The sequence below is a fragment of the Ovis aries genome, chromosome 12 (assembly GCF_016772045.2).
Source record: "Ovis aries strain OAR_USU_Benz2616 breed Rambouillet chromosome 12, ARS-UI_Ramb_v3.0, whole genome shotgun sequence".
In the NCBI taxonomy this organism is placed as follows: domain Eukaryota; kingdom Metazoa; phylum Chordata; class Mammalia; order Artiodactyla; family Bovidae; genus Ovis; species Ovis aries.
The window spans coordinates 49531677-50631712 of NC_056065.1; the positions used below are offsets into that span (position 1 = coordinate 49531677).

The 1100036-nt window shown below is 55.1% G+C and overlaps 47 protein-coding genes, 7 long non-coding RNA genes, 1 other non-coding gene and 3 pseudogenes across 194 annotated transcripts in view; 33 read left to right on the forward strand and 25 right to left on the reverse strand.

Moving 5' to 3' along the window:
- Positions 1–16256: 16256 nt before the first annotated feature.
- On the forward strand, positions 16257–41236 carry TTC34 (tetratricopeptide repeat domain 34). The gene is made up of 9 exons (XM_015099268.4): positions 16257–16399; positions 17253–18076; positions 25208–26042; positions 27374–27599; positions 28720–28924; positions 29589–29755; positions 34552–34822; positions 35604–35818; positions 38690–41236. The coding sequence occupies exons 2-9, from the start codon at positions 17296–17298 to the stop codon at positions 39215–39217; spliced, it is 3228 nt and encodes a 1075-aa protein (XP_014954754.3). The 5' UTR covers positions 16257–16399; positions 17253–17295; the 3' UTR covers positions 39218–41236.
- A 5986-nt stretch (positions 41237–47222) lies between these two features.
- Positions 47223–82855, forward strand: MMEL1 (membrane metalloendopeptidase like 1). The gene is made up of 22 exons (XM_042257377.2): positions 47223–47429; positions 63335–63412; positions 64149–64208; positions 65467–65628; positions 65802–65882; positions 67703–67798; positions 68179–68297; positions 68779–68844; positions 70140–70274; positions 70348–70437; positions 76189–76325; positions 76685–76778; positions 78039–78167; positions 78609–78707; positions 79141–79224; positions 79613–79716; positions 80001–80059; positions 80287–80406; positions 80884–81017; positions 81117–81182; positions 81745–81840; positions 82268–82855. The coding sequence occupies exons 1-22, from the start codon at positions 47276–47278 to the stop codon at positions 82514–82516; spliced, it is 2412 nt and encodes an 803-aa protein (XP_042113311.1). The 5' UTR covers positions 47223–47275; the 3' UTR covers positions 82517–82855.
- LOC121820793 (uncharacterized) lies at positions 75700–78068 on the reverse strand. Its single transcript, XR_006061492.2, has 2 exons — positions 77955–78068; positions 75700–75876 (listed from the first exon to the last, which is right to left on the reverse strand). It is a non-coding gene; the product is annotated as an uncharacterized LOC121820793 (long non-coding RNA).
- Positions 82856–83857: 1002 nt separating the features above from the next.
- Positions 83858–86964, reverse strand: PRXL2B (peroxiredoxin like 2B). Of its 4 annotated transcripts, none has more exons than XM_027975742.2 (7): positions 86824–86964; positions 86420–86624; positions 85670–85721; positions 85064–85127; positions 84908–84983; positions 84496–84614; positions 83858–84004 (listed from the first exon to the last, which is right to left on the reverse strand). In XM_027975742.2, exons 1-7 carry the CDS (start codon positions 86884–86886, stop codon positions 83978–83980), a joined length of 606 nt encoding a protein of 201 aa, XP_027831543.1. In that variant the 5' UTR covers positions 86887–86964; the 3' UTR covers positions 83858–83977. The 4 variants fall into 4 exon arrangements, with proteins under 4 accessions (XP_027831543.1, XP_042113310.1, XP_060252125.1 ...); XM_042257376.1 differs by having other exon boundaries at positions 86420–86663; XM_060396142.1 differs by lacking the exon at positions 84908–84983.
- Positions 86965–96859: 9895 nt separating this feature from the next.
- Positions 96860–104947, reverse strand: LOC105609715 (uncharacterized). Its single transcript, XR_001435414.3, has 2 exons — positions 104855–104947; positions 96860–97136 (listed from the first exon to the last, which is right to left on the reverse strand). It is a non-coding gene; the product is annotated as an uncharacterized LOC105609715 (long non-coding RNA).
- Positions 104948–118586: 13639 nt separating this feature from the next.
- On the forward strand, positions 118587–120148 carry HES5 (hes family bHLH transcription factor 5). The gene is made up of 3 exons (XM_004013770.6): positions 118587–118698; positions 118790–118955; positions 119178–120148. The coding sequence occupies exons 1-3, from the start codon at positions 118645–118647 to the stop codon at positions 119453–119455; spliced, it is 498 nt and encodes a 165-aa protein (XP_004013819.1). The 5' UTR covers positions 118587–118644; the 3' UTR covers positions 119456–120148.
- Positions 120149–122047: 1899 nt separating this feature from the next.
- On the forward strand, positions 122048–137548 carry PANK4 (pantothenate kinase 4 (inactive)). 6 transcript variants are annotated; one of them, XM_015099269.3, is made up of 19 exons: positions 122048–122180; positions 126034–126116; positions 126323–126537; positions 126943–127126; positions 127464–127556; positions 127899–128052; positions 128138–128319; positions 128836–128917; positions 129569–129669; positions 131741–131896; positions 132604–132716; positions 132952–133039; positions 133843–133994; positions 135026–135081; positions 135208–135257; positions 135665–135769; positions 136101–136201; positions 136312–136380; positions 136982–137548. In XM_015099269.3, exons 1-19 carry the CDS (start codon positions 122057–122059, stop codon positions 137193–137195), a joined length of 2322 nt encoding a protein of 773 aa, XP_014954755.2. In that variant the 5' UTR covers positions 122048–122056; the 3' UTR covers positions 137196–137548. The 6 variants fall into 6 exon arrangements, 4 of the variants coding, with proteins under 4 accessions (XP_014954755.2, XP_012042807.1, XP_060252126.1 ...); XR_009595730.1 differs by lacking the exons at positions 136312–136380; positions 136982–137548 and adding an exon at positions 134419–134687 and having other exon boundaries at positions 135699–135769; positions 136101–136141; XM_012187417.4 differs by lacking the exon at positions 135208–135257 and having other exon boundaries at positions 135699–135769.
- A 2223-nt stretch (positions 137549–139771) lies between these two features.
- PLCH2 (phospholipase C eta 2) lies at positions 139772–165894 on the reverse strand. The gene is made up of 22 exons (XM_060396144.1): positions 165756–165894; positions 164088–164234; positions 161570–161823; positions 161245–161373; positions 157757–157927; positions 155743–155836; positions 155384–155587; positions 155057–155177; positions 153227–153398; positions 152736–152843; positions 151554–151712; positions 148914–149000; positions 148478–148560; positions 148018–148115; positions 147589–147771; positions 147109–147216; positions 146495–146619; positions 146332–146416; positions 145827–145973; positions 145381–145460; positions 143009–143306; positions 139772–141537 (listed from the first exon to the last, which is right to left on the reverse strand). The coding sequence occupies exons 1-22, from the start codon at positions 165877–165879 to the stop codon at positions 140252–140254; spliced, it is 4263 nt and encodes a 1420-aa protein (XP_060252127.1). The 5' UTR covers positions 165880–165894; the 3' UTR covers positions 139772–140251.
- Positions 165895–215266: 49372 nt separating this feature from the next.
- PEX10 (peroxisomal biogenesis factor 10) lies at positions 215267–220927 on the forward strand. 2 transcript variants are annotated; one of them, XM_042257383.2, is made up of 7 exons: positions 215297–215477; positions 215912–216094; positions 216417–216497; positions 216851–217251; positions 218428–218603; positions 218700–218835; positions 219560–220927. In XM_042257383.2, exons 2-7 carry the CDS (start codon positions 215977–215979, stop codon positions 219626–219628), a joined length of 981 nt encoding a protein of 326 aa, XP_042113317.1. In that variant the 5' UTR covers positions 215297–215477; positions 215912–215976; the 3' UTR covers positions 219629–220927. The 2 variants fall into 2 exon arrangements, with proteins under 2 accessions (XP_027831545.1, XP_042113317.1); XM_027975744.3 differs by lacking the exon at positions 215912–216094 and having other exon boundaries at positions 215267–215477.
- RER1 (retention in endoplasmic reticulum sorting receptor 1) lies at positions 220873–231599 on the reverse strand. 2 transcript variants are annotated; one of them, XM_027975745.2, is made up of 8 exons: positions 231460–231599; positions 228031–228112; positions 226588–226692; positions 224873–224972; positions 223600–223678; positions 222279–222414; positions 221577–221712; positions 220873–221459 (listed from the first exon to the last, which is right to left on the reverse strand). In XM_027975745.2, the coding sequence occupies exons 2-7, from the start codon at positions 228109–228111 to the stop codon at positions 221623–221625; spliced, it is 591 nt and encodes a 196-aa protein (XP_027831546.1). In that variant the 5' UTR covers position 228112; positions 231460–231599; the 3' UTR covers positions 220873–221459; positions 221577–221622. The 2 variants fall into 2 exon arrangements, with proteins under 2 accessions (XP_027831546.1, XP_042113318.1); XM_042257384.1 differs by having other exon boundaries at positions 220873–221712.
- Positions 231600–231856: 257 nt separating this feature from the next.
- Positions 231857–280697, forward strand: MORN1 (MORN repeat containing 1). Of its 3 annotated transcripts, none has more exons than XM_042257381.2 (14): positions 231857–232017; positions 232446–232517; positions 233343–233441; positions 233950–234060; positions 235042–235132; positions 235728–235815; positions 244597–244693; positions 245648–245758; positions 252819–252942; positions 253286–253410; positions 267880–268013; positions 268112–268185; positions 278475–278521; positions 280492–280697. In XM_042257381.2, exons 1-14 carry the CDS (start codon positions 231888–231890, stop codon positions 280665–280667), a joined length of 1479 nt encoding a protein of 492 aa, XP_042113315.1. In that variant the 5' UTR covers positions 231857–231887; the 3' UTR covers positions 280668–280697. The 3 variants fall into 3 exon arrangements, with proteins under 3 accessions (XP_042113315.1, XP_027831547.2, XP_042113316.1); XM_027975746.3 differs by having other exon boundaries at positions 231857–231963; XM_042257382.2 differs by lacking the exon at positions 268112–268185 and having other exon boundaries at positions 280492–280549.
- LOC121820794 (uncharacterized) lies at positions 280111–287062 on the reverse strand. Its single transcript, XR_006061494.2, has 2 exons — positions 283234–287062; positions 280111–282498 (listed from the first exon to the last, which is right to left on the reverse strand). It is a non-coding gene; the product is annotated as an uncharacterized LOC121820794 (long non-coding RNA).
- Positions 287063–293345: 6283 nt separating this feature from the next.
- On the reverse strand, positions 293346–349379 carry SKI (SKI proto-oncogene). The gene is made up of 9 exons (XM_027975748.3): positions 349290–349379; positions 348713–349019; positions 346770–348595; positions 298977–299096; positions 298783–298898; positions 298132–298394; positions 297722–298023; positions 296927–297157; positions 293346–296500 (listed from the first exon to the last, which is right to left on the reverse strand). Exons 1-9 carry the CDS (start codon positions 349377–349379, stop codon positions 296312–296314), a joined length of 3444 nt encoding a protein of 1147 aa, XP_027831549.2. The 3' UTR covers positions 293346–296311.
- A 1201-nt stretch (positions 349380–350580) lies between these two features.
- On the reverse strand, positions 350581–371892 carry LOC121820795 (uncharacterized). Its single transcript, XR_006061495.2, has 3 exons — positions 352794–371892; positions 352198–352402; positions 350581–351661 (listed from the first exon to the last, which is right to left on the reverse strand). It is a non-coding gene; the product is annotated as an uncharacterized LOC121820795 (long non-coding RNA).
- A 529-nt stretch (positions 371893–372421) lies between these two features.
- Positions 372422–377179, forward strand: FAAP20 (FA core complex associated protein 20). Of its 2 annotated transcripts, none has more exons than XR_009595842.1 (6): positions 372422–372493; positions 372757–372892; positions 372972–373279; positions 376163–376229; positions 376402–376457; positions 376579–376637. XR_009595842.1 is itself a non-coding variant. In XM_027975751.2 (6 exons), the coding sequence occupies exons 1-6, from the start codon at positions 372441–372443 to the stop codon at positions 376771–376773; spliced, it is 813 nt and encodes a 270-aa protein (XP_027831552.1). In that variant the 5' UTR covers positions 372422–372440; the 3' UTR covers positions 376774–377179. The 2 variants fall into 2 exon arrangements, 1 of the variants encoding a protein (XP_027831552.1); XM_027975751.2 differs by having other exon boundaries at positions 376163–376231; positions 376406–376457; positions 376579–377179.
- Positions 377180–378796: 1617 nt separating this feature from the next.
- Positions 378797–479134, reverse strand: PRKCZ (protein kinase C zeta). 2 transcript variants are annotated; one of them, XM_015099272.3, is made up of 18 exons: positions 478899–479134; positions 474604–474725; positions 473600–473689; positions 473136–473186; positions 406900–406985; positions 400987–401118; positions 400329–400410; positions 398099–398151; positions 396903–397091; positions 393817–393914; positions 386401–386487; positions 384930–385065; positions 384665–384752; positions 383489–383608; positions 382369–382448; positions 381932–382021; positions 379385–379500; positions 378797–379177 (listed from the first exon to the last, which is right to left on the reverse strand). In XM_015099272.3, the coding sequence occupies exons 1-18, from the start codon at positions 478967–478969 to the stop codon at positions 379090–379092; spliced, it is 1779 nt and encodes a 592-aa protein (XP_014954758.2). In that variant the 5' UTR covers positions 478970–479134; the 3' UTR covers positions 378797–379089. The 2 variants fall into 2 exon arrangements, with proteins under 2 accessions (XP_014954758.2, XP_027831550.1); XM_027975749.2 differs by lacking the exons at positions 473136–473186; positions 473600–473689; positions 474604–474725; positions 478899–479134 and adding an exon at positions 458867–458976.
- Positions 440753–440853, forward strand: LOC114117416 (U6 spliceosomal RNA; annotated as a pseudogene).
- Positions 479135–494455: 15321 nt separating the features above from the next.
- On the reverse strand, positions 494456–506015 carry GABRD (gamma-aminobutyric acid type A receptor subunit delta). 2 transcript variants are annotated; one of them, XM_042257385.2, is made up of 9 exons: positions 505920–506015; positions 499319–499431; positions 498954–499021; positions 498648–498868; positions 497497–497579; positions 496733–496870; positions 495944–496099; positions 495543–495754; positions 494456–495149 (listed from the first exon to the last, which is right to left on the reverse strand). In XM_042257385.2, the coding sequence occupies exons 2-9, from the start codon at positions 499425–499427 to the stop codon at positions 494865–494867; spliced, it is 1272 nt and encodes a 423-aa protein (XP_042113319.2). In that variant the 5' UTR covers positions 499428–499431; positions 505920–506015; the 3' UTR covers positions 494456–494864. The 2 variants fall into 2 exon arrangements, with proteins under 2 accessions (XP_042113319.2, XP_027831553.1); XM_027975752.3 differs by lacking the exon at positions 505920–506015 and adding an exon at positions 504913–505087.
- A 79-nt stretch (positions 506016–506094) lies between these two features.
- Positions 506095–601450, forward strand: CFAP74 (cilia and flagella associated protein 74). 10 transcript variants are annotated; one of them, XM_060396530.1, is made up of 41 exons: positions 506095–509060; positions 509240–509396; positions 544233–544300; positions 546089–546173; positions 546282–546422; positions 546668–546766; positions 547708–547812; positions 550720–550893; positions 551427–551537; positions 551850–551952; positions 552284–552441; positions 553333–553534; positions 554186–554233; positions 554478–554630; positions 555959–556132; positions 556451–556569; positions 558971–559037; positions 559420–559509; positions 568763–568927; positions 570243–570405; positions 571534–571610; positions 572113–572235; positions 576383–576504; positions 578374–578502; positions 578696–578783; positions 579289–579462; positions 580455–580588; positions 594645–594921; positions 595852–595950; positions 596772–596911; positions 597564–597698; positions 597844–597953; positions 598088–598143; positions 598264–598383; positions 598632–598787; positions 599429–599555; positions 599661–599815; positions 600053–600185; positions 600415–600545; positions 600738–600872; positions 601015–601450. In XM_060396530.1, exons 3-41 carry the CDS (start codon positions 544249–544251, stop codon positions 601114–601116), a joined length of 4932 nt encoding a protein of 1643 aa, XP_060252513.1. In that variant the 5' UTR covers positions 506095–509060; positions 509240–509396; positions 544233–544248; the 3' UTR covers positions 601117–601450. The 10 variants fall into 10 exon arrangements, 7 of the variants coding, with proteins under 7 accessions (XP_060252513.1, XP_027831555.1, XP_042113323.1 ...); XM_027975754.3 differs by lacking the exons at positions 506095–509060; positions 509240–509396 and adding an exon at positions 515606–515644; XM_042257389.2 differs by lacking the exons at positions 506095–509060; positions 509240–509396; positions 600738–600872 and adding an exon at positions 515606–515644.
- On the forward strand, positions 594070–594455 carry LOC101123057 (large ribosomal subunit protein eL34-like; annotated as a pseudogene).
- A 2001-nt stretch (positions 601451–603451) lies between the features above and the next one.
- TMEM52 (transmembrane protein 52) lies at positions 603452–605777 on the forward strand. 4 transcript variants are annotated; one of them, XM_027975758.3, is made up of 5 exons: positions 603452–603904; positions 603990–604033; positions 604190–604231; positions 604867–605045; positions 605151–605777. In XM_027975758.3, exons 1-5 carry the CDS (start codon positions 603563–603565, stop codon positions 605327–605329), a joined length of 786 nt encoding a protein of 261 aa, XP_027831559.1. In that variant the 5' UTR covers positions 603452–603562; the 3' UTR covers positions 605330–605777. The 4 variants fall into 4 exon arrangements, with proteins under 4 accessions (XP_027831559.1, XP_042113324.1, XP_027831560.1 ...); XM_042257390.2 differs by having other exon boundaries at positions 603452–603580; positions 604173–604231; XM_027975759.3 differs by having other exon boundaries at positions 603452–603580.
- Positions 605778–606144: 367 nt separating this feature from the next.
- On the reverse strand, positions 606145–615044 carry CALML6 (calmodulin like 6). The gene is given in 6 exon segments (XM_042229329.1): positions 606145–606188; positions 606259–606347; positions 606439–606542; positions 606544–606584; positions 606661–606834; positions 614882–615044. Coding segments are annotated over 6 exon segments (615 nt in total).
- A 4606-nt stretch (positions 615045–619650) lies between these two features.
- LOC114117413 (U6 spliceosomal RNA) lies at positions 619651–619754 on the forward strand. Its single transcript, XR_003591113.1, has one exon. It is a non-coding gene; the product is annotated as a U6 spliceosomal RNA (small nuclear RNA).
- Positions 619755–627023: 7269 nt separating this feature from the next.
- On the forward strand, positions 627024–702951 carry GNB1 (G protein subunit beta 1). 22 transcript variants are annotated; one of them, XM_060396565.1, is made up of 14 exons: positions 627024–627272; positions 655874–655951; positions 657930–658943; positions 670543–670593; positions 680688–680790; positions 684699–684737; positions 686275–686381; positions 690190–690253; positions 691319–691481; positions 697742–697808; positions 699151–699352; positions 700067–700283; positions 700939–701054; positions 701300–702951. In XM_060396565.1, exons 5-13 carry the CDS (start codon positions 680734–680736, stop codon positions 701043–701045), a joined length of 1023 nt encoding a protein of 340 aa, XP_060252548.1. In that variant the 5' UTR covers positions 627024–627272; positions 655874–655951; positions 657930–658943; positions 670543–670593; positions 680688–680733; the 3' UTR covers positions 701046–701054; positions 701300–702951. The 22 variants fall into 22 exon arrangements, with proteins under 22 accessions (XP_060252548.1, XP_042113330.1, XP_060252549.1 ...); XM_042257396.2 differs by lacking the exons at positions 655874–655951; positions 657930–658943 and adding an exon at positions 670863–670960; XM_042257397.2 differs by lacking the exons at positions 627024–627272; positions 655874–655951; positions 657930–658943 and adding exons at positions 627489–627562; positions 670863–670960.
- On the reverse strand, positions 701352–707392 carry LOC121820796 (uncharacterized). Its single transcript, XR_006061500.2, has 2 exons — positions 705603–707392; positions 701352–704765 (listed from the first exon to the last, which is right to left on the reverse strand). It is a non-coding gene; the product is annotated as an uncharacterized LOC121820796 (long non-coding RNA).
- Positions 707393–707504: 112 nt separating this feature from the next.
- NADK (NAD kinase) lies at positions 707505–727085 on the forward strand. 9 transcript variants are annotated; one of them, XM_042257400.1, is made up of 12 exons: positions 707505–707689; positions 716692–716913; positions 718403–718486; positions 721537–721666; positions 721914–722022; positions 722136–722221; positions 723090–723192; positions 723640–723794; positions 723944–724043; positions 724107–724276; positions 724833–724963; positions 725388–727085. In XM_042257400.1, the coding sequence occupies exons 2-12, from the start codon at positions 716741–716743 to the stop codon at positions 725566–725568; spliced, it is 1422 nt and encodes a 473-aa protein (XP_042113334.1). In that variant the 5' UTR covers positions 707505–707689; positions 716692–716740; the 3' UTR covers positions 725569–727085. The 9 variants fall into 9 exon arrangements, with proteins under 9 accessions (XP_042113334.1, XP_014954762.2, XP_042113337.1 ...); XM_015099276.3 differs by having other exon boundaries at positions 724881–724963; XM_042257403.1 differs by having other exon boundaries at positions 724119–724276.
- Positions 727086–731795: 4710 nt separating this feature from the next.
- LOC114117237 (ribose-phosphate pyrophosphokinase 1-like) lies at positions 731796–742601 on the reverse strand. Of its 8 annotated transcripts, none has more exons than XM_042257425.1 (4): positions 742476–742601; positions 741270–741322; positions 733928–734151; positions 731796–733478 (listed from the first exon to the last, which is right to left on the reverse strand). In XM_042257425.1, the coding sequence occupies exons 3-4, from the start codon at positions 734040–734042 to the stop codon at positions 732142–732144; spliced, it is 1452 nt and encodes a 483-aa protein (XP_042113359.1). In that variant the 5' UTR covers positions 734043–734151; positions 741270–741322; positions 742476–742601; the 3' UTR covers positions 731796–732141. The 8 variants fall into 8 exon arrangements, with proteins under 8 accessions (XP_042113359.1, XP_027831591.1, XP_027831592.1 ...); XM_027975790.2 differs by lacking the exon at positions 742476–742601 and adding an exon at positions 742097–742307; XM_027975791.2 differs by lacking the exon at positions 741270–741322.
- Positions 742602–742805: 204 nt separating this feature from the next.
- CDK11B (cyclin dependent kinase 11B) lies at positions 742806–783455 on the forward strand. Of its 13 annotated transcripts, none has more exons than XM_027975767.2 (29): positions 742806–742984; positions 745796–746029; positions 751076–751481; positions 751715–751850; positions 752035–752162; positions 753806–753926; positions 754793–754846; positions 755197–755269; positions 757435–757629; positions 757898–758043; positions 766691–766814; positions 767608–767723; positions 768883–769010; positions 769997–770135; positions 777668–777804; positions 778168–778290; positions 778570–778665; positions 778747–778902; positions 779089–779154; positions 779677–779855; positions 780555–780645; positions 781135–781256; positions 781438–781543; positions 781744–781865; positions 781943–782050; positions 782133–782249; positions 782340–782488; positions 782578–782767; positions 782847–783455. In XM_027975767.2, the coding sequence occupies exons 3-29, from the start codon at positions 751160–751162 to the stop codon at positions 782937–782939; spliced, it is 3537 nt and encodes a 1178-aa protein (XP_027831568.1). In that variant the 5' UTR covers positions 742806–742984; positions 745796–746029; positions 751076–751159; the 3' UTR covers positions 782940–783455. The 13 variants fall into 13 exon arrangements, with proteins under 13 accessions (XP_027831568.1, XP_027831572.1, XP_042113340.1 ...); XM_027975771.2 differs by having other exon boundaries at positions 768883–768980; XM_042257405.1 differs by lacking the exon at positions 742806–742984 and adding an exon at positions 743352–743526.
- A 407-nt stretch (positions 783456–783862) lies between these two features.
- On the reverse strand, positions 783863–786203 carry MMP23B (matrix metallopeptidase 23B). The gene is made up of 8 exons (XM_027975792.2): positions 786013–786203; positions 785547–785683; positions 785326–785465; positions 785094–785261; positions 784568–784732; positions 784375–784485; positions 784174–784300; positions 783863–784085 (listed from the first exon to the last, which is right to left on the reverse strand). The coding sequence occupies exons 1-8, from the start codon at positions 786169–786171 to the stop codon at positions 783911–783913; spliced, it is 1182 nt and encodes a 393-aa protein (XP_027831593.1). The 5' UTR covers positions 786172–786203; the 3' UTR covers positions 783863–783910.
- A 1599-nt stretch (positions 786204–787802) lies between these two features.
- MIB2 (MIB E3 ubiquitin protein ligase 2) lies at positions 787803–799991 on the reverse strand. 20 transcript variants are annotated; one of them, XM_060396543.1, is made up of 20 exons: positions 799777–799991; positions 798211–798298; positions 794254–794509; positions 794003–794174; positions 792975–793081; positions 792598–792792; positions 792305–792447; positions 792094–792201; positions 791005–791109; positions 790760–790922; positions 790549–790682; positions 790315–790463; positions 790073–790229; positions 789820–789980; positions 789604–789730; positions 789284–789517; positions 788734–788912; positions 788463–788656; positions 788277–788386; positions 787803–788137 (listed from the first exon to the last, which is right to left on the reverse strand). In XM_060396543.1, the coding sequence occupies exons 3-20, from the start codon at positions 794498–794500 to the stop codon at positions 787817–787819; spliced, it is 3006 nt and encodes a 1001-aa protein (XP_060252526.1). In that variant the 5' UTR covers positions 794501–794509; positions 798211–798298; positions 799777–799991; the 3' UTR covers positions 787803–787816. The 20 variants fall into 20 exon arrangements, with proteins under 20 accessions (XP_060252526.1, XP_027831584.1, XP_027831581.1 ...); XM_027975783.3 differs by having other exon boundaries at positions 788321–788386; positions 792094–792189; positions 798211–798365; XM_027975780.3 differs by having other exon boundaries at positions 788321–788386; positions 798211–798365.
- A 28164-nt stretch (positions 799992–828155) lies between these two features.
- Positions 828156–830165, forward strand: FNDC10 (fibronectin type III domain containing 10). Of its 2 annotated transcripts, none has more exons than XM_027975794.3 (2): positions 828156–829564; positions 829718–830165. In XM_027975794.3, the coding sequence occupies exon 1, from the start codon at positions 828157–828159 to the stop codon at positions 828832–828834; it is 678 nt and encodes a 225-aa protein (XP_027831595.2). In that variant the 5' UTR covers position 828156; the 3' UTR covers positions 828835–829564; positions 829718–830165. The 2 variants fall into 2 exon arrangements, with proteins under 2 accessions (XP_027831595.2, XP_027831594.2); XM_027975793.3 differs by having other exon boundaries at positions 829824–830165.
- Positions 830166–836603: 6438 nt separating this feature from the next.
- Positions 836604–839984, reverse strand: LOC121816079 (uncharacterized). The gene is made up of 2 exons (XR_009595847.1): positions 838983–839984; positions 836604–838434 (listed from the first exon to the last, which is right to left on the reverse strand). It is a non-coding gene; the product is annotated as an uncharacterized LOC121816079 (long non-coding RNA).
- Positions 839985–840045: 61 nt separating this feature from the next.
- On the forward strand, positions 840046–864559 carry SSU72 (SSU72 homolog, RNA polymerase II CTD phosphatase). The gene is made up of 5 exons (XM_027975796.2): positions 840046–840199; positions 849686–849829; positions 861791–861930; positions 862694–862812; positions 864046–864559. The coding sequence occupies exons 1-5, from the start codon at positions 840120–840122 to the stop codon at positions 864145–864147; spliced, it is 585 nt and encodes a 194-aa protein (XP_027831597.2). The 5' UTR covers positions 840046–840119; the 3' UTR covers positions 864148–864559.
- On the forward strand, positions 849825–861875 carry LOC114117238 (uncharacterized). Its single transcript, XM_042229343.2, has 3 exons — positions 849825–849938; positions 851942–859425; positions 860122–861875. The coding sequence occupies exons 2-3, from the start codon at positions 859205–859207 to the stop codon at positions 860822–860824; spliced, it is 924 nt and encodes a 307-aa protein (XP_042085277.1). The 5' UTR covers positions 849825–849938; positions 851942–859204; the 3' UTR covers positions 860825–861875.
- An 898-nt stretch (positions 864560–865457) lies between the features above and the next one.
- Positions 865458–871356, forward strand: TMEM240 (transmembrane protein 240). Its single transcript, XM_027975797.3, has 4 exons — positions 865458–865740; positions 865965–866071; positions 870272–870480; positions 870636–871356. The coding sequence occupies exons 1-4, from the start codon at positions 865684–865686 to the stop codon at positions 870782–870784; spliced, it is 522 nt and encodes a 173-aa protein (XP_027831598.1). The 5' UTR covers positions 865458–865683; the 3' UTR covers positions 870785–871356.
- A 65-nt stretch (positions 871357–871421) lies between these two features.
- On the reverse strand, positions 871422–900946 carry LOC101105090 (ATPase family AAA domain containing 3A). 7 transcript variants are annotated; one of them, XM_060396569.1, is made up of 18 exons: positions 900827–900946; positions 899181–899738; positions 897272–897550; positions 884329–884405; positions 883553–883654; positions 883379–883438; positions 882843–882912; positions 882485–882650; positions 882251–882320; positions 881765–881920; positions 881231–881287; positions 880962–881087; positions 880664–880788; positions 880344–880395; positions 879985–880055; positions 879129–879296; positions 877894–878002; positions 871422–872241 (listed from the first exon to the last, which is right to left on the reverse strand). In XM_060396569.1, the coding sequence occupies exons 1-18, from the start codon at positions 900891–900893 to the stop codon at positions 872101–872103; spliced, it is 2454 nt and encodes an 817-aa protein (XP_060252552.1). In that variant the 5' UTR covers positions 900894–900946; the 3' UTR covers positions 871422–872100. The 7 variants fall into 7 exon arrangements, with proteins under 7 accessions (XP_060252552.1, XP_060252553.1, XP_027831599.1 ...); XM_060396570.1 differs by lacking the exon at positions 877894–878002; XM_060396571.1 differs by lacking the exon at positions 871422–872241 and having other exon boundaries at positions 879182–879296.
- Positions 900947–905696: 4750 nt separating this feature from the next.
- On the reverse strand, positions 905697–909007 carry TMEM88B (transmembrane protein 88B). Its single transcript, XM_027975801.2, has 2 exons — positions 908426–909007; positions 905697–907617 (listed from the first exon to the last, which is right to left on the reverse strand). The coding sequence occupies exons 1-2, from the start codon at positions 908699–908701 to the stop codon at positions 907393–907395; spliced, it is 501 nt and encodes a 166-aa protein (XP_027831602.1). The 5' UTR covers positions 908702–909007; the 3' UTR covers positions 905697–907392.
- Positions 909008–911606: 2599 nt separating this feature from the next.
- Positions 911607–914580, forward strand: ANKRD65 (ankyrin repeat domain 65). Its single transcript, XM_004013779.6, has 3 exons — positions 911607–912000; positions 912227–912761; positions 913536–914580. The coding sequence occupies exons 1-3, from the start codon at positions 911669–911671 to the stop codon at positions 913941–913943; spliced, it is 1275 nt and encodes a 424-aa protein (XP_004013828.2). The 5' UTR covers positions 911607–911668; the 3' UTR covers positions 913944–914580.
- A 4623-nt stretch (positions 914581–919203) lies between these two features.
- Positions 919204–922176, forward strand: MRPL20 (mitochondrial ribosomal protein L20). The gene is made up of 4 exons (XM_004013780.4): positions 919204–919351; positions 919437–919547; positions 920098–920175; positions 921783–922176. Exons 1-4 carry the CDS (start codon positions 919265–919267, stop codon positions 921954–921956), a joined length of 450 nt encoding a protein of 149 aa, XP_004013829.1. The 5' UTR covers positions 919204–919264; the 3' UTR covers positions 921957–922176.
- A 2492-nt stretch (positions 922177–924668) lies between these two features.
- On the forward strand, positions 924669–932787 carry CCNL2 (cyclin L2). Of its 4 annotated transcripts, XM_004013782.5 has the most exons (11): positions 924669–924976; positions 925451–925525; positions 925803–925912; positions 926675–926795; positions 927726–927790; positions 930256–930355; positions 930537–930641; positions 930728–930869; positions 931346–931457; positions 931536–931628; positions 931773–932787. In XM_004013782.5, exons 1-11 carry the CDS (start codon positions 924692–924694, stop codon positions 932125–932127), a joined length of 1563 nt encoding a protein of 520 aa, XP_004013831.2. In that variant the 5' UTR covers positions 924669–924691; the 3' UTR covers positions 932128–932787. The 4 variants fall into 4 exon arrangements, with proteins under 4 accessions (XP_004013831.2, XP_060252559.1, XP_042085281.1 ...); XM_060396576.1 differs by having other exon boundaries at positions 931536–932787; XM_060396577.1 differs by having other exon boundaries at positions 924928–925007; positions 931536–932787.
- Positions 932788–934451: 1664 nt separating this feature from the next.
- AURKAIP1 (aurora kinase A interacting protein 1) lies at positions 934452–940626 on the forward strand. 2 transcript variants are annotated; one of them, XM_004013783.4, is made up of 4 exons: positions 934452–934625; positions 934840–934929; positions 939897–940342; positions 940436–940626. In XM_004013783.4, exons 2-4 carry the CDS (start codon positions 934878–934880, stop codon positions 940535–940537), a joined length of 600 nt encoding a protein of 199 aa, XP_004013832.1. In that variant the 5' UTR covers positions 934452–934625; positions 934840–934877; the 3' UTR covers positions 940538–940626. The 2 variants fall into 2 exon arrangements, with proteins under 2 accessions (XP_004013832.1, XP_004013833.1); XM_004013784.5 differs by having other exon boundaries at positions 934452–934485.
- LOC101107036 (calponin-2-like) lies at positions 936027–937104 on the forward strand (annotated as a pseudogene).
- Positions 940627–961875: 21249 nt separating the features above from the next.
- MXRA8 (matrix remodeling associated 8) lies at positions 961876–968563 on the forward strand. 3 transcript variants are annotated; one of them, XM_027975804.3, is made up of 10 exons: positions 961876–961951; positions 963005–963028; positions 963143–963448; positions 963550–963651; positions 963771–964256; positions 964410–964568; positions 964750–964786; positions 964866–964942; positions 965038–965118; positions 968352–968563. In XM_027975804.3, the coding sequence occupies exons 1-10, from the start codon at positions 961903–961905 to the stop codon at positions 968393–968395; spliced, it is 1365 nt and encodes a 454-aa protein (XP_027831605.1). In that variant the 5' UTR covers positions 961876–961902; the 3' UTR covers positions 968396–968563. The 3 variants fall into 3 exon arrangements, with proteins under 3 accessions (XP_027831605.1, XP_027831606.1, XP_027831604.1); XM_027975805.2 differs by lacking the exon at positions 968352–968563 and adding an exon at positions 965331–966205; XM_027975803.2 differs by lacking the exon at positions 968352–968563 and adding an exon at positions 965796–966205.
- Positions 964888–968663, reverse strand: LOC121816080 (uncharacterized). 2 transcript variants are annotated; one of them, XR_009595846.1, is made up of 2 exons: positions 967746–968663; positions 964888–967030 (listed from the first exon to the last, which is right to left on the reverse strand). It is a non-coding gene; the product is annotated as an uncharacterized LOC121816080 (long non-coding RNA). The 2 variants fall into 2 exon arrangements; XR_006055544.2 differs by having other exon boundaries at positions 964888–967136.
- Positions 968664–968986: 323 nt separating this feature from the next.
- Positions 968987–980825, forward strand: DVL1 (dishevelled segment polarity protein 1). 14 transcript variants are annotated; one of them, XM_042229356.2, is made up of 16 exons: positions 968987–969226; positions 974303–974372; positions 974498–974619; positions 974877–975000; positions 975207–975385; positions 975597–975690; positions 975845–975914; positions 975991–976130; positions 976204–976280; positions 976370–976437; positions 976573–976725; positions 977307–977438; positions 977636–977803; positions 977891–978097; positions 978895–978934; positions 979476–979518. In XM_042229356.2, exons 1-15 carry the CDS (start codon positions 969057–969059, stop codon positions 978903–978905), a joined length of 1785 nt encoding a protein of 594 aa, XP_042085290.1. In that variant the 5' UTR covers positions 968987–969056; the 3' UTR covers positions 978906–978934; positions 979476–979518. The 14 variants fall into 14 exon arrangements, with proteins under 14 accessions (XP_042085290.1, XP_042085287.1, XP_042085288.1 ...); XM_042229353.2 differs by lacking the exon at positions 978895–978934 and having other exon boundaries at positions 979476–980825; XM_042229354.2 differs by lacking the exon at positions 978895–978934 and having other exon boundaries at positions 976573–976650; positions 979476–980825.
- On the reverse strand, positions 980787–985663 carry TAS1R3 (taste 1 receptor member 3). Its single transcript, XM_042229368.2, has 6 exons — positions 984606–985663; positions 984212–984512; positions 983354–984136; positions 983010–983213; positions 982795–982915; positions 980787–982664 (listed from the first exon to the last, which is right to left on the reverse strand). Exons 1-6 carry the CDS (start codon positions 984788–984790, stop codon positions 981700–981702), a joined length of 2559 nt encoding a protein of 852 aa, XP_042085302.1. The 5' UTR covers positions 984791–985663; the 3' UTR covers positions 980787–981699.
- A 706-nt stretch (positions 985664–986369) lies between these two features.
- CPTP (ceramide-1-phosphate transfer protein) lies at positions 986370–990293 on the reverse strand. 4 transcript variants are annotated; one of them, XM_042229366.2, is made up of 4 exons: positions 990200–990293; positions 988468–988545; positions 988063–988196; positions 986370–987921 (listed from the first exon to the last, which is right to left on the reverse strand). In XM_042229366.2, the coding sequence occupies exons 3-4, from the start codon at positions 988182–988184 to the stop codon at positions 987399–987401; spliced, it is 645 nt and encodes a 214-aa protein (XP_042085300.1). In that variant the 5' UTR covers positions 988185–988196; positions 988468–988545; positions 990200–990293; the 3' UTR covers positions 986370–987398. The 4 variants fall into 4 exon arrangements, with proteins under 4 accessions (XP_042085300.1, XP_042085299.1, XP_042085301.1 ...); XM_042229365.2 differs by having other exon boundaries at positions 988454–988545; XM_042229367.2 differs by having other exon boundaries at positions 988005–988196; positions 988454–988545.
- Positions 990294–990370: 77 nt separating this feature from the next.
- Positions 990371–1000752, forward strand: INTS11 (integrator complex subunit 11). Of its 2 annotated transcripts, none has more exons than XM_027975816.2 (17): positions 990371–990520; positions 991418–991515; positions 991930–992003; positions 992293–992521; positions 997097–997195; positions 997280–997314; positions 997570–997708; positions 998149–998213; positions 998374–998563; positions 998734–998817; positions 999202–999291; positions 999397–999559; positions 999652–999759; positions 999858–999919; positions 999989–1000131; positions 1000214–1000343; positions 1000433–1000752. In XM_027975816.2, the coding sequence occupies exons 1-17, from the start codon at positions 990493–990495 to the stop codon at positions 1000493–1000495; spliced, it is 1800 nt and encodes a 599-aa protein (XP_027831617.1). In that variant the 5' UTR covers positions 990371–990492; the 3' UTR covers positions 1000496–1000752. The 2 variants fall into 2 exon arrangements, with proteins under 2 accessions (XP_027831617.1, XP_027831618.1); XM_027975817.2 differs by having other exon boundaries at positions 997570–997678.
- Positions 1000659–1003561, reverse strand: PUSL1 (pseudouridine synthase like 1). 3 transcript variants are annotated; one of them, XM_027975821.2, is made up of 8 exons: positions 1003400–1003561; positions 1003080–1003137; positions 1002800–1002987; positions 1002514–1002663; positions 1002248–1002418; positions 1001567–1001621; positions 1001324–1001486; positions 1000659–1000976 (listed from the first exon to the last, which is right to left on the reverse strand). In XM_027975821.2, the coding sequence occupies exons 1-8, from the start codon at positions 1003462–1003464 to the stop codon at positions 1000915–1000917; spliced, it is 912 nt and encodes a 303-aa protein (XP_027831622.1). In that variant the 5' UTR covers positions 1003465–1003561; the 3' UTR covers positions 1000659–1000914. The 3 variants fall into 3 exon arrangements, with proteins under 3 accessions (XP_027831622.1, XP_027831620.1, XP_027831621.1); XM_027975819.2 differs by having other exon boundaries at positions 1000659–1000999; XM_027975820.2 differs by lacking the exon at positions 1001324–1001486 and having other exon boundaries at positions 1000659–1000999.
- A 531-nt stretch (positions 1003562–1004092) lies between these two features.
- ACAP3 (ArfGAP with coiled-coil, ankyrin repeat and PH domains 3) lies at positions 1004093–1018336 on the forward strand. Its single transcript, XM_027975822.2, has 24 exons — positions 1004093–1004209; positions 1007771–1007828; positions 1008459–1008578; positions 1008776–1008829; positions 1009931–1009989; positions 1010593–1010776; positions 1011138–1011182; positions 1011277–1011372; positions 1011451–1011525; positions 1011948–1011959; positions 1012564–1012676; positions 1012771–1012822; positions 1013060–1013160; positions 1013235–1013346; positions 1013579–1013787; positions 1013860–1013929; positions 1014053–1014147; positions 1014226–1014431; positions 1014591–1014695; positions 1015712–1015810; positions 1015895–1016115; positions 1016294–1016403; positions 1016514–1016624; positions 1016759–1018336. The coding sequence occupies exons 1-24, from the start codon at positions 1004163–1004165 to the stop codon at positions 1016904–1016906; spliced, it is 2502 nt and encodes an 833-aa protein (XP_027831623.1). The 5' UTR covers positions 1004093–1004162; the 3' UTR covers positions 1016907–1018336.
- Positions 1018337–1018544: 208 nt separating this feature from the next.
- On the reverse strand, positions 1018545–1024378 carry SCNN1D (sodium channel epithelial 1 subunit delta). Of its 2 annotated transcripts, XM_042229360.2 has the most exons (12): positions 1024272–1024378; positions 1022249–1022628; positions 1021512–1021719; positions 1021254–1021435; positions 1021003–1021091; positions 1020767–1020930; positions 1020563–1020661; positions 1020240–1020357; positions 1020059–1020137; positions 1019925–1019982; positions 1019520–1019762; positions 1018545–1019438 (listed from the first exon to the last, which is right to left on the reverse strand). In XM_042229360.2, the coding sequence occupies exons 1-12, from the start codon at positions 1024305–1024307 to the stop codon at positions 1019142–1019144; spliced, it is 1953 nt and encodes a 650-aa protein (XP_042085294.1). In that variant the 5' UTR covers positions 1024308–1024378; the 3' UTR covers positions 1018545–1019141. The 2 variants fall into 2 exon arrangements, with proteins under 2 accessions (XP_042085294.1, XP_042085293.1); XM_042229359.2 differs by having other exon boundaries at positions 1020767–1021091.
- Positions 1024379–1026482: 2104 nt separating this feature from the next.
- UBE2J2 (ubiquitin conjugating enzyme E2 J2) lies at positions 1026483–1040447 on the forward strand. 3 transcript variants are annotated; one of them, XM_042229363.1, is made up of 7 exons: positions 1026483–1026739; positions 1031809–1031939; positions 1034389–1034429; positions 1037767–1037869; positions 1037949–1038087; positions 1038369–1038449; positions 1039058–1040447. In XM_042229363.1, the coding sequence occupies exons 1-7, from the start codon at positions 1026662–1026664 to the stop codon at positions 1039340–1039342; spliced, it is 858 nt and encodes a 285-aa protein (XP_042085297.1). In that variant the 5' UTR covers positions 1026483–1026661; the 3' UTR covers positions 1039343–1040447. The 3 variants fall into 3 exon arrangements, with proteins under 3 accessions (XP_042085297.1, XP_012042837.1, XP_027831624.1); XM_012187447.4 differs by lacking the exon at positions 1026483–1026739 and adding an exon at positions 1027895–1028081; XM_027975823.3 differs by lacking the exon at positions 1026483–1026739 and adding an exon at positions 1028440–1031588.
- A 753-nt stretch (positions 1040448–1041200) lies between these two features.
- On the forward strand, positions 1041201–1046491 carry C1QTNF12 (C1q and TNF related 12). 2 transcript variants are annotated; one of them, XM_042229362.1, is made up of 8 exons: positions 1041201–1042809; positions 1044558–1044674; positions 1044755–1044839; positions 1044926–1045167; positions 1045388–1045496; positions 1045745–1045835; positions 1046039–1046117; positions 1046292–1046491. In XM_042229362.1, exons 1-8 carry the CDS (start codon positions 1042642–1042644, stop codon positions 1046388–1046390), a joined length of 990 nt encoding a protein of 329 aa, XP_042085296.1. In that variant the 5' UTR covers positions 1041201–1042641; the 3' UTR covers positions 1046391–1046491. The 2 variants fall into 2 exon arrangements, with proteins under 2 accessions (XP_042085296.1, XP_027831880.1); XM_027976079.2 differs by having other exon boundaries at positions 1044926–1045077.
- An 8045-nt stretch (positions 1046492–1054536) lies between these two features.
- Positions 1054537–1057028, reverse strand: B3GALT6 (beta-1,3-galactosyltransferase 6). The gene has a single exon (XM_004023657.5). The coding sequence runs from the start codon at positions 1056954–1056956 to the stop codon at positions 1055967–1055969; it is 990 nt and encodes a 329-aa protein (XP_004023706.3). The 5' UTR covers positions 1056957–1057028; the 3' UTR covers positions 1054537–1055966.
- A 127-nt stretch (positions 1057029–1057155) lies between these two features.
- Positions 1057156–1070153, forward strand: SDF4 (stromal cell derived factor 4). Of its 3 annotated transcripts, none has more exons than XM_004014059.4 (7): positions 1057156–1058089; positions 1060109–1060461; positions 1062396–1062532; positions 1062827–1062940; positions 1068345–1068503; positions 1068708–1068883; positions 1069615–1070153. In XM_004014059.4, exons 2-7 carry the CDS (start codon positions 1060157–1060159, stop codon positions 1069789–1069791), a joined length of 1068 nt encoding a protein of 355 aa, XP_004014108.2. In that variant the 5' UTR covers positions 1057156–1058089; positions 1060109–1060156; the 3' UTR covers positions 1069792–1070153. The 3 variants fall into 3 exon arrangements, with proteins under 3 accessions (XP_004014108.2, XP_027831626.1, XP_027831627.1); XM_027975825.2 differs by having other exon boundaries at positions 1057156–1057251; XM_027975826.2 differs by having other exon boundaries at positions 1057156–1057233.
- A 2847-nt stretch (positions 1070154–1073000) lies between these two features.
- Positions 1073001–1075847, forward strand: TNFRSF4 (TNF receptor superfamily member 4). 4 transcript variants are annotated; one of them, XM_042229371.1, is made up of 7 exons: positions 1073001–1073178; positions 1073430–1073555; positions 1073970–1074077; positions 1074332–1074398; positions 1074966–1075162; positions 1075332–1075460; positions 1075553–1075847. In XM_042229371.1, exons 1-7 carry the CDS (start codon positions 1073037–1073039, stop codon positions 1075621–1075623), a joined length of 840 nt encoding a protein of 279 aa, XP_042085305.1. In that variant the 5' UTR covers positions 1073001–1073036; the 3' UTR covers positions 1075624–1075847. The 4 variants fall into 4 exon arrangements, with proteins under 4 accessions (XP_042085305.1, XP_027831628.1, XP_042085306.1 ...); XM_027975827.2 differs by having other exon boundaries at positions 1073433–1073555; XM_042229372.1 differs by lacking the exon at positions 1073970–1074077.
- A 4702-nt stretch (positions 1075848–1080549) lies between these two features.
- On the forward strand, positions 1080550–1083607 carry TNFRSF18 (TNF receptor superfamily member 18). Of its 2 annotated transcripts, XM_027976122.3 has the most exons (5): positions 1080550–1080735; positions 1081605–1081727; positions 1082624–1082711; positions 1082883–1083085; positions 1083149–1083607. In XM_027976122.3, exons 1-5 carry the CDS (start codon positions 1080582–1080584, stop codon positions 1083271–1083273), a joined length of 693 nt encoding a protein of 230 aa, XP_027831923.1. In that variant the 5' UTR covers positions 1080550–1080581; the 3' UTR covers positions 1083274–1083607. The 2 variants fall into 2 exon arrangements, with proteins under 2 accessions (XP_027831923.1, XP_027831922.1); XM_027976121.3 differs by having other exon boundaries at positions 1082883–1083607.
- A 2822-nt stretch (positions 1083608–1086429) lies between these two features.
- The window catches only part of TTLL10 (tubulin tyrosine ligase like 10), a 21440-nt gene continuing 7833 nt past the window's right edge, over positions 1086430–1100036 (reverse strand). The window contains exons 7-12 of one of the 3 annotated variants that reach the window (XM_042229375.2): positions 1100001–1100036; positions 1098901–1099072; positions 1098226–1098366; positions 1089846–1089962; positions 1089393–1089486; positions 1086430–1089129 (exon numbers count right to left, since the gene is read on the reverse strand). The exon at positions 1100001–1100036 is cut by the window's right edge and continues 136 nt beyond it. In XM_042229375.2, coding sequence (XP_042085309.1) covers positions 1088681–1089129; positions 1089393–1089486; positions 1089846–1089962; positions 1098226–1098366; positions 1098901–1099072; positions 1100001–1100036 — 1009 coding nt within the window. In that variant the 3' untranslated portion in view covers positions 1086430–1088680. Of the gene's footprint in view, positions 1089487–1089845; positions 1089963–1092621; positions 1096950–1098225; positions 1098367–1098900; positions 1099073–1100000 lie in introns of those variants that run through there. The other 2 variants (XM_027975828.2, XM_060396578.1) reach the window with 2 other exon arrangements.

The window sequence follows — 1100036 nt, forward strand, 5'->3', positions numbered from 1 at the left end:
ACTGATGCTGAAGCAGAAACTCCAATATTTTGGCCACCTGATGGGAAGAAGTGACTCATTGGAAAAGACCCTGATGCTGGGAAAGATTGAAGGCGGGAGGAGAAGGGGACGACAGAGGATGAGATGGTTGAATGGGATCACTGACTGGATGGACATGAGTTTAAGCAAGCCCTGGGAGTTGGTGATGGACAGGGAAGCCTGGTGTGCTGCAGTCCATGGGATCACGAAGAGTCGGACACAACTGAGCAACTGAACTGAACTGAACTGAGCCCATATAATCCCAATAAATTAAACTGATGAATATAGAAAAATCTTCAAATTAAAATAGCCTCTTCATATTAAAATACTGTTCACACTTAGTGAAGTTGGCCTATGTCATTCAACTTAAAATTACAAACCTGAATCAATTATTTATAGTTTTAATGTAGAAGCACAAGGCTAGTCTGTTGGGTAATTGAATATCCCAGATTCTCCTAAATATTGCAAGTATTTAGGAGTAATTATTTCTAAATTTAACGATAAACTACTGTGAGTAGTTTGTCTGTACTGTCGTCTCCTTGCTGGATTCCTGCTCTCCAAGGGATCAGGGATGGTTACTCACCAGGGAACCATGACTTGCCCACTCCCAAGTGACCTTTCTCATGATCCTAGTGGCTGAGCTTTTTATAGATGCCCCATGGTAGGCTCCAGTCCTAAAAAGGTTTGGAATCACAGACCAGGCCCACAGGTTTAAATCCAGTCATCACTCAGCACCCTTGGGGAAGCCAGCCACTCCTGCTCAGCCCAGGACTGACTGTGCTCCTGGAATCCAGTAGGTCAAGCAGGGCTGGGGTCAACCAAGCCCTCGAGTGATACAGCCAAGAAAGAAACAGCTGTTGTGAGCCACTGAGATGCTGGGCTGGGCTGCTCCTGAAGCCAGAACAACCAGTGCACCTCCGCTGCCCCTCTGGGCACACAGAAGCACCTTCTGAGCTGGAGCGATGGACCCTGGACACTGTCACGTCATCCCTCACAGACCCTGGATGCCATTGTCACACCCTTCAGCCGTGTCACAGCCTCTCACCCAGCCCTTGCCCCGGGAGCAGGACCCCAGCTCCCACGGGAAGACCCTTCTGGATTCTGCCACCTCCCTTGGCTTCAGACCCTGCTGACATAGCTACATCCAACGTCTCCATATAATCATGTCATCACTGGGCACAGGCACTCCTGGCTGCACTAAGCTTCGCAGGCACCGCGGGCTTTTATACAAACTGAAGGTTGGTGGCTTCCCTGTGCCAAGCAAGTCTATCAACACCCTTTTTCCAACAGCGTTAGCTCATGTGGTGTCTCTGAGTCACATTTTGTGAGTTCTTAAAACACTTCAAACTTTTTCATTATTATTATATTTGTTGTGTGATCTTTGATGTTACTATTGCAATCGCTTAGTATTTTTCAGCAATAAAATATTTTTTGGTTAACGTACGTATGTTGGTTTTTTAGACATAATGCTATTGCGCATTTAGTAGGTGACAGTGTGATATAAACATAAATTTTATACACACTAAGAAACCAAAAACTTCACATGACTTGCTTTATTGCAATAGCTGCTCTATTGCCATGGTCTGGAACCAAACTCACAATATCCCAAGGTGCCTATTGTTCAGTCTCTAAGTTGTGTTTGAGTCTTTGTGACCCCATGGGCTGTAGCACACCAGACTTCTCTGTCTTACACCATCTCCCAGAGTTTGCTCAAACTCACATCCATTGAGTCAGTGATGCCATCCAACCATCTCATCCTCTGCCACCCTCTTTTTCTTCGGCCTTCAGTCCTTCCCGGCCTCAGGGTCTTTTCCCATGAGCTGGCGCTTCTCATCAAGTATTGGAGCTTCAGCCTCAGCATCAGTCCTTCCAATGAATATTCAGAGTTGATTTCCTTTAGGATTGACTGGTTTGACCTCCTTGCAGTCCAAGGGACTCTCAAGAGTCTTCTCCAGTACCACATTTCAAAAGCAGCAATTCTTCTGTGCCTGAAGTCAGTTCCAAACTCACCCTTTGCAGCATCTCCCAGGTGGGCTTGGCAGCATGTCAGTAAGTCCTGTAGGTCAGGGGGATGGTTCTGATTAAAGGTACCTGTAAGAGGCTTTGTTCCAGAGTGCCTTTTGGGGACATACCAAACAGTTAGCCTATTAAAGGTTCCGAGAATTCTTGCAGTGAGAAAGCACGTCTAATTGTATTTGAGCCTGTATTCACCGTGTTCCATTGTTTTCATGTAACCCCTGTTGATGACTGCTCGTTTGTTCACAATTATCTGCTCCCCCTCCTTTCCCATGCCCTCCACAGGCAGAGCTTATCCATCCTCCTGACTTGGGTACTTCACTGAGGGAGGTGGAGCACACGTGCAGTCAGCCTGCAGTGCCCACAGAATGTGACCAAGAAATAAGCCGCTGTTGTGAGTGTCTGAGATGCTGGGGGTGTCCGTGCTGCAGCCTGAGCTGACAGATGCAGAAAGCGGAACCTGACTGATGGCCGTGGCAGCAGCTCAGCACTGGCTCTGGCGGAGGGAAAGCTCGTGGGAGGCTGCAGAGCTGTGACCACGCCACAGCATAGACACGCGGCGTCTAAAACATATGCCAGGGACAACCGGGGGGAGGTCTGCTCCCAGCGCGCATGTGGCCCCGGGGAAGAGGCTCAGAAGCGGATCTTTGTCACTGAGTTGTCCTTGACCAGCTACATCTGATCAGAAGCACCACAAGAAGGTCTGTTCACAGGAGGGGGAAAGGGGCATCCAGAAATTCTGGGGTCAAAGATGCAACTCCTCTCAGAGAAAAGCAAAAGATTTCAGATGAAGACCCAGCCTGGGGACAAAGACCAGGTCAGGGAACAGGGTTCCCACTGTCTGTAAAGACCAGTGATGGGATGGAGATGCTCTTAGCAGAAACCATGGTGAAGAGGACACATCTGGAGAAGACCATTGTTATTGTTCAGTCCCTGAGTCGTGTCCGACTCTTTGTGACCCCATGGACTGCAGCACGCCAGACTTCCCTGGGGAAGACTGAGCTGGGCTCAACTCTGCTCAACCTGACCTTCTCTCTCCAGATCCCAGGCTGAGATGTAGCCTCCATCTGGGCAATGATGATCTTGTGTGCAGGGTGGTGTGCAAGATAATGACCTCCCAAACACACCCACCTCTTGATGCCTGGAATCTATGTAGAGTGACCTTACAGGAACTTTGCCGATGGGACGCAGGTTATCCTGGATTATACAAGTGAGTCCAGAGTCATCATGAGGGTCTCCAGGGACCAGGAGGGTCCGAGTCAAAGGGAACAAATGACAGTGGAGCAGCATCCAGGGAGGAGAAGATGCTGGGCTGCTGATGGTGAGGATAGAGGAGGGGCCACAAGTTGAGGGATGTGAGTGCCTCTAGAAGCTGGAAGAGGCAAGAAACAGATGCTGCTCAGAGATTCCAGGAGGAGCTGCCCTGCCCACACCTTGATTTTGGCCCATTTGGGACCCCTGACCTCCAGAACTATAAGAGAAGAAATTTTGATTGGGCTGTTGTGGTTTCCCTGGAGGAGGAAATGGCAACCCACTCCAGTATTCTTGCCTAGAGAATCCATGGACAGAGGAGCCTGGAGGGCTACTGTCCAAGAGTTCCCAAAGAGTGGGACACGACTGAAGCAACTTAGCACAGTCACTAAGTCATGTCCTACTCTCTGCAGTCCCACAGTCTGTAGACTGCTAGGTTCATCTGTCCATGGGATTCTCCAGGCAAGAATACTGGAGTCGGTTGCCATTTCCTTCTCCAGGGGATCTTCCCTACCCAGGGATCGAACCTGCATCTCCTGCACTGGCAGGTGGGTTCTTTACCACTGAGTTGGGTTATGTGCCTGCCAATGCAATAAAAGACAAGAGTTCGATCCCTGGGTCAGGAAGAAACCCTGAAGGAGGGCATGGCAACTCACTCCAGTATTCTCATCTGGAGAGTCCCATGGACAGCGGAACCTGGCAGTCTATAGTCCATGGGTTCGAAAAGAGTCAGACACAACTGAAGTGACTTAGCACTTAACCCAGCTGAATCATGCCACCATATTTGTGACAATGTTTTTGTAGGAACCGACAGAAGGGGAAAGGGATTGATGGCTTACAGGTGAATGGTGTTGGATTCGTGGTCTCAGAAAGAGAAAATTTCACTTCAGAACCAAAGACTGCTTCAGTCACTCAGCTTCATGTTACAAAAGTTTTATTAAAGTGGAAAGGGACAGAGAAAATTTCTGACATAGACACCGGAAGAGGGCAGAGAATGCCCCCCTCAGCAGTCTTATCAAGGCCTTATATACTTTTTCAACTGGTTACTAACAATAGAAAGGTCTTACCAGACCCACTCCGCCAACATACATTTGAAGATAACAGGATTAGTCAGAAGATTCTTTAAGAGAAACAGGTCCTCGAGCAAGATATATTGTTGTTATATAATCATTAGTACAGAGCTTAAGGAAAAACATACCCTTGAGCAAGATGTATTGCTTTGTTGTGCAGTTGGTTAGCTCTGGGCTCAAAGGAAGTTAGCCTTAGAAGAAATAGATTGTTGCCATAACAACTCAGAGCTTAAGAAAAAAACGTTCTTATGTGACTAAGATGAAGAATGTAGGAAAGAAAAAGGTTTGTCCCTTTCTCCTCCTTGAGGACCCCTGACTCCTTATCAACCTACCTAAGAATTAACTCTCTCAGGATGAGGGGCAAAGCACATCCTGTTTCAGCTCCTCCTGATGGAGCCACAGGGCATGCGTGCTCACATGCCATTTTCCAAAGTTTGGAAAATGTGGCCACATGTGATGTCTCTGGGGAAGGAAGCCACTCCCTCACTGGGAAGCAGATGTGGTGGGAGGGAGCAAGCAGTAGTGGAGAAAGACCACCACCTATCACAACACCTGGTCACAAACATCTGCTTCCCTGATGCCTGCAAATGCTCCACAAGGTCCCTTCAATCCTGGCCTCCTGCTTCAAATCCCAGACCTCGTGGAGGGACTGTGTCTGGACCAGGGCTCCCCTGGCCTGAAGATCTCCCATGAAACAGATCAGTTCAGTTCAGTTCAGTCACTCAGTCGTGTCCGACTCCCCATGAATCACAGCATGCCAGGCCTCCCTGTCCATCACCAACTCCCGGAGTTTACCCAAACTCATGTCCATCGAGTCAGTGATGACATCCAGGCATCTCATCCTCTGTCGTCCCCTTCTCCTGCCCCCAATCCCTCCCAGGATCAGGGTATTTTCCAATGAGTCAACTCTTCACATGAGGTAGCCAAAGTATTGGAGTTTCAGCCTCAGCATCAGTCCTTCCAATGGACACCCAGGACTGATCTCCTTTAGGATGGACTGGTTGGATCTCCTTGCAGTCCAAGGGACTCTCAAGAGTCTTCTGCGACACCACAGTTCAAAAGCATCAATTCTTCAGCACTCAACTTTCTTCACAGTCCAACTCTTACATCCATACATGACCACTGGAAAACCATAGCCTTGACTAGACGGACCTTTGCTGGCAAAGTAATGTCTCTGCTTTTTAATATGCTATCTAGGTTGGTCATAACTTTCCTTCCAAGGAGTTACCATCTTTTAATTTCATGGCTGCAGTCATGATTTGCAGTGATTTTGGGGCCCAAGAAAATAAGGTCTGTCACTGTGCCCACTGTTTCCCCATCTATTTCCCATGAAGTGATAGGACCAGATGCCATGATCTTAGTTTTCTGAATGTTGAGCTTTAAGCCAACTTTTTCACTCTCCTCTTTCATTTTCATCAAGAGGCTCCTTAGTTCTTCACTTTCTGCCATAAGAGTGGTATCATCTGCATAGCTGAGGTTATTGATATTTCTCCTGGCAATCTTGATTCCAGCTTGTGCTTCTCTCAGCCCAGCATTTATCATGATGCACTCTGCATATAAGTTAGATAAGCAGGGTGACAATATACAGTCTTGACGTACTCCTTTTCCTATTTGGAACCAGTCTGTTGTTCCATGTACAATTCTAACTGTTGCTTCCTGACCTGCATATAGGTTTCTCAAGAGGCAGGTCAGGTGGTCTGTATTCCCATCTCTTTCAGAATTTTCCATAGTTTATTGTGATCCACACAGTCAAAGGCTTTGGCATAGTCAATAAAGCAGAAATCAGTGATCTTCAAACCTGACCCAGTGCAGCTTCCAAGCCTGAGCCCCATGGTCCAGGCTCCTGCTTCCACCCCACAGAGACCCTCTTGTTTTTATTGTCTTCCCAGGTCCATCTAGTCAAAGCTATGGTTTTTTCAGTAGTCATGCATGGATATGAGAGCTGGAACATAAAGAAGGTTGAGTGCGGAAAAATTCATGCTTTTAAGCTGTGGTGTGGAGAAGACTCTTGAGATTCCCTTGGATTGCAAGGAGATCAAACCAATCAATCCTAAAGGAAATCAGTCCTGAATATTCATTGGAAGGACTGATGCTGAAGCTGAAGCTCCAATCCTTTGGCCACCTGATGAGAAGAACTTACTCATTGGAAAAGACCTTGATGCTAGGAAAGATTGGGGGCAGGAGGAGAAGCGGCTGCCAGAGGATGAGATATTTGGATGGCATCACCGACTCAATGGACATGAGTTTGAGCAAGCTCCAGAATATAGTGAAGGACAGAGAAGCCTGGCCTGCTGCAGTCCATAGGGTCCCAAAGAGTCTGACACAATTGAACAACAACAGATCACATCTGCAAGACCTCAGGGAAGGCCACCTCTATGGTGGCCAAAGCGCCCTCTGTACTCGTTCCCTGCCTGGAGAGCGGGGCCCCTTGACACCCTGCAGACCAAGAGGCTCATCAGGGGCAGCAAACGGAGGCCCCAAGTGCTGGGGGCAACAGTGTCCCCACACCCCACCCCACCAACAGCTGAGTGCTTTATGTACTAGGGGTGGTGCCGGGGGTCCCCTCTCCAGAGGACCAGCCCCTCTTTGGTGAGGCTGGGGGAGCCCACAGGGCACCAAGAGGGAAGCTGAAGCTTCTCATTCTGGGAGCCGACATGGCCCTGCTTCCCAGCTCTGGAGTTTCCACCAGCATCAAGGCCCAGAGCTAGGACAGCGGCGGCAGCAGTAGCAGAGCCCCAGCTGCACCTACAGGGATGGTCCAGAGCCTCCCCCATCACTGGTTCCCTGAGGGAAGAAGCTTCTTGTCAACCCTGGCCCCCATCCCCATTCAAATCTACAGCACGTCTGTTCCCTGGTGGCTTAAACGGGACTTGACTTTCTCATGGTCAGGAGCCTGGGAGTCTAAGTGAGACCCAGGTGTTTGCACGGCTGGTTCCCATGGAGGCTGTGAGGAAGAATCTTGCCCAAGCCTCTCCCCAGCTTCCAAGGTTTCTGGCCACCCTCAGCGTTCTGTTCTGTGGCTTGGAGACGCATCACCCCAATTCTGCGCCTCCATGTTCATGCGATGCCCCCATGTGTGTCTAGGTCCAAATTTACCCGTTTTTACAAGGACAGTCCTATGGGATTGGGGCCCACCCTAACAACCTCCTTTTCACTCAGTTACCTCCAACAAGATCTTATCTACAAATACAGTCAGATGCTGAGGTGGGGAGGAGGGTGAGTATGACGCCAGAACATTTTTTAGGAGGACGTGACTCCACCATTACACTCAGTGAACAGTTCTCCTTAACGACTCTCTCGTTCCCCCCACCCACCGCTTTGTCCTGGTTGCTGTAGAGAACAGCACTTCCTGGGGGGTATCCTAACATCCTCGCAGCCCAGAGCCTCCCTGTCAGGACCACACGAGTGGGTCCCAGCATCTTCACCTCACACGCTCCAAGGAAACGCCCAACAGCCTCTGACAGCATGGACTCTGAAGCTGCAGAACACCCACATGGGCAGCCAGCCCCATTCACATGCCCAGCCCAGCACTTGCAGGGTCCACGCCCACATGGTCCACCATCCTGTACACTGGCCAGCCCTGCAATTCCTTCCACATCCCTCTGGGGCAGTGCTGAGCCCACCCCAGACAAGAGGGAGGAGCCCCAGGAGAGAGGGGTGTCCAGCAGGTATGGCCTCAGCTGAGATCTCCTGAGATCTCCAGTGGCAGAGGAGGGGCCTATGCTCCTCTGCAGAGTGGGGGCCTGCTTCTGCTGCCAGGAGGACCAGGGGCCTCAGGTCAAGAGCCTTCAGCACACCCACAGCATGTCCCCAGCCCAGGTCTCTAGGCTATCTGGACCCATCTGTTCCTCTGCTATCAGGACCTCCCCTGTCAAAGGAAACCCTCGAAGGCCGAGCACCCAGCCATCGTGCAGCCCTGCTGCCCATCATTAGGCTGCTTTCAGCAGAGCCTGCCCACAGCTTCCAGGGGACTGGGCAAGAAGGCGTCCCTCCCCTCCCACAGTCCTGCCATCTGTCAGCCCCCCAAGCCCACTGTCTTCTCTCCCTAAGGCTTTCAGCACAGGACAGGGAGGCCGTCAGCCACATCCCTCACCAACACTGTTATACTCACTCAGGTCATGGTCACGGTTACTGCACGCCCAGCATCTTGCCTTCCACTGCACCTGGACCCCAGGTGAGAGCCTTAGCCACAGCAAGGGGCTGCAGTCTGGTGGTATCACAGCCCCACTCCCCAGCGAGCCCCAGACCAATAAAGGGTCAGTTCTAACACCCCCTCATGAGGGTCTGCAGTCCAGGACCACCTTGGTCTGGGCCCCAAAGAAAAAGCAGCCTAATAGTGAGGCTCTGCAGCTGTTACCTCACCTGGGAGCAGTGGTGAGGGCAGTGGGGTGGGCGGTACCTCACCCATGAGACCCTATGGACTGCAGCAGGCCAGGCTTTCCTGTCTTTCACCATCTCCTGAAGCTTGCTCAAACTCATGTCCATTGAGTTGGTGAGATGGCCATCTCAGCTCCCCTGACCCTGGGAGTGTCCATTTCCACAGACTCTGGGCACCACTCTGCAGGAGGACCTCCAGTACCAGGAGGGGTCAGAGCCCACACCTGTGTGGCTGGGGAAAGAGCAGGTGTGGCCGGAGGGTCTGCACAGAACATGGGAGCATCTGAAGCAGCAGGTGCAGAACCCAGAGGCTGGGGCCAGAGTGACCCCCCGATAGGGTCATCGCTGACAGGGCCACACGGAAAGCTGCGTCGCTGCTAGTCAGCCCCAGACAGTGCTCAGGTGATGCCCGGGCAGGCAGCGTCAGGTGGCTTGGCAGTAAAGAATTTGCTGGCCAATACGGGAGACATGGGTTCAGTCCCTGGGTCAGGAAGATCCCCTGTAGAAGGGCATGGCAACCCACTCCAGTATTCTTGCCTGGAGAATCCCCATGGACAGAGGCGACCGGAGGGCTACAGTCTAGGGGGTCGCAAAGTATAGAACACGACTGAGCAACTGAACAAGAAGAAAAAGAAGAGGAAGGAAAGCCAGTCACTTCCAGAGTTGCAATCTGGCATGGGAAAATCCTCTGAATCAGTGAAAGGTGGTTCTAAGCCAACAGGAAACATCAGCCACGTGACCAGAGTCAGAATTAATGCAAAGAAACTCGTGGTTTTCTTACCGGCAAACAACCACCTGAAGGTACAGTGGAAAAGAACATCTGTAAAATGCAACAGGAAAAGATTAAGCAGCTGAGGGTGATTCAGAAACATGCAAGATCGAGATGAAATTGGCCAGGCTTTCTGAACTAATCAATACAACTAATCAAAATCCCCTAACTCAAAGAATCCACCTGCAATGCAGGAGACCTGTGTTCAATCCCTGGGTTGGGAATATCCCCCGGAGAAAGGAAAGGCTACCCACTCCAGTATTCTAGCCTGGAGAATTCCTTGGACTGTATAGTCCATGGGGTCGCAAAGAACCAGACACAACTGAGCAACTTTCACTCACTGTACAGCACAGGGAACTATATTTAATATCTTGTGATAACCTACAATGGAAAAGAATCCGGAAAAGCACAGATACATATATGTGTATAACTGAATCACTTTGCTGTACACCCGAAACTAACACAACATTGTAAATCAGCTCTACTCCAATACAAAAAAATCTCAATCCCCCTAAAATGCCATGCAAGTTTTTACTGGAACCAATCTAAAGATTTTTTTAATGTGGACCATTTTGAAAGTCCTTACTGAATTTGTTAAATATTGCTCCTGTTTTATGCTTTGATTTTTTGGCTGCAAGGCATGTGGGACCTTATCTCCCTGACCAGGAATCAAACCTGCACCCCCTGCCCCTGGACCACTGGACCAATAGGGAAATCGCGGTACCAATCAGATTTTAAAGTCCACCTGGAAAGGAAAACATGGAAGAATGCCCAAATCTCGCCTCCTCTGTGGTCTTTTGAACTAACGATGGTTTACATACTTTTTAATGGCTGGAAAATATTTTTAAAAATAAGTAATAATTTGTGACTCAGGGAAATAATGAGATTTGGTGTCAGTGTCCAGTTTTACCAGCACAGCCCATCCACCAAGTGTTGGCTGTCTGTGGCCACCTCTGTGCCCCTGTGGCAGGGTCAAGTTGTTGGATGGAGACTTGACCCATGAAGCATAAACTCCTTACTATTGAGGCCATACCTGCTCAGGACTAACATTCAGTCATTTTTGACCCCAGCTCCCCAGAATTCCCTGAGTCTTGCCACGTGCCAGGCTGTACCAGGGGCTAGGAAGACAGGGGTACAGGGGAACCTCCCTGACCTGGTGAGCTGACCTTTCAGCTAGTGAGATAGACAGTACAATGCATGACTGGCTAGGTTCTGGATGGGGCAGCGAGCAGTCTCTCTGAAGATGAGAATCTTAGCAGATTCCTAACAGAATGGCACAAGCAAGCCAAACCAGCATCTGGAGGGTGGGGACTTTGGGAGACAAGAGAGGCAGGTGCAAAGGTCCTGAGGCAGGAACCCCCCGTGGAGAGTGGCACAGTCAGAGAGGTGACCCAGGGCTCTCCGAACACCACAGCTACCCACTCACAGGGCTATTCTGCGGGGGAGGGGGCATAAGGCACCAGAAGCAGAACAGAACAGGGCAGAGTGGGACCCACAACCGGACCTGGTGCTGGCCAAGGAGCTGCAGGTCCCCGCAGGAGCTGGTGCAAACCTGGAGAATATGGACTCTCCTCTTGACCAGATCCCAGACAGGCAGCCTCCTGGAGCCCCCATCCTCCACTCGGCCTCGTCCTTGGGCCCTGCCTTCACCTGCCACACCCAGGGGGAGCAGGAAAGCTGCTGAGTCAGTTAGGGGAGAACCACCCCCCGCCAGTCTCGGGAGCAGATCACCATCCCTACCTGATCAATCCTCTCCCCACCATCCTGATCACCCTGGTCCGCCTTCAGCAAGAGCCCCCTCCCCTTGACGGCTGCCCTTCTAATTTCCATCCACTCACACCCTAGTCCTGCTCCTGGGCTGTAACCCCCTCGTCCTGTTACAGGAGCCTGACTCCTCTCTCCGGCTGCAGCAGCCCAGATTGAAGGTTTCCTTACTGTTTGTCAGAGGGATATTTTCTCTAATGGTGACCCCCACCCTGGTCACACCTGACCCCGCCAGATCCCTGGCTCTTCCTGTCCATCCTGAGAGCATAACCAAGAAGGAGGGGGCCGTGCCCTGGACAGGGCTGGTGGCCAGCCGGGGACTCTGGGCAACCCCCTCCAACAAGCTGCAATGCATCCAGTGTGGTACCGTGGTGCCTACTCCAAGAGGGCACCCCCTCCCCCTAGGAGGGCAGCTCAGCCCGACTCCATTAATCTAACGCTCACTCGCATGTCAAAGTGCACGGCAATTTCTTGTAAAAATGATCCGGCTGCTAATTAGGCTGTTTATAACTTGTTTCCCTGGTCGCTAATGATAATTAACATGCAAATTAGCTCGGGGAGGGGAGGCTCTGGGGCCCCTAGTTCATTACCACGTTAATTACTGTTTGCATACTTAAGCATCGCAGATATAAATGGCGGCATTTAGTGTAATGGGCAAGCTGATAATTATACCAACGACATTTTGAAAAGTCATTTCACTGTGTTATTTTTCTGTGTGATTAATGATTCCGTGCCTGGTTGATAAACTTGGTTAGTTGAAACCAATGCCGGCTCTGTGCACAAACCAGCCAACGGACTCGGCCCATCAATCTCCCCCATTCCCTGATGGCTAAAAGCTTTGGACAAAGGCAAAAGGCAAAGTATAAAGTCGGGTGGCTTTGGAGAAGAGTGAACTTCCCAAACTTCTTGCTTTTCAGGAGCTGGTTCCTCAGAATCTGCTCTCGCAGCCACAGCTGGTGTCTGGTTAAGGTGCCGAATTTGGGGAGCTCTGTGACATGAGGCCAGCTGCCTCTCTGGGAGCCGGGCCTGGCCTTGCTCCTTCCTTCCTTCCTCCCCTCCCTCCTGTCAGGTAGGTACCTGCTGGGCTGTGGCAACCCTGCCCTCCTGGAGCCAACATTCCAACAACAAAATCCAATAACAGACAAGTGGACAGTGCCAGGCAGTGAAGCAGGCAAGGGAACAGAAGGGAACAGGGAGTCACTTCAGACGAAGTGAGTCAGAGAAGAAAGTGAGGGGAGTGCAAAGGCCCTGGGGCAGGAACAGACTTGTAAAGAGGGAGAGAGGGGAGGCGGGGCGGGGGTTGGGGGAGGGCGGGCAGGCATAACAAGGGGATCAGCATGGCTTGGCTGAATGACCAGGGTACTGGGCAGGGCAGGTCCCATGGGCAGGAGGTGTGGGTTTAGGGGAGCCCCAGAAGTCTCCCTGATATAAAAGGGGCCCCATCCCCAAAAGCCTAGGACCTCGACATCGCACACCTGCTCCTTCCTAATGAACACAAGCTTCACCCACTCTACTGCCCGGAAGGCAGAGGTGGCCTTGGCAAGTCACAGCCACTGTAATTGAGATTCAGAGACAGGTGGGCAATGGATGCGGGGATGCGCCTCCCCCACTGCATTATTGATGAAGAATGATGCACGGGACAGGTGTGGCCCCTGTGCCGGTCTGAGGGCTGCCAGGCCTTCGGGAAGCTCAGGGCGAGGCCAGTGGAGGGAGGGGCTCAGGCCGGTGGGTCTCCCCCTTCCCCAGGCTCCGGGCTCCAGACTCCAGAGGAGTGCTCTGCCTACAGTTCCTGCCCACGGGTGGCAGGGATGAGAAGCTGAAATTTCATCTGGTGACAACCAGACTCTCACTTACCCTGGTCCCCAGGATCCTGCTGGTGTTCCCCACTGTGTTCCCCACCAGTGCACTGCTGTACTTGGCTGCTACTCCACAGGTAAGCCTCTCGGGGCTGATGGAGGGGCTATACAGAGGGGTGGTGCCCTGAACCTTGGCAGCTAGGGGGCTCTGGGTGGCTCACACACCCTGGGAGACCACCCTGGGGAGTCCAGGATGCTGGGGACCACTGAGCCGAGAGAGATAACTAGAGCTGCTCCTAGGGAGAGAGGCAGTCACCCTGAGAACCCACAGTCACTTTTGGGGGCGTTGGGAGTAGTCACAGGCTGTTGCTAAGAGCTGCACTTTCTAACTGAGGTTGGCAGAGCCCCCAGGAGCCTGCCTTCCTAGCTGGTGCCTGGGGAGGAAGGGGCAGGTGTGAGGGAGTCAGTAGGCCAGGCGTCCCCAGGGTAGCTCCCAGGGAGACAGGTGGGGGATGCCTGGCCCCTCCTCCCTAATGGCCAGGGGATCACAAAACCAGCTTGCCTCCCGGGTTGTGTCAAGGCCCCCGCTTGGAGGCCCAGTGGTGGAGGCAGCCCACAGGCTTCAGGAGGCCCAGGCGTGGAGGCCTAGTCTCCCTGACGGCAGAGGAGGAGCGGCCTCCAACCTGCTGTCCTCCGGGGGTCACAGGGGGGTCTGCAGGCTGGGCCACGGTAGGAGCAGGACATACCCGGCACCGCCTCATGATTTCTGGGCCCAGCGCTGGGATCAGGCCTGACCTTGGACAGGCAGGTGTACAGGCAGGGAATGGACCAGCACCTGCTTCAGTGGAGCTGATGGGAAACCAATGCCCCCCGCCCTGCCCAGTTCCTCTTAGAGGAACCCCGGGGGAGGGACTCCTGAAAATTCAGATTGAGCTCTGGTTGGGCCCAGGGAGCTGGTCCCCAGGCAAACAACCCCACTGCTCTGAGTCTTCCTGCTAAAAGGGCCCAGAGCACTCATCACACCCCACCCCACACGAGGTAAAAGTCATACAAATACAAGGTCAGTTGCAAAGCCATCACCACCCAACCACTTTCACCAACTCCTTCTATTTCCAACTTCTCTGCCGTGCCCCTGCTCACACCAAAGATGGTTCTGGAAATGAGGGCTCAGCGCTCTCTCTAGCTGGTGGCCTTCATCCCAGTCAGTGGTATGACTAGGATGTACCCGGAAAAGCAACCACATGCTAACACTGGGACTGAGACAGCGTCGCCCGAGTCTCTCGGGGCAGCGGTCTCATGGCCATCTTGGGGAGCACAGGGAGTTCTGTGGGGGACTGGGCAGCACCCCTAAACCCGCTCAGGTCTGACCACATCCCCTGGGGCAGCTGGTGGACAGAGCCCGAGTCCTGCGGTGGGCAGTGATGATGCTGGGGGTTGCGGGCCCAGGGTTGACACCTGCTCTGTTCCTGGCTCTGTGGGGCATCCGCCCAAGAGCGTTCAGTTGGAGCCTCAGCACTTTCATCACAATGACACCCCACACACCCCCTAAACCTGTGGAAGAGTCATACACTCCCCACAGAGATGTGGCCTGGCCTGTCAGGGTTTTGAGGGCCACAGTGGTGCGAAGGACAAGTGCTCAGAATCACCTCCAACTGGACACCAGTCAGAAACAGTGAGAACCCGCTGATGCAGACAAGAAATGCCTTCCTTTTGAATTCAGTGGTCACAGTGGCACCGAAAGCAACACGTTTCTGCATACAGGACAACTGCTCCAGGTTCTGCATCCCAAAGGTGCCCTGAGGTTACCTGTATCCAGATGCACTGCCCCCAGGTGGGGGCCACCGTCACAGCTTCCGGCCCACGGAGATCACTGGGCTCATCTGGCCAGCGCCCAAGGGCCTGCAGGCACCACACACCAGGGCAGAGGCTCGGAGGACCCTTCGGGCTAATGTGATGGGGGATGTCAGGCAGCACTGCGCCTCCACACCCCAGGCCCTTCCCACAGCCCTGCGACAGCCCCGCTCCATTACTGGCTCGCCTAATTAGGGTAGTAAAATGAAAGTAATCAAAGTCACAGGAAATCTCTCCATAAGCTGTCACCGCTGGGTCCCCACTCGCTCATTTGGGTGCCTTGCCTTTGTGAATGTCAAGGAGCTGAAGAGCAGGCCAGGAGCCGGACAGGCGGGCCAGGCCATGCTGACCACAGCTGCCTGACCCTTGCAGACCTAGAGCCCAGACTCTTCCCTGGGAGACCCCTATCGGGCTGTGGGGGGGGGGGCACTCCCCAAGGACCAGGACCCTGGGGAGGACATCCCTGCCCCACAGCACCCAGTGCCCGAGCCGTCACTCCATCTGGTCTCCTGAGCCCCACAAGGACAGGGATGAGCCTGGCATTGGGGAACCTTGGCATGTTGAGTTAGGAGGGGCCCTCACCCTAAACAGGACCACCCCTCCAGGGAGGTGCAACTCATCCACCTCCCCAGGGACCCCACCAGGGCAGGGTTCAGCATCTCAGACCCCAGGGCAACAGCCTCAGCCCAGCTCTGCCCTGCCCACCTCTGCTGCCTCCTCCCACCCATCCCCCTCCCTACTGGGAGGGGGTCAACTCCTAAAATATCAGCTGATGCTACCGGCCTTCCTCCACCACAGTCCAGGTGATCCTGGACCAGCAGGGCATGTCACAGCCCCTTAAGGCCACCTTCCAGGCCTCATCTCAAGGAGGGGACAGGCCCTCTGCTGGGACGGAGTGTGGTGGGGAGGGGCGTCTGGTCTGTTTGCTCAGCAGAGAGTGGACTATAGGGAGGGAGACCCACAGGAGCCCAGGTGAACAGGTGACCTGGGGGCCACTTTCCTCGAAGCACCCTGCAGGAGGGGCATGGACTGTAGAAAGGGGCACTGAAGCAGCAAGGCAGAGTTCTGGGGGTGGAAGGGGCCCCCAGGCTCACCCACCTCTGCGGAGCTCCTTCCCCACCTGTGAGGGGATGGGTCTGGAGGTGTGCCCTAGACTGCGGGCAGCTCCTCCCCAGCGTCCAGAGGTCCCCTACCGTAGCCCAGCCTCGTCTGGCGGGGTGGCTAGGGGCCACAGAGGGCGGGGTCCGGGACGGGGGCGCGCCGGACCGCTGGGGGCGCGGCTGAGCCGCCAGACCGCCGGGCTGTTGACGGTCTCCAGGGAAACGGACCCGCCCTCTCGACCCCGGGCGCCTCTGACAGCCCTCCGAGAGCCCAAATCCGCGGACCCTCCGCCGGAGCCGCGTCCACAGCCCCTGCTCCTGCCGCCCCCAAATCTGGGTGGCGAGCCTTTTCCTTCCCCGCGCACCCCGCACAGCCTCGGAGCACAGGCGAGTGTGAACGGGTGTGCACGCTGGGAGCCACCTGCGTGTGTGCCGTGTGTGTGCATATGCATGTGAGTGCGTGCGTGTGTGCACACGGGTGTGTGTCTGTGTCTCGGTGTGTGTCACAGAGCAAACATTAGGTAGGGGGCTTGTTTGCAGGCACTTGGGAACCAGGAGAGAAATCCCCAGCCAGAGAGCCATTCTTCAGGTGGGAAGGTCTGGGGGCAGAGAGAGGCCTTCTGCAGGATTGGTCCTGGAACTGACCTCAAGAACTGCCCCCCTCACCAGCGTGGCTCCCCACCCCACCCAAGAGCTGGCCAAGTGCCCCTCACCACCCCAGCCCTAACTGCACCACCCCCTCCCCCCACCTTGCCCAGGTGTGGGAGGTGGGCAGGGCTGTGGTCCTGAGGCTGGGAGGTCAGTGGAAACTCAGAGCCCTGAGAAGGCGTAGGGGATGCCCGTGTGACCCAGATTGGCGCTGGGAGGGCCCATCTTCCTGAAAGGCTCTGTGCTAGGAGGGGCAGCAGTTGGAGTGAGGGCCAGAGGTCCCTGACCCCTCAGGTTGCCCGATTCCTCCCCATGTGGATACTCAGAAGTCAGATGTCCCTTGAGTGTTGATCACTGAGTGGGAAAACAGCGACTGGGGGCCTGGCCTGGGAGATGTGCCCCAGCCCGGCGGAGACGCCTGCGGCAGGCACCCCAGTCACCCCTTGGTGGCTGAATTCACCTTGTCTTCATTCGGGGGCTCCACGCTGACCCTGAGGTCTCAGTGGGAAGGGGCAGGGGGCAGCCCTGAAGCAGGACGGGGGGGCCGTAGGCCAGGTGGGCCACCTATGTGCTAACCATACTCCCCCTCCAGGTGCTGTGAGGATGGACACAGGCCCACCGGAGGTGAGGGCGTGATGTCGGCCCAGGAGCTTGTGGCCTGCCTCTGCCGAGAGGGTGACCAGCACCTGGCCCTGGGGGAGACCCCGATGGCCACCGCCTTCTATCTGGCTGCCTTCAGCTGCCACGCTCCCTCGGCCCTGCGGAGCATCCGAGCCGTCCTGCCCGAGACCCGGGGGTCATCTGTGGTGGCCACCCTAGAGGCCTGGTGCCGAGGTGACAGCCAGATCCCAGCCATCCACTGGGACGGTATGGCGGTGGTCTCCCTGACAGGGGCCCTGGCCTGCGCCTTCCTGGCTACCCTCTGCCCCGACCACCCCATTGCGGCCCTGCACTCCCTGGCTGGCCTGTTGGCACACGGGCACCACAGGGAAGTGGTGCGGCGCTGTGGGGTCCTGCTGGGCGCCCACTCCCAGCAGAGCCTGGAGTTGCGGCTGACCCGCGCCCTGGCCTGGGTCCTGTCCAGAACACAGGTGCACACCGGGGTGGCTGACTACCTCCAGGCCTTCGTGGAGAGCGCTGATCAGACCGTGGCCTTCATTCACACGCATCAGCAGCCCTACCTCCCTGCTCTGGTCAGAGCCCTCCAGGACTACATCTCAGAGCATCAGGAGGCTGGGGACGATGCCAGCCAACAGGTGACCAACTGCCAGGGACTCCTTGTAGCCCTGGACCCTGGGGGCATCTGGAGCATCACCCTGTCGCCTGAAGCCCTGCTCCAGCACGGCAGGTATGAGGACTGCCGGGCAGCCTGCAGCCAGGCCCTGGAGGCCGCCCCAGCGGGTCGCAGACCCCAAGGTAGGCATGCCCTCCACACCCACCAGGGACGAGGTCACAAGCTGCTCCTGCTGTAGCTTCACTGCGTGGTTAAGTCTTGCCTATGGCGGGGGTTGTGCTGGCTTTGGGGACACCACAGTGACAGAACAGACAGGCTCCTGACCTTACAGAGCACCAAGAAAGAAAATCTGTGCTTTGAGAAAGCACTGTGCGACTGTGCACGGTGCTGTTTTAGCCTGCTGGTCAGGGAAGGCTTCTTGGAGGAGGCATCATTTGAGCTGAGACTGAAGGATTGGCAGCAGAAACAGGATGTGAGAAAAAACTTGGGGTGTCCATGCCGCTGAATGGATCCAGCATGGCTGGCAGGGAGTGGTGGGTGGGGGCAGAGGGCAACAGAAGGCTCTAAAGGCAGTAGCCGTGGCTAAGCCCTCTGGCTGAGGACTTTGGATTTTCTCCTCAGAGCAGCAAGAAGTCAGGGAGATGTTACACTGGAGTGAGGTGCTCTGAGTTGCATTTTTCAAGTCTCTGTCTGCTGTGCACAGAACATGCCCTGGGGGCCAGACTGAGAAGAGAAACTGCCAGAGGCTGGATGCAGTCCAGGTCTGAGTCATCACTGAGACAGAAATGATAAGACTGGCCGGATGTAGTGATGGGGTGGGCGGGGGGCGGGGGCGGTGCACAGGGAAGGATCTTTAAGAGTTCACCTTCAGCAGCTGGATGGCAGAGGACAGAGAAGAGCGGACAGGGAAGGGGGCCTCAAGGGATGGAGACACCCCCAGTTTGAGATGCTACTCCTGCCCGAAAGCAGTGGGGCCATGGTTGGGAGCACCCGGGAGCCACACACCAGCCTGCCACCCCACTCCCAACTCCCTGCCACCCGTTGGCCTCCCTGTGCACATGTGGGGGTGGTGGTCATACCCATTTCTAAAGGTTACTGGGCAGATTCAGTGAAACTGTGTATCAAACCCTGAAAATGGTGTCACCACTAAGTGCTCTCCAATCACCCACTAAGTTCTTCCAAAATGTTCCTTGAGTCCATCAATTGGATGTGTAGGTAGGCAGCTGGACACATGAGCCTTGAGATCCTGAGGTCATGATCTCAAGGTGTTTGGGGATCATCCACACTAGGAAGAGATTGATGGTCATGGTCCAGATCGGGAGAGCCCCCAGGACAGAGTGGGGCAGCTGGACACCTAGAGGCAGGGGCCAGGAGCTGCCGCTCAGTGAGAGGACCCATTGTGCAGGTGTGAGAAGCATTTGTGCACGGCACCGCACAGCACCACTGGAAGCTGGCTGCAGGCATAGCCATTCCACCGATGGGGCCAGCAAGGGCACACGGAGCGTTCACAGAGGCTGGAATGTGGCCCTCCCGTGCTCCTAACTAGCCACCACACTGCTCCCCACAAAAGAGGACCCGGCAAACAGGACAGGAAGACAAGAAGAAGGAGGGAACTCGGGAGCCCGCAGGGTGATGACATAAGATGAGATAAAGAGCTGCCTCTGCCAAATCCATGCACAGGGGGCAGGGCATGTCTGTCCAGTGTGCCTGCGAGGCTCCTGGTGATGCCAAGGTGAGACAGGAACCAGACAGAACTGAAAAGTGAGCAGATTTCTTTCTAGGAATATGCCAGAGCAGACACCCTGCAGTCCTCCTACTATCAACAGAGTCACAACAGAATCCTGAGTAGGAGGCCCTTGGTGCCCAAAGCACAAACACACAGTGGCCTGTGAGCTGGGGTCGTTCAGCAACTCCCGGGATGAGGGGCAAGTCTTTCACTTTAATGGCCAGTAGAGCCCCTGCAGGTGCCTCAGTGGGCACCTGAGGCATTGCCTCTTCTGCAATGCAGAAGATTCAGGTTCAATCCCTGGGTCAGGAAGATCCCCTGGAAGAGTGCATGGCAACCCACTCCAGTATTCTTGACTGGAGCATTCCATGGACAGAGGAGCCTGGCAGGCTATAGTCCACGGAGTCACAAAGAGTTGGACAGAGTGAACGACTGAGCAAAGAGGGGTTCAGAGGAACCTCTGATTTATAGCCAGTTGGTCAGAAGAACCAGTGACAACCTGGATGTATTGGTGTTCCCTGGTGGCTCAATGAGTAAAGAATCCGCCTGCAGTGCAGAGATCTGGATTCAATCCCTGAGTTGGGAAGACCCCCTGAAGAAGGAAATGACAACCCACTGCAGTATTCTTGCCTGGAAAATCCGATGGACAGAGGAGCCTGGCAGGCTACAGTCTACTGGGTTGCAAACATCTGGACATGACTGAAGCAACTGAGCACAAAAAAACAGAGCACCTACAGAAATCCACAACCTCCAATGGAGGCCGCAGCCTCAGAGAACTTGTTCTAGAAAAACTCTGCTCCCCACCCCCTAGAGATGGCAGGAAGCTGTCTGTCCTGCCTGGTCTCTGACATGGACAGAAGAACCTTCCCTACAATCACCACCTTAATTAGCCCAAAGTCACTTCCGTCACTGGGAGCCACCTTATCACACCCGCACAACCACGGCTTACTATGTGAATGAATACATTTTGCTAAAACAGACTTTTTACAAATGTAGATTCCTATAACAAATGCATTCTATTCTCAAGGCTACTTATACAAAGTCCCTGGAAACATTGAACAAAGTCTTCCATATTTGGGAATATCTTCAGTCCTTTTTAGTGGGTAGAGTTACAGGGAATAGTAGTGCTGGAGAAGACTCTTGAGAGTCCCTTGGACTGCAAGGAGATCAAACCAGTCAATCCTAAAGGAAATCAATCCTGAGTATTCATTGGAAGGACTGATACTGAAGCTGAAGCTCCAATACTATGGCTACCTGATATGAAGAGCCGCAGAAGTGACCCCCGACAAGACCAACAGAACTGCCAGTTCAACCCAAATTGAAGAAGAATCATGGCAAATAGAAAACTCTTTTCATTGGAAAAGACCCTAATGCTGGGAAAGATTGAGGGCAGGAGGAGACAGGGGCAACAGAGGATGAGATGGCTGGATGGCATCACCAATTCAATGGACATGAATCTGAGCAAACTCTGGGAGAGAGTGAAGGACAGGAGAGCCTGGCGTGCTACAGTCCATGGGGGTCACAAAGAGTTGGACAAGGCTTAGCGACTGAACAACAGCAACAATACAGACACTCAACGCATGAGGACAAGACGCAGAACAAGAGTCACGTCTCCCAGGGGTCGAAGTTCCCTGGCTGCTTACCTTTGGAAAGTCCCCGGCAGCCATCTCCTGTCTGTTCAAGATTCCTCATTAAGAACTACTGGGGTAGGTGAGAGACATAGCCATAGTTCACCCAGCATGGAAACAGAGCTGGCTTGGCCTTGAGATTAGCTGGGACCAGCAGAAAACAGTGGAAGTGATGCTGTGTGGTTCTGGAAGCCAGGCTCCATCTCTATCCTCCTGGAACCTCCCCAGTGCCATGCATGGAAGGTAACTAGCGAATCACAAAGGCACACACTAGGAGGGAGGCTCAGCCCATGGCCAACACCAAAACCCCAGACATGTGAGTGAGGCCACCTTACACCTGCCTGCCCAGTCAAGCCACCAGATGGCTTCAGCCACAGAAGTGATCCCCGACAAGACCAACAGAACTGCCAGTTCAGCCCAAATTGAAGAAGAATCATGGAAATAGAAAACAGTTGTTGTTTTAAGTCACTAGGTTTTCTGGCAATTTGTTACACAGCAACAGTAACAACTGCATACTGAGTCTTAGCATTGGTTTTTGATGCATCCTTTAACCAAAACTGACTTAAATAATACAGGACTTATAGGGTTATGTTTCCATAATAATATAATTTACAACATTCATTAATGGAAGAAAAAAGAAATTAGGGAATAAATTAGGGGAAAGTATTGTATAATATTTAACATCTCCAAAATTTAAACAACCAGGAATAGAAGAAATCTTACTTAATTGGAAAAGATAAAATCTATCAAAACCTACCAAAATATCATACTTAATGGTGATATTTTAGAACCAAGAATGTGGTGGCTGCCCACTCCCCCATTTATACATCACTGCACTAGAGATGCTAGCCAATCCAATAAGGGGAAATAATAAGTCTAGAAAGAAAGAGATAAAGCAACCATTATTTCGGACAATATGATTAGCTATGTAGAAAACCCAATAGAAACAACAAAAAATGTATTAGATATAGGAGTAGAATTTAACAGGAGATACAAAAAGTATTTATGTTTACAGACACCAACAATGAATAGGAGCTTAATGGTTTTAAAGTACACCTTTTACTGTAGCATAAAATAATTTATTTCAATGAGTCATATGACTTTATCAAGAACACTGTAAAAATTTATTAAAAGAGAGTAAATAATGCCTCTGTAAGCAGAGAGATAGCCAATGTCTGTCTACTGATAGAAATATTTGATAAGATAGAAGAAGAGCAAAGGGCCAATAATAGACAAGACAAAGAAGAAGGAGTAAGAGCAGAAAGAGAAGGGGAGCGGGGAGGGGAGAAGATGGAGAAGACAGTGGTATAAGATTTTCTCTACCAGTTAATGCAAAGCTATACGGCTGCAGTCCTGGGGTTGCGAAGAGTCGGACACGACTGAGTGACTTCACTTTCACTTTTCACTTTCATGCATTGGAGAAGGAAATGGCAACACACTCCAGTGTTCTTGCTTGGAGAATCCCAGGGACAGGGGAGCCTGGTGGGCTGCCGTCTATGGGGTTGCACAGAGTCGGACACAACTGAAGTGACTTAGCAGCAGCATACTAATCAATACAGAAAGATATTGGCTTAAGAAATAGATGAACTAATAAAACAAATTAGAGAGGCCAGAAACAGACCTATAATTATCTGGAACTTACTCTATGAGAGTGAGCATTGCAAAACTACAGGGGAAAAAAAGAGGACCATGATTCAATGCATAGTACTGATTCTCTACCTCAAATCATGCAAAAAAAAGTAAATTCCAGGTGAATTATGTTAACAGCTAAGCTTTACATTTTCTAAAAGAAAATATGAGAGACTATCTTAAGGTTCTGTGTACAGCTAGGCTTCTTAAGATGCAAAAGTAATGGAAACAATAAAGAAAAATTTGATACATTTGATTGAATTGAAATTTTTAAATTTCTATTTTGCCCATAATTGTAGAAAATGAGAGGACAATCCACAACAGAGAGAAAATATTTGCAAAATATTCAGTGGATAAAAGATGAGTACCCAGAGTATTTGCAGAATTCCTACATATCCATAAGGGAGAAAAAATCCAGTATAAGATCTGGCAAATGCATTTCCCAAAAGAGAAAACACAGATGGCTAATAAACATGTGGAAAATATTCAACATCATAGTAATGATACAAATGCAAATTAAAACAATGAGATACCACTTTCTCTACCCACCAGATTGGCAGGAAAGTATTTTTAAATAAATGAGCCTCACCAGCAATCAGGAAAATGAAAATTAAAACAACAGTGGTAACATTATAGCATGTTATATCCCCTCACCACCAGATTGTCAAATTTTTTAAATCTAACAATAAAAGATTCTGGATTTCAATAATGTTGAACTGGCTGGACTAAACTGTGTGTCCCACAGATAATTATAAAATTGGGGCAAAATATAAAATGAAAATATTTGGCAGTTCAACAGTGACCAAATGCAGGCAGAAACCAGAGACTGGCCCTAAAAGATGAAGACTAGAGAGGGTGAGATTTGTAGTTTTGCAGCTGTTCAACTCCTCAATCCACGTAGGACAGAAAGTTACCATTTTACTCATTTGAGATGTCATATAACAGAAACTAGGGATGAAAAAAGTAGTTGCAAAGTTAGAGGGGAAATCCTAAAAAGGAGAGAGCCACATTCAGGGAGGAAAAGAGATAAGACCCCCAAATCTATGTATTGCTGTTTTTCATTGTTCGGTCACTAAGTCATGACCCCATGGACTACAGCACACCAGGCTTCCCTGTCCATCACCAACTCCAAGAACCTGCTCAAACTCATGTCCATCCAGTCAGTGATGCCATCCAACCACCTCATCCTCTGTCATCCCCTTCTCTTGCCTTCAATCTTTCCCAGCATTAGGGTCTTTTCCAATGAGTCAGCTCTTCCCATCAGGTGGTCAAAGTATTGGGGTTTCAGCTTCAGCATTAGTCCTTCCAATGAATATTTAAGGTTGATTTCCTTTAAGAATGACTGGTTTGGTCTTTTTGCAAGGAGATTAAATCTGTATATTAAATCCACTTAAATCCTTGGCTGTCCACTGACCTGCACACACAAGAGAGACTGGGTGGCCTGAAAAAGTAACAGCTGGAAACTGCAAGAACTAAATGGGATTTTCAGCTGTTGCCCACTTGAGAAGACAGAATTTGGAGTTTGATCCTAGCCAGTTTCAGTTCACTCACTCAGTCATGTCTGACTCTTCACAACCCCGTGGACCACAGCACGCCAGTCCTCCATGTCCATCACCAACCCCCAGAATCTACTCAAACTCATCTCCCATTGAGTCAGTGATGCCATCCAACTGTCTCATCCTCTGTCATCCCCTTCTCCTCCTGCCTTCAATCTTTCCCAGCATCAGGGTCTTTTCAAATGAGTCAGCTCTTCCCATCAGGTAGCCAAAGTATTGGAGTTTCAGCTTCAACATCAGTCCTTCCAATGAACGCTCATTGCCTGCTAAAACAAAATTCAATTCTCTTCAAAGAAACATAACTGAACCCAGAGTCTCTACAAAAGATCAACCAGATGTCTAGGGTACAATTTTTAAAATTACTAAACATGCAAAGAAACAAAAATAAAAGGTGAGCCACAGTCAGGAGATAAAGAAGTCAACAGAAATTGACCCCCGGGTTCCCTGGTGGCTCAGCGGTAAAGAACCCACCTGCCAATGCAGGAGACACAGGTTCAGTCCCTGAACCAGGAAGATCCCACATGCCTCAGAGCAACTAAGCCTGTGTGCCACAACTATTGAGGCTGTGTTCTAGAGGCCAGGAACCGTCTGAGGGGCTCCCAGCCTCCTGACAGCCCTCATCCTCTTCATGCAGTGTCCTTGGCCACTGAGAGACTCCAGGGGCTTGGCATGAGACGCTTCAGAGGGTCCTCCACTGGAGGGTTGGAGTCTACAGGCGGCTCCCCTGGAGGACATGGCCCAGCAGACAGACCAACGCCTCTATTCTCTCCCCAGGTGAGCGTCTGGCCACCCTGTTGGTCACTCGCGCTGCAGCGACCTTTTTCCTAGACAGCGGGGCCCAAGACCTGCTTCGGGACCTGCACCGGGCCTTCCGCGAGAGCCCCTCGGGCGCTCGGAGGCAGTTCGAGGCCGTGCTCTCCGCCGGGGACCGGGAGCGCTTGCACGCCCAAGTGCAGGAGGCTGTGGACCTGGGCTTCTCCCACTTTCAGGAGACCGTGCGGAGTCGCCCCGAGCTCCGCGAGGACTCTGGCCGTGAGCTGCTGGTCCCGGTGACCCGCGCGCTCCGGGTCCTGTGTCGAGTCGCCCCGCCCGGGGCGCGCCCGGCGCTGGGCGCCCGACTGGCTGAGTGCCTGCTGCTGGCAGGGGACACGGCGGGCGCCCGCGCGCTGTGCGAGCGCTTGCTGCGGCCCTCGCGCACCGGGGACCGTGCCGGGGACCGCGCGCCCCTGATGGCGCTGCGCGGCTTCTGCGCGCTACACTCTGGCGACTCAGGGAGCGCCCAGGAGGATTTCCAGGCGGTGGTGGAGCTGGGACCGCCGCACCTGAGCGGCTGCGTGCGCGCCCTGTGCGGCCGCGGACTGCTGCGAGTGCTGGCGGGCAACGCCTTCCTGGGGGCACTGGACTACGTTACCGCCTGCCGCCTAGGCCCCGAGGAAACTCTGCTTGTCACCAAGACCTACGTGCCCTGGAACCAACGGGGGCTGCTGCTGACCGTGCTGCGCGAAGAGGGCCGCAAGATGCTGCAGGGGAGGCCAGAGCCAGGACCCAAGAGCTGGCCGGGCCGCCGGACTAAGGCCGCGGAGACAGACAGCCGCGCTGTGCAGGAAGGGTAAACACTAGTCCCGCACACACACCTGGGGCTGCTGCTTCATTCCGGTCTGCTCCAAGGTAGTCAGGGTGTGTGCAGTACTAATTTATAGATGAGCAAACCGAGGCAGGGAGTTGCTGGGTGATTTCCCTAAGGCACTGATGGGGGTTTAGTCCTGGGGCGCAGATCTTGGACCCTTGGTCCCAAAGTGCAGATATATTATGCACTTAGAAAATTAGAAACTCAAAAATGGAAATGAAAAAAAAACAGAACTTAGCCAGCATCCCACTGTTTGCATTCCCTTGTTTCTCTTTGTCCATATAAAATAGACTTCACAAAACTGAATTTGTGCTCAATATGCAAATATAATCCACGTTTTTACTCACTACTGAGCCTGGATTCGGGTATTCCCAGCTCCTCTGCTCTTAGTTATAATGCTACCCAGGTAACATCCAGTCTTGGACTAGTCTGCCCTAAAGATTCAACAGAAGCTGAGCTCTGGGGTCAGAGGGCACAGCTCCCTGTGAGGCCCTTGACCTTGGAGCTGTCCACCTGCCAATCAGGCCACAGCTCCAGCCCGACACTCCTTCTGCAGATTTTTTCGGCAGCCCAGTAGGTAAACCTGCAGATGTTTTGATTGGCATTTCTCTGGTTGTTGGGAGGTGGTGAAAAGTTGTTTTAGCAAAACTAACAACACTGAGCTGGGGGGCCCTGGTATGTTTGATGTCAGCATCCTCATCCCTACACCACACACACACACAAACACACACACACACACACACACACACACACACACACACACACACACTGGCTTCCTCAGCCCCAGTTCCTTCATTTGCATCTCTTTGATTTGCTGGTGAGGAGGAATTTTCTTGTAGGAGATTTGGGGCCCATTATATCTGTCCCTTGGGAACTGTCAATTCCAGGCTCCAGCTGTGTCCCAGTAGGAGCTCAAGCTCATTCCCAAGAGGGCCCCGGGGTCATTCCAAGTGCAGCCTGTGTGTTATCTAGCTCTGTGGACCACACACCTGAGCCCTGCAAGGCCAACACTGTTAACCTGTTTTTGCAGAAAAGAAAACTAGGGCAAAGTGGGCTGGGGGTCAGCATACAGCCTCAGTTCCTCATCTGTGAAATGCCTGCCCCATAGGCCGGGAGAGGGTCAGAAAGGGCAGCTCCAGGCTCTGCGGCCAGTGAGCAGGCACCCTCCAGCAGAAACCTGGTCTCTGAGATGCAGCAGGAAGGGAGCTGCCTGGACAAGGTGCAGGAAGTAGGATTTGCCTGCAGCCCACGTCCTGGGCAGATGAACGGGGTGTAGGGAAGGGTCAGCTCTCCCCCAGCTGCTCTCTCCACAGGGATGCCCGCGGTGTGCACCAGCTGGCCACACTCCTGATGGAACTGGACACAGAGGATGAGGCTCCACGCCTCCTGGCAGCTGACGCCCTGTATCGCCTGGGCTGCCTGGACGACGCCCACAAGGCCCTGCTGGCAGCCCTCTCCCGGAGGCCTCAGGCGGGCCCTGTGCTGGTGCGGCTGGCCATGCTGCAGTTCCGGAGGGGATTCTCCTACGATGCCAACCAGGTGAGAGGGCTCCGGCAGGCCACAGCAGGGCAGCTTGACACAGGGCACAGTGCTGTGGAGGGCAGCAGGCCCCCACTGACCCCTCGTTCAACACCCTGCACCCAGACTTGTCCCAGCCCCACCTGGTCCCAGGCACAGCTTGTCTCAGCCTCAGCTCTGCCACCTCCAGCAGGTCCTCACCTCTCTGACCTCCAGTCTCCCCAACTGTACCCTGGCCTTTCAGGTTCTCACAACAATTAGCTGCAGCAGGCACCCCAGGGCCCAGCCGACCTCCAGCATCCAGTAGTGCTTTGCATTTGCTTTTGTTGTTATGAAGAAAAAGCCACGAGCTGAGTGTCAGCGGAGCTTAGTCCCAAATCTCCCAAGTGAACTAGGCTTGCTGGTGACCCTGTCCCAGGATGGAGGAGCCCCCAGACTCTCCAGCCCTGCTCTCCTCCCTCGGAGACCACTCTGCTCCCAGGAGCAGTGTGACTTCGCCTCCCTCAGGTCCTGTGAGGGCAGAAGATCATGTTCCCAGGGAAGAGATGTCAGACTTTGGGGCAGGGCTGAGGAGCCTGTCAGCCTCCTTCTTCCACTCTGGCCTGTTTTGGGCTCTGGTTGCCCTGAGTTGGGCCGTAAGGGTGGGAGGGAAGGATGCTCTGGGTCCTGCCTGTCCTGCTCTGGGACCTGCGTCCACACATGTGCAGGGGGCAGGGGCAGCATCTGGTGGGTCTCTGTAAAGTTATGTCCCGCCCCCTCCCTACTCACTCCGCACAGAGCAGGGACAGGTCCCAGGGTCCCTCCTGGTGCCTTCTGAAGGACTCCCTGGCCCTCTGTCACTTTATTAGCTTGAAAGCCCACTTTTCCTGAACTTCTCAGACCTGCCTTGCGCAGGTCCGTAAGACCAGATCTCTGCCTGCCAGTAATGGAGGAGGAGGTGCGGCTCAAGAAGGCTAAGACCACCACCACCACCCCAGCCCAAAGTCCCTCCCCCAAGAGCCATGCCCCCATGAGCCACGCCTTCGCCTGCCACACCCCTGCAGGCCGCTTCCCTGAGCCACTCTCTGGCACAGAGGATAAGGATGGAGCTGTCTGGGCAGGCCTCAGACAGGACCCAGTGGTGACACCCCTTCCCTTGCAGCTGGTGAAGAAAGTGGTCCAGTCCGGGGACACGGCCTGCCTCCAGTCCACCCTGGCCGTCTTCTGTCATGAGGACCGGCAGCTGCTCTGGGGCCACTGCCACGCGAGGGCCCTGGCCATCCTGCGGGCACGACCGGGAGGGGCCAAGGGCGGGGCCCACACCAGGGAGGCCATCGCCTACCTCTCTCTGGCTATCTTTGCCTCAGGTAAGAGCCTGCCCCCCTCCTCCCACCCCCATTCTGCCAGGTACCTGGGGATAAGGGGAGCCTGTGCCATGTGGAGAAGGGGTGTTGTCAGGCACCAGCGGTCTGAGCACATTCTTGGTTCACAGGTGTTTCATGACCCCTGGTCACCTTCATGCTAAGGCCTAGAAGAGGGCCCAGCCAGCTGGGGCCTGAGCTGGGACCCTCCCCTGTATCCTGGGCTCCATACCACACATCCAGGCCCTGAGGGTAGGGGGACCAGGCTGGCACTTTCACGCCTGCAGCCATTCCATGACCAGCTGCTCGGATCCTTCCCCTCTTGTACCTCCCCTCATCTCACCTCAGATGCAGCTGCAGTGCCCCCTCTTTTAGGAAGCCCCCTCTGACTGTCCACCAACTCTCCCAGACACCACTCATCTGGGTTGGGCTCCCAGAGCCAGGCTGTGTTCCACAACCAGGGCCCCCAGGCCAATCCAGACTGCTCCCCAGAGTGTCTTGGTGCCCAGCAGTCTGTGAGCTCCCCAGGTGACCCCAGAGCTGGTGCACCCCTTCCCCCAACCCTTTGGGCACCAGGGTGGGTGCAGAAACTGCTGGGTGAGGGCAGACACGCTGAACCTGGCCGTGCCCAGCAGAGGTCACATCCTGACGCCATGCCCCCTTCCTTCAGGAAATCAGGCCACTGAGTCCCTGCTTGCCCGAGCCCGCTGTTACGGCTTCCTGGGCCAGAAGAAGACGGCCATGTTCGACTTCACCTCCGTGCTGAGGACTGAGCCGGGGAACACACAGGCACTGTGCGGCCGGGCACTTCTGCACCTGGCCTTGGATGAGCAGAAGGTACCAGCCCCATGCTCCCCACTTGGGGCAGGGCAGGTGGTGGTGCTCAGGAGAGGTACTGTGCTCCTTCTCAGCCCCCCAGGAGAGAGGACGCAGGGCCAGGCATCGAGTGCGACACATGCATCCAAACCCCGCCCGCTCTGGGGCTCACGGAGCCTCACCATCACATCCCTGGTTTCAGGTAGCCTTTCGCTCTCATCTGAAGAGTCCCTGTGCTCCCAGCATCCATCAGTGTGGCTAGATATGCAAAGCCTCGGGCTTACTGGGGGACCCCACCTTAGAGTAAAGAGACCTTGGCTGCCTCTTGGGTGCCACCCTAAGCTGTCTATACAGGACCTGTGGTTTTGGGTGGTTGGCATGCAGGGGCAGAGGTGGGAGGTAGTCCACTGCCAGGCCCAGGGCAGGTACTTTCCACAGAGAAGCTGTGTTCAGAGGCAGCCACAGCCAAACAGCCCTGGACAAGGGCGCTTTGCAGCCAAGTGTGATGTCATGGGTGAGAAACGGAAACCAGCTGTCTGCTCGGATGCTTCTCTGGGTCAAAGTACAGCCCAGAGGCAACCAGCCTGCCATGTTTCTGAATTCCTTAAGGACTGGGGTCCCAGAAGACAAGGAAAAGTGATCCATCCAAGATACCACTGGAATGAAAGCATCTGCAGACGGTGCTTCTGCCTGCCAGGGTATCGCGTTTCCCCCGAGGCCACTGGCACCTGGTGTCTGTTCCAGCCTGGGCACGCACGTGTGGTTGGGAACCCAGCCCTCTGCAGGCCCCTTCCTGTGCTGGGAAAGCACCTGGGTTCTCAGAGACGGGATTCAGCCAGGAGGCGGACCCCTGGAACCCCACCCCTGGGTGCTCCCGACATGCCAGCAGCTCCTCTGAGAGGTGCCTCAGAAACAGTTCTAAGCAGAGGCTACCCCACCTTGTGCCCCCCGAACTTCCTCCTCCTGGAGATGGGCTGAGGCCAAGTGCCCACAAGCCCTCCAGCCTTTCACTAAGAGAGAAGCTCTGAGTCAGCCTGCGAGGGTCCAGAATCCAGAACCCTTCTCCCCCACCTCTAACTTTCTGAGCAAATCCTGAAACATCTCTGAGCTTTGTTTCAACATCAGTAAAATGGGGGCGGGGGGTACTTGTTCAAGGTCATCAGATCCTCAGCCTTGAGGTGGAAGTGCTTATTCAAGGCTGTCAGATACTCAGCCTGGTGCATGTGAGTGTGCTCAGCCATGTCCGACTCTTTGAGACCCTATGGACTGTAGTCTGCCAGGTTCCTCTGTTCATGGAATTTTCCAAGCAAGAATACTGGAGTGAGTTGCCATATCCTACTCCAGGGGACTTTCGTGACCCAGGGATCAAATCCACATCTCTTGTCTCTCCTGCATTGGCAGGTAGATTCCTTACAACTGCGCCCCCTGGGAAGCCCCATTCAGCCTGGTGCCTGGTCCTCAGTGAGGGCTCCATGGGTGGTAGCTGGAATTCCCATGAGCCAGCACAGAATTGGACTTTTTCCTTGCAAAGGTAACTAGCCAGTAGGTTTACCACTGGCCAGCACCAGGGTCAGGTAGGATCCAGGTCACGGTCTAGGGAGGGTTAGAGAGGACCATACTTTCATCCAGCCATCTAAGGACTCTGTCTCTCTAACACCTTGTCCCCCACGCACTTGCTCCAGGAGAACCCTGTTCCTGAACTTTAAAAGAGTGTGTCTAGAAGAGGTAATAGATACTGGGCTTCTGAAAACAAAACACCTAGATAAAATACATGACAACTGTCTTCAGGCCCTGGACAACAGACAGTGAAGACCTGCCATCCCTGAGAGAAGGGAAACCACAAAAGGGGAGCCCAGGGGAGCCCCACAATAACCTGACTTTCTGCCTGGGGAGCCTTTCCTGTTACTCGCCAGGAGGTGGGGCAGTCGGCTTGCTGAGCTGAGGAGGCAGAGCCTGGGATTCCTGGCTGGTGCAGTAGCTGAAATTTGCAACGAAGGGCAATGGAGAAACAGGGGCTATGCAGAGGGGAGAAGTCTTCATGGGATTTCAGGTGGGTTCTTGTCTGAGCTGATCTGCATGTGCAGGGGCCCCACAGAGCTCACAGGTGGCAGGAGATGTTGGAATCCTGACCCCACCAGAGGAGAGACTTTTCTGAATAACTTAGGCATTCAGCTGAGACCATGTCCTAAGTAAAGGTCATGTTTTTAGTCACTTCAGTCATGTCCGACTCTTGTGACCCAATGAACTGTGGCCCGCCAGGCTCCTCTGTCCATGGGATTTCCCAGGTGAGAATACTGGAGTGTGTAGCCATTTCCTTCTTCACAGTACCTTCCCAACCCAGGGATCGAATCAATGTCTCCTGCTTGACAGGCAGATTTTTTTTACCACTGAGCCACAAGGGAGGCCAAGTCAAGGTGATACTTTAGGACTAAGTTCAAAACTGAAATGGATCTGCCCTTACAAGGAACAAAACCAAATCTAACAGAACCAAAATGAGCCACCAGAATAAAACACAACCTCCTTTATGAGATGGTGACATAGTCCAGACTCTACCATGTATATCCACAATTTCCAGCCCAAAATCAAAACATTGCTGAACACACAGAGAACCAGGAAATGTGACCAATAATCGGAAAACTAAGTACTCAATAGAAACAGAACTTGAGATGGTGCAAATGTTGAAATTAATAGCTGCTGCTGCTGCTAAACCGCTTCAGTCGCTCTGTGTGACCCCATAGACGGCAGCCCAGCAGGCTCCCCCATCCCTGGGATTCTCCAGGCATGAACATTGGAGTGGGTTGCCATTTCCTTCTCCAAAGCATGAAAGTGAAAAGTAAAAGTGAAGTCACTTAGTCGTGTCCGACTCTTAGCAACCCCGTGGACTGCACCCTACCAGGCTCATCCGTCCATGGGATTTTCCAGGCAAGAGTACTGGAGTGGGTTGCCATTGCCTTCTCCTGAAATTAATGGATAAGGGTGTTAAAACAGGGATTATAAACATGTGAAGAACATCAAGGAAAACTTTTCATAATGAGTAAACAGATGAAAAATCATAGCAGAGAAACAGAAACTATAGAGAACAATCAAGTGGAAATTCTGGAGCTGAAATGTGTATCCAAAATTTTTAATTTACCAGATGGGCCTAACAGCTGGTTGGAAACTGCCAAAGAAAAGGTTAGTAAAATTAAGGATGGACCAGTAGAAATTATCCAGTCTGAAGAACAGAGTGGGGGAAACTATTTTCTTCTTAATGAAGGGAGCTTCAGTGACCTCTGGGATGATACCAAGCTGTCCAACATATGTATAACTATAGTCCCAGAGGAGAAACAATGGGACAAATATATGTACATGTATTTATATTAATACATGTATATGTTGTTGTAAAAGTATTTGAAGAAATAATGCCCAAAAATTTTACAAGAAGCTTAACAAATCCCAAGATGATAAACACAAAAAGAACCACACTTGGGCACACCTTGATCAAATTTCTGAAAACAAAAGATAAACAGAACATATTCAAGGCAGCCAGAGAGAAAAAGAAATATTACATATAGTAGAACAACAGTAACAGTCCAACTCAATAGACATGACTTTGAGCAAACTCCAGGATGTAGTGAAGGACAGGGAAGTCTGGTGTGCTGCAGTCCATGGGGTTGCAGAGTCGGAGATAACTGAGCAACAGAGGAGCAGTGTGAGCAATGACTGACTTTTCATAGAAACGATGGAAGCCAGAAGACAATGGGATGGCATTTCTAGAGACACATTTTGTACCTATGGGCTTCCCAGGTGGCTCAGTAGCCAATGCAGGAAATGCAGGAAACGCGGGTTCAATCCCTGGGTCGAGAAGATTCCCCTGGAGGAAGAAATGGCAGGCCACTCCAGTATTCTTGCCTGAAAAACCCCATGGACAGAGCAGCCTGGCTGGTGACACAGTCCATAGGGTCAAAAGAATCGGACTTGACTGAGCAACTGAGCGAGCGACTTTGTAACCTATAGGACAACAGCTAGAAAGTGTTAGAGAGAGGCAGAGTTTCTTGTTTTGTTGTGTTGTGTTTTTGTTTTGGCCACAGCGCAGCTTGCAGGATCATAGTTCCCTGACCAGAGATCAAACCTGTGCCCCCTGAAGTAGAATGTAGAGTCCTAACCATGGGGCAGTCAGGGAATTCCCAAAAAGAGGCAGAGTGAAGTGGTTAAAGGAGAAACTAACATAAAATAATAAACCTTTTCCGTTAACCTAAAAGGTAGAAAAGGAGGCGAAAAGACAGCAAAGTACAAAGGAGAGGACAAGTAGAAAACCAACAAGAGGATGGACCGGAGGAGGGTGGTTTCATGGCTCCTGACTCTTGGCCAGGTCAGAGGTCAGAGGTCAGCCTTGACCCTGAGTCATCAGGGTCAAGGCTCTCCTAGAGGGCCCAGCCTCCCCGGACCTCATATGCTTCCACAGCACCATCAGGGCCTCCAGACTCCTCTTCCCCTCCTCACCTCCAAGCTACAGTCTCAGCCCCTGGCCTCTGGCCCTTCTGCTGCCAGCCCAAGCCCCACTCTGTGCCGTAGTGGGTTCTTGGTCAGCATGGCCCTTCTGGAGCTCCAGATCATCACCCCTGTCCAGAACTCTGATACCATTGCTATGACTTCGCCACACGCTGCCTTGACAGCTCACCCTACAGGCCCTCCTGTTGACTGACCCCCACCCCACGGTGAAAGGGCAGGGACCAGGCCATCTGCCCGTTCTGGTGTCCCCAACACTAGGGCACTGAGAGGAACACAACAAATATGGGATGACTTCCGCCACCCATCCTGCCCTCCTCCCCTTGCAGGAGGCTGTGGACGACATCCTCTCCGCTCTGAGGCTCAGCCCAAGAACTGCAGTTCCCGAGATCCGCTCTCTGAAGCCAGAGGCCCAGGCCCTCATCACCCAGAGCCTCTCCTCCCGCTGCCGGACCCTCCTGAGTCAGCTTCCAGACACAGGGGCCAGCCTCAGTGACAAGGATGCCCAGAACCTCCTGGCTGCGGGGAAGGCACTGATTGAAATTGATGCCAGGCAGCCCCTCTGGCACATGCTCCTGGCAGACGTGCTCGCTGCAGTGGGTATGTGTCTGCCCAGACACGGGACCTGAGCATCGTCCCTACTTCTCCCATCCTGGACTCTTTTCTGTAAAATGGGAGAAAGAGACCCATTGGTGGACCCAGTAGCATCTAAGGTACCTCCCACCCTGAGTCTCAGAACTTGTGACCTGTTCCCATGTGGGTCCCCTGTGCATCTTTGTCTATCGGGAGATGCGATGAAGCCGTGATGTGGGGTTTTGTGAAAGGCTCAGATGCTTAGGCCTCCTCTTTAACTCATGCATTTATTCAGATGTTTACAGACTGCCCTGTTCTGGGTGAGACTGTCTTAGGCCCACATGTACCAAAACATCAGTCTTTACTGCAAAATCCTGCACTAAATTGAACAGGAAGCTCTCTCTGAAACCTGCATTTCCAAGGCATGTCATCACTTCCAAGCCTGTGAGGTACCCCCACCAAGGCCTTTGGGGACCCCAGAGGCTGTTCTGATCCCATGCAGCCCTACTCAGGAGAGAAAGCAGTCCTTGCAGTGACCATGGTGAGGGAACGCCAAGTCCTGCTGCTCCACCTGGAGGTCATAGAGTTTAATGACACCCCCCTGGTGGGGGGCTCAGTCATCAGGTGAAAGGTGTCACTTTGCCCCTCTGTTCCCTGCTCCTTCCTTCTCGGACTAAGGCCTTCCATTAACCAGCCACTCCCAGAGCCAACGTTGAACAAGAAATGCTATAGTGAGCTTCCTAGTGTCCCCCCGCCCCCCACCACCACCCCAGCCCCACCGTGACTGTCCTTCCCCAATCCCTGGCAGGCAGCTTTGAGGAGGCTGGTGCCCATCTGCAAAAAGTCCTGCACCTCACCCCTCCATCAGAGGCAGCTCGCGCCCGGCGTGGGCTGCTCCGGCTCAAGAAGGGGGATGTGGTGGCCGCTGCACAGGACCTGCAGTGCCTTGCAGAGACGGATGCCCAGGACCTCGGCTTCCTGCTGTGTCTCCTGGAGGCTTCGGAGCGGCAGAGCCTCACCCAGGTGGGCAACAGCACCCCTCGGAGTCCCCAGCCCAGCCCCTCTCCAGCACCTGAGGTGTGAGACCCCCAGGCCCAGGGCCCTGGGCAGCACTGCAAGTCCCCTGTACTTGATCAGGAGAAGGCACCTAGGTCTGGCCAGCTCAAGCCCTGACACCCCCAGGGTGTCTTCTTTGTGTGAAACATATAAGCTGACTCGGGGTTGAGAAGAGGGAGGGGACGGCATCTTCAGAGCCAGATTGAGGCAGGTAGGAACACTTGGCCCTCATTGGAACCCTGCCCCAACCCTCTGGTCAGACCTGGTGAGGGACGTCCGTCCAGAGAGCAAGCAGGTGAACCTTTAGTGAACCGAAAGGGACCCTGAAGGGATGCTGGGCTGGGGCTGTTTGGGTAGGGGGTTTTTCCTTCAGCTGCTCATTTGACGAGAAGGTAAGAGCACATTCCATCAGGCCCTGGGTGGAGCCACTGCCAGCACCATGGCCCTCGCATCCCAGGGAGGTACCACTGTGTTGGGGGTCGGGGGCGGGCGGGGTTCACTTCAGAGGGTAATGTAGGAAGACCATGAGACAGGGCAGTGGGGTTACGAGGCAGCTCTGGAGGTGAGATTACCATGGCAATACAGAGGCCAAGGCAAAAGACTGGAGGCAGGAAAGAATTGGGAGTGTTCAAGAATCAGGTGATCAAAATGCAGCTAGTGCGGAGTGCAGGGGAAGGGGCATGAGGAGAGGCTCAGGGTGGGGACAGAGGGAAAGGCCCCTCCCGTCACCCGCGGAGGCAGAAGCAGCCAGGCAGGTACAGGAGGTGGACTAGGGGAATGCAGACAGCAGAATGGATTTCCCTGCAGTGGCTGGATTTAACCTTATTTTTATTTTTTTGAGGAAGCAGGGGACGGGGTGGGCACTGAAGAGACCAGTAGGCGGTAGAAGCCAAGAGCATCAGCAGACCAGTCAAGAGCCCCTGCACGACCCGGGGCAAGAATTTCACTTCTTTATGCTTCCACAGGCTCTGTCACTCCAGGTCCATCAGGAAAACAGAACCACACAAGGGGTTTCAACGAGGGGTTAGTATGGAAGTTGGCTGGATGGGCATTAGGAACAGAAAGAGCTAAGGGAGCCATGGGCAATGTAGGGGGGCAGCCCTTGTAGGGCTGAGCAGACCAAAACTGATACTGAAAGTCGCTCAGTCGTGTCTTTGCTCTCTTTGCGACCCCATGGACTGAATTCTCCAGGCCAGAATACTGGAGTGGGTAGCCTTTCCCTTCTCCAGAGGATCTTCCCAACCCAGGGATCGAACCCAGGTCTCTCTCATTGCAGGCAGATTCTTTACCAGTTGAGCTACAAGGGAAGTCAAAGAACATATCAAGGAAGCCCTGAGCCGACCAAGGAGGGTGTTATCAGGACCAAGAGCCGGAGTGGCGGCTGCGAAGCCCAGAGATCTCAGAGGCGGGTCCTGGGCTAGAGTCTCAGAGCCCAGAGGAAGAGGAGGAGGGCTGTGAGCTAGGAGAAGGGAGCTAGGTTGAGGTCTCGGAGTTCACAAGGCAGGGCTGGGCAAAGGTGTGTCTTTGAGTTCTTAGAAAGGCTGGGCAGGGAGATGAACGCTGGGCCTGGCCGCCTGGAGACGGGTTTCGCGGCTGCGAGAATTTGTGAAACGCTGGGCCGTTGCTGGGCGACGCGGGCCAATCCGGAAGTAAGACGGAAGTAGTGGCGCCCCGTTTCCGGCGGTACTACGCCTGCGCGGTTGGTGGCGCCTTGTCACTTTCCACCCATTTCGCAGAACCCGTAGGTGAAGCAAGAAGAGGTGGAATACTTGCCCTGGGCCTCGCGAGGGTTTGACTCTCTTGCTGATGCTCTTGACCTCCCCGGTAGAGAGGGCGCTGCACCGAGTCGCAGATCCTCTGTGGCACGGCCGGGAAGACAAGACCACGCGCTCACCTGCTGGGTGCACTGTGCTTTCCTGGGGACAGTCGGGGGGTCGGGGGCGTTGGTATCACCTGGCTGCATGGGAGAGGGAGGGACAGCGGGAGAGGCAGTGTCTGGTTTGTTCCCCATCAGGCCTTGGGGAGCCACTGGGGGTTCTTGAGAGCAGGAGGAGCCAAGGGAGGCAAGCGGATTTATCCGGGGCAGTTGGCGAGGGGAGGTAAGGCATTTTGGCAGGTTTGAAGAGTGGGCTTCCGCCACACTCAGAAAAGGAAAGTGAGCCGGGGGGGCAGAGGGGTGGCATTGGCCCTTGGAGCTGCTCCACCCAGACGGGGATGGCCGGGGCCTCAGTCCAGCAGTCCCCAGGGAAAGAGTGCTAGGATGGACAGCGCCCTCTGACCTCTGGCCCTGCCCTGCTGCATCCATGGGGCAGAGGGTGAGACCACCACAGCCTTCCTGGACACACCAGGGACTCCTGGAGAGAGTCTCCCTGGCCTTGACTCTGGCTCCACTAGGCCTGCGGGAGCGGCTAGTTGGTTAGTGAAGTGAGAAAAGCGCTAGCACAGAGCAGACCCTGCCTTTCTGATCTGGGGTCCAGGAGGGGGCTCCAGGAACAGGCTGGGCAGAAGGACATTCGCTGTTGTCCTGGGGCTGGGCAGCCATGTAGAGCAGGGAGGAGGCTGGCCAAGGCCCCATCAGAGGGGGAGGAGCAGAGGGAAGAGAGGAGGTCACCCAGGTAAGAGGAGCTGGGACTGCAGGTGGGACAGTAGGGCTGTGAGAAGCAGGAGGACACCCAAGCAGGGTGAAGGGATTGCAAGGGGGTGGTCACTGCCCTGTGCCTCCATATACTACCCCCCAGAAGAAGCAGACAGCATCTTCATGGGGGAGCGAGCAGCAGCTGGCTGTGCAGGGCTCGGAGGGGACGGCCTGACTTCCCTCCCTCCATCCCCTCTGTGCAGGCCGCAGTCCAGGTAGCTGACACCCTCCTGAACTTGGGACAGCCCCGCCAGGCGCTGGGCTACTGCTCACTGGCCATCTTGGCGGGCGGCAGCAGCACCTGTCACCTGCGCCGTCGGGCCACTTGCCTGGCCGAGCTGCAGGAGTTTAGCCGGGCACTTGGGGACCTAGACCACGTGCTCCGAGAGGGCTCGAGGGACAGCGACCTCCAGACCCAAGTGGAGGACTTTTGCTCCCAGGGCCGCCTACTGCTGGGTCTAGGGGATGAGGCTGCAGCTGCGGGGGCCTTCGCCCAGGCCCTCCATCTGGCACCCACCCAGGCCCAGAGCAGCCTGTGGGAGCGGCCAGGCCGGGCTCCAGCCACCCACATACTCTTGTGCCAGGCACGGTGTTGCCTGGTTGAGCAACGCTACAGTGAGGCCTGGACAGCGGCTGAGGCCGGCCTCCTGTTGGACCCAGAGCACAGCGGCCTGAAGAGGCTGAAGGCGAGAATCCGGAGGGAGGCGTCCTCTGGCTGCCGGCTCCACTGACCAGCCACCTGCCTGGAGCAACCATCTTAGGAAGCTCAGAGCCTCTTTCCTGAATAGCAACCTGGTCCTCAAAGCTGGGGGCCCTTTTGGCCCACACCTAGGGCTTGGGCCTCAGAGAGAAGTCCTGTTCCTTATCCCTGGCTTGGGACCTGCAGGTCGAGTGGGGTTCAGGCTGGCCCCTCATAGCCCTGGGGAGATGGTGCCAGCCCAGGAAACCCTTCTCCATATGTGGAGCAGCCCTTGACCCTTGCTTGACCTCTGGCCAGGCATCCTGCAGGGCCTGGAGCCCCTCAAGAGCAAAATCTCTCAAACTGGGCCCAAAACCTATGCTTTCATCAAGGTTGTTCTCCAGGGAAGCCAGCACCTTGGGAGGATGATATGGCCTCCCTTCCCTGCCAAGCAGAGACACCTGCCCCAAGGGGCCCCCGATGAGCAGAGAAGCCAAGTGTCTACTTGGCATCTGATCTCCTGTCAGATGTAAAGGTGCTTCCTACATAATTAAACTTACCCACCCCCACCACCGTTGGCTTGGAAAACTTCTGAAGGGAGTGGAGAAGTCCAGCCCTGGTCCCATTGCTGTAGGTTTCAAAGAAGCCAGGTCCGAGTTGTGCAGTTTTTCTCTCCTGTTCATGAACACAACTGCTGGACAGGCCATCGAGTAAAGCAAGGGACAGAGGGTGCATTTGCTCTCCTCCCCCCAAGACGTCCTGCCCTAATCTGTCCACTCAAGGCCAGAGGTCATCACAGTGAGCTTGCAGATGCCGGACTCACCACAGCTTCCCAGGAGCTGATGATCTTTGAAGAGCCCCCAACCAGTCTCCCACCCCCGGCTCCTCACTGCTGAGCTGGCAGAGAACCCCCCGCAAGTCCTCCCCACCCACTTCCACATGGGCTGGGGGTCGTTACCACATCTGCAGGTCCATGTGAGGCCATATCCCAGCCTCCTGCCACGGCACCCAAGTGGACAAGAACTCACAGGCCCTAGATGGCCTCCATTAGAGCAGAATGATCAAGTGGTTTCAATATAAATCAGATTGTCCCCCTGAGAACACAGGCTGCACCTTGTTTTCTCAAAATCTGAGGTTACCAAGAAATGTTTATGATGTGGTACAGAGACCATTACTTACTCTAAAGACAATAAAGCTGTAAATTGATGTTTTAAAATTCCCTTCAAGTGAAACACCTCTTGGATCCAAAAAGAAATCAAAACTGGAATTGCAGAATATTGGAAAAATAGTAAAAAAAAAAAAAAAAAAAAATCCAGGGAAGCCCTTATGGGTTGCAGTGCCCAGAGGAAAGTTCACGCCCTGAGTGCATAACTAGCCAATCAAAATGAAGTGCATCCTAAACTTGAGAAGTTTAAAAAGGACAGTGAAATAGAGGAAATTAACAGGCAGGGATGAATAACAGGAAACAGAAGTTAATGAATTAGGAATAGAAAAGGAAAAGAACTCAAAAATCCAAAATACAGTTCTTCGAAAATCAAACAGATGAACCAGTAGCTGACTTAATCTGGAAAGACAGGAAAGGCACAAAGCCACAAAATTTCTAGAAGTAAAAACAACACACAGGAAATTTAAAGAATCATAAGACATCACTTTTCTCAACTTTGTGCAAATAAATTTGAAGACCTGGATAAAATGTGTCAGTTCCTAGGAAAATATTATTTAACTGAACTGACTCCAGAGTAGATGTAACAATTGCACAGGACAGTTATCGTGGAGGGAAAAAGAAGGTGGTTAGGGAGCTTCCCCCCAAACAGCTCCAGTTCCAGATGGTGTCGGGGAGATCTGCCAGCCTTTAAAGAACAGTCAGCTCGTAATTGCTTTAAACTCCTTCGCAGCCAAGAAAAAGAAGAAAAGCTTCCAAGTTATTTTTTTCTGTTGAAGGGTAGTTGATTTACAATACTGTGTTAGTTTCTGGGGCTCAGCAAAGAGATTCCGTTACACGTATATATGTATATATCTATATTCTTTTTTTTCTATTCTTTTCCATTATAGTTTATTACAAAATACCAAATATAGTTCCCTTCCAAGTTTTTTTTTTAGAAAGCATAATCTCAACCAAATGAAAGCCACAAACCCATTTCATGTACAAATTATCAGTTCAGAAACACTAAATGAAGTGCCAACAAACTGAATTCAACAAAATGTTTGACAGCAAGGTACATGGAAATGAAAGGGCTTTTCAAAAATCAGGAAATGTGTCTGTATAGTTAACCACAGAAATACTTAAAGTAAGTTCTGTGGCCCTACTGGAGGCTGTATCAGAGGCATGGGTCACAAATGATAAGTCCTCTCCAACGTGTCACCTCCCTGTGCCCTTGGGTTCCTTCCTCTACATTACACAGGAGAGTTCTGGCATCTCAGCTTCATCAGCCCACCAGGCTCCTCTGTCCCGTGGATGTCCCAGGCAAGAATCCTGGAATTATTGCCATGTCCTTGCCATTTCCTCCTCCAGGCAATCATCCCAACCCAGGGATCCAACCCATGCCTCTTACATCTCCTGCTTTGGCGGCGGATTCTCCACCGCTGAACCCCCGGGGAGCACATGGCCAACACACAAATTTAGAGTCTCTGCCTGGTGCACCTATGTGAATGGTGCCAACCCAGCTTGAGCTGTGCTCCCTCCACTGTGGTCTGACACCCCTGACCTGTCCCCACATAATCCCCAGGATTCTTGGCATCGATTAATTATGTCTTGAAATTGTTTGGATCTATTACTGTAAGTTGTTTTATTCTGGGTTGGACCCTGTACTCTCCCCTACCCTGAGCATGCAGAGATTGGACCAGTGGGTCTGGGGGCTAACTATGGACATCTAGTAGAATGAGCAGCCTCTTTCTAAGTATCTGGTCCACAGGAGGTTCTCGCAGGGTTTATAGTGAAAGGGGCTTGTCTCCTTGGACATGGGAGGGGCTCAGAGGCCCCACGGGTTCAAGGTTCTCAGCCCCATCTAAGGCCAACCAGACATCCCATTCCTAGTTTCGGGGTCCCAATCCTTCCCGATCAGTGCTTGAACTTTCTCCTAAGAAACGGGGAGGCTGTGAAAATCCCAGCACTGACTGTACTACTCACAGGAGCAGATGTGTCTGTCTTTCAGCCTTGTCAGCCCCGTGCTTGTGAGACAGAAGGGCCTCTCAGGGCTGTGATGGAGCTGAGCCCAGACCTGAGCTCCTGTCGTCTCCATGTGTGTGTGCAGGACACCAGGGGCCTTGGGGCCGCTCATCCATAGCAGCACGCAGCCCTCGCTCCCTGGGCCCAGATTCAGCTATCACTTCACAGCCGAGCACGGTGGTAGCTCAGTCACTCCTAAAGCTGCTGCCACGAGTCACGTCTCCCAGGCACTCAGTCCCATGGTCAGGCCCAAGGATACAAGCAGGCTGGTTCCCAAACTCCATGTTTGGGGGTGCCTCCTGGGGCCATTCCTAGCGGCCAATTCATGAGTCATTAGGGTCCACTTAGGAGACAGAAACCACACTAGTGATTTAAATAGCGAGAATTTAAAGAACAGCTAGTTATGAGGGTCTTAATTGTTAATTTGGTCGCTAACTTGAGTCCGGCACACCAGGCTTCCCTGTCCTCCACTATTCCCAGAGTTTGCTCAAACTCATCTCATTGAGTCAGTAATGCTGTCTAATCATCTCATCCTCTGCCTCCCCTTTCTCCTTTAGCCTTCAGTTTCCTAGCATCAGGGATACGGGAGTAAAATAACTAGGGATCACAAAAGTAGCAGCCTGAATTCCAAGACAGATGACTGGCCCCTCCGCATGGGCTGTCAGCCACCACATGCGCCCTTCAGCTCCTCTGCACCTGCCCCTCACCCCCACCCCCTCCAGGTGTTTCCCAACCACACAGTTGTGCCAGGCACCACACATCTGTCCTCTTGTCTGACTCCAAGACAAATCATATAAAGGAGGGGTCTGATGTTCCAGCTGTTGGGGCTGGGGGCGGGGCTTGGTGATAGGAGACCTGGGGCAGAGTCAGACCGCCCCGCCCCTTCCTCCTGTCTAAGATGCCTGGCACTTGACTCCAGGAGGCAGTGAGCAGGACAGTGTGCAGGGCTCTCCCAGAGGCCCAGCTCTCAGCTCAGCTCTCCAACTGCCTCGAAATACTTTACCTCTTCCAGCCAGCCTGTCTTCTCCAAGCAGGGCACCTCCTGCCTGCCTGGAGCATGGGTGGGCAGACCCAAGGAAGGTCTGTTTCCCGTCGGGCTGAGGCCCAGAGACATGCCTGCCAGGGGAGGATAGGATCTGCCCCAAACCACCTGGCCCAAGGGCATGGGCAGGGAAGGACTGGACCCAGCCGTAAAGGGCAGGCGTCTGCAGGGTCTGAGGGCAGCCCCAGAGCGAGAGGCTACTCCCTGTAGACCTGCCCTGGTCCCAGGACTGGGGAGGGGAGGGGTGCCCCACTCCCTGCCCTCGTGAGGGTGCTGGCTCCTTGGACCCCAGAGCTGAGGTTGGGCTCGGACCTCCACCTCCCACATCCACTGCCCAAGAGATGGGGAGGGGTGGACAGGGAGCCCACACTGGCCCTGGAGCTCATCCAAGAGAAAGGACTAAAGTCCACTTTGGGGGGGCTGTGTTCAAGGCAGCTAGGTCACGGCCCATCCAGGGACTTGGCTGGGGGTCTGCAGGTCCTTGGCCTGTGGGCCCCCCTTTTTCCAGATTCTCTTGGAGGGCACCCAGTACCACTATGCTGGATTCCCCAGAACCTGCTGGCCTCAGTGCAGTGTCCACCAGGAGGCAAGGCCAGGCCCCAGGCCCCTTGCTCATGTAGTTTTTTTCATTGATAGAGCTATAGACAGGGAGGACCCTGAACAGGACAGCGTGAGTGGGAAAGTGCAGCTGAGCTCAGAGACCAGACAGTCCCTGCATGCAGGTGGCCTTGTGTCAGGGAGGGGGAACCTCTGGCTGGACAACACAGAGCCTGGGTCCCCAGAGCCAGCACACTCTGGGAAGGAATCTGTAGCCAGTAGGCTGGACCCTGACCCAGCCCTGGCTCCCGGGAAGGGCAGCTCCAGTTTCTCAGTCCCCTGACCTTGGCCTTGTCCCCATTCAGACCAGCAGCCTGGGTAGCTCCTTGCTCAGGCTGGGTCTCTAGGCCTTTGGTTGGGGGTCTGCCAGGACAACCAGGGGGCTGAGGCGAGCCCTGCTTGGGGGCTAGGACAGGTTTCTGGAATCTGAGCCCCTGAAGCATGGCCCTCCCCGCAGTGCAGGAGCCAACCTAAGAGACCACTGGAACGTGGACTGGAACATTCCAGCAGGACCCAGGGTGGGTCTTCTGGTGAGGGGATGGAGTGAGCAGTTGTTTACCCCAGATCCCTGGCTCTGTGGCCTGGCCCCAACCTTGGACTCTTACAGAGTCCCAGGAGCCCAAGGGGATCCTTCCATCTGTGAGATTCTGAAATGGAAGCAGAACCATGCTGGTGACAAAGTCAGGCCTGGAGAAGGGACATCTGGGTTCTGACTGGGGCCTCCTTTACCCAGAGGCCCCGACTCTGGCCCCATCATGGGCCAGGGATGCCTAACCAACACTGAAGCACTGGGGTGCCCCTGCCAACCCCAGAGGCCCTCTCCTGTTCCCCCAGTCAGGGCCACCTGCCTTCTGGGGGCCAGTGTGTCTGAGTGGGGACCCTTCCTGGTGGCCCCACCCCCACCCCATCATGATGAGCAGGGATCCCTGCTCCCCTCACAGCCCGGCAAGGCCCCAGAACCCAGCACCCTCACTAGACCCTCCCTGGAGACAAAAGAGAAAGGAACCCCGTGACCAGGGTGGTTCTTGGTTCCAACCTCTCCACCAAGGTGAGTAGGGTAAGGAGAAGGGCCTGGCCTTCCTTCCCAGGAGCCCTGTGGCCCCTTTGAACCCAGGGGACAGCAAAGATGGATGAAAGGCAGGAGGTGGGACCCTCAGCCTCGAGGGACTTCACTCACTCAGCAGGAAGCCTAGAGTCCCCAGAGCAGCTCTTGGCCCCTCCCCCACACCAAACCCAGATGGAACTTGCCCACTGTGAGCAGGAGGGGGTCCACCTCCAGAGAATCCATGCTCGCATCACAAAGGAGGCCAGAAGCCTGGAGCCACTGTCTCCCACCCCTGGGCACCCTCCTGACTCAGCCTTCTGAGACATGTCTGTGGTGGCCGTCCTGAGTGACCCAAAGGTGAGCCGAGCGAGGGGCCTTCCTGCCAGGCCAGCTTTCCTGGGCAGCACAGCCAGGAGAGCACCCTCCAAGCACCACCCCATTGCCCAGGCCCCAGACAAGCCGCCCAGCACAGCCCCTCAGCTCCTGTGAGGACCCCTGTCTGCCCAGCTGGCCACAGAGGCCTGAAGATGCCATGACTGTGCCTCCAGGGAGGTTGGGTCCCCAGCTTCTCCCCTTGTTGGTACCTGGCTTTGTCCTCAGTCCTCAGTGAGAGTTTTTACTGTATGCCTACCTTTGTTATGCGGAGTCCCCTGGAGTCAGCAGGACACAGTGAAGTGGACTAACTGAGTGATGAGGAAATTCATTAGATCTGATCAGAGAAGATGCTGGCAAAACCAGGGCCACAGGGGCTAAGTTGGGCTCAGATCAGTCAGCCTGACTCATCCTTTCGTTCATTTATTCAAGTCAGTGGATGCCTCCACAGTCATGGGCACCCACCTAGGTCCTGAGGACCAGGTAGAAGGAGCCCTGTGATCCCCACACTGACACCGCCAATGGGGAGGTGGACAATGGGAATAGAAATAAGGACTGTAGAGGCTGAACCACAGATGAGGTGGTGAAGCAGTTCAGGTCTGGGCTTGGGCCAGACCGGGGGAGGCCTGGCTAAGGGGACCACAAACAAGGACTTCCAGAAGGGGAGGGGTGCAGAGAGAAGTGATGGAAGCCTGGCTGCTCCTCCCTGGTTGGGTTGTGTGGCAGTGATGTCAGAGGGCTGAGAGACCCACCCCCCACCCCTCACCCCTCAGTGAGTCTGGATACGTGTTGGCATTGAGAACAGCTAACCCAGTCATGGGCAACCTCGGGCCACGCTTACCTGCCAGCAGGCGAGACTGGGTCTGTCCTCTGTGCTGGTGTAGACTGGGCCCCAGCCCCGACATCAGGAGCATGAGCTCACGTGAGGACTGAAGCTGGGAGGGCAGCCCACTCTCCCCAGGGACCCAGGCACCTTTCTCGGTCAGGGCCCTGAGTGCCAGCAACAGAGGTGTGCACATGAGCACACACACACATACACCCAGGGGCATGCGCACATGTGTACATGCACATGTGCAGGTTCACACGCTCATCCCATGCAGTCACACACATGTGCATCCACACGTACGCTCACATGCACAGGGGACTCATGCAGCCCTCTGTGAACTGTCCTCACTGACCCGGGCAGTGCACCCTCTCGTGCCCACAGCTGCAGCCCCGGGTGTCCTCCATGCTGCTCGGAGCCTGGCCGTCACCACCTGGCCGGCTGGAGAAGGCGTCCCCTCTGTAGTGACAGGGTGGGGGGACAACTGCTGAAGCTGCCCTGCCGTGTCCTGTCTTGGCTTGCCTGGCCACCGCAGTCACCCTCGCCTCCCCCTAGACCCCTTGGGCTCCAGGCAGGAACAGTGAGCAGGGAGCCCAGTGGCCCAATCCACCTCCCAGAGGGTGTCCCTGATGCAGGGGGGCCCACAGCTCCAGGACATCCCTGCAAATCAGGACAAGAGCCCCAGGCAGGATCCGCTGCAGAAGCCCCTTGACATCTTGGGAGCTGGGTCTCCTGGGTCCTGCGTGCCCACCCCAAGCTGTGAGCTGAGGGACCCCAGACCAATCTCTGCCCTAAAGCAGACTTTGAGAGGCCAACCTCAAAAAGGGACTGCCAACGGGCCAGGGCCGGGCCTGCTCCACTCAGACTCGCTGGGAAAGGGAGGAGAGCCCTCAGGCGCAGGACCTGGGATGGAGAAAAGGGCCGAGCACCCTCCAGCCTCGGGCAGGGCCTCCCTAGCGCCACACCCAGCCCCCGCTGCCCTGACGCCCCACCCCGGGTGGACGCCGCCCCTGCCTTGGCCTTGGGGCTCCTCCGCTGTGCGGTTTCCCCGTCTAGAGACTTGCGATGGGCAAGCCCGAGAGCCCAGTGGGGATGGTGGAGATCGCCGGCCGCTCGGGGCAGAAGCACCGAGGCTTCCTGGAGGCGGGGCTGCTGCTGCTGCTGCTCCTGGTGACCGGCGCCCTGGTCACCCTGGGCCTCCTCTACGCCGACAGCAGAGGTGAGTGGGGGCGCCCCCTTCCCCCGGACGGGCCACCGGCACCCTGCTCACCGCGCTTGTCCGCACCCGACCTCCGGAAGGTCTGCGCGCCCGCCCACTCGGAGGAGCCCGCCTGGCGAGCAGGGCAGGCGGGGTCTGCGCGGGGCACCGGGGGCGGCCCGGCTGTGGTATAGCCTGGTGATGAGGGGCACTGACCTGTGGGGACCGGGGACCCTTCTGGAAGGCTCTGCCCAGGCGCGGGCTGGCACCAGGCTGGTTCTGACTCGGTGGGCCTCTGCCGGACTCCAGAGAAGCTGTAGACCCTGTCCCCAGCCCCATCTGCGAGCCCCCTCCCCTCCGCTGCCGCACAGAGCGCTGCAGTTCCCGGCCGGCCCAGCAGCAGGAGCCCGCGCTCCAGCACTCGCGGCGCAGCATCCTCCGGCCGCCGCGCTCACCTGCCGCCTCCCTGGCTGCCGCCCGCAGGGACCTCGCTGGGATCCTCCTCCCCCGCCGCTGACGGCCCGGGTTCCCCGGCCTCATGGCGTCTCAGGCTCTGCTTTTCAAACCTTGGTGGGGAGGGTGGGAGCAGGCTGGGGTCCTAGGGAAGTGGGGGAGCGAGAGCGCCCTGCTGGAACACCCCCACTGACAGAGCCCAAACTGTCCCTTCCTGGGGTCACAAGGCATGGGAAACAAGGGGAGGCGCTCACGTGTCTGCACCTGGGCACCAGGTAGCCCAGGTCAAACCCTGGGGTGTGAACTGTCCTCACTGGAGCACCTTGCTCCCCCAAGGGGCATGTGCAATGGGTGGACACCAACTGGGAGGTGCTCTAGGTTCCTCCTGCAGGCGGGTGGGTGGGCAGCGGGCTCAGGACTCAGGAGGATCTGCAGGAAAAGACACCCTCTCCACCACCACCCCAGCATCCTCAACAATAGGCCAGTGGCAGTCTTTGTACTAGAATGTTCCTTCACTGACTGGAGCCACCTGCATTGCTATGGGACCACCCAGACATTGCTGGCCAGCACTGTTTCTCTGAACCAGGAGTGGGCGCCACCCCCAGATGTAGTGGGCATTCCCCCTCCCCCCAGGGCTGCTCCTGCCTGACTGGGTGCCCGGCTGCACCCTGCCAGCTGCTTCGGTCTCTGGCCACCCTGGGTCTTCTGTCAGGGTGGATGGGCACTGCATGACAGATCTCTCAGAGAGACCCCAGGGAACTCTGTTCACAGCTACTGGGCTGCAGAAACCCAGCTGAGGGGCTTCCTGGGGACTGGGCTGACCCCACCCCATCCCAGTCCTCATCTAGGCAGTACTGAGAAGTGTGAGCCCACCCTGACTGCAACAGCCATCCCTTCTCCTCCTGGTTCCCTAAATACAAGTGGGGTCTCTGCCAGGGCTCCTGTGTCCTCCCCTACCCCCACAAATGACCCATAGCCAGTCTCTGCCTCAGGTCCTGATAGAGCCTGTGGAAGGGTTTATATGCTGTGTTATTGCTTATTCTTAAGTACTTTCTCATCCACTTTTTTTTTTTTTCTTTTCGTTGATTCATGAATTACTTGGAAATCTCTCTTTTAAATTTCTAGATGGATGGAGATTTTTTTCTTAGTTGCCTTTTGTAATTGGACTCTAACTTAATTGAATTGTCATCAGAAACCATGGTTTACGTGATACTGATTCATTGGTATTTGCTGAGACTTGCTTTACGACCAATACAAGGTCAGTTTTATAAATAATCCACGTGTGATACGGAATACATCCAATCATAATTAGGTGAAAGTGGAGACACAGATGAGGCTTAGTACATCTATTAGGTCAATCAAATCTATATATTTGTTTCTTTCCATTTTCTTGATCTTTTAATTATTGAAAGATGTGTGTACTAAAACTTAGCCCTAGAGAACTTTCCACTTTCCTTGTAGTTATGTCAAGTATTAAATTGCCTGTTTTAAGACCCTCTGTGCTGTGTGCTATGTAACATCAGCCATGTCCAACTCTGTGCAACCCCATGGACTTTAGCCCGCCAGGCTCCTCTGTCCATGGGATTCTCCAGGCAAGAACACCAGAGTGGATTGCCATTCCCTTCTTCAGGGGATCTTCCCAACCCAGGGATCGAACGCAAGTCTCTTCCATCTCCTGCACTGGCAGACTACGTTAAGGAAATTCCCTGACAGTCCTGTGGTTAGGACTCCATGCTTTCAGCACCAAGGGCATGGCCAAAAACAAGCTACATTATTATATGGATGCAAATTTAGAATCAGTGTATCTTCACTCAGTGTAATGGTGTGAGTGAAAGTCACTCAGCCGTGTCAGACTCTTTGCCACCCCACGGACTATACAGTCCATGGAATTCTCTAGGCCAGAATACTGGAATGGGAAGCCTTTGCCTTCTCCAGGAGATCTTCCCAACCCAGAGATCAAACCCAGGTCTCCCACATTGCAGGCAGATTCTTTAACAGCTGAGCCACAAGCCAAGTCTGTATAATGGTGTAGTGCCCCTTTATGTCTTAATGTGCCTTTTGCCTTAATATGTTTTGTTTTCAATTCTGTCTCATCTGATCTGGGTTAGCATTTGCTCTCTATTTCCTCCATTCTTTTTCTTTGGAATTTTGTCTCTTTAGCCCTACATGTGTGTCTTTTGGAACCGTGTATTTTGTGTGGATTTTGGTCCCTATCTTCTGCCTGGAGGATTTTGTCTCAGTCTATTCACACAAAAACATGTTTTTTTCTGTTGTGTTCTTCTGTGCTTCGATGCCTTTTTTCTTTTTTCTCACCTTCTTTTGGATTGGGCTATTATGTTTCACTCCATTTTACCTCAACTAGCTTGCAAGTTTTATATTTCTAATCCTTTTAAAGGTTATCTCAGATTTTTTCATTTTAATATGTTTTTCAAAAGTTATAGATAAGGCTCTTTCATAAAAGCAACTTTTTAAAATAAAATTTACAGTAGCAAATACAGTCCCAGGCCTATACTCCTGCCCATCCTGGAATTATGCTCCTCAGAAGTTGTCATATTCGTTGTCTAGTACAGAGGTTGGATACCTCTGGCCCATTGCTTGTTTTCCTAAATAAAGTTTTATTGGAACACAGCAGTGTCCATTCACTTGGATATTGCCTGTGGATGTTTTCATGCTACAAGAGCTAAATCGAGTAGGTGAGACAGAGTCTGTATGTGACTCACAAAGGCTAAAATATTTATCCGGCCTTTTACAGAAAAATACTGCCAACCCCTGGACTGGAATGTCTAAACTTCATCTCTGGACTCTTCTCTCTTTATTGTCATTGCTAGATCACAGAGAGGCACTATAAGGTTGTGGTTAATACCCAGGCTCCAAAGTCTGACAGGCTTGTGGGCTTGCCAGCCTCCCCAGATCCCAGCTATGTGACCTTGGAGGGTTTTCATCACACCTTTGTGCTTCAGTTTCTTTATCTGTAAAATGGAACATAACATAGTTAGAGGCTTACTTGAGGGTTCAATGATTTAATACTTCAAAAACACTTAGAAAAATGTCTATCATGATATTATGATCAGATTTTGTAATAGAAAGTTAGATTTGTCATTGATCCTCTATCAGTATTATTATTGACATCCCAAATGGGAGGCAGATTTGGCTCCTTAAGCCACCCAAGCTTCTACGGTCCCAGTATAGCTACATCATTGCCTTTGATAAATCCATACTCATCACTACATAGTTCTACTGAGTGAATATTTTTCATAGCTGAGCTATGAAGACTATCTGGATTATATTTCCTTTCCTTGTTATTTTTGGTTTTCTTATTAATAGCAATCTTGTTTAAAGACTCTCATTTTTCTCTTGCTTCTTCCACCCTCCTCAGACTGCATACATGTCTGTAGGATGGTGTGATATTATCCCACAGTATTTGGATGCCCAGCTCAGATTTTGTTCATTCTTTTACTCTCTGTGGTACAGTTTGAAGAGTTTGACCCTAATTAATCTCCAGGTTCACTGGCTCTTTCCTCAGCTGTATCTGGACTGGTCAGCCAGTTAAAGAAATTCTAAGTTCATCTCTAATAACATGCTTTTTATTTCTGATGTTTCCCATTTTCCACTTTTTTATAGCTTCCATCTCTTTGCTGAAATTTCTTATCTGTTCATGAATATTATCCACCTATTCCATTAGATCCTTTAACATATTCATCATAATTATTCTGAAGTCTTCTTCTGATCATGCCAGTATCTGAGCTATCTCTGAGTCTAGTTTTGTTGATTAATTTATCTCATGGCAGTGGACTGCTTTTCAGTCCCTGTGTGTATGTGTGTGTCTCTGTGTGTCACACATTTTTACTGAATGCTGAACATCTAAAGAAAGAGCAGAGACTGGAGTAAACAGTACTTGTACCCAGCAATAAGCACACCTGTTCTGCCAGTCTGTGTGAGTGGTTGAATCCATCTAGTCAGGAGTCAGCTGATTTGGGGTTTTGTTTTCACCCTGTCACCCTCGGTGCCCTGCAGACTTCACCTTTCTCCAGCTGTGAGTGATGACTATCTGTGCTTAGAGAAGGAACCTCTGGGCCCACTTCGCTCCTGCTCCAGCCTCAGCAATCAGCAGTCCCTAGATGTGTGTGACGCAGAGGGGTTCTCTCCAAGCCTCTGTCCCTCCACAGGTGGGAGGTTGCCCTTGCTCTTTAGTGCTTGGCTTATGCTGGCAGGGGGTTGGGGGAGCTCTGGTGTCCTGGCCCAGGCTCAGTCTTGGAGCGGAGCTGTCACAGCATCCCCGCCCTGATCCCCATGTCCATCAGGCTTTGCCATATCCCTGAGTCTCCTCCCCCTTACCTAGTAGCAGCAGACCTCAGCTAAGATCCTGGGCCCACAGGGCTCTCCTCTGCCTCTTCCATGAGCAGAGGATTTTTACATCAGACTCTCCTCCAGACCAGCAGATTTTCACCTGGTCCCTGGGGGGTGAAAAGGTTTACTGCCCTTCCCCCAGTGGCGTAAAGTTCTTGCTTCCCACAAGAGGAGAGTCCAGGCAAGCATGAGACACCAAGTGCAGGCCCCACGGCAGAAGCAGATAATCTCCTACATGCCTGTGCTGCTGAGGGGAACTCTCTCTGGCCTTCTGAGAACTGCCCCAATCTTTCTTATCAACACCTAGTAAGGGTCCATGGAAATAGCTGGTGAACAAGTGCAAAATCCCCATGTGTTGAAGCTTCAGCTGTTCCACACTGGCTAACTCACACTTGGCCTTCAAGAATTCACTAAGGGGCTTCCATGGTGGACCGGTGGTAGAGAATCTGCCTGCCAATGCAAGAGATACAGGTTCAATCCCTGATCCAGGAAGATCCCACATGCCACAGAGCAACTAAGCTCGTGTGCCACAACTATTGAGCCTGTACTCTAGAGCCTGGGAAATGCAACTACCGAGCCCACGTGCCACAGCTACCGAAGCCTAGAGCCAGTGCTCGGCAACAAGAGAAGCCACTGCAATGAGAAGCTAGTGCACCTCAACAAAGAGTAGCTCCCACTCCCTACAAGTAGAGAAAGCCCATGCGCAGCAACAAAGACCCAGCACAGCCAAAAATAAATAGTTTTAAAAAGAACATTTCAGACCTTTAAAAAAAAGAATTCATTAAAACGTTAGCTGATTTCTTCTTACTTTGTCACTTGTATGGTGACCATCTCTTACTCCTCCTGGGGACTATCAAAGCAATAACAGCCCCATCTCTGCCGGGTGGGGCTTGTCACTCTGTTTTCTGGGTCCTCTTCTGACCTCAGGTCCTAGAGGGTCTCCAGAAAAGTATTGATTTCTGTAGACTATCTGGATTTTTCCTGTTGTTACAAAGGGAATGATGTTCTACTGTGGCATTTGATGTCATACGCAGAAAGCTAAACTAATATACCTTAACTCTTATGTGCATATTTGACTTACTCAGTCAATATCTTCACGTTTCTCCCAAACAACACAAGCATTTAGAATAGCTTTACTCTTCTTGTCCTCCACCCTGATCACATATTGTTGTGGATAAGTCCATGGTTTCCACCTCATTTTTTATTTACTGCACACAGGCAACATTCTCTAATGCCGTCAGTTTAGTTTAGATTTTCCATGTCCTTACTGGTTTCTTTGCTCATCACTCTTCCTACTTCCCCAGCAGCCCTTATGAAGTAGTTTTCCTTCTTTCTGAAGTACATGCTTCAGAGCATGTGGAGCCTCCTGCTCACAGTGTGTCCACAGACTGTGTCACCTGGGGAGTTGTTAGAAATTCAGAAACTCAGGGCCCACCCTAGGCCTACTCAATGAGGACCTGCACCTAATCCCCAGGGTATCCTCTGCACTTAAATTTGGGGAGTGCTGATTAGGATGTCGTTTGCTGAACTTGCTTGATAATCAGAGGAACCTGGGGCAGTTGTCTGCCCAGGAACCTCTGGCCCCATCTCAATCTGCTTGTTGTTGTTCAGTCACTAAGTTATGTCCAACTCTTTGTGACCTCATGGGCTGCAGCACACCAGGCCTCCCTGTCCTTCACCATCTTCTGGAGCTTGCTCAAACCCATGTCCATTGAGTCAGGGATGCCATCCAACCATCTTGTCCTCTTGCCTTCTCGTCATCCCTGTTTCCTCTTGCCTTCACTCTTTCCCAGCATCAGGGTTTTTTTCCCAACAAGTGGGCTGTTCACATCAGGTGGCCAGAGTATTGGAGCTTCAGCTTTAGCATCAGTCCTTCCAATGAATATTCGGGACTGATTTCCTTTAAGAGTGACTGGTTTTATCTCCGTGTAGTCCAACGGACTCTCAAGAGTCTTCTCCATCACCATTATTCAAAAGCATCAATTCTTTGGCACTCAGCCTTCTTTATGGTCCAACTCTCATGTCCATACATAACTATTCGAAAAACCATTAGCTTTGACTAGATAGACTTTGTCGGCAAAACAGTGTCTCTGTTTTTAATACACTGTCTAGTTTTCTTATAGCTTTCCTTCTAAAGAGCAAGCATCTTTTAATTTCATGGCTGTAGTCACTGTCCACAGTGATTTTGGAGCCCAAGAAAATAAAATCTGCCACTGTTTCCACTTTTTCCCCTTCTATTTGCCATGAAGTAATGGGATGGGTTGCCATTATCTTAGTTTTTTCAATGCTGAGTTTTAAGCCAGCTTTTTCACTTCCTCTTTCACCTTCATCAAGAGAAAGATGAACTAAAGAGAACTAAAGTTCTCTTTAGTTCTTCTTCGTGTTCTACCATTAGGGTGGTATCATCTGCATATGTAAGGTTGTTGATATTTCTCCCAACAATCTTGATTCCAGCTTGTGATTCATCCAGCCCTGCATTTTGTATGATGTACTCTGCATTGAAGATATATAAGTAGGGTGACAATATACTGCCTTATCATATTCTTTTCTCAATTTTGAACCACTCAGTTGTTCCATGTCTAGTCCTAACTGTTACTGCTTGGGCCACCATGACAAAACACCATAGTTGGGGTGACTTCAACAACAGAAATCCATTTCCCCAAGTTCTGGAGTCTAAGAGTCCAAGGTTGGGGTACTGGCCAATTCAATTCCTGGTGAGGACACTTCGTGGCTTGTGGACAAACACCTTCTCACTATGCCCTCATGTGGCAGAGAGGGTCAGTTCTGGGGTGTCTTCCTCTTCATATGAGATACCGGCCCCGCAGGATCAGGACCCCACCATATGCCTCATTTAACCTTCATCACCTCCTGACTGCCATCACCAGATGCAGTCACATTGGGGGTTAAGGCTTTAACACATTAATAGGGAGTGGGGAGGGGGAGATAAACATTTAGTCCATAACAGGCCTCCATCTGGGCAAAACCAAGAAATGTTATAAGGTAAGACCTCTGAAACTGTACTATATATAACCAGCATGTTAGGCCTTTCTTGTGATCAAGCAGGTTTGGGAAGCACAGCTTTGAAATACTCTTTTCAATTGCAAACCTTGGTTTTATTTATTTGAAAATCACTTTACTTGGTACTCATCCTTCAGTAATGATTTAACCGGTTTAAAAATCTGGACTTAGTTATAGACTCACTATCCTGAATGTTTACCTTTACTGTCTCTGACTTCCGCTGCCGCTGTTATGAGTTGTCCTTCTTGTCAGATGAACTTTTTCCCCACTGAACTGTTTTCCCCTTGGTATCCTGCATTTTTACCACGAGGCGCCTAACTATGGGCCCTTTTTATTTATTCTATTTTGGGTCTGTTGTGATTCTTGAATCTGAACATTAATAACATTGATTAATTTTGGAAACTTGTTGCTACTGTCTTTTTAATATTGTGGCTTCACAGGTGGCACTAGAGGTAAACAACCCGCCTGCCAATGCAAGAGACATACAAGACGTGTTCGATTCCTGAGTAGGGAGGATCCCTTGGAGAAGGCCATGGCAACCCACTTCAGCATTCTTGCCTGGAGAATTCCGTGGACAGAGGAGCCTGGTGGGCCACAGTCCATGGGCTTACAAAGAGTCAGATGTGACTGAAATGACTTGGCACAAGTGCACACACATGCTCCCATTTAATCATTTTTCTCCTTCTTAAATTCTGATTATGTATGTACTCAATTTTTCTCACTCTACCTTCTATATATCTTTTAGAGGAAAAATTTCCATCTCTTTGATTTTGCCCCACATTGTGGGGAAACCCTTTAGAACTACATTCAAATTCACTAAATCTCTCTTCAGTTCTGTTGTATCTTCCACTTGACCCATCCATTTTGGATTTTTTAAAATTCAATTTCAACAATTACATTTTTTATTTCTATAATTTCCAAGAGATTTTTTTCCAAATTGATTTTTTTCTTTTTTTAAAAAAATATTTCAAACATACTTGAGTTATTTCTACATCAGCTAGCTACTGCTGCCTAACAAATTGCCCCCATACTCAGGGGCTTAAGACAACAATTATTTATCACAACACGCATTCATCAGTGGGCTGGGGGCAGCTCACCTAATGTGGGTCAGGCTCAGCTGGGGCAGCTCTGTACAATGAACTTCATCCTCCTATGAGGACAAGCAAGCACATCCTTCTCCATGGAGAAATTCATGGAGACAAGTAGGAGCACACTTAGGGCCTAGCCTCACAACTGGAACACATCGTTACCAAAGCTACAGAGGCAAACCAGCACTGAAGAGAGGGAGGACATGTTTTCTTCCTCCTCAGGAGTAACAACTACTAAGGCATAGCGGCAGAGAGATGTCAAGGTCTGGGGCCCGTGATGCCAGCCTCCACACGTTCTAGATCAGATAATCCCAAAATATGAATCCTTGGGGTTCTAGTCCTGCTGTTAGCTGTTTCTCACTCATAGAAGCTGGTCTTTTCATAAACCTAAGCACATGTTCAAATTGGCTTTGTCTATGAGAATCCTTTGTTACTTGAGCTAAGTTTTCCTCCAGAGAATATGTGTGTTTATCTCCATCAGGCACCTGGAGACACTACCAGCCTAAAATTAATTTCTCAGCTTGAGGTTTCCTTGACCACAGGATCATGTAGACTCATGCTCCATACCTGCATGACAATCAGCCCGGGATTATACATTCTCCAGGGAGGACAGTTGTTTTCCATCCAATAAAGTTCTTCTTTGCCCTCTTTTGTTAGATATAGGGACAGAAACAGGAAGAGCAGAGACAGAAAGAGGTAACAAACTATTCACATCAAGGCCAACCTTTAGGAGAACAGATCATTCAAAGGAAAAGTTAGTTATTTTTTAATGTAGAGAGTCTGTATGAAAATAATTATTCAAGCATATATAAAAAAGAACAAAGAATGGACACATGTCAATCTGGTATAAGGAAGGGTACTTCTTTCTGGAATCAACGGGGAAATATCCCTTTTGAGGGTCTGTTTGCTTGTGTCCATTGATCCTATTTTAGATTTAGAGGAAGACTTCAATCCTCTTCAGCTTTTGTGTCAAACCCTTGCTGATTTGCTTTTTCTCTTGCTCAGAAGAACAAATTTTGAATGAAAATATAGAGTCTGGATGGCCAAACTTGCCCACTCGCTAGTGACTGGCCATAGGTGCATGACTTCGCACGCCGGCTGGTTTTCTCATCAGGAAAGTGGAGGTGGTGACACAAATGAGGCCATGTAAGCACTGCAGATGGTGACTGCAGCCATGAAATTAAAAGACACTTACTCCTTGGAAGAAAAGTTATGACCAACAGAGACATTACTTTGCCGACTAAGGTCCATCTAGTCAAGGCTATGGTTTTCTCAGTGGTCATGTATGGATGTGAGAGTTGGACTGTGAAGAAGGCTGAGCACCGAAGAATTGATGTTTTTGAACTGTGGTATTGGAGAAGACTCTTGAGCGTCCCTTGGACTGCAAGGAGATCCAACCAGTCCATTCTGAAGGAGATCAGCCCTGGGATTTCTTTTGGAAGGAATGATGCTAAAGCTGAAGCTCCAGTACTTTGGCCACCTCATGTGAAGAGCTGACTCATGGGAAAAGACTCTGATGCTGGGAGGGATTGGGGGCAGGAGGAGAAGGGGACGACAGAGGATGAGATGGCTGGATGGCATCACGGACTCGATGGACGTGAGTCTGAGTGAACTCCTGGAGTTGGTGATGGACAAGGAGGCGTGGCGTGCTGCGATTCATGGGGTCGCAAAGAGTCGGACACGGCTGAGCGGCTGAACTAAACTGAACTGAAGTTAAAGGTGATGTGCTCAAACACAGTGGTCTTGCCTTATTCCATTTCAAAAATGTTCGTCAATATCCCACTGCATCCTCAGGCAATTCTTGAGCCGTAGCATCAAATGAACTTACTCAAGGAATGTTCCCCACTCAGAAAGTTACAGCAGCCTGTGCTGGGAATGCAGTGGAGGAAGTGAGAGGGGTCGCAGCATGGAGAAGAAGTGAACTTACCTCCACAGTGCTCGTCATGGGTTCTGGTTTTGTCTGACTAGACAGGCAGCAGGTCAGACAGATGCACTGTTTGGGTCCCCATGATGCTTCAGTCACCCCATTTACTCTATGCTTTCCTTTCTGGTCACGGTCATTCCTTCCCACATTCCCATTCCTTCCTGTGGTTACCTGTTCTTCCTGTGGGAATCCTTTCTTAAGTATTGGGTAGGCCAAAAAGTTCATTTGTGAGATGCTACAGAATGCCCAAATAAACTTTTTGGCCAACCCAGTGTTTGTTGTAGTGAGTGCATCTGTAATGGAGACAAATCCTTTCCATTTTTACCTGTGATATCTTTATTTCATTTTCACTTGTTAACTAAATTTTTGCTGAATATAGAATTCTAAGTTGATAGCTTGTTTTCTTCATGCATCCATTCAAGGGTTCATTCCATCATCTCCTGACCAACATTATTTGTGATGAGAAGCCAGCCATTAATCTTATTGTCATTGTCATTTAGTTGCTAAGTTGTGTCCAACTCTTTGGGACCCTAGGGACTATAGCCCGCCAGGCTCTTCCATTCATGGGATTTCCCAGACAAGAATACTGGAGCAGGTTGCCATTTCCTTCTCCCGGGAATCTACCCAACCCAGGGACTGAACCCATATCTCCTGCATTGGCAGGCAGAGTCTTTACCAGTGAGCCACCAGGGAAGCCCCCCTCTTTTTGTAGCTCCCCTGAATTGAAGTCTTTTTCTCCTCTGGCTGCTTTTACAAATGTCTCTCTCTCTCTGTAGTTCTTAGGAATTTGATGTTAATGCTGCTACATGCAGTTTCTTTGTATTTGTCCTACTTGAGATATATTGCAGTTTTGGGATCTGTAGGCTAATGTCTTTCATTTTATCTATAGACATTTGTATATGTGTCTGTGTATGTAAGCTAAACATAAATTTATTTTGATGTCCCTACCTCTAATCCATGACCACATGGATCATTCTGCCCCCTCTCCTTGTTTATCTGTAACTCCTCTTACAGCATTGATGCACCTGGCCTTCTGCCTACTTATTCGATTCCAACATACTCATATCACGGTTTCAGAATTGTTAGTGTATATTCCCATGGGGGAGAACTTTATCAGCCAGAGCGCAGTGCTACACACAGCTCTTTTGCCTTCAGTCTTGTGGAATCTACTCATTTCCAAGGTGACTGAGCTCAGCATGTTGTGCGTCCACCCCTTTCAGTTAGGTCACTGCACACACTGTGATATATTTAAATTCTCATGCTGCACTTCATCCTGGGGTCTCCTGACCTTCTAAATGGTCTTTTTAAAATTTATATGCATCAGTGTTTATGCTCTCTGGTATAAAGTTCTGTGGTTTTTTGCAAGTGTTTAATATGTCATATCCACCATTACAGTATTAGAAAGAATAGTTTCACTGCCCTAAATTTCCCTGTGCTTCACCTCTCCTGCATCCACCAGCACCACCTCTACTTCATACCTTCCACCAAATCCCTGGCAGTCATTGTTTACTTTCGTTATAGCTTTGTTTTCCTGGAATATCATATAATTGGAATCAATGTATGTAGCTTTTTCAATCTGGCTTCTTTCACTTAGCAATATACAACTTAAGATTCATTCACATCTTTTTGTGACTTGATAGCTTTTTCCTTTTTATTGCTGAATGATAATTCCATTCAATAAATGTAATGCAGTTTATTCATTATCCTATTGAAGGACATCAGGGTTGCTTCTAGTTTTTTTGAAGTTATAGGTAAAGCTGCTGTAGATATTCACATTTAGCTTTTTGCATAGACATAAGTTTTGAAGTCAGTTGTGTAGCCACCTAGGAGTGGAGTTGCTGGTCATGTTGTAAGACTGGTTTTATAAGAAACTGGCAAACTATCTTCTAAGACAACAGTTCCAACTGTAGCATTTTTCATCCCCACCAGCAATGAGTGAGAGTTCCCAGTGCTCTCTAGCCTTACTAGCAGTTGATATCATCAGTTGCTTATTTTGCCCATTCAAATAGGTCTGTTATGCTGCCTCACTGTTGTTTTAATGTACATTCCCTAATGAAAAATGATGCTAAGCATCTTTCCATATGTTTACTTTTCAACTGCATATTTTCTTTGGTTAGGTGTCTTCATATCTTTAATGTTCTCTTACTTTTGAGTTTTAAAAGTTCTTTGTAACTTTTGGATACCAGTGTTTCATCAAATACGTGTTTGCAAATATTTTCTCTCAGTTTGTGGCTTATATTTTCATTCTTAGCAAGACTTTCACAGAGCAAAATTTTTCACTTTAATTCTCAAGTCTCAGTTTAACTCTTTTTTAAGTCTCACTTGTCAAGTATTTTCTTTCCTGGATCATGCTATTTGTGTCCTATTTTAAAGGTCACCAAACCAAGGTCTTGTAGATTTTCTCCTGTCTACTTCAAGAAATGTTAAAACTGTGTGTATTATATTTATCTCTATAGTTCATTTTGAGTTAATTTTTGTGTAAGGTATAAGGCCTGTGTCTAATTTTTTGGTTTGTTTTTGTATTTGAATGTCCAGTTGTTCATTTTGAAACATTTATTGAATGGCTATACTTTCTCCATTGAATTGCCTTTGTGCCTCTGTCAAATGTCAGTTGACTATATTTGTGTGGGTTCATTTCTGGATCCTCTATTTTGTTGCATTGATCTTTATACCAGAGAGTGTATACTATGCAGGGTTTTTTCCAGTGATTTGGCTCTTCACATCAGGCGGCCAAAGTATTGGAGCTTCAGCTTCAGCATCAGTCCTTCCAATGAACATTCAGGTTGGATTTCCTTTAGGATTGACTGGTTTGATCTCCTTGCAGTCCAAGGGACTCCCAAGAGTCTTCTCCAACACCACAGTTCAAAAGCATCAATTCTTCAGTGCTCAGCTTTCTTTATAGTCCAAATCTCACATCCATGCATGACTACTGGGAAAACCATAGCTTTGATTATATGAACCTTTGTCAGCAAAGAAATGTCTCTGCTTTTTAATACACTGTCTAGATTTGTCATAGCTTTTCTTCCAAGGAGCAAGCATCTTTTAATTTCATGGCTGTAGTCACCATCTGCAGTGGAGCCCAAGAAAATAAAATGTGTCACTGTTTCCAATTTTTCCCTATCTATTTGCCATGAAGTGGTGGGACTGGATGCCATGATCTTCGATTTTTCAATGTTGAGTTTTAAGCCAGCTTTTCACTCTCCTCTTTCACCCTCATCCAGAGGCTCTTTATTCCTCTTCACTTTCTGCCATTAGAGTGATATCATCTGCATATCTGAGGTTGTTGATATTTCTCCCAGCAATGTTTATTCCAGCTTGTGATTCATCCAGCCTGGCATTTTGCATGATGTACTCTGCATAGAAGTTAAATAAGTTAAATAACTTTTATCTGTTATATAACTGATATCTGTTCACCAACAAATCCACTTTGGGCTTTTGTTTATTTTCTTGGTTATGGGTCACATTTGCCTGCTTCCTCATGGGGGAGGATTTCTCCCAGCTTTCCTGCCCTGGCCCTGCCTTCATCTGCATCACTGCAGTGCATCAGGGGAGGCCCCATAGAAAGAAAGAGAGCCTTGTATGATGGGGGCTCCTTGGAACCCAGTATCCCTCCCACCAGCCCAAGGGCAGGTGCAGTGCAGGCATGCATGCTTAGCCACTCAGTCGTGTCCAGCTCTCTGGGACCCCATGGGCTGTAGTCCACCAGGCTCCTCTCTTCATGAGATTTTTCAGGCAAGAATACTGGAGTGGGTTGCCATTTCCTTCTCCCTAAGATCTTCCTGACCCAGGGATCAAAACTGCATCTCTTGTGTTCCCTGCTTTGCAGGCGGATTCTTTACCCAGCAGGTGCAAAGGGCTTGTTACAAATCCTTCCACTCTGTAGGAGGCATGCTCCTCCTCCTGCCCCTCCCCCTCCCCCTCCTCCTGCCCCAGGCACAGGTGAAACAGCCACAGGTCCCTCTGGTCCTGGGAGGCAGGCCTTGGCTGTTTGTGGAATTCATTTGGGTTTCTTTATGTCTTCAGCTCTGCTGCTTTCTAAAATTCTCATGTCACTTCTCCAGCTTGCTGTCCTTATTCATGTGGGAGCCACAGTCTGTGCCCTAATCAGAAGCAAAGGCCTCTTCCTCCCTGTCCTCCCTGCCACCCCAAACTCACCGCTGTCTCTTTGGCCAGAGCACAGATAGCTAGCTAGTCCACTCTTCCACAAAGGCATGGCCATTGTCTGGAAGCCTTGTGGGTTTTTGTAACCGGCACATACCCATGGGGCAGACAGGTGTTGCACCCACTCAGTGGGACTCACAGACGAAGAAACAGATGGCAGGGAAATTCCTCTCCCCACCCCTATCCCAGACCACAGCCCCCAGGGGACACCAGCATGTCCAGGGCTTCCTGCACCCCCCCCAGTTGTAGTGCTCACAGCCTTGACCTGGACAAGGCCCTCCGTGTGTCTGCCTGGTGGCGAAGGTGGCCAGGGCTGGTGGGCACTCTCCCTGGACCTGATCAACCCCCTCCTGCCGCTGACCCGTCCTTCTCACAACCCCTTCAGGCCGATGCTGACCAAGCAGTGGCCCCTCCCACGCAGTAGACAAATGATGGAGGGCAGCTTTGTGCTCTCAGCTGCCAGGAAAAGTGGCGGGGCTGGAGCTGAGGGTGTGGAGAATGGGTCGGGAGGTTACCCCCGCCAGAGGACATCCTTTCACCCTCAAGGAGTGCATTGTCCCTGCCTTAGCAGACCCCAGAAGCTGCCTACCCTGACCTGGGTGAGGCCCATGATCCCCCGGTCAAGGAGGATGTCAGAAGGTACTTCGTTAGGGGAAGAGGTCCTGCCTCAGGACCCCTATGGGTCCAGCAGTGGGAGGGGGGCCAGGCAGGTGGGCCCGGAGAGAGACTGGCAAGCCAGGGAAGCCCCGCCCCCTCCACTCAGATTTGAGTTCTGCTGGGGCCCCTGTCTTGGTTGACTGGTGACCTGCCCCCATTACAGGGGGCAGGGGCCACCACCCCATGCACGATTCGGCCCCCCATTGCTGCAAGAGAATGCCTGTGCTGCCCCAGACAGGCCTTACCACCCCAGAGCTGAGTGCTGTGTTTCTCCCCAGGGAAGCGGCTGCCACTCTTTTCTAGCCGGCTTTGCTTCTCCAAGGAAGAGAAGAACACTGTAAAACGAGCACCCCGAGGTAGCCCCGCCTCCCCTCTCAACACGGGGAGGGGGCTTGGAATCTGCACCCCCATGGGCCAGGCCACCAGCAAGGGCCGGGAAGCCCATAGCCAGGCCGCGTTCCACTGCAAGCTGGAGTGTGCAGCCGGAGGGTGGTCCTGCCCAGGACACAGTGTCCGGGAGGTGGGGGGAGGCAGTGGTAGGGATGCAGTCGTGAGCACCTACTAGATGCAGGATGTTTCCCCAAGCCTGGGGACCGGCAGGAGTCATACTGCAGCCCTGCTGGGAGCTGCTTCACGGGCATGGCCGGATGGTGGGGGTTGAGAGCAGGGAGAGAGTAGGGAGAGAGCAGGGAGAGAGCAGGGAGAGAGCAGGGAGAGAGTAGGGGCGTACAGTGACAGGGCAGCACAAGCAGACTGCCTGGCGGAGGGGACAGCTCATGGGTGAGAGACGGCTGGGCCCACGGGGTGGAAGGCACCATGGCTGGCTTCAGCCCTCAGAGGGGGCTCAGAGGGTGTAAAGGGGCTCCAGCGTCACTACAGGGGTCAAGCCAGAGTAAGCTTACCCTCACTTAAGGCCCAGGCCTGGGCAACCTGGGGAGGATGCCCTCAGGGCCCAGGCTGGGCCACATGGGGTTGGGATGACTTTGAAGCTTGACCCTGCCCACCCCATGGGTGCCCCACCCACCCCTGCCTGCCCTACTGGCACCTGACCATCCTTGGCCTGCACTCACACTCATCACTCCTTATCTGCAGAGATCAAAACCTCCAAGGACAAGGTCGAGACCTGCACCACCCCTGGCTGCGTGATGGCAGGTAAGCCCGCCTCCCTGCCAAGCGTTGCCCCAGGTAGGAGGGTAGTAGTGATGGTGGTGCAGGCACTGTCCAAGGCCAGGAGGAGCCACACACACATTTATACACATACACACACCCATACATAAACACATATACACATATGCACATACCTACACATATACACATACACCCATACACACACACACACACACACACGGCACTGGGCTGGTGGGCAGACCTGGCTGTGAACACAGGCAGGGACTCCTCTGCAGGTGTCTCACCCCTTATGCCACCCAGGAAGCCACTCCCTGCCCGCTGAGGCCCTTGTGACCACAGCAAAGCTAGCACAGGGACCCCACATGCTCTTTTTCGCATTTACAGAAAGAAGAACACACAAACACACACTCTCAAGTTTTCTCCCAGGAATTCATCTTAAAATTGTGTGCCATGTGCAGCTATTTGCAGATCAAACACAGTGAAAATGGTGCAAAGAAACACTAGTGTAAAACCTCAGCAATGTGATTCTTCAGCCCACACTGGGGCCATGAAGAGACCCCTGTAGTGCTGCCTCCTGCGAGGTCCCAGACACGTAAATTAGAAGGTGAGGGAGGGTAATGGGTGGGGTTCCAGCCTGGCCAGCCCGGCTGAAAGCATCCGACCACTGTCCCTGCCACTTGGGGTTCTGGGGACAAAGACAGCCCTCCAGCAGGAAATGAAGCCCCGTGGTGGATGACAGCGACCATCCCCCACGGACACAGTGACCCATTTCAGGGCTCTGGGGCAGGGCCAGCGTCGAGCACTTGCTGCAAGCCAGGTGGGCTTGAACAACCAGCATCGCAGATTTGCAGATGTGGAAGGGGAGGATCAAAGCAGTCACAGGGGTCCAAGGTTGTGTGGCTGATAACTGGAGTCCCTAGAGCTGGGGGCTTCCCTGGTGGCTCAGACGGTAAAGAATCCGCCTGCAATGCAGGAGACTTGGGTTCAATTCCTGGGTTGGGAAGGTCCCCTGGAGAAGGAAATAGCAACCCACTCCAGTGTTCTTGTCTGGAGAATCCCATGGACAGAGGAGCCTGGGGGCTACAGTCCATGGAATCGCAGAGTCAGACACGACTGAGCAACTAACACACACTAGAGCTGGAGCCCCTGCTTACAACCGCCCTGAGGTCCCAGGGTGACTGACGCTGCCGAGGGCTCTTGGCTGTGACTGAATATCTAACTGCCCATCGGGCCATCCACACTGGGTCTCCCCTCTCCCTCCACACCCCCTGGGGATGAACAGCTGCCAGGATCCTCCAGAACATGGACCCGTCCATGGAGCCGTGTGACGACTTCTACCAGTACGCATGCGGGGGCTGGCTGCGGCGCCACGTGATCCCTGAGACCAACTCGCGCTACAGCGTCTTTGACATCCTTCGGGACGAGCTGGAGATCATCCTCAAAGGTGAGCACAGCCTCCACCACGGGGAGCAGAGGGACGGCCAGCAGAGCCCTCCTCACCCAATGGGCTGGGGAGAGGGAGTCCCTTGGGATGAAGCCTCACCCTGGGCTGGGACTTTGACCCTTCCCCGCCACCAGCAGTCACCTGAGGCCTCTGTTTGGCTTCTCTGCCTGCAGCGGTGCTGGAGAACTCCACCACCAAAGACCGGCCAGCCGTGCAGAAGGCCAAGGTGCTCTACCGCTCCTGCATGAATGAAAGTGAGTGGCCAATGGGGCCGCCCTGCCAGGGCCCTGTTCTAGGACCCCATGGCCCTCAGCAGAGCAAGGGACAGGGCACCACTTCAAACTCACCTGGGGGAACCGTGTGCCCACCACCACCCCCCCGCCCCGCCTGACCATAGGGTCCAAGCTTCCTGTGAGCATGGGCTGACTGCCAGCTACCCAGAACCAGCTCACACCCTGTCCCTTATGGGCGACGTGTTCAGGCTGGAGGGAGATAGTGAAGGATGCATGTGTGCATAGATGTGAATGTATGTCTATTGTGTGTGTGCTTGTGTATATATGCGTGTGTAGGAATGTGTGTGTATACGTTTGAATGTGTATTGGTGTATGTATGTCTGTATTTATGCATTTGTGTGTATGTGTGTATACATATATGTGTGGATATGTGTATTAAGTTTTTGTGTGTGTCTGTGTATATGTGTGCGTGTGTCTATACATATGCATATGTATGTCTTTGTGTGTATAGGCATATGTGTTTGTGTGTATGTCTTTGTATGCTTGTGTGTATACGTGTATGTGTCTTTGTGTGTGTGTGTGTATGTATATGTATCTGTGTGTCTGTGTGATTTGTGTGAATATGTGTATGCCTGTGTGTATGTTGGGGGCATGTTGGGGGATTTCTCGGGGAGCTGGTCCCTATTAAGAGGATTCAAACACTTGGGCCCCTCCTGCCATCTTCCCTTGGCCACCTGCCTTGGGGCTTTCAAGCCTAGCCCATGCTTTTGGCTGCTCTGGGGACAGTTCTTCGGTGCCAAGGTTCAAAGCTGGCTGTTTCCCCAGGTTCTCTGGAAGGAGGGGCTTGTTCCTGGTGTACTTGAGAGCAGGACTTCTGGGGACCCCAGCATCATCTGGGTGTCTCTGTGGAGTCTCTGGCTGGTGCACTCTCCCCTCCCCATGGAAACAAGAGGTCACCTGATCTGGTCTGGCTGGCACCTGCCAGGTGAAGGCGGTGTCCTCGGTTCCCACATGTATAGAGTTTCTGACCTGAGAGACCAAATATTCAAAAGGACAATGCCAGACTGAGTATAAAAGTACAGGTGTGACCCACGGCCTGCAGCCTGGTGGCCAGTCCCTCACCTATGGGAACCAGCCCAGGAAGCCAGTGACTCTTGTCACAACCGACCCGAGACTGCCAGGACTCCCTCAGTTTTGAACCTGCTCTCAGCTTGGGACCCAAGAAAGCAAGCCCAGTGTGCCCTCACCAGCCACGTGGGATACCATACTTCTCACTCCCCAGGCCCTGCCCTCCCCGCCCCCCGGACCACTCCCCCACCAGCCGGCTCTCGAGCCGGTCCAGATCAAGTGGCTGGCCAGTCCCTCCCCACCCAGAGCCTCTGCCTACTCCACCTGCCTCTCTGTTCCCACCCACACTGATTCTGGACCCAGGTTCTCCCAAGCTTCCTGAACCACCACACTGGGAGGCTGTGTGTCAAGCTCTGCCAGCAGTTCAGCCACCCAATGCTGGGATTGGAGGGTTCGAGGGCTTCCCCACCATCGAGTTGGTCCCCCACCCCTGCCCAGAGTGCTGCCTGGGCCTCTTGAATCCCGCCTGCTCCAGGTCACAGCCCCCAATACCCTCGTCCTGGTGGCACCTGGGCTTTCATCAGCCCTGGGCCCCTCCCCGCCTGTGTCCCGTCTCTGCTCTTTCCAGGGCCCCACATGTCCCACTCTGCAGAATCTGTGTAGGGAGGGTTGGACATAGCGCTGGGCGTCAGCATACCTGGGTGTGCAGCAGGTGTCACACACATACACACACCCCTCGGGCATCGGGTGAGTGACCATTCCTCCCCTTTCAGGTGAGATAGAGAAGCGAGACTCACAGCCCCTGCTGAATATCCTGGAGTTGGTGGGAGGCTGGCCAGTGGCCATGGACAAGTGGAACAAGAGCGTAGGTAAGGCAGGACAGGTGGCCCTGGGCCTGGGGCTCCTTGGAGCCGAGGCCTTCTAGGCCCGAGCTGGAGAGTGTGCAGCAGCTGCTAGTGGGCTCTGGGTAGCCGGTCCCTTCCAGCTCGACAGAGCGGCATCCCTTCCAGAGTCCTAAGGAGAGACCCAGGGCTCCAGCTCTCAGGGCAGGCTCTGCTTCCCGCACTGTTGTTCCCTGTGGACAATGCGGGGAAGGGCGACCCCAAGCCCCCCTCCAAGGCCCACTGGTGTGCTTGCTGCCATAAGCCAGGGTCCCCTACGCCCCCGAGTTCTGGGATTCCCCATCAGATGAGGGGATGGGCTAGACCCCAAGGCCGGCAGGTCTCCAGCATGAGGCGCTGACCCTCAGGCCCCCAGTGGGAGCTGGAACAGCAGCTGGCCGTGATGAACGCACAGTTCAACCGGCGGGTGCTCATCGACCTCTTCATCTGGAACGACGACCAGAACTCCAGCCGGCACATCATCTACGTACGAGCCAGGGGGCCGGGGAGGCGGGGCTCCACAGGGCCGGGTGGGCCTGGTGTGCTCCGGGGCTCTGCTTTCATCCACACCTGCAGTACAGGGGACCAGTGCTGACCATCTGGGTTTCTGGGACCCAGGTCCTGACCAGGAGTAAGCCCATGTGCTGAGCTGGTCTTTGGGACAGTCTGTCCAGGCCTTTGGCACGAGCTCAGAAAGTCTGACCTCAGAGAGCTACCACTAGTCACAGCTAGAAGGCCACAGAGGACCCGTGTGGAATGTGCCCTCACTTTGAGGGGCGGGAGAGGGTGCCCAAGGCCCTGCAGGTGGGCCTCCCCTCAGCCCACCCTCAGTCCAGCCTAGGGCAGGAGTTGGGGCTGGTGCCTGCATGCACTCCACATGGAGCTCAGGTTCCCACCAGGCACAGTCTGGGGGAGGGGCGAAGCTGGGGACCTAGCTCTGTGCCCAGGTTCCCACGCTCTGTCTGCAGATAGACCAACCCACCCTGGGCATGCCATCCCGAGAGTACTACTTCAAGGAGGGCAACAACCAGAAGGTGAGTCAAGGACTGCCTGATGCTAGATCAGCCCCATACCCCTGGCACTTTCCTGCCTGCCCCCTCTGCTCCATGTGCCCCCTGCATGTCACTTGAGGGCTCCCTGAGGCCCAGCTCCCTGTGTGTCTGCCCCACCCTTGTCCCACAGCTAGCCTTTGTGGGCACCTGCGTGGCTCAGTCCCAGTGCTGAGGGCTGGACATGCAGACGTGGACCCCTGCCTTTGTCGCTGTTGCAGGGGTGCCCCTGGGCCCCTGGAGCCAGGCTTGGCAATCAGCTCAGCCCTGCAGCCCCGAGGGGCACACCCTGTCCGCCCCCTTGCCAGGGCAGAACTAGAGTCCATGCGGCCAGCTCAGGGCCTGTAGAGATCGGAACACAGCCACCAGCTAGGCCCTAAGTCTGCTCCCTGAGCTGTCCTGCTTGTGCATGCAGGAGAGAAATGGGGAACCAGATAGTGGTAAGGCAGGGCCAGCGAGGGGAAGAGGGGGAAGCTGGAGAGGAAAGACTGGGAGTGGGCTGGGAAGGCAGGAGGTGACACGACCCACAACCCGGAAGCAATATGGTGGGCCTCCCGAAAGAAGCAGGCTGTGAGCTAGGCTGTGAAGGATGGGACCAGCCAAGAGAAAGGACAAGGGTGACCAAAAGCAGGACCTGTGGAGGGGCCGTGGGGTGGGAGATCAGACCAAGGAACCCAGCTCAGAGCAGCAGGGGCTGGAGCATGTGGATGGGCTCACACCTGGCAGCCAGGGAGCATAGCCCACCAACACTAGCCTGTGGGCACTAGCCCAGCCTGACACCAAGCAACGGGGAGGAGGAGGCCTCTGTGGTTCCCGCCCACAAATGATGGGCCACAAAGAAGGTGGGTCCAAGACGGGCACACATCCTCAGGACTGATTCCCAGTGCCCAGCTGAGCCAGCCCCCCTGAGCCCTGGGCCATTTCCAGCACCTACTGTGTGCCCTACACTTCACACGTGGCCGTGCGGTCCTCTGGATTAGGTCTCAGGCCCTGGTCACACACAGGAGGGATGGAGCGGGAAGCCCAGCCCTGAGTGCCTGGTGCGGGTCACACAGGCGCCATCCACACAGAGCTCGCAGCCACCCACCCAGGCTTGGTGGGGAGCATGAGCCCCAGCGCTGAGGGCCCTGTTCTGGGAGGCATAAGCTGTCTGGAACGCCTGTCCGGGTGAGTACCTGAGGGCTGCTCTCTGTCATATGCCCACCGCACCCCCACAGAGAGCACCGTGGGGGCCAAGGCGGCCGAGGCCACCAGACTTTGTCCTGCGTCCTTTGGCCCAGGTACGGGAAGCCTACCTGCAGTTCATGGTGTCAGTGGCCACGATGCTGCGGGAGGACCTGAACCTCCCCGAGAATAGCGGCCTGGTTCAGGAAGACATGGCCCAGGTGCTGGAGCTGGAGACGCAGCTGGCCAACGTGAGGCCGCGCCCCAGGTGGGCGGTGCAGGGGGGGGCCACACCGGCCCCCGTGACCGCCCGCCCTGCCGCAGGCCACGGTACCCCAGGAGGAGCGCCACGACGTCACCGCCCTGTACCACAGGATGGACCTGGAGCAGCTCCAGAACAGCTTCGGTCTGAAGGTGAGCCCTGCCCCCGCCCACCCGCCTCTCCTCTTAGCCTCAATACACCCCCCGAGAGGGGCCAAGGGACCCCCCACATACACCCCCCAAGAAGGGCCATACATCCCCGAGAGGGGCCATGGGACCCCCCACATATGCCCTCCAGGAAGGGCCATACACTCCCTCTAGAGGGGCTATGGGACCCCTAGATACACCCAACACAGATACTTCCACACCAGGACAGTCCAAACCTCAAGACACCCCCGAGAGGGGCCATGGGACCCCCCACATACACCCCCTCGAGAGGGGCCGTGGGACCCCTAGATACACCCCCTCGAGAGGGGCTGTGGGACCCCTAGATACACCCAACAGGGATACTTCCACACCAGGACAGTCCAAACCTCAAGACACCCCCGAGAGGGGCCATGGGACCCCCCACATACACCCCCTCAAGAGGGGCCGTGGGACCCTAGATACACCCCTGCAGAGAGGGGCCGTGGGACCGGTCACTCAACAGGGACACCTTCACACCAGGACAACAGACATCAGCTGTCTGTCTGCGGATGGGGTGCTACCCTCCCATGAGGTGGCTGCTACAACGTCCCCAGTTTTCCGAGTGGGAAACAGCCTGATAGGGGTCACGGACTCACCTGGCTGAGTCGGGCAGACCCCCACCTGGGGCTTTCTGTCCCCAGGCCCAGCTCGGGACCCCCACTGTGACCAGACCCTCCAATCCTACCCTCCCCACTGGCCAAGCTTCATGTTCAGCGCCAGAGGCTGAGGAGAGGCCGCCCAGCCTAGGAAGACAGGAGATTGGCTTTGGGCCCTTCCCCACCCTCCACCCACCCACAGCCTGCTCTGACCACCCTGAGCAGTCAGAGGGGCCTCCCCCAGTGGCAGGAGGGACAAGAAGGCCGTTCTAGCCATTGCCAACTAAAGGCGGCAACCGAGGCCCAAGTCAGAGGGAGGAGGGTGCAGCTGGGGACAGAAACAAGTCAGCAAGAGGAAGGCAGAGGCAGAAAGCTCCTTCCTCTGACCAGAAACCTGAGTGTCTGGGGCCACGGAACATGAGGGGACTCGGGGAACAAGAGAGGAGGTCTTGGGGAACAAGACAGGACTCAGGAGAGGCCCCACCCGGGGCTCTGAACCTGGTGCTCCGGAAGGCCCCATGGCGCCTAATCCTACTCTTCCTTCCCAGCTCTCACCCATGGCCCACTGTGACACCCCTCACCCACAACCCACTCCCCAGCGGGCACTTTCAGGGCACTTTCAGGCACGAAGAAGGCAGCCCCTGCCTGGAGCTCAGGTCAGGAAAAAGACAGGTGGCCTGCAGAGTATGTCAGAGGGCCAGCAAGGGGGGCACAGAGGTACAGTGTGTGCTGAGGTCCTGAAGCCAGGGCTGCGGGATGTCTGGGGGCAAGTGGAGGCCAAGGGGGAAGGGTGGACCATGTCAGGCCTCTAGGGACACTCTGAAGGCTCCAGTTGTGATGGGACAGGACTTGGCTCACAGAGAAGAGGACCTGGCTGCTGAGGGCACAGGGAGGGGAGCCAAGGGCCAGAAGCAGAGACGGGTCAGGACACTGATGCACAACCCAGCGAGGTGGCAGCCTGGGACCAGCGGCAGCGGAAGTGCCGAGAGACCTGGCTTGTGGGTTAATTTGGAAGCGAGATGGGCAGGACTTACAAATGGACTCAACATGGGAAGTGAGAGGAACAGAACTCAAGATGGCCAGAAGTTGCCCAGGAGACAGCCCCAGAAGAGCAGGGGGCATGTCCAGGAACCCAGAGCTCAGAATGTCTGGATGATAATGGGTTTCTAAAGCTTAGAACTGTCACGTGTGAGCACATCCACACAGCCCCCGTCCTGCCCTTCCCCTGAAGCAGCGCCACCCTCCTCGCACCACACACTCGCCCTGGCTGCCTTGTTCCACATTCCCTGGGTGAGTCAACCTCTCACCTCACCAGGGCAGCAGCGACCTCCCACTCATCCTGATTGCTGTACAATCGACCCTAAGAACACACAACAGTTTGTGCATCTTCTCTACTCTTGCTGCACCTCTGGGTCAGTTCCGGTTCTGGACTTTTCTGAGCGATGTTGCTGCACTCGTTCTCTTGCCCGTTTTTTAGCACACATGCAAGCATCTCTGTCAGGCAACCACCCAGGGGTGCAGTGGCCAGGTTGTAGGACACAGGTCTTTCCAAAGCCATCATACCCATTTACACTCCCCAACAGGAGTGAAACGCTCCCTCTGGTGCTTGGGTGTGCCCATTCCTTCCGTCTTAGCCTGTCCAGGGATGTGCTGCGGAATTCTGTCTGAGTTGGATTTGATGTTCCCTGAACTACTCTACACCGTCTGGCCAGCGATGACCCCCTTTTCCTAAGTGTCTGTTCAAGTCTCTTCCCACCTCTGCCTTCTTCTTGCTGGTTTTTAGTTCTTTATAGACACTGGATGTGATCCCCGGGTCAGTTTCTGTGTATCAATGTCCTCTCCAACGGACAGCCTGATATGTCACTCTCATACTGGATCTTTATTACTAAGGAGGTTTAAAACAGTCCAGTTTATCAGTTTATCAAAGTTGGATGGATACTGTCTCTATGTCTCACGTTCTTTGCATTCTGCTTGAGAAATCTTTGCCTGTCCAGGTCCTTTAGGTCAAAGTCTACCTTGAGGTGATTTGTTTTACTTATTTATTGCTTTTGGTTATTCTGGGTCTTTGTTGCTTTGAGCAGGCTTTCTCCAGTTGCAGGGAGTGGGGGCTGCTCTTCATTGCATTGCATGGGCTTCTCATTGCAGTGGCTTCTCCTGCTGCGAAGCACAGGCTCTAGGCTCACAGGCTTCAGTAGTTGCAGCACATGAGTTTAGTAGTTGCGGTGCATGGGCTTAGTTGCTCCACATTGTGTGAAATCTTAGACCAGGGATCGAACCCATGTCCCCTGCACTGGCAGGATTCTTATCCACCGCACCACCAAGGAAGTCCTGATTTTTTATATAGAGTGAGAAGGAATTGTTTCATTTCCTCCCTGTGGCCATCCAGACGATCTAGCACGGTTTACTGAAAAGACCCCACCATCAGCCACTGCACTGTGTGCCGCCTTTGTTAAAGACTGAGTGTCCTTGTGTGCCTCTGCATGCGTGTCTGTGTCTGTGTGTTTGTGCCTGCGTGTGTTATCTCTGAACTCCCTTCTGTTCCACTGGTCTCTGTTTATTCACACACCAGCACCCATTGCCTTTGTTGCGACAGCTTTGTGATAAGTTCTGATGTCCACCAACTCTGTTCTTCAAGATCGAATTGATTATTCTTGAACTTTTACATTTCTTACAAGATTCAGAGTCAGCTAGCCAATTAGACACACACACACACACACACACACACACAAAGCTGTGGCGATTTTGATAGGGATTGCTTCCAATCTAAGTGTCAATTTGGGAGAAGATCAACATCTTTACAATCTTCTGATCCATGAACCTTCCATATATATTTATTTCTATATATTTATGTTTTCTCTTGTTTCCCTCAGTAAGTTTTACAGTTTTCTATGTCAAAGCCTTACATATCTTAAAATAGATTTATTCCTAGGTTTTTTAAATCTCATTGCCAATGGTACCATTCTGTAATATATCTTGCTTGTTCCTGGTATATATTAATAAAAATACTTTGCATATAGCAATTTTACTCAAAGCATGTAGTAGTTCCAATAGTTTATCCTTTCATATTTTATATACACAGAGTCATGTCCTTTTATGAAAAATGTGTTTTTTCCTTTTCAATCCTTCCTGATTTTATTTTTTTCTTATCTTATTGAACTGGCTAGGACTGCTAGCATAATGCTAATATCATGACAGTAGATATCTTGTTTCCTTCCTGACCTCAGAAGAAAAGCTTGCAACGTTTTGCAAGCTTTCACTTAATTTTGTTTGCGGTAGAGTGGGGTTTTATTTGTTGTCACTGTTCCCGCTGTATTCATTGTTCAGTCACTCAGTCATGTCCAACTCTTTGCAACACCATTGACTGTAGCACGCCAGACTTCCTGTCCTTCACCGTCTTCCAGAGCTTGCTCAAACTCATGTCCATTGAGTCAGTGATGCCATTCAACCATCTCATCCTCTGTCATCCCCTTCTCCTCCTGCCTTTAACCTTTCCCAGGATCAGGCTCTTTTCTAATGAGTTAGTTCTTCGAATTAGATGGCCAAAGTATTGGAGCTTCAGCTTCAGCATCAGTCCTTCCAATGAATATTCAGAATTGATTTCCTTTAGGGTTGACTGCTTTGAGCTCCTTGCACTCCAAGGGACTCTCAAGAGTCTTCTCCAACACCACGGTTCAAAAGCGTTAATTCTTTGGCACTCAGCATTCTTTAGCGTGTTGTATAGATCATTTCATTAGATTATGGACCTTATCTCCTATTCCTAATTTTCTCAGAGTGTTTATCATGAATAGATAGTCCATTTTTAAACAATTTTTCTGCCTCTACTGAAATTACCATGTGATCTTTCTTCTGTATTCAGTTATCATAGAGATTAACATTGATTTGATTTTTAAATGTTACACCACACTTGTATTCCTTGAGTAAATCTAATTTGGCTGTGTTGCATTATAATTTTATACGGGTATGGATGAATTCTAATTGCATTTTTACGATTTTTTTGATGTTTTGATGTGAACCATTTTTTTAAAGTCTTTATTGAACACGCTACAATATTGCTTCTGTTATATGCTTTGATTCCTTGGCCAGGAAGCATGTGGGATCTTCGCTCCCCAACCAGGGTTTGAATCCACACCCCCTGCTTCCGAAGGCAAAGTCTCAACCACTGGACTGCCTGGCAGGTCCCTGGCCTATTGTTTTCTTTTCTTGTAATATCCTTATTTGATATTAAGATTATTCTTCATCTCATAAATCAAGTTGAAACAGTTTTTTCTTTTTCCCTTCTCTGAAAAGTTTGTGTAAAATTGACAGTATGTCTTCCTTAAATGTCAGTATCCACTGGAAAAGCCAGATAAGTCTGGAAAATTCTATGTGAAAATATTTTAATTAAATATCCAGTTTACTACCTTTGTATGTCTTTGGGCTTCCCAGGTGGCTCAATGGTAAAGAATCCGTCTGCCAATGTAGGAGACACCAGAGACATGGGTTCAATCCCTGGTTTGGGAATATCCCCTGGGATAGGAAATGGCAACCCATTCCAGTATTCTTGTCTGGAAAATTTCATTGACAGAGGAGCCTGGCAGACTATAGTCCATGGGCTACAAATAGTCAGGCGCAACTGAGCACACACACATCCAGATTATTACACATAAAACTTTTTCTATTTCTCCTTTTGTCTTTGCTAAGTGCATTTTTCCAGGAATTCTTCCATTGTACTTGAGTTTTCAAATACATGGCATAATATCTTCTCACCACGTTTAGGCTTGCAATAATGTCATCCACCTTTTTCCTGATTCTGATTACCTGCACCTTCTCCCTGAAAACATGAACATGTTAGTCAGTTGTGTCCGACTCTTTGCAACCCCAAGGACTGTAGCTCTTCTGTCCATGGAATTCTCCAGGCAAGAATACTGGAGTGGGTTGCCATTCCCTTCTTCAGGGAATCTTCCTGACCCAGGGATCAAACCCAGGTCTCCCTCATTGCAGGCAGATTCTTTACCATCTGAGCCACCAGGAAACCCACCTTCTCCACCAGAATATTCTCTGGTAGGGGTCGGTTTCTTGGATGCCTAAGAAATGTGTCTACCTTTCCACCTCCCCTTCTTTCTCCCCATCCCTCTGTCCCCAGGGATTTAACTGGACTCTCTTCATACAATCCGTGCTATCCTCTGTCAAAATCGATCTGCTGCCTAACGAAGAAGTGGTGGTCTATGGCATCCCCTACCTCCAGAATCTTGAAGGCATCATCGATGTCTACTCACCCAGGTAGGGCCAAGGAAGGCCCCAAGAGGCCTCAGCGTCTTCCCCCCTCCCCACTCTCTCCTCCTCCCTAACAGCTCCTCCTCTCAGGAAAGGACCCAATAAAGCATCACTCTGAGGCATGAGCGACATGATGGGGGTAAATGCTCGTGGCCAATGGAACTTTACCTTAGAGATGCAAACCCCTCCTTGAGGCATCCAGGGGCAGGCAGGATGTATGTGGGGGTCGTCTTGGATGTTTCCTCAGCCACCCTGAACTCTCTGCTTGGTGTGGAGCCTGCTGTCCAAGGGCCGGAAACCTCATCCTCTTCCTGGGCAAGCACCACCCACCTGTTCTATCCGCTTCCCTGTGCCTCCTACCCTAGGACCATGCAGAACTACCTGATTTGGCGCCTGGTGCTGGACCGCATCAGCAGCCTGAGCCAGCGGTTTAAGGAAGCGCGTGCAAGCTACCGCAAGGTGAGTGACACCCCACCCCCGTGGCTCCCCCCGTATGCCAAACCTGGCCTGCCACTTGTCCCTTTATGACACTGACCACCTGCCATGGGCCAAGCACCAAGGTCCATCCTGGGGTCAGAGCCACGATTGAGGCTGACGAGGCACTGGTCCTTTTGGGCCAGCTGAACAAACCTTGATCTGCTCTTTAAAACCAGCAAGTAAGATGCAAAGGGAGGGGATAAGGGCAGGGAGGGCCTCTCCATTAGACAGTAGAGACCTTCAGGCAAGATGACCCAGGCATGAAAAGACCGCGGCCAGATTCCCCAGGAGCAGAAACAGCCAGGGCAGAGGTCTTGGGGCAGCAACCCCATGCTCACATGGGGGAAGGAGGGAGATGAGGTGGGGGACCGGCAATTGTGGGCCAGAGCAGCTCTCAGGTTCCACAGGCACTGAGAGCCAGCCCCGGGGGTGTTAAGAGTGGTAGCCAGGTTGGGGCAGCCAAGCTGGAGACACTAGCAGCCAAGCTGGGGAAGAGAGTGGAGCCTGAAGCTCAGTGGAGAGAGGCTGAGTCAGAGTGCTTTTGGGTCAGGAGACCCCACAGCCCTGAAGTGTGGGGCCAGATGCGAGGCCAGAGCTCCAGGCTGGCTGGGACTCGGGTTCGGAAATCTGAAGGGGGAAACATTTCCATCTTGTGCTCTGTGTCCCCAACGACAGCAAACATTCTCACCGCCACTTTGGAGATTGGAAAAGTATAGTCAGGCAGTGCCCTGGTGGCTTAGATGGTAAAGAATTTGCCCGCAATGCGGGATACCCAGGTTCTGTCCCTGGGTCAGGAAGATTCCCCTGGAGAATGGCAACCCACTCCAGTATTCTTGCCAGGAGACTCTCATGGACAGAGGAGCCTGGTGGGCTATGCCCTGTGTCCCCAAGGACCACAAGCATTCTCATCACTTTGGAGATGGGAAAACAGAACCCCAGGCAGCTGGCGGCTCACGGTTACGCTAGACAAGGCCCCCAAGGTCAACGCCACCCTTGCTCCTGGAGAGCAAATAGTCAGGCCAGGGACAGGGGACAAGGAGGGGCCCCGGCCTCCATGGGCAGGTCTGTGCCGGGAGCCCCACCCTCCAAGCCACACACCCTGTCTTCCCACCCCTGGGGGTCAGGATTCAAAGGGATTGTCTGAGTTTCCCCATGTACCCCATTGGTCCCTGGGCACCCTGGGGCCGAGGCCAGGGGAGTAGGTGTTGGTAAAGATGATGATGACGACGTGAACCATGCCAGGCACTCTATGGCACGACGGTGGAGGAGGTTCGCTGGCGGGAGTGCGTCAGCTATGTCAACAGCAACATGGAGAGCGCCGTGGGCTCACTCTATGTCAAGGAGGCCTTCCCCGGTGACAGCAAGCATGTGGTGAGTGCTCCACGACCCGCCCTGGGCCCGGTGCAGCCTCCCTGCAGGGACCTCCCAGCCCCTGGTCAGGGGGTCCTGCTTGTCCAGCAGCACCTATGCATACTGGGGAGCACATGTTTGCCCCAGTGCCCTGTCACACATAGGGATTAGGGGAAGTTATGCCCCACATAGGACCATCAGCCCCACCCCCAACCCTGCTGGCCTGCCTGGGAGTGGGGACAAGTTGTACAAGGCATGAGTCCAGGGCCCAGCAAGCCATAGGCCCACCCCAGACAAAGTGCAGCCATGGAGACCCTGCCCAGGAGGTCGGAAGGTCCACCCTGGACAAAGTACCCAGGGGGTTGGATCCCACCCCAAATCCCCTCCACATTCGGAGTTACCAGCCCCCTGCAGAGACCCAGTGCTGGCCCCCCCAGGCACCAGGGCCATGCACTCCTGCAGGTCAAAGAGCTCATTGACAAGGTGCGGGCAGTGTTCGTGGACACTCTGGATGAGCTGAGCTGGATGGACGAGTCATCCAAGAAGAAGGCCCAGGAGAAGGTAGGAAGGAGGCCACGGAAGGGCGGCCCCAGTGTGAGGGCCATGGGGTGACCATCACCACACCCACTTCACAGAGAGGGCAATGAGCGGGGGGTGGGGCTCGCTCAGGAAGGGGCTTTGGACAGAGATGAGAAACCCCCAGCAAGGGTGGGGGGTGGCCACAGCTGCAAGGAGCAGGGGTCCCTCTGGGCCTGTGTGACAGAAGGCAGTGTGGCAGCTCGGCCCTACCCCCACCCCAGACCTCGGCTGGCAGCTGGATGAAGGTCAGTGGTGAAGGTCGGTCTCCAGTCAAGCCCTTCCACGTTCTGTCCCCATTAGCCTCCCCCCAGCCTGCAAGGAAAGCCAAGTCCCTTAGCCCCTGACCCAAATGGTGGGGACAGAACCAGGATGCCCACGGCAGGGTGGGCATGGATTGGCCCCCTCTCCTCCCCAGGCCATGAACATCCGGGAGCAGATTGGTTACCCTGACTACATCCTGGAGGAGGGGAACAAACATCTGGATGAGGAGTATTCCAACGTGCGTATTCCAGTGGGGCCCCCCAGTCCACCCCCAGGCCAGGGGCCCTCGAGAGCCCCACCTGTCCCCTCACCCAGCTCAACCTGCCCCTGAACCAGCCCAGGGGACCTTCGGCCCTCAACTCCCAGGGGTGGACCCCTCATCTGGCCATGTGCCAGGACTTCCGTTACCAGTGGGGAAACTGAGGCCAGGAGAGTCTCGGATCTTGCCCAGTAAACACAGAGCCAAGGTTGGCCCTTAGTCTACCTGCACCCAGAGCCTGTGAGCCACATGCAGGACTGCCTGGCGAGTCCTGAGGCCAGTCTGCAGCCATCCTTGACCTCCCTTCCCCGCCAGCCTCTCAAGGACCCCGCACATGTGTCCAGAAATGACCACCTCTCTCCTATAGCTGAACTTCTCAGAGCACCTGTACTTTGAGAATGGACTGCAGAATTTGAAGGCTGGCGCCCAGCGGAGCCTCAAGAAGCTTAGGGAGAAGGTGGACCAGAATCTGTGAGTAGGGATGGTGTGGGGTGGGGGATGGGCCAGGCACCAGGCCAGCTAGGGAGGGCAGTGGTCTGACTCCGAGCCCCTTGTGCCTGCCCTCTGTTTGTGGGGCTCCAGGAAGAAACCAGGTGTTCAGACTGGCCCAGACCCAGCCCTGGCCGTTGGCAGTGCTGGACCCCTGACGTGACCACTGTGCACGCGTCAGAGTGGGCTTTGGTCAGTCAAGCAGAGGGGCCTGGAGTTAAGGCCCAGGAGAACTGGGCTCTGAACGATGCACCTGTCTTCCACAGCTGGATCATCGGGGCTGCCGTGGTGAACGCCTTCTACTCTCCAAACCGAAACCAGATTGGTACATTCCCTCTCCACCTTGCTCCTCTAGTCCTGCCCTCCCACCTTCTAAGCCTTGGTTTTTCGCCTCTGTAAAATGGCGGGGAGGGGGGTCATAACCTCTCCCTCCCCGGCTGTGGGGTTTAATGGCAAGACCCCTCAATGTGCCTGCCCAGAGCCTGGCACACAGGTGTGCTCACCTAAAGCTTACTCTATCTCCCCCCCCCCCCCAACCCCCACCCCCCACAGTGTTCCCCGCCGGGATCCTCCAGCCCCCTTTTTTCAGCAAGGAGCAGCCTCAAGCCTTGAACTTCGGGGGCATCGGGATGGTGATCGGGCACGAGATCACCCACGGCTTTGACGACAATGGTGGGGGGCTGCCCGGGGTGCCGAGCCGCACCTCCAGTCACACACACACTCCTCCCACCACTGCCTGGGGGACCCCCCCCAACTTGCTTCCAGGGGCCTCAAGCTGCTACCCAGGGAGGCTGGCCTTCCCCTAGGGCTAGCCCACCCAGATCTTCTGAGGGCAGCCCCGGGCCCCCAGGATCCATGCGCTCCCTTCCCCTGGGGTTTGGAAAGTTTGGACATCACAGCAAGGGTCACTAGTCCCAGGGTCACTAATCACTAGTCTCCTGAGAGAGACCCCAGGCCCTGACCTTGGGGGTGGCATGGACGCCACTGAAGCCTTCTGTCCCCCAGGGCCTGAGCAGCCCCAACCCGGGGCCCATTCTCTGCTCACGTGAACTCCAGACACAGGGATTCCAGGAGGGCGCGGGGGCGAGGCTGGTGCTGGGCAGGCTGGGGATCACGGGTAGCCTACCCCTCCCCTAACCTCCCCGTCAGGCCGGAACTTTGACAAGAACGGGAACATGCTGGACTGGTGGAGCAACTTCTCCGCCCAGCACTTCAGGGAGCAGTCAGAGTGCATGGTCTACCAGTATGGCAACTACTCCTGGGACCTGGCTGATGACCAGAACGTGAGCGGCCACCCCTGGACTGTGCCGCAGCCCTGGCCTGGGGGAGGGCGGAGGTGGACAGCCCAGGTGCTCCCCCCCGATCCTGTCTCCCGCCTGTAGGTGAATGGCTTCAGCACACTCGGGGAAAACATCGCCGACAATGGAGGGGTGCGGCAGGCATACAAGGTGGGTCCAAGTAGGGCCCCCCGGAGGAAGTGGGAGAAGACAGTGGTCAGGCCCAGGCAGGTACAGGCCTCTCAGTGTGGCAGGGACTGTCCCCTGTCCAAGCCCAAGTGTATCCTGGGACCCTTCTTCATCTAACAGGGAGGCAGCAGAGCCCTGGGGGAGCCTGCTGGCCACAGGTGGGCAAGTACCATAGCTACTTGGCCCTCACTTCACTCCACTCTTAGCTGAGGCCTCTGCACTCTGGGGAGACCACTGTCCATTGCCAAATCAGTGACAGTCCCTGCACACCTTCCAGCCTCAGCGACACCCCTGCACTGACAGCGTTGGGCACTGGGTGTCAGGAGCTCGTTTGTGGGGCAGGCTGCCTGGGCAGTGAGCCCCCACAGAACCCAGCCAGGCTCTGTGCTCAGAAGCTCCACGCTGCAGAGGCAGGACCCCCACAAGGGGAGGCCTGGGAGCCAGACCTCCATCCTGCCCCAAGCCAAGGAGCAGGAGTCCTGACCAGGCTGGTGCTGCCCCCGGGAGGGCAGGCCCTGGCCCAGCACTCGTTTGGTGCCTGCAGGCTTACCTGAAGTGGGTGGCAGAAGGTGGCAAGGACCAGCAGCTGCCAGGCCTGGAACTGACCTACCAGCAACTATTCTTCATCAACTATGCACAGGTGGGAGTCAGTTCCCCACTCCCACCCTCCCCACTTGCCCCCAAACCCACTGCTGGGAACTGGCTCCCACCTCCTACCCTTGGTGAGCCCTCACTACAGGGTGCCTCCAGGGACACTATGGGCTGGCAATCTGGGCAGAACCGGAACTAATGGGCCAAGAGGGCTTCCTGGAGGGAAAGGATGTCAGGGGAGGTGGGTCTGGGGAAGATTCAGATGTAGCTGTGGAGGGAAGGGGCAACCAGCTGCCTTCCCTCTCCCCACCCAAGGAGCAGGGGTCCTGGCAGAAGGAGACCACACTCCCTCACTGCCACAGCCCTAAGGGAGCCCCGCCTCCCCGGGCCATTGTTGGGACGTGGCAGGGGCGACCCCTGCATCCCACCCCCGCCCCTTCCCCAGTTCTGCAGCCACGCCCCTCATGCGCCCACAGGTGTGGTGCGGATCCTACCGGCCAGAGTTCGCCATCCAGTCCATCAAGACTGACGTCCACAGTCCCCTGAAGTACAGGCAAGTGGCCCTGGCGTCCCCGCGCCCCGCGCCCGGGCCGGCGCTGTCTCAGGCCCCTCCGTCCACCCGCAGGGTGCTGGGCTCGCTGCAGAACCTGGGCGCCTTCGCAGACGCGTTCCACTGCGCGAATGGCTCCCCCATGCACCCAAAGGTGCGATGCCGCGTCTGGTAGCCAAGGCCGAGCCGCGCTGCGCGGCCCACGCCCACCCGCCGCCCCGAGGCGTCCCATCCGCGCGGAGACAGTGCCGCCGGCGGGGACCCCGCAGCCAGCAGCCGACCCACCCGCGCCGAGCCCAGCCTCCGCACCGGGCCTGGACAACAGCTGGCGCCTCAGATAACCCGAGGTGAGCGCCTTCCTGCCCGGAGCCGCCTCTGCGCCCGCCCGCGAGGGTCTACGCCGCCCACCGCAGCCCTGTAGACGCGGTTATCCGTCTTCCGCCCGCTCTCCAAAGCGCGTCCTCCTCAGATGTCCACGAGCTTGGACTTCAGCTAAGTAAACGCTTTAAAGAAGCGGCTGCCTTGTCTGTGTAGCAGGGCCTAGGGTGAGCCGTCAGGGTGACAGTACCCCAGAAAGTGCCCCCTCTCCCGTGGCACCTGCCACTGACTGCTGGAGCCGAGTGGGAACATGGCAGGGCACTCCTGACAGACCCCCAGGGTCCTTGTGCAGGACGCACAGCAGTGACCACGATGCCCCCAAATGCCCACCCATGCTGACGGTTCAGACAAGGCGAGGGGCTCCTGACTCAGGGAGGAACTAAGGTGGGGGATGGGGCAGAGGGGATGCAAGCTGCACCCCACTATCTGGATGTGGGGTTTTGTGTAACTGGAAGCCGGTGAGGGGTTAAAGCTTGTCATGTGCCCTGAGTTTTAAATGACTACAGAGAGGCTGGGTGAGGGGATTGGGTGGACAGGGAGAACAGCTAGAAGGCCCCTGTGGTTGTCCAGGCCCAGACCAGGGGACACGGGGGAGGGGGGGTTGCTGCTGAGAAACTCATCTGGACTCAGATGAGAGCCTCTGAAGGCAGGCAGGACAGGAGTTCTGCTCTGTACCTGTCAACTTTGAGGTGCTGGTCACCCCCATGTGACAGCACCTCAGGGAGCTAGACCTTCTCTAGGCAAGCCTCTTCCCCAGGAGGGCTTCCCTACAAGTCCCTGCTGCCCAGCAGTGCTCCCTAGAACCCAACTAGCTCCCACCAGATGTGAACTCTGACCCTGAGCCTTCCAGGCTGGGCTCCCACCTGGGGTGTTTCCTATCATATGGAGCCCACCCCACCCTCGTCTCCCACACCCTGGGCCTATCTGCAGACCCCTGACATGCAGGCACCAAAGGCCCAGGGTCTCCAGAGAAACCGCCAGGGGCATGTCCACCACCACCAACCCACCAGGGAAAGTGACTCCCCTAGTGGGGAAAGTGAAGCTTCAGGACGCACGACCACCCGCTGGCCCGGATGAAACCATCAGTGATCGAGGCCCCGGCTGCTGAGCACAAGATTCGGAGGCAATGAAGAAACGCTGCCCAGAAACCGCAGTTTAATGCTCATCGCTGCTCACAGACCAGGGCGCCCAGAGATTCTGGAGTCTGCTCACATTCAGCTCCCAATGTGCCCAGGGCAGGCGACACCTCCTGGGACCTTCACCTAGAGCATGCCTCTTCATTGCACTGTGAAGGCAGCAGGGGCCCCATCAGGCCAGCCATGCCCCTGGAGCCAAGAGCCACTCATCCCACCCTCCAGGGCCATAGACCCTCCAGGGGGTTCTAAGGCCCAAGGAGGAGGAAAAGCATGCTGGACAGTCCCCTCCATGTGGGGCACAGAAGGTCGGCCATCAGAACCATGCTAATATGGGCTACAGTCACCTGGGACAACCTCAGCCCTCCTAGGCTGAGAGGACAGGCCACTCCTCTTCTCTGCAGCCCGAGTGACCCTCTGTCCTCCAGAGAGGCCCTGCTATGCCTGCCCATACAGCCACCCTGCCCTTGGCCTGTCACCACAAAGTGGGGCAGGCGACAGTGACATGCTGGGGCTGCCATGGGCACTGAATCACCTAAAGCCATCCAGGTCCAGCTCAAAGTCTGGCCACATTAAACGTGCAACCCTGGGGAGTTTGAGGGGGAAGCATTTAGTGAAGTGCCCACCCCAGGCCTCAGCTCACCTGGGGCGGCTCGCTGGGGCCGACCTCTGCAGAGATGCCCAAGGCCTGCAGGATGCTCTCAGGCGGGGTGTAGTCACCCGGGGACTTCTGGACAAAGTGCAGCAGCACTTTATCACCACCTGCAGCAGGTGGAGGTGGGGGTGGAGTGGTCAGGGTGCCCCTGGGCAGCCACCACCCCACCTGGTTACAGAGATGCGTGAGCTGCTCTGGCCACACCCTGCCCAGCTAAGAGGACACTGAGAGCTGGGCCACACTGCAAAGAGGGAAACTGTGATTAACAAGCCAGAAGGAAGGAGAGAGGAAGGGTCAGGGCAGAGTCAAGTTCAGCAAGACGTTCCCACCTAAGCATGTGGCCCTGCGATCCCCACCCCGTGACCACACATTAACTCCTGACGCCCGTGCCCTAGCCCACCTTTGGCAACCACCAGCAGCCCTCCGCTCTGCAGCAGATCCCCAGACAAATTCCCCTGGATGCCGACAGCCTTGGCCTGGAGGAAGGGAGCAGCCCAGGTAAGTCCTAGACAGAAGCCCTGCACCCCAGCCCCATACAGCCCTGGCCCTCACAAACCTTGGCGGCCACATCACGAACAGGCTTTCCCAGGGCAGCCGGCAGGATGCTCAAGCTGTTGTACCTGCCAAGACACAACTGGCTCATGCAGGCTCCGACTCTGCACCAAAGACTGGGCCCCAGAGCCTGCCCCCTACCCTGACTCCACAAGATGCACCCACCAGTTCCCACAAGCAAGCCCCACCCCAACTCGCCAGGGGCTCAGGGGACATGGGACAGCTAGGCCAGCAGCTGGCCCAGCCCCAGAAGGAGCAGCTGCCAGATCCACGGGGCCCCACAGAGGGTGTGGGGAGTGTGGACAGGGTGAGTCCGGGGATCTGGCTCAGCTGGCACCGCCAATCAGACAAGGCAGCCAGCCTGTAGCAAGGCACCAAGGTGGTTGAGGGGCCCCTGACTGGTGCCCTAGGCCCAGGCCTCCGCTGCAGCCAGCTAGGGAGAAGTCCTGGGTGAGAAGCCTAACCTATAGCCCATAACAGACACAGGCACCCAAGAGAGAGGCTGGTAGGGCTGACTGGAGCAGTGGATGCCCCCAGAGTCCGCTTGGCCAAGGAGAGGGTGGCAGGCAGAAGAAGAGGGGAGCAGTGAAGCCCAGAGCTCTCAGCTCACCGCTTGAAGCCCAGCTCCTTGTAAAACTGCTTGCTCTCGTCCAGGTAGAGCTCTGGAAAGCAGAGACCACAGCTGTGTGCCCCTGGATTGTCTTCCCTCCCCCACAACCCCCCACCCCAGGGGGCTCACTCTCCTTCATCTGGCCCTCTGTCCACCCTTGGTGCCCAGCTCAGCCACCCATGACCAGGAGAGGCAGAACAGGGCTGAGTGTCCCCACTGTTAAGAGGAAGGGCAGAGGCCCAGAGGGGATGGGGGGAAAAGGGAGGAGCAGGATGCTGTGAGGGCACATCACAGGTTGGAGAGAGAGGGGGGCCAGAGATGGGGGTGGGAGCCGGTGCAGTCTGGGCTCTAGGCCCAGCCACTCCTATTGGGCTTGTGGGGAAACATCTGAGGAAGTTCAGGACCAGGCTTCTGGGGAGGTGGGAGGCTGGCAGAGGACACAGTAAAGACTTTTGGTCTTGATTCCAGGCTAGAGTCACCACTGAGCCCTCCACAGTGGGAGGAACATCATGGCTGGGTAGGCAGGTAGGGGCCACAGCTGGAGGAGGCAGGGGAAGGGAAAGGGAGGAAGTACGAGCGGAGGGCAGGGGAGAGGATACAGGAGCATGTCAAAGCCGCTCCTGCAGAGAGAAGGGTCAGGGCTGGACGAGGAGAGGCAGGCGAATGCCCTGAGTCTGAGGAGAGGGGTCTCAGGGCGGTTGGGCAGTTGAGGGGCCGGTGCTGGGGGAGGAGGGTGGGGAGCACAAGCACCTCCTGCAAAGTAGCCACCATCCAGGAACTCCTGCAGGCCCAGGGCCTCTGGCCCCACGCCCACCAGGCGCACGCCGTGCTGGTCCAGGAGCCCCTTGAGGTTGCTGAGGTCCCGGGCGATCCAGCGACACACCATGCAGCCGAAGCGCCGCAAGCCGGCCACCACGCACGCCTGCTCCTGCCACAGGCTCCGCAGCTCTACGGCCTGCGTGTGGGCGGGTAAGGAGCGCCGCCAGACCACGGCCTGCAAGCACGTCCACACCCCAAGCCCCGCGCCAGGGCCGCTCACGTCCAGCCAGAGCGCCTAGCTCCCCACCCCCACCGCCCCCCGCCCAGACTCGGGACTCGGATGCTGCTGCTAGGTGCCAGGGCGCACCCACCTCCCTGAGCCCGCCCGGCCTCACCTCCCCGGTGACCGCGTGCTTCAGGACACACGCGCCAACGCGGGCAAGGTCCACCGTACTCATGGCGCCGGCCGCCCCAGATCTCAGCCGCGAGCCCGGGTCCCCACTAGCCCTCTCCGCCTACGGTCCAGCGTACAAATCGCCTCCGCCGCGGGCACGCCCCAGACGTCGCCCCGCCCCACTTTGCGCGTGCACTGGCCCCGCTCTGCCCTGGGCTCGCCCCCTGGCGTCGCCCCGCCCCACTTTAGGAGAGCACTGGCCCGGCTCCGCCCTGCCCACCCCCTACCCCCACCCCCCTCCGCCCTGGCCCCGCCTACTGCAGCGGCTCGTATGCAAAATAGCCTCTGTATTTTGTGTCTACCGCCATACCACCCTGAACGCGCCCGGTCTCTTCTGATCTCGGATGCTAAGCAGGGTCGGGCCTGCTTAGCACTTCTTAGTGCTTAGATTTTGTATATGCGTGAGCCCGCCAGCCAAAGGTGCTGCTGGTAGCGCGGGCGGAGCTTGGCAACCGGGCCGCAGGCCCGCGGCGCGCGGGGACAGAGTGCAGCGCCCTGCCCCGAGCAGCGGGCTCGATCCTGGCGTGCGGGAAGATAAGGGGAGGAGCGGCCAGGGTCCTGGGATCCCCGTGGGGTCCCATCTGGTGGAGGACCCCGAGGGTAGCCCGAAGGCCTAGCTTTTCCGTGGTCTTACGAGACCAAGATAAAACGTATCTTGAAAGTCCATGACAGTGCAGCGTTTTCTGAGTTTCACGTCCGTGTTGGCTTTCATCATAAAGTACTGTCCATTATCACGCCAGCTAAGCATCTGCTTTAACTCCCAAACTTTGGGTAAAATAGACCTGAAAGAAACAACAGCAGTTTGCTAGGCGCCTTGTGAATTTGTCATTCCTCGCGACAGCCTTGCGACGCCTTCCAGTATCGCTCAGTTTTAGCAGCGAGGGCCCTTAGCACGGAGGGTGAGAGGTGGAGCCAAGGCAAGCTGGACAGCGGAGTCTCACCTGGGTGTCCCCTGACCCCCGCGGAGAGTCTGGGGTTTCTGGCGGCTCCAGGCCCCAGACTCGGCTGGAGAAGGAAGCAACAGCCAGCAGCCCACCTGGGGTTTGGGAAGAGGGCCGCCCCCTCTTGCTACCTCACTGTATTCCACAGGGCTCCCAATAGGGGGAACACGAAGGCCCAAGATGGCTGCTGTTGCCTCCAACCTGCTGCTGGGCCTGGAAGGATGAGGGTGCTGGAGTGGCTAGAAGTCCAAAATTGAGTTACTGTGTCAAAAAGAGAAGGATTTCATTTCCTGGGTACTGAAGGCAGGAAGAAAAGGCCATGCAGAGACTGACAGCGGCAGGGAGCCCCTTGTCCACCAGGGAAGGAGAAACAACAGGAAATGTCACAGTTCCCGAATCCAGGTGTGCAACCCCGGGAGGCTATGGTACCTCAGGGCTCTCTGGGCATCGGGCACCCAGGTGTCATGGGTGTTGCTCCACACCCCACCTCTCGTCTCTCCAGGGTGCAGCAGCCCTTCTGAGACGGAAGCAAGCCCTGGGACCAACAGCACAACGGCATAGGACACGTTCCTCCTGGAGCGTTTATTGTCTGGGACTTGGCATGATACACTGGCCAGGCCTGAAAACCAGAAAGCCACCTGGTGAGCAAAGCTGTGGGCCATCCGGGCTCAGGTCCCCGGGAGTTACAGCCCAGAGATACTCCAAGCTCCATCCCTCAGACCCAGAGGAGGCAGACCCCAAGAGTCCCCCCCAGCATTCCTTGCCCCTTGGGAATGCGGACCTCCCGAGGAGCCAGAGCCACTGTGTCATGGGGTCTCTCAATGGCAAAGGGGACAGGATGCGGAAGCCTCTGCCCAGGGAGTTTTCTGCCTCCCTGATGCCCACTCACTGCCACGGACTTCGAGCTCCTGTCCACCCTCAGGGGGCAGTGGGGGCACAGGGCAGGCTGTAAGCAGCTGGGAGAGGCACTGGGATAAAGATGAAGCAGTCCTGTGAGCAGGGCTGTGTCCCCACCAAGAGCCCAGGTGTGCTTCACTCCTTTATCGGTTTGTTCATTTATTCCCTTCTCCTCTTTCCTGTCCTGCCCTGGGTTCCTCGTCTGCGCCAGATCCCAGCTGGACACCACAATCTGGGCTGCGTAGACCCAGCTCTGGCTTTAAGAAGCCCCATGCACACCCGAAGAGGAGCAGATTCTCAGCAATGATAGCCAAATTAGGGAGGTCAGCAGTCATCTTAGGGTGTGTCAGCATATCCTTGCTATGTCCTCAACGTGGGTTGCCCGGGTTCCAGGCTCCAAGTAGGCCAGCCAGGCAGCACCCAATGTCCTCCTTGAAAGGTGGGGGGGCCCTCCTCGCTGAAGTGCTGACCCGCTACTCTGTGTCTGATGGTCAGATTGGGGCAAGCTAGGCTCCAGGGTTTGGCAGTGAGGAAGTAGGCAGGATTGCCCCTGTATCTCTTCATGTGCCCTGGGCCATTGGGGGTCACGCTGGCAAGCAGCCCTGTCCCCCTGGCCTCACCTGTCTCTGAAAGGGTCAGTTTCTTGGGGAGAGGCCCCCATCTTTGCTTGGCCCCTCCTGACAGGTGTATCTGTTTCGCAGGAGACCCATGAGAGAGAGTGAGTTTCTCTCCAGGTGATAATACCTGTCCCCCCAACTCAGGTGATGCTACTAGGATGGGCAGAAGCTCCCAGGCCTCTAGTGCTCTTGGGCCCTTTGTCTACAGCCCTGCCTGCAAACCTTGAAAAGAGACCCAACTCCTCCCTTGGAAACAGGGGCCCTGAGGGTCCCTGGGGGCTGGAGCTGGGCCAAGCCTAATGAATACATCCCGCAGGATAAAAAGTGGACACGGCTCCCCAGGAGCTGCAAGCCCTGCTGGATGTCACTGCAGGGGCTGTGGAGGACACAGCAACCGAGGTCACTGGGAGGGACCGACCTGCTGACAAAGGGGCCAGGACACAGATGCCTGAGGTATCTCTGATCGTGCCTGCTGGAGGCTTCAGGTCACCCAGGCCCAAGTGTAAGGGCAAGATGAGCTGGTGGGACCCCTCCTGAGCTTGATTCAGACTCCACCCTACAGAGAAAGGAGCTCCTACTCAAAGGGTTTGCCCCTACCACCACCCACCTCCCCATCAGCCACAGGCAGCCTGAGCCCTCCCCTCACCCCTGAGCAGCGCAAACACTGAGCCAGCCCTGTGAGGCGGCAGCCACCAGCCCCTCGTGGCACCACATCCCCCTGTTCCCCCGCCCCCTGAGCCCCAGTTCATCAGGAGGACAGGCCTGTGGGCCCCTCCCTCCTGGGGCTGGACTGGACGGGATGGGCATGAATGCAGCCTCATAGGGATATCACATTTGGAAGGGATTTCTAAACTAGAGTCATGTTCAGCTCCATTTCCTTTTTTGTTATGTTTTGTTTCTTTGTTTTGTTGGTTGGTTGGGTTTTGGCCACGAAGTTTGCAGGATCTTAGTTCTCCAGAAAAGGTGAAAGCTTTAGTCACTCAGTCATGTCCAACTCTTTAGGACCCCATGGACGGTAGCCCACCAGGCTCCTCTGGTGATTTAGTTGCTAAGTCGTGTCCAACTCTTGCGACCCCACGGACTGTAGCCTGCCAGGCTCCTCTGTCCATGGGATTTCTCAGGCAAGAATACTAGAGTGGGTTGCCATTTCCTCCTCCAGGAGATCTTCCCAACCCAAGGATCGAACCCAGGTCTCCTGCATTGCAGGCAGATTCTTTACTGTTGAAGCCAACCGGGAAGCCCCCTTAGGTCTCTAACCAGGGCCTACAGCAGTGAAAGCCCTGAGTTCTAACCACTGGACCACCAGGGAATTCCCCTCTGTTATTGAAAGATATATTTGGGACTTCCCTAGGGGCTCAATGGTAAAGAATCTGCCTGCCAATGCAAGAGACACAGGTTCGATCCCTGGTCCAGGAAGATCCCACGTGCCGTGGAGCAGCTAAGCCTGTGTGCCACTGCTACTGAGCCCACCCTCTAGAGCCTGGGAGCCACAGCCACGAAAGCCCTTGGGCCTGGAGCCCACGCTCCACCACTGCAATGAGAAGTCTGGGCTCTGCAACAAAGACCAGCCCCCCACTCACCACAACCCAAGAAAGTCTGCTCGGCAACAAAGACCCAGCATGACCAAAACTTAATTTTAAAGAGATATATTTGGGGGGAGATTATTTGAGATTCTATAAATCTGTTTCTCCTGACTTTCTGGGAAGTCATGAGAAGCAAGGACTTCTCATGACTCATTCCCAGTGATGAGCCTGCTCTAGGAGACATGTTGAGACTGTGTAAATATCCTATTTCACATCAAGCTCTTTATCCATTGATTTTCTTCCCTGAATAAGGCAGCTGGATGGCCTGCGGCTCATGTGCCCACAAGGGTCCCCACCCCACAGCTGGGCTCAGAGAGGCGGAGGCAGTGGCCTGGACGACATGGTTAGTGGGCAGCTCTGGGTGTGAATGCTGGTCTATCTGACTTTCCGGTCCCCATGCTGGGGTGGAGGGTGGCAGGTGGGGGTGGGGACGAGAGGAGGGAGCTGGAGGAGGGAGAACAGGACATAGTGAGGAAGGAGAGATGGGAAAGGGGAGGGCAAGGAAGAGAGGAGAGTGAGGCCTCAAGACCCAGAGTGGGAGAGAGACAGACCCAGAGGAGGAGTATGGAGAGAACCGTGTCAGGGATGGAAACTGTTGGAGCTGACGCCACAGACAGAGGGACAGACCTGGGAAGAGGAAGGCGGTGCACAGTGGGGAGAGAGGACCCTCAGACTCCCTTACTGTGGCAGTACCCCCCCGCCCGGTGACCCCAGGCTCCCTCCAGAGTCTCTGAGCACCCAGGTCCGCTCGGGGGCCAGGGGATCAGCGTGTGGGGGTCCCGCTGCAGGAGAAGGGTCCTCACTTCCAGAACCTCCCTTGTAGGACCCCTGGAGCCCTCCCCCAGTCCTGACCTCAGAACCACAGGAGGGGCAGCAGCACCCCCTCTGCATCCACTCCACGGAGGGGCCATCATCCACCTCCAGGTAACCGGTACCTGCTGGCTCTGGCTCTCTCTGCTGGGGTGATGTGTGTATGAGCCCAGGGTGCAGGTGACGTCTTCTAGATGCTGGCACACAACGGGGAGCAGCCAGGGTGAGGCCTGTGGGCTTTCTGCTGGGGGAGGGCCCTTACCTCCCAGGAACATGGGGCTAAGACCACGAGGACCACCTACTGGGTCTGGGGCTGGCACTCCTCCAGGGTTCTGTCAGGAGAGAAGATCCCAGGAGGGCAGTTTTCACAGCCTGTCCTACCACTCAGTGCCTGAGCAACAAGAGGGGCCCAAGGACCCAGGTCAGGAGGGGGCGCTGGGCTTGCCCCCTCTGGCTTGGGTCTACAGTCTGTGTCTCCAGAGGGTTTCAGGGGACTAGGCTGCTCTTGCGCTGCCCAGAGACCTGGGGACCGGGGTGCCTAGCCCCTCCGGCTCACCTCTCTCCTGAGACCTCTGGCCTCCTCTGCAGATGGCGCGGGGCGAGCCCCAGGATAGTCATCCCCATTCCTGCTATCACAGAAGTCGTCTTGGTGGCAGCCACATGTGGTACCCTCTGTGCTGAAGCACGTCTGCCTGGACGTGCGTCAGTTGGCAGCAGGATTTCGGGGTTAGGGTCAGCTTCCTACCTGGGTCACAGACGGCACTGCAGACCCTTGATCAGGCATTGAGGGGGATGGTGGACTTCCCCAGGGTGCAGGGAGCACACAGCATACCAGGAAACTCCCCCTAGGGCTGCTTCACCTGGTACCCTGCCGCCCAGGGGTCCAGGGCACTCAGGGCTGACAGGGCAGAAGGGAGCCTACCCACCACAGCCACCTGGATACTTCTGGCAGGTACGACCCATCCACAGGGACCTAAAGACACCTGAGCTCTTCCTAGCCCCACAGTGAGCCTGCTGGGGTATGTCAGATCATTCTGCAAGAATGTCAGGTCCTCTTGGGGCCTGGTTCTCTCACAGGGGCCGCTTTGAGCCCCAGGTTCTGGCCACAAATGAAATGGCAGGTACCCAGGCCAGGTCCCCTGTGCAGTGTAGCTGTGAGAATCTCAGGGGAAAGAATGGGAGCCACAGGGGGTGCCCCTATCTGTGCCCCTGTCAGAAGCTTCATGCCGCTGCTGGTGGGCGCTGTGAATGGAGGTGCACCTGGACTGGGAGGGGTGGGGTGTCTGCCCTCAGCCCATAGTGCTGACCCCCAGAAACAGCCCCTCAGAGGAGGTACCCTCAGGGCTGCTCTCAGGCAGCACTCAGGCCCCATCTCCTCCTCTTTGCCCAGGATCATCACCAGGGCAGGGTGATGCAGGAGGAGGAGGTACAGCGCCTAAGGGAGATGGTACTGGCCTCAGTCTCTATCTCTGTGAATTGGGGCAGGAGCCCTGCTGCTGACCACGCTCTGTAGAAATGCCACAGTGGACCCAGGACCAGCTCCAGGAATGGCTGAGTATGACTACCCTGCTCAGGCCGCAGCCTCCCTGTGGCAGAGTGGGAACCCCACCCCCAGGGATCCCAAAGCCCTCCAGGCTGGACAGCCCATCAGCCTCCCTGCAGGCATGCGCTGGGCCTGGGGCTCAGCAGGCCCAGCAGGCAGGAGAGACAGACTGCTCTGGGCCAGAGGCTGGGAGAAGCCCTGCCGGGGGTCCTAGTTCCAGAGCAGGTTCTGCCTGGCCGTCAGGGGCCTCCCTGAGGAGTGACGACTGGACTGGCAGGGGAGCCACACTGGCCAGAAGAAGGTGGTCTCCACCCAGCTGCAGGAGTATCTGGGCTTATCACCCAGGACCGGCTGCCAGCTGGGGGTGGAGATGGGTGCCAGCCACAGGGCCCCACCCCAAAGCACACTCCAGCTAAGTGCCGCCAGGCCAGGGAGCGCCCTTACCTGCAGTGGGGTCACCTGAGACCCCTGAGTGGAGCTGTTGGGGAGGGACCCACAGAGGGGTCTGCTGCTGAGGGTGGGTGTGGCTCTCCTGAGGTCAAAGGACTGGGCACCAGCAACATGAATCAGTCCAGGAGATCTGGATACTGGGGGACAGAGGCCAAGTGAGGTGGGACATGGCCCAGGCAGGGACTGGGGAGGGAGGGGGTCACTGGGGTGCACCCAAGGGGCAGGAGTGGGGACAGGGCTGGCTGGTGGGACAGGCGGAGGCTCAGGGGTCTCGCCATGCTCCCACTGTCAGCCTTGGGCCCCGGGCACCAGAGTGGTAGACCCCCAACTCGCAGAGGCTCCATGCTCCCCCTCAGGACCCTTCAGACCCTGGCTGCAGTGCCCTGGAAAGCCACACAGGGGTCACCTGAGGCAGGAAGGGCTTGCTCCCCAGTCCCCAGTGTCCCCTGGGCCCACAGCTGCCAGGGGAGCAGGCCCCTCGGTGACAGCTCAGAGTCAGGTGCAGGCTATGCTCAAGGGAGAGGTGGGGAGACCAGTGTCAGGCTGGGAGGGGAGCAGCCTGTGTCGGTGGCAGGAGCTGACCAGGCCAAAGGAGGGAAAGTGAAAGTGTTCGTCACTCAGTCTGACTCTCTGCGACCCCATGGACTGTATCCCGCCAGGCTTCTCTGTCCATGGGATTCTCCAGGCAAGGGTACCAAGTGGGTTGCCATGACCTTCTCCAGGGGATCTTCCCGACCCAGGGATTGAACCCAGGTCTCCTGCATTGCAGAAGTTCTCTTTACTGATTGAGCCACATGGGGAGGGGCATGTAAGTGGAGAGGTGAGGCCCCCCACAATCACAGATCCTCCCTCTGCCTCACTCAGGGAACCAGCTTCCTGGCCGCTCCCTCATGCATTAGAGTTCCTATAGAAGCAGATGACCCCCAAAGGTCATCTGCGCCTCCCCTTGCTCTGACCCCCCGAGAGCCCACCTGTTCTTCCCCACAACACTGAGCCCACCAAAGGAGCTCAGCTTGGCTTCCCCCTTACCTGTCTCAGACTCTGCAGAAACAGTAACCAGTCCTCCAGAGAAGCACCGGCAGCCCCCATGCAGTGTGCCCAGTACGTGTCCCCACCTCTACCAGGCTGTGGTTCTGGCTGTTTACCCCTTTTCCCTCAGCTCTGCAGAGGGTGGCTCCTTCCCGACCACCAGAGGACCCATGAGTTGCAGCAGGGTGTACTGAGCCATCTCTGATGACTACAGGGGCTCCCCACTGTGTCCACCCCCACCTGTCTCTGGAAAAGGGCTAGACTGGACAGTTTTGCTCCACTTCGCTGAAGGGGAGATGGGGCTTAGAAATGGACAGGCCTTGCCCAGAGTCTCCCCTGTAACCCCAGCCAGCTGTGCTCAGACCCGAACCCCAATCTTCCCATCCAGTGGGTCCAGACTTCTCAGCTCCTCGGCAGTCCTCAGATGGACAAGAAGTAGGCCTGGGGGCAGGGACTTCTGGGCTGCAGAAGGAGGGTGTGAGGAGCCCCGCCTTCCACAGAGCAGGACGCTGGGAGGGCAGGACTCCATGGGAAGGTCACATCCCCAGGCTGCAGGCACATGGGTCAGCCAGTTTTGCCCAGATCTCCCCAGGCAGGAGTTCTGCTGGTAGAACTGGCTAGCACCCACCACGTGCTCATGGTCACCACCTACTTCCATTTCCAGGGGAGCCTGAGGAGGAGAGCCTGGGATATGGCAGGGGTTCAGTCATGGAGGTGGGGCAGGGATTGACCACTTCCTGTTCCGCAAAGCTTCCCAGAGCTCAGAGGCAGAGCTGGCCCCCAGCCCGACCTCCAACCCCACGGACTCCAGGAGTTGGAGGCAGCGTGGAAGGAATACAACCCAGTGGCTTGGGAGCCCCTGTGAGATGCCCACCAGCACAGCTCTCGTCCTCCTGGGAGGGTACATCAGATTGGGCTCCTGCCCCAATTTTCACAGACACTGTCTCCTCACTGCCTGCAGGCACCTGCGGGTTTCCAGTGAAGGCTGCACCCCCCTGCAGCCTTGGCTTGCCCATGATGGACTCTGAGTAGTGCTTTAGAATATTCTGGAACCCCAGTAGTATGGCAGGGGCCTAGGGCCTGGTCTGGGGCACTAGCACCTCCTCTGCTCCCTCCCACGCCTTCACTGTCCTCTCACCTCCTGGGGTGCTCCTCCAGGTAGAGGTACCTCAACATCTTGAATCCCCCCCACATTTGATACATCCTCAGAGATCATTTCATTCACCCTGCCCATGCTGGGCAGGTAGGAAAACTGAGGCACAGCAAGGAGCTGGACTTACCTGTGGAAGCCTCCCCCCAAGGCCACAGAAGCAGAGCCCAGAACCAAGGTCACCTCTGAAACTGACTGAGCCCCTTTGTAACTGTTGCCAAAAGCCCCTGATGATCACTAAGGAGCTTCCTGACTCCCCATTAGGCAAAGATGCCCACTCCAGTAAGCACCCTATAGCTCCCCAGCCAATTACCTAATGCCAACCATCCAGTAGGAATTTTGCTATAACAATTGGCTATTAACCCACAAAAACTGTCCACTTTTCCTGGCTTGTCAAGAGGTCAGCCCGCTGTACGCGCAGTGCCCACATTATTTCTGCTCTTTGTTCTTAATAAACTCACTCCCTTCTGAAATGCTCTGTGTCTGGAAATTCTTTTCCAACTCGTGCTTGGACTGCTCCAACATTACCCACATGCATTAGCGAGTTGAAGCCTGAATAGGGAGCCGCACTGCTGGCTGGACCATCCTCCCCCTGCCCCGCCCCCTCCCCACCACACCCCAGCATTGGGTTGCAAACCCTTGGATGGCCTCCTGGGCTCATGGTCTAGTGAGGAGATGAAGTCTAAAAGTCACAGTAAGGCTTCTGTGGTGATCTGGTGGTTAAAAGTCTGCTGCCAGTGCAGGGGACACAGGTTCAATCCCTGGTCAGGAAAGATCCCACGTGCCGTGAAGCAACTAAGCCCACGAGCTACAGCTACTGAGCCTGAGCTCCTAGAGCCCATGCTCCAAGAGAAACCACTTCAATGGAAAGCTCTCGCACAGCAAGTAGAATAGCCCCCACTTGCTGCAACTAGACAAACCCAGTGCACAGCAACAAAGACCCAGAACAGCCAAAAATATAAGTAAATCTTTTTTAAAAAAAATAAATTTTTTTAAAAAGCTGAAGTAGCTTCATGTGGTGAAGGCTCACTTCTGGGCAGCAGACGCCAGGCAGGGCTCTGAAGGATGAAGAGGAGCCCTGGGAGTCCGGGAGACAAGGCGAGAAAGGTGTACAGTGAGGAAGAATGTGCGCTAAGCAGTGTGGCCGGGTCCACTCTTGGTGAGATCTGGAGGGGGTGGCAATGCTGCTGGTCATGGCCCAACCTGTAGAGGGGCTGGAGCAAAGGCAAACCACCTGCAGGGAAAAAATACTCACATCACATACATTAACATCCTGGAGCCAAAAGATATAACTGTTACAGTGTCTGCACTTAGTCGTTCAGTCATGTCTGACTCTTTGCAACCTCATTGACTGGAGCCCTTCAGGCTTCTCTGTCCATGGGGATTCTCCAGGTAAGAATACTGGAGTGGGTTGTCATGCCCTCCTCCAGGGGATCTTCCCAACCCAGAAACCAAACCCAGGTCTCCCGAATTGCAGGTGGATTCTTTACCATCTGAGCCACCAGGGAACTGTTACAGTAAGACAATCCAATTTGCAGAGATTCGAACAAATCTTTCAAACCCAAGATGCATAGAGAGCACTGGCAAAACATCATGAGTCAACAGGGAAACCCAAACTGAAACCAACGGAACAGCCAAGATTAACGTCTGACCAAATGCTAACGAGCACACAGACCCATTGGGAATCTCAGCACTCCCAGGGATGAATGGAACATGGAACGGCCACTTTGGGCCATGGATTGGCAAGTTGTTACGAACTTACAGACACACCTAACACAGGACCGGGCAATTCCCCTCCTGGGTAAGTAAGGAAGAGAAATGAGAAGACATGTCCACACCAGAGGGCTTGCCAGGTGGTCCTAGTGGTAAAGAACCCGTCGGCCGATGCAGAAGATCTGAGACACTTGTTTGATCCCTGGGTGGGGAAGATCCCCTGGAGGAGGGCATGGCAACCCACTCCAGTATTCTTGCCTGGAGGATCCCATGGACAGACGAGGCTGGAGGGTGACACACAGTCCATGGGGTGGCAGAGTCAGACACGACTGAAGCAACCTAGCCCGCATGCACGTCCACATCAGAACTTGTTTACAGAAGTTCAGAGCAGCTTTCCCAGTAATCACCAAGAGCCGGAAACCACCCAGACAGGTGAGTAGACACATAAAGCATGGCATATTCGTACAATGGGACCCTACTCAGCAATAAGACAATGAATCTTGGTGCATACAGCATCAAAGGAACCCTGCAGTCACTATGCTGAGTGAAGAGCCAGGCTGCATGACTGCACTGCTGTGAAATCTGGGAGCAGGCAGACATCACCCCAAGTGAAAGAGATCAGGAAAAAAAAAAAAAAAAGAAAGAGATCAGGGATGCTTGGATGGGGCAGGGGCCTGCCTGGAAAGGGGGCGGGGCTAGTGGTGAGGGCTGCCATGGCAATGTACCTGAGTCTGGAGGGTTTCAACAAGAAAAAATCATTTCTCACAGGTCTGGAGGCTGGAGGTCTGAGATCAAGGTGTCCAGGGTCGGCCTGAGGCCTCCCTCCTTGGCTCGCAGATGGCTGCCTTCTTGCCACATCCTCACCCACATCCCCCATGTCTCTCTTCTTAGGAGCACACCAGTCCCCTGGGACCAGCGCCCTTCCCTTCTACCCACCTCCTGAGAGCCTGTCTCCAGATGCAGCCACGCAGGAGGTCAGCACTTCAACACATGAATCCAGAGTAGATGGGACACAGGGCCAACAGACACAGAGCAGAATGCAATCCCCGAGGGCCACGAACTTTCTCCCTCGATTCAGTGCTGTCTGTGTCCCCAGCACCTGGCACCGAACAGAGACTCAGAACAAACCCGACGGGTAACAGTGAGGCCGAGGATAGCTGCTTGCCCGCCTGGCTGCTCTCCCAGTGAACAGAACAGCAGCACAGCACAGCCAATGCCCGCAAAGACACGTCGACCAGGTCTGACTGCAGACGGAACACAATTGCAGTCGGGCCACAGAAGTGACCCTGCTGATGCAGCGACTGCTGCTGCTTCCTGCCTCAGCCTCAGCTCCAGCCTCGCTCCACCCGCTCAGCGGGATGTACTGAGATGCTCCATCATCGACTTGCCTTGTCCCTGACAGTGAAACCTATCAGAGCCTCTGGGGCTCCCAGGCACAGAAGCCTTTCTGTGTGCACCATTTCTTGTTTGTAAGGAATAGACTCCAGCCTCTATGACCTTCCCTGAGTTTCAAAGAGCAGATTCAGACAGTTGCTAATCAGGGAAGGAAGGGGACAATGGAGGACAGTAACTGAGGCCCTGCCCGCACCCTGATCCTTATTAGCAATCCCACCCCTGAACCACTGCTGTAAAACTCCTCATCAAATCCCCCTGGGTAGGGACACCGTTTTTCAGGGAAGGCACCCACCATGGGCCCCTTTGCCTGATAAAGCTTCTGGATCTGGGGATGGGGGATGGAGGGATGGGAGTATGGGGGAGGGAGAAGGGCTGACACAGACAACCTCCACTTTCTTCTCTATCCTCTTCTGCAGGCTGTGAGTTTGGGGAACTACATGTTTCACTTTTACAAGAAAAAGGCTGATGAGGACATGGATTAACATTCGCTGCTGGTCAAGGCCAGGTGACCAGGACAGCCCTGGGAGCCCCATACTGTCCCCAGAAGGAAGCCTTGTCAGGTATCCCTCGCCTGCTGCACCCCCAACTCCCCACCCTCCACAATGGGCCCCCACTCCTCAGCCCTGGACTGTGGGATTCAGAAATGAATCAGGTCTAGTCCTGCCTCCAGGGGCCTGTCCAGCACTCTGTACACTCACGTGGCACAGCAGAGTTAGTCACCAAAAGGTGGAAAACACTGGGAGTCCAGCCACAGAGGAATGGCACCCCCATACAAGGGAGAGTTATTCATCCAGAAGAAGGGATAGAGCTCTGGCACCTGCCACAGTGTGGATGAACCTTGAGGACATGATGCTACGTGACAAGCTGACGTCAAGGGACAAGCACTGAATGACTCCAGTCACGTGAGTGTCTAGAGCAGCCAAGTCCACAGAGATAGCAGGTGAAGAGGGGGAAGGGGAGTGAGTGCTCAATGGGGACAGAGTTTCTATGGAGATGATGAAAAAGTTCTGGAGACAGATAGTGCTGATGGCTGCACAACCATATTTATATCCTTAAGGTAGCAGAATTACACACTTAGAAATGGCTAAGGTGGTAACTTAAAGTATGTATGTATGTTTTATCACAATCTGAAATTAATGATTCAATAACATTTTGTTTGCAAAGAAAGCAGGGGTGATCCTCGCGGTTTTGGAATGTTCTGCATCTGGACCCAATCAGCACCCCTAATCTGATCCCTGTACTATAGTTGGTCCCCCCACCCCCAACCGTGCCATGCAACATGCGAGACCAGGGGTCAAACCCACACCCCCTCACCCCTGCAATGAAAGCATGGATTCTTATCCACTGGCCGGCCAGGGAAGTCCCTCTGCACTATCGTTTTGTGAGGTGTTACTGATGGTGAAGGGTGCATGAGCTCCTTCTGTGTTGTTTCGCACAATTCCCTGTGAATTATCTCCAAACAAAACATCAACTAAAAGAATATAAATAAAAGGGAAGCATGTGAACTAAAGGTCTGCACACTACGTGCCGGAAGAGATGGCCAGTTGTCCAGCCTCCTGGGCTGTGGACCCTACACCTTTAAGGTGCCACCCCGGGTTGTTGCTCCAGCTTCCTTCCTTGGCCAGAAAAAGGAACCACTGCCTCCAGGAGGTGACGCTGGAGGGTGGGGCCCCGGGGCCTGGGAGCTGGTGTTGTCCACCTTCAAGAGCTATGGTTTCCTTTTTAAATGTGAACCATGATCATGTCCTTCCCCCAAACTGTTATCAGGACATTTAAAAGATGCTCACCCCGGCCTGTCTCCTTTGTTTCAATGTGGTCACGGGCTTCATTTCACAAAGAAAACCTGGGACATGAGGGGAATGTTGTGTGGCCACAGCCTGGTGAGAGGCTCCCCACACCCAACTCATGTGTTCCTGCCCTTCTGAACAGCACTTGTGAGGCAGCCCTGAGTCTCCACCACCTGTGCCGTGGACGTGGTCAACCTACCCCCACATTCTGCTGCTGAGATAGCTGACACATGGCAAACTGGCTCCCTGGGTTCGCCAGCCAGCCACAATAACCCACTGCCCAACTGACCCAGAAGCAGAGGACCGTGACCACGGCCCCAGCCCCGCCCCAGGACCAAGGTCCCCAGAGAAGCTGGCGGGGAGGGGGGCCCTCCAGGGCCCAGGAACCAGGCAGTCACCCGCTCCACAGCTGAGGGTCTCTGCCCGCCTCTGATAGGGAAATTGGAGGGCTCTGAGCCAGTGGGCCTTACCCTGAGTCCAGGCTCCTCAGGCCTCCAGGAAGCCAAGCTCTGTTTAACCCACATTTATTAAACACCTACTGGATGCTGGGGAATGGGGCAGAGGGGGGGCCCATTGGTGGCTGCCCCTCCCCCAGAGGAGTGAACTGCTGGTAAGGGGAGTAACTGGAGCCTGAGCGTGGAGCAGGGGCTCAGAGGTGGGAACCTCCATTGGAGCGGGAGATGGTGCACAACCCCATCATCTGGAGCCACTCCAGGCACAGAGGCAGCCGCGCCATCCACGAGGCTGCTGCCCGCTGCTGTGGCCACCACCTCTGCCCGCTGACCATCTTCTCTAACTTCTGCTTGCTCTCCACATAGTTCACCCCTTTTCCAGAGCTTGACTGAAGCCCCGCCCAGGCGGGGGCAGCCCCTGGCTCTGTCTGCACCCGGCCTGGGGCGGACTTGGGCCCAGGGATCCTCCACCTCCACTTCTGCTGAGAAGCGAGGGAACTCAGAGTCCCTTCCCTTCTGGGAGCCGCCAAGCAGCAGGACCAGGCCAGGAGACGCCAGGGGGCAGCAAACCCCGGATCTATGCCCTGATCTCTCCTGGATGGGCTTTAGTCAAGGAGCAGGGGAGGGGCGGATGGGGGAAGGAGCCTGGGGCCACACTCGCTTTAAGATTGTGACCCCGCGTCCCCTCCCATACCAGTTCAGTGAGGGACACGGGCTGGGCCCAGGACCCGTGACTTCTCAGCCTTGCCGCCAAGGGAGGAGGGGGCTCTAATCGTGGGGAACAGATGGGGGCAAGATTGAGGGGTCCACGAAGACGTACCTGGGGGAGACCCAGTCCTCGCTCTACTCAGTAATGTTGGGTGGCCACCACAGGGGCAGAAAGGGAGCGAGAGAGGTTAGGGCCAGTCTCCACTGCTGAGAGGCACCAGCCCACCCCCACCCAATTCCCGGTGTGTCCTTTGCAGGGTCAGCAGGGTCACACTAGGGACGATCTGCTGTAAACTGGGGACAAGGTCGCTCTGGCTCAGAACCCACATCGAGGGCACCATAGGGAGCTCCCAGAGACAGGAGGCTCCCCCTAGGAGGCCTGGCTCAGGGCGACCCCAGAAGACAGAGGGTCTTCTTTGTCCTTACAGGCTGAGGGAGTGGACTGGGCAATGACCACGGTTCCAGGGAAGAGGTCAGCAGGGCAGGGATCCAGCCCAGGACACCCTGGCACAATGCCCCACCCCTGGAGGCCCAGACCCCTCCCCATGCCCTGGGCAGGGACCCCAAATCTCAGGGGTGGTGGTCCACTTGAGGGTGGGGCAGAGACCCAGGTGGAGTCTGCAGACCAGGACCTTTATTCAAGCTCCACGTGGTCCAGTTTCTGAGACACATATGGTATGAACCCTGCACCTCTGCAATGCATACCCCTGTATCCCACGGGGATGGCACGCGCCCCTTAGCCCACTGATGTCCAGCAGGTGGACAAGCCCTTCAAGGGCACAGCACGCCACCACCTCACTCCCGCTCTAACATAAAGCATCTAGTCCTCTCCCAGCCTGAAAGACGGAGAGGTGGAGCTGCAGGGCCCAGCTGGGATGACCAGGCACGCCCGCCCCGACCCCACCCCACTCCCTGCCATGGACAAACTTGATCATTTACCGCCTTTGTAATATACAAAACCGTTGTCCCCAGCACTCCTCTTAAGACCTGGGCACGGCCCACAGCGGACAGTGGCAGGCCGGGCTGCTCAGCCTTGGCGGGAAAAGGAGGGGAACCACATTGCCTTCTTCGGGAGGAGCACTGCAGCTGGCCATCACGGCTAAGCCCCGACCTGGGACCCTAGTGGGAGGGACCCTAGTGGGAGGGGAACCTAGTGGGAGGGAGCCTAGTGGGAGGGGAACCTAGTGGGAGGGAGCCTAGTGGGAGGGGAACCTAGTGGGAGGGGAACCTAGTGGGAGGGAGCCTAGTGGGAGGGGAACCTAGTGGGAGGGGAACCTAGTGGGAGGGGAGCCTAGTGGGAGGGGAACCTAGTGGGAGGGGAGCCTAGTGGAGGGAACCTAGTGGGAGGGGAGCCTAGTGGGAGGGGAACCTAGTGGGAGGGAACCTAGTGGGAGGGGGCCCTAGTGGGAGGGGGCCCTAGTGGGAGGGGAGCCTAGTGGGAGGGGAACCTAGTGGGAGGGGAACCTAGTGGGAGGGGAACCTAGTGGGAGGGGAACCTAGTGGGAGGGAAGCCTAGTGGGAGGGGAGCCTAGTGGGAGGGGAGCCTAGTGGGAGGGGAACCTAGTGGGAGGGGAGCCTAGTGGGAGGGAACCTAGTGGGAGGGAAGCCTAGTGGGAGGGGAGCCTAGTGGGAGGGGAGCCTAGTGGGAGGGGAGCCTAGTGGGAGGGGAGCCTAGTGGGAGGGGAACCTAGTGGGAGGGGAACCTAGTGGGAGGGAACCTAGTGGGAGGGGAACCTAGTGGGAGGGGAGCCTAGTGGGAGGGGAACCTAGTGGGAGGGGAGCCTAGTGGGAGGGGAGCCTAGTGGGAGGGGAGCCTAGTGGGAGGGGAGCCTAGTGGGAGGGGAACCTAGTGGGAGGGGGCCCTAGTGGGAGGGGAACCTAGTGGGAGGGGAACCTAGTGGGAGGGGAGCCTAGTGGGAGGGAACCTAGTGGGAGGGGGCCCTAGTGGGAGGGGAACCTAGTGGGAGGGGAACCTAGTGGGAGGGGGCCCTAGTGGGAGGGGAACCTAGTGGGAGGGGAACCTAGTGGGAGGGGAGCCTAGTGGGAGGGGAGCCTAGTGGGAGGGGAACCTAGTGGGAGGGAACCTAGTGGGAGGGGGCCCTAGTGGGAGGGGAACCTAGTGGGAGGGGAACCTAGTGGGAGGGGGCCCTAGTGGGAGGGGAACCTAGTGGGAGGGGAACCTAGTGGGAGGGGAGCCTAGTGGGAGGGGAACCTAGTGGGAGGGGAACCTAGTGGGAGGGGAACCTAGTGGGAGGGGAGCCTAGTGGGAGGGGAGCCTAGTGGGAGGGGGCCCTAGTGGGAGGGGAGCCTAGTGGGAGGGGAGCCTAGTGGGAGGGGAGCCTAGTGGGAGGGGAGCCTAGTGGGAGGGGAACCTAGTGGGAGGGGAACCTAGTGGGAGGGGGCCCTAGTGGGAGGGGAGCCTAGTGGGAGGGGAGTGCGTGCGCCTGCGGCTCTGGGGCGGCGGGGGCAGGGGTTCTTCCGCAAAGCGCTCTGCCGCTCCACCTAGGTCTCCATCCACAGTTGGGGCAGGGAGAAGTCCGGAAGGCTTCTCGGAGGCCGCAGGCCACGCGTTCCCTGGATCCATCCGCAGTGTGAACAGTGTCAGGGAGAGTGAGCCCAGCTGGGGACTGCGTGGGGGGGAGCGAGGGCTGTCTGGGGCCCGACCTCCGGGTTTGGGTCGCCAGGACGGACGCAAAGCGTACCAGGGATGGTACCACCGCCATCTCCAGCTCGTCCCTTCCCCGGCTCCGACCTGACCGAGCGCCGCGCAAACTGCTCGAACAGGAGGAAGAGCAGAGCGGTAGCGAGGTGTCCGCGGACCCTGCAGGGACCCCCGGGGACGCCCTGCGCTGCACTCTCACCAGACTCGGATCAGGGTTCACTCTGGGGGTACTCACGGGGTCACGCCAAGGGCTGGGGCGCCTGGTGCAGGAGGGCGACAGGAAGGCGGTAGTGGCGGTGCTTTTATGGGACCGGGCTGGGACTAGGGTAGGGGGCCCAAGGGCAGGCACGCTTCCCCACCTCCCCACGCTCACTCAGCAGCCAATCGGAGGCCAGAGCTGGATGAAGCTCGGACGCCAGAGGCCGCTGGCTGGGATAAGGAAGTGCCTCCGCCCCCAGCATGTGGGGGTGTGGGCGGGGCGCTGGGGGACACGTGGGCGCAAGCTGAATATCTCTACTCCTGATACCAGTCCTCAAAGCCCCATGGCCCGGCCCCCAGCGGCCAGCAGCCTTGCAGGACTCAGGACCAGGGAAAGTGTCCCTCCCCGGGGTCTTGGCGTACGGATCAGTTCCTTCCCGGACACTGAGGACAGGCGTCCCCACTGGCCACGTTCTGGTCGCTGTCTGTCCACCGGTGACACATTTGGTCCCTCCTATGAACCTCTCCAGTGGCTCACACCTGACCCAGAGCTCTCCTAGACAGGGGACCTTCTGGAGAAGGCCATCCTCACTGGGCGACAATTGGTGCAGGGTCCCCAGAATGTGGAGCCCCATGGAGACACGGCCTGAATCAGAAAAGGGTCCTACCAGCTGGGCTGCACCGAGAGGCCATTGCCTCTGCCCCAGAGAGTTCCCACACTCCCCCTGCTTTTGAGAAGCCAGCCTCCAGCTGCCACCTCCTCTGGGAAGCTCCCCTGGCCTCCCCAGGCTGGTCCTTGTCTGATGTGCACTGGGCAGTTAATTCCTGAGGCCAGGTACCCTGCCTCCCCTCCTCCCTTACCCCACACCCTGCTTCCTCCAGGACTTGGTATTTTGAAACATCTGAATTTAGGGGGCTCTTACAGCAGCCCAGGGAAGTGGCAGTGCTGTCCCACATCTCAGATGAGGAAGCTGAGGTCAAGATGGAGGCTGTGCCCAGCCTTCTGCCTTCTCCATGTCTCCCTCTTGTCACCTGCATGGTGTGGCAGAATGGGGTTGGGGCAGGTGGGGGTGTCTAAGTAAAAAGGAGGTGAGAGCAGCAAGGCTGTGTGCCAGCGGGTGATGGTGATCTGAGGCCAGTGGGGGAGTGGGAGAGGGCAGGCTGGTGGTGAGGCAGGCATAGCAGCGGGAGTGTGCCGGTCCAAGGGAGAAGGCCAAGGATGAGTGACAGGTCTGAGAACCATGCCAGCTTCCAGCAGAGGGAGGGGAGGGGTGGGTGGCTGGCCTGGGTGGCCCCATAGGGCTCTCCCGAGTGCCCAGCCCCAGGGACCTCCCAGCCCCCGGTGGTCAGTGGGCAGGCGCCGCCTCAATGGTTGCGAGCTCTGCCTGGGGGTGGCCAGGTAGGCTGCACTGCGCCTCTGCTCACCCCACCCGCCGCCGGGCCCTGAAAGGCTGGGAGCCTTTTGTGGGAGAGCAGCTGGCGGCCGGCCTTTATGTGGGGCTGTGGGAAAGTCCGCGGCCAGCCTCTCACAGCCTCTCAAAGGCAGGGATTATCTCGGGGCCTGCAGGACACCCTCTCAAGGACATCCCTCCCGGCGGGGGTGGGGGCAGGGCGCCTCTGCAGAGGTCCTGTCCGCCAAGCCCTGGCCCCACAGCCCCTTGGACAGGAAGGATCCCTGAGCGGGGGAAACCCTGACGCCCCGCTCCCTGCCCCCAGCCGTCCAGCTGCCAGGCTCAGAACTGCCTGCCACATGAGATGGGGTTTTCAGGGAGCCCCCCCCACCCTGCCCCTCAGGGCTCTCCCCTCGGATTGTCCAGGTCCCTGGCCCTTCAGGGGCTGGTCAGCAGAAGGGTATGCTTGGGGCTGTGCCCACCCTGGGCTGACTCAGGGCAGGCCCAGGGTGGAGGTCAGGGGGCCTGAATGGGGAGAGTGGGGCACACTTATTTAGCGCCTACGGCATGCAGACTAAGCAGGACATGCAGCCTCTCCCTGGAAATTGCTTGGAATCCTGAGAGGGAGGCAGGCCCACCTGTGCTCTACTGGACAGAGGATAGACCAGCCCCGCCACTGCTGAGGTCACATTGTCCTGGGTGCTCCTTGGCCCTGCACCCAGCCTTTTCCTGTTCCATCAGGTGGCTTTTACGCGGCCCACATGTGGGCAGGGATCACCAACCCAAGAAATGGAACCAAGTGGGGTGGTTAGAAACAAAAGCATTAGTGCCAGCCGTGCCTGCATGGCCACCTGAATACTCTGCCTTTATCCCCTCCCTTCGTCCTCAGCATGGTCTTGCGATGGACTGTTAGCCCCATTTTACAGATGAAGAAACTGAGGTCTACTACTAAGTGGTAGTAGTAGTCACAGTGCCTGGGTTTGAGTCCTGAGCCCACAGCCCTGTCCTGAGGCCATGCTGCCCCCAGAGGCTCTCTGATGGGTGCATCCAAGAGGTAGCAATCCTAAGGGCTGGGGAGGGGAGGCAGGCATCCCCCTTGTCCCCTCGTCATCCTAGCAGTGCCAGGCTGGGGCATGCATGGGACACCCTGGGGGCTGTGAGACAGGAAGGTGATGCCAGGCCAGATGTGTGGCCTTCCAGCTACTGCTGCTTCCTCAACCTTCAAAGGCAGCCCCGGGCCCCGCCCTGCTGGGACGACTGCTCCCCAGATGGCCTCTGGGTCCGCAGCCCCGCACACAAAGCCCGGCGGCCCGTGTGAATGAGTTTGTCGCCGGGCACGCGCCTTTTGTGCCGGATGAATGTCCCCAGCAGGGGGCGGGGTGTGGGAAGCCACCCGGAGCGGGCCTCCCGCCCAAATTCCCGCGGACTGGGGGTGGGCAGGGCTGCGGGGCTGCTGCTCAGAAAAAGCCCCAGAGCCAAGAGCCGGCATCAGCCTTGGGCAGCACAGGCTCCCTGCCCACAGGCCCCCCGGCTTTCTCAAGTAGCATCTGACGAAGGGGGTCCACAGGGCTGGCGAGACCACTGGGGTTCCCCTGTCTTGTTCCACACGCAGGGAAACCAAGGAGCTACTGGGTGAACCCAGGGGGTCGCCTGCTGGACACCTGTGGTTGAGACCAGGAGCCGTCTGAATCCCAGAGGCTAGAAGTGGGACACCGAAGGTGGGGTCACTGCCAGACCTGGGCAAACCAGAGAAGGGAGCCCAAACCTCTACCTTAGTGGAGACCCCATGGCCAGGCTCTGGGCACTCTGCCTGGCCTTTAGCCACCACTTTAAGTAGCTGGGGGTGGGCAGGCTTGATCTTGCCCCCTCCCCTAAGCTTTTGGCTGGCTGGGAGCCCAAGACTGGTTTGGCTAAACTTGCCTTCACCTGTGAACCAGGCATCATGTCCCCTGCCCCACTCAGTGGGTCCAAGGAGACTCCCCAGCCCAGTGGCTCAGGGAGCACCAAGTGTGCCCTGGGCCACTGCTGAGCCTCACTGAGGGGTCCCCTCAATGGGCTGGAAGCCTGGAGCCCCTGGCATTGGGCTCTGACTGCCAGTTATAACATGGGGTCTGCAGGAGGTGGGAGCCAGCAGGTACCCACAGGGAATGCTGATGAAGTAGTTTGGCATCAGGGCAGGGATCCTGTGGGGGGATTGGGAAGGAACTGAGGGTCCAGGGATCAGGGAGGAATGACCAAGAAGGATGTGGAGCCTCACATCTGTGATCCCCATAATACCTGAGAGCAGAGGGTCCCAGCCGGAACAGTACCTCCAGAGCTGGATTCGTTTCTCCTTTCAGCCATCATAGGATAGGGGGATGAGGCTGAGTGAGGCAAAGAGAAAGGATTTCGAAACTCAGTGCCCCAGAACTGCAGGTCTCCTTGGCATTCCTCCATAATTGATCCAACAGCAGGCAGGCCCCAGAGGGCCTGCCTAAAGCCCCCTTCCTCTGAGCTGTTGCCCCCTATATTTCCCATCCCTCAAGCCCCCAGTGACCTAAGCACAAGGCAGGGGAGCACCTTACAGATCAGCAAGACCAATCCAACCATCAGTGGGGACACCAAGACCCAGAGCTGGACTGCTGGTGGGTGGAGGAAGGGGTTGGACAAGGCAGCCTAGGGCCCCCAATGAGCCCTTGGGGGCAGCCATGTGAGAATTAACTTTAGCCAGGGAAGGCGGGGGTGGGCAGAGCTGGGTGCTTTTAGCACAAAACGGATCTTCTCTGTGGTACACAACAGCACCTGTGCTTGGGCATGGACTCCTCCCAATGAGTGTGAAGGGGAAGATTCCCCCTCTCCCCCACCGGCCAGTGGAAGACATGCAAGTGGGGTCTAGGAGCTGAGTGACTGCCGTGGTGCTTTCTGCTGCCCCATCTGCCGTAACCCAGTGTCCAGTCTGGTCTCAGCCACAAACTGGGCCTCAGTTTGCATACCCGTACAATGGGCATGAGGGCTTCCCAGGTGGCACTAGTGGTAAAGAATCGGCCTGCCAATGCAGAAGATTTAAGAGACTGGAATTCGATCCCTGGGGTGATCCCTGAATCAAGAAGATCCCCTGGAGGAGGGCATGGCAACCCATTCTAGTATTCTTGCCTGGAGAATCCCATGGACAGAGGAACCTGGCACACACAGTGGCCATGAAAACCCTCACCCTCAGCAAGGTGCCCCTCTGAGTGGGGCTCCCACACCAGCCCCAGAAGCAAGAGGGATGCAGTGGGGGGCAAGACCTATTCCTGAGCTGGGGGTGGGAGGCTGGTAAGGATAGCAGTTAACACAGCGACGATGTGGTGGGTGCCGTTCCTGACTGCAGGTGACCGAACCTGCCCAACAGTAAATATGTCAGGGTTTAGAGGCCTGCGGTTCACCCACTCTGGTCAGCCTCCATCCAGGAGAACATCACTCCTTATAGTAATAGCAGAGGGATCGTCTGGCTGTGGTCCAGTAATATTTTATTTCTGGATGCTGAAATTTGAATTCCATCTCATTTTCACGTGTCTCAAAATATTTTTCTTCTTGGGATGTTTCTTTCAAGGATTTAAACATGCAACAGCGCTCTTCTCAGAAGGCATGAAAATGGCGGAGGGCCGCGGCCCGCCCCTATCCAGCACGCCAAAACCTAGTAGGTGGGCGCAGGCATCCTCCCTGCTTTACAGATGAGGAGACCGAGGCACGGTAGGGTTCAGGCTACCCGGTGAGGGCCGCCAGGAGTCCTCCCGCTCCGCCCGGCCCGCGAGCTCTCCACGGACGCGGGCAGCCCCGCGGGAGCTCCGTGCGTGCCCATCAGTGCCCCTCCCCGCGGGCGGGCTGTGGGTTCCCACTGCCCGGTGGTTCCCACACTGCGCGGCGGCGGCGGAAGCGTGCCTGCTCCCCCGCCCCCAGCCTCCCGGCGGCATTAGCGCCGGGGTCTGCCCCTGAATGAATGAGGGCGGCCGCGGGGGGCGAGGGGGGGGCAACTCCCAAAAGACCATCTGGCTCAGCCTTATAATAGAGCAATAAAGGGCTTGTCTGCCTTTCAGAGGTTGGGAACGAGCTGCTCTCTGACACCGCGGGGTTTTTAACCAGCTGGGGACAGCGACCTGGCCCTGCCCTGGCCTCGAGGGGCGGGGGCGGGGCGCGGCCACGTGGGCCCGCGCGGCCCCTAATCCCGAGGCGCCGTGAGACGCACCGCTCCCGCGCTTTCCCACCGCCCACCTCCGCGCGTCCCTGTGGCCACCCCCTGCGCCCACCTCCCCACCACCACCTTACACCTGGAAAACTGAAGCCCAGGAAGTAGGGGCTGATGGAGCCTGGGATCTGTGCCCCTGTCTGCCAAGTCTGCCGCGCAGCTCTTTTGGGAACCTGGGGCCTGTTTGGTCCGCAAAATCCGGGGGTGGTCCCCAAGTCTACAGTCCCTGGCTGACCCCCCACCCCCTCATGAAATGCAGGGGTCCCTCAGATCTATGGACACCTTGCTTCAACCCCAGGATTGAGCATAACCTTGATGAGATGAAAGAAAGGGGTAAGGGGTGGGGGAGGCCAGGCAGCCATCCAAGGGCAACTTTTGGGGAGGGTCCAAGCTCCGGGATCCCAGAATATGATCCAGTTATCAGGTTTATGACCTGACCCAGCCCTTTTGGCCACCCTCAGTTAGCTCCAGCAACCTGGAGCCAGTCCCCTGCTTCAGGTGGTCTTGGCAGAGAAAGCCCATCCTACACAGGTAAATCAAGGCACAGAAGGCAAGAGCAGAGCCCAGCCTCGGCCTAGACACACCCTGTGCCCATCCTGCCCAATCCCTCCTCCCCCAAAACCAGCTCCCCCTAGAGTACTACTGAAATGCCAAAGGGAAGGAGACCATCTTCTGGGTGGGGGGGTACACAGGCAGGGGCAGTACAGACCCCAGAAACTGGGAGCTGGCTACAGAGTTGCCCCCCCGCCCACAGGATGGGCAACTTGGTCCCACCCAGCACCCGGGATGAGGGCCGAGAATGGCCTTGTCTGTGCCCCCAGCAGTGCCCCTAGAAACCACCCCACTTTGGATAGGGGTTTCAGTGGGTCTCTGGGCACCCAGCCTGGAGAACTTTGAGCCTGGGGAGAAACTGCAAGGCACTGACTGAGAGCCTGACCCCCAGAAGCAGGCTTGGGCAGGGGCTCTGTGGCCTTAGGGCGTGGGAGCAAAGGGTGGGTAGAGAGGGGTGCAGAAGACAAAGCCGCCAGCCCCTGCTTCAGCCCCTGGAGCTGCCACCTCCTCTGACCTGCGGGCAGGAGGAGCTGCAGGGCCCCGGCTGTCTGGCTCGGTCTGCGGCCTTGGGCCAGACCTCTCCTCTTTCAAAGCCTCAGTTTCCTTATCTGTGCAATGGACATGATAATAATCATCCTTGGATCCCAGAGTCAGACACCAAGCCTTTCCTCTGGGGCTTGGCGTGGGGTGGGCGCTCAGGAAATGCTGGCTTTACTTTAGTGCCCTGTGAGCTGGAGTGGCCCGGCCTCCAGGTTGACTGGAGGAGGAGATGTGGAGAGAGTATGGCAGACCACCCCCCTTCCCGGATCACCCCCTGCAGCCTGCTTTCTGTCCTGGAGCAGAAGGGGGTAACCCCTGGAATCCCCACCCAGCAGCACCCAGAATTGGCCAAGAAGCTGTCTGTGGAACCCCAATTGCCCTGGGGAGAGGGCTGGGGACCCCCTTTCTGCAACCTGGCCTCTATTATGGGGGCTCCAGGCTGAGGGACAAGAGGAGGCATCTGTGCGCCCCCTCCACCCCGGGCCTCGGGTTTCCTGCTGTTTGAAAGCATCCCCTCACCCGCCATCCCAGACTTCTAGTCCACCTCCCGGGTCCAGCATAACCCAGGAGCGCTGGTCCTGAGCTCTGAGTGTCGTGCTTGGGGAGAGGCCTCTCTCCAGACACACTGAACCCTCAGCCCCTTCTGAGTTCGGGGGGCTAACTGACCTGCCATGTAGCCTGGTACCACGGCCCAGTCCCAGGTAGGATGGTGGTGGACCATGGCACTCTCAACACTTCAGTTTCCCCTGTGAGATAGGGATAATCTTTCCTGCCTCTAAATGTTGCTGGAGGCCTGGCTGAGCTGTGGTGCCGCCCTGGGGAGGGCACTGACCCCCAGACAGTGAGGAAGGGGGCTGCTAAGAGACAAGGTCTTCCCACACCCACCCGGGGCCCCGAGTTCACCTACTTCAGGAGGGGGCGCCCAGAGTAGCATCCAGCCCAACTCAGGTCCTCCTCCAGTTGGGGCCCCTAATGCCAGGCTGCAGGAGGGAGGAGAGGATGCCTGAGGTGCGTACACACGCTGACCTACCAAGGGAAGCAAGCCAAGCTGAGAGGCTGGGGGCAGTGCCAGGCCCTTTACCTCCAGAGCCCAGGCATGCATGCACATCCATGGGTGTACATGCCAGGGCACACATGCATGGCACACACATGGGAAAGCCTGCTCCAGCCAGACCTGGAGACTTCCCATCCCTGCCTTGCTCACCCCCAAGTCCGTATCCCCCCAATCTCTTTACCTGGATAAAGCTTCTCAGAATTCCTTACCAGGTACACAGCTAGTCTCCCTTCAAGGACCTCCTTGGGCACTGCCTCCTCCAGGAAGTCCTGCCTTGGTATCCCCACCTTCCTCTTCAGCCCTCTAAATCCAGGGCTCTTCTGAAAAATGTCAGTGTCTCAAGCTTTCCCCAAGACTCCCCATGCTCCCTGGGGCCCTGAGTGAGCCTAAATGTGCCCATTTAGAAATTATACAAGCAGCTGATGCTCCTTCCAGAAAATCTGAAGAAAGCAGACAGAAGAAAAACTAAGTTTCTGGCCCCAAACTGTCAGCATTTGGGAAGTTTCCCCCGCCTCTCTGCTAATGTCAGGTGGACATTCTTTCTTCCCTGTAACTCCACGGTAGGCTAACTACTCCCTCAAAGTGACCTCCTACGTGTAAGGTCTCCCAGCCCCAATTTTAGCCCCACTCCAGCCCCAGGACAGGGGCCAGGCCTCAGTCCCCTCGCAGGCCAGGTGCATCATCCAGGTGTCTCCTCGCAGGGAAAGAAAGGGAAGGATCCACAGTGGGAAGAGGGGAGAAGAGCCCCCTCTCACATCCAGTTCTCTGGTCTGGTTCTGGGAGTGCGGGGAGCTAGGGTGGAAGAGAGCAGACAGTGGAGGAGCGGGTGCTCCCGCGCCCCAGAGCACTCCTCCCCCAGAGCGCCTCCACCACAGTGCGGCCACGCAGCCAGAGGTTCCCACACTCCGGACCCTCTGCCTTCAAGCCACAAAGGCAGCCCGCGTGCCTCGCAGCCTGCCTGGGAGCTGCGCCCGCCCTTTGTCCAGAGTTGTGGCCACCCGCCATCTGGAGTGTGGCTCCAGCCAGGGGATCCAGGGAGCAATCATGTGCCCCTTCGCACACACCCGGGGGTAATGGAGGGGGAAGTATGTTGCCTCTCCCCAGTCCCATCTCCACAGCAGGCTCCACTCACGTCTGCGCCCCAGGCCCCCAGCCTTGACTCTGTACTCCTTCCCCTCCGCAACCCCACCTCCGCAGGTCCAAGTCTCAGCTCCCACCCTCACCCTCCGTGTGGCCTCAGCAACCTCTCAATGTGCCTATGGGCTCTCCCCGCCTTGTACCTAGTAATAAATGCTCAGAAACATGGACTCACCACTGTCACCATCATGTCAGCTGTCCCTGAGTTCATGGGACCACGGGCAAAATTTAACCTCTATGACCCCCTGGCTGCTGCCTGTCAAACAGGGAAGGGACAGTCCCCTCCCTGGGCAGTCCTAGGAAGGCCAATTCTTGTTCCTTGTGTGGTGCTTAGTAGATGCTGAAAAACTGAAACTGTTATCCCCATCGAGCACTGCTTGGATCCCCACAGAGACCCCAGTGCCCTCCCCACCCCTAGACAGACTCAGCAGCTTGCAGACCCTGGCCATCCACGGCCCCCAGGGGCCTGCCTGGCTGGGGGTGACTCTGAGTGGCAGCCTTGTCCCTTCACACCTGGGGAGATGAGCCGGGCACCTCCCTGCTGTCCTGGGTGCTCTCTCAGGGATCACAGCAGGTGGTCCAGGTGGTGATGGAGGGCTGGCCGGGGACTCGCTGGAAGCCACTAGACAGTAGGAGGCGGCACAGCACTTGCTGTGTTTGGATGGGCCCAGGGCGAGGGCCATGGCACAGAACAACCCCGGTGTCACCCATCTCTGCCCTGTGCACAGCCTGGGGTCCTTGTGGTGGCCCTGGATGTGGGGGCACCACTGTGAATGGTGGAATCCCTGCTTTCCCAGAAGGCCGGCCTTGCTCCTCACCTGCCCCAGCCTGCCCATTCCCCACATGCCAAGGAGGAAACCCCCCAGTACCTGAGACACTGGGGCTTCATACAGCCCTGTGGATGGCACAACCTGTTAGGGAATCTGGCCCCAGGCAGGGTAGAGGGGCAGTCTGGAGCTGGGCAGAGGCCAGTGGGTATGGCAGTGTCCCCTCCAGACCAGTCCTGCCTGCAGGGCACTGGGAGGTCCAGGGCAGAGTCGCCTGGGGCCAAATACAAGGCTGGGCCAGAGTGAATGTGCGGCTCTTCTTCAAGGAGTCCTCCTTGTTCATATATATTTTTAAACTGTGATAAAATACACATAACACTAGAGTACCGTCTCAACCATTTTTAAGTGCACAGCTCAGCAGCATTGAGCACATTCCCGTTGTTGTGCAGCCGTCCCCATGTCTCCAGAAATGGTCTCACCTTCCCAAATCAAAGCTCCGTCCTCATCAAACTCTCACTCCCCACACCTTCCCCCTCCCCCGGCCCCCACACTCCTACTTTGTGTCTCTGTGTCTTTGACTCCTCCAAGGACCTCAGAGACGTGGAGTCACATAGGATGTGTCCTCCTGTGTCTGGTTTATTTCACTCAGCTTCATGTGCTAAGGTCCATCCACACTGGAACAGGTGTCAGGACCTCCTCCCTGTTTAAGGCTGGACCATATTCTGTCATGTAGATGAACTACATTTTGCTTATCCATTCATCCACCGATGGACACAGGTCGTTTCTACCTCTTGGTAATTGTGAATATGCAGCTGTGAACGTGTTTCAAAGGGCTTCCTTGAGACCCTGCTTTCTACTATTTTGGGTACAGAGCACGAGTGGAATTGAGGGGTCACGTGGTGATTCTGTGTAACTTTGGAGGAACTGCCACACTATTTTCCACACCACTTGCACCATTTGCCTTCCCAATGAGAAGACCTCCCTTGACACAGGGAGCAAATGCCCCTGGAGCACACACACCCCCCCACCCCATGGTGCCCTTGGCTTTGCAGTCAGCCTGGGAGGGGTGGACTTGGGGTGTGGGTTACTTAGAAATGGGCTGTGGTCCTAGATTACCGCATTCTAACATAATCACACCCAGCTAGTGTGTTTGGCCTGAGCCCCCACATCCACAGCAAGGTGCCTCAGTCCTCAGTGGTTGTTCCAGACATCCCATCCCAGACTTAGCGAGCCCTCCAGGATGGCAGCAAGACAAGCTCCCCTCTCTCCTCCTCAGCTGCTGGGGGCCGCCGAGGTGAAGGATCTGACCCCCTCCACACCCTGGGCTGCCTCTGCGGTAAGACTGCCAGCCAGGAGCAGCCCTGGGTTCTCCCCCTGCCCCCAAACCCTCCCTCCTCGGCAGCCCCCCCAGGCTTCTGGGCCACTCACCTCGGACGTGTGAGCCGGGAGCCCAGCGACTTTCCCACACTTTGGCCCCATTCACAGTGTTAAGCGGCCCACAAAGGCCAGGCGTGTGCCTCAGAGGCCGCACTGCCATCTGGCCCACACGCGGGGAGGGAGCCAGCGAGCCTTTCATCCGGCCGGGCTGAGATTTAACACCATTCATTTCATATTTCCCACAACTCAAAATTGGATCAAAGCTACTCCTGTCAGGGGGAGGGGGTGGAGGGAGGGAGGAGGCAGCTCCCCCACAGACCACCCGCTACCCTCACCTCCACCCCGGCCCACTGCAGGTGGGCATACAGTCGGGGTGGTGGGGGCTGGACCACTTCTGCTGGCACGTGTCTCCTCTGGGCCAAAAGCTGCCTTGAGGGAGGCAGCCAGGGCAGGGCACACCCCCCCAGACAACTGCCCCTCCGAAGCCAGGAGGCAGGGGACGGGTCCCAGCTTGGGTGCTGCTCTCAGTTCTGGGCAGGACTCTGGGGCGCCACTGCCAGCAGCCGGACAGTCAGGCATACGTGGGCTCAGGTGGGGGCTGCAGCCAGGGCCCACCGCTTACTCCTGCGTTCCCTTTTCCTGGCCAAGCTCCTCCTTGGCACAGGGTGCTGGGCTGGCAGGGTGTGGGAATGGGGACATGGGAGACTCAGCCACTCTGCTCTCCATCCACAGCCTGGCCCCCAGGGAGTCCATAAGCAGGCCAGCCGCCCAGCACAAGCCCTACTTTGGCTGAGCGTCACCAGGTCCCCCTTGAAGCCTGTGGGAGCTGCCAGATGGGCTGTGGAGCAAAGTACAGAGCACATGTCCTCCACACACCCACCCTCATTTTGCTCAGGTACCCTCTGCCCTTTGGCATCAACCAGATATGGCCAGATATCTGTGGCAGGGGTCCCCCTGCTTAAAGAGGAGCCCAGGCCCAAGGCGGGAACCTCAGGGTCACCTGCCTCCTACAGCTAACCTGGGCCTGTGTCCCCTTAAGGAGAGGTGCTTCAGGGGAGAAGCAGGTGCCAAAGGGTGAAGTTGGGCTGTCTTCTATCTCGATCCAAAGTCACCTGATATTTCCACCCCCAGAGCCCCTCACCTAATCCATCCGAGGGGTGACCAGGGGCTCTCAGGGCTGTCTTGGGCTGACTCCAAGCCAAGCTTGCCCACTATCTTCCTGCTTCCTGGATAGGCCCCCCTCTGAGTCACCAAAGGCTTCCTGTGCTATGGACTTCTTGAGCAGGTCCACCAAGCAGGCCACTCCAAGCTTCGAGTCCCTGCCAAGAACTTTGTTAGGACCCTGTGATTCCCAGCCGCACTCAGAGGTGGCTGCTGTCCAGGGAACTGTGCTCCTGGACTTGAACTCCAGCTAATGCGCCCTGATGCCAACTGCTGGCTCCCAGGGCTGAAGCCCTGCTCCCCCTTGGACCTTCCTGAATCCTGCCCTGCCCCTAGAAGGCAGCCCCAGCCCCACTCCCTCGCTCAGTCCCTACAGAATGGGATTCCTGGCTGCAGAGAATCAGAGGACAGTGACTGTTCTGGGTGGAGGTGCTCCAAGCAGCCACTCCCCTAGGGACCCAGGGTGGGGCTGGCCCCCAAGTCATCACTGGCCCTCAGCTGGGCTGACCAGAATCAGCGGTTCCGCTAGTGGGGCTGAGCTGGTACAGCATTCGTGTGCGCTCCAGGCAGGGGCCTCATGTCTGCCTCCTGGCACCCCTTCCCCACCACTGGGAAAATGCTTAAGGACAGCAGACCTTACAGGTGCCCATAGGGCTGAAATAGGACAGCATGTGACTGAGGCTTTCCCCCCTGTCCCATGGGAGCAGTGACCACACACCTGTAAGGAGCATGCCTGGAGCCACTGTGACCGCCAGCCAGATGGGGGTGGGGTGGGGCCATGGCGGCCACCTGTTGGTTCAGAGCACCCCAGATGCTACAGCCTGATAAGCTTTAGCTCCCCAGAGGAGGGGGCGCAGAAGCTCTTGGAAGGCATCTCAGGGACTCTGGCTCCCTGAAGCTACCCAAAGCCCAGCCTAGGAGGCGCAGCAGCCCATTTTCCAGCTCTTGAGTCATATGTCCCAGGTGACAACCTGGGGACTTGCCACATACGCCAGTAGGTCTGATAATGAGAGCCCCTCTTCCACCTGAGCAGAGGGAGGTGGCTGTGTCTGCTTCCGCCATTCCCCCTCCCCTGAGGGCAGCAAGTCCCTGCTTGGGAGGGTGTCCAGCCCTCTGGAAGCTGCCGCACTTGTACATTCTAGAGCTCTCTCCCTATCCACGCTCCTGTCCTCTGCAAGCCAGCAGCGCGGAGTCGCTGGGGAGGGGGCAGTAGGGAGAGAAGAGGGCTGTGGAGGCGAGGGGCGGGGAGGGCGCCGCTCCTTCCTGCCCCCCGCCCTCGTCCCTGCGGCCTGGGAAAAGGCAGCATATTGAGGCGCGGGGCTCCCAGCATCAGGCCCCGGGATGCTAATGAGGGCGAGCGCGTTCCCACAGCCCGGACATTGTGCCGCGCGGCCCACCTGCTCCTCGGGGAGCGCCCATTGTGCCCGCGCCAATTCACAGGCAATTTAGCGTGCGCTAATGGGCCGGCGCCTTTGTGCGGCCCGCGCCGTCATTGGCCGCGGAGTGTGGGAACGGCCGCGGCACCCGGGCCCCAGGCGCCAGCCCGCCGCCCGTGCCTATATAGGGGCCGGGGTCCGCGCCAGCCCGGGACGCGCCAGCTCCGCTCCCTGCCGCCTTGCCGCCTCGCCTCTCCCAGCGCCAGGCATGGCTCCCAGCACCGTGGCCGTGGAGCTGCTCAGCCCCAAAGAGAAAAACCGAGTAAGTGCGCGGCCGGTCTGGCGCGCGGTCCCCGCGGCCCCTGCGCCGGTGGGGCCCGAGCCCGGCTGACGCCCCCTCCTCCCGCCTGCAGCTGCGGAAACCGGTGGTGGAAAAGATGCGCCGCGACCGCATCAACAGCAGCATCGAGCAGTTGAAGCTGCTGCTGGAGCAGGAGTTCGCGCGCCACCAGCCCAACTCCAAGCTAGAGAAGGCCGACATCCTGGAGATGGCCGTCAGTTACCTGAAACACAGCAAAGGTGAGCCGCCTGCGTCCAGGAGTCCGGCCGCGCGACCGGCTCACCGCCGCCCCGCGCTCCCTGACCCTGTTCACCCGCGCCCCGCTCACCGCTGCCCCCTCCCTGCGCCCCCTGCCCCGTTGCCCGCTACGCCCGCTCCCCGCGCCCCGGCTCACCGCGGTCCCTGCTCACGGCTGTCCCCGGGCCCCGGCCCCCGCTCACCGCGGTCCCCGCTCCCCGCAGCCTTCGCCGCCGCCGCCGCCGGCCCCAAGAGCTTGCACCAGGACTACAGCGAAGGCTACTCGTGGTGCCTGCAGGAGGCCGTGCAGTTCCTGACGCTGCACGCGGCCAGCGACACGCAGATGAAGCTGCTGTACCATTTCCAGCGACCCCCGGCCGCAACCGCCGCGCCCGCCAAGGAGCCCAAGGCGCCCAGCCCCGCGCCCGCGCCTGCCCCGGCCAAGGCCGCCGCTGCTGCCGTTGCGCGACAGCCCGCCTGTGGCCTCTGGCGGCCTTGGTGACCGGCGAGACCCGCAGGCGGCCGCCCAGCCCCCAGGACAAGAATGCCGGGGCGTTCCTCTGGCGGGGGAAGAGCCTTCCCATCGGCTGTGCGGCCTCAGGCTTGGATGCACCCCTTCTCCGGAAGGCTCTCTCTCTCCAGGCTGGCCGGCCAGCAGGAGAGTCATTCTCAGAGAATGTGTGCAGAGTCCTTGTCATTTAGGACAATCGGGCCCGTCTTCTGCCAAATGTCTGACCCTATGGGGTTGTTCTATGTTTGCATTTCAGCAAGTGACTTCTGGGAAGTCCCCGCTGCCGGGGTTCTATGATATTTGTAGATGGCGGGGCTCGGCCAGCCGGCGCCCGAGCTGTGCGTAGAGGGCTTTCTCAGATCCGGTGCTGCCGGGCCGCATTTGCCTTTTGTGAAGGCGGAACTCAAGGTGTATCCTCATAGGAAGGAGAGCGTCAGCCAGGATGGGTGTGGGGCTGGGCAGAGCCAGGCCAAAAGGCCCTACATCTGCTTGGTTGTCTGGTCGGGGCTCACAGTGGGCTGTGTGGGGCGGGTGGGGGTCTCCGCCATGATCCTTAAAGGATTTCCATGTGGGTGGGTGCACGTGGGCATGACTTTGTACTCAGAATTTGAACTCTTGGTCATGTGGGAACCACAGGACTGCTCTGAAAACTGATAATAAAATCTGACTGTTCAGCCCCCTCGCGATCTGTCTCTGTGCCTCACACATGTCCTTGGCAGCCACCAGGCAGGCGGGTTGGCAGGGATGAAGGGGAGCAGACACTACTGTGATATATGCAGCCACAGGTGGGCGCTGTCCTTGCTAATGACCCTCTGGACATCTGAAGAAGGGCTGGGCTCCAGCTGAGGAGGAAGGGAGGAGGGGAAGCAGAGGAGAAGCAGGGGTGCTAGGAAGCAGGGTTGACCAGCAGGGAGGGAAGAGAAGCTGGGAATGAGGAGTGAGGGGACAAGTAGGTGGGGCAGGAAGTGACTGAGAGGCAGGGAAGCAAGGGAAAGGCAGGCTGGAGGGGAGAGGGTCTCTGAACACCTTGGGTCCCCTTGTGCAGTAAGGGGGCCGTGGGGGGGCACCTGGGTTCCTGCCTTAGACCTCTCACTAGTTCCCTGCAGGTGGGGGTGGGAGTGGAGTGCTAAGAGGGACCCCCCAGCCTGCAGCACTCTCGCTGCAAAGGGGTTTAGTTGTGCCAAAAATGAGAGACATTCCCCTCCACGATCCTCCCCGCACACCTGGAGCCCCTTTCCCTGGATCAGCCCCTGGGGCACCTTCCTGGCCAGCCCAGAGGTGGCCGGCCTGCCTCCCTGCAGGTTGACCGCTCACCAGGGCTGAGACAGGCAGTGCTGGCAACAGGAGGGCCAGCCCTCCTCAGAAAGGGCAGCCGTCTATTTTTAGGCAGGCACGGGGTATTGGTTGAGTCTGCAGAGACCCAGAAGCACTGAAGCCAGCCGGCCCTCCTTTCTCCTCAGCACCTCTCTTGGCCCCGCCTTCCAGCCCTTTCTGTCCACTCTGGAGGGGAGGTCCACAGCACCCCTTCCAGACGAGCACAGTGCTGCTCTGCCCTTGGGTCCCTGCTGAGCCCTGGGAGCAGCCCCTCCCACACTCACACGTTTATTGTGTGCCAGACACATGGTTGGACCGTCCCCTTGGTTGTGCTTCCAGGCCAGCCTGGTGGCCAGGCCAGCCTGCAAGGCTGCCTCCCTCTCCTGAATCCCTGCCTGAATCACCCTGGAGCTCTGAGTCTGTGCTGCTCACAGGTCTGTGTTCCAATGGGCCTTGCCAGGCAGCCAGTGGCATGCTCAGACAGAGGCTGAGGTCGAAATCCAAAGTAACTGGCCCAGGAGTTTGGCACCTAGGAGGCAGGTGCCAAAGGGACCTGGCACACTGTCTGCTTCCAACACTGGGCTCTTTCGCAAAGCTGCCACTGTCTTTACGGGTACACTTCCCTTAAGAGTCTCCAAGCCTTCCAGAGTTTCCAGAGATGGGCCCTGAAGTCTGTCCCCAACACCATCTGGGAGCTTTCTCAGCTTGTTCCCTGCAAACTCCCACAGACTCCATCTTTCACGAGGAAGATGCTTTCCCCTGCACTCTGAGGATCTCGCCATCAAAACACACTTGCCCAGCTGCAAGGGTATCTCCCACCCCGGGGGGTGGGGGAGGGGCTCCCAGAGAGCAAGGTACCAAACTCTCCCCGTTTGCATGGGATTTTTGGCAGAGACGGGCCTGTGCTCCTAGGGAACCAGTCTGGTGGGGTCACAAGCGCCTTCGCGTGGAGTTGGTCTCTCTAGTGGTCTGCACGTCCCAGGTGCCCTCTTTGCACTAGTTCATATCACACGAGGTGAGCAGCCGGCTAGCTCAGTGAAAGGACGAAGACGACGACAGCCCAGAGGTTCTGCATTCAGTTGCCTCGCTGTCTTCGCTCTTAAGACCCGCGCCCGCCCGCCTGTGTCCTCCCTCCAGCCTTCACTTCGGCTGCAGCGGCGGAAGGGGCGGGGCCGGCGCGGACGCTCATTAGCATAATCTATGCGCGGGAGGTGTTTAGCAGTCAAATATATGCGCATATATCTCCATGGCTGATGAGGCTGGCCGGGCACTTTCAAAATGGCGGAATGTGGAGCGAGCGGCAGCGGGAGCAGCGGGGACAGCCTGGACAAGAGCATCACGCTCCCCCCCGACGAGATCTTCCGCAACCTGGAGAACGCCAAGCGCTTCGCCATAGACATAGGTCGCCGCGGGCTGGCACAGGGAGCAGGGCGGCGTGGGCAGGCGTGGGCGCGGGCGGCGGGGCCGGCAGGCCGGGGTGGCGGCAAGGACGAAGGGCGGGGCGCGGGCCGCTGGTGCCGCACGGCCTGTCGGGCCTTGTGGTCTGCGGCGGCCGGCGCGTACAGCCTATCGGTCCTTGTAGTCTGTGGGCTGCCAGCGCGCGCGCGCTTGCCGCCGCGACCGGACTGCAGCTCCCAGCAGGCGCCGCGTGGCCGGAGCAGGGCATGCCGGGGCTCGCAGTTCTGAGGGAGAAGCAGCCGGGCGGCCGCTCTGGCACTCTGCCTCGGAGACGGGGTGGGGTGGGGTTCGGCCGCCTCGCGGGGCGTCTCCCCACTGGCGGGAGGTCTGGGACCCAGTATCTGGGGCCAGGGTTTTGGAGGACCCGCCCCCACGGGGCCCTCTTCCCTCCCCGACTCGCTGACGCCTGCCGACGACCGATTTCTTAGATATGGTCGCTGAGGCGCGGAGACTCGGCTGGTCAGTGGCCAGTCCGGGCTTCAGCCTGAGCGCCCGGGACCCCCACGCGCCTGGCCAGGCATGGCCGCGCTGTAAACGCTGGGACAGACTTTGCGATTCTCCCCGGAGGGATTGGGCCGCCCCGCCCCCCCGTCTTTGGGAGTCCCTGGAATCAGGGGCTTGGATGGGGGGCATCCAGGGAAGTGGGGAGCGCCTTGAGTCCCAACCTGCAAAGCGCGAGGCCGGGCGGAGCCTGCCAGAGGGCGGGCATGGGCAGCTCTGTGAGCGGGAGCTCGTCCTCCTTGGGGGAGACTTGCCAGAACGGTGCCCTGCTGGACGTTGGGCTGGAAAACGGTGAGCGGAGGCACAGCTTGGGGGCTCGAGTGAGCCCTACCGCTGTCCTCTGAACCCTGCTCACTCCGGAGGTGACCCCAATCCACTGGCCCTGTGCTCTGAGCTTCTAGACTTGGTGCTGCTGCCCCAGCTCTGGGAGTTCTGCTCCAGCCAGTCTGCACCTAACTGGTTTCTGAAATGCTCCCAAAAAGTTCCTGGCCACAAGTCTTACCTCGATTGTTTGGTGTGGCCCCAGCTTGTCTCTGCGAAGGGAGGAGTGCCTGCCTGTCCTCCCTAATCAAGGTTCCTTGGCAGACCCAAAGGGATGTTTCCAGTGTTTGTATTTATTTCCTCTCTGAAATCCGCCATTCCTGCCCCCCTGCCTCCGGTCCGGGTCCTCTTTGTCTGGTAAGGACATGTTCATTGCTAGTAAGGACTGACTTTTACTAGTGCAGCTAGCTGGTGAAGGACCACTTGGGCAGTGGTCCTCAACCAGGAATCTGCAAAGCCAGAGTGCTTGTCAGTGTTCGGTTTACAAGCAGGCTCTCCCTTTTGTCTCCCCTCCCCAAGCCTCTCCGTCCAGGAGGGCTCAGCTGCAGGGACCTCAGAGAGCCCCTTCCTCTCTGGTGGGGCACCCCCGTCTGCTGGTGGGGCACCCCCGTCTGCTGGTGGAGTCCCTGCTTCAAAAGGCTCAGGGAGGCTTTATCAACACATACTTGAAGCTGATTTGAAGCCATGTTTTTGTTTTGTTTTGTTTTTTAGTTTTGGCTGCACTCAGTCTGTGTTGCACGGACTTTCTCTAGTTGCAGGCGTAGTGACTTTCCTTGTTCCAGAGCATGGGCTCTGGGGTGCTCAGGCTTCAGTAGTTAGTTGCAGCTCACTGCAGAGGGCCAGCTCAGTCATGGTGGCTCACGGGCTGAGTTGCTCTTTGGCACATGGGGTCTTCCCAGACCAGGGACCAAACCTGTGTCTCCTAGACATGGATTCTTATCCACTGTGCCACCAGGGAAGCTCTGACTCCAGGTTTCTCCTGGGCGGGGGGAGGGTTCCTTGGGTGAAGTGGAAGGGGCCGCAGGGCGGGAATGTACACAGCAGTGTCCTGCACCCCTGGATGCCTAGAGAGGAGGGACTGCTGCACGCCAGGCCCCCAGGGATCTGGATGAACAGGTCTTGGCTCAGGTTCCTCTCATCAGTCAGGATGCTATGGGCCCCAAGGGTGGGGGGCGGGAGGCCTGGAGAGCGCACGGTGTCCACCAGAGAGCACAGTGCTGTATGGGTGTACCTGGTCACTGCCCTTGTCTGGTGTGGCGTGTGGAGCCGGGGGGAGGACAGTTGACGTGCACTCTGACCCCAGGGGACCTGAGAGCAGACGGGATCTGGTCCCCGTAGGCTCCTGCATGCTGCCCTGTGAGCACATCTGGGCTCAGACAGAGCAAAGGCTGCGCCCACACTGCTGACCCCTTCTGCTGCTCAGCGGGGCTGGGTGACAAGTCTGGGCAGGGCCAGGCTTCTCCCACTTGGTGCACATGATGTGCAGTGCACAGAACCCAGCTAACCAAGCCCCAGGGCCCTCCACAAACCATCACAGTCATGGTCGTGATTTGTAGCTGACCTGGAGAACACACCATCTGCAGTTGGATTTCTGTGACCAGAGTGTTTGTTGATAGTAACTTCTGATGAGCTTGTCAAATAGGTCTTCATCCCTTTGCGTTTGCTGGTGCGTGTGGGGGTTTTTTGGCCACGCCACATGGCATGTAGTATCTTAGTTCCCCAATCAGGGATCGACTGAACCAGGGTGGAGTAGTCTTAACCACTGGACCTCCAGGGAGGTCCTGTATTGCCTCTTTTTAGGAAAGGATTTGTTCACAGAGGTGAATCCCGCAACAGGCATTTCAGTGAAAGGTGCTGCAGGCCAAGCTGGGATTGGGGGCAGGCAAAAAGGGATAAGGAGGCTTAAAGCCAAGTTCTGTCTTAAGCTCATAGCCTCGGGATGGGAGCAAGCCCAGGACAGTGGATTCAGTAACTGGATGTAGGCCCCTCCGTGCCTGATGAGGCTGGCTCACAGAATGTCTCTGGAGGCCCTGTCCCCGCTGCCATGCGAGCAGCTCCGACCAGGACAATGCGCTTGGTCTCAGAAATGGGGCTTTGACTTTTGTTACCTGGGAGAGCCGTGGCCCTCGGGTACAGAGGCGTTTCCAGATGCGTGTTGTGACTTGAGCATTTCCTGTATGCTCCCTTGGTGTTGTGTCACAAAACAATGGTTGTTGATGATTTTAACCTTCCTCTCACGATGAGGGCTTCCTCCTCATTTTTGTCGGGGCTTCTGAGAAGCAGTTTGTTCCGGAGTCGCTTTGCAGAGCTGAGCCTTTGCCTCTCTCTACTCTGTGTGTGGTTGGCTGCTCTCACAGCCCTGCATCACCTGGAGCCTCCCTGATGCCTCCTCTCTGACTCTGGAAAGGACCACTCTGGGCATCTCTTTAACGTGCCCAAAGGCCTCATCTGCTTCCTGATGCTGCGTTGTCAGTTACGTGCTGGGGCGTTAGCGAGCCCTGCTGCTGATCTCCCCGGGAGCCCAGGCCTCGGGCCGCTGCTCCCGGGACCCTTCCTTCCATGCTCCTGGCGAAAACAGCTCCTCCCCCACCTGGCCACCCTGAGAAATGCTCCTTTTAGCGCCTCCTCCACCGCTTCTCCCTGGACTGTCAAGTGTGCCGAATTTTCCTAAACCACCAGCAGTCACCGAGGTCACCCAGAAGCAGCCCTGTCTCTTTGCTCCTCGAGGAGAGACAGTTTCCACTAAAGCTGGGCTCCGAGGAAGAACAGACCTTTCTTTTCAAGGAAGGCAAAGGGTTGGGGTCTCACAGTTCACTCCCTTCCTCTGTTTGGTGCCCTGCAGGCTTTTCAAGTTCAAGTAGCACCAAACACCTCGTGGGCAGGACCCGGGTCTGGCAGAGGAGGGCCTGTGGAGGGGCAGCCTCAGGTCCCTTCCAGCCGCTCCTGAATCTGCCACATCCGTGTCTCCCCCGCAGGCGGGTCACTGACTAAGCTGGCCTACTACTCCACCGTGCAGCACAAAGTCGCCAAGGTGCGGTCCTTCGACCACTCGGGCAAGGTGAGCTCTGGGAGAGGCCTGGGCAGGCCCTGGCACTGCTGAATGCTGACACCCTTCTGTGCCTCCTAGCTTAGCTCCCCTTCTGCCCCCGCTCATGCCCCTGGCTCCCACCTGCGTTGGCACTGCTGTGGGTGCTTGGGGCTGGGTCTCAGCGTTGCCCCCTCCCCAAGGCAGTGCACACACGTGGTCCCCCAACTTCTCCCCAGGACACAGAGCAGGACCACGAGCCACCCTATGAGATCTCTGTCCAAGAGGAGGTAACCGCCAGGCTGCACTTTGTAAAGTTCGAAAACACCTACATAGAAGCCTGCCTGGACTTCATTAAAGACCACCTCGTCAACACTGAGACCAAGGTCATCCAGGCGACTGGGGGTGGGGCATACAAGTTCAAAGACCTCATCGAAGAAAAGCTGCAGCTGAAGTAAGTGTGGACCTTGGGATGGGGTGCAATGAGAGCTCGGAGGCTGGTTGGCCTCGGCTCATGGGTCGGGCCCTGAAGTAGTGACCGCAGTGGCCCAGCTGCTATACACCCACTCCTCCCTGCTCTGGGGATTCCTGAGGCCCCATAACCACAGTGAGACTTTGGGGAGCTACCAGGGGGCCATGGGTCTGAGCTCAGGCTCTGGGCCAGCTGCAGTGGGATTTGGGTGGCCAAACGTCAGGAAGGGAACTGCACGGGGCGGGGCGAGGGCTGAAAGGAAGAGAGGGGAACCCCGAGACCGAGTCTGCCTGCTCCAGTGGTGACATGAGGCTCCCTGGCCCACTGGATGGAGGCTCTGGGGTCCATGGGCACACCAGCTCCAGTGAGCGGGCCCTTCGTTCTCAGGGTTGACAAGGAGGATGTGATGACCTGCCTGATCAAGGGCTGCAACTTTGTGCTGAAGAACATCCCACACGAAGCCTTCGTGTACCAGAAAGACTCCGACCCTGAGTTCCGGTTTCAGACGAACCACCCCAACATCTTCCCATATCTCCTGGTCAACATCGGCTCAGGGGTCTCTATCGTGAAGGTTTGGCCTGGCTTGTGGAAGAGGGTGGGGCTTCCACAGTGGCGTGTCGAGCCCTGGCTGTGTGTCAGAGCTGTGCTGGGCACAGGGACACGGGCATACTTGGGGCTGGCTCTGGTATTCATGGGCCACAGGCAGAGTGCTGGACACTGGCTGGCTGTGGGGAGGTGGCAGCTCTGCTTCCACCACGAGCACCTGCCAAGCATCCCGAGACTTGGCCTCCAAGAGGCTGTCACCTGGGTAGGGGATACCCCGAGTCGCCACGTCCGCTGGCCTCAGGACCTGCTGGCCAGTGGCTGGGGGCCTGCTTGCTGACGCGCCTGCCCTTGTTCTGCACCAGGTGGAGACGGAGGACAGGTTCGAGTGGATTGGCGGCAGCTCCATAGGGGGCGGCACCTTCTGGGGGCTTGGGGCTCTGCTCACCAAGACGAAGGTATTTCGGCTACTGGGGTTGGATGCTTCTGGCTCCAGTTCCCTCCGGAGAGGGCTGAAGGCTGTGGTGTTAGGGCCTGTGCTTGGTGAGGGTTGTGTGCAAGTGGCTCTCTCCTTAGCCTCTTCCTGTTACTAGTCTCAGGAGGATGGGCATCTGAGTGGCCACAGCATCACCTGGCTGGGTGCTCCAAAGAGGATGCCCACCTCCCCCTGCCCTGCCCCCCCAGGGCCATGTCTTGAGATGGCCCCGGTTGGCTGCTGGCATCTTTCATATGCTGTGGGGCTGGCAGGGGAGCTCCCCCAGCTTGCGGTCCCTGACAGCCCCATCTGCTCTGTCCCCCAGAAGTTTGATGAGTTGCTACACCTGGCCTCCAGAGGCCAGCACACGAATGTGGACATGCTGGTTCAGGACATCTATGGAGGGGCCCACGAGACCCTGGGGCTAAGCGGCAACCTCATCGCCAGCAGCTTCGGGAAGTCTGCCACCGCGGACCAAGGTACTGGCCCCGCGCCTGCTCTCACTCACCGTGGCGCACAGCGCCCGCCCGGCTGCCTGCCCAGCGCACTGCTTCCGTCCCCCAGAGTTCTCCAAGGAGGACATGGCCAAGAGCCTACTGCACATGATCAGCAATGACATCGGGCAGCTCGCCTGCCTCTACGCCAGGCTCCACTGCCTGGACCGTGTGTACTTCGGCGGCTTTTTCATCCGCGGTCATCCAGTCACCATGCGCACCATCACCTACAGCATCAACTTCTTCTCCAAGGTAACAGGCTCCGCTGCCTTCCCGGCTCTGCCCACCCTCAGCCCAGCCTCCCCTCTATCGTGTCTAAAACTAGCAGGCCTGAGGGGAGGGGGCAGCGAGGCAGGACCAGAAACTGAGTGCCCCAAACCCTGGCCCCCAGCCCCTTCCCACCCTCTAGCTTTGGGCGTCCTGTGCTTGGGACGCCGTGGCCGCCTCAGTTTGGCTTGTTGCTAAGGGTGAGGTCCAGGGACTGCCTCTCACTGAGAGCTCTGGGTGAGCTTTGAGGCTGGGGCACTATGGGCACGTCATACCTGGTGAGCACAGGAAACTGGGTGGCTGTCTGTTTTTGTGGAAGATGCCCCACACGCTCTAGGTGGTGGGCTTTTAAATTCCATGTGTGCGTACAGTTCCTGGGGCCAGTGCACTGTGGGCAGCCTTCACCGTGTTGGGAGGGAGGCCTCCTGCCTCAGGTGGATGTATGTTCTTGGGCCAAGCACTGCATGTGCGAGGCTGGCTTCAGGGGTGTTTCTATGGCAGGGGGAGGTCCAGGCGCTGTTCCTGAGGCACGAAGGCTACCTGGGCGCCATCGGAGCCTTTCTCAAAGGAGCCGAGCAAGACAGTGAGTGCAGCCCAGCTATGGGTCCTGGCCCGTGTCTGGCAATGCCAGAAGGGGAGGTTTCGGGGAGGCTGTGAGTGGGATGTAGGGTCTTCATGGGCCCCTCCCAGCAGTGGCAGGAACCTTTCCTGTGATCGCTGAGGAGCCAGTGGAAACCAACTCACGTGGATGCCATATAATTAGCCCACAGGGTCCTCGTGCATGGTGGGCTTCATGCAGAGGCTCCACACACCTGACGTTGGCCCTCCCGCACCCTTTGGCCCCTTGCCACCATCTCTCCAGCTGTTGAGATGTGCTTCCGGTCTGTCCTCTTTGAAGGACATGTGAAGGAATCGCAGGTGTGATTCTGTCCCCAGAAGCGCAGGGTAGGCTTCTTTGGGATCAGCGCCAATCAGAGTGGCATGGGCTGACCCTCACTGTCCTTGAGTCCAGTTTCTTATGTGAAATGAGATAACCAGGGAGACCTTTCAGAAGCTTGGAAAGGTCTCAGTGATTATCTTGCCAGGTCTCTGAGCCCATGAGAAATAGCACAACAGAACAGCCTGGCGCCAGGGAGACCTTCAGTGGCTGGTCCTCCCAGCTGTGGCCCCGCCACCCCCGGCTTGTAGCTTGCTGAGCTGCTCACCCCCTGACGCTGGGTCTCTTGTCCTGCAGACCCAAACCAGTACAGCTGGGGAGAAAACTACGCCGGCAGCTCTGGGCTCATGAGCTCATCGCCCGAGCTCTGCCCCACCCAGCGGGCAAGGAGCGGCACTGTGAGTACGGAGTCAGGGGCCTTGGGTCCCACGTGCACCACCTCTGTGGACTCTCGGTGGTCCCCCAAGAGAGGCCCTGTGTTGCTGCAGCCAGGCTCAATCCTGCCCCTTCCTGGTGCAAGCCGGTCTCAAACCACATACTCTGGGGGTTGAAGAGTGGTTTGTACCTGTAGCTGACTTTCCTCCTTTCTATAACATCTCAGCTTTTTCAGACATTTAGCTGGAGCTCCAGAGCCATGCAGTCCATTCTGTGTTTGCAGAGCAAAGATACGGAGGCTGGGGATCTCTCCCCAGAGCTCTGGCCCGTTTACAGCACAATCAAGTGAAAACCCAGCGGGGCCCCTTCTCTTAGGTCATATTCTCTGCATGACAGTTCCACGGCAGTCCCGGGTGTGCAGAGCTTGCTGTCCTTGGGAAATACTGCCTGTTGCTCAGTCTTCCCTTGGGCTGAGGCCTATGGAGCTGATGTGGAGTGGGGCTTCCAGGTGGGACTGGGTGGTCCCACATGGCCCACCCGGGCCCAGGGCACTGTTTGAACGCTGTTGCTGGCTTGTTGACAGCACATCCCAAATAGCCCAGGAGCGGTTGTGAGAACCACGTGGGGCAGGAGGACAGGCCAAGCCTGCAGGAGCCGGGTCTGGGCACATGGGTCGGGACGCCTCCTTCAGGTCAAGCCTGTGGGCTGTTTGGAGGGAAGATTGCGTTTCAGTTGTGGATGCAGTTTCTAAAAGGTTGGCATAAACATGGTGAGAATGTGCTCATCCATGTCCCTCTCCTGGGGGAACCCCCCACACGCGGCAGCCCCGGTTCCCAGCCAAGGCCTGTGCTCCACACTGCGTCCTTCACACCCAGCCCAGCCATGCAGGGTAGCTGGGTCCTTTCTGAGCTCAGGTGCCTAGGGCAGGGGTGGTGAGGCCCAGGCCTGGTCAGAGCTGTGACTGATTTTCAGAGGAAGGCCCAACGTCCTCCAGGCCCTCTGATTCTCGGAGGGTGGGCAGTGCAGATCCCAGCTCTCCAGGTTGCAAAACTAAATGGGCAGGTGGGAAGGCTAGAAACCCTTCAGCCAGCCCTGACGTGCACACAGTCACCCTCCAGGACCTGTGCCCATCTGGTGTGCTGGGCTCCCTGCAGCCTTGCGGGTGGGAGTGGGTATCCCCACTGTGTCCTGGAGCCGCTTCTCTGAGTATCCGTAGCCTAGATGAGGTCCAGCTCAGATCTGAGCTCCCAGCCATCAGGGAGGTGGGGGTGCCCTTGCAGGCCAGCCCAGCTGGAGGCCACCACCTTTGATCCCCTTGGGAACACAGCAGCTTTTACTCTGCTGAACACATGTTCAGGGGCATCCTCGAAACCAGTCCTTCCCTCATGGGGTGACTCTTCTCATCCCGACTGTCCCTGGCTCCAGCACACCTGCTGCCACAACCCACTAGTGGGCCGGTCAGAAGCGCTTCTCTGGGGCAGCTCCCTGGAGGGTTGTGGGAGCACCTGGCGGAGGAGCCTGAGCTCGCTCTTGTGGCCTCGGAATGGCTGCCCACCCCAGTTCTCATCTGAGGTCAGGGCCGAGTACATGGAACCCTTCATTCCCATGACACTGGCCTCAGCCTCAAGTGTCCAGGCCCTCTCAGAGCATGGTGGGAGCAGTGGCTTGGCACTGGGGCCTCGGGAGGGGGCAGTGTGTCCTTGCTGGAGAACTGGCTCTGAGCAGGAGCTGCAGGACGGGCCCCCTGGGCAGGGAATGAGGATGGTGGCAGTGGCACCCCCAGTAGGAGAGGTGAGGACCAGACAGGTGGCTGTGTGCACAGGGTCCTGAACTTAGAGCACAGCACATGGGGTGCAGCAGGAAGACAGAGGGTGTCCAGGAGGTCAGGGTGTCAGGCTCAGGCCCGACAAGTGGAGGGGACACCCACCTGAGAGAGGACATGAGGGGCCCAGAGATGGGGGGAACGGGGCTGTCCACTTACCACGGGACAGCTTCTCTTTGTGCAGAGAAGCCGGTTCTTGAACTTGCAGGAGCGGGGTTTGATTTTTCTGAAAAGACATGGCTGATGGACCTACCTGCTTTTCATCCTTCCAGTTCGACTTGCTAGAAATGGACCGGTTGGAGAGGCCACTGGTCAACCTGCCTCTCCTTCTGGACCCATCCTCCTATGTGCCCGACACAGTCGACCTCACGGACGATGCCCTGGCCCGCAAGTACTGGCTCACCTGCTTCGAGGAGGCCCTGGATGGGGTGAGGACCAGAGCAGGTGGGGTAGGGTGAGGGATAGGGACGGAGCTGGACATCCCTCCAGGAGTAAAACACCCAACCATCAGGAAAGGTGACTGTGGGCCTTTGAACATGGCCATCTCTGAATACCTCGGGTTCCCAAGGGGTCATGAGAGGCAAGGTGAAGGACAGGGACTTTTCCAGGAGCCATTTATTTGCAGCATTGTTTATAGTTCAAAAACGTGGCTCTGCGTTGTATCTGGTTGGGACACGGTGTCAGCGAAGTTCATCCTCTTGGGCTCGTCTGGCAGCCCATGTTTCCTGAGAAGGCAGGCAGGTTGCAGAGACACAGGAGCAGCAGGGGCTGGACCCGGGACCTAGGCTAGTCACGTCTCAAGGCCACAGAGCCCCTCTAGGAGCACTTCTTTCTCCATGGAGCCCCTGAGAGAGGCCCATGGGATCTGTCCTCAGAGTGAGGGTCCCACCCTGCCCACACAGACTCTGAAGATGGTCCATAATTGCCTATCCCCTTGGCCAGATGGGAGCTGGTGGCTGGTGGGCCCCAGGGATCGTATCGGAGGACATGAACATGAGCTTTGGGTCAGGGCAGTGGCGACCCCGTTTCCAAATGGCAGGGGAAGCCCCCAGTGGCTGCCATGGCAGGCCGGTGAGCCTGCCATCCATGGGCTTGCGGCTGCCCTAAGCACCACTGGCCACCCTGTCCTTGATAGGTCGTAAAACGTGCTGTGGCAAGCCAACCAGGCTCTGTGGACGCAGCCGAGAGGGCCGAGAAGTTCCGGCAGAAGTACTGGAACAAGCTGCAGACACTGCGGCACCAGCCCTTGTGAGTGGCCCCTGCACCCGCCCAGGCCAGGTTCCGGAAGCTGGGTGCCCTTCCCCCACACTTGGGGGCCCTAAGCACAGCCCGGTGCCTACTCAGCCTCACCACCCACTGGCTTCCTGGGCTTCTCCCATTGTCATCTGACACCTTGAGGATGTCTCTGAGGGTGGAGGGCACGATGGGCAGGTACTTGGCTGTCCAGCCCACTCAGCCACCTTCCACCTGGCTCTGTCCCCAGTGCTTACGGGACCCTGACTGTGCGCAGCCTCCTGGACACGAGAGAGCACTGTCTGAATGAGTTTAACTTCCCAGACCCCTATTCCAAGGTAAGCACTCCCTTCTCGTGGGTGAGTGGGTACGTGTTTGTGGGGAGGTGTGGAGTCCTGGCGACAGGCTGCACCCTAGAGTCGCCCTGGTGAGGCCTCATCCCCTAGAAGCCCTGGGCGGCCTGTCAGCAGCATCAGCTGTGGATTGATCACAGGCAGCATGGTGACCGCCTAAGCAGAGCAGAGTTGTGGGTCTGACAAGCAGCTGGTATGGGTGTGGGCGATGGTGCCTCCTGAGGTCAGCCCGGACGCTCAGAGTTGGTTCCTGAGGATGTCTGTCCTGCTGACAAGCCTCCCAGGGCCTGGCGGGCGACCTGGAGGCCTCCTTGGGCTCTTTGACCAGGAGGCCACATGCCCAGGAGCAGTGGGCGGCCCCAGAGCAGTGGGAGGGGTCAAGGGCCAGCATGACACACCGGCTTCTGCCCCCCACCCCTCCCCAGCACACAGGGGTCTGGGACAGGATCTAGGTGCTGAGGGTTTCATGGTCAGATCAGCAGTGCCCATGAGGATCTGGGCCCCCGCCCTGGCTCTTCTCTGCTCTGCCCTGCCCTTGGCCATGGCACAGTCACCCCTGGGCCTCAGCCCTCAGGGTGCAGTTGAAACCTGCACCAACACCAGCGCCCCTGGCTCTTCTCACCCCCATTGTTGTGAGTCAGTGCCATTTTTAAACTAACATGGCCTGGGTTTGTTTGGTCTCCTGTCCTCTAGGGCAGGCCCACGGTTGGTGGTATTCCTGCAGGTCCCAGCAAGGTGCGGGGGGCTGGGGGAGGCTGGCCCGTGTCTTTATGCGCGTCTCCCCGCAGGTGAAGCAGAAGGACAATGGTGTGGCGCTGAAGTGTTTCCAGAGGGTGGTCAGTGCCCTGGACGCATTGGACTGGGAGGAAAGGCAGCTGGCCTTGGTGAAGGGGCTGCTGGCTGGCAACGTCTTTGACTGGGGCGCAAAAGCTGTCTCTGAGTAGGTGCCTCCCCGCCCCTGGCCTGTCCCGCCCCCTCTTTCCAGCTCAGGCTCAGAGCCGCAGTCCCTCGGCACCGTGTGGCCCTGGGTGGCCCCAACCCCTGCCCCACCTGGCTCAGCTTGGTCCACCAGCAGTGGGTCTCAGCAGATGGGGTACAGCTCAAGCCCTGCTGGACACCTGTGGCCTCAGGGGTGGACGGGACAGGCACGGGGGTCAGCCTTCCCATCCATAGGAGAGCAGGCGTGGGAGTTTTTTCAGTGGGAAACTCCACATTTGGCCATGTAGAGTAGGTGAAGGTGGTACAGAGTGTGTGGAGGAAGCACGTCCCTCACCAAGTTCAGCAGCCCTGGGTCACGGGGTGCGCCTCCCAGGACCCCCATCCCCCGTTCACTGCCTTCCCTGGGCTCATCTCCATCTCTGCAGAAGCGGCACTGCCATGCAGGGGCCTCACCCGGTCCAACCGTGGGTGCTGCTGGACCCGGGCTCCTTGGAGAGCCGCTGCCTCCCTCTGTGCCCACATCCCTGCCACCCCTTGGGCGAGGCTGGTGGCCGGCACTGCTCAGGGCCTGGTCTACGGCCACAGCACGGAGGTTCCTGTACCACCTCCCTCTCCCCAGCAGACGTGGCAGCAGTGATGGTGACCGTGCGCTCATCCAGCTCGGGCCCACGGGCAGCCAGGGCTGAGGTTGGAGGTCTGAGGGCCAGGGCTGAGGTCGGGGCTAAAATCAGGAAGCTGAAGTTGGGGGCCTGACGTCAGAGAGCTGAGGTCTGGGGCCTAAGGTCAGGGAGGCTGAGGTTGGGGGTCTGAGGGCCAGGGCTGAGTTCTGGGTCTGAGATCAGGAAGCTGAGGTCTGGGGCCTAAGGTCAGGAAGCTGAGGTCTGGGCTAAGATCAGGGAGGCTGAGGTCAGGGGCTAAGATCAGGGAGGAGCTGAGGTCAGAGGCTACAGTCAGAGAGCTGAGATTGGGGGCTGAGGTCAGGGCTAAGCTAAGGTCTGGACTTTGGGTGACTGTGTCTTCCTCCCTGTGCAGTGTCCTTGAGTCTGACCCGCAGTTTGGGTTCGAGGAGGCAAAAAAGAAGCTGCAAGGTAGGGGCACCTGGGACTCGCCTCTGGTCCGGGGACTCGGGTGAGAGTAGCGGGGGCCACGCGTCCCAACCAAGCCAGGGGCAGGTGAGAAACGGGCAGCGGGTGACCTCGTCCCTGTTCCCACAGAGCGGCCCTGGCTCGTGGACTCCTATGGCAAATGGCTGCAGAGACTGAAGGTACACGGAGCTGCCACACCTCTGTCCTGTGCCCTCGGGGCCTGGGGGCAGGGGGCTGAGCAGGGTTCACAGGACGGGAGGCAGTGCAGGGGATGGGCATAGAGCTGCCCAGGGTGGGGACCCGGGGTAAGCCAAGGGCTCCCTAGAGTCTCCCCCCACCCCCAAGCTGGGAGTACAAGGTGACTTCCCTGCTCCAAGCCTGACTCCCACAGGACAGACATCAGGTCGCTGGCCTCAGCTCAGAGGTCCTTCAGGCCAGCTGTTCTGGAAGAGGCTGGGGCTGCCCCATGTCCCCGGCACTGGCAGACCTGGCAGCCCTTGCCCGGCCGTGGGGAGTGGACTGTGGAGGTGTCTGGAACGCTTGGACGCGCCTGTTCCCAACTAAACGTCCTGGTTTTGTCTTACAGGGGCCCCCTCACAAATGTGCCTTAATTTTCGCAGATAACAGTGGAGTAGACGTCATTTTGGGAGTCTTCCCCTTTGTCAGGGAGCTTCTCTCTAGAGGGACGGAGGTGAGTGTAGGGGCCACGGCAGGACCCTTGCCCTGCGCGCCTGCACCCGGTGGGGTTGGCGTTGCCCTGGGCTCCTCCGTGCGCAGGTAGGTGCCAGGGAGGTGGCGGCATGGCGGGAGGAGAGGAAGAGACCCCATGTGTCGGGTTCCAGGGCTTATGTCAGCCTGACCTTGGTCAGCCTGACCTGAGAGCTGTCCAGGCCGTGAGAGGTCACCAGAAGCCATGCTCTTGGCCAGCAGCACCCCCGGGGTGGGGGGTGCGGGGTGGGCAGGTGAGCCCAGGCTGGCCCGGCACCATCGTGGTTGCTAAAGAGCTGGGCGTCCTGCCACAGGTCATCCTGGCGTGCAACTCGGGACCCGCCTTGAACGACGTGACCTACAGCGAGTCCCTCATTGTGGCTGAGCGCATTGCAGCCATGGACCCCGTCATCCAGTAAGCTGGGTGGGAGGCTGGGCCCGGCACCCCGAGGGGGCAGAGGCAGGGGTGCAGTGGGGCAGCTTCCTGGGGCGTCACCTCACAGTGCCAACCCCTATGCTCGGCAGCTCGGCGCTCAGAGAAGAGAGGCTCCTGCTGGTGCAGACAGGCTCCAGCTCCCCATGCCTGGACCTCAGGTAGGTGGCCCTCCACTCCCAGGCCCCCTGGGCTCGGCAGAAGTCAGCAGGGCCAGCTGCAGCCCGGTGGCAGGGGACCTGGGAGGGTGGGCGGAGAGGGCAAGGGCCCTTTGTCTCCCTGTAAGTGGCGGGGCCATCTCCCCACCGGGGGTAGTCACCCTCGGATAATCAGTTAATGGCTGTAGGGCTCTCCCTCCAGGACTCCTAGAAGGTGGCACCACCCATGTAAAGGTGACATGTCTGGGCTCTGGGTGTCAGCCTCTCCATCTCTTCTTGTGACGCCTCTCAAGTGTCGACTTCCTCCCTGGATGAGGGGAACAATAAAACCCTATGTAAATAGAAAAGCATAATGAGGGCCCAGTTTTCAGGACAAGCCACCTTGTAGAAATGAAAGTGCAGCTGCTGCGGGTCCCTGAAGCCTTGATCCCCAGGTCTTGGGAGGGCGGCTGCCTGGCTGGTTGTCTGGGGAGCAGTCTGGACTCAGGGCCCACAAAGTTGGTGGGCTCAGGGTCACTGCCTTTGGCAGGAGGCGGGTTGTGACTCAGTGCAGGGCTCGAGGCCCCTGCCTTCACCTCACTCACTGCCTCCTTCCTCCCCAAAGCCGCCTGGACAAGGGGCTGGCCGTGCTGGTACGGGAGCATGGTGCCGACCTGGTGGTCATCGAGGGCATGGGCCGTGCTGTCCACACCAACTACCATGCGGCGCTGTGCTGCGAGAGCCTCAAGCTGGCTGTCATCAAGAACTCCTGGCTGGCCGAGCGGCTGGGCGGCCAGCTCTTCAGCGTCATCTTCAAGTATGAGGTCCCAGCTGAGTGAGGCGCGGCCCCTGGGCTGCTCTGCTGGTCACGCGTCAGGAATGTATTTCGACTGCAACAGGGAACCGTGTTCAAATCAAAATATTTATATTGTGCTTCAGTGACTCGGAGCTGGGTGCGCCGGGGTGGGCCCAGTGCTCATGGCCTTGGGCTCAGTGTTCCTTTAATGCTGCCGTGTTCGTGGTGGGAGACACAACTTTTGTCCCATGAGACATTCGTATTGGAATCTATTTAACTGTTAAATAATCTTTTATATATATATACATATATATATATAAATATATATACATATCCGCCTCTGACAGGATGCCGAGGTCGGGGCGCAGCAAATAGAGTTTCCAGAGTGAGAACGGAGCGCCTCTGCCTTTGCTGTTTCCTGTGACAGGGGCCCATCTACCCTCCTGGGAAGCCTGGCAATGGGGTCTCTCCCTAGGTGGCCTCTAGAGTGTCTGGAGAAGACCTCCCCCCACGCCTGCCCTCCATGGCTCCAGGGACAGACTGGGCTCTGAGCAGCTCTCCTGACTCAAGAGCCTACTGAGAGGAGGCCCTGGCTTCGAGGACCCTCGAGGGCCCTTGGGCTTGGTGATGGGTCCGTTCTGCTCAGAGCACCTCTGACCGCGTGGGCGTCCGGGCTCAGAGCCCTGCCCAGCTCTGGGGGGTACTCCTCTCCCTCCGGACCCATCCCTCAGGCTGCGCCAGACATGAGCTGCAGATGGGTCGCTGCAGAAGTGGGTGTGGAGGAGCTGCGAGGCTGCCTGTGTGTGCCAGGGTCTCAGGAGTGAAGAGTTACGTGAGGCCCTGCTGCCAAGGCTCTGGCCTCAGAACAACCCTCTGCACTGGGAAGGACCAACTGCCCAGCACCCAGGGTGGCTGGAGAACCCAGCAACGTGAAGACAGGTGGGATGAGGAAGGCCAGTGAGGCTGTCCCTGCAGGGACCAGATCCCAGTCCTCTTTCCCCAAGACCCCCTCACACCTGTGCTGCTGGGCCTGGGGAGCCAGGGCGCTGTGCCCCATTCCAGGAGCCTCAGCTCTGTGGTCTGGGACCTACACCAAACCCCAAGGTGTGTGACGTGTCTTACACCTCAGCAGCCACCCCAGGTGACCTGAGTCTGGCCCTGCTTCTGGGTGCTCCTCAGAGCTCTTAACTGGGTCAGCAGAGAAGGGCCCGCTTTCCTGTGAGTGGCCGCCAGGGGGAGCAGAGGGCCCAGCCAGGCCTGCCGACTGTGGTCCCTGAGAGGCCCTTTCCTCCAGGGCTCCCCCACCTCCACCCCAACACTCCCCTCAACCCCTGGCACGGCTCAGCTTCTTGTGGCTACCTTTGTGAGGTCTGCCCTGGCCCCTCTTCTGCCCAGGCCACCCCTTGTCTTCCCCTTCTCCCTGGTGGGAGGGCAGCACTGTCCTGGCTGGTCTGGGGCTCCCTGTGCAGAGGGCACCCAGCCCAGACACCCAGCAGGGTTCCAGGAGTCTGATCAGAGCCCCACTTGGCCTGGGTCATGACCCCTCACAGGTCTTTCCACCTGTCCAGCTCGGCCCCGGAGCATCACTGGACAGGCCAGGGCAGCCTGAGGGGCTGCACAGTGAGGGCTTCAGGGCTCTGAGCACCTGCCCCGCCCATTGCTCCTCCTGCGACCCCCATTCCCTTTCTCAGCTGGAGCAGAAGGCCCTGGGCCTTCGAGAGCCCAGGGCAGCCTCTGGAAGTTAACTGGCCACAGAGGCAGCACCCACTTGGGGCTGAACAAGCCCCACAGATTGCCCAGGCTATGTCCCTCATGTCCACACCACCACTGTTCCAGAGACCCTGGGAGCCCAGATGCCCTGCCTTGGAGCCCCCTGCCTCCCGAGACTGGGCTCCAGCTCCACAGGCTGAGTCCCTCTGACCAACCAGAGGATGGAGGCAGCCTTGCCAGTTCCCCAGGGGCCTGGTGGGGCCTGGGGGGAGGAAAGTGGAGCCAGTACAGCTGCCCACCCCCAGGCCTTTGCTGAATATGGGCAAGTGACCAGCACAGGTTCTTGGGGCCTACGGAGGGACATGGCAAGAGAACACCCACCCTAGGTCATCCACACCCACCAGCACCCAGCCTTTCAGACACTGTTCCTGGCACTCATGGCCTCCAGGGCCTCAGCCCAGACCACAGAGCTGGTCCTGGTGTGGGCCCGTGGCCTCCTGAAGCTGAGCCTGGGCGGGGCCGCCTCAGTACCCCAGGAGCACTGTCCCTTGCAGAGGGGCTTGGAGTGGCCCCTAACACCTCAGCTGGCTCCTGTGCCAGCCAGATTCTCAGCAGGAAGAGTGGACAGACGTCCTTAGGACCCTGCTAGCTCCCCAGCTTCTCCAGGGAGGGGCAGTCCTGGAAGCGTGTGCTCAGAACTTCTCTGGGGGCCTCAGTCCCGGGTCCCCGGCAGAGCCAGCGTCTGCCCCCGAGAGGACAAGCAGGGCTTGGGTGAGGGGGCAGGCTACAGGGTAGTTGGGGTTGTGGCCCTGGCCCTGGGCAAAGTCCAGGCAAACTATCCATGGACAGGGGTAAGGGAACAGGAACACTGGGTATGTGGCCAGAGAGGGAGTGAGCCAGGAGCCCACATGGGCAAGCACGGATGTGTTTATTGGAGCTATGTTCAGGAGTTTACAAGCGTATAAAACGTCCTGTACAGAGCAGGGTTTGTGCAGAGCCAGCCAGCAGTCTGTGGGGACGGCCATGCTCTGGTCACCCTGGGCGCCTGACAAGCACACCAGGCCTGGCACAGCAGGACCGGGCAGACGCGTGCCCGCACACGCCACACGGCTGAGTCTGGGAACAGTGGGGACACGGCACCATTTTCATATTGTAGAAGCTTTTGTCTCTAAAAAATTTAAATATCCCTCTATATGTACGTAAATCTTAAAAGGTCATGGAACCTTTACCTGGTCCTGGGACAGGGGTTCCTTCCTCCCAGGGAGGAGGGGCGGGGGCTAAAGGGCACAGCTACACCAGGGACAGGCGGGCAGCCTCCCATCCTGAGCAAACACTGGCCTGCCAAGGCCCGGACTGCAGTGGGGGTTTGCCGGTGGGCACCCGGGCTGGTCAGAATCTGAGCAGAAGGCCGGTGGCGGCAGCACCTAAGGGCTGGTGGGTGGCGCCCTTGGAAGGGGCCAGCACATCCCCACAACCCTCTTGGCCCACAGAGCAGGCACCCTCAGGGGTGCCCCGCTCCTCCTCCGGGGGCCCCTGTGGACCCCGCAGCCTCTGCTGCCGCTCCTGAGCTTGGCGAGCCCGGCTGGCGATGGCGCGCACACGGCTCTGGCTGCGGGAGGAGGAGCGCCGCAGGAAGCCCGGGGCGCCCGCCACCCCCTCCCCAGTGGGGCCCAGGCTGGTAGGCGACGTGATGTCCCCAGCCTGCTGGAACCCCGTGAGCCAGCGCAGCTGCTCCGTCAGGGCATCCGGCCGTGCCCTCCGCCTGGCCGGCCTCTCTCCAGCCAGGCCCAGGCCACAGCTCAGGCTTTCCATGCGGGGAGCGAAGTCGTCCGCAGTCAGGTCCCCGAGGCTCTTAGACTTGGCAGCCACAGTGCAGTCTGGGAGGCCTGCCAGGTGGAGGCGGCGCCAGGGTGGCCCCAGGGCCAGGGGCAGGGGCTGCAGCCCATCCAGCCCCACAGGCAGCTGGCCGGCAGTCCGCAGGTTGGGGTTGGATTTGCTCTTGGTCACAGCAGGTGGGTCCAGGCAGGCAACTGGGGCCAAGCAGGGCCGCAGGGGCAGACGTCCTGCCAGGGTCCCTGGGAGGCTGTCGCAGCCCAGCCCCAGGCCCAGGCCCGGCAGGGCGAGCTCGATGACTGTGTCACTGGATGACAGGCTGGAGGATGAGGACATGCTGCCGCGGTGGCTGCCTGGCTCCAACCGCTGCCATAGCCGGTCCCCGCCAGTGGCGTCCAACGACACGGCGGGGCAGGGCCTGGCCAGGGGCCACTGTCCACCCAGAGACTCCAAGGGCACCTGCCCCTCGCTCTTGGCCCTTCTGGGCACGTGGCCCAGAGCCCGGGGGTGGCCCTTGCCTTCTATATGGCCGCTGGGGGCCCCTTTGCAGGCCCCAGCAGGGCCCCCAGTGCTGCATGCCCACTGCCTGCTTCCCGGGGCTGGCTCAGCACTCGCTTGGCTCCCTGTCTGGAGCTGGAAGGGCCTGGGAGCTTCCAGAGCCACCCTTGAGGGGCTCGCCGAGTGGGCGCCGGGCCCTGCAGAGCACTGGGGCCCTCCAGGGGCATGGCTGGGGGGAGTTGCCCCTGGCAGTAGGGGCCCGGGACCCAGGGCTGGCTCCTCGGCAATGGTTTCCAGGCTGCACAGCGAGGAGACCGACCTCTGCATGGAGAAGGGGCGGGGCTCTGTGGGGGAGAGGGAGAGGCCTGTGTTGGGGGTGGCCCGGAGCTGCATGCCCACAGGATGCCCACACTCAGGCCCCTCCACGTGCATACAGCTGCCCCCCCCCCCCCGCCTCCCTCCAGCCCACCCTCTGGTTCTACTGCTGCTGGGGAAGGAACTGGGTTCTATGCCCATAGTCAGGGGCCTCCCAAGGCCAGGGCAGCAGGGCACACTGGGGCCGGGCCCTGTTACCTGGCACTCAGCTGCTCTCAGTTCCTAACTAGGGAGGCAGCGTGGGGACAGAAAGGAGAACAGGGTGGTCAGCAGGTGTGGGGCTGGCCATGGACACAGGAGGGGAGGTTGGGCACATGCAGGAGGGAGGCTCAGCTTCTAGCACACCCTCCCCAGGTTGGGTCCGCTCCCTGTGACCAGGGGCCACAAACAGGTCTGTCATGACCACCCCTGAGGGCAGGGGCAAGGGGAAGGTCCAAAGCAGAGCTGCTCACACGTGTCCCCATCCCCGGGGCTGAGGGTCACCTGCAATCTTCTCCCCTCATATTTTGCAAGCTGAAGCCCTGGTGTCAAGGCTCCGAGCCCCTTCCAGGAGCCCAGGCCAGTCTTCCCAGAGGACTGCAGTGCAGGCCAGGGCTGGGGAGAGGCAGGAGAAAGGCCTGGAAACTGCCCCCGGGTCCCGGCAGTCAGGCCAAGGAGGGAGGCTGGGCCTGGCACTGGAGCTAGTCTCCAGAGGCCGTGCTTGGGCCTCCAGGTCTTGGCAAGCAGGGCCCAGCTCAGACTCCCCAGTCCCCACCCTGGGGTCACTTCCCAACCTCAGAGGTGTCAGGCCCACAGGGCACATCGTAGGCACACAGGGAGCTGGGGGCAGCGGGGCCCATGGGACCAGCTGATGGAGCACAGAGAGCACACGAAGGCCACAGTTCTGGACATGGAAGCACAGCGGGACGCTGGCCAGGCCATGCGGGACGGGGCGGGGCCAGCACGGGGACGCTGCCGAGGAGCATCCGGTCTTACCGGTGGAGAACACGGGGGATTTACTTCTAATCTCCTCCAGCTTTTGAATGAACAAGGCGTTCATCTCCCTCTGCAGGGCCCCAGCCTGCCTGCGGGCACCCTCGGGACAGCGGGTGGCCCCCTCGGGGCTGCCCGGGCTGCTGGAGTCCGAGGACACGGAGCCGCTGCCGCCCGGCCCAGGCTGCCAGGCCCTGGAGCCCTTGGGGGCCCCTCTGCTTCTCCCAGGGGCAGCGTGGGGAGCCCCCAGCGAGTCCTCCCAGGCACGGGGCTGCTGGCTGATGGCCGAGTGCCCACCCTCTGGCCCCGGGCTGGGCAGCTGCCCCCTGCGCAGGCCCTCGGTATCCTCACCGGCACAGGAGCCCACCACACACTTCATGCAGGTGGCAGCCATCCCGGCAGGCCCGGGGCCTGCGGGCACCCGCGGGGGCCGCTCCTGCTCTGGACTCCTCTCTGCCGGCGCCTTACCTCGGGGGCTGCGGCTGCCTGGCTCCTCCCAGGTTGGGGCCTCCGGGGTGGGGCCAGGGCTGGAAGGTGCCACATTGCCAGCCTCCCCCTCAGAGCCCGTGTCCTGCAGGCCCAGGACCAGCTCTGGGAAGGTCTTGTGGCCTGGCTTCTGACTCTTGGTCGGGGCACTGGCTGTGCGCCGCAGGAGCCGCTGGCTAACGGAGGGCCGGGGCAGGGGCCGCCCAGCAGCATGACTGTCCAGGGAGCCGGGCTTTGGGCCTCGGAGGAACAGGCCTTTTAGGCCCAGAGCCTGCTTGACCTGCAAGAGAAGGAGACACATAGGGGAGAGCCGGACACTGGGGGCTGGAGACTGCCCAGCCCCATCCAGCTGAGCTCCACAGGGTGCAGCCCGAGGGACCAGCTCGTTTTGGGGCACCACTCGGGGCCGAGCCTAAGGAGGAGGATCTCAAGGGCGTCTCTACCAGGGTCAGCAGTGGCTGCATCTGTGGCCTCAACCCAGCCTGCACAGGGTGGAGTGAGTGGGCGCTGGCGGAGGGGCGCTGGCAGGTCTCAGGGCAAGTGTCCCAGGAAGGGCTGGAGGGTCTCCTAAGCAGAGACCTGGGCTCCAGCCTTGTGCCCACTGCACATTGCACCCCTCCAGCCCTTGGCCCCCAGCTCTGAGGGCAGGCTGGCACAGGGCTGGTGCAGAGAGTGCAGCGGAGTGAGAACCCAATGGAGCAGCCCCAGTCCCGTTCACCCACCCCAAGCATTGTGGCCGAGGCAGCAAGCACAGCCAGGTGCAGCCCCGTGCTCTCGCCCAGTCCCCTGCCCGGCCCACTGCCTGGAGGTGCTGCCTCTTCCAGGAGGCCTTTCCGGGATCCTACCAGGCCATGCTTCCAGCCTTAGCCTGCTCTCTGGTCACGGGGCCTCAGGAGCAGGCCCACACTCGTTTGGTGCCCCCTGAACCAATGCTGGCCCAGGGCCTTCCTGGGTAGCCGAGCCCAGGAAGTCCCTGCAAGGCCTCTCCCCGTAGCCTCCCTGCCTGGGGAGGGCAGCCAGGGTCCCCAGGACCAGCCGGCAAGTGTCTCAGTCAACACCAGAGAGGCCGACTGGGTCCTCGCATGCAGAGACCCTGCAAACAGTCACGGTGCCCACGACACAGGGCACTTCAGGGTGGAGGTGTTAGTGGCCAGCACTTGAATCAGCTGCCTGATTCAAGATCCCAAATCCAGAGCAATTTGGTCAGAGTTGGTGAGAAAGTCATTTAGAGGAAGGTCCAGAATTCAAGCTCAGAGCTCCTGGTCCCTGGGGCCTCTCCCCTCCTCCCCGCCCCCAGCACGGGGCATCGAGGCACGGAGAGATCACAGGGGCACGCAGGCAGTTGGTGGGGGGCGGTGCGGGGGGAGGTCGGTGCACACAGAAGGAGGGGGAGGGAAGAGCACAGGCGCCAGGAGGGCCAGCAGCTAGAGGACCTAGGGAGGGGCAGGAAGAGATGGGCCGGACCTTGGGGCAGACACACGGGAGGCCTGGCTGAAGTCCTGGACCTACCTCGTAAATGCTGCTCTGTGCCTGAGGATGGCCCAGGGGTCCCAGAACCACATCCCAACCCACATCACATGAGCTGACAGTCTGCAAAATGCTATCAGGAATCACAGATGCTAACGGGGTGGCCTGAGCATGCAGGTGGGGGCGGGCAGGCCACCCTGCCCCCGCGCTGGGGTACCTTCGAGCTCCTAACAGAGCTGTGCTTCTAAAAGTAGACTTTGGACACACAGAAGCCCACTGCAAGACCAAAGAGACAGAGTGAGGCCGTGAGACACCGACAGCAGGCGTGCAGCGAGGAGACGGAGACACAGGACAGACAGGGCGACCAGGGGTGCACGACGGAGCTGCGAGGCCTGCGGGGCCCCCGCCAGCACCCGGGGCCGAGGAGCGAGGCAGGAGAGAGACGGTCAGTTCTGGGAGACGCTCGGACCCCCGTGTGTGCCTGACAGACCACCTCGTACAGCCCCGCTGGACCCCGGACACAGAACCGGGGACCCCTGGGCTCTGCACACTGGGGAAGTGGGAGCAGACCCTCTCCTGGGGTAAATGTGCTGGGGTGAGGGGAAGACAGGGGGCAAAGCCAGGCAGACGTCTTCAAGGACGGACAGAGAACCAGGGGCCCCAAGCAGTAGAGGGGGACTCAGGGGAGATAGGAGGGACCAGGGGTGCCTGGGAAGGACCATGTGTGTCTCGGAGGTAGGGCTGGCGGAGGTGCATCGGGAGCCCCGCCAACCCCTTCCTGGTTGGAGACACAGGCCCATCAAGATATCCACCAGGCACAGGGATGGAGGGGGTAGGGTGGGGCTGGTATGCCCCTTACGACAAGTGACCTTGTAGGTGGCACTCACCTTACCACTGATGTCACTGACGGCCACATGGACAAAAATAGAGGCCTCTTCCATCCCCTCCAGGTACACGTGCCGATAGCCTGAAACAGCAGGAGGCATGCTCACCCCAGCCTCACACTCTACTTAAAGGTCCCAAGGCCCTGATTACAACCCACAGGCCGGGTCCTGGGGACTCTGCTTCTTTCAGGAAGCCTCCCAGGACTGCCTCAGCTGCAAGGATCTTTTCCTCCTCTGGGAGCTGAGGTTAGAGCTCCCCTCCCCCATCCAGCCACACAGTGCTGTGGCCTTGAACTCTCCTCCTCAGCGCTCTCGGTGTCCCCAGGCCCAGGCTAGGCAGGAGCCAACTCGCCCCCTCCTAGAGGCCTCTGCTGGCCCTCAGGGGACTCACAATAGGGGCACTGGCCCCAGGCTCTGCCCTCCCCCACCCTCACTGGCCCCCTGCGCACCTGGCATCATGCTGCTGAAGGCCAGCGTCCTTTGGCCGATGAAGTCACGCCCAATGGGGTCGTGGTCCCAGACGAGGAATCGCACTAGCGCTATCTCGGGCATGTGCACCGTGAACACCAGGGTCTCCTCCCACATGGGGTTGAATCCTGGAGGCCACCAGGAGGAGGTGTCTGTCACCTCTGTCCCATCCCCACCTCTCAGGCAGGCTGTCCCCATCACAGCTCCAACCCAGAGGCCACCTGGGCCCACACCCTCCCCCAGCAGCTTCTCCTGGGCTGGCTGCTGGCACAGAGAAGCAATGCTGGAAGGCCAGGTGGCTGTCACTGGGCTCCCCACCGAAGGGCAGCCTGGGCAGTTATGTGAGTTACAGGCTGCAGCCCTTGACCTTCCTTACCTGGTCAGACCAGCATCACCAGCACAGGAGCTGTGATGGGGCCTAGGGGCAAAGACTGGCCTCTGGGTGCCCACACCCCTCCTGCACCCCCACCCCCCCCACATGCTCACCGTTGTCATCCACCACTCGGGTCTGCTCCTTGTTACAGTCCACCGGGAGCCCGATGACCTCCACCTCCACGAAGGGGTCGATGATCTGGTACACAGGGCAGAGTAGCACCACGGGCCAGGCCGACAGCCAGGCCCTCCCACCTGCCCAGGCCCTCCTGCCTACCTCCCCTCTGTCCCCCAGCATCGAGTCCCGTGGCTTGGGCAGCTGCTGACCACTGATGATCCGCAGCACCAGCTGCTTCTTGAGCTGCCCAGGCAGGGGATCCTCAGAGTTAGGGTTGAAGATGCCTGGGGGGGGCCAGGGTAAGAGGATCAGCAGGCAGGGTGAGCCCTCCACCGGCTCTCTGGGGCAGCCCCAAGGCACCCACTCCCACCTCTCCCCAGTCAACTGGACGGAGTCCCAGGTGCAGGAGGGGGAGGGGAGGCAGCGCTCCAGTGCAGGGGTGCCGAGGGGCCGGTCACCTCTGTGACCACCCCGTGATGGACGCCCAGCTCGTTTCCTCCATGGGTGAACCACAGGGGCTCAGTGTGGATGCGAGGCCACATTGCCTCTGGATGGGTGACTGGGTGCCCGGTGATAGGGTCCAGGGTGACAGCAGGAAAAGATCCACAGGTTACTTTCAGCACACACAGGAGAAGCCGAGGGTCTGAGAAGGAGCAGCCAGTGCCCAGCCAACCTTGCTCCAGGGCGCCTCACCCGGGGACCCTCATGTAGGGGCAAGCTGGGGAGGGGCTCCAGATCCCAGCAGGGTGGGGGTTCCGGGGCTGTGTCCTTACCCTGGCACATGCACTGAGGCTTGAGCACGTAGCCACAGCTGCCGTTGGCGCTGAACTTGGCCCGGTTCAGCTGCAGCATCCGCCCCTCTGACTGGTAGTTCAGGGCGACTGCCAGGAAGGACGCAGGGTCAGTGCGGGGTGCACGCGTCCCACCTCTGCACTGCCAGTGAGCCCAAGTCTGCTAGGGTCACACTGGGCACAACCAGGGCCCTGCGATCCGGCAGGACTTTCCTAGAGCCTGCACAGCGGCCCCTGCACAGCAGAGCTTGGCCAGACTGGGTCTTTTGCCACCTTACCCTGGGGTCCTAAGGCCCCCACCCCCGCGACCCCCACCAGTGCCATCCTAGTGAGTGTGACTGGATACCTTCAAGATTCTCCCAGGTCAGGGGCAAGAGAGCTAAGCGGAGCAACTGTGGAGTACCCGGCCACATCTCCCTCGCTGCCCAGCATCCTCTGCCGCCCCAGGGTCCAGGCACCCACCCATCTGGCAGCCGGCGTTCCAGAAGGGCTGCGGGTTGTAGTTGCTGGAGTCCACGCGGTAGGAGGAGGGGTAGATACGTGAGAGCTGGTGCTGGTTGAAGCGTAAGTACTGCGCCGGCTTCTGCTGCAAGATCTGCTGAGCCTTGGTCTCGCTGAAGGAGGACACCTGCCAGCTGGACACCACTGTGGGCCGAACAGGTATCTTCAGGGCACCGGGTCTGGGAGCACCCCCACTGGACTCCTTCCCAATGACCCGGCCCCTCCGTGGCACCGCCCACCTCCAGGCCCCCGCCCCTCCCGGGCCCCTCAATGACCCCACCCCCTCCACGGCCCCGCCCCAATGGCCGCGTCCCGGAGGGACCCCAGGGCCTTGCCCTCATCCCAATGGCCCCCGCCCCTCCCAGAGCCCCACCTGTAGCGACCCCTCACCCTCCATCTCCACGTCGTGGGTGCCCACAGACTTGGTGTACTTGACCAGGTCTGAGAGGGCCCGAGACAGCTTCATAGTCTTCTTCTGCCTAGCGGCCCTGCAGGAGGGGGTTGTTGGGGTCAGGACCTGGGTCGCACTCCTCCCCTTGAAGCTCTGGCGAGCGTCCATCAGGCGCCCACTGTGCCTGTGTATTCCAGGGCTCAGGTCATACATGGATGCACTGAGAGGTGACGCTGGGGGCGGGGGCAGGTGCTGAACCCCTGCAAGAGCACCAACCCTGAACAATCCTAAGGAAAGGAGCACAGGGAGCTGCCGGCCCTGCACCCTGGGGTCGCTGCCTTGGGCCTCCATGCTGCCTCTGAGCCTGCGCATCTGATGCCTGCTTTTGCCAGAACAACAGCCTCAGCACATTCGACGTAGCCATCTCTTCAAGGGCCAAGGATGGAGGTGGGCACTGACCCCCGGCTCTGGCTGCCTTGGGAGTCCAGGTCCTCGTCCCCCTCCTCCACACTGGCCGCCTTCTTCAGCTTGCTGCTCTTTTTCTGTGCAGAAGGAGGGCAGAGTCAAGATGGGTGGAGCCTCAGGCTTGGGGAAGGAAGGACCTGCTGACCTGGGGTCCTGGCGCCCACGCTGCAGCTGGGCCTGCCCCTCCTCTGCAGTGCCCTGCTCAACCTAGGCCCTGGAGGACCTGAGCTCTGGGTATTGGCCACTGTTGACCAAGGGAGAGCCATCGAGACACCTGCTCCATCCAGCCCTGACCAAGACTCCACACCTGGCACCTGTAGCCCAAGAAGGCAGCCAGGAATCCCAGGGACCCTCAGGGCTGGAGAAGCCCCCACCCCACCTCTGGCTGGGGGACATAGGGGCAGGCTCCCTGCCTGGGAGCCGGGCAGACCTTGCGCTTGGAGAAGCTGCCCACGAGGAGTCGGCTGTTCCGACGGCTGGTTCCGGCCTCCTCCCCGATCTCCACGTCCTCCTCGAACTGGAAGCAGAGACAGACAGGGGGCTGAGTGAGCCCAGCCTCAGACCAGGCCGAGGGGCATGGGCAGGCAGCTCCTCCCAGTGGCTCCTTCCTGGAACAGGAGAAGCTGAGAGGGGCCTGGAGGAAGAGGGTAGCTGGGCCTTGGGCTGGCTGCTGCCCCAGGCCCTCAGGAGGCACAGTCCCCACCCACATAGGGTACACAGAGGCGGTTGCCAGAAGCAGGGGCCTGGATGAATCAGCTCCCCACAATGTCCCACTCCAAACTCACTAAGTGCCCAGTTCTTCTCCATGGATGGTGATTGCATAATGAATACCATCAGTGTGTCTGGAATATTCCGTGGAGTGCCTGCTTATGTAATCCTCGTTCGAGGATCCCAAGCTCAGGAGCCCTGACCTGCTTCTCACAGCTGCAGAGGTGTTACCTCTTTAGACAGTCCCCAGGGCTGTGGCCGTCCACTTCTTGCACTTGGGGCTGCAGTGAGTCTCCTGAAGCCACAGGACCAAGCCTCCTCAGCACCATTTACAGAACACGTATGAGCAGCTCCCCTCCCGGTCCCTGCCCCCTTCACCGGGGGGGCCCAGTCCTGGCAACATTGTGGCCTGTCCACCTCTATCCTCTGTCATTGAAGCCCAAAGCTGTCATCCATGAAAGTGAAAGGCATTCTGTCATGTCTGACTCTTTGCAACAATATGGACTATACAGTCCATGGAATTCTCCAGGCCAGAATACCGGAGTGGGTAGCCATTCCCTTCTCCAGGGGATCTTCCCAACCCAGGGATCAAACCCAGGTCTCCTGCATTGCGGGTGGATTCTTTACCTGCTGAGACATCTAGGGAAGCCCATGCTGAAGCTCAGTTACACTCCTGGAGTGGCTGGAAGCTTGTGCCTGTGTCCCTGAGGCCACTCACTGCAGCCACCACCAGCTGCCCCCCCAGCCCCTTCCACAGATGCCCCCACAACTCTCCCAGCTTTGTTCAGGGTGTGCCTACCACACCACGGCAGGAGCTGGTTTTGCAGCGACATTCCCTGTCAGGGAGGGGTTTCAGCAAGACGTACACACTCTGCGTATGAGCTTGTACACACACCCCTGGGGGCGCCCCTGCACATGCTCCCCCCTCAGTCCGCTGGCCTCACCAAGCAGATGAGTGGAGCCCTTCAGGTCTGGATTCTGGTCACCAGGCAGGAAGCCTGGAGCTAGAGCAAGGGATAGGAGGCCCTCAAGCCCAGCAAAAAGGGGGCACAGACAGCCACAGGCCCATCCCCCTGGATGCCTTCTCTGCTCACGTGCTAGAGAGGGGGCACCTGGCAGCTCCCGGGAGTCACCCCCCAACCAACTCCGCTGCTCTCTTGACCCCAGTCCCCTCCTCCACCTTCCAGGGAGTCCTGTCTCCCACCGGTTGGTAGGCTACATGGAGGGGCACTGGTGCAAAGCCCAAGCCACAGACCCTGGGTAATGGAGGCTCTCAGGAAACCCATGAACTGGCAGAGGCATGGGAATCTGTGTTCACGGTGTTTGCAGCCCTCAAGGCTGACACGCTTCTTGGCTCGTTAACCCTCGCCTGAAACCCCGTGGTCACCCAGCACAGCAGTCCCCCTGAATCTAGGTACAGAGCAGAGAGGTGCAGGCTAGCCCAGCATCCTGAAGAAGTGCTGCAGCCAGGGCCAGAATCCCCTGTCACCACCCCCTCCCCTGGCACCCCAGCTTGGCAGGGAGACAGCACCCCTCTCCATCCTTGGCGGTGGGGGATGTGGGCAGCAGGGCCACATCAGCCCCTCCCACCAGCACACAGAGCCAGATGTGTCTTGTCTTGCAAAATGGGGTCTGCAGGACCACCTGGCACCCTCATAGCCCTAGGCCAGCCACCCTGCCCATCACAGCCCCCATGGAGATCCCCCCAGGCCACTCTGCTGATGTGACCCTCCTCCAGTGTCGACCAGTCCCTCCAGACGGCCCCACAGCCGCTGGTCCTGGCCAGCCCAGCCTGGCCCCCAGGCTTTACATCTGCCCTGACAGACCCCACACTGTTCTCCCTGTGAAGGTACTTCCCAGAGCTCAGCCACACTTCCCTTTGAGGCTGGGGGCCTCCAGGCAGAGGGCAGCTGGACAGCTGCTAGGACTCACCGGGCTCTGAGCTCCTCCCAATCACCACCAGACCCCCGAGGCCGTGCCCAAGTCCTCTTCTAGGAGGGGCTGGAAGTGCCTAGGGGGCTGCCATCCACTCCTGCCCCCAGGTGGGGAGGGTGGGGGCTAGAGGAGCTGCCCACAGACCTCTATGGACAAACCATCATCCATACCAATGGGGCGGCCCCACTGTGGCCATCCGCCTTGTGACACTGACGGCTGCAGGTCTCTAGAGGTGAGACTCGGAAGAGCCAGGTGTGAGCTCCTGGAGGAGCCAGGGTGGATATATGCCCCAGGGGCAGTGTGTGTGCGCATGGGTGTGTGTGTGCAGGTATGAGTGTGCAGGTGGATGTAGGGGTGTGTGTGTGGGTGTGCGGAGACCTGACGTGCCAGCTGTAGGCAACCCCCCTCATGGCCTCAGGGCTCTCACCTTTTTGGCCTCTGCCTTGTGCCCAAGTTTGCCAGGTGGGGGCAGCGTGGACACGGTGAAGTCACTGGGGTCCTCACAGTCCCGAATCTTGGACTCCTTCATTAGGGAATCCAGTTTCCTCTTGGCAATGTTTTCCACACGTTTGCGGTTGGTGGAGGCCTGCGAGAGGCAGCCAATCACTGGCCTCCGTCCCTCGCCTCCGGCGGCAGTGTGGACAGCATGCGGGGTCTCGGCAGGGCCAGTGCCACCCCCCCTCTCCTCTCACACTTAGCACTGACCACAGGCTCACTCCTGCATCACGGTGCTGGTCCTCACCCCTCCTGCTCCCCCTGGGGTGCACAGTAGGTGTGCAGTTTGTCCTGGGGCCCCAGACAGTGCCAGCAGGCCCAGGCCAGTCTGATTCCAATGCCCGCCTCCTTCAGCTGCACCACGCTGCCGTGGGACCCACAGACAAGTCACGGGCGCCTAGCTGCCACTATGCGCTCAGGGCAGCTCAAGATCAGGAACTGACCACCAGCCACCTTGTGTCTGGAGGATATGAATGGGGGTGGGGAGCAGCCCCAGTGTGGCAGGGTATCTGGGCACCCCAACACCCAGGGTACAGTGGGTGCAAGGGGGCCAGTGCAGATGTAGGGTTTACCGTTGCCTCGGGCCAGGCAGGGAAATGCACAGGCCCACCCAGAGCGGGAAGAATCCACTGCCTCGGGGCTTTCTAAAACAATTAGCCAGAAGGGCCAAGAGCTCTGCACAATTGCTTTCTCATCCGATGGCCCCTCAGGGAGAAATAATACCTCAGCAGTGCCCAGAAAAGGGAGGATGCTAATTAGAGGACCCCTCACCTCCCCGTGGCCACCTCCCCATGGCCCACTCCTCTGCTGCTTGAGGCTGGTGCTGACTCCTCAGCCTCTCAGCACTGCCCCAGTCTCACGATGCTGGGAAAAGAGGTGATAGTCGCTCACTGGGAACTCAGGGTTTGTATCCTGTGGGGGGGTGGCTGGGCAGGGGGGACCCCTGTGGCCCAGGCCAACTGCATGCCCAGCAACCTGGCAGCTGTGCAACTTACCCTGAAGCTGCCCCATGCCCCTCTGTCCCTGCTGCCTCCATCCCACAATTAGGCCATGAGCTGGCCCTTCAGGGCTGTGGCTTCCCCATCTGGGAAGAAGGTCCCCCCTCCTCACTCACATCCCCGTTGAGGAGCTTGCAGTCCTCATCGATCTCATCTGCGCTGTCCTCATCAGACACCTCGCCCTCCTCAGCATCCTCGCTGATGTTGGCTGGGAGCTTCTTGCCCTGGGGGAGCAGGTAGGCCATGAGAGGGGCCCTGCGGGAAGTGCTAGGAGGCCAGTTCCCACAGGAGCAGCAGGTAAGGCGGGGAGCCTTTCCCAAGCTTGCTTGTGGCTCTCAGGCCAGGGGCAGGGCCAGCCCTGCAGCAGCATCACCGGAAGGACATGCCCTGGTGTGCATGCTGAGGGCCCCAGGTTGATGGACTTCCCTGGGGAGATGGAGGCCAGGGCAGGGGCAGGTCTTGTCCTGACCCCTCAAATCTATCACAGATGGTGTGGAACCCCAGCTAGTCTGAAGCAGGGCCCTGTCCTGCCCTGACCCTACGTCAGAGGTCGGAGGTCAGAGGCTCAGCAGGATGCAGGTGCTGGGAAGGGCAGGCAGGGTCTCACCTTCACCAGGATCTTGCCCTTGAGCACCTGGGGAGAGGGCAGCGTGGTGGCATCTTCGCTGCTCACTGATGACAGGTCCAGCTTGTCCCCAAGAATGTCGGTCAGATACTGGGCCATCTTCTTCTGCTGGACGACACTGCAGTGGTTCTCGATGGACAGGATCACTGGGTACCTGTGGCCCCAAGATGGAAGGAGCAGGATGAGGCTGGGGGAAGGCCAGGTCCCACCACGTAGGACCGCAGGTCACCTGCAACATTGCATGAGGAGGGGGGCTCTTCACAGGAGCCCAGGAGAGATGTGTCTGCCAGCCACTCTAGGAGGGTGAGGACTTTTCCCTGTGGCCCAGCGGTTAAAAATCCACCTGCCAATGCAGAGGATATGGGTTCAATCTCTGGTCTGGGAAGATTCCACACGCCTTGGGGCAACCAAGCCCACAAGCCACAACTACTGAAGCCTGAGTGCCCTGGAGCCTGTCCACTGCAATAAGAGAATCCACTCAGCACAACCAAAAACAAATAAATTAAAAAAATTTTTAAAGCAACTGAGTGTGGAGGAATGAACCAGGAGACCTTGAGGGTGGGTAAAGGAGGCATGTACTTCTCCCCATAAGAAAAAAAAATCAAAGGCAATTAGAAACTCCAGGGAAAACAAAAGGAAACATTCAAGCAAGTCATAAAATGGGGTCAAAAAATGATGTAGACTGAACTGAGATGCAATGTGGAGCAATGGACAGACTGTGAGAAAGATTCCCAACCACCAAGATCCTGGAGACACTGTCCAGTGTGTGGCCCTGGGGCCCAGGGTTGGCCCAGTAAGGAGGGAGATACAGCCTGGCACAGATATGACCTGTGTGGTACAGGTAAGGAGAGCAGTGTGGACATTTTTGTAATAGGCTCTTCAGCTGTTTGATTTATTCTTTTCAGTCATGTGCACAGTTACTTGGATTTTTGTCAAAAGGCAACATAATCCTTTTAGAAAATGTAAGTGACCCCAACCTAGAAGTCACAAACTAGAACAAGAGATGGGGGAATCCTGTGATGCAGGGAGGCAGTACCTGGGACAATGGTGCTTCTCGCCTCAGTTCTCAGGCGAGAACCAAGTGCCTGTAAACATGATGCTGGCATGGGAGGTGTGAGCCCCATCCTGAGACCCCAGCAGGCCCCTGGCTCTTTGGCAGATTCAGGAGACCTGTGTGTCCCAGTCCCACTGCCCAGGATGCCCCCGCACCTGCAGTTCCAGAGGCCAGGCTGTCCTGCAGAGGGCCCCCATGCCCACCCCCTTCCGAGACAGAGCCTGGGCCAGGTCTTCCCAGAGGAACCCCTCTGTTTCTAGTTCTTAAGTCAGTCTCCTTCTCCTCGTCATTCAATTAGCTCTTCCCTCGCCTGCGAACTTCACTGATTTGGGGTAACTAACAGTGTGGGGAGGCAGTCTTCTATTTTCAGAAACTAAACTGGATTTTGTTCAATAGTGTCTATAGCCACAGCTGAGTGACAGCAAAGTGAGTCTGGACACAGAGTAGCTTCTTAAGGACAGTGAGTGCCAGAGCCACTGTGGGAGGCGTCTGACACCTGGTGTCACCACCGAGTGTGTGGGGGTGGGGTTGCTGACACACACGCCCCTCCCAGTCCGTGCTGCTATTGCACCCACCGCCTCTCCCCTCCTCCACCCCTTCCCTGCCTCTCATCCTCAACAAGAAAGCCCGAAACCAGCCTCTCGGCCACTACAACCACTGCTCCCCAGAAAGGATGTGGGGGGAGGGGCAGGAAGAACCCCTTGATTCCTTTCCCCACCTACCCTCCCAGGGCCAGCCCCTCAGTCCCAGTCACTCACTCATTCTTGATGAAGGCGTACTTATTGATGGTTTCAATGACGTCTTTGAAGAGGATCTTGGAGGTCAGCGTGTAGCCATGGTGCACGATGGGCTCCCCATCAGGCCCGTCCCAGCAGTCCACTGCAGGCAGGCAGACCTCAGTGGGTCCCAGGGACTGGACCACCAGGCCCAGGGACCCACAGCCCATGGGCTCTAACTGGAGGCAGTCTTCTTGCTCCACAGTTAACACCAAGAGAGACCTATGCCAGCCCCTGCCAGACACAGGGCTCCTTGGAAAGGGCCCCAGGGCCGAGCGGGGGTGCAGGGCCCCGGAGCCCAGCGCTCACCCTCCACACAGCGGCAGCCGGCCTGCAGGACCCGGGCGTACATGTCCGCCCTCGACTGGGACGTGAGCTGGTCGCCCGCGAGGTAGGTGTTGTGAGACGAGGTGATGAAGTAGTGGCTCAGCGGCTGCGTCATATCCTGGTGCACGCAGCGGTGCTCCGGGTTGAAGATGTCGCCGGCAGGGCTCCGTGTGTAGTTGGTGAAGCCTGTGGGGAGCAGCATGGGTGGAGGGGCAGCGAGGGGTTCAGCCCCGTGTGCCAGTCCCGCACTGGGCTCAGCTCGAGACAACCCACCCTCATGGCATGTGGCCCCCTTGGCACCCCACTGGCAGCACAGCTGGGCCAGGGTGGCACCCACTCACCGTCAATGCCCATTGCCCCTTTACTCTTGTTCTCTGGGCAAGGTTCAAACTGCTCGATGATGTCGCGACAGCTCTCAAGGGTCACGCCCGTCATCTAGGCCAGAGCAGGGGCTTGAGACCAAGCTGGCCTCAGGCAGCCCCTCGTCCTCCTCCACCACAGCCAACCTTCCCACCCCACCTCTGACCGCTGCATCGCCCAGGGGCCAACATGGCGGGGCTGAGACTCTGCTCCTCGTAGTGTGCTCCCCCCACTGGGGGGCTCACTGGCCACCCCTAGTGTCACAAGACTTGGGACTCAATGGCCAGCAGAAGATAGAGGGTCCCCTGGCTTTGGAAGAGCTGGCACTGGCTAAGGATCCCTGCCAGGGGGAGGGTCTTTGGCCTCATCAGCTGGGCCATCCCCCACTGACACCATGCTGGGGATCTCAGGGTGGGCTAGCAGGAGTGAGGCCTGGTATGAGAAGGTGCAGGAGGGCCAGGACATTGTCCCATCTTGGAGGAGCGGAGGGGGCTCACCTGGCCCCTCCTGCCATCTGCCCAAGTCCCTCTCAAGAAAGTTGCACACAACAGCCAAGCCCAGGTGGCCCCATGTTAGAGGCTGAGCGATTCTTAGGGCCCCACAGTGCAGCCCCAAGGAACCCCCAGCTCTTGGAGACAGGCCCACCAGTAGGGCTTCCTGGACACCCCCAGGAATCTGGGGCAGGTATGGATAGTGGAGTAGACAGATGGGATCAGAGCTTGGAGCAGCTGCAGACCCAGGAGGCCAAACCACCCAGCTGATTTGGACCCCAGACTGTAGGGAGAGTTGTGGAAAGCTTAGGGCAAAGGTCAGGGAGAAAGGGGTCACTGCTGCCCTTCCCACACTGGGTCCCATTCCCTTCCTCCACCCCCAGGTATGCCAGCTGTTGGGACAGTTGCCCCCCAGCTTCATGCCAACACTGCCCACAGCCAGCCTGGTACCCACCTCTCCTGCCTGGGCGAACCCCAATGTCCCCATCAGCAAGGCAGGAGGGAGGCCTCAGCAAACCGTGTGATGGCAGTTGGGGGGAGGGGACCCAGGAGCACAGTGCGGGGGCAGCTCCCTGGGTCAGGACACTGGCAAAAGGTCCAAGGTGAACACCACCCAGACCCAGGATGAGTCCACAGCCATTCCTGGTTCCCAATATCCAGCCCCCAGCCCTTCCCAGTGGTGGTCACCCCCAGCCCATCACCATGAGCTGACACTGCACGTGAGGCAGGTGGGATGAGGGCCCTGAGAAGTCCTGGGACCAGGGAGTCTGACCCCAGAAGGGCAAGGCAGCTGGTGCCTGAAGGTTACCCCAAAAGTGGCTCTGCAAGAGTCCCAGGAAGTTACAGGCCTGGACCTTGATCCCCATGGCTTTCTCCCACCAGCCTGGGGGCAGTGCTTATGCAGTCTGTGTCTGAGCACCCCTATTCCCCACTCCCTTGGTGAGTGCTGTCTCCTCAGAGGATGCTGACCTTCCCCTCCCCTTCCACGGACTTCCAGCCTCTGTCCACCAGAGCGGGGAGCACCTGGCCTCCACCCAGACCCCTGAGTTTCTGGACCCTGAGCTTTAGTTAGGCAATGCCTTTTGGAGGGATGGAGCTGCCTGGGGTCTAGGACAGTGGGCAGGCATACTTGGCTGGCCCCCACAGGCACCCACATGTCTGCTGGACAAATGTTTGAGTGAGTTGGCAATGGGCGCAGAACCCTGGGTGGGTGAGCCCAGGTGGGAAGGCTGGGCCACGGAACCTAGGCCAGGAAATGCTCGATGCTAAAATCGGGGCTGTGGTCAAGCTCTGGACTGGGGCACGGTCAGAGCTGAGCTGTCCTCCTTCCCCACCTGCTTGGTGGCAGGGTGGCCAATGAGAGCCTGGGCCAGTCCAGTATATGGCCTCAAATGCCAGGCTGGTGCCCACTCCTCTCCCACACTGTGGACAGTCTCAAATGCCCTGGGAGGCTGAGGGGAGGCCACCTCGACCAGGAGCCTGGCTCCTGCTGGGGGGCCCTCACCTTCTGCTCCACCTCCAGGAAGCGCAGCAGGTCAGTGGCGTCCAGGTGGTCCTTGTGGTTGCTGTAGGTGAGCATGAGCAGGTAGAGGTCCCGGCGTGTGGACATCATCTTGTAGAAGGCACAGAACTCCTCAAAGCCTAGTGTCCCCTGGTGGTCATCCGTGTCCGCCTCCTGTAACGCAATGTCTCTTCATCCCCTCATGTCTCATCCTGGGCCTCGACTGAGAGGGGGCCTTCAAGCCCCCCACTCCTCAGGCAACCCTGAGTCAAGAATCACCTTTCCCCCTCTCAACGTCACTGCCTGTATCACAGGCTCATGGAGGGCTCATCATGCTCCCCAAGCCCTACAGCAGCATCCTTACTCTGCCTCTCCCCCCAAGAAGCCACCACGTGATCCATTAACACAGATCTCACCCTACTTGCTCCTCTCCTAGCCTTCCAAAGTCAACCTGCACCTGAACCCGACAATGTCCCCCCACCTTCAGCCAACAATATCCACCCAGTGCCCATACTGGGCTGAGATCTGTAATCACAGTTGGTCGTCCATCGATCAGAAAGGCACAGGGCCACCAGGCATGCAGAAATCCCCAACTTCAGCCTCTATCAGCGTCTCTTCAGCAGAGATGACAGGCCCCTGATCTCAGCCACTGTCCTCACTTTTCTCAGCGAACAGCTCACACAATACCCACAGGAACCCCAGCCCCAGGCAAGCCCACTGGGCTGCTAATGAGACCATAGGCTCCTTCATGAATCCACTAGCTCAGGAAGCATGCACTGAGATGTCAGATTCTGGGGACACCAAGAGTGGAAGGCCAGGGGCAGACTCAGGGAAGGCACTCAGTAACGAAGTCTAGGCTGCCCAGAGCATGCCAGAGGTGCTACGGGGCAGTCAGGCCCTGAGTGCTGAGGTTGGGTCCTTGGCCTGTCGGCTGGGGTGGGGGTGGGGGTGGGGGTGGGGGTGGGGATGGGGTGGGGGAGGTGACTGCCTGGCAAAAAACAGACACCAGTTTCAGCACCATGGACAGCAGTGCTCGCCAGCCCTGCGCGCAGATCTTTCCTCCTGTGGCCACACCATCTGGGACAGCTGCAAAAAGGCCCCTCGGAATCAGGAGAATCACCCACAAGCCAGGGGGCCACAGCCACACCCAAGTCCCCGAGCCCAGAGAGAGTGGGGCTCTCGGGAAGTCTGGCCCTGCCTCTCCTGACCCTGTGGCCTGACACCAAGGTGGGCGCCCAGCTATCCTGTTTCCCTCCAGAACCAGTCACCTAGGTGGGGTGCCCATGCCATGGCTGGAACAGGACCCAGCCCAGAGTCACCTGTGCTGAGGCAAGCAGATGCCAGTGAGGACCCCGTGTTTGCTGTTTGAGGGCGGCCCTGCATCTCAGAGCTGGCGGACACGCCCTGCAAGTTAAGGGCCTCTAGGGGACAGAGCTGGGCTGGGAGCCCTTCCTGGGGCCGAGGCTGGAGCTGGCAGAGATGCCCATATGCTGAGTGTCCACCCACAGGGTCATCTGGCCTCCCTGTGGGCTCTGAGCTGGACAGCATGCCCAAGGCATGACTGAAAACCCTTTGGGATGATGAGGCCCTCTGGACCCAAAGGGATAGCCCCGACCCCTCAGCCCAAGGAATTGCTTCCAACGTGGTCCCACAGCCACTCTCCTCTCCACGAAAGGAAACCACCGTGGCTGAAAGCACACACTGGCCGGAGCCACGCTGCTGAGCCAGGCCTGGAGCCACCCAGGGTGCTCATCATGCAGGAGGCCCAGGGGCCACACCAGCCTCACCCACATTCCACTGTTATTTTAGACGAAATTATGCTCAGACCTCTCTTTACCCACCACACAGATCTATCCTTTGATTAGGGCAGTTCCAGGCAATAGAAACAACATTGAGATTTCTCGACAATAAAATTGATGTTAATTATCAGAGTGGCTCTGCCTGGCTGGAGGTCAGCCCTCTTTCCCTGGATCCCTGAGTGCCCATGTAGAGCCCCATGCAGATGGGCCAGGAGGCCCAGGTGCTCAGGGGACACGGGACAACAGCCACTGGGGGCAGAGCTGCCCAGGGTCTGAGGTCAGCATTCCTGGTGACAGCCCCCATTGGACTCTCAAGATCCTCGCCAGTCCTTTTCTCTTGCTGGTCCATCTCCAGGTCCTTCTCGAAATGGTCTAGACAGTGCCCAGACACCACCTGGCCTGGGGCTGCTCAGGGAGCTCTGCGTGCGACCCTCTTGAGCCCAGAGGGGCCAGGGGTGTGGGCTCCCTGGAGCTCCCAGCGGGGGCATTTTCAAGCCAGGACTTGATCTTAAGGTGCCAGAAGCCTGTGCCCACTCCATGAGGTGCACTCATCTTTTGTCCTGTCTCCGAGGCTGATCTGAGCCCTGTTGCCTGGCCCCTGGCACAGCCTCATGTTCTGGAAGGGACTGCTGATCCCCGAGCTGCTCCCAGAGGCAGAGCAGGCAGAGAATGAGGTGGGAGTACGGCTCTGCAAGCCTGAGCCACCTGCCAGTTCCTCACTGCCCAGGCAGGCTCTGTCCCCACTGGGCCTTCAGGATGGGCCATGTGAGATCCCCAGTCCTCAGCCAGCATCTGAGATCATCCAGCTCACCATGCCCCCCTCCCACCCCTGCTATTTACACAGACCCACACACTCTGAGCTGGCCAGCTCCCCTCACTCCAGCCGAGCATGACCTCCTGCCCATCACAGGAGCCCAGGAGGGAGCTGCCAGGGCTTGCGCCTGGAGGGGCAGCTGGCTGTGTGCGTGCATGTGTGTTTGTGCGTGCACATGTGTCTCTCTGTGTGCATGTGTACATGCATGTGTACGCACATGTGTGTGTCTCTCTCTGTATGTTTGTGTGTGTGCGTGTGCATGTGTGCATGTGTGCTGGGGCATGGCGCCTCATTCAAGCTCACAGAACCCTTTCCCCAGCAGCAGTGAGACAGCGAGTCCTGAATGAGGGCAGGCTTTGCTGGCCCAGCCCCACCCAGAACCAGGACCCGCTGACACCACCCGCCTTCCTCCCCAATCCCAGCAGGGGTTCCGGAAAGAAAGAAACTCATTACAGACAATAAAGGCAGCCGCTCAGCTGAGGATGCATTTTCATAACTGCTAACATCAGTGGCAGCGGACCACAGGGGAGGCAGTGGGTGACCAGTGCTGCTGCCTGCAAGGCAGGGCTTCTGCCCCCCATCGGGGCTGGGGAGTCGTGGGGTAGGGTGGGATGAGGGTACAGGCCCTGTGAGTGGTTTCCTTTTCCGGCCAGGCACCTGCCATGTGCCCAGTCCATCGGCCAGGGGAGGCCCTGGGAGCTGCTGCAGGGAACCGGCACAGCCAGAGGCAACTTGGGGTATCTGACTGACCGCCCCCGCAAAGGTCTAGACCAGCTGCTGCCTTGCTATTTGCTTCAGCTCAGACGGCACTGCCCAGCACCCTCTGCAGCTCGGACAGGGTGGGGCTGCTCCCAACACACACCTGGGTCTGGGCTTACCTTGAACATCTGCTTCACCCTCTGCCTGGGCAGGTTCACGTTCAGCTTGTGCAGCAGCTGCAGAACCTCGCCAATGCTCAGGCTGCCATCCCCATTCTTGTCGGCTTCGTCAAATGTCTGCTTCAGCCACTTTGGGGCCAAGTTAGGGACCAACGTGGGTCCAGCAGGGCCAGCCATACCTCCCCTCCCCTTCCATTCCCAGGCAGGAAGGTGTGAAGGACCCCATCCCAGTGACCCTTTCCCCAAATACATGAGCCAGCTGGGGTGGGGAGCCCACCGAGGTGGACAGCGAGGGTGCGTCCTGGGGCCCTCCCGCCCGCCACACACAAGGATATTGGTCCCGGGTGCGCTGGCGGCGGGCCAGGCTGTCCTCGTCGCTGATGCCGGCCATGAGGTAGCGCAGGCCCGTGACCCAAGTGCGCGCCTCGTCGCCGCTGGGTGAGACCAGGTCCAGCGACTCCCGGTGGCTGCCATGGTAGATGCTGAAGCAGCAGTTGGGGTCGAAGCTGCCGTCAGGGTAGCGCTGGAAGATCTCAGACTGCCGCCCCTCGCTTACCTCCTGGATGGAGTCGATGGAGACTGCAGAGGCAGAGGAGTGCAGCAGGGTCACAGCCCTCCCCAGGATTTCCCTCCTGTCTGAGGCTAGGGGAGGGGGCATTTCAAGGGGCCCTTGGGGTGTTGCTGTTCTGTCGCTTGGTCGTGTCTGATTCTTTGCAACCCCATGAACTGCAGCACCCCAGGCTTCCTTGTCCTTCACTATCTCCTGGAGTTTGCTCTAACTCATGTCCACTGAGTCAATGATATCATCCAGCCGTCTCATCCTCTGCTGCCCTCTTCTCCTGCCCTCAATCTTTCCCAGCATCAGGGAAATCTTTCCCACCCCTGGGGAGAAGGAAATATCACAGATATGCTGGGGCTGGTGAGCTTGCCTCTTCCCTCTCCGCTCTGACCCTGGGGTCTGCCCACCTTCCCTCTGGCCATGAAAGAGGTCCATCCTCCCCAAGAGAAGGGCCGCCTTCTCCTGGGCAGGCACCCTGGGTCTGTCCTCTGTGTCTGGAATGAGGAGAACCAGACAAGCCAATTCCATTTGTCAAGCTCCGGCCAGTTGCCTCTCATCCTGGGAAGGCAATTGCTGGCCAGCACGGCCGAGAGCCTGTGGCGATCTCTGTGATAAACTCTAGCGCCAGCAGGTGGGAGCCAGGGACGGTGGGGTCCCGCTTGGCATGCGCCAGATCAGGCTGAAGGAAGAATTTCATTACTGGCCACAGTGCCTGGAGCTCCGTGGAGCCTGTGTTCAGAGACTGAATCCTCAGGAAGAGATGAGCTCAGAGGTCATCCTTAGGGTCTGTTCCTGTGCACCCAGCAGGGTCCTTTCACAGATAACGGGGCACAGGTAGCAGCCCCTCTGGGAGCAGGTGCCCTGAAATTGGCACAGCCAGGGACCCCTAGCATCACATGCTCTGCCTGGCCCCTGTTGCCTCTACACCCAGCGCCCGGTGCCTGCTCCCAGAGGCGGGGTCAGCACCACTCTGGGCATTACCCTGTCTGGTGCAGTAATGGTGGGCCTCCCCAACTTACACTGTGAAGGGTGGCCTCACTCCTCTGTCCTCTGCCCTCACTGCCCCCTCCCCAGGGGCTCCTGTTTCCCCTGCACCCCCTGCCTGGAGGGGGCCTGTCCTGCCTGCTTCTCCATCCAGCTCCCTGTGGCTCACATGTCTTTGGCAAGGAGGCAAGGGTTCAGGGCCCCCAGATTAGGGGATGCTGACAGTCAGGAAATAGCTGCCTCTCACCCCATTCCTCTCTCCCAAGGACCCCTCCAAGGCCAGAGTCAGCTGGTCTCCCCCATCCTAAGCCTGCTGGCCTCAACCTACCCCCCCCTCCCCAGAGGGGCCACCATGACCCTATCCACCTCTCCCCTCTATTTGCCATCTGGTGTCCTTCTCGTCACTCAGCATGACATGAAGTTATCCTACCATCAGGTGGTGTCACGACCTCACACCCAAAGACCAGAGTCACGTGGGCTAAATTCCCACGGCAAGCCCAGCGCCGAAACAGCGCCTCCCGATGGAGCGTCGGGGCTGCTGCCTGCACGGCTCATGGTGACTCCACCTCCCCAGGGCCCAGAGCAGTCCCAGCCCCTTCCTCCAAGACACCCTGCTAGGGGGCTCCACAGTGCGTCTCTCCTGGGCCCCATGGTGGCAGCAGCTCCCGTAGCAACCACTGGGCTCAGGCCCTGCCCTGGCACATCTGCATGTCTCCAGCTGCCAGAGCCAGAGGAGGGGCAGCAAAGTCTCCTCTGTCACCTGCAAGGGCTCACGTGTCCCTCCCTGACTACCAGGACCCCCAGCAAGGTCCCTGCACAAATCCTCACAGCTCATTACCCTCCTGACCCATCCAGGCAGCCCTGCAGCCTCCATGCCCCTGCCGGCTGCTCACACCCCAAGCTGCCTGGGCCAGCACTGGGCACCGGGTCCTGTCCTCAGAGTGCCCAGAGGGCCAGACTAAAGGTCTTTTTGCCTCTTAGCCCCTCCCAGCACCCGGCGCAGGGCTGGGCATGGGTGCCACCCAGTCTCCACGGAGCCCCAGAGGATCTACTAGGTGGACAGCAGGCCAGGGCCCTCCCTCCCTGACTGCATCCAGAGGCCACTGCGGCTCTCCAAGGCCAGCTGAGCCCATGTTTCAGGCCTGGGGACTTTCAGGGTTCAGGGTCTTGCTGCCCCTCCCACGGCCCAGTGGCTGCTCTGGGAGGGTCTCCTGCCCCAGGACTGTCCCACTCATTCTTGGCCTTCTCATTCTTGCATGAGGAGGGTCTCCTGTCACCCCCCCGGGACCAGCCAACTCACTCTTGGCCTTCTCATTCTTGCGTGAGGGCCGCCAGCGGATGCAGGAGCGATGCTCGTCCAGGAAGTAGAAGCGGACCAGGCCCTTGGAGCTGCCCCGGAGCTTCAGCATCTGCGTCCCCGCCTGCATGGCACTCATACATCGTTCCACTGGAGGCCCACCGAGCCGCCACACAGACAGACCGACACAGACGGACAGACAGAGCACCGGTGAGTGCTGCAGCAGCCCCTTGATCACTGCAGCCTCAGGTGCACCCCCAAGTGCTCACAGGGTGCAGAGGCCACCCCCAACCCATCAGGGCACCAAACTCAGACCCCTTCAGGGCTGCCTGTGACCCCAGGTGCTGGCCCAGGTCACAGATTCAATCTGGGACCCTGCTCAGTAGCCAGAGCCCACACAGAGTTCGGACCAGCTCTGCCCAGCCAGGTCCATGAAGCCAAGGGTGCACCCAACAGCACAGGTCCCAGGAGGTACTGAGTCCTCACCTTCCTCACAGGACCTAACTGCCTCCCCCTCAACCCTCCTTCCTCCATCCATTCAGCCTCTGTCTGCAGCCCAAACATCTCCCATGTCCCAGGGGAGGGGATACTGGCCAGGACAGTGGCCCCAGGGCTGGAGAGGTACCAGGCTCCTGAAGTCCTGGGGAGAGGACCATCCCAGCCCTCCTTGGGCCCTTCACAGCTGTTTACAGAAGGCCCAGAACCAGGAGGTGCCCTCTGGGGAAGCACCAAGTCATTAACCTACAAGGTCCCCTGATGAGGGACCCTCAGGTGGTGTGGAGACCTGTGGCAGTGCCAGCCCCAAGGACCAAGCAGTGGGAACTTCTCAGAGGAAGCCAACCTCTGTTCTTGAGCTGCAGGCATGGTGGACTGCGGGGGGAGGGGGCGGGGGGGGGGGAGGAGCAGGGGCACCCAGTGGGGATGGGTGCAGAAGGCAGTGGGCTCCGCTGAGACACCAGGAGGTGAGGGGATGGTGTGGCCACGGGGACATAGTAGCAGGTGAAGGGAGGAGGCTGGGGGTGAGGACAGGGACGGTCCAGGGGCCTAGAACAACTGGGCCAGGCCCCACTCCCCCAGCTGGACAGAGACCTGGTGGAACGGACCAACCTGGATTGGGCTCTCCACAGGCCAGCCCCACTGGGACAGACTCTACTGTCCCATCCCCCGCCCTGAGTCTCACCACAATCAAGGGCACCCACTCTGTCAGCCTCTTAGGGCCGACGTGTCTGAACAGCATGCTGGCCTCGCCCCACTGGGGCTGAAGGTGCCACTGACCCCAAAGTACCAGGGACCCCCTTAGAGAGTGTCCAGCCAGCACATCCACCAGGACCATGCCCTCGGCCCCTCCTTGCCCCTGACTCCCCCACCCCTTCCTTCCCCACTGCCTGCCTGGGGTTCAGCCTCCAGACCCCAAGGTGGGGGGCTCAGAGAGGCAGACCGGGGGATGCTGTCAGAGCCCCAAGACCCTCAGAGGGAAACCGAGGGGTTGGGAGGTTACAGGTTTGGATGGGGGGTGGTGGGAGCTCCCAAGCTTTTCACACTCCGAGGAGCGGCCCCACCCTCCTAACTCCAGTGACCCTGGTGCTGGGCAGGGCTCGGGCAGGGCTCTGGCAGGGAGGAGCAGACCAGTCCCCGCCCCAGACGACCAACCAGACAGGCCAGCCCCCTTACCTAGTGGGCCAAGCTGCCACTGCGGGGACACAGCCACGCTCCCGCCGACCCAGAGGAGGGCCTCCGCCAGGCAGGCCACGGTTCCCTTGGTCCGGCTGGGGGTAAGCGGCCAGGGGACAGACATGCCCCGATGATGGCCGGGGTGGGTTCACGGAGGCCAGGGAGGGCCGGAGCCCCCTACCCTACCTAGGCAGTGGGTCAGGTGGTGGTGGGCAGCCCCGGTGCTCCACGCGGCCCCCTTCTCTCCTCGGCTCCCTCTTTCCCTCTTCACTGGCCTCCAGCTCCCCCGCAGGGCTGCTCCCAGATGCCTCTGGCATTGGCCTGACTGTCACCCACTGTCTCTGATGGCCCCTGTGCCAGTCCGCCCCCCTTCCAGGGCCACAGAGGGGTCCTGGGAGAAGCCACGACCCAGGGTCTGGAGGTGGAAGAGCCGCAGCGCCACTGCCCGCCCCGCACACTCTCTGCCCAATCCCCTGCGCTAATCCAAGCCTGGATCTGGCCCAGCTGGCCAGAGGATTTAGGCCAAGGGAACTCCCAGCTGGAGACCAGCAGGGACTGGCAGTGTCATCTGAGGCCCCAAGTCACCAGCCCCTACAACCGGCTGAGTAGAGACAGGCAGGACAGATGAGTGGTCTCCCTGGGGTCCCAGAGAACACAGCTGGGAGGCCTGGGGTGATGATCCTCACAGGGACCACCCACTGGAGCACACTCTCAGGCCCCCCATAGGCGGTGTACCCCACCCTTCCCATGCAGGAAGCCTTGTCCCGGAGGCTGGGGTGGCCAGGGTCAGCTGCCTGGCTCACGACCGACCTGTCCTGAGGGAGGAGGGCTGGGCCCAGGAAGGACCATCCTCTGCCTGCTGACCGGACACAAGGCCTAGTCAAGGCCACCCAGCTCAGGCCCAGACAAGGGTGTCTGGGGGCAACCAAGCCCAGAAGAAGCCGACTGCTCTGTGGGCAGCTCTGGGGCAGCAGGAGAGGTGAAGCAGGAGGCACACCCTCCTCTCACGGGCCAGGGACCACTGGGTGTCGGGCTCCTGGGGCAGGCCATTTTGGCAGACAATGGGGCACAGGCCAGAGGGCAGAACCCCACTGAGTCACTGCAGCTGACCTCGGGGAGGACCTCACGTTCCTCCTGTCTCTGGCCCATTAGTCCCAGCCACCCTGTGCCCCTACCTAGGCCCGCAGGGACAGTGACAGTGCTGGGCCAGCACCCTTGAGTCCTCATTGCCATAAAACCCATGGCTCCCAGGCAGTGTGTCAGCCTTCCCTCCCCAGCACAGACAGTCAGGGCCAGGCCTGGGCCACAGCGACTGGGACAGGGGCACCGGAAACCAGGCAGCCTGGGACACTTGCTGGGGTCCTCATTGGCTCAATGGGGAGCCTCACTGGCTGCAGTCTGGGGGTGTCCTCGTATTCCACCCCCTCCAAGGCTCCCCGCTCAGCTCATGCCCTTGGGCTCTCAGCTGATCAAGGGTCTCCTACCACCACCTGGGGGCCTTGGGTCCCCATCTTCGTGGTCAAGGCCCCTGGGAAAGGGCACAACTCCCGCATCCCAGACTCCCTGCATCTTCATGGTTGCCCCAGGCCATAATCCTGCACTGACCAGGCAGATAAGGTCAGGCTAATCCAGCCTCACTCTGGGCTCTGCAGCCAGGGCTCCTCTACTGCCCAGGGCACCCACACCACCCCTGATGCTCCATGAGACAGGTGGGCACAGGACTGCAGCCACTGTGCAAAACCAGGAAGGCCCCAAGACTGCAGGACAGGCTCCTGAGGGGGGCCTCCCCCGGGGCTGCTGCCTCACCCCATGTGCACCTGAGCACACTAGGTGTGAAAGCTACGCCCCAGTTAATTGCCAAGCTGGGCTCGAACCCACAACAGGCCCCAAGCCCAAGTGGTTCAGTCTCCCAAACCAGGAAGCCTGGGTTCCCTGCTTTTCCACCCCCCCACCCCCGCAAGGGCACCAGACTGGCAACACCATCTGGGACCCCATGCCCACACAGTCACCTGAGCCAGTCCCACCCTTCACTCCCTCAGAGTCACACTTGGGGCCCAGGACCTGAGAAACCCCCTCCACTGTTTGGAGTCCTCTGTCTTGTGACCCCAGGGACTCTTTCAAGGTTCCTCATCCACCTTGCAGCTACTGACAGGACCGTGTGTATTCACCTCTGCAATCCCCACCTCCTGGGCAAGGAAGTCTGGGCCTGTCTTGCTCTGCCCCTGCACTGGCTGGGACTTGGCACTCAAGTGTGAGTGGGCACAGGGCCCAGGCCACCAAGCCAGCTCCAGGAGATGACAAGGAGTCAGCATCTGGCCCGGCTGTCCAACCTTCTAAGGCTCAGCCTCCTGAGGCAGCGCCAACACCTCCAGCTGCAGCCCTGAGGGACCTTGGCCAGAGGACACAGCAGACAGGGGGGCAGGGCACCTCCTGAGGCCAGGAGAGAGCGCAGTGCCCTCAATCCCACAACAACCCCTGGAGGAGAGGCCCCGGGGGCCCGCCCCGCCTCAGCCACTGCCCCACAGCAGGACTGCTGGCCGGGACACCTGGCCTCGGCACCCGCCAGGAAGTGGAGGCCTCAGGCGCCTCACCTTGTCCCCCGCCTCTGTTCCCCCGGCTGTCAGAAGGTGGCCCCCAGCCCTTCACTCCTACCTTCCCCAAGCCCTGAGGAGGACGGCGGCCACGGAACACAGGCAGCCACTGCTCTGAGGAGGGAGTGCCCTCGAGGTCCGGTCAGAAGCTGGGCGGCTCTGGCTTAATTCTGTTTTTATGGCCAAGATCGATCTTGTCCTAACACGGCAGCCAGCACCTCCACCTCCCCCTTGGGAAGACTGGAAAATTAATTTAATCTTCCAACAAAACCCACAAATTACACCCACAGTCTTCCTGGCGCGAGCACACACACACACACACACGCACGCATGCACATGGACCCTTGTGGCACCCAGGCTCTCCAAGCGGGGCACCTGCCTTATCCACTCGCCCTTCAGGGGGCAAACCTGTATCCCTCCTCCTGCTTGCCTGCCTCCATCCCCTCCCTCCTCTGAGGCTCTGCACTTTCTTGAAGAACCTTTGAACAGGCCACTCCTGCGTCCACTCTGCTCAGAGTAGTCAGCGACAGTGGGACACACAGGCCCAAGGCTGCTCTGGCCCTGCTCCCCCTGCAGGCCCCCACTGGGTCCTCAGCCCTCCACCCTCTCCCCACACTGCATGGCGGGCCCAGATCAGCATGCAGTGGGTGCTCAGACAGTGCTCGGCTGGAGAAGGGGAAGGCGGACAGGGCCAGTGTGCCGGGCTCCAGCGCCCACGGGGCCTCAGCCCCTGGCCAGCGCCTCCAGGAGGGAGGGACGGGCCCACTCACATATGGCGGAGATTATTTAAACGTCTAGAAGCAGCGCATCCCCCCGCACGTCTGGGAGCCTCCTCCCCAACTATTTTTATTTTACCAGGCAGTGTGAGCTGGCGCCTTCAAGTCCACCCTCCCAGGCGAGACCTCGGGGAAGCTGTGCCCAGGGCCTGGGGGCACAGAGCCCAGGCTAGCCTGAGGGATCCACACCAGGCAGTGGAGTTGAAAGGTCACTTCGCTAGGTCAGCAAGGCCTGGGCCTGGCCCCCGACAGTCCTGGGATAGGGCTGAAGGCTGGTGGTGGGGGCAGCTGCTGGGGAGGGAGACACTGTCACCAGGCTGTGCCCTTTTCCTCCCGCAGGACCCCTCCCACAGACAGGCAGGTCGGTCCTGCAGCGCGAAAGAGGAGCCTTTGGTGGGCAGGGGCCTGGCCCTGGTGTCTCACCCAGTTGGGCAGCGAGGAGGGTCAGAGTGGGCAGGGGATGAGTGGCCAGGCTCTGCTCTGCCATCTTGGGCTGTTTCTGACTACCTGCCCTCTGCTGGCCTGTGCACTGGATCTCAGGAAGCTGGGGATCAAGAGTGTTCTAGAGGATGGGGACAGACTGACTGCCAGTCTTGCTCCATCCAGCAGGCCAGTCGAACTGAGCTTGTCCCTTCCACCTACCCAGAGGCCCTTGATGCTTCTGCTCTGGGTGGGGACAGCAGCAGCCTCCCCACCACCCTGCTCCCTCTGCAGCTGGTGGCCCAAGTTCCTGCCAGGATCAGTCCCAGGAGGGCCCGTGGGAACCTTCTGTCCACCAACCAACAGAGAGATGGAGCTGAAGCACTCACGGGGGTCAAAGCTGTCCACAGCTGTCCCACAGCCTCCTGTGGCAGTGGACAGGGTGGACAGGACACTTTCTGGGGCAGGGGGTGTCCAGTGCCCTGCACCTGCCCCCTGGAGAAGCCCCTTCCCACACAGTGTGCCCCCACATTGTCCTGGAGCCATCTGAGCACCACAGGAGCTGGGGGTTTCCAACATTCAGCCTTCCTCTGCCCATGCAGCAGAGCCAGGGTCGCCTCGCACCAGCCAGGGACAGTGCCAGCCCCGGGTCCCCTGCCCGGCTATAGTGGCACTCACCCCATTCCACAGATTTCGGGAAAGGACTCTGCTAGCAGTGTTCATGACCTCCAGCCCTCAAAGGCGCCCCAGTGCCCATGTTCTGGGTGCTCCCAAGTCCCCTCGTGGCATCACTGGGCAAGGCCGGATGCCAGGTGGACCAGCGCATATCAGGATGGACCCCGGGGAGCCAACGGGAGCAGCTGGAGGGGGAGAGAGCAGCTCACAGCGGCACTGGAGGGGGGGCACTTTCCTGAAAAGTCACCAGATGGAACCTGGTCTGCCTGGGGGGAGGAGAGGAAACTCCTGCTGCGCTGGAGGGGCAGCTCCGAGGGAGGGGTCCTTGTGTACTGATGAGCCATTCCTGCCCCCACCCCATACCCACCCAGGCCCCGTGGGGAGACCGCACAGCAGCTGGTGGGGCTGGATGGCCACCGGGCAGAGTGGGCACAGAGCCATGAAGGAGCAGAGAAACAAGATGCCCGGGCCCGCCCCCCAGCCCAGCCACGCTTCCCAGCCAGGGCAGCGGCCACCTCCAGGCAGCTTCCTCGAGAGCCCTGGGGCCTAGGCACCGAGAAGATGTTCCAGGATCGGGGGGGGCCCCAGAGTCTGACTTCCTGAAGCTGCCCACCCTCCCCACAGGGGGCTGGCCCCACAGCCCACTCCTGCCTCCTACTCTGGGGGCCCAGTGGACCCCACACTCATGCCACTCACTGACCGAGGAGGACGCTGAACCTGGCCCTCTGGCAGGTCCACCACAGGGCCCCAACCTCCAGGAGGAGTTTCTGAAGGAAACAGAACTTGGCTGAGGCAGGCCGAGGCCTGGGACAGGCTGGGTCCTGTTCAATGTGAAATAGGGACCACCCTGAGTCACCTTGAAGCATGTCTGTGGGTCCCTGGATCTAAGCAGGCTGAGGAAACCCCCCAGGACTTGATGGGGGTGACCTCATGGCTCGGAGACTTCCTGGGCCACTATGCCTGTGTTCCCCACCCTTGGGACACAGAGCTAGAGGGGGTCCAGGGGCCCTGGTGCAATGGGAGCAGGTGGACTCAGAGCAGCTCACTTCCCCCCTTGGCTGACTGGCTGGTGCACAAGGCCCCACCTTGGGCCCCTCCACACAGGCTGCCTGGTGGGGGTGGAAACCCTGGCCCACTTCCTCTCCCCACACTTCCCAGGAGTGGGGAAGCAGCCTGTCCTGGGGAGGGAGCCCGCTGTCCCACCTGGAGGCCCACACCCACCGGCCTGCCCCACACAGGAAGGCCGTCCAACCGGTGGGAGCCCACGCAGCGGAGCAGAAAGTGAAGTCCCGGGTAGAAACAGACGTTTCCGATTACTCATCCCCCTCCTCAACGCCCCTCCCACCACACCCCTCAGTGATGTGGAGCCGGCCTGGGCTCGGCACAGGAGGGGCCTCAAGTCCCTCAACCGCCCGCCCCCACCCCAGGAGACGAGCACTTCCCAGAGAGGGCTGAGCCACTGACTTTCCAGGAGCCCCAAACCAACGCCATCCGCTCATTAGCTGTGCAGATGGAAGCTGGACCCAAGACTCCAGCCATCTGCTCTGTCCTCGGCTGCACGTTTGAGGCTGTTCTCTCCCTAGGAGGGAGAGAAGGGCAGAGAAGGGCCACGCTGCATGCCCCCTATTTGAGCTGGCCGAGCCCTCTGCCCAGAGGATGGGGCACAGAGGGTGGGCTCTCAGTGGGTCCTCTGCTGACAGCCCACTCCTCTCCCAGGACCAGGCTCTTCCCTCGCTGGTGGCAGACCCTGGCCATGTTGGGGCTGCCTCGACCTTGAGGTCCTGGGGCCACATGGCAGCAGCCACGTCCACACGGTCTGCAGGTGGGCACCCTGCACCCAGAGGCTCTGATGGAGGCTGGGCCAGGCCAGAGCTCCCCGCAGGTCAGACTGGTGGGAACATGCTAGGTCAAGACCTCCCCAGGGACCACCCAGCCATGGAAGCCCTGCCCTGCCCTGGGGGCTGTAGTCAGGGAGTGGGTGCTCCCAGGGTGGCATGAGCAGGCAGCCAGGCTGGGAACTGTACTGCCATTCCATCTGTACCACCAGCCACACTGTCCTCCATTCATAAAAGGTAACTCAGCTGTGGGGGGAGGGGCAGGAGAGGGGACAGGCAATCCTGGAGTAGCCACACAGGCCAGGCACACTCTTCTCAAGGCCACCCTATGAGGGCAATCCCATGCTGTCCTTCTCTTCCACAAGAGGCTCAGAGAGGGCCAGTGCCTTGCTTGAGGTCACACAGCTCATCAGAGGCACCACCAGGGACCCACACTCAGTCTGCTGGCAATAAAGCCCCTGCCTTCTACACAGGCTCTCCAAGGCTCCCGCCACCCCCAGCCTTCCCTCATGCCCATGCCAATCAGAGGGCAGAACAAACTGGGTCTAGAACAACCGGATCCAGACAAGTCACCAGAAGGCTGCTCCTGCCGTCCTTGGAATCCCAGCCCTTAACTTGGAACCCCACTTCTTGTGTTGTCTGGCCAGTCACTCCTGCTGCAGCCGTGGGGCTGGCCCCCTTCCCTCCCTGCCTCTCCTACCCCTGGTCCAGACCAAGTGCTGCACTGGGGACACACAGAGACCCTCTTTGGAGAAGTTCTTTCCATCCCATCCCTGCAGGATAGACCCCAACACCTAGCACTTGGCCCCTCTACACTCAAGTTCCTTGTGCCAGGCAGCTCTGGGCAGCCTCAGAGGACTCCTGCCACCCCTGCTGACCTGTGCTGTCTGCCCGGGGCAGTGCCCAGGCCCCCAGGTCAACACAGCATGACATATTTGAGCAGGAAATCGCCCATATAGGTGCCAGAGTTTAGTAACCATGGGCAGGTCCCTCAGGCAGAGGCTACCGTTGCCCTGTCCATGGTGCTGACAGAGGTTTGGGGCTGCCCCCACCACCCTGGATGGGGGCAGGGGTGAACAGGCTCAGCCCCAGGGTCCTTCAGGTCAGGACACCCCAGACTTGCTCCCCCACGAAGGCTTCTGCCCACTGGAGGCAGGCCGGTGGCTGAGGACTGTGTTGGCTCTGCCAGGCACCTTTCCCCACTGCCCATGGGAGTGGAATGCCAGCACAAGAAGGGACGACGTGGGTCAAGGGGCAAGCAGAGGGAGGGATATGCGGGTGCTGATGCGAATGGGGTCACCCCAGAGATCTTTGATCGGAGTAGGGGGGTGGATGGGAGTCAAACATTGCCCACGTGGGGTCAGAGGGTCACCAATGGGCATCTCAGCACCCGGTCCTAGGCTCCCCAAGGAGCTGACCGCAGCCTTCCTCCAACCCTCCTGACCCCTTACCTTGGTCCAGGCTGAGCCCGCCGGGGTCCCCAGGTGCTTCCATGGCCCGCAGGCGCCACCCCCACCGCTACCAGAACAGCTTGAGGGGTCCCCAGGCAGCGTGCTGGCCCCGTGAGTCCGTCAGAACCGGGCGCCCCTCGCGCGCCCATGCCCAACGAGCTGAGTGCTGCCAGAGCTGCCGCTGCTGCCGGGACCGCCCCTCCCGCGGGAGCCCCGCCCGCCTTAACCCTTCACTGCCACTGCCACGGCCAGGCTGGGAACCACAGAGGGTGGGACAGAGCACCCCGGGCAGGGATGGGGGGTGGGGTGGGCGTGAGGGAGGCACTTCTCCAGCAGAGGCTCGGGCACCACCCCTGGCTGTCCCTGACCTCACTCCCATCCTCCGGGCCAGCCCTCCTACCAGAAGGGGCAGCTGTATGCAATTCCCCCAGGAGCCAAATGTGGTCCCAGCTGGCATCCCCCACATCACTGCACAGCCCCCTCCCAGGTAGGTGGGCCAGATCCAGGACAAGTCACCCCACCCCACAAGGGGCCCCCATGAAGGTTCAGCACTTCAGGGGTGACATTTCACTGGTTGTCCTGGTGGGGGTTGTGCAAGATGACAACAGCGGGGGTCCAGGAGCCCCTGGTGACAGCCCAGTCTCTTAGCATCCAAATCCCTCCTGTCCCCTCCCCTGCCTACCGAAGTCTGTGTGGTCTGGGAGGTGGTGGGGCTGTGGGGTACCAGAGAATAGCCTCCTAGCATGCTGCCTGGGGCAGGCCCTGCCAGGAGCCAAGCAGGGGCACAGTCAGAAGGACAAGTGTGGAGCAGCGCCCCCACCTCAGCCCCGACCCCCAGCAAAGCCTGCCTCTCCGGCAGTGCTCCAGTTCGACCTGCTGTAGCACCATCGCAGGGAAACAACATTTCCCAGATCAACACAAGTGGTTTCTCTCCCTAGGGTGCTGCTTTGAAAGCTGCTGCTTCTGCCCAAAGCCCCATCTGGCAAGGCTGACCCACAGCCTAGGGGCATCCTGGGGAGGTTTACAGGGATGAGAGAGCCCGGCCTGGGGCCAGGCAGGCATAGGGCCTGAGCAGAGGACTGGGGGCTCCTCGGGGCTCTCTGAGCCACTGCCTCCCCAGGGGCTGATGGCTTCCTGCCAGGCGAGGCCCTTAAGTACGGATGGGGGATGAAGCCACCTGGGCTGTCACCACCGCCCCCTGGACCCTACCCAGGGAGGGCCCAGGGTCACCTGCCCAGCCCCCTGAGAGGGCAGGGAGCAAAGCGAGGAGGGACAGTCCAGCAGCCACACCTGGGCTTGGTAAGTCCAGTCCCCACTGGGGATGGGCCAGCAGCCCCAAACTCTCAGAAGGGGAGAAACCGGGGCAGGAAGTGGGGAACAGGAAGAGGAGACGACAGGCTAAACCAAAGGCGGACCTGAGATGGAGAACGCGCCGGGTGGGGGACGAGGGGGCAGGGGTGTCGGCGAACCACAGGGCCCTGGGGGAGGGGCTCGGAAAGCCCAGCACGTCTCCCTGGAGTGGACCAAAGGCCCCTTAGCCCTCCCCTGTGGAGCAGCCAGATGAAACTCAAGTTCAGGTTCTAATGAATAATCCATTGGTGTCGCCAGCCCCGCCCACTGAGCTCAGCCCAGCGAGATGATTTCCGTTACTGGGGCCTGCGATTAAAGGCGGTGATTAAAAGCTGCCTGCTGCACATGTTAATTTGCTTAAGATTCTGATCTCCTAAATCTCCTTTCTGGGCATTTAAGCAAAATTCTGCCTTTGGGAGCATGTGATGTGGCCTGGCTAGTGTGGGTGGGGCTACACGTGGAGGAAGGGCCACCAGTCCCCAGTTCAGGAGTTTGATTTCCTTCTTGTTTGAAGAAGCAAACAGGAGGACAGTCAGGTGATGGGGAGTGGGCGCAGGGCCCCTGCCTGAGCCCCCTCTCTGGGGTGGGTGTCTTGTGCCTGTGAGCCTCAATTATGTCCTCCAGGCTGGCCACACTGCCCTCTCCCCTGGCCCCCTCCAATGTGTGACATTCCTGCTTTGGGATCAGGCCCGGCTGCCTCAACCTGCTTTGGGTTAACTGGGGGACCAAGGGCCTTGCTCAGGCCTGGGGTTACAAGGAGAAAGGGGCTTCCCAAGCCCTGGGGACGGAGCCCAGACCTGGACACCCAGAGCTGGGCGGCGCGTTTGGCCCCACAGGTCAGAACAGTTGAGGAGGACCAAGCCCAGCACTGTGACCTCTCTACCCCACTCTATGGGGCGGGGCCGCGTCCCAGCTCTAAAACGCTGTGTCCGGCAGGGGCCAGTCTGAGGCTGGATCTGGCCGTGAGCTCCAGCTGGGTCCAAACTTCGGTTCCCAAGCACTGCTGGGAGGAGCCAGGAGACTGTGCCCTAAGACATGGGCGCCAGCCTGCGCCTTGGACCCAGAGCCCTTGGTTTCCAGGCAGGCCTGCAAGTTGGGCAGACCTCATGTGTCACCGTGGTTTCCCTACCCGAACTGGAAACACTGCACGTGTGCCCCTAGGACCAGGCTCTGGACGGGGGCAGCCACTCACTATCAGCCCCTGATAGCCAGGGCCACCTCAGGACCCTGCCAAGCCCATCCTCCCCGCCTCAGGCTCCCTGACCAGACCTGAGCCAGCCCTGATCCCCCTGCGACACACACCAGGGGTCGCCTCCTGCTGACGCCATGCTCGGCGTCGTGTGTGTGTACTGCCGTCACCCCTGACACTAGAGTGTCTCCACCTAGCTCTGTCTCTGCTGGGGGTGGGGGGCTCTAAAGACTGGACAGAGACTCGGAGAGGGGTGGGGCCACGCAGGGTCTCAGAGGGCAGAACCTGGTCCCCAGCTCCCGTGGCCCACCAGTGCCCTTCCACAGCCTGAAACCCACCTCCCACTTAAGAGTTTCACGGTTTACTTAAAGGGGACGGCACAGCCTCTGTCCTGGGGTCCTGCCAGAAGAGGCCCTACACCTCTGATCCCCAAAAATGCATCAGGCAGCCCTGTCCCTGAGCAAGGCTGGAGACGGGGCCATGACCAGGACAGGGTCTCTACGGGCTCGGGGGACCCCCAAGGGCCTATGTGAATGCACGTGTGTGTGCCCTGAGGATGGTGGGCGCCCCCAAGCACAGCCTGTGGCAGCCTGTACCTGACCCTCCAGCCTCAGCTTCCCCATCAGTAACTGAGGAAGTTCCAGCAGTTCTGAGGGGGTGGCCAGCCTGGAGCCCCAGCTGAGGCCACGGATGAAGGTCTGGAGGGCAGGGAGGAGCAGTGGGCATCAGGTGGGGTCGCAGCTGCAACCAGGCCATCTTGTGCCACAGACCCAAGTGCAACACCCCTCTTGGCGGCCACCATGAGAGGAGCCCAGCCCTGAGCAGTGCCTGGGCCGTAGGACAGCTGGGCAGCCTGGGCCGCAGCGGCCACAGAGCTGGTCGGCCCTCAGGAGCAGACAGCCTTGAGGAATCGCCTTCCCACTGGTGGAGTAAGAAACCCTCAGAAACCTTCATGGGGCACTTCAAGGTTCCAGCTTCCAACTGCTACATGAACTTCCAGGGAGATGTGCCCCAGGACCCTCTGCAGGACACCAGCGTGCGGCCACAGCCCGGTTGCCTGTGAGGCTCTGCCGAGGGCCCACGGGCACCAGGGGCCTGGCGCATAGCAGAGATGCCCTGGTGGGTCCCTGATTCTGCTTCTCCAAGGCTGCTTCGGAATGTCCCAGTTAGCAGGGCCCTCAAAGCACCAGGTCCAACCTCTCTTCTTTTCCACAAGGAAAACCAAGCAGAGGGGTCTCGCCCAGGGTTCACGGCCAGGCAGAAGCAGAGCAGAGACCAGGACCCAGGCCCTGACCCCAGGCAGCACCCGTTCCAGACAGGTCACCCCAACAGCCACACTGGTCCCTGCTGCTGCCTCCAGTGTGGGCCCCGCGGCCCAGCGCGCACACGCATGTCTTAATCACCTCTGCGAGGAGTCGAGCGCCTGTTTAAAGATGGAAAGGCGGCCCCTCGGGTAACAAGGCAGCACTGACAGCCCCGCCGCTGGGAGTGACACAGCCCAGCAGCGGCACCGGGGAAGTTTTATTAATTATTCAACAATGAAGCCAATTTAGCATCACTTTCTTGGTGGGTTTGAGAGTTCTGTAAACATTACGGCTTATGTTAAGGGACTGAGAAGCCCGGGAGGCCTTCATGGGTGACCTGATGCACCCCACCATCTTAGATTCGCACTCAACACACCAGTACAGGCTGAGCAACATCCTGCCTTGAGAAGTAGCTGGGGAGGCAGAAGCAAGTGGCACAGGGAGGCCAGGCAGGGGTCAGCCCCTCTGTCTGGGCTCCAAGATGCCCCCCAAGAAGATTTCCTGCTCCCTCAGGCCCTGATCCCCTCGTGGGATCACCCCTGTGATGAGCTGAGCCCAGGGCTTGGGCCTGAGGTCGCGGTCACAGAGGAGCACTTGGCCTGGCTGGGGAGGACTAAGGGCAACCAGCCTGACCAAGCTGCCCGGAGTGACCAAGCTGCCCGGAGTGACCACAGGCCATAGGAGGAGATGGGGGCAGGGTGTGAGGTAGCAGTGAGGTGTGTGGCCAGCTCAGGCCAAGCTCCAGAGAGCATCTGGGAAGACGACTGAGAAAGTGGGATCCAAGGAACCAAGAACTGGACAGAATTGTGGAGTACAGGGTGAACAGCCTAGGAGACCCTGATGCAGACGTCCTGGGTGGGAAGGGTGCTGCTCTGGGCCTGGCATCCCCACCACCCCTCACACCCCCACACCAGCCCCCTACAAGGGCATGAACCTGCCTTTTGGGGCCCCAAGCCTGGCAGAGCCAGGCGACCCTTCGGAAAAAACATCGTCCGTCGCTCAGCCCCCAGGCAGGAGAGGGACAAAGAGAGTCACACACAGCAAGGAGGAGCTGGGTTTGAGGTCGGTGGATTCAGGGGGCAGCAGGGCCAGTGGAGTCCCACTGACCAGGGAGGTTCTCGTCGCCACAGCCTCCTCAAGGGTCACTGGGCAGGATGAGGGCCAAGGCCCCAATGTGGCCAGATCCCTAGGACTTCAGGGGAGGAGGCAGGAAAAATAGGCTGGCAGAGAGAGGAGGAAACAGACAGTGGGGAGGAAGGAGGAGTTCCCAGAAGGTTCTGCCTGAATGGCCAAGGCCACACCCTCACATGCAGGCCCCCAGCTGCCCAGGGACCCAGTCCCCACTCAGGCACGGGCACCGCAGCTATGACACACATCCACTCACCTCCCCCCACCCTTCCCCTGGACAGCCTTGTGCCCAGATCACCAGAGGGGCCTGGCGAGGTCACTGGGCCAGGGCCCAGCCCCAGGCTGCTGCGGCCCCCAGACACAGCCCGCGGGAACAGCACTGCCCTCACCACCCGGCGCTGCCGCCCTGCACCAACCTGACCTAGATTCTGCGCCCTCATGCAGAGCTGGGCAGAGCCATGGCTGCCAGGCACCAAGACAGTGGGCTAGTTTCCAGGCTAAATGTGGCTGCAGAGCCGCTGGCCCAGCCCACCCAAGGCAACCCCCAACACCCCAGAAGCGGCCTACCATTGACCCTGTAGCAGGCTGAGCCAGCCCCCAGGACCTGGGCATCCCCTTCAGCCTCGCCAGGCTGTGCACCATCTTGGCACCAGTGTGTCCCTGGGCACGGGGACGGAAAGCCACTTGGCCACTTGCATCGACTAAAACTACACACATCTTTGAAATTAGAAGCACATGCATGCCAAGCCCAGCCTTTGGCCACCAGGCCCACAAGCCTTGGACATCCTCCTGGGCCAGAGGGGCACAGGTGGCACGCATCCCCATGCTCCGGCCACATTCGGTCACCCGTGTCCCTGGGCTGTCCTTCCTCGCCCGTCCCCCAGCCTGTTCCACTGCCACACACCGACCCCCACCCCAGCCAACAGCCAATGTTTATTAAGCACCTACTGTGTGCCAGGCACTGAGCTTGGGGCTGGGGAGGGAGTGATGAGTGAAGTGGAAGCAGCCCACACCCTCAGGGAGCTTGCGGTTCAGGGAAGGTGGAGGAGTGGCCAGCAGTCCCAGGTCCTTTGCAGGAGCCCTGGGTTGGGTATGCAGAGTAGGGGACCCCTGCAGCCGTCAGCTTTTGCAAACCCTGGGAGAGGACAGGTCACTGCACTGCGTGGGGGAGCGCCTCTGACAGGGGTGGGGAGCCGCTCTTCAGGCTGGGCCCAGACAGGCAGAGAGGGGTCTGAGGGCACAAGGAGGCCAGAACAGAAGCAGAGATTTCAGCTGGACCACATTCACCACAGTGAGATGAGTTCTGGGCCCAGGACTCAGCTCAGGGCACAGAGGAGCCAGAGGGGGGTGAGTGGGAGGGGTTACTGGACCCCTCCTTGGCCATCAGCTTCCGCCCTGCTCCCGCCAAGGACGAACAGACAGTCCTGTCACTGGCGCTGGCCTGAAACCGTCCTTTAAACGCTGCCTGCCCCAGTCTCCCCGGAGGTGCAATTTCATGTACAAATTATTTCTAAATTTACTCCATTGCTATATCCAGACCGCCACTTGCTGGGTGTTCATTGGTAGAATGGAAGCCATTTAAAAATCCTGGGCATTAGCACATGCGTCTCCAACCACAAAGCTGAATAAGCAAATTAGAAAGGATTTACGATGAGGGTAGAGTCTGTCCTGATGACTTGTAGGGGGATGATGAAGCCACTGGGATAGAGCCAGGAGGGAAGGGCTCACGGTTTAGCCCCAGGGGCTCCAGGCACATGGGGAGCACCCTGCAAGCTTGAGACACACGCCAGATTCCCAGTTTTCCCACAACACATGCTGAACTCGGTCTGGACACAGACCACAAGGGGCCTTCAGGACTGACCCTTTACAAAGAGAAGCCAGGTCCTACGAAGCCATGGTCGGCATGCGGGCAAGGACACCCTGGGTGTCACCAAATCCTGACCAGTGGCCAAGGGCCAACCCAGTCACTGGGAGAGGGGGCCGCAGAGCAAGGAGGTAGCCACTAGCACCATGACACTGCCAACAATCAGCTTTCCACCAATGGGACGATGCCTGCATCCACACAAGTGTTCAAACCCAGCAAGACTCCAGGGACACAGGAGGCAGACACAGGGAATGAAATCGGGACTGTTCCATAAAGACAGGTCTATGGTGGGGGTACCAGTTTTTGAGAGCACAAGTCTGCGGAGGCCTCAGCCAGTGCCAGACCCACTGTCCCTCCACACCCCTGCCCCACACTGGAGTTAGTGAGGCCCTAATCATTACCCTCCTCCTTCAGAGAGGTGGGCAATGCCCTCAGCAAGACAGGTGCAGGGTGTCTAGGAGCAAGTGTGACCACAGCTGGGAGAGTGAACACAGTTCAGGAAGGGGGTGTGAACACAGCTCAAGAGATGAGTGGGGGTGTGAAAACACAGCTGGGAGGAGGTGTGAACACACAGCTGGGGGGAGGTGGGGACACACAGGTCAGGGGAGCTGTGAACACACAGGTCGGGGGAGGTGGGGACACATAGCTGGGGAAGGTGTGAACACACAGCTGGGGGAGGTGTGAACACACAGCTGGGGGAGGTGTGAACACACAGGTCTGGGGAGGTATGAACACATAGCTGGGCAGAGGTGAGGCCACACAGCTGGAGGAGGTATGAACACACAGGCCAGGTAAAGTGTGAACACACAGCTGGTAAAGGTGTGAACACCCAGCTGGGGGAGGTATGAACACACAAGCCAGGACCAGGGCACCTGGAAATCATACTTTCCCCCACGTTCAGACAGAGACACCAAGATCCAAATGGACCAGGGGTCCCACCAGGCAGCCAAGGGTTCAGGGCCTGGTGGGATGTGGAGGGGTCCCTCTCACTACTCTGTGCAGAGGACGATGCCCACAGAACAGGCAGTCTGGGCCCCTGTGTCCATTAGCTTCCTGCTCAGCTTCCCTGAGCCTCGACCCTGGGTAGTCACCTCTCCTTTGCTTTCAGGCTCCCGGGGACGACAACCTGGGGTGGTGACAGGTCACCCCCCTGCCACGTGATGATTGCCACCCAGGTTCCCTCCACATGCATTTCCACCCACAGCCCAGGGCATCAAGCCCTGGACAGACATAGCACTGGGAGCCCAGGCGCCATGACCTTGGCCTCCTGCTGCCCCCCTGCCCTGTGCACCCCAGGACCCCTGCAATTGTGTGGGCCCCCGCAGCCATCAAGTGCTACACATGCAAATGTTTGTTTTCTCTTAAGGCACAAAAAAAGAAAAGCAAGAGGGTTGGCCTATCCGGCAAGTGAGTCACTGAGGGTGTTCAAGCAGAGGCAGGGAGCAGCCCCCAGCACCTCTCAGTGGGGATGGGAACGGCCCCACCCTCCCACCCCTGCAGGTGCCACCTTGACACAGAAGGAACGCTGGTCAGCCTCTGGCTAGTTGCTCCAAGGAAAGCTGCCTCCTCCAGGGAGTCCTCACTGACCACCTGCAATCTCTTGGTGCCCCTCAGGGGTGGGAAGTCACCCAGTAGACTCAAGAAGGGAGCATCCCCCACTTCAGCAGACCATGGTTCCCCAGGGAGCAGCTGAGCCTCATACTTCTGAGTGACCCACTGTTGGCAGCTGGAAATGAGGGCAAAGGGGTCAGGAACCCCATATCACAGCCCTCAGAGCTGCCAAGGCACAAGGCCCCCCAAACCCCAGGTCCCTCACAGCCCCCACCCCATGGCTGCACCTGCCCCCGACCGCCGAGCGGGCAACCGGCTGACTGACTGCAGGCTGGCTGACCCAGAACAGCCCCTCAGGACCAGACCGCACTTGTTTGCCTAGGATGGAGCCACCAGTCCGTCGGTCCAGGATGGCTTCAGAGGGTGGCCCCACCTGGCCCGTCCTGAGAGATCTGTGAGTGTCCTATCCCCAGACCACCTGGGTAAGGACTGACCACTGTGATAACCATCCGGGCAGGACCAAAAGCCACTGCAATAGCCTGGAGATGGCTCCTTAGGAAAGGGGACGGCAGCCAGGGACCCAGGCTGGACAAAGGACCTGACCACCCTGTGGTGCCCCAGTCACAGGGCAAACCCCATGGTCTTTTCCCACCTGGGAGCTGATATGGCCCTGGGACCCATTCTCCGCCCACCGAGCACAGCCCTCCCCAAGCCCAGGAAAGGATGGGACGGGTTGTCCTCTGAGGACTAGGTGGGCTACAAGCCAGGGCCCTCCTCCCACCCAGACCCCTGGACAAGCCCAGGTGAGGGGAAGGCGCCGGAGGTGGTGGCAGCTTCCAGCCCGATCCTCCACATGGACCAGCGCCCTGACCTTCCATCTTCCCTCCCGCCCTGCAGGGCCAAGGGACACTCACAAATGCAGTCTGGGCTCCACGGGAGGCCAACTGCTGGGGGGCTGCCTGGGCCCCCACCTGACGAGCCTGCAGGTTTCAGATGGGCCAAGCAGCCCCAGTGACCTCGTGTGTCACCAGGAGTGGGGCCCAGTGGTGACGGCTGAGTCACCTCCCAGGGCTTTTTCAGGCTCAGCTGAGTGCAAGGGGGCAATTTAGGTCTTTTTGAGGAGACAGGAGAGCACATGATAGAGAACACGAGGTCAGGACTGAGCACGCAGCCATGCTTCCCCCCGCAATGGGACGCCCCCAGCTCCTGCAGGCAGGGGCCACAGATGCAGCATGGGGCCATGATGGGGTGGGAGCAGGGACCCCAGAGGTGGGGTGTGTGATGGGCTTGCTGGGCTTGTGGGGCTGGGTGGGCCTTGATGCATGACTAGGGGGTTTGTGTCTTAGAAACCAGCTGTGGCTCTTTGAGCGTCCTTCTAGGAGGGGCAGCCAAGCACCCCCCACCCACCTCCTGTTCTGTCCTGGGCAGCAGGTGGAGGAGGTCAAAGGCTAATAGGGGTCTGGCGCTGTGATGTGATGTATCATCTGGTCAGGTGGCTGGCTGACCCTGACTGTGGCTACAGACCCGAGGGGTATGGGTTGGTGGCCTCCCTGTGCCTAATGTCCCCCTCTGGCCATACTGACCCTCCCTGGTCCTCTGTCGTTTCCTATCCATCTGCCTGCTCTGAGAAAAGTCCCCCAGAACCGGGCACCAGCCAGAGCCTGTCCTGTCCGGCTCCTCAGCTATCCAGCTCAAGCCGGCAGGTCTCTGCAGAGCAGCCCCTGGGAGGGGGACCAGGGAAGGACTCGCCGGGCAGGGCCATCAGAACCCATGGGCCAGAGGTAGTGGGCAGACACCTGCCCTGCCCCTATTATAGCCCCTGAGGGCCCCATCTCACTCTGGGCTCCGCTTCCTAAGACGCATCAAGTACCCCCCAACTCAGCCTGTGTTGATGCTGTTTCCTTACAGACACAGAATATAACTCCCAATAATGCCAAGCCCAAAATAACCCCACAATGTGCCACGTGCCAAGCACCCACCGGAGAATGTAGCCGAGCTGAGCACAGCTGCAGAGTCGCTTTAAAAATACTCTAAACACACACATGCAAACACACACAAACCTGCTTTGAGGATGCCTGTCCTGCCCGTGACAGGTAAGGGGTGAAGATGGGGGCACAGGCATGAGGGGGACCCTGTCCTCCCCCCAGGGGCTGACAGGAGCCCCCGGGCAGCAGCACGGGCAGAGGGGTGGACAGAGCACCCAAACGTCTCCTGATCGCGGCTCTGACCCCCAGCCTTTCCCAGCCCTGCCCCTGAGACCTCGTGGGATGATGCTACCTACCCCGGCAGGGAGGCCAGTGAGGGGGGCAGCACCCTGCGCGAGCTCACCTCTGCTGGAAGGTATGGCTGCCTGGACCTCCACCTTCCCCAACCCAGCCCAGCCCCACCTTGGGCCCTCAGCCCCTGCCTGCTCTCCTTTGCCACCACCCCCGCCATCCCAAGGGGCAGCTGATGCCCACCACAGCTGAGGGAGGTACAGGTGGGCCTTTCAGGGGGCTTTCCTTGACTCTGCTGGGGGGCAGTGGGCCTCTCCCAGGCCGGGCGCATGTCTGCCTGAGGCAGGTGGAGGAGATGCCAACTCGGCCTCTGGTGCCCAATCCCAGATGCCCACTGGCCTCGACTTCCACACTGGAAGGTCCTGGGCCTGGCCGGCTCCGTGCACCCCCAGCCCCAGGGCTGCACCTGAGAAACCCAGTCTAGCAGCTCTTCAGCTACTGAGAGGCCAGCAGGGCCCAGACACTGCAGAAGCCAACCCAGAGCCCCCGCCCTGCATGTCAGGAGAAGCTCAGCTCAGTTCAGTCGCTCAGTCGTGTCCGACTCTTTGCGACCCCATGAATCGCAGCACTCCAGGCCTCCCTGTCCATCACCAACTCCCGGAGTTCACTCAGACTCATGGCCATCGAGTCAGTGATGCCATCCAGCCATCTCATCCTCTGGCGTCCCCTTCTTCTCCTGCCCCTAAACCCTCCCACCTCACTGGTGCCCAAATCCTCCCCTCCCCACACTCGGGGCCTCATCCGTGAGGGGCGCTCCAAGGGCCCTCACGGTCCCCACATCCCAGGATCACAACCACAAGATTTCCAGAAAGGTTAGGTCAGCCATCAAGCCACCTGCTCCCAGTAAAGGGGCCAGGCCCACCCAAGGCATTGCCAATCCAGCTCCAGCAGAATGAGGGGCCGGGACTTGGACACTCGGTGCCTCCATGGAATGACCCCTCATTGAGCCATCCTGGGGGAGGAGGGGCAGCCACGCAGGCCACAGCCCATGCAGGCTGGAAGGGTGATGGCAATAGGGATAGGCCACGGTGACGTCCATTTGCTCAGTCCCTCGGGACACAGCTTTGCCCAGAACGGCACAGGCTGGCTTTGCTCTGGGGAAGCAGAGCCCCTTCCCACCCCCGACCCCCAAGCCCATCTAGGTAAGCAGAGGTTCGCTGGAGCCCAGCCCCTGCTGCTGCCCGAGGGCCGGGAGGATGGCCACCTGCTGCTCTGGAATTCCGCTGCGCCAATCCGGCTGCAGCTGAGAAGTGGGCCACGGCCTGGCCTGGAAAGCGGTTGCTCAGAAACGCTCCGTGATCACGGGGTCTGCTCTGCAGCAGACAGCCTGCGGGAGCTGCGTGCTACTGAGGTGCCTGGACCTGGGGTGGGCTCCCAACCATCCCCTCCTGCACCCCTGGGGGAGCGGAACCCAGCAGCCCAGATCCCATGCTCACTGCCTCCCCCACCCCCAGCAAGGCTCAGGTGGTGCTGGCTGCAGAGGACTCCAAGCCTTGGGCTCACCGGGGGCTGGGGGCTCCCTTTGCTACCCCTCCCCACCTGAGGAATGCAGAAAGGGCTTTCCCAGCCACCCCTGGCCCAGTGTGGGCCACAGTCCTGAGGACGCTGGCAGCTGCAGCAGCCCACCCCAGCTGGGGGAGGGGGGCACACACACCTAGGCAGGGCCCACTGCGGGGTCAGCAGGAATGGGATGCCAGCACCCCAGGGGGCAGGGTGCACAGGAATGAGAACCCCAGCAGGGCAGCAGGACTGGATCCTGGGGCACAGCTCTCCTCCTGGTGGGGGGAAAGCCAGAGGGCAGCACCGAAGGTGGAGGGTCCTGTTTGTGCCAGGAGCAGTGGTCCCAACGCCCGCACCACAGCCAGCATGACTGGGCCCTGCGACCCCTTCCATGAAAGGAAGAGGAACCAGCACCCAGTGAGTCCCTACTGTGGGCACAGACTGTCCTAATCAACCAGCCGCCAGGGTCTCACCTACGCCTCCACCTGCTGCCCCGGAACTCTGGCAGGTCACCCCACCCAGCCTCTCTGTCCTTAAGTTTTAAATGGGGCAATAACAGGACCAAAGCCTCTAGGCCTAGAAAAAAATACACATAAGGGGGTTTCACAAGACCTAGAAGGAGGGACAAGGCCTCTGGACCTGACTGGACAGCCCTGGCCAAGCCTCCCCACACAGGAATTATTTAGGTGCCTCTCCAGGCAGGAGGGGAGGGCAAGGTGGGGGGAGGCGACATGAGGCTGGGGCAGCCTCACATCCCACTTGGGCCGGCCCTCTCCCCAGGGATTACTCCAGGTCCAGCGCTGTCTCTAAACTGAGATTACATCCTCCCACCAGGCTGCTCTCCTGCACGCAGGGTAGGTCCCGGGGACCCCAGTCCAGCACTGCTCTGGGAAGCTCCCATTTGCTCCCTGAAGGCTCCATCCAGCACCCAGGCCCAGCTGTCCCCTGGGCTCACCTCTCCTTTTGCAAACCCGGTGGACACAGTGCCTGGGGGTGAGACAGTGACTGACATAGCCCCACGGGGTCCCCGGGGGTGCCCCCTCCCAGAGGGGCCCCACTCAGCCTGCCCTCCAGGCTGCGGGGAACACAGCCCCCACTGCCCAGGTTTGGCATTTCTGGAGGGTGACAAGATCCCAGGCTCGGAACATGTTTTCTGCATGAACAGACACTGGCACAGGGAGTGCCGGGTGCCAGCGCCTCCCCCAGCTCAGCCTGAATCATCCCCTCCTGGCAGCCCCGGTGGGGGGCAGGGGCCAGGCTGGGGGCCCAGAGCCCATGGACACAGGAGGCAGAGGCCATCCACTGATGGCTCAATCAACAGTTACAGGGGAGCTCTCTGCTCCGAGTGCAGGGGACCCTCTCCAGGCGGCCCTTGCACTGGGTAAGGGTCCCACACAGCCAACCTACAGGGCTGCCCATGGCCCTTCTCCTGAGGAACGGTGAGGGTTACGGCTCCAGGGGTGAGCTTTGGCCCACGGAGCCAGTTCCTGGGGCTGAAAAGAAGCTACCAGGCAGGGGGCAGGGAGCTTCCGGGGACCAGGAGTATATGGCCAGCACTGCCCCCAAAGCCATCTTCATAAGCCATATTCTTGGTGACAGTTTCTGGCCTGTTGCGGAAGGCTGCAACCCATGGGCATCCCCTCAAATAACTGGGGTGGGGGTGGCCCCTCTGAGCACACACAGCTCTGGCCTCCAGACCCCCAGAGGAGCTGAGGCAGGCCCACCACTACGTCTCCATCCAGAGATGGTGGGACCTGGGGGGTCGGGAGCCCGTGGCCCCTTGGCGATGTGGAGGCCAACAGAGGCCTCCATCCTGGACCACCAGGCCCTGTCTGCCAACCGCTGCCTGGCACCCTGGGTCCTGCTTCCAGGGGCCGAGTGACAGGAACCCATGTCCCCTGGGGAGAGCAAGGAAGTCCCAGCTCGAGTGGAGCAATCACCACCTTCTGGCAGGCTCCTCACCTTGGCTACAGGTTAACTCACTCACCCTGCCATCACCCACATCCCTTGTGACAGGTGAGGACGCTGAGCTTGGGGAACCAGCATCCGGCCCAGGAACCCACAGCCCGGGGAGCTGCAGGTCCAGGAATGCTGGGAGATGGTGGGGCTCAGGACCAGGCTGTAGATTCACCCCTTTCCATTTTCTGAAGGCTGCACCAGGCCTCCCGGGAGGCCCTTGTCCTCACTGCTCGGGAAGACGATTGGGAGCTCCCAGAAAAGTGGGCCATTTGGTGACTGGCCCAGAGCAACACCCTATGCTGAAAGGCCACCCAGGAAGGAAGGGAGCCTGGAGGACACGGAAGGTCTCCTGGGAGGCGGGAGGGGCAGAAGGCCCCGGCTTCACTCCAGATGGAGAGTCAGGCCCTCAGCTCTGGCACGGGAAGGGGACAAGCCCCTCCGACCAGCCTCAGGATGCCGGTCACTGCTGGGAAGCTGTTGTATACTCCCTTAGGGGCCCTGGTGGAGGCTGGGCTCTGCTGAGCTCTGGGTACAGAGAAGTGGCCACGCTCACCCAAGTTCCAAGACCTGCAGGCTACCAGCAGCCATCGCTCAGCCCTAGGCGCTCAGAAGCAGCAGAGGCCGAGGGGGGCAGTTCTTCAGGCAAGAGCCGAATGGGAGGCGGTGGCAAGGGGGTCCCAGCTCAGGTGGGGCAGAAAGCTACACACACAAACAGCCTCTCCTTTACTGCACTGCAGGCTATTACTTCCCCATTTCACAGGTGAAGACACTGAGGTTGAGTCCCTGCCCGAGGCCACAGAGGGGCTGGAGAACTGGAGCTGACTCAGGCCTTCCCACTCTGGGGTGGGGCCCTCCCACCCCTCATGCCAGCCATCCTGGGAGGGCAAGCCCAGAGCAGACGATGCTCCTAGGAAGCAGAGCTACCTGGAGACCTGATCTCCACCCATCCCTGACCTGGTATTCTGTTTACAACACGTATGTAGTAGCCCATACCTCTCTTGAGTCTGTGTTTTCCATCCTCTCAGCTAACACCTAAGGCCTGCTACACACAGTACTGGGGCTGCAAGGGGCCACACCAGGGCCAGAAGGTCCTGGTCAGAGCAGCTGACTGAAGCACTAGAGCCCCCAAACCGCTGGCTGCAGGGGTCAGGCTCTGATGCAGGGGCATTTGGGAGATTCCCCACAGGGAGTGTTGTGACCAGTGGCTGGTGGGATCTGGGAGCAGCCATTCACTAAGAGGATGAAGCCCCTGCCCAGGACCCACCCAGTCTCCAAACCCCCAGGAGGCCAGGACCTCCAGGGCCCCCTCCACACCTCCCCCCAGGAGCCTCTGGAGTCAGTCTCAGCCAAGGAGAGACGGGGCGGGGGGAGGGGGGTGTCAGAAACCAGGAGGCAGCCAGGCAGGGCTCCACAGCTGGGCAGCCCTGCTCATATGTCAGAGAACCCCGCACCAGCCCCGTCCTCAGCCTGGGGGGCCCAGAGAGGTGAGATCCAGGCCCTGGCTCACAGGTGTCCACCAGTGGGTGCAGTAGACAGACAACACGACAAATGTGGGGTGCTGAATGGTGGCCCCCAAAAGATGTATCTACATCCCAGATCTTATTTGGAAAGTCTTTGCAGATGTAATCAAATTAAGGATCTTGAGACAAGGCTATCCTGGATTACCCAAGGGAGCCTAAATCCAACAAGTGCCCTTATAAGAAGAAGGAGAACAGGACACACAGAGGACTGGGCCGAGTGAGGACAGAGGCTGAGGCTGAGGATGCAGGCTTCAGAGGGAGCGAGCTCCTGCTGACACCTTGACCTCAGACTTCCCACCTCCAGGATGTGTGAGAATAACACCAGTAATTTGAAGCCCCCCCAGTCTGTGGTCATTTGTTCCAGAAGCCCCAGGGCACTCATGCTACCCTCTGGGCTCATGGGTTCAGGAAATAAGACACCTTCTTGAGGCCTCTGCCAGGGTCTGACTGTCTGGGAGCCACCAGGACAAGGACCACAGCAGCCTTAGGTCCAGAAGCCTCCCACCCTGGCAGGGAGCCCCTTTGAAGAATGACTCAGAGGACAGAGGCAGCTTGGGGACCAGGGGAGGCCAGGCAGGAGAACCGGTGCCTCGCTCAAGTCAGAGTTTCCCCCAGGCTCTCCCTCCCTGCGTGAGAGGGCAGGGACATTTCAGAGACTGCCCCTACCACCGCCCTCCCTGCCCTCCTGGGGTTGAGGTCTCATTCATAAATGAAGCCAGGGGTCATAGTCATAGCCCACCCCTCGACCCACCCATAGGTGGTCCCCGCCTTCTTCCATCACAGCTTTCCTGTCTGGCTCACTTATCTCTGTGCTCCCCACACCCATTCAGCTGTTTGGTCCCATTTACTGGTGGGACAGACCCGTGGTGGGTTCCCCCAATGTGCCGGCCATTCACCCTTTTCCCCGGGATCTGGGAGCGAAACCCTGTACAAGAGCCAGGGTCCATGCACATCTCCTCAGGCCCCACAGGGATGGAGGCAGTGAAGTGGTTGCTGACCCCACAGGATGAAGGCTAGGGGAGCCTTTCAGGGCCTTCCCCACACATTTTCAGGGCCACCTGGATGGGCTTGTTTGCCATTCAGCCTGAGCCTCCTGGAGCCCCGGGCCGAACCCGTCTGATGCGGAGCAAGAGCTGCGAAAAGAGGCGTGAAGTCTGTTCTGATCTGCGGGGGTGGAGACCCTGAGATCAACCCCAGAGGCTGCTGGGAGCACAGAGCGGGGAAGAAGCAGGAAGAAGAGCCTTGGGGGGCAGACTGGGAGCAGAGTGGACCCCCAGACCACTCTGCCCCAGAGGGATACACACACATACACACACAGCTGCAGGGGCTGGAAGCTACCATAGACCCAGGCCAGATGAGCCCCAGGGAGCACATGCCCTCGGGCCGGGGCCCTTTCCCCGGGTCAGGCTGAGTTGGGTAGCCAGGCGGCCTCCTTTGTCCCTTTGTGCTGGGCTGCAAAGGGACAAACTGGCTGGCTGGCGGCTGCGCTGGAGACATCTCCCAGGAGCCCTCCCTCCCTGTTCCGTGGATGCGGGCCTGTTATACAACAGACCTAAGAATAATCCGGAGGGCGGGCAGTGCAGGGAGAAGGCCGTCCTGCCTCCCGGGACCCCTAGAGCTGCAGCAGGGGGTGGAGTCGATGGCGTGTAGGTCCTGCTGCCGCCCAGGGCCAGGGTCTGTCTGGAGGCTCAGGGATACGCCAGGGCGTGCCCACCCCCAGCACCTGGGAGACTGGGCAGTGGAGTCCTGACTCCCACCCCAACCTTGGCTCCCAGGATGGGTCTGGCAGTTGGGAGGGGCAGGCAGAGCCCTAGAAGGCCCAAGACCCTGTCTGTCCAGTGGCCCTTGGGGTCAAAAGTCCTGCTGGGCCGCAAGAAATCTGCAGGTTCAGTGGGTATGTGCCCCGAGCCCCTGAGGGCTGTCCTTTCCCAGCAGCTCCCAGCGTGTGGGGCCTGGGGGCTACAGTGGACATGGGTGCAGGACAGAGTAGGGGACAGTCCACCCAGCAGTGACAGGAGGAGAGGAGGTGGTAGGCCACCCATGGGTCCCGGGCCCAGACTCCCTTCCTTCAAGGGAGTAGCCGGCAGGGCAGTTACCAGCTAATGAAGTAGTCCAAATAAGTGCAAGGTAGCAGAATATATACAAATTGGCCCACAGCTCATCTACTGCAGACATTAAAAATTAAAATCCAATTACAACTCGTATTGTCAAACCTGGCTGTTGCCGCTTACGGCAACCTGTGTGCAGGGTGGGGGATTATGTAAGCTGAGCTCTCAGCTGCACGGAGTGAGGGCCTCGAGGAACCTCCTAGAGGGTCTGCAGGCATCTCTCCTACTCACTGGCCCCTCTGGCACCTAAGGGATCCCACAGACCTGCCCCAAGTGCCAGCTGAGGGAGTCCCTGCCTGGCCACCCCCAGGAGGGGTCGCTGGCAGCCTGCTGGTCGTCCTCCCAGTGCCCCCAGAAGCTCCCTGACAGCAGCCGCATCAGCTCTGCCGGTGGCTGGGTGACAGGCCCAACCCCGGGGACCCCAGACCAGCCTTGGGCTCACTGCACTCCCTGGACTCACCTCATACAAGAGGTCAAGGCCAGCAGACCCCTCACCTCCAGCCAGGGCACCCCAGGCACAGCACACACTGCCTGGGCTGAGAAAGGATGAGCCCTCTGCCACCACGGGCACAGGGTCACAGCCTCTGGGCAGGCACAGGCCAGGGCAGGGGCACAGAGCTGTTGGGCCTTGGGAAAGGGGGCCGTGGGGACCCTTCAGACGCTGTCCAAGGGCGCACACTCCACCTGCCTCTCCGCACTTTCTGGAGCCCCTGACCCTCCCCGCAGGGCCACACGGAGGATGCGGCTAGGGGTTACATGCAGAGGGAATATGACGGGAACGGGGGGCTGCTTACCGCAGAGTCCTAGGGGAGACAGGCCAGCTGGCTCCTGTTCTCAGCACCCAGGAGAGGAAATGATGACCTCTGACCTCTGTGAACCCCCTCTGGGGCTGCAGCTCTCTGACTGGGCTAGGGGCTCAGAGGACCCTGGCTGATCACAAATGCTGCCGTGAGTGCAACCTTCGGGCCCCAGGTGCCCCGGTGTCACCTCTCGGGGGCCAGGCACAAAGGAACAGAGAGGACACAGAGCTGGCACATTTCCAGGGGTGGAGAAGGCCATGGGGAAAGGCCAGCCTGGGCAGGGGGTCTGCAGTCACTCTGTGCAGCTCAAGGGTCCCTGAGCAGGACAGGGTGGAAGAGAGGGGTGGGGAGGCCTTCTGCTTCCTGGGCTTCCTCCCTCTGCCAGCCACAGACGTGTCCACATCCCCAAAATGACGCTGGCCCCCTAGCTCCACTCGAAGGCCCTGGGCCCCAGGAAGGCCTGCTTCTCCCACCCCTATCAGCAGACCACCTGAGCAGAGCTTTCCCTGAGCCTGGCTGGTCCTGCCAGCCACAGCAGTGCCCACCGCACATACCCCTGCCTGCCAGCACTGGGAGAGGCTGGCCCGAGGCCAGAAGCGGCACCTGCATCCCCAGGAGACATGCCAGCCCCCTCTCTGCGCAATGTCCACCCAGCACCCAAAAGGCAGGGCCCCTGTTGTGCCGTCCACACCCAGCTAGAGAACGCGGCCTCTGGACCAGGGCTCTGGGGGCGCAGTCTCAGCTCAGACATCCATCCCCAACCAGGGCAGGAAAGTTTGCAGGGGGCGGCCCCCGGATCCCTCAGCCCGCATCTGCAGCCTCAAAGAGAGCCCAGGACCTCTCCCATACCGTCCTACACCCATACCCCGGCCCGACCCCTCCAAGATCAGGGCCGAGGTCTGGACCTCAGAAGCAGCTCGACCCACCAGGCGGCGGCGGAGGCCAGCACGAGGGGAGCCGCTCGCGCCCCCTCCCCGCTAGGGCCCGGACCCGCCGCCCAGGGCAGCGGCGCCCCCGCGCGTTCACAGAGCCCCGGGCGCAGCAACAGGAGCGGCGCGGCACCTACTGTGCTTCCGTGGGGCGGCTCCCGCGTCCATTGTCTCCGAAGCGGCGGCGGCGGCGGGGGGCCGCGGCAGTCCGGGCTGGGGCGCTGTTAGCGGCCGGCCCGGGGCTCGGGCTAGGGCTGGGGCTCAGGCTCGGGCGGCATCGCCCCGCCGACTCGGAAGCCCGCGGCGGGCTGTGCGCGCGGCGGGCTCGGCGCGCTGACACTGCGCCCCGTGGAGGCGCCGCGCGCGGAGAGCGCTGTCACTCGTGCCTCCCGCACCACACCCCCTGCCCGCCCCGCGCGGGGAGGGGGCCGGGGGCGCGGGCTCGCGGCCAGCGCAGAGCTGCGGGAGCGGGCGGTGGAGCCGGAGCGCAGAGCGCGGGGCGCCGGGCGCATAGTGTGGCCAACCGGCCGGCCCCGCGCTGGCCCGGCCAAAGTATAATACACTGCAAAGATGCGCCGGCAGCCTCCCCGCCCCGCCCCCACGCCCCCGCTCCGGGCCTCGGGTAGGCCCGGGCCGTGGGACCGGGAAGGGGGCGGGGCCGAGAACCGCTTCTCCATCCCGAGGCAGCACACTTGTGGAGCCAGCCGGCAGCTCGGCCGGGAGACGGGTGTGTGCCAGGCGTTGCCCTCCCACCACACTCCCATCCACCGCCACCCTGGTGCTTGAAGCAGGGACCTGTGCCACCCCTCACCCAAGGCGTAAGGTGGCACGTGCAGAAACCTGCAGGAGTGCCTGGAGCTGGTGGGGGAGGGGTGGCGGCCCAGCCCCAGAGAGGTTCCTGGGCAGGACACCAGGCACCCCCCAACCCTCAGCTCACATCAGGGGGCCGAGGGCCCTGAGTCAGAGGAGGGGCGCTTAGCTGCCGCTGTCTTGGAAACTGGGACACTCCCCTCTTCCGCCCCGCAGTCGAGAGACAGCCTGGACACCAGGGGCAGCAGTGGGAACTGCCCACTGCCTGCCCGCCACAAAGGACAACACTCCCTAGCAGCTGCCCCAGCACACTCCTTGTTCCAGGTCCTTGGGGGCCCCCTAAGCAGTGACACACAGGCTCTGGACCCTGGTCTCTCCTTCGTGGGACCTCTCAGCCAGATCAGGCTTCTTGAGAGCCCCCACTGCCCCTTTCTACTGCAGTGGAGGAAGCAGGGACAGGCCAGTCAGAGAACAGGTCCATTCAGGCACCTGTGTCCAGAGAGGCCGGGATCCCGCCTGCCGGCTCTGGTCTAGTAATGACAGGATCAAGATGCACACTCGGGTCCCAGCTCCCCACAGACCCGTGCAGATGTAACCTCAGCTCAACGCCTCCCCTCTCTGGGCCTCAGTTTCCCTGAATATAAGACCCCTTGGTCTCTAAGGTTCTTTTTAGACTGCTGCAGCCTGGAGAGGCCCAACTTTCCCCAGACTGCATGGTAGGTGCCATGATGTGCCACAGACCATGAGGTGGGCCTCAAGATCCCTCCCAGGCAGGGCCTTGCTGACTCCCGAGAAATAGCATGCTGGCACCAGCCAGGGCCAGCCTATCTCCCGAGGGTCTCTGCTTTCCCGGTGCACTGGACAAGGGCTGAACTCCTGCTCCCGCCTCCCCCTGCACGCCTGCACTAGGAGCTGAAACCAGGCAAGTGCTTGGGGATGCTTGTCTAGCCAAGGCTGTCCTAGCTCTGGCAGCCTCTGCTCAGGCTCTCCCAGGCATCAGGCTCTCCCACTGGGCTGCAAACTGGAGACAAAGACCCCCCCACCCCAACACTGCCGCAACTGTCAGAGAGATGCATCCAGAGCTACAGAGGCAGCAGTCAGGGCATGCCCCCACCCCCCACAGGGATGCACCCTCCGTGCCCAGGGGACACAACTGAGAGCCCAGGGCCCAGGGATAGAGAGACATGGAGACACTCAGACGCCCAGACATGCAGAAACCAAGGGTAACGATGAGACAGGGAAACTAGGCTTGCTCCCACAGGAAGCCAAGACTTAAATGTAAATTGGAAGTCTTGAAAGAAGTTTCCATCCTGAGCCAGAGAATCCAAGAATCCCCAAAGAGGACCACAGAAGCTCTGGGACTCAGGGCCTCCAAACAAGGAGGCTGCACAAAGCATGGGCTGTCTGTGTGTGGATGCAGGGCCGCACACAGTGCGCGGGGTCTGTGCGGACACTCCTACTCCACTTGGCATGTGCTGTCTGTGTGGACATGCCCTCCAGATCCTCTGGGGGCAGCCTCAGCAGCCAGGATGGACAGCCTGCTCCCTGCTCACCCACCTGTGCCCCCACTGAGACCCCCCCGGCCACCCTTCCTTACCCATGTGTCCCTGGCTGGCTGCTACGCAGGCCTCCCCATCAACCCCTCTGGCCTCAGGGCCTCCCTCCAAGACACCCTACCCCTGCTTCTCCTACACGGGCCTGAGCGGCCTGCTCTGGCTCCAAGCCCTCCTGTCACTCAACACAGACCACTCAGCCTGGTGCCCAGGGGGCCCACCCACTGGCCTCCACCCCTCTCACCTGGCGCCCAAGGACTGGAGTGAGACCCCTCCTGCAGGAAGCCTTCCCTGGTTCCCTCATCCTCCAGGCTCACTCCCTCTGGGACTTCCACACAGAACTTCCCTTGAGATGTCACAGGGGCTTTGCCCTTGTTTCCAGTCTGTCTCCAGCAAGATGGTGAGGGCCCTGCAGGCGGGGCACCCTGTGCCCACTGCTTCCCCAAACATACCAGCCTCTCTGGCTGCAGGTGGCCTCAGGCACATCTGCTCTCCAGACTGACCCACTGCTCCAGGCACCTGGAAACCATCCCCATGGACAGCATTGCCTGGCTCTGGGAGCAGCAGGTGGTCCAGGCGAGAGCCCAAGGTCACTCCTGAGGGCAGAGGCCCAAAGACACACACATAGATGCAGTGAGAGGCACAGCACACGCCATGGGCACTCACCAGATCAATAAGCGTAATTGGGTGAATGTGCAATTCTCACCCGCTAAATTTAGAAAGTGTTTCAGTTTTCACCAGCATCTGGTCTTAAGACATCTCGTTCTCCATCAGAACTCAAGACAACGTACAGGATCAGAGCCAGCTCACCCATCTCCCGCCTCTACACACAGTGCAGGGGGCAGCCCTGGCCTGGCCAGCACTGGCCTGGGTGGTAACCAGCCATCTCCATGGCCACCAGAAGGGGAGTGGGTGAGCTGCCCCCAGACCCGCCAGGAACTTTGCTGCTCCAAGATGGTGCTGACTGGAGGGATCTCTGATGGACTGGAGGTCTCTATAGGCTCTGCCAGCCCTTAGGAACCATCAATTCTTGACCCTGCTTTTCCTTGGAGAGGGAGCTGAGGTGCAGGAAGAGGAAGGCACCTGCCCCAGGCCTCCCCCACCAGAGACCAGGTATTTGGCCCCCAAAGTGCTTTTTTCATTGGCAAGGGTGGGCACTTCCATCTGGGCCTGGCAGGACAGGGAGGGCGCCTGAGCTGGGTCAGGACTCAGGGAGCCTGGTCCAAGCCGTGTATAATGTGGCCATCCACAAGGCCAGGCCAGCCTGAACCCCTGGGTCGGGCAGCACAGTCCACATCTGGATGAAGGAGGTAGAGCACATGAGCAACCCCCACACCGGGGGGCCTGCAAGGGAGCTGCCTGTGGACAGGAAGGGTGGGAGGCTGGTGGGCAGGCAGGGGTGGGGCAGAGGGCTGCTTCCAGAGCAGGAGCTGGGGTCAGCTGGGGAGAATACAGTCGTTGGCGGCAGCTCACGGCAGCATGGACGTGAAGGTCCTCAGGCCAGGGAGGAGGTATGGATGGGGCTGGGCTGGGATGGGGAGGGGAGGGCAGAGTCCTTGACCTGCCCAAGCCAGGAGTGGCTGGAGGTTCCCTCTCCTGGCCCCGGGTGGGGAACAGGACAGGGTGGAGAAGCACAGCACCCTCCCCATCTTCCCTGAAGGCACCCCCACCTACCCTCAGTGCCCACCACTGCCTTCTCACCTAGCTGGGGGTCACTGGCTCAGGAGCGGCAGGGAAGGACCTGGGTGACAAGGAGGGAGATGGGTGGGGGAGGGGAGTGTGCCTTAGACAGTGGGGAGGGACAGAGAGAAAGGGTGGCCAGAGCACAGGAGGGTGGTCCTAGCAGAGAGACCCTCCCCAGGGCCACCCCAGGGGGGTCTCTGGACCAGGAGACACTGGGGCCTGCCCCTCTTCTTACCCCAGGCCCAAGCCCCTGGCCTATTCCACCCACCACTCTTATGAACCAAATATGGCTCCCATGCAGCAGCCAGCCCATTCATTCATTCCCTCACTTGTTTGTTCCTTCCATCCTGTAACCACTGACAGACACTCTTTGTGAGTCCCCAGGGTACCCATTGGGATGACTGGGGATTCAGTGGGCCCCCATCCCAAGACCCCTGCCCTGGAGTCCTCTGCCCACTGACCAGCGTGAGCTAACCAACTCGCCTTGCATCCTGGTTAATGAAAACTGTCACAGCTGACACTAGGCAGCTTCCTGGAGGGACCACAGCAGGAGGGATCCTTAGAGGGGAGGGGCTGAGCAGAGGGAGAAGGGCTTGGGGGTGTGAGATAGGAAAGGGATACAGGGGCCAGATCACAGAGGGTCTTAGAGACAAAATTGAGGAGGTGTTCTCAGGTCAGGTCCAGAAGATCAGTAAGACAGGTGGTTAGTGGGGAGGGGCCAGGAGAGGGGAGATGGGAGGCTGTGCAACGGGAGGTCTGGCTGCAGGCCTTGTTAGGCAGATGTGGACACCCAGGTGGCTCAGATGGGCAAGGCCATGGGCATGGAGAAAAGTGTGGGGACTCGAGACGTTGAGGAGCAAGACTTGGGCTCCTGGACCATGGGGGGCAGTGCTGTCCTCTCAAACTGAGCTGACATCAAATTCTCACGCTGACAAGTCTGAGATTCAGGCAGAGCCATCTGACTGGCCTTGGGACGTCCATGGTGCACCCGGCCAGGAGGGGGTCCTGGGCATCTTGAGTGGGGTGACTCCTGGTGGGAGTGGAGAGTGGACCTCAAGTCTCTGGGGTGGGCAACCATGCTCAGAGAGCAGGGGGTCTGAACTGGGTAGAGTGGCACCCTGCTGCTGCCCAGGTGCCCCCTTCATGGCCAGCTGGATGGAAAGGAGACCCCGAAGCTGTCATCCAGGGGCCAGGTCTGGACTACATTCTCCCTCTCCCACCAGCTCGGGTCTGGAGTCCTGTGCCCGCACACGCTGAGAGCTAGCTGTCCCCTGCCCATAAGGCTGCCCAGCCCTGTGGGAGGACAGAGGCCCTGGGCACTGGGCTCTGGAGTAGGTCCTGGGAGGGGCCAAGCAGGACTTCATGCCTCTCACCCCCACACCCACCTGAAGGGTGTCCTTCCTGCCCCACCCCTCCTCATCTAACCAGACTCTAGAGAGATTGGACCAGCCCCCTCACCAGTCCCTGCAGAGAGCTCCCAACCTGCCACCCCTAACACCCCTCACCTCAAAACACATTCATACACCCTCTGGCCTCAGAGAAACCCAAACAACTTCTGCTGAGCTTGCTACTGGCCTGGCTGGCTTCCTCTGGCCAGGATGGTTGGGCACAGTGCTTGGAGAGTGAGCCACCAGCACTGGTCAACTCAGAGGTGTCCTGTGTCCTGTGTTCAGGGCATGAGGCCCCCTGCTCCCCTGGCCTCACTCTGGAAACCCCTAAGACCAGGTTTCCTCCCACAGGAAGCAGCTCCCAGGGTCCTAGCTGCAGCCCCCGACTGTCCACTGGCCCCACACTGGACCAGCCGCTCCATCCCCTGCTTCTACCTGCCACAGCCCCTTCCCTTCTCCTGATCAGAGTTCAGTGGTCCGGCCCCCTTTCCAAGCTGCCCTGGGGTGCCCACCCCTCTGTAGACCCGGCAGGATAGTTTGGGGCTGTCTGCCTCCCCACCCGCCATCACAGCCAGGTCTCTGCCCCAGGGCCTGGCCCAGCTCTGACATGTGCTAGATTTCTGGTGCGTGGGTAGTTGGGAGCTGCAGGGAAGAAATCTCCCCTGTGCAGAAGCTCTGAGCATGGGGGACCCCCATGCCACCCCAGTTGTGGAGGCTGGGGTATCCCTCTACACCCAGGGCCTGGGTGGATGCCCAGGACCAAAACAACTCATGGCTTCATCCACACAACCAGCCCAGGATTCATGAAGACAAGAAGCATCAGTGCACATGGCACCAGGAAGAGGGGCCTGCAGGATCAGAGGACATGATCAGAAAGGTTCTGTCCCCCGTCCACCTGGCTAGGAAACCCTGCAGTCAAGACTGGGGAGTCCAGTTGGCCTGCTCACCCTCTAGGCCACCTGTTAGAAGCTGTGTGTAAACCAAGAGTTAATAGGCCACAAATGAGCACCTGAGGGAAGCAGATGAGCTCATAGTACTTGGACTTTATAATGTCTACTTCGTCTACTCACAGGCAGGGTTTGGCTTTGCTTCTCTAAACCAGGCTGCATTCTGGATTCCTGAGGATAAGGACTCTTCATGAGGGGAGCATGGCCCTGCCCAGAGGCCCCCAGGGTGTCCAGAGAATGAAGGAGCCCAAAGCTGCTATTGTCCAGGGAGCCACATTCACTTTGCCCAGATGCAGATCGTCCTGAAGGTGAGTCCATGAGTCCTGCCTCCTCCAAAAGAGCCCATGGCCCCACACCAAGCAAGGAAAGGCGGCCGGGGAGGCTGGAGCAAGTGCACCAGACGCCCAGGCTGCCCAGGAAGCTGAAGGCAGGAGCTTCAAGAGCTTGGATGCCAAGCACACAGCGCCTCCAAGGAAACAAGGAGAGGTGCAGACTGAGATGCCTGCATAACTGCCAGCAATCACAGGCTAGCTAGGCACTTGGTGATGACCAAGGCACCGCATCCACCAGAGGGAGGCAGCCAGGAAAAGTTATGCTCTGGAAGAAGATGCAAAGGTTAGAAGGGAGCCGCAGGTCTAGGCTCCCAGGGCGGGGCTCGACAGGAGGGAGCAGGAGAGTGAGGGACAGAGAGGCACAGGCAGTGACCTGCAGCAGCTGGAGCTGCACGCAGAGGGTCAGGGAGGGTGTTCTCTGTGTCTCCAGACCATCTCCAGCAGGCCCCGCCCTCATCAGGAAAGAGACGCAGCAAGGCCAGCACAGGGGGACCAACTCCCAGGTAAGCAGCAGTCTGAACACACTTGGAAGCCCCAGGAGTTCACACTCCTGCCCTGTAGACTCACTCCAGTCCCCACCCCCAGCCTCACGGCCCAGAGGCTACAGCCCCCACAGACCCTCTGGCCCCAGGCCAGCAAGGAGTCACTCCACTGCCCCAGCAGTGCAAGCCCCATGGTGGTGCGGAGCCAGACCCACGCCTCAAGCCCCTCCCACAGCATCCCCAGATCCATAACCTCAGGGCAGCTCATTTGCACTCTCCCGCCTGTTGCATGGGATTCAGTTCAGTTCAGTCGCTCAGTCATGTCCGACTCTTTGTGACCCCATGAATCGCAGCACGCCAGGCCTCCCTGTGCATGGGATTAAGTAACTCTAAATGCAGGAGAACCTGGGTAGGAGAACACGCTGTGGGGGTGGGGCCTGGCCCCACCCTGTCCACCCGCCCAGGCCCAGTAGGAGCTGGTATGTGTGGTCTGCTCTGGGCCAAGAGCCCTAGGCCGAGATGAGAGCCACAGAAAGTGAGCCACACCAGCCACATGCACTGCCCGGGCTGGAGCCCCCACTATGGACACCATGGACACAAGTCCAGCGTGGGTGGCACCGAGTGGGCTCCAGGTGGGTCACTGGCCCCACAGCCCAAGCAACCAGGACTCCAGAGCAGCCCCCAAGCCCCCACTTCTGGGGTGCCTCTGTTTCGCCCACTCCACTGGTTCCCATTTGGGGACAGAACTCAGCCACTGTGGCCCACAGGAGCCCAGACGTGCTTCAGTCCAGGGCAAGAAGGAGCCTCCTGACCGTCCCAGACAGCCTCCAGGACACACTGGCCTGCTTCGCCAGTTCTGAGCCTATCACCCAGCCCACGGGCCTCCTACTGTCCCGTGCTCACCAGGGTTGCCTCAGGACCTTCTGGAAGGACTTCCAGGCCAGATCAGGCCCCTGCCCAACCCTGCCAGCCCTGCCCTCAGCCCCACACCCAGCACAGGGTCTAGCCTGACGTCAGCATCAGTGAGCCAGGCGTGGGGGAGACAGGAGAGCATGGAGTTGGGGGCTGGGAGCAGGGGGAGGGGCATCAGTCTGAGGGTGAGGTCCCCTTTCCTCAACATCACAGCCCCTCCCAACAGCCAGAATTGCCAGGGGCCCAGAGGCCTCCCCTCCCCTCCGCTCCCCTGTCCAAGCACCCCTTCCTTGGGTGTCCATCCCAGACTGAGGTGAAAGGCAGGCCCTGAGCCCAGGCAGGGGACCGTGTGCCTCCAAGCAGACACCCCCTCAGGCGGAGAAGACTTGTCTGGGCGCATCCAGGGAATGTGGAGGAATGAGGTGGGCGGCTCCCTCGGGGCCCAGAAGTGGGGGACAGGGAGTGTAACGCCCACAGGTGTGCACACACTCTCAGTTCCATGCGCTCTGCTGGGGGCATGGCCCCCCAAGAGGAGCAGGCCCTCGTCTGCAGAAGCACACACACGCACACCCACACACATGCAGGCACGCCGCACTAAGACACAAATCCGTCATCATGCCAGGCACCATGCAGACCCCCACCCAGGACATCCCAGGAGAGTCAGGGTCCCCTGAACTGCTGTGTCTGCCAAGGAAGTGCCAGGAAGAGCCCCCCGCCCCCCAACAACAGGCAGAGACAGACATGCTGCACAGCAGAGGGCCCAGCCAACCAGCCAGAAATCTGCACCCCAAGGTCTCTCCCTCTGGGTGGGTGAGAGACCGCCCCTGGGCACCAGGCCAACCACATACCTGAGAAGGAAACACTGCTGAGGTGCAGTGTGCCAAGCCCCCGAATACTGCTCCCGTGGCCCACCCACACCCCTCCCCAGTGGGCTCAGCACCCCCGCATCCTGCAGCTCCTGGCTCGGGGCTGGCAGGCCCAGAGCAGGGAGGGGCACACACACTGTGGCAACCTCAACTCAGCCCAGCATGCTGGACCTCGGGGCAGACAGCAGCCAACCGCCCTGGGCAGGGAGGGGACAAGCCCCCCACCTCCCTATAAGTCTGGCACACGGAGCACTGCAGACACGGTCTGTCTGGCGGGATGTGGAGCCTGGGCGGTCTAGGGAGGAGCAGGGCACCGCTGGGCGCCCACCTTCCCCTCAGGCAAGGACTCACACCTGGCCAGGTCTACCCACACACCTGCGTGGCTCCGACAGTTGGAAGTCGAGACGCAACAGACAGATGCTGGGTGACGGACGTGAGAAGACTGGAGAGCCAGAGTGTGGGGGCAGCTGGAGCCCGCAGTTCCCGCTGCATGACCGTGCCCAGCTACGCCCATGGGGTCTGTGTACTTTCCAGTCTGGACACTAAACTCCCGTGGTTTTTTAAATCGAGAAGACAGTGGGCTCTTCAACCCACACAACCCACTTCCAAGGCCACAAGTGTCCCAGCCAACAGGCCACAGGACGCAGGCCACAGGAAATGCACACCAAGGGCCAGAACTAGAGGCACGGCACGTGGTCATAGGAGGCCCAAACCAGCTGAGGACCCCCCAAACCAGCGCAGGGGTCTCAGGGGTCCGACCGAGCTGGACGGAGCCGGAGAGAGAGCTGGCAGCCCCCAAGCTGGCTTCCTAAGCAGTCGGCTTGTGCTGCTTCCCCCGCCCAGAAGAGGTCCGACTCCTGGCAGCCCACAGCACCCCCCACCATTCCAGCGGAGGAGGCCTGACCCTTTCCTCGGGTGGGACCAGGACATCACACCTGCCAGGTGAGCCCAGAACCACGCCACTGTCTGGTTGGAGACCGCACTCACCCACAGGCACGATGTTGGTGCTCAGGAAAGACCGTCTGCTCTCCAGATCAGGGCCCGGGTCCTCGGGCGAGGGCGCCATCGCAGAAAGACCTTGGCTCTCGGAGGTGGGGCAGCAGGTGAGAGGCGGGGCTGGCCTGGCTTACTAGCTGAGGCCGGCCACCTGCAGGAGGCAGGGAGGGGCTGCACTGAGGTCCCTCTGCCCGAGGGCCCCCCGCCCCTTCCCCTGCCCAGATGGAGTCTGAACAGCAGTCCAGCTCCACTCCCTCTCCAGGGCAGGGTGCAGGGCAGCCTGGTGGGAGTCAGGCAGGAGGGCGACCCCGCAACCCCCACCCCTGCCCCACCGGAGTATCAAGGCTTTGGGAGAGGAGCCGGTACAGCCAAGGGCTTCCCAGGGGGCACAGTGGTAAAGAATCCACCTGCCAGTGCAGGAGATGCAGGAGACGTGGGTTTGATCCCTGGGTGGTGAAGATCCCCTGAAGAAGGAAATAGCAACTCACTCCAGGATTCTTGCCTGGAAAATCCCAGGGACAGAGGAGCCTGGCAGGCTACAGTCCACGGGGCCGCACAGAGCCGGACACGACTGAGCGCGTACGTACACACACAGGCGCAGCCAGAGGCTGGGACCATATCAGTGGCCTCATCACCCGAGTGTGGCTGCATCTCTCTGCTGGAACTTGTCCCACAGCTCGATAAATTTCAAAGGCAAAACAGGGGATGTTTTTACAGAAACCAGCCAGCCTCTTCTGTAGATAGTGCTGGATGCCCTGGCCATGCAGGGGCCCACAGACCACAGGGGGAGCCCACGGCCCAGCCGGGCCCCTCTGCCCTTGCTCCAGCCCTCAGGGCCCACTGCGCTGTCGCCCCAGGTCTGTGGTCTCGGGCCCTCCCAGCCACCACTCAGTCTGGGCAGTGGCTCAAGGCCATGCTGGCCTCTCAGGCTGCCCCCTGCTCCTGGGCTGGCTGGGCCCAGGCCCCGCCCAGCCTCCTTGCAGCCTCCACAGAGGCTCTGTCGCACCTGGGCCTTTGTTCAGGCCCCTCTGCTGCTCCCCCCACCTCCCCCGCATCTACCCAGCTCCTCACTCGCCCGCCCGTGTCCTTCCATAGGCTTCCTCAGTGCTCACTCCCTCCTCGGAGCCTCCTCCCTGGGGGCACAGAGAGACCACAGAGGCCGGGATGGGGGCCTTGGCCACTGGGCTCTGGAGCCCTCCTGATGTGCACAGGACAGAGCTTCTGAGGCCCGGCCCTGGGAGGGCCATCAGGACACCTAGGCTCTCAGACCCTGGGAGCCACACTCTGCCCAAGGGGGAAAAAAACAGCTGGGGGTGGGGGCAGCACCCCCCAAGGGCCCCTCAGAGCAGCCCTGCTTTGTGTCCCTTCTCCGGCTCCCCCGGAAGAAGGGCCCCTCCTCCACTCCAGCAGGCTTCACCCCACCCAGGCTCTCCTCTTGCCTCACCCCCATGTCAAATCAGCAGCAGCAACCTGTCCCCCCAGAATAGGCTGCCACTCCCCAGACTCAACCACCAGGGTCCCCCACCCCAGCCTTGCTTATCCCCTCCCCGCTCCCCCAGGAGTTCCCCGGGGTCCTGCTCGTCCCACAAACACAGGGGCAATGCCATGCAGCCCTCCATCCAGCCCAGAGGCCTCGTCTTCCCCAGCCGGGCTGGGCCCACCCTTGCCCTCCACAGGCCTACCTCCCATCCTGGGCCCCCCTGACACTGCCCGGGCCCCCAGCTCACCTGCAGGTAGCTTCTCCGGGGCAACTGGACCCCCACAGCCCCTTGGCCACACAGCCCGAGAGGTAGGCGCTGCTCCGGCTGCTGTGCCGGCTGCTGCCGGGGATCCAAGCAGGCCTGCGCTTCCTGCCGCAGCAGGAGCCCAGGAGCCATGCCTGGACACGTCTGCCGGAACGGGGCCGGGCGTGGGGCTCGGGCTGGCACAGCAGAACCTAATTAGGCAGCAGCACCCACTGCGCGCCAAGGCGAGGCCGCGGAGGACTGTGAGGTCAGCACCGGCGCCTTGAGCCTTCGCTGACGGCCCTGTTCCTGAGCCATGCCAGGGCCCTGGTGGTGCCTCTCATTCCAGCCACCCCAGCCCCCTATGGGGAGGGTCCCCAGCTCGGCCTTTCCTCCCCTCACAGGCTGACCCCGAGCTAAGGAGTGGGCACCTCCCAACTCAGGCCTCCAGCCTCTGCCCAGACCCCAGCTCAGTTGCCAGCATCAGGCTGGGAACTGGCCGCTGCCCACGGGTGTGCAGTCAGCATGACGTCATTAAGAATCAGGCTGAGTGGCTGGGGACAGGGCCACGAGGCCCACTGGACCCCTGCCCCTCAGAGGCCAGCCAGGACAGGGAGGGAGGGTGGGTGCCACTGTCAACGCACCAGGAATGGCTACTTGGCAGCCACTTCAGCCCAGCCCCAAGGCTTGGCATTGGCCACTGTAGGTAGGGGAGTCTGCTGGTCTGGGTGTGGGCATTGCCATCTGTACACGTGGGCTTTGCTGGCCACCCTCTAGCCTACCTGGGCCTGTGCCCTGACCCCCAGGCTACGCAGGAGTGACCAGGTGACATACCCACATGTCTGGGTCCAGGGGCTTCATGGAGCAGGACCCACGCCCAGGGACAGGAGGGAAGGGCTTCAGTTGAGGGCAAGTCCTGGGTACAAGCAAGGATCACTCAGCCAGGGCCCACGTGTTTAGCCTGGGACCCAGCCACTCTGCCACAGAGAAAACCCCTCCTGGCCCCAAGGAACTGGGGCAGGGGTACTGGAGGTCACACACTTGGAACAACACATCAGAAGGAAAAAGATAGACCTCTCATGGGAGAGACATGCATGGTGAGTGAGCACAGAGGCAAACGAAGGAGCGGAGATCAGAGGGGCAGCCAACCAAGGCCATGCCCCTGAGCACTGCTTCCCAAAGTGCGGCCCACGGATCCCCAAGGTGCCCAGAACCTTTCAGGGGCCCTCAAGGTCAGAACTGTTCTCATGATTCCTTCTCCTTCCCCACGCAGATGTATACACCAATGAGGGCGGGGGTTAGCACTCGCTCTGCACGGATCAAGGCTGCGGGGCCACGTCCTCATGCCCTGCATCACCAGGTGCTCAAGATTGAACAAAGCAAAGGCTGTTTCCCTGAGCATGTCCTAAACAGAGCAGTAAGAAGGACACATCCCGTGAAACCTCAGCTCTGGGTTCGCATCTTTCTAGTTTTCTGTTCGAGACAACAACAAAGGGCTCCCAAGTGCACACAAAGCTGCCGCCCCTGAAGCGGCCACGGGTGCAGCCCACAGACACCGTGTTTTACCTGGAAGAACAGCTGGCCCTGCCCTATGGGTGTGCAGACATCTACCAGCTGCTGTCAAAAACAAACGGAGTGAGTCCGCCACTTCAGAGGAAAAGAAATGAAATGACAAGAGCTGCCACCAACGCTAAAAGTCAGAGCTTAAGTGAACATCAGCTTTTGGGGAGAACTCGTACCCACCACTGTGGGTCTGACAGCTTCCCATCAGTGACAGCTTTTTCTCATGAGATTGGTGGTGTTAATATGATCTAATGAAACATGTTAACACTTGGAAAATCCAGCAAATGAGTATTTCCCAAATGACCAAAACAGGATAGTCCAAAACCACGGTGAAGATCCCTTGCAAGCGAAAACCAGACCAGTGGGTGCTGGTGGAACAGAACCCCCAGTGGCCCCTAACACAGCTGCAACTTTTAAAAATATATTTATCTGTTTGGCTGCTCAGGTCTTGGCTGTGGCACGAGGGATCCTGTGTTGTGGCTTAGTTGCCCTGCCGCACGTGGGCTCTTAGTTCTCTGACCAGGGATCATGTCCCCTGCATTGGCAGGCGGCTTCTTAAACACTGGACAACCAGAGAAGTTCCTCTTGGTTGCAGCTTTCACATCTCAACTTCTTCAAGAAGCTCTCATTGGTTCCGTTTTGGCAACTCATTGAAGAATACCCACTGTTACCTGGGCTTCCCAGGCAGGACAGTTGGTAAAGAATCCGCCTGCCAACGCAGGAGACATGGGTTCAATCCCTGGGTCGGGAAGATCCCTTGGAGCAGGAAACGGCTACTCACTCTAGTATTCCTGTCTGGGGAAATCCCAAGGACAGAGGAGCCTGGCAGGCTACAGTCCTTGGGGCCCCAAAGAGTTGGACATGACTGAGCAACTGAACTGAACTGAACTAGCACACACACACCTGAATTAGAAGATTTCTTCGAATTCTTTACCACCAGTAGAGCAGATGGAGCTGTCTTCTCTTCTCTACCCAAACATTACGGAGATTTGCAACAATGTAAAAAATGTCACTCTTCTTGCTGAAATTTTTTGTTTGGAAAAACATAGTTATTTTCATAAAATGTTATTTATATTAACATGCAATGTGTTGATTGTTATTTTTAGTAAGACTCCATCCATAACTTTTTTTTTTTTTTTTTGCTGTGCTGGGTCTTCCATGCAGTGTGTAGGGGCTTCTCCAATCACAGTGCATAGGCTTAGCTGCCCCCACAGCATGAGGGATCCTAGTTCCCCGACCAGGGATTGAATCCACATCCCTGTGCATTGCAAGGCAGATTCTTAACCACTGGACCACCCGGGAAGTCCCCCATAGCTATTGTTTTAAACGATCACTTTTACAGTCTTTGTGGAAACTGTCAGGAGCGCGTAACCTGGGGTGTGCAGGTCAAGTCTGACCACCAGCTCTCTAGGGAGGAAAGCCCTGCGGGTCATGCTCGCTGATGTCTGCGCTCTAAGTGCACCCGCCTTGACCAATTTCAACCATGAGATTCAGGAGCAAGGAGTCGGGAAGAAACGGGCACATTCCATCCCCTGGGATTGCCAGTCCTTAGATGGAACAGACACAGATCCTATCTATAGTAAGAAGTGAATAATTAGGAAGTGCTAAATTTTGAGTGTTGATTGCTTGTGTTTTTATATAACTTATATGGTTTGCATAATTTGATTTTTTTTTCATTTTTAACATTTTATTTTGTATTGGAGTATAGCCAGTTAACAACGTTGTGAAAATTTCAGGTGGACAGTGAAGGGACTGAGGCATACATATTGTTGTGGTTGTTCAGTCGCTAAGTCATGTCCTACTCTTTGTGACCCCATGAACTGCAGCATGCCAGGCTTCCCTGTCCTTCACCATCTCCTAGGGTTTGCTCAAACTCCTGTCCATTGAGTCAGTGATGTCATCCAACCATCTCGTCCTCTGTCATCCCTGTCTCCTCCTGCCTCCAGTCTTTCCCAGCATCAGGGTCTTTTCCAGTGAGTTAGATCTTCACATCAGGTGGCCAAAGAATTAGAGCTTCAGCTTCAGCGTCAGTCCTCCCAGTGAATATTCAGGGTTAATTTCCTTTAGGATTGACTGGGTTGATCTCCTTGCTGTCCAAAGGACTCTCAAGAGACTTCTCCAGCACCACAATTCAAAAGCATCAATTCTTCAGCACTCAGCCTTCCTTATGGTCCAACTCTCACATCCGTACATGACTACTGGAAAAACCATAGCTCTGACTATAAAGTTTCAGGTGGACAGCAAAGGGACTCAGCCATACAAACACATTTGCCCCCAGGATCCATTCTCCCCCCAGACTCCCCTCCCATCCATGCTGCCACAAAACACTGAGCAGAGTTCCCTGTGATGTACATTAGGACCTTGTTGGTTATTCATTTTCATAATTTGATTTTAATAATGGCTATGTTTACCAACCAGCTCACAGAATTACTGAAGATCTCACAACCAGCTCTTGCCAGCTCTGCCTCTTTGGGGTCCCCAACAATTGTTCAGAGTGGAAAGGGATACAGAGACCAAAAACCTCTGCACCCCTAATATAGATATCAAAAGTAATCACAGGGGGTGGGAGAGACGCTCAAGAGAGGATAAATGTAAACTTAAAGCTGATTCATGTTGTCGTACAACAGAGACCAATAAAACATTGTAAAGCAATTATTTATTAAAAATAAATTTTAAAAGTAATTACAACACAAAAAGTGGAAGCAATCTGTGTCCATCATGTCCATCAACAGATGAATGGATAAAGAAGATGTGGAACGTATAGGGGCTTCCTTGGTGGCTCAGCGGTAAAGAGTCTGCCTGCCGTGCAGGAGATGCAGGAGACATGAGTGAGACTCCTGGGTCAGGAAGATCCCCTGGCGGAGGGCATGGCTACCCACTCCAGTATTCTTGCCTGGAGAATCCCATGGACAGGGGAGCCTGGCAGGCTACAGTCCATAGGATTGCAAAGTGTCAGACACGACTAAAGCGACTGAGCATGCATGCATGCATGTTACATATATACAATGGAGTATTACTCAGCCATAAAAGGAATGAAATAATGCCATTTGCAGCAACATGGGTGGACGTGGAGATTATACTAACCATACAGAGAACAAACTCGTGGTTTCCAGTGGGGAGGAGGGATCATATGGGGACAGAGGACTGGGAGGTACAAGTTATTCAGGTAAGACAGTCTACAAGGATTTACTGTATAACGCGGAATACAGCCAGTATTTTATAATAATTGTAAATGGAGTATAATCTTTAAAATTGTGTTTAAAAAGCTTTTAAGGTGATTGCAACAAAACACACTATGCATTCTGAAAAATAACTAAAACCAAAGATGGGCACTGAACACCACCAGAGAGCACCCTGGGGATACCAGGTAGGATGAACACGACTGGTCAGCTGCACGCCAGTCAGTCAGGAGGGCACTGGGTGGTCCTGGGCAGTGAGGATGTGGCCACAGCTCACAAATGCAAGGGAAGACTTGCACGGGGGCAGAACACTAAAGACGCCTCGTGGGGTTCCCCTCAGCCTGGTCTCGGGGACAGGTCTTGGCAGGTTCCACTGTAAACTGTCATTTTACAGCCCCCAGACAGGCCACATCAGGGAGCCTGTGGATGCACAGGGCACCCAGAGCCTCCTGCAAGGGACTCAGCTCCTGAACCCTGGCCTTCAACAGATGGGAGCCACTCTGTCCACACAATGCCTCGCCGGGTGCTCACAAGAGAAGCCACGGGACCGCACTCCTATGTTCCTGCCTAGGGAGCCCCTGCAGCTCGCTTGCAGTCCCCAGGCCCTGGTTGCTTCCTGACCCTCACATCCCAGGTGAGGAGGCTGCGGGCCTTCAGTAGCCTCAGGTCTTCTACTTCGAGTAAACATCCCTCCTTGGGGGTGTCAGCACAGCCTCGAGGCTGCAGAGGGGCCATGAGAAGAGCTAGTCATTGGCAGCTGCTAGCCACTGTGAGTCAGGACAGCCCACGCCCCAAACCTAAATTCAGAACCAAGTGGACCTGGAGGTCCAAACCAGCGCAGTTCCCTCCAGAGCTCCGGCCAGCAGGGGAAAGTGGCCATGGTCTCACTTTCTGATGAGCACGAGCTGGGGACTGTGCCCACTGCGCATCCAGCTGCATCCACTCGCCCTGGCCTCGCTGCCTGGTCCACACAGACCCCCCAAGCACTGCTGCCCACCAGGAACCCACTGGGAACAGACAAGGGAGCCAGACATGAGACATCCTCTGGACTTGCCCTCTCAGCACCATCACTGGAGTCACAGACAAAGCATTTCTGCTTCTGAGAAGCCTACAAACCCTGAGTGGCCCACCACCTGGTGGCCCACCTCCCTGCAAACCCTGAGCCACTCAGCCCCAGGCCGCTCACAAGGGGAACCACAGTGAGCCTCAAATCTCGGGCTGCCCCATGCTGCCCGCACTATACACACGTGGAGCCTGGGGGCTCCCAGGGCCAGTGGGTAAGACTTCCTATCCCCCATTTGGCAGGTGAGGATCCTGAGGCTGAGGCTGGTGAGGACTTGCTGAGCTCACATCTACAGCACAAAGGTGGCAGCCCCAGTGTCTGCCCCGTTAGGAGGACACTGTGATGGAGACAGTGACATGGGGTGGGGGGGACTTCTCCAGGGAGCCTCTAGCAGATGAGCTCCCAGGACAGGACTGACCTCCCTGAGCCTGTCCACATGCGGCACCCCTAGTGGATGCCACTCTCTGGGCTGGAGTCACAGGAGTGTGTGTGGCTGACCTGTGCCCAGCCAGGGGCCTTTCTCAGGCCACCCTCTTTAGGCCTCCCTGGCCTTGCCTGGTGCCCACGGATCCTCCATCTTGTGGAGGGTACCCTGCCTTGCAGGGTCCTGGCTTGTCTTACCTCCCTTTTCCCCCTGGGAGGCTGGAAAAATGGCCTCTGGTCTGGGTGGAGCCCCTCTCTCACATGCCAGTACAAAACCTTCTCCTCCAGGAAGTCCTCCAAGATCACCTTTCCTTGGGCCCTTAGTGTCCAGGCCCTAGTTATCAACCAGCTCAGCCCTAGAATGATGGCTGCACTCACATCTCCACCTTCTCCCCAGCATCAGGCAAAATCACCAGGATCCAGATGTGGGACCAGACAGACGGGATTCACCTTGCACTTGCCTTGGACTAGGCATGGTCTCTCCGAGCTCAGTCGCAGTTCTGCCACAAGGATGGTACCACTTCCCACCTTGGCCCCTCAAGCTGCAAATTCCTGTCCCATTCTCCCTTGAAGCCTGACAGAGGCCCAGGGCCCCCAAGTCCAAGCACCCCATTGAGTAAGGAATCATACTGGCCTTGGCCACTGGCAGAGTCCCTGGCCAGCGCCTGTGCCCTGAAATCTCTCGACATTACTTCCCAGGCCAGCTCAAGCCCTAGGCAGCCCCTGTCCCGTCCCCTCTCCCAACAAGCCCCTGGCCAGGCACTGCTCTGGGTCCTGTGACGGGGGGTGGGGGGAGTTGGGGAGGCCTTTGCCCCAGGGGCTGGTGGGAGTCCCAACTCAGTTCTGGGGGGCCACCCACAGAAGGCAGCTGCCTGGCGGGTAAGGTGTACTCCCAGCCCAGCAGCACCGCTGGCTAGAGGAACCTGTTCTCCGGGTTTGTCCCCAGGGAGAGCTGCACCCTAACGGCCAGTCCCTCCAGCTGTAGGGAAAGGGGGAATTGGGCCAGTCCAGCACCACACCTGGGGCCGGAACTGCAGCAGCCCACCCCCGACTCTATTCCCACTGCCCCACTAGGGGCAGCAGTGCGCACTTCTGCTCCACGTGCCACAAACAGCCTGCTCAGTCAAGGACCCAGGCCTGACAGCAAAGCTGACCCAAGGTCCCCAGCCATCTGTGTCTCCCCACACCACCCCCAGGTTAGCATCTCAGCCTCACTGGCTCCTCAGCCATCCTCAGACGATGAGAAGCACCTGCTCCCCATTATAGGATATGCCAGGGGATCCAGGGTTCCAGGAAAGGCTCTGCTGGGAGCAGACCACCCCCAGTCCCAGGGCAGCGGTGCACCCAGCCAGGTATCCTGCCATGCTTGGAAGACCCCATGCCCTGGAGATTCGGGAGGAGGGGGTCACACAGCAAGACCACCTTGGCAACAGTCCAGTGCTGCAAGCTGACCCACTATGCCCCTCCTTCCTTCTCTGGACAGGTATTCCTGAGCTGGGCTCGAGGGCACAGCAGCTGCCCAAGCAAGAAGGTATGTCCAGTGAAGCTGGTCTCTCAGCAGAGGGACACAGACCAGCTGGCCAGCCTGACCACTGGGCTGCTGGGTGGGGCTGGGGGAGGTTGGGAGATGAGCAGGGGAACCAAGAGAGTGTGCATAGGGCTGCCCCCCATGCTGAGCTCAATGAGGGGCCATAGCAAGTGTCCTGAAGGAGGGACCGATCTGACAGTGTGAGGAAGTGACTGAATTCAGTGGCGAGGTGAGGACCCTGCTCCCACTGACTCAGACCCAGCCCTGCCCAAGCCTGCAGCTGCTGATACACACAAAATAGGCACTTTATAAGCATCAGTTCCTTATATCTGCATCCCCATTCCGCAGACCAGAAAACTGAGGCCCAGGGGTGTCAGAGGGAGCAGGTGAGTTCCCGTAGATGAGGTTACACAGCTGAGGTCACAGCAGGTCCCTGGCTCAGCTGCTTCTGCAGAAAGGGAGCCAAATGAAGTAGAGGACGTCTAGGCCCCATGCGGGGTCTACACCCAGTCAGATATGTGCCTGCTCCCAGTGGCCAAGTCCTTGCGGGTCTTCCCCTTCCTGTCCCAGGAGCCAGAGTTGGTCAGAAGTCACATGGTGAGGCCTCCAGCAGAAGACCATCGCACGCCCGGGGCTCCAACCTGCCTGGCCACCAGGGGACAAGGACAGCTGACTCTTGACCAGGCTGGGACTTCCCGTCCACCCCGACTTCCTTCTGAAACTGTCTCATCCCTCTCCTTAGCCATGTGGCCATCTCTGCACCCTGCTAGCCTCACTCCTTCTTTGGTTTTGATCCAGATTCACTCTTTAGGTGAGACTCACTACCCAGTCCTCTACAATTCTACTGCTACCCTGGCGGAGCAAGTGGGCTGATGGCGCCACCTGCTGGCCATTCTGGGCTCTGACCCTGCTCCCAAAAAACCCAAGTCACAGTTAGGGCCCTCGGACCCCAAGTAACCAGCTCCACGGCAGGTGAAGACACCGGGGGTGGCCTGGACCCAGTTGGATCCCAGGCCCCACTTCCCTGAGAACAGTCACACAGTAACAGTTTCTGGCCTTGCCCTGCCCAGTGTGGCAGTGCTGGTAGGAAGACCTGGACATGCAGTGCGGGGCAGGGAGGTGGAACCAGCCGGTGGGGGAGGTGACACAGGTTAGGCCTGCCCCTCAAGGTTCTGACGGAGCCAGGTGGTAACCCTGAGGAAGGGGACAAAACCTCTTCAAATCAACCTTGGTGCTGGTGGACACTGTCTGTGCAAACCCACAGGCCAGGGCGTCTCTGGGGCCAGCCTGTCTGACGAGAGTTGGCCAGAAACTAGTGAGGCTTGTGTCTCCACCTGGCCTCTGCCTGAGGGTCCACCCCAGACTACAAACCAAAGCAGTGGGTGGCCTCTGTGACCAGGGTACACAGACAAGGGCACCACTCCAAGGGTCACTGGGGCTTCAGTAGCAGGAGGGACTGTGGGACCACCCAGGTCCTGTCTCCTCCCTCTAGGTGGGGCCTGCCTGCACCTGGTGGAGCCCGACGAGACCTGAGTCTGTCCCCAGGCTGGCTCCGTGCAGCTGAGCTGTGCTGCCTGGGCACATACCAACATTCATGTGGGAGCAAAAGTGAGGCAGGAGCTGCAACCCATCTCAGCCCACACCCTCCCAGCCAAAGTCAGGGCCCTGGTGGTTCCCCTACCCCCTCGGGTCACATGCCTCCTTTCTCTCCTACCCCTTAGGTCCGAAAGGACAAGGCCCTCTGGTCCTTGTGGCGCGTCCCTACAACCCCCTCCACTGAGGCACACATACAACTGAGGCACACATACAGACACTTTGATGCTGCAGTCCATGGGGACAAAAAGAGTCGGACACAACCGAGTCATTGAACTGATGGCCTGCTCACTTCTCAAGTGACTCAGTGGTAAAGAATCTGCCTGCTAATGCAGGAGACACAGGAGACTGGTTTGATCCCTCAGTGGCGAAGATCCCCTGGAGGAGGAAATGGCAACCCACTCCAGCATTCTTGTCTGGAGTATTCCATGGACAGAGGAGCCTGGCGGGTGACAGTCCATGGGGTGGCAAAGAGTTGGACAGACTGAGCAAGCACACACACACACACAACCTGCTCCAGACCCAGAGCCCTTAGGACACCCCAACTGCCTCCTCTCACTGCCCTCTCCCCAGGCCCCTCACTGGGCCCTGAACTGCAGCTCAAGTCCAGCTGTAGCCTGTGCCTGGGCATCGGGATCCCCTCTGGTGCGTGGCCTCCCAGTCTCCCCACCCCCCACCCCTCACCCCTGCGGCCCTCTTTGGTCCCTGCTCTGAGAGAAGCTGAGAGGAGTCGGGGGTCTGCACGTGTGGGTCAGCCGCTAGTATAAACACCGAGGTTCAAGAATCCGCGCTCCCTGCCCTCTCCCGGGCCCCAGAGCTCCTTTCCTGGGCCCACAGGCGGGTCGCAAGTATTAGAACTCAGGGGCGCCAGCGCCCCTCAGAGAGAACTGCAGGGAGCGGGGAGACCACAGCCCACCTTACTTCCGGCCCCGGGGGCGGCCAAGTGCCCCACCAAGGGGAGTCAGCACCTGCTGTGGCTCTGACTCCTCTCCCAGTTTCTGGGGGCCGTCCCCGCGGTCACTTCCCACACTGTGCCGCTCACCAGTCCCCGGCTCACCCGCCCCCTTCACCCGCCCCCTCCACCCGCCCCCTTCACCCGCCCCCTTCACCCGCCCCCTCCAGCCCTGCGTCCGCACCCTGGGCCAGGTTCGCGCCGCTCGGACCGCGCCGCTGTCAACCCCGCCCCGCCCCAGGCCCCGCCCTCAGTGACGCGCAAGGTCTGCGCCGCACGCCGAGCCCAGTTGTCATCTGGCGCCGCCTCGTGGGCGTGGCTATCTGGGTGCCTCCGTCGCCTCCCTGTACCCCGGTCCCCAAGATCCCCGCGGCCCTGCGACCCTTGACCATGGCTTCCGCGGCCGCCAGCCCGCCGGAGGTGGTCCGCGCGGCGCAGAAGGACGACTACTACCGCGGCGGGCTGCGGAGCGCGGCGGGCGGCGCCCTGCACAACCTGGCAGGTGAGGGCCGCTGCAGGGGTCTTGGGGGCCGTACGGGCCGTGGGGGCGCGAGGCGGGAAAACGAGCCCCAGGCCCGCCGGTCAGCCCTCTGCAGGCTCGGCCTAACCCTGCGCGCCCCGCGAGACCTGAGCTGAAGGAAGGAGCGGATGCTCCGGTCTTTGACCCCTGCTGCAGAGGGCGAGGGCGGAGGCCAGGCACCAGGCGCAGAAGAATTCACGGCTCTGCTGACACGAGGCTACCGTGGAGCAGGGTCGTTGGAGTACAGTGTAGGGGCAAGAGGGTGGGGTAGATTCCAGCCGACAGCGGGCTCCTTCGGAGCAGCTGAAGGGAAGCTGGACTGTACACTGGGGTCGGGTGGCCATGGGCCGGCCTTGGGCAAGAGAGGAACACGACAGGATCAAAACAAATGGCCCGTGTATTAATTTTGCTAACAGGTTCACTTACTCCATGCCAGACACTGCTCTCCGTGCTTCAGAACATTAACTCGTTTTGTTAACACATGCCTGCCTGGAGGACCTGTTGCCATTACCCTCCTCAGAGACAGAAAAATGGGGATCACAGAGATATAACTCACCTGAGCTCACAGCCAGCAGTGTGGGAGCTCCGGTTTGATGCTGGTCAGTGGTCTTGGCTTGAGCTCCCGGTCACTGTGTTACACTGCCTGTCCTTGTGGTTCTCTAGGTTCTAGAGCAGTTGCCTAGGTGGATCCTGGAGGGGGCATGGCTGCAGGTGGGTAGGTTCTCAGGACACTCAGGGCCCAGGCGAGGCAGGTGTCAATGGAAAGAGTGAACAGCGTGAGAGTCCAGGGAGCGCGAGCAGAGTGTGGGGAGCGAGTCAGGGGCTCGCTGAGCCTGGGCAGCAGGAGCGAGGATTGTTCTGACCCTCATGCCCCACGGCCCCCAGCCCCTCAGGAATAACGCATACAGTTTCTCCTCTCAGGTGCGAAGAAGTGGCTGGAGTGGAGGAGAGAGGTAGAGCTGGTGTCAGATCTCGCCTACTTCAGCCTCACCACACTAGCAGGTAGCGGCCACAGTGCAACCTCCCGAGGGGCCCTGAGGACAGGAAAGGACTGCCTGCAGAGGGAGCTTTCTGGAGGTGCTTCACAGTGTCCCTCAACTGGCCCGCATGCAGCCTCTATGAAGGAAGGGACCCAGACCCCTCCCTAGGTGGGGCCCAGGCCCTGAGTCCAGGCCAGGCCTCTGGAAGCCCTGAGGTTCCCTGTCACATCTGTCTAGGACTGTTTCTCTGCAGCTGAACCTGTGGCCCGAGGGGTCCCAGCACTGTGCCCTGCCACAGGGTGTGGGCTGTGAGGATCATCCTTCGGAGGGGAGGTGGGGGCCCGGTAGAGATCACTGAGGCCCCTCTCCCTGCAGGCTACCAGACCCTTGGGGAGGAATACGTCAGCATCGTGCAGGTGGGCCCATCACAGCGCCACGTGCCCTCAAAGCTGCGACGCGGGGTCCTGGTTGCGCTGCACACCGTCCTGCCCTACCTGCTGGATAAGGCCCTGCTCCACCTGGAGCACGAGCTGCAGGCTGCCGGCGACAGCGCTTGGCCCTTGCGGGGCAGCCTGGCCCCCAGCAGCCAGTCAGGGGTGAGGCGCTGGGTGCACCGGCGCATGGCCGGCCTGACAGAACAGCAGCAGGGGGTGCTCCTGCGGGCCATGTCAGTGCTCAGGCAGGGCCTCGGGTGCCTCCAGCGTCTCCACGTGGCCTGGTTCTACATCCACGGTGTCTTCTACCACCTGGCCAAGAGGTTCACGGGCATCACCTACGTAAGTAACAGGTCTGGCTTGTCTGTGGAGGCTGTTCTTCGGGGACTATGCCCACAAGCAGTCACAGGGCCGGAGCTGAAATCCCCACTGGAAGCATGGGTCTTGTCGGGTCCTGTTTTACTAAAAGACCGGAGGAAGTTTGGTTTCCAAATACCCTGATGAGGGTGGGGTGAGCCTTTTTTCCACTGCCAGCACCTGTGGCCACGTTGCTGTATACCCGGGCTCCTGGGCCCTATGCCCACCCCATCCAGGCCATCCTTACAGAGGGTCAGGTTTGGGGCCATCCCCCTGAGGATGACCCAATAACAACCACATGGACCCTGTTGCCACCAGCATCCCTGCTAGCCTCCCACCTGGGGAGGTCTGATGGTCTCTCTAGACCTGGTGGTCTCCGCCCATCACAGGGACTCCAACCCTGCTGGGTCTCAGCTGATGCCCTGGCTTCAGAGTTCATCCAGAAGGCCTCCCCTTGGGCCCCACCTCCCCAAGGTCTCCAGGCTCTCCCCCACCCCCTGGCCTCCCTTGGCAGGGGTGTCCAGCGCCTCTGCGCCTCCTCCTCCCAGCTCCAGTGCTCACTGCACCCGCACTACCCGTTGTGTCAGGTGTCTGTCGAGCTGCTGCAACCCACTCAGGGCCTCGGGGCAGCCACGGGGTCTCTTGCTCCGCAGACACCAGGGCCCCACCTCTTGGGCTCCGGCTGGTCTGGCTAACCTGACAGTCCCTGCTCCCAGCTAGGAAAGGAGACAGCAGTGGAGGGCAAGCAGCTTTCCATTGGAGGATGTGGCTGGGAGTCCCAGCCTGCAGAGAGTCACCTGGGCAGCCCAGGGCCTTGATACAAGCAGGAGCTTCTGTTTCCGAATGGGGATGAGTAGTGGATCTGCCATGCAGGGCTCGCCTGCCGTCCGCAGGGCTCCCCCGCTCAGGCCTCTTTGCTGGTTCCTTTTCTGTGAGGCTTGAGTGCCTAGCAGTCCCCTTCCTACGATGCCTTGCTTGCAACCAGTGACCTGCAGGCTCCCATCGCCATCCTCGTTGCTCAGTGCTGGGCCCACCAGGCACTCCTGCCCGCTCCCGCAGCCAGAGGCAGGCTTGGCTTAATCCCACCTGAAGGCCAGGCCCTTGGGCTGCTCAGTGCCTCACGCCCTCTGACCATGTGACTATCCCCTGGGTCCCTGACAGCTCCGTGTCCGCCGCCCACTCGCAGAGGACCCTCGCGTTCGCGCCAGCTACCAGCTGCTGGGGCTGGTGTCCCTGCTGCACCTGGCGCTGGCTGTGGGCCTGCAGCTCTACGGCTTCCAGCAGAGGCAGCGCGCCCGGAGGGAGTGGAGGCTACAGCGCGGCCTGTCCCACCGCAGGTGTGTGGGATAGGGCAGGGGCGCAGGGCAGGGGCTGGCTCCGCAGGTGCCCGGCGGGACTCCAGCTCAGTTGTCCCATCTACCCACTCCCACCAGGAGCCATGCGGAGGAAAGAGCAGTTTCCAGAAACCCACTGTGCACACTGTGCTTGGAGGAACGCAGGCATTCGACGGCCACGCCCTGTGGTCACCTGTTCTGCTGGGAGTGTATCACCCACTGGGGCGACACCAAGGTGGGCGTCTGGAGCATTCCTGTCCCCAAAACCGCCTGTCATTTGGGGGAGGGGCGTGCTTCTAGAAGCCTCCAGGTAGGCTGGACCCGGGGCAACATCTGGAGTCAGGGCACTGCACTGGTGGAAGCTGGCGAAGCTCCGACCCAAAAAGAAAGGCCCTAGAGTCCTGGGGCCAAAGCTCAGCCTTGAGACCTTGGAGTGTGGGGTCCAGCAAGCCAGGGGGCCAGAGCAGGGGACTTAGCTCGTAGGCCTGTAACGGTTCCAGGGAGGGGCAGCCCCTGGGCCCCCGTGTACCTCCCCATCTCTTCTGGGGGCCTGAGGCCCAGCCTGCCTGGTTCCTCAGCCCACAGGGCCCCAGGGGCAGAGGTGCTACAGCCTCCTCCTGGGGTCCAGGCCGCCCTGCAGAAGCCCCAGGAGCACAGGCACTGCCTCCCACACGGCCCATGTGGGGCATGTGCCCTCACAGGGGGGACCCAGTCCCGAGGGGTGGGGACAGGACACCAGTTCACACCCCGGAACTCCTGAGAGACTCCGGGTGGCCATGGTCTTTTAATGGCCAAGCACTCTCCCCATCCCACATCTCCTCACTGGTCACTGTCCCTGTCATGCGCCCCGACTGCCTGCAGTGTCTCTCAAAATGCTTTCTCTAAGAGACACGGGTACATCCATTTTATTGGAGATGCTGTGCTGGGTGGCCTGTGACTGTTCCCCCCCCCGTCCCCAGACGGAGTGTCCCCTCTGCAGGGAGAAGTTCCTCCCCCAGAAGCTGGTCTACCTGCGGCACTACCGCTGACCCCTTGCTGGAAGAGCAGTCTTATTCTCATCGACTTCTGCACAGACATCGAGAAAATCTCAAGACTTCTGTCACGAGTGATACCATGCCAGCTGCCACGAGGATGGGCACCGGACCTGGACTTGGACCTGGCTAATGCAGGCCTGCAGGGCAGGCTGGGTGGGGACCTGCTGGGCAGCCAGTCCACCCTCAGAACGCCCCTCCCTTCCCCAAACCACTCACTCATAGGGTGGGGCCTGACTGACCTGGAGCCAAGCACCAGCAGTTTACCTTCCCAGCATGATAGTCCTGCAGCCCAGAAGACCCACGGACCTCACCCTTGTCACTGGAGCTGGCTTTGGAGGGCAGGAGCACAACTGTTCCCAGAAAGCCAGAAGTTGTCATCAACCCTAACACCTCTGGCACATGCCTTCTAGTGAATGGTCAAGTCTGCTTCCCATTCTAGAACACGGCAGTGTATGTTCCGGCCTTACCACAGGAGGGGTCTCCTCCCGCGTGGAGCACCTAGCGGGCCAGCCAGCTTGCCATCACCACTCACCACTGTGGCCAGCCTGCTTCCTGCCACTTTGGTTATCTTCAGATTTTTAGATCTGCTCAAATCCTGCAGACTGGATTTTGGCATAGGCATCCTTACAGCACCAATTCCACAGGAGTGCTGGTGTGCTGACGCTGTGAGGGGTGCACACACCCATGTGGAAGGGCCTCTTCTCCACGTGACTTGGTGGCCAAGGCCCTCCTCAAGAGGTGGAGGTCAGCCCCAGAGATGGGCTGTGACCACGGGCCCCGCTCCAGGCAGGCAGGAGCACAGGAGGAGGCTCCGTGGGTCCTAAACCCCGTCCTCACACGGTCAACGAGTGGCTGCAACTTCCCGTCGTCTCACATCAGTGCGCTTACCGGGACAACAGTATGAAACAGTCGAGAGCACAGGCGCTGCAGGCGCCACGGCCTGGCAACAGGTACTGATCTCAACATCATTTATGCATGAAGCTTAAAATTCAGGTCAGGTACACAAAGATCTTCATGTGGCCTCTTAAAAGCAAGAGCTGCTTAGTTCAGATTTGCAAAAACTGGCAAAAGAAAGCCACAAGGGGAACACTTGAGGTCCGAAACTGAGACAGATGGAAATGGTGCTTGGAGCCAGGAGTCAGCGGCGTGGCAGTGTGACGGCCTCCCAGGGTGGCTGGGCGCCCCGCGGGCCCTCGTGGTGCAGGAGCTGTGGTGGGTTAGATAGAGACTACACGAGAGCGGGGACATTGTCTTTAATAAAATTGGAATTAAAAAGTCACTTAGTAAAATGTTTACGAGTATTGGTTTTTATCACATCAAAAAAGCTGACATGCAGGTTAAAGTTGTTTCCCCGTAGAAAGTGAGAAGCCGTGTATTAAAGCCCACGGCACTGGCCCTCCAGCCAGATGTCTCTGAAAGGGGCTGCTGCCGAGAACACACTTAAAACAACTCTTGACGTATCAAAGAAAGGTGTCAAAATAATCTCAAACAATTAAAATATATATTTGTAATTCCAGGCCCTCAAAAGCAATCATGGTCGTTAAGAATAAAGTTTTGAGTCATCATGGTAGAGGCCAACTCGACACATCTCCCGTGAGATGAACTGGGAAACTGGCATTGGAACCCGCAGCTAAGGGAGCGGCTGCTCCGGTGGGCGCGCATCCTCCACGCAGGCGGTGGGCGTCCTCAGAGGCAGCAGCCGGGCGTCCTACATCCCTCCGTGGGCCTGATTCCGCCGCCAGCCGGCTGCCCACCCTCCCCAGACCGCCCGGCTGTCCCCCAGCCTGCGTTCCACTACAAGTCCAGCGTCTGCACACCTGACCGGCTGGAAAATAAATCAATGCGATTCGGTTTAAATGCCAGTTTCTTCAAAAACCTGATACTTCAGTTACAAATAATCGAAGCTTCTTTTTAGAAAGAAAATAACTCCCTTGTACTCAACTACTGTATGTGAGAAGAGAAGGCGCTGTGAGGCAGCAGGCGGCCGTCTAGCTGGCGAATGTCTTGCCCGCGTCCTCTTTCCCCTTGTATGTCCTCTTGCCGTGCGTGAATGGGATGTACCGGTACTTGATCATGTGCTGGGACAGACAGACAGACGTATCTCAGCATGGCCTCCCCATGGCCCAACTCCCCTCCAGCTCTGAGTCCCGTCTTTGCTGCATGCAGGCAGGAAGCCAGGGCTCCTCAGACACCCCTGTCCCCCTACCGCCTGGCTGAGCCAGCTGAGCTGCTGGGAACCCCAGGAGTAGAGGACGGGTTTTGTAACCCCCACTCTGTGGGCAGAACGAACTAGAGCTACCAAGCTGGGAACCCGGGGTTGGGGGAAAAGAGGACAAAGTGGAGCCGCCCTGTCACCAAGGACGGCTTAGGCTGATGTGGGCATCACATGATGTATCCTGGGCCCTCACTGTCCCCTGGATGATGCGCCACACCTGAGGGTATGACCTGAGGCTGTGCTGAGGGCCCGGCCCTGTACATGGACCAGACACAGCGGCTGTGGCTCATGCCGGTGGCAAGCGCACACACCCACCAGACTGCACAGAGAGCAGGGTCTGCACAGCCCCGGTGTCTCGGACCAAAGCCTGGCTCAGAGCTCCTCACACCAGACGTGCTGTCTCGCGGCACAGTAGCACCTGAGCTTTACCTTTATCTGCCTCTTCATGGTGATACAGAACAGCATGATGAAGTACATCACCAGGATGGGCCAGAACACCGGGACGTTGAAGGCCTCAAAGAAGGTGCACACCATGGCCACCAAGATGCCCTTGGTCGCCGCGTGCCTGCGGAAGGAGAGGAGGCCAGTGGTCAGTGCAGGAGGCAACCCCGGAGGGTCGGGGGGAGCTACGTGTGGCATGTGCCATGTACTGCATGGGACACAGACACAAAGCGTAAAATGAGCAGTGGGACTGCTGGTGCCGCTCAGGCTGGTGGCTGGACAGGGATGCCACGTGCTGCAGGGTCACGTCTAGAAACCCAGTCCCAAGCCTCCAGCCCAAGTTCCACATGCCCGGCAGGCTGTCCCCCAGTGGCCAAGCAGCATCCCGCAAAACAGGTGCAACTAGACCTCAGGGCCACCCGCCTCCAGCCCAGGGCCAAACACTCCAGGGTCGCAGCCCTACTTCAAGTCCGTCTGGCTCTCCCTTTCTAGCAAGCAAAGGCTACCCCAGAGGACAGACAGGGCCCAGCCTCGCCCGCTGCCCACCCCTCCCCTAGCAGCCTGGGCCCAGTACTTCACACCCAACTGGGGCTGCACCTGCACCAGGAGGGTGGGGTGAAGAGGCCAATGACACAGGACAGGACAGACACACTCACAGACCCTCCCACGTCCCAAGCCAGCGGGGTCATCTCCACCCCCTCTCACACTCATCATTACATCACACACACGGGACCACCTCCAGGAGGCCTACAGACAAGTCAACCCCTCTTCACACCAACACCTGCCCTGTGCCCAGATCATCCAAGAACCAAGCGGGGAGGGAGCTAGTCCCCTCAGTGCAGAGCAGTGTACCCCCAGAAGCCGAGTCAGTCACCTACCCAGGACCCTCCACCCTGAAGCAGCCCCCCTTTTGTGGCTTCAAGGCACAGTGATGTTACTTTGCAACCCAGAGCAGGGTGGGCCCTGGAGGCCCCTAGGACCCCCCATGCCCAGCAGGCATATCTCACACTCTGGGTGAGACAACATCCAAGACAGGGAAACATACTAGAGCTGACATTTCTCTGAGGAGTCTAGGCTGCCAGCTCACCAGAACCAAAACACCTGCCCAGCTCAGAGCCACGTGTGGAAACAAGCACGGCGGGGAGGAGCATGCAGGGAGGAGCACGGGACAAGGGGGAGCACAGAGGGACAAGCACGTGAGGAGCATGTGCAAGAAAAAGGGGGAACACACGGGGAGGAGCACGCATGGTGGTACATGGGTGGGGCGAGACGAACACGGGGGCAGGGACACAGGGGAAGAGGGACTCACCAGAACTTAAACTCTGGGAGCCTCCTGATGAAGGGTCGGAACTCCTCGTTCTGTTTGGTGGGTAATGAGGGGCCGTCATCTGAAAGGTCAGAGTCAGCAGGGTGAGGCGGGCAGTCCCGTCCTTCCTACAGTTCTAAGCTCCCCTAGGGCTTTGAACCAACAGCCCTGACACGTGAAACCCAGACTTTAACCAAACACAAAATGAGGATTTCGGCTGATTTTAAAACTGATTCACAGCTTTAGATTTGTATGAGAATTTCTCGTTAAGACCACTTCCAGAGATCGTGTAAAAAATTCACCCCCATGCCGATTTCCAGGAACCCATCAACCGGACGACCTGAGACCTGAAGGGAAGGGAAGAGACGAGCACACACAGCCACGAGCAGGCAGGGGCGGGAGCCGCATTGGCTCGAGGGGGCACTGGGCTCGGGACAGCTGCCCTCCGCCACGAGCCGGGAATCCCACCCCACCCCACCCCACCTAGGAAGGTGCCCTCCCCAGTGACACATGGAGAAACTGAAGCCTACACATAGGCCTCTTGCTTTCTAATTCCCCAAATGGCAACAGTAAATGAAAGGGTTGTTTCCTTTGATATTTTCATCAGATACTTCACAGAGAAAACACATAGTTCTAGTCATGATCTGCAGTCTGGACAGTGTCTCTGCCACAACGAGCAGGATCCCACGGGCTCCACAGGAGCTGCAATGGGTGTTACCAACATGGCAGCGTCGGCCCAAAGGAAGGCCTTAGCATCTGGTCACGCACCGCCTTATCCCCAGCTGGCTGGCAGGCATGCACTGAGGCCTCCATCTGGCCCAGGTATGCCAGGAGCAGCCAGAGCCAAGAACTCTTCAACCCACTGTCCTGGGACATCAAGGGGCCAGTGGCCTCAGTGAGCCACGCCAGCCAGTATGGATGCCTGCTTTTGCGAGAAGGGACCTTGGCTAGACCAGCTGCCTAGGAGGCAGGCCCCAGCTCACCCCACCCTACCCCTCCATCCCACCCCTGCACAGGATACACAGCCCCAAGGTCCAGTTTCCTCATCTGCCAAACACAGAAAGGAAGAAGCGCCCACCTCCTGTGACTGTGACAGGGTTTATCAAGTCCTTCTACAAACTTGCCAGGATCACAGAAGTTCCAAGTACATTTTAAACACCTAAAGAACAGTCTCCAAAGTTGAGATTTCAAATGTTTCTGGAGAAAACAGCAGTTCTGTGAAGCACATAAAATCACAACTTGCCCCAAACAGTGAAGGAGGCACGCTCCACTGTACCTGAATCTTCCATTAACGAAGGGTCCACTTTTGGAGAAAGGAAAGCTATGAAGAGATTCAGGTGGTAGATTCCCAAGGCATAGGTCACGATGTACCAACCCTAGAAGAGAAGGGACATGGTCAGTGAGGCCACTCCAAACCCAGTCCTTGTCTCGACTGAACCCACGTGGACACAAGCTCAGAACAAGTGAGAGAAGAGCAGTGAGCGTCCACAGTGACAGTGAGTCTCAGGCTGTACTGTGGGTCTTGAGCGTGGACAAGCCAGCGTCCAGTCAAATGCACCCAAAACCTAAAGCCAGCAGAGCCCCGGAAGAGAGCAGAAATGGGGTGCTTCACAAAGCCACACACCCAAGCTGCACACCCAGGTCACAGGTCTGTCCTTGCCAGCAGCCCCCAATGTGGACACGGGCCCCGAACCAGCCCAAGACCTGAGAGTTCAGCTCCCTGCAGCAGGTGTCTGGCACCACACACACCATGCGAGGACTGCTCATAGCCTCTGCCCAGAAGAAATCCAGAACCAGAAAATCAGGAAACCACCGAGTCACAGAGTATTATGGAGAAAAACCTTCCTCAGGAGACACAGAGGAGGGCGTATGTCTGCCACTGGGCTTCTTGGCCACATGGCACGTAGCATCTTAGTTCCCGACCAAGGATCGAACCTGGGTCCTGCATTGGAGGTCCTAACCACTGGACTGCCAGGAAAATCCTCAGCTCATTCTTAAAGGAGTGAGTTTATCCAATGAGAACCAGAACTGCACTGCATGACCAATTCTAAAAGCCCAAACATTTTCAAACAAACCAGCTGAGATCTGTCACGCTGGCATTTGATGTCCTGATACCTTAAAAATGTTCAAGTGAGACAACAAAATCCTAGACGTGAAAAATTAACAGTTGAGTATTTACCCAGCTCCTGGTGGCAGGGCTGAGGCTGGAGGGAGGTCAGATCAGGCATGGACTTGGTGAGTCTAACCTGGGAAACTAGCCTGTACAGAACGTACCCCCATCCTGCCCAAATCCCCCAGTTCAAGGTTTCGAGGTCACTCTTTCCATGAAGACTGGACCAAGGTCCAATTTCTTAAGAACACCTAGACCCAATCATAGCAAACAACGTTAACTGTAGACTGCCAACACAAACCATGCCTGCTACAGAGCTGCTCCACCTTTGCACTGAGCAGGGTTAGGCTTCCTCTCAGAAACACAGACACAAGCACCACCACCGAAGATGAGTCTCTACACTCGGCTGAGGGGAGCGTTTCCCCCAGGGCTGGACGTAGGGCAGTGTCCAATGGGTGAAGTACCTGTCCTCACACCCACCCTTCTTAACCTGGGAGACACCCAGGAGGATGGGTCTGCTCTCATGGAGGAAACAGCTGTCGTGCCCAGGGAAAAAAACTCCAGACGAGGCGTGAGCCTCCCTGGTCTCAGGGTCCACAGGGGCTCCCACCTGGGAGCCAGGCAGTCAGCAGGGTTCAGGGAGGACGCCTGGCCCCTGGGAGAGCCCTCAGTCACCTCACCTGGTCCTCCTCAGATGCCAACCTGTCTCACGCACCCAGGGAATGAGGTGGCCAGTCCAGGTGATTTTGTCCCCATCCCCAGGAGGCCCAGCCAAGGGGCACCAGGAGGTCCCCTGAGCAGACCAGGACACTTCTACCCCAGAGACAGAAGGAGAAACAACCCTCCCACCTGCACACCAGGCCAGGTCCCGCGCCACCAACCTGCAGCAGGTAAACGCGGATCATGTAGATGAAGCTCAGGCCCAGTGTCACCACCCATCTCACGGCCGTGTGCGGCGTAGACTTGTCCAGCCAGGACTGGTAGATCTAGGAGGGACACAGACTGTGTTACGGCCGCCCTGCGGTTCCCGCTGCACAGCACGCCTGCTGCTGACCTTCGCGCCGAGCGGTAACTACAACTAATCCAAAAGTTACTTGCAACAGTTCTGGAGACGCATTCGTTCTTTAACCGAAGATATTATGGATCTCTCTTTCACAGCTGATGGTCCCACAGCATCGGCCTGAGGGGCCATCGTGGGGAGACAGAGAGGAGAGCAGAGACAGAGGAATGTTACCACTCTGCACCTGGGACTCAGCGCAGGTCCCGTCCCGTAGCCGCTTACCCTGGAGCTGGTCCCGCCCGCCCAGCAGTGGCAGGGCAGGGGGCGGGGAACAAACACAGCTGCAGAGCAAATGGCCAAATTCCTAGATTCACACATGTGCACACATGTCTATGTACGTGTGTACATCTGTGTAAGTATTTAACTAATATACACGTCTGTGTTCTCATTTTAATTTGAAGTTAATTCCCATTTTTTAGTTCTAATTATGAAAAATTTTAGTCATTCATAAGAGAGAATGTGAGCCCACAGAGGCCCATGACTTGGCTTCAATAATTATCAAGTTTTCCAGATGCTATTTTTTTTCTTTTAAAAGTCGACAGTTTTAGTTCTGAGTCCTACGTCAGTCTGTATGATCCTCTACCAAGTCAGACTTCTTCCTCCAAGACAGACGCTCACAGGCCTTGCTGTGGCCTGAGGGGTGGTCCTGCCATGGAGTGCAGACCTGGGGGTAGGGGTTGAGGAGACATGGACAAGGATGGACGTGGGTGGCTAAGGAAGGTGACAGTGAGGGCAGAGGCAGGGCAACGTGTATGCTAAGCATCAAGGCTTTTCACATTTTAAAAGTTGTTGAAAAAACGCAGAAGACAAGCATGTGGCCTGAACCACAGGAGACCTAGCATCCTCACAGTAACAAGACAAGATGCTTCTGAGTGTGAGTGTGCACCCCAGGGGGGCTGCTAGGACACTTACACTCCATGGGGAAATGCCCCAGGGTCAAGTCTCATTTAAATGTGTATGCTGCTGCTAAGTCGCTTCAGTCCTGTCCGACTCTTTGTGACCCCATAGACGGCAGCTCACCAGGCTCCCCTGTCCCTGGGATTCTCCAGGCAAGAACACTGGAGTGGGTTGCCATCTCCTTCTCCAATGCATGAAAGTGAAAAGTGAAAGTGAAGTCGCTCAGTCGTGTCAGACTCCTAGTGACCCCATGGACTGCAGCCTTCTAGGTTCCTCCGTCCATGAGATTTTCCAGGCAAGAGTACTGGAACGGCGTGCCACTGCCTTCTCCTTAAAGGTGTATACAGCTCTGCAACCCAAAACCAACCTGTCCAAGTCGTGTGAAAAATCTGTATACCACAGACGGCTTCCCATGGACAGAATCTCCCACACTGTCACCTTCAGACATTCTGTAAGCAAGAAAGACACAAAACAGTTTTATATTAAATAAACAGCATTCAAGGACCTAATCACTTTGCCCTATTTCCATCAACACCATCGAGCAGGTTTTTCCAGTATTCACTATTTCACATACAGGAGGCTTCCTGCCTGTGCCTTTACCACGAGTCATCCAGGAAAGAGAAAGGAGCCAGCGACATGCTCTGGTGGAGAGCCAGGAGGCCACGTGACATGCAAAGCAGCACCGGTGGACTTTCATTTCCGCTCCTGTCACCTGCTCACACTCCTCCCACCAGTCCCAGGGCCGCCCCGCTGGCTGCAAAGTCCTGTGGACACATTTGTGTCCACTTCCCTGGGGCCAGTGTGCAGCACAGGCAGCTAGGCCCACCTCCCCAGGGCTCTCCAGACTCGCCCACTGCCAGCATCTCCTCCTGCCGCTCCATAGGCTCCCAAGTGGCCCCTCTTTTCTAGGCCCCACCTGGTCTCTGTCCAGGCTGCTCCCCATGGTGCCAGGCCCTGTTCAGACCAGGTCCCCACTCCATGGCCAGGATTCCCAGTAGCCATCTGTCTGCACCCCAGTTCCTTATCTGTGCGTGGAGGTAACCCTATCTGCTCCTGACTGCTTCATCTGGCCGCGCGACTCCGTGAGGACTCAGCACATGAGAGCCCAAATTGCCAAGAGAAGGGTGGGCACCGTCACCCGTATGCCACAGCAGCGCGTCAGCCTCAGACAGTCAGGCCACTTGCTCAAAGTCAAGAGCAGCTCTGGCCTTGGCTCCTGCAGCCCAGCATGGCCCCCGCCTAAACCACAGAACAAAAAGGACGCAGAGGGCGGAAGGCCGTGCCAGTCCAAAGCTGGTGACGATGCTGGGGACAAGCTCTCACTGCCTCCCTACCACCGGCTTCCTCCCCCCATGTGACACCATGGCAGGGCTGGGGACCAGAAGTGGACTCCAACATGGAGTCCACCACCCCTGAGCGGTATGGTCCTCATCTGGAAGGTGGCACAGCCCTTCCCATTTGGGCAGACACCTGAGGCTTCCAACGGTCTGAGTCACCCCCTCGCTCAGCCTCTTCACGGCCAGGCTGGAGCCTGGATCTGCACATCCTCCTTGCATGCAGCCGCTAGTTAGCAAGCTCACAACGTGATCCGAGATCCCAGATGGAACACAGTACCAATTGCAGTGGCTCCTTGAACAAACGCAGGGGCGTCAACCCCAGCAGTCAACGATCCAAGTATAACTTTAGAGTCAGTCTCTGGACCCGCAGTTCAACCAATTGCAGATCGCGCAGTACTGCGGTACTGTTCTCATGAAAAAAATCCACATGAGAGTGAACCCATGTAGTCCAAACCCATGTTGTTCAAGGGTCAACAGTACAACTTTGATATGAAGATAATCTGAGCAGTCCCACAAGCACCAGCACATCTGTGCTAGAACGTCTGCTGATTCTGTAACACCATTTCCTGGGGCCCCGGAGTGGAGGGGCAGAGTGCCAAGGAGACTCAGAAATGCCCTTTGCTTTCCTGGGAGCCACGGTGAACTGAACAGGTGAACTGTAGCTCCTAGCCCTGTCTTTTGGGGAAGTTTGCCTCTACGTTCAACTGGGGAAAATTTCCTATTTTCAAAAGGGCTAAATTAGAGAAGGCCAGCCACCCTATTTAGACCAAAGTCAGGCCAAAAGAAAGCTATATCAGTAACATCATTTATCCTACAATTCCATACAAATGTTTCCCTATTTTACTTTTTTATGACCAAAGTGTCTACCATTTAAATGCTTTTACTTGAATTGAGGTATTAACGTTAGAGAAACACCTGCTGTTCCTCTAAAGTATGCCCTACACAGAGACAACCGCTTCTGTTTTGTTCTCTTAACTGAACGTGTGAAAGATCTTCCCACGACATGCTGACCAACTTCCCATCACCTGACATGACACATATACATTAACATAACTCCACACCTTGGCTGAACTCCTATCAACATTTAGAAGGTGAACTTTGGATCAAATGGCCTGTCTATGGCGTGACTCACAGGCCACTGTGGCCCTCCCCACTCTGTGAAACAGGGCCACAGCATCTCAGCACCCCGCTCCCCAGGCCTTTGGTGTGGAGTCAGCAGCCAGCCTTGTTAGAACCAGAGCGGGGCCTGGTTCTAACCAGGAGCAGCCCCGGGGAGGAAGGCAGCAAGATGGCCTTGTTCGGACTTGTTTCCAATCAGGGTGGCCCTCACACAGCTGCGCTGTCTGCAGTCCCCTGCAGTTCCAAGACCACCTCCTCAAAGAGGCCCTCCATGACTGTCCAACTGGCACCTGTCCCTCAGATCACATCACCCTGTTCTATTTTGTGGGACAATAACTTCAAGACTGCTTTTTGCCTCATTTCTCCTTCCTCCTACTAGAATGCAAGCTCCCGGAAGAGGAGCCTTGTCCCTCCACTGCCGGCCCCGTTATCCAGGAGGCCAGGCACAGAGCTAGCAGTGGGTTAAGTTCTCTGTCGGATGTCACTGCCTCAGGCTCAGCCACAAAGGAAACAAAGAAAAAAAACAAGATCAGACAGTTCGAAACAGAGACCAGGAGTATCACTTATGGGGGTTTGTGTGCAGAGTACCAGAGTCATCACTGCACCTGTCTGTGGAGCTGTCCCCACACAGACGCATCCCACACAGAGGACAGTCCTGCCTGGCACCGTTTGGTTCCCTCTGTCTCCCCTCATCTCCTGCCCCCTTTCTCCTGAGTCCCGAGCCTGGTAATTTCCCACACTTTCATCCTGCGATGATGTTCTCTTCTCTGAAAAGCCCTTCCAGACCTCACCCACCCGAGTGCTCGGCCAGGGCTCACGGCCGGCTCCTTTTCCTGGGCATGACCACCTTCCCGTCTCGACCACACCTGCACCACCAAGACCTGGGGGCCCTATATTCACCTACGAGGAGAGCTCCACCTTACACATCTCCGGGAATGAGACCAACCCGACCGAGTAGCAGGCGCCCCGGGACGCTCCCAGGCCCATGTGCCTGGGGCAGGTTTCCGGAGGCAGCTGTAGGACAGCACGCGGGGCGCCGTCGAGCCGGTCAGCCCGAACGCTCGGGATCTTCGGTGTGCAGAAGGGCCAGGTCTCGACCCCGAGCGATCCAAGTCCACCGCGGCGCTTCCTACCCAAGTCCCGCAGGCTGCCCTGGATCGGCGAGGACACCGAGGTCCCACGGCCCCGGGCAAGCAGCCGACCCCTCCCAGGACGCGCTACCAGGGAACTGGGGCCGGTCACCGCGGCGACCCCGGGGGTCCGGCCCTGCCCCAGTCTCACGCGCGCCCCTCAGGACCACGGCACCCGCCCGACCCCAGCCCCGCCCCGCCCGCCAGCACCTCGCGGTCCACTGCGGCCGAGCGCGGTCTCCCGAGGGCCGCGGGAAGAAGGACGCGGGTGGCTGCCGCGCCGGCGTTTCGCTCGGTCCGGGAAGGGGTAACCGAGCACTTCCGCTCAGTCCTGCGCGGCACCGCCTCCCGGGCTTCCAAGATGGCCGCCGGGGCGGGGCCGAGAGCCTCCAACCATTTCCGCTTCCGGTGCGAGCTCCCAACCCGTTGGCTGGGTTGTCACGTCGGCGGAAGAGACGTAAGCGGCGGAAATTCGCCATGCTGCGCAAGCGCATTCGCGTCCTCTGGCTCCGGGCCCAGACAGTTCAGCTCCAGAACTTGGTAACGCCCAGGGACTGACTAGAGGCCACGCCCGCTCACAACCAACGAGCCAGTAGAGAAGAACTATGCAGTTGCTAAGGGAAACCTCTAGCGGCAAGATGGCGTTCGCCAGTGAGGGACGCGCGACCTCCTGCTTGCCGCGCCGGGAGCCTTCAGGGAGGCCACCGCGGGACGGTAACAGCCGACTACCCTACCGGGCCTCCGTTGGGAAGGGAGGGAGACGGACAGGTCCGGGCACTCGCTGAGCATCCCCGCACCTTCACTGCGAACCTAGCTCGCACCCCTGGGAGCTTGGTCGTCCCCAACTCAGGTGTCTGGGTGCCCACGGTATGGGCGGGGTCCCGGGCCCCGAGTAGCAAAACCGGCTGGGGCCTGGAGACCCAGTCGGGAGGAACTGAGTCGACCCTTGGTGACCCAGGGTGGCGGGGCGGGCGTCTCTGCATGGGTTGGGCGCTCAGCTTGTCTGCTGTATAAACGGATTAACAGGGAGAGTTGTGACCCAAACAGCCTTTGGGGAGCAGTGGGGGTGAGGCTCACTAAGAGGTGAAACGACAGACACCTAGAGAAGCCCCGGGATGGCCCCCACCTTGTGCATGCTGGTCGTCAGCCACGTCATCTGTACCTGGTGCTCACCTGGGTGTCCTTTCAACCTTCAGGTTATGGGATCTACGTTTATCCGAATTCTTTCTTTCGATATGAAGGAGAATGGAGAGGAGGCAAGAAACACGGTAAGGACAGGCTATGGCCTCTTGCTGTAGCCATTCCACTGACAGCACATGTCCCAGAGGAGCTGGGGCCACGTGAGTGCCTGCCACATCGGGCCCTCACTCGTGCGCATGAGGGGCCATCTGCAGAATGGGGGACCCAGATAGCCACCTTGGTGCTGATGAAAACTGTCTTTATTTTTTCCTTGAAGATGAAGAGGCTGACCATTTGAAAAAAAAAACAAGAGTCTAAATAGCAAGGAGAGCAAGTAGAAAGCGAGAGTCCCCTGGCGTCCACCCTAGAGGCAGACCTGGACTTTCCAAAGCTTACTGTCACAGTTGGATGCCTGTTTGGGGTTCTGTCTGCTCAAAGCCTCTGCAGATTTTTCTGCCAGAGGATTGATCTTTCAGTATTTTCTCATGAACTATTTGTGTATCAGTCGGCTGCCAGTGTATTTGGAACCTTTTGACTTTTATGGGAGTGTTTTTGCCACATGGGTGTTTCTCCCTTTTGTGCTGAAATCTGTGAGTCTCTTCCTGACCTGGACAAAGTGGTTCCTTCTTTTCAAAATGTATTTTTCAGTGTCACCTCGTGCTTTTCTCTTTCTCACCCTTTCTCTCTTCCCCCACCCCCACCTTCCCTCTGCACCTGCACTGACAGAGGCAAGATGGCCATCACGTGCTCTCTGAGGAGATCTAGGGGCAGGGTCCCTGAGCTTTTGATGGCCCGGACAGAACCAAATACAAAGACCTTGTGACCTGCTCTTCTCCCTGAGAAACAAGCCCAGCCACGCATGGCCCCAGCAGTCACTCCCAGCCACAGCCTAACATCACGATGTCTTTCACCAGGTCGGGGGAAGCTGCTGTTTAAAGATGGGAGTTACTACGAAGGTGACTTTGTGGATGGAGAGATCACAGGAGAGGGCTGTCGGCACTGGACACTGACAGGTCAGCTTGCCAGCCCTTCTTCCTGAACCCACCCTGCTGTGAGCTGCCCCTCCTTTCTGGATGCAGAAGACACTATGTCTAAACCTGAGGACCCCTGGCTCCCCAAAGGTGTCTCGTAGTGGCCTCGTGCCAGCTTGGGGTGGGATGGCCCCAGTGCTGCCTGCAGGACCTCAGACCCTCACAGGCAAGCGTTAAGTGGATTTTTGGTGGAAAGGAGTCTCACTCCACAGACTCTGGCCTGGAGGGGCCTCTGCTCCAGGCATACAGAGCACCCCCCACCCCCACTCCCCAAGAAGGTCCCTAAGAGAGCGGGAGAGGATTGTAGGTGATGGGACCATACCCACTCTGTCCCATCTCCCTCATCCACCAGCGTGAGCTGTGAGATAAACATATACCCTGCTCTGTGACCACAGCTGCCCAGGAGTCAGGTGAGAACTGGGTAATCATTACCCTGAGGCACTCAGGAAGTGGCTCTAACCCTAGTCACGGCTTTCTGCCTCCCATCCAGGGAACACCTACACTGGACAGTTTGTTCTCGGAGAGCCCCAGGGACACGGCATCATGAAGTACCAAGCCGGCGGACATTACGAAGGGGAGCTCTTCCGCGGCCTGAGAGAAGGTCGGGTGTCCGCAGGAAGGTGCAGGGTATGGGCTGTGGGGCAGACACTGTGGGGCCTTGGCCATAACCCTGCTGGGATTCTGACTCAGGGCCTAACGGCCTGGGCACCAGCATGTTCCCCTGTCCACTGAAGTTCAAAGTAAGGGGTTTACAGCAAGCCACCCAGACCTGGTGACTCAGGTCCCCGTTCTGTCCTTGCGCTCAATCCTGGGCTGGTCTGGCCTCAGCTGGGCAGGTCTTCTGGCCTCATGGAGTGTCGCAGCCCTTGAGCAGGCCTGTGGGGCTCCTGGGGTGAGAGGCTGATGGCCCCTCCTGATCCTCCACTCAGTTGTCGTCTCCACATCCTGCCAGGCTGAGCCAGTCAGGAGGCCACATGGAGGGGAACAGTGCCAGTCAGGAGGCCACCATGGAGGGGATCAGTGCTGGTCAGGAGGCCACATTGGTGGGGGGCCAGTGCGAGTGAGGCCCCGGGGAGTGAGGGGAGCGGCTACGCCCCCAGCAGCCCACCCCCTGCAAAAGTCCCCACCCCCTCCAAGGCCTCCCCGTGGAGTGTGGATGCGCTCCCCTCCCTGAGTGTCCAGATTCTGGAGACACCATGCCTACACTGGCAATTTCTCTGGTCTCTGGGTCCTTTGAGTAGATGGTAGAGGCCCAGGATGGCCACGTGTCCGCAGCATGAACTCACTCCTGCAAGCTGGCCTTGACTACCCCACAGCACCACCCGAGCGGGACAGCAGCATTTCAGCCTCTATTCTGGGGGACTGTGGCCCTTGAATGGCACCCCCACCCTCACTTGGGACCTTGAGAACTGAACCCAGAGCTGCTCCTGCTGCGTGCGGCTGCCCAGCTGTTCCAGATCAGATCTTGGGGCCAAGGGACCCCATGCAGCTCGGTCCCCGGGGGTGCCAGCGCTAGCTTTCCTCCAGACAATTCCCTCCCCTAAGGGAGGCACAAGGTGACCTCTGCTCTGGCCTTCTCCAGGACACGGGTGTCTGGTGGATGCAGATGGACAAGTGTACTGGGGGTCGTTTCACAACAACAAGCGGCACGGCCAAGGGCGGATGGTCTTCCGGTGAGTTCACTGGCCAGCGGGCCATCCCACCTCGAGCGCTTAGCCCTGAAAGGAGGGTCTATGTGCCTGGATGGGATTCTGTAATTTCTCTCTGTTATTGAACTTGGTTCTATGTGTGCTTAGTAGAAAAAATATCAATCTCCACCTTCCTTCTCCATCCCAAGAATAAAATATCTGGTAGGAAGGTGGAGGTTGGGGGAACGTAGAGTGGGGATGAGAGCGCACCCCCCAACCCAGGTTTCTCCTTCAGGCCTGTGGCTGGACATCTTCCAAATTCTGGGCAGTTTTCATGCAAAATCCTGCCCTGGGATTTGCAGGGTCCCTTCCTCCTTGCGCTTCCTTCCCCGTCATCCTCCCCAGTCTTCACACCTGGGACCCAGCAAGCAGGGCCGCCTGTCACTGCACCCTGCTGGGCACCCAGGCTGCCTGCCCATCCGCCAGATCCTGGCAAGGCCGTGGCTCACGCCATCTGTTCTGGGCCTATTTTTGCCTCAGTCCTGGGGACATGCGCTGGGGCCCAGCCGGGGAGCCGGTCTGCGTCAGTGCAGCCACCTGGCCTTCCCGGCCTGAGAGCAGCCTCTGCACTTGCCCCCAGGAATGGAGACGAGTACGAGGGCAACTGGGTCCAAGACCAGCGCCAGGGCCATGGGATGCTACGGCTCGTGGATGGCTCCACCTATGAGGTACTGGGGGCCCGCCAGCCAGTGTCCTCTGCCCTGGGCACCCCCAGGTACAGCCAGGTGTTGTCCTTCTGACCCCACGGGGTAGGGACGGCCCCTGTTCCCGTTTTGCTGATGAGAAGGCTGAGGTTCAGGGAACTTAAGTTCCGGCCACTCACACCTCTTCATCCGTTTGGTTCCTGATGTACCCTGTGACCAACACTGTCGCCTGTGGGAACACTGATGACGCCTTTTTAAGGGGACATGCCCGGGGGTCCCAGTGAGCCAACGATGTGGGGAAGCAAGCAAGGCCCTCCCCCTCCTCACAAACAGGGCTCTGTACCCCCTCCCCACATCATGGCAGCTGCCGCTCTCAGGTCGATGGGGTTTAGGTGCCATGAGGCCAAGAGGGGCGGGCACGTGGGAAGACCTTCTCTGTCCCCAGACTCCATCATCCTTGTGCTTCCTTGGCGCCAGCCCATGTGTCTGTCCGGGAGCCAGGATGTTGGCGCCCAGGATGTGTGTCCTGTCTAGTGGTTGGCTGGCAGGGACAGCCCAGCAGCCCACCCGGTAGAGGAGCCCCACTGGCTCTGCAGAGATGCCCAGGGTCAGAGCATGTCATGTGAGCCCGGCCTGAAGGATTGGAGAGGCTGCGCACGCAGATAGCATGGAAGGGCCCTGTGGGCAGAACAGGGCGAGACTGGGCTACCGGGCAGGAGGAAGCCTTCATGGCCTGAGTGGGGTGGGGGCAACAAGGCAGGAGGTCGGGGCAGTCTTACGTATAGGCCTTGGAGCCACAAGGGGTTGGAGTTTTATTCTAAGCATCATGGAAAGTGCTGGAAGAAGTTGGTGGCCTGATCCCGGTGTTTGAAAGGTCCCTCTGTTTCTCACTCATGAAAAGAGGTGATGGCGACCAGTGTAGGGTGTGGAACCAAACTTGGAGTGGTTTGGAGGTAAAGACATCAGACTGTTTGACAAGAGCAGAAGTGAGGATGTCCCCACATTGATGGCCCGGACATTGGACAGATGACAGTGATGCCTGAACCTGAACCAGGAGACAGGAGCCACACCAGCAATTGAAAATGTTAATGAGTGAAAGGGAAGAAGATACTGCAAGGGGTGGAAGCAAGAATATGGAAAAGGCAAATGTGAAACTGGCCCAGGAGGTGCCCCCAAAGGTGATGTTTTGGGACTGGCTTGGCTGCATCCTTGGGGCCAACCACCAGCCTGAGCACCTGGGAGACATGAGTGACTCGTGGCTGCAGCTTCAGGAGTGACCAAGCTGCCATCATTCTTGGCTGTGACAGGACGGCTGTGAACGCGTGGCCATGGCCGTGAGGCCCCTGGTGTCCTGGACACTCGCAGGGAAATGATGTGAGCTCAGGTCTGCGTTCAGCTCCACCGCAGCCCCAAGAGGCCCTCCTGTCTCATAGTCTTGGGGCTCAAATAGAATTTGATCATGTGGGTTGCAGGATTAGGTTGTGAGTTGAATTCACGTCTTTGCCAATTTTCTCATGTGCAAGTTAGAGCATAGTTTGGAAAGGAAGTCCCAGGAGACAAGGGAAAGCCCAGCGCCTCTGGAGACGCAGGCAGGCTGCGGCCACACTCCACCAGGCTGGGGAGCTGCCCGGGGCACCAGGCATGTGTGCAGGAAACCTGGGATGCAGAGGAGCTCACCAAGCACAAACCCCTGAGCCTGAGGGGTCAGGAGAGGGCACGCTGGAGCCCTAGGGAGCCCCCTTCCCCCAGCGTCCCTGCAGTGCCTGCCTAGGATGGCCCCAGCTGGCGATGGGACACGTTTCAGGGTCTGGCTCCCAAAGCACAGAGCTGGGCGAGGGGTGGATTTGGGGTTGAGAGGTGGTAAACTGGTAACTGACTGGGGCCGTTCCTGAGATGGAGTGGCCTGGCAGGGATCATGGAGTCCTACCCTGGCCACAAAACTCCCCGCAGCGTGCTCCCTGACGTGCTGGTAAAATAATGCTCTGCTCAAGAACCACCACCTCCGAGGCCCTGGTCCAGCGGCTGGCTGCTCCCGGGATGTTGTGTCCACACAGCTGCCGGCTGAGGCCTGGGCTGCAGCAGTTGACAGTCTGCACTGGAGCCTGTTTGTAGAGGCCGCTGTGACCCAGCCACAGCTTTGTCTCTTCTCTCCAGGGGGATGTCTGTCCATCCTCACGGAGCCCTTTAGGGCTCCCCCTGGGCAGCCACAGCCTGAGTTCTGCAGAGCTGCTGTGGAAGAAACACAGGGGGACCCAGGAGAACCCCCATGGCGTCCACACCTCTTGGGCTGGCGACCAAGGGACCACAGCGCCCTGCGCTGTCATGAGGGCCTCGCTGACTCTCACCACCCGACTCAGAGACGAGGAGGTCTCCCAACCAGGGGGTGGCAGAGACCCCACCTTCTTCCAGAGAGCCCCATAAAACTTCGCCCCCACCTCCACCCCACCGGCCCTGCCCCCAGAGGCTCTGCGGGTGCCTTCAGGGCTATCCTGGTTTCCCCCTCTATGCCTCCCTTGCAGGTCTCAGCTCAGCTGCCCACCCCACCGCCCTCCACCAGGGGGCAGCCCAGCCCTGCCGGCCGCTGTCCCCACAAGGGCTGCCCTGGTGTGGAGCTGGGCTCTGGGCTGGATGTCAGATGGAAAAGGTAGAGCACCAGGAGGCGGCAGCCCCATCCCCACCCCTCCACCCCTGGGCGCTTTACAGGAGAACAAGAGTCCTTCTCCAGGATTTGAACTCTTCACCTGTGTTCCCATTGCTTAGCAGTGCCCAGCCTCAGGGCCTCGTGCTCCGGTGACCTGCCCTCCGCCCAGGCCCTGAGCGCCTGAATGGTCAGGAAGTGCCACCTGCCCTCCACCCCCCACCATGGTCACAGCCCCCACCGGGGCAGACACCCAGGCCCTCAGGCCGCCTTTGCAAACGGCTTCCTGACACCGTGGACACAGGCCAGGCCCGCTCACTCAGGGTTGCGGGGTCAGGGCTGGTGGGAGGACAGGCCCGCATAGACGTGGGCTCCGGGTCTCAGTGCCCAGCTCTGAGCTGTAGGGCTGCCTGCTGGTCTGACCTCTGGGCGTGGGGGTCACCCGGCAGAGGTGGACTGGCCACAGGGAGCTGGCGCACACTGATGGACATGCAGCCTGTCCCCACCTTGGCATCTTCCTGTGAGTGACGCTGCTGTGAGCCTGTCCTGTTCCCGACTCCCCTGAGAACAGTGCACTTGCTGGGTCACATGGTAATTCTTTTTGTAACTTTGAGACTCACACCATTTTCCATCCCCACGGGCAGCACCGGTGTTCCAATTCCCCCACATCCTCTCGATGCTTGTGTTTTCTGTTTTCTAAACAACCTGGGTGCCGGCCATCAGCCCTACCAATACGGTGATCAGGAGGTGAGCCTCGTCCACTGTAGCCGTGGCCTCTGCTTGCCTGTCTGGCCTCTGCCGAACCCTCCTGGGGGACTCCCTGCGCTCGCCTCTCTGGGGTACATCCTGAGGCCGGCCCCAGGTACAGCCGTTCCCTGCTTGAAGCACGTGCTCATTATCTAGGGATGTATGAGATGCCTCATGTGGTGGGTGGGGGTTCCTCTACCTTTTGACTTCCAACCTCACAGTCTTTGCCCCAAAGTGAGGCCCAGGCCTCCTCGGACTGCACCCTCCTCAGCATTCCATTGCTCCAGAAAGCCATTCTGGGCTCCCCTCACCACAGCCCCCCCCCCCCCCCCCCCCCCCCCCCCCCCCCCAGTGTACTGCTCTTTATCTCTCCTGCAGTGATTTGATTTCCCAGAAGACAGACAGTTTGTCTTCTGTGGGTGTTTTTGTGTCAGAGCCGCAACCCACCCCCTGCCAAATTCCCTGCCCCTGCCTCTTCCAGCAGCCCAGCCCATCCAATGGGAAAATATCCAGTGTGGAGAGCAGGAAGGCCCAGGAGAAGGGCGGCCAGAGCCCTGGCGTCACTGCACAAGGGCCCCCGCTGCCTTCTCCCCAGGGCCTCCTGAAGCCGAGCTTCTCGGGGAAACTTTTAAAAAATTAGTTCTAGAAAAATCTTATCCCTGAAAATCGATGCAGTAAATCTGTTACAAAGTGAGAACAATGAATCCCAAACCCAAACTGACTCCCACTGCCTTGCAGTGGGGCCAGGCAGGCAGTCAGGCTGGGTGGCCATAGTTTGCAGCAGCCAGGTCATCTGATCCATCCTGGGGCCTGAGGGTGTGTCTGGCATGAGCCAGACTCTGTGCTGCTCTCCTGCCGAGGGAGGTGGGGACACACATGCCCAGCAGCAGCAAGCTCATCACTTCTTCTGAGGATGTGGCATGGGCTGGTGACCCCCAGGAGCACCAGGCAGCCCCTGGGGGAGAGGCGTCCTTGGGGCCACCTCTGTGGAGCGCAGGGAACAATCGTTGGCCACGGAGGGTGAGCGCATGCCAGGCAGAGGGGATCTAGGCTTGCTGTCCGGCCTTGGGTGCAGTGCACATGGATCATTCCTACCTGTGCAACAGTAGCACATGGTTCCACCAGCTTCCGTCCGTCCCCCGGGCACCTCCGTGCGCGTTGGCTGCGTTTCTCTTGTTGGCTTTCCTGGGGGAGGCCTGCTGGTCAGTGCACCTGCTCATTGCACAGAGCAGGTGGTGGCGTTGTGCGCATCCTCACCTGCTTCTCACCTGTGCATCCGCAGGCATGCCAGGGTCCTGAGTGCCCAGCCAGAGGTCAGTCTAGGAATGGAGGCCCTGACCCCAGGAGCACCGTGAGAGGTATCAGCCAGTTGTAGCATCGCCAGCGGAGGGGCCTGGGCTGCCAGAGTGGAACCCGCACCACCCTGCCTGCCAGGGTGAGGAGGGTAGACACAGACGGACCCACAGAGGCAGCTTGTCTTTGCAGCAGCAGAACTTGTCATACTTTGAAACCCTAGGAACTTTGACCAGGATCATGGTGGCCAAAGGTGATGCCTTAAGAAAGTGAGGGGCCTTGTGTCTGCTGAGACTGACGGTGGTGGCAGGGCCACCAACACTGGCCTGTGTGGTCACTGTGGCCCCAGCATGTCACCTCGAAATCTGGAGGCCCCAGCCCCTGCAGCCACAGGCTCAGGCAGGTGACTCGGGCCATGCCCCTGCCTGGTCTGGGAGCCAAGGCCTCAGGAAAGCCCCCACCTGCTCCAGGAGTGAGTTTGGTGACAGTGGGGGCCGCCCCCTCCAGACTGCTCATGCCATTGAGGCAAGTATTGCAGAGCTGGGCCCTGGCCCTGCTGGTGTGTTGTCAAGACCCCAGTGCCCTGGAGAGACCTGGAGGTGAAGAAAAGACCCAGGAGGGTGGCCTTCTGACCAGGGCAGAGATTCAGAGTGTGCCTGAGAGTGCCGACAATGCAAGAGAGGACAACACAGCCACAAAAGCAATTCTAGGAAAACCACCAGCACTTTCCCCGGGAAGGAAAAATAGTGTCGGTTAACTAGAAAATGGAAGGCTTTCTTATCTCTCCTTGCTTGAACTGTGGTGTTGGAGAAGTCCCTTGGACTGCAAGAAGATCAAACCAGTCCATCCTAAAGGAAATCAGTCCTGAATATTCAGTGTAAGGACTGATGCTTAAGCTGAAACTCCCAATACTTTGGCCACCTAATACGAAGAACTGACTTATTTGAAAAGACCCTGATGCTGGGAAAGATTGAAGGCAGGAGGAGAAGGGGATTCAGCTCCTCAAGTGAAAGGCCAGGGAAGGAGTTATGAACATGTACATCCCCATCCTGCAGTTGAGAGGCCCTGGGCCCCCCAGCAACCATCTGCCACAAGGTGTGGCTCACTTACCCTGGCGACCATCTCCTTCTGTGTCCCCTGTCCCGTCCTGTGTCCTAACGGGGGCCCCATGCCCCTCTGGCTCTATGTCTGTCATGGAAGAGCCCTGTATGGCCCTGTCATCCTCACTTCCTCCCTGCCCCTCGCTAGCATGCATGGGTCCTCACCTGGACCTGGGGCAGGGGGAACTGGCCGCCTCTGTGAGACGGGTCAACCCACGTTTGTTCCTGCCTGGGAGCATTTTGGCTGACTGAGAAGGGGCAGAATTTTCAAAGGCGTGATTGATAACAGTAATTAAATTTTACACTGTTGCATTAGTTTCATTGCTGGGGTCTATCTGTAGCGAGTTCTTTGTCGAAGCCTAAGCTGGTGGGAAAGGAGAGGGGCCCACATTCCAGGAGCGTGATTAAATGGCTGGTCAAGGGTCGGGAAGGACCCTGGTGACAAGTAGATAGCAAGCACTGGACAGAGACCTCACAGGGAGCTGATCCTGCTGACACCCAGTGCGGGGCTCCTGATCTGACGGGCAGGTTCACAGCCTGTCCGCTTGGCAGTCTGTGTGCCCCCGGCCGCCCTCCAAGGTGCTGCGTGCTGGATTTGTCTGCATCTGCTTCTGGCTGAGCCCAAGGTTCTGCCTTCATACTTGTGAAAACCCACATCTCATCTCAGGCCCCGCCCCCCACCCCCCCAGCCCCGTAGTTGAGTAGTTGAGTGGCCCTGGGCTCATAGCACTGTCAGAGTGTCAGCATGCGCGCATCCCTGACCTGGTTGCCTCAGGAGGCCTCTGAGGGAAGTGTGATCCCTGCCACCAGGAAGCTCGTGTCCTGACCAGACAGACAGGCCATGGCCACGATGGGGAGGGAAGGGAGGAGCCAACGGGCACAGAACTTGGCCTCCCATGGCAGTAAGATTTGGGGTCACATGATGCAGACCCTCGGAGGGGAGGCCTGGGCAGTCACATGAGGGAAGGGCCATGCACACTGAGCTCCCTTCCTCCAGCTTTCCGCAACTGGACTCCCAGCCTCCCACCTGCCCCTGGACATCCTCTGCACGTGGCCCGGCTCTGGGGGCCTGGCATCCAGCCCAGCAGGGCGGGGGGAGGGGAGGTGACCCCAGCAACACTGCGCGGGATGAGGATGAGGCCCACGGCCACCCAGGCAATCAGCACTCACCCCGGCGTAAAGTGAGCACAGCCCCTGCCATGGAAATGAGGCGAAGGGCAGTGTGGCCCCACAGGAGGGCTTTGTCTATGAAGGCGGCCACCCTTCCCGGGGCCATAGACCAGACTGCATCCCTTTAGACCGTCTGCTGATGCCCAAGCCTGGGGCCTGAGCCAGGGTGGCTTCTGTTCCCCAGCGCGGAGCCGCAGAAGAGGGCGTGGACATCAAAGCAGAAGGGCTGAGGGGGTGGGGCGAGGGCAACAAGTTCACTTTGGCTTGTCAGAGGTCTGTGTCTGACCAGCTAGGAGTCCTGCTTCCCAAGTGTGAGCTGGTGATTTGTCAGGTCTGGGGACGGTGTCCTGAGCAAGGGAAGCAGAGTGTCCCAGTGACTTTTTCGCCCACGAGTGTCACCACCAACCCCAGCCAACAGACTGCTGGGGCTCGAGCAGGGGAAAGGTCTGGTGCCCACATTAACCTGCCCCACATACCTGGGGGGCCACCCTGCAGTCCCAGGGCTATCCCCACCCCAACTAAGGGACAGCAGCCCAGCTCAGGCACACACCTGCCAGCACAGGGCATGGTGCAATGATGCACGCAGACGCACGATACAGAAGCCTGCGTGCATGCACGTGTGTGCACAGGAGTCCTTCCTAGGAGCAGGCGTCAAGCCCAGCAGATGCTGCTCAGAGGCCATGCCATTTCCAGGGATGGTCAGCAGGCAACTCTGGGGCTCCCCACCCCTAGCCTGGTTGGCAGCAGGTACCCACCTGCTATGATACCTGAGGCATCACCCCCACTTTAGCCTGGCCGGCTGCCTGCAGATGTGAGCTGCGTCTTAAGGGATGCAATACAATGACTGTCAGGTCATCAAGCCGGCCCTGAGCTTTCTGGGAACGTGGCCCACAGCAGTCTTCGGAAGACCCCAGTCACTATCTGGCTGGCTTTGCCCTCTGGGTGTGGAGGCTGAAGGGACGAGGCTGCCCCTCAGCTCCAGGAGAGCCAGGCCTCTGCCCACCTTCCACCCAGCTGGCTACCTGGCTCCTGAAGCCATGGGCTGACCTACTGGGTGCCACAGTTGTCCGATGCCCCGGCTGGAGGGCGAGCCATGGCCGTGCCCTTCCCATCAACTCACAGTGAGATTGCAGTGGCCGCGTGTTCAAAACAGCCTTGGAACCTCCTCCCCCAGGTCTGGGGGCATCTGAGCTCTTTTGGGCTGCAGCCTTCAGGGGCCATTCCCACCTACTAGTCCCTCCCTAGGGCCAAGAGTGCCTGCTGCAGGGCCCAGCTGCTGGGTGGCCTCAGAGGGCAGACCACGAAAGTGGGAGCCTAGTCAGCTTCTGCACCAAACATGCCTTCTTCTAACAGAAGCAATTCATAGTCAGTAAAACACCATTAAGATCTCGACTTTCCATGAAAATAATCTTCCTGCTATTTTCCATCCTTCTTCCACTCTGTCGTGTATATTGGTTACAAAGCAGGCTTGTTAAGGGGGCAGCAGGGCTGCGGTGTGCATGAGCTGGCATTGCCCAGGTGGGCTGTGCGGGTTCACGCTGAGCTTTTAATTGGCCCTTTCATCATCAAGGAATCAGCCAGAGCGCTTGGCTCCACCACACCACAGGCCTCCCGTGATCCTCTGCACAAATGCAGTGTCTTTGGACTAAAAGCATTTTGTGCTGTAAAGTATTTGGAGCCATATTTTGTTTGCATTTTGCATTCAGGCCATTGTCCCTAAACTCCCAATTCACAGGGGAGTGCACTGTGAGGAGCAAATTGGGTCCCCCTCAGCCTGTGTCCCCGGGGGCCCCTGAAACCTGGAGGGCAAAGTGTCCCCAGGGCCCAGCCCGCCTGAGCCCACGGTTCTCTCCACAGGGACAGTGGCACAGTGGCGTGTTCAGTGGACAGGGCAGCATGGCCCACTGCTCCGGGGTCATCTACCGAGGGATATGGATCAACGGTCACCCCATGGGTAGGTGCCCTGGCTTTGCTCCTGGCCTCACAGGGTCCTCCCAGGGGTCACATCTGGGTCAGGCCATGTCCTCTCCTGGTTGGCACTGGACAGCTTCATGGGAGGGATGGACCAGGGGGCTGGGATGAAGAGGGATCTACAATCCCCTTTTGAGAAATTCATGCTCTGTGTGGTCTCACTGGACTCAAGACGCACAGAGGCCCCTGGACTCTGGAGCCACATGGTCCTGCGAGCAGGCCTCCCAGTCACAGGGTCTGCCAGTCTTGGACTCTCCCAGCCTCAGGGCTCTGGCTGCCTGGCCCCCTACCTGGTCTCCATCCTGCCCCTACCCTGTGCTCTCTGCACTGCATGTGACCTCAGGTGGCCTGTGGCCTGCCAGGTTCTCTGCTGGGGCCTCCCCTCACCCTGAATTGCCCCCTGGGCATGTGTGAGGACCTTCTGTTAGCCTCCAGAGCTAGGGCACCACTCTAGGGGTCAGTCTGGCCAGGAACTGAAGTCCCTGATCAGAACCTTGGTACCAGATCCATGAGTGCAGCTGCTGACTCGGAGCTGCAGGCACGCCTCTGGCCAGGCCGGCTTCCAGGCAGGTGGTCGCAGCCTCGTCCAGCGCATGTCAGGTCATGGACTCAGACACAATGAAGGCAGAGCCCGGTCAGAACGGTGGGCAGGAGGCCGTGAGCACCAGACACTGCTGGGTGGTCACCTGCACTCAGCGGTCCCTTCTGCCCTGCCCTTCCCCAACGCCATCAGGTGGGTTCAGAGCTGACCCTCAGGATAGGATTCATGGCATCCATGACAAACCCCAGCCCTGACGGCCGAGCCATCCACACCCCCCTCACCCGGGTGCCCTAGGGATGGGGCTGAGCACCTGCTTAGGGCAAGTGGGGTGCTGATGCAGACCAGGAGTCCCCCCCCCCCCCCCCCCCACACACACGTGTGCTCTGTTCTCTGCAGCACAAGCCACGAGGATCGCAATTTTGGGTCCAGAGGTGATGGACATAGTCCAAGGGTCTTCCCTCACGTTGACCATTCAGCTGCAGCAGGACAATGGGGAAGTGGCCACAAGTAAGTGTCTCTAGGAAGACAGCGAGCTCTTCAGAAAGACGAGCAGCTGTCGGCTTGGGAGACGAGATGCCGCAGGTGTCTCCTAGCATCGGAGCTCTGCCAAGCTGCCCCCGTTTTTGAGTTCTTGCTGCTGGGGCCCTGGCAGAAAGGGTGGCAGGGTGCGAGCCTCCAGCTGGCGGGAAGCAGCCAGCCATATGAGGCCTGCGTGTGCATGTGAGCACGAGGGCTCCATGCGTGCCTCCATGTGAGCGCATGGGCTCTGTGCATGCCCGTGTGTGTATGAATACATGGGCTCCATGCATGCCTCCGTGTGTGTGTGTGAGCATGTGGGCTTTGTGTGTGTGAATGCCTGGGCTCTCTGTGTGCCTCCACGTGCAGGTATGTGAGCATGTGGACTCTGTGTGTGAGCACGTGTGCACATGTGTGTGAGCATATGCACGTGTGTATGCATGTGTGTGTGCACATGGGCAGCCCTCCCTGGTGCTCACTCAGAGTCAGCGGATGGGGAGGTTGCAAGAGGGCAGGGCCAGCCCTTCAGCCTGCCAAGAGGAGGGCTTCTCTTGCTCTTCCTGGGGTAACCAAGGTGGACAGGCTGTGATTAGACGCTTGGTCAGCCCTGCGGCCGAGCAAAGGGGCCACCAAGCTTCTCACCCCATGAGCAGAGCAGACCCCAGAGGGCAGAGGGACAGGGCAGGACCACCAGGGATAATCACTACTGGTTCACCTCGGCTCTGCAGCTCTGTGAGGAAACTTGGTGTGTAGCATAAATCAAGTATATTTAGTCACAATTGGTTTATTTTAACAGCTTCATCACAGTGTCACTTACATACCATAAAACTCATCTATATTCGGTGAGCCAACGATTCGTAGTAAACTTGCAGAGTTGGGCCACCATCACCACACCCATTCTGCTTTAGAGCATTTCCTTCTGCCCAGAGAGACCCCTGGCTCCCGCCCCATGCCTACCCTCCACCCTGGGCACCACCAATGTCCGTTCCCAGAAGCTGCTCATGGATGGGATCCTGCCTGTGGCCACGCTCTGCCCCTCAGCCCACCCATGCAGCCCTGCTCGCCCCCCTCCATGGGCTGCACACCTCTGATCCTGTGTCCCCAGGGGCCGGTCCTGTCCTGGGTGCTTGGCTGCAGTGGACATTTGTGTGCAGGGCCTGGTGTAAACATGTTTCATTTCTCTCAGGCACACATTCATAAGTAGACTTGCTGGGTCATGTGGCAGGTTGGCGTTTGCATTTCTAAGGAGACAGCCAAATGGTTTTCTGAAGTGGCGGTACCATTTTACAATCCCATCAGCAACATATGAGATTCTGATTTCTCCACATCCTCACCAGGGAGTGGCCATCCTCAGGGTGTCCAGAGGCACCTCCTCACAGTTTTGATCTGTGTTAACCCAAAACTAATGATGTTGAGCAGCTCTTCATGTGCATATTGGCCATTTGTACATCTTCACAGAGAAATGTTTATTCATGTATTTCACCCAGTTTTTTAAAAAATTAAGTGGTTCGTCTTTTTACTTGTATACAAGTTCTATATGTGTTCTGGATATGAGTCCTTTGTCACATGTATCTTTGCAGATATTTTCTTTCAGTGTGACCTTGTTGTTGTTGTTGTTGAGTTGCTCAGTCGTGTCCCACTCTTTGTGACCCCATGGACTGCAGCACACCAGGCTCCCCTGTCCTCCACTATCTCCCGGAGTTTGCTCAAATTCACGTCCATTGAGTCGGTGATGCCATCCAACCATCTCATCCTCTGCCGCCCTCTTCTTCTTTGGTTAATGTTGTCTTTTAATGTTCAAAGTTTTTAAAGTTCTTTTTTTTTGTTTTTGCCATACAGTCTGTGGGATCTTACTTAGTTCCCCAACCAGGGATCAAACCCATGCCCCTTAGAGTGGAAGCGCAGAGTCCTAACCACTGTACTGCCGGAGAAGTCACCAAAGTTTGAAAATTCTGATGAAGCCCAGTTTGTCAATTTCTTCTTTTATCGACTACGGTCTTAGTCATGCATCTGAGGATTCTTAACCCAAGTTTACAGAGATTTTTCTTCTCTTTTCTTTTACAACTTTGGCTCAAGTTAATTTTCATGGATCAGATAAAAGTCTAAATTCATCTTTTCTCACGAGGATTCCAGCTATCCCAGTGCCGTGTGTTGAAAAGACTGTCCTTTCCCCACAGAATTGCCTGAGCACCTTGGTCAGAAGTGACTTGACTATAAGCGTAAAGGTTTACACGTGGATGGATGTCAGTTCCACTCCATCGATCAATATGTCTGTCCTTATACCATAGCCTTCCAGTTAGCTTTGAAGGGCTTTCCCAGAGGCTCAGCAGTTAAAAAAAATCTGCCTGCCGATTCAGGAGACACAAGATCGATCCCTGGGTCAGGAAGATCCCCTGGAGAAGGGAATGGCTACCCACTCCAGTATTCTAGCCTGGGAAATCCCATGGACAGAGAAGCCTGGTGAGCCACAGTCCATAAGGTGGCAGAGTCAGACACGCCTGAGCATCTGAGTGAGCACACAGCACGTGCTTTGAAATTGGAGATTCCTCCAGCCTTTACTTCTGTTTCAGAATTGTTTTGGCTATCCTGGGACCTTCATATTTCTGTATGAATAGCTGTATGAAATTGTCAATTTTTGCCCCAAAAAAGGGAAAAAAACAAGCCTGCCTTCTTTGGGATTCTGTCAGGGATGAGTTGAACAAGCTGAGAGAAGCTGACTCTTCTGATTGACCTTGAAACATCCCTTCATCTATTTATCTTCAGGCTCATCAATGTTAGTATTTTTCAGTGTGCAAGTCTCGCTTTTTTGTTAAACTTATTAATAAATGATTAATAATTTGCATAGGAACCTGGATTGTTTGGTCCATCAATCAAGGTAAATTGGAGTGGTAAATCAAGTGGTCAACATCTTAGGAATCCATGAACTAAAATGGGTGGGAATTTAATTCAGATGACCGTTATATCTACTACTACTGTGAGCAAGAATCCCTTGGAAGAAATGGAGTGCACTCATAGTCAACAAAAGAGTCTGAAATACAGTGGACACAACCCCTAAAACAACAGAATGGTCTTGGTTCATTTCCAAGGCAAACCATTCAACATCTCAGTAATCCAAGTCTATGCTCCAACCACTAATGCTGAAGAAGCTGAAGTTGAACGGTTCTGTGATGACCTACAAGACCTTCTAGAACTAACACCAAGAAAAAGATGTCCTTTTCATCATAGGGGACTGGAATGCAAAAGTAGGAAGTCAAGAGATACCTAGAGTAGCAGGCAGGTTTGGCCTTGGAGTACAAAATGAATCAGGGCAAAGGCTAACAGAATTTTGTCAAGAAAACACACTGGTCATAGCAGTCTTTTCCACCAACATAAGAGACAGCTCTACACATGGATATCACCAGATGGTAAATACCAAAATCAGATTGGTTATGTTCTTTGCAGCTGAAGGTGGAGAAGCTCTGTAGTCAGCAAAAAACAAGTTTGAGCAAACCCAGGAGATGGTGAAAGGGAAGGCTAGCATGCCACAGTCCATGCAGTTTCAGAGTCAGATACGACTTAGCAGCTGAGCAACAACAAAATGCATCATTATTCAGTTATAGTTTATTGATACATTTGTTATTTCCTTTTGTGTTATTACAAATGGAATTGTTTTGTTACCTTCACTTCAGAAATCGCAAGACTACAGCTGATTTATGAATGTTTTGTAACCTTGCTGAGCTTGTTTGTTCTAACTTTTTCTGAGGATTTCTTAGGATTTTCTGTACAAAGGATCATGTCATCTACAAATAAATACGATTTGCTTTTCTTCCTTTTCATTCCCACCAGCAATGGCTGAGGGCTTCAGCTGCTCCACCTCCTCACCAGCACCAGTTACTCTGTTTTTCTGCTTGTAGTTGTCCTGGTGTCTCACTGTGGTTTTGACTTGCGTTTCCCTAACAAGTAATGATGTGTGCAGCATCTTTTTATGCACTTGCTGGCCATCTGTAGATCTTCTCTGGATAAAAATCCATTCAGATCCTTTGCCCATTAAAACTCTGGGCAACTTGTCTTTTTATTCTGAGTAATCCAGAATTCCAGAATTCTGGATACAAGCGCCGTATCAGATATCTGATTTGCAGATTTTTTTTTTCCTGTTTTGTGGGTTGTCATGCAGTTTCTTGACTGTTTCCTTTGAACACAAAAGTTTAAATTTTGGTGAAGTTCAGTTTATTTTTATTTCCCTTGTTGCTTGTACTTTTGGTGTCATATCTAAGAAGACTGCCTAACCGAGTCATGAAGTTTTATTCCTCCGTTTTCTTCTAAGAATTTTATATTTTTAGCTCTTACATTTAGCCTAATGTCTATTTGGAGTTAACCTTTGTGTATGGTGTGAGGCAGGGGTCCAGCTTCATCCTCTTTTGCAAGTGGATGTCCAGTTGTCCCAGCTTCGTTTGTTAAAAGACTATCCTTTCCTCTCTTCCCCCCTTGAATTACCTGGGCGTTCAGTTTGCTACATTTTGTTTCAAATATTTGCATGTCTGTTCATAAGGAAATTGGTCTTGATTTTTTTTTTTCATTGTGTTGTCTTTGTCTGGTTTTGGTATCAGGATATTGCCAACCTCATAACGTAAGTTGGGGAAATTCCCTCCTCTTTAATTTCCTGGGAGTTTGTGTCGAATTAATACTGTTTCTTAAATATTTGTAGAATTTAATACGAAGCCGACCTGGGCCTGGAGATTTCTCTGGGGGAAGATTTTTAACTACTAATCCCATTTCCCTTGTATATAAGCCTATTTAGGTTAGCTTGGTGTTTTGTGTCTTCTAAGTTGTCCGATTTCTTGAATGTTCATGACATTCCCTTGCTCCCTGCTTAATGAACTAATATCACCTCTCTTGTTCCTAATATGGATTACGGGTGTCTTCTCTCTTTTTTCTTTTCCTGAATAGTGTAGTGAGATGTTGTCAGTTTCACTGATAAACAGCCTACTTTGGTTTCATTCATTTCTCTACTGTCTGCTTTTTATTTCATTAATTCCTATTTCGATCTTATTACTTCCTTGCCTCCGTTTAGTTTGGGTTGAATTTAATTTTCTTTTTTCACTTGTTAAGGTGGAATTGTTTCCAAGGTTATTTCATACTTTTCTTTTCTGATATAGAAGTTTGTTGCTATAAATTTCCCCCTTAGTACTACTTTAACTGCATCCTGCAAATTTTGATGTGGTATGCTTTCATTTTCATTCAATTTGAAATACTTTCTCATTTCCCTTTTGATTTCCTTTTAGACCCAAGAGTTATTTAGAAGTGTGTTGTTTCACTTCCAAATATTTGAAGATTTTCCAGAGATCTTTCTGTTACTGATTCTAACCTAATTCTATGTGGTTAGAGTCATACCTTGTATCTTAAATTCGCTTAAATTTTTGAGACTTGTATTACGGCTCAAAATATGGTCTGTTTTGGGGAAATGTTTGGAGTGCACTTTGAGAAGAGTGTAAATTCTGTTCTTGAGTGGAATTGGATAGGATATTCTGTAAATGTCAATCAAGTGTTGATATTTTTGGTGAGTTTGCTATATCCTTACTGATTTTATGTCTGTTTGTTCCCTGAGTCATTGACAGTGGTATATTGAAATCTCTGATTATGCTTGTGTTTCTATTTATTTCTGCTTTCATTTCTATCAATTTTAGCTTCATGTATTTTGAAACTGTGTTATTAGGGGCAAAAACATTTAGTATTTTTTATGTCATTTAATTAATTGACCATATCATTGTCTTCTTTATGCCTGCTAATAGTCTATGCTCTGACACCTACTTTCATTGATATTAATGCAGTCACTCAGTTTTCTTTTAACTGGTATCGGGGGAGAAGGCAATGGCACCCCACTCCAGTACTCTTGCCTGGCAAATCCCATGGACGGAGGAGCCTGGTGGGCTGCCGTCCATGAGGTTGCAAAGAGTTGGACACGACTGAAGCGACTTCAGCAGCAGCAGCAGCAGCAGCAGCAGCAGCAGCAGCAGCAGCAGCAGCAGCAGCATCCTCATCCGTGCTTTTACCTTTAACCTAGTCACGTCCTTATAGTTTAAATATATTATTTTGAAGGCAGCATATACCTAGGTCTTGCTTTTTTATCCATCTCTCTTTTAACTAAATGGTTTACACCATTCACATTTAATATAATTTTTAATACAGTAGGTTCAAACTCACCATTTTACAATTTCTTCCTTATTTGCCCTGACGGTTTTTTCCCCTTATATTCTATCCCTTTCTTTTTTGAATTAATTGAGGTTTTTTTTTTAAATTCCATTTTATCTCCTCTTCTGGATCATCAATTGTAACTCTTTTCTGTGTTGTTTTAGAGGATACTTTAAGGTTTACTTAAAGATGTAAATATACATCTTTACATTATCAGTCTAACTCCAAGTGGTATCATGCTCCTTCATGGATAGTATAAGGCTTTACAGTCTATGCTTCCTGTCTACAATACAATCTTTATGTTCTTGTTTCAGTAAATTTTACATTCATGTGTCTAATAAGCTTTATAACACGTAGGCCGTTTTTGTTTCAACAGTTGTTTATCTTTTGGGGAGTAGCTGACAAACAGAAAAGGAAGTTTCATCTGTCTCTAGATGCCATTTCTGGCTCTCACTGCTTCCTGTAGACACAGGTTTCCATTGCTACCATTTCCCTTCTGCCCAAAGGACTTAACTTTTAACGTTTCTTGTCATGTACGTCTGCTAGTGATAAGTTCTCTTCGCTCTCCTGCATCATGGTTTTGTTGCCACGTCAAAGATCTCGGCTCATCTTCCACTGCCACGTGGGGTTGCCTCTCTGCGCTGCTTTCCCCGAGAAGCCCGCCTTCATGTCTCTATGCAAACGTCCTTTTTCTCTGGGCCGTGCGCAGCTTGGCTGAGGGTGGAGTGGAGCTGAGGGTCCAGGAATGCAAGGGTAGGGCAAGGTGAGCATGGTTGCAGCCCCATCCGGTGCCCTGGTCCTCACAAAGGCCCAGGGAGACAGGGGTCCAGGTCCTGCTGCTCCACCCTCACAGCCCTCAGCAGCCTCTCTCTCCTTCTGGAAGGTGAGGATGGCCGGGAGTTGGAGATCTCCGCTGGCGTCCGGTACGTGCAGCTCCCAGCCTACTCGGAGGTCAGCTTTTTCAGAGTGGACGACGGCCTCAGGCAGACGCCCATCCAGACCCCTTTGTGAGTAAGGGTGGCCCTGGACAGCACCTGGGCAGGCACGGCAGGAGCTGTCCCTCCTTTACTCTGCGGAGGGTTGGCTGGAACTGTCCCGGCCCACGCCTCACACCAAGACGTGCGGGGTCACCACACTCTGATCTGGCGAAGGGGAAACCGAGGCCCCTTCTGACAGTGGTGGCAGAGCAAGGAAGGGGTCCTGGGCCAGGACAGCGAGGCAGGGAGGCCAAGTGAGACACTGTCCCTTCCCTCCTTCCTACCCCCTGGCCTCTGAGGAGCCACCCCAGCCCTTTCTCCTCCCTGGACTCCATATCTTTGCAGCTGCGTGATGCTGTCCTTCCCTCCACAGTGGATTCCAGTGCATCTCCTACCCTCTGTCCAGCCTGGAGTTCGAGGGCCCAGAGCCCAGAGCTGCCCTGGAAAGTGCCAGTGCCCTCTCACTGCTCCCTGAGGGGGACCCCAGTGGCCTGCCTGGTGAGTGGGGCTAACTGACGGGTCTGCGGTGGGCACCATGAGCTCAGGGAGGCACAGCTGACAGCAGTGTCCCCCAAACCTGGGTAGAAGGAAATGAAGTTGACCCCTGAGAACAGTGGACCTGGGAGACCTGGGATGTCCCAGGAGGACACACTCAGGCCTGGGCCAGACAGTTCCGAGGGCAGTCACTGTGGCCGGGGGTTTCAAGGCGGGCTAGGGGCGGCCGACCTGTGTCTAGGCTGCTGGACGAGCTCACAATGCAGATCCAGAGCCCCAGACGGGGAGGGGTGGGAGGTGAGTGGTCCAGGCTGCCGCACCGCTGTCCTGTGTACTCCACAAGCATGTCCCTTGTGGCCGTGAACGCAGAGTGAGGCCGTCTGTTTTTAACCTCTGTAGTTAGAGCTGAGGATCGAATCCTCTCACAAACCTGGGACTCTTAGTCGGGAGAGGGTGTGTTTTAGTTAAGGGAGGGCAGTGTCCCAGCTGTGGGGGTCCCGCCTGGTACCCCAGGTTCTCGACCCTTCTGGGAGGGCCTCTGGGTAATTGGAGCTGGGGTCCTCACAGGGCAGATGCATACTCTTCAATTTAGGGCCTCACATTCTCCTTCGCCTTGGTGACGCCCCGGGTGGGTAGGGGCATAGACTCGCCGCGTCCAGGGCCCGAGTCAGATGGAGCAGTGTCCAGACCAAGGCCTGGGTCCCTCCCTGCCAGGGTGGGCAGGGCTGGCTGGTTCAGGGGACCCTTGGCGACCTGGCCCAGGACCCTGTCTCTGCGTCCCCTTCTGTTTACGGAAGCAAATTTAGCTGCATTGTCGTTGTCATTGCCGTCATCCGAGAATGTGCTGGTGTTTCTACATAAAGGTGCTCACTGGGCAGCAGGCCCTCTGCCAGCCCAAGTGCGAGCCCCGCGTCAGTGACCATGTGCAGGCCCCTGGACTGGACCCAGCATGTGGGTGTCAAACCATAGAAAACTGCTTGTGGGGAAGCCAAGGGGTCCGCACCCACTCAGCTCCAGCCCCTTCGGCGCTTGCGGCTGAGTCACAGGCCCTGGGTGCTCAGCAGGAGCGACTCCGTCCCTTTCCGCCTGAACCTCCCTGGGGCTCAGCTCCGCTTCTACAAAATGAGGTGCTGTCAGCATCTGCCTGCAGGACGATGGACTGAGCCCGCCCGCGCCCTCTGCCCTACCACCAGGTCTGGCCCCGGACAGTGCCCTGAGGAGGGAGCAGGCCCCCATCTAGAGGGCACGGAGGACACTCCTCCTGTTTCTGCCCCTCTTAGGACTCAGTCTGCCCCTCATGGGAGTGGGTTCATGTGGGACCCTTCCAGGTGAAAGTCTCCACCCCCCACGATGACACCCACCAGCCCCCCATACCCCAGCCCCTCGGGCCTGTTGCTAGGGAGCCTGGGTCAGCCCAGGGTGGTGAACACTCTGCATCTGTCTGTCCTGTGGTGCACACTCCAACTCTGCTGCAAGGAGGTGAGCAGTCAGCCTCCAGTGAGAGAAACTCTAAGAGAGTAACAGAACACCCATCCTGAATGTTCACTGGAAGGACTGATGCTGAAGCTGAAGCTGAAGCTCCAACACGCTGGCCACCTGATGCAAAGAGCCGACTCATTAGAAAAGACCCTGATGCTGGGAAAGATTGAAGGCAAGAGGAGAAGGGAATGACAGAGGATGAGATGGTTGGTTGGCATCACTGACTCAATGGATATGAGTTTGAGCAAGCTCTGGGAGATGGTGAAGGACAGGGAAGCCTGGTGTGCTGTAGTCCATGGAGTCACAAAGAGACACAACTGAGCAACTGAACAACGACAACAACGACAGTTAAAACTTGTGAGTCATGTACATGGTCAGCAGGAAGGAGGGCCCAGGGTTCAGGGGGTCTGGGGGACACACAGTCAGACCTAGGGCCCTGGTGGGTGGAGCAAAGCCCTGAAATGGCCAGAGGAGTGGCCAAGCCTTCCCTAGTTCTGATAAAGCCTCCTTTTGTGACTATACAGGGATGTGTGTATATGGGCTCAGTCTCAGTCGTGTCCGAACACATGGACGATATAGCCCGCCAGGCTCCTCCATCCACAGGAATTCCCAGGCAAAAATACTGGAGTGGGCAGCCATTCCCTCCTCCAGGGTACCTTCCTCACTCAGGGATCAAACCCACATCTCCTGGGTCTCCCATATTGCAGGTGGATTCTTTACCATCGCACCACCTGGGAAGCCCAGCAATGTGAGGATAGATATCTTTAACTTTTAAGTTTTCTTTATCCCTCCCTCGTCCTGAAGGAAACCAGAGAGCGCAGTGTTCTGGGACAGCTCCACCATAAGAGCAGCACAAACCAGGAGTCGTTTCCACATCAGGTGAATGTCTGTATCTCAGAACCAGGAAAACAGCCCTTTCCCCCTCACACTCACCCCAGCACAGCCATGACCCTTTCTTGCTTGGTTCTTAGACCCAGACCTTCACTAGGGACCCGAGCCCTTTCTCCAGCCTGTTGAGGGCCCCAGGGGTCTCAGGTGGCTGTCTCTGCCTGTGTGCTCCCCTGGGTGAGGTCTGACAGGGGCAGGACATAGCACGGAGGGTGGCCCCTGCTGAGTCTCAGGCCGGGGGCATTGCCATGGGCCCAGCCTGGAGAATGTCTCTTCAGGTTGCTGGTCGCAGCCAGGATCCCTGCACAAAGTGGTCTCAAGAACAGCCCAGTGGGTTTCAGATCAAAGATAACCCAGCACAAGTCCTAGAAGAAACTTGAGCCAATAGAACCTCTGAGGTGACTGTTCCTACTGAAGCGACTTACAGGGACCACCCCCCCAACCAGAAGAGTCCAGTGAAATATCCAGCTTCCCCCCCAGAGTTGTAAGCACTACTGATTGCCTGTTGTGACCAGCACAGCCTGATATGGGGCAGCTCTCACCAAAGCCTAGTCACCAGGCCCCTTGTGCTCATCGGCAGCCTCATTGTGGTCACCTGTCTCTCAGTGACCAAGGACTCCTGCCTCTGTTTCCTATTCTGCTACTCTCTGCACCACCTCATGGCCCTTGAGGGTTGCACAAGTGCCAGCCATCACTGCCGTATTCCAGCTAGCAGGAAGAGGGAAGCATGAGGAGTCAGAAGCCCTTCCCTTCTAAAAAGCTTCCTGGGGTTATTCCCACTGCTGCTTACACCTCACTGGCCAGAACTTGGTCACAGGACCCCACTAGGCCGTGCGGAGACAAGAAGCAGTTTGCCAGCTTGGACCAGGTTCTACTACCAGAGAAGAAGCGGAGGCTGGATATTTCTCGTCATCTGCCAAGTGGTTTGAAGCCCAAATCAGAAGCCCCATCATCTTGCTGTACCACCAGGCCCTGGAGGGCGCAGAGCTGGACAGGACACAGCCTGTGGGCAAGGACCTGGGCCTCCTGCCACCTCCGTGCAAGTACCCCCCACCTCCTCCTACATCTCCTTGTAGAAAGCAGGCCCATTTGTGACCCCTGCCTGTCCCCAACCTTACCCTCCAGCCCCATGACAGAACTGTAGGCTGGGGTGCCATCGCCTTCTCCATCAGTACCTGCTGGTCTAACAGAATCAGCATCTTCACCACCAGCCCATTTTACCAAACCCGTTAACACCCAACTCCAGAACTCTTGCCTGGAAAATCCCATGGACAGAGGAGCCTGGTAGGCTGCGGTCCATGGGGTCGCAAAGAGTCAGACACGACTGAGCGACTTCCCTTTCACTTTTCACTTTCATGCATTGGAAAAGGAAATGGCAACCCACTCCAGTGTTCTTGCCTGGAGAATCCCAGGGACGGGGGAGCCTCGTGGGCTCCCGTCTATGGTCACACAGAGTCGGACACAACTCAAGTGACTTAGCAGCAGCAGGTACCGAGGGAGATGGTGTGGTTGTGCCATGGGGATGTCGCAGCCTCGGGAGCTGACAAGGGGCCCCTGGGCCTACTCAGTGGGGCAGGCCAGCCAGGGCTGAATGCTGGGGATCAGGAGCCACCAACCCCGGGCCCTGCCCTGAGCCGAGGCCCCTTGGGCGTGTCCAGCTGACCCTGGCAGGGGCACCTGCTACCCTGCTTCTAGAGGAAGCCCTGCATTCAGTGAGCAGATGAGGGGAGCTGCTATGGCCTCCTGCCCACCTCCCTTCCCACCCTGGAGCACAAGGTCAGGTTCAAACCCTGGAGTGGTTAGGGGTCTCCCAGAGGTCGGCTGCCCCAGGAAAGGAGGGAGGAAAGACAGCCCTGAGCAGAAGCCTCGAAGCTGAGGCTGACCACAAGTTAGAACGGAACCCGCATCGTCTTACATTTAAAAGCAGCTTTCCTGTTTCAACTTGTTCTGACAGCCCAGACGTGCATGAGCACAGACCCCAGCCGGCAGGTGCAGCTACAGGGGCTCGGCACCCCTGTGCTCCCACCCTGCACCCCAAACTTCTCTGGGCAGAAGAAAATGTAGCCTCCTGGTCAGTGGATCAGAACTGTGGGTGTGCGGGGCCTGTTTACAAAGGAGGGGCCACTGGGAAGCACCCCCACTCAGGGTCTCACCCCCGACTCCAGCCTCCCGCAGGCCTCCTGCCCTGGGGGCTCAGCCCTCACCTGCTCCAGCCCCAGCGGGGCCAGGCTCTCACAGATGGCGGGTCAGCACTCTACTCCCGCATCCGCAGGCAATTAGGAAAACGAACCTCTGAGAACTTGGCTTCCAATTATACAAATAAGTGAAACGAGGAGAGAAAATGCTTTCCCTTTCCAAAGGCCTAATGTCAGTAGTACGTAATTCAAAACTGTGTTTTATTATTTTGTTGACATGAAATATTTCAGTTGTTTAATTGTTTTTAACTTTTGAATAGACAAGTTGCTTTCTGTTGAGAATAAAAGACGATGTCATAGACGTGGACTATTGCCAGATATTCTAAACCCTAATTTGGTTAAATTATAGCACCCAGATTTTTGTAACAAAGCACATTGATTTTATATTCAAAAAAAATTTTTTATATTTAGTCTCTTAACCTTTTGTAATTCCCACCCACAGCTTTAAATGGTGCAGCCCTTTTGTGTTAATTGTTGTCAGTGGGGTGTCTGCCTCACCCCCCAGTAATTTAAGTCCATTGAATCCTAATGCAGGTGCTGCTAATTGCTAGAGGGACATTGTGAGGCTAGCAGAGCCCGGGTGGCTCAGACAATCCCCTGTAAATTGGATTTGGGAACCTAAAAAACGCCAAAGCAGGGAGGGAGAACCTCAGATTGCTGTTTTGTTTTTTTTCTTTTTTTTTTTTTTTTGTTGTTGGTTTTTTGAATGCACAAAACCCTACCAGGAAATGTTTCCAGTTGATCTGAGTGGCCCTCATTTTCACTGTTGAACATGGTTTTGAGTGTCCATCAGAGGGGATCTGTGAGACGATTTTAAAAACCAAGGTGCCCTTTGCCACTAATCCAGTCTTGCCAATAAAAGTGACGGAATGCATAGCAGAAATCTTCTGGAAATTTCATTGCCTCTTGGGGTGATAACGCATTTTAATATTAATTGTCTATGGTTAATTATGGCAGAATTAGCATGAAAGATCCGTATTTTTAAAGGAAAATTTGTGCTATAAATTTCTTGTCTAGGAATTGTCCCAGCTAGAAGGAACGTCCCAGGGAAATATAAAAAGATTCCGCACTGCTTCCAGGGCCAATGCTGTGGAGGACAAGGGAAGTGAACTCAGATGGGAGGGAGCTGCCTGCCTGGAACCCACATCAGAGGGGTAGGGGCTGCAGGCCCCCGAGACCACAGCTTCTGGGAGCCAGGGCCTCAGAGGGTGCCCTCCCTGGCAGCTCTCCTGGACACAGCCTTCTGGCCCTGCGGCAATCCTGCGGTCTGGGAGCCCAGGGAGGAAGAGGGGTCCGTCTGCAGGGAAGTGGGGGCCTGACCTCCAGCATCCAATGGGAGCCCCCTCCGGCTCCTCCTTCCCACAACTTGATGCCTGGTCTGGGGCCAGCCAGGAGCTGCAGGGCACCAAGCCCTCCATGTGTTTTGCAGCCCCGTGGGCCTGGGCATGGGCAGCAGAAGGACTCTGGTGCTGCCTTGGACACCCTATACCCTTTGGCCCCTGATGGTGGGTCTCTGGCATCTGTCCAGTGGGCCGCATGAGGTGGAGAGAAAAAGGGAGGTGAGTGTGCACCCAGGCTCCCTGTGCAGCCAAGGTCTGGTATGGCCACGAACCTGCGCACCCATGTGGATGCTCACCCTGGGTGCCCCTGTGTCCTTAGAAAGGACTGAACCGTAGGTGACCTGAACAAGCCTCCTGGCAACATGGCGCCTGGCCCCCATCTCAGCCCCAGGTCACAGCCTCTGAGACAAGGACCCCACTGCTGGGATCGTCCAGTGGGCTCTCTTCATGACCTTGGGAGTCATGGGGGCCCAGACCACTTAGAACCACCAGACCAGCCAGGGTGGTCACTTATTTGCTTCCTGGTCTCCCTCACGTTCAGATTCTGGCCAGGAAGCCAACTAACTAGCCAGTGGCTGCTGGCAGCTTCCAGGATCAGATGGGGTGGCCTCCCCCTCCATCACCCCTTCTGCCTCCCACCTGGGTGCCCCCGTGGGGCTGCCCATCTTCTGTGGTCAGAGCCCCCGCCTGTCTGCACCCTCACCCCAGGGGTTCCCATAGGAACAGTTTCTGCCCCCCCCATTACCCTACTAAGTCACCGAACCCCTTCCTCCGTTGGCCAAAATGCTGCCTGTAGGCCCCTGTCCACAGGGAACACCCATAACGCCGCGCTGGGTCAGGCTCCTGCACTGATTGAATGAGATGCCGCAGCTGGTCAATGGGTCCACGGCCTGGAGGGGAGGCACAGGGGCTCGTGGTACACAGTGTGGCCCCTGGGGTCCAGTAGCAGCTTCAACCAGGAGACTATGGAGGGTGGGAGGCAAGGTGGGTGCCCTAACTTGTCCAGGGCTCCCCACGAGAGGCCAGGAGCCAGCCTCTGTCAGGAAGCGCATGCCAAAGGCACCCGGGATGGAGGAAGGGGTCTACTTGGGGGGTTACTGTGGTCTCAGGGGCAGCAGGGCAGGCCTGAGCTGGGCCCCAGGGATGGGGGCAGAGTCAAGACTGGGTGACTAGGAGGAGGGGCCTGGGCCAGGTGAGGGGCTGCACTTGTGGGGGTGTGTGTGCACACGTAAGTCTCTGTACACACGTATGTGTGTGTGTGCATTGGAGTCTGGGGGCCTCGCACTGGGGAGAGTTTTCCCTGTGACAGTCTCGTGTGTGTGTGAGTGTGTGCACGCTCTTATGTGTGCATGTGACTGTACTCTCGCCCCTCAGTCAGGGCACGGTTCCCAGAGCAGTGCGGCGAAGAGGGTGAGTCTTGTGGCCTCCTTGCGTCCTGCCCCCAACCCCCTCACCCCCCAAAACCCCCCACCCCCCCAACTTCCCCCCACCGCCAGCTGCTCCCAGGCACCTGGTAGCTGGAGCCCCTATAAGCCTTTTCTTGAAGCCTCGGAATCAGCACCTGTTTTTGGCTGTGCTAGATCTTTCCTGTGGAACACAACTGTCTCTCCAGTTGTGGTGTATAGGTTTTAGAGTGTGGGGTCAGTAGTCGTGGCCCACATACTTGCTTGTCCCATGGCATGTAAATCTTAGTTCCCTGACGAAGGATCAAACCTGTGTTCCCTGCATTGGAAGGCAGATTCTTAACTGCTGGGCTGCCAGGGAAGCCCCACTTTTTCTCTTTAAAGGCAGTTTGCTGTCTCCGTTCCTCCCTTCCTCAGAGCTCGGGTCTTGTGCCAACCCTGCCCTGTGCAGGAGGGGGCTGGAGGCAGAGATAGCATGACCAGGCCCCACATGCCAGCCACAAGCTCCTGGCCTGATGGTCTCCTAGAGAGAGCGACAAACACCCCTCCACTCTTCTGGAAGAACAGAAGCACGCGAGTTCCCTCTTGTGAAGAAGTACAAGCCCCGCCCAGTCCGAGGCTGACTCAATCACTCCAAAAGACAAGCTTCTGCCCCTGGAGACCCCAGGCCTCCCCCGCAGCCATCCAGCCTCCCCTGCCTGCTGGCTGGTCCCTGCAGTGACCCTCATGGTGGAAAGCAGTTGCCACTTGTCCTGCTTCAGGCTGCTTCATGGCCCCTGAGGCCTCTGAACAGGGCCATCTGAGACCTCAAGGACGGTTGTCATTAAAGTGGTAGCTTCAGAAACAGCAAGTTCCCAGCATGTAAAAGGACACATCTCTATAGGAGAGACCTTGGGCAAGCGTCCTTGGGCCACTCCTGGGGTCCACCCAGGAGGGTCTACTCCTCCACCCAGGACGAGGCTACTGCTTAGCGAGCCACCTGCACGAGACAAAGTGGACTCACAGGGAACACCCAGGGGCCACTGGCTGCTTTCCAGTCTCTGGCCAAGGACTGGGGGATGGATGGGAACCTGTGGGCTAGTGGGCACCTCCAGGAGCTGCTACAGTGCTGCACTTGATAGGCCAGCAAATTTGGAAAACTCAGCAGTGGCCACAAGACTGGAAAAGGTCGGTTTTCATTCCAATCCCAAAGAAGGGCAATGCCAAAGAATGTTCAAACTACCATACAATTGCACTCATTCCACACGCTAACAAGGTTATGTTCAAAATCCTTCAAGCCAGGCTTCAACAGTACATGAACCAAGAATTCCCAGATGTGCAACCTAGATTAAGAAAAGGCAGAGGAACCAGAGATCAAATTGCCAACATTCACTGGATTATGGAGAAAGCAAGGGAGTTCCAGCAAAACATCTGCTTCATTGACTACATTAAAGCCTTTGATTGTGTGGATCACAGCAAACTGTGGAAAATTCTTAAAGAGATGGGAGTACCAGACCACCTTACCTGTTTCCTGAGAAACCTGTATGTGGGTCAAGAAGCAACAGTTATAACCAGACATGGAACAGACTGGTTCAAAATTGGGAAAGGAGTATGTCAAGGCTGTGTATGATCTGCAGCCACCCACCAGGGGAACTGGAGGTTCCACATGCCCACCCTTCCCAGGCCAGGCCAGGCCAGGTTACAGTCCTCTGGCTGGCCTGGAAATTCTTGAGTTTGAAAATCTCATATTAAAAAAATAAGCTGAGTCCCCCAGCTGGGAAGAGGGCCCAGTTACAGATAAGGCTCTGTGTTCCCCACACGGAGAATTTATTTCTAGGGCTGATCTTAGGCCCATGTCTCCATCCCAGGTGCAGGCAGCCTGGACAAGCACAACCAGGATGGAGGCGGGCGCCCTTCCAGGGGCTCCTGAGGGAACTGCAGGCCCAGCCTGGGGCTCTTCAAAGACAAACTGGGCACCTGCCTCCACGGCGGCACCAGCCGAGCAGCAGGCACCTTGACCAGAGCTGGCTGTCCTCAGTTTCCTCCTCTCTAAACAAGGAGACAATGGCGGCTCTTCTAGGCTGAGGTGAGGGTTCCATGTGTGTAAACCACCTGGGAAGAGCTTAGCAAAGGACCTGGCCCCTGGAGAGTGCAGAGTGACCCTACCGTGGAGGTGAGAACAGTTGTGGTGGTGATGACAGTGATGATGATGCTGGTGATGGAGGTGATATGATGGTGGTGATGGTGATGAAGATGGTGAAGTAGTGGTGATGAGGATGATGATGGTGTTGATGAAGACGGTGATGATGGTGATGGGATGATGGTAGTCAGGGTGGTGAGGACAATGCAGCAGGCAGAGCTGGTCCTAAGGACACCTAAGAACTGAGGCCATAGAGCCAGGAGGGACTGTCCAGGAGAAGCAGGCTTCACTCCTCAGGGTATCAGCATCCAAACAAGGTGTGGAAGGAGGTCTAGGGAGGAGCGTGTTTGGGGTTGGAGGAGCCAGCGGAGGTGAGCAAAGAGAAGCTGGAGAAAGGCCCAGGTAGACGGGGACCCTGGGAGATGGGGAGGAGCCAGGAGGAAATGGATGAGGCTCTGGCTTTGTTCTCTGTACAGAAACAATCCCCACTTGGTGAAGGATGCTCACAGCATAACCTTAGAGAGCATGTGTTGTCCAGGGGGTGCCAGGTGGGTCAGAAAGCAGGACTCTGGGTGGATGTCAGCCATGCTTGGGGCACAGTAGCCCATCCACTCTGGTCCCTGCCACATGGACCCACCTGCAGGGTTTTGAGGCAGTTGTGGCCTCAAACAACCAAGACCCATGGCCTTTCTTACCTCCTCCCCTCCTGAACCATCTGGTATCAAGTGGTTCATGGGCACCAGAATTGACTCCTGGCTCCAAGGTCAGGAGGGCAGGACTGAGAGGGGCTAAGGGTCCCTGCTCTGATCACCTGGGGGGCTCAGGGTGCACTCGACTTTCCCAGCCACACCGCTCACCCCATCAGCCAACAGGACAGACTGACCTGTCAGATGTCAGCGGCTCGGAGCTGCTCATCCCTGACTCCAGTATTTCTGTCCTGTCGTCTCCCTGGACAGGAGCATGGGTCCACTGCAGGGGGAGCCCCAGCCCTCGGGCCTACTGCATGGGAAGTGAAGTCCAGATGGCTCTGCAGGATGTGGCCGCCAGGACGGATGTTGGGGGAGCTCACCCAGACATCCAGGTTGCTCCCTTCGGCTGGTTCACTGAATGTACGTGGAAGAGCCTGGACAGCTTCCAGTGACTGTGGGGGGGTGGCACTTTCTCTTTCCTCCACCTCCCCTTCCCCCCAGGAGCCACGACAGGGCTGAGGAGGAGCCCTGTGGGGAAGGGTCACTCAAGAGGTTTTTGACAGACGTTAGGAAGCCCTCCCAGGCAAACACCACTGACTGGACCGAGGCCTGGTCTGTAGGGGCAGCTCCGTTGTTCGGGGGTGAGGTCGGCACCCTCGACCACATCCACAGGTTGCCATCAGGCAGCCCATGGAGAGGGTCACAGGGCAGTGGCCCTGAGGCTGGAGGCCTCTTGGGCAAGGGAGTGTGAGAGTCGGGACTTGTGTGTGCGTATGTGTGTGTGTGCACACCTGTGCCAGGTGGGGAGGCAGCTGACCGGCTGAAGACAGACCCTCCAGGCCAGACCCCAGGCCCCAGCAGAGTTGTGTGTGCCCAGGGACAAACGGGGCCCAGAAGGCTGGCACACAACTCAGAGGGAGCTGTTGCCCAGGTCCTGGGCAGCTGGAGAACGGCAGAGAGATCCCCCCCCCCAACCCTCAGGCTGCCTCCCCTGCCCTTGGCCATCAAGACCCAGGGCCCCAGGTGTCCTTCCTGCATGGACCTCCCTGCTTTCCGGCTGCCGGCTGCCAGCTACCTGCGTGTCCGTCTCAGTAACCAGCCAGCCCCTTGCTGATGGAGTCTACCCTGAGACTGGCTTGGTGTGTCTGGTCACCAACAGATGGGCCAGCTGGTCCTCTTCAGGCTGATAACCTCCTAGGGGCACAAGTCTTGTGAGAGAGCAAACGTCCTGCCTGGAGCCAGCTATCCCAGAGACACTGGGCCCACAGTAGCGGCGCTTATTCCCGAGGTCTCTGTGCCTCCTGTGTCCTACACAGGTGATTAGGGAGTCTAATTGAGTCGGCTGTAAAAAGATAATTAATTGGCATTTCCCTCCCGGAGAGGTCAAGCTGCCCGCTCTCCCTGGCCAGCTCGGCCTCCTGCTCCCTGGAGGCAGCACAGTGACCTTTATTTTGCTGATAAAGCCTTAATTGATGTAATTAAAATCGACAGAAAGGTTCGGAAGTCACTCCAGAGAGCTGGAGTCGCGAACCTGCTTGCGAGGCCACCTGGCTGGGGAGGCTACTGAAACGCACCAGGAGCTGCCCCAAGGGCCTCGGAGGCCCAGGCAGGACCCTCGCCCAGGAGTGATGACCCTTTCAGGACATGAGGGGTAGGGGCTGTCTCCCTCTCCTGCAGCATCCTCAGGACTCGGGTACACTTAAAGTGGCCACTTGGCCCACACACACTCGGCCAGGAGAACGGCTAGCCTGTCCCCACCAGGGAAGGCAGTGGGCAACCAGAGGCCTGGCGGGGTCTCTGTGGCCAAGTCTGTTGTCAGAAGTGGGGTCCTCCCTCCCGTGGGGCACCCACCTCTCCTATGGGTGGTTCAAACTCTCGAGACCAGGTTGGACACAGGGCAGACAGGGTCGGGAGGGGTCATCACACCCATAGCAAGGACCTGATGGGGAGGCATGGGCGGAGGCCAGCAGCACCAAGGGCCAGAGGGCTCAGCACAGCTCAGCCATGAGTGAGGATAGGACCAGCTCATGCTCGAGGTACAGGCAGAGATGGATCCATGTGCTGGAGCATGAGGGGTGGACTGAACATCCAGAGCCTGGAACTGAAAGGCTCGGCGGGCTGGCAATCACCAGGGAGGGCAGTGGGCAGCTGGGGGGTTCCCCTGAGAGGTATGAGACTTGTGAGCGGAGGTGTCAAGGAGTAGCCAGGCGTCCAGCATGGGCAGTGCGTGTCTGTGCGGATGGACACCCCTCCCCCATCTCCTGTGCCCAGGATCCCAACTCCAAAGGCAGACCCCCCCAACCCTTGGTGGGACCACCCCAGCCCCCAGCCCCAGGCCAGGGTCCACATGTCCCCAAATCTAGAAGGTTCCCTCCTAGGACTGCAGGTAGAGCTACCTATGGGGTTTCAGCTGGACAGCGCCAGGTTCTGTCACTCAACAAAAGGGTCTTGGAGCCCTTCCTCTTCTGTCGCTGAATGGTAAGCAGGCATCCTGGGGGTCAGGGTGCCCACCCTCATGGCTCAGGCAGAGGCGTCCTGAGCTGCTGTCAGGGTCTCAGCATCCCCTCCTCGCCACATCCGCCCACTTGGTTTCAGAGTCATGTGTGCACCCAGAGCACTGGAGTCTCACTCCACGGTCCAGCCCCACTTCCTCAGTCCCTCCTCACTCGTGGGGAGGACGCAGGAGCACCCGTGCTCCGGGCGGCCTACAGGGTCGGGAGGACTGGCCGGCCTCTTCCAGCAGCCCCGTTGGTGCCCAGAGCCGGGGGTGGCAGCTCAGGCTTAGTGTGGATGTGCATGGACTTGCACACCAGCTTGTTTCCACACAGGCCCCTAGTCCCCAGCACCCTGATACGGTGCTTTGTGGGCCTAGGTCTGGTTGCTGCCCAGGAGGAACCATGGCCTCAGCAAGCCCAGCTCTGTCTGGGGCCCACTAGCCGGTCACCTTGGCAGAGGACACAGCACTGGTCTTTACTGTCCAGAGGTGGGAGACGTTAGCTCACGCGAAGCCGCACGGAAGCCGCGGTGCGTTAAGAGCTGGAAACGATTCCGTCAGCAGCGCGTTCCTGTCGCTGCCCAGGACATCCACAGTGCCCGGGCAGCTGAGCTGACAGGGAAACGGCGTGCACAGAGGACGTCCTTGGGGGAGCAAAGATTCTGCTTTTATAATGTGCTGTAACAATGAGATTAAGACCCCGCTGAGAGAAATAATTCCCCACCTGTAATTTGGAAATACTTCTGGGGGTCTGTCTCCACCTCTCCCTGCAGAAGCTGGGCTCCAGGGAAGGGATGTTAATGCCTGCATCCCAGGGCCCCATCCAGAGTATGGAGGAGAGACCCCTCCACTCGCTCAGACCCCCCTAGGGGGCCGATGAAGAAACACCCCTCCACTCACTCAGACCCCCACCGAGGGGGTCAATGAAGGGTTCACCCTGCAGAGTCGGCTGGCAGGAGTGTCCAGCCAACTCCCCTTGGCCCCTACCCACTTGTGTACACGTGGGCAGGGCCCTTGGGGCAGAGGATGGTCAGAAGAGCCCTGAGTCCATCCGCATATGAGAGCAAGCCTGATGTACGTCTGTTTGGGACGGTCGTGGGGTGGCCCTGCACAGCACCACACCGAGGGTCCCCTGCAGGCAGAAGAGACACGGGGAAGGGGAGCGGTAGAAGCACTCCCTGTGGCCGTCACACCTTAGGACTCCTGGGGGAGGGGCTGGAGGAAGCCAGGGTGGGCAGGGGTCCCAGTGGGGTCCCTGTCACAGGACAGGCAGATTAAACCCAACGCTCTGATGTTCTCCAGCACTAGAGGGTTTCAGGTCACCTTGGGGGGCAGCTTCCCTTGTGGGGCTCATAGCTGTGGGCCCTTCCATGCTCTATGCTTGCCACAGATGAGGTCTGACGTCACCACATGGGGTAGACCTCATTGAGGAGGCATGTCCTCCCAGGCTCTGCCTGGCTGAGCACAAGGCCTCTGACCCGGGGCCTGTCCTGTCCTGTCCAGGACACCCAGGGCCTCAGTGGCACAGGTGTTGTGACAGGAGACCCCCCTCAGCCCCAAAGCACCACCTGCCAGGCCTCGTGGTGGACCGCAGACAAAGGGGCATCGAAGAGCAGGGGACCCAAAACCACACCCCATGGGGCCCTGTGTCTATACCAGCCCAGCCACTCCCCTGGAGATGGCTGTGGCCGGCACTCTGGGCAGTAGCGCCAGGCCCCCAGGGCCCATGTGGCCTTCCATGGCCCAACAACCTCAGCCACACAAGTCCCACTTCTGAGAGGCCACAAGAAATGTCCTTTCTGACTTTTGTTTTGTGATACTTAAAGGGCCTTTTCCTTTGTTTTTCTGGAATCCTCTCCCCTCAGCCAGGAAACACGAGCCCAGCTGTCCCAGGAGCCGTCGGCGAGCAGAGCGAGGCTGCGTCCAGTTCTCCGACGTCCGCCTTGGGCCCCCACCACCAGGGTACCACGCCATCCTGTTTCTGGAGGGCCTCCACGAGGTAGGGATGGGACACCCATGACAGGCTCAGCCTGACACCGAGGCCATGCATGGGGAAGCTGGGAGCTGAACTCTGCCCCCACCCGCTGCTTCTAAAAGGTGGGCAGCAGGCCCAGAGGCCAGGACCACAGGGGAACAACGCCCATAGCGCAAGGCCCGCCAGGAAGAAGCAGGTAGGAGCACTCATCAGCGCTGGGGTTGCTCTGACCTCCCCATCAGCTGGGCCACAGCCAGGCCTCCCAGGTGTGTGCATCTCAGGATGGCGCCCTTCTCCACCCGCCTGCCCGGTATCCCCGGGGCCTGAGATGACTTGGACGCCATGGAGCCCGGGGCCTGGTCTAGGATGGCGATCTTGCTGTACCGAGGGCCTTGCCTGGGAGCGGACAGCTGGGTGGAGCCCACCCATGTCCTGCTGTTGTCCATGTGGGGATTCGCCCAGGCAGGCCTGAGGCCAGGGGAGCAGAGTGGTCACAGGGATCCCCTCTCTCAAGGGGCCTGCAGACGCTCTGGCATGGACAGAGGCCAGGGCCCCCGGGCGGGCAGCAGGCCCTCACGCGCCGGCACCGTGGCCTGGAGCTTTGTCTGTGTGCCTCCCTATCTGTCTGTGCAGGCTGTCACATACCTGGGGCCACAGCCACCCGGCCTGCAGGCAAGGAGACCAGAGCTCACCCAGGCTGAGTTCAGGTTTCTGTCTGAAGAAGTAGGCAGGGCTGCGTGGGGGTCTGGGGGGAGGCGAGGGGACATCCCTCAGCTGTTCCTTCTCAGGAGGAAGGCTGGATTCCAGAGAAATTCCTGGGAGCCTCTTGCCCTCCACCTCCCCGCCAAGCCCCACAGCTCCAGAGGTTCGGGTGGGACTGATGCTCACCCACCTGAAAGCCCTGAGCACCGGGCAGCCCCCAAGGAGCCACCAGCGCACCCCCATCTGAGGTCTCCTCCTGGAGTGTAACCTGTGAGGTGTGGTCAGGCAAAGCAGACCTGGGCTGGCAATTCAGCCACGGAACCCCAAAGACAGGAACCTTCCGTCTGGAGAAGAGACCCAGGCCCAGGGGAGGATGTGGCCCTCCGAGACTCCCACCTCCCCCCAAGGTCTGGCCTCCAACCCCAGCGTGAGGCTCGTCAGCCTTTGGGAGTCATGGTCTGGGTGCCATGGACACCTCTTGCCACCAGCCTAGGGCACACATGGAAACAGCCATGCAAAAGAGCAGAGGCCGGCAGGCAGAGACGCGGCCACAAAACTCTAGGAAAATGAGAAATGCAGGACAAACGGGCAGGGGGCGAGCGGCCTTGAGCCACTGCATCCACCAACACACTGCAATTAGCTTGCTCATCGGTGGTGATGACGCCAGCGGGCGTGGGCCGGCCGGGACACTCGGAGGCTGGCACGGGGTCGCAGGCTCAGTGGGGATGCGCCATTTCCAGAGGAAGGGGCCACCCTTCTGCATCATTCTGAGTCATGGTATGTGAACTAAACATGAAGCTCACTTCATATTTCAGAAGTTCAGAGAAGCACAGGCTCCAAAAAACAAAAGGCTCCTACGAGACATGGAGACCCCACATTGCCCAGTGTTTCGGTCTCAGGGACGTGCGTGCCGGCCAAAGGCTGAAACACCCCCAGGACTAACTCACAACACAGCCCAGGCCCAGATGCTCACAGCGAAGCGTGTGCTGGATTCAGTAACTGTGGCAACTCAGCAGCTGAGGCTGATGTGGAAACGTCTGATTTCAGCAAAAAAGGAGCCTTTCACTGTTGTCCTCTTCCGAGAAGACAGGAGCAGCCAGCTCCTCCTCCCGCCGTCCGCTCTGCCAAGGGCTCTCCAAGCTCTTGAAATGCAGTGTCCTCACCAGGCTAGGACCATTGCAGAGGGTCCCTGTGCTCTGCTGCATTCCCTCATCTCGGCCCGAGAGGCAGCCTGGCCCGTTCTCCCCAGGGAGCCCCTCTGAGCTTGTTCTCCAAATACAGAAACCCCGGGGAGATATTCTCCCAAAGCTCCCAGGTCACCCCCCCAACCCCTGCCATGCTGGCTGTGGACAGACAGGTGTCCGTGTACAGAGCTCCCCATGGGCCTGGAGTTACCTTGGTTAAAGACATGAGCCAGCATGGTCAGGCAACCCTCCTACCTGGCCTTAGCCTGCCTCCGAGGCCCCAGGCCAGGCTTTTGCAGCCATAAGCACCTTTCCTTCCTGCGGGCACTGGTCTCTAGACCTCCTGAATCCAGGCCCAGCTCTGTGCCCCTGAGCCCCCACCCCGATGGGTGTCTGTATGTCCGAGGCTCCCACTCAGAAAAGAGGTAGGGAGCCTGCCCGAGGCCCCCAGGGCCTCATGATCCACCATCCCCGCCACTACTTCCTCACGTGTGTTCAGGCACCAGCGCCTCGCGCCAGCATCCAAACCTGGCTCTAGACCCTAAAAGCCCACCTTTAGGTTTTCTAAGAAATCCATCCTTTCCAGCAACTGGCTCAGGCAAATGAAAAGCACCTGGTTTGCACTGAGAATCCTTGTGAGGTTGTGGACACTTCGTTTCATCTGGGCCTGCTGGGACTTCCCCAGTGGCTCAGCGGTAAAGAATCCATTTGCAGTGCCAGAGATGCAGGAGACATGGGTTCGATCCCTGGATCAGGAAGATCCCCTGGAGAAGGAAATGACAACCCACTCCAGTATTCTCGCCTGGAGGATCCCATGGACAGAGGAGCCTGGTAGGTTTTAGTCCATGGGGGTCGTAAAGAGTCGGACACGACTGAAGCAACTTAGCCCACACCAATGCCCACCCCCACCGGGGGCAGGATGTTTGCACAGATCTCCCCCATGACCTGATGGGGCAAAGGGACAGTCCTCCTGACCACCTCCAAGGAGTGAGACGGGAGCGTGAAGTGCCCGGTAGGGCACAGCCCTACCTCATGTCTGGTCAGCGAGCATGCAGCAGCTGGCACTTAAAACCCTTCTGTTTTCCCCAGAAACCCTCCCACAGGGCCCGAGTTTGGCCATGACCCTGGAGCCTCCAGGCTGGCCTGTGGTTTTGGCCTCTCAGTGTCAGATCCCAAGGTTCAGGAAGGGTGGAAGAAGCTGCTGAATTCAGGTGGTGCCCCCCAACCCCCAGGTGGCCCAAGGGGAGATCAAGGGCAAGCCAGCTGTTCCTCAGCTTCTGGTGACCGAGGAAGGGCCCCAGGCAGCCAACTGCAAGGCTGGGCCCAGGACAGGCCAACCTTGAGGCCCCAGGGCCACCTAACCCTCGGAGCAGGCTCCGGCGGCCCACAGCCTACATGGCCCCACATTCAGTCACCGCCTTCCCTGCCCTGCTGCCCCCTGGGTCCCCGTGTGTCCTCACCTGGTGACCCCCCCAGAGCCACAGGACATCTCACATGGTCATGTGTTAGCTTCGCCCATCGTCATCATCAAGGGGTTCCAAGAACAAGAAGGGTTGAAACAGTGTCTCTTCATCCCCACAAGGTTTGGCAAGACACGGGCCCCCAACTTCAGGGCCAAGTGTGTCTTTATTTCATGCGACAAGGGGGCGCCTTCAGGACGAACTTCTAGCCTTTTGTCACAATGTTCGGGTCTAATTAAACTACCTTCATGCATGACTGAAGCGACTTAGCAGCAGCAGCGTGCTCCCTAAACACAGTGGAGGAAGGGGTCCACTGGGCAGACTAGCACCCTTGGCCTAAGGGTCTCGGTCTTCCCAGAGCCCAGCCGGTGGCCCACCAGACTCCTGCCCCTCCAAAGACAGAATGTTTGGTCTTGGGGTGAGTGCCCCAATTTTGGAGAAGGGGTGCCCAGGTAATGCCAAGTCCTGGGGCTCTCAGGCCCCAGCCCACTGGGACCCCTCACCACACAGACCCCACCCCCAGAGAGTCAAGGCCTGGAAGGGGCCTTTCGCGTGCACGACCCGGGAGGGCCTGAGCCCGGGGTTCACAGACAGGTGTGGCCGCCCTGACCTCCTCCTCCCCTGGGAATGGCCTTGTGCTGGCCATCACACTCGTGGCTTCGTCATATCTCAAGTCTGGTTCCTGAGTGGCTGGCTCAGCATGATCAGGGGAGCCCGCCCGGGTCGCCCAGCTCTGAGCTCCAGGTTGGGAGAGACGGTGTGCACACAGGGCGGCTCCGGGACCAGAGAGGCCGGTGGGCAGCCCGCCACGGCGCTGCTCCCGAGGCGAGCCCGGGCCCCGCCGCTGGCCCCGCCGCATTCCTGTGGAGACATTCCTGGCATGTTACGGAATTTCACAGCATGACACAGAGCCCTGGCAGTTCCTGACTGACGTGAGACTGTGTCCGCTCGCTGCACAAGACCGACTCCATTTCAGAACCGTGGCCTTAAGCCTGCCTGGCCACACAGGGGACTCTCGTCAAAAAGCACAGCGCGTGGCTCCAGCCTCATCCTCCCCGAAATCCTGAACACCAGCTCCGCCACAGGAAGACACGCCTGCAGCCCCGTCAGCGCAGTGACTGCACTGACCTTGCCCGTAACTGCTCCACAGAGAACCAGCCAAAGCCTAACACACGCCGGGAACAGGGCCCCTCCCCCGCTTGCTCGGAGAAAAATGGGTTTAATTAAGACTTCCGTGATTAGTCATTTAATCAGTCATTAGCCAACACAGATGGAGACAATTTTTTACTTGAACAGATAGTTGATGCCCAAGGCCCAGGAGCCCCACCTCCACGCAGGGTCGCTGTGACCGCCAAGCACCTAGGACAGGCTCTCGTCCCCCTGAAAGGCTACTCGCCCTGAGCCTGTGTCTTGCCTGCCGTCCCCCTGCCTGCCAAGCCCCAGACAGCCCTGGGGGCACTGGGACCACCAGGGTCCACGAGTCCTGTCTTTAGCGTCAGCACCCCCTCCCCGGTGTGCTGGGCCCAGTGGGGCAGGCCTGATGAGGCCTGGCGGGCAGACATGAGCGAGGTGCACCCCGAGGCGTGGGGTAGGAATGGGGCCCACCTCAGCCCCCCATGACTGAGTAAACAGGCAACTCCCCCCATGGCCGCAGGCCAGGGGCTGCCTGCCTCCCTCAGCCCCCAGGCCTCTCCTTGCACCCTCTGCTTCTGGGAGCCAATTCTGGGCACCCTGACCAGCCTACACAGCGTATTAAAAAGCAGAGACATCACTTTGCCGACAAAAGTCCCTGTAGTCAAAACTATGGTTTTTCCAGGAGTCATGTACAGATGTGAGAGTTGGACCATAAAGAAGATTGAGTGCCAAAGAATTGAGGCTTTTGAACTGTGGTGCTGAAAAAGACTTGAGAGTCCCTTGAACAGCAAGGAAATCAAACCAGTCAATCCTAAAGGAAATCAACCCTGAATATTCATTGAAAGGACTAATGATGAAGCTGAAGCTCTGGTACTTTAGCCACCTGATGCAAAGAGCCAACTTATTGGAAAAGACCCTGATGCTGGGAAAGATTGAGGGCAGGAGTTGAGGGGGCAACAGAGGTTGAATGTCATCGTCGACTCAATGGACACGAGTTTGAGCAAACCCTGGGTAATAGTGAAAGACAGGGAACCTGGCGTGCTGCAGCCCATAGGGTCACAAAGAGTTGGACATGACTTAATGATTGAACAACAAACTGCCCACTCTGTCCTACCCAGAGCTCAGCCCTGGGGTGTGCAGGCAAATGCTCTAGAACGGAATCTCGGATGAGCCTAAGAATCCCCACATGAGGACCAGGGCAAAGTCCACAGGCCCTCTTCCCCAGCCCCGCCCCACCCCAGTTAGGAGAGCCCCTGAGTGGGTGTTCATGGAACTCGAGAGAAACAGGAAGTTCTTTCTGTTGTTTAGTTGCTCAGTCGTCTGACTCTTTGCAAACCCATGGATTGTAGCCTGCCAGGCTCCTCTGTCCATGGGATTTCTCAAGCAACAATACTGGAGTGGGTTGCCATTTCCTTCTTCAGGGGGTATTCCTGATCTAGGGATCGAACCCGCGTCTCCTGCATGGGCAGGCAGGTTCTTTACCGCTGCACCGCCATCGCTGCTGCTGCTGCTAAGTCGCTTCAGTCGTGTCCGACTCTTAGCACCGCCATTAGAGACTTTCTAAGACTGAGAAGTGAGCCTTGTCTGAGCGGGAATAACAAACCAGAGCAGGTGTGGGGGGCGGGTGAGAACAGCTGGCCAGGCTGTGCGGCTCTGGCGCCCTGACCACCCCCTGCCCAGCAGGGCAGGATGTTTCCCGCCTGACGCAGGCCTGAAAGAATCACTCCCACGGCAGATGGAGAAGCTGGAGGCTGGGCAGCGCCCTTAACCCTTCACACACCTCCTGCCAGGTACAACCCACAGTTCCCCCGGGTAAGGACCCCTGCAGCAGGCAAGCAGGCACCGCCAAACAGAAAGCACCCTGCAGACTGTCCAGGCCCCAGAGCTGAGCACCAGCAGGCACCCCGTGGGACAGAAGAGCCTCTCCAGATGAGGCCGAGCTCCCTGGGAGCGGAGCTGGGCCAGACACCAGGCCTGTACCTCAGCCGGGGCTCAGAGCTCGTGGCCTGCAGCTCCTGTTTCTCAGGGGCCCTCGGGAGGTGGTGACAGTTTCCAGCTTGGCCCCAAATCAGGGTCAGCTGCAATACTGCAATTAGCTGACTTCCAATTTTGGAAGTTTCTTACAAGCTCTTAGTGGGGGCCACAGCAGCCCTGGGTCCACGGCCCCCGTGAGCTGCAGACCCTCAGGGCAACCATTTCCCTGATTCATGTCCTGACTGGGCTCCCATGAGCGCCGGTTTGATCCTTCCCCCGCACCCCCACCACCACTGCCAGAGTCTGGACTCAACCCAGACTGCCCAGGGCTGTCCCCTGACCAGGCTGCAGAAAAGGGCCCCCGCCCTCTCCCAGCCAGTCAGCCTCATAGACTGGTTGCCATGGCCAGATCTGGTCTGGGGATCCACACCCCATGCGCTACCTATGTGTTCATTTCAAAGCTTGGAAAACTGACAGCCACAGGGTCAGGGCCAGAATCCATGCCCTGAGCCCCCTGGCCTGTGGGTCTGTGGTAGATAGGGCCGCTGGGAACTCCTGACCCACTAGGGAACCAGTCTCCCCAGAACGTGAACCACTTCGCCACTGCCCTCGGTGCACCTGGCCAGGGCCCCCACTGCCTGCTCCCCCACCTCCTGCTTCCACTCAGCTGCTCCAGCCAAAGAATGGGGTGTGTGTAGGTGCCCCACTCGCCAGAGTCTGGCCAGCCAGCCTCAAGCTTCTTATCCCATCATGGCCCTTTTCTCACCTCTACCCATTGGCTCTCCTGACCTGAGACATGAGGAAAGGCACTGAGAAGCCACAGAACATGGAGCTTGGCTGTGGCACCCACACTGTGCCCAGGATCAGTGGGCATCGCCTTGGCAACGGCTCTCCTGGGGGACAGACGTGCTCGTGGTCATTTTCATGGACAGGACCCAGGGCAGATTCCTGGGGCCTCTGTGACCCCGGTGCAGTCCTGTGTAGCGCCAGCTCCAGAAGGATGCTCTCTGGGCCTCCAGAAGGGAGAGGCATGGCCAGGGGACAGCCAGTGGACTGGCAGAGGGCAAGGCCCCCGGGCCTCATGGGGGGCCACCAGGGACTTCACTACAAGCATCGTCTCACAGGGACACATCTGTCAGATCGAGATGCCACTGGGGGGCCTGGAAGGACAAGGCCACACAGCAGGTGCAGGGTGAGGGGGCAGGAGTTGGAAGCTGCCCTGCACCAAGGAGTCCCACCCTTCAGGGCCGGTCACTGGGAGACAAGCTGGGGCTCTCTGGGCACCAGCCTTGGTTTGGTCTGTTCAGGCTTCTGCTTCCAGCCAAGGTGGATCACAAGGGGCCGGACTCGCTCTCCCATGAGGACACACGTAATTAACTGGACAAGATACACAACAGAGCTAGAGACATTTCACGTTTGATGTTGAAGGGCGGGGATCCATTGCAGTGGGAGCCCCCAGTATGCTATCCCCAGAGTCTCCAACTGCGGCGCAGGAAGGGGATTCGGGCAGGTTCAGGAGTACCCCCGAGGGGAGACACGGAGTGGGAGGCCTGGAAAGCCAAGGCAGTGAGAGTTTGCTGGACGGGAGCCCTGGAGAGGAGGGAGCCCTAGATCTGTGCTCTGCATGAGAGGATCAATTGTGCCGGAGGCCAGGAAAGGCCCACCAAGAGGGTCAAAGGGAGTCATGCCCAGAACTCAAGCAAGATGTGAAAAGTGGGGGCTCATTCTGACAGCCAGGCTGAATTTACAGAGTGTCGGCATAATACTCACAAGGGTCCTACCTTACAAGAATCAAACTTTTTAAGCAGTGTAACAGCATTGAGGATATGTACAAGAATACAAAGTATCCAGCCTGCAAGAGGGTAACCCCAGTGTCTGGCATCTTTTCAAAGATCACCAGGCACGCAGGGAATGCAGGAAGGCAGGCCCCATAATGAGAGTAAATCCATCAATCAAAACTGAGCCTGAATGACAGCGCTGAAAGAATCTGTAGACAAAGACGCTGGACAGGTGATAACTGGACAGGACACGGAAGGTACGAAAAGACGGAATCAAACGTCTGGAGGTTGAAACTGCAATGTCCGAGGGAGGGGTAACAGCTGTAAAGAGGGCAAGTGGATCCAAAGTGAAACCCAGAGAGAAAGACATGACCAGACCCAGTAAGCCAATCCTGCTTACGGAACCCTGAGACTTCAAAAAGCCAAACAGACACAAAAATCAGAGCTTCCAAAGTGATGTGGTGAGGAGAAAATGGAAAAAATATTTGAAGAAATAATGGCCAGAAGTTTTTCAAATTTGATGACAACTATGAACCCACAGGTACCAGACAATGGAGAATCCCAAGCACAAGAAACAGGAGCACAAAGACTCTAACCACAGGGCGGGGGATTGCAGGACACCCAGGGGTACACCCCGGGGTACACCCAGCCCCTCCCGCATCCCTCCCCACCCCACCCAAACCTGAGTTACGGATCTCCCCCATGTGCTTTCCCCCGACCTGGGGTCCAGGTGGAGTCTGAGAGGCAGCCCGTCAAGTGTCCCAGCTCCAAGCCCTCCTGATTCCAGTGCTGTGTACACCAGGGGGGTCCAGTCGGCACTTCTGGGCCCAGACAGAACCACCACCTCACACATCGCCCAGGCTGCAGCTATGCCCGCGGGTCCACGAGAACCATCAGTTAACCTGCACCTCCGGCAGCTCCTTCCTGACTCTGCCTGTTTTCTTGAAGCCCTGGGGGTTCTGTAAAAACTCTCAGGATTCTTGTAACCCGGTTTATTTCTCTTAAAGCTGGCAGCCTGACAGGCTCTGGTTATTCTTAGAGCTGAATTATTTATCTGCCTCCCCTCCTTACCCGCACTTCAAAATCTTTAACGTGGCTCCTGGGTCCAAGCCAAGGCCCATTTTCCCCTACTCGAAATGAAATAATTTTGAAATCTTTTGTCTTTAATTTTTTATCACCCAAACCATGTATGTGGTATCGAAGCTTGGCACGGGGTCAGAACCTGGTGGGTCACCAAGCCTGTGCAAGGAGGCCCCCCGGGCTCTGAGAACAGGAAACCGCTGGCCAGGGAGGACGGGTGGGCGTTGCCTGGTTCCCCCAGGTCCCTTTGGAGGATAATTTGGGGCAAATAATTCAGGATAATTCACACCTCGGACTCTGCCTCCCAGAGAGGATCCGGGGTGGCCATCCATGCGTCACCGGCTCCCTTGTCCCCCGAGGATGCTTGGGGGCCCTGAGGGTCTGACCTGGAGGAGAAACGGAGGAGGCGGCCAGGAGTCAACTGGGCGCAGGGCCCCGTGTGGGCAATCTGCATTCTCCTGGAGATGATGCCAGCTGGTCCTTGCCAGGGACACAGCCGGGTCCTCCTTGGGCAGGTGATCCTCCCCTGCGGGCAGGCAGGGTGAGCCTGTCACACAGCAAAGCAGAAGCTGGAGCGGTTGAGACAGACAAGCTGAGACTGGGCCTCACGGGGAACAGCTGCAGCAGCTGCGGCCACAGGTGAGGGGCTCCAGGCCTCAGAGGTGTGGGCCCAGCCCCTCCTGTCTTCACCTGCTGCCTCTCCTCTCCCGCCTCATGTGGGGGGTGCCAGTGCCCCAGGGCCCCACGCCCGCTGAGTCCTGGCTGCCGCTTGTCACTTCTTGCTGGAAAATAAGCACAGCTCTCACATCCCCTCCACACAGACGCCGCGTGTCCTCGAGACCTGCAGCTCTGGCGCCCACTTCTCAGAGCTGCTCCTGGATTCTGCATGCGCAGCGCCCGTGGGGTGGACAGGACCGGGTTTGTCTGTCTCCACCTCCATCCGTCCATGGGCATGTCTGGGATTAGATGGTGGGGTTCAGGGGCTGAGGGCCCAGGGGGTCCAAAGCCTCACAGGGACACCCCCCCAGGTGCAGGCAGAGCAAAGAGAAGTTGAGGACAGGATGGTCACATGAGGGCTGGCCTGCGGCCGCTACCATCCTCAGGCCTAGAGGCCAGAGGCCCAGACTCAGGGGCCAGGCTGTGCATTCAAAGCTTCCTCCTCTCTCCCCACAGGCTTGATGGGGCGGCCAAGGCGGAGCCGGCAGCAGAGGCCTTCCCAGGTAGGCAGGCAGCTCCCAAACACGGTCACGTGGAGCATCCCCAGCTGTCACTCCACCATCCCAGCAGAACCTTTGTGTCCACCCCTGAGCACATCGTCATAAAGGGCAGCTCCGGGGCTCCATGTGGGCCCCAAGGCACATGAAGCTGCCCCCAACCATGCTCTCCGGGCCCTCCGAAGGAGCTCCAAGAGGGCCTGGGCAGGAGGAGGGTGTGCCAACGGGCTGAGGGTCTTCCCAAGCCTTGGTCCCCTCAAAGGACTGCATATGCCAGGCCAGGGTACCTCCCGTCCCCTCGGCCACGGCGAAAAACCCTGGCTCCTGTCTCTAGGATCCTGATCAGGAGGCCAGTAGGCCTCCAGGTGTGGGCCCCCCCGACGCCTTGTGCAGCGGTGAGTGCTGGCAAGCCCTGCTGGCTGACTGCAGCTGGAAAGGCCCTGTGCGGGGCACGGCCGGGGGTCCAGGCAGTGCCCCCATCTTTCCTTTGGGCTGGTCCTCACTGTCCCAACAGCCACACACACCTACCAACCAGCCAGTAGGGTCAGCACCAAGGTCACCCCCAGCAGAACCCTAGGACCCCACATGCCGAGGCGGCGGTGGAGAGGTTGCCCTCCCACCCCCACCCCGTGCACCACCTGGGAGAGGCTGGCAGGGACAGGCTGGATGTCCAGGCTGTGAGGGGCGAAGCCAGGTGGACGGCTCTGTAACGTGGGTCAGGCCGGGCCAGGCCAGGCTGGGCGCCGGGCCCATGGCAGGACCACGTGGCGGTTGGGGCCAGGCCTCGGGTGGTTTCTGAGGCAGGCAAGGGGGCCCCCGGCCAGGCCTTTCCCATCTGCTGGGAGAAGGGCGGCCTCAGGAACAAGGTCAGCTGAGGGCTAGGACTCGGCTCTGAGGCCGCTCCCCCACCGGTCGGCGCCCTCAGCCGCGGCTGGAGTGGCTGCATGTTCCCGGGAACACCTAGAAACCGGCTGCTTGGAAACACTCTGCGTTGCCATGCGCAGCGTTCCTCCAGGCCCGCCAGGGAGGCCCGGTGCCCCGGCTGCGGAATGTGGGCCCCCTCCCGGCCCCCCCGGCCCCCCAGAACCGTGATTTCTTCTGAAGGAACTGACTCAAGGCTGAGCAAATTCCTGCCAGCCCCAGAGGCCTTTTCTTGTCCGCCCCAGGAAACACGGGGCAGCCACGGGCCTCCAGGCTGGCCTGAGTCGGAGGGCAGCTGCGCAGCCAGGGAAGCAGCCTGTTTTCCAGGCCCGGGTGCTGGAATGTTCCCTGACGGTGGGAGCGGACTCCCGCGCCCCCTTCGGCTGCGGCTGCATTCCTGGTGGGAGCCCCGGCCAGCCCGGCGAGCTTTTTCCGCGCTCCGGTGCCAGCCCCCGCGGGCTCGGGCGGGAGAGGACGGTTTCCACGGCAACCTCACTTTCTGTTATTTCTTATTTTCTTTTTTATGGTTTCTCCAACTTTGAAGCTCTCCAGACAGTTTACAGACTATGGAGGAAAAGTACTTCCTTCTCTCCCCACGTCCCCCATCAGGCGGCCCCCCATCCCACCCCACCCCCAGAGCCGCCCCTTCCCACAAAACAAGCCAGACAGCCATGTCTTCAGAGGCTAATTATTTTTAAAAACATTCTAGAGGAAGTTAATTATTTTTCTCCTAAAAAGATAGGAACGTATTTTCGAAAGAACCCCTGCCCTAAGCCACACGGCCCCACTGGCGGGGAGGGGAGTCCTTGAGCTGGTCTGCGTCCCTGGTGTGGCCCCCACTCCCACCCTAGGACATGGAGCCATCACTGGGCCTGTGTCCTGAGGTGGGAGGTGGCTTCACTCACCCCCAATGTACTTACTTAGATTGTACCCCCAGCACCCCAGGAAGAGAAAGGCCTGCTGCCCTAGACCAGGCACTGAGCCGGGGGCCCTGAGGGTGGGAGCCGAGGATCTGAGGGTGGCAGGAGCTGAGTCCAAGTGCCCGTCTCTTGCAGGCGAGTATGTCATCATGATTCGCGATGTGACCACCCCTCCATTCCTGGGCCACACGCTGTCCATGGCCTTCAAACACCTTCGGGTCTTGGCAAGGGGGGCAGGCCAACAGCCCCATGTCCCCAGTGAAGACCTGGAAGCCCTGAGCTGGAGGGGTGCCCAAGACTCCCGCCACTAGTTGAGCCTTTAATAAAAGGCTCAACAACCACTTCTGAGTGCTAGCCAGAGGGCGCGGCCCCTGCCTGAACACCCAGAACCAGGCCGGCTCATCTGGGCCTCCCAAGGCTGGGCGGGTGTGACCAGTGCCCTTCTCCACTGTCTCGGCTATCCATGCTTTCCCCGGGGGGAGCCCGGGCCAGTCAGCGCCTGCTTCCCACCATCCCTGCCCTGGTGGGCAGCTCAGGGGCCTTCCCAGAGCTGGGGGCCACGACCGCTCCCAAATGGGAGATCAAGAGGCCACGGGCTGGTGACTGGGTCACACACTGAACTGAGAGGCCTTGTCTGAAGGAACCACTTTTCAGATGTTACAGCAGCCTCTGAAATGCACCCGGGGCATAAGCCAGGCCTGGGGGTTGGGGACAGAGGGCCTCCGAAATGCACCCCCGGCGGATAAGCCAGGCCTCAGGTCAGGGATAGAGGCCTAGCACACAGGGAAGCCTGGGAGCAGCCAACCCCCTACTTGGGGCTGACCACACCCCAGCCTCAGACCCAAGGCCCCCATCTCCCTGCATCCAGAAAGGATAAGCTCACCCCCATCCTCTCACCTGACCATCTGCTTCCTTCATTGAATGGGGGAAGGGACACCCAGAGCCCTCTGGTCCTGGCCGGCAGTCACCTCCAGGCCAGGGTGGACTGGCCACTGAAGCTCCAGCTGCCGTCTCCCATCTTAAAGGCCTTCCTGCCCATCACCCTCCATCCAGCACCCACTGCCCTCCCACATGTATGGTCAACGCCCTCCTTCTCCCCCATGAGTGCTCTACCCGACCTGTGAGTACTCCCAGCAGGGCCCCTGGCTCCTCTCTACCCAGCAGGCCCCATGGGGCTCCAGATATCACTCTTGGCCCTGGTATGCCCCACCCCACATCTCCCCCCTACCCCCCGCCTCAGCCTTGGGGCCCAGAGCCCGGTCCCTCCTCCAGGTTCCTGATCTCTCCCAGACACATGGCCAGTAGAAATAGTGGGGCAGCCCCCTTGGGTGGGGGTCCAGGGCCCTTCAGACCTCACCTGCCCCATACCAGCTCCTCCTGCTTCATGGAGAACACCACAACCTTTTGTCGTCAAAGCCCAAACCATCAGCACCCGACTCTGTTCTCTGGCTCTGTGGGTCACATCCCTGCCCCTCCCCACAACGACCCTGTGGGCGCTCAAGATGCATCAGCAGCACAATCCATCTCACCCCGACACCCCTCCCCAACACAAGGGGCCACTGGGCCACATCGTGACCAAGACCGCAGGCCCAACCAGAGCTGGCACCCACAGCTCACTGCCCTGGCCCCCCACGGCCCCTGCTCCCTGAAGCCCTTCAGCTGAGCCAGGTACACTCTGCCTCACGGCCTCTGCATGTGCCCTTCACCTGCTTGGCGGGTGAAGAACCCGCCTGCAGTACAGGAGACCCCAGTTCCATCCCTGGGTCGGGAAGATCCCCTGGAGAACGAAATGGCAACCCACTCCAGTATTCTTGCCTGGAGAATCCCATGGAGCCTGAGATGAAGCCTGGGAGAATCCCATGGAGCCATGAGGTCACAAAGAGCACAACTGAGCAGCTAACACTTTCTTTTCTTCACCTGCTCACAAGACCTTCCTAGGTCACCTGCTCCAAAGCCTTACCCCACATCCAGCAACACCGCCCCCCGCCCCCACCTCTCTCCCCCCCTGCACATGTTACGGGCCAGCACCCCATGCATCTCACACAGGAATCTCCCAAAGGCCAGCACTTCTTCAGTTCTGTTCACCAGCACAGCTCGGCACCTGGCGAAGTGTGTGGCCTACAAGAGGTGCCCGGAAGGTACCTGCAACCAAAGGGTGGACACGGAACATGCGGCTGGTGCAGCAGCCACTCTGTGATGTGTCCAGAGGCACTGAAGACAAACAGGCAGAGAGGTGTGCAGGACAGGGCAGGAGGCAGAGGACAGCTGGAAGGACAGGCAGAAGGCAGACGGATGGAGGGATGGTGGGTGGGGATGGGTGTAATTATGGACGGATGGATGCGGAAGGCAGGTCTGGAGGAGGGTATGGCAACCCACTCCAGTATTCCTGCCTGGAGAGTCCCACAGAAGAGCCTGGAGGGCTACAGTAGTCCATGGGGTTGCAAACAATTGGACTCAACTGAAGACTAAAACCACTACTACGCTACCGTGGGATAATTATGTTCTCACATGAAAGGCCAGATGAGTCTGATGACCGGAACCAATCCAGTCATGTCCTTGGACCCACCCATCCCTTCACCATTCCTGCTTGTCTCTTAGTAGGTTCCCACACAATTTCCCTCAACACACCTGCCTCAACACAGTCACAGCTAGCAGTAGGGAGCAGCTGGGGTGGAGCTGGTCCCCCTGCAGGACCAGGTGACCTCCGCCTCTGCTGGGCCGCAGCTCCCAGAACAGGTGGGGCAGCGGGGCACTGAACCCCCAAAGGGCTAGCTGTGTGACAGCCAGGGAGAAGAAGGGGGTCCAGGAAAAGGGGGGCTGACCTAGTTCTGAGGCTGAGAAGTAGGGGTGCTACCGGGCACCCGGAGCAAGCCGTACCTGCCAGCCTCTTTCTGTTCCAGGAGCTCAAGCAGCAACTGACGATGCCAGCCTGGTCCAGCCGGGCCTCGGCCTCTGAACAACTGTTAGGAGAGGATAGGCCATGATGTCCCAGCGATGAGGACATCATGTCCCCTCTGGGGACAACAGGTCCCCACAGGGACCTGTTCTCAGGCAGCTCTGACTCCTGCGTCGTGCCTGGGTCCCAGGAGTCTCTGTCCTGCTCAAAGTGCATAGAGGTAGCTGGAGGGCCTGCAGGATGGAGTCCCCTCCAGAAGGGGGTGCAGGTGAGGTGCAGGGTAGGGGGGGTTGCAGTGTCCACACTTGGCTGCATGAACGTGGGGCCAGGTCCCCCGCAGGACCCCCAAGGGTGGGGCCAGGAGCCAAAGGGCCACATGCCCCTAAAAGCCCCGAGACCACTTCCTCCAGGCACCGCAGTCCACCTGGCCCGCCCGAGACAGCGAATTCTCTGCAGCTCTTCCTGCTCATCAAGATGAAACCACATTTCTGTCAAAAGGAAAACAATGAAAATGATGTTTCAATTTAGAAAACAAAAACGCTGGATACAGAAGCAGCTGCTGTTTCCCGCATGCCCGGGTCAGGAGGCATCTTCTCGGGTTGGACTCCAAGCTGGCATCATGGTTTCCAGTCACCAAGCCCAGGGCCACAAGCTCAGGGCCACTGTCTCACTAGGACACAGGCCTACTCGGACGCAGGGTGGGGGCTCCCCACGTGGGGCCCCTGCAGACTTGGAGCAAAGCTGACTTTTCAGTCGGCAGCCTCTCCAAATGCAGGCCAGTGAAACCTCTATACTTTCCAAAGCCTGAGAGCAGGGGCGGCTTGGAGTCTGGGAGGAGGGGGAGCCGCAGCAGTTCTGGTCCCGGGTGAAGGCACTTCCCCTGCCCCACCCTGTGCCCACCCCCTGGCATGAGTCCTAGGTGAGGCGTGGGCACCGCTCCTGGCCAATGCACCTGAGTTGATGACCAGCAGGTCTTTTAGGGGCCACGGCCTCAGAAACCCACTGGACTTTGGTTAAAGGTGTGGGGGAGCTGGAGGTTCACAGAGGTACTGCCCCTACCCTGACAGGACCCCCCAATCCTAACACTGTGTCCCACAGACAAATCTATACAAAACCTGAATTCTCAAATAAAAAACCACCAAAAAATAGACAGTCAGCAGCGACCAGAGGTGCTGGCCTGACCATCATGTCAGCTGGAGGAGGAGCTGGGTAGGGAGAGGGATGGTCCTGAGAGGGTGGCGTCCAGCTTGGACCATGAACGGCCAGAGCATCAAGACGGCTGGACTCCATCAGGCCTGCCTCCCTTGGATGGCTCTGCTTCTGCCCCTGGCCTGAAGACCCCAGGGCCACCTTCTCAGAGGAATCAGGCCTCCTGGGGTCTACCACAGGCCAGGTGGGCCCCCAACCCACCCACCTCCATACCAGGGTGGGGTGCAGGCAGACAGAGGTGGGTGTAGAGGTACCAAGAGGCTGTCCCCACGTGCCCCACACCCCAAGGAGGGCACCTTTCCCCCTGGGGCCTCAGTGTCCCCCCTGGGCCCTCCTCCTGCCCTCTGACTTCTAAAAGGGTGGCAACATCAGCTCCAGATGGTCCACTCATGTAATGGACATTTACTGAGTGACAAGCATGAGCCTGAGCCCTGAGTCAGGAACCACCAGAAACAGAAAACACCTTCCTTCCTCGACTGAAGTCTAGAGCCACAGATAAGAGACGCACAGACAAAGAGATGAGAAAGGTGGGGGCACCTGCCCTGTGTCCAGCCCACTTCCCTGCAGAGCCTTGGCAGGCACGGCCCCTCAGACCATCAGCAGCAGCCTAGCAGTCAGCACAGGACAGAGCCTGGCACAGGCAGCGCCTCCTGGCCTCCCCTCCTACTGGTCTGTGGGTCACCCGGGATGCTGCCCGGGGAGGCCTCCCGTCTCTGCATCCTGGACAGGCTTCCTAGTCTTGGTGCCAGGCAGGTGGCGAGGCCAGCTGTCCACAACAACCTCCCGCCACCCCAAGCATGTCTTCCTGGAGAGTGCAGGAGGACCAGCCCCCAAGTCTGGCTCCTGTGCAGTGTGGCCAGCTCACTGCAGACTCGAGGCACCCTGGGAACCTCGGTCCTCGGGGCATCAGCAGGGGTCTCTGGGCCTATCTCAGCCAGATCACTGGGGCACACGCCAGCTGCCCAAGGCGTCTTCCTTCCTGTCCCATCCCTACAGGGCACAGCCAGCCACTGAGGACAGCCTGGGGCCTCTCCGATGGAAGAGCCAGGATGGGTCGGGCACAGGAGACCTCGGGAGGTGGGTGGGTCGTGGCTCCAGCAGGCCCTCTCCTCAGACTGGAAACTGCCTCTGCCCCTCAGTAGGCCTGCGGAGCAGCCGGGGCAGGCAGCGAGCCAGGCGGTGACCCGCACTGGCCACAGCAGCCCCCGCCCAGGCTCCTCTTGGCGGGAGGCCCGAGGTCTCGAGGCGCAGGCGGGTGCCCACTGCCACAGCCAGGGACGTTCTCTGGTGGAGGCTATAAATAGGACTGTCATCAGTCGGAGGCAGCCTGACCGCGCGCCAGATGTACAGGACTGAGCAAGCAGGCCAGTCCTCCCACCGTCCTCCTGGTCACTGCCCGCAGGGGTGTCATCCCCTTCTTCCTGCTCCCCCCTACCCCGACACCAGGAGAAGCCCTCCCACGGATGGGGCTGCAGAGCCCAGCAGGGTGGACCGGATGGGAGTCCTGCCTCCAGGGTCAGCCTGGAGGAGCGCTACCCAGCCCCCAACCCCTCAGTGCTCCCTGGCCCTCCAGGAGTTTCTCATCCTGTGGGCTCATCCTTGGTGAGCTCCTCTTGAGGACCGCGCTAGAAAAGACGGTGCAGACACGAAGGGCAACCATCAGGCAGATGCCAGGGTCAGGGCTGGGGTGCATCTGGGCACCAACACAGATGCTGATTAGGCAAGAACCTGCTGGCCACTGGCGCACTGGAGGGCTGGGGAGAGCTGGCCGGCTGCAGTGAGCTGGTGAAGGGCAGGAAGCCAGTGGGGTGAGGGGTCCATGCATTGGACAGTGCCAGAGAGAGGTAAGCCGTGTGGACTAGGGGGTTACCATCCTGATGACCGAGAAGCTTGGGGACAGAGAATGGCCTAGAGAAAACAGGGAGGGAGTGTAACGCAGGGGGAACAGGTCACTGTGGCCTTCTTTCTTCGCGTCCTTCAAGGCCTATTCCACCTCCCACCCACGCTGGCGGCTGGGGTTGCCCCTCCAGAAGAAGGGCTTAGCCGCCTGGCAGTGACTAGGATAAAGTCCGGCCTGGATGAGGGACCAGGATGGGGAACACTGCAGAGAAATGGGGCCCAGGGCCTGTACTGAGTGGGGCTCGGTTGTTGGCACAGGGACACTTTTCCACACCAGTGGGATCGCGCTCCCAGAATTCAAGGGATTTAAAAGGGTCGGGTTTTCCTTCGAATCTGGCATACTAGGCAAGCGACCCCCCCATAGAAAAACAGCACCCAAACAGCTGAAACCTCAATTCGAATGCGGACCCCTCCCCGCGCTAGATGGGGAGCTGCAGTTCCCACCTCCGCCGCTGGAGGTCGCGCTGACCCCCCCCACGCCGGACCCACCAAACCTAGCTGCACTCAGACGCGTGGACACGTCAGCGCCCGTCCGCCCCCGCAAGGAAGACGCTCAGAGAACGGGGAGCCCCCACCCTACCCCTGAACGAGGGCTCGCTCCAGCGCAACATGCCTGCGAGGCGCCTCCTCCCCAGGGTACCCCTCTCTCTCTCGCCATCCCAATTCTCCCCCGCGCCTCGGACGGGAGGGGGTCACTGTGCTCAGGACGCGGTGGGAGAGCACACTTCCTGCCGCCCGCCCCTCTCCTTCCCCAGCTAGCGCCGCCTCCGGGCCCCCGGACGGCACGCCCAGGCTGCGGAGTGGGGGTTGTCGCGGCCAGCGCGGCCCCAACCCCGGGCCGAACCTGATCCCGCCCCTCGCGGGGGAGGGGGTCGATCTCGGGGCGGCCGGGTACCGCGCGGCCCCACCCCCGATGCTGGCGCAGGCGTGGAGAGGAGGGGGCTGGGCGGGGGCTGGGCGGGGGCGGGCCGCCCCGTCGTAACCCCTTCGCCCACCCCACCCCACGGCCGGAAGCGCCCCCGTGCCCACCCCCGTTGGAATCCGAGGCGGACTGAGCCCCGCGCCCCACGCCGGGCATGGGGAGGGGAAGTGAAACCGGGCAGCGGAGCCTGGGGGACGCGTCGGGGTTTCTGCAGGCGCGTCATCGGAAACTGAGGCCGCGGGGCGGGGGCGCGGCAGCCGCGCGGCCCTTCCGGACCCGGCCGCCAGCGTTCCCGGTGCCCCCGCCCTTCCCGGGAAGCCCCTCGGCTGCGGACTTGGGCGCATCACGCGCCCCTCCCCGGCCCGCAACAGCCTCTCTGGATCGCAGAAGGAAGCTTCGCGGAAGGAAGTGGGGGGAATCTGCCTAGTCCCCAACTGGGGCGTGGCCTTCCTGGGGCGGGCGCAGCCCGCCCCCCAGGCTCCTGGCACCGCCCACGGGGGGCGCACAACCTCTTGGTGACTCACTCCGGCGGTGACACCCACTCTGCCTGACTCACTGGGCGCTGTGCCCCATACGTGCATCTCGGGTTCACGTTATGCACCCCCATCGGTGCGTTTGCGGGGCATCTTAAGACCCGCGTGACTTGGGAGGGGCCTTCTGGGGTGCCTTGCAGCCTTGGGGTGTGTCCAGCCTCTGCCCAGTAGGGCGTGGCCTCTGTACCCGCCGCCCTAGACTCGGCACCGGGAACCTGGAGCCGCGCGCAAGGGAGGTGGCAAAGGGGCTCAGATTCACCCCAAAACGGCCTGCAACCATGCCCCCCCAACCCGGGCCTGCGCACCCTCCCCAGCCCGGCTTCCGGCCAGGCCGGAAGAAGCAGGAATTTGGAATGTTTGGAACCGGAGTTATAACTCTCCCGAGGCTTCTCCGCCCCCTCCCGCCTCCCCCCAGAGGGGGCGGGGCAGGGGCGGGGCCTAGTCTGCCTCCGAGGAGGGGGTGGTACTCCAGGGCTGGGGGCAACCCTGGCGTCTGGCCGGGTCGCGATCTCACGGGTTCTGGGGTAAACCCAGGTCGAGGGAGACCCGGGCGCCCCATGGCGCTGCCTTCCGTCCCGGGCTCCCGGCCCACCGCCTCCCTCAGGCCCGAGGGCACAGCAGGGTAGGGGTGCGCCCCGCGTCTTGACAGGGAGGCCGCACTGGGCGGAGGAGCCCGGACCAGCTGGGCCTCCCGGCGCTGGGCGTGTCCAAGCGGCCGCTGTTTTCCCGCCGGGGAAGCGGCCGTGGGGCAGGCAGACGCGCCCGGTGACGGGCCGGTGACACCTGCCTGGCGCGCCGGCTACTGCCCTCTGCGCGCAGCAACTCCCCTCCCCGCCGGCCCGACCTTGGCAGGGAGCCTCCTCCACACACCACCAGAGCCTTTTCTGGGACTGTTTTTTCTTAGAAACAGGAAGTTGGGGTGTGGGCCACACGTCCCGCAGGTCAAGGCCCCGCCGTCGGCAGAGCATGGTGGAGGTTTGGACCCATGGGAATGCGCCACCCTGCCTAACTCCTGCAAGTCTCGGCGCCCGATGGAAGCCCAAGGGTGGACGGTGGGAGAAGAGGGGAGGGGAACAGGAGAAGCAGGGCTTGGCCGCCCGGTTCTGCTGCCCACTGGGCTGTAGCCCCACCTCTGGGTCACTCAGCCTGTCGGTGCCACCTCCACGAGGGCAGCCCCAGGCGTATGGAGCAGGGGTACTGGTGCTCTCCTTCCAGCCCCGGCCCTGCCACCAGGCCCGTCCTTAAACGTGAGCAAGTGTGCATACTCACTGGAGCAGAGCCTACCCGCAAGGCCAGGAGACCGCCAACTCCAGACAAGGGGCGGTGCCCGTCCTGGGCCTGAGGACCTGGGTCTGCCATCCAGCCTCTGGGGGCCCAGCCCTGCCTCTCCTCCAGGGGAGCCCCAGAGGTTTCACTGGACAGGGTAGGGGTCTGCCCTTGTCTGACACCTTGTGTTCACAGGGCACCTGTCCTGGCAGTTCCCCTGCCAGCCACTGTGGTGGGCGCCCCGTGGAGGGATACTATGGACACTGCCCTGGATGCCCAGCCCAGCCCTCCTAGCCACATCTGCCCACCTGGCCTAGACATGCTCCAGGCCCAGCCAGGGTCAGCAGCTGCCCACCCCCACCCTTCTGGCCAGAACAGGGAGGTTTGTTTTGGAGGCTTTCAGGCAGGCCCCCACCGCAGCCCTCACTGTGGACCTGGGGGCCCCAGGGTGACAGAGGGTGGAGCCTAGGAGGGCTTGTGGGGTGGGCCCTGCCCTGAGTCCATGCACACTTGATTTCTAGCTGGCATGGCACCTGGCACCTTCTGACTTGGTGTGAGAGAGGAAGATCGGGGGAGGAAACCTGAGGAGCAGATGTGGGGACAGGGAGGGGAAGGGCAGGCACCCCGACACTCAGCTGCCAGGGTGTGGGCCCCACGGCCACACCCACAGCCTGCCTGGGTGCCTGGTGAAGGGTGGGGGGACCTGACACCACCCGCCTCCCTGGGGCTGCAGAGCCACACCATGACGGGGGCTCAGCCATGTACCTGGTTGCCCTCTCTGCTGGACCCAAGTGGCCCTGGACACACATGCTCGATGGGGCCTTACAGAGAAGGTGACCTCAAAGTCCTTCCAGCACAGGATGCCTTATCCCTGGAGGGTTCCGGAACAGGCCTCCATGGCAGCAGGAGTGACCCACGCGAGAGCCTGGTCCAAGCTTCCTGCCAGCAGGGCGCCTGCCAGGCCGGGTGCAGAGCAGGAAGATCCGACCCCAGCCCAGCCAGACACCTGACTGGCACAGGATGCTCCAAGATAAGCCAGGTCCACCTGCCTGCCCACCCCCTGCCGTGGGGCCACCTGCTCCAGAGCTGGGAGTCCCGCCCAGTGGCCCCAGACCTGGCACAGGCCTGGGCACAGATGGCCCCATGTGGGGGGCTGCCTGCAGTGCCCACGTCTCCAACCCTTGGGGGCAGGGAACAGCAGACACCCAGGTCCCCAAAGTTCTGCCCCCGCCCCTCCCAGGGTTGCCCGTCAGCGGGCAGGACACAGGAGGGTGCAGGGCCGCTGTCCCCTGAGCACAAGGGTTTCTGTGGGGAGGACACAGGATCCCCTCCATGCCCTGGTTTCACATCCCACTGACAGCCACACCGTTTCCTGAGGGTCCAGACTGGCCTGGGGGCCAGGCCAGAGCACAGACCAGCCTGGCTTTTTCCCTGCGGGATTCTACTTCCCTGCAGCGGGTCACCCCCTCCCTGGTGAGCATGGTATGGAGAGAGGCCTTGGGACGTCGTGAAGCAGCCTGATCTGACCTGGACCCGCTTGTAGCATGTCCCAGCCGTTCTCTTCCTGGCCAACAAGGAGTGACCCTGGGACAAGACAACCAGAAACCAGGGAGCGGATAGTGGGGGTTAAGGGTAGGCTGGGTTCTGGGGCCAGGTGGGCCAGGGAGGAGCTGCTGGCCAGAGCTGGGCTGTGCTGGAGGGTGGGTGGGGTGGAAGCCGGGGGCCACACTGAGGGCCAGGGGTCAGAGGAGGGAGGACAGGCTGTGCCAGCTGTTCCTATAAAGGGCAGGCGGCTTCCTCTTTCCACACGGCGCGCCTGGCACCCGCCTCCACAGACAAGGGCCCAGCTCTCAGCCTGCGGTCAGGCCCCTTGACCACAGGGCGCTGGGCGGGGGTGGGCGGGCCAAACTGAGGCTCTGGGGCTGGCAGCCTAGGGGAGGGGTGGGGACCCCAGGTCAGAGACAGGCAGGCACAGCTGAGAGCCCAGGGGGCTGGGGTGGGGCCCCGGCTGCCTGTGACCGAGGAGAAGTGAAAGCTGGGGGTGGGGGCCACAGGGCAGGGACAGAAGCTGGGGAGCTGAGTAGGTTCCCAGGAGCACCCCTGCCCCAGGCTCACTTCACCCTAAGCCTCGGGGGAGGGGCCTGGGAACCAGCACCAATGTGGGCAGGGACACACAGGCCAGTCTAGGGGACGGGCCTAGGGGGTCCCTACAGAGGCCCTGGCTGGTGTGGCAGTCCCGAGCCTGGGGACCAGAAGTAGGGGTGGGGGGCTGCCAGGAATCCCCAAAGAGGGGCCCTTCTCTCCCTGAGGCTCTCTGACCTTCAACGAGGGCTTGGGGAGTTCTGAGGTCAGATGGTCCCCACCCTGTCTTCTCTGGGCTGGGGTGCTCAGGGCCCTTTATGCTGGCAGGTCACATCCAGAGATGAAGGCCAGAGCGGTGCCGGAAGGTGATGAGCCTGGAGCCCCAGGGGCTGTGCTCAGCCCACCTCCAAGGCCCCTCATGACAGGCTGAGCAGTGCGCTGGGTGTGAGGACCCTGACTGCACACATGCGCCCATGCACACACACACAGACACACACACACACGGCCCTCCAGCGGGCTCCCCAGCCTCCCTTGGGGATACCTCCACCCCACCCACACCTCCTTGTGGCCGAGACTTCAGGTGAGATGTGGACCATCAGAGCGGTGAGCCAGGAGGCCCCGGGTGCTGGGTGCAGATGAGGAGAGGCCCTCGCACCCGTCTCGGGACAAGCTCAGGCTGCGGAGGGCACGGTGTCCACACGGGGATGAGGCCCTGCGGGGATGGGGGAGTCTGGACACGGACAGGTGAAGCCAGGAGGCCCCGGGTGCTGGGCACAGATGAGGAGAGGCCCTCGCACCCATCTCGGGACAAGCTCAGGATGCGAAGCGCATGGTGTCCACACGGGGATGAGGCCCTTCGGGGATGGGGGTGGTCTGGACACGGACAGTTGCCACCCCCATTACACTGCCCACCCTGCTGGGCTCTGTGCAGGTCTTGAGGAAGGCGTGCGTATCTGGCATCACAAGTGAACAAGGTTTCGGCTGCTCTTGACTCGCGTCCACACTTGCAGGGACGCCCCTGGGACCCTCAACAGGCCACAGTGGGTGGCTGTCCACTCAGGAAACCTGAGAAGACAGTACTGGGTGGCACACTGGATGTCCGGGCATGAGGCAGTGGTCAGGACAGAAGGGCTGCCCAGCCCAGCAACAGGCACATGCAGTGTCTGGTCACTGACCTTTCTGCCCTCCCCTCCCACCCTGGGCACACGGGGCCAGGAGTGCCCAGGGGCCATGCTCACCTCACCTCATGTAGGGCAGTGCCTAAAGGTCCAGCCCTGCTGGGGGAAGGGGGACCTCTGGGAGTCAGACCCAGGTGACATTTGCATCTACGGGGCAGAGGGTGTGGGGGCCTCGGTCATGCCCCATGAGGGGGGTCTGTCACCCACACCTCGGGGCCCCTGCTTCCGTCCCGTCTGCAGCCTGACCTTTCAGACCCAAGGCGACACCTGGCGACCCTGGCCCCGCCGCCCCTCACCTGGCCTGGGTGGAGTGGAGCCTGCTTCCTTGTCCACACCACAGCCTATCCTGCCTCCCCCCAGGGGCTCCAGGGGAACACCACTGGGCCCAGCTCTGGGGGGCTTACTAAGGATGTGGGAGGAGGTAGGGGCCCAGGGGTCTCCTAGGCTGGGGTCTGTTCCTCCAGGTGACCTATGAGGCCCTGGGATCTGGGCTGGGAGGCTGGGCCTGGGTGGTGAAAGGCAGCCTAGAGACGTGAGGTCCAGCATCAAGGGGCAGGGGGGGTCTGGAGAAGCCCCCAGGGACTCACACAGGTAGGGGTGGGGGCTTTGCTTATCTTTTAGGGCGGCACGTTGGGGTCTGCAGTTCTGAGGCCGCTGGCTCCCTCCCCATTAAGACATGAGACAGCTCTGCAGGGGACTGGCCACCTACTCCAGCAGGCAGATGAGGTGTCCCCATGGATGCCCACAGTACAAGGAGGAGCCACAGTTCAGCGTGACCAAGAGGGAGAGGCAGAGGGCCCCAGCCAGGACCTGCCCACTTGTCAATGGAGTCAATGGAGACTGAAGGACCCCAGGGTCTGATGGGAAGACAGGCACCCCCTTACTCTTCCTGGGCGCAGGCCTGGTGGTAGCCCAGGGAGGGGCAGGGCCAACCTTGAACTTGATTGTGTCATGTCATCTGTTTGGGGGAGGGGCGTCGAAGGACTGACGGGTACACAGAGAAATAGAGAAATATGCCAAGCTCTTTCTTTTTTCTTTTTAAATCAGGCATTTATAAACAAGAAAGCATACATTAATTACATAAAAATAGTTTTCGAATAGTAGAGTAAGTCGTCATATTGTCATTAGCAGCAGCAAAGGAGAGAAGGGGACGGCGATGCGGACGCTCCTGGCGGGCACCAGGGTGGAGCTGTGGTTTTTTTTTCCTTAATTGAAAAAAAAAAGTGTCATTTGTGACTCCTGACTTAAAGCAAGAACAAGACAGCCCCCCAAGCCCGGTGAGCAGGCATGAAGGACGGGTGGGGTTGCCCAGGAAGCCGGTGGGCGTGTTCTTCCTCTGTTAGAAACAACCCAGAAAAGAGGACAGCTACCAGTAAGGAGAGAGTCCCGGGGGAGGACCCACCATGTACACATATGATACACGAGTGTAAGAGGAGAGAGTATTTACACGGTCGCTTTGTACACTGGCGAGTTCTGTACGAAAAGCAGGACACTATGTGAGTGAGTTAGCTGCTCCATAGATATGAATGTTATTGCTGTTGTTTTTTCCCTTCGTTAAAAATCTTCTTTCAGCATAGAAATAATGAGTGATTAAACTGAATACACGGTCATTCTGGTAATGGGTATTACACACGGGGAGAGTCAACAGCCTACGGAGAGATGCCTCTTCTGAAAGAAATGCAACTGCAGCTGCGAGGCAGGAGCCCGGAGACCCTGCCCCCAAGGACGGGGATGGGGATAGACAGCCCCTCGCCAGCCTCGCCCGCAGCTGCCACTGGCTCTGGCAGGTCATGGGACCCTCACAGTGGGCCTAGGGGCGGGGGTTGGGGGGTGGGGATGAGGCTGCCCAACCCCACCGCCGTACCTCAGCTCTTCCCAGTATCAGGGACCAAGCTGGATGGTGGCGGGGCAGACCGAGCTGATGGTCAGATGTGCAGGTGAGCAGAAGGGAGGTGAGGGGACACATTGCCCCCATGTGCAACTTGGAAAAATGTGTCTCCCTCTGGAGTCTAAAAACTCAGAAAGTGAACGGAGCAAACCCGGTGGCCTCGGGTGGCAGGTCCCGGGGGCCCTGCGACCTCACTGCAGGTTCAGACGGCGACAGAGCACAGCCGCACAGAAGCACACTGACACACTCAAAGCTTTGCTCCAACTAAATCATTTAGTTTCCCTTGAAGAAATGGCTGGAAAACACAACTCTGGAAAAACAAGGGTAAACACAGCATTCTGAGTGTTGCGTGACACAACCGACCCTCTACACGACACGGTAATAATGCCCATCGGTGGATATACGTATGGCAGAGGTTTAAAAGTCCATGCATACAGATTTAATAACTGCAAAGAAAAACAGAAGCAAAAAAATTTAAAAAAAAGAAAAACAACCAAACGCACGCTGCATATACACGGTGTCCCTTTTGCATTGCACTTTAGAAGGGGGGCTGGCAGCACCCAGCCCTGACCCAGCAAACCAAGGGCAGAACCCCTCCACCAACGTGGCCACCCGAACTCTGCTCTACTCGGCGGCCATGGCACCACCTCCCATGGCCACAGCTGCCGGGTGCTGGGACGGATGCGGGCAGAGGGTTCCGGTCAGGTCTCTCCGCGTAAATAAATACCATGATTTAGGTCAGGGAGCCACCTGGTCTACTGGGAAATCATTTTTCAAGCTTGGGCATAAGAAACCTTATACAATTCGCATACAGTTGAGAGTAAACGCGATTATTTGGAATAAATGCAGGTAACTCATTGTGATCATGGCAGATCCAACAGCTACTGGAGACGTATTCTGGGGGAAGAAGACGAGTCAGGGTTTGCTGTACAAGACGCTGGAAGGCACAGAACCACCCCCCGAAGTTCAGTTTTTGCGTTTTCGTTTCGTGTGATTCCCTTGTTCAACCAAGCACCAGAGGGGTTTCTAGACACTCGAGCACTTAGGATGTGGATGCTCTAGAAATCGGTTTGCAGTATCTGAAAGTAAAAACCTCAGTTAACTGGGGAATAAAAAGAGAAGGGGAAGGTTTTTGACAAAGTGCAGTTCTAAGTATACGTTTAAATGAACGAACAAACAAAAGGAAAAAAGAAAAACTGAAATAATGCTGTGTTTGTTGCAATGCTGCAGCCTCGGCCCAAACAGAAGGCGTGCCGCCGGCCAGATGGAGGGGCGTGAGGAGGAGGGCGCGTGCCCGGCCAGCGCGGACCCACCTCCGCCACCCCGCCAAGCACCCCTGCAGACGCCTCTGTGGGGCACCAGCTGGACGGAGGGGCGCGTGGAGAAGGGCACATGCCCGGCCAGCGCGGACCCACCCCCGCCGCCCGCCTGAGCACCCCTGCGGACGCCCCTGCAGACGACCCTGTGGGTGGCGGGGGCCGGTAGGTGGGTAAGGCGGCAGTGTTCCAGCTCGCGTGCACGCGGCACTCCCCGGGTCCTCCCCCGACAGTGCGGGAGACAGGTCCTTGTCGCTGAAAAAATAGACTCTGGAGAAAAACCCTTCGTGTGGTCACGCGGCCGCAGGTGCAGACAAGCTGCGATGGCTTCGAGGGGCAGGACGGGGGCCACCCTGGCTCCCATGTGGGTCCTCGGGGGGCATCACGTGTGGGTGGGGCTTTTAAAAGTTAGTCATTAAAAAACGTGTTGATTTTTCTGAATATCAAGTCTCCTTATTGGTTTTAAATAGCTTATAACAAAAGTGTAAATGTTAGAACGTTCCGGCAAGCAGAGGGCCAGCCACAACCACCGAGCTGGCCTCGTCTCTGGGGCAGTTGGGAACCGGCTTGCACGCTTGAACTTGGCCAGTAGAAAATTTTGCAGTGGATTCCAAAAGTATGTGGTTCCAAACACTTGCTTGGTTCTAGGCACAGTAAGACGTTGTGCTATAAGGACTGGAGGGGGGCGTCCTGCTGGCACGGAGCCCCAACCCTGCCGCCCGCCCGCCTTGTGGCATCCGCCCTGCGCAGCAGACAGTGGGTTCGGCTAGGGCTCCAGCTCGGCCGTACTCTCGCCACCTGCAGCCTCGGAGTGGGGCCGCGGCCACAGCTGCTCCTGCAGCCCCTTCACCACCTTCTCCAGGTGCTCCCGGGCCTCCCGCTCTCGCAGCAGGTCGGCCCGCAGCTGCTCACGATCGGCCTCTGCGTGCTGCAGCTTCACCTGCAGGTCCTCGATCTGAAAGGGACGCCTGCATTAGCCAGCTGCTCCCCACCCACCCTGTCGCTGCCTGGCGCCGGGCTGACCCTCCGGCCATCACATACTCGCCTCCCACGCCACCCACTGGACCTGCTGGTGAGCTCAGTAGGAGGACCAGCACCGTCTCCAAAGACCCTAAGACAGGGGACGACACCCAACCCCCATCCCTGGGAGCCTGCTGCTCAGCATGGCCATGGGGACCAGCTGAGACATTCATGGGCATGTGAGGGTGAGCTCAGCCCTCTTCCAGGACAAGAGAGGAGAGCCTAGGGCCACATCACCCCACGGAGGATGGGCCCGAAGCCGAGCAGCTCCCCACATACAGACGGCCTGGCAAGGAGGGGAGGGACCCTGAGATGCCAAGGGCGCACCCGCCACCTCTGCCTCCCGTGGCTCCCTGCGCACCTGGGCAGAGTACTTGGCCCGCAGGCGGCCAGCCTCGCAGCCCTTGTCACACACGCGGGCTTGCCGCGCCTGCTCCAGCTCCCGCTTCAGGCGCAGCCGCGCCTCGTTGGCCTCCTTCATCTTCTTCTCGTTCTCCGCACGGAGCCGCTCGATCTCCTTCCGCAGGCTGCGCTTGGCCTCCGTGGCCTCCCGCAGCTTCTCCTTCTTGGCCACGCGCAGAAACTCCAGCTCCTGAGGTGAGGAGCCAGCTCAGGGGCACCCCCACGCCAGGCCTCCCCAGCACCCGCCTGCCCCGTAGGTCCCTGTCCCCTCCGAGCACTGCCCACAGCCCCTGGGTGTATCCGCAGTATCAGGGAGGGGCTCACCCGGGCACCGCACCACCTGAGGGCCCCAGAGGCCCCACGGCCAGATGGGGAGGAGGTGGTCCTTCTGGGGACTCAGCCCCACCCCTGCAAACATGCTCATGAATATGCATGTGGGAAGCCACACCTCCAACCAGGACCAGGGAGACGGAGGGGTGCTGAGCGAGCAAGCGGTTGCAAGCTGGCTCTGGGGCTGGCAGGGCTGTGCTGAGTGAGCCCACATGCCAGACACTGGCTGAGGTGTGAGAGCAGAAGAGACCAGGGGGCCCAGGCCGCAGAGCCCTGGGTGACAGCCCCGCCCTCCCGGGTGCTGAGGACTCCTTAATCAAGTCAGGTGGGCAGGGGAGGCCAGCAGAAGCCTCTTGGAAAGGAAGTAAGTGCCCCGGGGGAGTGGCCTGGGGCCTGGTGTGGGGACGGGTGTGCAGCCACTCACCTGGTGCAGACTGCGCTTGGCCTGCAGGGCGGCACTCAGCTTCTCCTCCTGCTTCACACGCATCTTCACCACCTCGTGCAGGAACTTCTCTTTGGCTTCCTTGGTGTCCAGGCCGCCCTCCAGGGCCTGCCGCAAGTGCTCCAGCTCCGCCTCCAGCCCGCTGCTCGGGGTGTCGGTGGGGGCCATGGCATCAGGGGCGGCAGGGGCCACGGGCGGGGCAAGCAGGCCTGGGGAGCTCAGGTCCTTGGCGGAGCTGGATGAGGTAAAGGATGGAGAGGACAGCGAGGACAGGGAGGAGGTGACTGCAGAGACAGACAGACAGAGAGGCAAGTTAGCAGAGCATCCTCTCCCGGGATGGGACCCTCCCAGGAGGACTGACCCCCTAAGAACAGACGGGTGTGGGCACTCACACTCCTCTCGGCTCTCCACCTCCACCTCGGCCTCTGAGTCCTTGTCCTCCTCGGGGGCAGGCCCGGGTACTGGTGTCTCCGGGGCTCCAGGGGTGTCTGCAGGTAGCTTCCGCTTCCGGGGCTGGATGCAGGCGGGGAGGGGCTCAGGGGCCCGGGAGACGACCGTGGTGCAGGGCGGGCTGCTCACTGCCTTGTGCTGGGCTGGCGGGGCCAGGGCCACGTTGGGGGCCACGCCCGTCTCAAAGCTCTTGTAGGAGTAGAAGCTGTGGGAGACACAGCAGGTGCTGGGTCCTCGACAGCTGCCCCGGCCCCTGCACGCCCCCCATAGCAGGCCCTGCTCCCACAGTGTGAGGGAGCAGACACTTCAGCCTAGGGCAGCTGGAACACGGCTCCCAGCCACCATGCATTGTGTGCCACCAACTTTAGAGCACAGAAAACCTAGACACCCTTCCCCATACCACCAAAGGACCAGCACTTCTGCGACTGCCTTACCCGGAGAGCTGGGGCCTGACACGAGGCCTCCAGACCGCCCGCCCGCCAAGCTTAGGGACGATTAAAGTGGGAACCTGATTAAAGCAGGAACCTGCTTCTCTGGCTGGTCTGCAAGCCCCGTGGGTCATGGCTGGTGGTCACAGCGGGAGGGTCACTCACCTGTCTCGAATCAGGGCTGGGAGGTGTGGGGAGAGCTCTTTGTCACTCGCGGAAACCGCAGGGGACCAGGGTCGGAAGGCGGAGAGGCGCTGGCGAGGGTGGACGCAGCCCAGGCTCTGTGGGAACAGGGGCTGTCAGAGGGGGGCCCCAGGCCACCCCGCCCCCGCCCCAGCTGCCAGAGCTGCGCGCCACACCTTGCTGGAGGAGCCGGCCAGGGTCCGCAGCCAGCCTGGCTGCTTGTCCTTCTCGGAGGACGTGGGGTGCTGGGAGGGGGTGTCATCTGCTTTTCTTACAGAGGCCGGGGGATCAGAGACCTGTGAGCGACACAGAAGTTCCCGCTGACACGCTGGGTAGGACACAGCCACACATGAGGCATGCCCAGGGACACGCAGACCCCACAGGCACACATCGCATGGTGCGCCTGGTCCAACGCAGGCCTGACAGCTGGCAGAGGCCAAGGACCCACAGCACGTCGGCTCAGAAGGGACCCCTGCCCACCCCCACTCGGGCTGACAGGTCTGGAAGGGGCAGCGGCAGGCAGGCTCGCGGGCTGAGCACAGGGCCCTGTTGGGGTTGCCTAGAGCTTTCCAGGGGCATCTCGTGTAGCGCCCCCAGAGCTCTGGGTTTCACCACATGGTACTAATTTTAGAAACTTCTTGTGGGGCTGGGCCAGCTGCATGACGGGTGAGCAGAAAGCTCGGGCCATGTCCCGTCCCTGCTGGAAGGAACAGCCCCAACATGAACTGAGTGCACTCAGCCCGCTGAGAAAGCCCCTGGACGTCCCCAAGTCTCGTGTAGGGGAAGGAAGCTCGGGACACACGAGTCTTGTGTCTGCTGGATACTGTAGCCGGAGCGGCCTCCAGGGCTGGTGTCAAACTGCCCCCTGCCTGCTGGCCCCAGGGAACAGCTGGAGAGAATACCGAACCCCAGAACTGGCCCTGAGGGGCCTGCGCTTCCAGGGCTGTGGGGGAGGAAGTGGTCGGTCAGCTGCCGTGCTCAGCAGGGTCATCACAACAAAACTCAAGGGACGGAGCCAACTGGGTGCAAGACCACCAGTGCAACAGAGCCCACATTTCTGGGTGTGTGCAGGGGCCACTCCCAACCCCACAGCCAAAGCTCCCTAACTCCACTCCAGGAAACCTGGAACCCTCGGGCCCAGACCCGTGGGGCTGGGCGGCATGCTCTGGCCTTGGTCCCAGCACAGGGTGGCTGCGCCCTCAGGCTGCCCACCCAGCCCCTGGGAGACTGGTTGAGGGTCCTTCAGACAGCGTGGACAGACAACTCAGATCTGAACACACCTGGTGCTCTTGCTGGGGCGGGGCAGGGGGGCGGTGAAGGGGAAAGGAGCTAGGCGATGCCTGGGGGCCTCCTGAGCTTGGTGCATAGTGCTGGACCGGGCGCCACCCGCAAGGGTGGGGCTTCCTGTCTGAGCCGAGTTCTCACAGGAGAGAAGCCACAGCGCCCTGCCGGCTCCTCCAATTCCGAGAAACCTCAGGGAGCCCTCGTGGGAGGTGTCAGACGACCCGGGCCGCAGGCCACCCCCACGTGGCCAGCAAGCCCCACCACACGGCGGGGGCGGCTTCCTGCTAGGGAGAAAGGCTGGAGCCTCCTGCCCTCACCAAACTGCCTGAGCCCTGGTCCACCCGGGATGCAGGAGCTGAGCAACCTTGGGGACTTGGTCCAAGGAAGCCCGGTGTGCTCTCCACAAAGTCCAGGTGGCTGGCTACGGGAATGAGGAAGCATCAGAGGAGGAGGCATGGCCACCAGGGCCCGAGGGAGTGACCCCTCTTCAAAGCCCAGGAAGGATGGGCCATGGAAATGGCAGAAGATCAGCGACACAGCCATGTGTGCAGTGATAGCTGCGTGGCCACCTCTGTGAGGGGGCGAGCCTGTGGCCTCCGGCTCCTGACACTGCTGGGCCCTTGAATCCAGGATGCACTCGAGCAGCTTCCCCACACTTCAAGATAAACGTCCTGCCTGACAGAGAAGCCTGCGGGGACAGTGCAGAGACCTGGGTTCCAGGAGAACGTCCCTGGTGCCAAAGGCAGCCCATACCGGGGACTGCTCAGTGGCCACGCCTGTCTGTCACTGTGGAGCCTGTGCATCAGCCAGGGACCTGCATATGTGTGTAGGATCTGGGGTAAAACTGGGGGTGACGTCACCCTCATGACCTTCCTGTCCTCCCAGGTCAGAGGCCCCAAACCGTGGAGCCGCCGCATTTGGGTGGAGCAGGGTGTGCACGGCTGCTGAGGCTGTGGCCACCCCAGAGGGCAGCACAGGGGGCAATAGGCAGAGCAGGGGTAGCTCCTGGCAAACCCCCTCGTGCTCACAAGGGCTGTACTCAGTGTCTGAGCCCCAGAGGTCCTGCAGGCCAGCTCAGCCAGGCAAACCCAGGGTCCTCTCTGCAGGCAGGGGGCTCCTGGGGGAAAGGAGGGCTTCGGACTACCGAGGACGAAGCTGTCTCAGGTTTTCCTCCCTGGGTTCTGCACTGTGAGCCCCAGCTCCACGCTCTACTTCCTAGGCCCCACCCTGTCCACCTTAAACAGAAAGAGAACGAGTACATGGGGAAGGAAGGAAGAGAACATTCCCAACACCAGCCGGTGGCACCGGACTCGGGCCAGAGCACCCAGTGTGAGCTCTGCATACAGGAGCGCTGACTGGACCATCCCCCAGGCCCCTGGCTCTGGGGTGACCAGGCAGTGCAGAGGAGAGGCTCTCTGACCAAAAGGCGGAGCCACGGCCCAGCTGGGCACAGAGCTGCCCACCGCCAACCTGGATAGGCCAGAGTGAGAGAAGCCCAGCACAAGGCAGGATCAGGCCTGAACGGCCCCAGGCTCTGGGAAGAAGACCGGACTCTCAGCCCGTACATGGACACGAGGCAGGGTGGAGGGAGACATCGCCGGAGTACTGCGCAGCGCTGCATGCAGCATCCAGAGACCACCCAGGTGGCTGCCTGGTGGGAGGGTGGCCACTTGAGGTCACCTCCCCGCCCAGGTCCACAATTTCATCCCAAAGCCCTTGTGGGATGTGTGGGCTTTGGGCTAAGGCCCCAGAACATGAGGTGACCAGGCTCCACCTACCCAGGCAGGCACTGTGCTGCCCTGAGAAATGCCACCGAGTACAGCTGGGCATCTGTCCAGGGTGCCTGCCCAGGGCACCCTGGGTGGTCAGGGTGTAGAGACTCCTTGCACCCTCCCAAGGGGCACATGCCCCTGTTCACAGTCGTGCACATGCAGAGCTCAACGGGGAGGCCACAGGCACAGGCACCCAGAAAAGAGCAGTGCCCCCCATCCCCACCCCCGAGCTGCGTGGGTCTGCTCTCTTCAGCACAAAGGTGTCCCCTCTGGCCTCGGGGCCTAAGGCCAGGATGCACTCTGGCCTGGGCGCTCTGCAGGGCTGAGGGCAGCCAGCACCCACACACCCTCTGGTCCAGCAGCACTGGGCGATGTGGCTGGGGAACCGGGCGGGAGAGTCTCTGATGAGACCTACACTAGGGATGAGGAGCACGACCTGGATGGAAGACCCGCCCCACAGAGAAAATGACATTCAGCTCCCTGGACTCCTTGCTAGGAGTTCTGCCATCTAGGGACCAGGCCCAGATGAGGGTCTAGCTAGACACTGCGCTCAACCAGGGAGGGAAACGCACTGTCCAGCCGCCAGACGTCGTCAACTGGACGGCTGGTCGTGAACTGATTTGAAGGATAACGTCAGGCTTGCTGTCAACCACCTGACCCCTCCCAGACTCAATGCCTGTGCGGCCACCCTGGCAGAGCCCCAGCGACACAAGTGCCTCCCACCATCAGACATTGGAGGACTGCCAGCCTCTCCCCAGAGGCAGCTTCACTTCTAGACAAACAGACACCCAGAGCAAGCACCACAGCTCAGCTGAGGGCCGTGTCCCAACATGGCTGGTGTGTGCACACAGCCTCCAGGTGAGCAGGAAACCCCACATGAAGCTGACATGAAGCTGGGCGTGCCTTCCAGACACACCAGCTCTGCTGTACAACACACCTGCCTGCACCGTCTCCACCACCTGCTTCTGCACCCTCTTTAACCAGCGGCAGCTAACACGGAGAACCTTACACCAGCTCAGAGAAAACCTGAAGGCGAGCCGTCTGGAGAAACCAAGGCTCTAAAGGGGTGAGCCCCACCCCCACGAACTCCCTAATGATGCTAAAGCACAAGGAACCAAAGGTGAAACAGCAAAGGAGGAATCCAGCAAAATCAGAACATTTGTGCCTGAAAGGACACCACCAAGAAGGTGAAGACAATCCACAGAATGGAAGAAAGACTGAAAACAACCCAAATTCAGGGAGGACTCGAACAGGTGTGTCTCCAAGGACGACACACGGCCATCAAGCATGTGAAGACTCTCAGTGTCTCACAGTAGGGTGATGCACCTCACAGCCACCAGGATGACTGCAATCACAACCAGAAAGCATGTGTTGGGAGGCGGCAGAGAAACTGGGAACTTGTGTGTTGCTGGCGGGGACGTGACCCAGGCAGCTGCAGCACAGCTGAATGTAAAACCACCCTGTGAGCACAGTTAACACGCAGAGGACTGGAGAGAGGGGCTCAGCCTGGGACCAGAACCTACAGGAATCCAGACAAAGCACACAAGAATGTCGGCTACACCCACATGTGAATTCACAATCATCTCAATAAGGAGAATTTAAATAACCTGCCGAGTGCCCCTCACACTCATGAGGATGGCTGGAGCTGTTTCAAGGATGGACGATACGCGGCATCATTGGGGAGGACGGGGAGAAACTGGAACCCCATGCTACTGGAGGGGAACGGTCATGGGACAGCCCAGCAATTCCTCAAAAGCACAGAATAGCCCACGACGCAGCAATGCCACTTCTGGATGGATACACTCAAGATCATTGAAAACACATCCACAAAAAAATGGGACATGTGTTCATAGCAGCATTGTTCCTAACAGCCAAGGAGTGGAAAGTCCCACATGTCTATCAGTGGGCGAAGGAGTAAACAAAACATGGTCCATCCATCTACACCGCAGAGCACCCCTTGGTCCCAATGAGGTGCAAGGCTCCAACACGTGACACCGCAGAGCCCAGCAAGAGGAGCAGACCCAAGAGGCCACACTGTTTCAGCCCCATTCTCGTGGACCGTCCAGAACAGGCAGATCTGCAGACAGGAAGTGCACCAGTGGGCCCGGGGGGCCCACGGGGCACGGTTTCCTTCCGGGTGATGCAGATGTGCTGAGACTAGACACTGGTGACTGAGCAGGGAGTCATGCTCTCAGAAAGGGTGGACTTTATGGCACGTGAATTACATCTCCATAAAGCTATTATTAAAACTACCTATTAGAAAAATGAAGTAAACTGTTGGTTGAAAAGCCAAACCACCAAGGATCAACGGTTCCTGACTCACCGTCCTTCCAGCAAAGGACGGAGCAGGACGCCTGAGGAGCCACTTGTGGCTGGCCCTGGAAGAGGTAATGGCCCCACGCCCACAGGACCACTCTGACCCACAGGGCCCAGAGGGCGTCAGAGGTCAGGGAAGGTCTCACAGGGGCTGGCATCCACTTGGCACCTGGCTGGGCAGCCAGGGCATGTCCAGAACAACAGCATGGACCTGGTCAGGGTTCTGAGGTGGGGGTGGTGGGCTGCACACAAACGCAGAGGCCAGGCACAAGGGGTGGCCCCTAATTTCTGAGGACCCCCAGATCCCCACCTCCTAAACCCTGTGGTGGGCAGTGGGCACCCCAGGACCCATGCCCACCATGCAAGGGAAAGTCTCTCAAGAACTCATAACCTCAGGCCTGCATAGACCCCTGGGAGGAACGGGGTGAGGGGCAGCACCACGCAGACGGCCAGAGCCCACAAGAAAACGGGGCAGAAACACCCAAACAGACGCAGCCTGAGAGGAGCGGACACAGGGAAACCTCCCGTGGACTGGCCCCAGCTCTGGGCAGGCACAAAGCCCTACTTTGCTGGACTCTCCCGCCCAGGGCGGCCAAGGGCCCCCCAGCTCCAGCAGGTGGACAACCTCCCTCACTCAAGCCCACAGCCAGCCCTGCCGTGCCCAGAATGCCCCCATCCGGGGTGGGCACAGCAGGGAACCACAGGCTCCTTCCTGCTCCTTCCCTTGCCCACTCCAAGGGAGGGCAGCTACAGAGGACAGAATGTGGCTCCCGGGCGGATGCGGGGCTCTGAGCTACCACATCCCACCCAGGCTTCGAGAGTAAGTCCTGCCAACAGCACCCAGGTCTCCTGAGGGGAGCTCTCGGCCCGGCACTCTGGACCACGATCTCCACGTCCACCCCAGGGCTGCGTCGTGGACAGTCCGGGAGATTTTACAGTTCCAGAAACTGCCGAGCTATTTTTGTAAGTACCATTAATATTTTCCACGTGATCATTCATGTTTCATATTACGCTTAAATTAACCTATTTTCTGATTATTGTGGTACAGAGGAAGCAGATTAAATTTGCAAGACAACCCCAAACCCCAAAATGAAGTGAAAATAGCAATTTTACAGATTCACTTTTTTTTTTTATTTAAGTAGGTCATCTTTTCTGTTACTTCCACATCGTTGATGAGAATAAGTTAAGACTTTTCTAATGAAAGTCACTGCCCCTCCCTGACAAACCAAACCTCAGCAGCTCTCGGCTGGCAAGGGTGGGGGCAGGGGTGGGGCCTTCCCTCCCCAAGGAGCCCTGGACACCACTCAGAAGGAACCCTGGGCAGGTGCACGGTCTGGCAGCCCCTGAGAGGGCCACCCAGCTGCGGGTGGCACCCCCACATGGAGACTGTAGGGGGTGGGGATGGGCTCGGGGGGTGTGTGTCCTTGAACACCCTGGACGTCTGTCCTGACCACAAGAGGCCTCTGGTGCCCTTGTCCCCACACGCCACAGCCCTGCCACCAGCCCCGTACCAGGCCACCCACACCCACCGCCCCTGAGAATCAGAAAGTCAGGGAAAGTCCCGCCGGACTGGGCAGGGGGAATGGAACCTTTCTTTTTCTTCACAGTCACTGGAAAGTAACCGTAAAAAGACTTTCAAAAAACCCCAAACAACCAGAACCCAAGAACAATGAAGCTGTTCTGAAACTCCACGGTTCTTGTTTTGAGGCTTATTTTACTCCTACAACACTGTTCTTGGTTTTAAAGGGTGGTGAGCACCTTGACTGGCCAGCGTGGAGTGGACGCAGGCCTCCGGCCCCGGGAGAGGGAGGGGGACAAACAAGCCTGTCTACCCAGAACAAGAAAGGAAAAGCGGCCGCCCTTCCTGGAGTGACTGAGCGCTGGCCTCACCAGAAGAGAACAGTTCACAGGGCAGGAGGGGGGCTGGATGCACCGTGGTCCACGTGGGCAGCCCTGGCCCCACCAGGCCCTCAGGAGGCTCAACCACTCTGTTGACCCCCAGCAGGCCTCTGACACAGGAACCAGGACGGATGCGTGGGTGCCGTCCCGATGAAGGCCAGGCGGCTGCTCTGCAGGGTCACTCCTCCGACACCTCCTGACCCGGACCCGCCCCCCAGCCGCTCCTCTCACACCAGCATCTGCCACCAGGGGTGCCACGGCGCCTCACTGCACCCAAGGCATCTCCCTCGAGGCTCCTGGGGGTGTGGTCCCCGCCCCTCTCCGCTTCCACTAGCCGGCCTCCTCCTCCTCAGAGCTGCAAGCTCTGCCCAGCGGCGGCTCTGGGCCACCCTCTGCTCCCTACACCTACAGAGCACGCTCAAATGCTCCTGGACTCACAGGGGCACTGGCCGTCAGGACAAGGTCGGGGCACGTGTGTGTGGGCACCTAGGGCATACATGTAGCCTGCACATTCTCATGTGTAATCAGTCAGCTGCCCCAGGTGAGACTAGAGAGAACCCCAGGTAGGGGGCAGGTGGGAGTCAGCTGACGGGACAGTGTCAGGAGGGGGACAGGCGAGGCCCAACAGGCCTTTCCCAGAGCAGAGCCCTAAACCCAGCAGGCTGGGAGGGTGGGCAGTGTCCGGGTGGCCCCAAGATAGGTCTTTGGTGGAAGAGAGCCCCCCGCAACTGGTCTTGTCAGTCAGACACTGACCCAGATGCTGACTGGGGGCAGGGGGCCACCGCTAAGCCACAGCGTCAATGGAAATGGGAGCCACATGTGATGAGAGGCCACTGGGACCCAGCAGCCCGCCTCCTTCTAGTAAGGGGTCTTCCTGCTCCTCCAAATGACAGCCTCATGCCCACTGAGGCCCTCGGACTTGACTGGCTCCTGAGCCTCGGCTGAGAGCAGAGCAGGAGGGGGCCTGCCGAGCACCTGGGGGCCCAGGGAGGACAAGGCTGAGGAATGCTCAGAATCCTGCCAGGGAGCACACGCGATCAGAGCAAGCAGCAAGGGTTGTGTCCAAGAGGCGCCTCGAGCATCTCACCCATGACCCATTCCTCCAGGAGGGGCTGCCAGGGTGGCATGGGCAGGGTGGGCAGCACCAAGTCCGTTCCTGTGTGATGGGAGGAGGTGACACAGTGCAGGGGCTGGTCGGTTCTGTGGCGGAGGTTGGAGGACCAAGAGCTCCATGCCCAGATCCCGGCCACCATCTGTGTCCTGGGGACACTGACATGACCCCTACTGGTCAAGCATGCCCTGACCTTTGAGCTGGCAGGTGTGACTCCCACGTTGTTTACTGTCGCACAAGCACTACTCCAGAAAGGAGACCTGGTGCTGGGAGAGGGCACTCAATGAACCCTGAGCCCCCAGCTCAGTGCATCCTGAGAGGCCAGAGGGAAACAGATCTGCTGACCAGACCTTCTGACCGTGCAGGAGCTGGCGGGGGCCTCCAAGACACAGTAGGAGCGAGAGATGGGGAGCCTTGCTCTCCAACGACCCCCTCACTCCAGCTAGCCAGGCTCCCTGTGCCCCGGGAGGCCCCGTGTGGGCAAGGTCCACCATCCCACACCCCAACCCACTGAGGGGAGCCCCTCGCTCAGGCCCCACTTTCCAGCACCTCAAGTCCATGGGGGCAGACCTGTCTACCTCACAGGTCACAGAGCCTGCGCCATCCTCAGGCGGACAGCCCGCTAACAATGTTCTCAGCGTCCAAACCGCCCATGTCGGGAGATCCCTGTTTCTCTCCACATCAGGATTTCTCCTGTCCAGGGAACACGCTCCCCGTCTTCAGAGTCTAAGCAAAAACACCTATATGTGGTGTCCACCCAAAGGCCGCACGAGGCCCATCTCCACACAGAACGGGGCTCTGCCTGGCCCACTGGAGCCTGACACCAGACTCCCATAGCGCCCCTGGGCAGGAGGCGGGTGGATAAGGAGGCCCTCCCAAGACCCTTTCTAACCTGAGGATGGACACTGGGGCTGGATCCCAGGTCACACGACGGCCAACACCTGGCTGGGGTCAACTCTGAACAGATTCTCGGTAGATGAAGTCCAACGGGAAGAGAGTGTGGGCAGAGAGTGGGACAGCACGAGATCCCAAGGGGCTGGGCTTTCCTTCAGACAGAGAGGGCCACTCGCCCCCCACCCCAGCCGAGCAGGGCATCCTGGCCTCTCACACTCACGTGGGGGGAAGGAGACCAGCCTGGAGGAAAGCCGGGCTCCCAGGTTCTCGTCGTCCCGCCCTCCGCTCCTCAGAGGGTGGCAGAAGGAGCTGTGGAGGCCCCGCGCCCGCAAAGCAAGGACAGAACTCGAGAGCCGCTGCAGCTCCCCACGCACACCTCAGACGCGCCCATCTGCATTGCACAGAGCAAAGAGGAATGGTAGGATTTGGAGCGTTCTACGGCTCTAAGGAACGGCAGAACTTAAAACATCTTATTTTCCTTTATTTGAAATGGCGTTAATTAGCCACAAAAACCCCCAAGACAAGTCTGTCAGAGATTTTAGCCCTTCTTTCTGCTTCCCAGACAAAAGCCGAGTTACATAGCCAGCCAGAATCCGCAAGACACATGGTCACCTGAACCTGCCAAGTGTGTGACTGCAGAGACCCAGCAACGGCTGCTCACGGTCCTCAGGGACCCAGGGTCAAGGGCTCCCCCAGCTGTGGAGCGCAGCCTTGCGAGGGAACTTGGAAACTGCTTTCCAACCTGGTAAGAAGAAAGATCCTCCAAAAGAAGAGTTTTAAAAGCCCATCTGTTAACGTACCCCAAGTGCAAGCAGAGGGCTGGTGACGGTGAGGAGATGGAAACTCATGGTGGAGGTGGCTCAAGCCGGCAGAAACCCCAGGCGTCTGAACCACGACACACGACACACCACGCAGGCCGCCCACCGCGGCCCAAACACAACACAGAGCCAAAGGGCTTTCTGTACTACCAGTTCAAACAACAAAACAAGTCCCTTCTTTTTACTGTTGGGGATGCTTTTGTCCAGGAAAGCACACACACATGGGCCCTCAAATCCCCAGTCCACGCTGACCACGGACAGAGATGGAGTCAGAGGACCCACGTGGAGCACCCACCCCACTTTCGGCCACAGTGACCACAGCCCCTGGGTGGGTGTGGCCTGTCAGGCAGGTGTCTGCCCCCACCTCTCCTCCTCTGGTCGCAGGCCTCCTGGGGGAAGGGAGGGGAACTTGACCCAGCAGGAGACACACAGCAAGGTGGGGGATGTGCAGCTTGGCCCCTCAACCACGCCTGCAAGCAGCATAGAGAAAAGCAGGGGACCCAGTGCTGAGGAGGCTACGGAAGGGCAGGTGTGGGCGGTGGGGGCAGCGGATGGCGTGGGCAGAAGGGAAGACACGCTGGACCTGGCGGTCATCCACAACAGGGCCAGAGCCTTTGTGGCCCTTCCTGCCAGCGGGAGGGGTCCCGGGGGAGCTGTCCCCGACTCTGCAGCAGCCTGAAGGGCCCCCAGAGGCAGCTCCTCCTTCTCTGGGCATGGCATGTGCAGAGAAAGCTGACAAGGCCCAGCCTGGATCTTGAGAGCGTCCTGGCCTCAGCGGCCAGCTCAAGGGACAGAACGCTTTCTCGCCAGCTTCCCGGCCAGGAAGTGACCAGAAGGTCCCGCCCATGCAGGCAGCCCCGCCCACCCAGCTGGGTCTGTTTTGCTTCCTCGGTCCCCACCCCTCCCTCTCACAGGGGCGGCAGCCCTGGTTGTTTTCTCTCCATAGAAACCGACACAACACTGAGCCCAGCACCCGAGCCAGCGTGGTGGACAGTGGCGCTGCCCGGCCTCGGGAGCAGCTCAGAGCTGGCGCAGTGGCTGCCTCTGCTTCCGGGCTGAGGCACTGAGGCTGGCGAGGGACCGGGGAAGTCACCACAGGTGTGTCCCTGGCACGTTCCCGGAGTGCCTGCTGGAAGACAGCTCACGTGGAGACAAAGCTGAGAATCCACAGGCCTGTGGTTGGCGCCGACCAGCTCCCAGGAAGGCAGGGCCACCAGAGTGAGTCCCGAGGAAAGTGCAGGACACATCGCGTGAAGCACACCATGTCACTTTCACATTTGGATGAGGGTCTCCGAGGGGACCTGACCCTTCCTGTCCACTGTTCATCACTGCCTGGGAGATAGGCTGGGGTGGGGAAGGGGCTGCGTGGGCCACGCCGGGCCCAGGAGAGCCAGGACAAGTCAACAAGGTGAGCATGGGACAAGGCTGCAGAAGACACACCTATTTTTCATCTGAGAAGCAGGAGCCACAGGTTCTGCTGCCTCAGAGCAGAGAGCACTGGGGTCACTAACCACACACGTCCATCCACAGCAGGAACCACGCCATCCACAGCTGACCCTCAGCAGCAGGACCCCTGCCACTGGTGAGCTGGTCAAAGGCCAGAAACCCCTGACAATCCCCCTTCCTGTGGATCATCCCAGCAAATGGAGGGGGACAGGGCCTGGCAGGTGCAGGAGGCCAGGGCCCAGGCGCAAGGTTCTCCTAGTGCTGCCAGGCCAGCGGCCGGGCGACACAGCTGCACCGGGGGCCCTGACCCCCGCCACACCCAGCAATGTCGCCTCACTGCCACACGCCCTGCCGGGCCCCCTCCCCTCGCTGTGTGAAGCCACAGAACCCATGGGGAAGGAGGGGTGTGCCTGAAGCCTGGGTGGGGAGCAAGGACAGGGCCTTCTGGCACCTTCTCCTGGGTGTGTGAGTAGGGGGAGGAGAGAGGACCCGCAGTCCTTCGCAGGCCCGATCTGGCCCTTAAGGGCGGAGGGCTGGAGCCACCTTTAGAGCTGGTGAGTTGCCCCTCGCCCAGGCCTGGTCCGCTCACTGCGGCAGAGAAACCGGAGCCCATGGCCCAGCCCCCAACCCAACCTGTCTCTGACCCTCACTGACCTGAGACCTGAGTTCACATTATCTAATTAGGAAGACTGGGGCCTCCTGTCTGAGTTTCCAACCGCCACGCTGCGGCCTGTGTTCACTGCTGTCTGTAGGTGGGTTCACCTTCACCAAAGGTGCGCCGTCTGCTGTCAGGGAACACAATCTCCTGTCTGCAGGCCAGGGCTGTTCTGGGGCTCAGACACATGTGGGCAGAGCAGCCAGGCTCCTGCTGCCACACTGGGACACCAGCCCTGCCTCGGTGACGGTGATCTGAGGGCCTCCTGGGGAAGGGACGTCCGCCCACACAGGAGCGGGCTCCACCCCGGCCGCTAATGTGTCTCTTCAACAGCAAGGCCACGGGAGCATCACCACTGAATCAACCCCCCTGAACACAGGAAGAGGAGATACAGCTCCTAGGAGGACAGGAGGAGCCCGCTATCCTCCGGCCTCGCCCTCCTGGCAGGGCATCCCATGTGTGCAGGGTGAGGGTGCGGGGTGGCCTCAGCGAGGAGACAGGGGATGCAGGGAAGACAGCTCTCCACACCCGCGCCCCTCTCCCAGCCCCCGCACTTGCAGCTGGAGCAGTCCTTGGAAGGAAGGAGGCATTTCCTGTGTCCCTCTCCAATCTCCATGCCAAACCCCAAGGACAGGAGGCTGCACGGATGGGAAGGGGCTTGGAAGCGGGGGACAGGAAGACTCGGCTCCAAGAAGGCTGACGAGGTGGGAGGGGAGTCTGTGTTTGGGGTCTTCCCACCTGGGGAATCCGCCAGGCCCATGGCACCCACTGACACAGGAGGCCAGGACTAGAGGCAGTTGAATGAGGGTCCTGGCACGAGGGCTATGGGAGACCCTCAGGAACACAGAGATGCCAGGGGGCCAGAAGGTGGGTGACTGTCCAGTCAGCAGGGCTCTGCCACCAGACCCAGCATCTTGGCCGCCCCAGCTAGACTGGAGAGTTGCCCCAGGGCAGCTCTGTGCTGCTCATGGGGGCAGCCCAGGGCCTCTGGACACCAGGTCTGTGACAAATGCTCCAGAAACACCTGTGCTGCATGAAGGGCCCAGAATGACTGGAGCCCTGGGGGCGGGTGGCCACTCCTCCCACGGGCTGTGATGACCAACACCCCCAACCCCTGCGGGCCAGGTAGGACTTGGATATCCAACTCTAACTGTGTAGTCAAGGGCAGGACGAGATTCCTACCCGGCTCACGGAGAGAGGAGCCCAGCTAGGGCTGCAATGCCCCTAGGAGGTCATAAGAACCTTGCTGGGCCACCCCGGGGTCCACACAGGCCACCAGTCCCAGGGATCCATGGACACATCCATCTGTCCCATGCAGCCAGGCTACACCATCTCAAGGCCCTAGGTGTCCTGGGGACACAAGACTGTCTGAGCTTCCTGGTGGTCGAGGTTGATGGCTGTGAAAAACCCCAGGCCACAGCCCCATGTACTGGGAGCCCCGTCTCCAGGCTGGCCCTCTGGCAGGCGCCGGAGCCAGAATGAGACCGGATGGTCTCTTCCTTTGGCAGGAAGCCCAGCTTAGATCGGCTTAGATGATCAGGGTCCCCACCCAAGGCCCGGCTGATCTCCACAGCCACCCTGGGGATCATCAGGGCTTCCACCCACTGCCCAGGGAGAGAAAAGACCAAAGCCCCGGAGGCCAACATGGAACCTCCATTGTTTACCTGTCAAAAACCAAAACCTCACAGTGGCCACTTAAGGCCCCGCCTCCGCTGACCATGAATGGCTCTGACTAGCACCCTATTTCTATTCAGCCTCAGAGCACCTCCGTCTCCCCCTAACCTGCCAGGACCCATGGAAAGGCCTCTGTCTTTAGAACAGGAAGGTCAGGCCCCTGCTCTGAGAAGGGCGGGGTGAAAGGAGGAGGACATGTGAGGACGACGTGACTCTGCTTGGGGACTGACCAGGTGGAGAGTGACCACGTGGGGACCTCACTGGGAATCATCTTCAAAGCAAGTTTAGGAATCTGCAGGTTGTGAGAATGGCTCCATAAAAGCCACTAGTCTGGCCCTGGGGCCCATCTTAGCTGCCACCCTGCAAGGCCTCCCGGCAAGGACAAAGGAGGCCAGACAGGAGCTAGCGTGGCTGGACTTGCAGCCAGCACAGCCTGCTCAGCTGAAAGGACTCCCTGCAATGACCCAAGGCCAGATGACTCCATCCTGCCCTGGGTGGCAGCCTCTCCTGTGCATGGGTGTGAAGGGTGGCCTGAACAGCCTCTTTGGGCCAAGAGGCGGCAAGCACGATGCCACTGGTGAGGACAGGGGTTCCTGCCTCCGGGCTGCACTCGCCAGAGGGGTACGCACACTGTGTGTGTTCTGCACGCGCCAAGGGATTTCAGTTTGAAAGGTCTCAGTTTTCTAAGTGTGGAAGGCTTTAAAAAGCTCTTCATTTTAAACAGAATTGTTTTCTCCATGGCCAGCTGGAAACCCTTCCCCCAGCGCAGGGCTTTGTGGTCGTGGGCACCCACCTCCTCACCCCTGGGGGAGCCTAGCTGCATCCACGGCCCACGCCCATCCTTGCTGGGGGAGCAGTCAGAGGCCAAGCACACACGTGATGCCCACTGCAAATGAACGCGTGGACTTATGGCCCGAGAACCTCCCGAATCTCAGAACAAGAGAGAAACACCTCAAGGCTAGGGACCCTGAGGCTCCTGGGAGGCTTTCCACCTTTTCCATGGAGAATCCACAAAGCTGACAAGAGCACCAGTCCTCCAACAGACCAGATGAGGTTGCAGCATCCAGGGCTGGGACCAGGAGGACCTCGGGAGTGCAGGCCCTGCCAGTAGGCCCTTTCTACCAGGGAACAGCAGAGCCAGGGTCCAACCTCCCCAAGGGCCCAGCTGCCCAGGCCTCTCTTTTCACCTTGGGGCCTCGTCCTTTTGGAGTGAAATACTGGGCACCATGAATACAATTCCTGAGAGCACAGCGAAGGGGCTCGGTGCCCCTGGGGTGTGCCCGGCCCACCGCCTCCTGGGGGGGCGAGTGCCAGGACGGACCACTCCCTCCAGCACGCTGGCAGTGTGGGCTGAAACTCGAAACCAGGCCGTGGGCACAGTGGGCGAAGGAGGACTGAGCCACAGCTAAGCCGAAGCCAGCTCTGAGCAACCACCCCCTGGCCCAAGGGCAAAGGCCAGAGAGCAAAAGTGCGCACGAGCCCATCTCCAAGGCGTGCTCAGGACTCTCTCACAGAGCCAGGGCCCTTCAAGCCCCGCCACAGCTTCCAGCAAATGTTTAAGGACAGATACAGTAGGGTGTGCAAGAAAAAACCAAAGACCTGGCAGGTGCAACCAGACCCCTGGCAGGGTCCCCTGGGCGGGAGGGACCCTGAAAAAGCAGAAAGCAAATGTCCCCAAAACAGCCTAGAGGCCGTGGACGCCACCCTGCAATGGTCAGAGAGTGATGATGGATGGATGCGGAGAGGGGATGAGACTGAAACCCCTGTCGTTACCGCATCCTCCTGGAACTGGCCCAGTGTGCTCACCTTGCCGTCCCTCACACCCTGGGTCCCAACTGGACTCCCACCTCTAGAAACACGGAGTATGTGGCCAGAATGTGGACGCAGAGCCCCGGGTGGACGTGAAAGGTGCAAGATCAGGGAGGGCGTGCAGGTTTCACTGCACAAATGCCTGGAAAGCCACAGGAGAGACCAGAACAGATGTGAGAGGGAGGCCTCCCCAGATGCATGAGCCTTTCCAGCCTGGAACCATTTCCCTGCCCCCAGTGACAGGGAGAATGAGGGACAGAGCTGGGGACTGGGCAGGGCAGGAGGGGAGGGCCCCATCCACCCTGCCCTCCCAGGACCCTCAGCACCTCATCCCATGAAGGCCACCTACTGCGGCCCGTCTCCAAGGCCACTTGCCCTGATGCCCAGGCCTGGCGCACTCTTGGCCATGTAACCCAACTCCCCTCAGAGGAGAAGCCCGTGGGCACTTCCCAGACCTGAGACCCAGGCCCCTGCCACCTTGGCCGCGAGCAGAGTGATGACTTGGTTCAGAAAGGAACCAGGGTCATCCTGGGAGCAGAACCCCTCACCCGCTCCAGGGAGGTGAGGGTCCCACACTGTGGAGACACTGTGGACAGAAGCCAGAGAAGCAGGGAGTCCGGGCTTGGCACAACACGGAGCTACGTCAAGGGCGACACCAACAGGACACAGCAGCGGAGAGGCCACCACGCAGACACACCAGGTCGCCCACTCGCCCTGGTTTCGGGCATGTCCCAGAGGCCTTCCTCGAGCCGGGCCCTCTCACTCTGCACATCTGGACGAGCTCCTGGTGCAGCCTCCCACTTGGCCTTCCCACCTCATTCTACTTTAGCAGGTGGCGTTGTCTCGAGCTATCCTGCCTTCTCTTTGTTCTAAACGCAGATGTGTGTGTGTGTGTGTGTGTGTGTGTGTGTGTGTGTGTGTTTTCTCAGTTTTAACCCCATTTTGCAGCTACTGAAACGTTTCACTTCGGGAGCTACAATCCAGGCCTTTCAGCCCCTGAAAAGCTGTCTATGCAGAGGGCGAGGGGTCGTGAGAACACACGACATGGCGTAAGAATCAGGGCAGTGACCTTTCGACCTGGCCTCTCCACAGCGCTGGGCTGCTAGAGAGCGCTGGGGGTGGGGCGCCTCTCCCCAGAAGGGCCGGCTGGCCCTGCACCTGCCCATGGGGGCCTGTGCCCCTGGGGAGACAACACAAGCCAGGGGGCTGGCACACCCACCCCACAGCACCTTGTTCCCAGGATGCTGACTGTGTGGGGGACCAGGTCCCCTTTCCCAGAAGACACTTCTGTAAGCTGGGTAGGCCTTCCCCCGGCATCGTCCTCTCAGGCCATCTGCACAAAGGTCATCAGCGCCTCCTGACCCTTCAGCAATGGTCTAGACAGGAGGAAGGGCACCCCAGGGTCCCCCAAGACCCCATGGTTCAGGCAGCCACCAGGAGCCTCGAGGACAAGGGCTGAATCTCAGCCCAGAGGTCCTGGGGGCACAGGGGACCAGGCGCTGGCGGGCCCAGAGGAACAAAGGTTCCCGTGGGCAGGACGCACTCGGCACAGAGCAGCATCTAGGTCGGAGCCAGCAGCACCAGGCCCTTGTGCTGAGGGTCCCACGGTTCCAAGTGCCCAGACCGGCCCCTCATTCCCAGAGAACTAGGAGACAGAACATAGGATAGGGACCTCCTAAAAGCCCCTACAGGGGGTGGGTGCCTTCCACCCAGAGTCACAGGGGCAGCTAGAGGGCCTGACCACATAGGAAGGCACATCCCTGGTGCCCAAGCTCCTGTCACCCACTCTGGACCTGGATGGTCCTGGGGGGCGCGGTGGGGGGTGGGGGTTGGAGAGCAGGTAGGACACGTCTGTGGGTCCTGAAACTGCCCCGCCCGCGAGGAGTCCAGGGCCCAGAAGGAGAGCAGGCGTGGGGCTGCCCCACCCCCATCCCTAGGGCTGATGGCCTGAACTTTTCACCCTCAGCACAGACACCAGAGAGCAGGGCTCAGAGGTGTCTGCCCGCAGTGGGGGGGAAGGGAGGGGCGACACCGCCATCCCCACTCCAGAACCTCAGAGGGCCCGTTTTACAATCACCAGATGGCGGCCCGGGGCCCGCAGGCCTCCTCAGTCGCTGTAACTGCCTGACCTCAGCAAGGACCTGTGGCTACACCCCCACCCGGGAGAGGCCAGCGAAGGTCACCAGGGCTCCGTCCAGCCCTGGCCTCAGGGTGATGAGCCAGTGTCTCCCAGACTGCTGCGTGAGAACCAAAAAGAAGCCAGCCCGCCAGTGGGAACAGGGCAGGACGGGGCACAGGCCCCGCTGCTCAGAGCCTGCCCGACGGCACTTCCATGGCCAGGCCACCTCTCCTGGCATGGCCATGTGAGTGGATGTGGTGGGACACCCAGGGCTCCGTGTGCAGACTGACCCCCACCCCGACACAGTGGCTCCCTCAGCCTAGAGCATACGGCACCACCACAGGCCAGGCCAGGAGAAAGCCAGGCACCATCGGCACAGTGACCCCCTCTCCTGGGGGTTGAGGACTAGCATCACATCGTCATCCCAGAGACCAGATACCCCTGGAGCCTGGTCCTCTCCCAGGCACAAGGCTGGGAGCCCAAGCACTCACTGCTGCTCCTCCTCCAGGTCATCGTCCACCCCTGTGAGACCTGGCGTCATCCTAAACAGGCCTATGGCCTGCGGAGGACTTGCAGGCAATGGCTCTTGGGGACCTGCTGTCCAGAAGGATGTGCCAGACATCACAGCAGGTCCCAAATGGATCACACTCATCCAGAATCCCCAACAGCACAGCCACACTGAGGGCCCAGCATGAAGGGACCTCTGAGCCAGAACTGAGAGGGTCCCAAGTGGGTGAGTACAGCTTCCCAGGCCTCCCCTCCAGGTGTTCACCCACCACCCCTCAACCCTTCTGCTCTGAAGCCTCCATGAGCAAATTAAAGTAGGTTCAATGCCCCAGGACCAGGGTCTGAAACTGGGCAGGGAACCTCACTCCCACCCCTGGTTCAGTTGAGTTCAGTCACTCAGTCATGTCCAACTCTTTGCGACCCCATGGACTTCAGCGCACCAGGCCTCTTTGTCCATCACCAACTCCCGGAGTATTTACTCAAACTCATGTCCATTGAGTCAGTGATGCCATCCAACCATCTCATCCTCTGTCGTCCACTTCTCCTCCCGCCCTCAATCTTTCCCAGCATCAGAGTCTTTTCAAATAAGTCAGTTCTTTGCATCAAGTGGCCAAAGTATTGGAGTTTCAGCTCCAACATCAGTCCTTCCAATGAATATTCAGGACTGATTTCTTTTAGGATGGACTGGTTGGATCTCCTTGCAGTCCAAGGGACTCTTCAAGAATCTTCTCCAACACCACAGTTCAAAAGCATCAATTCTTCAGCACTCAAATTTTCTTTTCAACCCCTGGAAACCATGTTAAATACGGCTCAGGATGACCCTCCAGTCACTCGGGGCTTGCGGCAGCTACGGGAAGTGTGTGCAGGGCTGGGGTCTCAGTTGGCCCTGCCTCCTTCCCTCCTTCCTTGTCACCACCAGCATTCACAGCCTCCTGTTCCACGGCTGCCCTGTGGTCAGCTCAGCACATTGGGCCCCGTGCCCTGTACACAACTTTCCAGGCAGTCATGTGCCCTCGATGGGCCTTCCTGACTCAGGAAGCAAAACACCCCTGGCAACCAAGCTGTGGCAGCACCTCCCCCGCCCTCCACCCCTCAGAGTCCCTCCATTCATCAGGTGCCCCGGGGCCTCAGCCCACCCTGACCCCAGCAGGGCTGAGGTCCTGCTGTGCAACACACTGAGCTGGAGCCCTTGGCTGGAGCCAGGCACCAGGGGATGGGCTTCCAGGGTGAGTGACACCTGCCAGGGGCTCGCCATCTGGCGCCCAGGCCACCACAGCAGCCCGGACCCCTTGACCCCAGAGCTCAAGCTGCCTGGTGAAGCCTCTTCAATGCACCTCTGGGCAGACACAGGATAGGGGGCACTGGATGCAGGAGGCCCACGACCCTCTCCCACTGTGCCTGGATCCCCAGGGACCACCGGGGGCACAGAGGTGCTGCCCCTCTCCCAGCATGACCACAGTGCAGTGCTGACCTGCTGGCCTGAGCCCCTCCCCCATAGCGTCTCAGGAGAACACAGCTCCCCTGTGGCCTGGCTGGACCCCAAAACTACTGACTGTGCCCCTAGACCTAAAGGAAGGGTCTGGGCAGATGTGGCATTCTAGGGTGAGGACACAAGGGCACAGAGGCACTGTCCACGGCCCTGCTCCATCCAGACGATCACAAGCGTACACCTCCTCCTCTGAAAGGGACCACACCGCCTGGGAGTGTCTGAAATTCAGAACGTTCAACTCTGCCTCTGCTCAAGCTTAAGTGAGTGGCAGCTGGTAACCCCGTTCCCCAACAGCCAGGGCCTCACTATGAGTGCTGCCCCTTCTGGGGGGTGGGGTGGGGGCTGCCAGAGGGGCTTGTGGACACAAGCCCCTTCTGGCAGGCGCCATAAAGAACACTCGGACAGGAGCCCATTTGCGCAGCCGCCAGCGGAGCGCGGGTCAGGAGCCCCCCTCCTCCTCATAGGCGCTACGGGAGCACATGGACACGAGCCCCTTCTGGTAGGCGCCATGAGAACCCGTGCACACAAGCCTGTTTGCACAGCCGCCAGGGGAGCACGGGTCAGGAGGCCCCCTCCTCCTCACAGGTGCCACAGGAGCACATGGACACGAGCCCCTTCTGGTAGGCGCCATGAAAACCCGCGGACACAAGGCCATTCGCACAGCCGCCAGGGGAGCGCACGGACACCACCCCCTTCTCTAGGCGCTACGGGAGCACGTGGACACGAGCCCGCTCACACAGCCGCCAGGGAAGTGTGTGGACACAAGTCTGTCACTAGGCTGGTTAAGCGCTGGCTCCACACAGCTGCTACTCTGAATAGTCAAAATCATGGCACTTTGTTCATAATCAATTCTGACTAAAATTGAAAAGGCAGTAATGAAGATGTTAACAAAAACGAATCTAATGTAGCCAAAATTACTGCAGAAAGGAAAACATATCTGCTCACAATGGACATGCCAGTCAGCACAATTCAGAGAGCTTTCAAAAGCTTCTACCTCAGAGCTGGACATGCTCCCCTCCTTCCTGTAGTCGAAGCCACTCAGGGCTCTGCTCCTCCAGTCGTGTTTGCTTTTCGCGGATCCTGGGGGCTCCGGGCTGTCCCCCACCAGGGCTCCCCGGGGCAGGCAAGCCTCCCGGGTGCAGATCCCAGCATCAGGTGAGATGATGGCAATTTTAAACTTTTGATCTCATTTTTCTAATGCTGTTTATGAAAAGAGAGCCTGATTAGACAAGCTGGAAACCAACTTGGGAGCAGTAACCACACCACGGGGAGAGGACACACCTGTGGCCCAAATGGCATCAAAGGGACTAATCACCCCCTCCAACATCCAGCTAAAACCCAGACAAGATCCAGGAGACAGTCGCCCTCGAGGCACTGGACATCCCGTGACCGAGGCCAATAACCCCAGATGCAGAGGCTCTGGTGGGGAGCTCCCGGCCAGCCAGCCCACTGACTTGAGCCCCCAGGCAGCAGTGCAGGGAGGTGATCCAGGTGGGGCCCAAGGCCCCGGAATCAAAGAGACAGAGCTGACGGTCCAGGGGGACCTGAAGGAGCCCCAGGGGGCAGGCTGGGTAGCGGAGCACAGGTGGGCACAAGTGTGTGAGGACTACCTGGGGCTGGGAAACACCCACCAGAAGTGCTGAGGGGACAGGGCGGAGCAACCTACCAAAACATAGATGCAAGACCTATAAGGATTAAACTGTTTCAGAGTAAGTGACTCAGGACAAAGCCAGAGGAGAGTCACAGGAATTCAGGACATTTTGCATCAGCAGGTCTACAGCCAAGGAAGCGGGAAAACATGAGCCACCACAAGGAGACTCATGAATCCTCCAAGGCAGACTGGAGCTGACACAGATGCCAGAATCCATAGGGGAGGTCAGAACCACTGCTGAGGCCAAACTCCACACATGCAAGGAGTTAAACAGAGATGCAGAAGGTCTGTGAGGCCAAGCATCCACGAGGTGAAGACAACACTGGATGGTCTGGCAGAGCGGACGTGACGAGGGGACACAGGAGAGCCTGAGGGGCTGGTGACAAACTGCTCAGAACAGAATAGACCGCAAGGACGAGGGAGGGGAAGAGCAGCCCTGGGCTGGGCTCCTTCAAACAGTGACTCAACGGGGGCCTGGAGTTCCCGCAGGACGGGGGCGCAGAAAAAGTCTTCAGAAACACTGGCCAGAAATCCTCCAAACTTCAAAACTATGAGCCCCAAAAGCTCAATAAACCCCAAACACATGCAATCTAAAGAAAGCTACAGCAAAGTACATCAAAATCAAGATGCTCAAAAGCAGTGCATGTGTGCATGTGTCCTAAGTTGCTTCCATCAAGTCTGACTCTGCAACCCTATGGACTACAGCCTGTCAGGCTCCTCTGTCCATGGCATTCTCCAGGCAAGAATACTGGAATGGGTTGCCGTGCCCTCCTCCAGGGGATCTTCCCAACCCAGGGATCGAATCCACATCTCTTAAATCTACCTGCACTGGCACGTGAGTTCTTTATCACTAGCACTACCTGGGAAGCGGGTAGTAAAAATGAAAATCATAAAGATATTCCAGAAAAAGGAATGAAGAACCCCAGCCGATCAGTATTTTCAAAGTTGTTGTTGTTCAGTCGCTCAGCTGTATATGATTCTTTGCGACCCCATGGACTACAGCACGCCAGGCTTCCCTGTCCTTCACCATCTCCCAGAGCTTGCTCAAACTCACGTCCATTGAGTCGGTGATGCCATCCAACCATCTTGTCTTCTACTGCACCCTCAATACCTGCCTTCAATCTTTCTCAACAACAGTCTTTTCTAATGAGTCAGCTCTTCAAATCAGGTGGCCAAAGTATTGGTGCTTCAGCATCAGTCCTTCCAATGAATATTCAGGATTTCCTTTAGGGTTGACTGGTTTGCTCTCCTCGCTGTCCAAGGGGCTCTCAAGAGTCTTCTCCAACACCACAGTTCAAAAACATCAGTTCTTCAGTGCTCAGCCTTCTTTATAAGTCTGTCACTGTTTCCACATCTATTTGCCATGAAGTGATGGGACCGGATGCCCTGATCCTTGTTTTCTGAATGCTGAGTTTTAAGCCAGCTTTTTCACTCTCCTCTTTCATCAAGAGGCTCTTTGGTTCCTCTTCACTTTCTGCCATATGGATGGTATCATCTGCATATCTGAGGTTACTGATATTTCTCCCGGCAATCTTGATTCCACCTTATGCTTCATCCAGCCTGGTATTTCACATGATGTACTCTGCATATAAGTTATATAAGCAAGGGTGAAAATATATAGCCTTGACATACTCCTTTCCCAATTTGGAACCAGTCTGTTGTTCCATGTCCAGTTCTAACTGTTGCTTCTTGACTTGCATACAGATTTCTCAGGAGGCAGGTCAAGAGGTCTGGTATTCCCATCTCTTTAAGAATTTTCCACAACTTGTTGTGATCCAGAGTCAAAGGCTTTAGCGTAGTCAATGAAGCAGAAGTAGATGTTTTTCTGGAATTCTCTTGCTTTTTCTATGATCCAGCAGATGTTGGCAATTTGACCTCTGGTTCCTCTGCCTTTTCTAAATTCACCTTAAAATTTGTCTGGAAGTTCTTGGTTCACAAACTGTTGAAGCCTCGCTTGGAAAATTTTGAGCATTACTTTGCTAGTATATGAGATAAGTGCAAACTGTGCAGTAGTTTGAACATTTTTTGGCATTGCCTTTCTTTGGGCTTGGAATGAAAACTGACCTTTTCCAGTCCTGGGGCCACTGCTGAGTTTTCCAAATTTGCTGGCATATTGAGTGCAGCACTTTCACAGCATCATCTTTTAGGATTTGAAATAGCTCAGCTGGAATTCCATCACCTCCACTAGCTTTGTTTGTAGTGATGCTTCCTAAGGCCCACTTGACTTTGCACTCCAGGATGTCTGGCTCTAGGTGAGTGATCACATCATGATTATCTGGGTCATTAAGATCTTTTTTGTACAGTTCTTCTATGTATTCTTGCCACCTCTTCTTTGAAAAAACTATCAACCTAGAATTCTACACCCACTGCAAATATCTTTCAAAAAAGAGGCAGAAGTAAATATGCTTTATACATATAGAAACTCATCACCAGCTGTCCTATACCAACAAAGAATGTGGAAGGACATCCTTCTAGCAGAGGAAAAACACCCCCGGATGGAAACCTGTGTCTACACAAAGGAAGAGCAGAGCAAGAAACGATTACTACATACATAAATATATTGATTCCTCTCATTATTTAGATGACTTCAAAAAGTAATTAGAAGAGCTTTAAACTGAATGAAAATGAAAACAACGCATCAGAATATGTGCAATTCCCTTAATCCAGGACTCAGGAGAAAACCAAACATTTAGATCACAAAAAAAGAGAAAAGAAAGGTCACAAACAAATGGCTCCACATCCCACATAAGAAACTAATAAAATGACAAACTCAATACAAAGCAAGTCAAAGAAAGGGAAATATAAAGACTAAAACATAAATCAATACAAACAGCAGGAAAATAACAGAAGAAACAGTGAACCCAAACTGGTTCTTTGAGAAGACCAGTAAAACTGATAAACCTCTATGCAGACTGATCAGGAAAATAAAAAAAGAAAATTGATCAGCATCAGGAATAGGAGAGGTGCCATCGCCCTGAATTCTACAGCTATGAAAGGGCAACAGGAAAACACTGTCAACAGCCCATGCCAATAAATTTGACAACTCAAATGAACTGGGCAATTACTCATTAAAAGACAAACAAAAAACCTCTCAACCAAGAATAGATAATCTGAATAGTTAAAAAGTTTCCCACAAAAAAATCCTCCAAACCCAAACAGGCTTCAAAAATACGTGCTACCAAGTATTTCTAAAAGAATTACTAGTTCTTTCAGAAAGTTTATGGAGGGAATACTTCCCAAATAATTATGTGAATCCAACAATACTCTGATACAAAAACCAGACTATTACAAAAACAAAAAAAACAGAACTACAGCCCAATGTTCATAATGAATACAATTGGAAAAACTATAAATGAAATTTTATCAAGTCAAACTCAACAACATTTTTAAATTATGAGACACCACAACCAGGGAGGTTTAACCTGGGAACGAAAGGTTCACTGGATTTAAGAATTAGCCAGTGCAACTTACCATGTTAATAAACTAAAAAAAGATATTCACCATGTTAATAATATCAATGAATGAAAAAAAAAAAAAAAAAAAAAGCACTGGACAAAACCCAACACCCATACCTGGCCAAAGTAAAGGACAGACCTGCCTGAACTTCTCCAGTCACCTGAAGAGCGTCTACAAAACCCAGCAACCTATTAACAGCATGCCTGACAGTGACACACTGCACCTCCCCCCAGGCCAGCGGCAGGGCTGTCTGCTCTCAGGACACTGGAGGTTCCAGCCAGCGCAATCAGGCAAGACAAAGAAAAGGCGTCCAAGTCAGAGAGGAAGCAACACTGTCTTTACTCACAGATGGAAACCCTGAGGGATCTATAAAAAGGCTACTAGAAGGAGTTGCAAGATGCAAAATCAATATACAAAAATCAATTGTACCAGCAACTTATAATCAGGAAATGAATTTTTTTAAAAAAACAAGGTCCATGTCCACACTGCTCTATTTAAAATGGATAACTAACAAGGACCTACTGTACAGCATAGGGAACTCTGCTCCGTGTTATGTGGCAGCCTGGATGGGAGGGGAGTTTGGGGGACAATCGATACATGCATATGCCCGGCTGAGTCCCTCTGCTGTGCACCTGAAACTCACAACATTGTTAATCGGCCATATTCCAACACAAAATAAAAAGGCTTTTAAAAAAAAACGATGATTTTAACATTTCAGTATTAATTATGGCAACTGTTTGCTATAGGTTATTTGGCAAACCCCTTTATTAGGAAACAAAATTCTAGTTCTAATTTGACAAGAGTTTTCACCATTAATTTGATGGTAAGTGTGTGCTAGGTCGCTTCAGTCATGTCTGACTCTTTTGCAACCCTATGGACTGTAGCCCACCAGGCTCCTCTGTCCATGAGATTTTCCAGAAAACTGGAGAGGGTGGCCATGGCCCCCTCCAAGGAATCTTCCCAACCTAGGGATCAAACCAGGGTCTCTTATATCTCCTGCATTGGCAGATGGGTTCTTTACCAATAGCACCACCTGGGAAGCCCAATTTGATGAACAGTTTTATCACATACTCTTGGATCAACTGAAATGATCATATGATATTCCTCCTTTAATATGGTCAAGTAGGTTCATTTCAAAACACCAAAAATAACCACAATAACACCAAAAAGAAAAAGCTTAGAGATAAGTCAATGAATCTGATCAAAGGCATCAAAGACCCATGCCCTGAAAACTACAAAATACTACTGACAGTAACAAAGAACAACTTAAATAAACGCAGCAATATGACTTGACTAGGAGATGGAGACGAAAAGGTGTTAGAATGTCAGTTCTTCCCAAGTTATCTGTAACGCAATTCAATCCCAATCAAAATTTCAGCAAGATGTTTTTCACAGAAATTGACAGACTGATTCTAAAATTCACATAGAAATGCAGAGGACCTAAAATAGCCAGAACAACTCTGAAAAGGAATAGAGCTGGAGAGCTAATGTCACTTGATTTCAAGAACTATAAAGCTATAATAAGCAAAAACAGTACAGCATTGATACAGATACATCGACTACAAATGAACATAATACAGTCCAGAAATAAACTCACAGACAACTGATTTTTGACAAAAGTGCAAAGATAACACAGTAAGGAAAGTACAGTCTCTATGACAAACAGGACTGGAACAATCAGTCATCCACATGCAAAAATGTGAACTTGGATGCGGACCTTGCATCAAATATAAATCTTAAAGCCACAAAATTTCTAGAAGAAAACAGAAGAGAAACACCTTTTGTGACCTTGCATCAGAGAAGATTTCTCATCTAGACCATCAAAACTCCAATCTAAAAGAACCAATCGATACACTGGAGTTGATGAAAACATTAAAACTCTACTCTTCAAAAGAGAAAAAAACAGAAAGCCACAGACAGGGAGAAAGCTTTGCAAAGCATAAATATGAAAAGGGACTTGTACTCGGAATACACATAGAATTCTCAAAATTCACCAATAACAACTCCACTCAAATAAAAGACAAAACTTCAAGAGACACTTCACCACAGAACATACACAGACGATGGCAAATATGCCCACGAAAAGATGTCCAAAGCCATTAGTCATTAGGGAAATGCAACCTAAAACCACAAGGAGAGATATCCCTCCACACCTGTTAGAAGGACTGAACCCAAAGAGAGCAGCAGTGCTGGTGAGGACGCAGGAGCCGGTGGGGATGCCTAGGCCAGCTCAGCGTTTCCAGAAAGGCCAACCTGCACGCACAGGACCCAGCCATTCACACCGAGGTGTCTACCAAGGGGGTGAGATGTGTGTGTCCCAACAAAACTCGCAAGGAGCATTCACAGTAGCTTTGTGAGTAACAGCCAAGAACCGGCAAGGATCCCATCGGTCCACAGGTGAATGAAGAAAGAAACCATGGCAATTCCTACAGTGGGGCAAAAACGAAACGAACCAAGCACTGACACAACCACACAGAAGAATCTCGAGATAATTGCGCTGAGTGGAAGAAATGAGACCAGAAAAAAAGATTTCCTTCCCATACAGCTCTAGCCAAGGAAACCCATCTAGAGTGAAGGAAGCTGGCTTGGCAGCTGTTTGGGGTGGGGGTGGGGAGCGACCGAGGGGCAGGGGACGCCCTGCGGGTGAGGGGCAGCGCCTCCTCCCTGACTGCAGCAATGGCTTCACGTGTGTACACATTCGTCAACGCTATCAAACTGTATGTTTTAAATGTGCACAGCTTATTATGTTAATTATACCTTTAAAAAGCTGCCTTTAAAATAACTATACAGCAATTATCCCAACCGGAGCCTTTATATTCCAGGACTCGTTTGTTCCACGGTTTGAAACAACCCCCACAGGTCAGTGACATGTGTACCCGAGCAGCACAGGCCGCCATTTCTTCTGAGGTCGATCCCAAACACGTCCTTTTTTGTCCCAGAAAGATTCACAAAAATGCTGTCGCCATGCAGTCAAGTCATTTCTTTGTCCAGATCAGAACCAGCATGTACTCCCTGCAAATGACAAACTGTCTTTTTGGCTTTTTTTTTTTTTCCTTTTTGGCTTTTCAGGGTGTGCATTCTTACTCCAGGTGCTCCAGGCTCCCAAAAAAGCAGCCACAGCCCAAGTGGACACCAGGGGCGAGGCGAGAGCTGATACAGCTTTATCTACACAGAGGGTGAGGGCTGGCCTCGGCCCAGGGCTTCTTCCGGTGGGGGCCCAGTGGCAGCCTCACCTGGGAACTTGTTAGAAATGCAAAGTCTCAGCACCCACCCCAGACTCAGGAATCTGAAACTCCAGGGTGGAACCCACAGGCTCATCATTGAAGAATTCTGAAGCTCAAGCTTTAGAACCTCTGCCCTAGAAAACCAGCAAGACTGAGGGACTGATCCAGAGCCAAGAATGAGCACGATACAGCTGCATACCATGGTCCACAGAGGAGAGCCGAGGTCTGGGGCAGTCTGTGATAAAACACGTGTGCTGATTTAGAATAACCATGGGAGAAAATTTCAAAAAAAAAGAGAAAAGAAAACGAGATTCGTCCTGACAAACCTCTATTACTAAACAGCTCCTGCTGGTTCTTTTTGCTTCTTGACAAAGAGTTTTCAACCCATTTTTAAAAAGCAGTTCTAAAATTGTCCTGGTTCACATTCTCCCTTGACTGCACTCTGCTCGGCAGGATCTGGAACTTAGTCATCCTTCAGGGATGATTAAGTCTTAGAATAAGGGGTCTGAGTCATTTGTCCAAACATCAGTCAAGACCACACTCAGCCAGAGACGCTGAGTGTGAGACCTTCAATGGCAGTGAACCCTGTGTGGACACGCGTGCACACACGTGCACACACATACTAGCAAGAAATAAAACACTTTGAGAAAATAAATCTTGGTTATTTGAAGGTTACTTCTGGTTAAGATCACAAATAACTGGCAACAACGCATCCTCCTTTTTAAAGCAGCTCTTTATGCCCTTCCTTCCTGAATGCTTAAAATGCCAAAACCTTCTACAAATTCAGAGAAACACATCAAGATAGAATAATTAAAATGCTAACGAAAGAAAATCCGTTTCAAGATGGAAGAACAAAGATACTTCAACCCTGCTCTCCTCTCAGAAACTGCCAAAGCCCCCGCTTTCCAGCAAAGGCGCACACGTGGGGGCGGGAGGGAGCTGGGCGGGCAGCAGAGAGAAGGTCCAGGGACCACACGGACAGACAGAGGATGCACGCGCCAGCAACCACAGGGGGACGTTTCTCAAGAACATCATCAGGGGCTCATCTGCAAGCGAGCCCGAGAAACAGTTCAGTGAACTCCAAGTGCCCGGCCCTGCCCCGCCCTGGTGCCCACTACGCTTTGCCATGATAAAACCATATGGTCAAGAATCACCATCGAGGGAAAAGAAGGCCCTGAAAGCTGACTTCAGAGGAAACCACAGCCAATACCCCTGGGGCTAGGAGACAAGCCATGGAACAGAACAGGTGAGCACTTTCACAGAAGAAACAATAACAAGAGGAGTATTACACATGAACACCACAGGACTTCCCTGGTAGTCCAGCGGTTAAGAATCCGCCTGCCAACGCAGGGGACATGGGTTCGATCCCTAATCAGGGGATATCCCACAACTAAGCCCACGTGCCACAATGAACCTGGGCTCTGCAATGAGAACTCTCACCATGAGAAGCCCTCGCAGAGCAACTACAGAGTAGCCACTACTTACCGCAACTAGAAAGCCCCTGCACAGCAATGAAGACCCAGCACAGCCAAAAATAAACTTAAAAGTAAAATAAAAATGAACATGACAGTAAACTGGAGGAAATATCCAGGAAGTGACACTGAGAGACAGAGAGGCCGACGTCCAGCCAGAAGGCTCTCCAGGTCACCAGAGAGCAGTGGACCAACAGCTGGGACATACCACCAGGCACCCCGAAAGGGGCAGGCACCTGCACCAGGCCTGCACAGCCGCCTGTCGGATCCTGGGCTCAGAAGGAAGAGGCAGGGCACACGCCAGGTCCGGCCCCTCGGCCTCCGAGAGGGGACAGCAGCACACAGGGGAGCAGGAAACAGTGACTGACCAACCCGAGACACACGACAGACAGACAGGAAGTGACGTCAGGATGTGGGAAACAGAGCAGACTGGAAGTGAGGTCAGCACGCAGGACCTAGAGCAGACAGGTCAGAACCAAGGGACCTGCCAGGATGGAGGACGCACAGCAGACAAGAAGGGAGGTCAGAATGTGGGACCCAGAGCAGACAGCAAGTGAGGTCAGAACATGGGACCTGTCAGCATGCAGGACCCAGAGCAGACAGCAAGTGAGGTCAGAACTTGTCCACCAGCTCAGGATAAACAGTCCCACAGTCACAGTGGTCAGCACGAAAGGTCGATTTATCCAGACCTGAGACACACCAGCTTGGGCAGGCGTGGAGGTGACTGAGAAACATGGAGTCAACAGAGGATAAGCTGTGAACCACAGGAAGCCCCTGCCCAATGGCAAGTGGGGAAGATGGGACGGGGACACTGACTTTGGGCCTTCTGCCCTTCAGGTGTAAGAGGACACCTGTGTAATGATAAAAACAAATATCACACCCTCAAACCCCAGACAGATGAAGAAATGATGTCTGTGTGCCCGGGCAGTGAGGGTACAAGCCTACATCTCCTACCACTTCACAAAGCGGGCCTTACTGGGCAGCGTGGGGCTAGAGATCCCACCTGTGCCCCACAGGGGGACAGGGCATCTGGAGGAAGAAGAGCCGCCATGGCCGTGCCCATCCAGGACATCACAATCCCACCTGCAAAGGCTGAGTCACAGCCAGAGTCGGCTGGCCTAGACCCTGAGGACATCAGAAACAAACAGAAGGTCCTAACTCTGCTCCCGCCCAGAGGCTACGGTGACGAGCAGGAGCACACACAAGGGCTGTCTGACAGCCAGAGGGTGTACGTCACCATGTCCAGACTGAGCACCAAGTAAACCAAAATGGACAGCAGCCGACAAGGATCCTGACCTTTTGGTCTGGCCATTCCTGAGAGAAGGCAGCTCCACTGTAGGGTGACTCAAGGGACAGAACAATGAGACAGCAGTGGTCCTTGCAAGGGGTTCTTGCACCCTGCTATTTCCCTGATGGGCAGGAGAGCCTGGGTCAGCCCTCCCATCAGTGCCAAAACTGGAAACAAGTCCATCACGGCTGGATGGTGCTTCATCTAAGGGTAGAGGGGTCGGCAAGAGGCCGGCTAGCACTCCAAGAAGGTGCACCTCGCAGAATGACAGCCCAGTCAACATGGCAGGCCTTCCCGACTCTACAGAATCAGCATCTAGAGATGGACGAGAAGCTCCCACGAGTCTCAGAAAGTCTCGGAGACACAGAGAAGTTCCCCTGGACCCACCAAGGAACATGCCTGGGGCACCTGAAACACCACAGCACAGTTCAGGACAGCTCCTGGCCACAGGCGCTCAGACCTGCAGGACTGCAGCCCAAAGGGTGCTCACACGGCCCTCGACCTCCCCTGCCACTGTCAGGGTCCCCCAGGGCCCAGGGAGGTCTGGTACCTCTAGCGCTTCTGTTGACTGCAGGGGCAGGGGGCAGAGGAGATCCAGTGAGCACAGTCCACAGTCCCCTCCCGTGGCAAGGGCTATATGGCACCGCAAAGGTGGCAGGCATGCTGGGTGTGCGTGGGGCCTGCGATGGCTCCCCATCAGAGCAGGCCTCGCAGGGGATGAGTAGGGCAGGTGTGAGGCATCCAGAAGGCAATGCCACCCTGCAGCAATCCCTGGGGTCTACTTCAGCCCACGACAGACAGGGGCCATCAGTGCCGGGCCTGGCCAAGGCCTTGGCTGACAGGTCATCCCTACTCCTCTGTACCCCTCACACCACCAGGCAGCTGTGAGGCTTCTTCCCACTCATGCTGGGCTTCCCAGGGCCACATATCCTCCAGCTTCTGAATGAAGGTGCCTCAGTTCCACATGAGCCACACAAAACCTGACACCCAGACAAGGTGGAGGCAAGGCCCTCAACTAACGGCTCTGGGGCCCCAGTTGACAGAAAGTGCCACAGGGAGGCCCTGCTCTGCCTGCTGCTCACACATGCCGCCCCCCCCCCCACCCCCTCAGGCCCTGCAAGCGGCAGGCAGGCCAGGCCTGCACATGGCACCCAGCTGGAAGCACAGCCAGGGCCAACTCCTCCTCATCCCCAAGGGGCCTGTCTCAGCCTCCGCCTCACTCCCAGGCACTTACTAACAAATGCATGATCCCATGGATAGAGGAGCCTGGTGGGCTACAGCCCATGGGGTCACAGAGAGTCACATGGGGTCACAACTGAGCAACTACGCGTGCACACACGCACGCTGGAACAAGTACTCGGGAATAAGAGCAAGGCCCCTGGTGGCGGCAGCAGCCTTGGTCACCAGGCACATATGCAGGAAGATTTGAGAGAATTCAGCTTCACATGCTGTCTCCTCGAAGCGCCCGTCTAAAGACAGACCCACACACGACAATGTCCCTCTCCCCTCCCTGGGACCTGGACACAGGGATACACACAGGGTACATCGAAAATAAGCACAAGTGCTGCTTTGGGAGCCTCGTCGGGGAGGACCTGAGGCCCCCAGCCCCAAGATGCCCATGCTCACTGACCGTGGGGTAGGGGGTGCTGGCGAGGTCCTTGGCTGCAGATCGGGATGGATGAGGCTGTGACCCATGGTGCACAGTACCCCACAGATTAGCCAAAGCAACTTTATTCAAATCAGATCCTAAATATTCATTCCAATCAGACCATCCTTATGTTCCTGTTAGAACCTTCTGCCAATAGCTAGACCCACAGGTACTCCTGGCAGAGCCTGGCACTGGCCCAACACTGGCCTCACCAAGGAACCAGCCTCAAGCTGGGAGGGGCTGTGGGGATACAGGCTTGGTCCTCTCCAGAGGGCCATGGACTATGTGGGAAGACTGGAGGGCAAGGTGGCTGTGGCCCAGTGTGTCTTCAAGGTTTGTCTTCTCCTAGGTGCCTGTCCTTGCATTCAGGCTCTCGTGTCACTCTGTGGTCAGCAGCTGAAAGAGACAGAAGCTCTCAGCAGGTATGGGAGGCTGTGTCCCCAGCACAGGGCCCAGAACTCGGGGGTCACCTTCTCAGCCACAGAGGCCTTGGGCCACCTGTTGGGATCATGACCCCCAACATCCCCACCACCATGACCCAGAGGACCTTCCGACCATCAGGTCACACCAAAGGCAGGACCTCATCCTGGAACAGTGACTACTGCTCTCAAAACACTCGCATTCAAAGCTCTGGTTTTCCCAGTAGTCATGTATGGATGTGAGAGTAGACCACAAAGAACGCTAAGCACCATGAACTGATGCTTCTTTCAAACTGTGGTGCTGAGGAAGATTGAGAGTCTCAATCCAGGCAGCAAGGAGATCAAACCAGTCAATCCTAAAGGCAATCAACCCTGAATATTCATTGGAAGGACTCATGTTGAAGCTCCCATACTTCGGTCACTTGATGTGAAGAGCTGACTCATTGAAAAAGACCCTGATGGGAAAGACTGAAGGCAGAAGGAGAAGGGGTGACAGGATGAGATGGTTGGATGGCATCAGTGACTCGATGGACACGAGTCTGAGCAAACTCCGGGAGATGGTGAAAGGCAAGGAAGCCTGGCGTGCTGCAGTCCTCGGAGTCACAAAGAGTCGGACACAACTTAGTGACTGAACAACATCTTTCTTAATAGGGCAGCTAAAATGAATCAACCCTCATTATTATTTTTTTTAACTTTACAGAGCTTTCAGAGATTTGAGGTAGAATAAAGATTCGTTTTTTTAATGGGGGAAAAGGGACGGTTTTCAATCCTCTCCATTCCACCTCAAACTGAAGTAACAGGCATCTGGAGGGCGTGCAGCCCACCAGACGCCCTCCCCTCCTGACCCCATGTGTCACACAGGAACCTGGGAGCATGCCAGGCAGGAAAAGCGTGAGTGACCCCAGGGCGGGGCACATCCAGGGCGGAGGGAACACAGGCACAGACACAGCCTCTGGGCTCAGAGTGAACCGGTGACAGGTGCAGCCCTGTGGGAGGCCCAGGACAGAAATCGGGGAAGTGGCTCGGGTCTCATCCATGACCCACAACAAGATGCGGGAAATAGCCCAACTTTCATGGGCAGCGAGACCCTCTACTGTCAGCAGCCACCGACTGCTGCTCCACCGTGACACAACCCTGAGACTGGAACCCACCTACCCCCGGGGGCTCCTGCTGGGGGGCAGGTGTGACCACATCAAGGGGCTGCATCTGCGTCTAAACCCCCAGTGACCAGCTGCCTTACAGTCAGGAGGGGATGGGCCACACACTGCAGGGAGGTGTGGGGGTGTCAGGCAGGGGTCAGGGGTCAGAGAAAAGCCATTGGGAGAGACTGAGTCCCTAGCAGGTGGCCCAAAGAGGATGACTGAGGCATCAAATAATGGCAGGAATGACCGCAACACTGTCTGGGGCTAATCTGGTGACACCAACCGGCCGGAGGAGGGAGGGAGGGGAGGGGGAAGGGGGAAGAGGGGTGGGGAGGAGAGAGAGGAGCAGCAGGCAGCAGGTCAGGCAGCACCCTGGAGGGACAGCCAACCCACCAGGAGCAAGTTCACGGGGACTGGACACCGCCAGGGTCTAAAGTCTGCCCACAGATTATTTATTAACCACAGAGGGAAGAAGCAGACTCACCACGAGTGTGAGCGAAGCTGCCATCCCCGAGGGGAGGGGGGCTCCAAGCCTGCCACTGACACCAGCCAGGAGACACACAAGGCACGTGCCCACAGGACAGCCCCTCACCCTTCAGACGCTGCGTCAGGCAGGACCACAGGTTGGGGGATCCCAGCGGACAGGCTCAGACAGAGACGCCAGATCGCAGGGCCCATCCTAGTGAGTTCTGGGCACAAGCAAACTGCTGCGGGAGGGCTGAGTGGACAAGAAGCATGACAGTACTGCAGCCGGGCCCCCACGATCACCCACCAAGGACCACAGCGTCGGACACTCTCCCTCCAATGCAGCAGGACAATGGCAGTGAACCCTGGGGAACCTGCCTCAAAGCTTCACTGCAGGTTTGAAAATTTCTTATAATAAAAAAGCCCCAGGGACTTCCCTGGTGATCCAGTGGGTAAGACTCTGTGCTCCCAGCACAGGGAACCTGGGTTTGATCCCTCATCAAGGATAGATCCCACACACCACAGCTAAAAGATCTTGTGTGCCACAACACAGACCTGGCACAGCCAAGTACACAACAAATAAAAAATAAAAAGCCCTGAACCAAGGAGAGGCGGCAGATTCACCAATGGGTGGCTGGCTGCTCCTCTGTCCACAGGGGCGTGGAAGCCACCCCCTGGCGTAAGGACACAAGAACACATGCCAAGAAGGGACAGCAGCGCTCTGGGAATGCCCAGCTTGAGCAGGGCAATGACATCTTGCAACATCTTGCAAACGACACTGGGTGGTTTCTCTAAATCGGACCCAAAAGCATCAGAAGTGGAACAATAGCATGAAAAACCTCTCAAAATTCCAAATTTCCTAAACAGTAACAAACCCTAGTTTGAAAAACAGATCTCCGATTCTGTTCAACTCTCTGCAAGGGTGATGCACAATCCAGCATGTGAAGACCTGTAGCGACAAGAGCAGGCGGATGGGACCCCCCTCGCCAACCCCCAGCCAAGACCCTGGACCCTGGCTGCTGCCCCTGGGCTCCTCCCTCCCGAGGCTCTGCCCCAAGAGAGGAAAGAGCAAGCCTCCCTAAGAGGGCTCTTGACACACTGCCTTGTTTCTGCTTTCCAGAAAACCTCATCTTTATGGGTAAGAACGGCTCTGGGATCAGTGCTGCTCCACTGAGACCAAGGCTGTGGATGAGGCACTGACCACTGCTGGCCGTTTACCCAAGTCCCCATGTGAAGAGTTACCCCCAGTCTTCCCATCTTCCCATCTGAAAACCCAAACCACCTGCCCTGCTCAAACAGGATGCGGGTCCTCCCTCTGTCCAGGGGCCACCTGGAGGCTGCACCTGACAGAGAAGGGACTTCCCCAGCCTGTCACCAAGCACTATGCTGCAGTGGACATCTGGGTCTGCACACACACATGCCTGGCTGCATACAGAGCCCAGGGGACCCAGGACAGATGACTCCCAGCATTCCAAAAGGACCCCACACGGGTCAAACGCACCAGCACCAGCCTCATCTGGGACCCAGCGTGGAAGTCAGCTGAGACTCTACAGTCCATCAGGGCAGCCAGCATGGGGCACAATGACCACACACTGCACAGGCCCCAGGCTACCCAGGGCTACTGTTGGCACAGGGAGCCTGGCCGCCCGGCACACTGTGTGCTCCGCTCAGAGCACCTGCTGGCGCCCATCCGCTGGCCCGCTTGGCTGCAAGGAGGCCACTGTGCCAGCCTGCGTATGCCCACACATGGGCCCGGCCGGGCTCCTGGGATGGCCTGTCCGGCCCACTGCCTCCTGTCAAATGCCCCAGCTTAGGAAGAGAGAGAGAGGGCCGGGCGCAGTGCTGGGCCTTCGTAATGACGGATGAGAGGAGGCACCCCACTCCCCCACCCACTTTACAGACAGGGACACCAGGGCCCAGGGAACTGATGAAGGCTCTAATACAAGTGAGAAGTTGGCCGAGCCAGGATCTGGTCCCAGGAATCAAGTGGGCTATATCTGGTTTTTTTTTTTTTATTAAAAAAAAAAAAAAGGCCAATTTTTTTCTTTTTGTTTTTGCCACACTACGTGTCTTGAAGCATCTTAGTTCACCTGACCAGGGATCAAACCCATGCCCTCAGCAGTGAAAAGGCTACATCCTATCCACTGGACCACCAGGGAATTCCCAGCAATCAAGTTTAAGGATCCCTGCCCCTAACCATTAAGCAATGCTGCCTCTCTAGACTTCTAGAAACTTGTACTTCACCAGAAATACCAAAAAATTATACTTGCTAACATCTGCACAAAGAAAATGGGGTAAGAAAGAGGTTAAAATTAGATCCAAAGACAGTGCTTTCTACTCACTGTGGGCAGCAGGTGGGGCAGAGGGGGGCCCTCCCAACCCAAGTGGTTTCCAACTCCTCTTTCTTTCTTCAACTAGAGCACAAAGAGCCACCCTCACTGAGGTCCCTGCAGGGCCTGCCCAGGTTCCCACCACCAGTCCTTCTTTTTGCATCCAACCAGTGGCTTCACCCTTACCCAGCAGGCAAACCTGGCAGTATTTGCAAAACAAAAATCAAGGACCCTCCTTTCAAGAGCTACGCAGCAGGGTGCCCTCACACCCCAGCCTCTCATCAATATTCAACAGCTAAGACAAAGTGGACAAAGAAGCAGAGGGTCACTTCTCCCGGTCCCTGGCCTTCAGGTCCACGCCCACTCCTGCTCCTGCAAGAGGCCAAGATGGGGGCGTCTGGAAACCAAACATCTGGGTTGGTTCAGAGGCCACTCAACTGCTCCGGCAATGCAGCCCCAGGGCTGGGATGTGGGCAGTGGGGGCACAGCCCACCCTGGCCAGGGCCATCAGTCAGGGCCTGGAGCAGCCTGGTCTGCCTGGACAACCAGTGTCTCCCGGACCACCTGCCCCCATGGCCTCCTGAAACCAACGGAGACAAACTAGTGGAAATCATGGTTGGAAGCTGGGCTGGACCCAAAGCCCATGAGAGGGGCGCAGGCACCAGTCATTCAGGAAACTATGTCCAAGGCGGAGGGAGAACGCCAAGTGGCCGGTGGTCCTGGGCGTGGGCTCCTGGCTGTCCCGGAGCCAGAGGGAAAGTCCACATCCAGCGGCAGGCTCTCCTGCCCAGAGCTGCCCTCAAGCTATCCAGAACACAGGTGGGTGTCCCCCTGCTCTGGGCCCAACACGCAACCCCCATGTGGTGACAAGCTTAAAAGGCAGAGACTCTGGTCTTTGTGTGGGGAAAAGCATGAGAAGACCACCACTTCCTCTCTGAAAAATTTTCTCAAGAAACTGGGGCAGGACATAAGACTCCAGAGAGGACAGACTCACGTCAAGCTCACCGGCTAAACCTCAGAGGCCAACATACTCACACAACCAACGAGCCCATGACAAGATGCTCAACATCACTGATCATCAGGGGACACAAATCAACAGCACAGCGAGACAGCCTCACACCCCTCAGGACAAATACTGTCAAAACCCAGAAACCAGTGCTGATGAGGACATGGGGAACCTGGGATGTGGCGCGCCTCTGCCAAGGAAGCCAGTACAGAGGCTGCTCAAGGAGCAGACACAGACCAATCGTGTGACCCAGCAATTCCACCAGAGGACGTGCCCAGCAGAACTGAGAGCAGGGACGTGCCCCACGCACAGCAACCGAAACACAGAAGCAACCCAGGTGCCTGGCGTCAGGTGACGGACAAACAGAATGTGGTCCGTCCACACAACAGAACAGGATCCAGCCTTAAACAGGGAGGCAGTCCCGACACCGACACCTGCTCCAAGGAGGACAGACCTTAGGACACGACGCGGAGTGAAACAAACCAGACGTAAGAGGAGCCATCCTATGTGATTCCACTTCTCTGGGGCCCCTGGAGGAGTTAGAGTCACAGAGACACAAAGTAGGAGGGTGGGGGCTGGGGGAGGGGGTGGGGGCGGAGCTTCAGTTTGGGAAGGAGAAAGTCCTGGAGATGATGGTGGGGATGGCTGCGCAACAACGATAATGTGCCCAGTGCCACTGAGCTGTGCACTTAAAAAAAGGAGGAAGGTGGTTTTTATGGTAACTGTCATTTTACCACAACAAAGAACAACACACACAAGGAAAAATATAGGGGAAAAAATACTAAAAATGATAAAATAGCCAACTCCTTTAGGAAAAAATGAACCAATAAGATACTCCCCTTCAACAAGGCTATTCTGAATGACAGTGACTAAGGCTGTAAGGATGGAGGAACGAAGGCAGGTACCTGATGCTGTTAAGAGGGAGACTCTTGGCAACAAAATCAAGAATCCATGAAGACGACCTGCCTCTCTGGGTCAGAGTCTCCCAAGGGAATACCCAGAGAAGTACAGGCACCCTGTGTGTGAGCAACCAAATGGGACAAACGGAAGCGCAACCAACAAGGCTGGGAGCTCGCTCTGAGCCATCAAGTCTCCTATGAGAGCCTCAGCTCAAGTCTGGGGCATCAGAGGCAATGTGCCTGCGGTGACCACTGACCTGAGGCCCCTCGGGACACAGGCCCCACCCTCCCTGAACAAAACAATTGAGCATGACCTCAGACCCAGACACACATGCACACGCCTGCAGCAAGGATGCACCACAGTCACATCCGTGGGTGCCCACACTGGAGGCCCGATGCCCATCACACAAGAAGAGGGACCAGCCCCAGCTACGAGGTAGAGGTGAGGGCCAGTCACACTGGACACAGGTCAACACAGGGATGCTCAGGATGGTGGAGTGGCGGGGCTGGAAGCTGGCAGCAGGTGTACATGGCCTTCCACACTGCTGCACTGAGGCTCCTGGGAGGAGTCCACGTTAAGACGCTCTCTGAAGCTTCTCGCATGATAACAAAAACACAGCCTGGCCCTGGATGTGAAGGACATTCCAGGACCCTCAACACCACAGACTGCTCACCAAAGTGCTCCGTGGCTGCCCACAGGCACAGCCGTGCACAAAACACACGTGTACACAGGGGCACGGATGAGGGAGGCCTGCAGAGCCATGTCTGAGACGTGGGATCTGAACACAGGCTGGGGACCCGCAGGCATTCAGACACTGTTTTTTGCCAACTTTGCCAGGCATGCTAACAGTCCCAAGGTAATGATTTTCCACGATTCCTTATCTGTTAGACGGATACTGAAACACTCACGTGTGAAATGATGCCTGGGGTCTGCTTTAGCGAGAAGGCATTAGGGGAAATGAGTGAGATGAAAGCAGTGTGGAACCAGGAATGTGTCTGCATGAACCACTTTCCCACTCGCGGGCACCTGAATCTGCCCCCACACTACCACCCACTGTAAGTCCACACACATGCTAGCCCTTTGGGCGGTGGGTGCTCACTGCTGGACAGGAACCTGCCCTGGGATCACCCTTTGGGCTCACTCTGCTCACCCCTCAAAACTTAAGCAAGCAAAGGCAGAGGCCCAGGTGGCTCTCCCTCAAGCCCCTTCAAAGGCTTGCACCCCATCCCTCCCTCAGTCACAGCCGCCTGCTCTGCAGGGCCCCGGCCAGAGCCTCTGTGACATGGACTCCTGAGAAAAACTGCAAGGTAGTTCAAGAGAGCATTTCAATCCTAACTGCGCACGCGAAACACCTGGAGCTCAGATAATAAAACTGGGAGGGACACTAAAAACCACAGAAGACCTCGGATGACTTGAGACCACCTCAACGACAGCAACAGGAAAATTAAAGCAGATCCTCCCCAGACGGAAGGCGAGTCCAACACGAATCCGAATCCAACAAACAGAGCACATGTCTCCCCTCCTGCAGTAGAAACTGGACACCAGGGTTGGTGGGCCGTATCATCAGAACTGAGTCGGGGCGGGGGGGGGGGGGGGGGGGGAGCGGGGTGTGCACAGCAGCAGGAGGGGAGCCTCCTTCCTGGAGGTGGGGAAGCAGCAAGATTGGGAATTTGGGAATTCCGGGTCTGCTGGGCAGAGGCTGCAGCCTCAGTCCTCTGGTCCCGCCTGTCGGTACACTGCCGGGCCCCAGCTCCATTGCAGGCAGCCACCCCAGCTGGGAGGAGGGTCCCCGGGTCCACCACCCAGGAGCCCAGAACCCCTCGGCCACCCACACCCGGGCCACTCAGAACAGTTTAACTATCGGAGCCACGAGGAGCCAGCCCAGGGCCTACCTTGTTTTCACAGTTTAAGGAGCTTTGTAAATGCAGACAAGACCCACTAGGGTCAGGCAAGCTGGGCGACACTTATTACATACAAGGATGTTAAAAAAAAATCACAGTTTTGATAGTTCTGCAAAAAAAAACTTAGCAAATTTACAACAAAACTGTCAAGTAATTAAGGCTAGGCACTTCACACATGAACTTAAACTGCTAATTAAAATCCCCTCGCTTAATTGACTACATTTGCATATCATTCAACATGGGAGTATAATTTTTTTAATGGTTTGGGCAACGTGCTTCTAACACCAGGAAGTGGGAGGCGGCAGGTGGGGGGAGCCAGCAGCCTCTGCACGGCCAGCTTGCCTCCCCTGGATGTGCAAAGGCTGCACCCCAGGGACTATGCCAGCCCCGGGGTCCCCATCCCAGGTGGAGGTAGAGGCCAGGCCAGCAGAGACTCCCCCCTGCCTTGACCTGGAGAAGGGGCTGGGCAGGAGCTTCCAGAACCACCCATGGACACATGCACCTGCCCTCCCCCCAGGGCGGCACCATGGCCCCCAGCCCACGCCCCACCTCCTCCAGGGACTCAGAGAACACCTGAGACATGCTCACCCCACTGGGGGCAACAGTCAGACCCAGACAACCAGAGCAGCTGGGCTGGGAGGCGCAGGGGAGGCCAGCCAGGCCCCACAGCTCTCTGTGAAGACTCTGCAGCTCTCTGTCCATGGCCGGACCTGTGGGTCCCTGCAAGAGAAGCCCCAGCCCCACACAGGGCGAGGGCGTCCCCAGGACCGAGGGCCCCTCTTGTTCCAACAGCTGAAGGGCAGCAAGAGGAGACCGTCAGGCCAACGGGACGCATCCACGGGGGCGGGCGGGCGGGCGGAACCATGGCAGCGATGGGAGGACCACCGGCACCACTGGAGACCAGTGACCCCAGTCCTCGAGCAGGTCCGGCTCTGAAGGCAGCTCACGCGGACCAGAGGACCGCAGCGTGGCGCGTGGATGCCGCAGCCACCCACCAGGCCCGAACTGCAAACCAGTGCCACGGGGTCACGAGAGCACCAAAGCGACAGGCGTGCAGAGAGAAAGCTGGCCTCACACAGGCCCAGTCACAGCCCCCACCCTCCAAGGCCGGCAGGGCCGCCAGGCTCCCCAGGGCTCAGGGCCCTCCTGGCTGTCGCTGGCAAGCGCCAAGGATGGAGGAGCTCTGCTGTTGGGGGTTGTGTACTGCACACGAACCTGGACCCTCAGCCCTCCCGGAACGCTCTGTGGCCCAGGAGATCCACAAGGTGAGAGTGGGGTGCAGAGAAGGCCCAGGTTCCAGCCAGGTCCTCAGACACCAATCACACCGCTGGGCTGCTGTGAGGACGTGGCCAACAGCTCCCGGGGCAGAGGGAGGTGGGCGCAGGCACACGGGGCCCCATGGGTGACCCCCACCTGCAGTCCCAAAGCCCAGCCCTGTTCCTCACTGCCAGCCCTGTCCCAGGGGTTCAGACCCTCCCCATCACATGATGGCCACTTCCACTCGGCCACACCGCTCACAGGGGCTCAGGGGTTGAGTGAGGGCTCACGGGTGCCCGGGGCCCTCAGACCCCCTCTGCTCCAACCACCCACGGTCCTGCCAACCCTCAGGCCCAGTGGCTCCAGCTTCCTTCCCCCACAACCACAAAGCCCCCTCACCACCCGTCACCACGTTTTCTGTGACAGGCAGCATGGTAGCCCATGAGAAGCCTGTTTTCAACAAGGGACATTCCTTTCAGAGTAACCAACCAACATCCAAGCGGGAGCCACGTCAGGGCCTGTCCAGGTGGAGCCCTCTCTGCACCCCCAGCACCCCTGAGCCGGGGCCCCACAGGACGGCTCCATGCACTCCAGGGAAAGCACCCTCTCCTTCCTTTTCTAGCCAGCGAGCGCCAAGCTGCCAATAAACCTTGACGTTAGTGATTTCATGTCTCCATGAGTCATTTGACAAGTATTTATTCCGGGCCCGGAACTGGGGGCCCACACGAAGCCAATAACGCAACCACAAACACACAACCCCCAGGTCGGCCGCAAAAAGGTCTCCCCGGAGAGCCCAGACCGCGGGGCAGGCCCGACCGCTGCGGGCTGCGCGGCCACAGAGCCACGCCGAGACTTCCTGAATTATTATCTGTAGCTGCAAAATCAAGAAGTCGCAGCATTCTTTGAGTCTTTCTAAGTGAAAAACGTAAAATCAGAGGAGACAAACACTGTAAACCCTATAGCACCCCGGCTGCTCCCAGGCTACCAGAGAAGCCGGCCCTGTGCACACAGAGCTTGGCCACAGTGCGGGCTCCTCCGCCCGTCCTGGGACCCCGCAGGGCCCGAGCCATGCCAGCCAACTGTGGACACAAAGCCTGAGTCCCCACCCGCCCCACTCCACTCACATGGACACACAGAGACCAGTCACAGCTCTAACTCGACACCAACAGGAACCCACCTCAGACCCCAGTACGACAACTTCACACTCCCAGAAATGACTTCCCATCCCTTCTTGGGGCTCTGACAGGCCCCTGTTAATCCACGGACACGTGTGGCCAGGAGCTCCCACCCGTGACCTCGGGGCCCAACCTCCCCCAAACACGCCCCACCCCCTGTGATGGGCAGCCAGAGGGAAGGAAAGAAGGAAGCAAGCAGGGCCCTGGGAAGAATGGAGGCTTTTCCCTCTCCCGCAGCTCTCACAGATCTTAAGGAAATAATTCAGCCTCTATATTTTGACTCAAAACAAAGAAACTTTTTAAAAACATTTCAGTTGAAACTTGCATAATTCTTCCAGTGGAGAAATCCTCCCCAACTTTCGCAATCCTTAGAAAGAGACACATTATTGCTGCTTGTGTAACAGTCTCTGGGCCACAGAGAGTCCGGCCGCCAGCCACCGACACCTCCTGCCAGACGGCCAGGGTGCAGGGCCCGGAAGCACCGCCTCCCCCAGGCCCTCCCGGCGCCCGGCGGTCACCTCCCCAGACTTCCTCGTGGGCCTCGCTTGGCATCTCAGACAGTACTCGGACGGACTGTGAGCAAGGTTGGGAGCCAACAGCTCTACTCTCAAAGCCCTGCATTGGTTGAGGGTCCCCAGACAGGCAGCAGGGACAGAGGCAAGGGCCACTCAGGGACCTTGCTGCCCCCAGCAAGCCGACGGCCCCGCCCAGTTTCAAAGAGAAGTGCTAGAAACCAGCAGGATGGCTGAAGACGGGCTGATGGGCAGACGGCCCAGACCTGGAGGACCACCTCAATGCAGCCCTGCTCACCACACGCAGACGAGGGCACTCTGCTGGCCCCCCACAACCTCCCTCACTCACACTCAGCTGACCAGAGGCTGCTGTTTCCCGTTTGATGAGTCCCAGGCCTTCGCTTTGGGGACTTCACCAAGGACCAGCCCAACATGCTGATTCCATCCTCCTGCACGCGGGGCTGGGCCCATCCAGGAGCCTGGTTACAAAGCATCACCCAACAGCATCCCACCTCCTCAGCAAAGCGTCAGGAGCCAGGAAATCACAATGGGGCCCACAAAAACCTCGAGCAAAGCCAGTGGATGAAGGGACAGCCAAGCCTCTACACCTGTGCCCAGAATGAGAGCATCTGTGAGCCTAGCCCCACAATAAAGAGGAGGTGCTGAGAGAGGCAGGCTGGCCAGAGTCCCTTCCAGCCCGATGGACGTTCTTGACACCATCTCTCCCACGGCCACTTGAGCTTGACCGTACGACACGTGCCCACTTAGTGGAATCCCTATGGCCTATCTCCCTCACCAAAGCCTCAGTCACTGCCCACCAGGGACTTTGAGAGTCCACGCTCCTCCACGCTGATGGCCTGGCCATCCCCAGGTGATGGGGGAAACCGCTCCACTGCTGGGAGTTCACACAGACTCCACTCTGGACACTCACACAGCACGAGGACCCTCAGTCCACGAGCCCCTGCCAGGCAGGCAATTCTGTGGAAACATTCCTGCAGGGACTCAGCACTGAAGGAAGAGGCCCCACGAGCAAACAGCATCCCCGGTCTCCAGCCTGGGAAGCAGGACCTTCGGAAGGCGAAGCAGTTCCCAACAGCCTGTTTCTCAACCATGCAGGGGCTGGCCCAGTTCCAGCCCCAGGGGGGCAGCGCACCCCCGCCGCCCACCTGGCCCACGAGCAGCCGTCCCTCAAAACGAGGGACACATACCAATGTCCCTTTCATGACTGACAGATCCAGCTTAGTCCAGGGGCCATCAAATGAGGGATGGAGTCGACCAGGCAGAAGACAAGGGAAGGGGGCGTGCAGAGGCTGAGACTCCCACCTCACGGCTACACGGTCCAGCAGCGAGAAGACGTATCCTTGCCAACCTCCAACATTCATCACCCAAACACACCCCCAACACACCGCCAACAACTGCTATGCATACTGTCCCCGTCTCAACATGCAGAAACTGAGCTGCGTGCATGCTTGCTCAGTCAGGCAGCAAGGAGGGACAGAGCCAGGACACAGGAGCAGCCCCGAGGAGCTCACGGCCAGACCCACCAGCCCTGACAGTGGCTGGATGACCGGAGGCACGTCTTGAGGGAGCCCATGGTGTGAGGGGCATCACTGAGGAGCAGCCCCCGGGCCAGCATGTGCAGACACACCACCTTCAAGGGTTTCCAGGCTCAGGCTGGAGCCCTGTCCCCCTGTTGGAGCGACCACAGGAACCGACACCCTGCTGTGCTCAGGCTGTAGGCACTGCAGGGCAGGGGAAGGCGACTGTGCCCAGGACCCCAGGAGGCCCCCTTGCAGCCCCCCCCCAGTGTTGGCGGCAAGAGAGCCAGGTGACCCCTGCAGCCCTCAGTACCTGGGACAAACATCAGCTCACTTCATCTCACCAGAATCTGAGGCCCCCACAAAGAGCAGTTCCAGCACGTTCTCTGTTGCTTTTTGTCCTGGGCCTCAGGAGATCAACAATATTAAAATGAACTACAGAAAGAAGTGGAGATATCAAAATGTATCCTGTGAATACTCTGTCAGGAGCGGGTGGAGCAAACAGAGGCGCACAGCCTGGGGAGGGGGTCTTCCCTACAGCTTTTTCCCCCCAACTCCCAATGAGCCCCCCACCGTGAGGCCGAAATCCCCTTCCCACTCTTGGGGTCGGGTGTCCCTGGCGCACTGACAGGCTGTGCTGGGGAGACCTGAAAAGGACCACACAGCCCAGGACTCCCAAGTGCACGGTCACAGAGCCAAAGCCATGGGCAGAGGCCAGAGAACAGGATAACTGAGCTGGGGGCGACAGGAGAGCACAGGAGCCAGCATGGATCGTGGCACAGCTGAGGCCTGGACAGGGGCACACGGGACCACCAGCCCAGACTCCACTGTGACGGCACGTGGTACTGACACACAGCCTGGAGACCCCAACCTCTCAGGATGATCACATCACCATCAGCATCCCCGGGGGAGCTTTCTGAACCAATGAGAGCTCTAAGCAGCGCTGGGGGGCACAAAAGGAAAGGGTGGCGCTGACCATCTGGGGAATCACCAGACTCCAAAGCTCGCTCTGGCCCCCTCTCTGAGGCCGCAGCTCAGGGGGCCGTCTTGCCCACTCACCTGGCAGTGTCTGGGCCCACAAGCTGAGGCCAGGCATTCCCTGAGCCTACAGACACTCATGTTCAGAACAGCAGGGCCTTCAGCAAGGGAGCCAAGGCCTGGGCCTGCAGCTGCCACAGCCAACCCCAGGAAGACAACCACAAACACACATGACCCAGATTCGGACACAAACACAGACACACCCTGCAGACAAGACCATCTCCTGTCCACCCTGCATTAAGTGACCTGCCACAGCCTTTCAACCACAGGCTTATCCAGGCGGCCAGAACCCACCACAATCCTGCACACGGGGTGCCCTCGGGCCATGATGGCTATGGAGGGAGCAGGCACCCCAAACAGAGAGGCCTCCAGTTCACTGGGAACACCCCTCATGCCACGCACGGCCAGCTCCAGTCTGAAAAGAGGGGCCCGATCAGCCTGCTGGGACCTGCCACCGGCACCCTCCCCCACCTACAATGCCCACTCAGACCGTTCCTCCCACCCAATCCCAGCCCTGGTCTGCGGACTGCTGCCACCTGGGCGCCAGCCGAGCCGAGGGCAGGAACACCAGCACATCCACGAGCGCACATGGGCCTCCCGAGCGCAGGCGACAGGCCTGGCTTCCCCTCCCCTCCTCCGCTCCCGGAGACTCTGACACTCCGCTGGAGGGGCGCCCAGAGAAAACCGGGCGGGAACATCTATTCACAGATTCGGAAAAAAAAGTTTGATGCAATAGCTGAATTAATTAGGCCTCCCAAGAATAGCAGAGCCAGTGCAGCATTCTGTGTGTGCAATTTAATAAGCCTGGATACTCAAAAGAAAAGTTACAAATACTTGGGGAGGTGGGAGGTGCCATGCAAAGCTGGTGTGGACCCCAGTGAGTGGCCAGGAGCTGCCAGGCTGGATCACACGGATCCACCATCTAGCGAACAAACAACAGACCCCAGGCCAGCAGCCCTCCCCACCTCGCCCTTTGCGTCTCAGAGGAAAGGACAGAAGAAAACGTGCACATCCAAAACAAACCGCAGGCCAGTGGCTCCCCTCACGCTCAGAGCCTCAGGCGCCCGCTGACCAGTCCCCGAGCCCGGTGCCAAGTGGCCCTCGCCCCCACACGGGGGACTCCGAGACTCACTCTCTGGCAGGCCAGGCACACACACAAAGCTGGAGTCGCCGAGTCTCGGCCCCCGGCCACCACAGCCCAGACACCTGGCTTCGCTTTGGAGTCTGTCTCCCAAGACTTCAAGGCACAAACAGGCCCTGCCCAGCCAAGTTCCTCCTGCTGGGGACATGGGCAGGCGCCCCTCTGTGTGCCAGCCCAGGAGTGGGAAGGCCAGGGTGGTTCCCTGCCCCCCACTCAGCCTGGACACCCCCCTGGTCCCCAGGAAGGCCTGGGCTGGAGGCTCCAGACTGAAACCGGCCAGGATCAAACTTCCTGGGACTAAGGGCAAAAGAGGCCTGCCCCTCCCGACCCAGCTGGGCAACAGCTGTGGGCCTCAGGAGGGCTTCACCCGCCCAACAGGCCTGCCTCCCAGGCTCCCAACCAGGCAAGGAGCTAGTCCTAGGAGTCAGACCAAAGGACCTTCCTCCGATACGGAGCAGTCTATGCGGACACCAACAACGCCCCCAAGTTTCCACAAAACAAAACCTAGCCCTGAAACGTGTGGGGGAGGCTGAGCCCCCCGACCCAGAAGGGCACCCCGCCCTCTCCAGGTCCCACTCCCACTCCCCAGGCACGGCTGCCACGGGACACTCACCCGGGGCACCCGCCGCTTGTACTTGTTGCCATAATCAAACTTCTCCTTGACGTCGTCCAGACAGCGGCCGAGACGCGCCTGCTCCTCCTTGCCCGTGTAGTCCTGACTGAGCAGGATGTAGGCCCGCCAGTTGGCCGAGTCGAAGCCCCAGTGGCAGGTCCGGTTTTCCAGAGCCTTGTGCGAGTGCACCACGAACTTGTGCGGCGGGTACATGAGGCGGCAGTCGAGGCACTGGATGCAGGCGGCGCTTGGGCTGCTGTAGAGCTCGGGCACCAGCAGCCCCTTGCACTTGCCGAAGCACTCGTGGTACACACGCACACTGCGCTCGCTGAGCTCCAGGCCCAGCGCCAGGCTGGCCGCCAGCTCCTTCTTGCAGGGCGGCGGGTAGGCGCCGCCGTACAGCAGCGCGTTGCACAGGCGCTCGGCGTCCGTCTTGGTGATGAGCCCGCACGAGGGCGCCGAGAAGGGCAGGATGCCCATGACTTTGAGGATCTCCAGCTGGTCGGCCGTGCAGCGCGAGCAGTAGATGTGAAGCTCGTCGCACACCGAGTTGATCTGTTGCAGCGAGAAGTCGCGCAGCACGGAGTTGAGGATCTGCGGCAGACACAGCCGCTTCTCGCCGCCCACCACGAAACACGAGATGGTCTCGCCCTCCAGCACGGTCTCGCAGCGCTCCGTGGAGCGGTCGGACGGCATGAAGAAGGGCCCGGGTAGCACGGGCGGCGGCGGCTGGATGGCGGGCAGGTGCAGCACCGGCGGGGGTTCGGCGGCCGCGGGCACCGGCGCCGGCACCGCGGCCGCGCCCGCCTCCTTGGCGCTCTCCTTCTTGTAGGCCTCCTGCGCCCAGCGCGCCGAGAAGGCGGCCGGGCCGCCCAGCGAGCTCATGGAGCTGAGGTGGAACTGCTCCAGCGTCTTCTGCAGCCCCGGGTGCGGTTGGAAGCCGCCGCGGCCGCCCGCCGCCGCCTCCATGGTGCGCTCCGGCTCCCCAGGCCGCTCCCGCTCCCGCGTGCCCGGGCCCCCGCGGCCCCCGCCGCCGCCCCGCGCGCCCCGGCGGCGCCCCCGGCCCCGGCCCCGGCCGCCCCCCGCCGCCGGCTCCCGGCCGATCACGGCCGCGGCCTCGGCCTCGCCCGGGGGCCCGAAGGGGAAGGCGGGCGGGGCGAAGGGGTCCCGCCGCTGGAGCCCGCCGCCGCCGCCCGGGCCCGGCGCCACATCCACGCGCCCCGCGCCGCGCCCGCCGCCGCCCGGGCCCCCCGCGCGCCCCCCGCGCGCCCCCCGGGCCCTAGGCGCGGGGCATGCCCCAGCGCGCGCCGCCAACGCCAACGCCAACGCTCGCGGGCCCGGGGCTCGCGGGGGGCGCGCGGGCAGGTGCCGGCGCCGCGAGGCGCGAATCGCCGCGGCGGCCGAGGCCGAGGGGCCCGGGAGGAGCGGGGGCGCGGGCGCGGGGCCCGCCGGGCCGTCCTCGCGCGGCGCGCCGCCGCCGCCCCGCTCCTCCCACCGCGCGGCGCCCGCCCGGCTCGTCCCGGCGGCGCTGGCCGGCCGCGTTGCGCCCGCCGCCGGCCTCCCGGCCCGGCCCGCACCCACCCCGCCGCCCGCGCCCGGCTCCGCGGCCTGCCCACCCGCCCGCCCGCCCGCGCACGCGGCTTCCGGGGCGGCGGAGCGCCTGTGGGGCGGCCTCAGACCGCGGCGGCGGCGGCGGCGCGGGGCTCGGCGCACATCCTCCCGGCGGCTCGCTCCAGCTCGGACTGAGCGCCCGGCGCTGAGCTCACGCCGCCGCCCCGCCCCGCGTCCCGCCCCGCCCCGCGCCACCGCCCCGCCCCGAGCGTCGTCTGGGGCCGCGCGTCGGCCTCAGCCGAGCGCCAGCCAGGAATGCGCCCGCCGCCCCCCCGGCCAGGCTCTTCCAGGAACGCGCGCTCCCCCCGCCCGCGCTCGGCGCTCCGCCTCACTCGGCCGCATTCGGGTCCGCCCTCCGGCCCGGGACTCGGATCCGCTCGGCTGGTCTCGGGCCTGCCCGCCCGCGACTCGGCTTCGCTCGGCTACTCTCGGCCCCGCCCGTCCGGGACTCAGCTCCGTTCGGCTCCGTTCGGGCCCGCTCGCCGGAAGGCCGCTCGGCGGGGGCGGTGGCTGCGCCCCGGGCCCCCCATCCGGTGGAGGCTGTTTCCTGCGCGGCTGCGAAGGCGCCCGTCCAGCCGCCGTGTCGCCGCCGGAGCCCAGAAACCCACACAGGGCCCCCCCACCACAACCGCAAACCAGCTGAGGGGCGGACGGATGGGGCCGGCGCACCCTCTACCGCACGCCTCCCGGCCCAGCCCCCCGGGTCCCCACGCACGTGACGAGGCAATATGACCCAAGTCCCACGCAGGACTAGGACACCGAGCCAGACGACGTGGGTTACTACAGGATGGCAACACCCCAGAGACCCCACACGGGAGACAGGCACCGTGCAGACTGTTCTGGGGGTCCCCCCGAGCAATGCAGGCGCAACACAGCAACCCCCAAAGGATGACTGGCTGCAGGGCCGACCACCCCACGACCCTGCTCGATGGTCCCCCACACAGCTACTTTGTGCGCCCACCGCCAGTTCCAGGGCAGGGCTTGCGTCCAGGTTACCATGAGGCCGGGGCTTCTCAGGAACCTGGCTCCTGCCTGCGTGCCCCGAGCACGCTGGCCCTACCCTTACCCAACAGCTCCCAGGCTCAAAGAGCCATTTTACATCTGCAGGGCACCCAGGGCAGGGCCAGTGTGAGATCACACTGTCCATCCTTCTGCACCCTGGCTCTATCACGAAGGACAGACAGACCAGAAAGCGCTGGGTGGGACAAGACAAGGGCCTGAGGTTGGACAGGCTGACCGGGTGGCCCCCAGAGGAAACAGTGTCTAGCAGAGTCCTGGGAGCTTGGGACTTGAGATCTAGAAGACAGTTCTGGTTGTGCTTAACTCAAGGGCAGAGGGACAGTCCAGCCCAGCTAGGCAGTGGCGACTTTTCTTCCAAAGGACCGGGGCACCCAAGCTGGCCCAGACACTGGAGGACACATGGGGGGCCCACAGTGTTGGGCAGAGGTGAGAGGGCCCACCCACTTCAGCCTGTGTGACCTTCAGCTTGGACCTTACTGCTCCTGACTCCCCTTTGGAGATGGAAACTGGCCCCAAACCAGCATTCCTGCCCCGGGGAGCTGAATGGGTGTCTCTGCAGGCATGGACAAGTGTCCAGAGAGGCAGCAAGAATGGGCAGAGACCCCACATCTGTATGGCTGCAGAATCTCATGGGGGGACCTTGTGGTTCAGGGTGCATTGCTCTACATCTGAAGAACTGACAGCTCCCTACCGTGAGCGTGAACCCTCTCCTACCCACATGTCCACTGAACACCAGGTTTTCCTATGGCTGCCAACACAGGAAAACTAGGAAAGGGGTCCATACAAAACAAGAAAAGAGATGTCTTTGCTTTCGCAGACTCCATGGTGCTGGAGAAGATTCTTGAGTGTCCCTTGGACTGCAAGGAAATCAAACCAGTCAGTCCTAAAGGAAATCAACCCTGAATATTCATTGGAAGGACTGAACCTGAAGCTGAAGATCCAATACTTCGGCCACCTGATGTGAAGAACTGACTCACTGGAAAAGACCCTGATGCTGGGAAAGATTGACAGCAGGAGGAGAAGGGAGCAACAGAGGATGAGACAGTTGGATGTCAGCACCGATTCAATGGACATGAGTTTGAGCAAACTCTCGGAGATGGTGAAGGAGGACAGGGAAGCCTGGCATGCTGCTGTCCATGGGGTCGCAGAGTCAGACATGACTTCGCAAGTAAACAACATCTGGACCAAAAATTTTCTGTTGTACCTGAGTCTGTTCCTTCTACATGGCTTTGACTCCCATACAATCAGGTGACTTGTAATTGAAAGAAGGTGGTTGGAAGGCTGGACAGGGAGGGTTTTCAGCCAAACGCTCGATTCCTCCCGCTCCTTCAGCCAAGCCATCATTCTCAGGAGGGCCAAGAGCCTGAGGGCCCCTGGATGGGCAGTGCCTGACTCCAGGGGGCCCCCTCCCCTCTGCCTTCTGGCTTTGCAGGGCTCCAGGAAGGGGTCTTAAGAGGGGACCAAGTGGAGGAGACAACACTCCCAGAGCTTGAGAACCCAGGTTGAAGCCAAAGTGACTGTGCATAGGTGAGGGGTGAAGGGCCCTGAGATTCAGGAAAGGGCCTGGACTGGTTTGTAAAACTTCACTGCTTCAGTGGACTTTGAGGTTTCCTTCCCCAAAAGATGTTGGAGTTTCTAGAGCAGCTGAGCCCACCCCAACCACCATGGGCCAGGGCTGCTGTGCCTAGAGAGTCAGTCCGGTCCTGTCTTCTCCACAAGCCCAGCTGGGGCCCCACCTGTTGACCTTCCTCCCATCAACTCATCACTGCAGCTGTCCTGGCAAGTGGCCTACTCCTCCCACTGACCACTGCTACAGGCCACTCACCTCGCTGGCAGGTGGAGGGGCCAGGCCACAGGTACAGCCATGTCTGGGGGCAGAGGAGGAACCCAGTGCACCAGGCCACCCAGCTCACTCCCCAGCCCTTGCTGCACTGATGGGTATGGGCAGCTGGTCGTGCACATGTTTGCTCAAGAGATAAACATGCACTTATGGAATGCATACCCCCATGGGCATGAGCCAAGTTCTGGGACCAGTGGGGAAGGAGACCAAATCCTGCCTTGTGTGGCATCCGTCTCCTGCAGCCAAGGAGGCCAAGGATGGACAAACCTGCTTGTAAGGGAGCAAGGTCATTCAGGCCCCTCAGAGGCCTCCAGCAGCTGGGTGCTGGCTTTTGGAACTGGCAGCGCCCCAGGACCCAGGAGATGAGCATGCTGGCAGTGATGTGGTATCCATTGCCACGGGGAACAGCTTAGACGCCCAGCTGGGAGAATGGACCAGGAGACTCAAGTCAGCAAGTGCTTACAGAGACGCCCACAGACAGCTTCCCTGGAGGACCAGCCTTGCCCTCCTTGGTCCCACCTGCTCCCTTATCCCTGCTCCCTGGGAAGAAAACACTTGGCCTCAAACAAGCACAGACTGCCATTGTCAGGAAAGGGCTAAGATCCTGTTTATCTTTATGTTGTTTAGTGGTTTGTTTGATTTTTGGCTGTGCTGAGTCTTCGTTGCTTAGCCGCAAGCAGGGGCTGCCCTTCACTGCTTGGCTTCTCCTTGCAGTGGCTTCTTTTGCTGAAGGCTCTAGAGTGTGGCCCAGTGGTTCGTAGCACACAGGCTTTGCTGCTCTGTGGCATGTGGACTCTTCCCGGGCCAGGGACTGAACCTATGTCCCCTGCTTTGGCAGGCAGATTCTTATCCACTACGCCACTGGGGAAGTCCCTAAGATACTGTTTCAAAACTTTAAATTTGAAAAAAAAAAATCACTTAAGTAACACAAGTTTGATAAAAACTTAAACCTTTTACCTTAGTTTGGGTTCCACTGAAGCAGATCCTGAGACTTGGGTCCAAAGATTTGGGTCCAAACAGTGTGTCTGGGAGATGTTTCCAGGTGGGAGGAAGGTGGGCAGAGGGAAGGCATGTGTGTCACCAGCCTGCCACTTCAGGCTCCTGGAACTGGACTGTGGAGCCCAGAGCGATGCCATGGGGCTGTCCTGATTGAGGTCAGAGCCTGAGGAGGAAAAAGACATCTGCTGGCCAGGCAGCTTGATTACTTATGGGATTGAGCCAATAAGGAAATGAATTATTGGTGACAAGTCAGATGGGAATTTTAAAATGGAAAGGAATAAATAAGTGCAAGGCATTGAATTGGACTTATCCATGTGGACGCATGAGACTGTAAACGGGGATGCATGTTTGTACAGGCGTCCATATAACCCCGAGCTCTCCCCAGGGAAAGGCCTTGAGAGGAGAGACACCCCCAACAGCAGCAAGCACCCTGAGAAGCTGTGTCTTGGCTTCTAAGTGCCATCCTCCACTAAAAGGAAGCAGGGTCCTTTGGAAAAACAGTTGGTCATAGGGCTTGGGCAGAGAGAGGGTAGAAAGAGTCTGAAACATCTTACCATGCTGGGAAGTAGGAAAGTCCAGAGGATAACAGGGACTGGTCAAGAGAGACGGTGTAGCCGCTTCAAGAGGACGGGCACCCACTGGCAAGTCAGAGATGCTCACAATGGTAGGGTATCATAACCACAAAACAAAACAAAAAACCAGAGGGCTGTGCATAGCCAGTGTATTTAAATATGTATTAAAATAATAATATTTGTAACTTGAAAGTTTGGTGAGAAATGGTCTATTTGCCTTGTTTTACAGTTCTTCCCCACAAGGCTCCCATCAACTGCTAAGGGAAGATGAGTGAGTTCCCGGAGGCGGGGGACACTGGCAGGCACCACCCAAACCCAGTCATCCAAGTGGACGCCAGCGATCATCATATTAATCGTGACCCTGCACCACCTGACTGCGGGGGGAGGGGGAGCGGAGAGTCACTTCCCTCTTCCTGCCAAAGAGGCATAGCCTGCATCTGACCATGCCGAACCTCTAGCACCCACACAGAAGGACTTTGTACAGAAAGGCGGGCCTGGAACCTTCAAAGGCATCAGGGCCTTACAGAGAAAGGCCGAAGAATATTCTGGACTGATGCAGACGAAAGATAGAAAGGCTCAGAGCAATGTGTGGTCCCTGGCTGGACATGGTTACTGCCGATGATGTTATCAGAGCAGCCTAAAATGTGTCTGGGGAGCAGAGGGCAGCAGCCCTGCCCAGGACGTGGCGCTGCAGGGTGTGATGGAGTCCCGTGCCAGCAGTTCACTCTCACATGGCACATGGGGTGTGGGGAGGGTGTGTTCCTGTACTATTCTTGCAACTGCTAACTTCTCTGTTAACCTGCGATTGTTAGAAAACACCCAGTTTATTTCTAAGAATGTTACAGGGAGAAGGCATGGGTTCTCTGTTGGGTCCTGTGAGCCTGAGCTGCCCAGTGGAGTGAGCACCAGCCTAGGGCCACTGAAAGCCCTCCAGTCAGGCAAGGCAGGTGAGACTCCACGAGTGTCTCCTGCAACTCCACCTGAGATGGCAGACGAGCTGGACCCCTTCCTGGCCCAGCATGAACGTGTGCCAGGGAACATAGGTCTGCTCTTTAAATGTTCTGTGAAAAGGCAGAAAGAAGGTGCTTTGCAGGCCTGGAGACAAGGACAGAAGGGAAGCCCCATGGTAGAGCAAGATGGAGACTGAGCAGCCTACCTTGGGCTTGGAGCTGGCCTCACGCCCCCAAGGACAGGGGCTTAAGCACACTATGGGATGCAGTTGAGGCCACAAGCCACTTCTCAAATGGGAGCTGGAACCAGGCTTCCAGCATGACCACACAGGCTCAGAAGAGGCTGTCTGGTCCCTGAATGGGATGTAGAGATTCTTCCCAGCACCCTAGAGGAGGAGCCCAGAGAGCAACCAGCCCAGAGCAGGACAAGAGAACAGAGGGTGCCAGGATGTGATGGACTATAGGATGCATTTGACTAGCTCCAAACTGTATGGAGGGCTTTCCAGGTGGCACTAGTGGTAAGAACCTGCCTGCCAATGCAGGAGGTGTAAGAGACACAGGTCAGGAAGATGCCCTAGAGAAGGACATGGCAACCCACTTCAGTACTCTTACCTGGAGAATCTCATGGACAGAGGAGCCTGGTGGACTACCGTCCATGGGGTCGCACAAAGAGTTGGATATGACTAAAGTGACCCAGCAAGCAAGCAAGCAAGCAACTGTATGGAGGGCCTGCTGGGTGAGATGGAAGATATTAGCTCTAGGCACTAGCTCAGCAGTTGAAAAAGAAAGCAAGGCAAATATTAACTCCAGGAAAAACATAGGGAAAATCTAAGTAGAGTTCACCACTTGGCTTAAGCAGTGAATGTATTGACATAGTTATAATAGTGTAAACAACAATTTAGCGCATTTGCAGGGAGAAAGGAAGAGAAAGTCAGGCAGGGGCAGGGGGTATTGGATCAGAGCTGCTGCAGTGACATGTCACAGAGTCCAAAACTTGAAGAAAGGAATAGCAGAAGCACATAATTCAGAAAAACAGAAAAATCAGAGAAGGAACAGCTGAAAGAATTGAGAGAGGCTGAGCCCAGGCCACTGGACCCAGGGTCAGGGGGAGGTGGCTCAGTGACCACTACAGACTTGTCCACAGTGTCCTAACCTCTTGGTTCCTTTTGTTCCCTTCATCTACGTGTTTTTCTTCGGTAAGAACCAAGCAAACAGAGTGGAACTCTAAACTAAAAATAAGTAACAACAAAAAGACGTAGTCACGTGTTGTTATTGCTGTTCAGATGCTCGGTCGTGTTCGACTCTTTGCAACCACATGGACTGCAGCACAACAGGCTTCCCTGTCCTTCACCATCTCTTGGAGTTTGCTCAAATTCATGTCCATTGAGTCAGTCATGCCATCCAACCATCTCATCCTCACATTCGCTCCCTCAAAATGACGCAGTTTGGGACATTAAAGAATACACTTTGAATAAGTCATCAATTAAAGAAGGAATCAAAGTGGAAATCACAAGTTTTCAACTGAAAGTCAATGGAACACTTTCAATCATGGGTGCAGCTGACGTAGTGCTCAGATGTTTATGGTCCTCAGTTTCTATGTCGGAAACAAGAAAGTAGTTTTTCCCAAGTGAGGGAACCACAGATATTTTAAATTTCCTCTTTGTGATGACCTGCATTTTCTGGTTTTCCAAAGAAGCTGCTTCAGTCTTGTTGACCTTCCCTCTTGTTTCTTCTAAATCATTCTGTCTGGGAAGGATTCTCCCCTCCCCCCATGAAACCTTCTGTAGGGTCAGCCTCCTGGCCTGTGTAAGAACTACTCACCCAGGGGCTGAGGGTGTGTGTGCCTCCCCTGGGTACTCGGGGGCCAAGGCCTGGGCTGGGTCCCACATGGGTCTGGCACCCAGTACTCAGTCCAGACCTGCTTCATGGTGCTCAGCTGGAGTGGTGCTTGGGAAGCTGAGCTGAGCACCTGGCCACAGGGCATGGGAAACACCAATGGCCATGATGGTGAGCCCGGCACACCACCTCAGAGGTTGGCAGAGGGTGGGGGCTGCCTCCCCTGGAGCCCCAGGTCCTGCCCACCCCCACTGCAGGCAGCAGCCCCAAACCCTGCCCCCACCCAGGAGCTGCCACCGTCTTCCTGGAGTGGGGAGGGACAAGTGGGCCCCTTTCCCATGCCAGACACAGTCACCCAAATGCCCACCCCATGGCCCTCAGGCCCTATCCACCCCCCTCACTGTAGCAGGCCTGGCCCCAGCCTCTGGGCACGTGGCCTCAGGCTGCAGGGTGCTCTGTGGGCACCTGCCCTGCGGCCTAACTCCCGCCCAACAGGACCCTGTCCCCTGAAGCATCCTGCACTGCTCCAAGCGGAACGTGCCCCTTGCTGGCCATGCCCCACCAATCACAGGGTGGCCGCCTATGGCCTGCAGCCCTGGGCCCCAGGATGAGGGGCCAGGGTGCTGAACTGCAAGGAGCGGGGAGCCAAGCCCTTCAAGGACCCCCTAATGTCCCCTTCACCAGCAGACACTGCTCAGTGGTGCCAGGTGGGCACCAGGGACATGATGGGTGGAAAGGCAGCTCCTTGCCTGCAGGAAGTTTCCCACCAGACACTCCAGACTCCGGGACTGAGCTGCCTGACGCTGATATCGACAGAAGAGCCCGGTGGTCAGGATGGCCTCTCCAGACCAGTCGCAAGGGCCGCTGTGATACACGCACCTACACATGCAGCTCTGAGGGCATGATGTCACTTCCTGGGTCATGGCAGGGCACACTGAGGCTCTGGAGGCCTGGGACCTGCCCAGGGCACTGTGTAGTGAGGACATGGGCACCCAGGTGAGGCCCAGCCATCTGCAGCAGGTGTTGGATGGGGGCTCTGATGAGCAGTCCAGGCAGGGGGCTTCTCTGAGGGCCACTCAGAGACCCCAGTGACCCTAGTGAAGCATGGAGCAACAAGAAGCCCCTACCTTTAGGACATACCCCGTTGACCTCCCAGCAGCCAGGTAAAGCCTGAGATCCAGAGGGACCCCTGGCCTCTCCCACCTTCACCCTCATACCCCCCCAGCACTAGAATAGGCCCTACCTCCTGTCTCCTGGGCCCATGGCCCCTCCAGCTGCCTCCTTCTCACTGTCCTTCCTAGCCACACTTCCTGGGAGCAGGGTCTGCCCACCCCGAGCTCCCAGCCCACTCCTGTGTCCTCTGTGTATCGCCACCACCCCCAGGCCCTGGGGTCGTCTCTTCTAGCTTGTGACCTAGCCCTTTCCAATGAGGAGCAAGCACTCTGGGTACCTGTTAGTGGACATCTGATGGCGGTCTCATGGGACAAGGGACCTTCCTCCAGTCCAGGCAACCAGGGGGTCAGAGGTCCACAGGCTGGGTGCTTTGGGAGCTGGTTCCTACTGGGGAGGAGGGGGTGCATTGCTCCGGGGCCCTGGGCATGCCCTCTGCGGCTGCTCTAAGCCCCTCCCCTCTGGGCCTGAGGTTGCCTCTCCAGGAGAGAGGGCTGCTGGGCTGGCTCTGAGGTTTGGGCCTGTCCCACAGTGGGTGAGGGATGCTGCACACCCCAGAGGGGAGGGGACACCAAGGGGTGGTGGACCAGCCTCCAGCAGGGAAGAAAGAACAGGGAGGCCATGTCCCCCTGGCTAAGCATCCTGGGAAGGGGCTGAAAGACAGAAGGCAGCTAGTGCCCACCCCCATCCAAGGCCCCCCAGGCTGCTCCCAGAGAATCTTGGGCACTTAGGGGCCCCTGCTCTGACCACACTCCTACCGGTGCCCAGTTGGGGGAGTGGAGCAGGGTGGATCTCGATCTAAGAACCCCAGGCCCATCGACAGCACCTGGACCTGGTCCCTCTCTGGCCCCTCCAGCCCCAGGAGGACCTGTGCCCTGGCTCTGCACCCCAGGCCAGCCAGCAGGCCCCTCCTGCCGCCAGGCCCTGGGCCCCTCTCTCCTCATAAATCGGAGCCACACTCCGGCCTAAGCAGCCCCCCCCCCGCCCTCCTGCCGTCATTCCTGGCAGACTCTGCAGTGAGCTCACCCTTACATAAGGCATCTGAGCTATTTCTTGGGGGAACGAGCTCCCCCTGCACGGGGCTCCATTCCCCCCTCATTTCTGCAGCCATCGACCGCCACCAGCCAAGGGCATCTGGGCACCAGAGACAAGACCCCTGCACTCCCAGGGTCCCCTCCCATGTGGGGAGAGGGCTCCCCCAACCCTGCAGAACAAGGGTGGAAGAGAAGAGACTACAGGTTCTTTCAGATTTGTTGAGAGGCTGTGGGCAGAGATGCAGCCCCACCATCAGCCTAGGTGGGAGGGGGAGAAGGAAGGTACTTCCCCAGGGCAGGGTGAATGGGATGGACTGCCTTCCCTCTGGGCCTGGAAGTGGCCCGCTGCTGTGCTTTCAGCACCCCTGCCTGGTGCTCTTGGCCCCTCTGAGAGCACTTGGTTCATCTGTGGGCCCTGAGCCCAGCATTTCAGCCAGGACTGTGTTCTTAGAAGGAGCAGCAATCAGGGTCCCCTTTGGTCAGGACAGAGGACCCCTCCCTGCGAAGTGCCACCAGAGCCTCCAGCAGGGCAGCTCTGCTTCCTGGAGGTGGGCACCAATCCAGGAGCCCCTCGAGGCTGCAGGGTCCTCTCAGGCCTCTGGGGAGAAGAGCCCAGGGACCTCAGACCTCCTGCCTCATTTCTGTGTCCTGGGACCATGAGGATACCGCGGGGCACCAGAGGCTGCAGCTGAAGGGGCGTCCTGACAGTGTGTGCTGGGTGTTTCAGGAGTCATGCTGGCTCCTGGCCTGGAGAGGAGCAAGACAAGTCCCCTCAGGGAAACTGAGAGAGGGGTGGCCATGGGGCCAGAGGGACCAGGCCCCCTGCCGCTTCTCCCCTGAGGTGCCCCTCCCCCACTCCCCTGGGCCTGGGCAACTGAGCCTTGGGACTCCATGCAGACTGCCCATCCAGGCCGCTGGGCGTCCTGAGTTCCTGCCTCTCTGCCACAGGAGGAAGAGGGGAGGAAAGTGGCCCCAGGGCTGCCTCCGCCACCTAGAGAAAGCGGACTCCAGACACTCCCGCCAGAGCCTGGTCGCGCCACGCCCTGCTTGGGGACAAAGCTCTGGGAGGGCAGGCGGCAGGGACCCCAGGACTTCGGGCTGCGGTGGGGCTGAGCCGGAAGCCCCAAGGCCCCTCCTGCAGCTTGCAGCCCTGGGTCTCTGTCCTCCTCAAGAAACAGGGAAGGAGACCGTGTTTTCCTTTCTTTTCAGACTCGCGTTCTTGGAACTTACACCCTCTTGGGTTTGCTATTTTTACCCACCCTGAGCCTTCCGGTCTCCATGGCGACGCCTCCAAACAGCAGATTCCAGGCGGCAATGACGTCACCTGTCCCTTTCCTGCCGCCCAGGCCTCCAGCCGCTGCCACGGGGCCGCCCCGGCCACTCCCCGCCTCCCGCCCGGCTGAGCCCCGGAGCTGTGGGCCCTGCCACCTCCCCATGCCTGCTGCCCACCAGCCAGGCCCTTCCCCGGGGCCCTAAGCCTTGGCTCCCTGCCACGCCAGTGCCTGTGGGAGCTGCTGCAACCCTGGTGGCCCAGGAGGCAGGCCCTGCAGCTTTGCCCCTGCAGCCCTTCTGGTGACCATGCTGGGCCATCAGGATGGCAGGAGCATGGGGAGACCCTGTGGCCTGGTCTGATACACATCAGCTGTCACACTGCCCCCCTGCCCCGGGGCTGCTGCCTCCCCCATCCCCAGTGCGTGGTCTGCGGCTCTCAGGCTCCACATCTTGGGCCTAGTCTGACTGCAGGATTGGGGGGCCATGGTCCCTCCTCCTGGCCGAGGTGTCCTGTAGTTGGTCATGAGGCTGTGTCTTTATCTGAGCCATACTTTACCTAACTGTCCCTTCAACACTCAGCCCGAGGGCTGCCCTCAGCCCAGACGGATGTTGGGGGCACTCAGGACTGGAGGCCCACTCCACTCCTGGGGACTCAGACATTTGCCAAAAGGCCCGAGACATCTCAGCAGGGCCTCGCAGAACAGACAGTCAAGGCTTGGAGAGCCCGCATTCCCTATGTCCTTGCCACAGTCAGAAGGAGCTTTTCCTCCCACGGAGGAGCCTGGAAGGCCAGCCCTGGACCTGCAGAGAGTCTGCTCCTCCCCATCACCCCACAGGGCCCGGGGCCAAAGTAACCCAAACCCACCTCCACCAGCCTCAGCCAGAAAGCAGATGCTGGGTCTGGGGCCGAAGGGAGGGCGGGCAGGCAGGGCTGCTCTGCGAGGGTCAGAAGCGCTGGCATGGGCCAGGCCGAGGATCATGGCCACATGCCATCCTGCCAGCATCTGGAAGGGCAGAGAAGACATTGGGGTAGCCGTGAGCTGCCGTGTCTGCTCCCAGAAACGACAGACACGGCAGGAAGGTAGTTTCAAGACTCACATTCCTGCCCTCCCACTGGATTTCAGGTGTGAAGTCCCAACTCGCCCCCGTCCACACCGGCAGGCACACTCACAGGTCTGGGCAGGAGGCAGGCAGGTGGGCGGCCCTGTCTCCAGAGCCCCACACAGGCTTGTGCACAAAGGTGTGCAGAGAGCTTTCGGGGGGCACAGGTGGGCCTTCCACGGCTCCCCCAGGGGCCTCCCCATCCTGAGGCTGTGTCCCTGGAAGGGCTCAGGCCTGGAGGAAGCCCCGAGAGAGTGGGCCTAGGCTGGTGCAGACCCAGGCACTGGGTTCTGGGTGCCTGAATCTACTCTGCTGCCTGAGTGGAGGTGGCTCCAGCAGGAGGGACATGTGGCCTTGTCCAGTTAAGCACGCACCCCTGCAAGCTCCACAGAAGACACAGGTCTGAGGGGCTTCGGACAGTGAGGGGTGGGGGGCAGGCTTCATGCTACAGGTGTGAAGATTAAGGATGAAAGGCCTGTAGTCCTGGAACGTATCAGGAGCAGCCCCACCATTACCACAGGTGACTGCGTGGGCTCTGTTCTTCTACTCTCTTCCTTGGTTTTGTTTTTGTCTTAAAATATTTTATTTTATTTTATTGGCTACTTTGCATGGCTTGAGGGATCTCAGTTCCTTGGTCATGGTTTTCAGGTAATGAAGCCAGGAATCCTAACCATTAGGCCACCAGACAGCTCCCTCCCGCAGGGTTTTATGTGGTGGCTCAGACTTCTGGGACAGCCACAGCCCCGCATTTCCTTCTCACCCTGCGGGCCTCTCACAGGGGGCCCTGTTCGGAATTCTTGGACCCTAGGCTGAGATTCAAGTGCAGGCCGGGGGCTCTGACCCTGAGAGGCAATGTGTGGCTGTGGGTGAGACCCCCATACCAGGCATGACTATGGAATCGGTCTCCTCCACCAGGTTTATCAAGGGCCAAACTGTGATATGTATGTAGACAAGCAGAAAAGAATTCCTGTTCTCAAGTGCTTCTGTTTTCATGGGAGACAATGAAAAATGAAATTTCCACATGTTCTGTATTAGTCGGGGGTATATGCTTTTAAGAACAGACCAGGGGGAGGTGGGTGGGTACCAAGCGAGGGGGATAGTGCTTCTCATGAGGTCCATTCCAGCAGTGCCCTGTGATGGTAAGAGGTGAGTGCAGGGCACAGTAGCTGCAAAGGCCCTGACGCTGGGTGCGGCCAGGTCCCATTGGGGTCCATGCAGAGAGTGGAGCAGGTGGTGAGGGGAGGTGGGCCCTGGTGACTCCCCCAGCTTTGCTGCCCCCAGAGGATGGTGGTCTGGGGGACCCTGCTCTGAGCCAGCCAGGAAGGACCCCAGAGCCACAGCCCGTTGCTGGTAGGTGGATGGAGAAGCTGCCAGGGGAAGCAGGAGGTTCTTCCCCAGGGGAGGAGGGGTCCAGCCACCAGACCCCAGTTCCTCTACTTTGCTGGGGGCCAGGAAAGGGGTTGATTTGAAAGAGACAGGCTATTCTTCCGAGCACTTTGTCCCCAGTCCCGCCCCTAGCCTGGCACAGGGCAGGAGCCACCGACCAGGAGGAAAGCCATTCCCAGCCCAGTCCAAGCCCCTCTCAGTCCCTGGGTGGCCCCTCCATGCCCCGCCCTCCCCAGGAACCCACTGCCCACTCTCCTGCCTGCTCTGGGCACAGTGCAGGGGTTAAGGAAACAGCCCCTTCAAAGGGTGAGGCCGAGGCTGGCGGGCTCCTGGCTGCCACCCCAGCCCCACCCCCAGCACCCACAGATGCCACAGGCCTGGCACTGGCCTCTGCCCAGCACCTTCCCCAGACCCGTCCACCTCCAGGCCAGCACTGCCCAGCGGGCTCGCATCTCGGTGAGTAATATTTAACTTGGACGAGCTGATGGACAACTGCAGGGGAGACATTCACAACAAGTTTGGATTGCATCTGCTTGCCAGGAAGGAGTGGGGGAAGGGGAGTGAGGGCAAAGTTGAGAGGAAGAAAGGCGGGCAGGAGGCGGGCTGAGACCAGCACCCCAGGGAGGCTCCCCAGAGGGGCCCGGCGCCGCCCAGCACGCCTGGCAGCCCCTCAGCCTCGGCCTCCTTCCCCGCAGGAAGCACCTCATTCAGGGTGAGCCTTGGACTCAGCTCTGGGGCAGAGAACACAAGACGTGCACATGCAGTCACCCACATATACACCCACACACAGAGACCCCACCCCCGCCCTACATGCAGATACACACACACACACACACACACACACACACACACACACATAGACACAGAGAGCCATACACATAGACCCCCACCCTCGCCCCACATGCAGACACACAGATACAGACACACACACACACACACACACACACACATAGACACAGAGAGCCATACACACAGACCCCCACCCCGCCCCACACGCAGACACACAGATACAGACACACACACACACACACACACAGAGCCATACACACAGACCCCCACCCTGCCCCACACGCAGACACACAGATACAGACACACACACACACACACACACACACACACATAGACACAGAGAGCCATACACACAGACCCCCACCCCGCCCCACACGCAGACACACAGATACAGACACACACACACACACACACACACACACACACACAGACACAGAGAGCCATACACATAGACCCCCACCCTCGCCCCACATACAGATACAGACACACGCACACACACATAGACACAGAGAGCCATACACACATACAAACACACAGATCTACACACAGAACTTGTGGTTTTGAGCGGAATGGCCTGCCTGAAGCGCTGAGGCTTCAGCACAGGATGGAAAAACCCTCAGGCAGGAGCACAACCGAGGTCCAGCTGGCTGGGAGGGCCAGCAGGCCAGGGCCCTCCTGAGGCCTATGCACGCAGAATTGACCACCCAGTGCCCAGCTGGGCAGGGCCCCACTAGTGCGCCCTCCTTCCCCCTGGGAAATGTGGCCACTTCCTGGCAGCGGCTGCCCCAGAGAGTTTGGGAACACAGAACCTCTCCTGGCTCCAGGTGTCCACCTGTCCACACCTAAGAAGGCAGGGCCTGCTCCGGAGGACCAAGGGGAGAGGCCCTGGTTCCCTCATCTAGGGGACAGGTCACCCTGGGTCTCCAAGCCACATGGGGCCCACTTGCCTCGACCAGGACCCGGCTCTGCCAGCAGTTCCCGAGTCTGGGGCTGCTCCATCATGCCAGGTAAAAAGCTGCCCCCGCTCTGGAATGTAGCAAATCGAAGTTCTCAGGTTTTTTTTTTTTTTTCCATAAGCATGTATTTCCTGGGGAGAAACACACTCCTCTCCACCCCTGTAGTTTGTCCTGTCTACCCTTGGGGCACTGGGGGCCTGTATCATAAAACCCTGTCCCCCACCTTGAGGACGGGCCACCAGTGCTGGCTGGGTGGGCATCTGGCAGCTGGTGGAATGGGGCGCCTTGCCCAGGAGAGGGACCCTCACCAAGTTGCACCATCTGGTGGAAGCACTCAGAGCACTGCTTTCCCACTTCTGGTATCTGTGCTTGGCTCTGCAACTTTTCTTTCACTAGTGAAACTGTTTCATTTTGAACTTCCTCTTGGGAGTCAGAGTCCGGCCCTGACAGCAGCGTCTCTGTCTGAGCATTTGGACTCATGGCCTGGCTGGCGGGCTTGGCAAGGAGCCTGGACAGCATGAGGATCTTCCCTGCAGAGATCTTCCCTGCAGAGCGTGTGTTTGACGGTGCCGTGCGGGCCTGCAGGGGGACCCAGGTCTCCAGGATAGGAGACCTTGCTTCCCAGGAGGAAGCTGGGCCATCACCTACTGTCTGCAGCCAGGCCTGCAAGGGAATCCATAGGGGCGCCTATTCCTCCCCTACCCCAGAGGATGCCTGTGACGAAAGCACCTGGAACATGGCTGCAGGGTGCCTGAGAGCCACGCAGATGCTGTGGCCTGAACGCTTGAGGCCCCCAAATTCCTGTGTTGAGACCTAACCCCAGTTGGGGAGGTAGGGCGCCTGGGAAGTGTCTGGGTCTCGAGGGTGAGGCCCGCACTAGCAGAATTAGAGCCCTCACAGCTGTGCCCTACCCCATGAGGAACAGGACCTGGATGTGGGCCTCACCAGAACCCAACCATGCTAGCACCCAACCTCAGACTGCCAGCCTCCAGGACCAAGAGAGAAATCTATGCTCTCTACATCCACCATCTATGGTATCTTGTTACAATAGCCTGAACAGAGTAAGACACCGGGCATCTCTGTCCCTGCCAGTAGGCATCAGATCTCAGACCAGGCTGGAAGGAAACGGGGAAACCGAGGCCCGTGGTCACTCATCTTCCCTGCCTGGAGGGTGTGTCCAAGGCTCGGGGCCCAGGCCAGCCCACAGGTGAGGTACAGAGGCCGGGCCCGGGGTGGAGGATGGTGGGCCTTGAGGGGGCTCCTGCTGCCCATCTCAGCGCTCTCTGGCACCCTGATGTGGTATTTGGGGGGCGGTCAGGAGAGTCTCAGACTTCCCAGGTGGCACTAGTGGTGAAGAACTCGCCTGCCAGTGCAGGAGATGTAAGAGATGTGGGTTCGATCCCTGGGCCGGGAAGAGCCCCTGGGAGTGAGCATGCAACCCACTCTAGTATTTTTGCCTGGAGAATCCTAGGAACAGAGGAGCCCGGCAGGCTACAGTCCACAGGGTCGCAGAGAATCGGACACGACTGAAGGGACAGTGCACCTGCACTCATGAGACCCAGATCTCCACCACGGGCTCCAGCGGGCACCTGGCAGGGGCTCCTGTGTGCCCAGGCTCCTTCCCAGGAGGCAGCCATATATCAGCTGGGCTCTTGGAGTGGTACTCTGAATGCAAAGGCCCAGTGTAAAGAGAAGAATGTGTGAAAACATACTAATAATTTACATACGATTCCATGTTGAAAGGCAGTATTTTCGATACGTTGAGTTAAAGTGAAATATATTTTTACGATTAATTTCACTCTCCTTTTCCCTTTTCAGGGATGGCTGCTCTAATTTTGAGTGACCCAAGAGGAGGAACAGGCAGACGGACGAAGGCTGGGAGGGAGAGGGCAGGTCGGAGAAAGGCACAGTGGGGCAACCTGAGGACAACTGACTGCAGCCCCGGGAAGCACCGGGGGCAGGAGCCGGGGACCTGGCGAGGGCCATGCCGTTTGGGTCAGTCCGTAGGGCCCTGCGGTGCAGGGTGCCCTGGGACACTCGGTACAGGCCCATCGCCCACCACTGCCTGAAGTCCTGGGTGGCCCCAGGTCTCAACCACATCCTCCCTGCCACCTTGGCCAGCCACTTTCATCACGTGGGGAGGAAAATTTTCTATTCCAGGGGGCCGACCTCCCCAGGGCACCTAGAGGGGAATAGCTCCCTCAAAGGAGGTGGTGGTCCAGGAGATTTGGGGCAGTCTTTATTAACTGAGGGGCAGGCCAGGTGTCCAGGCCTGGGGACACCAGAGGGACACTGGCCACATGCACCAGCTGCAGGTCAGCGGACCCTGGCAGTTGGGTTGGCTGCATGTGGGCAGAGTCGGGTGGGTAATCCTCTCCCCAAGGACCTCAGGGGGCCTCTCCTAGCTCAGGAACGGCCTGTGGGACAAATGGGCACCCAGGATGGAAGGAGTTGGCTTCACTGCCTGCCTGTTCCTGGCCTGGGTCTCCCAGTCCAGAGAAGCTGCCCCTTGCCCTCTGCAGTGCTTGGAGCACCTGTACCACCTTCACCCCCGAGGTGGCCACTCAGGGGCAACGAGTTAGCAAGGCCACCAGCCAGGCAGCAGCACAGGAGACATGGGCTTAAGTCCCTGCTCAGAGCTCAGGGCTCATTAGAACAGCTGATGATGGGGGCTCGCATCCCACCTGTCCGTGGGGTAGGCACGGCACCTCCGACACAGGGTGAGTACCCCCAGAAGTGAGCCCTGAACTGGGCTGCCTGTGGGCGAGGTGTTGGGGGAGTAGCTCGGGGAGGCCGCCCAGCTGCCAGTCCTGTCCAGTAGCTTCCACAGCTGTGGACCTGATGCGGCCCCCAAGCCCTGCATCCCGGTGGTCCTGAGCCATCAGGGACCTGCCTCACCTCCCCTCCTGAGTAGGTGGACAGTCAATGCCAGGCTGAGCCCAGAGGAGGACCGTGTGGGCTCAGTTGGCCCCAGAGAGGGGGACACATGTGTGCTGGGGCTGCCAGGAAGGGTGGCCCAGCTACGCCCAGCCCAAGTGGGGTGACCAGTGATGTGGTCAGGAGGGCTTGGCCACGGAGGGCCCCTGGTTGCTCCTGAGGGAGAGGAAGGACGTGGCAGGGGAGGAGTGGGCTACACCCCTTTTCCAGAGCCTACTGAACCCCTGGTAGGCCCTCACTGCCCCCACTGGGGGCCCAGTCATGTTGGGGACGGGGGTACTGGTTTCTTGGCAGGTGGGCGCAACAGCTCAGGGAGGTGGAGAATGGCCCAACAGAAGTGCCCTGTCCCTGCCTCCTGGTCCCCTCCCCCACTCTTCTTCTCAGCAGCCAGATGGGCCTGAAGGTGCCTTGGGACTGAGCAGGGCCTGCTCTCCCCCTGGGCTTCTGCCCTGGCCGGGAACCCTCCCTCCCTCCTGCCAACATCCCACTCAGGCCCTGTGGAATGGCTGAGGGGGTGGAAGCCCCAGGAGGAGGAGGAGAGGAGATGGAGGCCCTAGGAGCAGAGGATAGGATGGTCAAGTGGCCAAGGCGGCTTGGGCAGGGGGGGGCTGCCTGGGTGGTACCTACTGGCCACCTGGCTTGACTCCAGCCATGTCCTGCTTGGCCCTACCTTGGGCTTCAGGCCACAGTGAAGGCGGTTCAGAGAAGTGACTCACAGGGCTGTAGCCACAGCTCTCACTGGCCAGACAGTCCCCTGCAGGCTTCAAAGGGGGCACTCAGGACCCGGGCTTCCCTCTGGCCTGGGGGGTTGCCAGGTACCTGGCGGCCATGTGGCAGCTGAGGCTGGAGCAGCCCAGTACCCAGGGCAATGGGAGGTGGGACCTGGGGTCCCACCTGCCTCCTGGATGATGAGGCCAAGGAGTCTCAGGTCAGAAAGCTGGCTTCGCCCCCTCCTGCCCCCCACCTCCAGAACAGACACAGACAGCCATGCCCTGACCAGTTGCTGCCCCAAATCTGGCAGTGGAAAGAGGAGACACAGGTCCTCTGCCAGGGGCTAGCATCTCTTGCAGAGTCTCAGGCTGTGACTCATGACCTGTGGTTGCTGCTGGGACCTCTGGTGGCTAAAGGCTGGGGTCCCTGTGAGACTCAGAAGCAGGTAAAATAACTCCAGGTGCACAGCTGCTTGTGGTGGGGGGCCCCCAACACACTCCTACCCGTTGGCCTGCCAGGGAGGCCAAACAACCGTCTGCTGACCCCTGACCTAGCCTCCGAGTCCATACGGGGAGGGGCTAAAGTCTTTGTGCCCTTGTGAAAAGAGGAGGGGGGCTGGTGGGGGAAGGGAAGGGAGGAGGTCGAGGAGCAGGAGGGGGAGCAAGGAGAGGATGCAGCTGAGCCCAGCAGCACCTCTTGGGGGGGACGCCCAGCCCTGCCCGAGGACAGCCCTGCCCCGAGAGGCCCCCAGGGAGGGGCTCGGAGCTTTCTGGGTCAGGCCCTCTACAGCGGGAAATCAGAGATGGCTTCCACAGAAACGGGGGAGGGGGTTGATGCAGTGGGGGCCTAGGAGCCCAGGCTCCGGTCAGCAGATCAGCTGTAAGTAAGCAGGTGAGAGGCCACTGCAGTGAGGAGCCGGTCCACCCCGGGGTCTCCATCTGGAGAGGCTGCCATCTCTGGGAGGCAGAGGGGGAGGGGAGAGGCAGGGGGAGGGAGAAGGAGGGGGAGAGGCGGGGCGGCGGAGAGGAGAGGAGGGTCCCGCCCCACCCTGGACCCCGCCTTCTCCGCAGGACACTTGCAGAGCTGGCTCTCCTCAGGCCACGTTCTCAGCCACAGGACAGCAGCTTCCCCGTCCTGGGGATGCTGACGGGACCCTGGGTGAGAGAGGACACCCTGCTGCCTCCTCCTCCTCCGCACTTGGGGTCTTCAACCCACATGTGGTGCTGCCAGCTTGGCGAGTCCCTGTGTCTGAGTCCAGTGGCTGCTGCACAAATGACCGACTGGGGGCCACAGCAACGGGGTCCACCCTCACACTCCGGAGGCCAGAACTCCACACTCGGGGCGTTGCGGGGGCCCCAGCCCCCTGGAGGCGCTGGAGAGGACCCTTCCTACCACCTCCGGCCTTCTGCAGCTCCGTGTTCCTGGGTTTGTGGCTGCACCCCTCCGCCCGCTGCCTCCACTGCTACCTGGTCGGTCTCTGTGTGGCTGTATCCAGCCATGCATCTTCATGCAAGGACACCAGTTGTGCTGGACTCAGGGACCACCCTGACCCAGCACGGCACCGTCTTAACCCTATTCCAGCTGCAAAGACTCCATTTCCATCAAAGTCACACTCTCACGTTCCCAGGGACACTGTTCGGCTGCCCAGTAGCCTCAAAGCTTGGTGTCTGCTGGACTGACATTCTCCACAGGAGCCAAGGTGGTGCCCCCGCTAGCTCCCATGCCGCCTCCTATGGGCCTGGCACTCCTGAAGCTCGGGGACACCATGGGAAGGACATGGCACCCTGGGCCCATGAGTCCCACTGCGGGGCAGGAAAACCCAGCCAGGCGATGGGTTTGGGGAGGGTCAGGAGGGCTTCTCTGCAGGCAGGCCCCAGAGGAGAGCCGAGGGGTCAGTAGGGGTGGAGATGTGGGGACAGAGACGGGGCGGGGAGCACAGGGCAGCAGCAGAGGAGGGTGCTGGGGCAGGAGCGGAGGGGACCTCAGGGAGGACAAGGTTCGCTATGCATGCTGGGAGAGGGTGGCTGTCCAGGCGAGAGGTGGTAGCCAGGGTGGACTCCTGGTCACAGGCCACCATCTCTCCCCCGCCGCCTGGCTGCCCCACTACTTTCAGGCTCTTGAAGTGGGGGCTGGAGGCCCAGCTTGTCCTTGGCTTTAGCCTGCTGTCAGTGCCGGCTCCTGGCTACGGACACCCACTCCTCTGCAGCCGTGACGAGGGGTCCCGAGGAAGCTGTGGTGCCCTCGCTTCCACAAGGGTGAGTGGGCCCCGAGCGCCCGCTCTGTTGCCCAGTGGATCCTGCAGTGTTTCCCAGACAACTGTTTCAACCCAGCCTGTTTGCCTGGAGCTCCGCATGCCCGCGAACGCCACCACCTGGCTCCAGGCCTGCTTGCCCGCTTGGCACCCACAGGCCAGCAGGTGTGGCCACCTGGGAAAGCTGGGCTCCAGCTCTCAAGACCAGGCTGGGCGGCGCAGGCACCAACAGGGCACCCACATGGAGGACAGGAGCCCAGTCCCCAGTTTCACTTGGCAATCAGAGGCTGCGCTGCTCCACGGGGCTGGTTGTACCCGCCAGGCTCAGGCCCTACTCTGCCTGCCTGCGCTGTCTTGACCCCATTTGCCGGGAGCCCTGATGGCAGAACTGACCCTCAAGCAATCAAAGGAGGGTGTGGGGAAGCCAAGTGGGGCTCGGACCTCACCAGCCAGCTGGGGTCCAGCCAACAGATCTTACCCTGCCGGCTTGCCTCAGAGTTGGAGGCCTCGGCGTGGGTCAGTCAGCGGCAAGACCCACTCCATGGAGAGGAGGGCAGAGCACAGTCACCAGGCTCCGAGGATACCAGGAGCCCAGATACCTGTGGCTCCTGGTAGTCAGAAGGTGCTGGAAAGGTCTGGGCCCTGACCAGCTGGCAGCAAATGGCACCCTGATTCTGGGAGGGGAGGAAAGGGGAAAGGGGACTTCGTTTGCCATAATAGATGAAGCCAGAGCACCCGGGGGTAGCAGTCTCTCAGCTGGGCCTTGCCTGTGGCTGCAGGGTGGGGTTGTCACCCCCTCACCCCCACCCACTGGAGCCTCTTCTGCTTCATTGGAGGGGTACCTCCTTCAGAACGCTGAAACATTCTCCGTAAACATGAATTTGGCTTGTAAAAATCTCATTTCCATAGTGCAGCGTCAGTCCCAATCAGAAATTATTTCCCAGTAAAGCCCATGGCCCCTCACTGCAGCAGATGGCTCAGAAAATAGGAGACTTTTAATCAAGTTCAACTTTTAAACTTCCTCCAGCCCCCCTCCTGGCACTGCATCTTGCTCATAGCGCCGGGACAGCTGGGACAAGGTAGTCTCCTTCCACCTCCAGAAGGTCCCCGTGCAGGCTGGGCAGGCGGCGGGCAGCTGTCGGGAGAGCGCCAGCCGAGGGGCTAGAACTCCTGCTGGGGCCAGCACCTGCCATGTGCTTGGCACAGGGGTCACCCCAGCTCTGTTCTTGGTGGAAGTGTCCCAGGCTGGAGGTCCTGGTGATGATGGGGGAGCTAATCCCCAGCAGCCGGATGAAACCAGAGAGGAGAAGCCCCCGGAGACAGCCTTGACATGTCGCTCTGGCTCTGCCATCCCCACATGCAGGCCCCGAGGGCCTCCATTCTGCCCCCACCAGCAGCCCAGGGTAAAGGAGACCCCTAGGGTGATTAAGGCCAAAGGAGAGTGGGTGCCCGCTCACCTCATGCTGAAGGCTGGAGCCAGGCTCAGCCAGCCCCTGGCAGCCCCCGGGACCTGCCCTCAGGCCTCCCCATTGTCCTGGGTCCACCTGAGACCCTCCTGGTTCCTGCCTCAAGCTACCCTTCCTGGGTCTGGGAGCTGGCAGTGTGAGGTCCTTAGAGGAAATGGCTGGGATGCTGAGGACCCCAGGGCTCCTGTTGTGGGGATCAGCCGCTCACATAGATGTCCCCACACAGCTTCCCAGCATGTCCTGAGAGCTGGGCACAGGCTGGCTATCTGAGGCCTGGTAGGTCCTGCTTGCCTTGGGGAGGACTGGTGTTCCTCCTGAGAGTCTCCAGGCGGGCATGCAGATATGCAGTGATGCTTCCAGGAACAGCTTTGAAGCAGTGGAGACTGAAGCCAGGGTGAGGGTAGGGGGGCTGTGGCTGGGGACGACAGACACGAGCCATTCGGGGGTCCTCAGTCAACCAGCCCCTGTGACATTCCCGGCCCGCCTGTGAGTCCCCTCACCCGGGCTTCTCTCACCTGGGAAAGTGGCGGGTCACCTCCTCTGGGGCCCCAAGACCACCCACTGTAGCAGCTCCCTTGTTTAGACACGCACAGGCTGTCTCCCAGGAACTGGCAGGCTCCAGGTGAGAGCTCTGTCTCATTTGCTCCCCCAGGCATCTTCAGCCTCTAGACCAGTCCCTGGCCCAGAAGAGTCCACTCTGCTCTGGAGGTCTGCATGGCAGCTGGATGGAGGTCACTTGAGTGGCCTCAACTTGGGGACAGGGGCGCCTGGGGGCTGGAGTGTGTCACATGGGGGGGTGCCACAGATCCAAGTTGGAAGAGGCAATCTGTGATGTGACGAGGGGCGGAGGTGAGGAGACTATGGGAGCTCCTGCAGAAGGGTGTGCAGAACAGAGTTGCCGAAGCTGTGGGGCTGGGGAGGAGCCAGGGAGAGCCCATGACCCCAGTGGCATCTGCCTGTGGCCTGGAGAGGAGAAGGCTGCCACCCAGTATCCCCTGCACCCCTCAGCCCTGGTGGGACCCCAAGGCACCGACTGCACCAGCAGAACAGACAAGGGTGGCTGGGCATCTGCTGCCACCAAGTGGCGGATTGCAAGGTCGCTGGCTCAGCGAGAGCGCCTGGGGCCCAGGGTGTCCAGGAAGCTCCTCGCAGGCCCTCCGAGCACCCGGACCCTGGTCTTCTCACTTCGTCTCTTAATTAAGGAAACTAGGCTCCTCCCTCCTGTAAGGAAACGCGGACGTCCTGAGAAGGTTCTCCCAGGCTCAGGATTGTCCAGAGGAAGGAGGCAGAGCCAGGACCAGCGGCGAGTGGGGACGCCAGGGCCCCCGGCCGCCTTCCCACCCAGTTCCTCCTCCTCGGAGGTCTCTGCAGAGCAGACCCCAGGCCTGAGGGGTGGGGCGGCACCTCCCGGCTCAGCTGGAAAATGGCTCCCTCAGGGCAAGGCAGCCTCGCGACCTCAGTCCTGCCTCCAGGGAGCAACCCTGACCTCCGTCTCCCTCCCTCCGATACTGCCACAAGAGGGAGGTCACCCCATGGTCTGGGGGTCGAGTCCAGCGCCCAGATGGGAGTGATTTCGGGTCCACACAGCTCTCCGGGGGGTGCTGGGGCATTGAGGAGGGGGCCCTAGACCCGCTCTTGTCTGGGCGGGGCTGCCCAGGGCGGGCGACTGGGGTGTGTGTCTTGTTGTGGGCGGGGTCTTGCCGGGGGCGGCGCCTGGCGCTCCAGCAGCTCATTTCCGCCGGACGCGGGGCGTCTGGGCGGATAGAGGCTATGCGGAGGTCGCGGCTAAGTCTGAGCCGCCGGAGGCCGCCCTCTGGGGCCGGGTGAGGTTGGAGGCTGGGGGCAGCGGGGGGCGGGGGGCGGGAAGGGTCCCGGATGGGGCCTAGTGTCCCCGGCCCAGCGGTAGCCGGGTGTCACGCCCCCACGTGCTCCCTGGAACTCGCCTCGATCCCGCCCCGCCAGCCCTCCTCCCGCCCCACTGCCGAGCTGCACCCACCGTCTCTCCCCGCTGAGTCCTTCCTGTTCCCCGAGGGCCCCGCTCCCCGCTTCCCCTGTGCTGTGATTATGCCCACCCTCGCCGCCCCAGGCCTCCGAGCAATACCTCCGGGTCCCTCCCGGATGGCGGCGAGTGCGCGAAGCTGTGGACTGAGTTGCTGCGCACCGCGAGCGCAGACCTGAACGAGGACGGCGAGCTGCCGCCGCTGCCCGCGTTCCCCGGCCAGGTGCGTGTGAAGCGATCCCCGCGTCTCCAGCTGGGCTGGGGCGGGCAGGCGGGCGCGGTCCGACGACTCCTTTTTGCAGGAGCCCAAGCGCAGTCCTGAGCGCCCGCCCCTGGAAAGATTCACCGTGGGAACCGAGACCTTTTTCTGGACGCCCTTCCCGCCGCCCCCGCCGGGGCGAGGCGGGGACTCGGGCGGCTCCGACCTTGTGCTCAGAGCGGTCCGGGGGCACACGGGGTCCCCCCAACAATATGCAGCGCCCGAGCTCCGCGGAACCCCCAGCGCCGAGGAGCAGCTGTCAGAGGAGCAGCCCTCCCAGCGACAGCCGTCAGTGGACGGTGCGACGACCCTGCAGAGCTGTCCCATGTGCCAAGTCGACTTCGTCCCGGGGTGAGTGGCCCCCTGGGCCTCCCTCTCCTCCACTGCCACCCCCGTGGCCCCTGCCCTGTTTGGAAACCACAGGCAATTTCTGAAGCCTAGGGTGTGTTAAGTCGCTCAGTCCTGTCCAACTCTTCGCGACCCCATGGACTGTAGCCTACCAGGCTCCTCCGTCCATGGGATTTTTCCAGGCAAGAATACTGGAGTGGGGTGCCATTTCCTTCTCCAGGCGATCTTCCCAACCCAGGGCTAGGGTGCCTTAGCTCAACTTTGGCTTTTTAAAGTGAAATTTCATGCATAGAAAGTTGGCAAAGTGCAGAAGTGGTGCTGATCAGCTGGAGGGCACAGGGCTGGGGGTCTGAAGGTCCCGCTGCAGGTGCACTGGCCTGAGACCCTGATGACAGGCTGCAGCCTCCCAGACATACCCACTACGGTGGGAGGGCAGGGAGGCTCTGGCTCTGTTGGGGTCCACACTGACACCCGCTGGTGAGACTGCCTCCAGGGTGAGTCTGGGCTGTGGGTCATAGAGCAGTTTTTTGTTATGGTCCCTCCAACCACCTTCCCCGTGGGTGGACTGTGGGTTTAAAAAATGAAGACTCTGTTTCAGTGTCTAGAGATGCCTTTGTTTTAGAAATCTGATATATATGCATTTTTTAAAGTAAGGTGATGGAGTTTGACTTTGCTAAGTTCCACCTGTCCAGCTTTTGAGCCACGTGTCACATAGCTAAGGACACAGGCATGGGGGTCATGGGGGTCAGGACAGCAGGAAGGAGCTTGGTCGGATGTAGGGGATAGACGGCAGGTTTTGGTAGCTGGTCTTACTGTGTGTCCTGTGGCCTGGAGCCTGTGTTGAATTACATGCCTTGGCCCTGGTTTTTTGGAAACAAAACCAGTCCTAGGGGTGAAGGGAATGGCAGCTGATGACAAAAAGTTATCACAACAGTTATCAAAATGTGCAGCACAGACTGCAGAGGGGAGAAAAAACACGGTCTGCATTCAGATATCCAGGCTCCTCCAATGGTGATGTTTCACAGGAACCAAGCCTTTGAGAGCTTGGACAGTTCAGTGTGCAGGGAGCGAGGGGGTGGCTGTCCTCAGGAGGACCTGTGGTGAAGCCCCCTAGTAGGCACAGGTCTGGCGTGGCAGGAGGGCAGGTGTGGCGGCTTCGCTGAGATGCCTGTGCTCTGGAGAATTTGTAAAACGTCCTCAGACCCAGCATTTCACCGAACACACCTCTTACCCCATATTGAGGCTCTTGGATGGTTGTGGGCTGAAGACACCAGCTCCCTTGCCAGTCCTGAGGAAGCCGTGAACACTTTTGAAAATACTAAGTCCCCTTGATTCATACCGGTTGAGAGAAACCCAGGGACAGAAATATCATCGGAAGCCCTGGAGGAAAATTCATTTTCTTGGCAGAAGATGCCCTTGAAGCTTCCTGACACTGTCAGGGCAGCCCAGCCCTGCCTCTCTGTTGTAGGAGCAGCTTTTGTTTTTGGATTGCTTGCTTTTCTAAACGGTCTAAGGAGAGAGTTTCTAAGACTTTGGAAGGATGTTGGAAAGAAAGTTCCAGTCTGAGCTCTTTTGAGCAGTCAGATTAAGGCTTGGCCAAGTGCCTCAGCGTAGGTGTTGGTGCGGGCGGTCCAGGGTCTCTGTGCATCTGGAGTGCTTCTTACACGTTCTTCCTTTTGATTAAGAAGGAGAGTGTGCCCTGGCCAGGCCCCACCCCAAGGCTGCAGAGTAACTTGGGGACCCCCCTCCCTGGGGACAGGCCAGGGCACGAGGGAGCAGAAATGAGTCTTGTGTCTAGAAACACGTTTGCTTTCAGGATTCTGGGCAATGTCTGTGACCAGAGGGGGAAGCCCTGCCACCCTCTGAGCAGCGGAGGGGTGGGGGTGGGGGGGTGGGAGGTGGCTACTGGTCTGCAGGAGGCACAGGCAGCCTGGGTGCTTTGGGCAACCTAGTGCTTCCAGGTCACTCAGAACCGGTGGTTCTCTGAGCTTCCTCTCTGACACTGAGGGCTGTTACATGGTGGATTCCACAGACTACATGCGAACACCCCTCCAGGTCCCTGTACCACAAGCTCCGGGGTGGTCAGGAAGACTGGCTCCACTGCCACTTGACATGAAGATGGGTCCCTGCATTTGCACAAGACCCAGGTCGGCCCATGGGGTCTCACTGGCCCCTAGGCCCCTTGCATTTCTGGGTATCCTGGAAGGTCTGGGCCATCAGTCCATGCAGCAGACTTTGGGCTCGATTGGGATCCATCTCAGAGCTCTCGTTGAGGGGGTTCTGAGGAAACCCCAGACAGTGCTCCCCACTGAGGGACAGCACAGGCAGCGCCCAGACCCTCATGGACCATCCCCTCCCCAGCAGGGCTGAGTCTGGCCTGAGGTGCATACCCACCCTCACAGTGACTGCTCTCGGAGGTGCCACCCTTCACTCCGTCTTTTCCCAGTGGTTGTCAGAGGAGGGAGGGGTCACCTGGGGCACGTGTGGAGGCAGAAACACCCAGAGAGTTTGACTGATTGATGAGACAGAGCTTCTGCTTGAGAGGGGGTGGGGAAGACCCTGCCCTCCACCTCAGGGCCTGATTCTGCTGAGCCCACCTACACCCTTCACCCACAGGTGGATTCTTGGGGTTTTTCAGACACAGGGTCCCGGCCCTCAGATGCAGGTGCTTGAGGAGTCTGGTGCCCTGGGGACCTTGGACCCAGGAACAGGGTCTGGAAAGGCCCTTTCTCATTGGGGGGACTCCTGCCCCCCGTTCTGCCAGCTGAGGGCACCATCCCGGGTTTTTCTGTTATCACCTCCCAGGAGGGGTGTGAAAGGACAAGACACATACTCCGGCTGGGTGCCCTTCCCCGCCCATGACCCTCCCCTCTCCTCTGCTCACAGGCTGGCGCAGCTGGACATCGACAGCCACCTGGCCCAGTGCCTGGCAGACAGTACGGATGACATAGAGTGGTGAGCAGCCCGGCCAGTGCCTCTCCCACCCTGGCTGGGCCACCTCCTCTCTGCTGCATATTAAAGTCCCTAAAAGCTGCATATTAAAGCATGTCAGCGTGAAACGCTCATGTCCTATCTCTTTGTGTTGATACCGAAACATTGACTCATTTTTCCTTTTCTGCTGATGCTGAGCGGTGTGATGACTGAGGTGGACAGGGGCACCCAGCAGACGGACCAACCCCAGGTGGGTGACAGGGACAGTGTCACCAGCAGTGCGAGTATTTGAACTCAGGGGGCTTGGGAATGGATGCTTTGCTGACTCCGTGAACTTGACTCAGGCTTCACGACCATGTTTGAATCCCCAGGTGAACCTGTTCCTGCAGCTGCAGGGAGGCAGAGCAGCCCCTGGAATTTGCGGAGAGGGATCAGGTCCGCCTGCTGACGTCCTGTGTGAGCTTTGTCTTGGAGGCCCTGTGCAGGGGGGCTTCTCTCTTGTGCCGTCAGTCCATAGGTTCTGGAAGAGCCTCATCTTCAGCGCAGCCATGGCTGCAAAAGTCTAAGGTTACCGTCCAGAAGTCAGCATTTTCAAGAAAGGCTTCAGGCAAGCCATGAAAAGACACGGGGGAAAACTCCGTGTACACGGTACAGTGAAAGGCTACAAGCTGAGCAACTCCAACTCTAGGCTGTTCTGGAAAAGGCAGAACGCATGGAGACAGCGAAACGATCAGCAGTTATCAAGGATTAGTGGGGAGAACGTATAAACAGGCAAGAGCACAGAGGATTTTTAGGGCAGGGAAACACTTTATGACTTGACGTGTTAGTGCAGCCTCTCATTTGCAACAAGTGCATTCCCTGGGGATGTGAAGGCAGGGGCTGGGGAGAAGGGGTCTCTGTCTTCCTCCCCACCAGAAATGGAAGTGAGGGACCTAAAACTGCTCTGAAAAATAAACTTGTTTTTAAAAAGCATCTTCAGAAGCCTTTGTTCCTGGAAACACCTACTTTTAATGAAAATGACGACAGCACGCGTTGTCATTAAAGTTTTTAATAAAACGTGCAAGACTTGAGCAGCCGTGGCCCTGGTGGGCATGCCCTCTGCAAAAGGAAGGCCAAGGCCATGGCCCACCACTCACTGTACAAAACCACAGAACGTGTCTCCTGCTTCACAGTCCTGAAGGCACCTGTTTCCAAGAACCATATCAGAGGACACGCCGTGTTGTGACTGGAGCCGCTGGACCCACCTGGGCACATCCTTCGCCTTCTAAATTTATAAAAGCATGGGACCATGCACAAAATCACCCTGGCCGGGAACCCAGGTTACACACAGGTCTGTACACCAGCAACCACACTGGCGACTGGGAGGCTGTATCGTACCACCGCAGCGTTGACATCAATGCCGTGTGAACAAATCTGCAGCCCCTGTACTGTCTGAGCAGAGGTGTCACTGTCCCTGAGGCGGCACTTGACCCCGTTGTGGGCACACTGGGGTCTCCCCAGGTGACTGCATAGCCCTCCTGATGATGTTACCACACCCACCAGGCCCAGGCAGCCCTGAGTCTGGCCCAGGGTCCCTCACTTCCATTTTTGGGGGGGGGTGGGGAGGTGCAAGTCTCCACGTTCTAGAGGTGCTGCTCTGCCATTGGGGCCTGGCTGGGGTGCCCAGGGAGTCTGGGGGTACCCAGGGAGGCTGGTGTGTCTGTGCAGGGTCAGGCCAAGCCAGCAGCCTCTTTATTTTCAACTGTTATCTGCCCCAAGCCACTGCCACACTGGGAGAAGTGAGGCCCAAGAGTGCATGGCAATGTGGGACCCACACCCACAAAGGACATCCAGGGACCACTGTCCTGAGGGTGCACAAGGCCTTCCTCCCCACTCTGCCTGGCCTGAGCCACACTTGACAGTATCAGGGACTTAAAAAACCCACATGATTTACCTCTTTATAAAAAACCTTGGGTTCAGCTTTTTACCTAAGAAGGAGGGTGGCCCGGGCTCATGGGAAGGAGGAGGTGAGCCCCACCGGGAGGTGCACCCTTCTGAATGTTCTAAATTTTATTCCTTTACTTTAAGGCTAGGGCCCATCATACACATACCCTTTTAAAATGTCTAATTCTGAGCATTATTATTCCTGATAAAAATACTCTCCAAAAATCTGATACATAACACAAGACATAATGTAGGCACTGCTTAGTGTTTCCAGAAATATATTTTGTGCAGATTTCTTTTTCAACTTTGTGGGTTTTTTTTTTTTTTTTTTTGGTTTGCGGGTACTTTGGTGAGCCTTGTTTTAGAACCTCTATGACCCAATTTTCCTGGTCAGTCTAAGGCCCGGGTTGGGACCGATAGAGCCCATCTGGTGAAGGTGTGACCTGGGCATCAGACCACAGGAACTGCTGACATGCTCGGTATGAAAATACTTGTTAAATATTAACAACAGGAACTTACCAGGATTTAGAAAATGTTCCGAATTTGTATAAACTCTCCACTGCACAGGCACTTACACTCCGGCCGTGCCTCCTCCGCGTGGGCCGCGCCTGCGACTCTGGGCGGGTGCCCCCCGCGGAAAAAAGGCATCAGAGGGAAGCGCCAGCATCAGAGGGACACTTTATTCCTCGGGACATTACAGGCCAACTCCCGGTGGAGCAGGTCAGTTCTGCTTCTGTGGAAAGTGTGCACCTTCGAAGTTGGGGGCAGTTTCTCCCTCAGACACGGTCACCACGGCCCCCGCGGCGCAGGCGCGAGAAGTAAGTTCCTCTGGGCCTGAGGCCCATGGGCCACACCTGGAGGCCGTTCTGCCCTGGGCACCCGCCCACGCCCGGCCCCGCATGCATGCGCAGGGGTCAGGGCCAGGGCCGTCCACGCGTCCACGATGAGAGCGCGGCGCCTCACACGGACTCCTCAGTGGACAGCAGCAGTGGGTTGATGTACTCGAACCCTTCAAACTCCGACTGGTCGATCCTCTTGATTACGTCCCTGTGGCCCGGGACAGAGCAGGCTCGGTGGGCGTGTTCAAGACCCGGCCCTGTCTCGCACCGCAGCTAAGGACGCCCCACCCCTGCATGGGATTCCTCCTCCCAGCAGTTCAGGACGCCCTGCCTCCACCTGGGACTCTTCCTCCCCGCCCCTGCAGCTTGACTGACCCTGCAGCTCAACCCCACCCCACCGTAGTGCAGGCCTTACTCATCGTCAGGAGTCAGCTGCACCGGCTCGCTGGTGAACTGCGTATCAAAGTTGTCCAGGCCATAGTCGTCCGTGATCTGCGGCTGGAAGGGCGGGAGGGCCTGCTTCTTCCCCAGCTGCAGGAAGATACAGTCAGAGCCACTTGCGCCGACTCAGCGCTTTGCAAACTCAAACCACAGAATCAAACAGAAGAAATGGTGCTTAAGTATATACGCCTCGTTTGATGGCCAATTGTTGCTCTCTAAAGTGTAGGAGAAATTTCCGCCGAAGTCAGAAAAACTCTACTTGAGCTGAAAAGTGCTGGCAGCACAGGCCATGAGAGACATACCCCACGCCATCGAGGGCCTGCAACCCTGCTCCTTAAACCAATGGAGGCTGGCTTAGGGAGCTTTAATCTTGGAACCCCAGTGGTAAGAGAGCTGGGGCTTGGTAGGGATACCTGTGTTCCACTGGGACCCCTCCTCCCGAGACGCCTTAAGTGGCCATTTCTAGTATTCCTAGACTAGTATTCCTGATTAGTATTCCTAATCCCAAAGGGATGCACTTGTCATCTTGGGGGTTGAGACATGGTGGTGTCTGGAGAGGGTGGAGTCACATGGAGGAGGTGGAGCAACTCAAGAGTGGCTCCAATCACTGAGGGGGGGGCATGGGCCCCCAGGTTCACACACTCTTTACCTCCTCTCCCCTCCCTCCACCAGGTGTCTGCTGCACACGGGTGCTGGGCCAGGCCTGCTCCTCAGACCTCAGAGAGAGCCACACTGAGGCATGGGGGTGCCTGCCTGGAGGGACCGTCCCCGTCACAAGGGAATCTGGAGCCAGAGGATAGCCAGCCCTCTAGTTGAACCACTGTGCTCTCACAGCCGGGACAGCTTGATTCAGGGGGTGGATGACCTCGGCCTTTCAGGACTGGCTGCTGCCTTCCCTTGGAGGGTCCTGAGTGAGCCAGCCTGGAAACTCCCACCTGGGTGAGGCCTCCATGTGACCGGGTTGGAGACATGGTCCAAGGTCCCGTGTAGGGAGACAGCTCCAGCCAAGTCAGAAATAAGCCTCCAGTCCACCTCAGCTCATACCCTGTCTTTGCACTGTGGGGTCAGGGCCCTTAGGAACACCACTTATGGCAACAAAAGCAAACTGGGCCCGGAAAGTTGAAACAGGTCCCATAACTTTGGGGGATTTGGGAAGCTGAACACACAGGTTCTGCTAACGAAGTTGGTGCAAGAAGTGAGAGTGTCACAGAGATGAATCCCCCAGTCACGCCCGGTAGTGTCAAGGCTGCAGCCAGCACACCCAGGCCACCTGGAGAGGCACGCTTATCTCTGTCACCCAGGGGATGCAGGAGGGGGGTGCGGAACAGAGGGGATGGGCTGATCCCACTGGCAGAAGGGGGCTACCAGTGTGTGTATGTGCATGTGTGCAGGTGCCCACATGCCCATGTGCACGCTGCGATCCCAGGGCCCCGGGAGCTGGTGGGCATGGCCACACCCTGGACACTCTTCTGGGGACATAAGGCCTTCCCTTCTCCCTCAGCCTTCTGTCAGGCAAGTTTCCATATTCTTGTTAGCATGAAATATATTCAGATAAAAAGGGGAAAAAGAAACATTTCTCTTGTACTATTTTCCCTACTTTAGGTCTCAGGCTGCTTTAAAAAGATTTAAATAGCAAGTCAGAACAGACCATGAGGAAAATGCAGCCAGGTGCTGGCCCGGGGTCTTCCAAGGCCACCCCCCATCCCTAACCTAAGAGCCTCATGGCTGCTCAGCACCTGCCCCTACCCCCACCCACTCCCCGGGAATGTCACACACAGTGTCACCTCCTCTGCTCTCAGTGACAAGCAGTGAACTGGAACGGTGCTGCCCTAGAGCGACGTCCCAGAGTCCCGCCACTTAGCCCTGAGGTGTGACGGGAAAGAGGAGGCCCAAAGGGGCTGGGAGTGAGCGTGCTGAGGTAGTCTGAAGGAGGTGGTGGGTGGAGGTTGGGAGGGGCAGAGCTGTGTCATTGCCCTGAGGCAGGAGTGGGCCTGGCAGCGAGGGACTCCTAAAGGCCCAGTGGAGGAGGCGGCTGCTGGCAGGGCCCACGCAGGAAACGGGGGACTGTCCAGGATGTGGGCAGCTCAGACCCAGGTAGCAGCATTGGGGTGGGAGAAGGCCCAGACCCAGAAGGTTGAGTCCCCAGGACTGGGTGGGTCAAGGGCCACTGTGGGGGGAAGGACCACAGCACACCTGGGTGTCTAGTTGGGACTAGCTAGATGGTTAAGTGAAGTATCTGTGAGCTGACTCAGGGCGTGGACATGGAGCTCAATCAATGGGTGTATGGCTGTGCTCATCCACACAAACACATCCCCACAGGACACCCAGCACAGCATGAATTGGACGCCCCAGCAAGGCTGCTCTCAGGACCTTCAGGAAGCACTGCCCCCAGGGCCTCATCACAGCCCGCCTCCTTGTTTTCAATCAGTGTTTCCCAATGCATCCCCATTTCCACCCATCCTGCCCCCTGGAGGTCCCTCCCCAACCCGCGGAGGTGGGTATCCGGTTCCAATCACTTTACCAGGTCCCAGTCTATACTGCGGAAGAAGGCATGAGACTTGATATCGGAAAATCCAGTCTGCGGCCGGCAGCCAAGCCTCTCCTTGGGGTCCTGGTGTGTCAGAGTTCAAATGAGGACAAGTCAGCACAGAGCAGGGCAGCCCTACTCAGTAGCGGGTCTTAAACAGCACCAACAAACCACCCATGGCCGGCCCCCCACCCAGGTGAAACTGCTTCCTCCCAGCGGGTTAAGCTCCTTCAGGAAATGCCTCTTCGGCATAATTTCTCCTCATTAGCTTTTGTCAAGGTGAATAAGCAGCCACAGGACTAAGGAAGGAAGCAGAGTCACACCCACGTCCAGCACTAAACTAGCAGACCAGGTGGTAAAGCCTCAACCTCAGTAGCTGAGGAAGGGCTGCGGCCATGGCCACTGGGGTGCCACGGGGGCCACAAGCGTACCTTGTTTAAAAATCCTTTCAACACGTGGGAGGCCTTGACGGACAGGAACCGGGGGATCCGGATGGGCTTCTCCAGGATGACTGCAGGACCGGAGGAGAGAGTTGTTCCTTCTCCTGGCCCTCCTCCAGCTCCCCCTCTTCGACCCTAGCCTGTCAGCTCTTCCCAGCAGCCTGCAGGGCACTGGAAACCTTTTCTGGGCAGGAGGGTCATGGCAGTCACGGTGGCCTGGGCCTCTTCCTGCACCCCAGCAAGGTCTCCAGGCCTCAGAGGCCCTGGTGCCCACGATCAGGCATGCTATGATCAGGGATGAACCAATGGCAGCTCAGCTGGTCCTGTGTCCCCATGTCCACAGGCGCAAGACAACACTGTGGGACACCTTCCCCACATCCACAGGCACAAGAGGGCACCATGGGACAGCCTCCCCACGTCCACAGGCACAGGAGGTCACTGTGGGACAGCCTCCCCACGTCCACAGGCGCAGGAGGGCACCGTGGGACAGCCTCCCCACGTCCACAGGCGCAGGAGGGCACCGTGGGACAGCCTCCCCACGTCCACAGGCGCAGGAGGGCACCGTGGGACAGCCTCCCCACGTCCACAGGCGCAGGAGGGCACCGTGGGACAGCCTCCCCACGTCCACAGGCGCAGGAGGGCACCGTGGGACAGCCTCCCCACGTCCACAGGCGCAGGAGGGCACCGTGGGACAGCCTCCCCACGTCCACAGGCGCAGGAGGGCACCGTGGGACAGCCTCCCCATGTCCACAGGCGCAAGAGAGCACTGTGGGGACAGCCTGGGCCAGCATCCTGGGGGCAGTCAGTTCTGTTCCAGGGGCCCAGATGGCAAGAAGCTGAGGCTGAGCACAGCCCCCGTCGGGACTCAGGTGCATACTGGAGGTGGGGAGAAGGGGGCCTGGGCCAAATCAGGACAGATTCTTTCCTGTGGATGTGAAAGAGCAGTATCCCCCTGCCCACTATACTTTGCTCCCTGAGAGCCAGTAGTGGACAAGTGGCCCCACCTAGTCTGTGGCAGCCACGGCAACCAATCAGGAGACTCTTTCACCCCCACTTCTAAAAGGGGAAAACCCGCAGGGCATGGAGGGAACGGGACATATGGCCCACGCACCTTGGAAAAGGTAGTCTTCAGTGTTCATGTCAGGGTTGTCAGTGATGATGTCAAAGGGGGAGCGGCCTGCCATCATCTCGAACATCAGCACGCCCAGCGCCCACCAGTCCACGCTGAACCCTGAGGGATAGCCAGGCTGGTCAGGCCAGAACTCTCCATTTGTGCTATCCAGTCACAGGGCAACAGCTGTGACCTGGACCTGGACCACAGCTGAGGCTGGGTGTCCCCAGCATCTCCCAGGTGGCCTGGCCTCCACTCTGTCCATTGTCCTGGCAGTTGCAAAGCTGTCTTCATGTCAAGGAAGCCCAGGGACAGCCAGCCACCCCCGATGTCCAAAGGTGTGCAGCTCTGTCACACACAGGACCCCCATCCTGGGAAGGCTATAGACTCTGCTTTGGACTACGGCTGCTGTCCATCCTCGTTTGGTTACTAAGTGACTTCAATCGTACTGGCCTCCCGGGTGCCCAGGGATCGGAGGGGGAGAGAACCTGCTCGCCCTGCTACCCCCCAATTTCAATGGCAAAGAAAATATGTGGAAATATTTGAAAGAGTATTTGTGATGGGAAAACAGCAGAACCCCAAAACGCAGAGGGTGTGCATCTCATTTTCATTTCACATCCAGAAAGTGTGTGGACGCACTCCAGTGTCACAGGGGCTGTGGGTGGTTCTGGTGGGTTTGGGGAACCCACACTTATGGGCGGCACCAGTGGCGTGGGACCTCTGCTTGGGGCCTGTCTTTGCATTGTGTTCTCCTTCCCAAGCCTTTCAGGCTCCTTGACCAGAGGGATCCTGTCCAGTGACCTCCCCAGGGCACACTCAGGTGAACACATGGGACAATAGCTGGGACTGAGGCCAGGTGATGACCTGGGGCTGGACAAAGTAAGGGTGTGTGTTTTAGTGCAATTTAGTCAGGAAACCCTCTTCTTGGCAGCTGGGTCAGCTCCCCAGAGACCCTGGTGAGGACCCTGGCAGGGTTAGCCCCACTAGGACTGCCTCCTTCCCTCTCTGCTCCATCAGAGTCTCCGGCAGAGGCAGCTCCCAGGGCTCAGGGTGTCCTCGTCCACTCCCGCCTCAGATCCAAGTCCCTGGGCAAAGGAGGGGCCCAGGGCTCGGGGTGTCTGGGTGTCATGGCCCACTCCAGACTCAGAGCCGAGTGCCTGTCCCACCCATGCTTACCATACTCTTCTCCCCGCAGGATTTCGGGGGCAATGTAGTTCGGGGTTCCACAGAAAGTGCTTGTTGTATCACCAGGGCCCAGGCCTTCCTGTGAGGACAAAGCCAATTACCAGGAGGGAGGGCATGCCCAGATACGCCCCCACTAGTGGGAGGACTGTGGTCACGTGGAGGTGCCAGAGACCAGGCATGGGTGAGACGGAGTGGGTGCCAGGCTGGCCACGACCCTGGGAGGCGGGCGGGCGGGAGCAGTGGGCGGGATGCTCACCTTGCACATGCCGTAGTCCGTCAGCTTGATGTGGCCGTCGGCGTCAAGGAGGACATTGTCCAGCTTCAGGTCCCGGTAGATAATCCCTCTCTCGTGTAGGAAGTTGAGTGCGATACAAATCTCAGCAGCATAGAACCTGGGGAAGGGGCAACACCTGTCATCAGCAGAGAGAACCCAACCAGGAACCTGGATAGGAGGACACAAGACGTTGGAATTCTCCACTGATGAACTCATGGGCCAATAAGACTGGGCAAGACAGGTGGGCCCACAGGACCGGGAAAGACAGGCAGCATCCCCATGGTCAGGGAGACACAACCCAAACCTACCATGAGATACCACCTCACACCTACCAAGACAGCCACTATACAACGGGCCCCCCATCCCCTCGAACAGAAAATGACAAGTGCTGTCAAGGATGTGGAGAAACTGCAACCCTCATGCACTGCTGGTTGGGATGAAAATGGTGCAGCTGCTGTGGAAAATAGCTTGGAAGGTCCTCAAAACATTAAAAATAGAATTATCATGTGACCCAGCAATTCCACGTCTGTGAATAACTCGAAATAATTGAAAACAGGGGCTCAAATGGGTATTTGTACCCCCTTGTTCACAGCAGCTAAATCATGGAAGCAACCCAAGTGTTCATCGAAAGATAAGGATAAAATGCGGTCCATTCCTGTGATAGAATAGGATCCAGCCTTGAAAAGGGAGGAGGTGCCGACACTGACACCTGCTCCAACGTGGATGGACCTTAGGCCATGACACAGAGTGAAACAAACCAGATGCAGGAGGATGCATCCTATGGGCTTCCACTTCTCTGAGGTCCCTGGAGGCGTCAGAGTCACAGAGACAAAGTAGGGGTGTGTGGATTGTGGGAGGGGATGTGGAACGAGTGTTTTACGGGGACAGAGTTTCGGTACAGGAAGAGGAAAAAGTCCTGGTGATGAAAGTACTGGAGACCAAGGTCCTGGAGATGGTGGTCGGCATGGCTGCATAGCACCGTGAATGTGCTCGATGCCGCTGACCGTGCACTTAAAAATGGTTGAGGTGGAAATTTTATGTTATGCAAATTTTTCACAATTAAAAAAGGAGAACATGAGCGTGTGGGGTTCTTGATTTATTACTTGCCTCTCCCCAAAAAGGACCTATGGTGACTCACAGTGCCACATGGAATTATTTTTAAGTGAGGAAATGAGGAAAAGGGAAAAAAGTATGGGAAAACAGGAAAGAGATGTGTATGGGGTGGAAATAAACGCCCCACCCACCTGTGAGGTCGAGGCTGTGGGGGGTGGGTGTAGTGGGGCGGGGGCAACGTGGTCACTGTCCCTGAGAATCATTTAGTAACAGAGATCATTCTGCGGAGGCCAGATGGCATCACTGTGTACACTGTGCGCCGAGGGTCAGGACCAAGGCCGGGTCACTCCCAGGACCCTCCAGGCTGTGGCCTGCCCTCCCCTGCCCCAGCTGCACCCACCTGGCGTGCTCCTCTGGCAGCTTCCTCTGCCTCTGCATGTGGAACATGAGGTCGCCCCCGTTGACATACTCGATGACCAGGAACAACCTGCAGGACACACAGGCTGGGGTCACCCTTGTCCTGAGAGGCCCAGGCAGGCAGCAACCAGGCCATCCAACTCTGGGGTCAGTGGCAGGAGCCCCTCAGCTCTGATCCTGATGAAATAAAACTTGAGAGAGAAACTCTCGTCCACCACTCAAATCATTCAACAGTTATTTACTCTCCCAATGATGCCTTTAGAGGGCTTCCCTGGTGACTCATGGTAAAGAATCCACCTGCAATGCGGGAGACCTGGGTTCGATCCCTGGGTTGGGAAGATCCCCTGGAGAAGGGAACTGTTACCCACTCTAGTATTCTGACCTGCAGAATTCCATGGACAGAAGAGCCTTGGCAAGCTACAGTCCATGGGGCTGCAAAGAGTCAGACACGACTGAGTGACTTTCACTTTTCACTTTCAATGATGCCTGGCCTGCCTTTGGGGTAAAAATGTAAAAATAAGGCAGGGCCCGTTGGCCGGGGGCTCACTGGGGCTGGGAGGGTGCTATGTGGCTGGTTGCTGTGGGAGGCCTCCCCAGGGAGCAGAGGCCTGGATGGTGCATACGGAGAGGTGGAGGAAGGCAGAGCTGAGGGACCACCCTGCAAGTACAGGGGCCCAACTCAGCTGGAGAAGCCAGAAGGCCGGGTGCACCAGCTGGGGGATGCCAGTGACCCTCTGGCCACTGTCTGGGTGGACCTGGGGCAGGGAGATGGGCAGGCTGAAGGAGAGGAGGTGCTCAGCCTCCTGGTGTGGCTGGCCTGGAGGGCCTGAGGCAGAGCCCACAAAATGGCCAGTGGTGTAGGCAGTCGGGAGGGGAAAGGCTCGGTGGAACCACGGGAGGGTCCCGTGCACCCCTCCTGTGGGACCCACCCCAAGCTGCCTGCAGGTCCAGAGGAAGAGGGCAGAACATGCTGACTTGGCCACTGGGAATCTGCAAAGCTACCGGCCTCCCAGAGGAGGGTGGGGTTGCTGGCTGGAGGGGCCTGTGATTGACAGGCCTCTAGAAGGGTGGGGGTGCTGGTGGGAGAGGCCTGTGATTGACAGGCCCATCCTCTGGAGGCAGGCAGGGTTCTTCAGGTCCCCAAACAATTTACCTTGTGGTTTCTTTCCTTGATAGGATCCTCCTCACATTTAATAAGGTTCTATTTTCAAAACTAAATTCACACATGATTTCCCTGAAATGCCCTGCTGAGGCCAGCTTATGGATTTTTAGGTCAACAGTTCCTCTGGGTATGGAGGGGGGTGGCTTTCAGAGAGTTGAGAACACAGAGGGAGCCCCTCTGAGCACTGGCAGCCCGTCTGCATCACTGGTGCGATGATGGTGATGCCCCACACGTGGAGCATGTGAACAAGCTACAGACCGCCCACCAAGCCTCTGATCACATATTTACACGAGAAACAGTTCCTAAACGCATACAGCAGACATGGAGACTGAGGGCTGAGTACTGGGGGAGCAGCCAGAGCTTTCCATGTGGTCCTGCAGGGCAGTACAGCTCTCATACTTGGAGAGGGCCCAGTGACCCTGACCCTGACACTGGGCGGTCTGCACTGTAGCTGTTTTACTCACACATTTGCCGGTGGTTGCTTTCACGCTATAACAGAGGTGAGAGACGGAAAAGGCTTGCCGATGTGGCACAAACAGGACAAGGATGGCTGCACAGCCCCCACAGACCTTCGCACGCTGTTCCAACATGTGTGCACATTGAACCCTGGCAGCCACCCTGGGGGAAGGTGCTCAAGCCCTGGGGAGAGGCCCAAGCCCTCGCCACTAAAAAACAAGAGCATTTATTCAGAACACTGTGACTTCAAACAACAGAACAAAATTTGCCACAGTGATCAGGGACAGCGCTGCCCCAGGAGATGTATCCACCCTATGTAGATATTCCCCAGGGAACGGATGGTGGCCGCCCACATGGACAGAAAGAAGTGCCATCTTGGCACTGGAGACAGACACCAACATGAGGCCTCGGGGAGCAGAAGAGATGTTTAAAAACCGAGAAAAGTAGCAGCAATGGTGGCTTGCTTTCTGGATCTGGAGGAAAGCCTATAACAGGGCTTTCAACAGAAGCCACGTGACTGGAGTGAACACGGAGGCACACTTGGCTAATCTGTGACTGCTAACTGGGGCCCCGGGTCTCAGGTAAGTCGCTGATCAAGGAATTCATTTAATCTGCAATACTGATCAGCTATAACAACAGAGCAGAGTGGTTATTTTTATTTTTTTTGGCCATGCCATGTGGCACATGGGTTCCCAGTTCCCTGATATCTTTTTCCTTCTACAGATAGACATTACCACTACTTCTGACATTTTAAAAAAATGTAGATTGCAGTCTAGTTGACTTACAATGTTGTCTTAGTTTAGGTGTACTACCCTCAACATTTCTTTGGAGCAAACCCCTCAAGAGCCACCAGGGGCTGATTCACTCCGATGATGACACTTCAAGTGACTAAGATAAGCTGGCTGCTGTGACAAACACCCCAATGTCCATGGCCGAGCACAGCCAAGGGCCCGTCTCCCGGCTCCACATCTGGCTCTGCCCATGAGCCCCAGATTGCATAGCTTGGTTGGCACATGTGTGATGCCAGGAAAGGAAAGAAGCCTCCCTCAGGGCCGAGACAGCAGGTCACGTTTCCTTAGTACTTAACTAAATGTGCAAAATATAGTAAAAACTCGCAAAACAGGATTAATCAAGAGCTGAAGACAGAAAGGGGTGTAAACACCACAGTCCACTCCTGGGCCAGAGACCAGGGCAGGAGCCAGGCTGCAGAATAGGGGCCAGAGATGCTACCCACCTGACCCCTCACCCAGGATAAACCTGGAATGCTGGCCACTCTGAGGGTTGAGGGTGCCAGGGGGCAGGAGGGGACCACCTGAGACACTTTCCTCATCTCAGGGCCAAGTCAGGCCAGCCTCCCTGCCCTATGGGGTAGATCACCAGCCTCACTCAGAGGGGACCCAGATGACAGTGCTGAGATCAAGAGTAATGCCACCAGCATCTGACCGCAACCATTTCCCAACCCATGTCTGTCGATAAGGCTTTCCTGGAACACTGCCTGCATCTGTCTGCACCCCAGTGAGTAGTTGTCATAGAGACCATGTGGCTCTCAAAGGTGGTGATACTACTATCTGGTCTTCTGAGGAAAAGTGCTGACCCCCGGTATAAAAAAATAACAAGAACACAATTCTCACAACTCTCACAAAATATTAGGTGCTGTTCTAAGCACATCTGTGTATGAAACTTAACCCAAGAACTGCATGGTAGGTTCTAGGAGTTTCCTTATTTTAGACAGGGACATTGAGATGCTGGGAGGTCAAGTATTTTTCCCAGGACCACAGCTATTGTCTATGAGATCTGATACTGGGCGGCTTGGAGGAATCCAGAACCCACACCTGGAGCCCCACTTCCAGTTATAGACCCCCCAATCACAGGGTGGCCACCTCCGTCCCCTTGGAGCTTGAGGACAGAAGAAAGGAACAGAGGAATCAGACAAGGGCCCAGGCTTCTGATAATGAAGGACAGATAAGGAGGCCAAAAGCCAAAGGGGCATCTCAGGATGGACTAGCCTTGTTCCCAAAGAAAACACAGATCAGAAATGCTAGGCAACCCCTGGACCCATGTGGTCAGAACCTGGTCCCTGAATCAGAAGGATGCTCACAGGATCCTGCTTGCTCACTGTGAGCAAGCAGAGCAGACAGAGACCACGGCTCAGGGACAGACGCTGACAGGAAACTGATGACACCGGCCCAGAGACACCTCCCCCTGGATGAGAGGACAAACAAGCCCCCACCTCCCCGTAAAGGATGTGTGCCCAACACCCCACCCAACACATGTCCGAGTTCCAGGGCGAGTGCGGCTGGGCTGAGTCCAGCTCAAATGCAGATGCTCTCACATGTGAAGGATGCCTGGAACGTGAACTGCACGTTCACAGGAGACATGCCTGATGATGAAATCAGGCAAAGTAGGAGAGACCAAAACAGCGAAGCAGCTGCAGAAGGACACTGAGGATATCACTACCTAGAAAATGTGAAAAGTACAGTGAGCAAAACTGGGCAGCAGGGAAGCCACCTTCTGAAACACCCTTCTCCTCACGTGTGCCCTCATGCTGAGACTCTAGCCCATGGGGTCGGAGCTGCACGTGGACCATTTCAGGGGATCTGCATGGAGAACAGAGGCTGATGTTGGCTCCGCCCACACCCAATGTCACTCAGCACCCTGCTTTCTATTCTGGGTTTAAATTATGACAGGAAGAAATGCTCTACCTTTTGAAAGTACTATGATTCATGCTCCTAGGGAGGGGGCACCTGCCCTCTCAAGGTCAAAGCTGATTCCTGTCGGGTTCACAGCCTCTTGTGCAGGTTCTTGCATCATGGCCACTGGTGTGTCCCGTGAGCACTTCCGCCATCTCCAGGGCCCCCAGGAACCAGTTCTTCCCAACCCCATCAGGAGTAGGTGATCAGGCTGGACCCTGGGTCCGCTCACTGCAGACCCACCTGCTCCCCTTCTGGTAACTGCTCATAAGAAGCTGGGCTTTTTCACCAGGTTTTTGCTGCTGGGAGCCCACAGGCACAGCTCAGCTTGAGCAGGTGTCCACTGTTTGGCAGCACTTCAAGGACTCAGTGGGCCCCTGGCCCCATGGCAGGTGCTCGGGGGCGACAACTCATGAAGAGCCTGGAGGAGGTGGTGCAGCAGCCAGCAGGTGTCCCAGCCACATCCCCACAGCCGTCCTGAATGCCGCAGGCCTCGCTGCCCCCTGCAGTGTCCACTCTGGTCTGCGTGGGGGTCCTGGTGGCTGCACTTGTCAGATGCTTTCCGACTCGGTGGGTTCTATGTCAACAACACCATCACAGACTTGCAAAGGAGGTCTGCCTGGTGCAGACCCCTCCTGGCCCCCCAGCCAGCTCTACACTGGGCATCTGTCCATCCCAAGGTCCCCGTCAGCCAAAACATGCGGGACCTGGAACTCCTGTGGGCATGTCATGACCTCTTACTATTTTCTCATTAATCAGAGAGTCAAGTGAACTCTGACACACGCTCACTGTGCCTCTTTACCAAGAACATGGCTGCACTTACAGAATCATCCTTTAACACTGTGACTACCCATGAGGTGCCAGGATCAACCAACTGCTCAGAGCATGCCTGGCTCAGTTCTTAGGGAGTTCATACTGAGGGGCTGGGTCCAAGCAGGCACCGAGAAACAGCCTGGGAAAGACACTTGCCCCAACCATCCAGGTTTCAGGTGTTTCTAGAGGTTACTTCCGTAATGTTGGGCTTCCCTGGTGGCTCAGAGGGTAAAGCATCTGCCTGCAATGCGGGACATCTGGGTTTGATCCCTGGGTCGGGAAGATCCCCTGGAGAAGGAAATGGCAACCCACTCCAGTATTCTTGCCTGGAGAATCCCATGGACAGAAGAGCCTGGTAGGGTACAGTCCACAGGGTCACAAAGAGTCGGGCACGGCTGAGCAATGTCACTTTCACTTTCTGTAATGTTAGAGGCAAGGAAACTAGACACAGACGATAGCTGCTCCAGGGTGCCTCCCGGCTGTGGTGCTGAGGGCTCTATACGAGTCTTCTCACAGCGGTCTGCAAAGGGGGTATCATGTGCGCCTGTATCATGGGAATCACACAGGGGTGATCCTAACTTAATGCACCCGGGAGCATGTGAACTGGAGGGTTGCCAGGGTATGAGCTCGGAGGGCGCTGTGCTCCCAGGAACGAAGCTGGAAGTGAGGCTGAAATATCTCACCCGTCTGTCCACACTCTTCATGTTCCGTGTAGTAAAGTTAACAGAACATCACAGTGAAACCCATTTTAGAATCCATTTAGGAGAGTGAAGTCAGGAGCACACCCTCCCTAGGTCTGTCCCATATCCCAAGACCGGTCAGGGCCAAACAGAGGCGTGGAAAGCACACCGAACATAAGTGCTGGGCTCTCCATGCACCCTGGGTTGGGGAAGAAGAGGTGAGGAAAGGGCTGCACAGCAAAGATGGACAGACTGGGGTGGAGCCTGGTCGCAGGGCCTCATCCACATGCCTAGGAGCCTGGATGTTTCCCAGAAGCAACTGGGAAAGTGGTCAGAAGTTTCAGATCCGTGTTTTCAAACATGGCTCGGTTTCTGCATGGGAGAAGTGACAACCTGGTGCCCCAGGGACTGGATGCCCCGAGAGGCTGTGGCCAGGATTCGAGGGGAGGAAACGGAGGCGGCTGAGACCCTCTCTCAGGAAGCAGAATCACTGAGCTTGGGGACAGGGCTGGGGGACAACTGTAGACCTGGGGAAAGGCCAGTTCTGTGGGAACAGGGGGGTGGAGATGGGGGAGGTGAGGGGGCCCATGGGGGCAGGGGTGACTCACTGCTCATTCACAGAGGACCCTGAGCAGAGACAGCACAGTGGGGCTGAGACCGCCCTGCTGCACGCTGACTCCAGTGGAGTCACCGGCTCCCTGCACTGACGCAAACCCTCCCCAAACGGTGAGCATGCCTCACGTGATCACACTGCAGAAACACCGCATCTGCCCTGGACACCTGCTGCTTACTGGGAGCCTGGGATTTGGCATGTGTTAGGTAGAGGTGCCTACATGACTCACCCCAGTAAACCCCAGGTTTCACGATTCCTTCCAGAGGAATTCAAGGAGTCCTGTGGGACCCCATGCGGAGGGACTCTGGCCAGTGCATGCTCGGGTTCCTCCCAACTTTACCTCGAGCATCTTTGCCTTTTGCCAATTTTGCTTTATCCCCTTTCCCGGAAGGAAGGAAGTCTCAGCCTTGAATTCAACAATGTGTTAAGTCCTGCGAGTTCTCTTAAGTCACTGAACCTGGGGGCGGGCCCTGAGGACTCTGACCCAGAACACAGTAATTTTTCAAATAAAACAAATTGTGTAAGTTCAAGTCATCTGGCCAAGAAAATTCCAAATTGAGATTATGCTGACTATCATAGACCAGTAGTTCCAACCATTTTAAAGCAGAAATCTAACATATACAAAGCTTTTAAGTGAAGCTCCTGGTGTTTATTACTTTATTCCACTATCAGTGAGACCCACAAGTACAGAGACAGACCTCCCACTCACAGGGCCATACCAGAACCCAATCCCACACTTGTATCCCATGCAGTGGGATGTTCTCAATAAATATTTTGTAAATAGAATCAAAGAATTTAGCTTCATGTGTATGAAATTCAAGTCATATGACACCAGCTGAGAACAAAGTTAAGTGATGAACCAAAAAGCCCCCACACTTGCAAACGGGAGGGCCCCGCAGATGAGAGAGGAAACCTCACACCAACTCAGCCTCTCCGCAGTTCAGACTAGAGAGCAGCAGAATCCCAGAAACACCCCTTATCTTACCGACTTGTTGTCTGGAAGCAGGAGTGTAAGCCGACCAGGAAAGGGTTGCTGGATGCCTGCTCAAACACGTGCTTCTCTGTCTGTACCCAGTCAATATCCTGAAATAGAAGCCAGGGAGTGTGAATACTTCACAGACATCCTGGGGAAGGGGAGGCAAGAGAGGAACTCTGTCAACTCTGCTTGAGGGGAGACAATGCAGAGAGGAAAGAAAACGCCCACTAAGACATTCTGCATCCCCACCATTGTCCCCGTTACCATCTGCCACCTTCACTGTGGTCACCATCATCGTCACCACCACCGTCATCACCATCATCCTCACCATCACTACCTGCACACATCACCATCCTCACCATCCTCACCATCGCTATCATCACCACTATCCTCACCATCGCCATCTCCACCACCATCACCATCCCCACCATCACCACCCTGACCACCATCTCCATCCCCACCATCATCACTATCATCCCCATTACCTTTACCATCATCACCACCACAATCACATCTCTAGTACCATCAGGATCACGACTCATCAGCTATCACCATTTCTACCAAAGCAACACTAAAGCCACACAGTTGGCCTCATGTGTTGCCCGTGGTGCCGTGGAAGGTTTGTATTATCATCTCCACTTGAGATGGGAGGAACAGAGAGTGGAGGATTCCCCACACCCCACACTCATCTCCCAAGCACCAGCTCCCACAATAGGACTGTCTCCCTCACAGTCCACGCTGAAACCTGGAGAAAAGTCAGCTTGACAGTCCCAGCTTTGGTTTCATTCCAATACGAGAAAGAAGAGCTGCGTGAGGCCCAGGCCCCCAAATTCCCTAAGTTAAACCCCTTCTTTCAGGGAAAGTGAGAGGGAATGATATGTGTTGATATGTGTTCAGAGTAGCCTGCCTTCCCCCAAGGTATTTGGGAAAAATTAGCGAACTCTCAGTGAGCACACATTTGGAGGGCCAAAGATCATCTGGGTTCCTCATCCTAGGCTGGGTCCTGATCCCTCTGACCTCCACCCCCCGAAGAGATGCTCTGGGAGGAATGGCTTCATCTGACCAGCTCTACCCACCCCAGTTCTGCTTGCTCACGTGATGGCCACCTGGCATCTCTACTCGGAGTCTCAAGTGCAGAGCCGGCCTTAAACACAGCCCTCAACCGTCCCTGTCTGTTCTCTAAAGCGCCTGGCCACCCAGGTGCTCAGGAAGGAAACCTCAGTGGGTACACGATGCCCCCTCCCCGCCCCCCACCGTCTGCCTTCCTCCCGCCTGCTCACTCCCCAGGCTGTTGTAAGGAAATGCCACAGAGTGCTGGGCTTTAACAGTCCAGACTGCATCCTCTCCTTGTTTTGAGGCAGAAGTCTGAGCTCAGGTGTGGGCAGGGCCACGCTCTCTCCCAGGTCCCCACGAAGATCCTTCCTTCACTTCCAGGGGTCTCTGGCTCCTCTCTACCTCCCTCTTAACAGCTTCACTGTGTTTTTCCTTCTTTCTGTCTCAAATTTTTCCCTGCCTTTCTCTAAAAGGACACTTTGTCCCTGGATTTAGGGCCCCTCCAGATAATCTAGAATGACCATCCCAGGATCCGTAATCACTTCTCGCCAAATAAGGTCCCGCTCACAGGTTCTGGGGATCAGATGCGGGCCCCTCAGTCCACTGACCAGGGCCCAGGCCCGGGGCCACAGGATGGCAGAGTCTCACAAATGCACACAGCTGGCCCATCTGTCAGCTCCTAGTGTCTCATTCTCCTGAGACCACCTCAAAGTCCAGGCTCCAGCCCTGGCCCTGGCTATGTGATGATGCCAGGATCAACCACAGCAGTAACCCTCCCTGGAGACCTCTCCTCTCAGCATTCTAGAAACTGCCCCACCCCCAAAGACACCATCAACCCTCCAGCCAGCCATGCACGGGGCGGGGACTTGGAATCACCTTGCAGGGCTGTGACCAGCAGTGAAGACGCTGGCTGAGCCCCATACATCCCCAGGGCTCCGCTTCCTCAGCTGACAGGCAGGGTTGCACCAGCTCAGTTGTGAGCTCAGCACCAGGGGCTGGCAGCCAGCTGGGCGGTGTGTGCACTGCACAAACGCACTTGTTGGGAGGGCAGGTGGGGACTTGGTGGAGCCCTGGCTCTGCCCTCTGAGCTGCAAGCCTGGGCAGCCCTGCCGTGGCCCCCACTCCACGTGTATCAAGTCATCTCACAGTGACATCATCATTGCTCCCTCTGAAGTCACTCTCTGCTTCTAAGGGACGTAACCCCCGTTCAGGGATCAAAGAATAGATCAAAAGTACACAGAGCCAAGAAGCCCATGAAAAGGTGCTGAAAGCCTGTCAAAGCCACTAAACACCTGCTAGGACAGCGATAATCAAAATAGAGAACACAGCCAGTATTGGCAAGAATGGGCAGAAGTGGGACCCTCGTGCATTGCTGGTGGGAACGTAAAACGACACCGGGGAAGACGGTTCAGTTGTTCCTCAGAGTGAAACACAAAAAGACCCTACGACCTGGCAGTCCCCTCCCGGGTGAACACCCAGAGGAGTAAAAACAGGGACTCAGACAGCTGCACAGACGTTCACCGCACCTGGAAATGGAGACAAGCCACATGCTTATCAGGGATGGACACACATGCCAAACGGGGCCTGTCCGTAAAACAGAACACAACTGAGGCCTAGAAAAGATGGAGGAGGTGCCGCGCCTCGATATACTTGGATGGACCGTGAGAATGAGATGCTCCGTCAGAGAAGCCAGACACAGAAGGTCCCACAGCGCATGGTTCCATTTACATGCAGAGTCCAGAACAGGCAAATGCACAGAGACAGAAGCGGCCGGGCGGCTGTGGGGCTGGAAGAGACTGGGGAGAGACTGCTCACGGGGAGGAAGTGTCGTGGGCTGGGCGGTAGTGATGGTTACCCAATACCGTGAATGCGCTAAAAGTCACTAAGCTGCACACTGGAAAGCGGGAAAAGCATCCATTTTGTTCTGTGCACTTACTTGCACGCAGAGGAGCAGACAGGGAGGCCTGGAGTGCTGTGGGCCATGTGTCACAGAGTTGGACACGACCTGGCAACTGAACAACGGGGAACACAGGCAGTCTCACCTCGTCGTCATGGACCAGCTCCTTCTTTACCACCTTCATGGCATAGACCTGGTCGTTCTTCTTCAGCCGTACCAGCAGGACCTTGGCGTAGCTCCCGCGCCCGATGACCCTGATCAGGTCGAAGTCCTGCAGCCCGAGCCCCTGAGATATCTTGATCCCGTCCATCCCGTCGATGACTGGCTTGAGGTCCTGATAGGGGTGGACAAGATGGGAGGAAGCGGGAGGGGACTCATCACCCATGGCCTCCCCACCTAGGAGCAGACCCCTAGAGCTCCTGATGGAAGGAGCAGAGATCCAGGAGCCATCACCAGTCAGGTGGCCCCTCTGTGAGCCAGGAGGGATGCTCAGGGCCAGCCTGCCCTGACTGCCAAGGAGGTGACCATGGGCTCACACACCCCAGGGCCGTTGGTGCTGGGATCAGAAGCTCACCTGGCCCTCCCCGGGTGGCACAAAGCATAACCTGCTAATGCCTCGGGAGACACGCCACAGCAAGCGTCACTAGAAGCGACCGTTGACGGCAGGGAGAGGCCACATGCGCCCCTCCTGAGGACTCTCTCTGAAGAGGATTCTGTGCTGGAGGAAGGGTAACTGAGCGCTCCTGACTCATTCCAGACACAGATGACCAGGGAGAAAGAGCTCAAGTCCAGAAGGGACAAGGACCTTGGAAAAGGTGTGGCCTCCCCAGGTGCTGCGAGGAGGTTCCGTGGATGGAAGCTCCAGCTGGAACGCCCTCGCACGGGACCAAACTTCTCAGAGCCTCATTTATCATCCAGAGTCAAACTGATGTTGTGGTTGGTAATACAAAGTCCCTACTTGTTCCAGGGCCCCATTCCTGGCATGGAGCTCCTAAGCCCAGGGGGTTCCAGGTGCAGAGAGCCAGCAAAATGCTCCTTTGTCATGTTAATGAAGCGCCTCCGCAGGAAGCCTCTAGGTCACCTGAGGGTGCCAGGGGAACCAGTCCTGGGATTAGAGGACCAGTCCCACCTCCTGTTTGGCAATTGCCTCTGTGCTTAATGTCTCTTAAGACTTCTCAGACCTGTGACCCCGATGCCTTGATGTATGCAACCCCCGGTGCCCACCAGGCCGCGTCTCCCCAGACACTCCTAGTTCACCTTTGAGTTCCCACAGTGGCCCCAGAAACGAGCTGATGGACCTCTATAACAGACACAGACACTGACGAGCCATTTCCTACTCACCTCAGAATCATCTTTAATGTTGTCATGTTTCCGGGTTGAAGAAATATAAGCAACTGGGGAGGAGGAAGAAAAAGCGGGGTGGAGGGCGTGTCAGGCATTGTCAGGGATGTGGCCCAAGACCCAGGGACCCCCACGGCCTCTGCCCCTCTGTGGACATGCAGTGCCAGGCCAGGCCAGGCCACCTGCTGCTCAGGGGGAAGGCCTGGAGCAGCTGCTTCTGCCTCAACTAGAGAGGTGGGAGAACAGTTTCCAGAGCCCACCCCCACCAGCTGACTCTCAGCTTCTGGGGCCGAGGCCTGGGAATCTGCATTTGTGACAACTTTCCCTCATGGTTCTTCTAGAAGTGAGTGGGCAGAAGGGTTTGATGTTGAGCTTTCCAGTCTCTATTCTCAAGGTGTGCAGATGGGTGGGTAGACAGTGGGCAGGTGGATGGATCGTGGGTGGATGGTGGGGGTGGGTGTAGAGTGGGTAGATATGTATAGATGGTGGGTGGGTGGGTGAATGGTGGACGTGTGTGGATGGTAGGGGTGGGTGGTGGGTGGAGCGTGTGTGGATGGTGGGTGGGTGCATGTGTGTGGATGGTGGGTGGGTGGGTGTGTGTGGATGGTGGGTGTGTGTGGATGGTGGGTGGGTGGTGGGTGGGGGTGGATGGTGGTTGGGTGGATGTGTGTGGATGGTGGGGGTGAGTGGAGGGTGGGTGGATGTGTGTGGATGGTGGATGTGTGTGGATGGTGGGTGGGTGGTGGGTGGGGGTGGATGGTGGTTGGGTGGATGTGTGTGGATGGTGGGGGTGAGTGGAGGGTGGGTGGATGTGTGTGGATGGTGGGGGTGAGTGGCGGGTGGACGTGTGTGGATGGTGGATGGTTGGTGAGGGTGGATGGCGGGTGGGTGGATGTGTGGATGGTGGGGGTGGGTGGCGGGTGGACGTGTGTGGATGGTAGGTGGGTGGGTGGTGGGGTGGATGTGGGTGGTCAGGTGGGTGGATGTGTGTGGATGGTGGGGTGGGTGGAGAGTGAGTGGATGTGTGTGGATGGTGGGTGGGTGGGTGGTGGGTGGACATGGGTGGACAGGTGGGTGGGTGTGCGTGGATAGTGGGTGGATGTGTGTGAATGGTGGGTGGGTGGAGAGTGAGTGGACGTGTGTGGATGGTGGGTGGGTAGATACGTGTGGATGTGGACGACAGGTGGGTGGATGTGTGTGGATGGTGGGTGTGGGGGGTGGGTGGAGAGTGGACGTGTGTGGATGGTTGGTAGGCATGGGTGGTGGGTGGGTGGGTGTGGATGGTTGGGCGTGGGTGGCGGGTGGATGTGTGTGGATGGTGGGGGTGGGTGGAGAGTGAGAGGATGTGTGTGGATGGTGGGTGGGTGTGTGGATGGTGGGCATAGATGGTGGGTGGGTGGGTGGGTGGATGTGTGGACGGTGGGGGTGGTGGTAGGTGGACATGTGTGGATGGTGGGCGTGGGTGGAGAGTGAGTGGACGTGTGTGGATGGTAGGCGTGGGTGGTGGGTGGACGTGTGTGGATGGTGGATGGTTGGTGGGGGTGGATGGTGGATGGGTGGGTGGTGGGTGGGTGTGTGGTGGGTGGGTGTGTGTGGATGGTGGGCATGGGTGGTGGGTGGATGTGTGTGGACAGTGGGGGTGGGTAGAGAGTGAGTGGATGTATATGGATGGTGGGCGTGGGTGGATGTGTGTGGATGGCGGATGGTTGGTGGTGGGTGGATGTGGCCTCTCATCACTCCTGGGGAAGGAACAAGCGTTTACTGAGTGAGGCCTAGGCCCTCGTCCACCCTTGTGACTATGCACAGAACTGCAGAAGCTCAGAGCACGGCCATAAGTCCAAATGGAATCAAAATTGCTCTCTGAATGCTTCTTAGCAGTAAAAAAAAAAAAAAAACAAACAACTCTCCACAACCAAAAAAAAAAAAAACCTACTGAAACCCAAGAACTATGCAATACTGGGCACGGCAGACCTTTCCAGAGACATGAATCTGTGGTGGCCACTGCACTAGAGCCTCCTAGAACTCCTGAGGTTGCAAGAGAGGGAACCCCAGCCCCCACCCTGACTCCCATGGGCAGCAGCATAGAGATGTGGGCGCCCAGGGCAGGCAGCCCGCCCACCCTTGCTCTGGAGAGGCCGCCCCAGCCCTGCAGCGAGTGGCCACACTCACAGGCCCTGGCCTGGGAGAAAGGATCTAGAAAGGGTTCTGGGGGTGGGAGCAGCAGCCCTACTTCCGTCGCTCTCCTCGGAGGGAAGGTCCACGTCATCGCTCTTGTCGTCCACTGCAGGCTCCTGGGAAGGCATGACGGAATCCTGCAGAGACACGGGCCGAGTGACCAGGCAGCACTACACGGGGCTTCTGGAGACACTGCGTGACCGGGACTCACTTTCACATACACTGTGATGTCACAACACACGTCATTCACCTGTTACAGCATCGCCCTGAACATGGCAAGATGAGCACTGAAATTACCTGCGTTCCCACAGGCGGAGGTGGCCGCTCAGCCCTCAGGCTCCACCCTTCTAGCAGGCACTTATAAAATGTGTCTTTTCACATAGCAACGCTTAGTCCCGTCAGCCCTGCCCTCATTGCACAGCGGCCGCAGTCAGGCCCCAGCTCCAGGTTCCACGGCTGACATCACAATCGAGGCAGCTCCCTATTGGTGGACCCTGGGGCCCCAAGAGTGCTGGGGGACTCCTGGGGCTTGGAAACAGGTCCCGACCCAACTGCTGACCCAGGCCGTCACTCTGCAGCCCCTACATCACCCCCTCTTCTCATCTTGTGGGTAGCAGGGATGGGGTTAGCATCCCAGCTGGGCAGGGAGAGGCCAAGGGTCCCCAGGGGCAGCAGTGTGGACTGCACCCCAGCCGGCCGAGGTGTCCACTCACCATATGCCTGCTGCAGGTCAGTGGGACGAGCACGTAGCAGCGCTTATGAACCAGCAGTTTGCAGTGGATGCACCTGTAGCCCTGCCTCGCGAGGCCCCATATCCTCTCGCTGCACTGGCCGCAGTACGCTCTCTGTGTGGACAAGAACAGGCACCATCAGCCAGGCCTGTGCCCCCATGGTTTCTCCACACCAAGAGGACACACCTGTGCCCCCATGGTCCCTCCGCACTGAGGGGACATGCAGCCAGGCCAGGAAGAGGCCTCTTCATACAGGGTACCAGGCCCCACCCAGGCCCAGTAGTCCTGACTTGGGTCTTTCCCAAGGTTAGGGGAACCAAGGCCCCGAGGTGCTGGGCTATGCTCCCATAGGACCTTGTGGGCAGGTAATGAGACCTCTCCATGGGCAGGGCCTCCTTGCCTGCAGGACCTGGAGCGGGGCTGCAAATCCATTCTGGCTGTGCTCAGATCGGCCGAGGCGCCCCGCCAGAGTGAAGTGACCCAGGTGAGAAGGTCGTGGGGGAGCCTGACCACTGCATGACCCTCGTCCAAACCCACATGACCCCTGCATGACAAACACAGAGGCAACCATGCCTGGCAACTGAATGCATCTGGATTCTGAACTGCTCTGGGGCTCCATGCGACTCAGTTCAGTTCAGTTGTGTCCAACTCTTTGTGACCCCATGGGCTGCAGCACGCCAGGCTTCCCTGTCCATCACCAACTCCTGAAGCTTGCTCAAATTCATGTCCATTGAATCAGTGATGCCATCCAACCATCTCATACTCTGTTGTCCCCTTCTCCTCCTGCCTTCAGTCTTGCCCAGCATCAGGATCTTTTCCAATGAGTCAGTTCTTTGCATCAAGTGGCCAAGGTATTGGAGTATCAGCTTCAGCATCAGTCCTTCCAATGAATATTCAGGACTGATTTCCTTTAGGGTTGACTGGTTGGATCTCCTTGCTGTCCAAGGGACTCTCAAGAGAGTCTTTAACACCACAGTGCCTTTGAGTGTTTGAGTGTCTCCTGCAGAGGTACAGGTTAGCAGTGGCCTGCGACAGGGGCAGGGACTCTGGGTGCCGCAGACCTGGGTGTGGTATAAGCCCTCTTGAAGGAGGTCGCCATTAACTCTGCCATAGAGCCGTCAGAACTTACACAGGACTGGGGAAACAGACTCTTGGAGGGCACAAACAAAACCTTGTGCACTCCAGGACCCAGGAGAAAGGAGTAGTGACCCCACAAGAGGCTGACCCAGACTTGCCTGTGGGTGTCCATGCTAGTACGAGTCCACCCTTGTATTTTTCTCAGCATTTTAAAAATATTTTAAATGGTCAATCTTTGTTCCTCTTGGTTATAAACGCTTGAAACTCATGATCATGACTGGCTCGTTTGGTGAGGTTTTTGTAATTCTGGAAGTCACAAAATGCAAAGATGAGTGTGTCCAGAAGTGAGGTCACCTGCCCACCACTTGGAGCCCAAGCTGTCTCCTTGGTTACATGGTGTCTGTACGTTGGCAGGCTCCTGCTTACTTCTGTTCCAGCCATATCTCATTTACATGTTTTACCCTCTTTTGCCATGTTTAACAAATTTCTTTCCTTCAAGAAAGTTTCAAATTACTCCTGGAGAACAGAAAGGATGCACTGTACTGGTACTGACCAGAGCAAATCTTCCCCAAGAGTGGGCTAAGGGTGCAGGACCGGCTACTGGCAGCCAGTGGGCACAAGGAGCTCATTTCCCCCCAGGAAGGAGCCTCTCCTCCACACAGAGTACGTACATCTCAGTCACAGCGACATGGCCAGCACCTGGGATGGTGCCCAGCATACAGTGCGAGCCCAGTAAAGCTCTACTGAAGACAAGTCCATGCATACACACACATGCACGCATGCGCATGCGCACACACACCCCCACCCCACTGCTCACAACTTCAGGAAAAGAACCATGTATCCAACTCCCCCATGCTGCTGGAGTTGTCCCGCCCCAAGGAGGAAAACACAAGTGACGGGGCTCCCTCTGGGAATGGCCCAAGAGACAGTGGATGGCCGCGAAGGCCAGATGGGAGGCCAGCCACAGGGTCACCCCTCCTGAGAGCTCTGACTCTGGTCAGTCCAGTTTAATACTGGTACTGGCACCTCCACCCAGAAGGGTGACTGCTCATGAGCAAATCCAGGATTCAAGGAGGGAGTGTCCAGCCCGAGACTGCTTTCACCCCTGTCTCCAGCCCTGTTCTGTCAGCATTCATGGAACCATTAAAAAATTCACGTCTTTGGGACTTCCCTGGCAGTCTAAGAATCTGTCTTGCAACGCAGCGGACACAGGTTCAATCCCTAGTCAGGGAACCAAGATCCTGCAAGCTGTGTGGCACAGACAAAAAGGAGTAGTAATAATAAATAAAAATAAATATAAAACATAAAAACAATTAATTAAATAATAAAAATAACAAAAAATAAAGCTTCATCTCTCAGAAAATCATGTGAATTAACAGACTAATGGGTGAAAGTATTTTTCAGTCTGTCTCACATACTGCTCGGCTGGCCCCCTGCTCATGTTTTCAGTCGTCATCCTCTGGGGCTGCTCTTATGTGGTCACACTGACCACAGAGTTGTGCAGTTGTGACAGAGACTGCATGGCCCACAAAGCCTGAAACATTCACTCTCTGGCCCTTTGCAGGGGAGGTTTCCTCAGCTCGAAAAACCCAGGAGAAATCCTCGACCAGCACGGCCAGCCCTGCTGATGTCTTTACCTAGGTCTCCCCGCTCGCCTCTCCACCCTGTCCCTCCCCGCAGGACTCTCTGTTCATAATAAAAGCTGCAGTTCCTGAACCATCTACCCAGCCAGTCCTGCAGCACAGGGGGCCCATGTACCACTAGCAGAGGCCCCTCCAGTTGCCCCAGGATGGGAAGGGGGCATATACAGTGCCGAGGCTCAAACCCCTGCACTGGAGGGTTAAAGGGCAGGGGTTCTCACAACACAGGGAGGGCGCTCAGCTGCTGCCCGCCCGTGACAGTGATATGGCCACTCCTCTAGGATGGACTCACTGCAGGGACAGCAGGACAGGGCACCTTAGAGCCACCGAGCTTTTCCCCAACTGCTCTCCAGAAAGCAGGGATCCGGGTCTGCACCCCCGGAAGTACAAGGACTGTCACTGCATAAAGAGCAGCCTGGGGCACTGGCAGCTCTGAGCATCCTGCGTTTCTCTGGTCACCAACAAGGTCAGGGTGCCTGCATTCATGTGCAGTGACCACTCTTGTTCTAACTGACCACTCACACCCTTGCCCGACTTCTGACTCGGGCATTTAGCAAAAGGCCAGAACTCTTTGGTACTAAACACACATACTGTCTTGATCTCTTATTCCAAGTTTTGCTATAGACATCTTCCCTGCATGTGTTTCAATGTTTGAGGGCTGCAGATGCCTGGCAAGTGATTATGGCTGAGTCTGAAGACCCACTCCCCCTGTTCCCCCTGCCAGGTTTCTCTAGAGACCCACAGCGCTTCTAGGTTTTGATTCTATTTGTGTGTGTGTGTGTCGGGGGTGGGGGGGGAGCACTGCACGGCTTGTGGGATCTCAGTTCCGAACCGGGCCACGCCAGTGAACACCTTCCCTGATGATCTACCCCGACTCACTCTGCTGTGAACCCAGCCCTGGACAGCCACTCCCTGTTGACCCACACTCAACCAGTATCTCCCTGGGATGCACTGGATGACCCTCCATTTCTTACAGGAGACGCTCATGCCCTGGTTCCCAGGGCCAGGCTCTGACCGCCAGTTCTGTCCCACACACTGGGGGTCCCCGTTGGCCCCCTCGTGCTTCCTGTTCTGGGGTGGATGCTGCGCCCCCTCCTCTCTCTGCAAGTCCCTGGCTGAGCCTCTCTCTCTGCTCGAGAAGATCAGTCATGTCCAGTGAAGAGAGCTCCGGCCCGGGAGGCTGACAGCCCTTGCTTTCGTCCTTAGGTCACCAGCAAAAATGGAGAGCCATGACCTCTTTCGTTGGCTTGTCCTTGTGAGCCCTGGTGACCCCGCAGAGCCAGGCGTGCAGCTCCTGAGACATGTGGAGTGACTGCACAGTGAACACAGGTGCATGGTGTGGCCTCCAGACGTGGAGTCTGGGGACCCCAGGTGGGAAACCAGGCTGGGGATGAACAGCGACACGCCCACTTCCCCACCTGTGAAGAGCCAGCTCCCGAAAGGCTGATGGTATCAGGGCTGGCTCCCCACCTGGCCTCCTGGTGTTCGTTAGAAGCTTGTTGGTGCTCAAGGGAGAGCAGATGGGAGAGGACTAGAGTGGCCATTCTCACCCCAAATTCCTGCTCTTCCTTGGAGAGGAAAAGCCTTGCCCACAATTTTGGGGAGGGGGTGTGGCAGGAGGAGTGCCAGGCTCTGCACCTGACGAATAGAGGAAATGAGTTTTCCTCCTAGAACCTGTAGGCAGGAGAGGCCAGGCCCCTCCGAGTGGCCTTGCCAAGTGGGTGGGCTTCATCGCGGGCCAGTGAGCCACTTTGTCAAGAAGGCGTGAGTAGTTCCCTGAGGTCCTTCAGGGTGGCCTGGCCCATCTGCCTGAGGCCATCTCTGGCCAGAACCGAGCTGGTGCCCAAAGGCACAGGAGAGAAGCTGCCTGACCACAGGCTGATTGGTCATCTGTTTCTTAAATAAACATGGGGAGGGCAGGCAGTGGTACCTCGTGTCGTCGGGGCTGGAAGTTTCAATTTCTCCAGGTTTTATCTTGTCTGTCTGGGTGGTTCACCGCAGTCTCACGTCCACACCCATCAGGTGGCCCGTCATCCCTGCAGCCCCCGCCCTCTGTCCACTCTTGGTGATCCCCAGCCTCCCCACGTTATCTGATGCCCCAAGGACCTCGTGTCCTCTTGTCATTGTCGGAGGTCCCAGGGCCCCCTCCTCCCCGACACACATGCTTCATTCCTCACTCACTCCTGACACAGCCCCCGGGGCCCCCTTGGCTGACTTTCCTCCAATCATTCATTACAGTGAACAACAAACCACCATGCTGTGTGTGTGCCTACTGAGTGCCAGGTGCAGGGACCAGCCTTCAGGGTAGGGTGCTCGGCATGCATGGGGCCCCAGGTCAGCAGGTGCTCGGCTGCTCTATGGGACTCAGTGGTGTCCCCCAAACTCATGTCCACCCAGAAATGAGGTCAGATTGGGTCCTTGTCATGATGGGCATCCCGGGGGTGAGGAATTAGGGGTGGGGTGGGGTGCAGAGACAGGAGGTGGCAGAGGCTGGAGGGCTGCACTCCCGCCCAGGGCCTCTGAGGATGCCAGTGACCCTAGAAGCTACACAGAGGCAGGAAGGACTCTCCCTGAGAGCAGCTTGGCCCTGAGAACAGTCCTTGTTTTGGACTTCAGACACCAGACCATCCTTCTAAGCACCTAGCCTGTGGCGCTCTGTGTGGGCAGCCCTGGAGCAGATGGTCTTCAGCCATGGGGCCTCTGCAGGCACCTCCCTTTCCACGTGGCAAAAGGACAATGACAAAGCCACGCGAGCCTCGCGGTCTCTACAGGACCCAGGGCAGCATGAGGAGAAACACCATACGTGTAGCTATAAAGTCTTCGGAGTGTGCTGGGCAGTAGAGGCTGGCCAGGGGCTGGAGGGCCGTTATCGGGCCCTGGGCTTCACAGGAGACCCTTGCGACCAGCAGGGGACACGTGCAGTAACCCATGCGTCCTGGTTTCGGGGCAGCTCCAGGGTCCCTTCTGAATGCCCACGGAGTCCCAGTGCCAGGACTGGGGTCACGTGACGGGACACGGTACCTGGAAGGGGGTCATGTGACAGGGACACACAGGTCACGTTTTGTCAGAAAAGACCTGAGCTGGTACCTTGCTGGCTCAGGGAGCTCATGAAGGGCTTGTGGTCATCCACGGCTGAGTGCGGAGCAGAGCCCGGCATCTCCCCCTCAGGGGGACTCACCCTGTTAAAGCGCTTGGCCTGGAAGAGGTGGCCGTTGGCGCGGTACAGCTTCCGCCATCTTCTGGCTCCACGGCGGTAGATGGATTCTGGAAAGAACAGGAGAAGAGTGTAAAGAAATAGCCCTGGGGCTGCGAGCCTAGCTCTACTACATGGGGGGCGGTGGGGACAGGCCGCCAGTCCAGGCGGCCCAGGGCAGTGGCCGCGGAGCTGAGACGCCAGCACCCTCGCAGCTGTTCCACACCGGCGGGTGGGGAGATGGTGCCCCAGACAACCCACAAGGACAGCCATCTGCAGGGGCTCAGGCTGTGAGGCCACTGGGGCCTGTGTGCCCCCCATGGGCTTCCTGTCCACTCCCTTCCCTCCGGGAGTGAAAACCAGGGCCCGTTCCACATAAGGACGGGCTCCATGGGAGCTAAGGGCTCTCCGGACCTTTACGCCCAACTGTCCGGGGAGGGACCCTGGCAGCCGGGAAGTCCATGGTCAGCCCGAGGCAGGCGTCCAGCCAGCAACGCCCCCCTCCCCCGGCTCCCCTTCAAGAACAAACCTAGGGGCAGAAACAAAGCAAAACCAACTGCACACTTATGCTGAGTTGAAAGTCACCAAAAACATCACGCTCCCAACCTGCAGCAGACTTGTGTGCAAGCAGCGGCTCATGAAACACGCCGAGCTACACGTATGACCAGGATGGGAGGCTTCATTCCTCCTCAAAAACATTTCCAACTTTGCTCCTTCCCAACGCGTTGAAAGTATGTGAAAACAAAATACTTGGGCTACAACGGGAAGCTTTGTGCTTTTACAGAGCTCCGTAGTGAAGGCGACTTTCATGAGAGTCAGGGAGCTGCCAGGAACATACAGAAGTGGAAACTGTAACGGAGTGTTTTTAAAACAAGCAAATGACCAGCTCTGGCTGGAACCTGTGAAACCTGGTCACAGTGACTGCAAAACCGGCTCCCTTCCCACTAAATGAGAGGTGAAGGGGGAAGCTGAGACGCCAACATGCAAACAGAACAGGGCTCCCCCGCCTATCTTGCCCTGGGCTCCAAGGGGTTCCTGCTGACGCCCCAGGGCCCCTGCCTGATCACAGGGCATAGCCCTCCCAGCCAGATCTGGGGGAAGTCTGGCCCCCAGCAGGTCCCTGCTGACGTCCACAGGGCTGACTGCCCTGCGTGTGGCGTTCACAACCCCCAGCCGTCCCTGCACATGGTGGGGTGAGGCACCGAGTGACAGACCCTAAGACACAAAGGGAGCCAGGCTGTCAGGCTGGGACGCGGTGGCACAAGGCTCTGGCTCCTTCCAGTGTTCAATACACGCACAGCACGAAAGCCTGAAAATGCATCCACAGGACGCCCTTCACATTTCAGTAAAGCCACCAGAAATAAGGAACTCAAACATGTCCAGCAGCCCCCAGCAGACAGGAAAGCTAGGCTAGGGGACAGAACAGAGCCCTTCGGGACTCCTATGTGTTGAGCAGGGCCAAGGGAACACAGGTGATGTCTTGTCCACAGTGAACGAGGCCAGGACCCCCACTGTTGTGCCTTTCCTGATTACACGTGGAAGCCCTGACTGGCCCCCTCAGCCCCTCTCCAAAGCCCCATGCATGGCTGTATTTGGAGGCGGGGCCCCCTGAGAAGGTCACTGAGTTCAGCAGTCATGCGTGGGGCCCCCTGATGGGATCAGTACCCTCATAAGAGGAGGATGAGACACCCAACCTCTGTCTCCACTGCCTGGGGACCCAGCTGGGGCAGTGTTTGTAAGCCACGAAGAGGGTGCTCACCAGACCCCACGCCTGCCAGCACCTGGAGCTCAGCCGTCCGCCCCCAGACCCTGAGAAGTGAGGTCCTCTGGTCTCTGCTGCATACAGTGTACTGTGACAGTGACTCGAGCAGACCAGACGCCTGTCTCGCTCCACACACAAACACTCCCCTCAGTACATAAGGGCTGAGGGACTTCCCTGGTGGTCCAGTGGCTAAGATTCTGTGCTCCCAGCGCAGGGGCTCAAGTTCGACTCCTGGTCAGGGGACTGGATCCCACATGCCACAACCAAGACCTGGTGCCACCACACAAATACACTCATCTAAAAAAGACAAGGACTGAAACTAAGGGGCAAAATGGCAAGTCCTAGAAGGACACCTGGATGATCTTAATCGAAAGTGGAGGAAACCCCTGAAAACAGAAGGAGGAGAGGACGCATGTTCACCCTAAGGCCACGCGAGGCCAGACAAACCCCCGTCTCATTATCAGCCGTGCCACATGGGCTAATGATTCAGGATACGGGAGGCATGCCCACAAGTCAATGAGGGAAAGCACAAACGGCAACGGAAGACGAGTCTCCCGCGACGTCAAATACTGTCAGGGATCAGAGTAACCTGAAGTCGCCTGTCCTGCTGGGGGAGCTTAACCATGGCCAGAATCAATGGTCAAGGGCATGTGTGCTTCCCCGGGACACAGCAGTAACACTGCTCCTAGACCAGGGCCTGACAGGCCTCACATGTGGGCTCACGGCCACCGGAGGATGTCTGCAGCCACCCAGGTCCGAGAGGACAGGTGACACGGGGCATGGCTATCTGGGAGGACCCTCAGTCATAACCCAGCGTGAGCCACCCTTGGCCACACAAACGCATCTTCCAAAATCAAATCAAATAAAAAAATCAGTATAAAATCACAGGGGCTTCCCTAGCGGCTCAATGGTAAAGAATCTGCCTGCCAACACAGGAGACACAGGTTTGATAACTGATCCAGGAAGATCCCACGTGCTGTGGAGCAGCTAAGCCTGTACGCTACAACTATTGAGCCTTGCTCTAGAGCCCAGGAGCCACAAGTGAAGCCCGAGTGTCCCAGAGCCTGTGCTCCGCAACAAGAGAAGCCACTGCAATGAGAAGCCTGTGCACCACAACCAGAGAGTAGACCCTGCTCACCACAATCAGAGAAAAGCCTGTGCAGCAACAAAGACCAGCACAGCCAGAGATAAACAAATACATTTAAAACCTTAAATTATAAGATGACAGACTGACCTATATGAAATGGGCTCTGTAAAATGATGCCTGTTATCAAACTAAAGTGGCTTGCCCGGTGGTTCAGACAGTAAAGAATCTGCACACAATGCAAGAGACCTGGGTTCAACCCTTGGATTGGGAAGATCTATGGAGAAGGGAATGGCAACCCACTCCAGTATTCTTGCCTGGAGAATTCCATGGACAGAGGAGCCTGGAGGTCTACAGTCCACAGGGTCAAACTAAAAACCAAGAAAATGGACAGTGTGATGTTTCAGGATGCATGCTCATAAAGGGAAATCATCCTAGTAAGTAGAAGACTGGGACAGTGCGTCAGTGCTGGGCAGGGTGGCTGCTAGGGGCGTGCAGGTCCACTCCACCGTATGTTTCATAACACGTGTGATTCCCATGTTCCTGGGGTGCCTCAAAGGCTGCAGTAAACAATATACAACAGGAACTGTAAAAACACAGGGAGGGGCCAGAGGTGGCAACAACGACACGGTTATAAACGAACCTCAGATCTTAGTAGAAACACTGAGCTCTGTCTCTGCACACAGGCTCCAGCTGCTGCTGTGAGCCCACTGCAGGAACCATGTCCATGCCGCTGCAGCTTGTGCCCTGACCAGTGGGGAGCAGTGCCTGCAGACACACACTCCACACCGCAGGAGGACACTGGCCAGAGGGGTGGGCTCGGGGAGCCACAGGACAGATGCAACACGGCTCCCAGGTGGCAGAGGTTGCAGGTGTGTAAGTTCAGGGAGAAGCAGGGAGGAAGTGCTGAGCAGACGGGAGGGAAGTGGCGTCCTCCAAGCCCCAGAAGACAACCAGCCCTCCTGGGGGAGGGGTCAGTGTATGTCCAGCACATGCAGGATAGACACGTGTCAGAGGTGTGACCATGCTGTTGTCTTTAGCGGGAGACTGAGTGTGGATTCAGGAGGCACCTCTTGGCAGTGGGGGGTGGGGATGCGGTGGTTCATTTCATGTGTCAGCTGGGTGGACCACAGTGCCCAGATTCGTGGTCAAAATATCTTGGATGTTTCTATGAGGGTGCTTCCAGATGAGATGAACATTTAAGTCAATGGCCTCAGAGTGGAGCAGATTGCCCCCCACGGGTGGGCTTATCTGATCAGGTGATGGCTTTGTTCAGTCTCTCAGCCATGTCTGACTCTTTGTGATCCCATGAACTGCAGCATGCCAGGCTTTCCTGTCCCTCACTATCTCTTGGTGTTTGCTCGGATTCATGTCTATTGAGTTTGTGATGCCATCGAACCATCTCATCTGCCATGGTGACAGCCTGAACAGACCTGAAGGCCGCCTTCCCCCAGCGAGAGCGATACTGCGGCAGACAGTTTTGGACCTGGACCATGGCAGCAGCTCCTCCCACATCTCCAGCCTGCAGGCCTGACTTGCAGCCGCCATGACCCTGTGAGCAGGCTCCTTACAATAACGACTCTCCACATGTTCTGTCGGTTCTGCTTCTCTGGAAAACCTGACTCACATGGGCTCTCAGGTGTACTGTCCACCACCCCCATCCCTGCCAGGGATGTCAGAGCCCCAGCAGTGCAGACCCCGGCCCCAATCCCAGCAGAGGCATAGGAGTCCCTGGGTGTCCAACCCACACCCACGCTGCCACCTGGAAAGCAGTGCCCCGTGGACTTGTAAGGAACCATGAGCGACCGCAGGGAATCCCATACCTTTTTTTTGAGCGGGGGTGGGGGGGAGACACTGCATGGCATGTGGGATCAAACCTGTACCCCCTGCACTGGAAGGCAGTCTTAACCAATGGACTGCTAGGAAAGTCTCCATTTCACACTTAACATTCCGGACTGTGAAGTCAAGTGGGCCTTAAGAAGCACTGCTGCTAATAAAGCTAGTGGATGCGATGAAATTCCAGCAGAACTATTCAAATCCCTAAAGGATGATGCCATCAAGGTTTTGCATTCATTATGTCAGCAAATCTGGAAGAGCCAGCAGTGGCCACAGGACTGGAAAAGGTCAATCCTCATCCCAATTCCCAAGAAGGGTAGTTCTAAAGAATGTGTTAATCATCAGACAACTGCACTCATCTCCTGTGCTAGTAAAAGTGAAGTCGCTCAGTCGTGTCCGACTCTTTGAAACCCAGTGGACTGTATAGCCTACCAGGCTCCTCCGTCCATGGGATTCTCCAGGCAAGAATACTGGAATGGGTTGCATTTTGTTCTCCAGGGGATCTTCCCAACCCAGGGATCGAACCCAGGTCTCCCACACTGCAGGCAGATGCTTTACCCTCTGAGCCACCAGGGAAGTCCTGTTCTAGTAAGGTCATGCTTAAAATCTTGCATGCTAGGCTTCAGCATCATTCGAACCAAGAACTTCTAGATGTCCAGGCAGGGTTTCAAAAAGGAAGAGGACACAGAGATCAAATTGCCAACATCTGCTGGATTATGGAGAAAGCTAGGGAATTTGAGAAAAACATCTATCTCTGTTTCATCAACTATGCTAAAGCCTTTGACTGTGTGGATCATGACAAACTGTGGAAAGCTCTTAGAGAGATGGGAATACCAGACCATCTTACCTGTCCTCTGAGAAACCTGGATGTGGGTCAAGAAGCAACAGTTAGAACCCTGTATGGTATAACTGATTGGTTCAAGGTCGAGAAAGGAGTATGACAGGGCTGTTTGCTGTCACCCTGTTTGTTTAACCTATACGCTGACCACATGTGGGAAATGCCAGGCTGGATGAATTACAAGCTGAATCAAGATAGGAGGGAGAAACATCAACAACCTCAACAACATCTGCATATCAACAACCTCAGATATGCAGATGATACCACGCTAAGCTGAAGCTCCAATACTTTGGCCACTTGATGCAAAGAACTGACTCATCTGAAAAGGCCCTGATGCTGGGAAAGACTGAAGCAAGGAGAAGGGGACAACAGAGGATGAGATGGTTGGATGGCATTACTGACTCGATGGACATGAGTTTGAGCAGGCTCCAGGAGTTGGTGATGGACAGGGAAGCCTAGCGTGCTGCAGTCCATGGGGTCACAAAGAGTCAGACATGACTGAGTGATTGAACTGAATCACTCTAATGGCAGAAAGCAAAGAACGGAAGCACATTCGGATCCCAACTCACTTCACACAACAGGAAAGGGAGGAGGGCACACGCATGTGCAGAACACGTGTCTATGCAGATCCTGACTCACCCCACACAACAGGAAACGGAGAAGGGCACGAGTGCGGAGCGTTTCAAAGGGCCGGGCACACTGAGGATGACCTGCCCCTTCCCACCGCTCTGGCCGTGGGCCCTGCCTGTCCATCTTCCTGTGCAGCTGGTCTCAGTGGTAAACAGTCCTGAAAACCAGCCAGGGGTGGGTGGGGGTAGCTGGCAAGACCTCCACAAGAAGCAGCCCTGGTGGGTGACCCCAGCTGACCCTGCGGCTGCTCCACCCAGAGTCCTTGGGGATCAGGAGGCTCCACCTTAGTCATTGTGTCACGGCTGAGTTCAGAGTTGGAGCTGTTCAAAGCCACAGTCCAACTTGGGAACATCTAGTGGTCTCCAGGGTGCCTGCAACCTGCGTGCAGAGTGGCAACAACTGCAGTCCTCATGGCCCCTGGGCTCAGCCACTCTGGTATCTTCGCTCAGCCTCAGAGACAGCCCCAGAGAAGCTCGCTGCTTGTCTTTGGAATTCTATAATTAGGGTGGCTGCAGGGAACTTTAATGAGTTCTGTTTCTATGGCAATCTAGCATCATGAGGGCTCTGACAAGGTGAAGAAAATACACTTTAAAAAGGGAGCTTAGAGCAACAGACCTCGAAACAAACCAGGCAGCCCCCAGATTGGCGGGGCGGGCGGGGGAGGGGGTGCGGGGAGCGGTGCGTGAGGAGTGCTGAATTTGCAGGGCAAGTCATGATGCTCTCAGAGGCTTTTCTGGCTTTCTGCTAGACATGGACCCACCGCCCAGGTGACTGGCCCAGCCAGCACAGCCCCCAGACAGTCCCGTAGCCTCAGAACTACAGCAGGAATGCATGTGCAGCAGGGCACCTGGGTCACCTGAATGCATCCCTGGCAGTTCTAGGTCGGTGACCAGCCCAAGGCTAGGCCGGGGAGCTAGGAGGCACCCGCAGCCCTGGGGCTGGGCTGGGGGTGGGGTCCTTGGCAGAGCAATGCTGCTTCCTCCAGGCCTGGCTTCCTGCGGGGGAGTCATGTCCCCGGGGATCCAGGCCCCAGGAGGCAGGGCATTCACTCAGGTTGCCCTGTCCTCACCAACCACACGTTCCACAAAACCCTCCTACTGCAGGCTGCACGTGACCGTCTGAAAAAAAGAAGTCTGGGATTTAGGTGGGATGCTGGCCTGAACTGGGGGACATGTCTGGAGCTGCTGTGGAACCTGGTGGCCGCATAGGCTGGGCATCCCTGAGGGACACGGTGAGAGTGGACACAAGCCCCAGGAAGCCCATGGAGCCATACAGCTTGTGGGCCTTTCCCCAAGGGCTGGTGTCACCTGACCGTGGATCCGGCCGCCCACTGCTAGGCACACCAGGTGACCTGTCTCAAGAGGGACCTGGCACTGTCCCTAGAGCCATATGACCCAGACCCATGTCCATCTGCAGCACTGAAGGTCATGATGGGGGTAGGGCAGCAGTGAGCAGGATATGGCTGGGCTGATGGGGGGGGCACCCCTCCAGGGTCCTCTCTCACATGGCTTCCTGCTTATTACTCTGAATTGTGTCCCGCTGCCCTGAGAGGTGAGTGAAGGGGCCCAAGGCCAAAAATGTAGACTGGGAAGGGTTTTGGAGCTGCTATGGCAGGAAGCCAGCCACATGGGGATGGTGGCAGTTTGGTCCCCTCTGCAGGCTGGCTCCCACGAAGCCTGGGCCCCCTCACAGGGTCCTGACATGGTTCCTAAGCCTTGACATTGCTGGCGGGGAGCTGATCTCACCTGGGTCTACCACAACCCAAGAAGGACAACCCTGGGATGTGACTGGCCCAGGGCCATCACATGACCAAAACCACCCAATCAGGCTGTAGGCTCCGCACCTCCCCCCCCCTCCCCGAGCCTGGCCACCCGGGCTGGCCAGCGGAGCAAGGACACGGGGCCTGGCATGGCTGGCTACATGGACAAGGCGAGTCAGTCCCGCAACAGCCATGGGAGGATGGAGTGACTGGGGCTGGGCTTGGCTGGAACCACCTCATGCCCCCACCTCTGGACACAGGCTGTGGGGACAAGCTCCATTAGCTGTGGGCCCAGAGGTCTGCTGAGCACCAGCCAGCAGTGGGGCCAGCAGCACTGGGGAGGGTGCACGACGGAGCCTCCCTGGGGAGCCTGGGACCAGACCATGTCCTGTCTCCTGGGGCCTCACATGCAGCAGAGAGAAGAGGTGCGGGGGCCCCACCCAATGCCACACCCTGTGTGCAGAGCAGTGGGGCAGAGACACGTCCCCAGAGTTCACCTGCCTGACATTTCCCCCACCCGGTGGCCAAGACGGACATCTGAGTCATGCCTGTGAGAACACAACAGCTGAAGGTCTGGACTCTGGCTCTGTGGACAGGAGAGTGGCTGCAGGAGCCACGGAGCAGCCGAGTGCAGGGAGGGGAGGGGGGCAAGGTGGCCTTCAAGGCAGGACGCCTTCACGTCTCCCTCGAGGGAAGACAACGGCAGAGGACCTGAGAGTGGGTTCGCTCTCGCAAAGGTGTTGAGGGACCAGCACAGGACAAGCGTTCTGATGTTTGTAGAGAGAAATGCTTCAATGAAACAAAGCCTTCTGCTTCCCAAGGCCAGGACAGAAACCTCTGTGTGGAGCCAGGGCCCGGCCAGCACCGTGCACCAGGGTTCAGGGCAGCACAACTGCCAAGACCCCAAGGCCCGTCCCCATCGGCTCAGTTGCTGTCACAGGACCAGATGCTCCATCAAAGAACAAGACCTTGATGAGGCTCAGGCGGTGGAGACCAGGGTCACAGCCTCAGGGTCCCAGAAGGTGCAGGACACCTACCTGGGCTCCTCAATCTGTCCCTCTGCCCCCAGACACCATTAGTGACCGTTATGAAGCCCAACCCTGGACTTGCCTGGTGGCTCAGTGGTAAAGAATCTGTCTGCCAGTGCAGGGGACAGGGGTTTGAGCCCTGGTCCCGGAAGATTCCACATGCTGTGGAGCAACTGAGCCCATGCTCCACAACGAGAGAAGCCACTGCAATGAGAAGCCTGTGCATCACAACTAGAGAGTAGCTCCTGCTCATCGCAACTAGAGACAAGCCCACATAGCAGTGAAGGCCCAGCACAAGCGAAAGCAAGGAAACCCAGCCTAAAAGGCATTCTGGGGGGTGGGGTACTGCAACAGTTCCACCTTCTAACAAGTTTCATCACAAAGAGACAAACTGTCGCGAAGTGAGTTTAGTTTTGATGAACTAGCGGACCAAGACCAGTGTTTTCTCAAAGAGTTTCTGGAAAAACTCAGAGACTTGCAAGTCATCTACCGCCAGTGAGCGCACACTGAAGCAGCCTCTCTCTATTTGGAGGCTTTCCTTTATGGATTCACCTTTAAAAACAGCACAAGGCCTGGAGCTGCTCGTGGCCCACCTGCGCTGTCAGGGCCGGCGTCACCTGCTGCGGCCACGGCTGGAGCACAGGGCCAGGCCAACTGAGACACAGCTCTGGGCGGAGAACATGAGCCCCGCGTGTCCCCGGGGAAATCATGGGCAGAGACTGGGGATGCAGCCCTCCAAAGGTCAGCCAGCAATGGCTGGGCCACAGTGAAAACGGCGCCTGCATCACAGCCGGATGTGCGGGTCAGAGCAGGAGACAAGGCTGGTTCCTGGGAGGCCAAGCGGAGAGGGAGGCCCGGAGCTCGTGGGAACCAACTGTAGATAAAAGCTGGGGTTTATGGGGAACTACATTCAATATACTATAATAAACCAAGTAGAAAAAGGAAAAAATATATATGCGTATAACCAAATCACTTTGCTGTACATGTGAAACTAACATAACACTGGGAATCGACTATAGTAAAAATTAAAAAAAAAAAACAAAACACCTGGGGTTCAGAGCAGCAGAGACAAGCCTCCTGAAGGGTCACCTCAGTCCTCCTAGACATGTGACAGACCCACAGGCTGCCTCCAGCAGGGTCTGGGAACTGGAGGTCTGGGTTCTGACAATGGCCTCTCCCCACGGTCTCCTCTCACGGGGTATAAGCCCCCCAACCCCAACTATTACCTCCCAAAGTCCTCATGGCCTCACACACATTTAGGGACGGGGCTTCTGCACAGTACTTTGGGGGTCACATTTGGTCCCAAACAATCTGCTCCTGGTCCCCCCAGATTCATGCTTCTCTTGCACACAAAACACTCCATCCAACAGCTCCAAGGCTCCTCTCCAGCAGCAACTCTGACATCCACAGTCTTATCAAAAATCATCTAAACTGCAGGAGTGACACTCAGCTGTAATTTGTCCTGAGGAAATCTACCCCACCCCCACCCCTCACCCAGCCCCAGCTCAGACCTGTTAGACCAGACAAGCTGCGTTTCCAAAATGCAAGGCTGGGGGAACTTCCTGGTGGTCCAGTGGGTAGGACTCAGTGCTCTTCCTGCTGGAGCCCAGGTTCAATCCCTGGTCGGGAAACTAGGATCCCACAAGCCATGCAGCATGGCAAGAAAAAAAAAAAGCAACATTGGACAGGAAGAGGATAGCCAGTCCCGCTCCAAATGGAGGAACGGAAAAGCAGGGAAAGCGACAGGTCCCCAGGGAGCCCACACTTGCCAAGGCGAGTCCACTGGCTCTGTGAGGCTCAAGAATGACCCACCTGGTTTGATGCTGCCCCCTAGCCTCACTGGAGGATCAGGGTGACCCCCACTATGGGGCTCTGTCAAGGTCCCTGAGGAAACGGGAATGTGAAGAAATGAACCTAAAATCCAATCTTCCCTTCGAGGCATCTGTCAAGTCCTACACTGTGGAGTTCAGGGCAGAAGGCCAAGAAACGAAGCTACACAGCTGTTAAATGGAAAACAAAAAAGCCTAATATGAGATTTTTGGCTGACTCATGGTGTTGGGGAGACAAAAGATGGAGACTGGGGTCCTAGTCACCCCCCAGACTTTTCCAGCTGCAATTACTGCAAGACATTAAAGGAAAATGAGGAACAGACCAGCATCACCAGGTGACCCATCCACAGTCCATCTGCCAGGATGAGATCAAGTCCCTTCATGAGGAAGTAACATCACTCAGAGCTCCTGCTGCTTTGCAAACACAGGATCTGATATTCAGAAATCACCAGGCCGGCCAAAAACCAGGAGCATTTGGCCCAACAGTTAATAGAAATGGACTCACAGGAGATCCAGATATTCAACGTACATTGAAAAAGATGGTAAAAGGACAGAACTTTACCCAAGAACTGGATCTATTGAAAAAGGAGTCAAATTCTAAAGACCCTAGGATTTTAGAAATTCTCAAAGTGAAAATACAGTGTCTGAAATTAATAATTCAGGAGCCAGATTTAAGAATAGGCTAGGGCTTCCCTGGTGGCTCAGTGGTAAAGAATCTGCCTGACACTGCACGAGACACGGGTTCGATCCTTAGTCCAGGAAGATCCCACATGCTTTAGAGCAACTAAGCCTGGGAGCCAAATCTACTTGAGTCCACGTGCCACAACTACGGAAGCCTGCTCACCCTTAAGCCTGTGCTCCGCAACGAGAAGCCATCGCAGTGAGGAACTGGGACACTGCAACTAGACAGCAGCCCCTGCCCACCGCAACTGGAGAAAAGCCCACGAGGCAAGGAAGACCAAGCACGGAAAAATAAAAAATGTAAAAAGAACAGGTTAGATAAAATAAGAGGCAGTAGAAGATCCAAAGCTTCCCTGGTAGCTCAGCTGGTAAAGAATCCGCCTGCAGTGCAGGAGACTCCAGTTCGATTCCTGGTTTGGGAAGATCCCCTGGGGAAGGGAAAGGCTACCCACTCCAGTATTCTGGCCTGGAGAATTCCATGGACTATACAGTCCATGGGGTCGCAAAGAGTTGGACGCGAATGAGCGACTTTCACTTTCAGATGAGAAGATTCAGACTGCAGCACACAGAGAGGGGAAAGCAGGATGGAAGGAAGTGCAGAAGAGAGCAAAAGGGCCCGTGGGACCCGGTAAGAAGATAGGGATGCGGATGTGGAGTCTGAGGGGGTAGCGGCAAGCGGGGAGGGGCCGGGCAGCACCTGGAAGGACTGGGCTGACACCTTACAGCGGAGATAAGAGACTCTGAGCCCAAGATGAGACACTTACAATCTCAAGGTAAAGTCAATATTCCCCTCTTTCTCAAGTCTGTTGAAACAGAAGAATGAAGGCTGTTCTTTTCATTGAGATCATTGATAGTATTTATTAAGCATTTATATAAAAGTATCCATCTAAGCCTTTTACTAGACTTCCCTGATGATTCAGTCAGTCAAGAATCTGCCTGCAGTATAGGAAAGCCAAAGATCCAGTTTCCCTGGTAGCTTAGCTGGTAAAGAATCTGCCTGCAATGCAGGAGACTCCAGTTCAATCCCTAGGTTGGGAAGATCCCCTGGAGAAGGGGATGGCTACCCACTCCAATATTCTTGCCTGGAGAATTCCATGGACAGAAGAGCCTGGTGGGCTACAGTCCATGGGATCATAGAGAGTCAGACAAGACTGAGTGATGTTCACTTTCAAGCTTTTTACAGAAATATAACATTAAACATAACCCACACTTACAATGAAATTTCAAATACCCTATAATTTTTTCTAAAACGCACAGAAACTAAGGGATAAAGAGACTAAGTTGCTTGGCCAAGGCATTCAACCTATAAAAATACAGTCTGGCTTCCAAGATTTTGAAGCTCATGTGTGTAAGAAGGACAATTATGTAAAACAAATATCATGTCTGACAGATGAAACGAGTTCACATACTCTGAACACTAAGTTAAGAATAGGTCATGGGATATGATTTTCTCGCATTTATAAATACAAGAAATTTAAATGCAATTTAGTAATTTTAATATAATTTGACAAATTTGGCCAAAGACCATTTTTCAGGCAGCCAGAGAAGAAAGAGAAGCACCCCCTCCTAGGGTGTAACAGGGTGGTCAGGCGAGTCTCCAAGAGACACAGCAACACAGCCGCAGCCAAGAGACGAAGCCCCAGGCATGCAGAGAGCATCACTGCCCCCTGGGCAACACACCCAGAGAAAACAGCCTCAGAAATGAAGGCAGGCGAAAGACGTCTGCACAGAACCAAAACCCAGCAAACTTCTGTTAGGAGAAATACTAAAAGGAGTACTTCAGGAAGGAAAATGGTTTTGGAAGTAAGCACAGCCCTTCAGGAGGAAATGGGTGCATGAGAAGGGGAATCTGAATGAACACTATTTAAAACAACATTAATAGTTGTTGTGGGGCTTAAAATATAAGTAGCGTTTATACATAAGATGACAACAGCATAGAAATTGATACGAGCATAACTAAGACTAAAGCATTGTAAGGTTCTTGCATTACCTGGAAACAGTAAAAGGAATAACTTAAGGTACATTTCAAGAATGTTTTGTATAATTCCTAAGGTACCTGGAATATTTTTTTTAAAGTATTACTTAGCAAATATAATAAAAGGTGGGGGTGGGGGTGGAAAAATAACACTTGATTAAACCAAAAGGAGGCAAGAAAGGAAGGCCAAAAGAAAGAACATATAGGTCAACTACGAAATAAACAGTAAGATGATAGATTTAAATTGTAATTTACCAGAATAACATTAATTGTAAATAATGCTTCAGTTAAAAGATACGGATTTCACGCTAGGTCAAAAACAACAATTAACTTCTGTTTATAAGAGCCATTTCCAAAACATGATACAGAGAAGTTGAGCGTACAGGATGGAAAAAATATACCACATGAACACTATGTCTCCCTCGCCCTGCCACACATACACACACAGAGGCACAGTTGTACTGATGCCAGACAAAGGAGACTCAAATGCCAATAACATTTTTTCATCTAAAAGAGCAAAATTTCATGATGATAAAAGTGTCACTTTTAAAGGAAGATATAATGATCCTAGATTTGTATGCACCTACTAAAGCACAAAACACATGAAGGAAAACAAAAGGAAAAAAGACACAGCTCCAAATGGGTAAAGGGGATCAACTGTATGATAACAAATGAAAACTAAATTTTTGGTGGTGATCACGCTGTTGTAGAAATATAACAAAGTAGGAACATAGTGTTATATACATGAAACTTGTAATAATGTTATAAACCAAAGTTACCTCAGTAAGAAGTACAGTAGTAGACCAAAAAATAAGTGAAACACAATTAAATTTAAAATGCTACCACAGAAAAGTAGAACACCGATGGCTTGAACACGGTGGGAGTGGGAAAAATAAAAAGGAGTTGCACCTTAAAAAAAAAAGAGAAGACAAATCTGTAATAATTTAATGTCTATGGATATTAAAGATATTCTAAAGGGTAATAAAGATACACACTATGTCAATAAGTACGGTTTAGACTTGCAAATCTATAGGGGTTGGAAAGAGCTGGACATGACTGAGTGACTTTCACTTTTTCTTTTCACTTTTGGACTTGAAAATATCCTTAAAAACACAACTTACTAAAGGTGACAAAAGAAGAAATATAAAATCTGAATAATTTGTATTTTAAAAATTAAACCTAGAATTTAAAACATTCCCACAAAGGAAACTCCCATAGGCTCACAGACCTTTGCTGTGAATTCAAGTAATTAATTTAGAAATAATATTAATCTTAACATAAATCTTCCCAAGAATTAAATTTTAAAACTCAATTAATTTTTTAAGGCCAATATACCTCAACATTAAAAAAAAATTAAGACCATGGCATCTAGTCTTACCACTTCATGGCAAAAAGAAAGGGAAAAAGTGAAAGCAATGACATATTTTCTTGAGCTGCAAAATAACTGCAGACAGTAACTGCAGCCATGAAATTAAAATGCTTGCTCCTTGGAAGGGAAACCATGACAAATTTAGACAGTGTATTAAAAAGCAGAGACAGCACTTTTGCTGACCAAGGTCCAAGCTATAGTTTTTCCAGCAGTGATGTATGCATGTGAGAACTGGACCATAAAGAGGCCGAGCACTGAAGAATTGATGCTTTCTAATTGTGATGCTGGAGATGACTCTTGAGAATCCCTTGGGCAGCAAGGAGATCAAAGCAGTCAATCCTAAAGGAAATCAGTCCTGAATATTCACTGGAAGGAATGATGCTGAGGCTGAAACTCCAATACTTCGGCTACCTGACGTAAAAAGCTGACTCATTGGAAAAGACCCTGATGCTGCGAAAGACTGAAGGCAGGAGGAGAAGGGGATGACAGAGGATGAGATGGTTGGATGGCATCACCAACTTGATGGACATGAGTTTGAGCAGGCTCCGGGAGATGGTGAAGGAGAGGGAAGCCTGGAGTGCCGTAGTCCAAGGGGTTGCAAAGAATAACAAAAATAACCTGCATGTTTAACTGTGAAAACAAAGTTACCAAAAAGAAAGAAAGAAAGTGGCAGGTCAACTTCTCTCATAAACAGTTGCAAAAATACCAAATGTTCACAAACTGAATCCAGCAAAATATAGAAAAAACAACACATAGCCAAACAGGATGAATTAAGGGAATGCAAGTTTGGCTTAACAAAGTCAAATAGTATAATTCACCTTATTAATAGAATAAAAGAGAAAAGCATGTCAACAGATGAAGGGGAAAAAATGCTTTGATAAAATTCTGTGTCATTCAGGATAAAAATCCTCAATAAGGAACAGAAGAGTCATTCAGCAAACAACATCCTTAATGGCAAAATTCTGAAAATCTTCCACTGAAATCTAGAACAAGAGGATGCCTGTGGTCAGCACTTCTGTTCCACAGTGTTTTGGAAAGAAACAGTGCCAGTGATGCAAGGTAACAGATGAAGGTTTGGAAAGAGAAATAAAACGCACTGGTGAACTGGGAGTGTACACAGGAAACCCAAAAGAACCCACAGATAGAGTCCTAGGATGAATACATGAATTTAACATGGTTGCTGGACAAGGGTTCAATATCAACAGTCAACGGTATTTCTCCATATATTTCTATAAGCAAATAGGAAACAAAATTATAAAAGGAACACCATTTAAAGCAGCGTAAAAGGCCAAATGGCAGTGGAGTGCTCTAGCAAAAAATGTGCAGGACTGCTCCACAGAAGACACAGATGTCACTGAAAAAATCTGAAGAAGAGCTGAGTGTATGTTCAAGGTTCAGAAACCTCAAGGCTGCAAAGATGTCAATTCTCCCATGCTGATCTATGAACTCAAATGTAATCCAAATAAAAAATCTCATTGGGTTTTGGAAAACTTAAAACCAATTGTAAAATTTGTACAGAAATGGAAAAAGCGAAAAACAACGAAGATGGACTTCCCTGGTGGTCCAGGGGTTAAGACTTTGCCATCCAATGCAGATGGTGTGGGTTTGATCCCTGGATTCCACATGCCAAAAAAAAAAAAAAAAGCCACAAAAAAACCCAGAAGCAGTGTTGTCACAAATCCAATAAAGACTTTAAAAATGGTCCTCATCAAAAACTGTGGTGTTGGAAAAGCCTCTGAGAGTTCCTTGGACTGCAAGGAGATCCAACCAGTCCATCCTAAAGGAAATCGGTCCTGAATATTCATTGGAAGGACTGATGCTGAAGCTGAAACTCCAATACTCTGGCCACCTGATGCGAAGAACTGACTCATTGGAAAAGACCCTGATGCTGGGAAAGACTGAAGGCAGGAGGAGAAGGGGATGACAGAGGACGAGATGGTTGGATGGCATCACCGACTCAATGGACATGCTGCTGCTGCTAAGTCTCTTCAGTCGTGTCCAACTCTGTGCGACCCCATAGACGGTAGCCCACCAGGCTCCCCCGTCCCTGGGCTTCTCCAGGCAAGAACACTCAATGGACATAAGTTTGAGTAAACTCTGGGAGTTGGCAATGGACAGGGATGCCTGGTGTGCTGCAGTCCATGGGGTCAAAAAGAGTCGGACACAACTGAGCAACTGAACATCCCCCCAAAAAATCTTAACCACCATCACCAAGAAAGATATCCTTGAAGAAAAACAAAAAATACATGATATTGAGTTATTATAAAGCCAAGTTAAAACCATGTGATATTGTGTAAAAGGCCAAAGGGACAGAAGTCCAGAAACGGCCCCCTCCCCACAACAGTCGATGATAAAGACATCACTGAATCGTGGTGAGAGGAGGATGCTTTTCCTATAAGTGGTCCTGGCTCAACTGGCTATCACCACAGGGAGCAGGGGTGGGAAACCTCACCCCATACACAGCTTACTCCCAGGTGTGTGTGGTAGGACTAATGAGGGTTATGATTCTGTCAGGAGGGAAACACTCAGGACCTGGGGTTCAGGGGCAGCTTCTCTAACAAAAGACACACACTGTAAAGGCAGTGTCCATTTTTGTTCAAGTGGAAAGGCAAGCCGCTGAGTGAGATGCTAGCAGTGTCACAAACACACACAACACACAGAGTTCCTACAAATCAGTAAAGCAGACACATGGCCCATTAAGTTGTTTGTCAACAACCTGAATCTGAAACTGAGGAAAAGAGTTGGAGGAGCAGCTGACAGCAGTGGGTCCTAAACAGCCTATAAGCGAGAAGACGCTCAGCTTTGGGGGCAAAGAGGAAACGCAGACCATGACCACGATGTGACACCACTCACGGGTCTACCCTGATGGCAGAGAGCTCTGATGACCCCAGGGCTGGGGAGGACAGGGAGCGGGACCCCAGAGCCCGGGGATGAGGGTGGATGGTCATCACAGCTGGGCTCCTGACACATGCCTCCTGAGACCCCAGGAGTCTCTGACCATCCTTTGTAAGTTGATGAGACTGGCTTCAGGGTGGGGGCTGGTCATCAAAATCCAAGGCATGATTAGAGGGTCAGAATTTCCAGCCCCACACCTGACCTCTGGGGAGACGAGAGGGACAGAAGGTCACGCCTGACTCGGTCACAGATGGTCAGTGGGCTGCCCATACAGCCACGTCCCTCCCCTCTCTCCACACACTTTGAACACTGTCTATCCTGACCTCAAAGATTTGGGCACAGGTCCCCATCTCTCTGTCAACATCGATGGCCCAGACCTTCTCTGTCTTTGTCTACACCTCAGACCCACATCCCTCAGAGCCACCCACTTTCCAGGCCTGCATCTGTGCTGCGCCCAACCTTCCCTCTGCCCGGATGCCAGCCCTCATCCAACCTCAGAGACCATGACTCTCCAAAACACCATGATCTTATGGACCAGAAAAACAGAAAATGACACTGCCAACTAAACGGGAACCCCAGGCTGCAGGAGGCACTCAGTTTCAGCCACATTAGACCTGATGGAATGAACCGGGTGTGGGGGTACTCCCGGCCCCCCTGAAAGGAAGCCAGCCTGCCCTTCACCCTGTGCTGATCTCTTCCACTTGGGTGGACATTTAGGAACCTCGATGGACAGATGGCTGGGCAGCAGGTTGGACACAGACACATGCCAAGTTCTGTAAATCCTGAGTTTGAGGATGAATCATAAGGAATGAGGTCTGGGGAGAGGATCTGCACCTCATGACGCAAGAGCTCAGAAAGGGTCTGGCAAGGGTGGGCTTCATCCCAGGCAGGGCTGCGGTCCAAGCTGGGTCCAAGCTGAGCCTGGGGTGGGGAGGTGGGGGGTGGGGAAGCAGTGCTCAAGAGCGAGTGTCCCTAGAATGCGGGCTGGGGCCACCCACAGGGGCAGCAGTGAGCAAGCAGCTAGGAGGATGGTTCTGCTGCATGAACCAGCCTGTAGGAGGAGATCCAAAACCAGATGAAGGGGCAGGGGTGTGGTTGTGGGTGAGGCTCCTAACTGGAACTGACCCAGCGGGCTGGGCTGCCTCCCCCGACCCAAGTCCTTGGCCATCACTCCTTCCCGCCCTGGACTCCTCACTGGTCACATCTCATCTTCTCTAAACCTTCACCCCTCTGCATCGCTCCCAGGCCCCCAGACTCTAGCGTATCCACAGACCCCTAGTGCACCTGCAGCCTCCAGGGTGCATCCCCCTGCTCCCCCTTCCCTTCCCCAAGACCCTCACATCAGCTCCCATCTCCCCTGTCTGGCTCCCTGGCTCTCCTCTCCACTGCCACTCTTTGGCTGATGTATGGTCCTCTCTTGACCCTCTAGGTGGTCCCAAAATACCTTCCTAATCTTTTTCCACCCTACCCGCTGTTATGGATTGAATCTCTGTGTCCCCCTAAATTCCTGTGTTGAAGCCCCACCCCCACTCCAGTGATAATATTAGGAGGTGACTGGATTTAGATGAGGTCAGGCGAGTGGGGCTCTCACAAAGGGATTAGTGTCCCTCCTGGAAGAGAAAAAGGCCAGAGCAGAGGATGCAGAAGGAGTCCCTCTCCTGACACCCTGGCCCTGCAGGCTTCACTCCCACCAGCTCAGTCCAGGCCACCTGTGGGGTTTTCCACCAGTGGTTTGAGGGTGGACAAGTGAGCAAGGGCACGAGGCATCAGTGTGACCCAGTAGCCAGGGGACCCTGATGAGGCACCTGATGGAGGGTGACTGCTCCGAGGAAGTCAGGATGCAGAGAGAGAAGCAGGTCTGGCCACCCCAGAATGAGCCAGCTCACTCCTGGCCATTGGGTTTCCAGTTTTTCCAGACTAGAGATGTGTCTTCCATTTCCAGTCACTCACAGGAGCCCTAATGAAAGCACTCTCCTGTCCAGCTCTTCCCCCGCCACAGCTCCCCTGGCAGAAACCTGCCCTCCCTGAGTGCCCAGCTCACAGCCACATCTACTGGTTCTGCCTCCAGACGACCCCGCACCCGGGACCCCAGGTCCCGGCCTGACCATTGCTGTCCATGTGGTTCTTAGCACTGACACAATCAAATCTCAGGGACCCACACACCCCCCAAGCCATGCTGAGGGCTCCCCCTGCCCTGAGGTGGGTCTGTAAGATGGTCTGCAGACAGGGCTGCAGGGTGGCAGAGCCCAGACCTGGCACCCCCCGTGTCAGCCACCAAGTCACAGCTGCTGTCACACTCCCCGATTCCTCAGGCTTTCTGTGGGTGTCCTGGGGCAGCTCAGCCCAGCATGTCTGAATGCCTGTGATGACATCTGCTCATCATCAGAGGAAAAGGGGTGGCTACTGTGACTCCACTTTACAGATGAGCAAACTGAGGCCACCTAAGGCAGGGGTCCCAGCTGCTCCCACCACCCCCGGGGCTCCTGTCGGTGCCCTCTGTCTGGGCCTCACCCCAGGAATCCCTCCTTGGAAGCCAGAAACTGAAAGCCCTGTGGTTGGCTAAATATCTGCCCCCAGGGACATCCCGTCCTAATCCCCAGCCTGAGCCTCCTCACACGGGGCAGGGACTCTGCTGCTGCTGCAATTAAGGTACGGACCCTGGGAGGGGGTGATCTTGGATTATCTGGGGGTCAGTGTCATCACAAGGTCCTCATAAGGGGGAAGCAAGAGGGTCAAGTCACAGGGAAGGCATGAGGGACAGAGCCTCAGGATATGCCCCTCACTCACCCGGCCCCCAGAGGCTCGTCTGGTCCAACAAGGAACAAGAAGGAGGCCTCCAAGAGAGACGGAGAGATGACTGGCCTCCACTCCCTTCCTTCTGCTGCGGTCCTGGAACCATGCTGGGGGCCAGGCAGGGCCCTAGTGGACAGCCCTGTTCACCCCAAAGAAAGGATCTCCATCCCCACTCAATGTCTCAAAGCAGCCAGCCAGCTCCTCCTTGCAGCTCTTAGCCTCATATGACCACCTCATCCCAAATCCATTTGCTCAGACGACCACTTAGGGAGCACTGCACACACCATCCATGCTGCACTTGGTCATTCCCAGGCCGCAGGGGAAAAGCCCCGTTCCATCAACTGTGAGCCCCGAGTGCACCCGTGGCTGCCATTTCCCTCCCACCTGCAGGTGGCCTGTGGGCCCCATCTCCCCAGCCAGGAACAAGCCAGCTCCTGGTCATCTGCAGGCTCGGTTACAAGACCACCCTCCCACCTTCCCACCAATGCCGAGTCCTCAGCATCCTCACTGAAACAGTGCCACAATGCACAAGGCGGCTACGCAGGAGACAGGAGTGACCCGGGGTCAGCTCTGGGGTCAGCCCAGCAGCTGCAGAATCAACACCTCCAATCCCAATGGCTTCTCCCCTCACTGGAGAGACGGGACTTGCACATCTGTCTACGCCCATGTTAACTTGCCTGCACCCACCTGAACACACTCACCTGTCCACACACACCTGTCCATGCTCACCAGCCCACACTTACCCATATGGTTCACGTGGGACCCACCCTCCAGTTCTCCCCTTCCGGATCCTCCCAGGTCCTGCCAATCCCCTCTCAGCGCTGGACTCCTGCCCCTTTTCCCCTTCCCTGACCCTCTGCCCCATTGTCTTTGGCCTTGTGGGCAGCAGTGGGCCCCACAGGCCTGCTGGCCCCAACCCGCTCCGCAGCAGAGTGCCCACCTGGTCCACATCCCAACCATGCAGTTCCACCTCACAGCCACACCGGGTCCTCCTCCTCCTCCAGCCATACCAGGTCCCTCAGCATCCTAACTGTCCACACCAGGGCCCAGGCCTGCCCCACCCCACCTCTTGTCTCAGTTAAAACAGCATTTTCTTGGGGTGGCAGCAGCCCCCTGTGACCTTCTGGCACCTGTATGTCCTCCCCCCTCCAGAGCACAGGCTCCATGTGGACAGGTGGCATACCTGGGTCCCTGAACCAGACACGGGTTACAGGGGCCTTGCACACAGAAGCCGAGAGGTGTGGGCAGCCTGTGATCAGCGAGGCCCACCCTCTCCTCACTGCCCTGGGGGAAGTGCCCAGCATCCATGGCCACCGCACCAGCCCCTGCAGCTCTGAGGCCCCGAGTCTGGTTTCAGTCACAGAGAAGGTAACCTGTGATGCTCAGCAGTTGACAGCCTCCACCCCCTGCCTTTCCCTCCACGTTTTGGGGTGGGGGGAGATAGAAAGCTTAGAGGATGGTGTGGGAACAGGGAGGTTCACACCCTGAACACCCTAGCCTGGCTCACCCCCTCCCCAAAACTGAAACCCAGCTGCCCGCGCCCCCCAGTCATCTGGGACCAGCTTGGGAGCCCATGGCTCTCCTATGTGTCTCATGACGTGAGAAGGAAAGGCACCCTGTAGAGCCTGGGCCACAGCCGCTGACAGTGCCCCCCTCCACCGCCTCTCGCTGCTGCCCAAACAGGAACCTGGGAGACACTGGCCCCTTGAGTCCCACGTCCTGAGCGCCCCCAGGAATTACTCTCCTCCTGGCCCGTGGGTTTCCCAGGGGCAGGAGCTGAGTTCATGTATCTTTCAGGTGAGCAGCAGAAGCAAGGGCTAAACGGACAAGCAGCAGCTGCCAGTCAAGCCCCCCTCCCCACCCCAAGAGGGACTAAGGAGCAAAATGCAGCCCCACCCACTGGGGGAGGCTTCCCACAGAAAACGGCTCATTCAACCGTCATGCTAAACATTTGTCATGTCGACGTGATGCAAATTGATTTGAGAGACAGTTAGAAAGAGCACTAGGGCCACGTGTCCACAACCACCTCACGCGTGTTTGGGAGTGGTGGTGCACTCCCCCACCAGGCGTGAGAGCATCTCCTAGGCCCCGCAGATACACCTGCTTTTTCTCCACACCTTCCCAGTAGTGTATGCATATGCACCCCCAGTCAAGAGAAGCTCTCCCCCCTCCCCAGAAGGAGAGGCCTCTTTACGAGAAAAACAATAACAGAAAAAGTGATGGTGGGGCCATTTTCCCCACAGTTGGCTGCACACCTTTGCTTTGCAGCCCTTTAGGAAGGCAAGGAGGGACTGTGTTTTAGATTCTTTTCTGCAAACCTGTAGTAAAGAAGAGCAAAATACAAAGAGTTCCGATGAATCTAGAAACAAACCAACAAAAACTTGTAACCAGACCTTGAAAAGCCCACAGCAGACTCTGAAGGAAAAAAATGTAAATTCAAAAGACTCCTGTGGTAGAACAAGCGGTGGGGTGGGGAGAGGACTGGCTCTGGGACCACCCCAACCCCCACAGCCTGGCCCATCTCCCTTCTGACCTTAGGGCCCAACCCAGAAGAATGAGCCTCCACCCACCAGACAGGAAGCACAGCTCTGCTGCATCTGATAAAAAAGAAAAGGGGGAGAGGGAGAGAAAACTGGATGTTTTCCCATACTCCCATCACAGTCCTCCCCAGTGAAAAGGATCCCACTGTGATGTGAACCCCATGCAGGACGTTCGTGACCCACTGTTAGCGCACACTAGTCCTACAGTGCAGGCACTGATGATGTGTCTGCTCTGTGTCCACCACGTGTCCATTATATGTCTACACCATGTCTACTACATGTCTATGATACATCTGTTCTGGGTCCACTATATATCTTATATCCACCCTGCATCTACTATGTGCCAATGATGTATCTGCTGTGTCTACCACCTATCTATGATGTATCTACACTGCGTCTGCTATGTGCCTATCATGTATCTGCTCTGTGTCTACCATGTATCTATTATATATCTATTCTGCATCTACTACGTATCTATGATGTATCTGCTCTGTATCTATGATGGAGTTAATCTGTATTTATTTGTATCTATCTAGTCTGTATGTACTGTATGTCTGTGATATATCTCTTCTGTATCTACTATATACTATACATCTAACATGTATCTACTATGTGTCTACAATGTATATACTCTGTCTACTATGTACATGTCTATACTGCATCTATTATATGTCTATGATGTATCCATTTTGTATCTACTATGTATCTGCTGCTGCTGCTAAGTCGCTTCAGTCATGTCTGACTCTGTGCGACCCCACAGACGGCAGCCCACCAGGCTCCCCCGTCCCTGGGATTCTCCAGGCAAGAACATTGAACTGGGTTGCCATTTCCTTCTCCAATGCATGAAAGTGAAAAGTGAAAGTGAAGTTGCTCAGTCATATCTGACCCTCAGCGACGCCATGGACTGCAGCCCACCAGGCTCCTCCATCCACGGGATTTTCCAGGCAAGAGTACTGCCATTGTATCTACTGCGTATCTATGTTGTACTGCATGTCTATGAAGTATCTGTTCTGTACCTATGACAGTTGCTCTGTATCTATTATGTATCTACTCTGCATGTACTCTATGCCTGTGACGTAGCCTGTGACTATATGCCTGAGGCTCTGTGTGTCTGCTACATACAACCTGGGATGTTCCACTCTACTATATCAGATGCTGATCTAGACCAAGGACACACTGAACCCAGATCCCCTCACAGGCCTCTGAAGGGGCAAGCACTGACATCTGTTTCACAGGCAGGCCTGCAGGACAGCATCTGGACTCCAGGTCAGACCAGTATTTCCAAACTCAGTTTCATCCTTAACTTCCAAGTAACAGAGCAACAGACATGAGGGACACACAGTGGACAGGAAAACATACACTAATGGCGGAAGTCCCATCGGCCTGGCCGAGGCCAGTGTCCCTGTGCTTGGCTCTTGTCCTAGCGCCTCTCATTCTATGGGGTGAGGAACAAACCATCAGGGAGCTGTGACTACCGCTGGGGGGAAATGGCCCAGAGCAGGACAGGGGCTGGTGAGAGAGGGGGCTCTGAGAGCGGGGCCCTGAGAGGCAGCCCCTTCTAAGGGAAAGTGAGAATCAGGGAGCCTTGTCCCGCTTCCTGCAGCCAGAGTTGACTCAGGCCAGCTCAGCCCAAGGTGCCTGGCCATGGTCTTGACAGCAGAGCTGGAATGAATGAATGAATAAATGACACATACAAGTTGAAGAAAGAACAAGGCAGTCAGCCTCAGCCCCCCACAGAGGTCGTCCCTGGGGTCTTATGACCAGGTCAAAGGAAAGAGAAGGGGAGGGGGAGACAAGTGCCCGGGAAATCCTGGGCCACCTGGGAAGGGGCAGGGAGGATGCCCACCAGCTTCCCTCTGGTTGGAGGACTCAGCTGCTGCAAGTTTCCAGGTTTCTTAAATCACGTCTGAGATTGAAAACTGCTTTGGTGATTAAACACACACAAGAGGCCGGCTTCTCCTTGAGATTAAGCCTTCTGAAAGGCTTTAAGAATTTATCAGGGGCAGGGGGTGGGGGGAAGCCCGAAGCTGTCACAACTAAATTTTGATGTGTGATTTACATATATATATAGAGAGAGAGAGAGAGAGGACTCAAGGGTCAAGGGTCGAGGAAAGAGGAGGGGTGGGGCCGGCACCAGAGGAGCCCCCTTGGGATTTCAATGGAGAACCTTTTAATGTCTTTTTACAAAATAAAGTATTTCCTCCCTGTCCTGCTCATTTCAGGAAGTCAGACCTAAGGAAGCCAGGAGCCCAGGGCTTCCAGGAGGTGGGACATCACATGGGGACAGCACGCCAGGAAAACATGTTGTAAAGATCACGTATCAGCACAGGCACACCTCAGGGATGCTACGGGTTTGGCTCAAGCAAACATAAAGCAAGTATCATGATAAAGTGATACACACAAATTTTTTGGTTTCTCAGTGCAAAGTTATGTTTATACTATACTGTAGCCTATTAAGTCTAAAAAGAATGTACATGAAAGTGAAGTCACTCAGTCGTGTCCGACTCTTTGCGATCCCATGGACTGCAGCCTACCAGGCTTCTCAGTCCATGGGATTTTCCAGGCAAGATGCTGAAGTGGGTTGCCATTTCCTTCTCCAGGGGATCTTCCCAATCCAGGGATCGAACCCGGGTCTCCCACATTGTAGGCAGACGCTTTACCCTCTGAGCCAGCAGGGAAGCCCCAAAACAATGTACATACCTCAGACAAAAAATATTTTATTGCTAAAAAATGGTAAGTGTCATCTTAGCCTTCAGCAAATCTCACCCCCCTCCCGCCCCGGCCCACTGGAGAAGGGTCTAGTCTCCATGCTGATGGCTGCTGATTGATTAGGGTACTGGTTGCTGAAGGCTGGGCTGGTTGTGGCAATTTCTTAAAATATGAGAACAATAACATTTGCCAAATCAATGGATTCCTCATTCACAAACAACTGCTCTACAGCAGTAATGCTGGCTGATAGTATCTTACACGTGGGAGAACTTCCTTCAAAACTGGAGTTAGGCAACTCAAATCTCAATGCTGCTTTTTCAGCTAAGTACCTCTTATTCTAAATCCTCTGCTGTCACGTCAACAATCTTCACAGCATCTTCACCAGGAGCAGATTCTATCTCAAGAAACTACCTTCCTTGTCATCCACAAGAAACAACTCCTCATCTGAGTTTTATCCTGAGATGCAGCAATTCAGCCACATCTTCAGCCCAACTTCTTCTTTTTTTTAATCAATTTGTTTTTGTCCAGTCATTAAGTCACTAGAGATTTCTTCAAGAAAATCAGAAATACCAAGGGAACATTTCATGCAAAGATGGGCACAATAAAGGACAGAAATGGTATGGACCTAACAGAAACAGAAGATATTAAGAAGAGGTGGCAAGAATACACAGAGTAACTATACAAAAAAGATCTTAATGACCTGGATAACCACAATGGTGCGATCACTCCTAGAGCCAGACATCCTGGAGTGCAAAGTCTAGTGTGCCTTAGGAAGCATCACTATGAACAAAGCTAATGGAGGTGATGGAATTCCAGCTGAGCTATTTCAAACCCTAAAACATGATGCTGTGAAAGTTCTGCACTCAATATGCCAGAAAATTTGGAAAATTCAGCAGTGGCCATAGGACTGGAAAAGGTCAGTTTTCATTTCAATCCCAAAGAAGGGCAATGTGAAAGAATGTTTAATCTACCACACAACTGCACTCATTTCACATTCTAGCAAGGTAATGCTCAAAATTCTCTAAGCTAGGCTTCAACAGTACGTGAACCAAGAACTTCCAGATGTATAAGCTGGATTTAGAAAAGGCATGGGAACCAGAGATCACATTGCCAACATCCACTGGATCACAGAAAGAGCAAGAGAATTCCAGAAAAACATCTACTTCTGCTTCACTGACTACGCTAAAACCTCTGACTGTCATGACTGAGCAACTGAACAAGTCACCAAGTCATGTCTGACTCCTTGCAACCTCACGGACTGCAGCACGGCAGGCTCCCCTATCCTTTGCTATCTCTTGGAGTTTGTTCAAACTCATGTCCATTGATTCAGTGATGCCATCTCATTTCCTGTCACTCCTTTCTCCTCCTGCCCTCAGTCTTTTCCAGCATCAGGGTCTTTTCCAATGAGTCAGCTCTTTGAATCAATGCCCAAAATACTGAAGCTAAAGCTTCAGTGAATATTCAGGGTTGACTTCCTTTGGGATTGACTGGTTTGACCTCCCTGAAGTCCAAGAGACCCTCAAGAGTCTTCTTCAGAAAAGTTGGAAAGTATCATTTCTTTGCGTTCAGCCTTCTTTATGGTCCAACTCTCACATCTGTACATGACTACTGGAAACACCATAGCTTTAATTATATGGACCTTTGTTGGCAAAGTGATGTCTCTGCTTTTTAATATGCTGTCTAGGTTTGTCATAGCTTTTCTTCCAAGGAGCAAGTGTATTTTAATTTTGTAGCTGCATTAATTACTTACTATTTTTGGCTGTGCTGCGTCCTTATTGCTGCACTCAGGCTCTCTCTAGTTGTGGCGAGCAGCAACTGCTCTGGTGTGGTGTGGAGGCTTCTCACTGAAGTGCACGCCCCACTTCTAATTCCAGCTCTCTTGCTGTTTCCACCACATCTGTAGTTGCTTCCTCCACTGAAGTCTGGAACTCCTCAAAGTCATCCGTGAGCATTGGAATCAATTTCCTCCAAATTCCCATTGTTGTTTAGTCACTAAGTTGTGTCCAACTCTCTGGTGACCCCATGGAATGTAGCCCCCAGGCTCCTCTGTCCATGGGATTTCCCAAGCGAGTATACTGGAATAGGTTGCCACTTCCTCCTCTAGGGGATCTTCCTGACCCAGGGATCGAACCAGAGTCTCCTGCGTCTCCTGTACTGGCAGGCAAATTCTTTACCACTGTGCCACTTGGGAAGCCCCTCCAAACTCCTGCGAACGTTGGTATTTTGCTGATATTCCCATGAATCATGAATGTTCTTACTGGCATCTAGAATGGTAAATCCTTTCCAGGAAGTTTTCAATTGACTTTGCCCAGAAACAACAGAGGAATCACCACCTATGGCAGCTATAACTTTATACAATGGATTTCTTAAATAATATGACTTGAATGTTGAAATTTCTTCCTGGTCCATGGATGGGGAATGGATGCTGTGTCTGCAGCGTGAAAACAACACAAATCTCGTAGTCCATCTCCATCAGAGCATGACCAGGTGTGTGGTCAATGAGCACTGACATTTTGAAAGGAATCTTTTTCTGAGCAGAAGGTCTCAACAATGGGCCTAAAATCTTGCAGGAAACCATGTGGTAAACAGACGTGCTGTCATTCAGGCTTTGTTATTCCATTTCCAAAGCACATGTACAGTGCATTTAGTTTAATTCTTAAGGGCCCCTTTGCTTGTGTGGGGGACTCCCAGGTGGCTCAGTGGCAAAGAATCCACCTGCCAATTCAAGGGACACGAGTTCGATCCCTGGGTCAGGAGATCCCCTGGAGGAAGAAATGGCAACCCACTCCAGTATTCTTGCCTGGGAAATTCCATGGACAGAGGAGCCACAGTCCACGGGATCGCAGAGAATCGGACACGACTGAGCACACACGCACTTGTGTGGCCCCTTCATGCTCTGAGCTAGATCTTCTGGAAAACTGGCTACAGCTTCTCCATCAACACTTGCTGCTTCACTTTGCACTTTATGCTGTAAAAATGGCTTCTTTCCTTAAACTTCATGAAGCAACCCCTGTGGCTTCAGACTTTTCTTCTGCAGCTTTCTCCCCTCTCTCAGGCTTCACAGAACTGAAGAGTCAGGGCCTTGCTCTGCATGAGGCTTTGTCTTAAGGGAATACTGTAGCTGGTTTGATCTTCTATCGAGGCCACTAAAACCTTCTCCGTATCAGGCAGAATTTTTAATTTCCTTCAGGGCTTCTCTTGGTATTCATGACTTGGCTAACTGTTTCGTGCAAGGGACCCAGCTTTCAGTCTGTCTTGGTTTATGACCTGCCTTCTTCCCTAGGCTTAACCATTTCTACCTTTTGATTAAAACTGAGAGACATGCGACTCTTCCTTTTACTTGAACACTTAAGAGGCCACTGCAGGGATTGTTTTGTCTTGGTTTGGGTTTTTGGGGGCCATGCCACACAGCTTGCAGGATCTTAAATCCCTGACCAGGGATGGAGCTGGGGCCCACAACAGTGGAAGTGTGGCATCTTAACCACTGGACCACGAGGGAAGTCCCCCCATTGCAGGGTTATTAATTGGCCTGATTCAATGTTGTGTCAGGGAACAGGAAGGCCCAAGGAGAGGGAGGAAGATGGGGGGATGGCCAATCAGTGGGGCAGGCAGAACACAGCACGTTGACGGGTGAAGTTCACCATCTTACACGGGTGTGGTTCGTGGCCCCGAAACAACACAGGTCACAGATCACAACTAGCACAGTAATAATGAAGCTTGAAACGCTGCGAGAATTACCAAAACATGACACACACACAGACATCCTCGGCCACAGGCGCTGACCCTCATGATGGTGACCCTGGAGGGTTGTCCATGGAGAATGTGCGGCCTGCAGATCTACAGGCGGAGCCTTGGGAGCAAACCACATACCTCGGGGGACCAGGTAGGGGCCGGGAGGAAAGGGTGGCTCGGGGCCTTGGGGGTGGAGACAGGGGCACTCAGGGTGAAAAAGCGAGACACCAGCACAAAAGCTGCAGCCTCGGTGCCACAAATGGATGGTCCCACAATGGGTCTGTTTTTCCAGGTGGCAGATTTTGAAATAATTTTAGCAAGAGAGCCTCTATCACTGCAAAATAAAATAAACCCGAGGAAAAGCCTGGAGTGAAGGGTCAGGCCAAGGGGCTGAGACCAGTTCCTTCTCTGCCCCAGGGCCATGATCATGGGAAGGAGAGGTGGGGGGAGGAGACCCTGGAGGGGAAGACCCTGCAGGGGAAGACCCTGGAGTAGCTGCATGCTTTGCAGGGACAAGAAGTAACACAGGCTTTTAACCAGCTGGTTCAGAGCAGGTGCACACAGCTCGCTGCCACCAGGGTGCAGAATCTGAGTGTTCTCTTTTCCTTTTTCCAGACACTTATTTTTGGCTGTGCTGGGTCTTGGTTGCTGCGCTCAGGCTTCCTCTAGTTGTGGAAGCGGGAGCTACTCTCTACTTGCGGGCTTCTCATTGCAGTGGCCTCTCTCGTTGCGGTGCACAGGCTCTAAAGCGTGTGGGCCTCACCAGCTGCAGTGCGTGGGCTTAGCTGCTCTGCGGCATGTGGGATCTTCCTGGACCAGGGATAGACCCCATGTCACCTGCACTGGCAGGTGAACTCTCAACCACTGGGCCACCAGGGGAGCCCTGCAACCCAGGGAGTGTTGCATTTTCCCTGAGGAAAAATCCTCGTCTCACTTTCATTGCTTTAAAAATGCATTTCAAGGTTTCTCTGCTCCTTGCAAATCATTTGATTTAGCTGGATGTGGACAAATGATTTTCAGCTTAACTGGAACAGCAAGTAGCTGGGATTCAGGGCTGTTGAACCAACACCTCACAGGCTCACAAAACACAGGACTAAGGGGGTGGCCAGAGACCCCTGTGTGGCCCCAGCCCCACCCTGGCCTCCCAGGGGTTTCTCCAGCAGGTTCTCTCAGTTCCTCTGAGGGGCCATGCTCCCCACCCCTCAAGAACCTTGCCGGTCCCCTTCCATGGGCAGGTCCTCACCTCAGGTGTTACCCCTCCTTCCCGGGCCCCCAGCACCAGCCCTTCCCCATCTGGTGTTTCCATCTCAGTGCTACTTACATTCACTACAACCTGCAACTTTATCTGTTTCTGCACATGTGCTCATTAACTGGGTGAGACTAGGAGCACGTCCTCTATGTCATGGTTCTCTCAGTATCTGCCTGGCCTGGAATCTGAGGCCACACTGCTCGGATGTGGGAAAGGAGAAGGGAAAGGAAGGAAGGAGGAGGGAGGAGGGAAAGGAGGGAGGGAGGAGGGAAAGGAGGGAGGGAGGAGGGAAAGGAGGGAGGGAAGAGGGAGAGGAAGGAGGGAAAGGAGGGAGAGGAGGGAGAGGAAGGAGGGAGGAGGGAGAGGAGGGAGGGGGGAGAGAGGAGGGAGAGGAGGGAGGGGGGAAGGAGGAGGGAGAGGAGGGAAAGGAAGGAGGGGAGAGGGAGAGGAGGGGGAGGGAGAGGAGGGAGGAGGGGAGGGGGAGGAGGGAGAGGAGGGGGGAGGGAGGGGAGGGAGGGGAAGGAGGAGGGAGAGGAGGGAGGGAGGAGGGAGGAGGAAGGGAGGGAGGAGGGAAGGGAGGGAGAGGAGGGAGAGGAAGGGAGGAGGGAGAGAGGAGGGACGGGGAGAGAGAGGAGGAAGGGAGGAGGGAGGGGAGGGAGGGAGGATGGGGAGGAGGGAGAGGAGGGAGGGGGAGGGAGAGGAGGAAGGGAGGAGGGAGAGAGGAGGGAGGGAGGGAGGGAGGAGGGAGAAGAGGGACAGGAGGAAGGGAGGAGGGACAGGAGGGAGGGAGGAGGGACAGGAGGGAGGGAGGAGGGACAGGAGGGAGGGAGGAGGAGGGACAGGAGGGAGGGAGGAGGGACAGGAGGGAGGAGGAGGGAAGGGAAGGGAGGGATGGAGGGGGAGGAGGGAGAGGAGGGAGAGGAGGGAGAGAGGGAGGAGGAGGGACAGGAGGGAGGGAGGAGGGACAGGAGGGAGGAGGAGGGAAGGGAAGGGAAGGGAGGGATGGAGGGAGGGAGGGAGGAAAACTCAGGTTCACATCAGGGAAACACCTGCTTGGGCTCCATGCACTGTAATTCCACATAGATCTCCTAATTCATTCTCGCAACTCCTGGGGACAGGGTGTCTCTGCTGTTGTGTGTGGGAAGGATGGTGTGGGGGGTGCAGAAGGGGAAGAGTCTTTGGTCCCAGAACAGATCCCACACGCCCCCAGAGGCGGCACTGAGCTGATCCAAGGCAGCAGGAGCCTTATCATTAGATGAATCTGTGAGTCCAGGCATCAGGAAATCCGAAGTTTAAACCTGACCCTGCAGCTTCGAGGACAGGCATGAGGGGTTGTTTGGAAGCAGAATCACAAGCCACCCACTGCCCCCACCCAGCCCATCCTCTGAGGGAACCCCAGATGGCTCCTTAGACCAGTGCTGCTCCCATGATGGAGGCTTCAGGCAGGGGTGCAGCACCCATGGGAACAGAGTGCACCCCACATTCATGTTTTGCAGGGTGTTTAAGTAAAGCATCTCCTGAGTTTAGAGAAATGGCCTGAAGACCTGGGTCTCACAGGCTGCATTCCAGGGAGAAGCTGCCAGGGCTCCTGGGCTCAACCTGGCTGCGGCAGCACTGCCTTCTCACCAGGGGCCCCAGGCATGGGGGCAGACAGCAAAGACCCACCACTCCTCCCTCATCCTCATCAGCTGAGTTGTTTCTGATTCCTCCCTGGTTCCCAAGAGAGGCCCCCAGGACCCAGAACAACCACTCCTCCTAGAAGGCCACATGGTGTTTCACACAGGCTGCAAGAGTGTCCCCACCATCCTGAGAAGTGAAGTCTCATTCCTCCCAGCTCCTGCGGGTGGGGGTGGGGATTGGTGCCAAGTCCACCAGCTCCTGGGGGGGCTGCAGCCTGTGCCAGCCTTGCACCCCCGATAGCATCCACCTGACAACTTCACCCTCCCTACACCAGGCAGTAGGAACAGCACAGGGTGCTAGATGGGTCCATCCAGGGCCAGGGGCCAAGGCTGGTCAGGGTGCCATGCTCCTTCCACACCAAAGGGTCAAGGGGTACCCCAGGACCAGGTAGCGCTCTGGACCTCTGTCAAAATGCTAGAGACTTGCCCTCCTCCATAAACAATGGAGGGCCAGACGGCAAAGCCTAGAGGAGTCAGCCTGCCCTGCTCCCCTCCTCAACCCCTGGTGAATCCACAGCATCTTGCTGATCCTCCGCTGCTCCCCGGCTGGGCCCTGAAGCCCCGCTTTCCCCATGTGCATAAAGCAAGCAAAGCTTGGAGCCAGCTTGCTGCCCGAGCCTCGTCAGGGCCACGGGGACCTGATCAGTGGTGACATCAAAGGATGCCCTTGGTGACAAGCTAGCAGGACCTGCCTCTGTCATGACAACTGACACAAACCAGCTACTCGTGGACATCAGCTCATCAGTCTTCCTGACAGTCCTCTTCCCTAAACACTGCAAAACACAAGGGAGAGTCATAGCTTCTCTGCACCGCCAGCAGTAGAGTCCTCTGTGCAAGGATTCCCATTCCTGGGTGTGTGGGTGTGTGTGTATGTGTGGTGTGTATGTGTGTGCGGTGTGTCTATGTGGTGTCTGTGATTCTGTGTGTGTCTGTGTGCGTGTATCTCTGTGTAGTGTGTATGTATGTGTGTCTGTATGTGTGTTGTGTGTCTGTGTGTGTATGTATGTATATGTGGGGTGTGGGCTGTGTGTATGTCTGTGTGCATGTGGTGTGTATGTATGTCTGTGTGTGGTGTGTGTATGTATGCATGTGTCTGTGTATGGTGTGCGTGTGTGTGTCTTGTGTGGTATGTATGTGTGTGTGTGTGCCTGTGTGTGGTATGTGTGGGTGGTGTGTGTCTGTGTGTGTGCACGCGTGTGCTGCTAACACTCGGGCTGAGGACACAGCAGAGACTGAGGCCAGAGTGGACCCCCGGCTCTGCAAGAGGAGAAGCCAGGAGTCAGAAGTAGACCTGGGGTCTTGCTGCCTCCACATTTTCTGACTCCCAACTTGCAGCCCAGGACCATTTCTAATTCCCATGGAAACACCGTGGGAGCAGCATGGAAGCCACTTCCCCCAGAACTGTCACCCACCGCTCAGAAATACATCAACAACTCTAACACACTAGCGCCGCTTTTGAGCACCCACTGAAGACAAGCTTCACCGATACAAAGATTAGCATGGCCCCTGCGCAAGAATGACATGCAAATTCATGAAGCATTCCATATTTTCTACCACTGTCATCACGACTGTCAAGACACTAGTCCTGCTGATGGGCAAAGAAGGTGTCCACGGCGGTATGATCAATACGAAACGTTATGAGACGGCCTCTCACCTGCGGCGTTCCCAGTACTGACCTCGTCTAGCCCTCCCCTCACCACTCCCCAGTGCTTCTGCACCCCTCTTCTCCCTCCCACACTCCCCCCCACACACACCATTTTTATTTTTGGGGCCATTACCCCACACCCCTTATTGCTGCCAAAACGACATGGGCTGGGGGCCCGCGCTGGATGGACAGACACCTCTGCCCCCAACCCATACCCCTCCTGTGTGTGGCTGGAACACATTTTTGCTTTTCTGAATAAAAAAGGTTCTAGTGCAAAAAAAAAAAAAAAAGGACAAGCTTCACAAAATTCATGTGACTCCATCCCCTGTGTCCACATCTGCCTTCTGAGGAGGCCCAGAGGAGACCCAAGACCAGAGGGGGAAGCGGGGGCTGCCGGACACCGAGACCCGAGCTCTGACCCCCCCAGCGGTTGGCCTGAGTGTCCTGGACACACGGAAACCCCTGCCCCACCAGAGGGACGAAGCCGCAGGGTCACAGAAAGAAAGAAGCAGCTCCCTCCTGGCCACTATCAACCGTACCGAGGGGCCTGTGGGAGACCACAAGAATAGCAGCGAGCCCAGGGGAAACTGGGCAGGGCTTGTAACAGACGAGAGGCTGAAAGACACCGAAACTGAGCTTTAAGAAAAACGACTGGGGAACAAGAAATTTATTCAATGCCAAAAGCAGCCAATATGGGAGGAGGGAGGTGGGCTGCGGAGGGGTGGCTGGGGGAGGGCCGCAGAGGGAGCCTCAGAAAAGACCTGATTGCCCCTTGGTGATCACTGTCCATGCTGTGGGCCAGCACATCGCACACAGGAACACGGCCACGTGGGGAGACGACAGGGAGGCCACGGGCCCTGGGACAGCTCAGGCTGGAACCAGTTTCTTTCATTCCTCGCCAAAGATGGTATCTAGGGACAGAAGGGGGGCTGCCCCCCAGGGGTGGAGAGGTGATGGCAAAGGAGAACCCTGAAACTGTGCATCAAAATGGAAGGCCATGTGGGCTCTCTTGGAAGGTGGCTGCTCCGATGTGACAAACCAGGAAGTCACTGGGAAGTCTCTGATGTGCCAAACTGGGAAATCACCCACAGCAGGTACGACAAGGGGGTGTCTGGCAGGAGATGCGGCCCCCAGGTCATTCTGGGTAAGGCATGTGGATTGGACTTAGCCCTGAGGCCCCTACCTGTGCCCACATGCAAGCAGGTGTGTCCACACCTGTGACTAGCTGGCGCATCCCCCTCCAAGGCCATCCAAGTGTGGGCAGGCACCAGAATGGAGGGGACCAAGTGCTGCAGGCCCTCTGTCCACACCATCCACGTCCAGCGTGTCCACACCTGTCTACACAGCACCCACGCCCGACCACGTCATGTCCACATGGTGTCTGCACCCGCCCACACCTGTCTAAACCCAGGAGGAAGCACTTTTCAAAGGAACAGCAGTTGCCAGCTCAGCCCATGGGCTGCCCGCCTCCTCCCCACTGGGCAGGGATTGTAGAGGCTCTGGCTTCAGCCTCCCTCCTGGCGGAAGACCCTCGCAGACGTTGCAACATCTCTGTGCATCTGCTTCCCAAGACCCATGACAGGGCATCCTGGTACACTGGGGCTGCGTCTACACCTCGGCTGCAGGGCAGCACCTGGAGAGTGGTAGGGCCTTCCCCCACCGTGGGGGCCGGTGCATCAGAGACCTGGAAGGTTTAAGATGGTGGAGCTGAGTTTAAAGTCTTGGCCAGGACTGAACTCAGAGCCATCCCCAAACTCTTCCTGACGTCTGGGCCTCTCTTCTTTCTGAGCACAGGGCCAAGACCCCCACCCTGTGCCCCACCCCCCTGCCATCTGCTCACCTTGAAAACAGCGCCTCCAGCTTTCTCAGATAAACCATCCTCTACTGCTTAAAAATAATTAACTTTAAAAGCTCCCTTTGTACAAAAACAGATCAGCTAAAATCCATGAATAATTTATGCTTGTTCTGTTCACTCTCAAGAATGTAGCTGTGGAGCTCAGCAAAGCCTCTGTTCTAAATGGACCCAAGGCCTTCAGATCCACAGGACACTGGTGAGTCTCCACGGCCCCAAAGCTGAGAAGGCGAAGGTGGTCTGCATTCACCAGCAGGTGCTCCCAGGGGGGCCAGAGCGGAGGGAGGTGCCTGCTCTGGGCTCTGCTTCCCTGGGCTGTCCAGAGGTGGGACCCTGCCGCCTGCCCTCCTCCCAGCTGAGCAGCCCACCGGGTGCAGGGCTTCCTTCCTCAACACCAGGTGTTCACATCACCCCATAGACGGCCCGGAGCCCCAGACCCATTCCATCTTGTTCTGTTATCCCGCGGGGTCGCTTCACGTAGCAAAACATGCTGGGGGTTGGGGGTGGGGGTTGCTGATGTGACCAAGCATCTGGGGGTTCTGGACAGACAGGGAAGTTGCCACTGGGCAGACCCCACAGGAGCACGAGGAAGGATGTGCTCATGGGGACTGACTGACTCACGGGGCCCCAAGTACCTTCTGATTCAAAAGTCCCTCCTCCACATGAGCCTTTCTCCTTCGTAATGAATTTTTATGCTATAAAAATAGGTGGTAAGAGACATGGAAAATATCAGAAGAATGAAAAGAGAAGAAAAACTGGTCCATCCTCACACTGACATCACAGATGCTCATCTGTTCTCCACCTGAAGTCAGTTCCTTGGACAACCTTGCTCTGACGTGCTGACCAGCAGGTTCAAGTAGAGAAGGCTGAGCCCAACATGCACAGCAGTGGGTCAGTCGTTATGCACCGACCAGGACAATCAACAAGCACACAGGCACACAGTCCCATTCTAAAATGGACAAAGGACCCGAACAGATGTTCCTCCAAAGACAGACTGGCAGCCGATGAACACGAGGAAAGATGCTCAACATTACTGACCACTAGGGAAATGCCAACCAAAACCACCATGAGCAACCACCTCACACCCAGCAGGGTGGCTCCCAGAACACAAGACCAGAAACCAGCTGCAGGTGAGAAAGTGAAGAAACTGGGAGACTGTGCACTGTTGGTAGGAATGTAAATTAGCGCAGCTCCTTCGGAAAACAGTCTGGTGGTTCCTCACAGAATTAAAAATGGAATTATCCTACGATCCAGCAAATCCAGTTGTGTGCATATTCCCAAAAGAACTGAAAGCAGGGACTCGAAAAGGTATTTGTACACCCATGTTCAGAGCAGAGTTATTCACAACAGGCAAAAGATAGACGCAAACCAAGTGTCCATCAGTGGATGATGGATAAGTGAAATGTGGTCCATCCACACGATGGATGATGATTCAGCCACAGAAAGGAGAGCCTGACACCCACTGCAACATGGGTGAACCTCGAGGACCCGACACCAAGTGACACAAGCAGACACGAAAGAACACACAGTGTAAGATCCCACTTCTGTAAGGACCTGGAAGGTGGGTGTCAGAGGGGAGCGGGTGTGGAGTGTCTAATGGGACAGAGTTTCAATTTGGGAAGAGGAAAAAGTTCTGGAGACAGATCATGGTGATGGTTACACAACTATGTGACTACATGTTAACTACTGAACTGCATACTTAAAAATGGCTAAAATGGTAAGTTTTATATTAGGCATACTTTTTTTCTTGATGTTCAGTCACTTAGTCCTGTCTGACTCTTTGCAACCCCATGGACTGTAGCACACCAGGCTCCCCTGTCCTTGACTATCTCTCCTGGGGTTTGCTCAAACTCATGTCCATTCAGTCAGTAATGCCATCCAACCATCTCATCCTCTGTCGTCCCCTTCTCCTTCTGCCCTCAATTCTTCCCAGCATCAGGGTCTTTTCCTCTGAGTCAACTCTTCACATCAGGTGGCCAAAATACTGGAGCTTCAGCTTCAGCATCAGTCCTTCCAATGTAGAGTCAGGGTTGATTTCCTTTAGGATTGACTGCTTTGATCTCCGTGCAATCCAAGGGACTCTCCAGAGTCTTCTCCAGCACATTTTAAAGCATCAATTCTTCAGCACTCAGCCTTCAATGTGGTTCAACTCTCACATCTCTGCATGACTACTGGAAAATCATAGCTTTGGCCATATGGACCTTTGTCAGCAAAGTGAGGTCTCTCTCTGCTTTTTAATATGCTGTCTAGGTTTGTCATAGCTTTTCTTCCAAGGAACAAGTGTTTTTTAATTTCATGGCTGCAGTCACCATCCACAGTGATTTTGGAGCCCAAGAAAATAAAGTCTCTCACTGTTTCCACTTTTTCCCCTTCTATTTGCCATGAAATGATGGGATGCCATGATCATGGGATCAAGTATGTTTTCACCACAATTTTTATTCTAACATGTATACTATCATGTAAGAATTGAATCGCCAGTCTATGTCTGACGCAGGTTGCAGCATGCTTGGGGCGGGTGCATGGGGATGACCCAGAGAGATGTTATGGGGAGGGAGGTGGGAGGGGGGTTCATGTTTGGGAACGCATGTAAGAATTAAAGATATTAAAATTTAAAAAATAAAAAACTAATTAAAAAAAATTAAAAAAATTTAAAAACAAAAAAAAAAAACAAAGCTGGGCTGGATTTGGTGCGTTGGCCATAGTTCTCTAACCCTTTTTTTTAAGTGTGTCCATGTACATTGGCTGGTCTTCAAAAGTGGTCTTTACAAAGTGTATTCAATGATCTGCTTAGATCACAATGTCAAGAAAAACGAGGTTCTGCATACTGTATGGAAAAACTAAACTAACATGGTGGAAATATTTGGACAGGCTCTCTCTGACACTTCAGCCACATGAGATCTAAAGCGCAAACCACATGCTGGACACAGGAAACGAGGTGCAACCCTTCATTCCTACAGGTGCGATGGCCTCCCTGGAGAAGTGTCAGAGGCTTCTTCACGACCACATGAGCTCAGGACTGCCCAGTGACTGGGCCCTCCTGTCCGGAAAGCGGCAGCTGCAGAGTAGGACGTCACAGCCTCGCCACGTCCTCCGGGTGGTATGATGGACCCTGTAGGGACACTGGGCTTGGGGTCCTGGTCAGCGGGGTCCTCTGTGGTCAGTCACACACCATTCACTATAAATCCTCAGGAATTTTTCTTGTTCCCAACTGGGAGAGGATGCCAAGGACAGCTGACCACAAGGACCACAGACCTGCCAGGCTGTGAGCTTGTGGGGACCCCAGGATTCAACTTCTGCAGGTCCCATTCTGGCTGAATTGCATCCCCCCAAAGCCAAATGCTAAGTCCTGACCCTGGTACCTCAGACTGTGCCCTCATTTGGAAATAGGGTCGCTGCAGATGTCTGAAGTTAGAATGAGGTCACAGGGTGGCCCCTCATGTGAATGACTGGTGGCTTTATAAAATGATTCTAAATGATTAAAATACATTGAGAGTGATTGCTGGTCTGGGATTCTGCGCCAAGGCAATGATGAGTCGACCAGAGGGGCTGACACAGCGCAGCCCAGGGGACCCTGCCGCCCCCAGGGCCACTAGCAGCTGCCACCCGCCTGCAGCCAAGCTGAAGATGGGGAGGAATTCTAACTAACGTGATGCCTCCACAGCACGTGAGACTAGATTAGAGTTTAAAAGGATCCACTCACTGGGTGGCTCCAGAAAGGGCAATTAAAATTTTTCCTTTCTGTTTTATTGACTGTTTCAAATTTTCTGTGGTCAACATGTGCTTGGGGTTTCAACCAGAAATGCTGTCTAAATACAAACTAGAAAGTCCTGTCTGTCTGATGGGGCCTTTTTGTCCACTCCTGGTCACCACCATTCCCCCCAAGATGGCGAGTGAAGATGCTGCGGTGGCGGAAGCTTCAGGGAGCGGCACACGTGATCCAGCCCTGTCTGGCTTGAGGCCCTGACAGGCTGACCCACATAGCAGGGCTGCCAGTCCTCCGGGGCAGCAGGCAGCATGTGCAGCCCACTGCTGACCGGTCCTGGGGTTGGGGGACCTCTGGCGCAAGGAGGGGATATCTTCACAGAAGCTCATCTGATAAATGCCCAGGGAGACTGCACCTGAGATCAAAGCAGGCTGACTCCAACCTCTAGCACAAGAGTCTGTGTACTGGGGGAGAGGACAAACTGTGTGTGTGTGTGTGTGGGGGGGGGTCTTCATGGAGAGAAGGACAGTATGGAAGAGGTGGGGAGGGGCTGAGAGAGGGTGGGGAGGGAGATGGGGATGGGAATGGGAGGGGGCGGGAAGGAGAAAGGGATGGGAGGGGGTGGGGAGGGAGATGGGGTGGAAGGTGGTGGGGAGAGAGACAAGGGTGGAAGGGGGAGGCCTGCAACCTCCTGACACAGCTGCCTTTGCAGAGGGAGGTGGGGGCTGGGGCAGCGAGGGCCACGGACCCTGGCGAGATGGAGGTGGGGGGTCATGGGGAGTCACAGTCCAGGGAGAGCCCATTTACAGGCTCTGTCAGGCTGTAGGGGCGGGGTCATCAAGTAAGGGGGCGGAGCCTGGGCCAGGTAGACCTGGAGAGGCTGTGACTGTCCTCAGGTCACATGAGAGGGAAAGAGCAGGATGGAGGCAGTAAAGGCCACAGAGAAATGGAGGGCGCAGAGAAAGCCGCTATTCAGCCATGGCTCTGCCCCAGCAGAACAAAGGATGCCTTCAGGCCATGTGTCCAGGAGGCCAACACGTGCCAGTCACCAGGCAGCCAGCCCCTCATGCTGTCCCCACAGCCCACCTGCAGCCCCACCTCGAAGCCAGGGCTCCCCGCAAGGCTGCCTGGACACTGCCTCCACCGCTGCCCCCAGGGCCTCCACAAGCTCCCTAGGGGCACGAGCTCCCTGGAGGCCAGCCGGATGGGACACGCCTGCCCCATTAAGTCACACATCCTTCCTCAGAAGGTCACTTCTCCACACACGGGGGCAGAAAGATGGCACCCCAACCCTCTAAGTGCTGGCTTCAGAAGAAAAACCACCTCGGCTTATTCATTTATTCTTCCCACAAGTCTTCTTCATGACATAACACACACACTGCTCAGATATCTTATCACAACCCTGTGCTAACAACAATAAGAATTTCTGGATGAGGAGATAAGACCAAGAAATGTCCCCTCCCCTCCAAAAACCGCCAAATTATGCAAGAACAAGGGAATCATTAAAATGCTTTTGAGCAAAGGCCTTACCAGTGGCTTGTAAGTGCAAGGACCGCCTGGCATCTCAGGGAGGTGAGACCTGGCTCGCTGGGAGGCAGGGCTCTGCCCAGCTGTGGACATGGTCAGCCTATAACAACACCATGACTCTAAGCCATGAGGCAGCAAATCTGTCTTTTATTCTATTTCTCACAGAACTCTGTTTAAAAGCAGATGAGAAGACAAGAGTCCTCAGGCTCTGCTGTACAACATGGGAATATGGTTAACACCCCTGAACCACACACTGAAAGTGGTTAAGGTGCCCTGTTAGAACAACCAAAACCCAGAACACAACGGCACCAAATACTGGTGAGGACTGGAGGAACAGAAACTCTTCACTGGCCGCTGACGGGAATGCAGATGGTGCAGCCACTTGGGAAGACAGTTCAGAGTTTTCTTATGAAACTAAACACAGTCTTACCAGACAAGCCAGCAGTAACACTCCTTGGTGTTTACCCAAAGGAGGTGAAGACCATGTCCATACAAAAACATGCCCTCAGATGTTTACAACAGCTTTATTCATATCTGTCAAAACTTGGAAGCAATGAAGGTACCTTTCAGTGGGTGATGGACAAATAAACTGTTCTAGCCAGACAACGGAAACATTATCCAGCTAAAAAGAAATGAGCCGGGTTTCCCTGGTGGTGTAGTAGTAAAGAATCCATCTGCCAATGCAGGAGATGTTGGTTCAAGCCCTGGTCCGGGAAGATCCCACATGCGACAGAGCAACTAAGCCGGTGCACCGCAACTACTAAGTCTGTGCTCTAGAGTCTGACAGTGGCAACTACTAAGCCCATGCTCCACAGCAAAGAGAAGCCTGTGCACCACGATTAGAGAGCAGCCCCCGCTTGCCGCAACAAGGCCCGTGTGCAGCAATGAAGACCCAGGGCAGCCAAAAATAAAAATAATTTTTTTAAAAAAGGAAATGAGCCATCAAGTCATGAAAAGACCTGGAGGAAACTTAAATGCATATGACTAAGTGAAAGATGGCAATCTGAAAACGCTACATACTGTATAATTCCAACAGTAAAACAATCTGGAAAAGGCAAAATGTTGGGGACAGTAAAAGATGAGTGGTTGCCGCGGGAGGGGTGACCAGGGGGAGCACAGCGGGCTTTCGGGGCAGTGAAATGCTATGTGTGATACAACAATGGTGGGTACACATCACTGTACATTTGTCGAAACACACAGAACGCATAACACCGAGAGCGACCCCAGCATAAACTGTGGGATCTGGGAGACGTAACAAGGCACCCTCTGGTGGGAGTGTCGATAATGGGCAGGCTGTGTGTGTGGTGGGGCATGTATGGGAACTCTGTATCTTTCTCTCAATTTTGCTGCGAACCTAAACTTGCCCTAGAAAACAAAACCTTAATTTTAAAAGAGAATCCTAAACAGGGTTGAGACGGTGATTTTTATGTCCTGTGTTAAGTAAGCGGCAATGGCTGATTGAAGCTGTATGAGGGACGAGGGGGCCGTGGGGGCTGTGGATGCTCCAGAGTTGGCTGGTCCCAGATGCTCTGCTGGACAGAGACCGGCACCTCCATCCCAGCTTTGACACATCATCACGATTGTGGGCACAAGCCTCCAGCAGGGCCAGGGGCTGCTGGTGCTTCTGTGTGACTCACTGTGTTTCACACACTTACAGAAATACTGAGTCAAGTCACACACTGCAAGCATCTTTAAAAACTGCAATGTGAATGAAGGTAACACAAAATTCATGCAGTGTGCATCTATAATGAGGACCTGGACAGCAAAATGGTAAACGCATGATTATCACCTCAAAGAATATTTAAGATGAATCACTGCATGAGAAAATTTGAAATGTTCTGAAGTCTTACAAGTCAAAAATGAAAGAAACTGAGTTTTTTCCAAAATCAGAAAATAATCCTAAAAACAGACATGACATTTCCAATAACAACATTTTTTTTAGTGGGTTCTTTTTGGTCTTTTAGCTCCAGCATGCAAACTCTTCCTTATGTGGGATCTAGTTCCCTGACCAGGGATCAAACCCAGGCCCCCTGAATTAGGAGTGTGGAGTCTTAGCCACTGGACACCAGGGAAGTCCCTCCAATAGTAGTTTGTAGGGGTGGAAAAAAAAATTTTTTTCTAAATGGCCCGAAAGTAAGCTTTTGTCACCTATACAACAGGAAAGTGAAAGTCCCTCAGTCATGTCTGTTTGTGACCCCATGACCTGTAGCTTGCCAGGCCCTCCTCCAGGTCTTCCCAACCCAGGGATGGAACCCAGGTTCCCCACACTGCAGGCAGATTCTTCTACCGTCTGAGCCACCAGGGAAGCCCAAGAATACTGGAATGGGTAGCCAATCGCTTCTCCAGTGGATCTTCTGACCGAGTAATCAAACCAGCGTCTCCCGCATTGTAGGCGGATTCTTTACTGAGCCACAAGGGAAACCCTATACAATGGGAAGACTGAGGTAATTATCTTTGAGGTTTCTCTATAGAAAATATTGCAAAACTGTCATTTGAGAAGAAAATTAAAGTGTTTTCATCTAGAAAATACTGGGAGAAATGTATTATAGGATCATGCCAAGCAGACATTTAATGATGAGTCTAATTAAGGTGATTTTTTAAGATTTTGGGAGGCTGTTCATATTTTAAAAGTTATCATTTAGCTTTACTTCTCATACTAAATACAAATGCAAATACATGTGTGAAAGCAGACAAGTGCAGAAAGTACAAGCAAACAAGTGTACATGTACCAGGCTACTCTTTATGCAGCAGAAAAGGGTAAACAAAACACACATTTCCTCCTTGGAGAAGGAAAAGGCAACCCACTCCAGTATTCCTGACTGGAGAATCCCATGGACAGAGGAGCCTGGAGGGCTACAGTCCATGGGGTCTCAAGAGTTGGACACGACTTAGCGACTAAACCACCACCACCAAAACAACACACCCCTATTTCTTCAAAAAGAAACACAGGAAGAATAAGCACAAAAGATGAATGAAATTGGCTGCACATGGGCTGAAGGTACATGGCTAGGAATCTTTGTGCAGAGTTTTTATTTTTGATTCAATTCATGTAATATCACAGAATTCCTCAACAAACAAAGATGGGGACATACCCTAAAAGTGAGTGCAGACAGAAATAAATAAACCCGGATGACCATTGCACTGACAACACCCAGGGGGCCATGGGGCCCAGGTGACCCCTCAGGAGCCACCCATGTCACAGCAGCAGAGTCCAAGGACCAAGGCTGCAAGGGAGGCGTGTTGGCACGTAGGCAGGGCATACATGTCCTGATGCAGTGGACTGGGGCTGAGGAGCCCAGGAGGCCTGGAGCAGGCATCTGGAGCCAGGGCAGCTCCAGTCCAGGTGGGAGCTCGAGGGTCAGAGCACAAGCCCAGGCCCTACTCCTGGGTGTGAGGAGCACACAGAGCCCAGACCTGCCTCCAAAAGTCCCCTCCACCCCAAGGAGGCCAGGTTCCCGGAGCAGCTCCAGGCTGGATGAGGACCGTGCCTGCTAGTCCCAGAAGCAGCTGTGCCAGAAAGTGGGTACCCCCTTAAAAGCTGGAAGAACGTGCCCCACGCTGGCAGAAACCGCTTCTATAGGCCCTGCCGGCCAAATGCAGCAAAGTGGAGCCTCAAAAGGAATGATGAAAATAAATTTTAATAAACTAATAATTCAGAAAAATCCCAGTCCACATGGATACAATGTTGGTTTTAAACAGGAAGGCAACAGGAGACAGCTCTTCCTTACAGCACAAAATGCCAACTAACACTGGTAAGGGCTTCCCTGGTGGTTCAGCAATAAAAAAATCTGCCTGTCAGTGCAGGAGACACGGGTTCGATCCCTGGGTCAGGAAAGATCCCCTGGAGGAGGAAATGGCAACCCACTCCAGTATTCTTGCCTGGGAAATCCCATGAACAGAGGAGCCTGGGAGCTACACAGTCCATGGGCTTGCCAAAGAGTAGAACACAACTGAGCCACTAACCACCACCACCAACAGGAAAGGGAGTGATGCAAAGAGAAACTGGCCACATGAGTGCCCCAACAATAACAACTCCCCCACAGAGGCCCACACCATGTGCAGCAGACACACAACCCCAGCCTCCAGCCCAGACCCCCCCCTCATTCCATGGACCTGAGACATCGGTGCTAGAAGCGGGACCTCAGAGTGGGTGGCACCAGCTTGGAAAGGCTGCTCCGGATAACAAAGGATTTGGAAAAAACTGTGATAGCACAGTGTGGCGAGAGGAGGAGTACGTAGTCCACACGGTCTGTTCTGAGACTCAGCACTTTCAGGAGAGCAACACATGGAACGCTAACCTGGGAACGGGGTGTTTAAAGCTGGTCTCTGCAGTGTGACAACCCTCACCACGGCTTCAGTCAGTCCTGTCACCGTGTAGGCGCTCTGCCCCTGCCCACGTCCTCAGGGCTGCTCCAGGGAGCCACCCACCACTAGGCTCGCCCATTGAGTGTGAACAGCAATGGGTACAGCTCTGAAGGGGGCAGCCTGGGGAAGTGGCATTTCTGAGCTGTGGGGATCAAACAGCTGGGACCCGGTGTCCGAGTCGCCCTCTGACCTTCTCTGATGACTGTGCATCTCCTGCCTGCAGTCAGGTCACCGGGCAGCTCGAGGTCGGCTGCAGCAGCAGCATTTACACCAGGGAAAAGGGCAGCAGCGACATCGGAGAGCAAGCTTACATGTTCCGAGCGCTCAGCTGCCTGCAGTGCAAAACAGTCACTGATGCTTAGTCAGCTACCCCCACAGTCTCCTGCAAACTCACCTTGCACTGGCTGAGGGACACACAGCACCAGTGGAAAGGTGCCCCTGCCTGGTTGATCCTGGATGACTGATTGGGAGCCCCAGCTCCCCACAGGGTTACCCGCTCAGGGTTCCCTCCCCAGACAACACCAGAGATGGAGGTGGGGGAGGCGGCCAGAGTTGAAGGGAGCCACATGCAGCCGCTCCAGCTCAGGGGGGTCAGGACAGCAGCCAGAACATGCCTGGGCTCTCCTGGGGCAGCACTGCAGCGTCCGACCCGGGGACTTGCCTGGAGCCGTGACGGCCAGATCAGCCTGTGTCACCACCACCACTCAACAGGAGGACGGGTGGAAGAGAACGGACCATGCTCACTGGGAAGACCCTGTGTCCACGGCTGTAGCTGTGCTGCCCTGCACACCCTCCAGTCCTGGCCACCTCTCCCAGATGATGGGACTGAAGGGAAGTCTATGTCCCTGCCTGTGGGGGTTGGAAAGCCCCCTGCCTTGCCCCTCCATGGGGGCTCCAGGCCCACCACTGAGCACCCAGCATCACCCTACTGGCCAGGATCTGGCCTTTTTGCTCCTCAGGCCCATCTGACAAGCTCCCAGTGGCCAAAGTTGGAATAATGTGGACAAGAAACAAAATAGGAGCATGAAATTACCATCTGTGAGTCCAGACAGACCAACATAAATAAGGAAATGGGCATGACATCAAACACCTTGAGTAGAAAAGTCCAGATAATCCATGTGGATACCCCCTCCCCCCACGGTAGGCTGTGCTGGCGACCTTCCTCAGAAAACAGGGTGAGAAGGGGAAAGAGGGACTCTTCAAGGGGACCCCTGACAGAGATACCTCAGCCAGGTGTGCAAGGCCATGTCACCTGGTGACGTGAGCACAGGTGGGGGAGCAGGTGCCCTGGTGCATGTGATGAGCAGGGTGGTGGTCCTGTGGTTCCTCCGGAGGCCCTGTCCCAGTCTAAGCATGAGAAAAACATCAGACAAAACCCAGCAGAGGGGCACCTGACAGACACCCGGCCAGAACTCCTTCACAGCCCAAGGTCACAGAAACAAGGGGGGTCTGGGGCCTGTCCCAGCCAGAGAAGCCCGTGCACGCGTGACGACTGACGTCACGTGGGGTCCTGGGTGGGAAATGAGGAAGCTGGGTGAGGTGGGATGGGAGCCCACGAAAACGTGCCAACACGGGGTCATTAGCCATGACTGTCCACATACTGGTGGTGCTGTGTCCCGACCCTCCCTAAACTCAAGCCTGCTCTGAAACATAGTGTCTATCAACCCACACGCAGAGCTGGGCCGGGAAGAGCCACCAGGTACCAGCTCTGCCGTCCCCAGCCGCTGGGGCTCCCCCACTCACCCTCACCTCTCTGGCAACACCAGTCCTTGTCCCATGGGCACTTAGGCCCTAGGACGCACTGATTCCCAACATCCACACCCACCCACGTTCACCCATCAAGGCCTGGCTAGCCAAGGTTCTTCTGCACAGTTTTAACCATTTATTAATAGAAGGTGTCCAGGCCAACAGCAGCAGGAACACAGTCATTTACTGTGTTCCCTCCAAGACCACAGTCAAAGGAAAAGAAACACTGATAAACCCATCACAGCAAAGAGGAGGGGGGTGACACCACCACATGGAACCCTGGAAGGCAGCCACCCAACTGCAGTCACAGGAGACGTGACAGGGAGGAGCCGGTGAGGCCATGACTCGGAGACTCCTAGACTCTAAGGAGAAGACCCCCATCCTCACCTGGGCAGCAGATGGAATGAGGGCCTGACCCAGGGGGATGGTGGCAGCCTGGTCACACAGTATGAGAGCCCAGCCTCCTGGGAGCAGCCCAGTATGGATACCAAACTGGCCGTCCCTATGCGCTGGTGACCGTGGGTCACAGGGGCCAATGGAAACCTCCCAGCAAAATAAGCTGCGAGAAAGAACCTGGGTGGACATGGAACCATGGGAAGGGATGGAGAACATGTTTAAAATGAAGACAGCAGCTCCTCTTTCACCCACCCCCCCTCCGCTCAGATGGCTATGGGTGCCAGTGCATCATTCACAATCTAGGTCCTCGAAGTAGCGGGGATTTGAGCCCACAATCACACTCCATTTAAGAGGGTCTGAGTGGGAGCCAGACTCTCAGCAGAGAGCCTGGACTTGGACCCAGCCTGCAGAAGATGAATCCCAGCTCTGCCAGGCACAGCTGTGTGATTTGGGAAAATGATCTGACCTGTCTGTGCCTGGGTTCTCTCCACAGACAACAGCGGCAGGTGCCCAGAGAGGATTGTGAGGACTAAAGCGTTCATGTGTGTGAAGCTTTAAAGCCATCAAAATGCTCAGTGACTCACTGTGTACGACGGCGCCTCTCGCCACAATTAATAACCTCAAAGAAACACTATGATCGTCCAGCTCTGAAACAAGGGCAGAACAGTCTATTCCAGGAATGAACCTTCAGAGAACAAAACAGAACTCTTAAAAAATAAGGACAACACACTTAATAGCGTGTTGTGTTTGGACAACAAAAATTAAAGGTATCACCTAGAAAATAAAACAGAAGTGGAAAACAGAAAATCAGAAAACCAGTCTTAAGAGTTCCAACAAACCACTGGTGGGCATTCTAGAAAAGGGTACCAGAGGGGAGTGAACCATCAAAGGAATAACTGGTGTCCCACCAGGAATGCCTGGAGCGTCCATGCTGAAAGTTCCAGCACAGGAAACAAAATACCTCTCATCAAGTCATGTTGTCAAGAAACTTGAGGATACAGGAGACAAGAGATCCTAGAAACCTTCAGCAGAAAAAAAAAAATCCCACAACAATCAAACTGGCCTCTGACTTCATGATCAGACCAGAAACCAGTGGGCATGGTCAGTCCCTTGAATGCGCCAATGGGGGCGATTCTAACACAGGCTTCCATACCCAGCTGAACTATCACCAAATGTTGCACTCAGGTAAATGCGCATCCACTCCAGGCCTCAAAAGACTCGCTCTCCTTTCCCTCCAGGCCCCTTTCTCAGAACACATCTGGAGAACATCTTAACCAGAGATCAGGCCAAGAAAGGGGACAGGGGCATGGCACAGAAAGGTCAGGTCATTTTCCCAAATCACAGGATGGAGGATGGACCAGGGAAGGAAGAGGCAGATAAAGCAAAGCAGTGGTAGATCCATGGGATGAAAGCAAAGAGAGGTCCTGGGTATGCTGTGTGGGGCCTGGAGGTGCCCAGGAGTGCTGCCCATGTACTGAGATTATGGGGATATTTCAGGTAGGACTTCCAGAAAACTCTAAGGATGAAAACAAGACAAGTATCAACAGCAAAAGAAACTACAAGCTGTGCAAGACAGGAAATACGACGCTGGTGGCTCTTAAACATTTACTTGTGCATTAAGTTGTTGTTTAGTCACTAAATTATGTCTATCTCTCCTGCAATGCCGTGGACTGTAGCCTGCCAGGCTCCTCTGTCGCTGGGATTTCCCAGGCAAGAATACTGGAGTGGGTTTCCAAATCCGTCTGCAGGGGATCTTCCTGACCCAGGGATTGAGCTTGTATCTCCTGCATTGGCAAGCAAGTTCTTTACCATGAATAATCTACGTGAATGTTTATGTCATCCACAAGACATAAACAGTCAGTGACTAAACAACCCCACTGGGGGCAGAGGGAAGGAGTGCTGCACTGCCACGTCCAGAGCCACAGCGGAACGAGGGACGCCTCTGAGAGAAATGCAAGACTCAGAAATGCAGAAACGCGCGCCACGGGTGGGGGAGAGGCAGCGATACCAGCTCTCTCTCTAAGCCACACGGACTGCTCAGCACCTTAAAGCAGAAATGCATAAAACTCAAATTTAAATTCAAGACGTGAAAACAATATATCGTGCAAACCGTACACACAAGCACGTCCCGACCAGGACGAGATGTCCACCCTGTTTGACATGACTTCGTTTCAGCCTCCTGACAATCCCATGTCAAAGAAAAAAGAAACCAAGGCACAGGGCAGGAGGGCTACGGGGCAGGTGACCAGGGCAGCCCTGGGGTGCTGACCCCAGTTCCCCTCAGGGTGCCCACACACAGAGATACTCCTTGCTGCTGCAAATCAACTCTTCAACTTCCCGCAGAAAGCACATGAAAAAGAGCAACCTTTAAAAAGACTAGACACATAACTACCAAATTAAACAGTAAAACACAAATTCAGGGTCCCCCCAGCCCCAGCATCCCATGCACAATCTCTTATTCACCCCATAAACCATCACGGAGTAAAATGAAGATGAAGCAGCCTCCATGGCCATCAGATCACAGCCTCTCAGATAATCTCCAAGAAGGCTGGTTAGTTGTCAACCTGGATCCTCATCCCTCCTGATCGGGGGCCTCTTGGAGGAAATGGAGATTTGCAGGCTTGTGGTTCGGCAACTGGGGCTGGGATGAGGGGGTGTGGAACCTGACTGGGCCCAGACAGAATGAACAAGGTGGCCTACTCCACATTTTAGGATGATCCTAAAAATAAACCACCATGTCCACATGCATGGCGGGGATTCTGCAGTGCCACCTCCTGAGTGAAAGATAACAGCCATGATTTGGGGACCAAAACAAGTCAAATGCTGGATGAGTAGCTGGTTCAGGTGGCTGATCTTGGACAAAGCTGTTCCTGCCCCTCGCACAGAACAACCAGCTTTTATGGTCAGAGAGCCTGCCTGGTGCCCCACTCCCACCCCAGCATGAAACACACATCTGACCCTCCTGGAGCTGTGGCCCCAAGTGCTACTTGCCCCCAAGAAGCAGAGTCCCAGCGGCACGAGGCATCTACCAAGGGGGGCGGGGGCAGACCTACTGGCCTCTCACCCCAAACGTGCCATTCCCAAGATCTAGGCAAGGAAACACAGAAAGGAACTGATCTCTGTTCTTGGCTGTAGACACAGTGACACGACACCTGGAAAGAGGGTCTGTCCTCCAAGGACTGGTGCCACCAGGCCCTGGCTCCAAGGGCAGCACTCAGGACGGCCCCCTCACCCTGGGCCACCCCACAGCAGCAGGAGACAGGTGCCCCCGGGCCTTAGAACGCTCAGTGGGGCTTGGAGCCTGCGCCAGGCACCTGCCAGCTGGAACACTGAGAAGGACAGGCCTCACGACGGATGGACTGCCATGGGCCCTGCTTCGTTCTAGGGCATAGACACAGCTCCCAAACTCACTGCACAAATGTGAAAAGGGACAAGACAGGAAGATGGGGATCTTCTAAAGCAGGCTGTCTCTGTGGGGCCCCAGGCCAGCGGCCAGGGAGGGGGCCTGAGGGTGGCATCTGCCCAGGAGGGCTCCTCGCTGCTCTGTGTGACCGACTGAACAGCAGACAGCCTGGAGGTAAAGTCAGGTAGGTTACAGAGCTCACACTCCTTATGTAAGTGTCAGCGGCTCTCAACTTTGTGAAGGCAGTCCATCAGTGGCTGACGCAGTGGAGACAGGAGCAGGGAAGCCACACAGATGGGACCAGGACACGGATACAGGTGGGCCCCACTACAACCCCACCTGGCAGTGCCAACGCAGACAGGATGGCTGCGGTTCTGGGGGGCTTACTCCTCCAACCTGTTCCCCATTCAAGGCTTTGACTAAACCCAGCCGAGGCGCTGGGCCCCAAGGCCACGTCCTGGGCCCCCGGGCAGCCGGCCTGCACCAAGGGTCCCACCAGCCCTGCACGGGCAGCGCATGATCACATGAATGGGAACAGGCCGAGACGGCCCGGAGAAACTATGACACAGCTAATTTCTGCTCCGTGGCCACACACATGCGAGCAACCCCCGCTCCATCTCCCTTGCCATGCACCCCAAATTCTATGATTTATCCAAAACAAACGAGTCACCCCCACACCCCGGACTGGCTGCAGAGTGGCCAGTATTTCAAGGGTCCTGCTTCTGGGGGAAGGGCAGCCCTGCCTGAACAGCCTCCCATCACCCCAGCACTGTCCACATGGGGGGACCTGCTCCCCGCCAGCCTGGTGGGGGGCTGCCTCCTGCTGCTTTTGTTTTTTACAAAAACATCTTGCAAAATGGACGTCAGAAGAGCACCCACATCCCCCTGTCCCCACCAGCGACTCGCAGCCCCAGGATCCGCTTGTACCTCCCACCATGTCAGGACGAAGAAGCAGAGACCCAGCCGCACTCGCTGCCAACAGCCCAGGGCCGGGTGGAAGAGCCACACTGACACGACCCGCTGTCCACGGGACTGCTGGGGCGGCGGGAGCGCAGACGCTCTGTGGACAGGGCTCAGGGCGGGGAAACAGGTGCCGGCCACGGCCAGCCTGGGCGGCCCCATCTCGGTAGCTGCCCACACTCGGGCGGCAGCGACACGGAGCGCAGAGCAGGCAACCACATGCACACTTGCGCCCAGGCCCTCCACGGAGGAGCCCAGCAGCAGGACTCTCAGGAGCGAGCGAGCAGGGCCCCCGGGCCAGGGTGTCAGATGAAAACGAGGCTGCTCCGGAGCCAACCAGCCGCCAGGCCTCGGGCACACACCGTCCATCTCAGGGGGCACCTTTCCTCCCCCACCCCCGCATCAGCCGCATCCCTCGCTGGGCAGGCTCTCCTGGGGCTTGTTTTTCTAAAACCTGTCACCCCTCAGTGCTGCCCCCCCCCCGCGGCTCAGCTCGGAGCTGCAGCGGCCACATCCCTGCCCGGGCCAGCGGCACCAGCGCGCCCATGTCTGGAGCATCCGTGCAGCGGGGAGGCTGCGTCCGGACACAACTGCTGCCTGCACGCCGCTGGGCGATGCGCGTTACTCACCGGGCTTTCTTCTCCTGCCTCCTCGGCAGATTCTTTATGCTCTACGGAGCGGTGGGCGTGAAAGAAGGCATCCTCCTTCCGCGAACGCGCGGACGCTGCCCTCTGCTCCCCGTGGGCCCTGACAATAGGCGCGGGGGGGGGGGGGTTCACACACCAGGGCAGATGGATATTTAAAGGAAGGCTGGCCGGCCCGACCCCCGCCTCTCACATCCCTGCCTCCTCATGTCTCCAGGCCCGGGTGGTACCCGGCTCCCCGGGGAAGCTGGAGCCGGCAGCTGAGGCACCGACTAAAACATGGCCTGGATGCCGAGGAGCTGACGTCACGGGAGCTTAGCGTCTCTGCGTGGAGACGGACCTCAGGAGCCGGGGCAGCAGCTCGACTTCTGAGCCTCCCAGACACGGCATCGGTGGACAACAGACCCAATGGGGCCCCAGCCTGTCGCACACCAGGCTCGCTGGCTGAGTGACAGTGGCCCCCGGATTGTGGGTGACCTCTGACCTGCATCTGCAGAGGCCAAGAACGGGTCCAACACAAATGCTCACAGGTCCCGAGCTCCCGGGTGCCATGGCTGGGAGGAGGGGAAGAGGGAAGGCCTGGTTCTGGTCAGTGAGGTGAACGGGACCAGGGTTGGGAGGTGTCTGGGTACTGCTGCTGCTCTGAGGGGTGGGGGTGGGGGGGCAGGAAGGGCGGAGATGAGGGAACCAAGGTCCCAGAGAGAGGAGTATCGGAGTGACCAGCCTGGAATCACACCCACTCCAGCTTGAGGCAAGAGGTGGGCCCCCAGCAGGTGGCCTTTGTTGTGCTGGCTACGGCCAGAGCAGACCTCCAGCCCGACAGTCACTCTGGGCTGCCCCATGTGACATCTGGTCCTTGCCAGCTTCTCTTTCCAATTCCAAAATCATGAGGGGACTCAGCCGACCTCCCTGGACCCCTAGAAGCCTATGTTGACCCTGCCTAGACCCCCAACTGCCTGCGCTGACCTGTGCAGCCAGGCTCCACGCTGGGGGCCCAAGAGGTCTGGGAAGCTTCTCCCCCCAACCTCCAGGCGACACCAGGGCTGGGAAGGGGAGCGGCTCTTCTGCAATGGGTTCTAGGCAGGTGGCCAGCTCAGGAGTCTACACTTACCTGTGCTCCCAGCACAGAATCAGGCCAAAGCTCTGGGTTCGAAACCCAGCTCCTTCCCTCACTCTGGCCTGAAGTCACCTGGGAGAGTTGAGTTGTCAGGTGATGGCGTCTGAAACTCACGTGGCTTCGGAAGCACCAGTGGAACAGAAGGCCCCCAGAAGACACAGGAAACTGTCCACTGATGACACCTCGTGGGGGCACAGCCCTGTTCCCCATTAACCCCCCGTTTCTGCATGTGGGCCAATTTCACACGACATGGCACATGAGAGCCCAAGACACAGACCAACATATTCATTACTGGACCTTTACTGGAAATGTCTGCATCACCCTCAGGCTATCAAACCACAAAATCACAGACCCACCGCCTCTACTGGGGGCTTCAGTGGGAAACGCATCTACCCTGAGTCCAACAGGCAAATCCAAGTAAGGTGAGATGGACATCACAGCCACCACCTTTCAGCCCACTCTCCTCCAGTCATTCCAAACATGCGGCTTTGCAGAGCTCTAGAAAACCTAGGCTGAACTGGGGACTGTTCATTTTAATGGCAGGCTATTTTAAATGGAAAAGTAGCTTTTCTAGGTTACAGATAACTCGAGACAAAGCTGAATAAAACTGGACTTTTAATAAAGCAATACACACACATATAAATACCAGAGAATAACTGGCATCCGTTACCTTGGAAGGACTCAGTGGTAACCAGTCCAGCCCTGCCAGCTTGACCCCCACTCTGAGTGCCCCCTGAGCCCCCCACTCAGGCTGGGTCTGGCTCTTGTCCTCTCATCTGAGGATGCTGGGTGGCCTTGAGCACACAACGTCAGGGCAACTTGCTCCCCCTGACCCACCAGCGGGGGCAGGGGAGGCAGAGAGCTGACCTCACCAGGCCCAGCCCGTTCTTGGAGCCCTTCTAGCTCTCTATTGCTCACACGGCGTCCGAGGAGGTGGTCACTCCAGACCCTTTCCACAGCAGGGGGAGGTGAGGCACAGAAAGCTGCCCCCGCCTGCCTAGAGCCGGGGTCTGGCCCCAGCAGCACAGAAGCACCCCCTTTTGTGGTCTCACAAACTTGCCTGAGTCCACAGAACTGACCCCTGCTTGCCTGGGTGGGCTGTGACCATGGGAGATGCGCCTCAGCACAGCCTCTCCTGCACAGCTCTGCTCCTGGGTGGGTATCCAGCATGACTGGAAAGCACACGAAGCTTCAGAGCCAGAAAAGAGACAGACAGCAGTTCTGGGAGCACCGGGCAGGGATGTGAGGGAGAGGGGTGGGCCCCAGCACAAGCTCCATCCTCCCCCACAGCCCCTGGCAAGGCCACCCCTTCCTCTGCACCCCACTATGGCTCCTGCAGCCCGCAGCTGACCGCACTGGCCCTGGCTGACCCCACTGGCCCCACTCCACAGTCACCACTCCTCTGGGCTTCTGGAGGGAGCTGTCCAGGTGAGCTGAAGTGAATGTCCCTTCAGCTCCCCCTCCAGAGGCTGACTGGCATGTACCTTCTTTAACACCTTGGGCGGTGAAAGCTTCCTTGTGGCTGGAGTAGAAAAGGGAATGGCTTGGGGCCCAGATGCAGGGATAGCAGGGGCAAGCCTGTCACCTCCCCAACCTCACTGATGAGGGGCTAGAGGGCTTCGAAAGCCCCAAAGCCCAGGGCTCCTGACAGGCCAGAAAGCCCAGCTCAGTCCTGGGCCACGGGGCCTGGCAGGGGCATAGCTGCGGGTAAAGCCAGGGGCCAAACAGCCCCTGACCCCCTCAGACTGCACCTCCGGACCAGAGGGGTAGGGCTGGACAGGGTCCTGGCTCCTCAGGGTCTGACCAGGTACAGTCTCCTTGCCCTGGGCACCAGTCCCACAGGCCAGCCACCTGGGTGACAAGCAGGGTCCTCTGCAGGGCTGCCTGCCTCCAGGGAGCAGGCTGGAGAGGGGCCGTCCTACACCAGCCAGTCCACCCGCCATCCAGGGACACCTCCTCACTTGAGTGTGTGGACAGGGCGGGGCCAAGGACAAGAAGAACTCAGGCTGCCAGTGCCTGGCTCCTATGGCCTCGAGGGACACCCCCAGCTTTAAGATGGGCTGCAGGACCACACCCCCAGGTTCAGCTTTTCTCTGAGACCATTAAGGACTGAGAAGCCCTCCTTTCTGTACCCCTTCCCAGGGGGTCACCTGAGCGCTAGCAGTGTCCACGGCCAGCTCCATGTGACAGGGCCTCTGGCAACGACTCTTCCTCCAGGCCAATGCTCACCACCCACAGGGAAATCCTCAAGTTGACAGAAAGGGCTTCTTTACTACATCTATTCTGCTTTGTAAGTGCCCCCAGCTGTCCTTCAAGACACACTGAATGACTGCTCACTCCACAGAGGTGTTAGTATTCCCTAGAACCACATCTGATTCACAGCCCCATGACCCTGTTTTATGGATAACAGTGGGTCCATCATCTGCTCACTGATGGAGCCCTGGCCGCCACCTGGACACTTGCCTGATTCCCAGCCACACACATGCAGCTCATACCTACCAAGGAAGGCCACTCCACCCCACCCCCAGGCTGGAGTCAGGTCTCTAGAAAGAGGCCCCAGGGCTGGCAGGAGTGGCCGATGGGGGTCCAGTCACATTGTGGGGAGTGTGGCCAGATGTTAAGGACAACAGCCATCACAGGGGCCAAGAGGGAGGTGGGCAGCAAGACCCCAGTGTCCTTGGAAGCAGGGCTGAAGGCCTCGGCCATGCTTATCCCCTGCTGGGCCTGCTCCCTGCTGGAGGACCCACAGTCTGTGCACAAATGACCAGCACAGGCAATGGGAAAATGTTAAACAGATCTGACTGTATTTAACACAAAAATCAAACATGAACGTCTCCATGTGAACAGAGGCAGGATGACACACACAACAGAGGGGCCCCCCCACCCACCAGCACAGGACAGACAATGGACAGAGGGGCTGACATAAGCCTGTTGGGGACCATGAGGTCACAAAGCCCCTCTGTACTGCAGCCACCCCTGCCCAGAGCCAGCAGGTGCCCCCCCCCCCCAGGCCCCTGCACTGCCACATCATTCCTGGGCTCCAACAAGCCACCCAGAGCTACCATTGGCCAGGGGTTCTGCCTGGCCCAGGGACGTCACCGGCCAGCTCACCTCTCCCCACAAAGACCCAGCCCACCAACCACCAAGACCCCCTTATCCTGCCAGGCGCCCAACCCCAAAAGCCCTAGAAACGTGCTTCCAGTTGGTAGCAGGGAGCCGCCAAGACCCCAGCTGCCACACCAGGGAGCACGGCTCTCTGGCTGAGCCACTGGCCTGTTCACCTCCATTGCCTGTAGCCCCCAGGCAACACGGGGCTCTATTCACCCAGGAACTGGATGGGAGCCAGACCCCTTTAAAGTGGGCACCTCATGGGCTCTGCTGACAGTTTATTCTTATGATGCTTCTACACACACAGACTCGAAAAATTCTTTGTGTTGTGGCCAGAACAAAATTACCAATTCAGTGCTTCAAAAACCTATAATCTCTGCATGAATGTCCACAATACCCGAGATGCAGAAACAACCCAAATGTCCATCAATGAGTGAATGGATACGTAAGATATAACAAAACACCCAGCGGAATACTACTCAGACATAAGCAGCAATGACGGTGCAGTCAGACAGGAAACAAATGATGAGACCAAGGGCTTGAACAACACAACAAGCCAAGGAGACGTGGTGGACACACACACAGAACCACCCCCAACAGCAGCACACGTGTCCTCGGGTACACAGGGACATTCTCCAGAACAGGCCATGTCAGGCCACAGAGTAAGTCTCAATCAAGTTTTAAAGAACAGATATCAAACTATCTTCTCTGACCACAGCAGAATCAAGTTAGAAATTAACAACAGGAAAGAAACCTGGAAAAATCACAAATGTGTGGAAATTAAGCAACACGTTCAAACCACCAATGGATCAAAAAAGAAATTACAAGAGAAATAAAAAAACACTCAGAGAGGAACAAAAACACAGCATACCAAAACCCAAAGGATACAGAGAAAGCAAAGTGGGAAATTGACAGCTATAAACCCTTTCTTTTAAAAGCAAGAAAGATCTTAAATCAACAGTCTAACTATACATCTTAAGATCTGAAACTTTGTTGTTGTTCAGTGGCTAAGTTGTGTCTGACTCTCTGCAACCCCATAGACTGCATCTCGCCAGGCTTCCCTGTCCTTCACCATTTCCCAGTTAGCAGAACGATAATAAAGATCAGAGCAGAGACAAACAAAAGAGAACAGAAAAACAAAGGAAAATCAGTTAAACCATTTTTGTTGAAAAGATCAACAAAACTGATCACCTTTCAGCTAGATGGAAAAAAAAGTGAAAGTGAAGTCGTGGACTGTAGTCCACCAGGCTCCTCCATCCATGAGATTCTCCAGGCAAGAATACTGGAGTGGGTTGCCATTTCCTTCTCCAGGGGTCTTCCTGACCCAGGGATCGAACCCAGGCCTCCCACATTGCAGGCAGATGCTTTAACCTCTGAGCCACCTGGGAAGCCCACGCAGTGGAAGTGCAGGCTTAACCAATGATGCCCCAGAAAAAAGAATGGCTCAAATTACCAAGATCAGAAATGAAAGTGGGAACATTACTCCTGATCTCACAGAAATAAAAAGGATTGTAAGGGAGCACTGTAAACAACTGTATACCAACAAACTGGATAACTGGGACAAAATGCACAAATTCTGTGTTTCCTAGAAACATAGAACCTACCAAGATTAAATCACTAAGAAACAGACCATCTGAACAGACCTGTAACCAGTTAGGTTAGTTGCCGGGCCGACTCATTGGAAAAGGCCCTGATGCTGAGAAAGATTGAGGGTAGGAAGAGAAGGGGGTGACAGAGGATGAGATGGTTGGATGCCATCATTGACTCAATGGACAGGAGGAGTTTGAGCAAATTCCAGGAGACTGAAGGAGAAGGAAGCCTGGTGTGCTGCAGTCCATGGGGTTGCAAAGAGCTGGACACAACTGAGCAACTGAACAAGAACAAATAACTAGTAAGGTGAATCAGTAATTAAAAAAAAAAAAAAATCTCCTGACAAAGAACACTCCTGGACCTGAGAGCTACGCTGGTGAATTCTACCAAATATTTAAAGAAGAGCTAACACCAATCTTCCTTTTCCAAAAAACTTAAGAGGAAGGAACACTTCCTAACTTATTCCAGAAGGTAGATTTACCCTAATGCTAGAGTCAGACAAAGACACTACAAGAAAAAGAAGACAAAGGACCAACATGCCTTATGAAAAATCCTCAACAAAATACTAGCAAACCAAATCCAGCAGCATAGTAAAAGAACTATACACCATGACCAAGTCAGGTTTATTCCTGGAATAAAAAGATGAACCATCAATGCAGCAAACCACATTAACAGAACAAAGGGAAAAAAATGATCATTTCGATTGATGCAGAAAAGACACATGACAAAGCTGAAAATCCTTTCATGATAACAATATTCAACAAACTAGGAACAGCGGGTACCTGATCTGGTTTTTTCTCATCCTACCAATTCTGACACCATCTACCTGCAGGCAGTGGCAGACCCCATACATTAAGGGTTCAGTTCTACAAGACTGCCCTCCAACCCAACTACAGACACCAACCGCCAGTCCAGGCTGATGCCTGGGCTTCTGACCCAAAGGATCAGTTCAATTCAGTCACTCAGTTGTGTCCAACTCTTTGTGACCCCATGGAGTGCAGCACGCCAGGTTTCCCTGTCCATCACCAACTCCCAGAGCTTGCTCAAACTCAAGTCCATCGAGTTGGTGATGCCATTCAACCATCTCATCCTCTGTCGTCCCCTTCTCCTCCTGCCTTCAATCTTTCCCAGCATCGGGGTCTTTTCCAATGAGTCAGTTCTTCGCATCAGGTGGCCAAAGCGCATCAGGTGGCCAAAGTATTGGAGCTTCAGCATCGGTCCTTCCAATGAATACTCAGGACTTATTTCCTTTAGGATTGACTGGTTCGATCTCTTTGCAGTCCAAGGGCCTCTCAAGAGTCTTCACTACAGTTGACAAGCATCAATTCTTCGGTGCTCAGCTTTCTTTATGGTCTAACTCTCACATACATACATGACAACTGGAAAAACCATACCTTTGATGAGATGAACCTTTGTCAGCAAAGCAACATCTCTGCTTTTTAATATGCTGTCTAGGTTTGACCCACAGGCTACAGGCTCTCAACCCCCTCCTCAGTTAGATTAATTTGCTAGAGCAGAGCACAGAACTCAGATTAATTCAGGAATAGGCAGAAGCAAGATACACCAAGGAGGTGTGAGGCTCTCCAGGAGTCACTCCCCGCAAATCTCCATGTGTTCACCAACTGGAGAGCCCATCCTTTTGGAGTTTTATGGAGGCTTCATCACAGAGGCACGATAGATTAAATCACTGGCCACCTGCCCCCTGCCTCTCCCTGGAGGTCAGGTTCCAACCCTCTAATCTCTGGGTGTTTCCAGGGACCAGCCCCATCTGAGGCCCTACCCAGAATCAACTGCTAATGAATGACAAGACACACCTATCACTCAGGAGATTCCAAGGGTTTCAGGAGCTCCCTGCCATAAACCAGGGAGGAGGACCATAAACACTTCTTATACCACAGGAAGAAACCTCCTCTACACAAGAAAAACTATACGTAAAAAACCCATAGGAAACACCACACTCAATGGAGAAAGGCTGAAAGCTTTTCCTCCAAGTACAAGACAGGGATGCCCAGTATCACCATTTCTATTCAACAAAGTACTAGAGGTTCTAACAGAGCAATTAGGCAAGAAAAAGAGGCATTATCAGCTGAAAAGTAAAATTATCTCTCTTCATATATAATACAGAAAACCCTGAAATTCCAAACAATGTTAGAATAAACAAATTCACCAAAACAGCTTAACAGCTTGTCACAACTAGAGAAAAGCCCATGCACCAATGAAGACCCAGCACAGCCAAAAATAAAATTATTTTTAAGAAAGAATAAAATACTTAACAATATTATCTAACAAGGAGGTGATAGACTTGTACACTGAAAACTATAAGACAGTGCTGAAAAAATTAAATGAAATAAATAAGCAGAAAGAGATCTCATGTCTATGGACCAGAAGATTTAATATTGTTGAGACATCAATACAGTGTTAGTCATTCAGTCATGTCCAACTCTTTGTGACCTCATGGACTATAACCTGCCAGGCTCCTTTGTCCATGGGATTCTCTAGGCAAAAATACTGGAGTGGGTTGCCATTTCCTCCTCCAGAGGATCTTCCCCACTCAGAGATCAAACCAGGGTCTCCTGCATTGCAGGTGGACTCGTTACAGTCTGAGCCATCAAGGAAGTCCCAATACTACTCACAGTAATCTAAAGAGTCAGTGTACTCCCTACCAAAATCTCAATTTTTTTTTTTGCAGAAAACATCCTAAAGTTCATATGGTATCACAAGGGATCCAGAATAGCCAAAACAATCTTGAAAAAGAACAAAGCTGGAAGACGCACATTCTCTGGTTTCAAATATTACTGCAAAGCTACTGTGGTGCTGCATACAGACAAGACATATGGACCAATGGGCCAGAACAGAAAGCCCAGACATAAACCCTCACAAGTTTGGTCAAATGATTTCCAGCAAGGGTGCCAGGACCATTCAATGGGGAAAGGACAGTCTTTTCAACAAACGGTGCTGGGAGAACTGGACGTACACATGTAACAGAACAAACCCAGAGCTTTATCTAATATCATGTGCAGAAGTCAACTCAAAATGCACCAAAGACCCTAGGAAGAAAACAAAGGACCAAAGCCTCCCCACGGGATTTGGCAACGATTTCTCGGAAGGAAAGCTGTGAGAAACCTAGACAGCATATTAAAAAACAGAGACATCTCTTTACTGACCAAGGTCCATATAGTCAAAGCTCTGGTTTTCCAGTAGTCATGCACAGATGTAAGAGCTGGACCATAAAGAAGGCTGAGCACCAAAGAATTGATATTTTTAAACTGTGGTGTTGGAGAAGACTCTTGAGAGTCCCTTGGACAGCAAGGAGATCAAATCAGTCAAAACTCAAGGAGATTAATACTAAATGTTCATTGGAAAGCCTGAAGCTAAAGCTCCAATACTTTGGCCATCTGACGCAAAGAACTGACTCATTAGAAAAGACCCTGATCCTGGGAAAGATTGAGGGCTGGAGGAGAAGGGGGGCGAAAGAGAATGAGATGGTTGGATAGCATCACAGATTCAAGGGACATGAGTTTGAGCAAACTCCGGGAGATAGTGAAGGACAGGGAAGCCTAGTGTGCCTCAGTCCATGGGGTTGCAAAGAATCCAACACAACTTACTGACTGAACAACAACAACAAAACATGGAACAAAAGAAAAAACAAATTGGAGTTCATGAAAATTTTATAATTTTGTCACCACTAATGAAGTAGGGAAAAAAATCTCAGAATATGAGAAAACACTTGCAAATTGTGTATCTGATATGCTGAGTAGGTATAGAACTTCTAAAACTCAACAACAAAACAACCCAGTTCAAAGCGGGCGAAAAACTTGAGTAGAGATTTCTCCAAAGAAATGGCCAACAAGAACTAAAAAGATGCTGAATATCACTGACCATCAGGGAAACAAAAATCAAAACCACAATGAGACACCACCTAACATCCATCAGGAAGGGTACCATCAACAAAACAGAAAACAAGCAGCACTGGGGGGGAACTATGCTGGTGGTCCAGTGGCTAAGACTTCACGATCCCAATGCGGGAGGCCCAGATTCCATCTCCCGTCAGGGAACTGGACCCCACATGCCGCAGCAAAGGGTTTGCACACCCCAACTAGAACAAGAGATCCCATGTTGCACAAGGAAGGTCTCAAGGGCAGCAACGAAGATCCCGCACAGCCCAGAGAGACAAGTGTCAGAAACAGGAGATGAGCACTGGTGAAAACAGGGGGCAAGGAGAGCCACTGTGCACACTACTGGTGGGATGGGAGACGGTGCTGCCACCGTAGACAACAGCACAGCAGCTGCTCAAAAAATTAAAAACAGAATCAGCATTGCTGTTGTTCAGTCGCTAAGTCATGTCCGACTCTTTGCAACCCCGTGGAGTAGAGCACACCAGGCTTCCCTGTCCTTCACCATCTCCCGGAGTTTGTGCCAACTCATGTCCACTGAGTCAGTGGTGCCATCCAACCATTTCATCCTCTAACTTAGGAATTCCATTTGCGAATATATACCCAAAAGAACTGAGAGCAGAGTCTCAAGGAGATATTTGCACACCTGTGTTCACAGCAGCATTATTCAGAGTAGCTAAAACACGAAGTAACCCAGGTGTCCATGATCGGATGACAGATAAACAGACTGCAGTCTGTCCATACAACAGAATATGTCTCAGCATTAAAAAGTGAGGAGAATCTAACACCTGCTCTAGCACAAATAAACCCTGAGGACATGATGCTGAATGAAACAAACCAGACACAAAAGAAAAAATCCTGTGTGATCCCACTTCTAGGAGGTCCCTGGAGTCAAAATCATAGAAACAGATAGTGGGAGGGTGGGGGCCAGGGGCTGGGGGCGGGGTGGGGAGTGAGTGTTTCATGGGGACTGAGCTTCGGTTTGGGAAGATGAGAAAGTTCTGGAGATGATGGTGGGGATGGTTGCACAACAATGTGAATTTAGTTAACATCAACAAACTGTATAGTTAAAAATAGTTAAGATACTGAATTTACGTGTACTTCACCATGGTAATAAAAATTGGAGGAAAAAAAAGGAATGAAGTTCTGATACATGTTACAACATGGATGAACTTCAGAAATATCACGCTAAGTGAAAGAAGCCATCACAAAAGACCACATATTGTACGTTCCGTTCCAGGCAATGTCTACACAGGGTGACTCCGTAGAGATGGCACAGTCTGCCGGCCATCAGGGGCTGCATGGAGGAGCCACAACTGCTCGTGGGCTCAGGTTTTTCTTCCCAAATATGTTTCAGAAGCAGGCAGAGGTGATGGACTTACTAAATGCCACCGAATTTGTTCCAAGTGGTTAAAATAGTAAGTTTTATGTTAGGTGTGGCTTTATACAACTTTTCAAAAACCCAAGAGGACCGATTAAATTCAGGCTGTGGACTTGCACAAAAGGGGCTTTGCTGCCAGGAACACAGGCTTGGCAGGTGTGACACGGCCCTTCCGGCCAGATGCACCCAGGTGCCCCTGCATCTGCAGCATGTCCTTCTCCAGGCGGCTTGTCACACCGTCAGCCCTCCACATGGGGTCCTGACCTGGATCATGGCTGCCACCGATCCCTTCTCACTGACCACGGCCTTGGCAGTGAACAGAGATACAGGTGCTAGAATCACAACCGTAGCTGGGCCGTGGTGGGACCACTGAGAGTTGTCCTGACTGCCCAAAGGAACAGTGTGGGCCATCCTGACTGCCCAAGTGCAGCGTCACAATGGAGCCGGACGAGCAGAACTCAGAGGAGATGCCAACTCTCACTTTCTGTCCACTTTCCTCTCTGCCCAACCCCCACCCCACCCCCCACAGCACTGCTGGAATGTTCCAACACCACCGAGGGGCCTGGAGCCTTGGAGCCGCCCCAGGTGAGCATCTCAAGGACCTGCTGGCGAGCACAGACGGCACCACATTCCCCGAATTCCCACACAGGCACACGGCCCTGCCCACACGTTATCCCGTGTCAACCTCCAGTGGAGACCCCATGACACCAGGAGGTCACTGGGGTGCTTGAGTGCAGCCCCTACTGCCATCCCCTATGTGAGACCCCGGATGGGGCAGCATCCACATGAGGATCAAGCCAGGAGGGCACCAAAGTGGAGACAGAAAGGGCAGACTTGAGCCCTCAGGCAGCATAGCCAGGGCCCTGGGCTAAGCCAACAGCTGGCTCCTGCCTTGGGGATGCTGAGACGCAGAGGTGCTGGGCGTCCCTTGTGCCCTGGGCCAGCTCTGGCTGCTGGAGATGACTCTGGGCAGACAGTGAGCCAGCCTGTCACTGTGGCTGAGAGTTGCCCACAGAGCACAGTGGAAGGGACCTTGTCTCCAACAGGAGCATCTCTCTAATTTTACCTTTCTGTGTGTCTGAAAACACAGGTGAGCTCTACCAAGTGTGATGCTGCCCCTTCCAGGAGGACGTGGGCACCCGGGCAGGAGGTCAGGTGGGGGCAGCCACATGGGGATGAGGACCTCGAAGCTCCTGTGCAACATACCCATCTCTGAGGCCCCCACCAAAAGGCTCCTCTGACTACCCACCCCACCCACCAAGGTCCTGCTTTGACGACATCCTTGCAGGTTCAAATATACTCACAGCAAAACTGCACATGCGCACAGGTGCCTCCCATCAGCCCCTCCCACTCTGGCTGGAAAGTCTCACCTGCAGGACTGGCTACTACCCCCCACCCCCACTTCTCTGGGCGACTCCCAGGCCTCAGAATCTCTAGGCCCCCTTCCCCTGCCGCCTCTAGCTTTATTTACCATAGTCTGACACCAGCTAGGACCTCCTGGGGCTCCTCACACTGCCCCCTCAAAACTGCCCCTCACGCCTACCCCCATGACCACCACTGGGGCAGCACCTCCTGCTAGCCCCTGGGCTGCTCCAACCTCTTCAGGCTGCCTGCTCCCCTCCTGCCAGGATTCCACAATTGAGATGTTTCCCAGCCTTGCTGGTGCTCCTTCAGGGTCCCCTGTTCTCCTCGTGGGACCATGGGCAAGCCCTGCTCACTGGCCACTCCAACCCTCAGTCTCAACAACCCGCAAACCTCTCTTCAGCCCTGATTTCTCCCCTAAATCCAGGAGTCACACACACAAGGGCCTACTGAACATCTCTGGAGGGGGTGGTGCACACAAACTCAGCCCAGCCTCTGCTGGAATCTGCTCCCACCCATGTGGCACTGCTGCACCCAGAGCCCACCCAGGACCCCTGCCGGAAAGGGGCTGAGCTAAGTCCCCCATCACCACGGCATGCCCTCAGCCCCATGCCAGGGGCCAAGCACAGTCCTGTAAGCTTCTCTGTGCTCCAGTCAGTAGAGGCTGCCCTGAAGGACAAGGTGGACCAAACTGCCCAGGGTCAGGGGCCTCTGGGGTGTGGTCAGAAGCTTTTCTCTGACCCACTGCCCCTGGGACCTCACCTTCAACCCACAGACCCTCCACAAAGGAGAATGGGGCCAGTATGAGTCAGGACAGACACACAGGAGCCACATCCAGCCGTCCCAGCCAGGGTCCTGCCTGCCTGGGGAGGTCAGGGTGTTTCCGGGATGTCTCCTCATGGCACCGCTGGCCAAGCCGACGCCCTGTCCAGTGGTGGCACTGGTGCCTGATCATACTCAGCCAAGGGCAGGGGCACCAGTAAGAACCCCTTGTGAGGCCACACCAGCTGCCCACTCTGCCCTCACACACTTCACGAGGAGCACTAAGCCCCAGGGCACCCGGCTCCCATCCTCCCCTCCCTGGCATAACAGACACGTCAACCCACAACCAGGACATGCGTCGCAGGAGGACGGTACTCACTGTCTTCTCCAGGACAGGGCATGCCTGGCTCCTTGGGGATGCTGGGGAAAACTGCATGCAGAGAGAGCCAGAGAAAGAGTGAAGGTCAGTGACCACCGTGGCTTCGCAAGGAGCCCTGCGCTGAGTTTGACTGCCCACGATCCCCATGGCCTGCTCTTGCCAGATGATTATTAAGGCAAAACCTTGGAAACCCTGCACATGGACGGGCAATGAGGGCCGACCACCAGAACCTAGGCTTCCGTGGCCAGTGAGAGGACACCTCACTGACTTCTGACAAGTAAGAGCGGTTTTTATCCGGGATAATAAGAGCTAAGAGCAAAAAATGAAACCAAATTGCTTCCTATTCCACATTCTTAAATCCTTTGCATCCTAATATCTTAAACCATGACCTGTGTGGCTTCTGGTCTAACAAAGCACCCAAGTGCCCACCCCCACCCAGAGAGCGCCCACCGGCTGGCACTGACCGTGAAGGGTGAGCCCTTCGTCCTTGTGCTGACAGGACAGGCGGAAGGCCTCCTCCAGCTCCATCTGGGAGGACACAGTGCAGGGGTCACCTAGGCAGACGAGGGACACAGCTGAGGCCACTGCAGGCCCAAGGCAGGGGGGTTCATGATGGTGGGCGCCCAACTGGGAGCGCGTTGCTGCTGGTGACCGGCCACTCAGGGCAGAGTTGGCCAGTGCCAGAGTGAGTCACTCCCCCAACCCAAAGGCCCAGGTCAGAACCAACAAGCCCCAGAATGGCAATGAATTCACCCACAGCTCCACATGGGGTGCCAAGCTGGGCAGGTTTCCTGGCCCGGGAGAGAATGAGCACCCTTCCTATCCAGTCCTAGACCGGAAGGAAGGGCTCCTTGTCTACTGAGGCTGGACAGGAGCACAGATGCTTGGACAGCCAGAGCCAGGACATCGTGGCCTGGCTTCAGCAGGAAGGGGAATGGCCAGAGGTCTGCCTGCCCCTGCCCTCCCCCACTCCCATGTCCAGGCTGAGAGCTGCTGGGAAGGCTCTTCTGAACTGTTTTCCAAACCCTCCACTATCTCAGACGTGTGTCTGGCTACAGGAAAGGAGGGAGGGAAAGGAAAAGAGAGGTGGACCCTAGGGCGCTGGCCACCCTCCCCTCCCCACTTCCCTGAGAAACCACAGTTCAGCTAGCAAATCACCCACCAGAAAAATCCAGAACATGAGGAAGGGAGTCAGGAAGGTCAGGACTCACACAAGATGGGCGGGGGGACTCCTGCAGCCTCTCCCCAGGACCCAGCACCAGAGCTGGCCTTGAGGGGAACCACCCCCCTCAAGGGACCCTCACCCCCGCCCCCTAGTGCCTCCATGACCTGCCACAGCCTCTTCCCCAGAAACAGGAAGCTAGTTAATTTGAATCAGCTTAATCCCAGAGCTGTCCACCTCCCCAGGGAAGGGGTCGCGCCCAGGTTTAGAGAGCCACTGCCCGACCACCACACCCCCCAGGCCCACCTTCATTGTCCACCCACTTAAGGGTGAGCGGGTGGCCCGGGTGCAGCCGGCACATCTCCCGCACCTCTGCGCAGAGCTCATCGAAGGTGGTGGCGGAGTCCAGGCTGGTGATGAGGAGGTCCCTGGGCAGAGAGGACACACAGGTCTCACCAGGGGGCACATTTAAGTCACATGATCAACTAACCAAGTTGTTGATCAAATACAGGAAGCTGTGTTGTCCCCAAGGGTATGACAGCTCCCCCCGCACCCCAGAACCACTGCCCACAGGCCATGTGAATTACACCATGAATGCCCTGGTGCAGAAACACCCATCCTGGCACCTGAACGTGCCTCTGAGGGGCAGAAGGACAGGGTAAGGGGCAGTCACCCAGGAGGGGTGGGCGCAGCTGGACACAGACTGTTCAGTTCAAGCCCATAGGCCTCATTACATCGTCCCACTACCTCAATGGTGCCAACAGGGCCACATGGTATCCAGGGTGTGGGACTTTTGAGAGGTGGGAAGTGGTGGAAGGTATGGGGAGGGGGACTAACTTATTACCCCAATGCCACAGCCTCTTGAAACCCTGGAGGCACCATTCGACAACTGCCTTTGGTAGGGCCACAACATAATTCCAGACCCAGTTTGTTGGGAAAACCAAGGCACAGAATGCCACTGCCTTTTATCTTTTCATCCACACTTGGGATATAAGACTGAAGACAGCCCAGGGATTCATGGTCAGTCTTTGAGAATGGCCCTTAGAGGTAAGGCAAGTCAGCACCAGGGAACACTCAACTCCTCAGGACAGGGAGGGAGAGGTATCCAACCCCCCTCCATGCACTGTCCCACATCACCTACCACCCAAAGCAGGGCTGGTGTTGACATGAGTAAACGTACATCTGCTGAGACTCTGAACAGGAATCACACAGGATAAACTGAAGTTAGAGGGAAGTTTACCCACATCTGACACCACAAGGGTGGGATCCTCTGAAAAAAGTTTTGAAACACCCCCAACAAGAGAAACACAGGGTCCACTGAGCATTAACACCAATGGCTTCTGAATTCCATCAAACACGTGTTGACAGAGCATCTCGGTCCACCAGGTAACAGACCCAGGGCCACCAGGATCCAGGATCCATCTGCTGGGTGCCCATGGCAGCTCGTGTCCAGCCCATGGCTCACTCCCGAGGGGGTGGGGGGCACAGTTAGAACCTACCCCATCTGCTCAGACCCTCAGTGCCCACCCCAGGGCCCAAAGCTCACCACAACCTGTGGCATCTTGGCAAATGGGGAGACTGAGGCATAGAGGGGTCTCACGGCTCATCAGTGGGGCCCCCAGAGACCAAGCCCTCCCACACCCACCACATCTCCCAGACCTCGTACCTGTGCCACCCGGCATACCCATCAGTCCCCCTGCCATGGGAGCTCTGGAACTGAGTTTGCCACCCATCTATCCCGGGGTGGCAAACTATCTATCCCTGCCCCACGACCCTCACTCACAGTTCCACCCCCAGGTGGCAGCTAGTCCCCCTGCCCAGCGCTTCAGGGCCTAGAGGTCAGGTGGATGGCTCCCCAGTGGTTTGGAGGCAACCGACACCAGGCTGGACCCCTGGGCTCTAAGCTCGTCACCCAGTGACAGCACTTTAGCTCTTCCCTCCACCGCACAACCTGAGCACAGCGGGGAAAGGCCGTCCCACTCCCTGACCAGACCTCTGACCACCACCCCGAGCATCACCCCAAACCGGAATCAGGTAGCCTCTCTGAGCAAACAGCTCAGACAGAGCCCTGGGCAGGGGCAGCACCCACGGGGCCACCCAGGCCTCATATGCAGCCCAGGCTTTGAGTTCTGGAAACCAGGCTCAAGCTGGAGAGAAGATCCAGCCAGGTCATTTCTGTGATCTCAGAAAACCAGGCAGAGCAGGGTCTCCAAACCCAGCACACATCACCTGGAAACCCCCCAAAACACAGGATACCCCTGAAACTCCAGTGACCACACCCTCCAAAAGCCCCACTGGCGAGGGGGTGACCCTAATCTCAAGCCTCTGGAGGGCCTGGGGAGGAGAGGGGATGGGAAAGGGCAATTGCAGAAGCCATTTCGGGGCGGGGGGGCCCTGAAGACCCCTATTTTTAACAATAGTGTCTCCAGTGTATCTGACCCTCAGCTCCTGGCTTGGGTGCTTAAATAGAACCTCCCTCCACGGGCCACAGAGCAGGGACAAAATTTCCCTTGGACCTTGGGGTTTGGATAAGTGAGCGAGGATTCTGGCGGACACTTTCTGGAGCCTGCATCAGGTCTACCATCCCTGAGAACTAACTTTCCCAACCCAGGCCCCTTCTCAGGCGACAGTGCAAAGCCTTTAGGAAAAGCACTGAGAGGAGAGGGGAGCTCAGACAGGGAAGGGACAGTCAGCCTGGGGCAGAAAGGAGAAGGGTGGACACAGAAGGAGGGAGGAGGCATAAAGAGGTGGGAGCCTCAGTGGGGAGGAAAGAAGAGGAACCAAGAGGGGGAGGGGAGGAAGGGAGGGGGATGGGGAGGAGAGAGGAAGGGGCACAGATTGGAAGGGGAAGAAGGGGGAAGAAGAGGGAAGAGTGTAGGGTGTGGCTTCATCTTCAGGAAACCGGACTCAACAGGTCACATTTCCCAAGGTAACCAAAGCACTCTCCAGGGCCCAAGCTTGTTGGGGGGGTGGGGGTGGGGAGGGGCAGCTAAACAGGCTGCTCGGCCAGCACTCCCAGGGACTCCCAGAGCACTGCTGGGACACTGGCCGAGTCTACCTCCCCCTCCCCTCCCTGGGCGCAGTGCCGACTGGAACTCATCCCTGGGTGGAGGGCTGGGGGTCTGGTTCCCACCTGCCCTCTGCCTCTCCGGGTGTGGACTTCCTCTGGCTAAGGATCGGCTCTGATTTTCACAGTCAGTCACTAGTTGCTCAATCCCACGGTTCCCGACAGGAAAGAGGACTGTCTGATGTGTGACTGCTGCTCCTCCCTCTCGTACAAGCCGAGGCCCCAGGCTGGGACCCAGCTGAAACCTCACCAGCTTCAGTCTGCAGTCTACCTTAACAGGCCAGAAGGTACGACCACTCAACCTCTTCAGGTGGGATGGCCAGTCACCTCCCCCCACACAAATCCTTATTCTCTAGGGCACCGCCACCAACTCCCCTCCCACCACCCCACTCCACCCCCACGCTCCCAAGGCTGCAGACAGCAGAGAGGGCAGGCGACCTGACCGACACCCCACACAAGGTGTGCTCTCCAGGTCAACAGCTGGGGCTCCCCAGGCCCTACAGCCCAACCACCAACCCCGCAGAGGCGACCCTGGGGGCAGCCGCCTGATTTCGGGGCTCTTGGAGACCAACAGGAGCAGAAAGCTGCAACAGCTAAATAGCCTCATTCTCCTCCAGTATCTGCGTGCACAGCGCTGCCGGCCGCAGCCTCCTCCACCCGGACCAGGGCTGTCCAGCGGCCAAGAATCCAGCGAGCGCCGGGGCCGGTCCAGGGGTCTGGCCACTGACCCTTGTGGACGTCGGTTCGCCCCATTTCACAGGGAGGCAGGTCAAATCCAGAGCACCGAGTGCGGACGGTCGCAGGGCCCCAGGCCCTCCAGGTGCCCTCTATTAGCGCGACCCCCACGGCTCACCGCACCTTCCCTTCTCCCGCACGTGAAGTGGTCCTAAACTGAGACATCTGGTCGAGTAAATTGAGAAAAGTTTAGAAAACCTCTGCTTTTAAAACCTGCCAGCAGTCTTCATAATTTGACGAAAACTTTCTTCCTTACAGGTTGTGGCCAACCTCCCAGGGAGAATGTCAACACGGGGCCCGGGGACGCGGAGAGTCTCAAGGTGCCCGTCTTCCGCGCCACGGGCCCCTCTGGGCAAGTTCCAGCCCAGGACAACCCCGTCGGGGCGGGGAGAGACCCGCTGACCCGAGAGGCAGCGGCGCTCGGAGCTGGGCCGGCGACTCCGAGCCGGGGTCGGGACGGGAGGGCGGATGCAGGCTGACCCAGCCTGCCCGCAAGCTTTCCCGTCTGTGAAGTCCAACTGAGGCCGATGCGCCCGCATCGCCTGGGGCAGTCTCTAAGCACTGGCGCTTCCAAAGCTCCTGGGACCCCCTGGGCCCGGAGGGGCCTCGCGGTCCCCGCCCTCCCGCGCCACCGCCCGCTGCCCCCAAACCTCGGCCTCCCGAGCGGAGGCAGTACAGTCCCCGACGGCCAGCGCAGTCGGGGGCAGCTTCCTGCGTCCGGCTCCGCACTCGGCCGCGCCGCCTCGACTCGTACGCCCCCCGCCCGGGCCGAGCCCCGCCGTCGGGCGCTCGCGCTCACCCGCTGTAGTGCGCCTTTAGGCGGACGCGGCCGCCGCTCCCGTCCATCTTGGGGCCCGTCCTGCTGGGCATTGCGCGCTCCGCCGGTCGCCGTCAGCGCCGCGCCCCGGACGCTCGGGCCATGGCGCGGGGCCCCAGCGGCCGAGTCCGGCCGCAGGTGGGGCCGACGGCGGAACGCGGAAGGGAGCGCGCGGCGCACGGACCGAGGGACACCGGTCCAGCCAACTCTAGAAACTTGGCGGCGGGCGGGGCGGGGAGGGGCGGGGGCGCGGCCGGCGGGCGCGCGCGGAGGGGCGCGCACGGAGTCCGGCGTCAGGCCTCGCGGGGGCGGGGGGTGTCCGAACATGGCCGACCCGAGGCCCCGCCGGCGGCCAATCGGCGGGGCGGGCGGTCCCGGGGCGGGGGCGGTGGCACCTGCGGCCAATGAGGGCGAGGCGGGGCCGCCACCTGGGCCAATCCCCGGGGGACCCCGCAGCTGCGGCCCAATGGCGGGGCGCGGGGCGGACTACCTGTCGGGCGGGGTGCGGCCCCACCTGCGGCCAATGGGAGCGCGCGTGGCCCGGCTCTGCCCGGCAACGCGCGCCCCCTGCCCGCCCGGCACGTCTGCCCTCGGGTGCAGTGGGCTCCTGGGGCTGCGGTTCCCAGGTGCGCTCCCGCTGTGAGCGTCTCGAGAACTTGTTGGAAATACAGGTTCCAGCCCAGACTCGCTGAATTGAAACTCTAGCAGTCTGAGCTCACAGTCCGGGTAATTCAGGTGAGCGCGAGTCAGCGAGCTACCGGGCTAGGGGACAGCGACAACGGGTCGCCCCTTCGACCCTGGATTCCGAACGGCGCTCGGAATGAGTGACCCGCGTTCTACCAGCTTAGAGATGCGGAGACAGACTGCAAAGAACCGAGAACCCGGCGAAGGTCACAGCCGGCAGGTCCGGACTCAGCGGCCCTCCTCTCTGTACAGAAGGTTTGTCTACACTCTCTAGCTTGCTCTCTCTGCTCCAGTTCACTCCTCGGTCGGGGACAGAAGGGCTGCGTTTGTCCAGGCCGCCGGAGACCTTCACTTCTGAATCCACATCCTCTCTGGGTCTTACTAACACCAGGCGTTTGTTCCGGACTGTCTCTTTGGAACACTCTCCACGCCGCCACCCCCCAGGTGCCTCTATCCTGGGCCCATTCCCCTTAACCTTGGGATGGGTTTTTCCAAAGAGTACGTCCTTAACTGGTTGCATCCACAGGGACCCAAATCTGCAATCTGTGGGACCTCAGCCGGGCACCAGGTGCCCACCTGGGCTCGGGGATCTGCAGACCCGGCATTCCCGCCTCCCCGGCCAAGCCTGGTCCTCCGCTGGGCCACACCTCTGTTGCCTGCCTCCCTCCCCTCCCCCACTGCCGCCCCGTTGGCAACCTCTGACCCTCGCCTCCAGTCCTGGCTAAGCCCTCACAACTCCTCACCTGCATAGTGTGCGGCTTTCTCATTCACTCTTTCATTCCGCAGACATTTCCTGGCGCCTCCCAGCACAGGGTGCTGGGTGTTCCTGAAGAACCATGTCCCTATGGTCATAGAACTTATGTCCTCCCTAGAGATGGACACACAACTCTGTTGACAGCCCACCTCTCTCCTACTTAGGGTGGTTTGAACTCCCCATCCTAAAAAAACAAAGCCCACTCTATACCACACCCCTCCACCCACCTGCCCACTTCTCTACTCTTCTTTACAAGATAATACCCGCCTGCCCTCCCAACTATCTGCACCCTCATCTCCACTTTCTCAGCCCTCCTCGTCCTCCATTGTCACCACCAACTCCTGTGTTTTACACACACTGGCCAATTCTCTGCTTTTTTCTGAACTGACCTCTGGCAGCATACTCACCCCTGAACGCTGCCGTCTACCGCCTCTCCTGCACCTCCCTCTGCTGCTTCCTCCCGCAGCCTGGAAATGCGCCCCCACACCTCAGCCTCAGTCTTCGGTGCTTCTCAGGCCCTTGAGCTGCTCATGTTCACTTAGGGCTCAAGATTTGTTCCCAAGCTCAATGGCCCCACTGGGCTGACCATCCCCCTCATCCCCCGCCATCTCTCATCCCACCAGGCCTCCCTCAGACAGGCCCTTCTCCATCTCAGGGTGCCCACGCCTTCTTTTCCCATTCTCAGCTCAGAGTTCTCTGGTGCTGGGTGGTCACCTCCATTTGGTGATTACATTCACTGCTGCCACCTGGTCCAGCTGGGATTTTTGCATCAGCCTTCTGTTTCCCTAAAACCTAAGTCCATCCATGTCCATCTCTCTGGACATAGGAGTTGCAGTGGTTCCCATCATCCTAAGAGACCCCAGGCCTTCCTGCCCTGTCTCCCACCGGCCTCATTCTGGTTCATCCCCACCAGCCCCTGGCTGCCTCCTGCCTCCAGGCCTTTGTGTGTATGGTGACACTTTTGCCCAGACTCACACTTCCTTCCAGCACCCACTCAACATTTCTGACGCCCATGTGAGTCTGCTTCCAGCCCCACCCCATGGGCACCCCTCCACGCCCACCACAGGAGAGAGCAGGAACCTGCCACCCAGGGGTGAGAGTGTGGGATGCAGTCCCCAGCCCCCCTCTCCTGGCCCTATGGCCAGCACTGGGGCTGTGTCCCCTGGGCTATCGGCAGCCCAGCCTGGCATGAGGCCTTGGGCAAGATGCCCCACTGCACCCTCCCCCCACATTCCGTCCCCAGAGTTGGGTGGAGATAGAGGAGGAAGGGTCAGTTGGTCCAGTCCTTGATGCCCACTGAAGGCAGCACTGGCCAGCCAGGGCCCTTCCCTGGGCACCGTCTCCTGGACCTGCTCCATCCAAGGCCCCACCAAACACAAGAGCCTTTTCTAAGGAGGGAAGCGCTGGCCACGATGGGAGCCTCCGCATCCAAATGGCCCCATGGATACTGGACTCTGCCTGAAAACCTGAGGGCCACGTGGGACCCTCCGTCCAGGGGGCTGGAAGCTGGGGCCACCAGTCTTGGTGAGGAAGTCCAGAGAGGGTTGTCGCTGGGGTCAGGTGGGTTTGGAGGGTGGGGCCTCTGTTCTCCATGAGGGTTGGGGGAGGGGAAAGGCCTATTCTGGGACCAGGGTCTCCGACCATAACCAGCCCCAGACCCTGGTAAGGGTACATGGGTTGTCCAGAATGCCCAGAACGCTTCCCTGAGCCCCTCCCCAACCCCCCAACAAGCTTTGCAAAACAACCCCAGGCATCCCAGGCCAATGAACCCACCTCCAGAGGGTGAGGCCGCTGAGTCTCCCACCCCCCAGGGCCTCGAGGGCATAGGGCTGGTCCCCAGTGAGTGAAAGGCAGGTGTGCCTGCCAGGTGTCCACCATTCATCCTGCATCCCGGCCACAGGCACAGGGTGTTCCAGTGGTTGGTGGGGGGCTGGGACTCTATCAGCCTGAGTCACCGCTGTGTCCAGCATCTGGCATGGCTGGAGTGAACGATGAGTGAGTGGGTGGAGACCCTTTGGACACGCTGGGGCCAGTTGTCCCCCTGGACCCTGGGCCTGTCCTAGGGCTCACCTGCCAGCAGGCTGCAGTGTGATGACATCATGAGAGGACTCGCCTGGCGCCTGGGTGCGGAACAGCGGAGACAAGCCTGAGAACAGCCTGGCCACTGAGGGCTGGTCCTTTCCGCCTCTGGGCAGTTTCTCTATTTCCCAATTTTCCAAAAAGATCTCATAAACTTTCATGATCACAAACACCTATTATCTCCAAAGTGGAAAGTACAAAGATGTGTTGTTTTTAGCTGGTTACAAAAGTGACAGGCTCATTGTAGAGCTCTGACAGCAGTAGGTGCAGGCAGAGACCTCCTCCCTGCCCTGACGCCCCTCCCAAACCCAGCTGGGCCTTCTGCCCCTTCCAGTCACCTGGGACCCAGGGTGGGGCTGCTGCATGTGCGTCCCACTGGCTGTGGGCCCTTTGGGAGGAGGTGGGCAAGACAGAGTGCCCCCCACCCCCGGTGCATGGCTGGCCCCCTTATTTTCTTTGATAAATGTTCTTTATGAAATAATATCAACAACTGAGCCCTTTTAGGTGAAAGGTAAAAGTCAGGTGGAGTTTATGCTCAGTGAGCCCCATCAGACAGAAGCAAAGGCCTCCGCTGGGAGGTCAGTGGTCCCACCTGAAGGGCTGGTCTCAGCACCCACCTCCTCACATCCTCAGGTCCCCTGGGCAGGGTCCCTTCCAAGGCCGTGGGCAGACCCCACTCTCTGCCAGGTCTGACCTGCCCCGCGCCACCTGGGTGCAGGCTCTCATCTGCACGGTCAACAGAATGAAGGAGCAGGTGAAACGAATGCTGTCACTGAGCCAGTCTCTCCAGACTGTGAGGTCCCAGACAAGGAAAGTTCACAGGCTACATTTGTGCCAGGTCAGCCCTGAGGCAGCCCAGGAAGAGATGACTGGCGGAGCTGGCATCTCCCTGACCCTGGAAGGTAGGGGGTGGGGACTGGCCATCTGTTCAGGTGTGACACTGCCCCACGCAGGGCCAGGTGAGGACCATACAGGTCACTAGAAGGCCCAGGCACCTGCTGACAGGTGTCGGGCACACAGCTGCAGGGGGACAACTGAAGGTGCTTCCTTTCCTTGTCTGGGACCTCACAGTCTGGAGAGACTGGCTCAGTGACAACATTCGTTTCACCTGCTCCTTCATTCCGTTGACCGTGCAGATGAGAGCCTGCGCCCAGGTGGCACAGGGCAGGTCAGACTTGGCAGAGAGACAGGAGACAGTGGGGTCTGCCCACGGCCTTGGAAGGGACCCTGCCCAGGGGACCTGAGGATGTGAGGAGTGGGGGTTGGAGGAGCCTGTGGAAGGCCCTGGGTCCTGGGGAGCAGGGAGGTTGGGAGGATGCCTGTGTCCACGCAGGCATGTCGGTGTGTGTATATCTGGGCAGCCGTGTGTCTCTCAGACTCAGGCACCATTTCCTACCTGTGACCCTAGACGGGGTTCCTTCCAGGTGATGCTGAGGGTCTCTCCCCCAGCACCGCTGGCACTTGGATCAGGTGGGTCACCGCGGTGACCCAGTGTCTTGCGGGTGTGGAGGAACATCTGGGCCTCCCTCACCCCCAGCGCCCACAGGCGCGGTGCTGCAAGTTCCCAGCAGAGGGCGCAGCTGGACACGGCGGGAGTCCTGGGCACCGGGCTAAGGATGTTCTCCACCATATGCTCAGACCACGAGTCCACCTGGGAGGGGCCCCTCCAGGTTCATCTCTCCGATCGCATCAGCCCTGTCTTCCCCCCACAGCGACGCGTTCTCAGCTCAGCCATCCGTTACACTGATGGTCCCTGTCTGAAGGCACCACGAGGCTTGTCTGTGGACCCGGACAGTCTGTGTGTGTGTGTGCGCCATCGTGCGTGACTGTGGGCCTGCATATGTTTCCACATGCATGTGCTGCTGGAGGTGCTCGGAGAGGCTGTGTCCGCAGATGCAGGACAGCGGAGCCAGGGGAGGGGGGTGGGGGGATGAGTGTGCAGGCTATGTCCAGGCTGGAGGGGGACTGGCAGGACACCGACTGCTTTGCTGGCAAGGGCTGGTCGCTGCAGAGCAGGCACGTCCCACATGCTCATGGCTGACCTCACGTTGTCCATTACCCAGCTGAGGATCACCAGGCAAGGCACCCCAGGGCAGGCCCTGTACCAGCCTCAGCCCCGGGCACCTACCTAGGACATGACCTCTCTCCTGAGGGGGACACTGAGGTCAGGTTGGCCAGTGCTTTGTCCAGGTTCTCAAGGCTGAGACCACCCCTACCCAGGCCAGTGGGGACACACACATCTGTCCCTTCAGGCTGGACGTGCCCACTGCACGGGGCCTAAGATGAGCCGTCAGAGCACCATGGGGGAGGGGTGCTCCCCCTCCTGCAGGAAACAGCCGCTCCCCCATCCCCTCAGCTGCCTGGGATTATATTTAAAACCAAAGCGAGCTGGGGAGGCAGCACCCAGCACGGTCGCCATGGCAATACTGAGCCAGGGCTATTTTAGCCACAAGGCGTCACAGGGAGACATGGTGGTGGAGCTGGGACAGGTCCCCAGCTCTCTGCCTGAGCCCCTTGCCTGTCCTCAGGGGGTCACCTGCATCCAGACTCACCTGGCTGCACTGCCCCCGCATCACTGAGCCCGGCCCATGGTAGCCCGAGGCTGTGGCCCGAGGCAGGCGGGCAAGGCTGGAACCCCATCATTGCTTCTGAACTGCTGTCCTTAACCCTGGGGGTGGGGGTAGGGGCAGGCAGAAGGCCCCTGTCCAGCAGGGAAGGCGGAGCAGGGCCCGCCTTCTGGAGACAATTGCACAGAGCATGCCTGCATCGTCAAGTCCCGTCATTCTGCTCCTGGGGATCTGCTTTAAGGAAAGAACCGGAAGTGCCAACAGTTCCAAACCAGACGTCCCTGTGTCAGCTGCAGGGTCCAAGGTGGGAGGTAACCCGCCTGGCCGCAGGCTCCATGTGACCCTTTGATGGACAGGTGCACACTCAGGCATGCACACACACATGCAGTGCAGCACACGTGGCCAGGCAGGAGCAGTGCCGCCAGCACCCCTGCCAAGTAGCCCAGGCAGACCAGCAGATGGCAAGCAGGACCTTGTCCAGCAGGAAGCTCCAGCCCGGCTGTGTGCAGGCATCAGTCTGAGGAAAGTGTTTTCCCACACAGGGAGAAGACCCTCTGGGGTCTCGTCATCACCCAGGGTCAGCAGCCTCCTCTGGGCATGGCCCTGGCTTACAGTGAACAATGTTGGATTTATGATCTCCAAAGAAAATTTAGCTTCAGGACCAAGGACCAGTCTTGATCACTCAAGAGCTTTTGTGTAGCAGAGTTTTATTAAAGTGAAAAAGGGACAGAGAAAGCTTCTGCCATAGACATCAGAAGGGGGACAGAGAGTGCCCCCGCTTACTACCCTTATCAAAGCCTTATATGCTTTTTACCAGACCCACTCTTACAACATACATCTTAAATTAACAAGGTCAGAGCTAACAATAGACAGGTCTTACCAGACCCACTCCCACAACATACGTTTTAAGATGACAGGATTAGTCAGAAGGTTCTTGTTAAGGAGAAATACACTGTTACATTGACTAAGACAAAGTAATGCACAAAAAAATGTTCTTTCCTCTTCCTTGAGAACTCCAGACCCCTCTCTTCCTCAGGAACCCTGGAGTTCTTATTAACGTACCTAGGAACTGATTCACTACTGTCTCCTTGGGATAGCCAGTTGCACCCTCAGCCCTTGCAGACCCCTGATGGCGCTCACCAGGCAGAGCAGCTGGAGTTGACAGATGCCCTCAGGACATATGGCACTTCATCTCTGCAACTCCCGCCAGGTGGGTGAGTGGCTCTCTGCGGCCCTGAGAAGGTCTAGCACAGATTGAAGGCAGGCCCCTCCATGCCCCCCCTTACCTCCCAGCACGATACCTCAGGGTAACTCCGAGAGGAAGCCACCAGCCTGGCCGGAGAGTTCCCAGGACCCATGAAGGCCAGGCCTGGGGCCCTTGTACCCAGGAGAATGGGGCTGCAAGTGCCCCAGGCTGAGGACACAAAACCCATGGCCACCCCAACCAGGAACTCGGGCACCTGGGCCCCCTGGTGGGCACCTGAGGGAGGCAGCCCTTGTGGGTGCTGCATGCACAGTCGGTCCTTTACAGGAGATGAACCTGAGCTCCAGGAACCCAGGTATTTATACTAGGCAGACAACCTGCTCCTTCTCCCAAGGGGTTGGTCCACACTGAGTGGGCACAGGCCTCCTTGGAGAGACAGTACAGGGCGACAGGCAGGTGGCACCTTGCTCCTAAGAGGTGCAGAGACCTGAGCCCCAAGGGGAGCAGCCTTCCAGTGGGAAATGGGAGTAGAGCTTCCCAGCCTGGGAAAGGGGGCTCCCCATTTCTCAGGACCAATCCTTCTTCAGAGGGCAGTGCAGCCCCCTCTGAGGAAGAGGCCAACATCTCCTGGAGGTGCCCTTGCTCTGCTAGACAGGAGCTAAACGTCTTCAGAGAATTTTCAAGACAGCCCAGATTGCAAGTCCACTGTCTTCACTGCAAACCCTATTTCGAGTGTCGGACATGACTGAAGCGACTTAGCATGCATGCATGCATTGGAGAAGGAAATGGCAACCCACTCCAGTACTCTTGCCTGGACAATCCCGGGGACAGAGGAACCTGGTGGGCTGCTGTCCACGGGGTAGCACAGAGTCAGACACGACTGAAGCGACTTAACAGCAACAGCAGCAAACTCAAATCAGTGTGGATGGTGACTGCAGCCATGAAATTAAGAGACACTTGCTTCTTGGAAGAAAAGCTATGACAAACAGTGTATTAAAAAGCAGAAACATCCCTTTGCTGACAAAGTGATGACTAGTCACTTTGTGAAGTGAAGTAGTAGTCACAAAGTGACTAGTCACAAAGTGAAGAGTAGTCACAAAGTGAAAAAGCTATAGTTTTTCCAGTAGCCATGTATGGATGTAAGAGTTGGACCATAAAGAAGGCTGAATGCCCAAGAATTAATACTTTTGAACTGTGGTGTTGGAGAAGACTCTTGAGAGTCCCTTGGACAGCAAGGAGATCAAACCAGTCATTCCTAAAGGAAATCTACCCTGAATATTCATTCCAAGGACAGGCTGTAGCTGAAGCTCCAGCACTTTGACCACCTGATGCAAAGAGCCAACTCATTAGAAAAGACACTGATGCTGGGAAGGATTGAAGGCAGGAGGAGAAGGGGGTGACAGAGAATGAGATGGTTGGATGGCATCACCGACTGAATGGACATGAGTTTGAGCAAACTCCAGGAGATAGTGGAGGACAGGGAAGCCTGGCGTGCTGTAGTCTATGGGGTCGCAAAGAGTTGGACATGACTGAACAACAACAACAAACCCAAACACTAACCAGGCTTTCCTGCAGGTCTCCTCCCCCTGGCTAATCGCCTCCCAGCCCGGCAGATGGGTGCCTTGGGCAGCAAAGACTGTTAAGTAGCATCTCCTGAGTGGAGCCTGGTGGGCTGCCATCCACAAGGTTGCGTAAGAGTCGGGCACAACTCAGCAACTCAACAACTGAGTGAAGCAGGCTGCAAGCATTGTTGCAGATTCTTTTTATTATTTACAGCAGTTCACGTTCACAACGACAACACACCATCATCTCCTACTTAACAGCTGAGGGTCCCCCTGGTGGGTGAGTCACCTCCCAAGTTTACATGAGAGGCACCAGGTCAGGAGCCCATACCGCAGCCACCATGTTCTCCGACTTCTCAACCAAGGAGCCACTCTGGGCGGGGAGTAGAGGGTGGGCACAGGAGAAAACGCGTTAATTTTCCCTGCAAACGTTTCCTGTGACACAGGAAATCCAGAACCTCCTAGTTGTGGGGGCTCTTGTCTCTCAGCCAGGTCCCTTCAGCTTGCCTCCATCCTCAGCAGCAGGTGGACAGTCCCTGAGCACACGGCCAGTGCCCTGTCTCCACAACTGTCCCACCCAGGACTTCCCCTGACCTGCTCGGCCCGGGATGGGGTAGCCTGAAAGAGTGGGGGTTAACATCCCTAGGGGTGGCCCTCGGCCAGGGGTAAGAGACCCAGCTGATCACCCTCAGAGGGCAGTGGTGAGGGGCCTTTCAGGGGCTCCGGGGATGGAGACCACACTCCCCCAGCTTTCCCTCCGTCTCCACCCAGCCCCAGCTTGCTCCTGCCTCCTGGGGTCACTTCCCAAGGTCACTGCACACACAGGTCCTTGAGGCCAATGCACTGCTGGGTCCTGGAAGAGACCTGGGGTTGCTGCTTGAGGCTGACACCAAGGGCCCAGCTTTGCTGTTGGATGTGGGAGGTGAGAAGAGGCCTGCACACCTCCCGCTGCTGTGTCCAGAGCCAGCTGTGGCCTTGGGGGCAAGGAGAGCTGGCAAGTTCTCCAAGTCACCCCATCTCCTGCAGTTGGAGGGCAGGGGGTACTGATGTCACATCAGGCCCCGGGTCCAATCCTAGACACTCGAGAGGGCTGACCTGAGCCCTTGCCAGACCTTGTGCTAAGATCCAGACCTGGACTAGGAGGCATAGGCCTGAGGTTCATGCTCCATATAAGTGAGTCCACCTGAGGGTCTTGTACCCCTAGTCGTATTGCACTTGTTTGGGAGTCCCTAAAAATATACGTGGGTTTCCCAGGTGGCTCAGCAGTAAAGAACCCACCTGCCAATGCAGGAGATGCAGCTTTCATCCCTGGGTCGGGAAGATCCCGTGGAGAAGGGAATGAAAACCCACTCCAATATTCTTGCCTGGGAAATCCCATGGAGAGAGGAGCCTGGGGGGGCTACAGTCCATGGGGTCCCAAAGAGTCAGACACAACTGAGTGACTCAGCAACAATACCTTTGTCGAAGGGCACTTGGCACGTGAGATTCCTATGGATGCTGTAATCCAGGGTTCCCAATCCCTAGACCCCTAGACTGGTACTGGTTCTGTTAGGAGCTGGGTTGCACAGCAGGAGGTGAGTGGCAGGCAGGGGAGGGAGTGAAGCTTTGTGTTCACGGCTGCTCCCCATCGCTCGCATAGGGAGTGCTGCCTCCCGTCAGATCCGGTGGCAGCATCAGACCCTCAAAGAGCAGAACGCTACTGTGAACTGCGACTCATTCACATGAGGGATCTAGTTTGCCTGCTCCTCTTGAGAATCAACCTGAAACCAGCTCCTTCTCTATGGAAGAAATCGTCTTCCACAAAACCAGTCCCTGGTGCCAGAAAGGTTGGGGGCCAGACTAGGGAGTCTTGAAAATAGCAGAAATCTGTTCCCACGGTGGAGGGCAGAAGCCTGCAGTGAGAGTGGGGCAGGCTGGAAGCTTCTCCAGGGAGGACCCCTGCCAGCCCCTCCCTTGGGCTCCTTGGCCTGTGGATGCCTCCCTGCCTCTGTCCCGTCTCACTGTGTCCTCTCCTTAACTGAGGATGCGGGGACGGGGGGCCCTGAGACCCACCTAGTGTCTCGGGCCGGCCCTAATCCAGCAGGATTTCATCTAAACCTGCATCTTACCTGCATCTTCCAAGACCCTTTACCCAATGTCACTCTCACAGGTGCCACGAAGAGGTCTTCAGGCATCTTCTGGGGAACACGATTCACCCCACTATCTCATGCCGTTCAGAAACTGCCCCCCTCCCCCCGCCTTCCCTCTCAGTGTCCAGACTGACAGCGAGGACTGAGTCTCAGTGGCCTGAGCACGGATGCGGGGAACCTGCAGCCCCTGGCTTGCCCGTGCTTGGCCACGTGGGAGTGGCTCTCCAGGATGTTGAAATGGGGGCAGGGTGGACATAAGGCTGGAAAGGGGACAGTTTATTGTGAATGTTCACCTTTGACTGGGGAGGACCATCCGAGGGAGGTGGCACCTGGTACAGTTGGGGCAGCTCCCTGAAGCTGGAGTGTGATGGTGGAGACCCTGGGCTGTGTGTGAGGAGCTTGAAGACTCAGGAGTGGGGAGCAGGGGCACTGTGAGGATGAATCCACTGGAACTACCACCTGTTGGTTCCCCAGGAGGGTCTAGGAGACAGGCCTTTTGCTGAAACAACAAGAAAGTGTGAACAAGAGGGTGCAGGGCTGCCAGGGAGCACAAGGTGTGCTGGCCCGAGTGGCCATGTGGATGGGAGGACACGCGCCAGGGTCCTAAGAGAGCAGAGACCTGCAGCCTGTAGCCATCCAGCCAATGAGAGCGTAGTTATGGCAATGGGAGGAGGGGCCTCAAGGAAACCTCGGCCCTGGCTCCTAGACCTTGTGGTCTGGGCTGGGGTGAGGGCATCCTGCCCCCTGGACCCTCTGACCTGGTGCTAAAGCCCAGCTGGGGAGTGTCTTGGGGTCCCCTAGCGCTCTGGGGTGAGCAGAACCTCTGGCATGAAGACTGGTTCACATATGAAAGTGGCTCCCAGAGTGCACCAGGCCCTCATGGTGAGGGGCTGGGTGCCTAACCTCGGAATGTGGGTGCTGTCACGCCAGGAGCTGCCCACTGCCAGCTGGGGTTGCCAAGTGGGCATGGCCCTGTCCAGCAACAGTGGGAACCACCGGCACTGCAGCTTAGCACCAAGTGAGTCTCAAGGGTGAAGCAGTTATGTTAAGAGGTACCTGGATGCCATGGCACAGACACCTTGGCTCAGCTTAAATTGGTGGCCTCATGGGGGGCTGAGCTCCTAAACCCAGTGACAGAGAAGGCAACCTGGTTCACAGAGTTGCCAGCTCTGCATCCATCAAAGGTGCCAGTGGACTGTGGTGGCCGCTAGCCCTGCCCAAGGGTGCCATCAAAGAACAGTGGTGACAGTGGCAGGTGGAGAGTCCCTCTCCCCCGCCCCAGGCAGAAACCTGAGTGGCACTCTCTCAATTTTACAGGAGTCGCCTCTCGGACTCCCATGGCCTGTGGGCACAGAGTGGGCCATGGAGACAGACGCCTGGTGAGGGCAAAGGACTGAGGCTTTTCCCGGGGACCAGGGTCTGCCGCCGCTCCAGGAGGTGCCCTAAGCAAGCAGAAGAGCTGGTGGAGACAGCAGGGGAAGGGGGCAGGATGGCTGATTACAGCCCCAGTTGGTGGCACCATGGCACCAACTGTGGCTTGTTCCACTAAATCTCGCTTTTATTGCTGCTGCTGCTGTGACAGACACCACCTTGAAGGACCAGTGCCATCCTGGCAGATGTGAGCGTCATGGGGGTGACTGCCTGCCACTGCCCCGCTGTAAGGGCAGCCCCCACCCCAGCCCCAAGCACCCTCCAGAGCATCCAGAGTGCCACTTGGCTGGCAGGCAGGCAGCCTGGGGGTGGGAGTCGGTGAAGACCCAGCCTCTCCTTAAAAAGGACAATTTGGGGCCCACTTCCCAGGGCTTTGCAGGGGTCCCCAGGCAAGTCCAGCACCTGTGCACTTCCCTTCTACCTCCGACCCCTGCTCCTGTGTCTGGGGTGTCACTCCCTGTACTGGGTTGAACAGTGACCCCCAAATTCACCTCTACTCAGAACCTTAGAATGTGACCATATTTGGAAATAGGGTCTTCACAGCTGTGATGACTTAAGATGAAGCACACTGGATTACAAGGCCCCAAGTCCAGTGAGAGCTGCCTTTACAAGGAGAGGAGGGATACACAGAGAGGTCACATGATGACGGAGGTGGAGACGGGGTGATCATCCACAGTCCAGGGGTGCCAGCAATGTCTAGCAGCACGGGGAGCTGGGGAGAGGCCTGGGGCAGGCTTGCCATCAGCCTTCGGGAGCCCAGCCTGCCCACATCTGGGTCCTGGACACCTGGTCCCAGAACTCTGAGAGCTCCAAGTTTTCCTTTTTTTTCTTTTTCTATTTTTTGGCTGTGCCTCGCAGCTTGTGGGATCTTGCTTCCTCATCAACCAGGGGTCAAAGCCAGGCTAAGGTACCGCAAGTTTAGAGTGCTGATTGCTGGGCCAACCAGGAAAGTCCCTGAATTTCTGAATTTTAAGCCTGCCAGTCTGTGGTACTCTGTAACAGCTGCCCGAGGAAACATCTTCCCCCAAATAAACTCCCTGCACCAGGTCCTTGTCTCAAGCGATGCCCCCCAGGTATGGGCTCTGCCCAGTGGTCAGGCTGTCAGCCTCACAGGAAGGGAGAGAGAAGGGTAAGTGGGGGCGGAGGGAAGCTGAGGCCCTGTCCCCTGACACTGCGGCCCCTCCAACCTTGGGGAAGAGCTGGTCCAGCTCTCAGGGAAGCATTTGGGTATCTATCCAGACAACACAGGTGTCCCAGCCTCCACAGGAGATCACGGACAAGGAAGCCCAGGTGGCACTAGTGGTAAAGAACCTGCCCGCCAATGCTGGAGACATAGGAGATGTAGATTCAATCCCTGGCTGGGGAAGATCCCATGGAGTAGGAAATGACAACCTGCTCCAGTATTCTTGCCTGGAAAATTCCATGGACAGAGAAGCCTGGTGGGCTACAGCCCTTGGAGTCACAAAGAAAGTCACCAGTCCCCATAGACAAGAGTCCAGGCCCCCTCCCTGCCACTCCATCCCACTCCCAGCCCGGGTGTCCCTGTAGGAAACTGCCCCCCTGCCCGACTTGGCTCCTCTCAACTGCAAATCTCCATCCACCCCTGGCCTTCAATCTGCTCGGGTCAACAGCACCAGCACAGAACTATGTTTAAAGAGCATCAGCCCTTTCCATCCCTCTTTCCAGCCCTGTAAACACGTGGGCAGAAATAGCAGCCTGCAGGCTAGAGGGAGTGATTGCTGGCTTTGGAATCAGAAGTCTCCTGCCCGGGCGGGCCTCACTGCGTGGGTGCCCAAGGCAGTCACAAAGCCGGCTTTAAATAGCTCCTGTGGGTACGCGCAGCAGAAGAAGGGCAGCCTGGGAGTGGTGGGGACAGTGCGGAGAGGTGGCGCCGGGTAGGCAGGGTCCTGGCAGCAGAGGGGGGTTGGCTTACCAGCTTCTGGAACCAAGTAAGGACAGAAGTTCCAGAAATCTTGGACCCACCTGTGTGGCCACCAGAGGTCCTGGGGAAGGCAGGCCTTGGGGCAGGACCCTAGGTGCCAGGGGTGGGGGTACTGTGATCCAGCTCAGTAGCTTCGGGGTGCCAGCTGGGCCTGGACGTCTCACCCCCAGGCCATGCTCCACCTTCCAGGAGGAGGGTGCAGTGACCCTGCTGGGCATGCAGGCCAGAAGGTACCCATCTGGGAGGTGGAGAAAAAGGTCTCGCTGTCCTCATTCCCAGAGCTGGCCGGGTATGGCCGGCCACCCCCGCTGTCCAGAGTTGGCCCGGAGCCTGTGTGTCCAGGCTTTCCCTCCTGCTTTCTCCTGCTCCCACATGGGTCATGCTGGGGTCTGGGGGTCCCACTCACTGGCCAGTCCCACCCCTAGGATGACCCTGCCCAGCCCTTCAGGCCAGTCCTTTAGAGCAGAGGCCCAGAGGGCAGCCCTTCAGGAAAGCATCTTCAGGAGGTAAGATCTTCAAGCTGGAGGTGTGGGCCCTGGGAAGGTACAGGCCTCAGACACGGCTGCTCCTGTGGGAGCCCGCTGTGGGCTCAGCTGGCCTCAGGGGTCATTCAGCCAGCTCAGCCTGCCTGTGGTGAGGGTCCCCAGCACCTGCCCCCAGAGCCTGGGGACGTGTACTGGCTAAGGGCAGGTGGCCCAGCAGACACCCTTTCTAATTCCCACAAAGTCACCGTCACACACCCCTCAAGGTGGCTTGGAGAGCACCTCAGGCCAGTGGGGTCATGGCCTGGCTACTACCTGATCACAGCAGGGCCCTGGGCCTGGCATTCCCGACCTTGCAGTAGACAGCTCACCCACAGCTGCCCCACGGTCGCCTCTGTTCCCTCCAATGTGACAGCCTGCTCTGCTCTGGTGTGGGAGCACCTGGAGCCCTTCTGAGAGCAGTGGCCCTGTCACCCTGAGTCCCTGGTGGCAGCAGAGGTGGGAGGGGCTGGGCATTTGTGGGGACTCGGTGGCCACTGTTGTCCCATCACCACGTTCAGAAGGCACCATGGTGGCACCTTGCCATGAGCCCCAGGGACACCTTCAGCGCCCACATCCCAACCTGGAGCTCCTCTGTCCCAAACCTGTGGAGCCCACAGTGAAGGAGGGCCATGCAGGCCCCAGAAGAGGAGGCCACAGCCACAGTGTGAGCGATGGCCAAAGGCTCCGTTTTATTTCATGCTGGGACCCAAGGCCCGGGAATGCCTTTCCCACGGTCTCGCGAGACTTGAGCACCATCCTCACCCAGCCTCTTCCCCCTCCCTGGTCCAGACCCACAGAGCCAGTCCCTGAGTCAGGATCCTTCTCCAAATTGATGGTGAAGCTTCCTGGGCCGTGCCTGCCTGGCTCCTGGGTCAGGCGTCTGGGCTGTTGGACAGGAGGTGTCTGCAGACGGGGTCCTGGCAAATGTGGGGTCAGAGCCTGGGAGCACTGAGCGAGACCGAAGCTTTCTTCTCATCTCATCTGGCCCGTAGTCCTGCTTCCTCTGAAACACTCAGAGCTGCCCAGGATTCTTCCCTCAGAGGTCCTGGGCCAGTGAAACCCCCCGTGGGCCTCACATGGTATATGCGGCCCAGTAGATGACATTGACAGCAGCAAAAGCCGCGGGGAACACAGCACGGGCATAGATGTCAATGGTGTCCGCGTCAATGGGCTTGAGAAGCCCACGGAGGCCCCCCTGGCCCCCCTGCTTCTTTGTCTCCCCTGTCTCCACCTCCACAGATCTGTAGGAGCCCATGAGGTTCCCGGGCATGCGGCATGGCCGGCGGGACACAGCCAGCTCCTGAGTAACACCCGCAGCGGAGAGGGAGAAGAGCACGATGGCATTCTTCATGTCCATCTGCATGGGGAGGGAGCAGGCTGAGCACCAGGAAGCGGGGGGGGGGGGGGGGGACCCCAACCCAGCCAGCAGGGGGGACCCAGACCCTGACAGCAAGGGCAGGAACCCAACCCAGGCAGCCAGAGGGACCCCCAACCCAGCCAGAAGGCGGGACCCAGACCCTGACAGTGAGGGCAGGAACCCAACCCAGACAGCCAGAGGGACCCCCAACCTGGCCAGCAGGGGGGACCACTGACCCAGCCAGCAGGGGGACCCCAACCCAACCAGTGGCTCCATCCACATAGCAGGAGAGAGGGGGGCTGGGCTGAGCGCAGGACAAAATGCCCCCACCCTGCAATGCTGGCCCTTGGCAGTGCTGGGGGAGGGGCTGTCCTTTGCCCTGCCCAGCCTCACCTCAGCCCTCTGCTCCTTAACCTTGACCTTGGCCTTCTGTTTCTTCCGGTAGTCAGCATTGAAGTGGGCAAAGGCATACTCCACCAGGGCGGCGAACACAAAGACATAGCAGATCCAGAAGTACACGTCCAACGCCTTGATGGCCGACGCCCGTGGGAGGGAGGAGCGCGCGCTGACCATCAGCGTGGTCATGGTCAGCACTGTGGTGATGCCTGGGGGCACAGAAGGTGCCGTCCCTGGAGCCCTGCCACCCCACCCAATCTGAGTGCAGGTCAGGCTCCTCTTACCAGGTCTGGCCTGGCCAGCCTCTGCCCCAGGACGTGAGCCAGTGTTCAGGACAGGTCCAGGCCCGACTCCCACCCTCCCACCTGCTCCCTCGGAGGACAGGCCAGGGCCTCTACCTAGAGACACCCTGGCGGGCACCGCAGCTTGGCTGATCCAGAAGGAGACCCAGGACATGGCGACCAGGAGGACGGACGGCATGTAGGACTGGATGATGTAGACGCCGCGGTTCCTCCGCAGGTGGAAATGCAGGCTGAGCCGGGGGAATTGGCCAGCTGCCGGAGAGCACCCCCCCCCCCCCCCCCCCGCCACAGCATCAGCACCAGGCCTACCACCCGCAGCAGCACTGGGAGAGGAGGGCTGGGGAAGCGGCAGGGCCACTGCCAGCCTCCGAAGGAAGGAGGGCCCTCGTCCCCACCTCCCAACAGCCTGATGGGTCAGGAAAGGACTGGCCTTGCTGCAGGGCCAGCAGAGGAAGGAGAGGAGAGCCCAGTGTGGCTGCTGGCCCGCCAGGACCCTCCCAGGGCACGGTCCCCACCCCTTTTTCCCCACCCTCCCCGTGCACAGCTGAGCAGCAAGAAAGAGCCAGTCTGGGCTCACTGGCTCCAATGACTGGGCACCAGGAGTGGGAAGGGGCAGGAGATGCCAGGAGACAATGTACTCCCAGGTACCCCCAACCCCCCCCAGTTACCCCCAAACCCTGGGAAGCAATGAAGGGCCAAGGAGCAAGATGGAGGAAACCTGACCCGGGCTTGCACTGTGACCTGTCCCGAGCAGCTAGGCCAGGTACGGCCTGCACTGACCAGCAATTTTCTAGCTGCAACCTCAGGGCCCTCAGAGCTAACTAGGGGCCCCATGGAAAGTACTAGAAAACCAGCAGCAGGTCTCACAGGAAGAGACCACATTACCAGACTTGAAGTTCATTAGCTCTGTGGTGAAGCGGTAGCTGGTGATGGTGAACTGGGCCAGCTGCAGCTTGTCCAGCCCGTGGATCTGCTCCTGGTTCTCGGACCAGTAGTAGACGATGTCCTCGGATGAGTAGCCATCTGCAGGAGAGGCCACGGATGGACTGCAGGGCCTGGCACCTCCTCCCCAGCCCCTGGTAGCCCCTGCAGGACTGCCCTGACTATACCAGGGTTCGATACACAGAGACAGGGAGCAAGGAGCCCGGGGCCACACCTGGGGCCTTGGAAAGGTGGGCAAGTCCAGAGGAGCTGGCAAAAGTGCAGGCCACCCTTGCCAGGTGGCCCACAGAGTCTGCCATACTGGACAATGACATAGGTATCTGTCTCATCTGGGCTCTGGGGCCAGCTGTCACAGGCAGGGTGCTGACCCAAGGGAGGAGGGCCAGGCTGCTCCCTTCTCTTCCTTATGCTTCTGCCCCTCATCTCCACCCCATTGCCCTTCTCCCATGCCCCCGTCTCTCCCCACGCACCCCCAGGCCAGCCCACCCCTCCCCCAGTACCCCTGCCCCTTTCCCCCCACCCCCAACTCCAGTGCCCCACCTCCATCCCCGTATGCACCCCACCCCATCCCCCCAGCATTCCCTGCCCACCACCCCACCCAGTCCCCTTCCGCCACCTCCAGTGCCCCGCCTCCCCAGTGCCTTCTGCCCCCCACACCCCCACCCCCTGCAACTTCTCCCTCCCATTGTCAGGCCAGCCACACTCACAACTCTCCAGGTGCAGCATGCACTCCTGTTCGTCCATCGGATACTTGGCCAGGTCCATGTCGCAGGCCACCGTGGATGTGATCCTGCCCAGACAACACCAGTCTGCTGGGGTGAGGTGGGCCCAGGGCCACTGGTGGCTCCCCCGCCCCCCACGGCAGAGATGCCCCTGCATACGGCCAGTGGGACCTTACTGTGGGGGCAGTGGCCAGGCTGCCTCTGGTTTTGTCAGCAAGCTGCTGACATCTGGGCAGAAACTGTGGCCACTTTACAGATATTTGTGGGTCTTGCTTCAGGGATCAATAATTGGATTTTATTCACCTTACTCATCCTTCAGAACACCTGTCTAAGTCAGGAGCCAAGAAGGCAGGTCCACCCTGAGCATCCTCCCCCCGCCTATCACTGGGATGGCCTCAAGGTGTACCCACTGACACTGCAGCCTGGAAAAAGGATGATTTTCCAAGAGAATTTAGGCTTTTGTGTAAATCTCCCGATTTTTAAAATGTTGGCGATTAAGTCCACTTTTAAATGGTGTGTATCAGAAAACAAACAAATACACATACACGTGTGTCCACAGCAGCACAGCTGTCCATTGATGGAGGAGTGGATATACAAACTGGTGTGTCCACGCAATGGAATGTGGCTCAGCCATAAAGAGTTAGGGAATTCTGATAAATGTTACAGTACAGATGAACCCTGAAAACACTATACTAAGTGGAAAAAAGCAAACACGAAAGGTCACGTGGCATAGGATTAATTTTGTGTGAAATGTGCAGAATTGGCAAATCTGTGAGCTGGAAAGCAGATCGGCAGTTTCCAGAGCCAGGAGGAGGGAAGAGGGTGACTGCTGATGGGGACAGGGTCTCCTTTTGAGGGTGAAGTGTGTTAGAACTGGCTGGAGGTGGTGTTTGCACTCCGTGGGGAGTGTACTAAAATCACAGAATTGTTCACTTTTAAATGCTTGATTTGGTGTTATGTGAACTTCACCTCAATTTAAAAAGAAAAGGGCACGTGTTAGCCAAAAAGCGGCCTCTGCTGGCTGCTGGCCAGCAACCTCTGCTTCCTGCGCAGCTGCTGGTTGTTGGGGATATAAATACCACCCCGTCCCCACCAACCCCACCCCCAGCTCCCAGCAGCGCTCGTGGGCAGCCCACCGGATGCTGTAGAGAATCACCCCATCAGGCTGCAGCCGGATGAGCTTGTTCTCCACGGTCACATCGTGGAACCAGGCGGACTTGGCGTTCACGATAAAGGTGTCCGGGAGCCACAGCTTGTCCACGAAGCGGCTGTCCAAGCCCAGGGTCTCATTGGTGTGGTTGTAGGACAGCCTGCTGTCGCGCCAGCTCTGGTGCAGGAACACGGTCATGGTGTACTCCTGGGGGCACAGAGGCCTGGCCGTCAGCCCCTCCGCTCCTGGGGGCACGCAGCCAGGGCAGGGCAGGGATGCCGACGGGACTTACCATGTTCACCTCCGAGATGTGGTCAATGCTGGCCACCTCGATGGCGAGTGCCACGTTCACAGGGGGGCCTGCGAGGAAGGAGCAGGGGTGGAGGCAGGTTGGGCTGAGCCCAGGCCCCAGCATCCCTGAGTACTCGGCCAGGCCAGCAAATGCCCCCAGGCAGGACAGGGAACATCTGGGGGCTTGGCAGGGGAGGCTGTCTTGGTGCAGATCTGCCCAGGCCTGAGCACCTTCCCAACTGGCTTCCTGAGGACTGGTGCTCTGATGCACTCTTGGGGACCCAGGGTCCGCCCCAGCCCAGAGCCCAGCAGGGTTCACATCATGGCGGGACCCAGGGTCTTCCCGAGTCTGGCAGCCACTCTCACCTCCAATGCCAGGCCGAAAGTTGCGAGCGTAGCCCTCTATCAGGCCATCCAGGTTAGGGAGCCAAGATATCTCCAGGTTGGAGCCAACATAGTCGCCAATGTCATTCATTGCCCTGGAAACGCAAGGTCCACTCCTCACAGGCAGGGCACGAGGACAGAGCCTGTCCTGGGAAGCTAGGCCAGGAGTGGACAGGGAGAAGGCCCTCTGGGGACACAGGGAGCCTGGGAGGTGCAGGACCCGGGACTCCTTCACCTCTTCCCCCACCCCCTCACCCCGGCCCTGATGCCAGGTCAGGCAGAGGCCCCAGCCTCCCTCCATAACCAGACTGCATCTCCACTTCTGGGGTTCCTCAAAAAGTTGGCCTTGGGGGATCCCACGAAAAGCACATGGCCTCTCATTCAGCTCTAAGGGCCAAGTGTCCTGTAGGAGGTGATGGGAGAAAAAAATGTGTGACCAGGAGGCTGAGGGCTTGGGAGAGGGAGAGATTCAGGGCCGGGCCAGGGCCCGTGGGGAGGCCACAGTCTGGCTTCCAGCTCTGTCCCCTCCTAGGCAGGCACCAGAAGTCCCTAAATTACCACGTGCCTCTGGGACTCAGCCTGACCCTGGAGCAGATGCAGGCCATGTCTGCTGGTTCAGGTGAACCCTACTGTCAGCCGGTGCTGGCGATATCTGTCCCTAGGGATGCCAGACAGGGACACACACACAGAGGCATCTTGTGGCCTGAACATGCTGACTGCCGGATGTCGCAGTAGCTCTGCTGGCTCACCTCTCCTCTGCTCACCCATCCTCTTGGGAACAGTGCCCCCCAGATTCATATTTACCCAGAACCCCAGAATGGAACCCTAACAGGAAATAGGGACTTAAAAAATGTTATTAATTATGCTAAGGTCATGCTAGACTAGGTGGGCTCTAAATCCAGGATGGATATCCTTACAAGAAGAGGAAATGGACGTCCAGGGAGAAGCCATGTGCCCACAGAGGCGGGTGTCTGAGTGATGAGGCCACAAGCCAAGGGACACGGGGGACTCCAGCATTCCCAGGGACTGGAGAGAGGCATGGACAGACCCTCCCAGCTCTGCCAACACCTTGGCTTCAGACTTCTGGCCCCAGAATTACTGGAGGATAAATTCCCGTTACATCCCCCAGCTTGCAGCCACTGTTACACCAGCCGTGGGACCCTCACACCCCCTTCTTCTTCTGGCCCACCATGGGGGAGGGGTATTTCTCCTAAACTGGACAGCCAGAAGGAGGATGGACATTTAAGAGCAAACTTTGAGTTTCCCTCTGAGTCACTTCCCTTCCCTTGAGCAGAGGAGACCTCTTGGTTAGCTTGGCCAGAGTCTGGCCACAGCCCAGGGAAGAGGGACATGACCGGCCGGGTCTGGATGAGGGTTGCAAGGAGCCTTGAGGCTGTCCCTCCCTGTCCCCAAGTCAGGTGTGGCTGCATACCCGGGTCCCCACTCTGGGCCCTTCTGGCCACCTTGAGAAGACTCCTGGCCCCACTGGGCCCCCTCGGGGCTGCTGCCCACCCCTCCCAGCTCTGCCCTCACCCCAGCACCCCCAGGCTGCCAGTACTTCCTGACTCTCCTCTCCCATCTCCCCTTAGAAGCCTGCTTCACCCTCCAGACCTTGCCCTCTGCCCCCCCACCCTTTCTCCAGCCCTAACTCTGACCACACCCACATCTTCAAGCTGACTCCCCCCACTTCCACTGACCCCATCCCTCTCCTGGTCCTGCTCTTGGCCCTGCAGGAAGCTTCCTGGTCATTCCTGTATTCATCCATCCTTCATCTGGCAGGCGAGACCCTCGGTTCCACCCGACTCCAGGGATGTGGCTGAGCCAGGCAAGGGCAGTGGGCCAAGCCCAGCACGGTCAGTGTCCATGAGGGGTGACAACTCGAGGGCTGAGTGTGAACAGAGTCACTGAAAGGTGAGGTCAGGAGTCTTCCGACTGGGGAGGCAGGGACAGCCACCTCCCACCGGCCCGCTGGGGAAAGTGACATCAGAGCCCAAAGAGAGAGAATGGGAGTCTCGGGGATGGGAAGAGGTGGGAGGCAGGTGAGGACTCCACATGGGGGGCCCTGGGAGGGGCCTGGAGGGAAGCAGGAGGCATTGGGCAGAGAGTGGAGAGGGGTGGACGGGGGTGGGGGTGGGAAATGGTACTGGTGAGGAAGGGGCTGGGGGGTGTCCTGGGGATAAACTAGGGGCCCGTCGTGGAGGTGGGAGAAGCTGGGCTGGGTTGGCCAGGCCATGGAGATGGGAAGGGGCCTAGTTCAGACCAACGGTAGGGGAGTGGGGTGAGGGAAGAGAAGGGCTGGGAGCAAACTCCGATGCAGTCCGTGGGGCTGAGCAATCCACTGGACCAGCCCTGAAGCCATCCGCAGAGGTGGGCTCAAGAAGCCCTGGGGGCTGCCGGGGGCTTGGGAAGCACCAGGCCAGGTGCCTGTGAGGAGGCTGACCATGACAGGAGGTCCTCAGCTAGTGAGCCCTGCGGAGCCTGCCCCACCCTGCAGGCCCACGGGGTCCCTCCAGGCAAGGCTGGGGGGGGCGTGTGCACAGGGCACGTTCTTTGGTGACAAAGTAAACGACAGAATTAACTGAAGCCCTGATCCCTAGTAAAGCACAATTAAAAATGCAAATGGAGGTCACCCTGAAGGTTGGATATGAAGGGATTGAACAAGTCTTTATTTTTGGACCGGCCCAGATGCCATCTTGCGTAGCGGCTGGCCTACCTGCAGCCAGGCTGTTAGGAGACGCCATCCTTCCTGAGCTCAGGCTGGCACACAGGTGAATACACCTGCCCTTGGCCAGAGCCCCCATATCCACTCAGGGGCACAGAGGCAAGGTCAAGGGCAGCACCCCCCTGAAGCTCACCAGAAAGTGTCAGGACCCCAGTCAGCCTCTGCCATCTCCAGGGATGAGAAGGGAGCAGGCTCCCCTGGGTCACACCTCAACTGGGATGAGGATGGCTATTTATACAGCCATCAAGGAGTGTGGAGGCTGGTAAGGCCCGAGGGCTGTGCTACTCTGAGTCCTGGAGGACCCCGCCCACCTCCACTGGTTCAGGCAGAGTCAGTGAGGGTGGGCTGGGAACCGGCTTCACTGCGGGGAACTCTGCATGGAGTTAGAAAGCGGGTACATTGACCTTGTCCTGAGAAGGGGTCTGGCTGGCGCTGGCCTAGAGCTCAGAGACAGGCCAGGCTCAAGCTCCTGAATGAAGCAGGTACGTTGAAATCACAGGCAGCTTCCACCCTGGCTACCCCTGGTGTAGCCAGGCCCCGCCCACTCCTGGCCTCACTTTCCTCTCTTCTCCCCTGAGAGAGAGCCCAGCCCATCACTTGCCTGTGCCCCTGGGGACTGGAAGGGAAGGTGGGCGTAGCTGAGCGAGGCGGCAAGGGCCCCCCAGGAGCCTCCCCCGTGCACACACAAGCCCACAGATCTCTGACAGCTCTGCTTCTAGAACAGCCACCACCGTGCTGGCACCTCAGTTACCAAGGCAAACACCACGATGCTCGCACGGGAGGTGAAGGTGGGCAGGAGCCGCAGGCACAGCTTCTCCAGGGAGACGGAGGTGCCAGCAGCTGGGGAGGCCACCCACTCAGGTGTGCAGCCGGCAAGCTTGGGTGGCCGCTGTGTGAGCCAACCTTCAGACTCAGGGACGCATGGCCTTGACCCGACACACAAAGTCTGTGAGGCTCACCCCCTTCTCATCCTACCAGAAACCCTGGGATCTGGCTTAGTAGTTGCAGCAGAGAGGCCTTTCCCTCAGCCCCACAGTCCACCCCGACACTGCCCCAGTGGGGGGAGGTGATGAAGAAAGTGAGGACACTGTTCCTCTCGTTTTCGAGTGGAGGAACACAGAGCAGATGGGAAAGGAGGCCGGAATGGATGAAGACCCCCAAAGCCTGGAGGTTCTTGTCCCAATTGGGGCCTCAGCCTTCCTGCAGGCAGACAGGTCCCCCTCACCCCACAACCTAGGATCCAGATGGGGCCAGAGTTCAGAACACTGTAGACTAGAGAAGGGCGATATGAGGCACTTATGGACTTGGTTGGGGGAAAGAGGTGTTTGGAGAATTTTCCAGCAGCAAACATGTAAATATACCCCATGAGTAGCATGAATAAAGACAAAATGAGCAGGGCAGGCTTTGCTGCCAGGTGAGTTTCGGTGTCAAACTTGGGTAAAGACTTGGTAGTTCAGAGCAGCTTGTATTTCAGAACTGGGGCTACAAGACTGAGGGCTTGAGCCAGCAGCTGACCCCTCCCCCTCCCCAGCTCCCAGCACATCTGCCCCTGGCCATACCAGTACACTTTGTCCTTCCTGGGACCATGAAACAGAAGAAGAGAGAGAGAGGAGAACGGCCCATCGGGCTTGATAAAAACAAGGCATGGGACAAGGGCCACATCAACACTGCCTGTGACCTCAGCGGGATGTCCGCCTCTCCAGCCAGACGCAGGCCCTCCTGACTCTACACCTACCCACCAACAAGGAAGGTGTGACCACACACACACACAGAGCCATGCTGCATGTTGACCAAGCACCTACAGCCAAAACACAGGTCAGCGTTCAACCATTTCTAGCTTTTAAAGTCTGGGGCATCAGCTGGTTGACCACGAAGTCTGGAATGCTGGGGAAAGGCGTGGGGAGAGCTGGCTTTGCTCTGCTTTTTCTGCAGCCCTTGCACCAAGCTGATTTTCAAAAAGGCCCCTCAAAGTTGACCAGACTCAGTGCTCAGGACACTGGGTGACTCGGGGCCCACGTTAAGTCCAGAGATGCAAAAGCCAGCAGAGATGCAAAAAGCGAGCTGGGACTGCACTGGCCCTGGGAGCCAGCGAGGGAGCCCCAGCACAAGGACCTTTCTTATTAGCCACTTCCCTCTCTAGGGCAGACAGGGCGCCTCATCCGCTCTCCTGACAGAATTAAGGAGAAATCTGGAGTCTCTCTCCTGACAGGGCCACATGGCTCCCCCACTCACATTCTCTAGAGTTGGGTGGCATTTGAAATAGCCCCAGAAGGGAGACCCATAACCAGACCCGCCATGAGGACGCGCCTTCGTGTCCACCCCAGACTGCTGGCTGCACGGAAGCTGCTGCGGGGAGCGATGCTGTCAGGGGAAGGGGCACAACCTGCTCCCCGTGTTCTCAGGACCCCTCCTTTCTTCCATGCTGAGCGCTCAAGCCGCGCCTGGAAGGACACCAGCCTGCCAGGGACCTGCCAAGTGGCGGCCGGGGCCGAGGAACCCGAGCTCAGTAGGAGAGCCCGGCTGGAGAGGAACGGAGAGCTGCTGCGACGCCCTCGACCGGCCCCGCGGCTGGGTTCAGCACCGGGACGGCGGACAGCACCGGGGCAGCCGGAACCTAGAACACGCCGCTGCCCGCGCCCAAGGGCATCGTCGCGGCGAGTTTGGAGAGAGGAGGGCCGGCGCGGGGAGACTCGTGGAGGAAGGGATGGGGGCAGACACGGTGGGAACCAGTGGGTGGGGGACAGACCGGGGCCCTGAAGACCAGGGTTCGCGCGGGGCTTCATCTCGCAGCCCGGGCGCGGCGGCGCGGGATCCGCACCGAGGGCGGCTGCAGGGCGGACCGGCTCTCGCTCACCTGGCGCCTCGGTGCTGCGCGCAGAGCAGCAGGAGCGGGGGCAGCAGCCAGGCCAGCTCGTCCATGGCCTCGGCCGGCGGTGCGCTGGGCCGGGGGCGGCGCCGGGGTCCGGCGGTCGCGGGCGCTCGGAAGTTGCTTCGCCGGCTGCCGCGGCAGCGGCACAGGCGGGTGGAGCGGGAGGGCGCGCGGCGCGGGAGCGAGGGCGGACGGAGCGCGGAGCCCGGAGCCGCCCCGCCCCGAACCGGGCCGCGCCCCCCGCGCCGGCCGCCCCGCCCCCCAACTCGGGCCGCCCCGCCTGCCGGGCCCCGCCTCCTCTGCCAGCCCCTCCCCGAGGGCCGCGGTCCCCCGGGGGTCTGGCACTGCCTTTGTCGACCACAAACGGTTCCTCCGCGCGTCTGTCCGGAGGCGACCCAGGCGAAAGACCCGCGTGGACGCGACCTCCCGCTGCCGGCCAGATGCCTGCGGACCGACGGGCGCGGCAGGACCTCCGCCCTGAGAAAAGTTGGAGGTCGGCTATTTGTTGGGTCACGGCCCCCGGGAGCAGGTTCGGGGTGACGAGAGTTCCAGCGCCTCAGAAGCCTTCACCTTCCGCCGGACGAGATACCTCCCCCCAACACCGGCAGCTCCTTCCAAAACCCTCAGGCCTGCGCCTTGCCCACCTACGCTGGTTGCGCGGTGAGCCGGGCGGCGGTGGCCGTGCTCCTCTCCGCTGCCGGCGGTTCTGCAGTCAGAACCCCGCGCTGGTCGCCGGACGCAAGGACTTCTCCGCCTGGCTGGGCCAAGCTCTACCACACCTGCCGACATGCCGTCTGAGGGCAAGCCGAAGGCCCGGCTCTGACGAGATGACGGCCCCATCCCACCCCACCCCATCCCCCACCCCCACCCCCATGGACCTGCTGAGAAAGCCAAGGCCTCGAATTCTCTAGGATGCCTCTTCTCAACATAAAGCTCTGCAGTTTCCCCCCAAAGCTGACCACAGACTTTAACGGTTTGGTCTCGTCCGTTACCTTCTGGGCTGGATATCATCTGACAAGCGGAAGTGGGCGTCTCCTTCAGTTCAGTCACTCAGTCGTGTCCGACTCTGCGACCCCGTGGACTAAAGCACTGTCCGTCAACAGCCTCTCTGTCCATCACCAACTCCTGAAGCTTGCTCAGACTCATGTCCATCGAGTCGGTGATGCCGTCCAACCACCTCATCTTAAAACTGGGCAAACTGGTCTGGCAGTGGGTTGGGTCCTGCGGGTGACTGTGGACACTTGGCCTGAGTGGGGGCAGAGTGGGGGGAGGTAGAAAGGGCTTCATTGTTGGGAATTTCCAGTCCTGAGGGCCACAGATCAAAGCTGAGACCCACTCACCTTTCTTTCTTAAAGGCACCCAGACCTAAGACAGGCAGGCAGGTCCCAGCATAAATGCCTCTCCCCACCCCCCCAACCCTGCCTCTTGGGAGGATCTTCTGGGACCTGGAAGTGCTGCCCTGCTGTGCCTGTTATGGTGTCCTGGGTGCTTCTCTGGACACATTCCCACATGTCCTCCCACAGGCTTGATGGGAAGTTGAGAAATTAATCCAAGAGAAAGTGTGGAGAGCGGATCCTTTTCCTTATTCCTACTCTGGATAGAGATCTTGTCTGTCTGCTTCTTCAAAGCAGCCCTTGGGTCTAACAGCCTCTGTTATGATAGGTGCTTAATAACTGTGGGAAAATTTAGGCTCAGAGTCAAAGACAGCCAGCACAGGGGGTGTGGTCAGACCTGCTCAGGGCTGCTCGGGGCTGCACAGCGCCAAGTTCTGGTCTTCGTGCTGGTCCGGGCTCTGGCTCTTGTGCTTGGCTCCCTGTCACACTCTCTTCTTTTTTTTTGAATTGGAAGATAATCACTCTACAATATTGTGATGGTTTTTGCCGTACATCAGCATGAATCGGCCACAGGTATACCTGTGTCCCCCCCATCCTGAACCCCCCTCCCACTCTCCCCACCCTATCCCTTTGAGTTGTTCCAGAGCACCAGCCTTGGGTGCCCTGCTTCATGCATTGAACTTGCACTGGTTATATATCCTGTCACACTCTTTCCTTGGATCTGAGAAGATCCAGGTGCTGAGGGCCTCTGAGAAATATTGCTGGCCTTGAATCACCTGATTCAGCTGGTTTAGAGTGAACCAGATTATTGCTGTTTTCTACATGGTCCTATATTATCTGAGATATAACATTAATACTGAGCTTTCCCTGGAGAACTCCCTGCATGGGCATCTCGGCTGTAGCTCAGGGTGCTGGGCAGCATCTCTTCTGGGACTTCCCCGGCAGTCCACTGGTTAGGAGTCTATGCTCCCAGTGCATCAGTTGGGGGATTCTTCCCTGGTAGAGGGACAAGATCCCACATGCTGCGTGTATGTGTGTGTTAAGCCGCTTCAGTCGTGTCCGACTCTTAGTGACCCCATGAACTGTGGCCCGCCAGGCTCCTCTGTCCATGGAATTTCCCAGGTAAGAATACTGCAGTGGGTGGTCATTCCCTTCTCTAGAGGATCTTCCCAACTCAGGGATCAAACACAGGTCTCTTGCACTGCAGGCAGATTCTTTACCGTCTGAGCCACTAGGGAAGCTACTGGAGTGCATGGTGCAGTCTGAAAAACAAAAACAAAAAAAAAAGAGCAATTGCTTTTTCTTCCTCGAGCCCTGGAGGAAGCAGGACTCCAAGCCAGGACTAGAGAAAGAGGTCAAGCAGTGCCCAGCATGCCCGCAGGCCCTGTGACACCGCACCTCCCTCCCGCCTCCTCCTGGGCTGTTCACTGACCTTGAATCAAAATTTCTCCCTCAGAGTCTACAAGCTTTATTCCAGTTCTACTTTGCCCCTAATTGGCTTCAGCTTGGATCTCAAGAATGAGAAGTTTCATTGCTCCTTCCTCAAGAATCACTTACTTAGTCACACTCCCAAACCTCAGTCATAGCCCATGATGTGCCCTGCATTGGTCTCCCCGGCCTCGTCTTCTGCTTCACCCAGACAAGCTCCAGACACCCCAGGACGAGGAAGCCTGTTCAGGCAGCCCCACCAAAGGTCAGGAAACCAGGACCTCAGTGCTGGGTTGTCGGCCTGCTGCTGAGGCAAGCCCCCGGGGAAGTGCTAACAGTCCACTTCTCCCCACTTTTTGATAATTCAGGAAATGACCTCAAGTCAGAGGTCTGGGAACTAGTCCTAGTCCTGCTCCTAAATGGCTGTGTGGCCTCAGGGAGTAACTTCTCCCAGCTTTGTTTTATTCATTTGCTAAAGGAGGGGCTGCTCAGCGATGGGTGTCCTGAGCACAAGTCCACATGGCTGAATGTGTTACAAAGAATCTCAATAGACTGTCTTCACTAAAGACAGAGGTCTAATTTATATGAGCTCAGGCTCTCCCACCTTCTCTGGAAAATAGTGTAGGTTCTCCCCATCTTTATTCACTCTTGTAATTTTTTTAAGAAGGGAAGTAGAACTCCACACTCTGTCTGACTGTGCTGAAACTCTCCAAATCAGTCAGACGAAGGGCTTCTGTCTACTTCAGGTGAGGTCTGTGCTCTTCGCCTAGATACGCAATGGTCCTACCCCTGTGTCCGGACACCAAGACCACAGTCAGGGACCCGGTGTCCATGCCTGCAGATAGGAATAAACAGGAAGCCCGAATGGTGAGGCCTGTGGTCCCTGTGGGTCTGGTTAACTCACCCACACTCTCCCCTTTCTCTTATTTCACAGATAACATGGCAGCTTCTCGGCTGGATGATGCATGCAGAGCGCTCTGGTTACAGGCTCAGGGTGTCAGCTTCGGTCCCTCCCTCTTGTTCCGTGCAGGGAGGCGTTCTGTTCTCCCCATATGGTGCTGAGCAGGGCATCACGCACTTGGCCCTAGAAGGTATGGAAACTCTGCTTCCGTGGTTGCCCCAGGGTCACCAACTTGACACTTCTCTGGGTGACAAGACTACGGGTAGTGTCTAGGGAGCTGGGAGGTGTGGTTTGGGGTCTGCTTGATTCTTGAGATTCTCAGCCTGCTCCTGTTTCCGCCCTGTTTCTTTGGGGTGATGGCTTTGCTGCTTGCTCTCAGTGTCTGGGAAGCCATGGCACCGAGTCCAGAGCTTGGGCAGAGAGCTGGCCTGAGTCCCTTGCAGCAGCAGGATGGGCCCCGGGAGGTAGAGGTGAGTCATGGGGACCCAGGAGGGGAAACTGTACTTGCTAATTTTAAAATCCCTGCTTGATACATTGGTGACGCTGTTTTATTATTTTCCTGGGAAAATGCACCAAATAGAGGAAATGGCAGTGACACAGAAAAATATTTCTGAGCTTAGAGTGTAATTATTAATCCCATGATTTCCAGATGGAATTCATTCATTTGGAGAAGCAGAGACTACTTGGCAGAGAGGACCACATGCAAAATCCTTGCAGCAGCCTGAGATCAATGTCTACTCAAACAAAGGATGCTCGAGGAAGCTGGGTTTCATGGCTGCTTTTAGTCATCGAGGCCCTGAGGACCAGTAAGTGATCAAACTTGGCCATTTAGAGAATTTTTTCTCCCCAAGGTAAAGAGATGTCCAAGTACAATTGCTCACATGTAACAAGGAGAAGTCAGAATTCTATTCTCTTATTTTATTTTTTTTAAAGTGGTGATTCTTTCACCTGATGGAAAACACTAAACACATTTTAACACTACTGACAAAGGGCTGCCTATCAAGTGAAACTCAACTTTAGGGGCCAGCAAGACTGAATCGAGGGCTTCCCAGGTGGCGCTAGTGATAAAGAACCCATCTGCCAATGCAGGTTAGACATAAGACGGGCTGGCTTGATCCCTGGATCGGGAAGAAACCCTGGAGAAGGGCATGGCAACCCACTCCACTCCAGTATTCTTGCTGGGAGAATTCCATGGACAGAGGAGCCTGGTAGGCTACCATAGGGTCACACAGAGTTGGGCACAACTGAAGCAACTTAGCACAGCACGCACAGCAAGACTGAATTGATGTGAAAGTCCTGAAGGGTATGCTGGCAGTGTCCCAAACGTCAGGCAGCCATGCTTCCCAGACTCCCTGAGGAAGTCGACCTGGCTCCCTGAGCCCCTCTCTGCTCTGACATGCTGATTCCCTGGGTAGGATGTTGGGGAAACAAAAGCAGGAGGTTTGCTGTAATCTTTTCACACTTGATATGTATTGATGCTTTGATTAAACTTCCTCAAAAAAGGCCCCACCACTGGTCGATATTCATTTAACCAAAATCTAACCATTTAAGGAATTATTCATCTGACTCTGTGAAGTACCGGTCTAGATGTTGGGCCTGAATAAGATATAAAAGGTCTTTGCCTTTAGTGGCCTTGTCTTCTAGGAGGAAGAACAGGGACAATCGTGAGTAAACGAACAAGCTATGACAAACCCAGATGGTGTACCAAAAAGCAGAGACATTACTTTGCCAACAAGGGTCCATATAGTTAAAGCTGTGGTTTTTCCAGTAGTCATATATGGATGTGAGAGTTGAACCGTAAAGAAGGCTGAGTGCCGAAGAACTGATACTTTCAAATTGTGGTGCTGGAGAAGACTCTTGAGAGTCCCTTGGACAGCCAGAAGATCAAACCAATCAATCCTAAGGAAATCAACCCTGAATATTCTTTGGAAGGACTGATGCTGAAGCTGAAGCTCCAATACTTTGGCCACTTGATGAGAAGAGCTGACTCATTGGAAAAGACCCTGATGCTGGGAAAGATTGAGGGCAGGAGAAGAAGCGGGTGGCAGAAGATGAGATGGTTAGATGGCATCACTGACTCAATGGACATGAGTCTGAGCAAGCTCTGGGAGATAGTGAAGGACAGGGAAGTCTGGCATGCTGCAGTCCATGGGGTCCCAAAGAGTTGGACATGACTTAGCGATTGAACAACAACAACAAAATAGACAAAAGAGATCATTTCAAGTATAATGCATGCTGGGAAGGAATCTCAGAAAGGTAAAAATAATGAGGAGAATGATAAAAATAATGAGGAGGGTGGGCAGTCCAGACAGGGAGGACCATCCTGAGGGGTAACATCTGAGCTGAGGCTTGGACTCTATTCTGTCCCTTCTGGAGGAAAAGGCAGCCCCATCCAGAGCCAGGTAAGTGTTCTGGGCAGAGAATGGAACGTGCAAAAGCCCTGAGGCAGGAGCAAGGCCAGGCCAGTGGGTCTGGGAGGGAGGGAGTAAGGGTTGTGGAGCAAGGTAGGCAGTAGTGAGGTCATGCGTGGTCCAGTAGATGCAGATGGTTATCCGGGTTTGTTTTATTTTTAGTCAGCTTTATTGAAATAGAGTTTACAGGGACTTTCCTGGTGGTCCAGTGGCTAAGATTCTACAGTCCCAATGCAAGGGGCCCTGGTTCCATCCCTGGTCAGGGAACTAGATTCCACACGCTGCAACTAAGACTTGGCACAGATAAATAAATTTTAAAAAATTTCTTTTTTAGATTTTTTTGATGTGGACCATTTTTTAAGCCTTTACTGAGTTTGTTACAATACTGCGTCTGTTTTATGTTTTGGCTTTTTGGCAGCAGGCATGTGGGACACATGTGGTGACAATATACAGCCTTGAAGTACTCCTTTCCCGATTTGGAGCCAGTCTGTTGTTCCATGTCCAGTTCTGACTGTTGCTTCTTGACCTACATACAGATTTCTCATAAGGCAGGTATGGTGGTCTAGTATTCCCATCCCTTTCAGAATTTTCCACAGTTTTTTTTGTGATCTACACAGTTAAAGGCTTTGGCATAGTCAATAAAGCAGAAGTAGATATTTTTCTGGAACTCTCTTGCTTTTTCAATGATCCAGTGGATGTTGGCAATTTGACCTTCTGCCTTTTCTAAAACCAGCTTGAACATCTGGAAGTTCACAGTTCAGGTACTATTGAAGCCTGGCTTGGAGAATTTTGAGCATTACTTTACTAGCGTGTGAGATGAGTGCAATTGTGCAGTAGTTTGAACATTCTTTGGCATTTCTTTTCTTTGGGATTAGAATGAAAACTGCCCTTTTCCAGTCCTGTGGCCACTGCTGAGTTTTCCAAATTTGCTAGCAGATTGAGTGCAGCACTTTCACAGCATCATCTTTCAGGATTTGAAATTGCTCAACTGGAATTCCATCACCTCCACTAGCTTTGTTCATAGTGATACTTCCTAAGGCCCACTTGACTTCACATTCCAGGATGTCTGGCTCTAGGCGAGTGATCACACCATCGTGATTATCTGGGGTCATGAAGATCTTTTTTGTTTAGTTCTTCTTGTATTCTTGCCACCTCTTCTTAATATCTTCTGCTTCTGTTAGGTCCATACCATTTCTGTCCTTTATTGAGCCCATCTTTGCATGAAATGTTCCCTTGTTATCTCTAACTTTCTTGAAGAGATCTCTAGTCTTTCTCATTCTATTGTTTTCCTCTATTTCTTTGCATTGATCACTGGCGAAGGCTTTCTTATCTCTCCTTGCTATTCTTTGGAACTCTGATTCAGATGCTTGTATCTTTCCTTTTCTCCTTTGCCTTTAGCTTCTCTTCTCAGCTATTTGTCAGGCCTCCTCAGACAACCATTTTGCCCTTTTGCATTTCTTTTTCTTGCATTTTCTTTTTTGATCCCATTTTTGCAAAAAAAGAAATTTTGCATTTCTCTTTCAATCCCTGCTCAGGGAACTAAGATCCCATAACATGCATGTGTTGGTTGCTCAGTTGTGTCTAACTTTTTGCAGCCCCATAGACTGTAACCCACCAGGATCCTCTGTCCTTGGGACTTTCAAGGCAAGAATACTGGAGTGGGTTTCCATTCCTTCTCCAGGGGATCTTCCCAACCCAAGAATCAAATCCACATCTCTTGCATCTCCTGCACTGGCAGGTGGATTATTAACCACTAGCACCAGACATGGCCAAAAAAAAAAAAGAGGTAAAATATACAAAACCTAAAACTATCCCTGTTCCCATTTTTAAGTGTACAGTCCAGCAGCAGGAAGTGCATTCACTTTGTGGTGCAGCCATCACCACTGTCTGCCTCCAGAACCTTTTCATCTTTCCAGACCAAAACTCTGTCACCACTAAACACTCAGCCCAGACTTCACCACCCTAACCCCATTCCTGACAACCACAGTCTTCTCTCTGTCTCTATAAAGTTGACTGTGTAGCTCATATGAGTGAAAACAAATAATACTTGTTCTTTTGTGACTGCCATGTTTCCCTCAGCATCACATCTTGGAGGTTCATCCGTGTTGTAGCAGGTGTCAGAAGTTCATTCTTTTCAAAGACTCAATAACATTCCACCATATGTATCTATCACATTTCATTTGTCTAGCCATCCACTGATGGACATTTGGGTTGTTTTCAGCTTCTGGCTATTGTGATATGTGTAGTGCTTTTGTGAACATAAGTGTATAAATATTTGTCCAAGTGTTTAACTTTAATTCAGTTAAATTTAAATAGCCACATGTGTCCAGTGGGTACCATATTGAATAGTTCTAGACATTTTCAGTAGACAAAGCTAAGAAATATATTTTAAAAATTATATTAATTCATACTAATATTTCATATCCAATTCCAGCATTATAGGTTTTTCCATTTATTTTATATTTCTATCTGTTCTGTCAAGTGAAAAATAATGGTTCATAATATTACTATGCTACTTATTTGTTTTACTCCACTTTATATAGTTCCAGAATAACAGCATCAATATTATTACAAAGACCAGGATCACTGGAAACAACTTAAGATTTCTTTGCGACTCTTTTTGTCTTTAGTATACAGTCTATTAGGTATGCACAATAAGATTGTTGGGTTTTAAAGTCACTTGAAATTATCCTTTTCTGTTGGTTAAGCCACCAAGCTGACATACAGTTAGTTTCTTCTTTTTACATCTATTTGTTTGCAAATCTCGGGAGGTTTTTTCTCTGTTTTGATTTATTTGGGGTTTTATAATTACACAGTTCCAAGTCAAATGTATGAGCACATTTAGAGAAACATAGTTTCTACTGCTGACCCTCCTGTGCCTGGTTGGCAACCATTGTAATGTTACCTTATAATGTAAAAAAATAAGGAAGTACATTCTTAGTGGCCCTGCCCCTTCGCGGATAAATACTGTATCAGCTGTTCAGCATCTTAGTGTTTTCCCGTTAACCATGTGTTCCGCCCACGGGTCACTCTAGGGCAGAACAGAGAAATGGTCCTTGTACCTTTCCCAGCCTTTGGCAGTGCAGCTGGACCTCATCCAGCTCCTACTGGTGGACACAGAGGCTGTTTTCAGCCTTTTGTTGTCCTTCTGTTCTTTAGTAGAAAGTGTATTAATCATTAATATGGACAGGCCCAGAGAAGCAAAGCTAAAAAGGAAAAGCCCCATAATTTGGGTGTGGTGGGAAAAAGAACAGTCTTTCTTAGAACACCTGTTCTGGGCTGTTCTGCTGAGTCAGTTCTGTTCCTCAGTCCAGAGGGAAGAGGTCTGGGCAGCACTGCAGGGGGAGAACTACAGAGGTGATCGCTCTCCCAATGAAGTTCACAGTCATAAGAGATGCTGCACTTTTAGCCAGGCTGGATGGCTCTGATGGATCTTGCCATCCCAGGATGAAACTACAGGACTTCCTGGATCCCACTGTGGCATCAGGAGCCGCTGGACAAAGCCAGCGACTGACCAGCAGGGCCAGCAGCCTTGCAAGGCACAGGCACGCTGGAAGTTACTGGGCTCTGCAAGAGCAGGGAATACACCAATCAGCTGGGGGTCCAGGGCCCAGCACCAACCGCACTGGCTAGAGGGATCCTTCTGTTGAGGCAGTAATTTCCAGAAGGGAGTCAGTTTATTAAGAACAAAGAGCAGAGATAATGTGAGCACTGCAAGCACAGCGGGTGGACCTCCTGACAAACGAGGGAAAACGGACAGTTTTCTTGGATTAATAACCAATTTTTAATAGCCTCAAGACAAAATTCCTGCTGGATGGTTGGTTGGCTTTAGGTGATTGGTTGGGGCTCTAAAGGGTGCTTACTAGAGTGCGCATCTGCCTAACAGGGAGTCAGGAAGCTCCTTAGTGATCATCAGGGACTTTGGGCAAAGTACAAAGGGGTTCCGTCAGTTTCAGAGGTGACCTTGGTCGTGAGCTCCGCTTCTCTGGCCTTGGTGCGAGGCCTCGCACCTGCGGCTTTGGGGCAGGATTCAACACTTTCTTCACACCCTGAGTCCAGACTGCAAACAACACCCTCGGGACAGGTGGAAATGTACCACGCTGACCCCAGTCAAGGCTGGGGCGTGCACAGTGAGCAGAGAGGACTCAATTCAGCTCCAGCCCAGCGTGGCATATTGTTCCAGGCCTCTGGTCTCAAAAAGAGAAGTGAGAAACCTCTATTCTACGTGAACTCTACAGTCACTAAAATTAACACCTAATCCGTTCTTCAACCCGCTTGGGAGGGGAGGCAGCCTGGGGCTGCATTCGTACTACCAAGCGGCGTCAGTCTCCTCCGCCACAGCCTGGCAGTCCGGGTGCCCCGCAACCCTCCGCTCGGCCCAGCGCGCTGGTCTCCGGCAGTAACCACCAACAGCGTACCAGCGTCCGTCCGTCCCGCGCTCGGGTTGCACGTTGCCTCCTCGGCAGCACTGCGCCTGCGCGGGGGGCGCCGCTGGGGCGAGCGGGGTGAACGGGCACCCCCGCCCTGAGATGGAGCCGTCCGTTGCCATGGAGCTACCCGCTCCAAACAGCGCCACCAGCGGACTCCGAGGAGCTTCTCCGCCCAGATCCCGCGCTGCTCCGACCCGGCGGTGCCGCTGACAGGTGGGTCCGTTGGCCCTAGAGCCTGCGGTTGGGCTTGGGAACTCTGGCCACCCCCGAGGCACAAATCAGCGCCTCCGCCGTGGAAGTTCTGCCTGAGAAATAACTCCTAGTGAGGGGGTCGCCCTGGCCGATTTCTGGGCCTTCGGACGGCCCCGGGCCGGTTTCAGGTGCCCGGCCGTCCCCGCGGCGAGTTTCAGCCCCCCCCCCCCCACCCGCCGCTCCGGGTTTCAGGACCCTCCGCAGCGGTTTCAGGCCCCGCCCCCGCCGGTTTCAGGAACCCCCGTGTGCAGGTGCAGCCTGGGTTCCCGGCTCCGTGCAGGTTCCGGGAAGACGTGGCTATGCTGTCCTTGCACATCTAGGAAACCGTTGAGCAAAACTCGAGGGCGAGCGGGCCGGTGAGGAGGGACCCGGAGTGTCCGGGCCAAGGAAGGAATTCCGAGATCATCTCAGTTTGGTTTGTAATGATTAGCCTGTTTCTGGAAACCTGTATTATTTTGTTTTCCATAAACAAATATTCGTTTTATGTGCTCACGTTATATATCGGGCAAACACTCCTTGAACATCCACTGTGAACCAAGTACTGAACTAGGTGATGGGCGGGCCTGCTCTGGTACCGACAGTTGAAAGAATTCCCAGATAGATGTCTCTGCAGACGCTGGTGCGGGGATTCACAGTACTCCATCAGTAGCCAGCGCCCGAGGCCAGAAATGGAACCTTGTCAGTGTCCCAACCCCTCCCTTGCCCCACAGCCGACCCTCATCCCCATGACCACAGCCTGACTTCTTGATTTTCTTTAGTTTTACCATTTCTAAACAATGTAAGTTTCACCTGTTTTAATCCATATATGTATATACATGGAATAACACTGTGTATTTTTTTAATTTTTGAAATAATCTCTAACTTACCTAAAAGTTTCAAGTTCAGCATCAGAAACCTTGTCTTCCTGGAGTATTTGAGAATAAGTTGCCTACGTGATGCTCTGTCACCTGCAGACACTTCTGTTCGCATTCCCTGCATATCAGGGCAGTCTCCAGCACAACCACACACGACCATCACAGTTGGGAGGAGGACTCGGACATGTCAGGATATCTGATCATTGGCCACAGACTAACACCTTCTGCCAGCTGATCCTATAAAGTCACAGACCAGAAAGGGTCCAGTCTGGGCTCCCCAACCACACTGAGCTATTAACGTGTTTCTTCAGTCTCCTCCAAGTCAGGCTTTCCTTGGCTCCATGATCTTGAGACCTTCAAAGGTTAGAGTTCAGTGGCTTTTGTGGAAAACCCCTCTTTTTGGATTTGTCTGGTGTTTCCTCGGAATCAAATTCCCGTTACATGTCTTTGGCAGGAAGGTCACAGAAGTGGTGCCACCTGTCACTCTGCTCTGACCACTTGTTTAAGGTGGTGTCTGCCTGCATCTCCCCTGGGAAGTCGCCTTTGTAATGGACAAGTATTTTGTCAGGAGATTATGAGGCTCCAATGCCATGTCAGGCCTCACAGGCTTGAGTGGGTGGAGCACACTGTGGACATCGACCCCCCACCCTGGCCCTGGCTGGACTCTCTTACCCAACTCTAGGCTCACTGCCTTCCCCATGCAGGCTCTGATGCCCAGTCTGGGCCACTGTGGATCCTGCCCACCTGAGCAGGGGAAGGGGGAAGGGAAACAGCATGTGCTTGTGTCTTCCTCCCTCCCAGCTGTGCAAGAGACCCATCCACACTCTTGCACAAGCTGTAGGTCATTCATCTTTGTCATCACCCAGCTCGCCCAGGGTGGATCTCACAGTGTATCCTATTGCTGCTGGCCAGGGTTGTTTCCAGAGTTACTGCTCTTAACGAACTCTGCTTTGCAAGGTCTTGTATGGTTCCTGTTATTTATGTGTTAGGAGGGGAGTTCTGTCTCCTCAACAACAACAAAAGTACTCTGATGTGCAAACCCCCAGTGTCGCAGCTGCATCTGCCAAGTCACTTTAGTCGTGTCCGACTCTACGACCCCATAGACAGCAGCCCACCAGGCTCTCCCGACCCTGGGATTCTCCAGGCAAGAACACTGCACTGTCGTTTCCCTCTCCTTTTGACCTTTGCTGAATTCTTGTGGTTGGTGGTAGCTTGTTAGTTCTGTGTTCCTTACCAGGCCCTCCTGTTTAAGATACCTCATGCAAGTGGTTACTGTGGTGCCTGGTGAGGGTCGGTGGTTTCAGTCAGTGGTTCGCCTCACAACATGGACTGGAGCTGCGCTGCCATGAGCCTGGGAACCAGGACCAAGGAGCGGAGTCTGTACGAGGGCCTTGCTAAGCACATCAGAGGGAGCTGGCATCTTGATATCAGGCTTCTGGCCACCAGAACTATGAGAGAATATCTCGTTCTAAGACAAGAGAACATCTTGTTCTAAGACAGCCAGTTCGTGGCACTTTGCTGTGGCAGCCTCAGGAAAGTAGTACAGCATTGAAAGGTTGCTGCTGTGAGTCGTGTGTTAACACCAGGATTTGTGTCCTCCGGAGGAGAGGATTTCCATCTGGGGTCAGAGACGAGGCTTGACTACTTGGAGCTTTTTGGGTAGCAAAGTTTTATTAAAGTTTAATAGAGATAGGGAAAGCTTGTGACACAGACATCAGAAGGGGACAGAAAGAGTGCCCCCTTGCTGGGCCCAGAGCAGTTAGAGATGTTCTTCTGGTAGAACAGAGGGCAGGGGGGAGCCAAGAAGAGCTGATGAGAAGGCCCATCTGACTTTAGTGGCTTTTAAGTTGGTAGGGTGGGTTTTGGCCAAGGCCTGTGGGCGACCTCTAGAAACCAGAAAAAGCAAGAACACGGACTGTGCCCCAGAGTTGCTGAAGAGGAGGGCAGCCCAGCTGACATCTTGGTTTTAGCTCCGTGGGGCTTATTTCAGACTTCCAACCTCCAGAGTTGCAGGATAATAACTCATTTGTGTTAAGTTAACTGAGTGTGTGGCAGTTTCTCATAGCAGTGATCAGATCCTAGTGCGGAGGGCGTTAACATTTTTAACTTTACGAGGCGATGCCGAACTCTTTTCAAAGCATCTGTCCCAGTTTCCGCTCCCACCGAGAGTGAACAAACCTTCCCCCTGCTTCCTGTCCTTGCTGGCACCTGGTATCCTCGGGCTTCTAATGTGTTACTCAGACTGATGACTGTGCAGTAATAGTTTATGTGGCTTTACTCTGCGTGTCCCTAATTACAGATGAGGTTGAACTGTCCAACCAGGACTCTGTTAGAAGAGTTAAAGGGATTACTGTTGACAATGCCAGGAACACAGGCAGGAGTCAGGACACGCAGACAAACTGGTTACAATTGTTGGCCTCTTGAACATCACTTATTGTGACCAGCCTGCTTAAGTTCCACCATTTTGCTGTCATTCATCTTCCTCTGTGTTGATCGATGGATGTTCCTTACCTGTCATGATGGGAGATATGTTGCATTTATCTTCCTCTAATATGTAGCTTTTCTTGAATTCTCCTTTGGGTGTCACTGGATGACCAAAATACTGGAGCTTCAGCTTCAGCATCAGTCCTTCCAGTGAATATTCAGGGTTGATCTCCCTTAAGGTTGACTGGTTTGATATCCTTGGTGTCCAAGGGACTTTCAGAGTCTTCCCCAGCACCACAGTTCAAAGGCATCAATTCTTTGGCATTCTGCCTTCTTTATAGTCCAGCTCTCACCACCATATGTGACCACTGGGAAGACCATAGCCTATATGGACTTCGTAGCTTTGACTAGATGGGCCTTTGTCGGCATTAAAGGTCCATCTATTCAAAGCTATGGTTTCTCCATTAGTCATGTATGGATGTGAAAGTTGGACCATAAAGAAAGCTGAGCACCGAAGAATTTATGCTTTTGAACTATGGTGCTGGAGAAGACTCTTGAGAGTCCCTTGGACTACAAGAAGATCAAACCAGTCAATCCTAAAGGAAATCAGTCCTGGATATTTATTGGAAGGACTGATGATGAAGCTGAAGCTCTAATACTTTGGCCACCTGATGCAAAGAACTGACTCATTTGAAAAAACCCTGATGCTGGGAAAGACTGAAGGCAGGAGAAGGGGACGACAGAGGATGAGATGGTTAGATGGCATCACCAATTCTATGGATATGAGTTTGAGCAAGCTCTGGGAGTTGGTGATGGACAGGGAAGCCTGGCGTGCTGCAGTCCATGGGGTCGCAAAGTTGGGCACGACTGAGCGACTGAATTGAACTGTCTTTGTCAGCAGAGTAACGTCTCTGCTTTTCAACACAGTCTAGATTTGTCATTGCTTCCCTGCCAAGAAGCCATTGTCTTCTGATTTCATGGCTGCAGTCACGGTCCCCAGTGATTTTGGAGACCAAGAAGAGGAACTCTACCACTACTTCCACCTTTTCCCCTTCTATTTGCCATGCAATAATGGGACCAGATGCTATGGTCTTAGTTTTTTTAAAATTTAGTCTTAAGCTGGCTTTTTCACTCTCCACCTTCACCCTCATCAAGAGGGTGTTTATAGTTCCTCTTCACTTTCTGCCATTAGAGTGGTTGAGTTCAATTGCTCAGCCAGGTCCAACCCTTTGGGACCCCATGGACTGCAGCATACCATGCTTCCCTGTCCATCACCAACTCCCAGAGCTTGCTCAAACTCATGTCCATCGAGTCAGAGATGCCGTCCAACCATCTCACCCTCTGTCGTCCCCTTCTCCTCCTGCCTTCAGTCTTTCCCAGCATCAGGGTCTTTTCAAATGTCAGTTCTTTGCATCAGGTGGCCAAAGTATTGGAGCTTCAGCTTAGAGGTGATATCATCGGCATATCTGAGGTTGTTGATGTTTCTCCCTCCTATCTTGATTCCAGCTTATAACTCATCCACCCTGGCGTTTCTCATGATGTGCTCAGCATATAGGTTAAACAAACAGGGTGACAGCAGACAGCCCTGTCATACTCCTTTCTCAATCTTGAACCAATCAATTGTTCCATACAGGGTTCTAACTGTCGCTTCTTGACTTGCATCAGGTTTCTCAGGAGACAAGTAAGATGGTCTAGTATTCCCATCTCTCTAGAGCTTTCCACAGTTTGTCATGTTCCACACAGTCAAAGGCTTTAATGTAGTTGATGAAACAGAGATAGATGTTTTTCTGAAATTCCCTTATTTTGTCTATAATCCAGCGAATGTTAGCAATTTGATCTCTATGTCCTCTTCCTTTTCTAAACCCTGAATGGACATCTGGAAGTTCTTGGTTTGCATAATGCTGAAGCCTAGCATGCAAGATTTTAAGCTCGACCTTACTAGCACGAGAAATGAGTGCAATTGTCCGATGGTTAGCACATTCTTTGATATTACCCTTCTTGGGAATTGGGATGAGGATTGACCTTTTCCAATCCCATGGCCACTGCTGGGTCTTCCAGATTTGCTGACATAATGAATGCAAAACCTTGATGGCCTCATCCTTTAGGGGTTTGAATAGTTCTGCTGGAATTTCATCGAATCCACTATCTTATTAATAGCAGTGCTTCTTAAGGCCCACTTGACTTTGCACTCCAGAATGTCTGACTCTGAGTGACTAACCACACCGTTCTAGTAATTGGTTCATTAACATCTTTTATATATAGTTCCTTCGTGTATCCTTTCCATTGCTTCTTGATCTCTTCAGCATCTACTAGGTCTCTATCATTTTTATCCTTTATTGTGCCCGCCTTTGGGCAGAATGCTCCCTTGATGTTTCCAATTTTCCTGAAATGACTTCTAGTCTTTCCCCTTTTGTTGTTTTCTTCTATTATTAAGCATTGTTCATTGAAGAAGGCCTTCTTGTCTCTTCTAGCTATTTTTTGGAACCTTGCATTTAATTGGATGTGTGTTTCCCTCTCTCCTTTGCTTTTCTCTTCTCTTCATTCTTTCACTATTTGTAAAGCCTCCTCAGATAACCACTTTGCCTTCTTGCTTTTCTTTTTCTTTTGGATGGTTTTATTCACCATCTCCTGTACAATATTATGGACCTCTGTCCATAGTTCTTCAGATACACTATTAGATCTAGTCCCTTGAATCTATTCATTACCTCTCCTGTGAATTCATACAGGATTTGATTTAAGTCATACCTGGCTGGCCTATTGTTTTTCCCAGTTTTCTTTAGTTTAAGCCTGAATTTTGCTATGAGGAGCTGATGATCTGAGCCACAGTCAGCTCCATGTCTTGTTTTTGCTGACAGTATACAGCTTCTCCATCTTCAGCTACAAAAAATGTAATCAATTTGATTTCGGTATTAACCATTTGACGATGTCCATGTGTAGAGTCGTCTCTTGTGTCATTGAAAAAGGATATTTGCTATGACTAGTGCATTCTCTTGGCAGAATTCAGTTAACCTTTGCCCTGCTTCATTTTGTTCTCCAAGGCCAAACTTGCCTGTTATTCCAGGTATATCTTGACTTCCTACTTTTGCATTCCAATCCCTGATGATGAGTAGAACATCTTTTTTTAGGTGTTAGTTCTAGGAGGTCTTCTAGGTCTTCATAGAACTGATCGACTGCAGCTTCTTCAGTATCAGTGAGAGGGGCATAGACTCAGGTTACTGTGATGTTGAATGGCTTGCCTTGGAAATGAACCAAGATAATTCTGTCATTTTTGAGTTTGCACCCAAATACTGTATTATGGACTCTTTTTGTTGATTATGAGGGTTACTCCGTTTCTTCTATGGGATTCTTGCCCATAGTAGTAGATATAATTGTCATCTGAATTAAATTCGCCCATTCCTGTCCATTTTAGTTTGCTATTCCTAGGACGTCCATATTTATTCTTACCATTTCCTGCTTGACCACATCCAACTTTCCCTGATTCATGGACCTATTCCAGGTTCCTATATAATACTGTTCTTTGCAGCATTGGGTTTTACTCTCATCACCAGACACATCCACACCTGAGCTTAGTATCCGCTTTGACCCAGCTGCTTCATTCATTCTGGGCCTGTTGATAATTCTCCTCTGCTCTTCCCCAGTAGCATATTGGACACCTTCAGAACAAGAACTCGTCTTTTGGTGCCATATCTTTTTGGCTTTTTATACAGTGAGCTTCTCACGGCAAGTATACTGGGATGGTTTGCCATTCCTTCCTCCAGTGGATTATGTTTTGTCTGAACTCTCTACTATGACCTGTCCATCTTGGGTGCCCCTGCATGGCATGGCTCATTCAGTTCAGTTCAGTCACTCAGTCATGTCCAGCTCTTTGTGACCCCATGAACTGCAGCATGCCAGGCCTCCCTGTCCATCACCAACTCCCAGAGTCCACCCAAACCCATGTCCATTGAGTCAGTGATGCCTTCCAACCATCTCATCCTCTGTCATCCCCTTATCCTCCTGCCCTCAATCTTTCCCAGCATCAGGGTCTTTTCTAGTAAGTCAGTTCTTCACATCAGGTGGCCAAAGTATTGGAGTTTCAGCTTCAACATCAGTCCTTCCAGTGAACACCCAGGACTGATCCCCTTTAGGATGGATTAGTTGGATCTCCTTGCAGTCCAAGGGACTCTCAAGAGTCTTCTCCAACACCAGAAGTCAAAAGCATCAATTCTTCAGCGCTCAGCTTTTTTTATAATCCGACTCTCACATCCATGCATGACCACTGGAAAAACCATAACCTTGATGAGATGGACCTTTGTTGACAAAGTAATGTCTGCTTTTCAATATGCTGTCTAGGTTGGTCATAACTTTCCTTCCAAGGAGTAAGTGTCTTTTAATTTCATGGCTGCAATCACCATCTACAGTGATTTTGGAGCCCAGAAAAATAAAGTCAGCCACTGTTTCCACTGTTTCTCCTTCTATTTGCCATGAAGTGGTGGGACCAGATGCGATGATCTTACTTTTCTGAATGTTGAGCTTTAAGCCAACTTTTTCACTCTCCTCTTTCACTTTCATCAAGAGGCTCTTTGGTTTTTCACTTTCTGCCATAAGGTTGGTGTTATCTGCATATCTGAGGTTATTGATATTTTCTCCTGGCAATCTTGATTCCAGCTTGTGCTTCTTCCATCCTAGCGTTTCTCATGATGTACTCTGCATATAAGCAGGGTGACAATATACAGCCTTGACGTACTCCTTTTCCTGTTTGGAACCAGTCTGTTGTTCCATGTCCAGTTCTAACTGTTGTTTCCCGGCCTGCATACAGGTTTCTCAAGAGGCAGGTCAGGTGGTCTGGTATTCCCATCTCTTTCAGAATTTTCTACAGTTTATTGTGATCCACAGTCAAAGGCGTTGGCATAGTCAATAAAGCAGAAATAGATGTTTTTCTGGAACTCTCTTGCTTTTTCCATGATCCAGCGGATGTTGGCAATTTGATCTCTGATTCCTCTGGCTTTTCTAAATCCAGCTTGAACATCTGGAATTTCACGGTTCACGTATTGCTAAAGCCTGGCTTGCAGAATTTTAAGCATTACTTTACTAGCGTGTGAGATGAGTGCAATTGTGCAGTAGTTTGAGCATTCTTTGGCATTGCCTTTCTTTGGGATTGGAATGAAAACTGACCTTTTCCAGTCCTGTGGCCACTGCTGAGTTTTCCAAATGTGCTGGCATATTGAGTGCAGCACTTTCACAGCATCATCTTTCAGGATTTGAAATAGCTCAACTGAAATTCCATCACCTCCACTAGCTTTGTTCATAGTGATGCTTCCTAAGGCCCACTTGACTTTACATTCTAGGATGTCTGGCTCTAGGTGACTAATCACACCATCATGATTATCTGGGTCATGAAGATCTTTTTTGTACAGTTCTTCTGTGTATTCTTGCCACCTCTTCTTAATATCTTCTGTTTCTGTTAGATCCCTACCATTTCTGTACTTTATTGAGCCCATCTTTGCATGAAATGTTCCCTTGTTATCTCTAATTTTCTTGAAGAGATTTCTAGTCTTTCCCATTCTGTTGTTTTCCTCTATTTCTTTGCGTTGATCACTTGAGGAAGGCTTTCTTATCTATCCTTGCTATTCTTTGGAACTCTGCATTCAAATGGGTATTCTTTCCTTTTCTCCTTTGCTTTTCACTTCCCTTCTTTTCACAGCTATTTATAATGCCTACCCAGACAGCCATTTTGCTTTTTTGCATTTCTTTTTCCTGGGGATGATCTTGATCCCTGTCTCTTGTACAATGTCACGGACCTCCATCCATAGTTCATCAGGCATTCTATCAGATCTAGTCCCTTAAATCTATTTCTCACTTCCACTGTATAGTCATAAGGTATTTGATTTAGGTCATACCTGAATGGTCTAGTGGTTTTCTCCACTTTCTTCAATTTCAGTCTGAATTTGGCAATAGAGTTCATGATCTGAGCCACAGTCAGCTCCCGGTCTTGTTTTTGCTGACTGTATAGAGCTTCTCCACCTTTGGCTGCAATGAATATAATCAGTCTGATTTTGGTGTCGATAATCTGGTGATGTCCATGTGTAGAGTCTTCTCTTGTGTTGTTGGAAGAAGGTGTTTGCTATGACCAGTGCGTTCTCTTGGCAGAACTCTATTAGCCTTTGCCCTGCTTCATTCTGTACTCCAAGGCCAAATTTGCCTGTTACTCCAGGTGTTTCTTGACTTCCTACTTTTGCATTCCAGTGCCCTATAATGAATAGGACATCTTTTTTAGGTGTTAGTTCTAGAAGGTCTTGTAGGTTTTCATCGAACTGTTCAAATTCAGCTTCTTCAGCATTACTGGACAGGGCATAGACTTAGATTACCATGATATTGATGGTTTGCCTTGGAAACAAACAGAGATTGTTCTGTCATTTTTGAGGTTGCATCCAAGTACTGCATTTCAGACTCTTTTGTTGACTATGATGGCTACTCCATTTCTTCTAAGAGATTCCTGCCCACAGTAGTAGATATAATGGTCATCTGAGTTAAATTCACCCATTCCAGTCCATCTTAGTTCACTGATTCCTAGAATGTTGATGTTCACTCTTGTCATCTCCTGCTTGATCACTTCCAATTCAGTGACCTAACATTCCAGATTCCTATGCAATATTGCTCTTTACAGCATCGAACCTTGCTTCTATCACCAGTCCCATCCACAACTGGGTGTTGTTTTTGCTTTGGCTCCATCTCTTCATTCTTTCTGGAATTGTTTCTCCATTCTTCTCCAATAGCATATTGAGCATCTACCCACCTGGGGAGTTCATCTTTAAGTGTCCTATCTTTTTGCCTTTTCATACTGTTCATGGGGTTCTCAAGGCAAGAATACTGAAGTGGTTTGCCATTCCCTTCTCCAGTGGACCACATTCTGTGAGACCTCTCCACCATAACCCGTCCATCTTGGGTGGCCCCAAATGGCATGGTTTAGTTTCATTGAGTTAGACAAGGCTGTGGTCCATGTGATCAGACTGGCTAGTTGTCTGTGATTGTGGCTTCTGTCTGTCTGCCCTCTGATGCCCTCTCTCAGTGCCTACCATCTTATTTGGGTTTCTCTTACCTTGGACATGGGGTATCTCTTCACAGCTGCTCCAGCAAAGCGCAGCCACTGCTCCTCACCTTGGACGTGGGGTAGCTCCTCTCAGCCGTGCTTCTGCACCATCACAGCCGCCGTGCGTGGCTCATAGCTTCATTGAATTATGCAAACCCCTTCGCCATGACAAGGCAGTGATCCATGAAGGGACCTATTGCTTCTACTGCTCCTCAATTTTAGCACTGGGCTGATGTGTTTTGAGGAAAATCTCAGGTACACTGTTTCACCTGTGAACACTTTAGTACACAGTTCTAACAGATAAAGACTCATTTTAGCATAACCACAAACTCATCATTGACTCCAACAAAATTAACATTGATTTCTTAATAAAATCTAATACCAACTGGTGTTTGTTTCCACACTTTATCTCAAAAATGTCTTTTACACTTTCTTGCTTGACTTAGGATCCAAATGAGACCTGCACCCTGCAAATGGTTGGCTTGTCTCTTAAGCTTTTTATATTTAAAACAGCCCCCCTTCCCTTTTACCATCGCCCAGTGACTTCTGTTTATTGATGAAACCAGGTCATTCATTCCATTTACTTTTTATTTGTGTGCATTCCCGGTTGTGTCCAACTCTTTGCGACCCCATGGACTGTAGTTCACCAGGCTCCTCTGTCCATGGGATTTCCCAGGCAAGAGTACTGGAGTGGGTTGCCATTCCCTCCTCCAAGGGATCTTCTCAACCAGGGATCAAACCCGCATCTCCTGTGATTCCTGCATTAGCAGGAAGATTCTTTACCACTGTGCCACCTTTATTTAGGTCTTGTTTAATGTTACCCAAGGTTTCCCTGCTGGCTCAGCTGGTAAAGAATCTGCCTGGAATGCAGGAGACCCAGGTTCAATTCCTACGTTGGAAAGAGCCCCTGGAGAAGGAAGTGGCAACCCAGTCCAGTGCTTTTGCCTGGAAAATCTCATGGATAGAGAAGTCTGGCAGGCTGCAGTCCATTGGGTCTCACAGAGTCGAACATAGCTGAGCAACTAACACTTTCTTTCAGTTTAATGTCACCTAATACGTGAACCGTGAACTTCCAGATGTTCAAGCTGGTTTTAGAAAAGCCAGAGGAACCAGAGATCAAATTGACAACATCCGCTGGATCATGGAAAAAGCAAGAGAGTTTCAGAAAAACATCTATTTCTGCTTTATTGGCTATGCCAACGCCTTTGACTGTGTGGATCACAATAAACTGTAGAAAATTCTGAAAGAGATGGGAATACCAGACCACCTGACCTGCCTCTTGAGAAACCTGTATGCAGGTCAGGAAGCAACAGTTAAAACTGGACATGGAACAACAGACTGGTTCCAAATAGGAAAAGGAGTCCGTCAAGACTGTATACTGTCACCCTGCTTATTTAACTTATATGCAGAGTACATCATGAGAAACGCTGGGCTGGAAGAAGCACAAGCTGGAATCAAGGTTGCCGGGAGAAATATCAATAACCTCAGATATGCAGATGACACCACCCTTACGGCAGAAAGTGAAGAGGAACTAAAGAGCCTCTTGATGAAAGTGAAAGAGGAGAGTGAAAAAGTTGGCTTAAAGCTCAACATTCAGAAAACGAAGGTCATGGCATCTGGTCCAATCACTTCATGGGAAATAGATGTGGAAACAGTGTCAGACTTTAATTTTGGGGGCTCCAAAATCACTGCAGATGGTGACTGCAGCCATGAAATTAAAAGACGCTTACTCCTTGGAAGGAGAGTTGTGACCAACCTAGATAGCATATTCAAAAGCAGAGACATTACTTTGCCAACAAAGGTCCGTCTAGTCAAGGCTATGGTTTTTCCAGTGGTCTTTCCATGGACTGTGAAGAAAGCTGAGGGCCGAAGAATTGATGCTTTTGAACTGTGGTATTGGAGAAGACTCTTGAGAGTCCCTTGGACTGCAAGGAGATCCAACCAGTCCATTCTGAAGGAGATCAGCCCTGGGATTTCTTTAGAAGGAATGATGCTAAAGCTGAAACTCCAATACTTTGGCCACCTCATGCGAAGAGTTGACTCGTTAGAAAAGACTCTGATGCTGAGAGGGATTGGGGGCAGGAGGAGAAGGGGACGACAGAGGATGAGATGGCTGCATGGTATCACCAACTCGATGGATGTAAGTTTGAGTGAACTCCGGGAGTTGGTGAAGGACAGGGAGGCCTGGCATGCTGCGATTCATGGGGTCGCAAAGAGTTGGACACGACTGAGCGACTGAACTGAACTGAATGGGCTTCATCATTTTCTCATCAGGGGTCTTACTCATTTTTTGTTTTATTTATTCCCAAGAACTACAGTTTTACTGGAGTGATTGTAAATGATGTTTTCCAAATCTTATTCTCATTATTTGTTCTGATAAGGAGGACTATCTTTGATTTTTATTATTGAATTTTTATCTAGCAACATTACTAAATTGTCTCAACAACAGTAACAGTTCATGTCTGTATTCATTTGGATTTTCTACATACACAATCATACTACTGAAATTAACCACTGTTTCCCCTTCTACTCATCACGCCTTGTGTTTCTTTCTTCTCTGTGTGATCCTGTTGGAAGACCCAGTGGCTTTGTTCTCAGTCTTAAAGGAAATGCTTTTATTATCTTTTTTTTTTTTTTTGGTCTTGCCATGTGGCTTGCGGGATCTTAGTTCCCCCAGTGGGGATCAAACCTGTCCCACCTGCAGTGGAAGGAGACCACCAGGAAAGCCCCTTGTTGGCAGACTTCCTTACCACGTTAAAGAAGTTCATTTCTAACGCAGATTTGCTAAGTTTTTAAGAAACCTGTGTGGGATGTGCACTCTCCTCAATGCTGTTTTCTGCATGGACTGAGTTGGTCACGTACTTCTCTTCTCTAATCTGTTCCTGTGGTGAATTGACCTGGTTTCTGCTGCTGCTGCTGCTGCTAAGTTGCTTCAGTCGTGTCTGACTCTGTGCGACCCCAGAGACAGCAGCCCACCAGGCTCCCTCATCCCTGGGATTCTCCAGGCAAGAACACTGGAGTGATCTGCCATTTCCTTCTCTAATACATGAAAGTGAAAAGTGAAAGTGAAATTACTCAGTCGTGTCTGACTCCTAGTGACCCCATGGACTGCAGCCCACCAGGCTCCTCCGTCCGTGGGATTTTCCAGGCAAGTGTACTGGAGTGGGTTGCCATTGTCTTCTCCAACCTGGTTTCTAAGGCTGAACAAATCCATCTTGGTTGTAATGTGTCATCCGTCTATGTGTGTGGCTGAGGCTGGTGGTTCTTCAACTGGAGAGTGAATTGGGCTGTGATTTTTCTTTCCCTGTTTTCACTGTCGGGCTCTGGTAGCAAAAGTTGAGTGATCCTTTGAAATGAGTCAGAGAGTGGGCCTTTTGCCTCTCCTTCCCGGAAGAAAGTGTGTGAGACTGGAGCATTCTGAACCTCAGACATCTCACAGAATGGGACAGGGAAGCCTCAGAGCCTAGAGTTTTCTTGGAGGGAACCTGTTTGCTTATTGATTGAATTTCTTTTACACCTACAGGAATTTTTAAGTTTTCTAGTTTTTGTTCTCAGAACAATTTTGTTTAGTAATATTTTTCTAATAATTTGTCAATTGTCTCAATTTTCAGATTTATTGCTGTAGAGTTGTTGATGACATTGTTACATTTTTTTCATGTCTGTGTTTACAGACCCTTTTCTTCTTATATGGATAACTTGTTTCTTCTCTTTTATTTATCGTTTTCATTGGAGATTTGTCAATTTTATAAATCTTCCAAAAGTACAAACTTCTGGCTTTGAGGAGCATCTTTATCACATGTTTGTTTTGTAGCCTTAATTTCTTATCTTTTTTGTTTTTCTGCTTTCTTTGGGTTTATATCACAGCTCTTTTTATAACCCTTTGGGTTGGATATTTAGCACATTAAGTTTTAGCCTATCTCCTTTCCTGATATGAACATTTAGAATTACAAGTTTACTCAGTTCTACCTTGAATTCCCTGGTGGCTCAGTTGGTAAAGCATCTGCCTACAATGCAGGAGACCTGAGTTCAATCCCTGGGTTGGGAAGAGATTGTTTTGGCTATTTGGGGTCTTTGAGTTGCCATACAAATTTTAAAATTCTTTATTCTAGTTCCGTGAAAAACACCGTTGGTATTTTGATAGGGATTGCACTGAATCTGTAGATTGCCTTGGGTAGTATGGTCATTTTAACAATATTCTTCCAATCCATGAGCATGGTATGTCTTTGCATCTGTTTGTGTCATCTTTAATTTCTTTCTTCAGTGTCTCATAATTTTCTGATTACAGGTGTTTTACTTCCTTAGTTCGGAGAAGGCAATGGCACCCCACTCCAGTACTCTTGCCTGGCAAATCCCATGGACGGAGGAGCCTGGTGTTAGAGTTTGTCCTGGGTGTTTTAGTCTTTTTTTGGTGTGATTGTAAATGGGATTGTTTTCTTCATTTCTCTTTCTGATAGTTTGTTGGTGTATAGAAATGCAACAGGTTTCTGTGTATTCATTTTGTATCCTGAACTTTACTGAATTCACTGATGAGTTCCAGTAATTTTTTGGTGGGTTTTTAGGATTTTCTGTGTGTAGTATCATGCCACCTGCAAATAGTGACAGTTTTACTTCTTCATCTCCAATTTGTATTCCTTTTATCTCTTTTTCTTGTCTGATTGAGCTTCCCAGGAGGCCCAGTGGTCATATTGAAGACTTCTGACAAAACGTGGTCTGCTGGAGGAGGGGTTGCAAACCACTTCAGGATTCTTGTTGTGAGAACCCCATTAACACTATGAGAAGGCAAAAAGATATAACACTGAAAGATGCCCCCCCAGGTCGGAAAATATCCAATATGCTAGTGGGGAAGAGTAGAGGACAATTTCTAATAGCTCCAGAAAGAATGAAGCATCTAGGCCAAAGTGGAAATGATGCTCAGTTGCAGATGTGTCTGGTAGTGAAAGTAAAGTCTGATGCTGTAAAAAGCAACATTGCCTAGGAACCTGGAATGTTAGGTCCATAAATCAAAGTAAGTTGGACATGGTCAAGCAGGAGATGGCAAGAGTGAACATCAGCATCTTAGGAATCAATGAACTAAAATGGATGGGAATGGACGAATTTAATTCAGATGACCATTATACCTACTACTGTGGACCAGAATCCCTTAGAAGAAATGGAGTAGCCCTCTTTAGTCAAAAAAACTGTCCAAAACACTCTTTTGTATTTGGGTACATTCTCAAAAACAACAGAATGATCTCAGTTCATTTCCAAGGCAAACCATTCAGCATCATAGTAATCCAAGTCTATGCTCCAACCGCCGATGCAGAAGAAGCTGAAGGTGACCGGTTTTATGAAGAACTGACTACAAGACCTCCTTGAACTAACACCAAAAACAGATGTTCTTTTGTGTGTGTGTGTGCATATGATAAAAAAGTGATTTATTTTTAAATTTATATAATTTTTAATTGAAGGATAATTGCTTTATAGAATTTTGGTTTTCTGTCAAACCTCAGCATGAATCAGCCATAGGTTATACATATGACCCCTTCCTCTTGAACCTCATTCCTATGTTCCTCCCCATCTCACCCCTCTAGGTTAATGCAGAGCCCCTGTTTGAGTTCCCTGAGACATAGAACAAATTCCCATTGGCTGTCTGTTTTACATATGGTAATGTAAGTTTCCATGTCACTCTCTGCATACATCATACCCTCTCCTCCCCTCTCCGCATGTCCATAAGTCTGTTCTCTATGTCTGTTTCTCCATTGCTGGCCTGAAAATAAATTCTTTGGTATCATCCATAAATCAGATTAGATTCCATATATATGTATCAGTATACGATGTTTATCTTTTTCTTTCTGTCTTACTTGACTCTATATAATAGGCTCTAGGTTCATCCACCTCATTAGAACTGACTCAAATGTGTTTCTTCTTATGATTGAGTAATATTCCATTGTGTATATGTACCACAAATTCTTTAGCCATTCATCTGTCGCTGGACATCTAGGTTGCTTCCATGTTCTAGCTATTGTAAATAGTGTTGGGGTACATGTGTCTTTTTAAATTTTGGTTTCCTCAGGGTATATGCCTAGGAGTGGGATTGCTGAGTCATATGGTGCTTTTATTCCTAGTTTTTTAAGGAATCTCCATACTGTCTTCCATAGTGGCTGTATCAATTTACATTCCCACCAACAGTGCAGGAGGGTTTGTTTTTTTCCACACCCTCTCCAGCATTTATTGTTTGTAGACCTTTTAATGATGACCATTCTCACCAATGTGAGGTGATATCTTATTGTAGTTTTAATTTGCATTTCTCTCATAATGAGTGATATTGAGCATCTTTTCATGTGTTTGTTTAGCCATCTGTAGGTCTTTGGAGAAATGTCTGTTTAGGTCTTTTTCCCACTTTTTGATTGGGTTGTTTGTTTTTCTGGTATTGAATTGTATGAGCTCCTTATATATTTTGGAAATTAATCCTTTGTCAATTGTTTCCTTTGCTATTACCGTCTCCCATTCTGAGGGTTGTCTTTTCACCTTGTTTGTAGTTTCCTTTGCTGTGCAAAAGCTTTTAAGTTTAATCAGGTCCCACTTGTTTACTTTTTTTTTTAATTTCCATTACTCTAGGAGGTGGGTCATAGAGGATCTTGCTTTGATTTGTGTCAGCAAGTGTTCGCTTATGTTTTCCTCTAAGAGTTTTATAGATTCTGGTCTTACATTTAGGTCTTTAATCCATTTTGAGTTTATCTTTGTGTATGGTGTTAGGAAGTGTTCCAATTTCATTCTTTTACATGTAGCTGTCCAGTTTTCCCAGCACCACTTATTGAAGAGGCTATCTTTTCCCCATTGTATATTCTTGCCTCCTTTGTCATAAATAAGATACCCGTAGGTGCATGGGTTTATTTCTGGGTTCCAGGTCACTGATCTGTTCTTCTGCTTCAGATATTCTGCTATTGATTCCTTCTGGAGTATTTTTAATTTCAGTTACTGTGTTGTTTCTATGTTTATACTTTCATTCTTCTAGGTGTTTGTTAAATGATTCTTGCACTTTCTCCATTCTATTTTCAAGGTTTTTGATCATCTTTACTATAATTATTCTGAATTCTTTTTCAGGTAATTTGCCTATTTCCTCTTCATTTACTTGGGCTTGTGTGTTTCTAGTTTATTCCTTCATTTGTGCAGTATTTCTGTGCCTTTTCAGTATTTTTTTTCAACTTATTGTGTTTGAGGTCTCCTTTTCCCAGGCTTCAAGGTTGAATTCTTTCTTCCTTTTGGTTTCTGCCCTCCTAAGTTTGGTCCAGTGGTTTGTGTAAGCTTTGTGTTGGGTGAGGTTTGTGCTGTGTTTTTTTTTTTTTTTTTGCCTCTGATGGGCAGGGCTGAGTGAGTTGGTAATCTGTCTGCTGATGATTGGGTTTGTATTTTTGTCTTGTTTGTTGTTTGGATGAGGCGTCCTGCGCAGGATGATGGTTGGGTGATGCCAAGTCTTGTATTTAAGTGGTTTCCTTTGTGGGAGTTCTCACTATTTGATACTCCCTAGGGTTAGTTCCCTGGTAGTCTAGGGTCTTGGAGTCAGTGCTCCCACTCCAGAGGCTCAGGGCTTGATCTCTGGCCAGGAACAGAGATTCCACAGGTGGTTTGTTATGGTGTTAAATGGGATTAAAACAAATACCCATAAATGAGAAACTAAAGGTGAACCCCAGGTAAATGGCAGTTACAAAATCAGGCAAATAAGAATTAAAATAATGAAATATGCACATATACATATATACTCATAAGCAAAATAAAAACAGTCCAACAAGTACAACAGTTGACCAGGTAAACAAAGGAAACCAAAAATGATATCCACCAGTTAAGAGCAAAACTAACTAAAGCACAAACCGGAAAACAAAATTAAAGCAAGGTGCCAACTGAGGAATAAAGCAATGAAAACAAAGCTAACAAATATGGTGAGAAAAAAAAGGAAAGAAAGAAAAGAAAGAACAGACATGCAAGGTTAAATAGAAGTAGATAAAGAAGATTTATATATATTAAAGGTTAACTTCAAGGGGAAAAGAACAGTAGGAAAAGCAAACGAAGGAGTAAATGTAGAAAAAATAATAATTGGTTTAAATTTGTTTAATTAAATTAAATAGAAAAGGAAAACTATAGAACTTCAAGGATAAAGGCCAAGTTAGAGGCAGAGGTTTATAACAGCAATAAAAAGTGTGACTAGAAAAAAAACTCACAAGCTTAGTTAGATGTCATAGTGCTAATAAAATCGACAACTACAACAGAAGATAAAAAAAGAGAGATAAAAAATCCAAAAGAAACTATGGAACAAGTCAAAATATAAGAATAATAAATGTTTTACATGAGTCTCTGCTGTCAGCTTCCTTTCCTTCACTGGGAGTCACAGTCCACCTCCCCTCCCTGGGATGCCCTCCAACATTGTGCTGGTCTCTGGATCTTCTGTGGGGGCATCTCAGACTTTAATCTGGTTCTACTCCTGTGTATACTTGTCTCCAGTGTCCACAGCTATCAGAACTAGTGTGTTTTCTTTTGTGGGAGCTTTCAGTGTCCTTTCATATATTCAATAGAAATAGAGTCTGCCTAGTTGATTGTGTGGATGTAATCTGAAGCTTGTACAGCTGGTGGGAAGGTTTTGTGTCTTCTTCCTTAGCCACAGTGCCCTGGGTTTCAATTGTGGTTTTATTTCCACCTCTGAATGTGGGTCATCCGCTGGGGTCTGCTCCTGAGGCTGCCCTGGAGGACTTGGATTTGGCCCTGTGAGGACCAGGTGTGGAGGTGGTGCAGCTGCTTGGGTCACAGGGGTTCTGCCAGCACCAGGCACTCAGGAGAGTTAGCAGCTAGGGCATCAGGAAATACAGTGCTCTAGAAGGGTATGGCAACCAGTATTGGACAATACACTCCAGTATTCTTGCCTGGAAAACCCCACTAACAGAGAAGCCTAGCAGGCCACAGGGTTGCAGAGTTGGACACAACCCAAGCAACCCCGCATGCATAGATGCAAGACTTTTTTTGCCTGTGGCAGCTCTGCCCCAGTGAGGGTTGAGCGTGAAGTTGGCACAGCTGCTTGGGTTGCAGGGATCCTGGCATGCCAAGTGTCCAGGGACACAGACTGCCTCAGCTGCAGGAGTTGCAGCCCTATCAGAGTCTTTTTTTTCTGGTAGCTGGTGATCAGAAGGCCTCTTTGCCTAGTCTTTCTCTGTAGCCCTGCCCATTCAGGCACTTAGAGAGATCCCTTGCCTGAGGTCCTTCTCTGTTGTTCCATGCATCAGGCACTTAAAGGGGCACCCTGAGTGGGGTCCTACTCTGTAGTTTGGTGCATCAGGTGCTTGATTGGACAGCCTCTCTATTGTTCAGCTGCCTTTGCTGGCCTGTGGGGAGAAAGAGGCTAGGGTGATGGCTCCATCCCCTACACATGACTCAGCAGTATCACCTTGCTTCCATGGCTGCCTGGCTTTCCTCCAAAGGCATTTCCCACCACTCTCCTCCCTCACGTCCCCTTGGCCCATCTCTCTGCAGTCAACAACAATCCTCACCTTGGGATTGCTACACAATCCCTACACTCCAGCTCCCAGGCACTGTACCTTCTAGGGGACCTGCCCCCTTGTCTGGGGTACGTATGGCTGCAGCAAGGACTGTCTGATTCTCATTCCATTTAGACTGTCACAGATCAGCTGTTTCACTCTCAGCCTTAATATGTGTTTCTCCTCTGACTCAAGACAGTTGCCCCGATGTGGGGATTGGGCCCCTTCTTCAGTTCTCCCACCCACCGAGGGCAGGTCTAGTCCTACTAACACTCCTGTTTTTCCTCCTAGTTGCTTCCTCCTACCGAGTTTTGTGTGGTTCTATATATTCTTTTTTATTGGTCAGGTACTCCTGTCCGCTCTCAGCTGGTGTTCTGCAAGCACTTCTGTGCCTGAAGGTGTATTCCTGATGTATCCACAGAGAGAGATGTACTCCATAACCACCTACTCCTCCGCCATCTTGTTCCTCCCCAGATGTTCTTTTCATCATAGGGGACCGGAATATAAAGTAGGAAGTCAAGAGATACCTGGAGTAACAGGCAAATTTGGCCTTGGAGTACACAGTGAAACAGGGCAAAGGCTAACAAGTTCTGTCAAGAGAACACACGGGTCATAGCAAACACCCTTTCCAACAATGCAAGAAATGTCCCTACACATGGACATTACCGGATGGTCAATACCAAAATCAGATTGATTATATTCTTTGCAGCCGAAGATGGAGAAGCTCTGTATAGTCAGGGAAAACAAGACCTGGAGCTGACTGTGGCTCAGCTCATGAGCTCCTTATTGCAAAATCCAGGCTTAAATTTCAGTAAGTAGGGAAAACCAGTAGGCCATTCAGGTATAACCTAAATCAAATCGCTTATGATCATACAGTGGAGGTGACAAACAGATTCAAAGGATTAGATCTGGTAGACACGGTGCCTGAAGAATTATGGACAGAAGTTCGTAACATTGTACAGGAGGCAGTGACCAACACCATTCTTAAAAAAAAAAGTTCAAGAAGGCTAAGTGGTTTTCTGCAAGGCCTTACAAATTGCTGAGAAAAGAGAAGCGAAAGGCAATAGAGAAAGGGAAAGATTTACCCATCTGAATTCAGAGTTCCAAAGAATAGCAAGGAGAGATAAGAAAGCCTTCTTCAATGAACAATTCAAAGAAATGGAAAACAGTAGAACGGGAAAGGCTAGAGATCTCTTCAAGAAAATTGGAGTAATCAAGAGAACCTTTCATGCAAGGATGGGCACAATAAAGGACAGAAATGGCAAGGACTTAACAGAAGCAGAAGAGATTAAGAAGAATTGGCAAGAATACACAGAACTATACAAAAAAGATCTTAATGACCCAGATAACCATGATAGTGTGATCACTCACCTAGAATTAGACGTCCTGGAGTGTGAATTCAACTGGACCTTAGGAAGCTTTACTATGAACAAAGCTGGTGGAGGTGATGGGAATTCCAGCTGAGTTATTTAAAATCCTAAAAGATGATTTTGTTAAAATGCTGCACTCAAAATGTCAGCTAATTTGGAAAACTCAGCACTGGTCACAGGACTGGAAAAGGTTAGTTTTCATTCCAATCCCAAAGAAGAGCAATGCCAAAGAATGTTCAAACTACCATACAACTGCACTGATTTCACATGCTAACAAGGTAATGCTCAAAATCCATCAAGCTAGGCTTCAGCAGTATATGAACTGAGAACTTCCAGATGTACAAACTGGGCTTAGAAAAGACAGAGAAATCAAGAGATCAAATTACCAGCGTTCGTTGGCTTATAGAGAAAGCGAGGGAATTTCAGAAAGATATCTACATCTGCTTCATTGGCTACACTAAAGCCTTTGACTGTATTGTTGTTCAGTCGCTTAGTCATGTCCAACTCTGCAACCCCATGGACTGTATGTAGCACACCAAACTTCTCTATCCTTCACTATCTCCCAGAGTTTGCTCAAATTCATGTCCATTGAGTCAATGATGCTATTTAACCATCTCATCCTCTGCTACCCTCTTCTCCTTTTGCCTTCAATCTTGCCCAGCATCTGGGTCTTTTCCAGTGAGTCAGCTCCCTCACACCAGATGGCTAAAGTATTGGGGCTTCAGTTTCAGCATGAGTCCTTCTAATGAGTATTCACATTCATTGATTTGTGGATACTGAAACATCCTTGTATCCCTGGGATAAATCCCACTTAATCGTGGTATGAGATCCTTTTAACATGTTATTGGATTCCGTTTGCTGGTATTTTGTTGAGGATTTTTGCATCTATATTCATCAGTGATACTGACCTGTAATTTTCTGTGTGTAATATCTTTGTCTGGTTTTAGTATTAGGGTGATGCTGGCCTCATAGAATGAGTTCAGAAGCATTCCTTCCTCTGCATTTTCTTGGAATGGTTTGAGAAAGATAAGTGTTAACTCTTCTCTTTAATGTTTGGTAGAATTCACCTGTGAAGCCATCTGCTCCTGGAGTTCTGTTTGTTGACAGTATTTTTTTAAAGAGCTTTTTGTGGAAATCTCTTATGGTGCTTTGTATTTCTATGATGCCAGTTGTAACATTTTTTAATTAATTTATTTTATTTTATAATTTTTAAAATTATAATTTACTTATTTATTTTTGGCTGTATCAGGTCTTAGTTGCAGTGCACAAGCTCTTCGTGGTGGCACACAGGCTTCTCTCTAGTTGTGGTGCACGGGGTCCAGCATGCGGGCTCTATAGTTGGGATGCTCAGGCTCAGTTGCCCCACAGTATGTGGGATCTTATTTCCCTGACCAGAGATTAAACCCACATTCCTTGCGTTGAAAGTCAGATTCTTAACCACTGGACCACCAGGGAAGTCCCCTAATTTTTATGTTAAGGTATAGTTTATTTACTTTGTTGTGTTAGTTTCAGATTATAAAGCAAAGTGATTCAGATATACGTATATCCATTCTTTTTCAGATTCTTTTCCCATATAATTTTTTACAGATATAATAATTTATACTATTGAGTATAGTTCCCTGTGCTATATAGTAGATCCTTGTTAATTGTCTTTTTTACATATATTATTGTGTGTATGTTAATTCCAAACTCCTACTTTCTCTCTTCCCGCCATGTTTCCCCTTTGGTTAACCATAAGTTTGTTTTGAAAGTCTGTGAGTCTGTTTCTGTTTTGTAAATAATTTCATTTGTATTGTGTTTTTTTTAGATGCCACATATGAGTGAGATCATATGATATTCATCTTTTTCTGACTTACTTTACTTAGAATGGAAGTCTCTAGGTCCATGTCACTGCAAATGGCATTATTTCATTCTTTTTTTTAACGGTTGAGTAATATTTTCTTGGAATAGTTTGAGAAGGAAAAGTGTTAACTCTTCTCTTTAATGTTTGATAGAATTCACCTGTGAAGCCATCTGCTCCTGGAGTTCTGTTTGTTGACAGTATTTTTTTTAATAGCTTTTTGTGGAAATCTCTTATGGTGCTTTGTATTTCTATGATGCCAGCTGTATATATATGATCATATATATCTCACAACTTCTTTTTCCATTCATCTGTTAATGGACCATAGGTTGCTTCTATGTCTTGGCTATTGTAAATAGTGCTGCTATGAACACTGGGATGTATGTATCTTCAAATTATGGTTTTCTCTAGATAGATGCCCACCAGTGGGATTGCTGGATCAGATGGTAGCCCTATTTTCAGTTTTTATGGAACTTCCGTACTATTCTTCATAGTGACTGTTCAATTTACATTTCCACTAACAGTTCAGGAGGGTTCCCTCTTCTCCACACCCTCTCTAGCATTTACAATTCGTATGCTTTTTGATGATGGCCATTCTTACCGGTGTGCGGTGATACCTCATATAGTTTTTTATTTTCATTTCTCTAATCATCAGTGATGTTGAGCATCTTTTCATAAGTTTGTTGACTATCTGTATTTCTTCTTTGGAGAAACGTCTAGTTAGGTCTGCCATTTTTTGTTGGGTTTGTTTGTGGGATTTTGTGTGTGTGTGTGTTGTTTTGGCCATGCTGCAAGTGTGTGGGATCTTACTTTCCTGACCGAGTGACTAGGGATTGAACCTGTGCCCCCTTCAGTGGAGGCACAGAGTCCCAAGCATTGGACTGGCAGGGCACTCCCCAGTTGTTTGTTTTTTATATTGTGCTTCATGAGCTGTTTGTATGTTTTGAAGATGAATTCCTCGGTTGCTTCCTTTGCAAATATTTTCCTCCATTCTCTGAGCTGTCTTTTCTTTTTGTTTATGGTTTCCTTAGCTGTGCAAAAGCTTTAAAGTTCAATTAAGTCCTATTTGTTTATTTTTGTTTTTATTTTCATTACTCTAGGAGATGGTTCAAAAAAGATGTTGCAATTTGTGTCCGAGAGTATTCTGCCTGTATTTTCCTCTAAGAGTTATATAGTATCCAGTCTTATATTTAGGTCTTTAATCCATTTTGAGTTTATTTTTGTGTGTGGTATGAGAGTTCTAATTTCATTATTTTACATGTAACTGTTCAGTTTTTCCAGAACCACTTATTGAAGAGACTGTCTTTTCTCCATTGTATATTCTTACCTCCTTTGTTGTAGATTAATTAACCATAAACGTGTGGGTTTATTTCTGTGCTCTCTATCCTGTTGCACTGACCTGTATTTCTGGTTGTAACTTCTTTTTTACTTCTGATTTCTAGATTTGAGCCCTCTCTCTGTTTTTCCCTTGATGAGTTGGCCTCAGGATTTATCGATTCTGTTTATCTTTTCAGAGAACCAGCTCAGTTTCATTGATATTGTTTATTTAAGTCTCTATTTCATTTATTTCTGTTCTGATCTTCATGATTTCTTTCCTTGTGCTATGTGGGTTTTGTTTGTTCTTTCTCTAATTGCTTTAGATTATGTTTAGGCTGTTCATTTGAGAGTTCTCTTGTTTCCTGAGGTAAGCCTGTACGTCTATAAACTTACATCCTGTAACTGCTTTTGCTGCACCCCACAGATTTTGGATTTTGTTGGTTTGTTTTCCTTTGTCCCTAGGTCAAATTTGTCCCTAGAAGAAATTTTTCATTTCTTCTTTGATCTCTTCAGTGATCCATTTGTTGTTTAGTAGTGTATTGTTTAGCCTCCTTGTGTTTGTGTTTCCTGTGGTTTTTTCCTTGTAGTTGATTTTCAGTCACATAGTTTTGTGGTCAGAAAGGATGCCTGATATGATTTCAATTTTCTTAGATTTGTTGAGACTTGATATGTGGATTCTGTGATCTGTCCTAGAGACTGCTTCATGTACACTTGAAATTATTTGCTATTTTTGGATGGAATGTTCCATATAGCTCTATTTAAGTTCATTTGGTCTAATGTGTCATTTAAGGCCAGTGTTTTCTTATTGATTTTCTGTCTAGATGACCTGTCCAGTAATGTAAGTGGGGTGTTAAAGTCCCCCCTTACATTAACTATTACCATGTTACTGTCAGTTTCTCCTTTTGTGTTTGTTAATATTAATGCTTGCTTTATGTCTTTAGGGGCTCCTATATTGGGTGCATATTTGTTTACAATTGTTCATCTTCTTCTCGGCTTGATCCTTCTATCATTATGTAGGGTCCTTCTTTGTTTCTTGTAACAGTCTTTGTTTTAAAGTCTACTGCTGCTACTGCTAAGTCACTTCAGTCGTGTCCGACTCTGTGCGACCCCATAGATGGCAGCCCACCAGGCTCCCCTGTCTCTGGGATTCTCCAGGCAAGAACACTGGAGTGGGTTACCATTTCCTTCTCCAATGCATGAAAGTGAAAAGTGAAAGGGAAGTTGCTCAGTCGTATCTGACTCTTAGCGACCCCATGGACTGCAGCCTACCAGGCTCCTTCGTTCATAGGATTTTCCAGGCAACAGTACTAGAGTGGGTTTTAAAGTCTACTTTGTCTGATATAACTATTGATAACCCAGCTTTCTTTCATTTCCTTTTTGCATGGAATCTCTTCTTCCATCATGTCTTTCAGTCTGTATGTGTCTCTAGATCTGAAGTGAGTCTCTTGTGAAGTGGAAGTTGCTCAGTTGTGTCCAACTCTTTGTGGCTCCATGGACTGTAGCCTGTCAGGCTCCTCTGTCCATGGAACTCTCCAGGCAAGAATACTTGAGTGGGTAGCCACTCCCTTCTCCAGGGGATCTTCCCAACCCAGGGATCAAACCCAGGTCTCCCTGAATTGCAGGTGGATTCTTTACCATCTGAGCCACCAGGGTAGCCCAATAATACTGGAGTGGGTAGCCTATCCGTTCTCCAGGGGGTCTTCCCATCCCAGAAATTGAACCAGGGTCTCCTGCACTGCAGGTAGCTTCTTTACCAGCTGAGTTACCAGGGAAGCTCTTTACTGGAGTGGGTTGCCATACCGTCCTCCAGGGATCTTCCCAACCCAGATCTTCCCAACCCAGGGATCGAACCCAGGTCTCCCTCATTGCAGGCAGATTCCTTACCATCTGAGCCACCAGGGAAGCCCATGAATATTGGAGTGGGTAGCCTGTCCCTTCTCCAGGGGATCTTTCAGACCTAGGAATTGAACTGGAGACTCCTGCACTGCAGGCAGATTCTTTACCAGCTGAGCTATGAGGAAGCATGTATGTGGGCCCATTCAGTCACTCTGTGTCTTTTAATTACAACATTTAGTCCATTTGCATTTGAAGTAGTTACTGATAGGTATGTACTTCTTGCTATTTAGTTAGTTGTTTGAGGGCTGTGTTTTTAGTTCTATTTTGTTCTTTTCTTCTTCTTTTGTTCTTCTCTCTTATGATTTGATGACTGTCTTTATTGTTACCTTTGGATTCCTTTCTCTTTTGTATATGTATATCTATTACAGATTTTTAGTTTGTGGTTACCACAAGACTCATATATAGCAGTGTGTATATATTTGTGTTAGTTGCCCAGTTGTGTTTGACTTTAGCACACCAGGCTTCTCCGTTCAGGGAATTCTCCAGGCAACAATACTGAGTGGGTAGCCATTCTCTTCTCCAGGGGATCTTTCTGACCCAGGGATTGAACCTCAGTCTCCTGTATAGCAGGCAGATTCTTTACCACCTGAGCCATTAAGGAGGCCCACATGTATGTGTGTGTGTATACATGCCACTGGTGGGTAGGGCTGAGGGGTCTAGGATGTCCCAAATTGATGTTGGCCTGCAGATGAGTGGGACCAGATCCTGGGGTGGCTGGCTGAGGGCTCCATGGTGTCTTGGAGCTGATGTTGGCCGGCAGGTGGGCAAGCTGGGTCCTGATATGGCACGGCGTGGGGCTGTGGTAGTTCTGGTCTGGCATCTGCCCATTGGAGGGCAGGGCTGGGGCCCAGGGCTTCCAGAATTGGTGTCAAGCCAATGGTGGGTCTGGCAGCAGAGCCTGGGGGTCCTGGAGTAGGTGTGTCAGCTCACTGGTTTGCAGGCCGGGTCCTGGCACTGATAAGCTGGAGGGTGGAGTGTGATGTGGCACTCTCTGCCTTGTGCCCTAATGTTAGAACCAGCTCCCCAAGAACAGCTGCTGGCAGCATCCCTGTCCCCAGGGTGAGCTGCCTGCACCTCCAGCCTCTCCAGGAGGTTTCCTGAGGTCAGCAGTGGGTCTGGCCCAGGCTCCTCTCAGTTTCCTGTTTCTGCTTGGGGCCCCGAGTGTGTGGGACTTGGTGCAGGTCCTCTAAGAGCAGTGTTGCTATTCCCACAGCCCTCTGCCTCTCCCAAAGGGAAGTCCATGCTGGCCTTCAAAGCCAGATGTCCAGAGGCCTGTCTTCCTGGTGCCAACCCCCAGGGTGGGGAGCCTGATGTGGGTCTTGGACCCGCCTCCTTGGGGAGAACCTCTGCAGTTATGATGTTCCTTCAATTTGGGGTTCCCCTCAGGTGTGGGTCTTGATGCACCATGACTTTGCCCCCACCCCACCCTGTTGAGGGTCCTCCTTTACGTCTTTGATTGTAGACCGTCTTTTCTGCTGCGCTAATCCTTCAGTTCAGTTCAGTTCAGTTCAGTTCACTCAGTCTTGTTTGACTCTTTGCGACCCCATGAATCGCAGCACACCAGGCCTCCCTGTCCTTCACCAACTCCCAGAGTCCACTCAGACTCACATCCATCGAGTCTGTGATACCATCCAGCCATCTCATCCTCTCTTGTCCCCTTCTCCTCCTGCCCCCAATCCCTCTCAGCATCAGAGTCTTTCCCAATGAGTCAATTCTTCGCATGAGGTGGCCAAAGTACTGGAGTTTCAGCTTTAGCATCATTCCTTCCAAAGAAATCCCAGGGCTGATCTCCATCAGAATGGACTGGTTGTATCTCCTTGCAGTCCAAGGGACTCTCAAGAGTCTTTTCCAACACCACAGTTCAAAAGCATCAATTCTTCAGCGCTCAGCTTTCTTCACAGTCCAACTCTCACATCCATACATGACCACTGGGAAAACCATAGCCTTGACTAGACAGACCTTTGTTGGCAAAGTAATGTCTCTAATTTTCAATATGCTATCTAGGTTGGTCATAGCTTTCCTTCCAAGGAGTAAGCGTCTTTTAATTTCATGGCTGCAGTCACCATCTGCGGTGATGTGTAAGTGCTAATCCTTACACATCTGTAATATTCTGGGTGTGAGACCTTCCTCAGATCTGTGTATTACAGATAATTTCTCATATTCTGTGGCCTCTCTTCTTCTTAATGTCTTTTTAGAAAAGAAATGGTTAATTCTTTGAAATCCAGTTTTTTTTTTAATGTTTTTTAAATCCGTCTCTATACTTTGTAAACTTTTTGCAGCTGATTTTGCCCCAGGATGGAAGAAGACGACAAGAAGCTTTTGGATGACAAGCCGCTCATGGAAGATGGTAATTAAGAAGGGTCCCCTCACAAAGAACATACATTTCACAGCACAGAAGGCATAGGGTGGGCTTGATCGGGGCCCTTTAATTCCCTTTTTTTTTTTTTCACAGAAGCTACATTTTTTAAATTCACATTTTTCTCAAAAAGGCAGCCTATAGTATTCTGTCTTTAGTTGGAGGAAGGGTCCGTGTGGCTGAGACCCTGAAGGTGTCGACTGTGGTTTCCAGCGTCTCTGTCAAGGAATCTGGTGCCGTGTTTCCTCCAGTCCTCTGAATGTGACCTGTTCTTGTTTTATTTTCCTGGAAACTTTTGGATTTAAAAAAAAGTCCTAAGATGTGCTTTGGTTTGGGCTAGTGCTGGACACCAGCAGTGTCCTTTACAGGGACACTGAGGTCCCTGCCCTCCTAGGACCCACTTCCACGCCTGAGAGCCCCTGCCCCTAAGCTGTGCTGCCTCCTCCCTCCTACTGCCCCCGTCTCATGACTGTAGATTCGTGCCTTTTAGAACTTCTTTTCAGTCACTTTTGCTGAGCTTTAATGAAGGACTGTAGATAAGCCATGTTTTGCTAGAAATCGGCAGTGATTCTCAAAGGCAATAATCCTTATACTTTTTTTGTCAGGTGACTCCATTATATTCCTAAAAAATTACTGAAGACCCAAAGAGCACTGGTTTACATCAATTATACCTTTCAATGTTTACTGCATTAAGAACTAAAGCTAAAAAAATTTTATTTACTCACTTAAAATAGCAGTAATGAACCTGCTGGGTGCAACATGCTGAGTCTGGCCTAAGAGCAGATGTCTGCCTCTCACTAGTCTGGTGTGGTATCCTGTGTCATGTGGCCTCTGGAAAACTCTGAAAGGTTGTTGCTGAGCCATGAAAGACACTAGGATTCTTGGCCTCTGGAGGAGAGGGATTTAATCTGGGCCCAGTGACAAGGCTTGATCGCTCAGAGCTTTTGTATAATGCCGTTTTAGTAAAGTATGAAAGAGATAGACAAAGCTTCTGACATAGACATCAGAAGGGGGCAGAAAGAGTGCCCCCCTTGCAAGTTTTAACAAACTGTTTTATGTCTGTTAGAAAGGTATTAATCAAATAAGAGAGACACCTCAAGGCTGAGGGAGTTTCACCAGGCCCCTCTCCCACAATATGCATTTTTGAGATAGGACTGCCCGAGGTGTGTCCTTCCCCATCCATAAAACAATTGATATGAATACTGGTTTGTTGAGCTATTATCAGCTCAAGGTTTGAGAAAGGAAAAAAGTTAGGCTTAGGTGGAACCATTTTAAAGAAAAGCAAATTCCAAAGCAAATACATAGTTTTATTAACATAGTTTAAGAAAAACATTTGCACAAGAAAAATGCATTGGTTAGCTCAAGGTTTGAGAAAAGTTAAGTTCAGGTGGAACCAGGTGTCTTCATGGCAACAGAGAATTTTAAGAGAAACCTCCTTTTAATTTTGTATAAAGAAGGAAAAAAAATCTGATACTTGTAGTCTGTTTCCTCCTGCCACTTAAGGGAGAGATAAAAAATGTCTGACACTTGCACTCTATTTCCTGTTTGGAGACCCCTGGCCTTCCTGCCTGTTACGCTGTCAACTCCACGCCGCACTCACCAAGCTCAGGGCGGAAGAGACAGGCAGTGTTTTGCTATTGTTATGAAAATAGCTTTGAAGTGCCAACCCCTGGAAAGGGTTTCCCGGGCCACGTTTTGAGAACTGCTGCACCTGTCAGGATTTATCCAGGAGCCTCAGGCTCGAGGGTCTCCATCTGCTTTCTCTTGCTTGACGTCTAGACACAGAGGAGCTGGAGGACCCAGAGGTTGTGCTGGACTGTGTCCCCAGGGAGGCTGAGCAGAAGGCCGGCCTGGGAAGCTCCTGGTAACTGACCCGGGTGAGGACAGGGTGAGGGGACTCTGTATTCTGGACAGTATGGTGGAGTGGACGTGGCCCCCACACAAGGGTAGCAGGTGTCCTTTCCATTTCAAGTCCAGGAATAGAGCAGAGCAAGGACAAGCAGAAGCAGAGGTTGACTGCCCAGGAAAAAATGCAAGCCTCCCTGCTGCGCAGGGACTTGAGCCAAGTGGACCAGCTGCATGAAGAGAAAGACCTTTTCATCCAGAAGACAAGGTGAGTGGGCCAGCTGGTCCCCTGCCCCAGGCTGTGTGGGTGCCCTGGCTGTAGGGGTTCCCTGCCCTCCTATACTATCTGACCAGCAGTAACACTGCCGTGTGGATGACATGAAACTTCACTCCTGAATGTGTGAGATGGAGGAGGAGAGGTCACCCACCCCAGGCCTGGTCCCACCCAAGGAGAGGGAGACTGAGGCCTGGGGTACATGGGACCACTCACCCTGATTCTGGCTCAACTTCCAGGGGGGAGCTACGTGCCTGCCGCAGGAGGATGGAACTCCTGGTCAAGCAGCAGGAGAGTGTAGCAGCCGAGATGGCTGCAGAGAGGGCGGCCAACAACATGTAGGTCAGAGGTTGGAGGTGGGGCCTTGGGGCCACTGTGTGAGCAAGGAGCCGTGTCCACCCAATTGTGACCCGCATCTAGCACCCGCTGCACCTGGGTGGCAAGGGAATGGACCCATCTCCTGCCCTTGTGGGAATCTAACAGCTGCAGCAGATACCAGGAGTCAGGTGGCCACGACCCAGGAGGGCGGTCACTTTGATACGGGTGTCCAGGGGGCCCTCCCTGAGAAGGTGACCCACAGGCTGCGACCTGAGTGGTAGAAACAGCAGCCACACAGCACTGGAGCAAGGGCGCCAGGGTGGGCTAGGTAGGGGTGGGGAGAAGCATCCAGCGCAGGGCCCCAGATGGCACCAGGTCACGGGCCTGCAGACCAGAGCCATCTGGTCAGTGTCACTCAAGGCCATTCTCATAGAGATGACCCCACCCACTTCTGCCCTTAGAGGGGGTATTTAGGGGCGGTGCATCTATGTGTCCTACCCCATTCCCACCCACCTCATTCATCAGAGTATAACTGGGCTCAGATGACTGGGGGTCAGAGGGACTTGAAGTAGAAATTTCAAGGGGATTTCTTGAAGCGCCCCCACCCAAGGTGGGATTGGCCAAGAGCGGGTCTCTCGGTGGCTTTTGTCCTCAAGATGCTTCTGGTTGGCAGGTGAGTATGCTGGGTCCTTCCTGGGCCAAAACCAGGCTGGGCCTGCTGCTCTGAGGAGCTGGCAATCAGGGGCCAGCTCCCCATCCTTGTTAGAGAGGCCAGTGTAGCAGGTAAAGGCAGCATGGTCAGATCAGTGAGAGCAGGCCCAGCAGAAGCCTGCCTTCGGCCACGTTTCTGCCCACCCAGCTGACCACTCATATCCTGCAAGTGAAAAATCAGGTGAAGGCATGGCTGGCTGGGGGCTGGCAACCCCAAGGCCCTGACTGCCACTGTCCCTGCGGTCCCCAGGGCAGCCATGGGGCGCCTGGAGGCAGCGTCACAGCGCCTGTGCTCGGAGCTGAAGAATGAGTGGGACCTGCAGGCGCGGATGATGGCGGTGCTACAGCAGAGCGAGTGAGTTCCGGCCGGCTCGGGGTGGTGGTGGGGCCTTGAGATGGAGAACCACACTTGGCACTTGACTTTCAAGCTGCCTAAAAATGGAAGGGTAGCCTAGACTTCCCTTTTTGTTCAGTGTTTTTCACTTTCTCCACGTTTGTTTGAGTTCTTAGGAACCATGAAATCAGCTGCTTCTTCCTTTTTTCCCCGCTCTTTGTGCCCCCATGGAACAACCGAAATGATTAAATCTTTATGCCTCTTCTACAAGCATCCCCCCAGACCCCACCCCCTAGAGAGATACTCCACCCATAGCTTGTCCTGGCAGCCCCGCTGTGCGCCAGCCAGCATCTGGGCTGCTCCTCACCGGCCTGGGGCACCCCTGGTGGCCCTGCCTTTGTCCATCACTGTATCATCCATTTAGTTTTTTAAAGCTTCTAACTTTCGAAAGAATTTCAAGTTTACAGAAGACTTGCAAAAACAGCGCAAAGAATCCTCAGTGTCCCCTTCCCCCCATTATCTGGTGACACTTTACAGCAAGAGGGTCCCACCTGGGGTGGTTACAGGGGGTTGTCCTGCCTCCAGTAGGAAGTCATTCTGACCTCAATATTTCTGAAGATTCTGCCCCCAGAAGGGCCCCCCAATTTGCCTTTATGTGATGTCTCCTCAGGACAGTGGCCTAGGATCCTCCACTGGTGCCCCCCAGCAAGGGTCCTGATGGCCACTGGTCCCCTTTCTTGGGGGGGAGATTTCAGTCCCCCGACGGAGACGTGGTCTGCAGGGTTCCTTCTGCGCAGCCACACTTTTCCTGTGGGAACTTGCTGGAACTTGTGGTGCACTATGTCAGCCTGGAGAGCCCCCCCACCCCTCTCATGCTCCCACTTTGCATTTACTGATGTTTCTCGCTTGAATCGGTTATGATGATGGCTGCCAAAGGGCGATTTTCATTTTTGTGTGTGTGTGTGTATGTGGCATGTGGGACCTTAGTCCCCTGACCACCTGTGGGGTCTGACCAGTCCTCACCACTGGACCGCCAGAGAGGTCCCTGCAAGCAGTTTTCTAATTCTGTGAGTCTTTAAGTGTGCGAGTTCTCATCCTGCTGTAGAGAACAACGTTGTCTTCACGTCTCTCTGTGTCAGTGCAGACTCTCCAACTTCTTTTCTGCTCAGTGACTTGTTCCTGCTCCATCTTTGTTCGTTCCGATGCTCCCATCGTCCCCAGTTTGGCCAGTGGGACCTCTTTCAAGCTGGTTCCCTGTCAATTTTCCAGCACTTTCTGGGGACAACAACAAGTTCCTGCTTGTTTATTGTTGCCCAGCCCTGGACCTGCCAGGTGTGCCCAGAACCGGTTTCTTGCAGAGAGAATGGTGTTTAGGGATCCAGGGTGGGTACCAGGGGGACCCACTGCTCCAGGCTGTCTCTCAGACAGAGCTGGGAAGCACATGTTCTTCTGTGTGTCTGCTGAAACAGGAGTTCATGCCTGGAAGTCCAGCTCCAACAAAAGCTGGTCTCCCATCTGACCTGTCCCTTCTCTTCTCTGACCTTCAGAGGCTCACCCTCGTCTCCTGTCTGATCTGTCCTGTCTCTTCTCTGACCTTCAGAAACTTGCCACTCATTTTCCTCTGTGTTTTCACTCATTTATCCTCCCACCAAATGCCAGTCTGCTGACCATGCCCAGCTGCCTGCTCCTCAGGCCCTGACCCAGGGAGCCCAGCTGCCTGCCCCCCCTCATGTGGGCGTGGCCAATACCTACTTACTTTCTTACTAATCGGCTAAGGTCTAATTTACACGAAAGAAAACACACATCAGATGTCCCCTCAGATGTCCCCTCGTGCATCCCATCCCCAGCGATCATGGGTGTCCCCCCCACCGCCTCATTAGGTGTGCGGACCCTGCAGTGTTTACTGCCTTGTGCCCACTCCTCCTCCCTACACAGCAGCCATGAGGCACCTCCCTTCATGGCTGCGGAGTCCACTGCTGTTTGCATCACGGCTGAGCAGGGCCATCCAGGCCCCTCCTGGCTCCTGTCGGAAGCCTACCCAGTTCCATGGCCCAGTCAGTGTCCACCTTGGACAGCGTAGTGGCCCCTCTGGCCTCTGGTGCAGTGATCAGCTTCAGCTTCCAGCTCTATGGCCTCGTTGTTGGTTCTTTTTTGGACGTTGCTCCGTGGGCACCAAGGCTTCGTAAATAGCCCTGTCCACTGCTTGGCGCTTCCCTGAGCCGGCCACCACCTCTGGGCCAGCGTGTCCACGCCTATGCCCACGGCAGCCACACCAGGGGTGTCACGTGCTGACCCCTGGCAGCCCTCCCCCTGGCCTATGACCAACCAGAAGTCACTCTTGAACCTGTTCTCAGGGGGATGTGCCTTCAGGGCCCTCGGTGTTGCTGCTGGAGCCTGTGTGCCCAGAATTAAGGGTACCCCAGGCCACAGGGACGTCAATGAGCCCCCCCAACTCGCAGTGTGGGCTGAGGGTGGGTGGGCCACAGAGCAAGTGTCAGCTGACCCCAAGGCCGTCCTCCGGGGGCGCGCATGTACCATTCCACCTGGAGCACTGTGGGCACACCTGACCTTGGAGGTTGGGAGCTCAAACAATCACTCACTGTCACCAAGCACATGCTGAGTGCCAGACCCTGATCCCAGCCCTTAGGGGTTGATCCCAACATTTAGGCATTGTCAGTGAGTAAAATCCCAGAAAACCCTGCTGCGAGGAGCCTGTATCATAGGGGGTGGGGCATGGTAAAAGGCAGGTGAGAGGGTGGGCGCCATGTGGCGGGGCCTCTACTCCCCTGCACCCAGAGAGCAGAGCTGCGGGTGGCAGGGGCCCGGGTGTCGTCAGTCAGATGCAGTGCCACATCCCTGGACTGGCTGCAGCACAGGGGGCAGCCCAGTCTCCTACCCCTGGCTGACGTGAACACCCCTGCCTGCCAGGAGTGCCCTGTGGCAGATCGAGGTCCAGGAGGGGCAGCTGGAGGACGCCCGCAAGTCGGCCCAAGAGGAGGCTGCAGCCGCCAGGAGAGGCCTTCAGGAGCGGGCAGCCAAGCAGCTGGACCGGGAGATGGGGGCCTCAGAGAAGGCAGAGCAGAACAGGCTGCTGCGGGCCCGGTGGGTCCAGGCCTGGGGTCCTGCCCGCCCCCTCCCCTGCCTGCCCACCCATGCCCACCCTCCCAGCCCCGGCCAGAGTGGCTGGAGCCATGCCCAGTCCCTGACCTGACAGTGGCTTCCTCCTGGACACCCGGCCATTTCCTCTGCTCTGGCCACTCCTTCAGCCCATCCTCCCTGAGGCCTGACACTGCCCACTCCCCGGGGGCAGCCCCTTCTGAGCAGAGGGCAGGAGGACAAGGTGTGCCGCAGGCCAGGGGGCCCGACCTCCCGCCCCAGGGGAGTCCCTGCCCCCCATCCCACCTTCACAGGTTTCCTCCAGCTCCCACTCTAACTGTCGCTGGATCTTCTGCTTCCAGGGAATCTAAGCCCATGGACACCTGTAGGGTCCCCATCTCCCTGCCCCCCCCCAGGCACGGCGCAGGGTCCTCCCTCGTGCATTTGGCCTCAGTCCCCTCCGGGTCTGCACAGCACGTGTTCCTGTCCCCCTTCTCCACAGCACATGTTCTCACCCTCCCCACCCGCCGCCCCTGCAGGAGATGCGTGCACCTGCAGAAGGAGCTTGGACTCCGGCAGCAGAAGCTGGTGGAGGAAGCCCAGAAGAACCACCGGAAGGCCCTGAAGTTCCTGAAGGCCTCGTTGGGGAGGTGCGTCATTCCTTCTCCTCAATTTCCTTGTGTCCACCTCACCCCCACCAAGGGCCAGGCTGAGAAAGTGGGTCACTTGCCTTTATGTTGAAATTCTCTGATTTTCTCATTGAACCCTCATGTCATCGTGTGTTTTCAGTTTTGAGCTAACAGCTGCTGTTTTCAGACAAGGACTGACCTAGAGAAATTGATCTCACTGTTTTCTCGTGGCTCATGTGCAGCCCAGCTCTCTTCCCGCTTGCACTTGGCTATTTCCTTGGGGCTCCTCCCAGCCCTGAGGCTGCTCAAGTGGTGACCAGGCCCTCCCTTCAGGATCCGTGAGCAGGAGCAGAAGGAGGAGCTGGAGACCCGAGAGCACATGCGCAGGCGCATGGACGCGGTGCTGGCCCTGAAGAACAGTATCTCTGCCAACCGGGTAGGAGCTCTTCCGGGATCCAGGCGGGACTGCATGCACCCACCTGCACTTGGACAGCCTCTCAGGCTCAGCACACCGTCTGCTGGCATCCCAGGCCTTCCCGGGGAAAGTGGGGCCTGGGGGTCAGTTAGGCCAGGGATGTGGGAAGGGATCTGCAAGGGAAGCCCTGGAGGATTTTCAGGAGAGGCAGCTGAGGGTGCAGGGGGAGCGGTGGTAACATCCTCACCACCTGTGTCTCTGGTACAGTGTGAGGTCACCCACCCTATAGAAAGCTCCAGTGTGCCCGCATACACCTGCAGACACTGGAGCCTCCATGTTCTCCTTTCCCAAGGAAACGCTCCGGAAATTTCAAGCATGGGGCCAAACCAAGAGAGAGCTGGCGGAACAGCAGGCCCAGGCTGAGAAGAAGGCGATCCTGGCCCAAGGTGGGGACGCCTTCAAGCACCTGTGCCATCAGCGCCGGCGCCAGGAGTTGGAGGCCCAGAACCGGTGAGTATGCTGGGAGCACCCCAGAGTAGTGGGAGCACGTCTGCCACAACTGGTGAGGCTGCCTCTCGCCCTGTGTCTCCCCTCCACCCCCACCCCATACGAGGTACCTCTCCTGGGCCTCAGAGCACAGCCCCTCCTGACTCTGCCACCAGGCGTGCCCCCGCATCGAGTGGCTCACTCCTTTGTCTCTGTACGCCCTGCCCCCCACTAGCCCTCTCCTCCCTCCCAGAAGGCAAGGGTAGCCTGGGCTCACTTTCTGGTCTCAGGTGCTCAGTAATGCCTCAGTCCATGTTGCACCCCGTCATCCCCCAGAACCCCTGGGCTTTCAAGGTCCCCATTCACAGGTCCTAGGCTGCACCCACCCTGAGAGAAAAGGGTCCTCTGGAGGGCTTCCCAAGATGCTAGGGCAAGTTCACAGCTCTCCCACCTAGCCCGGCATTGTGCACTAGGCTCTGTGTCTCCTCTTTCTGCTGGAGGCCTGTCCCTTCCCCCTGCTTCCTAGCCCAGCCTGTCGTGGTCACTGTTAGCATCTGCCCAGCTGTGGCTTCCTGGCCCTGCTAGGGAGTGTCCCCTAGTCATACCATCGCTCCACCTGCAGGGGTCTCGGGGTTGGGGAGCAGCTCCTCGGCATCTGAAGCTCTCAGTCCTAGCTCGTGGGAGGGACAAGTGGGGGAGCAGCACCCTCCCACCCAAGGCTGCCCTGGTCTGAGCCTCAGCCAGGCCCCAGAAGCCTGGGGACTAGGAGAGCAGGGACACGAGAGCCCAGGGTTGGCGCCCCTGGTGTCTGGCCCGGCCGCCTTTGGGCCTCCTCATCTGCTCCCCTGGAGCCCAGTGGGCCCAGCTTCTTGGGTCGGAGGCGTCTGGCCTTGGCCCAGACAGCATTCCCTGCAGTGCCTTCGAGGAGGAGCAGAAGCGCAGGAAGCAGGAGATTGTGAGTCGGCTCTTGAAGGAGGAGGCCGTGGAGGACCGGAGGAGGCCACGGCCTGAGCCCCCGAGACCCGCAGGCCAGCGGAGCCTGAGGGACCAGACCTGGAGCTACGTGGCCACTGTCTGCGATGGGCAGAACGCAGAGGCCCCGCCCTGCTGTCCCCTGGTGAGCACAGGACCGTGCCTGCCAGCCAAGATCAGCACCACGGAGAGCGCCCTGGCCCCAGGACCTTTCCTCCCGGTGCTTGCGTCTGATGCCCCACCCCCACCACCAGGGCCATGGATGGCATCGAGGCTCCCTCCCAAGGCAGGCGTGTGGCAGCCTCCCCGGTGACAGCGCAGGTGCAGGCAGGCAGCCCCCGGTCTCTGGTGCCTCACCCACTGGGAGGCAGACCCCACAGCCACTCGTACCCTAAACAGGATCGTCTCAGGCCGCCTTCTGTGTGCACTGTGTTGGTGACCTGCTTAGTGTGCCTGAAGATGTGGAACAGGGATCTCGGGACCCTGTCCTGAGCCCTGGTGGCCCTTCCACTTCTGCCCTGTGCACCCCCAACCTGAAGGCCCAGCTCACTGGCTCTAACAAGGGTGCTGCTGGCTGGGCCCCCAGGCTTCATTGCATATTGCCCCCCAGGGTTTCCACTCCTCTCAGTGCCCCTCTCTGCCCTGCCGTCCTGGGCAGCACCCACACCTGTGCCTCCTGCTGCCTCCTCCCTGTTGTCTCACACCTGCCCACCAGCCAGGTGCTCCTGCCCTTCTCTGTGGGGGGCCTTTCTCTCACCTGCAGCAACGTCAACCTCCACCCTCATCCCTATTCCAGCCTGATGTCCCTGGACAGAGGCCAGGTCCAGCCCCAGAGCAGATAAAGGTCTGTGAAGGGGATTCCAGCATATATGTGGGCCCTGGAAAAAGGCTTTTGTGATGTGTAGACACTTGTACTCTAAATGGAAGTGACAAATGATGTATGCTCTGGTCTCTGATGCAGAGTGGGGCCTGGGGTCCCGGGGTCCTCCTTGCCATCTGTGTGGGGGGGCCTGGGGTCCTGGGGGTCCTCCTCCCGTCGGCATGTTCTCTTTTCTAGAATGACCCGTGTCTTTCTCCCCCAACTCCAGGAGAACAAGTCCAGATTCTACCAGTCCTCTCTGCTGCTGACAGCCATCTCCAGCGAGTCTGTCCAGGGGGATGGGAGCAGCCTCAGCGGGGAGGACACACTGGCTTGGCCAGAGATCCCCGGGCTCTGGAAGGAGGACTACAAGCCTTTCCAGGTAGCTCCTCAGACACGGACACAGCCCCATCTCCCCCACCCACCCCCACCCCGTCCTGGTGACTGCTGGGGCCTCGCTCATGGATCCTGCTCTGTGGCTCCTCCTGACTGCCTCCCTCCCCCATAGCACACAGGCCAGCAGGGGCCTGCACACAGCAGGTGCAGGCTGGGGCTCAGGGTAGGGGAGTGAGCCCTGATTCCTGCACTTACCACTGGGAAGCCTGTGGCTGGAAGGCCTGCTCACACTTCCTTTGACAGCCTTATGTCAGGGCAGTGGTCATCCCAGCAGGCATAGCTCCATGAGCCATGAAGTTGGCAAGTGTCCAGTGCATGTGGCAGGATGCTGGCCCCAGCTCTGTTTCTGGCCACCCTGGAGGGCATCGCCCCTATCTGTGGGCAAACTCATTCCTGTCATTCTGAGGGTCAAGCCATTTGGTTCTGCTGGTTCTGAGGAGGCCTGGCTGACTGGGCCGGAGCTGGGCACTACCCCACTCAGGCTTGGGGTCACTGCACAGGGGTCACCGGTCAGCAGGCCAGCTTCCACCCCAGAGTGCGAGGGCAGGAAGGTGCCAGTCCCTGGGTTGGCCCCGGCGCCAGAACCAGGCCCCCAGAGGCTCCCTCTCTAAGTCACTGAGACTGTCAGGGCTGTACCTTTGTGCCACTTGAAAAAATGTTGCTTCCTGTAGAAATTTTCAAAAACTTTTTCTTGGTCTGATTTTAAAATGCTTTCAAACTGTAGTAGTGGAAAAGACTCTTGAGAGTCCCTTGGACTGCAAGGAGATCAAACTGGTCAGTCCTAAAGGAAATCAACCCTGAATATTCATTGGAAGGACTTATGTTGAAGCTCCAATACTTTGGCCAATTGATGTGAAGAGTTGACTCATTGGAAAAGACCCTGATGCTGGGAAAGATTGAGGTCAGGAGAAGAAGGGGACAACAGAGGATGAGATACTTGGATGGCAATGAACATGAGTTTGAGCAAACTCTGGAAGATGGTGAAGGACAGGGAAGCCTGGCATGCTACAGTCCATGAGGTCGCAAAGAGTGGGACACGACTGAGCAACTGAACAACAAAAAAATCTAGAAATCCCCCCTCTGCCATTATTTTCCAGAAATCCTCTAGGTCGTGGATGGCTCTGCTCAGCCTCTTGTTCCCCACCCCCACCACCTTGCTGGTGCCCCACCTTGGATGTTGCATGCCCCCCTCCCCCTGTGGCTCCCTCTCTGCCCCATGCGGCCTCAGTGACCCTAGCTGTTCATGTCCCTCACTCCCCAGCTGCCCTCAGGGAGGCCTGGCCAGGCTTTCCAGATGGCCCTGTCAATCCCCAGGTATCCAAGGAGGATGTGGACCGGAAGCCGGTGGGAGGAACAAAGATGGACAAGGACATCCTGGCGCGGACGATGCAACGGCTACGCAGTGGGGTGATCCACAAACAGGTGGCATCAGGGCGTGAGTTCAGAGGGTGCCCCTTCAACAGCAAGCCCAAGTTCATCCACTTCAAGGTGAGCCCAGGGTCCTGGTATCAGTGTCCTCACCTGGGACTGAGGGTGACAGGGTCCCATGGAAGGGCTCAGGCACCGGCCCAGGAGGGCACTGGTGCTAGGGAGGCTGGGACGTCACAACTTCCCAGTTCCCCTGGAGGAGTCAGGCACCACCCAACCCTTTGCTGGAGGACCCGCACCCACTGGCCCCCAGGCAGCCCCTTCCTGCCCGAGGCAGAGTTCCTGGGAGACGTCCTGGTCTCCCAGGCATGGCTGTCAGGTGCCGAGAAGCAACCACCAGAGAGCTTTGAGTATTAACTTTTCACTCGCTTTTCCTAGGACTTTGATGTGGGCAAAGTGTACAAGAAGAAGATCACGCTGATCAACGCCACCTACACGATTAACTACTGCAAGCTGGTGGGCGTGGACGAGGGCCTGCAGGACTTCATCCACGTGGAGTAGGCAGTGGGGCAGCCATGGGTGGGGCCTTAGTCCCTGCAGCTTCTCCCAGAGCCTCTTTGTTTGAACCACACTTGGGGCCCATGGGCATTTTCTGAAGTGTCTCGGCCCCCTTCCTCAGGCCAGCCCCATTTTCCCTGATGAATGGCTTTACATTTCGTCCTCTGTGTTTTGAGGTCAATGGCTCTGAGTGAGAGCTCCCTGTGGGGCCTTAGCCTCCTCAAAGTAAAGAGAAAAGCCATCTTTTTATTTCAGGACTGTGTACTTGAACTCTTTAAATTTTCAGTCTGCTCCAGAGTTTCAGGTTTCTTCTCTTGAGACCCTGCTGATGCCTGAGCCGGATCCTCTTGTCTGTGATCCCTTCTGGTCCCTGGAATCCTCTCTTCCTTCTTATTTTGTTTTCCCTCATTTTCCTCATAATGACCATTACTGTGTCTCTCTGCAGGGCCCCCTTCTCTTCTGCTTCTTAAGCGTTTTGACTTCTTTGTTAAGGGTTTTTTCTCCTCCCCCTCCTGGCTTCTGCCACTCCTCCTCATCATCAGTGGGGAGGTGCCTGGGGCTGTAAGTACCCAAGTCTGCGTGGCTCCTGCTGTGTGAGTGCTGCAGCCTCCGAGGCCCTGTCCACTGCCCGCGGTGCCTTCCAGGGCTGTGCCACTGGCCGGGGCTCTGGTCAGTCTCCCCATTGGATTCACTGTCCGTTCTGTGCAGCTTGTGAGCCAGTTGCAGGATCTTCGCTCCTTATTCTGTCTTCCCTTGTTCCATGTTTATCACCAATGCATCCTCCACTGTCCGAGCGTGCTGACAGCGGGGCTTTCCCGTGTGGCTAGTTCTCCCTGTGGTTTCTGGAGGAGTGGGCGGGGGCGCACAGTCGGTTGGTCACATCACCTCGGCCACCCCAAGTCACCTTCCCCAGCCTGGATCAGGAACGTTTTATGGGCAGCGTTTTCTCTCAACACCATGAGGATATTCCTCCCTGTCTGCTGGCTTATGCTGTTGCCGTTGGAAGTCGGCTTTCCGGCCAGTCTCCTGTCTTCATAGGTTATCCAGCCTCCTCTGATCACCATGAGGTCGCTGGGCCCTTGGGGTCCAGCATGTCCACCGCCATGTCTGCTGTGGATCTCTGTCTCCTAGAGCCGTTTTAGAACTCCCTGTGCTTCCTGGTCAGCCTCTGCCAACAACTGTGGAGATCCCTCATCCCTGGCCCTTCACACACTGTCCCCATCCATCCTCACAGACCGGCCCTCTGTGCTCGACTTGAAACCTGTCTGCTCTGCAGCCCCACGCTTCCTGACACCTGTATCACACCGCCTCTCCCCTCCCCTTTGCCATCATCTCTCTGAGCAAGTTTCTGGGGTCTGTCCCTCCATTCACATCTTCTCTCTTTTATGGTATCTAATCGGCTGTTGCATTTGCTTATTTCGTTTCCAATTCCAGTTGCCGTATTCCTCATTTCTGAAAGTCCCAAGCTCTCCTTCAGATCAGCTGATCTTTCTGGTTCTTCTCTCATGTCTGTAAAAGTCTCCCTACAGTACTTCTGCCACCTGAGGTCCTGGGGTCTGGCCCTGCCCCTTGCCGTGTCCCTGTTGGTTGGTGCACAGCTTTCAGGTCTGGGTTTTGACCCATCCACTGGTGAGATGCCATTCTGGGACTCTGTTAGTCTAACACCAGAACACTTCCCTCCTGACACGAGGAGCTCGGGTCTACTGCCTTGAGCCCCTGGGACTCTGCCAGCCAGAGAGAGATTTTAATATTAAGTTTTTGCTTGTGTTTTCTAAGCAAAGTACAAGAAGTAAAATCCAACCTTGTGAAAATGGACCTCGTGTTTCATGTTAGCAGTTTTGTGGGGAGCTCCTTTTTTTCAGACAAATTCAGACAGAGTCCTTCCAGAATCACTGGGAATGTGAGGCTGTTTTCCTGATCCTTTTACTTAAAGTGGGGCTCAGATGGCTCCAGTTGAATGTAGCACCTTCAGTCCCAGCTCCCTACCTGGCTCACAGCCCCTCACCTTGAAACCAAAGTCCTAGACCCTTGGTTCTAGGCCTGGCTCATGCCCCCCAGGGAGCCATGACTGCTGCTCACCCCATAGCATCTGCACCCTCTAGGGCTGGCCCCTCTTTCCCTCCCTCCTTCCCATTCCCCTCCCCCTTCCCTCCTTTCCCCCTTTCCCTCCCTTCTCTCTCCCTCCCTTCCTTCACTCACACAACTGACATTCAGATGTCCCTGGAGCATCTCCTGTGGACTGAGCCCCAGGGAGGCAGCAGGGGCTCAGCCCCCGGGACAGGGTGAAAAGGAGGCTCTTGACAGCCTTCCCGGGCACTGGCTGTCTGGGACAGTGGCTCCAGCCTAGCTGTGGTCCATGAGGGCAGGAGGCTCAGCCCTGCTCCGTTGTTGTTCCCACAGCTTTGACCCCCCAGGCCCACTATCAGCCGGCATGTCCTGTGAAGTGCTTGTCACCTTCAAGCCCATGGTGAGTGTCAGTCCAAAAAGCAAGCTGTGGAAAGGGGGTTTTCTACCATCTCGAGAGGGTGGTGGGTGGAATCGGGGTCACCGCTGCCCCAGGCTCCACAGGATGTTGTGATGAAGGACACACTGCAATGCAGAGGGAGTGACATGTGGCCTCCGCTTGGCTAATTTCCAAACATGCTGGAGACTCTTCTTCAGCTCAGATAGGGTGACACAGAGGCCCTTCTGCATCCCTGGGTGGCAAGTGTGACTGCTGCTGCCCGCACGTCCAGTGGGATGGGCTGCAGGCTCCTCCCTTAGGCAGCAGTGGGGGGGTGGGTAGTCCAGATAGCACGTGTCACACGGAAGCTGCACATGTGTGGGTGGTCTGGGGTTTTATTTTTTAGATAAACAAAGATCTGGAAGGAAATGTCTCATTTCTGGCTCAAACAGGCGGATTTTCTGTTCCACTGAAATGTTCAACAAAGAAATGCTCTGTGAGTTTGTGCTGAGCATCAGGGATGTGGGGGGAGGGCAGGTCTGAGGCTGCTGTCTGGGGAGGTGGGTACCCACACCCATGCTGCAAACATCCAGAGAGTCTGAGCAGGGTGGCACCCAGCTTACAGGACCCCAGGATCAGAGGAGACCCTCGGACTCGTCTCAGGAGACCTGCTCCTCCCAGAAGCTCTGTGGTGTCACCTGATGGGTTTCTTTTGTAAACTATAGTCACCACGCAGCTTTCACATCCCCAGAGTTTGTAACTGGAGTTTGTGCCTTCTGATCCCTCTACCCATTCTACCACCCCTACCCCCACCTCTGGAACCACAATCTGTTTGGGGGTTTTTTTGGTATCTGCGAGCTCCATTTTTTTTTTCAGATTCCACCATAAGTGTAATCATACAGTACCCATCTTTTCTACCTGACTTATTTCATGTGTCATAATGCCATTCACATTGTCCCAAATGGCAAGGTTTCCTTTTTTATGGCTGAATAATATTCCATTTTATATGCACCACAATTTCTTTATCCATCTATTCGTCAATGGACCTGACACTTCGGTTGCTTTTGTAAATAGTGCTTGGCTTTTGTAAATAGTGCTTGGCTTTTGTAAATAGTGCTACAGTGAATATGAGCATGCAGACAACTCTTCTGATGATACTGGTTTCATTCATTTGGACAAATACCCAGAACTGGAATCACTGGGTCATACTGTAATTCTCTTTTTAATTATTTGAGGAGTCTCCATACTGTCCACAGTGGCTGCACCAATTTGCATTCCTACCAGCAGTGCACGACGTTCATTTTTCTCCACATCCTTGCCAGCACTTATTACTTCTTTCTTTTTGATAATAGCTATTCTAATAGTATGGCTTCCCTGGTGGTTCAGTGGTAAAGAATCTGCCTGCTAATATAGGAGACACAGAGATGCAGGGTCGATCCCTGGGTTGGGAAGATCCCTGGAGAAAGAAGTGACAACCCACTGCAGTATTCTTCCCTGGGAAATCCCATGGACAGAGAAGCCTGGCAGGGTACAGTCCTTGGGGTTGCAAAGAGTCAGACACAACTCAGCAATTAAACAGCAACAACATTCTAACGATACAAGATAACACGGAGCTGTGGTTTTGATTTTCATTTCCCTAATGATCAGTGATACTTTCATGAGGACCTTTCGTGTGCATGTTGGCCATTTGTGTGTCTTGTTTGGGAAAATATCTATTCAATTCCTCTGCCTGTTTTTAAATCATATTGTTTGGGTTGGTTGTTTTTTTTTTTTTTTTTTTTCTATTCAGTTGTGTGAATTCTTTACATAGTTTGGGCATCAACCCCTTATCAATGTGATTTGTAATGATTTTCTTCCATTCCATGAGCTGCTTTTTCATTTTGTTTGTAATCTCCTTTGTTACATGGAATTGATATTTTCTTTTAATTAAGAAAATTTTCGTATTAATGAAAAGCAGAAAGAATGTAATGTGTATCCATATAATCACTTCCTGAATCCAGTCACTGTCAGCATTTGCCACAGTCACTTCTTCTGTCTATCTGTCTGCTTACCTGGCCCACTTCAGAATGAATCAGCAATTTCCTATTGCTCAACACCCATCCCTATAAAACATCAGCATCTCAAATATAATTAACCACATTCCTAGTCATCACCTCCCACCCAGTCCACATTCAAATGTACTGAGTTGTCCCCAAACCACCTTCTATAACTGTGGTTTTTTGAGCTGAGATACAATCAAGCTCACATATTGCATTTGATTATTATGCTCTTAAGTCTCTTTCCTTTCAGGCTTTAATTCTAGTAAAATACATACCTAGCCATGGCATGTGTAGGAAATCCCATGGACGGAGGAGCCTGGCAGGCTATCGTCCATGGGGTCCCAAGAGTTGGACACGGCTTAGGGACTACACCACCACCAGCACCGCACATGGCATAGATACACTATCTCCGCTGCCTGTAAGTGCACAGCCCAGGGGTATTCCATACATGCACAGCGCTTTGAGCCCTCACCACCGTCTATCTCAGAGTCTTCATCTTACAAAACCAGAGCTCTCCTTATTAAATGCTCACTCCCCACCCTCCCCCAGCCCCTGGCACCCTCCATTCTCCTTTCTATCTCTGTGAACCTGATGACTTTAGGTACCTTATGTAAGTGGGATCACAGGGCATGTCTCCTCTTGTGAACAGCTTCTTCCACTGAGTGCAGTGCCCTCCAGGTCCGTCTGTGCTGCAGCCTGTGTCAGAATGTCCTTTTGAGGCTAAGTGCTGTGGAGGGCTCTGCTCCTGGCGTTTAGCTGTTTGTTTTCATGCCCTGTAAGTTCTTTTGTCCCTCATCTCCTGCAGAGCTGTCATCTTTATGTTTAACTGACCTTATGTTGTAAAATGCTCAAGTTCCATTTTCATCCCTTCTGTGTATCTTCTTTGTGGTGGGATTACATTTAGCATCCTAAAGTCACAACTATCCTATCTGGGTTTGTATCAGTCTGACACGAACAGCTCATGAAAACTCCACTCCTTTACAGCTTTGTCCCACTCGGTTCAGTTGTTGATGTCACGAAATTACTTGTATTACTTGCGTGTCCAGTAACATAAATAGAAATTGGTAGATACCTCAGTTTCTTAGTTCTACAGAAAACAAAATGTGGAGTTATAAAGCAAAGTTATAATAACACCAGCTTTTAGGCTAAAAAATGCTTTTTAAAAGACTATGTTAGCATCTTAAATCATGTAGGAAACTAAAATTGCTGTTACAAACCATCATGACTTTGACACCAGTGCTGTGTGTCTCCCTTTCCAGAGCCTGGGGTTACTGTCTGGGGTCCTTTCCTCTCGCCTGCATGACTGGCTGAGGCATTTCCTTCAGGCAGAACTCCTGCAGCTCTTGTCCATCTGGGACTGTCTTTTGAAGGACAGTTTTTTTGGTGTTTTTTTTAAACGATTTTATTTATTTTACTATCTTTGCCTGTGCTGGGTCTCCGTTGCTGTGCAGGCTGTTTCCTCTAGCTACAGTAAACGGGGGTTACTGTCCGTTGTGGTGCTCAGGCCTCTTATTGTGGCGGTTTCTCTTGCTGTGGAGCGTGGGCTCTAGGAGTGCACGCTCCAATAGATGCAGCGTGTGGCCTCAGTAGTTGTGGTGCATGGCCTTAGTTCCTCCGTGGCATATGGGATCTTCCCAGACCAGGCACTGAACCCTTGTCTCCTGCACTGACAGGCGATTCTTTACCACTGAGCCACCAGGGAAGCCCCTGACAGACAGTTTTGAAAGTTTAGGATTCTTGACTGACATTTTTCTTCCTGGAGCAGGTCGGCTCCTGGCCCTCTCTCCTCCCAGGTGTTTGTTGAGAAATCTGCCATGATCTTACTGAGGCTTCCTTGTGTGTGACAGATCATTTCTCTCCTGCTTTCAAGGTTCTTACTTTTTCTGTAGCCTTTAACAGTCTGATTACAAGGTATCTCATCACGAGTCTCTTTGAGGTCATCCCCTTCAGAGGTTATTGAACTTCTTGGGTGTTTGCAATCATGTCTTTCATTGAAGGTGGGGAGTTTTTGACCATTTTTTTTTCAATTTTTTTAAATTGAAGGATAATTGCTTTTCAGAATTTTGTGGTTTTCTGTCAAACATCAACAAGAATCAGCCATAGGTATACCCCATGTCCTTTCCTTCCCAAACCTCCCTCCCATCTGGCCCCATTCCACCCTTCAGCCTGTCACAGAGCCACTGTTTGAGTTCCCTGAGTCACACAGCAAATTCCCATTGGCTATCTATTTTACATATGGTGTTGTAAATTTCCATGTTACTCTCTCCATACATCTCACCTTCTCCCTCCTCCCCTCCTCCCATGTCCATGTTTCTCCATTGCTGTCCTGAAAATAAATTCATCAGTACCATCTTTTTAGATTCCATATGTATGTCAGTATACGATATTTATATTTCTCTTTCTGACTCACTTCGCTCTGTATAATAGGCTCTAAGTTTGTCCACCTCATTAGAACTGACTCAAATGCATTCCTTTTTATGGCTGAGTAGCATCACATTGTATATATGGAATACCACAGCTGCTTTATCCATTCATCTGTCGATGGACATCTAGGTTGCTTCCATGTTCTAGCTATTGTAAATAGTGCTGCAGTGAACATTGGTATACATGTGTCTTTTTCAATTTTGATTTCCTCAGGGTATATGCCTAGAGTGGGATTGCTGGGTCATATGGTGGTTTTATTCCTAGTTTTTTAAGGCGTCACCATACCGTCTTCCATAGTGGCTGTATCAATTTACATTCCTACCAACAGTGCAAGAGGATTCGTTTTTCTCCACACCCTCTCCAGCATTTATTGTTTGCAGATTTTTTGATGATGGCCATTCTCACCAGTGTGAGGTGATATCTCATTGTAGTTTTGATTTGCATTTCTCTCATAATGAGCGATGTTAAGCATCTTTTCATGTGTTTGTTAGCAATCTGTATGTCTTCTTTGAAGAAATGTCTGTTTAGGTCTTTTTCCCACTTTTTGATTGGATTGTTTGTTTTTCTGATATTGAGTTGTATGAGTTGCTTGTATATTTTGGAAACTAATTCTTTGTCAGTTGTTTCATTTGCTGTTACCTTCTCCCATTCTGAGGGTTGTCTTTTTACCTTGCTTTTAGTTTCCTTTGCTGTGCAAAAGCTTTTAAGTTTAATCAGGTCCCACTTGTTTACATTTGTTTTTATTTCTATTAATCTAGGAGGTGGGTCATAGAGGATCTTGCTTTGATTTGTGTCAGCAAGTGTTCTGCCTATGTTTTCCTCTAAGAGTTTTATAGTTTTATAGTTTCTAGTCTTACATTTAGGTCTTTAATCCATTTTGAGTTTATCTTTGTGTATGGTGTTAGGAAGTGTCAATTTCATTCTTTTACGTGTAGCTGTCTGTCCAGTTTTCCCAGCACCGCTTATTGAAGAGGCTGTCTTTGCCCCATAGTATATTCTTGCCTCCTTTGTAAAAAATAAGGCACCCATAGGTGCATGGGTTTATTTCTGAGCTTTCTATCTTGTTCTATTGGTCCATATTTCTGTTTTTGTGCCAGTACCATACTGTCTTGATGACTGTAGCTTTGTAGTATAAGCTGAAGTCAGGAAGGTTGATTCCTCCAGCTCCATTCTTTCTCAAGACTGCTTTGGCTATTCAGGATCTTTTGTGTTTCCATATGAATTGTGAAAATTTTTGTTATAGTTCTGTGAAAAATGCCCTTGGTCATTTGATAGGGCTCATATTGAATCTGTAGATTGCATCTGGTAGGATAGTCATTTTCACAATATTGACTCTTCCTACCCAGGAACGTGGACTATCTCTCCATCTGTTTATGTCGTCTTTGATTTCTTTCATCAGTGTCTTATACTTTTCCATATATAGTTCTTTTGTCTCCTTAGGTAGGTTTATTCCTAGAAATTTTATTCTTTTTGTTGCAGTGGTGAATGGGATTGATTCCTTAAGTTTTCTTTCTGATTTTTCATTGTTAGTATATAGGAATACAAGTGATTTCTGTGTATTGACCTTGTATTCTGTGACTTTGCTGAATTCACTAGTAATTTTCTGATAGTTTCTTTTGGGTTTTCTATGTATAGTATCATGTCATCTGCAAACAATGAGAGTTTTACTTCTTCATTTCTGAATTGGATTCTTTTTATTTCTTTTTCTTCTCTAATTGTCATACTAGAACTTCCAAAACTATGTTGAATAATAGTGGTGACAGTGGACACCCTTGTCTTGTTCCTGATCTTGGAGGGAATGCTTTTAGTTTTTCACCACTGGAAATAATGCTTGCTTTGGGCTTATCATATATGGCCTTTACTACATTGAGGTTCCTTCTATGCCCATTTTTTGAAGCGTTTGTTACCATAAATGGGTGCTGAATTCTGTCAGAGGCTTTTTCTGCATCTATTGAGATGATCATATGGTTTATATCTTTCAGTTTGTTAATATGGTATATCACATTGATTGATTTGCATATATTGAAGAATCCTTGCATCCCTGGAATAAACCTGACTTGATCATGGTGTATGAGCTTTTTAACATGTTGTAGAATTATGTTTGCTAAAATTTTGTTGGGGATTTTTGCATCTATATTCGTCAGTAATATTTGCCTGTAATTTTCTTCATTTGTGTTGTCTTTGCCTGGTTTTGGTATCAGGGTGATGGGGGCCTCATAGAATGAGTTTGGAAGTGTTCCTTCCTCTGCAGTTTTTTGGAAGAGTTTCAGAAAAATAGGCATTAGCTCTTCTCTAAATGTTTTACAGATGTCCCCTGTGAAGTCATCTGGTCCTGTGCTTTTTTTTTTTAGATTTTAAGATTAATTTCTTTTTATTTATTTATTCTGTAAATATAAATTTATTTCTTTTTATTGGAGGTTAATTACAATATTATATTGGTTTTGCCATACATCAACATGAATCTGCCACAACTATATGCGTGTTCCCCATCCTGAACCCCCCTCCCTGTGCTTTTGTTTTTGAGGAAATTTTTAATCACTGTTTGGATTTCAGTGTTTATAATTGGGTGGTTCATAATTTCTATTTCTTCCTGGTTCAGTCTTGGGAGGTTGAACTTTTCTAAGGGTCTGTCCATTTCCTCTAGGTTGTCCATTTTGTTAGTATACAGTTGCTCATAATATTCTTTTATGATCCTTTGTATTCTGTGTTGTCTGTTTTAACCTCTCCTTTTTCATTTCTAATTTTGTTGATTTGACTTTTCTCCCTCTGTTTTCTTGATGCTTCTGGCTAGTGGTTTGTCAATTTTGTTTATCTTCTCAAAGAACCAGATTTTAGTTTTATTAATCTTTGCTAGTATTTCCTTCATTTCTTTTCATTATTTCTGCTCTGAAATTTATGATTTATTTCCTTCTGTTGACATTGGGGGTTTTTTGTTCTTCTTTTTCCAGCTGCTTTAGATGTAGAGTTAGGTTGTCTATTTGATGCTTTTCTTGTTTCTTGAGGTAGGATTGTATTGCTATAAACTTCCCTTTTAGAGTTGCTTTTGCTGAATCCCATAGATTTTGGGTCCTTGTGTTTTCATTGTCATTTGTTTCTAAGAATCTTGATTTCCCTTCTTATTTCTTCAATAACCTCTATGTTATTTAGTAATGTGCTGTTTAATCTCTATGAGTTTGTTTTTTGCAGTTTTTTTTTTCTCCTATAGTTGATATCTAGTCTTACAGCATTGCAATCAGAGAAAATACTTGGTACAATTTCAGTTTTCTTAAATTTACTGAGTCTTGATTTGTGGCCCAAGATGTGGTCTATCCTGGTTCCGTGTACACTTGAGAGCATATTCTTCTGCATTTGGATGGAAAGTCCTGAATATATCAGTTAGGTCCATTTGAACTAATGTTTCGTTTAAGGTTTGTGTTTCCTTATTGATTCTCTGTTTTGATTATGTGTCCTTGGGTATAAGTGGGATGTTAAAGTCCCCTACTATTATTGTGTTACTGTCGATTGTCCCTCTTTTTCGGCCATTGTTTTTTTTAAAAAATATTCTCCCAGCCCTTTACTCTCCTCCTCCTGGGACCCTGCGATGCACATTCTGATCATCAGGTCAGGGCCTTGTCAGGAAATGTTTTATTACAGAATCAGTCTTCTTACTAGTTATAGGTCTATTCACATTGTCTTATTTCTTTGTGATTTAGTGTTGGAAGGTTTTGTGTTTCTAGGAATTTGTATATTTCATCTGGGTTATCCAGTTTGTTGGTACAAGGGTAGTACTTTCTTGAAATGAAAGTTAAAGTCGCACAGTCATGTCTGACTCTTTGCGACCCCATAGACTATACAGTCCATGGAATTCTCCAGGCCAGAATACTGGAGTGAGTAGCCTTTCCCTTCTCCAGGGGATTTTCCCAAACCAGGGATCAAACCCAGGTCTCCCGCATTGCAGATGGATTCTTTACCAGCTGAGCCACAAGGGAAGCCCATGTACTTTCTTAGAATTCTTTTTACTTCTGCAGAATCAGTATTAATGTCTCCATTTTCATTTCTGATTTTACTACTTTGAGTCTTTATTTTCTTAGTCCATGTAGGCAAAAGTTTGTCAATTTTGTTGATCTTTTTGAATAACCAACTGTTGGTTTCATTAATTTTCTCTATTATTTTTCTATTCTCTACTTTATATCTGCTCTGATGCTTATTTTTTTCTCTGCTAGTTTTGGAGTTTAGTTTGTTCTTCTCCTAATTTCTTGAGTTGTAAACATAAATTGCTTATTTTAGATCTGTCTTATTTATTAATGTAAGTTTTTATAGCTATAAATTTCCCCTTCAGTGACCCTTCCACTGACTGCATCCTATGAGTTTTGGTGTATTGTGTTTTTGTTTTCATTCATCTCTAGTTATTTTATCATTTCTCTTGTGATTTCTTCTTTGATTTTTTGCTTAATTTCCATAATTTTGTGAATTTTCTTGTTTTCTTTATGTTTTTGATTTTTAACTTTATCCTGCTGTGGTCAGAGAAGATACTTTGTATGATATCTCTCTTTTAAAGTCTGTTGAGTCTTTTGTGGCCTAACTTATGGTCAGTCCTGGAAAATGTCTTGTGTGCACCTGACAAAAACATATGTGTTGTTGTTGGGTGAAGTATTCTGTATACATCTGTTAGATCCCATGGTTTATTGTGCTACTTAAGTTCTGTATTTCCATACTTATTTTCTGTCTGGTTGTTCTGTTCATATGAGAAGAGTATTGTAGAGCTATATATTTCTCCTTCAATTTCCTCAGTTCTTGCTTCATGTATTTTTGATAGTCTGCCAGATGCATATGTGATTATAACTGTTATATCTCTTTGCTATGGTGAATCTTTTATTAATATACAACCATTGAATTTTTTATTATTTCCATAGTTTAGCCTTTTCCAGAATGCTGTATAGTTGGAATCATACAGTTTGAAAGCTTTTCAGACAGACTTCTTTCACTTATGTAGCTATACACATCTAAGGTTCCTCCATGTTTTTTTTATGGCTTGCTAGCTCATTTCTTTTTAGCTGGCTTGATTTTTTAAAAATTGGACTCAGGTGCTCCCCAATGTCATGATCAATACACAAGTTTATGATTTCTGGCGTGTGAATTGTTCATGGACGGTACAGAGACCTTTCCTCTCCCCCATGGAGCCAGATGCAGACCTTATCCATGAGTGTGAGGATGGGGTCAGAGCTCCGTGTCCCCTCTGCTGGGGGGTGACAGGTGGGAGAGGAGACCTGCTGTGGTCACCCTGGCTCACTCAAGGTCTTCTGACAGCTGTCCCTCGACAAGGAGCTCATCGACTTTGGCAGCTACACAGTGGGTGAGACTGCAATCCGGACCATCACGCTGACCAACACTGGGGGCTTGGGCACCAGGTTCAGATTTCTTCTGGCATCAGAGACTTGTGAGATGGACACCTCCCAGTCGGCCCTAAAATTAGTGAGTATGCCGCTGCTCCTGGCCAGTGCTGTGGCTGCTCAGCCGAGGGCAACACGTGGTATCTCCCGCCCCAAGATACAGTCCCATGAGTGTGAAGTGGGCCATGAGTCAAAGGAGCCTGTTGATGTGAGCGGGACAAGGAGGGGTGGCAGGACAGCCTCCAGTCCATCTGGAAGTGCTTGAACTCTATAGGGAGCACACCTTGGCCGCTGGACACTGTCCCCTGTCACGTGTGTTGGCAAGGCAGTGGACAAGTGTTCTCAGAGTGGGGGCATCCCAGACCCCTCAGGCTGAAAAGCTCAGCAAACCCTGCCCCGCACCCACATCTCTCTCAAAAGTATGAGGGAGGCCCTGATCCTCTCATGGGAAGGCTGTGCATGTGCTGCCAAGGGAACAGAAACAGGAGGGACCCCATCCATGGAGACAACTTCCAAAACAGCCAGTGGACAGGGAAGGGGTGTGGTGGTCATTTGGGGGTGAGCACAGAGAAAGTTTGCCTCAAAATACATGTCTAAGTTAGTTGAAACTTTCCTATAAGAAGCACTTAGTCTGTTTTCTCTGCTGCATTAAGGGGTTTCAGCAAAGGTCCTAGAAGGGTCTCCCCTGGAGAGGGAGAGGGCAGAGGTACCCTGAACAGCAACATGGGCTAGCTGCTGCAACAGAGGTTGGGACCAGGGTGTGAACCCAGAGCATGGGATAATGAAGGAAGAGGGAGTACAGGAGCCAGGTTTATGGAGGGAGGACAAGCGCCCAGGCCCTCAGGCTCTCCACAGGCACTGGCTCTGTGTCTCAGTGGATGTCTGAGGAGCTGGACAACAGCTCCACCAGGGCAATGCCCTGCATGTCCCCCATGGACCCTGAGTCACATGCAGCCGGCACTCAGTCAGTCTGTTCCTGAGCCCAGGGGAGAGGCCTGTGGGTCAGTGGTCTCTGGGAAAGAAGCAGAGATGAAGCCAGCCTGCTCTCAGCCTGCAGGGGTCTGGGCCAAAGCCAGGAGAGCTCTGGGCTGGAGCCTCGGGGGGCCCAAGCTCACAGTGGAGAGCAGCAGGTGTCCTGGAGGAATTCGGCCCCATGCCTGTGTGCAGTCTCTAGGAGGGGGCTGAGGAGGAAACCAACTGTGTTAGAGGAGGCCCTGAGCCCCAGGCAAGCTCAGCACAGGTCAATGGAGAGCTACCAAGGGGGTCATGCAGGAGCCCGTGGTCCCCAGCCCAGATCATGGCCGGGCTCTCAGCATGGCACCTCAGGGATGGCGGATCTGGACAGCTAATGGGAAAGGCAAATGGACTGCACTAAAGGTATTATGTTCTCTTTTCAGAGTAGTATCTTCACGTATGAAGACAAAAGTTTTTATGATAAATTCACCACCAGTTTTTCTGAGCATCAGATGGAGGGCAATGAGTCATCCCCTACAGATGTACCAAGCCAGAAGGAGTCTGGAAAGCTGGACGTGAAGGAGCAGGAGGAGGGGCACCCCATCGGTGAGCTGGGCCCATGGCCTGCGCTCAGCATACAGCCCTGGGCTCCTTGGCACAGGGGCCCCAAGTCCCAGCCGTGTGATGGGCAGAGAGGCAGCACTCAGCATGCAGTCCTGGGCCCCTCAGCACAGAAGGCCCCGAGTCCCAGCCGTGTGACAGGCAGAGGGGCTGCAGGTTGGGTCAGAGGGCCCCAGAGGACAGATTCCAGGAGCCACTTAGAGCACGTCCACACAGACAAGGCCAAACAACTGTGAAAACAGGCTGAGGGGGGGGGGGTACTGTGTTACCTTTCTAGGACTTGGCAGCCCCCTCTCCCCCTACCACACCAGCGTGGCCCCCCATCCTCCCCCACTACCCCACCCGGCCCAGCCCTCACACAGCTTTCTACCATTTTCTCCTCTTAATACAAACCTCTTGAGTCCACTTTCAGCTCCTCCTGCCTTGAAACAAAGCCTCAGATGGTCCACTTCTCAGCCTCCCCACGCGTCTCTGCTGTCCTGTCTCAGACATGCTGCTCTTAGGCCATTTTGAGCAACTCAGGACCTTCTCCCACCCAGGCCTCCCACTCCAGAAGCCACAGTGTCCACTGAGTCCACCCAAGAAACCCCTGGCCTGGGACCACACATGGCATTGAAGTTGGGGGTTCCTGAGTTCCCAAGGCCCCCCTGCAGGAGATGGCCATGGGAACTGTGAGAGTGGAAACATCCATGTGAACCTGGGGCCACAGTGACAGCCTCTTTGCCAACGAGCCAGGCAGTCTACCTGCACTGACCCTACAGCCCTGTGACCCCTGTCCTGGCACAGAAGGGTCAGGACACCCTGCCCAGGCCTGGGGCACAACCCCACTCCACTCGTCCTCCTGTGCTACCAAGTGGCCCTTCTTTGCAGAGCTGGGTCGGGGGAAGGGTAGGGGCCCTGCCTGGGTCAGGGTGCCCCCGTGAGGGCCCTCGCCAGCCCTGGAGACAGGTGGGGGGCAGCATGTGATATTGTCAGGATGAGCCATCTGTTCGGGAGGGCTGGGGTGGCCTCCACAAACTCCAGGACAGCACTTGGTCTGGGAGAGGGAGGGGCCCTGGTGCCCAAGCTCTCCTGGCCTGGCCAGCTTCACCTGTGAACCCCCTTCTATTCCAGAGTCAGAGGGCGTGACCTTGACCACCATCATGACTATACCTCCCAATGAGGAACAGATGGAGTTCTCGCTGGGAGAGGTCAGCAAGGCCCGCATTCCTCCAGCCCTGGAGTGGCCTGTCCATCTGACCATAGCTGGATGAGACTAGTCTGGTCACCGGACTTGCAGCCTCTGGGCGATTAGCTATCTCAACCCATATCTGGCCACCCCATCCCCAACTGGGCTAGGTCAGACCCAGAGCCAAAGAGGCATGCCTGGGTGCCCCTGTCCAGTTGAGCGCAGAGGAGACTTCCATGTGGGGCCTCACTAGCCAGAGCGGCAGGGGTGGGGGTGGGGTCCATGTGTGTGTGCACGTGTGTCCATGTGGTACGTGTGTGCATGTGTGTGCGTCCACATGTGTGCATGTGTGTGCATCCATGTGTGTCCACATATGTGTGCAAAGACTGGGTCATCAACAGAGCAAGTGCACACATGGCTGCTGCCACCTCCCACCCACACAGTGACTGGCCATGGTGAGGCCATGGGAGGTACCTTGACCAGAATGTGAAGGCTGACCAGCCTTCCGCCTCTCTTCCTTGCAGACAACAGAGGGGGACATAGGCCCCTTCAGCTCCATCAAGGTGCCCGTCATCTTCACCCCGATTGTCCCGGGAACGGTCCAGAACAGTTTCAAGGTCGTGTTTAAGAATCAGCAGTGCCCAACTGTGAGTACCATGCTGCTCCCCAGGCATGGGGTCCCGCCCTCCACCTTCCATCCACCCAACCACGTGGGGCCTGTATTATAGAAAAACCAAAAGGAACTTTTAGGCCAACCCAATATTTTGGATATTAATCTCTTATATCATTTGCAAAGATTTTTTCCTATTCAGTAGGTTGTCTTTTAAATTTTGTCAATGGTTTCCTTTGCTGTGCAGAAGCTTTTATGTTTCATTAAGTCCCATTTGTTTGTTTTCACTTTTGTTTCCTTTGCCTTTGGACACAAATCCAAAAAATTATTGCTGCAATTTATGGCAAAGAGTGTCCTGCCTATGTTTTCTTCTAGGAGTTTAATGGTTTCTGGTCTTATATTTAGGAATTTAATCCATTTTGAGTTTATTTTTGATGTGGTGTTAGAGAATGTTCTAATTGCACTCTTTTACTTGTAGCTGTCCAGTTTTCCCAGCACCATTTATTAAAGAGACTGTCTTTTCTCCATTGTATGTTCTTTTCTCCTTTATCATAAATTAGGTAACCATAGGTACATGAGTTTATTTCTGGGCTCTCTATCCTGTTCCATTGGTCTGTGTGCCTGTTTTTTGCACCAGTGCCATGCAGTTGTGATGACTGTAGCTTTGAAGTATAGTCTGGAGTCAGAAAGGGTGAATCCTCCAGCTCTGTTCCTCTCTTTCAAGGTGCTTTGGCATCCCTCCATGTTCCTTCCTCATGTCCACCTTCCCTGTGACCCAGTCTTTGACCAGTTCTCCTTACATGCCTCACAGAGGGCTCTGTACAACTGCCTTATTGTTTGATGCATGAGGGTTTGTGGTTGTTTTCTTATAGTAAACTATGCCTTCCGCCAGAACCAAACAGACCTCTTCCCCCCTGCTGCTCAGACACCTCTAACAACAGCTGCTCCCACGATAATGATGGAGCCACCCTGCTCTCCTCTGCTTCCCCTTAGCCTCATTTGCCTGTGTCCCCTCCCATAGCCATCCTTTTTTAATGACTCTGTATGTCTTTTAAGGAGCCAGGTTTTGTCTATGGATCCAACTAATGCTGTCTGGCTTTATGGGGAGACTCCAGTGTGTTCACAGCATAATACTGACACACTTAATCTCCAGAATATACAAGCAGCTCATGCAGCTCAATACCAGAAAAATGAACAACCCAATCAAAAAGTGGGCAAAAGAGCTAACCAGACATTTCTCAAAGAATTGAAAGCATTACCTCTAAAATCAGGAACAAGACAAGAGTGCCCACTCTCACCACTGTTACTACAACTGACAAAGAATTAATCTCCAAAACACTGACACACTTTGTTTTACTTCTTCCATTAGTTGTATTGATTATTCATTTTATGATATTATTTCCTCACTTTCAATTTTCTTGTTTTGGTTGGTTTAATCAAGTTGCTACCTATTCCTTTTCTTCCTGTTATTTGGAAATTCTACTTTCCATTCCATGAACAGTCCCCTCCACTTTCAGCCCCCAAATCCCACATGACTTTCTATTTCTTAAATGGAAGAGGAAAACCCTCCAGGACAGACTGTGCCCAGCAGGACACTCGGCCAGCACTTCCTTATGACCGAAATACAGTATGACATTGTGTCCCTCCTACTGACCCTCTTTCTTGGCCTTCCAGTTTCACTGGAATTTTTAGACTCTCCTCTGAACCTGCTGCCACTGCTTTAGGAGTTCTGACCTGACACCATGGTCCATGTTTCCGGGCAGGTGATCTCTTTCCAGCTGTGACCACTTGATGCATCTGTGCTCACTGCACTGTCCTCTCCTCACCGCTTCGGGAGTCTTTGCTCTGCCATGATTCCTATTCAGCAGCCAGAGATTTGAGACAAGACACTCATTTGTTTGTAACAGAAACCCCAAGGAATGGGCCATGCCCTACAGTACCCCATAGTGTTCCATAACACTCACACTACCCACTGTCAGTAGTATCAACTGGAGTTCTGCAGAGCCTCAGAGAACCCTACAGGACCCCATGGAGCCCCCTGGTATCCTACGGGACCCCACAGAGCCCCTGCTCTGTGACGGGAAGGAACAAAGGCCAGTGCTGGGTAACCAACCACTCAAGAGAGAACAGCCTGGCCGGGTCTGTGACTTTGAATCAGGCATGTGCCAGCCCATGGGGGCCCTGCTTAGTGAGGCAGGCAGTGAACACCTTGACTGCTCCTCACCCACTGACCTCTCTCAACCAGAATCGGGGACACACACGCAGCCAATGTGCAGCTCTCGGCCTCCTTGGGTGAGCAGGGGTCTGGGGTCCCCGTCCTGCCTACCTGTTTTCCTGAGACCAGGTCCCTTATGACAGGTCTGGAATCTGCCAGCCTTCAGCCCCTTCCCATCCAGGGGTCTGGGGGCACTGCTGCCATCTCCCCATGAGGACGGCCCCCTTCCATGTCCAAGCCTCTCTTTCCCACCCTGCTGGCTCTGCTATAGATGGGGGCTTCCTTGTCCCCCTTCATGGACGTCTGAACTCCGAGGCCTGGGCCTTTCTTCGCCCTCATTTGTCACGTGTCACCCCCTGAGTCCATCTGCTCTCCTGGAGCTGATTCAGGCACTGGCAAGACCGGCCTCTCTCTGACCTGCCTCTCTCTGACCTGCCTCACCCTTTAGCCAGGATGCTGCTCGGGGCCTCCAAGCCTCTCAGCCACTGCCCCAGCAACCCCACTGCCTCTGACAGAAGAGGTTGCCTTTGTCCTCAAACCCTCTCCCGACTGCCCCAGCAGCTCCCTCTCCCTGGACCTGCTTTCTGTTTATTCTGTCCGGTCTGTCTCTGGCTCTGGAAATGGGCTGTGTGTTTCGGCGACCCAGTGGCCTTGGATCTGGTCCAGCTGTGTTCTGAGGTCACAGTCCTGCAGGTGGTAGGAAGGAAGGCCCCCCCACCCAGTCTTGTGGATTGGTGGTCCCTGGTGCTACCCTGGGGGAGCTGCTATGCACACACTCACCTGGCAGGACACCCACAAAGCCCAGCTCTGAGACCAGGACTCAGGGTCTGACCTCAGGGAAAAGCACCTCTGTGTCTGGGCCCTTGAGAGACCTGAGCTTCCATCTGTGTTGGCCATGTGCACAGCCTGTGTGACACACGATTCTGTAGCAAAAGGGTTTTTCTAAACTGCTAAAAATGTGGATATTTAGGAAGCTGCGTGACACGTTTGTGAAAACCCATCATACGAGTCTACCTTCTCATGTTTAAAATTTTTGAAAATAAACCGGATTATTTAAATTATATGATGTGGGGACCTCCCTGGTGGTCCAGTGGTTAAGAATCCACCTTCCAACACAGGAAATGTGGGGTTTGATCCTTGATCAGGGAATTAAAATCTCACATGCCTCATGGCCAAAAAAAAAAAAACCAAAACATAAAACAGAAGCAATATTGTACCAAATCCAATAAAGACTTTTTAAAAAAATTATATGACATGAAGGACTTCCCTGGTTAGGAAGTTCAGTGGCTAGGTTCAGTGGTTAGGATGCTGAGCTCTCACTGCCAATGTTCAGTTCCTGGTCAGGGAACTAAGATCCCACATGCCTCAAAGCACGACCAAAAAATAAATAGAGCTCTGTGTATTTAAAAAAAAAAAAAAAAAGATCTAATGTGAAAGCTGCCATAGATCTCAAAAACATGGCCAGTGTAATTTTTTTAATATTTATTTGGCTGCAACAGGTCTTAACTGTGGCATGTGAGATCTAGTTCTCTGACCAGGGATCCAACTCGGATCCCCCACATTGGGAGTGCATAGTCTTGCCACTGGACCACCAGGGAAGTCCCATTGGCCAGTTTAATTATTAACCTTCCAATACTTGTAAGAGCTGGGGCTTCCCAGGTGGTGGTAGTGGTAAAGAACCCACCTGCCAGTGCAGGAGATGCAAGAGACAGGTTCTATCCCTGGGTTCAGAAGATCCCCTGGGAAAGAGCATGGCAGACCATTCCAGTATTCTTGCCTGGAGAAAATCCCATAGACGAAGGAGCCTGGCGGGCTACAGTCCTTGGGGTCGCACAGAGTCAGACACCACTGGGCATGCGGTACTTGTAAGAATTACAGACCATGCTCTGAGCTCTGTGTTAGCGCTCACAAGCACCGCCTGCTCTGCTGATGAACATGTGTGTTGTTGGATTTTTGTATTCAAATTCAGTTATATTTCAAAGTTGTCGGCGTGGCTATCGACGTGCCTGTCTGGGTGCTGAAGCCAAACGTGGACCTGAAGATCTGCATGTACGATCGGCTGTACCAGGACTCGATCCTCGTCCACACACGGTGAGCCCTGGCTGGGTGAGATCTGAGACCTCAAGGTGGGGGTCTCCAGGGGTTTCCCTGAGAGCCCACTGGAACCCCAGGGCTGTCATAGGATGGAGGTGCTGGGCTGCTGGCCTTGAAAACGGAAGAGGGGCCATGAACCAAGGGACATGGTGTCTCCAGAAACCGGAAAAGCCAGGAGAGCGTTCTCTGTGGAGCCTCCGGGGGAACCAGCCCTGCCTGCAGCTGGGTTTCAGCCGTGGGACACGGTGTCTGGACCTGACTTCCAGGACCATGAGGATAAATTGGTGTCATCACCCCTGTCTGTGGGGGGTCTGCACCCTGCACGCCAGGTCAGGCCCCTAGCAGGCACAGACAGGAGAGGGGGCTGGTCCTCTGAAGGAACATGGGTGGAGTTCTGAGAAAAGAAGCATGTTTCATGCACAGAGCTTTGCAAGGGTGTCCAGACACCATGGTTGTCATTTCTTTTTTACTCTCCTTATTTTTTTTTAAACTGAAGTTCAATTAAGTGGAAAAAAGAGGCAAACCCAACAGTTAGAGCTTAGTGGATCTTCACTAAACAAATACACCGGTGTACTTGGCTGGCTGCTGCACCCAGGGTCCTGCCTCTCTCCGGAGGTGGGGGCAATGTCAACCTGGGTGCAATTGGGCTGGTACCTGCCAGCTGCTGGGTCCCCAGATGTCAGTGCTGCAAACATCGGGGGACCTGCTTTTCCCAGGGGCTGGGGTCTCAGAGCAGGGTTCAGACGGATTGTTCGGGAAACCAGGGTTTAATGGGGTCTGGTCAGTTTACCTTGATGCAAAGTGTGTCCACCCCTGGGGTGGGTGGGGGGACACGGAGCACAGGAGCTGTGCTTTCTCAGCCTGTCCCCTGAGGCACACACTCGACCTCTTAGGTTTGTTGAATGATTTTAGAATTCAATGTTATTACCAGTTTTATGGGTACAGGGGTAGCAAGGGAGTGAGTTCACAAAGACCCTAGTTGTAGTTGCCTGAGGGGAGCCCAGCCACAGCAGAAACCAGGGTGGGAGGGCCCAGTCTGAACACCTTGCATGGTAGGGGACATCCAGTGCTGGGTGACACTGGGGCCAGAGGTCAAAGTTGAGAGAAGAGAGACCTTCCTTTGTGATCTCAGGAGCCCAACGGGTCACTCAGGATCCCGATCGGCCCTGGGTTCCCCATGCAGAGGTACTGTGAGAATCATCCCAGGCAGTTAAGGAGACACCGGGAGGCCTGAGAGGCTCTGGACCATGGCCCGGGATCCCTGATGGGCCTGGGGGTGGTCTCCTCAACAGGCCTGGGGCAGCTCACCCACCACCTCTCTTTCTGGAGACTGGAGAGCAGGTGGGGCGGGGGTGTCCTGACTGGGCTGTGGCCTGGGGGCTGGCTAGGATGGGACAACCCACGTGGTTGACTGGGAGCACACCTGGCTTTCTCCGGCTGGTCCTGAGTTGAAAGCAAGGACAAAAGTTGGGGAAGTTGCCTTCACTGACCAAGGCCTGGCCACCTGGGGCCTCCTGAGAGTCCTGCAAGAGAGCCTGTGCCTGAGCGGGGAAGGGCAGAACTCTAGGAGGAACAGGGTCCCCTCTCCTGACCCCCGGCCTGTGAGGCGCTTCCCAGAAAACACTCAGGTTCTGAGAACCGACTGGGGTAACTTTCAGTTGTGATGTTTTTATTTGTAAGGATTCCTCAGCCAATATCATTTCAGGAAAACCTGCCCCTGTGAGCAGGGCTCTGAAGCCACTCCGACAGTGGGGGTGGTGGGTGGGGGCTGTGCCCAGCAGGGCTGTGCCTGGAGGGGGTGTGCCGGGCCCTGTGGGGTAAGGACTGAGCTCAAGTCGCTGTCCCACCCTCCCTTGGATGCTGCAGGTCGAAGGCCGCCTTGCGCCTAAAGTTTGAGGTGTGCAAGGAGCTGCGGGGCCACATGGAGCTCCTGCCTGAGACTGGCTACATCCAGGCACTGTCGTCCTACTCAGTGCAGCTCAAGTTCTTGCCCAGGTGATGGGCCCAGCGGGGGTCCACTCCTTCTGGGTGGAGGGGGTCCTGAGTCACAGCAGGAAGCCAGCCCCAGGCTCCTGTATTTCTGACCTTGTGTGTACCCCGTGGCTCTAGCACCCTTTCAGTTGAGCCTTTTGTCATTTCTCAAATATAAAGAAGAAAAGAACATTCAAGTGCCCCGTGTCTCTTGCAGACACTCCCTCCCAGAAGATGCAGGGAAGTATTTTGACAAGGAGACAAGGGTTCTGGAGGCCCCGATGACTATCTGGGTGGCTGACCAGGTCTGTGTGGGGCTCATCTGGATGCCGGGCACCCTGGGGGAGCAGAGCTGTTCTGGCCTGGTTCTTGGAGCCCATCCTCACTGGCCCCCGGTCTTGCCCGAACAGCCCCTGCACAGGGGAGACAAAGGGAGGGGCTTGTGCATCAGAGAGGCCCCAGTGCTGTCCTGGGTGGGCGGGGCTGTCCCTGGGGCACCCAGACTCTCACGTTCGTACAGTCCAGACCCAGGTGTCCAGGGTGTGCACATCCTCGGTACCATGTCATCATGTGAGCTCACAATGCAGCGACATGCAGATGCACTGATGCACATGTGTGTGCACATGTACCCTCCTGCCCCCTGCCCACCTGTGCTGCCTATGCCATGCTGAGGCCAACAGGAAGCAGGTGTGTCCGTGAAAGGTGCAGAGTCAGCCGCCAGCTCACAGCAGGACTGGTGCTCTTCTCAGTTTTGGAGACACTTCCCTAACTGACCACAATGACCGAATGGCCCTGCCCTCTGCACTTCAGATCAAACCCTTGGGGTTTACCGTCCATGCTGTAGTCACCACCTCGGACCTGGAGCTCAGCCCCGCAGGGCTGGACTTTGGCTACTGTACCATCTACGAGGCCATCAGGACCCAAATCAGCCTCTGCAATCATTCCCTCCTGCCCCAGGAGTTTGGGTTCGTCGGACTCCCCAAGGTGCCTCGCTCATGTGGTCAGAGTGGGAGGTACTGGGCAGTGAGGGACGAGGGGCTGCTACCCTGAGTCCTGGTGCCTGGCCAGGCCTCACCCACCTGCAGACTCCACGCTCACTCCCAGGCACCTCAGCTGGGGTCTCTGACTGTCCCCACCTCACCCTGCCCCTCTCAAGCTCTCTCCACCTGCTGCACGCACAGCACCCAGAGTTCTCTCCCCTACCCCCCTTCCTGAGACTCTGGTCTGCCTGGCCCTGCAGGGCAGCCAAGAGAGGCCCAGGCCTGGCTTCCCTCAGTCCTCCGGGCTGCCCCACCAGAGACCCATTGTCTACCCCCATGTATGCAGACACATTCACGTACTCACCTATGCTCACATGCGTGCACACACATTCATATAATCACATACACCTGTGCTCACATGCATGTACACACTCATACACACATTCATACACCTGTACTCACATGCCTGTACTCAAATGCATGCACACAAACTCATGTACTCACATACACCTGTGCTCACATGCATGTATGCACATACACCTCTGCTCACAGGCACACACACTCACATACACCTGTGCTCACATGCATGTATGCACTCATACACGCATACATGTGTGCTCACATGCACACACTCATACACTCACACCTGTGTTGACATACGTGTACAGACAATACACACCCTCATACACCTGTGCTTGCATGCATGCATACACACATACACAGACACAGCTGTGCTCACATGAATACACACATTCACATACATACCTGTGCTCACATGCGTGCAGACACACACACACCACCCTTTCACATGCACTCACTTGTACACATGATCACATACACAGAGACAGACTCACACCCGTGTAACACATTTACATACATGTCACCAGACACACATTCGTTTGTGCTCTGCCACACGCCTGTCCATGTTGCTCCCATGGCACTCCCCAACAGGTCACCTCATTTTTGCTTTCCTATCCATGATCTTCCTCTTGCCAGTTTGTGGACATCCAGCCCAACGACGGGTTCGGGACAATCCTGCCACTGGAAACGCTACAGCTCGATGTGATCTTTCAGCCCACCAAGGCCAAGGAGTACAACTTCGAGCTCATCTGCAAGTCAGAGATTAACCGGTGAGCCTGACAGGAGGGGCGCGTGCAGGGCCTGGGCAGCCAGCTGAGAATGGCAGCCCCTGGCTAGCCAGGCTGACTGCAGGGCTGGGCGGCAGTGCCAATCTCAGAAAGCTCCGACCTAGGTCCGCACACCTGGATCCAGGCCTACCTTGCAGGCATGTGAGATGTGCACATGTGTGCATGCACCTGTGAGCGTGCGTGAGTGTGCAGAGCATCCCCTGGGCACAAGCCCCACCCGCCCTCATGTACTGTGTGATGGGCTGGTCCCCGGCCTCCGTGTCCACCCTGAGAACTGGGGCTGAGAAGGCAGGGGGCAAGGGGAAATGGACTGGATGACAGGGTCTGGCGCGAGGGCCAGCTCTTGCTGATTCTCAGTCGCCTCCTGGTGCCAGGCCAACCCCTCGTGGAGCCGGCCCACCTGCCCCCTCCTTCCCTTCCTCTCCTGTCTGCTCTTTGGTCCTGGCTGGGGGGCTGGCAGCCCTGGGGCGTGGGGTGGAGGGAGGGTTAGCACCCTCCGGCCAGGTGGGTGGGTGAGGGGAAGCTGGAAGGGGTCTACAGGTGGTGATTTTAAGGAGCCAGTGCAGAGCGAAAACCCCTGGAGGAGACCCAGGCACAGGCTCTGCGCAGCTGCGGCCCCCACCACCCTCCCTTCCCCTCGGCTCTAGTGACCCACCCTGGGCTGGGCCCCTCCTGGGCTTGTTCACAACTCTTTCAGCCTCTGGAAAATAGCCCCATGAGAAAGGCGCGTTGCAAAGTAATCTCAATGCCCAGAATGGGCTCCAGCCTATGGCAGAAGCTCCTTAGATGTCTGTCGATTGAATGAGCATTTAATTTTCTTCAAGAACTATCTACAAATAAATTGAAATTTCCAAAAGCTTATCCAAGAGCCACCTTGGAAATGCTAGCAGTGGTAAAACTGTGAGGCCTCAGGGAATAAAGCAGTATTCGGTAGTCCAGAGAGACCCAGTGGCACACACACCCCCACCCCACTGCCCCCCACAGAGCATGGCTGCCCATGGGCTCCCAGACCTGAGAGCTGGGTCCGTGCCCAGCACCGCCGCCTGAGCACCAGCCACAAGCATGACCCCGTCCTGACTACTTACCTCCAGTGTCACAGCTAAGTCGTCAGTAAGGCCTGTTGGCTCTACCTTGAAGACTGAGCTGAATCGCCCCACCCCTCACCTGGATGCCAGGGCTCCAAAGCCCACGTTCTGCCTCCCCTCCCCCACGGTCCCCGCCATGGCCCCCACCCCCTGGAGACGTGTCCGTGCAGCCCACCTGCGAAGGACACTGAGTTTGGCACAGATCCCCAGCAGGTTTCTGTGTGAGCCCAAGTTCTCATCACCCATGGCTTAGTGTCTAGGAGGGGCGTTGCCAGGTCACAGCGTCAGTTTCTTTTCAATTTTATGTTCTCCCCCATAACGTCTGGGTGTCTGGCTGCTGCACCCCTTCCAGCTGTGGGTAATGTCAGGTTTCCTTGTCTGCTGGATGGAGAGGCATCCTGAGAGGTGTGTGACAGTGTCTTACTAACTCGTGTTTCCAACAACTGAGAGCTTGGAGCTTATTTGCCATCCATGTATCTTTTTAGTGAAAAGGATTTCCCGGTCTTTTGTCTATTTTTTAAAATCGGGGTTTTTATGGAGTTTTGAGTGTTATTTATATACTCTGATAGAAGTTTCTTGTCAGATTTGCAAAAAATTTCCCCAGTCTCTGGCCTGTTTCAATCTCTTCGCACTGTCTTCTCGTAAAGCAAAATTTTTTGAGTAACTGAGACAGAAGTACAGCAAGGCTGTATATTTTCACCCTGTTTATTTAACTTATATGCAGAGTTCAGTTGAGTTTGTCTGTTGCCCCTTCTCCTCCTGTCTTCAGTCTTTCCCAACATCAGGCTCTTTTCCAGTGAGTCAGTTCTTCGCATCAGGTGCCCAAAGTATTGGAACTTCAGCTTCAGCATCAGTCCATCCAATGAATATTCAGGACTGATTTCCTTTAGGATTGACTGGTTTGATCTCATACATCATGCAAAATGCTGGACTGGATGAAGCACAAGCTGGAATCAAGATTGCCTGGATATGCAGATGACACCACCCTTATGGCAGAAAGCGAAAAGGAACTAAAGAGCCTCTTGATGAAGGTGAAAGAGCAGAGTGAAAAAGCTGGCTTAAAGCTCAACATTCAAAACACAAAGATGATGGCATCCAGTCCCATCACTTCATGGCAAATAGATGCAAAAACAATGGAAACACTGGCAGATTTTATCTTCTTGGGCTCCAAAATCACTGAAGATGATGACTGCAGCCACACAATTAAAAGACGCTTGCTTCTTGGAAGAGAAGCTATGACAAACCTAGACAACATATTAAAAAGTAGAGACATTACTTTGCCGACAAAAGTCCATATAGTCAAAGCTATGGCTTTTCCAGTAGCCATGTGAGAGTTGGATGTAAAGAAGGCTGAATGCCAAAGAATTGATGCTTTTGAGCTGTGGTGTTGGAAAAGACTCTTGAGAGTCCCTTGGACTGCAAGGAGATAAAACCAGTCAATCCCAAAGAAAATCAGTCCTGAATATTCATTGGAAAGACTGATGCTGAAGCTAAAGCTCCAATATTTTGGCCACCTGATGTGAAGAGCCAACTCACTGGAAAAGACCTTGATGCTGGAAAAAACTGAGGGAAAGAGGAGAAGGGGGCAACAGAGGATGAGAGGGTTGGATGGCATCACTGACTCAATGGAAATGAGTTTGAGCAGACTCCGGGAAATGATAAAGGACAGGGAAGCCTGGCATGCTGCAGTCCATGGGGTTGTAAAGAGTTGGACATGACTGACTGACTGAACAACAAGTCCTCTTTATCAACTTTTTGTTTTTGGATCTTGAGTTTGGTATCATATCTAAGAATTTTTTCCCCTAACCTAAAGTCACAAAGGTTTCTTCTAAAAATTTTACAAATTTACATCCTACTTGTGCATTTATGTTTTACTTTGATGAATCATTGCATCAGGTGTGAGATACAGCATGAAGCTGAAGGGCTTCCAGTCACTCCAGCGGCATCACTTAAGACAGTAGCAGAGGGCAGAGCCCACCCCCTCACACTGGGGACACTCAGCACAGCCTTTACACCTGAAAGTCTATTTACCTGAAAAAACCTTTTCTTTCCTGAGTACCTAATACTAACACATTAGCGTATCCACTCTCTTCTGGAATAAAATGTGTCTGTACAAGTCTGATGGCAACCCAGTACTTAAGGGACCTACTTCTTCATAGAAAAATCAAGGGAATTCCAGAAAAACATCTACTTCTGCTTCATTGACTAAAGCCTTTGACTGTGTGGATCACATCAAACTGTGGAAAATTCTTAAAGAGGTAAGAAGACCAGACCACCTTACTTGCCTCCTAAGAAACCTGTATGCAAGTCAAGAAGTAACAGAACCAGACATGGAATAATGGACTGGTTCAAAATTAGGAAAGGAGTACATCAAGGCTGTATATTGCCACCCTGCTCATGCAGAGTACATCATTCAAAATGCCAGGCTGGATGAAGCTCAAGCTGGAATCAAGATTGCCAGGAGAAATATCAGTAATCTCAGATATCCAGATGACACCACCCTAATGTTAGAAAACAAAGAGAGACTAAAGAGCCTCTTGATGAAAGTGAAAGAGGAGCATGAAAAAGCTGGCTTGAAATTCAGCATTCAAAACACTAAGATCATGGCATTCAGTCCCATCACTTCATGGCAAATAGAGGGGGAAAAATGGAAACAGTGACAGATTTCATTTTTCTTGGGCTTCAAAATCATTGTGGATAGTGATTGCAGCCATGAAATTAAAAGATGTTTGCTCCTTGGGAGAAAAGCTATGACAAACCTAGACAGCCTAGTAAAAAGCAGAAATATCACTTTGTCGACAAAGGTCCCTGTCGTCAAAGCTCTGATTTTTCCAGTGGTCAGGTATGGATATGAGACTTGGAATGTAAAAAAGACTGAGCACTGAAGAATTGATGCTTTTGAACTATGGTGCTGGATAAGACTCTAGAGAGTCCTTTGGATATTAAGGAGGTCAAACTAATCAACCCTAAAGGAAATCAATCCTGAATGTTCATTGGAAGGACTGATGCTGAAGCTGAAGCTCCAATCCTTTGGCCACCTGATGCAAAGAACCGACTCATTGGAAAAGACCCTGATGCTGGGAAAGATTGAAGGCAAGAGGAGAAGGGGCAACAGATGATGAGATGGTTGGATGGCATCATCGACTCAATGGATGTGAGTTTGAGCAAACTCTGGGAGATGGTGAAGGACAAGGAAGCCTGGTCTGCTGCAGTCCTTGGGGCTGTAAAGAGTCAGACATGACTGTGTGACTGAACAACAACTTCTTATCTAAAATCCAGTAATTTTATAAGAACACACTTTGTGTTGGTTGTTATCAATTGATTTTCTCAGGTACATGGTGCTTTTCAAATCTTTTTTTTTTTTTTTTTTTAAATTTCAGGAACACTTCCTTGAATTTCCTGGAGAAGGAAATGGCAACCCACTCCAGTATTCTTGCCTGGAGAATCCCATGAACAGAGGAGCCTGGCAGGCTACAGTCCACGGGGTTGCTGAGTCAGGCATGACTAAGCGACTTCACTTTCAGTTTCCTTGAATTTTAGTCCTTAAAACATTTGCTTTATTCTTGTCTTTCGGTTTTCCTCCTGGGACCCTCCTGAAATAAATATAATGACTTGTCTTTGCTTTGTTCACTTTTGCCACTTTTTCTTGATCCTTTTCATCATTTAAAAAATATGATTTCTTTATTTATTTGGGTGCACCAGGTCTTGTTGTGGAATCCGGAGTCTCAAACACACCTCAGAGGACACTCAGGACAGTGGAGTATGGTTTATTACGCCAGCAGGTCCAAGGGGAATCAGTTCCCAACAAGTGCCCTGATGTTTCTGAGAGGCCCAGTTTTATTACCCTCCTTCCACCACATGACTGGTTACATGTTAGCAACCTCTTTGTTGTATATGACTGAGTTTTACAACAAGTATGTGCTAGGAGAACAAACAATTAGGTTAAAGTGGGGGGAGACAATGAGTATGGATCAAGGGGGAATATCTACGTGGTTAACCTAACAGGACCACAACTATAAACTCTGTTTGCCATCTGTAGGGAAGGAAGTCTCCAGGAGACCTGGTTTTCATTAGCAACAGTTTCCTCACTCCTGGGCAGGCTTCAGGCCCAGGTTACATCCTATCTTTAAGATGCATGACAAGCTTCAAGATGGAGTCTCTCTTGCTTTCCTCACTCTGGCCCAAATATCCTTAGTTGTGGTATGTGGGATCTTCAATCTTCGTTGTGGCATGCACGATCTTTAGTTGCGGCATGTGGGATCCAGCCCCCAGACCAGGGGTGGAACCTGGGCCACCTGCACCTGGGAGCCTGAGGTCTTATCCACTGGACCACCAAGGAAGTCCCTCATCATTTTTTTAGATATTTCCACTCTTATCTCTTCTTCCTCTTAAAGAATTATCTTCCTGGTTTCTTTATTCATGGTTCCCTTCTGAGTTTCTAAATTTCTTTTATTTGTAATTCTTTCCTGAGTCGTTTGTGGGTTTTTTGTTTTGGCCACGCCACACAGTCTGTGGGATCTTAGCCCCCCAAGCAGGGATCCAACTCTTCCGCAGTGGAAGCGCAGAGCCCTGACCACCGGACTGCCAGGGAAGTCCCCTTTCCTAAACTTTAATCCCTCACTTCTGACTTCTTGTGATTCTGATCTGTTTTTTCATATGTTGTATTATTTTCTCAAGTCTGTTAAGCTCACTTTGAATGATCACATTGCAGTTTTCAGTTCTCTTATGGGCACATCTCTCTGGCATGTTTTACTATCTATATAAATTTTATTTATTCTGTTCCCTTTTTCTCTTTTAAAACAGCTTTATTTGTGGTTTGATCTGGCTCCTTTCCCACTGCTCATTTTTGCAAATGGTAGCTTCTCCTCAGCTTTGAGAGCCCAGTTCACACTTCCCTCCTTCATGGCTCTGGGGTGCCCTCTTCAGTATGTTGGGGTCAGCGACTTCCTTAGGGCCACCTCCTCTAAGCCCTCCCTTCTGTTTTCAGAGGATCCCAGAACTAGCTTGCTGTACCCTCCACCCACAATAGCGGCTCTTACATTTTTATCATGTTTGCCTCCGGTTTCCCTTTGTTACAGAAATAGATCATCTGCTTGCAGCAAGCGACATGCAGACCCCCTCCCTCCCCAGAGCCTCCCACTGCCAGAATCTGCAGGGTCCTTCTGAATTCTGGGTGTCTGACTTTCACTTCCTATTGGCATATTTATTGTTTGTATGTATTCCTGGGGCTTCCCTGGTGACTCAGACAGTAGAGAATCTGCCTGCATGCAGGAGACCTAAATTTATGTAAATGCAGGGTGACCAGCCAGGTCAGGCTGTCCAGGAAAGGAGTTCCCAGGATGTGGGACTTCAGCACTAACACCAAGGGCGCCTCAGGTGGCTGGGGCAGGGGGGTGGCAGCATGACACCCCACCTCAGTCACATGGGTGGTGTCAGAATCCACATAGCAATCTACATCTTGCTTCTGCTTTTCCCTCCAACTCTACGGGAGTACCTGAACCACATGAACACATCTAAGGATGTTCATGGACATGTTAAGTTGGAGGGCTTGTGAACCAGCAAAAGTAATGCTTAGCAGGAAGTTTCTAGCTCCAAATGCATATAAAGAAGAGGATAGAGTGTGCAAAATCAATCATTTAACCTTCTGTTTCAAGAACTGGGAAGAAAGCACAGCAAATTAAACCCAAAGAAAGTAGAAGGAAAGAATGTAATAAAGATAACAACAGTGTAAATCAGTGAAATAAATCAAATATCCAAAAGAGAAAACAATAAAACTAAAAGTCTGTTCTAGAAATTAGTAAATTTATTACTCTTAGCAAGACCAATCAAGGTTTGTTTTGTTGTTTTTTTTTTAAAGAGAGGGAAAAAAAGCACACAAATTGCTAATCTCAGGTATGAAAGGGGACACATCAAAGATCCTACAAACATCAGAAAAATTTAAAAAAATGTTATGAACAACTTTACACCAGTAAATGTGACAGTTTGGGTATAATGGGCAATTTTCTAAAAAAACAAAAACTTACCAAAACTGACATGGAGAAAAAGGGAAAATCTGAATAGTCTAATAATTGAGAGGGAAATCAAATGCAAAGATTAAATACTCTTATAGAAACTTTCAGTAGGGATGTCCCTTCATGATCACAACCTTGTCATGGCAACAGGCTTGCGTAACCCAGTGAAGCTGTGAGCCATGCCTTGCAGGGCCACCCAAGACACATCAAAGTGAAGAGTTCTGACAAATGTGGTCCACCAGAGGTGGGAATGGCAAGCCACTCCAGTATTCTTGCCATGAAAACCCCATGAACAGTATGCAAAGGCAAAAAATATGACGCCAGAAGATGAGCCCCCCCACATTCAAAGATGTTCAATATGCTACTGGGGAACAGCAGAGAAACAGCTCCAGAAAGAAAGAAGCAGCTGAGCCAAAGTGGAAATGATGCTCATCTGTGGATGTATCTAGTGGTGAAAGTAAAGTTGGACGCTGTAAATAATAATATTGCATAGGAACCTGGAAAGTTTGGTCCATGAATCAAGGTAAGTTGGATGTGGTCAAGCAGGAGATGGCAAGAATGAACATCAACACCTTAGGAATCAGTGAAATAAAATGGATAGGAATGGACAAATTTAATTCTAAGACCACTATATCTACTACTGTGGGCAAGAATCCCTTAGAAGAAATGAAGTAGCCCTCATAGTCAACAAGAGTCTAAAATACAGTACTTGGGTGTAACCTCAAAAAGGACAGAATGATCTCAGTTTGTTTCCAAAGCAAACCATGCAACATCACAGTAATCCAAGTCTATGCCTCAAACACTGATGCCAAAGAAGTTGACAAGTTCTGTGAAGCCCTACAAGACCTTCTAAAACTAACACACACTGAAAAGATGTCCTTTTCATCACAGGAGATTGGAAAAGTAGCAAGTCAAGAGATACCTGGAGCAACGGGCAAGTTTGGCCTTAGAGTACAAAATGAAGCAGGAAAAAGGCTAACAGAATTTTGTCAAGAGAACACACTGGTAATAGGAAGCACCCTTTTCCAACAACACAAGTGACGTCTCTACACATGGATATCATCAGATGGTCAATACCAAAATAAGATTGATTATATTCTTTTCAGCCAAAGATAGAGAAGCTCTATACAATCAGCAAAAACAAGGCCTGGAGCTGACTGTGGCTCAGTCAGTTCAACTCAGTTCAGTCGTGTCTGTCTCTTTTCGACCCTATGGACTGCAGCACTCCAGGCTTCCCTCTCCATCACCAACTCCCAGAGCTTGCTCAAACTCATGTCCATCGAGTTGGTGAGGCCATCCAACCATCTCATCCTCTGTTGTCCCCTTCTCCTCCTGCCTTCAGTCTTTCCCAGCATCAGGGTCTTTTCCAAAATGAGTCAGTTCTTTGCATCACATGGCCAAAGTATTGGAGATTCAGCTTCAGCATCAGTCCTTCCAAATATTCAGAACTGATTTCCTTTAGGACAGATTGGTTTGATCTCCTTGCAGTCCAAGGGACTCTCAAGACTCTTCATTACAGTTGAAAAGCATCAATTCTTCGGTGCTCAGCTTTCTTTATGGTCCAACTCTCACATCCATACATGACTACTGGAAAAAAACAGCTTTGACTAGCTCAGATCATCAGCTCCTTATTGCAAAATTCAGGCTTAAAAATTGAAGAAAGTAGGGAAAGCCACTAGTCCATTCAGGTATGACCTAAATCAAATCCCTTATGTTTATAGAGTGGAAGTGACAAATAGTTTTCATGGATTAGATCTGGTAGACACCGTGCCTGAAGAACTATGGACAGAGGTTTGTGACACTGCACAGGCGGCAGTGACCAAAACCATCCAAAAGAAAAAGACATGCAAGAAGGCTAAGTGGTTGTCTGAGGAGGCTTTACAGATAGCTGAGAAAATAAGAGAAGCGAAAGGCAAAGTAGAAAGTGAAAGATATACCCAACTGAATGCAGAGTTCCAAAGCATAGCAAGGAGAGATAAGGCCTTCTTAAATGAACAATGCAAAGAAATAGAGAAAAACAATAGAATGGGAAAGACTAGAGATCTCTTCAAGAAAACTGGAGATATCAAGGGCATATTTCTTGCAAGGATGAGCACAACAAGGGACAGAAACGATAAGGACCTAATAGAAGCAGAAGATATTAAGAAGAGGTAGCAAGAATACACAGAAGAATCATACAAAAAAGGCCCTAATGACCTGGATTACCATGATGATGTGGTCACCTAGAGCTGGACACCATGAAGTGTAAAGTCAAGTTGGCCTTAGGAAGCATTACTATAAACAAAGCTGGTGGAGGTGATGGAATTCCAGCTGAGCTATTTCAAATCCTAAATGATGATGCTGTTAAAGTCCTGCACTCAATATATCAGCAAATTTGGAAAACTCAGCAGTGGCCACCAGACTGAAAAGGTCAGTTTTCACTCCAACCCCAAAGAAGAGCAATGCCGAAGAATGTTCAAACAACCATATCGTTGCAATCATTTCTTATGCTCATAAGGTTATGCCCAAAATCCATCAAGCTAGGCTTCAGCAGTATGTGAATCAAGAAATTCTGGATGTGCAAGCTGAGTTTAGAAAAGGCAAAGGAACCAGAGATCAAATTGCCAGCTTTCACTGGATCATAGAGAAAGCAAGGGAATTCCAGGAAAACATCTACTTCTTCTTCATTGACTTTGTGTGGATCACAATAAACTGGAAAATTCTTAAAGACATGGGAATACCAGACTGCCTTACCTGTCTCCTGAGAAACCTGTATGTGGCTCAAGAAGAAACAGAACCAGACGTAGAACAACTGAATGGTTCAAAATTGGGAAAATTGAGTACGTCAAGGGTGTATATTGTCACTTTGCTTATTTAACCTGAATGCAGAATACATCATGCAAAATGCTGGGCTGCAAAACTCAAAAGCTGGAATCAAGATTGCCAGGAGAAATATCAACAATCTCAGATGTCCAGATGATACCACTGTAACGACAGAAAGTGAAGAGGAACTAAAGAGCCTCTTGATGAAAGTGAAAGAGAGTGAAAAAGCTGTCTTGTAACTCAACATTAAAAAAACTAAGATCATGTCATCTGGTCCTATCACTCATGGCAAATAGAAGGGGGGAAGTAGAAGCAGTGACAGATTTTCTTGAGTTCCCAAATCACTGAAGACAGTGACTGCAGCCATGAAATTAAAAGATGCTTGCTTGCTCCTTGGAAGAAAAACTATGACTAACCTAGACAGCATAGTAAAAAGCAGAGACATCATTTTGCCAATTAAGTTCCATATAGTCAAAGCTCTGATATTCCCAGTAGTCATGTGAAGATGTGAGAGCTGGACCATAAAGAATGCTGAGCATAAAAGAATTGATGCTTTTCAACTGTCGTGCTGGGGAAGCCTCTTGAGAGTTCCTTGGACAGCAAAGAGATCAAACCAATCAATCCTAAAGGAAATCTACCCTGAATGTTCATTGGAAGGACTGATACTGAAGCTGAAGCTCCAATTCTTTGGCCACCCGACTCACTGGAAAAGACCCTGATGCTGGGAAAGATTGAAGGCAAAAGGAGAAGGGGGCGGGAGAGGATAGTTACATAGCATTACTGACTCAATGTACAGGAATTTGAGCAAACTCCAGGAGATAGTGGAGGACAGAGGAGCTTGGCGTGCTGCAGTCCATGGGGTCACAAAGCGTCAGACATGACTTAGCAACTGAACAACAACAAACAACTAAGGATATAATGTTCAATGTGCTAAATATAATTAACCCTGCTTGTATGTTATACAGGAAAGGTAAGAGAGTAAATCCTAAGTATTCTCATCACAAAGGAAAAAATAATTATTTCTTTAATTTTGTATCTATGTGACATGATGGATTTTCACTAAACTTGCTGTGAATATCATTGCACAGTATATATGTCAAATCATTTTGCTGTACACCTCAAACTAATGCAGAGCTGTATGTCAATTACATCTCAGTAAATCTGGAAGAAAACAAAATAAATAGGCAAAAAATGTAAACGTGACAAAAAGGAAACAAAAATTGGCAATAAATATATTTTAAATGAAAAAATTAAAACAAAGCTTAAGAGCTTCCCACAATGAAAATTGCAGATGACTTCACTAATGAGTTCTTCCAAACATTTAAAGAAAAAATGATGCCAATCTTAAACAGATCTAGAGAACAGGAGAAGCAGGGAAACCTCACTACCCTTGGCCCATTGATGCTGCTGCCGATGGGGGTAGTTTTGATGATGATGGTGATGATGATACGATGGTGATGGTGGTGATGATGATGGTGGTGGTGGTGATGGTGATGATGGTGGAGATGGTGATGATGATGGTGGTGAAAGTGATGGTGGTGATGGTGATAATGACATTCTGGAGGTTGAGCACATGCCCAGAGCAGGGCTGAGGCTCCCTGGAGCCTGGCCCTGGTAACTGGCACTAGCCACCTACGTAATCAGATAAAGGAATATGGAACCAGGTGGGGAGGCCAGATACACTGCATGTCTGCCTCTGAAGTCAGAAGAACATTCCCACAAGTTGATGGGCTTGTCTCACCTCAGTGGTTTGGTTGGGGAGAGAGGCAATGTAAAGCACACTCAGAGATAAGCACACATTCTCAACATATGTGGTGGTGCTGAGTGGCAGGACCTTTTGTGTCTCCACTGAACTCAATGCCTCCAGGTCACAGGGCAACAGCCTCTAGCTAAGCCTGGGTGATTGGACCTGATAGTCTTTTTTTTTTTTTTGTAATATTTCTTTATTTATTTGGCTGCGCTGGGTCTTAATTGTGGCAGGCGGGACCTTTAGTTGTAGCACGAAGGATCTCATTCCCCAACCAAGTATTGAACCTGGGCCCCTTGCATGGGGAGTGCAAAGTCTTAGTCCCAGAGCCACAAGGGAATTCCCCGGACAGCCTTTTCTCAAAGGAAAGTGGAGCAGAACATGAGAGAACAGCAAGGGAGATCTTCAGAGGGACAAGTGAGAATGTAAAGGATGGGGTTGCAGGGTTGACAGACTCGAAGCACGTCCCTGGAGCTATCCCCTGTTCCCTGGTCAGCTGAGCAAGGCCAAAGCCACAGCCCTCATGGGAACCTTCCTGAAGTGACTCAAAGCACCTCTTATTTTTGTATGTAATAAGGATCACATTGTGGCTCAGCTGGTAAGGAATCTGCCTGCAATGCGGGAGACCTGGGTTCAATTTTTGGGTTGGGAAGATCCTCTGGAAAAGGCAAAGGCTACCCACTCCAGTATTCTGGCCTGGAGAATTCCATGGACTGTATAGTCCATGGGGTCGCAAGAGTCGAACACGACTGAGTGACTTTCATTATTACACACATTTATGCTTTTTCTATTAATCGAGTTCTAATAATAACCTCAATGACTTCTCCACCCAGAAGGATATTTTTTTTAAACTATTTAGAGCCTGTGCTTACAGGACACAGAAATATACACTGAAATATTTCAGCATATGAACACATTTTTGTTATGACAAGAATGACAGGGTCATCGACATCACCTCATAAAGCATTAAAATATATGAAATTAGGGTAAAATTCTATGACAAGAGTGCCATGGGAACAGGAGTTCAAAGAAATATGGAATGTAAATTTTCTAGCTGTTAAAATGCCAAATATCTGGGTTTTTTTTAATGGATAACGGCAGGAATCAATTCATTATGGCATACAGATTCCCATGTTTATATTTTAAAAGTAATTGATCAGTTTCACTTTTAAATTTTATTTATTTTTGGCTGTGCTGGGTTTCTGTTGCCGTGCAGGCTTCCCTCTAGCTGTGTTGCACGGGCGTCTCACTGCGGCGGCTTCTCTTGCTGCAGAGCACAGGCTCTAGGGCATGTGGACTCAGTAGCTGTGGTTCTGGGCTTAAAGCACATGCTCAATAGTTAAGGCACATGGACCTAGTTGCTCCACAATATGTGGGATCTTCCTGGACCAGGGATCAAACCCATAGTTCCTGCACTGACAGGTGGGTTCTTTGCCACTGAGCACCTAGGGAAGCTCTGTCATTTTATTTTTAAATGTCATGCATATGTTTGTCCTCAGTCGTGTCCAACTCTTTGCAACTCCATGGACTGTAGCCCTCCAGGCTCCTCTGTCCATGGGATTCTCTAGGCAAAAATCCTGGAGTGGATAGCCATTTCCTTCTCCAGGGGACCTTCCCAACCCAGGAATCAAACCCATGTCTCTTGTGTCTCCTGCATTGCCAGGCAGATTCTTTACCACTGAGTTACCTGGGAAGCCCTTTTAAATATCACTGAATATTTAAGGAAATAAATCAGACACCTCCATTGCAACTTCTATTGCAACTGTTTAAACTTGTGATGAAAATTTTAACTATCCAGTTAAAATGTGCACAGGGGCTTCTTCCAGGGACAGCATCTAGAGGCATTCAGGATGGTGCAGCATCTGACATACCACTGTAGGCTGTGCTACAATACAACCTCTAACAAAACCAAGCTGTCCTGAACCCCTGGTAATAGAACTGTTTACACTTATACCAAGAAGGTTGGGAAAGCAACAAAATCCACATGTGGTGTGCTCCCGGGCCAACTTAGAGGCGTTCATGCTGTGAGACCTAAAGCTCTCATGAGGTTGTCTGAAACGAAGAAATACGTCAGCTGAGCCTTTGGTGGTTCCACGTGTACTAAATGTGTCCGTGACAGGATCAGGCACGCTTTCCTTACTGAGGAGCAGAAGATCATTGTGAGAGTATTGAAAGCCTAAGCACAGAGTCAGAAAGCTAAATAAAAATGAAGCATTTTTGAGTAATAAAAACAAGTGTGCACAGGGGTAGATGGTATTTTGGAAATTGACTAAAACTCATTAGTGGGGTGGGAAACCGAACCTGTGACCCCTGCTGTCCTGGTCCCGGGCGTCCCTGTGTTGGAGGCCACCTTGCTCAGCCCCTGGCTGAGCCGCTCATGCTGTCGCTTCCAGGTGCTTCAAGCTGGCATGCCGGGCCGTGGGTGTCCACCCGCCCCTGGAGCTGTCCCACTACCAGATCAAGTTTGCAGCCACCTCCTTGTACGACACATCTGTGGCCACCCTGTACGTCATCAACTCCCACCTGAGCATGAACTCACTGACCCACTCTGTGCCCCGCATTGGCTCAGAGGACGCTTTTCCTGTGGGGCCCACGTCTTTTGAGTTCCTGCTGCCCCCAGATTCGCCCATCACCATCTCACCCTTGGTGGGCACCGTGTGGCCAGGAAAGGTAGGTGTGAGCCCCACAGGTGGGCTGTGGTGGGGGGCAGGGCCTGGCTCTGCCCACCCTGGACCTCGGTGTTTCCAACCAGACAACAGATAGTAGAGATCAACCTGGATCCTCATCAGAGCTGAGTGGGCCCTCCTGCCCTCTACCCAGTCCAGCCTGGTCCCAGAGGCGGGGCACCCAAAGACAGCTGACCCCACAGGCCCCTGGCTGGGGGCTCCATCAGTTCAGACCAAGCGAGGGTGTGCAGCCCTGGATGTCACAGCAGATGGTCACAGAGGCTGCGCAGCACCTGGTCAACAGGAGCAGAGGGTTTTCCACCTCTGCTTCTCCTGATGAAACAGAAAGAGCCAGACCTCAAGGCAGAGACTCCCCGGGGCCCTCACAGCATCTCTGAGCTTACTTCCATGCCTTCATATGTGGGGGTGACAGGCACTGTGAGGGGACTGAGTGAGGATGGGGAGGGACATGCAGGCCCTGCAGTCACAGAAACTCATCATAGTAAAGTGAGCAAATTAGGCTTAAGAAATGGTTCTCTTCTCCAAGGGGGTTACTGCAGCTGTTAAGAGCTTCCCCCTCGCTCCCTTGCTGTACAGGGCACGGGGGAGGCTATGGTGAGGGAGCCCTTGTGCGGCCCAGGGTCATCCTGGGCTTGGGCTGCCATTCCCCTCGTGGGGACAGATGGCGGTGCAGGGACCACCCCCAGGTCTCAGAGCCTGAACATGAACCTTCCCTTCTCACTCATGCCCTGTGGGCTGCTACCCACTGCGGGCAGTGTGCCAGGTCTATCACAGGGACCCTCCCCCTACATGGTGAGAGGGGCCTGGTGATCATGCCTGCAGCCACCCAGCTTACAGGGACAGAGATCAGACAGGACCTCCCTGATGGGGAGGACCCCAACATGTCTGAGAGCATGAACCTTCCCCCCAACAGAGGTGCCTGGTCCGAGTGGCCTTCCGGCCAGTGCTGCCCAGCGAGCTGATCCACCAAGAGGCCTTCCAGGCCCTGAGCAGAAAAGCTGAGATCAAATTGGTGCATGGTGGGGAGGGGGCCAGGGGGGCTTGGGGCTGCCCACTTTGCGCGAGGCCCTTGCACAGAGGCTTGGGAACAAACACCCTCACCCCGCCTTGAGGTTGGGGGCACCCAGGGTTGCAGGGCAGGCGCCCTGGGAACACTTTACAGAGCACTAGGTGTGTTTTAAGAGGTTAGCACTTTTTCTTGGCAAAGCCCCTCCCTCCTCTCTTGAAAGCATCACCAGGCAGGGAAGAGCCCCAGATCCTGGTCCACCAGGGTGGTCTGGGAGGGTAGGCCAGGTCCTCTGCACTGCTCAGCAGGGGCTTGTGCTTACAGTGAAGGGGAACAGACAAAATATCAAAGGGCCTGTAACCTGAGGGAGTTCAAGCCTGAAGAAGCAGCTGCCCCAGGCTCCTGCCCAGAAGGGGCATCAGATACAGCTAGGCAGACAGGGCCCAGAGCCCCACCCACCTGCTGTTGCCCTGCAGATGCAGGGGTCCCCAGCGGTTACTCCTCAGCATCCAAGCACCCCTGCTATCACAGCACACACTGAAGGAAGGGGCACATGCCTTCAGCCTGCCAGAGGGCAGGGAGGCATGGGGGCAGGGCACAAGGGTGAGAACCCCCGTTTCGGCCAGCCTTCTGCCTCACCTTGTGCCTCCCCTTCCTAATGTGGAAGACAGACACTGGGGGTGGAGCATGAGCCCACAGGGGTCTCCATACCTGTCATCGGTCACCCTTGAGCTGCTTGGGGTCTGGGTCCCGGGTTTCTGCCCTGGACAGTCTGCCAGCCCAGCAGAGTCCCAAGGGCAACACCACAGCCAGCCTCCCCCTGGCAGTCCCAAAAGGAGACGGTCACCCAGAGGAAGGACCAGCGGAGACCATCTTTCTCCATGCTGCGGCTGCAGAACCAAGACCGGCTGCTCCAGGCCTCAGCCTCCCAGCCCCCGGAGGTGCAGAAGGAGGACCTCGCATCCAGGTGGGCCCGAGAGAAGGCTGCCCCCACTTCCTGCCCCACAGAGATGTCCCCCTATGCTCCAGGGCTTTATGACTGCAAGTTGAGTGCAGCTGGCTTCAGGCACAGCTGGAACCAGGAGCTGCCTTGAGGCCCCTCAGGTTCTGCTGTCCTGGGTATCTGCTCCCCTCAGTTCCCCTGGGCCCAGGGCCCCTGTGAAAAGTTTCAGTCCAGGGGCTGGAGGACGCTGAGCCCCTGACTCCCATGTTCCCAGCTCAGCAGCCCAGCTCCCCAGCTGCCACATGAGCTCCGGGCAGCTCTGACAGGCTTGAGACACTTGTCAGCCCTGGACCCTTGCTGTGGCCCCAGGAACTCAGTTGTCTGGTGGTGCCTGATGGGTACCCTGGGAAAGGAGAGGCCCCCACAGGGACCAGGGAAGGGATGCAAAAGCCAGACCAAGTCTGGCTGCAAAAGTCAGACAAAACTGTGACAACTACAGCCTGGGCCACAGTGCGGCCCCCAGGCTGCCACTCCCACTGCCCCGTACCCTCTGGCCCAGGGCCCTGGGAAGCAGGTGTGGCCTTAAGAGCCCTCCATGGAGGGCAGGGCACAGCCTCCTGGGTGCTGGGGGCAGTGTGGGACAGGGCATGAGTGCACCTTGCCGGTTCTGTTTCAGCTCTCAAGAGTACCAGTCGGCACAGGCCTCCCTGACCAGGTCTTTTCAGGGGAAGTTTGACAAGTTTGTGGTCCCCTGTGTTGTTGCTAGTGGTGACACCAAAGACCGGAAGGGGACAGAACCGCTGAGCTTCAGGTGCAGTGCTCTGGGCAGGCGGGGTGGGGTGGTCATCTCCCTGCCAACAGCCACCCAGATCCCGGTGGGGCTGGCTCAGGGTCTGGCTGGGAGGGCAGGGCACATGGTCCCTGCCCTGCCCTCAGCAAATCCCCACCGTTCCCAGTCCCCACAACACGCTGTACCTGGAGCTGTGGTGTCCAGCGGTGGCGCCATCTATCGTGGTGACGTCTGACAAAGGCAAGACCATCATTAACTTCGGCGACATCGCTGCAGGTGTGTCCTGATCGGAGCCCAGCCCCCGTGCACCTCCCCACCCATCAGAGCCCAGCCCCCATGTACACCCCTTTTCACCTGGGCTCCCACACCCACCCCCAGGCCTGGGGCTGTGACCTGACCCCCCATTTCAGGACACCGGGGCATAAAGAAGGTCTCCATCCAGAACATCTCCCCTGAGGATCTCGACGTATCCTGCCCACGCCGCCCAGGCAGATTGTAGCAGGGGCGAGGGGGGTGGGGTGGAGAGAAGGGGACTGTGAAGGGCTGAGGCCCCATTCTCACCCCCTCCTTGACTCTGGGCCCTCAGCTGGAGTACTCCGTGCTGAACCCCGATGGCCCTTTCGTCCTGCTGAACCCCACCATCAGGTTACCCTCCGGCGAGACCCAGGTCCTAGATCTGTCCTTCTCCCCACGTGAGAGTGTCCTGGTGAGTCCCAGCCCACCCGACCTCCATTGCAGCCCTATTCCCTGCTCTGCATGCCGTCCGGCACTCCGGGCCTGGGAGCCACTGGTCCTCCTGGGCCCTGGCCTCTCGCTGGGAGGAAGAGGAGGTGGCGGCCAGGGAGCTCCCAGCTATCTCAGGTCCCCCACGCTCTGACCCAGCTGCTCCAAGACAGAGCTCCCACACCTGCCTCTGCCAGGTCTTTTTCACGCTAAGGGACGTGGTCTCTGCAGGCCCAAGAAACACTGGACATCATCACCAAGAAAGGCACGCTCTCCCTGGCCCTCATGGGCACAGGTGTGGCGTCCACAATCACATGCTCCATTGAAGGTGATGTCCTCAACATGGGCTACGTGATCGCCAGAGAGTCTGTCTCCTTGGGCTTCAAGGTAAAGCATGTGGCGGGGCCTGGTGCCTCCCATCGCCTGGGAGAGGTTCCCGGGAGGGGTCCACTCTGCCTCAGTCACAGAGCCAGCAAAGCCGCAGGCCTCTCTGATCCACCCCCTCCCCCACCACCCCCAGCAGCTGTCACTCCACTGGCCCCTCCAGCCAGTGGGGAGGGGGTGCCGAGGACGTCCCTTCCTCCACCCCTCCGCTGCTGGCCAGGCTTTCTCACTGCTTCCATCTTTCTGCCCCAGGGCCTTTGCATGGGATATGCCTGGGCCATCCCCCACAAGGGGTCATGTGGGCTCCTACCCCCACGCAGGCAGGCAGGCCTGGCTTTTTCTGCTCCCCCACATCTGAGGCGGCCTTGGGCTGAAGGTGCCAATGGGATCCCTGCTTCTTCACTTAGCTTAGTCCAGGTTCTGACAGCAGACCCCAGGGCCCGAATCCATGGGATATTTTACAGAGGGATGCAGCGTTCTCCTGGGAAGAGGGGGAGGCAAGAGAGAACTGGGGTGGGATGCTGGTTCAGCTGAAGGCTAGCCTGAGCTTGACAGGGCAGGAGGGGGCTAAGACCTGGCAGCAGTGGCCTGCTCCCCGGCTGGCCAGCCCACCTGCCCCAGTGACCTGGCTCTGCTCCCTGCAGCTGCAGAACAACTCCCTGCTGCCCATCAAGTTCTCCATGCAGCTGGACAGCCTCTCCTCCAGGAGCAGAGACCAGCACCGCCTGCCACAGTTCCTGGCCTCACCTGACCAGAGGACGGAAGTTGTGGGTGAGCTGGCCAGCTGGGGAGACCGTGTGGGCCATGGAAGGGGGGTGACCGGGGGTGCTGGGCGCTGCAGGGGGATCCGGACCAGCCTGGCCACCTTGCCCCCAGGCACGCAGAACTACAGTGGCCAGAGTGTGTTCAGTGTGGTCCCGGTCGAGGGCATCATGGAGCCTGGCAAGGCTCAGGACTTCACTGTGACCTTCAGCCCAGACCACGAAAGCCTGTACTTCTCTGACCGGCTGCAGGTCGTGCTCTTTGAAAAGGCAGGACTCTGACCCAGCCTGGACCCCTCCTCCCCACCCACACGTCCACTTGTCCAAGCCCTCCAGCTGCCTGAGCGGCCCCACACTGGAGCTTGGTGCCTGGGGGAGCTCCACATCAGGTTGAGGGTCATCAGGTGGAGAGACCAACGTCTGGGGTCCCACAGGCCCACATCACAGCCCCACCCCCTCCCAGAGCCCCACACGCAGGGTCACAAACCGCTATACTCCTGCCCCCAGAAAGTGTCCCACCACATCCTCCTGAAGGGCGCAGCCCGTGAGCACATGATGTTCGTGGAGGGCGGAGACCCCCTGGACGTGCCTGTGGAGTCCCTGACCGTGATCCCTCCCTTTGACCTGGAGCACAGAGAGGGTGAGCCTTCTGAGGGCAGAGAGCCCCGAGATGGGCAGGGTGGCAGAAGAGGACCCTTGGCCCTTGGAGTCTGCAAGGAGGGCAGGCATTCCTGGCCCATCGCCCACAGGTGGGGGCAAGGCTAGTGGGCCAGCCCTGCTCAGAGGATCCCTACCTGACCCCGGGCACCCCCGCACTCCCTCCGCGGTACCCCCACCCCCAAGACCTCCGCCAGGCCCTCCCTCTCCAGAAGCTGAGGAGCTAAAGCCCATCCTGGTGACCCTGGACTATGTGCAGCTGGACCCAGACACCCAGGCCCCACCTGCCACCCGAGAACTTCAGGTGGGCTGCATCCGGACTACCCAGCTGTCCGCAAAGAAGGTGACCACAGCACTGCCCTGGCCTCCCTGGTACTTGTGCAGCCACCACTGCCCAGGCAGCTCGGGCCTCTGCTGGCCTTGCCTGTCTGTAGTTGAGGGGTGGGCAGCCTGCCGGTCAGGGCCGGGGGCAGGGTTGCTGGTTCCCGGGAGCTGTGCCTGCCTGCCTGCCCGCTGACAGCACCAATGCCTGCAGACTGTTGAGTTCAGCATGGACAACATCGCAGCCCTGCAGCACAAGGGCTTCACCATTGAGCCCTCCAAAGGCTCTGTAGAGCGCGGCCAGACCAAGGCCATCAGCATCTCCTGGACACCACCCATCGATTTTGATGTGGGTGCCTGGGAGCCCTTCCCCTCAGGAGAGGGCTGGGGGGCTTCAGTGGGTGAGGTGGGCAGTGCCACCAAGAGAAAACACGTGCCTGCTGCGCCCCCTGACTGAGGATCCCCCTCTGTTCCCACCTCTCCCCTTCCAGCCGGACCACCCACTCATGGCATCGGCCCTGCTGCAGCTCAGGGGGGATGTGAAGGAGACCTACAAGGTCCTCTTTGTAGCCCAGGTGGTGACCGGCCCCTGAGGCCACAGGAGTCTCTCCACAGAGCCCCCTGATCTTCCTGCCACCCTCGAAGCCCTCCCCTGGTCTGTGGAACAGGCCAAACCACCCAGGGGCCTGGGACCTGGGCAGTTTCAAAAGGGCAGCCTCCTGCATGGCCCCCCAGGGCACTCCTGCTGTCCTGTCCCAGCCCCACATCAGAACCAGCCAAGAGGCCAGTCCTGACCACAGCCTGCTCCCAGCCTGAGCCCTGAGGGTCCCCAGCCCTACCAGCACCCACCCAGCCTTTCAAGGTCCTCATGGGTAACTGCTGCCCCTACAGACCTGTCAATAAACCCCGTGTGAATCTGTGCCTCCACGCCTGCAGTGTGGGCTGCAGTGAGCAGGTGGGCCCATGGGGAGGAACCCTGGGGGGCTGCCTCTGCCCACACACACAGGTCAGCCCAAAAAACAATGAACTCAGCCTGGACAACTAAAGGGGCTTCTAAGCCCTGGGGAAATGGCTGGAGGCGGGTAGGGGTGGAGTTGAGGTCAACCCACACCTGGAGAGGCTGGCGAGTGTGGGGGGGTACTGCAGACTCCAAAGCCCCTTAGCCCCCTGCTTTCCCGAGTCCCTGAGGCCCAAGCAAGGAGTGAGCCCTCACTGCATCCTCCCTCACGGCCCAGTCAGGGTCCAGGGGGAGGCCCACCTGTCAGTTTGGTTTCCCACTGTTCTGAAGTGAGTCCAGGCTCAGCCTTCTGGGTCCTGACCAGCTCTTCAAGGGAGAAGCCCCCTCTCCCAGCCCATGAGACCTTTCTGGGAGCTCAGAACGGTGCCTGCAACAGCCCCTGCCTTCTAAAGAGTGGCAGGGTAGACGCTGTCCCCACAGAGCTCACCCAGCCAGGCCCCCTGTGTACAGCGCAGAATGCCCAGCCTGTGCCAGCCCTAGGAGACCAAATGCAGCCTTCCCTGGTAGGAGTGGAGGGCCAGCTGCATCCAGGACTTCTCCTGGGCACAGGCCTCAGGACACCAGCCTGGAGTCTTCACCCTACTTCCTCGGTGCCCTTGGCATCTGGAAGTCTGCCCTCTCCCTAACCCTCAGCCCACAACAGTGGCCGCAGAGCAGCCTTTTGTGGGACTTCTGTCCAGTGGGCAGACCCTCACCAGGCTGCTGCTCACCAGATGGGAGAGAAACCCAGGTCCTGCAGCCAGATCAGGCCCCAGAGGAGTTTTCCCTACAGGGCACTGCCCCACCTCCTCCTTGGGTAGGCCCCTCTCTTCTAAACGCTGGCCTGGTTCTTGGGGTTTAGAACCAGTGGGCCTTGGCACTTACTGGCCCAGGTCCTGCCTGCACTCCTGCATGCTGGCTGCACTTCTGCCCATCCTTCTCCTTCCCACTCCTGAGCCAGGAGCCTGGCTGGAGCAGGATGAGCTGGGGGCCACCAGAGAGCCCGGAGGCACAAGACAGCTTCAGGACAGAGCCTGGGCAGAGATCACGCAACGGGCCTAGCAAGTGCAGACAGGATAGAGTCAAGCTGAGGAGGTGAAAATGAAAGTCGCTCAGTTGTGTCCCACTCTTTGCAACCCCATGGACTATACAGTCCATGGAATTCTCCAGGCCACAATACTGGAGTGGGTAGACTTTCCCTTCTCCAGGGGATCTTCCCAACACAGGGATCGAAGCCAGGTCTCCCACATTGCAGGCAGATTCTTTACCAGCTGAGCCACAAAGGAAGCCCAAGAATACTGGAGTGGGTAGCCTATCCCTTCGCCAAAGGATCTTCCCTACCCAGGGATTGAACCAGGGTCTCCTGCATTGGAGGCGAATTCTTTACTAACTGAGCAATCAGGGAAGCCCAAGCAGAGGAGGCCCTGCCCTCAAAGAGCTGCAGTCAGTTCCCCTCCTCCTCCAGGACGTTTGAATTGCAATGAAGAAAGACACGCAGGGCAGCTTCCTCTCCCTCCCTCCCCAGACAAGGCCCATGGCCATGCAGACCAATTCCCTTAGCCTGACCACCCGACGACGGACGAGCAGAGGGCAGCGAGCAGCAAGAGTGCACAATTAATGTCGCGCTCTTCCCTGGTGGCTCAGACAGTAAAGCGTCTGCCTACAATGCGGGAGACCCGGGTTTGATCCCTGGGTTAGGAAGATCCCCTGGAGAAGGAAACAGCAACCCACTCCAGTACTCTTGCCTGGAAAATCCCATGGACGGAGGATCCTGGTACGCTACCGTCCATGGGGTAGCAAAGAGCCGGACACGACTGAGCAACTTCACTTTCACTCCTCTTGCCGCTCTTGGAACGCCCCAGCGTCTAGACTGCTGCAACCCTTATCTTGAGCCCCTGGGTGTGTGAGAGGCGTGGCCGCCACCCTCCGAGGCCACACCCAAGCACAACTGTCCATGGGACGCCTCCGTCCACCTTGAGCCCGACTTCAGGACGCCAAAGAGCAAGACTGTCCGCCACCCCGTGACCCTATGCTAAGAAACTATGGATGGGACAGACCTGGTGAGAGGACCATGGGGCGGGAATTGCGTGGGCGGGGCCCTGAAGTGGCTAAGGGCCTGCCCATTGGGGGCGGGGCCTCTAGAGGGCGCCGGTGATCTTGGGGGGAGGGTGGGGGCGGGGACCTGGGCGTGGCTACAAGGCCAATCCTCCAATGGACGTAGTCTCTGGAGGGCGGGGTTTGCTCTGGGAGCGGCCCAGGGGCGTGGCCTTCATATAGCCGCCTGGCCTCGGGGCTGGCTACATCTGTCCACCCTGAGCATGTTCTCCCGGGCGCCGGCCGACCGCGGGCTCCTGCTGCTGCCGCCACTCTTGCCGCTGCCGCAGGTGGGTCGCGGGTGCTCGGCTCCGGCACCGCAGGGCGGGTCTGCGCTCGGCGCGCCCTGGCCCTGGCTCACCCGTGTCCCCGCAGGTGGCGCTGGGTTTCGTGGAAGGCAGCTGCGACCCCTCGGACCAGTAAGTCGGGGGCGGGGGAGCGGGGAGGAGGCGAGAAGGGTTGGGCGGAGGGAGGGAGCGGGGGTAGGGGGGACCCGGGATCCTCCCGCGGGGAGGCCCGGGCGGAACGGTGGGCCTGGCCTTTCCCCACCGGCTCCAGGTGCCGCCATCCCACAGGTGCCCGCCCCAGGCCCGCTGGAGCAGCCTGTGGCACGTGGGGTAAGTGGAGGGCACGGCGCGCAGCTGGGTGCGACAGTCCTCCCCTGGGCCAGTCCCACCAGACCCCCACCCACTTGGCTCCACGGCTGAGGAGTCACCAGCACTGTCCCCGTCCTGGGCCTCTGGCGGGAAGGTTCTGAGGCCCCCAGCAGCCAGGCAGACAGATCCCAGGTTCCTCCCCCAGTACCCAGGCAACATCCGGCATGGATCCTACTTGAGTTCCTCATGTCTGGGGACACTCCTGGGCCCCTGACTGACTTCCCTTGGTAGGCCACTTCCCATTCCCTCACTCCTCATCCCTGGGGGAGGCCCCTTGAACATGGTCATTGGTCTGAGCATGGGACTCTGTAGCTGGCCTGGGGCAGTGTGTCCTGGGAAGGAACCCAAGGCCACTTGTGGCCAACCCTGGAGAGACAGCCAGGGCAGGCCCAGCAGCAGGAGGCCAGGCCAAGCCAGATCCTCAGGCCCAACTCTGGCCAGGAAGGAGGTGTCTGGCCTGGAGAGGCAGTCCTGGTTCTCTTTTATCCTGTGCATTGCCTTGTCTTGAGCAACTAGGCTGTGACTGCCCCCGGGGAACAGGTGCCCAGAGACCAGGGAGCAGTCCAGCGGTAGGGGTCTTGCTCCTCCCTGCCCAGGCTTATCCTGCTCACTGCCCTCCTGCTGCTGCTCTGTGGAGTCTCGGCCAGCTGTGTCCGGTTCTGCCGCCTCCGGAAGCGTGCACACACGCAGCCACACCTGCCGCCGGCACCTGAGCCTTGCGACCTGACAGCCATTCCTGTGGACAATGACAGCCCAGTACACAGCACTGTGACCTGTGAGTGCTGGCACACCTCTCCTGGTGGCTCACCCATCTGCAGGGGTGGCAGGGGACCGGTGAGGGCCAGGCCCACCCCCACAAACCCATCCTGGGTCCCTGCAGCCTACAGTTCCGTGCAGTGCCCACTGGGTATGCAGTTACCCCTGCCCTTCGGAGAGCTGGATCTCGACTCCACGACCCCTCCAGCCTACAGCCTGTACGCCCCTGAGCCGCCGCCTTCCTATGAGGAGGCCATCAAGATGACGAAGACCAGACAGGAGGAGCCACGCCCCTCCCTGTAACCCAGCCTTCCCTGGGGCCTCGTGCCTCGAGACCCCTCCAGAGCTCCAGGAGCCAGGCCCCAATGCCCAGCACCCCTAGCTGTGGCCCTGGTGCCCCATAGTGGGGGCAGGAAAGCTTTCCCAAGCCTCCCAGTGCCACAGGCCACTCTGTGCTCACAGGGGACGGTGCAAGGGCACCCAGCCCATCCCCACCGTCCTTTCCCCAGGAAGGCCAGCCATCCAGCACATTGCTGCAGCCCTTGACTCGTTGCTGTGTAACACTGGACAGCCAAGCTGACTGGCCCTGTGTTGGCCACACACACACGCTGTTACATCCAGCCCTGGCCCCTAGCCCAGCCCCACAGGCCCTCAGCCCAGAGGAGGCCCCAGAGGCCTAAGCCTCAGGGCTCAGGGCTTGCTGTGATGTCCCCAGCTTCTCACAGAGAAAATAAAGTTTGTATCTAGGTGATCTCTGCACAGAGAAAAGGGCCCTGGGAGGGGCCCTTGAGCACCACTTTCCAGGGCCAAGGGCAGGATGTGCGGTCTTTGACCTAGGCCCAGCCTGGCCTTCTGACTGGTGTCCAGAGCCCAGGGCTGGGCTGTGGGCCGTGTCAGGTGTCCCACAGATGTGACAGGCCAAGTGCCATGGTCGACTCAGGAGAACCCTCTACCTTCTCCAGACCCACAGCTTTGCAGCCCCTTCTTTCCAGCCTGGGGACAGTGACACACACATGAATCTGGCTGGAGCATTTATTGGCTGCAGAACTGGAGTGGGGTGGACAGTAGTGGGTAGTAGGCTTCTGCCAGCAGGCCTCCCTTGGCCCCAGCGGCTTCTCCTACTGAACCAGCTTGAAGGACTCCCCAGTCATCATGCCATGAACTCTGAGAACAGAGGGACAGGTCAGTAGACCGACTGGCCTCTGGGCTCCCAGGGCCCATCCTCTGCTCACCCTCGTAGTCAAGGGTCCTGTCCCCATTCCCGTTGGCTTCCTTCATCATCTGCTCATTGAGGGGCTCACCTACGTTCATGAGCACGTACCTGCAGGGGCCCCCCTTCCACTGAGCAGCAGCCAGCAGGGCACCCACCTCCCCGGCCCCCTGCCCCACCCCCCGCCTGGCCTGGGCCCTACTTGAGCATGTCCCAGTCAATGTAGCCCTTGGCCTCCTTGTCAAAGATGCACAAGACTGTTCTCAGCTCGCCCTCTTGGTTCTGGGCCTTCTCCCAGCACACCCCCCATCAGGGCCAGGAAGTTGCCACAGCTGAAGAACCCTTTCTCTGTGGGGAGCAAGCGGCTGGTGAGGGTGGTGCACAGGGGACCCCTGCCTGCCCCGGCTGTCCCTGTCGACCTCACTAACTCTGTCCACATCCTTGGCCATGGAGGCCAACTTGCTCTTGGTGGAGTTGATGCCCAGGAGACTCGTGAGCCGCTCCAGCTCATCTGTCTTCACCTGCCCTTTGCCCTCCTAGTCAAACATCTCAGAGACCCCCTTGTCATCCTTGATCTGCCCTGTGACAGGCACTCCGTCTGTGGGGACATGGGCCCAGGCTCAGCAAGGGCTCCTCCACCCTCAGTCCAGAAGAGGCTGAAGAGCGTGGGACATGAGGCCCACGGCGCTCAGCCCCAGCCCAGAACAGCCTTCAGACAAGGTGGCACAAGGGGCGGGTCTTGAAGGGAGAGCAGGACACCAGGGCCAGGGCTGGGGGTGAAGGAGCCAGGGCTGGGGCAGACCAGCCATGTGAGAGCAGTCGGGGCAGCAGTGGGTACCCAGTGGGACCGGGGGAGCACACCATGGACCAGTGTGGAAGAAGTCTTCCTGGGGGCGCAGAGTGAAAGCCCCAGCCTGCTCTGGCATCCCAGAGGATAGCCCAGCACCTGGCCACTGCATCTTCCACCACCATGGCAGCTTTCAGAAAGGGCTGCTCCGACCTGGCCCCCCAGAGCAAGGGCGGCCCCAGTGGCTGGCAGGGCCTGGCCTTGGGGAATCCGTGCTCTTGTCCAGATTCACTGAACTTCTTCCTCAGGTTCCCAGAGACCCTCACACCTTCGGGCACAGCCCCAGCTGATCCCCACGCCTAGAGGCCTGCCCACCCTTTCCTGCAGGCGCTGCCCCCAGTTCCCTCTGGACCACCCAGCCAGCCCACTGGGGCTCCACCAGGCACCCATAGCAGGCTTGCCATGTCTGTGCCAGCTGAGAGGCCCCTGCACAGTGGCACACAAGCTGCTGTGGGTAGAGTTCAAGAGGTGGAAGGGACAGCTGAGTTTTAGCAGGGCCCAGAAGCCCAAGGTCCCAGGGGTCCAAGATTCCAAGAGCCTTTTATGGCCAGGAGATACTCTCAGCCCTGTTTTGGGACAGGTGGCCCTTCCCCATGTGGTCCATCATGGCCTGAGCAGCCCCTCACCCCAGAGCTCCCTCTGCGACCTTGGGTCCTAGTCAAGTCCCTCCTGTGGCTGCAGCAAGCATGGACACTGTGCTCCAGGGCAGGTGAGGGGGCTATTCCCCTTTCCCCATGCAGCCCCCTTCCCCTCAGGCTGCAGTGGGGCTGTCATCACTTCTTGGTGACAGTTCTTGCTGATGGCCTCCCTGGCCAGGTGACTCCCTTGCATCCCCAAGGACCTGGGGCCCAGCATGGTACCAGCACTTTGCAGTCACCCTCTAAAGACAAGATCAATAAACAAATATATCTGGGACCCTCTCTGGCCACCCTGTCCAGAGGAGGCTGGGGGTCCAGAGTCCAAGGAGAAGACAACTGGCCATGAGCCAGGGGCAAGAGAGGGCAGGGCAGACAGGACCAGGGGGCCAGACTGGCCACAAAGAGGTCAAGCCAGGTTTCCCCTGGGCAGTCAGGGGCTATTCTCAGGGAAACCTGACCTCCCTCTCGCTCGGAACAGCAAAGCTGGCTCCCAGGGGAGCTCCGTGGCCAGGTTGTTTAGTAACAAGATGCCACAGCAGCGCACAGCCCTGCATGTGTGTGCTTGACCCTTAGACACACACACACTAGGACCTGGGGCAGTGGCTCCACCCCCCCGGACCTTGGGGCCCAGGTCCTCAGGCTCCCATCTAGGCAGTGACCTACTGGCCTGGCCATGGCACTCAGAGGTGTGTGGCTCCAAACTGGGGCTGAAGGGTCTCCTCCCATCTCCCCTCCAGCTCCTGCCCCAGGAACAGTCACGGGCCCCCATTTCCCTTCACCACCTGCATGGCCCCCAGGGTCTCACAGGCAGACACACACCTGCCCTGGCCCTGTGACCACCTGACAAATCTGAGCAGGTGGGATGTGTCCTGTCCCCTGCTGGCCTGGCTGGCCTGCCAGAGTATGGAAACCACAGGGACGCTGCCCGCTGAGGCCCAGGATAGCTGCTGAGGCTGCAAGATTTGTGCTGACGGGGACAAAATGGCTCCAGCAGGCTCCAGGCCAGCAGCCCTGGGCCGAGATGGAGAAGAAGCCGGCTCTGGCCCCCCTACCTTCGTCCTGCTGCTGCTGCTACTGCTAAGTGGCTTCAGTCGTGTCTGACTCTGTGAGACCCCATAGACAGCAGCCCACCAGGCTCCCCATCCCTGGGATTCTCCAGGCAAGAACACTGGAGTGGGTTGCCATTTCCTTCTCCAATGCATGAAAGTGAAAAGTGAAAGTGAGGTTGCTCAGTCGTGTCCGACTCTTCGCGACCCCATGGACTGCAGCCCACCAGGCTCCTCTGCCCATGGGATTTTCCAGGCAAGAGTACTGGAGTGGGGTGCCATTGCCTTCTCCACCTTCGTCCTAGCTGCTCCCCATTGTGGCTTCCAGCTGTGTGATGATGAGAAGGACTTTCCCACTGCTCCCTTCAAAAATTACCAAGCCATTTCAAGGAAACTGGTCCCATCTATATTTCCGGACCAGAGTGGGGATGCAACACAATGATGGTGGGAGTGGGGGGACAAGGGCCTGTAGAGAAAGAGGCCTGAGGGTCAGTTTTTGCACCCAATAGCCAGGCTGCAAGGCTAGGTGTTTTCCCAAACACTCATCTAGGTGTGACTGTTTTTTCATATATGTATTGATTACTGTGGTGAAATTCACCTAAAATATTACTCAAAAAAGAGAACTAACATATATTGATCATCTATTATGAACCACAGTCTTCCTGTTTGTTCTTTTTTGTATTATTTGTGGTACAAAACCTATAACATAAAATTAACCATCTTTACTTGTTTTGGGGGCTTCCCTCATAGCTCAGTCAGTAAAGAATCAGCCTGCAATGTGAGAGACCTTGGTTCGATCCCTGCGTAGGGAAGATCCCTTGGAGAAGGAAATGACAACCCACTCCAGTATTTTTGCCTGGCAAATCCTATGAACAGAGAAGCCTGGCGGGTTACGGTCCATGGGGTCACAAAGAGTCGGACACAACTGAGTGACTGAATCACCACACCATGGTTGTATCACTTAACTGCAAGTGTGCAGATCAGTAGCATGAACTACACTGGCCTTGTTAGGCAGCAGACCTCCAGGACCTTTTCACCTTCCCAAACCCAAATTTTGTCTCCACTAAACACTCACTCCCCATCCCACTCCCTGCATGACACCCACTCTCCTCCTTTCTGTGTGTGGATATGACCCATCTGGAGACCTGACATGAGACAGGATCTGTCCTTTTGTGTCTGGCTTGCTTCACCCAGCATCATGTCCTCTAGGTTCATGCATCTTTTCATGAAGGTAGCTCAGTCGTGTCCGACTCTTTGCAACCCCATGGACTGTAGCCTACCATGATCCTCCATCCGTGGGATTCTCCAGGCAAGAATACTGGAGTGGGTTGCCATTTCCTTAGCAGGTGTCAATATTTCCTTCTTAAGGTTGAGTAATGTTTCACTGGATGGGTTGAATGCATTTTGTTTATCCAACAATCCATGGACATTTAGGTTGCTTCCATCTCTTTGCTACCGTGAATACTTCTGCAGTGAACATGGGAGCCATGAGGGGTTTGTTCCAAACTGATTAATGTTTAAATCTATAGATTTTAAGTAAAGCAGATGACCCTAATAATGTGGAAGGCCTTAAGGGAAAATCTGAGGTCTCAGGGAAGAAGGGACCCTCTGCACACCACCTCTGGCCTGGAGCTCCTCCTTGGGTCTCTAGGTATTTACTGAACAAGCCAAATGCACATGAACCAATTCCCTAAAATAAGTTGGTCTCCCTCCCTCCCTCCCGCTGTCTCCCATTGGTCTGTTTCTTTGCAGAACCCTTACCAATTCAGTGACCAGGAGCGGGGACCCAGGAAGGCCAGAGCAGTGTGCTCCCTGTACCCAGGTGTCTGTGCACAGGTGCTGGGGCAGCTCCCCCACTTCAGGGCACACGGTGTGTTCTCTGGACAGAGCACATGGTGTGTGCTCTTCTCCAAAGAGAACAGTTACACTTGCACACTGAGAACCCAGGCCAGGGGAGGGGAAAGGCTGCGTGTGCAGCAGGGAGACCTCAGGCCCTCCCTCAGAGCCCCCTCCTCTCACATAGTGCAGACCAGTCACCTGCTCCCAGACAAGAGACCCACAGGTGCTGCCACCCCATCCCTCTGGGGTGGCCGCTGGTACAGACTTGGCTCACCAGAAACTGTGGTCCCACACGGGACTCTGAAGGGTGCTCACTCCAGAGCCTATGGCTGGCCCAAGGCTTCTTACAGGACAGCTGGACCTGACCTCTAACACAGAGCCTACACCCCAGACCCCACCTCGGGATCAGCTTCTGGAGGACCAGGTTGCAACCAGATGAGCTTTGGAGATGAGTCCCTTGCTGCCCAGCCGCCACAAGGCGCTGGGAGTAGGGACTGTCTCTGCGGTAGGTCACATGGGACAGAGTGGGGGAAAGGCCCCATAACTGCAGCTGAGACAGCTGAGGACAAGTTAGGCCTGACGTAGGTGGATGAAGGGACCTGGTGGCCCTGCTGGCAGGAGGCAGGTGAGCACATCTAGGCCTGGGGGCTCCCTCTAGGGTCTGGAGCATAAGCTGGAGGTAGGGGGCACAGGGCTTCTCAGACCCCTCCACTCTTCCCCACAGCCTTGGCCTGAGCTTCACTCAGCCAGCCTGGGGCTGCTGCACTGGGGCTATCACCCTGGGCTCTGCTGAAGCCCCCAGCCTCCTCGCCCATGGGTGATAGCTGCACCGTGACAGTTTCCCCAGGTCCTGGTGGACTGAGCCCCCTGCTCAGCCCAGCTCTAGGAATGCCCTCTCCATCCCGTCTTACTTCCTTCACCCCCAAGGAAAGCCTGCCTCCCCTCTTCCTGAGCCCTTATCACACAGCCTGCTTGGGGGCCGCCCAGCCTGGACAAGGGGTGCCAAAGAAACCCCAAACCCAGACCATCAACCATAGATGGGAGACGGATGCAAGCATAAGCCCAGTAGTGTTCAGGAAATGGCCAGTGCCAGTGACTGAGATTAAAATATAATGTAAAACACTTACGATAACCACTAAAATGACAGAAATAGGTTGTGTGACTTCCACATCTGTGGAAGGAAAAAAGACTAAAGAAAATGTAATGTACCTCATAGAACACAGGCAGGGAGAAAGAAGCATAAGAAAGCAGTGTAATGGGAACTTCGCTGGTGGTCCAGTGGCTAGGACTGCACTCTCACTGTCAAGTGTCTGGGTTTGATCCCTGGTCAGGGAACTAAGATCCCCACACATCACAACCAAAAATAAAAATAAATAAGAGAAAGGCAGCATAGCTAGGAAGCAAGAAGTAACATAATAAAGGTAAACCCAGGTGGGGGCAAGGACGAGGAACTGGAGGAAGGCAGTCAATTATAAGAAAAGTAAAGTACTAGAGATGTACAGCATGATAAATGTAATCAATTTTCTGTATGTTATGTATGAAAGTTGTTAAGAGAGAAAATCCTAAGTTCTCATCACAAGGAAAAAAGCTTTCTTCTATTTCTTTAATTTCGTATCTATATGAGATGATGGATGCTCACTAAACTCACTGTGGCAACAGTTCATGAGGCTGTTGTTGTCCAGTCGCTCAGTTGTGTCCGACTCTGCTACCCCATGGACTGCAGCACACCAGGCTTCCCTGTCCTTCATTATCTTCCTGAGTTTGTTCAAACTCATGTCCACTGAGTAAATGATGCCAGCCACCGTCTCATCCTCTGTCACCTCCTTCTCCTCCTGCCCACAATCTTTCCCAGCACCAGGGTCTTTTCCAGTGAGTCAGCTCTTCACATCAGGTGGCCAAAGGATTGGAGCTTCAGCTTCAGCATCAGTCCTTCCAATGAATATTCAGGACTGATTTCCTTTAGGATTGTCTGGTTTGATCTCCTTGATCAAAGGGACAAGGGACACTTGTCCCTTGTCTCTTGTCCAAGGGACACTCAAGAGTCTTCTCTAGCACCACAGTTTGAAAGCATCAGTTCTTCGGTGCTCAGCTTCTTTATGGTCCAGCTCTCACATCCACACATAACTATTGGAAAAATCATAGCTTTGACTACACAGACGTTTGTTGACAAAATGTCTCTGCTTTTTAACACACTGTATAGGTTTGTCATTGCTTTTCTTCCAAGAAGCAAGTGTCTTTTCACCTTATGGCTGTAGTCAGAGTCTGCAGTGATTTTGGAGCCAAAGAAAATAAAGTCTGTCACGGATTTTATGTTCCCATTTTTTCTCCATCTATTTGCCATTAAGTGATGGGACCGGATGCCATGGTCTTCGTTTTTTGAATGCTGAGTTTTAAGCCAGCTTTTTCACTCTCCTCCTTTACTCTCATCAAGAGGCTCTTTGGTTTCTCCTTGCTTTCTGCCGTTAGGGTGGTGTCATCTTCATATCTGATGTATGTACATCAAATCATTATGCTGCACATCTTAAACTTACACAGTGCTGTATGTATGTCAATTATACTTCAATAAAATTGGAAGAATAAACAAAGTAAACCCAGCCACCTGACAGAGTTCCCAGGGGCCAAAGCTGGAAACATGGGCAAGAAAATAACCAAGTCATATCGGGTTATAACCACCAAAGTGTATGGTGAATACCATTGTGCCTCAGAGCCAACCATCAACAGAGAGAAGAGGCTGTCCACAGGATGGGAGAGGATACTAGCAAACCATACATCTGATATGGGATTAATACTCAGAAAATGCAAAGAACTATTATCACTCAACACAGCAATAACCTAATTCAAACAATGGGCAAAGAGCCTGAACAGATCTTTCTCCAAAGGAGACAGACAGCCAACAAGCCCACGACAAGATGCTCAACATCCCTGATCATCAGGGAGCACAAATTAACAGCACAGCCAGATAGCACTTCACACCATCAGGACTGCTACTATCAAAAACCAGAAAACAAGACAGTGTTGGTGAGGACATAGAGAAACTGGAACCCTTGAGCACAGCTGGTGGGAATGTAGAATGGTGGAAGGTCCTACAGAGGTGCCTCCAAAGAAAAGTAAACATAGAAGCTCCACGTGATGCAGCAATTCCATTTCTGGGCCTTTTCCCCCAAGAATCAAAAGCAGGGTCTCAAAGGTATTTGCATACCCATATTCATAGCAGCATTATTCCATTTAAAACAATCGCCTTTTAAGTGGCGATTGCCTACCTGGATAAAAAGTCCAGATGCTCCCTGTCCACAGACACAGTCTAATGAAAGGCCAGCCCCCGGGGCCTCCTAGCACCCTCTCTGCTGGGCGTGTCCCAGGAGCCCGAGCCCCTCTGCGCCCAGCACTCCACACTCTGGATGGGTCTGGGGTCATAACCTCAAGACATCCTTTCCTGGAAACCCTGCTTTGCTCTAAAATTCCATCATTTGTTGATCCACAAAGAAATCACAGCACTAAAGATCAGTCTCAAACTGACCACCTTCTCTGACTGCCGATTTCCACCCATTATCTTTTAAAAAATATTTATTTATTTGGCTGCACTGGGTCTTTTTTGCGGCATTCGGGACCGTTTTAGTTGCAGCATGCGAACTCTTGGTTATGGCATGTGGGTTCTAGTTCCCTGACCAGAGATTGAACCGGGGCCCCCTGCATTGGGAGCTTGGAGTCTTAGGCACTGGACCACCAGGGAAGTCCCTCCACCAATTTCTAAGACCAGAGGAGGAAATTCTCTGGTGGTTGGGCAGTTAATAAGACTCTGTTCTTCCACTGCAGGAGATGAGGGTTCGATCCCTGGTCGGGGAACTAAGATCCCACAAGTCCAGGGAGCGGCCAAAAAATACCGAAACAAAACAGAAACACAGGAAACCGTTAAGAGCTGAAAGGGCTTGTTTCCGCGAAGAGCGGGAGGGGCGCGCTGAGAGATAATAGCCCCGAAAACTAAGGACGGTTTTAGCAAAATCACAGGCGGATCTGGAAACAGGTTAAGTGGCCCTCCCGAGTTCTTCGTGGGAAATGCTAAACCACCAGCCCACTCTGGAGGGCGGAGTCCGGAGGAGAGTCGCTCAAGCCCGCTCCCGACACTCCTCCCTGTAGTTGCCCGGTCCTCGGCCCCGCCCGGGCCCCTCTCCCGGCCCCGCCCCCGACACTCGGCTCCGCCCCGCCCCTCGTTCCTCCACTAGGCCCCGCCCCGGCCCTTCCACCGGACCCGCCCCATCCCCGGCCCGGAAGCTGCGCCTGGGGCGTCCACTCCGCGCGTGTGCACCAGGCGGCGCTCGCGAGCCGCGCGAAGCCTGGACTGGGCGTGCCGCTGGGCGGGCACCGGCGTTTGAGGGCGGCCCTCCTGGGTTTGGAGCTGGGCGGGGTCGCCTTGCCCGGCCTCCGGCCGGCCTCTCTCCATCCCTCCTTTCAAAACCCTGCACTCGAAGACTCATTCTTCGATTCCCTCAATTGTGAGCACAAAGACAGGCATAAGTACAACCCAGCTTGTGGCAGGTCGGGGGAGGGGGGAGGTCAGAGTGCCGACTGCAGAAATGGAGCCACCGCTCACCACCTTTACTCAAGGGCAGGGGGTGGGCCCTGGACCGTGTGGTCCAGAGAGCCTAGCCAAGCCGTGCTCGGGAGCTGGGGCCCACTGCTCAGCTCAGCCACCAGGTGACCCGGTGTGGCCGGCCTCTGCTTTCCCCAGGCTCCGGGGGCTCCCAGCTAACCTTGACAGCCCTGTGTCCTCTCCCCTGAGGGCTCAGGGCGCTCCAACGTTCTGAGGGCTCTTCCTTGTCCTCTTAAGTCAATGGAAAGAGCCTCAGACCACTCTGGTTCCAGGGGGCCCAGCGGCCAGAGGGCAGCAGGAGCCTGGAGGTCTGTCCCACACGGAGGGGATGCTGATGCTGTTGCCCACAGAGCCTGGGGCAACACCCATGAGGGCAGCACCCATCAGCCTTGGCAGACAAGGGTCCCCCCCGCCAAGGGTGAGGCTTGCATGGCCCTGTCCTCAGCAGTGCCCCTGGTGGTGCCCAATGGGGATGACCCACCACCCCTTGCACTTGCATTCTCTCTGGGGCTTCATCTCCATGGTCTGTCTCAGAGGGAGTGTCCACCCAATGCAAGGCCTTACCCCTATGGCCACCAGGGGCTCCTGTAGGGACAATAGGACAAGACAGGCAAGTCCTTAGAAGTGATCCTCAGGCTGAGCCACCCCCTGGCACCCCAGAGCAGGCCTGGGCATGAGCACCAGGCATCTGCCCAGGGGAACATGGCAGGAGCCTGGCAGGTCCCAGATGGACGTCACTGCGAGAGCTCCAGGGCCCTGGCTCCAGGCAGCGCTACCACCCCCGATGTGCCATGCAGGCCTGCTGGTTTCCAAAACACCCAGTGCCTGCAGGCCTGGCCGCCCCAGGAGGGCCAGCCCAGGGGGCCAGCATGTGCTCCATGCTTAGCCTTCACTCCTACGGCCTGGGGTCCCAGCCCACCACTTCCTCTTTCTTCTCCCTGGGTCCCATGCCTGCCAGCCTCCAAGACCACCTCCCTGGGACTCTGCCAAGCTCCAGGGTCCCTGGCCTCACACCTGCCTCTCATTGCCCCTTGCAGGCACAGCTTGCATCACCTCCCAGGTGACCAGTGGGCTGGCCTCAGGGACAGGATTCTTGACAAACAGCCCTCAGGCCCCAAAGGCCCTCCTAAAGGGAGGAGAGCCGCATCCTCAGGATGAAGAGCCCTCTGCTGAGGACCGTAGGGCTGAGGCTCCGGGGGCCTGGATGGCCCTGCAGGGGTCAGATGTCATCTCCCTCCCCCATGCCTGCCCCCGAACACATGCAGTGGTGCCCAGCCTAAGTGTAACGTGCCCTCCTGACTAGGAGCAGAGCCTGGTGGTGGAGGGCAGATGAGGGTGAAGAGTACAGCACCCAGCAAACACCCCCGCACTTGCTGTCCAGCTTTCCACTTGCTGCCCACCCCCACTTGCTGGCCCAGGCCACGTCGAACTGCATCGAACACCCCCCAGCTACCCCGGAGCCTACCTCTGCCTCAGAAGGTGGCCTTGGGTCTCTGGGTGCTGGGGCTGCCCCTGGGTCCTAGCAAGCTCTCCCTGGGCAGTTCCATTGGCCTCCCAGGCTGGACTCATGCCAGGGGTGAGGGGCAGCTGGCCCAGGGAGGGGGATGGGAAGGGGAGGAAGTGGAGACCAGAGAGGGGTAGTCCTGCTCCAGGCTGAACAGGGTCCCCAGGTGCCCCATGGGAGTAAGGGGGCCTCCAGAGAGCCCCTGCCCGTGCGGCCAATGGCTGGCTGTGCTGCCTTTACCCCTGCCAGCTCCAGGCCCTGCTCAGACTGCGCAGGGATCTCCGCTGCCCAGGGAAAGCCCTGAACTGGTGAATATGGAGCTGCTGCCAAGAAGTAGAAGAGGGCAGTGTGGGGGCGGGGCAAGTGACAAGAAGGGCCCCTGCCTTCCTTCTGAGGTGCCCCCAGGCCCAGGATTCATGGCCTCTCCCTTGACTATAGCTCTGTCCTGGCTCCTGGCTGTGTTCACACATATCCCCCTAGGCCAGCTCTGGACCCTGGAGCTCCCATGGGACCCCACCCCATGCTGGTCCCTGCTGCCCTGACCACATAAATCTTGTCTGCAAAGTTCCCGCCTCTCTCTGGGATTCTCCTACTTCTCTTCTTCCTACTCTCCCCTTGGGGGGCATTGGCAGCCCCAGACATCCTTGGCTACCTCGACTCCTCCATGGCCCCTCAGTGGCCTGTGCATGGCTCTCCAAACCCACTGCAGGCCTGCTTCTCAGCCAACATCTTCAGCATCTCAGGCTGAAAAGGCCCAGGGCACAGCACTCCTCCCTTCTGGCCCACCAGGACTGCCCACCCAATTGCCCCTCATCCTCTCAGCTCACTGTCCAGCCGTGAAGACAGACACCCTAGTGTCACCCCGACTCCTCTGTGCCCCCATCCTTGAACAAGCCACATCACTCCAGACTTGGCCCTGTCCAGCTTTCCCAGACCACTGTGCTGCCCGCTTCAGGCTCACCTGCCCCACAACAGCTGTGGGGGTGCACCACTGCTCAGAATCCCCTGGTGGTCCTCATCTCCCAACAGGACCTGCCCTCCTCACTACCACAGGACCTGAGCAAGCTGACCACTGCCCAGGGCAAAAGGACTGAGCTACCATCATGGCCTCCTCCCAGAGCATATATTTTTAAGAAGCATTGGAAAAGGAAATGGCAACCCACTCCAGTGTTCTTGCCTGGAGAATCCCAGGGACGGGGGAGCCTGGTGGGCTGCTGTCTATGGGGTAGCACAGAGTCGGACACGACTGAAGTGACTTAGCAGCAGCAGCAGCAGCTGATAAATGCCAATGGTCCTTTTTTTTTTTTTTTTTTTTTTTGCCACTGAGGAAAAGCCACTCCTCAAATTCATACAGAATTGCACGGGACCCTGAGTAGCCAAAATGATCTTTAAAAAGAAGACCAGAGTTGGAGATCTCAAACTCCCAAACTTAAAACTTATTACAAAGCTACAGTGATCTTAACAATGTGGTACTGCTATAAAGACAGACATATAGACCAATGAAATAGGACAGAGAGCCCAGAAATAAACCCTCACATGTTTAGTCAAATGGTTTTTGACATGGACGTCAAGGTCATCAAATGGGGAAAAGACAGCTTTTCAACAAATGGTGCTGGGAAAACTGAATATTCACATGAAAAAGAATGAATTTCAGAACTTCCCTAGTGGTCCAGTGGTTAAGACTCTGTGCTTCCAGTGCAGGGATTATGGGTCTGATCCCTGGTCAGAGAAGTAAGACCCCACATGCTGAGCAGCAAGGCCAAAAAAAGGGAAAGAATAAGAATGAATTTGAACCCCTACCTCACACCATATACAAAAATTAACTCAAAGTGGATGAGACCTAAACTTAAGGGTCAAAACTATAAAATTCTTAGAAGAAAACATAGGAATAGATCTTCATTAACTTATATTTGGCAATGGTTTCTTAGATATAACATCAAAAACACAAGCAAAAAAGGAAAACAATAAATTGGACTTCAGCAAAACTAAAAACTTTTGTGCATAAAGGACATTACCAATACAGTGAAAAAAACAATTGACAGAATGGAAAAAAATATTTGCAAAATTACATATTTTGTATCCCTAATAAGGATCTCATGTCCAGAATATACAGAGAACGCATGCAACTCAACAACAAGCACAACAAAAAACAAGTTTAAAAAAGGGTAAAGGACTTAAATAGATATTTCTCCAAAGAAGACATTCAAATGGCCAGTTAGCACATTCAAAAGATGCTCGTCCCTAGTCACAAAGGAAATGCAAATCAAACCACAGTGAGATATCACTTCACACCATCTAGAATGGCTAGAATCAAAAAGGCATATAGTAACAAGTCTTGATGTGGACGTGGAGTGGTCACAGCCCTTGTGCACTTCCGGTGGAAATGTAATATAGCTCAGCTGCTGTGGAAAGCCATTCGGTGGCTAAATATAGAGTTACTGAATGACCCTACAATCCCACTCCCAGGTAAATACCCAAGAGAACTGGGAACAGGTGTTCAAACAAAAATGTGTACACGAATGTTCACAGCAGTGCTATTCACCACAACCAGAAGCAGGAAACAGCCCAAATGGCCACCAGTGGATGACTGGGATATACAGAGGGCTATGTGTCCACCCAGTGGGTCATGCAGCCATCAAAAGGAATGAAGCACCAACACCTGCTCCAACATGGATGAGCCTTGAGAACACAGCACTCGGTGAGAGAAGCCAGACACAGAAGGACACACGTTGTGTGAATGCTGTATGATTCCACTTGTGTGAAGTGTTAATACATAGAACAGGCAAATCCATGGAGACAGGAGACTTGTGGTTGTGGGGGACTGGGGGGAGGGCACAGGGAGGGACTGCTTAATGGGGGTCTTCACCTCCTGAGGTGAAGACCATGTTCTCTAAATGGATGCAGGGGGTGGCTGCACAATGAGGAACCTGCTAAATGAACTGAACTGTGTACATCAGAAGAGTTTAGTGCATACTAATCCTGGAACGGTACAGAGAACATTAGCATGACCCCTGGGCAAGGGTGACATGCAAATTCGAGACACGTTCCTTATTTTTTAAAAAAGGGGGTTTAATGGTAAATTTCACATTAAGTGTGTTCTATCAGGATTCAAAACCAAAGTAGCTCATGAGGCAGAACCTCTCTGGGGGAACTTTGAGTCCCCAGGAGCTCCTGAGGCATCTCCCTTCTGACAGGAATGTGGTCTGCCCTGCAAGAGGGACTTCCTGGTAGAGACCCCTCCCCGAGCTGGGGAGCCAGAGTGGAAACCCTGGCTTCTGGCCATGGGCTGGGTCTCTGCTCCCTCTCATGGAGGGGCAGCATGGTGGGGGTCTTCTGTTGGAAAGGACAGTCCCTCCAGGGCAGGACCTGAGACAAGGCTGTGGGGCAGTCAGGACAGTGACCAGGGTGTAGGCCCAGAGGGTAAGGCCCTTCTTGCCAGGCATCGGGTGCAAAGCTCTACCACTGTGTCAATCCTGGGGTGGGCTGGCAGATGTGGTATGGCACTTGGTGATGAGATATGGCAGGTAACACGGTGTGGCCAGTGTTGTGTGGCATGATGTGGCATGGAGCCCTGTCCATGGTCATGGGGTCTGGGGGGGCAGGGCAGCCCTGGGCCCGTGTGGCCTTGAGGATTTCCTGTCCCTTCCCCTCTGCTCAGTGGCTGCCCGCCTGCTGGAAGAGGCCCTGAATGGCTTCTCTGGATCATGTGACTTCAGGATGGGGTGAGAGGGCCCTGTGGAGTACGGGGTCACAGGCGTCCTCGGGCTTGAACTGGTGCCGCAGGTGCAAGCTGTTTACCTGGCAGGTGCTGGCGGAGCTGAGTCCCAGGGCACCACCTGCGGGGAGAGGAATCCCAGAACAGCTGGGCACCCTCCCCCAGGCAGGGCCTGGCAGAGGGAGGCGAGGGGAGCTGGAGACAGGGCGAACCTGGTGGTCCTGACAGCAGACTCCCACTTCCCCGGACTGGTTTCCCCTGCCACCACCCCCTGCGCTCCTGTCTGCAGCAGGAACTGGGAGCCAGGCAGTCTGTGGGCCGCTCCCCTCTAGGGGCAGTCAAGCTTGGGCTTGAGCCAGGGACGGCCCACCTGGGTATGTGCTGCCAGGCCAGCTAGGGGCCTGTCCCAGCTTCTCGGCCTCAGGGACCCCTCTCTGAACCTGGCCAGGCCTCTAGATGGCACCTGAGGACAGGAGGCTTGCCAGGCTGGGAAGAAGGGTGGGGGCCCGGAAGGAGTCAGGGGGCTCAGAGCCCTAAGGAATCTCTGGGGCAGAGGCTGCCTCTGAGCCACCACACCTCCTCACTGCGCTCGGGCCTCCCCGTCCACTAGGCTCCCGTGGCCTACCCTCCCACACTGGACACTGAGGTCTCCTTCTCCTCTCACCTCTCTGGCGCCTGTCTGGGCTCCCCTCTCTCATCTGTTTGGGTGTCGGGGCCTGTGTGTGCTCCACTCCAACCCTGGGGCTCTTTCAGGATCTCACAGTCTCTGCTTCAACCCCTGGTTTGAATTCTTCTCTCCTGGTTTCAGAATTCCCATCCTGGCCCAGAGTGTGCTAAGGCATTTCTGGCAACTGCGGTCCAGGGCCGGGCGGGTGACTGCCCAGCCTTCTGCAGGCAGCTGGGGAAGCTCCAGTGCAGAAGAATCGAGGCCTCCCTGCGAAGAGCGCCGCCCAGACCGGAGAGGAAACAGGACTGGGGGCTGGGCCAGCAGGAGCACACCCTTGATGCCTGCCAGGGAGGCCCTGGAGATAACTTCGGGGGTGTGGGGGCTGGGGAGGCCGAGCAGGGGAGGTGAGAGCCTGTCCAGCCTGTCCCTCCAGGCTCTGCCCCCAGCATCCGGTTTTAGGATGGAGCAGGCCAGAGGCTGGGGCTGCCTGGCCTCTGCCAGGAGGAGCCGGAACCTGGGCCTTTGTGGGCCTTGAACCCGCCCGCCCTCCCATGATGGCTTGGTTGATGAGTGTCTCAGCTATTGCCCAAACCCTGCTTTTTTCCCTGTGTTTTCCCCTGTCCACCAGCCCTCCGCCTGCTGGTGACAGCATTCGCTTTTTCTCGGTGTGCATGTTGTCCCAAGAGGACCAGGGGCCCTCCATCCCCTGCCTCCAGGGCCATATGAAATCTGAGTGAGGCCTTTCAGGGCCTTTCTGGGGTCCATGCAGTGGCATTGCAGAGCCTCTGGATACATGGCTGCTTAGCTGGGTGGTGGGGAGGCAGCCCCAGCAGACATCCCCACTTCAAGCAGGAGGCCCTGCTCCGGAGATGGAGCCCAGCAGGAGTCTCCCTGAGCCTAGCTGAGCTTGAAGCTCAGGGTCTGAGCCTCTTTCCAGATAAGCTATTTGAGCTTCTGCCTCTTCCTACCCTGAGTCCTGGCTGATCCAACTCTCTCATGTGTTGTTTGCATACCTGTGGGTGCACACATTTCTGGGGGGATGTGTGGGGATTATACCCCCACTCATGGTTGCATCTTGCTTCCTGAGTATTCAACCAAAGACAACTCCCTCCACAAATGATACTGAAGAGCCCCTTGTGAGGTTTGCTGTGGCCCCAGAGCCATCTGTGGGGCCAGGATTTCCAACCCCACAAGCACAGTCCCAGGTTGACTGGATGCAGCTGCTATGGAGACAACCAAGGAGGAGGGTGGGCTCTCCTGTTCTACTTCCCCAGGGAAGGCAGCATGGGCATCTGCTGGAGCTGATGGTCTGCACTGCCCCTGGGTCTCAGCCCCCCAGGACAGCCCCCTCTGGGAGTGGCAAGAAGGCCACTGGTGCCTTCCCTAGGGTGTCTGCTCCAGAACTTGGAAGGGGGCATGCCTCTGAGATGCAGTTGCCCAGCCAAGAGCAAGCCACCCACACCCGTGGTGCCCCCCTCCAGGCGGCACTTCCCAATTCCCCACTGCCCCCCATGTTTTGGTGCCCCCACCAAGGATGTCTGGTGTTTTAGCAAAGGGAGTTGATGAGGAGGGTCCCAGGCTCAGAGGTCAGGTCACAAGAGGCAAAGAGAAGGGGCAAGTCCTGCCCTGGGAGAGGAAGGCACTGCTTCCACTGCCTAGGAGAAGGGTCCAGGGGTGCTCCAAGATCTGCTGGCAGCCAAAGGGCAATGACCAGCCCTTCCCCAAGGCCGATGAGGTGCAATCAGCCCACCATGTCAGACTTCTGGGTGCACTGCCCATGACCTGGTCCATCCTATGCCCACCTTGGGCCTCAACCCTTCCCTGGGGCCTTGGCACTCATGCGGCTCACTCCCTGTCTGTCTGTTGTTGGGTCTGCTTGACTGTCCCTTCCCACCATCCACCCCACATAAAACTGCCCCCTACTCTCTGCACACCCTTCTGCAGACCCATCCCACATCAGGCCATCCTGGCACCCAGTGGGCGCTCCCCTCGGTGAGTTCAGCTAGAGAGGGGCGGGAGCTGCCTTCCCACCTGACCCTGTTCTGCTAGCAGCCCCCACCTCTGCACACCAGCAGGATCTAATTAGGCTTCTTCTGGATTACCTACATTCCACCCCCCTCCCCCTACAGCCTGTCCTCATCTTCTGTCTTCCAGAGCTGGGAGGCATGGTCAGGCCCCAGCTTGCTTACTGGAGGACAAGACAGACCCAGTGGGAGATGCCCCTGCAGCCCTGGACCTGCAAAGCCAGGCTTGGAGCTGGGCCCCCGCCCCACCGGGGGCAGTCTGGTCGTGTGCACGGATTGTTTGAATAATTCAGATTTTAAAAGACCTACTTTCCTGTCAGACCATTTCCTGCTGGAGAGCAGATGGGGCCAGGGCATCTGAATTATGCATTCGTGCTCCCCAGGTTTTAGTGGAGCTGGGCTCTGAGCCAGGCACTGGGGCCCAGCTGGCCTGGCCCTTGCCGGATATGGCTGACCGGGTGTGGCAGTGGACTCGGGACCACAGGCTAGGCTCTAAGCCACTTATCAAGAGAGAGGGAGGGAGTGTCTCCAGGAAGTCAGGAGAAGCCTGGCCTCCTGGCTGGGCATGAGCTCTCCAAGAGGGGCCCCGGTTTATGCCCCACTGAGAAGGGCTGGGTGGGGGCCCCAAACTGCAAGAGGCCAGTGCAGCAGGAATGGAGGGTGGGCGGGGAGGGCAGGTTCCCCAGAGCATCCTGTAGACCCCTAGGGTCTCAGGGACACTGAGAGCTGATCAAGGCCCAGGGCATGTATCTTCAGGGCCACAGGGCCCTGCTGCCTGGGGGCTCTGAGGCCTGTGTGCTTCAGATGGAGACGAGACCGGGCAGGGAATTTGGGAATGAGGGCCCTGTGGCCCCATCCCCTCCCTGCTGCCTTCCCCTCAACTTTGCCCCTCACACCTGGTCCATAAACACATAAACAGGGCTCTAGGCCCTGGCCAAAGGGCAAGTTCCAGGGAAGGCCCTGCCACACCCTGCAGACCTACAGATTATCCAGGGGCAAGAGGGCTGCACCCCGAAACTTCAGACAGCTGGGGCAGTCACTGGCCTGGTGTCCTGATGTGTGGCCTTGCCCTGTGGCCTTGATGTCCCTGAGGAAGGGCCTGATCAGGCTGATGGTGGCCTGCCACACGGGAGCCCTGGGTCTGCCCTCAGATGGGCATGCAGGGACCCAGGCTGACAGGATGGGGGTTTTCCTGCCATACCCACAGCAGCACAGAGTGGGCTCCGTAGAGACCACTCACCTCGCTGCCCAGTTCCGTCTGCTGTCTCCCCCCCTCCCATCCTTCTCGCTCTCCCTCTCCTCCGGCCACCACCCCTTTCTCCTCCGCCTCTCCCTTCCCTGCCCCTCCTCTCTACTTTTCAGTCCCTGGACTTAGGTGAGCATAGAGGTTGGGACAGCATGAGCCCCACTGGACTCTCTGGGATGTCCCTCTCTTATCCTAAGTCTGGGGCCTTGGGACCCACCTGCGAAGACATGCGGGATCTTAGTTCACTAACCAGGGATCAGACTAGGCTCTTAGCAGTGAAAGCTCAGAGTCCCAATCACTGGGCCACCTGATAATTCTATTTACTTTTTATTTTTAATATTTATCTAGTTATTGCAGCATGCCAGATCTTCAGCTGAAGCATGTAAACTCCCAGTTCCAGCATGTGGGATCTAGTTCCCTGACCAGGGATTGAACCTGTGCCCCTGCGTTTGGAGTGTGGAGTCCTAGCTACTGGACCAACAGGAAATAACTTTTTTTTCCTCTCCTCCTCTTGAGCAGTGGGCAGTGCTTCTGTCTCCTCTCCCCAGCCCTTGTTCTGGACACAGTGACCACTCCATTCTGATTCTCCCCGCTCCCCCACTCCCCACCCCATCCTCACTCTGAGTCGTGTCACCCTCGCCTGGAATACAGCATGTTGCCCACACGCCTTCCCCCACTCATCAACACCTCTGGAGGTCCCTCTGTGTGCCCCCCGCCCTGGTACACAGGTGGAGCAGTAGGCAAGGGAGTCCAGCCCTGTTTTCAGCAGGTGAGCAGGGCAAGAAGCAAGCAGCCTGGGCATGAACCACATGAGGTCACGGGAGCCAGAGTAGCACTGGGGGGCCAGGGCGGGCTGAGAGAAGCTGCTCTGCTTAGGGGACTTCAGGTTATGGGGGAGCCCCTCACAGGCAGGTAGAGCCACAAGGACCAAAGGCCAGAGGATGGAATGTGGAGACTGAGTGCTTAAGGAGCAGAGAGGAGCCAGATGCTGGGCAGTGAGGAGGATGGAACAGAAGGGCAATAGGAGCTGCCAGTGGTTTGAAGCAGAGAAGCAATCCTGCTGATGTTCAGTTCTGGTTCAGCTGAGCAGGGTGCACATCTCTGCTTTGGTCAGCACCCAGACGAGGGGGTGGTGAGCATGGAAAATTTGTTACCCGGTGAGGGGGTGGTCTGTGTGTGTACATATACATGTATGCTTCTACATGCACATGTTCCTTAGTCCGCTGTTGGGGACCAGAAGCAATGGCACTCCAGGAGCAGCAAGCACAGCCCATGCTTGAATGTAGGCTTCTAAATACCTGCTCCACCAGAAGGAAACAGGGCCCCTTGGAGAACAGGTTAGGTCAAGGCTGGGGCAGGGAGGACCTGAGACAAGCCTGGAGCTTCTTGTGCCAGAAATTGAGGAAGGGCTCCAAGGAAAGTGGAGACATGTCTGTGTGCTTGTAGGATGAATCAGTGTGTGTGTGTGTGGAGAGAGGGAGACGAAAAGGGGCACAGCCCCAGAGTGGGTGGGAAGGCATGGGCTCCAAGCTGGGGTCCAGGGCCACCACAGACAGACAGGCTCACACACAAAAGGAAACCATCTGCTGCAGCTGTGAAAGAGGCTGGGGAGGGAGGGTCTACAGGGCACCTTGAGGTTTATAGGGCCAACTGCATTGCTTGGGTGTTCTTCTGCTGTGCAGGCCAGGGGGAGGAGAGGGCAGCACAGGGAGGGCTACAGGCAGGGAGCTGATGTGGTTGCAAGGAGGTGATTAGGGTGGGGACCTCAGGCTCTTGCAGTGAAGGACGTTGTTGGAATTGGGGAGGCAGAGGTCAGATGGAAAGGTGGAAGCTGGTGGGATAAGAACCCCAATCATAAACATCCAGGAGGGGTCTGAGGACACCAGAGACTGCTGGCTGCTCACAGCTGACCTCCTTCCCCGTCCCCCACTAGGGGGTCTTTGATTCTCAGCTCCCTGGCAAACTCGGCCGCCCGCATTTGCAGGGGCAGACAGTCTGTCCCTACTGTCAGTCATTCTCGTTCTCGTGGTCACACCTCCATGCTCAGGTGGCCATTCCAGACAGAACCTTGACTACCGAAGCCACACTACCTGCACCTGCCCAGCTCACTGGAGCCCCACGGGCACCTCTGAGGACAGCCCTGACCCTGGGCTGCAGGAGGCCCACTCCGCAGGCAGGCTGAAGCCAGGCGTCTCTGAGGCCGACACAGCGTGGGTGTGGGTCAGCATGGGCTGGGAGTATGTATGCTCGTGTGTATGCGGGGTGCACAATGCAGATGTGGAGCGCCCGGGGCTTTACGTGCGCGTGTACGGGGAAAGGAGTTCAGATGCTGAGCGCCGGATGCGGTGGCAGGCTCCCGTCCTGCGTCCTTCATCTAAGTCCACCTGGCTGGGAGCCTAGCGAGTCGGCAGCAGGCAGACCACCCTACGCAGTGCCCCGCGCTCCGGCCCCTGGGGAGCGGAGCCTGGCACGGGGAGAGGCGGCTCTGACTTGGAGGCTACCAAGGAGGGTCCGCGAGGATACAGCGCTACCCCTTTAAGCGGCTCGCGCACGAGCGCGGGGGGCTGGCGCAGGGACGGAGCGCGCGCGCGCGCGCCGGGGACTCAGCCGAGCGGGGCGTGCGCGCGCGGCGTGCGCGGTGACGCGACCGTGGGGTTTCCCGAGGCTGCGGGCAGGGGCCGCCGCGCCCATCCCGATGGCTGGAGGCGTCTGAGGGGCGGACGGAGGCGGCGGCGGCGGCGGCAGCGGGAGCGGGAGCGGGAGCGGGCGCAGGAGTGGAGCAGCCGCCGCGGGACCGACCGGACCGAGCTTCGCCGGCGCACCTGCCCGCAGCGCCCGCGGAGCGGCCGGAGCGCGACCACCTCCCGGAGCGGCGGCTGAGGCGGCGGGGAGCGGGCGCGGCAGGCGGGACGCGGCGTCGAGGTGAGCGCCACGGCCCCAGCCCCAAAAGCGACCCCCGTCCCAGACCCCCCTAGCCCTGATCATCTCCCCAACCACCAGCCCTCCCCATCGCCCCCCGGTCGCCCGCCCGCCAGGGCCGCCCCGCCCCCACCCTCCCCGCCCCCACCCGGCTGCCTGGCCGAGTCTTCCTGCCCCGCCCGGGTGGGGTCCTCGGGGCGGGGGCGGCGGGGACCCCGCGGACTTCGGCGGGGCCTGGGGCTGAGGTCCTGGGCTCCGGGCTGGGAGTTGGGGCGCCGGCGTCTGGAGTCCAGGTCCGGGCCTCTGGTCTGGGGTCCTGGGTGCAGGCTTGCGGTCCGGGTCCTGAGGTCCGCGGTGGGGGCGGGGCCGGAGACTCAGTGGTTTGGGGGTCTGGGGCCGGCGCCCCTCGGCCGGCGCCTGGGAGGTGGCCCGGAGGAGGGGCGCCGAATGGTCCGAGAACAAAGGCGGCGGCAGGCCTGTCCCGCGCTGGGCGGTGGGCGCCATCCTTGGTTACGGGAGGACGGGCTGCGAGAAAAGCGGCCTTTCGGAGGCTGGAGGAGAGAGGCCGGCGTCGCCGCGGCGGAGAAATGAGGAAGCGGTGCCTAGGGCGCGCGGGGCGGACAAAGCGCCCAGCGAACGCGAGCCCCGGTCCCACAGTCGCCGCCCGGCCCGAGCGGGGCCGCCCGAAGCCCCGGTGCCGGCGTGCAGCCTGCGGGCGGCGGCCGGGCCCCCGCGCCCCGCGCGGAATGAATGGCCCTCGGCGGCCCGGCAAGATGGCGCGTCCGCCGCGCGGCCTTTGTCAGCCGCCGCCCGCGCCGCGGGGCTCCGGGGGCGCCGCCCGGGGGCGCCGCCCGGGGTCCCCCTCGGCCCCAGAGGGGTGGGGAGCGCTGAAGATTCCACCAGGGGGTCTCTGAGCCATCGGACTTTGAAAACCCTGTTTTTTGCCTTGCGAATTGCTATTTGACTCCAGTGGTGTCCACCCGTTTCTAGTGTCCTTTAAATTACCGAGTTAGCATACCTGAGTAGCGGGAGCTTTCTGTGCTTAGTGTCTTTTTCATGGACCCTTTTGAGTTAGGATTGGGAGACTCACGGCCTGAAGGAAACAGGAATGTGTTTATTTGGGGAAACAGGGGTGTTTATTTGGGCAAAGGAAGTTGGTGGACATTTACAGTTAAAGAGTACATTACTGAGTTTATGCATACACGATGTATATATTTTCATCTGTAGTTTTGGTTTAGGTTAGAGGCCTTTTCCTTGTTTTTTTGTACTTCCATGTTGCTACGTGTTTAACACAGTGATCTCAAGTAATATTTAATGATTAAGCGGTTGCCTACGAGATTATTAGGAAAAATATATAGCTGTTTTTCATGATAAGCAAATAAATGGAAGTATTAGCTTTATGAGAAGTTCCTTCAACCCCAGACCCTAGATAAGGTCTGAAGACCATTGTTAGCCGTTAAGATTTCTACCTGAGTTCTCGTTTTCTAATTTGAGGCTGTAGTCTTTTTTGGTTTGGAGCAGGGTTCTTGTTTCAAAGGAAGGTTTCAGTTTGAGTCCTGTTAAGATAGATAGGGTCTGTTCTGGATTTCTTCCGGAAGGTACACATTGCAAAAAGAAAGCGAACAGTCAGTTCCTTTTTTGCTTCCTTACAAATACGGGTGTGTGGCTGGGGACAGGGCTGCTTGCCACCAACATGGAAACAGGTCTGAGAACCTCCAGACTGCAGAACAGGGCGGGAGCTTTTGGCCGGATTGAACTTTCTGACAGAGCTGTCAGAAATGGAGTGCAACTGGAAGGGTCAGAGGCTGCCCTGGCAGGATCCTGTTGGGGAAGATTTCCAGCTGCTCTGAGGCTGTCCAGGGGACTGCAGGGCCTTTCTCCTCCCGGGACTCACTCCCTCTGTCACACCAAGCCTCTGGTTTCACAGGCATTGTGATTGCTACAAGTTTTTCTTGAGAAGGTGTGAGTTGAGGAAAGTAGAGTTTTATGGTTGTGCCTGCGGCTCATTCCCAATTCTCCTGCTTGGGGGCGCGTGTTAGGCCTGCCTCTCTTCTGCAGAAATGGAGCAAGAGTATGGTAATAGAGAATATCGTTCAACTCTGGTTCAGTTTTGCTTCAGAAGTGACACTTTATTAAATGAAAACACCCGCCAGGTAGGAACCATTCTGCTTGTATGTTACCTGAGTTTACGAGAGAGCTATATTTATATTATCTGGCAAGTACTAAGAGGAATGTCCTCTTTAGTGAGACCTTAATAAGGATTTCTCTTTGATGTCTTGAGTTACTTCTGTTTTGGGAGGAGTTCAAGTAAATTTCCTCAGATTTCATTTTAATCTCAGAAGAGATTTGAAAGATTGTCAAGACTTTTTCATGCTTAGCGACTTTGATTTCAAAGCTTGGATCACCTAGGTCTTATATTGATCACATGAGAAGTGCACTGATTCTATGAGGAGTTCATTTATTTCTCAAAGTTTTGTTCTGTTACCTTTTATTTTGCTAAAATGTTCTGTCTTTTATCCTTTAGCTTGATTGGAAAAGTTGTATTTCTAAAAATACCTTTGAGAGGGGTCTTTATGTAGACTTGCCTACCATCAGTTGTCTTTTTAGCGAGCACCTTAATGAATAATGTTGACATGCAGCATTGGCATTTATTGTAGTGTCTTCATTAGATTGCTTTTTTCTGTGCCCAGAAGATTTGGCTCATGTTGGTTTCTAAATGGGATTAAGTTCTTACTGTCTACAGACTTTGGCTTTTAGCATTAGTGGATTGGTAATAGATATTCTCAATTTTATTATCTGGGCTTGACCATATGGCATGCCATATTATTTTAAAAGCCTTATTTAGCATGAGTCTAATAAAGCATTGAAGAGACAAATTTTAGAATTTTTTAGGCTTCCCTGGTGGGTCAGTCAGTAGAGTCTGCCTGCCGTGTGGGAGACCTGGGTCTCCATGCTTCCCTGGGTCAGGAAGATCTCCTGGAGAAGGAGATGGCAACCCACCCGGGTATTCTTGCCTGGAGAATTCCATGGATAGAGGAGCCTGGTGGACTACAGTTCATGGGGTCGCAAAGAGTCAGACTCTGAATTTTTTAATATTGGTGTGAATTCTGATCTCAGGTTTGGATTTGTAGGTAAGAGTGGTTTGAGAATTTATGAAGCAGGCAGTTCAGTTGAGTGAGTGGTGTAGTAAACAGAGAATGAGGGGGTAAAAAGAAATTGAAATTGAAACTGATATCAGAGAAGTAATTTACAAAACTGATTGTGCAACATTACTGGGAAGAAGACACGGTCCAAATAGGTCCAAATATACATGGAGAGAGTGGCTGTGTATTGAGTAATGCAATAGCACATTGACTCTTCAGGAAGAGAATGGAGTCCCACTTCTTTTTAGAGCTACGGATTTTGTTCCAGACTTAAACTCTTATTTAAGAAATACAGGCAATTCTGTAGACACTTGAATTGGTCAGTGGATTAGAGGAATGCTAATAGCATTTAAAACCTTTTAGCCCCCTTGTTCTTTTGGCAGTGTCTGTCGTTAGGTGCCGCAGTTATCGATGGAAATTACTGCTCACTACCAATGATAGAAAAGCTTCCTGTTTCATAGAGCAATGTTGCTTTCTTTTCTTTCTTTTAGAAACTTGAGGATTCCCTTATTTGAATAAATAAACTTTCTGGGGAAAAAACTATTTCTAAAAACTCACTGATTAAAAAGACCAAGTTAAGATTATCTAAAATAATAATTCAAAGAGATTATCCAGTTGAATCCATATTGCCATTGATAAAAGTTTACAATTGAATAATCAGTTGGCCGAGGGATACCCCTTTGTTTTTTGGCCACCTTGTGGCTTGCAGGATCTTAGTTCCCTGACTAGGGATTGAACCCGGGCCCAGGAGTCCCATCCACTGAACTGCCAGGGAATTCCTGCTCCAAGCTTAATACTGTATTTTATCAAGGGGGCAAAGCTGTTCTTTAACCTCTCTGGACTAGAATACTAAGGGATTTGGTCGAATATATTCTTGTTTACTTGTGGGTTGTTACGTCTGTGCTTGTCTGTCTTCTGACTCAGTCCTGTGGCAACTGTAAAATATATTCCCGATGCAGATTACAGATTCTCTTGACTACCTGTCCAAGTGTTGGTAAAGCTTTAAAAAAATCTGGGGCCTTCCCTGGTGGTCCACTGGCTAAAACTCCACGCTCCCAATGCAGGGCCATCTGTGGTCAGGGAACTAGATTCCATTTGCCACAATTAGCAGTTCCCATACTGCAAGTAAAGATCCTCTCTGCCGCAACTAACACCTGGCACAGCCAAATAAATATTTTTAAAAATTCGGAACACTTCTAACTAGACATGAGAGTATTAAAGTTTCTACGATAGGTTTCCAAAAAAAATTGTTATAGGAACTTTAAGATACCTGAATTTCAGGGACAGAAGGAAATACACTCATTTCTCAAAGGACTGAGACTGTCTGAGTTAGAACTCAGCTCTGTAACTTGCTGGTTTGGATTTGATTTTGACTTGCATGTACCTGTGTCCTTGTGTGTGAAGCAGGCACACAAGCCCTCCTTTCTAGGGTGGTTGTAAGGAGTGCAGTGCAGCACTTGGAGCACTGCTTGACTGGCAGTTCTCTGTGCTGGGAGCACCATTTCAGTTGTTGTTGACCTTGCTTTGTAACAGTTTTTTTTCTTTTTTGGCCACGGGCATGGCTCAGCAGGTGGAATATTAATTTCCTGACCCCCGCCTCTTGGAATCTTAACCATGGGACTGCCAGGGAATTCCCGTATTGACCATATTTCTTACTCTGTGTATTATGCCCCTGCAGCTTGTTTATTACATAACCTCTTTGTACCTCTTAATCCCCTTCACTTATTTTGCCCCTTGCCTCTTTCTGGCCACCACTGGTTCTCTGTGCATCATATGAATAGCTTTGTGTGGTTTCGTTTTGTTCAAAAGGCTTTCTTTTACCTTTAAAGGGTAATTTTGATCATATAATTTATTTTGAAATTGGTAAAACGATTATTTTTAAAGCTCTCACTCCCCCCCTCCGTTTATGATGCCAAATTATTTGGCATCCCTTAATTTGTCAACTAGTGGCAATGAAATATTTTTCTGTGTTCTCAAAAGTACCATAACTTGAAATTTGTGTTTTATTCAGCACCTTCACTGCTCCTTACTGAGTGTAAATTGTTGTAGAATGGGCGTGGCCCAGGGCTTTATGTTACAAAGTGAAAAACAGAGATGGATCACAGGAGCACCTAACTTACTTAAGAGTTTAGCGATGGCTTTCTAGGGAGAATGTTTGCTTTGGGGAAAGTCTTATATTTCTTGATTTATTACATATATTCAGCCCTGTGTTATATATTTGCTCAGTTTTATCAAATAGTCTTACCAAAGCATTCTCCTGCTAGTCTTCCCCCAAATGGATTCAGGAACACTAGATGGTTGTGCGCTTCATGACTGTGCAGACTTGAAGCTCACTGTGTCTCTTGCACTAGAGTCAGCGTGAGCATAAGGTGCTGTCCAGGCCCTGCATCTCTGGTTTCAGTGCTAGGGCTTCTGAACACCTACGTGCAAGGGACTGCAGAGTGGGAGTGGGGAGCACCCCATGTGACCTGCAGGAGGCTTCCCCAAGGGCTTATTTCTTCTTGTCCTCTTCTTTCTTGTTTGAGTTCGTAGTCAGCCAGAGCAGCCTTGATGACCTCTCTAGCCAGTGTGGAGTAGTGCAGTTTCACAGGCAGAAGGCAGAGTTCCTTGGCAGTATCTGTGTTCTTCATGGTCGAGGCTTCCTCCACCATCTTCCCCTTCACTCATTCAGGGGCTGACTAGCTGCTAGGAGTGGCAGAACCACAGCCAAATATTTTAAACCTGGTGTTCACTATCTTTCTCTTTTCACCCGCTTTAATCTGTATTTTCATTTCATCACTACATGCTGGAGCCCCACCCATCCGGTTCCAACATTTTTAGATGTCTTGCCAGGGGACTCCAGGTTTCAGGGATTTTCATAAGAATCAACTGCAGTCCCGTGTGAATGCCAAGCCATAGCTGACAGCTCCCAGGGGGCAGGCAGGTAGGCGAGGGGCTGGAGCAGCAGCAGGGCTGCCGCCATCTTGCAGGTTTGCTGGAAAATGTTGAGACTGGATGGATTCTTCAGTTGGAGCCTGCCTGGTGCGTGAATGGGAAGGAAAGAGTGTTCTAGGGTGAGGAGATGGACCGTGTTTTTCATGCACCCAGTTGGCCTCCTTCACTCACTGCCTCCAGCATCTAGAACCATGTAGTGCAAGATGTTGTTTAATCACTAAGTCATGTCTGGCTCTTTGGACCCCAAGAGCCTGCCAGGCTCTACTGTCCATGGGATTTTCGAGGCAAGAATACTGGAGTAGGTTGTCATTTCCTTCTCTAGGGGATCTTTCCAACACAGGGATCGAACCCACATCTGTTGCATCTCCTACACTGGCAGACATGTTCTTTACCACTGCGTCACCTGGGAAGCCCTGTATTGCAAGATACGAAGTGAAGTGAAAGTTGCTCAGTCATGTCCAACTCTTTGCGACCCCATGGGCTGTACAGTCCGTGGAATTCTCCAGGCCAGAGTACTGGAGTGGGTAGCCTTTTCCTTCTCCAGGGGATCTTCCCAACCCAGGGATCGAACCCTGGTCTCCTGTGTTGCAGGCAGATTCTTTACCAGCTGAGCCACAAGGGAAGCCTGTATTGCAGGATAGGTGCTCAGTAAAATTATGGAATGAAAAAACATGATTCATCCAGGGACATAAGTTCCACAGGGCTGGAGAGTGGTGAGAAATGGACACCTAAGAGGTCAAAGCCTTGGTAAAGAATTTGCACCTTTACCTTGAGGGCTCTATGAAGCTTTCAAAGGGTTTTAAGACGATTTACCTGATCAGGAATGAGTCACTTGGTACTTGAACTTGGAGCATGCTCAGAGGAAGGAGGAAGACAGGTCAGATTTCAGATGGGATACTATAGAAAGGAAGAGGGTCTGGGTCAGGGTTGAAAAGCTGGTAGCTGGTGACTGAGATGCCTTGATGACTTAGTGGAAGGTCAGAAGGGAAGAGTGAGTACAGGTTTCTGTCCTGGATATCTGGGTGGCCGTCTTGCATTTACTGAAATGAGCAGTGGTTTGCTGAGAAGATACACTGAACTTTGCACCTAGGTTTTGAGGACCCCAGGAGACTTTCCCATATTCTGCATCAGAACACACCAGCTCTTATTCTTTCTACTCCTCTTTGCAAAGCTCTTGTGGAGGTTTGTTGGTACCCTCCACTCCCTTCATTAAGGTGTTTGTACCCGTATCCCCTCCTTAGAGGCCATTCTTCACTCCCATTAATCTCTGTCTTCCCTTGCTCTGTCCCCCTAATCTGTTGATCTGCCCACTAGTTCTAAGCTCCATGAAGACAGGCACTTTGGGTGCCTGTCAACTGCAGTATTACCATTCTCTGAAACCCTGAAGTGTTTGTCGAACTATTGACTTTTGTTACTTGTGAATGTGGAGCCCTGGAGGAGTGGTCTGAATGAATTGTTAGTATTTAGATGGTGGTTGAAGTCTTGGGTGTCACCATTACTTAGAGTGAGGGGTCTGAGGAGTACCATCTGTGGACTCGGACTCATTAGGTCCAAGATAGTGTCATGATCTGAGCTTCCCTAGTGGCTCAGACAGTAAAGAATCTGCCTGCAGTGTGGGAGACCCAGGTTCAATCCCTGAGTCAGAAAGATCCCCTGGAGAAGGAAATGGCAACCCACTCCAGTATTCTTGCCTGGAGAATCCCATGGACAGAAGAGCCTGGAGGGCTACAGTCCATGGGGTCACGAAGAGTTGAACAGGACTGAGCAACTAACACTTTCACTGTCAGGATCATACTAAGATGTCATTTGACTTTCACTGTGTTGACATTCCCACTGATGGTACAAAAGCAGTGGTGGTTGACACTGCTGGTTCTGCAGCACAAATCAGGGCTGTGATAACAAGCCATTTACAGTGGTTTTTGTTGTTGTTCAGTTGCTCAGTTTTGTTCAACTCTTTGCGACCCCATGGACTGCAGCGTGCCAGGCTTCCCTAGCCATCACCATCTTCCTGAGTTTGCTCAAAGTCATGTCCACTGAGTCAATGATGCCATCCAACCATCTGACCCTCTGTTGTTCTCTTTTCCTCCTGCCTTCAATCTTTCCCAGCATCAGGGTCTTTTCCAATGAGTCGGCTCTTCAGATCTGGTGGCCAAAATATTGAAGCTTCAGCTTTAGCATCAATCCTTCCAGTGAATATTCAGGACTGATTTCCTTTAGGATGGACTGGTTTGATCTCCTTGCTGTCCAAGGAACTCTCAAGAGTCTTCTCTAGCACCACAGTTCAAAGGCATCAATTCTTCAGTGCTCAGCCTTTTTTATTGTCCAGCTCTCACATCCATACATGACTACTGGAAAAAATCATAGCTTTGGCTATACGGACCTTTGTAGGCAAAGTGATGGCTCTTCCTTTGAATATGCTGTCTAGGTTTGTCATTACTTTTCTTCCAAGGAGCAAGCATCCTTTAATTTCATGGCTGCAGTCACTGTCCACAGTGATTTTGGAGCCCAAGAAAATAGTCTGTCAGTTTCCATTTTTTCTCCATCTACTTGCCGTGAAGTGATGGGACTGGATGCCATGATCTTCATTTTTCTAATGTTGAGCTTTAAGCCAGCTTTTTCACTCTCCTCTTTCACTTTCACAGGAGGCTTTTTAGTTCCTCTTCGATTTATGCTGTAAGGGTGGTGTCATCTGCATATCTGAGGTTATTGATATTTCTCCCAGGTATGCTGAGATTCCAGCTTGTGCTTCCTCTAGCCCGACATGTCACATGATGTACTATGCATATAGGTTAAATAAGCAGGGTGACAATTCACAGTCTTGACCTACTCGTTCCCCAATTTTAAACCAGTCCATTGTTACATATGCTTCTTGATGTGCATATAGGTTTCATAGCAGGTAGGTAAGGTGGTCTGATACTCCCATCTCTTGAAGAATGTTCCAGACTTTATTGTGATCTACGGTCAAAGGCTTTAATGTAGTCAGTGAAGCATAAGTAGATGTTTTTCTGGAATTCTCTAGCTGTTTCTAGGATCCAGCGGATGTTGGCAATTTGACCTCTGGTTCCTCTGCCTTTTCTAAATATAGCTTGTACATCTGGAAGTTCTTGGTGGTTATTGTAGTCATAATATTCTTCACCACTGTGAACTTGTCATTAAAAAAAATCCAATTTAATGTCTTTGATGAAGCAATAAAAATCAATTTTATTAAACTGCAACCTGAGTACTCATCTTTTTACTGGTCTGTGTGACAAAATGGGAAGTCAGCATAAAGCACTAATTCTTATGTAGCATCTTAACGTATGAGAGTCTGGACAGCAGCTATGCCATTACTTGAGTTGAAAGAACAGCCGACAGAAAATGATGACTGTTTAGACAGGGGAATATGGCAGATATTTTCTTAAAAACGAATGAAGTGAACCAGATACTTCAAGGAAAATAACTGACGTTATTGTTGGCAGTGATAAAATTTGAGCTTTCAGATGGAAATTTGAATTTTGGAAAACTTAATTCTGCTACCATGAGCTTGACAGCTTCCTGGTACTTTTCTTTCAAGATAGGTGGAGATGTTAAGGGAATGTTTCTTTTTTAATGTTATATAATAAAATGTGTCAACGTTGGGAAGATCTACTTAACTCAGGGAGGTGATGTTTTCCAATGGCCCGTGCTTGATGCTGGGAACTCAGGCATAGGTAAAAGATCCATTCAAAGCATCAGAGTGGAGTGAGGCCCCTGGTGTTTGATGTAACAGTGTAAACAGTTAACTGACAGGGTTTCAGGTTCCGCATCAGAACTTTAAGAAAGTTAGCACTTGTCAAGTTTTGATGTAGTATCAAAGACTGTTGACATTTATTTGAAAAGGCTGTTAAATCACTCCCTTTTTCTACTATGTATTTGTGTGAGAATATTCGTCACCTTCAACTGGACAAAGTTCGGCCCCAGATTGACCCGCTCCCTCCCCGCCCCATCCCCTCTGCTCCCCCCAGGCAGACACTTAACAGCTCTGCTGGTATGTACAATGTTATTACTCTTCTCTCCAAGTTATTTTTCTGGTTATATTTTGTAAAAATATTGTTTATGGTAACAGTCAGTATGCTTATTGAACGTTTTTAGAAAGTCTCTGCTTTAGTTTCTAATATAGTAAATACCCGTAGATATAACCTATGTAAACAAGAGCCCCTGGGGTCCTCAGTAATGAAGAACATACAGGGAGCCTGAGCCTCAGCCTCCGAGCAGCATGATGGGAGAGAGGAGTGCAGTGCTTACCCTCCAGGACCGCTTGAGGGCCTTGGCCAGGTGCCTACGGGAACCAGTGAGGCCCTTCTCTGGAGACAGGCACCCTGGCCTGATGTGTCCTTACAAGTGAAGGGTTGTGCCTTTTCCCGGGGAGAAGAACCACCTGGAGATTCTCTAAAGGTTGAAGACCAATGGGTGCAGCTTGGGTGTAGCAGGATGAGCAGAGGAAAAGCTGCTCAGAGGAGTGGAAAGAGTTGGAAGAACATCATAGCAGTGTCAGTTCTGTGAGCATCTCTGAGAATGGGGGAGGGAAGTATCAGAGAACCAGGTTTGGCTGGGAATGAGAAGTCATCGAGGGTTCAGTGGTCAGGACTTCCCAGGGCCAGTGAGTGGCAGTGGGGTAGGGGGAGGCTCTAAAGGAAGGGGATTAATTTTACTATGTTTTCTTTTCTGACTGTGCTGTGTGGCATGTGGGATCTTTGTTCTCTGACCATGGACTGAACCTTTGCCTTCTGCAGTGGAAGCGCAGTCTTAACCACTGGACCACGAGGGAAGTATCTGTTTGATGGCACTGGTGAGCAGGAAAAGGAAAAGGTGCTGAAAAGAAATTAGGGTAGGGCTTCAGAGATGGCTGGGATTTCATTTTAAAAGGTGGTAGAGGGGCTTCTCTTGGAGAAGGCAATGGCACCCCACTCCAGTACTCTTGCCTGGAAAATCCCATGGATGGAGGAGCCTGGTAGGCTGCAGTCCATGGGGTCGCTAAGAATCGGACAGTACTGGGTGACTTCCCTTTCACTTCTCACTTTCACGCATTGGAGAAGGAAATGGCAACCCACTCCAGTGTTCTTGCCTGGAGGATCCCGGGGTCGGGGGAGCCTGGTGGGCTGCCGTCTCTGGGGTCACACAGAGTCGGACGCAACTGAAGCGACTCAGCAGCAGCAGCAGCAGCAGCGGGACTTCTCTGGTGGTCCAGTGGCTAAGACTGCGGGGTCCCATAGCAGGCGCCCTCAGTACAATCTCTGGTCAGGGAATTAGATCCTGCATGCCACAACCAAGACCCAGTGCAGCCAAATAAATAAATATTGTTTTAAAAAAGAAAAGGATTGTGGAAACGTTTGAGGTCGAGTGCAGGAGGAGGTTAGGGGATGAGCCAGGCAGATATCTGGACAAAGGGAGAAGCCCTGAGACAGGACTGAGCTAGGAACTGAAATGAAGGCTTGGGAAATTGAAGTTACTCTCCATTGGCCGTAGATGTTCCTATATATAAAATGTGTTGGAAGAGGTGGTTGAAGATAACCCTGTTGAAATAAAGTACTTCAAACCATGGCCCTTCCGTCCTCCACCTGCAGTTCCCTTGGCAGTAGATGAACTTGCATTTTGCAGATGACCAGTGCTGTTAGCTCATGCTTGTTAGGCACCTCCTCTGTTAGCTAGATGCCATGCTAAGACCTTGATGATATTGCACTCTGATCCACTCATCAGTTCTGAGCCTGGTCCTGTGAGTAGACCCTTTTCACAGATGGCTAAACCTGTTGGGGAAATTAGGTAATTGGCCAGAGTCACAGCTAGGAATCTGCTGAACCCAAATAACTGAATGTCAGTTATTTGCCTCCAGAGCTCTTACCTGTTACACCGTGGACCATCTAGCGTGCATGCCTCTCCAGTCTCCCACCTCTTAGGACTTCTGTGTCTGCCTCTGCCTCCTTCATAGATTTATTAAAGGGAAGGTTCTTCCACTTGAGGACGTGCTCACCTACACTTTTATCTTTAGTTTCTTCTTCAGAGGCTCTTTCTGTTCTACCTTCAAATGTGACTAATAAGTCTTATATAACTCAATCTCCCAGTTAATCTTGGTATCTTGTCTTCAGCCACTATTCTCCTTTTTTCCCCTCTATTTAAAATTAAACTCCCTGGACAGGCAGTCTATCTCCACCACCTCAGTTCCTCCGTCCCTCCTGACCTCCTTCGAGGGCCTGTTCCTGTTCCCTCTAAGCCACCAGCATTGTTATTTTTATAAAAATGTCCTTTCAGCAAGTCCATTTTATTGTATCCAGTTTTTATCTTTAAATTTTGTATGTAAATAATAAAAATGTTTAGTTGTTTGTTATACAAAATTAGGATTATAAAAATGAGGGGAAAATCAATCATTGACCTATCTAGAAATAACCTTGTAATATTGTTGTATTTCCCTTTAGTCTTTTGTATTGCTCGTGCACATGTGTCCAGAGATACCTCCCCAGATTGGAGGTCACACTATATACTTAGATTTTTAAATTCTGCTGTTTTGTTAGCATATTACGTGTATTTCTGAAGGTCATCTTTGAGAACATGACTATTAACTGCACAGCTGTTGATGGTGTTGCTTCCTTCCTGGCTTCCCTGTGCTCATGAACTGGGCATCCTGGCTCTGCGGTCTGAGCTTCAAGGCCGTAAGCAGGTTACTTAGTTCATCTCCCGATTTGCCTGTCTCCAGGATGGTGGTGAGGATGAACTGAGGTGGTGCACATTGGAGCTCACCCTGGGCCCAGTGTGGTGCGAGCACTGGTGCGTCCGCTTCCTCTCCACCCCTGCCCGTGACCTCTGCCTCGTTTGCCTTCCTCTGCTCACGCACTTCTCCAAGCTGACCTCTGCTCTCTCTTTCTGTCTTTGTGGATGCTGTCTCACATAAGGTTTTCAGGGGTTCTTCTGTTTGGCTCTGAAATGTTAGTTTCCTGGGGCTACATTAACATTACCACAGACTGAGGGGCTAAGCCAGCAGAAATGTGTTCTCTCAGAGTTTAAAAGGCTGGAAGTCTGAAATCCAGGTGTTGGCAGGACACCTCCCTTGGATGCCTCTTTCTGGCTTTGGGTGGTTGTTGGCGATCCAGTTTCTGCCTCTTTCACATGGCCTTCTCTCTCAATCTCTCTCTGCTCTTGTAAGAACACCAGTCATTGGATGAGGGACTAATCCAATGTGACCTCATTGTGAGTTAAAACTAATTATGCCTGCAAAGACCTTTTTTTCCCAAATAAGTCACTTTCGTAGGTTTCAGGTGGACAAGAATATTTGAGGGCCTCTCTTCAACCCGTTTCAGTTACCTGGAGCTTCCTCCCAGGCCTGTTCCCCTTGCCTTCCTCGTTCCCAGTGGCCCACGTCTTTCCCTTCCTTTCATGGCTGAGCTTATAAAGAGAATTAGTTGCAGATTGAAGAAACCAATAGAGAGAACTTAGGTAGGAAAGATAAATGTCTTATCAGGATTCTGGGTGTCTCATGGAACCAAAGTTGAGGAACAGAGCTGGGCTTTTCAGTCCAGGATGGTCTCAGAGGATGGAGACCCTGGAGAGTCCCTGCCCAGCTCTCTTCCATTCTCCGTGTGTGCCACGCCCCCCACACAGTGAGGAAAGAGCCCTGAAATGGGCATGTTCTGTTTTCATCATGTTCTGCCCATCACACTCTTCTCTTGGTTCCTGGTTCTCCTCCTGCTGTCTTGTTTGTCCTTGATTGCCTTCAGAGGTTCCTCTCTGGCCGGTGACCAATGTGGTCTGCATACCCTCAGTGCCCTGGTCTTTCTCCATCCTGAGTCCAGGTTTCTCTCTGTTCTTGGGAGTTGTCCTTAGGTGATCATGGCCTTTCCCATCTGTTGTTGTCTGTTTTAAATGCTATTTACTCAGAGTTTCGATGATTCTTAAATTTGTATCTCTACTCCAGCCTTTCAGACCTCCAGGCTGATCTGCCTGCTTGTCCACCTGACGTCTCCTTCCTTTTGCTGTTTTCATTACTGAGTCCTTGATCCTTTAGTTCTCAGCCTGAGTGGCAGCTCCTTAGAGAGGCTCTTGCTGGCCACCAGTGTTACTTTTGGTCATGTTGATTGAGCACAGATACTGCCTCTCGGTGCCGAGTTGTGAGGCCCTGTCTCTTACCCTCCCCTAGTGCAGGCTGGAAGTAGAGGGTGCACCTGTTTGGGGCTGTTTGTGTGAGAGGGTTAGTTCTTGGACATGACTGAGTCAGACCTCCTGAAAGTATCCGTCAGTCCATCTGTAAGCCTGAGACTCGGGCGGGTTAGAGGAGTGCTGTGAGCACCTGTGCCACACAGCCAGGTTGAGGAGACCTGAATTGCAGGCAGTTTTCTTGAGAGTGGACGAGGGGCTGCTGGGAAGGCTTCAGGTGGCTTAACTGCTGAGGGGTGGGCTTGGGGGTGGCTGCTGTAGATTTGAGAGGTAACAGAAGGGGCACGGAGCCTTCCTGGGAACTGATGGACTCGAGGCTGGACACTAATTGACCTGGCATTTAAAATGTGCTTTTGAGTCAGTAACAGACTGTCATATTCTCTGTACAATTTCTTGAGATATGGGAATTGACTGCATACATTTCTCATAAGTTAAAACACGATATATTCAGGAAAAGGCTAAGCTGTGCACTGCTCTTCAGCTTTACAGCAGCATCTCGTCTGGTCTGAATATGTACTCACAGATTGAGGTGATGCTGGCTGGACAAGGAGAGCGCCTGGAGTTGCTGGGGTGCTGCTGAGATTCAAGGGGTGAACAATTCTAACCATTTGGTAACATGGAATTATGTAGTAGCTATAGAAGGGGAAAACCTCTGCTCCTGAGAGTGGTAGATTTGCCTATCACAGGCAAAAGTTTTTTGACTTTGCTTTTAATATCTGTAGTTTCAATGAGCTTTGAAAAGTGGAATTTTTTTCAGAGATGGAGATATTTTGTAGTCTGTGTTATATAATATGGTAGCCACATGTAGCTGTTGAAATGTCACCTGTGTGAATTTTTAGCTTTAATATGGGCTTCACTGATAGCTCAGTTGGTAAAGAATCCATCTGCAATGCAGGAGACCCTGGTTCAATTCCTGGGTCGCGAAAATCCACTGGAGCAGGGATAGGCTACCCAGTCCAGTATTCTTGGACTTCCTTTGTGGCTTAGCTGGTAGAGAATCTGCCTGCAGTGCAGGAGACCTGGGTTTGATCCCTGGGTTGGGAAAATCTCCTGGAGGTGGGAAAGGCTACCCACTCCAGTATTCTGGCCTTGAGAATTCCATGGACTGTGTAGTCCATGGGGTCCCAAAGAGTTGGACACGACTGAGTGTCTTTCACTTTCACTTTCATGGTTAAATGAGGGGCTTCCTGGATGGCTCAGGAGTTAAAAAAAAAAAAAAAATTTCACCTGCAGTGCAGGAGACTCAGGAGGCTCAGGTTCAATCCCTGGATTGGGAAGATACTCGAGGAGGACATGGCAGCCCGCTCCAGTATTCTTGCCTGGAGAATCCCATGGACAGAGGAGCCTGGTGGGCTACAGTCTATGGGGTCACAAAGAGTCGGATGTTACTGAAGGGACTTAGCAGGCAGGCACGCATACATGGTTAAATTTTAAAAAAAACACACACGTGGCAAAAATAGCCATAGTGGATAGAATGGTTCTGTAGAGATTTGGGAGATCTGAGGAAAAGTCTTCATATAAGAGGGTGAGAATTGGGAAAATTAAAATCTACTTAGGACCTAATATTTAGCAGCCTTTGTATATCTGAGTTGCTCCTATATGCTCACTTGTGTCCAGCTCTTTGCGACCCCATGGATTGTAGCTCACCAGGCTTCTCTGTCCCTGGAATTTTCCAGGCAAGAATCCTGGAGTAGGTTGCCATTTCCTTCTCCAGGGATCTCCCTGACCCAGGGATCAAATCTGTGTTGCCTGCTTTGGCAGGCAGATTCTTTACCATTGCACCACCCGGGAAACCTTGTGTTTGTCTAGACCTTTCTGGAATACAAAACCCCTTCCTAAAGTTGTGTCCTTTGTCTTTTACCACCACCAGTGGCTGTCATATGATCAGAGAATTAAGGATATTAAAGGAAGGCTAGTTAGCTAGTTCATTGAGCCCATGAGGAAAGCACAAACAACTTTACCACCAAGTGCTCTATTCCTCAGGACACTTGCCTCCCTCACAGACCACCAGGAACAACAAATTTTTATCTTATGATTGTATAATCATAATAGCTTGCACTTAATCTCCATTTTAGAATTTATAAAGTCCGTACATACCAGTACCACATTTAATTCTCACAACAGCCCTGAGATTTCAGTCTTGTCTCCCCATTTTACAAATGAAATTGGACCCAGAGGATTTATACAGCTACCCTCTGGGGGGCAACAGTGGGCCTGGTTTCCTTCATAAAACACACAACTTAATATGCTTCCAATTGCCTGGCTCAAGATGGAGTACATCTTTTCCTCCCTGTAAGAGGAAAAGGCTAGCGCCTTGTTTTTCAGATGTCCAACTGCCTTTTCCTTGTCTACGGTGCCACATCTACTCCCTCCATTCATGGTCTGTGCTGGGAATGACTCATTGTCCTCTGGTATCCATTCTCTCCTTTCTTGTAACAAAATGTTTGTCGCTCAGTACTGTCTGACTTTGCGACCCCCTGGGCTGTAGCCTGCTAGGCTCCTCTGTCCATGGAATTTTCCAGGCAAGACTATGAAGTGGGTTGCCATTCCCTTCTACAATATCTGAGATTAGGAACCTATATTGTATTGTGTAAATCTTGGAGTGTTGATCAAACATGATTGATAAATGTATATTTTAAATTTTAAAGAAGAGTTTGTATATATAATTGGAATTTTGCTGGTCAGATTTACTCAAACTATTTTGTGTTGTTGTTCAGTTGCTGAGTCATGTCCGAGTCTTCGAGACCCCATGGACTGTAGCACACAGGGCTCCTCTGTCCTCCACTATCTCCCGGAGTTTGCTCAAGTTCATGTCCATTGAGTTGGTGATGCTATCTATCTCATTCTCTGTAGCTCCCTTCTTTTGTATTGTAGTATCGCCAATTAGCAATATTGTGATAGTTTCAGGTGAACAGTGAAGGCACTTGGCCATCCATACACGTGTATCCATTCTCCTCCAAACTCCCCTCATATCCAGGCCAGCATGTAGCACTGAGCAGAGTTCCATGTGCTATACAACAGGTTCTTGTTGGTTATCCATATTAAGTATAGCAGTGTGTAGAGAACTCCCTTGGAGAAGGCAGCGGCACCCCACTCCAGTACTCTTGCCTGGAAAATCCCGTGGATGGAGGAGCCTGGTGGGCTGCAGTCCATGGGGTCTCGAAGACTCGGACACGACTGAGCGACTTCACTTTCACTTTTCACTTTCCTGCATTGGAGAAGGAAATGGCAACCCACTCCAGTGTTCTTGCCTGGAGAATCCCAGGGTCGGGGGAGCCTGGTGGGCTGCCGTCTATAGGGTCGCACAGAGTCAGACACAACGACTGCAGAGACTTAGCAGCAGCAGCAGCAGCAGAGAACTCCCTAACTATCCCTTCCCTGCAGCAACCATAAGGACTTCCTCTCAGTCTGTGCGTCTCTTTGATTCCCTGTATGAGGGATATCATACAATATTTCTCCTTTCCTGTAATCAGATTTACTTTTAAATATTTTATTTTATTAAAAAAAATACACAGGGTTCCTAAACTTGCTGGGCTTAAAACGTGTTCATTTTGGCTAGCGGCAGTCAACCCTGTTTTCTGGGTCTGTGGAGCCCATTCACCAGCTAGGGTTTTGAGTGTCTGGGGAGCCAAGACAGGCACAGTGCTGGAAGGGCCCTTAAGCCAAGTTTTGTTTTTTGTGGCTGTCTTGTTTTTCTGTCATGGGAACAAAAGAATGATGTCCTTGGGGGTAACTTTTCACAGGACTAGGTAGAGGCTGCTGCCAGTGTCCATTCTACCAGCTGTCCTGTGAGGACAGGTCAGCCCAGACCAGTTGTGGGAGGGAGAGGCACAAAGCACAGCCCTTCCACCCCGTGAGCGCAGCCCCTTCCTTCTCTTGGGGAAGTGCCAGGCGCCCGGGGGCCCAGGCAGTGTTCTGCCCTTGCTTCTAGTCTTTGTTGTTTCTTGACTAGAGACACCTGTAGTTATTTGTCATAAGGTGGGGTTGGGCTGCAGGGTTGTTGCTTAACCGCCAAGGGGGAGCCAGCCCAGAACATCACAGGGCCAAGACTGAGAACTGTGACTTCCACTCACATGCACTCTGCTTGGGAAAAACTTCTTCCTTGAGGCCTTCCATCAGTTTCCTGTTGCTGCCTAACAAACTGGCCCGCAAGCCTGATGACTTCACACAATAGCTGTGTGTTCCCCTTTGCCAATTAGGTCAGGGCCTCAGAGCTCAGCTCACCCTGTGTGGGGGGCTGTGCATTTGCAGGCAGCTGGCACAAGGGCTGGGTATGCACTTCAGGACCACCTTATCTGCATGGACTTTGGCCAGGCTGCACCTCTGTTCTCTGGGTGGCCTCTGCAGAGGGCTGATTCAGGCGTCTCGTGGTAACTGAGTTCCAAGGGCCTGGAGCAGAAGGTGCTCGGCTTTTTGCGGCCATCCATAGAAGTCACACAGTGTCACCCATGTTACATGGCTGTAACATGGCTGGTTTTTTTTTTTTAATCTATCACAGGGCTTTCTGTATCATGACATTTAGAATGGTCTGCTTCAGGATGTCCAGTTACTATCAAGTTTTCTGTGGAATGGATTCCAGAAGTGACCTCCTTAAACGCATCAGTTTATTTAACAGATACTTGCCATGTACTTACTTTCAGCAGGACACTGATTGTTGCTGTGCAATTACTGGTTAGTAGCTTCTCATCTTTTGTTCTTTTGGGGGAGATTGCGAACTAGGGAATAAGCAAGTTTCAGACCTGTGGTGAGTGCCCTGAGACCCAGAGTGGAGAGACAGCATTTGGTTAGGTGAAGGCCATTCTGAATAGATAGCCTCTGACAGAGGAGAAGCCAGGTAGGAGAAGAGCCTGGTCACTTCAGGTGCAGAGAACAGCTATTGCAAAGGCCGTGAGGTGAGAGGAAAGTGTGCTGATACTGGGTGCCCCAGGAGCAAGATGGTGGGAGCCTGGGTTGGAGAGGAAGCTGGCTTTGGTCACCTGGCCGGGTTGCCCAGGACAGCATCAGTTTACTCCTGGTGAGCCAGTATTCAAGAGGGGAGTGCCTGCTGTGACTGTTAGAAGTGCCCTGGCATGGACAGTTTGTTTTATGGTTGCTGTGCTATGGAAGAACATTGGTATTTTTCCCTTTGGTGCAGTGGGACACCAGTGAACAGTTTTGAGCAAAACTGTGACAAGATGTGAATTTTAAAAGATGGTTCAGATTGCTGAATGAAGAATGGATTGTTGCAGCGAAAATAGAAACAAGGATCATTTAAAGGAGACTTGATGAGAAATGATGTGACTTGGCTAAGCCGGCGGGTTGAGGAAAGGGATGTAAGTGGACAGACTGATTTCTCCTGTGGAGCTCAAGCTAGTCATTGTTCTGATGACCGAGAACAGTTATTTATTGGGGGGCTATGCCATGCAGCATGTGGGATCTTAGTTCCCTGACCAGGAGTTGAACCTGTGCCCCCCTGCAGCAGAAGCACAGAGGCCTAACCACTGGACTGCTAGGTAGTTCTCCTATGACAGTTCTTAACTGCTTGCTTTGCAAACTTAGGAGCCAGTTATGTCAGGTGCTGAGATGAGGCCAGATGGGTGGTGCAGGCTTGTTTGGCGTCCACTGGGGATGAGAGAGCTATGCTTGGAACACTTGAAATGGACATAGAAAACCAGTGCAAGTGTTGGCTTGTAAGTGTAGTGGCCTAGAGTTGAGACTGAAGGTCATAGGTAGACTTTAGGTCTTGTGAATGGAGACTCTCACCTGCGCATGGGCAGTAAAGTGAGGAGGGGATAGATACCCGGCCACCGAAGGAAGGAGAGGTGGGGATCCCCAAGAGGAGGGTGGGGATCACTGCACAGAGTGCTGATGAGGGGTGAGGAGAAAGAGTCCCCTAGACTTAGGACCTGTAGGCCCCAGGTGGTGGGAGTGAAAGCCAGATTGCGGGGAGTTAAAACATAAAGAGTTGAGGTAGGGGCAACCGCCTATGTAGATGGGGCAACCGCCTATGTAGATGGGGCTTCAGGAAGGTTAGCTGTGGGAGGAGGGGGCCAAGGAAAGGGCTCCGTAGTTGGTGGGTGATGTGGGAACAGTGGAGAGTTTTGTTTTTAAATAGGGAGATCCTAAGTTGTGTGTTTAATTGGGTGCAGCTGAGAATGAATCCCCTGGGATCTTGTTAGATGCAGCTCCTAATTCAGCTGGAGGTGGGGGGCAAGTGAGTGCACTTCCCTAACAAGTCCCCCGGTGCCTCTGGTGGTGCTGGGCCCTGGGCCACACTTGGAGAAGCAAGCACTGCTGATGTTAGAAGCTGGCTGGGAAAGGAGACTGGTGCAGTAATGGAAGGCTAAACGCCTTAGGAAAACTAGGGGGAGGATGTTCTTATCTACCTCATTGCTGGCACCAGCTCTTTGAATTGGCTTTTGTTTCAGTTTGTCTCATGGTTTCAAAATTCATCCTAATTGGTATGCCACTCCCTCCAACTGAGCAAGTTTCCAGTGACATGGGACATGTGATAGACTTATTTTCATTAACTCTTGTGAGGTTAAACAGCAGCTTGAATTAGCATCAGATTTAATTTATGTCTGAAAAAATAAACTTAACTAGTTAACTTTCAGCAAACAATACTTTATTGTCATTTCAGCAACTCTCCTATCCTTAACAGTCTGCATAAAGTGCTTCCTTAAGCTCAGAATTTTAAGATTTGGAAGAGACAAGGTGAAGTCAAGAAAGATGGCTTTGATTGGGAAGGGGAGAGATTAAACTTAAAAAGATTGTTTTTTAATCTGAGACATATAGCAAAACATCGTTATAAATAGGTGCATAGATATTCCCTGATAAACTGAACATAAGTAGCTCTGAACCTTTGTACGTACTGGCCTCTTAAAAAATCAGGGGCGTTCTTGGGGGAGAAAGTGTGAGGGTATTTGGGTCATCTGGAGGGAGAGGCAGAAAGGAGGAACCAGGTACTTGGTGGATAACTGTGATTAGACACACAAGTTCCTCTCACTGCCACCCCCTTGTCTTTCCTATGTGTTATTCCTGTGGCTGAGCTGGCTGAGACTCCCCCGGGAGGGAGCAGGGCCTGAGGAGAAGGCTCCAGCTCCAGGTGCACCTGTGCGCCTGCCCTTCCCGTGACCTCGTCGACCTCAGAGACACCCAGGGAGAAAGACCAGGCCATGGTCCATGCCTGCAGTTAGGCTCTTAGCCCCGAATGCTTACCTAAATACACTTTATGGTTGCTTTAGAGTGAGCTGCTGTTTTTAGTGTTGTTATGGAGGTCAGTAATTTGAGCCACTCTAAGATAATGAATGGTCAGAAAGTCCAAGAGCAGAGGTTCATTGACAAGACCCACAGGTCTTACAGAAGCTTGCTTATTTTGATAAATAACTTATCCCTTTATAGAAACTAACTTTAGAAATAATTTTTTTTAGTTCTTAGGAAAATTGGCCAATGTAATTTTTTACGATTGTTAAGCCTAAAACTTTCCTCTTTTTTCAGAGGAAAACATGTTTAAGTCAGCTATAAAACCTAACTGAGATGCATTATTGAAGAGATAAAAGAACTTGAATAGACCTGATTACAGAATTTGAATGCAGTTTTCCTGTATGTACATGCTGGGATATTTTCTAAATGTCACTTAATCTGGAGGAATGAATATTTGAGAGGAGTCAGTTTTATAAAAGAAAGATGAGGGGGATGTATTCTATTAGATATAAACAGGAAAGTTCCATGAAGCATAGGTAGGTAGAACAAACTCTAGATGATGATCTATGTATTTATGGGAATTTAGTTCATGGTTAGTGCAGTGTTTTAAATTGTTTGGGAATGGATAAGATGTTGAATCAACTGGCAGTCTATTGGAAAAAATAGTTGAAAGCTCTATATTTTGTAGCACATAGAGATTCTGACTGGATTAAAGATTTAAATGTAAAAATTAAAAACATGGAAATATTAAAAAAATATTGTAAGAAATATTTTATAGCCTTTGAGGTAGGGTGTTTTGGGAAAGGGTTTCTTAGCATGATACTAAGGCTCTAAGCCATAAAAGATTATCTGCTTGAATACTCAGAACATACCTATAGCAAAAGACATCTAATAGAGAAACTTTTTTAGGGGGGCGTTGGCTGTGCCACTCAGCATGTGGGATCTTAGTTCCCCAACCAGGGATTGAACCTGTGCCCTTTGCAGTGGAAGGGCAGAGTCCTAACCACTGGACCACTTGGGAAGCCCTGATAATAGACGAACTGTAGTTCAGTGATGAGCAAATTGGAGAAAATATTAGAAATAGACATATATATGATAAGAGATTAATATGCTTAGTATAAAAAGAACATTTCCAAACTAAACTGTTCAGCAAGTTTATTTTTGGAAATTTATTGATGAAGGAATAAAGAGAATCCTTATTACAACATTAGTTATGAAAATAAAATATTAAAAACAGTTTGTTAGAAATCTTCACCTAGAATTTTTGATTAGAAAACAAAAACTTGTCAATAGTTTGGATTATAGCCCACCAGGGTCCTCTGTCTGGGGTTTGCCAGGCAAGAATACTGGAATGGGTTGCCATTTCCTTCTCCAGGTCTTCCTGACCCAGGGATCGAATCCATGTCTCCTGCACTGACAAGTGGTTCTTTACCGCTGAGCCAAGTGAAGCCCATAAGTTCCATAAGGGCAGAGATCTTTTCTTCTTTGTAAAGACATTTTTGGTTGTACCGAATTGCAGGTGGGAACTTAGTTCCTGGACCAGGGATCCAAACTGTGCCCCCATGTGTTCATAAGTTTGGAGTCTAAACCACTGGACGGCCAGGAAGTCCCCACAGATCTTTCTTTAAAATATGCACATTGTTAGTTTTTTAAAAAGAAACATTTATTGACTACACTTGGTCTTACTTGTGGCTGTTCTGGGTTTTCACTGCTGCTCGGGCTTTTTCTCTATTTGCAGCCAGCAGGGGCTACTCTGTTGTGGTGGTGCTCTGGCTTCTCATTGTCATGGCTTCTCGTTGCAGAGCATGGGCTCTAGAGTCAAGGGCTGCAGTAGTTGTGGCTCCCAGGCTCTAGAGAACCAGCTCAGTAGTTGTGGTGCACAAATTTGGTTGCTCCACAGCACGTGGGGTCTTCCCAGGTCAGGGATCAAACTCATGTCTCCTGCATGGGCAGGCAGTTTATCACTGAGTCACCAGGGAGGTCCATAGGTAGTTTTTATTTAAACATAAATGGCGTTATACTTTATGTCCTTCTATGTATCTCAACATATTTTGAATATATTTCCAGGGGGGATAGATTGTTGTCTTTTTTATTGCCTGACATGTCCTGGAACAGTGCTTGAAATGTAGTACATTTCAAAAACAGAAGACTGAGTGAGCGAGCCTGAGAGCCCATCCGCAGGGACTGGTTAGACTAAGGTGCACGCAGAACGCTGTGGGGCTGCTCAGAGGTTTGAGGTGGCCCCTCTTCGTTGTCCTGAGATGACCGCAGTGCAGCACACAGGGTCTGAAGGGAAGTACACACCCCTGTTCATCCTGTGGAATGGGTGTTGTTTCTTGGGAGTAGGTGGGGACAAGAACATGTTGTACAGTAAGGTAATGCTTTATCTGTATTGTTCTGTGGAAAAGCACCAAGATAATGATTATTAGGAAAAAGATATTTTCACTTCGGAAGAAATTTAAAAGCACATTATTTACATTTGAAAGTATTAGAAGCTCTCAAAGTTAGCTTGACTGCAATGAGCATATTGTAGAAATGTCATAGTCTTGGTTTGTTTGCCTTTATTTTTATTAAGGTATAATTGAGTAAGTTTGCCTTTGAGGTAAAAAAAGTGTTATTGGTGCTGTAGTCTGCTCCTTTGTAGCACTTTTTGTTTTGGCCATGCTGCGTGGCTTGCAGGATTTTCATTCCCCTTCTAGGGTTGGAACCTGGATCTGCAGCAGTGAGAGTGTGGCGTGCTAACTGCTGGACCGCCTTGAAATTCTCTTGTGGCGTCTTACATTCGTGTTTTTTCCTGCATCCTTTCACTGGTTGTTGTATAAGAATGGATGCAGTGGATGCTTGTGTGTTTTTGTTAACACCACAGCTGCAATCTATTGGTTTTTAGTGACAGTACTTCTCAGTGTTAGATAGTAACACTCTTCAGGAAGGCTTCAGGGGGCATTATGGTAGAACTGAAGACCAAGTAAAGTGTACTTGGTCAAGGTCCTGGTAGCTGTAACAACTTGAAGTCACAGTCATAGAGTGGGGAGACCCATGAGCAGCTGTAATGAGCCTCCAGGGCACAGGGGACTCTCAGCCGAAGTGGAGCTTCCTTGCCAATAGTGTAAATTGTCAGAAGTAGAATTCTACTTTAGGTGTTTATTTCCATGTAGCGGGGGAATCTTTTGTATAGTGGGTTTTCCACAGTTAGTGGGCAAGATCGCATAGCTTGATTTAAAGACTCTAAGCCCATCTCCTGGACCGTAGGAGTGCCAGGTGCCTCTGAAGTGTGCATGCACTCCTCGGTCTGACAGACGCAACTGCAGAGCAGCAGGGGCGGACTTGGCCAGCAAGGGACCACCATTGTGATAAAGTGGGGGCCAGGTGTTGGGTGGGTCTGAGACTGGGATTTACAGGCTGTTTTCCCAGATAATAGTTGCTGCGCACCATCCTGTGAACCAGAGGTTGGCAAACTCTGGGCTGCCATCTGTGTGTGTGTCCTATGAGCTCAGAGTGGTTTTTCTGTTTTACAATAGTGAAAAAATGGAAAGGAGGCTATTTTGTGGCATGGGTGAGTGATACGAAGTTCAAGTTTATGTTCATAGACAGTTTTATTGGCGTGCCCATGTCTGTTCTGTGTGTTGTCTGTGGCTGCTTTTACGATGGGAAAATGTGCCCTGAATTGTGGTACGTGTCTCTGGGCCTCTACAGGAAACTGCCACCACTCCTGCACCGATCTCTTGGCCAGTGTGGCATCTGCAGGCCTCACCGGCAGAGCAGCAGCCTGGAGTCACAGAACCTTTGATTTTAACTTCTGTGCAGCATGGCCTCCACAGAAAAAACATTCTGTGTCTTGTTTTCCTTTAAGATCTTCTGTTACCAGTTATGTGCTAGTGTACACTAAGCTAATGGAGCATTCTGTACACAAGAAGAATAGATAGGTTTTCTAAATTCCTCCAAATTAAATTCCCTTAGAAATCTCACTGTGATACTTGAAATTGGAATGTCCGTGTATCAATACTAGAAGTGCCTTGGAAGGAGAATTCCTTTGTGGAAGTTGTGCTGAGGAGGGTCTAAAAATAACCTCTTTGAGGGCAAGAACTTGTTTGTTCTTCGGTTTAATTTTAAATTCCCTTGTAGTTAACAGGACAGCAGTATGTGAAAGGTACCAGAACGTGAGCACTGGGGCTCCAGTCACAAAAGAGGCATTTAGGTCCCCTCCAGGGGCGTTCGCAGAGCGTCTCGTTACTGTGTCAAGTGTCCGTGTCTGTTTGCTCTGGCGGCAGGCAGCCCCCACTTCCTTGCCAAGGTAGCAGCCACTTGGGTGGCACCTCTGTCTGCATTTGCCCATGTGCTCTCACGGAGGCAGGGGTCTGACTGCAGTTATGTTCCCGTGGAGTTGCTCCACGCTGGCAGCTGCTTGGTAATGGCCCCCTGCCATGCTGCCGCCTCTGTTGCCCTCGGCTTGTCGGGAGCCTGCAGTCTGGGCACGGCTCCGCTGACAGCTGGCAGGGAAGGACATCCGGGGTTGTTGCAACTTGTGGGAGGCATGGCCCAGCACCCTGCAGGCCCAGGACACCTCAGCCAGGTGAGGCCTGGCATGGGGCTAGTGCCCGGCAGGGCTGTGGGGGTGCTTCGTGGCCTTGGGTGTCCCCTGCCTGTGTCTTTCTGAGAATTGCCAAGGGCTGATTCCTGTTTCCTCCACTGAGCTCTCCTTAGTTTCTTCCTCTCTCTGCTAGGCTCATTCCATCAGTGTCCAGAAAAAGTTTTTCTTAACCACAGTGGGTAGTGAACCAGGGCAAGGGCATGGCACCTTACTGCCTCCTGTCCCCCCAGGCGCCTTCAAGGAACACTGCACTTGTGAGCTAAGAGCCAGCCCTGCTAAGGTCACCGCCCCCCACAGAGGCCGGGCTCTGGGGGTGCTGCCAGAAGGGGCTGCGAGGTTCCAGCTGTCACCTGGTGGAGGACGTGCTGCCAGCCAGGCCCTATGTGCCTACTCTCCTAGTGCACATGCCACTGTACTTTAAAACAAATGTAAATATATCATGAAGTAGAGTGCAAAATTTGCATTAGTTTTCCGCCATTACCACTAAATACTTCAGTACATATGTTTTGAGAACACATATTTTTATATAAGCACAGTTAGCTATTGAAATCAGTAAGTTGCACACTGATAGCTGTCTACTTTCTCCACGTTTCTTTGGTTGTCCCCGTACTGTCTTTACAGCTATTCCTCCCTGTCCGGACCCAGTCAGTCCAGGAACACAAGTTACATCTAGAGGTCGGGTCTGTTCTTTTTTAATCAGAAACAGCCTGCCTTTGTTGTTCTTCCCCTTGACATTTTAAGGAGTGCAGGCTGGTTGTCCTGGAGAATGACCCTTCTTTGGGTCTGTCTGGGCTTTCTCAGGGTTAGATTTAGATTTTGTGTTTGGGCGGGTTACCACACAAGTATTGCGTCCTGGGCCTTCTCTGGTGAGTGTTTCTGATGCTCTCTGCGCCACGTGCAGGGTCTGGCCTGAACGCCGTCTCGTGGGGCCCTCAGCACCAGCTCCTGTCTCCCTGCAGGGATGGCAGCTCCCTGTGAACACCTGTCCTCATGGCCACCTGTGCATCCCTCAGGATACGTGTCCCACTTGCCCTGGGATGTGCCGTGCAGTAATCAGTTACTGAGTTCCTCTTGGGTGTTGTTTCAGGAACACAAAGATTAGGAAGTCACTTCTTGATGAATTCCTACTCTTGGTGAATTTATGGTTATTGTCCAGTTTTACAGCCCATACCTAGAGCAGGGGGACAGAGAGCCAGGTGAGGCTCTGAGTGGAGGTGGGGCCCACAGTAGTGGTTTGTGCGGCACCCCTCCCTGCTGTTCTGCCTCCCCTCCCTCTCATCCCCTCCACTTTCCTCTGTGGCCCAGACTTGAGTCTTCATGCAGAGACTCCCCAGTTGATGGCACCTTTAGTGTCCCTGGGGTTTTCACAATGCCCCAGGCTAAAATAAATACCTAAAAGTTTCCTTTATTGAGTCCTTCAGTTAAGTCTCTCAGTCGTGTCCCGCTCTTTGCGAACCCATGATCTCTTGCAGCACACCAGGCTTCCCTGTCCATCACCAACTCCCAGAGCTTGCTCAAACTCATGTTCATCAAGTTGGAGATGCCACCCAACCATCTGATCCTCTGTCGTTCTCTTTTCCTCCTGCCTTCAGTCTTTCCCAGCATCGGGGTCTTTTCCAATGAGTCAGTTCTTTACATCAGGTGGCCAGAGTATCAGAGCTTCAGCTTCAGCATCAGTCCTGCCAATGAACATTCAGGACTGATTTCCTTTAGGATTGATTGATTTGACCTCCTTGCAGTCCAGGGGACTCTCAAAAGTCTTCTCCAACACCACAGTTCAGAAGTATCAGTTCTTCGGTGCTCAGCTTTCTTTATAGTCCAACACTCACATCCATACATGACCACTGGAAAAATCAGCCTTGACTTTATGGACCTTTGTCGGTAAAGGAACGGCTCTGCTTTTGAATATGCTGTCTAGGTTGGTCATGGCTTTCCTTCCGAGGAGCAAGCGCCTTTTAATTTCGTGGCTGCATCACCATCCGCAGTGATTCTGGAGCCAGAAAATAAAGCCTGTCACCCTTCCACTGTCTCCCCATCTGTTTCCCATGAAGTGATGGGACCAGATGCCATGATCTTCGTTTTCTGAATGTTGAGTTTAAAGCCAGCTTTTTCACTCTCCTCTTTCACTTTCATCAGGAAGCTCTTTAGTTCCTCTTCACTTTCTGCCATAAGGGTGGTGTCATCCGCATATCTGAGAATATTGATATTTCTCCCAGAAGTCTTAATTCCAGTTTGTGCTTCTTCCAGCCCAGTGTTTCTCCCATGATGTACTCTGAATGTAAGTTAAATAAGCAGGGTGACAATATACAGCCTTGATGTACTCCTTTCCCAGTTTGGAACTAGTCCGTTGTTCCATGTCTGGTTCTAACTATTACTTCTTGACCTGCATACAGGTTTCACAGCAGCCAAGTAAGGTGGTCTGGTATTCCCATCTCTTTAAAAATTTTCCAGAGTTTGTGTGGTCCACATAGTCAAAAGGCTTTGGCATAGTTAGTGAAGCAGAAGTAGATGTTTTTCTGGAGTTCTCTTGCTTTGTCAATGATTCAGCAGATGTTGGTAATTTGATCTCTGCCTCCGCTTACCTTTTCTATATCCAGCTTGAACATCTGGAAGTTCTCGGTTCATGTACTGCTGAGGCCTGGCTTGAAGAATTTTGAGCATTACTTTGCTAGCAGGTAAGATGAGTGCAATTGTGCGGTAGTTTGAAGATTCTTTGGCATTGCCTTTCTTTGGGATTGGAATGAAAACTGACCTTGTCCAGTCCAGTGGCCACTTCTGAGTTTTCCACATTTGCTGGCATATTGAGTACAGCACTTGCACAGCATCATCATTTAGGATTTGAAATAGCTCAGTTAGAATTCCATCACCTCCACCAGCTTTGTTTGTGGTAATGCTTCCTAAGGCCCACTTGACTTCACCCTCCAGGATGTCCAGCTGTAGGTGACCACATCATTGTGGTTATCCAAGTCATTAAGGTCTTTTTTGTGTGGTTCTTTGTATTCTTGCCAGTTTTTCTTAATATTTTCTGCTTCTGTTATTTCCATACCATTTCTGTCCTTTATTGAGCCCATCTTTGCATGAAATGTTCCCTTGGTATCTCTGATTTTCTTGAAGGAGATCTCTAGTCTTTCCCATTCTATTGTTTTCGTCTGTTTCTTTGCATTGAGACCTTAGGTCCAGTATAAGTATTTATGTCTTAAGGAACTTATAGCCCTTTGAGAATGTAATACCCATAGATTGGAGGAGACTTTTTTATTTTATTCTTAACCATAAGGCAAGCTGAGTGCCAAAGAATTGATGCTTTTGAATTGTGATGCCAGAGAAGACTGTTTAGGGTCCCTTGGACTGCAGGGAGATCAGATCAGTCGATCCTAAAAGAAATAACCCTGAATATTCATTGGAAGGACTGATGCTGAAGCTCCAATACTTTGGCCACCTGATGCGAAGAGCTGACTCTCTGGGAAAGATTGAGGGCAGTAGGAGAAGGGGCGATAGAGGATGAGATGGTTGGATGGCATCACTGACTCAGTGGACATGAGTTCATGGAAACTCCAGGAGATGGTGAAGGACAGGGAAACCTGGTGTGCTGCAGTCCATGGGGTTGCAAAGAGACACGACTTGGCAGATGTACAGCAACTACAAACCACTGTTATTAGCCAATGGGCAGTATAGCTTCTCACACTCAGAATCTGCAGGACATGGCTGTCTTTGTTTCCTGGTCCTCCTGGATTCTTGGGCAGTGCTGTTTTCTCCAAGCAACCGCGGAAACTCAGCTTTGTAAGGATATGACGTCATCAGAAAGGCTGTAGCGCCACCTGCTGTTGGAACTGTGAACTGTCTCGAGCTAGCCGCTTCCATGGTGTCTGTCACCTGTCAGGTTTCTCTGTGCTTGTCTCAACTTCAAACTGTCTTATAACCTGGGAGTTTGCTGCATCTTTCCATGCAGTTTGAGTACCGCAGTTTTAATAGCTCACAGTCTGCTTGAACTAATCCCTGCAGCTTTGGGACGTGGGGCTTCCAGGAGAAGGGGCTTACCCCCTGGAGGAGCCAGGTGAAGGTGGAAGGTGGGACCTTTTCCTGTCCAGGAATCAAATTTCAGTCATTCTAGTCTGTCTTTCCCCAGAGGGGAAATTGAAAGACCTGCAGGAAAACTAGTGGTGTCAAATATAAAGAGGTTTTACCGGCATTTATAATGTGTGTTTTATGGAAAAAATGAAATTTATCATCTAAGGAACTTAAAAATGGACCTTTGGTAGCCTGTAATTTTTCTTGACAGTTGTGACAAATGAACTGAGAATATAAATGATTTATCAAGATAACAGTGTCTGTCTTTGTTAGATGCCCTGATTCTGACCATGACCCTTTCTCCTGTTCTTGACATGTAAGTGGTAAAACAGCGGGGACAGCCATGAGCGCTGATTCTGCAGATTTTTTTTTCTTTTAGGGCTGCATGTGTTGACTGTAAGTTTTTGAAAACCAAATTATTACTTGCTGTATATATTTAGGTTTGTGTATGATACTTTATGATTCGTCTTTGCCAACTAGTTAAATGGTACCAGAGAGAAGAGATACAGCTTATGTAACTTGCAGGGAGAAGTGTGTTACTGTATTAAAGACACTAGTCTTTTTTGTCCAACCTGTGTTCTCTTCTAGGCACCCACCCCATCTCAGGGGCAGCTGTCCCCTCCTGGGCCACAGACAGACACAGCTGATACTGGTTGGTGGTTGGGGTGTGAAGTTACAGTCAGCTTTGGACCACGTACAAGTTAAGAGAGAGGGTGAAAGATAGGGAAAGTGCAGCCATCCAAACTTTAGAAGGGTCACCAGGAGCCAGTCACTGGGCGCTGGATCCTGTGTCTCGTGTCTGGTGCCACACCCTGAGCCTGTTGTGCTTGTTGTCCTGGGACCTGTTGGATCCCTCCGTTTCCCATGGGAATTTTCCTCTTCTTGGCAAACAAAAGAGCCATGACTAGACCAGTTAAACTTTCTGGTGGGTTGAGGTAGGGGAAGTCGAGTTCATTTCTTCGTATCTAGAATTAACCTTTTCCTAAAAGATGTAGTTCTTAATAATGTCAGAGTTCGTTCTTTTATGTTTTTCCCCCCGTTGACAAATAGCACAGGTAATTGGGCAGTGTATTTATTTATCCAGTGATAATATATGTGGTAGATAATATGAAGTAGATAGTATATCTACTTCATGGCAAATAGATGGGGAAACAGTGAGAGACTTTATTTTGGGGGGCTCCAAAATCACTGTAGATGGTGACTGCAGCCATGAAATTAAAAGACACTTGCTACTTGGAAGAAAAGCTATGACCAACCTAGTCAGCATATTAAAAAGCAGACATTGCTTTGCCAGCAAAGGTCCATCTGCTCAAAGCTATGGTTTTTCCAGTATTCAAGTATGGATGTGAGAGTTCAACTATATATAAAGAAAGCTGAGCACCAAAGAATTGATGCTTTTGAACTGTGGTGTTGGACTCTTGAGAATCCCTTGGAATGCAAGGAGATCCAACTAGTCCATCCTGAATATTCATTGGAAGGACTGACACTGAAGCTGAAACTCCAATACTTTGGCCACCTGATGCAAAGAACTGACTCACTGGAAAAGATCCTGATGCTGGGAAAGATTGAAAGCAGGAGAATGGGACTACAGAGGACGAGATGGTAATAAAAATACGAAATGATTAAAAGTAAGAATATACTATTCACGTAACCTGGTTTTCTTGAATGTCTTCATTGTGTCATTGTTTTCCAGGACACATCCCTCAAGAGGTTCAACAGTATGTGAACCTTTTCCCTTTTCTTTCTGAATTAATGTAATTTTTCTTTCTTTGAAATATAACGTTATTTTATTTTTGGCTGTCCTGGGTCTTTGTTGCTGTGCAGTCTTCTCTAGTTGAGGAGAGTGGGGCCCCCTCTTGGTTGCAGTGTGCAGGCTTCTCATTGCAATGGCCTCTTGTTGTGGAGCAGGGGCTCTAGGGTGCGCGGGCTTCAGTAGTTGCGGCTCCCAGGCTCCAGAGCACAGGCTCAGTAGTTGTGGTGTACAGGTTTAGTTGCTCCGCATCATGTGGGATCTCCCCAGATCAGAGATCAAACCCATGGCCCCTCATTGGCAGGCGGATTCTTTACCACCAGGGAAGCCCAATGTGATTTTTGGCTTTAAAAGAAAAATAACTGTCAGAGTTCACATTCTTGATCACCCCATGTTTCACCAAATTGTTAATTACTACATTAGTATGATTGGGAGGAGGAAATACTGTCCACTAAAGAGAAGAGTGAACAATGTTAAAGAAATATTTGGGAGGCCCCTTGATGCTGGACTCTTTGGCACCAAGAGTAGGGTGAAGAGTCCGGTGACTGTGCCCCTGTGCCAGGCTACGCATGTGCAAACATTTTTCTTCTCAGGTCTCTGAAAGTATGTGTCCTCACTTAACTCTTGTAGGTCAGGAGCTCACAGCATCCAGTTATGTGCAAAGATCTGCCCTCGCCCTTCTGTCGTGGCCAGGGAAATGCCAGCTTCTCTCCAAGGAGTGCTTTCCTTACCCTGGAGTTAAGCACAGTGTTTATTACTCCTGTGAGGGGAGGGGAGTTATTTATGTCATTTACTTGTTAATCATTTCTAATAAATGAATAACTTGGCTGGAACTTTGATTTTTATAGCTTGGTTTTCTTATATTCAGTAAGCTTCTTGGTGAATTCCTACGACTAACGATTCTTTAATCAAAGAGTTCTATCTTGAGTGTTTGCTTGCTTCAAGTTTAATTAGGAAGGAAAGTCTGGGACCAAAATGATATGTGTATGGTGTGTATAGATCCTTCTTGAAACAGATTTTTGATGCCGGTTTCTTCGCTGTGTTTCCACTTCTTTTCTGTGATCCCCTTCTCCCTTCCCACCCTTTTTCCCCTTTTTTTTTGATGACTGAACTTTTTTGTACCAACAAGGTTGCATTTAAGAGAGGGATAGCAATTGGAGTACGTTCAGGACTGGGGAAAACAAAGTTACTATGTCTATTCCTGTCTTTGTCCAGCAGGGTTTAGTTTATGCAGGTGAGAGCCTTGAGTGCTGGGGCAGGTTGGTGCGTGGACCCCTTGCTTCAGTGCCTGACACCAGGCAGAGCTGTGTAGAGTGCGTGAAAGAAGGCTCATAGACATTCATTGCCAGAGGTTCTGTAAACAGTTTACAGCTTCCGTCCTGCTTCAGTGCTGCTGGACAGTGTGGCTGTGTTTTCAAACTGGAAGTACAGGCTTAGCTAGGGGCTCCTGTGCGCTCCGTCCTGCTCCCTCAGTAAAACAAGCCGCACGACTCTGTGGTTGGTTCCCAGTCACATGACAGTTGTGTTTGCTGTGCACTGTAAGTGTGCACTAAGTGTGCACTAGCGTGCTCTCTAAACAACTGTGCAGACCTGAAATGAGAAACACTTCACTGCTAAAGAGTGCCGACCATTGTTTGAGCCTTCAGTGAGTCAAATTAGTAACAGCAGGGATCACTGATAACCATGACAAATACAGTAATAATTAAGAGATGTGAAATATTTCAAGAATTCCAAAATGTGACACAGAGACACAAAGTGAGCAAATGCTGTTGGGAAGATGGCGCCAATGGACTTGGCTAAACATGGGCGGGCCTGCCACAACCCTTCAGTTTGTAAAAAAATGCATCTCCAAGTGCAGTCAGGCAGTCTGCCTGTAAGTGCTCCTGCCTCAGTCTGGCCTGAACCAGCGCCGTTGCAGGGCTGGGTTTGCAGAATGCGTTTCTGACAGTGACCACGTGATCCATACAGCCTTCGGCTGAGCTGCACAGTGCAGAGCACTGCCGGCTTCTGGGCTGCCTGAAGGCGCAGAGTCTGTCCTTGCCCATTTCCAGGCCCCCTTGTAAGTCACAGTGGCTTCAGAGACACTTCAGCTCATAGTGCCTTCCATGTTTCCATTTTTGTAGGAAATATGCTCATGTCTTCAGCCTGGAAGTTTTGGAAGCAGGTTCCTATTCTTGAATGTGGGGGAATATCTTACTTGTTAAAATTTGTCTCTAACTCTTCAAGGGAAGAATACACTCATGTTTCTCAGATTTCTTTGTGAGGGACTAATGGGCAGGATCATGGTTCAGATCTGGCAGAGAGACCCAAGTTCACCTGGAGCGTTTGTAGTCCATGTATTTCGCCATCCTCAGACACAGTTAATCTGAGTCCTGGGGAAGGTGCCCGGATGTGTGGTGGTTACAAGCACCTTGAAAGGTACGAGCCCTTTCAACTTTCTTCCATAGGAGAAGTCAGATGGCAGAGCTCTCCTTTAGAAAGTTAAATCAGGTGATGATGAATAAGATGGTTGGAGAGGAAAAGAGATGGCTGGGGAGTGAGTTAATAGTAGGCTCCATGAAGACTGTGAGCTGGAAGGAGGCCAGCAGTGGGAGTGAGTCCAGGGTGGGAGAAAGGGAGATTGGTGGGATTGGGTGGCAGCTTGGGGCAGGGTTTTCTGTGTTGATGAGGGTGGGGAATGGACTGTCATGGGGTTTGGAAAGGCAAGCCTGTGATTGTGATGAGATTGAGCCTGAGAGTGCAGGACCTGGGGTGCAGCCAGGAAGGGGCGCAGCAGGGAGGGGGGCAGCAGGAGAGCAGGGTCCCCTCACCTGGTGTTCAGGGAGCAGGAGGTGACTGGCATGCCAGGTGTTGCTCACACAAGTCAAATAAGGGGAGCAAGGTCTGCGGTTGCCATTACCCAGGTGGGAGGCATGGGTTATGTGATTGGAATTAAGACAGGTGGGAATTTCGGAGACACTTTTGGTGAAGCCATGAAATGAGGAAAGAGATCATGGCCTGACTTGCTATCACTTTATAAGTCTGGAATGCAGAAGCCCTGGGATGGGACAGGAACCGTGGGGAGTGCGCCCCTCCCATGTGTCCGTGATCCTCTTCTTTTTGCTGCTTAGTCCAAGCTGTGGTGGGTGGGTTGCCACAGGCCTCAGGTTCATGTCCCACTCGTTGCCTCTATTTCCACAGCATCAGGGGACACAGTTTTGTCTGACGTTGGCCGGAGGGTGCTTGTCCTTGGTGTGGTCAGCTCTGACTGGGGTGAGGGGGAGCGTGGGACAGTCCTGAGACCAGGTTTTGGAAGAGGAGCAGTTGGGGCAGCTCTTAGGAAATCGGTTTGTAACCTGACAGGCCCCTTCCCTTCAGAGCAGCCATGAAGGCTTGGCACCATCCAAGGTACTGCCTCTTGGGGTCAGCGCGACAGTGGTCAGAGAACTGGACAAGCCAGGTGGCTGGGTAGCATGGTGGTCGGGGGTGTGTGTGATCAGCTCTGTCTCGAGGTCGAGTACTGTTTCCTGGCAGAGGGGAAGAGAGGGCAAGGACATTCTGAGCAGAGGAACACATTTAATTTTTTATCTGATTTTCTTTTAAAAATTGCACACAGACTTGTTTTTAAATGGCAGTAAGTATTGCGTCAGGGTAAGCCCCTGGGCTCAAATCCAGTTGCCGGGTGTCACACCAGCTCTGCCACTTGGTCTTAGTGCAGCTTTGAGCCCAGTTACTGACCTTCCTCTGCCTTAGGTATCTTTTCTGTAATTTTGTGGAATTGAAATGCCAAGGAAGGATGATAGCAGTACGCACCCGTTGCGTTGCTGAGGAGTTAATCGGATGGCTGTAAAGTACTTAGCAACATAGCATTGGGTACATAATAGTTATTTGATAAATTTTATGGTTGATTAACCTTTTGATCTATATCTTTTTCGCAGACATAATTAGAAATCTAGTTTGGGGGCGTAGACTCTATATCAGTTGTCCATAACATAAAGGGTACACTGCAGATGTGGTGCTTAGAGTGGTTCCTGAGACCCACGTGCATGCCTGGGGGTCAGCCCTTCCGGATGTCACTGTGACAGAGCACATTCAACCCCCCGAACATGAGGCCGGAAGAGGATGGGGGAGAAGATTGTGTCTCCTCTGGATCTCCTGAGTTCCAATTGTGACATCTTTCTCACTTTTTCCACTTTTTTCCACTTTTGGGGGAAAATGTCCTCCAGAGTCTTCCTGGACTTTGAGTGTATGATTTTTGCTTGGAGTTAGTTCAGGACAGCACTGTTTTCTCCCAGTTTCCAGTGTTGCTGTTGGGAAGTAAGATGCTGCCAACTCTTGATCCTGTGTAGCACCAGTTTGTTCTATGTGGAAACTTTGAGGGTCCTGCCTTTGGTGTTCTGAAATACGATGTATCTTGATAACAGTGTCTTTTCTTTCGTTATGCTTGGCCCATGGTGCGTCTTTTCCGCCTGGAGATTGAGATAGTTCCAGGAGGAAATGATCAATGCCAGGAAGAGGTGGTGGTATAGTTGTGCTCCAAGCATATTGCTGTTTTTATTCATTTCTGGCTATATATTTCCATAGCTCGTCCTCCAAGAATGTGTTACATGTTCAGTAGTTACTGCTGTGCTTGATGGTAAAGTTACTCTTGCATTGCAAACATTAGAGCTATTCTCCTGGGCAGACCTAATTTGGGAGAAAGTTGGAATTCTGCAGGTCATATTGGACAGGTTGCCACCCTTCTGCAAAAAATAAGTACTTTTCCTCATAACTTTTCCCCAAGAGATTTATTGTAACATGGGGAAACCACAATGAAGTGTGACTTTTTTAATGAATGCAAGAAAATACAGGATAATTTAAAAACTAACTGAATATGGTTAGAGGTTTTTTATTTGGCAGCCAGATCTGTTTCTGGTTGGAGCATCACAGCCATTCCTGGGCACCCCTTGCACCTTCACACGGAGCTGGCTCACCCCAGACTGTGATGGTGGGAATGGCAGCCCAGCACGTTCTTTCATTTTCACACTGCTCAAGAATGATGGTGTGGACATGAGACTCCAGACACGTCCCTGTAGCATGTCACTGCGACGTGTGGCTGCTAGTGTTCTACAGGCTGATCAGACTCGGAAAGGACCCAGTGGTTGGAGCTGTCAGGGGCTTTACAGTGGAGTTAAACTAGCAACCAGTAACAGAACACTGTCTGGAAGGTCCCCAAATATTTGTAAATTCAACAAAGATTACATCATAAGGGAAACTTGAAAATATTTTAATTTGAATGAAAGCGAAAACAGAGCATACCAGCATTTGTGGAGCATAGTGAAAGCAGTGCTTATAGGGAAGTATAAAGAATTAAATGCTGACTACAGAAAACAGTGGTCTTACCGGTCTAAACTTCTACTGTAAGAAGCTAAAAGAAGAGCAGGTCGATTTCAAAACAAGTGGAAGGAGGACAGTAATGACAAGAGCAAAATTATGTGGAAGTAAATGTAGAAACACAGTAGAGAAAATCAGTGAAACTGAAAATTGGCTCTTTGAAAAAATCAAATTGATAAACCTCTAGCCAGCCTGAGAAAAATAGCACTTAAAACACTGAGAAAATGAAGAAAAATTAATGAAATATGAAAAACTAAAAGTTGTGTTAATTCATCTTTTAAAAAATGTGTACTCTTAAAATGCCATTGATTAAGCCGTTAAATCATGAATGTATTACTGTGCCAAGTTTTCCAGCTACAGAAGCTCTTTCTTACTATATTGGTCAGTGAAAAAAAATTTTTCTTTTTAATTTTTAAAAATAGTTATGTTATTTTCTGACTTTATCGTCAAATAATCTCATCTTTTATTTGATCACTGCAAGGGTGTGTTTTTAAATCTATGTTTGCTGTTGGTTGGCCGTAGTATTTTCCTCCCCCAGGTTTTTTTTTTTTAATGTTATTTTTATTCATTTATTCTCGGCTGTGTTGGGTCTTTGTTGCTGTGCAGGCTTTCTGTAGTGGCAAGTGGGCTGTCTAGTCGCAGTGCTCGGGCTTCTCATTGCAGTGGCTTCTCTTGCTGCATAGCATGGGCTCTAGGGCGCAGGCTTCAGTAGTTGTGGTACACGGGCTTAGTTACCCCGAGGCATGTGGGATCATCCTGAACCAGGGATGGAACTTGCATTGGCAGGTGAAATCTTGACCACTGAGCCACCTAATTTTATTTGTTTAACAGTTGAAGGAGAATTTTTATTTTTGCATCCTGCTAAATATTGGGGAGGGAGTTGAAGCTGGTCACTTGAGCACGCTATGTATTAGTTGTGCAGTCATGTCTGAACTTTGCAACCCCATGGACTATAGCCCTCCAGGTTCCTCTGTCCATGGGATTCTCCAATCAAGAGTACTGGAGTGGGTAGCCATTTTCTTCTCCAGGGTATCTTAACAACCCAGGGATCGAACCTGGGTCTGTTGCTTTGCAGGCAGGTTCTTTGCCGTCTGGGCCACCAGGGAAGCCGTTGAACAATTCAAATACATGTTGATTAAATCCCTTGCTTGAAGTTTTTCTATACTAAATGTCGATTGTATCATACACCTAGTTTTAAATAACTTTTGAATCTAAATGGAGCAGTGAACATTCTGTACTTGCACCAAGATTTAGTAATTTGTAACATTTTCTTTCTCTGTGTGCTTTTTGGTGAACCATTTGATTGTTGTAGGTGTAGATACTTTATCTCTACAACTTCAGCCTGTCCCAAGAACAAGGATGTTCTTTTACATTTATCTCAAAATCTGAACATGGATTCAGTGATGCCAAATCCAGTCCACATTTAAATTTCCTCAGTTTTCTTCAGAATGTCTTCATGCCCTTTTTTAAATTCAGGGTTTAACCAAGTTCAAATGTTGTACACTTCGTTGTCATGTCTCCTGAGGGCTGCTACCCTCAGACTTATTCCTAAATTTGGCTAGGGGACCTTCTTCACATCATTTCCCACTCTTCAGAACAGTTTTGTGCTAGAGAATTAATCAGAACTGAGAAGTTTATTTTGTCTTGTACAAGTGCCCAGTCCTTTTGGCAGAACTGTTAGGACTGGATTGTTCTGGAATTTAGCCTTTTTTCAGGTTTGAGAAAGATGAAGGGGTGTGTGTGTGTGTCGTTTCTCAGTGCCACCAGTAGAACTTAGACACCTCAAAGTTTGTGACAGAATGCATGATTGTTCACATTGAGCAGCGTAAGGACTCATCAGTGCCCTCATGTCTGTTCTGGCCAGGTGTGGGTAGCTCAGAACTGCAGAGAAGAAACCAGGCACCTGTGTGCTCTTGCTGTCTTGGGGTTGTGTTGGATATAGGAGGAGTCATTCCCAGGACCTTTCCTTGATCTGAAATTTTAACATCATCAGTAAAGGAATTCTCCACGTGTGTCTCTATAAAGGGTTTGGGTTTTAGATTTTGAAAAATACTGAAAAAAAAAACAATAATCATACAATTACTAGTATTTGGTACTTAACATCTCATGATGTACTACAATATGTACAAAGAAGTTCATCACAGATATTTAATATTGGTAAATTAACAACTACACTGAATCAAAACATTGGCTTAGTTGATCTTATCAAGACTGTTTAAGTGCCTCATCTTTGACACAATAATAATAATTCCATCTTCGAAAATCTGCTCTGAGGATATTAGCCTAGTAGACTTCGGCAGTCAAGCACCTTGCCTAAGGGAACCAGGTGTCTGTGGGCCTGAGAACGGCTGAGCCCCCAGCCCCTCGCTTTTGTGCACTGGCCTCTCTGCTCCGGGCCATGTTAGTCTAGTTGTGTTGGTCCTGTGCCCCGTGGGATAGTTTCTCACGCTTGCGTCTCTGCATGTAGCAGGACCCAGGTAGGTAGCACACACATTGGTTTTGTTGCCTTGTGTTTTCAGTGTCTGGCACACTCTCACATTACACGCATGGAAATTTCTGTGGAGTAAATGGATGGTCAAGGGATTTGACTTCCAAAACCAGAGCTGGGAGGGGTGTGGTGTGCAGCTGTCTGTCCCTGTGAGGGAGTGGCCTGGAAACTTTGTGCTGCACAGGTTTACATAAGTGGGCCGTCCACAGAGGTCCAGAGGGAGGGACACAGGCCTCACACCCCTCTTCCTGGAGACTCGCCACTGGTCAGCAGAAAACTGTCTAAAAGCAGTGTCAGGGTGGGCGAGGCATTGTTTATTTGGGGTATTAAAAATGTTTGATTTGATTGTAAAATTGACTTTACAGTTGTGTGTTTACACTGGTAAATCTATGATTTGAATTTTATTTTACATAAATTTGACTAAAAGTTGATCTTTAAATGTTGGAGCCTTTTTCTTGAAGTTTATGTTTGTATTTTCCTCCAACTTCTCTTTCTAACTGGATTGCTTTCTAAGATTAAAGAAATACTCAGCGTGTGCTCATGCCACCCCTTCCTACCCTCTGTAGCCGCACCCTCCTGGTGGGCTTCAGGGTAACTGGGGTGTCCGCCGCCCGCCTGCGGCCCGGGGGCCACGCTTCCTTCTGACTGCCTGTGCTGCGCCCTCCCCTGTGAGCCTGTCAGCCAGGCTCAGTGGAGCGCGCTGAGGTGCTAGGCTCCTAGGGGTTCAAGGTATGGCTCACCTGCCATTGTGCCTTTTGCCTCTGGTCAGTGTGGTGGCTTCGTAAAATGTAGACTTTGGTTTTTTAAATCCCGGTTTGTCTGATTCCCTGTAAAAGTGGTGCTTCTGGTTTAGGATCATGTAGTCGTGTATGGATGTGAGAGTTGGACTATAAAGAAAGCTGAATGCCGAAGAATTGATGCTTTTGAACTGTGGTGTTGGAGAAGACTCTTGAGAGTCCCTTAGACTGCAAGGCTATCCAACCAGTCCATCCTAAAGGAAATCAGTCCTGAATATTTATTGAAAGGACTAATGCTGAAACTCCAATACTTTGGCCACCTGATGCGAAGAACTGACTTACTAGAAAAGATCCTGATGCTGGGAAAGATTGAAGGCAGGAGAAGGGGACAACAGAGGATGAGACGGTTGGATGGAATCACCAACTGAATGGATGTGAGTTTGAGTAGGCTCCAGGAGTTGGTGATGGACAGGGAAGCTTGGCATGCTACAATCCATGGGGTCACAAAGAGTTGGACACGACTGAGTGAACTGAACTGAATATACGCTGCTGTCTGAGACTGGTCTTTCTTGTTCCCTCTACTGGGTTCTATGGGCTGGGCAGTCAGAAGAAGACCCACACTTGGGTCTTGTATTCACCCAGAAATGAGTCTGGGCAGCACTCCTTGTGAATCTCAGGCAGTGGGGTGGGAATGGGAGGGGTTCAGAGGTGCTCTCAGCACCCTCTGTAGCTAGAGGGCAAATGTTCTTGGCTCCCACAGAATAGGCAACTTGAACTTTGTTTCATTCTTTGGGCACAAGACAGTCTAGGCCTTTGAATTAGATCAAACTTGTGATACATTTTTCTGACTATTCTATACTTTTGTCTTCTTGTCTCTTGATGTGAAAAATCCCTGAAAGGACTTGCATTTGGAGATCCAGTTGAGGGCAGCAGTCACCTTGAAGGAGTGGCTGTCACCTGGGACCAGTATTGCTCTCCCCATGGAATGACTAGTGGTGTCTGGAGATTGGGGGTTGTCACAGCTGGGGAAGGGGTGCTGGGGCCAGCCAGATGCTGAATACCTCCCAGGAGATGGGGCAGCCCCCACCACAGAGAACAAGCAGTCTCAAAAGTCAGCTGTGCCAAGATTGCATTCCCCTGTTTTAAATTTGATGTCTGGGTGAAGCCTTTGGTGCCCACTCCTCAGAGCTCCGCTCAGTAGGTTTGTGAGCGTGAGCCATAGTCTACCCTGTCTCCCTTACTCCATACCTGCTGGTTGGCTTGGGTTTTGTTTTTCCTCTCTTCCCTCTCTCTGATCTTTTGGCCTCCAAGGTATGTGGGACCTTATTTCCCTCACCAGGGATCAAACCCCTGCCTCCCGTGCGAAGTCTCTACCATGGGACCACCAGGGGAGTCCCTGGTTTTGTTTTTCCATGCACCCGTTAACAGCACTTTTTCCTCCTCTCATCCAAGGTAAAATTCATAAAACCATTTTGAAGTGGACAATCAGTGGCATTTTAGTAATTCACAGAGCTGTGCAGCCATTGCGTCTCCCTAATTTCAGAACACCATCTCCCCAGGAGGAGCCTGTGTCCTTGTTATTGTGCACAGAGTCCCTGCAACCCCCTGCCTTCTGTCTTTGTGGGTTTGCCTCTTCTGGGTGTTTCATGTAAACAGCCATACAGTATGTGACCTTTTGTGTCCGGCTTCTTGACATAGCGTAATGTTTTCAAGGTGTTATCCCTGTATCAGCACTTCATTCTGTTCTATGGATGAACAAGATTCCATTGTGTTGGCTGGGCCTCATTTGTTTGTTCATCTGCTGATATTTGGGCTGTTGCTACCTTTTGGCAGCTGTGACTAGCGCTGCTGTGGACATCCATGTGTGGGGACTGAGTGCCTATTTTCAGTTCTTCGGGCGTATAACTGCACGTAGAATTGCTGGGTCGTGCGGTGGGTCTGTGATTAGCTTTTTGAGGAATCGCCGCACTGTTTCTTCCATACTTAACTTTTATTGCTGGATAAATAGTATGTGCTTGCTTATAACATATGCAGCATAATTCAACAGTAAAACTGTTTTGTTAAATAAATGCCTTAGAATTCACAGTTCAGCTGGGGGACATTTCAGCTTGTTGATGCCTGTCCCAGCGCCCAGATTAGATGCATGTATGGGAGTTTGTAAGCATAATAGTGAATTGATCACTAGGCAGGAGGTAACCTGCGAAACATCCCAAAGTGGCCCTTCCAGACAGAGTATCATTTGGAGAGATTACCAGAGCATGTTAAAATGTATCGAAACTTAGTTTCTGGGAAAGAACAAGCAGCATTTCCAAAGAAATCTAGAATGGAATTTATTTTTGTACTGGCTGCAGTATGATGAGAGGCAGGTCTGGAGGCTTATTGCCATGTCTTCTGCCCTGGCATTCTGGACAGGAGGTCCGTTTTGGATGGTACCGAGGCAGCTGGAGTGGGCTGGAGGGGTGGGCAGGGTGTCTGTCCAGGTGGACTTGACTGCACTGAGGGGACATTCACATAAGATCATCTGGGGGAGGTTAATCTTAGAAGTGTCTTGAATTACAGTGATTTTTCTGTTTTTGTTGTTGCTGTAATTTTTCTGGTAACACCTTCCCCCTGATTCTTTTCAGTTTAATTCAAAGTATTTTCCCTAAGGCATTTTTAAGGTGTGGGTTTTTTTTTTTTTTTTTAAGAAATTGAGATCATTTTTCTTCTTTTCCACATTGAAGAACTTAACGCTGTTAATACAAAGTACTGTTCAGTGATTCGGGGGAAAGAAATGGTGACAAGGAAGGGGCGAATTCATGGCTTCTTAAAGTGTGTGGAATATTGTGCCTCACAACCTTAATCAATGCAAATACAGCCTTTTCTCTGTTGCAGACAATTTTACATGTTTGGGAGAACAGAAACCAGCAGCACTTCTGAATTAAGGTAATTTTGATATAATTTGATTTTATCAGTTTTTAGAGTAGAATGTTTACATTTCTCCAGGGTTTTCTTTTTTCTTTTTAAGAACCTGTTTTTTTTTTTATAGTTTTGCCCATCTCTTTTTTAAGCCAGTGCTGGTTTTCAGACTAGACTGATCCAGAGAAAGATGTTTTCTTCCAAGGTTCCCTCCATTGTTCAGCATGAAGGGGTGAGGTTCTGGAGTTGATGATCTACATTCTGGACAAGAGCAGTATTTCTCCAACTTCTTCCAGGAGAAAGCGGGAGAGCCTCTTTGTAATCAAGTCTTAGTTGGAGTACCAGCTGATGATACAGATTGAAGGTGAAGCCATGAAATCCAGAAAAAACTCCAGTACGTTTGTATGAGGTGGGAGAGATAAAGCATAAGTGTCGCAGTTGTTAGGGGTAACTAGGTGAGGGCATCCAGTTCTTTATGTTTTTCTTCCAACTCTTCACAAGTTGAAATAATTTAAAATTAGAAAGCAAAAGTAAATTGAATGAGTTAGGTGCTCAGACAGTTGGGTATCCATATGTAAAAGGTGAAATTGACACCACAGACAGGAATTAACCCAAGATGAATCATAGACCTTAACGTAAAGCCTAATACTAGAAAACCTCTACATGAAAACATAGAAAAATCATTGAGACTTTGGGTTGCTAAGTTGCTGCTAAGTCACTTCAGTCGTGTCCGACTCTCTGCACCAGGCTCCGCCATCCCTGGGATTCTCCAGGCAGGACTTGCGGTTAGGCAAGGATGTCTTTTTCTTTTTTTTTTGCCACCATGCAATTTGTGGGATCTTGGTTCCCCAGCCAGGGATCAGACCCTGTCCTCAGCAGTGAAAGTATGGAGTCCTAACCGCTGGACTGCCAGGGAATTCTGAGGCAAGGATTTCTTAGTGACATCAAAGACACAGTCCATTAAAGAGAACATTTTTAAATTGGACTTGGCGGCAAATTTAAAAATGCCTGATCCTTCTAAGACACTGAAGAGGATGAAAAGACAGGCCACAGAAAATATTAACAGATCACATGTCTTCTAGGTAACTTGTGTCCAGAATAAGTAAAGCACTCTTAAAATACAGTATTAAGAAAACAACCCAGTACAAAAGCAAGTGATTTGAGCAGACATTTCACCAGAGAATATAATGAGATAGCAGATGAGCATGTGAAAAGATGGTCAGAATTATTAGCCATTGGGAAATGCAAATTAAAACCACATCGAGACACCACTAACCACCTACTCCAGTGGCTACAGTGGAGAAGATGCACCAAGTGCACCCAGGGCGTGCGGCCAGTCCAGCGCACGGACGGGGGCCTGAAAAACGGTGTAGCCACGCTGAAGACAGCTCGGCAGTTTCTGAATATGCTGAGTGCATGCTGGTCGCATGATCTCCTGGTGCTTACCCAGGAGGGATGAGGGCAGGTGTCCCTGTAGAGACCATGCTGAGGGTGCACAGCCAGAGCACAGGAGGGTGCATCCTGTGGGATTTGCCTGTGTAAAGTGACAGAAAGCAGACGCATGGGTGCTGGGGGGTGGGGGGCAGTTACAGAGGGGCTCAGGAGACTTGGGGTGTGGCCGTGTTAGTTGTCTTCAGGGAGGTGTGATTTCAGAGGTGTGTTAATGTTTCAGAATGTATCAAACTATCTGTTTTGTTGTGTTACTTACTTTCAATAAAGATATTTTAAACTGAAGGAACAGTTAGCATATGAGCTGCCTAGCCTCAATCTGATGAGTCCCTGGTTAGTTACCCTGGCAGCCACTGTTAGGCATAGTTCCACCTCTGTGGAGACCTGTTTCATTGGCTGGGTAGGAAGTGTGGCAGGTGAAGGAAGAGGTGGTTTTCTGTTACTAAATCATTTCAGGTGGAAAATCCTGTTAACTGCTTTTGTAACAAGTTCTATTTAGTGAGACTTCACTGTGGTTCAGTCAGTTGTTAAGGACCTTTTGTGGATCCTCATTGAGTCCTTGTGGCCTGTGAGGTAGGGATTGTTTCTGTCTCCATTTTCAGACCAAAAGCCAGACACAGAGGGGTTACACCTGCCGACAAGCATCAGGCCTGGGGGATGGATGTGCAACCCCTGCCACGTGCAGCCACACTGCCTCCACCAGCAAGGCCTGCTAAGACACGCGGGACACCCAGTGGAGTTCATCGTAGTTTGCCGGGAGTGAGTGTAAAGACAGATTATCTGCGCAGTGGTGTGCATGTGGCATGGTGGAGAGCAGTCTTCCCCCAACGTGAGGGTGGCAGCCCCTCAGAGGGGCCTCTGTCGCGTGCGGCTGACTTCAGTCCGACCACCTTTCCCGTTTAGCCCTTCCTTCCTTCCGGGTGCAGGCGTTTTAGATGGCATCCATTGTGTATTAAATTTGGCTCTGAAATCGTTAGATCAGAACTTCCTGACTCTTACAGGGAGGCTGGGGAGACCTGAGTACTGGGCGAGGGGAGTCTCCCCATGTGCCAATGAGCATTTGGAAGCCGCAGAGGCTTCCTGGACGCACAGGTTGTGCGGGAGACAGCCTGCAAAGGTGGGCTCTGGGCAGCAGGTGGGCTCTCCCCTTTTGGAACCCGCCCGCTGCACCCTGCACCCTGCCTGCTTGGGCTCCTCGGCTCCCACTGTGCAGTGCTGCCAGGGCCCTGGGGTCTCCTAGGTCTGCTCCAGTGCTTTGTTACCTATAAATGCAAGGTGGACTGAGATGCATGTTCCTTTCTGGTTCAAGAATTTTCTTAGCAGGCACAAAATAGTATTCATGTGCTAGGTTAAATAAATCTGAGTTTTAAATTATTCAGTACAATAGCAGTATGTTTGCAACTTTTTAAAAGCTTTCTATAACATGCTTCTTATCAGATGTTTTATTATGAAATGTAAATTCTTTATTTGCATTTTACTATTTTGAAGATAGAAAAGTTACTATTTCCAAATGTGACATTGCATAGGAACCATAATTACCTTCTGTATGGTGGTAAAACTAGATAGTGCCTTCTAAGTAATGGGCTTTAGTAAACAAAATAGGGAATCGGCAGTACTTGATACCATTTCTGTGTAGGGAGGATGGAGCGGCGTTACAAAAGGTACTTTTTTACTTTCTGTGTGCTCTGCAGTCTGTCCACGGAGCCAGAGTACTTTCCTACTGTCTCCAGGTACACGGTTGGTTTTTTAAAGAAACTATTTTGGTGGGAGAGGGTGGCTTTGAGCAGCTTGTGGGATTTCAGTTCCTCAGCCAAAGAGCAAACATGAGCCTGACAAGCAGAGTGCCAAGTCCTAACCACTGGAATGCTGGGGAGTTCCTGATGTGTGGTTAGCTTTTGTTAGACAGTAAACCCCTCTGGGTGCCTTTAGCCCTGTGATGGTCCTTCTCACTCAAGGACTGGTGCCGGATCTTGGGAAACCAGGGAAGTGTGTTCTGGAAGATGTAGGAGCCACTTCCAGGCAGCAGACCAGATGCCTGCATGGCACCAGGAGCTTTTCCTCTCCCCTGATGTCGGTGTGCATGGGTTTCTTAAATTGATACACAGGTTCCCAGAAATTCAGTTTGCGTGGAAGTGGCTTTTGGCTGTCAGTGACTTTGTGAATTTATCTGTGTATGTTTTATTATGATTTGAAAGTATGAGAACATTTATTTTCAAAAGGTAGTAAACTGAAGGGGCTTCCTAGGTGGCACTAGCGGTAAAGAACCTGCTTGCCAACACAGGAGACATAAGAGATGTGGTTTCAATCCCTGGGTCAGGAAGATCCCCTGGAGGAGGGCATGGCAACCCACTCCGGTATTCTTGCGTGGAGAATCCCATGGACAGGAGCCTGATGGGCTGCAGTTCATGGGGTCGCAAAGAGTCGGACAGGACTAAAGTGATTCAGCACACACTGAGACTCCTCTTCCTGCTTAGAGAACATCAGCTGGGGACCTGGAGCCAATCAGACCTTTGTAGCTCTAATAGGTAAATTCACTTTCCCAATAGAGTCTATGTTGTATCTTTTTTTTCTATTTACAGAACTAATATATCATCATTGTATCAATTGATTTCTGGTGAGAATGCTTAGATTTTTAGGTTGTACTGATGCTTCAGGGAATATGCTTAAATTGGCCTTAGATAGTAGATTGAGAAGGAGGCTATGCTACATTGTCTTAAATGTAGAATGTGAGAGCAAGTCTCCCCTGTATGCATTGTCTAGCAGTAAACACTAAATGGGGGCTGTGCTTTTTCTTTAAAAACTTGTATTTGGGGGGCTTCCCTGGCAGTCCAACACTTAAGACCCTGCACTTCTAATGCAGGGTTTGTGGATTTGATCCCTGATCGGGGAACTAAGATCCCACATATCTGCCATGTGGTTTGGCTACAAAATAAATAAAATTTGCATCAGAAAATTGAGAAACAGGAAAATCTCATGAGATAGCTTAGATGTTGGGGGCAGACTATTTAAATCATTGCATTTAAAAAATTTTTTTTCATTTATTATCTTATTTTTGGCTGCTCAGAGTCTTCGTTACTGTGTGTGGGCTTTCTATAGTTGGGGTGAGCAGGGACTGCTTTCTAGTTGGGCTGGCTTCTCTTGTTGCAGTCCATGGGCTCAGTTGACTTTGGGGCATGTGGGATCTTCCCATACCAGGGATGGAACCCATGCCTCCTGCCTTGGCAGGCATATTCCTATCCCCTGGACCACCAGGGAAGTCCTAAGTCATTGCATTCTAAGAAAATGTAACAGTGTCAAAGAACATGTGTAAGAATTTGCTGGATGCTTTTTAAATCCGGAGCCAGATGAGAATTGTAGATGTAATGGGATCTCCTGTCTTAGTCTCCATTACCATCTTTACCTGTATAAAAGCTAACTATGGCTTACTGAGTGTTGAATACTTCTTAGAAGATAACGAATGTTTCATCAAAACTTATTTTTTATCACTTTTGAATCATATAAGCCTCCAGGGTCAACCATTGAGTTGTTCAGACAAATTTGGGCATTATTGGGACTGACTCTCAGAAACAACCAGAAACAACCAGCTAACATGGCAGCGTGATCCATGTCAAAATACAATATGATCTGCTTGAGGAATACCTATGCGTCTATATTTTTAAAATGAGACACATGACAAATTGCATATATACTTGCAGTCAAACAGTACCAAGAAAAAATGACTTTAAAAAAAAATTACTAAGAGAATGTTCAAACAGAGATTAAAAGAGGAATATTACCTAAAATCATGCAGCTCGAACAAAACTCTCCTAGTTTTGTTTAACCTCCCTTCTTTCTATCAGAGTCTCACTTCCCTCAGAAGTAAGAAGCACGTCTTATGGTTATGGGTTTTAGCTTCATTGTGACAACGAACAGAAGAGCTGCGACTCCTTGTCATCAGATACCCAGACCATATTCAGGTTGTCCTGGTTTTTTCTGTACATTTGGATTTTAAATCGATTCAAGGTCTCTTAACATTCAAAAAGAAACTATTCTAATGGAAAATTGAAACATAGAAAAAGTTAATAAATAGCATAAGGACCTCCTATCACCAAACTAAAGCAATTACCAAGTTTTGGCTGGATGTGTTTTTCTATGCCCTCCTGTTTCCCTCCTCAGTTTTTTTAAATCGAATTTCAGACCCAGCATTTTATTCTTAACTCTGTCAGCATCTACTCCCCACCCTGGGGAAGCCTGGGGGTGCCCTGGGAGGAGGTGTCTTGTGCCCTGTACCTTGCCCTGTGGAGTTGTGCTGCCTCAATTTCAGAGATTAACTTGGATTTGGTAATGAAGGGGAAAAAAAGAAAAGCTGGTGAAATTGGTTTAAATGCCTCATGCAAACTCCTCTCTCCAAATGCTGCTTTGTTTGGAGGTAAGGTGTGGAGCCCGTTTGGCCAAACAGGTCAGCAGACTCCTGCCCCTGGGGCACAGGGTACCATCAGGGCTGCTGCTTCCCCAGGCAGTTACGTGCAGCAGGGGCCCTGGTGGTTGGTGTCTTGGCTGCCTGCCCTTCAGTGGGCTGAGCCCACCTGTTCTTGGCTCCTTTGTGGAGGGTGCACTTCGTGATCTGATCACTGATCACAGAAAGGCTTCCGGAGCCCTTTGCAGTGGTCTCACTAGTGCTCTTCTCCATCCCTGCACTCACAGACCAGACTGGAGAGTGAGGGGTGGACGTCACCTTCCTTGTCTGTACAGAACCAAAACCCAAATTATACTTTGATACAGTGGAGAGGACTGGGCTCTTGCTAGGCTGTGAAGCTGCTCGAAGCCACTGCTGCACATATCATTTCACAGTACTTGCTTTTACTTTACATTTCTGTGGAAAATGTTTCCTAAACAGGTGAAAGCTAGTGGCAGATGTGGGTCACAAAGAACAGAAGTGAGGCTCTCAGCAGGTCCTGTCTTAGTGGATTAGACTGATCAGGGTGCTGAGTCAGCATGGCCAGTACTTAGTTGTGACTTTGGCCCTGGAGGAGAGAAGGAGCCTAGGCCACGTAACCGATGGTGGGCTTCCTGGAGGCTCTGGGGGACTGAGGACAGTGAGGAGAGCAGCAGAGACGCCACACGTAAGTGAAACCTTCAGTGTTCATTCGTCTTTGTCATTAAAGGAATTTGAATGGCATATCCAGCCTTTGGAAAAAAGAGAAAAGTATAGCCAGTAATTCTAACAAAAATGCTGTTCTTATGTTTTGGTCTTAAAATAGCTAAAATTATTAGACACACATTTGTTTTCCATTTCACATATAATGGGCATTTTTCAGGGTTTTTATGCTGTCTTCATTATTGTTATTAGTGATATTTAGTAGTTCATCCAGTAAAAAGTTAATATCAACTAGTTTGCTCTCTTTTTTTTAACTGAAAAGTGGAGGAAAAATTGTAAGTGCTTCTTGGTTCAAGGCCCAGATAACTGGTTAACTTACATGTATACATATTATATACATATATGTAATTTTTCTTTTTCTCTTATCCATACATATTTATATGATAATATGAAAAAATCAGAACTGCCCACTATTCCTGTGTTTCTCCAAAAATAACCATTAACATTTTCTCGTGTATGTAGAAAAGATTGCTTACTTATGTGAGCATAGATGTGTAGTCTTTTTATAGACACAAAAGGAGAAGTTTCATCCTTTATGTACATTCCTGTACCCCATTTATTGCATTTGCTGTCTCTCCACAAAAGAGCATTTGGGGTTTCAGTTTGTGGGAGTTCAGAGTTGTTCTGCTTCCTTTCAGTTTGTTCTGCACGTGTGTGCATGCTCCTTGCTCTCCTTGGGGTGCCGGCTTCTCTTTGGGGGAGTCCTCACTGCCTGGTCCTTTCGTGCACATCCTGTGAGGCCAGTTAAGTATCCATTAGCCCGGGAAGGAGGAGGCCCTGGTTAGTGCCAGGTCAGAGTGAACCCCAGGGCCCCCCGGTAGCGCTCATCAGGGAAGGTCCCTCTACAGACACCTTCTTCAACATGGCAGAATATAGAATATGGCTGAATTTTGTTTTAAATGTCTGCCAGTAGTTTCTCTTTCTCACCAGACTGTAAGATAAAAAATTTTGGACCTTTCTGGACTCTTATTGGTAGTAGCCTGGTCGCTTAGTTGGTTAAAGAATCTTTCAGCAATGCCGGAGACCCAGGTTTTATCCCTGGGTGGGAAAGATTCCCATGGAGAAGGAAATGGCGACCCACTCCAGTGTTCTTGCCTGAAAAATCTGATGAACAGAGGAGCCTGGCAGGCTGCAGTCCACAGGGTCGCAAAGAGTGGGACACTACTGAGCACCTTTTCTTTAAATATTAACAAATACGAATTTTGAGTCTCTTGAGATTTAACTGTGGACACTGACCATCGACAGAACTGTAATCAAAAGGCAATGTTAATAATTTAATGATGAAAGAAATAGATCTGGTTTTATTCTCTTTGCTTGTGGTTGAAGGTTGAAGTCAGCAAGTACTGTTACTGCTTCTGAAATTTTGTGAGGTAACTGAATTGGAGTTAGTCATTTTAAAGATATTTAGGTTTTCAGTAAGTTAATTTCTCTAGTTTGAAGCAATACGTCTGGATGATTATCATGTATATATTCTTTTATAATATGTAAAAAAGAGCATCTAGTTAAAAGAAATATTTAATTTTAAGATCTCAAGAGCGATTCCACCTAATACTAGAATTTGGGTCTTGACCTGTTTATCTTGATCCTAGGAGTTTATTGGGTTTTCCTTACTTAAAAACTAGCTCAGCTTTTTGGTGTTTAAATTAAGATCAGAATGTATGGTTTATTGACTAAAACTCACCATTTAATTCAGTGTACCTCATGATAACGTTAGTTGTTAGTTTTCTTCATGTGGATTTTGGAAGGATTGAAGGAAGTCGCTTATCCACAGACTAAGAACAGTTGTTTACTGATGGGGGGTGGTGTTACTGGTGCAAAACTACCCTCGACTCAGCGGACTGTTCCTTATGATAATAACTGATCACGTGTGGATGCACGTGCTCAGGAGGGTGGGGTGTGCAGCACAGTCTGGAAGCTTAGGGGCACATCACAGCTTTCTATTTTGAAATGATTTCGTGTTCTCTTGGCCCTGTTACTTCACACATTAATATTCATCAGCTGCAGTCCTTTGAGTTTATATGTGAAGACGAGAGAATCAGCCCAGTTATCGTAGAGGGTAGCTTCAGCTGAGCTCCACTTGTCCAGGGAGGTGCCGGGGGTCTGCGAGAGTGAAACTTACAGCACCCCCTTGAAGCAGCGCCTCTCTCGTCACTTGGGCTTGCCTCCCCTGCCTTTGACTGTCCTACTGAGATGCCTCAGTCCCACGTCCGGCCCTACCCATTAGTCCTTTCCTGGCAGTGGTGCGGACCCCTTTTTAGGGTCAGTGCTAGGGCCTTGCTGTCTCTGGAATCCCAGTACTTCTGTGCTTCCTGCGCGGTGCGCCCAGCAGCCAGTGGGATTTGTTCCGTGAATAGACCAGGGCTGCAGGGGCAGGTGAGGGCAGCAACCAGGATGTAACATCCTTTTCAAAGGTGCTTTTTACTGGGGAAAGTATTCTTATTTTCTCAATAAATATACATCAATACAAACTATATCACAATTATTTTTTGTGAGGGAAAAGAAAGTCTAAAGTCAGGGAACTAACAACTGTGTTTCTTGGGTCATCCAGATAATTTCCCCCAGATGTGCTCCAGTCTCAAGAAAATGAGGGACACTTTTAATTAAATATCTGGTATATATTATAATAACCTTGTGACTTTCACACAAAATCGAGGATGGAAGAATCTCCCCCTCTGTATTTGCATAGGAAATTGAGGCCCTTGCAATATGCTGTGCTTGCAGGTGGGAGCTAATTGTGTTCTTAAGTGATTAAAAGATGTTTGTGATTGTTTCTTTGGCTTTGTTGGTCACAGTTAGGATTGACTTAACAGCTATGTTCTTGGTCAGAAATGCAACCCCCAACTATGGCATTCCCCTGGGAAAATACATCTCTTGTTTAACAGATAATTTTGTTTTGACAGTGATTTCAAGAATAGTGTCTCATGAGCCTAGGGGTGGGGCTGGGGCAGGAGTAGGCAGCAGGATTGCTTGTACTGAGCCCTCTTGGGCCTGTGCCTGGAAGGGATCCCAGAGCCCATTTTGGTGGGAGAGTAAGTTGTCCTGAATCAGAGGCCTGCTGGACACCAAGCTGAGTCCTTCTGGGATTGCCCCTGGGCAGTCATGGGTTCAGGGTCATCAACATGCCTTTGAGGTGCTAGGTTGCCAGGTGGCCGCTGTGCCCCATCCTGAACTAACTGCCCTGAGTTTTCATGTGAGAGCTGTTCTAAACATCACTCTTAGGTTCTTGAGTTTATAGTGAGGTCCAGATCCTTGGTGAAAACTGCTTCTAGACAGACTTTCTCTCTTTCAGCCCACTACCACCTTCTGTGCTGTCTGCTGGACACTGCCATTTTTCGAGACTCATGTACAAGAGTACTTAAACTCTGCTGACCCAGCCCTTGTGGGCATTTTATGTGTTCTCATGAAGACTAAAGAAAAGTTCTCTGACTTATAAAGAAACCACAGCTCTCAAAATTTCGATTCCCTTTTCTCACCAGCTTCATTAAATGACTCAGTCATTGTTTATTCATTTTTGGTACATGTTTTTCTCTTTCAGATCTCAGATTCGTTGAGGTGGCTTTGAAGAGCACTAAGATTAGAAGATGAGTGAACTTGACCAGTTACGGCAGGAGGCCGAACAGCTTAAAAACCAAATTAGAGTACGTAAACTACCTGTATGCTTCATTTTATTAATCATTTGGATTTCAGGTGTGATGTTACCATTTTAAGGAAAGATGGGTTTCAGAATGGCTATTCCTTGTTTCGGATTGAAATTGAATCTTAATTGGCCCAGGATGTAGAAACTATAGATCCAGATGTTTGGCCTAGTACCTTATTTTCAGGATTTTTTCCTAGTATATTGTTGCTTGAATACACGTAGAATGTTTCCATAGAAATGGTAGACATCTTTCAGAGCCTCTTTTCTTAACCTTGGGAATTAGCTGCAGGACCTTCTTTTGGCCACCGTACAGAGTGTGGTGTCTGCTTCCCCACTGTGACCCCTGAGTTGAGGGCAGGAAACTTGTTTAAAGGCAAGAGTGTCAACAATAATAGAATTTTGGGTGATTTGTTCTTGAGTGCTCCCTAGGGAGGGTTTTGGCTGTTAGAGACACTGACTTGAAGATAAAAATGGCTGGGTCCCGTCCAGCTGCCCGTTGGAAAGAAGGACAGTTGCAGAGTTGTCCAGCACCTCCTCACCACCCCTCCATGCAGTCTGCTGGTGGGTTTGCAGAGGCATGCTTCAGAGCCACGGGTATTTCAAAGGGAAACCTAATTATTTCCTTTTAAATGACCAATTATATGCTCTAAGGGCCTGATGGTAATTGGAAGGAAAGACCAGTGTCATTTTAGCCAGCTTCTTAACTGAGCTTGAGAAAAGATAAGGGGATTATTTGAGATATGCACCAAAGAGGAGACAGAAGAGATCCTTCTACTGTAAGAATTTCCAGTCTCAACAGTTAAAAGATACAATATAGCTCAATAAGAATAAGGAAGACTTAGCAGATTTGTTTAATACGTCCAGCCACACTCTGGAATATAGAAATCAGAACTTTGTTATTCTAACAACAAATTGTTGTTCATAAATAGTGGGTTCAGATCTATTTGTAGCAAATAAAGTTTGTATGGTATAGGTTTAAAAAAAATCCAAATATTATGGGAAAAAATTAAGGTTGAAAGTGAGTATTGCATCTTAACCCATTTTCTGTGAAGCACATGCAGCCCTCCTCATAGGGGACAGGTCTGTCCTGTGAGCCATGTATGGACTTGAAAACTGTACAAGGAAACCAGTAGGATTAATTTTTAGCAACTGTATCTAAACCAGTATATATAAGATTACCATATTGACATGTAATTAATAAGTACATTTATTGCACACTCTCGGTGCGAGTCTTGCCAGTTCAGTGTCTCTAGCACAAAACTGCCTCAGTGTGCACCTCTGGCATCTTCGTGGCCTCCCCTCCCCATGGACAGTCCACAGGTAGAGCCAAAGAGCTGAACAGCCCTGCCTTTGAAGCCCTGCTGGTTTCTTTTTCTTTGCACAAAACAGAATTGGCAGTACATCAAACGGGAATGGAAGGAAGACTTTCTCTAGCTAAGGAAAACCTTTTTTCCTGCTTGCCCAAGAAACACGTGCTTGTTAAAGAATGCAGACACAATGAGTCCAACAGGAGATGGTGGATGACGCTTGGAGGGTCTCTTTTTCTTAGATTGGTATTTCAGCTGAAAGACCCCAAGGCACAGTCTCATCTGACCTGTGGTGGTGTCAGTGAAGAACGCTGACTGAAATGTGGTACGTGTTAGACACACGAGCTTCTGACAGATGAAGGAGAGCTCCAGGGCTAACCCTGCCAGTGAGCACCCCAGGCCGTGTGGCATGTGCGGGCACTGCAGTTACTGTGGCCCAGGTGGATGGCCTCACCACGTGCTGTCCTGTGCTGGCGGGACATCCACCCAGCTATGGCCTGACTGACTGTAGGCCAGGGTGATCTCCTCTGCGGAGGGGCACGGTGGTGATTTTTCTCAGCACAGACAGACCGCCTTGGCTAAACAATAAGCCATTGTGAACATTGCCCCAGGCTGTTTAGTTGGACTTGAGTCTGAAGAGTGCTAAACATCACTGTCAGTCTTAAGCAGCTGCAGAGATGGCTCCTATGAGAAGGCTCTCTCCACAGTGTAGATGCTTGTCCTGAGGAGTGCTGCAGACTTTTACACCAGCACTTGTGGGTCCTGTGTTTAGTTTCTAAAATGATTTTTCTCTGTTCTCTTGTGTCATCACAGTCTGCTGTGGACATCACAAAATCCATTTTAATCTCTGGACACTAACCAGGGCGAAGCTGCTTATGTCTTTGGTTTGCTTTTTCCTTTAATTCTTGTCTAGTGTCCCACCCAGGGCCTTCCCTGGTGTCTATGGTCAGGACTCCAGGCTTTCACTGTGGTGGTCTGGGTTCAGTCCCTGGTCAGGGAACTAAGATCCCACAGGCCACATATGACATGGCCAAAAATTTTTTTTTTTTAATACTTGTCTTTTTTAAAATTGAAAGCCTTGTATAACATCAGTAAGAACGGTATTCAGAAGTGAATACTGAACATAGGGACCGTAACAAAACCACGCATGGGAGACCTGCTGCTTGGGATCTCCCCTCCGCCTGGTCCTGACACCAGAGTAGGTGCTGGCACAGAAATACTCAATTATATAATTATCCTGTTTTAATTGTGTAATTAAATAGGCAGAATTAACGGAGCAGAGTGGCTTCTAATAGGATAATTTAAGTTGAATTTGGAATCTAGCTATTTGGTACATTTATAATAGCAATCTCTTTTGAGTATGTCTCCATGTTCTAGGTTGGTAAATACTACCACCAGCTTCTTGAAGTTAAAATAATTAGCAGTGAGGCTGTTGGCCCCTGGAGAAGGTCTCCTGGACGCCTTCAGGAGCGTTCACATGAGCGTTTAGATGTGTATCAGTGAGCGCAGGTGGGCAGATGGCTACACAATGGCAGAGTTTTATGAGAAGTTGTCAGTTTCCTTTAAAATTATTCCTACACCCAAATTTTCTTCTTGGGCCCCACTCCTACACTCAGAGTCTTACCCTTTCAAACCAGTGTCTCATTTCCCTTCATAGTGTGTGGCTTTTTGTTTGTAAAAGTCATATCCAGATTTGAGATTTCCAGATTTATTTTCTAGCAGCTTGGATCGCTTAGGAACAACAAGGACGTCTTCATTAGCTTCAGGAACATCCCTTTTTATTACATTTCTTGCCTGTTTCACAAGGTCATTTCACAGATAAGAAAGCAAGCAGCAGGATGTGACCAGCCAGAGATTTGGTTGCCTTGACTCCAGACCCTTTGCTCTTTTCCATAGAGGTCAGCATCAGTGATTGTTAGGCTTGAAAACACAGTCCTGAGTTAACATTCTAGAAGAAAAGTTCCATGGGCTGGCCATTCAGTGCTTTTAGACATTGTTTCTCGGGCCCCATGACTCAGGACGCAGGTGCAGTGCTATGGGAGGTGCTGGAGTCTGCAGGCAGGGGTGCGGGCAAGGGGTGCTGTGCATTAGTTGAGGGGTGATCTGCAGGGGCGGGGATCTGCAGGCTGAGATGTGTCCGTGCGTGGCTGGTTCTGTGTCCACCATGCCCTGGGCTTGAGGCAGGGTGGGGAGGCTCTTGATAGAGGCTCTGAGATTGCTTCCCTTGTGTAGCTCAGCTGGTAAAGAATGCTCCTGCAGTGCTGGACACCCTGACCCTGAGTCAGGAAGATCCCGTGGAGAAGGGATAGGCTACTCATTTCAGTATTTCCTGGGCTTCCCTGGTGGCTCAGCTGGTAAAGAATTCACCTGCATCGCGGGAGACCTGGGTTCTATCCCTGGATTGGGAAGATCCCTTGGAGAAAGGAATGGCTACCCATTCTAGCATTCTGGCCTGGAGAATTCCATGGACTTTATATCCATGGGGTCGCAAAGAGTTGGACACAACTGAGCTACTTTCACTTTAACTGAGACTGCGTCCTGGGTCTGGGGGAGCCTGTTCTGGGAGCAGCACTAATGTCCCATTGTCCTTGTCATTTCCCAGGATGCTCGGAAGGCGTGTGCAGACGCGACTCTCTCTCAGGTAAGGACCATTGATGCAGAGTCACTGACTTGCTGTAGAGGCTGGTGCTTGTGGAGTCTGCTCTGGGCCTCTGGAAGGAGCTGCTCTGACTTGGTGCACAGCAAGGGTGGGGCCCCTGTTGGTGAAGGTTCTCATTTGCAGGTCACTGTCAATGCTGGGCATAGGCTGTGGTAAGTTTTAGATAAAACATAAATACCTCTCTAGCCTTAAGTAATTATGTCCTCTTACAGAGGTCAGAGTCGTAAATCTTATTACAGTTTCTATATGGATGTTTTGAAGTTCCTCTCCCTCCCTAATTAGGTCTGCCTTAGAACTTTAGTTTCTAAAGTCCAGTTTGGCAGATTCTCAGAGATTTAAACCCAAGTTATGACCCATGGCTCCACTCCTAGGTACATACCCAGAGACTAGAGCTGATGCGCAGACCAGCCAGTGTATGAATGCTCCCAGCAGCTGTGTGCCCTCAGGGGATGAGAGCAGAGCCAGGCACAGGCTGTCCACACAGTGGGACTTACTCAGCTATAGAAGGGTGAACCTTAAGACATGGGTGCTCAGTGAGAGGAGGTCACATGTTGTGTGATTCTGTGTATATGAACTGTCCAGAACAGATCACCATGTAGAGACAGAAAATAAATTCGTGCTTACCCAAGGTTGAGGAGGAGGCTGTAGGGAATGACTGCTTGGTGGATAAGGAGCTTCCTCTGGGGGTGATGATGAAGATGGTTTGGAACCAGATACCGCTGACAGTGGAACAATGTTGTGAATATACTAAATATTGCTAAATTATATATTTTCAGATGGTGAATTTCACCTCATTGAAAAAAATTTTTTTGTCTCAAACAATGAACAGAAATGTGAAAGAAAAATTATATTCCTTCTTCTGTTGAGGATGATTACATTTTTTTATATCATGTCAATGCTTTAGAAGCTATTGTTTAATTGGGGTTAAACAATAAGTTAAAGTTAGATTGCTGGGATCACCTACATGTGAATTCTCAGATGCACCTCGGACTCTACATTTTTTAAAGACCACTATGGTGACACACTTACCATTTGTCGACCCAGAGTCATGAACATCAGGTTCTTGTGTGTTGGGTGAACAGTAGGTGCACATGCAATTTTGTCCCTTAAACTCCAGAGTGCAGAAGAGATGACCACTTTTGTCCAGCTCAGCACACACAGCACCAAGCAGTCTATGTTCCTGGAGCCCTGTTAGATGGTGACGTAACTGAGGAGGCTGTAATTAGGAGGAAGAACAGCCTTTGAGGGCCGGACAGAGGCAGGAGGAACTGGACCTGGATGGCCAGTTAGTGCGCTGATGGGGGTGGGGGGAGGAGGCTCTGGGCCAGCACCAAGCTGCTGCGCCTGGGCTGGGGCCTCACGATGGAGCGAGGTTGGGCTAACTGGCAGGAGCCAGGCAGGCACAGCCATTGTTGTGGTGGTGTTACTGAGCAGAGTGGGTGTGAAGGAGACTTTGGCAGTGAGGGCGGGGGGAGAGTGTGCCTCCCATAGTGTTAATTCTTGGTAACTTATTTTTAAGATCACAAACAACATTGACCCTGTGGGAAGAATCCAGATGCGCACCAGGAGGACGCTGAGGGGACACTTGGCCAAGATCTATGCCATGCACTGGGGCACCGACTCCAGGTGTGTGGGCGGGAACGCGGGCATGTGGGCATTCATGGTGGGGGGATGGTCGGAGCCCACAGGCTGGGATTGGTAAAGGAAAAACTGGGCACTGCTGTCAGACGTGTAGCAGGCAGGACAGCTGGCCATACTGCTGTTCCCCTGTCACCACCCTCCCCTCAACTTTGTCTTCCCAGCTCCATGGCACAGTGCCCGTGCCACCTCAGGTGGGGTGGTGCCTGTCCTCTGTGTCCCCTGGGGGTTGACCTATCCCCTCCGTGTCACCTTGAGGGGTGACCTGCCCACTGTGCCATGGCTCTTCTTTCCAGCCTGTTCTGGTGGCCTCATGACCACACCCTCTCCTGGTTTTGGTGACCTGGTTCAGTGATCAGAAGCCAGTCCATGTGGTGTCGGGAGAGTTAAAACAGTGCTGCGTGTCTCCTGAGGGCCTGCACTGGGGCACGGAGCATGTACATGAGAGGTGCTTTCTCTGCCTCTCCCTGGCCTGCCCGCCCCACCCCCTTTTCTCTAGTGATCCCTCTGTTCCTTGAATTCTGCCTGTGTTCACACCTCTTTCTAAGTGACTAGTCACCATTGCTCTCTGGGCCTCCTTCCCCTTCCTCGTCCCTTCACCTATAGCATTGCTGAAATGAAATCCATCCAGCTCCTTCTGTCTTCCTGTTGGATGGTACTGGGAATCTTTCTCCATTTTTCCTCCCAAATAAAGAAAAAGCCATGTGATGTTGTGACTGTAATGTGTTTTTTCAGATACCTAACATGTTATACTTTGAGCATCAGATGCTTTTCTCTGAGTTGCATTTTTTTCATGTTTTAATTGTCAGGAATTTTCTGCTTGGTATTTTTTTTCTTTGTTCGTGAAATTGGCTGCTTTAGTGTGTCAACAGCTATAGAACAAAAGATTCTATTTTTAGTTTGTTCTGTACAGTATCCCATATAATTCCAAATGCAAATGAGAGCTAACTTAGATCCTGTTAATGATGGCAATGATCAGAAAGAATAGAAGAGGAAAAAAGGAAAATTGCCCTTACTAATCCATCCATCTTAGACTACTTCTCTCAAAAAATAGATGGCAGTCATATAGTGTCTTACCCTTGGGGTCTTTCCTGATCTGTGTTAACATCAATGTCCTGGTTAGACAGGAAGTTGGATGGACAGTCACTTGTGTCCTGAGAGGTGACCGAGAGCTGTGTTTGAAGAACTATGGCAAGTGTGTGGCCAGAGCTGTGACAATGAAGAGAGGGGCTTAGAGGGCAGGGAGCCCCTAGATCATGCAGGTGTCCTGACCACATCCTCAAGGCTCTGCATGCCCTCTGGTTCGAACACAAACTCTGCTTGGGAATCCAGTGGTGGAAGGTGCAAACGTGAGGACTCAGCAGCTCCAGTTCAGGGTCGTGGTCCCCACGGAGCAGGTTGAGGCAGAGCACCAGGAAGGCTGCCGGGCACCACCTGGCTTGTTCACTTTCTTGGACAGTGTAGGGTACATGGACGTGTGTTGTACAGCTGCTTTTCAAATGGCAATTACTGGTATAATGCCCTTAAACAAGGGCTGTTTCATAATCATAAACTAGGAAAACAAAAAATGATACCAAGGACAACTCCTGCTATCCAGAGCCCTTTGGAGACTTTTCTCCCCTAGATAGCCATGTTTTCTGGAGAGTAAAATTTTCTTCTTTAACATCAGAATTTTTTTTTTTTTTAATGTTTCGGATGTACATTTTGTTTATGGCATCTTCATAGGCATCAGAGTTTATCATACAACTTTATTTCATGACTCAGGGTTAATGAGTCATAATAATAATTTGGGAATACCAGTTATTTTATTATATTTGTGTGGTTCATGGGTATTCTCAGACTATCGCATTAGTTAGCTGGTTGTATTTTAAAACTATAGGAGAGGGACTTGCCTGGTGGTCCAGTAGTTAAGACTCCACGTTCCCAGTGCAGGGGCCTGTATTTGATTCCTGGTCAGGGAACTAGATCCCACATGCTCCAACGAAGATTGGAGATCCTGCGTGCCACAGCTAAGACCTGACACAGCCAAATAAGTAAATATTTTAAAAACAAGTGAATAAATTTAGAAATTTTTCAGGGGAGATAAAGCTGTAGGAGATGCCCAACAGTGAGGTGTGTGGGCGCGCTTGTGTCAGTACATGTTATATGTGTATTTATAATATGTTTATCAATATATTATAATTTTTATATATGAAGTCTACTTTTTATAATGTTTGAGAGTCTCTTTCAATCATGTGAATTAATGTTAAACCTTTTCTCCCTTTTCTGAAATCTGCCAAAGTGATACAGTTGAGAGGGAAACACTGCTAATCCATCCAGGCTTGTGAGTGTGCAGGAAGGGGAGGCCGTGGGACCCAGACTAGGGTTTTGGGCCTTCTCCTGGCTCTGCCTCTGTGCTCCAAGGAAGTGGGAGATAGAAGGAGCCAGGGCCTCATGGCAGTCCTCTTGGGGATTAAGAGGTGTGTCTTCTCTCACCTTCTGGGGGATCAGGGCTGCTTAAAGGTTCCAACCCTGGGCACGTCAGCAGATATTAAGCTTTCTGACGAGGAGACCTTTTCAGAGGTGACCTTCCCAGGGGATGAGCTTCTTTACGTTGGCTCTGATGTTCCAGCCAACCTGTACTTAGAGGGGCCTGAAAATAATAGAGCTGCCAAGTGACCCTTGATCTGATACACAGGGTCTTTCAAGTGCCTGATGTATTTATAACTGCACCGCAAGGCAGGGATTTCCTTTAAGAAATTGCATCCCCAAAATAATAGAGTTGGAGCCTGCATTGGAATTAGTTTTGTCATGCAGAGCTGAACACATGTGTATTCCCTGCCAGACTCCACGTGAAGGAGTCTGTGCATCAGAACATAAGGTCAGTTGTCAGAGTGACTCAAGTGATGGTACCTTCAGGTTTGAGCAGTTCAAGAAGTCAAATGCACTTGTGTCTGAGATGGTTGAGACCGTGTTTCGATGCAGTCTCTGAAACGGCAGACCCTTCTCCTTGTCCACCCTACTGACAGGTCTCTCCGTGGGTACCTTCTCGCCCGTCCTGGAGCAGCGTCGCCTGTAGGGCAGGGTCCCCAGGTTGTCCAGGAGGGGCTGGTTCCTGGAGTACTTGCGTTTGCAGTTCCTTTGCCTATTGGTCATGCTTTCCTTTGGCAACATCCTGTCCATCTCTGCAAATGCAGACAAAGCACCTCTTCATCACACGCGGTCTGTACTTAGCCCAACTGACTGGAGCAAGAAACTTGGCACAGAAAATGTTCGTTAGGCTCTTCTGTGGGACCAGGCACAGCTGTGCTTTAGATTGGCATCTCTTTTCAAGGCAGGTGGGAAACCAGTTCCTTCATGGTTCTAGGAGACCTGGATTCCCATTGTGGTGAGAAATGGGTTATAAATTCTGAGTATCTAAAAACTTATTAGTCCTTTATGTTTATGCTTTTTATGTGTCAAAATGGAACATAAAATTATATACTAAATATTTCCTACCACCTTGACTCTTGAAAGATCTGTAGGCTTCAGATCTGGTGTATGGTGACCAGAAACCACGAGAGAGCAGCTCTAGGCAACCAGCGTGTCTTATCTGAATAGCTGAGGGGCTGCGGCTGGGCCTGCACTCATACCTGTGAGGGTGTTTTCTTCTCATGCTTTCAGAGTTGGTCTAACAATTAGAACTTTGCTGGGGATTATCTAAAGGGAATGTAACTTTGAAGTATGTATTAGTTGTCGTGAGAATATACTTTTCATTTGCTGTCTTTGGGGAGGCTCCAGTGTTGCTGATGAGTTTGCTTTTGTCTCTCTGCTCCAGGCTTCTAGTCAGTGCCTCGCAGGATGGTAAACTTATTATCTGGGATAGCTACACCACAAACAAGGTAGGCACTGCAGACCATGCCCTGAAGACCAGCCCGGGCAAAGGCGGGTGTTTAAACTCTGGGTTCACTTATGCACAATTTGTAAAGGAGAGGGCGGAGGAGCACAGGGGTGTCGCTTTTAGAGTAAAGTTGTTTGGGCCAGATGGAAACCTGGTCACGTAGCTGGCACGTGTGGCCTGTGCTGCCAGGCTGCACTCTTAGGCCATGGTTGGTCTTCCTTACAAGCAGGTGGAGGGAGGGCCTCTTCCATGTTTCTAGGAGCCAGGAATCCAATTTTAGCTCATGGGAAATCTCGTTGTATTTAAAAATGCAAAAGTATAGTTTTCCATTAGTGACTAGTTTTCACAGTAAATAATCTGAAAGATACTATATTTTAAAGTATAAATTATTTAAAAAATTTAATCCAAGGTTGTTCAATCTTTACTGAATAAAAAAAAATATTGTCATTGGTCTAAATGTGTATAGCAGACAAAATTCAGTTGTATTTTGCTAGAGAATACCAAATGTGTATAAAAAGATTGTGGTACTTAAATCGCAGACACAGGCAGGGGCTTGGTAGGATTAATTATAGTAATGTCTAGTTTGATTACTTCACTAAAAATACTTGAGTTTGTGAATTAATTTTATAGTCATTTTGTTAGGCCAATGAAATGTTTTCTTCTTAATATGTAATTTCGATTTGGAGGCTTTGCTGGTATTCCTGAAGTGCCTGCCTGACTAATAAACCTGCATTTGGGATTCTCTGATGGGCCAGTGGTTATGACTCCACATTTTCACTGCCAAAAGCCAGAGTTTGATCCCTGGTCAGGAAACTAATCCTAAAAGCCAAGCAGTGCAGCAATTAAAATAAAAACTCTACATTAAATTGTTGTGCAGCACTGAATTTCTGATTCAATTTTTCCTTCATTTGGCCACTGATAAAAATTATTTTCAAACTAATTTTGGCCAGCGTCTTGCTGTGTCACCTCTGGGGCAGTGACAGATGAAGACAAGAAGCAGGATCACAGTGTTGGTAGGCGATGTGTCTGACCTGCGTGCTCACATCATGTGTGTTCTGCCCTTCAGGTCCATGCCATCCCGCTGCGCTCCTCGTGGGTCATGACATGCGCTTATGCCCCTTCTGGGAACTACGTGGCTTGCGGAGGCCTGGATAACATCTGCTCCATTTACAATCTGAAAACTCGTGAAGGGAATGTACGTGTGAGTCGTGAGCTGGCTGGACACACAGGTACACATTCTCATCAATAAAGTCACAGTCATATGTGCTGTGGCCAGGCATTAGTTGTGTGCTGTGGACACTTGCATCTTCTCAGTAGTTGTTTTATGAGATTGGCTACAGTAATGGCCAGAGATACTCTGAAAGTGAAATCAAAGACAGGCCTTGATACACTTTTACCATTAGGAAGCCTTTGGGTTTAAGTCATGGTAGTGTCTGGTTTTCAAGGATCCTGGGTACTTGGGTCACTGTGTAGTAGCTGGTGGCCCACTTCTTTCCGTATCAGCATGCCATAGTTCATTCTCTTCTCTGCTTCTGAACCATCTTCCATTTTGAGCACTTTCCCCCAAGGGTTTCCTAATCTAAACACGCATGTTACACATACCTGTGTCCACTTGTGCACGCACACGCGCCCCCTGACTGATGACTGACCAGCACTCATGCTGCATAGGGCAGAACAGTCCTGTAGGCCCAGGTCTCCTGAACGGAGCCTGCTGGAACTGTTAGATAGCGGGTTGTTTAGCCAAGTTCAGTTTACCTGTGACAGTTACTATTTACTACAAAAGACATAACATTTCTGGAAAAGGTCTCACCCCAGTATTTTACTTCTCTTGCTGTATTATCATTCAAAACTACACTCTCTGCTCATGTACTTCACATGCAACCAGAGAGTTATCGTAGTTACTGGCGTCCTTTTGACATCATTCAGGCAGTCTGTTAAATTGATTCTGGCCGGTTAATTGTATATCCTTAAACTTTTAAAGATACACTGCCTATATTGCACTGATTTCTGTCCTGTGTCATTTCCTGCCTTTTGTTGGTTTTGGGGTTGCTTCCTTCTTAACTCTAGCTTCTTATTAAGGTGGAACCTTAAGCCTTCCTTCTTTTTCAAACTGAGCCTTTAAAGCTGTAAACTCCCCTCCAAGTGTGGCTTTAGCTATGCTGTCATTCAGTGGGAAATATTTTTTTAACACCATTTTGGTAACCTGTGGTTTCTGATTACATGCAGTTATGTTCAGAAACAATGTTCTGTATTGGTTGAGTTTTTCACATTTGTGGAGGCTCACTTCCCGAGGACCAGGTGGTCTGACAAGGACATGCTGCTTGTGCTCAGGAGGCCAGGCTGTGGGGCAGTTCTCAGTGTGTTTGTCAGAGCAGGACTTTGACATTATTCACATTTTCTGTGTCTTTAGTTTTTTAAGTTGCTGAGGTGGGGTGGATTTCTCTCTTTCTCCCTGCATTCTGGGAATTTCTGCTTCTTGAATTCTGACTTCCGTCAGTGGAAGCAGTTATGTTCCTGACTGTCATTTCTTCCTGAGAACTGACCCTCTTCCTCTCTCAGAACCTCTGCTGGAAAGTGGGCTTTATCTGATGTTCTTGCAACCATTCCAACCTTCTTAGGCTGACTGTTTGCATGGTGTATTTCTTCTGTCTGCATAACTGGATTTATAAAGACAGTCCGTTGTCTACTCTACATGTCTCTGCCTCTCTAGTAGTGTGAGCTTCGTGTCTGCTCCCTGCATTACGGATGCACTGGGATTTATGGTGACCTCTCCTTTCCCACCTCTTTTGGGTTACCTGATTGTTTAGAATTCTATTTTATAGTTTTATCTGTTGGCTTTTTGGTTACCTCTTTGAATTATATTTTAGGGGTTATGCAGGGATTACAGCATACATTCACAATTCTTAAGGTGCGGCCAGGTTTGTTGTGTCCGTTTATGTGAAAGACAAGAGTCTTGTAGCCATAAATGTCCATTTCCTGCCTGCCCTTCCTTACCCTTTACAAACTTTTCTTTTTCTGGGTTTTGCATCCTTGTATGTTGTAAGCCCCCAGTATATTGTTACACTTTTTCCTTTAAACATGCTTAGCCATTTGAAGAAAATTGAATAGTCTCTTACATTTACACAAGTCTGTACCATTTCTGTTGCTCATTCCTTCCTGTAGACATGCGCTTTCTCCTGGGTGCCTTTCAGCCTGAGGGGCTTGCTTTAGCGCTTCTTACAGTCGGTTTGGATCTCCACAAGGAATACTGTCTGTTCTCACCTGAAAATACTGACTATCCTTCATTCCTGAAGAATATTTTTACTGATATATTTAATTTGGGGTTGGTATTATTTTCTTTTAGCATTTTAAAGATTTTTCTTTATTTTTCAGCAGCTTGACTGACTTGCCTTGAAGTGATTTTGTTTATTGTGCTTCAGCACCTTGACTTTGTAAAGTTCTGTCTTTCACTAAATTGGGGAAATTTTAGAGGTCCGCTTTCTGTCCTTGGTGCTCTCTCCTTGTGTGCATTCACGTCATCCCTTAGATCCCACCTCCCACTTCTCCAGAGCCATCCTCTAGTGCATGTGACTGCTGTCACCACCATAGTGTTGTTAAGACCACCCAGCAAGCCATTTAAGTCAGATGTTTACTTTTTCAGTTCTAGAATTTGTTTGCTTTTTAAAAAATTAGTTCTCGTTTCTCTGCTGAGATTGCCCGTCTTTTTAAATTTATAATGAGCATAGTTAGGATCCTTGTGAGCAGTTTAAAATTCTTATCTGCCAGTTCTAGTGGTCAGTCCCTTGAGGTTGGTCTTGGTGGCTCCTTCCTCTCGAATGTAGGTGACAGTTTTCCTGCTTCTTGGTGCATCTAGTGATTTGACTTGCATCCTGGGCTTTTGCGGCTGTTGTATTGTGCAGACTACTCTCCTGGAATCTTGCCATGTGGTCCTGTGCGGAGCAGCCGTGCTATGTGGGCTCAGCTGTCTTGCCTGTCTGTGGTTTGGACAGATGTGGGGGAGTCGGTGCGTGATTTTTTAGGGCCTGGTATGGCTTTCTCCTTTCTAGGTTTTCTTCTTTCACTTTCTGGCTGTGGTTGCCCAGAACCCTGTACTGGCTGCTCAAGAAAGTTGGGCCACAGATGTGCTGTCTGAGGTGTGGCTGTGTGGTTGTGGCTGTCACAGGAGGGGACCTGCCTGCAGGCACAGCACCTGAAAAACAAGGTCCCCCAGTGCCTCCAGGTGCAGGCTCCCCTTCAGTTTGTCTGCTGCTGCTTCCAATGTTTGTAGGAGTTTGCTTTTATATTTGTCCAGCGCTCATAGTTGTTGGGGGAAGGTTACTCCTGGGGGTGGAACCCAGCCTAGCCTGCCTGCCTGCCCCATCCTTCTGTCCAGTGAGCACCCTTCATAAGCCACTTTGCTTACAGCGTCAGTGAACTCACAGCACTTAAAAAACATTCTTACTGTTTATCAATCTCTTATTATCCAGTTCAGTGTATGGACTTCCATTTTTAATTAAATCTTTTAAATTTTTTAGCACTTTGTTTGCTGAAAGAAAAAATAAAACTAACATTAGAATGCATTAGAAATTGTGTTTCCTTCATGCAGTGTGAACTCTTCTTGAGAGCTGAGTGGTGTGTTTTAAACATTCGACATCTTAAGGCTATTTGTGACATTTCAGATATGATGCTTCAGATCAATAAAGGTTAACGTTCGATGAGCTTCACGTAGCCTCCCTTTAGTCAGGCGAGGGTGCAAAAGGTCAGTGGACTCAGTAGATCGGGGCACGTGTGGTCTGTCTCATCTCTGTCCTTCCTAACTTCATCTGAGGGCATTGGTACCTCTCATTCAGGCATCTCAGGCCTGAGCATTAAGCCGGGGTTGGGACATTTTCTTGAAGGATCTTAGAACTCATTTGCAATAAAACCCATCTGGGTGCTCTTCTCAGCAGGCCCTCATGCTTGGTGGTGTCTGCAGAGTCGGGGCAGGCATCAAGCTTGTGCAGCCTCAGGAAGGAGGCTCCTGTGATCAGTTTCACATTGCTGTTGTTTCCATAAGATACGGGGCCCACTTGGAGCAAGCCGAGCTTCCTTCTCTCGAGTTGGCCTCCCAGGCTGTGGGAGCGCTTGCGGGGCCGAGGGAGCACCTGTCAGACGACGCTCTGTCCTCCGGTGTCTCACCTTCCTTCTAAGTTATCTGTCCTGCAGAGTGCAAGGTGCCCTCTGGAAACGACTTAGGAACTGAGCTTCCAGCCTTGAGGTAGAGTGGTGGCGTTGTGACTACGTTACATACAGAATAACCTTTTGAGTGCTGTTTTGGCAAAAAGGCATTATTAGATCATGTGTTTGAGAAATCAGTAATGCCCTGAAAGTGCCGCCACCTTTCCTAAACCTCCCATCCCAGTGCAGACGTGGTGTCTTCCTGGGATCACCTGGTCAGGAGTTTAGCCAGAACTTCCTGGGGCCGTGATGGCCTGCCCTCCTGCGGTGGCTAGCGCTTCATGTTTGTGGGCTGGGCTGTCCTTGCTGTCCGGGGCCCCCGGCCTGTTGGTTCCTTTTTCCTTGACAGGAGCCAGCAGGCTGGGCTGTAGGAGGAAAGAGGGCCTGTCCTGCTTCATTCCAGGCCTCCTCCCTCTGGACTGTGGCCTGCTCGTCCCTGCACCAGGCCATCCTGCTGCCACTCGTGGTCTCAGAGAGGCCCTGGCGCACCCCCACTTGGTGCCATGTTTGTCTGTTTCCCTGACCCTCTGGGGCTCTGGAAAGGCACCAGTGCCTGGGCCAGCTACCTTTCTGCTGAGGACACACACAGGGACACACGTGCACACACAAACTGCAGGGAAGAGGTCCTGCTGAGAGCACACAGGCACACTCACAGGCACACACCCACACTCTTGGGAAAGGGGTTCTACTTAGGGTGCACACAAATGTACAAACATGCACACACACACACACACACCCCCATGAGGAAGGGATTTGGTGAGGGCACACACACACAGGTGCACATAAACTCATATATGCCCACAGGGAAGGGCACACACACACACACACGCACACAGGGTGGGAAGAGGTTCTGCTGAGGGCATCTACACGCACACACCTCCATAGGCAAGGGGTTTTGGTGAGGGCACACACAGCCTGCCTGGTTCCTAAGGATCCACCAGCTGGTGTGTGCTGACCATCTGGGCCCTGAAGAGGCCAGAGCTTGTTGCCAGTGCTTAAAGTCCATGGCCGTAACATTCAGCTGCTGGTTCTCGGGGCAGGAACCTCATGGGCCCCATGTGACCGCCACCTGCAGGAGATGGACAGAGGTCATCTTCGAGGGCCTGCTTCTTTGTCGTTGACCTGGGAGTGCCTGGGTCTGGCCCTGTGTGCGGTACTGGTGGGGCTGCGGCCTCCACAGTGCTCCTTCCAGGCGGCCGTTCTCACCAGTCGGACAGGGCAGTGCCGGAGGCTCCAGGGCTGGATCCCGGGAGACTGGCCTGTATGAGGGTAGCAGTGTGCCAGGAAATGAGTGCTGTTCTTGGAGAGGAGCTCTGAGACCTTGGGAGGAGCCCCTGGGGGCGGCTGAGGGCACCCATGTGGTCCCTGGTGTCCTATAGACATGATATGGACTCTAGGGAGCACTTGACCACATGTCCTTGTCTAGGCACAGAATTGATATTCTGAAATTGTTGTCTCTATTTCTTCTATGGGAGACAGTGAGGTAATGTGTTAGGTAAAGGCTTTGTTTTCTCAACAACCTTATGCTTTCCACATCAGCAGCTGTCAGCAGGCTTTTCCTCTCTTGGTATGTATTTTGTCTTTGGTTTTACTGAGAAACACAGCATCACAAGTAGCTCTGTGTGGCCTGGGAAGACTTGGTAGGAGCTCGGCCTGCTGGGGTCAGGGGCTGCCCTGCCACTGTCCCTGGACCTCCTGGGTGGGGTGCTCACTCCGTACGTGTAGTCCTCAGAGTCACTTATGCTAAGACAGCAGAGATGGTGGTGAACAGGGCTTATTCAGGAGAAATCAAATGTAGGCCCTACAGAACGGATCTTCTTCATGTTTGCCCTTCCTTATTTCAAAAGGGGATGCAGGCTGGGACCTGGCCTTAGCGCGAGGCTCTGCCTCGCCTCATGCTGGTTGGAGTGTGGAAATGAGTAACACACAGCAGTTTCCACGCTGACCCCGCACTTGTCCCACAGAAACAAGTCTGCCTCCAGCCCTGCACCCCAGTCTCTTGTCCCTGCAGACCCTCCATCCTGCCTCCTCCTGCCACGTCAGGGGCCGGGAGGATGTGCGTGTGCTCAGGGCGCCTCCTTCCTCCTGGTGTCCAGTCGTGTGACTCTGCTCTTGCCCGCAGTGCCTGCAGTCTGTGTGGCTTTGTTCCTCTTTCCAGCACACAGGGCAGGGCCAGAGGTAGTGGACATGGTGTTTGCCTCACTTTGCATGGGCCTTCCCACTGGTCACTCCCATTTACAAGATGTAGAGTCAGGTGCTCACAGCTGGGGCCATTGTTGGGTCTGTTTTCCAGGTTACCTGTCCTGCTGCCGTTTTCTGGATGACAATCAGATCGTTACCAGCTCTGGAGACACCACCTGGTGAGTCCCAGTGTGCTGAACCTGTCTCACACTATTCTCCCCGCCGTGCAGCTGAGCCACAGGGAAGCCCTCAGCCAGGCCACTGTAACTGGACACGGCCCTGGGGCTTCAGACATAGGTGCAGAGAGGTGGGCCAGTTCATGGTGCTCTGTGTAGATGTGAAATTTCAGTTTTGAACAACTAAGAACTGATTTTGAAACTAGAGCTTTGCGTGGAACACCCACTTGTCTTCCTCACAGTTCACCTTCCTGGGCCACAGTTACTAGCCTTGGGGGGTGAGCTTCAGCCCCCTCAGGTGAGCACTGCCCCCCTGTGGGGTCTGAGCACAGCTTCAAAGTAGCAGGTGTCACAGGAGTTTCCACCACCTTATTGGTGGAAGACAGTGAAACTCTGTGAAGTGTTCGCTTGTGGCACCAAAACATATCCTTTAAAATCATCAAGAAATTAAGTCATTTCAGGCTTAAACTGCCCCTGTGGATTTTTCTGGTTCTTTGAGGCAAGATGTGGTGGCTGAGAGCCAGCAGGCCACACGGGAGGGTGGGGGCAGCCTGGCCAGCCCTGCTCGGTAAGGTGTCCTTTGTGTGTGTGCTCACCGAAGATCTGCAGTCTATCTTGACTGCCCATTTGGGAAGAACCTTTGTATTAGAAGGTATTTTTGGAAGCTTTTTTCACTTGGGAAGGATGTTTTTTGGACTGGGGGTGGGGGGGTTGTCTGTCTTCTTTCCTGCTTGTCCGTCAGGCCCTAGAGAGGGGTCCCCCATGCTTGGATGTGGGGGCTGGATTGAGCTGGTTTTCTGTGAGGCTGACAGGGAACGAGGAGCATCTGATGGCCTTGCTTCTGTTGGGGAACCACAGAAACAACGCGTACGTCCTTGCTACACTGCCATGTCTCACCTTTCTCTGGCCTAGAGTAGCCTCTCGAGTTGATGGCCATGGACCCCAAGCGTGGCTCTGCCCCATGGAGTGACCCAGCCTCTGGGCTCTGGTGGGCATGGAGCTGTCCAGCAGGGGCACCAACTGGAGGCCCTCTGCTGCCCCTTATGAGCCCCTGCAGGGCTCAAGCGTGCAGCTCAGCCTACAAGTGTCCTGCTGGACAGGCACTCGGCTTCCTCTTCTGCTGATGTATGAGCTAATGTGAGAATCAGAGCAGCCCCAGGCAGACTCACCCATGTCGTGTGTGTGCTTGGCTCTGTAACAACCCATTTGAGCAAAGTCACTACAGGGTGCAGATCTGTCTTACGTGAAGCGTGGATGTTGGCTGCAGGCCTGGGGGTTTGAGGGAGTTTGTTGCATATCTGGTCTTCGAAGCAAGGGGGTAACCCCTGTCATTGCTCTGTTCCAGTGCCCTGTGGGACATCGAGACTGGCCAGCAGACGACCACATTCACTGGACACACCGGGGACGTCATGAGCCTTTCACTCGCTCCAGACACCAGACTGTTTGTCTCTGGTGCTTGTGACGCTTCAGCCAAACTCTGGGACGTGCGAGAAGGGATGTGCCGGCAAACCTTCACCGGCCACGAGTCTGACATCAATGCCATCTGTGTGAGTTGAGGTCACAGGTGTGGGTCAGGGCCCCTGGCTGGCCATCAGCAGGTTGGAGTCCTCAGGAGCTACAGCTGTGTCAGCCAGTTGGAAAATGTTTTCAGGGTTAGGTGTTCTCTCTTTTCTATGCAAATACAGTCGAATGGACAAAAACTCTCTGTGGGAGACTTGACTGTGATTCGCTTTGTCCCAGCGAGGCCCACGTGTGTCTCTCTCCCAGGGTGACCGACCAATGACTGACCGTGAGGCTTCCTCCTGTTGGGGGCAAATAGTCCCGTAACTGACCCTGTCAGGCGATCCTCTGTGGGGCTCTGGGGGCACAGCAGTGGAGGGAGCCTGCCCTTGTCCACATTGCCCTGACAGGAGGGCCTGGCCCTTCGAGGAGCCGGAGGTGGGGAGGGGGAGAAAGTGTCTGCTTGCGGAGCCGTCCTCCACGTGGTCAGGTGGCCTGACTCCAGCGCCTGTGGGCACCGAGCCATGGGCGGCAGCCACACTCTTGCTGTTCCCTCGGGACCATGATGGTGACGGGAAGCCACCTCTTTGCCCACATCTGGTCCCTCCTGGTCCCTGCGCAGCGTCTGCTGTTCCGGCCAGAGCCTGGTCCTAGCTGGTCTCCAACTCCTGTGCCCACAGTACCCTGCGTTGGGCAGTCTGTGTTTCCAGTGTTTCTTTCTGTCCGTCTGCAAACTGTCTCGGCTTGCTTGCTCTTTCCAGTTCTTCCCGAACGGCAACGCATTTGCCACTGGCTCAGACGATGCCACCTGCCGGCTGTTTGACCTCCGTGCAGACCAGGAGCTCATGACCTACTCCCATGACAACATCATCTGTGGGATCACCTCTGTCTCCTTCTCCAAGAGTGGGCGCCTCCTTCTCGCAGGGTACGACGACTTCAACTGCAACGTCTGGGACGCCCTCAAGGCCGACAGGGCAGGTAGGACGCTGCCGGGCCTCACTGGGTCTGCAGAGGGATGGAGCACACTCAGCTGCGACATGTGGGCTGGCAAAGGGACAGGAGCCAGGCCCTGGCACCAGAAGCTCTTGGCGATGTCATGTGGCTCACGCAGGCAGGACTGGGCCAGCCGCGTCCTCATAGCTGGGGCACAGGTTCAGCAGGGACCCCTGGAAGCACAAAGTGTGATGGTGGGGTGAAGTATGTAGTTGTCAAGTGTATTGAAGGAGGTTGTGCAGATGAGAACTTGCTGTCTCAGTGCTGGAGAGGGAGCATGGCTGTTGGCCTATGGCCTCTTCTTCTGGGGGCCCCTCTTCTCTCCTGCTCCCCTGAGTGCCCTCGGGTCTGCGGCCTCTGTCCTGACAGCACGGGGTGCTCTGAGATACAGCCTCAGATTCCTCTGGAAAGACGTGGCTGATGATTGTCCAAGCACTGACCACTGCGTGTCACAGGGCGCCCTGTCTGGGGGAGGGCGATCGCTGTGCCTGTCCTTAAGGCCCACCCTCTGTGCTGTGCCCTTTGTGTTGGGATCCTTTCCTCACCACCGAGGCCTGGCAGGGACTGGGTGTGGGGGTTTCTGGTTCCACTTCAGCAAGTGGCTGGACCCCAGGCTGACCACACTGTCCTCTGCCCCCAGGGGTCTTGGCCGGGCATGACAACCGCGTGAGCTGCCTGGGGGTAACTGATGACGGGATGGCCGTGGCTACGGGGTCCTGGGACAGCTTCCTCAAAATCTGGAACTAACCCTCACAGGTAAGAGGCAGCCCACACCCTTCCCTGCTTGCAGCTCCATGTTTCTCACAACATGGAGGGAGCTGTGGGTTGGGGCTCCTGGGGTCATTTGGACGTGGCTGCCCTGGGCTTGCAGGCAGGTGAGCTCTGCAGTTAGCCTGAGTACTTGCTGTGCCCCCATCCTGAGCGGGTGCAGCTGCCATGCCACTCTGCACCTGGGCCAGGTGCTGCGTTTCTCTTCATGGTCTCGATTCTGTTTAAAGCAGCAGGTGGACGCCACAGTGACTGGAAGACCATTCCAGCCTTGGACCGTTGCAGATAGCATTTCCCATCTACCCCTACTAACGCGGACGCCCTGCACCCTTCAGAACTTCAAAAGGGCAAGACCTTCCCCTCACTTATTGCTGAAACCAAGAGCACAATTCCCACTGAGAGAAGAATCTCTGTGCTGTAACTAAAACGAATCGTGCATTCCTTCCGGGACCATTGTCTTTGTTTTCCTTTTTTGTTTGTTTTGAATGAATTTAAAAGGAAATACTATAATAAAAATGTTAACAAGAAGGTAAACTTGAGTGTAATTGTAAGACAGACACACCTTTTTACTAGTTTATTTGAAATCTTGATCAGTAATCCTGTTTGATGATGTTCATGCAAAACAAGTTGAGGACTTCATCTTGTAATTGACTCTGAATTCTAGATTGTGTTTGTAACAGGATTTTGCAGACATGATTCATATTTCCTTCTTAAAATATATTTCTTTCTGCTCGTAGTTAAACAGAGAAGGAGGGTCTGGTGTAGCCTCTCTGAGATTGTTAATGATGTAAATTTAGTCCCTGGTTTTTTTTACTTCCGTCTCGTGTCACATGACCGTCGTGCGCATGGTGTAGAAGGATGATGCTGAGAAGTCAAGGGACTGAGCACGCGGACGAACAGTGGCCGCGTCAGGCGCCCTTCCCCCGACCCACCCTCTCCCCTCAGCTTGGTTTTTAGTCTCACCCAGTCTCCTTGTGAAGTTGGAGGGAGGCTGACCCAGCAGCGCAACACTACCCTGTGCCCCACCCGGCCACCACGAGCCTCCGTCCTCAAGAGCGGTGCCGTCCTGTGCGTGGAGAGTCAGTCAGTTATTTGTGTATGAAACAATGTACAAATCAATGTTTTGAAAATAATGATCTCAAAGTTTCTAAGTTAAATTTTAAAAAACCTGATTGTTTGCCATTTGGGGTGGGTTTGCTCTTAGAACCGCATGCTGTAGAAATGCTCACAGTGCATATAGGACTCAGTCCTTAGATGTTCTTTTTCTTTGAAGAAATAACCTCTTTGAAGTTGTGACGTCGCGCTCTGTCCACCTCGCGTCGCTCCTCTGTGCACACGCATCGCATTGGAGGCCGTGCAGTTAACGGCCTACACGCTCGCCTGGCGAGATGTCACTGTTTTCTTTCTTTAAAAAACAAGTCCTGTTCCAAAATTGTTGTTGGATGGGGTGGGGGGTGTACAGGGAACGGAGTCCCTGGCCTCCCTTGTGGATTTCTCACGGCCCGCCTCTCCCGGGAACCAGCCTTTGTGCCGAGGCAGACCACTTTTCTAACACGCAGATGACCCTGGTTCTGTGCGCGTCCAGTGTTGGGCAGCGGTGCTGGGACAACGCGGGCCTCCTCCCCGCGCCAGCGCCCCCGTAGTGGCAGCAGTGGCTTCTCCACCTGTGTTTGCACCATCCTTTGCGCCCTGTGCCCTGGACCCGCAGAGAGTGGGATGAGCCCCCGCCCCCGTCGGCACCTCTGTAGAGCTCTCTGCACCCTGTCCCTCACCTTTTGTATTTAATTTTAAAGTCAATGTACTGCAAGGAAGCTGGATGCAAGATAGATCCTATATTCAACTGTACTGTTATTTAAGATGTAATAAAGCAGTTTGACATGAGGGATCTTGGCGTGACTGCTCGTGTGTTGGGCTGTTCTGGTGTCTGGAGGCAGCTGCCTCCCCCGCTGCCCACTCTTCTGTCCATGTCCCTTGTCCCCATCACAGTTCAGTTGCTCAGTTGTGTCCAACTGTGCGACCCCGTGAACTGCAGCATGCCAGGCCTCCTTGTCCATCACCAACTCCCGGAGTTTACCCATGAAAGGTATGGCTGGTCTTTAGATGGGCCTCCAGAGCAGGGGCGTCCTGCCAGCCCTGGCCCTTCGTCCCTGGGCAGCAATCTGTCCTTTCCTCTTCTGAGCCTGAGCCATGCCCCCCCACTTCCCTCCCCAAGATACTAAGGACCTTACTCAATAGACAATACTTCTCTTCAGATCAGACTCTTTTCATCTTTGAATGAAAAGAACTGCGTCTTACAAGAAAGAATGAACATCAGCCCCCCTCACATGAGAAACAGTGCACTTCAGTGAGGAGAGCCCCTCACTCCACCCCAGGATCGAGTCCTGCTTCTGCTGCAGGACACTTTTCCTTCAGCCCTCGGTGTTCCATAAGGTTAAGGCTGCCTCAGTATTCCCTGGGTCAGGTTCGTGAATAAGCAAAGACTGCTCTCAGTGGGAAGCGTTCCCACCTGAATCTCCCATTTCCGAGGATCAGGAAGACACAGGCATCAGGTCCACACCACCTCCCCCCCCACACACACAGCTTTGTCCCTGGGGAGGGGTGGCTGGGACTGGCACCTTCTCAGGGGTTGCTTCTGCAAGGACCATGGGTGCAGTTTCTCAGTGACTGACAGCCTGAACAGTGGGTTCGCCTGGTTTCAACCTCCGCCCCCACTTCTCTCTGAAATAAATTATTACTTGAATGTTTTAACAGCCAACTGCCTCACAGAATGCCAGAGAGCATCTAAGGTGCTCCCTGGGCTGGCAGCCTGAGGTTAGGGAGGGAGGGTCTCCTGGGGTCAGGAAGCCTTTGTCATGGCAGAGGGCACACCTGCTGCTGGCCACTTGCAGAGGGAGCAGGTGGGCACAGGAGCCTCTGCGAGGGCCAGCTCACCCAGGGATCCTCTGAGTTGGGGCCGGGGATGCTGAGACAGCCCTCTGCTGCCTTGAGGCTACTGGTACACCTTGTCAGGAAAGTGGTCACTGAAAATGGGTGTTGGGGACGTTGAGGGCAGACAGGCAGCCAGCCAGCCAGAGGTGTTAAGTGACACCACTGGCACTGTGCTGCCCGGTGTGAACCTCGGACTTGATGCTGGAAGCCCAGGACCCTCAGTGCAAGCATGCGGCTCCCAGGGCCTGGATGCACCTGGGACATGACATCCCCCCTGTCCCACCTCCCCTCCAGGGCGCCTGCTCTTCTCCTTTCTTCCTCCAGCCTCATCCCACAGCCTCCGTCCCTAGCGTCCAAAGTAGCCGCTAGCTCTGGTGGGCATTCCTCTTATCAGTTGTGATGTCCATACTCTGCCCTGGACCCATGGTTGCTGGACACAAACTGAGTCCTTGCAGGGAGCCTGGGATCACTTGGGCCCCCATCTCTGTTCTCACGTGCACACGTGGTGTCCATCCCACCCAGCACCAGCACCCACACAATAGGAAGGTCCTCAGAGCCCCTGTGCCCACCCCCAGGGTCCCTCATTACGTGTGAGAGCAGGAAAAGGCTGCCCTGCCCCCACCATTCTTGCTCCAACTCACCCACATCTCCACCATTCCCCATTCCTGGAGTCCAGCCAATGGAAGGGGCAGAAAATCCTGCTCTTTGACATCCTTGTGACCTGGGGCCAGTTACTTGGCCTCTCTGTGCCTGGGGTTCCCTGTGAGAAAACTGCAACAACAAAAGCACCTGCTCTGAGGCCTTGTGAGAACTTGTTGAGTCCCACATGTGTGAGGTGCTGGAGCGGGCGCTGCACTATCAGAGAACCCCCCACCCCCACCGCAGGCCCGTGATGTTTGCTCCCTCGGCCCAGGTTGCCTCTGCTGGGGCTCTTATGGGCTCTTGGCAGGGCATGCTCACACAAACACATGCATGCCCCTGCACCTGAGGGTTTGGTTCCCTGCAGTATTGTGTTCCAAGTGGGCAGTTCTGGACACTGGTCCCTGGGGAGGACTGGGAAGGGTGGGACAGGAGGGGTCAGCAACCAGGGCCTGTTGGCTGGAGGCCAGCACTGGGGGACACCCCCGTCTACAGGGAGACTCCATGTCTCAGCCACTTCCCCTTTCAGGTGTGGGGCAGCCTCCCACTACCCTGTCCCCCGCAGCCAGGCACAGCTGAGGCCTACATCCCCAAGAGCTTGGAGCAGGACCCCAAACAGAAGTGCCGTCTCCAGACCCTGCACCCAAATCCAAAGGTGCTTCCTGCCTGAGTGAGTCCAGCTCTGGGCAGGCAGCCCTGTCTGCTCCCTCTACAGCCCCCCATCCCCCACCCTTGCTTTCCCCCATCTTTCCACCCTCAGAAGAGGAGGGGTCCAGGTTTGGGTATCGAAAGCTTAAATGGTAGGGGAGCCATGTTTACAAAAAAGAAACATTAGAGTCTAGCAGTATGGCACTGGGAAAGTTCACACCCATGGCCTTTCCTGAACCCTCAGCCCCTCTGAGGCACACTGGCATACCTGCCCAGCCCACGTGGGCCTGACTGGCGTCCACCTCCCATCCCTACACCTACCTGCATTCCTGCTGCTGACCCTTCCCTCTGCCCCAGTTCATTCCAGCTCAGCCCTGCTCTCAGCCCAAGCAAGATCTCCTCCAGGAAACTTCCAGAGGCCTAAAGTGCCCCTCCCTGCACTATCCTGGACCGCAGTGTGTAAGCTGGAGGCTCTGAGGCCCGGGAGAAGCCTCAGGGCCTGCTGGGAGAAATTGCACAATAGGTTCAGCTGAGGGAAGCCACAGCCCCATCTTCTCATCTCTGAAATGCGGAAGCGCTCCTGCCCGAGGTCTGCCTGAGGTCCCGGATAGACAGACTTCCATGGTCACAAACACACACCACACAAGTTCCCTTTAGAGAGGGTTGCACAGGAAGGGTGCCTGCTGGGTGACCTTGGCTTGTTACCAGGCCAGAGCTGCCTTCTCTGCCCACTCTGCCTGCTCTAGAAGGTTCTTGGGGGCCCTAGCCAAGCATTCGTATTATTGCGCTGCTGCTGCTGCTGCTAAGTCGCTTCAATCGTGCCCGACTCTGTGCGACCCCATAGACAGCAGCCCACCAGGCTCCTCTGTCCCTGGGATTCTCCAGGCAAGAACACTGGAGTGGGTTGCCATGTCCTTCTCCAATGCATGAAAGTAAAGAGTGAAAGTGGTCGCTCAGTCGTGTCTGACTCTTAGCAACCCCATGGACTGCAGCCTATCAGGTTCCTCCACCCATGGGATTTTCCAGGCAAGAGTACCAGAGTGGGTAGCCATTGCCTTCTCTGTGCTAATATCATCCAAAAAATGCAACTCAAAAGGCTTTGCTTTTCTGTGGGTGTGTGGCTGAGGGGAGGTCACTTTGAGGAAGTGGTTGGGTTTTCAAAATAACCAGATATGGGGAAGTTTGGAGCTTGAGAAATCCCCCCAAATTCCCACCATCTTTGCCCTGCTTGCCATTCACCCTTGATGATCCCATGGTCCTGTGGTCATGTAAGAAGTGTCCTTTGCTATGCCCAGGTGTGTTCGAGGTCTCTGAATACAGGGCCAGGCGTTCCCAGCCAGAGAAGATGTCAGCAGCAGGTATGCAGATACATAAATTTAAAGGCCAGGCTGCTGCAAAGGACCTCGTTGTCTGCACACGGCCTGGACCAGATGCTCTGTCCAGGAGGCCTAGGGGGAGAGGAAAAAGGTGGCTCACCCAGGCTCATTTACAGAGGCCCTGCATCATCACATCCAGGAGCCCAGCACACCACTGGGACACTTGACTCACTGCCCTGGTGGTGCATAACCTGTCAATTCAGCAAGACTTGGGTAACCTACCATGCCTGGACTTGGGGTTGCGGGAGAGCAGTTCCCTCTTGGGCCCTTCCTCCCTCCTCTCTAGGTCCTTCAATGAGGAAGCACAATGTTGGCAGGTCACCCTTGAGGGGCCCCGCTTGAGACCTTGCCTAGAGTCCCTCAGGTCCAGGGGGTGTGCAAGGAGCCGCCGGGCTGCTTGGGGTGGGCCAGGCCCACGATGGCAGGACCAGGCCGCTGCCTCCACCTGTGTCCTGTGCTGGCAGCCAAGGGGCGCAGTTCTATGCCAAAGTACTTTCCTTCTAAGCAGTGGTTAAGGAGTCCGCGGCAGGCAGTGTCACCACTAGCTGGGCAGTCAGCCCACCGGGAGGGATGCGAGAGGGGCGGGGCCCGGGTCGGCGAACCTGCTTAGGACACAGCGAGGTGAGTAGATACCTAGCGTAGCCCTGAGGCCCCCGCTCCTCCCCAGAGGGCAACTCCTAGCCCGCGCGCACTCTGCGCACAGTGCCTCCAACCCAGGCCTCGGTCCCGCCCTCTGTCCGGGCCTAGCTTCAGAGCCGGCCTCCCCACCTGCGAGGGGCGGGACGAGCGTGCAGCGCATGCGTATGGCGCCGGGCGCGCATGCGCGGGGCGCGGAGCGCGCCTGCGCACTGGCGGCGCGGCGGTATTGCTGCTCGGCGGGCCGGGTGGCCGTGGGGCCGGAGGCGGCCATGGGGCAGGGGGCGGCCGCGGTTCCAGGGGCCGGCTAGTGACGGCGAGCGGCGGCGGGGCGCCGGGACGCGCGGGTGCGGCCTGGCGAGGAGACGGCCCCGCAGGCGCCCGGGGCAGCGAACGGTGAGTGCGCATCCCCTCGGCCCGGCCTTCTGCCCGGGGTCGTGGGGTCGGGGTCGTGGGGTCAGGGTCTTGGGGGCGGGGCGGGAACGACCCTGCCCACTGACTGGCCACACACCCTGCCCCGGGCGCCGAGGCAGGTGTCCGGGTGGCCGGACCTCGACCCCCGCGACCGCACTGTGAACGAGGTGGCGGGCCCGGCCCTCACGCGGGGCGGTCAGTTAGGGGTCCACGTCGCGCTATTCATCCTCGGAAAGCTCCTCTGTGCTCGGAACCCAGCGCCCAGCCGACGACCCCTGAGGCCGGCGGCTGGCCCGTCTGAGCCGGGTCCGAGCCCCCTGTCTCTCTGCCTCTGCGTCCGCCGCGCTCTGGTTCTCGTGGAGCCTCCTCACCCGCCGGGGACCGGGCCTGAGCCCAGGCGTACGCATTTCCTGCTGGACGGCGCCCTGGACTCTGGCCGTGACCTTTGCCCCGTTGCGGGAACTTGAGGACGAGGACAGGGACCCGCAGGTGCGGCCGACGGGCTACGGCCCTGGGGCTCGGGTGCCCAGGTGTCCTGGGCCTGGCATTCAGGTGGGCGTGGGATGGGCCCGAGTCGGCCCCGGGGGTGGACGGGGCACCCCGAGCCAGGCTGGAAGGGAGGCCGGGTTCACCCGCAGGATGACTGGAGGGGTCGGTTCTCTGCGGGGGCTGCGGGCCACCCCCCAGGCTCTGACCGACAGTGCAAGGGGCCCAGTCCTGCGGGCAGGGCTGCCGGCTCGTCGTTTGCGATGTCTCCGACCCGCTGTCTCGGCCCAGAGTTCAGTGCGTGGGGCCGGGCAAATGCGTGTGTAGACTGTTGGCGAAAAGAGGAACCGGCTGAAGGTGGCCCGGAGGCGGGCTGTTGTGCAGAGAGCTAGGTGTGCAAATACCTGCTTCAGCCCAAACGCGTGCGAGATCTCCCAGGGGTCGGGTCTGCCACGCTGAAGCCCCCCTCGCGTCTCTGATCCTGTTCTTCCGCCCAGCAGCCTCTGCCCCTCTGTGGGCCCAGTTCTGTCAGGTCCTGGCCAGCACTGAGCATCACCTACTGGCGGGAGAGGGGAGATTTAATAGGTACCTTTTATCGCGTCAGTGTTAAGGAGGGGTAAACTTTGCTTTTTCGTTCAGTATTTCAGCAGGTGTATGTTGAGAGCTCGCACTGGGCATCATGTTATGTTTATATTTATGTGTGACTTTTGCTTATGGGCATCACGGTGTGTCTCCTTTCCTTCTTGGTCATTATGCTCCAACACTTTTCTGTTAAAACTTCCCAGTGCGGATGTCTTTTGAAAATGAACTGAAATAATTCTAGACTCCCAGAAAGTTGTGAAAAACAATACAGAGGAACACCTGCACTTATCCCCACATCCGTGGCACAGTGACGTGAACCCTGGCACCTCCATCACACCCCTTGCTGGGTTCACCACTTTTCCCACCACTGGGCACAGCTGTGTGGCTTGCCACCACAGCCTCAGATCTGGTGTCACCTAGGGAGCCCACCCCAGGCTCCCCACACTCCCTGGCCACCAGTGATCTGTTCTCCATGCGCTTGTGTTTTGTCATGTCAAGAAAGGCGTGTAAGGGACTTCCCTGGTGGTCCAGTGCTTTTGACTCTGAGCTTCCACTTCACGGGGCCCTGGTGGAGAACTAAGATCTCACATGCTACGTGGTATGCCCCCCAAAAGAAAGAAAGAATGAATGAAAAGCAAGTTATATAAATGGGAGCATTTATCATGTGACCTTCCTTGCCCTGCAGTCAGCCTGGAGTCACCCAGCTGGTTTCGGAGTCCATGTCCACTCCCTCTGGTGGCCGGGCCTGCTCACCAGTGGGGACGCTTGGACTGTCTTTGGTGTTTGGCTGCTGCAAATTAAAAGCTGCTGTGAATGTTGAGGTGCAGGTTTTTCTGTGAGCATCAGTGTTTCTCTGGGGTAAATGGCCAGGTGCACTTGCTAGGCTGTCTGTTTCGTTTTTAGTTTTTATAAGACGGCGTCAGCCCTTTCCAGAGTGTCTGGCCATGTTCTGGTCCTGGGTGGTGTGTGAGCAGGCATTGCTCTGCGACCTCCAGCGCTGAGTTGTCTGGCTGTTCCGGTCAGTGTGCAGTGGCATCTCACTGTGGTTTTAGTTCCTTCTGGCCCATCGGCATGGAGCATCTTTACACCTGCTTCTTTACCATGGGCACATCTCGTCTGTCCAGTCAGCTCTTGTCCACTTTCTAATTGGACTGTCTGTTTTTTACTGTTGAATTTTGATAGTTTTTGCTATTTTATAGGTACAGATCTGTTGGATATCTAGTTTGAAAATATTTTCTGTCTATAGCTTGATTTGTGGGTTTTTTTTTTTCGGCTTTCTTTACAGAGTCTTCCACAGAGCAAGTTTCTAAGAAGCACAGTTTACCAATTTTTTTTATCTTTTATGAAGTGTGCTTTTTATATCATGTACAAAAAAGATTCTGTCTAACTTTAGGTCCCGAAAACTTTCTCCTGCATTTTATTTACTTGTGTATTTATTCATGGCCGTGCCATGTGGCTTGCTGGACCTTAGTTCCCTGACCAGAGATCAAGCCTATGCCCTCAGCAGTGAAAGCTTGCAGCCCTAACCACTGGACCACCAGGGAATCCCCTCTTCTCTATTTTATTATGAAGGCTTTTTAGTTTATGTGGAGTTAATTTTTGTGTCAGGTGTGAAGATTAGGCCTAGGTTTACTTTTTTTGCCTATAGATGTAAATGATTCCAGCACCCTTTGTTGAAAAGATTGTCTTTCCTTCCTTGAACTGCTTATATACATTTGTCAAAAATTAATCGACTGTTTTTGTGTGGTTGTGTTTCTGGGCTCTGTATTCTCCGTTGACTTGTATCTGCCCTCCCCCAAGGCCACAGTCTTGACTATTACAGCTAAAGAGAAGTCTTCAGAGTCACTCATCTCCCTTTATCCTTCTTAAAAAAAAAAAAAAGTGTGTTTGCTTTTTACACATACATTTTAGAATAAACTTGGCCATATCTACCAAGAAATCTTGCTGGGATTTGTGTAGAAATCACACTAACCCTGTAGATCGATGTGGGGAGAACTGACATCTCTGCTACATTGAGTCTTCTCAGTTACATCTTTGATTTATCTCATCAGGGTGTTTAAAATACAATTCAGCATACAAGTCCTCTGTGTATTTTGTTATATTTCATCCACGTGTTTTTTTGGTGACTGAAGATGATGACCGTCTCTAATTTCAGACTACCTTCTTTGCCTGTTGCTGTGACATGCAGAACTGTGCTGATTAAGAGTGGTCAGAACAGACATCCTTGCCTGGCTCCCAGTCTTATGTTTTCACCATCAAGTTAATAGTAGTAGTAGCTTTTTTGTAGGTGCTCCTTACCAAGCTGGATAAGTTACCCTTGATTCCTAATTGCTGAGAATTTTTACCACTGTTGGGTGTTGAATTTTTTCCACTTTCTTGCCCATCAGTTGGTGTATGTGAGATGGGTTACACTGACTGAGCCAGGCTTGCGTTCCTGGGATACGCCCCACTTGGTGTCGATTGATCCTTTTTAAACATTCTGTGTTGTGTCCATGTTGAGGATGCATCAAATAACGCATTACGCTGAGAGTCAGTGCGATGTAATTCTTAAACTGCAAGTAGAAGCTGAGACAGCATCACTGGCATACTTAGCTGCAGAAATGACATCTCAGCACTTGTCCCAGGGTCTGTTGAGAGGCTGTTGGAGAGATTTGGGCCCTGGTAAGTAAGCCGCTCAGAAAGTCCTGCACTGCTTGTAGGTGGAGGTCCCTGGTGGGGATGGGGGCAACATTTGAAACATTGTTAACAGACATAAATTCATCTCAGCCATTTAGATGAGAATTACTTTGAAGAATGGTTTGTTCTTTTGAATGAATATATTGCCCATAATAGCAAACAAAGTATGTAAAAATCCAGTGATTATATAATCAGTTATAAGACTTTTGAAAATTTCAGCATCGTAGGATTTAACTACTTCCTTGTCTGTATTTTCTCAGGATTATAGTTATCTAACTGGATTATAGTAATCTAACTAGATAGTTACTTCTGTATCTTCTTGGGGTGACAGAATTTTCCACACCCTCCTAGGATTACCATATCACCTGCATCTTCGTCCACACCTTCTCAGGATTGCACTACTCTAACTGGATAGTTATTTCTGTGTCTTCTTGGGATGGTAGAATTTTCCACACACTCCTAGGATTACCGCATCACCTGCAGGCTCAGCTGGCTTTAAGGCAGGCTGGTGGCTCAGATGGTAAAGAATCTGCCTGCAATGCAGAAGACCTGGGTTCGATCCCTGGGTTGGGAAGGTCTCCTGGAGAAGGGAACAGCTACCCACTCCAGTATTCTGGCCTGGAGAATTCCATGGAGGAGGCTGGCAGGCTACAGTCCATGGGGTCGCAAAGAGTCAAACACGACTGAGCAACTTTCACTTTTCACTTTCCTGGCAAGCAGGTTTCAGGTTCTTGCAGCTGGTGCAGCGCCAGGATAGTGGTCTTCACGTTCTGTTTGGCCAGGGTTCTGACATCACTGCCTATAATCATTGTCTCTTGATCTTACATGTTACTGGAGCCTGGGGTGTGTGCCCTGAGATAACCTTATTGTCATTCAGGAGGGGCTATGTCAAAGGCCTCTTTTCCAGAAGATGAGGCAGGAAGGGTCCTCTCTCCTCCCAGGACCCTGGGCATTTCTGCTGGGTCCCGTCGTCTGTGTCACTGAGGTCATGCCAGGGGCCCAGATATGAGCTCTGCCTTCCTCACTGTGTCACCTTGGGCTTTGGTCTCCTGGACACCTCCACGCAGCTCCTTGCAAGGGCAAGTCAGGCAATTTGAGTCAAGTGCTTGGACAGGGCCCGGCAGTGTGGGCACTGGTTCTGGTGCTCTCTGGTCATCCTGGCCTGGAGTGAGTGTTCACACTTCCACACTATGATCCTGGCCTCCCTGGCCTGCTCTTCCCTATGGCTGATGTCCTAGGCCAGGGTAAGCATCCATACTCCTACACTGTGACAGCTATTCTTTATGTTATTGTTGTTCAGTGGCTAAGTCATATCTGACTCTGTGACCCCATGGAATACCGAATGCCAGGTTCTTCTGTCCTCCACTATCTCCCGGAGTTTGCTCAGATTCATGTCCACTGAGTTGGTAATGCTATCCAACCATCTCATCCTCTGCAACCCCGTTTTTCAGGTCTCAGAGTGAAGCCACTACCAGGCCTCTCAGTAACAGCTTAAAGCAAGTTTTTTTGTTTTTTTAAAAAACAATATTTCCTCTTAAAGTTGTGAATTCACGGTCCATCACGGCAGTTTGTGGGGTCCCTGTGGGGATTAAGTGATATACATGAGTGAGGCAGTCAGAGCAGGGCCAGCACGGGAAGGCAAGCAATGAGGTTAGTGATTGCATTTTTATCTTGGGCAGTTTTTACTGAAACGAGGGAAACGTGTACATAGCTTTTGTATATTAACTGAGCCCAAACCTGCCTTCTTGTATTTCTTGCGAATTTGTCCTGTGTCCTTTCAGGCATCGTGACCTTTCTGTGTAGCCAGACTCGTGAACTCACTCTGCCCCCTCCCCACCCCACCCCACAGCTGGTGGTCTTGTCCTCATCTCCCAGCACTTGAGGCCGCCTCGGGCTCTCCATCCCAGCACCGTAGCACTCTTGTGTCCTCCACTAAGCGTTCCAGGATTCCCACAGACTCTTATCCAGACCCATCTATTTGGTGTGTCCCGGGTTCAGTCCTGAGAGCCTGTCTGGTTCTATGGTTGTCAGTGTTACCGTGTGCTGACAGAGCCCAGCCCCACATGTCCCCGAGCTCTGGGCTTGAACTGTTAGCTGCCAGCACGTCATCTCCCCGTGGCCAGTAGTGATCACGTGAAGTCAGGCCCAAGAGATGCAGAGTTTCTGCAGCATTGCTCCTTGGGCTGCGAGGAAAGCAGACCCCTGTGAAGAAGAACTCGGCAGCAGGTGGTGGTCAGGGTTGAGGAGAAAAGGAACTGGGCACCGGTGGGTAGGAGCGGGAGGTACAGGTGTTCTCTTGAGCAGGTGGCATCTGAGCACAGATCCAAGGGACAGTCGTGTCACGGGTGAGGTGTCTCAACAAGTCGTGTGGCCATGCTTTCTTCTCTGTTGGGTAAATGTCTCAAGAGTGGAAGGGCTGTAGCAGATGGCGGAACTATGCTTAATTAACATTTTAAGAAACCGCCAAACTGTTTTCCAAACTGGTTACCCCGTTTTCATGCCACCAGCACTGTCTGAGGGTTCCATTTCCTCCTCAGGCTCTGCGACACTTGGCATGGTCAGTTTTCTTACATTTTAGCTGTTCTCCGTAGGTGTGGGATGATGTTTCATGGTTTTAATTTGCATTTCTCCAGTGACTAAGGATGCTGAGCATCTTTTCATGTGCTTTTCAAGATGCAACCAGTGTATCTTGGGGAAGTTGCCCAAAGTTGGTATCTTTTACCTGTTTTTTAATTGAGTTGTTTTCTTACTAAGCTTTAAGAATTCTTTATATATTTTGGAAGCAAGTTCTGTGTCATATATAAGTTTAGCAAATATTTTTTTGTCAATCTCATATTTTCATTAAGATTTTTGTCAGCTCATATTTTCATTTTCTTAATAGTATCTTACGAAGGGTTACAACTGTCTTACAAGGGTACATTTTAGTGAAATTCAGTTTGTCAGGTTTTAAACTTTGTACTTTTTGTATCCTATTTAAGAAATCTTTGCCAAATCCATGGCCATGAAGATTTTCGCTAGTGGTTTTTTTTTTAAGTTTTATAGCTTTTATTCTTACATTTAAGTGTACGATCCATCATGAGCTGACCTTTGCCAACTTGTGAGAAGAACTGAACTTCGCAGAGTTGGGTGTGGCTGTGGTATTTACCTGGAACGGTCTGGAGGAAAGATTGTCCTCTCCCTGTTGACTCCTCGGCACCTCTGTTGAGAACCCCCTGACTGTCGACTGGGTCCTTTGTCTACGTGTATGTCTCTGTGTCAGTACCACACAGTCTGGTTGCAGCAGCTTTATAGCAGGTCATCAGATCAGATAGCATTAGTCCTTCAACAGGGCTTTTTTTTTTTTTTTTTTTTTTTGAGCTATTCTCAGTCCTTTTAAGTTTCCAGTTTCCAGCTGAATATTAGAATCAGCTTGTTACTTCTGATAGAAAAGGCTGGGCTTGGGAAGAATTGAGATCTCACCAATACCATGTTCTCTGGTCTGTGAACATGGCATGTCTCTCCACTGACTTGTTTCCTTTCAGTTGTGTCCACGGTGCTTTGAAAGTGAGGTAGAGCAGGAAACCTAGCGATTCAGTATTTGTGTGTGTTGTGAAGTGACCACCACAGTAAGTCTGGCACCACATTTAGTCACTAGGCTTTTTTCTCATGGGAACTTTGAAGACCTCCCCTTTCAGCACCTTTCAAATAAGCACAACAGTCTCACTGACCGGAGTCACCATGGTGCGCGCTACACTCTGTGACTGACTGACTTTATAGCTGGAAGTACGGCTCACTCTCCTGACTTTACAGCTGGAAGTAAGGCTCGCTCTCCTTTTGCTCACTACATCCCTATGTCTTATGTCTTAGTGCTACTGTAAATGGTATGTTTAAGCTTCAGCTTCTTTTATTTTTCTTCTTTTTTTGGCCGCATCACAGAGCTTCTGGGATCTTAGTTCCCTGACCAGGGATCGAACCTGGGCCCTGGCAGTGAAAACACAGAGCCAGGGAATGCCCTGGCTCAGGAACTTTTAATGGCTGCTGGAGCCTTTGGTCTGGGTCCGGTGTAGGAGTTAGTATTTCGCAAGCTCCTGATGTGAGTGTCAAGTGCATGTGGCGGCAGGGGACTCAGGGGCCCTCACCTGCAGCCTCGTTGTAGAGGCCCCGGGCTTCTCTTGGCCCCTGCGCTGTCGCTTCTGATGCTGGCGCCTGCCTTGTGGTCCTGCCCCATTCCCCTCCCTTGTCCTCAGGGTGTCGCGAGCCAGGAGGCAGGCTGAGCTGCTGGGCCTTTCTGAGCGTGGAGGATGGGCAGGCCCCATGGCCCCAGCTGCAAGGCCAGGCCTCTCCCGTTAGTCAGTGGTTTCCTAAGAAAATGACCTTTTGGCCCAAATTCTCAATGTAGCTCTTTCCACCCTCGTCCAAACTGGCTTGTTCATGTGGCTTTTGCCCAAGGTCTGCTCTGCTCTTTCTACTGGTTGGCGCTCTGGTTTCTGCCGTGTTTCTGTCACTTCTCTTAGGCTCGTTTGATTCTTGCTTCGGCTCTCTGACTAGGCCTTGGCTGCTGACCGCTGTTCTCAAGGACCTGGGGGCAGCTCGTTGGGTGTGTGGACCCGGCCTGCATTCCCTCTGTGCTGTAACATCACGTCGGTCTGGATGGGCGCGTGGACCGTGCTCGCGCTCCCTCTTGGCTGCAGCGTCACATGGGTATGGGTGCAGTTGTGAGCCCTCAGTGGCTTAGGAGGAAGTTGAGATGTTCCCAGGTGGTTGAGGACTGTTGTTTTGTGTCTGCTTCCATCTTTTCCTGCTTTACTGCATGTGGTTGGGAGATGAAGCTCTTGGAAATTGACGTTTTCTTTGAGGACCAAATAAGTCAGTTTGGGCAAGTGTTTCTTTGGCCCTGGAGGAGAGTGTGGCTTTGTTTGCAGGATGAGGGTGCAGTGTGCCCATGGTTGGTCTTCAGTCGTGTTCACCCAGACTTTTCTGGGTGAGAGGTACCGCATGACCGTTAATTCTCTCATCAAAGTCCCAGCATGTGCCTGCGTGCTAGGCTGCTGGTTGTTAGTGGCCCCATGGCCACATGGGGATTCATGGAAAACCACAGGTAGATTCCAGAGTTGTTAAGTGCCTTTGGGATGAAAACAGACTTCCCAGACTGAATAGGCTGGACTTCAGCCATTTTCCCTGATGAGGGGTGTAGGTGTCTGTGTACATTGCTTTACTTTATTTTATTGAAACAATAATAATATTTATTTTATTAAACCAAGGCATCCTGGGTTTTCGGGCCAAAGTCCTCCACATCCATCAATTGCAGAAATGGAACAAGAAAAAGTCAACGGGAACAAGGAGCCGTGTGCAGAGGCGTCTTCGTACCGCTGTTCTGCATGCCATGGGGACGAGGACTGGGGCCCGGGCCACCCACTCCGGGGCCGCTCCAAGTCCCGCAGCCTGTCGGCCGCACCGGTCCTGGCCAGCGCCCGTGAGTTCAGGTACTGGCCTTCTGGGCCTGTGGGGGCGCTCAGGAGGCAGGAGGGGGTTGTGCTGGCTGGCATGGCCTCCCAGAGGGCACTCCCAGCCGACCCCCCCCCATGCCCATCCTCACTGTGGAGGCTGAGGTGTGGAGGTGCCGTCCAGTGTGGCCCCAGGCCCTGGGCACGTAATGGGGGTGGGGTGGCTATGCTGGCCTCGGTCATGCGAACGTCGCTCAAGTCCAGGGCGAAGCTGTCCTGGCCAGCACTGCCATGGGTGCGGGGCCTGAGATGCTTCCGTGTGAGCAGCTGCGCCACCCTCCTGTGTCAGAGTCCCAGTGGGGGGCGGGAGACCTTGGCTGCCGGCTCTGCGGGGTGGGGTGTTCCCGCCCTTTCCCTTCAGAGAACATTGAACTTGGTGCAGTGGCAGCGGGTCAGAGGTGGCTGCTCTCAAAGGTTGACTGTGATGCAGACTTAGAGAAACCTGCTGTGAACAGCATTTCCCCAGAGGCCAGGCCATGGCCGGCGGCCGCTCCTACATGTTCTTGAGCTGGGGGGTTGGGGGAGCCCTTGACCAGACCAACTCTTCTTGGCTCGGCTGCCCTTCACGAGACAATAGGAAATCTGCCTTGTCCGTGTGGGGATTTGGCGTTTGTTGAGCCTTGAGATGGGCAGAGATGAAAGCAAGTTTGCCATCTGTGTTTGGCTATCTTTGTGCCAGTATTTTTGGTGTAGAAAGGGACCATGAGGGGACCTTCCTGTGGTCCAGTGTGGAGGTGGCATATATCCCTGGTCAGGGAACTAAAATCCCACAAGTCATGTGGTATGGCCAAAAATTAAAAAAAATAACCAAAGGGACCACAAAGCCTCTGGAGCTGGCACTCTGCGTGAGGGTGGACACACCTCCGCCCTGTCTCCGTGGGGCATCCACATGGCTCCCAAGGACCGGCGCTGGACCTTGAGGGGAGGACAGGGAAGGCCACCGAGCGGTGTCGTCCCTAGGACGTGTGCTGGCCATGGTGCCCTGTGATTCAGTTGTGGCTGGAAATGCTGAGCTGCTGAAGTGCTGTCTTCTTCATCGACAGTACAACTCAGCATGGGCGTTTTGTTAGAACCTGGATGGCTGGGGGATGGTATCTGAGGTCTTAATTCCCAAGGACATGCCCAACAACTGGTCCTCAAGTAGACTTGCCTGGACAAGAATTCAGAGCCGCAGGCCCGCGCCCCATGGTACATCCCCTTTTTCTAGGGTGGGGCCCAGGTGCCTGCCCCAGTTTGGGTCCTTTGTTGTAAGGAGTTTCTGGGAGTCCCCTCTGAGGGCAGTGCCACAGCATGTTGCCCTCAGAGCAGTTCTGGGGATCAGGTGAGTGTTCTGGGACTGTTGCTCGGGTGCTGGCAGATGGTGGTGCTCAGGCTGTTGGAGTGAAGATGGCAGAGTCTGAGAATCAGTGCCTCGTCCGCATGTGTGTCTCTCAGCGACTGAGGGCCCGCCCTGCATCCTCTCCCACAGGAGGACCCGCTCCCTGCACGGGCCATGCCCAGTGACCACGTTTGGACCAAAGGCCTGCGTGCTTCAGAATCCCCAGACCATCATGTGAGTCAGCGGGGGGCTCCACAGGGATGGGGAGCTATGGGAGGTTCTGATGCTCCAGGGAGCAAGGCAGGGGCCTGGCAGCCACATGGCACTGTCCCCGACTCCGCAGGATGAGAAGGTGGTGGGGTGTGCTCCTTAGGCCATAGGAGCTTCGACAGGAAAAACTCAAGGAGAAAAAATAACGTATTGCATGCTGATGCATTTGATGACTCACATGTGTTTCTCTTCATTACTATTGAAATGCAGAGATGTCAGTTGGTGTTTTTTGAAAATCTGAGGTGTTTTTTGAAAATCTGAGTTGACTTGTTTGAGTCCCGCCTTGTGGGCATGGCTTTTTTTTTAAAGATAAGCCCTGCATTTTAGCAACACCCGCCACCTGAGAAACTAGTTAAAAACTAAGCAGTTTGGGTTGCTTCGCAGACACTTAGACCTAGGCTGTCTTCCCCACTCGTCCAGCGCCGCCTCCTAGCACTGGACGGTGCCAGAGAGGGGCCGTCGTCTGTTGGCTCTGTGTGTTCTGTCTTGGGGAGAAGACACGCAAATGGCTCCGGCCACCAGAGCTTGGCGAGGAAGCAGCAGGATTCCAACCAGCTCTGCGGTCGGGCCTGGCGGTGGGCTGCCCACTGCATAGACCGTCTGTGCCCCCTCCTCGAGGGAGCTGTGGAGGGTTGACATCTATGGGGGGTAGGCCAAGGCCCACACCCAGCACAGCAGCCACGCTGGCCGCTGGCCCCCCAAACCCTTCGCCTGGCTGCACCCTGCTGTGTGCCCGCCCTTTGTGGCCTTCGCTGGCTGCCCAGACCCCTCCCTGCACCCCAGCCCTGCACTGCCACGCCCTCCTCGTCACTCACAGCCCGGCCTCAGCGCATGCTGGTGGCCCTTGGCCGTCCAACCATAACTGGCCGTTGCTGCCCTGCCCAGCCCGCAGCAGCCCAGGTATGTGTGCTTTGCCCTTACAGCCCTTGGGTGGGGTCTCAGGGTGGCATCTGAGCTGCTCCCCAAGGTCAGGTGGGGTTGTGGGGTGCTCCAGGCAGAGGAGCAGGTGCCCCAGAAGTGTCGAGGGCTGAGCAAGCAACTTTCTCTGCCCCCTGGCCCTGGCTCAGCTCAGTCAGATGGGCTGAGCACCTTGGTAGGGTGTGATCCCTTCCTGTGTGGTCCCTGCCCCTCCTACAGCCTGGCCAGGGGCAGGGGTTGTGTGCTAACCTGACTTCTCCCCTGGCAGCGTAGAGGAGCTGATTACGAGAGTCTTACCTTCTACTTGGTTGTCTCACATCTCACCAATGAGTGCGTGTTTTCTGTTATGTTGAAATGTTGGAATTACTAGCATCTGACGCCTTCAGCTTTTGAAACTGTGGCTCACGTGGGTGTCTGGCCAAGCTGTCCAGCGCCCAGAGCCTCCTTGGGAGGGGTCAGTATCCCTCTTCGCAGTAACCCAACAGGAAGTTGAGTGACCAGTTGGCGCCCAAGACCGAGCCGATGGCCCTACAGTGGCTCTGGCTGGGCGTGACTGACTCACAGGTCTGGAGGGGCTGTGAGCCTCACCTGCCTGGTCAGTGGGGAGGGGGCTTCAACGTCTACCTCACCAGCCAGGCAGACTTCCATCTGCCCTCCTTCTAGGCCCAGGGCCAGGTGGAGTGACGAGAGGCCCGCCAGTGCCCGCCCTCTGCGTGTAGGCCCCTCCCGTGGGCCAAGCCGGTTCCGCAGCCCAGGGCTGTTGTCTGCAGCTGGACAGGGCCCGTCCTGACCGCCCAGAGCGGCAGAGCTCAGCAGCCAGCTGGTGAGGAGCAGTTGTCTGAGGTCTGGCCCCTTTGCTGTTAGAGGCGATTGGACAAGAGGATGGTGTGAGCGCAGTAAGATCAAATACAGTTTGTTTGGTTTGAGTTTTCATTTTAGGAAGCTCTGCACTTGTTTTTTGCAGCCTTTAGCAAATCACTTTACTTTATGTTTTGCTTTCAGTTTTAAGGAGACAGACAGCGGGGTTATGGTGCCAGTGCACACTTGGGGAGTCTTGGGGGGGGCTGGGGTGCATCGCACTCCCGCCGTTAGTGAAGCATGACCGAGATGCTGGGCACCCAGCACCATCCTCCGCCAAGCTGCGCGTGTGACCCAGGCTGGCGGAGGTGCCGGCAGAGGGCCATGAGTGACCCCCTCCTTTGCAGAAACGCCTGGAGAGGGTGAGTGATGGTCAGTCAGTGACAGCCTGCACCCAGGGACCCACCACCTGTTTAGTGGTTCGCATCATGGTGTGGACGGTTGCTGGTGGGGCCGTCAGGTTCTCAGGGAGGCACCGGCCATGGGGCGTGATCTGGAGCAAGTGTCTCCGTTGGGGAACTTGCATCAGAAGGTTTGCATGGCCTGCAGTCCTCAGGGCTGTTTCCCAACAGGCGGAAGTGCTGCCTGGGGCCCCACCCTAATGTGAGGGCTTGGCCTCAGACACACTTGCCCCTGGGGGAGGGCCTGCTGCCCACAGACTGTACCAGGCCCTGCCCTCAGTGACCGAGGCTGGGTGCCGCGGGACTCTTGGAGCTGTCGTTGGCCCAGCTGACTTCTTTTGGTTTTTGCTTTTTAATTTTTTGAGTTTTGGGTTCACAGCAAAAGTGAAAAGAAGGTGCAGAGCTCCCTGTTGCACTCCTCCGTCATCATCCCCGAAGCCAGTGCATGTGTGACAAACAATGAACTTACACTGACGCTTCGTCGTCACCAGCGTCCTCTTCGTATCAGGGTCCTGGACACGCGTGGTGACATGTCCTTGCCATTGAAATCACACAACACAGTCTCACTGCTCCAGATCTGGCCACTGGCTTTAAAAGAGGCTTTTACTGTGGAGGCGAAGGTCCACTGGGTTGCGTGGGCCTGGGTCAGCGGGAAGCCCAAGTCTATATTGGCTGGTCTGGGTGCACCTGGGACGTCCTCTAAGCAGGTCCCTGTGTGGGCCTCATCCCAAAGGAGCCTCAGGCAGGGGCACAGCCGGGCATGGGGAGGGTCGCCATACTGTGCAGGTGCCAGCAGGTCAGCCTGGGGCCTGTGTGAGTGCTCTTCTCCCCTCAAAGGCACATCCAAGACCCTGCCAGCCAGCGGTTGACGTGGAACAAGTCCCCGAAGAGTGTCCTCGTCATCAAGAAGATCCGGGATGCCAGCCTGCTGCAGCCCTTCAAGGAGCTCTGCGCATACCTGATGGAGGTGAGTGAGCATGGGCTCCAGGCTCTCCTACCATCCGCTCAAGTCAGGAGGCCTCGTAAGCCAGGTGCAGGAGCTCAGAAGTGTGTACTGTGAGTCCAACAAAGGCACTTTGCATCTGAGAGACAGAGGAATCGTGCCTCTCTCCCCTGACCCCATCAGAAAAGCCTGAGACGCAGAAAGAGGCTTCTAGAAGACCAGCGCCCTGACCTGTCTTCCTGGTGGGGCTGACACCACCGTGTCCTTCCAGGAGAACAACATGGTCGTGTATGTGGAGAAGAAGGTTCTGGAAGACCCCGCCCTCTTGAGTGATGACCACTTCGGGCCAGTGAAGAGGAAGTTCTGCACCTTCAGAGAAGGCAGGTTGTCCCTGGGTGGCAGGGTGCTGCCCCCAACCCAGCGGGCTCTCTGGTACCCCTGCCTTGGCCCGTGCCTAGCAGTTGGGGTGCTTGACGTCTCCTGTGTCTTCCAGATTACGATGACATCTCCAATCAGATCGACCTCATCATCTGCCTGGGGGGCGACGGGACCCTGCTATATGCCTCCTCCCTCTTCCAGGTGAGGTCCCAGTTGCCTGAGGCCGTAGGGCTGCAGGCGATAGGACATGGAACTGGGACTGCTGTGGGTGCTGTAAGCTGTGCCAGGCCAGCTGATGGCGCATGAGGGCCCAGGGACTGGGCTGGGAGGAGGGCGACCCCTGGGAGAGCTGGCGTGCAGGCTGAGTGAGGGGGCCAAGAGTGGGGGGCAGGTGAGAGCAGCAGCCCCAGGCCGCCGGGGAGGTGTGGTGGGGGAGGGACTGTGGAGGCTGCAGATGGCAGGGATCTGCCGGGGAGGGACCTTGCCAGGGCGTGTTAGGAGGTCAGGTGGGCCCCCAGGGCGCCACCTGGAAGTGGGAGGGAGCAAGGAGGGCAGGAGGGTGGAGTCCAGCAGGGCCTGGGGCAGCAGCGGCTGGCAGAGGCCAAGGTTGAGGGTCCCGGGATGTCCCACCTCCTCAGAGCTCTCATTCTCTCTTGGGAGCCTTCTCAGAGGAAGTGGCTGCAGAGCCACCTGGTGGGAACCGAGTCCCACCCTAGGCTTCCTGCCCCGGCTGCCTCTTCCCTGGCATCTCTATGGGGGCTCACTGCCCTCCCAAGCCTGCTGGACATGGCCTGTGTGTGTCAGAGCCCCCGTGTCCTGCCCTGCCACGCCTTCCTGTCCTCTGGCCAGTGGTCGGTCCCCCTGCCCCCGTTTCTTGTCAGCTCTCCAGCTGTTGTTCTTCCGGCTCCCAGGCTTCTGGCTGACCCTGCGCCCTGTGTGTCAGCACCGCCCCCTCCCCCCACCCCCCCAACCCTCACAGGGACCATCCGGGCGCAGGTCCATCTGGGCTGGTGCTCGCGCGCCTTCCACGTGCACTGGCCAGCGAGTGACCTGTCTTGTTGGCTCGCAGGGTAGCGTGCCTCCAGTCATGGCATTCCATCTGGGCTCCCTGGGCTTCCTGACCCCCTTCAACTTCGAGAACTTTCAGTCGCAAGTTACACAGGTGATACAGGGTGAGTTGGGGTGTTCCTGAGCCCAAGAGCAGTTCCCATGGGGGATAGTCATCCTGCGTGGTTTGGGAGGTTTTATTTCATCTAGGTCCTTGTTAAACCTTTCTTGCATCTTCTCAGTCCTTGTCTCCAGGCTATTTATCTGTGATTCCATTTTAGTTTGGGAGGTTTTTAATGATGCTGAGAACAGTGCTGAGTGCTTGGGGCTCAGAGGACTCTGATTCTGAGGGTCAGACACCTTGTCCTCACAGAGAGGAGCTGAAGCCACCACAGTTCAGCTGCCGTCTGTGTCGGGCGGCAATGGATTGATTTCCACAGGAGCCCAGGGTGTCGCCTTCCATTTGTGTGAAGATGGGAGGGGGTCCCTGGTCGAGGGAGTGGGGAGCTCTTCTGTGGCATGACTGTCCCCACCTGCTGACTTCCCTGGGTGTGACCCCTGCTGGCCTCCAGGGAACGCAGCTGTTGTTCTCCGGAGCCGGCTGAAGGTCAGGGTCGTGAAGGAGCCCCGAGGGAAGAAGGTGGCCGTCCCCAATGGCATCAGTGAGAACGGGGTGCTGGCTGCAAGCCTGGACGTGGAGGTTGGGAAGCAGGCTGTGCAGTACCAGGTCTGTGGGCCTGCCCCTCCCCAGCCAGGTTCCGGGCCTTGCCCTCGGGCAGGGGGTGCAGGGCAGGGGCTCTGGGCTGGACCTCCTAGGGAGCCTGGGAGCGGCCCACGCGCTGTTGCCTGCTCAGTGCGCGGTGGCCTCGCCCCCAGGTGCTGAACGAGGTGGTGATCGACAGAGGCCCCTCCTCTTACCTGTCCAACGTGGACGTCTACCTGGATGGGCACCTCATCACCACAGTGCAGGGCGATGGTAGGTGGGCATCAGGCCTGCCCGAGGGTGGGCGTGGGGGCAGTGCCCTAGCCTGACCTGCAGCCTGTCCCGCAGGCGTGATCGTCTCCACCCCGACGGGCAGCACGGCGTATGCGGCCGCCGCGGGGGCGTCCATGATCCACCCCAACGTGCCCGCCATCATGGTCACGCCCATCTGCCCCCACTCGCTGTCCTTCCGGCCCATTGTGGTGCCCGCGGGGGTTGAGCTGAAGGTCAGAGCCCTCGCCCTTGTTTGTTGGAGCCCTTGTGGGGCTGCCTGCCTGCCCTGCTGGGGGTGGGAGGGACTCTGTCCACTCTGGCCTTTCGTCATGTGTCCTGTGCCCCAGAGGATCTAGTCGGCGGGGCGGGGCTCTCAGCCTGAGTGGGTGGGGACAGTCAGGGTGGGGAGACCCTCAAGCGATTAACCACTGCTGCCTGGCACATCCCTGGGGCCACATTCTGGTGTCTGACTGGCCTCACTGCCCTTCCACATCCACCTCTTCTTTCCCTGGCCCGAGCTCCCTGCTGCAGGCCACCACGGGCCAGCACGTCCTTGGTGTGAACCTTGGCAGGCAGGGCTACATCTGCTGGACACAGCTCCAGGCCTCTGTGCCCTGTGGGCCTCTACCCTGTGGTTGGTGTCCGCATAGTGCAGTGACTTCATGGCCTGGAGCTGACCGTGGCGTGTGGTGGGCACTGTGTTGCCTATGAGGTTGTTCCTGGCTGGTGCGGTGCCCCAGGGTGGGGTCCGTGGCACTTAGCTGTGCTCAGAATGCATCTGATCCTCAGAATCAGAGTCCTCTGAGCCCCCCACACGTGCGCTGCTTGACCCTTCAGATCATGCTGTCACCAGAGGCAAGGAACACTGCATGGGTGTCTTTCGATGGACGAAAGAGACAGGAGATCCGCCACGGAGACAGGTGTGTGGACTGTTGGGTGCAGTGGCCAGGGCAGGTGGGCGCAGGGTGGCTGTAAGCTGTGGACCTCTGCCTGGGTGATGGTGCCCTACCAGCTGCACCTGCTCCTCGTCTTCCCACCGCCTTGCCCTGGGAGTCCCCTTCACTGACCTGGGTGGAGTGAGGGGGTCCACGGCTCTGTCCTGGGGGGCACAACAGCACCACTGAGCTTCTAGCCCGGCTGTCCTCAGGGCCAGACTGGAAAATGGCCAGGTGCCCATGACACCAGAGGACATGGGGCCAGGCTGCACAGCAGAGGGTACAAGCAGAGCTGAGGTGGTCCAGCAGCCAGGCTGTCGAGGGTCCTGCATGGTGGGCGGCGAGGGGCTCAGCTCCAGGAGGGGGCTCAGTTCCGGGAGGGGCTACGTTCACCTCCTTTCTGCTGCAGCATTAGCATCACGACCTCTTGCTACCCTCTTCCCTCCATCTGCGTCCGTGACCCCGTGAGCGACTGGTTCGAGAGCCTGGCACAGTGTCTGCACTGGAATGTGCGGAAGAAGCAGGCCCACTTCCCGGAGGACGAGGAGGACGCAGACGAGGAGGGCGGGGAGGAGCGGGCGGGGAGCTAGGCCGGTGCCCTGTCTGTGCTCTGTGAACGTCACGGGCCCCGCGCCACTTGTCTCTGGCCAGAGGAAGGGCCTGCAGTCTGCCTTGTGTCGACCAGATCAGTTGTTTTTAACGTTTTAAATCTGACTTTTCTGCATTTCTAAACAAGCCAGTCAGCAGGCCACACAAGCTCTGAAGTCAGCCCAGGCACACCCACCAGGCAAGCAGTCAGAGCCCACTCCAGTTGGGGATGGCCGAGCCAGGTGGTTATGGCTGAGCTGGGTGGTGGGCTCCTTGTGATTCCTTGTCAGGAAACTTCCACGAATCAGTCTATTGAAATTGAGAGGGGATCAGAATGAACGGGTCTATCCTACAGTCTTGAAAATAAACGTCTCACGGCCAAAAATCTCCCTTCAGCTTCACAATGTCCCTGAAAGCCACTGGGGGGAGTTTGTGCCGAAGCTGCTCCCCAGCCAGGCCTCCTGCCTCAGTCCCCAGGCCTGGTCTCCTCCCTGCTTCCGGTGATGCCACGGCAGGCAGGGGTCGGACCACACACATTCCTCGGGAAGCAGGGGTGTGCCTCCCCACCCTGGAAGGTGTTTTCAATCCTGTGTCTACTTTTTAGAGATTCTTTTAAACTTTTCTGAGAGTGCTTATGTACAGATTTTCTTGTACACACTGTGAGATTTCTGCAGGAGGGCTTGTGCTGTGAAGTGGGACCATTCTGTGCTGCCCAGGTGGCCATCTAGAGAGCTGGGTGGCTCTGCTCAGAAGGTCTGGCACTTGGTGGACCGGGAAGGCATGCTTCTGCTCTGGCTTCTCCCCAGGGGCCTGGCTTCGAGGGCACATCTGTCATTCCAGCCCCTATGCCTCTATTGCTGGCTGACCGGCTGCCTGGGGCTGGGCACACATGGAGTCTTGTGAGGGTTGTGGTCAGTGGGCCTCTGGTTACTGGTGCCTAACAGGTATCCTGGTTTTGAGTAACTGAATTCTTTCTGAGCTGTGTTTTCACCTGTGAAATTGGCCAGAAACGATGGAGGGCCTGTACTTTCTCGAACTCACTTCTGGAGGGCCAGAGGCCGGGAGGTTGAGCTCCGCCCATCTGGAACGTGATGGTCTGATAGGAGGGCATCTGGGGGCTCCAGGGCCGGCCCTGCAGCCTGAGCACCGTGGCCACTGTTCAGGTGTCTGTTGAGAGCTGTCCACCCGAGTGGCCGTCTGGGCAGCTCAGCCAGTGCTGGGGTGGAAATGGGCTCCTACCCTCTGCCCGCGAGCTCCAGCACAGAGCGTGGCCCACCAGGCCTCCCACAGGCTGAGGGGGCGACACCCCCAGCTTTAGCTCCAGAAGAGTGGTCAGAATGCAGGTCACGCATTCAGACAACAGAGCAGGTGCAGAATGATGGGGAATGACCTAGGAAACTTTGGGTTTTTGAAGTAAATTCTTAATGTTTCATATTGTTAATATCTTGAAATTTGTTAAATGTTGAAAGCCTTATTACTATTTTCAGATTCTTTCAATAAACAGACTTGTTTAAAAATTGGGGTTTAGCAACAACTTTATTTGGTTCTTTGTAACCAACACCAAATCACGGAGGGGGTGGGCGGGCCTGGGGAGTCCCGATGCACTGAGGCTACCCCTGGCACACCTGTAGGGTGTGGGGGGGGTTCACACTCCAGCAGCACCCTACCCGTCACATCCTGGGGACAGGCTTCTGGGCCTATCCTGCAGGAGCCCAAGCTCTGGGCCAAGGGTGCCCCACGGAGGCCAGCGGGTGCATGGTCCCCTCTCTGGTTCTGGGCCTCCCCCTCTCGGGCCTGGGCTTAGGCGGGGCCAGGCTTTGCCAAGAGCCTGAGCAGGTACTTTGGACACAGACACAGCCTTGTGGGCTGGGGCCTGGGAGCTGTGACAAGCACCCTGTGGGCACTGCTGCAAGGCCAGCACAGGACAGGTGCAGTGGGTGACCCAGCAGCGGAGCGGCCCAGGGCCTGCTCGTTGGGGTCAGAGGCATGTGTGTACGGTTGCCTCCCCAGCTCCCTTCGCATCCAGGCACACATGGGAGCATGACCCCATCCTGCATGGGAGTCTCAGTGGCTGTGAGGCTTCTGCTATCTCCTCTGCAGTGGGGCTCGGTGGCCAGCATGTCTGCCTGGAAGCCAGTGTGTCCTTGGGCAGTGGGGTGGGCATGCTGTCAGAACCCCAAGTTTCTGTGGACTTAGCTGAGCATGTGTGGACCCCAGGCTGGGCCCTGCTGCTCCAGGAGCAGAGGATCTACTTGCGGGCAGGAGTCAGCCCACTGGCCAGGGTTTCTGGACCACAGGTGCAGGCTCTGTTGGCACAGGCACCACCTGCAGGGTCACCGTGCTTATCAAAGGCTGTTATCTCTGAATTTGACCTTCCAGGCTTTGTGGAGCACATGGAAGGGGGCGGGGAGCTGGAGGCACAGAGGCTGCAGGATGGGAGGGTATTTCTGTGGGCTCAGGCCTTTGGTCCCTCAGAGATCCCAACTGTCAGGGTGGTGGCCTTTCCTGGCCTGTTTGACCTCCTCCCAGGCCTCAGTGCTGGGCACCCACCCAGCCGATCTCCCTTCTCTCTCAGATCAGGCTCCATGTCCAGCAGTTCCTGCCCTAGGGCAGCCTGGGCCAGGCCTGTCCTGCTGAGGTTCCCATACCCGGGAGCCACTGGCTAGGACACTGGAAGTCTGCCAGGGTGCCAACCAGGAGGGGGAGCTGCTGTGGAGATGGAGGCCCTGTGGGAGGGGTCTGTCGGAGGAGCCCAGAGAAGTTGGGAAGGGGGTGTTGGGGCCAGGGGTGGGGGTATTTGAGTCACCACATCAGGGAGTAGGCCACTGCTGGCATATTTCACCCCAGAAGAGCCAGGCTGGAGCTTGGGCTGCGTCCAAACCAGGAAACACCAGGATATTTGGTGGAAGAGGTGAGGTCAGGGTGGGCAAGGCCAAGGAGGAAGGAGCCCACAGAGGACACTCAGGGCTGGTCTGGGCACCCCATGGGGAGGGCCTCTCGCCCCCAGAAGCTCCAGACAGGCAGCCTTGGGGACAGATGCACAGCCTGACCTCAGCTCGACTTACTGGGAGCTCGGTGAGGACCCTGGGTTCCCAGGACACTCCTGGACACTGGTCTGAAGCCACAAGGGGGCCACCTGCAGCCCTGGGGTCCGGAGGGTGACTTTCAGATGTCCCCTCCAACCCCCATGGAGTTCAGAGGCTGAGTCCCAGGGTCAGGCCAAGGTGGGGACTGTGGAGGGTCAGCCAGGGCAGGGGTCATGCCACTGGGCGTGTAGAAAGGGTACCCAAAGGGCAGCCAAAGTGGTGCTGTCCCTGTTTCCCCATCTGCCAGTCAGGACGAGCCAGAGGCCCTAGCAGCTGCGGCCACGGCTGCCCCCACCTTCATATGCAAGGCACAGTGCCCATATAGACGGAAACCTGGCTCCCTAGGAGCAACTGGCTGAGGTGATGGCCAGGATGGCAGGTGAGTGGACCCACAGGACCAGGGGCAGCATCCAGAAGGGCTGCTTGGCCATCCCAGGGAGAGCCTAGAAGGAAATACCCAGGAAGGTACTGGAAGCCTCAACTCCCTACAGCCAAGTGACCTGGGGTGGCCAGGGGCCCAGCCCAGGCCCAGGCAGACCCCAGTGGGCTCATCTGATGGTGGGGTTCCCCCTCCAGGCCCTACCCGCTAGCTGGGTCTGAAGGCTCACACACTTGGGATTGTACTTAAGGTCTGTGAAATCCTTTCCCAGGGGACTACGTCCTGGGATCCCCTCACCCTCAGACACTTAGAACAGGCTCAGATCCCAATGCCTTGGGTGCCCAAGGGCCACCTGTCCCTGGTCTGAGCCTCTGCCCTCTTCTGCCCTGGCAGCTCTGGTGACCCCTCACTACTGACCACTCCACCTGCCCTCCTCCAGAATGTCTAATTAGGGGAGGCCAGCAGAGGTGCCCAGAAGCACCCCAAGATGTGGTGAGGCCTAATGAATGTGGATGGTGTGCAACACAGAGACACCTTGAGGCCTAATGTGCAGCGATAGAAAATGGGCCTGGAAGGGCTGTGGTCAGGATGGGAGTCCTGGAAGCTACATTATGCGAGTCAGTGTTGGCAGTGGGTCAGGAGGTTCAAGGTGGGGGGCCCATACCCTTTCTCCCACCCGTGGATCCAGACCCAGTTCTCAGGACCCTGTGGGCTCCTGAGCCCAGGCCCACATCTGCTGCTATCTCATGTTTCCCTGGAAACATGGGCTCCTCTGGGCCCACCTGACTGCAGCCATCACTTCTGACCACGATATGGATGTAGGTCAAGCCTGTGAGAGGGGGCAGGGGACAGGCTTGGCAGTGGGGAAGGACTGAGAAGGCCCAGCAGACACCAGCATGCCATGGGGGATGCGGGGGAAGGGGCTGTGCAGGAGTTTCAGGGAGCGGGGCCAGGGCAGGGGGGCGGCTAGGGCTCCTTCATAAGAACAACTTCCTAACAGGTATTGTATCTAACTTGCAAATAAGCAAACAGGCTGAAACGGCCATATTTGAAGCTAACAAGGGTGTGACGAATCCTGGTCGATCTACTGTCTTTTGCCCCAAATTCTACTTCTTGAATAAGTCGAAACTCCAGCAAACGTCAGTAAAACCACTCAGACCCTTGCTGTGGCTTCTCTGATACTGGAAGTCACACACAGCCCTTCACAGGCAGCAAAGCCACGTCTCCTGCAAACATTTAGAGAAGAATTATCTGAAAATTAATCAAGGGACACCTCAACTAAAATGGAGTTGGGAGGCCACAAGGTGGAAGTCCTCAGGCATATACCCCCAGTGTCCACGCAGAACCAGAGAGGAGGGGAGTCCTGCACCTGTGACCAGAGCAGCCACCTCACCACCACCACCAGGCAGATCTCCCTGCCTGGCAACAGCTCAGCCAGTGAGAAGCCATCTTATTTAAACTCCAATGTTTCCTCTAATGGACTTGTTTATAACAACTTCCCTTCCTCCTCTATAAAAGAATGTCCTCTTTGCTTTACCAGACTTGCATGTGGTTATCACAGTTACATGTCCTGAGTTATAATTCTTTACTGCTGCCAAACAAACCTGAAAGAAAGTGAAAGTTGCTCAGTCGTGTCCAACTCTTTGCGACCCCATGGACTATACAGTCCATGGAATTCTCCAGGCCGGAATATTGGAGTGGGTAGCCTTTCCCTTCTCCAGGGGATCTTCCCAACCCAGGGATCGAACCCAGGTATCCCACATTGCAGGTGGATTCTTTAACAGCTGAGCCACAAGGGAAACAAATGTGATTTTCTGGTAAAATAACTGGCAGTTTTTTTGCTTTGTTTAGGTGAAAAATCATAAACAGGACAAAGAAAGGGGGGCAGGATACAAACTCTGGAAGTGTGACCATGGAGCAAAGACTTCCTCCAGCAATGGTCGAAGGCCTGGGTAACACTGTCCTCTGTGTTGGAGTGGCCAGCCCAAGAGGGGAAGGTGACTTGGCACTCCAACATTATTTCAGAATTGTTAAAATGAACTGTCTCAGATAAAATGTAAGAAAGACTCAGCTATAAAGTTTTTGCTACTTTTCATACAATTGCTTTTGAAATTATTTGACTACAAGTAACTCACTGACCAGCAACAACCGGTGCTGCTGGGCAGTCATAAAGCATCTCAGAGTTGTGTGCAAAGTAGGAAAATCTACCCCATAAACTTTGTTCAGTGTCCTGAATACTCACTTTCAGGAATGATGAAGGTGTCATATTCTGCTCCGAGATACAGATGTTAAGAGAACTTCACTTTTGCTTTCTTTTTTGCATTTTAGGCCCAGGCCCCTGACCAACCCCTGGGGTGTCCAGGCCTTTCCTCCAGTCATACCTTCTGGAGGATCCCAAGAAAAACCCTTCCCTTGCACCTCATGGCCCAAACCCTGTCTGTAGACTCCAGAGGTAGGCAGATAGCACCATCCATTAACTGACCCTCTGGCCAAGATCTAAAGGAGAAACTATTAATTTTAAAACAATATGAAGCAAAATATATGAAAGTCTGACAAGAAGAATAGGCCTTGGACTTCCCTAGTGGTACAGTGGATAATAATCCACCTGCCAATGCTGGGGCATGTGTTTGATCCCCAGTCCAGACAGATTCTGCACGCCACAGAGCAGCTAAAAACCGTGCACTCAATTACTGGAACCCATGTGTTGGAGATTGCGAGTGAAATGACACAAAGACAAGACACACAAGAGACAGACACAACTCCGGCCGGAGGAAAAAGGACTGCGCAAGCAAGCAAGCTTGCGGTTTACTTTTATATAGCCCCCCTGGGCAGAATTCCAGGCTGTATGACTAAGCCTTCTCAGTATAGCGCATGTGCATAAATGTTATCGTACAGCAAAAGGGAGTGAAATTCCGGTTTACTGCAGAGTCTGTCCAGAGCCCTTTCTTCCTCCTTATCACAGGAAGGGAATGATAAGGAAGGGAATGTTCCCTCGTTTGCAAGAGACCATTAAACTCAAGGCTGTGTGCAGTCTCCTTGGCAGAACGCCTCGTTTGCAAGCACGTTCAGCCCGAGCAGAGAGACCCGTTTGCAGGCACATCTCCGCTACCCTATTGTGGTTGCATTAACCCTTCATCTCCCCCTTTTTTATTTGCTTTTATAAATTGTAGCATGGTCTGGATCTTCTCTGCTTTGTGCTTTAGTTGTTTCCCTTTCCGCCATCGCCAGAAGACTAGAAAAGCAACACAACATAAAAGCAATATAAACACAGTATTCCAAAAGGTAGTCCCAATTAGTGAGGATACATGCCCTAATGGATTTAAGTTATTCATTCCCTCTTGAAGACTTTTCAGCAAATCAGACCCCGTAATGTCAGGTAAAGTCCTGCTAAAAGTAGACAAAATTTGTCGTTCCAGGTCCATAATCTCCGTAGTGAGATTTTGATGCCCAGTCGAGGATTGTTTTACTTTATCCCATCCTTCACTCATGTTAAATGGTACAGGTGTTATACAAAACTGAGAAGAATTCCAATCACATTTCAACACACTTCGTGTAGATAAAACAGCTAATTGATCTCCAAGCCAGGAAACGGTGTGTTGAAGATTGAGCACGTCGGTAACAAGTTGTGCATCCAAATCTCGCTGTTGTTGCCATAACAAATGAGAGTCTTTATGCCAGTCCTGAACAAAATCAGCTGTTTGAATTCCTTGGTGTAATGCGAGGCCTGCCATCGCTGCTGTTGCAGTTACTGACGCAACTGCTAGAATCGAAGCAATGACCACACCAAGCGTACATCGAGATCGGTGTGGCAAAGTCTGTACAGCGGTTACTAGATGAGAAACAGCAAAAGAATCTGACCATGGCCTAGTCAGATTTATAGGCAACCATACTTCTGTCCGAGCTTTAACAATTACTAACGAAGAATTGGAGTTACAGGCTTGTGTTTCAAATTCTTTCCACCAAGACTGATTTACACATTGAGTTAGATTACAATAATCACATGACACAGACCCCACAGTATCATTCCAGGTCCAATTCCCATATAACAATGCAAAAGCATATTTTACACATGCCATTGAGGAATAAGATTTATTAACGTGTAAATTAACATGAAATGGACCCGAAGAGTCGCCACTATCCAAAGTATAGTTTCCTGACCAGATAGTGAGATTACCAGAAACTGCCCATAGTTTCCAAATATCCCCTTGAATGTGTGGATATCCCTGCAATTGTAATTGAGGAGGGACAAGTGCAAATTGCTGCCAGTTAACTGTTTCATTACCATTGCCCATCAAAGTGCTATTTGCATGATGCCACCTAAGAGATTTATTCAACCATTTTTCTAAGAATTGCCCATGATCTGGACTCCAATCTACAATGATAGACCCAGAATAATTCATGACTTTAAAGGGTCGATGACTTCGGCAATGTTCCCACTCCAGAGATTCTAGAGAAGGAGCAAAAAAGTTAACAGGACATAGTGACATATGTATTCCATTATGAATGTCTATCGGTTCTGTCGAGGTGTTAAAGCCCCTGGTGGAAACAAGCACAGTAAAAGTAGCAAAATGGTAATTATTATACTTTACCCCCCATGTATTATAGGAATGATGAGAATGTTCCTTGGTGGACAGACAAAAGGGGTGTCCTCCTATACACAAAGGAACACCTTCCACTGCAATGGTCAAATTACTAATATTATATTGTTGTTTATGATGAGATAGTTGTTCTATTCCCCCGCAAGCTGGTGGGGGAAAGAAGGCAGTCTCATTAGTGCATACCTGCACTTTGGGCTCCCCCCAGGAAACTACTCTTACTAATGGGGATTAGGTATATACTAAGGGGATTAGGTATATATGCCCAATATGTATGATTACTTGCCAATACACCAATTACCTGACATGTCACCACCGCCATCATGGCAAGCAAAAGATTGGTAGGATTCAGAGGTTGCCCCGCCTTCATTAATGTCTTCTTTGCTTCCTGGGTCAACCTCTTCATTTGACCCCATGTAGGAGGTGTTGCTTCCCTTGTACGGAAAGTAAAGCTTCTCTGCATAGTAAGCTCTTCAAAGGGATCAGCCATTGTTGATTCTGATCAATCTTGCGGGGGTCCAAAACCTGTAATTATTAACAGAAATGAAAGCATACCCTCGTACCAAATATATTAATGATGCTGGGATCCAACCTTTCTCTTAATCTTTATACCAAATAGGCGTATTCAAGATCTTCTTATCCTCTTCTTTCCCTTGAAAATGCAACTCTGCTGCTGATAGATTTCCCTTGCTCCAAATATTCAAAAAATTTAGGGTAAGTAAGGTTTTATTCAAAATGTCTTTAGGTTTCATAAATCTCTCTTGTTCCCCCTTTTTTATTTTTTCAAGATATTCACGTAAGGTACGATTAGCTCTTTCAATGATAGCTTGCCCTTGACTATTATTAGGAATACCAAAAGTATGAGTTATATGGTATTGAGATAAAAAGTGAGCTAATTTTGTGGATTGGTAAGCAGGTGCATTATCAGTTTTCAATTCAACTGGTAATCCCATAACTGCAAAACAAGATAACAAATGAGTAATAACAGCGTCAGCCTTTTCAGAATGTAATGCAGTGGCCCACTGAAAATGTGTGCATGTATCTATAGTATGATGCACATATTTTTGCAGTTCGAAAGAAGAAATGTAAATTACATCCATTTGCCATATCTGATTTGCTTGTTGTCCTCTTACGTTGACACCTAGTAAGGTAAACAGTAAAGCAAAAGGTGCACATATGGAACAAGAACGAACAATATTTTGAGCTTGTTTTCGAGTAATAGCATGAGATTTTTGTAACCCTTTGGAATTGGTATGCTGTAAGAGATGTTCTTGTTTTGCTGCTTCTATAGGATAAAGTAAGGCATCAATTGTAGCATTTCCGAATGATAAGGGTCCAGGAAGGGCAGAATGTGCAAGGATGTGAGTAAAGAAAATTAATTCTGAACGCTGCAAGAGCAATTGTTGTACTTGGTAAAACAATTTATCAATAGCTGTTTCAAGGGTCAGTGGAAGGGAGACATGGGGAAGCTGTAGGCAAAAGAGAACAGCATATCAAGAATCTGAAACAATGTTAATAGGAATTTGGGGAAAATCTTGCAAAACTAAATAGATAGCCCACAACTCAGCGGGCTGTACAGAAGAAAATGAGTGGGGGAGAACCTTAGAACTTTCCGGGGTCCAATATCCAGCAGTATTTTTATTTGTATCTGTAAAAATAGTGGGTCCCTTAACTGGAACATCTGAAATTGGGGACTGAGATATCATAGAGTTAGTCCAGAGAAAATCAATTAATTTAGATGATGGATAGTGATTAGAAAATGAACCAGGAAATGAGGCAAGAGAAATTTGCCAGTTTTCATTAAATTGTAAACATCGAGATATTTGAGCAGTTGTTAATTGAGTAACAATCTGGTGTGGTTCATATCCTGACAATTGTAGAATACGATGGCGACCTTTCTGTATAAGGAAGGCTAATTTATCCATATATGTAGTCAATTTTTTGGAAAAGCTGTTAGGTAAGAAAACTCATTCTATTAATCCTTTTTCTTGAGCAATTACACCAGATGGAGAATAAGCAGTATGAAATATTATAAACGATATAGGTTGAGATGCATGTAAGTCAAAAAGCCGTCATTTAGTCGTTGCTCAACAAATTGAAGTTCCTGTAAAGCCAATGGGGTTAAAGTTCGGGGGCTATCCAGAGCTGTATCTCCCTCTAAAGTAGAAAATAAATGTCATAATTGATACGTAGGAATCTCAAGTACCGGGCGTAGCCAATTGATATCTCCCAATAACTTTTGAAAATCATTTAAGGTTTTGAGGTGGTCTCTTCTGATTTGCAACTTTTGGGGCCTTATTCTATGTTGTTCCAATACCGTCCCTAAAAATGAAATAGGAAAGTCTTTTTGAATTTTTTCTGGGGCTATTTGCAAATTGTATAGTCTTAAAGTCTCCTGTACTTTTAGAAAGAATTCATCACATTCAGCAATACTAGGAGCTGCTAATAGGAGATCATCCATATAATGATACAGAATATAATTGGGGTATTCTTGACAGAGAGATTGCAAAGAGCGAGCTATGAATTCTTGACATAAAGTAGGACTATCTGTCATTCCCTGTGGTAAGACTGTCCATTGATAACGCTTAACAGGCTGAGCATGATTAAGAACAGGAACTGTAAAAGCAAATTTATCTCTATCTTGCAATTGTAGGGGAATGGCAAAAAAAAACCAGTCTTTAAGATCTAGCACCATTAATGACCAATTCTGAGCAGTAAGAGCTGGAGAGGGGAGTCCCAGTTGTAATGCTCCCATAGGTTCAATACATTTATTAACCTCTCGTAAATAGGTTAACATTCTCCATTTTCCAGATTTCTTTTTTATAACAAAAACAGGAGAATTCCAGGGGGAGGTAGAGGGCTCTATATGACCAAGTTGGAGTTGTTCTTGTACTAATTGTTCTAATGCCTCGAGCTTCATTTGTGGTAATGGCCACTGCTCAACCCATTTTGGAGTATTAGTTAACCATTTTAATGGGAGTGCTCAAGGAATTTGAGCAGTGGCTTCTAGTTTTCCAGTGGAATGGTTACAAAAGCCCCCAAAGGAGAGAGAAGATCTCTTCCCCAAATATTAATAGGTATGTTTACAATATAAAAGGTAACAGACACTGATCTTCCATTATGGAATTGGCATTGCAAGGGATGGGTACTCTTCCAGACATCTGCAATGGAGCCCAGTCCTGTCAGCATTAGAGGGCTTTTTTCTTTTTTCCAATCTTGGGGCCATTGTTGAGAAGAAATGACTGAAATATCCACCCCTCTGTCTACTAGTCCCTCAAAGTTTTTTCCTTGTATAATCAAGGAGAGAACAGGGCGAGAATCTTTGATAAGCATTTCCCAAAATATATGTCGCCCAGTACTTCCAAATCCTCCTGTTCGTTCATTAGGAAGAGCCAAAAAGGGATGATAAGGTAGGAGAAGTATTTGAGCAATACGTTCCCCAGCTAACAATGAAAGCGTGGTAGAAGCAGAAACCATAATCAAAATTTCCCCAACATAGTCGGAGTCTATTACCCCAGGAATTATGGTCAGACCTCTCAAAGCCGCACTGCTACGGCCTAATATTAAGCCAAAGGTGCCTTTAGGCAGTGGTCTGAATACATTTTTTTTTTTTTAAGACCCACAATCAAAGAGATAACTTTATTAGTTTCTTCTACAAGAGACAGTAATATCAACTTTTTTAAAACAGAAATCTCAGGTCATTTGAGAGGCCAAATAGATCCAAAGAAAGATGATAAACAGTTAAATTAATCAAAAGGCACTACACCACCACCGAAAACCTACTACCGCAGTGGTAGTGGGCTAAGGAAGGTTAAGCTACAGCAGAATCATCTCATGTTAATGTTACAGATCATAGAGCAGGAATTGAGTTCGCTTTCCAGAAAACTATGGCACAACAATCACTTGGGACCAAGTCTATATTTGGCCAGGAAAAGAAGATGGAAAGCCAAATGGAAAGGAATAGGGACAAAAAAGAATCCAAGTGACAGAATCCAAGCAAAGGGTGATGGATCAGGCTTTTTCCTCCCAAGAATCATTTGCTCTATGGTGGGTTGCTTCCCCTCAGGCTCCTGCCCTAGGGTTTCTCTAGCCTTACAGGGGCTCAGCAACCAGATCTGGGTTCGGGTTTCCCTAAGCTCTTGCATAATTTTGTACAGACTCTAGAGAACTTATCACACATTGAGGGGTGGGGGCAGTTGCTGAAGCATTCACATGCAAAGTAGTCTGAGCTTCCCCAAACATATTTGGACACTCTACACAAAGCTTTCCAAAGTCCGACATCTTGTAGAAGCTGAACAGTTAAAGCTGCAAGGCTCACAAGATCAAAGAAGCCAGGATGAGACAATACAGGTAGAAAATCCCAGCAGCTACTGTCACTCTATATTTCTCTGACGTATTGGGTTGACCAATAAGTTCATTCAGGTTTTCCCATAAACTGTTAAGGAACAACCCAAATGAACTTTTTGGCCAACACAATAGTAGTATCGCTCATATAACTGATGTGGGATATAGAGAACTACACTGCAACAAGCTGGGTCTTCTGCTGGATTTTTCATCAAACACCAAAGAAAAAAACAAGGGGTGGGGCTCACTTTATTTTTGAAAAGCCTCAGGAGTTATTCTATTATAAAGGGACATGGCTGAACAGATAGGAGACGGACTCTCCATTGTGAGTTCTCCTGATGGCTTCCGCGAGGATCATGGAGATGTCAATCACCTGTATTTTGGAGCAATGCTTCATCTTATCCTCCTGAGGTATGGTATTGGTGACTACTACTGCTTCAAAGCATGCATTATTAATACGAGAAATGGCTGGGCCAGAAAAGATTCCATGAATCAGGACAGCATAAACCCTGGTGGCTCCAGCTGAGAGAAGTTTGTCAGCTGCATGGCAGATTGTGCTACAAGTGTCAGCCATGTCATCCACGAGGATGGCCACACAGTCCTTCACGTCCCCTACGAGCACCATGCGGTCCACTTCACTGGCCTTCTTCCGTTCTTTGTGAATCAAGGCAAAGTCCACATTCAACCGGTCTGCGATGGAAGTCACTGTCTTTACTCCTCCAGCATCAGGTGAGACAATTGTGCAGTTCCTCCACTCAGAGATGTTCTCCCTTATCCACTTGAGGACCGCTGGCTCTGCATACAAATTGTCGACTGGGCTATCAAAAAAGCCCTGAATTTGAGAAGCATGAAGATCCATGGTGATGATATGATCTGTGCCTGCTACAGAGAGCATATTTGCAACCAGCGTGGCTGAGACTGGAGCCCGGCTCTTATCCTTCTTATCCTGCCGGGCATAAGGGAAGCACAGGATGACTGCAGTAACCCGGCTGGCTGAAGCTATCTTGCAGGCATTAATCGCAATCAAAAGTTCCATGAGACTATCATTGATTTCACCACAGCCACTCTGAACAATGTAGACATCCTCTCCACGAACACTTTCTCCGATTTCCACACAGGTCTCCTGGTTGCTGAATTTCTTAGTCACCACCTTGCCCAGTTCCAGGCCCAGGCGGTCGGCAACCTTCTGGGATAGATCCTGGTGGGAGCTGCCACTGAAGATTTCGATGTTCGGCATCTTGGCCAACTACCCTAGGCTCTCTTTGCTTAATGATCACTGCCGCTGCCGCCGAGACCCAAACCGAGTGGGCCCAGAGACTCAGTACTAAGCACTCGCGTTTCTACTCCGCCATCTTCACATTTGTTTTTAATTTGTAAATGCCTCCTCCTGGTGACAAAAGAACATTCTCAGCTAGTGGCAAATCAGCAGCAGCACTCCCTGAAGTAGCAGACCGTAAGTCTGAAATCATCATTTGAGGTCCTTTTAATGAGGCACTGACTGGTAACTGTTGTTGGGAGGGAACAGGGTTGGGGTAGGCGGGACAGCAGGAGGACAGGGAGGAAAAGTCCCCAGTATTGTTCCTGGGCCTCAAGGACTTAGGCCTGCAGGACAGTTTCCCGGTATCGGGTTGCCCATTTTGTCTGTTTTAGATTTGCACTCATTAGTCCAATGAAGCCCCTTCCCGCGTCGACAGCAAGGTCCAGGAGGAGTCTTATTCCTCCCAGCAAAAGATCTGTCTTTAGGAATTGCACCTTGATCAGCTTTTAATTTCCGACATTCTCTTTTCATATGACCAAGTTTTCCACAATGGAAGCAGTTACCTCCCTTTTGTGGTTTCATAGCTTTGGCCAAGGCTGTAGCAAAGACATTAGCCTGATGCTCTGTTCTTCCTATTCCCGAGCAGGCTCTGATATATTCAGCTATAGATGCACCCTGTCCTTTTAACGGTCCCAGTATACGTTTGCATTCAGTATTTGCATTTTCAAATGCTAAAGTTTGTAGTAATATCTCTGAAATTTCATCCCTCCCTACAGCTTGTTCCACAGTTACCCTCAGTCTTGCTAGAAAATCAGTATATGGCTCATTGGGACCTTGCATTGTTTTAACAAAGGAGGGCTGGGCGTGGCCAGTAGGCACCACACTGGCGCCATGCTCATAAAAAGACCTGGCGGACTTGTTTTAAGCCCTGATCAGAGTATTGAGCCTGTTCTCTTAAAGCCCGATAATGACCCTCTCCCATTAACTTGTCCTCGAGAGGACCAGAGGGATTCTGTCCTTCATTAATCCGAGCCTGCTTTCTAGCTTCTTCTTCCCACCAGCTACGAAGTTGCAACCATTGAGAGCCCTCCAAGACAGCTTGGGCAATAGATTCCCAATCTAACGGAATGATTAATTTGCCTTTTCCCAATGATTCCAGCATAGCCAAAACAAAGGGAGATTGAGGACCGTACTGCACCACTGCAGCTTTAAGATCTTTAAAAAATTTATATTCCAAAGGAGTGTATTGAATATTTATTATGTTGTCATCTTGCTGTCTCTGGATGGGAAATAATTCTGGAGGATCGATAAAACCACTAGCGGGAGCAGGTAAGTCATCATCATGAAGCACAGACAAAGGAAAGGAGAACTGACAATGTTCCCTGCCCACATCGGCCAATCAATCGCAGTGGGGAAAAGAGACACATAAGGAGGAGCAGAAGGCGCAGATTTTCTCTCCTCCTTGTGAGATTTCTACCATTCCTGGAATAGATGGGTCATTTCTTTAATCCCTTTGCCCTCCTCTGACGAAACGAAAGAAATCTCCGAATCTGATTCCGAACTAACAGATGTTTCACCATTTCCAGAAGGAGGCTTACTTGTATCCTTACCTTCAGGCAGTGCAGAAACCCCACCAACGTTTGGCACATCCTCATAAATTGCCTCTCATTTCATTGAAGCATTAGATTTAGTTTCATTATCAGTAGATAGCAAAGTCAAAGCCTGTGTTATAGCATTACATAAAGTCCATAACTTCAAAGGGATCACGTTACCCTTCTGATGTTGCTTTCTCAATTTTTTTTTTATTTTCCATTCCTTCAAATTTAACTGTAACTTAGTTTGATATTGAAACCAATGACAATATTGCTCCACCAAGCGAAAGAGCTCACTCAATCGACGAGTCGAGACCTTAATGCCTATGGAGTGGAGAAGTCCTTTGACCAACTCCATGTATTGTGTCTGTAATGATGATGAGGAATTCCCCATGATTTTCCTGAAAGTTCACCTGCTATGGATTTAAAATCCCCCCAGGGTTACTCACCCTTTCGGTTTCACTCGAGCCCCACGTTGGGCACCAGATGTTGGAGATTGCGACTGAAATGACACAAAGACAAGACACACAAGAGACAGACACAACTCTGGCCGGAGGAAAAAGAACTGTGCAAGCAAGCAAGCTTGCGGTTTACTTTTATATAGCTCCCCTGGGCAGAATTCCAGGCTGTATGACTAAGCCTTCTCAGTATAGCACATGTGCATAAATGTTATCGTACAGCAAAAGGGAGTGAAATTCCGGTTTACTGCAGAGTCTGTCCAGAGCCCTTTCTTCCTCCTTATCACAGGAAGGGAATGATAAGGAAGGGAATGTTCCCTCGTTTGCAAGGGACCATTAAACTCAAGGCTGTGTGCAGTCTCCTTGGCAGAACGCCTCGTTTGCAAGCACGTTCAGCCCGAGCAGAGAGACCCGCTTGCAGGCACATCTCCGCTACCCTATTGTGGCTGCATTAACCCTTCACCATGCTCCTGGCCTGTATGTGCTCCGCAACAAGAAAAGCCACCACAATGAGAAGCCCAGGCACTGCAACAGACTAGCCCCCACTCGCCACAACTAGAGAGAGCCCCTGGGCAGCAACATGTGCCCAGTGCAACCGAAATCAATATTTTTTTTTTAAGTAGGCCTTAGGAAGACCCCATTAGAAACTTCTCTGGTGGCTGACTAGCTAAGACACCAAGCTTCCAACCCAGACGGCATGGGTTCAAAAACTGGGTCCCACATGCAGAAACTAACACCCAGGACAAACAAATAAAAGTAAATATTAAAATGAAGAGGAAGAAGAGCCCGTTAGCAGTAACCTCGCTCCTAAAAATTACCTTTAAAAGTAAGTGGAGAGAATTCCTTGGCAGTCCAGTGGCTAGGACTCCTAGCTTTCACTGCAAGAGCCCGGGTTCAATCCCAGTTCAGTAACTAAGATTCCACAAACAACGTGGCACGATTTTTTTTACTAAAAATTAATAATGTAAGCCAGGAGGAAAACCGGGCCAGGAAGATGCTGCGAACGGTACCAGGGATGGCTGGGGGAGTGAGGGCGCGTGCGCAGGCAAGACAGTCCCACTGAAGCCCCTCACCCACTAGGGCCAAGGCCACGCCCCCTGGTGGAACTCCCCAAACTCAGCCAACCAGCGTCCTCGCCAGGGGCGTGGCCTCGGATTCTAGCTGCCCCTAGAGCTCCTCTGTTGCTGGCTTCCTCACCTAGGACAGTCCCTTTGTCTTTCCTCTTCTGGGGGAGGCTCCTTGAGGCTGAAATTTCTGTCTCTCGAAACCCAAACTCAGAGCCAGCTTATAGGTCTGCTCCTCCACGAACTTGCCGCCCCTCCTGGCTCGCGGTGGTACGGCCAGGAAGTTATCAAGGGGAGGGCGGTTCCCAGAAGCATCACCCCTAACAGGGCTGAATTGGTACGGCCCGGAGGATACCAAGGGGACGACCGTGAGAGGGTGCCGTTATCCAGAAGCACCTGCCCCGCTGGCCGAGATGGTACGGCCCGGAAGGTGCCAAGAGAACAACCGCGAGGGGGCGCCATCGCTCAGCAGCACCACCCCAGCCTGGGCCGAGGTGCTGCAACACGGAGGGGACCAAGGCTGCGGGGGCCGCCATCGCCCAGCTGCACCACCCTCGCCTGGGCCACGCATTACGGCCCGGAGGGTACCAAGGCCGCGAGCCGCAATCGCCCAGCTGCACCACCTCCACCTGGGCTGATGAGGTACGGCCCGAAGGGTGCCAAGGGGATGACCACGGGGGTCTCCATCACCCAACAGCACTATCCCCATGTGGGCTGATGTGGTACGGCCCAGGGGGTGCCAAGGGGACGACCACGGCGGGAATCGCCCAGCAGAGCGTCCCCGCTGCCAGCACCCAAGCGGCAGCTGAGAAGCCCGGACCCTCAGGACACTGCGGAACGAGTCCCGTGGGATGGGTCACGCGGGACGGTAGGAGCCGCGGCGGACTTCAGACGCGTCACTTCCGGCGCGTGGCTTCCGGGCTAGTAGCGGCTTCTCCGCCTCCGGCCCCGCCCCGTCGTCCGCCGGGACCTGTGGGTTTTCTCCGGGTCCGCCCACCCAGCCCGACCCGCAGTCTTCGGCTCCTTGAGCCGCGGTCACCGGGATGAGGGCCGGTCGCTGTGTGGAGTAGGGGGCGGCGAGGCCTTAGATGACCGCTCCGTCCGTTCCGGCGCGCCGGGTCCCCGCCCGGCTGCGGGGCCGGGCTCACGTCCCTGAGGCTCGGCGTCTACCCGGGGGCTCCTTGGTGGGTGAAGGGCTGAATAAAGTTGGCGGGGCGGGTCACCTCCGGGGGTCGCCCTTTGAGTCCTTGCCGACCCCCCGCTTTCCCTGGCAACTCGGCCAACCCCGGGCCTTGGCACGCGCGCCTGGCCGTCCGAGGCCGCCCGGGGGTGGGAGGGAAGGAACCGTCCCTAGCGCTTTCATGCCGGGTCCGCTCCTGCAACGTCCACCACGTGGGCCCCAGCCACTCCTTACAGGCGTCCAAGTGGACCTTAGGTCTCCGAGGCCGGCGCCAAGTTCCCGCTCCAAATCTGCCCGCGGCGGGCGGGGCACAGGCGGGGCGGGAGCTGGGAGTCCGCGAGGCCCACAGCGCCTGGACACCTGGGGGTACTGACAGAGGCGGAGGTGGGGACACAGGGTCTGCGCTCTTGCGTTTAAACCCTCCCCCCCCCACACCGATGCGCCCCGAAGTGGGCACGGCCCTGGAGCAGCAGGTGCAGCCGCTCCTGAAAGAACCGGGCAAAGGTGCTCTGTCCGCTCCAGGCACAGTCGCCCGCAGCAAATTCATTGCAGTTGGTGTCTTCGCAGGATTAAAAAAAACTGGAAATTATGTAATGACTGACGTCCTGCCAGGCGCGGGTCCTAGCAAACTGTTATTTTGTAAATTGGGTTGGGAAACTCCCAGTCAGGCCCAGAGCTAAGACTTCATTGTAGTTCTCAGCCTACTTTCTGAACGGGGTTTTATGGGGCCTGCAGTGCCGCCCCCTCCTCCCCCAGCGCTCACGCTCTGAAGCCTTGAAAATCTTGCTCACCCGCCACTGCTGTTTAAAAAAAAAAAAAACTATTTAGAAGCAGACTTTGTTTAATGGCTTAAAGTTCTTTGTTTTTCAGTAGAGTGCAATGTTTTACCCAAAATCCTTTAACTTGCAAGTAACATTTTAAAGCAGAATGAAATAATATTAAACTGCCTGAAAAGGAACATTGAGAGGGAACAGGAAAAGTTTTTACATTAAAGAAATTATTTTTGTCTTAAAATTGAAGTATAGTTGATTTACAGTGTTGTGTTTGTTGCTGGTGTATGGTAAAGTGATTCAGTTGTACATACATAACGTTCTTTGTCATTCTTTTCCATCCCATCATAGGTTATAATAAGATACTGGCTATGGTTCCCTGATTTATATATAGTAGGTCTTGTTAAAAAATCAATTTTCAATGCAAATAAATTAGAAATTGGAGAAAATGCGAAAAAAAAAAAAAAAGAAAACTGAAGGATCTGAGATTCTGCCTCTGAGAGTTGACCACAGTTGTTACCTTGGCCTGTGTTCTTCTGAACCGTTGGTACTTTTTAAACCTGAAGACAATGTTCAGAGAGCTTGTAACTCTGACTCTGCTCTCATTTTCTCTATGACAAATATATTTTTGTCACAACTGGTAGGGCTACAGCGTCCCATTATGTGACAGAGTTTGTTAGTTTTTTTAATCTGACACTTAGCCAGTGTCAGCTTCTCAGTCTTAAAAACAAAGCTTTTGAACATCTTTGCATGTACAAGCCTGGGCCTTTGTTGGATTATTTCTTTAGGACAAAGCCCTAGAGGTGGAATTTCTGAATTAAGAGTATGAAATTTGTAGACTTTCAGTGTATTTTATATAAACTGCCCTGCTGACAGTGTGAAGCGACCTAGATTTCCTCACCAGGTGTTTGAGAGTGTCCTGAGTTGCTTGTAGAACAGAAGACTCTTAACATCTGACTGATGGGCCTCAGAATTCAGGGTTCTGCAAAACTGGATGGGAAAGTTGACAACTTCCTGTCAGTAACTTCCACCCCGAGTTTCCCTTCAGTGGTTAATGTGCCCTGGTTGTCCTGGCCGCCCATGTTTCAGAACCAGGCAGCCTCCCCAGGCAGCCTTGTTGCAGGGTTGGTGGAGGCTGGGAGGGTCTCAGTGCCTGCATGTGAAAGCATCATGTATGTGCTTTTTGCAACGTGATGCTAGTTTCCTTTCAGTGCCCCATCTGGACCTTGTCCTATGGAGGCTTTGGACAGGAGCACAGTGGAATCAACCCCCACCTCATAGGCTACTGGCTCCGAGCTGAGCGGAAGAGGCTACATTACAGTTCTTGTCATTTGTGCTATAAGCCCAGAGGGCAGTAATTCAAACCTGTGTCACCAGGAGCCTGGAGGTGGGGGGCCCCACAAACCCTGCGCTCAGCCTGGTCCGCCCCATCTCCAGGCCGCCCTGGGTGAGGTCAGTTTTCATCGTTATCAGGTTGGGCTGATGACCTTTGGCTTTTCACAGGATAAGAACTGCCTCTCGTGAAAGTGCCTTGAGTCACAGAGACAGAAAGAAGACGGCGGTCAGAGCCAGGGAGGGCAGCTGGGGTCCCAGTGGGCCTGGCTGAGCTGGACCTGCTGGGTTCTAGGCCGCTGCCCCCAGCCTCCATGCGCAATGCCAGCACAGCCGCTGAGGGGCTTCACTGCACCCGGGAACAGGCCTTCTGCACAGGACTGCTGCTCTGGCCAGTGACCAGCGGTAAGTGCTATGTGCCCGCCTGCTATCTGAGCAAGAGGACCCAGCTGACCGTCAGCTGTGGGTGCCACCAGGCGTTTCTCACTCCTCGTGGGTGGATAGTTGTGACTCCTGGTGGTGGTGACCAGCAGTCCCGCCCTGGGCACTCCTGCTGGACATCTCTGGGGGACCCTCAAGGATGGAGGTTCTGGTTTGTAGGGTGTGCAGGTATGTCCCTCTCAGCGTGGTGCCCAGTCCTCTCCCAGTTCTGGTACCGTCCCCTCACTGTAGCCATGTTCAGGCCTCTGGATCCGTACCTCCCAGCAGCTCTGGGTGTTGTCAGACCTGATGGCTTTTGGCAGTAGGGGTGGGTGATGTGTATCTCCCTGACCATGGATGAGGTCAGCACCTTTGGTCAGTGACCTCCAAGGTAACACCTGTGACCCTGCCTCCTGGCGTTCTCACCCTCTGTAGCCCCCTTCCTTGAGGGTGGGCTTCTCATGAGCGCTGTCCAGCAAATACTAAGGGGCCAAGTTTCCAAGAAGACTCGGCCTCCGTGGCCGCTGGCTCTCAGCCGCCAGCCCTGATACAGGCCTGAAGCTGTGCACACAGCCCTGTGGAGGGTCTTCCCCTCACAGCTGCTGGAGCTGCACGTGTGGGCTTGGAGGTGAGACCCCAGCCCCTTCCGCCATCATGCTGGTCAACTGCCTGGACCACAGAATCTGTGGGGTCATGAGTGTACTGTTGCTCTGAGCCTCCAGCTGGGTGTGTGTTGTCCAGAGGTGCAGAGCTGACGGCTCCTCTCCTGTTCACTAGGCGTGTGGACATTGTCTCCCTCCTGGCGTGTTACCCACGTTTCCTGTTGATTGTAGGTATCCATCCTCTTTCCCTGTCGTGTTGTCATGACCCCTCCAGGTGTCACTTGTCGTTTAGTGTGTTGGTGTTACATCATGATGCACTGTGAAAGCACAGGAGCTCTTCCTTTAGCCACCTCATCTGATTTGTTATGTTTGTGGGTAATGCTTTGGGGGATTGGTCTAAGATGCTCTTTTCTGGGAATTCCCTGTGGTCCAATGTGGGATTTGGCATTTTCACTGCCGGGCCTGCATTCAGTCCCTGGTGAGGGAACTAAGGTGCCACAGGCTGTGCAGCACAGCCAAAAAAACGGTACTCTCTTCTTACCCCAGGATCAGGAAGATACTCCCTACGTTTTCTTCTAAGTGTGAGGTTTCACACGGTTGCATTCCACAGCCCAGCTGCCCAGGTTCAACCCTGGTCAGAAGCTGTGTCTCACACGGTGACAGCAGCCTCCCCAGGATTGTTGGGAAGAGCCATGGAGTCATTATGTGTGCCCTGCTGGGTCGGACCCTGCCTGGTTCCTGGGAAGTGCCCTGTGGATGTTGTGAATTGTTAGCGTATGTGTGGAGCTGTGAGGCTGGGATCTGGTCTCTCTTTACTGGCACGGATGACAGTTGTCCTGGTATCAGGGAGCTGAGGCCACCTTCTCCCGGAAGCCGCAGCCCCGCTCTGTCTTGCATCTGGGTTCTGCCGGTGCACAGACCCTGGGCCCCGCATCCCAGCTTGTTTACACGTCTCTGCACCAGTGCAGCATGTGGCCTGCTCCAAGTATCTGGGGGGCAGCCCCCCTTCTTCAATGGAGTCTCCTTCCCTTCTCCCTTTTGCGCCTCCATCGTGCTCTTTGTAGTTGCCCAGTACCTTGTAAGGACGTAACTAAGACTGAAGAACATCATGTCACTGCTGAACTTTCACCAGCTTCCAGCCTCTTCTGGTGGGTCTCACCTGGGGCTGCAGCCAGGGGCCTGGTGGTACATCACGTCAGTCATGTGACCCTGTACCTGAAGGAACAGCTTTCCTCATTTGTTGATCCTGGTGGTCGTCTGTGTGCTGGCCCTTTGCTGTTATTTGCTTTCTCTCAATCCGCCTGGATTTCGCTGGCAGGCACCCCTCACGCTGGCCTTGTGCCATCCAGGAGCCCACCCTCCTTCCGGCCCAGCTGTGGCCCCAGCCCTGAACTCAGCCTTCTCTGCGAGGAGGCTGATTCGGTTCAGCAGAGCAGAGATTCAGAAACCAGCTCTGCCCCTGCTGCGGGGGCGTCCCTGTTCCAGGCCTCCGCATGGGCAGAGTCGCACATGGACATGGAAGCAGGCACACTGTGGCCCCCACTTCCACCCAGCCCACTCCCTTGTCTGCCCCTCCTTAAGTGCTCCCCACCAGACTTGCCCAGGTCTCGTCTGGAGCCCGCGCTTGACCTCAGCACCCATGCATAGGCTCCCCAGTCGCTTCCTTCCCTTCGCTCCTCAGTGGGCTGAAGTTGTTCCTCTGAGTTGTGCTTTGGTTTAGGTATTTCTGTCTGCATTGCGCTTTAGAGACTTTGTATCTAGACGTGTTATTGATGTGGGCATTTTTGTTTTTTAAGCACATGGAGCGTGGACTGGTTCCCAAGGGCATAAGTGTTTAGGAAGTGCTGGCGTTGGCAGGATCCGGGGCATGGTTGCTGTGAGGATCTGCACCCTGGCCTGGTGCTCAGCCCTCTGCCGTCCAGCCTCCTCTGCTCGGCTTTCTTTCAACCGTCAGAGTTGCGCTCATGGCAGGGAAACTGCAGTGGCACCAGGTTCAGTGTGGTGGATCAGGACGCGTGGTGTCTGTCATCCCTGGGGGTTCCACTTTGGTGACTCCATGGGGGGGCAACCGCTTATTTCTCTGGGGAGTAAAGTTGTGATGGGCTCTGGTCACTGGCTAACGCCCTGCTGGGAGATAGTCTGAGGCCACCATGGGGTCGTGGTCGCTTCCTCTCTAGGCTTTCCATTTTTTCCTCCCACTGATCTGTTCCTGACAGTTTCTTGTCTGTCCGCAGGACTGCATCCTGCCTTCTGTCCCTCCTCGAGTTTGCGTCTGTCTCTCCTTGAGTTTCCGGGAGGTAACTCCTCCCCAACCCTCAGGGTGATTGCTGATCTTTGATCTTCACCCAGGAAGGTCCTCAGACTGAGTTGGAATCAACTCAGTTCTCCAGGGCACCTGACCCCTCCCTCTGGTGCAGGGCCCCGATTGGGCTGCTTTAGCGCCTACAGACTGTGTCCAGAGGCAGGATCCTGGTCAGGGTGGTCCCTGCTGTCTGCTGCCTGACCCCTCGCGCTCCTTGTGTGCCACTGGGGGTCCTTGGAGCGCCCACATCCAGGCCCGCCTGAGTCGAGCTCCCTGGGAGCCTGGTGCCCTGGGTGAGGTTTCCGTCCCTCCTGCCCTGGTCTTTGTTTCCAGGGGACCCGCTTCTGGTGACTTTTAGAGCAGCACCGCCCGCTTTTCGATGGGCACTTGGCCCCCACCATCTCCTTGGCTCAGGTGCCAGGGCACTGAAGGGTGACCAGAAGCCCAGGCTGCCCATGGAGGTGCAGCTCCCAGCATGGTATTGTCTGGAGGGAACGGGGCCCAGGCCAGGAAGAGGAGGGAGGACGGGGTGTTGGTGGAGATCTGACCCCAGCAGTGCCAGAGGGGTCGAAGGGCTTGTGCGTCTTGTGGGGAAGTGGAGCCCACAGGAGGGCCGGGTGCATCCGTCCTGGTCTGGGGTGTGTCGGGACAGCTGTGGTGTCCCCAGGGTCAGTGTGCATGTGGAGGCTTGGGTGCCCGGCGACCCCAAGTGTTGCTGAGCTTGTGGAGTGCGTGAGGACACTAGGTGGACACTGGGAGCCAGGGGCAGCTTAGCCAGGAGCCCTGGCCTGGGTGGGAGTCAGAGGTCACAAGTCCACCTGGACTCAGAGGTCCAGAGTTCATTGGAGGTCACGAGTCCATCACAAGCCTGAGCAGAACTGGGCCTGGGGCGGTAATGGTAGAGGAGCCAGCCCTTTTGGTGGGTGGCACAGCAAGCTGAATACCTGATGCTTCTTCTACATACACCTGGCAGTTAGGTGAAAACATGATGGGCATCCCCCAAACGCCAGCACCAGGACATTGCTGGCGGCTTGGCTGCTTGGGGGCGGGGGATGGGCCAGGGGCTGGGACTTCCTGTTTGGTGTCACTGGGGAGGAGAAGCCAGGCCTCCTGGGCTGGTGGTCGTCACTGGGACACTGTTTATAGCCCAAACTGGGAATTTCCTGGAAGTCCAGTGATTAGGACTCTGCTCTCATTGCTGGAGCTCGAGTTTAATCCCTAGTTGGGGAACTAATATCCCATAAGTTGTGTGGCACAGCGGGGAAAAAAGCCAAAACTTGAAGCACCCACCCGCCAGCACACATGAGAGGCTGGGTCTGACTGCGTGTGGTCTCAGGGCTGAGGGAGGCCTCTCTGGAGAAACCAAGACTTGGTGTGAGTCTGTGGAGGGAGCAGCGTGCTTTCCTGGCCACAAGACGGAGGCAGCCCCCTGCCCGCCCGCAGGCAGGCCCTCAGGTTCAAGAAGAGTCTCCTCCTCCCAGGGTCTTTGCTCAGAAACTGCCCCCTCAAGCTGGAGATGGCTGACCACTGAAGGATGGGGACTGTACTGTCAGGTCCCGGGTGAAGAACTGTTGGACCATGAAAGAGATGATGCAAAGGAGGAATGGAAAGTCAAGGGGAACAGGCTGGTTTGGTCAGCCCTCCCACCAAGGACAGCTCAAAACTCTGGATGAAACATCAAGGGGTGGGGGAGGGTGCTGAGCGCTGGAGAGCCAGCTGGGTGGGAGGGAGCTCAGGGTGGCCCCTTCTGGGCTCTGTCCGGTCCCGGTGGGTGGAGAGAGATGCAGAGCACTGGAGACAGCTTCTGAGGTGGGGGCAGGGGGCGGTGAAGACACAGGCTTCGCCGAGCTGAGGGAGAGGCCGAGGGAGGAGGGCAGCTGGAGGAGGCCAGGTCACCAGGTGCTTTGGGCGGGACTTACTGGAGGGTCGGGTGTGTGGGGAGGGAAGGGAGGCTAGGCTGGTGTAGGCCGTGGTCTCAGCAGGGCGCCCGCTCCTGCTCCTTTGGGGCTCCTGGACGCGTGGCCGCCGACTGTGGTCCCGAGTCTGCTTTAAGTTACTGTAAGGGGGTGACTGAACCTGGCCGGAGCTTGGCTGCTCACGACAACCTCGTCCCGTCCTTTCCATCAGCTCCAGCCCACGCCCCTCTCGGTGTCACCATGGCTGCCACTTCTGTCCCTGGGTCCCTGACCCGAGCCCTCTGCCACCCCTGAGATGTCGGCATCTGCGAAGCCCCCAGCCCTGGTGGAGCTGGACCCGGGCCCTGGCGAGAAGCCTGGGGGACGGCCGCTCCTGGCCTGGGCCCCCGTGTTCAGCCACCGGAGTGAGAAGATCGCGTTGGGCCAGAGCGATGGCAGCCCGGAGGAGCAGGTGCTCACGGTCACCGTCACGGAGACTACCGTCATCGAGGCAGACCTGGGCGTGTGGGGCGCCCGCGCCCTGACCTACCTCACGCTCTGGTTCTTCTTTAGCTTCTGCACCCTGTTTCTCAACAAGTACATCCTGTCCCTGCTGGAAGGGGAACCCAGCATGCTAGGTACCCGCCTGGGCTGGTGGGGACAGAGCCCCAGGGAATCCCTCTGTTCACTAGGTACCTGCCCGGGCTGGTGGGGATGGAGCCCCGGGGAACCCCTCTGTTCACTAGGCACCCACCTGGGCTGGTGGGATGGAGCCCCGGGGAACCCGTCTGTTCACTAGGTACCTGCCCAGGCTGGTGGGGACAGAGCCCTGGGGAACCCCTCTGCTCACGGGCCTCGTCTCCTCCTCCAGGGGCTGTGCAGATGCTCTCAACCACGCTTATCGGCTGTGTTAAAATATTCGTTCCCTGCTGTTTGTATCAGCACAAAACTCGGCTTTCTTACCCACCCAATTTCATCATGACCATGCTGTTCGTGGGCCTGATGAGGTAAGCCCGCTGACATTTCAGGTTGGGTGTCTGAATTTTTTGTTTTTGTGAAACCTCTTCCCCTAGCTGGCTGGCTATTAGCATCAAGTGATCCTGGGAATGGGGAGCAGGGTGGGGGCGGACCCTCCAGGCTGACTCCTGAGGGAGGGAATGTACTGATTCGTGAGGCTTTTGATTGTCTTAGGTTTGCAACAGTGGTGTTGGGTCTAGTCAGCCTGAAAAATGTGGCAGTGTCCTTTGCTGAGACCGTGAAGAGCTCAGCTCCCATCTTCACTGTGATCCTGTCACGGACGGTCCTGGGGGAACACACTGGTGAGCAGCCCCCCACGCCCAGCCTCAGTGCGCCTCTGTGTCCCTCCAAGGTTCAGCAGATGGGACTCAATCACAGATCTCTAAGCTGGCCCGGGGCAGACAGTATCCAGCTGCACACATGTCCCTGACTCTCCTGCCAGCCTGTAGGGGGTGGGGTCCTGGGGGTAGGAGTGCTGCTCAGAGAGGGAGCTGCTGCTGCTGCTAAGTCGCTTCAGTCGTGTCCGACTTAGTGTGACCCCATAGATGGCAGCCCACCAGGCTTCCCCATCCCTGGGATTCGCCAGGCAAGAACACTGGAGTGGGTTGCCATTTCCTTCTCCAATGTGTGAAAGTGAAAAGTGAAAGCGAAGTTGCTCAGTCGTGTCTGACCTCTAGCTACCCCAGGAACTGCAGCCTTCCAGGCTCCTCCATCCATGGGATTTTCCAGGCAAGAGTCCTGGAGTAGGGTGCCATCGCCTTTTCCAGAGAGGGAGCTGAGTCGGCTTCAATTAGGAAATGGCCAGAAGGTAAAACCAGGCAGCACCCAGCACCCTGGGGAGGAGGTGGTGGGAAGAAGGCACAACTGGGCATCTCGCAGACCGCCCCTGGAGCCAAGCCAGTGTGCAGGTGATGGTAAAGCAGAGTCAGATCAAAGTGTGACCGCAGTTCCTGCAATCCCACACAGCGGGAAACAGCCTGACCACACTGCAGCCTTCACCACACAGAGGGGACTTCAAGGGCCTTGGGAACGTCAGGCCGTGGAGAAGACGCTGTCTTGCTGGAACAATTAGGAAATCTTGATAAAATGCAATTGGTTGGGGAGAATGACTGAGGTACCCAGACTTGTGGGGCCAAGGTAGTCCCCAGAGGGATGATGCCTGAAGGCACCCCAGCAGAGCAGCCTCATGGGTCCTGGCAACGGGCACAGCCCCAGCAGAGCCCTGAGCCCACCGCCGCCCACCGCCGCCCACCGCGCAGGCATCTGCCTCCTTGGTGGCCTCCCAGCCACAGCCCCACGTGTGGTCCACGCCCAGCAGACATCTCCTTCCGTGGTGACACTCGAGGCCTCACAGGCCCATGCATTTGCTGTGTGGACAGCACTGTCTTGGGCGGGGTAGTGGTCACAGTCTCAGGAGGTTACCAGATTGTCTGAGGGCTGCACTCCTGCTCTGTTTTGCTAAGCATGAGGGCTTGTCCCTTCGTCTGCTTTGAATTTCAAGATAAATGAAATGCCATGTCTGAAATCAAAGTAGAGGCATGGGAGGTGGGGGGACCGGAGGCCCTGTGCCCAGTGACAAAGTTTTCTGTTGTCCAGAAAGGACTTTCCACCTTCCTATCAAGACTGTTGGTTATGAAGGCAGGCGGGCTGGACGCCCTGAGGTGTGGGGCCTCCTTCCTCCTCTAGCCTTCCCTAGAGACCACCCTTCAGCCCCTTTGTTTCACAAGTGAGAGCTTGGGGACTGTGGGGTAGGGTGCAGAAATCGGGGCTTGGAGCTGGCAACTCTGGTGTGGAGCCCTCTGCCCCACGTGCCTGGCCGGAGTGGGTGACACAGGCATGTGCTGTTTTTTCCCTTCAGTGAGAAGTAAGTGAGCAGAGCACCCCTAGGGGGCAGCTGGGTCCACTGAGGGGCACTGCAGGCCAGCCATGTGTTCTCCCTCTGCAGGGCTACTGGTCAACCTTTCCCTCATCCCGGTCATGGGTGGCCTGGCACTGTGCACTGCCACCGAGATGAGCTTCAACTTCCTGGGGTTCTCAGCCGCCTTGTCCACCAACATCATGGACTGGTGAGTCTGCAGGGTGGGAGCTGGGCACGTGGGGCCTCGTGTCCCACTGCCGGAGTACGGGCATCAGGCCCGATGGCTGACAGCTGCACGTAGCCTGCTCCTCACGCGTCACCATCTCTGAGGGGAGAAGGGAGGTGTCTAAGTTTGTGTCATTGCTGGTACTTGAGAGAGACCAGAGAGTTTCTGAGTGGTGCATGAGTAAAACGAGAAACCACCTTTCATTCCCTCTGACACTTGCTGTGTTTCCTTCAGCCTTCTTCTCTGCCTCTCTAATTCCCGGAAACTCAGCTCAGTCCCAGTTTGTATCTCACCTGTTAACTCCAGCACAGGATGGTCTCAGAGGCCTCCTCACTCACCTGCAGATGCTTCAGACCTCCTGGCCAAATCCTGCAGGGCCCATCCTCGCACGAGTCCTGCCAGGTTTCCCACTGGCCCGCAGTGTCAGCCCTAGAGGGGGCGGACCTGTGAGTGTCTTCCACCAGCCTCACTTTGGTTCAAGTCCCCTTGGCCAGAGCTGGGGGCAGTGTTCGTGGTCTGGAAGCTGTACACTGTCCTGTCTCCTCTCAGCCACCACTGGCCTTCCCAGCCAGGAGTTCTATCCCTGTTTGCCTGGGTCTTCCTGTGCTCATACTGTCTGTCCTGTGGCTGCAGCTGATTTGTGGGAGCTCTGGGTGCCAAGAGGGGTTCTGTGCAGAGCTGGGTAACCCCAGGTATGCCCTCCACCTCTGAGACCTCAGCTTACCCCACCTGTGAAAGGGGCAGCTCAGCCTGGCTCATGGATGCCCCACGTGTACCTGTTTCCAGAGGACAAGGCACTTCGAATGAGGTGGCCTCTGAGCTCACATAATCTCTTTTCTTTCTTCTAGTTTGCAGAACGTTTTCTCCAAAAAACTCCTGAGTGGGGACAAATACAGATTCTCGTAAGTGTCACTGCCCCACAGAGACCAGAGCGCCCTGGACCCCAGCCCCAACCCTCCCAGAGAGCCCTGGACCCCAGCCCCAACACTCCCAGAGCACCCTGGACCCCAGCCCCAACCCTCCCAGACCTCCCTGTGCCCCAGCCCTGACCCTTCCATTTCCCTGGTGCCTTTAAAAGAACCTTGTTGAAACTGGGGAGAAAAACCTACCTGTTTCCAGTTGCTCTCAGCCAGGGATGCTGTCACTGTCCTGTAGCAGGGGAGAAGTGGGTAGCGAGGCTGGGGGCAGGGTAGGGGAGGCCAGGGTGAGGCTGGAGGGGTTGGGAGGCTCAGACGCCTGCCCTGTCCTGCAGGGCTGCGGAGCTGCAGTTCTACACTAGCACAGCAGCTGTGGCTATGCTCATCCCAGCCTGGATCTTCTTCATGGTGAGTCCCACCATCACAGTCACCTTCAAGGGGGTGAGCCTGGCACTGTGTGGCTGCCATGTGCTTGAGGAGGCCTGACTGATGCAAACCCAAGCAGGTCCGGTGCCTGCGAGGGCCGGGCTGCAGCCCCAGTTCTGGAAACTTTGGCAGAAGGGTGTTAGGCACACTCTTGTGTTGCTTTTTGGCCACACCTCATGGCTTGCAGGATCTTCGTTCCCCAACCCTGGGCACAGCAGTGGAAGAGCTGAGTCCCGACCACAAGGCCAACAGGGAACTCGTGCCGTGTTCCTTATTTCTTCTCTTACTTAAAAACATTGTGACGACCGTAGAGTAAGTCACAGGACAGAAATATGTCAAACAGAGTGGCCTCTCCCCAGCCCCTCGCACGCCCCCTCCTAGTGCAACTGCTCCCTCGGTGTGTCTGTGAGGCCACAGACCTGCTGACGTGTGTCGTGAGTCCCGTAGGAGCACAGGTGTGCGTCTGTGTGGACCTGTCTCAACGCAGTGGCGCTGGGCTGTCCAGTCCAAGCTCTGCCCTGACCCACCAGACGTGCTGATCTGGCCCTGCCACTGCTGTGTACATGCAGCACATAACAGGGAATTCCGTGTGTCATGTCTTAAGTGGGTGAGGATTTTCCTCTGGGTTCTGTTCTTGGATTGGAATGGTTGAGTGAAAGAACAATCACATCTAAACTTATTTTATTATTATAAAATACTATCAAATTTACCATTCTAGCCATTTCCCAGTGTACATCAGGTACGTTATTCACATCGTTGTGTGACCATCACCCCAATTTCTTCATCGTCTCAAACTGAAGCTCTGACCCATTAAATGCTAACTCCTCACACCACACCACCCCACTGGGTGGAGGGGGCAAGACTTACTCCACCCCCAGGAGTTCCAGCTGGGCCTGAGAATTAAACTGACTTAGATCAACAGGAGACAAGGACATAAGTTCATATAATACGAGCTTCATGTGATGCCAAAGCAAATGAAGCCCCCAAACATGTGGCAGAACCTCAGTGCTTCCACGTCAGGGTGAATGAGGAGGTGATTGTGGGCAAGTGACTGAGACACTGGGGCGGCTGAAGGGGGACGAAGGGGATGATGACAAGGCCCCTGAATCCCCTCTCCTCCTGGTTGGGGGGAAGAGGCAGCTCCCATGTGGGGTTTGTCTCCTGCTTCTGGGAAGGAAAAGAGAGGTCAGAGCACCCTTCTGGCACCTGCTGTTTTCTCAGTGCTTTCAGTTCAAAAATAATCCTTACGCCAAAGAGACATACGTTGGGGGAGGGGTTCTGAATTTTGTTACCCTCTCCCCCCACCCCTGGTTCCCACCCTCCTACCTTGTGTCTCTGTGACTCTGACTCCTCCAGGGACCTCATAGAAGTGGAATCACATAAGATTTGTCCTCTTGCACGTAGTTCATTTCACTCAGCTTCATGTCATAAGGTCCATCCACGATGGAGCAGGTGTCAGGACCTCTTCCCTGTTAAAGGCTGAATAGATGTATGGCGGAGAAGGCAATGGCAACCCACTCCAGTACTCTTGCCTGGAAAATCCGATGGACGGAGGAGCCTGGTAGGCTTCAGTCCATGGGGTCTCGAAGAGTCGGACACGACTGAGCGACTTCATTTTCACTTTTCACTTTCATGCATTGGAGAAGGAAATGGCAACCCACTCCAGTGTTCTTGCCTGGAGAATCCCAGGGACGGGGGAGCCTGGTGGGCTGCCATCTCTGGGGTCGCACAAATTCGGACACCACTGAAGCGACTTAGCAGCAGCAGCAGCAGCAGCAGATATATGGCTGGACCACATTTTGTTTACCAATCTTCCAATGATGGACATTTGGGTTGCTTTTAGGCTGTTGTGAGTAATGTCCTGAATGTGAGTGTGTAAGTACTTTTCAAGACCCTGCTGTCAGTTCTTCAGGGTACAGACCACAAGTGGAGTCCTGGATCACATGGCAGTTCTGTGTGTAATTTTTTGAGGGTTGACTAGTCTGTTTTCCCATGGCAGTCGCACCATTTTGCATTCCTACCTACAGTGCTCAGGGTCCAACTGCCCCTATCCTCACCAGTGCTTGTTATTTTCTGGTTTTTGTTTTTTAATGGTAGCCATCCCGATGAGTGGGAGCTGGTACCTCATTGTAGTTTTTTCCCCCGAGGCATTCTTTGTATCTGTTTGTTTTGGCTGCACTGGGTCTTCACTACTATGCTTGGGCATCTCACTGTGGTGGCTTCTCTGGTTGCGGAGCACGGCCCTGGAGTGCGGGCTCAGCTGTGGCACACGGGCATGGTCGCGACGTGGCATGTGGGATCTTCGTTCCCTGGCTGGGACGGATCCCGCGTCCCATGCATTGGTAGGTAAATTCTAAACCACTAGACCACCAGGGAAGCCCCCTTGGTGTAGTTTTGATTTGTTCTTCCCTGATGGTCAGTGATGTTGGGCTTCTTGTCACGTACTTAGAGGCTGTGTGTGTTTTGTGTGTAAAGTTTTGATCATTGCCGTCCACGTGCCGCCCCAGAGTCCTCTGCAGTGTCATGCCCTTTACCCAGACCCCGGGGCACAGGTGCCACCAGAGTTTCCCCAGGGTCCATGCAGCAGGCGTCCCTCTGGCTCTGGTGCAGGACCTGCCGGTGATCGGGAGGAGCGGGAGGAGCTTCCGCTACAGCCAGGACGTGGTGCTGCTGCTGCTGGCCGACGGCGTGCTGTTCCACCTGCAGAGCGTCACGGCCTACGCCCTCATGGGAAGGATCTCCCCTGTGACCTTCAGGTAAGGACAGGAGATTAGGTGCATTCGGGTCACATGCAGAGGGGAATGCTTGCCATCTGACGTTTTTATCAGAGGGCTGTGTGATTGTGGGTCATAAGTGTAGTGATTGCTGCGCCCAGGGGTCGTAATTACTTGGCCATTCTGTATTGGTGCCATTTGAAACATGAATAGGAAAGTCTGTGAAATGGATTTTTAGGGGGATCCCCACTGGGAATCTGTGCACAGAAGAGAGTTCCTTTCAGTGTTGTGAGGTACTTCTCCCCAGAACAGCACTGTCCAGGGAATCTCCTGGGATGATGGAGGGTGGGAGCCCCTGGCCGTGTATGGATTTTGAGTATATGGAACTGGCAGAGTGCTGAGGAGTTGAAGTCTGTTTTTCTGACTTTTATCAGTTCACACTCAGCAGCCCCACGTGGCCACTGAGTCCCTGCTGGGAACTCAGCACCAAGCTTGGGTCTAATGAGCTTCTTCCCTAACTAGACAGCCTTAGTGCTGATTTGACACCAGACGGATTTTGGTAACAGAAAGGAAGGAGCCCAGGTCGCCAGCAAGCCTGAAAACCCACCCAGTGATTGTCCTTGAATTTGGCTGTCATGTTGTTGTGGAAACTTTTTAGATGCCCTTTGTCCTTTAACTTCAGAACAGTCACGGGAGAGCAGGACTGTCCGCATTACTGAGGGCCTCAGGGGCCTTGTGCTGCTCTCAGACCTGGCAGCCTCTTCCCACATCCTGGGGGAGGGGCCTACAGGGCTCTCAGGGCTGTCTGAGTGCCACGTACCCTGACGCTCACATTGTCAGTATGTTTTATGAGTCTGTTTCCTGTACGACAACAGTAATTATTTCTAAATATCTCTGAAACTTTGCTTTTCAGGGGTTGTTAGTGACGGTCCATATAAAGACAGGAAACTGGTTCTTTTTAAGGGAAATCGCTTATGGCAGAAAAATACAAAAGTTAACTTTAAATCATCCATAATGGCAGCCCAGGAAACAAACCCTTGTGGTCGTTGCATCCTCACGAGGTCCCAGCAGTGAGCAAGCAGCATGCTGTCACTCCCAGACAGCTTTCCTAAGGGAACACTTCCCACTCTGTGGCGAGTAGGCTGCAGCGTTGGGGGTGAAAGGTCATAATGCCTACAGTTGACTTAGAAATATTTCCATCAAAGAAAGGACAAAGTAAGGCACAAGGCTGAGCCTGAAGATGCTACCCAGCTCTGTTGTCCCTCTTCTCTGTGATCTCTGTTCTAGTAGGTAGGACCCCAACACAAAGGGGGGTAGTGGAGTCACCACACCTATGGCCCCTGCTCACCTTCCTGCTCTCCTGCAGCGTTGCCAGCACTGTAAAGCATGCCCTGTCCATCTGGCTCAGCGTCATCGTTTTCGGTAACAAAGTCACCAGCCTGTCAGCTGTGGGCACCGTGCTGGTCACAGCTGGCGTCCTACTCTACAATAAGGCCAAGCAACAGCAGCGCGAGGCCATGCAGAGCCTGGCCTCGGCCACCACCCAGCCCCCGGATGGCAGCTCTGAGCTGCTGCTCCCCCAGGACCCCCGGCCACACCACTGAGTCCCAAAGCCATGGGGGCACCACACCACACCCTCTTCGCTGACGGGGGAACCCCTTTGCCTCTCCCTCCCCGTGGACAGCGGGTGTGGGACCACCTGGCTCTACGGGTCACAGTCATTGTGGGAAGCAAGGTGGGCAGCCTTTCCAGCTTTTTTCTGGGGCTGTCAGAACTGGCAGGAACTTGAATTTGGTTGGAGAACACAGCTGCCACTGAGCCATGGCTGAGCCCCCTGACAACCTCCTCCTGGCAGCCTCTGCGCACCCCAGCAGCCGGGCCAGGCCCCAACTCCTCTGTGAATGATGACCACTTGGGACAGCTGTGAAGCTGGAGCTGTGTCCAGGTGCCAGTGGGCACCCCCTCACTTGGAGCCAGTGTGGGGAACTGGCTCCAGCATGTCAGCCATCAGCAGCTGCTGGAGTCCACCCTGCTCCTTGGCCACTGGGGGCTCTGCTGGGCTTGGCCAGGCTGAGGCCCCCAGGGCCAGGGCACGGAGGCCACTGCAGTGGGCAGAGTGGCACGGGACAGATGGGGTGAGAACCTGGGGTTCCCTGCTCCTGAGGACAGGGCGTCTATCTCCTCTACCCAAGGCGGAGCTGTTGCATCACTACTACTTAGGGAAGGTGGGCTGCCCCTCCCTGCATCTGCTATGCTGAGCCTCCCACCTCCAGAGTGTCCTGTCCCTTGTGGGCAGCCAGGTTGCCCCCGCCTGACACACCGAGACCCAGATGTGGTTTCTGGCCTGAAAGCTGCAGGTAGATGACCACAAGGCAGGGAGGGCCTGTGTCCCTTCTGTTCCCGTACTCGTAGGTTAGAGGCAGGCTCTTCTAAAGGGGCTCTGGGAGCCCTGTTTCCGCCCAGCCAGTCTGGAGCCTCCTGGTCTCATTGACAAGGGTGTTAGGATTTCCGCCTCGCGAATGATGAGCAGGACAAATGTGGAGTGTTTACACTTTTGTTAAGCTGCATTTTAAATGACAGTGTAAGTTTTAAAAGGAAACACAGGTACAGATGGCTTCTGAAATGCATGGAGTGTGCTGGGTAAACCAGTCAGACCCATGGCCCAGCCCGGCCCTCCTCCCCCAGGGCAGACAGACAGCCAGCCAGGTGTTTGAGGCTCCACCTCTCTCTTTACTCCTCGCCCCACATCCTGTTGGAACTTCTGCTCAGGGTGGAGCCCCTCTCCCACATACCAGACCTGAGCTCTGGGACTTGTCAGGCACAGCCCAACTCAGGGGCCATGGGCTGGCCACCTGCCTGTCTCTAGCTGGCCTGTGGGATGGAGCGACCCGAGGGCACAAGTAGCCCACGAGTCTTGGGAACAATCCCTGCTGTCCAGGCCCTGGCGCCTTAATTGCTTCTCTGGTTTTCTGGTTGGCTTCTCAACTGGAAAATATAAACCAGCCCTTCCTGGAGAGCAAGTCTCTTGGAAACAAAGAGCAATAAGTGCGTCTCATTAAGTTCTGCCAACTTTGAAAGTCTGTCCTGATGAGGGGTTAAAAGTGGGGCCTTTTAACTACAAACAACCTTTTATGAAGCTGACCTTGTTGCTCAGAGATCGGCAGGTCATGCGCAGCTTCCCCCACAGGGTAGCAGGCGTCTTTCCCAGGTTTCCCCTCTTTCCTCTTTTTCTGCTTACCCCTAAACAAAGCTAAAGAGGATGCCAGGGCAGTGGTTGGGGCAGCACATTGCTCTGTGAGGACCAGAGGGAAAGCACCACTTCTGGGGGGCTCTTGCCTCTGCCTTCAGACTGGGGCCACAACACCTGCAGCTGCTCTCGAGACATTGAAGAAGGGGAGCATGTGTGTCACCAGCTGGAGACTGTCATCTGAGAGTGATCAGGTGCCAGCTGCTTGTGTCTGAGTGTTGTTAGGGGGCTCTTGATTTTCCAGATTTGGGGACCAGAAAGATTTTCCTAAATTATTAGTAAATGAGGCAGTTTCTAGCAAAGCTGCTTTAGGGGCATCCCCTCATCCCCAGCAGGGAGTCCGGGGCCTGGCACCCACAGGACACATGCTGTGGCTGCATTCCGTCCATTGACTCTGCCCCAAGTCGTCCACATGGTGGGCGTTTCTGGGAGGAGACTCAAACCCCACAGCCTGCTTGGGCGTTTGCTTAATAACTGTACAGACGTGTTTTTAAATTAACTTTGTCTAGTAGTTTTCTAATATGTTCCTTTCACTGAACCGTCACAGGCCAGCTTGCACCAATGCCAACACTAGGTCCATTTCCTCTGGGTCCGAGGTCGTTGTCCATGTCTTTGTAAACAAACTCGTGAACCAGGCTTCCAACTCTGGTCATCTGCTTGCTTATGTCAATACTTAAAGATCTCTGGCTTTCAAGGAAATTTCCACTGTTGAGTGGCATGAAAGGCTTTAAAAAAAAAAAATCTGATAGTCATAACTTCCTGCATATTAGCATTAAAATCATCTGCCTTGGAAAGCTGAGAGTACTCTTGCATAATCCAAAATGTGTCTTTAATTTGTAAATCACACAATAAAAAAGTGCCGCACGAAGAGTAAGCCACGTGGAACCTCACTACCCACAGGCCCTTGAAATACTTGCCCCAAACCGAGGGACTTTGCCTCCCGTGTGGCACTGACTGTCCTGTGGATGGTCATTTATAGACAGATCAGCAGAGACCACAAAAACGCAACATGACTTTTTACATCTGTCCAGGGGATGTGCTTCCTGAGGCCTGGAAGTATTTTCACTATTTACCTAGGTTGGAAAAATTAAACAAGGATGCTATTACAGGTAGAAACCCTCTTCTGTTTGCCTGTGACCAATGTTGTAGTAAGGGCTCTGTCCTTTTCCAGAATACGTTCATGCCCTGGTTGGGACCTTTTCATTTTCCTAGCTTATAATAAGAACGCTCCTGCTTCCCTGATGAGTTGGCCTGTTTCTCCTGAAGAGCAAAGAGCAGCCAGGTGGTTGTGCCGACCATCACTTGGCTTGCTCACCCTGATGCTCTGGATATAAAACCTTCCAGTTTTCTCTCTCGGTAGTATTTCCTCCTCTTCTCCGGAGAGCTTGGATGCTGCCATTGCATCCTTGTCTAGATGTCCAGACTGACTTGGGAATTGTTCTAATTGGCATAGTCTTTTTTTTCTCGCTTTTAACTTGAGGGAAACTGGCATTCAGTTGATGTGCTATTTCTAGACTGTAGATGTGTGAGTTGAGTCTGAACCCACCCAGGGGGTATTGTGGACCCACCATTGCAGAGGGTCACAGTGAGGGTGACTGTCCCATACTGAAAAACTTGAAAATTATATGAATAAACTGTCTATATCAGAACCAAATTATACTTGCTTTACACCTCCCCCCCCCCCAAAAAAAAAAAACCTGTGGAGAACTAAAAGTACATTACTCAAAATTTTAATGTTTTTTATTTCACCTATTCCAGTATTTATGCAATTAGATAAATTTTTCCTAGAAAAATGGTGGTTACATAATTTAGTGAGTCACTGTGTATTCTGCTATGGTAATACATCAATGCTGTATAATTAATCCTGTGGATGCCTACTGGTTGCTTTGTCCAAATTGAGCTACCATGGTAGCAACTATCTAGGACTCTTGTTCTGGAAAAGTAAAATAAATGTTCAGTGTGTACTTTGTTTTCTCCTTTGTGTAAGACTCAAGTGAATGAACATGGGTGGGTTCTTACTGCCTTCATCTGTTTTTTTGAAGGTTTTTCCTGTCACCAAAAACTCAGGAAGCAAAATAAAAGCTTGGGCACAGAAAAAATATTTCTTTCCAGGAAGAGAAAGAATTTCATTTCCATAACCCTCTTTGGGCCCTAATTTCTTGTCACATTTTTCTACATTTTCCATTTCTGGCCAGGTAGTAAACTGGAGGTGGCGTTAAGTGGTAAAGAATTCGCTTCCCAAAGCAGGAAATGCGAGAGAGGAAGGTTCAGTCACTGGGTTGGGAAGATCCCCAGAAGGAAGAAATTGCAACTCACTCCAGTATTCTTGCCTGGAAAATTCCATGAACAGAGGAACCCGGTGAGCTGCAGTCCATGGGGTCGCACAGAGTCGGACACGACTGAGTGCACACACTGCAAGTGAATGATACTTGTTTACCGTTCTCTTCCTGATAGTCACGATGTCGCATTACCATTTTTCTGGGACCACAAAGGTTCTAAGAATAATCTGCTTGAACTTCAGCAGGTTTAAGGCCGAACCTCAGGATTCAACGTCTTTAAAAACCTTCGCAGGCGCGCCTGAGTAAGCACTAAGTTTGTCATCCCTGGCCTTCGCACAGCTTAAAATCCTGCGGTAACCGCTCTCCACGCCCCGCTCCGTAAGCAAGATTCGTCTCCTTTTAGGAAGATTCAGGATCTTACCCCGGGGTCACGGGAGCGGGGAGAGGGGACACAGTCACGACCACCCAACCAGGCTGGTCCAGACACCTGCCGGCTCCGAGCCTCTGCCCCTAGAGTTGTCACCAGCCTGCGCCAAGGCCGGAAGTGACGCACAGCGCCACTCTGTTCAGGGCGGGAGTCGCCGGCGGGGACGCGTCTTAGCTAGTCATCAGCCCGGCGCCGACGCAGGAAGTGACGACATTCCTGTCGCGCGCCGGGCGCTGTTTCTTCTCAGGCTCCGGGACCGGCGGCGGCGCAGGGGTAAGTGGAGCCGGGCCGGGCCGGGCCGGGCAGGGGCCACAGCGCGACCAGCTCACTCGATCTCTCCGGTCCCGGCGGGCCTCGGGAGCGTGGACCGCGCTGGGCTACACTCCTCGCCTCCCCGGCCCATCTCGCCCTGCGCGGAACTCCGAGTCGTGGAGGCGGCGGGCCCAGGCGTTCCCCGAGCTAACTCCAGCCCGGCCGAACCCCGGGTTAGCACAACTGAAACTCCAAAACCGGGACCCGCTGCCTGGTTTGCGAGCGCGCCTTTCGAGTCCTTCACTCCAGACTTCCCTTAATCTTGTGATGGGGCTGTCGCCTTCAAATGGGCCAGTGGCCCAAGCGGCCCAGGTGGTCTTTCAAATAAATCCTCCTGACGGCGAGAACAGTTCTTGGTGAATGCCTGGTGCCTAACTACGAGCATTACCTGGGAGATCTCACTTAATCCTCTGTAATACCGTCACACAGGTGGTTTTCTTACCGTTTACAGAATGGTAAACTGAGGTGAAGTAACTTGCTCTAGACCGTACAGGAATGACAGAAAAGAGGTTGGAATGCAAACAGTCGCTTTCCGCGAGCCATCACCCTTTTTTGAAACCTTACCCCTCCCCCCCGTATTTTCAATTGTTAAAAATCAGAGTGTAGTTGATTTACAATGTTGTAAATGTTCCTGCTGTACAGCAAAGTGATTCAGTTATATATATATATAATATATATATACATATACGCACACGCATGTTTTTAATATTCTTTTCCATTATGACTTATCACAAGAAATTGAAATTAGTTCCCTGTGCTGTACAGTTGGATTTGGCCGTTTATCCATCGTATTTATACTAGTTTGCATCTGCTAATCCCAAAGTCCCACTCCATCTCATTTCCATCCCTTCCCCCTTGGTAGTCCCCAGTCTGTTGTATATGTCTGTGAATCTATTTCTGTTTCATAGATAAATTCACTTGTGTCGTATGTTTGAGTCCACATATAAATGATATCATAAAGTATTTGTCTTTCTGACTGCATTTAGTATGATAATCTCTAGGTCCATCTACGTTGCTGCAAATGGCATTTCATTTTTTTTTTTTGGTATGGCTAAGTGGTATTCCTGTGTGTGTGTGTCTGTGTGGCATATATAGGTATATATAGCACATCTTTTTTATCCAGTTATCTGTCAGTACACATTTAGATTGTTTCCATGTCTTGGCAATTGCGAATAGTGCTGCTGTGAACATAGAAGGCATGTGTATAACTTTCTTAATTATAGTTTTGTCTGGATATATGCTCAGGAGTGGGATTACTGGGTCATAGGGTAGCTCTGTTTTTAGTTTTCTGAGGAGCTTCCATGCTGTTCTCCATAGTGGCTGCAGAAATTTACATTCCCACCAACAGTGTAGGAGGGTTCCCTTTTCTCCACACCCTCTCCAGCATTTGTTATTTGTTGTTGTTCCGTCACTCAGTCATGTCTGACTCTTTGTGACCCTGTGGACAGACATGCCAGACTTCCCTGTCCTTCACGATCTCCCAGAGCTTACTCAAACTCATGTCCATTGAGTTGGTGATGCCATCCAACCATCTCATCCCCTGTCATCCCCTTCTCCTCCTGCCTTCAATCTTGCCCAGCATTAGTCTTTTCCAATGAGTCGACTCTTTGCCACTGACAGTTTTCAAAATAAATGAACCAATAATGATGGCCATCCTGACCAGTGTGAGGTGATACCTCATTATGTTTTTGATTTACATTTCTGTGATAATTAGTGGTGTTGAGCATCTCTGCGTGTGCGTATTGGTCATTTGTATTTCTTCTTTGGAGAAATGTCTATTCAGGTCTTCACTCCATTTTTTGATGGAGTTTTTTGGTTTTTGTTATTGAGTTGTGTGAGCTGTGTGTACGTTTTGGAAATTAAACCCTTGTCAGTCACATTGTTTGCAGATATTTTCTCCCAGCCCATAGGTTGTCTTTTCGTTTTGTTCATCACTTTCTCTCTGTGTAAAAGCTTGTAAGTTTGATTAGGTCCCATTTGTTTAGTTTGCTTTTATTTCTGTTGCCTTGGAGACTTACTAAGGAAACATTGGTACGATTTGTGTCAGATATTGTTTTGCCTATGACATCTTCCAGGAGTTTTAGAATGTCATGTCTTATGTTTAAGTCTTTAAGCCATTTTGAGTTTATTTTGTGTATGGTATAAGAATGTGTTTGAATTTCATTGATTTATATTCAGCTGTCTAACTTTCCCAGCACCACTTGCTGAAGAGATTGTCTTTTCTCCATGGTATATTCTTGCCTCCTTTGTTGAAGATTAATTGACCAGAGGTGTGTGGGTTTATTTCTGGCATAGCTCATCCCTCTTAACAAAGATTTCTACTGAAGCGCTCAAAAGTGGTGAGGCAGAAGTGTTCAGGAACAGCATAGCATCAAAGCATAGCTTGCTGTGTCCTGACGCAGTTGAATTCTTGTCTTTTTGCAGTGTTTTAACTCAAATGGGTGATGAAAAGGACTCTTGGAAAGTGAAAACTTTAGATGAAATTCTCCAGGAAAAGAAACGACGGAAGGAACAAGAGGAGAAAGCAGAGATAAAACGCTTAAAAAATGTAAGCTATGTTTTTTAAGTAAGTGTTTTTATTTTAAAGGAGATTTAATTTCTCTGCCCTCATTTTTCCATTAGAACAACGCTTCTTCGGTGAAGTTCTTTTGTACTTCCAAATGTCTCAGGTGAGCCCAAAATCTTCTAAAAATTAACAAAAACATTCAGATGCTCAGTTTACTTTGGAGACAGATTGATAACTTACTAAAAATCTACATATAGATGACCACAGCTACATGGAAAACAAAGTATTTTGAGCCTAAAATCATTAGTGCAGTTGAACTAATTTTCCTCATTTCATCATTATATTCATGATACCATTTCCGAGTATTTTTTACTATAGTAGAAAATTGCCTTGAAATTAATGTTTTACACCTTTTGTGGTTTGCCTAATAACATAGGAAAAGTTTAGTAATTTAATGAGGAGCATTGAAAGAAGTACCTCTTCTTTAAAATTAGCAACAGACTTTTCTTAAATATTTATGAGATATTGCAAATTATTTAGTGTATGAAGTATGCTTTAAGGCTCAGTTTTGGCTCATATAAACAACTAACATACTTGGCATAGAGTCTAATGTCCCTTTACATATATGCTGGTTTTTTAATTTCTCAGGTTCTGGTTTACAGAGTTATTTGTAATTCTGATGTCATGGGATTTGAGTGAAAGTTTTTTTAGATTTTATCACATTGGTCATATGAAAAAGTGTGTATGAAAATTGGTTTCGGGTTGTTGGCAAGGTTTTCGTCTTATTAAAAATAGGCTTATCTGTAAGGAAAAGTACTCTCTCCTTGCTTCTTAGTCTGATGACCGGGATTCCAAGCGGGATTCCCTTGAGGAGGGGGAGCTGAGGGACCACCGCATGGAGATAACAATAAGAAACTCGCCATACAGAAGAGAGGACTCCATGGAAGACAGGTGAGCAGGGTGTGGCCCCGAGGAGCTCGAAGGCTGCCGGTGCACTCACATCTGGCTGTGTGTGACCCTGGCTGGCCCTTCTCAGTGTGATTTTGTAAGTTGGAGGTCACGACCTCCATGGAAATGAGTCTTGTGTGGTGTCAGGTACCAACTGCCCGCTCTGCTTAGGAGAAGTGTGAGTGTGTATTCCTTTCTTTGTGATTGCTCTTCAGCGAAGTCAGCACAACTCACATAGTACATTTAAGGAATTGGATGTTTGTGATGATTTCTATAAGTACTGTCTAAAATTATCTACAAATAAACCAGAGTTGCTGCTGAAAGATACTTGAGCGAGGCCTAGGAGAAACAGAAGCAGTCCTGCCAAAGCTGTACCTCTGACATTTCTTCCTATGCTGTGGCTTCTCCTCACTTTTTTTTCCCTTCATGTCCATCATCAAACAGTCAAAAACACTATAACCAGAAATTAAGGCAAAAAGGCATAGACTGTGCATTCTCCCAAGGTTTTGGTTTTATACTCAGTTGGGAATATGAAATGACCTTTTGAGGTCATTAAGTTTGACTAAAATTATGGGACCTTCTTTTTTAACAGCTTTTTAAAGTAAGAGACTGCACAGATTTAATGTATGCAGTTTGATAAGTTGTTATACACGATCAAGATAATTAACACTGCATGTCTGTCACACCCTAGAGTTTCCTCAGAGAGCATTTTTGATCCGTATAGCACACTGATTTCCACTGTACTTTCCATCTGAATCTGTGTTTAATACACAGTTTGCGCTTAAGTTTCATAATCGTTGTTGTTAAAGTCAATAAGTCATGTCTGGGTCTTTTGCGACCCCAACGGACTGTAACCCACCTGGCTCCTCTGTCCTTGAGATTTCTCAGGCAAGAATACTGGAGTGGGTTGTCATTTCCTTCTCCAGGGGATCTTCCCTACCCAAGGATAGAACACATGTCTCCTACATTGACAGGTGCATTCTTTACGGCTGAGCCACCCCAGAAGCCTAAGTGTCATAATGAGCACAGTCTTTGAGCTGATGGTTGAGGCTCTCCTTTATGTTCTGAATCCTTCCTTTCCCTGGGTTGGGGAGACTCCCTGATGCCCTGGTGCTCCCTACTTCCCTCTCAGGTGACATAATGCCATGGTGTCTCATTGCAGAGGAGAGGAAGATGATTCTTTGGCTATCAAACCACCCCAGCAGATGTCTCGGAAGGAAAAGGCACATCACAGGAAAGACGAAAAGAGAAAAGAGAAACGTAGGCATCGCAGTCACTCAGCAGAAGGGGGTACAGAGCATTTGTTTCATTTTGTGTTGTGTTCAGATACGATCTCCTTCCTATTTCATGATCTGCTACGTTCTTCAGAGCACAGCTAAGATAGAAGAGAATAAAATTTTAGCTAAAAGTATAAACTTATTATAGATCATTCTGAATAGATACTTCATTTTCCTTCTGGTGTGTTTCCCCTCACTGCTTTGTTCTGGGGAAGCTGGTCTGTCTATAAAATTATTGTCTTAATTCAGCGTGGGAAGGCCACTCTACAGTGCTCAATTGCTTTTAAGAAACATGCTTGATAAAGTCCAAGTAGTGGGTTTGCTGTCACACCAGTATCGAGAACTTCTTAGGGGTGTTGGGAAACTGAACCTGGGCCTGATGTAAATCTTGTTAAACGCAGTTGGCTAATGTGGTTTATAATGTGATGCAGAAACTAAAAGGAGTTAAGCTTTGTCCTGTGTTCTTTACAAAGGATGACTTTTTTAAAATCATGAGACTAATGTAGCCTAATCACAGTTTATTTAATACAGAAAATTGAGAAGATAGAGATCACAGTTCTGTTCAGTGATAATCACATTATTTTTGTTTTTTTCTTAACTTCAGGCTTACTGCGTAGAGTTTATGTCTTCATCTTTTTTTAAAAAAAAAACAAAAGTCATGGTTGTTTCTCCAAGTCTTTTTTCTTTTGGCTGCACTGGGTCTTCATTGCTACTCAGGCTTTCTCTAGTCGCAGCAAGCAGGGGCTTCTCTTGTTGCAGAGCATAGGCTCTAGGACACACAGGCTTCAGTCGTTGAGGCACATGGGCTTGATTGCTCCGCAGCATGTGGGATCTTCCTGGACTGGGGATTGAACCCTTGTCCCCTGCATTGGTAGGCAGATCTTTAACCACTGCTCCACCAGGGAAGTCACTGATGAGATATTTTTTCTTTTTTTCACTGGGTATTGTTGAGTTTTGGAGGTTAAGTCTCCTCTCACAACACATGCTGTTTGCCCATAGGGAAGCACGCCAGAGTGAAAGAGAAGGAGCGGGAGCACGAGCGCCGGAAGCGGCACCGGGAGGAGCAGGACAAGGCTCGGAGGGAGTGGGAGCGGCAGAAGCGGAGGGAGCTGGCCCGGGAGCACTCGCGCAGGGAGAGGTAGGTGCCCTGATGGCAGCAGAGAGGGCACGCAGGTCACACAGACGGGGACCGGGCAGGGAGCGGCCCAGAGGCTTGTCCTGAAGGAAGTGAGGGCTCCCTGCACGTGGGGCTGCCCGTGTGAGGTGATGGAACTTGACGGGGAACAAAAACCTGGGCACCGAGGCTGCTCAGGTGCCCAGGAGCCCGGCTGAGCGGGTGAGAGAATGTGGTCCTGACTCAAGGCAGAGTCCCCGACTCAGCTTCTGAGGTGGTCCTTCAGGGAGGGATGCTGCTGGAGGGAGCTGGGGGTCTAGGAGGAGCTGAGAGGTGAAGAGTGAAGGTTTGCAACAGCGGGGGAAGGAGACTAGGGAGGGGTGGCGGCCATTAGGAGGTGGGGGCCTGTCTACACCCTGAGGCGACGTCCGTGTGGGGGTGGTGAGGGACGAGCCTGGGGCGAGGCGGGCTAGGCCGCTGTCCCGTCCCAGTGGAGCGTCCTGGAGGCAGCCCGTCCCTGCATGTACACCTGTGTGTGCACCTGCGGCACAGCGAGGAGGGGCTTCACTGCGAGTGACTTGCCGCCTCCTTGGTCGGTGGGCATGTGCCAGGCGCCTGCTCTGTTCTAGGGACCTTGTCCAGGAAGACTGACCGACAAGGCATATTGCTTAGAGTTCTCAGGGGTTACAACAGAAATAGACTCAGGTTCTTCCAAACAAACAAACAAACAAAGACAAAGAACCCCCAAAGGCCCTGAAATGGCCAGGAGCTAGGACACCAGCCTCTGGTGCTTTTGTCTCCAGGGGCCTCTCTGTGGGCTCAGAGTCCCAGAGGAGTGTCTGTTAACCCAGGTCTGCCCTCCATGGCCTAGGCGTGACCCCTAGGCTACTTCTGTGTCTTGTGGTCATTTCCAGGGAGAGCTTGGGAGCTGGGCTGCTGTACAGGAGGGGAGTAGTAGGGTGGAAGGGGTGGACATTCCCAGCAGCTGGGGCCCCACAAAGGGCAGGGAAGGCAGGTGTGAGAAGGGTCTGTGTTTGCAGGCCCTGTGCTCCGTCCAATGTGGTGTGGGCACACAGCTATGCAGACACAGTAGTGACCCCAAGGAATCCATGCTTGAAAATAAAGAGAAGCACATGGAACAGTGCAGCAGTGGCCACACTGTACAAGGCGACACGAGCTCACGGGGTTAGCCTCACAGTCACTGAATGGCAGCAACTGGGAGGAAAGGTTGGAAGGCATGGTTGCTGCAGGACATTGTCTAGAATGTCCAGTGGTCAACAGCACGCTCTAAGACAAATAAGGTTTAACCCTTTCTAAGGAAGAAAAACATAGAAACAGTGTGTTGCAGACTTGGCAAAGACCTAGAAGCATGGAGCTTGAAGATGGACATCGTGCCTCTAATGACAGCGAGGAAAAGGTTGAAGAAAAGCTGAAGGAGCCTCCAGAACCGAGGGACAGCGTCTACCGAACCAGCATTGCACAGCGGTAGTCCTGGAAGGAAGGGGGAACAGCTGAAAATGTCCTAAATCTGATGAAAAATATTTATCTACATATCAGAGAAGCTCAGTGAACCCTGAATAGGATAAGTACAAAGTAACAGTTGCACCAGGAAAACCAATGAGAAATTGGGGAAGGGCAGGAATGCTGGTAGCCCAGAATTCTGTGTCCATCACAGCCCGCCTCACAAGTGCGGGGCAAATGAGCAGAGGCTCTCTGCCAGCAACGTGGGCCTTCTGGAAAATGCTTAAGAACAACCTTCAAGCTGAGCAGAAATGACACGAAGAAAAGGCCAGCCCTGGGTGTGGCTGAATTGCAGGTTGGGACAAAAGCTCCTGTAAACATGCTTCTTCTCCTATCTTGTCTGAATTACTACAAGAGACATAGGATTGCATAAAACAATGATTAAAACACTGTGTGGTCAAGTAGCCATAATGTGTGTAAACTGCAGGAGGAAACAGGAGTAGGGTCTGTATGTGAACAAGATCTGCATTTCGTGGAGCCTAATCTCATAAGATGCACACTGCGATCTCTAGAGCAACTTCTAAAAAATAGTAAATAGAGGAATTAAAATGGTTTGCTAAAAATCCTCATTTAAACCCCAAACGGGGAACTGCCTGGTAGTCCAGTGATTAGGACTCCCTCTTCTGCCACAGGGGGCCTGGTTTTGATCCCCAGTTGGGAAATTAAGATCGCATGCCTCATGGTGCAGCCAAAAAATAACCCATCCCAACTGGGAGAAACAGAGAAACCAAAAAACAAGACAAAAGAAAGTAGGGGTACGGGGGGCAGCACCAGCTGTATCCATAGTTCCATTCAGTGTGAGATGGTCTCTGCACCAAACATGGGAGAGCCTGTCAGACAGAAAAGCAAGATCCAGCTGTGTGCCATGTCAGAGGGACATCTTAGAGTTGGAGACAAAAGTAGGTTGAAAGTAAAGGAGGAGGACTTTGTTGGAGGTCCAGTGGGTAGGATTCCATGCTTCCAATGCAAGGGGCACAGGTTCGATCCCTGGTCGTGGAACTAGGATCCCACACCCCATGTGGCAGCCAGAAAATGAAATGATGGGAAAGGATGGCCCATGCACACACCAACGGGAAAAGGGCCTGAGCGGCTACACTGACGTCAGACAAAATGGATGTTACCAGAGACACTGAAGGTAGAGACCCTCACGACGGCATAAATGCAGAGCAGGAAGATGCGACCAGGATAAATGTTTTGGCACCTGGCGTTGGATCTCCACCTGACACAACTGAAGGGAGTACTAGTCCACTGACTCGGGGTGGAAGCACTGGGGTCCCACACCAGTCATCAGTAGTAAAGCTGGAGGAAATCAGCAAGGATGTAGACAATTTGGAAGATGCTACCAGCCAAACATCATGACAGGTGGGCACAGCAATGCAGCGGCAGGACACACGTCTGAAAGCGTCTAGGATGTGTTTCCACAAAACTCCAAGCTGTGTAAGGAGTCTAAAAAGAAATGAGGCTGAACAAAGTATGCCCTCTTATCACAGAAGAGTTCAATTAAAGTTAGCAACAGAAAGAAACTGGACCAGGTGGGGTATCCTCAGATGTTTGAAATCCAACAACCCATTTCTGAAAAACCGATGGCCGTCACAAAAAATGATGAGGAGAAATATAAAATTTTGACTTTTTATTTTGGGGGGCCGAAAAATACATACAACTTGTGGGATCTTAGTTCTCTGATCAGGGATCGAACCCAGCCCCCACCAGTGAAAGTGCCCAGTCCTAATCACTGGACCGCCAGGGAGCTCCCTGGAAATGTTTTGAACTAAATGAGAATAGAAGCAATATATCAGAACCTAGGGCTGCGGCTGCCGTTTTGCTTAGAGTGAAGTGTTTTGGCTGTAAACACCTAAACCAGATCCCTGCGTGGGGCTGTGGCTCTTCTCCTTTCCTTAGACAGAAGGCCCAGGAAGACTTGCCTTCTAGTAGAAATGGATTAAAATTATGCACACCTGGGGAAAGCTTTGGTGTGTCTCAGAGCATCAGCTGAGCAGAATGTTCTGGACCAAGTGGGGTTTCAGCCCCAGGCAGTTACCTCCTTGGACCAGAACTTTTCTCTCTGCTGGTCGTTAGGGATGGGGTTAACAGGACTCGAGTTCTGGTTTTTAAAAGCCCTTGTGGGCTGAAAAACCCAGTTCAGTTCCGTCGCTCAGTCATGTTGGACTCTGCACCCCATGGATTGCAAAACGCCAGCCTTTCCTGTCCATCACCAACTCCCAGAGCTTGCTCAAACTCATGTGTGCCGAGTCAGTGATGCCATCCAACCATCTCATCCTCTGTTGTCCCCTTCTCCTGCTGCCTTCAATCTTTCCCAGCATCCAGGTCTTTTCCAACCTGTCGGGTCCTCCCATCAGGTGGCCAAAGGATTGGAACTTCAGCTTCAGCATCAGTCCTTCCAATGAATATTCAGGACTGATTTCCTTTAGGATTGATTGGTTTGATCTCCTTGCAGTCTAAGGGATTCTCAAGAGTCTTTTCCAATACCACAGTTCAAATGCATCAGTTCTTCAGTGCTCAGCTTTCTTTATGGTCCAACTCTCACATCCATACATGACTACTGGAAAACCATAGTTTGACTAGACGAACCTTTGTTGGCAAAGTAATGTCTCTGCTTTTTAATATGCTGTTTAGGTTGGTCATAGCTTTTCTTCCAAGGAGCAAGCATCTTTTAATTTCATGGCTGCAGTCACCATCTGCAGTGATTTTGGAGCCCCCCAAAGTAAAGTCTCACTGTTTCCACATTTTCCCCATCTATTTGTCATGAAGTGATGGGACTGGATGCCATGATCTTAGTTCTTTGACTGTTGAGTTTTAAGCCAACTTTTTCACTCTCCTCTTTCACTTTTATCAAGAGGCTCTTTAATTCTTCTTTGCTTTCTGCCATAAGGGTGTTCTCATCTGCATATCTGAGGTTATTGATATTTCTCCTGGCAGTCTTGATTCCGGCTTGTGCGTCATCCAGCCCAGCATTTCACATGATGTACTCTGCATATAAATTAAATAAGTACGGTGACGGTATACAGCCTTGGCATACTCCTTTCCCAATCTGGAACCAATCCGTTGTTCCATGTCTGGTTCTCACTGTTGCTTCTTCACTTGCATACAGATTTCTCAGGAGGCAGGTAAGGTGGTCTGGTATTCTCCTCTCTTGAAGAATTTTCCAGTTTGTTGTGATCCACATAGTCAAAGGCTTTGATCACTCAATAAAGCAGTAGTAGATGTTTTTCTGGAACTCTCTTGCTTTTTCGATAATCCAGCGGATATTGGCAATTTGATCTCTGCTTCCTCTGCCTTTTCTAAATCCAGCTTGAACATCTGGAAGTTCTTGGTTTATGTACTGTTGAAGCCTAGATTGGAGCATTTTGAGGATTACTTCCCTAGCATGTGAGATGAGTGCAATTGTATGGTAGTTTGAACATTCTTTGGCATTGCCTTTCTTTGAGATTGGAATGAAAACTGACCTTTTCCAGTCCTGTAGCCACTGCTGAGTTTTCCAAATTTGTTGGCATATTGAGTGCAGCACTTTGACAGCATCATCTTTTAGGACTTGAAATAGCTCCACTGGAATTCCATCACTTCCGCCAGCTTTGTGTGTAGTGATGCTTCCTAAGGCCCACTTGACTATGGACTCCAGGATGTCTGTCTTTCATGAGTCATCACACCATCATCGTTATCTAGGTTATTAAGATCTTTTTTGTATAGTTCTGTGTATTATTGCCACTTCTTTTTAATATCTTCTTCTTCTGTTAGGTCCATGCCATTTCTGTCTTTTATTGTGCCCATCTTTGCATGAAATTTTCCCTTGGTATCTCTAATTTTCTTGAAGAGATCTCTAGTCTTTCCCATTCTGTTGTTTTCGTCTATTTCTTTGCATTGATCACTGAGGAAGGCTTTCTTATCTGTCTGTGCTATTCTTTGGAACTCTGCATTTAGATGGGAATATCTTCCCTTTTCTCCTTTGCCTTTCTTCCTATTTGCAAGGCCTCCTAAGATAACCATTTTGCTTTTCTGCATTTCTTTTTCTTGGGGATAGTCTTGATCCCTGCCTCCTGAGGGATGTCACAAACCTCCATCCATAGTTCTTCAGGCACTCTATCTATCAGATCTAGTCCCTTAAATCTATTTCTCACTTCCACTGTATAATCATAAGGGATTTGATTTAGGTCATACCTGAATGATCTAGTGGTTTTCCCTACATTCTTCAATTTAAGTCTGAATTTAGCAATAAGGAGTTCATGATCTGAGCCACAGTCAGCTCCTGGTCTTGTTTTTGCCGACTGTATAGAGCTTCTTCATCTCGGGTTGCAAAGAATATAATCAATCTGATTTCGGTATTGATCATCTGGTGATGTCCATGTGTAGAGTAGTCTCTTGTGTTGGAAGAGGGTGTTTGCTATAATCAGTGCATTCTCTTGGCAAAACTCTGTTAGCCTTTGCCCTGCTTCATTTTGTACTCTTAAGGCCAAACTTGCCTCTTACTCCAGGTATCTCTTGACTTCCTACTTTTGTATTCCAGTCCCCTGTGATGAAAAGGACATCTTTTTACGGTGTTAGTTCTAGAAGGTCTTGTAGGTCATCATAAAACCGTTGAACTTCAGCTTCTTCAGCATTAGTGGTTGGGGCATAGACTTGGATTACTGTGTTATTGAACGGTTTGCCTTGGGAACGAACAGAGATCATTCTGTCATTTTTGAGACTGCACCCAAGTACTGCATTTAACTTATATGGAGAGTACATCATGCGAAACACCGGGCTTTATGAAACACAAGCTGGCATCAAGATTGCTGGGAGAAATATCAATAACCTCAGATACAGATGACACCACCCTTATGGCAGAAAATGAAAAGGAGCTAAAAAGCCTCTTGCTGAAAATGAAAGAGGAGATTGAAAAAGCTGGCTTAAAACTCAACATTCAAAAAACAAAGGCCATGGCATCCGGTCCCATCACTTCATGGCAAATGGATGGGGAGACAATAGAAACAGTGACAGACTTTATTTTCTTAGGCTCCAAAATCACTGCAGATGGTGACTGCAGCCATGAAATTAAAAAACACTTGCTTCTTGGAAGAAAAGCTATTACCAATCTAGACAGCATATTGAAAAGCAGAGACATTACTTTGCCAACAAAGGTTCGTCTAGTCAAACTATGGTTTTTCCAGTAGTCATGTATGGATGTGAGAGTTGGACCATAAAGAAAGCTGAGCACTGAAAAATTGATGCATTTGAACTGTGGTGTTGGAGAAGACTCTTTAGAGTCCCTTAGACTGCAAGGAGAACAAATCAGTCAATCCTAATGGAAATCAGTCCTGAATATTCATCGGAAGGACTGATGCTGAAGCTGAAGTTCCAATCCTTTGGCCACCTGATGGGAGGACCCGACAGGTTGGAAAAGACCTGGATGCTGGGAAAGATTGAAGGCAGCAGGAGAAGGGGACAACAGAGGATGAGATGGTTGGATGGCATCACTGACTCGGCGGACGTGAGTTTGAGCAAGCTACGGGATTGGTGATGGACATCCATTTCTTCTAAGGGATTCTTGCCCACAGTAGTAGTTACAGTGGTCATCTGAATTAAATTCTCCCATTCTTGTCCATTTTAGCTCACTGATACCTAAAATGTTGATGTCACTCTTGCCATCTCCTGTTTGACCACTTCTAATTTACCTTAATTCAGGGACCTAACATTCCAGGTTCCTATGCAGTCTTGTTCTTTACAGCTTCGGACTGTATACCTCCATCACCAGTCACATCCACAACTGGGTGTTGTTTTTGCTTTGGCTCCTTCACTTCATTCTTTCTGGAGGTATTTCTCCACTCTTCTCTAGGTGCATGTTGCGCACCTACCGACCTGGGGAGTGCATCTTTCACTGTTGTATATTTTTGCCTTTTCATACTGTTCATGGGGTTCTCAAGGCAAGAATACTGAAATGGCTTGCCAGAGGGGTAGTTTATAAATGCAGCAAAAAGCACTGAGGGCCAAAAAGAAAGTTTCCGGTTTCAGGTGAGAAAAGATTTGGCGTGCTCCTGTTCTAGGGACCGCCTCGAGCAGTTAGAGAGGAAGCGAGAACGGGAACGCAAAATGCGGGAACAGCAGAAGGAGCAGCGGGAGCAGAAGGAGCGGGAGCGTCGGGCCGAGGAGAGGCGCAAGGAGCGGGAGGCCCGGCGGGAAGGTGGGCGGGGCCCCGGAGGTGGGTGGAGCCTGGGAGTTGGGCGGTGCGGGAAGGTAGGGGAAGGCTGAAGGAGGGCAAGGTGGGCGGGGGCGAGCGAGAGGGCTAGGTGACGCTGCAGGTCCTCGGGTGTGAGCTGTGCACCCTGGTTAGCCATGTCTGGTGTCCACCTGCCTAATGCCCAGTGGGTGATAGGCCTGGGCATGAGGAGGTGGGTTCTGTCCCCTGCCTTTGACCAGTAGAGAGCAGTCTAGAATGCCCATGTGGGTCCTCTGGTGACTTCCTGGGCTCCTTCCCGGGCTATAGACGTGTGTGCGCCTAGAGGAAAAGGGGACTGCCCCTAGCCCCTGTGCTATTCTTGCACAGTGTCTGCACATCACCGAAATGTGAGAGAGGACTACAGCGACAAGGTGAAAGCCAGCCACTGGAGCCGTAGCCCACTCCGGCCTCCTCGAGAAAGACCTGAGCTGGGGGACAGCCGGAAGGCAGGTAAGGCTGCACAGCGCCTGCGGGCCCAGTGTGGGGTGGTCTTTGCTAGGGGGACACCTGAGCTCAGAGACTGGCTGATGCTTCACAACATCACAGGGTGCTGCAGTACCTGTGTGTGTGAAGGGCTATTTGTGTAAGTTCATGCACTGGAGGATTTGAAGACTTGTCTTCCTCCCAAGTGTCTGTAGATGAGCTGGTCCTCTTATATGAGAAGCACCATCTAATGTTGTTATTTTAAAACATTGCCCTACATTCACCTTCAATGGTTTATTTTATAAGTGAAAGAAGAGAAAGTGGAAGAGAGAGACCTGCTGTCCGACCTGCAGGATGTCAGCGACAGCGAGAGGAAGACTAGCTCCGCTGAGTCCTCGTCAGGTGACTGCTCACCCGGCCCTGCCCAACTCGGCTACCACAGGGCCAGCCCCAAGTTCACTGCCGCCTGTTTTCTTCCTAAAGCGGAGTCGGGGTCAGGTTCTGAGGAGGAGGAGGAGGAGGAGGAGGAAGAAGAGGGGAGCAGCAGTGAAGAGTCGGAGGAGGAAGAGGAGGAAGAGGAAGAAGAGGAGGAAGAGGAGACGGGAAGCAACTCTGAGGATGTGTCTGGACAGTCAGCCGGTGAGCTCGAGCCTGAGGCTTAATGTGATAGAAGCTTGGAAGTTACACAGCAATAAAGTCTAAGTAAACAAATAACCATCTTGAAAATGCCTTGCTGACTGGGACCACGTGAGACCCCCAGTGATCATGTGAGGGCCCTTTCTATCTCTTGTAGAGGGTCTTAGCTGACACCTGTTTCTCTTGCAGAAGAAGTGAGTGAAGAAGAAATGAGTGAAGATGAGGAGCGAGAGAATGAGAACCACGTCTTGGTTGGTGAGAAGCCCCCGAGTGATGGTTCACCACTTCGTTGTCCACCTCTGACCAGGGTGCTTGAACCATGTCAGAGTTGTGGTGGGACCATGACCCACAAATAACCCTTGTCTATGGCACGTCCCACCCGGAAGCCACAGGGGCACCCAGCTGCTATGTCCAGGACCCAGCTGCTGGTTCCCTGGGCACCCTTCTGGGGGCTGCTTGGCCTGGACATTGGGACAGGAGCTAGAAAATGCCAGCTGGCCTCTGACCACAGACCAGTCACTGGCCCGGGACTTTGTGGCCTCCGCCAACAGCCAGGCCAAGGCCTTGGGCCATTGGACACCAATTCTGGGCCAGCCTTCTCAGATAGCTGGTCATTAGCTCACAGTGGTCCCAGCCTGGCCAGTGGCCCCAAGACACCAAGGGCCCTCTGTCCAGGGCAATGGGACGCAGTGTGTCCTGGCCCCCAGAGGCTCTCATGCTCATAGTCCCCCCCAGACACTTGTCTGTCTCTTGTTCTGAAATTGGGTTTAATTTCAGAAGTTCCAGAGTCACGGTTTGACCACGATTCTGGGGAGAGTGAAGAGGGGGAAGAGGAGGCAGGTGAGGGCACCCCCCAGAGCAGCGCCCTCACCGAAGGGGACTTTGTGCCTGACTCCCCAGCCCTGTCGCCCATAGAGCTCAAGCAGGAACTGCCCAAGTACCTGCCCGCCCTGCAGGTGAGCAGCCTCCCCTTTGCTGCCCATTGATAGGGCTGGTGGCTGAGAGCAGAAGCTGGGTCTTCACTGTGGGTGTCTGTCCCTGGCCAGGCCTGGCCCCTAGCCTCTGACATATCCCCTGTCACAGTCTGGTCTCTTGTCCAACAGGCTTGCTGGAGGACAGGTCCAACTGCAGCCAGGACTTCCACAAGGGGCCCCATGCATGAGTCAGGCCACCTCGTGTGCAGTCAGCTCTGCAGTCACTTCTGCCTCAGCCTGGGCAGATGGGCCTTTGACCTCCCTTGCCTTATTGCCCTGTAGGGGTCAGAGGGCAGTGGTGCGCATCGCCCTGCAATTCAGTAACCAAAGTGCTGCAGGGAGTGACTTGGGGGAGGGTTAGGTCCCAAGAGGGTGAGGGCCCAAGGTGCACTGAGGGTGCCACTGCTCCTGAGGGGCTGCTGCGCCAGCTGAGGGTGCAACACAGAGGGTCCCTGCTGTCTTGGTATCATCTTAGGATCAGTGGCTGGAGGTGTGGCGGGGGGCCAGGGCCGGCTGTTGGATAGAGGGCGCTTGCTCACTGAAGGAGCAAGCAGAGGCTGAGAAGATTATTGCTCCCAGGTCCTGCCTGAGTACCATCTGGGCCTCTGGAGATGTCTAGTTGAGACTTTGCTGTGGGCTGTGAGCCTGGCTACCATGCCCTCACGCTGGTGCCTCCCCTAGGGCTGTCGGAGTGTGGAAGAGTTCCAGTGTCTGAACAGGATTGAGGAAGGCACCTACGGGGTGGTGTATAGAGCAAAGGACAAGAAGACAGGTGGGATGCAGCCCAGGGTGGTCCCCCACAGGGAAGGAGGTGTGGGGCATGGACCAGGTGGCCCAGAGTGCCAGCCAGCACCACAGGCCCCTGGCTGTGTACAGGGCCCTGTCACCTTCAGTGTCAAAGTCACTGGGCATAGTTCCTTCTGATCCCAGGGGTCACCCCTCCCCTGGTGCTGGCCCTCACGGGGCCTCACCTGGCTGGTGCACACCTGAGCAACTGGCTCTTGGCACCCACAGAAGTCAGCCTGATCAAGGAGCCCTGTGCTGCTTGTGAGTATGGAGTCCACCAGGCCAGGCCTGGAGTGACAGCACCTGAGCAGGTGTGTGCCCCGGGGGGCAGGGCCTCAGAGACGGAGGCAGTCCAGGCTCTGAGCCCCCAGGGAGGCCAGTTGGCCACGTCCTGTGATTCCAGGAGACAGCCATAAATGGGAGCATGTGGATAGAAGAAGGTCTCCTCAGTGTCCGTCTTCCGATGACTTTTCAGATGAAATTGTGGCTCTGAAGCGACTGAAGATGGAGAAGGAGAAGGAGGGCTTCCCAATCACGTCACTGAGAGAGATCAACACCATCCTCAAGGCGCAACACCCCAATATCGTCACCGTCAGGGTGAGGCCCATGCACCTCTGCCCACGGGGCCCCCAGGGCAGCACCCCTAGAGGCCATCACACTTGGGGGGTCCCTGCTGTGTCACCGGCTGTCCGGCCCTGGGATCTCATGTCTCTTGGGAGCGTCAGTGGCGGCAGGGCTGGCTGGGGCCCTGACCCCTTGGACCTGCTGTGTTTCCTAGGAAATCGTCGTGGGCAGCAACATGGACAAGATCTACATCGTCATGAACTACGTAGAGCACGACCTCAAGAGCCTCATGGAGACCATGAAGCAGCCTTTCCTGCCAGGTGAGTCCCAGTCAGTCCCATGGGGTGGCCCTGGACCCACATCCCCTGAGGGATGTCCCACCCTCGGGCTGTTGGGGGTGGTGGGGCTGCTGACCTTGAACTGTGACCCTGTCCCACTGGGTGCGCATATGCTGGAACAGCCAGTGGCTGCCACGGCAGCAAATAGCCAGGCACCAGCCCTGTGCTGCCCGTTGCCATAGGGGAGGTGAAGACACTGATGATCCAGCTGCTGCGTGGAGTGAAGCACCTGCACGACAACTGGATCCTGCACCGGGACCTCAAGACGTCCAACCTGCTGCTGAGCCACGCGGGCATCCTCAAGGTGAGCCCTGCGCGGCGGCTGGGGGCAGGGCAGCTCCCGGCCTCGAGCCATCTGCAGCCCACCCTCTCCCCTCGTAGGTGGGGGACTTCGGGCTGGCACGGGAGTATGGGTCCCCTCTGAAGGCCTACACCCCAGTGGTCGTGACGCTGTGGTACCGAGCTCCCGAGCTTTTGCTGGGAGCCAAGGTGAGTGTGGGTGTTCTGGAGCCCCCGGGGCATGCCAGCCCTCAGCCCCCTGAGCGCTCCCTGACTCCTCCCTGACCCCCAGGAGTACTCCACAGCCGTGGACATGTGGTCGGTGGGCTGCATCTTTGGGGAGCTGCTGACTCAGAAGCCGCTATTCCCTGGGAAGTCAGAAATTGATCAGATCAACAAAGTGTTCAAGGTAGGTGCCCGCTGGGGGCAAGTGCAGGTGCCCAGGCCGGGCCACCCTTCCCTGCACGACCTGAGTGTCTTGAGATGCTCCCTCTTACAGGACCTGGGCACCCCCAGTGAGAAAATCTGGCCTGGCTACAATGACCTCCCAGCTGTCAAGAAGATGACCTTCACCGAGTACCCCTATAACAACCTCCGCAAGCGCTTTGGGGCTCTGCTCTCAGACCAGGGCTTCGACCTCATGAACAAGTGCGTCCTGCCCTGCACCCCACCCCTGCCCACCTTGGCCCTGCCCCCAGGCTGCCCCATTGGTGGCACGTAACGCCTTTTTCTCCCAGGTTTCTGACATATTTCCCTGGGCGGAGAGTCAACGCAGAAGACGGCCTCAAGCATGAGTATTTCCGCGAGACCCCCCTCCCCATCGACCCCTCCATGTTCCCCACGTGGCCAGCCAAGAGTGAACAGCAGAGGGTGAAGCGAGGCACCAGCCCGAGACCTCCAGAGGGAGGCCTGGGCTACAGCCAGCTGGTAAGGGGTGGGCAGGAGCTGGGGAGTCCCCGAAGCAGGGCTGGCCCGGCCTGGGCCCTACATGCCACTGTGTCCACAGGGCGATGACGACCTGAAGGAGACCGGCTTCCACCTCACCACCACAAACCAGGGGGCCTCGGCCGCGGGCCCGGGCTTCAGCCTCAAGTTCTGAGGTTCCCAGCCGACCTGGACCCACCCTGGGGAGCACCGACCGCGCAGGCGTTGGAGGCGGTGTCTGGGTCCAGACTGTGGACCAGGGTGCCACTGCCATAGGGCTGCCACGGGTACAACCTCAAGTCTTGGACTGCTGGCCTCATGGAGTTTTCCACGTTTTCTTTTTATTTTACCTTGGCTTGTAAATTTGTAGGATTAAATCACATTTTCCTTGTTGTGGGAGGAAAGGCTGTACTTTTTCATATGACTTGGATTTGCCCTGTGAGGGGAGGATGGGCATTCGTACCCCCACACACTTGGCCACAGGAGGGCCATGCCGGGCGGTCACTGCTGGGACTGGGACCAGAGCTGTGGAGATTTTTGTAGTTTTTAAATCTTCAGGCTGCTACTGGGGCACCTTCCTGCTCCTCAACGCAGGGCCCCCAGAACCAGGCATGTGAACTCAGCCACAGTGGGTTTTTGTACAAGGTTGTTACTGTGTTTTAAGATAATAGTAAAATATTCTTGGAGGAAAGGTCTGGTATATCCTTCTTTGAGCAGCTAGTCCTGTGCTGGATCCTGAGCTAGTGCTCCCTGGGGGTGTGGGACGCCTGGGCCCCCACACTCTTGATAGGAGGGGGGATAAAGGGTGGCCTCCAACCCCACTTGGGCCCATCTCTTCCTGACTTGGAAGACCTCCAGCTACTAGTCTGGCTGGACAGGCTCTCTGTCTGGGGCCCCCACCTTCTCCAAACTAGTTCCTTTTGCTGGTGCCCCCAGCCCCGCTCCCGAGCTCACCCGACTCTTGCAGCCACGGGGACCCTGCCTCCCCAGCACTGAGCAAACGCCAGATCTGGCTCCAGTGGTCAGCCCGCTCAGCAGGCTCCCCACCCAATGAGCGCAAGAGCAGCCGCCCACCCTCCCAAGAAAGGGCAAGGAGACTTAAGAGACAAAGTGCTTTATCAGCGGCCTCAGCCCGGAGGGCGGCGCTCAACTCCGCACGCGGATGCGCCAGGAGTAGGTGCTGAGCACGCGCTGCCGCCGGCGCACCACACACGTGTAGGTGCCCTCGTTGATGGCGTTGGCGATGATGCTCAGGTGCGCTTCGCCCAGGGCCAGGTAGCCAGGGTAGGAGAACTCTAGCGGTTCCTGGTCCTTGTACCAGCTGTGGAGAGGGAAGAGGGCTGGGCAGGGAAGGTCCTGCCCTCTCTTCGCCCCCCGCCCCCAGTCGGGCGCCGGGGCGGGTCACTCACTATACTTTGCCTTTCTTGTGGAGGATCTTCTGACCGCAACGGAAGGTCACATTCCTGCCCTCGGGCACCAGCTTGGTTTTGGTCCTGGGGGGCGGCGGGGTGGCGGCCACCGTGGGGAAGGGGAACTCTGCTCGGGGTGGGGGAGCCAGATCAGCGCCGGGCGCCCCTGCGCACCCAGGCCAGGGGGACACCCGACCTCACCATAGCAGAAGTCGCAGCTGCTGGGGCACAGCCTCTTCATGAGTCGCCGGCGGGCGTCGCAGAAACCCCTCCGCGCCCAGGACGCGCACACAAACAGCCGGTCCAGGCAGCCTGCGAAGGCAGACTGACCTCAGGACGCGCCCGCCCCCGCCCCCGCCCGCCTCCCGCAGCCCACCACCGGCCTGGCACTCACCGTAGAGCCGGTGAAGCCCCCACAGCTCGTCCTGCGACAGTGCCTTCCAGCCGCGCAGCGTGGCGTTGAGGTGCATGAGCGCCCGGCCGTGCTGGGAGTGCATCAGGCCCAGCGCGTGGCCGATCTCATGGGCCGCCACGTGCACCAGGTCGGTGAGCCACACGCCTGCAGGCCCGGCCGGTCAGCGCCCGGTACCCGGCCCAGCACCCACCCCCACCCCACCTCCTTGCTCCCCGCGGCCTGCACAGCTGCTGCAGCGCAGGGAGCCTCCCCGCTGCAGCCACGGAAGATAAGAATGTTCCAGGCCGGCTAGGCGGTGAGCTGGCCCCCAGGAATGCGGCTCCGGCTCCGGCTCCAGCGGTGTGGGGGTGGGGGGGCTTCAAGACTCCCGGAACCCAGGCCTGCGGCCTCCAACCAGCCTCCCCTCCCCGCCAGCTTGACCCAAAATCACCTACACGACCCCTCAAAGATCCCCGCTGTTCCCACCGTGGTGGAGGGGCCCCATGGGAGGCCAGGACCGCGTCACCTTTCTTCCAGCTGTAGCGCGTGGGGCCCAGGACCCAGTACTCGCTGTCGTCAAAGTGGATGCCGCCGTGTGGGGGAAAGAAGGCGTGGGCCAGCTCGCCCGTGGGGCCGTCGAAGCAGTGGTGCAGCGGGGAGACCAGGCAGTCCGTGTGGTTGACGGGGTAGAAGCCTGGGGGAGCACGGGCCTGAGAGAGGGCCTCTGGGTGGGGCGGGGGCAGGGGCACGGCGCCCACCTATGCGGAGATCGCTGGGCTGCTCGGGGGCCACCTCGCGGAAGCTGAAGGGGGACACGTCACTCCACATGCGGAAGGCGGCGGCCAGACCCCGCCGAGTCTCTCTGGGGCTGAGCAGGTTCCTCGGGAAGGAGAGGATCCTGGGGTAGGAGTCACGGTCAGGGGTGGCGGCCAGGAGGCACCGTGCTTGCACCCCCCACCTTCCAGGGCCAGGGCCGCACTTGTACGTAAGGTTGAAGTGTTCCCAACGCAGCCTGGCCGGGGTCAGCGTGTAGCGGCGTCTGCGGGGCGCCGGGGGTTGCGGCGGACCGAGGTTCCCGGAGGCCAGGACGCCCGAAGTCTGGGGCGCAGCGTCTCCCTTGAAGGGAAGCAAGTGCTCCGTGGGAAGGCGGTAGGGACTGTCCCCAAGCCCCAGGTAGCGAGGAAAAGGGCCTGGAAAGGGGGCGCGCTCCAGGGAGCGCTGATGGCCCCTCTTTCTGCCTTTCGGCTGTTTCTGGTTTTCTACCCCGAGCCGGGTTTACTTAACAGAAAGAAAAAGTTACTAAAAACAAGCCCGGTCGGAGTGGGCGGAGCTGGCGGCAGATTTGCCCCCCACCGGCCCCTCCCCCCGCATCCGCGGACACGCGGACTCACGCCGGGATCGCTGAGCCGGGGCCGGACCCACCCCGTTCCCGCGCCCGCTCTCACCTGCGCTGCTCTCGCCCCGGCCCGGGTCGCTGGGGTTCCTGGCCAGGCCAACAGCACGAGCGCGGGGAAGAGGCACAGCGCGCCCAGCAGCGCTCCAAGCCGGCGGGCCTGGTCGCCGGCCCCCGACGCCGCCGAGGGGACGCAGGCCCCGCGGCCCATGGCGCCTGCGGACTCGCTGTCGGGGCTGGGGCGGCGGGGCGGCGCGGCAGCGGCTCGGATTACAGCCCCGGGGGGAGGGCGCGCGGCCGCCCCTGAAGGGAACCAGCTGGCCGCTCACTGTCGGGAGCACCCCCGCCGCCTCCAGCCTGGGGCGCAGGGACCTGGGCCTCTGGGTCGGTGGCGGTGGCCTGGGCAGGGCCCGCTGGGCGGGGTCACTTGGCAGTGGGGGGGCGAGGAGGGCCCCGGACGCCAGAGAAGGGACAGACGCCAGGGACTCAGGCTTAGGCGGGAGTGTCAGCTGGGGTCCCCAAACTCGCTGGAAGTTGAATGACTTGGCAGCTTTTCTCCCAAACGGAGTCCCCCCAAACCCCTCGACACTGCATGAGACCCGGCAGTGAACCTCCATCCTGGTCAGCTGAGGACACGTCCCCCGCAGGCGCTGGCGACAGGGACCCCGCAAGAGGGGAGGGACGCGACGGGAGGGGACGTGGCAAGTGAGTACCAGGCTGAGGAAGAGGGACTGCGCCTGCGGAGCGAGGTTTGTGTGCCAGGAGGGAGAGGGACCTGCCGGGGCCAGCGGGAGGACCTGGCGGGCGACAGGGAAAGCGCACAAGGTGCGGGGGTGGGGGCCATAGGGGGCCAGGAATCTGCACTAGGCGCTCCCTGCGGCGCGCAAGCAGGACCGAAGTCTGGACAGTTCTGGGTAGGGGCTGGGGGCCGGGTGTCCTGAGAGCAAAAGACTCGACGGGATGGCTTTCAGGCTGCGCCTGGCTGGGGAGCCGAGCTAGGCTGAGGGGAGGTGAGGGCGCCTCTGGGCTGGGGGAACCAGGATCCAGGGCAGGGCGGCAGGCCCGCCGGGGCGGAGCGGACTGCGGGAGGGGAGACGGGATGGAGGCTGGGGGAATTGCTCCGAGTGGAGAGGCGCCCAGCCAGAGGAGGCCGGGGGTGCGGGCCCTCCCCATTCTCCATCCAGGCTTTAAGCCCAGAGTGACAGTGGCGCGCCGGGCCAGCAGGGTCAGCGCCAAGTGGCTGGCGGGCAGCCTTGAGGCTCCAGGGGAGCATTTTGGTGGTTCTTGGAAAGCGCCCGGCCGCTGGGTCCAGACGAGGGCAGTCCCCCTTCCCCCACTTCATGACTAAGTTCGAGCCAACACACCGAGCCTCTCTTTCCTGTGCCCTACCCTCTCCCCAAATCCCTATTCCGCCTCCCACGCTCAGCGGTCCTGGGACCCTGCCGGGGCTCCTGGCTTGAAACCAGAGGCCTCGCCCAACTCCCCACTTAGCCAGGACCGCACAGCCTGCTGCGAAACCGTGTCCTGCTTTAGCCAAAACGCGTCTCTGTAGCCCACCCCAAGGAGCCGGGAGGTGGCTACTGCTGGGGTTTCGGTCCACTCAGTACCCCCGGACGACACCACAAGCCCGGGCCCCGTTCTTTCCGGCCAGGGTGCGGGCAGCACTCTGGACCCGTGAGTCCTGGGAAGAAGGGCAGAATACGGATCGGAAAGAGGCCCTGCAAGGCCTTTGGCCAAAGCGCAGAACCCAGCGCTGGGCCAACGGTGTAAGAGGTGCAGTCAGAACGGTCCCCGGTTGGGGGACCTGCACGGCCCCGCCCCAGACAGGCAACCAGGCACAAAGTCCAGCAATCTTTTTATAAAACACAGAGAAAGGGCTTGCGAGGGCGGCTGCGGGGCATGGCCCCGGAAAGGGGCGGGGGGGGGGGGGCGCGCCGGCTACACGAAGATCTGGATGCGATCGCGGATGGGCTGGCGGCAGATGGGGCAGGCGCTGAGCGCCGCGCCACAGGGCGCGCACGCGCCATGGCCGCACTGGAACACGAGGCGGATGTGGCTGTCGATGCAAATCGGGCAGGTGATGCGCTCCTCCATCTGCCGGTAGCGGCTCTGCAGCTCCTCCACCAACTGCCGTGGTGGGCCGGGCGCGGGGGCCGCGCTGACCACCTCCGTGCCGTCTGCGGAAGAGGTCCAGGTCAGAGGCGGGGGCTCGGGGCTGAGGTCTTGCGAGAGAACCTCGAACAGAGATGTGAGCCACGACAAGGGGCGGGGCCGTGGGCAGCGGGCGGGGCCGCGGGCGAGTGCAGCAGCCCACACCTGGGGGCAGCGGGGCGGGGCGGGCGCCGGGCCCCGGGCCCCACCTGGGCGCAGCTTCTTGCTGATGACCACCTGGCACCTGATGCATTTCTTCATCCTGCGCGCGCACTCTGCGGGGGGGAGGGCACGGTTGAGTGAGGGGCCGTCCAGCCCAGCTGCCGCGCCCCCTCCCCACCCCGCACTCACCCTCGCACACTGTGCGATGCTGGCAGGGCGAGAACAGCACCAGCAGCGCCAGCTCTGAGCACACTAGGCACTCAGCGGCCTCAGGCCCCGTCGGCGTGGCCACATGCAGGTTGGTCACAGTGTTCGGAGCACTGAGCACCAGTCTTGGGCCCTGGGCCGAGCCCCCGCTGCCACCGCCGCAAGCCTGCCGCTCCCTGCGTGGGGACAGGGGTCTTGAAAGGGCCCGGAGTTTCGAGCCCGCCCCCCCCCCCCCCCCGCCCCGCCGGCTCACCGGAAGCGCTGAGCACAGCCCTGCAGGGCTTTGAGCAGGCGACCCTCGGCAGCCAGGTCCAGGGGGCTCCGGCCGCGGTGGTTGGCGTAGCTCAGGTCAGCGCCCTCCAGCGCTAAGAAGTAGGCTATCGCTGCGCCCGCCGTCAGCTCCGCGCTGCCTGGAAGGCCCGAGGCCTGTAGCTGGATGGCGGGACAGACGCTGTCACGTGAGGGGGAGCGCCTGGGAACGCTGGTCTGAAGGGAGCCTCCGCTGCTATCTGGCTGCAGAGGCCTGAGCACCTGCCCCCTGAGGCCCCTGGAGCCGGAGGCAAAGGGCCCCACTAGGCAGCTGGTGGCATGGAGACCAACACTAGACCCCACTCCCTCTCCCCAGATGGTCAGAATCTCAGGAACACTGGGCCGGCAGTGGTGACCAGGGTCGCAGAACCACTGTGGCCCAGAATGCCTGCCCTACGAGGCCTGGTCCCGCCATCCTGAGGGCGAAGAGGGCAAAGGAGCCTGTGGCCCAGTTATGTGCCCCCTCCCTAGCACCCAGAGTCACGTTTCCTCACCCTGGACAGCAACTGCAGGGGACCCGGGTCCCCTGCACCCCCATCAGCTACCAGAGGCAGCAGCTGGTGGCGCTGCAGGGCCACGTGCAGAGCCGTGTCCCCCTCCTCGTCCTCGGCGTTGACGCTGCAGCCGGCGTCCACCAGCAGTGGCACCAGCCCCACGTGGGCCTGCTGCACAGCCAGGTGCAGCGGGGACTGCAGCTTACGGTTGCGAGCGTTCACATCACAGTGGCCCTGGGGAGGGGTGGGCACGGGCTCAACCCAGGGACCGTGGGGGGCCCTGACACCCCAGTCCGCAGCCCAGGGGACTCTGTCCACACCTCTTGGATGAGAACCTGTGCCACCTCCCCGTGGTTGTTGAAGGCGGCCAGGTGCAGTGCCGTGAACCCATCCTCCTTCTTGGCGTCCACCAGCTGCCGGGCCCGCGCCAGAATCCTCCTGACAGCTCTGTGGGAGCAGGGAGATGCCTCTGGGGTCAGGGGTGACCAAGGGTGGCCCAGTGGCACAGCAGGACCTGTGTGTCACCCCAAACTCACAGTGTGTGGCCTTTGAGGGATGCATGGTGCAGCAGGGTGAAGCCCTGGCTGTTGGTGGCAGTGACGTCGATGCCTGGCACCTCGGTGAGGACCTCCACAATGCCGCTGGCACCAGTGCCCGCCGAGATGGCGCAGTGCAGGGGTGTGTCAGCATGGGCATCCTGCCAGTGGTAGGCAAGTGATCACTTGGCAAGGAGGTCTCAGCCATGACCTCCTTGACCCCAGGGCCAGAGCCAGGGGACCCAGCACTCACAGGCAGGTTGACATCACAGCCACGCTCACAGAGGACCTTCACCACCTCCAGGAAGCCCCTTTGCACAGCCACATGCAGTGCTGAGCTCCGAGTGCTGTTCAGAGCATTGGCCCCACAACCCGAGCTCAAGAGCACCCGGGCAGCCTCAGGCTGGTTCCTGGCAGGAGAGGAAGCAGGAGGGGCGATGTGCCCGCCGGCTGGACCTGCAGGCCCAGCCCCCTTGCACTCTGGCCGGGCCTCACCCCAGGGCGGCGTAGTGCAGTGCCGTGTTGCCCTCGTCATCTGGCAGGTCAACGCCCGCCTGAGCCTGCAGCAGCAGCCGCACCAGCTCCACCTGACCTAGGTAGGCAGCCATCTGCAGGGCAGTCCTGCCCTGATTCTTGGTGTCCACCTGCCAGGAGAGGCAGAGGGTCAGTCCCTGGCCCTCAGCCCCCTCGCTGGGGCTGCCTGGGCCGGGAGGCAGGTCTCGGGCTCGCCTGTTCTGGGTGCCGCCGCAGCAGGTCCAGAGCCCGGGCCATGTTGCCCAGAGCCACCTCCACCACCAACCTCCCTGGGTGCTCCAGGTCACTCTTCTGGGCTCGAAGCTTGTCCAGGACAACACTCAGGGAGCCTGGGGAGGATGGGGTTGAGGGTCAGTGGTGGCCAGGGCAGACCTGGCCCAACCAGCTGCTCACTGGATGCCCTCACTTTTGTTCTCCCGGGCTCGCCCAGCTACGTCCAGGTTGGCATCTTCCTCAGGCCGGTAGGCCACCAGGCAGGAGGGGCTGAAGGTCCACAGCTTCCCACTGACCAGCACACCCACGTTCCCGTCTCCAAAAACCTTCAGCACTCTCCCAATGCGGCCCAGAGCCTGAATGAGGAGAGGGTGGGGTCACAGGCGTGCCTCCCAGGGGTTAGTGTGATGGGCATGGAGGTAGGGGTGGGGGACTCACAGGGGCCATGTCATCGGTCCACTCCCCATGGCCAGCCTGCAGCCGCTTCACCGTGTCAAGGTCGTCGATAACCCGCACCACCTCACCCACCAAGCAGGAGTTTTGCTGAGTGACAGAGGAGCACAAGAGAAGCACGTGAGGGGCCCCAGCAGGCATGGTTGCCCAGGGTCGGAGAGCAGGAAGGCCCCCACCCTTGTTCAGCTCCACCTCACCAGGACCCCAGCCCCTGCCTGAAAAGACAACCAGAGTCTCACCCAATAAGGGTGACAGGTGACCAGGACAGCCCTGCCGGCCCAGCCTCCGAGCCACAGGGGTGACGGCCAGAGTCAGCTCAGGGGTGTTCAGGCTGGGGCAGGCCTGACCACCGGCTGATGAGGGGGCGGGCAGTACGGCCAAGACCAGCCCAGCCCAGCTTGGAGGAAGGGCGCCAGGACGACTGGGGGCAGAGCCTGAACATGGTGCAGCCAGGGGCTGCTCCTCCCGCACCCCAAACCTTTCCTGGCAACTTTCTCCACACCTGTGCCCTCACCTGCACAGACAGAATTCACTGTATAAACCACCTGTCCTGTGACCCCGCCACAGCCCCTCCTCGAAGGCCCACATGCCCCAGGTGTCCCCAACTCGAGCTGAGTGCTGGCTCCACATTCTGTCCAGGGGCCGTCACCGGATGCTCTGCCACCTGCCCTCCACCTCCTCCCTCCTGCTTCTAAGAAATACTGCTTCTCAAACAGCTTTCACCATGCCCCACCACCCTGATCCAGGGTCCACCCCTGTCCTAAGGGGCCTTCCCACCCTTCAGGCGGCACCCACAGGAGCATTCTAGGAACTCTGCCCAACCATGCCACCTGCAGCCTGTGAGGCTCCCCTGGCCCAGACACACAGTGGGGCCTGGTTTGCCCCCACTTCCAACAATGCCTGGGGCCTCCCCTTCACATCTAGGTCCCTCTCCCTGGACTGAATCCCCTTCAGACCCACCAGGCCCTGACCTCGTCCTTCAGGGCCAGAGGAAGGAACACCCAGGGCCAAGCGGGTACATGAAAGGGGGTGCAGAAGTGAGCAGAAGGGGCTCAGCTAAGCCCCCCCATGCACCTTGGTGAGAGCCCCAGGATGGAAGGTCCAGCGGGTCTCGTGGCTGAACTGCACACGCACGTCCCCACGGTCTGTGATGCGGTGCACGGTGCCCGTCTGTCCGATAAACTGTGGCGGGTCATGGAGGCAGTGGCCAGGTGGAGCAGGAGGGCGGGGGGCCAGAGGACATGGGGAGGGTGGGCACGGGAACTCACCAGGTAGGGCATCTCACCTTGGCCATCCGGGGGTTCCACCCGCCGTGGCCTTCCTGCATCTCCCTCAGCACGTCTGTGTCCAGCAGACACTTGACCTTGTCCCCACGCTGGAAGGGCTGGCCATCAGCACTGACCCTGCGCTGCAGCTCTGCAGGCTTGCCTGGGGGTGGGGGGTGCAGCAGGCCCGGCTCAGGCAGTTCCTTCTGCCTGCACCACTCACCTCAGTGACTGCAGAGACCACCCCCAGGCCCAGGGCAGGACGGAGGGCAAATGAGGGGGGCGGGGCACGTGGTGGACGGCCTGCCCATACCAAGCCTTGGGAGGTGCTCCCTGTAGTAGAAGCCGCCAGCTGCCTCGCCCACACACTTGAGGTCCACCTTGCCCTTGTGGCCCACACGATACACGTTGGTGGTGCCATCAGCCCATGTCACACTGGCCACACTCCGGCCTGTCTCCACGTCCCAGCCACGGATGTCCACTACTCGGCCTGGCTTCCCTTCTCCTCCTGGGAGACAGTGGCCCCACCAGCAGGGTAAACCCACACCATGAGGATGAGCCACAGCTGGCAGCAACCGACCCCCCACCTTCCCACCACCCCCACTCAACATCCTGTGAAACCCCCACCTCTCTGCCCTCTCACTCACCATCCTATGAGCCCCCCCACCTTACCCCCTGGCCCCCACTCACCATCCTGTGAGCCCCACTCCCAGTCGGGGCCCCGAACCACCTTCGCCCCCTGGAAGATGCCCCTTAACGGGATCCTTGGGAGGCCCTGGCGGGGACTCAGCATGACCCTACGGGAAACAGAGTAGGTCCCAGGCCATGAAGGGCAGTGATGCCAGGAGCAGGCCCTATGCTCTGCCAGCCCTGCTCCCCATTCCCACCCCCGAGTCTCTTCCCCTGGAACTGCAGGCCCCCCAGGCCAGTGCCCTTCACACTGGATCTTGAGTGGGGCTGCTGACTGGTTCCCTCCAGGGACCTTTCATGACACCAGGTTGGACAGGTGCTCCAGGCCCACCCTCACCGCATGGTTCCTGTGTGTGGTCACACCACATCTGCCACCTCCTGGAGAGCTAGATATCCTGTCAGAGCTATGCCCAGAGCTCAGCACCCGGCCTGGCCTGGGAAGGGTTCAGCATGTGGGAAACACGGGCGTGAGGAAGGCAGGCCTGGCCAGAGGTGTCAGATGGCTGCTCCCAGCTCCCTCCCTAGCCAGCACATCCCTCCCCTCCACAGGTGGGGGTGTCGAGGAGGCGAAGGCAACAGTGCGGGTGGCAGGGGTGCACCTCTGGCTGCCCATCCGCCCTAGCGTGGGCCCTCGACCACAGCAGATGCAAGCAGCACACCCCACGCAGGCCACTCTCAGAGCCCTGGTCAGGCAGCACTGGGGGGCCAGGGAGAGCCTGGCAAGAGGAGGGGACAGGGTGAGAGGAGGCCCCATCCACAGCACCGACCTCCGCGGACCTGCTAGGTGGACACAGTCGCCTTCTGTAGGGGGTGGGGGCTGGTGTCAATGCCCAGGCCCCTGGGGTGATCGTCACCCTGGTCACTCCTCCAGGAAATGGCTCAGGACAGACTTGACCTGCAGCAGAGCAGTCAGCAGGAGGCAGCTCCAGCTGTCCCGGACCAAGGCTCGTCGTGTGTCAGAGGCATTCTCAGGAGGCCCTGGACGCTTGCAGGTGGGGTGGGACACGGGGACGGCCGGGGGGACTCACGGGCGCGAGTGGGCCGTCTCGTAGCGCTCGAAGGCGTGGGCCAGGTCGTGCTTGTTGTGCATGTAGCACTGCGTGCAGAGATCGTAGTCGAAGCAGATACGGCATTTCCAGCGCATGCCCCGCAGCCCGTGCTTCTTGCAGCAGTCGCAGATGATGTTGGGGTGGCGGACACCTGCAGGGCGCAGCGTCAGGGGCGCTGCTAGCCCCGCCCCCACCCCAGCTCCGCCCCAGCCCCGCCCCCAGCCCCGCACCGATTTGGGCGTTGTCATAGAGCAGCAGGTCGTGTGCGCCCTGGTAGCCCGCGCGGTAGTTGGTGCGGGTGCCGTGGTCCCACTGCACGACCACTGTGCGGTCGGGGGTCGAAGGGCTGCCGTGGCGGCCGAGCTCCACCACCGTGCCCACGCAGCCCTCGCCACCGTCCTGCTGGCCCCACTTCCAGTCCACGCCGCGCACCACGCGCATGCCCACCTGCACGCCCGCTTGGGGGTCTGGGTCCATGGTGGAGACCTGCGGGGAGAGGGGACCATCGGACCACATGGAGAAAGCCACACGAGGTCACACCAGAGGACTGCCAGGGAGAGGCGGAAACCAGTGTGGGGGAGGGGCATGCAGGAATGCCCTGGGGCTGGAGGGCAGGTGGGACACCTCTCTGGAAAGGGAGCCTCCCCCAGCTCCCCTTCTCCAGCAGCTATGTGGAGCTGCAGCAGTAGTGTCGGGGCAGTCCTGGTGATGGGACTGCAGATCCCCAGGGACCAGGGAATAGGATCTGGTCAGGAGGTCTCCAGGCCAGCAGATCAGGTTCTGGGTGGCTGGCATGGGGGCAGGGGGGCCCACTAGGACTGCACACATCAACACGCAAGGTAAGACAAAACTTTCCGAAGAAACACTGGCCGGCATTTAAGACTGGAGAGGCACAAAGACCGTGTACCCACAGTGAGGAAAGAGCCTGCTGACCTCATGCACAAAGCAGACTATCTGACCGAAAACAGGAAAACCCTGGGACAGGTGCCTCCAGCACCTAGCACACTGGGGGGCTGATGCGACCCACAGCCCGGTGAGCGGTGCTGCACCGTCACTCGGGCCTCACTGCCAGGCCTTCTTCTGGGAGGTGTGGCCTGGCCACCCCAGGCAGGCCCTGACGGAGGTGGCACTACTCACAGCAGTGCCCACCTTGCAGGCTCAAGGGTGAACCAGGTCCTGACAAGATTTACTTTCAAGGGAGCACGACCCACCACACTACACAGCAGAGCTCACAAACGGATGCTGAAGGAGAGGAGCCGTGCACCTGACCCCACCGACAGGAAGCTCACAAGCAGAACAAGCCAAGCCAGGGCGCCGGAGGCAGGGAGACCATGGCTGAGCCAGTCATGGGGGCTCGGAACCAAGGACATGCTATTTCTTCATCTGGGTGCCAATTACATGTGTGTTCACTTTGCAAAGCTGGATCACTCATGACCTGTGCCTCCTGGTATTATGTGATTTCTCAATAAAATTGGTTTAACATCAATGGATTTGAACAACCCCCAAGAGTTTAAAGCAACAGGACCTGAAGAGGGAGGAGACTCGGGGCCCCCAAAAACAGTAATGAAGAGGGAGGGGTTTCAGGGCCCCAGGACAGTAAGGGAGCAGTCACCCCTCCATCTCTGGAGACTGCCTCTCCAGCATGAGGGCCCCAAGGCCAGGGAAGATGCAGGCCTGGATCCCTGAACGAAACTCATTGCACTTCCTGTGGCTCCTGGAAGGCCAGAGGAGGCCCGGAGGCCTGCTGGGATATATTTGCTCCCTCTAGTGCCCAGTGGCCCAGAGCAGCCATAGCCCGCCAGGCCAGCCCAAGGCTCAGCCAGCAACAGGGAAGGAAACCCACACATCACCCCTGCACCTGGACCACCCCCTCCAACCACAGCCCAACAATCAGCATCCCAGGCCTGAGCCCACAGGTCACCTGACGGCCACCCTCTGTCCAGTCTCACCTGCAGGCCAGCGCCTGGCACAGGGTATGCAGGGGAGGGGCACTGCCTATAGGGCAAGGCTCCTGGGCCACACCCAGCCTAGAGTACAAGTGAATGACCCTCAGATTCTCAGTGGTATGAACTACTCAGCCAGGTCAGCCTTCTGTGAGTCCTCCCCCACCCCTACAGGTGCCTGTGCCCACTCCCTCCTCACCCCGCCCAGGACCGCCAGGGCTTCCAGATACAGGTGGACCATCTGAAATGACGAGTCTTTTGAACTTGATGCCCAGTCTCAGCAAAACACCCTGCTGCTCCTTCACCTGGATGGCTGCCCCACAGGGGCTGTACAGCCTCCTGCTCCCGCTGCCCTCCAGCCACCCTCCCCCCATTGCCTCTGGACCCACTGAAGAGGAGGCACCAGGGCTTTTCTGTCCTGCTAGCCACAGCGAGAAGCCCACATGAGAATGCCTGTGACTCTTGGGTGCCAGTGAGCCCCAGACAAGGGCAGGGCCTGAGGGCTGCTGCCTCGTCAGAGGGCTGTTCACGTGTGGCCTCTGCCTCCTGCCTGGCGTCTGTCAGCAGCTGCCACTCATGTGCAAGCGGGCAGGGCAGCCCAGCCTGAGTCAGTGGCCCAGTGGCAGAAAGGAGGTGCTGCCCTTCAGGGCACAGGCCCTCCTTCTGCTGGGAGCCTCCAGGATTGCCATGGCTCCTGGGCAGTGCTGAGCTGCCCCCTGCTGAGCTAGTCAGCCAGGCAACCACATACCCAGACAAGTGTGGGCAGATAGGCAGCGAGAGTGCCTGCTTGCAGGGGACATGCCACCTGCAAGGCCAAGAAACTGGCCCTGGATTGAGATAAAGGGGCAGGAAAGGACGTTCTCCCAAGATCAGCACCACAGTTATTCTGCAGCCTGTGAGCCCAGCCTCTCAGCCCACCTCACCAGCCGCTGCACCAACCCTTCCTGTAGGCCTACAGATCCACTGGCCATGGGCTGGCATCCACTGGCACTGGCCTTGTCTCCAACAAGACTTAGGGTGATTGGACATCTTAAGTAGGAGAGCAGCTGTGGCCAGTGCCTGGCTCTGCCCTCAGGGGGATGGGCAGAGAATGGTCAGGAGTGGAAGGTGCCCAGCAAGGTCTGTGGGAAAAGAGGACCAAGTCTCAGCCAGCAGTGGCTCCACTAGGTCATCAGCAAAGTCCAGCCTGTCACAAGAAGTGCCTCTGACCAGCACCTGTCGTGTGCACATCCCTGTTTATAGCACACCCAGACAGTTCTCCAGTGCTGGCCAGCAACCTGCCACGCTCCCTAAGTATGTGCCCTGGGAGCCCATTAGCCCACGGGGGACAGAACTGAAGGGACACACTGAGCCTCGGGCTTCCTCCTGCTCAGACCAGTGCCCCTGAAGGACAGTGGACAGAGAAGAGCAGTCCTCCCCTCCACACTCCACCCCGGGTGCCCAGGTGGGTCCTGCGCCTCAGCACCTCCATCCAGCCTGGCATCACCCCAGCTGGGTCTGAGCAGGGCCCCCAACAATGCCCCCTGCTTGCCCTCCTGGCTCCCAGACCTCAATGCTCAGGCACAGCATTGTAGGACCCCTGTGAAGCAGCCCAGAGGCTCTCCAGGCCTCTCTGCTACTCTGCCACCTGCCTCCCTGCCTGGTCTTTGTCATTGTTGTCATCAGGACCCAGGAGATGGCCATTTGTGCTCCATGTGACTTCCAGGTCCCCAGCCCTCCCACTATCAGGGCTCACTATCTCACCTCAGAAGGTCTCCCAGGGTGTGAAGGGAGGGGATAGCAAGTGGGGAATGGACCAGGGTCAGGGGAAGGGAGAAGATAGGGAGGAAGGGAACTCTTGTTTCAGTGAGAAATTCACCCAGAGAGCTCTTCCTTTTTCTCCTTTTGGCAGAAACACTGTACTCTGACATCTTCCTCAGAGCGTACAACCCAGGCGTCTGGCGGCATCAGAACCCCCAAAGGGTGTCGCTGCAAAGGTTTATGATGACCCTGAGGGCTTCCCAAGTGGTGCAATGGTAAAGAATCCTCCTGCCAATGCAGGAGACACAGGAGATGGGGGTTCTATCCCTTAGTGGAGAAGGTCCCCTGGAGTAGGAAATGGCAACCCACTCCAGTATTCTTGCCTGGAAAACTTCATGGACAGAGGTGCCTGATGACCAGCAGTTCATGGGGTCGCCAAGAGTTGGACACGGCCAAGCGCGAACAAACACAGAGGCACTCAGGGCATGAGCAGCTGGCACTTACCTTAGTGTATACACCAGCCTCTTGTCAGCATCCCAAATGCTTAGCTGCTGTTTCTCGGGTCACACGTTTGCTCAGCCACCAAGATTTCCTGTTGGAGATTGGAATCCATGCTGACACAGAGCACAGCAAACCAAACAGGTAGAAAGTCAGCAGGTCTGGGGAAAAATGGGTTTTAAAAGGCAGTCTTACACTTTTAGCATTTACCATCTCAACCAAATGGGTGGACACCTGGGTCTGCTCTATTGGTTTACTAGTTTCTTTGGAAGGCAGAAGTATTTCTAAAGCACACGTTTAGACGTATAGAAATAAAGTATTTGCACTATTTTGATTATTTTATGAAAAAAACTTTACAAAGCTGCAAAGAGTAAATCCCATTTAGCTAGGAAGTTGGTAAACTGTCTTTATTGAGAAGAATCAACTTGGGTGCCGACTGCTGGCCACCAGAGGCTGCCACTCCTTTCTGGGCACCTCCGGCTGGTCTAATGACGGTGTTTAAATCCGCACCACATGTGGCACAGTCAACTGGCAAGACTTGGCGAATCACAGGCTCGGGTCATGTGGCAGCTCTGGCTGAGGCCGAGGTGGACATCCTGAGTGGCCAGGGAGTCTGGCCTGTCAGTCACCTGCTGGAAGAAGGCCTAAAGGAAGTAGAAGGCAGCCATCACCCTAATTCTGGTGACCCAAACAGAAGCCCTCAGGCAAGGGCAATCACCACCCAACCACTGCACAGGGCCAGTCTTGGACTGGAGCATGACATTCAGATACTTGTTGCACCTGGAGCAACAGGCCAGAGGGAAAGGCGAGAGGAGACGACGCGCCAGGAACGACCTGGTGTGCCAGTGCTTCCACTGCAACGCTCCTGCAACCCCTGCCCCACTGAGGCCCACCAGGAGCCTGTCAGGCACCTTTACTTATTTTCTCTATTGGTTCTGAGCTCAGAAGAAGAGAGGCAGGATTATTCACACCCCAACACCCTAGACACATTCAAAAACAAGCAAAACCTCTCTGAAGCGGCATCAGACAAAATCTGAGCCCCTCAAGAGCTCTCTTATCTAGCTGTCCAGTCGCCCCTGCCGGCCTACATACAGGTGGGCTGCAGCCCTGAAGCCTGGAGACTTGGGGGCTGGCCTTTAACCTTCGGCTCAAGCCCTGAGCCATCCGACCCTGCGGCGGCGGGGGGCATGCCAAGACGCACAATCAGCGCCTCGCTGGTTTGTCTACACGCCCATGCACGGCCCACGCTCACGACACCAGAGCTGCCCGAAGGGCCTGCCTCCTACCCTGCAGGGCTCCGAGGGTCTAGGGCCGCCGGGGTAGGAACCGGAGGGCTGGCAGACCCGGCTCAGCCGACGTCAGCGCCCAGCGCTGCGCCTTGGATCCAGCAGCTGGCCTGCGGGGGGGCGGGGCTGGACAGGCTGAGCCGTGCGCCCACACTGAAAGTGACCCCTTCCGCACTCGCTCGGGTCCGTCCCGCCCCCGTCGTTCGTCACCTTTCTCGGGAAACCGCCCCGGGCCCCCGCCGCTGCCGACCCCGGGCCTGGTGGCCCTGTCGACCCTTCCACTTGCCCGGAAGTTTGCGTCCGGGCCGCTCTGCGCCTAGGCTCCGGGGGCCTGAGAAGCGCCGAGTCTGTCAGTCGGTCGGCTGCGGCCTCAGTGTGTGCGGCGGCCAGCCCGCGAGCTAGCCTGCTCTGAGCCAGCCAACCTGCCAGGTGCTCAGCTGTGCCGCGCAGCGCCGGAGTCCACTGGCTGAGGCCGCCCAAAGCCCCCGGCGCCAGGGGCTCAGGGGCCAACGCGAGGCCTGCCGGGACCCGTAGTCCGCAGCCCCCTGGGACCACGGCCGGGGGGCGGGTCCGAACCACAACTCCCAGGAGAACCAGCAGAGCCGTGACGTAAGGGGAGTGAGGGCTGAGCTACGGCCCTAGCCCCGCCCCGACAGGGAGGGGAGCCGCCAGCCTTGCTTCCGGGAGAATAGTTCGGGTCCGCTCTCGCGTTTGACGTGTGCACACGTTGTGAAACGAATACAGACTGCAAACTACGGCAATTCTCGCGCCTCTCAACGCGTGGGGCCGCGGCCAGCGGGGCGTCGGGATACTGGCACCCAAGCCCCCGGCTTCCGAAGACGCGTACGCCGGGAAAGAGGGTACCAGACGACCACGCCCCTACGGCAGAGGGGCGGGACCAGAGGCGGAAGTGCGTCACCCTCGCCCGGCCCTACGTGGCGCAGCTGGTTTCGGAGACGCCTTGGGTTGCTGTGGAGACGGTTTGCTGAGCCTTCTGGGTGTAGAGATGAGGCGTTTTCACAAACAACTTTTTCTACTTGATATATTTTAAAATCAGAGTTACGCCAGTGCATGGTTTGTGTGTGTGTGGTTTTAATTCTCGCATAAATGAAGACAGTGTAAAACAGCTGTCACATGCCAGTCTCCCCCAGAGGCAAATAACTTCCAACCCTTGTAATAGCTTTTCTTCTGACACAAACCTGTACGTTTCTCAGCCAGAGAAGACTGGTTTTTGATGTATTAAATTTAGACATTTTTGGGATTTCTCTGATGGTCCAAAGCGAAAACAACGTCCAGTTGTGGATGTGACTAGTGGTGGAAGTAAAGCCTGATGCTGTAAAGAACAATATTGCATAGGAACCTGGAATGTTAACGCATGACTCAAGCTAAACTGGAAGTGATCAAACAGGAGATGGCAAGAGTGTACATGAGCATTTTGGGAATCAGTGACCTAAAATGGACTAGAATGGGCAAGTTTAATTCAGATGACCATTATAACTACTACTGTGGGCAAGAAGCCCTTAGAAGAAATGGAGTAGACCTCATAGTCAACAAAAGAGTCTGAAATTCAATATTTGAGTACCATCTCAAAAATGACAGAATGATCTGTGTTTGTTTCTAAGCAAACCATTCAATATGACAGTAATCCAAGTCTATGCCCCAGCCACTAATGCTGAAGAAGCTGAAGTTAAACGGGTCTTCTATGATGACCTACAAGCCCTTGTAGCTGCTGCTGCTGCTGCTAAGTCGCTTCAGTCGTGTCCGACTCTGTGCGACTCCATAGACAGCAGCCCACCAGGCTCCCCATCCTAGGGATTCTCCAGGCAAGAACACTGGAGTGGGTTGCCATTTCCTTCTCCAATGCATGAAAGTGAAAAGTGAAAGTGAAGTCACTCAGTCGTGTCCGACTCTTCAAGACCCCATGGACTGAAGCCTACCATTCTGGTATGACCTAAATCAAATCCCTTATGGTTAATTATACAGTGGAAGTGACAAATAGATTCAAGGGATTATATCTGATAGAATGCTTGAAGAACTATGGATGGAGGTTCGTGACATTGTACAGGAGGCAGTGATCGAGACCGTCCCCAAGAAATGCATAAAAGCAAAATGGTTGTCTGAGGAGGCCTTACAAATAGCTGAGAAAAGAAGAGAAGCGAAAGGCAAAGGAGAAAAGGAAAGATGCACCCATTTGAATGCAGAATTCCAAAGAATAGCAAGGAGAGATGAGAAAGCCTTCCTCAGTGATCAATGCAAAGAAAGAGATGAAAACAACAGAATGGGAAAGACTAGAGATCTCTTTAAGAAAATGAGAGATACTAAGGGAATGTTTCCTGTAAAGACAGGCACAATAAAGGACAAAAACCGTGTGGACCTAACAGAAGCAGAAGATATTAAGGAAAAGTGGCAAGAGTACACAGAACCATACAAAAAGATCTTCATGACCCAGATAACCACGATGGTGTGATGACTCACCTAGAGCCAGACATCCTGGAGTCTGAAGTCAGGAGGGCCTTAGGAGGCATCACTACACACAAAGCTAGTGGAAGTGATGGAATTTCAGTGGAACTATTCCAAGTCCTAAAAGATAATGCTGTCAAAGTGCTGCACTCAATACCCCGGCAAATTTGGAAAACTCAACAGTGGCCACAGGACTGGAAAGGGTCAGTTTTCATTCCAATTCCAAAGAAAGGCAATGCCAAAAAATGTTCAGACTACCGCACAATTGCACTCATCTCACACGCTAGGAAAGTAATGCTCAAAATTCTTCAATCAAGGCTTCAACAGTACATGAACCGAGAACTTCCAGATGTTCAAGCTGGATTTAGAAAAGGCAGAGGAAGCAGAGATCAACTTGCCAACATCCATTGGATTATTGAAAAATCTAGAGAGTTTCAGAAAAATATCTACTACTGCTTTATTGACTATGCCAAAGCCTTTGAAGTCAAGGCCCACCTGACTTCAGACTCCAGGATGTCTGTCTCTAAGTGAGTAATCACACCATCATGGTTATCTGGGTCATGAAGATCTTTTTTATGGAAAATTCTTAAAGAGGTGGGAATACCATACCACCTTACCTGTTTCATGAGAAATCTGTATGCAGGTCAAGAAGCAACCATGAGAACTGTACATGTAACAACGGACTGGTTCCAAATTGGGAAAGGAGTATTGTCAAGGTTATATACTGTCACCCTGCTTACTTAACTTACACATGGAGTACATCATGTGAAATGCTGGGCTGAATGAAGCACAACCTGGAAACAAGATTGCCCGGAGAAATAACAATAACCTCAAATATGCAGATGACACTACCCTTATAGCAGAAAGTAAAGAGGAACTGAAGAGCCTCTTCTGAAAGTGAAAGAGGAGAGTGAAAAAGCTGGCTTAAAACTCAGCATTCAAAAAACAAAGATCATGGCATCTGGTCCCATCACTTCATGGCAAATAGATGGGGAAACAGTGGAAACTGTGACAGACTTTACTTTATTGGGCTCTAGGATCACTGCAAATGTTGACTGCAGCCATGAAATTAAAAGATGCTTGCTCCTTGGAAGAGAAGCCATGGCAAACCTAGACAGCATATTAAAAAGCAGAGACATTACTTTGCTGACAAAGGTCCACCTAGTCAAAGCTATAGTTTTTCCAGTAGTCATGTATGGATGTGAGAGTTGGATCATAAATAAAGCTGAGTATTGAAGAATTGATGCATTTGAACTGTTGGAGAAGACTCTTCAGAGTCCCTTGGACTACAAGGAGATCCAACCAGTCCATCCTAAAGGAAATCAGTCCTGAATGTTCATTGGAAGGACTGATGCTGAATCTGAAGCTCCAATCCTTTGGCCACCTGATGCGAAGAACAGACTCATTGGAAAAGACCCTGATGCTGGGAAAGATTGAAGGCAGCAGGAGAATGGGACAACAGAGGATGAAATGGTTGGATGGCATCACCAACTCGATGGACATGAGTTTGAGCAAACTCTGGGAGTTGGTGATGGACAGGGAAGCCTGGTGTGCTGCAGTCCATGGGGTGGCAAAGAGCCAGACACGACTGAACTGAACTGAACTGAACCTGATCATCCAGTGGCTAAGACTCCACGCTCCTAATGCAGAGGCCCAGGTTTGATACCTGCTCAGGAAAATGGATCCCACTTGCCCACATAAGACCCAGTGCAGCCAAATAAGTAATAAATATATTTGTGACTAGTTTATAAAAAGTAAAAAACAAAATAAATTTAGACATTTCTATGGACTTCCCATTAAGGTCAAGGAGAAGCATGCTCTCCAAACAATTCTCTGCCCACCTCACCCCACCCCTACATTTTCACGACTGTTCACAATGAGGGCGTAAAAACCACACCTCCTCCTCTTCTTTCTCTTCATTTGTTTTGGTCACTAAGTTGTCTCGGACTCTTTGGGACCCCATGAACTGTAGCCTACCCGGCTCATCTGTCCATGGTATTTTCCAGGCAAGAATATTTGAGTGCATTGCCATTTCCTCCTCTAGGAGATCTTCCTGACCCAGGATTTGAATTCGTGTGTTTCCTGCATTGGCAGGCAGTTTCTTTATCATTGAGCCACCAGGGAAATCCTCTTTCTCTTCATAGTGACCTAGTATTTCTCTTGTGCCTGGAATTTTATGTGGCTAGTTTTCTTTGTCACCTGCTTATCAATAACATTTTCCAAAGGCTCAAACACATCAGAACCGTTTAATTTCTGGAAGCCCCTTTTCACTCCAGACTGATGGCATTCTCAACCCACTACACCGCACTGCCCTCTTGACCCTTCCTCTGCTGTCATCCTTCTGACTCTTAGCCTTTCTCCTGTCTGGTTCCCTTTTCCTGGAACTCCTTTGTGGTTTACTCTCTTATTTTGCTGAAGTCAGTAGCTTCCTGAGAAGAGTGCTTGTCTGAAATGTGTTTATCCTATTTATCACCTATGGATAGTTTGGTAGGGTATAGAATTCTAAATTAGAAATACTTTTCCTTCAAACTTTCTGAAGTCATAGTTTTTAACTGTTGGCTTCCAGGGCTGCTGTGTAAAAGGTCAAAGTCATTATGATTCCTCACCACTTGTGTGTGATATTTGTTCTCTCTGAAAGATTTTAGGATTTTCTCGTTATCCTTCAGTTCAGTTCAGTTCAGTTCAGTTCAGTTCAGTTCAGTTCAGTAGCTCAGTAGTGTCCGACTCTTTGCGACCCCATGGGCTGCAGCATGCCAGGCTTCCCTGTCCATCACCAATTCCCAGAGCTTGCTCAAATTCATGTCCATCAAGTCAGTGATGCCATCCAACCGTCATCCTCTGTCATCCCTTTCTCCTCCTGCCTTCAGTCTTTCCCAGCATCAGGGTCTTTTCCAATGAGTCAGGGTTTTTTTTGCATCAGGTGGCCAAAGTATTGGAGTTTCAGATTCAGCATCAATCCTTCCAAAGAATATTCAGGACTGATTTCCTTTAGGATGGACTGGTTGGATCTCCTTGCAGTCCAAGGGACTCTCGAGAGTCCTCTCCAACACCACAGTTCAAAATCATCAATTCTTCAACACTCAGCTTTCTTTATAGTCCAATTCTCTCATCACATCTTTATTCTTGGTGTTTTCAAATAACACAACAATATACCTTGATGTGGGCCTTGCTCATGGTACTGTGCACACAGTGGTTCTCTCCATTCTACATGTTCATGTCCTTTAATTTTGGAACTTTGTGAAGAACAAGCCCCTTCCATAGTCTATGTTCTGTCTTGATGAAATTCCTTTTACATTCTGACTGGACCTCTAATTTTAATTTTCTGTTCTCACATAGTGTTTACCTCTATTTCTGTTAAATATTCTTTTTTAAGTTTTATTTATTAATACTTTTGGATGCACTGGGTCTTCATTGCAGCAAGCTGTGGCCACTCTGCTTCTCATTGTGGTAGTTTCTGTTGTTATGGAGCATGAGCCCTTGGCATGTAGGCTCAGTAGTTGTGCCACAGAGGCTTTGTTGCTGTAGCATTTGGGATCTTCCCAGTGAGTGTTAGTCGCTCAGTCATGTCCAGCTCTTTGTGACCCCATGGACTGTAGCCCACAGGCTCCCCTGTCCCTAGAATTCTCCAGGCAAGAATACTGGAGTCGGTTGCCATTTCCTTCTCCCAGATGGGGATCTTCCCATCCCAGGGATTGAAGTGGGTCTCACACTTTTCAGACAGATTCTTTACCAGTGAGCTACCAGGAAAGACCCAAGTAGCATTTGGGATCTTCCCAGACTAGGGATCAAACCCATGTCCCCTGCACTGGCAGGTAGATTCTTAACCACTGGACCACCAAGGAAGCCCTCCAGTAGATATTCTTAAATTTACCTTTCATCCCTTATTTTTGTTAATTAAGCTCTTTGATAATATTATTTATAATAAGAAATAGTCATTTTGTCTTTGACCCTAGCTTCTGATACACTGTTCCTAAAACCCTTAAATTTTCTAAGTCAGAAGAGTCATAAAGGTGCATTTTGATATTCATAATATGCCTCTTTCCATCACACCTGAGTTTAATAATGTGGTCTTTGGAAAGCTCCTAGGGGTGGGAGCTGGTTGCCAGGGGAACCAACCAAGTGATTAGATGGTTGGGACTCTCAGCCTCACCCTCTGACCTCTGGGGAGGGTGGCAGGGGCGCTTAATATTGAGCTCAATCACCAATGGCTAATTAACCAGTTATGCCCATAAAAACCCCAAAGGATAGGGCTGGGAGCACTTCTGGATTGGTAAACATGCAGAAATTCAGGGAATGTTGTGCCCAGAGAGAACATGGAAGCTCCATGCCTGTCCCATACACCTGGCCCTACATTAACCTGTGCCATCTGGCTATCCCTGAGTTACATCTTTTTATAATAAACTGTTGATCTATGAAGTAAACTGGTTCATATGAATCGCAGCACCCCAGCCCTCCCTGTCCATCACCAACTCCTGGAGTTCACACAAACTCACATCCATAGAGTCGGTGATGCCATCCAGCCATCTCATCCTCTGTCAACCCCTTCTCCTCCTGCCCCCAATCCCTCCCAGCATCAGGGTCTTTTCCAATGAGTCAACTCTTCACATGAGGTGGCCAAAGTATTGGAGTTTCAGCTTCAGCATCAGTGATGCTTCAGTTCAGTTCAGTTCAGTCACTCAGTTGTGTCCAACTCTTTGCGACCCCTTGAACTGCAGCATGCCAGGCCTCCCTGTCCATCACCAACTCCCGGAGTTCACTCAGACTCACCTCCATTGAGTCAGTGATGCCATCCAGCCATCTCATCCTCTCTCGTCCCCTTCTCCTCCTGCTCCCAGTCCCTCCCAGCATCAGTCTTTTCCAATGAGTCAACTCTTCGCATGAGGTGCCCAAAGTACTGGAGTTTCAGCTTCAGCATCATTCCTTCCAAAGAAATCCCAGGGCTGATCTCCTTCAGAATGGATTAGTTGGATCTCCTTGCAGTCCAAGGGACTCTCAAGAGTCTTCTCCAACACCACAGTTCAAAAGCATCAGTTCTACAGCGCTCAGCTTTATTTATGATCCAACTCTCACATCCATACATGACCACTGGAAAAACCATAGCCTTGCTTAGGACCTTGTTTTTTATCCATTCTATATATACTAGTTTGCATCCACTAACCCCAAACTCCCACTTCATCCTTCCTTCAGCCCCTCCCTCTTGGCAACCACAACTCTGTTCTCTATGTCTGTGGGTTTGTTTTTGTTTTGTAGATAAGTTCATTTGTGCCATATTTTGGATTCCGCACGAGTGATATCATGTATCTGTCTTTGTCTGACGTAATTCACTTAGTACAATAATCTCTAAGAATATTCATGTTGCTGCAAACGACATTATTTCATACTTTTTTATGGCTGAGAAGTATTTCATTGTGTATATATACATCTTCTTTATCCATTTATCGGTCCATGGACATTTGGATTGTGTTCACGTCTTGGCTATTGTGAATAATGCATGTACCTTTTTGGATTAGAGTTTTTCTGGATAGATGTCCAGAAGTGGGATTGCTGGGTCATATGGCAATCTCTTTTTAGTTTCCTGAGGAACCTCCACAGTATTTTTCACAGTGGCTACAACAACTTACATCTGCAGCAACACTATAGAAGGGTTTCCTTTCCCCCCACACCCTCTCCAACATTTATTATTTGTAGAGTGAAAGCAAACTGTCTAGTGTAAGGATCAGAGGGAGGAAGAGGGCTAAGGGAAGCAGCCTTGAAAGGAAATTGCAGGCCATTCTGTGACACAGGATGTCAGGACAGAGCAGGACAGTTGCTGGAGGGACAGGCAGACCAGTGGTCCAGTCCAAAAGGAGTCCAGATGGTAGCAAAATTGATGAGCTGCATGGAAACCTTAGTGGGATCAGTCCTGTTCGGGATGATAAACCCTCTTCATGGAAAACACCAATAAATTATGTGATGACAATGCCATGATGTTAACAAAGTCACATGAGCTTTAAGGGCTTGTCTCATTATAGAGGAACATAGTGACTGTGTAGGTGAAATCATAATTTTTTAAATTCGTAAATAGTACTTTTCCCCAAAATGCTGCTCCAAGTTACTCAATAGGATTTCTTTGTATTACTTTCTTTTCAAAGGAAACAGTGCATGACAAGATCATAAACAGGTCATTCTCTTTCAGCTGTAATGTTTTACAATTATTCCTGAGTATACTGTGACATCAATAAAGCTCTTAATTCATTTGGTTTTAAAAAATTGAGTTAAACTGTAGGATGGGGGTCATTGTCTGCAGAGAGGTGGAGAATGGCTGGGTTGTTTACCTCTCTGAGTTCGTGTTGGTTTTTTCTGACTTTCTCATGGATGATGTTCCTTCCCAAGTACAGCTCCCCCTCCCCCCATTTTACTGCAATTACAGATTTCTAAAGGCCTTTCTTTTGCGTTCTGTACTGACACTTCCACCCAGGCTCCTGTCCTGTGTCTACTCTGGTCTCCTCTCACCCTGCTGTCTCGGGAACTTTCCTTGGGGGATGCAGCTCGACTGACAGTTTCAGGAATCCACCTAATTGAAGTGGCTTTAAAAGGCTGCAGACTTTTCCCCTCTTCAGTAGTGGTGGTCTAGGGCTGGGAGGGGTCCCCAGGACTTGGGACCCCATCTGACTCTCTTTCTTGGATCCTTGTCAGGGGCTTCTGTCCAGCTTCATGTTCCACTTGTGAGCTGAGCATGGAGAAGGAGGAGGGCAGTCTCCATGGCCAACATCCCCCTGGCCAGGACTTCTTGGCCCACCTGCTGGGAAAGTGAGGACATGGATCAGCTTCAGGTGGAGCTACTCAAAGACAAAGGAGGTTGGGGACTCTGTTCTCAGATACTGGTGGGCTGGGCTCACCACCTGGGACACCTCCAGAGGCTCAGGGGGTTGAAGAATTCTCCACCCCCTGGAGTTGACCATCTTTTCTGTTTCCTCTGAGACAGTTCCCTTTCTCCCCCATGTGAAGCCTGGGAAGGTTCCTTCTAGAAGCAGAAGAGGAGGTGGAAGTGGGAAGTGAACCCTGCCTCCAGGGAGGGGCGGGCACCCTGGGGTAGGAGGGACACAGTCTCTGCTTGTGGGCGCTGCTGTCTGTCCCAAGCTTTGTGGGGTCCCCTGGTGACCCCTCCTATCCTCTTTCCTGGATACTCTCTCAGGGCTCCTACACGGCCACACTCGGGCCAGAGAGAAGCATACCTCCTGAGACCTCTGCTCCGGGTGGTGCCTGAGGCTCGCTCCCACCTCCAGGACCAGCCTCTCGCTGTCCAACCAGGGACCCAGCCCTGTGATGTTTCCTACCATGCGCAATACCTAAAACAGCACATAGGGAATTCCCTGGTGGTCCAGTGGTTAGGACTACTTACATTCACTACCAAGTGTGGGTTCAAACCCTGGTTGGGGAACTAAAATCCAAAAGAGAAAACAAAACAAAACAACATATGTACCAAGTACATAATAAACAATTATATAATACAGTATAATACCTATTGTTACCTTAACATAAAAATATGAGAAACAAGAGTTTTTTGAACTATATATTGATCGACATCATTTACTTCTCAGTTACATGAATGCTAATTTTATTTATTTAGGCCGCAGTGTAAGACTTGTGGGATCTTTTTTTTTTTTTAATTATTTTTGTTCATTTATTTTAAGAATTGCTTGATATCCCTGGGCATACATACAGTGCAATCTAATAGGGCTTAAGATACATAAAACAGGAGAAGACACAAGAAAAAGTTAATTCTTTAATTAATTAACAGGCTAAACCCGTTGAAAATAGCGTTTAAAAAAAATCAGCACTGGCCCAAGCCCTAGTGAGGTGGCCAGTTGAATGTGTTTCTGCTGACCTTTGGCTAACAGCGTGGCCATAACTAACTGAAGATGAATTATAGGTTGTCAGAAAGTGGTTCTCAACCTTTCTATGTAACACCCCAACCATCACATTTCAAGGAATATTATCCTATCTGCTTTAATATCTGAAAGAAGACATTATACAAGAGACTCCAGAATGAACTCGATATTAGGTTGAACAAGCCAGAACACTTTTATTTTTAATAAATAACTCACAAATTAATAAAAGTGAGGCTTCTAGTTCTTTCCGAGGTGGAATAGCCCACTGTAGCCTCTCTCTTATGAATTACAACTCTGAACACAACATGGAAAGCAACTAAATCTAGAAATTAAACAAAAGATGGTGAGGAGAAGTCAAAACTTTGAGAAATGAGCCATATAGAGGTGAGTCTCTTGCTTTTTAAAAAAATTTCCTCCTTTTTCTCATAGCTTTGACCTGAGAGCAGGTACCAGTTACACAACTGTGTGGCAGGGAAGTGAAGTGAAGTGAAGTCACTCAGTCGTGTCTGACTCTTTGTGACCCCATGGACTGTAGCCTACCAGGGTCCTCCGTCCATGGTATTTTCCAGGCAAGAGTGCTGGAGTGGATTGCCATTTCCTTCTCCAGACTTGTGGGATCTTAATGGGGCATCCTAAACACTAGACCACCAGGCAATTCTCATAAATGCTATTTTAAAACAGAATAGCAATGACTAATTAACATGGCACTAGTAGTAATTAATAGTAGGACTAATTAAACAAAAATGTGTGTTAAACATAACAATATTTTATGATTTTTTATTCTTGATATATTAATTTATCTTGTCTATTATTTTAACTTTTTATATTAAAAATCTGTATAATAATATTTTGTATTCTTAATATACATAAATGTAAGACATATATAAAAGAGAACATAAATAAATAGGATTAAACAGATATTCATATTTAATAAAAGTTACAATGACACATTTTTCTCTGTCCCATGATAAAACAGAGAATTTTTCCTTTTTCTGTCTCTTTTCTAATAATTGTCCAACTTTTCTGAATGGCTTGTGGACTTTTGGATGTCCTTTCCTTGTTCTTTGTGGTAAAACTTAAAACATGAATACAAACACATAAACTGCCCTCTCACCACTTCTGTCCAATATTGTATTGGAAGTTCTCACCAAAGCAATTAAAAGAATAAAGAAAAGAAAGAAAGAAAAAACAGCGACCAAATTGGAAAGGCAGAAGTAAAACTATCAGTGTTCACAGGTGACTTGATCTCATACATAGAAAAGTCATAAATAATTCTCCCATAACTACTACAGCTAATAAGCATATTTAACAAAATTTCAGAACACAAAATCAACACATAAAATGGGTTATATTTCTATACAATCACGATGAACAATCTGAAAAGGTCCACTTATAGCAGCATTCAAAAGAATAAAATACCTATGAACCAATTCAATCGCGGAAGTAAAGGACATCAGAAACTACACATGATTGCTGAAAGAAATTAAAGAAGATCAAAATAAATGCAAAGACATCCATCCTACATTTGTGGATTGAAAGACAATATTGGTATAGGGGTGTTCATGCTCAGTCGCTCAGTTATGTCTGGCTCTGTGCTACCCCATGGACTGTAGCCCACCAGGCTCCTCCGTCCATGGGATTCTCCAGGCAAGAATACTGGAGTGGGTTGCCATGCCCTCCTCCAGGGGATCTTCCAAACCCAGAATTTGAACCTGAGTCTCTTATGTCTTCTGCACTGGCAGGCAGGTTCTTTACCACTAGCGCCACCTGAGAAGCTTTGGAAAGGGAGCAGTACCTCTCCAAAACTGTCCATAGATTCACTGGGATCCCTATTAAGATTCCTATATCCTTTTTTTCTTTGTTTGCATAAATGGAAAAATTGATCCTAAAATTCACATGTAATTGCAAGGGCCTCTGAATAGCCAAAACAATATGTCTTTTTCAGTTGGAAGATATACTTATCTCAAAACTTACAAAGTTAATATGATCAAAACAGCATAGGACAGATAACAGAGATGAATGGGGTAGGACCAAGTGGAAATAACATATAGCTATAGTAAATTGGTTTTCACCAAGGGTTCTAGGACCATTCAATGCAGAAAAAACTTCCTCTTCTACAAATGATGCTGGGCAACTGGCTGTTGTTGTTTAGTCACTAAGTTGTGTCCAACTCTTTGTGACCCCATTGACTGTAGCTCACCCGGTTCCTTTATCCATGGGATTTCCCAGGCAAGAATACTGGAGTGGGTTTCCATTTCCTTCTCCTGAGTATCTTCCCTACTCAGGGATTGAACCCACATCTCCTGCTTGGTGCAGATTCTTTATGAGGCACCTGAGAAGCCAGACAACTGGCTAGCCACATGCAAAAGAATGAAGCTGTACCTTCACTTCCCACCACCTACAAAAATTAGAATTGACTAATGGCCTAAATGTAAGACCTAGCACTATAAAGTTGAGTGCCGAAGAACTGATGCTTTTGAACTGTGGTGTTGGAGAAGACTCTTGAGAGTCCCTTGGACTGCAAGGAGATCCAACCAGTCCATTCTAAAGGAGATCAGTCCTGAGTGTTCTTTGGAAGGAAAGATGCTAAAGCTGAAACTCCAGTACTTTGGCCACCTCATGTGAAGAGTTGACTCACTGGAAAAGACCCTGATGCAGGGAGGGATTGGGGACAGGAGAAGAAGGGGACGACAGAGGATGAGGTGGCTGGATGGCATCATTGACTCGATGGACGTGAGTTTGAGTGAACTCCGGGAGTTGGTGATGGACAGGGAGGCCTGGCGTGCTGCGATTCATGGGGTCACAAAGAGTCGAACACAAGTAAGCGACTGAACTGAACTGAACTGAACTGACAGTTGATTAACAATGTTGTTAGTTTCATATGTACAGCAAAGTGATTTAGTTATACCTAAACACGTATCTTATTCTTTTTCAGGTTCTTTTACCATTTAGATCATTACATAATACTGAGGAGAGTTCCCTTTGCTGTACAGTTGGTCCTTGTTGGTTAACTATTTAAAATATAGCAGTGTGTGTATATGACCTTGAAATTTTTTAGAGGATTGATTTATTTTATTTTTGGCTGTGCTGGGTCTTTGTTGCTGCAGGCAGGCTTTCTCTAGTTTTGAGCAGGAGCTACTCTCCATTGCAGTCCATAGGCTTTTCATTGCAGTGTTTACTCTTGTTGCAGAGCATGGGCTCTAGGCACATGGGCTTCAGTAGTTGCAGCATGCAGATTCAGGAGTTGTGGCTCATGGTTTTAGTTGCTCTGTGGCATGCAGTATCTTCCCTGACCAGGGACTAAACCTGTGTCCCCTGCATTGGCAGATGGATTCTTAACCACCGGACCATCAAGGAAGTCCCTATGACTTGAATTTGACAGTTCATTCTTAAATATGATACCAAAAGAATGGTCAATAAAAGAAAAAATAAAGTAAATTTAATTTCATCAAAATTAAATGCTTTTGTGCATTAAAGGATGTTATCCAAAAAGTGAAGAGATGACCCACAGAATGGGAGGAAATATTTACAAATCACATTTCTAAGGGTCTAATATTCAGAATACATACAGATCTCTTACCTAACAGAAAGATAAACAACCCAACTAAAAAATGGATAGAGGACTAGACTACAAAGACAATTTCCCAAAGAAGACATACAGGTGGCCAGAAGCATGTGAAAAGATTTTCAACATCATTAGTAATTACAGAAATACACAGACTTCCCTTGTGGTCCAGTGGCTAAGAATCTGCCTGCCAATGCAGGGGACATGGGTTCAATCCCTGGACCCAGAAATGAGATCCCGCATGCCAAGGGGCAACTAAGTCCCTGTGCCAAAACTGATGAGCCCATGCTCCACACCAAGAGATGCCACCTCAAGGAGAAGCCTACACTCTGCAACTAGAGAGGAGTTGTCATTCTCTGCTACTAGAGAAAGCCCATTTGCAACAACAAAGACCCAAGGCAGCCAAAAATCATAAATTAATAAATAATAAACAAAGTTATTTAGGCAGCACTTCATACCTACTAGGATAAGTATACTTTTTAAAAAGAAATAATAACAAGTGTTGGTGAGGAGTTGACGAAATCGGCACCCTCGTACATTGCTGGTGGGAACGCAATATGGTGCAGTTGATGTGGTAAACACTTAAACATAGAATGACCAGCAGTTCCACTCCTAGGTAAATACTCTGTTGAAAATGGGCACCCAAACACACACTTGTTTCACAGCAACACTACTCGCAAGAACCAAAAGGTGGCAGCAACCCAAATACCTATCAGAGGATGAAGGATAAACAGAGCATAATCCCTCCATCCAAGAAGTGTTACTCAGCCACAGAGGGATGCAGCCTGACACAGGCTACAGGAGGAACCTCTAACACAGCAGTCTCAGTGAAAGAACCAGACATGCAATATCACACACTGATGATCCTGTTTACATGAAATGAAATATCTAAAAAAAAAAAAAGAAATGAAATGAAATATCTAGAACAGATAAATCCAGGGACCAAGAGGGAGAGTGATTGGAAAATGCTAACGGCTGTGGGGTCTCCTTTTGGAGTGACAACATTTGGGAACTAGTTACTGGTGGTATAGGAACTAGTTACTGGTGGTATAGGAACTAGTTACTGGTGGTAACCAGTAGCAAATTATGGTGAATGAGAGAAATGCCACTGAATGATACACATGAAAACAGCTAATTTTATGTTGTGTGAATCTCACCTAAATTAAAAATAAATAATGGAAGTCTGTTGAAAGGACATAGGCGCCAACTGAGATAGTTCCCAAAGGCCAAAGCTCAATCTGAGCAATACAATAAATAATGATAAAATAAGGACTATAACTCATAGAACAAATTAAATGTGTAAGATTCTATATTGTTATAAGGAATAAACAAGTTAGTGGGGAAGAAGACACAGCTCTTCCTTACCTGGAAGTGAAGTGAAGTGAAGTGAAGTAAAGTTTCTGTCAGGTTTGACTCTTTGGCCACCACAGGGACTGTAGACTGCCAGGCTCCTCTGTCCGTGGAATTCTCCAGGCAAGAATATTGGAGTGGGTAGCCATTTCCTTCTCCAGGGGATCTTCCCAACCCAGGGGCTGAAGCCAGGTCTCCTGCATTGCAGGCGGATTCTTTACCATATGAGCCACCAGGGAAGCCCTTACCTGGAAAACTCTAATAAATATAGAAGGAATGAAAGAAAAAGAGAACACCACTAGACAAACAGCACAGCTGTCCTGGTCTGAGCTCAGGGTGGAAAAGAACTTCCAGACACAGAGTACTTCAGAAAGGAGTGAGTTTATTCAGAACAAAGAGTGGAGATAATGAGGGCACTTCAAGTACAGCAGGCCGACCCCCTGACAGAACAGGGAGCGCCCATTTTTATAGTCTCAAGACAGAGAACATTCCTGCTGGAAGGCTGGCATTAGGTGATTGGTTAGTGTTGGGGCAATATTGTAATTTCCTCAGTTCTGTCTCACCGCAGCAAAAATTTGAAGCGACGGATGGACCTGTGTTACAGCCCCATGTAATTTCCTCAGACAGACCAGTGTTACAGCTCCATGTTACAGCTTAGTTTTATTTAGAAAACAAAGGAAAATATATCCTTGAGGTGTGAGGGCGGGCTGACTTGGAAGATGTGAATAGAAGAGAAGCCCCCAATCCTTCTAGGCTTCTTCCTTTTATACATTTGTCTCCTCCTGAGTCTGCCCTATGTAAATTGGGCTAGCCTGGAGTGCTGTTTGTTTTATCTGAGGTCCTCACTCCGGTCCTCGGAAATTCCTTTGTTCTATTTTCATGGGCTTTTCCCTTCTTTGTTTTTTAGCCACCACCATTTTGGACTCCTTTTTCCTATTCTACCTACCTAACAGTTAGGGCGGGTATTTTTACCTAACATGGGGCTTGAGAACTGGCTGGTTTAGACCCAGGGGACTCATGGCAACGGTTGTTCTGGGGTTCAGTCAGTTCTGGAAATGACCTTGGTGCAGAGCTCCACGCTTGTGACCTTGGTACAAAGCCTCACACCTGTGATCTTGGTAAGGGGCTCCACAACAGTGAGAACTATAGACAAGGCCCATAGGTAGACGCTGAAATTAGTGATGAGGATGTATGATGAGAAAGACGATGTTGTCAGAGTCTCTAAGTAGCTTCCTACTGGATATTTATTGATTATAGTGACTTTATCGAAGAGAAATCCACCTTACCATGATATCAATGTGAACGTTGCTGGCCAAGAGACAGACGGATGCTGTGTTATCCCTGTTACGATCCCCAAGGACACAGCACTTCTTGCTAAAATGTATGAGCTCATTGTAATCTGGAGAAAACATTAGACATGTCCAAGTTAAGGGGCAATCAACAAAATAAACTTCAGAAGTGTCAAGGTTATGGGCAACAGGCAAACCCTGAATATCCAGGACTGATTGGAATGGACACAGGAGCCATGATGACCAAAGGCCATGTGGGTCTGGGGCAAAGGGTGTTGTGGGAAAGCCACCCACACCTGAGTAAGTCTTATAGTGACCAGTGCTGTGCTCAAGGCAGCTGCCTGCTCTTCAGAATCTCGTAAGGCTGGGTTAGTTGTGAGCATCAGGAGAACTCGGCGGTAGTGTTCGGTTGCTCAGTTGTGTCCCACTCTTTGCAACCCTGTGGACTGCAGCCTGCCAGGCCCCTCTGTCCATGGAGTTTCCAGGCAAGAATACTGGAGTGGGTTGCCATTTTCTTCTCCAGGGAAACTTCCTAACCCAGCGTTGAACCCGTGTCTCTTGCATTGAAGGTAAAGCCCTGGAGAACCTGGGTGGAGGGTATATGGGAACTCTGTATACTAATTTCTCAACTTTTCTGAGATCCTCAATTATTTTCCAAATAAAAACCAGGACACACACAATGGGGCATCACTACCCACTCACTATCTTTATTTTTCTCTTATTCTTTTTACTGGAGTATAATTGCTAGCTTTAAAAAGACCAAAATAGGGACTTCCCTGGCGGTCCAGTTCTCCCAGGGCATGGGCCCCTAGTTCAATCCATGGGCAGGAAACTAGATCCCACATGTTGCAGCAACTAAGAGTTTGGGTGCCCCAACTAAGAGTTCGAATGCCACAAGTAAGGATCCCACATGATGTAACAAAGATCCTGTGCGCCACAACTAAGACCCAGCACAGCCAAAGAAATAAACACACATTAAAAAGACCAGAAATCCCTAGTGTTAACTAGGAGGTGGAGCAACTGGAGGTTTCACACCTTGCTGGTAGAAATATAAAATATGTAAACTATACAAGAGCCACTTAGGAAAGTGAGTTGGCAGATCTGACAGTGTCAGTCATAATCCATACCCCATGTCCCCTAAACTCCACTGCACCCAGGTCTTCAGTTAAGCTAACTGGAAGCACAGAAACACACAGCCCTGAGCATGCTTGCTGGTAGCAGCTCATCCACCAGGGCAAATCCCGCCTGGCGTCCACCAGCAGGGAAGGAAGCACAAGCTGAGTGGTGGGTTGGGTGCTGCATGGGGGTACAAGGCAGTGAACTGCTGAAAGGAGTAGCACCCTGGAAGGATCTGGACCTCCTTATGCTGAGAGAAGAAGCCTGACATGCAAGGGGGTGGACAGCAGGATCCAGAAACAGGCAAGACTCCAGTGAGTGGATGGGCAGGGAGGGGCGGCTGGGATTTTTCGGCTATACATTTGTTGACTTATCCGACTGTACTCTAGAAATGGAAGCATTTCACTTTAAAAATCATACTTCAATAACCTTTTCAAAAGGTAGATAAAATTAATACATTAAAAAGCAAGAACAGGGACTTCCCTGATGGTCTACTGGTTAAGACTCCATGCTTCCAATGCAGGGGACACAGGATCAATCCCTGGCTGCGGAACTAAGATCTCACAGTGCCGCATTGAGAGGCCTCCCCCTCTACTCCCAAAAAAGAAGAAATAAATTAACACAACACTTTAAATCAACTACAACATTGTAAAATCAACTACAACATTGTGAATCAACTATACTTGAATAAAATAAATTTTAAAAAGCAAGAACACCCAGAATACTTCTGGACAATGAAAGTCCCGAAGGGGTCCTAGCCTTACAGAGGATAGAGCGTCTTCAGACCCGAAGCTAGAACAGGGTGGAGCAGCCGAGGGCGGAACAGAGGACGACACTCTGTGGACTCCTGGCACAGGGCGGCTCAGACTTCCCGGGGAAAGTCCAGGTACTTTCTTTTTCTTTTTTTTTTCAGGTACTTTCTTAAGGAAGAACCCTGCCGCCCCCGGGACGCTGGGAACGCAGGGCCCGCGCAGCCTCCGTTCACCGCGCGGCCAGCAGGTGGCGGTGCTGCCTACCCCGACGGGCCGCAGCCGCGCTCCTCCTGCTGGCGACTCCCGGAGGTGCGGCTTCCTGCAGGTGCACGTGGAGGCAACTCTCCCCGCGAGGCCCGGAGTTGCTGGTGACCCAGAAGCTGAACGCAAGGCTGGTCCTTCATCCATGTGCGCTGCCTCACAGCCTCCACGTGTACCCTCAGGCCAGAGTGGGAAGCAGTTACTAGGCTGCCTCTCTGAGCACGGGGTCGGGGCAACACCCCCTCTCCAGCCCTCGAAGCTGCCTGTGCGGGAAACTGGAGCCTCGGACCACGGCGGGGCCTGGGGCTGGGGAATAGGCAGCTGGTTCATCCAATACACTTTTTTTTTTAAGAGCGTTTGTAGCCAAAGATAAATCAACGATTAGGAAGGAGGAGCCCCATTTTCAGCAACGAGGTGTTTTTAATCACTGGAAAGTCCTTCTCATTGAAAGGATGGAAAATCTGTATGAAACACAGAAAGCTTCCTTTTAAATGTATGGCCAAAGTGAGAGAAAGAACAGGAGGGAAATAGCAAACCCAAATGCAATGAAATCAAAACCCTAGGGCTTCACTGGTGGTCCAGTGGTTAAGAATCCACCTGCCAATGCCGGGGACACGGGCTCAATCCCTGGTCCTGGAATATCCCACATGCAGTGGAGCAACAAATCCTGCGAGACACAACTACTGAAGCCGGCGCCCCCAAGGAATAGTAACCCCAGCTCTCTGCAACAGGGAGCCCTCAGGCAGCAACGAAGACCCAGGGTAGCCAAAAATAATAAGCAAATAATTTTTTTAAAGGGGGACCATAAGAGGGGCTGAGCCCCAGGATATGCTGTTGGAGGAGGGGGCAGGAGAAGGGGACAGGCAGGGAGGAGTGGACCCAAGCAGAATGTGACGTCAGCTGCTGGTCAGGGTAGGGGATGAGGCTGAGGACACTGCTTATTAAGAGGGCAGAATTCTGTATTCATTCCCATTTCTCCCAGCCTGGTGGGGGCCTAGCACTTTAAAATAACTACATGTCAAGTGAGTAGATTCTGCCTGTGAAGACGGCTGGCTACTCGGGCTGCAGGTTTACAGAGGAAGGAACTTGGGACACAGAATGAACAGGACAGCCCAGCTAGCTGACCCAGAAATGTGTCCTGGAGGATTAATCCTAATCATGACACTTCCAAGAAAACATCTGAACTTATTAGTATGAAAGGAAACAGACTTTTGACTCTAAGGAAACCAACAAAACTGTGAGATTTGGCATAACTTTTTGCACAAAAGGAAAAGAAGGAATTCCAGAGCTTTCTTCTGGTTTCACTAAGAAATTGCAGAGTTGCCCATAAGAAATAATAGATGACTTACTCTATTTCTTTTTTAAAAAATAAAAACAATTCCACAGTGTTTGTTTTCATTTGACATAAGCATGATCAAAATCATATGAATAAGTGTTTTGAACCTGTGGCCAACAACAGATGAATGGATCTTGTCTCTTCTCTGCCATATCCTTTCAGGGTTGAATTTACTCCTTGCCAGGTCTTCTCACAAGACTTTGAGGATCATGTAATTCCAGGACAAGAAGCAAAAGCAGGATTTTCCCATTCCTCAATGGATTTAAATGAACACTGGTAATAAAATCAGGTACAACTACAAGAGAAGACATTGGAGAAGAACCAGGCTGGGTCTATAAGGCGCCCCCATGGGAGGTGGCACAGATTTATGCTGTCTCAAGGTCACTTGCATCTTACTGTATCACTCTGAGAACATCACTACTGTCTGAAAAGCTGGATGAGTTTTAGTGGGAAATGATTTTTCTCTTTGTGTCAGTGTTTCTGCACTAGTGCTTTGGCTTAGTGAAATACGAAAGACCTTTTGTTGGGAAAAAAACAACAGATGAAAGGATAAAGATGTGGTATACTGAGGACTTTCCTGGTGGTCCAGTGATTAAGACTCGGAGTTCCCAATGCAGGGGGTCTGGGTTTGATCCCTGTTCAGGGAACTAGATACCACATGCTACAGCTAAGAAATTGCACGCCGCAACCAAGATCTGGCACAGTCAAGTAAATAAATATTTTTAAAAGAAAATGTGGTGTATATATACTCAATGGAATATTACTCAGACATAAAAAGACTGAAATTCTGCAATTTACAACAATGTGGATAGACATAGAGATTACTATGCTTAGTGAAATCAGTCAGATAGGAAAAGACAAATACCACATGTTATTACTTATATGTGATGCCTTTTTTTGGCCGTGAAGTTTGCAGGATCTTAATTCTCCAACCAGGAATTGAACCTGGGTCCCCTCAGTGAAAGCACTAAGTCCTAACCACTGGACCACCAGGGAATTCCCTGTACATGGAAACTTCAAAATAGAACAAACTAGCGAATGTATTTAAACAGAATCAGATTCACATATATGAGAACAAACTAATGGCTACCAGTGGGGAGAAGGGAGGGAGAGGGGCAAGACAGGAGTATAGGATTAACAGATACAAACTACTGTGTATAAAAATAGGTAAGCAACAGGGATTTACTGTACAGCACAGGAAAATATAGCCATTGTTTTGTAATCACTTTAAATGGAGTATAATCCATTAAAATGTTGAATCACTGTATTGTACACCTGAAACTAATACCGTAAATCAACCATGCAGCAGTAAAATAAACAATATGAGTAAATGTTTCAGATGCCTAAAAAACTGTTTCACATTCCCAGGAATTTCTCACTTCGTTGGTAATTTCTTGTTGGAGACACTTTGGAGCAGAGTAATGTTATATTCTTCAAGCATGATTCGCCTCGTTGTTTCCTTGACTTTAATTTTGAATCAATCTCTTCTGCTTCTCCTAATATGAGATTCATATACTCATCAAAAGTGCTTCCCTAGTGGCAAACGTAAAGAATCCACCTGCAATGCAGGAGACCTGAGTCTGATCCCTGGGTCAGGAAGATCCCCTGGAGAAGGCAATGGCTACCCATTCCAGTATTCTTGCCTGGAGAATTTCACAGACAGAGGAGCCTGGTGGGCTACAGTCCATGGGGTCACAAAGAGTTGGACACGACTGAGCGACTAACACACACAAATACTCATCAAAAGCAAGGAGATCGCCCTCTATTCACATACTCACCTGTGGCTAAAGCCACACTTGAAGCCGAGATCTAGTTTGCAAGAATTTAAAGATGAGGTTGAGGGTTGCACTGTTGCCCTTTCATTCCTGGCCATGGAGTAGTGACATGGACGCCCACAGAAACCAGGCTGACTCATCACACTGAGAGACGTCAGCTCAGTGTTATCAGGGCAAAGCCCCAATTCAGGAGGCTGAATCTGGGGGGACATGGGTCCACTCTTCAAAGTCCAGGTGCCGTGGAGGTGCCTTTGTGCCACCTGCAGGCAGCCAGGGATTGGGTGCAGCTTTACAGCATCAGAAGAACAGAAGTCTCTCCCCGTTCACCACACTGACTGGAGAGGAGGGCCATGAATGTCCTCAGAATCAGAAATTTTAAGGATGCAGCAGGTCAGGGGCGGCTGAGCCTCCCTCCCACTGCCCTTTTAAGCCTCTTTCCCCTTACCCCTGCCCCAGAAGCTGGGAATTAAGCTGGTCAGAGGCTGGATCTCCCTGGTTAACATTCCAGAAATAGGGGCCTACAGAGCTCACACTTGCTGAGATTAGTGAAGGGCAGAGCAGACCCTTTCTAAACACATGCCATACATGGTGAGTGGTACCTTTCTTTTATGTTAGGAATGAAAAAGAACATAATTCATCTCTTGCGGGAGCAAGAACACTGTGAGAGTTTTCATGCTGATGAGTCTGGAAACATAAACAAGATGGACAACTTCCTAGGACATCTGAATAGTTTCAAGCCAGTAAAGTGTCCAGGCTGATCAGGGCCAGCAGATCTGCTGATGCCCTGAGCCCAGGCTGACCAGTGAGGCTCAGCCCTCGTCAGCCTCCCTGGGGGCCCCGGCCACAATGGGCTCCAAGCGGGTCTCTGTACAAAAGCAGAAACAGGCCAAAGGGAACCTGAGTGACTTCACACACGGGCCTCCTCATTGGAGGCCCTCTCCACTCTGTTCAACACCTCTTTTTGCTCAATTCAGTGCGCTTTCAGCAAAAACTGCCGTATTGCTGATGCCTGTGCTGATCTGTTCTGGGAGGAGGGACCCACTGGAGCTCTGTGGGTCCCTCCAAAGAGAAGACCCCTGGGTGGGACCTGCCCCACATCCCAGGCTCATGGAACCCAGAGCCTCAGTTCTGCCTCTCTGCCAGTTTCCAAGCTCATGATCAGGCAAGCTTGGGTCCAACTGCTGCCCCGCGTACTGCCGGCTCTCTGTTTGTCTACTCTAGGGAGAGAAGGGAGCCAGGTCCCAGGCCAGGTCCCATCATGCATGTCCTGAGAGCCCAGGAACCGGGTCTGCCCCAATAGTCCACGATGTGCTGTCCTCTGATAGAATCGTTGGAGGCCCGGAGAAGCCGGCCATTCCAAGCTCCAAGTCTTGCGGGCCAGCTCCCTGGTAGGGCCTCCTGGAGGCCAGAACTTACCCCCCGCCTCTGCAGGTGAGAAAACAGGCACCAGTCCACTGCCACACCGCCCTGGGGACATGTTTGCAGCCTCCCAGCTCATCTCTGTCCTCAGGGAGCAGAGAAGCAGGGGCTCTGGGTAGGAAGACATCTGGGGCTGGGTGCAGAGGCTAGGTGGGTGCCAGGGCTGGGTGCTGGATGGGTGGGGGGTGCCGGGACCACCGCAGCCACCTTGCTGCAAAGGGGGCAGTGAGTTGTGCAGAGGCTCTTGACACACCCCAGTGGTGGTGTGTGGGGGTCCTCTCTCTAGTGTCCCCTTCACTCTCCCTCCCCACAAGGTGCGGGTTGTCTCCCTCAGGTCACCAGCTGAGGATGGGCTGCTGGGGGGCCCCAAAGGCTGCACAGAAGCCCAGGCTGTCCGGCCAGTGGCGGAGGCACCTTTGGGTCCTACAGGGGAGGAGGGTGGCTGGCCGCATCATGAGAAATATGGCCCCACAGAGGCCAACCTGGGCTTAACAACTTTCTCAGAGCCCAGATCTGCTGAGAGGAGAGCACTGCACCCCCAAAAAAGGCCCCCTTCCTTGGATGTCAGGTCCCCACCCCACCCTGCAGGAGCAGTCATTCTGTGGTCTTTTGGGGCATGAACAGAGGCTGGTCCCAGGAAGAGGACCCAGCCCGGGGTGCCAAGGCTGTGGAGAGGGTGGTTCCCTTGAACAGAGGCCCAGGAGGGCAGTTGCCACCCTGACCCTCTCTTGCTTGGACAACTCAAACAGCTTGGTCACCTGCTCATCCCATGACCCTCTGTGCTCAGTGTCTGAGGGGCCCCACGCCAGCTGCTCTTTCAGGACCCTGATGGGGTACAAGGGGCCACCCTGTCTAGAAGTCCCCCCAAGAGGTTTCCTGGAAGCCCCTGTGGTTGCTCCAGGCTGGTCAACCACCCCACCACCACCACCGCTGGGCGGAAGCATTTCCCACAGGTCCTGGAGATCGGCCCCGACATGAGGTGTGAGCTGGGTGGGCTCCCCTGGACGCCCCTTCCCGAGTAGGGGCAGGGACCACAGGGACACCGTGGGTGACCAGCAGCCTCCAGGGATCTGAGGGGGCAGGCGGCATGTGGAGAGAATGAAGGCCGTGGAGGCTTCTGAGGTCACCCTTAGATGGTCAGTGTGATGCCTCCAAGCAGGAAGCCAAGACCGTCGGACACTGACTTTTATTTTATTTGTGGTCATGATATCAAGTCTCCTCTAAGTGGATTTAAAAAGAACATCCAGGAAATAACCACACAGCTGGTGAAAGTGAAAGTGTTAGTTACTTAGTCGTGTCCGACTGTTTATGACCCCATGGACTACAGCCCGCCAGGCTCCTCTGTCCCTGGGATCCCCAGACAAGAATACTGGAATGGGCTGACAGTCCCTTCTGCAAGGGATCTTCCTGACACAGAGATTGAACCTGGGTCTCCTGTACTGCAGGTAGATTCTTTACCATCTGAGCCACCAAATATACTGACTACTGGAAAGAGGAGCTTCAGACAGGGGAGTGTGCCTGAGCGGGACCTGTGGGGGCTGGATGGAGGCCTTCCCTCCCTGCCTGCCACGTCCTTAGGGCCAGCCCCAGCTGGATCTCCCAGCAGAGGATCTGAGAAGCCATGTTTTCCTTGCCCAGAAACGGCTTCCTCTTTCCCGTGCTCTTGCTCACAGTCACGGGCCATGGCCTCCCCCTTGCCTTGCTGGCCCCTCGTAGGCAGCTCAGCGCCCTGCTCAGTCTGTGTCCACAGCTCACAGCTGGAGCCAAGGGACAGCGGGCCAGGCTGCCCACCCTGCTGTCTGAGGCCCCCGAATCCCAGCCAGGGTAGGGGCAAGTAGGGCTGAGGGAAGATGCTCATATGTTCAGGGAGGGGGTGTTAGGCAGGAGTGACCTAGGGTTCTTGGAAAGAGAAGGGGTCAGGGTGGAGGGTGGGAGGTCAAGTTAGGGAGGTCAGCAGGGCCTGCAGGCCACGCATTTGCGGAACTCAGTTGCAATGGTCAGAAAACTGGTGTTCTAGTATTTACACAAGAGGGGTTTCCTGGCCTCTGTGACTGTGAAGTCCAGGGGTGGGCTTGCTTCAGATAAGTTGGATCCAGACACCTGGTGCAAGGGATTTTCCTGGTGGTCAAGGGGTTAAGACTTCACCTTCCAGTGCAGAGGGTGCAGGTTCGATCCCTGGCTAGGGATGTCTCAGGGCCAAAAAACCAAAACGTAAAACAGAAGCAATGCTGTAACAAATTCAGTAAAGACTTAAAAAAAAAAAATTGTCCAGACACCTGGTGCAAATACTCTGGTAGGTTTCTTGCCTCTCTCTGGGGGTGGCTTCATCCACAGACCAGCTCTTCCCCAATGTCTGCTCATTCCCCAGCAGCTGAATGTCTATCCTGGCCAGGGGAGCAACCACACTTTCTGTCAGCTTCGGCAAAGGCCTTCAGGCCAGGTGGACGGTCTGACTGCCCAGGTTGGGTGCTCTGCCAACCCCTGGGTAAGGTGGGTGAACCCACCTAAAGGCCCACAGCCTGAGAGTGGAGAATGGAGGCCCCTGAAAGGAAAATGGAGGCACTGGCACTGGAAGGCAGAACAAACGTGGGGGGAGGCAGGTGCTACCTGTCTAAGACATGGTGGGGGTGGGGGTGTTGGGTTTGGTTTCAGTTCACGTGCTAATTCCTGTCTGCTGACCCTCCCCTGTTCCCTGTGCCCAGCAGCCAGCCTCCATGTCTGCATAGCCCAGGCCCTGTCCTCTGGTCTCCAGTGGGAATGCCCAGGAAGCTGGTTCCAGCCAAATTAGGGTCTCTCTGTTGGGAGGGAGCAATTATGATGGGTGGACAGTTGGTTAAAGGCGGGCCCTCTGGTCTTTGCAGTCTTGCCCATTTGCCCTTTCTGGTGGGAGAGAGGCCACCGGTGCCACACTTGACTACATGAGGGCAGTGGGTGCTGACCTTGACTTCTCCTCTCCTTCCCTTAGAGGGGAAGGAATGACAGAAGCTCCAGCTGCTCCTGCAAACTCCATGAGCTCCTGATTCTAGGTTGGGGGCTGTCAGGCAGGGGCTCTGGTGAGGGGATCTCAGAGCTGGTGGATCCAGGATCTGAGAGGGTCCATCTCTGTGGGGCTAGGAGAAGGGACCCAGAATTCACCTACATTCCTCACAGGCTGTGGCTGGTGACAGAGGGGGTTCCAGCCCCTCTGCAGAGATGAGCCCTAGGACTGGGACTTTGCAGAACTAGAGATGGCAACCCTGCTGGCCACTGGCAGGGACAGCTGCAGAGGTGGGTGTGGGGGCTGATGTGAGGTGAAAGGTGGATCTCTGGGGAGTTTGTTTGCTTTAACAGCCCAGAACCCTCCACTGGGAAGCAGGGCTTTGTCACACTTGCCCCTGGCCCAAGCCTGCAGCAGCTCCACATACCCTGGATAGGATGAGCAGAACATGCCCCCCCCCAACATCTGCTCTTTGCCCAGACATGCTCTGCAGAGTCAAGCCCAGATGGGGAAACAGCAGATCCCGCAACCCCAAGCCTGGTCCATCCCTCCAGCCAGGAGCTGCCAGACCAGGAAGCTCAGCATTGGTGTGTGAGCCCCCAACCACAGAACAAGCTCAGGGCATGGGCACCAGGCTCCCCAGGGACATCCGAGGTTGGATCTAACTGGACTTCTCCCCACACCCCCGATCAGCTGCAAAAGCTCTGAACAGTCCTGTTTCCAGCTGTCTCAGGCGTGGGCAGGTGAAATGGTTACCTGGCTGCTCTCTGGCCCAGAGGACCTGATAGTGGAGACCTGGACCACCATAGAGCATGGCCCCCTCTGACAACTAACCCCTCGGGCAGAGCGGTTGCAGCAGCCTTAGCTCCCACTGGAAACCCGGTGTGAGCAAGTTGGTCCAGGCCCCAGGAAGCTGAGGGTGAGGACACGGGGATCCCTGGGTCACTGTAACTTTCTGCCTTCCTGAGGGAGCTCCTGAGTCCCCCCATGATGCTGGGCAAGCAGCTGAACCCAGCCCCAGCCCCATCCCCACCTGCAGAGAGAGTAGAAGCCAGAGGCAGGGCCAGGGTGCATTTCTCTAAACCCTCACCCCAACCCTACCCCAGCAGGTGTAGAGACCTGGGGAGACCCTGCTCGGGATCTGAAGGAGCCAGAGAGCCCTGGTGTTGAGGGGCAGGAGTGTTGGGCCTGGGTAGGGGGCCACTAACCCCTGGCTTCAGGCTTCCGTTGAGGTCTTGTTATCCAGCGCAGACACAGAATTCCGAGGGATGACCAGGAAGTGGTGAGGGGGGTGGAAGTAGGATGCTCCATGGGCGGGTGCATGGGGAGCAAGGACTCAGTGAGTGCTGAAGACCACCTCATCCCTCCTCTCTGTTCTCAGCTGAGAGCAGCACCTGAAAGGGGCTGCGGGGAGACCAGGGTCCACGGGACAGTGGCCAGGGACCCCTCCCCCTTGCTGCTCAGAGCTGTGCTCCCTGCACGTGAGGCTCTCCTCCTTCACATCCAGTCAGGTCAGGCAGGCTTGGCTAGGCGCCCCCTGGCCCTGGAGAGGCATCCCGACGACATGGGCGGGTCCGGTCTCATGCTGAAAACAGGAGTAGGGGAAGGTGTGTGCCCTTCCTTCCCGGGGTAGTGAGGTCCGCCCGCTGCATCGGGTGGGCTTGTGGAGGGTTGTTGCCTTTGTGCAGTCCTGCTCTCTTCTAGGAGATCCAGAGGGCTGCCCGAGGGCCCTATCTGCGGAGCTGAGGGAAAGATTAGAGTGGTCCACCCTGTAGCTGCCTCTTTGGTGCAGAATGAATAGTTTTCAGATGAGGAAGCCTCTTCTAGATGGCGCCTCTCCCAGGTCGGTGTAGTCCACCTCTCAAGGAGCAGAAGCCAGGGGTGGGGGTGAGGGGGCGTTTCCATCCTCATCCCTTCCAAGTTAGGGCATGTGGGACCCTTTCTTTGCCGGTTGCCACCGTGGGTCTGGGATGCGGCGGTGTGAAGCTGCGCGCGCTCCAGGCCTCTGGTTCTCCCTACCCAGTGGCACACCGCGTCCTCGCCGGGCATGGCCAAGGAGAGTCGCGGAGCTGCCCCCGTGGGCCACAACTTGAGACCCCAGTTCCCCAAAGCCACGGAAAAGCCCCAGAAATGCCTGGCAGGGCTCCGAGGGGAGCTCACACGGCGAGAGGCCAACAGGCACAGCGGCCTCGACACAGCTGACCACAGCCGGCCCCCGCCCCACTCGCGCGGCCGCCCCTCTCCTTCGCGATCCGATCTCCAGGTGGCTGCAGCCCAGCGAGGGTTAAGGGGGGCGGGACGTGGGGCGGCCCCGCCTCCGCCGCCGCGCCGGGTCCAAGCGCGCACGGGGCGCGGGGGCGGGTCGGAGCGGGCGGCGGCGGAGGGCGCGGCGCGCCGGGCGAGCGCGGGGAGCGGTGGCGCGGCCCGCGTGACCCACCGGCCGCGCCCGTGCGCCCGCGAGCCCGCGCCCCGTCGCCGCCCGGCCCAGCCGCAGGATGCGCGCCCCGCCGCTGTTGCTGCTGCTGGCCGCCTGCGCGCCGCCGACCTGCGCCACGGCCGCCCCGACGCCGCCGGGCTGGGAGCCGGCGGCCGACGCGCCCTGGTGTCCCTACAAGGTGCTGCCCGAGGGCCCCGAGGCGGGAGGCGGGCGCCTGTGCTTCCGCAGCCCCGCGCGCGGCTTCCGCTGCCAGGCGCCCGGCTGCGTGGCGCACGCCTCGGCCGGCCGCTCACTGCGCGCCAGCGTCCTGCGCAACCGCAGCGTGTTGCTGCAGTGGCGCCTGGGGCCGGCCGAGGCGCGCCGCGTGCGCGCCTTCGCGCTCAACTGCTCGTGGCGTGGCGCCTACACGCGCTTCCCATGCGAACGCGTGCTACTGGGCGCCTCCTGCCGCGACTACCTGCTGCCCGATGTGCACGACGGCGTGCGCTACCGCCTTTGCCTGCAGCCGCTGCCGCTGCGAGCCGAGCCGGCAGGCGCCCCGGAGCCCGCCGCACCCGCCGAGTGTGTGGAGTTCGCCGCCGAGCCTGCCGGCATGAGGGAGATCGTGGTGGCCATGACGGCGGTGGGTGGTTCCATCTGCGTTATGCTCGTGGTCATCTGCCTGCTCGTGGCCTACATCACCGAGAACCTCATGCACCCGGCCTTCGGGCGCCCAGGCTTACGCAGGCAGCCCTGAAGCGCGAGACGCCTGCCCGCCTGGCCTCTACTTGCCCGACTAGGGCGCAGGAGGCCCGAGCCCTTGGTCCGCTCTCCCCTCGTCGCTCCTGCTCCCTCTTTAGGACCTCCACACAGGGCCTTCTGGAGATGGATGGGTCACCGGTCCTTACTAGGGCCTGGAGTCACCGGACGACCTTCCCAGCCGAGCAGCTGACTCCCAGATTCCAGTTCGGGACTGGCCCTTGGGCCTGAGGAGAGGTGCCAGCCGTGTCCAGGGCTCTCCTCGCTCTCCAGAGGGGCCGTGGACCACGGAGCCCCTTTTCAGAAGAGCCATCGGCAGCCCCTGGCCGTCACCCTGCGCCTCCAGCCCGTGCCGAGTTGGAAAAAGCCAGGCTGTCGTCATGGCTTGGTCACTGTGTACTTGACCAACTCAAGGGCCCTTGGAGCCTGTCCTCTCCCCGCCCCTCCCCGCCCCGGTGGGTTTAGGTAGCTTCGTGCCTTAGTATCTCGGGCCCATTGCGGGAGCCAGCCACCCGTCCAGTACTGTCCGAAAGGATCTGTGGCCCCGATGCTGGCAGCTTGTGTGTGCTTCTGGCTAAAGACCCCTGGGAACCCTCCCTTCAAGCTTTGCAGGAGTGATTGGCCTGGGGAAGCAGGGTCCTGCGGCGTTTCCTCGTTTGAGCATCCGACAGGCTGGAAGCCACGGCTTAGCTCAGCAGGCGGCCCAGCGTTCAGCTGTTTTATCCAGGGTGAGTGTCCCTGATGTTGGGGGGAAGCTGGTGCTTTGCCTGGGCTGGGTTCCTTCCCTTTCCTTTTGCGTTTCTGGCGAGGACTTTCCTTGGTGACTGGGGGCAGGTGGCTGGGAAGATGGGACTGGTCTGAAAGAACAGTGTTGTGTGCAGAGGGCACAGCACAGATGCCAGCCTTGCCCGGCTTGACCTGCCACTGTGGTCTGGACCCCAAGCCTCAACCACAGCATGACGGACAGTACCGTCCACCCCTTCCTAGAGCTGCTGGAGATGCTGCTGCCTGCCGGGCCCCTCCACCCTCTCACCATGGACTGAAGACTGGCCTCGCCCCTCTGTGGGCACCAACCACATGACAACGCCGGGCTCTGTGTGAGCCCCTGACTCTGGCCATTCTGGACCTGGCACCTCTGGAGTCACTGTGGCTAACTCCTCCCCGCTCACCCCAGCAGCCACCAGTGACCCCTACACCGGTAGCCTGGCTGGTGCCCTCGCAATGCCCACTCCCTACCTCTCTGCCCGTGCTCTGCCCACCCCTGGTGTGGCACTGGCTAGGTGTGAGCCTGGTGCCAGTGTCTAAATGTCCATCACTCTTAGACCAAAACCATTGTTTTGTGTACTTATTTGTGACAGGGGAGAGATGGGGTAGGGGGAAAGTTGAGCCCCTTTTCCTAGCTCCTCAAGCATCAATCAGTCCAGTGGCTGGCCCTGGACCCTTTGCCAGGTCACCTGGGGTCAGCACAGGCCAGGGGCACAGCCCTTGCAGTTTGTGGCGGAGGAACAAGCAGCATGTCCCTGGCTGGCCTGTCCACCTGGGGAGCAGGGGAAAGCATCTCCCTGCCTGCTCTGTTGGGTGGGGGCAGGGCAGCACTGCTGTGGTTAGAAAGAGCCCAGTCTCAGGGACTATCTACTTGAGCAAAGACAAGCTGCAATTAGGCGCCTCCAGGAGAGCCCCCTCCCTGGACTGGGTCTCCCCATGTGGTGCTGGAGCTAGGGTGGGGGGCACAGGTTGCAAGCAGGGCCCCTCTGGCCCTTCCCCCACCCCACCCTGGGCCTCCCCAACCTAGGCTAGGGTGTCCTTGAGATTCTGCAGCTGGTGGTGACCCTTCTGAGCAAACAGCTGTGGGCGGGCCAGGCTCTGAGGAGTGACTCATCCCTGCCACCAGGGGGTGGGGGTGCAGTACAGTGTCTAGACAGCCCTGGGAGTAGGAGGGGTTTTACTTCATCCCGGCTTCCTGGGGGCCTTCTGCATCCCCCTGCCACCTGTGAGGGCGCTCAGGTGTCTTCCACAGGCGGGTGGTCCAGCCTCCAGCTCCTGTGTGCGGCCGGTTTCAGAGCTGGGGCCACCATGAAGTTGTTGGAGGTCTGCCCTGGATCCTTCCCTCGCTCTGCACCCAATCTGGTCTGTGGCCCTGATTGAATTCATGTCAGGTAGAGCCTCAGGTCTGTCCTCCCAGCTGATTCTTCAGACTGGTCAGCCCTGACCTGCAGGCTTCTGCTTCAGAGATGACTTTGCAGGGCTCTGTTCAGGGGCTTCTTAGAGGCCCTGTGCCCAGCCCAGCACTGTGGTGTGGGAGCACAGGCTCCGGAAACAGCCTGGAGCTGATGTTCAGGAAGAGCACTTATGAAGCCTTGCCATCTCTGAAGCTGCGCTTTTCCCCAGTAGCCCCTCAGTCCTCCCCAGGGGGTGCAAGGGACACTCAGACTTCTGCCCTACCGAGTCCCCAGTCATCCATCCCCACCATGTCCTGGAGGAGCCTCCCTCTCCTTTTCCCACCACCCTCTCTGACTCATGCAAGGCTGGTGGGGGGACATGCATCTTCCCTGTGCCCTGGAGGTAGGGTCCTGATGCCCGTTCCTTGGTCAGGACTTCGCCCTCCTCACTGGTGCCTGAAGGTAACTTGCCTACGCTTGTGATTTTTCTGCTGTGGGGCAGAAAGAACTGTTCTGCTTCTGAAACACTGAAGGGTTGCCTGGCTGTAGGCCTGGCCTGGCCTTTAAAGAACCACGCACAGCCATCAATGCCTCTGTCTCATCTGTGAAGTGTAAACAGGGCCAGTCTTAGGGGCCTGTTTGGAGGCTTATGTAAGGTCAGCCAGGCAAAGGGTTAAGTGTCTGTGCTGTTACTGTCCATGCCATGACCTGACATGCATCTGGGCTGAGATCCCCAGGGCTGCATGCATAGCCTGATCCTGCTCAGAATTCTGGGGTCCTTGAGATTCCGCTACCAAACGCACGCCCTCTGGTGCCCCAACCTGCCCCACAGCTTGTGTTCCACTCAGCCAGCAGGAGGGATCCAGTCATTCTGTGAACACGTGCCCAATGCCCTGTGTGGCTGGCTCTGGAGTCCCGACAATGACACCTGTAGGCTAGATGCTTGCTTGCTTGCCTGCCTGCCTGTGTGCTCAGGCCCCTCTCCATGGCCCCCAGGCACCTGCTTGCACTGTTGGTCCACTGGCTATTCTGGCCTCTGTCCTCTTAGGAGAAATGGGTTTCATCTGTGCCGGTCTGTGAGGACCTCATGTTCCTGGGGGCTGATCAGCTAGGGGACACAAAAATGTGCAGACAGGATTGGGTGCAGTGGACAAAACATCCCTCCACAGCGGCAGGGTGTGGGGCTAGTGTTTCCCTGGAGATATCAGGATCAGTGGTCTGGGCTGTTGGATTTGGTCCAGAGGGACAGCCAGGGAGCCACTGGAGACCATGGCCTGGGGGATGTGCAGTTTGGCCACTTCAGCTTAGAGTCTAGAGAGTCCTGGGCCCTGACAGAGCCTCCTCCAGCCTCACTGCAGCTTTTTGGGGACTGGGAATGTGTCCTCGCTGAGCCACCTGAGAGAGAAGGTAGCAGCCCCCTTCCAGGGAGCGGTCAGGCTGCACCTGACCTGAAGGCAGGAGCCCAGGGGCCATGGGCACAGACTTCTTTCAAGGCCCCCGATTTCCCTCTCTTTTAGAGATGCAGCTCAGATGGTAAAGCATCTGCCTATAACGTGAGACCCGGGTTCAATCCCTGGGTCGAGAAGATCCCCTGGAGAAGGAAATGGCAACCCACTCCAGCACTCCTGCCTGGCAAATCCCATGGACAAAGGAGCCTGGTAGGCTACAGTCCATGGGGTCGCAGAGTCGGACACGACTGAGCGACTTCACTTTCTTTCGCACTTGAGAGATGCTAGTTCATTTCTACCTTGTATTGGCTGTGTTTTCAAATCTCCATTTTTTCCAGTGGTCTGGAAATATGTTCTTTCATAACTTCTATCCTCTTCCTGTTTGGCTTACAATGAAACATTTGGTTAAAATGTCTGTGTTTTTTGGGCATGTCTTTCTGGTTTGTCTTCTCTATCTATAGGGATGTCAGCATGCTACTTCTTTTTCCTTTTTTATATTTGGCTGTGCTGGGTCTTAGTTTCCACCTGTGGAATCTTTAGTTACAGTATGTGATATCTAGTTCCCTGACCAGGGATTAAACTCAGGCCCCCTTGCATTGGGAATGCAGTCTTAGCCACTGGACCACCAGGGAAGTCCCTCTCTTTTTTTCTCTTATGAGTCTGAATGTGAGTCAGTCACTGCTTTGTCCTCTTGGTCACATATAACAAAGCCAGGTTTCCCTCACTCTTAAGTGGGGAGTGGGTGGGCTGGGATGGTGTCTATAACATCCCAGCTCTGCTGTTAGCCGTGTGTTAATTACATGGCCTCACATGTCTGGGACCTGCCTTTCTTTTCCTCCCCAACTTTTATCTGCACTCTCTCCTTCCTTTGCCCCGGTGTCTCTGTTCTGCTCAATTAGGATTCCAGTCTGGCAAATTCTCCCCATGCCTGTTCCCTTCCCTCCTGGAAACCACTCTGATCTTGTGCTGCTCTTTTTTTTTTTTAATCTCTACACCATGTCTTTGAGATTTATCCATGCTGCAGAATGCACAAATATTTTTGTTTCTGTTCATGATGTACAATTTGTAGTGTGTGTCCCTCAGGCTGACTTGTCCTCACCCCTGGAGGAACATGGGTGGCTGCCATGCTGATCACTGTGTCGCCATGAAAACCCTTGTCCATACTCGTCAGGGACCTGTGTGAGGACTTTTCTAGGTGAGAGAAAGTGGATCTTAGGTGTGTGCACACCTAATTTCACCAGTATTATCAGCTTGTTTTTAATGGCTATGCAGAGAAGTTTTGACTTACTGATGTCTCACAAGTGCTCTGCACCACTCTTGTGTTTTATCTCGTGCTCATCTGTCAGCGCTACAGCAGGAACTGGATTTGAGTCTGTTCTGCTCATTGGAGAGGCTGCCTACCACTTCCCAGTCCTATTGGCTGTTTGAGTCTCCCCTCAGATGAACTGCTCATTCACGTTCTTGTACAACTTCCCATCACTATGACTTTTCCCCCTTGGTTTTCAAGAGCTCTGCAAATACCCAGTACTGTCCAATAGGACTTTCTGAAATTGTGAAAATGTGCTTTATCTGTGCTTAAGTGTCCTGGGGCTGCCCCAACAAAATCTCAAACTGGGTGTATCAGAACAGGAATTTGTCCTCTCGTGGCGTGGTTCTGGAGGCTAGAGACCTGAAACCTTTTGCAAGTCTCACTGTACTATTGAGAGAGAGCAATACCATTCACTGTATTATTGCTCACTTTAATGTTATAATTTGATTCCATCTGCAAAAGACCCTTTTTAAAAAAATGTTGTTCATTTTTTGTTGTGCTGGGTTTCCGTTGCTATATGTGGGCTTTCTCTAGTTGTGGTGAGCAGGGCTAGGTCCATGGGCTTCTCATTGCAATGCCTTCTCTGGTTGCAGAGCAGGGGCTCTAAGGCACTCCAGCTTCACTAGTAGTGACCCACAGGCTTAGCTGTCCTTTGGCATATGGAATCTTCCCAGATCAGGGATCAAACCCATGTCCCCTGAATTGGCACGTGGATTTTTAACCACTGGACGGTTAAAAATGGATGGTTAAAACCATTTGGACACCAGGAAGTCCAAAGACTCCTATTTTCAAATCAGAGCACATCCACAGATAACAGGAGTTAGGGTATCAACTTACTCTTTTGAGGAACACAATTCAATCACAGTGGTCACTAGTCAGTAGCTATCAGTCATTGTGGATACTGTGGCTAGTGTAACTGAGAAATTGCATCATAAGTTTTAATTAAGTGTTCAGTTTAAATATCCATACTGAACAGCATAGTTCTAGATACATACCTTTGACCATTTAGCTGTCACAAATATTTTCTCCTGCATCACTGACTCAATGGACGTGAGTCTGAGTGAACTCTGGGAGTTGGTGAAGGACAGGGAGGCCTGGCGTGCTGCGATTCATGCGGTCGCAGAGTCGGACACGACTGAGCGACTGAACTGATACTGTTAACATTGTCAGTAGTGTCCTTTGTTGAAAACATAACCTTAATTTTGATGATATCAGACCTATCCTTTTTCCCCTGTAAGTTGTATGTATTTTTTTGTTCTAAAGCAATTCTTGCATACCCAAATAATACATAAGTGGTCTCCATAAAATATTTCTTTCAACTGGCTTTATGACTTTACTTTTTCTGTTTATGTCTTTAGTTGCCTAGAGGGCATCTTTGTATATGGTGTGAGGTAAGGATCCAACATTTTATATCAGTACCCCAATCTGGTCTGCAGAAACAATCTATCCTTTTCCAGTATGTGGATAGCCCCACATCACATACCACACCCCCACACGTGCATAGGTCTTTTTATGGGCATTGATCTGATTGTCTTTTCCTATTGTCGTACTCTATTAGTCTTATCATTATAATCTTAACATCTGTAGGGTGAGTTTCCACATTTCACTCTCTTTAAAATGGATTTAGTGAGACTTATGATTCTGGCCAAATGAAGTGACAGGGATCAGAATTACTCTTTCACCTGAAGCAACTAAAAAACCATACAAAATATGTGAAACAGTTCTAAATACATTGGCTATCGTGCAATGAAGGGCCATGACCCCTAATGAGAAAGGAAAGAGATGAACTGAGTTCTGTGACTGTTCCAGCTTACCGTCTGGAGGACTTTCAGGATGCAGAGCACAGAGGAGAGACTCAGGCAGAGGCCAGTACTGTCCTGACTTGAGTGGATGGCTCTGGGAAGCCAAGATGGCTGGAGACTGAGGGGCAGAAACTGGAAGGAAGAGGAAGTGAAGATCTGTAGCTTAGGACTGACTGGTGTGTGTGAGGGAATCACCGGACCAAGAAAGGAAGCAACAAATGCAATCAGAAGCAAAATTCCTGAGTTCAAGCAGGGCCAGGAGCAGTGTCGCTAACAACCAGCCAGAGTGCCAACCCACCCACACTGATTCCATGTATAGCAGTTGCTGGAGGCTGCCCCATACCTCATTGATATTCTGTTCATTTTTTCTGTTTCATTTATACTTTCTATCTGTATATCTTCTATTTAATACCCTTCTCTTCTTCAATCTCTAATCTACCATTAATCCCATCAGTATATTTTTCATAGCAGATATTTTAGTGCAATCTATAAAAGAACAAATTGATAAATTATACTTCATCGAACTTAACTTTTGACTTTGAAAGACACTGATCAGAGAATAACACAAACTGCAAGGAGAAAACATCTATAAATCACGTGTCTGGAAAATATACATATACACACATAACTTAAATTGGGGCTCCCCAAGTAGGTTAGTGTGAAGAATCTACCTGCAATGCAGGAGACACAAGACACCTCCAGGGATTGAACCAGACACCCTGGTTCAATCCCTGGGTTGGGAAGATCCCCTGGAGAAGGGCATGGCAACCCACTCCAGTATTCTTGCCTGGAGAATCCTGTGGACAGAGGAACCTGGAGGGCTACAGTCCATAGGGCTGCAAAGAGTTGGACATGACTGAAGTAACTGAGCACACAGCACAACTTAATTACAACACAATGTTAAATGCACAAATGATTTGGACACCTCATCAAAGATGACCCAGCAACAGCAAATAAGCACCTGAAACTATACTTCACTTCATTAGTAATTAGGTAAATATACGTTAAAAACACATTGAGGTACCATGAGACATCAGCTATTAAAAACATTTAAAACTGAAAAGATTTTTAATCACATCAAATGCTGGCAAGGATGTGGAGAAACTGGAACACTGCTTGTGGGAATGTAAAATAGTACATCTGCATTGCAAACAATTTGGCAGCAGTTCTTTAAGAAGTTAAATGTACATTTGAACATGTGATCTAATCATCCTGTGCTCAAGCATTAACTGAAGAGATATGAAAGAATATGTTCATATGAAGTTTCATTCATGGAAGTTCACAGCAGCTTTAACTGTAGTAGCTAGAAGCTGGAAACCACCCAGGTGTCCATCAAGAGGTGAATGGATACATGAAATGGGGAACACCCATACACTGGAATACTTCTCAGTAACAGAAATGAACCAACTATTTATATGTGCAAGATTACTGGTGAATCTCAAAATGAGTATGCTGAGTGACAGAAGTCAGACTGCCGCCCACAAAATAAAGAGAGTACATACTCTATGATTCCATTTATGTAAAATTCTAGAAAATACAAACTAATCTATACAATAGGAAAACAGCTCAGTGGTCACCTGATGAGATGGGGGGGCAGGTGGAGGGGAGCCCAAGGAGGAATTCCAAAGGGGTATAGGCAACTGTTGAGGGTGATGCATGTTACCATTGTATTTGTTTTCTGACATATAGGACCTTCCCCTACCAGGGACAGAACCTATGTCCCCTGTTGTGGAGGCAGAATCTTAACCACTGGATTGCCAGCGAAGCCTGTTGTTACTATTGGCACATGGATGTACACATATGTCAGAACTCGTCAAACTCTACCCTCTAAATGTCTAGTTATATGTCATTAAATTGTCTTATTTATCCATCTCAGGTTGTTCTATATTCTCCAGCTCTTGAGGAATTCATTATCCTGTTTGATGAATATGCAAGTTACCTTGTGGGAGCTCATCCTGCTTTCAATCTTTTATTGGTAATACTTGCTCATGGAGTGTTCTTTGTCCCATGTGACCCTGGTGATGGATATGTCCTCAGGGAACATTGGGTCCTACTTATACTGGAGCCCGGGGATTCTAATGGTCCAAGACTAAGTCTACTTTTTATTTCAGCTTGGGGTTCCCATGCCACAAACATATAAAATTAAAACTCAAGAGATGCTGGTAGCCTAAGCACAGACAGTGCACAGAGCGCTGTCCCCCCCTGGGCACCTTCCCCCTCAGGTATCTGCTAGATGAGCAACTGGTGTCTCCAGAGGAACGATGTTTCTAAATTCTCTGGGCATATGCAACACAGCCATCTTGGATGGAAAAGGAGGCCCTAGCCCTTTTCAGCTCAGAGTCTGTGAAAGCAGTGGGAAAGAGAAGCACAGAGTGCTAAAAACTGTACAGAGCCATAAGAGCAAGTTGAGGGTGCTACTGGGAGCATAAAAAGGCCAGGGGGAGAAGGCAACGACAAGGGTGAGCTTTCTTGAAGCCCGTGACATCTGTCTGCAACTCTCAGGGCCTGGCCTAAGACCTGAGGTATGAGGTTGCCTTATGCAGAGGTAAAAAAAGGTAATGGACAAGCAGTTTCCAGCTGGTAATCCCTTAAGTTCTAAAGAGGAAGCTGGGAAATGTGAGGTAGGAGAGCTCAGTATTGCACTGGGATGGTCAGACCATAATGTCTTTGAATTACATTGGGAAAACACATGGGTGGGGGGTGTTGTTTTCAAAATGTAAACAGCACTATTATTTGTGGTGGGTGTAGCTGGATGGCATCACTGACTCGATGGACCTGAGTCTGAGTGAACTCCGGGAGCTGGTGATGGACAGGGAGGCCTGGCGTGCTGCGATTCATGGGGTCACAAAGAGTCGGACACGACTGAACGACTGAACTGAACTGAAAAAGAAATACATGTTCAACATAAACTACAAAGTCAAGGGTGCTTTTCTCAAAGTACGCATAACCCTACTGCCCCCGTTCTCACTGCCTCAGTGTTCTGTCCTCCTAGACTTATGCTATAGGTACATTTAAATACATAGAGAGCAGAGGAGCCCTCATTCCTCCTGATTCATCCCTCACACCCCTCGCCCCTGAACCGGGTCTTTCCAAGTAAATGACTCCTTGTTGCAGTCATGCACTGTCCCTATCAAGGGTCCTGACATACTCTAAGGGTCTGGTTCTCAGCCTAGTTTTTTCCGTGAAAACATCAGTAATAACAGGACACTGGAACATCAGTAAGGGTGGTCACTCACTGCCCTGGTTTCTGAGTTTCTCCCTCTCCAACAGGAAGACTATCTTCTACTGGTGCCCATGGTCACACTTAGTCTACAGAGATATAAAATGCGGCCCCCTCCCCACATGCTGTTTCAAGCATCCTGTTCTACCTCTGTTTGGCTCCAGTGACATTTTTTCCATCGGGATCCCCAATTCAGAGCACACAATACCTTTTCATTGCTGCCACCCCTTCACATCATCCTTTCTCATCACTTCTGGATCCATAGTAGAGAATCGCCATTCCCTTACCCCTCCCTTTGTTGCGCATAACATTGCAAAACATCAACTCAGTGACCACTCCAAGCGGCTGGAGGACAATAAAACCGAGTTGACTAGTTTCACCGTCATATCATGACCCCAAACCTCTGGTCCGCACTGCGTGCGTGCTCAGTCACCTCCGACTCCTTGGCGATCCTATGGACTGTAGCCCTCCAGGTTCCTCTGTCCGTCGAATTTTTCCAGGCAAGAATACTGGAGTGGGTTGCCATTTTCTACTCCAAGCGACATTCCCCACTCAGGGATCGAGCCCGCTTCTCCTGCATTGGCAGGCAGATTCTTAACGACTGTGCCAGTGCCTCCAAACAAACCCAAGGATTTAAGTTAATTTGCTATCCCAACACAGGAGGTCTCCTCACACTTCCTACGTCTCATTTCTAATCGTCTTTGCAAATACTTTCACAACTTCACTTAAATGTCAAACTTTGCAGGGTTTTCAGAGCACACCCACGCGCTGGTATTTGCGAGAGGCTAGTAAGAGGCTGGGGCAGTCATCCAAGAATGGGCGCGGGGCTCGGCCTAGAGCGGTGGAGGCACGGCGGCAGGCGTGAAAACAACCGGGGCCGACTTGACGCTAAAGAGGGAAGCCGGGGGAGACCAGCAACCTTCAACGTACGTCCCAGTTGCCGCGGCGCCTTGTACGTCACTCCCGGCGACTGCGAGGGCGCGCGTGACGTCACTTTTGTCGGCGCGACGCGTCGCGCGTCAGTCCCGGCGACAACGGCTTGCGACGTCAGGACGCCAGTTCGAGGCGCCGGACAGACTGCAAGCCCTGGCCCTGACGCTCGAAGGCCAGCCAGCGGGGGGTGGGGCCTCCCTCGGTCCGCGGCCCAGCAGTCGGGGGCGGTGTGGGGAGGCTGCCTGGACGCCGCACATACGCCCCCGCCGCGCGTCCTGACGCGCTACGTCGCCGGCGCCCCCGCTTCCGCGTCATGACTTCCGGGCGTGGAGGCCGCCATCTTGCTCGTGCGGAAGCGGCGCGGCTGGGTGGGAGTCCCGAAGTGGGAGTCGCAGACGGTGCGGCTGCCGCCATGCCGTCGTCGCCACTGCGGGTGGCGGTGGTGTGCTCGAGCAACCAGAACCGGAGCATGGAGGCGCACAACATCCTCAGGTAGTTGGGGCCTCCGCCCTGGCCCAGCGCGCCCCACGGACGCCGGCCGACTGGCCGTCCTTCCGGCCCCGGCCCGTGATGGGCAGTCCTGGTTCCTAGTCGCGGACCTAGCTGGCCCGTGCTGGGCAGTCCCGATTCCTGGCCCGTGTTGGGTGGTGGCGGCCGCAGTTGCTGGCCCCGGCCCTCCCCGGTCCATGCTGGGCGGCGGCCCCGGATCTTGGGCTCGGACTGACTCGTGCCGGGCAATCCCGGCTCCCGACCCGTGCTGGGTGGCGCCGGTTACCAGCCCCGGTTCTCCCCGACCGGTGCTGGGCATCCCGGGTTCCCAGGCGGGCGGTACTCGGCGGCTCCCGAAGGACGGCCGAGAGGCCGCGCCGCGTCCGGGCTCATTGCCTCCGGGGCCGTGTGCTGCGAGGACTCGAGAAAGCTCGGTTCGTCTGGTGTCCCATGTATGTGCCTAGTGTCAGGAAAAATTCAGAATGTGAGCCGAAATGTTTCCGGATCACGGGAACCTCGAAAGCTGCTAGTAAACCAGAAAGGCTTATGCTGTTCATGTCTCCTTAGTACTCACATCTGTATCTGAAAACAGTGATCTCCTTTAAATGCTCTGCAGTGAGGTGGTAAGTTTCAAGCCGAAGCTTAGGGTCCACGAGAGGACAGGCCGGCTCTGTCCAGGGCGTGTCGCCTTGTATCAAACTTGGAAAACTTTGCACAACAGAACCTCAGGATAGAACAAGTCGTTAAAAACACGGAAGTGGCCTGTTTTAACTTAATGCATTTGTGTGTTTACATTTTTCAAGTCTCATGCAAAGAATTCCTTTCTCCTTTGGAAAACCTCCAGTCGACAATTTCTGAACCACACGTGAATTTGGTTTCACTCTTTTAGTTTATATTTCAGTGGTAACTCCCTTTTTGCGACTCTGTTGTGTACGTTTAATAAAAGTTTATTCCCATTTGATAGTTTTTTTCATTCAAAAGCACTTCACAGAATGTGAGATTGATCCCTTGTGTTACAGTTAAAAGTTAGGTGTACATGTCATCTTTGATAGTAAAATAAAGTTGAAATTGCTTTTTCTCTCGAAGTTTGCTTACTTGGACATTAAAGGGCAACCATGCCTCGCTTCCCCTACCGCCGCAGTCAGCTTTGACTCTCCCAGTGAAATCAGAGTTTTCCTGCACCCCTCATTCTTTATGAAGCTGGACATACCAGGTGTCCATGATCTGCTAGTTAGGAGTTAAATTCTTCCCTAAGATCTATCACACTATCCACAGTATTCAGTTAATGTGTATTTTTTGGTAGAGTGTGGTATGCTTGGAACCTAACGAATTAATGTGGAATTTGTTTCTAAAGTAGAATTTTTAAAATTAAAGTTGTTTTAAAATTTGGAAAGTCCGAGGATTACAGTGTGCTTGATCTGATCCCCAAACTGCATATATCTGTTCAGAGTCACTAAAATATTTTAGTGGTAAATGAAAAGACTGCAGAGTTCACATTCCTGGAAAATTATTCAAGGAAAATGAAATTTAATATCTTCAGTTAGAATAACAAGTGACCTGGAGACCACCTCATTCTGCTGACTCTGGCTGGTTCTGGATTCTTTGTTTTAAGCTCTTCTCTGCATAACAAAGTTGAGATGGAATCTTACAAAAGGAGGTGTTTTTAAATTTCCTCTAGCAAATTTGTTCAATCATTTCTAAAGTTTTGCCTATCTAATAGTCCTCAGTCACTGCCAATTACAAGCCCTTCCTTAGTTTGAAGTAGATGGTATAGCCTTGGTACTCCTGTGGAAAGGAGGGTGGAGAAGAGCCCCTGCAGATAATCACCAAGTAGGAATGCTTGTGTATTTTTTGCCATTTTACTGTCTTTCAAATTGACTCACGAATGAGGGCCAAAGGAGGTAAGTTTAGAGTAACATGCATTATTTACCTCATGAATGTGAAGTTGTTAGATATGAATCTTAATTCCTAAGATGTTTATATTTGTGGAACTGTCTTCCTTTTTAAAATAATAGTGTCTGCATGTTGCAAAACGTCCTTGCTGTGGAAGATGGAGAAGATAAGAATCACTTGAAGTACTGTTTCAGTGTACATCCTCCTTTCTGGGTGTTTTCTGTATACACATACACACACTTAAGAGAAATCAAAATACTGTTCTGTAATCTCTCCACAGGATGTGAATGTAGTTTGATTTCAGTGTTCATTTCTGCTTTTATTTTAGTATATTGGATTTAAACATCTGTTCAGATTGAGTAATGGCACTGGTTTCAAAACAGTACACAAGCAATCCTGTGCAGTAGTCACTTTGGTAATCATCCCTAGTGACAGACGTGGGGTGGTTTCTCAGTTTCATAATGTCCAAATCCTTGTGCCATTCATGTCTCTTTATACACTTTTCTAGTTATTTCCTTGCCATAAATTGCTGGAGGTAGAATTGCTGAGTCAAAAGGTAGGCATATTTTACATTTTCATACATTCTGCCAGACTGCTTTCCAGAAAAGTGCCTATTTACAGAACTCCCATTACCTCATAATATGGACATTATTTACATCTTTTCTTGCTTCAGGGAAAAAATAAGAACCTTGCCTTTCCTTTAGTTTTAAAATTGCTATTGAGATTGAACAAATTTTCATGTCATTTTTCACTTTTGAAACTAATTTATGATATCTCCATTTGGATAATTTACAAGGTTTAATAGCATCTTTAAGTAATGTATATGATGATTTTTGTTACAAGTAGGAGAGCTTACAGAAGATGTAGAGACATGAGACATAGGCCTTAAAGATGATTGAGAAAAGTATTTAATGATAATATGATAAGGGACTTCCCTGGTGCAGCAGTGGTTAAGATTCCACACTTCCAGTGCAGGGGGCACAGGTTCGATTCCTGGTCAGGAACTAAGGTCCTGCTGCCTTGGCATGGCCAACAAAAAAGTATGATAGTGAAAACAGGAAAATTGCATTTTCAGTTGGAAAAGAACTGTCAAAGGGAATGTAGCTTTTTTAAGGCTGCTCCGGGTCTTAGTTGCAGCATATGGGATCTAGTTCCTTGACCAGCCATCAGCCCCGGCCCCCTGCGGCCCCCTGCATCAGGAACGTGGAATCTTAACTGTCAGACCAAATAAATGTAATTAGTGGAATATGCATGCTAGATTGTTTATTGCTGAAATCCAGTTTTTTTGCCCTGTTGAAAATCAGCTCAGGCTGTATTTTTCTGACAAGTTGAATACAAGTGTTAACAAAGGTTGGCATTTTCTAGAGGTAGCCATAATTTCCCTAGGGTAATCATTTTTTATCTTCTGAGACTAAATTGTTTGAAATACTAGTCCTGGGAATCCTTTAGGTTTTTAAAAGGAGTGTAGGAAGATTGTTTCTACAGAGCCTCCTATTCTTTGTACTCTGCAGATTAAGATGTCCCTTTGGTGCCAATTAAATTACTTTTTTTGTTCCAAACTATCTCTGGATGTTAAGGGGCATGTTGATTTTTGGAAGCTATATTTTTAATTGTAGTAATTCAAAGCAAATTTTAAAGAAAGATTTGTATAACTTCCTGAAGTGAATTCTCAGTCTGTTTTCAATCGTAACTTCCTGAGTAGTGTGATTTGGGGAAGATAAGCAGACAGGCTTCAAGTGTGGAAGAAAGAAGTTTAGAGTCATCTCTTGAGCCCCTCTGTGCCAGGTACTTTACAAATGCATATGTCATTTCATCCTCACAACTCTTAAGATGTCCACACTGACACGGGTGAGGGGATAAGACCCAGAGCCAGAAGCCCCAGGTGGTGAGTAACAGCAAGGCTCTGGAAACGGGGCTCCAGTCCTGATGGAAAAGTAGCATCTGATGGGCTGGAGAAGGATCCAGATCTAGGGTGTGGGGAATGCAGCAGGCAGCTGAGGCCCTGTGATTCTCTGATTTGCGGTGGGGCTCTCAAGTCTCAGTGTCCTCAGTGGAGCATGTGGACCCCAGTCACAGTGGGATGGAGGTGCTCAGACCTCCTCTCCCGCGGTAACTTGGATCTGAACCCTGGGCCACTCGACACAGCACACTCCCCATGGTGGTGCTAACTCTCCCTTGTCTTGTCCTAAACCAGGGAGGGATGGTTAGCTCTGCCCAAGGCCCCTTGGGCTGCATTTTTTATATTTCCTTTCTGGGTACACTTGGTGAAGGTGAACTGGAGACCATTTGGGGAGGTGGAAGGATTTGAAATCGTGTCTTTAAGGATGGCAGAGGAGGTGCCTACAGGGGACACATTTGCCTTCATAGATCTTAAGGGACTTTGCGTTGTCGTTTGCTTCAGGGGGCAGAACTAAGACCAGGAAGAAGGTAGATTTCTGTTTGGATCTGAACATTGAGATGAAACTGGGTAGACCAAGCATAGTATCAGCTCCAGCAGCTAAAACATTTTCCCTGCCTTAAGGATCATCACCAACCTTCTGTAGGTGAGAACAGGTCGAGCCCAGAGAAGGAAAGATAGTTGGGCGGGTTCACTATGATAAACAGTGCTTAGCACAGTGTTGGGGCTGGGACGACTCAAGTGCTAGATCTTGAAAGCCTGCTCTGTGCCTGCCCCCACACTGGGGAGGCCAGCAGTGACTGGAAGAGCAAGCTGACCTTTGAAAAGCCAGGGTGGAGGAAGAGCTGGCCTGGAGCAGGGACATCCAAGCAGGAGCTCTTGTGGGGAAAACAATGTATGTTTGTCACAAGCTCTCTGCACGGTGACGACATGCTGAAAAGCCTCTTGGTTTCTCCTTGACCTTGTGGGATGTGTAGGAATAAAATAAATCCTAGAAAACATTTATTGAGAAGTGTTTTGCTAGTGGTGACATCAACCTTACTGGAATGTTAACATTTGAGGAAGTTGATCTCAGGCTTGCGGCTGTACCACAGTGAAATTGCAGGCAGATGTTGGAAGTGTGATGGTGTGTGAGCAGTTGAATTGTGTTGGGTAAACATGGGGTGGTTGTGTAGCTAGAAACTAGGCTGATTTAAGTCATGGGTGATTTCATCTGTAGTAAAGGTGACATCATTGTAAGCACATTGTGTCCTACTTAGAGACAGGTCATACTTTCAGAAGTTTGGCAGTGGTCTAGGATTTCAGTCTTAGCCAAAATAATGCTTTGAATTAGGTTAATAAGTACACTAGAAAATAGGGAAAATACCATAACCCATAACCTATGCTGATAATTTGTGTGTTTTCATGATCAGTGTTCATTTTAACTTATTATTTTACCTTTAGATATCAGGATTGAAACAATTGTTTCCCCAAATTCAGCATTTTCTATGATACTATAATCTTTTTTTTTTAACTTAACATTTTTGTATCTTAATATTTAACATAATTAAAGTATATGTCTCTGATAGTGATAGTTTTTTGATACCCTTATAAAAACAAGTTGTCTGGAAGATTTATTTAACATACAAAATAATTTGGCCCTTAAAGCTTTTTGGTTGTCAGGAATACTTTTATAGCACTCAGTCCTTTTATGTAAGAAACACATTGTCACTGTGCACAGTCAGACAAGATGGGCCTGTGTTGTCAGCTGCATGAGCTTAGGAGAGAGCACTTCTGTTGCTAACTAGCCTTTTTGCCACTTTGAACATTTTGTTGGGGGAAGAACAGCCGACTTTCTTTTTTTGTTTGTGTGGTTTAAATTCTGCCAGTGAATTCCTCTTTTGGGGGGTTTCACTTTATTTTTAAATATGTTTGGGTAACTAACTGTTGAGGCAGTGAGGAGAGGGCACAGCTGCACACCCCCGCCCCCCACCAGCCGGATAGTTTCTAGTGGGGAGAGGGTCACCTAGCCTTTCAGACACCAGGAGGCATCCTCTGAAACACCCTGGTAAGGGTCAGCCAGCTGAAAGATTAGTCCAGGTTATCTTTGAGGTAGTTTACTTTTAGCATATGGACAGTGTTTCCTTTGGGCCCTAACTCCAATCTCAGACTCCCCTGTGATTGGAGAGGAGATGACCCACCCAGGCAGCTTGGACTTGCTGCCCCAGTAGTAACAGGGTGGTTGGGCACAAGAGACCCTGTGCTGGGGCCTCTGCATCACCTGGAAACCCTGTGGGCAGCTTTTCAGTGGCAGCCCTGCCCTGCCTCAACCTGACACATCCTGGGGTCCTACTTGGGGTCTGCATTACAGGGTACAGTGTGTGTCGGGGCCCCCAGGGCACCCTGTTTTCCATTCTGCTGTCACCCCTTTGCCACGGCTTTGCTGTCCCTGTGCTTCCCGCCACCTGGGTCCTGGAGGTTCCCTTTATGCCATGCTCCCAGAGTATCTGAGGAGGGGGTTTGGGTCTCTTGATCGATGCTGAATCCCAGCACATAGCAAGCTCCAGAAAATACTCCTGGATCAAGGTGTTATGACAGACCTACTGCCAGTAGAAATGGCGATTGTTTTCCCTAAAACTTCAGCCATTGGGGTTTTAATAATCTGTTTGCTTCTGCTGGGCTAAATTAAAGGTTTGTTCACTGTATTTCATTAATGTGTTTCAAGAGTAGTTATACCTGGACCTGTTTTAACAAATTTGAACTTAAATTTAAGAGTTGTGTTAGTCGCTCAGTCGTGTCTTGACTCTTTGCAGCTCTGTGAGCCTGCCAGGCTACTCTGTCCATGGAATTCTCCAGGCAAGAACACTGAAGTGGGTTGCCATGCCCTCCTTCAGGGGATCTTCCAGACCCAGGGATCAAACCCAGGTCTCCTGAATTGCCCGCAGACTGTTTACCATCTGAGCCACTGGGAAAGCCCCAGATTCAAGAGTTAGGCTCATGTAAATAAGTTCTTTGAAGTGAAGTCACTCAGTTGTGTCCGACTCTTTGTGACCCCGTGGACAGTAGCCTACCAGGCTCTGCCGTCCATGGGCTTTTCCAGGCAAGAATACTGGAATGGGCTGCCATTTTGTTCTCCAGGGGATCTTCCCAACCCAGGGATCGAACCCGGGTCTCGTGCATTGCAGACAGACGCTTTACCATCTGAACCACGCTTCAGAATGGAATAAGTTCTTTAATAACGGATAAATATTTCGAAAGAATGACCACAAGGAAATGACTAAGATATAGAGATACTTTTTTTTTTTTTTTAAGAGTGATGGAGGAGCGGTGTCTAAGTGAATCTTTCACGTACCTTTGTTGGGAAACGTTTTATTTCTCCCATTGTTCCCCAGAATGATTTTGGGACCCCTTTTGGAGTTGACTTCATAGATAGCTAGCTGAGAGAAGTGGGCTCAACCGTGATTTCTTACTCTGACCTCGCAGGCACTCTTCCATAATTAATTGATCATTATTTGGTCTCAGATGATGTGTTTAAAAGAATCAGGGCTGCCACCAAAGGACAGACCTTTCTCCCCAGATCCTGTGCACACCTGTGTGGCTTTGGGACAGACCCAGGGTGGTCCTAGATGGTTGTCCAACAGCTGTGCTCACGCAGCCCCCCAGCTTGTTTCCTGATCGTGTCACACCTTAGGCTCTCTCTTTGGGAACTGGAGTCAGCCCCAGGTCCCTGGGGACTGTGTTTCTGTGGGTACATGTTTTCTCACAGCACACATCCCTCCCTGGTGGGCCTGTTCCCTCCAGAGTATTTCCGGGATGGGGAGAGTTGGCTCTGTGAGGATAAGGTGATTATTTTGGGCAGTTCTTGTGGAGTAGCAGCCATCGTGAAGCTAGCAAGACCAGCATAGCCCCTGCTGTGTGTTCCTGTGGGACATGGCTGTGACCCATCTCTGTCACCATCTTGGGAGGGAGTGGCCCCTGGGCTGTTGTCAGGGGGACCTTCATCCCCAGCTTGTTGGTGCTCTGACAGAAAACATTTCTTCTGTTGTGCATTCCTGACCTGCCAAGGAAACGGGTTCAGACTCTGGTGCCATGGTCTACAGGCATCTGCTGGGGGCCATTGCACTCTAGTCACCCTTCTTTGAGGTCCATTTACATCCCAAGTGGCCATGGCCCCGTATGCTCCTCAGTCATCTCTGCTGTCGTTCATGTTCTCCATCATGGGCAACATCCAGGGCTTGGGTGGGGGCTCAGCTTGGGCCTTCTAGGGGTGGAAGGACAGGGCTTGGCTTCTACCAATCTCAGAGGGCTCAGGCGAGGTGTTTGACACAAACCTGATAAGATGCTTTTAAAACGTATGCCCGTGATGCTCTGTGGTGCCAAGCATGGTGGCTGTGCTCCTGGATCTTTCATCTGCACAGAGGCACCCCTGAGTGACCTGCAGGTCCTTCTTGCTTTTCTGGGAAAGCAGTGACTCAGCTGGGCTTCTGGAACTGCTGTGTCTAGTGGGAGGGACTGTGGGTCTCGCCCCATGGGCACCACGGCCCAGTGAGGTTTTCCTCCTCCATCTACCTTTCAGCAGAGAGTGGCTGGCAGGGATGCCCACATGGTGGGGGAGGGGCCGCAGACTGGCACTTCTCTGGGTGCTGGGCCTCGAGTGTCCAGATGCACTGGCTCTTCTGTGGGCCTCCCACTGTGACGACCAAAAATCCCTCCAGAAGCAGCCAGACCCCTGAGTTACAATAAAATGTACAAAAAAGCTTGAGAAACTGAAAGGTGGCCGCAGAGCCCACAGCGCCATGAAGAGGACATCAGCACTGCCTGTCCTGGGGTTGGCTACCAAGTCGGTGGGCAGGGACGCATCCACACGGACATGCAGCGGTGTGTGAACACAAGGTTAGGGTGAGCAGGCTGTTTCACGCAGACGCTTTGAGCACTCCCAGCCTGTGAGTTTGAGAGGACACGAGGTCTGCAGCAGAGCCCCCAGAGTGAGGACAGCCACGGGGCCATGTGGGTGCCATGTGCGACTTGTGGGTGCTGCCTGCCTGACCATTTATCAGGAGATACTCAGCCGTCTCCTTGTCTTCAGGCCTCACAGGTGTTGCCTTGAGGCAAGAGGCCATTGTGGGGGTGCTTCTCCTGCCCTGGGGGCTCTGGGGCCTCTGTCTAGGTCCTGGGAAGCCGGCATCAGGGCAGCTGGGAACCTGGGCAAACAATTTCCTTTAAGAGTCGCACGACAGTCAGACAACAGGGTTTTCTAGGTGAATCTTCACTCGACTGTGTGTCTGTCCTTGGCTTTCACAGATAGCTGCCTCATTCCCCGGCGTTCACTGATTCTTTGTCTTCCTGGATTGGCTTCATCTAGCTTGTGTAATGTGCTGCAGGATTTTTTAAGATTTGAGTATAAAACACTTAAAAATCGAGAGACTTCCCTGGTGGTCCAGTGGCTGAGACTTCACTTTCCAATGCAAGGGATGCATGTTCAGTCCCTGGTCAGGGGAGCTTAGGTCCCACATGCCTCATGGCCAAGAATCCAAAACATAAAACAGAAATGATAATGTAGCAAAATCAATGAAGATTTTAAAAATGGTTCACATCAAAAAGAACTGAGGAACATGTTCTCTGAGAATGGCAAAATTGTTCGAGTCCATTTCCTATTCCCTTTTAGCATTTTCTGTCTTGTTTAATCCAACTGTGATTCTCTGTCCTTTTGTGTCTTTCAGCAAACGAGGATTCAGCGTCCGGTCCTTTGGAACAGGAACTCACGTGAAGCTTCCAGGACCAGCACCTGACAAACCGAACGTTTATGATTTCAAAACCACATATGACCAGATGTACAACGACCTCCTTAGGAAAGACAAAGAACTGCATCCCAGTGGCTGCCCTTTAACCCCGAGGGCTTGTCTCTGGCACGTGTCACCTGTGGGCACCCCTCAGGGGCACCTGTGAGGCGGGGGATGCGGCGGCCCGTGTGAGGTGTGCGGGGTCACTGGGTTTCTGTCCCTGTGTTTACGGGACAGTCCAGGGGTTGGAGACCACGTGGACACAGTCGGTTAAGGTTCTGGTGCGCTGTTAGAGCAGCTTAGGTGAGGAAAGTGGGAGCCCGAACCCTGTGGCTTCGCGCACTGCAGGTAGGTGTGCGTGCGGGTGTGCCCTGGTCCACAGGGGTGCCTCCCACCCTGGTGGTGGTCTGGAGATCACAAGAGGGCCACGCTGGCTGCAGAGGAAGCGTGTTAGAAACAGGTAATCTGAGAGGATCTCATTGCAGGAAGACACAAAGCAGACTGGGTCTGCTCCCTGAGACTCACCAAGTTCTTGCCCATGTGATCCCAGGCTGCGGATGGTAAGGCCATCCTTGCTGGCTGGGTTTTGACCAGGACCTTCAGGGTCACCCTAGTGCTTTAGATTCCTGGGCCTCCTCGCGTTACCTCAAGCGATGGTGATTCTCAAGGTGGAGCCCAGACACGTTCCAAGTGAAGGAGTGTAGATGCCATGTGGAAAGCTGTCCTCACGTTGGCACTCTTGCAGTCTTTTAATAAACTACGAATGTCCTCTGTACACCTGTAAGTTAGTTAGGTGCGAGGGGCCCCAGAGGCTATTTCAGCAAAAGTACTGGATGCAGGCAGTTGCTTCATGCTCTGTCACAGCACCTGCTCCTTCCCAGTTGCAGGGGGAACGTTGGGTGGGAGCGTCAGGGCAGAAACAGGTGTTTCTTGTCAGTACTTTGGCCAGGCACTGATGGCCTGGGTCCAGGACTCGTGCACTGCACGGTCCCCAGGGCCCCCCAGCGCACCTGCCCCACATCCCCTTTTCAGATGCCCCAGAACCCACATTAGAAACAATTGGGAGCACTTCCAGGGAGCTGCCAGGTGTGTCCTGGCCTCCATGGTGGTGACAGGCTCTGGTAGAGACTCTTCCCTGAGGTCTGGGCGGTGAGAGCCGCCCTGGCCTTGCCCAGAGGTGTCTGCCATGGCTGCTCCCCAGGGCAGAGCTGGGAGCCTCACTCCACGCTTTTGGTACTTGGCACCGCAAACACTCCATGTTGATAGCTTATTTTGAGACTTGTTTTTGAAGATTATTAGCACCATTCATATTTTAGAAGCTCTTAAACTCAGCAAGATAAGTGAAACAGGTAATAGGGCACTTGTGCTGCCTTCGTCACTGTACCTCAGGTTATCTCACATCAGAGCTCTCTCTGGGAAGAAGCATTCACACACGAGACCAAGTCTGGAGGTGTCGTGTGTGTGCCCCTGGTGGCTTGAGACGAAGGGGCAGGGCCCAGCCTCTGAGTGCTCAGATGCTCCTCCAGGGCGACTGCACAGGCCTGTGCCCCCTGGGAGTGTCCAGGGGATGGCTGTCCTTGCTGTTGGCAGTCACACCCTTTGCCCTGTCGGCACCCTCATGAGACTCTGGGAGGGACCACTGGTTTATTGGCTTCACTTGGGTGGGATTTCTGCCATCTAGCTGGGGTGGGAAGGGGCAAGACATGCAGTGCTTGGCTCTTCCTGAGTCATTCTTTGGCCTTCAAAGGAGGAGTGTGGGGGATCTGGGGCCTCCATGCATAAAGGGAATGGCAGAATGAGGGTCTGCTGACTTGGGCAGGTTGGTGATCACAATTGGGACTGGGAGCCCCATGTCCCCACGTGTTTGGGACACAGCAGACTAGCTGAAAACCCAGGACTGTAGCATGAGTGCCAGGGCTGTTGCAGAAGTGGTGGTTCTTGTAATTTGCAATGCAAAGCTAGGAAAATATTGTAAGATGTAAACCAACATTCAGTAAATGTTCAAGTTATCAGGGGAGAAAAAATGCCAGTCATTGGGCAGAGGCGGGAGTTGAGACCGAGGTGCTGGTGGGGACAGAGACAGCCTTGAGGACACTCTGGGCAGGACTGAGGACCCTGTGGTGCTTGAGCCCTCAGTGGTGGTGATTATTTGGCTATAAGTAGAGGTTTTGATTGTGGTTTTCTGTCCACAAACAGGAGTGGAGTTGGGGGCCTGCCTGCTTCGAGCCCCTGGCACCTGCTGAATGTCGCTCAGCCAGTAGAGCCAGACGCCCTGTGAGGTGTCCTCGGCAGTGCAGGAAGTCTAGGCTCACCTCACCCTCCCAGACACGGATGCCTCCAAGGTGGGACCTGTCCTTCACTATAAGGAGGTCCATCCACTTCCAAGTGTGTGGGTCCCAGGATTGTACAACCAGCAGACAGAGAAGGTTCTCACCCAAGAAGCCCCCACAGCCTCTTGCCCACCCCTAGCCATCAGGTCATACGACTTGGGTCTGTAGCAGCTGGCTCTGCCTGACACCTGAGGTTTATACAAGTTGTAGCGGGTACTTAGCTGGCCTTTCTTAAGTGTAAATTCCCCTTTGACCTTAATTTCTTTATTCCCTCTGCCTTGGAGTCTTTTTAAAAACAGACCCACTGCAAACTTGGTGTTCCACGTGGGGCTTTAATGTAGCTCCAGGGTCAAGTTGGTGGAGGCATCCAGGTTTTTTTCATTTCCTGCCAGAGCCAGTTTCCACAACTGAACTTCCTCCCTGGCTCCCAGCATTGGCTGAGTGGACTGTGGCTTAGCCTCAGCCTGCTGGCCACCTTTGGGGAGAGAGAAGTGGTTTTTTCTAAATGTAAGAATGGCCTGCCTGCGACCTAATGAACAGGGTCCCTGAGCCCAGTCATTGGAGGGGCCACCCAGAAAGGAGAGTCAGGTGGGGTCCTTGGGGCTCCTTAGAGGGTCATCGTTAATCTAAGTTTCAAGTAATTGCTTTGTGAATTATAAAACCACGTGTCTTAGCATGGGAATGTGTGGCTATAAATGCAGTTAATGTGATTTTTAATACATGTGACCACTTGCTCCCCAAATGGTGAGCTAAAGTGCTGGTGTAACTATAACATGTTCCCAGATCCTGACTTGTCTTCGGAGCTGGAGGCTGCCTGTTTAGCTGTATCTAGCAGACTTGCCCAGTTTATCTTGTGGATCTTTTGTAACTAATTACCTTTGGGTTTTAGATTTTTTTAAACTATTCATTTTCATCTTCTCAGTTTCATTGTTTTTTAGGCCTTAGATTTATGTTTATACTCACTTCTCCACTGTGTACCTTTTTGTTCTCTTGGGGTAAAAGATAAAAATAAAGGTGATTTCTAAGATTGTAAATCCCACAGCCTTCAGACCTCCATCCTGGGTTCAAGGTCAGTGAACCACGGCAGTTCCGTCCTGTTCCAAGGCCCCTAGGCTTTTCCAGAACCTTCTTCTTGCAGTCTCTCAGACTCTTACCGCCTTCTCGTGCTGTGCTCGGGCGGGTGTTCGGGGGTAGCTGCCCAGCTCCCAGCCCTTGCCCTGGAGATGCTCTCTACACCTGAAGCCCAGGCTCCCTTCAGGCTCCCACCGTTGGCGTGTTCCGCCTGCCCACCTTGCTCACAGTCCGTGGTTGCTTTCCCTGGCCCCGTACCTGCCTGGACGCAAACTCGCCTGTCTGACCCCATCTCATTTCATTCTGGTTGGCAGCTATGGTCTCAAGTGGTTTTTGAAAATGGTGTCTGTTTAACATGGGAGCGTGTTCCTAAGTCAGACACTGGTACCCAGGGAAACTCTGATCCAGTTTTGCTGATACTTAAGCTGTTGGGTTTCAGAAAAGCACTCATGCTTAAAATAAAAACTATGGCCTTAAGATAGATGAGGCCAGAAGAGTAGCTTTCACGTCTGCCAGACGATGCCCCAAGTTGAGTGGCCAGCTGGGTCCCTTCTGAGTAAATACAAAGCCTCAGGTCTGGTCACTGCACCCTGCAGCAGGGTAGACAGTGGGTGACACCGTGGCCTACGCCAGTGTTTTCTCTCTGCCTGGTGTCCAGGGTGGTGAGGCCATTGCAGACCTTGGCGCCAGACCACCTGCCATTGGCCCTGGGCAGCGGTGGGACAGGTGCTCAGCAGCTCAGCAGCCTTGGGACCTTCCTCCAGGGCCGGCCAGGTGCTCATTTCAGGGTGGCTGCAGTCACCCTGATGAATATTTTTTTCAACATGAGCAAGTCCCACGTGACAGCTTGTGCTGAGCATTCCTCAGGGCGTGTTCCAGGAGTGCCCCAGCCATCTTGGACCCTGAGACCATCTCCAGTCTAGAGCCATCTGCTCTTGGCCTTGCTCACACCTATGTGTGGAGGGCACCCCCCTGATAACTGGTGGGCTGAGTGTGTTCTCATGACGACACACAGCAGCTGCACCACCCTCCAACTGCCACCCGTTCCTGGAGCCCTGGCCTATCCCCAGCCCCTGGGGAAGAAGGGCTGACTCAGCCACAGGAGGTGCAGCCTGGCTCTGCTGCCCCAGCCCCGAGGCCCAAGGGAGACCCTCGTGCTGCTGCTCAGCGCTTTTCTGTGAAGAGACGGACTGGGTGCCATGGGGAGAGGGTGCTTCCTGCATCCACAGCAGGTGAGGGGTCATCAGGGCTCTCTGAGGGGAGGGGGCGTAGTCAGCCTCTGGTCCTCTCCCAGTGGCACTTAACTTGCATCTGGAGTCTGAACTCCAGGTTGCCTGTGACCAGCGTCGGAGGGCTAGCTGGCTGGGAATCCTGGTGAGCTATGACGGGTATGAGGTGGGGGCTGGGTAGTAATCAGCAGTGTGTTCTACCCTGCACCCTGGGGCTGGGCCTGGGTCTGGCTGCAAGGAGCAGGAGGAGAGGGCTGGATGGGCCATGCCGAGGGTGAGTGTGGGTCTGGGCCCCAGCACTGTGTGGACATGGTGGATGTGGCTTCCTCTGACCTTGGTGGGGGCAGGGTCTGCTGAGGAAGACCTGAGCTGGGATGCTGGTGTAGCTATGTCCACTCCAGCACTGACCCCTCCTCAAGATGATGTGGTCCAGAGGAGAGAGCACACCTGAGGCCTCAGGCCAGAGCTGTTGCCAGCAGGTGCTCCCCCCACCGGCCCCACATCCCCTGTCCACAGGTGAACCTGCACCTTCCCAACGCCATCCTCTGAAGTGAGGGACCTGTCCAGGGTATCTTTGGAGCACATGTACACTCCGGGAGGAGGTGGAGGTTGAGGGGTGTCACAGGTGCTCTTGGGGAGGGCCTTTCCCTGGCATGGAACCTGTATCTCCCTGGATCATGTTCAGGGGCATAGCCGCCCTGTCAGGACATGGTGCTGTCACCGTGACCCCCAGAAAAAAAGAGTGGGAAACCTGTTGGGACAGGCTCTGCTGGCCGCCTTTGGGTTAGGGTCCCGTAGGTACCAGGGGACACAGGCCAGTGCCTCTCCTCCCGTGGCCTCACAGCTTCTATCCTGCCCTTGGGGCTCATGGCCCTTCTTCCCTTGGCTACAGTGTTTCCCAGACACCTCCAGACCCTGGCTGCTACCACAGGTCCCCAAGGGGAGCCCTGCTGGGCATGGGTTGGTTTGCAGTGACCACTGGTGTCTGGGACCAGCCCCCAGCCATCTTATCCAGACAGTTCATTTTCTCATGCCAATTGCATTGTCTCAAGGGCCAAGCTCAACCCTCTCTGAGCGGGCTCAGTTGGGGGCGTCTGGGTCAGGGGCCACCCTGGACTTTGGGGCTGTTTCTGCTTCAAACAGTAACTGGAGTTTCAGTGAGGGAGGGGGTCATTTTATTTTTCCTTGAACTCACAGTGTTTGGGGCAGATCTGCTCAGCGCTGCTGGAGGGTGGGCAGTGGTGGGTGGCCAGAAGAGGCTCCCGGAGTGTCACCACACACCCTCCCCCCCGCCCACTGTACAGTGCTCGGGGTCTCTTCTGTTGTCAAACCATTCTGCATAGAAGTGATTTGATGTTTGCAGAGTTAATTGACTATCAGGATTTTTTTCTCAAAAAGTTTTTAAAAATAAGTTAATTATCACTAAAATGCTCCAACCTAGGACTCAAGCTTTCACTTTTGTTTCGAGTTTAATGTTTCTTTGATGTTGCACACAGACAGCTGGGGGACAGGTATGTGTCTATTTAAAACAAAACACTAAGACTAAAGATATATTCCCCATTGTGTTTTTATTTATCCAGCCAATTTCTTTTTTAAAAGTTCTATTTTCTTGAGCTTTTTCTCAAATGAACGTAGCCTTTTACCTGATTTGGATAGCAGTCAACCTTATTTAAAAGTCTGCTGATACCAACTCTGGTTTAATGATATGCTTGTCACCTGCTCCTTTCAGGCTGACTTAAGAATGAGACCCTGACCTTTGACCTCATGGATCCTTCCGGTTACACTGAGTGTCACAGTCCTTGTTCTGGTGCCCCAGTTTTGTTTTTAACACCATTTTGCCGGGGGGTGGGGGGCGGTGGGCGGGTGGCAATGTTTCCTTTGAAGAAGAGATACAGTGGTTTCTCACCCCCCATGCGGAGGTGGCCAGGCGCGTGGAGCCCCTCATGCTGTGTCCATCCAGGGAGCGCTGGGGGCAGTGCTGGTTGATCAGACCCCCACCTGCGAGCCCAGGCTAAGTTCCAGGTGTGTGTGTTTGTGTGTGTGTGTGTCTCCGTGTGTGCAGGGGATGGGGGCAACCGTGCCCTGGAGCCCAGGCCTGTGAATAGTGTGGTGCAGCTGGTTACATGTAGGACATGATTGCAAATGAAATGTATTTGCTGGTTTCCAGTCCATTCTTTACTGACTTTGGCCCATCCACAGCAGCTGTGCTGCTGAGTTGCAGTTTGGGGAATTGTGGCTGGGTCTCTGCTTCCGTCTATCCTGCCCTTTGCCGGCTGCCTGTAGCCCCGCTGGCCCAGGCCCAGTCCCCTCGGGTGGTCCCCTCTGGTGCCTGTGGCCTCCAGCTGTTTGGAGCACTCTATCCAAGAGGTTTGCTTTTCTGATTTTTATTCTTTTTGCACATAATACCTGTGGCACAGATGTAATGGCACAGTTACACCTCCCGTGTGGCCCTGTGCTGTCCTCCGGGGTGTCCTATTTGCAGCACACGCGTTTGAGACACCCACTGTGATCTGAAGTCTTCTATCTGGGGACGTGACTGTTTAACAAGCATGTGGTTGTCACAAATGGTCCCATGGAGACAGGGTTGGGTCTAGCCTGCCCTCTGGTGGCCAGCACCTGTGCTTCTTGGGTTTGTGCTTTTTTACAGGCCAGTGGCTTTGACACAAAACCCTGGGTAGTTGTGACAGCAGATTGTAGGTGGCATGGGGAGGCCATGGGCAAGGGTGACCCTGTGCAGCCTTGGCGCTCATCCGAAGTGAGGTAGCAAGGTTGTTGCTATGTGATGAGGCTAAAATTTGAGTGAAATGATTGAATTGTTCCCAGATGGGGTGGGAGGCCCATTTCCCTGCTGAGCTGCTCATCCCTCCGTGCCTGGAGGCTTCACGTGCAGGGAGGGGGCTCCTGGCTTCCTGCCTCAGGACTGGAAGGGGTCTGAGGGTAATCTTGACCCTCTTGAATCGGCAGAGGAGAGAGCAGGGCAGCTGACCAGGGCTCCAGACTGCTGGACTTGGAGTTGGGAGGTTACTGTGGGCTTCCAGGGGTGCAGGGTCCTGCTGACCTTGGTGCTCTGCTTGGCCCGGTGGGGTTTGCAGAAGCCTCAGCTCTTGCCCAGGGCGTAGCCAGTTGTCACCTGTCCGGGGCAGCGAGTGCCTGAGCTCTGCAGCTGGGGGCTGGTCCCTGCCTTCGAGTACCTTCCCCAGAAGCTTTGGGCCCCTGCATGAGGGGTTTTGCAGCTTCCGTTCCTGTTGGAATGAGCTCAGAACTGGAACTCAAGTCAGGTAGGAGGATGCCTGAGCCGAGTGTCCTCTGGGGGCACAGCCCATCTGGCAAGCCCAACCAAAGGATCCGGGTTCATATCCCAAGCTCAGCCCTGAAACAGGAGATGACAGGCTCGGCCTGGTGGTGTGCAGGAGCAGAGGTCCTGATGTAGATGGGCCAGGATGTCCTCGGGCTCTGATGGGTCAGTGTCCGGGGCGCAGCTTGGACAAGGGTATCCTCTCTTGGCAAGACTACCATCATGGTGGTTAGACCGCGACATCCTTCGTTGGTGAAGCTCCTGTCATGGTAGTCAGACTGGGGCCTGCCCAAGTCACCCCGCCTGCCCGATCTGAGAGCCCCCAGTGCGTGGTCAGAGCTGGGCTCCAGAGCCTGCTTGTGGGGAGTGAATGTGGGTGGTGGTGGACAGTATTGTCCTGAAGCCCCTTTCCAACAGGTGTGGAGCTGCACTGCCCTGACCCTGCTCCCTCCTTCTCAGGGTTCTGTCTCTTCCCAGAGACCCTGCTTCTCTTCTCAGTGTTCTGAGCTCTGCTTTTCCTGGATTTGTCTCCATCTTGTGTACTGGGCGATATTTGCAGGAATCCAGACTGACCTGTCTCACCTTCTGGGAAGTATTTCCATCCTCAGGGAAGCCAGACCCTGGTGGGCCTCTGGGCTGAGTAGGGACATGGGGTCTGGGCTCCACTCTTAAACCCATACCCTTCAGGGGAGCATCTCACCCTGACTTGGGGTTCTTCCAGTGTGTCTGCCCTCCGTGGAATCCCTTTGTCTGCCTTGCGCATCTGGCCTGGAGAATTCCATGGACAGCGGAGACTGGTGGGCTACAGTCCATGGGGTTGCAAAGAGTTGCACACAGCTGAGCAGCTAATGCTTTTTCACTTTGGCTCATCTGCCCCCACCCCCACCCTCAGCTGTCTGCCTTCATGGGCACATCTCTGCTTGGACCCCAGGCTCCCGGCATGGGCTGTGTGCCAGGGCCCTGCTCTGTGTCTACCCGGCCCCTTCAGCTCACCCTCCTGGGCCCTCCTCTGATGGGCACCTCTGCACAGCTGAGTCGACCCCCACCTGCTCCTGGGGAGGCAGGAGCTGCCACGTGCTTGCGGTCCACAGGGTCAGCTGCCTCACACTGCTGAGGGCTCAGTAAGGCCCTGCCTGTGGGTGCCCGTCTGTCATGGTTGCCAGGTGGATTGTTGAGGCCCATTTCTCTGAGAATTGCTGTTGAGGCAAAAACGTTCAACTGAACCTGTTTTGTGAGCTGAGGACACCTGTGTAAGGGCCAGACCTCACTTCTGAAAAGCTACCTTGACCTAGAACAGGCCAGAGGCCCTGGATATTCCAGTCATGAGCAGGTGCGGCTCCCCTAGCAGGCGGCCTTCAGGCCAGCTCATGGTGCCCACGGGTGTGTCTCCAGCTCATTGGTGTGCCTGACTTTTGCTCTTGAACTTTGGAGATGAGTCACCCTGTGCCTGCTGTGTTCTATTGCACTGTCAGGACAGTCCCTGAGGACCCCATCCTGAACCAGGCGTTCCCCCGTGGGGTTGCTTCAGTGACCCATGGTTGTTCATGGAGAAGCTGCTAAAGAGCACATCTCTTCTGACAGTAGGGTGTGTGTCTTTCGATGGCTAAGACCCCCAAGTGTCTCAAAACCATCCTCTGTGCTTCGCTTGGCAGGAGGCAGACCCTCCTGTCTTCTCCAGGACCGCCCCCCCACGGCCCTGAGATGCCGCAATCACACAGCAAGGGAGGCGCCCCAGCCATCCTTCAGCAGCCCCAGGTGAGAGTAGCTGGGATGCACTGTCTGAAGGCCAAGGGGCTGGGGGTGCATGGCCACCACCCCAGGACTGGAGCTGGAGTGGGGGTGGGAGCCTGGATGCTGCGTTCTCTGCCCGCATCCACCGGGGCCTCCGTTCACTTGGATTGGAGTTTTGAGCCTGCTTGGACTTCCCTCATATCTCAGTTGGTAAAAAATCCACCTGTAATGTGGGAGACCTGTGTTCAATCCCTGGGTTAGGAAGATGCCCTGGAGAAGGGAAAGGCTACCCACTCCAGTATTCTGGCCTAGAGAATTCCCTGGACTGTACAGTCCATGGGGTCGCAAAGAGTCGGACATGACTGAGCAACTTTCACTTTTACTTTCCACACCCGTCAAGGGGTTGGTTTCTGACAAGTGTGTGGACTGCAGGGGAGGCCCCAGCCAACTTCCCTTCCTCAAGGAGGCTCCCTGCCGTGGTGGGTCAGCTGGCCCTTGACCTACTGTGCTCAGCCAGGCTCACCATTGCACCTGGGCCCAGGGTCAGCACTGGCCACCTGAGGATCCATGGGGGTAGTCCTAGGGGACTAACATGTCCTTCCCACCTGGTTGGACCCCAGATGGGTGGGCCTTCCCTCAGAAGCCAGACCCTAATAAACGCTTCATCTTGGTGGCAGACAACTCTCCCTGTCCTGTTCCCCACTTTTCCTGTCCCCCAAGGTGTGAAGCGGGAGTTCAGTTGGGTCCTGTGAATCCGGTGGTTTGCAGCTTCACCCTCAAGGGCTTCGAGCATATGCTGGCCTTGGTCCTGCCCAGCACGGCCTGGACCCTGCTTCTCAGATATTTGCTGGAGAATAGCCCCAGAGGCCACCATTACCCCTATCCTGTTGCACCGACCAGGGAGCGAGCGGGTTTAATCTCTCAACTCAGTCCTTTCTCCTTAGTTACATCACCTGAATTTCATCTGTTGGGTCATCTCTGTGAATACCTGAGGGTCGAGGAAAGGAGGAGGGGCTTTGCAGGGCTGCTGGGAACCCTGATGAGCAGTTTCCTGAGTGCCTGGTGGCCTTCTTGTGGCTGTCACTGTGAGTCTCGGTGTACCCTGAAGCTGGGCTGTCTGGCAGCAGGTCTCAGCCAGCGTGGGGATGTAGGCGCCTCCTCCACCAGCCTGCCCCACGTAGGGCCTCCCTGGCCCATGTTCCACTGGACATGGATGCCAGGCTGGCCCATGTTCCCTGGACGTGGGTGCCAGGCATCCAAAAGACTGGGTTCTGGGAAGGCCGACTTCGGTGTGGCAGCACAGCCACGGCAGGCAGCCAGGGACGCAGGCCAGAGTGCGGTGCCACAGTCATTACACTCTTCTAGAAAGTGGCCAGAGCCAAAAACATCCCCCCTGCCCACTAACAGGTATCTTTTCAAATGAAAACTCTACATGTTAAAAGCAGTTTTCACCATCCAGGATGGTAGGAAATGTGGTTTGAGTAATATGAGCTTGTTTAAATAAACTATCTTAATTTAAAATCTGGGAAAGACAGTAAATGTACCACTCAGAGTTCCTAAATCAACTAATCTGTGTCCCTCAGTAGAGTGGGTGACATGCTTGTCCCACACTATCCAGAATGGCCCTTAGAGACTACAGGCCCCATCTTTGGAGTGGCGAGCCCTCCCGTGGGGCCAAGGACACAGCCCCTTCGGCCTTTGGGTGGGGCCCTGTATGGATCCCTGGGGAGGCATCTCCAGCTTGGGGCCACCTACTTGGCACAGACCCTGACTGTGGGACCCGTGTGTCCCATCCAAGCTCCAAGGGACCCAGGCCTGGGCCTCCTTGACTCTGCCCTCAGTTAACCCAAGGCTTCTCCCTCCTGGACACACTTCTTGCCACTGACATGTCCTTTCTTGGGTGGGTTTCTCGATCTCCTCACTGTGGTGACTGAGCCAGACTTGGGTCTCCATGTGAGCTCAGTCTCTTGGCGAAGGGCTGCGGTTCATCGTGGGCGCTGGCCAAGATGCTGTAGGACAAAAGAAGCCATTAGGGACTTGACTTGCGCACTTCCACTGCAGGGAGCAGGGGTTTGATCCGTGATCTGGGGGACACAGAAGAGAAGGCTGTAGACACTTGGTCTGCTTCCTGGAAAGGTGTGGGTATAAAGGCAGCCTGGTAGGCTGAGGGGTGTGTGTCCAGACACTGAGCTGGAGGCACTCATCCCCACCCTGTCTTCTGCAGGGACTGTAGCACATTCTGCGCGCCAACCCCCTACCCCCACCCCGCACCTTCACCGTCCTGATGCTCCTGCTGGGGAGGTGGCCCTGCCTGGGGTGCTGAGCTGCCTGGGCTGCTACACTGAATGACAAGGGTCTTTACTGAAAGTTCCTTAATTCGAGTACTCAGCTATACGCAGAATGGCATTTTACACATGCTGGACAGAAATAAGAGGATCAAGCCCCGGCCAGAAAGGTTCCAGAACTGCAAAGACCTGTTTGACCTGATCCTCACCTGTGAAGAGCGAGTGTACGACCAGGTGGTGGAAGGTGAGCCAGCCCCAGGGCCAGACCCTGCACTGTGGAGCTAACCAAGGCCATGCCCTCCACCCTGCTGTGTATCCGGTGCTTCTGAGGCAGCCCAGCCCCTGTGGGCGGTCCCTGGTCCTGGCCCAGGGCAGATTAAAGATTCCTGGTGTGTCTGTCCCTAGAGGAGGGCATGGCAACTCATTCCAGTACTCTTGCCTGGAGAATCCCATGGATGAAGGAGCCCGGCGGACTACAGTCCATGGGGTCCTAAAGAATCAGTGTGTCTGTGGGCTCCTGTGAGCAGGGGAAGTTGGGTGAGGCCACAGAGAAGTGGACAAAGGACCCTTGAGCTTTGTGGGCCCTGGGAGGGCAGGAGACGGTGGTCTTCTGTGTAATTTTGTTCATAAGGGCAAAACCACCCCTGCTGGTGACAGCATCATGTGTGCTAAGGGTCTTTTTGGCACGGAAAGAGCATGCATGGTGCAGAGGAACTGGGACCTGGTCCTTTGCGAGTGAGGGCATTGTTACTGTCCCGTGCACGGTAGGCTGGTTGGTGTTGGTGAGTGTGACCAAGCTGCTAGGGGTCCCACTTGAGCACAAGCTTTCTTCCCAGCACAGCTGTGTTCAGCATGAGGCTCAGGGGTGGCAGGGAGTGTGCAGCCTGGTTAGATACCTGAGGTGGGTCCTTAATTGTAGTCCCCGGAGGCCAGGGCAGTTGGGTATCACAGACCCTCCTGCGCTCTGATTCTGAGGCCTCTGACTTCCGTCCTTCTGTCATGGTCAGATCTGAATTCCAGGGAGCAGGAGACCTGCCAGCCCGTGCATGTGATCAACGTGGACATCCAGGACAACCATGAGGAGGCCACGCTGGGGGCGTTCCTCATCTGCGAGCTCTGCCAGTGTGTGAGTATCAGCCTGCCTGGGCCGCCTCCTGCACACCAGGGCTTCAGCAGGAAACTGATGAGCCACTCAGTTCATGTTCAGATTATTTCCAAAGGTTACAACCCAGAACTGCGGAGGTGCCCACAAGTATGAGGGTCAGCAAGTTGGTTCTGGCTAGAGAATCCCCCTCTGAGCATTTTAGACTGGTCAGTTGCTGTAGAGAGTGCCCTACCCGGTGCTGGTTCCATGGACACAGGCCTCCTGCCAGAACCCCAACACCTACTGAAGCTTGGGAGCCCCAGAGATGGTGTTAAAGGGTGCTGGTCCTCTTCGTCCTCTGGGCTTATCATTCCAGACATCTGGCCCTCCACAAGTGGCCGTGGACATCCTCCCTTGTGCAGGAAACATCAGGTTCTTTCATGCCTGCTGTGTAGCTGTGCTTAGAGCCAGACATTTCCTCTTAGTGGTGCAAAAGAACCCATCCAAGGAGAAACTGCTATGCTTTGTCATACCTTCACCCGCGGTTTCTGCATTTAAGCCAACTAACTGAGTGATTGGAAAATGAGGAAAACAAGTGGTTTAACCAAGAAGTATAGAGACAGGCAGGCGTGAATGTGTTTGCTGTGTGAGGGCCCCGGCCCCTGCTCTCTTGTTACTGTGCCCAGCACAACTTCTGTTCCCAGTGTGTCACATGGTCCAGGGTGGCTGCTGAAGCTCCAGCCGTTGCACTTATGATCAGGCCATCATACAAGAGAAAGGGCTGAAGGGGATGACGCATCCTAGAAATAGCACACATGACACCCACCTGGGTCATGCTTGTGAGAGCTTGCAGAGGAGAGGTAGTGCTTGCAGGCCGAGACTAGGGCACCAAGCTGCCTCGGCCTTAGGCCAGACCCAGGCCCCCCGAGGGCTGCCCTTGGTCATGCCTCCTCCCAAGGCAGTGGTTCTCCACCAGGGGCCATCTCACCACGTCTGCACGCACAGTGGGCCTCAGCTGGGAGACACTAGTGGCAGCTGGCAGGGTGTGCACAGGGTGCTGCCCGACACCGTGCTGTGCACAGGACAGCCTTTGGGCTTCCTTGCAGGAAGACATGGGCAGGTTGGGTCTGCCATTTTGGGGGACAGCACAGCAGCGAGTGTCTAAAGTGCATGTTCGCCTGAGCTGGCCTCTGGCTGCTGCTGCTCTGTGTCCCTGTCCCTTGCGGGTTCCCCTCACGGGGCAGGGGCTCAAGGTGGGTCTCTTGTCCACTCCAGATCCAGCACACGGAGGACATGGAGAATGAGATCGACGAGCTGCTGCAGGAGTTCGAGGAGAAGAGCGGCAGGACCTTCCTGCACACTGTCTGCTTCTACTGAGCCCCCCTGGCGCCCGGCCGCCACCCGCCTGAAGCCATCTTTTGAACTTCCTTTTGTTAATACTTTTCCCTCCCTGATATTTGTTTTTACCTGTAGGTATTCTGCCGGTGGACGGTAGCAGTACCCAATAAACTGTACATATGAAATGAGAAGATACATGCCAGATCACAAACAATCAAGTTTTTCCCATCTCACTTTCACTTAGGAGTGGGATCTCGATTATGGTTTTTCTTTAACTGAAAAAGAAACAAACGGTTGATAGCACATGACCTCCAAGACATCCACTTCTCACCGAGCATCCCTTTCCCGGCTCCCCTAACTGGCTGGAATGTACAAATCCCTGAATAAAGCAACAGGCTGTACTTTTTGGGAAAGAACCTGCCATTGTCCAATAAATAGATGTTGATGGTCATCTTGGCTTCATCCTGAGTTGCCTGGCCCCCCAGTCAGGGCCCTTGGACAGCAGTCCCAGGCATGTGAGTCACGAGGTGTTCCCTGGCACCATCCAGAGGGCTTACCTGTTCATAAGCCCCTGCCCCAGGAATATAGCCCCTGCCCCAGGAGCTGGGACCACTGTCTGGTGAGCCCTCCTGATTTCTGCAGCAGTGGAAAACCTTAAGTCCCTGCAGGAAGCTGGGCAGGGAGTTGGGGGGCGGGGGTGGAGGGGGAGTGGTCCTGGGCTGCATATGACAGGTTGGGCCTGTCATATGCAGGGCCCCCTCCCCAACCCCCAGCATTATGGGGCAGCCAGATCAGGCCTCTGACCTTCCAGGTCGACCCCTAAAGAGAGCTGAAGCTGAGGCTGGCTCTGCCCCCCGCAACGGGGGATTCTTTGGCCTTTTCTGGCCTCTGTCGTTGGGCCATGTGGCCATGGCTCTGGAGTGATCTAGCTGGCAGCCGCCCTGCAGCCCCTCCACTAAAGGCAGCCTCTTGCCATAGAGGGCTGGGTGCCGACCAGCCGGTCCGCAGCCCCTCAACCCCGCGACCCCGGGCAGCGGGGAGGAGGGGCCTCCAGCTGAGAAGTGGGGAGGAGGAGAGCGGAAGGAAGCCCGGGCCTCTACAGGATAGCCCTGGCGGGGCGGGACGGGACGCGGCCCGCGGTCCCGGGGCTCTGGGCTGGCAGCCAGGGCAGGCCCTGGCCACATGGGGGCGAGCGGGCCCTGCGGCCCCCGGGGAGGGGTCCGGCCGGCGTCTCGGGGGCGGGCGGCCGCGGGCGGCGAGATCCCTCCCGGGAGGCGGGCGCGGGGGAGGCCGCAGGAGGAGGGGGCCGGAGCCGCGCCGCGCGCAGGGCGGGAGGCAGGGCCGAGGGCGGAGCGGAGCGCAGCGGGCGCGGCGAGCGCACGGGCCGGGCGGCCGAGGACCCCAGGAGCGCCGCGTCCCCTGCCCCGCGCCGGCCCCGCGCCTCCTCCCCGGCCAGCAGCGGTGGGTGCGCGGCGGGCTGACCTCTGCGGAGGCGGCGGGGGCTCAGCATCGGGCCGGGGCCGGGGGGGCGCCGGGGCCGGGGGGCGGCGCTCCGGCCCGGCCCGGCCCCGCCCGATGTCCATGAGCGCGAACACCATGATCTTCATGATTCTGGGGGCGTCGATCGTGATGGTGAGCGGAGGGGCTTCCCGCGCGCCCGCTCCCCGCACCCGCTCCCGCCTCCCGCGCCCGCGCACCGCCTCCCCCTCCCGCGCCTTGTTTACGGGCCCGCGCGGCCTGCGCTCCCCCATCCCCGGCTGCCCTGCGCTCCCCCGTCCCCAGTGCTCCGGCCCCGGCCTGGGGTCCCCGGCCCAGCCGCTCGCTTCTCGGCGCTGACCGGTCATGGGCTCTTCCAGGCCATCGCGTGCTTGATGGACATGAACGCGCTGCTGGACCGATTCCACAACTACATCCTCCCGCACCTGCGGGGCGAGGACCGCGTCTGCCACTGCAACTGTGGCCGGTGAGTCTGCGCCCAGAGGGGCTCACGCGTGATCACACATGTCGGTGGAAGTGGCGAGCCCCACGCAGGCCGGGCTGCAGGGCCCAGCTGGGCTAGGCTGGTGGGGGCTGCCGAGGCTCTGCCAGGCTGGGTGGGGGAAGGACTGGTCAGGCTCCATCTGCACAGGGTGTTCCGGGAGGGGAGAGGACCCCCTCCCATATGGCCTTTAGAGAAAGGCCCTGCAGGGTGATGGGCAGAACTAGTCCAAGGCCTGGAGGCCAGGAGAGCAGCCGCCCAGCCTGGTGTCCCAGGAGGGCTCCTGCCCACAGAGGACACCCTCCTCCCGGGGCCCCCAGCTCTGTCCCTGAACTTTCCTGGGAGCCAGCTAGGGGGAGGAGCAGAAGGTCAAGGTGGGCAAGGCCTCCCTTGAGGGGCATCTGCCCACCCCCTTTGGTTGTCCAGGAGGAACTGAGGCCGGGGATGGAGTCTGCTCAAGGTCAAGCAGAGGGAGGGGAGCGCCCAGGCCCCTGTGCCCACTTTGTGACACCCCCCCCATTCTGTGCACATGTAGTGATGGAGTCTTCCTGGCCATGCATGTTTGTATGTCCATGTATGAAATAAACATCTTCTCATGAGACGCGCATGTGTGTACCGTCTGTGCATATACATGTGCGCACACGCAGCAGTCCCTCAGCCCTGCAGGAAGCCCACACACTGGGGCCGTGAGAGTGGACAGAGGCTGAGCAGACGGACTTGCCTGAGGCTGTGTGGCCGGTAGGGAACTTGTGTTCTTGACCCTGCCCTGCACTTCTGCTCCAGGGATGTGTGCACACATACTGGGCTAGGGGTGTGTGTGTGAGATCAGTTTCATGCCTCACTAAACATGCTACACGCCTGTGTGTGCAGACTGGGTGTTGAAGCAGAACATGGGCATCAGGGCAGGTGGAGACAAGTATGTAAATGGCCCTCACGTGTGCCGTGTGATGGCCAAAAATCATCTTGAGTATTGGCTGGGTGGCCACACCCCCTGAGGTCCCTGTATTCCTGCCCCAAGCACACACTCAGAGGCCGAAGAATGGCAGGTCAGCTCCACACTAACTGGGCCAACGTGGACTGGAGTTTGAGCAGGGTCCCAAGACCCTCCCGGACACTGGAGGTGTGCACGGCACTGGCCCAAGTTTCGGCTTCATCGACATTTATAAGGCCCATTTTCCATGTGAGGGCTGTGGTACTGTGACCAGCACATATGTACCCGAACATCACACCACGGGCCCATCTGGGCAGACAGGGTGTGTTTTCAGTGTGTATTTGCTCAGGGTGTGTGTATGCATCATATGTAATGTCCAGAGTACACATGGATGGTGTAAAAGAAATCCCCATGGAGTGCAAGCTACAGTGAGGCCCATGTGCACAGTTTAGACACAAACAACACAAGAGTCACCCAACTGTAGCGTTGTTTCCACGTGTGTATGTGTTCATATGTGTGTGCTTTGTATGCACTGCTGCATACAGGATGTAAAATTCCGTGTACAAACTATTCTTGTACACTGACAACATGTATGTGTATGCGTAGTACATGTGTGTAACAATATACAGCACCGTGTGCGCCCTGTGGGCGTGGTGAATGTCTGCAGGGCACAGGCTTGCACATGAGGCCTCTGTGTACAAACCATGTACATGCACTGCCACAATGGAGTCTACCTGTGTGTACACCCCATATGCAGAGAAAGCGCACACACACTTGTGCCTTCCACATGCCGGTACAGAGACTTTTATGCAGAGGACACGTGTATAAATGCTGTGGAGCGTGCGTGCCAATAGGCTGTCTGTGGGCGCTCACCGTGCATATGCCATGGGGCCCACAGAGGAGGGCTGTGTGCAAGCCCAGTGCATGTGCATCTCCATGTGACACGCAACATGCTCGGCCCCAGGCGCTTGTGCCCTTGCACACGTGTGGAGCTCATGGGCCGAATTCATGGTATACATGCCGGGTCCTGTGCATGTGGCTGGCGTGTATACACAACATGCATCCAACCTCAAGTAGACACATGCAACATGCGTGGCCCAGGCAGGACACATGTATGTACACATCACAGAAATACGTGTGCACATGGGTGACCTGAACCCCCACCCACCCCCCAGGGTCTGCCTGACTTGGAGGAAGGAGTAGGGCAAGGGGCAGGGGATGAGTGGCAGATGCCAGACCAACGATGGGGGCACAGGTCAAGACCTTCAATCCCCTGGAGGTTCCAGGCACCTAAGTAAAATTGGGGCTTGCCCTCGTCTTACTTGCAGGGGCATTTCTGGCTTCCTTGGCAACCCCATCTTCAAGTTTCCTGTCCTGTCCATGGGTGGGAAGTGGTGGTCCGGAGGATGACCTTCCCTATGGGGGCCCAGGAGGCAGGAACGCAGGAGGCGGGGGCTCAGTGTTCTCAGCTGCCGGGCCTGGCCTGGTCAGGGCGATGGGACTGCGAACAGGTGACTAAGGGCATCCTCTCCTGGGGGCTGGCCACTGCTACACACTGTGGGCAGTCAAGAATTCTCCGTCTCTCACTGATGACCAATAAGAGCTATTGGTGAAATGTGATCACGTGAGCTATGGCTGCCATGTGTCAGGCAGTCCTTGTCAAATAAGCTGGGTCTGCTCATGGGGCTGTGGTGGCCAAGGTGCACCCCCTCCCCAACCAAGCCTGGTCACACTCCAGTCTAGCTGAGGGGGATGGGCCCCAGGAGTCCCCAGGGGTAGCAGAGGGGTGTGAAAAGGGGCTGCCATCCTCACTGGGAGAAAGGAGCTGGGTGGCTCCTGCTGGTGCGGCGGGTGTCTGTGAGGGAGGAGCTGTAAGGGCCTGTGGTCAGGGATGACCTGTGGGGTTTACTGTTTTTGAGAAGGTCCTCTGTGGGGGAGGGGGCATGGAGCATATCCAGTTGTGAGGTGGGGACAGGGACTTTTAGCTGGAGACAGGCAGAGGTGTCGACATGTAATTGAAGGGAAGATGGGGAGAAGCGGGCTTGGGGAGGGAGGAGCTATTTTTAGGTGCAAGTTTGAGGTGTCTGTAGATCCCACGTGGAGATGCCATGTAGGCAGCTGGAGCTTGGAGCAGACGTGGGGGGAAGGTGGGGACTTGGTGGGGGTGGAGGGTTGAAGAAGCCAGTTGAGAGGCTCAGTAGGAAGAGAGCCAGGCAGGAGGACCCCAGGGTGGCAATGACCCTTCAGGGCCAGAGGAGGGACCACAGCTGGTGAGGGTGACTGGGGATTCAGGGTGCAATGGGCACCCAAGACCAGCAGCTCCTTTTCTCCAGCTCTCCTGCGAGAGTGGAGGACCTGGAGTTCAGTCTGGTGTCCTGGGTACTGGCCTCCTGGGCAGGGCCACCTTGCCTAGGATCCCTAGGATTGCTAGGCCCAGAGGGCTTCCTAGAGAAAGAGAGGATCTGGGCAGGCTGGAGAGAGCTTAGTGGGGAAAGTTCGTTGTGGCCATCAGAGGCAGGAGAGGGCCTGGAGGGGTCAGTGGCCTCAGACTGGACTGCCGAGGGAGGGGAGGCTGAGGGGAACGGCCCAGCCTTGGTGGGTGCTGGAATGCCAGGGGCCGTGGTCGTCCAGGAGGTCGTTTATGGCTCCCATGCCAGGATTAGGGACTTGTGTGGGGCAGGTCCAGGGGTGCCATTGGGCCTCCAGCACAGACAGTGGGGGCAGGCGAGGTTCCTGCAAGGGATGGGGAGCCAAAGGGGACCAGATGCCCAAGGCAGGCTCATCACTTGTGGCTCTCCTTGGAGGAGAGGGCAGGGTGACTGCAGGGTTGGGAGGGAGAGGCCAGGGGGGCAGTGGCGAGGAGCCAGGCCCACAGGTGGGCTGTGACTCTCACTGGGCGGGGATACCCTGCCTGGGCTCACACCCTGGAACGCCTTTACCTGTGCTGTGTGCCTATGACCTAATAGGCGTCGCCTCTGAGCCCGGGGCTGGGGGGAGAAGGGAGGAGGGTATGCATACGGGCAACTGAACTTCACGCTAACCTCTGACCTCGCACACTCCCACCCTCTGGGCAGGGCAGCCTCCCGCCTGGGACCCACCAGTGACCTGGGTCCTAGGCGAGTGCGCTGGTCCCTTCCCACCTCAGCTCCCCACAAGGGCTGCTTCAAAGATCCCAGCAGGTGAACGGGTGCGGCTTACTGCGGGGTCCCCGCCCGCCCCGCGGGACAGGTGCCAGCCCGCCCTGCCGCCCCCAGGCACCACGTCCACTACGTGATCCCGTACGACGGGGACCAGTCTGTGGTGGACGCCTCGGAGAATTACTTCGTGACAGACAACGTCACCAAGCAGGAGATCGACCTAATGTTGGGGCTGCTACTCGGCTTCTGCATCAGCTGGTTCCTGGTGTGGATGGACGGCGTCCTGCACTGCGCCGTGCGCGCCTGGAGGGCCGGCCGGCGCTACGGTGAGTGCTGGCGCGGGCACGTTGGCAGGGCTCCTTCCTTGCAGGGGCTACACCCCACCCGAGCCCCACCCACAGTCCCCTCCCCGAGCCAAAGCCCCGCCCACCCGAGCCCCACTCACCACGCCCGCCCCCTGACCGTGCCCCCGGTCCCACAGACGGTTCGTGGACCTGGCTGCCCAAGCTGTGCAGCCTGCGGGAGCTGGGCCGGCGGCCGCACAGGCCGTTCGAGGAGGCGGCCGGGAACATGGTGCACGTGAAGCAGAAACTCTACCACAACGGCCACCCGAGCCCGCGGCACCTCTGAGCCGCGCGCAGGACTCGCGGGGCCGCCGGCCACCGCGCCCACGCTCACGGGACTGGACGGCCGGCCCGGGCCAGGGCGCCCAAGGCTGTCGGGCGCGTCCGGCGGAAGGTGCTGTCTCCTCTTCTTTTTATAAAGGGGGTCGGGGTGGGGCGGGGGCAGCGGCACCTGGGATGCAGGCGGGGCCACGTGCCCAGCCTGGGACCACGTCAGCTGCTTGAAGCTGGAGGCCTCCTGTGTGCCTGCGTCTGTCTCTCCGTCCATCTTTCTGGTTCCCGGAGCTGGAGCCATCTTTGCTGGAGGAGAGTGCGGCCGGGAGCCGGGCGCCGCGGCAGGGAAGGGGTGGGACCCCGGTGCACCCACGTCTGCACACGGGAGCACGTGCATGAGGCGTGTGCGTTCACAGGGCCTGCAGTAGGGGCGTGGGGCAGGGGCCCGGGGTAGGCCCCGGCCCAGCAATAAGGCCCCCGAACCCTGCTGTGGCAAGTGCGGCCACCCTGCCCAGGGCATCCCCGGTCGGGCGCCTCACTGTGACTCCCACCCCTGCTGGTCAGTAAATTCTCCAGAAAGCTCCAGCCTCTGCCTCTTCTTTCACCTCTGACGCCGGGACCCCCACGGCAGGAATGAGACAGACACTTGGTGATATCTGCCAGTTTTTAATTAGATTCTGGATTAAAAAGACACCAACTCCAGTCAGGGAGAGCTGTGGCTTCTGTGGACTGGCCAGTCCCCATGTACTGGACATCCTTGGCCATGAGGTCTTGGTGGGCTAGTTCCCGAACCCTAGGTTTACAGGCTCACAGACACAGGGCACACCTCTCCGGAGGAGAGTGGTGGGCACCCCCGCTGGACCGCACAGGGACCAGCTCTGCTCACGGCAGAACAGCTCACGGCTCTGTTCTGGTCCTGGGTGGGACTCAGCAAAGTCAGGTCCCCTCCCTTGGCCAGGGTGCCACTGCTGTTCACAGCTAAAGCACCCAGCACCTGCTGGGAAGCAGTGCTGCTAGCCTGGCTGCTGCCCCTGGGCATGGGGAACGGTGCCTTCTCCCCATCTGGGCTTGGCCAAGGGACATATCTCCCAGGGTGTCCTGGGGGTGGCCCCAGCCAGCATCAGCTTGGAGGTGGGGGGCAGAGGAACCAACCCCGCCTCAAAGATGCCCAGGTCCTGAGCAGCAGCTGGTCCCTAGCAGAGGCCTTTGACACTGTCTCGCCCCTGACCGAGGAAGATGAAAACTGCTAGGAGATTGGGCACCTCGGTGTTTCTTCTCGCTGAAGCCACCTGGCCAGTGTGCCTGGGCATCTAGGCCAGCTCACTCAGCTTATGTGCGCAGGGCCGGCGGCTGGCTCCCATCTGCCTTCAGCCACTCCATCTTCTGCCTGTGTTGCTGGATGGCATCCTGAACCCGGGCGTCCATCATGGCCTCAGTGAGGACCCCGTCCTCAGAGGCATATGCCATGGCCTGGCGAAGAAAAGGGTACTGACTTAGGATACCAGAGGGGCTGCCCGCACAAGAAAGGCACCAGGTCTGTGGCTCCCAGGTGACTGGTCAGGGCCCACCAGGAACCACTCAGCCTGTAGGGCAGCCCCATCCTTGCTGCTGCTTATCCCCCACCTTGGAGAGACCCCCCACCCCACAGAACCCTTGCGGGCAGGGCAGGCAGGGGCAAAGCCCAGGGTGCTCCCGTGGGCCTGTGCTCAGACTCAGGAGGGACCTGGCCTCTCAGCAGGACACATGTGCAGACAGAAATGCCAACGGCACACACCTTGACTCCCTACGCACTTGAATGTGCCACACACACGTGCTCACAGGCAGATCTGCAGCGCAGTGTGGCCGCCATCCCTCAATTCCCTGGTTCTGCCTGCTCCACTAAGTTTCTCAATGACTTTCTAAAAACAGAAACCCAGAGGACTACTTTCAGGAGGGAGCCCCACCCCTCAACTGCAGGCCCTGCTCTGTGGATAACCAAGCTCCCCTCGGGCCCAGGGCATGGTCAGCAGAACCACCACAGGCCTGACACTAAAGGGAAGCAAAGCCCTCCAGGGGTCAAATGGGGCACAGTCCACCGGGACCTACCCCTCACAGGCCCCCAACTGCCCGCAACAGGGCTTCCAGAACTGTGGGGCTGCTGTGGGCAGCATTGCATCCCCCATACCCCAGCCTTGGCACATGGCTCGGGGAACCAGAGTTCTGCTAGTCAGGTCCCAGTGTGGTCCACAGCATTGCAGCTGCCAAAGCAGGTCCTCTGGCCAGGCCACATGCCACCCAGATGACCCAGCATCCCTTCTGCTCCCAGTCACCCATCAAGTGGCTCTGACATGCGCCTATCCTGAGGACAGCACTCAAGTGTCCACCAAGCAGGGGGCTCAAGCCAGGCTGGCTATTTCTCTCCAGCTCCCTGAGGAGGTTCAGCCACGTTAGGGCATTGGGAGCAAGCTCCCACCGTCTGAGATGACCAGTCACTGTGCTTACCCAGGTGGTCCCAGCCTTGGGACACGGCTGTCCAAGCCAGGCCAAGGAGGAAGGGGCTGCCCCTGCGGCCTCCTGCGAGGCACACATGAGAAGAGCACAGAGTCAGGCTGGGTGGAGGCAGCCAGAGGGGATCCAGTGGTGGAAAGGGGTAGGTAGGGGTATGCAGTGACATCACCAGGGAGAAGCCAGGCGGTCACCATGTAACCAGGGGATCCAGGCCAACATCCCTCTGATGTTGTGTGGATGTCCGATGCCCCAGTGTGACCAGACCAGATGGGTACCTTGTGTTTAGGGTCTCCTCCACAGTCCCACAATCCCAGTCGGAGACACCAGACAGACCAAAGGAGGGACACTCTATAGCATTCCTCAAACCGTGAGGATCATGCTCAGAACAGCCCACCCAGAGGAGCCTGAGACAGTAGGATGGAATATCATGGGCATCCGGGCAGGTTCTGGGTAAAATCAAGTCTAAAGTGGAATTGAGTGATGTGGTGAGACATTCACAGTGTGGTGGGGGCTGTGCTGGCCTTGTGAGGTTCCTGTGAACTTGGAATTATTCAAAAATTTAGAAGTTCGTTACAAAAAAACACACAAAACCTTAAAAGAGAACTAACACCAATGTTGCTCAAACTCTTCCAAAACACTGAAGAGGAAGGAACACTTCCCAACTCATTCTGAGGCCAGCATCACCCTGATACTAAAACCAGACAAAACACCACATGTAAACTATATATCCAGATCCTCCGAGAATACTGATGTAAAACCCTCAACAAAATACTAACAAACCAAACTCAGTAGCATACTGACATGGTTATACATCCCAACCAAATGGGATTTATTCCTGGAGTGCAAGGGTGGCTCAGCTAGGGAAAATCGACCTAGGCAAATAATTGACAAAATGGACAAAAACCACATGAGCGTTTCAGTTAATGAGAAAAAATGTTGGCAAAATCCAATACCCTTTCTTGACCAAAACAAGAAACTAGGGGGAATTCCCTGGTGGTCCAGTGGTAAGGACTCCACACTTCCACTGCCAAGGGTACTGGTATGATCTGTGGTCAGGGGAGAAAAAGATCCTACAAGCCATAAGGCATGAACCAATTACAGACCAGGAATAAAAGAAAATGTCTTCATCCTAATAGAGGCCATGTAAGAAAAACTCACAGCAAACATCATCTCAATGGTAAAAGACTGAAAGCTTTTCCACTAAGACTGGGATCAAGGCAAGGATGCCCACTTTCAGCACTTCAGGTCAACACAGCACTAGAAATTGTAGACAGATCAATTAGACAAGAAACATAAATAAAAGACATCGGGTTGGAAAGGAAGAAGTAAAATTATCTGTCTGTAAATGATGTGATCTTATTACATACAGTAAACCCTGAAGATCCCCCCCAAATTGTTAACAGTAATAAACTCAACAAAGTTGCTGGACACAGAAGTAACACACAAAACCGCTTGTGTCTCTACAGTAACACTAAACAACTGGAAAAGAAAGCAAAAAAAAAAAGGGGGCTTCCCTGGTAGTCCAGTGGTTAAGAATCTGTTTTGAAATGCAAGGGACAGTGGTTTGATTCCTCATCCAGGAAGTATTTAGCTGGAATTCCAATACTACCCAAAGCAATCCACAGATTCAATGCAATCCTTATCAAAATTTCAATGATGGTTTTTTTTTGCATAAATTTATAAAAAAAATCCACCCGAAACTTCATACCCAATCTCAAAGGCCCCCAAGTAGCCAAAACAGTCATGAACCTGAGAATTCTCACATTTCCTTGTTTTAAAACCTAAAGGACAGTGGTACTGGCACTAAGACAGACACAGGCCAACAGAACAGAACAGACAGCCCAGACATAAACCCTCATGTGTATTGTCAGTGACCTCCAGCAAGGGGGCCAAGACCACGCACTGGGGAAATGACTGCCTTTCCAACAAATGGTGCTGGGAAAACTCCAAACTATAAAACTGGTAGAAATAAACTTAGGGGAGAAGCTTTCAAACACTGGATTTAGCAATGACTTGTCTGTGACACTAAAAGCAGGTGACAAAATAGGAAAATTCAACTTCTTCAAAATTAAAAACTTTTGTGTTTCAAAGGACACTGGTGACTCTAGTAATAAAGAATCTGCCTGCCAATGCAGGAGACCCAAGAGACACAGATCTGATCCCTGGGTCGGCAACATCCCTTAGAAGAGGACATGGCAATCCACTTCAGTATTCATGCCTGCAAAATCCTGTGGACAGAGGAGCCTGGGGGGCTATGGTCCATAGGGTCACAGAGTCACATACTACTAAAGCGACTTAGCAGCAGGAAGACACTACCAAGAGAGTAAAAAAAGGCAACCCACGGTGGGGGGGGGGGGGGGAATATTTGCAAACCATGTGTCTGATAAAAGGTTAATATCTAAAATATATAGAAACAACACAAGTGTCCACCTGCAGCCAGAGAGGTGCACGAGGTGTGTCCACTGCACTCCAGGGTGTCAGGCTGCCTGACAAGAAAGGAGAATGGCACCTGTTACAACACAGATGAACCTCAAGGACACTGTGCTCAGTGAGTAAGCCAGTTTTAAGACAATTCCGATATGATTCCTCACAGGTCCCTGCAAGAGTCGAGACTCTCAGAGACAGCAAGTAGGCGAGTGGGGGCTGGGGGCGGGAGGCAGGGGTGGGAGCAAGTGTTTAATGGGGACAGAGCTTCAGTTTGGGAAGATAAGACAGTCCTGGAGATGATGGTGGAGACAGCTGCACAACACCACGAACGTGCTCAATGCCACTGAGCTGTGCGCTTAAAAACGGTGACGATGAAGTTTATGTTAAAAAGTTCAGGTTTCCATGATGGGTAACAAACTGTAGCATGGTGAGAAGAATAGACCTGATTGTCATACCACAGCATAGGGCGGCAGCTGCAACAGGGCCCACATGATACCAGCAAGTGGGAAGTAGGTGCCGGGTCCCTGGGCTGCCCAGCCGGAGAGTGGGAGGGTGGGCAGAAGTCGCACAGCCCAGCCCCAAGCACTTGGGGCCACAAGGGGAGAAAACTTGAAAGAGTGATGCCAACATGTCCTGTCCAAGGAGATGGAATCCCCATGGCATTCTGGGCCCTCACAGGTGTAGGAAGTGGTAATGAGTACCAGGCACACCCTGTGCACAGCTAACCAGGGACTGGATACACACGGAGAGCTCCCTGCAGGCTCCAGCCTCCCGTGCTTGCGCCGCGTCTCCTGACCCTCAGCTCCCCACCTGAGAGTACATGCAGGCCTGTCTCATGGGCTCCTCAAAGAACTGGGAAAAGAAGCAGGGAGAGGAGGTGCACCAGGACCCCTGCTGATGGAACCACCTGTTTGTCCACCCCCCAGGTCATGCTGAAGTGCTAACCCCAGCATGGCTGCCCTTGGAAACGGGCGGGCCAGGTTAGGTAGGGTCACAGAATGGCACCCTGCTCCTCCAGGGCTGTGCGTGAGCAAATGGCAAGGATGCTGCTGGGTGGCAGCCAGGAAGCCGGCCCTCACAGCAACAGGAACCCCCTCACTGGCACCCTGAGGCAGGACATCCAGCCTCCAGAACCATGAGGTGACACTTGTTCAAGCCCTGGCTGTGCATTTTGTCCCGGCCGCCTGGGTTGTTGGCCACTTTGCTGGTCACGGAAACAGCCAACCTTGTGAGGCCTGCTTCCTGAGTGAGGCCAGCATGGGGAAGAGCCCCTGACTCCCGCAGTGGGGTTTGCGATCTGGGGCTGTTTGTTACAGCACAACCTAGTTTGTCCTGACTAACACAGTGGTATATTCCTCCCCACCACTTTATCTGAATGAGGATGTTCAAATTCAACAGATGTCCCCTAATTTCATAAAAGATGAGTTCATGATCAACTGACAGTGGCCAGGCTGTCATGAGGCCACAGACACAACTCACTCAGCACACTCCACCCAGCAAGGATGACGGACAAACGTGCTAAATGGCTGCTCCCCTCCCCACACGCAGGGAGCTGCCACCGGGATGCCTCAGAGGAAAGCCTGGTGTCAGGACTGACCAGAGCGACTCTGACCTGTGTGCCCAGAGCCACCATCCCGTTGCCCCCAGGCCCTCACGACTCCACAAACCTGTCCTGAAAGCCAGGACACCCACCGCCTTCACGACCCTGCAGATCATCCTAAAGGCTGTGGGCTTCTCCAAGGAGCCAGGAAGGAAATCCCCTATCAGGTCAGTCTTGTCCTGTGCCCACACACAGCTCCTGGGACGCGCCATGCCCTCCCAGGCTGTGGCCCCAGACTCGGCACCATCCGCCATCACCTGTGCCAACCGTCCTGGGCCCTGGCTGGAGACAAAGCCCAGCGGTTCCTTGGAAGTAAACATGTTGGCCACAGGACATGCCACTCATCTAGAGGGCCCCATTTGATCTGGACCAAAACGACAACAGAGAGGCCAGAAAATGCGAAGCTGCAGAAGGCCCTGGCTCATTCCCCACCTTGCAGGGGCCCCAGGACCGTGATGGCAGGGAAGTAGGGCGTCATGTCACATCTGTCCAGAAACCCTTCGGAAACACCCCAGTGGGAGCTCAGAAACCAGCTCAACCACCTTCCAACCACTCTGAGGGTCCCTGGCTCGGCTGGGCTCTGCCCTGCAGGGTACGTCTCGGCTCACCTGCCACGCCACGGCGAGCTGAGAGATTTCCCGGCCTGACATGCCCTCCGTCAGCTGTGCAATCTCTGAGCACTTCTTTCCATAGTCAAACTGGGCCAGCTTCAAGCGCCTGTGAGGAGTTCTCGAGTGATGCCTGGGCGCCCACAAGACCCGCGAACGACCAGAGGCCAGTGAGGGCCCGGCTCCTACTAATGGAGGCCAGGGCGGAGCCTGCGCTGGGAAACCCCAGGGAGAAGTGTCCGAGCCCCTTGCTGTAATGAGCCACACCCTGACCAATGTCCACAGGTGTGATCCTTCCACCTCCTCCCCTGCTGGGCATGTCCCTTCCCTGGGGAGCCCAAGATGGGGCCCCAGTGGGGGCCATGTAAGGATAGGGGGCACAGGCCGGGCTCAGGGGCAGCCGAGGGGCTGCTCAGGACATGCAAGAATGGGCAGGGGGAGATCCCAGCCTGCTCCCAGCCCCACCGCCGGCCAGGGGGCTGGGGACCATGTGCCCTCCCCCTGAACCCCCCAGCACACAGATAGCAGCTAACACTCCTGAACCCTCTGTACACAGATCTCGCCCCATCAGGCTTGGCTGAAAGCCCGAGAGAGACCGCTCAAACTCTTGTGAAAGGCCTCAACTCCTCACGTTGCGTACAGTGCCCGGGCTGCTGCTGGGCCAGGATGTGCCTTCAGGAACTTAAGGGGACTGGGATCAGCTGGGGCCAAAGGGGAAAGAGGCCCAGTAAAGAGAGCTCAGGGGGCAGGTGGCAGAGGACAGGCAAAGTCTGCCTGAGCAGAGAAGATGGCTCAGCTGTGCCAGGTGGATCCAGGTCAGTGGGGCTGAGATCAAGTCCCCAGGGAGGGTTACAAATAGAGCAGGCTTATCTGGAGCACTCCTGAAAGCACAGCAGTGGGGGGCAGGGGGGTCCTGGACGAGCAAGGAGGGTTACCCCAGCCAGTGGGCCCCGCTGTGTGCAGTGAGGGGCCCAGAGCAAGGCTCAAAGAGTCCAGAAGTGGGCTGTCATGGCCCCTTACTACCAGGACCCAAGTGTGGCCTGGATCTGAGGGGTCTGAAGGCAAGATGGAGGCAGGGGATAAATGGCTGGACAGGATAGGAGGGCCTCCAATGATGGGTGGTCAAGACCCCATGGTGAAACCCGAGGGGCAGGGTTAGGATTAGTACCCATGTGGGCACTGGGGGGAGGGACCAACATGACAGGCAGGGGGCGCCGTGTTGGCAGGACACTTACTGCTTTCCTTCTGTAGCCGGTTTAAGAACATACTTGTCAAAATACATTCTCACCAGGCGCTCCCGCTCCTCCCGCTGTGGCAGCTCAAAGCTGACCATCTCGTCGATGCGGTCGTTGATGGCCCAGTCGAATTGCTCGGGCTGGTTGCTGGCCAGGACCAGCATGAACCTGCAGCCGACACACGGCAAGAGAGGGGGGCTGCCATCCAGCAGGGTCTACTGGGCAGCTTCTCAGCCCATAAAACTGCGGAGACTGGCATCACCCTCTACCACCTGCCCTCCCTGTCTTGCCTCAATTTCCCGCTTCTCTTGTCTGATGGCCCAGCCTTGGGGGAGGGCCGTGAAGCCTCCACATGCAGGAAGGGTAGGGATCCGGGGATGAAAACAGACCCCTGCCCCTCCCCAATCAAGTGCAGGGTCTCAAGGCCTGGCGCTCAGCTCAGCAGAGGCAACAACCCAGGAGGAACTCAACACGCCTCTCAGTGGCTAGGCTGGGGTCTCCATGGGCAACAGCTGCAGCAGGCAAAAGGCTGGAAGGGTCCTGCCCATGCAGAGCACAAGATTAGGGGCCCAGAAGGGCCAGCCCGACCCAGGGTCACCTGACGGTGTGGTGGCCCAACAATGCATCTCGGGGGCAGACAGAGGTACCAAGCGCAGTGGCCTATGGACATGCATGTGCCACTGGGCTCAGCCTCAGCCTACAGCATGTCTCAGGGGCACCCACAAATGTCCCTCAGTGCCCAAATGGCCATCCCATTGCATGGAGGAAGGACACAGGAGGCTGTCTGGTCATGTGGGCTGGCCACCCTGCAGCAGCCACGTGAGCTGAGGCAGGGCTGCTGGCCACCCCTTCTCACTTGCTGCTGTGCTGGCCTGTGCGGTGCAGGAAGGCGTTCAGGGTGGCCCTGAGGTCCTCACTGATCTTCTCCTGCACAGAGAAGGATCAGGCTGTAAGCAGCCATGTGAACAGTCAGGCCCCCCTCGTCCAGGACAGAAACATGGCAGGACCTTCACAGATCTAAGCTCAAAGACTGAATGAAGCTTAGCTTTGAAAAGATGCTAAACTTCCACTTTTCAAATGAAATGTATGAACAAAATGTGTCTGTGGAGCAGGCTCCCAACCTTCCCATAAGTATAGATGTGGCCCAGGCCACCCACCTGCCCACTGCCCAGCAGCCAACCCAGCTCAGGACAGATGGGCCCTTGAGACACTTACAGTTGCTCGCTTCCTGAGAAAAGCATCCGCTTCATCCACGAAGAGCAGGAGGCTGCGAGGGCAGGGCCACGTGAGGGCAGGCAGGGCACAACCCAGCGGAAATCCCACACTTCGCACTGTCCCCAGTGGCCTCTGGGACCCAGAGCCTGGCTACCGATCGGGACGTGTCCAGTGCTGGCATTGGGGAAAGTAACTAGAAATGGGCTGCTGAGCCCTCATCTTAAACGCTGATAAGTCACCAACACTGAGAGGCCCTTGGACCTCAGGGACAGGCTGTGGCGAAGGTACCGACCCCCTTCCCAGCAGGAGCCCTGGCTCACCCTCGCCGGCTGGTGCTGGCCCAGTCGAAGACCTTGTGCATGGCCGTCACGCCGTCCCGCCCCATGGGGGCCACATCCCCGCCCGTCATGATGGCGTAGTCCATACCAGAGTGCAGCGCCAGTTTCTGGGCGTTTGGGGAAGGGGGTTAAGGGCTGCTCCACCTACCCTCCACCCCACCTCTCCTGGCCACCAGGGCCGGATCACGTGTGTGGAGACACCTGGCCTGCAGAGCTGGACAGGGGCACGTGTCCCAGGCAGGTGAGACTCCACCACCCCCAGTCCCACCTGTGCCCTCACCTTGGCAAACAGCGTTTTGCCGGTCCCGGGCGGCCCGTACATCAGGACATTTCGGTACAGGCTTTTGTTCTTCTTGGTGTTCCTTGTGGCGATGGCAATGTCCCGCACGCGAGCCTCCAGGCTGGGCTGCCAGGGGACATAGCAGTTTGAGGGGCGCTCTGCTGTTTAGTCCATCCCTTCTGAGGGCCTGGGCTGGCGCAAGAGGCCACTCTCCCCAGCTGGGCTCAGCCAGCAAACCAACTCCTGGGAGGGTGGGCAGCCCTACTTACGCTGAGGACGACGCCCTCCAACGCGTCCTGAGGTTTACTGAGAAGGCGCCTGCTGACCTGTGGGGTGGCGAGAGGGTAGGGAGGGTCAACAGAGGAGCTCATAGCGCGGTCACACCAGAACGCATGCGAGTAGCTATCCTGGACAAGGCCAGCAGGGGAGACTATCTGCAAAGCTGACCTCCAGCACTGACCTCACAGCACAGCCCACAAGATGCAGAGGAAGCCTGGCTCCCCTCAAGGGAAGGAGTTGAACCTAGGCTGCCTCCATTGCCTTCTCTTCCAGGAGGACAGCTCACTGCAGCCCCAGGAGTTCATAAACAAGTAGGGGGGCAGTCCACCCAAGGGGATGGCCACCCCAACAGACCCCCAGACGGACCGAGTGGACCAGGGTGAGAGTCTCCCAGTGCTGACATCACAGGGCCCAAGGGGCGGCATCAAGGAGGCAATGCAAGTCAGCACACAGAAGAAGGGTTGCATCTGGACAGAAGAGGAGGAAGGGGCTGTTGGGTGTGTGCCTCCAAGACCTGCGGTTACCTGTATCGGGTGCCTCAGCGCCTCCAGCACCGTGATGCGAGATGTCTCCCGCACCAGGGATGGCTTCCCCAGCCTGGCCTCAAAATACCGCCCTGCGACGGACGTGGCGTTCTTGGCAGAATAGATCCCAACGGCCAGCAGCGTCAGCCCAGCCACCTGGAGCAGGCAGAGGAGGCAGGTGGTGTCCACCCCGTCCCCTGGCTCCCCTATTGGCCCCCTGGAGTCTCACTAGGCCCACCAGCACCGGTGCACCAAAGGGCTGGCACCAGGGAGATGAAACGGGCATCTGGCATCCTGAACGCCCTCCCTCCAGCCCCACCAAGGTTGATGCTGAGTCGTCTGAACTGCCCCAAACCCAAAGGCCAAGTCACCTGTGCCTTTCTGGTAGAGGGAGGGGTGAGCACTCAATATAGGCGCCAACCCCTAACAGCTTGCAGAGCCCCTGACATGTGAAAATACCCCAGGGAAGAAGGCAAAGGTGCTTACCGTGGCTGTCACTTTGTCCCAGTCTGTCACAAAGGCACGGAACCCTTCACCAAACAGGGTGCCTGCTGTCCTGCAGGGGAGCAGTGGCATGACCCGGAAGGCATCAGGCCATGTGCCACGTGGCTGGAGGCCCCTATGTCAGCCCCGAGGGGCACTGCAGAAGGACCAGTCGGGGAGGAGTAGGGCACCCTCGTAGGAAAGGGGCCAGCAGAAGCCTGCCATGCGGGGCCTCACCTGATGGACTCTAGGATGGTCTGGCGGTGCTCAGCGGCCTTCAGGCGGATCTGCTCGCGGATGATATCAGCATTCTCGCGCTCGGCCTTGGCCCGGGCGCGTGCCTCGGCCTCCACCCGCAGCATCTCATTCTTATGCCGCAGCTCCATCTCCCGCTCCACGGTGGCTGCCCAAGGCGGGGGCAAGGGTGGTACTCAGCCCATGGCCCCCCACCCAGGGCTGCTACACAAGACAAGAGAGCCAGGGTACCCTCCACCCCCAGGGTCTCAGCATGCCCACCCCTGATGCTGCTTGGAGAGTGAAGGGCCTAAAGCAAGGGCGTGACACGTGGCCGTGAGCTCCCAAGTCAGGGCCCTACCTCGCCGCAGGGCCTCCTGCTTCTGCACAGATTCCTCTTGCTTCCGTAAGTTCTCCTCGTTGAGAAGTTGCTGAGAAGGAGCCACAAGGGGAAGGGAAGGGCTTCGAAATTAGGAAACAGGCAACATCACACCAACAGGTTAGCTGCTCTGGCCTTGGAGACACCCCCACCACTCCTAGGGCTCCAACCTCTTGGGGACGGTTACCCTGGGGCCTGCAGGCTGCACAGTCTAAGGCAAGAAGGAACCTTGGCTCCCTAATCAGCTCAGTCTCAGGGTGGCCCTGACCCATGGCTGTCCTCACGAAATGGGCCTTCTGCTGAACGGCTGAATTTAGAAGTTAAAATGCCAACAGGCTTGATGTCTGAATGCCCCCTACAAACTCACTCATCAGTCAAGTCCCATTTGGGAGACCCTTAGGGCAGCTCGGTTGGAACTCTCCCTCCCTGCCCCTCAACCCAGCACTTGCTGACAAGAGGATCCCAGACTCTGGCCCTCACGCACCCTTGGGTAAGATAAGTGGCCAGGCAGTGCTCACCTGCTGCTTTAGCTGGTCCTCGTAGCGCTGCCGGGCCAGCTTGTCCTGGTACTGGGCCCTCTAGGGAGGGAGAGGGCAACGTGAACACACCCCAGCCTCAAGAACTAAGGTCTAGGCTGGGCCCCCGCAGGCGCAGTCCCTGATGAGCACCCCTCCCCGGCCCCGCTCTCTCACAGCCTGGTGCTGCCGCGTCTCCTCGCTCAGGGTTTTCCTCCGCTCCTCAGCCTGTGCTCGGATCTGATCGCCCTTCAGTTGCTCCACTGCGGCCTCGTACTCCTGCAGGACACACCAGCTGCTGTGAGCCAGGGCCTGGTCAGGCCTCCTGTCCCCTCTTCCCCCTCTGAGGGCCCTCCAAAGGAGCCAGACAGTGATGCAGCCTGTTCCGCACCCCCACAGGCCTGTAGGTGCTCAGCTGCGACCGCACCACGGCCCGGGAGGACCCAGATCCACAGGCAAAGAGAAGCCAGAAGAATGGACTGGGCTGGTGCCCAAGTAGCCAGAGAGTCTCCTGGGGGTACCTGTCTCCCCTCAACCCCCAGCCCCCACATGCGCTTATGCCAGCTGCTCACTTCCTGATTCGCTTTACAACCCAGGTGGAGCACAGAGCAGGGCCTTTTCCACATTTCCTCACTATGTGCTCAGTGCGAGGGTAGGGCTCCTCTCTGAGAAACCAGACTCCTCACCCACACCTGCCTTCCAGAAGGTTCTGTGCAGAACTCAGGCCACACACCTGTGCTGATGCCCGTTTCCCTCGAACCTGAGGAGGTGCCGGGGCACCCACCCTCTGCCTGTGCTCTCTCACCCTCCCCCAGCACCCACCCTCACCGATCACCCCATCCAGTCCATCCCCCAACCCCTAGCACCCACCTTGCACCCACTGCCTGTGTCCTCTCCCATGTCCTTTCTGCCTGGGTCTTCTCCACAGCCCCCCAGCGCCCACCCTCACCCACCTTGAGCTTGGCCTGATGCTCCAGCTGAAGTGTCTGCTCCTGCATCTGAGCCAGACTCAGCGCCTCCTTGGCGTGTCCTAGGGGGAGGGGCGTGCAGGCATCAGGACACCAGGCGAGCGTTCACCCGGGCTAGGGGCGCTCAAGGACACCACAGCCTCAACCTGAAAGCACGTGTGGCCACGCTGGTTCCTGGTCAGATCTGCTCAGAGACCCCCCGCTAAAAAGACCACTGTCCCATCTTGCCACTTTTGTCTATTCCACCCCCAACAGAAAACCCACATGTGGAGTCTGCCCCCAGGGGACCGTCACAGCCCAGAGGGCTCCAGCAGAGAGGCTGCCCACTGCTCGTCCACTGGCAGCAGGAGAGTCAGGCCTGTGGTTACACCGTCATTCATTTTTCACGTGTGAATGCTTCTCTTGAGCCTTTGATACCTGTTACTGTTCTACAACTGAGCACAGGCAGCTGAGGGCCTGAGTAAGAAGCAAAGGAGGATTAAACCAGAAAGAAGGCAATGCTTGCAGGCTGACGGCTCTTCACAGGCCATCTGTTAGAAACATGTGTAATTAACACCTTCCAGGTGTGTGCTCTTCATAAGGGGACACATGTGGAAATATGTGGCAATATAAGGATGTTCTAGAAAAGAAAGGACCCCAGCACTCTCCTTGCTAAAAAGCCTTCACATGGGGCCTAAGAGACCCCTGATGACACAGCTCTGTGTCATCACTATAAAGTCCATGCTTTACCACAAAAAACCTTCTAAAGCATAAAAGCACAGAGAGAAGCTGAGGACCCCGTGAGCCCACCTCTCTGATGCTACCACATTCCCAGGTTGCTGACCACACGTCCACCCTTCTGTCCCCCACATCTGTCTTATTTTTTGAGGCCTTCAAGGTAGGCTGCAGATCCCAGGACCTGTCACCCCCAAGTTGCAGCCCACACGCCACTGACTAGAACGTAATCCCTGGGGCTGCCGGCTCCTAGCATGCCCCGCGTTAGGCATGAGGCAGGTGGCAGCTCTGGGGCTCAGTTGTCAGCTGAGGCACTCGGTCTGGCTTCAGAGCTAGGGGAGGACCTGCAGCTGGCTTGTTTATTTAAGCTGTGACCTATGGCAGCCAGGCTGACCACTCTGAGCATGAGCACCTCACCTGCAAGCAGAGCGGGCGCTCCCTCCCCCAACTCATGGAGTGAGATGGCTGAATTTGAATTTGGCAATAAGGAGTTCATGACCTGAAAGCAGGTAAACTGTTTAGTGCAGGGCCTGGCACACAGGAGCCCTGCTAATCACAAGCTTTGGGCTCAATGCTGAGAATGACGACTGTCACCTCACATCGTCCCACACCAGGAGACGGGCTCAGCATTAACTGCACCCACCACAGGCAAGTTACTCTTCTCAGAATCCTATAAACACGTGGAGCACACAGCTTAAGGCCAAATGGGCTGCTCTGGCGTCCAAGAAGACTGAGGAGCCCTGGGGAACCAGCAGCATCAGGCTAGGCCCCAAGGGACACAGACAGTGGCCAGGCTGTGAGGGGCAGCTGAGGGTATTTTTGGTTCGCATGAGAGAGCAATGAGTGAACAAGAGTGGGCACACGCCAACCCAGGCAGTCCTCCGGCTGGGAGCTGGAAGCATCTCCAGAAGACAGGCCTGGGGAGGGGCTGAGGGGCCTGAGGCACTCTGGGGAGGAGGGTTTGGGGACAGAGGGGACAGGCAGCTCAGGGTGACACCTCTCCCATTGACCAGCAGAGAAGCCAGGAAGGCAGGCAAGAACAAAATGAAGTAGAGTTCACACCTGGGACAGCATCACGAGACATGAAGACAGATGAGGAGACCATGCCTCTAAGGGGTGGCAGGTGGAGGCTCTGCAGGAGATGCTGACTGTAGGGGGATGGGAGAGCAGAGGCCAAGGCCCTGTGGACCCAGGCGGAGAATGCACTGGCTAGTGCAGGAGACCTGGGAGCAGCTCACAGGCATGAGCAGACAGGAAGTCAGGGAGTTCCCTTGGCTGCTACCCTGAGACACACCACAGGCTATTCACACTGGCCTATACAACTGTGTGAGTGTGAGGGGCCAAGAATCAGGCTTCAGATTCCCAAGGGAGGAAAACATTAAAATTCAAGGACAGGGAATGAGTGAAGCCCCACCACCACCACATGCGCACGCGCGCACACAGACCCCACCCCACACACCCCCCTAAGAAATGAGGGTGAACTCCTCCCCCACACACACCTAAGAAATGAGGGTGAACTCCTCCCCACCCCCCACCACACACAAACCTAAGAAATTAGATCTCATGTTAAAAGTCTATGATCACTAAGGTGTCTTGAAGCCTAATCATTGTCTCTCAAGCCCCTCTGCAAACCTGTCTTCTATTATCTTGCAAACATAATCCATCCACTACACTCAACACCCACTCAGAGGTAGGGAGTGTTCCAGGTAGGTCTAAGGAAGCAGGCTGCCCTGGGCCCAGGCCTAAATCTCCATAACGTTCCTTCCAGGATTGGAGAACCAGGCAGGGAGGAGACCTTTGCCCGGGGTATTCTTTTGGCCCCCGTGGAAGGGGCAGAGACTAAGCCACAAAGTGCCAAGCCACCCCTGGATAGGAAGACTCTGCTCACCTCTGCTTACAAGGCTGCAGCATAGGGTGGTAAGAAAACAGCACCTCTGCTTAAAAGTTTGAAAGTCGCTATGTTCTTTCAACTAACATCTACTCAGTACGTGCTATATTCCAGACATTTGAGACATCGTCAAATCCACAGAAGAAAAGCAGGTTGGGAGAAAATACGTGGGCTTAGTGAAGGTGCAGTCAAGAGTTGATGCCTTGAGGATGGGAGCCAATAAGGTCATCTGCTGTCCTGGGCCGGCCTTATTTGTTGCTTACAGACCTCACCTATCTGAATGCTAACATTCTCCAATAAGTGAGAACCTAATGCATTTTCTTTAAAGCCTAGGACACTCAAACCCATCTCCCTTCTCAAACGGAAAACTGCCAGCAACTAGCACAGGCGGATCCCCAACCTGGCCTGCCTTGGCCGTCCCACGTGGAGGCGGAAAGAGGCAGTAACTGGAGACCAGGGTGCAGTCCCGCCACCTGCTGCCCGTACCCTCTGAGTCTCCTCGGCACCGGTTTCCCCACGTGAAGAATGCGTGGCAGCTGGGAAGATGCCAGAAGGAGGGTGGCTCCGGCGGGCTTATCGCTTAATGCTGGCTTCCTCCCCCGACCACCACTTGCTGCTCGATCGCTCAGACCACTTCCCCGCGAGAGCGCCGCCGGGTCGCCCTGCCCTCGCCCACCCGCCGCACTCACGCGAGTGCTCCAGCTCTCGCGCCGCCTTTGCCGCGCGCTCCAGGCCCGTCGGGTCGAAGTTGCTCCATTTGTCCTTGGGCCCCGGCCGGTCCCCAGCGCCGCGGTCCCCGCTGCCTTCGCCCCCGGGCTGTACGGGCGGCAGGGGCAGAGGTGGCCCCGTGCCTTCGCCTTTGGAACCCTTGATGCCGAAGAGCCACGACATAGTCCACAAGCGCCGCCGCCGCGGGGACTTGCAGCCGAATGGACTCGCGGGGCTCACAGCGGGCTCCACGCGCCGCGAGCCGGCGGCAAAGACTGCGCAGGCGCAACAGCGGCCCTTCCTCCCTGGCAATGGATGCGTATAGGGCCCCGTGCCCCATGCGGCTCTCGGATTGGCTACGAGGGTCGTGACATCATGGTGTCTCCGCCGCGATTGTAGAAGCAGGCCCGGAGGGCAGGCCGTCGGAGGGGCGGGGCGAGGTACCAGGTGACAGGGCCCGATCAGGGACAAAATTGAAGAGCTGGGCATGTGCGCCCCCTTGAATACGTCAGCGTGGCAATGACACTGGCCCCATGGCTATGGGCCTCCAGAGTTCCGGCCCCGGGGGCAGCAGAGATGCAGGAGCTGGAGCGGAAGGCTCTTGTCGGGTCCCCACCGAGGGAGCGGCCGCGGAAGCAAGAGACCTCCACAGGCGCTCGGTCAGCAGGGGAGGAGCCGGCCCGCGGCGGGCGATGGATCACATGACCGGGGCAGAGAGCAGGTGCGGGCGCCGCTGGCTGAGCGGCCCCCTAGGATGGCAGAGAGCGAGTTGGGTGTGTCCAGGGCAGAGCGGGCCGGCCCAGGGGCCGGGAGGCGCGGGAAGTGCTGGGCCTCGTGCTTGGTGGATCTCGATGTTGAAATGATGGAAGGGCGGAAGCGCGGCCCTGGCCAATCTCCAGCAACCCTCAGTAGGATGAAGGGCTCTCCCAAACCCTTCAGCGTCTCAGCGCAGTGGCTCTCAATAGAGGGGACGTACATGCGTGGGTGCGTTCGTGCTCAGTCCTGTCCAACTCTTTGCGACCCCATGGACTGTGTAGCCTTCCAGGCTCCTCTGTCCATGGGATTTTCCAGGCAAGAATGCTGGAGTGGGTTGCCGTTTTCTTCTCCAGAGGGAATCTTCCCGACCTAGGGATGGAACCCACTCCGACGCCTCCTGCATTGGCAGGCAGATTTTTTTTATCACTGAGCCACGTGGGAAGTCCCAAGAGAGGGGACTGAGCTCTCCAACCCCAGAAATAAGAGGCGGCAGAGACAGTCACTTCGACAGACATTATTGTGGCAAATGTTGTCTGACCTATTGTTTCAACAAACCAGAAGACAAGTAATTGTACATTGGTTAATAAACGTATGAGCTAACATTTAAAAAAAAAAGAGGCGGCAGAGGTCCCGAAGCCCCACAGAGGGTGCCTTCGTGGGAGGAGAGCTCCTCGGGCCCAAGAGTCCTGGCTCTGGTTACTGACTGGTGAGACTTCTGGGGAACTCCAAAGGCCAGGTTCCTGCTTCAGGAACCAAGGTGCAGGCCAGATGGCCTGGGACAGATGGAGACAAGGATGGACACAGGGCAGTGCCCAAAGTTAGCAAAGTTTGCTTCTTGGGCCAGTGTCCAAGTTGCCCCTGTGTTCTTTCCTTGATGGAATTTGTAGAGTTCCCAGAATCATACGGACTTTCCCCACTAAAACTGAAAACAGTTTTAAGCCTCAATAAAAATAGGGGGGGAAAATTCTAAGATAATTCTGCCAGGGTTTTGTTGTTTGTTGTTTCCCCAAATGAGAAAAACCAAAGGAGTTTTCCTGCCAGATGTCGCTCACTGGTCATCATCAAGGTCTTTATGAACTGGCCAGGAAATATACATCCAGTAGCACTCCTGGCAGGCTTCGCTGGATAGAGAGGAAATGGGGAAGGGAACTGAAGTCCATGTCCACAGGAAACTGTTTAGTTCCATCCAAAGGCCAGCATTTGGCAAGCTTGTGTACTTTTATGGGGCTTTTCAGGTGGAGCTAGTGGTAAAGAACCTGCCTACCAAAGCAGGAGACTTAAGAACCCAGGTTCCATCCCTGGGTCAGGAGGATCCCCTTGAGAAGAACACGGCAATCCACTCCAGTATCCTTGCCTGGAGAATCCCATGGACAGAGGAGCCTGGTGGATTACAGTCCAAGGGTCACAGAGATGGACATGACTTAGCACACATGCATGCACGTGGACTTTAATATGAAAGAGTTAGTCACTCAGTCATGTCCAACTCTGCGACCCCATGAACTGTAGCCTGTCAGGCTCCTCTGCCCAAGGGATTCTCCAGGCAAGAATACTGGAGTGGGTGGCCATTCCGTTCTCCAGGGGCTCTTCCTGACCCAGAGATCAAAACCAGGTCTCCTGCACTGCAAGCAGATTCTTTACCATCTGAGCCAGCAAGGAAGCCTGGTAGTTTTATATGACAAGGAATAATTGAAAATAAAGCTCTGCATTTAAAAAGGCAGTTTTACATAAAAATTAAGAAAACATAAAGTCAGCTTCACAAAAAAGTCAGTTTTCCTTAACTTGGCTTAATTAAAAAACAGGAAGCATTGGTTGCTATCTTAAGATTTAGGTGGTTACACACCCTCTCTTCAAGGGAAGAAACGGCTTCCCTCCAGTTTCCCTCATCAGAGTAGTACTGCTGACACTTTCTGATTTCCAATGGACCATGCAGAACATCAGTCCACTTGCATTTGTCACTTAAAATCTTAGGCTGGAAGTAGACACAACTTACCTAAAGACAATAAGTTAATAAAAGGAAATTAGGATGACACCTTCCACCTGATGTGTTCATTTTTTTTTTTAACTGGAGGATAATTGTTTTACAATGCTGTGTTGGTTTCTGCCATACCATGGGAATCAGCGGTAAGTATACATACGTCCCTTCTGTCTGCGTTCATGTTTAGTTGACAAACTCAGGGCACTCAGCTGCCAAGCTGCACTATTTTGCTAATGGGATTCCCCCAACACCCTGCTCCCTGTGCCTTTTTTTTTTCCCCTCTGAGGGAGTCTTCCAGCTTTGAAGACCTGGAGGAGAGACTGAAGAAATTAAAGGTGCAGCTTGGCCTCCAGCCTGACCTTGAGTCAGAGAGGGGGGACACTGCTATCCCCGAGAGCCCATGCCAGCAGAAGCAGAATGGGCCCCACACAGGCCCAGAGCAGAGGACTCTGCCCCAAAGCCTGCATAGCAGGCATGGCTTCTGAGTCTGTGCATCTGGTCAGACCTCTGGGGAGCTGGAGCCTTCCTGTCAGGCCCCAGGGCTTCCCAGCGCTAGCTGCCTGGCATCTCCCAGGGACAGAAGCCCCCTGTCCACTTAAGCTGGGAGCCCCTGGCTTGCTCTCCTAGCTAGGACAGTTGAGCCTTCAGGGGCTGGTCTCTCCTTGTCATCCAGTCAGGCCCGTCCGGCTCCTGGTCTCTCCCTCCAGGTTCCAAAAGACGTGCTGCTAGTTCAGTCTCTAGAACCCCTGCACATGCACCCCCCATGCCTGCCCCCAACCTGGCAGGCCCCAGCCCCCATGAAAGAAGAGCTGCTCAGTCGGGCCCTCCTGGGCCTGAGCCCCCAGGGCAGGGCCCCTGGCTGCTGGTCCCCACTCTACCCACCAAAGCAGTGCTGGGATCTCTGGCCCCTGCAGCCCCTCCTTCTGGCTCTGGGGTGAACAAGAGCTGAGCACCAAGCCCTCAGATGGGCTGTCTTGGGCTCAGGTCTGGAGAGGGTCCTGGGGCCAAGCCTAAGCTCTCTGCCCCCAGCCTCATCTTCCTGCACCGTTTGCCCTTGGTGAGTGGCCACCTACTCAGATGCTCAGACACTGTCCTCTTCCCCGTGGAGCCATGCCCCATCTGCCCCCCACCCCACAGCTGGACCGACAGGCTCATCCAACAGAGGTCAGTAGAGCCAGGCCGTCCCCAGAAGCATGGAGGGTGGGGGCCCTTCAGCATAGGCACACAGCTGCCTGCCCACTCTGCTGAGGCCAGGAGACATGCCATGAGCACTGGCTGGCCTGCCCCTTCCCAGAAAAGCAGGGTCAGCTGCATGATCTGGACAGAACTTGGAAGCAAGTTTTCAAGCCCAGTGGCACTGACGGAGCCCCAGCATCATTTGGGGGGGGGGTGAGTGGCGCCTGCGGGAGTGATTATTGGAGGAAGAGCCACCCAGCTTGGCCTTGAGTGCCCTCTCATCCAGCAGAGGCTGGCCCTGGAGCAGAAGAAGGAGGGAGATGGGAGCTGGCTGGGACCCTGGGCATACAGTGAGTTGAGAAGCTTGTGGCTCTTACCCGCCTCCTCTGGGCAGCACCCCACGTGCTATGTGGCACCAGAGTGGAGTGGCCAAGGCCTCAGCTCCTGTGGACACTGCTGTCATGGGGTCAGGCAAGCTTCTGGCCACCCCTACTGTCCCTGTGCTTGTGCACACATCGGGGGGAATGGTGGTGGTGGGGACTTTCCTTCCTGCCAGGTTCTCGTGTCTGTGGCTAGGATGACATAATTTGTTGTGGGTGTATTCCCTGACACTTCTGAAATGTGAGTGATGAGTGCCAGGGATTTTAATTCCTGGTCAGTGAGGAGGGGTCGCATCCGTCCCACGTGGTCCTGCCCCGGAAACCTCAGCCTCTCTCCTTCCTTGAGAAGGGGGCTGTCCCTAGAGCCCCCTGCCCACTGCTGGCAGCCAAAAGCACGTCTCACCCTAACTACTGAGTTGCTGGGGCTGCGTCCGCCTCCCACCCAAGAGTTGGAACCTGTGGGGTGGGGTCTCCCAGAGGGTCCCCACCTTACCACACTCACCTCTAGAGAGAGCTATGACTTCCACTGACATTTTTGCTTTAATGGACTTTGAAAAAATTTTTTCATCCCAGGAAAAAAGTACAAACACACAGCTGTCGCCCTCTAGCTTCCTGAACTGCCCCCTCACCCCAGCAGGAGGCTATGAGGACTCACACGTCTCTCAGGGCGGCTGGGCTTCTGGCCCTGGCTCGACAGAGTTTATTACTGCCGCCGCGGAAACAGCTCCTGCTGCAGGGAGACACCGCCAGCTGTACCACCCACTCTTGGACATCCACCTCCCGGAGACCTAGATCCAAATCCAGTGGCCATCCAGCCTCCTCACAGATGGCCTTTGTCCATTACCTGGCTCTCACAAACTCCTGCTGTCAGGCAAGTCCTGGCTGCAGCGAAGATCCCACACAGGAAATCCTTGTCAAATTAGGGAGCAGCAGTCACCTGTAAGAACCATGCCTACCCAACACCACTAGAGGAGCCTCTATTCGAGGTGCGCGCCCCCCCACCTGCCCCCAGGAAGCAGCAGCTCCTCCCCCGCCCAGCCTACTCCTGCTGCATGGACCTGGCCCTGTGGGTCATGACCTCTTGCCGGCCCTGACTTTCAGGTGCGCGGGGATGCTCGGGGTTGCCTTGGGAAGTGGCACTTGTAAGTCCCTACAGGCCTCAGCCTGGGCCCTGACCCAAAGTGGACCATGGAGCCAGTCAGGGGAGGTGGAGGGAAGGGGTGGGGTCGAGACAAAGCTATTTCCTGGAGACTTTCCAGATGCAGCCTGGACTCTAAGACCTTTGAGAACTGCCTGGGATGATGCAAAGGCCGCACTTTCAAAGGCTTCCAAGAGAGGCATTCCTAGGCCTGGAGATGACCTAGGGCTCCTCTCTCTGGGCCTCAGTGTCCAGCAGAGATAAGGCGAGGCAGGGAGTAGGGCTGGATCTTCCAGCTGCTCTGCCCTCTCTCAGGGATGGAAGCATGTTTGGGGAGAAGGGGCTCACCACTCGTCTTTAACGTGTGACTGAACCCCTGGGAAACCGCCTGTCAGCACTCCTGATTTTTCTCCTGTCACCTGTGGAGTGCGCTGCAAGCTGGGCTTGTGGGTACAGCATGGAAGGAGGCCCTCTCTGGGTGCCCAGTGGGCTGGCACCTCCAGAGCACCCAGGGATCGGGGTGGGGAACTCAGGCCTCCACAGGGGAAATCCTGCCCCTCAGGGGTGGATCAGGCCCAGGTTCAGGCCTGAGGAGGGGTCCAGGCCCTGGTCAGTGCTGTCTGGGACCTTGGGACCCTGGGACCCTGATGTTCAGGCTCACCAGCCACAGGTGAGCTGCTCACCAGCCATCTCCTGCTAAGATCACAGGAGCTTCTGATCCTCAGCTGACCACTGAGCACCAGTCAGGGTGCAAGCAGAAATCTTCAGTGGCACAGGCCACAGTGCCAGGCTTCCCTGGGCCTGCCTCAAGGGGATGGGGGGACATGGAGGAGAAACAACATCTATCCAGTAGGCCCTCAAGCCTGGCCTGGACAGGCACTATCATCTGCCCTGGGGTTAATTCACCATCTGAGCCCTGCTCCCCACCCTGCTCATACAAGCAGTGTGTGTGTGTGTGGTGGCGGGACACAGGAACACCAAGCACATTGACCTGGTGGGTGGTGCAGGCCTTGGGTGCCTGGGTGGGGGCCATGGGATGCTCAGAGGTAGGTGTTTGGGAAAATGGTGGCAGATCAGCTTGCTAGAAGCCACCCCCCACCCCCAATATACTCACCAGGCCAGGCAGACTGAGCTGCCATCTGGGGCCCCAAGACCACCTCTCAGCCCTGCAGTTGCTTGGATTAGGGGTTCTCCTTCCCATTAGCAGGGGGCAGCATAGCCAAACTGAAGCTGAGGGAGTAGAGGTACATCCCAGCAATGACCTCAGAATCAGGGCCTGGACTCTCTGAACAGGAGGTGCACAGAGGGGCCACAGTGTCCTGCGACCCAGTGCTGGGAAGGGATGGCTCTCCCTCCTCCCCAGCACCAGGTGGGGTACCAGCCTCTCCTACCAGAGCCCTTTCTTTTACTTGAAACCTTTCATGGGGCTGGTGTGTTTTGACAAGGAGTAAAGATTTTAGAAAAGGCAGAGGAACCAGAGATCAAATTGCCAACATCCACTGGATCATGGAAAAAGCAAGAGAGTTCCAGAAAAACATCTATTTCTGCTTTATTGACTATGCCAATGCCTTTGACTATGTGGATCACAATAAACTGTGGAAAATTCTGAAAGAGATGGGAATACCAGACCACCTAACCTGCCTCTTGAGAAACCTATATGCAGGTCAGGAAGCAACAATTAGAACTGGACATGGAACAACAGACTGGTTCCAAATAGGAAAAGGAGTATGTCAAGGCTGTATATTGTCACCCTGCTTATTTATGCATATATGCAGAGTACATCATGAGAAACGCTGGGCTGGAAGAAGCACAAGCTGGAATCAAGATTGCCGGGAGAAATATCAATAACCTCAGATATGCAGATGACACCACCCTTATGGCAGAAAGTGAAGAGGAACTAAAAAGCCTCTTGATGAAAGTGAAAGAGGAGAGTGAAAAAGTTGGCTTAAAGTTTAACATTCAGAAAACTAAGATCATGGCATCTGGTCCCATCACTTCATGGGAAATAGATGGGGAAACAGTGGAAATAGTGTCAGCCTTTATTTTGGGGGGCTCCAAAATCACTGCAGGTGGTGACTGCAGCCATGAAATTAAAAGACGCTTACTCCTTGGAAGGAAAGTTATGACCAACCTAGATAGTATATTGAAAAGCAGAGATATTACTTTTCCAACAAAGGTCCATCTAGTCAAGGCTATTGTTTTTCCAGTGGTCATGCATGGATATGAGAGTTGGACTGTGAAGAAAGCTGAGCGCCGAAGAATTGATGCTTTTGAACTGTGGTGTTGGAGGAGACTCTTGAGAGTCCCTTGGACTGCAAGGAGATCCAACCAGTCCATCCTAAAGGAAATCAGTCCTGGGTATTCATTGGAAGGACTGATGCTGAAGCTGAAACTCCAATACTTTGGCCACCTCATGTGAAGAGTTGACTCACTGGAAAAGACCCTTATGCTGGGAGGGATTGGGGGCAGGAGGAGAAGGGGACGACAGAGGATGAGATGGCTGGATGTCATCACCGAGTCGATGGACATGAGTTTGAGTGAACTCTGGGAGTCGGTGATGGACAGGGAGGCCTGGCGTGCTGCGATTCATGGGGTCGCGAAGAGTTGGACACAGCTGAGCAACTGAACTGAACTGAACTGAACTGAAAGCACTCTCAGGAGACTGCAGGGCTGAGTTTACATCTGATTTATTGTATTTTGTTGTAAAGGCTGGGTCATTAGTGGGGAAGATGAAAAGTGAGCACTGAGTCAGCGCAGGTGTGGAGGAGGTGCCTGTGGGGCCAAGTGGCAGCAGCACTGCCCGCCCTTGGGACTTGTCTGGTGGCCCCAGCACAATAAGGAGTGACAGGAGGTGGACACTGCAGGGACGGCTGGGGTGCAGCACCCAGAGGCACCTGGCCTGTCCCTGCCCCAGCACAGAGGCCCTCCACCCAGCAAAGGGAAAATCCCCTGCAAGTGCCAGCCTTGGGGCCCTGCAGGAACAGGCTCTCCTGTATCCAGGGTCCTGAATGCCAGGCTCTTGTCACATTCTTCCCAAAAGGTGCCACCTGGGTCCCAGAGGCTGTGGCTGGGCCCACGAGGGTTCTGGGTAGGAAGACAGGGCCACTGTTCCCAGCAAGCAAAGCACTGCCCCCAAGCCAGCTGAGCATGCCAGTGAAGACTGCCTCTCCAGCCACCCAGCTGCTAACCACAGGATCTACTGCCAGCACTTCCCCACCCCTTTTCCTGACACTATCCCCTCCAGAAAACCTTTGGGACCTGGCCAAAGCCAGCTCCTTCCCTTCCCACCCTGGACCCGAGTGGCTGGTGGGGACTCAGAACGGCCATCTGGACCAAGCTCCCTCAAACAGATGCCAGCCTTTGCCACCAGAGGTGCTGGCCTCTAACACAAGTGGGAGACCCGGCGACCCAGACGCCCTGTGGCCCTGGGTCCAGAGCCATCTGGAGTCTGATGTTCTCAACGGGCCCCCTGACGCCTTTTCCATCTCCCCGCTAAATCCTGCCCAAAGGACACCACCGAGTGCCCAGGTCTGGACCGGGCAGGGGAGGGAGTCGCAGCGGCACGCGCTGCTGCCATAGCTACGGCGGAAGGTGTGGCGAGGCTGCGTCCTGGAGGGCGGACGCCGGAGCGGGGAGCGCTCCTGCGCGGGGGTCCCGCGGGCCTAAGGCCGACAGCATCCCATCCCCGGGTCAAACCCACCGGGCTCGGGAGAAGGGGGCCCTCGGGTGCGCGGGCGCGACCGACTCACGGTTCCCGGCCCCCAGTCCTCTGCGGCTGGGGACGCGGGGCACGGCTGCGCTCGCCTTCGGGCGTGCAGGCCTTGGCTGACAGCGCCCTCTCGCGGCCCGAGCGGAAGGCTGCGGTCACGGTCACCAGGTAGGCGGTGCCGGGCGCCAGGCCCTGAAGCGTGGTGCTGTTCTCGCCCGCCGGTACCTCCACGCTTTGCGCCGCCCCGCCCCGCAGGGGCCCGACCTGCACATGGTAACCGAGCGCGGCGTCCGGGCCCAGCGCCGGGGCCCAGCTCACGCGCAAGCTGCGCGGCCTGGTGTGCGAGACGACGATGAGCTCCGGCCCGGTCTCCTCTGCGCGGGCGTGGGGGTGGGGGTGCGAGAAGTGCCCGTGAGCAGGAGCGGGCCGCGGCGCTCAGCCGGACCCGTACCCCCAGCCCGCCCGGCCCTGTGCCCCGCCTCACCTGGCAGCGTGCGCACCCGAAGGTGCTGTGATCTTAAGAGCCGCACGTTGGACTCTGGCACCAGAGCTACGTCGTAGTCCGTGTCTGGGTCCAGACCGGTCCAGGCCCAGCCCGTGGCGTTCCCTGGCAGCTGCTGACGGCGCGCGGCCCCCGGATCCGTGCTGGGCGCCAGCTCCAACACGTAATAGCCTGAGTCTGCCGTCAGTAGGGACGGCCAGGCCAGGCGGAAGCCGCTGGACGTAACCTCGGAGGCATGGAGCTGCTGCGGCCACATCGCATCTGAGCGGGGTGCAGAAGGTCAGAGGACAGAGGTGGCTTCTCGTGCGGGTCTCTGACTGTTGACTCGGGGTAGACTCCCAGAGCCTTGGAGCAGGAGCGGCGGAAGCAAGGCTAGGCTCGGCCACGCCTACCAGATGCTAAGGATCCGCCAAAGCGCGGGGCGCCAGGCTGGAGGAAGGACATGAGTGCAACCAGCCCCCCCACCTCCCCCGCCTTCGGCCGCTTCAGGAGCTTCCCTCCCCACCTCAGCTCCAAACTCAGACCAGTGGAGAGTTATAGCGGCCACCTCCCACCCAGCACTCAGGCCAGTGGGCTGGACAATGGGCCCTCAAGGGTGGCAGGGTTCAAAATGATGTCAGAGGATGCCCTCCCCACCACTCTGGGCAGCACGAGTGAACAGCACGAGGTCAAGGATCAGTTCTGCTTTGGATAGTCAAGGAAAAGGAAGCCCACAGCACAGCTAGGAGAGGAGAGGCTACTGGAGAATGTCCTGAGGGGTAGGAGAGATGTGACAAGCCCAAGGGCAGCTGGACCTGGAGGAGAGTGTGGTGGGGGGACTCTAGGGTGGGACCCCCAAACGTTACTCCTGAGCTTTGATGCCAAGCCCCAGAGGGTCATCTCAGTGACCTGGCAGGTGGGTGAGGCTAACAGATGTCTACACAGGGTTAAGTCAGGACCCGATGCTGTGAATGCTGGGTGCCCAGCTGCCTGGCTGGCACTCCCCTTGCCCATCGCCACACACAGACTCTGCCCCCAATCCCAGGAGAGCCACCCTACTGCCTCACTGCCCTGCAGCCTTGGACTTTTCCTCTCCAGCTGTTTGCCCTTTCTCCTGCTGTCCCCTTCAGGCTCAACCCTAGCAGCTGATCCATGGGCCACCAGGGCCAGGTGCCCTGGAGCAGATCTTCAGAAAGACCCTCTACCTCCCTCCAACCTACAGTCCAACTCCTGGTTTCAAGTGGATGATTAACTGCAGACCAAAATTCAGGAAGACCCTGGGTTGTTGGCATTTTTTCAGTGGCTATAGCAAACCCTGCCAGTGACCAGGCCCTTTAACTCCACCTCCTTCTCCTCCCTGTCCCTCTCACTAGCTGGGTCAGAGGCATCCAGAAGAAAGTCCCTGGGGAGCTGCTAGCCCCTGCAGCAGGCTCTCCCAGGCCCAGCCTCCTTTCCAGCAATGCCTAGTGTCGTCTCGCTCAAATCCCCTTCCCCTGGGGAAAGTAGGGACCCAGCTCTGGTTGGGGGCACTCTCTGCCCTTCCTGCCGTGGCCCTCCCCATTCCTCCAGGCATGGTGGGCTCATGTGCAGAGCTCTCAGGCTTGAAACCTCCTTCGCTACCTCTCCACATAGCCACAAGGCACATCTGCTCAGATCTAGCCCCCGGGTCCCTCAGACCTCACCAAACCCCCTACTCTCCAGTAGGGAGCTCACCTGGAGGTGTTTCCTCAGACCTGTCCTCTGTCCTCTGCCCAGGTGGTGGGACCTCTGTGGTGACCAGTTGGAGTGTGTCCCTGGAGAAGCCGGGTGTGCAGCCCTGGCCTCTGCTCCAGGCATGTGAGTTCCTCCTGGAGTCTTCCCAGCCCTCTTCCCGAATTCCCAGCTGGGGTTCCCCAGGCCCCCTCCCACCTACCGAGGATGGAGCCCCTCAGTGCCTGGGTGATGATGTGCAGGTCATCCACATCCACAAAGTGCAGGTGTTTCTCAGCAGGGGCCGAAGCGGCGGCAGACAGCTCCAAGAGGTTGCCCCGGCCAGTGCTGACGATGAAGACTGTGACCCCCAGGTCCTTCAGCTCCTGCATGGGGGGCCCCACGGGGTCGCTGGAGCCGCCGTCTGTCACCCACACCAGCACCTTTGGCACTCCCGGCCGGGCCCCTGCCGCCTTGGCAAACAGTTGCTCCTTGGCGTATGCCAGTGCCAGGCCAGTGTTGGTGTCACCCATGCGCTGCGCTGCAGCCCGTATGGCGTCCTGGACAGCTGAGCCTGAGCTGTGCTGGCTGAAGGGGAACTCGGTGTGCGGTCGGCTGCCCACGTGCACCAGGCTGGCACGCAGGGCTCCAGGACCCACGGGCAGCAGGGCTGCCAGTTGCCCCAAAAACTCCCGAACTCGGGAAAACTCATAATGAGACACGCTGGCTGAACTGTCCAACAGAAACAGCAGGTCCCCCTGAAGGGCAGATGCCGGAAGGCCTGGGGAAGAGGGGAAGGTTCAGCCCCTGGTGGTGGCCCCCAGACAGCCCCACACCCAGGGCAGAACCCCCAGGGCCTGAAATTTCCCTAAGCTGTCACTCGCCCTTACCTAAAGAAGCCCAGAAGGCCAGCTCAGCTACACCTCAAAGGTCCTGGGATGGCACCCCAGCGGGAGAGGGGCAGTAAAGCCAACAGGAGGTCCGAACCCTCAGCAATTCCACTTCTACGCCCTGGCCACATACCAGGGGGTCCCTCTGGGCTCCTGTCTCAACTGCAAAGGAAAGTTGACCCCTCCAAGCCCCCACCCCCTCCCTGCCTTCAGCGCAATCTGGGCGGGCTGGAGCTCAGTGTCCTGACCCCGCCCCCAGGAGTGGTGGGTGGATAAGTCTGGGCCACTGGGGCCTGGCTTCCTAGAAGTAGTCTGCACAGCTCACCCTCCAGGTAAGGCAGCCGGTGGCGGGTGGGGTGAAGGCATTCTGCAGCTGGGGAGACTGAGGACAGGGGAGGAGGCACGGGGAAGACAGAGCACTGCCTGCAGCCTCTCCCACAGTCCAGAAGGCTGGGTTGGAGTCCTGACCCCACTTACAGATGATGTCATCCCTGCCTGGGCCCCATCCTCTGCTCTGTCCAGACCCAGGAAGCAGGTTACCTGCTGCAGCAGCCTGAGGGCCCGATCACCCCTCAGGCGACTACGCCTTGCTCTCCGCTCCCCAGGGAGCAGATGGGCCCCTAGGTCACGAGCAGACAGCGGCCTGGGGTGTCTCGGGCCTGGTACTAGCCTTGGAGCCTCAGTTTCCCTCAACCTAGTTGAACGACGCCAACCCTCTTACCATCCTTCGTCTAAGGGTCATTCCAAGCAAAGGGAAAACTGAGGCAGGAACAAGCGTCCCCGATTGGCACCTCCCACTCCTCCGATCAGGCCCTAAAATCCCGCCGAGTTGCTGGCGGGGCCTGCGCCTCACGTGGGTGGGGTCCCCTGCCAGCCGCCCCGGCCCCGAGCAGCGGAAGGAGAGCGTGGCTCAGCGCGGACATCAGAGGGTGGACGGGCACAGAGAGCCGAGCCTGACCCAGCCGCCCGCCTCACTCACCACGTTCCGCGCCGCTCCGGGCCAGCCGCAGGCTCAGAGCCAGGCCGATCACCGTCCAGGGCAGCATCGCGCGCGACGGGACGGCAGCCCTCTCCCTGCACTGGTGTTTCGCTCGCTCCTGGGCTGTGGGGCGCGCGGCCGCGCGGGTCGGACCCGGGCCCCGCCCCCTGGAGGCCCCGCCCACCGCGGCCCGCGTCCGGAGGAGCACTGGCTCTGGGAGGCGCACGCTCGCGAGGCCCAGGTGTGCGGCGACATGTTCCATTCATACGCGCGTGGCATGCACACACATAAACTCTTCTGTCTCCCTTTGGGCTGTAAGGCCTTGGAGTCTGCCCTGCTTCTACCCCCTGCCCCCTTCCCCAGCCAGGAGCAGAGCAGGGAGCCACCAAGCTGGATCATCCCTAGGCTTGCTGTCCTTGTATCCTCAGCGCTGGGAGTCCCTGAAGCCAAGTCCAAGAGAGCCCCAGGAGGTGTGAGAGTGTGGGGGTGACACCAAAAACAAGGCTTGGGAAGGGGCAAGTGTATGAAAGCAGAGATCAGGAGGGCAGAACTTAGAACGTTGGGAGAGGAGAAAAAACCTCAGACATTCAAGGAGGGGTTTCTGAGGGGACACAAAGACCCCACCTCACCAGGCTTCTTGGAGGAAGAGGCATACAGGTGAGGATGGCTGATTCAGGCCTGTCCTATATGACCGTGCTGGGCCTACAGCTGTCCCCAATAAGAGACTCAGGGCCAGGGCTGAGGCCAAACTCCAGGACTGAGGATAGACCCTCCCCAGCAGCGCACTGGGGAAGCACTCCAGGGACTCACTGTGACCAGGAAACTTGCAGCTCTGATCTTGGCTGGACCAGAGCAGAGGTGGCTGCCTGCAGGGGGCATCCTGAGGTACACTCAGCCCTCCCCCCCACCCACACCAGGGCAAATTCCTTGCCCTCAGGTGAGGCGAGGCTGGCAGAGTCCTGTGGGCAGGACTGCCCTCCTCCCTCCTAAAATGCCTTCCTGTGGGGTCACCATTGCCCTGTCTCAGCCACTCCTCTCTGAGGAGCTCAGTGAGGGGTGGCGGGGCACAGGACTTCATGGGGAGGCAGTAGGCCATCTCTGCCAGGATGTCCCCTCCCTTCCCCCCTGTCAGGAGGTGCTCAGCCCGGAGGACGGATGAAACTCAATGGTTTTCCTTCCTCCCTTTCTGTCAGGTGAGACGCCAGGCTGTGAGACAGGCCGGAGCTCTGACTTTGTCTAAAAAAGGAAGCAGCTCAGCTGAGCCTGAGTAGCTGGGGCAGGAACAAGCGAGAACTGTGTCCCTGCCACACCCCCCCTTGCCGGGAATCTTGGCAGTGACGGGGCTGGCTCAGCTCCACAGACCTCAGGCCTCAGCTAGGACCAGAGACTGCCTGGTGTTTCCGCCTGGGCCCTGGGGGGCGACAGTGGGCTTGAACCCCCAAAGTTCAGGGTGTACCACCCAGAGGAATGGCTCCTGGCCCCCAGCCCTCCAGCAGATGAGGCTGAGCAGGGCTGCTTTGGATATGGGGCCATGAGGGGAGACAGCTGAAGACAATCCGGGGGCCCAGCGGGGGTCTGACCCAAGTACACGCATGCAGACGCACTTGGCTTATCCTTCACCTTGCTGGGCACCCACTAGCAGGGCACCAGGCCATGCTGGATCTGCCTTGTGGCCTCCCCACTCCTGGCCAGCGGTGGGCCCAGAGTCACACCTCGGCTGTGCTGCTGGACTGACAGGGAAGTTTCCCTTCTGGAAAAACTGAGCTGCTCTTCTTGGCCACTACTCAAGCCCTTGAGGAAGCAGGCATCCTCCTCCCTCCAGCTCTCCATCAGGGGGAGAAAGGACAGGGGACCTGGCCTCGGCAGTGGTGATAAGGGCCTCTCTCCAGCCTTGGTTGAGCTCAGCCACCTGCTTTGGCTGAGAGCCCCTCCTGATGCTCATGCTGAGCTCTGACTTGCTCACCGAGAGACTAAGACCATCCCACCCTCACTGGGTCAGCTCTGCCCCTCAGGCCCCCTGCTCTGCCCTGTGGCTCAGCCGGCTCTGCTGCCAGCATCATGGAGAGTCTCCTTTACCCTGCCCCTCGCCCAGCGGAGACATGGGCAGACAAAGGTTCCTAGGGAACCTGGGGGTCAGCCAGGGGTTTGTAGTAGTTCAGACCAGGGCTGGGCCTGAGGCAGACACCAGAGGAAGCACAAATATAATGGCCTGGAAACCTCCTCTCTGAAGGAAGACAGGCCTGGGGGCAGGAGGGGCAGAAAAGGACCAGAGGGGGCCAGGACACAGCTGGCCCCAGTCCCATGCCTCTCCCTCCACCGGAGCCAGCCCCTGCCTGACCCAGGTGTCCTGGGAACGAGGAGGGACAGGGAGTCCCCAGTCGTCACTTCCTAGAACTCGCCCACCCTGCCTGTTGGTCCACAAGCAGATGGATGGGGATCCACAAAACCCAGGGACAACATTGCTCTCCAAGGCACTGTCCCTGCCCCCAGCCAGTCCACGGGAATGCGCCCTCCTCCGCACCATCCACGCCTACGCGGAGAAGAAGGGCCTTTTGTCCCCAGCTAGCTGTGGTCATGTTGACCCCAGGGAAAAGGGCAGCTCCCGGGGCCTCTGACCCCACCCCTGACCCCAGCCTAGAGCCTGAGGGGCAGAGTGGCCTGGCCCCACCCCATCCCTTGGGGGTGCCTGCGCTGCTGATTTTCATGTCAGTTGTGCCTCATACAGGCACCCACACATGCTGGGAGACACAAAAACTGGAAGTGGGGGGCACCTCCTGTGGGCCTGGGATGAGTGGCCAAGCTCAAGGCCCCCTGACCACACCCAGCAGTCGGAGGAGCAGAGGGAGGGGGTGGCCTACCACCACTCGCCCCGCTGCCCCACCCACACATTCTTTTAGACTCAACCTGCCTGCTTGTGGTCAGGGACATGCCAGGGCCTGAGGGCCAGTCCTGGGGGTCTGATTGTCCCATTGTTTCACTTCCTAAGTGCCCCAGCCTGTTCCTTGTGGCCCCAGAGACAACCCCTACCCAATCTTTCAGCCAGCGACACCCAGGGTGGCAGGTGGGCAGCCTGGTCACAGGGTGGGTGCCAACCCAGCTGCACTTATCCTTTATCTCCGTGCTGGGCCCAGTCACATGACAGATTCTACCCTGGGGACGCACAGGCCCTGGGACATGCAGGCCCTGGGCTCAGCCCATGTCCTCCCAGCCCTGCCAAGCTAGAAGAGGAATGGGAAGTGGCAAGCTTGCAAAAATACGTGTCTACTCATTTTTCCTCTTGGAGGATAGGGTCATGTCAGAGCAGGTGGGCAGGAGCTAGAGGAAGTACCAGGGCTCCAGGATGAGGGCCTGCCAGTATGTATGAGGACAGTAAGGAGGCCTGGGAGGCAGAAGGGCAGTGGCAGTGTTCATGGGGGTGGCAAGAACCCAGGGGGAGGGTGATATCAAGCCTTGTAGACTAGAAGCAGAAGGGCAGAGCTCGGAGGCAGAAAGGCAGGAGGGAATCCAGTTGTTCCTGGGTTTTCAGCCTGTGCGAAAACTGCACAGTGGTGCCCTTCATGAGGTGAGACCCCCCCCCCCTCCCTAATTTGGGTTCCCTGTGCTGGAACCTTCTGCAACAGGGAGTAACTACCATGCCCTGTCTCAGCCCCAAGCAGGGTCCTGGCAAGCTTGTGTGGGGAAGGAGAGAGCAGGGAAGGACAGATTTGTGTCCACACCTTGGTAGGGGGCTCCCCAGGGGGTGGGGGTGAGGCCCTGGGGCAGGGGGAGGGACCTCAGGCCCCAGAGCCAGCAGGGGCCTCTGCCTAGTTCTCCCCAGCCCACCCATCACAGCTGTTTCTGGCTGACATGCCTGTGTGGGGACAGGGCTCACAACTGTCACAGGGTGCCGGCTGTGGGGACACAATGGGCCCCTCCTAGCTGCTCCCCACTCAGGGTGTGCCTGCAGACACCTGAGTTGCCAGGAAATACTTTGTGAGTGAATACACGGCCCTGGGCAGATCAGGAAACCTCCCAAAGCCCAGACTCGACACCTGTGGGGTCTGGAGAAAAGCCCGCCAGGGGTGTGAGGGACGGCAGACAGAATGTAGGCATGCCCTCACATGCACACACACGTATACCCATACACAATGCACACACACATGCACCCACAGCCAGGTGCACAATGGCTGGGCAAGGGCCCGGCTGCTTGCAGAGATTTTTTTTTCCCAAAGTGAGGGTCTCATCTTGACCCACCCAGTAGCTCAAGGCCTCTACCCTCTACTTTCCCCACCCTGACAGCTAACGCCCCAAAGGAGACCACTAGGCTCCTCCGTCAACCTTCTACAACCCCCCACAAGCGTTCCTTTTGTGAGTGGGTGGTAGCTAGAGCTGAGGCAGGCTGTCCCCGGGGCCAGCTGAAGGCCATGTGGGGCTTGGGTAAGCCTGGGAAGCCAGGATCCACCTTCTGAAAGGCAGCTCAGCAGCTGAGCTCCCCAGGGTGGCCTCCCCACCCCCACCAAGCCCAGCTGTTGTTTTGATGACTCCAGGGCCAGGCAGATCCTCAGGAGAGCCCTTATCCTCAACGCTTGGCCAGAGCAGCCCGACCCTAGGCAGGAGGGGAAGGAGGGCGGTCTCAGACCAGGAAAGCTCTCCTTGGGCATGGGGCAGCCAGCCAGGCTCCCGTGTGACTGGCCACAGACAATTGGAAAACCCCAAGGACTCCTGCTGGACCTGAGCCAAGCCCGCTCCGCGCTCTGTTCAAGCCACAGCTGAGTCTGAACCTTGGGCACATCTGGACCCTAGTCTCCTGGTCACAGGTGGAGTCCTGCTGGCAACACAATGTGCTAGGACCTTCCCAAGGTCTTCCAGCTATTACTGGATTCTGGACAAATTACAACAAATACATCTTTAATACACTGCTGGGCTTACAAGGAAGCAGATCTCTCCAAGCCCCCTCCCCTCCAAGAAACACTGAAAAGAAGTATATAAATAAACAAACTGAAGAATAGTGAACAGAAACCAGGAGGCTGAAGTGAAACAAACAGGAAAGCAGAGAATTCCCTAAACACAGGATGGAGACCCACACCGCATGAGGGCCACAGGCATGGTAGGCTACCAACCAGATCCCTAATAAGGACACAGGCTGGGCATGCCTCACAAGGGCATCCTCTCTGGAGGGACATGACCGCAGAATTTTCACAGGTGTGGGCTGACGCTTACCAAGTACAAACATTCAAAGAAACAACATGCAATTACTGAGCCAGCAGAAACAACAAATAACAGATTTAGACCCCAAGGCAAAGGAAGCATAGTTGCTAAGTGCAGACTATAAAATAACTCTGTGAAATGTTCCTGCTGGAATCCATGCACCGAGACCATCAAAATGATCAGATGTGAATGAATAAGAAATGAGTAGTGTAACTTTTGAGCTTCCCAGGTGGCGCTAGTGGTAAACAACCTACCTGCCAATGCAGGAGACCTAAGAGACAGGGGTTAGATCCCTGGGTTGGGAAGATACCCTGGAGGGGGGCATGGCAACCCACTACAGTATTCATGCCTGGAGAATCCCATGGACAGAGGAGCCTGGCAGGCTAGTGTTCCTAGGGTCGCAAAGAATTGGACGCGATTTAGCACACAGACAGTATAACTTGTAGATGTGTGCTTAGTTGCTCAGTCGTGTCTGACTCTTCCGGACTCCATAGACTCTAGCCCACCAGGCTCTTTTTGGATAGGAGGACAGTCAGCAGATTAGACACAACTAGTGTTTAGTGAACTAGAAGAGGAAGATGAGGAAACTGCCTAAAACAAGTGCAGCACAGGGAGACGAGAAGGAAGACACAGAAGAGAGATGAACTGACAGAAGTAATAGGAGGACAGGAAGTATTAATGTAGTAGGTGTTTCCCAAGAAAGAAAATGTGGAATGAATGAGGCAGAAGTGAAGAAATAATGGTTGGGAATTCTCCATTACTGATGAAAGATGTGAATCCCTAGGAACGGGAAACAAACACACTGTGTACCAAAGGAATAAACCAGAAACATGCTTGAAAGCAAAACACACAAAAGACGGAAAATATCTCAAAATTAGAGGAACTGACAGAGCCCTTGCTCTAACGCTGACGCAGGCCTCCGGCTGAGCCCTGCACACTCTGCTGCTCTGGCCGTTGAACCTCTGGGACAGTGGAGTGTGGAAGTTGCCGGAGCGAGTCTCCTCAGCTCTACAACTCGCTGACCAGACGGCGGCCCGCAGGGTCTGCACGTGGTCGGGGCACAGGAGCCTTGGGTAGTCCCAGAGGCAGAAGCCAGGAAGGCCGCTTTTCTCAGAGTCTGGCCTCGCATCGCATCTCAGGGCCATCTCCCTGCTCCCTGGGGGGCGTCCCAGCCTCTCGAATGTGGGGTCTGGCGAGGGTGGGGAAAGGCCGCCCAGTTCCGGGAGAGTCCGGTGCCATCTCGCGGCACGTCGGAGCACTGCGCTCGCGCTTGCCGGGCAGGGATTTGAACGCAGACCCTTGAGCTCGCCAGCCTGGGGCCACTGATGGGGGACACGGGGTAGTTCGAGGGCCTCCGGGATTTGAAGAGGCGTCTGGGGTCACACCCAGGCGCAGAGCTGCTTCTCCCCGTCGGACTGGCGGCGGGGTCCGGGGCTCCAAGTAGGGGGCGGCAGCAGCGAGTGGAGGCGTCGGGCCAGGTGGGCGCGAGCGGCCGAGGCGAGCACCAGCAGCGGAGGCAGCGAGAGGAAGCCCGACACGATGACCGCCGCGGAGCCGCGGTCGGACAGCAGCGCGCGGCACGCGGGGCTGGGCGCCGGGTGGACCTGAGAACCAGGCGGATGATCAGGCTGGGCGGTGGGGGGGGTCTCAGTTCCGGGGCGGGGCCCGAGGTCGGGCAGACCACAGAGGAGGATGGGTAGGGTGCGGGGGCTGGGGCTGGCTGTGGGCCAGACATTTCCTAACCGAGGATGGGAGATGGGGGACCCAGGCGTTAAATGACCCGAGTAGGAGTCCCCTGAGGAGAGGCTCAGAGAATAGCAAGCTGGCTCCTCGACCTCCGCCTTCCTCCCTTCTGTGCTCTCCATGGTCCTTCCCTACGCTGGCATCTGACCCCGAAGCCCTACCTCGGGGTGCCGCCAGCTGGTATTAACCTTCTCTTCTGCAGCCAAAGTTTGGTTCCCCTCCCCTGCTGTATGCCTACAGAAAGAGGGACACGGGGCCCACCTGCCTATACCCTCCCCATCCCAGACCTAGCCGTAGCCCATTCCATAGGTGGGGAAACCCATCCCCGGGTAGGAGGGGTCTTCAGAGGGCCTGTGTTGGGGGGCCTGAGGGGTGAGGGCTGTGGACTGGTTAAATCCGACGATATCTTTATCTCCTCTTCCTGGAAGCCTTCTCCTCTCCCCACCCTGCCCAGCTGTCCAGGCCCTGGTGGCTCCTGGTACAATGCTGAGAGGCCTCAAAGAAGGGAGACAGCCATCCCCTTGTTGGCAAACAAAAGCTCTTCTTTTGCTGTGGCCCATGGCAGGGCGGGGGGCTTGGCAGAAGAAAGGGCTCTTTAGGGAGGAGCACCCACACTCCTCAAGGACCCCAGACAGTTCCCCAGTCTTGCCCAGGGAAGGCTTAGCTCACCCTCGAGTGACACAGGAATCCCAGGTACACGACGGCAGCTGCAGGCAGCAGCACCAGCAGGAACACAGCTGCCGGCAGCAGCAGGTGGAGCAGGAGCCGGGCCAGGGCCCATCCTTGGAGCAGCAGGGTCCCCAGGCCTTGGGCAGCCAGGCTTGCCCACCTTGGGGACATCAGGTCTGAAGCCTGGCGGTCAGGAAGCCTCCGGGGCAGCATGGGTGCTGTGTCTGAAGGGTCTCGTCCCTCATCCTCCTCTGTCTCCCTCTCCTGATCACTCATGCCCTCAGCAGTGGGCCCGGTGGGCTCACAGCAGCAGTCACGTGGGAGGACTGAAGCCCCTCACCCCCGTCAGATTAGTAACCTTTTAACCCTAGGTCGCCAGGTCAGATCTCTGCTCAGATTCTAGCAACCGAAGTGAACCCAGCTGGAGGGCAGGACCCTGGCCCAGGTAGGTCCACCCCTGACCATCCGTCTCCAGGGCCACACTTGAGCGGCAGGTCCCTATTGCCAGGCTGACCCTCTCTCTCTGCCAGGTTCCTACAGCTGTGGCCCTGGCCAGTCTCTCTGCTGGCCCCTGCGTGCTCTGGTCAGAGCCTTCACAGCTGTCCTGACAACTCTGCACTGGGCCCTCCTCCCTCTGAGTCCCGCCTTCTCCCCGCTTCCAGCCCCTGCACACAATGACTTCATTTCATCAGTCTCAACTGGCAATTAATTGCCCCATCAGTAGCTGCCTCAGAGAAGTCAACACCCAACCCACCTCTCAGCCCTAGTCCCCCTGGTCCCTTCATCCCCCACACCTGGCCCCTCTCAGCATCAGAGAAACAGCCCCAAAAGATGCAAGCCTGTTGAGAAGGCACGTGAGCAGTGCATGTGAAATGCTTGGTGTGGGACTCAGCACACAGTAGGCGCTCAATAATGTCAGCTGCCACCACAGGAATCCTTTTTGTCAGAATCCAATCCATCCTGAAAACAGGGGGAGTGTGTACTCCATTATTTCAAGTAAGTGGGGAAAAGCATTCTTAGCCCTTCCAAAAACCCTAATTTCTCCAAATGTTACCAAAATATAGTTAGCACCTAACAGTCTCCTGGCGGTTTTGTGCACAACCTACAGCATTTTAAAGGGCACTTAGGTGAGTAGTTGACACTTAAACACTGAGTAGGTTGTCTGGGAGCTGGACGAAGGAGGCTGGGTGATACCAGATGGGAAAGTTTCTCTTTCCCTTCCCACACAGTCCGCCTCATCCCTTCCATTCCTAACATTTTCCAGGTCTCTCAAGTTCACCAACACCCTTTCACCTGGCAGGGATGCAGACGATGATAGTGACAGTGCACAATTCGTTCAAGGGACGCTGGTGGTAGCACCGTGTGGGGCTCCTGGGCACAAAGCCTTTGTGTCCCCCATTTATTTGATTATAGGGAACAGCCTTCACTCAGCCTCCATGACCTTCCCTGAGTTCCAATGGGCAGATTCAAGCCATTGTTCATTAGGGAAGGGAGGGAATGGCAGACCAGAGAGAAAACATCAGGAGCAGCCTTGGGGTAAGGTCCTGTTTCCCCATCAAGGGATACACACAACAATTTCTTTGAGTTATTTTGCAGATAACGAAACCCCCTCCAGGTGGGAGAAGTTAACAATTAACAATGGACTACTGCCCATAAGCATGTAGACCCCGGACCAGTGGGACCTGAAGGTTGAAAAGGCTGACTCCCACAGGATTCCCTGGTGGCTCAAATGGTAAAGCATCTGTCCACAATGTGGGAGACCCAGGTTTGATCCCTGGGTTTGGAAGATCCTCTGGAGAAGGAAATGGCAACCCACTCTAGTACTCCTCTCTGGAAAATCCCATTGACGAAGGAGAGTTGTAGGCTACAGTCCATGGGGTCACAACAATTTGATTTCACTTTCACTTTTTCTACTTCAACCCAAACTCTGCCTCTGAGATTCGATTTGGAACCAGCGCACAGAGAAGCTGAGCTTTCAGCATCAGTGGAGATACTTCGGCCAGGAAATCTGCTGAGGTCCCCGGCAGTGCATGCCAAGCCCTGCTGCCCATATGTGTGCAATTGAAGTATTTACACTGGTGCACACGTGGAAGATCGCACAGTAACTATTTATTCTGATAGTGAAAGTGAAAGTCAGTCAGTCCCATCCCACTCTCTGTAACCCCATAGACTATACATTCCATGGCATCCTCCAGGGCAGGATATTGGAGTGGGTAGCCTTTCCCTTCTCCAGGGGATCTTTCTGATAATGAAGTTGGGGTTTAAAAAAATGCTGCAGATGATAACCTTTGGGTGGAGAGAGTTCAGACAGCAAGGATCTCTGTCTCATCTCCTTTTAAGCCCCGCCCTCTCCTCTGGTCCTCCACTCATTCATTCACTCATTCAATAAACAGCTGAGCTTTGGCTGTGGGCCCTGCATGCTTGAGACCAACAGAGGCCTCTGCCCCTGGGGAACAGCTCCATGTAGGTGCCCTGACATCCAGTGGTCACCTGAACAAGCTGCAGTGCCCTGGCTGTGGTAGAGGCTGCAGGGACAGACCTCACAGCCCATTTTCTTGCTGCTTTCTGCCTGTGGAGAGGCCACCAGGAGACAGTTTTTAGCTTCCCTGGCTCTAATTGAGGGATAGGATAGTCCCCCAGTCCCCAGGATATGGGCACTTCTCAGCAACAGGGTGCCCTTCCCACCCCACCCCGTGTCCTTGTGTCCCGTCATCTGGCCCTGCTGCTTTCAGCATCTTCCCAGGTCATCCTGTGCAGACAAGGCACACAGAGCTGACACCCTTGTTTTTCTGGCTTTTGCCGGCTACTGGCACCTGGTCCACTCGGCCTGGTCTTAGCCAGCAGGGACAGGAGTGGGGCTGGGGGGCAGGGCCAGAAGGGATCCAAGGAAAGGCATGTGGGTGCCTCCTGGGGGGCAAATCATGGCACATGAAAGGCTATGCTCTGCGAGGAGCTGTAGTCCATGGGCAGGTTCCTGCCTGCCTGGCTGTATCTCCTGGGAGGGAGGACAAGTCAGAGGCCCTGGCAGTTGGCAGGGGCTGAAGGCTGCTGGGACACAGGCTGTGGCAGGCAGGGCCTCCTCCTAAGTTGCTGGGTAAACAGTGTGGAGAGCTGGCCCTTCGCCTGGCCCCCAGAGGCCCCCCCTTCCCTGCCCTGCCCCTCTCTCCCCCGCCCCAACTGCAGTTCGAGCTACCAACCATCCTGGAACAGATCTCCCACCTCAGCTCCTTCGGAAGGAGTTTCATGGAAGGGCCTGTGGCTGGGCCAGGACAGCATACAGAGGACCCCCAGCCGGGACTGGACTGGGGCCAGCCTGGGCCTCCAGCAACCATGCCTGATTCATGTTCTTTCCAGATGGACTCTGGGGTCTCAGAGCCTGGGGAGCAGGGCCTGACAGAGGCAGGGCCAGAGCAGGAACTGCGGTGGTTGGATCTGGGCTCCGAGGAGGCTCTGGGAGCTGGGACACAGGGGCCCAGCACCCCACAGGCCTGGGGGCACCTGCTGCAGGCTGTGTGGAAGGGTCACACGGGCCTGGTGACACAGCTGCTGCGGCAAGGGGCCAGTGTGGAGGAGAGGTGAGCCCCAGGGCAGGACCAGGTATCTTCGCAGGTATCTGGTGGGGTGGTGGCTGCTGTCCCTTCAGTGGCAGGGGGAAGCAGCCGTTCCCAGTATGTAGAGGGGGTCCTTCCTGGGCAAGGGTAGCCAGTTTGAGTTTCTTTCCCCAGCAGGGGGCAGGGGCCGGGGACTGTGGCCTGGTTCCGGATCCAGCCCTCACCCTCACCCCCCATGCCTGCCCCACAGGGACCCCGCGGGCCGGACTCCGCTCCACCTAGCTGTATTGCGCGGCCACGTGTCGCTGGTGCGTCTCCTGCTGCAGCGCGGGGCTCAGGTTGGAGCCGCAGACCGCGCGGGACGCACACCGCTGCACGAAGCTGCCTGGCACGGGCCGTCGCGGGTGGCAGAGCTGCTGCTGCGGCGCGGGGCGCCGGCGAATGCACGCTGCCTGGCCGGCATCACACCGCTGCACTGGGCCGCCGCGCTGGGCCGCACGCTGATGGCTGGGCACCTGCTGGCGGCGCCGCAACCGGGCCCGACAGCGGCAGACGCGCGCGGCTGGACGGCGGCGCACTGGGCGGCCGCGGGAGGCCAGCTGGCAGTGCTCGAGCTGCTGGGGGCGAACGGTGGCGTGCGCCTAGATAGCGTCCTGCTCGTGGCGGCCGAGGCTGGGCGCGCAACTGCGCTTCGTCTCCTTCTGGCTCAAGGGGCGCTGGTGGACGCCCGGAATGGTGTGGGGGCCACTGTGCTGGGCGTCGCGGCCAGCCTGGGCCGCCAGCAGGTAATCCTGGCCCAGCCTCCGAGTGATAGAGCGGGTGGCGGAAAGGGGCCAGCTACCAACCCCCGCCGCCCTTGGATATTGGCTCCTGGAAGCCCACGGAGGGAGCAGGGTGGCAGCACCAATATTTATTGTGCAAGGGGCAAGCCTATTTCAGCCAGCAGGGAGGATGGGCGGCAAGCAAGTCAGGACCATTAGGGGGCAGTGGTAGTCTCCAAGTAGAGCCTCTTCAGGTGTCATGCCTGAGTGCTAAGTTGATTCAATTGTGTCCTACTATTTGTGACTCTATGGACCGTACCTCTCCAGGCTCCTCTATTCGTGGGATTCGCCAGGCAAGAATACTGGAGTGGGTTGCCATGCCCTCCTCCAGGGGATCTTCCTGACCCAGGGATCAAACCCGCATCTCTTATGTCTCCTGCATTGGCATGCAGGTTCTTTACCACAGTGCCACCTGGGAAGCCCACATAGGTGCTATTTGTTGTTGTTGTTCAGGCGCTATGTTGTGTCTGACTCTTTGCAACCCCATGGACTGCAGCACACCAGGCCTCCCTGTTCCTCACTATCTCCTGGAGTTTGCCCAAGTTCATGTCCATTGAGTTGGTGATGCTTTCCAACCATCTCATCCTCTGCTGCCCTCTTCTCCTTTTGCCTTCAATCTTTCCCAGCATCAGGGTGACCAAATAAGGAAGCAGTGTCAAGAAAGGAGAGCCCAAGGGCAGCTGGGTGTTATGTGGTTAACACAGCCAGCAGCCTAGCCCCTGCCCCCTTCTCTTCCAGGACATGGAGGTGCTGCTTGAGTACGGGGCAGACCCAAGCCTCACAGACAGGCATGGCCGCTCTCCACTCCACAGGGCTGCTGCTGGTGGACATCTGCTTGCCGTCCAGCTGCTGGCTGCCTGGGGAGCAGAGGTGGATTCTCGGGACCTGTTGGGCCTCACCCCCCTGCACCACGCTGCCCGGGGAGGCCACATAGAGGTCACTGGCCACCTCCTGGACAGGGGTGCAGAGGTCAATGCCGCTGGCTGGCTCCACAAGACCCCCCTGCATCTCGCCATGGAGCATGGCCATGGCCCCACCGCAGAGCTTTTGCTGAGCCGAGGGGCCAGCCCCACCCTGCGGACACGGTGGGGGGATATGGCCCAGGACCTGTGGCCTGCCCTCTGTGGAGAGCAGGAGGGGTCCTAGGGGCACAGGGCCCTGGGGTGGCAGGGCCAAAGCAAGACGAAAGGCTCTGGGCTTCCATGGCCTTCAGGGTGCGCTCAGGCTTCTCTCCACTGGTGCAGGGGAAAAGAGCCCAGAGGTTCCTAGAGGAGACAGAGGCAGTGGCTGGAGCCTGAGCAACAGATGTGTCGCTGGGCCTGGAGCAGCTCCACTGACTCCCAGAGCCACTCACCCCTGCAGCTCAGGCCTTCTCCACTCTCTGCAGTGGAGAGCCTGAGTCGTGACAGAACTGACCGAAACCCAATGGTCTCCGCTTTGCCTCTCCACCGTGGGTGTGTCACCCCGGGTGTGCCCTCTGTGCACGCTGACGCTCTTACTGTGTTTCCTTAGATTCAGTGTTTGTCTGTTAGCGCCCACTCACAAATGATGGGGCCAAACGAACGGCCAGCTGTTTTCCTCTCCCCTGCCACCTGACCCACCCCTGAACTGCTTTCTCTCATGTGCTCAGCTGACGTCCTCCTGCCCAGAATCACCCAGGGCCAGACATGCTTCTGTGCACCAAGGCCCAGTGTATTATCACACAAACCAATCCCGAACTGTTTTCCTGCCCTGCCCTGCCGTTCCTGCCAGAACCCCAATAAAGGCCTGAGCCTTCCCAGGGCCCCTGCTTCTGCCTCCCGGTCGACACCAGTGCTCCTGCCCATGTCCCTGTGCAGCGTGGTGTGCCCCCCACCTTTGGTGACATAAGGCATAAGAATCTGTTTTCAATGGCTTTATCCTCTCCCTGTCACTCAGTCATCTCTGCAATACAACAGATATAGAGGGACAGCTGTCTCTGATTGCCCACCACTGTATCCTCAGAGAAAACCAGTGCCCTTATTCTATTTTTCTAGAAGAAAAGCTCTAGAGGACAGATTCTATCTTTCAAAAGTGAGAGTTGTGCCAAAGTAGCGTCTCTGTGTGGCAGCCCTGGGAGCACTTGGATTACACAAGATAATGTAAACCTTTGGAGAGTTTGTGTTCCTGTGACATGGTCTCTTTGGTTCCAGGCCTGCAAGTGCCAAGTGGACCATATCTAGGAAGGGGGAACCCTGGAGACCAGTGAAATGGTGGCAGCACAGCAGTGGAGGTGGGAGAAGCAGGCAGAATTTGGGTGATTCTGTGGGCACAGCCCTCTGGACTTGCTGATGGTTGAACATGGGGGGCCAGGGAAAGGGAGACATAAAAATGACTCCTAGAGAGGCTGGGCTAGGTGGAGGGGTGGGTGAGATGAGATGCGGGGAAAGGTGGGGCTCGAGTGACATCTCTGGAGCCATCAAAGTAAGGATGGTTGTGCTTTGTTGGCTGCATAGTGTGGCATGTAGGATCTATACCATCCTAGTTCCCTGACCAGGGATGGAACCCCTGCCCCCTGCAGTGGAAGCATGGAGTCTTAACCACTGGACCGCCAGAGAAGTCCCAGGCTGGTTTTTAAAGCTGCAGGATGGACCTATAACCAATCTCCAGCACAGCCTGTGGGCTCAGCCTCAGAGTACACCCCTAGACTGACTCTCACCTCTCCCACTGCATCCACCACATCCAGGCCAGCAACAGTCAGCTTTGCCTGCCCCCAACCTAACTGATCTTCTGGTTTAACCTGTGACTCCTGGGGGCTCTTAGAACAATAGCCATAATCCTATGGCATGATCCCCCAGGGGCTTCCTCTCATGGAGTGTAGACCAAACATAGTGTATGGTGTTTGTTGATACCCCAGTGATCTTGGCTGTTGAATGCACTCCCTCCAGTGGGATCCCCTTGTTCTTCCCATCCAGAGCTGGAGTCTGGGTCTCCTCCTTTTGAGCAGACTTTTGTGACGAGTCCAGTGCCCTAGCACTGCCAAAGCGATGCTGTGTGACCTTCCAGGGTGGGCTGAAAAGGTGACCAGGCTGCGTTGTCCTGCCCTGTGGCCACCATACTATGAAGAAGCCCGTGGTACCCAGGACAGCAGAGTCCTTCCTCGACATCCAGGGCCCATATATTCTCACCAGCCTCGGTTTCTGGCCTCTGGCAGCTGACTTGCTCCCTGGCCCTGGACCTGCACTGGCTCTGCTCCCACCACTCTGGCCTTTTGCTGACCTTGCCCACACTGGGTCTGGCACATGCTGACCCTTTGCCTGGCTGAGTCAACACTTCCTTGTCGCTGGACCACCACCCTCTGGATGCATCCTTCCAACACTATCTAGAGCCCCAAGGGAAGGCTCTTCTTTAAAGAGAATGCCAATAAATATGGAAAGAGTTATAAAGTCAATGATAGACACCCAAGTGAGTGAGTACAAGTGGTCTTAGAGCCTGCTGGCCACAAAGAGGCTGCTCAGACATCCATTCGACACCCCCCTACCCCCTGCCGCACCTTGTGGAACTTCAAGTCCATGGCAGCATTTCAGCTGAAGGCAAACTTCTCCTAGTGGCCCCAGTGTTGGCTGAGCACAGCACAGGTGCCGGGGTCTGGCCATCTCCGCCCAACACAAGGCTTCCCTGCTAGGCAGTCTTTGCTCCAGAGCTGTTGTGCTGGCCGAGATGTTGACCAGTCTGTATTCTCCCTCTCTCACATGCACGATTCAGTGCACCTCTGTTCTCCTACCTGGTCTCTGCACATGCTTACAGGAAGACCTGGGATGACTCATGAAGTATTTCCCTACAAACTACGTATTAGTTCAAACGTAAACCTGGCAACCATAACCAAGTGGTCAAAGCTAACATTACCTGTGTTGGGACAGGCTGCCATCGTGGCCCCCTGATACCCCATACCAAGGACACAATATAATTTCTGCAGTATTCTGCCGAAAATGTGTAACCTGATTCTAATCACAAGGAAGCAGCACACAAACTCTGGTTGAAAGGCACTCTGCAAAATAACTAGCCTGTACTCTTCAAGAATGCCAAGGTCATGAAAGACAAAGAAAGGTAGAGGAACTATTCCAGATTAAGACTGAAAATGCAGAGTGTGATCCTGGACAGAGGAAAAAGCGGTAAGAACTTTGGACAGAACTGAGTTGGACTAGACAGCATTATTGCTTTACTGGTAAATTTCCTGACTTCGATCATTGTGCTGTGATTTGTATGAGACTGTCTTTGTTCTTAGGAAACATACCATGACGTATTTAGCTGTCTCCAACTTCCTCTTGAAAGGACCAGAAGAAATCCCCAGTAATGTGTTTATAAACAACTATACAGAGAATGATTAAAAAATAGAGCAAATTAAACAATTGGTGCATTTGGGTAATGCATATTGGAGAGTTTTGGGGACTAGTCTTCCAACTTTTGTGTAAGTTAGAACCAGACATGGAACAATGGACTGGTTCCAAATTGGGAAAGGAGTACATGAGGCTGTATAGTGTCACCCTGCTTATTTAACTTTGATGCAGAGCACATCATGTGAAATGCAGGGCTGAATGAAGCACAAGCCAGAATCAAGACTGCCCAGAGAAATATCAATAACCTCAGTTATGCAGATGACAACACCGTTATAAAAGAAAGTGAAGAGGAACTAAAGAGCCTCTTGATGAAAGTGAAAGAGGAGGGTGAAAAAAGCTGGCTTAAAACTTAACATTCAGACAACAAAGATCATATCATCTGGTCCCATTCAGTTCAGTTCAGTTCAGTCGCTCAGTCGTGTCTGACTCTTTGCGACCCCATGAATTGCAGCATGCCAGGCCTCCCTGTCCATCAACAACTCCCGGAGTTCACTCAAACTCACATCCATTGAGTCGGTGATGCCATCCAGCCATCTCATCCTCTGTCGTCCCTTTTCCTCCTGCCCCCAATCCCTCCCAGCATCAGTCTTTTCCAATGAGTCAACTCTTCACATGAGGTGGCCAAAGTACTGGAGTTTCAGCTTTAGCATCATTCCTTCCAAAGAACACCCAGTACTGATCTCTTTTAGAATGGACTGGTTGGATCTCCTTGCAGTCCAAGGGACTCTCAAGAGTCTTCTGCAACACCGCAGTTCAAAAGCATTAATTCTTCAGCACTCAGCTTTCTTCACAGTCCAACTCTCACATCCATATATGACCACTGGAAAAACCATAGCCTTGACCCCATTACTTCATGGCAAATAGATGGGGAAAAATGGAAACTGTGACATAGTTCATTTTCTTGGGTTCCAAAATCACTGCAGATGCTGACAGCAGCCTTGAAATTAAAAGACATTTGCACCTTGGAAGAAAAGCTATGACCAACCTAGACAGCACATTAAAAGGCAGAGACATTATTTTGCTGAAAAAGGTCCATCTAGTTAAAGATATGGTTTTTCCAGTAGTCATGTATGGATGTGAGAGTTGGACCATAAAGAAAGTTGAGCACTGAAGAATTGATGCTTTTGAACTGTGGTGTTGGAGAAGGCTCCTGAGAGTTCCTTGGACTGCAAGGAGATCCAACCAGTCCATCCTAAAGGAAATCAGTCCTGAATATTCATTGGAAGGGCTGATGATGCTGAAGCTGAAACTCCAATACTTTGGCCACCTGATTGAAGAACTGACTCATTGGAAAAGACCCTGATTCTGGGAAAGATTGAAGGCAGGAGAAGTGGACGAGAGAGGAAGAGATGGTTGGATGGCATCGCCTACTGGATGGACATGAATTTGAGCAAGCTCCAGGAGTTGGTGATGGACAGGGAAGCCTGGCATGCTGCAGTCCATGGTGTCACAAACAGTCGGACACAACTGAGCGACTGAACCGAACTGAAAACTACAATTAAATGAAAAGTTACTAAGAAATTGCACACGCCCACTTTGCCTCTTCATTATTTTCCGTAATAATGGTAATATAGTGGTTGTTGTTCAGTCGCTAAGTCGGGTCCAACTCTGTGACCCTCATGGACTGTAGCCCGCCAGGCTCCTCTGTCCACGGGATTTCCCAGGCAAGAATACTGGTGTGGGTTGCATTTCCTTCTTCAGGGGATCTTTTCTATCCAGGGAACAAACCGACGTCTCCTGCATTGGCCTGTGGTAAAACAGTGACAAAATACACACGGGATAAAACCTGTCATTCCAATCATTTGAAAGTGCTCAGCTCAGTGGCCCAATGGAGACTCTGCCCCGCTGTGAAAAGCAGCGTTGCTCGGGTCCGCAGAAGGAACCACTCTCTGCCACCCTTCTGCTGGACCCCCGCCTAGGCCCGGTCGCGGGAGGGCCCACCACCCCGCCCCCTAGCCTGAGCATGCGTACAGAGGCGGGTTGTCGCTGCGGGCCCGAAGCGCACGCGCGACGGCCGGAAGTTCTCTTGAGGAGGGCTGAGTTGACCCGGAAGCTTTCGAGGGGTGTGGCGGCCGAGCAACACACGCCTTGGTAAACGGCGGTGCCGGCGTCATGGTCTTCCTCAGTGCGCCGCTCTGGCTGCGGAACCGCATCACCGACCGCTACTGGAGGGTTCAGGAGGTGCTGAAGCACGCGCGGGTGAGTGTGCCGCGCGCTCCGCTCCCCTGGCCGGCCCGGCATGCGCGGGCCCCGCCGACCGCATCCTCTCTCGTTTCTTAACCAGCACTTCCAAGGGAGGAAGAATCGGTGCTACCGGCTGGCCGTCAGGGCTGTGACGCGAGCGTTCGTGCGATGCACGCGAGCCCGCAGTCTGAAGAAAAGGAACCTGCGGACGGTAAGCGCGGCCCTCTCGGCCTCACCCTGCCCTCCTGAGCCCGCGGCGCCCTGCAGCCGTGGGTGGCCCCGACCCGGCGAACCCTCCCGCCCTCGCAGCTTTCCCGACGCAGCTTTCCCCCCTGGAGCGGACGCCACTGTCCACGTAACCCCGGCCCTTCGCGGGGCCCCCGCTTTCTCCCCTCCAGGCTGCTCACCTCCTGAAGCTTCCACCCTGGAGCGCTCCGTCCCTGCCTGGTAGCACCCGTCTCAGTGGCTGTCCTAATTCCCACACAGGGATTTTTTCTACACCCGGAGTGGTGTCTGCCCCAGCATCTCTCGCTGATTTTTGTATTCCAGCTCGACTGTGCGAGATGTGAGCTTTACACCTGGCATTTGGACGAAGGGTACCAGGCTTTGCTCACTGTTGTTTGCAGTGCAGCCTGCATAGGCCACTGACTTTTGTATCTGCTTTTACAAAAAATTTTTTTAGTTCAGTCAGAACCTTTGCTGGGAGGTGTGGACGTGACATACAGCTGGTTCTCAAACATTTCGACGTTTTCTCATTTCAGCTCTGGATTAATCGAATTACAGCTGCCTCCCAGGAACATGGTCTGAAATACCCAGCATTCATCCTCAATTTGATTAAGGTATGGTCGAGGATGTGGTCCTGCTGAGACATTGAACGTCTTTATAACCCGTCCAGTTTTCATGCTCTAGCAGGCTCCACCGTGGAGTATTAGCAGCCTAACACTGTTTTCATTCTTTTTTTGGGGGGGGGGGGGGGCGGCGGTGTCTTTATTAATATTAGAGAAATCCAAGATTACAGAGGACTTAAGAGTTGGCATTGGGGCCCACTGCTTTCACTCTTGGGGTGGGGTTCTGGTGGGTTCTGGGGTTCACCTCACTTGCTCTTTCATTGCCCTGCTGGTAGCAGAATTAGTAATAGGGTGTGTGGTACCAAGACACAATCATGTTGTTTCCCCATCAAGAATGAAAAACAGAAAAACTTTGCTTTAACTTTGAAGTTTAATTTCAAATTTTTCATGTTGAATAAATTATGACAAGGTGGCAGATCAAGTTGAAACATAATTAAATGTAGCAAAACATTTGGAATGTTAGAGTAAGCAAGTGTCAGAGCATCTCACTCCCTGGCATCTAGACAGTATGCCATTTCCTCTGCTTTTTTGGCTGCACCCTATGACATATGGAACTTCCCCCCAACCAGGGTTCAATTCCTAACCCTAACCAGGGAGGAAACCTGAACCCCCTGCAGTGGAAGTGCAGAGACTTAACCACTGGACCACCAGGAAGTCTGTCCCTACTCCCTCTGCTTTCTTATGAGTTAAATTTTTTCTTAAAAAGCTTGGGGAGTAGGTGAGTTGGTGCTGTGCTTCTTCCTGTGCCAGGTGGGCCTGGCACTTTACAGAGATCCTCAGGGCAAGTGTAGGTGTGACACTTCCATTTTACTCATGGGAAACTGGCTTAGAAAGGAGAGGGATTTTGCACAGGGGTCCTAGGTAGTAGGAGTCACTCCTGCACAGCTGCATTTAATGTCATAAGACCACCCCCTTTTTTTCCCTGCACCTCAGACTCACAGGCACTGTCCATTGGTTTTCTATTCTCTTACTCGACAGATGACTTGGGCTCTCTTACGGAAATTAGGAATGCCCAGTTTTGTTTATTTCTGGCTGTGCTTGGTCTTTGTTGCTGCATGTAGGCCCTCTCTAGTCATGGTGAACAGGGTCTAGTCTCTAGTTGTGGCACGTGGGCTTCTCATTGCAGTGGCTTCTTTTGTAGGGCAGGGGCACTAGGCCAACAACAGGCTTAGTTGCTCCACTGCATGTGGGACCTCCCCAGATTAGGGATTGAACCCATGTCTTTTGCATTGGCAGGCAGATTCTTCACACCACTGAGCCACCTGGGAAGCCCAGAATGCCCAGTTTTGGTCCTTGTGCTTCTGTGCCTCACATTCCTTTTCCATGTGTCATTTTTCACCATTTATACAATGGAAATTGTGGTTTCCTCTTCCCACCTGTCTTAAAGGGATAACTTAGGCCAGGAATCTGGCATTGGGAGCTGCGCCCTTCCCTTCTATTCACGTGTCCTACTTGGACAAGACTCACAATGCCCTCTCCCCCACTAGTGCTCAAGCAGTATGTATTGGTGACTGAAATCACAGGGTGATCAGCTGCATTCAGAGTCATTTTATGTTTCACTGAAATGCTAAAATATTTAACAAAGATTTTCTTCCCAGTGCCAGGTGGAGCTCAACAGGAAAGTACTTGCAGATCTAGCCATCTATGAACCAAAGACTTTTAAATCTCTGGCTGCTTTGTCCAAAAGAAGGCGAGAAGAAGGATTTGTTGCTGCCTTGGGGGATGGGAAGGAGCCTGAAGGAATTTTTTCCAGGGTGGCACAGCACCACTGAGGGGGACGCTGATAGCAACGGCCCTTTGAGCATCCTCCTGTGATGATAATACTAAAATAGGGACTACAAGTTATTTGTCAACAGTGTGTAGGTTTGACTTGCATTTGTGTTAATTTACATGTCAGTTACAGGCCGGAGAGAAAAGGACTTGTCTTGCCTCATTGGCACAGGTTCAGAAATCTCACATGGATTGTGTAAATAAAGTTTCTGTGGTGTTTAACTTCTTTGGTATCAACAAATGCCTTGGGCGGGCCCTGACTGGGTGTTGATGCTACCAGGATGAGGCTTCCCCTGGGAACCTTAGATTCTCCTGAAGGCTGAGGGTGTGCACCAGGCCTGACCCTGACCTTGCTAATAGTGCCCTCCCCTACCCCATTTTGGTTTCCAGCAGGGACTCCTGGCTCAATTCTTCAGCCGCTGAGCAGCAGCTGGTTTCCCTCACTGTAGACCAGCAGTGGCAGCAGGCAGGGTGGCTCTCCTGATCCCAGGCTCACCTTAGCCTCCACAGGTGGAGTGACCATCAGATCACCTGGGGAGCTTTAATGTAAGGGTTCTGGTCCCTCACCCAAATACTTAACTTCATTAGTTCCACAATCAAACCAGAAATCCCTGCTGATGGAGGCTGCTTCACAGGTCAGCCCTGTCCACCTCTTCTAACCACAGCCACGCAGAGGTGTCTCCCCACCTGCTCAGTGACAGGGCCTTCCTCTGGTCCTCTGTGGGAGCCTCATCTGCTGAACCCTCTAGCTCTGGCTTCCTGTCACTGGGTCTCTGGTCAGCCCCACCACTCCCGGACATCTCCTAGTCCCCCACTCTAGGGACACTGTCAGCCCTGGGTGACATACACTCTCTCCCCACCTCACCCTCACACCCTCTGCTCTAGGAGCGCTTTTCAGGCCCACTATAGTAGTCACTGCGGACTCCTATGCTTACCTGCCCTCACCCCAAAACTCCCACACTGAGTCCTGAGCAACATCCTTTGCCAGCCAACCCCTGGAAGCCACTGCTTCTTCAGACATACAAGCTCCAACTCAATAAGGGGCCAATCAAATCCTGGTCACCCACTGCCTGGTCTGCCCACTTCCCTCCATCCTCATGTGGGCAAGTGTCTTATGGCTGCAATTACTGCACTGGCTTCCTAAGAGGACGGCTCCTCTGCAGCTGCTGTTAAGTCGCTTCAGTCATGTCCAACTCTGTGCAACCCCATAGACGGTAGTCCACCAGGCTCCCCCGTCCCTGGGATTCTCCAGGCAAGAACAGTGGAGTGGGTTGCCATTTCCTTCTCCAATGCATGAAAGTGAAAAGTGAAGTGAAGTCGCTCAGTCATGTCCAACCCTCAGCGACCCCATGGACTGCAGCCTTCCAGGCTCCTCTGTCCATGGGATTTTCCAGGCAAGAGTACTGGAGTGGGGTGCCATTGCCTTCTCCGACGCCTCCTCTAGCCCTAGTTATATCCAGTGATGGCCACTAGACTAAGCACTGGAAGGCAGAGAGCTGTGTCCTGTTCTGCCACACTGTATGCAGTGCCTGACTCCATACCTCGTCAGTAAACGGCTCTTGTTGAAAGACAACAGGGTGGAGGATACAGGGAGCTCTCTGGCGTGGGGACGAAGTTCTGTGTAACAGGCACTGTCATGGAGGAGCTGCCTTTGTTCATCTTGATAAAGGAAAGCGAGGAAGTGGCAGACAACTGTGGGCTGTTCCTGGCACACACCCGCACCACCACCACCAACGCCCACCAGAAGCTGGCAGTCACTAATCCTGAGAGCGCCTGGTGCAACCAATGAGAAATGGAGGGTCAAACTCCTGGACGGCTCCCCGCTGTTGGTAAGACAAAACTCCAAGCCCTTCCCATGCTGCCCGCGTCCTCCCACTCCCGCATCGCAGCCTAGCTCTTCTGCCAACCTCGGGGGAACTCATGCTTCATGCCTCTTTGCAGTTGCTGTGCTTTGTAGGAACATCGAATTAAACGTTTCCAGCTACCATCTCTCTTCTCTCTAGACTCAATTCTGAAGGCGAGATCTTCGGGAGTCTGGCGTTAATACCTGTACAAAACCTCGACTCAGTAAACACCGTGTCGGAGGGCACAAATTAACTAGGGAAACAGCATCTCGTTGCTCCTGGGCGCGGGCCGGGAAAACTTACCACGCGTGCGCCCATCCTTTAAGGTCGGAGGCCTCGGAGACGTCCGACAGCTCCACTCAAGCCCTGGACCACCCGCCCGAAAGACGAAGGAGAGCTGCCTGCCGCCCCCGCCCCGCGGGCCTTCGCGGCAAGGGGCGTCTCGCCTGGCTCCGCTTACCAGGGGATGCCTGCGGGCCCCTTCGGCCTCCCTCGGCAACCGCTTGACCCCTAAGAAGCCCGGGGCTGCCGTGGGAACTTCGCGAGCTCCCGGGTCTCTGCGCGGATCCTACGGGTACGCCCGAACGGTTACACCCGGAAAGTGGCCGGGAGCCGGCCCCTACGACTACTACTTCCGGGTCGGGATCGAGACGACGGTCTCGCCAGGGCGCCGCAGGGCCTACTGGGTAACGAGCCCGTTCCCCCACCCGCGCCGAGTTGTGGCGTCAGTCGCGCCGCTGACGGACAGGCAGCAGAGCCAATCGGGGCAAGGGAACCCAGCCGTGCGCCAGTCGAACCAATGGCACGCGGCGGGGCGGAGCGGTCGCGGTCGTAGAGCGTCGCGAGGAGCCGCCCTGCCGGGAAGGAGCCAGAGAGGGAGTCGGCGGCACAAAATGGCGGCGGCGGCCGGGGCCGGGGCTCAAGGGTCGACGGCCCCCGCGGTAGCGGCTGGCACGCCGGGCTCCGGAGGCACAGCCCCCGCGTCACAGGGGGTGCTGATCGGGGACCGGCTGTACTCCGGGGTGCTCATCACTTTGGAGAACTGCCTTCTGCCCGACGACAAGCTCCGCTTCACGCCGTCCATGTCGAGTGGCCTCGACACCGACACGGAAACCGACCTCCGCGTGGTGGGCTGCGAGCTCATCCAGGCGGCCGGCATCCTGCTCCGCCTGCCGCAGGTGAGGGAGCTGCCGCGAGCCTCGGGCCGAGGTAACCGCCGCGCCCGCTCCGGGAAGGTTGCCAGGCCCTTTGTTGGCGGCGGGGCCGAAATCGGACCCGGAGCTCGCTTCGTGTCCCTGCCCAGGATCTGGGCCCAGCAGTGACCCCCTACCCGGATCCCAACCCCACTCCTTACTGACGTCTGGTACCCTGCTCGGATCACTCTCCTTATTCCCACCGAGAACTTAGCCCCCACCCCGTTCCGTGTCCCCGCCCGGAACCTGGGCCCAGCGCCTACCCAAGGCCGGAGCACCCCTGCTGCAGCCCGCCAGAGGTGATTAAAGAGGCGAGGCAGCGGGATGCGAAGAACCTTTGTGGATGTAGAAAACATTTTAGGTTCTGGTTCTTTATCAGGAGTTTTGCGAAACCCAGTGGTTTAATTTGAGATCCTTGAAGTGGGCAATTGAAAAGGATGGAATCCTTCTCTTGTGCAGGTGGCCATGGCTACCGGGCAGGTGTTGTTCCAGCGGTTCTTCTACACCAAGTCCTTTGTGAAGCATTCCATGGAGGTGAGACTTCCTGTCTTTCCTCCCCACACAAACGTGTTGACAGGAAACCAGGGTTTGTGGTGTTGCGGGTCGCTCAGAGGAAGGAGTACTGGTCTTGGCAATTGTAGTGCTTGCTGTATTTGGGGCGGGGTGTGTTGGGAAGCTCCCTGTGCTGTAGAGGGGTCTCTCCCAAGTGGCCTTTTTCTCGGAGTGTATCTCCTCTGCTCTTAACCGCCGTTCTTCAGCTGTTGGAGACTGGTCCTTGGAATGAACCTCTGTCCCATCGCTTACATTTCAGCACGTGTCAATGGCCTGTGTTCACCTGGCCTCCAAGATAGAAGAGGCTCCAAGGCGGATACGGGACGTCATCAACGTGTTTCATCGCCTTCGACATCTGCGAGAGAAAAAGTGAGTCCATCAGCGCTGTCACAGATATCTGCCTCTGTGTTTTCGCAGTTATTCAGTTACACTAGTTTCTGGGACAAATTTAGGGTGTGAGGTTTTACACTTGTGTCCAGAAGGAGGCCTGGCGGCTGGGAGGTACCCTTCAGATACTGTTAATCAGTGAAGGGACCACTGTCAGCAGGAAAGGGGATTGTGGCTATTGTCTGCGTGACTGGTTGCCAGCCAGGCTGTTTGGTCAGCCTGGATGCTCTGGAGCTGGTTCTAAACCTCAGCACTGTTTTCATTTTGGGCTGGATGAGTCTTTGTTGTGGGGACTTTCCTGTGTATTGTAGGGTATTTAGAAGCATCCTTGGCTTAGGCTTTCCAATGCTCCAGGTAATGGAGGTCCTTTGTGAAACAGTTTTGGCTGTTTAAGCATCATGCTTCTGTTGGTTCTTTGGATTTCCATTCATCCACAGTGCATCTGCTTATGTCTTGAGCCCAACAAAGGACATGCAGTCCTTGTGCGATGAGATGGTGAGGCCCTCCACTCTTCAGTCCATGTTCATCGTCTGTAAGGAAAACAGGGAGAGGGTTGTTGAGGCGGCATAAGTAGGTTAGCATGGGGTTTGAGGAAGACTTCGTGGTTTTGTTAGTTAAAGGAAGTGAACTTCCTGACTCCATCTGTGTTGTGTGTATGGTAGATTGTCATTGGAGGTAACTGTGGGATTTGATAGACTCTATTTTGTTTGACTCTTATGCAGATTGTGTGTTTTGTCTTTGTAGAAAACCTGTGCCTCTCCTCTTGGATCAAGATTACGTTAACTTAAAGAATCAAATTATAAAGGCGGAAAGGCGAGTTCTCAAGGAGCTGGGTTTCTGCGTCCACGTGAAGCACCCTCACAAGGTGGGTATGAGGCCCAGTTGCCACGTGAGCCCACTAAAGTGACTGCTGCATTCCCACCCAGATTGGGAACTCCAAAGGATTAAATGTGTCCCTGATTTGGTTTTCCAGTTTATACCTGTACTCTGAAAGATAACTGTTTTGTCATCAGCCTTTTCATATTATGTTAATTTTAATAGTATATTTTTAAGAGGTGGAAGTTATCTCTTTTAAGTTTGAGCTTTCAGAAATAGTAAGAATGAAATCTGTCAGTTTACTGTTTCTTTCTCAACAGCTGACTTTCTAAAGCTGCCTAAGTAATAACTTTATTTTCTTTTATGGGGGAATTGGAAGAATTCTCAACTGTTTATTTGGAAGTGAAGGAAGACAGTTTTACAGCGTGTTATCAGTTGAGCATATGATAGCACACATATCTTCCATGTTCCCCTCAAACGCAGAGTGCTGTTTTCCTCTCTCTGTGTCCCCTTTTTATTGGGGGTTTCCTCATAGCTTTTTTCTCACTTGTGTGACTTTCTGGCATTAATTCAGAATCTTGGTAAATTACTCGCCATAGATTTAAGACCTTTTTCTTCATTTGCTGAAAGTATTCTCATGCCATGCCTTGTATATGTTAGCGGCTGGGGTACAGAAACGTTGCGGGCAGGCTACTCTCACTGGTGGAGAATGTGTTGAAGATGGGAATGAGCCTCAGTCCCGGCCGCGAGCAACTCAGTGCAGCTAGGTCCTCCCGCGCTTCCCTGGTGCCTGGCTCAAAAGCAGGGAACAGGCACATCAGCAAAAACTCCCCTCCAGCTGAACTGTGCACCGGGCGTGTGACAGGAGCCAGCCCTGGGATCTAGCACAAGGCTCTTGTTTGCTGCATGGACGCCCTCAAGATCTGAATTCTGGGTTCTCAAGGTTCTCGGTAATAACTGCCTGACCCGTATCTTCCAGATAATCGTTATGTACCTTCAGGTGTTAGAGTGTGAGCGTAACCAACACCTGGTCCAGACTTCATGGTGAGTTGACCTTCCTTGTTACATGAGACCAGCCAGGGCAGTACAGGAGTATGTTGATTTGAGGCACCTGGGCAGTGGGTAGTCGGTCCCATGACTTGGTTGTGGGCTGGAATTGTCCAAGTGCCCAGTGTTCCTGCCATGTAAATTCCAACCAGATTCCCAAAATATCAGGCACTGGTGGAACGGTAAGGTGACCCATCACCCCCTACCCCCCAGGAGAGCAGTCAGCGGGCTTCCCTTTGGGGGCTGTTGACGAGGCACGTCGGGATCTTTCCCACAGCTGGCAGTGTGGACTTAGTGGTTTTATATCTAATGTGAACTTGCTTCTCACTGCCTCAATTAAGCAAATCATATGGGAGAAAGAGGGAGTGTAGGGCCTTCCTACAATTTGGGGACTAATTTTAACAATATGCTGATATACTAGAAGTGAAGCCTGAAGTAACGGTTCAGTGCTGGGTGCTTTCCCACAGAGTTAGGTCTGTAAGGGTCATGTTTTTGCTGCCTGAATTGTCTGGTGCTGTGCTGTGCTAATGGAGAACCTATTTTGACTTTTCTTTTCTGTACTCTTTCAATCAAAGGGTAGCCTCTGAGGGTAAGTGACTAAGACTTCTCCTCTCCTGTCCAAGCGCTTCGGTGCGGGGACAGCGGCCGTCCTCAGCCAACCCCGTGCAGGCTCTCCACCGAAGGCTGGCTCTAGATGGTGGTATGCGCACGATAGTCTAGTGCTGGCCCACTGCTGCTGTGGTTCTCTGACGGTTGTGCTTCTTGTTAATCCTCTGTCGTGCTTGGTAATTGTATTGATTAGAGTTGATAACTGTCTTTGACTTGAATTTTGTCCATTTGAAACTGCTCTACCTGTGCAATAAAGATGCAGTACCTTTCTCTTAAAAAAAGCAAACTAGGGGATGATGTGAAAACTGGCTGGTGGGAGTTGAGACTGTAGTGTGGGTGGTGTTATTTATTTCTGGAAGTCCTGAAGTTGCTCTTTTCAGCAGCTAAGGGTTGACACATTCTTGTAAAAGGTGTGCATCTTTAAATCATTCCATGGACACTGTTTATATTGTAACTTATTTTAAAAATAGTAACTTTAAGTATATGTTTTGAGGACTTTTGTTTTTTTAAGGACATAAAAGTTAATGGTTTAATAATGTTATAACTGAGTACTAAATGTTTTTTTATTAGAACCAAAATAGTTACTGATGGTTGTGTTTATTAAATGTTTGTTTACTTGCAACTCTCGGGACATATGGCTTTGGCTCCATCACACAAGGTTCTTTGGTCCCTTCTGGGTACCTGGAGCGAGATCTTAAGAGCCAGGTGCTCCTAGTGGGCACATGTAGAATTTCTCGCTGAGAAAGCTCTCCATGGGTTTGTAGGTCACCTTCTCCAGGATTTGGGGCAGAGATAACCAGGGTGGGGGGTGCATCAGTTAGGCTCCAGCATGACTTGGCTGCCCTTGTGGGTGTAGCCTACTATCATTGGGGTATGTTAGAAGCAATGAATGTATGACCTGTTCAGCTGTTCTCTTGTGCAATGAATCTCTGCAGTATTTTCTGTTTTCTTGTGTTTTTGCAATATTGATAAAATTAATGTGAGGTTTGATTTTTGGTCTTTTAAATCTTAGAGAAACGTATCTAAATGAAATTGCTGAAAATGTAGCCAGCATTAGAATTCTAACCTTTTAAGAAATGCAAATGTTTTGTATTTTTATATCTTCTAATATGATAGCTGTTAAAAATGTACTGATTGTGATGAAACTTCTAGTATTTTGTTGCTTTTATCTGATTTTATGAATGTTCATTTTAAGACTCCTTATTGAAATGGGACAATTTGGAAACGGTTCTTTGATAAGCCTGAGAAGAGGATTTCCCTTTGGGCACTGAGCCCTCTGCATGACGTTCCCATGCACCCAAGGGAGTTTTTTCCCCTTATCAAGTGGACTCCCGTGTGGAAGAAGCCACGCCACGAGCACCTCTTCCCGGAAAAGGAGCGCAAGAGGACGACTTGTCTCAGAAAGGCCCTCGCAGGCTTTGTGCTCAGCCCGTTCATTTGAGTTTGCATGTTTCTCTGCACTATGGATTTTGAGCATTTAAATTTTCTTAATCAAATATGTTGAACTGCCACAGTAGACATCTTTCTGAGGCACTGTGTTTTGCATGAGAGCAGGCCAAAGGTTGAGAGGGAAAAGTAAAGTTAAAGTTGGTTCTCTTTCATAGCAACATGTACTCTCTGACATTCAGCCAGCTTTAAAAGATTTTTTTCAGTAGTTTCCCTATCTTCCTATCCTGTATTCAGAAAAAGCATCTGGGACGTTTCTCCATGAACTTGTGAGAATCACAGGACTGTCTAGCTCTTAAGTCCTGGCCGTAGACTAGTTAGTGGAGTAGTGACTTTACCTCGACAGTGCAGACGGGTGTTATGTGCGTGCCCCAGGGGTTTCAGTTCTTCCTGTGTTTGGTTTTCAGGAACTACATGAACGACAGCCTTCGCACAGATGTTTTTGTGAGGTTCCAGCCTGAGAGCATCGCCTGTGCCTGCATCTATCTGGCTGCCCGGACGCTGGAGGTCAGTGCGGGGCCACCTGGGGAGTCACCAACCCCAGTAAACTGTGTACTATGCTTCAAGTTATGTTCACTGGCATCAATAAAAAGCCTACTTGTTGGTGACCATCAGGCTTGTTTTTATTTCCCTGAGAACCTTGTTGGCTATGAAGAATGGTTAATGATGATGGCCTCTGTGTTTACAGATCCCTTTACCCAATCGTCCCCATTGGTTTCTTTTGTTTGGAGCAACTGAAGAAGAAATTCAAGAGATCTGCTTAAAAATCCTGCAGCTGTATACTCGGAAAAAGGTTCTGTGTCTTTTCATGTAACGTGTGCATGCACCTGTGTTTCACTGGAAGCATCTGGTCTGAATCATGCACTCTGGCTTTTCTAGGTTGATCTGACTCACCTGGAGAGTGAAGTGGAGAAGCGCAGGCACGCCCTTGATGAGGCAAAGGCACAAGCCAAGGGCCTGCTGCCCAGCAGCACCCAGGTGCTGGACAGTGCATCGCGGTTCTCGCCTGCCCCCAAGCCTGGTAAGCGTCTCCCCTAGGGGCGGCCTTCTCACCCTGAGTTCTCTCGGATCACATTTGCAGCTAGTCTGAGCACTCCTGAGGGCTCCAGAGTCCCCAGCAAACAAGAGGCAATCTTTGAAGTGAGATGGGGGCTCCTAGGAAGTCCGTTCTTGTGTTTTCATTAGTAAGGGGTATGGACAGGCTCCTGAAATGGCTCTCATTACCCAGCCCACCCAAGTAGTTTGCCTTGATGAAAGTCTCATAAATCTGGAGGAGTAGATCCTGTTGTCTAGAGTTAAGCATGATGCCCGCCCCCAGTCCCAGAGGCCTGGCGAGTGAGACAGGTGGTCTTCTGCATCTGGAGGTCCTGAACTGGGCTGGGAGCCAGAAGTCAGAGTTGGCAGCAGCAGTCCCTTGGAAGTGGCCTCACCTTGCTCAGCTTTCCCGTTTCTCACCAGAGCAGTTGTTGGGTTGTAACTTCTTGTGATTGATTCTAGTGGAATCCCCCAAAGAAGGCAAAGGAAACAAGCCTTCCCCACTCTCCGTGAAGAACACCAAGAGGAAAGTGGAGGGTGTGAAGAAAACCAAGGTGGACAGTCCAGTGAATGGGTGAGTAGCCCTGTGCCCAGATGGCACTGGGGTTGGCGAGAGACTTGAGGTCTCAACTGTTCTCTGCTCTATTCTCAGCTTGCCAAAGGGGCAGGGGAGTCGAAGTCGGAGCGGGAGTCACGAGCAGAGCTACTCAAGGTCCCCGTCACGTTCTGCGTCCCCTAAGAGAAGGTATGTGCTGCTTGGGTGCATGGGGCTGCAGCAGGCACTGGGATGTTTCCTAGGGAAGTGTTGTGGCCTTTCCTTGGGGACAATTGCTCCTGACCCTGAAGTGGTCAGGATGGGTGGTCACCTGCCTGGTGGTCTCCTTCACAGGAAAAGTGACAGTGGCTCCACATCTGGTGGGTCCAAGTCACAGAGCCGCTCGCGGAGCCGGAGTGACTCCCCACCACGTCAGGCTCATCGGGGTGCCCCCTACAAAGGATCCAAGGTGCGGAGCTACCGGAGATCCAAGGACTGCAACTACTCTGCCCAGAAGCCACACAAGTCCCGGAGCCGGAGCTCCTCCCGCTCTCGGAGCCACTCACGGGAACGGGCGGATACTTCTGGAAAATACAAGAAAAAAAGTCATTACTATAGAGAACAGCGACGAGAGCGTTCTCGGTCTTATGAGCGAACAGGCCATCGCTATGAGCGGGACCATCCTGGGCACAGCAGGCACCGGAGGTGAGGGGTGGGGTCCCCGCAGGACTGTGCTTTGGCCCTCGGTGTGGACACCTCAGCTGCTGGCCCTAGGGCGTGACTCTTTCTGGATATAGTTGTTGACCCTGGACCGTGTGATGAATTTGGAGATGGCATGGAGAGGCTGGCAAGGTGCCCTTTCGTCTGGCCCGGGCCCAGCCCCCGGCTCTTGCCCAGTGCCTCAGCAGCAGCCCTGCTAGGTGCAAAGGCAGGGCATGTGTCCCAGCAGCGGGGTTTGGTGCTACGACAGGCTGTCTGTTCACCCCTGAACCCATAATTACGTTAAACCAAGAAAATGACTTTTCGAAATTTTGCCTATATTAGGTTATACTATATGTATTTTGCAGTGTTTCACAATGAGAAAATGGCCTTAATAGCCCCTTACTCTGTCCACGTTGTAAATAAACATGTGTTTAATACGAGTTAAAGCTATATATGAAAACTGAGAACTTGAACTGTCAGCTTAAAACTTGTGTAGAGAATTCTGATTTTTAAAATGTGAAGGTATTTAGATCTGTGTTGAAAGTCGTATATTTTTATCTGTGTGATGCTGAGTGCAGGCCACCAGCTTCTAGAGAAGTTTCCTATATATGCATTTTACGTTATTAAATAAACAATTCTCTCTACTCAGGACATTTGGAAAGTTAAAGGGCTTGTCGTTTGTCATTCTCATTGTTTGCTCCCCTGCACAGCCTGCAACACCGATCTAGCAGTGTGTCTGCGCTCCCCTCTCTGATCTCATTACTGTGTTGGGTTTTGTACTGAATTCTGTGCGTCTGCTTCTCTCTGAGGGCTTGTGAGGCTCTGAGCTGTCTGCTGCCAGCAGGGTAAATGGAGGGTTTGCAAAGGACAAAGAGCATCACCCTGGAGGGGTCCTCTGTGGGAGTGGGTGAGGACAGCGCGGTGGTGCCAATGAGCAGGGTGGGTCAGGGTTGTCTCCAAGTGCTGTGTGCACTCTGTGCAGATCAAAGGCACTCGGGGGAGGGGGGGGGGCGTGTCTATGCCCTGTCTTGGCTCTCTCCAGATCAGCACTTCTTCATGGGTGGAAGGTACACCCTTCCTGGTGCTAGTGGCCTGGAGAAAGGTGCCTGAAGTCAGTACAGCCAAGGTATGAAGGCAGCAAGTTCAGCATCCAGGGTCCAGGTGGCTCACTCTTAGAACCAAACCATAAAAGCCTGTGGAGGATGAGAGAGAGGCCCCTGGATGTGTGTAGAGACCTTTCAACCTGGGAACCAGAAGCTGCCCCTCAGGTTGAAGGGTACATCCTCTGGAGACTCAGTTATAGAGCTGGGCCCAGATCCTGCAGTTTTGCCCTCCCATTGGCCTATCCTCCACTCTCTGCTTAGCCAAGTTGGGGCCTGGGGGTGGCTAGGCCTGGCCATTTCATACTAAGACTCACTGGAAGACCCTCCTACAGGGCAAGCCTCAGAGGAGGACCAAAGAGACTTCCCCACATCCTTGTCCCAGCAGGAATTCCTTCAGGTCCATTCTGGGGATCCTGTCCATCCTAGCCAACCTCAGGACAACAGCCTTTCTGTGTTACACGGGTTAAGTGGGCCCTCTGAGCCCCTTACCCTGAGGAACAACACTGGGTCAGCTCAACTCCATGCTGCTTCTGGTTTTCAGACAGAAACTTCTCATGGACACAACATAGGAGCTTGTTTGCTTTAAGGAAGAAATATACACTCTCCACCCATGCAAAAAGCGTCGTATTATCCATCCCACGGTACATGCGTGACGTCCTTCGCTTATCCAGACTGGCAGAGCGGATGCTGCAAGCCAAAGTAGAGAGGTGCCGGGTCCGAGACACCCAAGTCACTCCTGACGGCCCCCCCGCTCTAGCCCAACACCTGGCACCTGTCTACTACCTTCCCCACCCCAAGAGGCGGGTTCGGGGGTGAAGACGCCCCTCAAGACGAGTTGCTCCGAGTCCGGCTCCCGCCCCAGCATCTGAAGTAGTTAGGACCACTTCCGTCGCCCCCCGCAAAATCTCCGTCGTCTGGAAAACGCCATTTCCGGCTTTCCGGGACGACTGACCCTTGACTGTCGGGGAGCGACCAGAGTTCGAGCCACGCAGGCGCACAGAGGACACGCTTGGGATTGTGGTAAGTGTAGTTTTCTAGCCTCCGCGAGGGACAGGCGGAGTCGGCAAGCTGTGGGAGGGGCTGGGCACGGGGAGGGGCGGGGCGGTTCCTCCGGCCGGAAACCGTCGCTTTCTGGGTCCGGCAGGGCCTGCGCCGACTGGGAGTGGGGCGCTAGGGGGCGGTGGGCGTAGAAACACGCGGGCTGCCTCGCTCGGGCTGGGGCGGCCTTAGGAACGGACCGGAAGTACTTGAGAGAGGCGAAGGTATGGTTTGTTGAACCCTCTTGCGGCGTCTGGGGAGGGTCTGTGTGAGGACGCGGCGAGCGGGCTCCAGGGACAGCCCAGGAGGCCGCGGCTGGCTGGGGCTCGGGGACCGAGACCCGATCGTCGACACAACCTGCGAGGTGGGAGACTTGGGGTGAAGCTGAGGCTCAGGGAGGGCCAGTACCTGCCCAGAGTCGCGCAGCTGGGGACCCTCGGAGGCAGAGGTTTTGAGGGAGGAAGCTGTACTCGAAGTGGCATCCTCGTGGTGGGAGAGGGTGGCGAGGGAGACAGGGTGCGGGAATCGGAACGAGACCAGAGCCCCCAGAGTGACCTAGGCGCACACCTGTGTTCCAGCTCCGCTGATCGCCTGGGGCCACAGCCACGTACAGACCATGTTTCTGATACGCCTGACTTCCCAGCTGCTCAGGGCTGTTCCCAGGGCAGGTAAGAAGCCCCGTGGAGGGAGATGGGCGGGATACACATCTGGGTTAGGAGTGTGGGGTTAGCAGCTCGGTGACCTGCGCTGCTGTTCCGGACCACCTAGAGGCAGGGCCAGGCAACACGAACAACCCTGTTGTTCAGTCGCTCAGTCCTGTCGGGCTCGTTGTGACCCCCATGGACTGCAGCACGCCAGGCTTCCCTGTCCTTCACCATCTCCCGGAGCTTGTTCAAACTCATGTCGGTAGGCCATCCAACCATCTCTTTCTCTGTCATCGTCTTCTGCCTTCAGTCTTTCTCAGCATCGAGATCTTTTCCAGTGAGTCGACTTTTTGCATCAGGGGGCCAAATATTGGAGCTTCAGCATCAGTCCTTCCAGAATTTCCTTTAGGATTGACTGGTTTGATCTCCTTGCAGTCCAAGGGGCTCTCAAGAGTCTTCTCCAGCACCACAATTCAATATCATTAGTTCTTCGGCACTCAGCTTTCTTTATGGTCCAAATCTCACATCCGTACATGACTACTGGAAAAACCATAGCTTTGACTAGGCAAACCTTTGTTGGCAAAGTAATGTCTCTGCTTTTTAATACACTGTCAAGGTGTGCAGAGTACATCATGCAAAATGCCAGGCTGGATGAAACACAAGCTGGAATCAAGATTCCCGTAAGAAATATCAATAACCTTAGATATGCAGATGACACCACCTTTATGGCAGAAAGTGAAGAAGAACTAAAGAGCATCTTGATGAAAGTGAAAGAGGAGAGTGGAAAAGTTTGCTTAAAACTCAACATTCAACAAACTATGATCATGGCATCCTGGTCCCATCACTTCATGGCGAACAGATGGGGAAACAATGTAAACAGTGACATACTTTATTTTCTTGGGCTCCAAAATCACTGCAGATGGTGACTGCAACCATGAAATTAAAAGACACTTGCTCCTTGAAATAAAAGCTATGACAAACCTGGACAGCGTATTAAAAAGCAGAGGCATTACTTTGCCAACAGAGGTCCATCTAGTCAAAGCTATGGTTTTTCCAGTTGTCATGTACAGATATGACAGTTGGACTATAAAGAAAGCTGAATGCTGAAGAATTGATGCTTTTGGGTCCGTCCGTCCCGTCCCGCGGTGCCGCGCCCGCCAGCCATGAGCTCCACGCAGTTCAACAAGGGGCCTTCATACGGGCTCTCGGCCGAGGTCAAGAACCGGCTACAGTCCAAATATGACCCTCAGAAAGAGGCAGAGCTCCGAAGCTGGATTGAGGGACTCACTGGCCTCTCCTTTGGCCCAGACTTCCAGAAGGGTCTGAAGGATGGGATCATATTGTGCACACTCATGAATAAACTGCAGCCGGGCTCAATCCGTAAGATCAACCGCTCCATGCAGAACTGGCACCAGCTAGAAAACCTCTCCAACTTCATCAAGGCCATGGTGAGCTAGGGCATGAATCCTGTTGACCTGTTCGAGGCCAATGACCTGTTTGAAAGTGGGAGCTTGACTCAGGTGCAGGTGTCTCTTCTTGCCCTGGCTGGGAAGGCCAAGACAAAGGGCTGCAGAGTGGACATTGGTGTCAAATACTCAGAGAAGCAGGAGCGAAACTTTGATGATGCCACCATGAAGGTGGGCCAGTGCATCATTGGGCTCCAGATGGGCGCCAACAGATGTGCCAGCCAGTCTGGCATGACAGCTTACGGCACCAGACGGCATCTGTACAACCCCCAAAACCATATCCTGCCCCCCATGGACCACTCGACCGTCAGCCTCCAGATGGGCACAAACAAGTGTGCCAGCCAGGTGGGCATGACAGCTCCAGGGACTCGGTGGCACATTTAAGACACAAAGCTGGGGACAGACAAATGTGATAATTCCTCCATGTCCCTGTAGATGGGCTACACACAGGGTGCCAACCAGAGTGGTCAGGTCTTTGGCCTGGGCCGGCAGATATACGACCCCAAGTACTGCCCTCAAGGCCCAGCGGCCGACGGGACTCCAGCAGCTGCTGGAGATGGCCCAGGCCCAGGGGAGCCCTCAGAGTGCCCTCCCTACTACCAGGAGGAGGCAGGCTACTGAGACACCTGTGCAGGCCATCTCCCCACATCATTGCCTCATCTGGGTTTTTGGGTCTTTCTGTGTTTTTTGTCTTGTTTTTCTACATGTCTGAATGCTACCAGTTGAGACTCTGGGGGAAAGGGGTGAAGGCCATATCCAGATGCATGTGGGGTGGGGGGTCCCCACCAGGGCAGCTCCAGGCATCAGGTTTCCCAGCAGACTTTAGGCCAAGCTGTTAGGGGGAAGAAGAAACCCAGGCAAGGAGGGGAACTGGCCCCAAGTGGTTTCCGGTTATGTCTTCCCTGTTTCTCTTTTTTCTACCGATCAGTTTGTGGTTTCTGTACCCACAAAAGTTTCAGGCAGTTTTAATGAAATGAAAATACTTTTTCTTCAGGGGAATGGTGGCAGGGGGTGGAGCTGAGAGAAGGTCAGGCCACAGTCCCAAAATATTTTAGGCCTCATGGATTTCCCTAGGACTCTCAGATCACCAATCCTGGGCCCTCCCAGGGGCCCAGTGGGGACACTGAGGCCCAGGCAGGACAGTGGAGTTCTGAGTGCTTGACACAAAGCCAGCCCCCACCCCCACACTTGTCCCTACTCCCCCACCAAGTACTGCACAGGGACCCCCACCCAGAGGCCCCACAGGGACCAGCCCCTGCCCAGGAGCCCTAGGACCAAGAAATAATGTGAAAATACCAACTGTGGACCAGAGTAAATAAAACCTCTTTTTGGAAACGGGAAAAAAAAAAGAATTGATGCTTTTGAACTGTATTGTTGGAGAAGACTCTTCAGAGTCCCTTGGACAGCAAGGAGATCCAACCAGTCCATCCTAAAGGAAATCAGTCCTGAATATTCATTGGAAGGACTGAGGCTGAAGCTGAAACTCCCACCTGATGTGAAGAGCTGACTCATTGGAAAAGACCTCGATGCTAGGAAAGATTGAAGGCAAGAGGAGAAGGGGATGACAGAGGATGAGATGGTTGGATGGCATCACTGACTTGATGGATATGAGTTTGAGCAAGCTCCGGGAGTTGGTGATGGACAGGGAAGCCTGGCGTGCTGCAGTCCATGGGGTCGCAAAGAGTCGAACACGACTGAGCAACTGAACTGACCGAAGGTCTCTTTTGTATAGTTCTTCTGGGTATTCTTGCCACCTCTTCTTAATATCTTCTGCTTTTGTTAGGTCCATACCATTTCTGTCCTTTACTGTGCCTATCTTTGCATGAAATGTTCCTTTGGTATCTCTAATTTTCTTGAAGAGTTCTCTAGTCTTTCCTATTCTATTGCTTTCCTCTATTTCTTTGCATTTTTGATCACTGAGGTAGGTTTTCTTTTATCTCTTTGCTATTCTTTAGAACTCTGCATTATCAGATGGGTATATCTTTCCTTTTCTCCTTTGCCTTTCACTTCTCTTCTTTTCTCAGCTATTTTCAAGGCCTCCTCAGACAACCATTTGCTTTTTGCTTTTATTTTCTTGGGGATGGTCTTGAGCAGCGTCTTCTGTACGCTGTTATGAACTTCTGTCCATAGTTCTTCAAACACTGTATCAACTCTAATCCCTTGAGTCTATTTGTCACTTCTACTGTATAATCATAAGGGATTTGATTTAGGTCATACCTGAATAGTCTAATGGTTTTCCCTACTTTTTTCCATTTAAGTCTGAATTTGGCAATAAGGAGTTCGTGATCTGAGCCACAGTCAGTTCCCAGTCTTGTTTTTGCTGACTATATAAAACTGCTCCATCTTCGGCTGCAAATAATATAATCAATCTGATTTCAGTATAGATCATCTGGTGATGTCCATGTGTAGAGTCATTTCTTGTGTTGTTGGATGAGGGTGTTTGCTATGACCAGTGTGTTCTCTTGGCAAACTTTATTTTGTACTCCAAGGCCAAACTTGCCTGTTACTTCAGGTATCTCTTTACTTCCTACTTTTGCATTCCAGTCCCCCATGATGAAAAGGACATATTTTTTATTGTTAGTTCTAGAAGATCAGGTAGGTATTTGTGGAACCATTCAACTTCAGCTTCTTTGGTATTAGTGGTTGGGGCATAGACTTGGATTACTGTGATACTGAATGGTTTGCGTTGGAAACAGAGATCATTCTTTCATTTTTGAGATTGTATCCAAGTGCTGCATTTCAGACTCTTGTTGACTGTGAGGGCTACTCCGTTTCTTTTAAGGGATTCTTGCCCACAGTGGTAAAAATAATGGTCATCTGGATTAAATTCTCCTATTCCGGTCCATTTTAGTTCACTGATTCCTAAAATGTCAATGTTCACTCTTGCCATCTCCTGTTTGACCACTTCCAATTCACTTTAATTCATGGACCTAATATTCCAGGTTCCTATGCAATATTGTTATTTATAGCATTGGACTTTAACTTCCATCACCAGATATATCCACACCTGGGCGTTATTTCCACTTTGGCTTAGCTTCTTCATTCCTTCTGAAGCTTTTTCTCTGTTCTTCTCCAGTGGCATATCAGGCACCTCCTGACCTGCGGAGTTCATTTTTCAGTGTCATATCTTTTTGTCTTTTCATACTGTTCATGGGGTTCTCAAGGCAAGAATACTGAAGTGGTTTGCCATTCCCTTCTCTAATGACCACGTTTTGTCAGAACCCTCCACCATGACCCGTCTGTCTTGGGTGGCCCTACACGGCATGGCTCATAGTTTCACTGAATTATACAAGTCTGATCCATGTGATCAGTTTGGTTAATTTTCTGTGCTTGTAGTTTTCATTCTGTCTGCTCTCTGATGGATGAGAGCAGACAACCTTGTAGACATCCAGATGTCACAGAAGGCGAGTCTTGGCTTGAGAATGTCAGCAGGGCTTCAGGGGTTTCTGCTCCACAGGCCCCATGGCTGTGTGGGTCGTGTAGCCCCATGAGCGGTAATTAACTGTGCTCTCTTGTCTCCTGCAGGCTGCAGTGGACCCTGGCCTGTCTTAGGGGTGCTGGGCAGGCATGCCTGCAGGCCTTGCTATAGCACGAAGCCAACAGGCCCAAGTGGGGTTGCCTCTCTCCCTGGCAGGCAGGTCCACATGGAACTTGAGGAGATGCTGGTCCCAAGGAAGATGTCCATCAGCCCCCTGGAGAGCTGGCTGACCATTCGCTACCTCCTACCCAGACTGGACACTGGGGCCCCAGGGACTGTGTCTCCAGCCCAACTCTATGAGTGTCCACCCAGTCAGGTGGGCGAAGGGGTCGAGCATGGTGGTAAGGACATCTGGGATGCGCCCCAGATACAGTGCAGAAACGTGCTCAAGATCCGCCGGCGGAAGATGAATCATCACAAGTACCGCAAGCTGGTCAAGAGGACCCGGTTCCTGCGGCGGAAAGTCAGGGAAGCACGTCTGAAACGGAAGCAGGTGAGCATGGCCCTTGACTGCAGCTATGTGGGGTGGCTGGGGTGCGTGCCTATGCCATGAACCTGTTGGTGGTCACTCCCTCTGCCCTCGCAGATGAAGTTCGAGAGAGACCTGAGGCGCATCTGGCAGAAGGCAGGCCTGAAGGAAGCCCCCCAAGGCTGGCAGACCCCCAAGATCTACCTGAAGGGCAAATGAGTCTCCTGTCTCTGTCCCCCACCCCCATGACTGCTGATGCCTGATGATAATAAATGCTCTGGGGACTCAGCTGTCCCTACTGGCCTGGACCCTCTTCTGCTTGGTGTGAGCTGTTCTGGGATGAAGGCTGGTGCCAGCTTCTGGTATTACAAGAGCCCAAGGCCACTGGGGCAGATTGAGAGCCCCTTCCCCCAGCGGGCCCTGTCCTGGTGCCACGGCTGCAGGAGGGAAAGCCAGTGCTGTGGGACATCTGTGAAGAGTCACAGCCCTGCCCCTGGTGAGCACACAGTCAGGGAGCATGGCACGGGGACCATCTAGGGGTTAGAGAGTGAGTATACCATTGATCCTTCTTGCAGTTGAAAACCTGAGCAGAGCTTATAGTTAGCACTCCATCTCTTTGGTTTTGGGATCAACCAGCTATGGCTCGTGTTGCTATAAGACCTGATGATTGAAAAAAAAAAACAAAACAGTGGACTTGCACAGTTGGGGGGTCAGGGAGGCCCTCACTGGGCAGACGGGTGGGAGGCAGCAAAAGCACCTGTCCTCAGGGATGGTGGGCAGGTCCTGCTCAGCTACAGCAGGGGACCCCTAGCCTGTTGTGAGCTCCTTGGCCTCTGCCGCTTTTTGGGGCTCATCAGGAAGGGATGGCCTGCTCTGGCAGGTTCAGGGTTGGACTGGCTGAGAGGGGCCCCTTTATGGAGCTGGGGAAGCCTGGAGCCTTATCATGAGCCAGTTGCCCCCAGGGATTCCAGATTCTGTTTGCGTGGAGAGGAACGTGTTGTGTCTAATAGTAGGGGATTAAGCAGGGAGCCTGGGCCTCTCATATCCAGGCTTGGGGGATTGGGCTGCAGGCGTGGAGCCTGGTCAGAGTCTGAGCTCAAGTGAGCATAGGTGAGGTGTCTCCCTTGCTCCTGACTGCCATGTGCAAGGAGGGGAAGGTGCACCTCTCGAGCCCTGGAGATGCCCCTGTCCTGCTTCACACTAGGGCTATGGAGATGTGTCTGGGGCCTGGGTTGGGTTCCCTGCAGATCTGGAGGGAGGGGGTGTGCTTGGACACAACCTTCCTAGAAGTTCCTCTGAAAAGGCACTGATGACCCCAATGCTACAGTGAGCCTGGTGGGCCCTGTCCTGTGTGTGCCCACTAGCCAGGTGAGCAGGCTTCTAGCCAAGGGGCCCATCTGGGTCCCTGCCTGTCAGTGGGATGTGCTCATGGAGCAAATGTACGTGTTGGGTGTCAGGAAGGTGAAGCTGGCCCTGACTTTGAGGGGACCTGTGGTCATGTATGGATGTGAGAGTTGGACTGTGAAGAAGGCTGAGTGCCGAAGAATTGATGCTTTTGAACTGTGATGTTGGAGAAGATTCTTGAGAGTCCCTTGGACTACAAGGAGATCCAACAAGTCCATTCTGAAGGAGATCAGCCCTGGGATTTTTTTGGAAGGAATGATGCTACAGCTGAAACTCCAGTACTTTGGCCACCTCATGCGAAGAGTTGACTCATTGGAAAAGACTCTGATGCTGGGAGGGATTGGGGGCAGGAGGAGAAGGGGACGACCGAGGATGAGATGGCTGGATGGCATCGCGGACTCAATGGACGTGAGTCTGAGTGAACTCCGGGAGATGGTGATGGACAGGGAGGCCTGGCGTGCTGCAATTCATGGGGTCACAAAGAGTCGGACACGACTGATTGACTGAACTGAACCAAACTGAACTGAACTGAGGCCATTGGGGGCACAGGACTGCTTCCACTAGCAACCACTAGGGGGCACTTCTGGGCTCCTGGCAACCCTAGGGGTTTTTGCTGAGCACTAGGACACACCAGAACACAAGCATCCTCAGCTGCGGGTGGGGCAGGGCTCCGAGGTCCAGGGCTTCGGCAGTGGGGCCTCCCTGGGGTGGAGTGGACCAGGCTCTTCTGGTAGTCAGTCTGGCCCCAGCTCCACCGGGCTGCTCAGCAGGGCCTCCATCTGCCAGTGCCGCCCTTGGCTGATACCCATGGCTGCTGAGCAGCTGCTCCCGGTGTTTCCTTCCAACCCTGCTGCAGAGCTGCTTGTGGCTCACCGCACCCTTCCCTGACTGGCGGGGGAGAAATAGATGCTAAGTTTGGAGACAAGGCCTCTGTCCGTCAGAAGCTCGGCTGGGACAGCGAGTGCTGGGGGTGCAACCGGCCACCTGTGCAGAGAGGCACAGACCCAGATGCCAGGAGGCAGGCACCTGGCAGAGTACCGCAGGGCCCCCGTCTCCTCCATGCTGGGGGTGTGCCCAGGGGCTCCAGACTGCACAGCCTCACCATTCCTCCAGAGCAGTGGTTCTTAAGTGGACATTTGGCCGTGTCTGGAGACAGTTTTGGTTGTCATGGTGGGGTCATAGTGCCTGAGGCTGAGGATGCTGTGAAATGCCCTACAGCGCCCAGAGCAGCCCCTGGCCGAGAGCAGGTAGCCTGGACGTGTGAGTGGGACTGCCATCCAGGCCCCTGCTCCTGATGTCATTGATCCTTTCGGGTTGTCTTGAGCTGGCCCAGCCCTGCTGGTCTCCTTAGACCCTTCCCCTCCGGTGCCTTGTTGGGCCTGGACCTGGCGGCAGCCGCCCTGCCTGACTCACGTGCAGACCTTGTCCAGCCTGTGGTTCGGGTGCCCTGGGCCCCAGCTGTGACCTCAGGAGGTGGTTTGGGGGTTTTATTTTTACTCTTTAGCTCCTCCCAGACCGCAGGAGGCTGCCTCTTGCTTCTTCCCTGTGGGGCCTCCACCCTCTCCCAGCTCCTCTGTGTTGGCTCCTGTTCTAGCCCTGGGCACCCCCTGAGAGGGGCACAGAGCGAGGGGCCCGCCTGTGTGATGTGGTTCTGACCTGCAGTTGGTTCCTCCGCAGAGTCTCGGAGCAGTGCTTTGGCAGGAGCACAGCCAGAGGAGAGGCTCCAGGGCTGGAGTGGCTGCCTTTTGGACCCAGGGCAGGCACTGCAGTCAGCTCTGCTCCACGCCTGTCGCTCTGCTGCTGCTTCTGGGGCATGGCCAGGCTCTTCCAGCCTGGGCATTTGTGTCCACACCATGGGCCAAGGAAGGAGCCAGGCAGGTTCAAGTCCTAGGGGAGGATGTGAGGCTGGACGCACAGGGGTGGACACGGTGCACACATACGTGTGTGCCCCTCAAACCCTGCATGTGAATGGCTGTGCTCCCCGCCACCCAGGGGACCACGCAGGCTGGTGAGGGTGACAGAGGGACAAGGCATAGGGCAGAGGGAGGCCTCAACCCCCTGGCCTGGCCATGCCCACTGGACTTGCTGAAGAACACTGGAGCCTGGGGGACAGGGAGGCAGAGAATGTTCCTCTCCAGGACTGAGTTTTGGAGAAAGCCCCTGAAGGCCTGAGGCTTCCCTGAGAGCTCAGTTGGTAAAGAATCCACCTGTAACGCAGGAGACCCTGGTTCGATTCCTGGGTCAGAACTGCTGAACAAGGGATAGGCTACCCACTCCAGTATTCTTTGGTTTTCCTTGTGGCTCAGCTGGTAAAGAATCTGCCTGCAGGGCAGGAGACTGGATTTGATCCCTGAGTTGGGAAGATCCCATGGAGAAGGCAAAGGCTACCCACTCCAGTATTCTGGCCTGGAGAATTCTATGGACTATACAGTCCATGAGGTTGCAAAGAGTTGGACACGACTGAGAAACTTTCACTTTCCTGAAGGGCAGTGGAGTTGCAGCCCCCAGGGTGGGGTGAAGCAGTCCAGACTTGGGACTGGAGGTAGCCTGAGGGTGGGCGCTGGAGGTTGACAGCCCCGTGGCCTGGCTGGGCACCCAGACGCCCTGTTGAATCTTCCTGGCACTGACCTCAGCCCCACAGAGCGCTGCTGGGCAGTGTTTGGATGAGGAGGCTGAGCTGTGGCATTGGGCCCCTCACCTGGGGGTCAGTTGAGCAGTAGGCCTGGGGCTAGAGTTAATCTCTGCAGAGACTTGGCCCGTCACAGAGGCTGGAGTTCTCTCTGTGGGGTGTGGGGCAGCCTGTGTGTATTTCAAGGACCCCTTCTGACTGAGTAGGGAGGGAAGCACTGGAGACCCCAGTGGGGTAGGACCAGGCCTACAGCCCCTTCATTTCAGCTTTGGCAGCGACAGGACTGTCAGGACCTCTTGAAGACAAGAGAAGGGGAAACAACACTTGGGCTGGGGGGGAGTTGTGCCATCTCCTTAGGAGCCTCTTTGCAATGGCCAAGACCCAAGATTAGGGTAAACCGGGTCACTGGCATGAATTATGCATGTGCCATGTGGAGTGTAGGTTGACCAGTGATTTTGGGAAAGTAGGACAGGGATCACCCTGTGACCTGATACCCCACACCCTCACCCACGTGGGCTGGCCTTGCCCTAGTGTAGATGGTCTGCAGTGTGGGGGTGGGAACTGATTCAGCCTAGCTTCCTGCTGAGTGAACCCAGCCTCCCTCTGTGGATGGAGGAAGCCCCAGAGACTACCACAACTGGGGCTCTGGCCTGGAGTCCCCAAGGGCTTGGGACACCAAAGCTGTCACATGAATGGGGAGGGGGTGCATCACCCCATGGTCCTCTGGAACTCAGACCTGGGGCTTCCCCATGAACCCTGCCAAGAGGAGCCTGTTCACTTTGTTCTTGTTGGTTTTGTTACTGTGTATATACAGTTGAATTCTTATTTCTTAATTTTATGGGGCAGGTAGGACTGTATGTCAGAGAAGGCAATGGCAACCCACTCCAGTACTCTTGCCTGGAAAATCCCATGGATGGAGGAGCCTGGTAGGCTGCAGTCCGTGGGGTCGCTAAGAGTCGGATATGACTGAGCAACTTAGCACAGCACTTTCACTTTTTACTTTCATGCATTGGAGAAGGAGATGGCAACCCACTCCAGTGTTTTTGCCTGGAGAATCCCAGGGACGGGGGAGCCTCGTGGGCTGCTGTCAATGGGGTCGCACAGAGTCGGACACGACTGAAGCGACTTAGCAGCAGCAGCAGGACTTATGTGGCTCAACCTGGAGTTCTCAGCTTCTGCTCACCCAACTCACCTCACCTACCCTGAGCGTGTCCCAGAGGCACCAGCCTCAGCACCTCTGCGTGCTGGCCTCAGCCTCTCCTCCTAGTGTCATCATGGCAGTGTAAATGGCCTCAAAATTTAGATTTCCTTTGTCGTTCAGCTTTTTGGTCTTGTCTTGCTTTTTCTTTTGGAAGTTTTTCTATGTGTCACTGACTCAGCCCCAAATATGCTGATAGAACTTGAAAACTCTCAGTCCAGTCCAGCTCCTCGAGTGCCTTCTTCAGGTGGAACCGCCCTCCTGAGCCCTGTCTGGGCTGCCCTGGGCCCTCAGTGGCACCAGTAAGGTCTCCCTGGGATACCCTTGGCCTCATAAGCTGGAGCCTCTGTTTCTGGAATGCTGCATGTTCCAGTTTTATTCCAGTGGTTTATTTCCTTTTCTTCATGGAGTACATCCTACAGTAGCTTTCCAAGAGTAGGTGTCCGAGAGACAGTTGGCAGAATAAGAATTATGTTTTTAAACAATAATTGATGTAGGTCTGATTCCTTCTACTACAGACAGAGTGCTAGGTTCTTCACAGGACTGTCTCATTTCACAACAAGTCTATAATGAGCTTTGTCTGATAAGGGAGGACTCTTGAGTGCGCAGATGAGCTTGTCCACAGTCACATGACTGAGAAGCCATGAGTCAGCGCAGACTGTTTGACTCCAAACCTTATTTTTTAAAAAGTGAATCACAGAAAAAGCAAGAGAGTTCCAGAAAAACATCTGCTTCACTGACAGTGTTAAAGCCTTTGACTGTGTGGACCACAACAAACTATGGAAAATTCTTAAAGAGATGGGAATACCAGACCACCTTACCTGTCTCCTGAGAAGCCTGTGTGCAGGTCAAGAAGCAACAGTTAGAACCAGACATGGAACAATGGACTGGTTCAAAATTGGGAAAGGAGTACATCAGGGCTGTATATTATCACCCTGCTTATTTAGCTTATATGCAGAGTACATCATGCAAAATGTTGGGCTAGATGAAGCACAAGCTGGAATCAAGATTGCTGGGAGAAATACCAATAACCTCAGATATGCAGATGACACCACCCTTATGGCAGAAAGAGAAGAACTAAAGAGCCTCTTAATGAAAGTGAAAGAGGAGAGTGAAAAAGTTGGCTTAAAATAACATTCAAAAAACTAAGATCATGGCATCCGGTCCCATTGCTTCATGGCAAATAGTTGGGGAAACAATGGAAACAGTGACAGACTTTATTTTTTTGGACTCCAAATCACTGCAGATGGTGACTGCAGCCAAGAAGTTAAAAGATGCTTACTCCTTGAAAGAAAAGCTATGACCAACCTAGACAGCATATTAAAAAGCAGAGACGTTACTTTGCCGACAAAGGTCCATCCAGTCAAAGCTATGGTTTTTCCAGTAGTCGTGTGGATGTGAGAGTTGGACTATAAAGAAAGCTGAATGCTGAAGAATTGATGCTTTTGAACTGTGGTGTTGGAGAAGACTATTGAGAGTCCCATGGAATGCGAGAAGATCAAACCAGTCCATCCTAAAGGAAATGAGTCCTGAATATTCATTGGAAAGACTGTTGTTGAAGCTGAAGCTCCGCTACTTTGGCCACCTGATGTGAAGAACTCACTCACTGGAAAAAACCCTGATACTGGGAAAGATTGAAGGTAGGAGGAGAAGAGGACAAGAGATGATGATATGGTTGGATGACATCACTGACTTGATAGACAGGAGTTTGAGCAACATCTGGGAGATGTTGGAAGACAGGGAAGCCTGGCGTGCTTTAGTCCATGGGGTCACAAAGAGTCGGACATGAATGAGTGACTGAACAGTTTTTATATAAATCATGTCAGTGCATATCTACACATGTAAATAGTTTAATAGTTCAACAGTGCTGCTTAAGAGAACAGCAGTTTCTCTTCCTTTCCCCACACCACCTTTCCCAGAAGCAAGTCAGCCTTTTAGATAATTCTTTTGGTATTTAATGTCATGTTTCTAACTTGGTGGGTTTTGGACTTTTTTGAGCAAAACTCAAATATATTTTATATATCACTACCTGGTACACACCCACATCTACAAAATTTAAAAAAAAAAATGCTTAGCCCTCCTAAGCACAGTATGGATGCTCAAGCTGGATTTAGAAAAAGCAGAGGAACCAGAGATCAAATTGCCAACATCTGTTGGATCATCAAAAAAGCAAGAGAGTTCCAGAAAAACATCTACTGCTTTATTGACTATGCCAAAGCTTTTGACTGTGTGAATCATAACAAACTGGAAAATTCTTAAAGAGATGGGAATACCAGACCAACTGACATGCTTCTGAGAAATCTGTATGCGGGTCAAGAAGCAACAGTTAGAACTGGACATGGAACAACAGACCTGGTTCAAAATTGGGAAAGGAGTATGTCAAGGCTGTATATTGTCACCCTGCTTATTTAACTTATATGCAGAGTACATCATGGAAAATGCTAGGCTGGATGAAGCACAAGCTGGAATCAAGATTGCCGGGAGAGATACCAATAACCAAGATATACAGATGACACCATCCTTATGGCAAAAAGAGAAGAACTAAAGAGCCTCTTGATAAAGCTGAAAGAGGAGAGTGAAAATGTTCACTTAAAACTCAACATTCAGAAAACGAAGATCATGGCATCTGGTCCCATCACTTCATGGTAAATAGATGGTGAAACAATGGAAACAGTGACAGACTTTATTTTGGGGGGCTCCAAAATTACTATAAATGGTGACTGCAGCCATGAAATTAAAAGATGCTTGCTCCTTGGGAAAAAAGCTATGACCAACCTAGACAGCATGTTTAAAAAGCAGAGATAATACTTTGACAACAAAGGTCCATCTAATCAAAGCTATTTTTTTCCCAGTAGTCATGTGTGGATGTGAGAGTTGGACTATAAGGAAAGCTGAGTGCTGAAGAATTGATGCTTTTGAACTGTGGTGTTGGAAAAGACTCAAGTCTCTTGACTGCAAGGAGATCCAACCAGTTCATCCTAAAGGAAATCAGTCCTGAATATTCATTGGAAGGACTGATGCTGAAGGTGAAACTCCAATACTTTGGCCACCTGATGTGAAGAACTGACTCATTGGAAAAGACCTTGATGCTAGGAAAGTTTGAAGGTGGGAGGAAAAGGGCATGACAGAGGATGAGATGGTTGGATGGCATCACTGACTCAATGGACATGAATCTGAGTAAACTTCGGGAGTTGGTGATGGACAGGGAGGCCTGGCGTGCTGCAGTCCATGGGGTCGCAAAGAGTCTGACGACTGTGTGACTGAACTGAAGCACAGTAATTTCAGACATTTTCTGTTCTAATCAACTTCATTAAGAAATGGTTTTTGTGAACCACTAAATTGAATTCACACTCGCTCATGGGACCTAACTTTCACTCTGGAAAATATGGCACTGAACATACTTGTCTTTGTGGTTCGTTTTTCTTGGAGGTGTCCTCTGCTGTCCCCTCCCGCCCCTCCTCTGACTTGTGAGTTGGGGGCCATGAGTGTGTTCACGTCCCTGTAACCATAAAAAGGAGATACTCACTGCTCTTCCTTCCCAGTTTTTCTTTTCCCCAGAAGCATTAATTGTCTTATTTTTATTCTTTTCGGTTGCTTTAGTTTTCTGTGTCCTCATCACAATGTCAACACCAAGTTCTCAGCCCACCTCTCAGAGCAGCTGAGCTTCACTCACCTTGAGGTGAGGTCTCTCCTGGACCTGTCCAGCTGGCTGCTTGCCTATCGCCTCTGGGCCCGGCTTTCACCTTGGGGATTCTCTCAAACTCTGCTCCCCTGACCCCTCGTGTTCACTTACATTTTTAAATTCTTTTTCCTTCCTTCATTTTGAAAGAGCATATCCTCCATGGTGGATGGTAATTTAGTTGCTAAGTTGTGTCTAAGTCTTGCAACCCTATGGACTGTAGACCACCAGGCTCCTCTGCCCATGGGATTCTCCAGGCAAGCATATTGGAGTGGGTTGCCATTTCCTTCTCCAGGGGATCTTCCCAGCCCAGGAATCAAACTCAGATCTCCTGTGCTGTAGGCAGATTCTTTACCAACTGAGCTATGAGGGAAGCCCACATCCTCCATAGTTTCCTCCACAAAAAACTTTGAAAATCTGCACATGGCTTTATTGCATCCTGTTTCTTGGTTGACAGTTTGGGTGGATATGGAATTCTAGGCTGGAAATTATTTCCTGCCAAGCTCTGCAGACGTCACTCTCATATTCCCATTCTCAGTGTTGAGAAAAGTGCACCCGTTTTGGCTCCAGAGCTGATGTGACTTTTTCAAAGCTCCTCTTTCCTCACTGGTGTGAACTCACCCACGATATGTGCTTTGGTGTGGGTCTGTTTCTGCCCTGCGGGAGCCTAATTCTATCTGCAAACACCTAACCCTCCATCAGTTTTAGGACATTTTCTTGAACTGTTTTGTCATTTCCTTCCCTCTATTTCTTTTCTTCTGAAACTCCTGTTTTTTGGATCACTTTCTATATTCTATCTCATTGGCACTCTCAACATTTTCTTCTAACACAGGTAATGAATGTTTTCTTTTCTGTTACTTTGTTCTTCATTTCTAAGACCCCTTTGTTTTCTGTGTGTCTGTTTCGTGGGTGTGGTCAGGTCGCTTCTGTGAGGATACTGATGCTGTGGATTTCCTCCTCCCCCTCCCCCACCAAGTCCTGTTTGCACTTCTTCCCAGTTCATCGTCTGTCTGTGGACTGGAGCTTCTGCTTCCCATGGCAGTGGGCTTCCTCTGGTGGCACTTGGCTGTGTGCTTATGTCTGAGAGTGGTCTACAAACTGAGACCCCCAGCAGTGGCTCTTAAGTGCCCTCCACTCCACTTCTGGTGGAAGCCAGGACGCTGGGGTCTATGGCTGATTCCAGGAAGGTTGCCAACTTCAGCAAATAAAAGTACAGGTCTCCCAGTTAGATCTGAATATCAGATAAATACATTTCTCAGTAAAAGTATGTCCCATGTGGTGTTTACCTGGCAGTCCTAATTGCAGACCTGTGGCAGGAAATTGATGAGAGCTCACCATGTCTCTTCATGGCAGAGGCCATGGGAGGAGTTGGGAGGGCGCAAAGGGCTTTGCTGGCCAAAGATGGACCACAGGAGGCGGGTAGCCCCACTGGACTGAAGCATATGACATGTGTTGAAGCCCATTCTCTGGGCAGCCATGGAGAACGAGGCCCAAGTCCCAGGGTCTCCAGATGCTTGACTGGAGGCATTCTCTGAGTGTTTTAGTGTAACTCCCTGTCTTCCTGGAAACCAAAGCAGTCTGTATGATTAAAAAGCTAAAAGAAAAAAAGCTAGAGAATGTGAGAATTCCAGAAAGAAAAGAGAAACTGAGTTCCTAACAACAACGTAGAGCTTTCCAGGTGGCTCAGTGGTAAAGAATCTGTGTGCCAAGCAGGAGATGTGGGTTTGATCCCCGGGTTGGAAAGAGTCCCTAGAGAAGGAAATGGCAACCCACTCCACTTTTCTTGCTGGGAAGTCTCATGGACAGAGGAGCCTGGTGGTCTACAATCCATGGGGTTGCGGAGTTGAATGCAACCTAGCTACAGCAATGCAACCTAGAGCAAACAGCTATGCCTTAGAAGTGTTCACCCTTTAAAAGAAAGTCTTTTTTTTTGAAGAATCCACAGTTTAAAAAAGAACAAAACACCCGAGACAGTGGTTGATCTTTGGATAAGAAACAGAGAGATGTGAATTCTGGCAGAGAGCAAATATTGCCAAGAAGACTTCATGTCATAGAAACATTCCTTTAATACTGTTTAAATGTCAGGGTGGAAAATGTGGAGTTTAACAATCTCTATTATAAAAGTTTAGGTAGTGTTTTTAATCAGGATGAATTCTTGAACAAATTAGACTATTATTGTTATTTAGTGGCTAAGTTGTGTCCAACTCTTTGCAATCCCATGGACTGTAGTCCACCTGGCTCCTCTGTCCATGGGATTTTCCAGGCAAGAATACTGGAGTGGGTTGCCATTTCCTTCTCCAAGGGATCATCTGGACCAGGGACTGAACCTGTGTCTCCTTCATTGGCAGGCAGATTCTTTACTACTGAGCCACCAGGACAAGCCCCCAAATTAGACTGGTTCCATAATTTTGACTTAAAACAACTATATATCTTTCTCCTGAGACATAACACTGAAAAGATAATGTAGCATTGTGGAAGAATTAGGTTTGTTTATGTATGCAAAGCTTAATTAAACTTTCCTACATTTCTTAGTCTGGTTTTTTGGGTCAGATAAGTTATTTTTTTCCAAGAACTATTTAAGGTCATAAAAATGTAAACATATGTGTTTCAGTTCAGTTCAGTCATGTCCAACTCTGTGTGACCCCATGGACTACAGCATGCCAAGCTTCCCTGTCCAGCCCCAACTTCCGGAGCTTGCTCTAACTCATGTCCATCAAGTCGGTGATGCCATCCAACCACCTCATCCTCTGTCGTCCCCTTCTCCTGCCTTCAATCTTTCCCAGCATCAGGATCTTTTCCAGAGTCAGTTATTCACATCAGGTGGCCAAAGGATTGGAATTTCAGCTTTAGCATCAGTCTTTCCAATGAATATTGAGGACTGATTTCCTTTAGGATGGACCGGTTTGGTTTCCTTGCAATCCAAGGAACTCTCAAGAGTCTTCTCTAACACCACGGTTTGAAAGTATCAATTCTTCAGCACCCAACTTTCTTTATAGTCCAACTCTCAGATCCACATATGACTACTGGAAAAACTATAGCTTTGACTGGATGGACCTTTGTTGGCAAAGTAATGTCTCTCCTTTCTAATATGCTGCTTAGGTTGGTCATAGCTTTTCTTCCAAGGAGCAAGCGTCTTTTAATTTCATGGCTGTACTCAACATCTGCAGTGATTTTGGAGCCCAAGAAAATAGTCTTTCACTGTTTCCATTGTTTCCCCATCTATTTGCCATGAAGTGATGGGACTAGATGCCATGATCTTAGTTTTTTAAATGTTGTTTTAAGCCAACTTTTTCACTCTCCTCTTTGACTTTCATCAAGAGGCTCTTTAGTTCTTCTTCGCTTTCTGCTATAAGGGTGGTGTCATCTGCATGTCTGAGCTTATTGGTATTTCTCCCGGCAATCTTGATTCTAGCTTTTACTTCATCCAGCCCAGCATTTCACATGTTGTACTCTGAATATAAGTTAAATAAGCGGGGTGACAATATACAGCTTTGACGTACTCCTTTCCCAATTTTGAACCAGTCTGTTGTTCCATGTCTGGCTCTAACTGTTGCTTTGTGACCTGCATACAGATTTCTCAGGAGGCAGGTAAGGTGGTCTGGTATTGTGTTTAACTATATTTGATTAAATTAACTGATCTTGGGCTTCCCTGGTGGCCGAGTGGTTAAGAGTCCACTGTACAAGGCAAGGGTCACAAGTTCAGGCCCTGGTCCAGGAAGGTCCTACATGCCACAGGGCAGCTGAGCTCACATGCCACAACTCCCGAGCCTGCTTGCCCTAGAACCTGTGCTCCACAACAGGAGAAGCCACCACAAGAAGAAGCTTGCCTTCTGACTAGAGAGTAGCCCTCACTTGCCAGAACTAGAGAAAGCACACGCAAGGGAACAAAGACCCCGCACAGCCAAAAATAAATATTTTTTTAAAAGAAAAGTACTGGGGTTCCTATACCCCACTTCCTCTTGGGAAAAAAAAAAACCCACAGCTGATCTCTTTTACTTATTATTTTTGACTGCACTGGGTCTTTGTTGCTTTGTGTGGACTTTCTCCAGGTGTGGCGAGCAGGGACTACTCTTTGTTGCGGTGTTGGGGCTTCTCATTGTGGTGGCTTCTCTTGCTGCTGAGAAAAGGCTCTGGGCTCCTGGGCTTTAGTTGTGGCACACACTCAGTTGTTGCGGCTCACAGGCCCTAGAGTGCTCAGGCTTCAGCTGTTGCAGCACGTGGGTTCTGTATTTGTGGCTGGAGGCTCTAGAACAGAGGCACAGTAATTGTGGCACATGGGCTTACTTGCTCTACCACATGTGGAATCTTGCTTAGACCAGGAGTCAAATCCATGTCCCCTGATTTGACAGGTGGATTCTTATCCATTGCACCACCAGGGAAGTCTGAGCTGATCTGGTTTATAAAGGATTTGTTCAAGTAAACCTGAGACACGCTCTGAACTACTTGCATTTCATTGTGCTACCTGCCTCTCACCTCTGGTACATGGTTACTACGGATGTCAGAACCCCTCCCTGTACACAAACCCCTTGGCCTTGTGGTCCTGCTTTGGTCCCCCCACCAAAGCCAGGGGCTGTCTCTCTCCCCAGGAGTCTGGGCTGTGACCTGCTTTGACCAGTCAGAAGCATCAGATGCTTTTGAGCTTCGTCCTTCAGGCTCCCAGCAGCTTCTGTCAGGAAGGAAGACTGGTTTAGACTGCTGAGTGACAAGAGGCCACGTGGACAGAGGACCCAGCCTGTGGCCACACCAAGACCCCAGTTTCTGGAGAGAAGCACGTGGATCATCCAGGCCCTGTCAAGCCATCCCAGCTTTGCCATGTGGAGCTAGGACTCCTCACCCACAGAATCGTGGGCAGTAGAGGACAACACACTCTAGTACTCTTGCCTGGAAAATCTCATGGACAGAGGAGCCTGGTAGGCTACAGTCCATGGGGTCGTGAAGAGTCGGACACGACTGAAATGACTTAGCAGCAGCAGCAGAGGACAACAACATCAGCCCTGCACCCCGCTGTGCTTAGTGTGGGTGAGAGCCACGATTCTGTTCTGTCTTCACCTCAACCTTGGGGATTCTCCTGCCTGGAAAAGCTGTGCTTATGTCTAGTCACTTGTTCCTGTGGGTGTCGACATAAATGGTTACTTCCTCCTCTGGGTCACAGTCCAGTACCCCTGGACTTTGTTGCTCCTCTGGTTCCAGCTTTGGGCCCTGTGACCTTTGACACCCCCATCATTAGTTTTGGGTTGTTTTTTTCTCTTTTAGCACATCCTTCCTTTTTGGCACATCCTTCCTTTTTGGCACTATAGACTTCTTTTGTGTATTTCTTCACACAGCCCTAAAATCAGACATTTCTCCAAGGAGCCCTGGTTCCTGTTCTTAGAAAATAGTCTTAGAAACCAAGATCTGGAGCTGGGTGTGCACACAGCTGTGGGCCCTTCTCAGATGGCAGTTGACCATGTGTTCACACAGAGGAAACCGCTGCCACAAGCATCCACCAGTTTTTGTTAGGCTGAACACGAGTTCATAGCAGCATCTCCAGTTGTGATCCAGAACTTGTGGTTCATCCCATCCCCTCTCTTGCTTTTCCACAACCTCTTATCTAATTGTTTAGTCCACATCCTATAGGCAGTAGTGGAGCTGATAAACCATAGCCAGCAGGAAACAGCTTTGCCAGCTCAAGCTCAGTGCTGTGTGGAGGCCTCTCTTCCTTTAGTCACAGGCTCTGATCACTCCTGAGGCTGCTCAGGCTGGCGCTCGCACTCCCCTCACGTGATGTTACTCCATGTATGACTTAGCAGGTTTCTTGGCCACATTTTGGTTTCCTGATCTCCTGTGTGAGTTTTTTAGACTTTTCACACATTAAGGTTCCCTCTTTGTACCATGCAGTTCATTGGATCTTGATAAATGCATGGTGCCATGTGTCCCCTGATTGTGGGCCATGCAGAACAGTTCCCTGTTCCCTGTTCTCCTGCTTGGAGAAACCCCCTGTGCTCTACCATTCGTCCCTCCCCCAGCTTGTGGTTGTGTTGCTTATGCTGCAAATATCTGGATCTTTTCCAAAGATATTGAGATTATTAAGACATCTCTTGTAGGCTATGCTGGAAAACTCATATAACACAGGACATGGTCTTGCAAATTGCTCTCCATACACTGATGTCCCCTAGAAGCAGCCTTGGATAGAACCTTCATGAAATTATATACAGGAGACCACTCTCTGGTCCTGAGTAAAAAACATTTTTAACACAGGAGGTAAAGTTAAACACTATGTTCACAATTGCATGAGCGTGTGTCCCACAGATCTCCCTGTCGTCTGGAAGCTCCCTTTTATCCCTCCAACACAGGGTTGAATAGTGACTGTCACTATTCACACAGTCACTATTCAAGTGACTTTTTAAAAAATTTATTTATTTATTTGGCAGGTCTGATTTCCTTTAGGATGGGCTGGTTTGATCTCCTTGCAGTCCAAGGGACTCTCAAGAGTCTTCTCCAGCATCAATGTTCAAAAGCATCAGTTCTTTGGCAATCAGCCTTCTTTATGGTCCAACTCTCATATCGATACATGACTACTGGAAAAGCCATAGCTTTGACTAAACAGACCTTTGTCAGGAAAGTGATGTCTCTGCTTTTTAATATGCTGTCTCGGTTTGTCATGGCTTTTGTTCCAAGGAGCAAGCGTCTTTTAATTTCATGGCTGCAGTCATCACCTGCAGTGAATTTTGAGCCCACGAAAATAAAATCTGCCACTCTTCCCCATCTATTTGCCATGAAGTGATGGGACCGGATGCCATGATGTTTTTTGTTTTCTTATGCTTAGTTTTAAGCCAGCTTTCTCACTCTCCTTTCCATGAATCAAAGTAAATTGGACATGGTCAAGCAGAAAATAGCAAGAATGAACATCAACATCTTAGGAATTGGTGAACTAAAATGGAGAGAAATGGGAGAATTCCATTCAGATGACCATTATATCTACTACTGTGGGCAAGAATCCCTTAGAAGAAGAGGAGTAGCCCTCATAGTCAACAAGAGTCTGAAATTCATTACTTGGGTGCACTCTCAAAAATGACAGAATGATCTCAGTTCGTTTCCAAGGCAAACTGTTCAACATTACTTTAATCTAAGTCTATACCCCAACCACTGATACTGAAGAAGCTGAAGTTGAATGGTTCTGTGAAGACCTACAACACCTTCTAGAACTAACACCAGAAATAGATACCCTTTTCATCACAGGGGACTGGAATGCAAAAGTAGGAAGTCAAGAGATACTTGGCAAGTTTGGCCTTGGAGTACAAAAATGAAGCAAGGCAAAGGCTAACAGTTTTGTCAAGAGAACACACTGGTCATAGCAAACACCCTTTCCAACAACCCAAGAGATGGCTCTATACCTGGACTTCACCAAATGGTCAATACCGAAATCAGATTGATTATGTTCTTTGCAGCCAAAGTTGGAGAAACTCTATACAGTCAGTAAAAACAAGACTTGAAGCTGACTGTGGCTCAGATCATGAGCTCCTTATTGCAAAATTCAGGCTTAAATTGAAGAAAGTAGGGAAAACCAGTAGGCCATTAAGGTATGACCTAAATCAAGTCCCTTATGATTATACAGTGGAGGTGACAAACAGGTTTAAGGGATTAGATCTGGTGGACAGACTGCCTGAAGAACTATGGACAGATGTTTGTAGCATTGTTCAGGAAGCAGTGACCAAAACCATCCCAAAGAAAAGGAAATGCAAGAAGGCAAAGTGGTCATCTGAGGAGGGTTTACAAATAGCTGAGAAAAGAAGAGAAGCAAAAGGCAAGGGAGAAAGGGAAAGATACATCCAACTGAATGTAGAGTTCCAGAGAATAACAGAGATAGGAAGGTCTTCTTAAGTGAGCAATATAAAGAAATAAAGGAAAACAATAAAATGGAAAAGGCGAGCGATCTCTTCAAGAAAATTGGAGATATCAAGGGAACATTTCATGCAAGGATGGGGATGATAAAAAACAGAAAGAGTAAGGACCTGACAGAAGCAAAAGAGATTAAGAAGGGGTGGCAAGAATACATAGAAGAACTGTATAAAAAATGTCTTAATGACCCAGATAACCACAATGGTATGGTCACTCACCTAGAGTCAGACATCCTGGACTATGAAGTCAAATGGGTCTTCAGAAGCATTATTGTGAACAAAGCTAGTGGAGGTGATGGAAATCCAGCTGAGCTATTTAAAATCCTAAGTGATGATGCTGTTAAAGTGCTGCACCCATATCAGCAAATTTGGAAAACTCAGCAGTGGCCACAGGACTGGAAAAGGTTAGTTTTCATTCCAATCCTCAAAAACGGCAATGCCAAAGAATGTTCAGACTACCACACAGTTGAGGTCATTTCACATGCTAGCAAGGTTATGCTCAGAATCCTTCAAGCTATGCTTCAGCAGTCCCTGAAACAAGAACTTCCAGATGTACAAGCTGGGTGTCAAAGAGGCAGAAGAACCAGAAATCAAGTTGCCAACATTTATTGGATCATGGAGAAAGCAAGGGTGTTCCAGAAAAACATCTGCTTCTTTGACTATGCTAAAGCCTTTGTGTGGATCACAACAAGCTGTGGGAAATTCTTAAAGTTATGAGTACCAGACCACCTTAGCTGTCTCCTGAGAAACCTGTATGAGGGTCAAGAAGCAATGGTTAGAAGAACCAGACATGGAACAACTGACTGGTTCAAAACTGGGAAAGGAATACATCAAGGCTGTATATTGTCACCCTGCTTATTTAACTTATATGCAGAGTACATCATGCAAAATGCCAGGCAGGTTGAATCACAAGCTGGAATCAAGACTGCCAGAAGAAATATCAACAACCTCAGATATGCAGATGATACCACTCTAATAACAGAAAGTGAAGAGGAACTAAAGAGCCTCTTGATGAAGGTGAAAGAGGAAAGTGAAAAAGCTGGCTTAAAACTTAACATTCAGAAAACTAAGGTCATGGCACCCAGTCCCATCACTTCATGGCAAATAGAAGTGGAAAAAGTGGAAGCAGTGACAGATTTTCCTTGGCCTCCAAAATCACTGCAGACAATGATTACAGCTACAAAATTAAAAGATGCTTAATTCTTGGAAGAAAAGCTATGACAAACTTAGACAATAAAAAGCAGAAACCAATTTGTCAACAAAGGTCTGTATAGTCAAAGCTACGGTTTTTCCAGCAGTCATGTACAGATGTGAGAGTTGGACCATAAAGAAGGCTGAGCGCTAAAGAACTGATGTTTTCTAATTGTAGTGCTGGAGAAGACTACTGAGAGTCCCTTGTATAGCAAGGAGATCAAACCAGTCCATCCTAAAGGAAATCAACCCTGAATATTCATTGGAAGGACAGATGCTGAAGCTGAAGCTCCAATACTTTGGCCATCTGATGTGAAGAGCTGACTCTTTGGAAAAGTCCTTGATTTTGGGAAAGATTGAGGGCAGGAAGAGAAGGGGGCAGCAGAGGATGAGGTGTTTAGATAGCATAACCATCTCAATGGACATGAGTTACAGCAACTCCAGGAGATGGTAGAAGACAGCCCTGTCTTCTCAGCCAGAGGAGAAGAGAGCTTCCATGGGATTCATGGGTCCTCAAACGTGAGGGCTGCAGAGTCCCCCTGCCTCTTGGGCCCAGGCAGGCGACCAGGAACCAAGAAGAAGGGCCAACACAGTCTCAAGTGACTTTTTTTTTTTTTTTTTAATGTATTTATTTATTCATTTGGCTGTACCAGGTCTTAGTTGGATTTTCATTGTGGCCTGTGGGGTCTAGTTCCCTGACCGGGGACCAAACCTAAGCCCCTTGCATTGGGAATGTTCAGTCTTAGTCACTGGACTACCAGGGAAGTTCTACAAATGGCTTTTAGGAGAACAGCTCAGACCAACAGAAAAGCAGTGTGAGGTCCGTTTTCTTCTTGGGGGAGGGAGTTTCAGTGTTTCAGGAGAAGCTGAGGCTCCTTGGCAGCAATGCAGACTCTGCCTCAGGAATGACTGGCAGGCACCTGTTGTGTGGGTACTAAGGGCTGTCCGGCCACAGGCTCCCTCAGGGCTGGGTGCCCTGGGGAGCATCTCAGATTCCATCCACCATCTGGTCTTCGGACGTCTATTTTCCTGGTGTGCTCTCCCACGTGAGAGCCTGGGCGTGGCCTGCAGACCTCCTCGCCCCCGCATGCCTACGCCCCTCCCCAACACCTACTGGCAGGCAGCTTCCTGAGCCCCTGCCTGGCCTTTTGCTGTGGGTGTGGGCCCCTCAGAGGGTGTCCTGGTCCGTCCTCAGAGGAATGGGTCCCTTGGAGGCTGTCCAGGTTAGTTCGCGGAGGGAGCCCCTGCCCGGCTTTAATCTTGCTGCGTTTAAAATGAGCTCATTCCTCAGCGAGCCGGCTGCCTCTCCACTAACAACTGCCAGAGGGCAGGAGCTTGGCCTCTGTGCAGTGCTGAACCCCAGGGCCTGGCACACAGTTCAGCTCTGTGCCAGGTGAGCACTAGGTGCTCAGCTCTGTGCCGGGTGAGCACTAGGTGCTCAGCTCTGTGCGGGGTGAGCAGTAGGTGCTCAGCTCTGCTGGATGACGGAACAGCACATGTTAACACGTGTCTGTGTTGGGTTGTGCCTCTGAGTGCCTGTGGTTTTTCCTCCCAGTGAGCCTGGCTGCCTGGAATGTCCGGGTCCCCAGGACTGGAGCCAGAGGCTGAGTCTCAGTCTCCATGGGGCTGCCTGGGTGACCCGCCTTGTCCGGCCTGGAGTTTTGGGAGAGGGGATGTGGTCATTTAGTTCTGGTCTGTTCTCTTCTGGGCCTCTGTTCTCACTTGTGTTTCCTGCCAAGGACCGGGGAGGTGGGCTCAAGCAGAGAGAACAGGAGGGAGCAGGGAGGAGGGTATTGCCGCCTTCCACTACCCTGTCCATCCTGCCCAGTGGTGCCACAGGGTTTGCTTCCTCCTTCAGGCTTCTGCACTGGGGCTGAGCCAAGGGCTGGATCTGTGGTGCTGTGAACCCACCAACCTCCATGCAGGCCTGGTCGGGGGCGGGGATGGAGGGGCTCTGCAGACAGTTCAGGGTGTGGACCCAGCACCTCCAGCCTCCTAGCTCAGTGCTGGGAGCTGACCCTGTCCTCTTCCAGATTGAGAGGCCAGACCTGGGTGTCTGCCTCCCTGCCGCCCTGCTTGGACAATCCTTCTGTGGAAGAAAGACAGCCCGGCAGCCAGAGGCGGGGACAGAGGGCTGAGATGGAGGACAGAGCGGCTGAGGCACATGGAGAGAGACAGACACACTGGGGAAGGGGGGAGGGGGGCTGCACAGAGGAGGGAGGCGGACTGGGAGGGAGGCCACCAGCACTAATATAAACCAGTTAGAAAAACAGGAGGAGAGGCCAGGCCTCAAGGCCAGCCAGGCTGGGCTTGTTTTTCCAGAATGAAAGGCCCGGGAGGAGCTGGGGGTGGGGTGTGGAGACAAGCCCTGATGGCCTGGATCCTGCTGAGGAAATGGTCCGTTAGATTGGGGGTGGGGCGTCTTCACAGTCCTGTGTCCTCCTAGCCAGTCCTACCTGCTGTCACCTCTCATTCCTTCTTGCTGCAGCATAAGCAGCCTCCTCTCCTTGCCTGGAGCCCAGGAGTCTGGCTGAGCTGGGCTCCTTGCTTGTCTGAGAACTTGGGGACCAGGGCAGGATTCAAGAGTGAGACTCCAGCCCACCAGGGCCTAGGAGCTGTGACCATAATTCAGTCCAAATGGGCAGTCCAAAAATGCACTGTGGGTTTTGTGGTTGTTCAGTGGATTTTTCCTTTCTTTTTCTTGAGGTTTGCTTAACTAGAAAGAGTGGGTTTGGTACACAGTGCATGCTCTGTTATTTCACATTTGTTTACGTGACTTTGTGAGTTTTCCCAGAGCTTCAAATTTGTGCCTTCTGTTGGGAAGGGTTCCATACCCCCCTTTCTTCCCTCTCCTCCAGGAGGGGAGGGTGGTGCTCCCGGGAGTAGTGGACCTGGGTCTCGGTGGCATGCAGATGGGGTGGGGTCACCAGGACAGGGGACCCTGGTCCCTGCCGCTCATCTCCCTGGCAGCTTTCTGGGTGCTGAAGCTGACTGATAGACTGTGGTGTCCATCATGCTGCCAGGAGGGAGCCCCTGCACCCCCAGGGCCTGCACTACTCTTGTCCCCACCTCACAGCTGAAAAAATGGAGCCCCAGGGGTCACCACACAGCCAGCAGGAAGAGCTGGTGGCCGGGGAGCCTGGGCCTTTCTGCTGGCCTGCAGGGCACTGGGAGGGGAAATGGCTGGGGCCCCCCTATAGAGGTGCAGGTGAGATGTTCCCCCCAGAACCCTAGACCTCCAGTGGCCCTAGTGGGGATCCGTCTGTCACAAATACCCACAAGGCATCTGGGGCCATGCCCTCAGGCCCCCGCCCCTCCAAGGCTGGGCTGCTGCCCCCTTCTCCAGGACCCAAGCCAGAGTGACTCCCCTCACCCTCTGGGACACAGTGGCCAAGGCCCCAACGCCTCCCACCAGGCCAGCCAAGTACTGGGGGAGGCCAAGGGGCCGGGCAGAAGCAGAGGGGGCGGTCTGCAGACTGTTGGCCAGCCCAGGGCTCCGTGATGTCATGGCGGGTGCTGAGGAGGGGGAGGAGGAGGGGGCCGGGCTGTTTTTCTGCAGAGTTTGAGACTGAGTGAGACAAAGCGCCTCCGGGCCAGGCGGGCGCCATGGAGCTGCGGGCCTGGGTCCTGATCTGGAGACTTGTGCTTCTGCAGAGTGAGTTCATGCGGGGTGGGGTGGCAGGGGTCACACCTAGTCTGAGCCAGTTTGTGTTTGGGGCTAAGCCTGTCTGAACTCTGGGGTGAGGGGACACCCCACCAGGAAGCGGATGGGTCTGGGGACCTCAGAGGGTGCTGCTCACCAGGAGAAGACCCCCAGGACACGGAGGGGCTGAGGTCTGATGTTAGATCCCTACAGAACTTCCCCTCACTGTACGCTGGAGACAGGGCTGGACAGGGCAGGGAGGCTGAGCATGGGGGTTCCTCCTGGGGTCCCTTGCACCCTCTACTTCTCTGGGCCGCCCCTCTAGCCTTGTGCTTATCTGTTGTCAGGAGGGGATGGGTGAAGGATTGAGGGGGACCCGGGAAGCATGTGTTTCACAGGGTCTGTTCCCAGCCCCCCGAGTCTGCTCCTCGGGGGTGGCTTGCTGACCCGGCACATTCTGTCCAGCCCGGGCGCCAGGCCATATCTCCGGAGCAGGAATATGGCGTGTGGGGTGGGGTGGTAGGGTCACTCTTGTCCTTCTGAAGGCCAAGGGGCTCCTGGGTGGGGTGCCAGCAGCCTGAGGACCCTGGAGGGTTAGTGCAGCGTGGCCCTGGGCAGGTGCCACAGTGGATATGTATGTTCAGGAGTCCCCAAACCAGCTGAGGTGTCAGGCACTGGTGCTCTTGTGGCCTTGCTGCAGTGATGGTTAGGGTGGCCACCATTCCTGAAGGTGGCCGTTGGTGACAAGCACATATCCAGAGCTGGGCTGGCCCCACCTGTCACCCCGAGAAATGCAGGTGCTGTCCCTGCAGCCCAGGGAGGTGGCCAAGAGGATTAAGTGGGGGCCTGGGAGAGGTAGGGGGAATAGGAAACCCCCCCACTGTGCCCTCCTGGTTTCTCTGGACCTACCTCTTCCTGTTAACAGGGTGTCCTTAGCACCCAGCTCAACTAGGACTATAGAAGGGACCCAGGGGCCAAGTGGGGGGCCAATTTCAGCAGGTGACCCACATGTGAAGGCTCAGGTCACCCCCTCCCCAGTTTGACCCTCACTTCCTCTCATTCCAGGTTCTGCCGTCCTTCTGTCTTCAGGTTAGTGACCACCCTCCCCTAAGAACCTGTCAGTCTCCCTGCCTTCTTGCTAGCCCCATCCTGTACTGTCCTTTGGAGTCTCATCCCTCCCCGGTGACTCCCCTTCCCCACCAGGGCCATCAGGGCCCGCGACCTCCGACAGCTCCGTGGTGTCCGAGTCCGCAGTAAGCTGGGCAGCAGGCGCCCGGGCGGTGCTGCGCTGCCAGAGCCCGCGCATGGTGTGGACCCAAGACAGGCTGCACGACCGCCAGCGCGTCGTCCACTGGGACCTCAGCGGCGGCCAGGCTGGCGGTCCTGCGCGCCGACTGGTGGACATGTACTCGGCGGGCGAGCAGCGCGTGTACGAGCCGCGCGACCGCGGCCGCCTCCTGCTGCCTCCCTCCGCCTTCCACGATGGCAACTTCTCGCTGTTCATCCGAGGTACTAGCCTGGGTACCGCGGCGGCGGGCGGGGGTCTGGGGCGCGGGCGGGGCCGCAGAGCTTACGGCTGGGTCCCCCCCTCCCCATCCCCCGGTGCGTAGCGGTCGAGGAGACTGACGACGGGCTGTACACCTGTAATCTTCACCACCATTACTGCCACCTCTACGAGAGCCTGGCCGTGCGCCTCAAGGTTACCGACGACCGTGAGTGTGTCCCCCCAACACCCTCCCCCCACCCCCGGTGCGCTCCCACCCCTGCCACCCTGGACGCCCCGTCCCGGCTCCCTCCCGGCCCGGGATCCCTGACCGCCATGCTCCCATAGCCCGGGCGGCCGGCGCGCACTGGGACGGCGAGAAAGAGGTGCTGGCTGTGGAGCGCGGCGCGCCTGCGTTGCTGACATGCGTGAACCGCGCGCACGTGTGGACCGACAGGCACTTGGAGGAAGCGCAGCAGGTTGTGCACTGGGACCGCCAGCCGCCTGGGGTGCCGCACGACCGTGCGGACCGCCTGCTCGACCTTTACGCGTCCGGCGAGCGCCGCGCCTACGGGCCGCCCTTCTTGCGAGACCGTGTGGCCGTGGAGGCGGACGCGTTCGCGCGCGGCGACTTCTCGCTGCTCATTGACCCGCTAGAGCCTGCAGACGAGGGTACCTACTCCTGCCACCTGCACCACCACTACTGCGGCCTGCACGAGCGCCGCGTCTTCCACCTGAGGGTCACCGAGCCAGCCGCCCGGCCGCCCCCGCCCCCGCGGGACTCCCCGGGCAATGGCTCCAGCCACAGCGGTGCGCCCGGCCCAGGTGCAGGAGGTACGTCTGCGGGGCAGCAACCCACCTGGCCCCCTCCCGTCCCAAATCAGGGATCCTGGTGTTGGGGGGGAGCCTCCCGCGGGCTGAGATCGGCTGGGTCGGGGCGCACGGTACGTATGCTCCCTGACGTTGTCCCGCACACGGTCCCGGCAGATCCCACGCTGACGCGAGGCCGCAGCGTCATCAATGTCATCGTCCCCGAGGGCCGAGCCCACTTCTTCCAGCAGCTGGGCTACGTGCTGGCCACCCTGCTGCTCTTCATCCTGCTGCTCATCACAGTCGTTCTGGCCACCCGGCAGCGCCGCCGTGGAGGTGAGCCGATTGCCTGGCTGGGGCCAGCGTCAGAAGCCTTTCCCGGCCGGAGGCGGGACTTAGGGCACAGTGACCAAAGCAGAGGCTCTGGGAGCCTCCTACCCGGGCTGCGAGGGTTCCTCTGGGCTGGAGGAGCTGGGGAGTGGGCAAGGCTGCCCTCAACACGAGTCTCCCTCCCTAGGCTACGAATACTCCGACAAGAAGTCCAAGCCAAAGGCGTGAGTATCCCTTCTGGCTTCCCTGGGGACCGAACAGACTCACCCACCCTCTGACCTCCCACCACCCTCCTGCCTCCAGGAAGGACATGAATATGGCAGAGTTTGCTGTGGCCTCCGGGGACCAGGCTCTTTACAGGAGTGAGGACATTCGACTAGGTGAGAAGACCCAAGGGGCAGACTGTGGCTCCCAGGCCTGGGATGAGGGAGGCACGTCTTTGGGGGGTCCTCACCCTGCTGTCTTCCTGCTCCAGATTACAAAAACAACATTCTGAAGGAGAGGGCTGAGCTGGCCCACAGCCTCCCGCCCGCCAAGAACATCGACTTGGACAAAGGTTAGTGAAGGGGAGGGAGGGAGACCCCCCACCCATCTCAGAGCTGGGCTGTACCCGCTTTCCATCCACTCAGAACCCCAAGACACCTGCCAGCCTTGTGAGCAGGAGTCCCCTGCCCCTCGGGGTTCCAAAAGTCCCTGGATAGTCCTGATGGAAGTCGGCCCATTTTGCCGGGGCAGAGGGCAGACACCACCTGTCCCTTTGGCTTCCAGAGTTCAGAAAGGAGTACTGCAAATAAGGTGACTCCGGGCTCCTGGCTGGGCCAGCAGCTCTGCCAACTCTTGTCTGTCCACCTCGGAGGACTCTTCCTGACCCCCATGCAGCTCACCTGGCCCCCCTTCCAGCGGCTGGTCCCGCTGTCCAGGAACTTGGCCTGGACCGGTGCAGAGTGAGGCTGCCTCCAGGCCCTCAGGACCACCTAGTCTTCCAATGCGCTCGTGGGCTCCCTGGAATCTGCCGGCGCTGCAGCTGGTCCCTTCAGCAGCCCTCACCATGTGCCCTTCCCTCCTCACGTGGCCAAGACCCTGCTGATGTCCACCAGTCCCTCAGGCTCTCCTGGCCTCTGCCCACCGAGGGCTGGGAGCCCCACCTCTGCAGGGGTGGGGGACAGGACAGGGCTCAGTGGGGATTCTTGGGGTCTGGGTCAGCCTCAGGGCTGGCAGTCCTACCTTCCTCAGGAGATCCGCCTGCTGGCTCCCCTCGACTGCACCCCACGTTACCCTGCCAGACTGTAGCGGGCTCTGCATGGCAACCCAAAGCCTATGTACTCCAGGTCTGGGGCTAGTGTCTCTCTGCACTGCATCTGGACACCTGGAGCTGCCTCTCTGCTAACCCTGCTCCAGCCCCGTTTTCAACAAGTTGCCTTGACAGTCACTGGGCTCCACGTGACTTCTGACCCTGACCCCCTTCTCTCAGCCCTTCCCTGGCCTGGAGTCCAGGGATGAGGCCTCACTGACTCTGTTTTGGCTGAGGACCGGAGGATGGTGTCAAGATGGTCTTAGAGTGGCCAGTGCTGCCACTCCCGACACCCCACACTTGCTCATCCTGGGGAATTGCTATCGTCTCAATAAAGACCACATCGATTTTAGACCTGGGCCCAAGGATGCCTCTGCTGTTCCCCTCCATCTCCCCAGGGGCAGAGTCTGCACCTTGGGGACCCCAAAGTACTTTCTTTCATCTGAAGTTGCACTGTCATCACCCCTTCCTTTGGGTGGAAGCTCTGGGTATCCTGGGGAGGGGCCTCAGGTCCTCTTCAGAGGGTTTATTGGACATGGGGGAGGGGAGCATGTTGGGGGATATGAGGACGGAGGGCTGTACTAGTTTAGTCCTCTGAAAAGAGAAGCAGATGCCAGGATGGGCTTTAGTTCACGAGGAAAAAGGGGGAGGAAGCAGTCAGTGGGAGAGCCCTCAGGGGTGCCAGCAGGACAGGAACAGAACAGAAGGAGTATGAGGTAGAAAGAAGCCTGTTTCTCCAGCCCTGACCCTGTCTTCCAAGGCCCTTGGGGGCAGGAGGGGCAACTGTCACCCTAAGTTGGAAAACCCAGAGTGGTGGACTGAGAACACGCAGATCATGACCCACTGAGCGAGGAAGCACAACCACCCACACAGAGTCCGCGTGTGGCTCTCCCAGCATTGGAACTCTCACCTGCCAAAGGTGAAACCCTGGGGTCGTTTTGATGAAGCCACAGTTTCAAGATGTCACACAAGGAGACCCACAAAATTTGTTCCTTACAGTTCCTGGTTGGGGGATGGAAATGCTCTGTGAGCCAGGGGAAGGGCAGCTCTCCATCAGGTCACCAGCAAGCTGGAGATGGATAGCCCAGGGTAGCAAGCACCTAGAACTTACAAGGCGCTTGGGGCAGTGGTCACTGACTGTCACGGGCTTGACTCTGAGTGGTCACTGTAAAACGTGCTGGGGAAAAAGCAAGGCAGGAACTTGTGGTGGGGATCCTGAACTTGGGTCCTCACCTAATTGTCCAGATTCTGTACGTGAGCAGCGTTTTCATGCAGTAAAATACCTGGGCAACAATTCAAAATAGCTGTTGTCTCTTCACACCCCTCAAGAACCACCCCCAGTGGCAAAGGCAGGGAGGGAGGCTGGGGCAGGGAGTTGTGACTCCCCCCAGCCTAGTGACCCCCGACTCACAGTGGCCACACTGCCACTGGACAAGGCCCTTCCTGTCAGAGCTCAGGCTCTGGCCACAAACTCAGGTCCCTTGCAGAGCCCCAGCTTGACCACATGAGCATGGGTCCTGGGACTGGCCTCTGGCCACCAGCCTCTGTCCTGTGACTTGGGCTGACAGGTGATCAGGTAGGAGAGAGAGGTTCAAGGGCAGAAGTGCAGCTGGGACCCCAGAGCCCCTGCATCAGTGTGACCAGCAGCCATTTGTATCTGGCCTGGAGGATCTGGTCCCTGGTGGGGTAGGGACTGTCTTCCTCCCTCCCTGAACACCCAGCAGAGAGCCATGGTGACCCTTCCTTCAAGGCCATCCTTCCTGGCTTCCTCAGATCACCTCTGGGGAAGCTGAGACCCAAGGGAAGAAGGCCCAGGCTTTGTTGAGTGGGCCAACCTCACAGAGCCCTCAGAGCCCAGGGAAATGGATGTCAACAACCCTGCCGAGGCTCACCTGAGGGTGGTCCCTGGCTTGGACTCAGGGACTTATGGAAGAACTGGCTCCTCCAGTCAGTGATGGACTAATGTGGCCTTTTTTTGCGCTGGTCCACTGAGCGAGGATGGTCCTGACCTGGCAGATGAAGAGTCCAGGATCCAAGCCAACTTCAAGGGGGGCAGCACCCGCACCACTCTCAGGCTCCACCCTAGGTCCTCTCCCATCTCACTCTCGCTAGCGTGGGCCTCCTTCTAGTGGCCTCAAGTTTTCCTCCTGGGGTCGGAGAGGGAGAGCCTCTCTCCCCAGTGGCTGGACCCTTGCCCCACGGAGGACCCCACGCAGGTTTGATGGACAGCGGCTGGGAAAAAAAAAAAAAAAACCACTCTACACCTGCTGCCGGAGGGCCGTGCCCCGCCCCTTGCGTGCGCATAGCTGCTTGCGCTGACCCTACTGTCGCGTCCACACGGGGACCCGCATAACGCTTGGCCCGTGTTTCTTGTAGCCCCCTTGCGACCTGGCAGAGGGCGCGCCAACTCGGAGCTGACGCGGGGTGGGGGTAGGGGGGCAAAGTGACAGAGTGTCATCGGTTCCGGTCCGGACACAAGAATTCTGTTTCCCACGTAGCCACTGCAGCCCGTCGGTGTTACCAAGGCGCCGCCGGACTCTGAAGAGGTGAAGGACTGGAGCCCGGCAGCGCAGAAACCCTCCGAGGGCTCCAGGCCGGGCTCGGAGCTTCCTGAGGGCCCTCACCCGCCTTCTTCCCACCGGGCGCGCCCCCGGCCGCCCACTGGCCGGGAGCCTGACCCTGTGGACTGCCCGCCAATGCGCGTGGCGAAGGCCGGGAGCGCGCGCCCCGAGCTCCAGGCCTGGACAAGGCAGGAGGCCCCGCCCCTAGCGCGCCCCGCCCCTCACCCGCGCGTGCGCAGCCCCGCCCCCACGCCGCTGACTGCCTGGTGACGTCAGGCCCGCCGCTCTCGGGCGCCCCCAGCGGCCGCTCGTAGCCGGATCCGGGGTCCCTTTAACGCGCGGCCCGAGGGGGCGGCGGCGGGGCGCACGGACGCGGCGGGCCTCGCGCCCTCCCTGCCTGCGTCCCGGGCCCGGGGCGCATGGGCGGCCGCGGGCGGCGGGGCAGCAGCCGGGGTGCGCGCGGAGTTGGGACCGGGGCCAGGGCCGGGGCTGAGGCCGGCAGGGCGGGCGGGGCCGGAGCGGTCGGGCGGGGACGCGGGGGCCTGGTCGCGGCCGGGCCGGGAGCGGCGCGCGGGCGGGGCGCGGGCCGGCAGCGGGGAGGCGCCCGCGTCCGAGACCCGGGCCGAGCCTGAGCGCCGCGCCATGGCGGAGACCAAGATCATCTATCACATGGACGAGGAGGAGACGCCGTACCTGGTCAAGCTGCCGGTGGCGCCCGAGCGCGTCACGCTGGCCGACTTCAAGAATGTGCTCAGCAACCGGCCCGTGCACGCCTACAAATTCTTCTTCAAGTCCATGGACCAGGACTTCGGGTCAGTGGGCCGTAGGGCCTGTGCGCGGGTGCGCGCGGTAGGCACCTGTCCGGCCAGGCAGGGCAGGGGATCCAGGGGCTGTGACCTGGGCGGTGTCTGCGCGCCCTGGTGCGTGTGTCTCACCTGTCTATGCTCCGAGCATGGGGCGCCTGGGCCCCTGACTGCCTGCTCCGGGATCTGAGAGCATTGGACGGTGGGCGGACCGCAGTCCTGGTTTCTCCTTTCACCCTGGGCCCTGTTCTGAGTGTGTGTGACTTGCGGTGGAGGTCCGTAGTCGAAGCGGACCTCCGAAATCCCATCTTGGCACCTGTCAGACTCAGGGTCCGCTGCCCCCCTTACGTGGAGGGCAGGTGGGATTCATGATGTTTGGGGTCAGAGGAGTTTCCAAGCGTTGGGGGGAAGGGGTTAGGGTGGGGACAGGTGCCAGCCACCCAGTGGGTCTCCTAGTTAGCACCAGGGAAATGAGGTGATCTGGGACAAGGGCGCAGATCTGTCTGCAGGGGTCTGCAGAAGTTTCTGGAGGTTTAAAACAGCATTCTTCTGGCCCCCTTCTCCAGGGTCCTCAGGACAGGGCAGGGACCAAGGGTCACTGGGCAACATGGGGCTTTATTCCACCCACCCCAGCCTCAGGGTTGCTGGCCACAGGGCCTGTGTCCCTGCTGAACTACATGCCACTTGGGTTCCTGAGAGCAGTGCAGGCCAGCTGCTAACTCGGGCAGCCTCTGGGTCAGAGTTCCCACGTCTGTCCTTAGTGGTGGCTGTCCCGGCTGAGGGGACTTCCTGCTTGTGCCGGGCTGGGCCTCTGGAACGGTGAGTGGTGAACTGGAAGCTGGCTGGACGCTCGAGCCCTGACCTAGCACAAACACGGGTAACCTGAGTCTCCCGCTCGGCAGTGCTGGGGGGGCACCCAGAGGCCGCCTGGGCTGAGCAGGTGTGCTTGGGCGCCCTTAGGCAGCCCATGCCCATGTCCTTGTCTGTGGCTGCGTCTTGGGACTTTGACATTGAGGCCATTTCCTGGATTCTGTGGTTTGCACTGGCCCTGGGCAGTCCCAGGTCAGGTTAAGCTGAGGCCACTTTGTGGCTCCCAGGGAGGCCTGAGGGACATGGGGGCAATTAGACTGTCTCATACCCTCAACACCAGGGAGAGGCAGAGAACGGGGAATGGGTCCTTGGCAGCCCCCAACCCTGCTGGGCTCAGGTTAGGAGCTGCCCCCAAGCCAGGCTTCACAGGGTAGGGCACAGACTGGGGAGCCTGGTCCTGGCCACTGGCTGCCCTCCACCCGCCTCAGCTGCTTGATCGCCTACAGTCTCACTTCTCTGAGCCTGCTCTGCTTTGGCTGTGAGCATCAGGTATGTGGAAGGGTGCTTTTGTTTTTTAACTTAGTTTATCATTTTAACAAAAATTACTGAAATCACACATGTTCTTTCACACACTGAAGGAAGTGTGTGACAAACTGAGTGCCCACCTCCCCCAGGTTGCTGCCCTTGGACCATGATCTGGGGTGCAGCCTAAGGGACCTGACCCTCCTCCTGTGTCTAATAGCCGCTGAGCTGCAGAGACCCCTGCTCCAGGTGCACTTTCAGCAGAGGCTGTACCTGCTAGAGGATTTTCAGACCCATGGGTGCCCTGGCCCAGGAGGTCAGGGTGGGCAGGCAAGATCTGGGTCTTGGAGCAAGAGTAGGAGTTCTTCAGGTTGTCTGAGCATGACTGGGATGTGAGGGAGGGAAGAAGACCAGCTGGTAGGCTGGGCTGGGACAGAGGGAGGGATTGGGGTGACTCTGGAAGGTGCAGTGGGCCTGGGCAGACAGAGCAGGGGTGGCTCATCTTATTCCCCTCCCCCACCCCCAGACCTGTGGTTGGTGGCCTGTTGCCCTCAGGGACCCTTGAAGGGGATCTGCCTCCTTCCTTCCCTCTCCTGAGATCTACCTACAGAGTTCCAGGTTCTGTTTATTCTGTAGAATCATTTACTCAGTGGAATAAATTTTCTCTGGGAGTGTCTGATTAGTCACCCACACTTTAGTATAAATGAGAGCTAGAGTCTCACGTTGGCTACCTAATGGTTATAGCTGGAGGTTGGAGAAAGGGGGGGCAGGTCCTGGCTGGGCTGGGGAAGTGGCCCCCTTATGAGAGGGGTGGCCTCAGATTGGGGACTGTGAGGTCCCTGACCCTTCTGAGGCCTCTGTTCCTAAAGTCTTACTCAGTTCTTGGCCTCTCTGGCCAGGAAGGGAAGCCTTCCTAAGTCTAAGGTGTGGCCATAGCCACTTGCTCTGGCCAGGCCCCACTCTCCATGAGCATCTTTGGCAAGTGGATAGAGAGTTCTGCACCTCCATCCCACTCTTCCCATGCAGGTCATAGCTGTGTGTCCCAGTGAAGCTGGGGAGGCTCTCAGAGCCTGTGCTGGGCTGACCCAGAGGTGCTAAGCGTTGGGGTTGGTGTGCAGCCATGCTCACAGGCTTCCACTGCCTTGCGGACTCCAGGCCTCCCTGGACTTGGCAGTGGCCCTGGGCCCTGCATCACTGGACCAGGAGCTCTGGTCTGTGGGGCCATCTGTCTGGGGGCCCTGGGGGCTGTGGTGGGGGCTGCGCTTGGCCTGGTCCAGGCAGCCTGAGTTCCCACTCTGCCCTCTGCAGCTCTGCCATCTGCAGTCAGTGCCCCTGGTGTTGGGGGGTTCTAGATGCCTCACCCCCTGGAACTTGCAGTCAGGCGTGGAGGGTCTAAGGTCTAGACCCTTCACCCTGGAGCCTTCAGAGCCCAGGCCTGGTCAGGAGGCAGTAGGGAGACAGATGAAGGCTCTGTGGGAACTGAGGACCGTGACTCCTGGGGCAACCCTGTGTCACAGGCGGGGCATCCCACTGGGTCTCTGGGACCCCAAGGGTCCCTGGGCTCCTGACTCTGAGCAGGGAGCCCTGCTCTGTACGGGCCCTGCTCTGAGCAGATTCCTCACTGGGGCGCGTCTGCGGAGGTGGCGGGTGGGGCTGGACAGCCCAAGTTCCAGGTTATCAGGGATCTCACCAGGAATCCCGGAGCTGGGGGCAACATGCCAATGGAGGTTCCCCTGGGTGGCCACCCTGAAGGTTCATGTCTTTGCTGACCACAGCTCCTGAGGTCTTCTCTCAGGCTCAGGGAAGGCTCTCTGGATTGTTTGGGGGGCATTTCCCCAGGTTTGGTTGAAGCCTCCCCCAGCCCCACCTCTAACTTCATCCCTGTTCCTGGCCATCACTAGGGATGCCCCCTCCCTCCCTGCTATCCTGACTAGCTGCTCCTCGATGGCCTGACCCCCAGGGGGAAGGCTGGGTGCCCTTTAGTTCTGGCCAGAAGGTGTATATCTCTCAGGCTGGAGAGGACTGGGGAAGCAGGGCCTCTGGGCCCTGGTGGGGGGCATTCATGTGTAGGTGGGCTGCATGGGGGCCTCAGGCAGCTCTGGGTGACCGATTGTCTGGAGGCGCTGGCCGTGCAAGGCAGTGGGGGTTCAGGGTGCCGCCTGAGGTGTCCACCTCTGGGAAGCCCCATGGACCTTGTGCTGTGAGTCAAAAGGGCGGGGGCATAAGTGCAGAGAGGGAGGGGAGGCTGCTGGCTGGGCCACCTGGGCTGTGAAGTGAGAACCAGGTCCCCTCTGGGTCTCTTGCTGCAGTCACTCAGAGGTGGTGCTTGGGGCCCGTTGGGCCCCCTAGAGGGCTTGCTGCAACCCCCTGTCTCCTGGCTGCAGCTGGCAGGACCCCAAGTGTCCCCAGGCCACCGCAGGTTTTCATGTGGTGACACCTTCTGTCATCTTGGGCTGGGTCTCGGCCTCCCCAGAGCTCAGCTCTGCCAGACTGTGGTGCGTGATGGAGGCTGTAGACACTTTGTCTGTTCCTCACTGGGGAGAGGGGTTTCTGAGAAATGACTCCTGTCCATTGTTCTGTCCACCTCATCTGTGCCTGTGTGGCTGGCCTGGGAGGCATCTGATGGAGTCGCCAGAGGACCCTGGCAGAGTGCCCTCTCCAGGCTGCCCTGTCTCCTCTGTGCACTCTGCCCTGAGGTCTTGGGCCTCTCCTGGTGGGTGGGGGTGGACCAGAGCCTTGCTCTCTGGGGCCTCCTGCCCCCTGCTGCTGCCTTGGACACGCTGAGTTGAGGTGTCTGGGCCCAGAGGCCACGAGGCTACTTCCTGCTTGGTCTGCGGCTCCTGTTTCTACACTGGGCCCTCATCCTAGGTGTGGAAATCTGCGGTGCTGGGCAGGGCTGTGCTCCAGGGGCCTGCTGCCAGCCCCGCCCTGTCTCCCCTGCTCCCTGGGCCTCTAGGAGGCCACAGTGTGGGATGTGTCTGGGCCACAGCACTGTCTGCCCTGCCCCATGGCCCTTCCCTGCTGCCCTTCTCACCCCTTTGAACCGGACTCCTGGACCTCCCCAACCTGTTTCTGACCCCAGGGTCATTGGCTTCCTTTCCAGTTAGAGTTACTCTGGGCCTTGGCCACCTGCCTCTCCTGTCCCCCCAGGCCCTCCTGCTGGGGGCAGCATGGACAGGCCAGGCTAGCCGTTGGGCAGTGGGTAGAGCTGGTGACACTTGCTGACCTTCAGGGCCTGAGGCCTCTCCGTGGGCTCTGCTGGCCCTGCACTTGGCCGCCCTTCTAGTTGGGCCAGTGTTGTGAGTGGGGGTTTGTTTCTGTCTCCTTGGCTGGGCCAACAGGTCAGGAGGGTGGTGGCCCACTCCTGGAGTGTGAGCTTGCGGGTCTGTGTGCTGTGCATTCCCCGGGGGGTCTGCCCACACCCTACTTGTGCTGAAGCCTGCTGTGAACCGGGCCCTGCCCTCATGTTATGAAGTCTGGGGGAGTCACACAGAGCAAGGAGGATACTTGGCATTTGTGTCTGGGCCCCATGGGCCCTGGGTGGGGTCCTGGGAGGATGGTGATGGTCTCCAGAAGCGGAGGTGCTGGGTGAGGGCATCCGCACAGACCAGCATCTGGGTGTGTGGCTGGATGCCCCGTGTGGCCAGATGCCCCATGTGACCCACACCCCGGACAAGCTGGGGGCCTTAGTCCAGAGCCTAGTGATGGGAACAGGCCCCAGTGTGGCTGCCTCACAGCTGTGTCTGCTTGCAGGGTTGTAAAGGAGGAGATTTCTGATGATAATGCCAAGCTGCCCTGCTTCAACGGCCGTGTGGTCTCCTGGGTGAGTCCATGGGATGCTGGCGGAGGGCCCTGGGCTGGTGGGAGTGGAAGAAGGGGACTGCCCATGCCCGGTGCCCTGCCGGGGTCGCCTGGACGCTGGTTCCTGAGCCCTGCTCTTGTCTACAGCTGGTCCTGGCTGAGGGTGCGCACTCGGATGCAGGGTCTCAGGGCACTGATGGACACACAGACCTGCCCCCGCCTCTTGAGCGGACAGGCGGCATCGGGGACTCCCGGCCTCCCTCCTTCCAGTAAGGATTCTGGGGGACTGTGCTGAGCCCAGTGGAGCTGAGAGGCTTGCGTCCTGCCAGCCTGTTGGAAGTGGGGAGGGGCAGCTGAGCAGGGACCCACGGTCAGTAGGTGCTGGTCAGCAGAGGAGGGGCAAGTGGAGAGGCCCAGAGTGGGCCAGTGGGTAGATGGGGGCTCTGATGGAGTTGAGGTCCCACTGGATGTTGGGAGGAGAGGAGCTGAGAGGGTGTTTGAGGCATGAGTGGCCTGGCCGCCCCAGCCCAGCCCTCCTCGGCACAGCCCGAATGTGGCCGGCAGCCGCGACGGGATGGATAACGAGACTGGCACGGAGTCACTGGTCAGCCACCGGCGGGAGCGAGCCCGACGCCGGAACCGTGAAGAGGGTAATGAAGCCATGCCCTTGACCTCCCTGGGACCCCCGTGGGCACCCCAAGCCCTTGCTGGCCCCCCTTCCAGTGGGAGTCCCTTGGCAGAGGTTCCAGACCCAAATACCCTGGACCCTAGTGACCCCTCAGCAGCCCTGCAGTCACCCTGCCAGCTCCCAGGTGAAAGAGTGCTTGAGGTTGCAGGGGCTTCCTGTGACTTCCAGGGGATCCCATGGCCAGGCCCCCTCCCTGCTGTCCCCACAGCAGCCCGGACCAATGGGCACCCAAGGGGGGACCGGCGGCGGGACCTGGGGCTGCCCCCTGACAGTGCGTCCACCGTGCTGAGCAGTGAACTTGAGTCCAGCAGCTTCATCGACTCGGATGAAGATGACAACACAAGCCGGTGGGTGAGGGTGGGGGTGTAAGGTGTGGCAGGGTGTGTGCCCTGGACCACACATATATGTATGCATGTGTGTGTGCACATGGGCAGGACACCCTGCTGGCTGCTCACTGTCTGCAGGGTGGGGATGGTTTCCCCAGGTTCAGCCTTGTCCCTGCCCCTTTGAGTTCAACTATGTGGGGGGTGGCCAGACCCTGACTCTGGGCCCCCCCAGGCTGAGTAGCTCCACGGAGCAGAGCACCTCCTCCAGGCTCATCCGGAAACACAAGCGCCGGCGGCGGAAACAGCGCCTGCGGCAGACAGACCGGGTAGGTGCGGACTGGGCAGGTGTGGGCCCGGCAGGTGTGAATCTTACAGGTGTGGGCTGGCAGGTGTGGACCAGTCAGGTGTGGACTGGACAGGTGTAGGCTGGGGCGGGCAGATGGGTCCCACTCACAGCCCCTCACCTGGCGTCCCCTACAGGCTTCCTCTTTCAGCAGCATCACGGACTCCACCATGTCCCTCAACATCATCACCGTCACACTCAACATGGGTGAGGCCTCTGTGGGGTGCTGGGCAGGGCACAGTGGTGGTGGGGACACACCTGCTCACCAACCCCTGCCCCACAGAGAGGCACCACTTCCTGGGCATCAGCATCGTGGGCCAGAGCAATGACCGGGGCGACGGTGGCATCTACATCGGCTCCATCATGAAGGGTGGGGCTGTTGCTGCTGATGGCCGCATCGAGCCGGGCGACATGCTGCTGCAGGTGCGGGCCGGGAGAGCTTCTGGTCGGGGGAAGAGCAGTACCCCCACCCACCATGCTGACCTCTTGCCCCCAGGTGAACGACGTCAACTTTGAGAACATGAGCAACGATGATGCTGTGCGGGTCCTGCGGGAGATCGTGTCCCAGACGGGGTGAGGCCTGTGGGGGTGACGCGTGTAGGGGTCGGACAGCGGAGGGGAGGGGGCCGCCTGGGTCACCTTGTGACCCGCCCACCCCACAGGCCCATCAGCCTCACGGTGGCCAAGTGCTGGGACCCAACGCCCCGCAGCTACTTCACCATCCCGAGGGGTGAGTGACCCCCTGGGGCCGGCGGGGTGGGGTTGGGGCACCTAGCCCAGCCTGAAGGGCCTCTTCTCTGTCCTGTGTTCCACTTCCCCCAATACCGTCCACCTGTCCATCTGTTGCCATGCTCTGGCTGCCCAGCGGATCCAGTTCGGCCCATCGACCCAGCTGCCTGGCTGTCCCACACGGCAGCGTTGACGGGAGCCCTGCCCCGCTATGGTACGAGCCCCTGCTCCAGCGCCGTCACGCGCACCAGCTCCTCCTCACTAACCAGCTCTGTGCCTGGCGCTCCGCGTAAGTGGCAGCTCACAAGGTTGGGAACCGAGGCTCTGGCCAGGCACTCACTAGGTGTGAGGGCCACGCCAGCCTTGAGTATTCATGGTGCTGCCGGGTCCTCATGATCAGATGCGGGGGTGCCTGCTCCCCCCCTCCTCCCTGCTCTCTGTCCCAGCAATGGGAGTAGGAGATACCTGGAGGGGCTCAGCGAGCCCTGGGGTCTGTGTGGTGGGGGCAGGGAGAGGCAGGTGCCTGCGTGGGGCCCTCACCCTGCTTTCCTGCCACTAACATGACTAATAGCTCCAGCTCGCAGGGGAAGGGGTAGAAGATGCCTGATATTGGCCCCTGGGGCTCTGGTCTGCAGGGTTGGGGGGTCTTGCCCTGGTTGGACAGGGTGGGAGATGAAGGTCCAAACCCCTCCCGCCCAGTGCCTGCTCCCTGACCCTGCGGGGCCCTTGACTACTGGCACTGAGCCCTACAGTTGCTCGGCCAGCAGAGCCTGGCCTCTGAAGTGAGGAAGCAGGCCGGGCCTGGGGTCTGTTCTGACCCTGTGCTACCCGTCAGCCACTCAGGCTGAGGAGGGGGGCCATGCCTTGCAGAGCTGGAGGAGGCACCGCTGACGGTGAAGAGCGACATGGGTGCTGTCGTCCGGGTCATGCAGCTGCCGGACTCAGGCCTGGAGATCCGGGACCGCATGTGGCTCAAGATCACCATCGCCAATGCCGTCATTGGTGAGGGTCCTGCACCCAAGGGTGGGGCTGGGTCCCTGCCTGACTGTTGCCTGCTGCCACGCAGGCGCAGATGTGGTGGAGTGGCTATGCCTGCACCTGCAGGGCTTCCGCAAGCGGTGGGTGGGTGGGTGGGGGTGGTTGGGAGTGGGGGAGACCGAGACTGGGTCCCTGCCTGACTGCCACCTGCTGCCACCCAGGGGCAGATGTGGTGGACTGGCTGTACGCGCACCTGGAGGGCTTCCGTGAGCGGCGGGAGGCGCGCAAGTACGCCAGCAGCATGCTGAAGCGTGGCTTCCTGCGGCATACAGTCAACAAGGTCACCTTCTCAGAGCAGTGCTACTACGTCTTCGGGGACCTGTGCAGCAGTGAGTGGGGCTGCGGAGCGAAGTCCCAGACGGGAAGGCCGCCCTCCCCACCCTTACCCGCACTCCCTTTGCCCTCCCCTCTCGCAGATCTTGCTGCCCTGAACCTCAACAGCGGCTCCAGTGGGGCCTCTGATCAGGACACGCTGGCCCCACTGCCCCACCCAGCTGCCCCCTGGCCCCTGGGTCAGGGCTACCCCTACCAGTACCCAGGGCCCCCGCCCTGCTTCCCGCCCGCATACCAGGACCCTGGCTTCGGCTACGGCAGCGGCAGTGCCGGGAGTCAGCAGAGTGAAGGTGAGGGCCCCTACCTCCAAGCCCAGCCCTGTCCCCCACAGCCTGGCTCTGCCCTGCGTACCCGCCCCCTGCCCTGCACTCCCACCTGCTCTGTGCTCGGGCCCTAGGTGGCTTCTTCTGAAAGGGGTGAGTGGTCAGAGGCTGGGGAGAAGAGCCTAGAGTCTTCAGGGGTTGTGTGGGTGTGCTGGTGGTCCAGACGTGGCAGAGGCAGAGAGAGATGGTGTGGCAATGGGGGCAGGGGATGTGATGGCCCAGGTTGGGGGAGCAGCAGAGGGGTCCTGGGACCCACCCGCCAGCTGCAGCATAGCAGGGAGCAGAGGGGACAGTTCCGTAGATAGCCGCAGCCCACTGCTAGGACGTGAAGGGCAGCTGAGCAGGGGGGTTGTGGTGTCACAGAGGAGCACCTATTGGGACACTGTCCTGAGGCTGAGTGGGGGGTTAGTGAGGCCCATGGGCACATGCCCCCAAAAGCATCTGGGGAGAGATCTGGTAGGTAACTCAGTAGACCCAGAAGGGGACAGAGAGAGAGGGCAGTGGATCAGGGGCAGCAGTGTCCAAGGGGAAGCATGTTGGGTGCTGAGGCCAGTGGGCACATGCCCCCAGCGTCTGGGGAGAGGTCTGGTGGGTGGTTTGGTGGACCCAGGAGGGGATGGGGAGAGAGAACAGTGGATCAGGGGCAGCAGTGTCCAAGGGGAAGTGTGTTGGGCGCCAGTGGACCTTGCACAGGCCCAGCTGGTGGTGTGGGTGCCTGGCCACTGGTGTGTAACTCCTCTATCCCTTGCTTTGTGCTGAGCAAGCCTTAGACTGAAGGACTAGCGGAGCGGACCCTCGGGGCCGGTAAGCCAGGGTCCTGCTCGGAGTCCCCCTCCGCACGTCCCCAGTCAGTGGGCATCTTCAGGTTCCCAACATGTCCTGAGTGCCCAGGAGGGGCTGAGCTGAGTAGCCGGCCAGGGCTCTGGGGGCAGATGAAAGGCGGGTCTTGGGTGGGGAGCCCACGATGGCTGGCAGTGCCCCGGGCACATGGCCTCCTCTGGGCCTCCGTTTCTCAGCTGCAAGACCAGGCCTTCGTTCCAGGCACTGGTGTGAGGAGTGGGGATCGAGCTGGCCCTGGAGCATCCCTGCCTGTCTGCCACTGCCCACCCTGCCCCCACCACCACCCCCCCGCCAAGCATCTCTTCTCCTCTGCCTGCTGCAGCTGCTCCCGCTTCCCTGGGCTGGGCCAGTCCGGCCCTCATGTCTGCATGGCTGCCTACCCCGACCTGCACCCGCTCAGGACCGTTGGTGTTGCCCCTGGCGGTCCTGGCCATGGCCGTCTGTCTTGGAAGAGGCAAGGCCTAGTACTGACCATCCCATTCCTCTCCCCCATTCTTGACCCCAGGAAGCAAAAGCAGTGGGTCCACCCGGAGTGCTGGCGGGAGCAGCCGTCGGGCCCTGGGCCGCGAGAAGGAGAGCCGGTCAGCTGGAGCTGGGGGCAGTGGCAGCGAGTCAGACCACACGGCACCAAGCGGGGCGGGTGGCAGTGGCTGGCGGGAGCGTCCGCCTAGCCAGCTCAGCCGTGGCAGCAGCCCGCGCAGCCAGGCCTCAGCCGCCGCCCCAGGGCTCCCCCCACTGCACCCACTGACAAAGGCCTACTCAGTGGTGGGTGGGCCACCTGGGGGGCCACCTGTCCGGGAGCTGGCCTCTGTCCCACCAGAGCTGACGGGCAGCCGCCAGTCCTTCCAGAAGGCCATGGGGAACCCCTGTGAGTTCTTCGTGGATATCATGTGACCGAGGCGAGAGTGCCTTCAGCCCAGCCCTGCTGTGGGGAGGCCCAGGGTCCTGCTCTTGCAGGAGGGCCCTGCTCCTGGAGCTTGTGTGGGCTTGCCTTAGCAGCCATCCCAGGTCAGACCTGTGCTTGCTGCAATGGGGTCTGGGCCTGGACAGAGTGGCAGCAGGCTGGAGGGGAGGGGCTGAGGGCAGCCCAGACCACCGTGATCTGGATGGCGGCTCATCCATCCCTGGCTGGAGCTGTCAGTGCAGACCCTGGGCAGGAGGGGCATCTCCCTGTGCTCAGGCAGGTCTGACACACCCCTCTTGGCGTATGCCTCAGGGACCCCAGCTTGCCCACAGAGCTGTGCATGGGGCCTCAAACTGAGCTGAGAGGTGGCCACTAGGCCTGGGCCCCACTGGGTTCACAGGCCCCACCCATCTTGCCTAGGCCAGGATTGGGGGCGTTCTCTCGGGGTTAGAATCATAGCCCCAAGGTCCCTCTGTGGCTGCCCAAGGTAGGGATCTAATTTATTTATTTATTGTCTGGCCAGTGTGCTCTGTGGGGTGGTGGCCAAGTCCGCTGTCCCCTACCCCAGCCACCAGAACAGTTTCGTGTGTCCCCCCTGCAGGGACACAGGTCGTTTCTGGAGGTGTGTGGGAAGACAGTGAGGGGCAGGCGGCAGGATGGGGGACCCTGAGGGGGGAGGGCCACAGATGCACACAGCTGCTGCAGGGGCAGGGTTTAGAGCAGAGGGCATGGCCAGCTCAGCCTTCCTCGCGATCTTGGGGTGGCCTTTCACCCACCCACCCACCCACCCACACACGCACACATACACGTCGCTTCCGTCCGGCGTCTCTGGCCTGCACATGTCTGCACTGTAGATACTATATCTAGTTGGGAGCGTCATCCAGATAGTTAATAGAGCTGCTTCTGTGTAAATGCTATTTTAAACACTAAAAAGCGTTTAATTTTATGGGACTGATGTGTGACCTGTGTCTCTTCTCCCACTTTAGGAGGTTGGGATGCAGGGGCTGGATCAACTTCCCCAGGGACCAGCTGAGAACTGACCCAGGACTGGCTTGGTGCTGTCCTCTGGGTGCCAGCTCACCAAGGCCCTGAGCACAGCCAACCTGGCAGGCAGTCTTCTGTCCGTGGTGCTGGCTCCTGGCTCTGGGTCAGGGGTGGGGTGAGGGGTAGGGGTCCCTGTGGCTGGTGCTGGCCATAGTGCTGACCCCCCTGACCCTGCCTGGGCTCTGTCCGTGGTGCTGGAGGTGATGGCCGCCATTCTGCTGGCTCACCGGCCAGGGAGAGAGAAGGAAGCTGGGTGCCCCCTCCCATTTGAGGAGGCCTCTTGCCTTGCGCTGGGGCCCAGGTCAGGTACACACCCCTGCAGAGGGGTTGAGAAAGCCCCAGCCACCTCCCAACATCCCACTCTTGTGATGCTTGGAGAGGATGCTGGGTGGGGGGCTCCCACTGGGCCCAGCCAGGCAAGTGACACCCAGTTTTGCCTTCATGTGGTCCCTGGGGTCTTCCCTGAGCACTCAGTGTAGGATTCACGGAGCCCCAAGAACCCTCTATGGGCCTCTGACTGGAACAGTGGGGCTGGGTCACCTGTGTAGGCCAGGGCTGGGCCAGGACAAGACAGAGCCTAACTCTGGGGCCCCAGGTGATGAGATCCCATTGGGCTGAGGCCGCTTATGCACTCTGGAGGTCACTCTGGGGTCAACATGAATCTAGGGCTGTGAGTCTCAGTGGAGTCAAAGCACAGTCTGCAGGTTGCTGCATGGAGACTTGGTTTGGGAGTACCTCAATGAGGTCTGAGTTCACTGGGGTGAGGTCACTGACTCAAGGGTCACTTGTTTTTCCCCTGAGTCTCCTCCTCGTGCCCACTGCCGCCTTGCCCTCTGGCATCGCTGGGACCCCCTCCCAAGAAGAACTCGGGGGTATTGAGGTCAGGCCGCCACAGCAGCAGGTAGCACTTAGGCAGGTGGAAGGTGGCCAGGATGCCCAGCACACAGAAGAGAATGGTGCCCATCTGCACAGGCGGGTGGGAGACCACATGTACATTGGCAAAGAGGGGGATGTAGGAGACCCAGGTGATGAAGTAGGCCAGCATGGCGAAGGTCAGGCCGCGGGCACTGTTGTAGCGGCCAGGCTGGCTCTGTACCAGGAAGGTGCCCAGGAAGCAGAGGAAGGCCAGCATGGCGTTCGTGGCATGCACCACTCCAAACATGATCCAGGAGCTCACACGGCAGTGCACCAGTGCCTCCGTGGGCAGCGCGTGCCAATTTGTCATCACCACTGGTGGGAAGACCGCCAGGTACCAGGAGCAGAGTGCCGCCTCTGCCAGCATGGCAAGCAGCACTACCAGCCAGGCCCAGGGCCCCCGCAGGCGGCTATGGAGCCAGTCTGTCCAGCTGGGTGGCAGTTCTGAGGCCACAAAGATCTCAGCTGCCTGCAGGAATAGTGTGCTCAGGCAGCCAGTAAGCGGGAGGTGGAGCAGCAGCTGCTGGCCCATGCAGTTGGCAGTGCTGGGCCGGCCAGGGAATAGAAGGACGCTGAGGCAGACCAGGCCCAGGCAGGCCAGGCCGAAGCAGGCCCTGGGCCCCCCTGTGGCCTGAACTAGTGGGCTGTCCCGGTGCCAGGTGAAGAGTCCCAGGGCCAGCAGCACCAGACCCAGAACGATGCCCAGCAGCAGGAGCAGCCCAAGCACGGCTGGCTCCCCCCATGCCAGGAACCTGGGCGTGCGGGGGAAGCACCGGGTACTACCATCTGGGGACCACTGGTCCTGGTCACACTTGCTGCAGAGAGCATCGTCTGAGGCAAGGGAGGAGAGAGGGCGTGCTGGGGGCCACTGGCTTCCCTGGCCTTGCCGCTGCCCCAGACCCGACCCTGTGGTACCTGGCCTCACTCGGGCCTCAGTGTGGGCTGGACCCCGAGGGCTCACCTGGGTGGCGCTGGTAGCTGCCTGCTTTGCAGTCCACGCAGTCGTAGCAGCAGGAATGGAAGCCCTTCACGCGGCGCACCTGGCCCTCCCTGCACTGCCGCGAGCACTGGGACACAGGCTCCTGGCAGGCGGCAGGGCTCAGGCTCTGTGTGGCTGGCCACACTGGCCCAAGCCCTGGGGGCCGCCCCTGCTCCCCAGGCAGGACTGGCACTCACTTGGTTTCCTGGGGTGTGCCAGATCATGTTGGAGAACTGGAGCTCCAGGCTGCCGTTGAAGCTGCCCACAGTGCGCAGCATGGGCATCCGGTCCTGCCAGACCCACAGCTTCAGGTCATAAGCCAGGTCCACATTTCCACTGGAGTCGAACTGCAGGGTCCGGTTGTATGCGCGGAAACTCACATTGTACATATTCTCCAGGAGCTGGCGGTGGGGGAATTGGGATGCTGGGGCTGGGCAGGGAGTCGCAACTGGCCAGACCCCCCTCCCCACCCCCCACCTCCTCCTCAGGGGCGCCAGTGGATTGGGGAATGAGCCAAGAGGCATAGCTTCTGTGACCTCACCTGCCAGGGCCGCAGAGGCTCCTGTGCAGGGCAGCCTGAGGAGTTGCAGAGCAGTGCTTTGTGAAGTGCGTGGGCCACGCTGTACACAGCTGCGTAGGCGGCAAAGGTTTGGTGGTATAGCAGCCCATCGGTCACGTTTTCCGGGGAGGCACGGTCACACTGGGGGCAGCGTGGCCCCACCACATGCTCCTCCAGACCCAGCTGCCCTGCCTCTAGCGAGGCGCAGTAGGCAGGCTCTGCAGCCCGGGCCAGGCGGGTCTGCACATAGGACCGGAACTCGGGCATCTCGGCACCCTGATGCAGGAAGCCGAGCACCGTGCCCACCCGCTCCATGCCCGGTAGTGTCATGACCAGGCTTGAAGTGAGCCAGGTCTCGCTAGCCACCCATACCTTGGGCAAGAGCCTGTAGTGGATGCTGTAGCTGAACAGGCTGTAGGCAGCGTGGGCAGAGGAGAAGACCACCACCACCTGCACGCTGCTGTGGTTTACCTGGTGCAGCAGGCTCTGCACGGAGCCTAGCCGCAGGCCACCAGCCCGGGGCAGCGGCATCAGGCCCTCGTAAGCAATACAAATGCCCTTGGCATTGGCCAGGCTGGAGAAGAGGCCCAGGCCCTGCCGGCCATACTCGTCATCACTGCCCACAGCGGCCACCCAGTTCCAGCGCAGCCCCCGCAGCAGCTCCACCATGGCCGTAGCCTGCACACGGTCGCTAGGCACCGTGCGGAAAAAGGATGGGAACGTCTCGCGGTTGCTCAGCCGGTCGGTGGTGGCACCGTAGCTGACCTGCAGGCGAAGGCAGCTCCTGACACGGGGGCTCCTGAGGTGAGCGGGAGGATGGGACGTGGGGAGGGGGCGCACCTGGGGCATGAGGAAGAAACTGAAGAACTTGCCAGTGACCAGGGCGACCTCGGACGAGTAGGGCCCAATGACGGCCAGCACACGGGGTTGGTACTGCGTGTAGTCACAGTAGGCACCGATGCTGCGGCTGCCCACCTTGGCCATGAACACCAGGCTGGGCTTCATGGCGATCACGGGTTCCGAGCATGTGTCAAAGAGGTCATAGCCCAGACGCAGCCCAGGGAGCAGGGTGGACGCGTTGTTGATCTCCTCCACGGCCATCATCACAGCTAGTGCCCAGAGCAGGCCGGGGGCCGATAACCTGCGGCCACAGGGGCTGCGGGTGGCCGACACCTCCCCCCCGACCAACCTCCCCCAGCCCCACCGCCCCTGCCCACACTCCCGGCCTCCCTACCTGGTGCAGACGGTGGCATTGGGCTGCGTCCTGTCACCTAGCCCGGTATCATCGGCTGAGCCCAGGGGGAAAAGCCCACCCAGAATATAGTCCCCAGGCAGGCTGAGCTGCTGGGACAGGCACAGTGGGGCCCCTGGCCTGATACCCAGTGCAGCCACGAGACCCAGGAAGGTCAGGCCCAGCATGGCAGGTGGCAGCTTCCAGCAGCAGGACAGACTGCTTGCGCTTGAACTTCCAGTAGCAAGTGGGCAGACTGACTGGGGCCCCAGATATGGGGAATCAGGCAGGGAGGGGCACAGGATTTGTTTAGCAAAGTGCTTGCCTGTTCACCTGCCTCCTTGGGGCCCTGGAGTCACCATCTCCTGGGCCTCTCAGGTGTGCTCACATTGGGCTTCTTATCCTGATGGCACCAACAGGCCCTCTGGGTGATGGTGACCTAGGCAGGCAGGCTCTAAGCAGCTACTGTCTGTGACATTGCTACCTGTGTCCAAACCCCTGGTACCCAGCTGTTCTGCAGGGGTCGCCCTGGATCTGCTTGACAGAGGGGCCTGGAATCTCCAGCTGATGTGAGACAGTCATGGAGGTGACAGTGGGGCAGCACACTATCCCCCCAGCCCAGGGAGGCACTGTCTATAGTCGGTGTGGAGCAGGGTGGACTGCAGGCCCAGGGGCAGCCTGAGTTGGGGTATCGCACAGCCTGGCAACCAAAAATACAGTGGATGGCTGGTCAGCATGCCTCTCACCCATGACTGGGTGGGGAGGGTCCTGAGATGGGGGTCATGGCCTCAGCCTGCCTGGGAACAGTGCACCTTGAGGGTCTGTGGCCTAGAAGCTTCGGGGATCCCAAGGCTTCAGAGGGCAGGTGCCTCCCTTCAGGGACAGAGCTCACAGCTGGGCCTGGGTGGGGAGGCATGCAAATAAGGGAGGAAATGCTGTAACCAAATGGGCTGCAGCAGTCATGCCAGCACCAGGTGTGGCAATGGACCTGAGGCCCAGGCTGGTGGCTCCTGCTTAGCCACTGAGTGCCCAGGGACTGGTCTCCCTGAGTCTGGGTCTGGGGGCCTCACTGACACGAGGCCACAGGCACCCAAGGAAGCTGGGGGAGGCTAGAGATGCCCTGGAGGGTGCAGCGGGCCCTGGGAGATGTTCATGGAATTGGTCTAGGGACCTGGTCTTTGCCTGAACCTATGGCCTTGGGGAGGGCACACGAGGCACGGCACACACAGCACGCACACCACACACACACACTGCCTACAATGGCACCCACGTATGCACACAGGCACATGTGCAGCCCTTACTCTCTGGCCTTTTGTCAGTAACCTTCCAGGCTCTGGCCCCCATGGGTATGGCCAGAGCTGGACAGGGTGCAGCAGCAGACCAGGAGGTGGCTTGTGCTAGACGCTGCTGTTCAGCTCTGGCCATCAGGCAGCGTCTGCGAGGACCCTGCCTGACACGCGTCCTCTGTCCAGGCCACGGCCCTGCACACAGCAGCCTCTGCACTGGCTGCAGCTTGGCAGATTTTCCTCTCTCTACACGGTATGTAGCTGACCTCAGATCTGCACTTGCAACTCAGCCACTCAGGTGATTCTGTGACTCAGTCTTCTCACCTGTCCAATGAAGATAATTCAGACCTTGGCAGTGGTTGAGGGACCAAGCTTGCAGAGAGATGGGAAGGACCCCAACACTGGCCAGGACATGCCTCATGCCCCTGTAGTTGACACTGCCCTGATGGCCTGACAGTACCCTTGTCCTGGAGTGCATTACTTCATTCTGTAAGTGCAATTTGTTTATTTTGGGAAAGCCATCACCTGTATTACAGCGCCTATGGTCCCTGAAAGCTCATACTTACACACATTTGCTCTTAGTGGATACTGTCCCCTTGGCACCTGACATCCTGGGCTCACAAAGAGGAAGTGGGTGGGGCCAGACCCCCAATCACTGGATGATGGCCAGGCTGGGTGTGGTCACCTGTCAGCCTGTCACCAAGGTGAAGTGGCCCAGGCTCCCTCCCATGTTGTGTCATTCTAGGTCTCCTGAGCTACATGGGGACAGAGCAGTATGGGGCCAGGAAGAGGGGACACAGCATCTGGATGTGTGGACACTGAGGAGGGATAAGTGAGCGCTGGCCCAGAGGAGTCCTGGGCTCTAGGGATTCTCATCCATGGCTGTGCTGTATAGACTTGAGGCTGCAGGAGGCCGCTGTGTACGTGCAGGGCAGTGGAGGCAGAGCAGGCCTTCCTTCGGGGCTTCAGGTCCTGCTGTCACAGCCAAGGACATGTGCACCCCTAGCTAAGGAGGAGGCCAGAGGCAGGGAGAAATCCCGCAGAGCTGACCCCTGCCCAGGGGTTTTCTCCCTGTCCTGGGGTCAGCTAGATGGTACAGAAGGCTCAAGGCAGCCCAGGTGGGCAAACACTACATCCCAGGCCCTGTGACTTCCCCAGCCCACAGACTTGACCCCCAAGTAGGGGAAGCTTTTCCATGAACACTGATCCTGCTTGCCCCCCAACCTCCAGCACTTCACCCACCCAGAAGAGGCCTAACTACATGGGTGTAACTTGGTAGAGGGTAAAGATGAGATGCCTGGGCAAGGGAGAGGTTGGGTACAGAGCAAATGGCCAGTGACTGCCTTCTCTGTTGAAGCCTGTCTGAGGCCCATGTGCACAATCTGAGTGGCTCCTGACAAGCTCAGCTCACAGGGGAGCCCAGAAAGTTCCATGGTAGGACTGATGGGTCCTGGCTGCCCTGCCCACCTCTGGATCAAGGGAAGCCCACCCCACCTGGGTCCACCAGCCCCTATGGCAGGTCCAGTAGGGCGTGCTCGGCATAGAGCTTCTGGGAGATGTTGTAGACACGCTCAATAAAGGGCAGGGCCTCGTCTAGCATCTCCACAGCCTGTTTGGAAGACCCAACATTCATGGACTCCAAGAAGACCTTGCGTGTGGGCAGCGCACAGAAGGCCACAGTGACAGCCCGGCGGATGATCCAGGGGTGGTAGGCGGCCAGCGAGGCGTTGTAGGAGTCAGTGCAGAGTACGGAGGTGCGTGCGTCCTCAGGGCTTGTGCGGACGCCCTCCAGGAAGAGCTGCAGCCAGCGCAGTGCGCGGTGTAGCCGGAGCACTGTCCGGCAGCCTGAGTCGGGGTGGCGTGAGCGCCGTTCCAGGTCCACCAGTTGGTTGCCCACTTCGTAGGCAACCATGGCCTGCAGGCTGCTGTAGTGCTCTTGTTGGGGGCCACTTCGCAGCTGGTCCATGATCTGCAGCTTTGTCACCACATCCTTGGAGATGAATGAGAAGATGGTGCCCAGACTATTCAGGAACCTGCAGGAAGAGAGCAGGCACTCTCAGCCTGGGTGTGGGCGAGACCACTCCCACCTCCTGGACCGCAAGTGAGGATGGCCGACCTGCACTGGGCCAACGGGATACAGGTGGGACGTGTGGCCGGGGAAGCCCCTCGCGCACCTGACCAGCCCCCTCCAGCCAGCGAGGTAGTATTCCAGCAGCACCTCCTCCTTCTCATTGAGACACTGCTTGAAACTGACCAGGACGACTTTCAGATTGAACTCTGACTCCAAGTCATCCATTTTCAACAGGAGCTGGAACACACAGGGGGTTGGGCTGTGGGTTGTCTCCTGGTGAGAAGGCTCCTCTTTGGGTCATTATTTTGGGGAGGGGGAGTGGAGGCAGTTGGGAAGAGACAGCTGGGATCCCATGGCTCCCCAGTGAAAACCCATGAGGACTCCCACCCCCAGGTCAGCCCCTCCTCCCCAGAAGCCACCTTGCTCTGCTTGGGCTACAGCAGGGCCCTTTGCTTTAAGCATGGCCCCCCCCCCGTAACTCAGCCTTGCCAAACCTGATACATCTCACTTGTGGAAAGCATCTGTGCTCAGGTTTTCTTGCTTGTTTATAGTCTGTGTCTCTCCAGGGTGTGTCTGTTCCTACTGACTGGAGAAGTATTTGCTGAGTCCCCACGCAGAGCCAGGCAGCCACCTGGGTGCACTGTGAGTGCAACCAAAGCCCAGCCCACTGGGGTGACATCCTAGTGGTGGGTGTGTGCGTGTGTGGTTTTTAACAAAGACAGGAAGTCCAACCCAGCAAGTAAAAGGACGAGAACCACGGAGAGACAGACCGTGGGCGGAAGCGGGGGGGTGGGGTGCGTCATGACCTTCCATGCTTGAAGCTATATCCCAAAACCCAGAACAGAGGCTGTGGGGTCAGCGTTTGCCAGAGGACAGACACCAGATGTTCCACCCCTACAGTAACTGGAGCTTGGTGAGAATGTAGGAAGAGGGCAAGGAGATGTCATGTCCCACACAGAAGGCTGGACACAGGCCCTCTCCCAGTCCCAGGGACTCCAGAAGTGCCCCAGGCCACAGAACTCCTCTAGATTCTGCTGGCATTCCCATAGGCATGCCACAAACACCCAAGTGCCCAAGGTTAGCAGGTGCTGCTGGACACCCCAGCCCCTGCCTCCCTGAGTGCCCAGGGCTGCACTGTGGTGTGGCTCTGATGGGCCCTGGGGACTAGGCTGTGTCTCATCTCATTGTCCAGGACAAGCTCTCACCCTTTGGGCACAGGGGTTCCTGGGCCCTCAATGCTGGAAGGCTTGTAAGAGCCTGCATGAGAGGAGGCCATTTGAGCTGTGGTGAGAGCCCAGCCAAGAGAGCACATGTGGGTCCCTTCCATACCATGGGCAAGTCATGCACTGACCTAAGATCTTGTCCCACAGCTTTAGGGAAAATGGGCCAGCACACCCTGCCCTGCCCATCACCCAGGTTGCTGGGAGCCTCTGATGGGGCCCAGTGGGTGCTGAGGCCCTGCAGGCCCTCTGCCTTTGCCACATGCCTGGCACTAGGTGGAGGGCCCGGTGGTGAGCTCACTCCATCTTCAGGTGTGGGGGACAGCAGTGCCTGGCCTCAGGAAGAAGACAATGGGAGGCTTCCAGCATACTCCTCCCCTCTCTCAGGGCCTCAGTGTCCTGTCCACCAGACAGATGGCCTTTGAGGCCCTCAGGGCTACCTTCCTGGTCACCAGCCATCCTATGGGCCTGGCCTTCCTGCCTGGAACCTGAGCCAGCAGTCAACGGGAGGTGCCAGCAGCCTTTCAGAGCTTGGAAACAACAGGAAGGGCAGTGGCGGCGCAGCGGGGTCGGGCAGGCTGCCAGCTCCGGGGAGGTGATGCAGGGAATCGCCAAGGCTCCCCCAAGGGCAGCCCATGGCCCCAAGGTCAGGGCTCATCCTGAAACTGACGGCAAGCTGAAGGTCCCTAGGAAAAGAGGGCTGCCCTCCGGCACCCCAGGCCCAGCGGGTGGGAGCGGGGAAATCCCGGAAATCTCGCCTGAGAAGGGGGCTCCAGGTGGCGCCAGGCTGGGACCCAGGACTCGGGTAGGGTGGGGCCCCTGTCCTGCGCGGGTCCTGCTCCAGCTAAGTCCCTAGGGAGGGGACAGGGGCTCGGGGTCCGGGCCAGCGCTGGAGCCGGGTCCTCGGCCGCCTCCTCCCACGCCTGGGGGCTCCCGCTCCGACCCCTCGGCAAGGCCCAGGCCCAGCTCGGTTGGGCTGGGATTCCCCGCGCCGCCTTGAGCCCGTCGCGCCCCACTCACCTGCGCCTCCGCTGCTCACCTGTGCCGCCACAGCAGCCACGGGGCGGGCTGCCCGGGCGTCGGCCACAGCCCTACCGCCCCGTCGCCCGGGACTGGCTGCTGGCCGCCCAATCAGAAAGCACGTTGCGCGGGCCAGCGTTTCCGTCCGGCACGCCGGAAGTTGGGGCCGTTGGGAATGCGCCTGCGCCGTGCATAGCCGCGAGTCAGGCGCGCGTGGCCGGGACCGGGTCGCGGGCCCCGGGGTCTCGTGGGACCGGGCTGATCCTGCCCGCTCGCTTGGCTTGCCCAGCAGGATGCCCGAGATCAGGGTCACGCCCCTGGGTGAGTGCTGGGCGGCGCAAGGAGCGCCCGAGGAAGGCTGGTAGGGGGCTCGGAGGTCCGGGGACCCCGGGACGCGTCTTCCTCGCCGCGCGGCCCCCCGCCCAGCACCAGTGCTTAGTGCACCTTCCTCCTGCCTCTGCGTTCGCGCACTCGCTGCCTTCCACCTGTTCCATATGTCTCGAGCCCCGCTTCCCTGCAGCCTCCGTTTACCCGTGGGCCGTTCACCCCACGTCAGTCAGACTTTCTTTTGCTTGACCGGCGCAGCGTTAAAAACAAAAACCAACGTCTCTCCCGCCCCCAGCTTGCCCTTTGCGGAAGATATAAGTGCATAGTTTAAAAACAGTACAGCAGTGCGAAGGAGGTACAGCAGGTCACTCAGAATGGGAACAGCCGGGGTCTCTGTGCACAGGTGCCAGGGGCTTTCCGGAAACCTGCCCCCCTGCCACGGCCATATATCCGCAGCGTCTTCTAGCAGGGTTGTTCCCCGCAGCTCTACATGCTCTCTTCTATGGTGCATTCTCAGAATAGCCCACCCAGCCTCCCGCTGCAGTGGTCTTCCCCTGGCCGTCCAGGGCACAGCACGCATCCCGCCCCGCCATAGGTGTCCTCACACCTCTCCTACCTGTTGACTCCGGTTCCCCTCTGGTTGCTTCAGCTCCATGCTCTCCTCACACCTGGTTCCTCTCCAGGGGCCTCTGCAGGGTTCTTCCAGCCTGTTTCCCACTGTGGCATCTTTCTCACCACTCACTTTTGCCAGCCTTTTTCCCCTATGACATCTTTCTCACCGCGCACCCTTGAACAGTCCTGTCTTTTTACTGCTTCTTTTACCCCAAATCCTCACTGGGCAGTGGGAGAGAGGGGGGCATGGCTGTCCCTCCGACTGGTCCTCCCATACAGGGGCTGGCCAGGATGTGGGCCGAAGCTGCATTTTGGTGTCCATTGCGGGCAAGAACGTCATGCTGGACTGCGGGATGCACATGGGCTTCAGCGACGATGTGAGTCTCAAGGGTGGGCGGCCTGGCATCCAGCCTGCACCTCGGCGTCATCACCGAGGGACCTGGGCCTCGGAGTCGCAGGCTTTGACTATGGAGGAGGAACGGGGGCAAGTGGGCACTGGTAGGAGGGCAGCCCCCACCGTCACCCAACAAGTGGAGCACTTGGGTCAGACTGTACTGGAGCCAGGGCACGGCTGTGGGGTCTCAGCTCTCAGGTACTGGCTCAGCAGCCTGACTTCTGCCCTACATGCTCAGGGGTTCTGAGCAGTCGGTGGCCTCAGTGGGCCTGCAGGGTGTGGGTGTCAGGCTCAACTGCATCCTGACCCAGGGGCCATCCCCACAGCCCTGGCTGCCCCACAGTCACCTGAGCCCTGGGCAGGCGGCATCCTGACACTTTTGCTTCTCCCCCCACAGAGGCGCTTCCCCGACTTTTCCTACATCACCCGCAGTGGCCGACTGACCGACTTTCTGGACTGTGTGATCATCAGGTGGGCGCCTTCCCCACCCACAGACCCAGCCACCCACCCAAGTGGCATACTGGTTCTTGTTGCCCTGAGCCCCTTCCTGTTCCTTCCTGGAATGTGAAGCTGACCCCATAGTAACTGCCTGCTGGTGGCATCGCTAGACACTTGGGCCTGAGTCCCTTTTGCCCTCTCCCTCTCCCATGTTCAGGGCCATGTCTGACACATAGCAGGCCCTCAGTGAGCAGAGGAATGGGGGTAGGGTTGCTGGGTGGAGGGTTGGGGGGCATCCAGCTGACTGGTGCTGCGCCTGCAGCCACTTCCACCTGGACCACTGCGGGGCACTCCCCTACTTCAGTGAGATGGTGGGCTACGATGGGCCCATCTACATGACCCAGCCCACCCAGGCCATCTGCCCCATCCTGCTGGAGGACTACCGCAAGATCGCCGTGGACAAGAAGGGCGAGGCCAACTTCTTCACGTCCCAGATGATCAAGGACTGCATGAAGAAAGTGGTGGCTGTCCACCTCCACCAGACGGTGCAGGTCAGCTCCCCACCCCCGCCCCCAACTCACTCTGCTGCCATCCCAGGGACCCTTGGAGGCAGAAGGTGAGCGTGGGGCCCAGCTCAGATCCAGTACTGAGCAGGGCTCCTGCCACTCCCTGGCTCTGCCTGAGTGTGTGGAAGATGCCAAAGAGGGCCAGTGTGCCATCTGAGTACACGGGAGCAGGCCGGGCAGGTCAGAGACCAGAGTGTGGGCTCATTGCAGTGGACTGACTCAGGGTGGAGGGGTAAGACTTGAGGCAGGCGAGTGACATCAAATGTAAAATTTATCACAAGGATCATGGATTTGTCTGTTTCTTCTCAAGAGTCTAGGTTTTGCTTTTTTTCATGAGTCTGACATTTGGGGTCATCTTATTTTTCAGATTGAACCCTTTGTTGAGTTGAATCATTCATTGAGTTGTATCCTCAGTAATGCTTTATCTTCGAGTCTGCCTTTCTGGCGAAAGTTCGCCCCTCCCACACCTTGAATCCTTGCCCTTCTTAGTACTTTTATCCTTTCTGCAGCGTGTTTTATTTTTGTTTTTTGGCTGCACTGTGTAGCATGTGGTATCTTAGTTTCTTGACCAAGGATCAAACCTGCTGCCCTTGCAGTGGAAGTGCAGAGTCTTAACCACTGGACCACTAGGGAAGTCCCTCTGCATCATATTTTAAATGTGACTCTTTTCCACGGCTTGGCTTTAATACAACCTGATGGCCTATCCTATAGGAGAGGTGTGCACTCCATGTGTAATAATTTGGGATTTAGGTGTATCGTTTTCTGTTTACTTCCAGTTTGTCCATCTTGTTCTATTTCCTTTATTGTCTTTTTCCGGACTGAGTTTTTAAAACTCCATTTGTCTTCTTATTTTATAAGTAATTATATGTTCTTTTGTAATTCTTTTTGTGGCAGAGATTACAAAACACATCCATGACAACTCAGCTCTAAGGTACTTGGAACTTTTGCCTCTTTCCTGGACAATGAAAGCATCTCAGAGCATCTTGAATTCACTTACCCCTCTCCTACTCACCAGCTCTTATTTCCACATAGCAGGATTTTAATTCTGTCAGCCTATGAGGCCCCAAGGCCCTCACCATTTGCTAGGTACCATCTCCATTATCCTAGCTGTGTCCCTGCTCCTTCCCATGGTCTTCACTTTGTATTTGCAATGAAGAGCATCAGTATGGATCTGCTGGTGACAAATGCTCTCAACTTTATTTATCTGCAGATGGCTTTATTTCGCCTTGATCATTAAAGACTTTCTCCCCCCAAAAAAAAAAAAATTAAAAAAATAAAGACTTTCTCCCTTAGGTTCAGAATTCTAGGGCAGCAGGTACTACCAGGACTCATGTCTTCCACCTGCTATTTGTAGGAGAATCCTCTTGGGCGGCTTGTGGGATTCTGTCCTTTCCTGCAGACTGGCAGGTGGCTGTGCTGGCTCCACCTGTTCCCTTCCTGCTCAGGTGTGAGGCCCTGGAGCTGCCCCCAGCTTCCTCCAGGCTGACTGGAGATCTTTCTCCTCCAGACCCTCCACTGTCCTCATGTCTGTATTTCATTCTAGTTAGCCTTTTTAATTTATTTTAGTTCATTAATTCTCTTCTTGGTTGTATATAATGTGCTGTTAAATTCATCTGTTGAATTTTCTTTTTAAACTTGAAATATAATTGACTTACAATATTATATGTTGCAGGTATGCAGTATAGTGACTCACAGTTTGTAAAGGCTATACTTCATGTATCAGTCAGTTCAGTTCAGTTGCACAGTTGTGTCCAACTCTCTGCGACCCCATGGACTGCAGCATGCCAGGCTTCCCTGTCCATCACCAACTCCCAGAGCTTGCTCAGAGTCATGTCCATTGAGTCGGTGATGCCATCCAACCATCTCATCCTCTGTCATCCCCTTCTCCTGCTGCCTTCAATCTTTCCCAGCATCAGGGTCTTTTCTAATGAGGCAGTTCTTCCCATCAGCTGGCCAAAGTATTGGAGTTTCAGCTTCAGCATCAGTCCTTCCAGTGAATTTTCAGGACTGATTTTCTTTAGGAGATCAGTAAAGGCTACACTTCATGTATAGTTGTTGTAAAACGTTGGCGCTCTTCTCTGTGCTGTACAACATATCCTTGTAACTTACTTTATGCATAAGAGCCTGTACCTCTTAATCCCCCATGCTTCTCACCTTTTTTCTCTTCCCTCTCCCTACTAGTAGTTTGTTCTCTATGTCTGTGAGTCTTGTTTTTGTTACATTCACTAGTTGTTATCACATATTAAGTGATATAATACAGTATTTGTCTTTCCATCTGACTTATTTCACTTAGCATAATGCCTTTCAAGTCCATCCATGTTGCTATAAATGGCAAAGTTTCATTTTTAAAATGAGTAGTAGTCCTGTGTGTCTGTGTATACCACATCTTTATCCATTCATCTGTCGAGGGGCATTTAGGCTGATTCCATATCCTGGCTATTGTAAATAGTAAACAGTAAACATTTGGGTGCATGTTATCTTTTCAAATTATTGTTTTCTCTGGATGTATGTCCAGGAGTAGGATTGCTGGATCATATGGAAACTCTAATTCTGGCTTTTTGAAGAACCTCCATACCATTCTCCATAGTGGCTGCGCCAGTTTACATTCCCACCAACAGTATAGGAGGGTTCTGTTTTCTCCACACTCTCTGTAGCATTTATTATTTGTAGACTTTTTTGTAAAGTGGTACCTTATTGTAGTCTTGATTTGGAATTCTGTAATTAGCAGTGATAAGTATCTTTTCACGAGCATGTTGGCCAGCTGTATGTCTTTGGAGAAATGTCTGTTTAGATCTGCCCATTTTTGGGTTTTGGAGGTTTTTTTTTTTTTTAATTTTAAAGATAATTTTTGTTTTTGACTGCACTGGTCTCTGTTGCTGTGCGTAGCCTTTTTGCTAGTTGTGGTGAGCAGGGACTACTCTCTAGTTGCGGTGTGTTGGCTTCTTACTTCAGTGGCTTCTCTTGTTGCGAAGCACGGGCTCTAAGGCACAAGAGCTTCAGTAGTTGTGGCACATGGGCTCAGGAGTTGTAGTGCATGGGCTTAGTTGCCCTGCAACGTGGGAATCTTCTTGGACCAGGGATTAAACTCCCTGCAATAGCAGGCAGATTCTTAACCACTGGATAACCAGAGAAGTCCCGAGTTGTTTTTCTGATAATTGAGCTGTATGAGCTGTTTGTGTATTTTGGAGATTAATACCTTGTCAGTTGCATCATAAGCAAATATTTTGTCCCATTCTGTAGGTTGTCTTTTTGTTTTGTTTATGGTTTCCTTTGCTATGCAAAAGCTCCTAAGTTTAATTTAGGTCCCATTTGTTTACTTTTGTTATTTCCATTACTCTAGGAGACGGATCCAAAAAGATACTGCTGCTATTTACGTTGGAGAGTATCCTGTCTGTGTTTTCTTCTGAGGGTTTTATGGTGTCTACACTTTAACATTTAGGCCTTTAATCTGTTTTGAGTTTATTTTTGTGTGTGGTGTTAATGTTTTAGTTTCATTCTTTTACATGTATCTGTCCAGTGTTTACAGCACCATTTATTAAAGAGACTCTCTTTTCTCCATTGTATGGTCTTGCCTCCTTTGTTGTAGATTAATTAACCATTAGTGTGTGGGTTTATTTCTAGACTTTCTGTCCTGCTCCATTGACCTATATTTCTGTTTTTGTGCCAGTATCAGATTGCTTTGATTACTGTAGCTTTGTAGTAGTCTGAAGTCAGGGAGCGTGGTAACTCCAGTTCTGTTTTTCTCCATTTTTCTCTCCATTTAGCATGTAGTTTTGATGACTGTAGTTTTTCAGTATAGTCTAAAACTGGGGAGTGTGATTCCTTCAGCTATGTTCTCCGTCAAGATTCTTTTGGCTTTTTAGGGTCTTTGGTGTTTCCACACAAATTTTAAAATCATTTGTTCTTGTTCTGTGAAAAGTGGTTATGTTGATGTGCTGTGTGCTCAGCTGCTCAGTCATATCTGACTCTGTGTGATCCTATGGACTGTAGCCCACCAGGCTCCTGTGTCCATGGGATTCTCCAGGCAAGAATACTGGAGTGAGTTGCCATTTCCTCCTCCCAGGGATCTTCCCAACCCAGGGGTCAAACCTGCGTCTCTTGCATTGGCAGGCAGATTTTTTACCACTGAGCCACCTGGAAAGCCCCAGTATTTTGATAGGGATTGCATTGACTATGTAGGTTGCCTTGGGTAGTATGGCTCTACTGAAATCTTAGTTTGGATTATAGTTTCTCATTTTAAGATTTCCACTGTATTTAATAGTTTCTAGTTTTTTGCTAATATTTTTAATTCTTTCTTTCTCTGAATGTGTTAAAAACAATCCTTTTAAAGCCTGTGCTTGAAAACCCCAGGTGCCCTGAGTCTGCTTCTATAGACTGTTGTTTCTCCTATTTCCTTTCCTATTGTCCCATTTCCTGTGTCCAGTTGCTTCTGACCAGAACTGGATGTTGCATATGGAAAAAACCAGCATAGTGAAAGGCTTGAATGATGTCCCAGACTCCACCTCCCTGCCCTCTGACCAGTGCAGCCCACAGACCTGAAATCAGCCTTCTTCTCTGCAGGTGGATGATGAGCTGGAAATCAAGGCTTACTATGCGGGCCATGTGCTGGGGGCAGCCATGTTCCAGATTAAAGTGGGCTCAGAGTCTGTGGTGTACACGGTCAGTGGAAACTTGGGGCACAGGAAGGGCTGCCTGGTTGAGGAGAGGGAGGAGTCTCCTCCTCATCACCACATTCTTTGCCAGGGGGACTACAACATGACCCCAGACCGGCATTTGGGGTAAGTAGGCCTGGGCATTTGTTTCATTCATGGAGGTCCCTGCAAGGGTATAGTGACCCTCGGGGGTGTGTCGGGTACCTGAGTGGTCTGTATCACTGTCCCCTGGGTGTCCTCCTATCTCCCTTCAAGCGTTGCGGCCTGGGCCTGTGCAAAGAAGGCAGGCTGCCCACCAGAGGGTACAGGAGGGCCGTGGCCGTGTGCAGCCTGACTACCGTGTGGACTGTCTCCCCCTGGCCACACCCACCTGTGTTCTAGAGCTGCCTGGATTGATAAGTGCCGCCCCAACCTACTCATCACAGAGTCTACCTACGCCACCACCATCCGTGACTCCAAGCGCTGCCGGGAGCGAGACTTCCTGAAGAAGGTCCATGAGACTGTGGAACGTGGTGGGAAGGTAGCTGGCAAGGGCGCAGGGCCCCCAGGTGGGACTTGTCACATGTTCCCCAGCCATGCTGCACAGGTTTTTTGGCTTTCCAGCATGTGGTCAGGGCAGGGATGTTGTGTGTTCTGGGCACAGAGGGAGGAAGGTTTGCTCAGCTCTGGGAAGACCCTTCAGCCAGGGCTTATTCACCCCTCATACCTCACACCCCAATGAAGGGCTGGCCAGAGTGTCTGCTGACCATTGGTCAGTTTTGCTGGGACAGAACAGGAGCTACACACAATTGTCACAGGGCCTCCAGCCCCCAGAGCTGCCAGCAGGGCTGATCTTCTGAGAAGGTGGCCACAGGGAGTAACTGCGTGCCCCTGTGTGGATGTTTGGGCTTGACACAGTTGGAGGGGGACAGCATGGCCAGGGGTTCCTGCCCAAGCTGGCCTCACAGCCCCACCCCACAGGTGCTGATCCCTGTGTTTGCGCTGGGCCGTGCTCAGGAGCTCTGCATCCTGCTGGAGACCTTCTGGTAGGTGCAGCCCAGAATGGTTGCTTTAAGCCCTGTGCTGCTAGCTGTGGGTGGAGGAACGCCCTTCCTGGCACTGGACTTGACCCAGGCTGAGGGCACATGGGGGCCACTGGCTGGCCCTGCTCCACAGTCTCCCCACCATGCCCTGTCCTGGCTGCAGGGAGCGCATGGACCTGAAAGCCCCCATCTACTTCTCCACGGGCCTGACAGAGAAGGCCAATCACTACTACAAACTCTTCATCCCCTGGACCAACCAGAAGATACGGAAGACCTTCGTGCAGAGGAACATGTTTGAGTTCAAGCACATCAAGGCCTTTGACCGGGCATTTGCTGACAGCCCAGGACCCATGGTGTGGCCTGGTGCAGCTGTGGGGGTCAGGGGGTGGGCAGGGAGTTCCACCAGGCTCAGGCTTGCTTGCAGGGTACGGCGTGCCTCTGTTCTGGGAAGATGGGAGGGCAGAAGGCTCTGAGGGCAGAGGGAGCATCTTCTGCCCTGACTGTCCCCACACTTGCCCCGAAGGTCGTGTTTGCTACCCCGGGGATGCTGCATGCTGGCCAGTCACTACAGATCTTCCGAAAGTGGGCAGGGAACGAGAAGAACATGGTGAGGGGTCTGGGCCCCAGGGCTGGCTCCTTGGGGGCAGGGGCTGCCCTGGCTAGGGGCTTGCTGCCATTAGGAGGAACAGGCTGGGCATGCTGGTGCCTGAGGTCTGACCCAGGCTGACTCTCACTGTGTCTTGGACCATCTGCACCAGGCAGGAAAGCCCCTGGCTTCCTGAGCGCCGTCATGGGGGTCAGGCCTGAGTGGACTTGTGCTGAGACCACTGAGCCTGCTTTTCCAGGGTCTGCAGTGGGCCTTGAAGGGAAGGGCCCTCCATCAAAGGTTCAGGTTCAGGTGGGCAGAAGGGTGGGTGGGGGGAATGTCCCAGGAGGAAGCCCCGAGGCAGGAGGTGCAGGGGAGCCACTCATCCATCCCTCCCTCCCACAGGTCATCATGCCTGGCTACTGCGTGCAGGGCACTGTGGGTCACAAGATCCTTAGTGGGCAGCGCAAGCTGGAGATGGAGGGGCGGCAGGTGGTGAGTCCTCACCTCTCTCTACCAGCCCTGTGGATCCCACTTGGGTGGGTGGAGGCCCTCGGAACCACCACCTGTGCTGATGACCCACATACTGCGATGTTACAGCTGGAGGTCAAGATGCAGGTGGAGTACATGTCCTTCAGTGCCCACGCGGATGCCAAGGGCATCATGCAGCTGGTAGGCCAGGCGGAGCCAGAGAATGTGCTGCTGGTGCACGGCGAGGCCAAGAAGATGGAGTTTCTGAAGCAGAAGATTGAGCAGGAATTCCGTAGGCAGTCCAGGCAAGGGTAGGGGAGTAGGGGGTCTGGTGCAGGTGGGGCCCTCCAGCCTGGACTGAGGCGCTCTCCATCTCCTGGCCAGGGGTCAACTGCTACATGCCGGCCAATGGCGAGACGGTGACGCTGCCCACGAGCCCCAGCATCCCTGTGGGCATTTCACTGGGGCTGCTGAAGCGGGAGATGGCACAGGGTGAGCGGCAAGGCCAGCTGCGGTGGGGTTTGGGGGGCAGGGTGGCTGCTGGGCAGGTGACCCTAATTACTGTGCTGACCAGTGCCCCATCCCCACAGGGCTGCTCCCTGATGCCAAGAAGCCTCGGCTCTTGCACGGCACCCTGATCATGAAGGATAGTGTGAGTGCTGCAATCACCATGGGGCTGGGGGGCTGTCTCTGCCAGCTCTGACCCACTCTTTCCCCATAGAACTTCCGGCTCGTGTCCTCAGAGCAGGCCCTCAAGGAGTTGGGCCTGGCCGAGCACCAGCTGCGCTTCACCTGCCGTGTACACCTGCACGACACGCGCAAGGAGCAGGAGATGGCCATGCGTGTGTACAGCCACCTGAAGAGGTAGGCGCCCTGGCCGCCCTTCCCCATGGGTGCAGGGCGCACGTAGGGGCGCCAGGCTGGGCCTCACTGGGACTCCCTGCAGTGTCCTCAAGGATCACTGCGTGCAGCACCTTCCTGACGGCTCCGTGACCGTGGAGTCCATCTTAGTCCAGGCCGCTGCCCACTCCGAGGACCCAGGCACCAAGGTGCTACTGGTCTCCTGGACCTACCAGGTGAGGGCAGGACTGGTTGGGTCTCCCTATCACCTGGGGCAGGCGGGTCAGGGGGACAGAAAAACAGCCCTTCTTGCCTGTGGCTGCAGGACGAGGAGCTAGGAAGCTACCTTACATCTCTGCTCAAGAAGGGCCTGCCCCAGGCCAGCTGAAGCCCCGTGGACAGTAGAGGGACCTGGCTTTTGCTCCAGGACCGTCTGTGCCCCCGTCTTCCCCGTGTCCTTGGGTGTAGCTCCTACCGCTCATCTGTGTAGAGAACACAGGGCCACGTACCTGCTCAAGTGGCTGCTTTTGGCCAAAGAAACGGATCTGGGAGGCTTTTCACCTTTTATTTCTACTCCTGGCCTCCCAGGAGATGGGTGGGGGTTCTTGGGGTGTTGATCTCCAATAAAAACCACCACAGGCTGTCTGGGCTTCTCCCTTTCTGATGCTTCCGCCTGTCTCCTGCACCACTCCTCGGTGGCAGCCCACCTGGGCAAGCGCCCAGGGAGGTGGGGACTTGTGGCAGGTACAGGCTTGCTGTGGTCGTTGCATGGTGTAGGGCAGGGTCAAGCAGCGGAGCAGCAGAGGATTACCTGTGACTTCTATACTGGGTCTCTGAGGGCATGCGAGGAAGCTGCATGGAGGTAGGACCTATGGACAGACCCCAGGTCATCCTGGGGGCAAGAAGGTTTCTGCAGGGGCCAGGCGAGAGCCTTCCATGGAACTGCAGAGCCCCTGCCTTTGCCCCAGAGTTCAAGTCCCTCCACCCAGTGCTGCCGTCTGGATCCTCTCAGCTTCCCCGCCCCCTGCCCCAACCCAGGGCCAGGTCAGGACGGGGCTTGACTGAGGGGCTGTGGCACCCACTCCAGGCTACCTGCCTTTGGACTTTCCTGGGGTATGGCACTGCCACTAAGCACCCTTCTCCTGGTGAAGGCTCAGCCTTGGGCAGGGTCAGCCAGTCAGGGTAGCAGGGACCTCCTCAGGTCACTTTCTCTTACCAAGGCCTTCGTAGAGCACTGACTTCAGGAACAAGCCATGGGCAGGGGCCACACGGCTCTGGTGTTTCCCCAGGGGGTCCTGGCTCTCCAGAATGGCTTTCACCTGAGCAGGCATCAAAGCCCCCAGCCCCACGGCTACAAGTACAGCAGTCATTCTCCGCACCTGTGACCCAAAGCAAACACTGCTGCAGCTGCTCAAGCCCCAGGCCCCACCCCCAGGGAAGACCCCCGGACGGAGCCCACCTGTTTGTACAGGAAGGACTGGCTCTCAAACTCCAGGCTCCAGAACTGCAACCGCCTGGGAACATGGATGCCTCACAGTGTGACCTATGGCTTCCCACCCTGGGGTCCAAATGCCGTCCCCCCCACGCCCCCTTTACTATAACTGAGCCCAGTGAAAGGGAGACTAAAGCCAGATGACTAGTGCTTGTGAGGTGACTGCAGAGCTGTTGGGGCTGAGGTCCTGATGTGAGTTCAGAGGCAACTGGAAGGCAGCCCTGGGCTCTTCAGCAGGAGCTGGAGGCTGGGCCTAACTGGGAAGGCTCTGGAATCCAGTAGCTGCTGGATGGTTGGAGGCCCTAGGACAGTGGGGATGGGGTGAGGTGGAGGGCAGTAGAAACAACCCTTGTCAGCCTAGACCTGAACCACTGGCCTGGTGTTTCTCCGAAAGGAGAACCTTGTCCTTGACCACCAGGATTCGTCCACAAGTTGGTGAGCTCTGGGCAGGGCAGGCAGTGTGCTCTGCCTTCTGGACCGAGGCTCATGGGTCCAGAAGGCCCACACCATGGCTGACAGGCACCCTCTTCTCCCCAGAAGCTGGATGGGTGGGTACCCAGGGAGCCCCAAGTGCAGCACTAGGGAAGGTGCTGAAGCTAAATCTAGCCTTTGCAGCCTCCAGACCAGAGTGCGGGCTACTCTTCTCACCTGCTTTCCTCGGGGAGGACAAAGGGGCTGGCGGGGTCGGGGGACACAGAGGCCCGGCGCAAAGTGCGCACCGGGCTGGAGGCTGGGCTGCCAGCCGACTGGAAGGCACTGAAGTCATGTGTCCCCAGGAGGTGCTGGGCAGCTTCCTGCATGGCAGCCACATCCAAGCAGCTGCAGGGAGCCAAATGAGTGGTCAGGAGTGAATGGCTGGCCAGGCAGGCCTGGCAAGCCCCTGCTCACTCAAACCACTCACTCAAACCACTCACTCTGCTTGAAGCGCCCAGCACCGGTTTCGTTCAAATACAGGCACCCTGTCAGGCCTAGGGCAGCCGGTAGCTAGGCGGTACAGGTAGGTCCTGGATATGGCTGCATGGCGGGCATGGAAGTGGCTGGGTACACGGAAGGCCTGTAGCACCCTGTGGGAGCAAGACCAGGAATGACCCCCTGCCGCAGCGGTGTGACACCTTGGCATCTCCCCCATCACCCCCAAGGAGTTCTGTCCTCACCTCCTGCCTCTGCCATAGTGTACGATCCCAGGAGAGCAGTGTTTACCTGATCGCAGGGTGCTTCAGGTGGGTGTTGAGGGCTTCCGTCAGGACCTCAGGGGAGAAGGGTGGCAGATCTGAGCGGCGCTGGATGTCCAGGTGCGCCGCGTTACTTAGGGCGTGGACCCCAGCATCCGTGCGGCTGGAAACGGTGAACTTTACCGGCACCACCGAGTTCAGCCGCTCTGCGGCCTCCTAGGGGTGTGTAAGATACAGATGGGCCGGGCTCCCATCTGCCTCTCCCCGGGGTCGCCCTCCTCCCTTCTGGGCACGGGCCTGGATCTCACCTCCAGGTAGTTCTGGACTCCGACGGCGCGCTGGACGCCCCGGACGGCCGCGACCCCGCTGCGGGCAGGGAAGGTGAAAGTTAGAGCGCGGAGGCTGCTTCGCCCGGGGCCCCGCCCGCTCCACCCACTGTGATCAGAGGCGGCCGTTCCAGCCCTGGCGGCCGGGGCCCGAGGCCGGAGGTGAGGACCCTAAACTCAGCCTCCGCCATCCCCTCGGGCGCCTGTCCTCTGCTGCTTTCCGGCTCGAGCTTGGGTGCTCCCCGCGGGGCCGGGCTCCACGAGGGGGTCGCGGACACGGGTAGGAGGCTCAGAGGACGTACTTAAAGTCCGTTCCCAAATACTGGAAGTACACGAGGTAGCGCGCCCGCACCGAGCCCGCGCCCATAGCCAGACTGGACGAGGTGGAGCCGCAAGAGCTGAGCGGGACAGGCGGAGAGCCAGGTAGATTGGGACCGCACGTGGGGTTACGCGCGCGCGCACCCAGTCTGTCTACGCCCCCTGGCCGCTCTGGCGCTTGCGCCTGAGCTCTCGCCCCGCCCAGGCAGCCTAGCAAGGCTGCCCGGGGCGGGGGAGCAGAGGCGGGACTAGACTTAGGGAGCGGATGCAAAGTGCCCACCCAGGGGAAACGCCGCCGCAGCTTCACGCAGACCCGCGAGCTCCCGCACCCACCCCACTAGCACCCGCCCAGTCCTCCCGCCGCGGTCCGGATGAGCGCATGTTGCCAATCCCCCAGGTTGCCTAAGGCCGAATCGCTGGAGCGCACGCGGCCCAGCAACTCCTGAGACTGCTACTGGCCCCATCCACTCTTCCGACCCGCTGCCCGGACGAAGGGGGCGGGACGTCGGAGCGTTTGGCGACGCTCCCCGGCGGTGACAGCGGGCGGCGCGCGCGGACGGAGGACTTTGGCGACGCTCCCCGGCGGTGACAGGCGGGGCGGGGCGGTGGCGCAGCGGCCTCGTTCCGGGGCGGGCGGGCGCCGATCGCGGCGCGGGCGGGCGGGCGGGCGGGCGGGCAGGCCGGCCGGGGATGCCGCTCGGGCCGCCGTGGTCCTTGTGCCAGTGAGCGCCGCGCTTCGCCGCAGCCATGACGGTGGAGTTCGAGGAGTGCATCAAGGACTCGCCGCGCTTCAGGTGCGCCCCCGGGGCGCGACGCGGCCCTTTGTGATCCGGGGGTTCGCAGCCCCTCGGGGCACCCGGGACCGCCGGGGGATGGGGCACGGGAGGGGGAGCCGGTCCCGCCTTTGTACCCGGCGCCGGGGCTGGAGGCCAGAGCAGGAGGACTCGCCTTGGACAAAGCCCGCAGCAACCCCGGCCCTAGAGTCCGGAACAAAAGATGCCCCTTGCGCTGGTCGCCGCGCGCGAAGGGTGCGCGCGTGGGGCGGGGCGGCCTCCGGCGCTGCCACCTCTCCGTGGGAGTGTCCGTCCGCTTTGTGTCTAGACCTTCTGCCGGCCACCTGCACAGAGCTGAGATCTTGCCGGGCCCTGCAGCCCGACTCTGGCTAGGGTCGTCTGGGTGCGTCTGGTGGCTGCATCAGGAATCTGTCTTGGTTCCTGTGCCCAGAGTAGTCAAGGGGGCGGGCAGCTGGAGCCACAGTTAGGGCTTGGGCAGCTGCTTGGCAGGGTGGCCTAGATGCCTGGCAGGGTGGGGTCTACCTGACCAGACTGGATTCGAGAGACTGGTGGAGATTCTGGGCTGTGCCCAGCCATGGGTTTGTGCTTTTAGTCCTTCTTGAGAGTGCAGGCTGGCTTATCTGTGTGGACATGTTCATGGTGTGCACGCATCTGCTCTAACGGGGCACCTCCTGTGTGTCAGGTGCTCATGCTTGTGCTTGGGTGCTGCTGAGGATGTGAATTCTGCCCCTCTGTGCCTCCCTTGAGGTGCCAGCCCTTGGACATGAATGTGTGGGTGAGCTGCACCCCTGGACTGCTGCTAGATACAGAGTGGGTGTTTATCATGCAAGGATGAGTTTAGACACTAAGCGCATGTTAGTTTGTTCCTGTGTATCCCAGCACAGGGTACATGTTTATGCAGCAAATCCATGAGTACACACTTCTGTGTGTGTGTTGTGCTTCTGCGTGCATACATGTTTGATGGCCCATGTGCCTGTCAGGCCTTGGCACACTTGCACTGGGTTGTGTGCATGTGTATGTGTGTGTGCTGGGGCTTTGGGGTGTGTTAGCAAGAGGGCCTGTGTGCAGTGCCTGGTGGGCCTCAGCATCGATGCTCTCACCTCTCAGTCCCTGGAGCTAGCCCCTTGCCCAACGACTTCACAGGGAGTCAGCAATGAAGGCCAGGGAAGACTGGATGAGGGGTAGAGGCTGGACCAGAGAGTGGCCCCCGGCCCTGAGCAGAGGGCTAATGGTCACCTCTGCTCTCCCATCTTACGTTCCTGACATTTGAGGGGGGGGAATGTGAGCAATTCAGGTACCTATGATCCCGGGCTGGGGGCACCCACAGTGGGGCAGTGGATGCAGTTGATGCCTGGGCTTTGCCAGGTTTTCTTTGAAAGTACCTAGCTAAGACTCCAAGGTGGGGGCCAGGGAGATGCCCCTGACCTCGGGCCACAGAAGCTGTATTGTGTGGGTTTCGGGGTTGGGCTGAGCTTTAACCAGGTTTTGAGGCCTTTTGGGGGTTCCCTTGTCTGTGTGCCCTCAGGTGCTGCTGAGGATGTAACCTGGACTTCCTGGAGGCCAGCTTGGGGGCCAGGGTTAGGGTAGAACTGGGTGGGAGAATGTGGTCAGGATATAGGGCCAAGTGACCCCAGCCCTGGGGGAAGAGGGACCTTGTCTGTATGCTTGTGGCCTGGGCAGAGCCCCAGAGCCCTGGGTGCCTGTGGCTAGAGGGCTTCAGGCTCTCTCAGACTCACCGGGGCACCGCCCACCCCTTGTTCATGGTGCCCCCTCCCCTGGGTGGGGCTTCAGGCGCTGAGTCATGGCTCTGGTGGGGAAGCTGGCCTCACCCTCCTACCCACCATCCAAGCTGCTGAGGAAATCCTGGAGGGATGGCAGGAGAGGAGGCCTTGGTCCATGGAGGTGGGGGGAGAGAGATGAGGGGCATGGGGCCCCCAGGATGGGCTCTCTGCTGAGTGCCCACCTCACCCCCATGAGCACATTGTTACCATGCACCCCGCACCAGCTCTCTGGGGACCAACTGCCCCCTCCCCGCCCTCCTGGTTCAGGGGTGATGGCCCTCCATGCAGCTGCTCAGGGCAGTTGGGGTGACTGGGGCTCCAGGGGCTGTGTCTCTGCTCTGCAGTGTCCTCTCCTGGGCTGGTGGTCCTTCCATGCCCTGGGCCCTGGGATTGAGGGGAGGGGAGAGGCTACAGTGATGGTAAGGATCCTGTAGTCTCAGGCTGGGCATCCTGCTGGGCGTGGGCCAACACTGGTCCAAGCAGACGTCCCCTCTGACCCCTTCCTGCTATGGAGTTCAGAGAGCCCTCAGCCCTGGGGCAGGGATGAGGGCTGCTTAGAGCAGAGGAGGGCAGGGGATCTTCCAAGAGCCCTGACGAGGCAGCCTGGCACCCCTCCCCACGGCTCCTAATTGAGGGAGTACTGAGCTGCCCCCCAAATGAGGACTAAGTCCCTCTCCCCCAAGCCTGGGAAACCCTGGAACATGGCCCTCTTCTACCAGCTACGGGGCAGCGAGGGGCCACTAGACCTGGACAGCCTCCTCTGCTCTGGCCCTGGCCCTGGAGGCTGCCTCCAGCCCCTGGCCCGAGCTCCATTCCACGTTGTCCCTTGTCCCCAGGAAGCCAGATGGGCCCAGCTCACCAGCTGAGTGGGTTGGGGGGGGGGGGGCCTGGGATCCTGGCCCTCTTTCCCTGTTTCCTGTTCCCAGAGCATTGGGGGCGGGGGGTGGGGGGAGTCACGTGCCTGATCCATCTGCCTCTCGCCTTGCCTTCCGGGATTCTCTGTCCACTGGCTTCTCTGGTGATGTCATCGTTAACTCTTTCCTCCCCAAGGCAGCCCCATTATCAGGCCACCCGAGCGGGAGTGGGCTCCTCCAAGGTCTGACCCACTGCTCCCTCCAGGCAGACAGGGCCAACTTCGTATTTGAGGTTGGGGGAATAGTCGGGAGGTAGGGGCATGCCTCTGCTGGGTGTCTCACTGTGCCAGGGAGCAGCCCCAGGTTTGCAGGCTCTGCTGACACAGGTCTGCCCCAGGGTCCGCCAGCCCCAGGCCAGAGTGGGCTACAGCTGAAGTTAAGGGTTGGGGAGTCCAGATGGGGTGTGGGGTCAACTCTGAGCCTTGGAGAGGTGTATAGGCTGGGCTGAGGGGCGGTGACCAGCGAGGCCCTGCATGTCCCCCTCCACAGGGCCCTGGCCCCTCCCTCTGTGCTAGGGACCACCCCCTCCCCTGTCCACAGACCCCATTTGGGGGCATCACAGCCGATTAGGGCTCTATCTGCCTGGGATGGTGGTGGGCCCTGGAGGCTCTGCAGCCGTGGAGTCACGGTCCCAGTCCTGCCTCTTCTCCTCCTCCCTCTTCCGTGCCCCCACACCAGTCTCCATGTCTTAGTCTGTCCAAGGGGCGTGGAGGAAGGTGGGCCTGTGGGAGCCAGTGGCTATCGACAGAGCAGCCCCTTCCCACTGCAGACCCCTTTGGGGAGGTGCCTGGGGAGATGAAGACCAGCTAAGTCGGTGGGGGAGGCTCGCTGCAGGCGGGTCTCCAGCCACCCTGTACCCGTCGCAGGGCAACTATCGATGAGGTGGAAACGGACGTGGTTGAGATCGAGGCCAAACTGGACAAGGTGAGGGAAGGGCCTGGGGGTACACAGAGGGCTCGGTCCAGCTCACTCGCGGCCACCAATACGAGTACAAGTGTGTGTTTATGCATAGCACGTGGGCCTGGCTGTCACTGGCCGTCATACCTGCCACACACACACCTGTGTCTGTGTGGTTTCCTCTTGCCAAGACAAGGAGGGGCATCTTGGGGGAGGCAGGGGCAGCTGCTGGGGGCTGTGCCTCTGAGTGGCTGGGTTAGGGGCCCAGGGCACAGGCAGGAGGGGAGGAGGGGTGGCATCCATGAGTCCCTGCTGGCTGATCCTGCTGTTCCTTGGCCAGGACCACATGCCCACCCCAGTCCTGGGGTCCCTGCTCCTGGCTTCCCTCTCTTGCTCCTACCTCCCACACTAGAGCCAAGGCCTGGTCAGTGCCAAGCTGTTGCCCCAGCACCAGGTGGGCTTAGGAGGACAGGTGGCAGGCAGTGGCCTTCCTTCTCTGCCTAGGGTTGCCCAGCTGTGTCCTGGGCACTGATAGGCCGTGAGCTGAATTCCGGCTGCCTGGCAGGGTCCCAGCCTGTGTGGTCTGGCCTTGGTGGTGGTGAGGGCTGGGCCCACAGGTGGCGTGAGTGTCCCCCGTCCGTCTTCTCCTGTCTGCAGCTGGTGAAGTTATGTAGCAGCATGATCGAGGCAGGCAAGGCCTACGTCACCACCAACAGACTCTTCGTGAGTGGCATCCGTGACCTGTCCCAGCATTGCCAGGGCGACACTGTTATATCGGTGAGGAGCAGGTGACCTCTGACCTCTAGGCAGGGGCAGGCACAGGCAGGCAGCCCCTCGAGGGTGCCCCTGCCCTGGGAGCAGGTGGGCGTTTGTGCTGGGCCACAGGGGCCACTCTGTGGCTAGTGGGTGGGAGGTGCTGACACTGGGGGCATGGCAGTCCCATTTAAGTAAGGGTCTCCCCCACCCACCCCCAGGAATGTCTGCAGAGGTTTGGAGACAGCCTGCAGGAGATGGTCACCTACCACATGGTGAGCCCTGATGGGGGAAGTCGGGGGGCACTGCGCTTCCTTATCATCACTGTCATTCCTTCCCAGGCAGCCACCCCTCGGGCTTCCTGCAGGCCCCACCCAGCCTGGAAGGCTCTGGGCTGGCTCTGGGAGAGCTGAGCTGGCAGGGGCGGGCTGTGGGGGAGGCCACGTTTCTGCTTCTGCAGTCTAGGGGGCGCCCACATTGCTGAAACTCTACCCCGATGTCCCAGGTGAGGGCCGGATAGCCAGCAAGGAGGTGCCTGGAACCTGCCCATCTGGGGCTGAGGGTGGTGGGGGCTTGGCATAGGCGCCTTAGAGGGTTATCCAGGGCCATCAGACAAGGGTCATTGGCCAGGCTGACCCCACTGCTTCCCAGGATGGGTCTGAATGACCTTGAGCCCCTCAGGGGCCCCCTGCATGGACACAGAATAGAATGAGGCCCATGTGGGTGGTCAGACCGTGGCCTGGAAACCAGAGCCCCAGACTAAACAAGGGGCCCCTCCCCCACAGGGGAAGTTCAGAAATAAACCAGTGCTGGACAGCTCGTCCGGCCTCAGCAGTCTGTCTGTGTGTCTGTCTGCTTCTGGTTAGGGCCCAGCCCTCTCCCCATGTTGATCGGATCTGATTCTAGGTCCAGTTAGCACTGTGGGGGAGGCCCCTCCAGCCCCCCACAACCATTTCACCCTGCCCCCAGGCCAGATCACTCAGGAGCTTCAGCCACAGCCGGACCCTTCCAACTGCAGGGCTGGTCATCCTCAAGGTGGCTCCTCCCCAGGCTGGGGCACTGGCTGTCACTAGGGACCCTGGGTGTGCCTGCTCTGTCTGGGCCATGAGAGGGGGACAGCTTGGGCCTCGAGTCTGAGAGCCAAGTGGGGGAGGTGGGCAGGTGGTCACAGCTGTTGCCTCTGGGCGCTGACCCAGGCCTGGGGGCTGCACCTGGTCCCTTGGATCCTGCGAGGCTGGCTCTGTGAGGGTGACCAGCTGGGGCCTAAGTGGGGCTGGACAGGGCATTCTCTGGTTCTTACCTGAGGGGATAGGGGCCTGGCCTCTGGGGTCATGTGGGGGCAGGTCCCTGATACCTCCACTTTCCTATGCTCCCAGATCCTGTTTGACCAGGCCCAGAGGTCTGTGAGGCAGCAGCTCCACAACTTCGTCAAAGAGTGAGTGGCCCCAAGGGAGGCCTGGCCTCTCTCGGACCCAGGAGGGCGCGAGACCACACCCATGCTGGGGTGTTTGAGCTGAGAGAGTCTGGGGCCCTGACACAAGGCCTGCAGGCTCTGCGTGGGGGGCTCAGTGTAGGCCAAGACTGGGCTGAGGAAACAGTGCTGGAGGGCAGAACCACAGAGGGCAGCAAGGGGGCGCTCAGGCAGGGGTGAGGGCAGGACCATGGAAGGGTCAGGGTCGGGGTCATAGAGCAGGAGGTAGGGACTTAGCGGGGGTCTCAGCTCAGTGCTCTGTGTATAGTTGGGGATCCCCCAAGTGGAGTGTCCAGAGTCCAGGTTAAGGCTAGGGATCACCCCAAGCTGGACCAATCCTGTGGGTGAGGTGGTGAAGAGAAAGGGGGCCCTGGATTGGAGAAGGGACCTGAAGAGGAGGTGGCAGGGAGTGCTGGCTGTAGGGGGTGGGAGGCCAGGACAGGGAGGTGGGGAAGGGGATTGTGGAGCACAGAGGGGCTGGGAGCAGAAAGAGGGCCTTTCTTGAAGTGGGGAGACCCCAGTGCACCCCTCCTCAAGCTCCCTGACCTGGTACCCACCGGCCTCCAGGGACGTGAGGAAGTTCAAGGAGACCAAGAAGCAGTTTGACAAAGTTCGGGAGGACATGGAGCTGTCGCTGGTGAGGAATGCCCAGGCCCCGAGGCACCGGCCCCACGAGGTGGAGGAGGCTACGGGTGCCCTGATCCTCGCCCGAAAGTGTTTCCGTCACCTGGCGCTGGACTATGTGCTCCAGGTGAGTCGCTGGGCCTTGTGTGTCACTGCAGACAGAGACCTGGTGTCTGGAGGGGCCCCTCTGACTTGAGAAAACTTCGGATACTTGGGGAGGGACCTGGAGGAGGGAATGCCCCAGGCAAAGGCCCAGAGGTGGGGCCGTGCTTGGGACAAGCTAGGGCTAGAGGCTGCAGGAGGGCTTGGAGCAGGGGGTAGAGTTCATGGCTTTGTCCATGGAGAAACCATGAGAGGAGGGATGGGTACCAGTGTAGGGAGCATCAGATGAGCTGGTGGTCTCAGGGAGCCACAAGTACCCTGAGTGGACACGAGCAAGGTCCAGGCTCAGCCCTGATATCTTCACCTGTTCACACCTTCCTTGGCAGATCAACGTCCTCCAGGCTAAGAAGAAGTTTGAGATTTTGGATTCCGTGAGTGCTGGGGTTGGGTGCACCTGGTGGGGCCCTGGGCACCGTGGCTGGCGGCCGGGCCTCACCTGTGTCCCTACCCCCCCTCCACCCCCAGATGCTGTCCTTCATGCATGCCCAGTACAGCTTCTTCCAGCAGGGCTACAGCCTGCTGCACCAGCTGGACCCCTACATGAAGAAGCTGGCGGCCGAGGTGAGCCTGCGGGGAGGGGAAGCCAGGGCCAGCGTCAGGGGAGGGGGTCCACTTCCCTCTCTGTACCCCTCCCCACAGCTGGACCAGTTGGTGATTGACTCGGCAGTGGAGAAGCGGGAGATGGAGCGCAAGCATGCCGCCATCCAACAACGGGTAAGGCCCTGCAGCCTTGGCCTCCCTGTGGAGGGCCCCTCAGCCCTCTCCAAGTTGTGGACCTGGGAGACTGCCACAAAGACACACTCCCCGTCCCTCCCCAGGCCTGCCCACGCTCAGGCTGATTCTGATCCTCCTTGGAAGAGCAGTCAGAGGTGGGAGTCCTCATCCTTCAGGGTCTCAGCACAGTGAGAGGTCACTTAGAGGCCAGGACCAGCCCCCTCAGCCCACAGGCGCTAGGGCTGGGGCTGGGTGGAGGGTCCTACTGGGGCCTCTCTGCTCCTGGCCAGACGGCTGTCATGGCGCTGCCCTGGGCGGAGATGACTGCTGGTGGGAGCTGCTAGTTCCCCGGAGGTGGCGGCAGGGCTTCACTGACTGGCTCTCTCTCTCCCTGCTCCCGCTCCTCCCGCTCCCGCCCTCAGACACTGCTGCAGGTGAGTGGGCACCCACCCAGGGGTGGGGTGGGGGGACAGGTGGGTTGGGGCTTCTGTCTGCCCCGCCCCGTTTCAGCACCAAGGACACCTCCACAGCCCCGGTGCTCTGACCCTGAGCACCTCCCGGGGCGCGCCCAGCACCAGCGGAGGCTGCTGAGCTGGGACTGATTCCCCTTCGGGAGCAGCTGCAGCTGTCCCTTCCCGCCCCCACTCAGCCAGGGGAGCAGGTGGCTGGGCCTCCTCTCCCACTGCCGGACACACAGGACAACGCTCAGTGTCTCCCTGGCCCGTGTGAATGGAGCTCTGTCAGGCTGGCTGGAGCAGCCCAGCTGGCGACATGAATGGGGGACTGAGGACAAGGGAGGCGGCTTCCTTCCTGATCCTACCCAGAGCCTGCTGTCTATGCTGAGCAGGAGGAGCTGGGGGCTGGGGCCGGAGCCGCCCCAGCTGTGGCAGGAGGCATCGGCCCCTATGGGGTTTGGGTCAGGAAGTGGCTATGAAGACTCACCCTCTCAACCTTGGCTGGGGGGAGCCTGGGAGGGCAGTCGTGTCTGCACAGCAGTGGGTGGGTGCTCATGGGGGGCTGGGCTCCGACTGCACCCAGGACTTCTCCTACGATGAGCCCAAGGTGGAGTTTGATGTGGATGCACCCAGTGGGGTAGTGATGGAAGGCTACCTCTTCAAGAGGGCCAGCAATGCCTTCAAGACGTGGAACCGGTAAGGGAGGCCCTTCCTCAGGGGACTGCAGGGCAGATAGGTGGGGGAAGGTGCCCAGCCCGGCCTGACCCCTCCTGGCCCATTCCCCACCCAGGCGCTGGTTCTCCATCCAGAACAGCCAGCTGGTCTACCAGAAGAAGCTCAAGGTGCACTGGGCCCAGGGCAGTGACTCCTGGGCCTTCTCACCTGGCCTAGGGGTGGGCGGTTGGGCGGGTTGGTATCATGGGGCTGAGGACACGGATGGGCAACAAAGCCTGAGTGGCCAGGGACAGAGACCACTTGAACCCCAGTCAATCTGTGTCCTGGGTGGAGCAGTGAACGGGTGGTCAGGGTGGGGCAGGGCTGGGTGCTGAGCGCAAGGGCCACGGCGGTCATGCCTGCAGGACGTGCTGACCGTGGTAGTGGACGACCTCCGGCTCTGTTCTGTGAAGCCCTGTGAGGACGTCGAGCGGAGGTTCTGCTTTGAGGTCGTGTCGCCCACCAAGTAAGCAGGTCCTGCCCAGGGCATGATGTGGCAAGACCCCCTGCTTGCCCAGGCTGACAGGCCCCTTCCTGCAGGAGCTGCATGCTGCAGGCCGACTCAGAGAAACTGAGGCAGGCCTGGGTTCAGGCGGTGCAAGCCAGCATTGCCTCCGCCTATCGGGAGAGCCCTGACAGCTGCTACAGTGAGGTGGGCCCTCCCTGCACGTGCGTGTACAGCTCCCACAGGCCACACACCAGCACACATGAGCATTCTCTGTATGCACACATGAGTGTGTGTGCCCACATGGGGGTGCAGGCTCATGCCTCAGGCACCCTGGCCTGTGTCAGCCCCTGTATCTGGGGAGGAAGAGGGGGCCCCCACTGGGGAGACTGGGGTTGGAGCTCCCGTAGGGCTGAGTGACCCCTCACCCGGTCCCCAGAGGCTGGACCGCACCGCCTCCCCGTCCACAAGCAGCATCGACTCTGCCACGGACTCTCGGGAACGCAGCGTCAAGGGTGAGAGTGTGCTGCAGCGGGTGCAGAACGTGGCCGGCAACAGCCAGTGTGGTGACTGCGGCCAGCCTGACCCGCGCTGGGCCAGCATCAACCTGGGTGTGCTGCTCTGCATCGAGTGCTCAGGCATCCACAGGTGGGCCTCCTGGGCGGTGCGGAGGGGGTGGGGGCGGAGCCACGCCCTGACTCTTCCTCCGTCATCATCCAGGAGCCTGGGCGTCCATTGCTCCAAGGTGCGGTCCCTGACCCTGGACTCGTGGGAACCGGAGCTGCTGAAGGTGTGTGGGGGCCATTGCAGGCCACCAGGTGGCTGGTGAGGGGAGGGAGACAGGAGCCGGGTCTGCCCACTTGAGGGGAGGTCTGTGGGCTAGGCTGATGCTGGCCTCACCCTCTCCTCCCAGCTGATGTGTGAGCTTGGAAACAGCACCGTGAACCGGATCTACGAGGCCCAGTGTGAGGGGCCAGGCATCAGGAAGCCCACAGCCAGCAGCCCCAGGTGAGGTGTGGGGTAGCCTAGGCAGGGCCTGGGGACCCCCCACCCACAAGTGCGGCCTCATGTCTGGTCCTGGTCCAGACAGGACAAGGAGGCCTGGATCAAGGACAAATATGTGGAGAAGAAGTTTGTGCGGAGGCCGCCCTCGGCACCAGCCCGGGAGGCCCCACAGCGCTGGAGGGTGCAGAAGTGCCAGCGTCACCACAGCTCCCCCAGAGCCCCTGCCCCCCGCCGCAGCAAAGTCCGGATGGAGCCCGTTCTGCCCTCTGTGGCTGCCCTGTGCTCAGGTGGGAGGGGGCCGGCAGGTGTGCCCCAGCTCACAGGCCTGGGCAGGGGGTGAGCCTCCAGACTATGGACCTCAGGGAGGCCAGGGGTTGGGGGAGGAAGGAGCAGAGCCCCAAGCTCTGCCCACCTCCCAGCCTGGCCTGGTTACTGCCCTGTTGCAGGCTCCGTGGAGCCCAGGTTCCGCAGGGACTCGCTCTTCTGCCCAGACGAACTGGACTCCCTTTTCTCCTACTTCGATGCAGGGGCTGCCGCGGCCGGCCCACGCAGTAAGTCCCCTGCTGCCCACCCGCCAGCTCAGCCAGGGCAGCAGAGCAGGGACCAGGCATGCTTGCTCAGAGGGTGGACAAGTACAGGACAGCTGTGGCCATTTACCTAGGGACCAGAGGGATGGGCATTCCTTGCAGGAGGGACTAGTGTAGGGATGGGGAGAGTCTGGGGGCCAAGCAGGGCTAAGGCTGGGACAGTATCTCCAAGGGCTGGGGGTAACTCAGCCACTGACTTGGAGCCATGACCCTCAGGGAGACCCGCGTGTGGTGTGCACACAGAAGTGTGTGTGTGGCATGACTGTGCACATGAGTACATACATGTGAGTGTGTACATGTGCGTATACACATGGGTGTGTGCACATGCATGTGTGTTTGTGGACAGTTGTGTGCCAGACCAGCTCCTGAAAGACAGTTGTGTGCATCTTCTCCAGCTCCTCCTGGAGTGGGGGTGGGGGGCACATGCTGCAGGTTGGGGCCCTCCCCGCCCCCTCCTGGGGCCTACCTGTAAAGTGTCTAACAGCACCCACTGGCCGGGGGCGTCTGGGCCGCCTTTCTGGGCAGTGTGGACAGAAGGCATAGACCGGGGCCAAGAACCGGCAGGGCTGCTGGGGTGAGCGGGTGCCGTCGGGCAGCAGAGGGCGCTGCCTCGCTGTCCCTCAGCTCGGGGCTCTTCTGTGAGGGCTGCTCTTGGGTGCTGCTCACTGCTGCCTGGAGCCGCGTCTGGGTGGATACCTCCCAGCTTGCATTATGGCGGCGCTACGGCCAGTCCGTCCTTCTAGGGCCCACCTGAGCGAGGGGGGGATCACACCCACGGCTGTGCTCCTAGGGGGCGCTTAATCCTTGACTCCGTTGAGCTGTCACCTGATTTTCTCGCCTTTCCTCCCATCCTGGGCAGGGCTCTCCTCTGCCCCCTAGCGGGGACTGATCCTGCTCCAGGGAGCATCCCCGGGAGGGTGGGCGGCCCTCCAACCTTCCCCCAGGCCTCTCAGGACCCCCTCTGGCTGTGGACTTTGCAGGTCTGAGCAGCGACAGCGGCTTAGGGGGCAGCTCCGACGGCAGCTCAGATGTCCTGGCCTTCGGCGTGGGCTCTGTGGTGGACCGCGTCGCTGAGGAGGGTGAGTGCGCGGCTCCCCATCCCCGGCCCTGCGCCTCCCCCTCTCCGGGCCGGCTTACCGGCCCTGATCGCCCTGTCCTCGCAGAGTGTGCAGAGTCGGAGGAGTCCAGCGGCGAGGCGGACGGAGAGGCGGAGACCTGGGGCCTGGCAGACGTGCGCGAGCTGCATCCGGGGCTGCTGGCGCACCGCGCGGCGCGCACCCGCGACCTTCCTGCCCTGGCGGCGGCGCTGGCGCACGGGGCGGAGGTCAACTGGGCTGACGCGGAGGACGAGGGAAAGACGCCGCTGGTTCAGGCCGTGCTGGGGGTAAGTAGGCGCCCGGCTGCGCCCGGACACAGATGCAGCGTCTTCACAACGGCTCTCCCTTGGTGCGCACGCTTGAAGGGGCGTCGGGGCGTGGTGAGAGGTGAGGGGCCTGCAAGGAACCGTTTCCGTGGCTTGGCTCCGTCTGAACCATACCGCCTCCCCACACCGGCTTCCCCAGGGCTCCCTGATCGTCTGTGAATTTCTCCTGCAAAACGGAGCGGACGTGAACCAAAGAGACAGCCACGGCCGGGCTCCGCTCCACCACGCCACGCTCCTTGGCCGTACTGGGTGAGTCGTGGGCTGGTCATACCCTCATTTCCCCCTGCCCCATGGGCCCGGGTTGCCCGCCCACCAGTACCTGCCCAAGGCCTGACCTGACTTGCCCGCTCCGCTCTCAGCCAGGTCTGCCTGTTCTTGAAGAGGGGGGCGGACCAGCATGCCTTGGACCACGCTCAGCAGGACCCATTGAGCATCGCTGTGCAGGAAGCAAATGCCGACATCGTCACGCTGTGAGCAGGAGGGCGGTGTGGGTGGGGGACCCTGTGGGCGGGGCGGAGCACTTCACAAGGCCCGCCCTCCTCAGGTCTGGGACGCGGTGGGCTGGGGGCAGGCTAGGCTCTTCACAAGGCCCGCCCTCCTTCAGGCTCCGTCTGGCGCGCATGGCCGAGGAGATGCGTGAGGCCGAGGCGCCCTCTGGCCAGCCGGGCCCTCTGACCGGCAGCAGCCCCACTGAAGTCCAGTACCGCAGGTGCATCCAGGAATTCATCAGCCTTCACCTGGACGAGAGCTAGGGCAGCGGGGCGGGCGGGACCTCCCCACCGGCCCGTTCCCGGAGAGCACTGGTGTTCCGGAGCTCCTGGAGGCCCTGCTGCTGGCTCTGTCCTCTTCCTCCAGCGGCCCCCACCCCGGGCCGGAGCAGGACCAGCACTGAGTCTTCTGAAGCTCCAGTCTTCCCCAGGAGGTGTTGCATCACTCCCTGCCCAGGGACCCTATGTCTAACGGTGACCCCTTCCTAGGGGGCCTGGGTTGCTCATGTCACAAACCACTCTCAAGGCCCCATCTCACCTTGTGCTCCTCTCTGCTCCCCCAGGCCTGTGTCACCTCCTGCCCCTCTATCTCTGGGCCCATGCCACTTGGTGCCCCACTCTGCCCTCAGGGCCTGTGTCACCTCGTGCCCCCACTTTACTGCCCAAGGACACTGACCTGCTAGTCGGGTCCCGCCCATGCCCTTATCCCCTCCGCTGGGCCCTGGGGCTGGTGGCTGGCCACCAGCACCTTGTGAGGGCAGAACGGACCGCCCATCCAGGGAATCAACCCGTGTACCTCACTTAGCAACCCCAGCATCCAGGCTGGGCTTCTTGGGTGCTTGGGGACTCTGGCCTGGGGCCTCAGCCCTGATGGGGCACAGATGTCCTGAGGCCGTGTGGCTGGCCATGCAGCCCCATCTGTCCCTGCCTTTTCCCAGAGCGGGTGGCAAGTGCATCGCTCTTCCCACCCTTGCATCTGATGTCCTTTGTCACAGACTGAGGGGTTTTCTACAGTGACCTCATTCTCACTTTGTCTCACGTCTTTTCTCTGGACTCAAGGACCACCTTGACCCCCAGCTCTGCCCACTGCTGGGGGGGCTCTGCAGCTCAGCCCTGCCCCCTCACCAGCCTTGCCCCTGGTTCAGCCCATGGGGCTTCAGCTCACCCCCAGGGCCCTCTGATGCCTTCTGCATTCCCCTTCCTGGAGCCCTGGGGCAGTGGCTGGGCCTCTCCCCATCTCTATCCTCGGCCAGTCCAAGGCCAGTTGGCTGGTCACTATGCAAAGGCTGCCCAGGGAGGCCCCATGGGCAGCAAGGTGGGCCCCCAACTCCCTTGCCTGCTGGCTGTGACACCCAGAGAGCAGAATTAACTCCTTCCTCTCTCCCTGCTTGAGCTCTGCCCCCACCTCCCACCCCACTGCCTGCGCCAGGGCCTTTGCTAGGGCCACAGCTGGCGGGACCCGCCTCCACTCCAGATCACAGTTAATAAACAGCCGCTTGCACCCGCTGCCTCACCTCACCCGCCTCACTCCGCTCTGTCTCGACTGGGGTCGGGGGTCACCTGCCTTCCCCAAGGGGTGGCCCTGTGTGGGACAGCACCAGTGGTGCCCTCAAAGGGTGCAGTAAGCTGGAACCTGGGGGCCTGCCTGATAGAAACCCAGGCTCCACTGATTAAAATCAGTTCTTGATACTCCACTCTCTGGCTGCCCTGCCATTTTCTAGGGTGGACACTAACTGGCGAGGATGGTCTGGCCCTAGCCTTGTCCCCTAGGCAAACTCTGCCCCGTGTCCCCTGCCCCACAACCCCCACAGCATCTGTGACTGAGAATGTGGCAGTACGATCTGGTTGGAGGTTTTCAGCTCACTCAGGGGACGGGGAGGGCAGCAGAAAACACCCTAGCCACCAGGTGAAATCATTTTATTGCAAAGTGGCCCCAGGTCACTGAGTGCCTGGGCCTGGCCCTGCCCTTCCTCCCATTGGCCCCAAGCTGAGTGAGGCTCTGCCTGATGCCTGCACACACCTACATGTAGATGCAGACAGACCTGCTGACACAGAAACATGCGGACATATGACACTGGCACCAAATAGACACACTCCCATGTGGAGCGCCCCCCCCACACATGGGCACATACTCCTCCACTTGGGCAGATGCTCCATCACAACCAGAACACGGGAATCCAGAGTGGTGGGGATGCTCCCTTATTCCCTGCCTGCCCTGCGCCTCCTTGAGACCTGTGAGGCCACCACTGGGCAGGGCAGGGTGGCTTGGCTAACGAGAAGCCCTTCTGTGCCCTGTGCTTGGCGGCGAGCCACCCCTGAGCTCTGGTGCTGCTGCTTCCTGGGCCCCAGGTTTGGCTTGGTTGGCCCAGGAAGCCCCATGGGGCTTGACCGGCTCGCCCTGAGCAGTCAGGAGAGCCCACTGCTGCCACTGCTCCCAGGATCAGGCCAGGTTCAGACTGGTTCAGGTGTCAGGGGTCTCGGGCCCATGCTTGGCTGAACTCAGCCAAGACTCCTGCTGAAGTCCCGGCAGCATCGTGGAAGGTGAAGGCAGCTGGGCCCCAGGGCATTTGACGTTGTGCCTGCAGCCACCGGTCCACTGGCTGGCCTCTGGCTTGGAGGGGGCACCCTTGTGGCCGCCCTGGGCTGGCCCTGAGACCCGCGGAGCCAGCGGCAGCACAGAAGTAGGGCGAGGGCCATGGTGTCCAGCAGCAGCTCTAGCACCTCCACGACCGAGAGGACCGAGGAGCCGAACCACAGGCTCCAGAGGCTGCCCATGGCTGAGAGCAGCTGTGGCACCTGCAGGTATAGGCAGTGGTGAGCAGAGGCCCGGGTGCTGGCCCCGCCCCTCTCCCAGCCCTGGCCCAGGAGGCAGCTCACCGAGTAGACCGGCGTCTCATCCACCGTGCGGTAGTTGAGCTCCTGATAGAAAATGTTCACCTTGGCCAGGCTGATCCTGGGGCAGGGCGCAGGTGAGAGGGGCTGAGCCCCAGACCTGCCGGTGGGGCCCTCTGTGCAGGCCCTGGAGGGCGAGGGCAGGGACAGCGGCCAGGATTTGATAGAGGCAGAAGGTGGCCATGGGTTCCATCGGCTCGGCTCACCCAGCACAGCCAGGACCCAGTCCTGCACACACAAAACTTGCTGTGGCCGCGGCTCCTCCTGGCCCTCGGGTGCTGCAGGGTGGTGTGAGGGCAGGACTGTGGGGACAGAGGCCAGTCCCAGGAGGGCTCTCTGCCCATGATCTCCCTACTTGTCCATCCCTCACCTCCCCCTTTGGAGACTCACGGCTGATGTGGAGGAAGGCCATCTGGAGGTCCCGGCAGAAAGCTTGTACGAAGACTCTCTGGGAGAGACAGCCCCGTCACATCCCTGTGTGCTGGCCCCGAGCAGACCAAACGGAGCCCAGCACATCCCCTCACCTGCAAGGCCGCGGGCATCGGGTGGTGCAGGGAAGCTGGTGGGTCTTCAGTTTCTGGTAGAGGCGGTGGAAGCAGTGACCTGGGGAGACAGTCACGGGTGAACCTATGAGAAGCGACCCATGGGCGGTGGGGAGGTCTGCTGTTGTCCAAACAGGCTGGTAGGGCGGGGTGAGGAGCTCACCCCAGGCTGGGTGCCGCATGTAGCTGCAGTACTCGGCCCCCACCGGCAGAGGGTAGAAGAAGTAGCCGCAGGAGCAGGTCTCCACCATCAGATGCTGAAAGCAGGAGGCCAGACATGCCTAGGGGGACAATGGGGCCGAAGCTGGGGGTCCGGCGCAGCCACCCCTCTCCCTGGCCTGCCTGCCTCCCCTCCTTCCCACTGGCCGGTTCCCCCACCCACCGCCAGCGTCCCTTGGGGTCTCCTTGCCTTAGCCTCCTCACCCACTCCCCAGCCCCCTTCCTGGGCCCCTGCCCCGCCTCCCCACCCTCCACGCCCAGACTCACCTGCCTGGTGTAGGAGGTGTTGTACAGTAGCTGCACGTCCATGTTGCCTGTACTGTCCATGCACTGCCCATAGGGGCTCCCGAGCCGGTGCACCTCGTCCTGGGGGAAGGAGGGCTACTCAGTCCTGCTGCCTCGAGCTGGAGGTCCTGCATGCCCCCAGGGTTGGAAACAGAGGCCGAGAGCCTGGAGGCGGGGACTGCCCACCTCACGGATGTCAATGGTGGTCTCTGTCCCTGGCCGGATGCTGAAGCCCTGGTGCTCCAGGAAGGGTGTGTGGTCTTGCGGGTGGATCATGACCTTGATGCCGGCCTTCGTGGACAGCAGAGGGAGGTGGTCCTGCTGCTCAGCCCTGAGGACCAGGCTGATCCCTGGGGGAGGCCAGGGGTGAGGCCAGGTTGGCCTGGACACCCCGCCCGCACCCAGTTCTGGCTGGCACTCACTGTGGGTGACGCCTGGCCGTTGTGCGGCCCAGACACCGTTGAAGGTGTAGCAGCTGCCGTAGGTGGGGTGGTGGGATGTCTGGAAGTGCCTGGAACCAGGGGCCATGCTCAGACAAGCACACGCCCTCCACCCATCACCCTGGGGTTGGGTGTGTGGCCTGGGGTTGTGGGGAGGGGAGCACAGCTGGAGGAAGCCGCGGGGCTGGCAGACCACTGGGTGGGGTTGGGGGAGCAGACACTGGTGTACTCACCGGGCATGGCAGTCCCGGTCGTCGTAGCGGCAGGAGAAGACAAAGTGGCTGCCGTGGCTGTCCTCATGAGCAGCGGGCAGCAGGGCCAGGATGTTTATGTAGTGGAAGCGGTACCACTCCCGGGCGGCCACCACGCCGGAGGAGTAGGCCCGCTGAACACAGTCGCCCCCAGTGCTGTTACACTGTGGGGCATGGGGTCAGTGTGGGTGCAACTGGCCTGCCCGAGTCCCAGGCAGACCCCCTGGGCTGGACACTCACCAGTTTGAAACCCACTCTGTTCTGGCCATCCAAGGGCCTCAGCCTCTGGAGGTGGATCCTACGGTCCAGCTGGAAGGCGGGCTCTGGACCTGGGACCTCGGCCCCCAGGGCATCCCTGCTGTCGCTAAAGTTGAACCGATACAGGGAGTAGATGTTCTCCCGGGCAAAGTCATCCAGAATCCGCAGATGGTGGCGGGCTAAGTGTGGCCTGGGGGCAGGGCGAGGGGGCTCAGAGTCAGAGCCAGGCCCCCTTAGCACAGGCACTTTGGAGAGAGCCAAGCTGGCCCCAGGCACTGACCCCAAAGTTGCAGACAGGATAGGAACCTCCCACCCCCTGCCATCCTCAGAAGCCTAGTAGGCGGTTCTGAATACAGAGCTGGGGCTGCAGAGGGAAGTCAGACCCCCGGCCTGGCCTGCCTCCCACCCCCAGGACCCCATCCTCCTCTGGCTCATTCACAGCCCTTCCCTGTCTTTGCTCCGCTGACTCCACACTGCAGTGTTACCCTGCTTCCCTCTCCTGGGCACCTGCTCTTCTGGAAAGCCTCTGGCTCTCCTCCCCTCCCCTTCCTGGGCTGCCTAACTCCTGAAGGTCCCTCCAACCTGGCACTGGTCACAGTAACACTCAGCTTATTCTTCTTGTCCTTTAGCCCTGCCTCTGGGGCACAGAGCAGAAAGAGGTGGGTTGTCCTGCTGTGACTGCACCAGGGGAGGGGCCCCCAGGCTGGACCAGCCCTCACCGGTGTGGGTTCATGTCACACAGAGTGACCGATGGGAAGAGCTTGCGCTCCGAGTGCACGGACACTGTCATGATGACCGGGTAACGCCAGTACTGCTCGAAGAGGAGTGCGAACTGCCAGTAGAGCACGCCCAGGGCTCCTGCCAGCAGCAGCCCCCAGGAGGCTGTCTTGAGGCGGTTCTGGCTGGAGCAAACAAGGCGGATGGTGCCGTGGATAGTGGAATTGGTGCAAAAGAAGGTGACCAGCTCCCTGAAGGAGGTGTGCAGTTCTACCAGCCTCTCTCCATGTTCCTCCTCAGGCAGTGTCGGTGGGGATGCCTGGGGGCACGTCCAGGTTCCTGGTCCATCACCCACTGTTTGGCCCGTGCCTTCAGCCTGCATCTGAGAAGCGAGACTCAGTGGGGCTCCAGCCCGCCACCTGGCCTGACCCCACCCAGGTCTCCCCACCCGGGCCATCAGCCTTCCATTCTCCATGACTGGGAATTCCCAGAATTGTCACATCCCTCAGCCACCAGTGGCCTAGCCTGGCTTGCTGACGCTTGAGAAAAACCCAATCAGAAGCTGGTCCATAACTTGGGACCAACTCTGTTGCCCCCACTCCCATGGCAACAAGCGGGACACCAGGCAGCCTCCACAGGCGTGTCTCATGGCCAGAGCCGAGCCTGGGTGGCGGCGCAGGGACAGCAGGGGACATAGGCTCTAGGCTACGCCAGGCCTTGTTTGAAGGTGGCTCGAGGCTGGAGGCTTGGGTGGGTCTCTGCTGCCATCTGCCAAGTGGGGCAGGGGCCTCTGGTGAGGGACAACCAGGTGACCTGCTCTGAGTGGGCCTAGGGCCCAGCATTGGGGGTTGACTGAACCCTGGGCCCCAACAGCCTCCAACAACCCTCAGTGGCCAGCATGGCCATGCTGGATTGGGGCCAATGGAGCCACACAAGTCCAGCCACATCTGGGCCAAGGGTCAGGCCTGTAGCCTATTGGGCACTGTGGGCCTATGTGGGGGTGTTGTCCACTGAGCTGAGTCTGGGGATGCTCCGTTTGTGGGCCTTGGGCTTCCAGAAAGTAGGCAGCAGTCTGGCCAGACATGGTGGGGACCTGAGGGCTCCAGGGAGGTCGACCTGAGGCCTGCCTGGCCCTACTCCCACCTGGAGGCTCTAGCATCCTGGGACCTTGGTCCCTCAGTGCACAGGGCCGTGGGGCCCTGACCAGGTCAGGCTGGCTGGCCCGGGACATGCACTGAGTCACTGCCTGGGCTTCCTACAGACTTTCCAGAGTGTCCCCATCTTGGTCTGAATCATTAGGCCTCTCGCACCTGGGGTGTAGCCTCCTGGGTTCTGGCCCCTCTAGGCAACTGGGCCTGGGCCGATGCCTGGGGAGGGCCTGAGCCAAGGAAGGGCCTGGTATGTCTCAGCCAGCACATGCTGGCCTGGACCCCCAGTGCCCACCAGCTGCCTGGGGCCCAGGTAGGAGGTGGGGGTGGTCAGCCCAGGCCTCAGGTTTGTGGAGGTGGCCAGGCCAGGAGAATGTGCCAGCATGGGTGCTGCTGGTGGGCCCCCTGTGGCAGAGTGCTGCCCACACAGGTGTGACCACATGGAACCCTCACAGGGCAGCAGGACCTTCAGCTTCATGATACAGGCGAGGGAAAAGGGTGTCCAGAAGATTCTTTCCAACTCCAGTAACCATGTTTCCAGATTGGCCACCTCCCACCCTGGCTGGGACTGCCAGGCAGGAGGAGGGTGGCTTCCTGAGATGGGGGGGGGGGGTTCCCTGACACCTCAGCCACGGCAGGAGTGGGGGTGCACCGCTCCTTCACGCAGTACACGCACGCACACAGCTGTGCACAGACACACACACTCCTCCTCTCACACACAGCAAGCCCTCTGTCAGTGGGGGTGCATGACAAAGGCGTGGATGGGAGCCTCTGCCCTTGCCCCACCTGTGCCTGTGCTTCAGACGACCTGGGGGACACGGCCCCTCCACCTCAAGCCAGGGAGACCCCAGTGATGGCCCGCCCTGATGCCCGGTACCTCAAGGCTGCACCCTCCCTGTGCGTGGGCATCCATCCTCTGGTGCTGGCGGCTGCAACAGCAGTGACTGTGGCAGTTCTAGCAGGTGACAAAGTGGGCTGTGGCCCAAGGCTGGCCAAGCAGCCTCCTGTTTATAACAGGCTGGGCGTGGGGCGAGGTAGTGGGGCGGAGCCTGCCAGGGAAAGCCACATCTGCTCTGGTCCCGGAAGGGGAAGCCTTTGGGGCAGGGATGGGGGTCCTTCACCTCAGTGAGGCTCTCTTGCCCACATTCCTGGAAGTGAGGTCTGGAGGCCTGGCCCTGGCAGGGGTTGAGGGGCTCCAGGTTTCTGGAAGGTGAGGAGGGACCCCACTCTGGTAGAACCTGGGGTGCCTGGCCCCCCTCCCCTGTCCACTCTCCTCCCACCTGGCCTGGGAGAATGCTTGCTCGCCTCCACCTGCCCAGCTCTAACCACAGGTGTTTGTGGCCAGGGGTCCCTGGGCAGGGACCTCCACTCCCAGAACACGGGTGTCCCCTGGTGCTGGCTGCCCAGCCCCTGGGACAGGCACCTACTGTGGGAGTGAGTTGGGGCCTGGGTGGGCAGGTGGTGCCCATAGCTCAGCCTCCCGGGAGGCACAGAGACCCTGCACCAGCCACCCACCACACTCAGGGTCCAAGTCCACCACCTCACGGCTGAAATCCTCGGCCCCAGAGTGGTTGCCTGAGGCCAGACAGTGTGTGAAAGGCTGGAGAGCCCCCATGAGGAATCCAACAGGGCTCCATGAGGCCAGAGGCCTCGGCATCCCAAATGACCAGACCCTCCGCTTGGCCCTCTGCCCCTCCCACACAGGCTCTGGGTTCCTGACGGCCCACCCCAAATGGGTGCTGAGATGAGGGAGGAAGCCCCCACCCTCGCTAGGCTCTTCTGGTGGGGGCTTGGCTCTGAGGAGGGGTGAGGTCATCAGCCTCCTGCCTTTGGAAGGGGCAGATGGCAGCCGGGGACCTCTGGGAGAGGGAAGTCACGCTCAGGGAAGAGCTGGCCCTGGACTCATCTAGGTGTGAGTGCGAATCACAGCTTCCTCAGTCATAGGCTGTATGACGTTGAACAAATTACTCAACCTCTCTGAGCCCGTTTCCTCAAGCACAAAGTGAGGCTGAGTTTCCTCTTGAGGCTTGAGACTCAAAGGTGAGACTAACCGATGCCATGGGGCCAGCGTCAGAGCCCCATCTTCCTGCTTCTGAGGAGGCTGCCCCAGAACCCACCTTTGGGAGGCCAGAGACACAGAGACTGTGTCCAGCGGCAGCAAGGCCAGCAGCCCCCTCCTCCCTTCCCTGCCTGACCCCTCTCCTGCCTCCCCAGGCTCTTCCAGTGACTGGAGGAACAGAAGGCACTGTCTGGGACCAGACAGGGCATCTCCAGCTCCTCACACAACAGGGGCTCGTGTGGCTGCTCCTTAACAGCTGTGTGTTGAGAGAATTAGAGAAATTATTTAGGGCCCTATGTCCCCCACCCTCTCTCCAGAGGGATGGCTGGCCCCAGCCTGCTGAGCATGGCCCCTTTGAGCCTTCAAGCGGTGGCTTTCCCTGAAGCTGGACCTAGGGATATCAATGTGCCTCCTTCCAGACTGTGTGCACTCAGCACTTCATGGGACCCCTGGGCTCTACTTTCACACCCATGGGTGTCTCCACCCTCAGAGACAGCTAAGAGTTGTTCCTGGAAGGATTCTGGTGCAGCAGCCATGAAGTCTGAGCCAATGGGCTCTGCATGTGTGCCAGATTCTGGGAGCCAGGAGCATCTTCCCCAGCCTGGGGAGCTGGACCATCTGGAGTCCCTGCCCACGGGCAAGTAGGAGGCCTCCTTGGTGCTATTGCAGCGCCTCCCTGTCCCCCAGGCGCTGACTGCAGTGTCAAGCAGGGATTCCGGCCACCACGGAGGGGGCTCCTTGAGGTACTGGCCACTGGAGATGGGCCGAGTGTGTGATGTTGCCCGTGTGGGGCTCAGGGTCTGGTCTTGTGTCTCTCTCACACCTGTGCTTGAAACACCCAGCGCCTCAGGGCAGCCTCCCTTACATAACTCTCCTCGAGCTAAAAACAGCTGGGCCCGCCCTGCGTGGGGATGGCAGAGCCTGGAGGAGGCAGAGGAGAGAAGGAAGCTTGAGATGTTTTCTGGGTGTGGCAGCAGGAGGTGGGGCCTGGGACTGTCAGCCTCCCCATGAGGAAGGAGGGCCAGGGCCAGTGAAGCTCACTCGCAGCAGGAGGAGGTAGCAGGCTGCTTCCCCGTGGCTGGCTGGCCTGGTGCTGGCCTGAGGGGCGATGGGCACTTCTGTTTCTGCCCCTGGGCCTGGGCCAGCACTGCAGTGACTGGTAATATCTTGTCTGAGGTGCCCCGGGTGGGCCAGATTCAGTGGCGATCATGGCCCCCTGTCTGCCCTCTGCCAGTAGCCATGGCTGGACCTGTCGGAGCTTGGAGTCCACTGTCAATCGTCATGTGGTTAGTAACCCCACTGACCGGTGGTGTATACTGAGAGGCAGTCAGGGTTGTGGTCAAGGGTGAGACTTTGGGGTTTGAACCCCAGATCTGCCTAGCGACAGCCTCTCTGGATTAGTCCCAGCTGATGACCAAGGCCTGTCTCACAGTCAGTGCAGCGTCTGCCCTGGCACAGCCCTGTGGGGGCACACCCCAGACCCCACTCACCAGGAAGGGTGGTGAGGAGAGTGCTGGCCCGCCCGCTGCCCAGCCCTCCCTTACCCAGACCCCCCACCCGAATGCCATCCTCACCTGCTCGGAAGTGTTCCCCCAGTGCTGTCCCAGAGACTCTCTGCTCCCCAGGGACTTCCCTGGGTTCCCCACCTCCCTGCTCTGCCTCCCCCTCCCCCAGGGCCTGGGAGGGGACCGTGGGAGCAGAAAGTGAGCCTCAGTGCAGCGGCCACTGCTGCATAATGACCCTATTCATGGGCTAGGCGGAAAATTCAGCCGGGAAACAGTGCAACTTTTTATGAGGACAGCTTTCCCCCTGGGCAGGGGCTGGGCAGGATTCCTACGCCGGACCCCACCTGGCACAGGTTCCAGTGGGGCTCCTGGCTCCACAATCACTGCGGTCACACAAGGTCACCCAGGATTCGATTCTCAGGGACCCGGGTGGTTCGGTCGCCGGGGACGCGGACTGCCTCCAGCGCTTCCCTGTTGAGTGGGCATAAGAACTGGGTCCTCCAGGCGGGACTGGGCCGATTCTTTGGAAGGGGGCGGTGGGAGGGTCAAGGTACCAGGGAACTTGGGCGGGGCTCATCCCGGAACCTCGGGGGTTACCCTCTAACTGGGCCTGTTTTCCCGCGGAAGGCAGGGGATCATGAGGAGGGGAACGTGCAGGGTGGGGGGACCGGGAGCTCTGCGACCGCTGACAGCGATGTGGCCGAGGGACCAACAGGACGGCCAGCCGTGGCTGATTGGACCAGACCTGCCTGAGCTCGTTCTCCGCCCCTCGGAGCTGTCTGTCAGTGCGCATGCGCCGACTGCTTCTGCCTCCCGGGAAGGGAGGCGACAGCGAGATGCAGGCAACCTCCGCCTGGCCGTCTAGAGCGGCCGCCTCAGCTAACCGCGCCCCGGAACTGGAAGCGCGACTTACCCCGCCCCGTGGGCGGCCATCTTGGAAGCTGAGGCGGCAGCAAAAGCGGTGGCGGCGGCGGCGGCGGCGGCGGTAGCGGCTGCGGTCGGGTGGGCTCGCTCCCGGCGCGGTGCAGCTCTGCGGCGCGGGCCCCACTCTCCGCTCCCTGCTCCGGCCTCGACCACGGCGAGCCTGAGCGCGGCGGCGGCCCACGCGCGGCGACGGGGAGAGGTGAGCGTGCGCCGCGGGCCTCCGCCGGGGCCTCTTCCTCGCGTCCGCCCCGCCGGAGCCGGCCCGAGCGGGGAGCGCGGGGCCTCCGCACGGCCCGTCCTCGCTGCGTCCGCGCTCGCGGGGCCTGGCCCGGAGCTTCTGTGCGCGGAACCCGAGGTCGGTTACAGCGGGGCGCCCGGGGCTCCGGGCCGGGTCGTCCCCCCTCCGGCCAACTTGGGGATTCGGGTGGCCACACGGCTGACGTCCCATGGAAAGGCTCCCGTTAGTGGCACACTTGCGGGCGCCGCCAGGACCAGCCGGCGTAGAGCTTGGTTTGTAAACGTATCTTGGGAATCGGTGTCGGGGTGGGCTGGCTGCCGTTGAGCCCGCCGCCGCCGCTTCATCTCGATCAGTTAGGACCCCAGAACGCCTCTTAAGTTCCCCGAGCCATGAACATCTGGGGTGGAAACAAAATTCGGGCGGTCAGACTGGGAAGCTCCATGCTGGGTGGCTGGAGAGGGCCCTGGGCCGGCTTCTCGCCTATGCCTGCCTGCTCTCCCCTATGCCTGCCTGCTCTCCCCGTCTGCCAGTTACCTGTCCCGATCCACCCCTGGTCAGGTGTACGCTTCTCGCCCCCTTCCCAGTTAACACCACTTATCTGGACTATGTTTAGTTCACATCCATTCTCAAACTCACGCCGGGCCCAGCCTGAAAATGCTTAGAAAGGTCCCCGGGCAGCCCCCAGGGAGTTAATGAGGGCTTGAGAGTTCTCTGGGCAGTGGTCAGGGCTCTGTTATCTCTAGGTGAGGGGCCCTCGGTGTAACTTTAGGGTCTTGCTTACTTGAAAAGCCCAGCCTCTCTGCAAGTACTGTTGGATGCCAGTGCCTAGAGCTAGCACTCTGTCATCTGCACACCTTAGCCGAGCCGACCTCTGTGCAGGTGCGGGAGTGGCACGTGCGGTGGCCCCCCGTCAGCTGCGGGCCTCCATCCAGCCTGTGAAGCAATCCCACTGGTGAAGGGAGAGACTTCCGTGGGAGTCCTGGGCACGGGGGTGTCACGTGCGCTCTGGTGGGTCAGACCAAGGTCTCTGGGCGGAGAGAAAGGAGCCGAGCAGGCAGTGCTGGATGAGGGGCGAGTCTGTGTCCACGTAGTACTGAAGGGACTCTTGCCGGGATGTTGGTTCAGGCTACTGGCCTTCAGACTGTCTGCCCTGAAATTTTGTATGTGGACTGTGCTTCTTGTTTTGTTTTTGAATGTCTCCTGTGACACTTGTCCTCTGTCTGTGGGGACTTGGCCTGATGGGACCTTGAGATGCACTTCGGGGTCTGTGGAGGCACCCGATATGCACCCTGTGTGCTTGGGGAAGACGGAGAAACTGACTCACCTGTCATCCTGAGGGCACTGCTGATTATGACTTCGAAAGCAAAAGGGAGAGGAAAGTTCATTTGTGAGGAGCCAGGCAGAATCTATTTTGTTTTGTGTGGCTGTCCTCTAACTTTCGTGAAGCGTTGAAGTTGGCCACTTAATTGAGTTCAAGCACAAGTGTGTTTGAATTATCCGGTGAATTGGTACGTGTGTGGCAGAATGTCAGACTTAAGGTGCACAGTTAAAGGAAACAAGTCCTGGGTGATGGTCTTGCTTTTGACTTGTCATGGTGTTTGTTACTAGATGTTGTCCATGGCAAACCACCTTGGCCCCCTTGCCGTCTCTGGCTGGAGCTTAGGGGTGGTGCCAGGGGAGCACTCCCCTCTCAGGCTAGACCCTAACCACCCGCAGTGGGCACCCCAGCCAGCAGTGTCTGCTGGGGCCTGGTGGCACCTGTGCGATATGCAGCTGGGTGGCAGGAAGGCCAGCAAAGGGCAGAATGTGGAGGCACTTGACCAGGGGAGTCAGGCACTGGGCTGGGCAGGGGTGTGGCCACGTGGTTGGGGCTCTGAGGAGGGGTTGGCTCAGGCTGTGGGAGTGTCGGGGCCTGTGGGAGTCCGAATCAGGGGATAGAGGGCGGCCTGGGGCTGAGGACTTGGCAGGTGGCAGAGGGGTTGGCATATATTTGTTCAGTTCTGGGTGAGTCCTGAAGGGTGTGATCTGAACTGTGCAATGAGAAGGGTCAGTTGACTTCAGAGAACAGGATGGACTGAAATGGGGGGAGACTGGAAGCCAGAGGCTGGTCGGACGTCTCATGATAGTTGATGGGCAGTGTAGTGGGCCCTGCATCGGGGGTGTGTGGTGGGATGGAGAGAGTGGGAGCATATGGGTATCTAAGGTTTAGAGACCCCAGAGCAGGAAGCAAGGCTGGGTATGTGGAGGGACTACTGCTGCACCCTGGGGGTGCAGAGTGAGACAGCAAGCCCTGGTCATCATCTGGCTGGGTGGGTGCTCTGAGGCGGATCCCATGGGCACAGGGCAGGAGTCCATAGCCTCTAATGAGGCACCGTGGGCAGAGACTGATGGGAGGAAAGGTGCAAGTGAGGTGAGGAGGGTCCGGCCTGGTGCAGGGAGCAGTGCCAAGTGGGTACTGGCTGGGAGGTCTGCGTGGAGGTTTGGCTGCTAATATCCTGTGCTGTGGTGGGACAGGTTGGGAACACAGGTTGGGCAGAGTGATTCCTCACTTGCTGCCCTGTCTAGTCAGCCTCCCCCCTCTTCTTTCCATCCTGTGCTGCATACGCTGTGTGTCCTCCATCTCCACCGTGTTTTACACCAGTGGCTTTCTTGCTTTATTTTTAGCAGCAAAACTTTTTTGCTTATGCACCTAATTTCCATCTATGAGATGCTCTAGTTTGTTAAGTAGATGGAGCTGGAGCTGTTCTGGTGCCCCTGAGAGTGGGGAGCCCGTCTTCCACTTCCCCATCCCGCCCTCCTACCTCTGGAGCAGAGCTGAGGTGTCCCAGGTCCCCTGATCCAGGCCAGGTCTCTTCTCTTGAATGATGGCTGCTCCCTGCCTCCCATCCTAGCCTTCAGTACTGTCCTGTGCCGTCCTGTCCCTCTTGTGCCATCTTGTCTGTCCTAGTCTGTCCCAGTCATCCTCTGCTGGGCCTCCAGAGTGCCCTTTCTAATGGAAGATCTGATTTGACTTAATACTTGGGCTTAAAAACTTTGTGGGGTGCCGCCTGACGGCCTGGCCTCGAGTCCCTGGTCGGCCTTGTCAGCTGCCATTCACAGTGCTTCGGCTCCTGCTGTGGCCCAGTGTTGTGCCCTGGACACAGCACACTTCCTTACCTTTGCCTGTCCAGCTGCTCCTGCTTCCTCTTCTGTCCTGGATGTGTGTCTGGGTCTCTCCGGGGTCCCCTCTCTCTCTCCAGTCCCAGAAAGAGGCTCTTCCTCTATTCCCTTGTTCTCCCACCCACCTGTGGCCAGTGGTAAACGTGCTGGAAAATGTTTAACAAGGAGTTCTGGGAGGGGCATGGCACCCAGTGCAGTGCTGGGGGAGACATGCACATGGCTGGTGGTTGGGGCTGGCTTTAGCTCGCCTCCACTCAAGACCGGCGAATTCAAGGGCTCTCTCCCTCTGAAGCTTCTTCAAGGACACAGGTGAGTCTGCAGGGTCTCTCTTAACCTTTGTATCTGACGAAAGTCACATTGGCGAAGGACCTGCTGGGACAGGCGGGAAAGGAGACTCTGCAAGGCTCATGAGTGTCTGAGAGGGTGGGCAAGTTGGAGCGGCCCAGGGGCCTTGATTCCGGGTGGCAGAGGTGTGGGCAATGGGGGTTGCCTTGCTCTGTCCCGTGTCAGTGTAGACTTGTCTCCACAGATGAGCAGCAACAGCGGTAAGAGAGCACCGACGACAGCGACCCAGCGCCTGAAGCAGGACTATCTCCGGATTAAGAAAGACCCCGTGCCTTACATCTGTGCCGAGCCCCTCCCTTCCAACATCCTTGAGTGGTAAGGCTCTGCCGCCTCCTTCCCTGCACCACCTGCCACCTGGCTTCTCCCTGATGGGCTTAGGGCCAGAGGGGCCTCTTAGCGTGGGAAGGGGGTTCCTGTACGCTTGTCAGGCATGAGTGGACCGTGAAGCCTGCAGATCCTCTCTGGTTGTCTTCACAATGGATAGCAACCCAGGATGTGGCAGGCTGTCTTTGAGCTCTGCACGCGGGCCAGAGAGAGGATCCTTCCTAGGGGTGACTTTGGGGCCTGCAGCCTCACGCCTGTTGGAGAAGCTCCTTGTCTTGACTCTCCTTCTCTGCTCTTTGCTTCTTGATGCTGTGAGGTAGCCTGTCCTACGTTGGCAAGTTTGTGATGGGGGATGATGGGTCCTGAACCCCGCTCTGTGCCTGTGGACGTGTGTTTCATGGGAACTTGCCACGCCACAGAAGGGCTGCCCTTATCAGGTGTGCTGGTGACTTTGTGAGAAACAGTGTAGGGCTGAAACATTAAGGAGCATTTTCTCTGTTTGGAGGGTATTTAATATTTTATGTTTTGATCTTAAATACCATAAAAAAAGTTTTAGATCTAGAAGAAAGAGATCTGAGTTAAAAGTCTTTTCCAGATTGGACAGGTGTTCAAGGATTTTGGATCCACATTCCTTGGCTTGCAGAGAAGGGTGAGCGCTGGCAGGTGGGCAGAAGGTCTCAGGGAGTCCAGCCTTGGTGTATAGGGGAGACATCAGTGTCACAACTCGCCCTGCCCTCAGGATGTAGCTAGCAAATGGACAGACGGGCTCTGTGGCAGTCTAGGGGACATCCTGGTCGTGCCGGGGCCCCTCCTGAGTGGGGGTCAGGTCCCAGGTCTACTGTTAACCAGGAAGGCCCACTGCAGAGGAAGAGGCGCAAGGCAGCGTCCATCGGAGGCCAGGCACAGGCTCCCCTCCTCGCCACGAGCTGCGACAAGCTGTATGCTGGCGGGTTGTCCTTAGGGAAGCTCCTTTGGGGCTGAGCACCAGAGACTTCGAGGGGAGTGGGTCACAGGAACCTCTGCCTGGAGCCCCCCCAGTATTCCAGACTCCCAGAAGGACAGCAGGCTTCCTTTCAGCACTGACCACATTTTTGCCCAAACAGTCGAGGTGCCGTTAAGGTTATGAGACCCCCTGGCATCCAGTTCCAGACACCGGCTGAGGACGGCCATGTTGGGCCTGCTGTGTGGGCTCTTCCCAGCCAGGGTGTCTGTCCCCGCCACTGGAGAAGAGAGTAGTCTTCTGGAGAGGTCTGTACTCTAGGCCTTCCTCACTCTGCTGCCCTGGGGCTGTCACGCACTCTCAGAGCACTGCTTGCCCGGCCCTTCCTGATGTCCTCAGATTGGACACACAGATTGGGAGCAGTGACAGATTAAGGCCACGTTCCCCAATTTAAGGCCACCTTTCCCAGTTTGTTCCTGGTCTGCTGACATAGGATGATGGTATCTTTTGGCTCTGACCTGTCAGCCAGTAGAGAGCAGGGGTTGTCAGTGTCCTGGTGGGAAGTAGTGTTTGGAGAGGTGATACTCATGTGTGCACAGTTGTGTCTGGTCTTGTGTTTCTGGTTAGTTCTGTATTCTTCTTCGTGCTTTTCTGTTTTCTTTGAAAATTTATAAGTTCAGGGCTTCTTTGGTGGTCCAGTGGTTAGGACTCAGCTCTCACTGCCAAGGGCCTTGATTCCATCCCTGGTCAGGGAACTAAGATCCCGTCAACCACACAGAGCAGCCAAAAACAAAAAAAAATCGAGCAGTTCCAATGTTTCTTGCCATAGAGATGAAGTGTTGTTTATTTGTGTGGAGAGCAGAGTCCATGGGGCTGTGGCCCTCCGTGTGAGGCCTTTGGTGACCACCACGAACTGTCCCTGTCCCTCCTGCTGGAAGACAGCTGCTCTCGAGGTCACATCTGAGTCTTCCAGGGTTGCAGGGCCAGGGCACAGTCTCTGCGGGTCTCCAGCTATTCCTGGTGAGCTACTGCATGATATTTGGGCACACTGAAAAGCATCAGATTTCAAGTACATCTCAACTATAAATTGTGAATTTTTGTTTTTTTGTTTGTTTTTTCCCTCCACACTGCATGACATGTGGGATCTTAGTTCCCTAACTAGGGATTGAAACCTGGACCCCCTACATTGGAAGTGCCGAGTCTTAACCTTTGGACCTCCAGGGAAGTCCTGTGAAGTGAATTTTTAAATTGTCAGTTGATGTTAATGGTCAAAGAGGGTTAGCTTTTTGCGTACTATGTTGTGGATTCAGAGGCACTTTGCAGAAAACTTGGAGGGCACGGCCTCTCTGATCCTGTTGGAGAGGCAGGGAGCTGTGTAGCTGGTCAAGTTTAGTCACCTGCTGAATGTCTATGAGTGTATTAGTTTCGGGTGGGCCCTAAAAACCCCAGCCTTGGAGTGATGCCATCCCCAAAGCCAACTCATTTTCTCTCCTCCCTCAGGCACTATGTGGTCCGAGGCCCTGAGATGACTCCCTATGAAGGTAAGTCTTTGCTCTGAGTTAGATGAACAAGAGGCAGCGTCTGTGTTCCAAAGAGACCTTACCCGAGAAACTCCGTCCGCTTGTCAGTAATGCTCTTTCTGGTTTGGACGTGCGGGAGGTAGACTGCGCACATTTGGAGCTTGTTCTGGTTTCCTCCAAGTCCTAGAGGTGTTTGCTCAGGGTTTGGTTTTGCTGATATGTCTCCAGCTTCAGGTTCAATCCCTGGGTTGGGAAGATCCCCTGGAGAAAGGAAAGGATACGCACTCCAGTATTGTGGCCTGGAGAATTCCATGGACTGTGTGGTCCATGGGGTTGCAAAGAGTCAGACACGACTGAGCGACTTTCAGTTCACTTCACTTCACCTCTCTGTCTTCAGGGACTGCTAAAGTATCAAGTTTGCTCAGCCTCCTATCTCAGTGGAGTCAGACCTGGGAGAACAGACGGGGAAGAGGAAGACCAGAGTGTGTGTCGTTGAGGGAAAGGAAGTCATTTCCCGAGTGCTCGCTCTGTGCGGTGTCCTCTGAGCTCCGGAGCGGCACATTGTGTTGGTGGGGCACAAAACGTGGGGGCCCGCAGGGCTTGCCAAGGGCGGATGCTGCCACCCAGTGGCCTCCGGTGTTTGTGAATAGACCTTGGAGCTGTCAGTCAGTCTCCAGGTGAAGCCAGAGCCCAGGGGAGAACTGTGGCCAGACAGGCCACTCTCTAGGCCTGGGTCCTGACTTTTGGTGGCTGGAGCAGCCCGCTTGCTTCTTCCTGCCATGGGGTTCTGTGTGCGATTTCCCTAGAGGGTTTGTGCTGCTGGGAGGAAGGGTGGGGTGACCCACAGGCCACTCATGAGCCTTATGGGTAGGCTGGCAGAAATGTCACTAGCCTCATGGGACTCTGCTGGCTTGGGAATCCCCTGTCCTGAAGAAATAGTGTAGAAGGCACTTCGGTGGCATGTCATTTTTGCCACAGGGTATCAGGCTTGGTGATGGCTTTGCTTGGGGTTCCAGACCACAGGGCAGAAGATGGGCTGCAGGACAGCCTGTGTGGATCGTACTTACCAAATACATGCTGTGTTTTTAGCAAACTTGAAGAGACACTAAGAACGAGCAGTGTTCTTTCGCAAGTAGAGTTATGCCTGGTTTTAAAGGTTTTTTATTTTTTGTGGATTTACTGTTTTCCATATAAGAGGGGTGAGGGGCTGGACTGCAGGAACCTCCCCATCCCCCAGCCTCTCTGACTGATGATAACAGTCTCTTCTTCCCCAGCCCAGCCCCGTGACTCTGCTCGCCTGGGTCTGGTCTGCTCTCCTGTGTGTCCTGCTGTTCCTGGTCCTCGGGCTGGGACAGTCTACCTCCTTGGGAGGGTTCCTTCAGAGACCAGGGCTTTTTCTGCTGCCCACCTTGCCACTACCCACCCCCGCCACTTCCCCTTAGCACTTGTTGCTGTGCCCCTCCTGATGCCTGTCCCCGCCTCAGCTCAGGGCCCTGCTGCCCACAGTGCCACCCTCCAATGACTGCTCCGTCAGGGTCTCCCAGGGACCCTCAGCTGCCGCACCTGGTGGACGGCTCTTGGGCCTCAGTGTCTGGGCCTGTGTGGATTCTGATGCGTAGACTCTGGCTCCCTCCTCGTTTGCTCCTCTGACTTGTGGGTGTTCTGACCCTTCCCTCGCAGTCTCCTTAGCCACTCTCCCACGTCCACATCTGTCTGGTTCCATGTCGGCTGCCCGCTGACCCCATCTTTGCTCTGAGCTCTGTCAGTGCTGCTCCAGACCTGTGAGGCTCACAGTTCAAGTGGGCTTCCTGACACACGAGTGTTGATTTGTGTCTAGAGGTTTTATTTTATTCCTTTAAAATCCTAGGAGAGTGTTCTATAGACGCACACAGGCTTATTCTAAAAATTGGTTCTAAAACTTACATGAAAAGTGAGGGACTCAGAGAAGCTAAAATGGTTTTTTAAAATCATAAAGTGGAAGCAGTCGCTGTGCCTGGTTCTGAGACTCGTGGTGGTGTCGCATTGACTGGACGGTGTGCTGGTCCTGGAGGGAGGTGCGGTTCAGCTCCCCGACAGTGGGTCGGGGGCAGCACTGCCATGGCTCCCGGTGTGCTTCTCCTAGCTAGGCCTCCCTCCTCTGGAGCCAGGTGCTCTCAGTGGTGTCTGTCCTAGGGCTTGGCCGGGACATTTGGAATGAAGCCAGAGGAGAGACCCCTCCCTCCCGCTGCCCCCCACCCCCACCCCCAGCCTCTTACACCCTCAGATGCACTACCCCCCAGGTCTGTGGCAGATGCTCTGTGGTGGAGAGCGGGCATCTGGGTGCCAGGGGAACTGCAGGCCCTGCTCGTGGCTCTGCCTCAGCCCCTCAGTGTGTGTGACTGCGTGCGGAGGCCTTCCTGCCGGGGACCAGCGGCTGCAGGTGCTGCTGACGGTCCTCTCTGGATTGGCCAGGCAGGTTGGCCGCCCTGCGCACACCCCGCGCCGCCCCTCCACTAAGTGGCCTCCACTCATGTGTGTGGGTGCTCCTGCTCCTCTGAGCCGAGTCCCTGTTTCCATCTCCTGCGCTTTTTCCAGTTTGGCTTTTCTCAGTGCTTGTGGTGCAGGCGTGCTCCAGCGTCGTCTCTAGAGTTAATCCCTCGCTGGCTGGCTTGTCTACATGCAGAGGTGGCCTCAGGTGGCACTTGCCCGTCACTGCCGCCCCCACCCTTACTCTTCTGCCTCCATCACTCCTTCACCATGGGAGACTGCCCCAGGCAGTCAGAGAGTTGGGCAGAGACCTGTGGGGCTGGAGGCCAGCAGGGAGCCCCAGTGGAAAGATGGCAGCTCTGTCAAGCCTCATTGTACATGCACACACTTACACAGACACATGCATGTCGCTGGAAGTCCTGTCAAGTAACGTTCTTCTGCCTTGCCAGTCTGGGTGGGCCTGAGGTTCTCCGGAGGAGGGAGCAGCTCACAGGGCTTGGGGGGGATAGGGGTCAGCGTTGCATTGTTTACTCATCTTTAGTGGGGGAATGATAGCGATTCACCTGTTGCTGGGTGTGGTTTGGTGGAGAATGGGAGGCAAGACGTACAGGGATGAGGGGACCAGAATATGGGGGTAGGGCCAGTGAGGAGTCTGTGCAGATTCTGTCTTGATGCTCTGCTATCGGGAAGAGAGGGGTGCAATGAGGGAAGAGGGGCTTGTGGTCGGCATGGGGTGAGGTGGGTGGTAAGGCCTCTCTAGGTTGGTGGTGTGAGCCGCAGTGAGATGGCCAGCGTGACGTGTGCATTCCAGGGCTTGTAGGCAGGAGCCTGAAGGCTGTGAGGGCTGCGCCCACTATGGCAATGACAAGGCTGCTTCTCTCTTCTGTTACAGGTGGCTATTATCACGGAAAACTAATTTTTCCCAGAGAATTTCCTTTTAAACCTCCTAGTATTTATATGATAACTCCCAATGGAAGATTTAAGTGCAATACAAGGTAAGGTGTCCCTGTGTGCTTGGATGCGGGACTGGAGTTCTGAGGAACCTGTGCCCCGTTGACTGGGTCCCTTTTTCAGGCTGTGTCTTTCTATCACGGATTTCCACCCAGACACGTGGAACCCGGCCTGGTCCGTCTCCACCATCCTGACGGGGCTCCTGAGCTTTATGGTGGAGAAGGGCCCCACCCTGGGCAGCATCGAGACATCGGACTTCACGGTGAGCTTGGGGGTGGTGAGGAGGATGCTTGGTCTCCTCAGCCCAGTTAGGACAGGGACTCCTCCGTTATCAGTTGGCATCAGGTCTAAGATCAGTTGATGATAAAGAAAGGTAAACGGCCTTTGGAGACCCCATGTCAGTCTTTCCTGAGGAGCACGCCTGTGGGCTACTTTCCACAACACGAAGACACCAGTCGTTCAGCTGTCACTTAGCCTGTTTCTGGAACATGAAGGAACTGAAAGTAGCCATCAGGCTGACATTTTCCTTCTTTTTCTTCCTAGAAAAGACAACTGGCTGCACAAAGTTTAGTGTTTAATTTAAAAGACAAAGTGTTTTGTGAATTATTTCCTGAAGTTGTGGAGGTAAGAAAGTGAAAGTTTGCCATCGGTTTTGCTTTCCCTAAGTCAGGAACACTTTGATTCTGTTTTTCCCAAGAGAATGTATACCTGTGTGTTCTTGTGCTACAAACATGGAGAGGGAAACTGAGGTGCAGACAGGCAGGTGCTGCCGACCTGCCCCTCTCCTCGGGGCACCTTGGGGCTGGAGGGTGAGTCGGAGATGGGGGCAGGTCAGGGAAAGGGTGGTGGGCCTGCTGAGGTCGCGGGTGGCCAGGAGTGAGGGGCGGGCATACTCCCTGGTCTTGGTGCTGGAGCAGAGAACGTGGCTGTGAGCAGGGGAGGCTGGGCCTCATGGAGGCTGGGGCTCTGATGGGTCAGAGCAGATCGGACCTGGCTCAGTCCCAGTCCCTGAGGCACAGGCATGGTGGTTCTGACTGTTCCCACAGGCCCTTGCGTCTGTTACATAGGATTAGCAGCAGCTCAGCCTTCACGGGCAGTTGTTAGAATGAAATGTGTGTAGCCGGTGACCACTGACCCTGCGGGGTCTCCGTGGTATACCACAGCCCCCTCCTAGGCCCTGAAGGAGCTGGCTTGTGTAAACCAACCCTTGTTTCCTGCTGTTTTTCTCTTAGGAAATTAAGCAAAAACAGAAAGCACAAGACGAACTCAGTAGCAGACCCCAGGCTCTCCCCTTACCGGACGTGGTTCCAGACGGGGAGACGCACCATGGCCAGCACGGGCTCCCGCTCCTCAATGGGCACGCGCCGGGGGCCGGGCCGCACCTGGCGGGGCTCCAGCAGGCCAATCGGCACCATGGACTCCTGGGCGGGGCCCTGGCGAACTTGTTTGTTATAGTTGGGTTTGCAGCCTTTGCCTACACGGTCAAGTACGTGCTGAGGAGCATAGCGCAGGAGTGAGCTGCCACCACGACCAGCAGAGGGGTCGGACACACAGGATGCTGGGCCCGAGCTCGACGCGGGCTGGCTGGACGTGCCGCTGAGCACGCGGGCCTGGCTGACTCCTGGGGTTAGCTTTTTAAAAACCTTTAAAAGGAAAACAAGAACCAAAGCGTGTAGTTTGGATTTGGAGGAAACGTGAGATCCCCAGCCCCCATGCTCGCCCTGGGATCTGGCAGGGGCTGAGGGGCTCCATGTCCACGAGGAGGCCTCACGCTTTGGTTTTATAGCTTATCTCCCATATTGTCTTTTGGACCTGTTTTAGTAACCTGTTTTTCATTTTATTAGATTTGGTCACTTAAAAATATAAAACTCGATGCCTATCCAACACTCTGCGTGTGTTCTTAGTGCAGAACTCTGACCCGGCAGGCAGGGCCGGGGCCTGGCAGGTGGCCAAGGTTGGGTCGGGGGTGTGGGCTCTGTCTGGCCTTAGTGTTTAAGACATGCTTTTGTTCACTAGAAACGAGCAGGTTTCTCTTGGGGGAGCACACGGGTTCTTGTGCTGAAGTTGAAAATCTGCTTTCTCACTGAGGCCGAGCTGTGTGTGTTGCCTGGTCACACTGCCCACCTCCCTTCACGCCTGCAGCCTTCCCTGTGCTGCGCTGGTGGCAGGAGGAAACCCTCAGCAGCTCCCTGGGTCCCACCTGCTCCACAGCCTCCGCATTTGTGGTCCAGACCTTTGTTTGCCCTGGAGACAGGCTCCCAAAGATCCTTTCACAGCAGATCCGAGGCTGGCTGGCTGGGAAGGAGGGATGGACGGCTGGGTTCAGGGGCAGGGCTGGTGAGCGCCCTCTCAGGCTTGGGATCTGTGACTCCCTGGTAGGCCAATGTCTTCCTCCTCTGTGTCTCTGCTTAATGACGTCGCCTGCACAGTGTTTAGTGTTTGGAAGGTGCTGTGCCTGGGGGCTACCAGACAGCGGCTGGTGACTTCACTGCGTGCAGGCAGGCATTGATGCATCTTCAGCGTTCTTTGTATTTTGATCAACTTAAAATTGCTTTTTGATTTACCACTTCTGTATATTTGACCCACTCCTGTGAAAAAAATCCTTTTGTCTTTGTTCCTGAATTTTGTGCTCTTGGTGTCTGTGAACCGCAAGTCCATCTCCACCCAGTGCTGAGGTAGCCTGTGGGGCCAGAGCTGGCGCGTGTGCCGAGGAGCTGGGCGTCCTGTGACCAACAGTAGACCTGTTGCCTGTGCTCACTGCAGAGCCTGGCTGCTGGCGTGTGTGGCTCTGCTGGGCCTCCCTCCATCCACTGCCAGCACGAGGATGTGTCTGTGGAGGTCTTTACCCCTTCCAAGTGTGCCATGTTGCCTGAGGGCCTCAGGAGGCAGAATGTTTAGCAGATGCATCTTTTCTGTGTGTGAAATCTTAACTTTCAAAATCCCTCAGCCAATGGTGGGAATAGGTCCATGCTGTACAGACTCCCCAGCGCCCATGGCAGCTTGCTGTCTGATGTGACCCTGAATAAAAGATGACTTTGTCCTCTCATTGGTTTGAGAGGGTGGGACACCTCCCCTGGGCAGTGGGTGGGCAACCCGATGGGGGCTGTAATAGGGGCTCCCAAGGTCCTGTCCTGTGTGGAGTTGTGTCCACTGTTGGATCAAGGTCAGCTGACCTGAGCCTCTTCCAGGGGGCAGTTGGTGGCTGTGGCCAGGAGGCGTGGACAACTCAAGAGCAGGCTCCCTCTGGTCTGGCCTCAGCCAGGAGGGCTGGGGCCTGTGGGGACTGCCAGAGGCTGGCACAGCTGGCGTGTCCACATGTTCCGGGCCAGCAGGACGCAGGTGCTCAGCCTAGAGAGGAGGAGTCTGTCTGGCAGTCCCTTCCTGCTGGGCCTTGGCCAAGGGCACATGGAGGCTTTAACTGGGCAGGTGCAGAGGGGCTTCTGTGGCGTGACCTCCTTGAGACCGGGCTCGCCAGCTGGACACTTGAGAGAGCTAAGGCCCCACTGGTGAGCTCAGGATTCACTGAGACTGGCTGTTACTGTCTTGGGAGGTGAACACGTCTACCTGAGTAAGGAGCAGGACAGGTGTCCTTGGGCGGACACTCCTCACATCGTCCCCACCCAGCTTGTCTCTGAGGTGGTTCTGCCTGAAGCTGCCAACCCTGCATGTGGCCCAGAGCTGGCTGTCTCCTGCCCACATTGTTCGTGCTGGGCTTCTGCCAGCGGGTGTGGGGCGGGGTGAGGTCTGGAGGGGTCTTCCGTGCTGCCCCTGGGACAGGGAACCCCACCCTTTTCAAGTCTGGGTTGCAAGCAGCAGATTAGCCACAGCTCTGACCACACTTAGCCCCAGGCGGCACTAGCCAAGGGGCAGCTGGTGAAGGGGGATGGTCCTGGCTTAGGTGTTGAGCCCCCACCAGGGCCTTGTCAACACCACTTGGCCACAACTTCATGCTGCCTGCAGCTCGTAGGAAGGTAATGAGGGACCCCAGCTCTCCCTGGGACCTGCCCACTGTCACTTGCTCTCCATTGCCAGAGTGGCTCATCTGGCAGGGCACTGCCACTGGGGGCTCAGCTTTCTGCTGACCTCCATTGGGGGGATAGGCCTGGAGACTGGAGGGCCCAAGGGGCACAGCTGGGTGAAGGCAACCCCTCAGTGAGGGTTGGGCAGGCCCAAGAGGAGGGGCAGATGTGGGCCATGCCTTTGCTTAGAGGTTGACTGGTCTCTTCCCTGCTAGCCCCACTGGTCCTTGGTGGAGGAACCCCCAGGGTTACCTAGGCTGGGACCAGCTGGGAGCCCTCCCAGGAGCAGGGCCACGGCCTGGGGCAGCAGGGCCAGAGGGACAAGGCTGTGAGGTCGTAGGAAGGGGCTATGAACCGCGATGGAGTGTGTCTCCGCCTGGGGTCACTGGGCTCTTCCCTGAAGTGGCTGGGTTGGGGAGTGCACAACCTCTGCCCTTGGGCAGCAGCTGTGTGGGAGGTGGGTGGTCTGTCGGTGGGGTTCCGCCCCCATCCACGCCCCCTGGCAGGCCCTGAAGCCTGGGAGGCTGAGGTTCTTCCCTTGTGAGCCCGCCCCCTTGGAGCCCGCCAGTCTTGAGGAGGAGGGGAGAGCGGGCGGCAGGGCACCGCTCACAAGGGAGTCTGCAGGGTCGGGGGCGCGTCCCTCACTAGCCCAGCTCATCCTGTGCAGACATGCACCAGTGGCAGTCAGGCGTCCCTCGGGGCTGCGCCCCCACGCTCAGACTCTGAGTGCCTCTGGTTGCCTGGGCTCAGCAGCATTGAGCCGCTGCAGGCTCCGGACCCGGCAGCTAGCAGCCAACATGCGCTGGGCCTGGGTGGCCGCCACAGTCCTGCTCTGGCCACAGCTCGCGTTCCTCGGGGGCAGCGGGGCCCGGCGGGAGCCCAAGAGGCCTCGGCAGTCCAGCCAGCGCCCCATAGCCCCCAGCGCCACCACACTGGGCAGCGAGGGGCTACTGGGCTTCCCCAAGGTATGCATGATCTGTTACGGGCCCACGTGGGCCATCCTCCAGCCCGCCTCCCCTGTCAGAGTCGGGTGGGACTTTGGGCAGGAACCATGACAGTATGGATCAGGGGACCCTCTCTGGGCCTGGGGAGGGAGTAGGGGGTAGAGGGGCTTCTGTGGGGGCTACATTGAACCCACAGAAGCCTAAGGACTGTCATGCCCTGAGTAACCTGCTGCCCTGAGGTGAGACTGCAAACTGGGGAGGTGCTTTGGGCAGCTGGCTCAGACCCTCTGGTGGAATCTGGTGCTCCAACTCTGGCTTCTGGGGTGGCCAAGGCTAGCCCTGCCCTGACCCACTGCTGAGTAGCCAGCACCCCTAACAGCCTCTGGCATGGGGAGGGAGACCAGGTCCTGGGAGGCCCCTGGCTCCAGCCTACCCCCTGGCATCCCCTCTAAGAGAGCCTCTCATACCTGCTTCAGCCTTCAGTCTCCACCCTCTTGGACTGGGGCTCCCTGAGGGGGTCTCGGAACTGACCCCGTCAGCAAGGGCCTGGTGGCTGCTGGACTTGAAGTGAAGCAGCGGTTGCTAGGCCAGGCCCCCTGCCAGCCCTTGAGCCTTTGATCCTGGCCTTAGCCTCCCGCAGGCGTCTCTATGGCGGCCAGCCCGGCTCCTCTCGGCCTACGCGCCCCATTGGAGCCTAAGGCCCCATATTCCAGCTGGGCAGGCTGAGGAGAGCAAGTACTCTGGCCCTGTTGCCAGGGGAGTGGGCTGCCAACAAGCTCTGGGAAAGCTGCTTGGGGGAGGATCCTTGGGGGCAGTTCCTGCTCTGCCTTGCCCCACCTGCCTGGGCTGCCCCTCTGGAGCCATGGCAAGGCAATCAGGGGACAGACAAGGGCTGTCCCTGACCATGGCACCCCCACCCCAGGACAGCCCTCCGCAGGCATCAGGAGATCCGCTCTTCCTGCTGAGAGTGGGCTCCTGCTCCACCTGTCCCCCAGGTCACCCACCATGGCTCAGGTCTAAGGTGACCGGAGGAACAGGCGGACTGCAGAAGGGAGAAACCCTGGCCCTCCCAGCCCCCCACACCTGGTCAGGACCCCTTGGCCTGTCTGCCTGGACAGCTGGCTCTCCAGGAGTGGCCGGGGCTCCACTGGCCTCGTGGCAGTAGCTCTCCCCCGCCAGACCAGTGTCTGTTGCGCTCCTGGTCACTTTGTGGACCTCCCGTGTGAGACCTGGATACAGAGAGGGACCAACCCCCAGCTCGCACCCCCTCACTCAGCCCTGACTTTGGGGCTGGGTGTGCTCCTATCCCTCCCACTGCCCTGGTGCAGAAATGGGATATGAGAAATGTCTGGAGGGTCTGATCCTGGGCCGCCAGCTTGCACACCCAGCGCCCACTCTCCCCAGCCTCGCACGACTCTGGAAGACACTCCTGTCCACCATTGCCTGCCTCAGCCAGGTCGGACCTCTGTCGGGACAGGCAGGGCTGGCTCCATGTGCACACAGCCGTGCCCGTCTGCCTGGGCACAGGAAGCAGCAGGAAAGGCCATGCGAGTCCCAACACAGCAGCAGACCGCAGGCTTCTGGACATGGGTCCCTGGCCTGAGCCCCAGGGAAGCCCTGCGGTGCCCCGTTGCCATATTTCCTGTGTCTGCACTGAGTCCCACCCCAGCAGCCTGGGCCCTAAGATTCCTGTTGTTCTCCGAGGGTAGTGGGGCAGGACCCAGCAGGGCCTGGTGGTCAGTGTACAGCCTTGTCCTCTGACCCTTCAGCTGCCCGAGGCCTCAGGGCCTGAGTTCACAGATGCCCATGTGACATGGCTGAACTTTGTCCGGCGCCCTGATCATGGGCCCTCAAAGAAGCGGTGCCGAGGCCAGGACAAGAAATTGGTGAGCCCCAGGACCCAAGCCCAGGTTGGGGTGGCTATGAGTGCCCCCTCGGGAGCCTCATTTTCTCCTGCCTCCCCCAGCGAGGCCTCTCTGGCCCCCCCGGCCACCCCGGTGTGGAGGTCCCCCAGGAGTCTGCACTGCGGGAGTTCCAGGACATGCTGAAGGGTAGGCCCCCTCCACGCCCTCTCCTCCTGGGTTTGGGAGAGAGCCCCATGCTGCCGCGAGCCACACCTGCACCGTTGTCCCCACAGAGGCCACCGAGCATCGGTCCTTGGGGCTGCTGGGCCCTGTGTTGCCTGAGGGGATAGGCAGGCAGCTGGTGGCCGAGGCCTTCCACTGTCGGCTGAGGGGCCCAGTGCTGGTGGACAAGAAGACGCTGGTGGAACTGCAGGGCTTCCAGGCCGTGAGTGGACATGGCGGTGGGCCCCACAGGACAGCAGGCCACAGTGGCCCTGGGGCAACCCTGGGCCTCCACACAGCGCCGAGGCTCGGGGTAGGGTGCGAGGAAGCCAGGGCAGAGGTGCCTTCCCTTGTGGGGCTTCTTGGGGCCCAGAGTCCTGGTGGGGACAGATGCACGGGTCACCCTTCTGTCCTGCCCACCTGGGGTCTGCTTGAGCTGAGGGCTGTTGGTTGCAGGCGCCCCCCTGCCCCAGGCTGGGTGTGGGATGTGAGGCTCCAGACTGCAGCTGCGTCCCCCTGATGTCCCACTCCAGCCTGCGGCCCAGGGTGCCTTCCTGCGGGGGTCTGGCCTGAGCCTGGCCTCCGGTCGGTTCACAGCCCCGGTGACTGCCATCTTCCAGTTTTCTGCCAGCCTGCATGTGGGTGAGCGGATCTGGCCAGGGTGTGGGTGGTGGGGAGGGGCTGGCCCTCCAGGTGGGCCCCAGTGTCACAGACCTCAGGCCTCAGTCCCATTGCAGGGACACCTCCTGTCTCAACCCTGCACCCACTGGGGACTGGACAGCCCTCATGCCCACCCTCCCCAGCCCACAGTGTGCCCCGAAGGCCCCCAGCCCCCTCCCCCTCTGCTCCGTCCTCCTTGTGGGCACTGCAGACCCGGCCTGTCTCCCCAGATCCCAGGGAGCTGCAGGGCAGGGTCCGGCCGAGGGCCCGGGACACAGTGCGGGTGCTGGTCTGCATTGAGTCCCTGTGCCATCGCTACATGTGAGTGGGCCCCCCAGGGGTCACTGGGGTGTCCTGAGGGGCAGGGGACCGCCTACTGCCTTGCCCACAGAGCGGGATTGCCCCGAACACAAAGTACTGTGGTGAGCCCTGAGGAGGGAGCATGCAGGTCTCTGGGCATCGACAGGGGTGCTCCCCCCATGGCCACTGTGTCCTGGCCCCTCACCCCTGGACCCCATGTTCAGGTCCCTGGAGGCCATCTCCAGCCTGGAGAGCAGTGGCAGTGTCTTCTCGATGCACGTGCAGGGGCTGCTGCAGCTGCAGGTGAGGCGGGGCCACTGGGGCGGGGGTCAGAGGACCACGGGCTGTGGGGTCCTGGACCTCTAAGCCTCAGCCTGAGCACTGCAAGTCCTGGGGAGGGGCCACCTGGTGGGCTGGGTGTCGACCGGAGAGCGGCTGGGCACCATGGGTGGTGACGTCCACTGTGGGTGTCTACAGGCTGGACAGTACACCTCCGTCTTCGTGGACAATGGCTCTGGGGCAGCTCTCACTGTGCAGAGCAGCTCCAGCTTCTCCGGCTTGCTCCTGGGCCCGTGAGGGATGGACAGGGCCTCAGAGAAGTCACCCTGCCGCCCCCACCCCTCTGCCCGCTGGTAGACCTGTGATCATAGCAATAAATAAAGGTCCCCCAGCCCCCACCGTCGCCTGGTCACTGGGACATCATGGGGAAGAGGCAGGGGACGGGGGGCAGAGTGGCCATGGGTATGGGTGAGGGCTTGGCCAGGGAGGTGGAGGCTCTGGCTATTCACCCTGGCAGCATGGGTGTGGCCCCCACAGCCCCTGCTTCTGTTAAGGGCCACGTTTACTCTGAGGACAAGGACAGCTGTCCATTCAAGCCGCCACTTGGCCCTGCCCATGACCTGGGGCTGCCCCTCGCCAGTCCCACCTCAGAGGGCAGCAGTCTGTGGACATTTGCAGGGCCATGGAGGACTCGAGGTTGGGGTGCAGGATGGTACATGTCGGGGCATTCAGGGTGAGGCAAGGTGCTCCAGGGGGGCCTGGGCCTGTGGGTGAACAGGGCCGCCAGCCCCCCGTATGAACCCCAGTGTCCTCAAATCCCCTCATTCCCTAAGAGAGCTGACTTCTCACCACCTTCTTGGCGGCTGCCACCCTGAGGTCTGGCCCCCACCACTCACGGCCCCAGCAAACTCAGACTGAAGAATGTAAATTGTAGTGAGTTGTTCAGGCCTCTACAGAGCTACCGAGATACCATCTCTGCTTGGGCCCTGGGCCCCCAGCGGGTGGCCCCACGTGACCCGTCTGTATAAGCCTGGAGGGTGGGGGTGAGGGGGTGCTCAGCTCTGGAGTAGTGGGGCCCAGAGACCCATTTCTAAGGCTGCAGGGAAGAGTAGGGGCTCAGGGGCAGGGGTGGGGGGTGGGAGGATAGTGGGCAGATTACCAGCTGCTCCCCCGACCCTCCTGCAGCCCCCTGGGTAATGAGGCAGGAAAGCTCTGGTGCCGGGCAGGCGCCAGTCCCTGCAGCCACGGGCTTGGCCTCTGACCTGTCCCCCGCCTCCCACCCAGTGGCAACAGGAGCCAGGGGTCTGGGGGTGGTTCTCAGCCTCATGGTGGCATGATCTGAGACGAGTGTATCCACCCCTGCAAGGGGGATGCGTGAGTGCCAAGCTGGGGTCTCTCTGCTGGGTGGGGGAGGAAAAGGGGGGAGGCCAGGGCCACTGCTCCACATCACTGAGGGCCTGTGTGGGCTCCGGAGCCCAGGCTTCCTGAGGCTGCCATCCGTCTGGAGTCCAGCTTGGCTGCAAGAACAGTCAGTGTTGCTGCCTGTGTACGGGGAACTCTGAGGCTGTGCCTGGCAGGATGCACGACCAGACTCCTCCTTGTTCCCAGGGCTCTGCTGATAGTCCTTTGGCACCAAGCTGCCCTTGACCATCCTGCCTGGCCCTGAGGCTGAGGCTGTCCCTAAGGTTCTGGGGACTGGCATGTCTCCCAGTCAGGTCAGAGCCTGCTCCCTGCACCCTCCATTGTTATCTGGTTGGAGTGCAGACAGGAGATGGGCCTCTGGTTCCAGAGGCCTCTCAGATCCCTCACCCGACCTGGCCTGAGAGGGGGCAGGAATCGCCTCCTCACTTGGTCCTGTCATGGAGTTGTGATGACAGGGGTCGGCCCAGGCTCCGCTGGGGTGACAGGTGGGAGACAGGAGATGAAGAGAAGAGAGACAGACAAGACAGATGAGCCAGCTGCCCGGGGCTCCCTTGGGCAGGTGGCCAGGGCTGGCGCCCGACTCCACCGCCTCCCGGTCTGTCTCGTCTTCCTCCCGGCTTCTGCCCCTAATGGGAGGTCATTAACCACTTAGCTGTAATTCCCCCGGAATGTGCGGTCTCCAGCTGAGCCCCCAGGATGGCGCTGGGGGTGTAGGAGCAAAGAAATGGGGGGCTGGTGTGGGCAGCAGTGGCTGTTATAGGCGCGTCTAGGCGCCTGAATGCGGAGGCAGGGGGTTCAGGCCCGCACTGGCACTTAAGGATGTATGCTGACCCCCCAGTGCAGATAAGGGGCCAGTTCAGGGTAAAGCCCCCATGAGACTCCACCCTGGACCCAGCTGCGTCATCTGGTCTCAGCTCCACCATCTCCTGGAGCCAGACTCCAACTGGGGTGTTTGCTAAGCCTCCGAGCCTTGAAGGGGTTTGCAGGACCCTGGGCCCTGGGCCCTTCGGGTCACACCCACCCGGCCTGAACAGGGTCTCCTCAGGTGGGTTGCAGGAGCTGTTGCTACTCAGGGTAGGGGGCTCACTAGGGTCTAGGGTCTGGGGTGGGGGGCCGGGGGACAGGGCTTGTTTCTGGCCCAGACTGTGGTTTCCAAGCTGGGCTTTGGGATGGCCAGCACTGCACTGGGCAGCCTCAGCTTGAGCCCTGATCAAGCCCTGATCTAGAGCTGCAGGAGGTGCTGGGCTGACCTTGCTGGCCTTTCTAGGGCTCACTGCCCTCAATCTCCTCTGATCTGCCTGCAGCCAGAGCTGGGGACTGGCCTTGCCAGGCTCCTGGGATGGAGGACACTCCCTGAGCCCTGGGCCTAGGGCTGTAGCCAGCTTCCCTGGACCATCCCTCCTGGCCCTAAGGCTGAGGCTGTCCCTGAGGTTCTGGGGGCCAGTATATCTCCCAGTAGGGTCAGAGCCTGCTCCCAGCAGCCTCTGCTGTTATCTATCTGGCTGGAGTGCAGACAGGAAATGGGCCTCTGGCTTAGTAAAGTAGCAAGTTCTCTTGGGGGCTGGGAACAGTTGTGGCAGGAACTGGGAAAGACAGGGGTGGGCAGGCTAAGTGTTCCAGGCCCCACCCGCATGGTCCCCTCTGGGGGCTGCAGATGGGCCAGGGTAGGGGTGAGGCCTGTCCAAGAGCCGCCCAACTACCCGGGCCAGGGCTCCAGGGAAGGTGTGGCCCTTAGGGTGCAGCCAGGACACACTGGCCCCTTGGGGCTCTTTGTGGCCAGGGGCCCACCGTGGGTATGACATCTTCCCCTCAGGTTGGGCCTGGGCCGGGAGGGGGGCCTGTTCCAAGGGCCTCTTGGACTGCCTATCCTGACCAGAGCTCCCGTCCTCAGCCAGACTGGACCGCTGACTCCTGTGACCCCGGCCAAGGATCCACAGTGTCCTGAGGGTGTGGGGGAGCTTCTTGGGGCCTGGGTGGATGTGTCCCCTGGGGGGCCCTGAACTTCCTCCTGGCCTGTGTGTACCTCGGCCTCCCAGGTTGACCCCAAATGTCCCAGTGCTGATTGTGACGGTGACTCTGTGGTCCAAGTGGAGCCCCGCCAAAGTCCCTAGTGTCTTTGTGGTGTGTCTGGGGGTCTCTGTGTGTCCCTCATCTCCGCTCAGGGTCCCCAATGTCTTTGTGGTGTGTCTGGGGGTCTCTGTGTGTCCCCCATCTCCACCCAGGGTCTCCGCTGTCTGTGTGGTGTGTCTGGAGGTCTCTGTGTGTCCCCCATCTCTGCCCAGGGTCCCCACTGTCTGTGTGGTGTGTCTGGGGGTCTCTGTGTGTCCTTCATCTCTGCCCTGGGGCTTAGGCTTTCTTGCCTGAGCTGGAATCACTGGGCCCCCAGGGGTGAATGCAGAGTTGGTATCCAGGCGCCGGTGGCCTGAGCCCCTGGCCAGGCAGTCCCTGGGCTCAGGTCGTTGGTACAGTCAGGGTTCTTGGCACTGGGAGAACTACTGGCATTGTCCAGCTCTGGAGGCTGTTGTTCTGACACTTGGGCTGGTGACCACACCATCATTGATCCCGGGTGGGGAGGGATCAGTTTCCTGGAACCTGAACCTGGACTCCCTGGATGAATAGGGACTCTGGGTGAAGGGAGAGGGGTTCCAGACCCCCAACCTGGGGCAGAAGCTCTTCAGGGGCTGTAGGGAGCCTTATCTCATCTGAGGTCCCAAGCTGGCACTCAAGTGGTCTGACCTGGGACCTGGCTGTGCCCCCAGGCCCTTGCTCAGTGGGTGCTGGGGGGCTGTGTTCACTGACTGGGCTTGGCCACGTGCCTTCTGGGCTCCACGTTCAGGCCACTCCAACCCCACCCTTGGTCCTGGAGGTGCTCAGTCTTGACCTGACTGATCCAGGAGCTGATACAGAAGCTGAGGCCTCCAGCAGCCTGGGGTCTCCCCCAGTTCAGCCCTTGGAGCTGGGTCAAGATAGGCTGGGGAGCCCACCTGGCTGGCTACTGGGCACACCCTCCCCCTTGACCCATGTCCACGTCTATGCCCACCACCTCGATCAGCATGCCTGCCCCTTGGTGCATCTGAGGGTGTGTCAGATAGCGCCCATGGTGCTGGGGCTGGGGGCTGAGGGCCTCTGAGGGTGCGTCTGATGGCGCACACAATGTATGGGGGGATGGGAGGGTGGGGGCACGGGGACAAAAGACCTTTGTTCTGGAGGATTTGGATGCAACCTGCTCTAAGGCAGTGACTCACAGGCTCCTCTGGTGTGATAACATTGGTATTGCAACAGCTGGTGTGTCACACACACCTGGGGTGGTGGCCAGGCCAGCCTAGATGGCCACCTGTGCCCACACCCCTCCAAGGGCCTGGGTGTGTGAGATCAGAACTGAACAGGAACGGGTGCTACCTGAAGCGAAGTGGCCCTGCTCCAGGCCCTGCAGCGGGATCAGCCTGGCCTTCACTCTGGAGGCTGCCGGTCCCTCCTCTGGGGCCTGAGGGGCAGACTGGGATCTGTCTGGGACTCTGCGAGGCACCACATGGGCGGTGGTGGCAGGGGTGCAGCAGCCCCTCGGGGATTGGGCTGCTGAGACCCTCAGACGCCACTGGAGGGAGGGACAGAGCTCAGGTTTCTTTCTTCTTGGATCACCAGGCTGGGTCAGGCCCTGGGTCAGCAGGAGGTGGGCGCTGGACCGAGACCTGCCCTGGCGCCCGTCCTGTGGGCAGGGCCATAGAGGTTTAGTGTTTAAGGGACAGAGTCAACCCCCGTCTAGGCTCCCACGGCCACCATGGCTCCGGGTTCCTCCCCAGCCTTGAGCATCGCCCAGCAGAGCCCTGTCTGGTGGACACTGCCAACCCCAGGGGCTGTGGGCAGGGGAAGTGCCAGGACCTAGGGTCAGGGGCGATGGGACACCAGCTGTGAGCCCAGGGCATGGTGTGGTGAGGAGGGTCCCTCTGCCCCTCAGCCAAGGCTGGCTCTCCTGGGGGCAGCAAGGGCAGATCTCGTCAGTCAGTGGGGCTCAGTGGACCCGGCCATGCCTGCCAGTGCTTGGACTGGGGGGTGTACCTATGTGCAGTCTTCTGACCTGGGTGACTAAGGCTGACATCCAGAGGGAGGTTGGGCCCTAGCCCAGGTCGGAGTGTCCTTGGGGTCCCTGCCCCAGCCTCATAGGAACTGCTTACCTTTCCTGATTTCACTCATTCCCTGAGTCCTGTTCAGGGGCCCCAGCAGCTGGGAGGGGCATCAGCGGAGATTCAGCTATTGGCTGATTTCCTCCAGAGCTGGGCCCTGGGCAGAGCTGGTGCTACAGCCACGGTTCATGGGATGGGCACGAGGCCACGAGCAGGGTCTCACTGGTCACTGCGGCCTGAGCAGGGGTCTGGGCTGGCAGTCTCCCCCTCGCCTCCCGCTCTCTTCCCGTCACCCTTCTGGTGGGCTCCAAGACTGGGGAGGCTCAGGGTCATCAGGAAGGGTGGGGAAAGTTCCAGGGATCCCTGGCAGAGGAGGGAACCTGGGGACCCCAGTCGGGGGGTGGCTGGCGTCAGGGCTGAGGAGGGGTCTCCTGGCTACAGTGTGGCGGTGGTGAGTAGTACCTCCTCTGCTAGCGGTAAGGCTCTGTAAGGGTGGGAGGGTCTGGGCGGGTGGGGAGTGGAGGGCTTAGAGCCAGTACTGTCATCCACAAATGGAGGAGGGTGCTGGGGGCCAGTTGGGGGAGGGGACAGGGAGAGCTGGGGGGCGTGGAGGGGGGGTTGATGCACACTTTCTGTGAGACCAGAACAGAGGGTGCGGTCTGGGGGGCCCAGGCTGGCCTTGGTGGGTGCCTGCAGAGGCCAGGTGATAGGTGAGCAGTCTTCCAGCTCCCAGGGCTGTGGGGTCCGTGACCCCCAGGGGAGACCCAGGCCTAGGAGGCGGGGTGGATGGTGGCTTTTCACCTGCTTCTTGGACTCAGAGTGGGAGAGAGATGTCGGCTTAGCCCAGAGTGTGTTTCTAGGGAGAGAAACCAGCCCACACCCCTCGTCATGCCCCTGGACCAGAGTGCAAGCATCAAGCAGCAACTGGATGCGGTCTTGACTCTGGGTTCTCTGATGTTGGAGGCCCCTTGGGGGACTGGGCACCTGCTGTGCTTTAGGCCTGTCTGCAGCAGCTGCTGTGGGCTCCCTGGGCCCTGGATAGGCAAGAGTCAGTGGTCTCATGATGTGAATGTGTGCTTGGGGTGGAGGGCCTGAGACAAGGGTTGCCTGCCCCTGTGAGACCTGTAGATACTGGGTAGGGGACCAAGGGATGCAGGGAATGTGGGCCCAGGAAGAAGAGGCGCAGTCCATGGGGACCCCAGTGTGGTTGCTGTAGGCCACGTGCTCCCACCCTGGAGCCTGGATGTTGGAAGCCTGCCCCCAGATGGCTGGGTCTGTGCTGAGCCCTGGGAGGTGGTGAGATTGGGCCCAGCCAGCAGCTGAGCGGTCTCAGGTGTCTGTCCTGGAGTGCGCAGATGAAATCCAGGGCTCAGCAGACTCTGCGACTAGCGGTGGCGCTCCTGGCAGCCTCCTTGGACTCTGCCTTCTCCTCCCGGAGCCTCTGCTTCCTCTTCCTATGAGGACACAGTTATTCTGCAGTAGGCCCCCTGCCGCCCTCACCTTGGTTACACTTGCCAAGACCCTACTTCCCACTCAGGCCACTCCCAGGTCCTTGGGCTGGGACTTGAACCCATCTTCTGTGGATGCAGTGCAGCCAAGCGTGGGATCGTCCCCCCCACCCCGACCCCCCGCCACCAACCACACACTGAAGCGGACAGGTGAAGGTCTGAGGGGGCGGGACACATCCTAGGAAGACCACTGGGGAGGCCAGGGTAGCCACCTAGGCCCCTCCCAAGGACCCAGCGTGCCCGGCAGCACCAGCTCTGCCTCTGTGCTGATGTCTTTCTAACAGTAGGGCCCAGCACACAGCAGGTGAAGAGCTCCTGGTTCCCAGGATGGCTTACTCCTGGGACAGCTCACTCCCAGGATGGCCAGGGAAGGCTTGAAACCAGTGGGAGCAGTTGTGGGTGGTTTCGACAGCAACCCCCGCCCCCCTCAACCGAGGATGAGGAAATGACATTCAAGTGAACCAGGGCTGGCGAGGGCTTGGGGCAGGAGTGAGCCTGGTGTGGAGGGTGGAGGAGGCTGCAGCCAGGAGCCCAGGAAAGGGGCCTGAGTGTGGGGTTGCCGAGGGACAGGCAGCAGGGCCAAGCACAGCCCTGATGTGCTAGCTCAGGCTGCAGGGCAGTGGCCGTGGGTCCTCAGGTGCCCTGCTGGCTTCTCCTATTACAGATTTTTTTTCCACTTGCTGGGTGCACAGCACAGTGTGCAGGATCTTAGTTTCCCTACTGGTGGTGGAACCCGAGCCCCCTGCAGTGGAAGCGCAGTCTTAACACTGGACCAGGCAAGTCCCAGTGCTGGCTTCTCCTACTCCAAGTGCAGGCTGGGCTGGTCCTACACTCTGGACAGGCCCCCGGCAGCCCCACAGCCCAGTGGCTGGCTGGAGGTGGTGAAGTGGGGGAAGGACCCCCACCCCATACAACAATGTCAGCATCTTGGGGTTGGCTGCATTGCCCCCTCCCCACATCTCCCTCCCAGGCTTCCAGCAAGGGGGCACAGACTTCCAGGGTTACAGCTCTTGAACCAGGGATCTTTGAATCTATTTTCATCATGTGCACACGAGACTGAGGGACGTTCCCAAGGCCAGAGCTTACTGGCTACTCCTGGTATATCCAGCAACGCTGCGGTGAGTCAGGGGCTGGCCAAGCTCACAGCAGAAAGAAAGCGTCACCAGAACCTGACCATGCTGGCACCCGATTGCAGAATCCCAGCCTTCAGAGCCATGAGACAGCCACCCACACTGAGTGCTGCCTGGGCCAAGACACCCTTAAAACCCACAGCCTGAGAATGGCAGCCAACAGGCGTGTGCCTTCTGTCCAGTCCCCAGTGCCCCAGAGTAGGTTACAGGTAGGGGGCAGCAGGGTCCGGTTACCAGACAGAAAATGCAGAATCCAGCCAGCTGGGGAGGGGCCTCCATTGCCACTTTATTTGACTTCGGCCATGACTATAGAGCTCACTCTCCATGTTTAAGGAGGAACAGAGCTGACTCATTGGAAAAGACCCTGATGCTGGGAAAGACTGAAGGCGGGAGAAGAAAGGGATGACAGAGGATGAGATGGTTGGATGGCATCGCCAACTCGATGGACATGGGTTTGAGCAAGCTTTGGGAGTTGGTGATGGACATGGAAGCCTGGCATGCAGCAGTCCACAGGGTCGCAAAGTCAGATACAACTGAGCAACTGCAAAACAACCTTCAGGTATATGCAAAGGGGCTGCGAACACCTGCTTCCCCCAAGGGGATGTACCCCAGCAGGGCTGTGTCAAGACTGACTTTGGGAAACTCTGTCAGTGCTTCCAGAAACACCTGTCCTGTGCAGCCACGAGGAAGGCTGAAAGAGAAGTGTTTTTAGAGAGAGGCAGTGGGGTCACCTTCCATGAAAACGGAAGAGAGAGAGATACTTTTGAATTCTTCCATGTTTCAACACTCGAGCAGCAATGGGTCTACAACTCAAGCTGGAAAAATAGATTAATCCATAAATTCCAAGTTCTGATAGAAAAGTCTTTTCTTAAATAACTTAAAACATACAGACACCCATACACTCCCAACTTAAAACTATTCAAAAGTTACAAAATTTATAAATAAATCACAGGCAAGCTCTGCCTTACACATACCACGAATTCACTCCAGACACAGACCAAGATACCATGAAAGCTGATTCACACGCAACGGACTTAAATACTAGATGACACGTGACAGACGATACCAGCAGGAGATGCAAGCGATGACCTAACCGCACAAGGTGAAGTAACTTCGATAAAAACTGTCGGGTTGCATCACACCTTGAGTCTCCAAGTGCCAGGGCCCAGTTTATGCGATCTTGGCCCTTGGTGCAGGTGGACGGTCAGTACAGTGGCTTCAGGACATAACACTGTCCACTGCCCCAACAGGTTTGGGAATTTTTCTTTGGAGTCAGGTCCTCCAAGTCCTTCCAGCTCCACCCTCTGGCTCCTTGGCCCCAGCCTGGGAGAGGAAGGTAAGTGAATAAGCCCCATGGGGCTGCCTGATAAGGACGCCCTCATCTGATCATATACTTGAATCGAGAAACAGGACATTTCTGCCTGGACACGATGCTGGTTCCAGACCCAGAACAAGATGCTCTCGGGTGGGCATGGACTGGTTCCTGGGCTTAGGAGTCATCCACGCTGCGAGGCATTTGCTCGGAAGCCCGTTGTCACCAGATAAACCTGGTCCTCTCGAGGTCCAGCCTCATGCTAAGAACCATGCAGAAGCTGTCAGCTTTGCTAGAGGAAGGCCGACGGGAGGCCTTGCAGCACCGCCTTGCGCGGTTGAGACCCTGGCGTCCTGTGGGCACGCGGGCCGGCTCGGCCGTCAGGGGATGCCCTCTTTCCTCTGACAGCACTGTGAGGGCGGTGCCGACCAGTCATAGACGTAGGACAGGCGCAGCTGCACCTCGCGCTTGCACAGGCGGCCCTCGTGCGTCAGCGTCCGGTGTTTCTCCAGCATGTCCTCCAGGCTCTGCTTGTGTGTCACCAGGTACTGGTTGTTGCAGCCACGGGACTTATACTCAGTGTCAAAGCGCGGGTCGTGCTCTCGCTGCACGTCCACTGGCGCCAGCCAGGCGCCCAACGACACGTCTTCGCTGTGCCAGGCACGCAGGTACTCGCGGCTGAGGCGCAGGTAGCGCACCAGGTCGGCAGAGAGAACGTAGCCGCCGCCAAGCGCGTAGGGTAGGTAGTAGTCGCACAGCTGCCAGGCGGCCTCACGCCAGCGGCCCCCGGGCCGGACACGGCCACGGCCCGAGAAGAAGCCCCAGTAGAGGCGGCGGCGGCGGGCAGGGTCACGGGCGCGCAGTTCGGCCAGTACCGCGTCCAGGCGTGCGAACGAGTCGTCGTCCGCCTTGAGCACGAACTCGAAGGCCACGTGCTCGTCTAGCCAGGCCAGCATGGCCAGCACCTTGGCGGTGAGGTTCTCGTACGCGTCACGCAGCCCAGGCAGCAGCAGCAGGTCGCCGTGCTGAGCCTGCTCCCGCTCCAGGGCACGCCGTTCCTCGTCGCCCAGGCCGCTGGTGCCCACGGCGAAGTGCGCCCACACGTCCCCGGGGCCGCCGCGCCGCGCCGCCAGCCACGTGCTGCGGACCACGCTACGCCTCTCGGCCGCCCGCGGCGCGCTGGCCACCAGCACGGCCAGGAAGGCGGCGGCGCGCGCCGGACGGACGGGCGCCGGTGCTGCGGGGCCGGAGAGCGCGGAGTCGGGAGGCGCGGCACAGCGCGCCAGGTAGAGCAGCGCGACGCCGCCCAGTGCCAGGCCGCCCAGGCCCAGCGCCGTCCGGTGCCGCCACGCGCGCCGCAGCAGCTTCATTGCTCGGGGAGCGCCGCGGACAGAGGCCGCGCGTGGGGCCGCACCGCGCCGCCGGGCTACGTGGATCCCCGCGCTCTTCTCATTGGCTGCCCCGGAGAGCTGTAAGGCCGCTTCCGCCCAGGGAAAAGATGGCTGCGCCGGCGTCGGCGTGGGGAGGTCGCGCCGCTCGCACCGCCCCCCACCCGACCCGCCTCTTCCCGGAAGAAAGATGGCTGCGGCCTAAACGGAGGCCCGTTGGAGGCGTAGCGGGCGCTCAGGCCGCGCTCGCGGATCCTGGGTGAGGGGAGGGAGGCCGGTGAGTGAGGGCCGCGGGGCGTGACAGCCCCCGCCCGGCCCCGGGGCGGCGGGAAGGGGGCGCGCAGGCCGACTGGGCCTCGGACGGCCCACAGCTACCGCCGACCGGGCCCCTCAGATGCTTGGGTCGGGTGGTCGGTGGAGCGAGGTCAGGGGTCGCGGCCCCGCCGAGCTGGGGGTGGGGAGCATCCGATCCGCCTGAAGCCTGGGACACCCGGCTCGGCCTGGGCCAGTCGTTGCCAACGCCGTGTGCGACTCCTGAGGCCGGGGACGGATCTGTTAAAAAACCGTTTGCGTTTTAACGACGATGGTCTTGCCTGTTTCACAGAGTGGACCCCAGGGGTATTCAGGAACCCAGGGTGGGTCCCCCAGTCTGTAGGGCAGCCCCTGCTCTGAAATCCCTTCACCTGGGGCGGGAGAGAAGTGAGCGACTGACTCCTGTGCTCAACAAGGTGCAAAACAGGGTGTTGTGAACCAAGAGGAGGACGTCTACCTAATCTCCTGATACCTACCTGGTCATTTACGCTTTGCGCAAAATATCAAGTAAATAACACCCCTTGTACGACCATCAAGACAAGTAAAGTCTGGGACTGACCGTTCTTTCCAGAAGTGAAGTCCAGTCGGTTTGGACAGGACACCTGTGTGTTTATGGCCATGAATCACGAGGGCGGTGTTAAGGTCAGGAGGAAGTTGTCTTGGTTTGCTCCGGAATTCCGGAAACGTACAGATGGTGGTGGAGTGGAAAAACCTGCTGCGTGGACAGTGCTCTCAGACGGGGACAAACCGCAGTTCCAGAAGACGTGGTCGAGGGGGCGGTGGCAGCACAGAGTGCACAGCTGGTGGGTTCTGCTGAGGAGGGTGCAGTTCCTCTCAAACATGGAAAGAGAGACGTAGGCTGCCCATCCGTGAGACAGGTTCCCCTCCAAGGAATGAGCCAGCTGAGCCAGGAGAGCAGGATCTTGTCCAGGGATAACATGAAACTGACAGACACGTCTTTAGTAAGTGGAGGTTCTTCTATCTGGCGCAGAAAGAATTCAGTAATCCCCAGGGTGACAGGTGAGGAAAGAGTTTATAGTGTAAGACGTTTATGAGAGATACAAGCAGGTAGGCAAGGGGACTCTGCCCCGAGAATTAAGCTACTACATTTTTATAGCCAAAGGACAGTGGGGAGGGAGAGGAAGACCATCTTTTTCCTCGTTCTTGAGTAGACGCCACTCCTCCATCATCAGCTCCTCCTCCATGTTGGGCGGGGACCTCCTTGTTCCTAGCTGGTCAAACTGTCTTGTCCCTCCCTGTGTGGTTACGCTGTCCTGTCCCTGCATGGTCAAGCTGCCCTGTCCCCCGGGGTCACGCTACCCTGTCCCCACATGTCAAACTGGGGCTGTCCTGGTGCAATGGGACTGAGTAAAAAGGTGGTAACTTAAATATGGCAAATCATCTCAGGTTTCAGTATAATGTGACCTTTTCCTTATATTTTTGTTTATAGTGAGCACAGAGGAGCTTGTCCTAGGAACCATTAACTTCTTGACTTTGCCAGGCAGGATGTGGGCCTTATTCCACCATTGTTTTATTGTTTTCGGGCATGTCTTGTGCTTCTGTTGCACGGTTTTGTTGCTGAGCAAGACTGCTTGGTTTTGTGGTTAGGCAGACCTGTTCTCTTGAGTGATCATTAACTTACAGGGGTCTCCCATACTTTTTCGTTTACTTGTGATACCTTAGTGGGATTAACTATTTAATTACCTGCTTTATCTCTTTATTCTGTCCTCGTCAGAGTGACGTGCAGAGGTGTCCCCCTGCCAGGGGAGATGTTAGCCAGGAGCACATAGGACAGAAAAGAGGCATCAGAGAAGCAAGTGTCTGCCATGGGCCACGGGCTCTCCCTGGCCTCCGTCATACTGAGGCCAGCACAGGGGTCTCCTTGATCTGGTGATGAGCACTGTGGTTCAGGAACCCTTTGTGCCTCAGCTTGGCTGCCAACGGCACCCTGGTTTGGGGAGCTTCCCTATGCTGCTCCCTTGCAGGCCTGCTGGAAGGGGCCTCTGAGGCACCTGGAAGGGCCAGAAGGTGTTTGCCTGGTGGACAGGCTCCAAGAGGAACACATTGAGGGGAATGGAGTCCTGCGGTGGGAGGGACCCTGGAGCAAGGACGTGTGTGTATTATGTGTGCGTATGAGCACATGTGGGTCTATGTGTGTAGGTATGTATATGTGTGCACATGTGTATATGGTCACAAGTGCACTTGTGCACGTCTCGTGCATGCACATGCTGTGTTTACGTGTGAATGTGTGTGTACACGGAGATGGCGAGTGGGAGGGGTGGCTCCCTGCCTGGTGGTTTGGGTTGTGTTGGCCCCAGGTGTCACAGAGCCTTGGGGCAGGAGCCTGAGGCTGAGGAGCTCTGGTGCCTTAGTTCTGGTCCCGGGGCTGGAGTGCTGAGCTGACATCTGCAGTGTGAGTTGTGACTCTGGGGTCAGCTTCTTTGCCAGCAAGTTGAGACTGAGTGTGCTGGGCACTGAGCTGTAGGCCCGAGGAGGGAGAGGGCTAGTGATGCAGAGTGTACCTCGGGGAGGGAGTAGGAACTGAAGAAAAGGGAAAACAGGACATCCAGTACGGGCCCTGAAAATTGAGGACTTGTATTTCATGTTACCAAGTAAGCACCTCTTTAGCCAAGCATTTGCTGGGACAGGCTCTGGATCCTCCTGTAAACTTTTAAGGGATAGTCGGGGCCCGGCTGCCTCAGGCTGTTGGCTGCGGGCAGCTGTGCTGGACGAGCCGCAGGGCCTCCTGCAGTGCCTGAGGTGGTAGGTGGCTGTGGTCACCACCTCCCCGCTTCCTCACCCACCCGCCTCTCTCTCTGCAGCTCCTGGCCACATCTGCAGCCTGTCCCGCATCGCAGACCCTGGCGGCCATGGCCTCCAGGCAGGCTCCCCTCTGTGGCCTGGCTCCTTGCTGCCTCTGGCTCCTGGGTGTTGTCCTTCTGATGAATGCGTCCGCCCGGCCTGCCAACCACTCATCTGCTCGAGAGAGAGCAGGTAATAGGGAGGAAAACGAGATCCTGCCTCCGGACCACCTGAACGGGGTGAAGCTGGAGATGGATGGGCACCTCAACAAAGATTTCCACCAGGAGGTCTTCCTGGGCAAGGACATGGATGACTTTGAGGAGGACGCAGAGCCTCGGAAGAGCCGGAGGAAGCTGATGGTCATCTTCTCCAAGTAGGTGTCACTGGGAGCTGTGGGGGGCATGGGAGTGGCTGGCCTCAGCCCCTCTGTTGGTCCTGCCCTGGTTTTGCACCAAGTCCCCGCTTGGTGCCATGTTGTGGAGGTGGAGCCCTAACACGTGCTCTTGGGAAGTTGGCAGCATTTCAACCATGGATGTGCAGCCCTGAGCTGCGCACTGTGCCCACCCAGGGGTGGGAGTGGGGTTCAGGTCATGGGGAACCCCCCAGGTTGTGGGGAAATGCAGAAACTAGCCTCCAAGGGACTGGATGTCCTGGGGCTGACCAGATGTGCTCCAGCCCCGTCCATCCACACTGTACATTTTTGTTATACATCCTGTGTCTGGCGGGGTTGTTTTGGGGCGAGGGGTGTCTAGCCTGCATTTACCTTCTTGCTGACTCCCCACACACCTGTCTCTCCCACGTGGGGCCCCATGTTTTTGCCATGTGTGAACTGCTGTTTCCTTGCCTGCCCCGCCCGGACCAGAGCAAACAAGAAGCCTCAGGACATAGTTTCGAGCAAGCAGAAGTAATGTTGCCGCAGCACTTCTTAAGCGAGGTTTTTATTTTGGGAGCAGTTTTAGATTTACAGAAAAGTTGCAAACCGAGGCACATTTGTGGAAACTAAAACACGGTAGCGCTCCGTTACTGTTCCCGGTACTCCAGGCTTCAGGTCACATGCTGCCCCAGGGTCCTCTTTCTGCCCTGGATCCCATCCAGGATCCTACCTTTTCGTGGCCTTGACACCTACGAGGAGGACTCCTCAGGTGTTTGTAGCATGTTCCTGATTTGGGGTTTGTCTGCCGTGTTTTCTCCTAGTTGGACAGGGGTTGTGGGTTTTTGGAAAGAAGACCCCAGAAGTGAGGTGGCCCTCTTGTCACATCACATCAGGGCACCTGATGTTTGCATGACATCATGGGGGCTGTATGCCTGGTCACATGGCTCAGGTGGTATCTGCCAAGGAGAGTTGCAGTCTCTTTGGCAGTCTCTGGTCTCTTTGGCAGCCACTCAGGGAGAGGCAGCCCACCCTGCTGGGGGTGGGAGCTAAGCTCAGGGAAGACCCACCGTGTAGTCTGGAATTCCATGAGGAGGACGGACTTGTGGGTGTGTGTCTGCACTCTGGAGGGGACCCAGCTCTGTGCTGTTTGTCTGGCTACTTCCCTGTTCCAGCCTTGGCTGCTCATCCGTTCCATCCTTGGCCACCAGGACATCATCAACCCCCAGCTCCTTGTTTTAAGCACTTCCTCCCTTCCTCGCACTGCCAGCCACTCCAGCTTCACTTACTCATGTAATGTTCCTGCCGCAGTTCTCCAAGGAGCGCTAGTTTATTTCATTGGAGAGTGAGATTTAGAGATGAAGAACCAGGCAGTGGGTGTGGGCATTGCTGCTGGGGTGTCATTGCTTGTAGTCCTCTCCATGGACTTGATAACATATCTGTGCATGCTAACCTGTGTGTACATTTGTGTGCACCAAGTCACACATGCGTGTGTGTTCTGAGCCACATCCATGGGTGTGCATTAGCCATATACACACTCACATGTGCACATCTCTCAACACACCTGCATCTACAGCTGTTTCTTTGTCTTGCTGGCTGTATCTGTGTGTCAACTTGCCTTTCCCCTGGTGTCTGAAATCCAGTCCTGTTATTGGGGCTCACTGGGCTTGCGTCCCAAGTGTGTGGTCCGAAGAACTGGGTTGATGATGCGCCCCATCCTGTAGCAAGGTGGTCCCAAGACTGATGGTATAGGGCCAGGCGCACTGCCCAGCGTGCTCCCTGATTCCCCCGTATCTACTCAGCTTTTCCTGTGTGCCCTTCGGGTGGGATGTGTTACTGTTGGTGGTGGTTTCATTCTTCCTGTGGAGCCCCTCTGGCCATCCTTCTGTCTGTCGGGGTCCTGGAGGCTTCGTCTGACGCAGCCTGTGGGCCCGCAGGGTGGATTTGAACACCGACAGGAGGATCAGCGCCAAGGAGATGCAGAAATGGATCATGCAGAAAACAGCTGAGCACTTCCAGGAGGCTGTTGCAGAGAGCAGGGCACACTTCCGAGCTGTGGACCCTGATGGTGACGGTATGGCCAGCCCATGACCTGACCCTGAGGGGCCTGAGGCTGCCGGCAGAGGACAGCTCATGGGCAGGAGTAGGGCTCCAGGATGAGGGAGGGTGGGGGGTGCCACTGGCTGTGCAGATGAGGATCTGCACGGCTGGGCTCAGGGATGAAACTTGAAGCTGGTGCTTTGCTGCTTCTGCCTCTATAGCTGCCCGTGGCACAAAGATTTTTGACCGATGGCTTAAAATAACTAAAATTCTCTTTTTAAAAAAGGTTCCTTGTTAAAGCTCCTAACAGGTTGGTCTGCTCTTTCAGGCCACGTATCTTGGGATGAGTACAAGGTGAAGTTTTTGGCAACCAAAGGCCACAATGAGAGAGAAGTTGCTGAAAAGATAAAGAATAAGTGGGACCTGAACATCGATGAGGAGAGTGAGTGCTTAGCTCCCACGGCTGGCGTAGCACCGAGACAGTTCAGGTGCTGGGCGGGGCATGGGTGAGACGTGGCCACAGCCTGTGTTCCTGCAGGCCCTTGAGACAGAGCCTCCAGGACCCTAAGGCACGTTGCAGGGGAGGCGCAGGGACAGACGGCAGCCTCTAGTGGCTTGAGCTCTGGGGAGGAGGTGGCAGATGGTACCAGAGCACTGGGAAGTGGGTCTCGGCTGGGACTGGTCCTCAACCCTGGATGAGGTCTGATCCTGAGAGTCAGTGAGGTCATGGGGGCGCTTGCCGATGGTGCCTGGCGACCGTGCTACTGAGTGTGGCGACAGATGTAATTCTCCCCTTAGCTTTTCAGAGAAGTTCCTCTAAAAACCTGTCTCACTGATACACAATTTGATGCCTGTTAGCTGAGTTCTGAAGCATCACTGAAGTGTTGTTAGGACGTTTAGTGATTGCTGTCTTCAGCTCTGCCCTCCCATCCCTCCCTCGGGGTTTGTTCTCAGCCAGGTGTCGGGTTCGGCTCGATGGGCATTGTCAGAGCGTAGCACGCCATCTGTGGTCTCCCGTTCGGTCTTTCCTCGGCACGTCATCCCCGCCGTTGTCATCAGTGTGTTGTCATCTCTTGATGGACTTGCTCCAGCTGTTCCTGAGGCATTCCCCGTTTGTCTCGTGCCCGCCTGGCCGTCGGGATTGAGTGCATCGTGGCCTCCTGCGGGTGCCCGTGGCCCTGCCTGCCTCTGCTTTGGGAGGGCCAGTGCTGCTGTATTTGGTATTTGTAGATGCACTGTGGGCACCACTGTTCTTTGTTGGGGTTGGCGTTTCTAGGACTGGACTCCCTTCTTTGCCACTGAGTTTGTGATCCATGCCTTCTTTCTGTTTGCACTTGCTCTTTTTTTTTTTTAAAGGTTTATTGTTATTATTTTAAAATACTTATTTGGCTGTGCTGGGTCTTGGTTGCAGCACATGGGGGTCTTTGATCTTTGCTGTGACTTGCAAGATCTTTTGTTGTAGCATCTGGGATCTGGTTCCCCCACCAGAGATCAATCCCAGGCCCCCTGCATTGGGAACACAGAGCTGTAGCCACTGGACCACGGAAGTTCCTCTTTAGCTTCTAATTCCCAGTTCCACTTGTTCTTGCTGGTGTGCAGGAAAGTGACTGGCTTCTCTATGTCTGCCTTCTATCCTGCAGCCTTGCTATACTTGCTAGTGGTTCCAGGAGTTTCTTGTCTATTTTGGGGGGTTTTCTTCACAGGCAGTTGTAACATTGTTGAACAAAGATAGTGTATTTCCTCTTTGCCAGTCATTGTCCCTTTTATTCCTTTTCTTGTCCTAATGCATCAGGACTTCCAGTACAATGTTGAAAAGCAGTGGTGAGAAGAACCATCCTTGCCTTAAATCTGATTTTAGTGGGAAAGCTTTGAGTTTCTCACCATCAATTATTAGTATGATCTTAGCTGTGGAGTTTTTGTGGATGTTCTTTATGAAGGTGATGAGTCCCCTCTGTTCCTAGTCTACTGAGAGTGTTCATGAATGGATTTTGTCAGATGCTTTTTGCATTGTCATTGTTGTTCAGTTGCTAAGTCGTGTCTGACTCTTTGCGACCCCATAGATTGGTGCACACCAGGCTTCCCTGTGCTTCACTATCTCCTGGAGCTTGCTTAAACTCATGTCCATAGAGTCCATGACGCCATCCAACCAACTCATTCTCTGTCACCCTCCTTCTCTTGCCCTCAGTCTTTCCCAGCATTAGGGTCTTTCCCAATGTGTCAGCTCTTTGCATCAAGTGGCCAAAGTATTGGAGCTTCAGCATCAGTCCTTCCAATGATTTTTGAGGGTTAATATCCTTTAGGATTGACTGGTTTGATCTGCTTGCTGTCCAAGGGACTGTCAAGAGTCTTCTCCAACACCATAATTCAAAGGCATCAATTCTTTGGCGCTCAGCCTTCTTTATGGTCCAATTCTCACATCCATACATGACTACTGGAAAAACCATAGCTTTGACTATACGGACCTTTGTTGGCAAAGTAATGTTTCTGCTTTTTAATATGCTGTCTAGGTTTGTCATAGTTTTTCTTCCACTTTTGTGGCTACAGTCACTGTCCACAGTGATTTTGGACTCCAGGAAAACAAAATCTGCCACTGTTTCCACTTTTTCCCCAGCTATTTGCCATGAAGTGATGGGACTGGATGCCGGGATCTTAGCTTTTTGAATGTTGACTTTTAAGCCAGTTTTTTCACTCTCCTCTTTCAACTCTTCCCAAGAGGCTCTTCAGTTCCTTTTTACTTTCTGCCCTTAGAGTGGTATCATCTGCATATCGGAGGTTGTTGATATTTCTTTTGGCAGTCTTGATTCCAGCTTGTGATTCATCCAGCCTGGCATTTCTCATGATAAATCTTAAATAGAAGTTAAATAAGCAGGGTGACAATATACAGCCTTGACATACCCAATTTGGAACCAGTCTGTTGTTCCATGTCCGGTTCTAACTGTTGGTTTTTGATATGTGTACAGATTTCTCAGCAGTTAGGTAAGGTGGTCTGGTATTCCCATCTTTATAAGAATTTTCCAGTTTATTGTGATCCACATAGTCAAAGGCTTTGGTGTAGTCAGTGAAGCAGAAGTAGATATATCTCTGGAATTCTTTTGCTTTTTCTATGATCCAGCGGCTGTTGGCAATTTGATCTCTGGTTCTTTTGCCTTTTTAAAATTTAGCTTGTACACCTGGAAGTTCTTGGTTCACATACTGTTGAAGCCTAGCTTGAAGGATTGCGAGCATTACATTGCTAGCATGTGAAATGAGTGTAATTGTGCAGTAGTTTGAGCATTCTTTGGCATTGCCCTTCATTGGGATTGGAATGGAAACTGACCTTTTCCAGTCCTGTGGCCACTGCTGAGTTTTCCAGATTTGCTGGCATCTATTGATAGGATCCAGAGAAGGCAATGGCATCCCACTCCAGTACTCTTGCCTGGAAAATCCCGTGGACAGAGGAGCCTGGTGGGCTGCAGTCCATGGGGTCGCTAAGAGTTGGACATGACTGAGTGAATTCACTTTCACTTTTCACTTTCATGCATTGGAGAAGGAAATGGCAACCCACTCCAGTGTTCTTGCCTGGAGAATCCCAGGGACGGGGGAGCCTGGTCTATGGGGTCGCACAGAGTCAGACACGACTGAAGTGACTTAGCAGCAGCAGCATTGATAGGATCGGAGAAGGCAATGGCAACCCACTCCAGTACTCTTGCCTGGAAAATCCCGTGGACGGAGGAGCCTGGTAGGCTGCAGTTCATGGGATCACTAAGAGTCGGACACGACTGAGTGACTTCACTTTCACTTTTCACTTTCCTGCATTGGAGAAGGAAATGGCAACCCACTCTAGTGTTCTTACCTGGAGAATCCCAGGGACGGGGGAGCCTGGTGGGCTGCCGTCTATGGGATCACACAGAGTCAGACACAACTGAAGCGACTTAGCAGCAGCAGCAGCATTGATAGGATCATGTGATTTTTCTTCATTAGCCTGTTGATGTGAATATCAATTGAGTTTCAGATGTTGAACCAACCTTGCCTATCTGGGATAAATCCAACTTGGATTGTAATCTTTGTGTACGTTGTGTGGTTTGATCTGCTAATATTTTGTTGAGTGTTTTGCATTTGTATTGATGTGAAATCTGGTCTGTAGATTTCTTGTTGTGTGCTTTCTCCATTTGTTGTTAGGACCTCATAGAGTGAATCAGAAGTGTTCCCTCTGCTCTCTTTCGGAAGAGGTTGTGGAGATTGATGTGGCCTCCTCCTCACATGTTTTGTAGAATTCACCTGTGAACTGCCCTTGAGGCTTGGTCTTTCCAAAGCATTTTATTATTTCATGGGCTACATGAAGTTTAGCTTTATTTTGTGAGCCAGTCTGTCTTTGTAATACATGAGATAAGCTCATTACTGTTTCTGTTTCTTTTTTCCCCTTTCATCTTTCCCTCTGCTGATGTGGGGTTTAGAGACCTCGCTTTCCTTTTCTCAGCGGTCACATGACCCCACATGGCTGCCTGACAGGTGTGAAGAGGGTGCCCGGCTTTGCAGGTGTGCCCATGAGGGCTGCTTGTTGTGGGCAGGGGTTTGTATCTTATAGCTTTACTTTTTCTGTTCATATGGATGACACCTGTTTAACTTAACAGAGTACAAGTTGAGAGAGTTTCAGTCTGTTCCTGGGCGGAATAGATGCCCCCTTCCTGTGCAGGTGATGCCACCCAGGGTTTTGGTTCTGCTGTTTTTTTTAAACCTATTTTATTCCTATTTTTATATGTTTCCATTTTGTGTTTCCATTGTTTTCCTGTGGTTCAGACAGTCCCCTGAAGGTGTCCTTCAGAGGTGGCTGGGGGCCTGGTTCTCCTGTTAGCATTGGAGATTTGGTGCTGGCTTCTCAGGCAGCTGCCAGTCATCTCTGTCTGGTTGTCTTCAGCGCCCTTTCCCTGAGGTGTGTGTGGGTCAGGATGTGTCCTTCCTGTATCTAGAGGTTGTGGAGTCTCTGTCTGCACAGCCCTCAGCAGACTGTGTGCTTGTGCATCTGGGCGGGGGTGCGCAGATCTGGGGATCAGAAGTGAAGAGCAGTGTCGGGGTGCCCAGAGACCCTAGAGTGCATCGGGGGAGGGCTGGCTGGTGAGCCCCTGTGGGTACCCAAGGCTGCTGTCCCAGTGTACCCAGACAGGCTCCCCCAGGTCCCCGCTCCTGGCCACTGCGCTCCAGTCTCTGTCTCCTGCACGAGGACACCTGAGCTGAGGGCCCACCTGAATCCCAGTGGTCTCACCTTAAGACCTTTCACCAGTTATATCGGCAGAGACCTTTCCAAATCAGGTCTCGTTTGCAGGCTTTGGGTGTACTGCGCTTGCTTTTCCCCCTCCCTCACTGGACACGCAGATCATTGCTGACCACTGGCCTCCAGGGTCCCCGCTCCCTGCATTGGGCCTTCTCATGGCAGGGGGAGTGAGTGTCACTTGGGGGACACATGACTCATCTCTGGAGACTGGGTTTTCCTTCAGAGCGCTGCCCAGTGAACGGGAGGAAACAGGAAGGAATCAAGCTGTGCCTTGGTTCCTGCAGAGCTGGTGGCCTGCCGCAGTTTTTCCACTGCCCAGGAGCGAGTAGGGGTGGGGCTACATTGGGGTGGAGGGGTCTGTGTCTGAAGGGGTCTATGTCCGGGTTGGGGGGCCTCTTTAGTTGAGAGTTTGTGTCTGCGTCTTGGGGGCCTGGGCATCTGTTCTCTGGGGGCTGAGTTCCCCTCTGAGGGCCGAGTCCTTGTCCCGGCACCTCTGTGTCCCGAGCTGCCCCCTTCTCTTGGGCTGTGCGTCTCAAAACTTTCCAGATGTCTGCAGTGGTCCTGTGTGCCTGGGTCCTCACGGACACACCTCTCTCAGCACAGGAAGTCCTGGAGAACCTCAAAGACCGCTGGTATCAGGCGGACAATCCGCCCCCGGACCTGCTGCTGACAGAGAGCGAGTTCCTATCGTTCCTGCACCCTGAGCACAGCCGCGGCATGCTGCAGTTCATGGTCAAGGAGATCATCCGGGACCTGGGTGAGGCCTGGCCGCGGAGGTCAGCCTGGGCTGGTCCTAGACTGGGTGGGTGGCTTGGGGGACTGTGTGCTCGCTGCTCTCAGTCACGCTGAGACCACACAGATTGAAAACCTGATGACAAAGCCCCATTGGCTGAGTTTCTCCCGAGTGGCCTTGGTGGTCCTGTGCCCACTGGATTCTGACATCTGCCCTCCTGTCCCACAGACCAGGATGGTGACAAGAAGCTCTCGCTGTCTGAGTTCATCTCTCTGCCCGTGGGCACCGTGGAGAACCAGCAGGGCCAGGATGTTGATGACGGCTGGGTACGGGACAGGAAGAGAGAGTTCGAGGAGCTGATTGACGCCAACCATGATGGGATCGTGACCATGGCAGAGCTGGAGGTGGGTGTGGGGCCATCCTGTGCTGGGAGGCAGAGTTGATCTGGCGGTGGCTGGGCACTGGTCAGGGGAACTGGAGCCTCCGAGCTGGGCCATGCAGCCGATGTCATGGGCTCCCCTTTTTGGGCCCAGGTGTGCTGTCCCCCATGGGCAGTCTGGCCAGACTCTGGGGCGGGAGGGCTGTGCACAGGCTGGACCCACTGCCTGCCTGTCAGTGTCTTCCCTGGCGTCGTGTGTAGGTGCTGCATGGCCTTGTTTCCTCCCGTGGCTGGATGAGTCATTGCATTTTATTCCAGAATCCCCTGACCCCTCCTCATAGCTGGTAGGATGTCTGGTTTGGGAACTCCTGCCTGTCAGCACTGCCGTCCTGGCGGTTGGTGTGCATGTGCCCCGCTTCGGGGCCTCCCTTCACCCTGCCCTTCTGTGGCTGGACACCCTGATATGAGCAGGGAGGTGCCCACACAGGTGGAGGCTGCCTGGCCCTGAGCCACTTCCAGCCTGGTGCCCGCCTTCCAGAACAGGCCCACCTCCTGGCTCCACAGCTTCTGTCCTACCAGCCAATGGGTACTACAGACCAGCCTCCGCCTGCTGTAGCCAAGGCGTAGGTGCCCCATGAGTGCAGGGTGTCCTCAAGGGGGTCTTGGTTGCATAGCTGGGTGTGGCCTGAACCTGAGGAGATGCCCCTGGCCCGGAGGGGTTTGGGGTGCGTCGGGGCTGAGCCGCTGCCCTTGCAGGACTACATGGACCCCATGAATGAGTTCAGCGCCCTCAATGAGGCCAAGCAGATGATTGCTATCGCTGACGAGAACCAGAATCACTACCTGGAGCCTGAGGAGGTGCTCAAGTACAGTGAGTTCTTCACGGGCAGCAAGCTGGTGGACTACGCCCGCAGCGTGCATGAGGAGTTCTGAGCCGCCACCGCACCCCCGCCCCCTTCCTGCCCCCGCAGCACCCCGCGGGCTGCCCGCACCCTGATTCCAGTGTAATCGCTGCATCTCGCTTCTGAGAACTCAGAGCCCCACTGCCGGAGGCACTGACCACATCAGGGCGGTGGGCTCCCCCACCGTGGGAAACGACGGAGCTCCTGCCATTCCCTCGAAAACTGAAAGGTGAAACTTTGCTGGAAACCGGCAGCCAGTGGCCGGGGTGGGGCGGGGTGCTGGGTGGGGCTGTGAGAGCCACCGGCCCGTGGCCGTCAGTCTCTGAGGAGCATGAATATTGGTGACAGGAATCACATTAATTTACTTCAAAATATAGTTGCCTTTTTCTCTCAGCTTCATTGTTTTGGTGGGAAAAAAAACCACGTAGACGATTACTTGGGATGTTTGTGGCCAGGCGGCTTCCCCTTGAAGTTTTGTGGTGGGCGGTTTGGTTAGAACCCGGGGCTTCCTAGCGTTGACATTCACCTGTGATCGGGTGGGGCCTCAGCTGCCAATTTAAAGTCAGGAGCGAGAGTCCAGGCCTGGGTGAGGCCACCTGGGAGGGACCAGGAGAAAATGGGACTTTAGGACGGAGGGGGACTCTGAGGATGAGCGCTCCCAGGGATGGGGGTAGAGAACTAGGGGCACTCACAGAGTTTGGAAAGCACAGGAGTCCTGGCCTGGGGCTCTCTGCCGGAGATGGGGAGGAGCAGTCCCGGGGGTTGTGGTGAGGCTGGGGAGTTGGGAGCCTGCAGTGGGGGAGATGAGGCGACAGGTCCTCTACTGGCTCCTTCCCAGGGTCTGCTGTGCCTGGTGCGTGGCTGGCATGTGGGGTGGAGGAGATAACACACTGGGGGTCAGATGACTGAGGGAGGGTCACCCACCAAGCTCGCTGCCTCCCAGCTGGCCCCTGCCGGGCACTGTCGGAGGCCTGAGTCCACGAGGCCTCAGTGGATGGCTCACCTGGCCAGATGGTGTACGTGGGCCTTGGCTGGGGCGGGGGCTCTGGCCGAGTGGGCATCGGGGCCAGCCTGAGCTGCCCACGTGACCTGCTTCCGAGCAGTGTGGGGAGGGGCTGCCCCAGAGGAGCAGGGCGCGGCGACAGAGCTGGTTTCCAGACAAACAAGAGGAAAGAATGTTTTCAGAACTGAGACAGAATGCGGGGCCATGGCGGTGGCTGAGGCTGAGCGTGTAGGCGGGCAGCCGCCAGCAGGTGTAACTTAGCTGGGACAGAGATATCAGTCAGCCAGGTCCATGGGCTGCCACATGTGGACCCTGTGTGCAGCAGGTGTTAGGGCTTCGGGCTTCGGGCGGGGTGGTCCTGTAAGGAGTAGGGTGCTGCCAGGCCCGGAGTTACTGCCATCTCAGAAGCTATAGTTCGTCTTAAAAATGTTTTTCTCACCTTCAGTGGAAGAGGTGTACGATACTTGCATGCACACGTGTGTATAACAGACTGCCTAGGTGCTCTACCCCTCCCATGTGGACCCTCCCTCTCTGGAGGGCTGGGGCAGGGACCTGTGGTGGCCCCTGCCTGCGGGCAGAGCCAACTGGTGGAATTTCCTGCAGGTGGGGAGGGAGCCCCACTTCTTACCTGTGCCCGTCACCACCAGGAGGAGGGGGATTTCCAGCCCCTGCGGGAGGCTCCCCGCCTGAAGCTTCAGGTTAACTGTTAAGCAGAGAATCCTGTCTCTTGGTTCAGATTTTAAAGGCACCGAAGACACAGAACAGCCTCTGCCTTGGGGCACCAGGATGAGAGCTATGTGTGGGAGGAAGCATGTGCACATGTGTGCGCGCGTGCCCGTGCTTGTCTCCCCTCGCGCCCCACAGTGACGGCATACCAGCCGTCCTTCTGTCCCAGGGGCCCCCGGGGCTTGTCTTTCCTGTCTCCCCCAAACCCGGGTGGCTGTGGGGTCAGGAAGAGCCTGGCACGGCCTCCAGAGTGTTGGGAGAGGCAGCGCTTGTCCAGCCAGGGGGCAGAGCAGAGGGGCTGTCCTCATGGGCCACCCCTTCTAGACACAAGCCCAGGGCTTCACGAGGGCAGCACACACACGTCCAGGCACGTGGTGCTAGCACCACACATGCGTGCCACACATGTGGCTGACACATGCTCCCAGGCACACATCACACCCAGGACACCTGGGTGCTTGACCAGCAGTGCATGTTGGGTCTGCGTGGGTGGCTTATCCTCTTCCAGTCCTGGAGGCTGGACATCGGAGACCCAGATGTGGGCATGGCCAGTGTTGCTGTGTAGACAGCTGTTTTCTCTGGGTCCTCATGTGGTCAGCTTCTGTGCATGTCTGTGCCCTGACCTCCTCTTATGTGGGCACAAGCCACACGGGATCAGGCCCACCTGTGACCCCACCCCGCCATCATTGCCCCCTAAGAGGTCCCTTCTTCCAGCATAGCCGCATGAGGGTCGGGCTTCCATGTGTGGGTCGTGGCTCTAATGTGAATTCAGCCCCTGGCGCCTCCTTCTGTGCTCAGGGACATGCAGCTGCTTTCTCACACCTGCACATGCCTGCATACACTTGCCTAGGCTGGCACTCACTGTGGGCACTGGTCAGGAGGTGCCCAATCCACCAGAACTGCTGGCATTGGTCTGGGCTACTTTTGGACACTTGGGCCAGTGACCGTGCTCCGGAGCCCCCAGTACCACCTCCCCTCCCCCATAGTGGATGCCTGACTCTGTGTGCTGCCCTAGCTCACCCAGTGACTCTGGGCACCCTTTGGCGGAGCGGAGGGGAGGATTGGCATCAGTGCAGCTCCCCCATTTCTCCTGAGGGTTCAGCCCTGCAGAGAGAGTGGGAGTCTAGAAGCAGCGAGCCAGGTGAAGGTATCCCAAGACCATTCTGGTTGGGGCAGCCAAGATGCCTGGCCGAAGGGGCTCCGGCTCTACTTCAGTGTGAGACAGGAGTGGGAGTGTCCTGTGGTGGGTGCAGACCAGCTGGGCTGGAGATCTGGCCTGGCCCTAGTAGGGCTGGGGGAACTGCGGGTCCCCCCTCGGGCCCTGGGTCTGCCGGCTGGGCTGAGCTGAGGCCTGTGGGCCCCGGGCCAGAAGAGAAGGCTGGGAGTAGGCTTCCCAGACTAGCTGCCTTCCAGCACTTCCTGGGGCCCTCCTAGTCCCCTTCTGGTCCCCTCCTCCTGCCCTCCCCACCCCTCCCCCGCAGCCCTTATAGCCACATCCTGCAAGGAAAAACCCCAGACTCCCAGAGCCTCGGAGCTGAGAGGAGCTGAGAATGTGCGTGGGGACCCAGCCGCCCAGGGCGCCGGGCTCAGCCCTCCTGCTCCTTGGGCTCGTGCTGAGTGCTGCGGCCCAGCCCCACTGTACTGGGGACACCTACCCCAGTGGCAACAGGTGCTGCAAAGAGTGCCAGCCAGGTGAGTGGCCTGGACATGGAGGAGGGAGGGGTGCCTGCAGGGACCTAGGACCAGGAGACAGGGTCGGAGGACACGGATAGGGCGGCAGGGACCTGCAGATGGGGTCACGCGCTGCAGGTGTCATGAGGCAAGTGGAGTTGGGTTAGTGGGTGATCTGGAGCCACGCCTGGGATGACGGGCCAGCCAGAGGTCGGGTGGGGCTCCTGGGGGAGCACCAGGCTGTGCAGGGCTCTGACCCCGGCCTCCCTCAGCAGGTTATGGGATGGAAAGCCGCTGTATCCACAACCGGGACACAGTGTGCAGCCCGTGTAAGCCCGGCTACTACAACGAGGCCGTCAACTATGAGCCCTGCAAGCCCTGCACCCAGTGCAGCCAGAGTGAGCACCACGGGTGCCCGGCACCCACGTCAAGACTCGACCGTGGCGGGGGCCTGCCCTGCCCCCCGGGGCTCCATAGCCAGCTGAAACGACCCACAGGGCACCTCCCCTTCCTAGGGGCCCAGGACCACGTGGCTTTTGCGGGGGGAGGGGTGGGTAAGACCCAGAGTCAAGGGCTGCAGAGGGTCCTGAGCAGACTGGAGGGTGTTAGAAGGGTGGTCAGAGCTGCCACGGGTGACCCTTGGGGCCGTGTGACCAGGAGGGATGTGGCGTGCGTGGTGAGAGAGAACCAGAAGCTGCCCAGCTGTGAGGGGCTGCTGGTCGGGAAGGTGGCTGTGGACCCTTGACCCCCATCCTCAGCCTGCTCTGCAGCTCTGGCCTCCCCACTGACCACCCACCCCACCCAACCCCCAGGAAGTGGGAGTGAACCCAAGCAGAGATGCACACCCACCAGAGACACGGTCTGTGGCTGCAGGCCGGGCAGCCAGCCCCAGGACAGCTACGGCTACAAACGTGGAGTTGGTGAGGGGGCCTTGGGAGCTATGTGGAAGGAGCATGTCCCTCACACGCTGTCACTGCTCCTCCCAGAGCCCCCACCCCAGCCCCAGCTGAATGCCCCTTCCCCAGCAGATCACACTAAGATGGGGGTGGGGGTCTCCCAGGTCAGGGCCCATGGGTGGCATGCACATGGGGAGGGGCTCTCGGAGACCCTGGGGAATGAGTCTCTGGGCACCCCAGGGGTGGCAGATGGGCAGAGCCTGCTGACTCTGTTGCAGACTGTGCCCCGTGCCCACCAGGACATTTCTCCCCGGGCAATGACCAGGCCTGCCAGCCCTGGACCAAGTGAGTGTCCCTGTGGCCGGAGGGCTTGGGTGGCCTGGAGTCTGGGAGCCAGGGGTCAGTTCTGGGAGTAGGAAGCTGCTGGTTGGGAGCTTCTGGGCCTGAATCCCTGTAACCCTTGCCCCACCCCACTCTGTGATGGTCCGTGCCCCCACCATAACCCCTGCTCAGCCCTGGCCCAGCCTCCCACTGGCCTTCCTGCTGGGTCAGAGTAGGGAGCCTGTGAGACCCCAGCCCAGGCCCTGGGAGTGTGAGAGCCTCACTCACTTACAGCGGAAAGGTTCCTGTCCTTGTCGGGGTGAGCCAGAGCAAGCAGGAAGAGAGTAGACGGGGGTTTGGGAGAGGAAAGTGCAGGTGGGAGCAGGCTAAGCGCAGGAGGGCCCGGCAGAGTTGCGGCCCCTCTCCTCGCCACCTTGGCCTGGACTCTGATGCTGCCTGAGTGACCCCTGCCAGTGTGGACCCCTGTTGCTTCCCACATCTCCCTGGTACTGCCCCAGTTCTGGGCCCATCCCACTGATAGGGGAGGAGAAGGGGGACTCTGGCCTGATCAACACCCTTGCCTGCCCTCAGCTGCACCTTGTTAGGAAAGCGAACATTGCGGGCGGCCAATAGCAGCTCGGACGCCATCTGTGAGGACAGGAGCCCCCCGGCCACACCACCGTGGGAGACCCAAGGCCCTCCAGTCCAGTCCACTACTGCCAAGCCCACCACCTCCTGGTCTAAGGCCTCACAGGGGTCCTCCATGCCCCACACAGAGCCCCCCAAGGGTAAGGGGACCTGGCCTTGCCCCAGCAGGGCCCTCCCCCCAGCCCAAAAGGGGAGTGGAATGGGTGGGGAGGACAGGAGTAGAGACTCCCTCTGGGCTCGGTGGGGCCCTCCCTATTGTGGGTCCCTTCCCCTGGCAGACCCCACCCAGCAGGCCCTGCCTCCTTGCAGCCCCTGAGCTGTCCGCTGTCCTGGGCCTCGGCTTGGGCCTGGGCCTCCTTGCCCCTGTGGCTGCCATGCTGGCCCTGCTCCTCCACCACAGGGCCTGGAGGCTGCTGACCAACACCCCCAAACCCCCAGGTGAGTGCTTGTGGCGGGCCCCAGACCAGATGGCCTCCCAAGGTGCAGGACCCCTGTCCACCTCTCACCTCTTGCCCATACCTCCTCCCCAGGGGGAAACAGCTTCCGGACCCCTATCCAAGAGGAGCACACTGATGCCAACTCCAGCCTGGCCAAGATCTGAACAACGTCTGCTGGGGTGGGAGCCGGTGACCCCTCCCCAGGATGGGGCCCCCGAGGGGCAGGGGGGCCCCCAGGTGCAGGTTGCCCCCCTGTCACCCCTGTGTGTGGCACCCTGACCCCTGCCCTGTGCCGTTTTAGGTGCTCCTGGGCTGGCCCTGGGCTCTGCTACGTATGCTGTGCATACTCCCCGCCCAGGGTGGGCCCCCAATAAACGACGTTGGCAGATGTGGGCCTCTGACTGGGCTGCCTAGGGCTGGGGGGTGGGCAGGGGCTCCCCTGGATCCCTCACAGATCCCAGGGCTGCTGTCCTGTTCCCTGGGCACATCCCACCACCTGTAGGGGGTGGGGGAGCCAAAATAAGTGCCCTGGGGAGTCAGTGCTGCACCTGTCAGCCACATGAGACCCTGACCTGGGGACCTTCCCTGGGCCACTTGGTAGGGGCTGGCAGGGGCTGGCCCCAAAGGTCATCCAGGACCACTCCTTGGGTTGCTGGGGCTCCTCCCAGGAGAGGGCACAAGTGTCTGTTTCTTCTCAAACCCCATGCCCTGCTAGACCCAAGTGTATGGTGACCCTATGACCCCCATGACACCTGCAGGGCCCCCGAGTCCCCTGAGACCAGATCCATGCCCTCGGGGAAACTGGGTGCTTCTGACAGGGCTGATCCTTCATCCACCCTGGGCGGGAACAGAACGGGCACCGTTATGCGAAGAGGTTCCCAGCTGGGAAACTTGTGTCCATGGACAGCAGAATGGGCTGTAAAAGCCCGCATGGTCAGACCATCCTGCTGGTCAGCACTGGGGGCGGCCCTGGCTTGGGCAGAGGTGTGGACTTGGGGTGAGTGGCCAAGGGCTCACTCGAGGTGTGCAGGTTAAATAGCTCAGGGAGCCCAGGTCAGTGTGGAAATGCTCTGCAGCCAATAGACATTTGCGCCCCGGGTGTTCAGGCAGATTGCAGAGCTACACTGAACCGAAATAAAAGACTCCCAAGCTGCTGTTGGGGGGGTGGGGTGGAGCAGAGAGAATCCAGGCAAAAGCCCGAGGCCTCACCTGGTGCACTTGGCAAATGAGCTCCTGGCTTGCTCTCACACCTTTCCCGCCTGGTGGCCAGGACCCAGGCATCGCTGCACCAAGAGGGACCTCCAGCAGCTGAAGATCCTCCTGCCACATGTGTCAGGCTGCCTTCCTGCCCCCTGCCCCAAGTTTCTTGGGCTGGCTTTCTCCCCAGAGCTGTCCTGGAGGCCCATCCATCTCTCCTCAAACCTCTGACCTCTGGTGGCCTCTTGGGGAAAAGGAACAATGGGACCATCATATGTTCTTGGAAGGCTCTCAAGATGCAGCAATGAACACACACACCCTGCGCCCTTAGAACAGGCAGCAAATTGGCACCACCGGTCAGGGGTCTGTGGTCCCTGGGCAGTGCAGAGACTGTGCAGAGAGGCTTCGGAACAAGCCAGAGGGGCCTAAGGGAGAGCCCAGGGCCTTAGGGCCTGAAAGGTCGAAGGTCAAGGGAAGGGGCTTCCTCCCCAAACCTCCCAGCTGCTTCTCAGCCATGAGCCCCCGACCTGACCCCTTGCCTGGCGGCTCCACCTCTGAACAGCTGACAGATGGACAGACAGAGGTTGATCACTTTCAGTTTGCTTTTATGCGGCCGCTAAGCACACTCTCCACTCCTGTCTCTGCTGACAAGCCTCCTAAATCCTGCTGAGCTACCCCCTGGGCCCACAGACACCCACCCTGATATGCCCACACTGGGCCCTCCCCGCTCCAGGGCCCCCACCTGGCTCCCCATCCTCCTCCCTCAGCCCTCCTGATTAACTCCTGGACCCCGTGTGGGACCCTCTGCCCCATGAATGAGCATCACTTGTGTGAGCTGAGACAAATGAAAAATGTGATGAGCTGCTCAAAAAGTATTGGAAAATACAGCTGGCAGATAGAGATCTCCCCCGCAGTGCCAGGTCACAGAAACTCCACAGCTTGCAGCTGCGTGGGAGGGCCCTTCCGGAGCCTTGGGGACCAGAAGGCGACACGGGTCCCCACCCCCAACGTCAGTCTTGCTTCTTGTCACACACGACCCTCCCTCTGGTTTCCTGCTGCTGCAGGTGGCAGTCCCCTTTGCACAGACAGCTGCCCCCTGGTGCCTGCTGTGCTGGTCAGCTTCCAGAAGGGCCAATAGAGAGAACCTGGTTGAACAAGCATCATTTTAGGGGATTTATCATTTTTTCTTAGGCTCTTACCAGAATTGGGGTGACACCAACCTGGTACAGACCTAACTGTTCAGGCCTTTAAAATGAGCAGTGGCAGAAGGTCCAGAACTGCCCAGTTCTCCATTCTGCACCTTGCCCTGGGATCCAGCGGTTGCTCAAATCATCCTCCAGTCTAGGAGCTGAGCTGTAATCTGGTGGTCCAGAGAGAGGGCCAGTCCTAGGGTCTTCACCTTGCCCTCTAGGAACCAGAGCCACAGCCCCCGCAGAGACCCTCCCTTTGCTGCAGGGCCCAGTTGCTTCTCTGAGGAGGGCCTTGCACATGCTGGGACCTGAGTCACAAACCCTCTCATTCTCAAACCAAGTTTCATGGGTCTGCCCTGGTCACCAGGTCATGACCCTCAACATACCTATGGGTGCCACCAAAATCACACTCCTGGGACCCCCACTGCCCACCCTACCGCATTCCCAGGGATCTCTGCCCATTTACCCTGTATCAAGCTTCCACTGGAGGGCCAAGGGAGGCTTCTTGAAGGAGGCAGGGCCCCAGAAACTAAGGTGAAGAAACTAAGGTTCATAGAGACAAGGGACAGTCTCATGGCGAACTGTAGCCTGGACAGCCCCTCCTCCCCACTTCAGGGTTCACTTGCTGTTTCTGGAGGCTGAGTTCTCAGCCTGAAGAGTTAAAGTGCTCCATCAGGGACCAGCACATCCATGGGCTGATGGGATTCCTGTGGGGAGAGCTGGGTTGAAGTCTGCAGGGCAGTCAGAGCTGCAGCCTGGACAGCCCCTCCTCTCGACTCTGCAGGGTTCAGCCAATGATTGGTCTCTCCTTTCTGGCTCCTCCTCTCAGGTGTCAGCACAGCTGTAGCCTCCAGTGTGTGTGATGTCTGGAGCCTGGTCAGGCCCACTTGGCCAAGCTGAGGAGCGGGGGGGGGGCGGGGAAGACTTGTCCTAATTTCCCAAAGTGGGGGGCTTGTTCTAATCCTCAGAAAGCAGGGACTTGTTCTGATCCCTGCATGGGTTCTGAGGCTGCTCAGTGCTGGCAATCCAGGACTTCTGGGAGGTTGTGGGGTCCCTGGCCTGGAGGCTTCAGAGGATGAGGGATTTCATCCCACCTGCTCTGGGTATTGGAGGGGCCTCACAGTGCCCCCCTGGGGAAGCTGGAGGTGGAGAGGGGGTCAGCCAGGAGCCAAGGAGCACAGTGAGGAAGCAGTCTTTGTTGAGGGTTGTCCCACCCCCAATGACTCAGGATGCTGTCTGTCACCCTGCATCCGGCGCCCACCCACACTCCAGTTCCTTCAGGCCTGGTGGCCTCAGGTTTTACATAGAAAACATTTCTGACCACCCCCCGCCCGCCCTCCTGTGATGTGGCTGGGGGTATGTGTGGTGTTTCCCCTGACAAGGCACACACATTTAGGTCACATTTAGTTCCCGGAAAAGAATTCCTGGCCCAAAGGGCAAGATCACTTAGGAATCCCCCAAGGTCACCTTCACACATGGGTCTTTCAGGTGTCTGGTCCTCTGCGGTCAGTTGCTCTGCAGCCTACAATGGGACCTGCTCTCTTGGGGTCCCGTTGGGACGACCCCTTGAATTGTTTTTTTCTTTCTTTCGGTTGTACACAACTTGTGAGATCGTAGTTCCCTGATCAGAAATTGAACCCTAACCCTAACCCTGCCTAAGGCGGTGAAAGTACTGAGTCCTATTAACTGGACTTCCAGGGAATTCCCATCCCTTGATTTTTTTTTTTAAGTATTTTTTATAGCAGTTTTAGGTTCTCAGCAAGTGAGGGGGAACCTTCCCCTCATCAATACCCCCTCTTTGCTCAGTTGTGTCCGACTTTTTGTGACCCTGTGGCCTGCAGCACGCCTGGATTCCCTATCCATCACCAACTCCTGGAGCTTGCTCAAACTAATGTCCATGGTTGGTGTGGCCATCCAACTATCTCATCCTCCGTCATCCCCTTCTCCTGTCGTCAATCTTTCCCAGTATTAGTGTCTTTTCCAATGAATCAGCTCTTCACATCAGGTGCCCAAAGTACTGGAGCTTCAGCTTCAGCATCAGTCCTTCCAATGAATATTCAGGGTTGATTTCCTTTAGGATGGACTGGTTGGATCTCCTTGCAGTCCAAGGGACTCTAAAGAGCCTTCTACAACACCACTGTTCGAAAGCATCAGTTCTTCAGTGCTCAGCTTTCTTCATGGTCCAACTCTCACATCCATATGTGACTACTGGAAAAACCATAGCATTGGGGGCTAAGATGGACCTTTGTCAGCAAAGTAATGTCTCTGCTTTTTAATATACCGTCTAGGTTTGTCATAGCTTTTCTTCCAAGGAGCAAGCTCTATATAGTCAGCAAAAACAAGACAGGGAGCTGACTGTGGCTCAGATCATGAACTCCTTATTGCAAAATTCAATAACCCTGAGGACAATGCATTTGTTACAAAAGACAAACCTGCACTGACAATTCATCCTAACCCAGAGTCGGTAGTTCACGTCCGGTGGCTCGTCCTGTGCTCTGGACAGACGCGTGATGACGCGTCCTCGCCGCTGAAGTTTCCAGAGCAGCCTCACTGCCCCAAACCTCGGCCCACGCCTTGGATTTTGAGTCGCAGGGTCTCGGGGGTCCCGCACGGAAACAGTGTCTCGGGCCTCTTTGGGGCGTGGCCGAGGCGGAGCCGCACGCGGGGCGGGATCTGGGCGTGTCCGGGAGGGGCCTGCTTCCTAAAACCTCGGGGCGAGCGGCCAGGGGGACGCCATGGGGGCGAGGGGCGCGCGAGTGGCCCTGTGTGGTGTCGCGCTGCTCTGCGCGCTGGGCCTGGGCCAGCACCCCCTCGGAGATCTGAGCTGCAGCCCTGGCCAAGTTCTGCATGGGACGGGGACAGACGCACGCTGCTGCCGCTGCGCCCCAGGTAAGGCAGGCGGGAGCCCCGGCGCGGAGGGCGGCAGCGCGGCGAGCCTCCCCGTGCTCAGGGCAAGCTTTCTGGGTCCAAAGCCCTGATCCCAGCGCAACCCGGCGAAGGCAGAAGTGGCTTGGGGATTAGGGATTGGGGGTTGGGGGATGGTGGTCGGGAGGTGGGGCAGGGGCAGGGGCAGGGGGTGTGGGAACCTTCCCCAAGCCAGGTCAGGGGTCCCAGTGTAGAGGAGGGCTGCCCCTGTCCCTTCTGAGTGGGTAGTGAGTGAGCCCTTGGCCATCACTCAGGCTCAGTTTGGGGTTGCACCCCTCTTTCTGCCAGCTCCCTGCCTCGGACCTGCATATCTCGGTGGGAGGAAAGTGGAATGGGTCAGTTTGGGGACAAATATTCCCGGGGAAAACACCCAGGGTGTCACCCTGCCAGGACCTGGGGGGTGATAAGGGGCTCTTAGAGTTTAGGTCTCAGTGTCGTGGACACTGTGGACAGCAGTTGGGGAGGGATGGGCAGGCTGCCTGGAGGGTCCTGGCAGCTGAGGGCCATGCAGGATGGAGAGGGGGCCGGGAGTAGATCTCCCAGGTGACCCCCTTGTCTGTTGGGATGGCTCCGGGTCACATTGAGTCATGGTTACCCTGGGTGAGAACAACTTCAGGGCAATGGGGGATGCAACCAGGCCAGGTGGGTGAAGGAGCTGGGTGCCCAGGAGGGAGGGGCACAGCTGGACCAAGCCAGGATCCTGCCTCCCAGACAGTACTCTACCCAGCTGAGGTAGCCCTGCCCTGCCCCCCATTTCCCTGGGGGGTAAGAGGGGGTGCCCTGGGGAGGGGACTCCCCCCAGCTGCTGAGAGAGCTGCTTGTTCCCTACCCAGATAAGGGGACCTGTCCTGAGCCGGACTGCCAGTGTATCCAGCCTGAGTTCCACTGTGGAGACCCACAGTGTAAGAGCTGCAAGTACCACTCCTGTCCGCCTGGCCAGGGAGTGCAGCCTGAAGGTAAGTGGTTGGTGGGGGTGGCCCATGCAGGCCAGGGGCGTTGACAGGGCCCAGCCAGAGCTCATAGCAGCTGGTTTGGAAGAAAGCTTGCTTGCAGGTAGGGGTACGGACACCCTCTGGGCAGATGGGTGTCAGTGTGGGGTCCTATGGAACCCTGGTGGGCAGGCAGTTCTCTTGTTCTGGCATCTCAGCCCTCGCTGGAGGCACAGCATCCGCTGTGTGTGTGGCTCTCTTGGCCTAGGTGTCTTCATCCAGAAATGATGCCCTTAGGGCTGGTTGTGAGGAACAGAGGAGTGTCCAGGACTGTCTGGCCCTTAGGCCCTGGCTCAGACTATGTCCAGGTCTATACCCACCCTGACCCTCCAGGTAGAGCCCAGTCTGGAGTTCAGCCCCTTATCTGGAAGGCGCCTCACGTCCTCTTAGGGAGCTCTTTACCTGGGGGGCGGGGCCTGCCTGAGCACGTGGGGGCTGGGGGAGTGAGGGCAACAGGGGGCTGTGTGAGGTTTTGGGGCAGGGAAGCCTAGGGTGACTGGGGCACAGCCTTACCCCAATCTCCAGGGCCCTCACCAGCCTTCCGTCCCCCCAGCCTCCTGGAGCAAGCAAAGGCCCAAGCTGGCTCTTGCCAGGCTTTAACCCCGCCCTGCTCCATCATTTGCAAGCAGATACCTCCCCTCCCCCATATCCCTTCAGGGACCCTCCACTCAGCCCTGAGTCACAGCCTGCCCTGGAAAGGGGCACACTGGGGACCTGATTTATCCCAGGTCCTGTGGGCACCAGAGGCTCCTGTCAAATGGATGAGGTACGGGTGGGGGAGTGTCCTTCTGCTGGGGACCTGGACACCAGCAGGATCCCACCCCAGCCACCCCTGCAGCCACTGTATGTTTGTCTGTCTCCAGGCAACTTCAAATTCGGCTTTGAGTGTGTTGACTGTGCCGTGGGGACCTTCTCTGGGGGCCACGAAGGTCGCTGCAAACCTTGGGCAGAGTGAGTGCTGGTGGGGCCTTCTGGTGGCTGGGCGGTCCAGGCAGGCTTGAAGGTGGGGCCTCTGCTGTCCTTTCTGGTGCAGTGACCCCCAACAGCTCAGAGGACTGCAGCAGTGCGGAGGAGTGCTCGGGTCGCCGAGGGCTTACTGAGGGCTCTGTCCGTGTATCCCAGCTGCATCCAGCTTGGGTTTCCCACCCTGTTTCCTGGAAACAAGACGCACAATGCTGTGTGCAGCCTGGGGCTGCCACCCACTGAACCACCCAGCCCGCTGACCATCGTCATCCTTGCCCTGGCTGCCTGCATCCTGGCCCTGACCGTGACCCAGCTAAGCCTGCACATCTGGCAGCTGAGGCAGCAAAGAGTGTGGCCCCCAGGTCAGTTGTGCCTTGGGGAGGGGGGGGTCCCCTGCCTGCCTGCTGATCGCAGCCCCTCTGCAGAGACCCAGCTCCTGGAGGCCCCACCACCCCCACCCGAGGACTCCTGCAGTTGCCAGTTCCCTGAGGAAGAGCGGGGTGAGCGGCTGTCAGAGAACAAGGGCCGCCAGGAGGACCTTTGGGTGTGAAGTGCAGAGGGCCCATGCCAGGCCCTCCCTGGAGCTGGCCCAGGCTGGCCCTCAGGAGCAAGGGCTCTGGGTCCCGCAGTGGGGCCCCAGCTCTGGGCCCGGCCCTGCTCCCCTCGATGGTGGAAGCAGGTGGGGGGTGATGACAGTGACCAGTGCCCTGGATCATGCGGAAGAGGCGGCAGCTATGGCTGGACCCCATGGAAGACACAGACGCACAGTGGCTGCCTCCCTCTCTTGCTGCCCCACTGGGGCCACATCTGTGGGCCCCTGGTTCCCAGGACAGGAGGCCAAGGACCTGAGTACAGGCAGCACTCAATAAACGCTTGTGCAGTGACCTAAGTGGATGTGTGCAGGGGGAGAAGGGACAGGTTCTGGATTCTCCCCCAACCAATGCTCACAGTCCCTTCCTAGCTGAGGTGGGAGTGGGGGTGGGGCTATTACAGTCCTCAGCGCAAGCCCTCAGCTGGGACCACAGGGGAGGCATGTTTTGCTGGACCCCTGCCCTCTGTGCCTCTTGACTGCCCTGTCCAAATCCATTCTCCAGTGGTTGGCCAGGCAGTTGCTCGGGCAGCCGGGTCCTTGGTGTGTGTCTGGTCTCTGTGTCATGGGTGCTCCAGACTCTGGTTCTGGGCTGGCTGCACATCCTGCTGCTCCCTGTGGGGTACCTGCCCTTGAGTCATTGGGCCCCAATCTGGGGCAAGGTAAGTTTCCACCCACACTTCCTGGTGGATGTGGGCAGCCTCAGAGTGGCCTGGTTCTAGCCCTCTGTCCAAGCCCTTCTGTTGGCCTCCACCACCTCACAGGGCTCTCGCTCCTGAGGCACTGTCCTGGGGTCTTACCCCGCGAAGGTGAGCAGTGCTTTTCAGCCTCTTGACAGCACAACCCCTAGGGAGTCTGATAAGGTCTCCCTGGCATCCAGGGCGCGGCTGGCGGGCCAGTGGAGACCGGTCTTGGCAGCGGCCCTCTCCAGCTGTCTCCCTCCACCTGGCCCCCCTGCTGTCTGTGGCCCCAAGTGTTCTAGCCCTGTCCCCTTCTCCCCTGCTCACCGTGCCCTCCCCACACACCTGCATGCGGCCCAGGAGAGCCCCTTGATTCACTGGTCCCCACCCCCACTTAGTTCCAGGGAGGCAGGTGGACCCAGCTCAGAGCAGGAAGTGGAGGCGAGAGGGGCTCTGCGCCCTGCATTCCATCCCTTGTGGGGCACAGCCTGCTTCCGCCTGGAAGGAGGGGCATGGCCGGCTCATGACCATTCACACAGGGAGAACAATCCCCTCAGCTGCTTCTCTCTGCCTGCCCCTCGGGTCCTAGCTCTAGAGGCCCAGGAGCCAACCAGCTGCCACACCCTTAGGCTCCTCCTCTGCCCCCAAACCAGATCTCCTGTCCCCGGCCAACCCTCGCCCACCCACCTCCAGGAAGGCCCTCCTCATCTCCGTCACCTGAGTCCCTTGACTGCCCCTCCCCCACCTGTGGGGAAGGGGTCCCCACCCTGGCTCAGCCCCTTGCTGATGCCAGGAGTCAGGTCCTAGACAGCCTCGAGGGCAGGAGCAGGAGCGCGTTCCGCTGACTCAGTGCGGAAAGTCCTCGCGGGCGGCTGGCGTGGGAGGAGTACCCGGAAAGTCAGCCCGTGGGCGGTGGAGTGACGCCAGGTTGGGTGACGTGGAGCAAGCGGGGGATTCCTGCTCCGCAGTGGGCAGGGGACAGGGGGACTTGCCCAGCCCAGCACAGGGACTGGAAGAGGGAGGCCAGGCTTTTTTTTGGGGGGTGGGCAGTGAGGAAGACTCAGGGAGCTCCTGCCACTGGAGTGGGCCCTCCTCCCTGCAGAGCGCCTCTGCCCCACCAGGCCTGCCCACTACTGGTCACCCCAGCTCCCTCTGCTCACTCCCTGTTCTCCCCACTCCTGGACTCACGTCCCTCCCTGGCAGCCTCCTGGGAGCTGATAGCAAGCTGGACCTGAGCTGAACTGAGGCGCCCCAGCTGAAATCCCACAGAGCAAGAAGGGGTGTGGAGGGGCTAGGTTGAGAGGAGGTAGGAGGCTCAGGTGGGTTGTCCAGGGCCGGGTGTGCACGGGCTCCCGCTAGTCAGAGCCCAGTCACTTTCCAAGGGAAGCCTGAGCAAGTCCAAGTTGGGAGGAGGGAGGCCCTGGGTGGGCCTGGGATGCAGAGCTCAGGGTAGTGGGAGGCACAGGAGACTCAAGAGTGCTGATATGTGGGAATGGAGGGGCTCCCACCCACTCCCACTCAGCCCAGTGTGCTGGGATGGGCACAGGTATAGGTCACGGAGCCCAAGAATGACCCGAAGATGAGATTCTGCCCAGGCCAGCTCCAGCCCCTTGCTGCTCCCCACTGCCCCCCCACCCTACTCCCCACCGGGGAACTCCCCAACCCCAACCAGAGAGGCTCTCCAGCTGCTTAGCTCCTCCCCCTCCTCCTCCCCGTCAGGCTCCAGGGTGTGTGTTCAGCCTGATAAGGGCCCAGAGGCCATCCTCTGTTCCCAGAAGTGCTTCCGGCCACAGCAGCGTCCCACCCAGCCATAGCACCTCGCCTTGCTTGAAAAGGCCCCTGACCCCCGCTTCACTGAGGTCTGGACTCAGCCAATGTGGGACACCCTCCCAAGCGGACAGACACGCCCACAGTGGGCATAGGAAGGGAACTCTCCCTAGACAGAACCAGATGTCTGACCTCCCCCAGCCCCAGCCCTAGGGCAGCTTCAGGGGGCTGTCCAAAGGCAGGTGGCCCCTGCCTGCCCCCTCACCAATCAGATAGGTCCATGGTGCTAAGTCTGGCCATTCAAGGGCCCTGACCAGGAATCGGGGCCATCACTCCCCCAAGTCCCACGATGGTTTCAGCACCATGGCCACTTCTCTGCAACTGGGCTGAGCTCTGGCTCTGCAAGTGGTTTTCAGGGCCCCGACCCCCACTTCCCAATAAGAAGTGGCCATGCCTTGTGGAGAGGAGTCTTTCCAGAGACACTGATTTGGGCCATGGCTGTTCCGACCCCTCTATTTGGAGACACATTGCAGGGAAGAAGGGTTTGAGGGGGGGGGTCCTCTGAGTCCTGTGGGCCCTTTAATGGAAACAGACTCCTGACTGCCAGGGACTGCAGGAGGATCCAGATTGGGGGGCAAGGGTGCGGCCATCACCTCTGGGGAAGAACGAGCAGCAGGAGAACCTCCTTTATTGTTACCCAGTTTCTCTGAGTACCAGGGGCCCAAGAGCTGCAGACAGTCCAGGGTTTGGGGTTGCCCAGGGATGGGGGCCCAGTCAGGATGTGCACGTCTCATCCCACCGTGGTCCCTGGGGGCCACTGCACCCACTTGGGGACCAGGGACAATGGAGGCCTCAGACCAGCTTCCCCTCGAGTGTCGAGTCACCTCTGCAGATACTGCCTTGACCAGCTGGGGAACAGTCTTGCTGGAGGAGAGCTGGAGCATCCAGGGGCACCACTGTTCTACCACGGGCCAATTCATGAGCCCCAGGACAACGTGGGCGAAGGCCCTGTGGGCAGGATGTGAGGAAGGGGCAGGAGAGGCCTGGAGGCTGAGACATGGGGTGTAGAGGCCCCTCAGGGGCGACCAGGAGCTGAGCCTGAGGTGACATGGCTGTGCAGTGACCTTTACCCCAGTCAGGAAAGACTGGTAGAGACCCTGAAGACACTGATGTGGGTGCGCTCTGCCCACCCAGGGGACCACCTCTCCCTGATGGAGACTGGTTTTCACCCTCCCCAGCCTCGGGGTGCAGAGCTGGCCATCAGGCTGCAGAAGTGGCAGTGCTGAGCTTGATGCCTCATGGAGAGCCCACCAGACACGCTGGTTGGGGGGAGGTGCACTCAGGGCTCCTGGATCCTTGTCAAACGGTGACAAGTGTGCTTCTGGCCTGGTGACCCTACACTCCTGGCCACAGCAGCAGGACGAGGAGGGAGTGCAGTGGTGGGGATGCGTGGGTGAAGGTGGGTATGCGGATGGTGGGGATGTGGTCCTGGCTTGGGCCCTCACTGGCTGACCTGGGAGGACTGTCTCTATCTCTTTGAGCCCCAGGTTTCATTTGGCTCTTCTCTCCCTGACTCCCTGCCTGACTGCACATCTCCGTGGACTGGCCAGTGGCTCCGCGGCCCACGCTGCCCTCTAGCATGCTCTGGCCCTTGCACCCCTGGGAAAGGAGAGGGAGGGGCAATGGGGGAGGGGAAGACAAGCCCCATTGCCCCTTAGGTCCCACCTGCACTCGGAGAAGGCAATGGCACCCCACTCCAGTACTCTTGCCTGGAAAATCCCATGGATGGAGGAGCCTGGTAGGCTGCAGTCCATGGGGTCACTAAGAGTCGGACACGACTGGGCGACTTCACCTTCACTTTTCACTTTCCTGCATTGGAGAAGGAAATGGCAACCCACTCCAGTGTTCTTGCCTGGAGAATCCCACAGATGGGGGAGCCTGGTGGGCTGCCGTCTATGGGTTCGCACAGAGTCGGACACAACTGAAGCGACTTAGCAGCAGCAGCAGCACTCCAATGCAGAGCAGAACAAGGGTCCCAGCAGCCCCTCCCACCTGTGGTGGAGCCCGCTGGGGTCATGAGGGAGGGTTGGCAGGACAAGAGGAGGGCATGTGACTTGGTGGTAACTGATGGGAGAGGTGAGGGTGGGGTATGTGAAAGGCAGTGCAGGAGGAGGGGTGCCAGCTGCAGTGGGCCTAGGGGTGGGTCTGGACTGGGGTTGGTGTGGGATGGTGGGTGAGGAGAGGGGATTATGGCTGGTCCAGGATGCTTGGTAGTAGTGGGTTTCTCCCAGCAGCCTCGGGGTTGGGGCCACAAGGAACATGGGGACATGCTGGCTGGGCACACCCCTCAGGGCTCCGTCCTGCATGACCATTGCCCACAGTTGGGTCCTTGGGGCCTCGCAATGCTCTGCCTGCTGTATAGCTCCCACCGTGGCACCGTTGGGGAGCTCAGGGCCCTGGTGCTCTGAAGCCCCAGAAAGGAGCTGAGCCTGGGCAGGGTGGGGCCTGGTGTAAAGAACCACTCCTGTGGGGATCTGGAGGGGGCTGTGGGGACCCAGACCCTTTCCTGGGAGACACTGGCTGCCTTTCCCAGGGACCGCAGACTAGGCAGCCGGGGTAGGTGACCTGTGAGGCTGCAGCGACCCAGGGTCCTGATGGAGGCAGGCTATAGGTGATGCGTGGGGGCCCAGAAACTGGAGAGCTTCACCGGATAGAAGCAGCCCATGATGGGCAAAGTCAGGGGTTCGGATTCGGCGGCTCATCCCTAGACCCCCATGTTCCCCCAAGAACGGGTCCCAGCAGTGAAGTAGCGGCTAGTAGGGTTCAGGGAGGCTGCCAGCGGGCGTCTTGGGGCCGGGTATGCGGGGCAGAGGCCGTGCTTGTAACAAAGTAGCTTTTATAGGTCCCTGGGAGAGAGCCGGCTAGGAGCCTCGATGGCCCGCGTTCTTGCGCTCCTCTTCTGCCGGCCCCGGGGAAAGCTCCCGTGCCCGGTCCGCGTCGCCCACTCGCGGCTGCCCACCTTCCTGGGCCTCGGGGTCTCCACTCAGGGCGCCGTCCGGGGCGAGGACGGGAGGCCGGGGGCGCCGGTGCGCGGAGGAGGGCCGCACTGGCGCGCCGCCGAAGCCCCGGTGTGGCACGGGCCTGCGCGCGCCCGGCCGGTCGGTGGCGCGGAGCAGGGATGGCTCGAGGGGCGCGGCTTCGCAGGTGAGCCGAAGTGGGGGCAGCGGCTGGCGGGGGACGTTGCGGGAGCCCCCCAGGCACGGCCACAGGTCCGTCTCGCCGTTGTGCAGGAGCACGAAGCGGCGCTGGGACAGCAGCGGTAGCATCTTCTCGCTGCGCAGGCTCTTTTGGAAGGTCTCCAGCGCCAGGTCTGGGGAGGAGTCGAGGGTGAACTGGACGCGGAGCGGGGAAGGGCGGTGCGGGGGGAGGGGGACCTCCCACCCGGTCTGGAGGTGACAGGGTGGTGAGGGGTGGGATGGCACCACGCTGGCAGGGAGGTGGGGGCATGAGCAGAGGCTGGGGTTGCCATGCAGCCCTCGGGGTGCTGGAGAACTGGGTTTGTGGGCGTCTGAACTTGCAGAGAGCATGTGCAGGCAGAGGGGGGCAGTTTGAGGGTCCTGGGGGGTGGCTCACCCAGGGTCTCCATGACCACGCCGGGAATCACTTCTTTCAGGACTTCACAGTTGGTGTGCAGGGCAGGGTTGGAGTTCATTTCCAGCAGCCACACCTGGGCCCAACACTGCTCAGCATCCCACCCCACCTACCACTTGGCCAGGAGAAGGTTGAGACTCTGGTCCCCATTAAGCCTCGTGACCATCAGGTCACTTCTTTTCCATGACCTCACTCCCCCAATCGCCCAAGGGTCTGAGACTCTTGAGGGTCTGAGAGTCTGGCCTTAGGAGCCACCCCAGCGGTAGGAGTGAAACCTTATGGACACATCACCTCCAGGGCTAGGGAGGGCGCCTGACTGCCCACCCCTGGGGCCTGCCTGAGTGGTCAGGTGTGCACGGAGGGCCACTGCCTCCTGCACCTGCCTGCCAGCAGCACCCCCCCCCCCCGCCCCCTGCCAGAAAGCCTCAGCAGCACCTTGAAATTTTCATCGATCAAGAAGTCACAGCCGATGAGGTCAAAGTAGCCCAGCTTGCACTCCAGCTTGGTTTTGACGGCCAGGAAGCAGTGGGCCATGATCTGCTGCATCCGCTTCTGTGGGCAGGGCGGGGTAGGGGGGACAGGACGTCAACTGTGGGCCTTGATTACACCCTCCAGGTCTGAGCAGCCACAGCCCATCCCTCACCTGTGCTCCCACTGTGACCATACTGTCACATTTTCAGGGTCACAGGCTCATAGCCAGAAACTCCTTCACTCTCATTTTATTCATCCAACAAACGTATGGCCCTCCTATTGTGTGACAGGTACTGATGTGGCAGGAGAGTGGAGGGAGCTTCTGAGGAGTCTCTGCCCTTGAGCAGTTCACTCATAGGAGAGAGTGAAACTTGAGAGTGAAACACAATCAAAAACTTGATGTGTAAATCATTATGCACTTTGTATGGTGCACAAAGCCGCACATGCTAAACAGGAGAAGCTAAGGCAGGGTGAGAGGTGGGGGCTCTGGGGTGGTGTGGAAAGGGGTATGATCCAGGTGGGCCTCATTGAGAAGAGAGTGAGTACCAGGTGAAGATGGAAGGGGGGAGCTGTGGGATGGGGATGGGACACCTGGTGGGAGCAACAGCTGTAAGTTTGAGCATGCCCAAGGTGTCAGAGGACCAGGGTGATGCTGCTGTGGCTGGAGCAAGCTAGAGAGCAGCAGGAGATGAGACCAGAGTGGCACCAGTCACTTCTCAGGGTGTGGGAAGACCTTGTCTTTCACCCTGAGATCAGAGCTATGGAGGGTGGTGCACAGGAGGGCGTATCTGACCTGTGCCCTCACAGGGTCCTCTAGCTGCTATGCTGAGAGAGACTGAAGGGGCCTGTTGCAAGGATCTAGGTGAGAAATATGCTGGCTTGTAGAAGCCAAGGTGGTGGGATGGATGCTGGGTCTATTTTGGGGTAAAGCCAGTGCAACTAATGAAAGGATGTGAGCTGTAAACAAGAATAAAGGGCTATCCCTAGATGTTTGGTCTGAGACTCTGGGAGGATGGAGCCCTCATCAACCAAGAAGGAGAGGAAGCCCTGGAGGCTGAGACCTCTGTGAGCTTGCAGATGGGGTGCTGATAGGCTTTGGGTCAAGATCAGGGGAGTGATCAGGGTCCATGTTTAATGTGGAATCTTAAGCACATAGATGGAATTTAAAGTCAGGGGATGTCTGAGAAGGAGAAATGTCATATGACATACCTTATATAAGCATTGATACAGATGAACTTACAAAACAGAGAGAGACCCACAGACTTAGAGAACAAACTTATGGTTGCTGGTGGAATGGATGGGGGAAGGGATAGTTAGGGAGTTTGGGATGGTCATGTACACTCTGTTATATTTAAAATGGAAAACCAACGAGGACCTACTGTATAGCACAAAGAACTCTGCCCAATATTATGTGGCAGCATGGATGGGAGGTGAGTTTGGGGGAGAATGGATACATGTATAGATACAGCTGAATTCCTTTGCTATTCACCGGAAACTATCACAGCATTGTTTGTTAATTGGCTTTATCCCAGTACAAAATAAGAAGTTAAAAAAAAAAAAAGTCTGGTGATATCTGATAAAGACAAAGAGTAGATAAGAGCAGATAAAGAGTAGGGCCAGGCTGGACACTGGGCTCCAGAGAGCCATGGTGGGGAGCCCAGGGACCTGCGCAGGGGGCTAAGAGGAAGTGAGCAAGGTCCTGGAAGCCATGGGGAGCGAGGAGCTATGTCTGAAGTTGGCTGACAGGTCAGGGAGAAGAGGACCAGGGCTGATCCCTGAGTCTGACAACATGGAAATCACTCTGGTGAGCATTTCAGTGAGACAACAGGGAGAAGCCTTGCTGAGCAGGATCAAGAGAGACGAGAGCATCACAAAACGGGCAGAGGAAGGGGTCCAGAGATAAGCCATTCCATAAAAACAGCCAAAATGGGCCATATTTGTCAAAATTAACCTTCTTAGAATGCTGGAAATTAACCAAAAGCATTCAGCAACCTGAAGAGTGTTTATTCAAATAGAATCTTAAATCTTGATAGGAAGAGCACGTTTTGTAGTATTTTAACCTGGTCTAGTATTATTCCCTGCATCCCAGCTCAATGCCTTGAAAAATGCCTACATTCTTGGTACTGGAGATAGCAGGATTAATCTGTTTGGCTGAGTAGTGTAGTCATTTGTCGTGATGTCTGATGTTTCCTTGGAAGACCTCACTTGAACTAAAGGCAAATACAGGAACAATGTCTTACCAAATAGAGAATATCGGTGAAGAGACAGAAATTATAAAGGAGAGCTGAACAGAAATTCTGGAGTTGAAAAGTATAATAATTGAACAAGACATTTGAGTTGTTTGAAGACAGATCAGTTGAGATTATCCAGTCTAAGGAACAGAAAGTCAAAGGAATGAAGAAAGATGAAGTTACAGAGATCTCTGGAAGGAGATCTAGAAAGAGAGTGAAGGAAGAGGCAGGAAGAATATTTAAAGAAATAATGGTAGTGGGCCTTCTCAAATTTGATGAAAAAGAATTTACACATTTGAGGCCAATGAGCTCCAAGTAGAATAAGCTCAAAAAGATCCATCATATTGTAAGCAAACTTTTAAAAGACAAAGACAAACAGAGGATGTTGAAATCAGCAAAGAGAAGTGACTTATAAGGGCTTCTCAATAAGACCAGCAACCAATTTCCCATTAAAAACCATGGAGTCCAGAAGGCAGTGGGTTGACATATTCAAAATACTGAAAGAAAAATAAAACTGTCAACCAAGAATTGTATATTCAGCAAAATTATCCTTCAAAAATAAAAAAGAAATTAAGACCTTCCCAAATTTAAAAAAACATAGATTATCAGTAGTAGAACATTTCTACAGTCCTTCAGACTGAAATGAGAGGACACTAGACAATAATTTGAATTCACATTAAGAAATTAAGAGCATCCATGAAGTAATTACATCAGTTCAGTTCAGTCGCTCAGTTGTGTCCGACTCTGCAGCTCCATGGACTGCATGCAGCATGCCAGGCTTCCCTGTCCATCACCAACTCCTGGAGCTTGCTCAAACTCATGTCCATCAAATCAGTGATGCCATCCAACCATCTCATCCTCTGTTGTCCCGTTCTCCTCTTGCCTTCAATCTTTCCCAGCATCAGTGTCTTTTCTGATGAGTCCGTTCTTCGCATCAGGTGGCCAAAGTGTTGGAGGTTCAGCTTCAGCATCAGTCCTTCCAATGAATATTCAGGACAGATTTCCTTTAGGATTGACTAGTTGGGTCTCCTTGCAGTCCAAGGGACTCTGAAGAGTCTTCTCCAACACCACAGTTCAAAAGCATCAATTCTTTGGTGCTCAGCTTTCTTTATGGTCCAACTCTCACATCCATACACAACTACTGGAAAAACCATAGCTTTGACTAGATGGACCTTTGTCAGCAAAGTAATGTCTCTCCTCTTTAACATACTGTCTAGTTTGGTCATAGCTTTTCTTCTAAGGAGTAAGTGTCTTTTAATTTCATGGCTGCAGTCACCATCTGCAGTGATTTTGGAGCCCAAGAAAATAAAGTCTGTCACTGTTTCCATTGTTTTATAAGTACATAGTTAAATATAAAAGACATTACACATTCATTTTTTTGGTAATTGCCTTTTTCCTTCTGTTTTATTTAAAAGACAATTGCATAAAGCAATAACTATGAATCTATGCTGATGGACATACAATTTAAGGAGTTGTAATTTGTGACAGTAACAGCATAAATGAAGAGATAGAGCTATACAGGAAAAAATTAAAAAAAAAAAACAAACAACAAACTATTGAAATTAATTTGGTTTGAATCCAAACTAGATAGTTTTAAATTAAGATGTTAATGGTAATCCCAAGGGCACCAATAAGAAAATAAGTCAAAAATGTGTAGTAAAAGAAATACTAGAAATAGTACACTAGAAAATATTTAACACAGAAGTCGGCAGTAATGGAGAAACAAACAAAAAGATATAAGATATATAGAAAATAGCAAAAGAGCAGATATAAATCCTAACTTATCAGTAATTAAATTAAATGTAAATGGATTAAGCTTTCCAATAAAAGACAAAGATTCATAGAATGCATCCCCCCACCCCCCATATGCTTTCTATGAGACTCACCTTAGATTCTAAGACAAAGATAGGTTGAAAGTCAAAGAATGAAAAAAAGATATATCAGGCAAAAAGTAACCAAAAGGGAGCTGGAACATCTATACAAATATCAGAGAAAATAGAGTTTAACATGAAAATTGAAGACATTAAGAAAAAAGAGAATATTTTCTAATGATAAATCAAGAATATGTAATAATTATACATGCACCTAACAACAGAGCCTAAAAATATATGAAGCAAAAACTGTCAGAATTGAAAGAAATAGACAATTCAATAATAATAGTTGGAGGCTTCATTATGCCATTTTCAATGATAGAACAGCTATACATAAGATCAATAAGTAAATACAAGATTTGAGCAACACTATAAATCACCTACCCTGAAAGATATCTATAGAACACGCCACTTAACAGCAGGCTATACATTCTTCTCCAGTGTGCATGGAACATTTTTTAGGATAGACAGTATGTTGAAACATAAAATAGGGACTTCGAAAAAAAAAATACATATAGGGACTTTGCTGGTGGTCCGGTGGTTAAGAATCCATCTGCCAAAGCAGAGGACATGGGTTTGATCTCTGAACCAGGAAGATCCCACATGCCAACAGGCAACTAAATCTATACACCACAGCTACTGAGTCTGTGCCCTAGAGCCTGTACTCTGCAACAAGAGAAGTCACCACAATGACTTTGATGCACTCACAACAAAGAGTAGCCCCCACTCGCTGCAAGTAGAGAAAGTCCTCACTCAGCAATGAAGACTCAGTGCAGCTGAAACAAAAAACATGAAACAAGTTTCAATACTTTTTGAAGGGTTGAAATCATGCAAAGTATGTTTTCTGACCACAATGGAAAAAAATTAGAAATCAATAGGAGAAAGAAAATTTAAAAATTCACAAATGTGTGGAAGATAACACTCTTAAGCAACAAATGAAAGCAGAATGCACAAAATCTTATGGGATGCAGTATAAAAGCAGTGCTCAGAGGGAAGTTTATGACTGTAAATGCCTACATTAAACAGGAAGAAAGATCTCAAATTAAATCAATAACTCAATCTTCAACCCTAAGAAAAAAAAAGAAAAGTAAACTCAAAGCAAGTAGAAGGAAGGAAATAGTAAAAATTAGAGTGGATATAAGTGGAATTAGAGAATAGAAAGCAATAGAGAAAATCAATGAAACCAAAAACTGGCTCTTTGAAAAAATCAACAAAACTGACAAACCCTTAGCTAAACTGACCAAGAAAAAGAGGAAAGAAGACTTAAATTACTAAAATCCAGAAAGAAAGACCTTGGAGCTTTCCTGGTAGTGCAGTGGTTAAGACTCTATGCTGCCAGTGCAGGGGCATGGGTTTGATACCTGGCCCTGGTGGCTCAGACAGTGGTCTGCCCTCAATGCAGGAGACCCAGGTTCGATCCCTGGCTCAGAAAGATCCCCTGGAGAAAGACATGGCAACCCACTCCAGTATTCTTGCCTGGAAAATTCCATGGACAGAGGAGCCTGGTGGGCTATAGTCCATGGGTTTTCGAAGAGTTGGACATGAGTGAGTGACTAACACTTACACTTTCAATGTCAGGGAACTATGATATAATACGCCATGTGGTGTGGCCAAAAGAGTAAAAAAAAATTTTTTTCAAGAAAGACTTTACATAAAGATGAGAATGATTATGAAAAGGATTATAATTGTTGGTAAAATACGAGTGACCTATATTCCAAACAAATTAGGTAACTTAGAAGAAATGGAAAAATTCCTGGAAAGACAAACTGATAAACTTGACCCAGGAAGAAATAATCTTAGTTACCTCTAACAAATAAAGGTTGAGTTAGTAATAATAATATAAATAATCCTTCCCACAAAAAAAAGTCCACAATAAGGTGGCCTGACTGGTGAATTCTTCCAAATATTTAAGGGCTCCCTGGTGGTTCAGATGGTAAAGAATCTGCCTGTAAAGCAAGAGACCTGGGTTTGATCCTTGGATCAGGAATATCTCCTGGAGAAGAGGATGGCTACTAACTCCAGTATTCTTGCCTGGAGAACTCCATGGACAGAGGATCTTGGTGGGCTACAGTCCGTGGGATTGCAAAGAGTCAGACACAACTGAGCAACTAGCACAGCATGCTTCACAAACTACAAATATAGAATAGAAGGGAACATGTTCAAAACCAAATAGACAATAATGCTGTGGACCAACATTGCTTATGAGGGTATACACAAATGCTAAACGAAGTACTCGGAAATCCAATTCAGGAGCATATTTAAAGGACAATAGGCTATGTCTGAGTGAGATCTATCCCAGAAATGCAAGAATGATTCAGTCAACACATGAGGGACTTCCTGGAGGTCCAGTGGTTAAGACTCCCAAGTTTCCAATGCTGGGGGCATAGGTTTGATCCTTTGTCAGGGAAGTAGGATTCCTGCGTGCCTCATAGCACAGCCCCGCCCCCCACGCCCCCCACTCCCCCCCACCCCCAAAAAAGAGAAAGAGAATGAAGCTACAGCAATTCAAACAGTATGGTGCTGGCTTAAAGACAGACATACACATCAATAAAAATAGACTTAAGAGTCTGGAAATAAACATATATATATATATGGTCAATTGATTTTCAAAACTTTGCCAAGAACAGTCTGACAGATGGTCCTGGGACAATGGAGTAGCTACACACAAGAGACTGCAGCTGGACGCTTAGCTCACACCATACACAATAATTAACTCAGTTGAAACATAGGACTTTTAGAAGAAGCTGCAGATGTATCTTTACAACTTGGATTTGGCAGTGGATTCTTAAATATGACACCAAAGCATGAATAACCAAAGAAAAATAGAGAAATTGCACTTCACACAAATTTAAAACTTTTGTGCAAAAAAGGACCTTATCAGGAATCCCCTGGTGGTCTGGTGGTTGAGATTCTGTACTTCCGTTGCTGAGGGCATGGGTTAAACCCTTAGTTTGGGAACTAAGATCCTGCAAGTTGTGAAACAAATGAAAAAGGACATTATCAAGAAAGTGAAAAGAGAACTCACAGGAGACAATATTTGCAAATCACAATCTGATAAGGGTCTAGCAGTCAATATATAAAGAGCTCTACAGCCTAACAGGGACTCCCCAGGTGGTGCTAGTGGTAAAGAATCTGCCTGCCAATGCAGAAGATGCAAAAGATATGGGTTTGATCCCTCAGTCAGGAAGACCCCTTGGAGGAGGGCGCAGCAACCCACTCCAGTATTCTTGCCTGGAGAATCCCATGGACAGAGGACCCTGGTGGGCTACAGTCCACAGGGTTGCAAAAAGTCAGATATGACTGAAGTGACTAGACAAGCATGCACAGCCTAACAAAGAAAGAGTGGACAACGGAGGTAACAGAAAGTTTTCTAAAGAAGATACAGAAATGGCTAAGTACACGAGAAGATGCTCAATATCATCATCATTAGAAAAATGCAAATCAACCCCTTAATGAGATAATACTCCTGTATACCCACCGGGCAACTATTAGAAAGATGGTAAGTATGGGCAAGGACACAGAGAAAGTGGAACCATCAGACATTGCTGGTAGGAGTGGGAGCAATTGCAGCCACTGTGGGAAATGTTGGCAGTTCCTCAAAAAGGTCAACATAAGAGGGACCATGCGACCATGCAGTTCCCTTCCTAGACCTGCATCCAAGAGAACTGAAATACCTGTTAACACATGTATGGGAATACTCATAGCAGTGTTACTCATGACTGACAAAAAGTAAAAACAACCCAAATGTCTATCAACTGATGAACATTTATCCAAACAAATCATGGTCCATTTACACAATGAAATATTATTCAGTCATAAAAAGGAATCTTGAAAATGTTTATGCTCAGTGAAAAAAGCCAGGAAAACCCACATGTTGTTTGATCCCATTGACGTGACATGTCCAGAACAGGGAGATGCGTGGGGACAGAGAGTGGACTAGTGGTTGCCAGGGGCTGGGGAGGGCAGTGGGAGATGACAGTGTTCTGGAATCAGAAGGTGGTGATCATCATTCAACTCTATGAATCCACTGAAAACCACTGAACTGTGCACTTTCACAGGGTGACCTTTGTTTTGCGTGAATGATCCGTCTGAGAAAGGGACAGGAGAGGACTCTGAGAGCCAACTGCTGTGGGCACACCCAGAGGCAGCCCCGCCCAGGGACCTGCCTGTGGCCCAGCACCCCCTACCCCAGTACTGACCCGCATCCCTTCCCCTCACCGAGTGGGCGGGGCACACACAAACCGTGAAGGTGGTGAAGACCCAGTCTCGCGGGAGGCCCCTGGTCTTGTGGAACTTGTCGTTGATGTAACGGTTGAGGTGCTCCATGCTCCACACCGTGTCCTCCTTGAGCAGCACATACAGGGGACTTTTCTTCTGCATGAACTGGGGAGGAAGGGCAGCGCCTGAAGGCCCGTCCCCCACAGAGGCCCCGATGGAGAGCATCACCCTGATGCTGCCACACCCCCACAGGGGGCCTGCTTCTCCTAGACGCCCTGGGCTGGCTGTGCTGCCTAAGACCCTCCCCCAGCAACTCCTACCCTTGAGAAGCCCCCCCAGATCCCCCTGGGGGGCCGCTGCCCAGACACATCCCATTGATATCCTTCCTTGGAGATTGCTGCCCTTAAGCATCTCTGCACTGAGGTCCTCACCAAGACCCTCATCCTCTGTTCCCACCCCTGCGGTGCCTGTTCCACACCCAGAGATGCCTGATCCACACCCAAAGGGAGACAAGCTGGGGTGGGGGGTGGCGCATGGCTCTCAGTCCTTTCACAGGGTGCCCGCTGTAGCTGAAGGTGAGAGGCATTGCTGACCGCAGGCAGGGCCACCTCCAAGCCTGGGCCGTGTCTACAGCTGGGTTCTTGTCTGCATTCTTGAACAGCGATTTTGTCCAAGGCTGCATCTGTGCAGCACATCTACCTGGTTGGTTAAATGGCCACTGAGGTCGCTGGAATGGGGATCATAAAGGCCGAGGGTGAGGCGAGCATAGCCGTGGCCGAAGAAGACCATGTAGGGCATGGCGCAGGCGATGAGCAGGTAGGAGCGCACATCAAACTTCTTCCCATCCAGCAGCAGCGGGTTCTTGATGTACCTGGGGAGGTGCGGTCAGCCTGGCCCAGGTCCCCACCTGGACCTCTTAGTTCCCCAGCACCCCTGCCACCTGCCTCAGCTGTGAGCTCTGGGTCCCCTATTCCAGTTGAGTGTAATGTCCCCTCATCAGGGGACATTTCTGAGCCTGAACAGGTCAGGGAACTGGGGAGGAGGGCCTGGCTCCTAGAGCTCAGCTTGCCGGTATATAACTGGGGTACCCCAGGACACAGCTCTTGTTAGGAGTTGGGGAGGCAGAAGCTGGTTGGCCCCATGGTCAGGGAAGACTGTCTGGAGGAGGAGGCAGGGATGACCTTGGGCTTTAAAGGGCGGGTGCTTTTGGAGCGACAAGGAGGGATATCCCAGTGGAGAGCGCTGAGGTCTGGAGACCCAGAGGCTGGAAGCACTGCTTACAGTGACTGAGAGCAGTTGTGGCAGAAATGAGGCCCCACTGGTGGAGAGGGAAGTCCAAAGGGAACTTTCTGAGGCTGGACTGTGCCCCCGGTGTGAGGCTGAGGGTCTGGACCTCACCCAGAGGCAGAGGGAGCCCAGGACGGGGGTCAGCTCTGCCCGAGGGCCTGAAGGCTGCAGCTGGCTGAGGAGGAATGGGGGAGAGGCTGGGCTTTACTGCAGCTCAGTGTGCAGGACCCAGGTCAGGGCACAGCTGACCGAGCGCCCCCTGCTCCGCACTGTCCAAGGGCCTGTGGTGTGTGTTGTCGGGGGTGGTGTGTGCAGGACATTTTCTTCCAGCCCTGACAGCAGGAGAAACCCCACCCTTCCTAGCTACACAGAAGCCCAGCTTGGGGCACTGAACCTTCCACTTTGAAGAACTCCTCTGTGGGCCCTGTGACCCCCACAGACCCTCACAGGCACCAGTGGGCTTGGGTCAGCCCCACCCAATCAACGCCCCTCATGGGGCCCATGAGCAAAACCTCTGCACGACCCGCGCCTGGGGCGCCCGGAATGGC

Excerpts from the sequence above, each read along its gene's own strand:
- TNFRSF18 (XM_027976121.3), top strand. The coding sequence starts at position 1,080,582 with ATGGGGGCGAGGGGCGCGCGAGTGGCCCTGTGTGGTGTCGCGCTGCTC. Across the intron at positions 1,080,736-1,081,604 it reads CTGCTGCCGCTGCGCCCCAG|ATAAGGGGACCTGTCCTGAG; the intron begins GTAAGGCAGGCG and ends TTCCCTACCCAG. Across the intron at positions 1,082,712-1,082,882 it reads CGCTGCAAACCTTGGGCAGA|CTGCATCCAGCTTGGGTTTC; the intron begins GTGAGTGCTGGT and ends CGTGTATCCCAG.
- LOC114117238 (XM_042229343.2), top strand. The coding sequence starts at position 859,205 with ATGGTTGTTCATGGAGAAGCTGCTAAAGAGCACATCTCTTCTGACAGT. Across the intron at positions 859,426-860,121 it reads CCATCCTTCAGCAGCCCCAG|GTGTGAAGCGGGAGTTCAGT; the intron begins GTGAGAGTAGCT and ends CTGTCCCCCAAG.
- MXRA8 (XM_027975803.2), top strand. The coding sequence starts at position 961,903 with ATGGAGCTGCGGGCCTGGGTCCTGATCTGGAGACTTGTGCTTCTGCAG. Across the intron at positions 964,787-964,865 it reads AAGAAGTCCAAGCCAAAGGC|GAAGGACATGAATATGGCAG; the intron begins GTGAGTATCCCT and ends TCCTGCCTCCAG. Across the intron at positions 965,119-965,795 it reads GAACATCGACTTGGACAAAG|GAGATCCGCCTGCTGGCTCC; the intron begins GTTAGTGAAGGG and ends TACCTTCCTCAG.
- CFAP74 (XM_060396530.1), top strand. The coding sequence starts at position 544,249 with ATGGAAGAAGACGACAAGAAGCTTTTGGATGACAAGCCGCTCATGGAA. Across the intron at positions 546,767-547,707 it reads GAGAGGGCGGCCAACAACAT|GGCAGCCATGGGGCGCCTGG; the intron begins GTAGGTCAGAGG and ends TGCGGTCCCCAG. Across the intron at positions 570,406-571,533 it reads GGAGGAGGGGCACCCCATCG|AGTCAGAGGGCGTGACCTTG; the intron begins GTGAGCTGGGCC and ends CTTCTATTCCAG.
- INTS11 (XM_027975816.2), top strand. The coding sequence starts at position 990,493 with ATGCCCGAGATCAGGGTCACGCCCCTGG. Across the intron at positions 999,760-999,857 it reads GAAGCGGGAGATGGCACAGG|GGCTGCTCCCTGATGCCAAG; the intron begins GTGAGCGGCAAG and ends CCATCCCCACAG. Across the intron at positions 999,920-999,988 it reads CCCTGATCATGAAGGATAGT|AACTTCCGGCTCGTGTCCTC; the intron begins GTGAGTGCTGCA and ends CTTTCCCCATAG.
- MIB2 (XM_060396543.1), bottom strand. The coding sequence starts at position 794,500 with ATGGACCCAGACCCCCAAGCGGGCGTGCAGGTGGGCATGCGCGTGGTG. Across the intron at positions 789,981-790,072 it reads GCTGTGATGTCAACCTGCCT|GATGCCCATGCTGACACACC; the intron begins GTGAGTGCTGGG and ends TACCACTGGCAG. Across the intron at positions 788,387-788,462 it reads GCATCGCACAGTGTGCGAGG|AGTGCGCGCGCAGGATGAAG; the intron begins GTGAGTGCGGGG and ends TCCCCCCCGCAG.
- B3GALT6 (XM_004023657.5), bottom strand. The coding sequence starts at position 1,056,956 with ATGAAGCTGCTGCGGCGCGCGTGGCGGCACCGGACGGCGCTGGGCCTG.
- FAAP20 (XM_027975751.2), top strand. The coding sequence starts at position 372,441 with ATGCGGAGGTCGCGGCTAAGTCTGAGCCGCCGGAGGCCGCCCTCTGGG. Across the intron at positions 372,494-372,756 it reads AGGCCGCCCTCTGGGGCCGG|GCCTCCGAGCAATACCTCCG; the intron begins GTGAGGTTGGAG and ends TCGCCGCCCCAG. Across the intron at positions 373,280-376,162 it reads CAAGTCGACTTCGTCCCGGG|GCTGGCGCAGCTGGACATCG; the intron begins GTGAGTGGCCCC and ends CTCTGCTCACAG.
- PRKCZ (XM_015099272.3), bottom strand. The coding sequence starts at position 478,969 with ATGCCCAGCAGGACGGGCCCCAAGATGGACGGGAGCGGCGGCCGCGTC. Across the intron at positions 386,488-393,816 it reads TGCTTCCAGACAACAAGTCG|GTTGTTCCTGGTCATCGAGT; the intron begins GTAAGATAAGGG and ends TGTGTCCTGCAG. Across the intron at positions 384,753-384,929 it reads CGGACTACGGCATGTGCAAG|GAAGGCCTGGGCCCTGGTGA; the intron begins GTGAGCATCCCG and ends TTGTCCTCACAG.
- UBE2J2 (XM_042229363.1), top strand. The coding sequence starts at position 1,026,662 with ATGGCCCCCTGTCTGCCCTCTGCCAGTAGCCATGGCTGGACCTGTCGG. Across the intron at positions 1,034,430-1,037,766 it reads TGAGATGACTCCCTATGAAG|GTGGCTATTATCACGGAAAA; the intron begins GTAAGTCTTTGC and ends CTTCTGTTACAG. Across the intron at positions 1,038,450-1,039,057 it reads TATTTCCTGAAGTTGTGGAG|GAAATTAAGCAAAAACAGAA; the intron begins GTAAGAAAGTGA and ends TTTTTCTCTTAG.
- MMP23B (XM_027975792.2), bottom strand. The coding sequence starts at position 786,171 with ATGGGCCGCGGGGCCTGCGTCCCCTCGGCGGCGTCGGGGGCCGGCGAC. Across the intron at positions 785,684-786,012 it reads CCGGGGCGAGAGCAGCGCAG|GGAGACGCTGCGCCCCAGAC; the intron begins GTGAGAGCGGGC and ends CTTCCCTTCAAG. Across the intron at positions 784,733-785,093 it reads GCGCTACAGCTGGAAGAAAG|GCGTGTGGCTCACCGACCTG; the intron begins GTGACGCGGTCC and ends CCGGGCCTGCAG.
- TMEM240 (XM_027975797.3), top strand. The coding sequence starts at position 865,684 with ATGTCCATGAGCGCGAACACCATGATCTTCATGATTCTGGGGGCGTCG. Across the intron at positions 866,072-870,271 it reads TGCCACTGCAACTGTGGCCG|GCACCACGTCCACTACGTGA; the intron begins GTGAGTCTGCGC and ends TGCCGCCCCCAG. Across the intron at positions 870,481-870,635 it reads GAGGGCCGGCCGGCGCTACG|ACGGTTCGTGGACCTGGCTG; the intron begins GTGAGTGCTGGC and ends CCGGTCCCACAG.
- PANK4 (XM_015099269.3), top strand. The coding sequence starts at position 122,057 with ATGGCGGAATGTGGAGCGAGCGGCAGCGGGAGCAGCGGGGACAGCCTG. Across the intron at positions 128,320-128,835 it reads GCATCAACTTCTTCTCCAAG|GGGGAGGTCCAGGCGCTGTT; the intron begins GTAACAGGCTCC and ends TTTCTATGGCAG. Across the intron at positions 132,717-132,951 it reads ACACTGCGGCACCAGCCCTT|TGCTTACGGGACCCTGACTG; the intron begins GTGAGTGGCCCC and ends CTCTGTCCCCAG.
- TMEM52 (XM_027975758.3), top strand. The coding sequence starts at position 603,563 with ATGGATGGGACAGACCTGGTGAGAGGACCATGGGGCGGGAATTGCGTG. Across the intron at positions 604,232-604,866 it reads AGCAGCCTGTGGCACGTGGG|GCTTATCCTGCTCACTGCCC; the intron begins GTAAGTGGAGGG and ends CTCCCTGCCCAG. Across the intron at positions 605,046-605,150 it reads AGTACACAGCACTGTGACCT|CCTACAGTTCCGTGCAGTGC; the intron begins GTGAGTGCTGGC and ends GGGTCCCTGCAG.
- RER1 (XM_027975745.2), bottom strand. The coding sequence starts at position 228,111 with ATGTCTGAAGGTGACAGTGTGGGAGATTCTGTCCATGGGAAGCCGTCT. Across the intron at positions 224,973-226,587 it reads TCCGCGTTTACCTGCTGCAG|GGTTGGTACATCGTGACCTA; the intron begins GTTGGTGGCGCG and ends CTTCTCTTCTAG. Across the intron at positions 221,713-222,278 it reads CCATGAAGAGGCAGATAAAG|CACATGATCAAGTACCGGTA; the intron begins GTAAAGCTCAGG and ends TGTCTGTCCCAG.
- LOC114117237 (XM_027975791.2), bottom strand. The coding sequence starts at position 734,042 with ATGGGGTCAAATGAAGAGGTTGACCCAGGAAGCAAAGAAGACATTAAT. Across the intron at positions 733,479-733,927 it reads TGGCGGTGGTGACATGTCAG|AATCTCTGGAGTGGGAACAT; the intron begins GTAATTGGTGTA and ends CTCCTTCTCTAG.
- NADK (XM_042257400.1), top strand. The coding sequence starts at position 716,741 with ATGGAACAAGAAAAAGTCAACGGGAACAAGGAGCCGTGTGCAGAGGCG. Across the intron at positions 723,193-723,639 it reads AGTTACACAGGTGATACAGG|GGAACGCAGCTGTTGTTCTC; the intron begins GTGAGTTGGGGT and ends GCTGGCCTCCAG. Across the intron at positions 723,795-723,943 it reads AGCAGGCTGTGCAGTACCAG|GTGCTGAACGAGGTGGTGAT; the intron begins GTCTGTGGGCCT and ends CCTCGCCCCCAG.
- SKI (XM_027975748.3), bottom strand. The coding sequence starts at position 349,379 with ATGGTAACCTGGACGCAAGCCCTGCCCTGGAACTGGCGGTGGGCGCAC. Across the intron at positions 299,097-346,769 it reads ACAAGCGGCGGGTGCCCCGG|GTCTCTGATCCCCCGGCCTC; the intron begins GTGAGTGTCCCG and ends TGTCGCTCACAG. Across the intron at positions 298,899-298,976 it reads TGGCCGGCTCCTCCAGCAAG|AGCCTGGGCTGCGTCCACCC; the intron begins GTGTGGCGCGCA and ends CTGTTCCCACAG.
- CPTP (XM_042229365.2), bottom strand. The coding sequence starts at position 988,480 with ATGCTTTCCACAAGTGAGATGTATCAG. Across the intron at positions 988,197-988,453 it reads CCACAAGTGAGATGTATCAG|CTCCTGTTGAAAATGGATGA; the intron begins GTTTGGCAAGGC and ends TGTGTGTTCCAG. Across the intron at positions 987,922-988,062 it reads GGCTGGAGGGGGCTGGTCAG|GTTCCTGAATAGTCTGGGCA; the intron begins GTGCGCGAGGGG and ends CTCTTCCTGCAG.
- PRXL2B (XM_060396141.1), bottom strand. The coding sequence starts at position 86,886 with ATGAGTACGGTGGACCTTGCCCGCGTTGGCGCGTGTGTCCTGAAGCAC. Across the intron at positions 84,615-85,063 it reads TTCGTGATGTGGCCGCCAAG|GTGGTGATAAAGTGCTGCTG; the intron begins GTTTGTGAGGGC and ends CACCTGCTGCAG. Across the intron at positions 84,005-84,495 it reads GCCCCAGCGAGCCGCCCCAG|TGCAATGAAGAGGCATGCTC; the intron begins GTGAGCTGAGGC and ends CTGCCTTCACAG.
- DVL1 (XM_042229350.2), top strand. The coding sequence starts at position 969,057 with ATGGCGGAGACCAAGATCATCTATCACATGGACGAGGAGGAGACGCCG. Across the intron at positions 969,227-974,302 it reads TCCATGGACCAGGACTTCGG|GGTTGTAAAGGAGGAGATTT; the intron begins GTCAGTGGGCCG and ends GTCTGCTTGCAG. Across the intron at positions 975,001-975,206 it reads ACGCCGGAACCGTGAAGAGG|GGGATCCCATGGCCAGGCCC; the intron begins GTAATGAAGCCA and ends TGTGACTTCCAG.
- MMEL1 (XM_042257377.2), top strand. The coding sequence starts at position 47,276 with ATGGGCAAGCCCGAGAGCCCAGTGGGGATGGTGGAGATCGCCGGCCGC. Across the intron at positions 68,298-68,778 it reads CCAGCCGGCACATCATCTAC|ATAGACCAACCCACCCTGGG; the intron begins GTACGAGCCAGG and ends CTCTGTCTGCAG. Across the intron at positions 78,708-79,140 it reads AGAAGAAGGCCCAGGAGAAG|GCCATGAACATCCGGGAGCA; the intron begins GTAGGAAGGAGG and ends TCTCCTCCCCAG.
- TTC34 (XM_015099268.4), top strand. The coding sequence starts at position 17,296 with ATGTCGGCCCAGGAGCTTGTGGCCTGCCTCTGCCGAGAGGGTGACCAG. Across the intron at positions 18,077-25,207 it reads AGCGGGTCGCAGACCCCAAG|GTGAGCGTCTGGCCACCCTG; the intron begins GTAGGCATGCCC and ends TTCTCTCCCCAG. Across the intron at positions 28,925-29,588 it reads TCTGGCTATCTTTGCCTCAG|GAAATCAGGCCACTGAGTCC; the intron begins GTAAGAGCCTGC and ends CCCTTCCTTCAG.
- PLCH2 (XM_060396144.1), bottom strand. The coding sequence starts at position 165,879 with ATGTCTGTCCCCTGGCCGCTTACCCCCAGCCGGACCAAGGGAACCGTG. Across the intron at positions 149,001-151,553 it reads ACAAGGCAGAGGCCAAAAAG|TTCGAGGAGGACGTGGAGAT; the intron begins GTGAGAGCCCTG and ends CTCTGCTTCCAG. Across the intron at positions 148,116-148,477 it reads CAAGGCAGCCAGAGCCGGGG|GGCCGCTAGGCAGAAGAAGA; the intron begins GTCAGTGCCCAC and ends CCCCTCCTGCAG.
- CDK11B (XM_027975767.2), top strand. The coding sequence starts at position 751,160 with ATGTCGGCATCTGCGAAGCCCCCAGCCCTGGTGGAGCTGGACCCGGGC. Across the intron at positions 778,291-778,569 it reads GGGGGACAGCCGGAAGGCAG|TGAAAGAAGAGAAAGTGGAA; the intron begins GTAAGGCTGCAC and ends TTATTTTATAAG. Across the intron at positions 781,544-781,743 it reads GAAGCAGCCTTTCCTGCCAG|GGGAGGTGAAGACACTGATG; the intron begins GTGAGTCCCAGT and ends CCGTTGCCATAG.
- TNFRSF4 (XM_042229371.1), top strand. The coding sequence starts at position 1,073,037 with ATGTGCGTGGGGACCCAGCCGCCCAGGGCGCCGGGCTCAGCCCTCCTG. Across the intron at positions 1,073,179-1,073,429 it reads CTGCAAAGAGTGCCAGCCAG|CAGGTTATGGGATGGAAAGC; the intron begins GTGAGTGGCCTG and ends GGCCTCCCTCAG. Across the intron at positions 1,074,078-1,074,331 it reads CGGCTACAAACGTGGAGTTG|ACTGTGCCCCGTGCCCACCA; the intron begins GTGAGGGGGCCT and ends ACTCTGTTGCAG.
- PUSL1 (XM_027975821.2), bottom strand. The coding sequence starts at position 1,003,464 with ATGGGCGCGGGCTCGGTGCGGGCGCGCTACCTCGTGTACTTCCAGTAT. Across the intron at positions 1,002,988-1,003,079 it reads GAGTCCAGAACTACCTGGAG|GAGGCCGCAGAGCGGCTGAA; the intron begins GTGAGATCCAGG and ends ACACACCCCTAG. Across the intron at positions 1,001,487-1,001,566 it reads AGTCCTTCCTGTACAAACAG|GTGCGGAGAATGACTGCTGT; the intron begins GTGGGCTCCGTC and ends TTTGGGTCACAG.
- HES5 (XM_004013770.6), top strand. The coding sequence starts at position 118,645 with ATGGCTCCCAGCACCGTGGCCGTGGAGCTGCTCAGCCCCAAAGAGAAA. Across the intron at positions 118,699-118,789 it reads GCCCCAAAGAGAAAAACCGA|CTGCGGAAACCGGTGGTGGA; the intron begins GTAAGTGCGCGG and ends TCCCGCCTGCAG. Across the intron at positions 118,956-119,177 it reads TTACCTGAAACACAGCAAAG|CCTTCGCCGCCGCCGCCGCC; the intron begins GTGAGCCGCCTG and ends CGCTCCCCGCAG.
- MORN1 (XM_042257381.2), top strand. The coding sequence starts at position 231,888 with ATGGCGTTCGCCAGTGAGGGACGCGCGACCTCCTGCTTGCCGCGCCGG. Across the intron at positions 232,018-232,445 it reads GAAGGGAGGGAGACGGACAG|GTTATGGGATCTACGTTTAT; the intron begins GTCCGGGCACTC and ends TTCAACCTTCAG. Across the intron at positions 268,186-278,474 it reads GGCCCGCCAGGAAGAAGCAG|GCTTGATGGGGCGGCCAAGG; the intron begins GTAGGAGCACTC and ends CTCTCCCCACAG.
- TMEM88B (XM_027975801.2), bottom strand. The coding sequence starts at position 908,701 with ATGAGTGATCAGGAGAGGGAGACAGAGGAGGATGAGGGACGAGACCCT. Across the intron at positions 907,618-908,425 it reads GATTCCTGTGTCACTCGAGG|GTCCACCCGGCGCCCAGCCC; the intron begins GTGAGCTAAGCC and ends CCTGGTTCTCAG.
- SCNN1D (XM_042229359.2), bottom strand. The coding sequence starts at position 1,024,307 with ATGGATGCCCACGCACAGGGAGGGTGCAGCCTTGAG. Across the intron at positions 1,020,358-1,020,562 it reads ACACCTCCTACACCAGGCAG|GCATGTCTGGCCTCCTGCTT; the intron begins GTGAGTCTGGGC and ends TTGTCCCCCTAG. Across the intron at positions 1,019,763-1,019,924 it reads GGCCTTCCTCCACATCAGCC|GACTGGGTCCTGGCTGTGCT; the intron begins GTGAGTCTCCAA and ends TTGTGTGTGCAG.
- FNDC10 (XM_027975794.3), top strand. The coding sequence starts at position 828,157 with ATGCGCGCCCCGCCGCTGTTGCTGCTGCTGGCCGCCTGCGCGCCGCCG.
- SDF4 (XM_004014059.4), top strand. The coding sequence starts at position 1,060,157 with ATGGCCTCCAGGCAGGCTCCCCTCTGTGGCCTGGCTCCTTGCTGCCTC. Across the intron at positions 1,062,533-1,062,826 it reads TGTGGACCCTGATGGTGACG|GCCACGTATCTTGGGATGAG; the intron begins GTATGGCCAGCC and ends CTGCTCTTTCAG. Across the intron at positions 1,062,941-1,068,344 it reads CCTGAACATCGATGAGGAGA|CACAGGAAGTCCTGGAGAAC; the intron begins GTGAGTGCTTAG and ends CACCTCTCTCAG.
- C1QTNF12 (XM_042229362.1), top strand. The coding sequence starts at position 1,042,642 with ATGCGCTGGGCCTGGGTGGCCGCCACAGTCCTGCTCTGGCCACAGCTC. Across the intron at positions 1,045,497-1,045,744 it reads TTCTGCCAGCCTGCATGTGG|ATCCCAGGGAGCTGCAGGGC; the intron begins GTGAGCGGATCT and ends CTGTCTCCCCAG. Across the intron at positions 1,045,836-1,046,038 it reads TCCCTGTGCCATCGCTACAT|GTCCCTGGAGGCCATCTCCA; the intron begins GTGAGTGGGCCC and ends CCCCATGTTCAG.
- ACAP3 (XM_027975822.2), top strand. The coding sequence starts at position 1,004,163 with ATGACGGTGGAGTTCGAGGAGTGCATCAAGGACTCGCCGCGCTTCAG. Across the intron at positions 1,012,677-1,012,770 it reads GCCTTCAAGACGTGGAACCG|GCGCTGGTTCTCCATCCAGA; the intron begins GTAAGGGAGGCC and ends TTCCCCACCCAG. Across the intron at positions 1,013,930-1,014,052 it reads GGGAACCGGAGCTGCTGAAG|CTGATGTGTGAGCTTGGAAA; the intron begins GTGTGTGGGGGC and ends CTCTCCTCCCAG.
- GNB1 (XM_060396559.1), top strand. The coding sequence starts at position 680,734 with ATGAGTGAACTTGACCAGTTACGGCAGGAGGCCGAACAGCTTAAAAAC. Across the intron at positions 680,791-684,698 it reads AGCTTAAAAACCAAATTAGA|GATGCTCGGAAGGCGTGTGC; the intron begins GTACGTAAACTA and ends GTCATTTCCCAG. Across the intron at positions 684,738-686,274 it reads CAGACGCGACTCTCTCTCAG|ATCACAAACAACATTGACCC; the intron begins GTAAGGACCATT and ends CTTATTTTTAAG.
- TAS1R3 (XM_042229368.2), bottom strand. The coding sequence starts at position 984,790 with ATGCTGGGCCTGACCTTCCTGGGTCTCGTGGCTGCACTGGGTATCAGG. Across the intron at positions 984,513-984,605 it reads AATGCCACCGTCTGCACCAG|GTTATCGGCCCCCGGCCTGC; the intron begins GTAGGGAGGCCG and ends CTGTGGCCGCAG. Across the intron at positions 983,214-983,353 it reads AGCCTCTGCGGCCCTGGCAG|CTCCTGGAGAATATGTACAA; the intron begins GTGAGGTCACAG and ends CCCCACCGCCAG.
- SSU72 (XM_027975796.2), top strand. The coding sequence starts at position 840,120 with ATGCCGTCGTCGCCACTGCGGGTGGCGGTGGTGTGCTCGAGCAACCAG. Across the intron at positions 840,200-849,685 it reads GAGGCGCACAACATCCTCAG|CAAACGAGGATTCAGCGTCC; the intron begins GTAGTTGGGGCC and ends TGTGTCTTTCAG. Across the intron at positions 862,813-864,045 it reads TCTGCGAGCTCTGCCAGTGT|ATCCAGCACACGGAGGACAT; the intron begins GTGAGTATCAGC and ends TGTCCACTCCAG.
- LOC101105090 (XM_060396569.1), bottom strand. The coding sequence starts at position 900,893 with ATGCTGCCCTGGACGGTGATCGGCCTGGCTCTGAGCCTGCGGCTGGCC. Across the intron at positions 882,321-882,484 it reads ACCATCCTAGAGTCCATCAG|GACAGCAGGCACCCTGTTTG; the intron begins GTGAGGCCCCGC and ends GCTCCCCTGCAG. Across the intron at positions 881,088-881,230 it reads TGGAGGGCGTCGTCCTCAGC|CCCAGCCTGGAGGCTCGCGT; the intron begins GTAAGTAGGGCT and ends GTCCCCTGGCAG.
- PEX10 (XM_042257383.2), top strand. The coding sequence starts at position 215,977 with ATGCCTGCCTGGAGGACCTGTTGCCATTACCCTCCTCAGAGACAGAAA. Across the intron at positions 216,095-216,416 it reads GGAGCTCCGGTTTGATGCTG|GTGCGAAGAAGTGGCTGGAG; the intron begins GTCAGTGGTCTT and ends TTCTCCTCTCAG. Across the intron at positions 218,836-219,559 it reads CCCACTGGGGCGACACCAAG|ACGGAGTGTCCCCTCTGCAG; the intron begins GTGGGCGTCTGG and ends CCCCGTCCCCAG.
- GABRD (XM_027975752.3), bottom strand. The coding sequence starts at position 504,977 with ATGGACGAGCTGGCCTGGCTGCTGCCCCCGCTCCTGCTGCTCTGCGCG. Across the intron at positions 496,871-497,496 it reads CATGCTGCACCTGGAGAGTT|ATGGCTACTCATCCGAGGAC; the intron begins GTGAGTGTGGCT and ends CCTCTCCTGCAG. Across the intron at positions 495,755-495,943 it reads GCCCGCCAGGGTGTCTCTAG|GCATCACCACAGTGCTGACC; the intron begins GTAGAGGCCCTG and ends CTGTGCCCCCAG.
- AURKAIP1 (XM_004013783.4), top strand. The coding sequence starts at position 934,878 with ATGTTTCTGATACGCCTGACTTCCCAGCTGCTCAGGGCTGTTCCCAGG. Across the intron at positions 934,930-939,896 it reads CAGGGCTGTTCCCAGGGCAG|GCTGCAGTGGACCCTGGCCT; the intron begins GTAAGAAGCCCC and ends TGTCTCCTGCAG. Across the intron at positions 940,343-940,435 it reads CACGTCTGAAACGGAAGCAG|ATGAAGTTCGAGAGAGACCT; the intron begins GTGAGCATGGCC and ends CTGCCCTCGCAG.
- ANKRD65 (XM_004013779.6), top strand. The coding sequence starts at position 911,669 with ATGGAAGGGCCTGTGGCTGGGCCAGGACAGCATACAGAGGACCCCCAG. Across the intron at positions 912,001-912,226 it reads GGGGCCAGTGTGGAGGAGAG|GGACCCCGCGGGCCGGACTC; the intron begins GTGAGCCCCAGG and ends CCTGCCCCACAG. Across the intron at positions 912,762-913,535 it reads CCAGCCTGGGCCGCCAGCAG|GACATGGAGGTGCTGCTTGA; the intron begins GTAATCCTGGCC and ends CTTCTCTTCCAG.
- CCNL2 (XM_060396576.1), top strand. The coding sequence starts at position 924,692 with ATGGCGGCGGCGGCCGGGGCCGGGGCTCAAGGGTCGACGGCCCCCGCG. Across the intron at positions 926,796-927,725 it reads ACGTGAAGCACCCTCACAAG|ATAATCGTTATGTACCTTCA; the intron begins GTGGGTATGAGG and ends CGTATCTTCCAG. Across the intron at positions 927,791-930,255 it reads CACCTGGTCCAGACTTCATG|GAACTACATGAACGACAGCC; the intron begins GTGAGTTGACCT and ends TTTGGTTTTCAG.
- MRPL20 (XM_004013780.4), top strand. The coding sequence starts at position 919,265 with ATGGTCTTCCTCAGTGCGCCGCTCTGGCTGCGGAACCGCATCACCGAC. Across the intron at positions 919,352-919,436 it reads AGGTGCTGAAGCACGCGCGG|CACTTCCAAGGGAGGAAGAA; the intron begins GTGAGTGTGCCG and ends TTTCTTAACCAG. Across the intron at positions 920,176-921,782 it reads TCATCCTCAATTTGATTAAG|TGCCAGGTGGAGCTCAACAG; the intron begins GTATGGTCGAGG and ends TTTTCTTCCCAG.